The sequence below is a fragment of the Pelophylax lessonae genome (assembly GCF_965119305.1).
Source record: "Pelophylax lessonae genome assembly, chromosome: 4".
Taxonomy (NCBI): domain Eukaryota; kingdom Metazoa; phylum Chordata; class Amphibia; order Anura; family Ranidae; genus Pelophylax; species Pelophylax lessonae.
This window is the reverse complement of record NC_138771.1, coordinates 94,531,513-95,684,945: the sequence shown is the minus strand read 5'-3', so window position 1 is coordinate 95,684,945 and position 1,153,433 is coordinate 94,531,513. Positions and strand designations below refer to the sequence as shown.

General features: G+C 41.6%; 2 protein-coding genes across 3 annotated transcripts; both read right to left on the bottom strand.

The window, feature by feature from the left end:
- Positions 1–198,440: 198,440 nt before the first annotated feature.
- On the bottom strand, positions 198,441–819,788 carry LOC309553742 (protein unc-13 homolog C-like). 2 transcript variants are annotated; one of them, XM_082255119.1, is made up of 28 exons: positions 819,693–819,788; positions 816,030–816,249; positions 791,735–791,962; positions 782,467–782,608; positions 755,279–755,448; positions 727,970–728,085; positions 712,842–713,005; positions 710,091–710,241; positions 700,461–700,529; positions 697,258–697,347; positions 669,343–669,471; positions 579,902–580,035; positions 517,385–517,470; positions 450,595–450,721; positions 448,087–448,183; positions 446,639–446,782; positions 437,425–437,502; positions 420,307–420,384; positions 419,893–419,922; positions 386,862–386,950; positions 381,996–382,145; positions 379,679–379,802; positions 368,578–368,634; positions 333,971–334,051; positions 318,448–318,595; positions 215,229–215,321; positions 209,359–209,518; positions 198,441–199,428 (listed from the first exon to the last, which is right to left on the bottom strand). In XM_082255119.1, exons 1-28 carry the CDS (start codon positions 819,726–819,728, stop codon positions 199,146–199,148), a joined length of 3,474 nt encoding a protein of 1,157 aa, XP_082111245.1. In that variant the 5' UTR covers positions 819,729–819,788; the 3' UTR covers positions 198,441–199,145. The 2 variants fall into 2 exon arrangements, with proteins under 2 accessions (XP_082111245.1, XP_082111246.1); XM_082255120.1 differs by lacking the exon at positions 419,893–419,922.
- Positions 819,789–868,168: 48,380 nt separating this feature from the next.
- LOC309552528 (protein unc-13 homolog C-like) lies at positions 868,169–1,138,063 on the bottom strand (the record flags this gene model as incomplete). Its single annotated transcript, XM_082253485.1, has 6 exons — positions 1,137,481–1,138,063; positions 1,130,117–1,130,144; positions 1,119,747–1,122,925; positions 981,037–981,059; positions 980,426–980,490; positions 868,169–868,265 (listed from the first exon to the last, which is right to left on the bottom strand). The coding sequence occupies exons 3-6, from the start codon at positions 1,122,739–1,122,741 to the stop codon at positions 868,169–868,171; spliced, it is 3,180 nt and encodes a 1,059-aa protein (XP_082109611.1). The 5' UTR covers positions 1,122,742–1,122,925; positions 1,130,117–1,130,144; positions 1,137,481–1,138,063.
- Positions 1,138,064–1,153,433: the final 15,370 nt, after the last annotated feature.

The following is a 1,153,433-nucleotide window of genomic DNA, read 5'->3' as shown; positions in this document are numbered from 1 at the left end:
AGTCGAAGAAAACGTCCTTGGTGTGTATTGGGGGCATAGAACAACACCAGCGTTAGAGGCAGGCCTTTAAAGTCCTTTTTCACGACCAGGTAGCGACCATCCGGATCCTGTAAGAGGTCCTTAAGGGTGAAGGCCACCGTATGCTTGATGGCGAGCATGAGTCCTTTCTTCTTCTCGGGAGTGCTGGAGATGAAAATATGTGGAAAGTCCCTGTGAGAGCATTTTGGTTGGCAACTGGACATGAAGTGAGTTTCCTGTACAGAAACAATATCAGCATGGCTAGCTCGAATGGCTTTCCACAAAGAGAATCTCTTTGCTTAATGGTTCAATCCATTTACATTTAAGGATAGGAATTTAATGGTCATGGCGGAAAAAGAGTTTCAGTAGCAGCAGGTGATGCGTTGACAATGAAGATAAGAGCAGCACAAAGTAGAGTAGGCTTGAGCAAACTGAGTAAAACAAACGCAGACATGTTGGAAACAGGTTGTGGATATAAAAACAAAGGCGTCAACAGTATGCCATTGGTTGTGCAAAGCGCAAAACAAACTATAAAAAAGTCCAGGGGCAGGCAATGCCTGTAGGAAGGCACAGAGGGCCAGTGGGACAACTAGAATGTCCGAGGCCTGGGACTAAGTAGTTAGTGCCTGTGAAGTGAGCATACCACCAGCAGCGTGCTTCTTTTTGTTGGTACGCCTTCTGGAGACCACTTGCCATTCTTCACTCAGTGCCATGGTTGCCGCGGCACCGGGGGGAGATTCCAAGGGTGGAGGGACAATACCCCACTGCTGAAGGGCAGAGATCCCTTCCTCCAGGGTGGTGATAAGAACCGTGGTCCCATTGTGACAGATAAGGACGCTGGATACTTCCATTTATGGGCAATCTTGTGATTTCTCAGGGCTTTCGTCACTGTTGATAGATTTCTGCATCTCTGTAAAGTGTGATGAGATAGATCGGGGAGAATCTGCAAGTGGGGGAACTCCCTCAATAGAGTAGACGCTTGTCTGGCAGCCGTCACAAACTTATCTTTGAAGTGATAAAAATGCACTCTTAATTAGTGTTGAGCGAACACGGACTGTATTATTCGTGTTCGTACCGAATAATTGGATTTTTTGTACCCGAACACGGACACGGACACTTTACTGTATGTTCGGGTAAAAATCCGTGTTCGGTCGTTTTATTTCCGGGTTTTGCATGCTTTGGCGCTCTTTTCACGCTTTCAACAGCCAATCAACAATCGTTTAACTGGTGTGCCTTAAGCCATCCCAGCCATGCCTGCAAATGTCTCAGTAGCTGTGATTGGCCGTCTGAAGCATGTGACCAAGTCTTTATAAGTTCGAGGCAGCCGCAGCGGCGTCATTATGCTGCTTAGATTCAGGGACAGAGCACACATCAACGTGCTGGCTGCTGATTAGGGAAAGATAGGCAGGAAAAAACCATTTGTGTCCGGATAGAATTGAGGGACAGGTCGGAGTGTTTAGGCAGGGCGAGTTGTAGGCATTTTAGGGATAGAGTCTGCTGAATTATATAGGGTCAGTGTCTTCTACAAACTACAATCGATATTGCTGTGTGGGGGGTGGGGTGAATCTGCACTCAATCCTGATCTACGATCTCTTCTCAATCCTGTTAGGGACAGAGTCTGCTGAATTTTAGGGAAACTGTGTTCTACAAACTACAATCGATATTGCTGTGTGGGGGGTGGGGTGAATCTGCACTCAATCCTGATCTACGATCTCTTCTCAATCCTGTTAGGGACAGAGTCTGCTGAATTTTAGGGAAACTGTGTTCTACAAACTACAATCGATATTGCTGTGTGGGGGGTGGGGTGAATCTGCACTCAATCCTGATCTACGATCTCTTCTCAATCCTGTTAGGGACAGAGTCTGCTGAATTTTAGGGAAACTGTGTTCTACAAACTACAATCGATATTGCTGTGTGGTGTGGGATTGGAGATAGGCAGGTGTCAGTGATCCACATCCATTTTTCTGTGTGTGAGCTGCAGTGAACACAATCTTTTTGGGCTGCAGTGAACACAATCTTTTTGGGCTGCAGTGAACACAATCTTTTTGGGCTGCAGTGAACACAATCTTTTTGGGCTGCAGTGAACACAATCTTTTTGGGCTGCAGTGAACACAATCTTTTTGGGGTGCAGTGAACAAAATCTTTTTGGGGTGCAGTGAACACAATCCTTTTTGGTGTGCAGTGAACACAATCTTTGTGGGGTGCAGTGAACAAAATCCTTTGTGGGGTGCAGTGAACACAATCTTTTTGGGGTGCAGTGAACAAAATCCTTTTTGGGGTGCAGTGAACAACATCCTTTTTGGGGTGCAGTGAACACAATCTTTTTGGGGTGCAGTGAACAAAATCCTTTGTGGGGTGCAGTGAACACAATCTTTTTGGGGTGCAGTGAACACAATCTTTTTGGGGTGGAGTGAACAACATCCTTTTTGGGGTGCAGTGAACAAAATCCTTTTTGGGGTGCAGTGAACAAAATCATTTTTGGGGTGCAGTGAACACAATCTTTTTGGGGTGCAGTGAACACAATCTTTGTGGGGTGCAGTGAACACAATCTTTTTGGGGTGGAGTGAACAACATCCTTTTTGGGGTGCAGTGAACAACATCCTTTTTGGGGTGCAGTGAACACAATCTTTTTGGGGTGCAGTGAACACAATCTTTGTGGGGTACAGTGAACAGAATCTTTGTGGGGTGCAGTGAACACAATCTTTGGGGGGTACAGTGAACACAATCTTTGTGAGGTGCAGTGAACACAATCTTTGTGGGGTGCAGTGAACACAATCATTGTGGGGTGCAGTGAACTCAATCTTTGTGGGGTACAGTGAACACAATCTCATACTGAAGGTTTGAGGGTGCTGCCTGTTCCATACTCCCCCTACTCCTCATCTAGCCTTTTAGGGGTACAAACAATAGTAATTGGGGCCTAGTGTGGTTGTGTACGTGTGATATACATACACTTTTTTGGGATCATATTTTCTATTCCGCTATTTAATCAAAAACCTTTGGGGATCAGTTAAATTGGGGGATAGTCTGTGTTGGTACGTGTGAGAGAGATCCACCTTTCCAAGTTGTTGGGGTTCATCTCATACTTCTGAAGGTTTGAGGGTGCTGCCTGTTCCATACTCCCCCCTACTCCTAGCCTTTTAGGGGTACAAACAATAGTAATTGGGGCCTAGTGTGGTTGTGTACCTGTGATATACATACACTTTTTTGGGATCATATTTTCTATTCCGCTATTTAATCAAAAACCTCTGGGGATCAGTTAAATTGGGGGATAGTCTGTGTTGGTACGTGTGAGAGAGATCCACCTTTCCAAGTTGTTGGGGTTCATCTCATACTTCTGAAGGTTTGAGGGTGCTGCCTGTTCCATACTCCCCCTACTCCTAGCCTTTTAGGGGTACAAACAATAGTAATTGGGGCCTAGTGTGGTTGTGTACGTGTGATATACATACACTTTTTTGGGATCATATTTTCTATTCCGCTATTTAATCAAAAACCTCTGGGGATCAGTTAAATTGGGGGATAGTCTGTGTTGGTACGTGTGAGAGAGATCCACCTTTCCAAGTTGTTGGGGTTCATCTCATACTTCTGAAGGTTTGAGGGTGCTGCCTGTTCCATACTCCCCCTACTCCTAGCCTTTTAGGGGTACAAACAATAGTAATTGGGGCCTAGTGTGGTTGTGTACGTGTGATATACATACACTTTTTTGGGATCATATTTTCTATTCCGCTATTTAATCAAAAACCTCTGGGGATCAGTTAAATTGGGGGATAGTCTGTGTTGGTACGTGTGAGAGAGATCCACCTTTCCAAGTTGTTGGGGTTCATCTCATACTTCTGAAGGTTTGAGGGTGCTGCCTGTTCCATACTCCCCCTACTCCTAGCCTTTTAGGGGTACAAACAATAGTAATTGGGGCCTAGTGTGGTTGTGTACGTGTGATATACATACACTTTTTTGGGATCATATTTTCTATTCCGCTATTTAATCAAAAACCTTTGGGGATCAGTTAAATTGGGGGATAGTCTGTGTTGGTACGTGTGAGAGAGATCCACCTTTCCAAGTTGTTGGGGTTCATCTCATACTTCTGAAGGTTTGAGGGTGCTGCCTGTTCCATACTCCCCCTACTCCTAGCCTTTTAGGGGTACAAACAATAGTAATTGGGGCCTAGTGTGGTTGTGTACGTGTGATATACATACACTTTTTTGGGATCATATTTTCTATTCCGCTATTTAATCAAAAACCTCTGGGGATCAGTTAAATTGGGGGATAGTCTGTGTTGGTACGTGTGAGAGAGATCCACCTTTCCAAGTTGTTGGGGTTCATCTCATACTTCTGAAGGTTTGAGGGTGCTGCCTGTTCCATACTCCCCCCTACTCCTAGCCTTTTAGGGGTACAAACAATAGTAATTGGGGCCTAGTGTGGTTGTGTACGTGTGATATACATACACTTTTTTGGGATCATATTTTCTATTCCGCTATTTAATCAAAAACCTCTGGGGATCAGTTAAATTGGGGGATAGTCTGTGTTGGTACGTGTGAGAGAGATCCACCTTTCCAAGTTGTTGGGGTTCATCTCATACTTCTGAAGGTTTGAGGGTGCTGCCTGTTCCATACTCCCCCCTACTCCTAGCCTTTTAGGGGTACAAACAATAGTAATTGGGGCCTAGTGTGGTTGTGTACGTGTGATATACATACACTTTTTTGGGATCATATTTTCTATTCCGCTATTTAATCAAAAACCTCTGGGGATCAGTTAAATTGGGGGATAGTCTGTGTTGGTACGTGTGAGAGAGATCCACCTTTCCAAGTTGTTGGGGTTCATCTCATACTTCTGAAGGTTTGAGGGTGCTGCCTGTTCCATACTCCCCCTACTCCTAGCCTTTTAGGGGTACAAACAATAGTAATTGGGGCCTAGTGTGGTTGTGTACGTGTGATATACATACACTTTTTTGGGATCATATTTTCTATTCCGCTATTTAATCAAAAACCTCTGGGGATCAGTTAAATTGGGGGATAGTCTGTGTTGGTACGTGTGAGAGAGATCCACCTTTCCAAGTTGTTGGGGTTCATCTCATACTTCTGAAGGTTTGAGGGTGCTGCCTGTTCCATACTCCCCCTACTCCTAGCCTTTTAGGGGTACAAACAATAGTAATTGGGGCCTAGTGTGGTTGTGTACGTGTGATATACATACACTTTTTTGGGATCATATTTTCTATTCCGCTATTTAATCAAAAACCTTTGGGGATCAGTTAAATTGGGGGATAGTCTGTGTTGGTACGTGTGAGAGAGATCCACCTTTCCAAGTTGTTGGGGTTCATCTCATACTTCTGAAGGTTTGAGGGTGCTGCCTGTTCCATACTCCCCCTACTCCTCATCTAGCCTTTTAGGGGTACAAACAATAGTAATTGGGGCCTAGTGTGGTTGTGTACGTGCGAGATACATACACTTTTTTTGATCATATTTCCTATTCCGCTATTCAATAAAAACCTTTGGGGATCAATTAAATTGCGGGATAGTCTGTGTCGGTACGTGTGAGATCCACCTTTCCAAGTTTTTGGGGTTCATCTCATACTTCTGAAGCTTTGAGGGTGCTGCCTGTTCCATACTCCTCCTCCTCCTCATCCATCCTTTTAGGTGTACAAACAATAGTAATTGGGGCCTAGTGTGCTTCTGTACGTGTGAGATACATACACATTTTTTGATCATATTTCCTATTCCGCTATTCAATAAAAACCTTTGGGGATCAATTAAATTGCGGGATAGTCTGTGTCGGTACGTGTGAGATCCACCTTTCCAAGTTTTTGGGGTTCATCTCATACTTCTGAAGCTTTGAGGGTGCTGCCTGTTCCATACTCCTCCTCCTCCTCATCCATCCTTTTAGGTGTACAAACAATAGTAATTGGGGCCTAGTGTGCTTCTGTACGTGTGAGATACATACACATTTTTTGATCATATTTCCTATTCCGCTATTCAATAAAAACCTTTGGGGATCAATTAAATTGCGGAATAGTCTGTGTCGGTACGTGTGAGATCCACCTTTCCAAGTTTTTGGGGTTCATCTCATACTTCTGAAGCTTTGAGGGTGCTGCCTGTTCCATACTCCTCCTCCTCCTCATCCATCCTTTTAGGTGTACAAACAATAGTAATTGGGGCCTAGTGTGTTTCTGTACGTGTGAGATACATACACTTTTTTTGATCATATTTCCTATTCCGCTATTCAATAAAAACCTTTGGGGATCAATTGAATTGCGGGATAGTCTGTGTCGGTACGTGTGAGAGAGATCCACCTTTCCAAGTTGTTGGGGTTCATCTCATACTTCTGAAGGTTTGAGGGTGCTGCCTGTTCCATACCCCCCCTACTCCTCATCTAGCCTTTTAGGGGTACAAACAATAGTAATTGGGGCCTAGTGTGGTTGTGTACGTGCGAGATACATACACTTTTTTTGATCATATTTCCTATTCCGCTATTCAATAAAAACCTTTGAGGATCAATTGAATTGCGGGATAGTCTGTGTCGGTACGTGTGAGAGAGATCCACCTTTCCAAGTTGTTGGGGTTCATCTCATACTTCTGAAGGTTTGAGGGTGCTGCCTGTTCCATACTCCCCCTACTCCTCATCTAGCCTTTTAGGGGTACAAACAATAGTAATTGGGGCCTAGTGTGGTTGTGTACGTGCGAGATACATACACTTTTTTTGATCATATTTCCTATTCCGCTATTCAATAAAAACCTTTGAGGATCAATTGAATTGCGGGATAGTCTGTGTCGGTACGTGTGAGAGAGATCCACCTTTCCAAGTTGTTGGGGTTCATCTCATACTTCTGAAGGTTTGAGGGTGCTGCCTGTTCCATACCCCCCCTACTCCTCATCTAGCCTTTTAGGGGTACAAACAATAGTAATTGGGGCCTAGTGTGGTTGTGTACGTGCGAGATACATACACTTTTTTTGATCATATTTCCTATTCCGCTATTCAATAAAAACCTTTGGGGATCAATTAAATTGCGGGATAGTCTGTGTCGGTACGTGTGAGATCCACCTTTCCAAGTTTTTGGGGTTCATCTCATACTTCTGAAGCTTTGAGGGTGCTGCCTGTTCCATACTCCTCCTCCTCCTCATCCATCCTTTTAGGTGTACAAACAATAGTAATTGGGGCCTAGTGTGTTTCTGTACGTGTGAGATACATACACTTTTTTTGATCATATTTCCTATTCCGCTATTCAATAAAAACCTTTGGGGATCAATTGAATTGCGGGATAGTCTGTGTCGGTACGTGTGAGAGAGATCCACCTTTCCAAGTTGTTGGGGTTCATCTCATACTTCTGAAGGTTTGAGGGTGCTGCCTGTTCCATACCCCCCCTACTCCTCATCTAGCCTTTTAGGGGTACAAACAATAGTAATTGGGGCCTAGTGTGGTTGTGTACGTGCGAGATACATACACTTTTTTTGATCATATTTCCTATTCCGCTATTCAATAAAAACCTTTGAGGATCAATTGAATTGCGGGATAGTCTGTGTCGGTACGTGTGAGAGAGATCCACCTTTCCAAGTTGTTGGGGTTCATCTCATACTTCTGAAGGTTTGAGGGTGCTGCCTGTTCCATACTCCCCCTACTCCTCATCTAGCCTTTTAGGGGTACAAACAATAGTAATTGGGGCCTAGTGTGGTTGTGTACGTGCGAGATACATACACTTTTTTTGATCATATTTCCTATTCCGCTATTCAATAAAAACCTTTGAGGATCAATTGAATTGCGGGATAGTCTGTGTCGGTACGTGTGAGAGAGATCCACCTTTCCAAGTTGTTGGGGTTCATCTCATACTTCTGAAGGTTTGAGGGTGCTGCCTGTTCCATACCCCCCCTACTCCTCATCTAGCCTTTTAGGGGTACAAACAATAGTAATTGGGGCCTAGTGTGGTTGTGTACGTGCGAGATACATACACTTTTTTTGATCATATTTCCTATTCCGCTATTCAATAAAAACCTTTGGGGATCAATTAAATTGCGGGATAGTCTGTGTCGGTACGTGTGAGATCCACCTTTCCAAGTTTTTGGGGTTCATCTCATACTTCTGAAGCTTTGAGGGTGCTGCCTGTTCCATACTCCTCCTCCTCCTCATCCATCCTTTTAGGTGTACAAACAATAGTAATTGGGGCCTAGTGTGCTTCTGTACGTGTGAGATACATACACATTTTTTGATCATATTTCCTATTCCGCTATTCAATAAAAACCTTTGGGGATCAATTAAATTGCGGGATAGTCTGTGTCGGTACGTGTGAGATCCACCTTTCCAAGTTTTTGGGGTTCATCTCATACTTCTGAAGCTTTGAGGGTGCTGCCTGTTCCATACTCCTCCTCCTCCTCATCCATCCTTTTAGGTGTACAAACAATAGTAATTGGGGCCTAGTGTGCTTCTGTACGTGCGAGATACATACACATTTTTTGATCATATTTCCTATTCCGCTATTCAATAAAAACCTTTGGGGATCAATTAAATTGCGGGATAGTCTGTGTCGGTACGTGTGAGATCCACCTTTCCAAGTTTTTGGGGTTCATCTCATACTTCTGAAGCTTTGAGGGTGCTGCCTGTTCCATACTCCTCCTCCTCCTCATCCATCCTTTTAGGTGTACAAACAATAGTAATTGGGGCCTAGTGTGCTTCTGTACGTGTGAGATACATACACATTTTTTGATCATATTTCCTATTCCGCTATTCAATAAAAACCTTTGGGGATCAATTAAATTGCGGGATAGTCTGTGTCGGTACGTGTGAGATCCACCTTTCCAAGTTTTTGGGGTTCATCTCATACTTCTGAAGCTTTGAGGGTGCTGCCTGTTCCATACTCCTCCTCCTCCTCATCCATCCTTTTAGGTGTACAAACAATAGTAATTGGGGCCTAGTGTGCTTCTGTACGTGTGAGATACATACACATTTTTTGATCATATTTCCTATTCCGCTATTCAATAAAAACCTTTGGGGATCAATTAAATTGCGGGATAGTCTGTGTCGGTACGTGTGAGATCCACCTTTCCAAGTTTTTGGGGTTCATCTCATACTTCTGAAGCTTTGAGGGTGCTGCCTGTTCCATACTCCTCCTCCTCCTCATCCATCCTTTTAGGTGTACAAACAATAGTAATTGGGGCCTAGTGTGCTTCTGTACGTGTGAGATACATACACATTTTTTGATCATATTTCCTATTCCGCTATTCAATAAAAACCTTTGGGGATCAATTAAATTGCGGAATAGTCTGTGTCGGTACGTGTGAGATCCACCTTTCCAAGTTTTTGGGGTTCATCTCATACTTCTGAAGCTTTGAGGGTGCTGCCTGTTCCATACTCCTCCTCCTCCTCATCCATCCTTTTAGGTGTACAAACAATAGTAATTGGGGCCTAGTGTGTTTCTGTACGTGCGAGATACATACACTTTTTTTGATCATATTTCCTATTCCGCTATTCAATAAAAACCTTTGGGGATCAATTAAATTGCGGGATAGTCTGTGTCGGTACGTGTGAGATCCACCTTTCCAAGTTTTTGGGGTTCATCTCATACTTCTGAAGCTTTGAGGGTGCTGCCTGTTCCATACTCCTCCTCCTCCTCATCCATCCTTTTAGGTGTACAAACAATAGTAATTGGGGCCTAGTGTGCTTCTGTACGTGTGAGATACATACACATTTTTTGATCATATTTCCTATTCCGCTATTCAATAAAAACCTTTGGGGATCAATTAAATTGCGGGATAGTCTGTGTCGGTACGTGTGAGATCCACCTTTCCAAGTTTTTGGGGTTCATCTCATACTTCTGAAGCTTTGAGGGTGCTGCCTGTTCCATACTCCTCCTCCTCCTCATCCATCCTTTTAGGTGTACAAACAATAGTAATTGGGGCCTAGTGTGCTTCTGTACGTGTGAGATACATACACATTTTTTGATCATATTTCCTATTCCGCTATTCAATAAAAACCTTTGGGGATCAATTAAATTGCGGGATAGTCTGTGTCGGTACGTGTGAGATCCACCTTTCCAAGTTTTTGGGGTTCATCTCATACTTCTGAAGCTTTGAGGGTGCTGCCTGTTCCATACTCCTCCTCCTCCTCATCCATCCTTTTAGGTGTACAAACAATAGTAATTGGGGCCTAGTGTGCTTCTGTACGTGTGAGATACATACACATTTTTTGATCATATTTCCTATTCCGCTATTCAATAAAAACCTTTGGGGATCAATTAAATTGCGGAATAGTCTGTGTCGGTACGTGTGAGATCCACCTTTCCAAGTTTTTGGGGTTCATCTCATACTTCTGAAGCTTTGAGGGTGCTGCCTGTTCCATACTCCTCCTCCTCCTCATCCATCCTTTTAGGTGTACAAACAATAGTAATTGGGGCCTAGTGTGTTTCTGTACGTGTGAGATACATACACTTTTTTTGATCATATTTCCTATTCCGCTATTCAATAAAAACCTTTGGGGATCAATTGAATTGCGGGATAGTCTGTGTCGGTACGTGTGAGAGAGATCCACCTTTCCAAGTTGTTGGGGTTCATCTCATACTTCTGAAGGTTTGAGGGTGCTGCCTGTTCCATACCCCCCCTACTCCTCATCTAGCCTTTTAGGGGTACAAACAATAGTAATTGGGGCCTAGTGTGGTTGTGTACGTGCGAGATACATACACTTTTTTTGATCATATTTCCTATTCCGCTATTCAATAAAAACCTTTGAGGATCAATTGAATTGCGGGATAGTCTGTGTCGGTACGTGTGAGAGAGATCCACCTTTCCAAGTTGTTGGGGTTCATCTCATACTTCTGAAGGTTTGAGGGTGCTGCCTGTTCCATACTCCCCCTACTCCTCATCTAGCCTTTTAGGGGTACAAACAATAGTAATTGGGGCCTAGTGTGGTTGTGTACGTGTGATATACATACACTTTTTTTGGATCATATTTTCTATTCCGCTATTCAATAAAAACCTTTCTAGGGCAAGATCTTAAATTACAGAAATATGAGGAGACCGTCAAATAAGGGCCGTGGCCTGGGTCGTGGTGCTGCTGGTAGAGCTCCTGTTGCAAGGAGAGGACATGGTCGATCTGTGCCAGCTACACGCACAAGTGAAACACCTTCCTCAAGTGTGAGTAGGCGACAGAACCTGCATCAGTATTTGGTAGGGCATCAAACGCCCCTAGAAGTGATGAGGCCAGAACAAGTTGAGGCGATAGTAGATTGGTTTGCTGCTGACAGTGCCTCCAGTTCCTTCACATTGTCTCCCACCCAGTCTACTGCAGAAAGGTCAGAGTTGGCACCTGCAGCCAATGTCCAACCGTCTTTCACCTCACCCCCTTGCAAATCAGGCCAGCAGTCTGAGCCCCAAGCCATACAGCAGTCTCTTATTCTTTTTGAGGACTCTGTCAGCAGGGTTTCCCAGGGCCATCCACCTAGCCCTGCCCCAGAAGTGGAAGAGATTGAGTGCAGCGATGCCCAACCACTTATTCCTCAAGATGAGTACATGCAAGGATCATCGCAGCACGTCTCCGATGATGACGAAACGCAGGTGCCAACTGCTGCGGCGTTCAGCATTGTGGAGACCGACAAGGAGGGCAGGGGTGAAGACTGGGTGGAAGATGATGTGGAGGACGATGAGGTCCTCGACCCCACATGGAATGAACGTCATGCAGGTGAACTGAGTAGTTTGGAGGAAGAGGCGGTGGTCGCACAGAGCCACCAGCACAGCAGAAGAGGGAGCAGGGTGCAGAAGCGGAGCGGCCGTGCCCTAGACACTACGCCCGCTACTGCCCAACGCAGCAAGGGAACGAGCGCACCAAAGTCAGCTCAAAGGAGTTCTCTAGCGTGGAAGTTCTTTAGAAAATGTGCTGATGACAGGACACGAGTGGTTTGCACCCTGTGCAATCAGAGCTTGAAGCGAGGCATGAACCTTCTCAACCTGAGCACAACCTGCATGATCAGGCATCTAAGTGCAAAGCACGAGCTGCAGTGGAGTACACACCTTCAAAACCAAGAAACGTCTCTGGCTCATCCTGCTTCCTCTTCTGCTGCAGTCTCGGCCTCTCCAGCCACATCTGTAGTGATACCGGCACCTGCCACCCCGCAAACAGACGATCTGTCAGCAACACCACCACCTGGGTCACCAACAACCATCTCCACAATGTCCCGTGGAAGCGTTCAGCTTTCCATCTCCCAAACACTTGAGAGGAAGAGGAAGTACCCCCCTACCCACCCGCGATCCCTGGCCCTGAATGCCAGCATTTCAAAATTATTGGCCTTTGAAATGCTGTCATTCCGTCTGGTGGAGACGCACAGTTTTAAAAACCTTATGTCGGTGGCTGTCCCACAGTACGTCGTGCCCAGCCGCCACTACTTTTCCAGGCAAGCCATCCCTTCCCTGCACAACCAAGTGGGTGACAAAATCAGGTGTGCACTGCGCAACGCCATCTGTGCCAAGGTCCACCTAACTACGGATACGTGGACCAGTAAGCACGGTCAGGGGCGTTATATCTCCCTAACGGCACACTGGGTAAATGCAGTGGCGGATGGGCCTGAGGCGGATAGCAATTTGGCGCATGTCCTTCCACCACCGAGGATTGCAGGGCGCTTCAGTTTGCCTCCTGTTCCTAACTCCTCCTACTCCGCTTCCTCATCCTCTACCGCCTCCTCATCCGGACAGCGTAACACCTTCACCACCAACTTCAGCACGGCCAGGGGTAAACGACAGCAGGCAGTTTTACAACTTGCCTGTTTGGGGGACAAACCACACACCGCGCAGGAGTTGTGGAGGAGCATGGAACAGCAGACAAATGAGTGGTTGCTGCCAGCGAGCCTCAAGCCCGGCCTGGTGGTGTGCGATAACGGGCGAAATCTCATAGCAGCTCTGGGCCTAGCCGGTTTGACGCACATCCCTTGCCTGGCGCATGTGCTGAATTTGGTGGTGCAGAGGTTCCTTAAAAACTACCCCGATATGTCAGAGCTGCTGCAGAAAGTGCGGGCCGTTTGTGCGCACTTTCGGCGTTCTCACCCTGCTGCTGCTCGCCTGGCAGCGCTGCAGCGTAACTTCGGCCTTCCCGCTCACCGCCTCATATGTGACGTGCCCACAAGGTGGAACTCCACCTTGCACATGCTGGAAAGACTGTGCGAGCAGCAGCAGGCCATAGTGGAGTTTCAGCTGCAGCACGCACGCGTGAGTCGCTCTGCGGAACAGCACCACTTCACCACCAATAACTGGGCCTCCATGCGAGACCTGTGTGCCTTGTTGCGCTGTTTTGAGTACTCCACCAACATGGCCAGTGGCAATGACGCCGTTCTCAGCTTAACTATCCCACTTCTATGCCTCCTTGAAAAAACAATTCGGGCGATGATGGAAGAGGATGTGGCACAGGATGAGGAGGAGGAGGAGGATGAAGAGGTAACATTTCCAAGGCTTTCAGGGCAGTCATTCGCAAGGGGCTCCGAGGGTGGGTTCCTGCACACGCAAACGCCAGGGACGCAATTGTCCAGCAGGGGCACAGTTCTGGAGGATGAGGAGGATGAGGAGGAGGAGGAGCTGGAGGAGGAGATGGAACCATGTTCACAGCAGGGTGGCACCCAGGCCAGCTCATGGCCATCACTGGTGCGTGGCTGGGGGGATACAGAGGACACGGACCATACACCTCCCACAGAGGACAGCCTTTCGTTGCCTCTGGGCAGCCTGGCACACATGAGCGATTACATGCTGCAGTGTCTCCACAACGACCGCCGAGTTGCCCACATTCTAACTTGTGCTGATTACTGGGTGGCCACGCTGCTGGATCCCCGTTACAAGGACAACGTACCGTCCTTAATTCACTCACTGGAGCGCGATCGCAAGATGCGCGAGTACAAGCGCACGCTGGTAGACGCCATGCTGCTGGCATTCCCATCTGACAGCGGGGCCACAGTGGAAGCACAAGGCAGAGGAGGAGGAGGAGGAGGTCGCCAACGCAACCAGGGCACCGCCAGCACCTCAGAAGGCAGGGTTAGCATGGCCGAAATGTGGAAAAGCTTTGTCAGCACGCCACAACAAACAGCAGCACCAGCAGCTCAGATGGAACGTCTTAGCAGGAGGCAGCATTTTACCAACATGGTGGAGCAGTATGTGTGCACACGCCTACATGTAGTGAATGACGGGTCTGCCCCCTTCAACTTCTGGGTCTCCAAATTGGGCACATGGCCTGAGCTTGCCCTTTACGCCTTGGAGGTGCTGGCGTGCCCTGCAGCCAGTGTATTATCTGAACGGGTATTTAGCACGGCTGGGGGCGTTATAACAGACAAGCGCAGCCGCCTGTCCAGAGACAATGTGGACAAGCTCACGTTCATTAAAATGAACCAGGCATGGATCCCACGGGACTTTTCCGTACCTTATGCAGAATAGCAATGGATACCGACCTTACCCACCCATTGTTCCATTTTTGCTCTTTCTCACTCTTTTGGGGTGTACCCTCATTTAAAATTTGTGAAAAGAAGCAGTGTTGGCTACCTCGTCCTCCTCCTCAGGGCCAGATTAATGTAGGGTCTATTGGAGCTGCAGCTCCAGGCCCCTACCTTTTATATAGGCCCCGGGTTGGCCATATTCACTGTTACCGCTCTTCTGTCACTTGTAAACACAGAAGTCTGGCTTCTATGCTCGCTTCCCCAGGCAGCACCCTCAGAACCTCCCCACACAGCGTGAAGGCCGGACAAGGAGGGACAGTTGGCGATGCATGGATGTGTTTATGGGCTTCAGAGACAGCATCCCATGTTGAATTAGGCATGCATGGCTGCACCCTTCCTCCTCTGGGTGCATGGCAAGGCACGGCCTTAAGGCCCTTCAAAATCCTCAGCACCAAGCCCATGATGCTGTTAATCCGGCCCTGGTCCTCCTCCACCGCCGCTTCCACCTACACCGCCCATAGGTGTGCGCAGCCTATTGCATTAAGGTGTGCACCCCAAAGTTGAAATACACATGCATGTGTTTGCCAGCAGGGAGAGTAATGTATCGGGGCCATGTACCTGTAGGCAAGGAGAAATAGAGCAGAGCAGGTCCCAGGGAGATCTTTCCCATCTCCTCACTGGCAATGCTATGTGCCCTAGGTGATTAGGGTGTGCCCAGGCACACCCAGCACACCCTGTGCGCACGCCTATGTCACCGCCACATCCACCACCACCTCAACCTCCCTCCTACTCCATATGGGCCTCGTCCTTCAGAGATGAAGAAGAACATTGTTTTATTTTTCTGTTTTTTTTTGTTGTTTTAAGTTATTTCCCTATCCACATTTGTTTGCAGAGCACTTGCCATGCTCTTAATTACGTTTTGCTGCCATTTGCAGCACTCTAGCCCTTTCCTTTGGTGTTTTAGAGCCATTTTAGTGCCTTAAAGTTCGGGTCCCCATTGACTTCAATGGGGTTCGGTGTCCGGGAAAAGTTCGGTAAAAGTCCGGGACACGGACCCGGACTTTTTTTTAAAGTTCGGCCGAACCCGTCGAACACGGACATCTAGGTGTCCGCTCAACCCTACTCTTAATAGAACATCACGTGGCAGATCTGAGGCTATGAAGTTGGGTTTCAGGATTCGATGGATCCTGTCAATCAGGAGATCCGATTCTGAAAGTGAGGGAACCAAACCAGAAAACAAATTCTTGGCGAATTGTTGTAGCTGGTGATTCTGGACCGATTCAGGAACACCCCTGAGCTTCAGGTTGTTCCTCCTGGATCGGTCCTCTAAGTCCACTATTTTATCTTTGATCCAGGAGATATCGTCTGTATGAGAATTATGTGCTTCAACCATGGTGTTGTAAGATAGGGCACATTTGGACACTGATATAGGGGGAAAGTTTCCGCGCTATTGGAGGAAATTAAGTAAATAAATGACTGCAGCCTACCTCAAAAATATAGATAACTATATTTAGTGAATGTGGGGAAAAGGGAGGTAAAATGGCGCTGTCAGGCTAATAAATAGGAAATATAAATTGGTGATAAAGTGAATAAAAATCAAGGTATATAAAACTTCATATGGTGAATCCTTAAAAAGTGTAAATATGTTTGAAGAGTTTAATAAAAAATATGTATATATATATATTATCGTGATAAATGAATAAGAAAATTAAGATATAAGTAATAAATTATTGAAAATCAATTCAGTGTGTGATCTTAAAAGTGTATATATGACTACATAAACAATACATTAAATAAATAAAGTGATGTTTTAAATATCCTCCATAAATAATTAAGGTGCTAATTAATCAGATATATATTGTGCTAGTGGGCCAAACAATAAATAGCTTTGTATAAATCTGTACACAATCAATTCATAAATAGTGTCCCAGCAATTTAAATAACATAAATAAATAAATAAATGTAAAGAGAATATATAGAAAAATTGTCCATATAAATAGCCAAATATTAAATGGTGCTGTAAATATAATTGAGTCCCAAGAAGGGAGATGAAGCAGGGATTTTAACAGGATAAAATGGATTACAGGACTTCCAGACTGATGGGGGTGCTCAATACAGGAATCAGTGCTCCCCTCCTATTACTCCCGCACTCACCAGATGGTGGTACCCCCACAGGGGTAATCAGCGTTTGGGGTGACTCTCAAAAGTCCCTCCGAAGGCTGGCTAGTAATCCACTTAATCCCGACTTCATATGCCGTATTTTTCTCCAGGGGAAAATTGATGAGAAATCCCTCCTCTTAAAGTACTCCAATATATTTGAGAGATCAATTTAAAAGACAAAAACAGGCATGTAGTATGTGCCGGTCATGGATCTAACCGCGGCACTGGTGAAGTGCCGCGGTTAGATCCCCAGAAGATCTAACTTCTTCACGCCCAGAAGAAGTCTTTCTTATGACGAAACATTGGCGATCCCAGACATAAACGTCCACACGCCCCCCAACGAAGCCGGCTGTTTATCCATATGCTGATCTGGAGACTTGCGGGACGCCGCGGTTAGATCCATGACCGGCACATACTACATGCCTGTTTTTGTCTTTTAAATTGATCTCTCAAATATATTGGAGTACTTTAAGAAATCCCTCCTCTTAAAGTACTCCAATATATTTGAGAGATCAATTTAAAAGACAAAAACAGGCATGTAGTATGTGCCGGTCATGGATCTAACCGCGGCGTCCCGCAAGTCTCCAGATCAGCATATGGATAAACAGCCGGCTTCGTTGGGGGGCGTGTGGACGTTTATGTCTGGGATCGCCAATGTTTCGTCATAAGAAAGACTTCTTCTGGGCGTGAAGAAGTTAGATCTTCTGGGGATCTAACCGCGGCACTTCACCAGTGCCGCGGTTAGATCCATGACCGGCACATACTACATGCCTGTTTTTGTCTTTTAAATTGATCTCTCAAATATATTGGAGTACTTTAAGAGGAGGGATTTCTCATCAATTTTCCCCTGGAGAAAAATACGGCATATGAAGTCGGGATTAAGTGGATTACTAGCCAGCCTTCGGAGGGACTTTTGAGAGTCACCCCAAACGCTGATTACCCCTGTGGGGGTACCACCATCTGGTGAGTGCGGGAGTAATAGGAGGGGAGCACTGATTCCTGTATTGAGCACCCCCATCAGTCTGGAAGTCCTGTAATCCATTTTATCCTGTTAAAATCCCTGCTTCATCTCCCTTCTTGGGACTCAATTATATTTACAGCACCATTTAATATTTGGCTATTTATATGGACAATTTTTCTATATATTCTCTTTACATTTATTTATTTATTTATGTTATTTAAATTGCTGGGACACTATTTATGAATTGATTGTGTACAGATTTATACAAAGCTATTTATTGTTTGGCCCACTAGCACAATATATATCTGATTAATTAGCACCTTAATTATTTATGGAGGATATTTAAAACATCACTTTATTTATTTAATGTATTGTTTATGTAGTCATATATACACTTTTAAGATCACACACTGAATTGATTTTCAATAATTTATTACTTATATCTTAATTTTCTTATTCATTTATCACGATAATATATATATATACATATTTTTTATTAAACTCTTCAAACATATTTACACTTTTTAAGGATTCACCATATGAAGTTTTATATACCTTGATTTTTATTCACTTTATCACCAATTTATATTTCCTATTTATTAGCCTGACAGCGCCATTTTACCTCCCTTTTCCCCACATTTGGACACTGAGCTTTCAAGCACATCCAACCTGTCACCAAGGTGTTGTACGTCCTGTTTCACCTGTCTCAGGCAGCGTAGCATATCTTAATGCAGCGAGGATCTAAGTGTCATGAGCATGTTCTTCAAAACTGACACGGGAGGGCCTTCGTTGGGGAAGCCTTCCATAGGATCCTAAATGGTGGTGAGGGGACCTCCTGTATTGTGCAGCATGGAGGAGTGATCCATCCCTGAGCAAAGATCAGCGGCTGGAGGAGATTCCCTGCGAGTCCCCACTGTCGGGGTTGCTGACCTGTCTGGCAGCAGTTCTTTCCTCTGAGGCAGCTCCCGGGCTGCGTGCTGCATGCTGTGGCCGGCCGACGCCATTTTGTCGTGGACCAGTAGTTATGGGGAGGAAGAAATCCTCCAGCTTCGCAAGCTGCGAGGGCTCTTTCTTGCGCCTTGGCATTGGTGGTGTTGGTGGCGGATCGAGGGATGTCTCCAGGTCGTTCAGCAGTGGCTGGGTTAGCTGCTGTCGTGCGATGTTCGGGTGGCTGAGCGGAGCTATGGTCTCAGGTGGCCATCTTTCACTCGGACGCCACGCCCTCCTCCAGCTGTGAATACTTTTCACTTGACTGCTGCAACTGTGTAGACCCTTTTATCAAATTGCTGCAGCTATATGCCTGTGAGACATCTGGCATGTAGGAATGCACATGCGCAAAGCATTATACGCAGAATGGTGACCAGGCGCATGCATGCGTGCAGGAATGCACACGCATACATGGGTGCGCCTATAGTGAATGTTGGCACCGAACTGCCTATTTAAGGATGCTTCTGCCCTTGCTCAGGTGCTGACTGGTCTTTCTGCTGTTCCTAATCCTTGCATCCTGTGCATCCTCCCATGTGTTTCCTTTGACCTGGCTTTCTCCTGATCCGATTTGGATCCTGCTTCTGATTTGTTACTTCTGATTTGTTCCTGCCTTTGGCTCTGATTACGATTCAGTACCTCACTGCCTGCCTGTTGATGAGTCTGGCTACTCCTGTGACAATGCTTCTACCACCGATCCTGGCTGTTCTTACTGCTTGAGTGCTCACCTGGCTGTCCGCTGCACCTGATCTGCACTTCACTGAGAGTTCTGGCGAGCTATGTGTCCTGAACCTGCTACACAAGTGGAGTGCCCCTTTAATGTCAGCTGGTTTCCTGAGCACAGCTACTGTTCCTGTCCAGATGGTCCATTTGTTTCCCAGGATCTCCTACTCCAGCTGCATAAATCTGGGTGTTTGGTGGTGAAGCGCAAGCTTGAGCGAACAAAAATTGTAATAGAAATAGCAGATACTTATGTAAACACTTGGATATCTGACCTCTGTAGGTTCCCCCTCTAGCAGCTGGAAATGAGGGAAGCCACCAATGGAAACCACTGCTAAAGCTGAGAGTCAAGCCTCACAGAACCATTTCCCCGAAGGGTGGGAAGTGGGAGGAAAGAGGTTGGGGTCTCAAATGAGATTTCCACACCAGTGCTGCTAGGCACACATCTGGGAATTCTGGTCTCCTACTATTCACATTCTGATGAAACCCAGGATTCACCAACCACACCCTTTTGGACATACCAGAGTTCTGTGCAAAGATGATTGTGACATCAGGGCCATTTTGGGGATGGACAAAGAGAGGGAAGTTGGTTGGAGATTCACAGTGCTTCTTGCTCAGTAAAAAGGGATTATGTATGTAGTTGTGCATACAGTTACCCAATACATGTACAGTATGTCTAATGCAGAAAATATATTTGTTGATTTTTTAATTATTTTTACTTTACTTATAGCATCATTTATATGAGCAAGATGAGTAAAAGGAACATTAAAAAATTATAATAATAAAAAGAAAGAGAAAAAAACAAGGTAATTAAAATACCCTATTTCAACAACAGGAGCACTGGAATTGCACTTGTGTATTTAGATGACCTACAAACTTGGGTTTTTTTTTTTTTTTCTTCAGAGCCTTGCCTCCCAAAGAGCCATAAAATTCCACTAATACAAATGATGACATTTGTTAAATGATAATACTTATGCAGGACACCCTTCTATCAAGTCATCTTTCAAGCATTTATTTTAAGGTGGTCAATATTGCCACCCCTCTCCTGGTTTCTATGTAAAAATATTTTGAATGATAACAATATACTGTACATCTTACTAATAAGCTGCTCACCTGTAATTATTTTCCAGAGCCTTTTCCCACTCCTACAGAAATTTTGGTGAACATTCCCTTCACTTTAAATATCAACAATTATGGCCAACCTTCTACTCTGAATATATAGTTGTAGAAATGTACTCTCTATTAATATATTCAAGTATATTGGGCAGACTAGGTGGGCCAAATGGTTGTTATCTGCCGACACATTCTATATTTCTATGTAAGTATAATTCTCACTTTTCACAATCGTTTTACAAGCCTTTTTAAAGCCCCCCCCCCCCCCCCCTTGTCATTATCTTCCCTAAGCTTTAAGCTGGTCTTAAATAGATTTGACTGGTCCGGCAGAGACTGGCTGAACTTCGGTCCATCTATGGCCGATCCTGCTCGACAGACATTGATCTAATGATTGACTTCTCTTGAACAGGACTTTTTTTCAATCAGTATTCAGTCAATTGACCTCAGTGCTGATCCATGTATTCTGACAGCGGAGGGTTTCCCAGTGTCAGAATACAATAGCACAGCAGGGAGGATTCCTCCATCCTCCTCGCTTGTGTGGATGAGGAAAATCCATTTGCTTTTGTTTTTTCCCCATCAGCCTTTTGGCTGATTTAAAAAACAAGACCCTTCTATGGTCCATGTATAGCCAGCCTTAATTTATCAACTCAGGGAAGACAATCCTCCACTTTTCACTATACAATCCTTTACTTTTTGATGATTAAGGCTAACGATTTGTTCATAAACACCTCAAAGATAGCTTCTTCCCTAATCCATCTTTAACTGGGGGATTTTCCAGAACTAGACTCAGTTTATCCTTGGTATTCTTGAGTATTCAACCACTTGAAGCATATCCATAGGAACTATGTTGTACTGTTTGCTTATAAGAGAAAAATAACTCAATAACTATGCTAGGTTTCTCTCATCAGATATAAGGGTGTTGGCTTTTTCATCTAAAAATGTAAAAGTGGGATATTATTCCACTTAGCTTAAATATTTGATATATTATTCCTAGTGTAACCCTTGTGATCACTCTATTAGGCCAGTTATATAAATTCTCAAATCTTAGTTCTTTGTATTCACAGAATAAATTCCTAGCCCCCTCTAAAGAAGAGTCATTTTCCAGGTAGTTATTTTCTTATTTAGGTGTAAAAAAAATATTACCTGACCCATCAGCAAATCGTTGTTCTAAAATCCAGATCTTCAATGGTAGACTTTTTAAAAGTCAAGCTAAATTAAATCTTACCAAGGTGGTAGTGTTATGTTAGATTTTGAATTTAGAATTGAACTAGTCTACTCTTTTTTTCCTTCTCAGAGGAAACATCTAATCTCCTTATTTAATCTAAACATATTATCCGTAAGAATCATGAAGGGAAAGGATTGCATTAAATACATCAATCTTTGTAGGATGTTAGATTTTATTAAGCTTTCTCGCCCACATAGAGATAATGGAGGCCCTTCATATTCCTTCAACAGTTAAAGAATATCATCTACTGTATAGTAGGGGCGAGACTAAGAGTATACAGAATAAAATGTATATCTTATTCCACTTATAAACATATTAGTATAATTCCAGATATCAAAGTCTCTGTATGTTCCCTACCAAGAGGATTATATCCGTTGCTCTTATTTTATAGATAGTCTGACTTTTCTAAACTAATTTTGTAACTTGCAAAGGGTTCAAATCTTTCAATTAGTTATGTGATCTTAGGTAGAGACAACCTTAGATCAGAGATGTGCAAAAGCAAGCCATCCAAATAAAATAGAAATTGTTTTCTAAGTATATGTGCCAGGCTTCCACTGAAAAGGTAAAAATCAAAGGTGAAAGTAAACACCTCTGTCTTAACCCTTTGTTAAATCTCCACTATTTTAACCACATTTGCTGACCACCACAAGTACGTATACTGCGGCGGTCAGCCCCGGCCAGGCAAAGTGACGTACCGGTACGTCACTAGCCTGTCACTGGCTTGTGAGCCAATAGCGTGCGAGCGCGCGCCCGCTGAGGCGTGTGCCCGCCCGGCTCGTTCCCTAACAAGTCAGTGCGTGTGACCGGCGGACCCTATGTCCGCCGGTCACTCGCGATTGTTCGCCGGGAAGGGAGAAAGGCAGGTGGCTAATGTAAAAAAGCCGCCTGTCATTCTCCCCTGTGTAAAATTGGAGATCAGACGGTTCTACTATGTAGGACCGTTGATCTCTGTTTTTACACTAGTAGCCATGTCCAATCACAGTTAGAAACACGCCCCTAGGACACACTTAACCCCTCCCTCTCCAATACAGTTAACCCCTTCCCTGCCAGTGTCATTTTTGAAGTAACAGTGCATATGTATAGCACTGATTACTGCAGTAATGTCACTGGTAACCCCAAAAGTATCAAAAATGTCAGTCAAGGGTCCGATCTGTCCGCCGCAATGTTGCAGTCCCGCAAAAGAAATCGCAGATCGCCGCCATTACTCATTAAAAAAAACACCAAAAATGACAAAAATCTTTCCCTTTGTTAGTAAACGCGATAACTTTTGCACAAACCAATCAAAATACGCTTTTTGCAATTTTTTTTAACTGAAAATGTTAAAAAATTTTGATTTTTACATTTTTTTGGGGGAATTTCATATAAAAAAATGTGAAAAATATTGTTATTTTTGCAAAATTTACGCTCTTTTTTTGTTTATAGCGCATGATCAAAAAATCGCACAGGTGATCAAATACCACCAAAAGAAAGCTCTGTTTGTGGGAAAAAAAGGACGTCAAATTTGTTTAGGTACAGCATAGCACAACCGCACAATTGTCCATTAAAGTGACGCAGTAAAAAAACGCAAAAAAACCCTGGTCAGGAAGGGGGTAAAATCTTCCGGGGCTGAAGAGGTTAACGATTTGGCCATTTATTATCAATCTAGTATTGGAGGTCTGAAATAGGTTCCCATTTAATGCCATCAAACTACGAACAATCTCACTTCCCAGCATTCCTTAAAATTCAGAACTATATCCATCTGATCCAGGGGTCTTATCATCTGAAAAAATATCAATTATATCCCTCATTTCTTTTTGTGTTACACGAGCATTTAGTGTTTCTAGCTGACTGAAAAATAGTTAATTTAATTTACATTGGTCCCAAAACTGAACTTTATTGAAATAAATTAAACTTCATTGAAATCATTGGAGGCAATAGATTGAGAAAGGTTTTTAAATAATTTTCTAAATGTGTTTGCTATATCTTCCTGTGCACTTACAACTTGTCCCTCTTTATTCTTGAAGATATCCTGAAGATACTATTATTTGACATTTTTTTTCTTGACCAGTTTAGGTAGGAGATTTTCTGGTTTATTACCATACCTGGTCCATCTAATACAATTATCTATAGTTCTCTCACTTTCACCTATAATTAATGTGGTATTAAACCTCAAACCAAAAATGTAGTATAGAACATAGCTTACCAGTTTTTAGGTGTGGTGGCTACATTTGTTGTTTTTTTCCTTTTGTTTTCACCTGGTGATCTGACCAGTAACATACCTGTTGTATAAGAGTGCCCCCACTATGGATGAAGGACAGCAGCATTGTTAATCTAGCTCACGCTCAATGCAGCAAGCAGTTTTTTTCTTTAGGGATAAGGGTTTCACATAAATAAATAAAAGCTGATCATTGTAAGCACCCCTGTTAGTGGTAAATGGTTTGTCACATCTCTGTAACTTCTACATCTGCAGGAAAGCTTGTTCTTTTGCAAAACAGTGTACTTAGTGGCCAGATCACCAGGTGAAAATAAATTAAAGACTAAAAAGAAAACTAATGTAGTCATCACATCACAAGAATAGGTATGCAATTTAATAAATGTCTGCTTTTGGGATTAATACTACTTTAAATATTCCTCCAATTTTCTCTAGTACATAAATATTCCTCGTGGCCCATTTTTGAATGACCCACTGTGAATTTATGATAAGCTTCTTTAATCACTTTGTTTAATTCTTCTAAACGTGCACATTACTTTTTATTTTAATGAGCTAAATAAGCAATAATAAGTCCCCTAAGAACCATTTTTAATGTTTGCCTAAGTAACAGAGGATTACTTTTGTGTATTTTATTATCCGTAGCAAACTTGTGAATCTTTATGACCAAAAACTAAAATTGTAAGTTCTTTTCAGGAAAACTGTTAGGCTCCATTCACACTTGTGTGACCTTTTATGCGACTTTGGACACATAAAGTTGCATGACAAGTCCCAGCCCATGTATTTCAATAAAAGCCATTCAAATCTATGTGACTTAAAGTCACAGGGAGTTTAAAAAGGTTTTGCACTACTTTGATACAACTTTCATGTGCCTTGAGTGCCATAAACTGCACTGTAAGCTCTCAAAAGTTGCCTGAAAGGCGCAACTTAATTTTTTCAATGCGACAGTTGTGCAACAGTCAAAGCTAAAGTCAACAGCCAAAGTCGCATCCACGTCGCACCCATCCAAAATTGCATCACAATTGCAATGTAAAGTCACAATGGAAATTGCATGACTTTGGGGTCGCACAAGTGTGAATGAAGCTTTAATCTCCACCTAGACCCTTTCCTGTGTTTCCTTAGCCAAATGACTATTGGGACATGAGTTTAGTACATTATTTTGTGAATTTTAGTTTTAATTCTATTACGCAAAGAAATGCCCAAGACTAAAAAATCTTCTTTGAGTGGGTCCCTGCAATTTTCTCAAGTCTTTTTGATAGTTACATAGCTGATCTGAAAAATACACAAGTCCATCCAGTTCAACAAACAGAGAAAAAAATTGATTAGATTATATTAAAGACCCCATGTTAAAATTAAATCACCTTTTCCAAAATCCTTATAAACCGCTCTGAACCAGGTGGTGGAAGAAATTCAATTTCAATTCATTAAGTATACACAGTAAATAACACAACGTTACCTTGTCTTGGAAGACGTCACTTCTGATGAAGCGTATCGGGTGGAGTTACATGTTGACATCACCACGTTCTCTGAAGTCGAGAGAGTAAAAGTGAGGTTTAGCCGGTCAGGATTGTCAATTTTACTACACAGTAAATCTTCTTTTACTTGTAAGTGCATTTTATTGGTATAATAATGTGGAGCATATGGTCTATTTTGTTTTCTATTTTGTTTTCTAAACATGCATGGATGTGGTGGAAGCTGATTGAGGATATTTGTGGGTATTAATGCCCCCTGCTAGCTGCCAGTCCTCCTGAGGAAAGTCTGATGCCTTGCCTTTTTATTTGCTATGTATCTTTTTTTGTGAATGAGTAACTAGTTGTTCTGTGAATAAGGATTTGGTATAGGTTTCAAGGGGGTCCCTTGCAATAAACACAAAGAAAAGGCATGAGGTCCCCCAGAATCCATACCAGACCTTTATCCAAGCACACAGCCTGACTAGTTATGTGAGAACTGTCCTTGATTCAGTTTGCTTGATATGCTCAGATTACAGCCTAAAATCTAAAAACTCAGAATATAGCACCTGAACCCCATTGAAAACTATAGAAGTTAAATCTTCTGGACTTTTTCAATACTAATTTGCAAGCTTTTGTTAAAAAATGGCATGAGTATGCAGACTCTCACTTCCATCAGGCCAAGGATGTGCGGAAGATAACCTTGTCACTATCAACATGGGTACAAGGTATTTGGCCAGAGGTATCGCCTCTCTAGGTACCCTCGTAATGTTGAGGGCGTGTGACCTGGTCAGAGATGTAAAAAGTACTAGAGACCCAGACTTGAGTAAAAGTACAAGTGCTCTATCAAAAAAGTGACTTGAGGAGAAGTTGAAGTGCTCTTTTAGCACCACAGTACTAAAGTACTAAAGTATTCAACGTTTTTTGTACTTAAGTATTTCAAGTAGTTTATTTTAAATTACTACTCAAGTACTGAAAGTAAAAGTACAAGTATTGTGTTATGTAGTTATTAAAGAAAGTAGTCAAAAGGCCAGGGCCCCCCTCCCATTTTAGATCCCCCTTAGAGCAAGCCAGGGTCCCCCTCCCATTATAGATCTGCTTAGAGCAGGCCAGGGTCCCCCTCCCATTACAGATTCCCCTTAGAGCAGGCCAGGGCCCCCCTCTCATTATAGATCCCACTTAGAACAGGCCAGGGTCCCCCTCCCATTATAGATCCCCCTTAGAGAAGGCCAGGGTCCCCCTCCCATTATATATCCCCCTTAGAGCAGGCCAGGGTCCCCCTCCCATTATAGATTCCTCTTAGAGCAGGCCAGTGTCCCCCTCCCGTTATAGATTCCCCTTAGAGCAGGCCAGGGTCCCCCTCCCATTATAGAGCCCCCTTAGAGTTGGGCAGGCCAGGGCAGGTCCCTCCCCCCATTTAATAGATCCGATCCCCTTAGTAAGTGACTTGACTTCAAGACAGTTCTTACTTCTCCTACCTTAGGCTGTCTCGAGTCCTCCAGCCTCTCTCTCCACAGTCCCCAGTCCAGTCCCCTCTGCTGAAAGAAGAATATATTCCAACTTCCATCCAGTTCTCCCGCGCTGGGAGGCCGCGCTGCACAGTTCCCAGAGACAGTCTAGTAGTCTAGACTCTAGTAACTCATAGTCCCTCCCCCAGCCAGGGCCCATAGAGATCACTCCGCAGGCAGGTGTCTCTCCTCTCTCGCCACCACTACTTCACTTGAGAGCCGAGCGGGAGGCGGAACTCGGGCCGAGCGGAGGGAGGGCAGAGGCGGCAAGGCTCTGCCCCTGAGCCATTGCATTGGGTCGGGGATTGGCCGTGACTTGCGAGTCTCAGAGACAGTGAGACTTGAGTAAAAAAGTCAGCGGCGGTGCGGGTTTGGAATGGAATGATTCGTAACATTTTTATAATTGTAACGAGTAACGATGCAGCACATAAAAAAAAATATCGGAGTAAAAGTATTAAACTCATCTAAAATATGTACTGAAGTAAAAGTGGAAGTAGGAGAAAAAAATGATACTCTAGTAAAGTACAGATACTGCCTTTTAGTACTTAAGTACAGTAGTGAAGTAGTTCTACTTCGTTAATATACATCTCTGGACCTGGTATGGTTAAGGATGGGGGGGCACCTGCTAACTGCCCTTCCATTTTCTGTCTGGCCAGACTACATGCTCGAAAAAGGGTCTAGTATGGATTTTTAGGGGGATGTTTTGTATTTATGTGTTTATCTATACCAGGCCCTTATCTTGATAAGCAATGGCACTATCAGCTCATGCCATTTTTTTAAGGCTAGGTAAATCTGCTCCTTTCCATCCCCAGCAGTATATGCACACAATTTTTCCATATCCTATCCCATTCTAGAGGACGCAGCTCTATCTGCGATATACACTGCAAGTTGGTTGACAAAATCCCTGTGTAAACCTGTGAGATTTACTGAATGATATACCCAAGACACCTGCTAATGGAGAACACCCGACTCACTTTAGAAGCAGCCTTAAAGAAAACCGCATTCCCAGACTCCTCCATCCACAGAGACCTGATTTAGCTTGAGATCACTTCAAGTTTCAGATCTAAATGCTTAGGAGCCGAGATTTACTTTATTTCACATTATATGATTGTACTATAGCATACTTTCATTACCCACAATCCCAACACCTGATGACTAACTCATAATATTATCTTAAATCTTCCCATTAAAAGAGTAGGCATAACAGAGGAGTTGTACATAATCTGTTTATTCCAACTCGCAGTTATATAGTCGCCACTTCAAGAGGTGACACATACATAAAGACAACACTAACAAGAGACTTAACCACATGCAAATAACGAATATCCACAAGGGATTTATACCCCCTACCAAGCAAATGAGATTCTATACTTATAAAGACTAGGTATGATCGAACGGTTCGGGTCGACCATCGGTTCGGCCCGAACATTGGGTGTTCGAGGTTCGGCCGAATTTAGAACTTTTTGCCCAAAAAGTTCGGAATTCGGCAACCAGAACCGCCCAAAATGCAATGCTTCAGGAAATGGTCTTTAAAAGCCCGTGATTGGACCAGAACCATTAGCAAAAGCCAATTGAGGGGGCAGGAGAATGCTAGGAATGTGATTGGAGTGACTAGGGGGTCCCTAGACCAATCATTAGTGAATACGCCCCCCAGTATATAAGATCGCCCCCACCATATTCCTAGCATTGTTATACTGGACATGGAAGAGAGTGGAAGCAGTTCTGTTAATTTTACTTTAAAAGTGTCATTTAGCTATTTTTAGTGTGAGGAAAGGGATATCTAGTGTAGTTAGAGTGCTCCTTTACACTTAAGTTAGCTTCAAAAATTTAGTTTCTGTAGGGAAAGTGTTAAGTGTAAGGGGACCGTAGTGCAGTGTAGGGTTAACTGGCAGTGACTGCTATGGCAGGGTGACAAAACCCTTCCATAGCAGGGTGACCGCTATAGAGAAATGATCATTTCTCTGAATTGCTTCGGCACACCCATATGGCTTCTCACCAGCCAAGCATTTTTTATGCTGCAGGGGCTGCCACTGCCAGTGCTTTTTTGAGGACATGTTTGATGTCAGACATGACATCTGAACATGTGTATAGGGGGTATAAATACACATATATGTCTGAATATATACCCCTAGACATATATAGGTGTGATAGTAGCAGAAATATATGCTTGCGCTAATGAAATCATTTACAGTAATATATTTCTGCTACTATCACACCTATATATGTCTAGGTGTGTATATAAATATATGTATGTGTGTATATATACCACTATACACAAGTTCAGATGTTTTGCCTGCCTCAAAAGAACCCCAAAAAATGCCAAAAAAACGCTAGCGTCAAAAAAAAAAATGCCCAGGTGTGTTTTTGCTGGCATTTTTTGGGGGGTTTTGGAGGCAGGCAAAACATCTGAACTTGTGTATAGTGGTGTATATACACACATCCATATATTTATATACACACACCTAGACATATATAGGTGTGATAGTAGCAGAAATATATGCTTGCGCTAATGAAATCATTTACAGTAATATATTTCTGCTACTATCACACCTATATATGTCTAGGTGTGTATATAAATATATGTATGTGTGTATATATACCACTATACACAAGTTCAGATGTTTTGCCTGCCTCAAAAGAACCCAAAAAAATGCCAAAAAAACGCTAGCGTCAAAAAAAAAATGCCCAGGTGTGTTTTGCTGGCATTTTTGGGGGGTTTTGGAGGAAGGTAAAACATCTGAACTTGTGCACAGTACCACTATACACAAGTTCAGATGTTTTTCCTGACTGCAAAGAACCCAAAAAAATGCCTGCTTTGAAACCGGCAAGGTGTGAAAACCGAGGAGAGAAGCTAACCCCCTGAGCTGAAAGTTTTCTAATACATACAATCCTTTTTTTTTTTTTCTGGTTCTGGACATGCTACAGAGCTGAAACTTCACAGGTACACCTTTTAGACCCCCCAGACACAAAATCACACAAAAAAAGTTCTTAAAAATGGTCATTTTTGATAAAAAAGCCAATTATTGAAAAAAAAAAGAGATTTTTTGATTTTTACTTTGGATTTCAGATCTGGGGGGTCTAAAAGGTGTACATGTAAAGTTTCAGCTCTGTAGCATGTCCAGAACCATAAAAAAAAAAGATCGTTTGTATTAGAAAACTTTCAGCTCACCAATATGGCTTCTCGGTTTCCACACCTTGCCGGTTTAATAGAAGGCATTTTTTTGGGTTCTTTGCAGTCAGGAAAAACATCTGAACTTGTGTATAGTGGTACTGTGCACAAGTTCTGATGTTTTGCCTGCCTCCAAAAACCCCCAAAAAATGCCAGCAAAAACACACCTGGGCATTTTTTTTTTTGACGCTAGCGTTTTTTTGGCATTTTTTGGGGTTCTTTTGAGGCAGGCAAAACATCTGAACTTGTGTATAGTGGTATATATACACGCATAATTATATGTATATAGACACCTAGCCATATATAAGTGTGATAGTAGCAGAAATATATTACTGTAAATGATTTCATTAGCGCAAGCATATATTTCTGCTACTATCACACCTATATATGTCTAGGTGTGTATATAAATATATGTATGTGTGTATATACACCACTATACACAAGTTCAAAAGAACCCCAAAAAATGCCAAAAAAACGCTAGCGTCAAAAAAAAATGCCCAGGTGTGTTTTTGCTGGCATTTTTTGGGGGTTTTTGGAGGCAGGCAAAACATCAGAACTTGTGCACAGTACCACTATACACAAGTTCAGATGTTTTTCCTGACTGCAAAGAACCCAAAAAAATGCCTTCTATTAAACCGGCAAGGTGTTACAGCAGCGAAGCCAACCCCCTGAGCTGAAAGTTTTCTAATACAAGCGATCTTTTTTTTATGATTCTGGACATGCTACAGAGCTGAAACTTCACATGTACACTTTTTAGACCCCCCAGATACTATTTCCAAAGTAAAAATAAAAAAATCTCTTTTTTTTTTTAATTTTTCAATAATTGGCTTTTTTATCAAAAATGACGATTTTTTAAGAACTTTTTTTGTGTGATTAATAGTTAATGGGGCATGACCCAGAACCCTAGGCACTTTTTAGGGGCATTTATTGGGTTTTAGGGTTTAAAAATTGTGTTTTTTGATTACCGAAGTTCGGGTCCTATTGATTTCAATGGGGTTCTGAAATCCGAACCGAACTTTTGGGAAATTCGGGTGTTCTGGTCGAACCGAACTTTTCAAAAGTTCGATCATCCCTAATAAAGACAACTACCCACCCAGAAAACACCCCTCAAAATCACTCGGAGGAGCGACATTCCCAATACAGGGACCACAACACATAAACATTTTGTGACTGAGATGAACCTGAATGTGAATATTCATGAGTTTTTATTATTTTATTGTGATCCCCACACTATTGTCTACCTGAAAAAGACTAGACTTATTGCAGATTAGACTTCCCATAACCCTAACACATACTCTTCAATGTCACCCCTTCTGGGAAGCACCGAAACACCTGGAAGCCCTCCTTTACCAATTTATAGGACCTAAAGTACGAGTGCAAGCTCATTCTCACCCTGCCTCTATGACCTGAGTCTCAGGACTCCCTCTTGTCCACTAAAACACCAAACATAGGACACTTGAGCTAACTTCGATGCCCTATGTGAATTTAACATGGTTCGTCTTGCTATAAAGAATGTTGATAAATACCCTGTTTTTGTACTGAGTTCGCAGAGATGCTGTTTTGCCAACCTACATTTATGGTTATTACATACTAGAAACCCCTATACATTGCCTCCACCCAAATGCTAAATCGCAGCGATCCTCAATCCTCTGACCGGTGAGATCACTACTTGACTACCCACTTCTTTCAAACCTCCTCCCACACAATGGTAGCCTTTTCTTTTCATAGGACACTCGTTTAACTTCAAACCCCACCACTGAACTCCACAGTTCACCTAGACAAGTGATTAGGTTCTCACTGGTCGCTGGCTACTTACGAGAGATACTTCACACTATTTACCCCATACCACTTTCACCCTGCACCTTCACCCCCGCTCCTAACCCTTGTCTCTTCTCCCCAATTCTTCTCTATTCTCCTCTGCCAATTTAATAAAAAAACCTTGCATCGACGTACACCCTACGTCTAGCACACACTTGGGTTATAGACAAAAGCCACACAAAAATGGCATACTCCCAACAAAAGATAATTAGCTACTATTGAAAATAATTTATCTTAATATCTGTGGCCTTAACTATTTCCCTACCTGCGCATTGTAAAATGAAGCAGGGAGGAATACCTCCTCCCTCCGGAGGCGTGCAGCGTGGTGATCAGGGATGAGGCATGTCCCTTGGGACATAATACCCGATCAGTGTAAAGAGCCAATAAAAATTGCTCTTTACCATGTGACTGGCTGTGTCCAATTGCAGCCGGTCACATGCACTGTTCTTGTGTATGCTGCTCGTGTACACTACCCGGGGCAAGCTGAGTGGCGATCAGGGATGAGACATGTCACTCTTACACAGCCCATCCCCGATCAGTGGTAAAGAGCCAATAAAATTGTCTGTTTACCACGTGACTGGCTGTGTCCAATGACAGCTGGTCACAGGATGTAAACAAGCAACAGTAACTAGCTGTTACTGGATTCTTCTCCTTGCACACTGATCCTGTGCCTACAGTACACAGTAAAACACTCCAGCCCAGAGTATCCAAGTACTTATCTGCAACCCATCAGAGTACCCGAGTACCTATCTCCAGCCCAGAGTACCCGAGTACCTGTCTCCAGCCCAGAGTACTGGAGTACCTGTCTCCAGCCCATAAGAATACCCGAGTACCTCTCTTCAGAGTACCCAAGTACCTATCTACAGCCCATCAGAGTACCTAAGTACCTATCTGCATCCCACTAGTGTACCCAAGTACCTGCCTCCAGCCCATCGCAGTACTGGAGGCAGGTACTTGGGTACACTAGTGGGATGCAGATAGATCTGACAGAGTACCTATGTCAGAGTGCCCGAGTACCTATCTGCAGCCCATCAGATTCCACCGGCCTCTTCTCTTGGTTAAGCAGACCTGCAATCATCAAAATTACCATTCTCCCTAAAAAAGTATACCTGATGCAAGCTATACCAGTCAAACTTCCACCCACCTTCTTTTCCCCATATTAAAGAGCATGCACAGATTTCCTCTGGGGAAAACTACGGCCTAGATTAAGCTACGAAAGACTAACAGTACCCAAACTGAAAGGAGGTATAGGACTCAGTGGCATAGCGTGGGGGGTGCAGGGGGGGCCAGCTGCACCGGGAGCAACATCTGGGGGGGCGCATCCACAGTGTCACTCTGTCTGTCAGACATACACAGTTCACACACTGTCTGCGGCTGCCTCCATTTTTAGGCTGGGCGATGTCCAGCGCAGCCATCCTATGGATGAAAATGGCAGGTCGGGACGGGGCTGGACTGTGCCTCACCTGTCCATTGGTGCAGGGTGGGGTGGCGTTGCAAGCCAAGCCCCGCCTATGCCCCCTCTCCTCAATGCTCAGTCAGTTTAGCAGCGAGTTAATCAGCAGCCTGACGCTGTCACAGAGTGGGTTTTTTTTTTAATCGCCTGATTAGAGCCAGAGGCTCTGATAGGCTTCAAAAAAGGGTGGACCCGGGGCGCAGAGCAGTGCGCCCCGAGCCCACCCATTGTGTAAAAATAGCGAATGAAAATTCGCTATTGTCACACGGATCCTCCTCCTGGTCAATCAGGAAGCGGGTCCGAGACCCGATTCCTGATTGGCCAAAAGGCGAACTCATGCCATTGGCCGAGGAGGAGGTGGGAGGACTCAAGGAGATGCGGAGGACTCTTGAAGATGTGGGGAACTGAGGAGAAGCCACCGCTGCAGGTAAGTCTCTGCAATGAAAGGGGGCACACTGGTCTCTCTGCATTGAAGGGGGGCATGCTGGTCTGTCTGCATTGAAAGGGGGCACACTGATCAATCTGCACTGAAAGGGGGCACGCTGGTCATTCTGCATTGAAAGGGGGCACGCTGGTCTCTCTGCATTGAAAGGGGGCACGCTGGTCATTCTGCATTGAAAGGGGGCAGGCTGGTCTCTCTGCATTGAAAGGGGGCACGCTGGTCATTCAAACTTGTATTTAGATGCATTTTACTTTAATTACATCAGTATTTTCATAACAAACAATATATGTGCTTAGGGGGTAAGGGTTTCTTTAACTAATCTAATGGAAGAGACTCGAGTGCTAAAATCTCGCGGTTGAGGGGGCGCAAATTACTTGCCTTGCCCCGGGTGCTGACAACCCACGCTACGCCACTGATAGGACTCCCTGACATCTTTAAATATTATCAGGCCTGCAACCTGATGAGGGTAATAGATTGGAATATTCATTCGGAAACTAAAGATTGGCTTCAGCTGGAAAACAAATTCTCTTCTTTACCCCTACACCAACTTCCTTGGACGGACCTAGAACAAATCTCATCATCATGCAAAATGCACCCCTTAATAGACAACACACTACCCATCTTTTAGTAGCCTGCCTAAAACATAACATATCTTCATCACCAGGATCACTCACCCCAATACGCCACAAGCCAAACTTCCCCGTGGGTCTACTTCAAGTAGAAGAACCAATAATAAGAACCTTTGTGATTCCTTTCTTTACATTATTGGTTCTTCTACTTGAAGTCTGCTATATTGATGTATAAGCTGTATCTTTGATTTTATACTATGTTTTGTTGTGGCTCTGTGTTAACTTGTTTGTAATAAAATCGAATCATTTTACCTACTGTTGGTCCATATTAAATTTCATGTCCACCACATAATCCTTGCCCCAAAGTCTCATCTTCTTGGTAGGGCGGTGTCGGGACATTTTTTCTCTAGCCTCTGGCTTGACTAAATGCCGGACTACTCCCTCACCCAATTTTGTTTTCTGCTGAGGTGAGTAAACTCACACAAGTCCCAGGCGGGTGCTAGCCCCAGCTCGCCACTGTGTATACCAAGGAAAAGAGAAAGTGGCCACACAGCGCTGACTTGATCCAAATAAAAATCCTTTATTTTATAAAATGGGACAAACAGCACAAGGACTTAGCAAGCTGTTAACTTGTTTCACATAAATAGGTTTTAATGAATAAAATAGTTTAATTCAGTGGGCCTGTGTGCAAGATCATACTTTGGGGCCCATTGCTTGGTAAAAAAAAAAGTGGTGTGCTTAGTGCACTACAACAAAGTACATGGTTTTCATTGTGCCAGGGGTGTTCCTAGGACCATAAAAAACCTAGGGCACCTTTGGGCACCTGGAGTAGAGCAGTAATGTGGGGTGTGTAGCTCACTGCAGTTAAAAGTGTGTGTGGCTAAACTGAGTTAACAGTTGGAGTGACTTAAAAGGGTATGTTAAATAAAAGAAAATCCTTTTTATACATATAAAGATATATATATAGGCAATATAATAACCGCCTGCAGATCTCAAACAGCAGCAGGCAGTGAGGACACAGGCAGCTGGGACAAAGGCATCAGGCAGTGACAGGCAAGGCTGCAGTGCCTAGACAAGTAAGGGGCACACTTTATAGTTATCATTTTTGGGAACAATTCTCCTCCATGGGTGCATTGTGTGACAGAGCCCAGTTGGTCCCCCACCCTTGGGCCCGTGTGCCACCTATTCTCCACCACTTATGCTGCACTAAGTGTCCCAAAAGCACATACCAGCAAAAAGATGGAAGAAGCAAAAGAAAGGTGCACAGTGCTGGATCTTTTAAAGTTGTATGTGTTCTCAATCAGGTTCTAAGCAGTGTAGAGGGGATGATACTCCTTATGCAGCTCATCGCAGAGTGGTGGACAAAGGTCGGCTAAAATAGGGATTTGGATGTGTAAGGAGGAAAGCACCAAAAGCAGAATGTTTTAAGTCCAGAATTTACTATTATTCAGATTCTTACATCAAAATTTTTAAGTGCTTAGCCAGTATCTGAAGAGATTGTGCTAGTTACCCCTCCAATTTTATCAGCCTATTACATACTTTGTTTGACAATACCATGCCCTGGTGAAGGGGGACTCTTTAAACCTCTGAAATGTATTGGCTTTTCATGATGTACATGATGAAAAATTATTCAAAAAAAATATATATAGACTTTACAAGTTTTGCTGTTGGAACTTTCTTCCTTGCACATCCAGCAAATAGATGAGACCGAGCTGGGAAGTAACTGAGTAAAATGTTGGGCACAATTCCCTGGGCATGAATAAAGGCTTTGGCAGATATTGAAGGAAGAACATCTAGCACAATAATGGTTTTAAGCATTCATAAAAACGTATATGCAGGAGTCAAACATTTGCATCAAAAACTTCACCCAAAAACTGTAGATTCAAACAACAATAGAAATGGTAAACAGCAGATGAAAAGATAAGGCTTTTCTAACCAGAAATGGATGATACTGTATTTATTAGGTCTTAAATTTCTTCAATATACAGTGTATAACTATGTCCCTACTGATCTTTGCACATTGTTCGTTGCCTCATTAAGCATGCCTTACAGATTTTTTACAAGTGACTGTATAACCTATGTCAACAACCAAAGGCACAATATGTACTTCAAACAGGCATTTAATTTAATTATTAGAACGGTTCTGTATAAACATAGTTTGTTGAGTTAAGGCCCGTACACACGTACCGATCGTCGGCATACAAACGTCGGTGGACGAAGGATCTGCCGATTGTACGCGTGTTAGTATGGTGCCTCCGACAGATGTCTGCGCACAATCCGCAGACAAAAGTCTTTCTTGCAAACATGAAAATATTTGTATGCCGACACCAGAACGGACGATTGTTCGCCTGTCAGTACACAATTCGGCCGACAGACCGCAGATTTGCAAGACTGGGCATGCTCAGAAAATAGAAAACACAGGGAAAGTTAACCATTACATGACATCACTTCTGCAGTCGGCGGACAAAATTCTTGTGCTGTCCTTGTGCTGTCTTTGCACTTTTCAGCAGACACCGACATCCCGGGGAGAAAAGAGGAACATTTGTAAGCCGACCATCGGTACGTGTGTACGGGGCTTTAGTCCTTGAGTTACCTGCTAGGTGTATGATAAACGGATGATATAAACAGAATCCCCTAAAAAGATTATATTAATTTATTTCTATAAATGAGGTCCTGTTATGAAAGTTACATTACTCACATTTGTATTACTAATTGTGAATAGGATATGTTCATTAAAGCAAATAAACTTAATGCTACTAGTTTTATTTATTTATTTTTTTTTTTTAAGCTACTGAATTCGTTTTGTAATGATTTTATTTCACTTTTGTAGCCTGTAAACTAGATTTATTCATGACTTGCTAAATATTCTTTCAAGAGGTCAGGCGTGAAAAATGAACATTACTGCTGCTTTTATTCATGTGAGCTGTGGTATTCAGCAAAAAGAGAAAAAGGGATTTTCTGTAAACGTACAGCTACATCTTATGTGCAGCAGAAAAAAAGGTTTGGCTTTTGATTATGTGGGCATTGACACCCTAGGTTTTATACATGCCCATGGCTGCACACACCCATTTGTACATTTAAAAAATAATTTTGATGCTGGTTACACGTGTTCTTGCATTAGAAGAAATGTATATTGAAGTGTTTAAAAAAATCAACCAAGTCATTGTGGCTTCTACCCTGCATCCAGTTGTACAAAAGGTACAAAAAAAGAATATGGTTCGATTTCTTTTAAAGGGATCCATTCTAGTAAGAGGCCATTCATATTTGTGATGGTGGACACCAGGTGTCTAGCTACTTCATTCAAGATTCAAGATTGAGTCAATTCATCGGTGGATGGTGGATGTTCTAATTTAAAGGAACACTTACTGTTTTTTGATGAATTGCTGGATGAGAAAATCTTCACTGGAGCTGGAATATACACCATACTTGTATTATATTATTATTATATTAAATTATATTATATTATATTTTGTTTTTATTACACATTTGCACTTATATATACAAATAACACAGAACAACCACTTCAATAGGCTAATGTGATCCTCTGCGCTTGCAGGATGTTAGAATAAATAATATATAGTGCTGCTACTTCAAATGGAAATCACGTATAAGTAAAATTAATCACAGAAAAACATCAAAGAATTCTATAGAACTTTAGTAGCGCAAGGATGGTGTAACCCTCCTATCATAAAGTGCAAACAGTGCATAAATAGCATATAAATAGCATAAAATTGATAAATGATGATAAAATAAAAGTCTGTGATAGTAAAGAGGGTCTTGTCGGTGCCAATACAAGGATCACCAAAGGATGCCACCAACACCAGTGCTGGGGAGAATTAACCAAAATGCACACTCACCAGAGGACCGTGCCTAACCACTCTCATGGAATAGGCTAAAACCGCATGAATAAATCAGACAGCTTCCTCCCAGTATCTGTGGCTGCTGCACACTTCCTCCTCTCATAGATGGTATATGGGTGAAAGATTGATGTAAAAGAAAGGCTCATCGATTGGAATAAATCCAGCAGAAGCTGTTCACAAAGTAATCCAGTGAGGAGGATCCCGATCCGGCCAGCAGAGGAAAATCATCTTTGGAGATCGTGACAGGACAGCCACACTGCCAGGGCCAGCTGTCACAGATCAGCTGAGGAGCTCATCTGTGTCTTACTGTTTGCATACGTTTTTTTACCTTTTGCTGCTGTAGGTCTGCTGGCACCTCTGGTGAGTGTGCATTTTGGTTAATTCCCCCCAGCACTGGTGGTGGTGGCATCCTTAGGTGATCCTTGTATTGGAAACGACAAGACCCTTCACACTGTGATATATAACAAAAGGACTTGTGAAGGACTTTTAATTGCTGTACTGTCACAGACTTTTATTTTATCATCATTTATAAATGTTATGCTATTTATATGCTATTTATGCACTGTTTGCACTTTATGATAGGAGGGTTACACCATCCTTGCGCTACTAAAGTTCTATAGAATTCTTTGATGTTTTTCTGTGATGAATTTTACTTATACATTTGCACTGATATGATTTCATTAATGTTATGTATAGTTGGCACTTACTATTTATTGAGGATTATACTGTATGAATATATTGATTCACTGATGTAAGGTGGGGGTTTAATCACTTTTTTTAGTTGGAGCACTATTTATTGTTTTATTATTTAAGTTTTGGTGTTTGGAATACATTCTGTTCTAGCTGGCTCCTCTATTAGGGAGAAGGGTTTCTGTTAACTGCGCAGTCCTTTATAGCTTTAGATTTTTTTATTAAAGGGAGCTTCCGGATTCCAATAAGCCCCCTGCTTGAAGACTCCCACAATAACTGGCCAGGGTTGTAGGGAAGAGCATGAGGCCTAGTATGTTTCAGGAGGGGGGTGGTACATGCTTACCCCGCCCCCCCCCTTTCCTGGCCAGCCAGGCTGACTATTTATATAAAGGATCTGGCATAGATTTTTAGGGGACCTCACACTTTTTTTTTGTTGTTTGTTTGTGTTTTTTGTTGTATTGGGATTTCTCCTAAAATTAGATGGATTTCCTGGGGGACCGCATGTATTTTTTTCTTGATTTATTTTTTTTTTTTACTGGAGCAACCCTGTTAAAATCCATACCAGACTCAAAGAGTCAGTATGGAAGCCCCCCATATACCAACCTCCACACTGTACCCCTGGTTACCCCTTCACAAAACAAAACTATAAAGTTCAAACTTTTGACAAGTCCTTTATTAAAAAATGTAAAATCATTATCAATCATGTCATTAAGTGATGTAGATCCACATCAATCAGGATGAATGATGCCTGCTGCTCCCGTGAAGCAAAAAATGTGCTGATTCTTTGAGGCATCCTCTTATGATGAAGACTTGCTGTAAAAGGACATTTCTCCAGCTGACAACTGAATATAAACAAATGGGTGGGGTATTCCAGAGTAAAGTCATTACCCAACATTACCAATTTGTCAGTAATGTTATGAGGAATCACATCCTGACTGCTGATGTCAATTTGCATGCAGACTGTCCTAGGCAACCTCCATGATTGAAAGAAGTTCCACAATTGAAAGAACTTAAATCCAATGGATGAAAGTAGCAGATCAGGAACAATAAGGCTGGGAAGAAAATGGCTAGTTTATGCTGGGTGTCCTTCAGCAAGAAAATGTGGTGGGCTCTATCTGACTTGCTGAAAAGTCTAAATCACACTGTAACATAAAAATAGCGCAAAGAAGACAGAAGCTAGTCCTCATAGGTGGTGGATAGGGAATAGCAGAAAAAATGACAAGTCAATCAAAATGTAATAGTTCAAAGTTGATTGGAGATGTCTGCTGGCTCTTTAAGACGGCTGCTCAGTGTGCAAGCAAGAAGGGGCTTGTGGAAAACTGGGGAAGAAACACAAGCGCCATCTAAGTGCAGCATATCAAGTATTATTTGGGCAAAGGTATGCATGTACTCACACTTGAGTAAGAAACAAAGCTTCTGGCATTTTATAGCAATGTCCCCTGAAGGGAGGGATGTATCAGGATGGCCTTGGCTGACCGGGACACGGCTGATGGATGTCAGCCCTTCCGTAGTATGTAAAAGATTCCACGCGGCTTCTCCTGTCATCGACTTCCGGGTGCAGGGGGGTTACCAAGGTAACGTGTTTGTGGAGCATGCGCTCCTTCTTCAGGCCTAACAACGCCATATCTTTTGTGGGCTTAAATAGGACTGGAGATATTTCTCCTGGATCCAAACTATCAAAGCTGGTAATAATCATTTCAATGTAAAACTGAACTGGCACATAGTAGTTATACAATGAAATTAAAAACATAGATAGAGAAATAAAAGTTATAAAATTATCTGAAAAGTTTTTAGTAAGGAAATTTTAAAGGATGTTTAAAAATGTATACATGCAGTGAACTCAGAGTAAGAAACATCAGTGCAGGAGTAGCCTGTACAACTTTGCAAGACTGAAGGTAAGGCGTGAGTTAAGTCTTAACAAAGGTTTCATTTTCTATTCAGTCTGTTTTCACTTTAAAGCAGTCTTTCAATGGTTCTTTAAGGCTGGGTTCACACTTATGCTAATTGGATGTGGGTTTCCCTCAATAGAGCCGGTTCACACAGCTACGGGGCGGTCGCGGTCCACACTGGAAAAGGGTCCTGGGTGTCTTTGGCTTTGTTTCAAGTCCGAAATCAGGCAAAAATTCGGACCTGACTCACACCTGAAATGGTGAACAGGGATGCACCCCTTGCTGCGGCCGAAGCTAGTGTGAACCCGGCTTAAAAAAAATGAAATTCAGTGGCTACAAATACTGTAGCTGCAGAGCTGACATTTAATATTAGGCCACCTTCCTGTCCAGGGAGCCAGCACTGTCTTCCCCCAAGCAAGCTCTTCAGCTGTTTTCAGATCCAGGTGGCGGCATGTTTACTTTGGGCAGCTGGGGGTTTAGAAGCTGATCGGTTTCTATGCAGAAGTGAGTGTAATTTTGCACTCTCCATCTTAGTAAATAAACCCCACTGTGACTGCTTGCAGTGTCATAGCTGGCTTCCCACTTTGCTAGATTTTGTGATTGGTCCCACACCTTTCTGTGTAAATATTTCTTTTGTAAATGAGATCTGGTTTGTTTCTTTTCTTCTTTCTCCAAGCTGATTCTGCAGGTGCCCACTTAACGTTCTGTAAAATTAATAATAGTCCTCCTTGCATTGTATATAAACAAGAAAAATAACAAGGGCTAGTCTGAATAATACCATTGTTCTCTGTTAGTGTTTTATTATTGCATGCATCAAACCACAGAGAGGTAATTGTTTCTCTTTTCAGATGGATATTGCTGCTTTGACTTCACTTTGCAGAATCTTTATTGGCGAGTTCAGGCATAATGCAATACCCTTTGTTAACCTTTGTTATTAAAAGAAAAATATGTGGTTAAATATCATCCACAAAACAATAAGAAGAAGTGATGGCTTTAGTGAATATCGTAACTTCTGAACACAGAAAAGTAAAAGAGCTATGTAGGACATTTTTAGCATTATATCTTCCATAAAGAAACTCAGTAAATCATATAAAGCCACGTTTTTATTGTAATCCATTGTGTATGTTTTAACAATAATTTTCCAGGTGGCATATTTTTAAAGGGGAAAATATAAATGTTTGCTTTTCTGCATTAACCGGTTGCCGACCGCCGCATGACTATATACTGCGGCGGTCAGCCCCGGCCAGGCAGAGTGACGTATCGGTACGTCACTCGCCTGTCACTGACTTGCGAGCCTATCGCGGGCGGGCGCCCGCCCGCCGAGGCGCGCGCCCGCCGCGGCTCGTTCACAGGCAAGTCAGTGCGTGTGACCGGCGGACTCGATGTCCGCCAGTCACACTGCGATCGCTCCTGTGAAGGGAGAAAGACAGAGCAGCTTGTGTAAACAAGCTGCCTGTCAGTTCTCCCTGTGTAAAAGTAAAGATCTGACCGTTCTACTATGTAGAACGGTTGATCTTTGCTTTTACACCAATAGGAATGTCCCTACACAGTAGAAAGCACGCCCCTAGGACACACTTAACCCCTCCCTGTCCAATAAAGTTAACCCCTTCCCTGCCAGTGTCATTTTTGCAGTAACAGTGCATATGTATAGCACTGATTACTGCAGTAATGTCACTGGTAACCCCAAAAGTGTCAAAAATGTCAGTCAAGGGTCCGATCTGTCCGCCGCAATGTCGCAGTACCGAAAAAAAAATCGCAGATCGCCGCCATTACGCGTTAAAAAAAAAAACACCAAAAATGACAAAAATCTTTCTCTTTGTTAGTAAACGCGATAACTTTTGCGTAAACCAATCAAAATACGCTTTTTGCGATTTTTTTTACCAAACATAGGTAGCATAAAACAAATTGGCCGAAAAATGTTAAAAAATTTTGATTTTTACTTTTTTTTTTGGGGAATTTCATATAAAAAAATGTGAAAAATATTGTTATTTTTGCAAAATTTACGCTCTTTTTTTGTTTATAGCGCGTGATCAAAAAATCGCACAGGTGATCAAATACCACCAAAAGAAAGCTCTGTTTGTGGGAAAAAAAGGACGTCAAATTCGTTTAGGTACAGCGTCGCACGACCGCGCAATTGTCCGTTAAAGTCACGCAGTAAAAAATCGCAAAAAAAACCCTGGTCCTTTAGCAGCCAAATCCTCCGGGGCTTAAGTGGTTAATAAACCATATTCATTAGAAAAATGTACCCACATTTCCCAGACAAAGCCATATAACTAACATACTCCATAAAGTACAAATCACTGGTTTTTAAAGCCAAGTTAAAGTGTATGTGCGTACGTGTGTGTCTGTGTGTGTCTGTGTGTGTCTGTGTGTGTGTCCATAGGTGTGTCCATGTGCGTGTCTGTGTGTCTGTGTGTGTGTCCATGGGTGTGTCCATTTGCGTGTCTGTGTGTGTGTGTCTGTGTGTGTGTTTATAGATGTGTCCATGTGCGTGTCTGTGTGTGTGTCTGTGTGTGTGTGTGTCTCTGTGTGTGCGTCTGTGTGTGTGTGTCTGTGTGTATCCCTGTGTGTGTCTCTGTGTGTGCGTGTGTGTGTGTTCATGTGTGTCTCTGTGTGTCTGTGTGTGTGCATGTCTGTGTGTGTGTCTGTGTGTGTGTCCATGTGTGTGTGCCTTTCTGTGTGTGTGTGTGTATGTCTGTGTGTGCATCTGTGTGTGTGTGTGTGTGTGTATGTCTGTGTTCAAGTCTGTGTGCAAGTCTGTGTGTGTGTGTCTTTGTGTGTGTCTGTGTGTGTGTCCATGTGTGTGTGTGTCTGTGTGTATGTGTGTGTGTGTGTGTGTATGTGTGTGTGTGTGTGTGTGTGTGTGTGTATCTCTGTGTGTGTGTGTCCATGTGTGTGTATGTGTGTGTGTGTATGTCTGTGTGTGTTTGTGTCCATGTGTGTCTGTGGCAGTCGAAATTCGGCCGGGAATTTTTTTCCGACGACCGATCTGCCGATTTTCGGCTTGTTAGTATGGTGCTCTCAGTGTAATAGATGAGTGAATCTCTCCAATGGGGACACAGACAAAAAAACAAAAAAAAAAACAACAACAAAAAACATTTATGAAATAAAATTAATGAACATATTACAAAGTTGCAGTTTACTGATAATTACTGGGGGTCCCTTGACTCCATAGGGTATTTTCAGGAAAAGGTGAGCTGTTTTCATGGCCTAATATGTGGGCTCCTCAATGGTACGAATTACAACTTGTTTGCGGCTACTTTTTTTACTTTATCAGAAAAAAATAGCTATTTTTTAAACTTCCCTGATGATCATGGGGGGCTTACAACTGAACCAGATGACCCTTTTTAACTGGTTCCGGACCACCCACCGCCTATTTACTGCGGCAGGGTACCCTTTGCGTGAAACAATGTAGGCCTACGTTGGTCGCGCGCCCCCACTCAGCAGCGGGGACTCCTATGCACGGGGCAGGCGGTTCCGATTGCCACCTGGCACCCGCGATCGCTCCCCACTGAGATAGAGGAACCGTCAACTGTTATATGTCTATATAGAGCTGTGTTCTAGGATCACAGGTCTCTGTGATCATTTCACAAGCCCAACCCCCATACAGTTAGAAACACGCCCCTAGGTACACATTTAACCCCTTGATCACCCACAGTGTTAACCTCTTTCCTGCCAATGGCATTATTACAGTAACAGTGCATATTTTAGCACTGATTACTGTAGTAATGTCACTGGTCCCCCAAAAAGTGTCAAAAATGTCAGTTAGGGGTCCAATCTGTCCGCCGCAATGTCACAGTCCCGCTAAAAATTGCAGATCTCCGCCATTACTAGTAAAAAAAATAAAAGCAATAAAAATGACATCAATCCTTCCCATAGTTGTAGATGCGATAACTTTTGCACAAACCAATCAAAATAAGCTTATTGCGATTTTTTTTTTACCAAAAATATATAGCAGAAAACAAATTGGCCTGAAACGTTAAAAAATTTTTTTGTTTATAGCGCAAAAAATAAAAATCGCTGATGTGATCAAATACCACCAAAAGAAAGCTCTATTTGTGGGAAAAAAAGGACATCAAATTTATTTGGGTACAGCGTGGCATGACGGCGCAATTGTCCGTTAAAGTAATGCTGTGCCGAATCGCAAAATATGGCCTGGTCTTTAAGGGGGAAAATGTTCCGGTCCAGAAGTGGTTAAAGACACATACCCTAAAAGAGCTATGACATGACATAAGCATTACAATGTTACTTATCTTTCCACAGCCTTCATATTATGTTTGAGAAAGAAGATGGCACTTCAACACTTTTTTTTACTTAAAGAGGAAGTAAACCCTCCTCTGCAACTTGTACCTATAGGTAAGCCTATGATGTAGCTTACCTATAGGTACTGTAAACATCTCCTAAACATGTACTGTTTAGGAGATATTTACTTTGCATGCAGCCAGTGACATCACTGGCGCATGCGCTCTGAAGGAACGGCCGCTCGTGCCGTTCCTTCAGAGCCCCATGCCGTGACGTCATCGCAGCTCCAGCCAATCAGATGGCCGGATGCCGCAAAGCTGGAAGAAGGGCGACACAACATGTCACCCATGAGAGAGGTGAGCGGGCGGCACTTTGGGGCTTCGTTTTAAGGTAAGTATTTCATAATGAGCTAGTATGCGATGCATACTAGCTCATTATGTGTTTGTCTTACAGGTGTTCGGGTTTTTTTTTTTTTTTTTAATTCTGAGGTTTACAACCTCTTTAAGTAAATATTTTTCACTGGGCCGTAAATATACCAAAAACACATTACTTTTCATTCCTCTTGCCCTACTGCTGGAATTAGATGAGTTAATTTAACAAAGACATTTTATCCTAGGGCATTTCTAAGGATTATTTGTGGCATATTCTGTTGCACATTAACCAAAAAAAATCACCCTGCTGTAATTGAAACTTTCTTTGACATTTGCTAGATGAAGCGTTCAGTGCCATCACATTCTCTGTGTTATACATGAGATGAATATTGCCGGCAAAAGTCAGAGAATGTCAGCCAGAGTCCGAGCTTTCTAAACAAATTGTATCCACCGATGACAACCTTCTGGGCCTGAGCTTAGGGTATTGTAACTTCGTCCTTGTGAATGCTGTTTCATTAGAAACAATAATAGTGATAGGCACCCTTAAAGAACAACTCTGGTCTAATTTAATTAGTCTATAGTTTCTTATTGCAGAACTGTTTATATATGTATGTATACACACACACATATATATATATATATATATATATATATATATATATATGCAGTATCTCAGTATCTCACAAAAGTGAGTATACCCCTCACATTTTTGTAAATATTTTATTATATCTGTTCATATAACAACAGTGAAGAAATTACACTTTGCTACAATGTAAAGTAGTGAGTGTACAGCTTGTATAACAGTGTAAATTTGCTGTCCCCTCAAAATAACTCAACACACAATCATTAATGTCTAAATGCTGGCAACAAAAGTGAGTACACCCCTAAGTGGAAATGTCCAAATTGGGCCCAATTAACCATTTTCCCTCCCCGGTGTCATGTGACTCGTTAGTGTTACAAGGTCTCAGGTGCGAATGGGGAGCAGGTGTGTTAAATTTGGTGTTATCTGGTCACTGGAAGTTCAACATGGCACCTCGTGGCAAAGAACGTTCTGAGGATCTGAAAAAAAGAATTGTTGCTCTACATAAAGATGGCCTAGGCTATAAGAAGATTGCCAAGACCTTGAAACTGAGCTGCAGTCTGGTAGCCAAGACCACACAGCGGTTTACCAGGACAGGTTCCATTCAGAACAGGCCTTGCCATGGTCGACCAAAGAAGTTGAGTGCATGTGCTCAGCGTCATATCCAGAGGTTGTCTTTGGAAAATAGACGTATGAGTGCTGCCAGCATTGCTGCAGAGGTTGAAGAGGTGGGAGGGTCAGCCTGTCAGTGCTTATATGCCGCACACTGCATCAAATTGGTCTGCATGGCTGTTTCCTGAGAAGGAAGCATCTTCTAAAGATGATGCACAAGAAAGCCTGCAAAAAGTTTTCTGAAGACAAGCAGATTAAGGACATGGATTACAGGAACCATGTCCTGTGGTCTGATGAGACCAGGATAAACTATTTGGTTTAGATGGTGTTAAGCGGGTGTGGAGTACAAAGACAAGTTTGTCTTGCCTACAGTCAAGCATGGTGGTGGGAGTGTCATGGTCTGGGGCTACATGAGTGATGTCAGCACTGGGGAGCTACAGTTCATTGAAGCAACCATGAATGCCAACATGTACTGTGACATACTGAAGCAGAGCATGATCCCCTCCCTTCGGAGACTGGGCCGCAGGGCAATATTCCAACATGATAACGACCCCAAACACACCTCCAAGACAACCGCTGCCTTGCTAAAGAAGCTGAGGGTAAAGGTGATGGATTTTCCAAGCATGCATCCAGACCTAAACCCTATTAAGCATCTGTGGGGCATCCTCAAACGAAAGATGGAGGAGGGGACATTATAAAAGACAGCGCTACCAGGAAAGTGATATAAATAATAAGTACAGTCCTTGAATAAATAAGTAAACAATCTAATTCATAAATATATCAAGTGCATTTAGTGATAAAAAATATATATAATATATCAATTTATACATATAAGGTGCAATGTATCCAAGATGGTTAAGTGCTGCTAAAGTGAAATAGTGCTAAATAAAGTGCAGTCCGAACAAAATTGTAAGTTCACTGAAATGTCAGATAAAGTGCTGGACAGAGAGGGCTTGAAGTGCTCCACGCAGTGACAAGTGCTCCAAACGACCCTTTTGGGGATCCACTCACCAGATACTAGGGATAATCAAGCCTCAAAGAGCAGTGATTCTCCAAAATTGCCCAGGGATGGATGGATCAGTGCACCTCCAAACAAGCCTCTGACCTTAGGTAATAGCCCCCTCTCAGTTAATATTGGGAAATGTATGACATGTAGGACCTGTAGACATCAGAGGTTTCTCTGTGACTGTGCTAAGCTGAGATAAAACAATCAGATAGATTGCTAGTCTGTAGAGTTGTAAGTGAATATAGCCCCAAGGCATTCTTCCTTCTGGAGACTCTATCTGATTGTGTTATCTCAGTTTAGCGTAGCACAGCCACAGAGCAACCTCTGATCTCTACAGGTCCTACATGTCATACATTTCCCACGATTAACTGAGAGGGGGCTATTACCTAAGTTTAGAGGCTTGTTTGAAGGTGCGCTGATCCATCCATCCCTGGGCAATTTTGGAGAATCACTGCTCTGTGAGGCTTGATTATCCCTAGTATCCGGTGAGTGGATTCCCAAAAGGGTCGTTTGGAGCACTTGGCACTGTGTGGAGCACTTCAAGCACTTTTTGTCCAGCACTTTATCTGACATTTCAGTGAACTTACAATTTTGTTCGGACTGCACTTTATTTAGCACTATTTCACTTTAGCATTTAACCATCTTGGATACATTGCACCTTATATGTATAAATTTATATATTATATATATTTTTTATCACTAAGTGCACTTTATATATTTATGAATTAGATTGTTTACTTATTTATTCAAGGACTGTACTTATTATTTATATCACTTTCCTGGTAGCGCTGTCTTTTATAATGTCCCATTCTATCTTGGTTTTTACCTAAGTGAGCAGCAGCTTTAGGTAGCACTGGTTTACACATCATTATTTTAGCGCGCTGGTTTTAAACTTTTGAACCTTTGAAGCTCTGGTGAACTCCATGCCCAAGAGGGTCAAGGCAGTGCTGGAAAATAATGGTGGCCACAAAAAATTTTGACACTTTGGGCCCAATTTGGACATGTTCACTCAAGGGTGTACTCACTTTTGTTGCCAGCGATTTAGACAATAATGGCTGTGTGTTGAGTTTTTTTGAGGGGACAGCAAATGTATACTGTTATACAAGCTGTACACTCACTACTTTACATTGTAGCAAAGCTAACCAGCTAAATCTAACAAGCAAAATTATTAATTACCCACTCCCTTAAGAATAATGAAGAATCAATAAAAGTCATGCTACACCCATTGCTCATCCACACCATGACATGTTGAAAGTTAGTGGCCAGTCACATGAATCTTGTCTTAATTCTTCTACAGATTTATGAATGATATAGGCTATAGTACCCAGTAAATATTGTTTTTTTTTTTTTCAACAGAAAATTTATTTTTATAAAAAATATTTGGGTGTTATCATGTGAAATCAGTTTAGATGCAAAGTTCTCCTTTAAACTATAGACTAAGCCACAATAGGCCAAATGACACAGAAATAGACATTTTTTTTTTTGCTATATCTGTTATTCATCTTTTATACAGTTGTGAAGTGAAACCAAAGACTTTTCATCCTTGTTATTCTAGCATAAGACATAAGTGCAAGTAAGTGTCACTGTCCTCAAAGAGATAATACATTATTGATCTGCCAGCATGTTTCTTCACTTTATTGTTATAAACGTATATGTATTTTTGACATGCACTTTAAGCTGTTTTTTTCAAACCTGGTGTTATGCTGATATGTAAGATGGTGTTCAGAATACACTTGGGATATACTGTATACTCCTTTAGCTTTCTTACTTTGACATTTAGTTTTAGTTAAAAATAATTGTGTCTTATATGTGTTTTTTAATTAGATGTTGTATGCTAGGATGCTGGCCCAATATCCAAAATCTCTGAGTATCTTGTTATAGTGGGTAAAAGTTGGTTGTGTTTATTATTACAGATGTACTGTTACACAGACTACTTCTTTTGATCAGTTAGACTAAAGATGTCCCAAAGGATGTATTGTTATTAACCGCTTGTGGACCGCCCTACCAGGGGCATTGGTAGGTGGGAAAAAGACCAGGGGCTTCAGCCCCGAAGGTAAATTTGCGACCCCTCCCACATTTTTAAGTAGGTCCCGATCAAGCTCTACCCAATGCCCCCTGAAGTGTCCGATCTGTGCGCCGCAATGTCGCAGTCCCACTATAAGTCGCCGCCATTACTAGTAAAAAGAGTAAAGTAAATAAAAATGCCATAAATCTATCCCCTAGTTTGTAAGACGCTTTGATGTAAATACCTTGTGAAATCAAACCCCTTTTTTTTGCAGATCTGAATCCATAGATCCAAAAATCTAACAGAATAGAATGTACATTTTAAGTTTAAATGTACATTTTCAAATCAAATTTGCCTTTTTGGGCCAGATGCAGATATAGAACCAACTAGAACTAAAGTAACCTTATGCTTTGCTTAAAGGAGAAGTATGGCCAGATTCAGCCAACAGTTCAATGTGGGTCACAGATGAGGTTCCCAGCCGCAATTGATTTAGAAACAAAGAAAAATGATGGCAGAAAAAGACCAAATAGTCCATCGAGTCTGCCCATTTTGTTTTTGTTTTTTTTTATTGTTTCATTTTTTTCCATTAACTTTATTGTCTGAGTATACATCTATATTTGTTCCAAGCATGTTTGAAGCCATTTACTGTTGGCTGTCTCACTACCTCTGCTGCAAGTTTATTCAAAGCATCAACTACCCTTTCAATAAATAATACTTTCTAAGATTAGTTTTGAACTTTCCTCCAGTTAGTTTGAGGTCATTTTCCCATGTTCTTGATTTTGGCTTCATATTGAAAACACTGCCCATCTGAACCTTAGTCACCCCCTTGATGTATTTAAAGATTTCAGTCATGTCTCCCCTATCCCTTCTTTCCTCCAGACTGTACATATTTAGTTCCTGAAGTCGGTCTCACTATGCTTTATTCTCCAAACTTTTCACCATTTTTATTATCCATCTCTGGACTCGTTCTATTTTATCAATATCTTTCTGTAAGTAAGGTCTCCTGAACTATGTGTGCTAATTTTGCAATCATCTGAAATAAGTACCCCCAAAACTTTTTCTCCTGTAGTGCTGGCTAAAAATGTTTTATACAGTATATATATATATATATATATATATATATATATATATATATATATATATGTATATATAAAGCAGAAAGCTTTAATTTGAGGGTATTTACATCCAAATCAGGTGAAAGGTGTAGGAATTACAACAGTTTGTATATGTGCCTCTTACTTTTTAAGTGACCAAAAGTAATGGGACAATTGGCTGCTCAGCTGTTCCATGGCCAAGTGTGTGTTATTCTATCATTCTCCCATTTATAAGGAGCAGATAAAAGGTCCAGAGTTCATTTCAAGTGTGTCCAATTTGCATTTGGAATCTGTTGCTGTCAACTCTCACTATGAGATCCAAAGAGCTGTCACTATCAGTGAAGCAAGCCATCATTAGGCTGAAAAAACAAAACAAACCAATCAGAGAGATAGCAAAAACATTAGGTGTGGCCACATCAACTGTTTGGAACATCCTTATAAAGAAAGAATGCACCAGTGAGCTCAGCAACAACCAAAAGGTACGGAAGACCACAGAAAACAACTTTGGTGGATGACCGAAGAATTCTTTCCCTGGTGAGGAAAACACCCTTCACAACAGTTGGCCACATCAAGAACACTCTCCAGGAGGTATGTGTATGTGTGTCAAAGTCAACAATGAAGAGAAGACTTCACCAGAGTGAATACACAGGGTTCACCACAAGATGTAAACCATTGGTGAGCCTCAAAAACAGGAAGGCCAGATTAGAGTTTGCCAAACAACATAAAAAAAGCCTTCACAGTTCTGGAACAACATCCTATGGACAGATGAGACCAATATCAACTTGTACCAGAGTGATGGGAAGAGAAGAGTATGGAAAAGGAAAGGATCTGCTCATGATCCAAATCATGCCACCTCATCAGTGAAGCATGGTGGTGGTAGTGTCATGGCGTGGGCATGTATGGCTGCCAATGGAACTGGTTCACTTGTATTTATTGATGATATGACTGCTGACAAAAGCAGCAGGATGAATTCTGAAGTGTTTTGGGCAATAATATCTGCTCATATTTAGTCAAATGCTTCAGAACTCATTGGACAGCGCTTCACAGTGCAGATGGACAATGACCCGAAGCATACTGCAAAAGCAACCAAAGAGTTTTTTTAAGGGAAAGAAGTGGAATGCTATGCAATGGCCAAGTCAATCACCTGACCTGAATCCGATTGAGCATGCATTTCCCTTGCTGAAGACAAAACTGAAGGGAAAATGCCCCAAGAACAAGCAGGAACTGAAGACAGTTGCAGTAGAGGCCTGGCAGAGCATCACCAGGGATGAAACCCAGCGTCTGGTGATGTCTATGCATTCCAGACTTCAGGCTGTAATTGACTGCAAAGGATTTGCAAGTATTAAAAAGTGAAAGTTTGATTTATGATTGTTAATCTGTCAAATTACTTTTGATCCCTTAAAAAGTGGGAGGCACATTTACAAACTGTTGTAATTCCTACACCATTCACCTGATTTCACACATCTTGTTTGTTTCATTTCAAATTCATTGTGGTGGTGGTGTATAGGTGCTGTGTTCTGGCAGTACTACAAAAAGAGGCAGGCAGATAATGTCATGATTAGGGTTGAGCGAACATGGACTGTATTGTTAGGGATTGTACCGGACTTTTGGGTTTTCGGTACCCGGAAACGGACCCGTACATTTTACTGTATATTCGGGATACAGTCCGTTGTTCGGTTGTTTTGGCGTGGTTTTAATGGCGCGGTTTCAACAGATGCAGGGCAGCCAATCAACAAGCGTTTAACTAGTGTGCCCTTAGAAGCCATCACAGCCATGCCTATTAATGGCATGGCTGTGATTGGCCAGTGCAGCATGTGACCCAGACTCTATTATAAGCTGGAGTCACGTAGCGCCGCACGTCACTCTGCTCCAACTATTGTAGGGACAGGTTCCTGCTGCTGCTTATTTGAGGGAGAGATGGAAGATTATTATAGGGGCAGGCTGGAGATTGCTTTCAGGGAAAGAATAGAACACAGGACAGAAGAATGTTCTTTAATTAGACAGCGATGTACATCGATTTTATTGTGTGGGGGTGCAGTGCACAATCTTTTTGCCCTGACCTGAGCCCAGTGAGGAGGAGGGAGAAAAAAAAACTTTTATCAGTCTGTTAGATGGGCGGCGTGCGGCGTGCAGTGGACATTTAATGCAAGCTCAGTGCATATGTGTCTGCTTAATCTGGATTTTAACAAAAAAAACCAAACGTTTTTTCCTTCATATTTTACTGTGACATACAGCGTTTAGACACTGCTGTTCTAATCTGCTATTCAAAAATCCCCAATTTAAGGGAAAAATAATTATTTTTCAGTTTTTTATTCATACTTTACTGTGACATACAGCGTTTTGACGCTGCTGTGTTCTAATCTGCTATTCAAAAATCACCAATTTAAGGGAAAAATAATTATTTTTCAGTTTTTTATTCATGCTTTACTATGACATACAACATTTAGACACTGCTGTGTTCTAATCTGATATTCAAAAATCACCAATTTAAGGGAAAAATAATTATTTTTCAGTTTTTTATTCATACTTTACTGTGACATACAGCATTTAGACACTGCTGTGTTCTAATCTGCTATTCAAAAATCACCAATTTAAGGGACAAATACTTATTTTCAGTTTTTTATTCATACTTTACTGTGACATACAGCGTTTAGACACTGCTGTGTTCTAATCTGCTATTCAAAAATCACCAATTTAAGAGGAAAAAAAATATTTTTCACTTTTTTATTCATACTTTACTGTGACATACAGCGTTTAGACACTGCTGTGTTCTAATCTGCTATTCCAAAATCACCAATTTAAAGGGAAACATTTTTTTTTCATTTTTTCCTTTATATGTTACTGTGAGATAAAGCCTTTAGACACTACTATGTTCTAATCTGCTCTTCAAAAATCACCAGTTAAAGGGAAAAATAAAACATTTACATTCATACGTTACTGTGAGATACACCCTTTGGATACTGTTGTTCTATTCCGCTATTCAATAAACACCCATTTAGGGAAAAAAAAATAAATTGTGGCCAAGTCTGCATTTGTTACTGTGAGATATGCCCTTTGTATACCGCTATTCTATGCCGCTATTCAATAAACACCCATTTAGGGAAAAAATATTAAATTGTGGCCTAGTCTGAAGCTGTACGTGTGAGATACACCCTTTGGATACTGTTGTTCTATTCTGGGATTCAATAAACACTCATTTAGGGTACACCCTTTACATATTTGGTGGTGCAGAGGTTCCTTAAAAATTCCCCCGATATGTCAGAGCTGCTGCAGAAAGTGTGGGCCGTCTGTGTACACTTTTGGCGTTGTCGCCCTGCTGCTGCTTGTAAGATTCTGGTACCTTTGGTACCCTTATTTACCATTTTCCTTTCCAAACATTGCGTCCCACCTTTTTAGTTAGGTGGAACGCATACACCTTTAAGACAGATGACGTCATCGCTGAGCGCCGCTGAGCGGCTATTTCAATCACCAGCATTCTCTCTCACGTTGTTCGTTCAATGTGTGTCTACATGCTCACAAGCCTTGCCTTGCTGTCGGAACCTCCAGCTATTTGCCTTTACCTGGAACAGACCGGAACCTCGCAACTGATCCCGTATCTCGCTACTGGATCACTCCCTCACTACTGGACCCCTCTACTTACTAAACCTTACTAGTGATAAGTACCCCACAGGGGAATCCTCCATAACTAACTTACACTATCATCTTCTGCACATTAAGGACTGTTACTATCTATGCATACTAGTTCTACCATCTGCACTGTTACATAGATTGCTAGCTCTTGAGTCTACTACCATCTATCCTTGCACTGGGTTAGTCTATCCTGTCTATGTCATCTGCTGTCCTTACCACCTGTTACCATACATGATTACTAACCTATCTGCATTCTACCTATTACCATCTACTACTCTCCTGAACATTACTATCAAGTGCTTACCATTACTGTCACTGCTCACACCTGTCCCTTCAGCACATCACTACCATACTATCATATACATCCTATCACTCCAGGAACATCTTATTGAGTGTGTGTATATCTGTATGCTGAAGCAGAAAGGCCCACAGTGATGAGTCTGGAGAATTGGATCTGGTATTCCAACACATCTCTACATGACTACTGAGTGGAGATTCTGCAGCTGCAAATCCAGCTTACAATAAAAACGCAGGAGCGTTACACTGCTCGCCTGTCAGCGCTGCAGCATAACTTCGGCCTTCCCGCTCACCGTCTCATATGTGACCTGCCCACAAGGTGGAACTCCATTTTGCACATGCTGGCCAGACTGTGCGAGCAGCAGCAGGCGATAGTGGAGTTTCAGCTGCAGCACACACGCGTGAGTCGCTCTGCGGAACAGCACCACTTCACCACCAAAAACTGGGCCTCCATGCGAGACCTTTGTGCCTTTTTGCGCTGTTTCGAGTACTCCACCAACATGGACAGTGCCGATGACGCCGTTCTCAGCGTTACTCTCCCACTCCTATGCCTCCTTGAAAAAACACTTTGGGCAATGATGCAAGAGGATGTGGCACAGGAGGAGGAGGAGGAGATGGATGAGGAGGAACCATGTTCACAGCAGGGTGGCACTCAGGCCAGCTCGTGGCCATCACTGGTGTGTGGCTGGGATGATACAGAGGACAGCCTTTCGTTGCCTCTGGGCAGCCTGGCACACATGAGCGATTACATGCTGCAGTCTCTCCGCAACGACCGCGAGTTGCCCACATTCTAACTTGTGCTGATTACTGGGTGGCAATACTCCTGATGGGGACATAGGGTTTCCATGGTCTGCCTAGCCAGAAGACTTGGCAGACCCCGTTCTTAATGGTAGCTGAAGCCACCTCGAATACTAGGTCAGGGGGGCTCTCCCGTAGAGAGACCCCCCCCTCCAGGGCAGAGGAGGAAAGAACCTGAGGGCCACACATCAAACCTTCCAAGACCCCATCACTCCAGCAGGTTTGCATAGCCGCCACCCAACCTTGGTCAGGCCGGATGACAGCACAGCGCCCCCACTGGATAACTGATAACAACAGATACTACACTTGATCTTAGCCAAAAGGTCGAGAAGCGATGCTGGTGGCATTCCCACCTGACAGCGGGGGCACAGTGAAAGCACAAGGCAAAAGCAGAGGAGGAGGAGGTCGCCAACGCAGCGAGGGCACCGTCAGCACCTCAGAAGGTGGGTGCATAAAGAAGTGCACACCAAAAAAGTGAAACACAAAAAGTGCACAGGGTGTATACATGGTCCCTGACCCTGATTCCCCGGGGCGCAAGGCTCCTGACAGGGACTGGGGTACTTACACTGGCCGAAACCAGGCAGCCCTGTTCTTTAGGAGGTCTGCTGAAACAGACCACCCCAAGTACTAGGTGGTGCTCTCCCGAAGAGAGACCCCAAGAGAGAGGGTGAACCAAGCCAGAAGGCCATATCCACCCCCTCCCAAGCATTTTACGGACAGACCCAAGGACCTACACTCTACTAATCACGCTGTGCAAAATAAAGTGTATCGCCACAATAAAAAACACAAAACGTGAGACACGCAACTAGACATATGCCGGTTTTCGGTAATTCGATATATCGCGGTATTGCATAGCCACGGTATTGTTATTGTGGCATTTTTAAAATACCGAGTTTCTCTGCTCCTGGGTCTGACTTGTGAATTGATACATTTCAGTGAGCTGGATGACTCATTCACTCACACAGCTAATGCCTAACTATAAACAAAAATGATTACATTGTATTTTTTCCTTCCCTCTGCCAGGGAGAAAGGAAGTTTAACCTCTTAAAGACTGGATCTTTTTCTGACACTTGTTGCTTGCAAGTTAAAATCAGTTTTTTTTTTGCTAGAAAAGTACTTAGAACCCCCAAACATTTTATATATTTTTTTAGCAGAGACCCTACAGAAAAAAATGGCGATTGTTGTAATATTTTATGTCACACTGTATTTGCGCAGCAGTCTTTCAAACGCAATTAATAGACTTTAATGAATAAAAAAAAAAAAAACGTAACAGTAAGTTATCCCAATTTTTTTTTTTTGTTACACAGAGAATCGTGATCTTTATTCCAAGCTAAAAAATCGTGATTCTCATTTTGGCCAGAATCGTGCAGCTCTTATGTATGTATGTATGTATATATATATATATATATATATATATATATATACACACACACACATATATATACATATACACACACACGCATAGCAGCCCACATTACATTATTATATAGCCATCAAGCAGTGTCTGGCCTACCTGGTGATGACTGGTCCTGGCGCTCTGATCCGATGGCCTGGTCTTTAAAGGGGCAAATCCTTGCGATCCAGAAGTGGTTAAACCTGCAGGAGGACCGGTGTTTTTATCTATTAATGACTTTACTATTGCTTTAGGCCTGGTTCACATGTATGCGGGTTGGGGGCCCACATTTGCACAGGCATAGCAGCCCATTGCTGTGAATGGGCTTGAGCTGCTATGCCTGCGTTTTCAGCTGAAAAAAGGTGCATGCAGAATTTAAAAAAATGCAGTGGCCATGAAATCCATCCTTCTTTTGCACCATGCGATTTACCTGCCGTTGCTGCACACGCAAACTGTTTTTAAATGCCGTGCCCACATATACAAAAAATGCAGAAAGCTTGCCTGAGCAGGAACTGCAGGTTAGTCGCATGGTGCAAAAGCAGGATGGATTTCAAGGCCACTGAATTTTAAAAAAATGCTGCATGCACCTTTTTTCTGCGGAAAATGAGGGCATAGCAGCCCGTTCAAATCAATGGGCTGCTATGCCTGTGCAAATGTGGGCCGCCAACCCGCATACATGTGAACCGCCAACCCGCATACATGTGAACCACCAACCCGCATACATGTGAACCAGGCCTAAAGCAATAGTAAAGTAATTTATAAACAACACCTCCTTCATGTTTAACCACTTCTTGACCACAAGGATTTGCCCTCTTAATGACCAGGCCATCGGATCGGAGCCGAGCGCCAGGACCAGTTATCACCAGTTAGGCCAGACACTGCTTGATGACCTATTTTAGGCCTGGTTCACAGAGTCTGTACTGACTGACTATATAATAATGTGCATAAGTGAACCAAAGCCCCTAAATTCAGCAATGAAATTCAAGTGAGGTAGAAATTTAATAATTTAAATTTAATAATAGAATACCGTGATAATACCGTATACCGTGGCAAAACCTTAATCAATTAATCGCAGCATGAAAATCTGATACCGTCACAAGCCTACACGCAACACATAACAGTGGAGAAAGGGATAGTGGAGAAGTGCAAGGTTAGTGCCACGTTGCAATACTATGGTAGGCCCTTCGGCCAGGAATAAAAAATTCCTCTGGTCCTGACTCCTAACCAAAAGGCCCGGCCCTAGAGGCAGGTGTGAAAAACAAGTGTAGGAAGTGCAGTGTCCTTGGTGCCATACTCATAGTGTTGCCATCCACTGTGAATTATGGCACCCCTGGACTGCCACTCCAGGGGCACATACACCACAGGCTTTTCAGAATCCCGGTCCCTGGCAAGACCAGTGCAGCCCCGTCCCTACTAAAAGGCCTCAGAACTTAGACAGCTTTGGGAGAGCCCGGCCCACAACCAGGAACACATACCTTTTCCAAGGCCAGACTCAACCCAGAAGGGGGAAAAAAGCCCCCCCGCCGCCATCCCCATTCCTTACCATATACCATATGCCATATACAGTTCCTTACTGTTCCTTACCGTTCCTTACGTACTATACACGTACTGAATGATGGGTGTGCCCCCTTCAACTTCTGGGTCTCCAAATTGGGCACATGGCCTGAGCTTGCCCTTACGCCTTGGAGGTGCTGGCCAGCCCTGCAGCCAGTGTATTATCTGAACGTGTATTTAGCACGGCTGGGGGCGTTATCACAGACAAGCGCAACTGCCTGTCCAGAGCCAATGTGGACAAGCTCACGTTCATTAAAATGAACTAGGCATGGATCCCACAGAACTTGTCCGTACCTTGTGCAGAATAGACATGTATACCGGCCTTACCCAGCCATTGTTGTATTTTTGATCTTTCTCACTCTTTTGGGGTGTACCCTAATTTAAAAAGAAATACAATTAAAAAAAAACAGTGTTGGCTACCTCGTCCTCCTCCACTGCTGATTCCACCTACACTGCCACAACCACCGCCACCTCAACCTCCTACTCCATATGGGCCTTGTCCTCCTAGATCAAGATGATTCTTTTTATTTTTTGTTTTTTATGTTATTTTAAGTTATTTTCCTATCCACATTTGTTTGCAGAGCACTTGCCATGCTCTTAACAAGCTTTTGCTGCCATTTACAGCCCTCTAGCCCTTTCCATGTTTTTTTAGAGCCATTTTAGTGCTCAAATGTTCGGGTCACCATTGACTTCAATGAGGTTCGGGATCGGGGACAAGTTCGGATTAAGTCCGGGTCACGGACCCACCGAACCCAGACATCCAGGTGTTCGCTCAACTCTAGTCATGATCACTAATATAAGGCCTCTTGTGAATGGCTGAGAAGCATTCAGCTAGATTAAATTTGTTCTTGCAAGGGGACGGGAAGACCCTATGTTGCTGCCGGAACACAGTGCTCTATGCTGTATGTAACTGATGCTATAATATATAATAGTATAATAACCCCTTTGCACCGGTGCCTTTGCGGCCCTTTAAGAGGTGTTAGATGCTCGGAGGCATGGTGGGGTTTAAGATTATGTGACCGCCGTGATTGGCTGTCATGGCAATCACATGATCGGAAAGCTCCTGATAACAAGAAGTAATCAGGAGCTTTCTGTTAACCGCCAATAACTGCCACAAGCATGCAGGGTGTATGCTCTCGGCACAGATGTGTCTGCTAATTTGTTACCAAATATGCGGCTGCTCGGCGCCAAGGCTCATTAGCCGAGAGGCCGCATATTTGCGCATTGTCAGCACCTAGGGGTTAAATAAATGTATTGATTTTATCAGTAACATCTGCAGTGGGTGTTTGATAGTCAACTGTTTCATTTTATTAAAGTCGGCTACTCAGCCTGTGCTGAATGTCTTTTCTGACAGTTACAGCAGGAAAAGCTAGTACCTAGCTAGGCTAGTAAGCACATATTAGGGCACTGGGCCACCTCTATCAAGTAGTGCACCGTTGATACCCAGTATTCCATTAATTTGATCGATTGTAAGCATTTTAGTTAGCCTTGTTGGCCCTGCCTTTTAAACATTAAAACTTTAAAAATAAATCTGTAAATAATGTTTAAAATAAAAAAATCTATTTTGTGAAATAATGGAAAAATGTTAATGTGGGACAAGCCCAGTCCATGAACTAGAGCAGGGGTCTCCAAACTTTCTAAACAGACCAACAGCTGGTGTCATTGGGAGAAATGGTGCTCTTTTATTGGTGCCAGTGGGAGAAGTTGTGCCCCATTGTTGGTGTCAGTGGGAGGAATTGTGCCCCATCATTGGTGTCATTTTGCCCAATTGTTGGTGTCAGTCGGAGGAATTGTGCCCCATCCTTGGTGTCATTGGGAGGAATTGTGCCCCTTCACTGGTCTTAGTGGTGGGGGATAGTGCCCCATTGTTGATATCAGTGGATAAAATAGTGCCCCAAGGGCCAAATAACAGCAAGCAAAGGGCTGCAACTGGCCCCCAGGTGGCAGTTTGGAGACCACTGAACTAGAGGAAGGGGGATGTTTTCATCCCAAAAGTCTTGCTCTGTTACTTAAAAAAGGTGAGATAGATGTTGGGGAGTGCTACTTTGAGTTTCTCAGCTTAATTATAGGTAAAGGCTGGCAGCTTATGGCTGGTGCCTGCCCCTTACCTTTTGTCCTGAGACAAAGACCCACAAGGAAATGCTAATGAGGACAAACCACTCTGGCTTATGTGTGCTTGTACAGGGCAGAGATGAATTTACATGAAAAAAAAAAAAACTATTTAAAAAGAAAACCTGTAAATAATTATTAACAAAAATGAACATTCCTTTTGTAATGAAGATTGAATTATTGTCTAGAAATAGCTTAAAGTGGAGTTCCACCCATTTTTGGAACTTTAGATCTATGTAATCCCCTTTAAAATGGCTTTTACCAATGGAAACTTTTTTTTTTTTTTGCTAGTAAATACCTTAATTTCTGCTTTATTCCTCCTCTCCTCACTTCCAATCGGCGATGACGTCATTCGGCGATTCGCAGTGTGTGCTGGGATGTATTCTATTCCAGAAATCTCGCAGGAGCTGAGCTGTACTGAGCCGTGCCTGCCCCACCTCCGCCCCGCCTCCTTTCATTGAGTTGTATTGTATGCCATGTATTCAGGCCGTTCTCTGCCCCGCCTCCGCCCCGCCTCCTCTCATTGAGTTTTACTGTATGCAATTTATTAAGGCCGTTCTCTGCCCGCCTCCACCCCGCCTCCTCTGTGAGTTGTATTGTATGCCATGTATTCAGGCCGTTCTCTTGCCCGCCTCCACCCCGCCCCCTCTCAGTGAGCTCAGTAAGGATATAATGATTTCAGTCCTCGCTCACTGAGAGGAGGCGGGGAAGAGAACGGCCTTAATACATTGCATACAATACAACTCAATGAGAGGAGGCAGGGCAGAGAACGGCCTGAATACATGGCATACAATACAACTCAATGAGAGGAGGCGGGGCGGAGGCGGGGCAGGCATGGTGTTACAGCTCAGCTCCTGCGAGATTTCTGGAATAGAATACATCCCAGCACACACTGCGAATCGCCGAATGACGTCATCGCCGATCGGACCCGGAAGTGAGGAGAGGAGGAATAAAGCAGAAATTAAGGTATTTACTAGCAAAAAAATTTCCATTTGTAAAAGCCGTTTTAAAGGGGATTACATAGATCTATGTATTCCAACCTATTAAAAATGGGTGGAACTCCGGTTTAAAGTGAAACCACCCAGGGCGTGAACTAGAAAAAGGTGGCTAATTTGATTGGTTCTTTACCATGCGTCATTTATTAGGGTAATACTATTCTTCACATACATCCCAAGATACCTAGACCCTCTTGTTATGCCATAATCACATAAGACAAGGAAGTGGAGAAACAGGTGAAAAAGAAATGTTAAAAGGAGAAGAGGAAGTAGGAGGTATAGGATTGAAGGAAGGGGGCTGTTTTAAACAGTTATTCAGCATATGTAATTCAGTAGGGCAATATTCTCTACATATACAGTGTTCTTCTAGCTCCCAATCAGACATGCATAGCATACTTGATGTGGTGTGAGTCTCAGGACTTTCACTCAGAGGGATTCTCTGTGGGATGAATCCTGTCCTTCCTGCAGCTGGGTCTGAACCAGGGTTTGGCACCTAGCACTATTAAAGGTTAGGATTTTGCCATTTTTATATTGTTTAAGAGACTGCTAGCCTGATTCCTTGATTAAGACTAAAAGCACACTTCAGAAATCCTCTTTTGAACTCATTAGAAACATTTTCCCCTTTACTCTCACCTATAAGCCTTCACTCTGTGTCTGACCTGGAAGCCTAATATTGCAAGGGACTCTTTTTGGTTTAGCATAGGGTGAAGGTGGTGTTGAGAGCTGGTACTTTCTTCTTGCCCAAGGATGCTTCTGCAGAAGCCCTGTGGACTGGCCCTGTAGATAGCAGTGGCTTATAATTCCCCAGTTTCCTCAAAGCCAGTTTGTGGAGCTATGGCAGGAGTATCAGAAGAGGAAAAATAAGGCCACATTAACCATGCTTGAAGACAGCTGTTCTACGCCTGGTAGGAGTACGTAGAGAATGACTTTGTCAACCCTTCATTTGCTGCACCCTGCCCTTTTCCCTGCATTGTGGAAAAGCGGGCAGAAAGTTGGTTTTCCTGCATCTATGCTTTCAATGCCCTGGCTATAATAAAGTAAACGAATATAAATGGCCACATTTCCCACAGCTCCCTGGGTTCCTTATCTTCCCTCCCTTTAGCAACTAAGAGAGCCCAAACCTAATGAGGCAGAGGAAACTGAGCAAGGTATTAGCAGCTAGGTCAGCTGCTCTCTGCTATTAGATCCTCTTCCCAATTACTATCAGAATACTTTAGCTCCAGTAGGATGGGCCTTTTTTCTTGGGACTTGGATCCGTTCACCGGTGTTTCCAGAACTATCCTGGACTTCACTGAGAGGAATGCAGTTTATAAGGATCATAAGTAGCTATTTGTCTTCTGACGTATTTCCCAAAGTAGTTATTTTCAGCTAGACTCTCTGTTAATATAGAGTCTTATAGAGATAGCGCAGCCACATTTCATCTTGGCTGAGATACAGTAAAGAGTTAATGTTTGTTCTTCTTTTATGATTTTTTTTAATCATTATTATTATTCTGCAGTGCATGCATGATCTTTGCCATCCTGAATATGTTTTGCATTATTGCTTCTAGCTTTGCACCTGTTAAGTAAAGTATTCCCTGTCTGATCATTCAAGTGATTACCTATTCTGTTAAAGTTATAGTATAGCTTTTATTTTTTGCAGCTCCAGAAGGCAGCTGGTTCTTGCTGCCAATTGGAGTTGCACTGTGCAGCCACTGTACAATATTTGTGTTTTTAAAAATAATACACTCTAATTTCTGTTTCAAGATAAAATCTGTCTGGTCCCTCCCTCTCATATTGTGGCCTAACCAAGCTGCTTACATGTTGTCCAGCCACTAGCAATATTCTTTACTATTGTTCCAGATAATGCATTTAGATTTTTATTGCAAGCTAAAACCTGCCTTGTCTCTTTCTATTTGCAGCTTATTTAAATGCTTGCACACTATCCTGGTGTTAAGCTGGATACACACTATCCAACTTTTGTGGTTAGATTTCCTTCAGATTTACCTTTTCTATGTAGTGCAAGGGCCTGCCAGATTGCATACAAATTGAAAGTGTTTAGGTTTGACCTCATATTATATGGTTTTGGTAAGTCTAAAGGAAAAAGTCTTCAGAAAATCTTATAGTGTGTATGTCCCATTAGTCAACTTATAAAAAACACATGCCTGAGCTCCATATTTTTTTGTTTTTAAATTGGGGACACAGAGTTAGGGGAGGGTTTGGGGAATGGATGGATGGGGTTTTGATGTATTTCTGTGCACTCTGTTTAGCAGAATTTGACAACCACTCCCCCACACCACCACTCCCCGGATGAAACTTAAGCAAATTTGCTAATCCCTAGAGGAAACCAATTTAAAAAAAAGCCTGCTGTACATCAGCGGCATTAAAGTAGAACCATAGGCAAAAAATGTTTTCTTTTCATTTCGGATATAGAGTAAGGGAGGGTTATAACCCCTGTCATATTTCTTTTCATCATCTGCGTCCCATTGCAGAGTTTACGCTCACTTCCTGTCCCATAGCCAAACAGGAAGTGAGGGGAAAAAACTGCAAATTAAGGGAATTTCTTGGGGACCCCCCAGTCACCAGAACTAGTATCTCCATTGTTAGATTTCCCCTCTATTACTTTTCTGGGGACAACCCAAAATTTGGGATTTTCTTTCACTTTCACTTTCAGCAATAATGGTAAACAGGATAAATAGAGAGGGTGAATCTTACTAACAGGGACACAGACAGCAATAAAAACTGGCAGAGGTTCTAATCCTCTCCACTCTGTCCAAAATGTAAAATAAAAGTTCTGCCTTTTGTTATACTTTAGGATGTAACAAATGGTGAAAAATGGTAACCCCCCATTGTCTAAGATACACAGTATATTTTCTACCTACATGTCATTCAGTAAGAGAAGAGGTGCCCGTTCTTACATGTCCTTAATTAATCTCTCCCTATGCAGTTTTTCAGCAGGTTTCCATAAACTTCCCTTTCACAGGTAAAGCACATTGTCAATATGACGTCGTGGTCTCACCCTTTTATAGTGAGCGAGTTACACAATTACAACAGATGAACAAAATATAATACACATTTTTCCTCATCCAATATGTGCATGAACTCCACAGGTTAGTACAAAAAATAAAAAACAAACAAGAAAGAGAAAATGGCTGTCCACTATAAAAAAAAAAAACATACCTGTAAAAATGTTCTGGACATGACCCACATATTTTAGAGGGAAAATGACCAGCTAGAGAGAGGAGAAAGAAAGAAGATTGTCCTATAAATATGAAAAAAGGATTGAGTGTGAATACCCAATCACCCAGCGCTTACAAAATTATGCGGCAATATTTCATGTGCATATAAATACCATAAAAATTGGGAGCAGCTGCCTAAAATATAAAAGCATATAAAACAAAGTGTGTACCACAAATGATAAACACAGGCTGCGCTCAATAAAATGCTCTATATACATATAAAGCTCTCTTTAAATATAGTTCATGCGTGAGATAGTGGGGTATAGTCCACTATGAAGAAAGTCCATCACCCTGATACAGATCCAATGGGGTTGTGAAGTAAATGTGTGCTCCTTACAGCAAATGAGCCTCCACCACACCTCGTGTTCCACCCAAAGGGTAATGCTCTTACCAGATTCCAAAATGTCACAAGCCCATCAGAGTGATGATATCTCTCTTAACACCACCGGACTCAGCCTACACAACCTCATTCACGATTGCAATGTCCGCCGATCGTCATAGGTGCAAGGGAAAAAAGGCGCATATAGGGCAATATCGTTCAAACAAATGACAACCTTTATTCTCAAATCCTCTCCCCTTACACTCGTTGTACAACGAGACGCCGTCCAGCCACACTGATCGGCAACTTCCGGGACGCTGAACTCTTCGCGGGAGTCCGGTAAGCGGCCGGCGGACCTCTGATTGTCTACATATGATACGCTGTTTGTTTGCTGTTTTCATGTGAGTGTAAGGGGAGAGGATTTGAGAATAAAGGTTGTCATTTGTTTGAACGATATTGCCCTATATGCGCCTTTTTTCCCTTGCACCTATGACGATCGGCGGACATTGCAATCGTGAATGAGGTTGTGTAGGCTGAGTCCGGTGGTGTTAAGAGAGATATCATCACTCTGATGGGCTTGTGACATTTTGGAATCTGGTAAGAGCATTACCCTTTGGGTGGAACACGAGGTGTGGTGGAGGCTCATTTGCTGTAAGGAGCACACATTTTCTTCACAACCCCATTGGATCTGTATCAGGGTGATGGACTTTCTTCATAGTGGACTATACCCCACTATCTCACGCATGAACTATATTTAAAGAGAGCTTTATATGTATATAGAGCATTTTATTGAGCGCAGCCTGTGTTTATCATTTGTGGTACACACCTTGTTTTTTATGTCCTATAAATATAATAGTAGGTTTTTTAAAGCTCAGAGTATCCAAAAACTGAAGAAAAATAAAGGAGGTATATATCTTAGGCAAAGAACCACACAGCATACACACTAATTATTTATTTTGAAAGTCTAGTTTAAGGGCTAGGAAACATATCTAATCCACCATAGATTGACATGTATCACAAAAATAACTTGTATTGTGCCAAGATAGATATTGATAGTGCTTCCTTTCTTCAATTAAAAGACAACAAATAAATGTCTTTCAGTATTGAGATATAATATTGTTTAACAATTTTTAAAGATTATTTGTAATAAAGTAATGGTATTTTTATTTTTTTTACACATATAGGTGGAATGTACTGACTTTTGATGTGTCCGGGGTAATCAATAGAAATGCCTCTTTCTTTATTAAATTTAGTGACTTGATGTTACAGGTGGGAGGAGAACCCCAGAAAGGGGTTAGAGATTGAGTTGTGAAGAACCCCTATCATTTTTAAGTTAATATCTTATCCAAATGTCTTCTTACTGGCCCTTCTAAGCAATCCAACCTAAGGTCAAAGGTTAGGCAATGCAATATTGTTGCAAAGAATTCAGTCTGACTCATTCCTGCAAAGCCCCCGAATCTCCATTAAACTTCTGCTAGTGGCAAACCAGAACCTTGTCGCTACGTCATATTAAAGAGGATCTCCAGGCACCTATCAAAAAATTAAAAGTCAGCAGCTACAAAAAGTGAAGCTGCTCACTTTTAAAAAACAGCCACTCACCTGTCCCATTGTCCAGCGGTGAGCTCACCCCAGACGCTTTCATCCTCCGTCCTCCCTCGGTGGCACTGGCATCTTCACTATGGGCACCCGGCTGTGAAAGCTTGTGGATTTACAGCCGATGGGCCCACTGCGCATGCGCAAGCCTTGCTGTGCATTTCGACTGGGGGATGCAGTCTTCTGGGCCCTCTTAGTGTCCAAGAAGACAGCAGGGGGGAGGAAGGGAAGAAAACTTCCATTGCCAAGAGCTGCTACACTCGGAACGATAGTGGGAGCAGGAACCTGTCAAAATCGGGTACCTGCTCCCCCCCTGCTCCTCAAAAGTGCCAATTGTGCAAAAGGAGCGGGGCACGAGTCCTTAAAGTGGAACTTCCCCTTTTGGGTGCAGTTCTGCTTTAAGATCACAGATTTCTTTCAAAGGATTTAAAATGTATCCAAACCCAAAAAGAAATATATTGCAGCTTAACAGTCCTTAGATGTGGGTTATATTAGTTTTCTTTTTTCAGGCTATGTGCATCGTTTGCAAGCACAGACAATACCTCTTGATCCTACAAGAAATGCAGTGTTCTTTTAAAAGGCACACTTTGTAATGATATCTCAAACAATGTTTTCAGCTCTCACCAGTTCTTTTCTGTGAACTACAGAACACCCCACCATGTTATGGAGAGGAAGAAGGGAGTTTATAGTCCAAATCAGGAAAGCATCTAGGGTGACAATGCTGCTCCTCACCTAATACAGTGTGGACACTTTAGAAGATTAAGTATATTACTGGCAGAATCACCAAGTGAAAATAAAGCATTAAAAAAAAGGACAGAAGAAAAGACTAGAAAAAAAAAAATGATGCAGCTACCACATCAGACTGGTAAGCTGCTATACATAATGTATAGAAAATCCTTCTCCTGGGGCCAACTACCCAGGCTTATTCAAACACATGGAAGTGGAAATGAACAACTGGTCTCAGTTACAACTGTCTTGGCTAGGTAAAATGAATTCGGTCAAAATGACTCTGCTACCCCAAATTTTGTATTTCTTTAGATCTTTACCAATCCCAGTTCCCAGGGCCTTTTTGAAAAAACTACAGAATAAGATTACCAAGTTTATATGGGGGTCTAAAGGCTATAGATTGCCCAAACAGGTCTTACTTCGCTCCCGGACACAAGGGGGTCTGGGGGTTCCTAACTTACGTTGGAATCTCCAAGCAGCACACTTAGCTCAAACCTCGGACACCTACAAATGATCTGATGTGCCAGATTGGGTTTTGATGGAAAGACAAGCAGTCCCGCTTAATACCCTGGACTACCTACTTTGGTGCCCGACTAAAGATAGACCTCCAATACTTTCACCTACCCTCTCCCACTCATTTTGACGATGGGACTCCCTCAGAGATCATCCTGCCTTGATCTCACCTATCCGGCCTTTGGCACACATCTTTCTAAACCCTCTATTCCCACCAGGTAAAGACATACTAGCTTTTAAATCGTGGCTGGATAAGGGCCTTTACAGAATAGGACACTTCTTCAACCTCTCTGGCCCCCTTTACAGAAAAAATATTGCATTCACAAACTCAAAATGCCAAAATCAGAAAAATTTAGATTTCTTCAAATCTCAAATTTTTTGCATTCATTGAGGGCTTCCAAACCAACTCCCCCTAGCACTACCCTTTATGAGAGGTGGTGCGGTGACATGACAGAAAGGAAGGGTGGCATCTCGATCATCTATACTTTACTGGCCTCGGTAACTAAAAAAGCACCCTACACGGAGGCATGGGAGACTGACCTAACTCTTGAATGGCCTGCGGATATCTGGTTTTGCCGCTCTTCTACAATTTCTAAAGGTATCCTTAATGTATCCCTTATTGAGGCCAACCTAAAAGTGTTAATGCGCTGGTACTTAGTTCCCCTGAGGTTATATTTTCCTCTCCTCTTCTCCCCTCTGTTTCCTTGCTGTGATTCTATAGGCGACATGGTGCATGCTTGGTGGACGTGCCCCAGAATACGGGGATTCTGGAATAAGATTTTTTCACGTGATTCGCAAAATCACTGGGGTGGCTGTCACTAAAACTCCACAAATAGCTCTACTTAATGCAAGGGATTTTCCAGCTAGTAAGGCTAACCATCGCGGGTTCCTGGAAAGGTTCTACTGTCTCCTTCTCCAGAGCTAAACGAAAAATCTCATGGATCTTTGAAGCTACATAGGAACCTTGGGCTAATTATGTTGGGGTCTCACTCCTGTTACTGTAATCCTTATGGTCTCCTCATCCTTTTAAGGGATTCTAACACACGAGTTCTCCCTGGACTCTTCTCTCTCCTTCCTTGTCCCTCTTTTTTTCCTTCCTCTTTTTCCCCTGCCACTATCCCCCACCTATGTTTCATTTACCATGCTCTTGTAACGCTCCTGCGTTTTTATATGGTGTGGATTTTCAGCTGCAGAAATAGTTCCACGTCAGTAGCCATGTAAGAGATATGCTGAGATACCATTCCCAACCTCAATGACTCATCATGTGTGGAAGGTCTTATTTCAGCCAGTAAATACACACAATTAGCAAGCTGGTTCTTAGAGTGACTTCATGCATGTGGTAACACAATGATGAAGGTTGAGGGATAGGTTGAGTGGAGGTGGTAGGTGATAGACACTTGAAGGTGAGACAGTAGCAGATGGATGCAGGAAGGTTTAGCAATGTTGTATGATAGCAGATGATAGAATAGCAGGTGGACATACAAAAGAGATCAACCCAGTGCAGAAAAGTAGCAGTAGTCTCAAGAGCTAGCAATCTAGTTTATGCAGATGTGATAAACAGTCTCTACTATGCAGAGCTAGATAGTGTAAGCTTAGTATAAGTTTATAGAGAATTCCCCTGCGGGGTACTTAGCACTATTAGTGATACAGCCGAAGGGTGGTTCAGGAGAGGCGGATGATCCAGTAGCGGGATACAGGGATCAGCGCAGCGAGGTTCCGTCAGCGAAGTAAGCTTGCAAGCATGGAAGCTTCAAGCAAGGTTAGCATCCAGATAAGGGTGTTTGAACGAACACATGTGAGTGAGAACCGACGCCTTAAATAGCCATCTAGTCCGGCGCTGAGTGATGACAGCTCCAGTCTTAAAGGTGTATGCGCACCTTTCCAAAAGTAAATGGTAGGGCGCATACACTTGTGGAAAGTGTAATTTAGGGTACCAAAGGTACCGGAACATTACAATACCCCCCCCTTAAGGCCTGCTCCTGAAGGCCTCTGGAGCTGGTTTGTCTGGGTATCTCGCATGAAAATTGCGGATTAATCTAGGGGCATGTATGTCAGAGGTGTTTAGCCAGGTGTCGTCTTGGGGCCCATAGTTCTTCCATCTAACCAAGTACTGAAGTCTTCTTCTGTAGATACGAGAATCCAGAATCTCTTTTATCTCGTATTCTTCTCCACCTTCAACTTGTACAGGAGGGGGAGGTGGAATATTAGGCCTTATTCCTTGGTCCGGAACATGGGGTTTTAGTAGCGACACATGGAAAATGGGATGGATTTTTAGGTCCATTGGCAATGTAAGCTGCACTGCAGCTTTTCCAATAAGTTTCTTGATTGGGAAAGGTCCCAAGAACAGAGGTCCAAGCTTTTTGCTAGGGATCTTCAGTCTCAAGTTTTTTGTTGAGAGCCAAACGAGGTCCCCGATAGTATACTGTGGAGAAGGTCTTCTACGAAGATCATAGTACTTCTTTTGTTGACTGTGAGCGTGTGCAATGGTAGTATTTAGTAAACCCAGAGAATCCTTTATTTGGGAAAGATAGTCTGAGGCTACTGGGTTATTTGAAGGAAGGATGCGTGGAGGGAGAATAGAGGGATGGAACCCATAGTTCAAGTAGAACGGACTCTGCTTGGTTGTACTGTGAGTTGCGTTGTTGTAGGCAAATTCTGCCAGGGGGAGAAGATCCAACCAATCATCCTGTTGGTAAGAAGTGTAACAACGTAAATACTGCTCGATGCATTGGTTGACTCTTTCAGTCTGTCCGTTGGTCTGCGGATGGTAAGGAGAAGTGAGCTTCCGCTCAATCCGTAGTATGTGACATAGTTCTTGCCAGAATTTAGAAATAAATTGGGATCCACGGTCAGACAAAAGAGTTTTTGGGATACCATGTAATCTGAAGACATGTTTCATCAGGAGTTCTGCCGTTTGTGTGGACGAAGGTAGTCTGCGAATAGCAATGAAATGTGCCATCTTTGTCAGATGGTCCACTGACACCAAGATGGTATTAAATCCTTTGGAAGGAGGCAATTCTACGATGAAGTCCAATGACAGAACCTCCCATGGAGTTTGGGGTATTGGTAGACTGCATAGTAGACCGGATGGTCTCGTAGTGTCAATTTTGGACCTGGCACAGACATTGCATGAAGAGACGAATTTTTGTATAGATGTTTTCATGTCAGGCCACCAGAATTGCCGAGAAATCAAATTGAAAGTCTTTGTCATACCCATATGTCCTGCCATAGGCACATCATGCGATAATTCCAAGATCTTGGTGCGTAGGGTAGGTGGTATGTAAAGTTTGTCGTTGTAGTAGAGGAAGCCTTCTGCATCGGTAGTTAGTTGTGGTGGGGGTGAATCCAACCTTATACCATGCAGAACCTCTTCCTTCAAGGAACGGACAACTCCAATAATGCGTTTGTGAGGTATTATAGGAACGGAAGGAATTTCAAAGTAGTTTTCTTCAGTTAGTCGTGATAGTGCATCCGCCTTTTTGTTCTTATCTGCAGGTGTGTAGGTCACTAGGAAGTTAAACCTTAGAAAGAATAGTGACCATCGTACCTGTCGATGCGAGAGAGTTTTACTAGTCTGAAGATATTGGAGGTTTTTATGGTCCGTGTATATAATTATTGGTAATTGGGTGTCTTCGAGTAAATGTCGCCAATTCTCCAGAGCCAATTTTATAGCAAGCAGTTCCTTCTCACCCACGGGGTAATTTATCTCGGGACTGCTCAGGGATTTAGAAAAAAAGGCGACTGGATGAAGTGGTGAAGTGGGGGTAGGTCGTTGGGAGAGTATTGCTCCTACTGCCAGGTTTGACGCATCTACCTCCAGAATGTATTGGAGGGATGGGTCTGGATGGCGTAATATGGGAGCGGAAGTAAACCTTGTCTTTAACAAGTGGAAAGCCTTATTTGCTTCTTCTGACCATTTAAATGGTATTTTTATGCTAGTGAGCTGTGTGAGGGGTCTCACAATAGCAGAAAAGTTTTTTATGAACTTCCTGTAGAAATTTGAAAATCCCAGAAATCGCTGTAGCGCCTTGCGTGTAGTTGGTGTAGGCCAATCCTGAATGCAGGATATTTTACTCATGTCCATCTCGATTCCCGTTTTGGATATGATGTAGCCTAGAAAGAGTACCTCATCTTTATGGAACAAGCATTTCTTCAGCTTCACATAAAGATTATGTGCAAGCAATCTCGATAATACAAGTCTTACATGTCTTATGTGTTCAGACAGGGTCCGTGAATATATAAGTATATCGTCCAGATATACCACAACACAGACATCTAGTAAGTCTTTAAAAATATCGTTTATAAATCGTTGGAAAACTGCAGGGGCATTGCATAGGCCGAATGGCATCACAAGATATTCGAACAATCCGTATCTAGTTCTGAACGCAGTCTTCCACTCGTGTCCATCACGGATTCGAATGAGATTGTATGCTCCTTTCAGGTCTAATTTTGAAAAATAGGTAGCTCCACGCACCTGCTCAATGAGCTCAGGGATAAGCGGTAGAGGATAGCGATCTTTTATTGTGATAGCATTCAATTTCCTGTAGTCGATGATAGGTCTGAGACTTGAATCTTTATTGCGAACAAAAAAGAGTCCTGCTGCTGTGGAAGAAGTGGAAGGTCTAATAAAACCTTTTTCCAAGTTCTCATCCAAATAGGTTTTGAGATGGGCAAGTTCATCCTGTGAAAGAGGATAAACATGACCGAACGGCAATTTGCTATTTGGGAGTAGATCAATGCTACAATCATAGTCTCGATGAGGAGGTAATGCTTGAGCATTTTTCTCAAGAAAAACCTCAGAAAGATCCTGATAACATAGTGGTGCAATCTCATCTGTCACCACAGACAGAATCTTCCCGGAAAACGGGAGGTTACACGTTTCCTCGCAATAACAAGAAGGGAAGGTCAAGGACCGTTTCTTCCAATCTATGGTTGGTTGGTGTGTGTGCAACCAGGGAAGTCCCAACACAATGGGAAAGTGGGATGATGGTATTAAATCGAAGGTAGAAGTCTCCCTATGAGACTCGTTAATAGTGACTAGAAGTGCTTGTGTCAGATCGGTGATCGGACCAGAGGATAACGGAACACCGGTAATAAGACTTACTGAGACAGGTTTGAGTTTAGAAATAATAGGAATTTTATTTAAAGCAGCAAAACATATATCCATATAATTTCCACAAGATCCTGTGTCAATCATGGCCTTAGTAGTAATCCTGTTCTGGTCCCACTGTAATGTCAAAAAAACAGAAATGTAGGGGTTAGTGAATGAAGTTGTCAATCCTCCTAGAGAGACATGTGAACACTCACCCTTCTTTTTGTTGACTAGGGGACAGACGTTTATCTTGTGATCCGGGGATGCACAGTACAAGCAGAGATTTTCATTTCGTCTTTTGGCTTTTTCCATAGTTGATAGCGGTGGGCGTATGGTTCCTATCTCCATAGGAACGGGGTCAACGGCCAGACTCCGAGAGGAAACGGATAATGGCATTCCCATCTTTTCAGCCTTTCTTTCTCGTAGTCTTCTATCTATGGTAATACTGAGTTGTATTAATGCATCCAGGGTTTTTGGCAGATCCGCTCGGGCGAGCTCGTCCTTAACGGCTTCTGATAGGCCAAGCCTAAATTGGGTTTTCAGAGATGCATCATTCCATTCTGAATCAAGGGTCCATCTCTTGAACTCTGCGACAAAGTCTTCCACAGGCCTCCTTCCTTGTTTCAAGGATCTTAACTGAAGATCAGCAGTACTCTGCCTATTGGGGTCATCATATAGGCTAGTGAGCTCTGCCAGGAACAAGGCATAGGAGTTGAGAAGCTGGTCGTTTTTCTCAAAAAGAGAATCTGCCCAGGCTCGAGGATCGCTTGATAGGTAAGAAATAATAGTACAAACCTTAATGTGATCAGTAAGGTAGGTACGAGGTTTTAGCAAAAAAAGTAACTCACATGCGTTTTTAAATTCGCGAAATTTTTTGCGATCGCCTGTAAATACCAAAGGGGGATTTATCTTGGGTTCAGGGGACTGAGCAGAGGTAAGTTGTGTCAGTCTAATTACCTGCTGCGACAGAGCCTGATTGTCTTCTTTTAATTCAGCAAGTGCGTGTATTAACGCAGATACTTGCTGTTTTAATTGTGTCACCTGAGTGGTTATTTCTGGAACTATTTCTGCTGAATCCATTTTTAGGTTTGTTCAATCTGTAACGCTCCTGCGTTTTTATATGGTGTGGATTTTCAGCTGCAGAAATAGTTCCACGTCAGTAGCCATGTAAGAGATATGCTGAGATACCATTCCCAACCTCAATGACTCATCATGTGTGGAAGGTCTTATTTCAGCCAGTAAATACACACAATTAGCAAGCTGGTTCTTAGAGTGACTTCATGCATGTGGTAACACAATGATGAAGGTTGAGGGATAGGTTGAGTGGAGGTGGTAGGTGATAGACACTTGAAGGTGAGACAGTAGCAGATGGATGCAGGAAGGTTTAGCAATGTTGTATGATAGCAGATGATAGAATAGCAGGTGGACATACAAAAGAGATCAACCCAGTGCAGAAAAGTAGCAGTAGTCTCAAGAGCTAGCAATCTAGTTTATGCAGATGTGATAAACAGTCTCTACTATGCAGAGCTAGATAGTGTAAGCTTAGTATAAGTTTATAGAGAATTCCCCTGCGGGGTACTTAGCACTATTAGCGATACAGCCGAAGGGTGGTTCAGGAGAGGCGGATGATCCAGTAGCGGGATACAGGGATCAGCGCAGCGAGGTTCCGTCAGCGAAGTAAGCTTGCAAGCATGGAAGCTTCAAGCAAGGTTAGCATCCAGATAAGGGTGTTTGAACGAACACATGTGAGTGAGAACCGACGCCTTAAATAGCCATCTAGTCCGGCGCTGAGTGATGACAGCTCCAGTCTTAAAGGTGTATGCGCACCTTTCCAAAAGTAAATGGTAGGGCGCATACACTTGTGGAAAGTGTAATTTAGGGTACCAAAGGTACCGGAACATTACAGCTCTTTAGTCACACAGGAAGCCCATTGGTTCCCTTTTTTTTGTATTCTTTTATTTTGGCATTTTCAAGCTCATGCATGAAGTTTATGTGGTACCACTCAATCTGGGTATAGCTACAGGTTGAGCTAAGTACTTTCAGGGCCTTTATATTATACAGATGGTTTTTATGCTTTTGCCTTACTTAGTCTATTTTTAATAGTGAGGCTCTCCTACTACACAGCAGGTTCCCATCAGGGGTTGCTTTGGAATTTGCCTCTCTGGCTGAGGAGTCGACAGTGCTCTTTTACCTCACCTGGCTCCATATACACAATTCTCATGTTTCTACAGTGCCCTATCATGCTCTAGTACAATTGGTTTAAATTATTGATATTGTTGTTTATCATTGCTATGTCCTTGTTGATATTTCTGCAAATGCGTTCTTGTTTTCTGTATTAATTCTGCAAAGTTCAATAAAAATCTATTGAGAGATACAATTCTTCTTTTTGGGTTTATAATGACTTTTGAACTCAAGCTTGTCATGGCAAATTCAACAGCAAAGTCGCCCCTTTTCAGAAATGGTCCAAAAAAAAGATTTTCATTTTTTTCTGGTTTTGGCTGCCTTTCAGCTTAAAAGAGTTGAAACTTTAGCGGATTATGAACAGTCACTCCCAGTATCTCCTCTGTGACTGAAAGTCCTGAAAGCAAACTTTAATAAAAAAGCTAATTTCCCTTCCACATTGTAAGTCTGCTTCTCAACAGCATAGGATAGAATGCAGAATTCTGCTTCTAACTATTTTATTTGTGAAATGCAAAACACAAAAAGAACACTTGCCATCCGGTAAGCCTTGAGCTATAAGCAGATAATAGTTTTTCTATTGTATAACACATTCTTGTGTTTAAAATGTATTTATAGCTAAATCAAATACATTAACAAAAATACACACATACTGTAGAAGCTGATTTTTTTTAAAGTAGATAATGCACAAAACATTGCTTGTCTTGTTTGGTTACAACAATTCTGGTAGGAAGTTCTATATTTCATGGATAGAAAAGTAGTACGTTTTTAGCTATTTAGATATTTGAGGCCACACTTTACTTTCCTTTGACTGATTTCCCAAAACTATATATATGTATACTGTATATACATATATATATATATATATATATATATATACACTGCTCAAAAAATTAACCTTTTATTCAGAGTATAGCATCAAGCCAATTAAACTCCTTAAAATCCTTAAAATTAACAACAGGTGTAGCTACTTGACTGTTGTGATTCATACTCTTAATTGATTGTACTATGTGAAGGTTGTATGCAGTCTTGCAGACTGTGCATTATGCTTATTTGTACTCTGTGGATATAACGTTGAAGAAAAAATAAAAAAGTTTCAAGTTTAAAAAAAAAATTAACAACAGGTGCACCAGATAGACAACAATGAGACGACCTCCAAAACAGGCATGGTTTTACAGACGGAGGCAACTACTTCCTACTATTTAATTAAATAGAGTATCTACGCCTATCCCTGGTGCAGCAAAAGACAGGGGCGTAATAAAATAAAGGAACATGTGCCACGTCCTGAATGTCAGAAATACAAAAGGGGGAGGAATAAATGGACTTTGAAGGCACCGTAATAAAAAAAAACAAACACAACACTTTATTTTGGATAAGTATTAAAACCACAAAAGTATGTATCGACCGATCAACATGGGCAATTTCATTGATCAGAGGATACAAATGATAGGTGAATGGGGAGGACCTCACCACCTAGAGCATACAATGCAACAAACAATACAAGATTGCATTTGAATGATATACAAAGGAGAAGTAGGGCGCTATACGCTGCACACAGGCCGCACCACGGTGCAGGCAACGCAGAGCGTCCTGTACAATATAATAACAGCTTCCAAAAGGAAATAAACCAATATATCCAATTGCTCTACATGTTTCGCCTGGTGTTCAGACTTCATCCGGAGCGGTTTGGAATATAGATTCTGTGTGGTAGGATACAATGAGATTAGTATAATAACATATCATCAGAAAAATGAACATTGATGTCGCAAGTTGAGTATGTCCAACCAATTAACACATGTCGCAAATTAGAACACTAACTGGCAAATTGCTAGAATGTTCACATAATTAACATCTAGAATAGTACAGCTGGCACAGAGGAGGGGGAGAAGATGGTATGCTCCCCTCCAGTCATGGTCAAACTGGGTGGGCTATGGATCACTGATTCAAGGGTCTCAGGAGTAAAGGGGTCACTGTGGGGAACAAGGGAGAAAGTAGCAAGACAAAAAGGATCGTGTAAGTCAGGTAACAATACCTACCCATAGGAAGATGTTGCTGGAGCCAACCAATAGGCACCAGAAGAAACCAATCTTGTAATTAGTAATCACGAGGGGTGACCTGTTGAGGTAGCTGGAGGAGCACGCACTGCTTATGGCCAGATTAAAAGAGAATCAGGTAATCACAATATAGAGTATGCCTGTGGTAAGGAGTAAGATGTCATAGGGCCAGTTAAAGTAGCAGATAACGGCATCAAAAAGATGTAACAAGGGGTAATTATAGCGACAAGTAGCAATATACCCAAGCCAGGAAATATCCCACGAAAATAGATGATGCAGAAAGCATACATAGCAACATTGACAAGAACCAGCACCCACAGGGTTAATGAACCCTAATCAGCAAAGTAAATTAGATATATGGAACACCAACACCTAAAGAGTAAAACCAAAGGGGGAAGTGCCAAATGTCTAAGGACAGAGGCCGTGAAGGGTGGCCAATGTCGGTATTGAAGCCAGTGTATACTTACCTGTCCCATACATAGCCGGACGTAGGGCATAGAGTAAAATAGCAGGCAGTTCCTCCAAAATGAAAAAAGCTAGCAACAAGTAGACAATTAGAGACTAGACTGGAACTCTAGATAGGCAGAGAAACGAAGTAGGGAGATAAGAATTACCATACAGCGCGTCCTCCAGATGCTCCTCAAGGACACAGATCAGTGACCCCCGGATGGGGAATGACCACCATAACGGAGGCTGGGTAGCTGCCTCCTTTATAGCTCAATTGTTCCCGGGTCAGTGAGTCACCCGGAAGTGACGTCAGTCTGACCCCGGCCGTCCAACCCACGCATGCGCCAAAAAGCCGTGCGTAAAAGGGCAGGAAACGCCGGACTGGCAGAGCGTGGGAGGGGAGGAGCCCACCAGAAGCCCTAGGGTCTAATGGGCTCATATGCCACATCTAAAGCCTCCATCAGGAAGCGTCACAATGTGGCTCCCCGGCCGCACAGTGAAACCTATTGTACTCGAGCAGACCGTTGGCAATGAAGCAGTGCCACCCAGTGGAACCAGGACGTAACAACATCCCCCAATGACAGCCGCACCTATGGAAAGAAAAAGAAGAAAAAGCAGGAATATATTATATTGAATATCAGATCCATGAATGAATGATGTTAGATATAGAGAGATAAACAAATAAAATTCCAGCCATGGCAAAAGCCCAACCATATGGGCGTCTGCAATGAGAAGGAACAACCTTCAAACTGAAAAAATATATATCGAACAGTAGGGGCGCAGAAAATGCGCACCAGGTCCAATGAACCATATATGAATCACAGGAATAGTCCAAAGAAGGGAGAGGAGGGGGGGAGGTTTTAGGAAAGGGAAGGTAGGGGAGAGTGGTAGAATTACAAAAAGGATTTGAAAGACTGTGCCTCATTCAACCCTGGGCGGCAGGTGGCATTGAGGCGTAGGATCCAGAGTGCCTCACGTTGTAGGACACGCCTGTTCCAGTCGCCTCCACGAGGGTCTTGAGGAATCACCTCTAGAATAAAAAAATGTGCACACCGGTTATTAAATCTGTGGTGCAGATCTAAATGTCTGGTGACAGGGGTAAGCATCTTCCCTTTAGAAGAACAATATACATGGTCGTTAATACGACGTCTGAGTGGGCGTACCGTCTTCCCTACATAGAAGACCCCACAGTCGCAGTACATTAAGTAGATCACCCCTTGGGTGTTGCAATCCGCTCGAAATGTTGGAAATAGGGTCTCACCATTGGGTAACAAAAATTGGGTGCCCTCAGCAACCCAGGGGCAGAAAGCACACTGATGGCATCTAAAGGTGCCCCTGTTCCTGGGGGGGGGGTACTCTAGACGGTTGATAAAAACTGCTTGTCAAGCGATCGCGCAAGGAGCGCGTCCGCCTGAAAGTCACCTGTGGGGTGGGATTAATGTGTTTGCGGACAATGGGGTCTTCACCGAGCATGTGCCAGTGTCTATTCAGAATGCTTCTAAGTAAACCTTGGTGGCTCGAGAACTCAGTGATGAGTCTAACAGTAGGTTGATGTGGGGCCACATTAGGTTTGTAAAGAAGTTCGGCCCTGTTTTTAGAGCGGGCACGATTATAAGCTTTACGTAGTATGCTTTTACTATACCCTCTCTGAAGGAGGCGGGTACGTAGGAGGCCTGCTTGATGGTTGAAATCAGTAGTGAGCTTGCAATTACGCCTCAGCCTGATATACTGAGCATAGGGGATGCTACGTAGTAATGTGGGTGGATGCGCACTGGAGGCATGGAGAATAGTATTGCCTGAGGTCGGCTTACGGAATAGGTTGGTCACAACCTGGCCCTCCGAGTCCTTCATGATGGTCAGATCTAAAAAGTTGACCTCGGTAGGATGAAAAGAAAAAGTAAATTTCAAGTTAAACTCATTGATGTTGAGGAGTTCAATAAACTTGGTCAGGGTATTAGAAGAGCCTAACCACACAATTAGAACATCGTCAATGTATCTAAGCCATAATTGGATATGGCAGACATACTGAGTGTAAACTTCTTCAGAGAAGATGTAGCGTTCCCACCCCCCCAGGTACAGGTTGGCGTAGGCAGGTGCACAGCAGGTGCCCATAGCCACCCCCTGTACCTGGAGGAAGTGGGAACCATTGAAGGAGAACCAATTGTGGGTAAGGACAAATGTTAACAGTTTGAGAAGAAACCGATTGAAGGGCCAGGTATGACGATCCTGTTCGGAGAGGAAGGTACCTATCATCCCGACGCCCTGCTCGTGAGGGATGCTCGAGTACAGAGCCTCCACATCCAAAGTCACGAGCAGGGCGTCAGGAGGAAGGACCATACCCTCCAGGGTCCTCAGCAGGTCCACAGTATCCTTGATATAAGAGGGAAGACCCACTACATGTGGGAGTAAAAAGAAGTCGATAAAGCGACTGGCATGTTCGGTGAGGTTACCAATACCCGACACAATAGGACGCCCAGGAGGGCAATGTAAATTTTTGTGCGTCTTAGGGAGGGCGTAAAACGTCGCCTCCCTAGGAAGACGCACATTTAAATAATTATATGTGTCTTGGTCGATAATGCCATTCTGAAATGCTTCCCCAATAAGGGTTTTGTATTCCTCACCGAACCTGACAGTCGTGGAACAATTTATCCTCCTATACCACGAGGTGTTGTTGAGTATGTCGTAACACATTTGTTCATAGCTTGCCTTCGTCATAAGAACCACGTTGCCCCCCTTGTCCGAGGCTTTAATCACTAAGTCTGGATGTCGTTGTAGATTACGTAAAGCTCTATGTTGTTTAGATGTGAGATTACCACGGGAGGGTGGCAATTGACATCTATAGATATCACTGGCACAAGCTATCAGAAAGGCCCAAATCTTAGGGTTGGTGTTAAGGTCAGGGAAGGCGGTGGATTTAGGTTTAAACTTCCTGTGGGTAGATGGAGGGGTCACCTCCGAAGGAGGTGGAGTAGCTGAAAGTAGGCCCGATGGAGTAGAAGAGGGGGCGCGTTCATTTTCCTCCAAAAGGAGGATCAGATCACGTAGAGCCATAAATTCTTTAATAGTGAACTTTTTGATCTGTTCAGAGAGTTCGCGCTCTTTGTTCTGGCGGACGTGCTCCTGATCAAAGATGAACCTGTATGTCAGGTTGCGGCAAAACAGGTATAAATCCTTGATAGTGTTGTACCTATCTAATGGAGTAGTGGGGCAAAAAGTTAGGCCCAGTTCCAGCAACTCCACCTCCTCGGGAGTAAGCACATACCCAGTCAGGTTGATAACAGAGAGGTTAGACTTTAGGTGGGAGGGATGGGGGGTTGACTCAGCTGAAAAAGGGAGGGTTGTGACCCTGGAAGACTGAAATGAGATTCCTCAAGACCCTCGTGGAGGCGACTGGAACAGGCGTGTCCTACAACGTGAGGCACTCTGGATCCTACGCCTCAATGCCACCTGCCGCCCAGGGTTGAATGAGGCACAGTCTTTCAAATCATTTTTGTAATTCTACCACTCTCCCCTACCTTCCCTTTCCTAAAACCTCCCCCCCTCCTCTCCCTTCTTTGGACTATTCCTGTGATTCATATATGGTTCATTGGACCTGGTGCGCATTTTCTGCGCCCCTACTGTTCGATATATATTTTTTCAGTTTGAAGGTTGTTCCTTCTCATTGCAGACGCCCATATGGTTGGGCTTTTGCCATGGCTGGAATTTTATTTGTTTATCTCTCTATATCTAACATCATTCATTCATGGATCTGATATTCAATATAATATATTCCTGCTTTTTCTTCTTTTTCTTTCCATAGGTGCGGCTGTCATTGGGGGATGTTGTTACGTCCTGGTTCCACTGGGTGGCGCTGCTTCATTGCCAACGGTCTGCTCGAGTACAATAGGTTTCACTGTGCGGCCGGGGAGCCACATTGTGACGCTTCCTGATGGAGGCTTTAGATGTGGCATATGAGCCCATTAGACCCTAGGGCTTCTGGTGGGCTCCTCCCCTCCCACGCTCTGCCAGTCCGGCGTTTCCTGCCCTTTTACGCACGGCTTTTTGGCGCATGCGTGGGTTGGACGGCCGGGGTCAGACTGACGTCACTTCCGGGTGACTCACTGACCCGGGAACAATTGAGCTATAAAGGAGGCAGCTACCCAGCCTCCGTTATGGTGGTCATTCCCCATCCGGGGGTCACTGATCTGTGTCCTTGAGGAGCATCTGGAGGACGCGCTGCATGGTAATTCTTATCTCCCTACTTCGTTTCTCTGCCTATCTAGAGTTCCAGTCTAGTCTCTAATTGTCTACTTGTTGCTAGCTTTTTTCATTTTGGAGGAACTGCCTGCTATTTTACTCTATGCCCTACGTCCGGCTATGTATGGGACAGGTAAGTATACACTGGCTTCAATACCGACATTGGCCACCCTTCACGGCCTCTGTCCTTAGACATTTGGCACTTCCCCCTTTGGTTTTACTCTTTAGGTGTTGGTGTTCCATATATCTAATTTACTTTGCTGATTAGGGTTCATTAACCCTGTGGGTGCTGGTTCTTGTCAATGTTGCTATGTATGCTTTCTGCATCATCTATTTTCGTGGGATATTTCCTGGCTTGGGTATATTGCTACTTGTCGCTATAATTACCCCTTGTTACATCTTTTTGATGCCGTTATCTGCTACTTTAACTGGCCCTATGACATCTTACTCCTTACCACAGGCATACTCTATATTGTGATTACCTGATTCTCTTTTAATCTGGCCATAAGCAGTGCGTGCTCCTCCAGCTACCTCAACAGGTCACCCCTCGTGATTACTAATTACAAGATTGGTTTCTTCTGGTGCCTATTGGTTGGCTCCAGCAACATCTTCCTATGGGTAGGTATTGTTACCTGACTTACACGATCCTTTTTGTCTTGCTACTTTCTCCCTTGTTCCCCACAGTGACCCCTTTACTCCTGAGACCCTTGAATCAGTGATCCATAGCCCACCCAGTTTGACCATGACTGGAGGGGAGCATACCATCTTCTCCCCCTCCTCTGTGCCAGCTGTACTATTCTAGATGTTAATTATGTGAACATTCTAGCAATTTGCCAGTTAGTGTTCTAATTTGCGACATGTGTTAATTGGTTGGACATACTCAACTTGCGACATCAATGTTTATTTTTCTGATGATATGTTATTATACTAATCTCATTGTATCCTACCACACAGAATCTATATTCCAAACCGCTCCGGATGAAGTCTGAACACCAGGCGAAACATGTAGAGCAATTGGATATATTGGTTTATTTCCTTTTGGAAGCTGTTATTATATTGTACAGGACGCTCTGCGTTGCCTGCACCGTGGTGCGGCCTGTGTGCAGCGTATAGCGCCCTACTTCTCCTTTGTATATCATTCAAATGCAATCTTGTATTGTTTGTTGCATTGTATGCTCTAGGTGGTGAGGTCCTCCCCATTCACCTATCATTTGTATCCTCTGATCAATGAAATTGCCCATGTTGATCGGTCGATACATACTTTTGTGGTTTTAATACTTATCCAAAATAAAGTGTTGTGTTTGTTTTTTTTTATTACGGTGCCTTCAAAGTCCATTTATTCCTCCCCCTTTTGTATTACTTCCTACTATTCCTTTCTGACTGTTTTTCCGTAGTTTTGAATTTGCCTAGATTCGGTGTCACTACTGGTAGCTTGAGACGATACCTGGACCCTATAGAGGTCACTGATGTGATTGTCTCTGACCAAACAATCAGAACATTATGCTGCCTGAATACTTTTTTTGAGGGAAAAGGTTTTTATCGGTATAAAAATTGTTTTGCATGTCGGCATACTAATTTTAATAGGAGAAAAAAAGAAGAATTTTCCTCCACCTCTACAGGAAAAAAAATGTAACATTAGAGAATTTATATAATACAAGACAGAGGTAGCTGTCTATGCGCTAGAATGTCCTTGCCACCTTCAATATATAGGGAGAACAAAAAGACCACTATGGAAACGTTTAACCTCCCTGGCGGTATGATTATGTCAGGAATTATATACCAAAAGCGGTACAATTTTTTTCATGGAAATTTGGCGTTATGTATTATAGGCCTACCATTCTTAGTAATTACTGACTTAAACCTGACCAAAACAAGAGTCTAGTAGACATCCCAGATGTGATAAATTTAAAACACAAACGCATGAATTATAATAGAATCAATAATATAATTTTATTATATAATATATAATATATATAATAAAAAATAAAATTATATTATTGATTAGATTATAATTCATGCGTTATATATTTTATATATATATATATATGTGTGTGTGTGTGTGTGTATATATATATATATATATTGCTGCTGCAGGGAACGGAACTAGGAAGTCATCACACCAACGGAGGACGGATGAGCGGCGGGACTCTCGGCTGGCGGTCACGGCAATGAGAGATCATCGCTGGATCGCCAGGAGAAGGTAAGAGACACCGCTGCGCTCTCTGCACATTCACCCCGAGCGTGACTCGGGGATACCGATCCTGGACTAAAAAATCCACCCCGAGTCATGCTCGGGATTACTGCCAGGGGGGTTAAGAGAGCATATTCAAAATATACAAAGAGGCTATCCAAAGCATGGTATTTCAAAGCACTATGCTGAGTACAATCAAAAAGATCCGTCCTCCCTTTTTTTTCGGGGGCATAGAAAAATATAAACCCAGTTGGAGAGGAAGTAACAAAACTATTACTCTTAGTAAGGCTGAGTCTTGGTGGATTTATGAGATGCAGACTCTTGCATCATCAGGCCACAATATTGTATATTATATATATATAATTTCTATTTCTATTTTTTTATTTTTTTATTTTTATGTATTTTTTATTTTTATTATCATTTTATTTTTATTTTTGTGTATTTCATTTATTATATGTTTTTTTTCCACATTATATGTTGATTTGTATCTGTTATTTTTTTATTTTTTTATCTTGTATCTGTTTTGAGGCTCCCCTCTTTTTTTGAATTTCTGAAGTTATTTTTTATATTTATGGGAATCTACAGAAATAATTATTTTAATTTTTTGCATTTATATTTTGATTTTTGATAATTATATATATTGCAAGGTTTTTATCAATATCCATTTATATCCTTGGCCGTCAGTGTAAGTTTTATATGTTATTATGGTATTTTTATATATATATATTCCTTGCTATTCTATGTGATTGTGGGATTTGGCATGTATTAATAGGAGATCGGTATGTTTATGGATATTTCTTCATCTATCATTATACCGGTCATATTAGGTTATTTTTTTGCGATTCAGAACAGATCATTACACTCTAGTAGAAGTATTATAGGGTGTTCAGTGTGAGAATATGAGTGTTATTGTATGTTCGATCTATCCCGGCGACTAGCACCTAGCCTCCAGTCCTAGAGAAAGTCTTGTGATTGTGATGCAACGCGTCGGAAGGAGACGGGGGACGTCACTTCTGGTCTACGGCCAAGACCGAAAGTTTGGAATTTCCTCGTTACAATCCTGGGACCCCTCAGTCCGGTTGTTTGATATACCTGCTATTGTCTACATTACTCTAAGTTACTATTTTCTCCATTAAAGTCATTTTTATACATACTATACTATGGAGACTTTAAATTTATTTCATATGAGTGGAGAATAGCCTAGAAAGGAGTGAATCCCCTTAACCAACCATTGGTTCTTGTGAACACGCAATAATATTTTGTTATAAGGTGAGCGGCCACTACACCTAATGTTGGATACAGGTTGTTGGGATACTGCACTGTTGTCACTATCATTTTTGGATCACTGCAATCACAGAGTAACAGACTGTTTTCATCACTTTTGCACATTACATTTTGGACATTTGTTTCCAGTCTGGTTTCAGTACCATATTTCTATGGGACTGGGATTCAATATTTTCACTTGTTGAAGGGTGTGCATTTTTTCTCATGCACTGTTTTTTGCACATTCCCTTTATTATTGTTTAATTGTTATATCACGGTTATTTGCACATGCATGTATATTTGTAGAAGTACTAGTGCACTTTATATTTATCATATTTGTATATACTATCATATTTATCATATTTATCATATTGGTATATACTGTCATATATATGTTATTTTATTGCTTTCTACACTGTTCCATATTGCCTTGAATTTATGCTGCCTCTAACATCGTTCATGATGACTGGTTTGGTGGTGGGTCAATGATGGTCAGGGGAGGCATGTCCATGGAGGGTCGCACAGACCTCTACAGGCTAGACAATAGCACCCTGACTGCCATTAGGTATCAAGATAAAATCCTTGGACCCATTGTCAGACCCTATGCTTGTGCAGTGGGTCCAGGGTTCCTCCTGGTGCACGACAATGCCCGGCCTCATGTGGCGAGAGTACGCAGTCAGTTTCTGGAGGATGAAAGAATTGATACCATTGAATGGCCCCCACGCTCACTTGACCTACATCCAATAGATCACCTCCAGGACATTATTTTTCAGCCCATCCAACGCCACCAGGTGGCACCTCCGTGTGTTCAGGAGCTCAGTGATGTCCAATTCCAGATCTGGGAGGAAATACCCCAGGACACCATCCGTCGTCTCATTAGGAGCATTCCCTGATGTTGTTAGGCATGCAAACAAGCATGAGGGGGCCATACAAACTACTGAGGACCATACGTTTAAAGTAACTCTTTAAGGTAACACTTCCTGATTGTTTGTACAGGTGCAGGTCCATTATTAATTCTTGATAAAGGTGCTATTTACACCTGAACTATTCTTTTAGTTCACCATTGTAATGTCAAGGTTTTGTACTATTTATTCCCCTAATGTAAATGCTGATGTTTGTGGCTCTTTTAGCACCTTTCCAAGCTCAAATGTGCGGTGATGTGACAGGTATATATAGGTATGTAGCATGAAACAAATTCCATACATTCATAATAAGTAATCAATATGTGTTATAGAAGATATATAATGTTTTATTGTTTTTTCTAAGATGCAAATGTTCAAAATAAGAATAATACTAATTAAATGAAATTGAGCCATGATACAATTTAAAGTATTATAAGACACAAACTTATTATAATACATACTAATATATATTCTTTTTTCTGATCTAGATTCTTGTGTATTGTTCTCAAATATTCAGTATCGGAAACTTTATTTTGTGCTTTACTAATTCCATTTAGGCAATTTGTGTGTAGTGGTTTGTCTACATATACTGTACATATTCTTATATATTATATGTACAGTATGTCTAGCAGTATTATAAATTATTCAGTACCACGGATAACAGCAAGGGAAGCCTGATTTATGTTATTATATGTCCAAGCTGCTTCTAGGAACAAATAACATTTACATCTTTATAGCCCCAAGAGTGTATATACATTATTATGTGTATGTTGCTTTCTGCTTGGCATCTATAATACATTAGGTAGTTCATAGGTGCATGCCTGAAATCCCTTTTTAAACTCAGTGGTTCATTACATTATTGCATATACCTTATCTTATTCTGTTCTTGTTTTCATTATTATTTTACTGTATTTTATTTTTCCAAAATAATTAGCTTTAAAATATTCTTCAGTATGTTTGATAAATACTACATCTTTCAAATCTCCCTAACTAGGGATAAGTGGTTTGTTGCTACAATGGGTTCGTAGGAAATCCTGCATGTCCAAGGTTCATGGACCCAGCATATTTATGGGGGATTTTGTCAGACCAAATGTTCTACAAACATATAGCACTGCACAGCCTTCGAACATAAGTCAAATCGCTTCAAAGGGTCATTAATAGAGGTTTTGTTATGTGCTATCCCCCTCACTATATTAGACCTGGTTCACACTTATGCATTTTTTAGTGCATTTTTTAGTGCATTTTCAGTTTTTGCAAAAACACACTACAATCCATTTAACATGGTTTCTTGTTGGGTCACATTCACATCTATGCATTTTATGCAAAGGACCAGGGACTTTTTGCTGGCTTTTGATTCCATAGACTTAAATGGATCAAAAACGTGCATTGAAAAACGCAAAATGCACCTGGAATATGCAAACTGCAACCTGCATAGGTGTGAACCAGGTGTAAGGGTTGGCTCCCAGCAGCCCAGCTTGTATAGATATGTGTATACTGTATAATCACTGCACTCATATCAACCTATTATACAGCAGCCAGCTTGATCGGTATGTACAACCACTGTCCGATATAATATAATAAAAGAAGGAGTGTTCAATAATTAAATTCTCGTTTCCACAATAGGCAAAAATTCATAAAAAATCATAAAATCTGAAAACCCTAAAAAGGCATAAACAGCCACATTAACCAGCCCAAATGTTAATTGTCCCACAATAGTGTGAAGGTGCTCCCTCTCTTAGCTGTAGATTTGAGGAACTAAACTGTCTCCACCCACATTTAAGATCACACTGTGCTGCTTACCAGATTTCTTGACCCCACATATTATAGGAGGTCTAATCATGTCTAAGTAGCACCATCCTGGTAACTGCTACATGATCAAAATTGTATGTACATGGGATCTCCAATATGGTACTCTCTGCAGTCATACATTTTAGCTAGGGGAGAGTAAGAAAATAACACTCCATATTGTGCACATTATTCATAATAAAATCTCACTTGAAATGAGTTTTGCAGATCATTTAAAAATGATGGACTATTTAAAATTGGAATTGGACTAATGTTTCAAGATTTATTTTTCTGGGGGGTCTTCACATACGCATACTGCTGATACAGGTATAGCTTTGTTTGCAGCACTTTACAGGATACGTGAATGTGAAAGTAGTGTGCACCAAAGCACCACATGTGTATTTCCCCTATTGTCATGGCTGTCATTAAATGTTATGCAGGCCAAGGGGAAAGGCAGAGGTTCTGCATGTAAAGGTAATAGGGGATGAGCAAGTTCTGCAGGACAAAGTGTAGTCAGCTGCACAATCTAGAGCCAGGGCACTATCTAGAGGCAGGGCTCTTCTGCCTCCTTTGTTTTTAACAGAAGGAATGTTTATTGATATAAAACATCAGTGTACATTATATAAACGGGTTTAAGCTGGATAGAGATATTCAGCTGAGATAAAGATAGACATAGTATACTTCAGGTCACTCTTAAAATAGAAACATACATCAACTCAGCCGAGTCATAAACTTGATATAAGGGATATAATACAATGTCATACCAGATCAGAAACAGGAGAGGAGAAAAAAAAAAAAAGGGAGGGGAGTGGGGGGGAAAGGCGCATGAGAGGGGGGAGAGGCAGCAAATAATTTCTATACATTATTTGACTACACTGTAAGATGTCTACCCAGGCAGACCAGATTTTGTAAAACTTCTTAGGCCCATATATGTCAGTTTATACATTGGTAAAGTGGTATTTACCATTGCTTTCCATGCAGAAATCTTGGGAGGGTCAGGTGCCTTCCAGCCAGATAATATAGTTTTCTTCATGTAGTATGTTGCATAACATATAAACAGTTTAGTGTGCAAGGTGTCTGTCATCCCCAGTAAGAGAATCAGGGGATCAAGCTTAAGGGATTCCCCGCTGATCGTACTAATGTCAGCATCCACCGCCCGCCAAAAGTTTTGAAGAAACGGACATGACCATACCATGTGAATTAAGTTTCCCACCTCCCCACGGCATCACGGGCATAAGTCATCTGAGTTACGATAGATAACCGACAGTTTCTGCGGCATGTAATATATTGTTGGATGCTCTCAGTCCAGTCCTCATCTGTCAGGTTGGGCACATCTCATTACCAAGCCTGAAACGCCGCTTTTTTGCACCAGTATTACCCGAATAGGTGAACTTAAGATAGATGGAGGATAGTGGCTTGTCTATATTACGGGCTACAAGAAGCTGCTCAACAGAGTGTGGCGCAAGAACGATGGAGTCACGAAACTGCGCACAAACAGCATGCCAAATCTGCAAGAACCTGAAGTACATACAGGGAGGAAGCAGAAATTGTCTTTTCAACTCAGCAAAAGGGAGTAGATGGCCATCAGGCAAGATATATCGCAGAGTCCTAACTCCATGTCGAGCCCAGACCTGTGGGTCAGGCACAGTCCACAGGTGAGGTAATAGAAGATTGCCCCATAGAGAGGTGTAGAGACCCAGAGACCTGTCTCCATACCAAAGTCATGCTTTTCATTGAGGTGGTAGCCTGTGGGTTGGACCTAGGCCCCCTATAGACCAGGTTGCTAAGTTCTGAATAGGACCCAAGTATTGCCGCTTCTAGGTTTACTGCAAGATTGGTTTGATCCTGTACAAACCACCACCGCACCAACATCAAGTCCAATAATATTTCTTAAAATTTGGCAATGCCAGCCCCCCTCAGACAACGGAAGTTGTAATGTGGACCTCGCAACTTTAGGGACAGAACCTGCCCAAAAAAAGGAACTGATGGCTTTGTCCAGTTTGGCAAAAACTGAATTAGGGATACGAACAGGAGTGTGCCTAAATAAGAATAAAAATTTCGGAAGAAAGGACATTTTGATTAGATTCACTTTGCCAACTGGTGTAAGTGGTAGGTTTTTCCATATTGCGCACTTCTGGAGAAAGTGATGGAGAACTGGGTATAAATTGTCCTCCAGGTACTTCAGTAAATCCTTCTGGATATAGATACCAAGGTATTGGAACTGGTTGACCAACTGGAGAGGGGCAAGTGAATTAGGGAGGGCGGTGCTCGAGTCAGAGGGAACAGAATGCCTCCTTTGATTTAAATGACCGTGCTATACAGGCACAGCACGCATCAGAGCTTACACGGTATGCACTGGTTCTGTTGGCTTGCCCCACTGCCATTATGCTCTCTGAGAGGGCCTTCAGAGCAGCTGGATTTTTTGTTACGAAGAGGCCCCTAATAGTATGGACCAGCTCACTTTAATTGATAGGTACCAGTCTAGGATTACCAATAACCGCAAAACACCTGTGGATGCTACAGGCTAAACTTTTAAATGCCACCCCACCCACCCCCCAAAAAAAAAAAAAACGATACCTGCCAACATACCAGTTCCTGCTAATTCCTGTACTCAAGCACTGTAAAGGTGCCAAGCAATATTTTTGCAGCTGAAATTGTTTGCTGCAGGATTACTCCTGCTTTTTGTCTCCTAGTTTTCAGCCTATTCCAGTGCTAGCTGATTTTGAGAATTATTGAGGATGGGGATAGGGTGGGGATCAGTGAATGTGGGTTTGTGGTTTTGAAGTGATTCTGTGTACTCTGTTTGGCATTCTATTAACCTATAAGATGATGCAGTGTGTTTCTGTGAAAAAAAAGAAGTTCAGAAATGTATAAATAAAGTGTTTTATTCCTTAAAGAACCTTTCCTACAGCTTTTAGATCTGTTGTGGCTGCTACTTCTATTGGTCAGTTCAGGCCAGTTATCTCTTGATAGCGGCCTATTTGGCTTTGAAAATGACCTGAATTGTAAATTTTATCAGATTTTCTTACCTAAGACTGCAATGGCATTCGTTACTATGTTCAGGTTTTATGGATTTCAAGTAGAGTTGAATGAAATCTTCATGAATCTAGCCCAAGCAGATTTGCTCATCCCTTTATCTATCATGTACCGATTCCAGCTGCTATGTAATTAAATATGTTCAATTCTTAACTGACTTGAATAATGGTACCTGGATTTTGTGGGTTACTCCACTTAGTACATCATTATTCTTTGTTGCGGTGCCTTGTTGAATAAGCCAAGTAACCAGTTTGTGTTCAAGGGTTCAATGTGCCAAAGTATTTTTTCTTTGATCTAAGTTTATTTCAAAAGAGTCACTAATAAGACATAGGCGTTTAGGGCAAGAATGAATCTCATTGGTGGCTGAGGGAAAGGGCATCAGTATCGACTAAACCAACTTGTCTAAACCAATTAGTATCACTAAAAATGTACATTAGGTACTTAATTTTACCTTGCCCATCCCAAACCATGCACTGCTGAAAACCAATAAAATCCTATAGTAGTACTCACTGTTTAAATGGAAAATTAGGCACACCAACCCCTCAACTTCATACCCCATTCTATTTGGCAATGTTTAGGTATGGTGATTTTGTGACAATAATTTGGTCTGAGGAGCATCAAACTAAATAGTGAAGTCATGCTTACCCTCATTCCTAGACACCTTCATTCACACCCAATTCCAAGATTAAGACGTCAGCAGCAAAATTATCATATTTAACCACATGCCGACCGCTTACATTGAGCGTACTGTGGCAAAGTGGCTTGATTCCATCCAGCGACGTAGACCTACATTGCTGGACTCCTCGCCTTATGGACAGCCGGACAGCCGCCGGAGGCTCACTCCCGCTGTGTTCAGACACAACGGGAGTCAGGCCAGCGGAGGAGAGGCGGTGATCACCGCCGCTCTTCCCCGAACGTCGGGGATCGAGTGAGGAAATCCGCCTGCTTGTGTAAACAAAGCAGGCGGATCTCCTATGTGACAGGCAGGGACAGATTTAAGGATTCAGCATAGCTGAACCTTCGATCTGGGCCTGTGTCACACAATCCCCTCCCCCCACACACATCAGTAAGCACCAGGCATACATTTAACCCCTTGATCACCAATAAAGTTAACCCCTTCCCTGCCAGTGTCATTATTACAGTAACAGTGCATATTTCTAGCACTGTTTACTGTAGTAATGTCATTGGTCCCCCCAAAAGTGTCAAAAATGTCAGTCAAGGGTCCGATCTGTGCGATGTCGCAGTCCCGCAAAAAAATCGCAGATCGCCGCCATTACTCGTTAAAAAAAAACAATAAAAATGACATAAATGACATAAATCTTTCCCGTAGTTAGTAGCTGCGATAACTTTTGCGCAAACCAATCAAAATATGTTTATTGCGATTTTTTTTACCAAACATATGTAGCAGAAAACAAATTGGCCTAAAATTTTAAAAAATTTTGATTTTTTACATTTTTTTTGGGGGGGGGGGGGGGAATTTCATATGAAAAAATGTTAAAAATATTGTTATTTTTTCAAAATTGCCGCTCTTTGTAAAAATCGCACAGGTGATCAAATACCACCAAAAGAAAGCTCTATTTGTGGGAAAAAAAAGGACATGAATTCAATTTGGGTACAGCGTCGCACGACCGCGCAATTGTCCATTAAATTAATGCAGTGCTGAATCGCAAAATATGGCCTGGTCAGGAATGGGGTAAAATCTTCCGGTCTTAAAGCGTATAAAATACGCTCATTGAGAATTTTTTTGTCAAAGACATGTAGCTAAATACATTTTGGCCTAAATATATGACAAAAATTGAATATATTGGATATTTTTTAACTGTCAAATTAGAAAAATATTGTTATTTTTTCAAAATTGTTGTTTTTTTTTTTATTAATATCGCAAAAAATGAAAAGTGCAGAGGTGATCAAATAGCACCAAAAGAAAGCTCTGTTTGTGGGAAAAAAAGGACGTAAATTGTAAATTTCGTTTGGGTACGGCAATGCATGACCGCGCAATTGTCAGTTAAAGTCGCACAGTGTCGAGTTGCAAAAAGTGGCTTGGACGTAAAGCAGGAAAATCCTCCAGTGGTAAAGTGGTTAAATCGTCTGTGAGGTAGAGGAGATCATTTTGGAAGATCACAGACCAGATTGAAAAAAAACACAAAGGCCATCGTAAATCCTATTATATATTCCAGTTACAGAATCTTTTGCAGGACACAGGTCCAATGTCATTAAACTCATTTAAACAGGATGTATCTTAAACTAATAGCTGTCGTAAAAAAGAATATTAGAAATCATACTTAATAATTAATACATCCCTATTGTAAATTTCTGTGAAACAGTCTAGTAATGGTTTAACCACTTGTTTTACACCCTTCATGAGCAGGGCATTTGTTGCTATTTAGCACTGTGCTACTTTAACTGGCAATTGTGCAGACATGCAACATTGAACACAAATTTAATTTATATATTTTTTTTCACATAAATAGAGCTTTCTTTTGGTGGTATTTGATCACCACTGCGTTTTTCACTTTTCGCAATATATGCAAAAAAAAAAAAAAACATTTTGGAAAGTAGACAATCCAAGGTATTTATGAACCTATTTAATAGTGCAGCGCAACTCCTTAGTAAACGTGAAGTGCAAGTGCTGTGTTATCTTTTATTAGTAAATGAAACTCATATCATATATACTGTATATATATATTAACTAATGCAATTGATCAATGAAAACTCAAAAATAAAACTTTTAAGCATGTAGCAAGTGCAAGAAATTCACACACAAAAGATTAATCATGGTATAATCCAAAAACATGCAAAAAATGTCCATATAAATATCCTCTCCCACCTCTGTTAATAAACAGGATGTAATGCAAAACAAAATACATAAAGTGCCCATGCAATCCTCCGTCTGTGCTGACTGACCACTCACCTTACTTTATGACTGTTGTTTTACCAGTGAGTCATTCCAAGCTGTTCCCCTCAGGGGTATACTCAAGTCATGGTGCAAGCAAACCATCCATCTTCACGGCCGTGAAGAAGGAGCACGGCTGCCCTCCCCCAGGCAGCAAGCACACTCGGAAACGCGTCGCATGCAGATGACATCATCCAGGTTCGACTATCCACCAAGCCTTGCTGTCAAGCAAATACACCGAGCCTACTTCCTGGTTCTAACCTTGCCGTACAAGCCGGCCAAAAGGATTTCAGCTCCAGCAGGACAAATGTCCATGACCGGATGATGTACACCTCTCCACACTGGAACCTTGTTTTATGGGCATGAATATATGCTTACTAACGTGAGTGCATAATTTTATTCATTAAACCTGTTGCATAAAGTCTACACTTAGAGGCGCCTCTGTCTGTCTTTGTTTTAGCCCTGTGGAACCCCTGGCTTTTGGTTTCTGGATGGCTGCCCTACATGGTGGACTTTTTCTCCCCCTGTGCCATTAATGACTTTTAACTCCATGGACTTTTGGTTCGATATGTGATCAAGCGCCTGTTAACATTGTGTATTTCTGTTACTTGTCTAATCACAGCAGGTCTTGTTCTGATGTGCGGGATTTTCTGCTCTTATCTGTCATTGTCTGGAGTGTGGGCTGGCTCCTTCCCAGCCAGCACTTACAGCAGCAGGCACAGGACTACATTTCCTAACAGCCATTGGTTTGTAAATATAGCCTATACTCTAACATTAGCACGTACCTGGTGGAGATCGAGCTGTAGAGGGAGCTTCTCTTGCACCTTCTGTCCAACACCCCTGGTAGAGATGACAGGTAGTGTGGGACAAAGAGTGGCACAAGGGCCTGTATAGCAGGTAGCACCAGCTGAGGGGAGAAAGAGAGAGAGCGACAGAACATGGAGACTCTGCCCCCCCCACCCCAAAGCACTTGTCACTATGTTGATGGGGACAAGGGCCTCTTTCCCACGACCCTGTGCGGCGATTGTGGGGGTCTGTGAGCATAGGGCTTATCGGAATCTGGAGGCCCCCTTTAAAAAGAGGGACCCCAGATCCCAGGCCCCACTATGAAAATGAGTATGGGATACATTGTACCCCAACTCATTCACCAAAAAAAAGTAAAAAATAAAATAAAAACATGCACACAGTTATTGACAATTCCTTTATTAAACTTGCCTACAGGGCACTTTCACCCCCTTCCTGCCCAGGCCAATTTTCAGCTTTCAGCACTCTCACGCTTTGAATGACAATTGCGCGGTCATGCTACACTGCACCCATATGAAATTTTTATCATTTTTTTCATACAAATAGAGCTTTCTTTTGGTGGTATTTAATCACCTCTGGGTTTTTTATTTCTTACAAAAAAAAGACAGAAAATTTTGAAAAAAAAAGTTTTTCTTATTTTCTGTGAGTAAATTTTGAAAATAAATAAATGTTTCTCCTTCACTGATGTGCACTGATGAGGCGGCACTGATGGGCACTGATGAGGTGGCACTTATGGGCACTAATGAGGTGGCACTTATGGGCACTGATGAGGTGGCACTGATGAGGAGGTACTAATATGCCGCACTGATGAGCACTGATAGGTGGCACTGATAGGCGGCACTGATGAGCACTGATAGGCGGCACTGATGAGCACTGATAGGTGGCACTGCTGGGCACTGAGAGGTGGCACTGCTGGGCACTGAGAGGCAGCACTGACGGGCAGTACTGATGGGCACTGAGAGGCGGCACTGATGGACACTGATGGGTGGCACTGATGGACACTGACGGGTGGCACTGATGAGCACTGATGGGCGGCACTGATAAGCACTGATGGGCAGCACCTAGATGAGCAGGTACTGATGGGCACTGATGAAAAAACAAAAAACAAAAAATAGTGTTCTATAAGGGGCTCAGAGAAGTTCACTATGTTGTAATGAACACCTCACCAATATTGAGTAACAAATATTTACTGAATTACATTAGTTTGTTTGGTGACCGTTGGCACAAGCATAAATTGTCAAAACAGAAAACAAGAGGTTGGGAGACCAAGAGAATACAGATATACCCTGTTACTCTGTATCCCAACAACCAACTAAGGGCACCAAACACGAGTTTGAATAAAAATAGTAGATTTATTTGGCACGTATGCCATAAAAATTGATTTCAAGACAGAAAACAGACACTTGGGTGGTGAACCATGGTGACACTAACTCACAAAAAATGAAAATAAAATCAACAATTAGGCACCCATGCATATGAGAATATACCATATACTCAAGAACATTATATCCCTGCGCAAGCCAGCATACCTAGTAGGCTGGATAATGCGCAGGGTATAATGTGAAGACCTCAATAATACCCCTGTGGACACTAGGGTTAAACAAGACCTGGCTGAAATTCCCCAATTGGTGAACTGAAATATGATGTAAATAATCTTGAAAAGGTATTGATGATGTAAATGGTTGTCAGTCCGATGGCTTTCAGTAGATTTTTAACATGCTTATCCAAAATTAAGTCGTTGGTTGCAGTGAATGATTCTCCAAAATTAAGGAGGTGTTAAATATTGTGAACAAGTGGCGACTTATCAATTAGATCATCAGGGTAAAGCCGGGTGACAGGGGCAAAGCCAGCATCCTGTTCGGCATCAGGGAAAATCTGTGTCGGCCGTGTCCCTTGGACACAGCCAATCACAGATCGTGGTGAATGGCCAATCCCATCGGAACATCCAATGAGAGATGATCTCAAATGTAAACATATGAGATCATCTCTCATTGCCAGCTCTCCTTCCTCACACAGAGACTGCGTGTGAGGAAGAGGAGAGCCGATCAGCTCATAGGGAACACAGAGAAATGTAATCCCATAGTGCTGCCAGTCAGTGCCCATCAGTAATTATTTCATTAGCTCAAGCATAGGTTTCTGCTACTTTCACACCTATATATGTGTATGTGTATATATACATACATGTGTGTGTGTATATATACCCCTACACAGAAGTTCAGATGTCATGCCTGACTCCAAACATGTCCTCAAAAAAGCCCAATAAAACGCCTGCAGCAAAAAGCCGTGTGACAGGGGCGAAGCCACCATCATGTACTATATTAATTCTAATACAAACAAACTTTTTTTCTGGTTCTGGACATGCTACAGAGCTGAAACTTCACACGTACACTTTTTAGACCCCCCCCCAGACACTAAATCCAAATAAATCTCATTTTTTTTTCAAAAATGTTTTCAATAATTGGCTCTCTATCAAAAATGACAATTTTTAAGAACTTTTTTGTGTAATTAATAGTCCCTGGGGCATGACCCAGAACCCTAGGCACTTTTTAGGGGCATTTATTGGGTTTTAGGGCTTCAAAATTGTGTTTTTGATTACCGAAGTTCGGGTCCCATTGATTTCAATGGGGTTCTGAAATCCGTGCCGAACTTTCGGCAAGTTCGGGTGTTCTGGTCGAACCGAACTTTTGAAAAGTTCGATCATCCCTATCGAAGACCAGTGAAGAACCTGCCCAGGTGAGAACAGAGCTGGAGCCTCGGACAGATAAGTGTAATTTTATTAAATTTCAGCAGCTACAGTATTGCTGACTTTTAATTTTTGGTTCCTAGGGTGAAGAATTTCTTTCAAATTAGGTATTTATACCAGGGATGCTGTGAGCCCATAGCAGTGGCTACCGTTTTTGTGTAAGGGGTTAACTTCCCCCAGTGACAACCAGTTAGTCTGCATGTACATAGATTGTTGACCTATGAGCTGAAAAATCTCTGTGCAGGGAAAGGCTTGGCATACATTTGTCCCATTTTGGGGACAGTGGTGGTATCTGAAACTGCTGCTGTCACAAGTTGCTCAGGCAGAGAACACTGCTCTCTGGGAGGCTGAATTTGTGCCTTATTTTCCAAAGTTAGGGTTTAAAGAGTTTGTGATTGGTACTAGTGCTGACAAGGTACATAGAGGTAAGGACCTCTATGTTGGATTTAAATTTTACTTTATAGAAAGTACAGTAAAAAGACTCAACACTCCTGTTGTTGAAGTTAGACTGCAAGATGTATAGAAAGAGCACCAGAACTCCGGTGGCACTAAATGTCTACTAGAGTTCCCACAGTATATAGGAAGTCAGCAGGTAAACCAGCTCACTGGTCTCCACCAGTAAATGGAAAATCATATTAGGTTGGTCTAACTCTTGAAATAGGCATTTATTCTTATCTTTCTGACTGAAATAAAGTAGGCTAGGAATAGACTGAACCCCAAAGCTTAACTACTACTTTTTAATACTAAAGCAGGAGGCCAGGTGGATTTACAAACTGCATGCCACCTTCCCACCGGGTTTAAATTCTCTAATTTCCTACCAACTATTTTTGAAATAGTTTAACTGCTTGCAGATTTGGGGTGTACTTATTAATTGTCTTGTGTACCAAGTGCACCTCAAATAATCTATTACCTCATTGCTCCACTTTGCTATTTTTAAGTTGGTCATTTACCTTCCCTTTTTTTTTGCCTTGTTCTTCCCCAATATATAATTAAATGTATTTTACATTAAGGATTAGCCTATACTATATATATTTAAATATGTGTAAATTGTATTGGTGACTTGGTTTGAGGATTAAATTGTACATATAATTTTCCACTCTATGCATAGAGCTGATACATGGGATGAATTTGGGGCATTCATCTATTATGTGGTGCTTTGTTTTGGCCTATGGGGGCGTCCATGGCAATTTTGGGTGAATGTTCGGGCACAAAGCCGTGAGTTATCAAGACCTTCACTTCCGGTCTGGCTAGATGCCGGAGATTGGATGAGGCTGTGCCCCGAGTGCCTTCACTACATCAGGACGTTGTTTCGTCCTTTGCACCCACGCCGGAAGTGACGTGGCTGCCCCCGTCGTCACTTCCGGTGGAGTCCTGTACTACAGGGAGATGGCAGGCAGGGTTCATACGTGGCTGTCCCTCCCCCTCAGATGTATACCGGCTCCCTGTTATTCCGGACTGTGAGTAAAGATCCCCATGTGAGGTAGGTGTTCTGGGGGAATACATCTTGGATACCTTTTAAACCTGTCTACATCAGCTTAAGCCTTTTCTTTGTTGCCTCAATTTAGCTCTTTATCTGTAATGGCCCAGGGCTTAATATTTTTATTATGTGGTTCCGGATCATTTCTTTGGTAGTAGATGTACACCGGACCACTAAAATGGAAGCCCCCCTTGTGTATTTAGGACTCTGTGGGATATATGTTGACGTATTGGTACATATATATATATATATATATATATAGGGATATGGTTCATTATGAGGACCCTCCCATAATCAGTGTCAGTATTACTATGGGTGGGATGTACTGCCCTTAGTTACCCACCCCCTCCTCCTTTTTCTCATTTTTGAAGCTAGATGTATATTTATACTTCCTTTTAGGTGTCACTCAGGGGAGTGGTTTGCTCTCTATTTGTTAAACGATGCTGATAGAAGCATATAATTGCCTCTTTTTAAAGACGGGGTCCATATAACAGTCTGGGTGATTCTCCAGGGATTTCCAGCTAATCTAGAAGTAGTTTTTCTATTTCTCTCTGAGGGTACTGGACTCGACATCCTCCCTTTGCAGGTCTTGGGGGTCTACCCAGGTACCTTTTTGTTGGTCATGCCCACTGGCCATCTGGAGCACCTGGTGAGCGATTGATGCCCTGAATTCATAACCTCATGTTGATAGCACTTGCACTTTTGGTGAGCATCTAATATCTATACATCATTGTATATAGATGTAAAGAATGATTATTTGACCATTGTTTATAACTCTGTATAAAATCTAATCATTATATATTTCTCTTTTGTGATAGTCCACCTGGGATTTCAATGGGGTCTTTGAGAAAGCTACTACACAGCGAAACGCGTCATACACGTCCCAATTTATTTGTGACTATGAAGTTTGCTTGTATATTTCACTATGAGCTATGTGATGATCAGTTTATGAATCAGTCTCCATTTTAATGGTTCTCTGTTTTTATTTATGTATCAATAAAATGAGTGTAATATTTTTTGTCTAACATATGTGTTGACTGCTTTTGATGCTCAGACTCACTGGCTTAGATACCCTCTTCACCATCCCATCTTTTAGTGGTGTGGATGAGGTCCTTCCATCCTCGGGTGATTGTACCTCGCCATACTTGTATTTTTATTTATTGTATCTATTTCGGGATTGTAGGGCTATCTAACTACGTGGTTCAGGTCTATCCAACGACTATTCACATTTTCATATACTTTTTAATACTAATACATTTTCAGCTCATAGGTAGATAGGATATTATTGTTAAAATATTTTTAAAGGGTTGATAGTTAGAAACGGAGGATATAAAATCTATGATTCATTTTGGAAAGCCGCACTTTCACTTATGATTTGTTTCAACATATGCACGTACTGACAATTTTACGGAGTGTAACTATATCATTTGACCAGCTGACGATATTTCATCATATTTTTATTGTGCCTTATGCATTTATTTGCTATGTGCCTGCTACTAAGTCATCCTTTAGCGGACTAATACTTTTCACATTTCAGCCAGTGCAAGTTTGCAGGAAAAAAAGGAGAAATGAAAAGTCTGGGCTGACGCTTGAACTTTCTGTTTGAGTATGACTGTGAATTTGTTGCTCACCTGCAGTTATAAATTATCCAGGAAGGGTTATGCCTGGCAGTAGAAGATTGGCTTCCAGATAGAGTTTGTATTCTAAGGCTTACTGCAAAGCTCTAAAACACAAACTATAAAAAAGGTAAGCAATAGTCTATAAAAATTCAGTATAAAATGTAATCAGAATTGTAATCCAGGTACATTTTTTGGGGTAGCATTACTATCATGTATAATTCTTTTATTCCTATTTGATTTATTAACTGCAATTATTTAATAAGGAAAGGGTATTGTTGGACAAACTAGTAAAGTATTGGTGTGAACTAACTCCAATCCCAGGTAATGTATAGGAAAATGTGTAAAGGGGACAGTGGAACGCTACCCCAAAGGGGGAAGCGTCCCCGCTGTGCCTCTGGACAGAAAAAGGGATGGTAAGGAGACTGTCACAACCAACTAGTTTGGAGCACCAGAACTGCTGTAAACAGCAATTTAACAGACAAAATAATAAAATAAATATATAAACTTTATTGTAGTGATTAACACACATATATAAGTAAAAATGGAGCCAACTCCACACTTGAAAATGTTAAAAGACAAACAACAGTACAAATCACATTGTTTATAACCAAATAGGATCGGTCTGATGCGTTTTGCATATATGGCGCTTTCTCAAAGACCGTTTGGTGATCCTTGGTTAACTATCATAGAAAGAGAAAATGATAAGTTACAAAAAATCACAAAAGAATATATACACATATAAGCATTTGAACACATGTTCGCTACAGAATTTGATGCTCACCAAAGTACTTGTGCTGTAAAGTGCTTGACCAGAAGACCGGAAATGCTGGCTGCGCTACAGACCATACAGGGCCACATGCAAGAGGGATGCAACCGGGCGAGGATATCTGGGTGAAACAACCCTAAGACCTCTCACTCAAGGAGACAGGGAAAGGTGCCGAGTCCCGTACCAGCAGGGTACATTCAAAGAGGCAGCCTCCCACACCACCAAAGAGACCCAAGGCATACTAGAGGGATACCATCTGGGAAATGAATGACCAAACAGAAAAAATTAAGAAAAAAGAAAAAAAAGAAAAGATTATTATTATTGAGGGCATGAGGACAAAAAGTTTAAATGGCATCAGAACTGATGTAAAGGGGGGGGGGGGAAGGGGAGAGGGGGGGGAGAGGGGGGGAAAGGGGAGAAACAGGGAAGGAGGAGGAAAGGGGGGGAGGAGAAAGAGGGAAGAAAAAGAGAAGGGGAAAGAGAGGGGGGAAAGAAGGGAAAGAAAGAGAGGGGTGGAAGAGGAGAGGTAGAAGGAGGGGGGGGGGAAAGAAGGGGAGGGGGAGAAAGGAAAGGGGACCCCGCAACAACTAGGGGACTATATATAGGCATCTGCATCACAGCACCTACAGACCCCACCTTTCCATAAGTAAGTAAATGGAAAGGCTTGAAAATATAAATCTCCATAATGGAATAGACATAGATAGTCCAAATTGCCTCAGATAGTTCCACCGAAAAATACAAATACAGGCCCACTATAGGGGGAGTAGGGAGGGGAGAGGAGACAAATGCCACCCCACTTACCCGATGAATTAACCCTGGATCACCACTATTTCCGTCTGAGAAGTCCCGTTTGGGAGTATGAATCCCGTAGCCATGTGGGTCCCGATGGAGGAAACAAAAAGCTCCCCCTCGCAACCGAATGTACAGCCTGCGGGGGAGAGAGACAGCCGTGTCTGGACACCGGCCGCCCTCCCCCTAAAGTACGGGGCTCCACCGGAAGTGACGCGGCCGAAAGATCGCGCCAACTCCCGGCGGAAGTGCTGAAACCCCGCCGGGAGTGACGAGACCGGAAGTCGCGTCATCCACGGCGCGGGCGCACAGATGAGGAGGCATACATCCGGGACTGGAGAGCACCCGAGAGAGTCTCCTCATTGGTCAAAAGGGGATTTGACCAAAGCCGGGAGACAGATGACAAATACTCACCGGCTTTGCGCCCGAACACCTCCCTATACATCTCCGTGTTGATCCCTAGGCCCCTCAGGACTAAGCCACACAACCAGCATCCAGGCATCGGTCCAAAACGCACAAAAACTACAAGTACGTACATGAAAAAAGATATTTGAGACTCTAATCAGAAGAATTAAATTGCTGTTTACAGCAGTTCTGGTGCTCCAAACTAGTTGGTTGTGACAGTCTCCTTACCATCCCTTTTTCTGTCCAGAGGCACAGCGGGGACGCTTCCCCCTTGGGGTAGCGTTCCACTGTCCCCTTTACACATTTTCCAAACTGCAATTATTTAAGTTATATATTTTTTTTGTATGATGTGTGTTTTAGTTGTACCACAGACCAGGGTAAAGCAGGCCAAAGATTATGTGAGTTTCTGTCCTAAAGAAAATCCTTTGGTTCCCCCATCCACACCTGTGGGAAGCCATCCTTACCAGGAGAGCATAGTGATTACTACTAGCGGCTAAAGAGGTAGCCACTGGCAATAATCGCATGCTCAAAACCTAACATGCTGGTTGTACCCAAGTCAACTTGGGTACAATCAGCCTGCCCAAAGATGGACCAAATTTCGGCCAGTCCCTGCTGAACCAACTGAGATTCGATCAATCTATGGGCGGCTTAAGCCTCATTGATCAAACCAGAAGTTTATGGAAAACTGTGTCAGAGGCCATCTATGATGTAATGTGTAGTGTGGAGGTAGGGAACGTGGTAATGGGTGTATCTCGACACAGAGCTCTGAGGTCCTTGGGCAAGTGCCATGGAAAAGCCATGGGAGGCTGCCACCTCTTGCATCCAAACGTGGTCACTTGCAAGTAATCTCTCATGCAGCAATCATAAGTGAGTAATTGACCTTGGACTCTGACCTTGGACTCTGACTGCCTGCGTCTAGGACTGATCACTTGCATGTGATTGCTACATGAGAGATTACATGCAAGTGGCCGAGATTAGCTGTAAGAGCTGACAGCCTCCCATTACCTTCAATGGGGCTGCCTCTTGCACGGGAACTCCCACTGGGGATCTAACAACTAATCAAGGCAGAGTGAATTCATAGGTGTGAATGCACCCTTATTTGAGTGTTTCTGAGAAGAAAACCCAGATAAATTTTAACATTCTGGTATAGCTGTTCTCAGTTTGTAGTGAAAATTACATCTACACCTTTTGTGATGTGAATGTCTATCCAGCAAAGTGAGAGTGTGTCCACTGGGGAAGGTGGTGGTTGCACACTGTTTGAAGTCATGGGGAAATCAAGAGAAAGTTTGGATTGCAGCATAGATGTGAATGCTTCATTTATGGGACTTCTCTTTTCTTTCTTTGTGTATCAAATATGATGATAATATGTTTGCAGCACTACCCCACAATAGCCACTTGGTAGATTAGATTCTCTGATCTTCTACCTCAACTCTGAGAACAACCCCATCCCCACTGACACACTAAGTTAAGCAAATGGATACGGCACCAAATTCCTTGGTATTTGGCCAGTGAAAATACTTCTCCCTCACTCTCTACATCCGTCTCACATTGGAAATTGTAGCTCAGTGGTCCATAGACTACCATAGTAGAGTTTGTGTCCCAAAATTCATCACTTATAAATTAAAGCTGCCAACAATCAAGTCTCCAGAGCTCCTCCTGTTGTATTTTCTACATTACTTTAGTAATAACTTAAGTAACTCCACTTTTGTTGAGAAAAAAACATTCCCCTCTGGGTGATCTATGTAAATTGCAAGAGTTTTATCAAACTTTGTTGCAGATTCCTACCTTTTGTTATTCTGAAGAAATCACTGTTTGTTCCTAAGTGCCACATGAGTCTATCGGAAGTGGTTTCATAATTACCAATCAGCTGCAGGGCTCTAACGAGGAAAGCTGCTGGGCCTGCATCCCTTTAGACGTGTTCCTATTGGGAGTATCTCACCAAAAATGACATTTTTGTAGCAGGGGATGCCTGAAATCTGACTTGTACCTTAATGCAGACTTCTGGGAAAATGAGTGAGCCAATCACACAAGCAGGAAATTATGTTTCTGGGGAGCGTTCTGTACACATTCTGTGTACTGAACACCTCCAAGTAGCCATATTGCATTTCATTTTCAGAAAATTACAGCATCTGTAGATTGAAAAGTTCACTTTAAAAATATATATATATATATTAACCACTTAAGCCCCGGGTCCGCCGGTCACACGCACGGAGGTGCCCGCTATTGGCTCCCAGGCTAGTGACGTACCGGTACGTCACTTTGCCTGGCCGGGGCTGACCACATTACATTGGTCGGCAACCGGTTAAATGCACATTTTTTTGCAGGTAAACCAATGTGCATGTATTATTTTTTGTTGCAGGAGGTGGCAAAGCATTGCACCAGCGATTAGATCTCTGATGCCATGCAGGTCTCCTGCACACTGTCAGTGTATGGTCTTACCCATGCTTGCCATATGCATAAGCCGATACTCCCTGACAGGAACACTCAATGAACTCCACAGCACTGTAGTAGTTCATTGAGAACTACAAGCCGACAACCGCTTGTAGTTCATTCAGGCCCATGGAGTTGTGTGTCTTATTGACAAGACCTTATGGGCGGCTGCGCTTTTTTCAAATAGTGGCAGCTAGTACAGGGAACTTCTTGTTTTTTTTTTCAGAATTTGCAATATTCAATTGTATGTGAACAAAAACTTCACCTAAAGGGGGTAATGTTTAAATAATTGTTAATCTTCCTCTGCAGGTGGAAAGTAGATACACTATATTACCAAAAGTATTGGGGCGCCTGCCTTTACACGCACATGAAATTTAATGGCATCCCAGTCTTAGTCCATAGGGTTTAATATTGAGTTGGCCCACTCTTTGCAGCTATAACAGCTTCAACTCTTCTGGGAAGGCTGTCTGCAAGGTTTAGGAGTGTGTTTATGGGAATGTTTGACCCTTCTTCCAGAAGCACATTTATGAGGTTAGACACTGATGTTGGCTCGCAGTTTCCACTCTAATTCATCCCAAAGGTGTCCAGGCCAGTCAAGTTCCTCCACCCTAAACTCGCTCATCCATGTCTTTATGGACCCTGCTTTGTGCACTGGTAAGCAGTCATGTTGGAACAGGAAGGGGGCATTCCCAAACTGTTCCCACATAGTTGGTATGCTGATGCCTTAAGAGTTCCCTTTAATAAAACTAAGGGGCGAAGCCCAACCCCTGAAGAACAACCCTACACCATAATGCCCTCTCCATCAAATTATTTGGACCAGTGCGCAGAGCAAGGTCCATAAAGACATGGATGAGCAAGCTTACAGTGGAGGGACATGACTGGTCTGCATCAAGTCCTGACCGTAACCCATTAAAACACCTTTGGGATGAATTAGAGTGAAGACTGCGAGTAAGGCCTTCTCATCCAACCTCAGTGCCTGACCTCACTAATGCGCTCCTGGAAGAATGGTCAAACATTCCCAAAGACACACTCCTAAAACTCGTGGACAGCCTTTCCAGAAGAGTTGACGCTATTATAGCTGCAAAGGGTGGGCCAACTCAATATTTAACCCTATGGGCTAAGACTGGGATGCCAATGACGTTCATGCGCGTGTAAAGACAGGTGTCCCAATACTTTTGACAATATGGTGAAAGTGTAGTGATGTGATAATTTCTTTGGCCATCTTTAAAGTGTGTATTCCTGTTATGCAGTCTTTGTTTTGTAATCACCCTTAGTTCCACTTTAATCTACCTTTTTTCCCTGATGAAGATGGTGCTTTGAAATGCATTGGCCATTTCCCAATACAAAAATTGAACATTTTTGGTTTTTCTCAGTTAAGTCAGGAGTACATATAGGAGTGTGGGATGGTATTGTGAATAGGGTGACATAGTAAGCAATATATGTATATCAGCTATAATATATTATGTACACTGTTCTTTTAAAATTGTTTCATGTACAATAAAATTTACATTGAGTCTTTTAAATTATGGTTTTGTTACTTTGTACATGCCTGAAAAGTCTCATTTTGTGTATTTCTACAATTTGTAGGTTCTGAGTGATGTTGCTATGATACAACACATTACCTCTAATACCGTCTATGGAATACACTTTTAACTATCATTTTTAAGGTTAAGAAAGTGATCAATTTTAGACCCCCCCCTCCCCCCACTCACTATGATGTCCCATGGAGCCCACATTACTCAATCTGTGAATAATGAACAGGCTCATAGGAGTTTGGTAATAATAAGAGGCTTCATTGGTAACTGTGATAATGACAGGGTTCTGGTTGTACAAGCAAAAATAGTGATTTTTCATAAGTAAAGCAATATAAAATAATTACTTACCTAGGGAAGAGATGGGTGGCTCTTTTGTCTGCTAGGAGCCAGCCAGTCACTTCATCAAGTATAATTTTAAGAAAAAATAAGCCAAATTATGTTCCCGGAAAAAACGCAATGTTTTTGAAGTGTTTGAAAACATATATGCACTGCAAAGTATTTACTGATCTCATAATTGCCAGAAAAAAAAATCAGCCTTATCTCCTGTCCCTGTAACATAATATCAATAAAAAGAGAACATGGAAAGAAATAAAAAACATATTTTCTAACCCTAGAAGTTATATTCTAATAACAAAAATCTATAACTGCCCTGCAACATTGGACACAAATGGAAAATAGCTGAAAGGATTGCACCAGGCAGGAGGAGAAACACTGCCTTCCTCGGTACTTGCTGCCATGTGGCCTCAGGTGGGTGACCCGAGGACCTGAAATCCATGTGACTCATCCTGGTCATACAATTGATGACAGAAGGAGAGTCTACAGTGCATCTGGTCTGGTATCACAGAGAGAGAAGGCTGCCGGTGGTGTTTCAGGAGCCTTGTGAGTACATTTATTTCCCCTCTTGTGCTCTAAGTCAGCTGAGGGTCCACAAAAAGAGAACCCTGGCTACTGTTCTTAGAGCTTTGTCCAGGACTATCCACTACTTTACTAAGTGACTGCTCAGTTCAGCAATCAGTTTGCTGCTGCTGTGAAGAAGTCTTTATCTGCCTTCTGCAAGGACTTCAGCCACATTTCATTTGGAAAGGACAATAGAGTCTTCGGTGTGAATAATTCAGTGTCAAAGTATAACGCTAAATTCCTTACCCTGTCCAAGTTCTCCAATAAAATAACAAAAACAAAACCCCTAGACTGGTCATTAGAGTAGTGAGCAGAAGTGAGTGTGCACCTGGCTTTGTGACTCTACCTTGTGCCTGGCTGCAGAGCAAAAAGTGGGAAAGACCCCCAGACCCTTCACTCTTTTTGTTGACTATTGTCTGTGTTCGCTAGAGGTAGCAGTTTTAGATTACCTTTGGGATCTTGCTCTGATTATTAACTGTCTAAAGTACAGTGGTGTAACTAAAACTTTCAGGCTGAAATGCAAAAAGTTACAATTCATGCTGTGGTGCAAGGTCTTATAATTCAGTCTATTAAATGAAATGTCAAGCTTTTGGTTGTGAGCTGTACCTATACTAGGAATAAAATGTGGCTTAGCATAGACACATTATCATTCTCTGACAGGGATCCTGAAGGACCTTTGCCACGGGCATAAACGCTTTAAGCACATGTGAATCAAATCAAACTCGCAAACATCTAGAGTATGTATTAGTCAGCAAGATGGACTTTTAAAAATATAGCTAGTATGAAATATGAATGCATCAAAGGGTGACAAACAAGATAAGAAAGCCTTGGTTTGTTTTTAAAGGGGACCAATCAGTAACTTTGCAAGACTGCATTAGAAAATTCCTGACATGTCACAGTGTAATGTAACAGTGCAGTGTTTAAAAAATTCTGTACCATTTATAATTTAGAGGAAGTCTCAGAGACCCAGACAAATGACTTGTGTCTGAAAGTGAAATCTAGGATGCATAAAGAAACATTTATTCACACCACTCACCATTAGTCATTAGGGTTGAGCGGACACCTAGATGTCCGTGTTCGACGGGTTCGGCCGAACTTTAAAAAAAAGTCCGGGTCCGTGTCCCGGACTTTTACCGAACTTTTCCCGGACACCGAACCCCATTGAAGTCAATGGGGACCCGAACTTTAAGGCACTAAAATGGCTCTAAAACACCAAAGGAAAGGGCTAGAGTGCTGCAAATGGCAGCAAAACGTAATTAAGAGCATGGCAAGTGCTCTGCAAACAAATGTGGATAGGGAAATAACTTAAAACAACAAAAAAAAACAGAAAAATAAAACAATGTTCTTCTTCATCTCTGAAGGACGAGGCCCATATGGAGTAGGAGGGAGGTTGAGGTGGTGGTGGATGTGGCGGTGACATAGGCGTGCGCACAGGGTGTGCTGGGTGTGCCTGGGCACACCCTAATCACCTAGGGCACATAGCATTGCCAGTGAGGAGATGGGAAAGATCTCCCTGGGACCTGCTCTGCTCTATTTCTCCTTGCCTACAGGTACATGGCCCCGATACATTACTCTCCCTGCTGGCAAACACATGCATGTGTATTTCAACTTTGGGGTGCACACCTTAATGCAATAGGCTGCGCACACCTATGGGCGGTGTAGGTGGAAGCGGCGGTGGAGGAGGACCAGGGCCGGATTAACAGCATCATGGGCTTGGTGCTGAGGATTTTGAAGGGCCTTAAGGGCCGTGCCTTGCCATGCACCCAGAGGAGGAAGGGTGCAGCCATGCATGCCTAATTCAACATGGGATGCTGTCTCTGAAGCCCATAAACACATCCATGCATCGCCAACTGTCCCTCCTTGTCCGGCCTTCACGCTGTGTGGGGAGGTTCTGAGGGTGCTGCCTGGGGAAGCGAGCATAGAAGCCAGACTTCTGTGTTTACAAGTGACAGAAGAGCGGTAACAGTGAATATGGCCAACCCGGGGCCTATATAAAAGGTAGGGGCCTGGAGCTGCAGCTCCAATAGCCCCTACATTAATCTGGCCCTGAGGAGGAGGACGAGGTAGCCAACACTGCTTCTTTTCAAAAATTTTAAATGAGGGTACACCCCAAAAGAGTGAGAAAGAGCAAAAATGGAACAATGGGTGGGTAAGGTCGGTATCCATTGCTATTCTGCATAAGGTACGGAAAAGTCCCGTGGGATCCATGCCTGGTTCATTTTAATGAACGTGAGCTTGTCCACATTGTCTCTGGACAGGCGGCTGCGCTTGTCTGTTATAACGCCCCCAGCCGTGCTAAATACCCGTTCAGATAATACACTGGCTGCAGGGCACGCCAGCACCTCCAAGGCGTAAAGGGCAAGCTCAGGCCATGTGCCCAATTTGGAGACCCAGAAGTTGAAGGGGGCAGACCCGTCATTCACTACATGTAGGCGTGTGCACACATACTGCTCCACCATGTTGGTAAAATGCTGCCTCCTGCTAAGACGTTCCATCTGAGCTGCTGGTGCTGCTGTTTGTTGTGGCGTGCTGACAAAGCTTTTCCACATTTCGGCCATGCTAACCCTGCCTTCTGAGGTGCTGGCGGTGCCCTGGTTGCGTTGGCGACCTCCTCCTCCTCCTCCTCTGCCTTGTGCTTCCACTGTGGCCCCGCTGTCAGATGGGAATGCCAGCAGCATGGCGTCTACCAGCGTGCGCTTGTACTCGCGCATCTTGCGATCGCGCTCCAGTGAGTGAATTAAGGACGGTACGTTGTCCTTGTAACGGGGATCCAGCAGCGTGGCCACCCAGTAATCAGCACAAGTTAGAATGTGGGCAACTCGGCGGTCGTTGTGGAGACACTGCAGCATGTAATCGCTCATGTGTGCCAGGCTGCCCAGAGGCGACGAAAGGCTGTCCTCTGTGGGAGGTGTATCGTCCGTGTCCTCTGTATCCCCCCAGCCACGCACCAGTGATGGCCATGAGCTGGCCTGGGTGCCACCCTGCTGTGAACATGGTTCCATCTCCTCCTCCAGCTCCTCCTCCTCCTCATCCTCCTCATCCTCCAGAACTGTGCCCCTGCTGGACAATTGTGTCCCTGGCGTTTGTGTGTGCAGGAACCCACCCTCGGAGCCCCTTGCGAATGACTGCCCTGAAAGCCTTTGAAATGTTACCTCTTCATCCTCCTCCTCCTCCTCCTCATCCTGTGCCACATCCTCTTCCATCATCGCCCAAATTGTTTTTTCAAGGAGGCATAGAAGTGGGATAGTTAAGCTGAGAATGGCGTCATTGCCACTGGCCATGTTGGTGGAGTACCCAAAACAGCGCAACAAGGCACAATATATGCAAATGTCAAATATGCAAACTATGCCGCAATTTAATGTTTTTTACACCAAAAGGGTGTGTATTGAATAGCGGAATAGGATAAAAAACTGTGTATCTCACACGTACAAACACAGACTAGGCCCGATTAAATTTTTTCCTACCCTAAAGGGAGGATGAGGAAGAGGAGTATGGAACATGCAGCACCCTCAAATCTTCAGAAGTATGAGATGAACCCCAAAAACTTGGAAAGGTGGATCTCTCTCACACGTACCAACACAGACTATCCCCCAATTTAACTGATCCCCAAAGGTTTTTGATTAAATAGCGGAATAGAAAATATGATCCAAAAAAAGTGTATGTATATCACACGTACACAACCACACTAGGCCCCAATTACTATTGTTTGTACCCCTAAAAGGCTAGATGAGGAGTAGGGGGGGTATGGAACAGGCAGCACCCTCAAACCTTCAGAAGTATGAGATGAACCCCAACAACTTGGAAAGGTGGATCTCTCTCACACGTACCAACACAGACTATCCCCCAATTTAACTGATCCCCAAAGGTTTTTGATTAAATAGCGGAATAGAAAATATGATCCAAAAAAAGTGTATGTATATCACACGTACACAACCACACTAGGCCCCAATTACTATTGTTTGTACCCCTAAAAGGCTAGATGAGGAGTAGGGGGGGTATGGAACAGGCAGCACCCTCAAACCTTCAGAAGTATGAGATGAACCCCAACAACTTGGAAAGGTGGATCTCTCTCACACGTACCAACACAGACTATCCCCCAATTTAACTGATCCCCAAAGGTTTTTGATTAAATAGCGGAATAGAAAATATGATCCAAAAAAAGTGTATGTATATCACACGTACACAACCACACTGGGCCCCAATTACTATTGTTTGTACCCCTAAAAGGCTAGATGAGGAGTAGGGGGAGTATGGAACAGGCAGCACCCTCAAACCTTCAGAAGTATGAGATGAACCCCAACAACTTGGAAAGGTGGATCTCTCTCACACGTACCAACACAGACTATCCCCCAATTTAACTGATCCCCAAAGGTTTTTGATTAAATAGCGGAATAGAAAATATGATCCAAAAAAAGTGTATGTATATCACACGTACACAACCACACTAGGCCCCAATTACTATTGTTTGTACCCCTAAAAGGCTAGATGAGGAGTAGGGGGGGTATGGAACAGGCAGCACCCTCAAACCTTCAGAAGTATGAGATGAACCCCAACAACTTGGAAAGGTGGATCTCTCTCACACGTACCAACACAGACTATCCCCCAATTTAACTGATCCCCAAAGGTTTTTGATTAAATAGCGGAATAGAAAATATGATCCAAAAAAAGTGTATGTATATCACACGTACACAACCACACTAGGCCCCAATTACTATTGTTTGTACCCCTAAAAGGCTAGGAGTAGGGGGAGTATGGAACAGGCAGCACCCTCAAACCTTCAGAAGTATGAGATGAACCCCAACAACTTGGAAAGGTGGATCTCTCTCACACGTACCAACACAGACTATCCCCCAATTTAACTGATCCCCAAAGGTTTTTGATTAAATAGCGGAATAGAAAATATGATCCAAAAAAAGTGTATGTATATCACACGTACACAACCACACTAGGCCCCAATTACTATTGTTTGTACCCCTAAAAGGCTAGATGAGGAGTAGGGGGGGTATGGAACAGGCAGCACCCTCAAACCTTCAGAAGTATGAGATGAACCCCAACAACTTGGAAAGGTGGATCTCTCTCACACGTACCAACACAGACTATCCCCCAATTTAACTGATCCCCAAAGGTTTTTGATTAAATAGCGGAATAGAAAATATGATCCAAAAAAAGTGTATGTATATCACACGTACACAACCACACTAGGCCCCAATTACTATTGTTTGTACCCCTAAAAGGCTAGGAGTAGGGGGAGTATGGAACAGGCAGCACCCTCAAACCTTCAGAAGTATGAGATGAACCCCAACAACTTGGAAAGGTGGATCTCTCTCACACGTACCAACACAGACTATCCCCCAATTTAACTGATCCCCAAAGGTTTTTGATTAAATAGCGGAATAGAAAATATGATCCAAAAAAAGTGTATGTATATCACACGTACACAACCACACTAGGCCCCAATTACTATTGTTTGTACCCCTAAAAGGCTAGATGAGGAGTAGGGGGAGTATGGAACAGGCAGCACCCTCAAACCTTCAGAAGTATGAGATGAACCCCAACAACTTGGAAAGGTGGATCTCTCTCACACGTACCAACACAGACTATCCCCCAATTTAACTGATCCCCAAAGGTTTTTGATTAAATAGCGGAATAGAAAATATGATCCAAAAAAAGTGTATGTATATCACACGTACACAACCACACTAGGCCCCAATTACTATTGTTTGTACCCCTAAAAGGCTAGGAGTAGGGGGAGTATGGAACAGGCAGCACCCTCAAACCTTCAGAAGTATGAGATGAACCCCAACAACTTGGAAAGGTGGATCTCTCTCACACGTACCAACACAGACTATCCCCCAATTTAACTGATCCCCAAAGGTTTTTGATTAAATAGCGGAATAGAAAATATGATCCAAAAAAAGTGTATGTATATCACACGTACACAACCACACTAGGCCCCAATTACTATTGTTTGTACCCCTAAAAGGCTAGATGAGGAGTAGGGGGGGTATGGAACAGGCAGCACCCTCAAATCTTCAGAAGTATGAGATGAACCCCAAAAACTTGGAAAGGTGGATCTCTCTCACACGTACCAACACAGACTATCCCCCAATTTAACTGATCCCCAAAGGTTTTTGATTAAATAGCGAAATAGAAAATATGATCCAAAAAAAGTGTATGTATATCACACGTACACAACCACACTAGGCCCCAATTACTATTGTTTGTACCCCTAAAAGGCTAGATGAGGAGTAGGGGGGGTATGGAACAGGCAGCACCCTCAAACCTTCAGAAGTATGAGATGAACCCCAACAACTTGGAAAGGTGGATCTCTCTCACACGTACCAACACAGACTATCCCCCAATTTAACTGATCCCCAAAGGTTTTTGATTAAATAGCGGAATAGAAAATATGATCCAAAAAAAGTGTATGTATATCACACGTACACAACCACACTAGGCCCCAATTACTATTGTTTGTACCCCTAAAAGGCTAGATGAGGAGTAGGGGGGGTATGGAACAGGCAGCACCCTCAAACCTTCAGAAGTATGAGATGAACCCCAACAACTTGGAAAGGTGGATCTCTCTCACACGTACCAACACAGACTATCCCCCAATTTAACTGATCCCCAAAGGTTTTTGATTAAATAGCGGAATAGAAAATATGATCCAAAAAAAGTGTATGTATATCACACGTACACAACCACACTAGGCCCCAATTACTATTGTTTGTACCCCTAAAAGGCTAGATGAGGAGTAGGGGGGGTATGGAACAGGCAGCACCCTCAAACCTTCAGAAGTATGAGATGAACCCCAACAACTTGGAAAGGTGGATCTCTCTCACACGTACCAACACAGACTATCCCCCAATTTAACTGATCCCCAAAGGTTTTTGATTAAATAGCGGAATAGAAAATATGATCCAAAAAAAGTGTATGTATATCACACGTACACAACCACACTGGGCCCCAATTACTATTGTTTGTACCCCTAAAAGGCTAGATGAGGAGTAGGGGGGGTATGGAACAGGCAGCACCCTCAAACCTTCAGAAGTATGAGATGAACCCCAACAACTTGGAAAGGTGGATCTCTCTCACACGTACCAACACAGACTATCCCCCAATTTAACTGATCCCCAAAGGTTTTTGATTAAATAGCGGAATAGAAAATATGATCCAAAAAAAGTGTATGTATATCACACGTACACAACCACACTAGGCCCCAATTACTATTGTTTGTACCCCTAAAAGGCTAGATGAGGAGTAGGGGGGGTATGGAACAGGCAGCACCCTCAAACCTTCAGAAGTATGAGATGAACCCCAACAACTTGGAAAGGTGGATCTCTCTCACACGTACCAACACAGACTATCCCCCAATTTAACTGATCCCCAAAGGTTTTTGATTAAATAGCGGAATAGAAAATATGATCCAAAAAAAGTGTATGTATATCACACGTACACAACCACACTAGGCCCCAATTACTATTGTTTGTACCCCTAAAAGGCTAGATGAGGAGTAGGGGGAGTATGGAACAGGCAGCACCCTCAAACCTTCAGAAGTATGAGATGAACCCCAACAACTTGGAAAGGTGGATCTCTCTCACACGTACCAACACAGACTATCCCCCAATTTAACTGATCCCCAAAGGTTTTTGATTAAATAGCGGAATAGAAAATATGATCCAAAAAAAGTGTATGTATATCACACGTACACAACCACACTAGGCCCCAATTACTATTGTTTGTACCCCTAAAAGGCTAGGAGTAGGGGGAGTATGGAACAGGCAGCACCCTCAAACCTTCAGAAGTATGAGATGAACCCCAACAACTTGGAAAGGTGGATCTCTCTCACACGTACCAACACAGACTATCCCCCAATTTAACTGATCCCCAAAGGTTTTTGATTAAATAGCGGAATAGAAAATATGATCCAAAAAAAGTGTATGTATATCACACGTACACAACCACACTAGGCCCCAATTACTATTGTTTGTACCCCTAAAAGGCTAGATGAGGAGTAGGGGGGGTATGGAACAGGCAGCACCCTCAAATCTTCAGAAGTATGAGATGAACCCCAACAACTTGGAAAGGTGGATCTCTCTCACACGTACCAACACAGACTATCCCCCAATTTAACTGATCCCCAAAGGTTTTTGATTAAATAGCGGAATAGAAAATATGATCCAAAAAAAGTGTATGTATATCACACGTACACAACCACACTAGGCCCCAATTACTATTGTTTGTACCCCTAAAAGGCTAGGAGTAGGGGGAGTATGGAACAGGCAGCACCCTCAAACCTTCAGAAGTATGAGATGAACCCCAACAACTTGGAAAGGTGGATCTCTCTCACACGTACCAACACAGACTATCCCCCAATTTAACTGATCCCCAAAGGTTTTTGATTAAATAGCGGAATAGAAAATATGATCCAAAAAAAGTGTATGTATATCACACGTACACAACCACACTAGGCCCCAATTACTATTGTTTGTACCCCTAAAAGGCTAGATGAGGAGTAGGGGGGGTATGGAACAGGCAGCACCCTCAAACCTTCAGAAGTATGAGATGAACCCCAACAACTTGGAAAGGTGGATCTCTCTCACACGTACCAACACAGACTATCCCCCAATTTAACTGATCCCCAAAGGTTTTTGATTAAATAGCGGAATAGAAAATATGATCCAAAAAAAGTGTATGTATATCACACGTACACAACCACACTAGGCCCCAATTACTATTGTTTGTACCCCTAAAAGGCTAGGAGTAGGGGGAGTATGGAACAGGCAGCACCCTCAAACCTTCAGAAGTATGAGATGAACCCCAACAACTTGGAAAGGTGGATCTCTCTCACACGTACCAACACAGACTATCCCCCAATTTAACTGATCCCCAAAGGTTTTTGATTAAATAGCGGAATAGAAAATATGATCCAAAAAAAGTGTATGTATATCACACGTACACAACCACACTAGGCCCCAATTACTATTGTTTGTACCCCTAAAAGGCTAGATGAGGAGTAGGGGGAGTATGGAACAGGCAGCACCCTCAAATCTTCAGAAGTATGAGATTGTGTTCACTGTACCCCACAAAGATTGAGTTCACTGCACCCCACAATGATTGTGTTCACTGCACCCCACAAAGATTGTGTTCACTGCACCTCACAAAGATTGTGTTCACTGTACCCCCCAAAGATTGTGTTCACTGCACCCCACAAAGATTCTGTTCACTGTACCCCACAAAGATTGTGTTCACTGCACCCTAAAAGGATGTTGTTCACTGCACCCCACAAAGATTGTGTTCACTGCACCCTAAAAGGATGTTGTTCACTGCACCCCAAAAAGATTGTGTTCACTGTACCCCCCCAAAGATTGTGTTCACTGCACCCCACAAAGATTGTGTTCACTGCACCCCAAAAAGATTGTGTTCACTGTACCCCCCAAAGATTGTGTTCACTGCACCCCAAAAAGATTGTGTTCACTGTACCCCCCAAAGATTGTGTTCACTGCACCCCACAAAGATTCTGTTCACTGTACCCCACAAAGATTGTGTTCACTGCACCCCAAAAAGATTGTGTTCACTGTACCCCCCCAAAGATTGTGTTCACTGCACCCCACAAAGATTCTGTTCACTGCACCCCACAAAGGATTTTGTTCACTGCACCCCAAAAAGATTGTGTTCACTGCACCCCAAAAAGGATTTTGATCACTGCACCCCAAAAAGGATGTTGTTCACTGCACCCCAAAAATGATTTTGTTCACTCCACCCCAAAAAGATTGTGTTCACTGCACCCCACAAAGATTGTGTTCACTGCACCCCAAAAAGATTGTGTTCACTGTACCCCCCAAAGATTGTGTTCACTGCACCCCACAAAGATTCTGTTCACTGTACCCCACAAAGATTGTGTTCACTGCACCCCAAAAAGATTGTGTTCACTGCACCCCAAAAAGGATGTTGTTCACTGCACCCCAAAAAGGATGTTGTTCACTCCACCCCAAAAAGATTGTGTTCACTGCACCCCACAAAGATTGTGTTCACTGCACCCCAAAAAGATTGTGTTCACTGCACCCCAAAAATGATTTTGTTCACTGCACCCCAAAAAGGATTTTGTTCACTGCACCCCAAAAAGGATGTTGTTCACTCCACCCCAAAAAGATTGTGTTCACTGCACCCCAAAAAGATTGTGTTCACTGCACCCCACAAAGGATTTTGTTCACTGCACCCCAAAAAGATTGTGTTCACTGCACCCCAAAAAGGATGTTGTTCACTGCACCCCAAAAAGGATTTTGTTCACTGCACCCCAAAAAGATTGTGTTCACTGCACCCCACAAAGGATTTTGTTCACTGCACCCCACAAAGATTGTGTTCACTGCACACCAAAAAGGATTGTGTTCACTGCACCCCAAAAAGATTTTGTTCACTGCACCCCAAAAAGATTGTGTTCACTGCAGCCCAAAAAGATTGTGTTCACTGCAGCCCAAAAAGATTGTGTTCACTGCAGCCCAAAAAGATTGTGTTCACTGCAGCCCAAAAAGATTGTGTTCACTGCAGCTCACACACAGAAAAATGGATGTGGATCACTGACACCTGCCTATCTCCAATCCCACACCACACAGCAATATCGATTGTAGTTTGTAGAACACAGTTTCCCTAAAATTCAGCAGACTCTGTCCCTAACAGGATTGAGAAGAGATCGTAGATCAGGATTGAGTGCAGATTCACCCCACCCCCCACACAGCAATATCGATTGTAGTTTGTAGAAGACACTGACCCTATAATTCAGCAGACTCTATCCCTAAAATGCCTACAACTCGCCCTGCCTAAACACTCCGACCTGTCCCTCAATTCTATCCGGACACAAATGTTTTTTTCCTGCCTATCTTTCCCTAATCAGCAGCCAGCACATTGATGTGTGCTCTGTCCCTTAGCTAAGCAGCAGAATGACGCTGCTGCGGCGGCTGCCTCGAACTTATAAAGACTTGGTCACATGCTTCAGACGGCCAATCACAGCTACTAAGACATTTGCAGGCATGGCTGGGATGGCTTAAGGCACACCAGTTAAACGATTGTTGATTGGCTGTTGAAAGCCCGCCATGAAAAGAGCGCCAAAGCATGCAAAACCCGGAAATAAAACGACCGAACACGGATTTTTACCCGAACATACAGTAAAGTGTCCGTGTCCGTGTTCGGGTAAAAAAAATCCAATTATTCGGTACGAACACGAATAATACAGTCCGTGTTCGCTCAACACTATTAGTCATCACTTAGTAGTGTACCACACAGGCACCAGGATTTACATGAGTGTAAATTATTTTATGGAGCTGCTGATCCTAAACAATTTCTAAACAAAATGGTATTGGTATTCTCGGGAAGGAATTGTTACAAGAGTATACTGTGATCTCTGACAGTGTTACACAATACATAATTTGAAAGAATATAACATTTAAATATATATATACATATATATATATATATATATATATATATATATATATATATATATATATATATAATGGCTAGGTCTTCTAGGTCTTCTTTAACTGATTTTCTACCACAGTACATTTATCAGTGAAGCAGTAGATGGTTATTTACCCAGTGCCAGTTATAAGTAACCCTAGATAAAGCACCACTGGTTGACCGTTGTGCTGGTTAATGGCTGTGAACCAATCCATGGAGGCCCTATCTAACAACTTACAGGACTTAAAGGGTTGTAAAGGCTCAAATAAAGTAAAGTAAAGTAACAAACATGTGATTGTACAAAAAAATATATACAAATTGTATATATTAGCGCGCCAGGGAGATATTAACAGGACCTGGTATACTAATTGTATAAATATAAGTGGATTAAATAAAGTGGTTAGTGATTTAAATCAATAAATAAATTAATTTAAATTAATTTAATTAATATGTTGCAGCTGCTATGTAAAGTGCGGGTGCTGGTGATGAAAAAAAGTGATCACAGTAGTGATAACTATAGCGCTTGCAGTGTCCCCTAGTGGGAGAAATTTTAATTCACAATAGTGCTTAATATTGATAAATAGTGATAGTATCAAATATGTAATTAATTAAATACACTGATAAATAGACAATTTATAAATAAGTGGATAAATAAATAAACCACTGGTTATTATAGTCCTTCACAGTGTGCAGTGAAAAAAACTTTCAAATTGGTAAAAAAATATATAAATAAATCATGCAGTCCAAACACAATTAATATAATAATAAAGTGCTGGTGTTCCTTGCTGTATTCCTTAGTGCTTCCTTCACCGTGAGTAAATAAATGAAATGCCCACTCACCGAAAGCTGTGGGTTTTATATGTCATATGACACTAAAACCGTCTGTGCTTGTTTAAGAGATCCTGCCCGGATCGAATAGATCTCCCTGGGTCTTTACAGCCACTACGGGTATTTCTTCTACCTCGGGTAGTCTCCTTCAGCCACGATCCCAGCCTTGGAATGTGCCCTTCCTGCAAAGTCCCCTCCAATCACAGCCGTGATGAGGAAATAAAAAGCGGATAGTGTGGTATTGTTTCCAATATTTTTATTCACACACCCCATGCATAGCAAAGGTAAAATCCATAAAACTTCCAGCAGGTGAAAAAGGTGCTCATCCAAAGTTCAAAGAAAGTTCAAACAGCAAATGTGAGGTAACCGTGTTCAAAACCAAACAAACAGGCAAACAGATAGGACCGTCATGTGTTCGGCACAAAGAGTGGAGAGCGGTAGTTCCGGTATGCGTTCCACTCGAGTGCGTATGACGTACTCGAGTGGAACGCATACCGGAACTACCGCTCTCCACTCTTTGTGCCGAACACATGACGGTCCTATCTGTTTGCCTGTTTGTTTGGTTTTGAACACGGTTACCTCACATTTGCTGTTTGAACTTTCTTTGAACTTTGGATGAGCACCTTTTTCACCTGCTGGAAGTTTTATGGATTTTACCTTTGCTATGCATGGGGTGTGTGAATAAAAATATTGGAAACAATACCACACTATCCGCTTTTTATTTCCTCATCACGGCTGTGATTGGAGGGGACTTTGCAGGAAGGGCACATTCCAAGGCTGGGATCGTGGCTGAAGGAGACTACCCGAGGTAGAAGAAATACCCGTAGTGGCTGTAAAGACCCAGGGAGATCTATTCGATCCGGGCAGGATCTCTTAAACAAGCACAGACGGTTTTAGTGTCATATGACATATAAAACCCACAGCTTTCGGTGAGTGGGCATTTCATTTATTTACTCACGGTGAAGGAAGCACTAAGGAATACAGCAAGGAACACCAGCACTTTATTATTATATTAATTGTGTTTGGACTGCATGATTTATTTATATATTTTTTTACCAATTTGAAAGTTTTTTTCACTGCACACTGTGAAGGACTATAATAACCAGTGGTTTATTTATTTATCCACTTATTTATAAATTGTCTATTTATCAGTGTATTTAATTAATTACTTATTTGATACTATCACTATTTATCAATATTAAGCACTATTGTGAATTAAAATTTCTCCCACTAGGGGACACTGCAAGCGCTATAGTTATCACTACTGTGATCACTTTTTTTCAACAAACATGTGATACTCACCTGCTCTGTGTAATGGTTTTGCACAGAGCAGTCCAATTCCCCCTCTTTTGTGGTGCACTCCTGGCTCCTGCTCTTCATCGGGTGCCCCCAAAGAGAGCTCTTTCCATGGGGGCACCTGTGCAGGGAGGCTCCCAAGTCCCGTTGCTGCGTCCATTCGTCCCCTGCTCCCGTGTCACTGGATTTGATCGACCAATGGCTCCCGCTGCTACCAATCTTTCCAATGAGGACAGAGACAGCGGCTGAAGCCACTAGGCTTGTGCACATCGCTGGAACAGATGGGCTCAGGTAAGAAGAAGGGGAGAGGGGGGGGGGCTCTGGGGGCAGCTGCAGCAAAGAAGGTTGATCACCTTATTGCAAATAATGCATGGAGATGAAAACCATGAGACTTTACAATCCTTTTACAGTAAAGCTGTTTTAAAGGCATTTTTAAGTTTTTGATATCTACAAAAAAAAAGAAAAGAAAAAACAGGTAAGAAACTGCAATACAGAGATTTTACAATTCATTTAATTGACTTGAAGAGCTTTATCCCAAAACTGACCTATACTTCCCCTTTAACCCATTGACGACACTTGTTGCTTATAAGTTAAAGTCAGTATTACTTAGAACCCCCCCCCCCCCAATATTACAAATACTTTTTTAACAGAGAACTAGGAGAATAAAATATTTTATGTCATACTTTATTTGTCTTTCAAAACTCAATTTTTTTGGAAATTCATTTTCATGAATTAAAAAAAAAAACAGTAAAATTAGACACATTTTTTGCATATTGTGAAAGACGATGTTACACCAAGTAAATAGATACCTAACATGTCACGCTTTAAATATGCACACACTCGTGGAATGGAGACAAACTACGGTACTTAGAAATCTCCTTAGGCGACGCTTTAACAATTTTTAACGGTTACCAGTTTAGCGTTACAGAGGAGATCTTGTGCTAGCATTATTGCTCTCACTCTAACGATCGCAGCGATACCCCATATGTGGGATTTGAACACTGTTTTCAATTGCGGGCACGATTTACGATTGTGTTTGCTTCTGCGCGTGAGCACGGAGGGCTGCCCCATTTTATTTATTTTTTCTTATTTATTTAATTTTTTTATTTTTACACTGTCCCTTTAAAAAATGTTTTAATTTTTCTGTCACAAGGACTGTAAACATCCCTTGTGACAGTAATAGGGAGTAACAGGTATTCTTTATGGAGGGATCTGGGATCTATAAGACCCCAAACCCCTCCTCTGCACTTAAAAGCATTCAAAACGCCACGTTTTGAACACTTTCATTTTTTAAAAATCTGGCTCCTTTAAGGTTATGACATCGCTCTCGGGTTACTAGATCCAAGACCTGATCAAAGCCAATTCTGGCTTTGTTCGCATCTCCGGCCAGCTGGCGGATGTGTCGGCTGGTCGCTCGGGCCTCCTGGTGAGACGGAAGAGCCCGGAAAAGCCACGGAAGGCGACGGGAGGGGGGGGGACATAGAGATAGAGGGGGGGCATAGGGAGCCGATCGTCAGCTGCAGGCATCACCCCGTTAAAACCCCTTGAAGCAGAAGGTTGCATATTTACTTTATGTCAGCGTCAAGGGGTTAAGTTGAATAAGTGACAGTTAATATTGCATACAATTACAAGCATTATTTTTCTTCCATGGCCCTTCATGTACATTTTAGAAGCCTTGGCATTTTTTAATTTTTCAGCGAACGCAGGCTAGAGAATGCATTACACAGCTGCTCATTTGCTGAGTCCTGGGTCCAGAGGCAGCTGCAACCCTGTCAATCTCTATAATTACAGTACTTTAAAGAATTTTACTGTAAATTATATTTTTTAAGTAACTTTTTGCTTTTTGGTAAATATTTAATTTCGTTACAGTATTATTGGGTGATTTAAATCCATTTTTCACTCATTTGTAATAAGTAGGTAAATTCTGCATTCTGTTCCAAACAACAAACATCTTTCCCTCCACCTTCATCATTTTGCCATTTACTTTCAATCTGGAATGCTGAATCGGAAACACTTTTCCAGTTTCCATGGCAACTTGTGTGTATCAATGTATTCACATCACAAATTAAAACATGTCAAATGAACGAATAGGAGAGAAGAGCTTTAAAGAAAATGTAATTTCTTCATTAGATATGATGTCTTCAATAGAAAGCTAATAAACGTTTAAAATTTTGAACAGTTAAAAGACTAAAGCCTAAAGGTTAAATGTTAAAAAGCCAACCTAACTAATACATATGAGTATGAAGATTAAAATGGACCTATAGCTTTAAATGAAGTGTTCCCATAGACCTGTATAGTTCCTTTATGCCTATAGCAGACCACAAGTTACAAGCAAAGCAGCTGATTGGCAAGATCTGCCTGACTGTCATTTCCCCAATCACCATTGGCAGAAATCACATGACCAAAAATTACATTTACCATGTGATCAGAGATGAAAAGGAGAAGAGTTCAAGGATTTCCTGAGACTAGACATCTATGACCCAGCTGTACTTAGTTACTTACTTTTTAAGGGTTTTAGGGGAGCTTCAGTCAAACAGAGGGCTAAGAAGTAGTCCATACTTATGCATGTTGCTCCCTGCAGCTGATCTTATTTTCACAACCACAACCAATTTACAAAGTTTTACTTAGAAGTGCAGTAGTAGGGTACCCTTGGTTCTAGGAGTAGCCTACCCACACAACTAAACCTACAGTTCTTAACATCACCCAGACCTAAGAAGTCCCTCAGATTCCGGCCACTCCTAACCAAACCTTTCTCTCTGTAATGTGTCTGGTTGTGAAGGCAGTAATCTAGAGAAATAGAGCATTGCTTGATCATCTCCCTGATGACATATTAAAAGCACATATCCACTCACATAAGGCAGCACCAGTTGGGATAACCAAGTGTCAGAAGGAGATTTGTGAGGCCACAGGCAACAGCAGCAAATTAGGTGGGAAGCTTTAGGGGGTACCACAATAAGTGTACATATAGGTAGTGCAGGAGGGTTGAAGCATCAAGAGGTGGAAAGGAGAGGTGGAAAGGCCACTAACAGCAGCATTACAAAAGCAAAGAAGGATCAAGCGACAGCAGAAGAGGTGACGGAGTGCTAAGAGCCACTTCCAAACAGCACAACACTGACAAAGCCTCCTCAGGGTAGTTAAGGAGTGATGACATGTTTCCGTTAAACTTCCTTGAGTGGGTAAAATCTGAAAAGCACCCAGGTCTGACCTGCCCACACTCATTCATTGGCAGCTATGCCTATATGCCACAGAGAACTCACAGGGCACCTCCCACATTTACACCCACAGCATCACTACATTCCTAATGAGTAATGGGAATTGTAGTTCTATTTTATAAACATATGTTATGTGCTGAACAGTGCGTCTTTGGATTCTCCACCTGGTCAAACAGCATTTATTCTTTGAGCAATGACATCAAAAGGAATAAAAATAAGAGTAAAAAAGGGAAAGAGAAACATTTTAAATAGTTATGGCTTTTTTGATGTGCTTGAGAGCATAGCAGTAAGTGAAGAATTGGCTGGATCCTGGAGTTCAGCTTTAAAGAAATCAACTGTCCACTTTTTAAGCATCCTCTATAAAGTCTTTCAGCAGGCCAGGTATATTCTAGTTTGGTTGAAATGCAAAAGTTTTATACTTGACTAATGTTTTTAAAGAGTTACACTTACTGAATCACAAACACATGAATTGATGGTGGATTTTTTTAATGAAAAAGAATTGTCTCAGAAATGTACCCAACAGACAGGTGAGAGTTTGCTACATGGAGCATGTATATTCATTTATAAAAGCTAAGGTGTTTTGTATAGATTTTTACTGCATTCCATCAAACTTGTTCCCAAGATTATCATATTTATGGACCACATTTGTGAAGGAGCTTTTGCTTTCTTATTTGTATTGATTTTTGTGCTTCTCTGTGCAAACATCACCGAACCATTGCTGTATATTCTCCATTTCAAGTTGGACCTGTATAATAAAAAGAGAAAAATGAAAATAACATAAATACAATAAATGAAAATAAATAAATTAACATAAGAATTGCTGTAATGACAAATATATTCTACTCAAAGATTGGATAAAATTGCTTTAAAAATTGTTCCCCAGTAGGTGTTATGATTACAAAATGAAAATAATGAAATAGGTTTATAATGAAAAAAGAATAGTTTATATTTCAAAATTATTTGAAAACATTTGAAATGATTTGTATTGTATAGCAGTAAACAGAGGAAAGATAATCCTGCATCTACTCTAGTAAACTTTAGTATGAAAGTATGCAACAATTCAATAAATGCCTTTCTAAAGAAAGTACAAACCTAAATCTGAATTTGTACTGCTTTTCTGCTGTATGGCATCTCTTTTAAAGTGGACCTGAACTCAAAAAGTGAAGCTTTGCCATGTCATAGGGAACATCTAAAAATGTTAATTGTTCCTAAGCAATACCCTGAAAAAATACCCTGAAAAATGCATCTTGCCATTCAGCTGGAAAGTCTTAGTTGTATATATGCAGTGTAAGAGGCACTGTCTGTGATACTGTCGGTAGATCCATGAGATTTTGAGTAAGATTTGTGGATCTCAATACAGTTTTGCACCCTGGATATTTATTCTCCTACTTCGCCAATTGAGGTGGCACGGGAAGGTTGTTACTGGAGATGGTGGGAAGGTTTTATTCTGGAAGGGCAGGCAACCTATGGTTGTAAAATTGTATTCTTATTTTTTTCTGTTCCCTGGCTTCCTTTCTTTTCCCCAAAAAAAGATTTAAAAAAGGCCAATCAGGACTAAAGGGAAATTGAATGATGTTACCTACAAAATGTGGTGGACCCATAAAACCCATCTGGTTCCCAATTGCATCATCCTTCTGATTGTCAACATTTTTATCCAAGTCTGAATTGCTATATTTGCCCATGTTTGCTTGATGTGGGCAGGTATGGCCTTACAAGGAAAGCCTTACAAGGAAAAATTGTAAATATTGAAAATAATAAAAAAAAGTAATGGTGGGTGGGAATATGTTAATGTAGGACTGCCCAGACCAGGAACTTGTGTGAAACATCATAAAAGTTAAGGTAATATTTTTGGGAGTGATTCCATCAGTTAGGCAACACAGTAAGGTTGATTTACTAAAAGGAAATGTATTTCTGCTTTTGTTATGGCAAAAATATGGGACAGGACAAGGATGATTGCTTAATAAGTAACATTTAAATTCCACAATTCCTTGAAATAACATGCTTGGGGGATGCCTTAAATATGCACATGAAGCTGCACAACTGTACAAGAAACTTCAGAAAAGTGATATTGCTTATTTGCTTCTCTTCTGTTGCTCTTGGGTACCACTCAGCTGAAGTCCAGTTCTGATCTTCTGTTGATGATTTCAAGCTTAAATTCCGATTACTGCTAACATTTTCTTACCTGCTCTGGCTTTCTGGTTCTCCAATTTCCCTTTTCTCCCTTTCCAAACGCCTGGCCTGTGTTTGTTTAAGCATTTGTCCTACATTTCAGTCCGTCTCCTGATCCTCTCTGGCTGGCTAGCAAGGGAACCTGGGAGCTGCTAAAGGGTCAGATGAAGACCTAAATCTTGAAATCTTATGCAGCAGCAATTGCTATACACATAGAAGAACTACATATACCAAATGAGTTGTTGGAAATCACACTAAGCCATACTGTATGCAGGTAAAGAAAAATTGTAACTGGCATTTGCTTCTTATGTTATCTCTTTAAATCAGAAATTGGAAAACCTCTATTCTTGTCACTTTCCTGCTGCTACTTTAAAGATGTGTCAGAACCCTTATTGATCCACTGTTGTCCTAGCTCTGCCAAGTAGCTCCAAAGCTAACAGGGTTCATCAATACTGCTTGGATTTCCTGTCTTTGGATTTCCTTGTAAATATTTTGAAATATAGCCATAGTCTAAAATGTTTCACTTATTTGTTGAAAGAAGAAAACCTACTAACCTACTAACTGACTACTAACTAAGTGCAAGTAACAGAAAACACAGCTGTTTGCACAAAGCTTTAAATCTTCTGCAGAGTTCCTCGGGACACAAGAAATAAGGAAACCTCTGTTACTGAAACACTGAATACATTTTGTGATTGCAGGCTCTGTCACGCATAATCTCTGGCTACCACGACAACCATCAGCCAATCATAGAATGCATGTCATTGATCTGGCCACCAGCACATGAATGATCCATTTACAGGTACAACATGTAAACATCCTAGTGTGCATAAAAGACCAACTGTATCTCATATTAAATCAATACAGGAGGCAGCATTTCTCCTTGAGATCTGGGACAATCCCAAAAAATGGGTGGCAGGTTGCAACCCTATCCAAAGCTTAAGGGAAAAAAAATACATTCATAATGGATTTTAAAAAATCTGCTAGTACAGAATTGGTTATTTACTAATCAATGTATCTGGCTGCATACAGCAGTTGTCTTTTTAGCTTCATGCTATATGAAGAATGATGTGACTTTGCTGACCACAACCTACACATAATTATAGCCAATATAACATTTATCTTTAATCAGTGTCTCAATTTCATGATCTGGCATGGAGCCATAAAGCCATTGCTTTGAAACTAAGCAATGTGCTCTAACTACTAAATTGATCAAGCCCTATGCTTAAAATAACAATGCAACCATCAATCTTTTCTTTGCAATTGTTTAAGATTTATTGCAACTCCTGAATTCAAAATGGCTGTCACAAAATTCATTAGTATCAGCTCTAGATGATAAATGAGGTGATACAATATTAATGCATGGGAATCGACATCCAACGCCAGTTAATAGTGAACAAAAAACATTAAGATACCAACAGGCTCCAAAATTTATTTAGCGAAAACTCTAAAAATTGTTATACAAGTCTGATATACTGTATAATGCAATTCTTAACTTGTCTGTGATTTCCAACAAGAATAATGTATTTCTCTTACCTCATTTTCCAGACTTTTAGTCAAACCAATGTTTTAATTGGATTCAGTCACCCAGGAGTTACACAGCCTTGGCACAATTCACAGAAATCAATGTAAAGTCAGGAAGGTGCTACTGCTATTAATAGTCTGAGGATCTCCAAATTGCAATGCTAAATAACCACTTTCATCTTCCCCATTGTACTATAAATTATCACCAACTCATTGGGAAGGTTCTTCCAGAGCTACTGTAAACCCACCAAACCACCTTTTCTGCCTCCAATGCCTGACACATAAGAGGAGGATAATACTGTGCACAGCAATAGAATCTGAATAGCTTGCAGTACTGAAACATCCACTCTGAATTTCCAGCATGAAGATTATAATAAGGCGTTAAAGGGCAACTTCACTTTCCCCTTTATCCTCCAGACATTATAACCATCACCTAATAAAGAGACCTTGCCCTCTATAATGCTTCTTTATGTGATCCGAGGTAATTAGGACAGTTTGAAATTTTAGCTTTCTTCTTGCCCTTTTTGGAATTACTGACCTTGACGCAGATGATGAATTTTAACTTCATCCTGACTTAATTTTCTGTCTACTTTTTTTAGGTCAGTACTCAAATGCTTTTGCAACCAGAGGGCCAGCATGGTAGCCATACAATTAGTATTTTGAGAAGGAGATCAGCAACAGCAGACTCCACATTTGACCCATTCCCTTCAAATGCATCTAAACTCAAAAATAAAATTGTAATAAATTGCAGCTTACCAGTCCTTATATATGTCAGTTGCATTCGTTTCCTTTTCTCTGACCCTTTTTACATTATTTTCCTGTGACCCTGCAAGTAACATATTTCCTTTTCCAGTGGAACAACAATCAACTGTTATACCAGATTTACTAAGTAGATGCATAGTTACCCTAGGGCAGGAAGTGTGTTAAGATACATCCCCCCTCATCTCCATTACATATAGAGTAGTTGCTATGTAGTTCACAGAAGATTTCTGGGAAATCACATAAAGCTTAGTGTGCACTTGAAGTTACAAGGACACTGGAATTCTGATCAGAAGCCATTATGTTTAAGGGCTTAAGCTGCAATATAGCTCATATGTCTCTTTGTTTTAGATATCTTTTAACCACTCATGGTCGGTCAACTAACCATATGTCCCGGGGCAGGAGGGACATGCATCGAGGCTGCATAACAGTGCAATCTGTGATGGCTGTGTCCCTTGGCTGCTGTGATTGGCCCTGTAGCATGTGATCACTGTGTCCAATCACAAAAGACACAGAGAATGTGTGTGAGGAGAAGGAGTGTTGTTCTGTGCCTGCCAGTGCCAGCCTGTCAGTTACAAGTGATTTTACTGTGATTTAACTTTGTAAACACACACACATAGAGGACATTTACACAGCCTAATTGGAGCCACATGGGCGTAACACCCACCAGTGCAGCATCAACATATGTGAATGTCTCAATGCACCATCAATATCTGTCAGTGTCAGTGTCCCCCATGTACCATCAACAATTTCCATAGTGTCCCCAGTGCACCATAAACATCTGTCAGTGTCCCAGTGCACATCAACATCTGTCAGTGTCCCCAGTGCACCATCAACATCTCTGTGTCCCAGTGCACCATCAACATCTGTTAGAATCCCCAAAACTCTATCAATATCTGTCAGTGTCCCCAGTGCACCATCAACATCTGTCAGTGTCCCCAGTCCACCATCAACATCTGTCAGTGTCCCCAGTCCACCATCAACATCTGTCAGTGTCCTCAGTGCACCATCAACATATGTCTTAGTGTCCCGTGCACCATCAAAATCTGTTGGTGTCCCTAGCACACCATCAACATCTGTCACTGTCCTGAGTGCACCCTCAACATCTGTTGATGTCCACAGTGCACCATCAATATCGGTCATGTAGTATCGCCATACTGGTGAGGAGTAACAGAATGTGTTTTGAAGTGTAACACTAAGTATGCCTCTGATGTGTGTAAGAAATATCTTTAGAAAATATTAACTTTGTGTAAAAAATACATTTTAATTCTTTTCACATTTTTCAAAAACTTGTGGCAAAAATAACACTTTCAAAAGACTCATTAGAAAATACCTTGGGGTGTTTTCTTTCCAAAATGAGGCCATTTTGTGGGTGTTTACACTGCCCTGATGTTCCAGGGCCTCCAAAAATATAACAGGTGGTCAAGATGTGTAATTTATGCCCCTAGAATGCCTGAAGGTGTTCCTCAGATGTTGGGTCCCTCTATGTAGCTAGGCTGTGAAAAAGTCTCACACATGTGGTATTGCCATACTCAGGAGGAGTAGCAGAATGTGTTTTGGGGTGCAGTTATAAATATGCCTATGCTGTGTAGGAAAAATAACTTGATAAAATTACAATTTTGTGAATAAAAACACATTTTATTTACTTTCATCATATTCCAAAGAATTGTGAAAAAAAATACTATTTCAAAAAAATCCTCCATGCCTCTTATTAAATAACTTGGATTGTCTGCTTTACAAAGAGGGGTCATTGGGGGGTATTCCCACTGCCTTGGCCTCAAGAAATGAGATAGGTTAAGTAGATGGTGAAGCAGAATGCTGCTTTCTTGCAAATTTGATATTTTAACCCCTTCGCGTCTAAGGATAAAACAAATCTTAATGTCTTAGTACAATTTTCAACTGTGTTAGCAAAACTGTACATATCATTATAACTATGATGTGCATCCAGGTGGATTATACTGCATTTTTTTAGGACAAATTGGGCTTCCATTTAGTGGTAAATGGTAATGGATATCTCCTGATTTCTTTTTTTTTTATCATTATCAAAGTAAAACTAGCCCAAAATAGGAAAAAAAAACATTTTTTTTAAATTTAGTTGTATATTTCCTGGTACTTCTATAACCTTACACTATAGAACAATCCAACATAAATTCTCCTGCTCCTGACAATCACAGTGATATCACATATGTGTATGTTAGTTGTTTGTTTGTACCCGTAGCACAGCCCAAAAACAATAGTGCGCATTTTGCCTTTTTTTTTTTTATCCTACAAAAAAACACAAAGACACTGACTGTCACTGATACTAATTAAAAAAAAAATCCTGTCCAAAAAAAAATTCTGACCCTGACCTTTGGCCCTGACCTTTGGCCCTGACCTTGACCCAAACACTTACTCTGAAACTGACCTTGATCAAACCTTGAGCTAGGGTTTTTTTTTTGTATTAATATTATTATTCTTAATATTATTATTATTTTCACTTTGCATGGAGAGAATCTTTCTCCTTCATTCACAGGGAGAAAACACAGGGGCAGACTTCACAGTGACTCATCACTGTCATAGCCAATCAGAGGCTATCACAGTATTCAGATGACCCGCAATTGGGAGTTCTAGATCTTGATCGTAAGTACAGGGCCCGGGGCTCCCCGTGAGACCCCAGTCTCTGTGCTGAGAGTGCGCAATGTGGCACACTTCCAGCACAAAGAGCGACATGCAGCCCCACGGAAAAAAAGCCCAATGCAATGGGGTTGCATTTTTGTGTTAGGTCAGCGTGAAGGGGTTAAAGGCAGCAAAATCAACTTTGGTTTAGTAATTAGCAACACTGTTGCCTGGGTAAAAACCCACCAAGGTTTCATATAAAACAAGCTGGTTGGTTTATTGGCTTCTCACCAAACTGACCCCAGAATATTTGTGGCTGCACTAAGGACCTTAGAATATAAGGTTTCTCTGGAAAGGTAATAGTATAACTACTATATCATTTTCTTGTAATATCTTGGTACTCTGAAAATGCAAACAATATATTTATTCTCTCTCTGATACATTTTTGTTTGCAAAGGTATTAGTAATATCTATTCTGCATATGAGAAGATGTTTGGATTTATGTTTCTTCACCTGAGGTTACTGAATACCCAACAGAATATTGAATATTCAGTTTCCATCTATTGTAGATAAACTCTTTTGAAGTAAGCTACATTGAAATGTTTCATGTTTAGCACAATGTAACCCCTAAACTCCCTTAATAAAGGACTTGAAAAAGGCTTGACTTTGAGTACTTTTAGAGATCAGTTCAAATTCAATTTGGGAGGTACTGTATGTGAGATGCATTAACACTGATTTTTACAGATTAATTCAAAACTCAAACATTCCATATCCTTCAGATATTCTGTATAATTCAATGTAAGAAGCACAACTCCTGGACTGTGAGGTACATATCCCTTAACATGTCTTTGATAACGCCCATAATAGGTGGGCTAAACGCGTCGATGCACTTCCGGGCAGAGGAACATCACATGACGTCACTTCCTGAAACCACCGTGGAACGCAATCCGGCAGCGTACGCGGAAGTGGAATGATTCGCTGTGATCCTGCTTTATTCCAATGCTGTTAATTACTGCACTTTTGTGAGTAGTTAATATAATTACTTAATAAAACACCCTACGGGCTTCACTATGTCTGGCTCCCTTCCCCTTCTTTTTAACATATGATTGAGGAGAGAGCGTAGAGGAGCTGGAATAAAGGTACTTGGAGGCTGTGCTAGACCCATCCATCCAGGGAATATTGTCACAGTTCGAGGCTTGTTTATATCCCAGGTCTGGTGAGTGCATCCCCATAAGGGTTTCTTCCTTGAGAGCACGTTGGCACCTATGTGGATTATTTTGAGCACCTTTCCAGCACTTTAAGTTCCATTCAAGGGAACTTATTACTTTGGACTGCACTTTCATTCAGCAATTTTTGCACCATTTGCATTGTTTTCACTATGAACATTTTATGAATGCACTTTGTCCATGTATGCACTTTATTGTTATGAATTTTGTATTTATTGATTATATTATGCACTGATTAACTTTATTATTCTTCACACCCATTTTATGCCTGTTAGTGCTGCTTTCAGATTGATTTTTCGTTTTTCTTGGTTTTTACCTAAGTGAGTAGCAGCTTCAGGAGGTATTTATTTATTTATTTTATTTTACACTTAGCGTGGGTTTTAACACTTTTAGTTTTTCCATGTACATGTTTTTTTTGCTAAAACCAAATGGCTCTTTTTAATGCCAAATTTACACTGGTATGTGCTACACAGTAACACGTTGGATCCACCAGCACAAAGGTATTGATGAATCATTTTCTTGAAAGGCTGCTTGCCATTTGTCAGTATAATATGAAATGTTATATGTAAAAATCATTGATATAATTCATCATAACTGTTAGAATCAGCACAAAAAGAGGCAATGTGACCCTATCTTTACTATTTTAGGTGACCAAAGTAACGTGCAATATGTCAGTAGGCGCTTAGATCTGTTGACCATCTGACAGCTCCCTGCCAGAGCTTTTCAGAGTCCCAATGATATTTTTATATTAATATGAAACCAAAAAAAGTTTAATTAATTAAAGTAGTCTAATTGTGTTAGCAGGCATGAGTTGAAATGGTGTTCTTACATGTGTCAAGATGTCATGGACAATAAACTAGCAGAACATCTGTGCTGAACAAAAGCAGAATGTTGTTGTACTCCAGTGCATAGAGCTGACAGACAAAGGTCATTTGTATCTACAAAAAGGTTGGGATATGGAAGGTGGAAAAAGGAAAACTATTTTAGTTGCGCATGCCAAAATAATTTTTAACCTTCAGTACAAAAATTACTGGCTACTATAGGCAACAATTTTTGAACAACTGTTTCAATTTTAATAAATCTTCCCATGCTTCTCCATGTCTGCTTCTTGCTTGTAGGTGGCCTATTGTTGTATCTCAAAAGTGCAGACAGACTGTTAACAGGCCATCACTTTTGTATATATATATATATATATATACAGTGGGTACGGAAAGTATTCAGACCCCCTTAAATTTTTCACTCTTTGTTATATTGCAGCCATTTGCTAAAATCATTTAAGTTCATTCTTCTTCCTCATGAATGTACACATAGCACCACATACTGACAGAAAAACACAGAATTGTTGACATTGTTGCAGATTTATTAAAAAAGAAAAACTGAAATATCACATGAGTATTCAGACCCTTTGCTGTGACACTCATATATTTAACTCAGGTGCTTTCCATTTCTTCTGATCATCCTTGAGATGGTTCTACACCTTCATTTGAGTCCAGCTGTGTTTGATTATACTGATTGGACTTGATTAGGAAAGCCACACACCTGTCTATATAAGACCTTCCAGATCACAATGCATGTCAGAGCAAATGAGAATCATGAGGTCAAAGGAACTGCCTGAAGAGCTCAGAGACAGAATTGTGGCAAGGCACAGATCTGGCCAAGGTTACAAAAAGATTTCTGCTGCACTTAAGGTTCCTAAGAGCACAGTGGCCTCCATAATCCTCAAATGGAAGATGTTTGGGACGACCAGAACCCTTCCTAGAGCTGGCCGTCCGGCCAAACTGAGCTATCTGGGGAGAAGAGCCTTGGTGAGAGAGGTAAAGAAGAACCCAAAGATCACTGTGGCTGAGCTCCAGAGATGCAGTCAGGAGATGGGAGAAAGTTGTAGAAAGTCAACCATCACTGCAGCCCTCCACCAGTCGGGGCTTTATGGCAGAGTGGCCCGACGGAAGCCTCTCCTCAGTGTAAGACACATGAAAGCCCGCATGGAGTTTGCTAAAAAAACACCTGAAGGACTCCAAGATGGTGAGAAATAAGATTCTCTGGTCTGATGAGACCAAAATAGAACTTTTTGGCCTTAATTCTAAGCGGTATGTGTGGAGAAAACCAGGCACTGCTCATCACCTGTCCAATACAGTCCCAAAAGTGAAGCATGGTGGTGGCAGCATCATGCTGTGGGGGTGTTTTTCAGCTGCAGGGACAGGACGACTGGTTGCAATCGAGGGAAAGATGAATGCGGCCAAGTACAGGGATATCCTGGACAAAAACCTTCTCCAGAGTGCTCTGGACCTCAGACTGGGCCGAAGGTTTACCTTCCAACAAGACAATGACCCTAAGCACACAGCTAAAATAACGAAGGAGTGGCTTCACAACAACTCCGTGACTGTTCTTGAATGGCCCAGCCAGAGCCCTGACTTAAACCCAATTGAGCATCTCTGGAGAGACCTAAAAATGGCTGTCCACCAACGTTTACCATCCAACCTGACAGAACTGGAGAGGATCTGCAAGGAGGAATGGCAGAGGATCCCCAAATCCAGGTGTGAAAGACTTGTTGCATCTTTCCCAAAAAGACTCCTGGCTGTATTAGATCAAAAGGGGGCTTCTACTAAATACCGAGCAAAGGGTCTGAATACTTAGGACCATGTGATATTTCAGTTTTTCTTTTTTAATAAATATGCAACAATGTCAACAATTCTGTGTTTTTCTGTCAGTATGGGGTGCTATGTGTACATTCATGAGGAAGAAAAATGAACTTAAATGATTTTAGCAAATGGCTGCAATATAACAAAGAGTGAAAAATTTAAGGGGGTCTGAATACTTTCCGTACCCACTGTATATATATATATATATATATATATATATATATATATATATATATATATATATATATATATATACAGTATATATATATTGTATATAATTATTGAAGCGCTGCACTCTTTTTTCTTCATAATTTTTCTTATTAGTGAAAAGAACGGTTAGGAGGTATCATCTTTTGTTAGTGACACCTGTTCCCCTGTTTTCCTGTCATATTGTCACAGATTAAAAAGGGAGTAGGGTCACACATTTAGCAATAAAAGCAACTTTGCCCTATCTTACAATTTTATAAAAAGCTTTGCTTGAAGCTGGAATTAAATGAAAAATTGCTTTTAAATGGCATACTTTGTTTTCTTACAACACATGAACTATATTTATTGGCATATTGCAGGTGAGATGTTTTTCTGAACATCTGCAACTGTAATTTAATTCCAAATGAGCTTCCCTTCAGCACAATGTGTCAGAAATGCATTCATTTTGACCACATTCTAGTGCCATATTAAACGACATTTAATTAGGAGCAAAGCAACTCTTATTAGATTCTAGCGTGGGCCACTGAGATTAGGTTTTGATGTATTTAATAGCAGATCAATTCCTCTGTGGCTCTGGGACAAGATTTTTAATTACAACTATGAAAAAATAAATGCTGTAATCTCAGGTTTATATATATAAAATGAAGGCATCACTGGCTTCAAGTGGTTTGGGAACCCATTGTTAGTCACATTAAAAAAAATGAATGACAAAAGCATCATGCTGTATGTTGATATGCAGATGCAGAATTTGCCTAAGTATTCTAAATTGATTCCAACAGTGTGTTTGCATGCAAAATCTCCCTTGGCTATCAGTTTGTGTCCAGTTAATAAATTGGGTTTGAATATAATAGGGTGCGTACAAGCAGAACATAAAATTGCCAAAGGACTGCTAGTGGTTACTAATCCAGTTGATCCATATTTTGACCAGAGACTGTCACAGAGCAATCCCCCTCCCTTATATTCCTATTTTTGTCATTCTTTAGACCTCATTTCTCAAAATTACTTTCATGAGAACTCTAATTTTTGTGTTAAGGCAACCAATACATTTCAGTCTGCCCTGACTGGATCTGGTTGCTTTGCAGTAGGGTGGTTTGTACATTTTGTTAGTCCATTCCAGTGTTATGGACTCTCTCCAGCAGTTTGCAGCGCTCCATAGCAAGTATACATGGAAAAGAGTCATGGGGAATAATCAGAGTAATAGGATTAGGTCATCACCCTTCAGTTCAGTAATGTCACGTGCTTTGAGACCAGAAACCCAACAAATAATTCTTTCTGATTAGCAAAATCCATTTGACCATTTGGGTTTTGTAGAACAAATGGATTCATGCATAGTTCCCTTAATATCAAGATCTGTGTTGACCAGTCCTGACTCCGCTCCGAGATTGGTTTAGAGAGACCCCCTCTACACTATGGAGCGCCATGGAGGCTACTTATTGCACTAGGCAGAGCCTGTCCGACTGCTTACTAGCGACTACTTTAGGAACCAAATTGCCCTCTTACCTCCCACCGTTTATGACTGCTGCAGCAAGGGCGTGGAAAATTTTGATATCGCAAGCTACTTCTCCAACCACGTGTTCCCGACTTAATATCCCGTTAATGGCATTGCACTCGCTTATGTCCCAAATTGATGTCTCCGTCTGGCAGAATGAGGGCATTTCCTATGTAGGAGACTTATACGAAGGTTCCAAATTGATACCTTTTAGTTCCCTGCAGACTAAATTTGACCTTCCCAGGTCTTCATTATTTACTCATCTTCGAGTATCTCACTTTTTTAATTCCATCAAACTAGGGCCACTGGCTATTCATACCCATGCTTGGTTATTCTTGACTAGTAGAGAGCCCCCTAAACAGAAAGGTATAACTATCTTTTACAACCTCCTTCAACATAAAACATCCTTCTCTAAGACTGCCCCCCACCTTCAGTGGGAACGGGATATCGGTCAGCAGTTTACAGACAGACAATGGAGTAGGGCTTTCCAATCCATATATCTGGCAACTAGTTGTTCCAAATTATGGGAGTTATCCAAAAAATTTTCCCTTCGCTGGTACCTTACGCCTTCTAGAATAAACAAGTTTGATCCCCAAAACGACGGCAAGTGTTGGCTTCTCTGTGGACATGAAGGTACTTTATTTCATATCTTATGGCTATGTCCAAAACTTACCCATTACTGGAATCAGGTATTCAAGATAATTTCGGAAGTTTTACAATGCCCCACCGCGCTTAAACCTGGCCTGGCTTTACTAAATCTGGAAATTGAACAAGTTCCTGTCTCTTTTAGACACATTGTGTCCCACATCCTCCTAGCGGCCAGACTCAATGTGACTCATGCTTGGAAACAAGCAAACCCTCCGGATATCGTAGGAGTCATTGACCTTGTTAATACCCACTATACTCTATGCTCTGTACACACTGTAACCAACCAATGGAAACCTTGGTCTGAATGGATGGAGCATTTTAAGGTCCGTTCTGATCCCCTATGAATGTTTACCTTGTCTTGTTGTATAACGTATTCTTGGCTAATGGAGGTTATTACCTATGCATACTTCTTGAGCCTGGGCACAGTATGGATCCCTGTAGGGGTGCCCAGGGGTGAGAAGCACAGATATTTCCACTATATCGGCGGTCTCCCCAAGAGTTCAACTGCCATGATTCCCATGGTATCAACACTATGGTCTTGCCGTATGTTATGTATTGTTGTTTTGCAAAGGATGGCACTGAGTTTTAAGTATGATTTATGTCCTGGATGATTGCTGAAGTTACTGCATGTTCCTAAGAAACGTTCCTGCATTGCTAATGTATGCCGCTTCAAGTACGAACAGTCACTGCTGAAACCCTACAATTGATACAATTGGTATTGTTGTTGTTAATTTCTCATCTGCATTGCTATATGTTCACCCATTGTGGATGTGACTGTTGTAGCTTGCATGCTACCTGTTATGTACTGACTTGAAAAATTTAATAAAAAACAATTTGGAAAAAGATCTGTGTTAAATTAGATGCTATTCACACATTCCAGGGGTTTGATTTACTAAAGGAGTAAAGGCTGTTTATTTTGAAAAGTATATGTTGAGAAATAAAATTAAGTTGTATTAATTTTTAATCATGTGAAAGCAAAAACCTTTTTACATAATTTCCCTTACACATAATTGAGTATTCAAAGTGAAATTTACTAACATGCACTCTTCCATGTAAAAATTCACACTGCTAAGTAAACAACCAATATTCCTTTATTAAATCAACCCCACAGTGTTATGCGTGTTATAGTTCACATACAGTATATACACAGGTTTTCCTGAATTTTTAAGCATCAATGCTTTTTTTTAATGTACTGTATGTCTATATGTGTTTTACTGTTTTCCTATATGTGCTTTTAAAGTTCTTTCCTGGAAAAACATAGTATGTTATGCTGCAGTAAGGCACACTGTGAGGCTGATTTATTAAAGAATTTGAGATTGTTGACAAAATAAGTGTGTACTTATCCTATCATGTGGAAGGAAAATTCATGTTTACTTATTTCATCTTCACATGTTTGGATGATTGAAGTGCATATTCACACAATTTGTTGTATGATCACTGTCAAATCAGACTCTATACTGTATATTGTTACAACATTATTATTCATTTTAGTAGGCCCCTAAAAGCATGCATTCATGCAGCAAAATTTATGAACAGTATGTACAGGACTAACTGACTTGTATAACCATTCTAATTTTGCTGCAGTGCTGCATGGAAACAGATTCTATGCACAAAGGGCGTAATAATAAAAAAGCCAATATACCAAAAAAAAAAAAAACAACCACAAACCCGTTTTCTATCTTGGTTTGTTTCTGTCCAAACTCTTATCATCAATGCCTATTTTTTTATTCAAAAGACACCTCTGCCATGTATGTTGATTTTGATTGGGCTGCATAACTGACACTTATCCAGTAAATTATGAATTCACAATCTGCAGCCTACGGTGGGGTCAAAGAGCCATGACAATTGTATACCTTATTGGGCACCTCACTATGACTTAACTTTTAATCTACACTATATTACTAAAGTAGGTGGACGCCTGCCTTTACACTCACATGAACTTTAATGGCATCCCAGTCTTAGTCTGTAGGGTTGAATATTGAGTTTGCCCACCCAGCTTGAACTCTTCTGGGAAGGCTGTCCACAAGGTTTAGGAGTGTATCTTTTGGAGTGTTTGGCCATGGTTATTTCAGGTTGAGATCAGGAATTTGTGCAGGCCAGTCAAGTTCCTCCACCCCAAACTCGCTCATCCATGTCTTTATGGACCTTGCTTTGTGCACTGGTCCTAAGCATTTGGTGGAGGGGGGATTATGGTGTGGGGTTGTTTTTCAGGGGTCGGGATTGGCCCCTTAGTTCCAGTGAGGGGGAACTCTTAAGGTGTTAGCATACCAAGACATTTTGGACAATTTTATGCCCCCAACTTTGTGGGAACAATTTGGGGATGGCCCCTTCCTGTTCCAACATGACTGCGCACCAGTGCACAAAGCAAGGTCAATAAAGACATGGATGAGCGTTGTTTGGGGTGGAGGAACTTGACTGGCCTGCACAGAGCCCTGACCTCAACCCGATAGAATACCTTTGGGATGAGTTAGAGCAGAGACTGTGAGCCAGGCCTTCTCTCCAACATCAGTGCCTGACCTCACAAATGTGCTTCTGGAAGAATGGTCAAACATCCCCACAGACACACTCCTAAACCTTGTGGACAGCTTTCCCAGAAGAGTTGAAGCTGTTATAGCTGCAAACGGTGGGCCAACTCAATATTGAACCCTACGGACTAAGACTGGGATGCCATTAATGTTCATGTGCGTGTAAAGATATGTGCCCCAATACTTTTGGCAATATATTGTATTCTGATAAACATATGGTTATGTTTTAATAGCAGTACCATTCCTCTTTAGAAAACAGGATCAACACTATATCACTAACACCTTTAGCGTAAAGCAAGAGTGTAAATTTTATATAGCATCTATCTATTAATTTTATGTTATCTTGCTGTTATGCACAGCAAGATACGTTTTTTTTGTGAGCTGCATGCCACAGAGTTTGAAATTATTGTCGGACTTAGCATTTTTCATTTTTACTGTACATGGTTGCTGGATGAAATACTTCAGCTACAAAAACCAATAACAAAGAATGGCCTTCACAGTTAGCATGGGGAATCCATAAACTGAGAGAAACATTAATTTAAAACTGAATAAATATAAGTGCACTCTTTCAGGTGACTTGTGAAGACTTACATCCTCTTTATAAAATCATTCAGCAGCCTACTTACTCGTATTGTTTACATATGTGTAGTAAGATCATTCCCATCAGTGCATGTTTATGTGTAATGTTTTATCAAGCAAAGTGGTGTAACTTTACACCCTATCATTAATTATTTTCTTCTAATTTTTCTACGTACATGTAAATGAAAAACTTTAATAAAAATATAAGTGTGAACCACTTTGATATATACTAAATAATCATGTAGTAAACTACTGAGGTTCATGCAGTAATTCAACCCACTTGAATGGCTAGAAACAATAGGCATGGAGATGCTTATACATCCTCATATACAATAAAACTTGCCTTTATGGGTCTTGAGACTTGATTGAAAGAAAAGAAGTTTGATTATGTAATGTGGCATTTGTATTGCATACAGCATAAATGCAGTGAAATATCTCATAACTGACCTTTTCTAATAAATATGATTCAACTGCTCACATATAACAGTGTTTGCATTTATCTCACTTATGTATTGGCTGAATCAGAAAGAACATTTTCATGGGGTCTCAGTGGTACAACAATCATGGTGGGTAGTGATGAGCCAAACACCCCCCCCCCCCGGTTCAGTTCGCACCAGAACACCGTGAACAGAGGAAAAGATTGTCCGAACAAACGAACTCCATTGAAGTCTATGGGACTCGAACCTCAAAAATCAAACGGCCTCATTTTGAAGGCTTAAATGCAAGTTATAGCAGCAAAAAATTGTATGGGGGTCTGGGTACTGACCCGGGGAACATGTAGCAATGCAAAAAAAAGTTTTTAAAAGCGATAATTTTTAAAGGAGCAGTGATTTACTGATTTTAATGAGGTTTAACGTGAAACTATAAAAATGTAAAATTCCTTTAAATATCATGCCTGGGAGGTCCCCTGAATTTTCCTGTAAAGTAGTGCATCTGTACGATGTATGTAGCCTGCTGCAGCAATACTGACATTTCTAACGGAAAAAATGTCATATACAAATATACATTCAGATTTAAAATGGCATGTACTTGTCATTCAGGTGCACAAAAATTGGGCCTTGGTTGTTGGTGGTGGGTGAACACCGCAACCCCTCGCAGTTACTGTTGTTGGGTGCAGGAACGGGCCCTGCTGCTAAAAATTCCATACAAATTTTGAAATCGCATGTACTTGTCATACAGGTACAGAAATATTGGGCTTTTGGTGTTGGTGATGCCTGAACACCGTAACCCCTCACAGTTACTCTTGCTGGGTGCAGGAACGGGCCCTGCTGTTAAAAATTCCATACACATTTTGAAATCCCATGTACTTGTCATACAGGTGAAGAAATATTTGGCTTTTGGTGTTGGTGGTGCCTAAACACCGTAACCCCTCACAGTTACTCTTGCTGGGCGCAGGAACGGGACCTGCTGGTAAGAATTCCAGGGGCGTCACTGGGGGGGGGGGCCAGAGGGGGCCATGCCCCCCCCCCATATTGCACTGTGCCCCCCCATGTGCCCCCCAAATAAAATGCCATTTTTTGTTAGTATTTTACATGGCAGAGAAACACTGAATTATTAAATAGGGCTGAACTAGGCTCGTGTTCTGCTGCTGTGCGAGACACCCCCCTCCTCCAGGCTGTAATGTGAACGTCCAGATTGAAAAAAACAGCCTGATTCTTACAGAATAATCACACTGAGACTGGTGGCTTCAGATAGAGTGTCTGTCTGTATGACACTCCGACAGCCCAGCCAGCACACTCCCCTCACAGGCAGCAGAGGAGAACGGAATACAAGCTCCTTGTGTGTCTGCCTGGACCGCCCACTCTCCTCCCGGCATGCAGCTGTATCTGACAGGAGATGTGGGCGGGAAACATGAAAGATGCAGGTGGTGTGTGAGAGAGATAACAGCTTTAACCCTGAGTGAGTACACAGTGAGCTGCGCAGTGTAGTGTGATTGCTGAACTGTCCCTATCCAGGGCCGGTGCAAGGATTTTTGACACCCTAGGCAAAACCTAATTTTGCCGCCCCCCCAGCTTAGTGGCAGCGGGGGTGGGGGGAAGGGATGAGTGGCAGCGGTGGTGGTGATGGGATTAGTGGCAGCTGTGGTGATGAGAGGATGGGATCAGTGGCAGCGGTGGTGGTGGGATGGTAATAATGGCAGCAGTAGTGGGGGAGGGGGGAATGGGATCAGTGGTGGGGAAGGGGATGTGATGAGTGGCAGCAGTGGAGGGGGAGGCAGGGATGGTATCAGCGGTGATGGGATGGGTGGCAGCAGTGGTGTGGGGATGGTATGAATTGCAGCAGTGGTGGGATGGGATGAGTGGCAGCGGTGGTGGGATGGGATGAGCGGCAGCGGTGATGGGATGGGATGACCGGCAGTGACGGTGGGATGGGATGACCAGCAGTGATGGTGGGATGGGATGACCGGCAGTAATGGTGGGATGGGATGACCGGCAGTGATGGTGGGATGGGATGAGCGGCAGTGATGGTGGCATGGGATGAGCGGCAGTGGTGATGGGATGGAATGAGCGGCAGCAGTGGTGGGATGGGTGGCAGTGGTGATGGGATGGGATGAGTGGCAGCAGTGGTGGAATAGGAGGGAATGAGTGGCAGCTGTGGTGGGGTGGGATGAGTGGCGGTGGTGGGGTGGGTGGCAGCGGTGGGGGAAAATGGGATGAGTGTCAGCGGTGGTGGGATGGGATAAGTGGCAATGGTGGTGGGATAGGAGGAGTGGCAGTGGTGATGAGATGGGTGGCAGCAGGGATGGGATGGGATGATTGGCAGCAGGGATGGGATGAGTGGCAGCACGGATGGGATGCGATGAATGGCAGCAAGGATGGGATGGAATGAGTGGCAGCAGGGATGGAATGCGATGAGTGGCAGCAGAGATGGGATGCGATGAGTGGCAGCAGGGAAAGGTTGAGTGGCAGCAGGGATGGAATGGGATGAGTGGCAGCAGGGATGGGATGGGATGAGTGGCAGCAAGGATGGGATGTGATGAGTGGCAGCAGAGATGGGATGGGATGAGTGACAGAATAGATGGAATGGGATAATTGGCAGCAGGGATGGGATGGGATTAGTGGCAGCAAGGATGGGACGTGATGAGTGGCAGCAAGGATGGGACGGGATGAGTGGCAGCAGGGATGGGATGAGTGGCAGCAGGGGTGGGATGGGATGAGTGTAATCAGGGATGGGATGGGATGAGTGGCAGCAGGGATGGGATGGGATGAGTCAGCAGGGATGGGATGCGATGGGTTGCAGCAGGGATGGGATGGGATGAGTGGCAGCAGGGATGGGATGCGATGGATGGCAGCAGGGATGGGATGGGAGTAGTGGCAGCAGGGATGGGATGGGAGTAGTGGCAGCAGGGATGGGATGGGATGAGTGGCAGCAGGGATGGGATGGGATGAGTGGCAGCAGGGATGGGATGAGTGTCAGCAGGGATGGGGTGGGATGAGTGGCAGCAGGGATGGGATGAGTGGCAGCATGGATGAGATGGGATGAGTGGCACCAGGGATGGGATGAGTGGCAGCAGGGATGGGATGAGTGGCAGTAGGGAAGGGATGGGATGAGTGGCAGTAGGGATGGGATGGGATGAGTGGCAGCAAGGATGGGATGTGATGAGTGGCAGCAGGGATGGGATGGGATGAGTGACAGCAAGGATGGAATGGGATAATTGGCAGCAGGGATGGGATGGGATGAGTGGCAGCAAGGATGGGATGGGATGAGTGGCAGCAGGGATGGGATGAGTGGCAGCAGGGATGGGATGGGATGAGTGGCATCAGGGATGGGATGAGTCAGCAGGGATGGGATGTGATGGGTTGCAGCAGGGATGGGATGGGATGAGTGGCAGCAGGGATGGGATGCGATGGGTGGCAGCAGGGATGGGATGGGAATAGTGGCATCAGGGATGGGATGGGATGAGTGGCAGCAGGGATGGGATGGGATGAGTGGCAGCAGGGATGGGATGAGATTAATGGCAGCAGGGATGGGATGGGATGAGTCAGCAGGGATGGGATGGGATGAGTGTCAGTAGGAATGGGATGGGATGAGTGGCAGCAGGGATGGGATGAGTGGCAGTAGGGATGGGATGGGATGAGTGGCAGCAGGGATGGGATGGGATGAGTGGCAGCAGGGATGGGATGGGATGAATGGCAGCAGGGATGGGGTGGGATGGGATGAGTCTGCAGGGATGGGATGAGTGGCAGTAGGGATGGGATGAGTGGCAGTAGGGATGGGATGAATGGCAGCAGGGATGGGATTGGATGGTATGAGTCAGCAGGGATGGGATGAGTGGCAGTAGGGATGGGATGAGTGTCAGCAGGGATGGGATGCAATGCGATGGGTGGCAGCAGGGATGGGATGAGTGGCAGCAGGGATGGGAGGGGATGAGTGGCAGCAGGGATGGGATGGGATGAGTGGCAGCAAGGATGGGATTCGATGAGTGGCAGCAGGGATGGGATGGGATGAGTGGCAGCAAGGATGGAATGGGATAATTGGCAGCAGGGATGGGATGGGATGAGTGGCAGCAAGGATGGGATGGGATGAGTGGCAGCAGGGACGGGATGGGATGAGTGGCACCAGGGATGGGATGGGATGGGATGAGCGGCAACAGGGATGGGATGGGATGAGTGGCAGCAGGGATGGGATAGGATGAGTCAGCAGGGATGGGATGCGATGGGTGGCAGCAGGGATGGGATGGGATGAGTGGCAGCAGGGATGGGATGCGATGGGTGGCAGCAGGGATGGGATGGGAGTAGTGGCAGCAGGGATGGGATGGGATGAGTGGCAGCAGGGATGGGATGGGATGATTGGCAGCAGGGATGGGATGAGTGGCAGCAGGGATAGGGTGGGATGAGTGGCAGCAGGGATGGGATGGGATTAATGGCAGCAGGGATGAGATGGGATGAGTCAGCAGGGATGGGATGGGATGAGTGGCAAAAGGGATGGGATGAGTCAACAGGGATGGGATGAGTGGCCGTAGGAATGGGATGGGATGAGTGGCACCAGGGATGGGATGGGATGGGATGAGCGGCAACAGGGATGGGATGGGATGAGTGGCAGCAGGGATGGGATAGGATGAGTCAGCAGGGATGGGATGCGATGGGTGGCAGCAGGGATGGGATGGGATGAGTGGCAGCAGGGATGGGATGCGATGGGTGGCAGCAGGGATGGGATGGGAGTAGTGGCAGCAGGGATGGGATGGGATGAGTGGCAGCAGGGATGGGATGGGATGATTGGCAGCAGGGATGGGATGAGTGGCAGCAGGGATAGGGTGGGATGAGTGGCAGCAGGGATGGGATGGGATTAATGGCAGCAGGGATGAGATGGGATGAGTCAGCAGGGATGGGATGGGATGAGTGGCAAAAGGGATGGGATGAGTCAACAGGGATGGGATGAGTGGCCGTAGGAATGGGATGGGATGAGTGGCAACAGGGATGGGATGAGTGGCAGCAGGGATGGGATGAGTGGCAGTAGGGATGGGATGGGATGAGTGGCAGCAGGGATGGGATGGGATGAGTCAGCAGGGATGGGATGGGATGAGTGGCAGCAGGGATGGGATGGGATGAATGGCAGCAGGGATCGGATGGGATGAGTCAGCAGGGATGGGATGAGTGGCAGTAGGGATGGGATGAGTGGCAGTAGTGATGGGATGAATGGCAGCAGGGATGGGATTGGATGGTACGAGTCAGCAGGGATGGGATGAGTGGCAGCAGGGATGGGATGCGATGAGTGGCAGCAGGGATGGGATGCGATGAGTGGCAGCAGGGATGGGATGGGATGAGTCAGCAGGGATGGGATGCAATGCGATGGGTGGCAGCAGGGATGGGATGAGTGGCAGCAGGGATGGGATGGGATGAATGGCAGCAGGGATGGGATGGGATGGGATGAGTGGCAGCAGGGATGGGATGGCATGAGTGGCAGCAGGGATGGGATGAATGGCAGCAGGTGCTGCTCAATCTTCTGGTGAACTGGCAAGCACCAGCCTCCTAGTACATCCTGGTTCATAGTCAAACCAGCACTGCAGTAACACTTGCTGACTTGGCGAGTCTTATAAGTGCAGTTCAAGCTAGTGCGTTGGGTAGCACAAATAGTGTCCCGCAGACACCAAGAATCCAAAGACAGGCACATAGAGCCCATAGTGTCCTTTGCGATGAGCTTGCAAATCCCATTTGGGAGCCCGCCACTTCTGCAGCACCTGTACTTCCTCAATTGACTGGCCAACCCAGAATTCAGGTGGAAACGGTTGATTTTACCCCCCTTGAATTCTATGAGTTGTTTTTCATGGAAGATCTGTACAGATCTATTGTGGACCAAAGCAATTTACATGCCAATCAATTTATTGCCGCAAAATCCAAATTTGACCCTTGCCAAAGAATTTACATGGAAATTTAAAACCTTTCTGGGCCTACCCCACATCATGGACATTACTGAGAAGAGTGAGTTGCGGTCATTTTGTTCCACTGACCTAATTCATTATATGCCCGTGTTCTCTGCTGCAATGGCCAGGACTAGATACGAGCAAATCTTGCGGTTCATGCATTTCAATGACAATGAACTCTGTTGTCCTCGGGATGACCCTGGATATGACCGGCTCCACAAAATTTGGCTTCTTGTAAATCACTTGATTACATTCCAGATATCATTCCAATCACTTAGCATTCCAGATATGGGGTCAAGATGTATAAGCTATGTGACAGGGCAACAGGCTATACATGAAGTTTCCAGATTTATGAGGGAAAAGATAGCAATAGGGAGCCCCCCAACTGCCCAGACTAGGAAAAAGCAGCAAGATTGTTCGGGACTTGGTGTCACCCTTATTCAGGAAGGGGTACCATTTATATGTGGACAGTTATTGACACTTTTTAGTCACCTTTTTGATTCTAGAATTGGTGCATGTGGCACTGTGCGACCTATTCGTCTGGGGCTTCCCACAACGGCTTGTAAATTCCCAACTTAGACAGGGGGAGAGAGCCTGCTTGAAGTGTTATAAATTGCTTGCAGTGAAGTGGAGGGTTTTTGTTCTGTCCTCCATTCACGCAGATACGGCAGTTCAAATTACAACAGCAACTACTGTTGTTGAGAAGCCCCTCTGTGTCCATGAATACAACCTTAACATATGAGGGGTGGACTTCAATGACCAGATGATGGCGCCGTACTTAATTGTCCATAAGGCCAGACGCTGGTACAAGAAAGTGTCTGTGTACTTATTCCAATTGGCTCTGATGAAGGCTTATGTGCAATACAAAGCGTCAGGAAGAAGTGGATCCTTCCTAAAATTCTAGGAAGAGATCATCACATCCCTTCTGTATCCAGAAGGTGCTGTATCCCAAATTCACAATCCAGATGCAGTGAGCCGACTGTACGAGAGGCATTTACTCGAATTCCCGCCTGGTACCGCTACCCAAAGAGCAACCCAAAGAAGATAACTTGTCTGTAGAAAACGTGGATTTAGGCGTGACACCCGCTTTTTTTGTCCCTACTTTCCTGGCCAACCTGGTTTCTGCATCGGGGACTTTTCCGTTGCTACCACACACTAGTAGAGAATTAGTATGGGGTACAGCATGGCACAGTCTAGAGCACACTTTTAAACAGGGTCTCGAAAGAGGTTAGATGGCTATTGCATTTTGAGTGACCCTAGCCTGGAACGTTTAAAGTTTCTTTACAATTACAAAAAGAGTGCCAAGCATATTCGAGGGAAGCACTGCTGATTAGCGGGAAGCTGCGAGTGATCCACAGCACACACACAGCGAGGGAAGCTGTGTGTGTGTGAAGGAGGAGCGGAGGAGGAGCCGCGAGCCGCACATGCGGGGGGAGCGGGGGAAGCCGCACTAGGAAGCCGGGGGTCGGGTGCAGGAGCCTTGGAGGGTGACTGGAGAGTGACCGAGGGACCAGGGAGACAGAGCAGGGACAGAGCAGCAGCGGGGACAGAGCGGGGACAGAGCAGCAGCAGCGGCAGAGACAAGGACCTGACAGGACCTGGACCTGACAGAGACCGAGGGACGTAAGTAGGAAGCAACTGATCTGCTGGTAGGGGGGTGGGCTGGTGGGGGACTACAAGGGGGACTACAAGTACAAACTACATACAAGTACAAAAACTACAAGCAATACAGGTTACTAAGGGGCTACTATAGACTGAGAGGGGTAGCTGTGGAACGATCTGCACTGAGCTGATCTATCTGCTCTGCTGACTCTAAAACTACTGTGTGACTGCTCTGCGACTTACAGACTGCTCTGCGACTGACAGACTGTGCTCTGCGACTGACCGACGGTGCTCTGCGACTGACAGACGGTGCTCTGCGACTGACCGACAGTGATCTGTGACTGACCGACCAGTGAGTATCTTTGCGACTGGTGAGTATCCTTGCGACTGGTGAGTAGCCTTGCGACTGGTGAGTATCTTGCGACTGGTGAGTATCTTTGCGACTGGTGAGTATCTTGCGACTGGTGAGTATCTTTGCGACTGGTGGGTGAGTATCTTTGCGACTGGTGAGCATCTTTGCGACTGGTGAGTATCCGGGCGACTGGTGAGTATCTTAGCGTCTGGTGAGTATCTTTGCGACTGGTGAGTATCTTAGCGACTGGTGAGTATCTTAGCGACGGGTGAGGATCTTTGCGACTGGTGAGGATCTTTGCGACTGGTGAGGATCTTTGCGACTGGGGAGGATCTTTGCGACTGGTGAGGATCTTTGCGACTGTTAGTATCTTTGCGACTGGTAAGTATCTTAGTGACTGATGAGTATATTAGCGACTGGTGAGTACCCCAGGTTTAGTACCAGGTGAGTTAGAGGTAGTGTAGGTAAGGAATAGCAGGTCATTAACATTATCCCCATAGAGTAGTGGGTAATAATGTCAGACAGGATTGCGGATGCCACTCAGTGCACTTCTTGCGCCATGTATGAGTTCCTTGATGAACAAATCGAGGGCGAATACTGCTGTGCACGATGTGAGCGACTTGTTGCTCTGGAAGACCAGATCCTGGATCTAGAGAACACAGTGGCAAGACTGTGTTGCATCAACAACCTGGAAAGGAGCTTGGACATTACCCATCAGGCGCTGGCAGGGGCCAGCATAGAGGAGGAAGGAGAGGTACGCAGCTGTGTGACCGTTAGGAAGGTTAGTGGGAAGAGCGTCAGGGAGGCCAGCCCTGAGTTGGTACACCCTAACAAATTTGCCGAGTTGCAGGTTGAGGGGGATATCAGCTCAGGGGTGGCAGTGCTGGAGCAGGCGCCCTCCCCCAGCTACCAGGGGAGGGGCGGCTCCAGGAAGAAGGGGGGCCGTGACTCAGGAAAGGTTAGACAGGTTGTGGTAGTTGGGGACTCAATTATCAAGAGGACAGAGAGGGCAATCTGTCAAAAAGATCTCGGTAGCCGAACAGTATGTTGTTTACTGGTCGCCCGAGTTCGGCACATCGCAGATCTGGCAGACAGATTATTGTGCCGGGCTGGGGATGACCCAGCGGTCATGGTGCATGTGGGCACTAATGACAAAGTAAAAGGAAGGTGGAGGATCCTAAAGAACGATTTCAGGGACTTAGGTAATAGATTGAGGAATAGGACCTCCAAGGTGGTTTTCTCTGAAATACTGCCTGTACCTCGAGCCCCACAAGAGAGGCAGAAGGAGATTAGGGAACTTAACAAGTGGCTGAGGAATTGGTGTAGGAAGGAGGGGTTTGGGTTCCTGGAGAACTGGGCTGACTTCTCAGTTGGCTACTGGCTCTTTAGTAAGGATGGGCTGCACCTTAATGGGGACGGTACAGCTCTTTTGGGGAGAAATATGGCCACCAAGTTGGAGGGGCTTTTAAACTAGGAGACGGGGGGGAGGGCTCAGAAGTAGAGTCAGTCAGGAGGGAGCAAAGGACAGAAGGTAGTATTAGAGTCAGCAGCGACAGTAGGGCCATAACGTCAATTGGTAGGTCTGTGCGGGAAAACCTCAGACCAAACAGGAATAAACATAACCACCAATCACGTTTAACTTCCGTAAAACTAAAAGGGGTATATGCTAATGCCAGGAGCCTAGCTAATAAAATGATGAGTTGGAAATGTTAGTACATGAGGAGGACATGGACCTTGTGGGAATAACGGAGACTTGGTTCGACCCCTCACATGACTGGCTGGCCAATATCCAAGGGTATTCGGTGTACCAGAAGGACAGGGTAGGAAAAAGAGGGGGAGGGGTATGTCTCTACGTCAAGAACAATGTAAGGGTGATAGAGAGGAGTGACATTACGGAAGGGATGATTATGGAGTTAGAATCCGTGTGGGTAGAACTCCATAGGGAAGGAGAAAAGGGTAAAGTAATTGTGGGGGTTTGCTATAGGCCACCTAAACAAGGGGAGGAGGTAGAGCTGGAACTTTTAGCACTGTTGGGTAAAGTGGCAAAACTAGGATCAGTCATCATATTGGGGGATTTCAATTATCCCGACATTGACTGGGTAGAGGGGACTACACACTCACAAAAGGCCCGTCTATTCACGGAAACCTTACAGGATAATTACATGTCACAGTTGGTGGACTCTCCGACTAGGGAAAACGCAGTCCTGGATCTATTGATCACTAATGACCCAGACCTAATCTCGGAGGTTGGAGTCCAGGACTACCTGGGCTCTAGCGATCACAGGATGATCACATTTAGTGTAAATAACAATATAACACGGCAAGTGGGGAACATAAGAACCCTAAACTTCAGAAGGGCAAATTTTCCAAAATTGTATTCATTGATGGAAAGGGTAAACTGGGACCAAACCCTGGGATCACTGACCACAGAGGAAAAATGGGAATGCTTTAGGAACACATTAAGCAAATGCATCTTGCAGTGCATTCCTATGGGAAATAAATTTAGAAGAGACAAAGCCAAACCTGGCTTGCTAAACCATAGCGTTAAAAAACTTATTAGGGGAAAAAAAATTGGCCTTCAGGAAATATAAATCAGAGGGCACAGTATCGGCTTTCGACCAATACAAGGAGGCAAATAAGAAAAGTAAACACGAAATCAAGATGGCTAAAATAAACTTTGAGAGGCAAATAGCGGAGGATAGTAAAAAAACCCAAATAAATTCTTTAAATATATCAACAGCAAAAAAACTAGGGCAGAGCATATTCCACACATAATCAACGATGATGGGAGGATGGTTACAGAGGACACTGAAAAAGCAACCGTACTGAATGCTTTTTTCTCGTCAGTCTTTACACAGGAAACGGAGGGGTACACTGACCATGACTGTATGGTTAGTAGTAATACACAGGACTTGCCACTATGGCTTACAGAGGGTGAAATCAGGGAAAGGCTGGATAAACTTAACACAAACAAATCACCAGGCCCGGATGGCGTACATCCGAGAATACTCAAGGAACTAAGTAAGGTTATATCTAGACCACTGTTCCTGATCTTTGCTGACAGTATTAGGACAGGAGAGGTACCAGGGGAGTGGAGGAAAGCAAACGTGATTTCGATATTCAAAAAGGGTCAGAGGCATATACCGGGAAATTATAGGTCTGTCAGTTTGACATCAATAGTATGTAAACTTCTGGAGGGGATGGTAAGGGACTATATCATAGAGTTTGCTAAAGACAACAACATCATCAGCAGTAACCAGCACTGGTTTACAAATGGGCGTTCTTGTCAAACCAATCTCTTAACATTCTACGAGGAGGTGAGCTGTGAGCTAGATAGGGGCAGACCAGTGGATGTGGTGTACTTAGATTTCGCTAAGGCGTTTGATACAGTTCCCCATAAGCGCTTAATTTATAAATTAAGGTCTGCAGGTATCGACAGCAGGGTTTGCTCTTGGATACAGAACTGGCTAAAAGGGCGTGTCCAAAGGGTGGTAATAAACAGAGCATACTCAGACTGGTCTGAGGTGGCAAGCGGGGTGCCCCAAGGCTCAGTCCTGGGACCAACCTTGTTCAATTTATTCATAAACAGCATTGAGGATGGGATCAGTAGTTCGATATCAGTTTTTGCAGATGACACAAGATTGGGCAGGGCAATAACTGCACAGCATTAAGCAGATATCCTACAGGATGACCTGGACAAAATAACGGAGTGGGCAACGACTTGGCAAATGAGGTTTAACATGGAGAAGTGTAAGGTTTTGCACTTGGGGACTAGAAACATAAAAGCACAATACACATTAGGAGGGGAACCTTTGGGGGAATCAAAAATGGAGAAAGATCTGGGAGTCTTGGTTGATGATAGACTAGGCAATAGCATGCAATGTCAAGCGGCAGCTGCCAAAGCCAGCAGAATATTAGCAAGAAAGGTATGTATTCCAGAGATAAGTCTATAATCCTTCCACTTTATAAAACTCTGGTCCGACCGCATCTGGAGTACTCTGTCCAGTTCTGGTCGCCAGTCCTCAGGAGGGATGTGTTGGAGCTGGAGAGAGTGCAGAGAAGGGCAACTAAACTAATTAGGGGATATGAGGACCTTAATTATGAAGAGCGTCTGCAATCGCTTGATTTATTCTCCCTGGAGAAGAGACGTCTGAGGGGGGACATGCTAGCAATTTTTAAATATCTCAATGGGGATCTCAGCTTAGAAAAAAAGCTGTTCAGTCGAAGGGATTGCATGAGGACTCGAGGGCATACAATGCGATTAGAGGAGAAGCGTTTTCACCTCAGGCAACATGGGGGGTTCTTTACTGTTAGGGCTACAAGATTGTGGAATTCTCTACCACAAGAGGTGGTTTCTGCGGGAAGTATGGTGGCTTTCAAAAGACTCTTAGACGTACATCTCAAGGATCAGAACATTCAGGGCTATGTGAGATGATTACAGCCACACACACCTACACAGGTTGAACTGGATGGACTATTGTCTTTATTCAACCTCACCTACTATGTAACTATATGTAACTATGTAACTAAAAAGTGTAAAAAAAAAAGTTACACATTTTTTTTTTAAATGTAAAAGACAAAAATAGTTGTCATTTTATTGAGTTAATTTTCTGTTCTTACTGTTTTACTGTATTTTATAATATACTGCTATACTGTAATATTTTATTGTTACTGTATTTTATTGTTAACCATTGTTTGCTTTGCAGGTACGCCCATCAGCTGCAGCACTGATAGGTTTATCCTGACAGCAATAGAATTTGCTCTAAGCATATTCGTAAATCAATGATTGCAGCACTGTAGAAGGGGATTTCATATATTGCGAAGCATAGGGGATGGGGTGGACACAAAGGGCGGATCTCCCCTACCCCTTATATAATTTTAAACATTTTTCTTAGGAGACATTTCTTCATCCACATCGATCAATGCGAATGGAGGAATCTGCTATGTTCTTTTTTTTCGTTCAGCCCATAGGCTGCATGAAAAAAAAAGAACCTTACAATATATGCCCAACAAAGACCAGCAGCGTAATGGTATGTGGACTTTGAGTGGTCATACCAGGATGATGCCTGCAAATTTAGGCATCATCTTGGTATTGTTTTTACAGCCAGCGGTCGGCTTTCATGTAAAAGCAATCCTAGCAGCTAATTTTACAAAAATTACAAAATTACAAGCAGTGGGAGGGGCACCACCTCCCGTCGCCTTCCACGGTTTTCTAGGGCTCTCCTGTCCGACCGGGTAACCCGAGATTACAGCCGGTGGTTCCGTCAGCTGACCATAGAGCTGCTTGGAGACCAGAATGGCTCCAATCATCTCTATGGCCTAAGATACCGGAAGCTAGGAGCATTTCATGACTTTGGTTTTGTCAGATATAAGCACGACATGGGGAAATTGGGAAAATGGGAAAGCTTCTTATCACACCAATCTTGGTGTGGTCAGATGATTTAAGGTCAGAGGAGAGATCTAGAGTCTAATAGACCCCAATTTTTTCAAAAAAGAGTATCTGTCACTACTTATTGCTATCATAGAGGATATTTAAATTCCCTGTGATAACAATAAAAAAGGTAAAAAAAAATAAATAAAGGGAAGGGAAGGTGTCAAAATAAAATAAAAAAGCAAAATAAATAATAATAACAAAAAATAAGTTCAAGCACCACTGTCCCCTCGTGTTTGAGCACAAAGGAGAATGAGAGCATTGGTCTGGTGTCATATGTAAACAGCAATTGCACCATGCAAGTGAGGTATCGCCACAAACATTAGATTGAGGGCAGTAATGCTTGCAGTAGACCTTCTCTGTAAATCTAAAGTGGAAACCTGTAAAGGCTTTTAAAGGCTTTTAAAAATGTACGTAGCTTTTCGCCACTGCATTGATGTGTGCAATTTTAAAACATGTCATGTTTGGTATCTATGTAATCGGCATAAGATCATATTTTAAATCTTGCCAAACAATTGGGAAATATATAGTGTATTTGTGCATTAAATTTAAAAAAGTTTTTTTTTTCCCCAAAAAATTGCGTTTGGAAAATCTCCATGTGGCAAAAAAAATTGCAACACTATGATTTTATTCTGCAGGGCTTCTGCTTTAAAAAATATATATCATATTTGGGGGTTCAAAGTAATTTTCTAGTTAAAAAAAAAAAAATTAATGTAAACAAAAAGTGTCAGAAAAAGCTTGGTCTTCAAATAGTTAGAGGAGCTTCTAATATTGGGCATAAAATGCCTACTTTCCAAAGAGGGGTCATTTGGGGGGGGGGGGGGGGTTGTGCTATCTTGGCATTTCATGGCCTCCGAAACTGTGATAGGTAAGCCTGAAGGCAGTGATTGGTTTTTGGGGTCCTGTATGTGGCTAGACTGCCAAAAAGTCTCACACATGGGGTATCCCCATACTCAGGAGAAGCAGCAGAATGTATTTTGGGATGTAATTCCACATATACCCATGGCATGCGTGAGCAATATATAATTTCAATGAGAACTTTGTGTAAAACAAAATTTTCAAACACCTGTAACAAAAAAATTAAATATTCAATTGGCTCAACATGCCTCTCAGGAAATTCCTTGGGGTGTCTACTTTCCAAAAAGGGGTCATTTGGGGGAGTTTTGCACTGCCCTACCATTTTTGCACTTCAAGAAATTAGATAAGCAGTCAGAAAGTTGGTACAGTCAGGCAGGGCCTGTGGCTGGCTGGCTGGTACAGGATTGTGGGTGTGTGTGGGTGGCTGGCTGGCTGGCACCGGGCAGCTGTGGGTGGGTGGCCCCAGCGGCTGTGTTACACACTGTGCACTGTGACTTGTCACTACTGTATGATTGAGAAGAAATTGGATCACTCACTGTCCCAACTGTGCAGAGACTACTGTGGCCGTCTGGCTGTAAACCACACTGTGCGCACTGTGAGACTCCACTGTGAGACTCCAAAACGAGGCTGAGGGAGGCAGCCTAAGAAGGCCGCAGAAGCTGTCCCAGACTCCCAGTGCGCGGAGGCGCATGGCGCAACATACGCAATTATGTCACGGCAATATCGGCACTATCGGTAACCGCGGGGGCTGATTCCGATATATCAGGGAAAGTGCATATCGACCCCCGATATATCGGTGTTGCCGATAATTGGTCGATCCCTACTTAGAACCCCCAAACATTATATACAGTATATTTTTTTTATCAGAGACCCTAGAGAATAAAATGGCGATTGTTGCAATATTTTATCTCACATGGTATTTGCACAGCGATCTTTCAAATGCAATTTGAATTTAAATAAAAGTTCCCCAAACAATATGCACTTACAATTTAACAATCAAAAGATAGCAATACATGCAGACACTTCACAGGCGATATACTGGCTAGAAGCGAGATCTCACTGCTCTCCGTCCAGCAGTGATCAGTGAGGACATTAATAGATCAAAAAATAGTACAAACTTACAGTTAAAAAAGTTATCACTGGAAGTGTGTTTTGTCACCGAATCACTTATGAACTTTCATCTTCTTCATTAATTGCAATACCGCACTCTTTTGCACATTTTTGGGACTTTGCGTTTTAGGCAATTTTTATTGTTATATATTTTTGAATTTGTTCTTCATTATTTATTTATATCTAATGCTTTTGGGCACTTTATAGCAATATTTGATTGGATCATCATTTGGCACCAATATCTATTTACACTTTCACTTGCACTTGATTTTGTCATTTAGATGGTCATTTTGCAACTTGGAATTGCAGCTCATCAACATTTTTTATCACTCAGATGAATTCTTATGGGTTTTGATCTTTATATTTATTTAGTGTCACTCGAGCACTTTTATACTGTTCATAGCACCTTTATATTGTTCACATCGCGATAGGAGGATTATCGTGATCATCACCATTATACATTGCTACTCATTAGCACCTTTACTTATTTTTTGCTTATGCACAATTGAGCACAGATCACTTTATTGATCACCACCACTACAGCACTTTATTTATTATTTCTATTCAATATTGTGTATATATCATCATTGCTTTTTCATCACGCTTTATTTATACGTATATTGGATACATTGTTTTACCATTAATTTATTTATGGTCCACCAATTTTAGATATCTAGCGTTGATCCTCCCCTCTTTTTTATTCTGCCTAGTATGTGGTGACACTACTGAATTAGCTGCGGATATCTGGTGTTCCTTCACATCTATTCTTAATTTCTACATTTTTACACCTCATTGGTAGCGCATAGGTTTATTTCTTTCTAAAGTAAACAACATGATTGTTAAGGAGCGGGCGGCTGTCACTTAACAATTGATGAGTCATCAGCTGTCAGTGTGGGTTCCCCACTAAAAGCTGAATGTAAAAAAAAAGAATTGCCAGCACTAAAAAAAGTACCAGAAAAAAATAGCGTGGCCATTTTTTTAAACTTTTGACACGGGTGTACCCCTCATAATCCTTACCAGACCTAAAGGGCCTGGTATGGAATGGGGAGGCCCCACGCCTTTTTCTTAATTTTTTATTGCCAGCAATTCTTTTTTTTTTTTTTACATTCAGCTGTCAGCGGGGAACCTCACTGGCAGCTGATGACTCATCAGTTGTTAAGTTCACAGCGGCCAATCGCTCCTTAACAAACCATGTTGTTTACTGGTTGTTAGGAACGCCAGTGATAAATTAGCTTGGGCTTTCACTACTAAAATACCACATGACTTCTTAAAATAGGGCATGCAGTATTTTAGCAGCAATTTTTAGTGAACTGCATGTTTTTGAAAAATGCTGTACAGTATCTTATCGCATAGTTGGATAAGGTAAGATACCGCTTTGTGAATGGAGCTCACTTTCACCAGTCAGTGTACCTGATCACGGCTACAACAGTTGTACGATGATGCTGCACGGAACTGGCGATGTACAAGAAAAATATGTATGTAAAAAAAAAAAAAAAAAAAAATAATGTAAAGGATGTAATATGGGGAATGTTTGTACTGTCCTGGCATTTTTCGAGCATTAGGAAATGAGATAGGCCATCAGTATTAGAATTAGGATTAGGATTGATCGATTTTCATATATACAGTATATACCATAGTTTGTGAACTTTCCTACTTTCCTACAGGCTAAATAATTCAAACTGATTTGGGTTATTTTCACCAAAGAAATGTAGTAGTATACATGTCAGCCTATATTTATGAGGAAAGATTATTTATTTGAAAAAATATATAACAGAAACAAAGAAAAATGCATTTTATATTCAAAATTTTCAGTTTTAGTTTATTTAGCAATAAACACAAAAAACATAGTGGTGAAAAATACCACCAAAAAAAAAAATCCTATTTGTGTAAAAAATATGATACAAATATAATTTGGGTACAGTGTTGCATGACCACTCAGTTGTCATTCAATGTGTGACAGCGCTGAAAGCTGAAAATCGGCCTGGGCAAGAAGGTGGTAAAAGTGCCTTGTACTGAAATGGTTAAATTGTTCTCCATCTAAGTTTAAGAGGCTAGTACTCTTAATGAGCTGTATCCATGAGGCAATCCAATCATAGTGGGCACATGGGAACAGTTCATTAGAACACCTACTTGGAGACCTTTATTTCAACTAGTGGAACTCCAGCAAAAACCATGTTAAAAAGCATAAAACATCCATCAGATTTTTATGTCTGTCTTTGTGTCCATTGAGGAAAGCCCCCTTACTTCTGATCCTAGTGACCACACAAGTGAGGGGAATTTCAACAGCATGGTGTGATCTTGGGGACGTTACCAGTCAGGGCTTGACGATCCATTTTTATTAAAAATGAAAATAAAGTTCAACACAAACAGTTACCCTCACATGGTTTCCACCAAGAGTTCAAACATAAAGTAAAAATGATACCAAGACTCCTTGCTTCATGGCCTCAAGCTTAGGCCTCTGGTTTCTCAGATCGTTTACACAACACCAATGTGCTCTCAAAGAACTCTGTGCCTCTCACAGCAATCTTTCTTGTAGCTCTCTCAGCTCACTCACTCTTTTTAATCATTACATGGCCCAGGCCCAGGCCCTGACCTCTCAATAGGGGACCTTTTGACTCCCAGATGAAGCCTTCCTGTCCTCTGGACCCTCTGTCACCTGGGTGCCCACCTGCACACACAGCCTGCCAGTCCCAAGTAAGACATGAACACATAATCAGAGGCTTTGTCCTTCCTAACACTCTTTGAAGCATCCAAACTCTAGAACTCAATCTGGTAGTAACAAAACCTGGAGAAAGCTGGCAAACCCAACTTTCCCTGCTCAGCAAGGACACTCTGGGGCCCCTCACACTGCATTTGTGAGAAACCTGAGTCATTTTTACCTATTTTTACATAGAAGCAAGGCATTGAACTATCACAAAGAACATAGAAAGCAACAAAATACTGATATAAATTCTTACCATCCCACATGGAAATGTTTTACTTGATTCCTTTATTTCAAACAAAACAAAAGGACTAAGAAAAAAATATGGCAGAATGGGTCTCAGTGGATCTCTTGTTTATAAATCTTCATTATTGAAAACTAAGAAGCAGAATAGAATCTTCAGTTTTTGATGTAGATCTAAAATGCTATGAAAAATAATTGTTAGCTATCCAAGGTAGAAAAAAAAATGGCACAGGTATGTGGCTTTTCATTTAGCATTTTTATTATTGGATTGTGTGAATTTTTGAGTTCTTTTTAATAAATATTATGGCAACGCTAACAGACCTGATATTTATCAGATTCTTTGATGCCAGGAGAAAGATTTGTAATTAACGCTTCTGGGAGACTGTAAAAAAAAGCTATTAAACTACTGTATTCGAAAAACAAAAACAGTAATCCTGAGAAATCACCCCGGTAAAGAGTAGAGAATTTCTGGAAGCTGAGCTCCAGTCTGGTGGGAACGCTGGTGGAGCCTGCAGAAGGCAAAGTCAAATAATGTTGATTCAACATTCACGTTTGATCTCGGTATGACTTTTGTAAATCTTTGTTAATTAGGTTACAAACGTACAGTGGTGGGTTGGGAGGAGAGGTGTTTATTACAGCCACACTGATTGTATTTGGACTTAATTTTCTCATGTGTACATTGAAAACCCAAAGGGATGTAGGTATTAATTGAAACAGCAAGAAAAGCAGATCAAAAGAGGCTTCTATATCTGGGAATAGACTATTAATATGCACATTATCTATTTTAATCTATTTGCTGTGTATTATGCAGTGTTCATTACAATAATTGCTTAAAAAGTCAAATTATCTAAGAAATGTTTTCAAGAGCTTTCCTTTCACTTTTCAGAATTTTCATTTCAATTTTGCTCTCATTATTTTTCAGTTTTGAAATTATGCATATAGCTATGAAGCCAACCAACAACATTTTTCTGTTAAAATTGAGCATGCTCAGTTTTTGTATTATTTGTAAAGCAGAAAGACCTGTTACGCTTACAGCAATTATGTAGAATCATAGTTGTCAATCCTGTGATCACAAAATAGTTATCTGATTTCCTCATTTGGAACAGTTTCTAAAAAAAACAAAATTTTGAAAAATATTTGAATTTAGTGACTGACTGCCTATGAGGAGTGCTGATCCTGTGCTTTATGCACAATTTCAATACTTATAGAGTTACTTTTTTCACTTTCTTGTACTACAATTTAAAAAAGTAGAATTACTTACCCCATTTATTGCTTTAGCACTTTGAAACTTTTAATAACTTACTATGTAATATATAAACCAGATCTAGTTACATGACATGACATCAAAAATATAGACAGTAGCGCGTTATACAAATGATACAAATGTTAAAAATATACCCGTGACTGTGTGTTTAAAACATATTAGGTTTAAAAGTCCAATAAACAGAAGCTTCCAGAGTCTTGTTACACTTCCACCACATCAAGTGATTAATTGTGACAGCATCCCTTCAGCTTAAAACTCACCAACTGCAGATGCGTAATTTTTTCATATATAACCAAAAAAAGGCAGGTAAACCCGAACTGGGTTAAATAGATCCACGCTGGGCTCTTAGAGGCAATACCGTCACAAAGACCATAGGCATGTATATGCGGAAGAAAGAAGGGTATTCATAGCGTGGCTCAGTTTAAGGAATTTATTAATACATCAATCATCACACATTGCACTCACATTTAAATGCATAAAATGACAGCGTGTATGCCAAACAGACAAGAAGACCATCAGATCTTGGTCGCGGCCGATCTCCCCTCTCTCCCCTGCCCTCCCCTGCCCTCCCCTTTTCCCCATCTTTATCTCCTTAACCTTCCTTTTTGACAGCCATTACCTTACTCTATTTCATTGGATTGTAGCTTGATTTGTCAACAAAACTTTTCAATAAAGATACAGTATATTAAAACTAAAAAAGTATCATTAAACAATGCTTGCCCAAGGATTCAGGCTATGTCCCCAAGGCAAGGAGGCTGCAAGCTTCAAAACACAGTATCAGCATCATTTACATTTTTTTTATATATTACCAATGTTTTGGACCAGGGTGGTGCTGTGGGCATAGCATATCTTTGTTTCAGCCAGGCATTTAATACAGTTCCACATAATGATCTAATACAAAAGTTGTATAAGCTAGGACTTAACCCCTGGGTGGTTCAATGGATATGCAGTTAGCTAAAGGATAGATACCAGTGGTTGTAAATGGGGTTTACTCAAAACAAAAACCAATCGCTTGTTGTGTACCACAAGGCTCTTTACTGGGTTCTGTTCTATTTAATCTATATGTAAGTAATATAACTAAAGATTTGTTGGGTAAGGTATGTTTTTTTTGCTGATAATACAAAGATGTGTATTAGGGTTGCTATCCCTTGAGGTGTCTGTAACATGGAATATGATTTTGCATTGGAAGATTGCTCAAAGCAGTGGAAACTGCAGTTCAATGTTTCTATGTAAAATGTAAAATGATTCACCTAGGGAAAAATAATCCCCTGAGAGAGCACAACATTGGGGGTACAGTGTTGGCCAGCATTAAAGAAGAATAAGATTTTGGGGTACTTTTTTAGATGATTGAAAAATTAGCACACAGGGTGACTTGACTAGGCATTGGGGAAAGCAAATAGAATTCTAGGATATCACTAGAGGGATCACCAGCTCCAGCCTGGTGGAGTCTACAGAAGGCGAAGTAAAATAATGTTGACTAGGGTTGAGCGAACACGGACTGTATTATTCGTGTTCGTACCGAATAATTGGATTTTTGTTACCCGAACACGGACACGAACACTTTACTGTATATTCGGGTAAAAATCCGTGTTCGGTCGTTTTATTTCCGGGTTTTGCATGCTTTGGCGCGCTTTTCATGGCGGGCTTTCAACAGCCAATCAACAAGCGTTTAACTGGTGTGCCTAAGCCATCCCAGCCATGCCTACAAATGTATCAGTAGCTGTGATTGTGTAAGATTCTGGTACCTCTAGTACCCTTATTTACTACTTTCTTTTCAATGCGTCCCACCTTCCCCTTTAGGTGGTACGCATATACCTTTAAGAGCGATGAGGTCACTGCTGAGCGCCGCAGAGCGGCTATTTCAACCGCCGGCGGTCTCACTCACATCGTTCGTTCAACCTGCTTGGCTGCCCACATGCTTGCTAGTGTATCTCGCTGTCGGAACCTCCAGTTGCTTTCCTTTGCCTTGAACAGACCGGAACCTCGCTCCTGATCCCTGTATCTCGCTACCGGATCACTCCTCATTACCGGACCCCGCTACTAACCTACTCTCAAGTGATAAGTACCCCGCAGGGGAACCTCCATAAAACCTACTTACACTATATCTATTGCTCACTAAAGACTGTCACTCTCTATGCAATACTAAACCTATCATCTGCACTGTTATTTAGATTGCTAGCTCTTGAGCCTACTAACATCTATCCTTGCACTGGGTTAGTCTCTCCTGTATGTCATCTGCTATCCTACCACCTACTACCATACATGATTGCTAACCTATCTGCATCCTACCTGTTACCATCTATACTCTCCTGAACATTTCTCTCGAGTGCTTGCCATCTACTGTCACTGTTCATACCTGTCCGTTCAGCACATCACCACTATACTGCTATATACATCTATCACTCCAGGAACATCTTATTGAGTGTGTATATTTGTATGCTGAATCAGGCAGGCCACAGTGATGAGTCTTGGGAGTTGGAATTGGTATTTCAACACATCTCTACATGACTGCTGAGTGGAGATTTCTGCAGCTGCAAATCCATCTTGTTACAAAAACGCAGGAGCGTTACAGATTGAACGAACCTAAAAATGGATTCAGCAGAAATACCCACTCAAGTGACACAATTAAAACAACAAGTAAATGCATTAATACATGCTCTTACTGAATTAAAAGAAGACAATCAGGCTCTGAAGCAGCAGGTAACCCATCTATCACAACTTGCCACTGTTCAGCCCCCTGAACCCAAAATAAATCCTCCCTTAGTGTTTACAGGTGATCTCAAAAAATTTCGTGAATTCAAAAACTTTTTTTGCTAAAACCTCGTACTTACCGTACTGATCATATTAAAGTCTGTACTATTATTTCATATCTGACGGGTGATCCACGGGCCTGGGCAGACTCTCTCTTTGAGAAAGATGATCAGCTTCTCAACTCCTATGCTTTATTCCTAGCGGAACTCGCTAGTTTATATGATGACCCCAATAGGCAGAGTACTGCTGATATTCAATTGAGGTCCTTGAAACAAGGTAGGAGACCTGTAGAAGACTTTGTAGCAGAGTTCAAAAGATGGACCCTTGATTCAGGGTGGAATGACACATCTCTGCGAACTCAATTCAGACTCGGCCTATCAGAAGACGTTAAAGACGAGCTCGCCCGAGCGGATTTACCTGGCACTCTGGATGCCTTGATACAACTCAGTATCAACATAGACATGCGGCTGCGAGAAAGAAAGGCTGAAAAAATGGGAATGCCATTGTCCAGTCCTTCTCGGATTGCCGCTGTTGACCCTACTCCTATGGAGGTAGGAACCATACGCCCACCTTTATCAACTACTGAACGAGCCAGGAGACGATCCAGTAATCTCTGAATGTACTGCGCATCCCCGGATCATATGATAAGCGTCTGTCCCCTTGCCCGCAAAAAAGAGGGTGAGTGTTCACATGTCCTCCTGGGGGGATTAACAACTTCAATTACTAACCCTTATCTTTTTGTTCGTTTGACATTGCAGTGGGACCAGACTAGGATTACCACTAAAGCCATGATCGACACAGGATCTTGCGGAAATTATATCGATATACGTTTTGCTACTTTAAATAAAGTACCTATTATTTCAAAACCTAAGCCTGTCTCTATTAGTCTTATTAACGGTATCCCGTTAGCTTCTGGCCCAATCACTAATCAGACACAAGCACTTCTCGTCACTACTAACGAGTCTCATACGGAGACCACCACCTTCAATCTATTATCTTCACCCCACTTTCCCATTGTTTTGGGACTTCCCTGGTTACACACACATCAACCAACCATAGATTGGAAGAAACGGACCTTAACCTTCCTTTCTTATTATTGTGAGACTACGTGTAGCCTCCCGTCTTATGGAAAGATCCTGTCTGTGGTGTCAGATGAGATTGCACCACTATGCTATCAGGATCTGTCCGAAGTTTTTCTTGAGAAAAACGCTCAAATATTGCCTCCCCATAGGGATTACGATTGCACTATCGATCTACTCCCAAATAGCAAATTGCCTTTTGGTCATGTTTATCCTCTTTCCCAGGATGAACTTTCTCATCTCAAGGAATACTTGGATGAGAATTTGGCAAAAGGGTTTATTAGACCCTCTACTTCTTCCACAGCTGCAGGACTTTTCTTTGTCCGCAATAAGGACTCAAGTCTTAGGCCTATTATCGACTATAGGCAATTGAATGCCATCACAGTAAAGGATCGCTATCCTTTACCGCTCATCCCTGAACTCATTGAACAAGTGCGTGGAGCTACCTACTTCTCAAGATTGGACCTGAAAGGGGCATACAATCTAATCCGAATCCGTGATGGAGATGAGTGGAAGACAGCATTCAGAACCAGATACAGATTATTTGAATATCTTGTAATGCCATTCGGGCTATGTAACGCTCCCGCAGCCTTCCAACGATTCATAAACGACATCTTTAGAGACTTACTTGATGTCTGTGTGGTGGTATATCTGGACGATATACTTATCTATTCACGATCCTTGTCTGAACATATAAAACATGTAAGACTTGTGTTATCCAGACTACTCACACACAATCTATACGTGAAATTAAAAAAATGCCTATTCCATAAAGAAGAAGTATTATTCCTAGGATACATCATATCCAAAACCGGAATCAAGATGGACATGAGTAAGATATCCTGCATTCAGGATTGGCCTATACCAACCACCCGCAAGGCTCTACAGCGATTCCTTGGATTTTCAAACTTCTATAGGAAGTTCATCAAGAACTTCTCTGCCACTGTGAGACCTCTCACACAGCTCACAAGTATAAAAAAAACATTTAAATGGTCAGATGAAGCAAGTGGCGCTTTTCGCTTGTTAAAATCAAGCTTTACCTCTGCTCCCATACTACGCCATCCAGACCCATCCCTCCAATATATTCTGGAAGTAGATGCGTCAAATATGGCAAAAGGAGCAGTTCTCTCCCAACGACCAACAAATACTTCACCACTCCATCCAGTTGCCTTCTTCTCCAAATCATTAAGCAGCCCAGAGGTAAATTACCCAGTGGGTGAAAAGGAGTTGCTTGCCATAAAACTGGCTCTGGAAAACTGGCGACATCTACTTGAAGGTACCCGATTACCAATAATCATATATACAGATCATAAAAATCTTCAATATCTTCAGACTAACAAAACTCTCTCCCACCGGCAGGTACGATGGTCACTATTCTTCCTAAGATTCGATTTCCTAGTGACCTACACGCCTGCAGACAAGAATAAAAAAGCGGATGCGCTATCACGATTAACTGAAAATAATTACGCCGAAATCCCTTCTGTTCCTATAATACCCTACAAGCTTATTATTGGGGTTGTCCGTTCCTTGAAGGAAGAGATTTTGCACAGTATAGGATTGGATTCACCTCCACCACACCTAAGTACTGATGCAGAAGGCTTCCTCTACTACAACGACAAACTCTACATACCCCCTACTATGCGTACCAAGATCCTGGAATTGTCACATGATGTGCCTATGGCAGGACATATGGGTATGACGAAAACTCTTAATTTGCTTACCAGACAGTTTTGGTGGCCTGAGATGAAGACATCTGTACATAAATTTGTTTCTTCATGCAACATCTGTGCCAGGTCCAAAATTGACACTACAAAACCATCCGGTCTACTATGCAGTCTACCAATACCCCAGGCTCCATGGGAAGTTGTGTCCTTGGACTTTATAGTAGAACTACCACCTTCCAAAGAATTTAATACCATTCTAGTGTCAGTGGACCATCAAACAAAGATGGCACATTTCGTTGCTATTCGCAGATTACCTTCATCCAAACAAACAGCGGAACTACTAGTGAAACATGTCTTTAAGTTACATGGAATTCCAAAGACTCTCTTATCTGACCGTGGTTCACAGTTCATCTCCAAGTTTTGGCAAGAACTATGTCACATACTACGGATTGAGCGAAAGCTCACTTCTCCCTACCATCCTCAGACCAACGGACAGACTAAAAGAGTCAACCAGTGCATTGAGCAATATCTACGTTGCTACACATCATACCTACAGGATGATTGGGTGGATCTCCTTCCCCTAGCAGAATTTGCTTACAACAACGCAACCCACAGTACTACCAAACAAAGTCCGTTCTACTTGAACTATGGGTTTCATCCCTCTCTTCTTCCACCACGCATCCTTCCCTCAAATAACCCAGTAGCCTCAGACTATCTTACCCAAATAAAAGACTCTCTGGGTTTACTTAATACTACCATCTCACACGCTCATAGTCAACAAAAAAAGTACTACGACCTTCGTAGAAGACCTTCTCCTCAGTATGCTATTGGGGACCTCGTTTGGCTATCAACAAAAAATTTAAGATTAAAGATCCCTAGCAAAAAGCTTGGACCTTTATTCTTGGGACCCTTCCCAATCAGGAAACTTATTGGAAAAGCTGCAGTACAGCTCACCTTACCGGCAGATCTCAAGATCCATCCCATCTTCCATGTGTCGCTATTGAAGCCACACGTTCCTAACCAAGGAATAAGGCCTACCATCTTGCCTCCACCCCCTATACAAGTTGAAGGCGGAGAAGAATATGAGATCAAAGAGATTTTGGATTCTCGCATCCATAGAGGAAGACTCCAGTATCTCATAAGATGGAAGAACTATGGACCCCAAGACGACACCTGGTTAGATACCTCTGATGTACATGCACCTAGGCTTATACGAAGATTTCACTTGAAATACCCAGAGAAACCAGTACTATAGGCCTTCCGGAGCCGGCCTTAAGGGGGGGGTACTGTAAGATTCTGGTACCTCTAGTACCCTTATTTACTACTTTCTTTTCAATGCGTCCCACCTTCCCCTTTAGGTGGTACGCATATACCTTTAAGAGCGATGAGGTCACTGCTGAGCGCCGCAGAGCGGCTATTTCAACCGCCGGCGGTCTCACTCACATCGTTCGTTCAACCTGCTTGGCTGTCCACATGCTTGCTAGTGTGTCTCGCTGTCGGAACCTCCAGTTGCTTTCCTTTGCCTTGAACAGACCGGAACCTCGCTCCTGATCCCTGTATCTCGCTACCGGATCACTCCTCATTACCGGACCCCGCTACTAACCTACTCTCTAGTGATAAGTACCCTGCAGGGGAACCTCCATAAAACCTACTTACACTATATCTATTGCTCACTAAAGACTGTCACTCTCTATGCAATACTAAACCTATCATCTGCACTGTTATTTAGATTGCTAGCTCTTGAGCCTACTAACATCTATCCTTGCACTGGGTTAGTCGTTCCTGTATGTCATCTGCTATCCTACCACCTACTACCATACATGATTGCTAACCTATCTGCATCCTACCTGTTACCATCTATACTCTCCTGAACATTTCTCTCGAGTGCTTGCCATCTACTGTCACTGTTCATACCTGTCCCTTCAGCACATCACCACTATACTGCTATATACATCTATCACTCCAGGAACATCTTATTGAGTGTGTATATTTGTATGCTGAATCAGGCAGGCCACAGTGATGAGTCTTGGGAGTTGGAATTGGTATTTCAACACATCTCTACATGACTGCTGAGTGGAGATTTCTGCAGCTGCAAATCCATCTTGTTACAAAAACGCAGGAGCGTTACAGATTGGCCGTCTGAAGCATGTGACCAAGTCTTTATAAGTTTGAGGCAGCGCCGCTGCGGCGTCATTCTGCTGTTTAGATCAGGGAGAGAGCACACATCAACGTGCTGGCTGCTGATTAGGGACAGACAGGAAAAAAAAAACATTTGTGTCCGGATAGAATTGAGGGACAGGTCGGAGTGTGTTAGGCAGGGCGAGTTGTAGGCCTTTTAGGGAGAGAGTCTGCTGATTTTTTAGGGACAGTGCGTTCTACAAACTACAATCGACATTGCTGTGTGGGGTGGGGTTTGCAGTCACCCGATCTACGATCTCTTATCAATCCTGTTAGGGAGAGAGTCTGCTGATTTTTAGGGAAAGTGTGTTCTACAAACTACAATCGATATTGCTGTGTGGGGTGGGGTTTGCAGTCACCCGATCTACGATCTCTTATCAATCCTGTTAGGGAGAGAGTCTGCTGATTTTTAGGGAAAGTGTGTTCTACAAACTACAATCGATATTGCTGTGTGGGGTGGGTTTTGCAGTCCCGATCTACGATCTTATCAATCCTGTTAGGGACAGAGTCTGCTGATTTTTAGGGACAGTGTGTTCTACAAACTACAATCGATATTGCTGTGTGGTGTGGGATAGGAGATAGGCAGGTGTCAGTGGTCCACATCCATTTTGCTGTGTGTGGGCTGCAGTGAACAAAATCTTTTTGGGGTGCAGTGAACACAATCTTTTTGGGGTGCAGTGAACGCAATCTTTTTGGGGTACAGTGAACACAATCTTTTTGGGGTGCAGTGAACACAATCTTTTTGGGGTACAGTGAACACAATCTTTTTGGGGTGCAGTGAACACAATCTTTTTGGGGTGCAGTGAACACAATCTTTTTGGGGTGCAGTAAACACAATCTTTTTTGCCCACTGAGGAGGAGGGAGAAAAGTATTTTTCTATCAGGCACTGTGTGCAGCCTTTTTCCTTCAGCTGTGCTGTGCTGAGTGACTGATCATACACTGCTGTGTTCAGTTCACATGTGCTAATATTGAGTGGTTTCAAAAATCATACACTTTTTTTCTATTCCACTATTCAATATACAGCCTTGGGTTAAAAAAAATTAAATTGTGGCCTGCAGCAGAGCTGAATGATATTTGGGGTTTTTTGGGGTTCATCTCATACTTCTGAAGATTTGAGGGTGCTGCCTGTTCCATACTCCTCCTACTCCTCATCCAGCCTTTTAGGGGTACAAACAATAGTAATTGGGGCCTAGTGTGGTTGTGTACATGTGATATACATACACTTTTTTTGATCATATTTTCTATTCCGCTATTTAATCAAAAACCTTTGGGGATCAGTTAAATTGGGGGATAGTCTGTGTCGGTACGTGTGAGATCCACCTTTCCAAGTTTTTGGGGTTCATCTCATACTTCTGAAGATTTGAGGGTGCTGCCTGTTCCATACTCCTCCTACTCCTCATCCAGCCTTTTAGGGGTACAAACAATAGTAATTGGGGCCTAGTGTGGTTGTGTACGTGTGATATACATACACTTTTTTTGATCATATTTTCTATTCCGCTATTTAATCAAAAACATTTGGGGATCAGTTAAATTGGGGGATAGTCTGTGTTGGTACGTGTTAGATCCACCTTTCCAAGTTTTTGGGGTTCATCTCATACTTCTGAGGATTTGAGGGTGCTGCCTGTTCCATACTCCTCCTATTCCTCATCCAGCCTTTTAGGGGTACAAACAATAGTAATTGGGGCCTAGTGTGGTTGTGTACGTGTGATATACATACACTTTTTTTGATCATATTTTCTATTCCGCTATTTAATCAAAAACCTTTGGGGATCAGTTAAATTGGGGGATAGTCTGTGTTGGTACGTGTGAGATCCACCTTTCCAAGTTTTTGGGGTTCATCTCATACTTCTGAAGATTTGAGGGTGCTGCCTGTTCCAAACTACTCCTACTCCTCATCCAGCCTTTTAGGGGTACAAACAATAGTAATTGGTGCCTAGTGTGGTTGTGTACGTGTGATATACATACACTTTTTTTGATCATATTTTCTATTCCGCTATTTAATCAAAAACCTTTGGGGATCAGTTAAATTGGGGGATAGTCTGTGTCGGTACGTGTGAGATCCACCTTTCCAAGTTTTTGGGGTTCATCTCATACTTCTGAAGATTTGAGGGTGCTGCCTGTTCCATACTCCTCCTACTCCTCATCCAGCCTTTTAGGGGTACAAACAATAGTAATTGGGGCCTAGTGTGATTGTGTACGTGTGATATACATACACTTTTTTTTATCATATTTTCTATTCCGCTATTTAATCAAAAACCTTTGGGGATCAGTTAAATTGGGGGATAGTCTGTGTCGGTACGTGTGAGATCCACCTTTCCAAGTTTTTGGGGTTCATCTCATACTTCTGAAAATTTGAGGGTGCTGCCTGTTCCATACTCCTCCTACTCCTCATCCAGCCTTTTAGGGGTACAAACAATAGTAATTGGGGCCTAGTGTGGTTGTGTACGTGTGATATACATACACTTTTTTTATCATATTTTCTATTCCGCTATTTAATCAAAAACCTTTGGGGATCAGTTAAATTGGGGGATAGTCTGTGTCGGTACGTGTGAGATCCACCTTTCCAAGTTTTTGGGGTTCATCTCATACTTCTGAAAATTTGAGGGTGCTGCCTGTTCCATACTCCTCCTACTCCTCATCCTGCCTTTAGGGGAACAAACAATAGTAATTGGGGCCTAGTGTGCTTCTGTACGTGTGAGATACATACACTTTTTTTGATCATATTTCCTATTCCGCTATTCAATAAAAACCTTTGGGGATCAATTAAATTGCGGGATAGTCTGTGTCGGTACGTGTGAGATACACCTTTCCAATTTTTTGGGTGCATCTCATACTGCCGAGGATTTGAGGGTGCTTCAGTCTGCCTCCTGCCTGTTCCGAACTCCTCCTACTCCTCATGCTGCCTTTAGGGTAGAAAAAATTGTAATCAGGGCCTAGTTTGTGTTTGTACGTGTGAGATACACCGTTTTGTAAAATTTGTCCTATTCCGCTATTAAATATACACCCTGTTTGAGTGTAAAAAATTAAATTGCGGGATAGTCTGTATCGGTACATGTGAGATACACCTTTTTAAATTTGTTTGGCGCATCTCCTTCTACCGCCGAGGATTGCAGGGAGCTTCAGTTTGCCTCCTGTTCCCAACTCCTCCTACTCCTCTTCCTCATCCTCCCTTTAGGGTACAAAAAAATTTAATCAGGCATAGTCTGTGTTTGTACGTGTGAGATACACCGTTTTTTATCCTATTCCGCTATTCAATATACACCCTTTTGGGGTAAAAAACATTAAATTGCGGCATAGTTTGCATATTTGACTGTGAGATACACCCGTGCGATACTGTTGTTGTTTTGTTCCACTATTCAATAAACACCTTTCTAGGGCAAGATCTTAAATTACAGAAATATGAGGAGACCGTCAAATAGGGGCCGTGGCCTGGGTCGTGGTGCTGCTGGTAGAGCTCCTGTTGCAAGGAGAGGACGTGGTCAATCTGTGCCAGCTACACGCACAAGTGAAACACCTTCCTCAAGTGTGAGTAGGCGACAGAACCTGCATCAGTATTTGGTAGGGCATCATACGCCTCTAGAAGTGATGAGGCCAGAACAAGTGGAGGCGATAGTAGATTGGTTTGCTGCTGACAGTGCCTCCAGTTCCTTCACATTGTCTCCCACCCAGTCTACTGCAGAAAGGTCAGAGTTGGCACCTGCAGCCGATGTCCAACCGTCTTTCACCCCACCCCCTTGCAAATCAGGCAAGCAGTCTGATCCCCAAGCCATACAGCAGTCTCTTCTACTTTTTGATGACTCTGTCAGCAGGGTTTCCCAGGGCCATCCACCTAGCCCTGCCCCAGAAGTGGAAGAGATTGAGTGCAGCGATGCCCAACCACTTATTTCTCAAGATGAGTACATGCAAGGACCATCGCAGCACATCTCCGATGATGACGAAACGCAGGTGCCAACTGCTGCGGCGTTCAGCATTGTGGAGACCAACAAGGAGGGCAGGGGTGAAGACTGGGTGGAAGATGATGTGGAGGACGATGAGCTGCTCGACCCCACATGGAATGAACGTCATGCAGGTGACCTGAGTAGTTTGGAGGAAGAGGCGGTGGTCGCACAGAGCCACCAGCACAGCAGAAGAGGGAGCAGGGTGCAGAAGCGGAGCGGCCGTGCCCTAGACACTACGCCTGCTACTGCCCAACGCAGCAAGGGAACGAGCGCACCAAAGTCAGCTCAAAGGAGTTCTCTAGCGTGGAAGTTCTTTAGAAAATGTGCTGATGACAGGACACGAGTGGTTTGCACCCTGTGCAATCAGAGCCTGAAGCGAGGCATAAACCTTCTCAACCTGAGCACAACCTGCATGATCAGGCATCTAAGTGCAAAGCACGAGCTGCAGTGGAGTAGACACCTTCAAAACCAAGAAACGTCTCTGGCTCATCCTGCCTCCTCTTCTGCTGCAGTCTCGGCTGCTCCAGCCACATCTGTAGTGATACCGGCACCTGCCACCCCGCAAACAGAGGATCTGTCAGCAACACCACCACCTGGGTCACCAACAACCATCTCCACAATGTCCTGTGGAAGCGTTCAGCTTTCCATCTCCCAAACACTTGAGAGGAAGAGGAAGTACCCCCCTACCCACCCGCGATCCCTGGCCCTGAATGCCAGCATTTCAAAATTCTTGGCCTTTGAAATGCTGTCATTCCGTCTGGTGGAGACGCACAGTTTTAAAAACCTTATGTCGGTGGCTGTCCCACAGTACGTCGTGCCCAGCCGCCACTACTTTTCCAGGCAAGCCATCCCTTCCCTGCACAACCAAGTGGGGGAAAAAATCAGGTGTGCACTGCGCAACGCCATCTGTGCCAAGGTCCACCTAACTACCGATACGTGGACCAGTAAGCACGGTCAGGGGCGTTATATCTCCCTAACGGCACACTGGGTAAATGCAGTGGCGGATGGGCCTGAGGCGGATAGCAATTTGGCGCATGTCCTTCCACCACCGAGGATTGCAGGGCGCTTCAGTTTGCCTCCTGTTCCTAACTCCTCCTACTCCGCTTCCTCATCCTCTACCGCCTCTTCATCCGGACAGCGTAACACCTTCACCACCAACTTCAGCACGGCCAGGGGTAAACGACAGCAGGCAGTTTTACAACTTGCCTGTTTGGGGGATAAATCACACACTGCGCAGGAGTTGTGGAGGAGCATGGAACAGCAGACAAATGAGTGGTTGCTGCCAGCGAGCCTCAAGCCCGGCCTGGTGGTGTGCGATAATGGGCGAAATCTCATAGCAGCTCTGGGCCTAGCCGGTTTGACGCACATCCCTTGCCTGGCGCATGTGCTGAATTTGGTGGTGCAGAGGTTCCTTAAAAACTACCCCGATATGTCAGAGCTGCTGCAGAAAGTGCGGGCCGTCTGTGCGCACTTTCGGCGTTCTCACCCTGCTGCTCGCCTGTCAGCGCTGCAGCGTAACTTCGGCCTTCCCGCTCACCGCCTCATATGTGACGTGCCCACAAGGTGGAACTCCACCTTGCACATGCTGCAAAGACTGTGCGAGCAGCAGCAGGCCATAGTGGAGTTTCAGCTGCAGCACGCACGCGTGAGTCACTCTGCGGAACAGCACCACTTCACCACCAATAACTGGGCCTCCATGCGAGACCTGTGTGCCTTGTTGCGCTGTTTTGAGTACTCCACCAACATGGCCAGTGCCGATGACGCCGTTCTCAGCTTAACTATCCCACTTCTATGCCTCCTTGAAAAAACAATTCGGGCGATGATGGAAGAGGATGTGGCACAGGATGAGGAGGAGGAGGAGGATGAAGAGGTAACATTTCCAAGGCTTTCAGGGCAGTCATTCGCAAGGGGCTCCGAGGGTGGGTTCCTGCACACACAAACGCCAGGGACACAATTGTCCAGCAGGGGCACAGTTCTGGAGGATGAGGAGGATGAGGAGGAGGAGCTGGAGGAGGAGATGGAACCATGTTCACAGCAGGGTGGCACCCAGGCCAGCTCATGGCCATCACTGGTGCGTGGCTGGGGGGGATACAGAGGACACGGACGATACATCTCCCACAGAGGACAGCCTTTCGTTGCCTCTGGGCAGCCTGGCACACATGAGCGATTACATGCTGCAGTGTCTCCACAACGACCGCCGAGTTGCCCACATTCTAACTTGTGCTGATTACTGGGTGGCCACGCTGCTGGATCCCCGTTACAAGGACAATGTACCATCCTTAATTCACTCACTGGAGCGCGATTGCAAGATGCGCGAGTACAAGCGCACGCTGGTAGACGCGATGCTGCTGGCATTCCCACCTGACAGCGGGGCCACAGTGGAAGCACAAGGCAGAGGAGGAGGAAGAGGTCGCCAACGCAACCAGGGCACCGCCAGCACCTCAGAAGGCAGGGTTAGCATGGCCGAAATGTGGAAAAGCTTTGTCAGCACGCCACAACAAACAGCAGCACCAGCAGCTCATATGGAATGTCTTAGCAGGAGGCAGCATTTTACCAACATGGTGGAGCAGTATGTGTGCACACGCCTACATGTAGTGAATGACAGGTCTGCCCCCTTCAACTTCTGGGTCTCCAAATTGGGCACATGGCCTGAGCTTGCCCTTTACGCCTTGGAGGTGCTGGCGTGCCCTGCAGCCAGTGTATTATCTGAACGGGTATTTAGCACGGCTGGGGGCGTTATAACAGACAAGCACAGACGCCTGTCCAGAGACAATGTGGACAAGCTCACGTTCATTAAAATGAACCAGGCATGGATCCCACGGGACTTTTCCGTACCTTGTGCAGAATAGCGATGGATACCGACCTTACCCACCCATTGTTCCATTTTTGCTCTTTCTCACTCTTTTGGGGTGTACCCTCATTTAAAATTTGTGAAAAGAAGCAGTGTTGGCCACCTCGTCCTCCTCAGGGCCAGATTAACGTAGGGGCTATTGGAGCTGCAGCTCCAGGCCCCTACCTTTTATATAGGCCCCGGGTTGGCCATATTCACTGTTACCGCTCTTCTGTCACTTGTAAACACAGAAGTCTGGCTTCTATGCTCGCTTCCCCAGGCAGCTCCCTCAGAACCTCCCCACACAGCACGAAGGCCGGACAAGGAGGGACAGTTGCCGATGCATGGATGTGTTTATGGGCTTCAGAGACAGCATCCCATGTTGAATTAGTCATGCATGGCTGCACCCTTCCTCCTCTGGGTGCATGCCAAGGCACGGCCCTTAAGGCCCTTCAAAATCCTCAGCACCAAGCCCATGATGCTCTTAATCCGGCCCTGGTTCTCCTCCACCGCCGCTTCCACCTACACCGCCCATAGGTGTGCGCAGCCTATTGCATTAGGGTGTGCACCCCAAAGTTTAAATACACATGCATGTGTTTGCCTACATGTACATGGCCCCGATACATTACTCTCCCTGCTGGCAAAGTGAAATAGAGCAGAGCAGGTCCGAGGGAGATCTTTCCCATCTCCTCACTGGCAAACAGAGCGATAATGCTAATGTGCCCTAGGTGATTAGGGTGTGCCCAGGCACACCCGGCACACCCTGTGCGCACGCCTATGACACCGCCACATCCACCACCACCTCAACCTCCCTCCTACTTCATATGGGCCTCGTCCTTCAGAGATGAAGAACATTGTTTTATTTTTCAGTTTTTTTTTTGTTGTTTTAAGTTATTTCCCTATCCACATTTGTTTGCAGAGCACTTGTCATGCTCTTAAATACGTTTTGCTGCCATTTGCAGCACTCTAGCCCTTTCCTTTGGTGTTTTAGAGCCATTTTAGTGCCTGAAAGTTCGGGTCCCCATTGACTTCAATGGGGTTCGGTGTCCGGGAAAAGTTCGGCAAAAGTCCGGGACACGGACCCGGACTTTTTTTTAAAGTTCGGCCGAACCCGCCGAACACGGACATCCAGGTGTCCGCTCAACTCTAATGTTGACTCAACATTCACATTTGATTTTGGTTAGGGATGTGCATGGGCAAAATTTGGTTCAGTTCGGTTCGGAAATTCATGTAAGTAAAAACTTCGGCACTTCAGGACTTTGGCACTCCTGGACTTTGGCGCGTTATGAAAGCTTTATTTAAATCGAATCACAGAAAAATAAAAAACACAAAATTATTCACTGTAGCAAAGTCACCATGCAGCAGAGAGACACCCTGGCAATGAATCAGGCTACCTGGCAACAGCTAATAATTACAAAATGAATCACTGCAGTAAAGTCACAGTGAAGCAGAGAGACACCCTGGCAATCAGGCAGTGAAGCAGAGAGACACTCTGGCAATCAGGCTGGCTTGCACAGCTCCACACACACTCTCTCACCCCCCTCTTCAAAAAAACAAAAACAGAATGCAGATTGCAAAAGAAAAAATAAAGGCAAATCTCACTCTGTCTCACCCTTATCTCTCTCTATCTCTCTCTCTCTCTCCCTGGAACACACACTTAAAAGCAATGTGGCTTCCCAAGTTTTCAACAAGTAAAGTAAGTGGAATGTTGTTTACCTCCCTTAGTCTCTTTGTGCTATCATAACTAATCTGCCGTATGTTCACATCAATGCAAGCCAACACCCTGACAGCCTGATTTATTACTATCCCACCTCAATGACTCTGTGTGCCTTCATTGGCCAAGTGTCAGTGACAAAATCACCATTAATTGGCTGTCCTCTAAAATCAATCACAAAAACTTGCTCATTTCACTGTACAGGGACGCGAGACTGGATTGGGCAAGCAAGCATTACATTGCACAAAAGGAATTAGCTTATTCGTCAAGATTCCTGTCATCAGTAATGTCATTTTCCCTCCCTCTCTCTTGTTTTGCCACATTTTTGGAATTCCGAAGCACTTCGTAACTTCGGCACTGTGTAAATTCGGTACTTAGGAACTTCGGCAATTTGAATCGGTTCGGCACTTCAGAACTACCAAACTTCAGAATTTCGGCACTTCGGCAATTTGGTTCGGTCTGGCACTACCGAATTCCCGAACGTCGGCACTTCCGAACTTTGGCACTTCAGACATTCGTGAGCATTCGAATTCCCAAAATTTGTCCGAATTTACATTCAGAACGAAACTAATTGTACATGTCTAATTTCGGTATGACTTTTGTAAATCTTTGTTAATTAGGTTACAAGTGTACAGTGGTGGGTTGGGAGGAGAGGTGTTTATTACAGCCACACTGACTGTATTTGGACTTATTTTTCTCATGTGTGCATTGAGAACCCAAAGGAATGTAGTTATTAATTGAAACAGCAAGAAAAGCAGATCAAAAGAGGCTTCTATATCTGGGAATAGACAATTAATATACACATTATTTATTTTAATCTATTTGCTGTGCATTATGCACAGAAGACATTATGACAGGTTTTCAAGTGAATTTTCATTTCAATTTTGCTCCCACTAGTTTTCAGTTTTGAAAATACGCATAAAGCTATGAAGCCAACCAACAACAAAATATTTTCTGGTAAAATATAGAATGCTCGGTTTTTTAATTATTTTGTAAAGCAAAAGAACCTGTTACATTTCTAGCATCTATATACAATCATAGTTGTCAATCCTATGATCACAAAATAGTTATCTGATTTCCTCCTTCGGAAAAAGTTTCTAAAAAAAAAAAAGATCTTGGAATTTAGTGACTGACTGCCTATGAGGAGTGCTGATCCTGTGCTTTCTGCACAATGTCAATATTTATAGTGTTTCTTTTTCACTTTCTTTTAATACAATTTAAAAAAGTATCATTAAACAATGCATGCCCAAGGATTCAGGCTATATCCCCAAGGTAAGGAGGCAGCAAGCGTAAAAACACAGTATCAGCACCATGGAGAGCTCAGGCTGTCTAATTTGCTTGCTGGTTAAAAGTTGTTTTTACAGTTTACTGTAAGTGTGCCATTCTATAGCTTTTACATTCATCAGGTATAGATTAACTCTATTTATAAACAAGGTGAATGTTACTGGGGAATATTGGTGAAGAAGTGAAAATATCATATAACTATTACTAATGGATGTGCTGATGAGTGTTTCAAAATATGTTTCCAAATATGATTCCTTACATTTTCTACTTTTTTGGGGTTGATTTACTAAAGGCAAAAAGGCTGTTAACTTTACAAAGGAAATTGAACTTCCCTTCCCAATGGAATTTACTCCAGTGCTTAGTGAATGTGATGAAGTGTCACTTTACAAAGAATACCCAATGGAAAATTGGAACACAAGGAAAGTAAAAAAAAAAAAAAAAAAAGCATTTTTGTTAGCACATTGTGATGATGAAGTTAGTAGAGCCTTACCACATTCATTAAGGTCTGGGATGAATTCCCTTACAAATTGAACTACCTGTTTACCTTTAGCAAATCAATCCCTTTATTTCTTTTTGAAAATAACTAGAAAATCACCTAAAAGCTAAATTCCAGTCAACACTTTTTGTGTGTTTGTTGGGTATATATATAGGAGAGGAGATCAACAAGAACAATGTGCCAGTGGAGAGTATCATTCTTATAGTAAATATATTGCAACAAAAGGTAGGTAGTGGGATTTTAAATACCCCTCCAGTGATCACACAAGTACACTTATGTAAGAAAAACTATGTACAAAATCCATTCCACTTTCTTGCAGGCTTCCTTCCAGCTGTAGTATCAGTTGCACAAGGCCGCTCCTCTTAGCCAGAGGTCCTGCATTGTAGGTAAAAGCAACCAAGGCTCATCTTCAAAACTGGGTACCTCCAATGATAAGGAGAAAAAAAAAACAGACAGAGGCCCCAGGAGAGTTTCTTATGGTGTAGTAATTTTACAGATAATTGAAAGAATTATATGATGATAAGGTAAATTGTAATGGTGTACTCTGTACATCTGTGAGGTTGCTGAGCTCCCTAATGGGGGATCAGATTACCTGGAGTGAAAGCCTGCAGGGAACATGACTGTCACTGTGCAGAGTAAGATCCCTCTCGATGCTTAGTGGAGTGATTATAATGGTCCTACACTCTGCGGTCTCAGGATTCCAGTGAGTTCACAGTAAGAGGTTTAAGAGCCCCAAAAGATAAGAAACTGGTGTCAGCAGAGACACCAGACTATGAAGGAGAAATTCATTCTTTATTGATTTGATATTTATTGCTCACAGAATAGTATAAAAAACACCAACATTGTGTATCCCTCACAAATAGCACGAGAGACAGATAACAGCTATTTAGAGTGTTTTATGCACCATCATGAGGAAGTGGCCAGTGTAATGCCACAAAACACGTTGAGAGTGTTTTATACTATTCTGTAAGCAATAAATATCAAATCAATGAAGAATCCTTTTCTCAGCTTCTCCTGTACATTTGGGTGCCTCTGGGGACACCAGTTTCTCATCTTTTGAGGCTCCTAAACCTCTTACATTTTCATAATGGTAGCAAAGGGGAGCACTGACTGCCTGATAGGCAAGGAATGAGGTGAACATTCCAGCTTATTCCTTGCCTCCTAGACTATGTAGGAAAGTCAGATGGAGGAAGATACATACGCCTTCTCAAGAAAGTAATTTAATAGTTAATCATGTTTTGTGCTGAAGTATTTAGTAACTAATAGAAAGTTTAGACATAAATGATGAAATCTGTATAAAAAAAGCTTTGTTCTCCATATTGGACAAAGGAAGGCCAGCCTGGTGGTCCCTTTCCATGCTGTGTGTTTAAAAACCCTTCTGTGAATCAGAATTTCTGCTCTGACTGAAAACTATTCAAGATTTCTCTGTATCATGGTCTTGGGGTCTGTTAACCAAAAATCCTAAAAGCCAAATATGAATGATCAACAGTAAATAGTTGCAGATTTCATTAAGAATATTATACTGTATGCACAGGGACACACAAATGTCATTACTTTAAGCACCGTTAAACAATTCAGTGAGAATTGGGGTGAAGATAAAATCTATTTGGAGAAGGAAAACATTTTAAAATTTTGGTGATAGGAAAGATCGCACATGTGAAACACTTGGAACGTGTTCATGAAAAGTCTGCAAAGCTTATTCAAGCTGTTTTTAATCAGCACTTATCTGAAATAGTCATCTCAAGACTCCTTGTTATTTAACTGTTCTTGTGAATAATTTACATTGGCTGATAATAATTTAGCATAATAAAATAATCAAGTGTTTATTAGTCAACAAGACATGGCAGGAAGGAGGAAGGCAAGTATGGTATGTTCATATTACACACAGAGACACATTACATTTCATTCCGAGGGGACTGGTAGGCTCAACCAATTCCATAAGATGTAAATAAAAATGGGGTTCCCCTTGGGAGCGGGACTTTAAAGGCAATGACCCGTCAAAAAAAAATAAACTCAAGTAATTAACAAGTATAAATCTATTCATTTTAATAACAATAGCATAGTAGAAAAGAATAAAAACAAGAGCAATTAAAAATTAAATACATGTGGCTGTAACATTACATCACTCATGAGAGAAGATGAGAAGCGTGAGAGTTCCATATAGTGAACTGACACGTTTCAGACTTGGCCTTTCTTTTTGACCGTGGGCTTCTACTATCTGCCTCTTCAGCCTTCACATTAGGCACCACTAGTCACTATGCTTAATTTTTATGTTTATTTTTTCTATTTCCTTTATTCCAAGGAATCCCTGAGAGACATTATTTCTCTCACTAATTCAAGATACTTCCCTTTCATCAAGATTACTACAAGGATATTGATCACTTCTACTCTTATATAGTACGTATAATCAAAGAGAGGGGTGAACCTTTATACCATCTTGACTTTGTCTTTATGCCCCACTCATTATATATCCTCTTCTATTTTTATCCTCTCCTCCCCAGACGCCACCCAGGGACCACCCGGGATCCTCGTTGGAACTAGTGGGGGATACCCACACGTTTGACAGTGTGATATTACATATACCTACCTTGTATAATATAATCCGTTTACCATCTATCTGCGGATTCCTCTTCTCCTCCTCCCTTGGCTTTGCCATCACTTTTTATGCCAGTTGCAGCACTTCCTTGTTTGGATGAGCGACAACTTTTTAGGGAAGGGCTGCGGCATCACTAGTGCTATTTAAGCCTGGGAAAGATGTTTTGGCTCCACCCCGCTGACGAAGTTAATTACGTAACGCGTACGGGGGAGGAGCCTATGCGTCATCACGCCGATACCCGGAAGAACACTGGCAGAGACTGTTTTCTGATGTGTTGTTAGTCCGCACTGCTATGAGTGCCAACAAATGTAAGTGCACTTCCTATCTATTGCTTAAATAAACCCATTTCAAGCAGAGAGCACTAGATCCCTTGTTTTTTGTCCCCTATATCGATGCTGGTATATCTGGAGAGATGAACAGGAGATCGTGTTAGGAGGACCAGGCTGCTGGAATATATCATTTATATGCGTGTTTTGGCTCTGTAAGAGCCTATCCTTGAGGTGAGCTGCTAGTGTGTCACCAGTCACGTGGAGCACTTTTTGAGTGGAGCATGCAAGCACCCTTAATCACTTATATTTGGATGAAGAAATTTATTACGTTTGGGCACAAATTATGATTTTGGGACTATACTGATTTTGATATATTATTTGATTTGGACTTTTTTTGCACTGGATTTATATATGTTTATCTATATATATTCACATGTATATTATTACTGACAATGATTGATTTTGATTTATCCTCATTTATTTATGCTTATTTGGCACAGCAATATTTTTATATATTAACTTTTTAGATGTGGCTACATACGTCCCTATGAGCAACATGAGTGGTGCGTATCTTTTTCATACATAAACTACTTAAGACCTCCTACTCCTGTCTAGCTTGCATATAGCAGATGCCATGTACACTTAATTATTGTAATGAGTTATATATTTATGTATCTATGCTTTAATGATGTTTTTCTCGTACTCATACTTTGAGATGAATTCCTACTGACCTCTGAGAAAGGCCAAGTCTGAAACGCGTCAGTCACTATATGGAACTCTCACGCTTCTCATCTTCTCTCATGAGTGATGTAATATTACAGCCACATGTATTTAATTTGTAATTGCTCTTGTTTTTATTCTTTTCTACTATGTTATTGTTATTACATTGAATAAATTTATACTTTTTAATTACTTGAGTTTATTTTTTTTAATGGGTCATTGCCTTTAAAGTCCCGCTCCATTTTTATTTACATGCTCTTAGAGATGTCGGCAATACCCATCTAGACCTCTCGATCCGAACACCTAAACAAAATCCACAAGATGAGTATCTTAAATTCAAATATTGGTATAATACAAATAATAATTTCCTACTACAGACTTCACTCAATTGAAAGTGTGTCAACTTCTAAATGTCCTATATTTAAGGTTCACTATAGTGAAACATATTGTACTCCGGTATTTATGTGTGTTTCATACCTGAAATATATTCAGTATATAAATTCCATTTTTTTTAAAATTTTACATGCAGACCAAGCCGTCCAAATTGAAAGTTGATGATGGGTGCATACAGTTTTTAACATTTATTTACAGCATGTGGTTTCAACCTCTTTTCTAAATGCTGCTTGATTAAAATCTAACCTAAATGCCCATTTTACAGTAACTTGTCTACAGGGTGACATTGCTGCAGTGATTTAATTGCAGATCAAATTGTTGTCACCCTATTACAAGAAGCTGAAAATTAATGAAACTACTGGTAGGATTAACAAGAAATTACTTTGTTAATGCTAGGAACAAACTGCAACATTTATGTAAGTTTTGTTCATGCCCAGTTCAACTTTAAAAAAAAGCAGACATTGCATGAAAATGCACAGTCGGCCTATTTTGGTGCATCCACCTCCCCATCTAAAGTTAATTTAAAGCAAAAAAAGACTAAATCAGAAAAAAATATAAAAATATTTTAAATACAGTTGGACTGCATGCCTAAGTGAGGGTGACATCACTGGGCCTCAGCGAGATGCAAGCTGAGGATCCTAAGTTCCATGAAAATTAAATCATCCACATTGCTTAAGTATCTTCTTGTGAGATGCGTGATCCTCAGCTTTTCCATAATTCGACAGTGGGGTCCAGCAGAGTCATCACTGCTTACAGGAAATGTCCAGAGCGTGAGGTGTAAGGATATATATATATATATATATATATATATATATAAAAAAATGAAAGGCCTGATGAAAAATATAAAAAAAAATATATATATATATAGTATTGCTGTATATATATATATATGTATATATACATATATATTTATATATATATATATATATATATATATATATATATATATAGCAATACTATATATATTTTTTTATATGTTTCATCAGGCGTTTCATTTTTATTTATTTATTTATTTTCACTTATATGAAGATGTATAATAGAGAGCAGATATTGCTATCCATTAGGCTTGTGCATGACGGAAAATGTTGTTTAGTTTAATTTTCATTCGTAAAATACATAATTTAGTTCTGTTATATTTGTTATATTTCTTATGTTACGTTTATTTGTTTTCAGATAATTTGTTTGATAATTGGTTATTCTGTAGAGTATAGATATTCGTTATAACGAATCGATTCATTTTATTGTTTCATTTTTGGATAATTTGTTATTTATTCGTGATAACGATTTTTAATTCAGAAAATCTTTTGTTTATTGAATTCATTAACACACTCACACAATTACAATATCTCTCCTGCTGCTTTTTAAAACTCATCTCCTCTGCTTAAATACAATACAACACCCTTCTCACTCAGTTCTCAGGAAAGCACTTTGCCAGTAATCCAACCTCCAGCACAAAATTAATGAGTCAACCTGCTTTTTCATAAGACCTCTAACGACTTGACGAATTTTACCAAATTCATTCGTTATTTCCGTTATAATTTATTTCGTATTAGTTGAAATTCGTTATATTTTTTGGATGCATTCAAATGTCCTAAAGATAAAAAATTCATTCATTTTGACTGACATAGGCCTTGGCCTTCCAACTTTATTCAGCAAGAAAATGTGGACAATTACATTTTTTAGATGCAAATATTTTTCAAGTTCCAGTCATAACAGCTTCACTTCCAATGTCTTTACTTACACGGTGAATGTTTTCCTGTAAGTTGATGTATTTCACTGTTTACAGGTTGAAAACTAAATCAGAATTAGAACAAACATCTCCTTAAGAGTTAATCTACACTCTTGGATTTACTAAAATGGATGCATACGAAAGTGGTGCAGCTGTGCATAGTAACCAACCAGGTTCCAGGTTTTAGCTCTCGTTCACACTGAGGGTGTGTTTGAAATCATGCAAGTTTAGCTGAACCTGCACAATTTCAAACCGGCATTTCATGCCGACTTCAAGGGAGATTTGAGAGACATCTGTGAGGGGCTTATGTAGAGATATCTATTGAAATCGCCTCCCAAGTCACAAAAAGTAGTCCAGGAATTGCTTTTAAGAATTGGTGCGGAGCCACAAAGTCAACCACAATTTGGGACAGGCCATTGCCGCAAATAGGCTCTGATTTGGCATACTGTATGATACGACATGTCAAATTGGCCCAATGTGAACATAGCTTATTGTCCAAGCTTAACTGAACAAGCTGAGGTTAGGAGCTGATTGGTTACTATGCACAGCCGCACCAGATTCTGTGTGCTATTCCCCCCCCCCTTTGACTTGGGCACTGTTGGTGGCACTGATAGGCACTGATAGGCAGCACTGATGGGCACTATAGGCGGCACTGATGAGCACTGATAGGTGGCATTGATGGGCACTGATAGGTGGCACTGATGGGCACTGATATGCAGCACTGATGGGCCGCACTGATGGGCACTGATAGATGGTACTAATAGGCAGCACTGATGAGGCACTGATAGGCATTAGTAATGGGCAATGATTGGAATCCCTAATAGGAACTGATTGGAATCTGACTGGCATCCCTGGTGGCCATGGGTTGGTATCCCTAGTGGCATGGGTTGGCATCCCTGGTGGGCTCTAGTGGGCATCCCTGGTGGGCTCTAGTGGGCATCCCTGATGGGTCTGCACAGATAATCAATGTGCTGATTATCAGCGCAGACCCCCCCTGTCAGGAGAGCCCCCCGATTGGCTCTCCTCTACTCGCGCCTGGTCAGCGCGAATGGAGGAAGGCCGATAAATGGCACTTCCTGGTTACGATGTGACCAGCTGTGATTGGTCACAGCTGATCCCATGGTAAAGAGCCTACGTCATAGGCTCTTTACAGGGATCGGAGATACAGTGTGTCAGAGTGACACACCGCACCCCCGATTACCGCTGTGTGCGCCCTCGCGGGAGCACGTGGGCGGCTTATCCTGCTGGACATCATATGATGCCCAGTCAGGATAACTTAACCACCTTGTAGCCATCATTTTGCTATATGGTGGGCAGGAAGTGGTTAAAGAAGATGATCATATGCATCCAAGGAAAAATTAAAGCGGTATTAAAACCAAAACTAAAAATGTATTAAACCTTATGGAAAAAAAATGTATTATATTGAAGTTTACCAATCATAAGATGTGGGGACTGCATCAGTTTTCTTTTCTTTGGCTTTTTTCCATTTGTTTTTTCTTAGTGATCTAGCCAGTAACACACCTCCTGTATTAGTGAGGCACAGCTCTGGGGGAATGAGAACAGAAGGCACAGCAGACAGCAGCATTGTTATTCTGTGTGGGAGAGTAGTGCTTAATATAGTGCCCATATTAGGATACACTAACAAATTAAAGCCAAATTCCAGTTCACACTTTATAATCAGATACAGCCAACATTTTTTTTTCTTTTGGGATAAAGGTTCTGCATGAATAAATAAAATATTATTATTGTAAGCACCCCTGGCAGTGTTAAGTCATTTGTCTCATCTATATATACTGATACATTCTCCTTGAGGGCTGACAGATGAAAATAGAAGAAAGAAAGCATACAAAAGAAATTAATCCAGACATCACATCCAAGAATTGGTAATGCACAACAAAATAAATGTTTGCTTCTGAGTTAAATAACAGTTTAAGTTAAAAAAAAAATGGCATGCCTTTATAGTAGGGAGGGGTAGTGTATGAGCAAAGCAATCTTCAGGTTAAAAACTGACTTTAAAATCCATGGGAAAAAAATAACTTATGTCCTCTAAACAATCATGATGTTTCATCTAGTTGTTTTTAATCTAAAATGTGCCCATATATGTTGCGATAAGACCCAATTAAGGACAGATATACAATTAGAAGATGCTTTCATTTACTAAACTGTGTTATAGACATCCGTATTTTACCACTAGGAAAGTATCACATTGCAGATGTGTTCTCAGGTCTTAATGCGAGTCCCAAATCTGTCCATCATAGGAATGTACAACAAATCCCTTTATTGGCTTGAAGGATCTACTGAATGGTATTTCCATGAAGTAGAGTGTATACACTCACTACTTATGAGATATTTTTATGAGACTACAAGTGGGCTGAGCATAGCAACTAAACACTCAAGTAGTGATCTATTTGACCATTTCACAGCTGGCTGCATTTCTTATGTATGGCTCAAAGTACAAGATGAGACTCACTGATCAGTCATCTGGCTTTCAGGTGCCCCAGTCCAACCCTGTAATTTATTTGTAATTTATGACTTGCTGACTTTTATAACTGATTACCTTAAGTATGAAATAGAAAAAGTTAAACAAGGGTGCCTCTACAAGTATCAGTTTAATCAGTACAATAGGGAACGTTAAATGGTGTAGGCTCAAGTAAATTATCAGCCAGGAAAACAATACAGTGTACTCATGATGAGTTATGGTTTTTAATAAATGCAGAATCCTTTTGCAGCATTTTTTTCCTGGATATTGATATTGATATAAGTGTTCAGCAGCATCCAGCCATGTGGGGTGTGGGCTTCCAGTTTTTTGTCAAAGCTTAAATGAACAAGCTGATATTAGAAGCTGATTGACTACCATACACAGCTGCACCAGATTTTGCACTCTCCAGTTTTAGTAGATCAACCCCAAAGTGCTACTTGCCAAAAAGTAAGTGCATTCTAGCCAACATCTCGACAAGGTGGGTCTTTTCTTGGTATCTGTGTTAAATAAATACTGAACAGGTGTGATGTGCTTAGAGAAACCTGCATTTGACTTTAAAGTGTTTGTAACCCTAGGGAAAAAAAATGATCCTGTTCCTTTAAGGCATGATCTATAGCACAGTGTTTGTGCCATGTAATCTGTCCCTTTTTATGTTGTAAAATACCTGGTTACTCCTGCCTGTTCCTGTGTCCCCCTGTGTGTGCTAACTAAGGTAATCATGGCTAGAGATGATCGAACGGCTCGGGTCGACCATCGGTCCGACCCGAACATTGGCTGTTCGAGGTTCGGCCGAATTTAGAAATTTTTGCCCAAAAAGTTCGGAATTCAGCAACCAGAACCGACCAAAATGCAATGGGACAGGAAATGGGCTTAAAAAGCCCATGATTGGACCAGAACCATTAACAAAAGCCAATTGAGGGGGCAGGAGAATGCTAGGAATGTGACTGGAGTGACTAGGGGGTCCATAGACCAATCATTAGTGAATACGCCCCCCAGTAAATAAGATAGCCCCCGCCAAATTCCTAGCATTGTTATACAGGGACATGGAAGAGAGAGGAAGCAGTTCGTGGACTTCTGCTACAAAGTGTCATTTAGCATTTATTAGTGTGAGGAAAGGGATATCTAGTGTAGTTAGTGTGCTCTTTTACACTTTAGTTAGCTTTAATAATTTAGTTTCTGTAGGGAAAGTGTTAAGTGCCAGGGTGACCGTAGTGTAGTGTAGGGTGAACTGACAGTGACTGCTATGGCAGGGTGACCAAACCCTTCCATAACAGGGTGACCGCTATAGAGAAAAGCTAGTTTCTCTGAAGTCACTTTCGCTGCAGTAATATGGCTTCACCCCTGTCAGCTTGCTTTTTGGCTGCAGGCGTTTATAGGGATTTTTGAGCACATGTTTGGAGTCAGGCATGACATCTGAACATGTGTATAGGGGGTATATATACACACCCATGTATGTATATATACACCTAGACATATATAGGTGTGAAAGGAGCAGAAAACACTACTTGCGCTAATGAAATAATTAACACCAATATAGTTACGCTCCTATCACACCTATATATGTCTAAGTGTAAAATACATATACGTATGTGTGTATATATACCACTATACACAAGTTCAGATGTTTTGCCTGCCTCCAAAGAACCCCAAAACATGCCCAAAAAAACGCTAGCGCAAAAAAAAAAACGCCCAGGTGTGTTGTTGCAGGCATTTTTTGGGGGTTTTTGGAGGCAGGCAAGACATCTGAACTTGTGTATAGTGGTACATATACACACATACTTATATGTATTTTACACTTAGACATATATAGGTGTGATAGGAGCGTAACTATATTGGTGTTAATTATTTCATTAGCGCAAGCATATATTTCTGCTACTATCACACCTATATATGTCTAGGTGTATATATACATATAAGTATGTGTGTATATATACCCGTATACACAAGTTCAGATGTTTTGCCTGCCTCCAAAGAACCCAAAAAAATGCCCAAAAAAAACACTAGCGCCAAAAAAAAAACGCCCAGGTATGTTGTTGCTGGCATTTTTTGGGGGTTTTTGGAGGCAGGCAAAACATCTGAACTTGTGCATACGGGTATATATACACACATACTTATATGTATATATACACCTAGACATATATAGGTGTGATAGTAGCAGAAATATATGCTTGCGCTAATGAAATAATTAACACCAATATAGTTATGCTCCTGTCACACCTATATATGTCTAAGTGTAAAATACATATAAGTATGTGTGTATATATACCACTATACACAAGTTCAGATGTTTTGCCTGCCTCCAAAAACCCCCAAAAAATGCCTGCAAAAATACACCTGGGCATTTTTTTTTGGGTTCTTTGGAGGCAGGCAAAACATCTGAACTTGTGTATAGTGGTATATATACACACATACTTATATGTATTTTACACTTAGACATATATATATGTGTTATAGGACCGGAGCCATATTCGTGTAAATGATTTCATTAGCGCAAGCATATATTTCTGCTACTATCACACCTATATATGTCTAGGTGTATATATACATATAAGTATGTGTGTATATATACCCGTATACACAAGTTCAGATGTTTTGCCTGCCTGAAAAGACCCCAAAAAATGCCCAAAAAAAACGCTTGCTACTAAACCGGCAAGGTGTGAAAAGAGAGAAGCCACTAACCTGTTCTATAAGTGACAAAATACAAACAATCTTTTTTTTTATGGTTCTGGACATGCTACAGAGCTGAAACTTTACAGGTACACTTTTTAGACCCCCCAGATAGTAAATCCAAAGAAATGTTTTTTTTTTTAATTTTTATTTTTTCAATTAATGGCTCTCTATCAAAAATGACAATTTTTAAGAACTTTTTTTGTGTGATTAATAGTCCCTGGGGTATGATCCAGAACCAGTGGCGGCTGGTGCTCCAAATTTTTTTGGGGGGGCGCAAAAAGAAAAATGTAATAGGTATTGCTTCGCGGCAAAAAACGCGGTAAAAAATTGCATGACTTTGAGGTCATGGTACAGGCATGGCACAGGTGATGGCATAGGCATAGCACATGTGATGGTATAGGCATGGCACAGGTGATGGCACAGGTGATGGCATAGGCATGGCACAGGTGATGGCATAGGCATGGCACAGGTGATGGCACAGGTGATGGCATAGGCATGGCACAGGTAATGGCATAGGCATGGCACAGGTGATGGCATAGTCATGGCACAGGTGATGGCATAGGCATGGCACAGGTGATGGCACAGGTGATGGCATAGGCATGGCACAGGTGATGGCACAGGTGATGGCATATGCATAGCACAGGTGATGGCATAGGCATGGCACAGTTGATGGCACAGGTGATGGCATAGGCATGGCACAGGTGAAGGCACAGGTGATGGCATAGGCATGGCACAGGTGATGGCATAGGCATGGCACAGGTGAAGGCATAGGCATGGCACAGGTGATGGCATAGGTATGGCACAGGTGATGGCATAGGCATGGCACAGGTGATGGCATAGGTGATGGCATAGGCATGGCACAGGTGATGGCATAGGCATGGCACAGGTGATGGCACAGGTGATGGCATATGCATAGCACAGGTGATGGCATAGGCATGGCACAGTTGATGGCACAGGTGATGGCATAGGCATGGCACAGGTGATGGCATAGGCATGGCACAGGTGATGGCACAGGTGATGGCATAGGCATGGCACAGGTGATGGCATAGGCATGGCACAGGTGATGGCACAGGTGATGGCATAGGCATGGCACAGGTGATGGCATAGGCATGGCACAGATGATGGCATAGGCATGGCACAGGTGATGGCACAGGTGATGGCATAGGCATGGCACAGGTGATGGCATAAGCATGGCACAGGTGATGGCACAGGTGATGGCATAGTCATGGCACAGGTGATGGCACATGTGATGGAATAGGCATGGCACAGGTGATGGCATAGGCATGGCACAGGTGATGGCATAGGTGATGGCATAGGCATGGCACAGGTGATGGCATAGGCAATGGCACAGGTGATGGCACAGGCATGGCACAGGTGATGGCATAGGCATGGCACAGGTGATGGCACAGGCATGGCACAGGTGATTGCATAGGCATGGCACAGGTGATGGCATAGACATGGCACAGGTGATGGCATAGGCATGGCACAGGTGATGGCATAGGCATGGCACAGGTGATGGCATAGGGATGGCACAGGTGATGGTACAGGCATGGCACAGGTGAGGGCACAGGTCGGCTTCAATCACTTACCTTCTGACAGCGGCGGGATTCCGGGAACCGAGACGAGCAGCACCGTGGACATCCTCCTCTTCAGTCTTCTGTCTTCCGGTCCAGGCGGCGGGAAGGAGATCGGGCGGTGACGGTGCGTGACTGACGCACGCACCGGCACCGCCCCCATTACGAGTCAGCGATGTCCTGGATGATGATTGGTCCAGGCTGGAGACTGGACCAATCACATCCAGGATATCACAAAGGTGGGGGTGGCTCAGCGCTTTTTCATGCGCCCAGGTTACGCCCCCAGAAGGCAGCCAATCGGCGCCTCTTCTGGGTCGTAACCCCATACCCCCCCCCCCATATCCACCAGGCCGAGCGCATAGGCCTGCGAACAAAATTTTTTTTTTTCAAAACTTTATTATTTTTTTGTAATTTTTTTTTTCTATTTTTTTTCTTCTTTTTTAGGGGGGGCAGCGCTCCGGCGTCCCCTATGCACAGGCCGCCACTGCCCAGAACCCTAAGCACTTTTTAGGGGCATTTATTGGGTTTTAGGGCTTCAAAATGGTGTTTTTTGATTACCGAAGTTCGGGTCCCATTGATTTCAATGGGGTTCTGAAATCCGGGCCGAACTTTTGGGAGGTTCGGGTGTTCTGGTCGAACCGAACTTTTCAAAAGTTCGATCATCCCTAATCATGGCGGCTGATTCATGATACCGTGGTCAGTTTATGTGCCTCCATCATCCCACTGTGTGTTTTCAGTGTCTCCCCTCTCCCCCTCCAGCCTCCCTCTCTGCCTGTCAGTGTGAGAGGCAATCTACTTCCTGCCCCTCACGTCGCTATTCCGCTGCAATATGTAGCAAACATTCTTGTATACCCTCTGGTTTATACAGTTATAAACTACACTGTGTGTTTTTTATTTTTTTTAATGATAATGTTAAATACCTCCACCGCCACTGCTCTGCGGTCACGTGATCTCCCTCTGCAGGCTGACGTCAGGAGAAATCTCAGCACCTCTCGCTGCTCTCCTTAGATCGAGGAAGAGAGCAGAGGGGGATCACGTGACCGCACAGAGGTTGTGTGAAAAAAGGTATTTAGCATTGTCATTTTAAAAAAACACACACGCTGTAGATAATGACTGTATAAACCAGAGGGGATACCAGCATAATGTGACTTTACAGTCACTGTAAGAGCTGCATCCATCAACATATCTGTCATCACAACAATTTTGTTTGCCATGATATAATGTGACCATAAAACTGTTGTACTGAAAATACCTTTAGGACACCTTTGCAGGTGTCTAATCTTGTACCACTAATAATACACTGCTCAAAAAAATGTAAGGAATACATTTTATTCTGATCATAGCATCAAGTCAATTAAACTCTTGGGATATTGATCTGGTCAGCTAAGTAGCAGAGGGGGTTGTTAATCAGTTTCAGCTGATTTGGTGTTAATGAAATTACCAACAAGTGCATTTGATGGGCAACAATGAGACAACCTCCAAAACAGGAATGGTTTTACAATGTTTTTGCCCTACTCATCTTTTCTGACTGTTTTTACCTAGTTTTGCATTTGGTTGGGGTCAGTATCACTATACTATACTGGTAGCATGAGGCAATACTTGGACCATATAGAGGTTGTTCAGGCAGTCCAACTCCTCCAGGATGGCACATCAATACGTGCCATTTTCAGAAGGTTTGCTGTGTCTCCCAGCACAGTCTCAAGAGCATGGAGTAGATTCAGGAGACAGGCAGTTACTCTAGGAGAGCCGGACAGGGCAGTAGAAGGTCCTTAACCCATCAGTAGGATTGGTATCTTCTCCTTTGTGCAAGCAGGAACAGGATGAGCACTGCAAGAGCCCTTACAAAATGACCTCCAGCAGGCCACTGGTGTGAATGTCTTTGACCAAACAATCAGAAACAGACTTCATGAGGGTGGCCCAAGGGCATGACATCCTCTAGTGGGCTCTGTGCCCACTGCCCAGCACCATGGAGCTCGATTGGCAATTGCCACTGAACACCAGAATTGACAGGTCTGCCACTGGTGCCCTGTGCTTTTCACAGATGAGAGCAGGTTCACCCTGAGCACATGTGGCAGACGTAAAAGGGTCTTGAGAAGCCATGGAGAATGTTATGCTGCCTGTAACATCGTTCAGTGTGACCAGTTTGGTGGTGGGTCAGTGATGGTCTGGGGAGGCATTTCCATGGAGGGACACACAGACCACTACAGGCTAGACAATGGCACCCTAACTGCTTTTAGGTATCAGGATGAAATCCTTGGACCCATTTTCAGACCCTACACTGGTGCAGTGGTTCCTGGGTTCCTTCTGGTGCACGACAATGCCCAGCCTCATGTTGCAAGTATGCAGACAGTTCCTGGAGGATGAAGGAATTGATACCATTGAATGGCCCCCCATGCTCGCCTGTATTAAATCTAGTAGAACACCTTTGGGACATTATGTTTCGGTCCATCCGACGATGCCAGGTTGTACCTCAGTCACTGTTCAGAAGCTCAGTAATGCCCTGGTCCAGATCTGGGAGGAAATACCTCAGGACACCATCCATCATCTCATTTGTATAGATATCCAGCATGATATTTTTCCCCATTTAGATCTGATGTGTTTTCAAAGTGTTCCTTTATTTTTTTTTTCAGCAGTGTATATGCTAATATTTAACACCAAGTGTAAAAAGTAACAAATAATGTATACAAATAATCACCAAGTCCACAATAAAATGTGTAAAATAACACCATGTGCAAAGAGACTTTAACAGTCCATCCACGTGTATTGGTTGGTACATCTGTGACTCCCTTCACCTTGTCACACACAGCCTCTTACCGATAATGAAGACCCCAAACTATAGGTGGTCAGTACTTAGCTTAGAGATGTGTGGACTACATTTAATCTTTCCACTCCTGGATCACAGATCATGCTGTAATGGCTGCACAGTGTAGTTCCTCTCAACAGACATTACCTGGCAAAGGAAAACAATGGATAGCCTTCCATAGCATAACACCATCAAATTTATTGATTTAAAACCTGCATTTCTGCTTACATGAACTCCAATAAACAACGCGTGTAAATTTACAGACACCATCGCTAGTGCTGGCACCAAGCGCCACCCTAAATTACTTTTCATTTGAAAAGGAGTTCTCGAGGGGATTCTTTATAATATATAATGTTTTACCAACTGAGAGATGAACCCACACTATTCCTGATACTCTTGGAGGCACTCTTGTAACTCTTAACTTATACTGAATATAGTTAATGTGACGGTATTCACCGTAACTGGAAGTGAAAAAACAGATAATTAATGGTTTGAATTGCTTCAGATGGGACAGTCATATTTGTCAGTAATATCTCCATATAGAAATATGAAGATTTATTCCCATTGCCATGAAATCTGTAAGTCCTAAATAATGTGTGTATTACATATCCCTCAATGTCAGACAGGTTTTCCCTATTGTTTGTGGATTGGGATAATGTGTATTATGTATTATGTGTATTATTACAGCTTTAATGTGAGAGAGACACACAGACTGTCACTGGCAGCCTTGTCCTATTGTTTGTGTATTGAAATGGAATGTGGATTGTGCCGTCCCATTGTCTAATGTTAATGACCTCACATTGTTCTGTCCAGATGGCTAGATAATTAGTTTAGGTTAGGGGGGAGGGATTGTGTATGGGAATGACTGAGAGTAAAACCCTGTTTCTATTGGATTGTGAATGTCACATCCAGTCCTCAACAAGGTCCACCTGGGCGGTAACCTTGTGGGGGAAAACTATATATAAGTCTGTTTCTTGTTCAATAAAGTTGAGTTAGTTCACCCTCAATCTAGAGTCCTGTCTCTTATTGGGGGAATATGCTACAAGGGATTGCTATGGTCTTCCATATTCCCTTGGATAATCACTAAGCTCTTGTAAGAGCTTGTGTAGAGCTTTTTCCTGCTGCCCTCTCTGGGGAAAGAGAGGTTCACCCACGGGAACCTGGAGCCTTGTCGTAGGTCCAGGGTAGGTAGGAGACCCTAACCAAGCTGCGGCGGTTCGTGGGGTCTGAGGCGGTTATGGTGTCTGGTGGAGTGCTTGGAGCCCTCAGGAAGCACTAGGAGCATCCGTCAACTGAGGTACCCGGTCGGGGTGCTGGTTGATTCCTTACAGTTAAATATGGCAGCCTTGGAAGACCAGTGTTGGAGCACCTTTCTTAAGAGGATTATTTAGAATATTCTAATATGGAAGCAGATGTGTCTTCATTTTAGTTAACTGATTCTTTAATAAACATATTTATGTGAAACTCTGTTGTAGATAATTTGTTGACAGTTTGTCTGGCTTTTTATATTGATGCTTTGACTTCAATCCTTTCTGAGTCACTGACCCAGACCAATAGGAGAATCATTCCTTATATTATAAATGCAACCAGTGTAAGGACTTCGATTTGTTGTTGAAATAAGCTACTCATAATCCTCTGTGTGGCAGCACTTTAGGAAGGAGGATCTAAGTCAATAAGAGGAATGACCTCAACAGTGTGTTGCCTCCCTTTAAGGTCTATTCAGCAAGATAGGACTTTGTGCATGACCAAGCTATGCTATTTCTATTATGGGCTGAAGACATGGATCACAAATCGGCTGAACAGAATTGCCTATGGCAGGTAAAGTAGGCAATAGTCCCCATGTATGAGTTTCACACATGTTTAGCTGCTTTTCTGAAGTTCTGTGCCTGAAGGTGGCTTTTTAAACTCTATTTTGAAACGAAAATACACACCTAAAAATTTTAAAGTCTGATAAAATGAAGGTAAACACTTCAATGAGCAGAACAAAGAGATGCAAAAGGTCCTGTGCCAAGCTAAGAGACTTCTACCATGGTGCCTGGGACGTCATTTGTAAATTGACAGATGCTGAGCTTGGACATGATCCAGCAGCCTACCTTCTCCACCTCTCTATTCTTTTGGGGAACAAGTAGAAAAAATCTTTTTCTAAATACCTTTTAATGCAGCAATGATATCCTCCCCTCTGCAAGGAGTTTCCTCTATCAGTTTAGAGTTTATGAAAAAAATTAGATTATATACTGTACATGAGAGACATGACAGCATCCCCCAAACTTCAGGAGGAAAAATTTGGACAAATGTGGTTTTACTGGTTGGTGTTCATGTGCCCCCAAGAATACAAAGATAGTTTTTCCACAGGTTGATTTCTCTGTGCTGATAAACACCTAGAGAGGCCCCAACCAGTTCCCGTTCCTCCCCTAATCCAGCACACCTGACTTTTCCTATTTTGTTTCCTTTCCACATATTACTTTCCCCCTCTTTGCTTTTTCTTTCATTCCCCAGACATGTCTATTTCACTTAATTCCTTATTTCTCTCTCTTACTCTTTCAGTTTGTGCATTACAGTATATGTTGCCTTAGTTGTGCTCATACTGATCTGAAACATCTTATACTTGTGCAGGTTTTCCACAACTGCATGCTTACTATACTGGTTGACACTGTGCCTATGTCATTCCTATTATAGAGAACATTGAAGGATTTTTCATTCTGAAACATTATTAGCAATGTGTAATTTTCAGCAAAATACTATATAATAATATCCTTGGCTTGTATCCCATCCTTGACTTTGAAAATAAAGAATTAAAAATAATGCAGAGAAAAATAATAAAAGAAGAAATTTGTTTGTATATTAGGACTCATTTATACTTGCATTGGGAGGTAAAAACATGTGGTTGCGCCATGTTTTTACTGCCTCCAACATCTCCCCCTTAAGCAGCTAAAACAGCGGATGGGTGTGTACACATGCTACAGCAGTAATGACTTGCTTCACAGCCAGTGCCATAATTAGGCCCCCGAATGTGACCCGATCAAGTGAAGGGGCCAGGCACATTCATCCCATGGCAACATGCAATGCATACAGTTGTGGCATGCTAGTGAGGGCTTCTGGGGGTTAAAACAGTTAGTAAGAAGATGACATAATGCCTTTTCACCATTTGCTAAGTACCCTCTAAAGCAGGGGTCTTCAAACTATCCAGTTGTTCAGAACTATAATTCTCATCATGCCTAGTCATGTCTGTGAATGTCAGAGTTTTACAAGGCCTAATGGAATGTGTGGTTCCGCAACAGCTGGAGGGCCGTAGTTTAAGGATCCCTGCTCTAAAGAATGGTCCACCATGGGGCGCTCTTCAGAGGGCTCAAACTAGTGTAAATCTAACCAAACACATTATTAATCAGCAGCTAAAGATACCTTGCTGTTTGTACTGTTACTGTACTTTTCAAGTTTGTGTAATGCACACAATTTCATCTTGTGGAATGTGGCCTTTCTGTGTAATTTACTTTTTTCTTGAAGACAAAGCTGAAGTTTACAAACCAATAGAAGACTATAAACAGGAAAATGTAATTTATTAGTGTGACTTGTAATAGTCAATGCCCTTTTTCAATTGAAATGAAAACATACATCTAATATGATATGCATAACAGGGGCTCATTTACTAGAGTTATATATATATAGAGATTTTGTTTTTTAACAAAATATAACAAAAAAGTAAAGTTCTTACTTTGGAAGAAACCTGCCATGAAACAAAGATAAAGGCTGGCATTCATTGTTTCTTCCTCTAAGAGGTGGTCTGTCTACCATGCCAATCCATTGGCTTCAATACTTTGAGCCACAAGCCTGGAACAAGTGTGCAGATAAAGATAAACTTGACCTGCCTATTTGTTCCCGTCCATGGCACCAGGTAGTAAGGCCAGGCAAATAGCATTTTGCAAAGGATATTAGCAATTGTATTGTTCTCATGACAGGTTTTCTTTAAATCAGATAAATAAATAAAACAAACTCTTTCTTCATATTTTATTTTACAATATGTCACTAAATATATTTACATAACAAGACTTTTGCCTCAGTGCAATACATTTTTTTTTATGTTGCATAAGTACAAACTGTAGGATTTTTTTTTTTTTTCTTTAAAAAGAGACACTTGACTGAAATTTCAGCTAAGTGTACAATGCAACATTTTCCAGTTTGCCACAAGCCATTTCCCCTAATGATACAGACAACAACCAGCTGCACACTGTTCCGAGCAATATCCTTGGTATTCATTACAATGTTTTAAGCACATACACTCTGGTAGAATTAGAGATATTCTAAAGGAAATTTTCTGTTCTTTTCTACACAGTACAAAAATACTGCAAATTTTATGGAAAATAACCCTTTGTTGTGCGAGAAGCTGAACAAATGGCATGAGCAAAGCTTAAGGAATGGTTTAACACATTACCCCTCTAATGTATTTTTACAAATGTACACAAACTATTGACTTACAGAGCATACTGGGGCTGGCACACAAATCCCAATGGAAGGAAAAGGCAGAAGTGCTGTTCACGCCAACTGACTGATCAGATTCTTTACATGTATGGTCAACCAGTGCAAGAAAACGGCAGTTAAATCTGACTGGTTGCGATTAGCATCAGCTGCATTTTCTTCAGTGCTTCATTGTAAAAAAAAAAAACTTTAGCAAGAACGCTGAGCAAATCTGAATCTATTTTTTTTTTTTTTTTAGCTGTCCGTATCTTAAAATGACCCTGAGGCTGCTTTTTTTAACTCTACTTCTGAAAATGATAGTTGCCTGGTTGCCATGCTCAGCCTCCTACTTTGGTATTTGTAATCACCGACCTGGAGCAAATATGTAAGTAGGGACTTTTGACTTTTCTGATCTGCATATTTGTTTTTGGTCAATGACATTGAAGTTTTTTGAAACCAAAGGGTCGACATAACAGTCCGACTATTGGCATTTTCAGCAATGGCAGCACTCTGGTTTGCTTTGTAGAATGAATCTGATTGGTGACTGCTGGCAACACAGATGGTTCCTATTTGAAATGAGACCATTGTGTTTAGCACTAATTGTAGAAAGATACAATAAGAAAATGGAATACACAGCAAATATTACTGTATAAGAAAGGACAAGCGTCTTTTCAATTTATCTTCACAGTGATATACCAGAAAGGTTGTGTTAGATATACATAAAATAGCCCCATCCTTTCTTTTACGAAAAGGGAACAGTTCTAATCAGGAATGGACTTACAATGTACAAAACATGTTGCAACAAACAATAATTTGATTATGCAATAAAGGCAAAGGAAATAAACGATGATATGATTAAAGAGAACAGGTCAGAAGAATTCAAATATTACAGACTGCATGACAACACACATTTATTTAACAAATACAACTCAATGATCAATAGTTCATTACTCAATCAGGCTGAAAATTGGTAAGAAAACAATGTATACCAAAAATAACCATGAGCATGTTTCAATTCTAAGGTGTAGGTTTTGGCACTTTATGGGAACAAGTCCTTGCCCAATATCAGTCATATAAAAAGAAAAACAGTTCTTCTTGAACACGCCTTGCAAATATAGTACCAGTGTACTAGCAAACACTGAAACATATTGAATAAACATTCCCACTGATTTTCACATGCATACACTATTCAAAGAACAACACTGTATCAATGGTTTGTGTCTGTATTTAAAAAGAGTTCTTTGAGATCACTCCCCTCATGCAGCAGCAACCCTCTAGACCTCCTCTGGAGATCGCGTGTCTGATTTCAACTTGACAAACTCCTTGGAAACCTCGTCATTGGACCTCTGAGAAAGTATTCTTAGGATTGTCAGTCCAGTTTCATCCATGCAAATGTTCTTTGTCAATGAATACCAGGATGCACAGTTCCCTTTTTCCACAATGCCCTTCAGTTGGATGACTGTCATTCCAATGATGCGATCTTCCCTGGCAAAGCAGTAGTCTTTGACACACAGGTGAAGTTCATAGGCTGCTGGCTTTTCTTCATTGCCAAGAATACTGTGAATTAAAAAAAAATATTAATAACATTGGCAGCAAGGGCTATATAAGATGATCCTCTTTTGCATTCACTTAGCTTAAAAGCTAACTTGACCTCATAAAAATGTGAAATGCATTCTTACACATAGTTACATAGGGGTGTAAAATCTGGTACAGCTGTGCATAGAAACCAATCAGCTTCTGGGTTTTAATTGTACCATGCACAGCTGCACCAGAATTTGCACTCTCCAGTTTTATTAAATCAACCCCACAGCTGAAAAATCATTCGAAAATCTGTCATTTCATTCGTTCGTTTTTCGTCCAGTTAATGGGCATAAATAGAAAATTGGTTTTAACTTTTCAGAGCCGAAAAAATGAAGGAACAGTTTGGAAAATTCTTCCGAATGAATAATAAATTGAAATGTTAATGTGTTTCTCCCCCAAACTGTTTGCACTGGGCATACGTGACAAACTGAAAGAAAAACAAATTCATTTATGTCCATTGAATGATTTATTGTTTGAAATTCGGTCATTACATGATGGCACGATTGTCTGCTCTCACGGCCAATTTTTTGTTTTTTGAAAATTAGTTTGAACAATTTTTCGGCTGGTGTATGGCCAGCATTAGTCTGGTTTAAAAAAAGATACAAGCCCATCTAGTTCAACCAATAAAAAGGAAAAAAGAAATTCTTAAGGCAATGATTTAATTTTCCCCTATTATAATATGCTTAATGTCTTCTGACTTACACTTTTTGTTCATTGACTGTACTATCTTCTCATGATTTTGTTGCCTTTTCAAGAACATGTTTATACTTTTAATCCTACATATAAACAAACCCATGACGGTTTGCATAGTGTTTCATCATAACTGCTATATTATATCATATTTTAATTACTTGTATATACTGTATAATCTTATATTTCAATATGCAAAACATGGATTTTGAGACTCATTCCTTTTTAACACTCTATAACCTTCATACAGGCTGTTTAAAGAACCTTGTATTGTCAGAGCATACTGAGCTTTCTAATAGGAAAATGGGAAGGTTCTCCTTTTTATAACTAACCGTTTTTTAAAATATTGTACCTTACTGTAAGGCGACACTACTCATGGGACTATTGGACAGTATCTTTAATGCGCAGCATAAATTATGGGTATAACTAGGAACACAGCTCTCTGTGTGCCCTCTATACAACACCCAATGTAAATATTTATGTTTTTTTGCTATTCTTCGAACATGGGATTCACATGAGTTTCACTCTCCACTTATATTGGTACTAAGACTCCAATACCGGGGTACCCAGAATCTCCTCCTATTCTGAATTGCTTTAAACTGTTTAAATTGACTTCATCCAAACCTTTTCTTATCAAGATTATGTTAACGATGGACACTTGTAACATCTTAAGTCCTAAATGAATGATCAAACCATTCCCTGGTGAACTGGTTGCTCTACATTAAGCTTAGAGATTACCATCATACTTTACAACTTCCGGGATCCCTGCATAGGGATCTTTATCTCTTTGAATCTCTATGCTTACAAAATGTAGGCCTCACCAATTCTATCTCAACACTATCTATCGTTATATGTATCCCCATGCTCTCCTTATTACCTATCAGAATGGAAATGCTGTTTTCAAATCATACATTTTAATTCACCTATCCTTCATAGCAAGTGATATTCAGGAAAGGCTTGCTAAAAACCTCGCTATGTGGTATTGATGGTCCCATAAGTTGCACACAATTTTATCCCATGTCCCAGACACTAGGGATGAGATCTGAGTTTACCATGGGTTTGTGGCAAATTTCCAGGATTAGTAAAATTATTAAATTGCAATTTTTGGATGAGGCATTTTAACATCACTGTTAGAAATAAGGAACCAACTAAAATGTAGTGCATACTTTTTGTTCCAGATCTGATGAATCTCAAAAGCCATTCATTTGAAGGCATGAATAACCTAGTGTCCTTTCTATAAAGGGAGGATTGCCAACAATATGGCACTTGCTAGAAAGAGATGCTGTTTTAAAACATTTATTTCCTTTTTTTATTTTGGCATTGGTACATATCCCCAAGTATTTTGTTGGACATTTTTTTATTTATGATAGGGAGGGTTATACCCCTGTCAGGTTGTTTTTTTTTTTTTTTTTTACCCAGTCTTTGTGTCCTGTTGGGGACATTTCCCTACCTATCCTATAGCCAAAACATGTGAATGGAAATTCCTCCAAAGTGAGGGAACCCCTGGTTATCACCAGTGTCACCAGAACTAATGTCTTCATTGGAAGATTTCCCCTCTATTACTGTTCTGATGACACTTTTACTTTTGATGTTAATGATAAACATGACAAATAGATAGGGTGCATCTCTCTAACAGGGACACAGACAGCAATATAAACCTGACAGGTTTTTTAATTCCTCTCCACTCTATCCAAAACAAAACTAAACCTTTTTCCTTTAGGTATACTTTAACCACTTCTGCCCCGGAAGATTTTACCCCCTTCCTGACCACGCCCTATTTTGCTTTTCAGCACTGCATTAATTAAGCGGACAATTACATGGTCGTGCAATGTTGTACCCAAACATAATTTACGTCCTTTTTTTCCCACAAATAGAGCTATCTTTGGGTGGTATTTGATCACCTGTACGATTTTTAATTTTTGCGCTATAAAGAAAAAAACACGACAATTTTGAAAAAAAAAAAACAATATTTTTCACCTTCTGCTATAACATTCCCCAAAAAAATATAAAAATACATTTTTTTAAACATATTATGCCAATTTGTTTTCTGCTTCATATTTTTGGTAAAAAAAAATCGCAATAAGCGTATTTTGATTGGTTTGCGCAAAAGTTATCGCGTTTACTAACTACGGGAACGATTTATGTAATTTCTATTTATTTATTTTACTAGTAATGGCGGCGATCTGCGATTTTTTGCGGGACTGCGACATTGTGGGGGACAGATTGGACCCCTAACTGACATTTTTTACACTTTTGGTGGGACCAGTGACATTACTACAGTAATCAGTGCTAAAAATATGAACTGTTACTGTAATAATGACACTGGCAGGGAGGGGCTAACCCTATGGGTGATCAATGTGTTAAATGTATGCCTCATGCTTACTGAAGTGTGGGGGGGTTCTGTGACAGAGACAGAGATCGCAGGTTCAGCTATGCTGAATCCTGTGATCTCCTCCTTTGTTTACCTAAGCAGGTGGGTCTTCTCACAGTTTCCCCGACAATCGGGGAAGGGAGTCGGCAATTGCCGCCTCTCCTCCTCTGGCCCGACTCCCGCTGTGTCTAAACACAGCGGGAGCATGCCGCAGAAATCACTAGGAGTTCAGCGACGCAGGTCTACGTCGCTGGACCCAAGGGAGCCGCACTGCTGCTGTAGGATTACTGTGAACAGTCGGCAAGTGGTTAAATAAACATAATCTTAAAAAAAAAAAGATTAAAAATTCTACTGAACAAAGGTTTTGGCTACATTGCTCCAGAAAAGGGAGCTGCTGACTCCTTAAGGACCTGTTTACATGTACAGTTAGGCTGAGGACAAAACATGCGGACAAGGTGTGTTTCTATTGCTCCCCCCCCCCTGCAATTTAAGTTGCAAAGATAGAATGCTTTATCCCCCCTGTTGCATTCTCCTGAATGGGGCCACAATGCAACCGTGTGAACGCATGCAGTTGACATGCAGGTATGTGGATTTTTAGGGGTTAAGACAGACAGTCACAACCTGTCAAATGCCAAACAGCAGTGACCACTGTCTGAAAGGGGATTTCAACTACTTTTGAGAGTTTTTCCCTTATTTCACGTTGTGGCTACAATACAGGTAGTGAAGGGAAATCTCTACATTAGAGCATGAATGGTGAAAAACTATAAAACGACTCCATTCTCTGTCCAAGGTGGGGAAAAAAAATAATTGGCTTTAGATATACTTTAACTTTTCTGTCAGGTTTATTTTGATTGTTTGATCCCTATATGGATTATTTCACTTCCTTTCCTTCTGACAACTGTACATAAAATGTAAAAAAAAAGGGGGGTGCAGTTTTCATTGGAACAGGAAAGTACAAATAGTAGTAAGAACATTGGCAGAAGTGCTAAACCTATTTCACTTCACTAGAAATATGGTTTTGTCAGACATAAATAAAACCTACCAAAGCCTCCAACCTTGTCTTAAAACAAAATAAAAGGTTTTGGCTGGAGTTGGGCTTTAATGATATTCGATTTCTTCCTGAAGCACTGCCATGTTTGAGTTGTCTTTATTTGTTTTTTTCCCTCTAGTCAAGGAATATATATTATTTAGAATGATTAAAAAAATAATTATTGTTTTTATACACTTTGGTTTATGAGATCTTACCACAGTCAGTTTATTGGCAAAGTATTAAAGCCTCTCGATTTGAAATGAAAAGGCAGGGTGCAATAAATTACTGATAAAATAGTTTGGTGTGGTTAATTTCACATAGCTCCACAACAGACATATGACAGAGATCAGCAGTAACTCCCACAACACTGTGTGGAGGCAGCCTGGGGACACTTCCATAGGGATAAACACCTGCTTCTCATAAACTCAGCAGTAATAAGTGTCATATTTACTGTTTAAATAGAAACTCGCTAGAACAGGCCTGCTAGGTATCCTGGATTTAAGAGCTGTCACCATTGCCAAATCTAATAGCTAGTCCTCACTTACTGCAGCCTATTGCAATTTAGTAAAAAAAAATGTTGTTTGTAATGTTCCATAAGAATGTTAATCTCTTACAAGCAAAAGAATTTAAAAGTTGGAAGTGTCATTATTTTATTAACCTGTATTAATGTAATAATTGTATAAAACTGCTTATCAATTTTTACATTAATCATCATTTCCAAAACTGCTAAAGACACATATGCACATATCAATTTTGGCCATTCTTAATCTCATTAGGTCCATATTTGAATTTAGAATGTTTTATTTTATATATTAATAATAGTATTGCTATAGTATTTTTAGTATTATTAATATTATTTTTGCAGTTATTTATTTTATTTTTTTTACCAAGTTGATGAACTGAAATTACATGGTATAATATTTATGTTCTCACATTTGTCTTAGGTATTTTTGTATTGATTATCTATTCAATGTGTCATCACTGACTGTAATATCATTTTATTAAGAATATATAAGATGATGAATGAGAATCAAAAAATTTTAAAAACATGTCAGGTTTTATTGCTGTCTGTGCCCCATTAGGGGTCAATTCACTCGCTCTATTCATTCTGTTTACCATTATTGTTAAAAGGTGAAAGTAAGAGAAAATCCTATATGTTGGGTTGTCCCAAAACAGAGGGGAAATCTTCCAATGGGGACACTAATTCTGGTGACCCTGATGACATCTATGGATTCCCTCACTTTGGAGAGATTATCTCTTACTTTCTGTTTTAGCTATGAGGCAGAAAGTGAAGGGAAATCTACCCAATAGAACACATTTTGCAAAAAATGGAAAGGGATTACAAACCTCTCCAACTCTTTGACTTAAGTTCTACTTTAAATATTGTAATGTTAACACATGCTGTTCAGACAAAGCGTAAAATTCCTAATACTAAATTTCGTTATTTGCTCCCTTTTGCTCTCGGTCTGTTCAAAAAGTGAAATAACCTCAAACCTGAATATTTAGTAAAGTAAAAGTGAGGTTTTGGCTTTCTTAGAAGAATATCTACGTGTGCACAATTATTGGGCATCTATTGGTGTGCAGAATTAGTATGCAACTAATTGAAAAATGATTTTTTTTTCACCTCACTTGTTTATTTTCATCTGTTAAAGTGAGAATAATAAACATACAATTCAAAATTTACAAATAAACATTTCGGACATTAAAAAAAAAAAAAAAAAAAAAATCAGTGACAAATATAGCCACCCGTCTTTTCAATAGCAGTCCATTCATGGAGTCTATCAGTTTCTTGATCTGTTAACAATCAACTTTTTAGGCAGCAGTAACCACAACCTCCAAGACAATGTTCAGATAGGTGTACTGTTTTCCTTCACGTAAATCTCCCATTTAAGAAGGGCCCACAAGTTCTCAATAGGGTTTAGGTCATGTGAGGAAAGGGGCCATGTCATTATTCTTTTATCTTTAAGGCCTTTACTGGCTAGGCATGCAGTGGAGTACTTTGATGCATGCGATGAAGCATTGTCCTACATAAATATCATAGTCTTCTTGAAAGATGCATACTTTTCCCTGTACTACTACTTAAAGAAAGTGTCTTCTAAAAACTGGAAGAAGGTTTGAGAGTTGATTTTGAGTCCATCTTAAATGTGAAAAGGTGTAACTAGCTCATCTTTAATAATACCAGCCCATACCAGTACACCACCTCCATCTTGCTGGAATCTGAGTCAAAGTGGATCTCTGTGCCCGTTACTGATCCAGCCACAGGCCCATCCATCTGGTCTAGACTTATTTCATCAGTCCATAAAACCTTTTGAAAAAATCTGTCTTCAGATATTTCTTGGCCCAGTCTTCACCCTTTAACTTATGTGTCTTATGCCTTGGCCATGTCTCTGAGCACTGAACACCTTGTACTTCTGGGCACTCCAGGTAGGTTGCAGTTCTGGAATAACACCGCACTAGAGGATAATGGGTTCCGGGTAGCTTCACGTTTGATTCGTCTCAAATCTTTAGCACTTAATTTGCGTCCTTTTTAGTCAACATGTTTCTTGCCACCCTGTTGACTAATTTCAACAAAACAATTGGTGGTTCTGTGATCATGCCCCAATATCTTAGCAATTTCAAGAGTGCTGCATCCCTCTGAAAGACTTTTTACAATTTTTTTTCTTTTTAGAGTCAGCTAATTCTCTTTTTAGGTCCATTTTGCCTGGGGAAAAGAAGCTGCCTAATAATTATGCACACCTTGATATAGGGTGTTGATCACCCTAGGCCACACCCTTCCTCATTACACAAAAACACATCACCTGATTTGCTTAAAGCCAATAAGCATTCAAGTTTATACAGCTTGGAGTTGGACAATATGCATAAACATGATGATTTGATGAAAATACTCACTTGCCTAATAATTGTGCGCACAGTATAAAGCATTGAAAAGGTTTAACCTTATCTGTTTGATAAGGGCAAAATAAATACTATCCTGCCAGAACTCTAATTTATTGCTGTGAATATTTCCTCACTGAAGGTGACAACATTAGGGCAAATCTACTAAAACCGGAATGTGCAAAATCTGATGCAGCTCTGCTTACAAACTGATCAGCTTCCTGGTTTTATTGTCAAAGCCTTATTGGAAGCTGAATGGCTACCATGCACAGCTTCATCAGATTCTGCGGGTTCCAGTTTTAGTAAATATCCCCCACTGTCACCCTAGAACACTAAGTTTGTTGCTGGCCAGATCACCTGGTAAAAAAAATGAAAAATAGGTTTGAAAAAACAAAACAAATGCAACTATCACATCCAAGGGCTAATAAGCTGCTTTTTTTTTTTGTTTTGTTTTGGGTTTAGACACTTTAGGTTTAAATATTGTTTTTTACTCCTGCATTGGTCCTGTAAAGTAGCTGCAATATCTACCCTGTTCAACCCGCAGTTAGACTCTCATCCTTTACCCACTATCAGCTATTTAAAAGCAAAATGCAAAGCAAAAAAAAAAAATGATGCAACATTGGAGTTTTTCTCCTTAGTGAACAACCGGAAATGTTGGTTAACCCCTTCCTGCCAAAGCCCCCATGGTCCTTTAAAAGCAGGGCATGCTCTCTCAACGCAGTAATGTTTACATTTAGGCCGCATATATGTAGGCACTTATTGTTAAAGCCCACTCACCCACCCACCGAGAGGCCATATATATGCAAACAGCTGGCAGGAAGAAGTTAAACGTTACATAAAATTGAATGAATTGTCTCCTAATGACAACTACTCAAACCACAGCTGTAAAAAATAATGTTAGGAGTTAGGACCAAAAAGAAGAATTGTCACCTAGTGGGAAAACAAATTCACAGCTAAATAATTCATTAATGGTTCTCTAAATTCCAGATGCCTGAACATATTCCCTTGGTTGAAAGAAGAATCAGCACATTTGATAATAGCTCTTGAATTACATCTTTAGAATTTTCTAACTATAAAAGCATAACTAAAAGGAAAACTATTTTTTTGTTTTTGTAATTTTTTTTGGTTTTTTTTGATAGAATGGAGATAGAGACAACAGCTGTCATGTTTTTATTGCTGTTGGTGTCACCCTTTTCTATTTGTCCTGTATAATGAAAGTGAAACTAAAAGAAAATCCCTAATTTTGTGTAGACAAGAATAGTGAGGATAATTCCAATGAGGACACTCGTTTTGAAAGAGATGGCAGAAATAAACCTCACAGGTGGTAAAGCGCTCTTTTACCCCATCCAAAATGGGAAAAATTGCTTTTAGTTCTATTTTAAATCTTTTCCCAATACATGTATTTGGTTCTGTATTTGGTTCTGTAAAACTTCATATAAAAAAAGCTTCATGTATTTGGTTCTGTAAAAGCAATTCACTTTAAAGCATACTGATCATTTAAAGTGATTGTAAAGGTTCTGATTGTTTTTTTAACAGCAAACATGTTATACTTACCTGCTTCTTGCAAGGGTTTTGCACAGAGCAGCCCCGATCCTCTTCTTCCTAGGTCCCTGATGGCGCTTCAGGCCCCTCCTCCCTACCGAGTGCCCCTAGAGCAAGCTGCTTGCCCTGGGGACACTTGTGCTTGTTTGCTCCTGAGTTTCTATGAGTCACACAGATTGTGGCTCAGCTCTGCCTCCCCTTCCCCTCCTTACTGGCTGTGATTAACAGAAGTGGGAGCAAATGGCTCCCACTGCTGTGTCCCAGCCAATGAGGAGCAGGGACCCGGGAGAGCTTCTGCTTTTGTGCACTTCGCTGGATCAGAATCGGACTCGGGCTCAGGTTAGTATAAGGTTTTTTTTACTATGCATGAAGGTAAAAAGCCTTCAGGCTTTAGAACCACAAAAAACCCTAATGCATAAAATGCCTATGAACATAGGGCCAATGAGAGTTTGAGATTGTTTGGCAGCACTTATGTCACTTGCACTCACCAATACATGTGGAACATAACTATATCCAATGTGCTATCAATTTTGAAGAACAGCAGTGGTACAAATATAACCAACTAATTAAAAATATCAAGCACAGCTTTAATATACACAGAAATGGGCAATGAAAAAAAGAAAGCTGGACAAAGAAAGCATGTTCCACTTCCTGCAGTGCTCAGATTAGATCCTCCGAGCGTGTACAGGATCACGCATGACAGTTTAGACATCCAGATCTTTCATGCCAGTGCACTCTAATCTAATAATGGGCCACTGTGCTCAGCACTGCTGGCAGCACACTGAGCTCATTTAGGATGCACCTTGTGTGCATGAGCCCTAAATCCAAAATGTCAGCAGCAATTCTAATACGCAGAAGATGCTGAAAAGAGCACCAAAAAATAACAAAATAAAGAATATTTAGGTACAGGTCAAATAAAAACAGAGCAGAGGAGGATTCAGAATTGAAACACTTAAAGGATACAAAAAAATTGTTATTAAGCATTTCTGAAATAATTGTTGTGTGCAGCTACAGTGCTGCACTGAGTTACCTTATGCCATAAACTGTTTGTTAATTAAGAGGTATAAAAAAGAATTCTGTTAATACAAAACAAAATAATTGACAAGGACCTGTGTTTTACAAGTAACACAGAAAGCATATACACTGCGCATAAAAGCTTGAGAAAACTGGGAGAAGAGGAGGTAATGTGTGGACAATTGATGACAATCAGAATTGCATTTGGCTAAGCTTAGGGGACCTCTGCCAGAGTCCAGTAATTAGCGATACCAAGGCACTAGACTTTGCAGGTCTGTTCACTTAACTTAAAATGCACATGTCAGGATAATAAAATCACAAATAACTTATAAGTCCAGAGGTCAGTGTTAAAAAAAAGAAAAAAAAAAAGATCTGATGAACTTACAATTGGAAAGTCTCATTGTATTTTGGTGACCAGGTGTTGCTTTTTGTTTTAGTGCTTAATTTCCTTTTCTTGTCAGCCAGATTGGGACCTAATACATAGACTTCAACAAAAGGCCGGAACATAGCTGTAGTCTGCCAAATCAAGCCATTGAGTGCCACAACTGCAACAAAAGGGAATAGTGAACACATCACCAATCATGCTATACAAAACCACATTTTAAACTGTAGCCCTAGTTTGCTGGGTAAAAATGGAACTGTTTGTAGGTAAACAGCTTACATAGCAAGGATTTTAACAGTTTATTTTTTCCACTTTATTCTTAGCTTTGCCACAGTTCAACTTTAAACTGATTTCTGAATGGTCAGCCTTCATTATACCCACCCGAAGCAGTTCCAGTGTTTGAAATGAGAAAAGCTGTAGTGTCTGCATCCCTTTATGTTAGGATGAGTCTTACAAAGTATCCCAACAAAATTAAATTCCTGTTCTCCTTTTGCATTAAAATCCCGAAGTATGACACTATGGGAAATTGACCTCCATACACAACACTATACAGAACAACGGCAAGCAGCCTTTAGGTCTATCCATGCTTATTCGCATTGTGTTAATCATTGGGAAATTATGTTTAAAATAACCCATAGGTGGTATTATACCCCGGGGAGAATCAATAAATTTGCCTCTGGTACTTCCTCTGATTATTGGCGTAATTGTGGTGGAAAAGGACACTGCTGCATATACTATGGGACTGTCCTAATGTTATAAGCTATTGGAAGGGTATCTTCCGCCTATTGGGGGCCACTGCAGGAGCCTTAACGTCTCCTAATCCGGGTTTAGCAATCTTGCATTTGGGTATAGATTTGTATCCGAGGCATATGAGGCCGGTAGTAACTCATATCCTTCTGGCTGCTCGCAATATTATTCTTAGGAAATGGAAAGCTCTTGAATCCCCTAATGTCTCAGAAGTTATATATGTTGTACAGGAAAACCATCAATATGAACGATTATTGGCATTAAATAAATTTTGTTGTACTAAATTTGACAAGAACTGGGCAATATGGCTGAGTGGATTAAACTACATTTATATAAGAAAAACCTATAGCACAAGTTCCTAAAAGATTCTATTGAGACTTGATTATGGCTACCCTCAATTACATTTTTTTTTCTTCTTTTTTTTCTTCTTTTTTCCCAATAAATAAATGGTATATTGTTATAGTATGGGCATTTTACGAAATAGGGAAAATCCACCTGGACATATTGAGAGATCAGGTGGGGAATACCTTACGACTGTATGTTATTAGAGTCCAATGCGATTTGTTAATTGTATTGTGTATGATGGGATTCTAACATGGGCTGTTGTATACCATACTTATGTTTATTGTTATGGTGTTTGAAATGTAACACAGTTTTTTTTTTTTTGTATTTTCCCTCTTGTTTAGAAGAAAATTAATAAAAATTATTGAAACATATTAATTCATCAAATGATAGTGTATTACTGATTTCAGGACTATCCAAAGACTCAGACCAAGTTTACAAATAGAACCAGTCTGACCCTAATCGGTACCATGCAACATGTATCAAACCTATCTCCCGATTCATGCTTCAACAGTTATCTATAAAAGTATATGTATCAAAAAACTATAATATAATGTATACACCATTTAATATGGATCTATTTTTCATAGCTATTGGACCTGGAGATCGTATCTCTAGGATCCATATATCCATGGTAAGGATTGTGGTTCAAACAAATAAATAAAAAGAATCATTGGGTGCCACCTATTTTGCAACCTTTTTTTTTATAATTTAGATATTATTGAGTAGAGGCAATTAGGTAGGAGGGATGGGAAAATGGCTGAACAGTAAGTGACTACCTGGGGCTCAGAACGGGGTGTGATTGCTGTGGATGCTATTTATTTGCAGTGAGTCAGCACACGCCCGTGCCCAAGGACGATGTAATTTGTGATGAAACGCATTGGATTCAGCAACATTCTGACGTCACCGTGCTTAGAGTTCCAAGAAGGACGGGTGCAGTTACTACAGCCGGCCGGCTATGATATTTATGCGGATATATACCACGTTGTTGTAAGTGCATTATTTTATATACTAATAAAGCATGGAAAGATTTTACACTATGGCAAATTTTTATTGCATTTTATGGGGAGTGTCACCTTTTGAGAGGCTGTGAAGTTGGACCATTGGCCAGAGATATATATATATATAGGAGAGTCTACCAGTCTATTAACTCCTCTGGTGACACGAGGCCCTGGCTGTGTAAAGCCCAAAGTGCTGTTGACCTGTTAAAGTCTATATCTCTGGTAAGCAGGCCATCCTGTCTTTGTGGAGGGTATCACATGTGGTGGTGGAAGGACACACTATTACAGGGAAGATACAATTTGAATATTGTGTTGGACATTGTTCCGTTATGTATTTTCACTGGTGTTTAATTATTAGTGCCAATGGACTATATTTAGGTTTTTTTTAATATCACAATTTTGTTTGAAGTATTTTCTACAGTCAATGTCATTATTGCACATAATGCCTTTTTGAGAATTGATTTTTAGCACAGTGCAACTTCACTTGTTTATATTGTTTTGTTTGTATCTATCTCACATTTGAGTTGCTGCTCTGGATTGTTTAATATTTCACAGTTTTTTTTTCCTTTAACTCTAGCCTCTACCAATACACCTGTAAATGCTTATGTGTTCAAGGACACATACCATAGTCTAACATACAGGGTCCCTATAAAAGCAGGCGAGAAAGCCCCATTGCCAACAGTTTTTTGGATGGGGCTGGAAGGCAAATTATAATCAACAGGAAAAAACGAAGTATTTAATACAAAAAAATATATTTTATCACTGTCTGCAATATACAGTTTTAATGATGGCCACCTAAAGAGACAGTAGCAAAGCATGTCGCTTTTCACTAATGATCCATTGAATGCAATCAAAGGACCAATAAGCTCACTGGGGAAGATAGCAATCTAGCTAGAAACCAAACAAGGACAATAAAAGAAGTTTAAGACATATAGGCAATTAAAACATGTTACTGCACTAATATAAAACACGTTTTTGGCCCCTTCTTAAAGAGGAAGTGAAGTCTTATTTTGTAATTGTACCTACAGGTAAGCCTATAAGGCACAGTTTAGGAGATATTCCGAGTGCATGCAGCCGATGATGAGAGCTACTCACAGCCTCGGAGCAAGCAAACCCGGAAGAAACACCGGGGAAGATGTCAGCTGTCTCAGCAGTGTGTGGGCGCCACTGGAGAGCTTTGTTCTGAGGTAAGTATTTTTTTATAATGAGCATGTATACGATGCATATTAGCTCATTATGCCTTTGTCTTACAGGTTTTTTGTTTTTTTTGGGGCTTTTTTTCTGGAGGTTTACAACTTCTTTAATTGTGTATGCATTTAAACTGAAATCCCATCCCAATCCTTTGCATAGCTGTCTCATATCCACCTCAGTCCCTGTGTCAGAGGAGCAGAGGTTGCAAATACATGTAAATACTAAAGCAAATCAATCAAGGTACAAGGATTGGTACTAGAAATGCTCTTGAAAAAATAATAAAAATGTTCCTATTTACCCACTTAGTAACCCTTAGTTATTCAGCCTTGGCTGTCAGCCTTGAATAACTCCTCTCCTTTTCTACTTTTAGCTATTCTGCTGTTGATTTTTTTATTTCTAGTATTATTAAATTCCTTTTTTTAGTTACACATTTGAAAAAAAACACAATATTAAAAAAAGGAAAAAACCTTTATTTCATTTGTAAATAATTTGCTATTCTTTGTAATAGAAACACATTTTTAGTGTCATTATGCACACAAAGAAGTTAACCAGTTCTGGATTGGAAGGTTTTCCCCCTTAATGACCAGACCATTTTTTGCGATAGAGCACTGCATTATTTTAACTGACAACTGCATGGTCATGCGACATTATACCCAAATACAATTGATGTCCTTTTTTTCCCTACAAATAAAGCTTTCTTTCGGTGGAATTTGAACACCTCTGCGGTTTTTATTTTTTTGCGCTAGAAACAAAAAAAGACCAACAGTTTTGAAAAAACAAACAATATATTTTACTTTCTGCTATAAAATATATCCAATAAAAAAATGTAAAAAATCAAATTGCTTCATCAATTTAGGGCAATATGTATTCTGCTACATAAAAAAAAAAATGTAATAATAGGTGTATATTGATTGGCTTGCACAAATGTTATTGCGTCTACAAACTAGGGAATAGATTTATGGCATTTTTATTTATTTATATATTTTTTACTAGCATTGGCAAAGATCAGCGATTTTTAGCGGGACTGCGACATTGCAGATCGGACACCTAAATGACACTTTTGACACTTTTAAGGGAACCAGTGACATTACTACAGTAATCAGTGCTATGAATAGGCACCTTTACTATACTAATGACACTGGCAGGGAAGGGATTAACACCAGGGGCAATAAAAGGGTTAAGTGTGTCCCTAGGGGAATGGACTGACTAGATGAACACAGAGATCCATGTTCCTAAATAGCAGGAACACAAAATCCCTGTGTTCATCTCTGACAGAACAGCGGTTGGCCCCGCTGGCTATTGCACGAAACGATGTACAGGTAAGTTGTTTCGCATAATAGAGCCGACCTGTCACAATATATGTACTGCTGGCGGTCGGTAAGTGGTTATAAAATAAAATGTGCAATTTTTATTAAAAGATAACTTGTTGTTCCACTTTTATTTTGTCACATCTTTTGTTTAAAAATTGCATAGAAAATAAAATATTTTTTCAAGGCAATTTTGCAGAGAAAAAGCCTTGCTTTTTTTTATAGCTGTACTCCGGGGAAATGAAAAAACTACTCTTGTAGTGGGGCTCCTCCTGCACTGTATTAAATGGGTTAAATGCTAATTTTTTCCTAGGGTACCAAGAAGGAGGATTTATACTTACCCCATTCTTCACTCCCTCAGCAGCAAGCATTTACCTCTTCTCTCTGGAGAGGCTTTCAGCATCCTCACTTACTCTGCCAGACTCTTGGTCCTACATTGTATGTGATGACATCACAGCTGCAATTGTCAGACAAACTGCCAAAGAGAATCTTTGGGGACTGCTCAAATGAAAGGAAGAATAAAATGAAAAGATGCGCCTCACTACAAGGTAATTTTTTTCAATTCCTCAGAGTTTAGCTTTGCCTAATTGCAACATCACTGCTAATCAATAGGCCCATATCTGAAATGTAAAAATTGCTCTAGTAGATAAGAAGGATGTAGAGAAATAGGTAAGCTACCAAAAGCGTGCCATAATCCAAAAAGGGGCAGAAAAACAAAAAAGTCTGAGCCAAACAGACCTAAAAAGCGGACTTTACGGGCACATCATAAGATAGACAGTAAACTAAAGATAAAAATGTAATACTTTATTAAATTCATAAAAGGCAACAAGTATAATTAAAACCGAAGGGATATCCCTCAATATGAGCTGTTAGTACATTTTAGCAAAGTAGTGGTGCCGTATACATCATGTATCAATACATATGGAGATACAAAAATACTCGACTGAAGAGATGTCTGATTAAAGGTCCTTTAACTATACTTGTTGCCTTTTATGAATTTAATAAAGTTTTCAATTTTTATCTTTGGTTACTGTCTATCTTATGATGTGCCCATAAAGTCCGCTTTTTAGGTCTGTTTGGCTCAGACTTTTTTGCTTATAAGAAGGATGTACTTCAAATGAAGGATAACAGAACAAGACAAACATTTTTGAAATGTGGATGTTTACTGAAAATCTAGCATGTGGTGGATGCAAAGTGTCATGGAGAAACAAAGCTCCAACCCGCTGCTACCAGAAAAATAATTCTGAAGGTTGGGTTGCCATAGAGAATTTTGTTTCCAGCTTACCTTTTACTGTAATCTTATGTTCACCATTCCCAGGATGAGTGAAGATATCCACTTGAACTGAAATTTCTCCAACAGAGCTTTCTGAGGAAAGGCCTGAAAGGCATAAGTGAAAAGGTCAGGGCGATAAACCAGTAAAGATCATAGCCTGTAACTGGATATAATATAAGGACAAGGCTTTGTCAGTTACAAGTTTAGATTTCTTCTCTGTTTCTCACCCTCCTTGTAATATAGAAAGGTCATTTTTATCTTTTAATACAAGAGGCCGCTTTAGGAAATAGTTTTGTAGGCTGGGTGATTTTGCCAGTGTACAGTATTAGTCATGCCACCCTTCCCTCTAAATACTTTTAATCCTTGACAGTAAAATTCTTGCTTTATTTAAATATACATTGGAAGGATTCAGCATGTTATTTCTGATTCCTACCTACTTTGTCCATGACCCAGGACTCAATCCAAGACCCATATGAAATATTGCAAGACTGGCCCTGAGTTGGATGTAAAGGCTTTATCAAAGTATATCATCAAAGTTGTAGAAAACCTTTCTAATATTAATATCAGACCTATCTTAAGCATACATTTTTCATCATGGTGTTTTACTGCAGTCCAGTGCATAGTTCACTCGGAGATATATGCCAAGAATACCCTAAAACATAGCACATGTAATTTGGCTTTAGGTTCTGTGCTTGGTCCTGTGAGAGGGAGTAAGTCAAGCATAGATGTAGGGATGATAAGCATTTTTTTTAATTGCTTTTGAACAAGGTAAATCAAAATGTTATGGTTATTGGGTAAGGGAGAGAGGAGGGAAACAAAAAAAAAAAAAATAAAATGAAATATCAATCAAATAAAGAATAATCCTGCAAAATAAACATCCAAGGAATGATATACATAACAATTTTCTCAGTGTGGCAGAGGTAGTCTGAATGTCTAAATATGAATCATCTAAAACTAAATGGGTAATAATGGTTCTCAACCTGTTATGCCATACCTAGAAAGGACTAAGCTTGGCACAGTATCATTGTTTCCCTCTGCAGACACCTGCAGGGCTCTCTCCATGCAGTACCAAGCTAGAGGTCCTTCTGCCAAAGCAGTTCCACCCATCAGCAAGGATCTTTGTTTTGATCACTGCCACTTCTGAACTAAGACACCTTCTGAGAACTTGTATGTTAATGTATTTTAGCAAATTGTCTTTAATAAATTGACCACTAAACTACTACATTTTGGCTGTATTTTTCACCACTCTCCATGCTTTGCTTAACAGATTTTGATTTATTTTTTCATTTAAAAAGAACCTGTCTGTTTATTGCAAAAACAATCTTCCCATATGTTTATATGTGCATTTAACTTAGTTTAGGCATATTATGTAACTCCTAACTTGTGTAGACATCCAAAAGTCACGAGACTGGTGCTGGGAGATGCCATCTTGGATGTGATGTCAGCAGCCCCAGCAGACTCAGAGATGTCATCCAAGTTACATTCTATAGTATTCCTCTCCTCCCCTCCCCCAACAACTACATAAAGATTTTTGTAGGAAGGTGACGGAAAGAGTTATAATGCTTGGCTGGCAGACATTAATTAGCTACTCCTAGAGGAAGAGAGAGCTATGATGTGCAAGGAGGAAGGGGCATGTGCTAGGGAGTTGACCTTTGTGAAATAGTCAAGTTTTCTAGTTAGGCCTCATGTACACAGGACTTAAAAATGCTGCTTTTACAGGTGTTTGACTTTTTTCCAGCCTATAAAAGCACCTCTGTTAGCCTGTATGTCCATGCATACATAAGCGTTTACAGGCATATTAGAAGAGGAGCATTTACAGGCTGAAGAAAAACATCACCAGCATGTTCAGGATAGGAATTTTTAGGTTTGATGCTCCTAAACGCGTATATATGTTAGATATGCCCAATGCATTCCAATGGGCAGTATAATATAATATTCTGGCCCTGGAATCCATTAAAAACCTTGACACTTTTTCCTGCCAGGAATTAAAGGCGTTCAGGGTAGAAAATCCAATGCCCTGTGTGTATGAGGCCTTAGGAGGAATGTTGCAAGGTAATACAAATAAAAATGCTATTAATAATCATTTAAAGCAATTCATTTTTCTGTGCTTTTAATTTCAGTTTTTTTAAGCTGGTGACAGAGGGGGAGATTTACTAAAGCTGGAGAGTGCAAAATCTGGTTCAGTTCTACATAGAAACCAATCAGCTTCCAGGTTTTATTGTCAAAGCCTCATTGAACAAGCTGAAGTTAGAAGCTGATTGGTTAACATGCACAGCTGCACCAGATTCTGTGTGCATCAGTTTTATTAAATCTCCCCCAGAGTGTCTTTAGATTTATGGAGCTGTGGATAAGGAGAGAGTCTCAATATCTGACAGTTTTTATTAGTATTTGTGGAGAAGTTATATGATATGCCCAACTGGGAAAACAGTCCACATGAGGGGGTAGATCTTTCAATTATATCTTTAAGTGATTCTAAAGGATATATATTTTTTAAACTAAAAGACATGTCATTCTCATCTGCTTTGTGCAATGGCTTTGCATAGAGAAGCCCCAAACCTCCTCTTCTCTGGTCCCGGCCGGTGCTCCTGGCTCCTTCTCCTCAATGAATGCCCCCACAGGAAGCTGATTCTTATGGGGCGCTCATGAGGGCTTGCTCCAGAGCATCGATGCCTGCGTCTATAGACACAGACAGTGGGGCTTGGCCCTGTCCCCGCTCCCTTATCAAAATATTTGATTGACAGCAGAAGCTGCCCTGTGAGAAGGAAGAGAGAGGAGGGAAAGAGTGGAGGGAGCACAGTGCTGGATCGATATCGGGCTCAGGTAAGTATAAGCTGGGGCTGGGGGGTGGGGCGAGCTACAGCGAGAGGCTGTACTTCAAGCACAAGAGTACTAAAAGCAATATAATATAAAGTAGCTTTTAGCCTGTCTATTGTAAATTGAAAAAATGATTACCTATCATATATTTATGCAACAGTGAAAAAAGATTGTGTAGAATCTGGAAACATGAACAAAAGACATGACTATAAATAGAATGTTGTGTGAAGCTGCAAAACCCCTATACTGGATCATACAAAATATTTTCTTTATTAACTGTCTCTTTTTTCCCCAGTGAGCTAATAAACCATGTTGCATTCTTGTATTATGCAGCATGAAACTACTCTGCACTGTATTGCTGTATCAGCAAAGCCAGTGAGCAATGACTAAATTGTAACGTTTTCTAGCAGTCATGGGTTAGTTCCAAAAAACCACAGTGATACCACCTGTGAAATACAATGGCTGCACCAAAATCACCCAATGTTGAAAACGTCAGTGCAGGCACAAAGCAGATATGTTATCTGTGAATCTATATAACAATGTTTTAACAGCAAAAGAGGAAAATAAACATATTTTGGTAAATTCTATATAGATTTCCAGTGTCATAGTAAAATACTACATACAGAAAAGGGTCATAGATAAACTGAATATACTATTACATTATTCTGGACACTAGGTAAAATATTTTGCCTAATTTGAATAGTAAGTTGCTACATGTCAAAGTATTTTTTCCTTGGTGACAGAATTCGTTTTAAAATCCACTGTCACAAATCAGCAACCCATTCTATCACTATGCCACACGTGGGAAAGTGGATTTTGATTGGTAGTTGAGATATAATCATAACTTACAATCATAAATCTTTGATTCCATCTCTGTTTCCAGCACGCAATCTCATAATCTGATCACTCAAAACATGATTGTTTTTATGACCAAAGTATCATAATGCTGCCAATCTTTGCAAATGATCAAAAAGGTTCCATCCTGGCCAATCGACTCAGTTTCGAATTTAATCAAAATTGAGTCTAAGATGATCGTAAGGGAAGTTATGGATATTTGATTGTTTGCAGAGTCAATCATTTTGATCATCAATTAGATGAAAAAACTGGAGCATGTATGACCACCATAACACACCCCTTTTCTTGGGGTGGCCAAAGGTGAATTGGCACATTTTGTTTAAGAAATAAAAACAGCAAGGCAGAAAAAAGCTAGCTAAACAGCGACAGCAGCCAATCAGATTAAGTCACTTTTTGTGTATCTCCCACATTCAGCTTTAGTATTCTGACAGCTGGCTCCTGTGCCTGCTGGAATAGGCAATAGCTGGCAGAAGGAGATTCATACATCCATGCTGTTTGCATGCAACCATGGATGGAGGAACCTGTGGATTTCTTTATGTATATGGTCAACTTTACTCTGCGATTTGGTGTGAGACACATGTGTTAAGGGGTGCTAATGTTGCTAAGCTAAGGTAGCATAAAGTATTGAATTGTTAGCACAGGAAGCAGCATTTTACTGAGAGGAAAAGGTATTTTGTAAAAACTAAATTATTACAAGTTCTACTTGAAATGTAATAGACACAAATATAACTTTCCTTTTTTGGTGCCCTTGAGCTGTTTCCTAAAATCTCACTAATATAAATCCCGTGTCCGAGTTATTCCCTTACCTATTATTTTACATTGGGAGCTGTTGCAACATAACTGATACCAAAAAAAATGAAAAGAATTGTATATAATTGTATGTTCCAACATTCTTATATGCCAATTATACGTGCATAAATAAGTAATAAATCCCATGAAATAAAACATAAAAAAGTCTCATTGTGTATCCTCAGTTCTTGCCCAAAAGTGATCAAAGTTCATGCATTTTTATGTGTGGTTTCATATGATTTATTATTTATTTATGCATGTATAATTGGTGTATAAGATTTACAGAGTACTTTTATATATAACTGTTTCCTATAATAAAGTTGTTTCACTTGGGCAGAAAACATGTGGCACAGTTGTACAACTTGGAACGACATGCATTATTTTAATGCCTTGGCAATAACTGAGCCAGTAGAACACTTTCCAGTGCTATTATCAGAAAACAAAATATAAAACGGAATATATAAATACTTTGTGCTAATTACAGCTATTTTTTTGTAGATAATTTAAAATTTACATAATACAAATACGTTTAGAAATACCATAATTACTCAGTGAATTAACTAGCTAAAGAAACATTTGGAAATGTAGATTATAATTTAGCAATATGACAATAAATAAGCTGTCTTCTCTGATTTTGATTAAACAGATATTACAGAAATATTAAAGAGAAACTCCAGTCAAAAATTATTTTTTTTCCTATTAATAGTATGTTAAAATATCTTTATATTTGATATTATAAATTTTCTGGCTAGCTGCTTGTGTAGCTTAGAAACTCATATCTAAATTAGACAAACGGGGCGTAGCTGTACTCGGCATGTGAGCTGACCTGCTACATGGAGCTCGCCCTGAAAATCATGTCACCGATCCTTCCTCCGGCATTCAATCCGGGTGTATTTGACAGCAGAATACTCTGCTCACCCTAAAGGATTATGGCGATACCTCTCTTGCATCGCTGCACACAATGATAACTCGCAAAGGCAAGGAGGACGGGGTGGCCTTGGAGTCCCAACATGGCGCAGCCGCAGCACTGCAGAAGGGAACACCATGAGGCTCTGATAAAATGAAAGAGCAAGGCAGCAGAGCGGGTAAGAGCAATCACAAGGATGCCCCTAAAGACATGCTTTATTATGTCCAGAAGCTTTCTGGTGCCCAGGGGTCAGGAGCTCATGAGAAGATGGAAGAGGATAGTGACTTAGTGCAGGGCCTGGGGCTGGACTCAGGAGCTGAGGCTGACTTTGCATAACCTCCTGACGATACTCACAATGCAGACTCTGCAGACTTAACAGAGGGAGAAACTCAACCTATGCTGAGCCAAATCCTAAAGGCTGTTCATCAGTGTACAGCATCTGTGAATTCTGTCAAGGAGTGGCTGGGGGGGGGGGGGGGGCTTACAGAGGAGGTGTCACTGCTGCGACATAACTCCCAGAAAATGTGACTGTGGTGGAGGGTTGCATCAGTGACGTTGAGGACAAGCTGCCCCCTCTGATTAGTGAGTCTGGCCCCATGACCAGATTGGCTAATGCTATAAGTGATAGGACAGATGATATTGAAAAACCATCTTAGACAAAACAACATTCGGATTGTGGGCTTGCCGGAAAAGGTGGAGGGTCATGACCCCATGGAATTCATTGAAAAATGGCTGAAATGAGACTTTGAAATTGTGTGAATTCAGATAAAGTCGCACAATTTCAAAGCTGCGTTCAATGTGAACGAGGGCTTCTTGTCAAAGCTTAATCGAACAAGCTGAAGTTAAAAACTAATTGGTCACCATGCACAGCTGCACATGATTCTGAGTGCTCCAGTTTTAGTAACTCTCCCCCTTAGTGTCCCTTTAATGATCAAGGGTACGATATTCAAATGCCCAGCATTATATAAGAACTATCCCAGCTATTGCTATTTTTTATCTATTATCTATCTATTTATAGTAACAAAATAGAGTAGGTTTTGACCAGGCTTTCTGGACTTAACTCCTTACAAAACTGCAGTCATGTAACTTAGGCACTCCACTAACTAACCAAATCAAACTGGTAATCCATACTTATTCTCAATGTGTGTGATACCAAGTTTCGATCAGTTCACAAATTTTGGTGCCCAGGGGTTTTTTTTGGAGTCACATTTTTCTCCTCTAGAATATGTTTGTAAAATGATTCTTTTTACATTTGCCCAGATTTTCTTGTTGGTTTATTGTTTCTACACAGGAAAATATACTGTATGTCAGGATAAAATAGATAGTGGTAGGTAGACCCCAGATCTCCCCATAAAGATGACCTGTCACGCTGTATTATTATTGCAAGGGATGTTTACACGACATGTTAGGTATCTATTTACTTTGTGTAACATCATCTTTCATATTATACCAAACAATTGGGGTATACAGTTGTGTTCAAAATTATTCAACCCCCAATGCTGTAAAGGGTTTTAGGGAATTTAGTGTACATTTGTAATTGTATTCAGAATGAAATCCTACAAGGACTTCTTAAAGAACCATATGCAACTAAAATGACATCAATTGGTTTTGTAATACAGTAGTAAATGTTTCTTTTGTGAATTCTTCATTGACACAATTATTCAACCCCTTAAAGACTACCACTCTGAAGAACAGAGGTTCATTGAAGTCTTTTCAATCAGGTATTGAAAACACCTTTGGATGTGAGGGAGCAGCAATAAAGCCTAATAAGCACCAATTAGGCAGCTTTAAAATGACTGTGATACTCAGCTCCTTCTAGACATTTACTGGTGTGGTTACAAACATGGTGAAGTCAAGAGAATGGTCCAGGAAGACAAGAGAAGAGGCGATTACTCTTCACAGGAAGGGCAATGGCTATAAGAAGATTGCAAAGATGTTAAACATACCAAGAGACACCATAGGAAGCATCATTCACAAATTCAAGGCAAAGGGCACTGTTGAAACGCTACCTGGTCGTGGCAGAAAGAAGATGCTGACTTCGACTGCTGTGCGCTACCTGAAGCGTAGAGTGAAGAAAAGTCCCCATGTGACTGCTGAGGAACTGAGAAAAGATGTGTCAGATGTGGGTACTAAAGTTTCTGCTCAGACAATACGGCGCACACTGCGTAATGAAGGCCTCCATGCCAGAACTCCCAGGTGCACCCCCTTGCTGTCTCCAAAGAATAAGAAGAGTCGACTGCAGTATGCCAAAAGTCATGTGGACAAACCACAGAAGTTTTTAGATAGTGTTCTGTGGACTGATGAAACAAAATTAGAACTGTTTGGGCCCATGGATCAACGCTATGTTTGGAGGAGGAAGAACAAGGCCTATGAAGAAAAGAACACCTTGCCTACTGTGAAGCATGGCGGGGGGTCATTCATGCTTTGGGGCTATTTTGCTTCTGCAGGTACAGGGAAGCTTCAGCGTGTGCAAGGTACCATGAATTCTCTTCAGTACCAGGAGATATTGGATGACAATGTGATGCAGTCCGTCACAAACCTGAGGCTTGGGAAACGTTGGACCTTTCAACAGGACAATGATTCCAAGCATACCTCCAAGTCCACTAGAGCATGGTTGCAGATTAAAGGCTGGAACATTTTTGAGTGGCCATCACAGTCACCAGACTTAAATCCGATTGAGAACCTCTGGTGGGACTTAAAGAAAGCAGTTGCAGTGCACAAGCCTAAGAATGTGACTGAACTGGAGGCTTTTGCCCATGACGAATGGGCAAAGATACCCGTAGATCGCTGCAAGACACTTGTGTCAAGCTATGCTTCACGTTTAAAAGCTGTTATAACTGTAAAAGGATGTTGTACTAAGTACTAAGATTGAATGTCACTTGGGGGTTGAATAAAACTGATAATGATGTGAGCACAGAAAAGACATTTGTGGTTATTTCATTATAAATGTTATGTTATATTTGTCTGACCTACACGTGCCTCTTTGATTTAATTGTAAGCAGGATGACTGAATGATCAAAATCAGTGTCAAACTGGCCAAAACAATCAATTTCAGTGGGGGTTGAATAATTTTAAACACAACTGTATATTAGGCTTTTTTTAAAATTCATTAAAGTGTATTTTTTTTTTTTTTGCCGACCGCCCACCGTAATATTACTGCGGCAGGGCGGCTCGGCTGTGTCCAGTCACGTAGTACTGCGTGACTGGAGTGCATGTGGTTTCAGGGGAACAGCGAGAGGAGGCAGGCAGGCCGCGGGAGAAGCGGTGGTGATTGCCGCTGCCCTCCCGCGATCCTCCGGGAAACCGAGAGAAGACCCGCCTGCTTATGTAAACAAAGCAGGCAGATCTTCTCTCAGACAGGCAGGTACAGATCTGCAGTTTCAGCTAAGCTGAAAGCGCTATCTGTCTGTGCCTGTCACACAACCCCCTCCCCCCTACACAGTCAGTAAGCATACAGGCATACATTTAACCCCTTTGATCACCCCCCAGTATTTACCCCTTCCCTGCCAGTGTCATTTATATAGTAACAGTGCATATTATGCAGCACTGATTGCTGTAATAATGTTACTGGTCCCCAAAAAGTGTCAAAAATGTCAGTTAGGGGTCTGATCTGCCCACTGCAATGTCGCAGTCCCGCTAAAAATTGCATATCGCCGCCATTACTAATATTAAAAAAAATAAAATAAAAAGTCCAAAAATCTATCCCGTAGTTTGTAAACGCTATAACTTTTGTGAAAACCCATTAAAATATGCTTTTTGGGATTTGTTTTACCAAAAATATGTAGCAGAATACAAATTGGCCTAAACTGATAAACAAATTAAATTTTTAAAAAGATTTTATTATTTGGAATGTTTTATAGCAGAAAGTAAAAAAATATGGCGTTTTTCTCAAGATTTTTACTTGTAAACAACAAATATCAGAAAAAGGTCTGGTCAGCAGGTGGAAGCGCACAACTCTGATGTCATTCTTTGTAATAAAGATTATTATTTTTTCAATTACCCTTATTTCTTGTTATTTCCAGTCACATGTACCCACCTCACATAAAGTCCCACGGGCCAATTCTCTTTTTCTTTGATTGTTTCGGGATGGAGGTGGTCTACAGATGTCTCCAGACCAATTCCCCTTTTTTTGCTGCTGCAGATATTAGGTGCATCTTTCGCCTAATCTCACCAGGCAGTTTCAGAGCTTTCTCTGTCAGAACAGTCTGATTTTCAGCTATGCTACCACTGCACATTCATACTAGTACATCACTATGATGGGCAGTTTCACTGGCCAATAGGAATATTCAAAAGGTAGTATAGTGGAAGGTTCAGAAGTATCAGAATATATGGAAACTTTGCCTGTCGGAACAGCCTGAGGTTTGGTTGTGATTAGAAGATTTTGGAGGCTACTGCGGGTATGAGCAGGTTATTCTAGCTTACAGTTATTCCTTAGCACAGCATACTTTGGAAGAACTTTACAAATGACCAGAATCCTACAGAGGTTTTGGCAAGTTTAAAATAGAGATGATAAAAATATTGTTAAGGTTTAAATTTTGCTTGTATTTTTAAATGATTTCCATTTCCAAAAGATGACCGTGGGTCAGAAATTTACATATAATAGGAAGGAGCTATAGGGAAATGATTCTAGGAGTCTTTAGGAGAACTACACAATTACTTTTAGGTGAGAGCACCGGAACAAGAGATCTGTCCTTTGGCAACTAGTAATAGAATATAAAACAATTTAAGAAAGTAAGAAATTATGCATTTTTACTTTTTAGGTAAACCCATAGGCAAAGGATGAAAATATTTTAAAACATTTTTCAGACCTCATTATTCAAAGGGTTGTTCTGCTTCCAGATAACCTCTCTTTTATGTCCTGCTATAACACAAAGCCAAAAGAAAATAAAGAATCCCTCCCATAAAAGGCAGTCCATTACCTGAAGTTAGATCATCTATTGTAACCCTTATCTGAATGCAGCAGCTGAAGCTTCCAGCCCAATACTTGGCCCATCATGTCAAATAACACAACGGAGAAGAGTTCTTATAGTTAGATTACCAAGTGTAATAGAATTATATAGAGGTAAAGGGATTGTAAAGTCTCATAGTTTTTCACCTTCATGTGTTTTCTGTATTAGGATAAAAAACCTTCTTTGCTGCCGCTGCCCCCAGAGCCCCCCCCCCCCCTTGGGACTGTCTCTGTCCTCATTCGATAGATTGATAGCAGCGGGAGCCATTGCTGCTGTGATCCAAATCCAGTGATGACACGGGAGCAGGGCGGGCAAGAGTCCGGGTGTCTGTGTCCATGGACGCAGCAGCGGGACTCGGGAGCACGCCCGCACAGGTGCCCTTATAGAAAGCAACTCTCCATGGGAGCACCTAATGAAGACAAGGAGCCAGGAGTGCCAGCGGGGCCCCCAGAAGAGGAGGAGCGGGGCTGCTCTGTGTGCAAAACCCTTACACAGAGCAGGCAAGTGTAACATGTTTGTTATTTTTTATTATTTTTTTTAATTTGAACCTTTACAACCCCTTTAGCTTTTAGCTGTGAGCTAAAAGAACCAATTCTTGAATTTCAGTTTAGTTTGACACCCAGCTTTAGTTAAAGTAAAACTATGGGCACAACTGTTTTTTTATTTTTTTTATTTTGGATATAGTAAGGGAGGGTTATTTTTCACCATCTTTGTCCTATTGTGTCCTGTGTCCTTCACTTTCTGTCCCATAGCCAAAAATTAAGGGAATTCCTTAGGGACCCCCAAGTCACCAGAAGGAGTGTCCCTATTGAAAGGTATCCCGGCCATTACTTTTTTGGGGACAACCCAAAATGCGGGATTCTATTTTACTTTCACTTTCAATGATAATAGTAAACAGGACAAAAAGAGGATGAATCTTCCTAACAGGGTACAGACAGCAATAAAAAATAACAGGGCTCCTAATTTCTCTTCCCTTTATCCAAAACTAAAAAAAATGTTTTGCCTATAGTTATACTTTATTGGCAGAGATGGGAGAGATAAATGAGCACGAAAGATGGAATATGACCATCTAGAAAATGCCATTTGATGCACCTATAATATTTCTTTTGCTTAAAAATTAATCTCCATGTTAATTCTTTTACTTTTGTCTTCCATTTCTGTTCAAGTTCAGAGTGGTAACACAGGTAGTGGTATGGTGGAGGGATAAGTAACACTACATGCTTTGTAAATGTAATCAGAGACAGGGTGCTCTATCTGAAAGGTGCTTCTGTATGCAGTAGTCACCAACACTCCCTCGCTGTCCTGCCTTGGCTATCAATAGGGGAAACTGCAAATTATTTCAATACAATACAATACACAATACATATACTAATATGTTTATATAATTTCAATACAATACACATCACTGGAACTCATACCACACAATAGTTCTGCGTAAGAAATATACTTTTAGATATATTGGGTTGGCAACAGGTCAGCTTTCAAACATCATAAATTTAAAGTCTGATAAAAATCCAAATAGGAAAGTAAAATGGAGAATGTTTTGATATTATTTTTTTACTCTCTGCACTGAGAAGGTCTATAAAATTGCCTGGTCTAGATATAGAGCCATGCCATTAGTATATTAGGTATAGTTGGTAAACATTTTTTATCAGAAATGAACAAAGTAGGCAGCTATGTTGTTTATTTTGTTAATAGAATTAGGAAATAAGTTATACATATCAGGAATAGTGTTGAGCGAACACGGACTGTATTATTCGTGTTCGTACCGAATAATTGGATTTTTTGTACCCGAACACGGACACGGACACTTTACTGTATGTTCGGGTAAAAATCCGTGTTCGGTCGTTTTATTTCCGGGTTTTGCATGCTTTGGCGCTCTTTTCATGGCGGGCTTTCAACAGCCAATCAACAATCGTTTAACTGGTGTGCCTTAAGCCATCCCAGCCATGCCTGCAAATGTCTCAGTAGCTGTGATTGGCCGTCTGAAGCATGTGACCAAGTCTTTATAAGTTCGAGGCAGCCGCAGCGGCGTCATTATGCTGCTTAGATTCAGGGACAGAGCACACATCAACGTGCTGGCTGCTGATTAGGGAAAGATAGGCAGGAAAAAAACATTTGTGTCCGGATAGAATTGAGGGACAGGTCGGAGTGTTTAGGCAGGGCGAGTTGTAGGCATTTTAGGGATAGAGTCTGCTGAATTATAGGGTCAGTGTCTTCTACAAACTACAATCGATATTGCTGTGTGGGGGGTGGGGTGAATCTGCACTCAATCCTGATCTACGATCTCTTCTCAATCCTGTTAGGGACAGAGTCTGCTGAATTTTAGGGAAACTGTGTTCTACAAACTACAATCGATATTGCTGTGTGGTGTGGGATTGGAGATAGGCAGGTGTCAGTGATCCACATCCATTTTTCTGTGTGTGAGCTGCAGTGAACACAATCTTTTTGGGCTGCAGTGAACACAATCTTTTTGGGCTGCAGTGAACACAATCTTTTTGGGCTGCAGTGAACACAATCTTTTTGGGGTGCAGTGAACAAAATCTTTTTGGGGTGCAGTGAACACAATCCTTTTTGGTGTGCAGTGAACACAATCTTTGTGGGGTGCAGTGAACAAAATCCTTTGTGGGGTGCAGTGAACACAATCTTTTTGGGGTGCAGTGAACAAAATCCTTTTTGGGGTGCAGTGAACAACATCCTTTTTGGGGTGCAGTGAACACAATCTTTTTGGGGTGCAGTGAACAAAATCCTTTGTGGGGTGCAGTGAACACAATCTTTTTGGGGTGCAGTGAACACAATCTTTTTGGGGTGGAGTGAACAACATCCTTTTTGGGGTGCAGTGAACAAAATCCTTTTTGGGGTGCAGTGAACAAAATCATTTTTGGGGTGCAGTGAACACAATCTTTTTGGGGTGCAGTGAACACAATCTTTGTGGGGTGCAGTGAACACAATCTTTTTGGGGTGGAGTGAACAACATCCTTTTTGGGGTGCAGTGAACAACATCCTTTTTGGGGTGCAGTGAACACAATCTTTTTGGGGTGCAGTGAACACAATCTTTGTGGGGTACAGTGAACAGAATCTTTGTGGGGTGCAGTGAACACAATCTTTGGGGGGTACAGTGAACACAATCTTTGTGAGGTGCAGTGAACACAATCTTTGTGGGGTGCAGTGAACACAATCATTGTGGGGTGCAGTGAACTCAATCTTTGTGGGGTACAGTGAACACAATCTCATACTTCTGAAGGTTTGAGGGTGCTGCCTGTTCCATACTCCCCCTACTCCTCATCTAGCCTTTTAGGGGTACAAACAATAGTAATTGGGGCCTAGTGTGGTTGTGTACGTGTGATATACATACACTTTTTTGGGATCATATTTTCTATTCCGCTATTTAATCAAAAACCTTTGGGGATCAGTTAAATTGGGGGATAGTCTGTGTTGGTACGTGTGAGAGAGATCCACCTTTCCAAGTTGTTGGGGTTCATCTCATACTTCTGAAGGTTTGAGGGTGCTGCCTGTTCCATACTCCCCCTACTCCTAGCCTTTTAGGGGTACAAACAATAGTAATTGGGGCCTAGTGTGGTTGTGTACGTGTGATATACATACACTTTTTTGGGATCATATTTTCTATTCCGCTATTTAATCAAAAACCTTTGGGGATCAGTTAAATTGGGGGATAGTCTGTGTTGGTACGTGTGAGAGAGATCCACCTTTCCAAGTTGTTGGGGTTCATCTCATACTTCTGAAGGTTTGAGGGTGCTGCCTGTTCCATACTCCCCCTACTCCTAGCCTTTTAGGGGTACAAACAATAGTAATTGGGGCCTAGTGTGGTTGTGTACGTGTGATATACATACACTTTTTTGGGATCATATTTTCTATTCCGCTATTTAATCAAAAACCTTTGGGGATCAGTTAAATTGGGGGATAGTCTGTGTTGGTACGTGTGAGAGAGATCCACCTTTCCAAGTTGTTGGGGTTCATCTCATACTTCTGAAGGTTTGAGGGTGCTGCCTGTTCCATACTCCCCCCTACTCCTAGCCTTTTAGGGGTACAAACAATAGTAATTGGGGCCTAGTGTGGTTGTGTACGTGTGATATACATACACTTTTTTGGGATCATATTTTCTATTCCGCTATTTAATCAAAAACCTTTGGGGATCAGTTAAATTGGGGGATAGTCTGTGTTGGTACGTGTGAGAGAGATCCACCTTTCCAAGTTGTTGGGGTTCATCTCATACTTCTGAAGGTTTGAGGGTGCTGCCTGTTCCATACTCCCCCTACTCCTAGCCTTTTAGGGGTACAAACAATAGTAATTGGGGCCTAGTGTGGTTGTGTACGTGTGATATACATACACTTTTTTGGGATCATATTTTCTATTCCGCTATTTAATCAAAAACCTTTGGGGATCAGTTAAATTGGGGGATAGTCTGTGTTGGTACGTGTGAGAGAGATCCACCTTTCCAAGTTGTTGGGGTTCATCTCATACTTCTGAAGGTTTGAGGGTGCTGCCTGTTCCATACTCCCCCTACTCCTAGCCTTTTAGGGGTACAAACAATAGTAATTGGGGCCTAGTGTGGTTGTGTACGTGTGATATACATACACTTTTTTGGGATCATATTTTCTATTCCGCTATTTAATCAAAAACCTTTGGGGATCAGTTAAATTGGGGGATAGTCTGTGTTGGTACGTGTGAGAGAGATCCACCTTTCCAAGTTGTTGGGGTTCATCTCATACTTCTGAAGGTTTGAGGGTGCTGCCTGTTCCATACTCCCCCTACTCCTAGCCTTTTAGGGGTACAAACAATAGTAATTGGGGCCTAGTGTGGTTGTGTACGTGTGATATACATACACTTTTTTGGGATCATATTTTCTATTCCGCTATTTAATCAAAAACCTTTGGGGATCAGTTAAATTGGGGGATAGTCTGTGTTGGTACGTGTGAGAGAGATCCACCTTTCCAAGTTGTTGGGGTTCATCTCATACTTCTGAAGGTTTGAGGGTGCTGCCTGTTCCATACTCCCCCTACTCCTAGCCTTTTAGGGGTACAAACAATAGTAATTGGGGCCTAGTGTGGTTGTGTACGTGTGATATACATACACTTTTTTTGGATCATATTTTCTATTCCGCTATTTAATCAAAAACCTTTGGGGATCAGTTAAATTGGGGGATAGTCTGTGTTGGTACGTGTGAGAGAGATCCACCTTTCCAAGTTGTTGGGGTTCATCTCATACTTCTGAAGGTTTGAGGGTGCTGCCTGTTCCATACTCCCCCTACTCCTAGCCTTTTAGGGGTACAAACAATAGTAATTGGGGCCTAGTGTGGTTGTGTACGTGTGATATACATACACTTTTTTGGGATCATATTTTCTATTCCGCTATTTAATCAAAAACCTTTGGGGATCAGTTAAATTGGGGGATAGTCTGTGTTGGTACGTGTGAGAGAGATCCACCTTTCCAAGTTGTTGGGGTTCATCTCATACTTCTGAAGGTTTGAGGGTGCTGCCTGTTCCATACCCCCCCTACTCCTCATCTAGCCTTTTAGGGGTACAAACAATAGTAATTGGGGCCTAGTGTGGTTGTGTACGTGTGATATACATACACTTTTTTGGGATCATATTTTCTATTCCGCTATTTAATCAAAAACCTTTGGGGATCAGTTAAATTGGGGGATAGTCTGTGTTGGTACGTGTGAGAGAGATCCACCTTTCCAAGTTGTTGGGGTTCATCTCATACTTCTGAAGGTTTGAGGGTGCTGCCTGTTCCATACCCCCCCTACTCCTCATCTAGCCTTTTAGGGGTACAAACAATAGTAATTGGGGCCTAGTGTGGTTGTGTACGTGTGATATACATACACTTTTTTTTGATCATATTTCCTATTCCGCTATTCAATAAAAACCTTTGAGGATCAATTGAATTGCGGGATAGTCTGTGTCGGTACGTGTGAGAGAGATCCACCTTTCCAAGTTGTTGGGGTTCATCTCATACTTCTGAAGGTTTGAGGGTGCTGCCTGTTCCATACTCCCCCTACTCCTCATCTAGCCTTTTAGGGGTACAAACAATAGTAATTGGGGCCCAGTGTGGTTGTGTACGTGTGATATACATACACTTTTTTGGGATCATATTTTCTATTCCGCTATTTAATCAAAAACCTTTGGGGATCAGTTAAATTGGGGGATAGTCTGTGTCGGTACGTGTGAGAGAGATCCACCTTTCCAAGTTGTTGGGGTTCATCTCATACTTCTGAAGGTTTGAGGGTGCTGCCTGTTCCATACCCCCCTACTCCTCATCTAGCCTTTTAGGGGTACAAACAATAGTAATTGGGGCCTAGTGTGGTTGTGTACGTGCGAGATACATACACTTTTTTTGATCATATTTCCTATTCCGCTATTCAATAAAAACCTTTGAGGATCAATTGAATTGCGGGATAGTCTGTGTCGGTACGTGTGAGAGAGATCCACCTTTCCAAGTTGTTGGGGTTCATCTCATACTTCTGAAGGTTTGAGGGTGCTGCCTGTTCCATACTCCCCCTACTCCTCATCTAGCCTTTTAGGGGTACAAACAATAGTAATTGGGGCCCAGTGTGGTTGTGTACGTGTGATATACATACACTTTTTTTGGATCATATTTTCTATTCCGCTATTTAATTTAACTGGGCCTCCATGCGAGACCTGTGTGCCTTGTTGCGCTGTTTTGAGTACTCCACCAACATGGCCAGTGGCAATGACGCCGTTCTCAGCTTAACTATCCCACTTCTATGCCTCCTTGAAAAAACAATTCGGGCGATGATGGAAGAGGATGTGGCACAGGATGAGGAGGAGGAGGAGGATGAAGAGGTAACATTTCCAAGGCTTTCAGGGCAGTCATTCGCAAGGGGCTCCGAGGGTGGGTTCCTGCACACGCAAACGCCAGGGACGCAATTGTCCAGCAGGGGCACAGTTCTGGAGGATGAGGAGGATGAGGAGGAGGAGGAGGAGCTGGAGGAGGAGATGGAACCATGTTCACAGCAGGGTGGCACCCAGGCCAGCTCATGGCCATCACTGGTGCGTGGCTGGGGGGATACAGAGGACACGGACGATACACCTCCCACAGAGGACAGCCTTTCGTTGCCTCTGGGCAGCCTGGCACACATGAGCGATTACATGCTGCAGTGTCTCCACAACGACCGCCGAGTTGCCCACATTCTAACTTGTGCTGATTACTGGGTGGCCACGCTGCTGGATCCCCGTTACAAGGACAACGTACCGTCCTTAATTCACTCACTGGAGCGCGATCGCAAGATGCGCGAGTACAAGCGCACGCTGGTAGACGCCATGCTGCTGGCATTCCCATCTGACAGCGGGGCCACAGTGGAAGCACAAGGCAGAGGAGGAGGAGGAGGAGGTCGCCAACGCAACCAGGGCACCGCCAGCACCTCAGAAGGCAGGGTTAGCATGGCCGAAATGTGGAAAAGCTTTGTCAGCACGCCACAACAAACAGCAGCACCAGCAGCTCAGATGGAACGTCTTAGCAGGAGGCAGCATTTTACCAACATGGTGGAGCAGTATGTGTGCACACGCCTACATGTAGTGAATGACGGGTCTGCCCCCTTCAACTTCTGGGTCTCCAAATTGGGCACATGGCTTGAGCTTGCCCTTTACGCCTTGGAGGTGCTGGCGTGCCCTGCAGCCAGTGTATTATCTGAACGGGTATTTAGCACGGCTGGGGGCGTTATAACAGACAAGCGCAGCCGCCTGTCCAGAGACAATGTGGACAAGCTCACGTTCATTAAAATGAACCAGGCATGGATCCCACGGGACTTTTCCGTACCTTATGCAGAATAGCAATGGATACCGACCTTACCCACCCATTGTTCCATTTTTGCTCTTTCTCACTCTTTTGGGGTGTACCCTCATTTAAAATTTTTGAAAAGAAGCAGTGTTGGCTACCTCGTCCTCCTCCTCAGGGCCAGATTAATGTAGGGGCTATTGGAGCTGCAGCTCCAGGCCCCTACCTTTTATATAGGCCCCGGGTTGGCCATATTCACTGTTACCGCTCTTCTGTCACTTGTAAACACAGAAGTCTGGCTTCTATGCTCGCTTCCCCAGGCAGCACCCTCAGAACCTCCCCACACAGCGTGAAGGCCGGACAAGGAGGGACAGTTGGCGATGCATGGATGTGTTTATGGGCTTCAGAGACAGCATCCCATGTTGAATTAGGCATGCATGGCTGCACCCTTCCTCCTCTGGGTGCATGGCAAGGCACGGCCCTTAAGGCCCTTCAAAATCCTCAGCACCAAGCCCATGATGCTGTTAATCCGGCCCTGGTCCTCCTCCACCGCCGCTTCCACCTACACCGCCCATAGGTGTGCGCAGCCTATTGCATTAAGGTGTGCACCCCAAAGTTGAAATACACATGCATGTGTTTGCCAGCAGGGAGAGTAATGTATCGGGGCCATGTACCTGTAGGCAAGGAGAAATAGAGCAGAGCAGGTCCCAGGGAGATCTTTCCCATCTCCTCACTGGCAATGCTATGTGCCCTAGGTGATTAGGGTGTGCCCAGGCACACCCAGCACACCCTGTGCGCACGCCTATGTCACCGCCACATCCACCACCACCTCAACCTCCCTCCTACTCCATATGGGCCTCGTCCTTCAGAGATGAAGAAGAACATTGTTTTATTTTTCTGTTTTTTTTTTGTTGTTTTAAGTTATTTCCCTATCCACATTTGTTTGCAGAGCACTTGCCATGCTCTTAATTACGTTTTGCTGCCATTTGCAGCACTCTAGCCCTTTCCTTTGGTGTTTTAGAGCCATTTTAGTGCCTTAAAGTTCGGGTCCCCATTGACTTCAATGGGGTTCGGTGTCCGGGAAAAGTTCGGTAAAAGTCCGGGACACGGACCCGGACTTTTTTTTAAAGTTCGGCCGAACCCGTCGAACACGGACATCTAGGTGTTCGCTCAACCCTAATCAGGAATTAAAAATATGTACATTTCTGGAAAGCTTTATGATGTAAAATACAATATATATATATATAAATATATATATATATATATATATATATATATATATATATATATATATATATATATTTAAAAAACATCCTAGATTTCATCTGGAACACTGGAGCATACAGGCTTGGATAAAATGAAAGTGTACTTGTGGTACCTACAGTGTAATGTTAGTAATTCTACAGTACATTGAGAAAGCCTCCAGTTGCCAGAACATTGGTCCAGCCATCTTAGCTGAGAAACCCTGGCTGACTTATTATGGTAATTTGGTCCTGTGCTCAATGGTTCAAAATTTGAATAATAGAGTGCATTAACTTGTGGGTTTTCTCAGGGCGCATAAGGAAGCATAATGGACATTCAGATACCTGGAGATGCCTTTTAGGTCATTGTAACAATGGTGCTCTAACTATGGATTTTGTTTAACCGCTTAGCGACCGCCCACTGTAGATATACTGTGGCAGGGTGGCCACTCTGCACTAGATCATGCACCTAGTACGTGATCTAAAACTTTAAAGTCTGGGGCGCATGCGCCACCGGCGACCCACTTCACCTGTGATTGGACACAGTGGGAGCCAATCAACACATAGTTCATGAGAAAGGCAGAACGGCAGAACAGCAGTCTGCCTATGTAAACAAGGCAGACTGCCGTTCTGTGAGAGGGAAATGTGCTGATCCTGTGTTCCTGCTAAACAGGAACATGGATCTTTACATCCTCCCAGTCAAAGCACCTCCCCCACAGTTAGTAATCACTCCCAGGGAACACATTTGACCCTTTGATCACCCCTGATGTTAACCCCTTCCCTGCCAGTGTCATTAGTACAGTGACTGTACTTTTTTTTTAGCACTGATTATTGTAATGTCACTCTTCCCCAAAAAGTGTCAGTTAGGTGTCTGATTTGTCCGTCACAATATCCCACTATAAGTCGCTGATTGCCGCCATTACTAGTAAAAAAAAATATATTTTATATTTTTTGTCTGCACATATTTTGTGTAATTGATTTTTCCTCCTGTGCAGGAGAACTTGAAGCTTGTTATTTTTCCTGAAAATTAAATAAAAAATAATTGCACAAAAAATGATTGTATTTTACATCTTAACATGGTGTCTAGCCTTTTCCCTGCATGTACTAAATGCCCCAATGATAGTGGTCTTGATAAACAAAACCATATATACAGTATCTCACAAAAGTAAGTACACCACTCACATTTTTAAAAATATTTTATTATATCTTTTCATGTAAAGTATTGAGTGTACAGCTTGTATAACAGTGTAAGTTTGATGTCCCCTCAAAATAACTCAACACACAACCATTAATGTCTAAACCTCTGGCAACAAAAGTGAGTACACCCCTAAGTGAAAATGTCCAAATTGGTCCCAATTAGCCATTTTCCCTTCCTGGTGTCATGTGACTCGATAGTGTTACAAGGTTTCATGTGTGAATGGGGAGCAGGTGTATTAAATTTGGTGTTATCGCTCTCACTCTCTCATACTGGTCACTGGAAGTTCAACATGGCACCTCATGGCAAAGAACTCTCTGAGGATCTGAAAAAAAGAATTGTTGCTCTACATAAAGATGGTCTAGTCTTTTAGAAGATTGACAGGACCCCGAAACTGAGCTGCAGCATGGTGGCCAAGACCATAAAGCAGTTTTACAGGACAGTTTCCACTCAGAACAGGCCTCACCATGGTCAACCAAAGAAGTTGAGTGCACATTCTGAGCATCATATCCAGAGGTTGTCTTTTGGAAATAGATGTATGAGTGCTGCCAGCAATGCTGCAGAGGGTGAAGAGGTGGGGGTTCAGCCTGTCAGTGCTCAGACTATACGCCACACACTGCATCAAATTGGTCTGCATGGCTGTCGTCCCAGAAGGAAGCCTCTTGTAAAAATGATGCACAAGAAAGCCTGCAAACAGTTTGCTAAAGACAAGCAGACTAAGGACATGGATTACTGGAACCATGTCCTGTGGTCTGATAAGACCAAGATAAACTTATTTGGTTCAGATGCTGTCAAGTGTGTGTGGCAGGAACCAGGTGAGGAGTAAAGACAAGTGTGTCTTGCCTACAGTCAAGCATGGTGGTGGGAGTGCCATGGCTTGGGGCTGCATGAGTGTTGCCAGCACTAGGGAGCTACAGTTCATTGAGGGAACCAAGAATGCCAACATGTACTGTGACAAACTGAAGCAGAGCATGAGCCCCTCCCTTTGGAGACTGGGCCACAGGGAAGTATTCCAACATGATAACGACCCCAGACACACCTTCAAGACGATCACTGCCTTGCTAAAGAAGATGAGGGTAAAGATGATGGACTGGCCAAGCATGTCTCCAGACCTAAACCCTCTTGAGCATCTGTGGGACATCCTCAAAAGATGGAGGAGCGCAAGGTCTCTAACATCCACCAGCAACGTGATGTCGTCATGGAGGAGTGGAAGAAGACTCCAGTGGCAATCTGTGAAGCTCTGGTGCACTCCATGCCCAAGAGGGTTAAGGCAGTGCTGGAATGGTGGTCACACAAAATATTGACACTTTGGGCCCAATTTGGACATTTTCCCTTAGGGGTGTACTCACTTTTGTTGCCAGTGGTTTAGACATTAATCGCTGTGTGTTGAGTTATTTTGAGGTGACAGCAAATTTACACCGTTATACAAGCTGTACACTCACTACTTTACATTGTAGAAAAGTGTCATTTCTTCAGTGTTGTCACATTAAAAGATATAATAAAAGATTTACAAAAATGTGAGGGGTGTACTCACTTTTCTGAGATACTGTATATACAGTCAGGTCCATAAATATCAGGACATTGACACAATTCTAATATTTTGGCTCTATACACCACCACAATGGATTTGAAATGAAACAAACAAGATGTGCTTTAACTGCAGACTTGCAGCTCTAATTTGAGGGTATTTACATCCAAATCAGGTGAAAGGTGTAGGAATTGCAACAGTTTGTAAATGTGCCTCCCACTTTTTAAGGGACCAAATGTAATGGGACAATTGGCTGCTCAGCTGGCCAGGTGTGTGTTATTCCCTCATTATCCCATAAAAGGTCCAGAGTTCATTTCAAGTGTGCTATTTGCATTTGGAATCTGTTGCTGTCAACTATCAATATGAGATCCAAAGAGCTGTCACAATCAGTGAAGCAAGCCATCATTAGGCTGAAAAAACAAAACAAACCCATCAGAGAGATAGCAAAAACATTAGGTGTTGCCAAATCAACTGTTTGGAACAACCTTAAAAAGAAAGAACGCACCGGGGAGCTCAGCAACACCAAAAGACCCGGAAGACCACAGAAAACAACTGTGGTGGAAGACCGAAGAATTCTTTCCCTGGTGAAGAAAACACCCTTCACAACAGTTGGCCAGATCAAGAACACTCTCCAGGAGGTAGGTGTATGTGTGTCAAAGTTAACAATCAAGAGAAGACTTCACAGTGAATACAGAGGGTTTACCACAAGATGTAAACCATTGGTGAGCCTCAAAAACAGGAAGGCCAGATTAGAGTTTGCCAAACAACATCTAAAAAAGCCTTCACAGTTCTGGAACAACATCCTATGGACAGATGAGACCAAGATCAACTTGCACCAGAGTGATGGGAAGAGAAGAGTAGGGAGAAGGAAAGGAACTGCTCATGATCCAAAGCATACCACCTCATCAGTGAAGCATGGTGGTGGTAGTGTCATGGCGTGGGCATGTATGGCTGCCAATGGAACTGGTTCTCTTGTATTTATTGATGATGTGACTGCTGACAAAGCAGCAGGATGAATTCTGAAGTGTTTCGGGCAATATTTTCTGCTCATATTTAGCCAAATGCTTCAGAACTCATTGGATGGTGCTTCACAGTGCAGATGGACAATGACCCGAAGCATACTGCGAAAGCAACCAAAGAGTTTTATAAGGGAAAGAAGTGGAATGTTATGCAATGGTCAAGTCAATCACCTGACCTGAATCCGATTGAGCATGCATTTCACTTGCTGAAGACAAAACTGAAAGGAAAATGCCCCAAGAACAAGCAGGAACTGAAAACAGTAGCAGTAGAGGCCTGGCAGAGCATCACCAGGGATGAAACCCAGCGTTTGGTGATGTCTATGCATTCCAGACTTCAGGCTGTAATTGACTGCAAAGGATTTGCAACCAAGTATTAAAAAGTGAAAGTTTGATTTATGATTGTTAATCGGTCCCATTACTTTTGGTCCCTTAACCACTTGCCGACCGCCGCACGACTATCTACGTGGGCGGTCAGCCCCTCACAGGCAAAGTGACGTAGGTCTACGTCGCTCGCCTGTGAGGGTTTAGGGAGCGAGCGCGCGCCGCCGGAGGCGCGCTCCCGCTCCCGCGTGGTCACGGACCCCCCCGCGCGCGTGACCGGCGGACCCGATCGCCGCCGGCCACTCTGCGATCGGCGGGGGAGAGGGAGAAAGTCAGGCAGCTTGTGTAAACAAGCTGCCTGTCATTCTCCTCTCTGTATGAGAGCTGATCACATGGATCTACTATGTAGATCCATTGATCACTCTGCATACAGTTGAAGCCCCAGCCAATCACAGTTAGAATCACGCCCCTAGGGACACACACAGCCCCTCCCTCTGAAATAAAGTTAACCCCTTCACTACCAGTGTATTTTTACAGTAACAGTGCATATGTATAGCACTGATTACTGTAGAAATGTCACTGGTAACCCCAAAAGTGTCAAAAATGTCAGTCAAGGGTCCGATCTGTCCGCCGCATTGTCGCAGTACCGCAAAAAAAATCGCAGATCGCCGCCATTACGCGTTAAAAAAAAAAACAACAAAAATGACAAAAATCTTTCCCTTTGTTAGTAAACGCAATAACTTTTGCGCAAACCAATCAAAATACGCTTTTTGCGATTTTTTTTACCAAACATAGGTAGCATAAAACAAATTGGCCGAAAATATTAAAAAATTTTGATTTTTACATTTATTTTTGGGGGAATTTCATATAAAAAAAAGGGAAAAATATTGCTATTTTTGCAAAATTTACGCTCTTTTTTTGTTTATAGCGCGTGATCAAAAAATCGCACAGGTGATCAAATACCGCCAAAAGAAAGCTCTGTTTGTGGGAAAAAAAGGACGCCAAATTCGTTTAGGTACAGCGTCGCACGACCGCGCAATTGTCCGTTAAAGTCACGCAGTGCCGAATCGCAAAATACCCCCTGGTCAGGAAGGGGGTAAAATCTTCCGGGGCTTAAGTGGTTAAAAGTGGGAGGCACATATACAAACTGTTGTAATTACTACACCATTCACCTGATTTGGATGTAAATACCCTCAAATTAAAGCTGAAAGTCTGCAGTTAAAGCACATCTTGTTTGTTTCATTTCAAATCCATTGTGTTGGCATATAGAGCCAAAAAGATTAGATTTGTGTTGATGTCCCAATATTTATGGACCTGACTGTGTATATATATATGTCAAAAGCTGCGCCATAGATCTAACATATATTGTGTAAGAAATTGCAATATGAAACAGCAAATAAAGTGCAAGAAGTGCAATATAAAATAGGCAAACATTACTATACTGACTAGTCATTCCCACCTCCATCAGGCTGAAGAATCCCCCTGTTTGGACTCCTCTATGGATCTGGGAAGCCCCCCTTCACTTCTATTGATAATCAGGGACTGCCGACCACCATTGAGGACCCCCATGGCGACTGTGATTGAGACAGTCTATGGACTCTCTGAAGATGAATGATGACCATTGTTTCCATAGCTGACTGCCCAGCCTGCGTTAACACCTTATGCGCTTTTGGCCATTTTAACCTTTGGCCTATCTGTTCTGGTAAGAGGCGTGATGATAATTCCTAGCCGGTGGTGAGTCTCTTTACACCTGAGGCTCCTTTCACACTTATGCGACCTAAAAGTCCCGCAATTTTACCGCTATTTTGCCGTGATTTATTTGTTGTGATTCTGCCACGATTTTGCCGCGATTTTGACTAGACTTGAAGCAATGCCTATGACCTCAAAAAGCATTAAAATCGGCAAAAGTAGTCCAGGGACTATTTTGAAGTCGCACAGATATGAACGGTACTCATTGGAAATCATGAAGTACGACTTGTCATGCGACTTTGCAGTCCCAAGTCACAGGACAAGTCGCACAAATGTGACAGGGGCCGGAGTTGGAAGAACACATACTAGTGTTTTTTGTTCTCACTAGGGACTTTCGCAAACTTCCTTTATATGATATGACATTTATAGTAGGAAGAGAACTTGGGACACAAAACAGCAGCCCTTGCATGGGTAGCGCTACATAGGTATTACAGACTCAGGGTCACTTAATGCTAAATCTTATATTCCTTTAACCACTTGCTGACCACCCTACAGCACTTTTGCCACTACAGCTGTTGGAAGAATCATATATATATATGTGATTTTTCTTTTCTGCCTGCAGGGGGCGCAGGCACGCCACCGGCAGGCCGTTTTTGTTGTAATTATTAACAACAGAAGCTAATCTGCGGGTCCCGGGGATTCAATATCCTCCAGCACCCACCTGATTGTAGTAAAACACAGAGAACTGAGATATGTAAACAAGGCATATTTCAGTTCTGACAGGGAGGAAGGGACGATCCTGTGCCTCTGCTACACAGATTGATAAGGATTGATCTCTTTCCCTAGCGAAAGCAGCACACTGTGTACACAAAACACTGGCTAGGCACACATTTAACCCTTTGGTCACCCTAGATGTTTAACCCCTTCCCAGTCAGTGTCATTAGTACAGTAACAGTGCATATTATTAGCACTGATCACTGTATTAGTGTCACTGGTTCCTGCAAAGTGTCAAAAGTGTCAGTTAGTGTCTGATAGTCTGCCGCCATTACTAGTACAATATAAAAAAAAAAAATTCCAGTATGTATCCCATAGTTTGTAGACTGTATAACGTTCACATGAATACTTATTGGTATTGTTTTATCAAAAACATGTAACAGAATACATATTGACCTAAATTTTATGAAGAAATAAGATGTATTTATTTATTGGATATGTTTAATAGCAGAATGTAAAAAAAAATATATATTTTTTTTAAATTGTCGGTCTTTTTTTTATAGGTAAAAAATAAAATAAAATGCAGTGGTGATCAAATACCCCTAAAAGAAAGCTCTATTTGTGGGGAAACAAATGACAAACTTTATTTGGGTACAGTGTTGCACGACTGCGCAATTGTCATTTAAAATAACGCAGTGGCATATCGGAAAAAATGGCCAGGTCATGAAGGGGGTTTTATCTTCCGGAGGTGAAGTGATTAATTGGAGAAAAGCAACTTAGAACTGTTTTAATCATTTAGTGCGGCTTGCGAGATCACATGTAATTCGGAGCGCACTGCTCCTTCATTACATGCGATCTCATGTGCGGATGCGAGTTCAGCCATACACTTTGTATGGCTGAATTCACACTGTATCCTCAGCAAACTCGCACATGAGGCTTTTTTTGAGCCGCATCAGAATCGGATCGCACAGTGGTTCACACTTGTGCGATCCGATCCTGTGCGAACTGTCAGATCGCACTGCGATATGCGATCAAACTGGGGGTGTCATTAACATATCATTGACATCCCCTGCGTATCGCATATGGCAGTGTGAACTGACAGGTGTGCGGATGCGATGTGGGATCACGCTGCATATTCGCAGCGTTCCCACATCGCACAAATGTGAACCGAGCCTTATTCCTAAGTTTGCATTTTAAAGTATAAACACAGTGTTTAAATTGACCTGAACTAAAACACGGTATGCAGAAGACGTTCATAAGTCAAATTTAAACACATTTCATAGCTGCAGGTTTTCTTGCCAGTTGCTAAATAATGAAAGATAAGAAATAAACAATATTTGTTAAAACTTCATCATGGTATGCGTTTTGCGTTTTTGCCTATTTTTGTGCTCTTGCATTATTAGGGCTGTTTATAATACTAGCAGCACTCATCGCCACTGTTAACGGTAGTTCGATGCCACAGAAACAAGTGTTTGTAATTGTGAAATTATGCAGTGTTCTGAGGATAAAAATATATAATTATTCCTAAATGATGCATAAAAATATCATGAGTTTTACAAATGAGCATCTGCTAAAGTCTTCAATTTGTTCCTCTGGTAGACTAGTTAATCTTAGAAGACAGCATGTGTTACTGGGTCTTTCTATGTCCTATCTTCTAAATTTTTCATAGCTGATGTTGACAAATTTTACATCTTCTGTTTATAAACCAGAGGAAAGATTTCAAACCTCAAAACGTGTCTCAAGTTTTATAAAGCTTTAATTTCCGGCCATCTGGCAGAATCCTGTTTAAAGGTTTGACAGGCTTGTTTTTAGGGAACAGTTGTTAAACAATGGTAAATTTACAAGAACAGATGGATTAATCTGGCTAAGGGATATGTGCTGTAAGAAGAAGCTGCTTTCTCGGTTTTGAGTGTGGAGTTGTGGCATTCTACCAATGACTATAACCCCTTCTCATTTTATGTTCTGCTAGTTGAGGAATATATTTTCTTGTCGGATAACTGTCATATTTTAACCATAGATAAGACTCCCATTGTGTAGAAAACCTAAGAAAATATGATTCAGATCCACTGGAGCATTGTTTCACATGCCTTGATAATCATCTGACAACCTTACTAGTATGAGCTGCTTATATTATCTAGAACATTACATCTAAATCTGGCCATACAAGCAGCTTTTCCAAGGTCACCATTGAACAATACAAACATGATGTTTTCCAATGTATAGATAATCTGCATTTGACATTTCGAAGAACTGTACACACATGTCACATAAAGGGAAACTCGGCACATGTTCACAATACCAATCAAGCACGCCCTGACACCTGTAGTGCATTGAGCTAAATTCCACCGCAGTAGGAATTACCAGTGCAAGGCATTTTCTACATGCATGGACGCAGTTTTATTGTGCAGGCTTTAACCACTTCAGCTCCATGAGGTTTTACCCCCTTAATGACCAGGCCATTTTTTGCGAATCGGCACTGCGTTACTTTAACGAAAAATTGTGCGGTCGTGTGACGCTGTACCCAAAAACAACCGATGTCCTTTTTTCCCCCACAGATAGAGCTTTCTTTTGGTGGTATTTCATCACCTCCTGCATTTTTTAGATTTTGCGCTATAAACAAAAAAAAGAGCGACAATTTTGAAAAAAACGCCATATTTTTTACTTTCTGCTATAAAACATTCCCAATAAAAAAAAATTTCAAAAATCAATTTTTTTTATCAGTTTAGGCCAATTTGTATTCTGCTACATATTTTTGGTAAACAAAAACCCAAAAAGTGTATTTTAATTGGTTTGCACAAAAGCTATAGCGTTTACAAACTATGGGATAGATTTTTGGAATTTTTACTTATTTTTTTGTTTTTATTAGTAATGGTGGCGATCAGCATTTTTTAGCGGGACTACGACATTGCGGCGGACAGATCGGGCCCCTAACTGACATTTTTGACACTTTTTGGGGACCATTGACATTAATACAGTAATCAGTGCTAAATATTATGCACTGTTACTGTAAAAATGACACTAGCAGGGAAAGGGTTAATACTGGGGGTGATCAAAGGGATTAATGTGTACCTAAATGTGCTTACTAACTGTGTATGGGAATGGTTCTGTGACAGGCACAGAGAGATCGAAGTTTCCTCTTCCTGCCTGTCTCACAGAAGACTCCCCTGCTTTGTTTACATAAGCAGGCGGGTCTTCTGTCAGTTTATCTGATGATCGCAGGAGGAAGGTGGCAATCGCCTCTGCTCCTCCCGCTGCCAGCCTCCCGCTGTGTCTAAACACCTCGTGCATGCTATCATGTAGTGCTATGTGATTTTGTGCAGCCAAGTCATCCTGCCGCAGTAATACTATGGTGGGCAGTCGGCAAGAGGTTAATAAAACTTGTTGACGCTATTTTATTACAGCTGTGTATACACATTCAGGTTTTTTTTTTTTTTAATTCAACCAGTGGTTTGAACAAGAAAACAACTGACAGTTCCCTGCATCAACACAACAATGTGTGATGCAGGGATCTCTCCCGCTGAGCTATTGCATTCAGACAGGGGGGCTTCCCCCATTAGAATACACTGATCAGTGCTTGCAGACATTTGCTGCAAATCCTGATTGAATGCTGGTTTTCTAGTAAGACTGTTAAATAGAAGCTGCTCATTAGACCGGCTTCTGTTGAACAGACAGCAGTACACATGTACTGCAAGTTGGCCAGTCCCTGCTGAACCAGCAGACTTTCGGTACGTGTGTACAGTACTAGGCTTAAAAGATTTGAGGATATATTGTATACATATTCACTTCAATTATCCAATCATGTGCAGATGAAATTAGTAAACAGGGATTTTCTTTTCACATGATTGGATAATTAAAGTGACTCTTCACACATTTTATTCTCAAGTTCTTTAGTAAATCAGCCTCATTATATGAAGATCCTCTTCTTGTTTTATTCCTTGTTTGCACAAGACAGCACGATATTGAGCATGTATTCCTCTTAGAGATGGATAAAAGTGCATTGATTCAGCTGGACCATTCAGTGTGGGGAGCCAGCAAGAGGCACTGCAAGAGAGACAAGATATTGCTGTTCCAGTGTTTGAGAGGCTGCTCTACACCGACTTTGTGTTGGGTACAGACGGTGCCCGGGTTACAAACATCTGACTTACAAACGACTCCTACTTACAAATGGAGGAAGACAACAGGAAGTGAGGGGAAACCTCCCCCTAGGAAGAGAAATTCACTCCTGTAGGAGTTATCATGGGAAAAAGGTGTCTCCAGAGAAGCTTTATCACCAATCCCTGTTTCCACAACAACCTAATATTTTCAAAATCCAATTGTCACAGGGACAGAAAGTGAGGTTAAATCTTCTAAACAGGGGCACAGGCAGCAAAACAAATATTAACCCTTCTCTATGCTATCCACAAAATGTAAAAATTATTTTTTTGGCTGGAACTACACTTGAAAAATTTACCTGTTCCGACTTACAAACAAATTCAACTTAAGAAAAAATCTACAGACCCCATCTTGTTTGTAACCTGGGGACCACCTGTACTGTTTTTAGCCCACAGGAAATTGTACCTACCATAAAAAGGCCATTTGGTTTTGTTGGCCTCCCAGGTAAAAGTGCCCAGCCCTCCCATGTAGCTGTGTGGTGCCTAGGGGGCAAAGCAGCTGAGATCTCACTGTATCAGGGACAGGTGAGTATCGATATGTTATGGGCCTATGTTAATAGCATCAACTTTACACCAGTTTGAGAGCTTCTGAGATTATTCAGAGTTCAGATATATGCATTTACCTGCATTTAACCTCCTTCTGACCTGAACTGCATCTGCTTTAAGCAGGTTTTGCATTGCCATAGACATGTATCGGAATGCAAAACACATAAAATGCAAACAAAACCCAATCGATAAAGACCTTAACTAGTTCCGGACCGCCTGCCACCGATTTACAATTTACAGCGGCAGGCAGCCCCTCATGCGATAACCGATGTCTACCTACGTCAGTCACGCGTCTGCAGCTAGGGGGCGAGAGCGGGCTCCTGCCCCCCCCCCCCCTCGGCAGCGGGGACTCTGATGCACGGTGCAGGCGGCTCTGATTGCCGTCTGACACCCGCAATCGTTCTCCGCTGAGAGAGAACGGTCAACTGTTGTAGACACAGCTGACCTTTCTTCTCTCTGGAATCATCACAGAGTGCCTGTGTTCCTTCTATATAGGATCACAGGTCTCTATGGTCATTTCATAATCCCCATCCCCATACAATTATAAACACACCCCTAGGTACACATTTAACCCCTTGATCACCCACTGTGTTAGCCCCTTCCCTGCCAGTGTCATTATTACAGTAACAGTGCATATTTTAGCACTGATTACTGTAGTAATGTCACCAGTCCCCCCAAAAGTGTCAAAAATCTCAGTTAGGGGTCCGATCTGTCTGCCGCAATGTTGCAGTCCTGCTAAAAATTGCAGATCGCCGCCACTAGTAAAAAAAAAAAAAAAAAAATTATAAAAATGACATAAATCTTTCCCATAGTTAGTAGACGTGATAACTTTTGCACAAACCAATCAATAGCTTATTGCTATCTTTTCTACCAAAAATATGTAGCAGACAACAAATTGGCCTAAAATGTTAAAAAATTTAGATTTTTAATGTTTTTTTTTTGGGGAATATTAAATAGCAGAATGTGAAAAATCTTGTTTCTTTTTCAGAATTGTTGCTATTTTGTTTATAGTGCAAAAAATAAAAATTGTAGAGGTGATCAAATATCACCAAAATAAAGCTCTATTTGTGGGAAAAAAAGGACATTGATTTTATTTAGATACAGCGTTGCACGACCGCGCAATTGTCCGTTAAAATAATGCAGTGCCGAATCACAAAAAAATGGCCTGGTCATTAAGGGGGAAAATCTTCTGTTCCACAAGTGGTTAAAAGACAACGTTAGTTTGTTCTTGCACATCATAAATTAAAACATATGTGCATAGTAGAAATTCAAAAGGGAATCATCACATCACTCCAGAATGTAAATAAAATAGAAAAGGACAAGCACACCCACACATTTTATAAAGAATTTAATGAAGTAAATGCCTAACAAAGGGCACTGATATACCCTTTTATCAAATAACAGATATAATATGCAACAGTATGTGCAAGTTATCCAACATATACAACTAAGCTCAGGAATGTAAGTCTACAATGCCAATGTGAAGACAGGGTTTCATAAGAAACAAGCAATTGGACTTAATAGTCAAGTATAAAGAAATGAGGTCCAGAAATCCAATGTTTTGGTGTGTGCAAGAATCCCTTTTTCAAGGAGGACATGTGCAGACACTGTCTCTCTCCACTTTAATGATACCAAAGACTTCTGCAGGCTAGCCCATCTGACAAGTCGTGAGCTTGGAGGAGATGTCAAGGCACATCAGAGGGAATAAAATACGTGGAAATGCACTGAAAGTGCACATGCTTCCTTAGATTATCCTATGGAGATGAATAAAGTACAGTACTTTTAATTTTAGCTATAGGCTAGAGGCCCTAGTGATGCAACAAAATTTCTACAGGAAAGGTAGACATTGATGGGGTAGAGTTAAATAATCACATGAAGCAAAATGTGTGTTTGTCTTTAGGTGTAAGCAGTCATACTCCAAACTCTTCTTGAAAAGCAGCAATAGTTGCATTGGGAAACATTGACCTTTATGTCAAAGTTTACATTCTTGTTTTTACCCTTTGAGAGATTATTTACATTTCAAAAGGAAAAAATAGAACAGTATGAATAACTTTAGTATCTGTACTATTTCATTTTTTATTGGTAAGCACTACTAAATCCATTTTGAATATTTACATTTTAGCTTTATTTTACATATTTTCGATGGAGCAGTATGTTAGATGTAAAAGCCACATGAATTAAGCATGACATTTCAAAATGACTTTTTCTTTTTTACATACACTGCCGAATGATATTATTAGAAGAAAAACTGTTCTAAGAAAGCCAAAATAGGAATGATGCATCTCTCAGTTTCTTGTAATCAAATATTAAGATGCATAATTTAGCACTGGCTCATTTTTCTGTTGTGTCAACAAAACTCATCTGGCAAAAGTCCCGACACTGAAGCACAATATACGAAAATGATCATTTGGTTTTTTGTTTGTTTTTTTTTTTTTCATTTTTCTTTTCTTAAAATGTGTAAGGATTTTAACTGCAGTTCTATGTTTAGTTTAGCACTTTGCTCGTTGATCCGTCTTTCAATCATCAGTTGAAATGTCACAGATGGTGTCACAATGGTCACTGACAATGGTCACTGAGCCTTTTTATTGAACACTCTAGCAAAAATATGAGAGCATAAAAATCGAAATGTTGTGTTCCTGCTGGCTTTGGTTAGATGTATTAATTCCACTAAGGATCAATAGAAATCTATCTAAAGCAGTAAATGCAGCTCAATGCAAACACACAATTTATTGAGGGAGATGATGTGTGAGATGCAGCCTATCACCCAATATCACCCAATATGTATACATGTATGACAGCTTCTACTCAAGGCTTTACAGAGCACAGGCCTCATTCACTCAGCAGCATGGGTATGCATCAACTGGAACATGTTCCAATGCATTCTCTGACCACTAATATCCATTGGATTAAATGAAGAGAAGGGGAAGGTGTGGAGAGACAAGGTCCACTGTGGGTACCACCCAGAGGGGACCAAAATACATCTAGGGCCTAACGGTAAATTACCCGATGGCCCTATGGTATCAGAGAGCCACCGCAACCATGGACTGTTAAAGACAAAAGGGGTAAAAACAAGAGGAAACAAAGAGGTGTAACCTCAGAGGGTTGCAAAGATATCAAATCTGATATATCAAAATTAGAAAAAACTTTATTGAAGAAAATTGATACAAATATACATTTGATACAGAGTTCACCACGATGTGGTGGATGATGATACCAACGAGGAACCGGATAGACTAACAATGAATAAAGACATCATGAAAACAAAGACACACGCGACACATATCCCACCCACTGCACAGGAACCAAGCAGGCATGTGACTCAGTGTAGGAGAGTGCTTGGTCAAAACAGACTATAATCACTGCTACATAGACACTGAGCGCATGCTGGCATGCCGACATCAATCAGGAATGACCATGGTACCATAATAAGTGGTAGATAAATGATGATACTCAGTTGAATATAGCCATTTGTTGGATTTGCAAGAATACCAGAATGGTGATCCTGGCCATTACCATGTGTTTTACTCCTGTAAGTGATAGACACATTCAAATAAAGCGATTGTTGATGTGTGATGAGACTAATATGATCACCATTGAATATAGGTGAAAAAACTGCTCATCAATGGTGGAGTAGGTATGGTAGACTTTGGCAAGATGTTTCCTACTGGTGGAAGCTGGTGGCGGAGCTGAATGACCGAGACACAAACCCCCCTGCTAATCCTGAGGTCGGGAATGACAGGTCAAAGAATGTGTATATGGAAATGTATTCCTCAGATGGAAGCAGGAAGAGTGCTGAATGTCCATAGGATGTGGTGGGGGAGGGGAGACTCAGTAGTGGAGGGTACTGAGGTGAGCTGTATATGAGGATCCAGAATTGTAGTATTTTGGGGGGAGATGTAAAATGATTGCTGAAACTCACAGTGATAACCTTCTATGATAACATAGAATCCAATCACCTGCAGGGGATGGAGCATGAGCTATGGACCAGTGACTTTTGTTCCGCTGTACTCACAAGAACCCGGTAAGAGTGTTCCTCTGTTTACACCATAGGATTTACTTACCATTAGTGTTGAGCGAACACGGACTGTATTATTCGTGTTCGTACCGAATAATTGGATTTTTTTTACCCGAACACGGACACGGACACTTTACTGTATGTTCGGGTAAAAATCCGTGTTCGGTCGTTTTATTTCCGGGTTTTGCATGCTTTGGCGCTCTTTTCATGGCGGGCTTTCAACAGCCAATCAACAATCGTTTAACTGGTGTGCCTTAAGCCATCCCAGCCATGCCTGCAAATGTCTTAGTAGCTGTGATTGGCCGTCTGAAGCATGTGACCAAGTCTTTATAAGTTCGAGGCAGCCGCCGCAGCAGCGTCATTCTGCTGCTTAGCTAAGGGACAGAGCACACATCAATGTGCTGGCTGCTGATTAGGGAAAGATAGGCAGGAAAAAACCATTTGTGTCCGGATAGAATTGAGGGACAGGTCGGAGTGTTTAGGCAGGGCGAGTTGTAGGCATTTTAGGGATAGAGTCTGCTGAATTATAGGGTCAGTGTCTTCTACAAACTACAATCGATATTGCTGTGTGGGGGGTGGGGTGAATCTGCACTCAATCCTGATCTACGATCTCTTCTCAATCCTGTTAGGGACAGAGTCTGCTGAATTTTAGGGAAACTGTGTTCTACAAACTACAATCGATATTGCTGTGTGGTGTGGGATTGGAGATAGGCAGGTGTCAGTGATCCACATCCATTTTTCTGTGTGTGAGCTGCAGTGAACACAATCTTTTTGGGCTGCAGTGAACACAATCTTTTTGGGCTGCAGTGAACACAATCTTTTTGGGCTGCAGTGAACACAATCTTTTTGGGCTGCAGTGAACACAATCTTTTTGGGGTGCAGTGAACAAAATCTTTTTGGGGTGCAGTGAACACAATCCTTTTTGGTGTGCAGTGAACACAATCTTTGTGGGGTGCAGTGAACAAAATCCTTTGTGGGGTGCAGTGAACACAATCTTTTTGGGGTGCAGTGAACAAAATCCTTTTTGGGGTGCAGTGAACAACATCCTTTTTGGGGTGCAGTGAACACAATCTTTTTGGGGTGCAGTGAACAAAATCCTTTGTGGGGTGCAGTGAACACAATCTTTTTGGGGTGCAGTGAACACAATCTTTTTGGGGTGGAGTGAACAACATCCTTTTTGGGGTGCAGTGAACAAAATCCTTTTTGGGGTGCAGTGAACAAAATCATTTTTGGGGTGCAGTGAACACAATCTTTTTGGGGTGCAGTGAACACAATCTTTGTGGGGTGCAGTGAACACAATCTTTTTGGGGTGGAGTGAACAACATCCTTTTTGGGGTGCAGTGAACAACATCCTTTTTGGGGTGCAGTGAACACAATCTTTTTGGGGTGCAGTGAACACAATCTTTGTGGGGTACAGTGAACAGAATCTTTGTGGGGTGCAGTGAACACAATCTTTGGGGGGTACAGTGAACACAATCTTTTTGGGGTGCAGTGAACACAATCTTTGTGGGGTGCAGTGAACACAATCTTTTTGGGGTGGAGTGAACAAAATCATTTTTGGGGTGCAGTGAACAACATCCTTTTTGGGGTGCAGTGATCAAAATCCTTTTTGGGGTGCAGTGAACACAATCTTTTTGGGGTGCAGTGAACAAAATCCTTTGTGGGGTGCAGTGAACAGAATCTTTGTGGGGTGCAGTGAACACAATCTTTGGGGGGGTACAGTGAACACAATCTTTTTGGGGTGCAGTGAACACAATCTTTGTGGGGTACAGTGAACAGAATCTTTGTGGGGTGCAGTGAACACAATCTTTGGGGGGTACAGTGAACACAATCTTTTTGGGGTGCAGTGAACACAATCTTTGGGGGGTACAGTGAACACAATCTTTTTGGGGTGCAGTGAACACAATCTTTGTGGGGTGCAGTGAACACAATCTTTGGGGGGGGTACAGTGAACACAATCTTTTTGGGGTGCAGTGAACAACATCCTTTTAGGGTGCAGTGAACACAATCTTTGTGGGGTGCAGTGAACAACATCCTTTTAGGGTGCAGTGAACACAATCTTTGTGGGGTACAGTGAACAGAATCTTTGTGGGGTGCAGTGAACACAATCTTTGGGGGGTACAGTGAACACAATCTTTGTGAGGTGCAGTGAACACAATCTTTGTGGGGTGCAGTGAACACAATCATTGTGGGGTGCAGTGAACTCAATCTTTGTGGGGTACAGTGAACACAATCTCATACTTCTGAAGATTTGAGGGTGCTGCCTGTTCCATACTCCCCCTACTCCTCATCTAGCCTTTTAGGGGTACAAACAATAGTAATTGGGGCCTAGTGTGGTTGTGTACGTGTGATATACATACACTTTTTTTGGATCATATTTTCTATTCCGCTATTTAATCAAAAACCTTTGGGGATCAGTTAAATTGGGGGATAGTCTGTGTTGGTACGTGTGAGAGAGATCCACCTTTCCAAGTTGTTGGGGTTCATCTCATACTTCTGAAGGTTTGAGGGTGCTGCCTGTTCCATACTCCCCCTACTCCTAGCCTTTTAGGGGTACAAACAATAGTAATTGGGGCCTAGTGTGGTTGTGTACGTGTGATATACATACACTTTTTTTGGATCATATTTTCTATTCCGCTATTTAATCAAAAACCTTTGGGGATCAGTTAAATTGGGGGATAGTCTGTGTTGGTACGTGTGAGAGAGATCCACCTTTCCAAGTTGTTGGGGTTCATCTCATACTTCTGAAGGTTTGAGGGTGCTGCCTGTTCCATACCCCCCCTACTCCTCATCTAGCCTTTTAGGGGTACAAACAATAGTAATTGGGGCCTAGTGTGGTTGTGTACGTGTGATATACATACACTTTTTTTGGATCATATTTTCTATTCCGCTATTTAATCAAAAACCTTTGGGGATCAGTTAAATTGGGGGATAGTCTGTGTTGGTACGTGTGAGAGAGATCCACCTTTCCAAGTTGTTGGGGTTCATCTCATACTTCTGAAGGTTTGAGGGTGCTGCCTGTTCCATACTCCCCCTACTCCTCATCTAGCCTTTTAGGGGTACAAACAATAGTAATTGGGGCCCAGTGTGGTTGTGTACGTGTGATATACATACACTTTTTTTGGATCATATTTTCTATTCCGCTATTTAATCAAAAACCTTTGGGGATCAGTTAAATTGGGGGATAGTCTGTGTTGGTACGTGTGAGAGAGATCCACCTTTCCAAGTTGTTGGGGTTCATCACATACTTCTGAAGGTTTGAGGGTGCTGCCTGTTCCATACTCCCCCTACTCCTCATCTAGCCTTTTAGGGGTACAAACAATAGTAATTGGGGCCTAGTGTGGTTGTGTACGTGTGATATACATACACTTTTTTTGGATCATATTTTCTATTCCGCTATTTAATCAAAAACCTTTGGGGATCAGTTAAATTGGGGGATAGTCTGTGTTGGTACGTGTGAGAGAGATCCACCTTTCCAAGTTTTTGGGGTTCATCTCATACTTCTGAAGATTTGAGGGTGCTGCCTGTTCCATACCCCCCCTACTCCTCATCTAGCCTTTTAGGGGTACAAACAATAGTAATTGGGGCCTAGTGTGGTTGTGTACGTGTGATATACATACACTTTTTTTGGATCATATTTTCTATTCCGCTATTTAATCAAAAACCTTTGGGGATCAGTTAAATTGGGGGATAGTCTGTGTTGGTACGTGTGAGAGAGATCCACCTTTCCAAGTTGTTGGGGTTCATCTCATACTTCTGAAGGTTTGAGGGTGCTGCCTGTTCCATACTCCCCCTACTCCTCATCTAGCCTTTTAGGGGTACAAACAATAGTAATTGGGGCCCAGTGTGGTTGTGTACGTGTGATATACATACACTTTTTTTGGATCATATTTTCTATTCCGCTATTTAATCAAAAACCTTTGGGGATCAGTTAAATTGGGGGATAGTCTGTGTTGGTACGTGTGAGAGAGATCCACCTTTCCAAGTTGTTGGGGTTCATCTCATACTTCTGAAGGTTTGAGGGTGCTGCCTGTTCCATACCCCCCCTACTCCTCATCTAGCCTTTTAGGGGTACAAACAATAGTAATTGGGGCCTAGTGTGGTTGTGTACGTGTGATATACATACACTTTTTTTGGATCATATTTTCTATTCCGCTATTTAATCAAAAACCTTTGGGGATCAGTTAAATTGGGGGATAGTCTGTGTTGGTACGTGTGAGAGAGATCCACCTTTCCAAGTTGTTGGGGTTCATCTCATACTTCTGAAGATTTGAGGGTGCTGCCTGTTCCATACTCCCCCTACTCCTCATCTAGCCTTTTAGGGGTACAAACAATAGTAATTGGGGCCTAGTGTGGTTGTGTACGTGCGAGATACATACACTTTTTTTGATCATATTTCCTATTCCGCTATTCAATAAAAACCTTTGAGGATCAATTGAATTGCGGGATAGTCTGTGTCGGTACGTGTGAGATCCACCTTTCCAAGTTTTTGGGGTTCATCTCATACTTCTGAAGATTTGAGGGTGCTGCCTGTTCCATACTCCTCCTCCTACTCCTCATCCATCCTTTTAGGGGTACAAACAATAGTAATTGGGGCCTAGTGTGGTTGTGTACGTGCGAGATACATACACTTTTTTTGATCATATTTCCTATTCCGCTATTCAATAAAAACCTTTGAGGATCAATTGAATTGCGGGATAGTCTGTGTCGGTACGTGTGAGATCCACCTTTCCAAGTTTTTGGGGTTCATCTCATACTTCTGAAGATTTGAGGGTGCTGCCTGTTCCATACTCCTCCTCCTACTCCTCATCCATCCTTTTAGGGGTAGAAACAATAGTAATTGGGGCCTAGTGTGGTTTTGTACGTGCGAGATACATACACTTTTTTGGATCATATTTCCTATTCCGCTATTCAATAAAAACCTTTCTAGGGCAAGATCTTAAATTACAGAAATATGAGGAGACCGTCAAATAAGGGCCGTGGCCTGGGTCGTGGTGCTGCTGGTAGAGCTCCTGTTGCAAGGAGAGGACATGGTCGATCTGTGCCAGCTACACGCACAAGTGAAACACCTTCCTCAAGTGTGAGTAGGCGACAGAACCTGCATCAGTATTTGGTAGGGCATCAAACGCCCCTAGAAGTGATGAGGCCAGAACAAGTTGAGGCGATAGTAGATTGGTTTGCTGCTGACAGTGCCTCCAGTTCCTTCACATTGTCTCCCACCCAGTCTACTGCAGAAAGGTCAGAGTTGGCACCTGCAGCCAATGTCCAACCGTCTTTCACCTCACCCCCTTGCAAATCAGGCCAGCAGTCTGAGCCCCAAGCCATACAGCAGTCTCTTATTCTTTTTGAGGACTCTGTCAGCAGGGTTTCCCAGGGCCATCCACCTAGCCCTGCCCCAGAAGTGGAAGAGATTGAGTGCAGCGATGCCCAACCACTTATTTCTCAAGATGAGTACATGCAAGGATCATCGCAGCACGTCTCCGATGATGACGAAACGCAGGTGCCAACTGCTGCGGCGTTCAGCATTGTGGAGACCGACAAGGAGGGCAGGGGTGAAGACTGGGTGGAAGATGATGTGGAGGACGATGAGGTCCTCGACCCCACATGGAATGAACGTCATGCAGGTGACCTGAGTAGTTTGGAGGAAGAGGCGGTGGTCGCACAGAGCCACCAGCACAGCAGAAGAGGGAGCAGGGTGCAGAAGCGGAGCGGCCGTGCCCTAGACACTACGCCCGCTACTGCCCAACGCAGCAAGGGAACGAGCGCACCAAAGTCAGCTCAAAGGAGTTCTCTAGCGTGGAAGTTCTTTAGAAAATGTGCTGATGACAGGACACGAGTGGTTTGCACCCTGTGCAATCAGAGCTTGAAGCGAGGCATAAACCTTCTCAACCTGAGCACAACCTGCATGATCAGGCATCTAAGTGCAAAGCACGAGCTGCAGTGGAGTACACACCTTCAAAACCAAGAAACGTCTCTGGCTCATCCTGCTTCCTCTTCTGCTGCAGTCTCGGCCGCTCCAGCCACATCTGTAGTGATACCGGCACCTGCCACCCCGCAAACAGACGATCTGTCAGCAACACCACCACCTGGGTCACCAACAACCATCTCCACAATGTCCCGTGGAAGCGTTCAGCTTTCCATCTCCCAAACACTTGAGAGGAAGAGGAAGTACCCCCCTACCCACCCGCGATCCCTGGCCCTGAATGCCAGCATTTCAAAATTATTGGCCTTTGAAATGCTGTCATTCCGTCTGGTGGAGACGCACAGTTTTAAAAACCTTATGTCGGTGGCTGTCCCACAGTACGTCGTGCCCAGCCGCCACTACTTTTCCAGGCAAGCCATCCCTTCCCTGCACAACCAAGTGGGGGAAAATATCAGGTGTGCACTGCGCAACGCCATCTGTGCCAAGGTCCACCTAACTACGGATACGTGGACCAGTAAGCACGGTCAGGGGCGTTATATCTCCCTAACGGCACACTGGGTAAATGCAGTGGCGGATGGGCCTGAGGCGGATAGCAATTTGGCGCATGTCCTTCCACCACCGAGGATTGCAGGGCGCTTCAGTTTGCCTCCTGTTCCTAACTCCTCCTACTCCGCTTCCTCATCCTCTACCGCCTCCTCATCCGGACAGCGTAACACCTTCACCACCAACTTCAGCACGGCCAGGGGTAAACGACAGCAGGCAGTTTTACAACTTGCCTGTTTGGGGGACAAACCACACACCGCGCAGGAGTTGTGGAGGAGCATGGAACAGCAGACAAATGAGTGGTTGCTGCCAGCGAGCCTCAAGCCCGGCCTGGTGGTGTGCGATAACGGGCGAAATCTCATAGCAGCTCTGGGCCTAGCCGGTTTGACGCACATCCCTTGCCTGGCGCATGTGCTGAATTTGGTGGTGCAGAGGTTCCTTAAAAACTACCCCGATATGTCAGAGCTGCTGCAGAAAGTGCGGGCCGTTTGTGCGCACTTTCGGCGTTCTCACCCTGCTGCTGCTCGCCTGGCAGCGCTGCAGCGTAACTTCGGCCTTCCCGCTCACCGCCTCATATGTGACGTGCCCACAAGGTGGAACTCCACCTTGCACATGCTGGAAAGACTGTGCGAGCAGCAGCAGGCCATAGTGGAGTTTCAGCTGCAGCACGCACGCGTGAGTCGCTCTGCGGAACAGCACCACTTCACCACCAATAACTGGGCCTCCATGCGAGACCTGTGTGCCTTGTTGCGCTGTTTTGAGTACTCCACCAACATGGCCAGTGGCAATGACGCCGTTCTCAGCTTAACTATCCCACTTCTATGCCTCCTTGAAAAAACAATTCGGGCGATGATGGAAGAGGATGTGGCACAGGATGAGGAGGAGGAGGAGGATGAAGAGGTAACATTTCCAAGGCTTTCAGGGCAGTCATTCGCAAGGGGCTCCGAGGGTGGGTTCCTGCACACGCAAACGCCAGGGACGCAATTGTCCAGCAGGGGCACAGTTCTGGAGGATGAGGAGGATGAGGAGGAGGAGGAGCTGGAGGAGGAGATGGAACCATGTTCACAGCAGGGTGGCACCCAGGCCAGCTCATGGCCATCACTGGTGCGTGGCTGGGGGGGATACAGAGGACACGGACGATACACCTCCCACAGAGGACAGCCTTTCGTTGCCTCTGGGCAGCCTGGCACACATGAGCGATTACATGCTGCAGTGTCTCCACAACGACCGCCGAGTTGCCCACATTCTAACTTGTGCTGATTACTGGGTGGCCACGCTGCTGGATCCCCGTTACAAGGACAACGTACCGTCCTTAATTCACTCACTGGAGCGCGATCGCAAGATGCGCGAGTACAAGCGCACGCTGGTAGACGCCATGCTGCTGGCATTCCCATCTGACAGCGGGGCCACAGTGGAAGCACAAGGCAGAGGAGGAGGAGGAGGAGGTCGCCAACGCAACCAGGGCACCGCCAGCACCTCAGAAGGCAGGGTTAGCATGGCCGAAATGTGGAAAAGCTTTGTCAGCACGCCACAACAAACAGCAGCACCAGCAGCTCAGATGGAACGTCTTAGCAGGAGGCAGCATTTTACCAACATGGTGGAGCAGTATGTGTGCACACGCCTACATGTAGTGAATGACGGGTCTGCCCCCTTCAACTTCTGGGTCTCCAAATTGGGCACATGGCCTGAGCTTGCCCTTTACGCCTTGGAGGTGCTGGCGTGCCCTGCAGCCAGTGTATTATCTGAACGGGTATTTAGCACGGCTGGGGGCGTTATAACAGACAAGCGCAGCCGCCTGTCCAGAGACAATGTGGACAAGCTCACGTTCATTAAAATGAACCAGGCATGGATCCCACGGGACTTTTCCGTACCTTATGCAGAATAGCAATGGATACCGACCTTACCCACCCATTGCTCCATTTTTGCTCTTTCTCACTCTTTTGGGGTGTACCCTCATTTAAAATTTTTGAAAAGAAGCAGTGTTGGCTACCTCGTCCTCCTCCTCAGGGCCAGATTAATGTAGGGGCTATTGGAGCTGCAGCTCCAGGCCCCTACCTTTTATATAGGCCCCGGGTTGGCCATATTCACTGTTACCGCTCTTCTGTCACTTGTAAACACAGAAGTCTGGCTTCTATGCTCGCTTCCCCAGGCAGCACCCTCAGAACCTCCCCACACAGCGTGAAGGCCGGACAAGGAGGGACAGTTGGCGATGCATGGATGTGTTTATGGGCTTCAGAGACAGCATCCCATGTTGAATTAGGCATGCATGGCTGCACCCTTCCTCCTCTGGGTGCATGGCAAGGCACGGCCCTTAAGGCCCTTCAAAATCCTCAGCACCAAGCCCATGATGCTGTTAATCCGGCCCTGGTCCTCCTCCACCGCCGCTTCCACCTACACCGCCCATAGGTGTGCGCAGCCTATTGCATTAAGGTGTGCACCCCAAAGTTGAAATACACATGCATGTGTTTGCCAGCAGGGAGAGTAATGTATCGGGGCCATGTACCTGTAGGCAAGGAGAAATAGAGCAGAGCAGGTCCCAGGGAGATCTTTCCCATCTCCTCACTGGCAATGCTATGTGCCCTAGGTGATTAGGGTGTGCCCAGGCACACCCAGCACACCCTGTGCGCACGCCTATGTCACCGCCACATCCACCACCACCTCAACCTCCCTCCTACTCCATATGGGCCTCGTCCTTCAGAGATGAAGAAGAACATTGTTTTATTTTTCTGTTTTTTTTTGTTGTTTTAAGTTATTTCCCTATCCACATTTGTTTGCAGAGCACTTGCCATGCTCTTAATTACGTTTTGCTGCCATTTGCAGCACTCTAGCCCTTTCCTTTGGTGTTTTAGAGCCATTTTAGTGCCTTAAAGTTCGGGTCCCCATTGACTTCAATGGGGTTCGGTGTCCGGGAAAAGTTCGGTAAAAGTCCGGGACACGGACCCGGACTTTTTTTTAAAGTTCGGCCGAACCCGTCGAACACGGACATCTAGGTGTCCGCTCAACCCTACTTACCATCACTGTCTGGACTGTTAGAAGGTTATCACTGTGAGTTTCAGCAATCATTTTACATCTCCCCCCAAAATACTATGATTCTGGATCCTCATATACAGCTCACCTCAGTACCCTCCACTGCTGAGTCTCCCCTCCCCCACTGCGTCCTATGGACATTCAGCACTCTGCCTGCTTCCATCTGAGGAATACATTTCCATATACACATTCTTTGACCTGCCATTCTCGACCTCAGGATTAGCAGGGGGGTTTGTGTCTCGGTCATTCAGCTCCGCCACCAGCTTCCACCAGTAGGAAACATCTTGCCAAAGTCTACCATACCTACTCCACCATTGATGAGCAGTTTTTTCACCTATATTCAATGATGATCATATTAGTCTCATCACACATCAACAATTGCTCTAAATGAACTTGTCTAACACTTACAGGAGTAAGACACATGGTAATGGCCAGGATCACCATTCTGGTATTCTTGCAAATCCAACAAATGGCTATTTTCAACTGAGTATCATCATTTATCTACCACTTATTATGGTACCTTGGTCATTCCTGATTGATGTCGGCATGCCAGCATGCGCTCAGTGTCTATGTAGCAGTGATTATAGTCTGTTTTGACCAAGCACTCTCCTACACTGAGTCACATGCCTGCTTGGTTCCTGTGCAGTGGGTGGGCTATGTGTCGCGTGTGTCTTTGTTTTCATGCTGTCTTTGTTCATTGTTAGTCTGTCCGGTTCCTCATTGGTACCATTATCCACCACATTGTGGTGGACTCTGTATCAAATGTATATTTGTATCAATTTTCTTCAATAAAGTTTTTTTCTAATTTTGATATATCAGATTTGAGCATCCCCTCTTTGCAACCCTCTGAGGTTACACCTCTTTGTTTCCTCCTGTTTTTACCCTTTTTGTCCATTGGAACCTGTCACACACTGTAGGAACATGCATACAAGGTATCACTACTCAGTTAATAGATATATCTGCATAAGACGAAAGATAACATTCCTGAATGCACTTAACCTTTTACATGCATGCTTTAAGAAATACAAAAAAAGTGGCCACTGCCACCACCTATAACTGGTCTTTGCAGCAAGGAGCACTGGAAGGGTGACATATGTCAAACAAATACAAAGAAATTTCCAAGCTCAAACTTACTAACCAGTCAGCGACCAACCGATTTTACCTGTCTAACAATATGGGTTAAGAACAGGGGTTTAGTCTGCACACATTTGCAAATACAGGCAGTCCCTGGGTTACAAACATCTGACAGCAAAATAAACATTACAGGGGTGGTAACCCTTCTCTATGCTATCCAAAAAATGTAAAAATTATTTTTTTGGCTGGAACTAATGTACCTGTTCCAACTTACAAACAAATTCAACTTAAGAACAAACCTACAGACCCTATCTTGTTTGTAACCTGGGGACTACCTGTACATGCGTAAGCTACAGGCCCTGTCAAGGCACCCTGTTTTCTGTAGTCCCTAACTCTAACTTCAGTGAGTCTCCACAATGGGAGCACATGCATTTTAATGGATAGGCAGAGGACATGTATTTGCAAATGTGTGAAGACTAAACACCTGTTTTTAATACATATTGTTACACAGGTCAATTTGGTTGGTCGTTGGCTGGTTGGTAAGTTTGAGTTTGGAAATCTCTTTGTATTTGTTTGACATAAGTCGCCCTTCCAGTGCTCCTTGCTGCAAAGACCAGTTATAGGTGGGGGCAGTGGCCACTTGTTTGTACTTTGAATATGTTGGTCAGGCAACCCACTAACACCTTTGCTGCTATAGTGCTATGTGCTGGGTGTTCAGTGTTCCCCTGTACCTTTAAGAAGGGGTGGGCTCCCTCCAAGCTCACTTGCCCTCTGACTATCTATTAATATGAATGTGCTCCCATTGTAGGGACTCTCAAAATTTAGAGTTAGGACTACAGAAAACAGGGTGCCTTGATGGGGCCTGTAGCTTACACATGTGTTTGCAAATGTGTGCAGACTAAACCCCTGTTCTTAACACATATTGTTAAATGTGTAAATTTGGTTGATCGCTGGCTGGTTTATTAAGTTTGAGCATGGAAATCTCTTTGTATATGCTTTTATTAAATGCTGTAATATATTATACATATGTTGTATGATGGCTCATAGAAGTAGATATGGATCTCATAGCTAGGGATGAGCTGAAAACCTCACTGTTCGGTTCGCAGCAGAACTCCCAAACAGGGGAAGTCTATGGGAGCTGAACAGGAAAAATCAAAAGTTCCCATTTTGAAGGTCTTAAAAGTAAATGGCCATAAAAGTGGTATGGGAGTCTGGGTACTGCCCTGGGAAACATGGTTCATAATTTTTTTTTTTTTTTCAAATGATAGTTTTTCCAGGAGCAGTAATTTTAACGATGCCTAAAGTACAACAATAAAAATAAAAAATCCCTTTAAATATAGTGCCTGGGGGGTCCCCTAATGTGCCTGTAAAGTGGCGCATCTGTAGCATGTATAGATCTTGCTACAGCAAAAATTCCATTTATAAAAATAAAAATAAAAAATAGTGTTCCCTGATGTAAATTCATCATCAATCACGCTGCCCGCCGCACCCACCGGGCCGGAAAATAAAAAGCTCTGCTCTCATTGAATGCATACTGCGATCTGCCTGTTTGCAGTTTGACAGTCCTTATATAGGAAATGGGTAGGGCCACACCGGTGACATCACATGGTGGCCCCACCCCTTATGAGATCACTGACCCCTTTCCTGACCTGTCAGGCTGTGTGCCCAGATAAGGATCTGGTATGGATTTTGGGGGGGGACCTTAAAGTGGAGTTCCGGGCACAGAAAACATTTTTCAATAAACATACCCCCGGGACAGTCAGGGCTAGCACATTCCACAATGGCTAGCCTCTGATCTGTCCCGGTTTGCACTTACCTGCAAGAAGAAATACTTACTTATAAAATTTCTTCCACAGCGTTTGCATCCCTCTTGTGGGCAGCTGAAGCCGGCGCGATCCTCTTCCGCGTCTTCTTCCGCGTCCTCTTCTCCCAGAATGCGCCTGCACCGGCCCCGCTCGTCACTTCCGGCGCGGCGCCGCATTCCTCCACAGCTTCTGGGCATGCCCAGAAGCTGTTTAGCAGGGAATGCGGCGTCGCCCCGGAAGTGACGAGCGGGGCCGGTGCCGTCGCATTGATTCCTGGGAGCGATGACGTTCAGCTCCCAGGAATCATCACGAAGGAGGAAGTGACGGAGGAGCCGCGGCACAGAGGGAGGAAGTACATTGAGGTGAGTATTTTCGATCTTCAATTACAAGGTGAGTTTAAAAAAAAAAAAAACCTAACTATCCAATTCCTTTTCAGGTGAAGGTGAAGAAGCGGACGGGCACAAAAAAAATATCAATTTTGTGCCCGGAACTCCGCTTTACACCGGTTTTCTTTTTAATTTTGGCGTGGTATGGACTGGGGGGGACCCTTTGCTGTTTTTTTCTTTCATTTTTAATAGCGGGGAGCCAGTAATTGTAACCAGGAGTCATTTTAAATGGGATTTAACTTGTTTTTTTCTTTAGAAATTTTACTTTTGCTGTAGCATGCTTAATGCATGCTACAGATGTGCCACTTTACAGGCACATTAGGGGACCCCCAGGGCACTATATTTAAGGTATTTTTTTTTTTTAACCGTCACTTTTTTTTCTTTTTTTAGCTGTCAGTGGGGAAACCCATTGACAGCTGATGACTCGGTTGTTAAGGATGCCGCGGCTGGCTTCCCGGCCCCACTCCTTAACAACCAGCTTATACTGTGCCCTAATTGGGCAAAGCCCAAGTATACTAATTCATCAAGCCACCATGCTAACCAGAAAAAAATCTATCCTTTCCTAAATTCCAAAAACTTTGGAAATACAAGTTACTTTGCAATCCATCATGATCCAGTTGCTCACCTGTGTCCACTAAAATGTGGAAAGCGGTGGAAACACGTCATGCTTTATAGGACAGAATTTAAAGCTTAGATATTAGTAAAAAACTGTATACTGAAGCTAATATCTAGTATCCTAATACTATCTAGAGTCTGGCCTACAGACTTTTGTGTATGTCTAAATCATCAATGTATGATTGACAGCACAGCTTTAAGAAATCTGTAAGGGGATGGAACCTTTCATTTCCCAATTTATGATATGCTGACAAAAAGTCCTATTCTTCAGTTTATCATGGCTGAACAGGTTTGAACTCAGTAACGAAAAACTCATCCCCAGGATGTAATGGGCACTTCCCCTATTTGCGTGATGAGTGCATATTTTGGTAAGGTAAATTTTAGGTTAATACTTTTTTAAATTCAGCAGCATATACCTGAGTATTTACTAATTTCTATTCTGCAACTGACGTTATCCAAAATGACATGCAATACATGCAAATATTGCCCTGTGGATTTTATAATGCAGCCTTGAAAAGCAATAATAGAACAGTGCTACTAAAATGCTCAAGGTCATTTGTGATTAAATGAATAGCTGAGTTCTTTAAGTTGTGATACATGTTAGTTGTCTTGTCAAAGCCAACTATTGGAAACACATCTGTGAAGACAAATTGCTTTCCCATCAAGGAAAAAAACTTGTATTTTAGCTATAATTTTCCTGTTGGCAATATTTTACTGTGGGCTCATTGTAACACCTGTGGTTTTTGTCTTGCCACGGGTCGCACAGTGACTGTCAAAGATATGTCACATAACCTCCCTACAGAGCACAGAGCCTGTAAAATACACAGCAGGACAAAACTGCTCATTAATATGCACAAAAGCAGCTCTGATGAAGAGCTGCCAATGTACTAAGCCAAAGCAATTCTGATTAAGACCTTTGCTGTGAGCAGCCAGTGTTTTTTGTTTTGTCTTTTTTGTGTCGTTCATATTAAAATTTTCCATGCTACATGTTGACTTTATGCTAATATTTTACAAGAAATAATTAAGGGTTCTTCATGCAACACTTAACACTATGGTTTTCATCATGATAGGAGCTTATCCTTTGCTGAAGATGATGGTTTATTTTTATTTTTTTTTTTTTAATTATCTAAGCCTGAGAAAAAATTATTTGTTATGAGCCGCTCACATTTGAAATCTTGAAGATTTACTCAAGGAAGAGCATGTATTCTCTCAAATGACTTTTTGACATTATTACTAACTTTCTACCTTTGTCTTTAAGCTTAAAATAATAGAAAAAAATACAAAGCTGAACCTTTATATAGCTGTTTCTTTTTCAATTTTATTGTTTTGACTTTCTACATAGGATTCATCATACGATATTCTCTTTGGGATTGCTCTGACATTGCAGCTACAAGTTCCTGAATGTGTCAGGCAGAAAACTGATTGAAGGAATGTCTAGGTCAGGGAAAGCCAAGCATCACGCAGAGCTGTCTATTCACTGTTCACTGCTATTCCTAAACATGCTTTCTGTGTTGACATGCAGGAGAGAAATTAACTAGAAGAGCTGCTTGTATTACAATACTAACAGGTTGAGAAACATTATTGTAACAAGCACAGCCCCGGAAAACAAAATCAAGAATGTTGGCTGTGCCTATCTGTGTGCAATCCAATTCATGTCTTTAAACCAAAACCTTACTTTCAAACCACAAAACTGCTATTATTATTCAGTAACAAACTTTCTTGTGTACAACAAAATACAATAAAACAAATGGGACAGTCCCAAAGTACTTTAATTCAATGATTAGTGCTTTTCTTCTTTCAGATATTTTTCCCTTTAAAGGTGCTTCTCATATGCTGCGGTTTTTCCACCTTCACCATTGTGGATTTCAGTTAATACAATTGTGCAGTGACTCCCACCACCTTTCACCACTGCGCTCACCTCCAGATCACGAGACTTCCTCAGGGATTGTGGTCGTGACGATACGCGCGGGAGGAGTCAGGTGACAGAGCACTGTGTTTGTGGAACATACAAGAGCATATGGGAGCTGCTGCCCCATCGGATGATTTGAGTGCACTGTCTCAAGTTTTAATGTAAGTGGATATTATGCAATAAATGTGAAACCTTTATATACTACACAATGGGAGTGTATCTTTTATACTGAGAGGACGTGGAGGAAAGGAAGTCCAGACAAAGCCAGCTTAGCGAGGAGAGAGGAGAGTGGAAGGAGATTGAACAGCTGAGGAGCCTGGAATTAACCCCAGGAGGGGAAGGCAATTTTGGACCTGGAAACAGGTCTAAACTGGAGGTGAGCACAGTGGTGAAAGGTAGTGGGAGTCACCACACAATTGTATCAACTGACATCCACAAGGGTGAAGGTGAAAAAACTGTGACATATGAGAAGCACATTTAAAGGAAAACATATGTAAAGGAAGAAAAGCACTACTAATTGAATTATAGTCATTGGGGACTGTAACATTTGCTTTATTTTATTTTATTGTACACGGGAAAGTTTGTCACTGAATATTAATAGCAGTTGTGGGGTTTGAAAGTAATGCCCCGTATATACGCGTCGATAGTTGGCCGTGAATTTTCGGCCAACGTCCGATCGGCCGATTTTCGGCTTGTTAGTATGATGCTTTCGACAACCGACTCCGACTTTTCGGCCTAAAAAAATCTGGTGTGCAGGCTATAAAATTTTTGTTGGCCGTCACCACAACGGCTGATTTTCCGTCAGTTAGTACAGATTTCAGCAGACAAAAATCTGTTGAGCAAGACTGGGCATGCTCAGAGAAGAAAAAACACACGGAAAGTAAACCATCACATGACATCACTTCTGAAGTAGATTTTTGTTGGCCGAGAAAATTCGTGTGCAGTCTAGAGCACATTTCAACCAACACAACAACACTGGACAAAAGTCGGCCGATAATCGTTGCGTGTGTACGAGGCTTAAGGTTTTGGCTTAAAAACAGTAATTTGATTGTACATGGATAGGCGTGGCCAACATTCTTGATTTTATTTTTTCGTTTGCAGCTGTGGGAACACACTTATTTGGTTGCAGCCATCAGACACAAGTAAGAAGTGAGGGACACATTAGGTTAGGGAGTGTGGGGTAACACACAGCTGTTTTACAGCTCAGGAATATACAATGAAACTAAAATGTATAACATAATGGAAGGAACTAAATGAAAAAGTTATATTCTGAATCAGAAGTAATAAGAATACACCAATGATAAAGTGACAGTACCAACCTGCTTTCTATAGCTATACACCATAATTATCCTAAAGACAAACTATTTAACATTAACAGGTGTACTTACAATTATCAGCTTTCATTTATGTAAAACCTTTATCTCAAAAGATAACAACTGTTGCTGTCACTGCCTAAAAAGTGTGGGCTGGAGTTTGGCTTCAATTTTGTTTAGTGTATCTAAATCTGTGAGTACATCTAACACTACCTTTTCCCCCGAATGACAATGTGACAATGCTCGTGTCCAAAGATGTCTCCATTTCTTCTTCATACTGAGTGGAGGCATTCTCATACAGGAGGTTTGTTACTGGATAGATCACCAGGTGAAAACAGAGGTAAATAAAAGCCTAAAAAACAAAAGGAATGCAGCCACCACATCTAATGATTAGTAAGTTTAAATATATTACAATTTTGGTTTTGGGTTTAATATTTCTTTAAGATACAAATAGCAAGCCAAGCCTATCTACTAGTATTTCAGTTGTTGTTCAGGCATTGTTGTAGCTGACCGGTAAACTTCTGTTGATCTCTTCCTAATGAAGCATCATTTCAGAACACTGTAGACTGTTGTTTATACATAAAAAAGACTGAATTTAACCACTTGCCGACTGCCGCACGACTATTTACTTCGGCAGTCAGCCCCTCACAGGCAAAGCGACGTAGAGCTACGTCGCTAGCCTGTAAGGGTTTTGGTAGCTAGTGCGTGCCGCCGAATGCGCGCTCCCGCTCCCACGCGGTCACGGACCCCCCCCGCGTGTGTGCCCGGCGGACCCGATGTCCACCGGGCACTCGCGATCGTCCGTGACAGCGGGAGAAAGGCAGGCGGCTAGTGTAAACAAAGTCGTCTGTCATTCTCCCCTGTGTAAGAATGGTGATCAAACGGTTCTACTATGTAGGACCGTTGATCACTGTTCTTACACATCAAGCCACAGCCAATCACAGTTAGAATCACGCCCCTAGGACACACTTAACCCCTCCCTCTCCAATACAGTTAACTCCTTCACTGCCAGTGTCATTTTTACAGTAACAGTGCATATGTATAGCACTGATTACTGCAGTAATGTCACTGGTAACCCCAAAAGTGTCAAAAATGTCAGTCAAGGGTCCGATATGTCCGCCCCAATGTCGCAGTCCCACAAAAAAAACGCAGATCGCCGCCATTACGCGTTAAAAAAAAAACAACAAAAATGACAAAAATCTTTCCCTTTGTTAGTAAACGCAATAACTTTTGCGCAAACCAATCAAAATACGCTTTTTGCGATTTTTTTTACCAAACATATGGTAAAAAAAATTGGCCTAAAATGTTAAAAAATTTGATTTTTACATTTTTTTGGGGGGAATTTCATATAAAAAATGTGAAAAATATTATTTTTGCAAAATTGACGCTCTTTTTTTGTTTATAGCGCATGATCAAAAAATCGCACAGGTGATAAAATACCACCAAAAGAAAGCTCTGTTTGTGGGAAAAAAAAGGACACCAAATTCGTTTAGGTACAGCGTCGCACGACCGCGCAATTGTCCGTTAAAGTTACGCAGTGCCGAATCGCAAAATAGGCCCTGGTCAGGAAGGGGGTAAAATCTTTCGGGGCTTAAGTGGTTAAAACAAACATCCATCAACCAGAATCCGGTTTGGCTTTGTCAACTCAAATGTGATTGGTGGTAAAGGGTACAAAAAGAGTTACTCAGCACAGACTGCAGGGGGCAACACTCATAGATCATATGAGATGCTTCCTGAATATTGATAGCAGTGGATGACAGAAAACTCAAAATAAAGCACAACTAAATGCTCCTATTATTTACAGCTAGGAATGCTACCATCGTAGCCTCTGTTTGATCTAAAGTGCAGGGCCCTCTGATTCCTCTTGTACCAAGTCTATTGTAACTGTAATGTCTTTCTTCATTTTTTTAAACGCCCTGCGCAAACTGTGGGCGCTATATAAATCCTCTATAATAAATATAGTTGCCATGGTGCTGCACATGTGATCATTTATGACACCGGACATTTGGCTGTTTGACAGTTTGGTTGACAGCAAAAGCAATTGTGACAGTTATCATTCAAGGAAAGCCTTTGAATCCAAGGACCCTTTCACACAGGTTGTCCAATCAGATCCACCTGTCAGTTTTCAGGAGGACCTTATTAAACCCTCCAGTCTCCCCTATAGAGCGGCAGATGTCATGACATGTCCGCTGACATCTGCCACTATCCAATCCGGTCCGCAAAATACAGATGGATGGGGGTCCTAATTTCCATCCGTCTGTCGGATCGGTTTAGAAGAAAATGGACAGGTGGTCTATTTTCCCCATAGGGGAGATTGGGACTGTATCCGCCTCTGCTCTGCACAGTGAGTGGAGACGGATTTGTCATCCGCCTGCTCAGTGGGGATTAGCGGAGCAATCCCCCACTGAGCAAGCAGATTCTGTTCCACTGAGGCAACCATGGGAAAGGGGCCTAACTATTTTGAGAAACAGTTAGGCCTTTTTCACATCATGATGCACAGATGTCAGTTTTTCTGCACGCGCTCTGCCAAAGGCACAATAAAAAACAATTGTTCTCTATGTGCCCTGTTCACACCACAACACTGGTATCATATGCAGATTTTTTCTCTAAGGAACAAAACTGACATGGCATCAACATTGGTGTGAATAGGCACATAACTGACGTGCACGGAAACTGATGTGAAACTGGTGTTGGTTTTCCCCTCAGTTTTCATGCACGTATGGTGTGAATGAGCCCTTAAAGCAGAACTAAACCCATCGATTTAACGGTTTCAAAAAACAGTTATTATCCTGGTATGCTGAAAATGCTAACTGTCACTGCAAACCTCCATGTACAATCCATGCAAACTGTCCCATTTGCTTGACATATGCTCACATGTGTAATAACCAAATTGTCAAACCATCAAATTGCTGCTGTTATAACGGATCACATGTGCAGCTTCATGGTACTATGCAAATCAAACAGAGGCTAAGATAGCAGCTTTCTTGGCCAAAAAGGATAGGAGGATGTAGTTCTGCTTTAAATTGATGGATTTAGGTCTGTACTTTACTTGCAGTCTCTGTAATAATCTTCCTGTACAAATAAATACCACTGGTGTTGAGAGCACAGGCAAGTGTGACAGTTATCATTCAAGCATTTGAATGCAACTGTTTGGAGAAACTATTGCATTGAAAGGTTTAGTTCAGCTTTAAGGTAAACATAATTAACTTTTTGACTGCAGCACAGTTAGGCTAGGGCTACATGGGCAACTAAATGTCTTTGCTGCTGAGAGATTTAACTGCTTGTTTGGTGTCACCCTATTTTCAGCAACTGGAATCAATGTGATACTAATGAGATAATATCTCAGTAGAAAAGAGATTTAAACACCTGTATATCCCTAGGCTTACGGACCTTGCTGGATTGCATTAGTAGCTTACTAATTGGTTTCACTTGTTGCCTGAAATTGCTTTTTAACAGCCACACCTAAGTCAATAATGTGAAAATGTAGAGCCACAGGGAACTCTACTAATGAGGTGTACATATAAAGAGTCAGTGGTTCTTATTGCCCCTGGCTGACCCAAAGTTATGAGATTTAAGTTGACCTAAAGCATAACTCCACTTTTGTTGAGAAAAAAAATTCCCTCTGGGTGATCTATGTACATTGCAAGGATTATAACAACCTTTGTTGCAGATTCCTAACTTTTGTTATTCTAAAGAAATCACTGTTTGTTCTTCTGTGCCTCTGTACTGAGTGGGTCTAATGGGAGTGGTTTCATGATTATCAATCAGATGTGCAGCTGCAGAGCACTAATGAGAAAAGCTACTGGGCCTGCATCCTTTTAGATATGTATCTCACCAAAAATTACATTTTTGTTGCTGGGGATGCCAGAAATCTGACTTGTATCTTAGGCAAACTTATGGTAAAAAGGGTGAGCCAATCACACAAGCAGGAAATTATGTTTCTGGGGTGTGGTCAGTATACATTCTGTGTACAGAACACCTCCATGTAGCCATATTGCATTGCATTTTCAGAAAATTACAGCGGCTGCAGATTGAAAAGGAAGGGGCATTTTTTTATAACATTCAATTACAACATGACTTGTGTCGCAATTGTATATACTATATTATTTTTTTCTTTATTTGCTATTTTATTTCCCCACGAAAGTGGAATTACCCTTTAATCATTGTGTTTATAGAATCATAATAAATACAACCATTCCACAATATTGGAATCATTCCTAGTATAATGGGTAAGTCATCATAATAATAGATGTTACAACCACTGTATATAATTGAGTATTATTACAAACCTTAGAATAGACAATCATTGTATTAGACAGCTCAGCTAGGTGAATTTTTAGTTAAAAACAGGTTGAGGGAAAGTACAGAGAAGGTAACTTTTCTTTAATAGGGCAAATAATACAGAAAAAATAATATTCCTATTAAAAAACATATGTTCCAGAATGTCAGTAAACGTAATTTTCACTGAACATTACTTGGGCAAATGCAAACATCGTATCATTTGACTCAATACATGGGGTGAACGTTTATTAAAGAATTTTGGGGAATTTTTGGCAATGTGAGGGGTGTGCCCATGACATCCTTGATAAATAGACCCCATGGTGTCAGTATGACATAAGCTATCCAAGATAATAATAAATAAAAAAAAAAAAAAACTGCACTACAGGGCAAAATCCCTAAGCCAGCAGCTAGCACATAATTTGATACAAGATGGTAATATCAATTAAACCCAAACTCAAGTGCAGCGCTCATAAAACAAAACTCATATCAGTCCAGTATACGTGTTTACAGTAGAATGCCTATGCAAAATATCTCCACCATGAATTGTAAATTAAATAATCTTCATGTAATGTTAAAAAAAAAAACTCCTCCAGGTGAAAAAAACAACACCTTCCGTGCTCCCAAAGCAGTGTCCAGATCAGAGGCTTACCAGAACGGTATGAACTCAAAGTGAGAAGTCATATAACGCTTGAAGGTGTTTGGCTCAAATCCTGGAAATATGATGACGTCACCTAATTTCACCATAAATATCAGCAGATATTCAGGCGAAGGTGCATGAAAAAAATTAGATATACATAGTGTAAAATCAATGATGTCCAATACATATTAAAAACAATGCTACTCACATATATAAAAGTAAGACAGTGCTGTGCAAATCAAACTCCCCAGTGGAATATGCAGATTGCTTCCAGATTTTGTAATACGTGATGTTGTCATGAGTAGAGTTGAGCAGACACCTGGATGTCCGTGTTCGGCGGGTTCGGCCGAACTTGAAAAAAAAGTCCGGGTCCGTGTCCCGGACTTTTTTGGAACTTTACCCGGACACCGAACCCCATTGAAGTCAATGGGGACCCGAACTTTCAGGCACTAAAATGGCTCTAAAAAACCAATGGAAAGGGCTAGAGTGCTGCAAATGGCAGCAAAATGTAGTTAAGAGCATGGCAAGTGCTCTTAAAAAAATTCCCCTTTAAATTTGTAATTTTTAAATAGCAGATTAGAACAGCACTCTGTAGTAAAATATAGCTGAACGCTGCACACAACAGTCTGATAAAAATATTTTTTTTTTCTCCCTCCTCCTCAGTGGGCTCAAGTGAGGGCAAAAAGATTGTTCACTGCACCACCCCCCACACAGCAAAATCGATGTAGATCGCTAACGGACGATTGTTCTGTCCTGTGTCTCCTAATCTCTCCCTGCCTAATCTCTCCAGCCTGTCCCTAAAATGCTCAAATATCTTTCCCTGCCTACACTTTGACCTGTCCCTGCATTCTTTTCAGCACAATGTTGTTTTGCCCTGTCTGTCCCTAATCAGCAGCACCCAGCACCGTTCTGTGTGCTCTCTCCCTACACTACAGCAGACTGACGCACCGCGCTGTGTCTCTCGAGCTTATAAAGACCTGGGTCACATGCTTCAGCTGGCTAATCACAGCTACTAATACATTAGTTGGCATGGCTGTGATGGCGCACACCAGTTAAACGCTTGTTGATTAGCTGTTGAAAGCCCGCCATTAAAAGCGCGCCATTACATACAAAACAGGAAATAAAATTACCAAACACTGATTTTAAACCCGAATACGGACCCAAATAATACAGTCCGTGTTTGCTCAACACTAGTCATGAGTGTGAGCTCAGTCCTACACCCCAATACCCTGTAACCACCTATAGGGCTGCTCAACGTTCTGCTAGTAAAGAATGTGGTGTCTCACAGCAATGTAAGGGTGCAGCCTGTCTTATGCCTTATCCAGAATGCAGTAAAGCATGAAGAGGATGAAAGACACCTCACAGCATTAGTTAAACAGGTAAAGAGGAATATGAAAGGCCTGAACCTTTAACTCCTAACTTAAAGCCAAGTCCCTCTGATATTTTTTCCCTCCACCCACCAGGTCTTAGTCATAGAGGTATGACTAAGACCCTGGTGGGAGAGGTAAAATGCATCAGAGGGGCTGGACTTAGAAGGAGTTCAAGGCTGAGACCATTTATATTTCTCTCCACCTGCTGAACTAGTGTGTGTGTGCTGTCTTTCATCCCCTCAGCCCTAAATGTTTTGTCAAAAATTACATCTTCTGGGACTCAAAGAGCTGCTTGCACATCATGCAATAAACACATCTGAAAATAGGAAGCGGGAAGTTTTTTTTTTTTTCACCTGGAGGAGTTTTTTACATTATTCAACAGAATCTTTTTTAGCTTAAAGTGAATGCTGCATAAAAATACAAGACCTACAGCTTTTGTAGACCCCTCATCCCCCAATAAAAATGCTAGGTAGAAGGAAAGATGGATAAGAAAAAGAGAAAAAAAGCAGAATAAGTAAAAATATTCACCTTGCACCCTGCTTTCCAGCAAAATTGCTCAGATAAGGGTAATATCACTGGGCCCTCTCTTAGAAGCCTGGTAATGCTGAGGAGCCCAAATCTTACAAAAAGTTCTCAAGGGATTTTGGCTCTTTGGCATTCTGAGGATCCAGGAAGCAGCCCGGTGATATCAATCTTACCTAGGTTTACAGAAAAACTTGCTGGAGATCACAGTTTATTTTCAGCAAGCTTCTCTGTGATCTGGCTAGCCAGCAGCTAAGAACCATCAGAACTTGATCCTTGGGTATCTAAACTTTGATTTTTAATTTACGATGGTGCTTCTTCTGATATAGGTTAAAAAAATAGTCAACAAGCTTTAGCAGAGGTAGTAGTATACAGTAGTTAAATTAGGAGCTACACCTCCATATTCAGTAGCTGTGAGATATGATCATGGCACCTTTCACATGGATAAAAAGCTCTGTGATTATTTTAGATCCTAGTCCATAATCTATCCAACAACTTGGAAGCAGAATGATGAACACGCTCTCAAGGTAGTGACAGGCACACCTGTGCATATTATTTTACAGTATATGCAAAACAGGAGCCCCATAAAAAGTTAGCAATCAGTTTTATATTTTTAACCCCTTGTACAGTCGGCTGCAGTCAATAAAAATAGTTCCTTGAATCCTTTAGTTTTCTAATTGTGGTTGTTGGTGTTAAATATAGTCATAAGAGAAAATAAACAAGATATATAAGAGAAGATTGATTACAATGGATCAGAAAAAGGTAAATGTCAGTCCCTATTATTCAGTCTTTGAGAGGAAACGCTGTGAAAGGTACATGCTATTCTCTAATTGACTCCAGTGCTTTGAAATATTGTTTTTATCTAACAAAGGGAGGCAGACCTAAAGGAGTGCGCTTTTCTTTACAGATCTAAAGGAGGTGCTCCATATGGAGACAAAGCAGATGCTTGCGAAGGTCAGTAAATGTTGCAGAAAGATAGAGTAAGAGTTAAATATCACTGAGGAATTTTCTTGTAGAAATGCCAGATAGATAGCAAATTCGAGAGAAGCAATGGGAGCTTTTAAACATGCCAATATAAAAGAGAGTACTGTAATCAATGGCATGTCATAACATTTAATATTACTAAGAACCCTGAATTTATCTGGCCAGAATGTGAAAGCATAAAATTAGGATTTCTCTGCAAACAGTTCAGGAAGTGCAAGTCATAGAGTGATAAATGACAGACATATTGGTTCTTGAAAGATGAAAACTATACAAGAAACGTCCCAAAACATGTATCATTAATGTGGCCCCTCTGTGAGAGTTTTAAAGCAGAATATAACTCATTATACTTAAAGGGTAACTTTACTTTTGTGGGGAAAAAAATAGAAAATATAGAAAAAGTAACATAGCGTATAAAATTGCAACACAAGACATATTGTAATTGAATGTTATTAAAAATTACCTTTTTTTCAATCTACAGCTCTGTAATGTTCTGAAAATGAAATGCAATATGGCTACCTGGAGTTGTTCTGCTTACAGAATGCCCCCCAGAAACTTTTCCTGCTTATGTGATTGCCTCACTAATTTTCACAGAAGTCTGCCCTAAGATACAAATCAGATTTCAAGATTTCTTCAGAATAACAAAAGGTAGGAATCTGCAACAATGTATGTTAAAATCCTGTAATGCACATAGATCACCCAGGAGGGAATGTTTTTTTCCTAACAAAAGTCGAGTTATAGTTTAAATACTCTCTAATGTTCTGAAGTCCGCAAGGGGTCTCTCACCGGTGCTGGCATCTGCCCGGCTCCTTCTGGGTGACAAGACAAGCCATCTTTAGGTCTGGCTCTCTAGGAAAACATTTTCCATGGTTTCTATACCCGACTTTAGGGACAAAGATGGCACCCTTGTATCTGACCCAGTAGCAATCAATACTCAACTGCAGTTTTATCAGAAGCTTTATTCCTCCAGAGCCCAATACTCTGAGGCGACCTCTACATGTATTTTGATGGTATAGAATTCCCTGTTCTTACTTAAGAGCTGCAACATCAGTTAGAAGTGGATGGTCTCCTCTCTGAATTTTATAAGACCCACATTGTAGTGGGTCTTATAGAGGCATGGGTTAAGGCTAGAGATTTAACATTGTAGAACTTGCAGTCTGGACTTGACTGATGCTTTTCTAGGGATGTGTCCCTCTGAGATTTGTAACCATAGCTGTTTCCTGTTTCCCTTCCCTTTACCCAGCCCCTTCTTTTTTTGTTCTTCCCCCTATCTCCCCTTTTCATCCTTCCCCTCTCTCAATTACTTCCCCTCCCCCCTTTTTCTTTTCCCCTCCTTTCCCTGTCCCTTCCCTGTACTTGTCTTTCTCCCCTGAACTTTTCCTTTGTCACCCCTTTTTTTGATCCTACTGTTTTTGCTGTTACTTCTCCTCTTCCAACTGGTTGGCTGGAGGTTTTGCAGCCCAGCACTGGAGCTGTTTTAACTATTCCTGGGAACCAATGGGTTGCCATAGAATGTGGAATATGATAATATTACTAGTATACTTTTTACTGTACTTCTATGAACATACTTGTGGGCTGATATGCAATTGTGATCTGTGAACTTTGTTATGTTTTTTTCTTGTTTTTCTTTGTTATTGTATTTTTACGTTATGAAGAAAAAAAATGACCTATTAAAAAAAAGCCTTCAGTTCTGCATTAAGTACAGACCGTTCTATTGGGCAATATATTGAATCATATGTCACGTTGATGATAGCCAATATTTAGGCTGTTTAGACTGGGTTACGCAATGACTCAAATGTGGTAGCATGACCAGACAAAGCCTCGGTCTTTCGGCATCTTTGTACGTAGTGTAAAGACAGGAGGGTTAATGAGACATAAAGTTAGTGAGTATGAATGTGGACCATTTTGTGTCTACCTACTCTAACAAAACTCTAAAACACTTCCAAAAAGTACAACTGATAGTGTGCCACTCAAAGCCTATCACACCAGGTCCCTCAATCAGCACAACATGCTGCATCCATCCACAGCAATACAAAACCCTGGACATCACAAAAGTGAAAGTAAAAGCTTCAGCTGCAGTCACCACCTGTTGGTCACACCCTCCTAATGTGTCCCACCCAGATTGGGCTTAGTTGTATAGACCCCTTCCAAAAAGCAGTTTTTCTACAATGTCTTCTGTATAATGTCTTTATACAGTAAACCCCCTCCCTCGCGGGGGTTACGTTCCGGACCCACCCGCGAAAAGTGAAAATCCGCGAAATAGAAAAACCCTATTAAAATACACTGTAGGCATGTTTTCTTAACTGTGACTGTACTTTTAAAAGCATTTTAAGGTCTTTAAACACACTTTTAAAACAATAGAAACTCATTTAAACACATAAAAGATACTGAGAGACAGAGCAAGAGATATGGAAAATACAAAAATAATTAATTTTCAATGATTTAATTAGTAAAATAACATTACAGAAAAAAAAGCAATATACCGGGACCGCAAAAACTGAACCGCGATAGAGCGGGGGTTTACTGTATACTGCTGCACAATGAGGGTGATTAATCAAGCAGGTAGACAGATTGAGGATCATTTCTACTCCAGCAACTGATGTTGTCAATTATTAAAGGCTTTTCAGTAGGTTTTGTATATTTGTGCAGCCCCTGAAGCTTAACACCTTGGCAGACAGATTCTTCAAAATACAAGCACTATCAAGAAGTGGTCAGGGTCATGTTTTTTGTACGCACAGAGATGCTTTTGAGCAGCAGGGGAAAATGTATATCTCAAGCAGTGATCTCATCATAAACACAAAGATGAATAATTCCCCTTATATCTTCATGTTGTTGCCATATAATTCTTATACCTTCCCGAAATGGAAGAATCTACAGTATATATAGTTTTGTCTCATTTAAACTCATTCTACTTATTTACAATATTATGTTTTAAATTATTACCTTTCCATTACAATTGCTTTTGAGGTTTTTTTTAAGTTGTCAATATCATCCACTATCCTCACTACTGTTCCATAGATTTGAGGAAATGCAGCTAATCAAAATTATTATTATTTTTTTTTTTTTTTTACTGTAATTACTTATAAACGCCATGTATTAAACAGATATTGTGTCCTAATACAGAAGTTACCTACTTCCTGTGTAATCTATTTTACTTTTGTAATATGTTTTGTAGACCCTCCAATGACTATTTTAGAGTTAACTGAGGGTCCTATTGTTGAATGAATAATCAAGGCAAAGGTTGATCCATAAAATCTCACTAAACTAAAAGGTTGACTGAGGGGTGTGGCCACAAATTGGCATTCATTTAAGAGGGAAACTGTCCATGATGATTGATTGAAATCTTAAAGGAATCAAAGTTATTTTTTGTCACTATCCAGTAGTCTGGGTCATTTTCATGTATTTTCATAAATATTTTTAACATCATAGCTCATGTCTACCTTGATATAGTCAGGGTAGAGTTAATTCAGAATATGCATAGCATTTAAACAATGCAGAGTTGAAAGAAGGACTCATCTTCAGTTTGTATATCCTCACAGTGAGGGTCATTTAGATCCTATGTGTTTCTCTTTGGAGTAGCTTAAAGCTCCCTTTCAGTGCATTGTACAACCATACCATAAAACTTTTTGCAAAAATTTGCACAGAGAGAGGATTTTTGACGTCAAACATTCCGGCTTCATTAGAAATAAAAGGATAGTTGTCAAAATGTGGGTCTTTTGACATTGGTATTGGTTCTGCTAGGCATAAGGCATCTGGGTTTGGTGTCTTTGCGCAGCAGAACAGCTAAAACCATTACTCTTACTCATCACATTTAACTTGATATAGTAATGAGTGTTAGCAGATCTTACCTGTGCAAATTAGGTAAGATGTAACAGTCAGCCTATTCCATCATATTGGATAGTCTGAGTGGGTGGCATCTTACTTTGATCTCTAAAGTATAAAATGTAATCATATGTGAGTGGTTCCATTAATGCTGGGGACATGATCCTTATATGTTCAAGTCCAATCCCAGGATCAAGACAGGTGTCTGTCTTGTTTTTATGTCTTTTATTTTTTGGTAAGTTTCAGAACTGTTTATTAAATGGATAAACGGGCTTTCTAAGGAATTCACAATTGCTAAAGTGACTGTTGCATTGCCAAGTTCTGTACTTGTATGTTCATTGTAAGTTTTCTGATAAATCTGTTTGAGACTGCATTGGGTGGCTGCATCCTCATGTTTTCTGTAATTGCAGTGGCTGCAGAGAAAAAGATGGTCAATCTAACTGCCTGCTGATTAATTCTAGTGTGTGGAAATAATGGTATCTGTCATAGGCAGGGACAGATGTCAGTGCCAACAGCAGGAACCTGAATGTGTGTGGACAGTGTGAAAAGTGACCACGAAAGGATTCTAGCTCACAGGATAGCATAGAATTTTAGAAGTAGAATTGAATTAGCTACACAACCCTTGGCATGCAGTAGATTGTATGCAAGATTTGCATCTGTCTGTATGTCCAACTATCTAGATTTTGGTAGAGCCTCTCTCTAATGGTGGCTGGCAGTAAGGGACAATGATTAGTGGTTTACAATAACTCTATAAGTATATTGCCTGGGTTAGCCAACCTGTACCTGCCAGTGAGAGTGTGGTCTGCCAGAGCCAATGTGCCAGTCTGCTTAAGCGCAGATTAAAAGTGTCAAAGGCAAGGTTTCTGTCATTCAAGTTGTGAGTTGTGTGTTGTTTTGGGTTGATTGCTGTGTCTGGATTGGGGTACTCTAGGTTATTGTCATAATTAGCTGGCATGTTGGTCAATTTCTGAGAACAAGTAATGGATTGTTAACCTTGCATACCTTCCAGCTTTCCTCACCCCTGTACCCTCATGTGAAACAATTGTTCTACAATTTATGCTACTATCAATTGTAAATCCTACACTTGCATTACTGTTTGAACTTCCATGTACAATTTTTGGTGCATTGTCCATGGTCATATGAGGTGAGGATGAAATCCTAGAGAATTCCAGGGCTATCTACGCTTGTAGATAAAATAGCAGTACAGTAAACCCCCCTCCATTGCGGGGGTTACGTTCCGGACCCAGCCGCGAAAAGTGAAATTCCGCGAAATAGAAAAACTCTATTAAAATGCATTGTAGGCATGATTTTTTTACTGTCACTGTACGTGTAAAAGCACTTTAAGGTCTTTAAACACACTTTTAAAACAATAGAAACTCATTTAAACACATAAAAGATACTAAGAGACAGAGCAAGAGCTATGAAAAACACAAAAATATTTAATTTTTAATGATTTATATAGTAAAATAACATTACAAAAAAAAACGCAAATTACCGGGACAGCAAAAACTGAACCGCGATGGAGCGGGGGATTACTGTAGTATAAGCCAATTACTTTATTATGTGAGTATTCTGCCTTCAAATGAAAGATTATTCCACCCTTCTGAATGAACATTGTTAAAAAAAAAAATGATTTTAATATGGCTAAACATAATGAATATACTATGTCTACACAAATTAAAACATCATGCTCCAAGTTAAAAATGGCATCTGAAACATTCAGCCTCTATTTTAGCTGCTAATAAAACATGGATTGTGAAAAGTGACAAACATACTGTATGGAAACCTCTAAAATCTATTTAAATCATGGGTGCAAAATAGATACTCGACCTCTGCTTTGTGACACTGAAATCCAGGGGACAAGGTAAGTGTACAAGCACCACTGCAACACCTGTCCACATATCCCCAAAATAAATAATCTAACAACATGCATTGCTGTTGTTATTCAATATATCTTACATTTTTTTTGTCAAATTTATCTACTCTCCCCACTGCCACCACCAACCGTGGAAGGGAATTCCAAAGTCTTACCGCTCTAGCAGTAAAGAACCCCTAATACAAATTATGATTGAACAGCTTTTCATCCAACTTCATTGTGTGGCTGCATATCTTCTTTAGATACCTTAGGTTAAATAGTTTCCTCCCAATGCTAGAGTCCCCATTTAAAGATTTGTATATTGTGATCATATCCCTTCTTAAGTGTCTCTTCTCCAGGGAGTATAAGGTTAATGTTTCTAGTTGTTCCTTGTAGCTGAGGTCCTCCAGTTCCCTGAATAGCTTTGCTGCCCTTATCTGGATTCTCTCCAGTTCCAGAACATCCTTCCTGAGGAATAGTGACCAGAACTGGACAGCCTATGTGAAATGTAGAAGAACCAGAGTTTTGTAAAGTGGAAGAATTATAGATTTAGCTCTTGAGTAAATACCCTTTTTAATGCATGCTAATAGTCTGCTGGCCTTGCTTGCTGCAGTTTGGGATTGCATGCTATTGCTCAGTCTGTGATCTACTAGGATTCTGGGATTCTTTTCCATCTCCTAATCCCCTGGGTAGGGGTTCCCCCCTGTGGGTAACTTGCATTCATTTAGCTACACACCCCTCTGTTTTAACTAGGTTTTGTTCTAGGTTGCCATGGCCTATTGTGAAGTTATTGCCCTGGTTGGCTTTGTATCCTCAAACACTGAGATTAAACTATATTTTCCAAACTCCATATCATTTATAAACAAGTTAAACGGAATTGGTCCCAGGACAGAGCCTGGATTAAAATACCCAAATCTAAATACATTGTATGTGTGCTTACAAAATCTAGGAGATAACACACGTTGTGCTCTGGCGTTTAATTGAAAGCATGTTACCCATAATTGCAATCATTTATGTTTACACATCCAGTGGAATTATGAACACGACATTTTATTGAATGAGATTTTCTCAGCACTTTATTTAGTTTTCAATTCCATTCGCACATAAACTACCTATCAAATAAATCTGACCCCAGGAGCGGTTTCATTATGCCCCTGCTATCTTGTAACCATCTTACACTGTGCTTGCGACATCCATGACAATTCTTGCGATAATAAATTATAAGGATCGATTGGTTAAAAAAAGTTAAGGTGCCTGTGCATCTATCCTTTCTCCTATATCTCCTCTTCACCAAGATACTGTGAGACCATACAAAAGGACACGGTAAACACAGAAGCATCTGCACAGACTCTAATAAGAAATGATGGACTTGGTTGTTCTTGTACAGGAAAGAAGAACATTTTGGATAATGAGATTTTTAAGAGACTTAATTTTTAGAAAGGATGCTATGCTTCAGTATTCCAATATATTTTAGTAGATAAGTACCTGCAGCTATTTTTATGCTTGGATTATACAATGCATGCCTTTAAGTAGAAGAATTTGCAAATGTACTGGCTGAGAACTTGACCTTTTAAACTAATCTTTGGTTGAGATAGTTTTGTTATTATCTATAAAGAAGACAGATGTTGAAGGAGAAAGACTTATATTCTCTTAAAAAAACAAGCTTGTACTGTAACCATGAAGAGCTAAGCAAAGGGTTCACTTTACTGGCACCCTTTTCAGCTGCTCATATGTACTTTTACTTTACATGTCTGCCATTGTTTGTATATAAAAAAAAGACACATTGGGTGGAATTATAAGAAAGTTGTGCAAGCATAATGTTTGCACCACTCTTCTAAACATAAAAATGATGCAGATGCTGCTCCTAATTAACAAGGTGGAACAAGCTCCTATGTTAATTAGGAGCAATTAGTTCTCTGTTCTGCCATGTCTGTGACAGGCAGCTTAGCGAACATAAGATCTGGTGTTGCATGTTCTGATATCTCTGCTGTCACCACCCAACCTCAGCTCGGAGCAGGAGGAAGGAGGAATCAGAGGCAGAGAGAGGGATGTGAGCAATCTACTGACAGAGCCCATCATATATGACAAGGTCACACCTGGCAGGAATCTGCGGCAGTTTTCTTTACAGTAAACTGCTGTATCCCCTCTGTTAATTAAGGTCAGATATGTGCTAGTGTTTCTTTTACTCTGAAATAGAAACTGGCAAAGGTAGACTTAAAATAAATATGTCTGCTTAGGTAATGTGAGGAACACCACTTGTGATCATTTCCTTTTATAATTCCCCAATTTGTATCTCCATGTATGGAAGTTATGTCACTTATTCACATTCTCCTGTGTGATAGCACTGATTTCTGGCAAGGTGGGGTGTGCCGCCATTAAAGCACACCTGTTGCTTGTTTAACCACTTCAGCCCTGGAAGATTTTACCCCCTTCCTGTCCAGGCCCTATTTTGAAAATCAGCACTGCATTACTTTAACGGACAATTGTGCGGTCGTCCGACGCTGTACCCAAATGAAATTTACGTCCCTTTTTTCCCACAAATAGAGCTCTCTTTTGATGGTATTTGATCACCTATGCGATTTTTATTTTTTGCTTTATAAACAAAAAAAAGTGACAATTTTGAAAAAAAAAAAAACAATATTTCTCACATTCTGCTATATGACATTCCAAAAAAAAAATTTAAAAATCAAAATGTTTTAACATTTTAAGCCAAGTTGTTTTCTGCTACATATTGTTGGTGAAAAAAATTGCAATAAGCGTATTTTGATTGGTTTGCGCAAAAGTTATCGCGTCTACTATCTACGGGAAAGATTTATGTCATTTTTATTGTTTAGTTTTTTTACTAGTAATGGCGGCGATCTGCGACTTTTTGCGGGACTGCGACATTGCGGTGGACAGATCGGACCCCTAACTGACATTTTTGACACTTTTGAGGGTACCAGTGACATTACTACAGTAATCAATGCTAACAATATGCACTGTTACTGTAATAATGACACTGGCAGGGAAGGGGTTAACCCTGTTGGTGATCAAGGGGTTAAGTGTGGGCCTAGGGGAGTGATTCTAACTGTGGGGGGGGGGGGGTGGTTTCTGAGATGACCATAGAGACATGTGATCCTATATAGCAGGATCACATGAGCTCTGTGATCATCCCAGGGAGAAGGACGGTCGGCTGTGTTTACAACAGCTGACCGTCCTCTCTCAGCGTGGAATGATCATGGGTGTCAGGTGGCAATCGGAGCTGCCTGATACATGCATTAGCTTCCCTGCTGACGAGCGGGCGCGCTCACCCCCTAGACTCCTGAGAGCGAGCGCCGTACATGTATGGCGATTTGCCTGAGAGTGGCTGCCTGCTGCAGGACATCTGTGGCGGGAGGTCGTAAACAGGTTAATAAAAGGGTGGATTTACTAAAGGCAAATAGACTGTGCACTTTTCAATTGCAGTTGCACTCTTTTTTTCCCAGAGCTTAGTGAATGCAGTGAAACTGTGTTGCTTTTCATCATCCAATTTTCCTTGAACCTGATTGGGTATTCTTTACAAAGTGAAGCTTCGCCACATTCACTAAGCTCTGGGGAAAATTAGTGCAACCACAATTACAAAGTGCACAGTCTATTTGCCTTTCGTAAACCAACCTCAAAGACTCTATCACTTTGATCAGAGTAGGCAAGGTAACAGTGTCCCTTTATCTGCCTGATACCTTCTGAAATGTTAGATCCGTGAACTAAATACAGATCCCAATATTGATTCAATGTGTAGGTTTATAAGTGTGTTTTGTGTATCTCCAGAGTTCTTCTTTAATACAAGAAACCTAGTATACTCATGCAAATGAAAAATAAATATTGCTCAGAACCAGTGTATACAATAAGCACGTTGGTGTTATATAGTGAATTAATATTAGTCACACCATGTATACAATCAATTCAATGTATAAGTAACGCACACAGTGCTCAGACCAGCTTACAATGAGTCATGCTACTGGCTGCTACTATACAAGTAAAATAAAAACGCGCAAGCTACTGCTTCTAAAATATTATGGAAACTTTAACAGCTATAAACAGTAATGTTATTATGGTATGTGAAGTTATAAATTCGTAGACATAAGAACCCAAAAAGTACATTTCCACATATCAAGTACAAAAGTCTGCCAGGCTTTTATTGGCAAAATGAATATACAAAGCACGCAACAATTGATATTCTGAAACCTTCTCTGTAACTATGATCAAGCGCTAATCATTAGGACTGCAGGATAACAGTTTTATTTAAAAAAACAATCATTCAACTGATTTCCAAACAAACTTTTTTCATTGTCCCTATCAAAGAACAAATTTGCTTCCCTTTATGTCCTAACACATTCTTTGGGGTTGATTCAATAACACATTTGCAGCTCTTTTCAGGCATTATGGCCTGGATATTGGAAAGCCCTGTGAAAATGTGTGTGCCAATTCACTCAAAGTCCTGCACCGTGCAGCTGTTTTCTTGTTATTTCCTATGCAGGCAACAAATTTAGGTAGTTTTTTTTATGTTCAGTACTTTTATATTCTGGTGGCACTATGGCTGGTACAAATTAATTATAAAACCTCTTATATTAATGATAAGAATAGTGTAGGTAAATAAGACCACTTCCATGTTGGAGTAAATTGTGTTTCATGTGTAAGCATTGTGTTTTGCAATTCTGCAACAGATTCATATATATCTTACTGAAATGTATATTAATCTGTCAAACGTTGCGCCATTTGTTGCACTTATGGGAGGCAGAATTTTAGTTCAATATTTTTATTGAGTTTTACAAGGTTTTACATACGAGCAAGAGCACAATGGCAAAAGATAGGCTAATACAATAAGATGCACGTCACATAGATGATCAAGAGCACATAAAACAGAGCATACAAAGGGTATAATGTAACGCTTTTAACCGCTTCCATACAGAGCAGTTAGACCCCCTTCCTGCCCAGACCAATTTTCAGCTTTCAGCACTCTCACACTTTGAATGACAATTGCTCAGTCATGCTAAACTGTAACCAAACAAAATTTTTATCATTTTTTTCACACAAATAGAGCTTTCTTTTGGTGGTATTTGATCACAACTGGGGTTTTTTTTTTTCGTGATATAAGCAAAAAAAGAGCAAACATTTTGCAAAAAAAACACTTTTTTTTAGTTTCTATTATAAAATTTTGCAAAAAAATAATTTTTCTTCATACATTTGGGCCAAAATTTATACTGCTACATATCTCTGGTAAAATTAACCCAAATTAGTGTATATTATTTAGTCTGTGTGAAAGTTATTGAGTCTAGAAGCTATGGTACCAATTACTGAAAATTGATCACACCAGATGTACTGATGGCCTATCTCCTTTCTTGAGGCCCTGAAATGTCAGGACAGTACAAATACCCCCCAAATGACCCCTTTTTGTAAAGTAGACAGTCTAAGGTATTTAGTAAGAGGCATGGTGAGTTTTTTGAAGTTATAATTTTTTCCCACAATTCTTGGGAAAATGAAGAAAACATTTTTTTTTTCCCAAAACGTTGTCAATTTATAAGCTATTTCTAACACATAGCATGTACACAGCAAAAATGACACCCCAAAATTCATTCTGCTACTCCTTCTGAGTATGGTGATACCACATGTGTGAGACTTTTACACAGCCTGGCCACAAAAAGAGACTCCACGTCCAAGTAGCACCATAAGGCGTTTTAGGAGCATAAATACACATAAAACTTTCTTACTACCTATCACATTTTTCAAGGCCCTAGAGCACCAATACAATGGAAAAGTCCACAAAATGACCCCATTTTGGAAAGCAAACACTCCAACGTATATTCTATGAGGCATTATGGGTCCTTTGAACATGTCATTTTTTTCCACAAGTTTTTGGAAAATGTGGGAAAAAAATAAAAACTTTTTTTTTTTTACACAAAGTTGTAAATTTATAGAATATTCCTAACACATAGCATGTACATAGCAAAAATGACACCCCAAAATACATTCTGCCACTCCTCCTGAGTATGGAAATACCACATGTGTGAGACTTTTTCACAGCCTAGCCATATAGAGGGGCCTAAACATCCAAGGAGCATCATCATGCATCCTAGCCACTTGCCTAGGCCTATTTTTGACATTTGGTGTTTACAAGCTAAAATCAGTTGTTTTTGCTAGAAAACTACTTAGAACCCCAAAACATTATATATTTTTTTTTAGCAGAGACCCTAGAGAATAAAATGGAGATTATTGCAATATTTTTTATCACACCGTATTTGCGCAGCGGTCTTCCAAACGCAATTTTTTGGGAAAAAAATCACTTTTTTTAATTAAAAAATAAGAAACCAGTAAAGTTAGCCCAATTGTTTTCCATAATGTGAAAGATAATGTTACGCCGAGTAAATAGATACCCAACATGTCATGCTTCAAAATTGCGCACGCTCACAGAATGGTGACAAACTTTGGTACTTAAAAATCCCCATAGGCGACATTTTAAAAATTTCTACAGGTTGCTATCTTAGAGTTACAGAGGAGGTCTAGGGCTCAAATTATTGCTCTTGCTCTAACGATCGCGACGATACCTCACATGTGTAGTTTGAAGACTGTTTACATATGTGGGCGGGGTTTCCGTATGCGTTCGCTTCTGCGCGCGAGCTCGCAGGGACAGGGCGCTTTAATTTTTTTTTTTTTTTACTATTTATTTTATTTATTATTTTTTATTTTTACACTGTTTTTTTTAAAAAAAAAAATTGATCATTTTTATTTCTATTACAAGAAATGTAAACATTACTTGTAATAGAAAAAGGCACGACAGGACCTCTTTTTTGTGAGATCTGGGGTCAAAAAGTCCTCAGATCTCACAAGTACACTAAAAGATAGAAAAAATAAAAAAAAAAAAATTAAAAAAAAATTAAATAAAATGAAAAAAAAAGGGACCTTTAAACTGGTTGCTAGGCAACGACGTTTGCCGTAGCTCCGGTCCTCCAAGACCATAGAGTCGAGTGAGGGCAAGCTGGCGGGTCCGGTAAGCGGGGAAAAGGACCAGAATGCAGCGGGAGGGGGGGGGCACCTCTTCCGCCACCCCGGAAGGGTGATCCCGCGGCGAATCCGCCGCTGGGACCACCCTTATCGGAAAGCCAACCGTCCACCGTTTAAAAAAATACCAGGGTTATGGCAGCTATCTGCTACCATAACAGCAGTATTTAGGTTTAAACGGACAACGTATATAAACCTTTTTGGACTTGGACATGGTGGCTGTATGAAGGGTGACAGGTACTCGGGTACTTTGCTGGGCAGGTGACAGGTACTCTGGTACTGATGAGCAAGTGGCAGGTACTCGAGTACTCCGTTAGGCAGGTGACAGGTACTCGGGTACTCTTATGGGCAGGTGACAGGCAGGTGATAGGTACTGATGAGTAGTACTGATACTGATAGGTGATACTGATACTGTACTGATGATGGGTACGGATGATCAGTACTGATACTAATAGGTGATAGGTACTGATGGGTACTGATGAGTACTGATGAGTAGTGATAGGTAATGATGAGCAGGTGGCAAGTATTCGGGTACTTCAGGCGTCAGGTACTCTGATGAGCAGGTGGAAGGTACTCGGGTACTCTGTTGGGTAGGTGACAGGTACTTGGGTACTCTGATGGGTAGGTGACAGGTACTCGGGTACTCCGATGACGGGTACTCGGGTACTCCGGTGACGGGTACTCAAAGTACCAGAGTACCTGTCATCAGAGTACCCGAGTACCTGTCATCAGAGTACCCGAATACCCGTCATCAGCGTACCCGAGTACCTGTCATCAGAGTACCCGAGTACCCGTCATCAGCGTACCCGAGTACCTGTCATCAGAGTACCCGAGTACCTGTCATCAGAGTACCCGAGTACCTGTCATCAGAGTACCCGAGTACCCATCATCAGAGTACCCGAGTACCCATCATCAGAGTACCCGAGTACCTGTCATCAGAGTACCCGAGTACCCATCATCAGAGTACCCGAGTACCTGTCATCAGAGTACCCGAGTACTCATCATCAGAGTACCCGAGTACCTGTCACCAGCCCATCAGAGTACCTGTCATCAGAGTACCCGAGTACCTGTCATCAGAGTACCCGAGTACCTGTCATCAGAGTACCCGAGTACCTGTCATCAGCCCATCAGAGTACCCGAGTACCTGTCATCAGAGTACCTGATGGGCTGGTGACAGGTACTCGGGTACTTTGATGGGCTAGTGACAGGTGCTCTTTATTGGGGGGGGCAATCAGTGTGTTTGGGGTGCACTGTAATCAGTAACTAGCTGTTACCACAATCTCCTCCTCACACAGGATCAGTGTGTGAGAGGAGAACACGGTGACAGCTAGTTATCGTGTTCTCTGATGACATTTGTGACCGGCTGTGATTGGACACAGCCGGTCACGTGGTAAAGAGCCAATTTCATTGGCTCTTTACCTAGATCGGGGATGGGCTCTGTCCGAGGGACGAGCCTCGTCCCCGATCGCCGCGCTGCACGCCCCCGGGGGCGCGCATTAAGGAAGGAACGAGCGGCTCGCGCTGGAGCCGCTCATGTGATCGGCTGTGATTGATACAGCCGATCACGTGGTAAACAGCCAATTTCATTGGCTGTTTACCTTGATCGGGGTTGGGCTCAGTCCGAGGGACGAGCCTCACCCCCGATCGCCGCGCTGCGCGCCCCCGGGGGCGCGCAGTAGCGGGGAGATCCGGGCGCCGTCATATGACGTCCGCCCGGATCGAGAAAGGATTTCTGCCGACGTCATTTTACATGACGCGGTACGGAAGGGGTTAAAGACGTTGGTGTAGTATTTGCTGTTCATCCATGGTTTCCACAAGCTGTCAAAAAAAGTACGTGAGGAGTTTTTATGTGAATACATTTTTTTATAAGAGAATTGAATGTTGATAAGATCTATGGTTTCAAAAGGGTAAGATGCCAAATTTTTGTCCAATGCCTGGCTAGTGGCTACCACTGTTTTAGCAGCCACTAAGGAATGGAAGGTGACCGTTCTAAGATTACGGGGACATTTCTCTATACCTAGATAGAGTATGGCCAGGGCAGGGTCAGGCTTATACAGAACTCCCATGATCCCTGAAATGATTTAATAAGCCCCGGAAGATTTTACCCCCTTCCTGACCAGAGCCTATTTTGCGATTCGGCACTGCGTGAATTTAACGGACAATTGCGCGGTCGTGCGACGCTGTACCCAAATTAAATTGACGTCCTTTTTTTCCCACAAACAGAGCTTTCTTTTGGTGGTATTTGATCACCTGTGCGATTTTTTGATCATGCGCTATAAACAAAAAAATAGCGACAATTTTGCAAAAATAACAATATTTTTCACATTTTTTTTATAAGAAATTCCACCCCAAAAAATGTAAAAATCAAAATTTTTTAACATTTTAAGCCAATTTGTTTACTGCTACATATGTTTGGTAAAAAAAATTGGAAAAGTGTATTTTGATTGGTTTGCGCAAAATTGTTATTGTGTTTACTATCTAAGGGAAAGATTTTTGTCATTTTTATTTATTTATTTTTTAACGAGTAATGGCGGCAATCTGCGGTTTTTTTTTGCGGGACTGCGACATTGCGGCGGACAGATCGGACCCTTGACTGACATTTTTGACACTTTTGGGGGTACCAGTGACATTACTACAGTAATCAGTGCTATACATATGCACTGTTACTGTAAAAATTACACTGGCAGGGAAGGGGTTAACTTTATTGGAGAAGGAGGGGTTAAGTGTGTCCCTAGGGGCGTGCTTCTAACTGTGATTGGATGTGATAAAGGAAAAGGAATTGGCAGCACTCCAGGTTGAGTCAAAATCCAGATTTATTGACTGGACATCCAAATATGACAATCGTGACAAGGTAGACGTGTTTCACACACTGACTGTGTGCTTAATCATTACAAAAGGATTTGGCTTTGGATGTGGATTTCATGTAACAGCAGAGATCTACGGTCCTACATAGCAGGACCGTATGAACTTTGCTGTTACACAGGGGAGATTGACAGGCGGCTTTGTTTACATTAGCCGCCTGCCTTTCTCCCGATGTAACCGACGATCGCGAGTGAGCAGCGGACATCAAGTCCGCCGCTCACACGCCCGGGGGGGGGGGTCCGTGAGCGAGCGTGACCGCGCCTCTGGCTGCGCGCGCTCACTCCCTAGAGCCTCACAGGCTAGCGACGTAGTACTACGTCACTTTGCCTGTGAGGGGCTGACTGCCGACGTAGATAGACGTTAGGCAGTCGGCAAGTGGTTAAAAGATTTTTCTTCAGTAACTCCTGAAACTCTTAAAAATCCAAAATATATGGAGGAGGTTGCCTACTTGTCCACACCCCCTCCAACAGAGGAGGGATTGGAATTTAGAAAATTTTCAAAGTTGATAAGGTGTCAGGTACCATCAGACCATTTCTTCCCTTCCCCCTGTAAAGGGACCATGGTTTATCATGGCTGCTGAGCCCTGACACCGTGATCCATTTACATGCCTCCATCATCTGCTGCTCTCCTCTCTGATCTCCCCCGTCCTCTCCCCTCCCTGCCTGTCAGCTCGGGAGTCTGTGTCTCTGTCTTTGCCCCCCCCCCCCCGCTTTTAATAAAAAACGAAAATGTCAGTCAGCCCCTCTCTTTAAGTTCTCATCCTGCACTGTGTAATTTGTTAGAAATTAAGCCTCTAAATAACTTTTTGTGCTGTATCTTCAGGCTGTTCACGTGACTCCCGGCCCCTCTGCTACTACGATCCAGGGCTACAGCGGGAGGGGCCGAGCAGCCAACTGGCTGGTTACATGACTCCTGGCTGATGTCAAAGGGAGGGCTTGGCTTCTCCTGCTGTAGCCCTGGATCGTAGCAGCAGAACAGCCTGGAATCACATGGCCGGCCTGAAGATACAGCACAAAAAAGTATTTGGAGGCTTTGTTTCTAACAAACAATTGCATAGTGCAGGATGAGAGCTTAAAAGAGAGGGGCTGCCAGCAAAGCATAATTTAGGGTAACAAACCCTTTAAGAAACAAGTAATTCCTGTTACTGCATGCAAAGGGTTCCATCAAACATAAATAATCAAAGACGTGTTTGGATAACACGTTTTTTATCAGTCTCACAAAAAAGCATTTTACATCTCTATACCAGGGACAGGTCTGTATAAGCAACAAACTCTCTGAAGCTCTCTGAAGAGTGATCTGCAGTGGATAGTTTTTAAAAGACCATTTGTTGTCTCTTACCACTTGCTTTAACCGAAAGCGTGAACCACCTCCCCACAACAGCGTGCAGTGATTGCAGTTGTAGCATTACTCCATTCAATTGAATGGGTCATGTTCAGTGGACGGTACTGTAAACGTTTGATTCTTGGCATGACCATCAAGTAAAGCATTGTAGCCATGGCATGTGTACACACTCATCTGCTGTATTTGCAGCCTAAAACCTCATGCACACTGAGGCTCTTCTAAATGCTTTCCTTTTGGTAGGAGAAGAGCAGCTGCAAAAACACTCCTGGGCCATCAATAGATTATTATTCTGGCCAATTAAATGAAAAATAGGTGAAGCACTAAAAGCACCTAGTATTAATGTGTGCTCAGACAAGTTTACCTGCGTTTAGGGGGGGTGTCAGTTATTTTTTATGCTTAAAAGCTTCTCTCCTGAATGCACAAGTGATGATCTTTTTTCTGCCCCTAAACTCCTACAGTGCGCATGGACACATAAGTTTTACATGGAGGGAAGTTTAGAGGCAGAAAAACAAATGGTTCAAATGCCTGTAAAAGCAGCATTTGGAGCTCAAGTGTACATGAGCCCTAAATGTGAGCGGAAGCAGGCAGGAATAATGAGGTGCAACCACATGTTTTTACTGCCCATGATCCCTTCCCCCTTCCAACCACAACTGTAAATGAACCCTTACAGCGTAGAAGAGCCGTGCACACAGCGAAATAACGAAATATATTTCCTGACACACTAATCAGCTAGCCAGTGAAAAAGACCAGGTCTGTCTAAGTCTGTATTATATATCATTTACCATTTATGTTTTAGCTATCCTAACTGCTCTAGTGCTATATTTGCACATACCAGGTATTTGTGGACAACTTACCAACAGAGTAGCAGCTGTTTACTTTCAAAGTGAATGTTCACTGATCCTATCCAATAAAATTAAGTGATGTTCACTTTCAGCACCCAATCATGTGCAATTAAAAATCTTTTTTTTTTTTTTCTTGGAAGTGATTCAGTGATTGAAGTGAATGCAGCTTCACCTTAAGACCTAAGCTCAATGAACATTCACTTTCCTAAGGAAACATTCTCTACCCTTTTAGTAATTCAACCCCCATAGCATTTAGTAAGAAATCCCCATCTTGTTCTTCTTTGTATATGAGGAATAGCCCTCTGAGGAATTGTCCTTTGGAATATTTTTTCATGTTTTTGCCAGCAGACAATGAGTACAAGTCCAAAACATTCTGTGCTTTTCTATTGCAAACAAGGGACTTAAAGAGAGTTTGGATATAAACTTTCCTCTTGCGGCTATTTTTGTTTGTGGTCTCTCAAGCCATAAATAGCTGTCAGAGACATATTTCTTCACTTTTCCAATGTTCTACAATATAGTAAAAATATATAATGCCCAAAAACTATTTAAAGCAACACCCCAATGCATAACAAGATATTAAAAAAACAAACAAAAGCATATGTTATAGTTTAAAATACTTTACTAAGAACAATAGGTCCTGGATTACTCAGTTGTTCATAGGGTCAGACACACAATATCTATACCAAGCTATCTCTAGTTCTGCATGTCTCTACAGGTAGCGAAGACTAAAATGGTTGCCACAGAAACTGCAGTTGATTAGTATATTGACAACTATGGATAACTGTAGTGCTGAGAGAATGTTGGAGTTTGTTGCTGAATTATATATCATACTGCTAGACTTGGCTACCTGTTTTTTTTGACTGTTCATTGTGCTGTCTTGTCATACACCCCAGGTCCGAAAAAGTTCACACAACAGGAACAAGTGTCTTCCTCTTTAAGTATTGGTTTAAAGGCGAAGTAGGACCAAAGCTTTTTGGGTCACAGGAGTTTACTTAGTTCTGCACTAAAATCCATTGTCAACTGGCATCAGAGTGCGTCTGGGAGACTTAATCAGTTTCTCCCACCATCTGCACAGTCTGGCACTCCAGTGAGCGCTGGAGGGGAGAGCAGAGAGCATGTGAGTGACAGTCACTCAGTCTGTAGTTTTTGATCACTCAGTCTGTGGTTTTAGGGGCGTCGGGGGGGGGGCAGATAATCCCATAATTCTCTTTTAATGTAACTATTACTATTATCCAAGTTTCTGCATGTGACCTTTAACCATGGACCAACATCACAGGGCTGTAAAAACTGATTGCTGCAATTTTGTAAAAAAATAAAAAAAGAAGAAAAAAATGAAGCCTTGAGATGTACACAGAGAAAACTGAATTGCTGTTCATATTTTAATATTTTACTCAGGCACTTCTGTGCTACATTAGTTCACCCCGCTTCCTTTTTTTATAATCTGGTAATCTGATAACCGCTCTCTGTGAGGCAAGAGAGGGGGGACCCAAGTACACAAAATGCATGCCTCTCACATATTTATTAGATTTGTTAAAGTGGCTCTAATGGTAGAAGGTTCTTTACCTTGATGCATCCTCCACCACCCCCCCAGCCCCCCTAATTCATCTTGATCCAGTGATGTGCATGAGAGCAGTGGCTCTCCCAGCTCTCTCTCTTCTCATTGGGTCATACAGCAGCAGGAGCCATTGGCAATCACAGCCAGTGAGCCAATCAGGAGAGAGTGGGGGCAGGGTCGAGCCACACACACTGTGTGTGAATGGACAATGACCATTCACAGGAGTGCAGCTCGAGAGTGAGCCTGCTCAAGTTCCCCCAATAGCAAGAGGCTTGCATTTATGGGCACTCGACAGGGGGGAGAAGCCAGGTGCGCCAACGGGGGACTCAAAAAGAAGAGGATTGGGGCTGCTCTGTGCAAAACCATTGCACAGAGCAGTTAAGTATGACAAGCTTGTTATTTTGAAAAAATTAAAAAGTATAACTTTGGTACCACTTTACATATATTACAACCCATTTTGGAACTTGTTCTATTGATCTCCATGAAAATGTTCTACGAGTTCTAATTACTCATATCACACAGCACTGCTTTCTGTAAAGGATGTGCAAAGATCTCAGCATATGCATGTTAGCTACTGTTAGGAGGCAAAGTAGAAAAAAATATATCACAAACCATGATGGCACCAACAAAGATCCTCACGTAGCATTGTGGGAGGAAACTGCTCTAGCAGCAAGCTATAATACCAGATGTAAATTAAAGCTGCATATAATTCCCATTTCCTTTCTCTGATTCCATTCTAATATAGTTGCAAACTGCATTGTTCTGGCAATGCTGCAAATAATATTACATTTAGACTTTCCCCTCTCAGGATAATTCATAGAAGCTCTTTCTACATTATTACATATGACAGCTACTAATGTACAAAAATATGACTGCCTATTACTTTCATAAAAATTTGAAGGAAGTCCTTGTGCTTTATGTCAGGCTGATATATTGTTATGGCTTCACAGGTCAGTTGGAGAAATTTACAAGGAATTATTTTTGAATACAAAATTGTTTAATATATCCATGAACAAATATTAAAGTAGTTCATGTGCAGAAGATATAAATTTCTCAATTAATCTGTCTAATATAAACCTACTTATTTAGTAATTTTCAAGCTCAGCTTGAAGACAAAGAAAGAAGAACGTTTTACTCTTATAACTAGCACTTTATTTTAACTCGGGTATCTTAGCATAACTGTTTTCTTCATATATTGAAATCAGTTTTAAAATGTATGCAGTCTTTTTAGTGTTAAGTTAGATATACAGTACTGTGCAAAAGTCTTAGACAGGTGTGCAAAAATGCTGTAAATTAAGTACGCTTTCAGAAATAGAAGTGTTAGTAGTTTATTTTTATCAATTAATAAAATTGAAAGTCAACAGAAGATAAATCCGAATCAAATCAACATGGTGTGACCACCCTTTGCCTTCCAAACAGCATCAATTATTCTTGGTACACTCGCACACATTTTTTAAGGAACTTGGCAGGTAGGTCATTCCAAACATCTTGGAGAACTAACCACAGATCATCTGTGGATGTAGGCTTCCTCAAATTCTTCTTTCTCGTTGTGTAATCCCAGACAGACTCAATGATGTTGAGATCAGTGGGGGCCTAACCATCAGTTCCAGGACCCCTTATTCCTCTTTAAGCTGAAGATAGTTCTTAATGATATTGGCTGTATTTTTGGGGTTGTTGTCCTGCAGCAGAATAGATAAGGGGCCAAAAACACATCTTCTTGATGGTATGGCATGATTGACACCTTTATTTCTCAGCATTGAGGACACTTTAATCCTGACCAAATCTCCAACTCCATTTGCAGAAATGCAACCCCAAACTTGCAAGGGACCTCCACCATGCTTCACTGTTGCCTGCACACGCTCATTATTGTCCCGCTCTCCTTCACGAACAAACTGCCTCCTGCTACAGCCAAATATTCAAAATTTTGATTAAAAAGGAAGTAAACCCTCCTCTGACACTTCCACCTATAGGTAAGCCTATGATAAGGCTTACCTATAGGTACTGTAAATATCTCCTAAACATGTACCGTTTAGGAGATATTTACCTTTCATGCAGCCAGTGACGTCACTGGTGCATGCGCTCTGAAGGAACTGCCGATCGTGCCGTTCCTTCAGAGCCCCGTGCCGTGACCGCCGGCTCCCGCGCGCGTGCGCTCTAGCCAATCAGATGGCCGGATGCCGCGATCTTGGAAGACGGGCGACTGGACATGTCGCCCGTCATACAGGTAAGTGGGCGGCACGGCGGGGGCTCGTTCTAAGGTAAGTATTTCATAATGAGCTAGTATGCGGTGCATACTAGCTCATTGTGTCTTTCTCTTTCAGGATGTAAAGAAAAAAAAAATTTTCTCGGTTTACAACCTCTTTAATCAGACCAGAGCACTCGCAGACATTTTTCTACACCCCAATTCCTATGTTTTCATGAAAAGGACACGGAAACAAAGTTAAGCTACTCAACTATGGAAGTCCTGGAAGTGATGGTTCAATTTGGTTTGGTTACCACAAAGCCCTCATCTCAACATCATCAAGTCTGTCTGAGATTACATGAAGAGACAGAATGATTTGAGGCTGCCTACATCCACAGAAGATCTGTGGATAGTTCTCCATAATATTTAAAAAACCTACCTGCCGAGTTCCTTCAAAAACTGTGTGCAAATGTACCTAGAAGGATTTAATAATCAATGCGGTTTTTAAGGCAATGGGTGGTCACACCAAATATTGATTGAGTTAATTAGAATTTCTCATCTGTTCATTTACTTTCCATTTTATTTGATACAAATAAACTATTAACACATCTATTTCTGAAAGCATTTCTATTTGCAGCATTTTTTCACACTTGCCTAAGACTTTGAACTGATTCATGTTTTACAGTGCTACACAGCTGTTTTGGTTTAATGCTTATTACAATTTAAGTCTATGAGTCAGATGACCTGCTAAAAACAAAATGCCCGCATCAGCCTTTAACCTTTACCTTCTATTGACAATTAATCAGCACTGCAGCTTTGGTCTCTGCTATGCACGAGTGACATAATTAGTGGGTTTCAAGGTCAGAACTGCCTGTTGCAGTTCTGATCCAACACAGCAGGCATCAGTCCAGGTTTCCTCCTGCTGGGAGGGAATAGAGGGTGCTTGTGTGAAAAAAGCTTAAAGAAAAATGTTAGATTATGTCTGGTGCCATTATGGAGAAACAATGTAAAGCATTTACATTTTCCTTTTACTTTTAAAGTAGTAGTAAATGCATCGTAATTTAAAAAAAAAAGCTGTGATTATTTACATTATTGCTGCATTGTTTGAAAGAAAAATAATATTCCATTAACCTCAGGGTCAGTAAGGGGAAATGTAACCTAAGGTCATGTACTACATTTGTAGCCATGCATAGTAAACATCAATCTAGCCATTATATACAATGGAGGTTTGTGTGGTGATGAACCATCTTTATTTTGCATGACCCTGCCAAAATGAATGTGCTTTTAGCTGCTGGGAAGAAAACCATAGCAGTTTAAATAATGCTGTAGCTTACAAAAAAGCAGCACATTTACACAATATGATACTATGCAAGCATGGTGGCAATTTATATCATGATGTAGGGTCTGCTTTAAACAATAGGTAAATTTATTACCCACCAGTATATACAGAATCCTTTTGGACAATGAGACAATATAACAGGAGGGGAACATATCTTGAAAAGCTGAAATATGTCAAATACAGTAGTCTTTGGTCTCAAAAGGTTCTGGTATGCCTTGTGTACAAGCCCTGGTCTAGCAAGCTATTAAAGTTAATAAGAGTAAAGGGAAATTGTTTATAAGCTTAGAAATGTAAGGGAAGAATACACTTTAGCACATTGTGCTTCACAAGATGTTTGGGTTGATCATTTACACTAGCATAGTTTTCGATAAATTGCCTTAAAATATACATAAACTTTCAATTTAAATAAACTTTGGATCTTGAAAAAGGACACTTCAGGGTGGAGAGGATGTGCATGGTTAAATTGTGATGAATATTGGGTGGGATTTAAAGGAGTATTGGAAAACAAAGCCTGGGCCTACACATTGCATACACTGTACCCATTATGTGTTTGTTAGCATGATATCTGTGCTATGAGTGCGAGTTTCCCATAAACCTAAAGGATAGAAAAATGAGTATACACCATGACCTAACACTTTGTTTGAGGTTACTATAAAGAAAAACAATTAATAGTTGCAAACTACACAGCAATGAGTAACTGTTAAGTAAATAAACACTTTGGTAAGGACGTTGTAATGCACATGTCACAAGCTAGCCTGTAGTTTGTTTGTATCTCTTACCTCCTTGCTGCTATCTTCACATGTGGTGTTTGGCTTCTCTGTTCTCCTATGGGCGTCGCCTGCTCCACTGCGGGTTATATCCTTTTCCTGTCTATTACTTCCTGGGTCACCTCCCTGTGTGCTTCCCTATATATACACATGCTCAGTGCACTGCTCCTTGCTTGAGCAACTTTTCTGTTCTCTGAGCTCCCATCCGTGTATCCCTTGGCTACTCTATCTGATTTCCTGTGTACAGACCCGGCTTAGTTTCTCCGTCTATGTTCGTCTGCTGCCTGTCCTGACCTTGGCTTGTCTCTTGGATATCCTTATAGTCTCCTGTTTACTCTGCACACGCCAGTGGTCTCTATCCTCAGCTGGGCCTACCTGGGGGCTGCGACCTGGTTTCAAGCTGCTGCAAGTCCATCCCTACTATCAGGGGCCCTGGTGAAGAAGCAGGCTGGGGCTTAGACTCATGCCCTGGGGAATCCTGAGCTGGGGATCTATAAGGGCTCACTACCACAGACTCGCTGACAGCACAACACAGCTTACAGAGTGTTTTTGGTACTCCCTGGCAGATAATGTGGGCCTACACCAGGGCATTGAGTGTTAGTACCAGCTGGTCTTCACCAGAACTCCCAATCATGGAGATGGGCCAGGAACCATAGCTGTCCCAGGTTTATTTTGCACCCCTCAAGATTGCCCCACCATGAGGTTGCTGGGGCAGAAGGGCTTTGTTACGGAGACTGCCCATCTTGCCATAGGCAAGACAGTAGATTGGTCCAGGCAAACTTTAAATTATGCGGCAAAAAAGAGAATGGTCAAGTCCAGGCAATGGTTATGGAAGCTGACAGGCAAGAGAGTACTCAGGTCAAGCCGGTTGGCCACAAACAAGCAAATGACAGGTAAGTAATATAGCTCTTTAAATCTCCGGTAGTTGGCAACAAGATACAGCATCAGCTGCTTCAAAGGCTGGTGCTTAAATACCCTTCTATTCAGAGGACACACCCAGTGTCATTGCTGGGAAGTTCTGGAGGTAGTGATAGTCCTCGGAATCCTGGAAATCTCAGCAGGAATTCAGAGAGGAATATTGGAAAACCAAGCAGAGATCCAGCAAGGAAACCCAATAGAATCATGAATTTTATTAGGAATCTTGGAATTCTGAGCAGGGATCCTGCAAGGAATCCTAGAAGACATGGTAAAGATCCTGTGAGTACTGTAATAAGAGTGCAGGGGTCAAATGTAGGTAATGTGCTATACAACAGATATAGTGCAGCTGTCAGAATAATGCAATGTACAACATAGTGTACAAAGTGCATCAGTAAGGCGTATGTATCATAGGGACCTTTTTTACAGCTGTCCAGTGGAAAGAAAATTGGCCCTGCATCATTAGTGGGGAAAAAGGGCCTGTGGTCAGTGAGGTGGGAAAAATGCAGGAAATCTGTGTTCCAGGGTTATGCACAAGGTAGTAATAATGGTGATATTGTGGGTTGCATGGCAACATGTGTGTCTGATAACCAACATGCAACAATAAAAAGAAAATGTTGTGGTCTATGCAGAGACCACAAGCAGGTAAGCAGAGACCAGGGAAAAATAGGCATAGAGCCAGAGATGGGCAGGCCAGGGCCAGAGAAAAGCGAGCAGGGGCCTGAGACAGGTGGGCAGCCATGACAGGATCTGTATTCCTGTGTACTGGCTCTGTGTATTGCAGAGGAATCACAAAACAACATCCTCTGCATGTGGGAGGTCTCCTTTTACCCCAGAGCTTCTAGCATGTCTAGTAAAATGATCTGCTGCCTTGTTAAACAGACAAAGTGGGATAAAGCAGAGTGAGATGATTCAGAGGTACAGTGTACTGCCGGATTTAGGTTAAAATGCAGGACAGTTCCGTTCAATCCAAGACTGTTGGGAGGTATGGCTGCAATGCGAAATAAATAGGCTGCCATTACTGACTCTCTTCTGAAAATTCTGGTTGCCTGGCACTTATGCTGATATCTGTGCCTACTGAGTTGCCTACCCAAAAAGTATGCAGCCAGCGAGGTCAGATTGAAATAAAAATTTATTACCTACATACTTTTTCCAAGTCAATGAATCAGAGATTTTCAAAGCCAAAATGTCAGCAAGATAACCAGAGTATTAGCATTTTCAGAAGAATAGGCACTGTAAAAAAAAAAGGAGTCTGAATGTTCCTTTACTATTACTTTCGCTTGTCTTAGACTCAAGATTATATATGGGGTTCTTTGGCACTTTTATTTCCAGCATTAAAGTCCATCTACTGCCACTATTTTTTTCTCCTAGTGGTAAACTGACATTTTCATTACAAGCTGGCATGATAAATGTCTTAAAATAAAAGCTACCTATTATCTTTTTTAATATTAAATAAAGATCTGAAGCTTATTTCCTTGCAGTAGAAAGAGTATTGTCTATCAAAGGACGTGAATACCCAGATGCTTTACTGGCAGGATAAACAGGTATTTATTTACCAAATGATCCAGAAAGCCCATTCTTACAAGTTTGGGAAGCCTAAATTACATGTGTGATTTATAGTTGTATCATGGTTGTGTTTTACCTGGAAATAGATTTACTATGTATTTATTGACCTCCTAAACGCTCACTTCAGTATACCAAAAAATTTTACATTTCTGCTATGGGTCTATTGATTTGGCAATAACTTTGTTATTACTTAAGATAACAATGTAATACATATATTGTTTTTAAAGACAAACAAGACTTTCTGTTGATGTTTTATCCACTGCCAAAAATGTAACTAAATAATCAGTGTTACTGTAGATAAATAGAATACATTTTATTCTATCATTTGACCCATTAAAAATAACACTAAAATCATGATTCTGGCACAAAGCATTGCAAAACTAGTAGCAGTCAGTCACAATAAGTTGGACTTGTTCCATATTGTTGAAGATGTTTTATAGCTTCTCCAAGCCACTTCTTCAGTTCCAGTGAGTGTCAGAAAGCTACCCCAGCATTTACATCAAAGCGGGTAGCAAAGACTTATTTTAATCACAATGGAATGTGTAGATGTTGATTTTTCAAGAACAGGATCGGAGGAGTAAATATGTTGTAGAACCACCCTATTCCAGTTACATAACCCCAAACTTGGTGTCAGAAAGCCTGCATAAGTGTTAATTCCTCAATTTACATGGCTAAAGGTGTGAATTGTTTTCAAGTCACTGATTCATAAATTTTCTACTGATATGCAACATATGGGAGAAAGAGTGCAATACATGGAACATAAATAGGAGGAATGCACTGATACAGTGAATAATCTTGTCGATGCATATGTGCAGCAAAGAGATGACAACATGTGGATAAAGGCGAAAATAGCAAATTTGGAAGGATGCTTCTGCCGCAATAATATTAAAATACGTGGCATCCCTGAGTCAATCCTTCCTCCTGAGTTGCATAAGTACGCTAACAGCCTATTTTCAGGTTGCAGACTGAATTAACCCTGATAGAATTAACTATCGACCATATTCACATAATTCCTAAACAAGACTACTTAGAAGACACAGTCCCCAGAGATGTTCTTTTGAGGGTCCACTTCTACCAAGATAAAGAGCAAATCCTGACCAAAGCAAAAACATTATCTCCACTACCAGCACCATACTCAGATATCTAGATATTCGCAGATTTATCACAATATACGCTACAACTGAGGCGGCAGCTTAAAATGGTAAAGAAAGCCCTTTCCAACCCCAAGACAATCTACAAGTGGTGTCACCCAGCTACTATCATGGTTACACACAACGGGGCCTCTCATGCCATATCTACAATAGATAAAGGAATGAAATTACTCCAATCATGGGGCATTATATCTGAGCTACCACGCAACACTTATGACATCTCCAATCAATGCAAATCTCTGCAAAATGGGCACTACCATGGAAATCAAAAACCGAAATTCAAATGAATGCCCCTGCCCTATGCACACAAAGCGACAAACTTAAAGCTCGGTCAGGCACTAAGCTCCACCACAACCTGATCTTGATCTTTTCCCCCAGCTCGGTCAGCACCTCAAGTTACATACTGCTGATTTGTCTCCCTGTTTAATCTGCTCTTTTCTTTTTTTTTTTTAATGCTCATTTTTTGTTTGTTGTCTCTTCCTTTTTGCATAATCCTAATGGTACTTAATACCACCTGTTATTCTCATCCTGAACATAGACCTTAGCAAAATCCGGGTTCCATAATCTAATCCTCGCTGTGCAATGTTTTCTTTGATACACACAGAATCCTTGACATTGTTGTACTTTAATATCCCACCCGGAACTTCCAAGTAGAGAGCGTCTCCTATGCCATCCCAGAAACTTTCTGAAGCCTACTCCATCCATTGTTTTCAATTGTGAGTTATTGCCACTAATACTAACTTCTGACACATACACAACATGTCTGTCACTATACTATCCTTGAATGGTAAAGCTTCCATGTGGAACAGCATTATCACTTATGTGACATACTCTGCATACAGGAAACACATTGTGCCAAGGATGGAACACCCCCATGCAACCATAAGCAATTTCCTCATATCTTTAAATGATGCTACTCGCAGAAACAAAGAGGAGTACTAATAGCTTTTCGGGACACCATCCCCTTTCAACTCCACAACTGCTTCACAGACCCTGAAGGACGCTTCATTATCCTGATCTGTTCTATCAACACTACCAATTACACTCTAGCCTCAATATACACTCTGAACCAACATCAAATATCTTTCCTCAAAAATACCCTCAAAACAACAAAGAACCTACAGCAAGGCAATCTAATGATCCGTGAGGACTTTAACCTTGTTCATGATAACAAAATGGATTAAACCGCAGGACCCAAGCGACATGAATCTCCTCTAAACACATTTATTGTCGCCAGTGAATTGTTTTACATGTGGAGGTGTTGTCACGCTAGCGAAAGAGACTATACTTATCTTTCACCGTGCCACGACACCTATTTTTGTCTGACAAACGTTTACTTCAAAATGTGTCGAAGGCTACTATACACATCACCACCTGGTCTGATCATGCATCTATAAGTATTACTATAGCCACCAAATCCAACCAACCTAACTCGTACATATGGAGAGCTAGCAATTTCCTTCTACGAAACAATCACTATACTACAACCCTAAAAAAAAACATATAGAGGAGTTTTTCGCCATTAATACAAAATCTGTATTAGACCCGCTAGTAGTGTGGAATGCCCACAAAGCTGTAGGGGTGTTTTTATACAATTGGGGTCCAGGTCAAGGAATTAGATGAACTTACAGCTGAAATTGCATCCACTGAATCCCTAAACAAATCAAATCTCTCCTTCTCCCTCCAAACCAAATTTTTGAGCTATGCCACGAATTCCGTTCATTGCTCTTGGAGTCACATGAAAAGGCGTATAGCAAATTCAAGGCAAACACATATTCTACAGGCAACAAAGCAGGCAGAGCAATGGCATTATGTATTAAAGGTCAAATAATTAAATCCAAAATCCCTTATTTATTTCATCCCCACACAAACCAAAAAGTACTTAAACCCAAATCCATTGCCAATGCTTTAAGCGCCTATTACAAAGACATTTACAACATTCGTGAAGATAAAGACACCTATCAACCTTCCAATATGAAAATCTTGAACTTCCTTTCTCAGATCAGTCTTCCTTCCATATCATCACAACAACTAACATTACTTAACTTACCCTTCACTATCCCTGAAATTCAACAGACAATCAAAAAATCTCCCTAATGGAAAATCCCCAGGCCCACAAATATTAGCTCCCCTATTATGTAAGGTCTACAACTCTGCTGCCTCCTTTTCCTCCTTCCCCTCAGAAATGTTAAATGCTCTGATGGTAACACTCCCAAAACCAGGAAATGGTACCTACATTCCCTAAGAATTTGCTGCCCATCTCCCTACTTAATATACACCTAAAAATACATGCAGAATTGATAGCAAACAGATTACTAGACATTCTCCCTAATCTAAATCTTAAGGACCATGCAGGCTTTACAAAAGGCCTCCAATCCTCAGACACTAAAAGACGGGTAATAAATATAATACATCAAGCGGAAAAAAAACAGAACACTTTCTCTGCTCTTATCTATGGATGCAGAGAAGGCATTTGACAGAGTACATTGGAATTACCTCTCCTCAGTACTGACTAGATTTGGATTTCAAGGACAAATTTTCAATGCCATCATGACTCTATACTCAACTCCCTTAGCACAAGTTTACACCATGGACACCCTCTCATCCCCGTTTCGAATCACAAATGGTACGAGACAGGGGTGCCCCCTCTCAATATTCAACCCTGTAATGGAACCCCTTGCAGAACACATATGTTCTAACAATAAAATGAAAGGCTTCTCCATTGACTCCCAGGAACATAAAATCAGCCTATTTGCTGATGATGTAATACTCATAACTACCAATCCAGTCGCTTCCCTACCTGAAATTCAAAAGGTACTAAAATGGTTTAGTAAAATATCTTATTACAAAGTGAATGACACAAAATCATAAATATTGAACCTAGGAGTTGACACTGTATCTAGTAACTTACTCCAACAACAATTCCCATAGGCTTAGGCAGATCACGCTATATCTTATTTGGAATTCACTTAACTGGATCAACCAAAACCCTTCTGCAATATAACTATATACCCTTATGTACCAAACTACAAATAGACCTAAAAAAATTGGCACCTTTTGAACTTTCATGGATGGGACAACTAGCAGCATTCAAAATGCTTTACCTCCCTCAACTACTCTATTTATTTAGGACATTGCCCATTCCTATTCCAACTAACTACTTTAGATCATTACAATTCACACTTTCACGCTTTATTTGGCAAGATGTTCCCATAAAAACTTAATCAAACAACACTCAGCTGTGGGACTGGGTATGCCGATTTTTGTGACTATTACTTAGCCTCTGTACTCACACAGCTTAAAGAATGTTTTCTACCACACCCTACAGCACTATGGGGGAACATTGAAGCCTCCTGTATTCCAGGGGACTCGCTATCCACTTGGCTGCTGTCAGTGATATTAGGGGCCCAAATCTCATCACAAGTACCTCCTACTATATCAGCAACAATAACAGCTTGGAAGGCACTTGTTAAACAATCCCCTCCTTTCCTTAAAACCTCCATTCTCAATATCCCTATATCTCAATATCCCTATAACAGCCCTACATCCCATCAATCTCTTTCTCCACCTGGAAGTCAAAAGGTATCATATATATTAATGACCTATTCATTGACAGAAAACCTAAACCTTTCCCCACACTTCAGAAAGAATTCCAACTATCCAATCAGACATATTCCAATATATATGTACCAAACATTGCATATCCATATTACCACTATGACTTTATAAAATCCCCAAGCCTGCTTGGTTCTTCCTCGACACTCCTAAAATTCTACAAAAAGGGATCTCGCTCTCCTACAATATCCTCCAACAAAAATGGGTCTTTGTTAAAACAACCCCCCTATACAAATAGGAATCCGACCTTGGGTGCACATACACTGAGGATCAATGGGCTAAAGCCTGTAATGCACCATATATATTCACCTGTATCCTTCCATCATATTGACACAACGCTGGTACTTAACACCTGACAAAATGCCCAGATTCAATAAAAACCTAGACAACAAATGTTGGAGATTCTATGGTCAAAGAGGAGATATGCTTCACACCTTTTGGAGCTGTCCCAAACTGACAAACTATGGGACGTCAATCTCTGAATTATTATCAGAAGTCATCCAAACAACAGTTGTACACCTAGCTTAGCTCTCCTATCGTTAGAATTGGCACAATTCCCAGGCAAATTGCAAAACACCATAGCTTACATTTTATTGTCTGACAAACTCAATATTACCAAAAAATGAAAAAAATCCTAACCCCCCCCCCCCCATGTTGTGGAATGTGCTAGATGTAACACAACTCCACTGTACCTATGAACAAGTGTTAGTATCTACCACCTCTGGGATCCATGGTTAAAATGGAAAAAGATGGATCTATGATACGCACATCTTATATTCGACTGGTTTGGTCCTCCTAAATTTATTCAGGAAACATGCATCCAGTGTTAATTTTGGCAGCAAATTTCAATTTAGTTTTAGTCTTAGTCTTAGGACTAAAATGGCATTTTAGTTTTAGTCCCATTTTAGTCTTCTGCAAGTGTTTTAGTTTTAGTCGTATTTAATCGACTAAAACTCCAGTATATTTTAGTCGACTAAAATGCCATACATTTTAGTCGACTAAAACTAATTTTAGTCATCTATAATCAAATGGGTGTAGTTCAATTGTAATTTGTAATGCATTATTTAAGCATTTCTCTACAATTTCCAAACTCATTATATACTACTGCTGGTCCTGGAGTGAAAAATATAATATGTTATTATTTATGCTTTGAGCATGCACCAGTGTTAATTTTTGGCAGCAAATTTTGATTTAGTTTTAGTTATAGTCTTTTGACTAAAATGCCATTTTAGTTTTAGTTGTATTTTAGTCTTAAGACTAAAATGCCATTTTAGTTTTAGTCGTATTTTAGTCATCTGAATTGTGTTAGTCGACGAAAACGTTTTAGTCAGTTTTAGTCGACGAAATTAACACTGCATGCATCACATGTTAGTAATGCATGTCTCCTCCCAAAACAAGAATAACCATGGAATACATACATACAATTTTGAGAATGTATACTCTTGCACAACTGTCAAGGACACTGATTCTTATTCTTTCTCACTGATACTTCTCACAACTGGCACTCCTCCACAATTTGTGGAAAGAGTTATTGGAATCTAGTGTTTTCTATTCCCCTGACACAGATTGTTTCAAGATGGGTGTTCGCGATAATAAACTCCAATCTTCACATTATACCTTATATTTAGCACGACTTTTAGTGAATAAAATGTTCATCACACTCTAATTTTATGTCATATACATTAAACTAAATGTACCTTGTTTTACTGAATATTGATATACGACAAAGTCTATTTCTTACTTGTTATCTGTTGTTCCACACATATGGGGGGGTTCTAAAACTGATGCACACAGAATGTTGTACAGCTGTGCATAGTAACCAATCAGCTTCTAACTTCAGCTTGTTCAATTAAGCTTTGACAATAAAACCTGGAAGCTGATTGGTTACTTTATACAGCTGCACCAGATTCTATGTGCACCAGTTTTAATAAATCTCCCCCACAATGTTGTTTTAAACATTGTAACCACAGTGATTTGACAACATTGCACATCTTTAGCCATATAAATTGAGGAATTAAATTTTATGCAGACTTTTTAAAATGAAGGAAGGGGTTAGGTAATTGCAACATGGTGGTTTTACAACTTTCACACCTTCTATCCTGCTTTTGGACAATGGTGAAAGAATTAAGGTGGCTGTACTACCAGAATAGATTTAAATGCTGGTACACCTTTTTGACACTCATTGGACCTGAAGAAATGGCTTTGAGAAACTACTAAACACCCTCAACATTACAGAACAAGTCCAGTTAAATGTTATTAGCTATACTATGACCTGGATAAATATGAACTTCCACAGACTTGAAGCATTCCACAATTTTTTTATTTATTTATTTTTTTTAATTTCACATTTTTATATATGTGAAAATGAAAAACAAACAATGAAAAACAATGAAAAAAAAAATAAAGTTCATATATTATTTGTTAGAAAACTAGAGCTAGATAGATAGATAGAAAATTAGGGAGAAGCAGGGTAAACTAAGAGTTACCAATGGGTTAAATAGGAATAATATATTTTTTTTTGCTTGTCAGGTTGCTTTGACTGACAACATACCTAGAGCGAAGCCCATCCCTTTGATCTGCAGATGAATGAAAAAGAGTAGATACAAAAGTAAAAATGCTACTTTGTAACTCTCTATCTCGTTTTTGAACTGTGTTTATAAACACTGTGTCAGAAGTTAAATTTTTTGACAGCAGTAAATATTACAGCTGCTGTATTTGCATGGCAACTTCTGACTGCCATTTTGACAGTCAGGAATTGCTGGCAAGTGTGTGTGTGTGTTCCTTTAAACAGCAAAGAAGCAAAGGGACAGGATGTTCCATACATGTCCTATGTCCTATGCACTTTGTAAGTACATCAAGTGTCAGCAACTGAATAAAGATATTGTATTAATGAAACTCTAAGTCCATTGTCTTGTATTTAAAGTACTGTCAAGATAATGTTACTTTCATGTTAGTGTAACCCAGTCTATTACATTATGCAATATAGTAATATATGGATGACCTAATTTAAGGGTCTCTCATATATACACTGCTCAAAAGAATTAAGGGAACATTTTTAAAACAAAGTATAGCATCAAGTCAAATAAACTGCTGGGATATTGATCTGGTCAGTTAAGTAGCAGAAGGGGTTGTTGATAAGTTTCAGCTGCTTTGGTGTTAGTGAAATTAACAACAGGTGCACTAGATGGGCAACAATGAGACGGCCTCCAAAACAGAAATGGTGTTACTGGTGGAAGCAACTGAAATTTTTCCCTACTCATCATTTCTGTCTGTTTTTCACTAGTTTTGCATTTGGCCAAGGTCAGTGTCACTACTGGTAGCATGGGGCGATACCTGAACCCTATAGAGGTTGCACAGGCAGTCCAACTCCTCCAGGATGGCACATCAATACGTGCTATTGCCAAAAAGTTTGCAGTGTCTCCCAGCACAGTCTCAAGAGTATGGAGATTCCAGGAGACAGGCAGTTACTCTAGGAGATATGGACAGGGCCATATAAGGTCCTTAACCCATCAGCAGGACCGATATCTGCTCCTTTGTTCAAGGAGGAACAGGATGATTACTGGCAGAGCCCTACAAATACCTCCAGCAGGCCAATGGTGTGAAAGTCTCTGGCCAAACAATCAGAAACAGACTTCATGAGGGTGGCCTGAGGGCTCAAAGTCCTCTAGTGGGCCATGTGCTCACTGCCCAGCATGGAGGAGCTCGATTGGCATTTGCCATTGAACACCAGAATTGGCAGGTCTGCCACTGGCACCCTGTGCTTTGAGACGTGAAAGGGTCTGGCGAAGCCGTGGAGAACGTTATGCTGCCTGTAACATTGTTCAGCATGACACGTTGTGACCATCAGTGATGGTCTGGGGAGGCATATCCATGGAGGGACGCACAGTCCCCTACAGGCTAGAAAATGGCACCCTGACTGCCATTAGGTATTGGGATGAACTCCTTGGACCTCATGTCAGACCCTACACTGGTGCAGTAGGTTCTGGGTTCATCCTGGTGCACGACAATGCCCGGCCTCATGTGGTGAGAGTATGCAGCCAGTTCCTGGAGAATGAAAGAACTGATACCATTGAATGGCTCCCGTGCTAGCCCTATGTAAATCCAAAAGAATGTCACTAGGACATTATATTTCGGTCCATTTGACGCTGCCAGATTGCACCTCAGTCTGTTCAGAAGCTCAGTGATGCCCTGGTCCGGATTTGGGAGGAAATACCCCAGAACACCATCCATCCTCTCATTAGGAGCATGCCCTGACATCGTCAGGCATGCAATCAAGCATGCGAGGGCCATAAAAACTACTGAGACCATTTTGAGTTGCTACAGTAAAATTTTAGCAAAATGGACTAGCCTGCTGCATAATTTTTTCACTTTTATTTTCTAGGTGCCTTTGTTTTCAGCCGTCTGTAGGTTGATCATTTTAATTTCCATCGAACTATGTGGCATGCTTTCATTCCTAACACATTACCCAGTCCATATCAGTATAGATATCCAGCATGGCATTTTCCCTATTGAAATCTGATGTGTTTTCAAAGTGTTCCTTTAATTTTTTTAAGCAGTGTAATATTGAAAGCATAGGAAGTACAATTTAAATTAGGTTTATTAAACACAAATTATTTAAAGTTATTTAATATTTTCATTTCTTAAGTGATTAATTAAAAAAAAAAAAAAGATTCAGACAAACTTTTACTGCTTATACTTGATGCAGGTAAATAAACAGGTAAATAAACAGGGGCCAGAGTGCATTCCTGCTATATTAATTATCAAAAACTCAAAACCACCACCTTCCTGTCACTTTAACATATGGATTTCTAAGGCATAAGTGACACTAGGTTAACACAGCATGTATAACGATGCTGTATATTATTGTCTAACAAATCTCCTTTAGCGAAAAACAAAATATTCAGACAAGTCTGGGGATTTGGAGATAGTGATTCTCATGGAAACATATTGGAAAATTAAAGCTTGACTTTGGCATTTCAATCCACATAAGATGAGCTTCCTTTGAAAGGAGATTTGTCAAATGAATTTCCAACCTACTATGATTGATTTCATCGTTTCAAACTTTTTCTGCTACTGTACATCAAGAATATGTGCCAGTGACAGAATCAATAATGTGACCCTTTGAAGGGAGAACAGATTCTCTTTTAGTACATTGTAGGAGGTGATTTTATTTATTACTTTCCTTTCATCAGAAAGAAAACATGGGAATGGGTGTTAAAATAAATCTATGCTCAAAACTGAAAGTGGAACTAAACCCTTCTTTTAAAAACATTGCTGGCATCACAGGCAGGTTTTATTGTATAAGAGGCTCAATAAGTCTCTTCTGCAAAATGAGTGTGTAAATCCCACCATTTGAGAGCATACACAGAAGTATCATCATCTCTGGCTGGCCAAACAAGATGGCTGAAGACAATGAACCTGGAAGAAGACCATGCAAAAATGTAAGTGGCCTTGGTGGAGCAACAAAGGAGATTGCAGACATCACAGTGTTGAAAGGGTCCCTTTAGCAGGTAAGCCTTCAAAGATTTGCAAACATGCTGTACATGCTTGCACGCTATGCATAAAACCCTAGGAACCAGCAGATGAACCTAATTCCGCTTTAACTCAATGCTAGATTGCTGAGATACTGTAGCTAAAGAGCAATAGAAGAGCTTTAATACTTATCTTTCCAGGAGAAAATGCAGCTTTAGGCTTCCACCAGTGCTGATCATATGATCAAAAACCTAGGTATACTGACCTCCCTTTAAAGGGGAGGATCAGAGTTTAGATTAGCTGGTCTTACCCCTCAAGGGTATCACCTAAACAAATGCCTGGTTATTTGGTTAGTTGACCAAGAACTGGAGGTTACATCGAAGCAGCATTTTTTTCAAGAGCGTACCGTTTATGTATTCATTTCAATAAGACTAACATAATTTCAACTTAAAATTTGAACAGTTTGGGCTTAGGTCTGCTACCAAAAAAACATATGAAGAAAAATTTGAGCATTGTAAGTCAATGACCTTATACACGTATTAGAAACAATTTAGTTTGACTTTTTTTTTGCAGAATGCGTGTTCCACGTCCATGATTTAGAAGCTAGACAAAGACAGATGACTAGTACCTAGAAATATTATTTCTTACCTTGTTTACAAGGTTAACAAGTTCTGGCATGTGATCATGCATCTCTTGTTCCTGATAGTTGGTGGTGGGGTTAAAGGACACCGTGTAGACACACAGTGTGCCTGTATTTCATAGTCTGTTCAGCCTGAGTCAAGGACCAACACTGGCCACATTAACTACTTGCCGACTGCCTAACGTCTATCTACGTCGGCAGTAAGCTCCTCACAGGCAAAGCAACATAGCACTACGTCGCTAGCCTGTGAGGCTCTAGGGAGCGAGCGCACTCCACTGGAGGCGTGCTCCCACTCGCTCACAGACCCCCCGTGCGAGTGACCGGCGGACCCAATGTCCGCCGGTCACTCGCGATCGTCGGTTACACCGGGAGAAAGGCAGGCAGCTAATGTAAACAAAGCCGCCTGTCTTTCTCCCCTGTGTAACAGCACAGATCATACGGTCCTGCTATGTAGGACCGTTGATCTGTGCTGTTACACACACAGCCACATCCAATCACAGTAAGAATCCCGTCCCTAGGGACACAATTAAACCCCTCCTTCTCTGCAAGTGTCATTTTTACAGTAACAGTGCATATGTATAGCACTGATTACTGTAGTAATGTCACTGGTACCCCCAAAAGTGTCAAAAATGTCAGTCTGGGGTCCGATCTGTCCGCCGCAATGTCGAAGTCCCGCAAAAAAAACGCAGATCGCCGCTAATTCCTCGTTAAAAAAAAAACAATAAAAATGACAAAAATCTTTCCCTTAGTTAGTAAATGCAATAACTTTTGCGCAAACCAATCAAAATATGCTTTTTGCAATTTTTTTTACCAAACATATGTAGCAGAAAACAAATTGGCCTAAAATGTTAAAAAAAGTTTGATTTTTACATTTTTTTGGGGGGGGGGGGAATTTCATATAAAAAAATTTAAAAAATATTGTTATTTTTGCAAAATTGTCGCTCTTTTTTTGTTTATAGCACATGATCAAAAAATCGCACAGGTGATCAAATACCACCAAAAGAAAGCTCTGTTTGTGGGAAAAAAAGGACGTCAAATTTATTTGGGTACAGCGTCGCACGACCGAGCAATTGTACGTTAAAATCACGCAGTGCCAAATCGCAAAATAGGCCCTGTCAGAAAGGGGGTAAAATCTTCCGGGGCTTAAGTGGTTAAAACAGATCAGCTTGCAGGCGTTTCTCATATAATTCTGTATCAGCAATGTACTACAACAATGACATTGCTTTAATTAGGGGACATTTTAACTTGTATTTTCACAAGCTCAGACGTATGACCAGTTAACGACAAGTACAATCTTATGGATTTAGCTATTGGAACATTACGGTGAAAAAAGATGCTAGTTTACTTTGTTTTCTTTAGATTACCAAGAAGAAAATAAAAATCATTTAGGTACAATGTGCCTCCTTAAACAGTCTAAATTCAAATGTAGAGTTAAGAATCAATAGTTTTTAATGATTTCAGGTGGAATTTAAAAGGAGAAGCAGAAAAATAGTCTAGAAACCAGTAATTCATTGCAATTTTTTATTTTGAATTTCTATAAAGAGACAAGAGAGTAGTGTGCTTATAGGTCTGTAATTCACATATTGATAGCAAAAGGTAGTGCTGGATTTGCATCAAGCACTTGTAAAGAGTAATTAGCTAAATTTTATTGGATTGGAACCTAGCACTAGTGTGGTGTGAGAACAAAGACTTCAGAGCAGTTTATTGGAGACTTTACCATGGACAGAATCCACATGCTGCACTGTCTGTAGAAAAAAGGCATCAATTCTGCATCTTTTTTTATTCTGTATTGTTTTAATATCCTAAATTCTAGCTAGACAGAACTGAATTTCTGTAAATGCAATAGACATTCATTGGATGCCTAGTCTATGCTTTTGAATAGAAATATTGCATTCTTGAAGTTAAATGTTTTTAAAAATATATTTTTCACCTTTCTTAAATCTCAGACTTGCCAAAGTATTGGTGTCAAATGCTATCAGTCCCATGCCCAACACTATATTTGACAGAAATCTGGTGTGAAAAAGAAACAATTTAAGGTCTCACAGCTCATCTACTACAAAGGAAGACTGCTGAAATTGTACCCACCTTTTAATGATGACATCATTTGCTAGACCATTAGTGGAGGGTGGGACCGATGGCAGAGTAGAGGACAAGTTAATGGTGGAGCACAATTGTGGGCATGGCCAAATTGCACTGACAGTGTGAGAGTGTAAGGGGGTATGAGCCTACTCTACTCTGGGTCAAGAGTATGCAATGCACAAAGCAACATGCAGCATGAAGATGTCAATGGTAAATAAAGTGCAAATGCCTCTATAAATGCCTTCTTCCTCCCCATGAATGAAATACATGTATGAGAGTATAAATGAAAGTGTGAACGCTGGAAAGTACAGTACATGTATATATTCTGTGAATGGAGGAGGAGCAGCCAAAGGACAGGATCACCACTGCCCATTCACAGAACATGATACATTGTGGGATAGTAGTAATATGAGAAATATAAATAGCAACTAGGGCAGAAGGGGGAAGGCAAGTTGCCCAACATTCCCCAGTAGCAGTGGTTGCTGTTAACTCTTACAATGCCCGATAAAAGACGCTCAGTGCAGCGCCTGAAAACTATGAAAGAATCACCGCACAGAAGATTTTTACCAGAAGTTATAGCTTGCAGATAATGGGATACACACCGTTACAAAAACAAATATATTTAGTGCTGCCCCCCCCCCCAAAAACAAAACAAAACAAAAAAAAAAACGGAGCTTTTATGCATGTCTTATACCTCCAATCTGTCCCTTATCTCCTTATCTCATCACCTTTAAAACAAATTCGAAGATGCCCATAGAGTCCTATGTATAAGGTCTAACAAGAAATAGATGACATATACTGTAGGAGAAAAAAAAAATATATATATATATATATATATATATATATATATATATATATTTATTTTTATTTTTTTTCCTCCTCTGAGTGGAGAGAAAGATACATTGTATCTCACTCTCTGCCAGCGGAGAAAAATGTAAATAAAGTGTGTGTGTACAAAAAAAAAAAAAGAAACAAAAGAAACAAATAGTTCAAGGTATGCTCTAGGTCAGGGGTGGGGAACCTGCGGCCCGCAAGCTGCATGCGGCCCTCACGATCGTTACGTCCGGCCCGCACAATCGTTGTGTCCACCCTCCCCCTTGCCGCTGTGTCAGAAGGAGCCGATTGCTCCGTCCTGACACTGAGTCTTTGAAAAGCGCCCCAAGCCCGCCCATTTGTGTGACAATAGCGAATGAAAATTCGCTATTGTCTCACGGATCCTCCTCCTCCTTGGCCAATGCCATTGGCCGAGGAGGAGGCGGGACATGGGAGGACTCGAAGAGACGCGGGGACTGAAGAGAGGAAGCCGCCGCTACAACAGGTAAGTCAAGTGCACTGGTCTGGGGGGCTTGGCACGCTGTTCACTCTGCATTGAAGGGGGCATGATGATCTCTGCATTGTGGTCAGTCTGCATTGTAAGGGGGCATGATGATCTCTGCATTGTGGTCAGTCTGCATTGTAAGGGGGCACAATGATTTCTGCATTGTGGTCAGTCTGAATTGTAAGGGGGCACGATGATCTCTGCATTGTGGTCAGTCTGCATTGAAGGGGGCACGATGATCTCTGCATTGTGGTCAGTCTGCATTGTAAGGGGGCACGCTGTGGTCAGTCTGCATTGAAAGGGGGCACGCTGTGGTCAGTCTGCATTGAAAGGGGGCACGCTGTGGTCAGTCTGCATTGAAAGAGGGCATGCTGTGGTTAGTCTGCATTGAAAGGGGGCACGCTGTGGTCAGTCTGCATTTAAAGGGGGCACGCTGTGATCAGTCTGCATTGAAAGGGGCACGCTGTGGTCTCTCTGCATTGAAAGGGGGCACGCTGTGGTCTCTCTGCATTGAAAGGGGGCACACTGTGGTCTCTCTGCATTGAAAGGGGGCACGCTGTGGTCTCTCTGCATTGAAAGGGGGCACGCTGTTGTCACTCTGCATTGAAGGGGGGCACGCTGTGGTCAAATATAACAGGCTAATTTAAGTTGATCATTTTGTACAGCCCCCGAATGATGTTACAAAAATCCAAATGGCCCTTGGCAGAAAAAAGGTTCCCCACCTCTGCTCTAGGTCATTGTCAGTGGTAATGTTTCGGTCAAGGTAAGGGTCAAAGGTCAAGTCCAGGGTCAGTAAATTTTAGGTAGCATTTTTTAAATTAACATTATTGTCAGTTAGTGTCAGTGTGGTTTAGATAGGATATAAAAAATGAAAAATGCACACCATTAATTCTGGGCCCTACTATAGGTACAAAAAAAAAAAACATCCACATATGTGGTATAACTGCAAATGTCAGGAGCAGGAGAATTTATTTTGGGTTGTTCTTTGGTGGTAACTCATTATAATAGCAACAATTATACAGCTAAATTTAAAAATAAAAATGTTTTACTATTTTTTGTTTACAGTTTTCCTTTGATAATAAAAAAAAAAAAAAAAAATCAGGAGATATCTGTTACCATTTACCACTAAACGAAAGACCAATTTAACCTGAAAAAATGTATAATTCACCTGGATACACTAAGTAGTTTCAATCATATGTACAGTTTTACTAACATATGTTAAAGTTGCAAAATTGGGTCTGGGCGTTAAGGCTTGTTTTACCCTCGGACATGAAGGGTTAAGAAGCTTTTATGAGGACACTTCCTTGCTATCCATTGCATTAATACTGAAACATCTTTAAGAGAAGATGAACTGCAAAATAGCAAATAACTATAATAACTGCTATGCTGTTAACCATATAGTATATATTCTCTCTTGGTTCCCTTAAAATACATTGACAGAAAACCCTTACATAAGCTATTTAATTTGGAAAGTAATTTTTATAAAAAGGGAAGTTCCATACTTGCATACAAATCATATATAATATGCACCTACCACCAGATATTTCTATTGAAAGTTATTTTATTCACTAGCAAGGTACTATCTGCTGTATGCACAGGTTATTTCATACAATAGATACGTTCTCAGAAATCTGCTGCATGCCTATACAGCCAATATCTTAAAAACCTTTTACCATTCATTTAGAATACATAGATTACATAGAAATAAAAATATATGCAATGAGTTCTGTTCACAATGTGCATTTCAGTTATCGTTGTTAGCATAAAAGCCTCATGATATGGCTTTTATATAGGAAAAAAATGCCAAGAGTTATGTGAAATGTACCAATATTGAAAAGTACTCTAAAATTACTTCTAATCAGAGTCACTTAAATCTGTATGTAACTAAGGGTTTTGTACCTTGACATAAAAAAGAATTCCTGGAAATAAGAAAAAAGATTTTCATAGAAATAAGTAGCAGTGAGCTTTTAATAAAAGTGGACAAATTGCAACAGCAAAGTGCAAGATGGGCTGTAAGTTTCAATGTGCAATTTTGTAGGGATTTCAAAGTCTCTCTCTTTTTTATGGAAACCACAGGGCTGTGTATTAGAATGTATATTCACAAAAACTAGTAGGTTTTAAAGTTTCTTCTCAAACTGTTTGTGTATATTTCAACTAATCTCAGCTCATTTAGAAAGTTGATAAGTTTCAGTTTGCGAAACTAAGCTAGAAAATGCATGCCCACTAAAAAAATGTTTTTTGGGCTTTCAGTGATTCATATCATGTTATATATTACTGCCGAACGACACAGAGTTTTAGCTGGACATGAACGTTGTGGGAAAGTATGACATCTTATGAAATTGACCATGACAGGTGAAAGAATATAAGCTGATAGTGCAAGGATGGGATTTGAAGACAAAGTGATTTGATCATGGAACACGGGAAGAAAATGAAGAGAGATAGAGAGGAGCTGGGAAACCTTACCATTTACAGGAGATAGAGGGGATGTGCACAATCTGATCAAGGACCAATGGGTAAATAGGTAAGTTAGGGCTAAATAGGGTTGGGGAACAGAAAGGAAGATTAGTGTGGCAAGAAGAGAGGGGATAAAGTGTGAGCTGATTCAAGCTACAGGAGAGAAGAGGCAGAACAAGAATTGCTGCTAAGGGGTGGAGAGAGGAATGGTAGCTGATTACGTTTCATTGTAAAGGAATACATAAGAGTAACTGGTCATGGGCTAAAAGGTGAATAGAGGTTAATATAGGGAGCAGACTATAAACTGGAAGGAGGGTTCATCATGTATAAACCATTATGTCTTAGGGAACATACTCTTTCTCCTGATGTGGGTGAAATAATGGTGTAGCTTTTACACCTTCTATGACGCATTTCTGATATTTCTGGGCATTTTGGGAGGGGCAGGGCTTGGCACATTACAACTTTTAGGCTGAATTTATTGTATGCGTTGGAGTACTCTATGATAGCCCAGGGGAGGTATTCAGAGACAAAGAACTATAGAAATGATAGATTGATGGAGAATAGGGTATGCAGAATGCTAAAGACACTGCTCAAAAAACTGGTAATAAAGCAGCAGTCACAGGGCTTGGAGCTGAGAAACTGTACAAAAGCACAGGGGATCCAAAAGTGTGTGGTCCTGAATATAACAGATGACAGTGATCAAGATAGTGAGGAGTGGGATAGATAGGCAAGAGAATCTACCACAGAAAGTGAGGAGGGATCTTTTAAAGAATGTCGTACAGATATTGGAGGAGAGACCTGCCACACAATGTATTTTGGGGAGAACTGCAAGAAAATACAGTGTTGCCAGTTTTGCCACACAACCTAGTGTGAATCTGGGGAAGGGTAGGGAGGTTATTGTTAAAAAGGATATCTCTAACAAAACATGGGCACCATCAAGGCTGGGACCAGACAAATTAGAATCCATGTATGGGCGCTGTGGTTCTACCAATGAACTTCTATACAACTGCCCTGTCAGACTTTTTCCGTTCAATCAGCTTGAAACTTGAAAAGGGCTTTCCTCCTTTAGTCTAGTAAGTAGGAAACCTCTTCATTTTGCCTCTGAGCCCCACTAATAAGCTGTTTAAGCACACACACTGTGCAGCATTTAGGTTACATCTGCTACAGCTGTACGGAGTTTTCCCTCATCCTAACCTATCATTACTGTGGGTAGAATGAAGAGGCTTTCTACCTAGCTGCACAAAGGCCAAAGAAAAAAGGATCCTAGCAACGCAAGAGCTTTATCTGTCTTTTCTGGGTTTAGGAAAAAAAATGTACTATTTTTACGTTTCCATTGCTGTATAATCAAATAACCCCATACAATCAACAAACAATAACATGTCTCTAGTTTGAGTTAGGCAGAAAAGAGAGAAGCTGTGCTGATTCATTAAAGACAATTTGGATAATATACAGAATACTAATGAAGATGGCATCTCTGCCATTCCTTTAACTGCTGTTTATTTCTATATCTTTACTACTTGCCATGGATTGTAATTACTGGAAGAAAATAAATGAAGCACACTTACCTTGAGATGTCTGAGTATCTATAAATTTCTTTATCAAAGCATCAGTAGTTTGAGTGTATAAGCTAAGAGCATATTTCAGAGACTGGAGGTCTGGGCTCTTTTCCAAGAAATTCTTTTTCAGGCCACTTCCCCCGGCGTGAAAGTATTGCTATAGTAAAAACAGACATTAGGATAGGAGAAATTCATAAAGAATAGAAACTATGCTTCTATGCTGTAATCCTACATTATAAAAAAGCTGAATGTTTTATGAGTATGATTATGAGTGCAGCAACAACAATAGCAATCTATACCACTGATACTTGAAACATTGATGGCTCTTTGTAAAAAAAGACCCCTGACTAATTTTCTCTATATGTAAGCCTTGTTCTTTTGTATATAGCTGCTATAAGGAGCTTAAGTTGTATAGTTTTTGGGGTCAGATACATTAATATCAAGAGGTGGTGAATGACAGCAGAATCTATCGCACTTAGCTCTAACTTCTAACTTCTAACTTCTCGGTGAGGTGTTTTTCTTGTGACAAATATTCTGTATGTTTGACATTCCATATTTTCATGGCATGTATTTCATACATAGACTTACTTATTATCTCTGTAGTAATGGTTTATCAGTCATCTAATTGCATGGTTAAAGCAGTTTTAAATAAAAATGTATTATTCTGCAGCTTACTAATCCGCTCTGCCCCCTTTCCTGTCCAGCGCTCCAGTGACTGCTGGAGGGGCAGATCAAAGAGCGATGACTGATAGTCACTGCTCTGTGCTCTGAACAGACCCAAAAAATAAGCGATCAACTGTCACGTGATCACTCAGTTCTTAGTCTTAGAGCCAGTGGGGTACAGCTGCGTATTGTGTGTGTGTTTTTGTTTCCTGCATGTCTCTTTTAAAAAGTGTTAACTGGAGTTTAATTGTAATTTGTTTGTCAAGTCCATTTAAATCTGGAAGTCTAATACTACCCTGTCCCCAGACTGATAATTCTGCTGTCCAAGGGTGGCTACATTGCTCTTTAAGAGAGGATTTGTGTTACTAGCTAGATCCACAGGTAAAAATAAAGGGAAAAAAACCTTAAATACCCAAAATAATGCAGCCACTACATATAAAGATTGGTAAGCTGCTGTATATAAGTCAAACCATAAATTAATTTCAGTTGGTTTCAATCTAATAAATTGAAGAGAGAGAACAAAACCATCATGTACTGATAAAAAAACTGTAACCCTATGCTACAACTTAGAACCCATCCATCCACTGCATTGCAGTAACATATTGTAACCCACTAACACACTAAAATCATATCTATGCTACAACACACCACAACATACAATGTGCATTTTGACAATCTGCAATTAAAGAAAAATACAACTGGAGCTATATCTCCTTCTTTGGAGCCCACTCAAAATTAACAGACTGCAAATTTATCAAAACCACAATATACAATAAAGTGAAATGCTTTACTACATTTCAAAATGGTGTGATTGGGTTGGTAAATAGACAGCTAATATACATGTTTAAAGTGTATTTCCCCGTGCGCAGTTACATTTAAAAAAATAAAAATAAATAATAATACTTTAAAAAAAAGTATATCAGTATAGATGTTTTTTAGGCAACAGTGTCATAGCCAGCTTCCAGCAATTTCCAATTGAAAGACTTAGAATAGTATCTCTTCATTAACATACAATGAAGAAGCCCAGCTTCTAAAGCTGGGCACACATGGACTGAATCGGGAGACATTTGTCGGAAAGAAAAAAAAACACCTGATATTCAGCCGTGTGTATTTGTCCGACAGAAGCTGGCTGTTTGGCAAGTTTCTGATGGGGGTGCATGATGGAAAACCAGCAGCCGACCGACTCCAGATTAGCACTCTCAGCCAATGGGGGCCGTCAGAACACAACAGCTCAGCAGGGGAGATCGTTATACTAATTTCACATAGTTAGTATAGCGGCTCCACCAGAGCTGACAGTTTTTAAATTATGAATAGTGTGTAGCAGGCTTAAATCTTTAAACGCTTGTTAGGACTGACAGTGTTCAAATCCTGTTTATAACTGATAACATGGTCTGGCAGCACAATCCAGACAGAGTTAACCACTTCCTGCCCGTGCTATAGCAGAAAGATGGCTACATCACGACTTTAGTTTGCCGGGAGAGCTCCCATGGACATCCTCCTGTGATCGCACTGCTTGTGCACCCCCTGTGGCACGCTGGCAGCATGCTCCGTGATCACTGAGTCTTTCAGACTCAACTGATCACAGAATGGGCTTAAGGGCCAATCACAGTGGCCCTTTACCACATGATTAGCTGTGTCCAATGACAGCTGATCAAGGAAGTAAACACAAGCTGGCTATCAGCTTTTCTTTCCTCCTGATAACGTGAGGAGAGGAAAGCTGTACTGATAACCCAGTTGTGTTAAAGGGACACTGGCACTGATAATCAGGGCACTGATTTTCAGTGTCCTGATTATCAGTACAGTCCAAACAGTGCCCACCAGTGCTGCCAATCAGTGTCTTGCAGTGCTGTCAATTAGTGCTCATCAGTGCTGCCTATCAGTGCCCAACTGTGCGGCCAATCAGTGCTCATCAGTGCCTTCCCATCAGTGTCACCTATCAGTGCTGTCTACCAGTACCTATCAGTGCTCATTAGTGCCACCTATCAGTGTCTCATCAGCGCACATCAGTGAAGGAGAAAAACTACCTGTTTGCAAAGTTTTATAGCAAACTATGTTCAGCACAAAAATAAAATTCCCAGTAGTGATTAAATACCACCAAAAGAAAGCTCTATTTGTGTGAAAAAAAAATGGTAAAATGTTAACTTGGGTACAGTGTTTCATGACTGCGCAATTGTCATTCAAAATGCGACAGTGCTGAAAGCTGAAAATTAGCCCGGGCTGGAAGGGGGTAAAAATGCCCAGTAGGCAAGTGATTTATTATGACAAACACAGCTACTCAGTCCCTCAGAAACATAGAAAACTAAGTAGGATTTTTTAGCGCTGGAGTTATAAGAAAAACGCTTCTAAAATGAGAAGCAACATTTTAATTTCTTTTTAAGTTATGCTATGTGAATGAGAACATGTCACAAATTCAAAGTAGGTGTTATTTCAATTTAGCTGCAAAAGTGAAAATACACTTCAGTGATTTGTAATTTAGCATTTTGCACACTTCTGCCATTCTGCGAAGCCGGGAAGATTTAACGATTATTTCCTGACTCACTTGACAGTGCTAGAGGTTTCGGGATTGATTTTCGAAAACTGGAGAGTGCAAAATCTGGTGCAGCTCTGCATATAAACCAATCAGATTCACATTTTTTTTTGTAAAAGCCTAATTGAACAAGCTGAAGTTAGAAGCTGATTGGCTACCATGCACAGCTGCACTAGATGTTGCACTCTCCAATTTTAGTAAATCAACCCCCCTGATTTTTTTTCTAGGAAACAAGATGGAGGAACAGATAAAAGCATGAAAAAAGTGTGCTACCTGCCTGGCTGTAAAGTATGGAAAATGTGTGTAAATCACAAGATAAGTTGTACAGAATGACAAACCCTTTGGTAGATAAAACTGTAAAACTGTATATAGTTAAATTGATTCGTGAATTGCTTATTTTATTTTATTTTTATTTTTTTTCTTATTTATTATTATTTGCTTTAAGTTCTGCTTGAAACCTGAAATACTGTGATACATCAGGGCCTACATGACATTTAAGTGTTATCGCCAGGACTGTTTCATTTATTTACAATCATTTGCATTAAAAATATAATTTATCAAATGACATTTAAATAATAAAATGCAATGACATGTCAGAATGCTAATTATGGAGAGCAAAATGCTTTGGAGAATATATTATTATCCTTGATCTATAATTGGCTTGTATAAATATTTAACTGGAAAGGTAATTATGGCAGCCCAGGAGAGGTTTGACAATTCTTTGCTAAAGTTTGTTCTATATTTTTTTTTTTTTTAGGTCATTTTGTTTCAAAGTGCAAACTTGGTTTGACTTTCCAGCTATACTTTCATTTGTTCACATTCACAGTAAAGTGTGTTCAATTGGCAGCACTGCCTTCAAGAAGCCGATTAATTAAAACATAATTTGCATTCAGACTTTAATTTCTCAGTTGATTTCATTTTCACACAACATTGTTTATTGTTTGTGCTGCATGCTGCTCACTTAAAGGAGCCCTTACTGTAACATGTTAGTGAGATGAACAGTTACATACTAGAGAGCAAGCACATTAAATTGAACATTTTTCCACCCTGACTAAAATTAACCACTTCCATACCGAGTCATAGTAATATGACGTTGGCATGGTGGTTGTACGGATCCGGGCGGGCGTCATATGACGTCCGCCCGCTCTAGCTGCTACTGTGCGCCCCCGGGGGCGCGCAGCGCAGCGATCGGGGGTGAGGCTCGTCCCTCGGACATAGCCCATCCCTGATCAAGGTAAACAGCCAATAGAAATTGGCTGTTTACCACGTGATCGGCTGTGTCAATCACAGCCGATCACATGAGCGGCTCCAGCACGAGCCGCTCGTTCTCTCTGCAATGCGCGCCCCCGGGGGCGCGCAGAGCAGCGATCGGGGACGAGGCTCGTCCCTTGGACAGAGTCGATGCCCGATCTAGGTAAAGAGCCAATGAAATTGGCTCTTTACCACGTGACCGGCTGTGTCCAATCACAGCCGGTCACAAATGTCAACAGAGAACACGGTAACTAGCTGTCACCGTGTTCTCCTCCTCACACACTGATCCTGTGTGAGGAAGAAAGTGTGGTAACAGCTAGTTACCAAGTACAGTGCACCCCAAACACACTGATTGCCCCCCCCCCAATAAAGAGCACCTGTCACTAGCCCATCAAAGTACCCGAGTACCTGTCACCAGCCCATCAGGTACTCTGATGACAGGTACTCGGGTACTCTGATGGGCTGGTGACAGGTATTCAGGTACTCTGATGACAGGTACTCGGGTACTCTGATGACAGGTACTCGGGTACTCTGATGACAGGTACCCGGGTACTCTGATGACAGGTACTCGGGTACTCTGATGACAGGTACCCGGGTACTCTGATGACAGGTACTCGGGTACTCTGATGACAGGTACTCGGGTACTCTGATGACAGGTACTCGGGTACTCTGATGACGGGTACTCGGGTACTCTGATGACGGATACTCGAGTACTCTGATGACAGGTACTCGGGTACTCTGATGACAGGTATTCAGGTACTCTGATAACAGGTACTCGGGTACTCTGATGACAGGTACCCGGGTACTCTGATGACAGGTACTCGGGTACTCTGATGACAGGTACTCGGGTACTCTGATGACAGGTACTCGGGTACTCTGATGACAGGTACTCGGGTACTCTGATGAAAGGTACTCGGGTACTCTGATGACAGGTACTCGGGTACTCTGATGATGGATACTCGGGTACTTTGAGTACCTGTCAACGGAGTACCCGTCATCAGAGTACCTGAGTACCTGTCACCTACCCATCAGAGTACCCGAGTACCTTCCACCTGCTCATCAGAGTACCTGACGCCTGAAGTACCCGAGTACTTGCCGCCTGCTCATCAGTACTCATCAGTACCTATCACGTATCAGTATCACCTATCAGTATCAGTACTACTCATCAGTACCTATCACCTGCCTGTCACCTGCCCATCAGAGTACCGAGTACCTGTCACCTGCCTATCGGAGTACCCGAGTACCTGCCACCTGCTCATCAGTACCAGAGTACCTGTCACCTGCCCAACAAAGTACCCGAGTACCTGTCGCCCTTCATACAACCACCATGTCTAAGTCCAAAAAGGTTTATATACGTCCTCCGTTTAAACCTAAATACCGGTGTTATGGCAGCAGATAGCTGCCATAACCCTGGTATTTTTTTAAACGGTGGATGGTTGGCTTTCCGATAAGGGTGGTCCTAGCGGCGGATTCGCCGTGGGATCACCCTTCTGGGATGGCGGAAGAGGTGCCCCCCCCTCCCGCCGCGTCCGGTCCTTTTCCCCGCTTACCGGACCCGCCGACAGCGGGGAAAACTATCCGGTCCCGGCCTCACCGACAGGATGTCGAGTGAGGGCAAGCTTGCCCTCACTTGACTCTATGGTCTTGGAGGACCGGAGCTACGGAAAATGTTGTTGCCTAGCAACCGGTTTAAAGGTCCTTTTTTTTTTTTTCATTTTATATAATAATTTTTTTTTTTTCTATCTTTTAGTGTACTTGTGAGATCTGAGGACTTTTTGACCCCAGATCTCACAAAAAAGAGGTCCTGTCGTGCCTTTTTCTATTACAAGTAATGTTTACATTTCTTGTAATAGAAATAAAAATGATCCTTTTTTTTTTTTTGTTAAACGGTGTAAAAATAAAAAATAATAAATAAAATAAATAGTAAAAAAAAAAAAAAATTAAAGCACCCTGTCCCCGTTAGCTCGCGCGCAGAAGCGACGCATACGGAAACCCCGCCCACATATGTAAACGGTGTTCAAACCACACATGTGAGGTATCGCCGCGATCGTTAGAGCAAGGGGAATAATTAGACCTCCTCTGTAACTCAAAGATGGCAACCTGTAGAAATTTTTAAATTGTCGCCTATGGGGATTTTTAAGTACCAAAGTTTGTCGCCATTCCGTGAGCGTGCGCAATTTTGAAACATGACATGTTGGGTATCTATTTACTCGGCGTAACATTATCTTTCACATTATGGAAAAAAATTGGGCTAACTTTACTGGTTTCTTATTTTTTAATTAAAAAAAAGTGAATTTTTTCCAAAAAAATTGCGTTTGGAAGACCGCTGCGCAAATACGGTGTGATAAAAAAATATTGCAATAATCTCCATTTTAATCTCTAGGGTCTCTGCTAAAAAAAATATATAATGTTTGGGGTTTCTAAGCAGTTTTCTAGCAAAACAACTGATTTTAGCTTGTAAACACCAAATGTCAAAAATAGGCCTAGGCAAGTGGCTAGGATGCATGATGATGCTCCTTGGATGTTGGGCCCCTCTATATGGCTAGGCTGTGAAAAAGTCTCACACATGTGGTATTTCCATACTCAGGAGGAGTGGCAGAATGAATTTTGGGGTGTCATTTTTGCTGTGTACATGCTATGTGTTAGGAATATCCTATAAATTGACAACTTTGTGTAAAAAAAAAAGTTTTCATTTTTTTCCCACATTTTCCAAAAACCTGTGGAAAAAAATGACATGTTCAAAGGACCCATAATGCCTCATAGAATATACGTTGGAGTGTTTGCTTTCCAAAATGGGGTCATTTTGTGGACTTTTCCATTGTATTGGTGCTCTAGGGCCTTGAAAAGTGTGATAGGTAGTAAGAAAGTTTTATGTGTATTTATGCTCCTAGAACGCCTGAAGGTGCTTCTTGGACGTGGAGTATCTTTTTGTGGCCAGGCTGTGTAAAAGTCTCACACATGTGGTATCGCCATTAGGGATGATCGAACTTTTGAAAAGTTTGGTTCGACCAGAACACCCGAACTTCACGAAAGTTCGGCCCGGATTTCAGAACCCCATTGAAATCAATGGGACCCGAACTTCTGTAATCAAAAAACACCATTTTTAAGCCCTAAAACCCAATAAATGCCCCTAAAAAGTGCCTAGGGTTCTGGGTCATGCCCCATTAACTATTAATCACACAAAAAAAAGTTCTTAAAAATTGTCATTTTTGATAAAAAAGCCAATTATTGAAAAATTAAAAAAAAAAAAAAAAAAGAGATTTTTTTGATTTTTACTTTGGATTTAGTATCTGGGGGGTCTAAAAGGTGTGCATGTGAAGTTTCAGCTCTGTAGCATGTCCAGAACCATGAAAAAAAAAAAGATAATTTTTCAGTAGAACAGGGATGTGGTTCGGGAGCCTCCTTTAACTTTAACACCTATATGATCTTTTTTTCTGGTTCTGGACATGCTACAGAGCTGAAACTTCACAGGTACACCTTTTAGACCCCCCAGACACAAAATCACACAAAAAAAGTTCTTAAAAATTGTCATTTTTGATAAAAAAGCCAATTATTGAAAAATTAAAAAAAAAAAAAAAAAAAAAAAGAGATTTTTTGATTTTTACTTTGGATTTAGTATCTGGGGGGTCTAAAAGGTGTGCATGTGAAGTTTCAGGTCTGTAGCATGTCCAGAACCAGAAAAAAAAAGATCGTTTGTATTAGAAAACTTTAAGCACAGGAATATGGCTTCTCTGCTGTAACACCTTGCCGGTTTAATAGAAGGCATTTTTTTGGGTTCTTTGCAGTCAGGAAAAACATCTGAACTTGTGTATAGTAGTACTGTGCACAAGTTCTGATGTTTTGCCTGCCTCCAAAATTCCCCAAAAAATGCCAGCAAAAACACACCTGGGCATTTTTTTTTTTGACGCTAGCGTTTTTTTTTGGCATTTTTTGGGGTTCTTTTGAGGCAGGCAAAACATCTGAACATGTGTATAGGGGGGATATATAGACATATATGTCTGAATATATACCCCTAGACATATATAGGTGTGATAGTAGCAGAAATAAATGCTTGCGCTAATGAAATCATTTACAGTAATATATTTCTGCTACTATCACACCTATATATGTCTAGGGGTATATATTCAGACATATATGCCTATATATACACCCTATACACATGTTCAGATGTTTTGCCTGCCTCAAAAGAACCCCAAAAAATGCCAAAAAAAACGCTAGCGTCAAAAAAAAAAATGCCCAGGTGTGTTTTTGCTGGCATTTTTTGGGGATTTTGGAGGCAGGCAAAACATCAGAACTTGTGCACAGTACCACTATACACAAGTTCAGATGTTTTTCCTGACTGCAAAGAACCCAAAAAAATGCCTGCTATTAAACCGGCAAGGTGTTACAGCAGAGAAGCCATATTCCTGTGCTTAAAGTTTTCTAATACAAACGATCTTTTTTTTATGGTTCTGGACATGCTACAGAGCTGAAACTTCACATGTACACTTTTTAGACCCCCCAGATACTAATCCAAAGTAAAAATCAAAAAATCTCTTTTTTTTTTTTTTTTTTAAATTTTTCAATAATTGGCTTTTTTATCAAAAATGACAATTTTTAAGAACTTTTTTTGTGTGATTTTGTGTCTGGGGGGTCTAAAAGGTGTACCTGTGAAGTTTCAGCTCTGTAGCATGTCCAGAACCATAAAAAAAAAGATCGTTTGTATTAGAAAACTTTAAGCACAGGAATATGGCTTCTCTGCTGTAACACCTTGCCGGTTTAATAGCAGGCATTTTTTTGGGTTCTTTGCAGTCAGGAAAAACATCTGAACTTGTGTATAGTGGTACTGTGCACAAGTTCTGATGTTTTGCCTGCCTCCAAAACCCCCCAAAAAATGCCAGCAAAAACACACCTGGGCATTTTTTTTTTGACGCTAGCGTTTTTTTTGGCATTTTTTGGGGTTCTTTTGAGGCAGGCAAAACATCTGAACTTGTGTATAGTGGTACTGTGCACAAGTTCTGATGTTTTGCCTGCCTCCAAAACCCCCCAAAAAATGCCAGCAAAAACACACCTGGGCATTTTTTTTTTTGACACTAGCGTTTTTTTGGCATTTTTTGGGGTTCTTTTGAGGCAGGCAAAACATCTGAACATGTGTATAGGGGGTATATATAGGCATATATGTCTGAATATATACCCCTAGACATATATAGGTGTGATAGTAGCAGAAATATATTACTGTAAATGATTTCATTAGCGCAAGCATTTATTTCTGCTACTATCACACCTATATATGTCTAGGGGTATATATTCAGACATATATGTCTATATATACCCCCTATACACATATTCAGATGTCATGTCTGACATCAAACATGTCCTCAAAAAAGCACTGGCAGTGGCAGCCCCTGCAGCATTAAAAAATGCTTGCTGGTGAGAAGCCACATACCTGTCCCGAAGCAGAGAAATGATCATTTCTCTATAGCGGTCACCCTGCTATGGAAGGGTTTTGTCACCCTGCCATAGCAGTCACTGTCAGTTAACCCTACACTACACTACGGTCCCCTGACACTTAACACTTTCCCTACAGAAACTAAATTTTTGAAGCTAACTTAAGTGTAAAGGAGCACTCTAACTACACTAGATATCCCTTTCCTCACACTAAAAATAGCTAAATGACACTTTTAAAGTAAAATTAACAGAACTGCTTCCACTCTCTTCCATGTCCAGTATAACAATGCTGGGAATATGGCGGGGGCGATCTTATATACTGGGGGGCGTATTCACTAATGATTGGTCTAGGGACCCCCTAGTCACTCCAATCACATTCCTAGCATTCTCCTGCCCCCTCAATTGGCTTTTGCTAATGGTTCTGGTCCAATCACGGGCTTTTAAAGCCCATTTCCTGAAGCATTGCATTTTGGGCGGTTCTGGTTGCCGAATTCCGAACTTTTTGGGCAAAAAGTTCTAAATTCGGCCGAACCTCGAACACCCAATGTTCGGGCCGAACCGATGGTGGACCCGAACCGTTCGATCATCCCTAATCGCCATACTCGAAAGGAGTAGCAGAATGTATTTTTGGGTGTAATTTTTGCTGTGTACATGCTATGTGTTAGAAATAGCTTATAAATTGACAACTTTGTGGGAAAAAAAAGAAAAAAAAATGTTTTCTTCATTTTCCCAAGAATTGTGGGAAAAAATTACAACAAAAAACCCACCATGCCTCTTACTAAATACCTTGGACTGTCTACTTTACAAAAAGGAGTCATTTGGGCGGTATTTGTACTGTCCTGACATTTCAGGGCCTCAAGAAAGGAGAAAGGCAGTCAGTACATCTGGTGTGATCAATTTTCAGTAATTGGTTCCATAGCTTCTAGACTCAATAACTTTCACACAGACAAAATAATATACACTAATTTGGGTTAATTTTACCAGAGACATGTAGCAGTATACATTTTGGCCCAAATGTATGAAGAAAAATTAATTTTTGCAAAATTTTATAATTGAAACTAAAAAAAAGTGTTTTTTTTTTCAAAATTGTTGCTCTTTTTTTGCATATATCACGAAAAAAAAAACCCCAGTTGTGATCAAATACCACCAAAAGAAAGCTCTATTTGTGTGAAAAAAATGATAAAAATTTTGTTTGGTTACAGTGTAGCATGACTGAGCAATTGTCATTCAAAGTGTGAGAGTGCTGAAAGCTGAAAATTGGTCTGGGCAGGAAGGGTGTCAAACTGCTCTGTATGGAAGTGGTTAAAGTGTGTGTCTGGGCAATATAGAAAATACATTCAGTACATCTCTGCAATACATGCACATTTGCTCATTTTTTGTCTTTTTAAAAATGCACTGAATACACAAAAATAGCTATTCATCTTGCAGTGAACACTAGAAACCACCTTTGAAAGGAAGGACGGATCCGGACGAAGTACCACTTTGTCTCTGTGAACCAACATATAGGGAAAACGACAGGACAATGCCGCTAGTGCCGACACCCTGCGCGCAGAAGTGATAGCCACCAAGAAGGCCACCTTCTGGGATAAGGTAGGCAGGGGAATCCCCCCGAATACTATCAAAAGGAGGTTTTTAAAGAACCCACAGCACCAAATAAAGGTCCCAAGGTGGTGACAGAGATCGCACAGGAGGTACCAAGTGTCGCACCCCCTGGATGAAGTTATGCACCAGGGAACGGGCAGCCAACGGCCTTTGGAAGAATATTGCCAAAGCCGAAACCTGACCCTTGATAGTACTCAAGGCCAACTTTTGATCAACTCCCTGTTGAAGGAAAGCCAAGATCTGGGCCACCGAGCAAGAGTGAGGGGGAGCCCAAAAAGACTCACACCATGCAATATACGACTTTCACGTACGATGATAAATTTTCCTAGAAGTCGCTTACCTCACTTTAAGCAGAGTGGAAATCACTGAAGCAGACAATCCCCTGTCCTTCAGCACCTGGCTTTCAACAGCAAAGCCACCAAAGCCAGCGACCATAAAGCAGGATGAAAGATTGGCCCTTGAGACAGTAAATCCTCCCTGAGAGGAAGTCTCCAAGGAGCATCTGCAACTAGCCTGACCAGGTCAGTGTACCAAGCTCGGCGAGGCCAGTCTGGAGCCACAAGTATGACCGGAATCCCTTGATCCTGCAAAGAAGTCTTGGCAGCAACTTGAGAGGGGGAAAGGCAGACTGCAGCTGATACTGACCCCATGGTGCTACCAGTGCATCTGCCAGAGGGTCCCGAGAGCAGGCCATAAACCTCTGCTCTAACCTGTTGATGCAACGCCAACAGATCCACGTCTGGAGTGCCTCAATGAAGGCACAACTGCTGGCACACCTCCTGATGTAGGGACCATTCCCCTGCATCCACGGCCTGTCCAATGAGGTAATCCGCCTGCCAATTTTCCACACCTGGAATGTGAACAGTGGAGAGAGCTGGAACAAGGCGCTCTGCTCAACGAAGAATGCCTGTCACTTCCAAGGCCGCAAAGACACTCTTTTTGCCCCCTTGGTGTGCGCACTGGACAACCTGCAGGTGCCCGATCCAGTGGACTAGGCAAAGCCTGATCGCTCTCACCTCCAGGACATTGATTGGTAACCTGGATTCCTCTGAGGACCATAATCCCTGGGCAGAGAACCTGCTGAGGACTCCTCCTCACCCGGACAAGCTTGCATCAGTGGTGACAATTGTCCAGTATAAGGGGGGGAAGGATTTCCTGCTTGGGCATCAAGGACCGAAGCCCCCAGAGCAGAGACTCCCTGGTCACCTGGCTCAGCTGGATCTGAATGTCCAGAGAGTTTTGATTCTTGTTCCATTTGAGAAGGATTTCCTTCTGGAGGATCCCCGTGAGGGATTGAGCGAAAGGGACCACCTTGAAAGACGACACCATCAGTTCCAGAACTTGAATACAGGTTCGAAGGGATGACCATGTGCTGAACAGCAACAGCTGAACTGCAGTCTGAAGTTTCAAGAGTTTTTCCAGAGGAAGAAACGCCCTGGCTGAGGAGGAGTCCAAAGTCAGGCCCAGATAGTCCAGTCTCATGGAAGGGACCAGGGATGACTTCTGAAGGTTCAGAATCCACCCAAACTCCTCCAGAGCTCTCATGGTGATTTCCAAATTCATTGTCAGCACTGTAGAGGACTCCCCACAGAGAAGCAAATCGTCTAGGTAACCCAGGACCAATATCTCCCACTGTCGCAACAGCGCCAGGACAGGAGCCAACACCTTTGTGAAGACCCAAGGAGCAGAGGTGAAACCAAAGGGTAACGCCACAAACTGATAGTGATCCTCTCCCACAGCAAAACGGAGAACCTGTTGGTGTCCTGCACATAACGGAATGTGAAGGTAGGCATCTTTGATGTCTATGGAGGCCTGATGTAGGGAAGCCCCCATCGTGCGAACCGATACCATCTTGAATTTTTGATTTGCACAGAACCATCGAGGGCCATTAGGTCCAGCCTTGTTGAACCAGATCCTGTACTGCCCCATAGAGCGCCAGCAAGTGATCTAGGGACAGCCGTACATTGGAAGGGAAAACCTCACAGATCGAAACTCGATCTTATAACCAGACCGTATGACCCCCTGAACCCAGCTGTCTGGGATCCGGGCCAGTCGCAGGTCCGAGAACCAGCAAGATGTCCCCCCACCCCAGATACAGGTAAGGACGCACCTTCAGGCCGAGTAGACCTTGTCCACAGGTCTGGAAAAACTGGACTTTGTTTGCCAGACCAGGGTCACTTGGAGCCACCCGAGGACTTTGCCTCATTGACTGTCCCTTAGGGATGAAGAAACTGTTTGTGAGCCAAAAAGGAAGGACCCCCTCTGCGATGAGGGTCCTTACCCTTGTTAGCCTGTGGAAGAAAAGTACTCTTCCCCCTGTGAGACCCTTATATAATGTCACCCAGGACAGCGCCAAACAGGCGATCTCCTTGAAAACAGTCCCCTGCATGGCGGGGGGGGGTAGAAGAGGGGGAGCACAAAAGGACAGAGGGGACCCTGGGATTTTGAGGGTCCACCAGGGAGAAAAGGGGGGAACATTTACTCACCATACCAGGAACTCAGTCGGGCACCACCTCCTGACAGGACCCCTCTCCGCCAATGTGGGGGGCTGTCGGCCAAATAGGAACGCTGGAACTCAGGCCAAGGCCCTGTCATGTGTGACCTGGCAATACTTTTGGCCCTGTCATGTGTGACCTGGCGATACTTTTAACTCATGGGGCCAGTCCCCGTCCAGTGGGACTATGATGCAGCCAACCCAGTGCGGAGCTAAGGTATGTGTGCGCCCGCTGGCCGGGTGGGGTGACCACTGGATCTATACATCCAGCCTGTCACCCAGATTTGGCATAGTTGCTTGTAGATGTCACAGGAAAATAAATCCGGAGAAAGCTAACTAAAAGAAAATGTAACTAGAAAAAACTTTGCCAGGACCATAGATCCCAGCAGGGAACTAGGTACTTGCTCCTGACTAGACAGATAAAAACTGACATCCTATGTAGGAAGAGAGAGGGTGTACCCTCCAGCACTGCCCATGGGCGTAGCCAGAACTTTTTTTCTGTCCAGTGTCCTACTCCTGTAGGGGGCAGTATAACCCTACTGATATGTATCAGGAACTGCGACCGTCAATGAATGATAGAGAAATATATATATATATATATATATATATATATATATATATATATATATTACAGACAGACACACATATATATTAAATATGTGGATTTTCAAAACCATATTTACTGTATGTACAGTGTATATCATGTTTCCTATTACATGTATATAGATTTTGTGGTCACAAAATAATCATGCTACAAGTCTCACATTTTACTGCAAATGTCCATACACTTTATTCTTAGTGATTTCAGAGTTACCATTAAACAGACTTAAATTTGGGATTGAGGACTTGGTATTTATTTCTGATATTTCAGCAGTGGAATCTTTCATTTCTCAAAAATCCAACAAAAACCCAAAGAAAGGACCCATTGTTTGTTTTCCCACTTTATTCAAAATTGCAAAATGATTTGGCTGAAGTTCCATGTTAACTGGTAAGCCAAGTAATAATCGTTTGGCTTTATCATCATCATCATCATTATCTTTAGATGCCTTTATCCAGTTTGTTGCATATTCTAAAAATGATTGATTAACTGTAGTACAAGCTTTTAATACAGACATGCTGTTGTATTTAAATCTCTACTCTCAAAGGACTGCAGTATCACAATGTGCATTTTGACCATTTGTCCACTTAGTGATCATACATACATTTCATACTACCATATATTAGCCACAGTTGCTGACCATGCTGTCCAACATATTTCTCTTTGAGTGAATCCTATATTCTATGATAAAATTCTATTGGCAAAAAATACAAGGTCCATTTGTCTCAGGGGTTCTAAATAATCTTTCTGTGCTGAGCAAAAGAAGAGCCAATGTGCAGTTATTATATTTCCTACTCCCCAAGGCAAATTCTACCTCTGTAATGAAAATGATCACATAAGCCATTGAACGTCCATTAAGTAGCAGAGAAATGATTCAGAAGTACCAGTTAATATATTTACAGAGAGAGTCAGCAGCTGTAAAAAGACCAATTCACTTGTGCAAGATGTTCATAATGGATGTTCACGATACCTTAATAGTGGCGAGCACAACTTCCATAATGGAGCATTGGCGAGGAGTGAGGCTCCTGGCTTCCTCTCGAATAACATGTTCCTGAAAAATGAAGAATAAAATAAATGAGACCTTCCACACAGAAATATCTGAAATGTATCCAAAATGCTGATTAATATGAATTCTGCAGCATTTATATCTTGGCCCATGCAGAAATATTATTCACAGTAGATTAACTGGGATTATTAAATCAAAGAAATTCATATAATTAATGTGCATTCAACCATTTGCATTTACCCAGCTAATAACAGGTGTAACCCTGCATGCAGCTGCAAACTATACAAACTTCATTTTACCCTGAGCTAATAACTATTATTCTTATGTCTTGCCAGAAATTATTATTTTGTGTTGGTAATAGAAAAATGAGCCGTTGCTGGTAAAATAACTGTCACTGCAAATCACCTGCAATTAGGGTCAACAATATGTACAGGACTGAGTGTTACATCATCTGACCAAATGGTCGTTAAAATAGAAGACAGGCTGCTTTTGACCTAAGATGTATTAATCACAACTGAGCAAGCCAGTGTCAATTATATCTTTATAGCGACTGGGGCATTCAGATAGGTTTGAATGAGATTTTGTTAATATGGAGTAACAATAAAATAGCCATATATAGTAAATACTATAAGCAGCTACCAAGAATTTAAGCCCTTCCTTGGGTAACTTCATGTTAGCACTAATTTCTTAAAAAAGGACTAACCTCTCAATGTAATGAAAAAAAAAAACAGATTTTAAAAATCTATGGAAAGCATGTTTTTTTTTGTGTGGTGCCATAACAAGAAACATTTCAAAAAGCAATGACATCTGTAAAGTTTTATCTTGTAGGGAGGCATGATAAACAGTTGTAGACATGGTAAACATAAAACCAGGAACACTTTGCTGCTGTGCTGGGGTTTCTATGTACAAGTATACAACTGTCTTAAACAGAATCTATCATTTTGCCTATTCAGGTTTCCTTGATAGTAAAGAAAGTCCATTCCATGCTATCAACTCTTGAAGGCCAGTGGATGATGAGGGTGCACAGCAGCAGAGGCACTGCAGATCCAAGCAAAATATGGAAGAAGCTGGCACACTAAGCCTACTTGCAGTAAAAGACTTGGATTATGTAATCAAGCATCAAGAGATTCTACACCCAACAGCCACTAATATTTACTCATCCTGCATCTCCACAATGAGAACATCCAGGGAACGAGGTTTTAGCAAGGATTACATGCCAGCCTTAAAGCACGCACTTTCATAAACACGTCGGTAAAGGCATCTCCCATATGGCTATCTTCACAAATCATTATCTGGGGCCCACAGAGTACGATGTAAAATAAGGTGCCTGTCTTTATATGTATGTATGCATGTTAAACCAAGAATATTAGGGACTACTTCAGTCACAAAAATAGAAGCACACTCCATACAGCAATGAGACATAGGGAGGTCCTGTAGTTAAATGATAGAAGGGACTGCCAACTAATAAGTCCAATCCAAGAGATAACATGCCAGCTTTAGTTAAACAGAGAGGACACTTTCATGTCACCAAGAGAAAGAAGTCCGATTTCAAAGCCACCCAGTCAGTAGTGACAGTAACCAGACAGCAGAGTTTAAAATGGAGCTAGACTCTTCAATCATTTACACAAAGGAACCTGCCATTGTCTACCGCTGTTTGATCCATAGTTGCTACGGTGCTGCACATGTGATCAGCTATGATGTCAGTCTTTTGACTTTGGTTGGGTGCTAACATAAGCACATTCGTATCTGTAACAATTATTATTCAATCACCTGCAAATATGTAATATATGTGTTTTTCTTCTGGGATCCCTTACTGAAAGAAGAAGCCTAAGATGCACTACTGAAAGGCCAGGTGGATGCAGTGACCAATGAATGTTTACCATGATGAATACCTACTCTGGGCCTGTGTATTGTGGTTCATGGTGCATAGACTGCATACACCAGCAAGAAGGGGCATTATTGCCACTATAAGCAGGGTTGTTCAGGATATTTGGAGTTAGTACACTCTTTCATTTTATGTGAACTTACCTTTTAACTTAAAGTCCCTGGACATTGTGCAAAGTTTTAATGGCTATTTTAATATCTCTACAGTGTTTCTGAAAGTGGTCCTTGAACATACCAATTGTTTTGCCAGCGTAGGTGAGCGAAAAATGTCATTTTAAAAAGTACACAAAATACTCAGTAGCACATGACATATAGCTTTGAATCCTATAAGTACAGCCCTTATAAGGATGAGAAAATGTCTCACCAACAATGACCGATTTGCACACATTGCAGTTGTGACAGTGGTAGCACCCTGTCCTATCAGAAAACCTAAATGTTAGCGGCTCGTACTTATGCACAGGATCAATTTGCGCTAGGGCTGTACGGAGTATTTTATTGGATTTAACAGCAAACACTTGTTTTTTTACCCGATTGCAGAGATCAATTTGCTACAATATTTTTTCTGCCCCCCCCCCCCTCCTTTTTTTTAATGAGATTAGAAGCTTGACTAAATGTCTTTACAAAAAGGACATGATCTTGGTGGTCCTCATCATTTAATTGAGAGGGCCCCACTCTCTCTGCTGCTCTGGTCAATGCTTGATTGAGTACATGGTTATGGAAGCCCCTGATCTTGAATTTCAAAATCATATTTTCAATTTTCTGCTTGAAATTACATTGATCAGAGCAGATCCTCAAAACCCTGACATTTGGTATGATGTATATTTAAACTCTGTGTTTGCTGTTTCGTTACTATCAGTGCTGTCTGAGGAAGAGTCTCCTAGTAGCCTTGGAATGCCACTTCTTTCTGTTGGTGACAATAACTACTTACAGACCGCCCCATGCACATAAATGGCGACAGGGCATCTGCTCTGCGCCCGATCCTGTACATGTATATTGCACTTGTTAGACATACATTTAACCCTTTAATTTCCCCTAGATGTTAATCCCTTCCCAGCCAATGTCATTAGTACAGTGACAATGTAAAGTATTAGCACCGATTACTGTATTCGTGCCACTGGTGATGTCAGTGTCAGTTATTCAGTTTCCCACAGATTGCCTGTCGCACTTTCGCATTCCCTCTATAAGTTGCTCATCACTGCCATTAAAAATTCCATTAAAAATTCCTTGCACAGAGTAAGGTCCATAAAAACATGGATGAGAGAGTTTAGGGTGGAGGAACTTGACTGGCCTGCACAGAGTCCTGACCTCAACCCAACAGAACACCTTTGGGATAATGGAATGGGATTAGAGCAGAGACTGTGAGAAAGGCCTTCTGGTCCAACATCAATGCCCGACTATACAAATGCGCTTCTGGAAGAATGGTCAAAAATTCCCATAGACACACTCCTAAAACCTTGTGGACAGCCTTCCTAGAAGAGTTGAAGCTGTTATAGCTGCAAAGGGTGGGCCAACTCAATATTGAACCCTACGGACTAAGACTGGGATGCCATTAAAGTTCATGTGCATGTAAAGGCAGGCGTGCCAATACTTTTGGTAATATAGTGTGTAACGGATCAACCAGCACCCTGATCGGGTACCTCCGTTGACGGATGCTCCTAGTGCTTCCCGAGGGCTCCAACCACTCCACCAGAAACCATAACCGTCTCAGATCCCCCAAATCGCGGCAGCTTGGTTAGGGTCTAGCTGTCTCCTACCCACCCTGGACCTACGACAAAGCTTCAGGTTCCCATGGGTGAACCGCTCTTTCCCCAGAGAGGGCAGAAGGAACAAGCTCTACACAAGCTCTTACAAGAGCTTAGTGATTATCCAAGGGAGTATGGAAGACCATAGCAATCCCTTGTAGCATATTCCCCCAAAAAGAGACAGGACTCTAGATTGAGGGTGAACTAGCTCTCTTTATTGAACAAGAACCAGCCTTTTATACAGTTTTCCCCCACAGGGTTACCGCCCAGGTGGACCTTGTGGAGAACTGGACGTGACATTCACAATCCAATAGAAACAGGGTTTTACACTCAGTCATTCCCATACAGGGAACACAATCCCTCCCCCCTAACCTAAACTAATTATCTAGCCACCTGGACAGAACAATGTGAGGTCATTAAGATTCGACAATGTGACGACACAATCCACGTTCCCTACCAATACACAAACAATAGGACAAGGCTGCCAGTGACAGCCTGTGTGTCTCTCTCACATTGAAGCTGGAATACACATTATCCCAATCCACAAACAATAGGGAAAACCTGCCTGACATTGAGGGATATGTAATACACACTATATTTAGGAATTACAGATTTCATGGCAATGGGAATAAATCTTCATATTTCTATATGGAGATATTGCTGACAAATATGACTGTCCCATCTGAAGCAATTCAAACCATTAATTATCTTCTTTTTCACTTCCAGTGATGGTGAATACCATCACATAGTGTATATACCATCATTTGTAGATGTAAACTGATCACTATAGACTTATTGAAATCTAATTTACCACAATTTGGCCTAAATTTATGAAGAAATTAGACATTTTTTGTTTTATTTAATATGTTTTATAGCAGAAAGCAAAAAATATTGATTTTTTTCAAAATAGTTTCGTCTTTTTTCATTCATATAATAAAAAATAAAAAACTCAGCAGTGATCAAATACCACCAAAAATGAAACTCAACAAAAATGTCATTTTTTGTTGCATGACCACGCAATTGCAAGTTAAAGTAGCGCAGTTCCAAATGGCAAGAAATGCTCATGAAGTAGGTAAAAGTGATTAAAGGAGCCATTTATCTAAACATGGTGTGCTGGTGATACTCCAAGTACAAATCACAAGAGAAAGTCTTCAAGTAAGGACTTCATCACTTTTGCAAATTTGCCTATCCACTTTTAATATAAAACATAATACTGTAAAAGTAAAATATATAAAATAGAAACTAAAAACAACTGTGCATATTTCACACACATATATATATTCCTTCTGCTGTCACCTTGGTTATTTAGCTGATTAATTATATACTATAAAAGATTATTTTACAAAAAAAAAAAACAGGACTTTTTGGGGTATGCAAGATAACATTTCACTGTGGAGTACTTTGCTAACAAAGCCACGGAAATTAAGCAAACCCTCCTACATATGTTATACCTGTTTAATTGCAGCCCCCTCTTCTCTACAGCCATTCAATCTGCAGAATGTATACAGCTTTTCCCAGCTTTCAGAAAGCATGCGCGGGGGGGGGGGGGGTTGTGCTGAAGTTACGCTGTGCAAATTTCAGTGAGAGCTGATTGGAGGGAAGGTACACATCCTATTCACAGAGCACACAGGAATAGAGCTGAGGCTGTCAGTCACAGGCTGTGTGCTGAAGCCCCCTCTCCTGACACCTTTTCTCTTTCGATGTCAAGAAAACCTGTCAGAAATTACTCACTTAGTGCCCTGGATAGAGACAAGTACACACTATAGAGGGATATGCTTTATTTATTGTTTAATGTCCAAGGTTCACAACTACTTTAGATTTTAAATTGGTCAATTTAAAAAATATTTTAAAGAATTTACAAAAATGTACTGCTAGTGAATGTTTTTGCAGATTATCAGAAGTAAAATATGTAAAGTTTTGATGGCGTACACATTGACTGCTAGTAATGTCAATGATGCATGCTTTAGACTGCCTGTTTAGGCTTCTATTTTGGCTTGTACATACAAGCTCAATTATCTTCCTCCACTGAGGTTTATTGTACCTGTATTGACAAGAAGCTCTGCATCACAGGGCAGTGGTGTGTCCCCATGAGAGCTGCAGCAAAGAACGTATCCCAGTATTCAAAGGGACCTGCAGGGATTCATGTCAGATGTCTACATTTGGTGTACAGTAGAAGATAGTATGCACCAGACTGTATTCAACTGCACAAATTGTAATATCACTTCAGTCTCAAAAATGAATTTTCTATAAGTTAAGAATTGCTTAAAAAGTGAATATTTATAACTATTAATGCTCAAATAATTGAAAAATGTTACAAACAGTAATAAAGGCTTTTATGACACCACAAACTACAGTTAAAACAACAAAGGTTAATTTTTAACAAAAGTTTATTTGATCCCAATATAAACATTTGTTAAACTTTTAGTAAATTTTTTTCTATGTTGTTTGTAGTTTGTGATGCCATAAAAATCTGTGTTACTATTTGTAAGATTTATACATTTTTGAGCATTTTTTTTTTGCATGTGGCACTCACCACCTTATGTAACCCTTTACAGCTATATCTAACAATCCAAACCAAAATATATCCACGCTAGGTTCCCAAAAAATAAACAATGAAATACGTAGGACATGGCCTGTACATCACACACATAGTTCCAGTAGGAGACGGTGTTCGCTGTAAAGTTATTAGCCTGCTATTATCGTTTGGAGCGCGAATTGCAAACCACAAGGATTTAAGATGTATTTAAGATATACTGTTGTGAACTGCTGGTTTTAAATAAGGATATGGGCCGAACACCCCCCTGTTCAATTCGCACCAGAACATCTCAAACAGGGAAAAAGTTCTAGCGAACATGTGAACTCTAATAAAGTATATGTAATGCAAACATGAAAAATCAAAAGTCCTAATTTTAAAAGCTTATATCCAAGTCATCCCTATAAAAAGTGTATGGGGACCCGGGTACTGCCCTGGTGGACAATGAAAAATTTTTTTTTTTTTTTAAAAAACAATCGTTTTTAAAAGATCAATGATTTTAATGATGCTTAAAGTGAAACAATAAAAATGAAAAACATTCCTTTAAATATCGTGCCTGGGGGGTCATCTTAATGTGCCTGTAAAGTGGCGCATCTGTATGATGTATGGAGCTTGATGCAGCAATACTGACATCTCTAAAGGAAAAAATGTCATTCAAACTTGCTCATGGCTGTAATGTATTGTCAGGTCCTGGCAATACAGATAAAAAAAAAGGGGTCCCCCCCCAATCCATATCAGGTCCTTCAGGCAAAAATAAAATCGGCATCCCCCCCCAAAATCGTGGCATCAGAAGGGGGCGATGCCACACCCCTTGCCTATAAAAGAACTGTCAAAGCTGAAGATCTGCCATACAGAGCGTAGCTAGGGAATTGTCGAAAATGGTGTTCTGTGGTTTTTAGTTTTTTACACTTCTTTGGTGAAGGAGTGAATGGGTACGGGTACTATGTATCCAATACACATTCACATGGGGGGGGGGGCAGGATCTGGAGACCCCCTTGTTAAAGTGGGATTCCAGATTCAGATAAGCCCCCCATCTGCAGACCCCCACAACCACAGCCCAGGGTTGTCAGGAAAAGGCCCTTGTCCCCATCAACATGGGGGCAAGGTGCTTTGGGGGGCACCCTTCCCATGTTGAGGGTAAGCGGCCTGGTATGGTTTCGAAGGGGGGTGCTCGTTCATTTTTTTTTTTTACCCCACACCATTTTTTAAAAAAAATGGTGTAGAGTTCTCCTTAAAATCTGCACCAGACCCAAAGGGCCTGGTAAAGATTTTGGGGGGGACCCCACCCCGTATTTTTATTTTCTTTATTCTGTCATAGGGTTCCCCTTAACCACTTAAATACAGGACACTTTCATCCCCTTCCTGCCTAGACCAATTTTCAGGTTTCAGTGCTCGTTGGTATCTATGGGAAATATTAGTCAACTTGACATGACACAGCTCCCTGTCTTTAAAGAGGTTGTAAACCCATAAAAATTTTTTATTTTTTTTTCAACCTGAAAGAGAAACACATAATGAGCTAGTATGCATCGCATACTAGCTCATTATGAAATACTTACCTTAGAACGAGCCCCCGCCGTGCCGCCCGCTTAGCTGTATGACGGGCAACATGTTCAGTCGCCTATCTTGCGGGATCGCGGCCTCAGGCCATCTGATTGGCCAGAGCCGCGGTGACGTCACTCCGGTGCACGCACGCGGGAGCCAACGGTCACGGCACGGGGCTCTGAAGGAACAGCACCAGCGGCCGTTCCTTCAGAGCGCATGCACCAGTGATGTAGGAAATTTTGGTCAGCTTGTCATGGCACTGCTCCCTGTCTTTAACATTGGTGTCTATAGGAAACATTGGGCAGCTTGACATGGCACTTCTCCCAGAGTAATATTGGAGTTTATGGGAAATTATGGTCAGCTTGCCATAGCACTGCTCCCTGTCTTTAAAGGAGTTGTAATGCATTATATGCATTAAGATAAAAAAATAAAAAACCTGTTGTAGCAGCCTCCCAAGCACCCACAATACTTACCTGAGCCCAATCTCGATCCAGCGATGTCCACGAGTGCCTCAGCTTCCTCTTTATTGGCTGAGACACAGCCGTGTTGCCATTGGCTCCCACGGCTGTGATTTAAAGTTAGTTAGCCAATAAGGAGAGAGAGGGGCTGGGGCCGAACAGCAGCTCTGTGTCTGAATGGATACGCAGAGCTGCAGCTCGTCTTGGGTGCCCTCATAGCAAGCTGCTTGCTGTGGGGGCACTCGATAGGAGGGAGGGGCCAGGAGAAGCAACAAGGGACCCAAGAAGAGGAGGATCTGGGCTGCTCTGTGCAAAACCAACTTCACAGAGGAGGTAAGTATAACATGTTTGTTATTTATTTATTTTTTTAAAATGAGACTTTACATTCACTTTAACAATGGCGTCTATGGGAAATCTTGGTCAGCTTGACATGGCACTGCTCCCGAATTATAGGTGACAGGGACACCAAGCTTGGGGAGCACCGAGAGGGGACCCAGGACTACAACATATCCATACATTTTATAAGAGGGTTATTCCTGTACACTACACTGACTGCACTAAACCGACTGAACTCACTATCCACTATCTACCTGCCTCATCTCTATTGTCACAAACTATACACAGCTGCCACATAAGCAGCAGCCTTATAAAGTGTGGGGTGTGGACTTACCCACTGAGACATGATTGACAAAAGGCACCCTGCCTTTGGCAAATCATGGCTCTGACAGGACATTGTGCTGTGATTGGCTGAGGCATACAGGTCAGGTGCATGCTTTGGCTAATCAGCAGCAATCAATGCACTGCAGCAGCGCAGTGCAATATGGGGCACTCATCGGCGGGCAAACTTCCCACCAAGTGTCCCATTGTTTGTATGTTAAGCGAACACACAAACAGCTGATGTTCGAGTCGAGCTTACGTTCGGCTCAAACACAGAGCCCATCCCTAGTTTTAAACAAGAGTTGTACGTTTTAAATAAACTTCACTATGGAAGTATATTCTTCTCTCTGGTGCTAATACCTGAATGTGGAAATGTGGTGCTTGGTCCTATGTTGGAAACCATTGGAGGATTATACAACCAAAGCGCGCTTGACCATTTATAGTTTTATGGTCCATCTTATATGGTAAGAGGCCTCCTCTAGTGGTGTCACATGGTGGTGGAATCCTTTTCAAGTTTGATGTTTGCACATTTAGCAAACAGATGAACTGTATGCACTTTCCTAATCACAAAAGTGTGTATTTTCACATCCACGTGTGGCTAAGCTTTTGGAATAGAAGATTTGTTCGCATATGGACTGTTATGGATGTATGTTTATGATCTTATGTTTGTTTTTTGTTTTTTTTCATTAAGCTCTAATTTTCTGGTATTCTATATCTAATAATGCTATACCTGGATTTCTGTATTTTATGTTTAAAGATAATTTTTTTTTTTTGCAATTGTGCTACATCTTTCTTGCTGTCTATTAGTTAAATTATAGGTATAAGACAGCAGAGGACAATCCATTTGCTAAGCTCAAATCACCAATTACTTTCTAAAAGAAAAAAAAAATCATTATTAAATCTATATACAAACTGATCTTTCAATTAATGCATAACCAGGCACAATCATTGTATTGAAATGTCTTCTGACTTCAGAATGCATATGTTGAGCAATGACAAAATAGGTAAAATAACAAAGTGACTTTGTAACTTCAGAAACAAGTTCTACACTAGCTCAGCGGTTTGCACGATAACAGGCTACTCTATCATTACAGACAGCAGGAAAGCAACTTTGAATCTATTGAGAGCTACTAGAATCTCAGGGTAAAGCAACATTTAATACTTGTACTATAAAATACTCAACAAAGCTTTTATTATCCAACATAGAGTAACTGTTTGTATTTCCACATATATAAAATTCAAAGACATTCACTGAATTTAAAGAGTTCCAGTTTAACTTTCTCCTGGACAATGCCAGTCATTTACATGGAGCAAAGGTTTATATATGGTTGAGTGGGGATGCAAATTGCTGGAGCTCCTGTTCTATTGCATGCTTTCTTATCCCACAAAAAGCACATCTTACCTTTTTCTGCTATAAAAAAAGTTTCAGAGAACCAACAAGACCCACAGGATCACCTTCCAAGAAGAAAGAAATAGGTACTTTCATCAAGTGCAACAATTGCCCAGCTAACCCTGGTCCCAAGATGACATTGACTGAAGCTGAGAAATCTACCCAGCTTCACCACGTCTCTAGATTTCCAGTACTCTATTGATTCCTCCGGGTCACAAAATACATTTTAGCATTCCCACTATCACATTCTTTGAAATGTAAATGATACTTAATACTATCTAAAAAAAACGGATAAAATAAATATATTGGGGCATACTTTTAAAGCAATGAATGTGACATTTACAAAACATTCTCTGCAGGTGAATATTCCAGGTGCATGCCAGTGATTGATTCATCAATATAGAATACTTGGTGGAAGTCACATTCCCCTACATTACAAATAGAATCCATAGGGGTTATTTACTAAAGGCAAATAGACTGTTGCACTTTGCAAAGGAATTTTCACCAAAGCCTTTCTGCTGACTTCCATCATCCTAACATTTGCAAGCAAAAACACTGTTTTTTTAAATTATCTCTGCATGTGATTACCCAATCATCCATATACCCATTCTTTGCAAAGTCAAATTTAACCACATTCACAAAACTCTGGGAGAATTCCCTTCCAAAATGCAACCTAATTTGCAAACAGTCATTTTGTCTTTAGTAAATCAACCCAATAATGTCAATGTTCACTAGGAACTGATAACTCACAAAGGCCTACCATAGCTAAACTTGAAAAAGACCCTCCCTGACCTTGAATATAGGAAATGTCTAATCAATATAAGGCTCTAGTGTCCTGAAAGTCACAAGCCTGAACAGTCAGGGGACCATAGTACAAGTAATATTCAGTCTGGAGTGCATATTGTGATTGAGTTTGACTGAGGCCAAATACTTACCAGTTACAAGAGGAATCACCTTAATAGACTACACAGAGTTCTCTGTAAAGCCCATTTTTTAAAGTTATAGAGCACTCTAATAAAGTGATTATTTTCCCCTATTAAATCATTTTGATGTGAACAGCAGTCCATTTGATTACCAAACTTCTGCAAAAGGATGAAGTCCAAAAGCATTGAGGTTTCATGTTCCATCAATAGAAGAAAAAGTATGCAAAGTCATCAATCTTCAAAACATCTAATACTTGACTACAATATTTAAGGCACTGGTGCTTAACAGTGGGGTAAATTTTCTGTGAAATACACTGTTTACTTTGCAACGGAATTTCAATGCTAAGACCTCACCCTTGCTCATGCAGAATATTATATTTTATTTAGTTTCCCTCACACACTTTAAAATGCATGCTTGAAGTTTGCCTCAACAGAGACAACAAATTGCCATCTATCTCCTGTTTAAGTTTACTTAACACTAAAGTCCCACAATTATCTATTGAAAAAGTGTTATGTAACTAAAGATACCTATCTGTCCCAAATTTTGGATTTATCCTAAAAGGTAAACCTCAACACTCACACTTAATCTATCCTCTAAAGTACAACAGGGGTTGCAATTGCAACTGGGCCCCATGCTCCAGGGGGCCTGTGCAGCTCCCATGTACACCTGGATAGGAGGGGCAGCAGGGGCAGCATGTAGAGAAATCACTGTCCTCCTTTTTTCTCCTCTAGCTGCAGGAGGAAAATGGAGGAGATTGGTTCCTCTGTATGCTGCCCCTGCCACTCCTCCTATCCAGTTCACTTGTGTTCTGCTGTCTCTGGGCCCCTGTGTGCTCCCCTGGTGCCCCCCCCCCCACTGTGCTCCCTTCCCTCTCCTTTGGCTGCTGCAGGGGATGTGTCAAAATAGAGAACCAGGAAGGGGTTGGTAAATATGTAATTTGCCAGCTCCTTCCTTTTCTGAATGGACAGAGTCATAGTCAGTGACATTGTAAAAAGTAAAATAAAATGATAAAAAATAATACAATTAAAATACCAAAAAAAAAAACTACTGACACCAGTGGGTGAACTTCCAGGATCGCAAAGGTCACACTTGCGACCGGGCTCTGGCATTCCACCACTGTGGGGAGGACCCAAGATGGCAGGAAGGGGGCCTACTGCAGAACTTGTGAAAGGGTCCCATTGTGGGATCATAATAAAGGGCCCCACAATGAGGGTAAAGGGCCCCTGGATCAGTGGGAGGAGCCCCAGGCTTAAAGGGTAGGGCCCCAGCCAGGGGTCCGGGGGGCCCGTCATGTTTTTTTTGCACAGGGGCCCTGAAGGTTCTAGTTACGCCTGTGCGTATGTGGTTAACAGTCACATAACATCCTTGGAAATAGGTCAGCTATTGTCCTGCCAGTAGGCATATGGATGAGAGTAGAGTGTGTAAGTCAGTCCACATCCAGTCAATGAATCATTGCAGACAAGTATTTTCCTGCAGTCGGCTCTAAATGCCTATACATACTGAGTGGTAACATGATGTATTCTCTGTTGATTGATCTCAGTTTAATCTGTTAACACTTCAAGTATGCAATGCCTGGCCAATATATATAGGCTAACGAAACCGGTACATCTCACAACCACTTTCTCAATGCTGGCTTTACCAGCCTCAGAATCATATGCACACTGATTGCTTATGACACAGTTCACATATTGGCATCAGAGGCTAACTTCATGTTTTGGCTTAGATTGTGTATTAGCAGCATGGGTTGCAATTGCAAAGAGTTAAATAGAGATACAGAGCTGCCCGAGGGCTCTCACTGCGTTTACACATCTCATATAACTTTTCCTCCGTTTGCATACCGAAAGGGTGTAAATACAATAAACCTGGATGGCTGTATCCCCCGAGGGAGAGTTCAAACCAGGCTGTACTCCTTGTGGTTTATACCATGCAGTGTTTGCTCTCTCAATAATTTCAAAGTCTAGCCCGTGGTGTCTGTAGAGCCAGCTGATCTATGATTGCTGGATCGATGGAACGTATGTTGAAGCGCAGGACCCCACTGCGCTGCCTATCTCAATGCGTTCTGCATGCGCCCCCATAAACTTTGTCAGGATGTAGATCCTTGGCCCATTATCAGGTGGTCTCCATTTGAGGTTAGCCTGCAGTACGCATGAGTCCACTTTGTTTATAATTTTTACTGTTCGTTCTTGGAGATAACGGCCAGTTGGCCTGTTCATTTTACTAATTGTTATAGATTTTTTCAATAAAGCATTTTTTCCAGACATTCTACACCATGGTGGGTTTTCCTTATGCAACTCTTCTTTTGGGGTAACCTGCTTGGTTCCCCTTTGTGCTGGTTTTGTGGATAAAAGCCAGACTGTATTTCACAGTGCTTCCGAACAAAGCTATTTTACATTAGTCTTTGAAAATTCTGGATAGCTAATGGCAGATTTGCCAGGTTGCTTTCGTTTACAAGTGATTCCACAAGGTGGCATTATGAATTAGATAACAGGTAGCATATTTGTGCATCAAAGATTGTGCTGAAGGCATTAAGAGACAAGTTTATGGCATGTCTTGAAAAAATATCTATGTAACCTTGACACTTTTCATGTTAAGATTTAAAAAGGATAAATTGTATTTAGATGTTGAAATTTACTGTAATCCTCATGTTCATATATCAGTATTTTGAGCTCCAAAGCTGCTTACTGCCTGTTATCAAATACTGGATGAGGGTAGAGAGATAGCTTGTCAGAATACAGTCAGTATGTGGTATATTACTATATTTTAAAGGAAAAGAATAAAGCAAATTGTATTCTTCATAATATGCTACCCTCCATTGCCTGATGCTTAAGAATTTTCCCATGGGAAAGACATTTGTTTCAACTGGATTTTTTTTTTTTTGGAGGATATAATACATGTCCTGTTACACATAATAAATGCAAACATTTAACAGACTAAAAGGGATCAAACAAGAGTTATTGTTGGGGTTTACATATATACTTTATTTGTATAACTAGGACTGTCCTATGAATACCAAATACAGTATAAAGATATATAAAACAACCTCCTGCAAGCTAGTGTTCGGGTGGACCTAAACTCAAAAAGTCAAGATTTGCAATGTTTATGTGCCCAAGCAGTACCCCGAAAGATATACTTTTGAATCTGCAATATGAGGTTGTCTAATGAACTGATGCAGTACTAGTCTTTTGACATCTGGATCGAGATTTGATGATGTCACTGCTGAGCTCTTCACTGTTCCTCTTGCTGCAGAGAAAACCATTAACTGTGAGAACCTGCAGTGCAAGGATCTCCCTGAGGATTTTTTTGATCATTACCCCACCAGTCATCAGATCATCAGTCATCGGGGGGGAAAGGCCTGACATGAAGAAGCAAAGCCCTGAACCAAAACCAAGACGGTCATCCCTATGCAGAGCAAAATTGTGGAACAACACATGTAAGTCAGGACTGGAGAAAAGATTAGCTGTAGGGAAACCACAAACAATACTGGTGACTAGACCATCATCAACTTTTTTTTTTTTTTAATTAAATGAGCTCAGAATAGAGTAAACTAATCAATTATAGGTACCTGCGTACCAGAGTAAATATCTTATCTGTTTGTGTTCTCCTACTATTGGTCATCAGACGGTACCCTATAAAGTCCCCCCTAAGCCCCTCCTTCCTTCCTTCCCTAGCATGTCCATCATCATCTTTTATTGGGCAAAACTTTTACAGTTCATGTCCTCTCAAATCAATATTTATTATATTTAAGAAAATAATATAATTTTGGCAGACCTCTAGTAAAATTCCAAGGTGCCCATATATAGCAAAAAAAAACATTAAGAAACCAAACTGACAGATGATTCCTGTCACCACAAAGCATGGCAAAAAAAAAAAAAAAGTAAAAATAAAAACAACTAGGTGTCAGTTATGATAAGAAGAGAACATAGGTTTTCTCAAAACTCCCCAATGTTCCATACTAAGCAGTTTTTATTTAATTTGTATTGATATAGTTGTGGCATACAATAAAGATATTTAGGGAATACTAAAAATACATAAAACAGCCCCTGCCCTATATGGGAGTTTTCTAATTGTTTTTTTTTTTTTTTTTTCTATTTGTTGAACAAGGCAGGATGGTGTCTTTTTTTTAACCAAACTTATGTAACGCTGGGGTGGATTTACTAAAGTAAAATAGACTGTGCACCTTGCAATACAGTTACATTTATTTTCCTAGAGCCTAGTAAATGTGGTTAAACTCTGATTTACGTCATCCAATCAGGTACAAGAAATTTTGCATTTGTTTTATTTTCCTTGCATCTGATTGGGTTTTCTTTCCAAAATTAAGCTTTACCACATGTATGTTTACTAAGGAAAATTAGTGCAGGAACACTTACAAAGTGCACAGTCTATTTGCCTTTAGTAAACCCACCCCTATGTCTTGTAGGATGTTAATGTGAAAAGTTCTAGACACTGGTTGAGCACCCTTTAAACTCTTTTTAAAGAGTCTGACCTTTAAGTTAATGTTGTATCAGTTGTACAATGCCATATTCCTCCAGTATCAAGTTAATATCATAAATAGTTGAGAGATCAACGTTACATTAAGTACTTGAGCACTGCAGAGGTTATATATATAGCAAATTCTGACCAAAGAATGCATAGTACAAATGTTTGTAGTTAACCATCCACAAATAGACTGAGAAAAAAAAAAATATGAATATCAATCGTTACTAGTGTTGAGCGAACACGGACTGTATTATTCGTGTTCGTACCGAATAATTGGATTTTTTTTACCCGAACACGGACACGGACACTTTACTGTATGTTCGGGTAAAAATCCGTGTTCGGTCGTTTTATTTCCGGGTTTTGCATGCTTTGGCGCTCTTTTCATGGCGGGCTTTCAACAGCCAATCAACAATCGTTTAACTGGTGTGCCTTAAGCCATCCCAGCCATGCCTGCAAATGTCTTAGTAGCTGTGATTGGCCGTCTGAAGCATGTGACCAAGTCTTTATAAGTTCGAGGCAGCCGCCGCAGCAGCGTCATTCTGCTGCTTAGCTAAGGGACAGAGCACACATCAATGTGCTGACTGCTGATTAGGGAAAGATAGGCAGGAAAAAAACATTTGTGTCCGGATAGAATTGAGGGACAGGTCGGAGTGTTTAGGCAGGGCGAGTTGTAGGCATTTTAGGGATAGAGTCTGCTGAATTATAGGGTCAGTGTCTTCTACAAACTACAATCGATATTGCTGTGTGGGGGGTGGGGTGAATCTGCACTCAATCCTGATCTACGATCTCTTCTCAATCCTGTTAGGGACAGAGTCTGCTGAATTTTAGGGAAACTGTGTTCTACAAACTACAATCGATATTGCTGTGTGGTGTGGGATTGGAGATAGGCAGGTGTCAGTGATCCACATCCATTTTTCTGTGTGTGAGCTGCAGTGAACACAATCTTTTTGGGCTGCAGTGAACACAATCTTTTTGGGCTGCAGTGAACACAATCTTTTTGGGCTGCAGTGAACACAATCTTTTTGGGCTGCAGTGAACACAATCTTTTTGGGGTGCAGTGAACAAAATCTTTTTGGGGTGCAGTGAACACAATCCTTTTTGGTGTGCAGTGAACACAATCTTTGTGGGGTGCAGTGAACAAAATCCTTTGTGTGGTGCAGTGAACACAATCTTTTTGGGGTGCAGTGAACAAAATCCTTTTTGGGGTGCAGTGAACAACATCCTTTTTGGGGTGCAGTGAACACAATCTTTTTGGGGTGCAGTGAACAAAATCCTTTGTGGGGTGCAGTGAACACAATCTTTTTGGGGTGCAGTGAACACAATCTTTTTGGGGTGGAGTGAACAACATCCTTTTTGGGGTGCAGTGAACAAAATCCTTTTTGGGGTGCAGTGAACAAAATCATTTTTGGGGTGCAGTGAACACAATCTTTTTGGGGTGCAGTGAACACAATCTTTTTGGGGTGGAGTGAACAACATCCTTTTTGGGGTGCAGTGAACAACATCCTTTTTGGGGTGCAGTGAACACAATCTTTTTGGGGTGCAGTGAACACAATCTTTGTGGGGTACAGTGAACAGAATCTTTGTGGGGTGCAGTGAACACAATCTTTGGGGGGTACAGTGAACACAATCTTTTTGGGGTGCAGTGAACACAATCTTTGTGGGGTGCAGTGAACACAATCTTTTTGGGGTGGAGTGAACAAAATCATTTTTGGGGTGCAGTGAACAACATCCTTTTTGGGGTGCAGTGATCAAAATCCTTTTTGGGGTGCAGTGAACACAATCTTTTTGGGGTGCAGTGAACAAAATCCTTTGTGGGGTGCAGTGAACAGAATCTTTGTGGGGTGCAGTGAACACAATCTTTGGGGGGGTACAGTGAACACAATCTTTTTGGGGTGCAGTGAACACAATCTTTGTGGGGTACAGTGAACAGAATCTTTGTGGGGTGCAGTGAACACAATCTTTGGGGGGTACAGTGAACACAATCTTTTTGGGGTGCAGTGAACACAATCTTTGGGGGGTACAGTGAACACAATCTTTTTGGGGTGCAGTGAACACAATCTTTGTGGGGTGCAGTGAACACAATCTTTGGGGGGGTACAGTGAACACAATCTTTTTGGGGTGCAGTGAACAACATCCTTTTAGGGTGCAGTGAACACAATCTTTGTGGGGTGCAGTGAACAACATCCTTTTAGGGTGCAGTGAACACAATCTTTGTGGGGTACAGTGAACAGAATCTTTGTGGGGTGCAGTGAACACAATCTTTGGGGGGTACAGTGAACACAATCTTTGTGAGGTGCAGTGAACACAATCTTTGTGGGGTGCAGTGAACACAATCATTGTGGGGTGCAGTGAACTCAATCTTTGTGGGGTACAGTGAACACAATCTCATACTTCTGAAGATTTGAGGGTGCTGCCTGTTCCATACTCCCCCTACTCCTCATCTAGCCTTTTAGGGGTACAAACAATAGTAATTGGGGCCTAGTGTGGTTGTGTACGTGTGATATACATACACTTTTTTTGGATCATATTTTCTATTCCGCTATTTAATCAAAAACCTTTGGGGATCAGTTAAATTGGGGGATAGTCTGTGTTGGTACGTGTGAGAGAGATCCACCTTTCCAAGTTGTTGGGGTTCATCTCATACTTCTGAAGGTTTGAGGGTGCTGCCTGTTCCATACTCCCCCTACTCCTAGCCTTTTAGGGGTACAAACAATAGTAATTGGGGCCTAGTGTGGTTGTGTACGTGTGATATACATACACTTTTTTTGGATCATATTTTCTATTCCGCTATTTAATCAAAAACCTTTGGGGATCAGTTAAATTGGGGGATAGTCTGTGTTGGTACGTGTGAGAGAGATCCACCTTTCCAAGTTGTTGGGGTTCATCTCATACTTCTGAAGGTTTGAGGGTGCTGCCTGTTCCATACCCCCCCTACTCCTCATCTAGCCTTTTAGGGGTACAAACAATAGTAATTGGGGCCTAGTGTGGTTGTGTACATGTGATATACATACACTTTTTTTGGATCATATTTTCTATTCCGCTATTTAATCAAAAACCTTTGGGGATCAGTTAAATTGGGGGATAGTCTGTGTTGGTACGTGTGAGAGAGATCCACCTTTCCAAGTTGTTGGGGTTCATCTCATACTTCTGAAGGTTTGAGGGTGCTGCCTGTTCCATACTCCCCCTACTCCTCATCTAGCCTTTTAGGGGTACAAACAATAGTAATTGGGGCCCAGTGTGGTTGTGTACGTGTGATATACATACACTTTTTTTGGATCATATTTTCTATTCCGCTATTTAATCAAAAACCTTTGGGGATCAGTTAAATTGGGGGATAGTCTGTGTTGGTACGTGTGAGAGAGATCCACCTTTCCAAGTTGTTGGGGTTCATCTCATACTTCTGAAGGTTTGAGGGTGCTGCCTGTTCCATACTCCCCCTACTCCTCATCTAGCCTTTTAGGGGTACAAACAATAGTAATTGGGGCCCAGTGTGGTTGTGTACGTGTGATATACATACACTTTTTTTGGATCATATTTTCTATTCCGCTATTTAATCAAAAACCTTTGGGGATCAGTTAAATTGGGGGATAGTCTGTGTTGGTACGTGTGAGAGAGATCCACCTTTCCAAGTTGTTGGGGTTCATCTCATACTTCTGAAGGTTTGAGGGTGCTGCCTGTTCCATACCCCCCCTACTCCTCATCTAGCCTTTTAGGGGTACAAACAATAGTAATTGGGGCCTAGTGTGGTTGTGTACGTGTGATATACATACACTTTTTTTGGATCATATTTTCTATTCCGCTATTTAATCAAAAACCTTTGGGGATCAGTTAAATTGGGGGATAGTCTGTGTTGGTACGTGTGAGAGAGATCCACCTTTCCAAGTTGTTGGGGTTCATCTCATACTTCTGAAGGTTTGAGGGTGCTGCCTGTTCCATACCCCCCCTACTCCTCATCTAGCCTTTTAGGGGTACAAACAATAGTAATTGGGGCCTAGTGTGGTTGTGTACGTGTGATATACATACACTTTTTTTGGATCATATTTTCTATTCCGCTATTTAATCAAAAACCTTTGGGGATCAGTTAAATTGGGGGATAGTCTGTGTTGGTACATGTGAGAGAGATCCACCTTTCCAAGTTTTTGGGGTTCATCTCATACTTCTGAAGATTTGAGGGTGCTGCCTGTTCCATACCCCCCCTACTCCTCATCTAGCCTTTTAGGGGTACAAACAATAGTAATTGGGGCCTAGTGTGGTTGTGTACGTGTGATATACATACACTTTTTTTGGATCATATTTTCTATTCCGCTATTTAATCAAAAACCTTTGGGGATCAGTTAAATTGGGGGATAGTCTGTGTTGGTACGTGTGAGAGAGATCCACCTTTCCAAGTTGTTGGGGTTCATCTCATACTTCTGAAGGTTTGAGGGTGCTGCCTGTTCCATACCCCCCCTACTCCTCATCTAGCCTTTTAGGGGTACAAACAATAGTAATTGGGGCCTAGTGTGGTTGTGTACGTGTGATATACATACACTTTTTTTGGATCATATTTTCTATTCCGCTATTTAATCAAAAACCTTTGGGGATCAGTTAAATTGGGGGATAGTCTGTGTTGGTACGTGTGAGAGAGATCCACCTTTCCAAGTTGTTGGGGTTCATCTCATACTTCTGAAGGTTTGAGGGTGCTGCCTGTTCCATACTCCCCCTACTCCTCATCTAGCCTTTTAGGGGTACAAACAATAGTAATTGGGGCCTAGTGTGGTTGTGTACGTGTGATATACATACACTTTTTTTGGATCATATTTTCTATTCCGCTATTTAATCAAAAACCTTTGGGGATCAGTTAAATTGGGGGATAGTCTGTGTTGGTACGTGTGAGAGAGATCCACCTTTCCAAGTTGTTGGGGTTCATCTCATACTTCTGAAGGTTTGAGGGTGCTGCCTGTTCCATACTCCCCCTACTCCTAGCCTTTTAGGGGTACAAACAATAGTAATTGGGGCCTAGTGTGGTTGTGTACGTGTGATATACATACACTTTTTTTGGATCATATTTTCTATTCCGCTATTTAATCAAAAACCTTTGGGGATCAGTTAAATTGGGGGATAGTCTGTGTTGGTACGTGTGAGAGAGATCCACCTTTCCAAGTTTTTGGGGTTCATCTCATACTTCTGAAGATTTGAGGGTGCTGCCTGTTCCATACCCCCCCTACTCCTCATCTAGCCTTTTAGGGGTACAAACAATAGTAATTGGGGCCTAGTGTGGTTGTGTACGTGTGATATACATACACTTTTTTTGGATCATATTTTCTATTCCGCTATTTAATCAAAAACCTTTGGGGATCAGTTAAATTGGGGGATAGTCTGTGTTGGTACGTGTGAGAGAGATCCACCTTTCCAAGTTGTTGGGGTTCATCTCATACTTCTGAAGGTTTGAGGGTGCTGCCTGTTCCATACTCCCCCTACTCCTCATCTAGCCTTTTAGGGGTACAAACAATAGTAATTGGGGCCCAGTGTGGTTGTGTACGTGTGATATACATACACTTTTTTTGGATCATATTTTCTATTCCGCTATTTAATCAAAAACCTTTGGGGATCAGTTAAATTGGGGGATAGTCTGTGTTGGTACGTGTGAGAGAGATCCACCTTTCCAAGTTGTTGGGGTTCATCTCATACTTCTGAAGGTTTGAGGGTGCTGCCTGTTCCATACCCCCCCTACTCCTCATCTAGCATTTTAGGGGTACAAACAATAGTAATTGGGGCCTAGTGTGGTTGTGTACGTGTGATATACATACACTTTTTTTGGATCATATTTTCTATTCCGCTATTTAATCAAAAACCTTTGGGGATCAGTTAAATTGGGGGATAGTCTGTGTTGGTACGTGTGAGAGAGATCCACCTTTCCAAGTTGTTGGGGTTCATCTCATACTTCTGAAGGTTTGAGGGTGCTGCCTGTTCCATACTCCCCCTACTCCTCATCTAGCCTTTTAGGGGTACAAACAATAGTAATTGGGGCCTAGTGTGGTTGTGTACGTGTGATATACATACACTTTTTTTGGATCATATTTTCTATTCCGCTATTTAATCAAAAACCTTTGGGGATCAGTTAAATTGGGGGATAGTCTGTGTTGGTACGTGTGAGAGAGATCCACCTTTCCAAGTTGTTGGGGTTCATCTCATACTTCTGAAGGTTTGAGGGTGCTGCCTGTTCCATACTCCCCCTACTCCTCATCTAGCCTTTTAGGGGTACAAACAATAGTAATTGGGGCCTAGTGTGGTTGTGTACGTGTGATATACATACACTTTTTTTGGATCATATTTTCTATTCCGCTATTTAATCAAAAACCTTTGGGGATCAGTTAAATTGGGGGATAGTCTGTGTTGGTACGTGTGAGAGAGATCCACCTTTCCAAGTTGTTGGGGTTCATCTCATACTTCTGAAGGTTTGAGGGTGCTGCCTGTTCCATACTCCCCCTACTCCTCATCTAGCCTTTTAGGGGTACAAACAATAGTAATTGGGGCCCAGTGTGGTTGTGTACGTGTGATATACATACACTTTTTTTGGATCATATTTTCTATTCCGCTATTTAATCAAAAACCTTTGGGGATCAGTTAAATTGGGGGATAGTCTGTGTTGGTACGTGTGAGAGAGATCCACCTTTCCAAGTTGTTGGGGTTCATCTCATACTTCTGAAGGTTTGAGGGTGCTGCCTGTTCCATACTCCCCCTACTCCTCATCTAGCCTTTTAGGGGTACAAACAATAGTAATTGGGGCCCAGTGTGGTTGTGTACGTGTGATATACATACACTTTTTTTGGATCATATTTTCTATTCCGCTATTTAATCAAAAACCTTTGGGGATCAGTTAAATTGGGGGATAGTCTGTGTTGGTACGTGTGAGAGAGATCCACCTTTCCAAGTTGTTGGGGTTCATCTCATACTTCTGAAGGTTTGAGGGTGCTGCCTGTTCCATACCCCCCTACTCCTCATCTAGCCTTTTAGGGGTACAAACAATAGTAATTGGGGCCTAGTGTGGTTGTGTACGTGTGATATACATACACTTTTTTTGGATCATATTTTCTATTCCGCTATTTAATCAAAAACCTTTGGGGATCAGTTAAATTGGGGGATAGTCTGTGTTGGTACGTGTGAGAGAGATCCACCTTTCCAAGTTGTTGGGGTTCATCTCATACTTCTGAAGGTTTGAGGGTGCTGCCTGTTCCATACTCCCCCTACTCCTCATCTAGCCTTTTAGGGGTACAAACAATAGTAATTGGGGCCTAGTGTGGTTGTGTACGTGTGATATACATACACTTTTTTTGGATCATATTTTCTATTCCGCTATTTAATCAAAAACCTTTGGGGATCAGTTAAATTGGGGGATAGTCTGTGTTGGTACGTGTGAGAGAGATCCACCTTTCCAAGTTGTTGGGGTTCATCTCATACTTCTGAAGGTTTGAGGGTGCTGCCTGTTCCATACTCCCCCTACTCCTCATCTAGCCTTTTAGGGGTACAAACAATAGTAATTGGGGCCCAGTGTGGTTGTGTACGTGTGATATACATACACTTTTTTTGGATCATATTTTCTATTCCGCTATTTAATCAAAAACCTTTGGGGATCAGTTAAATTGGGGGATAGTCTGTGTTGGTACGTGTGAGAGAGATCCACCTTTCCAAGTTGTTGGGGTTCATCTCATACTTCTGAAGGTTTGAGGGTGCTGCCTGTTCCATACCCCCCCTACTCCTCATCTAGCCTTTTAGGGGTACAAACAATAGTAATTGGGGCCTAGTGTGGTTGTGTACGTGTGATATACATACACTTTTTTTGGATCATATTTTCTATTCCGCTATTTAATCAAAAACCTTTGGGGATCAGTTAAATTGGGGGATAGTCTGTGTTGGTACGTGTGAGAGAGATCCACCTTTCCAAGTTTTTGGGGTTCATCTCATACTTCTGAAGATTTGAGGGTGCTGCCTGTTCCATACTCCTCCTCCTACTGCTCAACCATCCTTTTAGGGGTACAAACAATAGTAGTTGGGGCCTAGTGTGGTGGTGTACGTGCGAGATACATACACTTTCTTTTTGATCATATTTTCTATTCCGCTATTCAATTAAAACCTTTGGGGATCAATTCAATTGCGAGATAGTCTGTGTCGGTACGTGTGAGATCCACCTTTCCAAGTTGTTGGGGTTCATCTCATACTTCTGAAGATTTGAGGGTGCTGCCTGTTCCATACTCCTGCTCCTACTGCTCAACCATCCTTTTAGGGGTACAAACAATAGTAATTGGGGCCTAGTGTGGTTGTGTACGTGCGAGATACATACACTTTTTTTGATCATATTTCCTATTCCGCTATTCAATAAAAACCTTTGAGGATCAATTGAATTGCGGGATAGTCTGTGTCGGTACGTGTGAGATCCACCTTTCCAAGTTTTTGGGGTTCATCTCATACTTCTGAAGATTTGAGGGTGCTGCCTGTTCCATACTCCTCCTCCTACTCCTCATCCATCCTTTTAGGGGTACAAACAATAGTAATTGGGGCCTAGTGTGGTTGTGTACGTGCGAGATACATACACTTTTTTTGATCATATTTCCTATTCCGCTATTCAATAAAAACCTTTGAGGATCAATTGAATTGCGGGATAGTCTGTGTCGGTACGTGTGAGATCCACCTTTCCAAGTTTTTGGGGTTCATCTCATACTTCTGAAGATTTGAGGGTGCTGTCTGTTCCATACTCCTCCTACTCCTCATCCATCCTTTTAGGGGTAGAAACAATAGTAATTGGGGCCTAGTGTGGTTTTGTACGTGCGAGATACATACACTTTTTTGGATCATATTTCCTATTCCGCTATTCAATAAAAACCTTTCTAGGGCAAGATCTTAAATTACAGAAATATGAGGAGACTGTCAAATAAGGGCCGTGGCCTGGGTCGTGGTGCTGCTGGTAGAGCTCCTGTTGCAAGGAGAGGACGTGGTCGATCTGTGCCAGCTACACGCACAAGTGAAACACCTTCCTCAAGTGTGAGTAGGCGACAGAACCTGCATCAGTATTTGGTAGGGCATCAAACGCCCCTAGAAGTGATGAGGCCAGAACAAGTTGAGGCGATAGTAGATTGGTTTGCTGCTGACAGTGCCTCCAGTTCCTTCACATTGTCTCCCACCCAGTCTACTGCAGAAAGGTCAGAGTTGGCACCTGCAGCCAATGTCCAACCGTCTTTCACCTCACCCCCTTGCAAATCAGGCCAGCAGTCTGAGCCCCAAGCCATACAGCAGTCTCTTATTCTTTTTGAGGACTCTGTCAGCAGGGTTTCCCAGGGCCATCCACCTAGCCCTGCCCCAGAAGTGGAAGAGATTGAGTGCAGCGATGCCCAACCACTTATTTCTCAAGATGAGTACATGCAAGGATCATCGCAGCACGTCTCCGATGATGACGAAACGCAGGTGCCAACTGCTGTGGCGTTCAGCATTGTGGAGACCGACAAGGAGGGCAGGGGTGAAGACTGGGTGGAAGATGATGTGGAGGACGATGAGGTCCTCGACCCCACATGGAATGAACGTCATGCAGGTGACCTGAGTAGTTTGGAGGAAGAGGCGGTGGTCGCACAGAGCCACCAGCACAGCAGAAGAGGGAGCAGGGTGCAGAAGCGGAGCGGCCGTGCCCTAGACACTACGCCCGCTACTGCCCAACGCAGCAAGGGAACGAGCGCACCAAAGTCAGCTCAAAGGAGTTCTCTAGCGTGGAAGTTCTTTAGAAAATGTGCTGATGACAGGACACGAGTGGTTTGCACCCTGTGCAATCAGAGCTTGAAGCGAGGCATAAACCTTCTCAACCTGAGCACAACCTGCATGATCAGGCATCTAAGTGCAAAGCACGAGCTGCAGTGGAGTACACACCTTCAAAACCAAGAAACGTCTCTGGCTCATCCTGCTTCCTCTTCTGCTGCAGTCTCGGCCGCTCCAGCCACATCTGTAGTGATACCGGCACCTGCCACCCCGCAAACAGACGATCTGTCAGCAACACCACCACCTGGGTCACCAACAACCATCTCCACAATGTCCCGTGGAAGCGTTCAGCTTTCCATCTCCCAAACACTTGAGAGGAAGAGGAAGTACCCCCCTACCCACCCGCGATCCCTGGCCCTGAATGCCAGCATTTCAAAATTATTGGCCTTTGAAATGCTGTCATTCCGTCTGGTGGAGACGCACAGTTTTAAAAACCTTATGTCGGTGGCTGTCCCACAGTACGTCGTGCCCAGCCGCCACTACTTTTCCAGGCAAGCCATCCCTTCCCTGCACAACCAAGTGGGGGAAAATATCAGGTGTGCACTGCGCAACGCCATCTGTGCCAAGGTCCACCTAACTACGGATACGTGGACCAGTAAGCACGGTCAGGGGCGTTATATCTCCCTAACGGCACACTGGGTAAATGCAGTGGCGGATGGGCCTGAGGCGGATAGCAATTTGGCGCATGTCCTTCCACCACCGAGGATTGCAGGGCGCTTCAGTTTGCCTCCTGTTCCTAACTCCTCCTACTCCGCTTCCTCATCCTCTACCGCCTCCTCATCCGGACAGCGTAACACCTTCACCACCAACTTCAGCACGGCCAGGGGTAAACGACAGCAGGCAGTTTTACAACTTGCCTGTTTGGGGGACAAACCACACACCGCGCAGGAGTTGTGGAGGAGCATGGAACAGCAGACAAATGAGTGGTTGCTGCCAGCGAGCCTCAAGCCCGGCCTGGTGGTGTGCGATAACGGGCGAAATCTCATAGCAGCTCTGGGCCTAGCCGGTTTGACGCACATCCCTTGCCTGGCGCATGTGCTGAATTTGGTGGTGCAGAGGTTCCTTAAAAACTACCCCGATATGTCAGAGCTGCTGCAGAAAGTGCGGGCCGTTTGTGCGCACTTTCGGCGTTCTCACCCTGCTGCTGCTCGCCTGGCAGCGCTGCAGCGTAACTTCGGCCTTCCCGCTCACCGCCTCATATGTGACGTGCCCACAAGGTGGAACTCCACCTTGCACATGCTGGAAAGACTGTGCGAGCAGCAGCAGGCCATAGTGGAGTTTCAGCTGCAGCACGCACGCGTGAGTCGCTCTGCGGAACAGCACCACTTCACCACCAATAACTGGGCCTCCATGCGAGACCTGTGTGCCTTGTTGCGCTGTTTTGAGTACTCCACCAACATGGCCAGTGGCAATGACGCCGTTCTCAGCTTAACTATCCCACTTCTATGCCTCCTTGAAAAAACAATTCGGGCGATGATGGAAGAGGATGTGGCACAGGATGAGGAGGAGGAGGAGGATGAAGAGGTAACATTTCCAAGGCTTTCAGGGCAGTCATTCGCAAGGGGCTCCGAGGGTGGGTTCCTGCACACGCAAACGCCAGGGACGCAATTGTCCAGCAGGGGCACAGTTCTAGAGGATGAGGAGGATGAGGAGGAGGAGGAGCTGGAGGAGGAGATGGAACCATGTTCACAGCAGGGTGGCACCCAGGCCAGCTCATGGCCATCACTGGTGCGTGGCTGGGGGGATACAGAGGACACGGACGATACACCTCCCACAGAGGACAGCCTTTCGTTGCCTCTGGGCAGCCTGGCACACATGAGCGATTACATGCTGCAGTGTCTCCACAACGACCGCCGAGTTGCCCACATTCTAACTTGTGCTGATTACTGGGTGGCCACGCTGCTGGATCCCCGTTACAAGGACAACGTACCGTCCTTAATTCACTCACTGGAGCGCGATCGCAAGATGCGCGAGTACAAGCGCACGCTGGTAGACGCCATGCTGCTGGCATTCCCATCTGACAGCGGGGCCACAGTGGAAGCACAAGGCAGAGGAGGAGGAGGAGGAGGTCGCCAACGCAACCAGGGCACCGCCAGCACCTCAGAAGGCAGGGTTAGCATGGCCGAAATGTGGAAAAGCTTTGTCAGCACGCCACAACAAACAGCAGCACCAGCAGCTCAGATGGAACGTCTTAGCAGGAGGCAGCATTTTACCAACATGGTGGAGCAGTATGTGTGCACACGCCTACATGTAGTGAATGACGGGTCTGCCCCCTTCAACTTCTGGGTCTCCAAATTGGGCACATGGCCTGAGCTTGCCCTTTACACCTTGGAGGTGCTGGCGTGCCCTGCAGCCAGTGTATTATCTGAACGGGTATTTAGCACGGCTGGGGGCGTTATAACAGACAAGCGCAGCCGCCTGTCCAGAGACAATGTGGACAAGCTCACGTTCATTAAAATGAACCAGGCATGGATCCCACGGGACTTTTCCGTACCTTATGCAGAATAGCAATGGATACCGACCTTACCCACCCATTGTTCCATTTTTGCTCTTTCTCACTCTTTTGGGGTGTACCCTCATTTAAAATTTGTGAAAAGAAGCAGTGTTGGCTACCTCGTCCTCCTCCTCAGGGCCAGATTAATGTAGGGGCTATTGGAGCTGCAGCTCCAGGCCCCTACCTTTTATATAGGCCCCGGGTTGGCCATATTCACTGTTACCGCTCTTCTGTCACTTGTAAACACAGAAGTCTGGCTTCTATGCTCGCTTCCCCAGGCAGCACCCTCAGAACCTCCCCACACAGCGTGAAGGCCGGACAAGGAGGGACAGTTGGCGATGCATGGATGTGTTTATGGGCTTCAGAGACAGCATCCCATGTTGAATTAGGCATGCATGGCTGCACCCTTCCTCCTCTGGGTGCATGGCAAGGCACGGCCCTTAAGGCCCTTCAAAATCCTCAGCACCAAGCCCATGATGCTGTTAATCCGGCCCTGGTCCTCCTCCACCGCCGCTTCCACCTACACCGCCCATAGGTGTGCGCAGCCTATTGCATTAAGGTGTGCACCCCAAAGTTGAAATACACATGCATGTGTTTGCCAGCAGGGAGAGTAATGTATCGGGGCCATGTACCTGTAGGCAAGGAGAAATAGAGCAGAGCAGGTCCCAGGGAGATCTTTCCCATCTCCTCACTGGCAATGCTATGTGCCCTAGGTGATTAGGGTGTGCCCAGGCACACCCAGCACACCCTGTGCGCACGCCTATGTCACCGCCACATCCACCACCACCTCAACCTCCCTCCTACTCCATATGGGCCTCGTCCTTCAGAGATGAAGAAGAACATTGTTTTATTTTTCTGTTTTTTTTTGTTGTTTTAAGTTATTTCCCTATCCACATTTGTTTGCAGAGCACTTGCCATGCTCTTAATTATGTTTTGCTGCCATTTGCAGCACTCTAGCCCTTTCCTTTGGTGTTTTAGAGCCATTTTAGTGCCTTAAAGTTCGGGTCCCCATTGACTTCAATGGGGTTCGGTGTCCGGGAAAAGTTCGGTAAAAGTCCGGGACACGGACCCGGACTTTTTTTTAAAGTTCGGCCGAACCCGTCGAACACGGACATCTAGGTGTCCGCTCAACCCTAATCGTTACACTATATTGTAGCATTTCTAAGGAAAACAAATGGAAAGACTAAACAGATTACTGGGCTTTCATCTACTTTCAACAGTTCGCGAGTCATCCTATTATATTACATTACAAACTGCACACTCACCAGAAGCCATCCCTTATAATAGGCAATTAAGGCCAACATTGCAAGATTCTCAACAGTTAGGTTCTTCTCTTTAACAGCTAAAAAAAAATACTTAATTGCCAAGCTAAAGGTAGGTTAACTTTATTAAGATCTGAAAAGCTCCAGAAGTATTTGCAGGGGAAGACTATTACAGAGACTGCTAGCACAGTACAGACCCAAATCCATCAATGTAACTGTTTCTCAAAACAGTTACATTCAAAGGCATGCAGCAAATGATAGCTGGTGCTCTCAACTGAACTGTCAAACCATCAAATGGCGGGTGTCATAACTGATCATGTTCAGAACCATGGCAACTGCAGATCAAAAAAAAAAAAAGACTACAATGGCAACTTTCCTTGCTGTAAATGATAGGATAGTCAGTTTCATTTTAAGGTATTAGACTCCAGCTTGCATCATAAACTGATATTGCCCACTGTGAACCCATGGTATACATGTGAGCCGCTCAGGAAGTGTAGTCCTATGCCTGCTGCTGTGATTGCTGGCTGGGAAGGACCCTGTCCATGCTCCAGACAATAGCTGATAAGAGCTGAAGTTTCCAGAAGCCGCATATCAGAACAAGACCTGCTGTGTGTAGACAAGTGGCAGTCTCAGCCTGCGTTTCAGGTATTAATGGTCAACCTGCAGACTTTAGAGATCTCTCATCTGCTGTATTCCTCAGATAAATGGGTACACTGAATGCATCAAGTAATGATCTTCTATAGGGACCTCCGGTATGTGGCAACTGCTGTAAGATTCTTAGGGTACTCATTTACCAGAGAAAAATAGGGAGGACTCTCATAGTGTAGTAGATTAATGAAGTATTTAATGAGTCAAATTAAAATTACTCTTACACTTTTGCAGAGTAAAATTAGCATTCGGAGAAGACAAAATCCCGGCAATGCGGTCCGTTACAATACTTCCGGTCTCGGCCATAGCTAACTAATCACAGTGTATATATCCCACACTTGTAGTTACATTCAATATTATCACTTATTAGTCACTGCTAATTGATTTATTTTTTCCGTAGTGCAACTGAAGAGTCACACTGGTTTACTCTTCATAAGGCATTTTATGAATTTTTGTCACCTTTTGCTATTTTATTTTCATCAACACCTGATTGAATTAATTATATTCATTCACCTGTACAACTGAAAAGTCACATTGGTTCACTCTTCACAGGATATTAACTCAGTTGCAAATAAATCATTTTTTATATAATTTATATGTATCACCTTTAGATCACTATGTATTAGCACTGTTATTTCATCTTATCTATTGATATTTATTTGGCACATGAGCACTTTGGCACTTTTATTTCATCGTATTTTAGAGGATTGATGAAGATTTTACATTTTATATATTTATACATGTACTTTATTTATGGTTCACCGATTTTAGAATATTTGCGCTGATTCTCCGATTCCTCTTTAAACATTCATTCTTCATTTGTTTACTGGGCTACTGTGACTCTTAAATAGCATGGACTTTTTAATGAAAATAGGATTCATTATGATTTCAGCTTAGTCACATACAAACATCATAAAGTTTATGCTTAACCATAAGAAAATATTAAGTGGCTTTGTTTATACAATAATCCCTTGAAGGGTATATTATTAAATGCATTGCATTTGCCAAATGGGCAGTTATGTTTTTACACAAAATTTTGATTAAATTAAATTAAAAAAAAAAACACAAATGTGACCATACCTTGACTGATCCTTGGGCAGGTTTGCATTTTATAAATGTCAGACACTAGCTCAGAAACTGACACATATAAATCAAGTACAACTGATGAGATGCAGGCAGATCATAGCTGGTGGGGGAGGCTGGCAGCACCCTGTCCCAGTACTCCTTTATCCCTCAGTCCTCATGCAAGGAGTGGCCTGGCACTTCGGTAGAGTTTTGCAAATACTAAAATTCCTTGATAAGTGGATGTTAGTCTGGAGGAGAGGGCATTCCCAAACAGACTGCATTAGCATGCAGACCACTCTAGATAATAACCACATATGATGCTGAACCTCCATTATTGAAAAAAATAAATCCAGTGAATGAAAAGGGTGCCCAGGAACAGTAAGACTGGGGAGGAAAGGGTTAGATGATGTTGGACTTTTTCTAGCCAGGAAATAAGGTGGGCTTTATATGATTTGCTGCAACTTCTAATGCACATTTTGAAAAGCTCAAAGTGTGCAGTGAAATCCGAGCAGGCAATTTCAGTACAGAAGAGGAGCCAGTGCAACTGCTCAAGATTGAAGGTAAGGTCAGGTCCAGCTTTGATTAATTATATCTCAGGGTAAGCACTAAACCAATAACGGCAGTGGCTTAGTGGTTAGCACTCACGCTTTGTGGCCCTGGGGTCCTCGGTTCAAATACTTGTCAGGACACTTTCTGTATGGAGTTTGCATGTTCTCCCTATGATTGTGTGGAATTTCCTCCTTTGCACTAAAGATATCCTGGTAGGTCAAGTGTCACCAGTCTAAATTTGGCCCTAGTATGATATGCATTTGAGTACCCCCAAGATGACTACCTGCCCGTGTGCCCCAAAAGAAGATTTTGAGTTCCTAAGGAGAAAAGGCACTAACAAAATAAAAAAAAATAATAATAGTGTATGCTAACTACTATACCTTTAGCATAACCACAACCAAATTTGAATATCAGACCTCACCGGGCAAACTTAACCAAAAATGAATAATCAATCCTGAGCTCCCAGCATAAAAGACACAACTTCTGCAAAAAATGTCTACTTTTTTGGGCTTCCACAGAAATTCTGATATATATTTATAAAAAAAAAACAATAAAAAAGAAAAATGTCTGACTGTATGAAAAATAAACTTTATTACATAGAAACGTTAAAGACACACAGACACAAGTTAAAAGCAGAGGTGTATCTACTAAAACCAAAGATACTCCTAAAATGAACTTCAGCACATACAGTATCTCACAAAAGTGAGTACACCACTCACATTTTTGTAAATATTTTATCATATCTTTTCATGTGACAACACTGAAGAAATTACAATTTGCTACAATGCAAGAAGTGAGTGTACGGCTTGTATAACAGTGAAAATTTGCTGTTCCCTCAAAATAACTCAACACACAGCCATTAATGTCTAAACCGCTGGCAACAAAAGTGAGTACACCCTTAAATAAAAATGTCTAAATTGGGCCCAATTAGCCATTTTCCCTCCCCGATGTCATGTGACTCATTAGTGTTGTAAGGTCTCAGGTGTGAATGGGGAGCAGGTGTGTTAAATTTTGTGTTATTACTCTCACTCGTTTGGGGACTGGGCCGCAGGGCAGTATTCCAACATGATAACAACCCAAAACAAACCTCCAAGACGACCACTGACTTGCTAAAGAAGCTGAGGGTAAAGGCGATGGACTGGCCAAGCATGTCCCCAGTCCTAAACCCTATTGAGCATCTGTGGTGCATCTTTAAAGTGAAGGTGGAGGAGTGCAAGGTCTATAACATCCACCAGCTCCATGGTGTCATCATGGAAGAGTGGAAGAGGACTCCGGTGGCAACCTGTGAGGCTCTGGTGAATTCCATGCCCAAGAGGGTTAAGGCATTTTTGGAAAATAATGGTGGCCACACAAACTATTGACACTTTGGGCCCAATTTGGGTATTTTAACTTAGGGGTGTACTCACTTTTGTTGCCAGTGGTTTAGACATTAATGGCTGTGGGTTGAGTTATTTTGAAGGAACAGCAAATTTACACTGTTAAACAAGCTGTCCACTCACTACTTTACATTGTAGCAAAGTGTCATGTCTTTAGTGTTGTCACATGAAAAAGTATAATAAAATATTTACAAAAAAGTGAGGGGTATACTCACTTTTGTGAGATACTATATATTGCTGTTTGATACATCCCTGAAGGAAACTGAAACGCGTTGGTTATTTCTTCAACACATTAAGAGAATTTGACCTTATGATATCATGTTATGCAGAAGGAACTACGCATGCTTATAATACATGAATATGAATATGTTATATGAATGCCATGCTTTGGAATGTGTTTCCAACAATCATGCTGCCCAGCTATTTTTATCATGTTTTGTGATTGTCATTAATAAAAATACCAAAAACGTTTAACTAGCTAAATACTTTAGTGGTTACCTTCAAAGTCCCAAGGGGACAATTTGCATTGGTTTTGGCTGCTGCTCCCCACTTCTGATTGGGCAACGTGATATAATATATCCTCTGCCACAGCAGTGAGGTTTATTTATATTTGGTGCAAGGAATTAATATCCATAGTGCAGTGTGAAAAGCACCTAAAAATAAGTTACACGACTTTCTCATTTTTCTTAGTTAGTGACATTTCATCTCATAGGAGGCTGAGGCCATGTCTTTAAAGACCTTGCTTTGTGCACTGGTGTGCAGTCATTTTGGAACAGGAAGGGGCCATCCCCAAACGGTTCCCAAAAAGTCGTGAGCACAACATTGACCAAAATGTCTTGGTATGCTGACTCCTGAAGAGTTCCCTTCATTGGAACTAAGGGGCCAAGCCCAATCACTGAAAAACAACCACACACCATAATCCCCCCTCCACCAAAGGATTTGGACCAGTGCATAAAGCAAGGTCCATAAAGACAAGGATGATCAAGTTTGGTGTGGAGGAACTTGACTGGCCTCCACAGAGTCCTGACCTTAACCCAATAGAACACCTTTGGGATGAATTAGCGTGGAGACTGCGAGCGCAGAGTCAATGCCTGACCTCACAAATGCGCTTCTGGAAGAATGGTCAAACATTCCCATAGACTCACTCCTAAACCTTGTGGACAGCTTTCCCAGAAGAGTTGAAGCTGGTATAGCTGCAACGGGTGGGCCAGCTCAATATTGGACTTTACGGACTAAGACTGGGATGCCATTAATGTTTGAATGCGTGTAAAGGCAGGCATCCCAATACTTTTGACAATATAGTGTATATGAGATCTGTGTTACACACAATGATTTTGGGTTGGTGCCCGCATCAGATCAAGCTAATCAAGTGCAAAGTAATAAAACTATTTACACTGAGAATTCAAAAGTTCTGTCAAAGTTATTGAACTTTTGCATACAATAATAAGAGTTATTAATAGTCTTGTTGTTTGCAAAAAATGCATAATTTATATCTGCATAGCATTGCTGGCAGATGCCGATGAAACTTACATAATTTACAAGCATTGTCTGATTTCAGTAACATCAAGATCTAAAACATATGAACTGCTAAAAAATGATGTTCATGTTAAATAAGTAAAAAATGTTCAGAATATACACGTTAAAGCGTTATCGTCATCCATTTTTCAGATAAAGTGACTTGTTCACCATGAATGGAAGAACTGTGACAGAAGTAAAATAACAGGGAGCTAAGGAAAAGCAGAGCATAAAGTTACTGTGGCAGGTGATTAACTATTGATTTAGCAGTATTACCTTTAATTTAGACAACTGTCCAAGGTCTTTAGCTGCACTGAAAATCATTTGTGGCCCCTGGAGAAAATAAAGACAACAATTTATCCAAACAAGTTCAATGATAATAGTCATGAATATTAATACTGTCACATCTAAATTGTATAATTGAAGCACAGGAACACCATGCAGAGTGTAGGCTTTGTTTAATTAATAGACAAAGTATTTGCAAAATCAAATTATCATTTACAGCGTTCACTTCCTTCACATATTGTAATTCCAGTAACCCTAGATGAAAAGCAACAATTGTTTTCTCTCTGTCAGGGAACAATGATTGAAGCTATTTCACCTTCATAGGTATAAAAAAACAAACACAATTGTACTAAATAAATACATTTTTCATAAACCATAAATTAAGCATTCTATTGACACTTTCACAGCCAGAGTTTTTCAAATTTAGACCAGTCTTTCCCAACCTATTAAATATGGAGGAACCCTTAAAATATTGTTCCAGGGTCAAGGAGCCCTTTCTAGTACTTACCATCATATTTACAGTTCACTGTACATTAGTGTGATGGTCACTGAAAAATACCCCCCCCCCCCCTACAGAAAGCAAAAAAAAATCATTGGTGTCAGCGGTTACTCACCTGAGAGGCAGAAGTTGCTCATTGTACAAGGAACCCCCGGAACCTTCTGGAGCAACCCTAGGGTTCCACAGAACTCTGGTTGGGAAAGGCTGGCTTAGACACTCAGACTGAGTTTAGCAGCTATTATGCATCAGTTATCTTGACAATAATTCTATGACTAATTGTTCTGACTGACATTGGAACTAGAAACACACAGTCTGCACATTCCTAGTGCTGCAAGTTTAATGAACACTCTCACGTAAAGGGGGGGGCATTTTACATTTATACTTATAAAGTCATGTTGTGGTTGCAAAGGGCATTCAACATAAATACAGTGCTCATATGCAGGAGAGTTGGTGCTAAGAATCCTCCATTAATGGAAAAATTAGTACAAACCCAAGTTGGCCTGCAGTACTGTATGTAGGTGTTTAACAATGATCACAGATATATGGAAAGTGAAAGCTGACTTCATATGAAAGGGTCTTATTAACCTGCAGGCAGACTCGTGTTAACCTTAAATGACTGCTTACATAAAATATGCTACAGTGCGACCCTGAAAATGCCATCATGTTAAGGCATTTAACTTAACACAGTGCAAAAAAGTACAATTAGTGTGAATATGTTGTACATTACCTCCCTCCCCATATATCTTGAATTCTCATGTAGATTCTTACCGCACCACATGAGGCAACGACTGTGATGATAGGCGGTTAATGCTTTGAGAAGAGGTCTTTACTTTTAGGTCCCCCATCTTAATGCCTACATGGAGCTGAGGAACACTCTGGCTGGTATATGCATGGTGGGAACCCAACAGATTTCCAGTTAGGATGATACATGCTTGTATTAATTTTTTTTTTTTATTACTCACTCACGTGCTCATTATTACCCCTGCTTGTAATAATCTTATTTAAGTGCTGGCCAGCTTTAGTTTTTTTGCATACTAGTCCACGTGCCTTGTGTTCCAAGCAGTAATCTTTGGAGTTGAAGGACCCTCTTGTTATTTTATTAAAAAAAAAAATACTGTTTAAATAATTGCAGCTGCATACCTACTGAATCACATCAAGAGAGATACCCCAAAGATGGTGGTCTGTTTACTTGGGGCTACATGCTTCCTATTCAAGGATCTCCTCAGCTCTGATCCCCTCAGAGTTTACAGTAGAGCCAAGTAAAAAAAAAATGAATATTACAATACCTTTTTAAGGTTTAGGGATATGAAAATTATAAAACAACTCCACCCTTATATAACAATATATTATTTTTAAGTTCATAGGAAAAAAAAAACTTGTAGAAACTTATGAAAATATTTCATTAGAGACCAAACACCACTATATATCTAATGAAAAAGCTCTTAAACGTAGATATCAAGTACAGAGAACTCCTTTCCCCAATATGGTGTAGGGGTACTTCAAAGGAAATTGGAGTTGAGAGAAATATTAAAACTGCCATTGCTAATCTACATGTAAAAATGCAATCTGTCTCTGTCTGTCTAAGCTAGTAGAGCTACAGTATCAGACCCTTGTTACTATCTGAGGACTTGGCTGCAATTTATTAAGCTGCTTGTAACAGATCAGTGACCAAAGAGTCCTAATGTATAATTGTGTAGCAATAAAAATAAAAATATTTTAAGCTTCTGTTGAAATAAAAGTCCCAGCAGCAATACGGTGGGATTTGACCTACTTCTGACCACCTTTGCACAATTATATTGATTTAATAGCTCTAAGCAGCAACAGCTTCCAGTTTTACTATGTTCTTTTCTGCTTAGAAATGTTTACAGTAAAGATTGGGAGCCAGGCTTAGAATGTGTACAAAGGAAACTTAAGTGACATTTGTTGATACACTTCATGGTGACTTTGGTTGCAGAGGCACAGGCTTCTATACCTCTGGACATTTTTTTTATTGGAAGAACATAATATAATAATTACAATTTACAGGTGCATCTCATAAAATTAGAATGTCATCAAAAAGTTAATTTACTTCAGTAATTCAATTCAAAAAGTGAAACTCATATATTTTATATATCTGCAGATGAGCTGAAGGCCACTACCAAAGCAACCTGGGGTTCCATAACACCTCAGCAGTGCCACAGGCTGGTCGCTTCCATGCTACCGAACAAGTGTTGAGTACATACTATACTGTACATGGACATACTTTTCAGTAAGCCTACATTTCTGTATTAAAAATAATTTTTTTATTGGTCTAATATAATATTATACTTTTCTGAGATACTGAATTTTCTGTTTTCACTAGCTGTAAGCTTTAACCACTCTGCAACCACTCACAGTAATACTACTGCGGCAGAGTGGCTCGTTCCCGTCCAGCCACGTAGTATTAACGTGACTGGACTCCTCCCCTTCTGGGCGGCGCTTGCGCGCCGCCGGAGGCTCGCTCCCGCTGTTTTCATTCACAGCGGGAGTCGGGCCAGGGGAGGAGCAGCGGCGATCGCCGCTGCTCTTACCCGATCGTCGGGGATCGAGTCTGGAGATCCGCCCGCTGTGTGTAAACACAGCGGGCGGATCTCCATAGTGACAGGGAGTGACAGATCGGACTGTTCAGCATAGCTGGACATCCGATCTGTCCATGAATCACATAGTCACCTCCCCCCCTACACGTCAGTAAGCACCAGGCATACATTAACCCCTCCCTCTCCAATAAAATTAACCCCTTCCCTGCCAGTGTCATTTTTACAGTAACAGTGCATATATATAGCACTGATTACTGCAGTAATGTCACTGGTACCCCCAAAAGTGTCAAAAATGTCAGTCAGGGGTCCGGTCTGTCCGCCGCAATGTCGCAGTCCCGCAAAAAAAATCGCAGATCGCCGCCATTACGCGTTAAAAAAAAAACACCAAAAATGACAGAAATCTTTCCCTTTGTTAGTAAACGCAATAACTTTTGCGCAAACCAATCAAAATACGCTTATTGCGATTTTTTTTACCAAACATATGTAGCATAAAACAAATTGGCCAAAAACTTTTAAAAAAATTGGTTTTTACATCTTTTTTGGGGGGAATTTCATATAAAAAAATGTGAAAAATATTGTTATTTTTTCAAAATAAACGCTCTTTTTTTGTTTATAGCGCAAAAAGTAAAAATCGCACAGGTGATCAAATACCACCAAAAGAAAGCTCTGTTTGTGGGAAAAAAAGGACGTAAATTTCGTTTGGGTACGGCGTCGCACGACCGCGCAATTGTCAGTTGAAGTTGCACAGCGCCGAATCGCAAAAAGTGGCCTGGACGGAAGACAGCAAAATCCTCCGGTTGTAAAGTGGTTAATCATCAAAATTAAAAGAAAGAAATGCTTGAAACATATCACTGTGTGTAACGCATCTATATAAAAGATATGCGTTTCACTTTTTAAATTGAATTACTGAAATAAATAACTTTTTGATGATGTTCTAAGATTATGAGATGCACCTGTATATATACAATGCTGATAGTGCCCATGGAAGGACAGAATAGTTTTAGCTATAGCTTAGCTATATACTGTAGCTTAGCTATAGCCTTTTTTGTTTACCTTTGACATGTATCCATTAAAAACGTCCAGGTTTGTCAAAATTTATGGGTCTATGTGGATCTTATATACCCACATCGTACCATCTTTTAAGACCCAATGCTTATGAAACAGATCTTTTTTATGAAAATTAAAAATGTGTGTAAGAAACATACATTTGAAAGATAAATAAGAAAAGTCAAGAAATCAAAATAGGATGGAGCCGTACCACAGTCTGAAAATCATAGGTTCAGTCAAAGACATTCTGTCATTCAGTGTTATAGGCCTAAAGAGGATAATAATAGAATCCCTAATACCCATCAATATCCCTGATGCTCTCTGTCATAAGCGCAATATTTATAAACATAATTTTGATTATAGTGCGGTTGATTCAGTCATGGGATCATGTATCAAATGACATGTCTCTCGTCTCCCCTTAACTACACTGTGCAAGTACAATACCAATGACTATTTTGAAACTATATTCAACTTTGGGTATAATAAATCTCGCACTATGTTCCATGATATTGATCCTATTTAATATAAATGAATTTGTATCCCATCTGAAAACTCACTGTAAAGCTTAATTCTGAATAATGTTGCTTTCTATTTAAACCTAGCTACTTATAAAATGTGGTTGCCTTGTCTACAGCAATTAACTATAAGTAGCTAGGATAAATAGGCAGCAACTGATGCCAGAATCTGTCAGGATAGTGCAAGCCTGTTCTACCCCTTTTTGTGTTTAACAACCATCTGCTTAGCTTCCCACTACAGTGAAATGCTAACATGTGTTAAATCACAATTACCCTAAGAACTATAATTACTGGATTTTTTGGCAGAGGAACAAGGAACAGTCGGCATGGCAGTGTATCACAACATATGATAATAATATCAGTTTGTTGTTTGTATTAGAAAGCCACCATGAGACTCACAATATACATGATCCTTTAAAACATTCAGTTATATCCAACTGTCATATGTAAATAATGAAAACTGGTATAAATAGGTGTAAACTAGAATGTATGCTATGCACACTATCTGGTGATCCTTCTCACGTGTTGTATATGAATTGTAAAAAAAAGCTCTCAAACTTAGGATCTAAATACAAAAATATTTCCAGCTGAGAGAGGGTAAGAACAAACATATGTTAATTAACTAATTATAAGAAATTCTGTATAGCAGCTCAACAGCAATGTTTTCTCTTTGTTTAATGTAAAAAGTGCACTGACTCAACCACAAATATTTTGTGGCCTACCACTGATTGTCAGTTGTATATTGAAGGATATTGCTGTATCCAGTCTACTCTTCTTGGCATGTCGGAAGTTTAAAGGTGGGAATAGGTGATTAAATGGAATGCACACAGCTGTCAGGTAATTTAGTATATTATAGAAACCCTAGAGACGTTAACTTTGCCTTCTGTTTCAAAGTCCAACAATATGCAGGCCCTTCTTCTAGCAAAAGAACTGCTATAGCTCAAAAGCCTGAAAGCCATATTTAAATGTCATTTGCTTACTGGACATTTAATGAGATCAAATTCTGCCCACAAAACAAAAAGGGCAATTGCTAAATATTACATGTTCAGATTTTCTAGCCCACTCTGTGACTAAATAATGAATAAATGACTGAGGCAGTTCAAGTTGGAGTTCTGCAGCAGTCTCAAAGTCTGTGCATAAAGTTATTCCTGTCACCACAAAGTAGCCTGTGCAAGTTACAGAGTTCAGGGTGCACTGATGAGACAAGGAAACCTTTGTGCCTACAACCAGTTGTGGTTAATAACTAAATGTTAACTATCATGATATGCTACAAGAAAGTATAAATTCTGTGAGGAAGGCACTCTCTCAGATCTGAAAGAGGACCTTCATCATGAGAGGAGCAAGGGTAAAGTGCTCCTCAGGGAGAAAGTACAGAAGGCAAGTGGCCTAGAAAATGATAGTAGGCACAGGTAAAATAATATTTTACAGTTGTCACAAAACAGAATTAGAGGGAAAATCTTCAATTGGGAATGTTTGTTCTGATGACAACTGTCAGAGGCGGGACGTACCCTAATTTTGGAGAGATTTTCACGTATTTTCTGGTATGTTTCTAGGGATAGGAATTGCAAGGAAATCTCCATGATTGGGCTTCCTTTAACCCTTTCTTTAGTTATTTAAGCTTAAAGGAGAAGTTTGGGATCCTAACAAATAAATAAACATATTCATCTCTCTGCTGAAGCATCCTCCTGATGCTGGCTTTAAGAGTCCTGGCTGATCATGTGGCAGCTGAACTGACAGCTCTCTGCCTTTAGTTCCAGCAGTGCCTGTGCTAGGATTTCCCCTTCCCTTCTCCAATCCTTCTGCTGCCAGAGAGAGTAGAGGGTGGGTGCTGCTGTCTCTCGCTTTCAGTCACATGGTGAGAAACTGAACCTTCTGTCAATCAGACAGCTGTGGTGAGTCCCAATAATATTATCAAGATCCTTCATGATATTGGCTTGGCTCTGCCCCATCAGCCGCTAGTGTACAATAGCATTAGGAAATGTACTCCTGTGACTAAAAAGAAGTATAGGCAAATACAAGTTGCCTTTACTTTCCTTTTAAACATCAAAACCAAGTCTAGAAGTTAATTTGGAATTCAATCTTTGACTATTTGTCCATTAGACTTAGAGTTTAAGAACTGGGGACACATACAGTTTTGCATTTGAAGGTCTTTGATGCAAGGTTAATTAATGTTCATGGCAAGGGGCATTTTACATTTTAAAAAAGGCATAATGATTTTATAGTAGATCAAATAATCTTCCTATTTCTGTAACATTTTTTTAGTGCTCTTCGGCAATAGCCTGATTCTTCTTCCCCCATAATATTATAAACATAATAATGGGGATAGTTTTGAGACAAAAGCAAACAGTGATGACTCAACTAGTTTATCATGTTAATTTACACGACAGCCCAAGACTGTAAGAAGAAAATTAAACATCATCTATTTACCATCAAATGTCAATTCCTGAAGAGGAAACATACTGATGTCTTTATTTAATTTCCAGTACTGATCTAAATGGTGCCAAATTGTGTTATGATCCTCAGTTCACAGTGTCACATGTAGTACACATCCATTGTGACTGCTATGAATGGATATAAGGCAGTGGAATAAAATGTTTCTCTAAACAAAGAACAAAGTGAAATCTCATAATGCCAAAGGCCTGTTGTGACTTAAATGTACTGACTGTCACTGTGTGAGCAACATTCTTTTACTTTACAGAATTTCATTTGTAAAATATTGAATGCAGACTTAAAAACATGCTGCTGTTTGCCTCCAAACGTCATAGAACCTGTCCCTGCTCTTTAACAGATGTAAAGACAGACTAACATTGTGTTAGGTAATGTTTTTCAATTAATTCTCTAAATTTGTTAAACTGATGTTCTTTTTTTCTTTCCTCTTCCCCTATATATCTCTTTCATTTTACAAACAGAATTTAAGACATGATAAAGGATTTACAGGCTCCTCGTCCTTTGGCTTGCTCTGTTTGATTGAAACCTGAAAAGGAGCCATCCCATAGGGACAAGTCAACTTATGCATCTGTGTGTAAATTTTATCTGGAGCTACTGAGCTCTGTAAATAACTGGCTTTGTACAAAGGCAAAGAGGAGACAGAGAACAAAAATTTAAGAGGAGCCTAAACTCCAAGCAATAGTTCAAATTTACAAAACCACTGCACATTAAGTTTACCCTTTATACATTTTAGAATCTGTCTTCTGGATGTACCTTTGAATGGACATTAGGCTGTAACATGTTTACTCCATTAGCACCTGCGACTGGTTATACAATTTAACAACTACCTGATTGTGAACTGGATACTAATGTACTATGCCAGGAATACATAAATGCCAACAGAAAGAACAAGGACAATGGGAAATACTAATGACAGGAATATTGCTGATGTAATTTTTTTTTTATTTACTGTTTTTAAATGATATTTAAAAAAATGCATACTTTTGTACCCAATATGTTGTAATGTGTGTGCCTTAATATTCTGATAGTTATAAAATAAATCCCCTTTTGACAGGCAAAAGCTAACACTTTGTGTGGCTGGTGACTTTCAATCCCTAAATCACTTGATCACTATTTTAATTATGGTATAAAAATCACATACCTATAATATAAAAAAAAACAAAAAAAAACAGTGCACTAAAAAAAAAAACGTATATGCCCTAAAAAAATATTAAAAACATATTAAGATATTCAAGTTAGTTATAATGTTATTACCAAGTTAACTGACCCATTCTAAAGCTGCTAAACTTTCAGAGGATTAAACCCAGTATAATAATTTAAAATGTTAACAATTAACACCTCCTATTTAATAAAAATGAGATTATTTTAGATGAAATAAAGGATGAACATACAGTTGTGCTCATAAGTTTACATACCCTGGCAGAATTTATGATTTCTTGGCCATTTTTCCAAGAATATGAATGATAACACAAACACTTTTCTTTCACTCATGGTTAGTGTTTGGCTGAAGACATTTATTATCAATCAACTGTGCTTACTCTTTTTAAATCATGACGACAACCGAAACTACCCAAATGACCCTGATCAAAAGTTTACATACCCTGGTGATTTTGGCCTGATAACATGCACACAAGTTGACACAAAGGGGTTTGAATGACTATTAAAGGTAACCATCCTCACATGTGATCTGTTTGCTTGAAATTAGTGTGTGTGTATAAAAGGTCAATGAGTTTCTGGACTCCTGACATACCCTTGCATCTTTCATCCAGAACTGCACTGACGTTTCTGGATTCTGAGTCATGGGATAAGCAAAAGAGTTGTCAAAGGATCTGCGGGAAAAGGTAGTTGCACTTTATAAAACAGTAAGGGATATTAAAAGATATTTAAGGAATTGAGAATGCCAATCGACAGTGTTCAAACTCTAATCAAGAAGTGGAAACTGAGGGGTTCTGTTAAAACCAAACCATGGTCAGGTAGACCAACTAAAATTTCAGCCACAACTTCCAGGAAAATTGTTCAGGATGCAAAGAAAAGCCCACAAATAACTTCAGGTAAAATACTGGACTCTCTGAAAACATGTGATGTGGCTGTTTCAAGATGCACAATAAGAAGGCACTTGAAGAAAGATGGGCTGCATGGTCAAGTCGCTAGAAGAAAGCCATTACTACACAAATGCCACATAGTATCCCACTTACAATACACCAAGCATCATAGAGACAGGCCTCAAACCTTCTGGCACAAAGTCATTTGGAGTCATGAGACCAAAATTGAGCTTTTTGACCAAAACCATAAACGCTACATTTGGAGAGGAGTCAACAAGGACTATGATAAAAGGTACTCCATTCCTACTGTGAAACACGGAGGTGGATCACTGATGTTTTGGGATGTATGAGCTACAAAGGCACAGGAAATTTGGTCAGAATTTATGGAAAGATGAATGCAGTATGTTATCAAAAAATATTGGAGGAAAATGTGCATTCATCAGCCCGGAAGCTGTGCATGGGACGTACTTGGACATTCCAACATGACAATGATCCTAAACACAAGGCCAAGTTGACCTGTCATTGGCCACAGCAGAATAAAATGAAGGTTCTGGAGTGGCCATCTCAGTTGACCTCAATATATTGAGCCATGGGGAGATCTCAAACGTGCAGTTCATGTAAGACAGCCCAAGAATTTACAGGAACTGGAGGCTTTTTGTCAGGACAAATGGGCAGCTTTGCCATCTGAGAAGATAAAGAGCCTCATCCACAAATATCACAAAAGGCTTCAAGCTGTCATTGATGTTAAAGGGGGCAATGCACAGTATTAAGAACTGTGGTATGTAAACTTTTGATCAGGGTCATTTGGGTAGTTTCTGTTGCCATTATGATTTAAAAGAGTAAACACAGTTGATTGATAATAAATGGCTTCAGCCAAACACTAACCATGAGTGAAAGAAAAGTTTTTGTGTTATCATTCATATTCTCTGAAAAATCATAAATTCTGCCAGGGTATGTAAACTTATGAGCACAACTGTATGTCTCATTAAGAATGATGACAGTGAGGCAACTGGCCACTTTATTATCTGTAGGCACCCTACTAATTATTTGCGCACTGTAATTATTAGCTAAATGTACCTGTGTTTGGTTCGGACAGGTTCAACGAACATGATTAAAGTGTGACTTCACTTTTGTTGACAAAAAAACTTTCCCCTCTGGGTGATCTATGTACATTACAAGGATTTTAACAATCTGTGTTGAAGATTCTTACCTTTTGTTATTCTGAAGAAATCACTGTTTGTTCCTCTATGTCCCTGTGCTCAGTGAGTCTAATGGGAGTGATTTCATAACTATCAACCAGCTTTTGCAGAATTAGGGCTCTAATGAGGAAAGTTGCAGGGTCTGTATCCTTTAAATGTGATTTCCTAGAGGGAATATCCTATCAAAAATGACATTTTGTTGCAGTGGAGGCCAAAAATCAGACTTGTATCTTAATGCAGACTTCTGAGAAAATTAATGAGTCAATAATGAGTCAATCACACAAGCAGGAAATGACTTATCTGGGGTGTGTTCAGTACACATTCTGTGTACAAAACACCTCCCGGTAGCCATATTGCATTGCACTTTACTGTAAATTACATTGCTGCAGATTAAGATGGAAAGGCAATCTTGTATATGCTATATTATTATTTTTTTTTTTTTTGCTATTTTGTTCCCAATGAAAGTGGAGTTACCTTTTAAATTTTGAACACTATCAATCCCTATTATTCATTCACCATCCCTGAGAAAGGTCCGACCCCATACTTTAGAAAGCTCGAAAAACTCTGTGTGCAATAAAAATGACTTCCTACACTCAGAGGCACTTAGACCTGCCCTTCTGGGAATTCCAACAAGGCCTAATTGTTGCCTAATGGTTGCCTAGTGGTCTAAGTTAAGGCTATGTATGACACACTTATATAAAAGCAAATATGATTGTTTTAGAAAACATTATTGCACATTACAAGACAATGGCACTTTTATAATAATATAAAATGTTATACTACTTACTATTTGATCCGTCAGAGGGGGAAGTACAATCTGCTTTTCAATTGTATTGAGGACTAATTTCCACAGCTCCTTCAAAACACGTTTCAACACGGTCTTCTCACATATTTTGGCAGACACTGATAAACTGAAACAAGTTTAAAAAAAATTGAAAATGATAAAAATGGTCGCAATGATCTAAAATATCACAAAGCAAAGATAATGCCTTCTTCCTTAGATTTATGAGCCCAGATACATTTATGATATGTTTTACAGTTTGTGTTTTTTTCAAGCAGCTACAGCCTGAGTAGAAACCTGTCCCCTTCCAGAATCCTTTCTCTCTGTGTGAAAGCAATCATCTTTCTGCAGAGGTCTGACACACCTCCTACTGGGTCAGAACTATACAGTAGTTCTACAATTAGCAAAGCTCAGGCTCTGTACTGATTGGAGCACTCACTCTGATTCAGCAGGAGGGCTGTTGGACCTCCGCGAAGGGATCACTGCTTCCCCACAGAGAGTACTAGTGGTAGTCTGAAGCATGCTGCCAGGCAACAGGAAGTAGGTCTTAAATCATAGATGAGGAAAATGTATTTATTGATTATCCAGTTTCTGACAAAGCACATGACTTTTTTTTTTTGGATTTTAAATTTTCCTTATACAGAAAATGTCATGCCACCTGGATAGAATACTCAGATGTACCGTAATTGCAGAAGCTGTGAGAGAGATATCGTTTTCTTTCTCAGATTTATCAAAGCAATTGTAGCTCTGGTGGCCTTTAACCTCTATCAGCCCAAGCCATTTCTGACACTTCGCTCCTACATGTACAGTGAAAACCAGCATTATTTTGCTAGAAAATTACTCAGAACCCCTTAACATTATCTATGTTTTTTTTTTTTTTTTTCACCAGAGGCCCTAGGGAATAAAATGGTAGTTATTGCAACTTTTTATGTCACAATGTTTTTGCACAACATTTTTTCAAACGTGTTTTTTTTGGAAACCATTTCATGAATTAAATAAAACCCAAAACACTAAAGTTAGCCCATTTTGTATAATGTGAAAGATGATGTTACGCCAAGTAAACAGATAACTAACATGTCACGCTTTAACATTGCGCACACTGTGGAATGACGCCAAATTTCAGTACTTAAAATCTCCATAGGCTACGTCTGCAACTTTTTATGTCACAATGTTTTTGCGCATTTTTTCAAACGAGTTTTTTTTTTGGAAACTGTTTCATGAATTAAATAAAACCCAAAACACTAAAGTTAGTCCGTTTTGTATAATGTGAAAGATGATGTTACGCTGAGTAAGTAGATAACTAACAAGTCACGCTTTAGCATTGCGCACACTGTGGAATGATGCCAAATTTTAGTACTTAAATCTCCATAGGCTACGCTTAAAACTTTGTTTACCTGTTTAGAGTTACAGAGGAGGTCTTGTGCTACAATTATTGCTCTCACTCTAACGTTCATGGCGATACCTCACATGTGTGGTTTTAACACTGCTTACATATGCAGGCGAGGCGTACGTAGACGTTCGCTTCTGCGATCGAGCACGGGGGTGTTATAATTTTTTTATTGTTTATTTATTTTTTTTTACATTTTTACTCTTTCCCTTTTTTTTATCACTTTTATTCCTATTACAAGGAATGTAAACATCCCTTGTAATAGGAATAGGTCATGACAGGTCCTCTTTACAGAGAGATCTGGGGTTTATAAGACCTCACTTCTCTCCTCTAGGCTGGAAAGCCTGAGATTAAAAAAAAAATGTTCTCAGACTTTCCAACTAAAAACATGGCAGTGTTTACATCTGCCTGTGCGGGAACGTTGTGCCCGGCCTCCGAAGGTCATAGAGATGGACAGGGACAATCTGCTCCTCGGTCAACTCTATAGTAAGCATCCGCCACTGGCTGATTCATTCTCTGGCTCGTCAATCACACAGGTGAGCTGGTAAAAGCACCGGAGGGTGGCAGGAGGGGGGATATCAATCTGAACAGCCGCTATGATTGTTTTGCAGGGAATCACCGGCAGAAAAGAAGGATATCTGCAGGCATCATTCAGATATCTTCACTCAAAATCTAGGATGTCATATGACGTCCTACGGGCAGGAAGTGGTCAAAAATAGCTCTCACTCTGGGATAAGGGATATAAACCATAGTAAATCAAAAGTAGAACTGCATACACCTTACATTGCACCCATTTTCATACATGCATGTAATCTGATGATCCCATTTTTTAATAAAGTATTATTCAAACATTTTTGCACATTTACAAGAAAAAACTATTTAAACAACAAACATTAAAAGGTCTTGACACATAAACGCTGGTCAGTCAGTACTAACGTTTTATCCAGAAAATCCATCAAAGGCCGCAGTACAATTTCGGCATCTATGGTTGCGCTGTTCCTGTTTGTGGATGCGTTTCCATTCCCTCTCATCTGATTTAATTCTACACTCATTTGTCTCACACAGTCTTCAATTATGCTCTGGAAACTGGAAAAAAGAAGAAACTTGAATTAGGTTTTTAGACTTCTTTTCTTTTGCCACCAAGTGAGATGCTTTGTCAAACACAAAAGAAGTAAAGGAGGCATCCTACAAAGGTTTTTATCATTGCCTATTCATTTCTTTTTTCTTTTTGGAATGCCGTTTCTTTACATTTCCCTGCACTGATGTCTCCCCGTCTGCTCATTTCTCTCTTCTATACTGTGATGCTGATTGGCAGCATCGCTTCTTTGCTTTATTAAGCTCGTGTGAGTTAAAGCCAATACAGATAAATTTTTTTCTTTCTAAGCTTCTAAATATTTTGCTTCTGATGCTTCTTTTTGATGAACAAATTATGGATATCACAGAACTTCTTTAAGCTGTAGAAAGCTGAAAACAGCAGACTATTACTAATTATCACTTACATGTATGGTGGCAAGGTGGCTCTGCTGCGCAGAATCATGTACCTAGTACGTAATCCTACACTTCCAGGTCTGGGGCGCGCATGCATGCCACTGGCGACCCGCTCCTGCTGTGATTATGCACAGCGGGAGCTGATCTGTAGGTACTGCAAACTCAATGTCCGCCAGCACCCAATGATCATTAGGCAGAGAGCCAGACTGGAAATCTGTCTTTGACAAGGCAGAGGCAGGTAGAGGCAAGGCAGATTGCCATTCTGTCAGTAGGGAAGGCATGGATCCAGTGTTCCTGCAAGGCAGGAACATGGATCCATGCCTTCCCATACAAAAAGCACCTCCAACACAGTACACAAACACGGGCTAGGCACACAGTTAACCCTTTGATTGCCCTTGATGTTAATCCTTTCCCAGCCAGTACCATTAGTAGAGTGGCAGTGCATATTTTTAGCACTGATCACTGTATTAGTGTCACTGGTCCCCAAAAAGTGTCAAAATTGTCAGTTAGTGTCCGATTTGTGCGCCACAATATCACAGTCCCACTATAACAGGTAAAACAATTACAGGTAAAAAATAAAAATAAATTAAAATTCCATAAATATTTTCCATAGTTTATAGACACTCTAACTGTTGCGCAATCAAATCAATATACGCTTATTGGGATTTTTTTTACCATAAATATGTAGCAGAATACATATTGGCTAAGTCCCCGTTCACACTGGGGCGACCTGTGAGGCGACCTGGTCGCCTCACAGGTCGCCTCACAGGTCGCCGTAGGTCGCCTTCCATAGGGAAGCTGCGGACCCGTTCTAATAGGAGTGACACAAGTCGCTCCGACTTAGAAAAAGGGTCTGGAGCTTCTTTGGGGCGACCCGGAGCGACCGTCATAGACTTCAATGTTATGAAGTCCGTGCCGGCCGCTCCGAGGTCGCCCCCCCAAGTCGGATCGCCCCTGTGTGAACGGGGCCTTAAACTGATGAAGAAATTCGATTCTTTTTTTTTTATTGGATATGTTTTTTGAGCAGAATGTAAAATATGTTGTTTTTTCTTTCCAAATTGTTGATGTTTTTTTGTTTATAGCTCAAAAAATTAAAAAGCAGAGGTGATCAAATACCACCAAAAGAGAGCTCTGTATGTGGGTACACCATTGCATGACTGTGCAATGCTGTCAGTTAAATTAACGCAGTGCCATATCGAAAAAAATGGCCTGATCATGAAGGGGGTAACTCTTCCGGAGGTCAAGTGGTTAAAGGCTTCAAAGTGCCTATAGAATCAAAATAATAATATCAAATGAATAATAATAATAATTACATTTTAAAATAGTATCACATTTACTTTATATTGTAAAAATAATTTATTGTATAAATAAGGGACACATTTTCCAGCAAGGGGATTTATTTTTACTGTGAAAGATTTCCTTTGTTTTCTTGTTCTCATGGACAAAAAGTGAAAGAATATTTCCCAAATGGAAAAAAGACAGGAAAAAGAAACTGACTAAGGTTTTACCACTCTGTAGCCTAAGACTCAAAAATGTGATGCCTATGGACATACTTTATAGTAAAAGCAGTTCACATGCATTAGTGCCCTTAAAAAAAATCCAATGTGTAGAAATACAGTTTTATCAGTGATAGAACCATTTTATCAAATATCCTTTGTGAAATGTTTCTGTTGTGGGAAACCCAGAAGTGAGTGCAACATGGAAATGGGGGCTGTCAGCTTTGAGCCCCCAAATCTAAAAAAAAAAAAATCCCACTGCATTATTGTGCATTTCCTATATCTCTTTCCAAAAAGCTTGTATAGAGTGACAGCTGTAAGTTCCACTTAAACATGCTGGACTACAGAACACTCCCTTATGGTATTGAGATTTGATTAAGATATTATAGGATTTGATTTGATTGATATATTAGATATAGGAAGGCCTTATGTAGTTCTGAAGGGGAGAGCTGGGCAAGTAAGATAACACTGTTAGTGAATTTGGTGCAGCAGAGGTAGTGATACCAGCTTGAATAGTAGGTTAGGAGCTTACTGGATTTCTGGTGGGATCGACTTATAGTGTTATGTACATGCAACATTTTTAATGGGATAAAACATAGTGAAATGCCATGTGTTACAGAAATATATTTTAAAAAGTTTTTTTTTTTTTGCTAGGGCATTACGTACAGCATATTCCAAAAAAGTGGCTGATTTATGTACAGGGAATAGCTATAATATGTATAGAGTGTAACAATATGGATTCAACTGATTTGCGTGTTTGGCACATGGATATACAGTAGTAAGGGTGCCAAAAGAAGATGCTGCAATACTCTGCGTTTAAAGGACCTCTCCTGATTTAAAAAAAAAAAAATGGATGTTAAATTACAATAATACATCTTTGAACCAAATACTTAACTTACTTAAATTGAACAATATAAGCTATTATGTGTCATTATAGCTTTTGCAAGTTGCATGTTATTGACAATCTACTCTGTATTTATTATTACAATTACTCTTTGTAGCCAAATTGGCAGGGTCTTTCATTAAAAAAAAGATTTTATGTACTGTTATCAGTTACTGGAATAATAACATCTGCAAAAGCACATAGTGGATAGCTTCTATTGATTGATGACTGCTAACTTTTTTGACAGGACTCAGATCACTCCACCTAGGACAGGTTGATGAGGAGCAATCCCTAGAGTTTAGAAATATTGTATACCTTAGTGACTATTAGAAACATGAGAGCAAGTGTGTATACCTATAGGGTAGATGTTTCCTTGATGTTGCTATGGGATTTTGGTATGGGGAAAAAAAAAAAAAAAATATATATATATATATATATATATATTTAGTGGGTTCTGACGTTCTCTTTATGTGTATCTAAACTGATATTTTTTATAATTTACACCAGATCTGGTTTTAGATGGTCCCTGGCCATATTCCAGATGTCCTATAGAGAATAATGGTACCTTACCCTTCCATTGTATCCAAGTACTTTGTGGTTGACTGTAAACCTGCACAAACAAGTTTACAGGATTCTTCAACAAGCATTGCCCTATTACCCTTGTAACATTAGATTGTATTGCTTGAGGACATAAAAAAGTGTGTTACAGATTTAAGTGTTAAGCATTAGCAATTTTTTAGTATAAATATATATTTGCAAATACACTTCTTACTAACCGGTGAGATGAAATACAATACATAAGTCATGCAAACAATGGTATATTGTTGCTGGAACTGATTTGTGGGTATTAAAAAAAATCAGAGCTGTTGCCCATAGTAACCTGTCTTCACAGTTTTACACCTGCAAGTTTTTTTTTCTTTTTCATTGAACAGTTTTCGTCAGCAAGTCACCTTCCTAGATTATTTTTGTGATTGTTTTTGCTTTTGAAGCATGCTCAAGTGTAACTACACACATAATGCGCGGAGCTCCCGAGTATGGCCGCGTAGTCTCGGAGCTCTGTCCCGGTCCGACCAGTCCAGCTCCACTGCCACAAACAGCCTGAGCTCATCCGAGCCCCCCCCCCCCTGGCTTACATTGATCACTGGGACACCCAAGTTCACCCCCATGTCACCAGGGTCGGTCCTGAGGGACCTCTCTCGCCAGCCCGGCTCCTCAGCTCCTGGGGATTCTAAGATAGCACCCGCTTCACATAATTCTCCAGAGGATAGGTGAAAGGATATGGAGGAAAGCATGGAGGGAGCTTCACAGACATCTTCCCAGACTGACATCAACATTAACCCTGTGAGTACTCTCCTTCCCACAATACTGTGCCTGGCATCCACTAAATCTCTCTTAGAGAGAACACTGGACGAGCTCCTGTTCACCCCTTTGAGGGACCCTGCAGCAAGCCCTGCTATGTTGACCATCTTGGGCCAAACCTCACCAGCTACCCCTATGGACTTCTCCACTACGATGAACACTTTCTCTAAGATGCTATTGAGGGGGTTAGTGCAAACAGCTTTCCACATTACAACTACTTTACAAGCAGACCTTTAAAATCTAGGCTCCAGAATTGAAGATATAGAGAATAAAGTGGAACAGATGGTTTCCTGAACCACTCAAAACACAGATAATTTACAGGAGCCACAGGATCACCTAGACATGGCTAAGGCCAAAATAGACAATTCGGTAAATCGTTCTCAACGATATCATATGATCTTTGATGGTCTGCATCAAAGGACTCCCTGAATCATACACATAACCTCTTTACAGGAGCTACATAAATATCTGGACAGGGAACACGGCTTTATCATTTATTCATTACATAAATCCAAACGATTACATTTTGTATATAGAGCATTAAACATTTCATAATAAAGATACATGGATGTTTACCTTGTGCCATATATACAGCTGAGTTCATCAAGCACTGAACTGAGCTTCACTTGAAGTTCTTTAAGCATTATACTGGCATCAGGATCCAGCTGTAGAGAGGAACAGTTACATGTACATGATTAGTGCATATTTTATAACACATATGAAACCCTATCTAAAATGTAGCTGACTTAAGTCTTCTTTAATGATGATTTTCCCACAACTTTGCAAGAAGATCTGGAAATGATTGCTCATTGTGGAAACCTATTAGCAGATGTCATTTATCTAAAGGAATTCAACAACACTATGATGAATTTTTGTTTACCAAACATGGGATAGCATATAGAGGGGTGTTTAATCAAAAACTGGCCTAAAGCAAAAAAGGCCAGTTGCATATGGACATACTGTAAGTATTTACTGATGTTTATACTCAGGATCTTGTTGACAAAATGTTCTGTAAAGAATTTGCATAAACATGCACAAAAGTGCGCAAAGGCACGTAGGCATATTCAAGAGTAAAATTCTTTAGAGCCAGTATTGCAATATATACGCATGTAAACATGCGTATAGGTGCATAAAAACATGTATGCACATATATTACTGCACTTATATATTACATTTTCTATTTTTGTTTTACAGCCCTGTACTTATCTCTGTTTTACTGATCTTTACACAGCGGTGTGTATAGTTCTATAGATAACAATGCATCTATATCCAGATCCGTAAAAAAAAAAAACATTGTTTGTTACTTACATGTGCGAAAAGCTTTACACTCATGCCTTTCAGTAACTGTTATTGCCTTCTGCAAACTTGCTCTTCTTGCAGTTTGCCTGTTTCATTGTGGAATTGTAATGCTGGCCATACAGTTACAGAATTTCGGCCAAAACCAGTAGCTTTCTGAAAGATCGTTGACATTCCCGCCGTTTGTGAACCCAACTTTACCGCCGATTTCGATCATGGGCTTGGCTAATGTCGTTGGATCTGAAGGGAAAAACTTTTACCATTTCAACTAAAGTGTATACGTGTGTGGTATAATCGAAACGAAAATAATATTCTGTCTTATATGATTTTATTGTTGTCGAGCGATCACTACGAACATGGAAACGATCATATAAACTAGTTTATTCTATCAGTTAGTGGACAATTCCCTTTTAAACGACGAATGATCGTTTGGCCAACATTCTGTGCGTGTATGGCCAGCCTTAGACTTGCTAGCCTGTGTTCTTTGACTATAGGGAGAACAATCTGCTATAATGTCTACTGGTATTTTTCATATCCTCTGTGTAATACCAGCATTCACTAATGTCTTACAGAGCATTCTGCATGCAATTCTTCACAGACCCCCGTATTCTTTCTCAGTTTTGAAAGATTTTCATTATATTCCTTAAGAATTATATTGTGCTATTTAGAATAAGTCTCATTGGAATAACACCATACAGATGCTATTCTAGTGGTGTAAGTACATGAACTCTGATGTTCTCAGGGAGAAAAAAAAATGTTGGAGTAATCAATAGTGCCTAACACTGCGCGTGATCCTTTTACCTTCATGTAACATGTTTGCACATTTAATGGCTTTTGTACAAAAGGAGTAGATGAAAACAATCAAACTGCAATGGTGTCATTTTGGCTACAAATATTACAGTGGACTTAGTTTTAAAGGTAAAGTACTACTTCCAATACAAAAATGCTATTAAAGGGATGTCTAGCATTAAAAATGTCTAATTCTTGGAATTACCTTTGTCCCATTGGCCTCATTAAAAACCTCTAATTATTGTGGAAAGAAGTGTAAATTGGGAAACAGTTAAGTGACAAAACATAGGGAAATCTTGCTGAAAGTCTGATAAGGCTAGTGCACTGTGATCCTATGTTAAATGCCATTGACTTGACGTGTAGTTAGTAGTAACCAAGGAATTGTATTGAAATAACATGCTGTACGGAATGTTAAAAGGGACAATCAATTGATTTTAAGCTCAACGTTAATGTAAAAGGTCAGTTTGTTAAGTAGGTTATAAAATGTGCTGTGTGTATAGTGTCTCTACAGTATCAAGCGCATTTATTTTGTCTAGACTTTTTAATGTTTTTTTTTTCATTTGGCTGTCAGTAATAGTTAATAGTTAAATAGTGTATGAGCTGTTTACAGTATTTCCAAATTTTCAACAATGGGATTTTAAAATAAATGTTCCAATATTAAATTCAGCCTACGCTAATATTATACAGCATGGGGCCATGCTTTTTTGGGAGCGAAAGTAATAGACAGTAAAGTTTATACAAAATGAATTTTGTTAATGATTGACCACTTCTAGATTAGACAGCATTCAACATGGCCATTTACTTGTTTTAAATCGTCAAATTAATGTCAGTATCATTTGTGGCAAGCAATCTACAGAGATTTCATTTTACTAACACTGTTTCATTATTTTCAGAGCACAGCCTATTTTATGGAATAATGAAATATTGGTTTATCTACCCCACATGCAGTACTTAACATAGTGAATAGCTTGGCTTTAGGCTTAAAGGAGAATTGCACTCTGGACAGTAATCTGTGGCTGGACTGCGCAATGGAAGCTATTAACATCCCTACATTATAAAGTCGCTTTAATTGTTTGTTTTTTTTAGAAGAATTAAAAATATGCATATTGCTTCTGAATCCCAATATTCTGAAATATTTAGGGGCTGACATATGACGACTGTATTAAAGGAGAAAAAAATGTTCATTCAGAATCCTTAATTTGTAAACTTGGACTGTCGGATTTTTAGTTGAAGACTTACTGGTTGTTAAAGGCAGTGAAAAAGCTTCCTCTTGGCATACTTTTTATCGTGCAGTGAAGGGCTAGGAAGCTGGGTTTTGTCAAATTTGGCATGCCCTGGTGCCCTGTTTTACACATCATAACTGCTAATATCTGATGTCTATATATAGGCAGCCAGTCACTGCATTTTGTATATACTGTATATTATTTAAATTCAAATGGCATGTGCCACCTGAAAGATTTATATGTAAGGGGGGTTGTAATGCGCTTTAAGGTGTACTAAAACCAGTATAAATAAGTCTGTATATGTTTAAAAAGTCAATCATATACACATCCTATTCCAAATTGTGACTGTAAAATGATAAAGTGCGCGTGTGCTTCAGGTGTAGGTGATATACGTAAACTTAATATCCAATATCACTGTGCATATCAAAAAAAATATATATATCATCAATTCTTATTCTTCAATGAGGTGCCTTAAAACAGATAAATATATAAGATGCTTATTAAATAAAAAGTGCAGGTGCATCCATATAAGATTCTAGTATGAAACGTGCTTATATGAATCTGTGAAACAATATGCTTCTTCAAGTGTTAGATGTTAAAATTAGGTGTCCCAAAAAATTTTTTTTATATAAAATAGTCCAATCAAGCATCAAAAGTTCAATCAATAAATTAGAGTATAAAGTGATCCGTAGTGCTTTCTATTTTCCTCCACCGGATTACCCGGACGTGACGTATCGGAACGGGACAGAGAACCCGGAACAGACCGCCACAAACGCTCAAGTGTGATTTTAAATGTGAGCTGATACTTTTTTGTGTAATCAATATTTGGAACGACTACACTATGTTGGCCCCTATCATTTACATGAGCTGTAAAGATAAAGAGGAGCAGTAAAGGATCGCAAGTGGGAAAGATTGGGGAAGCACCCATAAGAAAGAGAAAGTGGCATAGGAGGAAGTACTAGATACCACTCAGGGGGACAAGGGATCATCCTAGAGGGAGACGAATAAAGCGGAGAGGAATAGAAACTAGAGGCACCACTGGTTAAGCGATACAGGTGTATTACTTACCTGAGTAAGGTGAGCATTTTGAGCACCTAGAGGTGTAAGCACTGAAGACACACAAGGTGGAGGAAAATAGAAAGCACTACGGATCACTTTATACTCTAATTTATTGATTGAACTTTTGATGCTTGATTGGACTATTTTATATAAAAAAAAAATTTTGGAACACCTAATTTTAACATCTAACACTAGAAGAAGCATATTGTTTCACAGATTCATATAAGCATGTTTCATACTAGAATCTTATATGGATGCACCTGCACTTTTTATTTAATAAGCACCTTATATATTTATCTGTTTTAAGGCACCTCATTGAGTAATAAGAATTGATGATATATATATTTTTTTGATATGCTCAGCGAAATTGGATATTAAGTTTACGTATATCACCTACACCTGAAGCACACGAGCACTTTATAATTTTACAGTCACAATTTGGAATAGGATGTGTATATGATTGACTTTTTAAACATATACAGACTTATTTATACTGGTTTTAGTACACCTTAAAGCGCATTACAACCCCCCTTACATTTCCTTGAACAGCTGTTTTGTTTAGCACCAGCTTCAGTATATGCTGCATTGAGGTGTATCTCTACCATCCTTTGTGTTAGCGCAAGAACCATATTTTACAATACTGAAAGATTTATAGCTTTTATTGTATTGTATTACTGGATGACCAAATGATTTCCAGGATGCTGTCATTTAGAAAGCAAAACAAGAGTATTTTATTTTGCAGTGTATAAAGTGCCACAGTAGGTAGGGGTATAATATAGTTTATCAGTACAGTTGTATTCAAAATTATTCAACCCCCACTGAAATTGATTGTTTTGGCCAGTTTGACATTGATTTTGATCATTCAGTCATCCTGCTTACAATTAAATCAAAGAGGCACGTGTAGGTCAGACAAATATAACATAACATTTATAATGAGATAACCACAAATGTCTTTTCTGTGCTCACATCATTATCAGTTTTATTCAACCCCCAAGTGACATTCAATCTTAGTACTTAGTACAACATCCTTTTACAGTTATAACAGCTTTTAAACGTGAAGCATAGCGTGACACAAGTGTCTTGCAGGGATCTACGGGTATCTTCGCCCATTCGTCATGGGCAAAAGCCTCCAGTTCAGTCACATTCTTAGACTTGTGCACTGCAACTGCTTTCTTTAAGTCCCACCAGAGGTTCTCAATCGGATTTAAGTCTGGTGACTGTGATGGCCACTCCAAAATGTTCCAGCCTTTAATCTGCAACCATGCTCTAGTGGACTTGGAGGTATGCTTGGGATCATTGTCCTGTTGAAAGGTCCAACGTCTTCCAAGCCTCAGGTTTGTGACGGACTGCATCACATTGTCATCCAATATCTCCTGGTACTGAAGAGAATTCATGGTAACTTGCACACGCTGAAGCTTCCCTGTACCTGCAGAAGCAAAACAGCCCCAAAGCATGATTGACCCCCCGCCATGCTTCACAGTAGGCAAGGTGTTCTTTTCTTCATAGGCCTTGTTCTTCCTCCTCCAAACATAGCGTTGATCCATGGGCCCAAACAGTTCTAATTTTGTTTCATCAGTCCACAGAACACTATCGCAAAACTTCTGTGGTTTGTCCACATGACTTTTGGCATACTGCAGTCGACTCTTCTTATTCTTTGGAGACAGCAAGGGGGTGCGCCTGGGAGTTCTGGCATGGAGGCCTTCATTACGCAGTGTGCGCCGTATTGTCTGAGCAGAAACTTCAGTACCCACATCTGACAAATCTTTTCTCAGTTCCTCAGCAGTCACACGGGGACTTTTCTCCACTCTACGCTTCAGGTAGCGCACAGCAGTCAAAGTCAGCATCTTCTTTCTGCCACGACCAGGTAGCGTTTCAACAGTGCCCTTTGCCTTGAATTTGCGAATGATGCTTCCTATGGTGTCTCTTGGTATATTTAACATCTTTGCAATCTTGTTATAGCCATTGCCCTTCCTGTGAAGAGTGATCACCTCTTCTCTTGTCTTCCTGGACCATTCTCTTGACTTCACCATGTTTGTAACCACACCAGTAAATGTCTAGAAGGAGCTGAGTATCACAGTCATTTTAAAGCTGCCTAATTGGTGCTTATTAGGCTTTATTGCTGCTCCCTGACATCCACAGGTGTTTTCAATACCTGATTGAAAACACTTCAATGAGCCTCTGTTCTTTAGAGTGGTAGTCTTTAAGGGGTTGAATAATTGTGTCAATGAAGAATTCACAAAAGAAACATTTACTACTGTATTACAAAACCAATTGATGTAATTTTAGTTGCATATGGTTCTTTAAGAAGTCCTTGTAGGATTTCATTCTGAATACAATTACAAATGTACACTAAATTCCCTAAAACCCTTTACAGCATTGGGGGTTGAATAATTTTGAATACAACTGTACAGAGTGCAAGGAGAAAACTGCAGTCGCCCATTGAAAAAAACATCAAAATTCCCTAAAGCTAGTAATCCAGTACTGGATAGATATTGGTGGATTGGTTGCTATGGGAACTGCTCTTTGCATTTTCGTGCTCTGCCTTGTTTTACTGTCTGAGCCCATGGGCCATGCTACACTCGCAAATGTGTAAAAAAGTACTGTAGCAGATGCAAATCTATTTTATCGTTTTCTTTGTGGCTAGTCATAGGGGTTGATTTAATAAAAGCACACAGGCTGTACACTTTGCAAGAGAAGTTGCACTTTGCAAGGGAATTTTTCCCAGAGCTTAGTGAATGTGGTGACATTTCACTTTGCAAAAGAAGACCTTCACCTCATTTACTAAGGAAAATTCCCTTGCAAAAGAAAACGTCCCTTGCAAAGTGAACAGTCTATTTTTGGTTAGTAAATCAATCCCATAGAGTTGCTTCTATAGATGCCAAAAATGCTTGTCTATGCAGCTACAAATTGTTGGTGTGCCAAGATCATCAACGCCTGCATTGTATAACTAGCTCTTAACATAGCTCAGCTTCTGAAATACACATTCCTGGAATCCCAGCAACAAATTATTAACTATATGTGACATGATCCCAAAAAACTTTTAGACATATGCTTCTGTCAAGTGATGCTAACCCATAACATGTAAGTTTTCAAGTATAAAGCAGTTTCTGAAATGGCTACAATATTATGCAATTATGCCATTTTATATACAAATGATGCCTAATGTCGGCCATACATAGGTCGAATGCTGAACTAATTTGCATTTTGTGATCCAAAGCTGCCACCATTGATCTCAAAATTCAAACAACCAAGCCTTCAATTTCACACTATATTGCCACAGAAAATAATTTTCCTGGCTGAATCTTATTTCTTTCCAGGTCACACCTTATGTGCATTTCTTTTTCAATTATATTTATCGCACAATTCTCCCATCATTGATTAGAAATTAGTTTGTTTTTTCAAAAATTTCCAACATGCCCAATCACTCAAATTCAATGGTCGCATAAAAATTGCCCGTTGCTGCAGCCCTTTAATTTGATTTTTTTTATGACATTGCCAGTTTCCTTTCTCATACAGAAGGATATACAAAAGACCTGTTACTATTATGTTTTATTATAGCAATTCAAAATTCCTATTTGTTTGTATTTAAATAGATTAACCTGCTGGTGCCTGCACTATAGCCGAAATACGGCTACAGCATGGACCTACATTGCAGAGAGGGCGTACATTGACATCCTCCCGTGCATGAGCGGCCTGCGGAGCGCGCCCGGCTCGCTCTGTGATCAGCGAGTCCATGAGACTCGCCTGATCACAGATCGGAGAAAGGGGGCGATCCTGTCCCCTTACCAAGTGATCAGCTGTCAGCCAATGACAGCTGATCATGTGACTTAACCACTTAAGCCCCGGAGGATTTGGCTGCTAAACGACCAGGGGGTATTTTGCGATTCGGGACTGCTTGACTTTAACGGACAATTGCTCGGTCGTGCAACACTGTACCTAAACGAATTTGACGTCCTTTTTTTCCCACAAACAGAGCTTTCTTTTGGTGGTATTTGATCACCTGTGCGATTTTTTGATCACGCGCTATAAACAAAAAATGAGCGTCAATTTTGCAAAAATAACAATATTTTTAAAATTTTTTTATATGAAATTCCCCCAAAAAAAATGTAAAAATCAAATTTTTTTAACATTTTCGGCCAATTTGTTTTATGCTACCTATGTTTGGTAAAAAAATCGCAAAAAGCGTATTTTTATTGGTTTGCGCAAAAGTTATCGCGTTTACTAACAAAGGGAAAGATTTATGTCATTTTTGTTGTTTTTTTTAACGCGTAATGGCGGCGATCTGCGATTTTTTTGCGGTACTGCGACATTTCGGCGGACAGATCGGACCCTTGACTGAAATTTTTGACACTTTTGGGGTTACCAGTGACATTTCTACAGTAATCAGTGCTATACATATGCACTGTTACTGTAAAAATACACTGGCAGTGAAGGGGTTAACTTTTTTTGAAAGGGAGGGGCTATGTGTGTCCCTAGGGGCATGCTTTCTACTGTGATTGGCTGTGGCTTCAGATGTATGAACAGTGATCAACGGTTCTACATAGTAGAACCGTATGATCATCCTTCATACACAGGGGAGAATGACAGGTGGCTTGTTTACACAAGCCGCCTGACTTTCTCCCTCTCCCCTGACGATCGCCGAGTGACCGGCGGACATCGGGTCCGCCGGTCACACGTGTGGGGGGGTCCATGACCGCGCGGGAGCGGGCCTCAGCGGGCGCGCGCTCGCTCCCCAGAGCCTCACAGGCTAGCGACGTAGACCTACGTCGCTCTGCCTGTGAGGGGCTGACTGCCGCAGTAAATATACTGTGAGCAGTCGGCAAGCGGTTAAACAGCAGCCGGAAATCAGCTGTTTTTTTCACCTCACACAGTCAGTGTGAGGAAATAAAAAAAGGATCGCCGGCTGCTGTCAGAGGGACATCGGTCTCGATGAGGAGAGGGCAAATTGTGCCCACCAGTGCCACCTACCAGTGCCCACAAGTTTTTTTTTCAAAATGTTTGGTCTTTTTTTGTTTCTTCAGCAAAAAATAAAAACCCCAGTAGTGATTAAATACCACCAAAAGAAAGCTCTATTTTTTTGGAAAAAATGATAAAAATTTCATTTGGGTACAGTGTTGCAGTGGTGACCGCGCAATTCTCATTCAAAGTGTGACAGCGCTGAAAGCTGAAAATTGGCCTGGGCGGGGGGTTGCCCAGTAGGCAAGTGGTTAATAGTTAATAGGGTTGAAAATTTACTTGACATTTACTTTAGTTTTCTAAAGCAGTATGTATTATTACCAACTCACATTTTCAAATATAAAATGCTATTGACTTCAACAATGGCTGTATTGGCATTTCTTACGTGATGTAAGTCAAAATGGTCGCTTGCTGGATTCATCAGAAGTCAATGTCATAAAGTGTTAACAGAGAAGAACAATTGGGAGACATGAACAGGTAGTTGAGGGATTATAACAAAGTATTTGAACAAGCTCTATTTTGTAAATGTTTAACTCAGATCCTAAAGGGGGTGGTGACTGCCACTTTAAACAAGCTGCTAGAAGGCTTCAGCACTTCTTGAAGCTTGTTGAAAGCCTTCTGAAGCCTGCTAGCAGCTTGCCTAAAGTGGCAATTAGCACTCCCATTAGGAATGGGAACTTTATGTTACTTTGAAAGCTTCAACAAAGCTTGCTAAAAACTCTGCAAATGCTTTGTCAAAGCTATACGCTATTCTTATACAAGCTGACGTCTGTGTGAAACAGGCCAAAATAAATAGCACTGTGGTTGTTGTTTTATACTGTGTGATACAGTAGTGTGCTGTAAAGTGTGAAAGACTAATGTTAACAGGGAAATGTTCCAAATGCAATAAAGAAATAATAGGGTTGATTTACTAAAATTGGAGAGTGCAAAATCGGTTTGCATCACGCTCCCTCTGTTCTCAGCTGCACAAGAGCTGGGGGAGGAAAGGCAACAGCACACTGATCTTCCCAGTGAATGGCTGTGTCAGGGGGCATGTTAAGACACTTCTGATCATTGGAGGAGAGCACACTGATTTCCCAGCACAGCTAGAAAACTGACCATGCTGTGCTCTCCTGCTTATTGCGGTCAGTTTTTGATAGGAAAGCAGAGGGACTGGCAGGAAAAGCAGGGGTTTCACACAAAGGAAGCAATACAAACAGAACAGGATAATTTTTTTATATGAGTGCATGGTATAGCAGGCACTTATCAGGAATGTGAAATGTTGGGATTACATACTTCTTAAGCTTTGATAAAAAACTGGAAAGTGATTGGTTTCTATACACAGCCACATCAGATTTTGCACTCCCTAGTTTTATTAAATCAACCTCAAGGTCTCTTTGGTTTACCTAAGGCTGAGTTCCATGTATTCCTCTAAAGCCAGATTAGGAAACTGCATTACATAAGGGTGTGTGGGTCTGTTTAATAAGGTCTGTAAAGCTCTCCCCTCTTCCAAGGCAGGTCTGACTGTAAGACCTCATGCACACAGGGCAATAAAACCACGGATGTTGGAAGCGTTTGTTTTTTTCTTTTTCCCTGCCTCTAAACACACCTCTATGTTAACTTATGTGTCCTTGCACACATAGGCATTCACAAGCATTTAGAGCTGGGGCGCTTAGAGGGAGAAAACAAAACCACTTGTGTGTTCAGGAGAGGAGCATTTTAGAGAAAATAAATATGCTAGACACACCTAAAGGCCAGTAAACACACCTAAACACTATGCGCATTTAGAAATTGAGGCCAATAGGATGAATGAACGACCAAATGCTTGATGTGGCTAAACATGCATAAATTCTTTTGTAAAATGCTTCTTTTTCCTCCCCTGGATCAAAGGCATCCGGGGGGAAGAAAATAAATGTCCTGTGTGCATGAGGTCTAAATAGTTCCTCTTTTCTTAAAGATTCCCTATACAATAGTTATCGCTAAAATTTGACATATTTATCCAAGTGAGATATTGTGATGTACCTTTGTGGTGTTCCTTAAATTTATTTCTGCAGATGTTAGCACCCCAAACCATGACAGTTGAATATAACATATAAAGTGTAAATGCCAGTATAACACTGCCATTTGCTCTGTCCAACAATTTCTTTAATGAGCATTTTATTGTATTTTAGACAATTTGTTAAATACTTACACTGATACTTTTACAAGTAACCTTGGGTATTGTCTTTACATTTTAATACACTGTGTTTTCTCTATGGGAGAAACAGCAAGGTGATCACAGCTAGTGTGTTTGGGATGTTTGGGAATAAATATCTTACATAAAAAAGTAAGGAAAAGCATCCCCCAGATCATCAGACAGGGGTAGGTTGGTACACTACATATCTACCTGTTTTTACAACTGAAAGAGTTTGTAAAGGTTAATTTTTTTTTTCTAAAAAAAATAACAAACATGTAAACTTACATGCTCTGTTCGGCCTCTTCTGTGGTGTCCCACTGGCACTCCTGGCACCTTCCCTTCATTGGGTGCCCCAACAGAAAGCCGCTTTTTATGGGGGCACCCGTGCAGGCACGCTCCTGAGCCCCGCTGTTGCGTCCATTGACACAACAGCAGGACAGCAGTGGGAGCCAATGGCTTTTTCCGTTATCAATCTGTCCAATGAGGAGAGACATAGCGGCTGGAGCCACTGGGCTCGTGCTCATCGCTGGATTGGATCGAGCTCGGGTAAGAAAAAGGGGGGGTCTGGGGGGCAGGGACTGCAGCAAAGAAGGTTTTTCACATTAAAGCAAAGAATGCATTAAGGAAAAAAAACCTTAAGATTTTACAATCACTTAAAGTCCTAGAGCTTTATTGCTTTGATTAAATTGCAGGCTGTTTTTTCTACCCCCCCCCCCCCCCAAAAAAAAAAAAAAAACCCAAAAAACTCTATTTCTTGTTCCTATGAAAAAAGTTATAAGACATATAACAATAACAAAAGTAATAGCCAACTACCTTACTTGGATATTTACTCCACATTTGTCCATTACTATAAGCTTTATTGTGAGATTTATATATCCCTATTAACCTTTCCCTGTGTATTTTGCTGCTTAACTAGGTATCTTCTACACATCCAGAGCAATAGCTAATAATAATTAGATTTAGTAGAAGACTTGACTGGCCTCAGCTTGTTTATGAGAAACTAATAGATAGGTATGGGTCAGATGCCATGAAAGTTTTTAATAATGGATCGTGGATTCTATTTTTTGTGCACATTTACAGCATACTTTGCCCTTCCAGCAGGTGTGTATCCAAAATGCAAATGTTGCCTGAAGTGAACCTGCACTGTTATGTTAGCTACTTGTTTTGTTCTATAATTTCTGCTACATAACTGATTTGAATATGTTTTTTGTTTTTTTTTTTTTACTCTAAATGCTCATTACCGAAACACAGTGCACAGTTGTGCTTTCTACAGAACATTAAATGAATGTAGCTGATCCCAATAACTTTAGATGTGATTGTGTTGTCAAGTCATGAGCCGAATGTAACTGGGTTTGGTCCAGGGCATGTTCGGTGAATGTGACTAAAGTATGGGTACTGAATCTGAACCCCACTAAAGTGAACAAGAGTTGAATGTTAAAAAACAGAAAAAAAAAAAAGTCACAACCATTTGGACTTCTAGGCTAATTTACTAGATATTGTCAAACAAATGACATGGATTGCATGTATGGTTGTGTGTGGGTTTCCTCTGGGTACTCCACTTTCCTTCCACACACCAAAGACATTCTTGTAGGTTAATTGGCTCCTATTTAAATTAGCCTTAGTATGTGTATGTATGAATGTGAGTTAGGGACCTTACACTGTAAGCTCCTTGAGAGTAGGGACTGATGTGAATGTACAATATACAGTATATTATTATTAAGTATTGGGACACCTGCCCTTTACATGCACATGAACTTTAATGGCATCCCAGTCTTAGTCTGTAGGGTTCAATATTGAGTTGGCCCATTATTTGCAGCTATAACAGCTTCAACTCTTCTGGGAAGGCTGTCCACAAGGTTTAGGAGTGTGTCTATAGGAATGTTTGACCATTCTTCCAGAAGCATAAAACACATTACATTACCTTTGGGGGAATCAAGAATGGAGAAAGATCTGGGAGTCTTAGTAAAGGATAGACTTGGCAATAGCATGCAATGTCAAGCTGCAGCTGCCAAGGCCGACAGAATATTAGCATGCATAAGAAAGGGATGTATTCCCGAGATAAAACTATAATCCTTCCACTTTATAAAACTCTGGTCCGACCACATCTGGAGTATTCTGTCCAGTTCTGGTCGCCATTCCTCAGAAGGGATGTGTTGGAGCTGGAGAGAGTCCAGAGAAGGGCAACTAAAATGATTAGGGGATTGGAAGACCTTAATTATGAAGAGCATTTACAATCACTTGATTTATTCTCCCTGGAGAAGAGACGCCTGAGATAGGACATGATAGCAAATTACAAATACCTCAATGGTGATCTCAGCATAGAAAAAAAGCTATTCCGTCGCGAGGATTGCATGAGGACATGAGGACATACAATGCGATTAGAGGAGAAGCGTTTTAACCTCAGGCAACGTAGGGGGTTCTTCACTGTTAGGGCTATAAGACTATGGAATTCTCTACCACAAGAGGTAGTTACTGCAGGAAGTATGGCTACTTTCAAAAGACTCTTGGATGTACATCTCAAGGCTCAGAACATTAAGGGGTATGAGAGATAATTACAGCCACACACACCTACACAGGTTGAACTGGATGGACTGTTGTCTTTATTCAACCTCAACTACTATGTAACATGTGTCTTGAATAGGCCAGAGGAAGTCCAAGAGGACGAAACGTACGTCAGGTTTCAATGAGCTTTCACCTTGATACTGCGCCTATTCAAGACACATGTGTTTTATGCTTGTCATTCATATGGAAAATGTAAGTTTTATACATTTTAATAAATACTCGAATTTGGGCGTTATCACTCTGCTTGGAGTTTTCTTTATCATTTTGAGTATCTGAACCAGCGAGAGTGAGATCATATACCAAGGGTTGCTCCAACAAGAATATACTCTTAAAGCCATGCAACTCTCTTGCCATATGGTAATTAGAGTCCACTACTTCTGGTAAGCACTCTCATGTTTTCCCCTTTGGTGATTGGAGCACTGCTGGTGTCATTCCCCCTCTTTTCATCCTGGAATACAGAACTTCTCCCTTCATATGGATATTCATATCTGGATTTAGACACTGACTTTTTTAACTCATGTTTAAAGTTTACATTCTTCTGACCTCTACTGGAAGGTGTAAGTACTTTTTGGACTCTCCTGTAATCTTCTTTGCACACTTTATTTCACTATTTTTTGCACTTTGCACTATTGTCATTTGATATACTCATTTAAACTGCATTTATTATGAATTTAAGTGTGGGGTGGAGGAACTTGACTGGCCTGCACAGAGTACTGATCTAAATCCAATAGAACACCTTTGGGATGAAGAAGAGTGGAGACTTTGAGCCAGGCCTTCTAATCCAACATCAGTGCCTGACCTTACAAATGCGCTTCTGGAAGAATGGTCAAACATTCCCATAGACACACTCCTAAACCTTGTGGACAGCCTTCCTAAGATGAGTTAAAGCTGTTATAGCTGCAAAGGGTGGGCCAACTCAATATTGAACCCTACAGACTAAAACTGGAATGCCAAAAAAGTTCATGTGAGTGTAAAGGCAGGCGTCCCAATACTTTGGGTAATATAGTATATATGTAAATTGCTGCATAAATTGATGGCTCTAAATAAGTACCTGTAAAAAATAAAATAAATTGTGCTCAAAATGGCAGCTTTGGTCACTTCATTCTGATTGTAAACAAAGTGGCCTGGGGATTTCTGTTATCTATACCACACTTTTATCCCAGATGAGGATCTGATATAGATGTTAATAAGAGACATCCACAAAAAAAATGCATGGGGTTTCTCATAACTCATACCAAGTCCTTCAGGTCTGGTATGCTTTTTAAGAAAGACCCCTCGTCAAAAAAAAAGTTTTTTGCCCACAACCATATAGAGCATGGTCGATGGCATCCCCTGAGAGATGCCACCACTCTGTTATTAACACCTGTCATCCACCGGATCTGTCATTTGGTAGGAGTAAAGCAATGAAAACAGACATGTCTCAAGGATCGGTGTGTTTTGTCCTTCAGGCAGGCATCGGGCATCATTACTGATGTACTGTAGATCTACATCAATGGATGAAGTTATTGATGGTGGATTTACACCATGGACTTGTCAATAACTGCTTCCGTCGTTGTTTCCTTTTGTTCTGTGAATGTGTAGGGATACAATGTACTCCTCACTCAATTATGTGTGGGGACCTGTATCTGGGTTATCATTGTTAAAGGGAGCTTCCCGATTCTGATATGCCCCCTCCCTACAGATTCCCACAACCACTGGGTCAGGGCTGTGTGAAAGAGGCCCTTGTCTTTATCAGCATGGTCCCCTTGCAAGGTACCCTCCCATGTTGAGTGCATGTGGACTGGTTTGGTTCATGATTGATGGCCACATGCTTGCCCCCTCCCTCCCCCCTTTACTGCCAGGCTACAAGCTTGAATAAGGGTCTGGTGTGGATATTTTTAGGGGGAAATTACACTTTTCTATTTTTGCGTGGATGTTCCCTTAAAATACATACTAGACTTACAGTATCTGATGCAGAATTTACAGGTGTACCCCATGCCAATTTCTGTTTTTGCTTTTTTTGCATGGGGTCCCCCCTAAAATTCATACCAGACCTGAAGGTTTTTTTTTTTTTTTAACTATCTCTGCCCTTTGCTTACATGGTCAGAAGATTCCTGGCCATGTTTGTAAATAGGTCAGTGACATCGCTGGTTGTAAAGGTTTCGGCAGTGCCTGTTCCCACTGGCATCCTTAACAACCTCTGACAGCAGGAAGCTGTAGTAATACCGCTACTATACATGACGTACTAAATGGGTAAATATTCAATTGTTCTTTTGAATGTCAAGGTTTGGTCAGAACTTGTGTTCTGACCCAACCATGAGGTCATTCATAGTGCTGTCACACTATTACTAATAAAATAATCATCCCCAGCAGTAAGGCACCAGAAGTAGAACATGTGATCTGGGAGTATCTGAGAAGTAAAAAAATAAATAAATACATTGCAAATCTTTGGGACATAGCTGAGATTAGGTTGTTTTATGGGTGTGGGGACTTTCCTGAACATTTTTACCAAGTTTTTCTACAGGAAGATTCTTTGGCATATTGCAAACATCCCACAATAGAACAGGTGATGACCTAAAGTATATATAAACCCAATGTTAAAAATTTGTATTAAGATGTTTAACATGTTAATGCAATTTCTTTTCATTATTATTAAATCTGCAGGTTTCATTAAAATAATACCTGGTGATCCTGCCTCTTTGTTCATACACTTCTTATTATAGACTCAAAATGTTTTTTTCCTTTCTCCCAATTAAGTTTCTGCATTGTCACCCTGTTAAGCCAGCCATAGACAGAGAGATTTTCTTTCCTGCAACTATGGGTTGGGAAAGAAAATTGCTCAAATCCCCCATTAACACTGACTCCTGTGGAGCTATTGTGATCTCCTTCCAGGGGGAGGGGATGGGCAGGGGTAGCCGTCCCCGTCGGGAGAATACAGTCATTATAGCTAGTGGCTATAACAGCCACTAGTAGTAATTGCACGTAAAATCTTTCAGTCAACTTCGGTGCATTCAACCTGCCCATAAATGGTTCGTGCTGAGCCAGCCGAGATTTGAACAGTCTATGGCTGGCTTTACACTGGCTTCCAACTTTATTTACAGGCGGCGGTTTTAACAAATTAAACAAACATGGTCCACTCTCAGTAAACCCAATCAGAGAAACACCATGATAACATTATTAGGGTGCATGCATGTAGACAGGAAGAGACTTATAGAGGCTGCTGGTGTTCAGCAGCACTAAGATGTAATACTGGGGGTTAAAAAGGCAAAAAAACAATTACTTTACTATAAATAAAATGGCAATTGTCTATGATACACTATGCTCTATTAAACCCAATGTCATTTATTTAGAGTTAATATCTACTTTAAAGCATTAGCTACCATTCAGTAACACTGGAAAGAGGGTATTAAAAACTAGCTTATATAGGAGCTTAAAGCACCAATTACAGACTCAAATGAAAAACTTGGCAAGTTACCAAAAAAATGAATACATTTCAACATTTTAAAGTATTGAATGTTGGTAGAGGAAGCAAGACTGATTTACTCAAAAAGTAGAGACTCTTTACTGAAAAAATTGAGTAAATATTTACTTCAATTATCCAATCATGTGAAAAGCATCTGCTTTGGTATTAAAAGTGAAGAAATATCTGCTTTTCACATGATTGGATAATTTATATGAATATTCATACAATTTGTTGTGCTAAAGTAGTTGAGAATATTCTCAACTACTTTAGTAAATCAGCCCAAGTATCTCATTGAGACACTCTAGGTCACATTTATGACTGTGCTGCCGCAAAGCATTCGATCAGAAACTCCTTTTATAAAATGCATAAATGATAGCAAGAAGTTGATTGGCTACTATGGTGCAGATATGGTGGAAATTCTTCTGCAAGATGCTTTGGCAATTGGCCATTTGCAGCCAGCATTTGCTTCCCTATTCCATAGCTTTAATGAACTGATAATGTAATTCAACTAATTACAGCCCATATGTATTCATAGCTCTTTGTATGTTTAGGTGAGTATACTCACATACAGCTATAAAAAAATCATAAATAAAATGTAGCAGCTTCATGTATTTATATGACTGGCTATAAATAATTATTATTAATAAGCAACTTTTTATTCAGTAGCTGAGTTTTCTTGTAAAATAGGTTCTAGTTATGATGACAAATGATGACGTCATCTTTCATTTTATGCAGCTAAGATGTGCATTTATATTTCCATCTTATTATTTTTATGCAACTTTGAATGGAAGTGAAAGCAACTAAACCACCAAAACAGAAACAAATACCTTTAAAATAATTTAGACTTTAAAAATGCCTCTTTAACTTAGAATATTTGAAGCCAATATGTTCATATGCTCATTCTTCATTTGATAAATATGTCACAAATGTTACTTTTTAGTATTGTCATAAAATAAAAGAAGGGCTTTGTAAATGTATTACCTCATGTCAGGATTCATTATTTTTATTCAATATTATTACAAGGAACTTGTCGAGATGATCAAGGACAGCGAACTGCAGAAACAAGCTGGCATGGTTTAATCACTACACTATTACAGGCTAAAAAGGTTCATCACTGCATCCCTCTGGTGCAGGAATGACAAATCTTCCACTCTAGCTTTTACTCACTTGAAAGTAATGGGCTCTTTAATTGATACTTCTGGGCTCCTTTGCCCAAGGGCAAGATGGATTCACAAGAATCCATCTTGCCCTTGCTTACAGACATATGGGTATGCATATCTATACATTTCAGTCTAGGCCATGATATTGTTTGCTTAAATCAGAATAATCCCATTTACTCCTTTCAGTATAATGTAAAACATCTCCACTTGCATGACTTTGTAAGTGACTAGAGTTTATTAATTTGTTCCTGTAGCACTTCCTTGGCTACCAGACATAAATTAATATTTGTATGTATTGACATTTATGTATCAATACTAAAAAAAAAAAAAAAGAATGGCCTGTGGTAAAGAATAAAATGAAAAAGTGTTCTTGGAAATAATGTGTGGGATCTATACAAAAGTATGATGATTTATTATGTAATAAGTTATTAATTTCAGGCTGCCCCCTGCACTACTACAAGAAGAGATTAAACAATAAAACAGGAAATATATGTTTAATCCGTATGTCCTTAGAACAAAAAGCTGAATGTATGCAAAACTGAACAAGTAGTTTTCAGTGAGATTGGAATTAACAAGAATAAACTATACTTGTATTCCTTACTCATAATGTTGATAAATTAAATACTGTAGTCTTTCTATCCAATTTTTTTTTGCCAATTGTCCCCTGTTTTTTTTATGTCTTTGATACTTCAATGTAACAATTTACTGCTGTAATTTGAGAGTGTGTTCTTCACCTGGAAAGAATTGTGTGTTCCATCACTTCCTGTTTTGTTTTCCATATTAAAAAAAACAAATATACAGAGAAAGTGGGGCACCTTCATAAGGCCACTTTCACACACGGAGTCCGTCAGGAGGACTCAGTTTTTCTCAGCGGGGGATCGATCCGCTTATCCCCCGCTGAGCAGGCGGATGACAGCTGTGTCTCCACGCTGTGTGCGGAGACACAGCTGTCAGGTCCCCATTCTTCTCTATGGGGGAATCGGATGGGACCGTCTGTCCATTCTCATCCGATCAGATCCGACAGATGGAAAATAGGGTTTCCATCCATCAGATTTTGACGTATCAGATGTCAGCGGACATGTTTCCGCTGACATCTGATACCCCATAGAGATGCATGGAGCATCCGTTCAGATCTGCCAAAAAAAATGACAGGCGGATCTGAACGGACTCCCTGTGTGAAAGGTACCTAATGGTCAAAGCAGATGTGATGACCCAGGGACTCAGGAGAAGAAATGTCACCAACAGACAGAGTTCCCAAGGGATACAAAAAAAAAAAACCTGTCAGGTGATTTAACCTCCCTGGCGGTATGATTCTTTTGGATTTTAGGTGCTGAAAGCGGTACCATTATTTTGCATGTAATTCTTGTGAATGAGCAGCCCAAACCAACTGTATACATTATATATATATATATATATATATATATATGTATGTATACATATATTATGTATATATATATATATATATATATATATATATATATATATTGTGACAGGAAGTCAGGTAAATCTGGGAATGTAGTCACTGAGAGGAGACACATTCCCACCTGCTTTGAAAGTTCACTGATACTATAGGGTGTTGGCTGCAGAGAGAGCCAGCAGGAAGTTGAAAACCATTCAGCTGTTCAGAATGAGGAGATCAAGGACTCTATAATTTGTCCAGAGAAAATCTATTGAGTGCTGCCTCCTGTCGCCGTGTAGGCTGGGAGAGGAGGACAGACATACGTGTACCTCCCGACGCCGTGTGGGCATGGGAGAAGGACTGCTGCCGCCTGTCGCCGTGTGGGCTGGGAGAGGGGGACAGTCGGATGTGTGCCTCCCGACAAGCTGGTGAGCATGGGAGAAGACCCCCTAAAGCGATGTGAAGCTAAGGAGGGTAACCAAGAGTGAAGACGTCTCAAAGGTGAGAAGACAAAGTGTTCCATGTGAAGAATCTGAAGAGTAAAGGATCCTGTTATAAATGAACATGTGCTGTGTGAAAGAAAACAAAGGGACATGTTCAATGGACAATGTTTGTGCTGTGTGAAAAGCAAACAAATGGACATTTGAGTGTCTGCTGTAGGATCAGCAGTGTCGGTCCAACAGTAGGTTGGAAAGACTTCTTAGGTAGGTTCCAGCGTGAGAAGGTAGCCGCCCACAGAGGCAAGGATTTATTTTGTCTTTTATTTTATTTTGGCTGTTTTGACGCTTGCAATTGTGTGAAGTAAATTGCATGAATAAATCAGTCTTGTTTTCAACCTCTGCTCGGCTATCTCTCTGTGAAAACGCACCCCCAAAGGGGTCACCCATACGCCTACCACCGAGCTAATCCCTTACATATGGTGGAGGTATGCAGTGGGCAGAAGCAGCAAGATCCCTGCAAGGAAGTGCAAATGTTTGATGAACTTTGTCTGGTGCATGAGATTGCACAATCTATGTGTGCAGGAGAGAAGATCCTGACAGAAAAAAAAAAAAAAAAAAAAAAGTGTTTTAAAGAGACAGGGGTCTCAAAATTTTTTGATGAACTTTGTTGTGTCTGGTGCAAGTGACTGCACAAACTGTGTGCGCAGGAAAAGAGATCCTGCAAGAGAGAGAAAAACTACATGTGTTGAAGAGACAGTGGTCTGAAAATTGTTTGCTGGACTGTGAAAAATTTGTTTGTGGAGTTATTGAAGATGGGGCGGTCCAAACGCCTGAAAAATGCAAAGATAGATGAAATGAGAGACCGGATTCTTTGGATGGAGGGGATGTTGCCGTCTGAACCAGCCCCATCCATGCCTAAAGAGAGTCTACTAAAGAGGAAGGTTGTTGTCCCTAGCAACACTGATGAAACTGCTATGGAGACGCAGTGTGCTCAGATGAAAAGTAAACTCAAAATGGAGGAGATGTTGAAACATCTGATTATATCAAATGCAGCTCAATAGCAAGCAAATGCAGCTCAACAGCAGGCAAATGCGGATTTTCAGCGGAGCTTTGCAGCTCAGCAAAAGGCTCACCAAGAGAGCATGGCAGGCTGGAAACAGAGACGCCAGCAGCCAATGGAGGCCATCGGTTTGGAAGAAACCGAGTATGTGTGCAGGGCTGAATTGGATGCCTTGCAACGGAAAATGGAAGAAAAGGAACAAGCCTTGGAATTGCTTAAAATGGAGCATAGAAACTTGCAGGAAATGAATGAACTACTCAAGTCTCATGTGTTACAGTGGGAAGAATCCACTGCTCTTCTTTTGGTCGAGTTGCAAAAACGCAGAGAGACTATAATGGAGAAAGATACCATCCTCATGGAAAAGGAAAGTGAAATTCAGACTTTGCAGAAGCAAAGTATGGCTGATATGTTGGAGTTGCGTAATCAGCTGGAAAAAAGTCTTCAGTGTTTGGAAGTTACAAAAATAGACCTGCAGGAGTCGCAGGAACAGAATGTTGCTCTGAAAGCGACATTGTCTCTCAGCGACAAAGAGAAAAGTGAAAGAGAGGCTAAATTACTGAGTACTGTGTATGAGCTCACTACTTTAAGCAATGTGGTAAATGAATGGCGTGCGGACTGTGAAAGTTGGAAAGGGGAAGCCCAACGTGTCCAGCAGCAGTTAAAGGAGAAAGAAGCCTGTGTGGCAGAATTACATTCTTATTCCCAGATGCTAGCCAATGAGGTGAAGGCTCTTATGCAGGGAAAAGAAGATTGTGAACATAAGAGGGAAAAAGTAGAGGCACAGCTTCTGGAATCGCAAGTCAAAGTGTCAGAAGGTGACCGATTGTGTGCTAAGCTGTCAGAGAAGGCAAACCGACTGCAGGTTGAGTTGGACAATGTTACAAATCAGCTTTCTCAAGCAGACAGCAAATCTAGAGAAATTGCGGAAGATTTTTCTATCTTGGAATCGCAGCTGCAAGACACGCAGGAACTCTTACAGGAAGAGAGGTGTCAAAGGCTGAGTTTTAGCACAAAGCTCAAACAAATGGAAGATGAGAAAAATGGCTTCCTGGAACAATTAAAAGAGGAGGCGGACGCAAAGAAAAACCTATCAGAGCAAGTCGCAACATTGCAAGCTCAGATAGCGGATATGAAAAAACGCATGGAAGAAAGCGTTGGTTCATTACAGTGTGTTGAAGATGTGAAAAAGAAGTTTGATCAGATGCTTGGTGAAGAGAAGACTGTGTCTGCAAAATATGCAGAAGAACGCGCCCGTGCAGAAACGGAGGTGCGTGATAACGAGAGCAAAGCCCTGTTCTTGGCTCGCTCTTTGGAGGAAGCTCTAGAGTGTAAGGCTGAACTAGAAAGTGTTAACAAACAGCTGCGTACAGAAATGGAAGAATTGGTCAGCTCCAAGGATGATGTTGTGAAAAGAGTTCAGGAGCTAGAAAAGTCTAAGCGAGCCTTAGAACAGCAAGTAGAAGAGATGAAGATTCCGTTGCAGGAACTGGAAGAGGAATTCCAGGCAACAGAGGATCTGTCCCAAAGAGGGGATAGTGTGCCTGATGCAGTTTTTAAAAGGATCAGTGTTTTGGGGTCTGTCCTGAGTGAGCCTCAGAAATGTGATGACATGTGGCTTGAATCACCCCTTTGGAATAAACCGTTCCTTCAAAAACTTCAAGCATTGGAAAATGTATCATTAGAGCTTCAGCAAACAAAGGAGCTGAGTAAGAAATGTGATGATTTCTCAGTTCAGGCTGAAAACCTAGTGGGGAAAACTAAGGCTGTTGGTGAAAACGTGAAGCAAATGAATAAGTGCCTTTCAGGGAGTGTTTCCAAAATGGAACTGGTGAAAGACGGGTGGCAGAAGTTTGATCGTGATCTTGAGATGCATTCCATGTGGAATTCAGATAGAGAAAAAGAACTAGGTGACCTTGAGCGGTCAAATAGTTCAGCAGAAAGTGCATTGAAGAAACCTGTAAAAGAATGTGTTGCAGTTCCATGCTTCTTCACTGATGCAGAGAGGAGGTCTATAATGGATACCACCCAGATCGCTGGGTTCAACTGTGTTGTTGCCTTTAACCCCTATGTTGGTGTAAGGAAAGTTGATGATGTTCTGGTTGACTACTTCTGTGAAGAGTTTGGCAAGAAATATAAACTGAATATCAAATCAAATAGTAGGCCTTTACTGCGACTCGCTCAGGAGGGCGAAAAGTTTAAGAAGTTGATGAGTGCAAATGCTTCAGATCTGCCTATGAATATGAAATGTTTGGTGAATGATATTGATGTCTCTGGGAAAAGGAACAGGGGTCACTTTGAAGAAATGTGTGACAGCCTGTTGTCTCAATTGGAAAATCCTCTGCACAGCATCTTAGAGCAAGCAAAGCTCAAGAAGGAAGATCATTCCCTTTTACAACAAAAAGTCAATGATTGTGTACAGATGTATGGAGAGGCAACTCAAGTCACAGAGGGATGTCAAGAGTCCCTACTTGGAACAAAGCTTAGTGAAGCAAAGGTTCTCAAAGTTTTGTGGAAAACATTTATGGATTGCAGAGAGAGGCGTCTTAAGAATGTTGAAGACATTAAGACTAGCCCAATTGAGTTGCCTATGGATCACGGTCCTCCATGGTGGATTGGACAGACGGTTATGAGGGACAAGCTGTCTGACATTTATGAGAAAGCTGTCAATGAAGATGACAGAAACGAGAAGGAGCAAAATGATGCCGAAAATGCAGTTGAAGAATGTGTATATGAGATGAGAGACAAACTGTGTGGCAGTTATGAGAAATCTGTCAATGAAGATGACAAAACAGTTTCATCCGGAAGCTTGAGGATAATAGGAGGCTTATCAGTGAGTCAGCAGTGCCTGACACATGCGTGCCTGGAAATATGTGTCCCAACCCTAGGGTTGAAACAAGAGGGGGGGGTATGTGACAGGAAGTCAGGTAAATCTGGGAATGTAGTCACTGAGAGGAGACACATTCCCACCTGCTTTGAAAGTTCACTGATACTATAGGGTGTTGGCTGCAGAGAGAGCCAGCAGGAAGTTGAAAACCATTCAGCTGTTCAGAATGAGGAGATCAGATGTGTGCCTCCCGACAAGCTGGTGAGCATGGGAGAAGACCCCCTAAAGCGATGTGAAGCTAAGGAGGGTAACCAAGAGTGAAGACGTCTCAAAGGTGAGAAGACAAAGTGTTCCATGTGAAGAATCTGAAGAGTAAAGGATCCTGTTATAAATGAACATGTGCTGTGTGAAAGAAAACAAAGGGACATGTTCAATGGACAATGTTTGTGCTGTGTGAAAAGCAAACAAATGGACATTTGAGTGTCTGCTGTAGGATCAGCAGTGTCGGCCCAACAGTAGGTTGGAAAGACTTCTTAGGTAGGTTCCAGCGTGAGAAGGTAGCCGCCCACAGAGGCAAGGATTTATTTTGTCTTTTATTTTATTTTGGCTGTTTTGACGCTTGCAATTGTGTGAAGTAAATTGCATGAATAAATCAGTCTTGTTTTCAACCTCTGCTCGGCTATCTCTCTGTGAAAACGCACCCCCAAAGGGGTCACCCATACGCCTACCACCGAGCTAATCCCTTACAATATATATATATATATAATGTATACAGTTGGTTTCGGCTGCTCATTCACAAGAATTACGTATATAAATGTATATATATATATATATATATATATATATACATATACGTGTATATATATATATATATATATATATATATATATATATATAAAAATATATATATATACGTATATATATGTATATGTGTATATATATATATATATATATATATATATATATATATATATATATATATATATATATATATATATATAATGTATATATATATATATATATATATATATATATATATTTACATAAAAAGTACAGTAAAACTGCAGGAAAGGGCACTGGGGGCAATGTAATGTGAATTTTTTTATTTTGAATGGTATCAGTGTGTTTGGTGTGTTTTACATTTGAATTTGCCGCCGGTTCCACCCCTCGGTGGACGTCACGTCGCCGGAGACAGAAGCCGGGGCTCGCAGACGATCGGGAGGAAGCTCCGCCGCCGCATACCGCCCGCATTCTTCCAGAGAAAAGGTAAGTAAAACCTCTACCAGGATCCAGCGATCTTCCTAGCGCTACCCCGAGTATGGCTCGGGGTTACCGCTTTTGGCTCTAAAATCGAACCCCGAGTCACGCTCGGGAATACCGCTAGGAAAGTTAACTCTTGCATCTACCAAAAAAATAACTTTTTAGGTTTGGGTGGACTGACTGATTAAAGGCCACCTCTGCATTAAAATGTGAGGGGAGTAAATAGAGTATTAAGAACTCCTTTCTGTGTACATAGCCACTTCTGTGTCTCTACTTTCTCACTCTGCCTTGGTGAAATTTATTTCTAGGATTTGTGACTTACACTTAATCTATCTGTGTGTTTATGAATTTCCCATAGATTTATAGTATAGGACTAGCCTTGGTGGTTGGGGTTAACATATTTTGTAATATGTGGGATAAATACTATCTGAATCTCCTTTTACCTGTTGTGACCCTCACAGCTCAATTTTTGGAGTCGTTCAACCCCAGGGGATTTACTTCATCTTCACCCACTTCCCTGCCTTACTTTTCCCCTTTTTCTTCCTCTTCCCTGGTCATCTCCTGTAACGTTTCTCTTACCTTTTGTCATAATGCAGTAATGGTATGGTTCCCAAACGAGGACCATGTCTTTAACTACACCACTTTATCACAGCTGGTTCTTCTCTAGTGCAAAGATTGCAGGATTTTTTCACTTTACAGTTATTTCAATAATGTTTCCTGCCTCCAGCAAGTGCTGTGCCTGACCTCGACTTTTGAAACCTTTGATCTCTCTACCTGATGCCAGACCAGCACATGTCTATGTCTTCTTATGTACCATCCACTGTACCTGAATTGTTTCCATCACGTTTAAAGGTTAATAAACAAATTTGACAAGAAAAAATAAATAAAAAAAAAATACTATCTGAATATGGTATTATTTATAGGGACAATAAATTCTGGTTTAAGAAAAGAAAATTATATTTAGGTATGAATTCTTAACTCAAGAAAGTCCCTTTATTGTTCTTAGCCTCCTCTAAATCTCTAAATTCTTTTTTTTAGTGTTTTGCTGCTGTAATCTGAATTCTTGTCTAAAAGAGCTACTTTCATTCTAAAAACCCCACTGTACGTATAAATGTAGCCACCCTCTTTGCTCACTTCCTAGATAGACTAGGAACTATAGGGTTTGTAGTGCACATACAGCAGTACACAGGACTAAACTAGCATGAAATGAGGGGGAAAAGGAGAGATTACAAGGAGGCAGAAAAAAAAACCAGTAAGAAACGTTTTCATGAAAAACAGATTGAAGAACCATTAGGCAGTTGGTGCCCATGGATTAGTCCTGGAAAATAAGGATAGTGTCACTTTAAACAAAGGTTTGAATGCATAGAATTTTGTAAACAATTAATTGATAGTGTGTTGCATATGATCACGTCCCTGTAGTCCCGTGGCCTCTATATTTGCTAGTACTAAATTGAGCAAAAATGTTTTTCTTTTTATGTCTTGCAGAGAAGCGAGCAAGCTTTAAGACAGGTTTTCCCATTGGTTTCCAATGAAAGTACAAACTAATTATGATCCTTATGGCACTATGTCTTTAAATGTATGTAGCAATGTGCCTAGAGTTAAATGTGTTTGGAGTCATCAGGCAGTGCAAAGAAATAGGAGCAGGTTCCAGTCCATCAATATTTTTTTGCGTATGTCCAGCCAGAATTGTTTTTCTTTTTGGATAAAGTGAGGAAGGGTTAGAACCTATGCCAAGTTTTTATTGTTTTTGGGGACTCCATTAGGGATATTTCATCTTGCTTCCTGTCTGGTGAAACTGTTACCACCCTGACAATAAGTGAAGGGAAATCTTCACCTATTGTCAGGGTGATAACAGATAAGATAGCAGTAAAAACCTGACAGGTGTTCTAATTTCTCCCCACTCTATCCAAAACTAAAAATAAATTTTTGATTTGACATGCACTTTAATAGTTTAAAATAAAGTTTGTGCTTGATCAATACTAGGCCCCTATGGTTTTCCATTCTGAGCAATTTAAACATTAGGGATTAACTGTTCAGGGCATCCTGTATGATCACCTTGTACGCTATGAATTGTTGAGCATATCAGTCAGCATTCTTTGTATAGGCAATCTCAGCCCGAATAAGTGGTTAAGTATAATTAACACATTAGACATCATGGTACTAGGCTGACATTGGAGATTTAGTTTAGCAACAGGGTTTCTTCCAGATATTTAGGCTGTCAATCAAGTTCTATTTGACTACAGCCAGTATTTTCGAAAGAGGAAATAAATCTTGGGGATATCATTTGTTTACTGCAGCTTTCAGATATAGATAACAAGAGTCTGATTTTAGTTCTAAAAAAGACTGACTCGAGGCATTTCCCTCAATCGCTTTCCTTCCAAGACAAAATCATACATTGCATGACAGCGACTGACCTGTCTCCCAGCAATAAGAACAGACGCTATCTTCAAACCAAGTTTTCATAAAGACTCAAGTGAGCAATTTGACAGAAATAAGGCAAGCAAACTGTGCTATTTATTTTCAGTATAAGAAGCTCAGTAATATGATCTTTGCTGCTGCATCTTTATAAGGCTATCTTTTCTAGCCCTAAGAAAGCAAGCTAACATTTCAGTTGTCATAGGCTTGGTTTTCATGCTTATTGTGCATTTTCCTGAAATATACACATTGCAACAAAAAGCTACAATGTATGTGCTTTTTGTTAGTATATTAATAAATACCTGTTTTATTAATATAGTAAAGAAGAAAGCAGGCAGTTTTAGAAAGTAAATGTGTGTTATACAGGTAGAAGTTAAAAGAAATACTTTTATGATGTTAGGATACAAAGACATGCTGTCAAATTGGTATCTGCGTTCACCAGTGGAGGGCTGGATAATGTTGGCTAGTACAGAGCTAGCAAAGTCCTGATTTACACCAGTTTTGCCTTCCCAGAGCATAGTCTTAGTTTTGACAATTACTATTTTTTCTAACAGTGAGATTTTTGACTAAAGAGGGCAAAGACTCTGGTCAAAATAAGTCATTATGTGCTCAATTCGGATAGCATTTTGTACTTCAAATTAGGCCTTACAAATTAAATAGGGGGCCAACCTAATACCACATCCATCGGTTATTTATAAATTCAAACCAAACAGAGATATAAATGTGGACTTTAAAGGTATCATGAAAGACACTGATTGTATATTAAAATAGATGCTTATTTATTGAACAAACAAAATTAGGATTTAAATTAAAAATACAATTAAATTAATTTTAAATTAAATGGTCGATCCATACACTTTTTCATTTTAATTTTGTTTGCGTAATACATATCTATTTTAATATACAATTGGTGTCTCATGGTACCTTGGTACCTTATTTATTGAACAAACAAAATTAGGATTTAAATTAAAAACACAATTAAATTATTTTTAAATGTAATGGTCGATTCATACACTTTTTCATTTTAACTTTGTGTAATACGCATCCATTTTAATATACAATTGGTGTCTCTCATGGTACCTTTAAAGTATGCATTTTTTTCTCTGTTTGGAGTGAATTTTTAGGTGGCTGTTTTTTTTCCCTAGCTTTTATCCATTAATTAATCAGATTAGACCGATTCTTTTTCTGAAGTATCAGCAAAAGCTACTGAATACTTGTTCACATGGGCCTTCTAACAATTTTAGATAAATACTATGTGCAGAATGTATATCCTGTGGGCTGTATAACACTTTGCATAATTGTAGACATTTTGTAGAATAGTACAGCCCAGGGAAACATGGCCCCTTTTCCAGCCCTCCCCTGCTGGCCCCTACCTCTTAGCTTTGGCTCTTCAGTATTTGTTTGATAATAATATGATACAAATTGTATTATTATTTTTTTTTTTTTTAACATGAGGCATGCCCTAAAATTTGTTAGAAAACACTGGGCACTGGTTTAGAAAGTGCATTAAAGTGTACCAAATCCATTTTGTTTTCTAAAGCTGTCTGCAATTATCGGAAAAACAAAGAAGAATAGTAGAAATAATTAGCCACTTTACTGGCAGAACAGAGATAGGTTATACAGTGTTCTGTCAAGAAGAAAGTGGCTCAGGGCGCAGGGTTTTAGTGTAATCCAAGCAGAAAACATCTCCTCGGTTTCCTAACATCATGCAAACTGATAAAATAAACACAGACTACATACGGTATCTGATTTTGTCTGGTTATTGAGGAATCAGTAACTGAGCTGAAATTTAACTGCTGTGCAAATAAGCCCGCACCAGCAACTTTTCCTTAGGCTGTTTCATTTTGTATTAAAAACACCATTTAAATAAAATATAGTAACATTTTGGCTCTTCAGCCCACACTGATCTTCTGATATGCTTCTGGAAAAACGATCAAATGTACTTGCTGAAATAAGATAAAAAATAAATAAAAAAGTACCAGTTTGAAAGCATACAGTGGCACCAGCTGACTAAGCAGTAGTAAGCAGCAATGTGAGATTTACATGCCAATGCTTAGCACCAGTTAGCCAGCGCCTTAGAAAACCATTCCTCATCATGCATAGCCAGCATGTAGGAGCATATAGTGACATGGCTCTGCCTAAGATATTAGGAATTTTCCAATATTAGAGGAACACAGTCTTTAGGTTGTGTCTTTATCTTTGTCTTGTCCAGCTTATTTTTTCCATTTATTTGCATATATCAAATAATTAAAACACACAGGCCTTTCAATAATGCAGTGCAAACAGCAAATCAGATTGAATTGGACACATGGGTTGGGCAAATCTGTCTGCGTTCAATTTGTGGGGAGTTTATCAAATCCTGATTAAAATTAATGAAACCTAAATTTAACATTGGACTGAGGGCTATATTGATTTAGGGGGGGGGGGGCAGCAATCTTGAAACTAAATTCTGCCCATTTTTTAGGCTTTAGGAAAGCTATATGGGGAGCAGGGTACTGCCAGGGGGGACAAATAATAGAGCAAAAAAAAAAAAAAACATGCAAAAACAAAATGTGCATGTATTTTTTTTTTTTTGTGGAAAGCATTACATCGGTGATCAGTGGATCAGGCTTCTACAGACAAGCCCTGCAGATTTTACTCCACACCTCCACACTACAAGCCATCTGCCGCGAAGGAGGATGGTACTTGTAGTTCATGCATTCACAGGAAACTGTAAAAGAATGATGCTGCCGCATGGACGAGCCCCATGTGGCCACGCTGTTTATAGAATTGTGACAGTGGGTGCGGGGAGAAGAACCCCCAGCCTATGACATGCTGAGGGGGTTCCATCCTAGATATGGGTGAAACATGTAACATGTTCCAAAAGGTGAACTTATTCTTTAAAAAAATACCATACAATAAGGAGAGGGTTCTTTTAAAGTGACATGGAAGGGCGACGTGGAAAAAAAACACAAACCCTATAAATGACATGCTTGGGAGATGCTTTTAAACTGTGTGTGGTGGTAATGAACCTTACAGTGACGTCTGCAGTGATTTCCAGCTTTGACAGGGATCCCAAAGGTATGGTATATGCCAGGGGTTGACAAATTTGCCTTGAATCTAGGAGCCAGCTAAAAAAGTTAGGAGCCAGCTTATTTGTCGAACCCTGTCATAGGGGGCTATCCCCACGCTTACCACAGGGGACTCTGCTGATCCCTGCGCTCACCATGGGGGTTCTGCTGTTCCCTGTGCTCACCATGGGGGTTCTGCTGATCCCCGCGCTCACCATGGGGGTTCTGCTGATCCCCGCACTCACCATGGGGGTTCTGCTGATCCCCGCGCTCACCATGGGGGTTCTGCTGTTCCCCGCGCTCACCATGGGGGTTCTGCTGTTCCCCGCGCTCACCATGGGGGTTCTGCTGTTCCCCGCGCTCACCATGGGGGTTCTGCTGATCCCTGCGCTCACCATGGGGGTTCTGCTGATCCCTGCGCTCACCATGGGGGTTCTGCTGATCCCTGCGCTCACCATGGGGGTTCTGCTGATCCCTGCGCTCACCATGGGGGTTCTGCTGATCCCTGCGCTCACCATGGGGGTTCTGCTGATCCCTGCGCTCACCATGGGGGTTCTGCTGTTCCCTGCGCTCACCATGGGGGTTCTGCTGATCCCTGCGCTCACCATGGGGGTTCTGCTGTTCCCTGCGCTCACCATGGGGGTTCTGCTGATCCCTGCACTCACCATGGGGGTTCTGCTGATCCCCGCGCTCACCATGGGGGTTCTGCTGATCCCCGCGCTCACCATGGGGGCTCTGCTGATCCCCGCGCTCCCCATAGGGGCTCTGCTAATCCCCCTGTACACACCAGTTCCAGTGTTCCCACCTAGACCCACCTACAACATATGTCTGTACAGTTTTATAGGAGGGAATGACAGAGCAACTGGGGCCCCTGAGCACTGTACTGTACAATGTTTGCCCAGACCTCTGTATTTCCATGGTGTCAATGGGCCCTAGCAGAGGATGGGAGAGATGAGCAGAGGGCTCAGCTCTGAATACATGCAGTACAAGGCAGAGCCTGAAGGAAGGAGCTCCCCACATACACTGGGAGCTGGGCTATCCTCACCTCCCACAGGAGCCCCGTACTGAGTGGCTACCCACGTGTGTATGTGCTCCTCTACGTATACATGGGACAAGTCACTGTACCGGCAGATGCTGGCCGCTCTCTTCGTCCGCCGTCTTCCCGGTACCCCCCGTTCTGTCTCCGCTTGCCGGCTGGAGGTCTGGCTCCGGGAACCGAACAGCCTTGCTAGCTGCACCCGGAACTGAAACCTTCAGGGTGCGCAGCCTGGAATATACGGGAGTAAGAGAAGAAGAAATTCCGCGCTTTTCGGCCGGTGGGCGGAGAGATAATTGGCGTGACGTTCATAGTGCTGGCATTAGATAGGCTGAGGGATAGCGGCTTTAGGAATTACTCGTGCCTGGTGCTAAAAGGTGAATGGGCTCTTAGGCGCCAGGAGGCAATTTCTAGTCGCAAATGCGACCTGGCGCCTGGGATTTGTCGAGGCCTGGTATATGCATACTTAGTTGGAGCTGGACCAATCCAACTATGCAATGCTAACCTTACGTTGAATTCAGCTTTGTAGTAAAACTCCAGTTTAAATAAATATTTAAAGAAACATATAAGTGCTAAACAAGAATTGTTGTATTGCAATCTTATTTGAATTACCTTACTGGGTCAATCTATAGCCACCTATGATTTTCTGCATTTTCCAGAAAATTTTAAATCCTATTTTTTGCTGCTATGACTACAGTTTGTGGTTGGGATTCTCTAAAATCACAACTCCTCCTGTAATTAGGTCACTACATCTCCAAGCAGTCTACTTGGGCTCCAATTACAGATGGCCTTACATGGATGGAGATGATCAAATCATCATCAATATCCGTATGTTGACTGCTGTGGGGTTTTTAATTTTGAAGTGGCACTTAAATAGAGCATTTTAAAAGGTTTTAGAAAATATGATTGAACTGTCAAGTCATCAAATGGCTGCTGCCATATCTGATCCCAAGTGCAGCATCATGGCAGCTGCAGATCAAACAGAGGCTAAGATGGCATCTTCCTTGGATTTAAAAGATATAAGGGTTTAGTTCCAGTAATAGAATCTTGCATCACTGATAGTGGGAATATGACACTTGTTGCGTTCCATTATATATGGACTACATTTTTTTTTTTTTTTTTTTTAACAGCTGATAGAGGAGGGAAAGCTTTATAGGTGTTGTAATTTATAGTTTTGCACTGCATCAGTTTAATGCCTATGTATAAAATGGGCAAAAGACACAGACCATTACTTTTTAAAGCAACAAAGACACAAGCACCCAGAGGTCAAACTAGGATTCTCCTCTTGTTTTTATTACTAAGCAATTGTTATAGCAGATGTCACAATGTAAAATGTTTATTTCATCTCCCACTGAATTCTCAATAGAACATTTGTGTTCCTATCTTAGGCTGGCACAGTCACAATAGCCTGTCAGGCTGGCACCATGATACAGCCTGTAACATATGGTTTGAACTACCAATGCATGCTAGCTTTCACAAACCTTGTAAAAAGCTATTGCTCCTTCTATCTTCTGCTCGGTTGATTGCAGGTTAAAAAGCATTGGACAAAGACATGACACATTACAGACAGAGCACAAAACACAATACCATCAACACAGATACAGGAATGTCATATGCAGTAATAGCTGGAGATGATGGACTGGTGATTACAACACAAAACATAGAATATCTTTTTTTTTTGTTTGTTTTTTAATATTACAGATCATTAGCATTCAGTGCACCAGAAACTATGAATTTAGTGCTTTGTTATTTTGCTTAACTTATTGCAATAAGGTTTAATACTACTGTTTTCTAAGATCAAATACTGATGTAAATTAATTGTTTATTAGGCATATTGCTAATGATCTTTAAATATATCCTGATAAAACAGACACAATATATATCAAGGGTCTTACCTCCTTCCCACCCATATTTTCAAACATCTTTTCCAGTTGCACTCTTAGCTGTTGAATGTTGTTTATCAGTATACAGGGCTGAAAACGATATAAGGAAAATTATGAAAATTATCGTTGTTTCTATATAAACAATGTATCAGCATTTTGTGTTTTTGGTAGTGTGGATAGCTGCAGTTGCATAAGATACCAAGGCTAATTATGTGAAAGCATTGTTGTGCGTGTTTACTAAGAGCATTGGTACTTTAGACGCAGGCCTATGCCTAAGCTTAAAGTGTATGTTACCCAAACATTTCATATTTCCAATATGTGTTTGTGGTACTATGCACTTGTATTAAAACTATCCTGTTCCCTTTGAATTGCTTCCTTTGTGTGAAATACCTGGTGATCCTGTCAGTCCCTCTTCATTCCGATTTCAAACTGACCATGCTAGGAATGGAAGCACATCTGTCCCAGTGTAGTCAGTTTTATTCTTTGCATTCTATTTAGGGGCACAACCTGTTTGTAATCCAGCGGTCAGACTTCTGCTGATGCGCCCCCGTGCACAGCTCCTCACGATGAAGATCAGTGTACTGCTGTTTCTCTGCCTCCTGCTTACATGCCCCCCCCCCCCTGCAGTTTCCACCCAGAGCTCTCTAATCCCCTTTTGCACCTTATCTATATTCATGTGATCACTTAAAAAAAAAAATAACTAAACCAAAAAAGTCGTTTTACAACAAGCTCTTTTAAAGGACAGAGCTGCATATTATTAACATGTATTAGCATACATTTCTTGTACATGCAAAAAAAGGTTGAACATTTAAGAGTGTAAGTTTCCACGACATATGCTTTTTGTATATTTATTGCTACTTCCTTATAGTCTTGAATATCTACGCCACACACTGAGATGCAGTGAATTGTTATTGACAGAACATTTTATTTGGTTTTGAGGAGGGTTAGAGTCTCTGTCAGGTTTTTATTGCCATCTGTGTCTATTAGCAAGATTTGCAGTGGAAATACAGAAAAAAAAATCACATTTTTAGTAGGGTAAGGAAAGGTTAGTAGTTCTGACAATGTTTTTTATTGCTGTCTGTGCTTTGACATGGTGACGTATTGATATATGTGGTTTGTTATATACATACAAACGTACGTATATGCCCTCAAGCCCTGATATGGTGTAGCCAGTTGCTCATGTAAAACATATATAACTCAAATTTCACCATATAAGTTACAACATAATAATAATATTAATAATAATTAGTATTACTAATAATGATTATTCTATTATTATAATGTTTTTGGTGATGGGGATCATTCAAGAGAAGGATTTGTCAGGTGTTGCTATAATTCTGGGTAAATAGTTGTTCAGTCTTTTTTTAAAAACACCCAGTGGGGGTGCTTACCGGAAAATTTCAGTGAGTTCCATATTGTGGGTATGCATGATAGAATGCATAAGAACCAGAAGATTTTGAAGTACCTTTGGGGTTGTGTAATTTTCCTTTCTCTGAGGAGGGACCATGTGGGAGTATGGGTTTAGAACTTTATAAGTAAGTAGGACGATTTCAAATGATATGCTCTATTTGATTGAAAGTCATAGTAGGGAGTGAAGAATTGGGGTGATGTGGCAGTGCCAGGGTTGGTGGATGGGTAACCTGGCTGCTGCATTTTGTACAGATGCATTTTGTACCAGATAAGGTTCTTTCTTAGGGAGTCCAAAATAGAGGAAGTTGCAGTAATCCAGTCTTGATGATACAAAAGCATGGATTCATTTTGGCATATCCCCTGCTGCAATCAGATGTTTAAAGTCTTTGAATATTTCTGAGATGTTGGAAGGATAGGTGATACATTTTGCATAATCAGTAGGACAGCATCCAAGATCACACCCAGGCTGTGCACATGGTCAAAGAACATAAAATTTGTATTCCCAATGTTTAAACCAGCTTGAGGTGTTTGTAACCACTGTGATGCTTGCCTCTGCCCTCCAATCAAAAACACTTCTGTCTTGTCTGGGTTCAGCTTAAGCCAGCTACAGTTCATCCACTCTTGTATGTCATCTTGGTCAAAGGATCACCTGTCTGGTTTGAAGAACAGGTAGAGTTGTGTATCATCTGCATAGTAATGATAACTAAGGGCATGGTGTTGGATGTTTTATTTCCCAGTAAATCAAATGACAGAATAAAGCCATGTGGAATCATGTAATGTAATGGAAGTGAAGAGGATAAGTGGTTTCCTGCTGTAACACTTTGTGATCTCCTTGACAAGAAGGATTTGAACTGGCTGAGTACTGCACCCTCTAGACCACAGAGAAGCTCTAGGTGATTCAATAATACATCAAATATAGCAGAAAGAATAAGGAGGATAAGCATAGAGCATTCTCCTATGTCTCAAGCCATTAATAGGTAATTCAATAGTCAGACCAGTGCAGTTCCTGTACTGTGCTTTTTCCTCGAAACCAGATCCAAATTTTGGTTATTTGACTACCAGGCCTCAAGCATGCTAGCGATTGCCTTTTTAATCACTTTTTAAAGGGAATGTTTGACAGCTGTCTGTAGTTGGCCTGGACAGAAGCGACGGAGTCAAAAGCAGAAATGACCATTTTGTTGTTAAAGTATAACTAAAGTAAATGTATTTTTCTAGTTTTGGACATAGTGGAGATGAATTAAAATACCTGTCAGGTTTTTACTGCTACCTCTGCCCCTGTCAGGGAGATTCATCTTTCTGTATTTGTTGTCCTGTTTACCATTATCTTAGAAAGTGAAAGTAAAAGAAAATCATACATTTTGGGTTGTCCCTTAGAATAGTAATAGAAGGGAAATCTTCCAGTGGGGACACTAGTTCTGGTGACCCGGGGGGGGGGGGGGCTTGGCGGGGTGTGGTGGATAGGTCCAAGAGCTAATGCTATGTAAAGACAGAAGTCTTAACAGGCTAACTATCTAGATGGAAGAGCAGCACAGAGATGCACAAGATGCTAAAATAATTATACAACTGGGTTTTTAGGTTAATTGGTTATTTTGTGTCCCAAATGGAAAACAAGGTCAAGTGTATGACCTTTTGTGTGAGTGAAAAACTATAGTTCTTGAGGGAATCCCAGTGCTGCCATAGTAATAAAGATTTGAGATTGCTGTCTGCAAAGAAGAGCAATCTGGTGTGGTTTACGGACAGCAAAGTCATAATGCTATTTATTTTCTGAAGAAAGGCTTTTCCATTACCTGTTGGTCAGTATATTAGTAACGTTTTAATGCTAATTTCTCTAGTTGTGCACCTACATATTCAAATGAGTGATTGGGCCAATAGAGAGGAGGGTCGAAGGTTCAGTTCGGATTTAAAGCAGATTGCAATTAACCCACCTATGTGTTCTTGTCTTGGGCAGTGAAATTCTGAATAGCTGCTTGGAACTGTTACTTTTAGGATGGGTCCTTTTTTATATCATATGTGCTTGTACTTTTTAATGTCATTATTTGCAGTGGGAAGGGATTTTGATTTTGAGCTCTCTGTGTTTTGTGACCAGTCTAGGCAAGGTTGATTGATTACTCAGTTGGGGAGGGCAGCATGTAACTGATTTATTCATTGTGAGTATATTTGTGTGTGACTGTCTTCCTCTGCACACCCTATGGCTCTTTTTTTAAAACTCCAAGAGACTTTAGGATGGGAATAATGGATGGTTCAATGTGTTTGTCAGAATCAGTTGTTTGAAGGGACAACAAACAACCAGGATACTATGAATCCATCCTACTGTATAATGTTCAATAAAGTGTCATTTAAGCCACATCATAAAAAATAATCAATAAATGCTGTATTACATATTGTTTGTACTCACTCAATCACTATGGGATTTGTTTTCTGTATTCTGCAAAAAAAACTGGTTGATCCTGCTGCTCCTTCTGTTTATGTCCCCATTTCAGCTAGGGATGTCTGCAGCTGTGATGGCAACTCTGAACATGCTCAGTTTTCAGTGAGTTTCAATGCTGAGAAATTCCTCCCTATCACATCTGAGCAGCTCATGTGACTATAGAGTCTTGATTTATTATTCAAGCGATTAAGATCTATCATTGTGGTGAGTAGGGAACCAAGAGGGTTTGCCAGGCACCTTGAGCACCTTTTGAATAGACTATCTGCACTCGAGCACTTTTTTGGATTTCATTCACCTTTAATGGACTTATTTATCAAATTTATATTAATTATTTATAATTTTACTATTTATAAATTTGATTGTTCACAATAATTTATTGTTGTTATATCAGATTTGCTAGTGCTGTTTTAAATTTGACCTTCTATTTTGAATAGCATGTGAATAGCCAGGTCATAAAAGTTGGCATTATAGAACGGGAGACAGAGGAAAAGTGTAAAAATCCTTTTAAAAGAAAGATGTAAACATCCATTGAAACAAATGTTCCAAAATGCTATCTGAAAAATCCACATAGTTGAGTTTCCAAGGGTAAACCCTAGTACACATTCTGAGAAAATCAGAAAAATACCGCTTTTGAAGCGATTGTACAATAATCTGATAATTAGTACACAGCTTTCGAGAGCCGATTAGGACAGTTCTTGCAAAATTATCTTAAGGGATAAACGTGATACCCAAACTATTTATTCAGGGCAGTTTTCATCCAAAAACAATCAGAAGTCCAAAATTATGCATGCTCGGAAATGAAGGAATAAATTACACAATGCAACACCTTACATCACTTCCGAAGTTGAATTCTGTCATAGGAGAATTTTTGTAACTTAAGTAACCTATTGGTTTTTCATATGAGACAAGTATGCAAAAAACAAACAAACAGATGATCATTTGTCCGATATTCTCATCGTGTGGACAAGGCTTTAAATCTGGGAAGGAGATATTCTAAACTCATGATATTATTTAAGACATCTGAACATAGTTCTGTTGTTTATGGTTAGCAAATGTGAAAATCAGTACAGTAGACTAAAGAGTAAACTAAAGAAAAAGTGGTATATTTGTGAAAATGGTTGTCTGATTATAGTTCAAATAAATTGAGTTCCTTGCTTGATGAAATCTGTATTGCTCTGGGGATACATTCTTAAAATATTGGAGTCTTGGAGCACCAGAAACTGAGATTACCAGATCAGTAAGTATCTTTACGTAAGATAGCAATTCAAAAGTGTAGCTTGTGTGTAGCAGAATGTGGTTCCTTTTATATTTTGCTCCTTTGCCGCTGGATTTATTGAACATGTCCTTTTTAGGTAAAGATAAGGAGCAGATAAGAAGTGAGGCAGCCAGCTTGGGTATACTCCACTTATACAGGTTATAAACAATTCAAAAAAGCCTCTTTATACTTTATATTTTGACTTCTTGTCTATTGCAAACACACATTCCATTTTATGAAGGATTCCAAACACCTAGAATACATACATTGCATTAGTCTATGTACAGTACACCACATGGACACCTTCTATTTTAAACCAAAAGGAAAATGTACAAGTGATAGTATGCAATGAATTTGCAGATGAGTCAACCCAACAATTTCAGTCAGAAATCAGGCATGTTGTAGTTTAACATGTGACAATAAGCCAAATTGATATAGCACCCACACAGCACTTTACATACTGTGCAATCTCATCAGTATTTTATAAATATTAAAATATGAAAATATGTGGAATGAAAAGCCCCAAAAATGTATAAATAAGAAAATCCCCATCCCAATAGATAATGCAGGTCCCTTCACCCAATATTAATTTACAAATTATAATTTATTATTTTGTAAGGAAATACCATGTTGTGGTCCCTGGTTATCGCCTATTTCATCCTTCTATAATTTGTATGTTCACATCAGTCTCTGCCCTCAAAGAGCTTACAATTCAATACACACACATTTGTGATCCAGTTTAAATAGGAGCCAAATAATTTCCCTAGCATGCCTTTGGAGTTCAGAAAAAAAAACAAAATAAGCTATAGGTATAACTTTTGTAGGTAGCGTCTTGGTTGGGTTGCAAGGCAAAAGTATCATTATTAGCTCTATGTTTTTCATTCTGCCAGCTGGCTGGATAAAAAAAAAAACCTGAGCAGATTTCCCCATCTACACATTGGAGGTGGATGGGGAAATTCTCCCTGCTGTGTCTTTGTATTCTGACAGCAGGACCCCCCCCCCCCACCACCACCATCAGAATACACTGATCAGTGCTGCAGCCCATTGGCTGCATGTGGTTATGGGAATGCTGGTTTTCCGGCAGGACTGTTCTAAGAACCAATCTTGTTAAACAGAGAGGGCTACACATAGATTAAAATTCAGCCAGTCCCTGCTGAACCAGCTGGATTTTGATCCATGTATGGCCAGTTTAAGGTAAGTGCTATGAACAATTTATGGTAGCAATCTTAGAGCTAGAACTTCCTAGTGACAACACAGAGCAAGATAAATACAGAAAAATGTTTTAAAGTGGAACTACAGCTCATACAATTTTACTTGTTTTTGGTATAGGAGTGCAAGCTAGAACCCATGTATCTCCAACAGATCTGAATGAGTTTTCTAACCCTTCACCACTCTATAGCCTTCACACTGCCTAAAAACTAAAAAAAAAAAAAATACGGAGACCCACCCAACAAGAAATCAAGAATGCACATACAGTATTGTCTATGTGTAGGCAAATCTAAATTGTAGTAATTAGGTTAAAATGTGGTCTGAACATCTGTTTGTGAATAACAATAAAGGGTAGTTTTACGTAAAGACACTGAAGCCCTAAGTCAACCTTTGCTTGAAATGTCCAAGTATACCAGAAATGTCCTTTCAGTGAATTTCATTTGACATTGCTACACAATTACGGTAATACAATTTACATAAGCCAGCATGTGTGTTACATTTTAAGAGCTAACTTCAAACAGTAAATTAAACACCATGAAATCTGGTATGACATAGGGATACTATAAATTGCAGTTATATTGAATTTTTCTACTAGGTAGAAGGGTATGGTATATAATTGCTAGTGTAGGACCCTACAATGTGATCTTTTAGTCTTTGTAAAGCAAGGCATTGTACATAATGAAATGCAAATAATAAGTCTACTGCAACATAAGATCACTGCTGACTCTAGAATATGTAAACTAAACCAGAGACTTACAGTCATAATTGAGACCACTGATAATCTAAATTGTGCAAACATATCTTATTGTGAGAGCTGAGCGCTGGGCAGAGGAAAAAACACCAACAGAAGCAGTTATGTGTTTAACAAAAAAATGTATTAATTTATTTTATCTGCAACCACTCCGAATAATTGAATTTCACTTAAAGAGGAAGTACACCCTCCTCGGACACTTTTACCTATAGGTAAGCCTATGATAAGGCTTACCTATAGGTACTGTAAATATCTCCTAAACATGTACCGTTTAGGAGAGATTTACCTTACATGCATCCAGTGACATCACTGGCACATGCGCTCTGAAGGAACGGCCGCTGGTGCCGTTTCTTCAGAGTCCCGTGCCGTGACTGTTGGCTCCCGCGCGCGTGCGTGGGAGTGACGTCACCGCGGCTCCGGCCAATCAGATGGCCCGATGCCGCGAACCCGGAAGACGGGCGACTGGACATGTCGCCCGTCATACAGGTAAGCGGGCTGTACGGTGGGGGCTCGTTCTAAGGTAAGTATTGCATAATGAGCTAGTATGCGATGCATACTAGCTCATTATGTGTTTCTCTTACAGGTTACCAAAAAAAAAACTTTGTACGGGTTTACAACCTCTTTAACTTCACCCTCTTGAAATTGCCACCCTTCACCCTCTTGCAGAACTTGCCTCCAATTAGGCATCCCCCATACAAATATTACATGGTTAGTCAGGTTGAAAAATACACAAGTCTTTCTAGTTTAAATGTGATGAATGGGAACATGCTGACAGAAGGAAAGAGCAGAAATGACCTCTTCAGTCTGTTGTTGCTTCTTTACTGTCTAGTCACAGGCTTGAGGCTGGGAGTTGACCTAGCTATGTTGCTTATTTGAAGCAGAGAAAAGTCAGGTCACCAGGCTGACAGAGCCCTGTGGTAGGGCTGTGTATATTTCAGAAGTGGATTGACAGAAATGCAAATCATTTGACAGGCATAACAGTTACCATTTATGTGTTTCCTGCATTATAAAAGGAATGTTTGTTGGGTGCTTCTGCTGAGAAACCAGTCCTCCAGCTTGATCTTGATAGGGGAGGATGAAAAGGGAGGTGGGTGGACTTCCAGTATTGTGCAAGTGCACCATGCTAACACTGAGGGCAGCTCTTAGGAATGACAGAAGCAGTTCCAACTAGCAGGCAAAGAGAAGAAGAAAGGCGCCTCTGGTCCCGCAACTCGTCCTATCCTCTAGCTGTCCAGCAGCAGAGAGATGACACAGGTAGGGGAGCCCAATTAGGAATGATGGATCAATCTGATACTCCGGTGGAACACATGCCTCGCTCATGGACCGCACCGAGCGTAATAACGTCAAAGGGACGGTAACGCGTTTTCGGAGCATGCACAGTAGTGCTCCTTCGTCAGACCAATGTCATCTCTCTGCTGCTGGACAGCTAGAGGATAGGATGAGTCGCAGGACCAGGAAGAGACCCTGAGCCGTGACGATACATGTTATCCCATCTGTAAGTCTGCTTGTTGTGTGTACAATAAAGTGTTGCTAGCTGCATTTAGAGGCGCCTTTCTTTTTCTCTATTTATGTGTTTCCTGGTGTTCAGCCCTAAAGTAGTTCTAAAGTTAAAATAATACATGGTTTAGACACATTTTACTGCCTAACAACTGCTCCCCCCATAAGATATAAAGGCAGCGGACAGGGGAGTATGCATGCAGCGGCTGCAAGGCTTTACATCGCGGTGTGGCAAAAATTATCCCCATAGCACTTGCCTAAATGAGGATGTGCAACAACTGCTCCGCAATTGCAAGCAGTGCATGCAGCTGTGGAATAGTGATAGGGGATTTTAGGGGTTAAAACAGGCATTATGTAAGCAACATTATATTTCCTTATCACCTATCAAACACCCTGTGAAAAGCAGTCCATCCTGGATCACGCTTTAGAAGTGAAATGCTAGTGTAAACTAGCCCTTAAGCTGAATTTTGATCATGTGTGGGCACTGTGGTTAAATAGAAGTCTATCTACTGATTGACTAGCAGCCTGTTGAAAAATGTCTGCTCACCACCTGCAGCGCTGGTCAGTCTATTCTGACCCAGTGGAGAGGATCCACCTCAAATGTGTGGATGGGGGAATTAGGTAAGTTATTTCATTTAACCGGCTGGTTAAACAAAAAAAAAAAAAATGAGTGATCGTTGGCCAGCTTTAGTGAGCCACTGTTACACTATGCCCCTATGCTAGACCCTTAACTTTAGCTTAAATTACACTGGTAATATACAGTATATTTGTTGTGTTTAAACTTTGTATATTAATCACTTCAAATCCTGGATATAAACAGGCTGGGATGTGTTCAAAGATCAACAGACTTCTTAAATCCCATTAATTATTTACTTCTATATTCCAATTTGTGGTGGGAATATCTGACTGAAATCCACAAATAGTCTCAATATGGATTTTTTGTGTTATTACCTAAAAAAAAGCAGATAGTTGAGTTTTCACATAAACCTCACCTCTGTCTGACCTAAGCTCACATCTACAAAAGTGTCTAGTACAGATGTGCTGAAAAGTTTGGTTCTGGGCAGATTTGCAGAACACGACTACTTATTGTATACCTACTTATACATCACTATCAATTTACACATTGCTTTTACATATATATATATATATATATATATATACACACACACACACACACGCACACACACACTATATTACATAATAATTGGGACGCCTGCCTTTACGCCCAAATAAACTTTAATGGCATCCCAGTCTTAGTTTGTAGGATTCAATATTGAGTTTGCCCACCCTTTGCAGCTATAACAGCTTCAACTCTTCTGGGAAGGCTGTCCACAAGGTTTAGGTGTGTGTCTGACGATTCTTCAAGAAGTGCATTTGTGAGGTCAAGCACTGATTTTGGAGGAGAAGGCCTGCCTTGCAGTCTCCAATCTGTCGGATTGAGGTCCGGACTCTGTGCAGGCCAGTCAAGTTCCTCCACCCCAAACTTGCTCATCAATGTCTTTATGAACCTTGCTTGTGCACTGGTGCGCATTCATGTTGGAACAGGAAGGGCCAACCCAAAATTGTTCCCAAAGAGTTGGGAGAATGAGATTGTCCAATATGTCTTGGTATGCTGATGCCTTATATGTTCCCCTCACTGGAACTAAAGGGCCAAGCCCAACCCATGAAAAACAACCCCACACCATAATCAGCCCTCCATCAAATATTTGGACCAGTGCACAAAGCAAGGTCCATAAAGACATTGATGAGCGAGTTTGGGGTGGAGGAACTTGACTGGCCTGCACAGAGTCCTGACCTAAACCCAATAGAACACCTTTGGGATGAATTGGAGCGGAGACTGTGAGCCAGGCCATCTCTCCAACATCAGTGCCTGACCTCACAAATGCGCTTCTGGAAGAATGGTCAAACATTCACATAGACACACTCCTAAACCTTGTGGACAGCCTTCCTAGATGAGTTGAAGCTGTTATAGCTGCAAAGGGTGGGCCAACTCAATATTGAACCCTACAGACTAACACTGGGATGCCTTTAAAGTACATGTGCGCGTAAAGGCAGGCATCCCAACATTTTACATTTTTGATATATAGTGTATATAATATATATATATATATATATATATATATATATATATAGCCAAATGTTAACAAAAAAAACAAAAAACAAAATGGTCATCTAGGCTAATGGGAAAGGGATTGTCAAACAAATGGAATGAGAGATAGAGCACTCTGCATGTACCAAAGCAAAATAAAAATAAAAATTACAAATTCTGTCTCTCTGGGAACAGCAATTTTATTAAACTTTAAAGATGCAAAATCCCTTTACATAACATGCCCATTGAATACCCTGACCCTGCCTGTGAAGTGGCCCATATGCACAATGTTTACAACCTACTACAGCAAAAATTGCATTTGCCAAATAAAAATGCGCACATTAAATTGCTGGTAAATTACAGTTTCAGCTGTTTTACTGATATTTATAAACAAACGGTCAGGGATTATCTGCATCTATACCAGAGCCTTATCCTAGATGAGGATCTGATATAGATGGTAATAGGGGACCATATCACAAAAAGGTCTGAAGAGGAAAGACACAGAAAGGGCCACAATGTTTAAAGTAGTAAACAAGTGTCCTATACTCTGGGCCCCAATTCTCTTTCCCTGTTTTCATAAGGAAAAAAGGAGTAAACTGTTAAAAGCATTCCACTTCCACTCATTGGGTACTATTTCTGAAGCTTTACATGAGTCTAGGAGCAACTGATTTCTGATTTTAGTGTGATAATAAAAAATAATCTGACATCCCTTTTTCCATTCATAATAATCTGTATATTGTGCTTTTCTGTAGGAGCTAAATTAGCTTAAACCTACATGTTGGGTTTTGCTCACCAATGATGTGATCCAGATGCAAGGAGACATGTCCAATTCTGTGAAGTTAGAAAGGCTAATTGCTGAATACATTTACATGTAGTACATTTTAATGAGTCTCTACATGTGCATTAGGAAGGTAGGGATCCATAAAACATTAGTGTGGACTTAACTTCAAGTGGTTTGAATGGGTGAAGCCTGCATTAGGTATTAGCAATACAGGATGGCCTGCCATCCCAATGTTTTATTGTGCTCTGCCAATATGGCAAGTCTAAGTCCCTCTAGAGCATTAATAAAGATTAGCTATCTGGGGGACCTGCATGATCAATCATACTAATGAGCAAATAGGAATCCCGGGGGTAGGTTAAGTGACAAGTGTTGTAATGTGCACTTACTCATAGCTCTTTGCATTTTATGAGACAAACGTGCTGGCAATATTGCTGCCCTTAAGAGCACCCTTACTGCAAAATACTTTACGCTGATTCTGTCATAGCTAAGTAAAACCATGCTCTCATGATTGCAGGCTTTCCTATGGTAAACAGAATAAAGAACATAGTCCTAATAGAAGCTTTGGCTAAAGTGCTGTCATTACAGTTCCTGAAGAGGAGCAATTTACCTGCAGCTGTTTGAGAGAAAAAAGAAAGTTGATGCAGTATGGCCTTTTTAAACAGTCACAAACACAGAAATGTTTTTTTTTTTTTTTATATACTTCAGTTACACTATCTTATGTAGTCCATTAAATGGTATTAAAAAGTCATTCCTGCCAAAAGAGCAAATATAAACTTGATATTTTTGCATATTATGTGTCAAAATATTTATGGACTCCTTTGTTGATTGGCTTTGATGGACAAATGCAGTGTGCTTTTGCCATCCATTTGAGATGCTTCCATAATTACCCAGTTTTAGTTGGCAGGTGGAGTTGACCTGAATTTGATTGCAGCTGACATGAAGCTAAACTATAGCTGTGTGCACTTTATATAGGTTTGTTTCTATATGGTGTGCACATAAACAATGCTAACAGTGCTTAGATAGACCCAACAAAATTGAGAGAAAATTTAATTTGGATCCCATTTAAATTGTAGGCACATGATGGCCTAACTAGTGTATATTTAGATGCTAGAGAGTTCATCCTATAGAAAACCACCCAAGATACTAATATTATTGATTTCATTATTCATTTCATGAGCATAGCTTTCTTATCCATGAAGCATTGATGCATGATCCTATGCACATATAGTTTAGTAAATCAGGGCTTACAGCTAACCCAGTGCTTGATCTCAGAACATTTCATAACTCGACTCAATAATCTAGGCATGAGATTTTCAAACGGATTCCGTAATCATCTATTAACAGTTCTGATATTATTAATCGATACAAGAATGTCATTCATGGGCAAGGACACATTTTTGGAGATTAAAACACTGAAAATCCCAGCCACCAAGGAATTCTGACTTGAAAGAGTGCATAGATTACTGTGGCCTCTTAGCCTGCCATCCAAGAAGTTTTTGTTACACATGTTTCACCTTCATTTTTATAAAAAGAAAGAATTGATCCTCCAGAACATTAGAGGCATAGCTATTCTCTCTGCACATGCAAAGATAGCAGTTCCCCAGTACTATGCTACCCAGAGGAACGCAAGGGCTTTTGTCTGGTGCTAGGTATCCAAGCTCCATAAATCTAGGGTTGGACCGAGCATCTGGATCTACTGACTTTTTTCTCATACCATCTTGGCAGAAGGTAACTAGCAAAAGCCCTACATTGGGGAGAAGATCCTCCATAAAACTCACCAATATCCTGGATTCAATGACAATCTATAAATGGGCATATCTTTCTGAAATGTTGGGGACTATGTCTCTCCAACCTTGTTTAACCCTTACTGTCCTGTGTCTCACTTTCCCCCAGTTTACCCAGTTCTGTGTAACACTTGACATGGCTAAACAATCTCATAGATGTATGAAGAACTTGGCATCCCATAGTGAAAAAGTTTATATACTAATCCATAGTACACAACTCCTAATCCATAGGGGATCTGATATGTTACCACTGTCTTCTGCTTCGGGTAACTGCAACAGAAATTCACAATAATACACTATCTGATCATGCTCCAAACCGCATAGATTTGGGAAGTGGCAATTGTTTCTCTAAAATTCAAAAAAACATAGATTACTCCTTCTTGTCGGCCTGTATATATAAGTGAGTAGGACCCTATGGAATGACCAAAATTCGTCAGCCTATTCCATGTAGGTCCCCTCTTCACAAATGTGCTAATTGGTGTCCGTTGACAAAAAGAACGATATATACCAAAAAACGGAGGAGAGACAGAGTTCTCCTCGAAGAGGTCAACTAGGGACACTAAGAGTAATTGAGAAAAATATACTTTATTGAAAAATACAAAACTTGCCAACGTGATTCACAGTAAAGACCACACCTTCTCTAAACCCAACAACCTGAGACTAAAAACTCTTTTAACCACTTAAAGACTGGAAGGATTTGCCCCCTTCCTCACCAGGCTCTATTTTGTGATTCGGCACTGCGTTACTTTAACGGACAATTGCGCAGTTGTGCGACGCTGTACCCAAATAAAATTGATGTCCTTTTTTCCCCACAAAAAGAGCTTTCTTTTGGTGGTATTTGATCACCTGTGCGATTTTTATTTTTTTGCGATATAAACAAAAAAAGCGACAATTTTGAAAAAAAAAAACACAATATTTTCTGCTATATGACATTCTCAAAAAAAAAAATATTTTTAAAATAAAATGTAAAATGTAATGTAAAAATATATATATTTTTTTTAACATTTTAAGCCAATTTGTTTTCTGCTACATATTTTTGGTAAAAAAAAATCGCAATAAGCGTATTTTGATTGGTTTGTGCAAAAGTTATTGTGTCTATTAACTACGGGAAAAATTTATGTAATTTTTATTGTCTTTTTTTTTTACCAGTAATGGCGGCAATCTGCGATTTTTTTGCGGGACTGCGACATTGCGTCAGACAGATCAGATCAGACTGACATTTTTTACACTTTTGGGGGGACCAGTGACATTACTACAGTAGTCAGTGCTAAAAATATGCACTGTTATTGTAATGATGACACTGGCAGGGAAGGGGTTAACATTATGGGTGATCAAGGGGTTAAATGTCAGCCTAGGGGAGTGATTCTAACTGTGGGGGGGGGCGTGGCTTCTGAAATTACCATAGAGACATGTGATCCTATATAGAAGGATCACATTGGCTCTATGATCACTCCAGGGAGAAGGACGGTCGGCTGTGTTTACAACAGCTGACCGTTCTTCTCTCTCAGCAGGGAACAATCAGAGCCGCCCCCTAGCCTCATGAGAGCAAGCGACGTACAACTATGGCGATTTGCCCAGCAGCTGCTGCCTGCCTTAATGGCACCAGATTTTTTTTAAAAAATTGCAGTATTCAAAACAGCCAAACTTGGCGTATTGAATGCTTTTAAGTGCAAAGGAGGGATTTGAGGTCTTTTAGACCCCAGATCCCTCTATAAAGAGTACATGTCACTGACTATTACTGTCACAAGGAAGAATCTGTATGAGATGGCAGTTTACTTCTCTGTAAGTAAATGTCTGATTATGCATTGTAATATATAGACTGCTAATTATGACTAATTGTAGCATGTATATGCCAACAAATAGTATTTGAAATCGATTATGCTCTATAGTATATAATATAACTGTGCATTAGCATGTTTTTCTTTTTCTCATTGTAGTCACCCAATTGAACCCTCTCTATCCAATACCCCTGAGGAAGCCATACAGGCGAAACGCATCAGAAGTAGCTCTCTCCTTCTACGTGCACATTGGCACAGTGTACACAGAGTGATTTTGTGGGAGAAATTGAGCTTTTTCATTTTGCATGTGTAAGGGGGGTGATTCTCTTTTTTATGAATTGTTGTGCTTAATATATGTATACATGTATAATGGTTACATAGTAAAGATACCATGATTCCTCTTAAGAAGAAAAATTGTGATTCTTTGTAACACATGCACACACATCTGAACTGAGAAATGCCCAAAACCATTGTTGGTTTGATGGGCATAGATTTTTCTTGTCCTACCATATGACAAACTAACTAAATTAAAATTGAATATTTAAGTGGTGTATGGCATCCCATCTTTTATTTCATTAAATCTGGCAGTGAAGTGGAGTCCATTTAGTGCATGTATCTGTCTATCTATGGAGATTAAAAAATGAACAGATGCAGCTCCCCCTCAATCAAATATACAGTGATCAGCCATAACATTAGGACCACTGACATTGACAACATTCATTATGTTATTACAATGGCACCTGGGATAGTAGTTGGATGTTAAGGCAGCAAGTGAACATGTTGTCCATGATGATGTTTTGAAACTAGAAAAAATGGGCAAGCATAAGGATCTGAGTGACTTTGACAACTGCCAGATTGTAATGGCTAGATGACTAGGTCAAAGCAACTCCAAAACGTCAGCTTTTGTGGCATGTTCCCAGTGTGCAGTGGTCAGGAACTAGCAAAAAAGGCCCAAGGTAGGAAACCCAATGAGCTGGAAACAAAATCATGGGCAGCCAAGGCACGTCGATGCATGTAGAAAGCATAGGTTAACTCATGTAGTCTGATCCAATAGAAGTTCTACTGTAGCTCAAATTGTTGAAAACGTTAATGTTGGTCCTAATAGAAAGCTGTCAGAACACACAGAGCATCCCAGTCTATTGCGTATGGAGCTGTGTAGCCGCAGGCCAATCAAGGTGCCCACGCTGACCCATGTTTATAGCCAAAAGCTCCTGCAATGACACATGACCCAAAGAACTGGATAACAGAGCAATGGAAGAAGGTGGCCTTATTTGATGAATCATGGGGGGGGGGGGGGGTTTAAGGAAAACCACAATGAATTTTAGGTGTCAACTTGGCTTCCATATTCTTCAGAACTCAATCTAATCTGTGAGATGTACTGGAAAACAAGTCCAATCTGTTGACCACGCAACTTTTAAGACTTAAAAGATCTGCTACTGATTGCTTGTTACCAGATACTGCAGCATACTTCCAACAGTCTGGCGGAGTCTATGCCTGAAGGGGTTTATGGTGGATGCTCATATTGTTATGGCAGTTTGGTGTATATACAGTAAATGACTAAGTTTTTTTAGAAGAATGTCAGAAATCATAGCTTCCATATTTGCTCGGGACAGTTTTCCTTTGAAATTTGATTTTGCAAGCAGAATATTAGAAAAGCAGTGTATTCAATTTTTACTGTGTTTGGATATTTATAGTAACTTAGAAGGGAAGAAGATTTTATGTTTTTATAGTGATACAGATGCACTGAAAAAATCAGTCTAATCAGGAACATCTTTTTTCTTATGGCATAGCTGTATAGATTGCTAAGTATATACATTATAAGTATTTTGTTTTTGAAGCTACAAGAACTCCTAACATGCCAATATCTGACTAGGCAGAAGTTTCTTGTGTCCTCCCATTAGACCATATAGGAAATCTATAATGCTCAAACACAGCAAAATATGTGTACTTCCAATATTTGCATGTCGACACTGTATGTTACAAACATTATTTATAGTACTATTCTGTGATTTTTATACCTCCACCTTGCCTGAAGAAACACAAAATGTGCAGTAAGAACAGGCTCACCAGGGGTCTTGTTCATTTGAATCTAAGCTAAGATTAAAAGGCTTTTTAATGTTGTAAATAAAAACAGAGCTTATTACTTACCACATTTTCTTTTCCACAGTATGAGCTGAAATCATTGGATATAATTGCAGCATATTGAAGAAGCACTTTGTTGATAGTCTAAAATGAAAAGATACATAATTACTGTGGAACAACAAAATGAACAATCTGGACCGTATTTGAAAGCCACCTGCTAAAACCACAGTGTACTGTACTTTTAGTGGTAAAACAAGAAATAAGTTAGGATTATGTAAGCCATTATTGTTAAGTTATGCTATTTTAAAAAGGCAAAGTGAAAAATAACCTCTAGGGCCTAAGCACAAACCAAATTAAAATTCATTTTTGTGTGGTTGCTAGCAAGTGGAATCACATGCTAAGTCTTAGTATTATATATCTTGGGGGCTCCAGTGGAGAGATAGCCCCACTGGTGTTTCCAGTTCTACCCAGTTGCCACAGCCACTACAGAGCCAATTGATGACGTCATTCTCTCCCAGTGGATTGCCCATAATGTAGAAAAAAAGGAATTTTGACATACCTGTAAATTCCTAATCCTGGAGTATAGTACACTACTCAAAAAAATGAAAGGAACACTTTTTAATCAGAGTATAGCATCAAGTCAATTAAACTCCTGGGATATTGATCTGGTCAGTTAAGTAGCAGAGGGGATTGTTAATCAGTTTCAGCTGCTTTGGTGTTAATGAAATTAACAACAGGTGCACTCGATGGGCAACAATGAGACAACCTCCAAAACAGGAATGGTTTTACAGGTGGAGGCCACTGACATGTTTTCTCTGTTAATCTTTTCTGATTGTTTTTCACTAGTTTTGCATTTTGCTAGGGTCATTGTCACTACTGGTAGCGTGAGGTGATACTTGGACCCCATAGAGATTGCACAGGCTGTCCAACTCCTCCAGGATGGCACATCAGTCTCAAGAGCTTGGAGGAGATTCCAGGAGACAGGCAGTTACTCTAGGAGAGCTGGACAGGGCTGTAGAAGGTCCCCAACCCATCAGCAGGACCGGTATCTGCTCCTTTGTGCAAGGAGGAAAAGGATGAGCACTGCCAGAGCCCCACCAAATGACCTCTATCAGGCCACTGGTGTTAAGGCCTCTGACCAAACAGTCAGAAACAGACTTAATGAAGGTGGCCTGAGGGTCCCATGTCCTCTAGTGGGCCCTGGGCTCCCTGCCCAGCACCGTGGATCTTGATTGGCATTTGCCATTGAACACCAGAATTGGCAGGTCTGCCACTGGCGCCCTGTGATTTTACAGATGAGTGCAGGTTCATCTGAGCACATGTAACAGACGTGAAATGGCCATAGGGGAACGTTATGCTGCCTGTAACATCGTTCATGTCCGGTTTGGTGGCGGGTCAGTGGTCATCTGGGGAGGCATAACCATAGAGGGACGCACAGACCTCTACAGGCTAGACAATGGTACCCTGACTGCCATCAGGTATCAGGATAAAATCCTTGGACCCATTTTCAGACCCTACGCTGGTACAGTGGGTTCTGGGTTTTTCCTGATGCATGACAATGCCCGGCATCATGTGGTGAGAGTATGCACCTAGTTCCTGGAGGATGAAGGAATTGATACCATTGAATAGCCCCAACACTCGCCTGGCCTAAATCCAATAGAACACCTCTGGGACATTATGTTTCAGTCCACCTGACACCGCCAGGTTGCACCTCAGTCTGTTCGGGAGCTGAGAGATGCCCTGGTCCAGATCTTGGAGTAAATACCCCAGGACACCATCTGTCATCTCATTAGGAGCATGCCCCAACATTGTCAGGCATGCGTACAAGCACGTGGCAGCCATAAAAACTACTGAGTACCATTCTGAGTTTCTGCAATGAAAGTTCAGCAAAATGGACTAGCCTGCTGCATAATTTTTTCACTTTGATTTTCAGGATGTTATTGAATTCAGCCCTCTGTAGGTTGATAATTTTCATTTACATCAAATGATGTGGCATCCTTTCATTCCCAGCACGTTATCCAGTCCATATCAGTATATATATCTAGCATGATATGTTTCCCTATTGAGATCTGATGTGTTTTCAAAGTGTTCCTTTAATTTTTCTAAACAGTGTATATGACAGATAAAGAATTTACAGGTAAGTGGAAATTGATGTTGTCTTTACAAGGCACAGGGCTGCAGTCTTAGACAATGGGATGTACCCACCTTGCGGTCATTGATTACATGAACTGAGGCCTAAAAATCTACCTGGTAAAACTTTAAGAATGTGTGAACAAAAGACCAAGTGGCATCTGTGCAAATCTGAGATTCAGATGCTTGCTGCTGGAAAACCCAGGAGACACCAACAGATTTAGTAGAATTAGCTCTGATAGGAAAAAGAGGAACTCTGACCCTAAGTGCAATAAGCAGTCTGATCCTCCTAGCAATCCTTGTGTTGGCAGACAGGATACCCTCTTGAGAGCCTGTAGGGAGTATAAAATGGGACTGAGTCTTGCAAATAGAATTTATAGCTGCTAAGTAGACCCTAACAGCACTAACAACATCTAAGCAGTGCAGAGTAATATTCTTGGTGTGTTTTGCCTTTGGTAAAAAAAAAAAGAAGGACTCTGTCGCAAGACCACCTTGTCCCTGTGTAGAACAAGAAATGGCTTCTTACAAGAAAAGACCAAGACTAATAGATGGGATAAATACTCGGAAGGCAACCTTACATGTGAGGTCTCCCAAAGGGATACCTCCGTATAAAAGGGGCTCTCTGGAGCACAGAGAGCACCGGATTCAGATCCTAAAATGTGATTTAGAATGTTGAATAGGGGGATTTATATGAGTAACTCTCTGAAGAAAAGTCTTGATTAAGGACTGTAAAGCAAGATATTTCTGAAAGAGGGTGGATAAAATAGAAACCTGTCCCTTGAGGGTATTTAGGGCCAGATGTCTTAAATGCCAAAATAGGAAAAACAGAGTGTTCCTTGGGACTCAGATGTCTGTCCTTGTACCAGGCAAAGCAAGCCTTCCAAGTGTGATGAGAGATTTTGCAGGAAGCATATTTTTGTTCTGAGCAAGATGGAGATGACAAAATCAGATATACCCCTATTCTTCAGAACGTGAGTTTAAATAGCCATGTTGTTAAAGACAACTTACAAGCAGGTTGGAATAGTGAGTCTTGCAACAGTGTATATGACCTGTTTGGAAGAGTCCAATGCTTATCTGCCAGGAGTCTGTGTATGTCTTGGTACCACATCCTTCTGTGCCAATTCAGTGATATGGGAGCCACAGGCACCTTTTCCTGCACAGCAACTGAAATAGAATCATTAGTGGAGGAAAGGCATAGACCAGCTTGAATGGAGTCCAATAATCACTAGCATATTTACTGCAAAGGCTAGGGAATCCCTCGTCCTGGCTTAAAATCTGTGCAGTTTGCTGTTAAATCTGGAGGCCAGGATGTCCATCTCGTTACCTCCCAATGTTGACAGTGTATTTGGAAGATCTTAGGGTGCAGAAACCATTCCCCTTGGTCTATGCTTTGGTGGCTTAGGAAATCCACCTGACAATTGTCTATACCAGGGCTATGGAAGACAGCGAGAGCCAAAACATGAATTTACACCCAGGAGGGGATCAATTTCATTTCTCTTAAGGCAGCTTGAATTCTGGCACCTCCTTGATGGTTTATGTAGGCCACTAATGTCACATTGTCTGACTGTACCCTGACTGGGTGACCTTGAAGATATGGGAAAACCAGGTCCTCTGGGCAGATAAGGAGTTGTAAACTCCCCTCAAGCAATAAGGCTGGCTTTTTTTGTGACCACCTTCCAGGGCATGTGAAGGAATGACTTTTCTGACTAAAGTGCAGGGTTAGAAATCAATCTTGTCAAGGAGAAGATTTTCTGGCTGCATAGACACATAGTATTAGGGAAATGGCGGTGGAAGAACTGGCATTGCTGCCAATACTAGTGATGCGCACTCCCATGTGCATGCGCAGAAGAATGGTGAATTGGCACATGCAGGTGAGTGGCTGCGTGAATCAGCGAACAGGTGTGTGGCGCGTGCATAACATGACAGATGTGGTCACTTGCTGGCCTATATAAGACCGCTGCTGATTCCATCAAATTGCTGGATTGTTGTTAGCCTTCCTGTTTTCCTGAGCCTCTGTGTACTTTCCTTGGATTTCCTGTTGTGACCCGGCTTGTTCCTGACCTGTCTGATCTCTTCTCCTTTTGTTGATCCTCTGGCGATGCTCTACCAAACTTGCTCCTGTTTGATCACCTGTGTATAACCTTGGCTTGCTTCACGGACTTTGCAATTACTACCTGCCTACCTTCCTGTTGTGACCTCAGCCAAGTTCCTGTTTCTGCTACCTGCCTTTGGCCCTGTATTGATTACCTGTGTTTGATTCTCAGCCTGACTTCTACTACTGTTTCCTGTGTGTACAAGTTTGCCAAGTACATCTGGAGTTTTCCGAGAGACATCTGTCTTGCTGTGTATCCTGTCATCTCCAGCATCCACCAGGTGATCACTGGCCCAGCTCTTCAGTACCCTGTTGGGAACCTGTACTTATTTTGGCACTACATCTCCTGTACCACCTTTAGGGGTGTACCACACTTAGCTGCAAGAGGAGCCCTCTCAGGACCTTGGCCTCGGATCAGGTATGTGACAGACAGTCTAGGCCTGGTTTGCTTCACAAGGTGAGGATGTTGAGTTGTAGAGTCTGGGAATGAAATGGACAAAGGAGATTGCCTCATAGGAAACTATTATTTTACCCAGAACCCTCATGCAGAAGTAACATGAAGGGTACCTTTTGGATCTAAGCGTTTGAATGTGGAACCTTATGGAGGCAACATTTTCTGGAAGAAAGAAAATTCTGGCTTGGGCTGTACTAAGATTAGACCCAGATATTCCAGATGGAGTAAGGACCGGAAGTCATATTTTCAGGTAATTGATCATCCAGCTGAAAGTTTGAAGAAACTGAATAGTCCCTAAGACATTGACTGACGATGGCCAGTGCAAAAGTCCCCCGGCAGACAGTTATCTGAGTACATGGATTCCTAAACTGAGTGAATGGATTCAGGGGATGAGAGATGCAGTGTAGCATCTTTGGCCTCTGAAACACAAAGGTTCTAGTGTGCCAAAAGATTTCTGAAGAATTCAGACATATTTGCAGAAAAATCTGCTTTTGTCAGATAGGCCACATTATGTTTGACTGAGAGGGAACTTAAATCAGAAGGAACGTGTCATAAAAATACTTTCCTCTGGGACAAGGGAGTAGCTATCACCCTGAGTAGCCATCAGCAGAGTGCATGTCATTCAGAATTTTTGTACCAGCACCATTGTGTCAGTTATATGCCATTGCTGAGTGACAGGATCCCCGGAGGGGTACTCGTGGAATGGATGCAGAGGAATGGGGAACTTAAATCAGAAGGAACGTGTCATAAAAATACTTTCCTCTGGGACAAGGGAGTAGCTATCACCCTGAGTAGCCATCAGCAGAGTGCATGTCATTCAGAATTTTTGTACCAGCACCATTGTGTCAGTTATATGCCATTGCTGAGTGACAGGATCCCCGGAGGGGTACTCGTGGAATGGATGCAGAGGAATGGGGTTTTGTGTGTGCTCATACAGGAGCTGTGATAACCCAAGTCCTGACCCTGTTCCTTAGCTGTGTCTATCTCTACAATAGGAGCAGGAAATGCCACAAATGTGGTGTGCATGTGTTCAGCCAATATAGCAGGCAGAAGTACCTCAGCAATTATGGCACCATTCCAAGACAAATCCTGGATGGGAAAAGATCACCAAATTGAAATTAAGTGCATGAGCTTATAGCACCAAGGAGAAGAATAATTAAAAAAACACAATTAAGTGAATACTTCTCCATCCCTGGGCCTTTGTAGCTGCCTACTTGTTAAGCACTGCAGGTTATGTATAGCCAGGAAAAGCCTAATTACAGGGAAACCTTGTCTTACCATGTCCACGTCACTGGGCTTGTAAAGGGGCCAGATTTTGCCCGTCACAGTAGGCTTATCCCCGAAGGGGACTTCAGGGTCTGGGAACTGTAGAGATGTCTTGGACCTGTAAATCACCCCTTTGGCTAACCAGACTTATTGCAACAAGTACCAAGGTAAACCCAAACACAGGATAGCCCAGGGCAATAAGCAGGTAAATCATGATTTGAAGAAAAAACTGAATGGTTTAAAAGAAAAAAAAAAAACATTCCTAATGGAGAAGACATCCATCATCAAAGGACACTAGCAAAACTCTGGAGTCTTGTGAAGTGTGTGTGATTATATGAAAATGCACTTGGGGGGGCTCTACAGCCCTGTGTCCTGTACTGTACAATTAAAGGGGAATTAAAGATGGGAGAAGTGACTGTTGTGCATGCGCAGGAGTGACATCACACCATGCTAGTCAAAGAAAATGGCTGCAGACTGGGCCCCAAAAGAAGATGCCGGGAAGGGAGCATTGTAGGACAGGTAAATTTAGCTTTGCTTTAGGATAAAGCATATTACAACAAACCGTTGCGGGTAAATATTACTGATGGAAACGGCAATATAAGAAGGCAGTAAATTAATCTACGACTTAGATTAACTTTTAGGAATATGTCTCTCCCACTTCCTTGGGAGCAACAGCTGCATCCTTGCACACAGAATTGTTAACACTGCTCCAAGAACTAAAAAAAGCCTCCACTGGATATATAATACCATTATAGATCATTATATTGCCTAAAAATACAAGCTGCATTATATCCTGGTGATAATGGTATAGGAAAAAAACTGGAATCACATGTCTCACCCTTGAAGTAAAGCTAGTTTACACTATGGGGAGAAGTGAGTATGGGTCAGATTAGATACTACTCTAGGTGAAGTCAGCTTAAAGCGGAACTTCAGACAGAGATAAAAGACATCAATTAATGCAGCTCTGTAATAATTACAATGAACCTTCACCGGATTATAAAAAAATGAAATAAAGCCAACTTTAAAAATGTTTTAAATCTGAAAAACACATTTTCCTCTTAAATGCAGGTATTTGTTGTGGCAAATACCTTTGCTGTTTTTAGACTCCTCTCCCTGTTGACAATTTAGGTAAAGGCAGAGAATTTTAGCTCCCTTCACTTCTTGTATTTCATTGCCACCCTCCTACAAAGACATGCAGGCAAAACCTGTAAATTCGCATTTAGTGCTCTATTTTTCCTTTACAAATAAATCCTTTTCCACCAAAAAAAAAAAAAAAAAAAAAAATCTAATTTGATCTCATAGATCAAAACCATGAAAAGCATAGGTGACATGCATGTACCATGTATTTTTATTGTTTGGGCAGACAATTCACTTTATTACATGAATATAGTCCAACCAAACTTTTAGTTTAAATCAGTGAAATAATTTTCTGATGCATTTCAACAAAAGGTTTTTAAAGTATTACAGTTTTATTCTGTAGAAAGCCACCAGAGTGGAAAACTATATCCCCCTGCAAAAATGATACAGAGTGGGACCCTTGACTTTGGGTGGAAGCTAAAGCTCTCTAAAGAGCAGGGAGCTTAAGCTTTGATGACTGGGACCTCTGCAGAGATATCACTGCTACCACATAGAAAGCAAGACAGACTTTTCTAATTTGGGCTGTATCTGCTTTCTAAAGGGAGTTAACTGTTGGATTGAATGTCTTTGGCATGTAAATAGCTGATTTAAACTGAAAGAATATATTTTGTATTCAAGTAACCAAATTCAATTACATTTTGCAGTTTACTGAAGGAATTAGCACAAACAGTCAAGTAAGTGTACTGTAGTGCAAGAACAACGTTGACAGGTGGGTGGGGAGAGCACAGTGACAGAGAGATGAGCACATCTGTGTGTTGCTTCTCCTTTTTGCCAGGGCTGGGGGCTTGGGGGAGGGGGGGCCTTTAGGTGAATGTTAAACTGCAGTAAAAAAAAGATCAGGTACTCTCCCTTGCTATACAGGAAAGGTCTATAGAACAGAACTCTGAAAACCAAAGAACTAGATGGACAAAAATACAGGACTTTTTGCAGGTAACATAGCTCCCATATATGCATTTAAAGCATTATTAAAGGCAATTTTTTGCAATTAAAATAATCAACATGTTATACTCACCTGCTCTGTACAGTAGTATTGCACAAAGTGGCCCCAAACCTCCTCTTCTGCCGGCCCTATTGGCTCCTCCCCTTCAGTGTCTGCCCTATAACAAGTTCTTGCTATGGGGGCAGATGTGCGGGCTCCTTTCCAAGAGGTGTTATGTGTGTCCATAGACACACATAGTGTGGCTTGGCCCTGCCCTCCGCTCCCTCCTCACATGATTTGTTTGACAGCACCAGCAGCCAAAGGCTCCTGCTGCTGCCTCTGTGTCTGTGAGGAGAGCATAGCGGCTCTTGGGAACAGTGCTGGACCAAAATAGGAGCCAGGTAAGTATTTGCGTGGGGGACTGGGGGGGAGTTGATACTTGAAGGCTGTTTACCTTAGCACATAGTATGTATTAAAGTGGTTGTAAACCCTCACATATACCCAGTGAAGTGAACAGCCTCAGATGATACAAAGAGATTAAAAAAATCCTCCTACATAAGTTTTACTTGTATATCTGCAGTCTTCCCCTCTCTACGCCCTTTGAAAAGTGCAGATCATGTTAAAAATCTTTCTTCATTATTCAGCAGTATCTAGGGGTGGGTGGAGAGACTATATTTACACTGTGTGAGAGCTGATTGGAGGAAAGGGACAACCCCCCCTTCCACATAGGCAGAGGAATGAAGGAAAGAACTTGTCAGAAATGACTCATGCTGATAACAGAGGAACAGAGCACCAGAGAGAAACGACACTTAGAGCATGGAGACAGAAGTAAACACTACAGATATATGTGCTTAGATCAAATTTCATGAATGGGATTTACAACCACTTTAAGGTAAAAAATCTTAAGCTTTTAGAACCACTTTTACCTGTGCAATTAACTGTATGCTGGTGCCTGATCGGCTTTATCACCAGCAATTTTTGCAGGATGATGAAAATGTATTGCCTCTCATGTATTGGGGCAATAACAGAAAATCTATTAAAATGCTACCTTCTAAATTATTTGAACCTACTAAATGACCCTGCAATACCAACACCAACACCAACAGTTATGTTGATGCTGCAATTCTGAATCATATGGTGGCCATGTTAGCAGTCAGATGATATATGGGTGATGTAAACATTTTCCTACATTCTTCCCAGACTGGCACAATATAACAACAAACACTCAGCTCTAATGAATGCACAAACACACACACATATGAACCAGCTCACTGAAATTTACCTTTGCAAATCTCCTCATTAAATGAGAGAGCGCTTCTGGATTAGGGCACTCCAATTTCTTTATAATTTCAAAGCTCTGATTTAATTGTGTGAAGACATCAACCACTGAGCAGGAAAACAAGGCATGTTCTGATGTTGCCTGGAACTAAGGGAGAAAAGACATGACTCAGAAGCACTGAACTATACTCTGGTACCCTGCTGCTCACAATATCAGTTACCGATTTATGAAACAGGACTGGTCTGTTTATAACAAGTCTTTCATTAGTATATATCCAACAAAATATAACTATTCATACAGAAAGGAATTAGGATTAAAGTGGAAATGAACTAAAAAAATGAAGGTTTTATGTCATAGGGAACAAAATGGCACTTGCATCTAAGCAGTATGATGAAAAATGTACCTGGAAATTCTCTTAAAAAACAGAATAGCACTTAGTTTTGCACCTAGTATTTGAGGGTTCCTATAGGCACTTCTGTGACAACAGCTTCATAACTTTATCTGCAATGTCAATCTAATCCCTCATTCACATTGGAGTGATTTGTCCTGCTATTTGACAGGTCAAATTGCATGACAAGTCACACCCTTTTGCTGGCAATCACGTGCTTCAAATTTCAAAAAGTAGTTTCTGCCCCTGAAGTCGCACTGGCATGCGGCTTTGAAATTGTGCGACTTCGGATGAACAAGGGCAAAGAATTGCTATCTATGCCTGCTGGTCTCAGGAGATTTGCTAATTGCTGTGATGCTCTGATATGAGGAAGCAACAGCCATCTCTATACAGAGACACAGAACAAGGCTTGGAAACTCTTGCAAGGCATGACTCTGCCATGTAGAAACAAAACCCTGCCTCTACGAAAGCAACCACCTGTACACAGAGACACAATGCAGAGCAAGGAATTCTACGTTCTTAATGAAGAAAGATCAGCTGCAGAAGACCACAGGCAATACTGGTAACTAGTTATTCACCTTTTGCCTGCCTTTTCTTAGCCACAGTTTCCAAAGTTCAGTTCCAATTTAAGGTGTTAAAAGTGTATGTAAACCATAAATCTCTTTATGTATGCTTGGTATTATGTCGAACCATACATGGTTTTCTTAAGCAAATAATTTTTTGTGAATCTGTTACAATGTTTTTTACCTGCAAATCCACCCAGTAACAACACCTTTCATTGCAGGATGACTATGCTAAACCACTGGCTAGCAATTAGTAGTAGAGTTGGCAGCTTGCTATGCAAGCTTCTTCAGTTCCTCTCCTGACAGACCTAATAGGCAACCCAACATGAAGGAGCAAACACGGCAGACTGACAACCTTGCTGCCAAGTGCAGTAAAAATGAAAAATAGAATTTGGGTTTTTATATGCTTTAAACTGAGCTTTTATGGACTTAACCAAGAACACAGCTTTATATGTCACTTCTATTAAATGTAATGTGACAAGCAATTACATTGAACTTACTCCATCTTTTTTATCCCTTCCGAGAGCGCCATGAAGAAATTCCATCGACACATCTTCATTTTCATCCAGCCATTGAATAACAAAAGGCTCAAACCATCTAAAACATTGAGAATGTTCTGAATGAGATATAACCTCTAATAAAGGTACTACCACTCTCCTATTAACTAGTTTTCCAAGTAATATATACATAAATAAACTCTATTACAGGGTGGGAAGGAGATCATTTTAGGAGGTAGAGAAAGAGTTATGTCTATACAAATAAACCAGCACTGCAGTAATCTTATCTGTATTCAACAATCTAATCTGTAACAGAAAATTATGGTATTGGTTGCTTTTGACACCAAAAATTTGTGAACTACTAAGCATGACAAACATTTCTAGTTTAAGCCTAAATAATTGGACATTCAAAAAACATTGACCACATGATTTGCGCACATATCTGCAACATATGTGCTTGGTGACACAGAGACAGATTAGGTTGGAAAAGTAAAAAGCCAGTCTTTAATTTCCAATATAAGAACATAACCAGTGCCAGTCACAATCTTCTGCGAGCACACTTGAACAGTAACCTGACAGTCTAAAAAGCTTGTCTTTATCATGATTGCCATACAGGCATTAAATTTACCCAAAAACCCATTTGAGATTATTGAAGGAACTTTAACGGCTGGCAAGATCAAACTGTTATTAAAGCTGTAGAACCCATGCCTAAAAAATTTAGTTGGAGGGTGTATTTGGCATCATGATTGATGGGGCTCTGTATTTCTGGACCACATGATTGATGGTAAATTTACATCATAAGTCATTTCTTTATATTTATTAAAGGACTTGTCAAAAAGGGTGTGTGTATGTTTGTTTGCCACTGATTTTTTTCATGAATGAGTGGGGGTACTACATGCCTCTTACCTATTTACACAGTGGGGGCTAGTATATGGGGGTGTCCTTATTTTTAAAGGAGGCTTCAAGATTCCAATAAGCCCCCTGTCCACAAACACCCACAACCATTGGGCCAGGGTTGTGGTGAAGAGGTCCTTCTCCTCATTAATATGGAGACAAGGTGCTATGCCAGGGTGTCCTCCATGCTAAGGTACCTCCCTATGTTGAGAGCACAAGGCCTGGTATGGGTAGGCTTTCCTGGTCACTTAGCCTGCATAAAAGTCTGGTATGGATTTTAAAGAAAGAGAGAGGACTCATCCTTTTTCTTTGCATGTGGTTCTCCTCTAACTCCATACCAGACTCAAAGGGTCTAGTATGGAATTTAGGGGGCACCTCACTTTTTTTTTTCATGGAGTTCCTCTTAAAGTTCAAACCAGACCTAAAGGGCCGATATGACAGTTGAATATGCTCGGTGGGGTTAAGTCAAAGGTTGTTAGGATGCTGGCAGTTTCTAGCTCCCTAAGAACTAGGAGAAAGCTGTCACATTTAGTAGTGACAATAATACCACTGCTAAATGTTTTGCTTCACACTGCGGCTGGAGGTTAATTCAGCCAAACATCCATTTGTTCTGCCGTTCACACAAAATTTTCTATAGACTTCACACAGTGCAGAAGTCTCCCTCACATTTTTTTCCCCTGCTTGTAAATGTTCTTAGTCTATAGCATTAGGCTATTTTCTCTATTGGTGAATGTTAACTCCCATGGTTGAATGTTCTTAAAGATAATTTTCTCCTAGGGATCCAATGTTAGAGAATGTTCCATATGCCTGGTGAAAGGCAACAATAAAACTATTACACATTTACAGGTATTATTTGCTACACTTGCACGAATGTTGTGATATTTATATTGGAAATGTTTCATAAATAGACCACTAAGTGTAGATTCCAACAAATGGCCAATTCCTGACTGGTCTTCAATAATTTAGGAGTTTAACTCTCATAAGGGGGAAACATTTCTAAGACATTGAAGCTCCCTAAAACTGACTACAAAATATTGGAGCAATGTACAAAAACCTGAGAAAATTGAAAGTTGCTGATTATTTACACTTCATAATTGGTTGTTGTAGAAAACACTTTCACATCCCTCCTACATTGTTTACAAAAGAAATATCTCTGACATTATTCTAAAGAAGTAAAGGCCTTCATTTCATAAGACAAACAGAAATTGGTAGCAACCCCTAGCACCTAATGAAAAATCATGTTCAATTAGTCTGTCTTTTCTAAATTGAAGGAAACTAATTGGTTTATCGGGGATACCGGCATAAAAATACAAGTAAATATTCAAATTAAACAAGGGTCACAGCTTATGCAAGCTAACTCGAAAGAAAACAAGTGTAAAACAAAGCACAGTGAACTATCCTGGCCTGAACAAACACTATTAGCTCATTTAATGGCATTGAAACATTATAAACTCCTTGATACTAAGACGGCTGAATCAGACAGTATTGGACCAGTTTTTGTAGTCCTAACCCACAAATCCCAATTAGAAATGAACAGCTATAATTTATATCCTCTTATCCCTTTATCTGTCTCCAGCTGAATTAATTTCATTTAGAAAATAGAGAAATCAGACTCACAGAGAATATTCCGGGACGGTATCCTTGAATGCTGAAAGTTCTCGCACATATTCATTATAAAACCATTTTACTTTGAAGTGCAAATTCATATAATCTGTACTCTTGCATAGACGGTGCTTTTCATGTTCTGTAATAGAATGATTTAAACACTTCATTGTAGTTCCAGGGTAACCATACATCATAACAATTTCATTGTTGGGATTATAGTGTAAATGAATACAAGGGCCTGCCACTGAAAGCCATCATCAGCACAGTGTATGAAAACACATCTAGAGACTTGATTAACTAAAATACCGTTACTGGCTCAGTGTTAAAAGACCCGCAATTTTAACAGGTGAAACGTTATGCTAGCTTTCATTGATGTTATGGGGCATCACCAAAGGAATATCATCCAAAGGCACATTTATTGAACAGGTTACAGTGCAGCATTCTGTTCATCAAAGTTTTTTGTCACAACCTAAGCAAAAGGGATTTATTTGTGTTTCTTATAAAAGAAGATTTTGTTTTTTTTTTAAACAATTAGTAGAACACAGAATAGATGGTCTATTGTACAGGCCCTCCTCATCTTTATTTCAGATTCTTACCTTCTTTTATCTGTAGATACTTTGTTATAGTGTACAGGTGCATATTAGGAATCGACGATTATCGGCAAAGCCTATTATCGGAGGGCCGATATACACTTTTGCCGATATATATGTGTGTCGGCCCCGGAACTGGCCGATATTCCAAATATTGCTCATGTAAGGGTAAAATGATGTCACATAGCATAATTCTGTTTACAAATGTTATTGAATAAACATGCACACTTGACATGCCACTCACATATGTACAAAATATATAAGCAATTCCACATTAGCAGATTTGCTGGCAGATCAGTATTTCTCACCCAGTTGCCGTAAGTGATACTTGGGTGATACTGTTCTGTTCGGCATCCACTCATACCGCTCCGTCTCTGAGATCGTATGCTGGATGGAGCGGTATCACCCGGGTGCCACTTAAGGCAAGTGGGTGAGAGACGGAGTGGTATCGAGTGGGTGGGAGACGGAGCGAGTTAGAGACGGAGTGGGTGAGAGATGGAGCACTATCAAGTGGGTGCCGGACGGAGTGGTATCACCTGGTTATCACTTACGGCAAGTGGGTGAGAGATACCTATCTGCCAGCAGTTCTGCTAATGTGGAATTACTTATATCTTTCTACATACAGTATGTGAGTGGCAATTCAAGTGTGTATGTTTATTCAATAACATTTGTAAATGGAATTATGATATGTGACATCATCTTACCCTTACATGAGCATCATCACCTAATGGTTGGAGGAGGAGAAGACTAGTCCCGAGCCCTGACATAGGATGTACACGCCCATATCGTCATGACCAATATGTACACGCCCATATTGTCGTGACCAATATATCGGCATCGGCCCTGAAAGAAACCATATCGGTCTATCCCTAGTGCATATGGTGAAAACTGGTGTTAAGTGGGAGGGTCTGCATATAAAAATGTGCCAAGGTGTTGTAATAAGAAACACTGCACCCCATGCCATCCCTTTACACCAGGGATCCTCAAACTACGGCCCTCCAGCTGTTGCAGAACTACACATCCCATGAGACATTGTAAAACTCTGACATTCACAGACATGACTAGGCATGATGGGAATTGTAGTTCCTGAACAATTGGAGGGCCATAATTTGAAGACTCCTGCTTTAAACATACAAAATTCTTTGCACAACCAGGAGTGAAAATAAAAAGGGTTATACCACAGCCATAATTCTGCTTAAAATTAATACATAGTTTGACATATTTACAAAGCATAATATATGCTTTGCATATGTGCGTGGTGCAGGATTGGCTCTACAAAACTAGGATAAAAATGAATGGGAGATGTAAAAAATAGGGGTGTTCCTGGTCTTGCTCAAGGTCACATTACTATTTCTCCTCTAGAAATGCTGCATTAAGTACCGTAGGCTCAATACTGTGCATAAATGGGCCATAAAATGCTTGGCACGGTATTGAATATTACTGTAGAGTTTTAAGTAGAGTGAAAAGCGACATTGATGTCTAAAAATGTATTATTTTACTTGTTTAAAGGCAACCCCCTTTTACCAGCAGCAGCTTATTACATATTTATATAATTATTTATTAGTCATAGCAGGCATAATCCTAAGCGCTAGCCCACGCACCTTAAAAATCATGGCTAAAATTATGGGTATACTGTGTTGTCAAGAATACTACAGGTGCATTTTCCTATGCACCTGCATGTAAAGAATAGGCTGTCTTCAGACAACTTGCCCTAATTCGCAACAACTCATGGGTGTACTCAATACACATGTTTATAGTTCCTTAACCACTTCTGGACCGGAAGGATTTGCTCCCTTAATGACCAGACCATTTTTTTGCGATTTGGCACTGTGTTACTTTAAAGGACAATTGCGTGGTTGTGCGACACTGTACCTAAAAACCGATGTCCTTTTTTCCCACAAATAGTGCTTTCTTTTGGTGGTATTTGATCACCTGTGCGATTTTTATTTTTTGCGCTATAAACAAAAAATGAGCAACAATTCTGAAAAAAAAAAAACAAAAAAATATATATATTTTTCACATTCGGCTATATAACATTCCCAAAAAATTTTAAAAAAACATTTTTATTAACATTTTAGGCCAAATTCTGCTACATATTTTTGGTAAAAAAAATAGCAATAAGCGTATTCTGATTGGTTTGCGCAAAAGTTATCGCATCTACTAACTATGGGAAAGATTTATGTCATTTTTATTGTTTTTTTTTTTTTTACTAGTATTGGCGGCGATCTGCGATTTTTAGCGGGACTGCGACATTGCGGCGGACAGATCGGACCCCTAACTGACATTTTTGACACTTTTGGGGGGACCAGTGACATTACTACAGCAATTAGTGCTAAAAATATGCACTGTTACTGTAATAATGACACTGGCAGGGAAGGGGTTAACACAGTGGGTGATCAAGAGGTTAAATGTAAGCCTAGGGGAGTGTTTCTAACTGTGGGGGGATGGGCTTTTGAAATGATCATAGAGACCTGTGATCCTTTATAGAAGGATCACAGGCCCTCTGTGATCATTTCAGAGAGAAGAGCGGTCAGCTGCGTTTACAATAGCTGACCGTCCTTTTTCTCAGCGGGGAGTGGTCATGAGTGGCTGGCGGCAATCGGAACCGACGGCCCCATGCATCGGAGTCCCCACTGCTGAGTGGGGGGAGCGCACCGGCGGCGGTGGTGTGCGCTCGCCCCCTGCAGCAGGCACGTGACCGACGTAGGGCTACGTCGGTTCCCACAGGAGGAGCTGCCTGCCGCATTATATCTGTGGCGGGCGGTGCGGAAGAAGTAAAATTAGATTTCCAGGATAAATGAAAGTTCTTTGTCTAGGACTTCTCCATACACTAATCTTGAAAAAATATAAGAAAATAATGATTTCACACACAACATCCCCAGTATAAAAATCTGCCATGGCAGAGTAGAATCATAATCCTAACATATCTTATTCTGTATAGGAAAATAAATTATTCATTGGTCTTCAGACCTCCAAGAACTGAAACAGCTAATATTGGGTCTCGCTGTTTTCTAGAGGGCTTTGGGAGTTGGGAACACCCCATCATTTACAATCAAGTATAGGAGTTTACTGTTTCTCTAAAATGTGAGCTCTAAGTTACAATATGCAACCCTTTGGAGTGTAAGAGGAAACCCATGGAAGCACAGGGAGGGAATGCAAACTTCATGTAGATAGTATCTTGACCGGGATTTGAAACTCAATGCCACACGGCATAAGTGGTACACACTAAATCACTGTGCTCTTCAGCTATCCAAAATATACAGTACACTGGGTGGAATAAACCCCTGTTGTTGTTTAGGGACAAACCCTTAATTTCCCTTGCTCTATGTTATTTGCATGCTCTTTGTTAATTTCTTCCCGTATCTGTCCCCCACATACACTGGGAGGTAATTGTTACAGGCTATGATTTCCATACAGACAAAAACAGGTGACAAACTAAGTGAATAGGGCTTTAAAACACTGGGGTTGATTTACTAAAACTGAAGAGGGCAAAGCCTGGGACAGCTATGCATGGTAGCCAATCATCTTCTAACTTCCGCTTGTTCAATTAATCTTTGACAAAAAAAAAAACTTGAAGTTGATTGGTTTCTTTGCAGAGCTGCAGCAGATTTTGTACTCTCCAGTTGTAGTAAATAAACCCCACTGTGTATTAAATGCATGTTCTCTCACTGTATGTTTGCAATATACTGTACATAGAGAGCAGGCAGCTTGACTATGTATACTAAGCAACTATGCTGGCTGTGCTGCCTGATCTCACCTATCCAGTTAGCAGTTGTGCATTTACATTATAATGAAAATTGACAGTCCAATCACAGAACTGTAACGCTGAGCGCTCTGGTCCCTGCTTCTGGACCGGAGCGCTCGCAGCGTTCGTTCCAGATCCACTCACCTGTGCCCGCTCCGGCTCCCTCCTCCGCTCCCCGCTCACATGGTTCCCGGAGCGTGCGCCCCTGCACCATAGGGCGCGCACGCGCAGGTCGTTTGAAATTTAAGGGGCCTGTGCACCAGTAATTGGTGCCTGGTCCAAACCTCCCTTCCTGTTTCCTGTGACCTGTTTCCTGTTTCCTGTTTCCTGTGACCTGTTTCCTGTGACCTGTTTCCTGTTTCCTGTGACCCGTTTCCTGTGACCTGTTTCCTGTGACATGTTTCCTGTTTCCTGTTTCCTATATAAGTGACCTGCCCCTTCCAGCCATTGCCGGATCTTTGTTGCCTTGTTGCCTTAGTGAAAGCGTTATTTGTGTAATCCTTTGCCTGTTGCCGAACCCTTTGCTAACGACTATCGCCTCTGAACCTGTGCTGCCTGCCCTGACCTTTGCTACGTCTGACTACGCCTCTGCCTGTCCCTTTTGTACTACGCCTATATCAGCAGTCGGTGAGGTTGAGCCGCTACCAGAGGATACGACCTGGTAGTTACCGCCGCAGCAAGCCCATCCCGCCTTGCGGCGGGCTCTGGTGAAAACCAGTAACTACTTAGAACCGATCCTCCGGTACGGTCCACGCCAATCCCTCACTGACACAGCGGATCCACTCCCTGCATCGCTCCTGCTACCAGTCCGGACTCTGACAGTAAGATCCGGCCATGGATCCCGCTGATGTGCCTCTGCCTAGTATCGCGGACCTTACTACAGTTGTGGCCCAGCAGTCGCAGCAGATCGCTCAGCAAGGTCAACAGCTGGCACAGTTGACCGCCATGCTGCAGCAGCTTCTTCCAGCACAGCAGCAGCCGCCTCCACCGCCTGCATCTGCTTCACCACCGCAGCCTGTGGCCGCCGCCACTTCTAGAGTCCGTCTGTCCATGCCGGCCAAGTACAACGGTGATCCCAAGTTGTGCCGCGGATTCCTATCCCAATGCTCCCTTCACCTGGAGATGTCGGCTGACCAGTTCCCCTCGGAACGAGCCAAGGTGGCATTTGTCGTTAGCCTGCTTTCAGGGAAGGCCCTGGCCTGGGCTACACCACTTTGGGACCGCAACGATCCTGCCACTGCCAGTGTCCAGAGTTTCTTTGTGGAATTCCGGAGTGTTTTTGAGGAGCCAGCCCGGGCTGCCTCAGCAGAGACTGCGTTATTGAACTTGTCCCAGGGGAGTTCCTCTGTCGGAGACTATGCTATCCGTTTCCGCACCCTGGCTTCGGAACTCTCCTGGAATAACGAGGCGCTCTGTGCTACCTTTAAGAAAGGCTTGTCCAGCGCCATAAAGGACGTCCTGGCCGCACGAGAAGTCCCTACCAACCTGAGTGACCTCATCCATTTGGCCACCAGGATTGACCTGCGTTTTGCTGAGCGACGAGAGGAACTGCTACAGGAAAAGGGAAGTGCTCGTCCCAGACGCTTTCCTCGTCTGGCGCCTATCTTCCAGCCTCCACCGCAACCCTCTTCTGGGCCTCCCGCCGAGGAAGCCATGCAGGTGGATCGGTCTCGCCTGACCACGCAAGAAAGGAACCACCGTAGAGACGAGAACCTCTGTTTGTACTGTGCCAGTACTGAGCACTTTCTAAAGGACTGTCCTCTCCGTCCACCGCGTCAGGGAAACGCTCGCACCTAGTCAACGTGGGAGAGGCGTTGCTAGGTGTGAATACCTCCTCTCCGCGCATTACGGTACCCGTGCGGATTTCCGTGTCCGCCAAGATCTCCTTTGCTGCCTCTGCCTTTCTGGATTCCGGTTCAGCCGGTAACTTCATCGACGCCTCGCTGGTGAACAAGTTCCACATCCCTGTGGTTCGTTTACTGAAGCCCATCTTCATCTCCACAGTTAATGGAGAGAGACTCGACGGTATGGTTCAGTTCCGTACAGAACCCCTCCAGATGGACATCGGAGTCCTGCATTCTGAGCAATTGGAGTTTTTTGTGTTACCCCATTGCACCTCAGAACTCCTCTTGGGTCTGCCCTGGCTCCAGTGCCATTGTCCCGTTCTGGATTGGACCTCCGGAGAGGTTCGAAGCTGGGGTTCGGCTTGTTTCGGCAGATGTCTCAAGTCGGTACGAGTCAAGTCTGCACCTGTTATTTCTCCTCCTCCTGGTCTGCCTGAACCATATGCGGATTTTCCAGACGTTTTTTGCAAGAAACAGGCAGAGGTGTTGCCTCCACATAGGCCATATGACTGCCCCATTGACTTGCAACCTGGCACTACGCCGCCTAGGGGAAGAATCTATCCTCTCTCCCCTCCAGAGACTCTAGCCATGTCAGAGTATATCCAGGAGAACCTGCAGAGAGGGTTTATCAGGAAATCCTCTTCTCCTGCCGGAGCAGGATTCTTCTTTGTTGCGAAGAAGGACGGTACCCTTAGGCCTTGCATAGACTTTCAGGGTCTCAACAGCATTACTGTAAAGAACCGTTACCCTCTTCCCCTGATTACGGAACTCTTTGACCGGTTACAAGGCGCCAAGTACTTCACCAAGTTGGATCTCAGAGGGGCCTATAACCTTATTCGCATCCGAGAGGGTGACGAGTGGAAGACGGCTTTTAACACCCGAGACGGGCATTTTGAGTACTTAGTCATGCCTTTCGGGCTCTGTAACGCTCCAGCGGTCTTCCAGGAGTTCGTTAACGACATTTTCCGAGACCTGCTCTATACCTGTGTCGTGGTCTATTTGGATGACATCCTCATCTTCTCTACTAACTTGGATCAACACCGTGCTCATGTCCGCTTAGTACTCTCCCATCTCAGAAAGAACCGTCTCTACGCTAAATTTGAAAAGTGTTTGTTCGACCGTACCAGCCTTCCCTTCCTGGGCTACATCATTTCTGCCAAGGGATTACAAATGAATCCTGCCAAACTGTCTGCCATCCTGGATTGGCCTCGGCCCTCTGGCCTTAAGGCCATCCAGCGATTCCTCGGATTCGCAAACTATTATAGACAGTTCATCCCGCATTACTCCACCCTTGTGGCACCAATTGTAGCCCTAACCAAGAAGGGGGCTAACCCGAAATCTTGGCCGCCCCAGGCCGAGAAGGCCTTCAGCGCTCTTAAGTCTGCCTTTGCCACCGCCCCAGTTCTGTCCAGACCGGATCCTACTAAGCCGTTCTACCTGGAAGTAGACGCTTCCTCTGTTGGTGCTGGTGCTTTGCTCATGCAAAAGACTACGAGAGGCAAGTCGGTTACTTGCGGGTTTTTCTCTAAGACTTTCTCTCCCGCTGAAAGAAATTATTCTATTGGGGATAAAGAATTACTCGCCATCAAGCTGGCCTTGGAAGAGTGGCGGCATTTACTGGAAGGATCGGTACATCCCGTGAACATCTACACGGATCATAAAAATTTATCTTACCTCCAGTCTGCTCAGAGACTAAATCTCCGCCAAGCTCGCTGGTCTCTATTTTTTGCCAGATTTAACTTCCGGATCCACTTTCGTCCAGCGAGCAAGAACCTCAGGGCCGATGCCCTCTCTCGTTCGTCTGATGTCACAGGAGAGGAAGTCAAGCCACAGCACATTGTGCCCCCAGAATGTCTGGTCACCGTGGCACCTATAGACTTGCGTAACCTCCCTCCCGGAAAGACCTATGTTTCTCCCCGTCTTCGCCTAAAGGTTCTTAAGTGGGGACATTCTTCTCTTCTCGCAGGACATCCTGGCGTCCGAAAGACTCTACAACTTATCTCCAGGAGATATTGGTGGCCATCCTTGGAGAAGGACATCTCTGAATTTGTACAGTCCTGCTCTGTATGTGCCAGAGACAAAACCCCTCGCCAAAGACCCGCCGGCTTTCTCCAGCCACTTCCCATACCAGAGACCCCTTGGTCCAATATCGCGATGGACTTTGTTACGGACCTACCACCATCTCACGGGAAAACGATAATTTGGGTCGTCGTAGATCGCTTCTCGAAGATGGCGCACTTCATCCCGTTGCCAGCCTTACCATCCGCACCTCAGTTGGCCAAGCATTTCCTCCGACACATCTTCCGGTTACACGGCCTGCCTTCACATATTGTCTCCGATAGAGGAGTCCAGTTTGTGTCCAAGTTCTGGAGGGCTCTCTGTGGACGGCTTAAAATCAAGCTGGATTTCTCTTCTTCATACCACCCCCAAACCAACGGACAAGTAGAGCGGGTCAATCAAATCTTGGGCGACTACCTTCGCCACTTCGTTTCCTCCCGTCAAGACGATTGGGTCGACCTCCTCCCGTGGGCGGAGTTCTCCTATAACCACAAAGACTCTTCCGCCACCAACAAGTCTCCCTTCTTCGTGGTTTACGGTCGCCATCCTCTGCCTCCTCTGCCGTTATCCTCCTCCTCCAGTGTACCTGCAGTGGATGACCTGGTGCAAGACTTTTCTGCCATCTGGCGTGAGACGCGCCTGTCCCTCTTACAGGCCTCATCCCGCATGAAAATCCAAGCGGACAAGAAACGTCGGTCTCCTCCTGTCCTGGTTCCTGGGGACAGAGTTTGGCTCTCCTCCAAGTACGTCCGCTTCAGGGTTCCTAGTTACAAGCTTGGTCCTCGTTATTTGGGACCCTACAAGGTCAAGAAGAGGATCAATCCTGTGTGTTACCAACTCCATCTCCCTCCCTCCCTTAAAATTCCCAACTGTTTTCATGTCTCCCTCCTCAAGCCTGCGGTCTTTAATCGCTTTTCCCCCAAGAATCTTCCTCCCACGCATGTATCCGGTACCTCGGATGTCTTCTCCGTTCAGGAGATATTGGCCTCTAAATTGGTCAGGGGGAGAAGATATTTTTTGGTGGACTGGGAGGGCTGCGGTCCTGAAGAGAGATCCTGGGAGCCAGAGGAGAATATCTTGGACTGTAACCTCATCCTCAGGTTTCTGGGTACCAAAAAGAGGGGAGACCAAAGGGGGGGTACTGTAACGCTGAGCGCTCCGGTCCCTGCTTCTGGACCGGAGCGCTCGCAGCGTTCGTTCCAGATCCACTCACCTGTGCCCGCTCCGGCTCCCTCCTCCGCTCCCCGCTCACATGGTTCCCGGAGCGTGCGCCCCTGCACCATAGGGCGCGCACGCGCAGGTCGTTTGAAATTTAAGGGGCCTGTGCACCATTAATTGGTGCCTGGTCCAAACCTCCCTTCCTGTTTCCTGTGACCTGTTTCCTGTTTCCTGTGACCCGTTTCCTGTGACCTGTTTCCTGTGACATGTTTCCTGTTTCCTGTTTCCTATATAAGTGACCTGCCCCTTCCAGCCATTGCCGGATCTTTGTTGCCTTGTTGCCTTAGTGAAAGCGTTATTTGTGTAATCCTTTGCCTGTTGCCAAAACCTTTGCTAACGACTATCGCCTCTGAACCTGTGCTGCCTGCCCTGACCTTTGCTACGTCTGACTATGCCTCTGCCTGTCCCTTTTGTACTACGCCTATATCAGCAGTCGGTGAGGTTGAGCCGCTACCAGAGGATACGACCTGGTAGTTACCGCCGCAGCAAGCCCATCCCGCCTTGCGGCGGGCTCTGGTGAAAACCAGTAACTACTTAGAACCGATCCTCCGGTACGGTCCACGCCAATCCCTCACTGACACAGCGGATCCACTCCCTGCATCGCTCCTGCTACCAGTCCGGACCCTGACAAGAACTTATTAGCTGCCTATGCCTGTGAGCAAGGGAAAACAGTGAGGCAAGTGGACACCTCCATTATCTCCCTGTTGGAGGGGCTATGCCCACAGGTCAGATCGGCATGTAGAGGAGCCGTGGCTCCTGAACAGGAAGAAGGAAATTGATGTATGGTGGACACCTCTGATATTCCCCTGATACAGGGATAACCCTGCTACCATTATCACTCTTTTTACACTGAAAGTGAGAAGACATTTGTTGCTTATTGGTTACCATCTAAACACCAATAGGATCCCCTGAGGAAGCTGCATAGCAAAATGTGTAGCAATCTATTGGTATCCACACACTAGAATCCAGTTTGCCTCAGATACAGGAGGTCGTCCGTTTCCGTGCTTTCATAGATACCAGACCCTGGCACACGATGGGCAACTTATGGGTTCTTTTGCTATAGGAATATGTTGTATAGCACCTTCATGCTCACCATTCATGTGATGGTTTTAAATATTTTTATTATGTTCAAATAAATACATTTTGTATTTTTATATATATTTGAGTACTGATTTCTTCCTTATGGGATTAATGGTGGCTACCTTCAAAGTCCTATTACCTATATGTTTTTAACTCTATACATTGGTAGGCCAGTGCCCAAGGCAGCAGGGTTTGCAAAGTTGGCAGTACCAAACCTCAAAATGTACATATTGTGATAATGGATTTTTTATTTAGTTTCCATCTTGTGGATATTTGTGACTAAATTCACCAACAGATTTATAAAAGAAGAAAGGTACAGAGAATCTTGAGCATCCCGATGCTCAAGCCAACAGCCCTTTATATAAAGCAAACTAAAGATACCTACAATAACGCATTTAGAAGTAATTTTGATTCTAATAATCACAACACAAAAGGCAGAGCTTGTACAAAAGGCATCATTATTCAGGTGTGCTTTGGGCAGCATGATGTCTAAATAAGAAGGAGGGGGTATTGGCCGCTTCAGCGCCCACTGACCCCACAGCAACTGCAAAGGGTAATACATTGATTCTTGTTATCTTGGAAATGACAGGTACTCTAAGCCTTGAATGCATGATTCTGATAAGACCAGCTTTGCAATTCTTTGCTGGTGCTTTAAATGCAGTTATTCTAGTTGCATAATTCTTAAAATAAAGCAAACAGTCACTATACAGAATATTTTTTTAGTAAATGATAATTCTGTACATTTATCATGCAGAAGCAGGAAATCAATAAACATGTAGGGAGGCACTTGTTTGTGCTTTAAATGCACTTAGTGTCTTGTCTCTATCAACTTTTTGTTCCTAATATAGACATTAGGATAAAAGGTTTTGATTTTTTTCCCCTTGATTTTACTTCAAAGACTTTGTCATTGTGCTTTTAATGTGTCTAAAAGAAGTTAAAGAAAACGAAGAGTTCTGTGAACTATTTAAATGTGTTCCCCTAACGTGATAATTTTTTGCAGGTCAGACATGGCAATGTAATTTAAGGATAGCCATCCATCCCACAAGTATTACTTTAATATAGCCTAATGCTCTGCTCCCTACTTTGCATTTTGTGAACAAATGAATGTAAGAATGTATTGCACTTACACTCAGAGGTGTTTTCATACTAAATATAGGCAGCCTGATAGAACGTGTGATAAATCAATGAAGTATGACTACTACCTGTGAAGACTAAAATATAATTGCTGCTATAAAACAGAGGTAACGTCACAGAAAATATTTTCCTGTCTATTGTTTGAACTGGAAATAGGAGGAAATGTGATGAGTTTACAAGAAAAGTGAGAATAATGATCTAGCTTACTTTAACTTTACTTACCAGGCCCATTTTTTCATACCTGTTCTGAACTGCTTTATTTACAATATGGTTTGATTATAGAGGCCTTTGTTAGGCTTTGGGCTTGCTACGGTAAGCAAAATCAACTTGCTTTCAGGTACATTCCACATTTGAGCTCAATCTGAGGCACTTTCCTGCTTATTTTCAACAGTTTTTCAACAGGTGCATTTGACCTACAATTGATCTCCTAAGTTGCACAAACTGCTACAGACTTCTTTTGCATTCCCATTGGCTTATAAAAAGAGAGATAAGCTTATGATGTGAATGAAAGCTCCAAAAAGTAAAGGAGATATATCATTTACATATATAGTTTGATATATAGTTTGCACTTAAGATATATAGTTTGCATAGCTGCATATGAAAGTTGATATATGGGAGGATCGAATAATCGAAATTGGAAAACAAACCTACTGTTCTTCATCAAAAAATCAAATTGTAGGGAAATGTATAATCCTTTAGGCTGGGTTCACACTGGATTACAGAGTTACATATGTAGCAGGTTTTCCAGGCCTGTGGCCTGATGTGGGTCTGCCATCGGTACCGGTTACCCCTCCAGCCCTTGTGAGCTGCGGCCCTAGGTGTAAGCACTGAGACATTGACAACTCCGGCATCTTTGTTTTGTGGTTTTATTGTATTTAAGGGGATGGGAGAAAGGAATGAGTGGGATACTCCTTTAGGCTCAACTAGATACAAATGTGGGACTTTTCTGGCAAAAATGCCTATTAGTGCTGTCTTGACGCCAGCCGACGCTAGCCAACGCTTCCCGACGCTTAAACACTGTGTAATTACTGAAACTGTGCTGGATCCTCGACTTTAGTCCAGAAGATCCAGGACTGTAGAACTGCTTGACTTGTAACACTACAATAGCTCAAAGTCACTGAATGGCTCCCTCCAGCACTGCACTGGCTGAGAAACACTTAGTAAGTTCCTGTACTGCTGCAACTCTCAACTGGCACACTTCACACTGTGCACTATCACTTCAGGGCCCAAACCACAGGCACCCCCTTTATACTTTAAGCTCTTCAGAGTTCACTGACTATGTACCCCCTCTATTACTTCAGGGTATCCTAGGTACCCCCTTTCAGCTAGCTGGCACTGGATCCCAGAACCTCCTCTGGAGTGGTCTCCTCTAACTCTTCAGGCAGACCCCCAGGGGCAATCTTCAGTACACACGACCTGTGTAGGCTTTCCTGGGACTGGACCCCTCTCGCTCTCCGCTGGTCCTCGGCACACCGGATCCCCTCAGCTCAACTCAGCTCTCTCTGGATTCTCAGGCGACACCCCGAGACATCCACTTCCTCAGACAGGAGGAGAGACAGCCTTTCTCTCCCTCCTTGGACTCTGTTCCCGCCAAAGACATCGTGTCATGTGCCACCCACAAACTTATACCCACTCCCAGAATCCTTTGCAGCACAATCTGCCTTCTGGGGTAGTTACAAGCCTGGATGTATCCCCTGATTGGGTTTCCTCCACCGCCCTATGAGAAGTCTCTCACCGGAGCCAGTGGGGAGACACCCCCTTCAGCAGGCACACCTGGAAACCATGACACCCTGACTAATAAATCACAGCCCTGCTGTTAGGCAGACAAGGCCCACTATACCTTTACCTAGCACCTACCTGTAGGGTGCTACACATAGTAAATAGTAGTTGAGGTTGAATAAAGACAATAGTCTATCCAGTTCAACCTGTGTAGGTGTGTGTGGACGCAATCATCTCACATACCCCTTAATGTTATGATCCTTGAGATGTACGTCCAGATGTACTTTCTGCTTTCAGAAAGAGGTCCGCTTCATCCCGTTCACCATTTCAGGTCCCAATTCGGTTCAAATTGTTGGCTGAATTCGGACCTGAAATGGACCAGAAGATGCACACGAATTTCCTGTAAACCGTTCTGCAGCCGTCCCTGAGCTGTGTAAACCAGCTCCATTGAGAGTCAGTCATAGTCTCCTGATATGCGAATTGGATGCGGGTATCCCGCATCCAATTCACACCAGTGTGAACCCAGCCTTAAAATAAACTTTTGGGGGGAGGGCAAATATGATTGGGTCCAGCGTATTAAAATATCTCTGAATGAGAAGGTTTGGGAGTGGGATTCCATGATTTTAACTCCTTTATAATTATTAATGTTACAGTGAGTTATCCACAAAGCAGGACATTTGTTTGTCGATCAAATAATGTTATGTATTTTCTAGAATTTGGAGAAAATTAAATGTTCCATATGGCTGCTGAAATAATATGTGAAATAGTACAGAGGCTTTAAAGGGGCTACTGTCTATTGGGTAAATAATTAGAATAGTGAGAAAGCTAAGCATATGAGCGCTTTACATCAAGTAGGGCTGCCCTGAGCACATAGGAGAAATGACACATAAATGGTGGGCTGGAGGTGAGGGGAAGGGTTAAGGATCAGTGGGGTATGGTTTAATAAAATCACATAGGGAAAAGGGAGGAGGTGGTTATAACTTGAAGGAGGAACAAACAGCGAGGTGAGCAATTTGGACCACCCGCCCACTCTCTTTGTAAAATATGTGGATACGCCTATGTTTAGAAATACATACATTTGGGGAATTGAGGTGTGGGAAGAGGATAGAGTAATTGTGGAGTATGTTGTACTTTGTCACAGCATCAGCGGGTCCCTGATGGTCTCAAAAATTATGATTGTTGGCAATGTTTGGATGGGTGGTTTAACCTCAATGGTCACAGATACGAATGATTAAGTGGTGTTCACGAAGGAACTAATTACTAATGTTTATTCCAGATAAATATTGGTGTAAAATGACTGATGTGTACCCACTGATATGGTTGTAAATGGCTGGTGGCCGATGTGGGTTTACCTCAAAACATGACATTGGGTGGCGCTGTCAAGGACCTGGCTTTAATGGTTGTATTCTTGCATGTTTTTTTAAAAATTGGTGTAGAAATGATTTTATTGTTATTATATTAGTATTTAATAAAAGCTGTGGCCATAATACTGCAATTAAAATAATTTATGTCATATTGAATTATTTATTAACCTCCTCCCACCCGCGCTATAGCCGAAAGACGGCTACAGCGCGGGCTGTAATTTCCGGGAGGCCGTATTTATACGGCCTCCCAGTAACAGGCTCCCCGCGCGCTCCCGCGAGCGCGCATCGGGGAAAATCTGTGTCGGCCGTGTCCCTTGGACACAGCCAATCACAGATCGTGGTGAATGGCCAATCACAGTGGCCATTTACCACGTGATCGGAACGTGCAATGAGAGATGATCTCATATGTGAACATATGAGATCATCTCTCATCGCCAGCTCTCCTTCCTCACACAGAGACTGCGTGTGAGGAAGAGGAGAGCCAATCAGGGGTAAGGGGACACAGAGAAATGTAATCAGGGCACTGATCACCAGTGCCCTGATTACACAAGAGGAAAAAAAAATGCCATAACTGCCCACAGTGCCCGCCATCAGTGCGCCCCATCAGTGCCCACAATCAGTGCCCATAGTGCTGCCAGTCAATGCCCATCAGTGCCTGCTCATCTAGGCACTGATGGGCACTGACTAGCAGCACTATGGGCACTGAGTGTGGGCACTGATGGTGCTGCCCATCAGTGCTCATCAGTGCCACCCATCAGTGCCACCCGTCAGTGTCCATCAGTGCCACCCATCAGTGCCCATCAGTGCCGCCTCTCAGTGCCCACCAGTGCTGCCTATCAGTGCCCATCAGTGCCACCCGTCAGTGCCACCTCTCAGTGCCCAGCAGTGCCACCTATCAGTGCTCATCAGTGCCCCCTATCAATGCTCATCAGTGCCACCTATCAGTGCTCATCAGTGCGGCATATTAGTACCTCCTCATCAGTGCCACCTCATCAGTGCCCATAAGTGCCACCTCATCAGTGCCCATAAGTGCCACCTCATCAGTGCACATCAGTGCAGCCTATCAGTGCCCATCAGTGCCGCCTCATCAGCGCACATCAGTGAAGGAGAAACATTTATTTATTTTCAAAATTTACTCACAGAAAATAAGAAAAACTTTTTTTTTTCAAAATTTTCTGTCTTTTTTCTTTTTTTTTGTAAGAAATAAAAAACCAAGAGGTGATTAAATACCACCAAAAGAAAGCTCTATTTGTGTGAAAAAAATGATAAAAATTTCATATGGGTACAGTGTAGCATGACCGCGCAATTGTCATTCAAAGCGTGAGAGCACTGAAAGCTGAAAATTGGCCTGGGCAGGAAGGAGGTGAAAGTTCCCTGTAGGCAAGTGGTTAAGGTTAACCACTTGCCGACTGCTGCAAGTACATATACTGTGGCAGTCAGCCCCTTACAGGCAAAGTGATGTACCGGTACGTCACTAGCCTGTGAGGCTCTGGGGAGCGAGCGCGCGCCGCTGGAGGAGCGCTCCCGCGCGGTCACGGACCCCCCTGCGTGTGTGAGCGGCGGACCCGATGTCCGCCGCTCACATTTACGATCGTCCGTGACAGCGGGAGAAAGGCTGGCGGCTAGTGTAAACAAGCCGCCTGTCATTCTCCCCTGTGTAGAAACAGTGATCATACAGTTCTACTATGTAGGACCGTTGATCATTGTTCCTACACCTCAAGCCACAGCCAATCACAGTTAGAATCATGCCCCTAGGGACACACACAGCCCCTCCCTCTCAAATAAAGTTAACCCCTTCACTACCATGTCATTTTACAGTAACAGTGCATATGTATAGCACTGATTACTGCAGTAATGTCACTGGTAACCCCAAAAGTGTCAAAAATGTCAGTCAAGGGTCTTATCTGTCCGCCCCAATGTCGCAGTACCGAAAAAAAATTGCAGATTGCCGCCATTATGCGTTAAATAAAAAAAAAATGACAAAAATCTTTCCCTTTGTTAGTAAACGCGATAACTTTTGCGCAAACCAATCAAAATACGCTTTTTGTGATTTTTTTTTACCAAACATATGTAGCATAAAACAAATTGGCCGAAAATGTTAAAAAATTTTGATTTTTACATTTTTTTGGGGGAATTTCATATAAATAAATGTGAAAAATATTGTTATTTTTTCAAAATTGACGCTCTTTTTTTGTTTATAGCGCATGATCAAAAAATCACACAGGTGATCAAATACCACCAAAAGAAAGCTCTGTTTGTGGGAAAAAAGGACGTTTTTTTTTACCACAAACAGAGCTTTCTTTTGGTGGTATTTTATCACCTATGCGATTTTTCATTTTTGCGCTATAAACAAAAAAAGCAACAATTTTGAAAAAAAAAAAAATATTTTTCACATTCTGCTATATTTTTCCCCCCAAAAAAATAAAATCAAAATCTTTTAACATTTTAGGCCAATTTGTTTTCAGCTACATATTTTTGGTAAAAAAAATTGCAATAAGTGTATTTTGATTGGTTTGCGCAAAAGTTATCGCATTTACTAACTAGGGAAAGATTTATGTCATTTGTATCGTCTTTTTTTTTTTTTTTTTTACTAGCAATGGCGGTGATCTGAGAATTTTTGCGGGACTGCGACATTGTGGCATTGCGGCAGACAGATCAGACCCCTAACTGCCATTTTTTACACTTTTGAGTGGACCAGTGACATCACTACAATAATCAGTGCTAAAAATATGCACTGTTACTGTAATAATGACACTGGCAGGGAAGGGGTTAACCCTATAGGTGATTAAGGAGTTAAATGTATGCCTCATGCTTACTGACGTGTAAGGGGGAGGGTGGGGGGTTCTGTGACAGACACAGAGATCGCAGGTTCAGCTATGCTGAATCTAGTGATCTCTTCCTGTCTGTCACTGAGAAGACCCACCTGCTTTGTTTACATAAGCAGGCGGGTCTTTTCACAGTTTCCCCGACCATCGGGGAAGGGAGGCGTCAATCGATGCCTCTCCTCCTCCGGCCCGCCTCCGGCCTGACTCCCTAAACACAGGGAGCGCGCCTGACTCCCTAAACACAGGGAGTGCGCCGCCGGAAACATGAGTCCAGTGATGTAGGTCTACGTCGCTGGACCCAGAGTAGCCGCACTGCCGCAGTAATATTACTGTTGGCAGTGGGCAAGTGGATAAAAAGGTGTCCCATTATCAAGGTGTCACACAAGAAACATCTCATGATGGGTAAAAACAAAGAGCTATCTAAAGACCTTTGCAACCTTATTGTTGCAAACTACACTGATGGCATTGGTTACAGAAGGATTTCTAAACTTCTGAATGTTCCAGTGAGCACTGTTGGAACCATAATCCAGAAGTGGAAAGAGCATCATTTTATAACAAACCAGCAATGACCAGGTGCTCCTCGCAAGATTTCTGACAAAGAAGTGAAAATAATTATCAAAAGAGTTGTCCAAGAGCCTGGAATTGGAAGGTACAATTGTTTCAAAGAAAACAATAAGTAATCCACTCAACCGCCATGGCCTGTATGCACGCTCACCATGCAAGACGCCATTGCTGAAGAAAAAGCATGTTGAAGCTGGTTTAACGTTTGCTGCACAACATTTAGACAAGCCTATGAAATACTGGGAGAATATAGTCTGGTCAGATGAGACCAAAATTTAACTCTTTGGATGCAATAATACACACCATGTTTGGAGGTCATCCCAAAAACACCATACCAACAGTGAAGTTTGGAGGTGGGAACATCATGGCGTGGGGCTGTTTTTCAGCATACGGCACTGGCAAACTTCATATCATTGAAGGATGAAAAATTTACCAAGACATTCTTGAGAAGAAAATCTGCTGCCATCTACCAGGATGATGAAGATGAAACGAGGGTGGACATTTCAGCAAGACAATGATCCAAAACACAAAGACAGAGAAACTCTCAATTGGTTTCAAAGAAAAGAAAATAAAGCTGCTAGAATGATCCTGCCAATTACATGACTTGAATCCAATAGAAAATCTATGGAAAGAACTAAAGATCAGAATTCATAGAAGAGTCCCACGGAACCTTCAAGATTTGAAGACTGTTTGTGTGGAAGAATGAGGCAAAATCACACCTGAGCAATGCCTTGGATTCATTTCTCCATACAGGAGGCATCATGAAGCTGTCAATATCAACAAAGGATTTTGTACGAAGTAATAAATACATTTCAGTTAGCGTGTTCAATATTTAAAAGCACTGTGTTATTACAGTTTATTACACATAACCTAAATTCTGAACTTATTTTTTTTTTGGTTTCTTTATATGTAAGGATTGCATGGGTTGTTACTGACATGTGGGCAAAATTTTATGTCAATAGCACCTTTAGAAATACGTATATTTTCCTAGAAAAATTGTGGCGTATTCAATACTTATTTTACCCGCTGTTTAATACACACACACACACATAAAAATGTTTATGCTTTACGACACAAACAGTCCTGAGTTAATTAAATATGACTAGCTATATCATGTAAGCTGATAGGAACATTTGGCAATAAGGATAACTATAGAGCTATAACACACGGCCAGTGTTGCTCAGTCACCTATCTACTTTGGCGTGTTGCTGTATAGAGTTTCGATAAGCTTTAACCATACATTTTTAAAATTGTTGTTAAAACACCCCCTGCTGGGTCATGATTTTTACATAATACAGAAAAAAACTATACTATAAAAATTCACTGTGATCTATTTACAATTATTGTAAATCTATTCCTTAATTGATTTATTGCTGCAATACAGCATTGACTTTATGAAAGCATTGACATTTCAGCAGAAATGAATACAAAAGATTTGCATGTTATTGATTTCCAATCTTTGACACACAGCCATAAATAAAATAGGAGAAAGAAAGCATGTGTTGAAGCACATGTATATAACAATTCAGACCTGTTTGGCTACCACCAAATATTGGATTATGACATGCACAATGAGTGCGGAAATCTCTCCAGGACTAAGCACAGAAAAAACGACTTTACAATGAAAGCATATATTGTCATCTTAGCTTGTGCATTTTCCTACCGATTCTGCCAGATTTAATCCCAGCTCTCTATTGATTTCTGCAAAAGAATTACTTCTCAGATGGTCATATCGCTTTTCATCCATGGAGATCTCCATTTATTTCACTCCTCATCTGTGACTCCAATCATTTTGATATGACTAGTAAAATCCTTTCCCCTGCTGTACCAAAGCTTAGGTCTTTTATTTTCTGTTGTGCTGTGTATCTACTCATGCAGAACGTAAACTGGAATGCTGTAATTCATAGATTTGTGATAGGTTTTACCTTGCTGGTTTTGTACGTCATTTTATATTTAGGCTATTTTATGGCTTGGATTTTCAAGGCATTTGAAATGATATTGTTATTTTGGGGGTGACTGTAACAAACTAGATTTTTTCACATTTATTTTTAGTTATTTTCCTTCTTGAACAGCACCAGCTATTTACCAAACACCCCATAGAATTTTCAGACAAATATAACTCTTAATGGTCCAAAATAAAAAAATATACTATTTGATTAATCGCCTTTAGGAGTCCATTTATACAATATTTAAAATGCAAATTCTCTAGCCAACCTCTCCTTTGTGTGACAGGGTTGTGTCAGAAGATCCTGGTGTCACCCAGAGGATTTGCACAGATTTGGAAGGCGCAAAGTCTCAAACTCCGAGTTCAGGCTTCAACCAGCACACTGTGCAACTGTTTTCAAAGCTTATTTTAGGAAGCAAACTAGCTGCACTTGGGATATAGAAGGGTGCCACCTAGGAGATGACAAGCCACTGAAACTAAGACTTTTTTGCACACAGTTTAAGAGGATGGTCTGTGGAGAAACAGACAGGTGCCTAAGACTGAGGCCAGAGCAGCAGTAGAGTAAGAGAAAGCCAGGAGGCTGAAGTAAAGTACTTGCTTCTGCTTAGGGAAGTGGAATGCTGATCAGCCCTTTTGTGTGCCTTAAACTAATTTTTAATAAATGATTGCCAGGAAGCCCTAAAAAAAGAAGACTTTGTGAAGTGGATGCGTCCTTAAAGTTCTGAACATTTAAAAATAGTTCTCACACTATCTACAGCATTTGGCCGAACATTTGTGGACATCTCTTTTCAAAACCATTAACATGGAGTTGGCTCATTCTTTGCAGCTTCAACAGCCTCCACTCTGAGTAAGAGTAATATGGGTAGGCAAAAAAAGTGTGATTTATGTTCATTAAGTCAACAGAACATTTAAGCATCAGGCACTGATGTTGGACAAGTAATAATAGCACGCAATCAGCATTCTCATTCATCCCAAAGCTGTTTGATAGGGTTGGCTATATAGGCCACTGTATTTCCAACAGCAAACTCGCCAAACCATTACTTTATGAAACTGGTTATGTGCATATGGGCTCAGTCATGCTAGAAAAGAAAAGGACCTTCCCTAAACTGTTGTCACAAGTTTGAAAGTGCACAAGTATCTATGTCTTTGCTTGCTGTAGAATTAATAGCATACCTTAATGAAAAAACTTGAACTCAATAATTTTGAAAGATGTCTGCATACTTCTGGCCATATAGATGAAGTAGTTGTGAAAAAATCAGGTGCGCTAAATTCACATGTGTCACAAATCAGGAGGTGAATATGATACTACAGTAAGTATCTACCACACCCCTGTGATGTGTGCCTGGGTTGATGTGCAGTCAAGTGTGTATACGATAACATCATATACTCATATTCATAAATATAGACGTGGTAAATGAAATCGTGGTTGGATAAATGTCACTCAAAATCAAAAAGGAACACAAAAGGTACACACTGGGGTGAATCTCAACATAAAGTCCCAGCTATTCCCACACAAGTCGGTGATGAGATCCACACAGCAGATTCTCCTGAACTTGTCGGGTGCAAATAGGTTCCACCACCTTATTGGGGACTAGCCCCTTACCAGAAGGAAGAAGGTCAAGGGCGAAATGTCAGCTCAGCAGTATAGTAGATATTTGCACCCGACAAGTTCAGGAGAATCTGCTGTGTGGATCTCATCACCGACTTGTGTGGGAATAGCTGGGACTATATGCACTTTCCCCTCCTTTTTTTCTCTACGTTTTGCACAACTATACAGTGGTGGCTACGATTGATTTAAGTGACACTTTATGTTGAGATTCACCCCAGTGTGTACCTTTGTGTTCCTTTTTGATTTTCACCTGAGTGACATTTATCCAACCACGATTTCATTTACCACGTCTATATTTATGTTTATGAATATGAGTATATGATGTTATCGTATATACACTTGACTGCACATCAACCCAGGCACACATCACAGGGGTGTGGTAGATACCTACTGTAGTATCATATTCATCTCCTGATTTGTGACACATGTGAATTTAGCGCACCTGATTTTTTCACAACTATTACTATCCCCATTTGGTTCTAAGGTTGCAGCTTTATTTATTTCACAGATCCTGCGCACAATTTTTTCACATACACATATAGATGAAGTAATAGCAAAGGAGCCAAGTTTCAAGGAATTCTATACTGAAATAAATTTGAATGCTGTCATTGCTCACCTTCTGAAAATTTTAGTAGTCACTGACTTTAATACTTTCAGGAAATGACATTAAATAACTATGCATCAAGAAAATTGCAGGGAATTCAGAACTTGTAATAAGAATGCATTTTCTAGGTCAGTGACAAAAACGATAGAAGTTATTGCCTCAGAATGACAGAAAGGAAACTGTCATATGTAGAAGGTGAGGTCAGTAGTGGCAACGTACATATTTTCACAGTAAAACCTTCTACATTATAGGAATCTCATAGGCACTAGTCTGAAGTGACTGCTTCAGAACCTACCACTAGTGCCAACTGTATAAAACTTGCTAAAGAAAGAACCACATACTGCAAGACCAACATGACAAGGCATGGGTTTTAATTGTGTTGAGCCCTGATAATCTTGCAACAGAGGTAAGCACTAGTTTATTATGCATTATTATGATGTGTAATGCTGACAATGAAAGTGATGCTTTTTAAAACCATTAAACGAACTTGTTTGCATTGATGTTGTTTCTACAAGCTACGCTTTTCAAAGATCTCTTTATCATAAATTCATCACCAATCTAAACACTGGCATGCTTCAAAGAGCTTCAAAGTCCTCTAGAAGGGCAAAATGTCACCTACTGAAATACAATGAAGTTAGTATTCTCTGAGTCTCTTGATACTTTTTTGCATTTCTATGCGAACGTCAATGCTTAGTTCATCATTAGATTTCTTATTACATCTGATAAAAGTGCATATATAAATGTACAATGGAATTAGAGAATTACAGTTCTGCGATTGACAATCCCCAAGTCACTGCTTCAGTTGCAGTGCACAGGAGATTTAATCAAAAGCCTTCAAAACAGAAAGTCTAACTAATATTACAAGGTGATATCTGTAAAAAAATGTGTTGAGTTCATCAGAGGTTGTATAACCTTGTCAGAGGATGAAGAACACAAAACTAACAAGTTGGTAAAGATGCAGTCATGCATAATGCCATTTGCTGGAGAATTACTTTGTTAATAGCAGAGGGGGCTCCACATAAAGCTGTGTGCAAGTTTCGTTTGATTTGTACAGTATCCACACTTCTGGATTCTGATGTTGCCATTGAAAGTGAGAATATTTTCACACATGTCAAATGCCTATTGCACATTTACTAGCATTTCTAAATGGTCCCTAATAAATATTAGTGGCTGTTTTTTTAAGAGTTATGTATAGTGTTCATATCTAGCAATTTTCATTCTTACCTTAATGATTGTAGATTGTGATTTACTAACTTCAAGTGCTATAGGCATCTGTGTGAATCTATTGTTTTTTTGCTTTTGTGCCAAGATTAGCCTTCTAATTATAGTAGGAAAGAAGCATTTGTCCACTTTACAAATTATCATATGCTTATTGCTTGCTGTGGTTTGTTAGTTCACTGCAATGGAGTAATAGATAGATCACCTTCATATTTAAAGGTATAGTAATCGACCTAAAGAAATTTCAGTTACGCTAAACTATCTTTTTTGAAATTGTCTTTGTTATTATGCTTGGCTAAAGCTATTCATTGATATAAGTTAACCACTTTACCACCGGAGGATTTTGCGGTCTTACGTCTTGGCCACTTTTTGCGATTCGGCACTGTGCGAATTTAACTGACAATTGCGCGGTCATGCAACGTCATACCCAAACGAAATTTACGTCCTTTTTTCCCCACAAACAGAACTTTCTTTTGGTGGTATTTGATCACCTGTGCGATTTTTACTTTTTGCGCTATAAACAAAAAAAGAGCAACAATTTTGAAAAAATAACAATATATTTTTCACATTTTTTATATGAAATTCCCCCCAAAAAAATGTAAAAATCAAAATTTTTTATCATTTTAGGCCAATTTGTTTTCTGCTACATATTTTTGGTAAAAAAAAATCGCAATAAGCGTATTTTTATTGGTTTGCGCAAAAGTTATTGCGTTTACTAACTAAGGGAAAGATTTCTGTCGTTTTTGGTGTTTTTTTTTTAAACGAGTAATGGCGGCGATCTGCGATTTTTTTTGCGGGACTGCGACATTGCGGCGGACAGATCGGACCCTTGACTGACATGTTTGACACTTTTGGGGGTACCATGACATTACTACAGTAATCAATGCTATACATATGCACTGTTACTGTAAAAATGACACTGGCAGGGAAGGGGTTAATTTTATTGGAGAGGGAGGGGTTAATGTATGCCTGGTGCTTACTAACGTGTGTGGGGGAGGCGACTGAGTGACACAGGGACAGATCGCAGGTTCAGCTATGCTGAACCCTGCAATCTGTCACTGTCTGTCACTTAGGAGATCCTCCCGCTTTGTTTACACAAGCGGGCGGATCTCCACACTCGATTCCACCACCGCTCCTCCCCTGGCCCGACTCCCGCTGTGACTGAATACAGCGGGAGTGAGCCTCAGGTGGCGAGCGCGCGCCGCCGAGAGAGGGGAATGTCTGGCGACGTAGGTCTACGTCGCCAGACGTTATCGAGCCACTTTGCCGCAGTAGAGCTCTAGTGAGCAGCGGTAAAGTGGTTAATTGTCACTCTCATTGGGAGTCTCCTCCTGGTAAGATTGCTATCATTATGTCCACGGCTGCCAGTAGAAACCCCTAGGTCAACTGTTAGTAGTCTGATGACACATTAAATTCTACTGTAATGGAAATCGTTGACAGGGCTCCCCACCATTAGAGATTTTATTTAATTATTTTAATTTTTTTTAGAAAAAAACTATCTTTGCTAACCTTTGCAGCTCTTGTAATGACAGTTTAAAGGTTTAATCCTGTAATAAGAGAAGTATGGGGCAGCCATTACATCCTTTTGAAGATGTAATTTGGTAACCCTCTGGCTGTACTACTTTCCCAGCCACTGACCCAGAAGAAGTATGCAGATAAGAAGAAAAAATAATAGCAGCTTCTGTTTCTCTGATGAAAGCTATCAGTTGTTGCATCACTCACATGTCTGCTCACCAAGAGAAGTGGGAATTTGAAACCTCTTACTTTAGTATACATTTTTGTATTATATCTAGTTGTTGATATTCTCATACATGCTTCAACCTCTGTTATTTGTCTTTTTCTCTTTTCTGTCCTTTTCTTATACTATACTCACCTCTTTCCCTCCCCCCTTTTCCTTTTTCTCTCAACTCTCCCTATCAGATCCTTTCTCTTCTCATTTATTCCCTTCTCTCCCCATCCCCCTTTCTTCCCTTTCCCCCCCCATTTTTCACCCCCGCCTTGCTACCCCCCGCCCTTTTCCCTCTCTTCCCTCTTTTTGGTCTGTCCTTCTCTTTCCCCTTTTTCTGCCCTCCCTGCTTCTTTCCCTTCCCTCTTCTGTCTTCCATCTTTTTTTCCAATAAAGAAGAGAGAACAGAGCAGTGCCATCTGAGTGTAGTATTAAAACTATCCTTTATTGTCATAAAAGGTAATGCACTCACATGAGTGATAGGAAAGCAGGCTTTACAGCAAGTCATCTGATCCGCTGCAGGGGAGGCAGGAGAGGTGTAGACAGCCCTGGGTCCTGGCTGTGTCAGTGGTTTCTGGCACCTCCTGGGGTCCTGTCGGCGTCACAGCTTCTCCCTCATCATATCCGGCGGAAGTGGGGTGGTGCTAGCGTTCGGGGCATGCATGCCCCTTCGTCAGGCATAGCCTAGAAACCAAAGAAAGCTCCCTCTTTTATGGCTGTGACATCAGTTGTCAGGGAGATGGGGGAGTAGCTTGGAGCAGAGAGGAGCTAGTGTACAGCTATGAGAGATAAGGGCTGAACATCCTAGGCTGATTAACCCTATGTGCACTTGTTTGGAGTATTATGGGCAGTTATGCAACATGCTATTTAAGATATAAGAATATACTATACTTGAATATTGGTCTGCCATCTTAGGTGAGGTGTTCTGATGGAAGTTCCCTCATGGGGATTAGGGGGCTGCTATAGAGTAGAGGGGAAAGAGAGGGGGTAATTTGTACAGTGTCTATGCACACAAGTGAGACTTATGTGTGCGAATAGCACGTGGTCACATAACAATAAAGGAGCCAAGGTTTTTCCCCCTATGTGCACTTGTGTTAAGTTTTATTAGGAGTATTTATAGAGATGGTATTTGAATAATGAGGTGCTCAGGACCGATAGGATCAGACAAAAAAAAGGAAAAAACTGTGATCGTAATGCAGTTAGGAATTAAACAGATATACGGAACTGTAAATTAATTATGGGCAAGTGTCTTTGCTGGGGGGTCCTGTTGGGAGCAGAGGGGAAGGGGGAGGGTTTTGTTGATGGTGTGTGTGCAGTGGCTATGCACACAAAAGTGGCGAATCGCACGTGCATGTTTTTTTCCATATGTTTGCATATATTTTTGCACATCAATGTCCACATGTACCTGACATACAGGATGGCCTGTGTTCGATTAGGAGAATAGTTATCAGATTCATAATAGTGGGTTGACCTCTAGCTCTGTATGTAACCCTCTGTAGGGTTAATCAGCCTCGGATTTTCAGCCCTTATCTCTCACAGCTGTACACTAGCTCCTCTCTGTTCCAAGCCACTCCCCCATCTCCCTACAATCTGTGCTTCCTGTGCCTTCTATTCCTCTCAATACATAATTTGGAAAGACGAGTCTGTTATGTCAGCATTTGTTCCATAATTGTCAATGCCCAGTGCAATAGCGCATATATCCTGAAATATTTAGGATGAAGAAGGTCCTAAATAGTGTGTGCAGCCAGGTGCTTGGCTAAGAATGAGAGTGTGAGATACACTGTGCTGCAGCTGTTCTCTATGCTCTCATTAAACTGTTCATGCTGGATTTAGCAACATTTCCTACCTCTTTAGGCAGACAAGCCTAAAGAATTCAAGCCACCTCTATGCTGGCCACAATGGAATGTGGTAATTAAATTTAAGCCATACTATGAATTCTTATGAACCATTGGACTACAGTTTCCAGAGGAAGACAGTAAAAGGGGAAAAAAGAGCTATATTTTTTAGGCTGCAGATTGAATAGCTTCCTTTGCATGAGGGAGACCAGAGAGTGCACATCACTGCCCAGTGTACACCAACACTGCTGCATGTCAGCTGCCTGAGCAGGATATTGAGTGCTGAGTTAGGGAGTGCAACAGTTAGAGTCACCTGGGTGCAGAGTAGAGACCAGATGGTGAGCTGCAAAATTGCTGGGACTGGTCAGCTGCTGCAGTGAGAATATAGTATCTGCTTCTAGAGTTACTAACCCTTTTAGAAATTGACCATACAGCCATCTAGTAGCCTTATTGCTGCCTGCAGGCTTGAGAATATTGGGAATATTCTCTTGTGAACCTACGGTACAATTGTGCCCCAACACTAGCAGGCTGAAGAGTTAGGAATAACTACTGCCCCTTTACAGCTGCTACACAGAGACCTTTACTTCTTGCCTATATTAAGAGGAACCTCTCAGGGGACATTGCAACATATCCTAGCCATTTACCTAGAGTGCACTCTAGACTAGTTAAAGTATTATTATTCACATTACAGTTAATGCTTAAATCAGTGGTTCTCAACTCCTGTCATCAGGACCCACTAACAGGCCAGGTTTGCAAGATAACTAAAATACATTACAGGTGATATAATTTGCTGCTCAGTGATTCTAGTCTGCATCTCCCCAAGGCAATACTTAAAATAAGGCCTGTTAGTGGGTCCTGAGGACAGGAGTTGTGAACCACTGGCTTAAATGCACTGTTTATTGATGACTTTGCTGATTCAGTTAATTCCAATTTAGTGGTACAGAACTCTATTCTAAGTTTCCTTGGCAAAGTGAGTATACTGTCTAGCAGACTGTGTTCAAACCTACCTTCTGTATGCTCATTTATGTTCAAACCACCATTTACTTTAACCTGTACCAATACATTGGATTCATTTACCACTAAACCGTTTTCTGTATATTTCCTGATAGTAATTCACATGTATCCACACTTGTGTTTCTATAATTTTTTGCTGTAACTATCATTCAACAAGGTGTACCAGAGGGGCTGAGGTTGTTCTTGGAGTTAAGGTGGAGAACAGAGATTCCAAATTACAAAGCGACTCCTTTGGGGGTAGCGCTACATATGTGTAAATAATGCTTTAATATCATTAGGTTATTGTTGTCTAACCACTTGCCGACCGCCGCACGACTATTTACTGCGGCAGTCAGCCCCTCACAGGCAGAGCGAGGTAGGTCTACGTCGCTAGCCTGTGAGGTTCTAGGGAGCGAGCGCTCGCAGCCGGAGGCGCGGTCACGGACCCCCCCACGCGTGTGCCCGGCGGACCCTATGTCCGCCAGGCACTCGCGATTGTCCGTGACACCGGAAGAAAGGCAGGCGGCTGATGTAAACAAAGTCGCCTGTCATTCTTCCCTGTGTAAGAATGGAGATCAGACGGTTCTACTATGTAGGACCATTGATCTCTGTTCTTACACCAGTAGCCATGTCCAATCACAGTTAGAAGCACGCCCCTAGGACACACTTAACCCCTCCCTCTCCAATACAGTTAACCCCTTCACTGCCAGTGTCATTTTTACAGTAACAGAGCATATGTATAGCACTGATTACTGCAGTAATGCCACTAGTAACCCCAAAAGTGTCAAAAATGTCAGTCAAGGGTCCGATCTGTCCGCCGCAATGTCGCAGTACTGCAAAAAAAAATCACAGATCGCCGCCATTACTCGTTAAAAAAAAACAACAAAAATGACAAAAATATTTCCCTTTGTTAGTAAACGCGATAACTTTTGCGCAAACCAATCAAAATACGCTTTTTGAGATTTTTTTTTACCAAACATATGTAGCATAAAACAAATTGGCCGAAAATGTTAAAACATTTTGATTTTTACATTTTTTTGGGGAATTTCATATAAAAAAATGTGAAAAATATTGTTATTTTTGCAAAATTTACGCTCTTTTTTTGTTTACAGTGCATGATCAAAAAATCGCACAGGTGATCAAATACCACCAAAAGAAAGCTCTGTTTGTTGGAAAAAAGGACATCAATTTCGTTTAGGTACAGCGTCGCACGACCGCGCAATTTTCCGTTAAAATCACGCAGTGCCGAATCGCAAAATAGGCCCTGGTCAGGAAGGGGGTAAAATCTTCCGGGGCTTAAGTAGTTAAATTTCATTGACAGTGCTCTAGAAACTTATTTTTGTTTTAGAAGAATTTGTATGGCTTCCAAACATGCTAGCGGATCACAATCACTACATAATATGTGCAAGGGCTAAATATGCCAGTAGAAGGTCTACAAGGTTGTTTACGCAGAGAGAATAACAAACAAACAGACACAATCGTTGCTGATTATCTACTAAAAAAAGGAAAACCTTTGCCATAGATTCCTTTAAAATTACAAGCAGCTCTTCCATCTCTCCTCTCTCAAGAGACAACAAGAAGAAAGCTTAAAAAAAGGCCAGAGCAAATTATATGGTACTTATGTGCGTTGCCTGTTTTCTGTATATTACCATTAAGTGCTGATTGTGAAAAAAACATTCTTCATATTCTGGACTGTAAGTGGGAAATCACAGCATGAGATAATGGTGGACTCTGCGGATTCCTCAGATCTCATCAATTTACAATTAATTGGCAAACTGACATAACGCATAATTTTGCATTACAATGCAGAATTTCTTGTCATTTGTTATACACATGATCATCAGGAATGTGCACTTTCATCAAGCAAACGTAATATTCTCAAGTGAATAACTGTGTTTGCCAGGGTACTTATTATTTAACAAAGTGTAGAGAATGCAAAAAAATTCTCAGCCTAACTTATGTTCTATGCAGACATAACAATATGTTCTAAATACTATTATTTTGCACACTTCATCCCTTCCATCCAAGTTCTCTGATACACATAAATGCTTCATTTCTTTGAAGAAGGTAAAAATATTGTTTTTAGCATCTAAGTAATTAGATATTAACAGTGGAAACATTCGCAGTTTATGCAATTTTATAGGTATTACCTAGCCCAGTGATGGCGAACCTTGGCACCCCAGATGTTTTGGAACTACATTTTCCATGATGCTCAACTACACTGCAAAGTGCACGAGCATCCTGGGAAATGTAGTTGCAAAACATCTGAGGTGCCAAGGTTTTGCCATCACTGACCTAGCCTATATATACTAAATGTGTATATGTTAATTGTACAGTAACTGTTGGCACTATATAAATCCTGTATAATAATAATAATAATACCGTATCTCACAAAAGTAAGTACACCCCTCGCAATTTTTGTAAATATTTTTATTATATATTTTCATGTTACAATACTGAAGAAATTACACTTTGCTACAATGTAAAGTAGTGAGTGTACAGCTTGTATAACAGTGTAAATTTGCCGTCCCCTCAAAATAACTCAACACACAGCCAATAATGTCTAAACCGCTGGCAACAAAAGTGAGTACACGCCTCAAATAAAATGTCCTAATTGGGCCCAATTAGCCATTTTCCCTCCCTGGTGTCATGTGACTCGTTAGTGTTACAAGGTCTCAGGTTTGAATGGGGAGCAGGTGTGTTAAATATGGTGTTATCGCTCTTACTCTCTCATACTGGTCACTGGAAGTTCAACATGGCACCTCATGGCAAAGAACTCTCTGAGTGTCTGAAAAAAGAATTGTTGCTCTACATAAATATGGTCTAGGCTATAAAAAGATTGCCAAGACCCTGAAACTGAGCTGCAGCACAGTGGCCAAGACCATACAGCGGTTTAACAGGACAGGTTCCACTCTGAACAGGCTTTGTCATGGTCAACCAAAGCAGTTGAGTGCACGTGCTCAGGGTCATATCCAGAGGTTGTCTTTGAGAAATAGACATATGAGTGCTGCCAGCATTTCTGCAAAGATTGAAGGGGTGGGGGGTGAGCCTGTCAGTGCTCAGGCTATATGAAGTACACTGCATGGCTGTCATCCCAGAAGGAAGCTTTGTCTAAAGATGATGCACAAGAAAGCCCGCAAACAGTTTTCTGAAGACAAGCAGACTAAGGAGATAGATTACTGGAACCATGTCCTGTAGTCTGATGATACCAAGATAAACGTATTTGACTCAGATGGTGTCAAGCGTGTGTGGCAGGAACCAGGTGAGGAGTACAAAGACAAGTGTGTCTTGCCTACAGTCAAGCATGGTGGTGGGGGTGTCATGGTCTGGGGCTGCATGAGTGTTGTCACATGAAAAGATATAATAAAATATTTACAAAAATGTGAGGAGTGTACTCACTTTTATGAGATACTGTATGTGTGATAATTCTATATGCAATATAAAATAAACAAAAAAAATATATATATATATATATATATATATATATATATATATTTAAATGCCAAAAGTGAAATGTGTGAAAATGCTCTAGGTAATAATGGGTTAATGCAGTCTATCAATGAAAATGTAAAATTTTTCGTGTTGAATGAAGATCCATGTGCTCAGAGTGGTAAGGGTGGGTACTGTAACCTGCTATGGCTAAAAAGGTGTTGCCACAGTTTAAACCAAAGTGATATGGACAATGTGTCTGCTGCTGAACTACTCTGTCCTGTGTCTCCTTGGGCAGATGGAGCAGTCCGGTGGAGTGCTACTGATTGAAGCACAAACAGGGCAGACTGAGATGGTATGGCAAGAAGGATATTAGCATGGTGGAAAGGAATTTCTGAAGGTAATAGTGAGGTGGACACTGTTGCTGCTGTGACAAATGTAGAGGCTGCAGAGCCAGTGTTCACAGGTGCATTGGCTGTTGCAGAGATTAACCTTCTCTGAAGATCTGAGTGATTGTGATCACACAGCAGAAATTTTGTCCACAATGGATACAGAGAAAAATGATGTATATTTTGTGACAGACATGCTGAAAGAAATGCTAGCATCATGGAGTGTACAGCCGGTGTATATCGCACAGTCCTTTCCTGCGTTGGGAGAACTTGTACCACAGGGTATGGCTGATTGGAGCTGAATATTACAGGCTTCACTGTGCAGAGATAGCCAATGGTGGAATCATTTAAAGCAATGTTTCGTGGTAATGTGGAAAATTGTCTCTCAGTGGTCTGGATTGCTTCATAAAGAGGTTATGTATAACAGGCACCCTAGAGCACTGTTTTGCAGGTCAGAGGTATTGAAAATACCAGCAGTAAAATAATTGGTTAGAGACTGGTGTGGAAAAATGTTTCTTGGTAGAACAGTCGCTGATGGAATGTTGGACAACAGGGAGTGATATGAAACTGTGGGAAGGTCCCATAGAGAGTAACTGCTTGCCTGTATGTAATCCCCCCACAGACACTATCCTAGCAAGCAGTGGGGCAATTGTTCTGAATGTTTTTGACAATGTTGATGTGTAAATATCTGAGAGATTAGTGGCCAAGGGTAACCCCACAGGTAGTAGTGAGCCTAAAACACAGATAGTGCTGGTTGAGTCAGGTAATGAGACAGGTGTAATAGAAGTGTCCCCCCCACCCCCCACAGTCCTGGGAGAATAGGTCTGGGGAAGGTGAAAAGACATGTAGGAAACCAGGGCCAAAAGGTAGATGGGATGATAAAGAGATCAGTGGGACCCCAAAGGTCAGGAAGAAGTGCTCGTGGAAGTACACACGGAAAAAGATGTGGGTGGAGCTGGGGTCCAGTGCGAATAAAGGGGGGGGGGGAGAGTTGGAAACAGGTTCCACTGGTCAGACAGAAGGTCTGGTCCAGGAGTCAGGAGGACCCCACCCAACAAACAGGAGGTCTGTGCACGAGAGTCAGGAGGGCTCCCCTCCTCTCTTGGAGTCAGAGACTGCAGGTGGCAGCCAGAGCGTACAGGTCTGCAGGAGGCAGATGTAGTCTGCAACAGTGCAGCGCAAAGCTGATCCCAAGTAAGCTACAAGAGAGCTTGACTGAAGGGTACTTGTGTTGGTCTGAGGAGTAGACCTAAGTCCTAGGCATGAAGCCTGAAGTGCTCCCGGCACTGGGGAGCTACAGTTCATTGAGGGAACCATGAATGCCAACATGTACTGTGATAAACTGAAGCAGAGCATGATCCCCTCCCTTTGGAGACTGGGCCACAGGGCAGTATTCCAACATGATAATGACCCCAAATACACCTCCAAGATGACCACTGCCTTGCTAAAGAGGCTGAGGTAATGGTGATGGACTGGTCAAGCATGTCTCCAGATCTAAACCCTGTTGAGCATCTGTGGGGCATCCTCAAATGGAAGGTGGAGGAGCGTAAGGTCTCTAACATCCACCAGCTCCATAATGTCATCATGGAGGAGTGGAAGAGGACTTCATGGGCAACCTGTGAAGCTCTGGTGAACTCCATGCTAAGGCAGTGCTGGAAAAATAATGGTGGCCACACACAATATTGACACTTTTGGCCCAAATTGGATATTTTAACTTAGGGGTGTACTCACTTTTGTTGCCAGCGGTTTAGACAATAATGGCTGTGTGTTGAGTTATTTTGAGGGGGACAGCAAATTTACACTGTTATACAAGCTGTACACTCACGAATTTACATTGTAGCAAAGTGTCATTTCTTCAGTATTGTCACATGAAAAGATGTAATAAAATATTTACAAAATGTGAGGGGTATACTCACTTTTGTGAGATACTGTATATATATATATATATAAATATAATATATATATATATAAATATATGTATATATATATATATATATATATATATATACAGTACAGACCAAAAGTTTGGACACACCTTCTCATTCAAAGAGTTTTCTTTATTTTCATGACTATGAAAATTGTAGAGTCACACTTCAAGAGGTAGTCACCTGAAATGGTTTTCACTTCACAGGTGTGCCCTGTCAGGTTTAATACGTGTAATTTCTTGCCTTATAAATGGGGTTGGGACCATCAGTTGTGTTGTGCAGAAGTCAGGTAGATACACAGCTGATAGTCCTACTGAATAGACTGTTAGAATTTGTATTATGGCAAGAAAAAGCAGCTAAGTACAGGAAAACGAGTGGGCATCATTACTTTAAAAAAATGAAGGTCAGTCAGTTCGAAAAATTAGGAAAACTTGGAAAGTGTCCCCAAGTGCAGTCACAAAAAACATCAAGAGCTACAAAGAAACTGGCTCACATGCGGACCGCCCCAGGAAAGGAAGACCAAGAGTCACCTCTGCTGCGGAGGATAAGTTCATCCGAGTCACCAGCCTCAGAAATCGCAGGTTAACAGCAGCTCAGATTAGAGACCGGGTCAATGGCACACGGATTTCTAGCAGCAGACACATCTCTAGAACAACTGTTAAGAGGAGACTGTGTGAATCAGGCCTTCATGGTAGAATATCTGCTAGGAAACCACTGCTAAAGAGAGGCAACAAGCAGAAGAGACTTGTTTGGGCTAAAGAACACAAGGAATGGACATTAGACCAGTGGAAATCTGTGCTTTGGTCTGATGAGTCAAAATTTGAGATCTTTGGTTCCAACCACCGTGTCTTTGTGCGACGCAGAAAAGGTGAACGGATGGACTCTACATGCCTGGTTCCCACCGTGAAGCATGGAGGAGGAGGAGGTGTGATGGTGTGGGGGTGCTTTGCTGATGACACTGTTGGGGATTTATTCAAAATTGAAGGCAAACTGAACCAGCATGGCTACCACAGCATCTTGCAGCGGCATGCTATTCCATCCGGTTTGCGTTTAGTTGGACCATCATTTATTTTTCAACAGGACAATGACCCCAAACACACCTCCAGGCTGTGTAAGGGCTATTTGACCAAGAAGGAGAGTGATGGGGTGCTGCGCCAGATGACCTGGCCTCCAGTCACCGGACTTGAACCCAATTGAGATGGTTTGGGGTGAGCTGGACCGCAGAGTGAAGGCAAAAGGGCCAACAAGTGCTAAGTATCTCTGGGAACTCCTTCAAGACTGTTGGAAGACCATTTCAGGTGACTACCTCTTGAAGTGTGACTCTACAATTTTCATAGTCATGAAAATAAAGAAAACTCTTTGAATGATAAGGTGTGTCCAAACTTTTGGTCTGTACTGTATGTATATATATTGTGAATAACAACAGAATGCAATGGTGTGGAAGTTTCAAATTTCAGTATTTTATTCAGAATACAACATATATGACATATCAAATGTTTAAACTGAAACATGTATCATTTTAAGGGAAAAATAAGTTGATTTTAAATTTCATGGCATCAACACATCTCAAAAACGTTGGGACAAGGCCATGTTTACCACTGTGTGGCATCCCCTCTTCTTTTTATATCAGTCTGCAAAAGTCTGGGGACTGAGGAGACAAGTTGCTCAAGTTTAGGAACAGGAATGTTGTCCCATTCTTGTCTAATACTGGCGTCTAGTTGCCCAACTGTCTTAGGTCTTTTTTGTCGCATCTTCCTCTTTATGATGCACAAAATGTTTTCTATGGGTGAAAGATCTGGACTGCAGGCTGGCCATTTCAGTACCCGGATCCTTCTTATACGCAGCCATGATGTTGTAATTGATGCAGTATGTGGTCTGGCATTGTCATGTTGGAAAATGCAAGGTCTTCCCGGAAAGAGACGATGTCCGGATGGGAGCATGTGTTGTCCTAGAACTTGGATATACCTTTCAGCATTGATGGGGCTTTTCCAGATGTGTAAGCTGCCCATGCCACACGCACTCATGCAACCCCATACCATCAGAGATGTAGGTTTCTGAACTGAGCACTCATAACCACTTGGGTTGTCCTTGTGCTCTTTAGTCCGGATGACATGGCGTCCCAGTTTTCCAAAATTTCAAATTTTGATTTGTCTGACCACAGAACAGTTTTCCACTTTGCCACAGTCCATTTTATATGAGCCTTGGCCCAGAGGAAATGCCTGCACTTCTGGATCATGTTTAGATATGGCTTCTTTTTTGACCTATAGAGTTTTATCCGGCAACGGTGAATGGCACGGTGGATTGTGTTCACCGACAATGTTTTCTGGAAGTTTTCCTGAGCCCATGTTAAGATTTCCATTACAGTAGCATTCCTGTATGTGATGTAGTGCCACCTAAGGGCACGAAGATCATGGGCATCCAGTATGGTTTCCCGGCCTTAACCCTTCCGCGCAGAGATTTTTCCAGATTCTCTGTATCTCTGTATGATATTATGCACTGTAGATGATGATAACTTCAAATTCTTTGCAATTTTTCTCTGAGAAATTCCTTTCTGATATTGCTCCACTAATTTTTGTCACAGCATTGGGGGAATTGGTGATACTCTGCCCATCTTGACTTCTGAGAGACACTGCCACTCTGAGAGGCTCTTTTTATACCCAATCATGTTGCCAATTGACCTAATAAGTTGCAAATTGGTCCTCCAGCTGTTCCTTATATGTACATTTAACTTTTCCGGCCTCTTATTGCTACCTGTCCCAACTTTTTGGGAATGTGTAGCTCTCATGAAATCCAAAATGAGCCAATATTTGGCATGACATTTCAAAATGCCTCACTTTCAACATTTAATATGTTGTCTATATTATATTGTGAATAAAATATAAGTTTATGAGATTTGTAAATTAGTCCATTTCTTTTTACTCACAATTTGTACAGTGTCCCAAAATTTTTGGAATTGGATTAGTATATATATATATATATATATATATATATATATATATTTTTTATAAGCAAATTCAACCATATTGACACAAAGCACAGAGACTGAAAATGTACTTACTAATATTGATTAATTGACTTTTAGGACAAATTTAAAAAGCAGTAGGATGGCCTTACCACTGCCATTCTGCTGCTTAATAAAAAAAAAAAAACTAAAATGCACAAAAAAAAAAACACATTGCTTTTTAGCAGATCTAATTTTTTCTACAAACCAGAAAATTTGCACAACATTTGTTGGTGGATTTTTCTGATTTGCAGGGAAAGAAACACATGATTAATGAATATGAAAAATCATGGCTAATCTCCTATCTGGGGAAATATTCCGCTACCTACAACTCAAACATTTCTTTACACAAGCTACTCCGGTTAGAGAGAACACCGCCACCTTCTCGACTTTTGAACGCAAATGCAATACTGACCCCCACAGACGAGGGCTCCTCTCTGACCTCTATGCCCACCTCCTGTCTGCTCAGGAGACCACCCCGCCCACATACACAGCCAAATGGGAACGAGACCTGCATATCACGCTTGATGATGAGGACTGGATACAAATTTGGCAGGCTACCAAATCGGCATCCCCGAATATTGTAGCACTCGAAACCAATTACAAGGTCCTTACTAGATGGTATTTGCTTCCCACTAGGATCTCTAAATATGTACCTCAGTACTCCCCCCGTTGCTTCCGGGGATGCGACTCCCCAGGTACCCACGCACATATCTGGTGGGAATGCCCTGTGGTGCGAGCCTTCTGGTCCAAAGTACACAATACCCTGTCTACCACGTTTGGCACCTCTCTTGCCCCTGACCAGGCATCAGCTCTCCTGAATCCCAAGCCACCTAACCTCACCCACCGTCAATTCAAACTCTACCTCTATGTCACGACTGCTGCTAAGCAAACCATCGCGAAAGCATGGAAAACCCCCACGCTCTGTCATCTGGGTATGCTACACAGAGTTACCCAAGCCATGCTACATGGTAAAACGGAAGCAATTTTGTTGGATAAACTGACCCCCTATGAACGGCTCTGGCGGCCCTGGATTGACCATTGCCTACCACCATGCCTTGACGACAGCCTTGTACTCACCTGATTGGGAAGTCCTCCTTACCGGCCCTCTTTCCCCACCTGGGCCCCTGGGGGGTTCGAGGCTTCCTCCGGTTACCTGCTGTTACCTCCCCCCCATGACCCTCTCCTACCTACCCTGATTTCATCCCAACCCCGCCTACCCAGCCCCCCCTCCCCACTCGGCCCCCGGCATTCCTCATTAAGTGTTATACCTTTGTTTTGGTTGAGACCCCTTCTATGTGGGGGCCCATCCACGCATTGTGACCTCGGCCACACCTACAGTTTGTACGTGCCCTGACTGCTTCTCAGTCGGGACGCCGGGTCGATCTCTTATGCACATCACATTGTTACCTGTTACTTGAATGCTATATGCTATAGTTCTATATTTTACTGTGACTTGTTATATCACGGCATGTACCTAATCTTCCCACTGCATGTAACTGTACCATGTTTCTTTTGCCTTCAATAAAAACAGTTTAAAAAGAAAAGAAAAATCATGGCTAATAGAGGTCAAGTTAGAACACGAGTACATACATGATTTTTAGTAGCTTAAAATGCATCTTAACTCAAAAACAAGTGTTGAATATATTTCAGCTTACCAGCCCTTCAATGAGGAGACTGTAATCATTTTAATTTTACCTTTACCTTTTACCTCATTCAGATTTTTTCCTTTATTTTCACCTAGTGATCCTGTGAATAACACACATCGTGCCCTGTCCTAGGGGTGACTCACTCCCTTCATTGTATCTGTGATGGGAAGGTGATGGTGGGTTTTTTTCAGCTCACAGGAAGTGACAAAGTCATAGTCATTTTCAGGTCGGATTTACTAAAGGCAAATATACTGTTCACTTTGCAAGGCACTTTGATGGGAATTTCCCAGAGCTTAGTGAATATGCTGAAGTTTACTTTGCAAAGCATGCCTAAACATTTATAAGGAAAAAAAAAAAAAAAAGCAAGAGGATGGGAAACCAATCCTGGATCCTCCAAGAAAGGGTGATCGTCATCTCGTGCAGATACCGCCGTCAGAGCGGATCCCCTCTCTTCACCATAGGGCCATCAGTACGGTGGATGGAACTCAAATGAGGCTTGGAGAGCAAACAATCAGAAGCGAGGCTTGGGAAGCGTAAAGCTCCAGGGTCGTGACTTGATGACGTCACAAAACTGCAACGCGTTTCTGAGCGTGTCTGCTCCCGATGGATAGGCAGCCGTTCTCCTTCTTCATGGCATAATAAACGACTAATGCAAGAACCAATTTTTACACCAAAGGAAGGTGGAGTGAGAGGGGAGGTCCTAAAAACGGGAGTCATAATAAATATGATACAATCTCCTCTGGATTGTGTAAAAATTTAAAAATACAATCAAACACAACATATGGCAAGAATTAAAATTATGAAAAATAATAAATGTAAACAAATATGAAATATATATACGGTATATATATAAATATAGGGATGGTGGATCTATATTATGCTAGAAACCATAATTTGAGAGTGAATTGGAGTCAAAATTAGAAATGAAAAGAGAATGAAATAAAAAAAAATAATAATAGAAATAAAAAAGAAAATATAAATGCTAGGATAAGCAACTGCATCAAAACTGGAAGAAAAAAATAAATAAATCAGGTGAGCCTAGATAATTACAGTATGGTGGTGATTTTGATGCCTTCATTGAGGCCGCCCAGCGAGAGAGTATTGAGAGAATAGATCCAATATGTTTCTCTCGCACACAATCTCTTAAACCGTTCAGCCCCAGTGAGTGTTTTAGCCATCTGTTCTATTACCCATACTGTTAAGTCTGCGGTGGATCCTTGATGAAACTCAACTAAGTACCGTGGGACACTGCGTTTATCTTTCCCTTGTTCAATGGAATCTCTGTGTTTACCAAAATGTTGTCTTAAGGTATGGATAGTACGGCCTGGGTAGATTAAACCACATGGGCAAGATAAACCCTAAACTACAAACTCAGATGAGCAATTGTAGAAACTGTCTGCCTGAAAAGTCGTGCCTTTCGTTTGGAATGTAGTTTGGCCATGCTTAACAAAAGCATAATGCTTTGAGGCACTGGAACATCCCTATTAAAGGTATGAGATTAGGTAGTGTGGTGGCTGAAGTGACAGGTTTTAATTTGCTGGGAGCAATTTTGTTTTTCAGATTGGGAGCCTTTTCGGTAGGTAACTCTGAGCTGATCATGTACTGTATAATGGTTTTTAAATGGGAATCTTCCAAGAGTATATTCCAATGTTTAGCCAGGATTTTTTCCATCTGTTTATGTTGGAAATGATAGGTGGTGGTGAATCTAGTGGTGTGGTCTGATGGGGGAAGACTTTTTTGAGAGGCTTTTTTCCTTTATACAGTTCAAATGCTTGATTGATCAAAGGGTCAGGGTATGCCTTATCTAGACATTTCCTTTTCATGATGTTACCTTGTTCTATATAATCGGACTCTAGAGTACAATTGTGTTTCAACCTGCAGAATTGACCTTTGGGAATGTTGGTAATCCATTTAGAATTGGGTATTGACTCTTTGGCCTTTATTGATCTAGAACTGAGCAATCTTGAATGATCTTGAAGCAATCTTGAAGGAAAGATTTGTGCCAAAAATTATACTAAACCTACTGCTGGGAATTCATTTTTACATTTTGACAGTTGCCATTTTTCTAAATGGATTACCAAGATTCTAAAAAGGTCAATTCTGCAGGTTGAAACACAATTGTACTCTAGAGTCCGATTATATAGAACAAGGTTAACATCATGGCTGTACTTTAGGGGTATGATTGTTTAGAGTAAAATATGCCTGTTCTTGTGGCAGCTGGGAGCTACAGTTTCAGTGTAATTTTGCTCATTGAAATGTATTACAGTGGCTATGTGCGTGAAACCACTGGCACTCGCATTTACACATGCACATATATTTTTCAAAGCATACAATTTTATCCATAATTGTTCAGACATAAGCACATAAGGTAAAATTATACAGAGATAAGTAATACAAAAAAAGACTTAGACAAGTTGAAAATGATATGCTTTTGATACAACTGCTGCCCTAGGTTCTGGCCTAAGGGTACTTTCTGGTAAATTGAATCCTGCTGAAAATATAGGGGTTCATTTACTAAAGGCAAATAGATTGTTCACTTTGCAATTGGAGTTTTCCTTTGCAAAGGTATTTTTCCCAGAACAAGGCTCTATTATACTATCATGTGCAAGTAAAAATGCTGTTTTATTTTTTCCTTACACATGTTCGGGTATTCTTTGAAAAGTGAAATTTCCCCACAATCATGTTGATTGATTATTGGTGTTAAAGAACAGGCACATAGTACCTGGCCTCTCACAGCAGTGATCATAGAGATCACATGATTACAATGTAAACAAAACAGTCATAATTAGCTTGCATTCATGGCTGTTTTACTTACTTTTGTGATGCTGTGATTGGGCCATAGCTATCACATGGTACCCAAGCAAATCACAACACCCTGTACCATGTGATCACAGATCACAATAGTAAGCAAGCTATCATGAATGAAATCTATTAATGACAGCTAAAACTTGCTTAAAACAGTGATCATTACTATTATAAGCAATACTAGAGTTAAAAAAAAAAAATCCTGATCAACCCCCCAGAGTAGTACAGTGTTACTATGGTGACATTGAACTACTTTAATGACAAGAAAAAAAAAATTATGTTACATACTGTCACCAGTCAATGTCCCTGACCACCACCACACCAGTCACATGATGAAACTGTACTGCACTGGTGTGAAAAAAAAAAAAAAAAAAAAAATATATATATATATATATATATATTGTGACAGGAAGTCAGGTAAATCTGGGAATGTAGTCACTAAGAGGAGACACATTCCCACCTGCTTTGAAAGTTCACTGATACTATAGGGTGTTGGCTGCAGAGAGAGCCAGCAGGAAGTTGAAAACCATTCAGCTGTTCAGAATGAGGAGATCAAGGCCTCTATAATTTGTCCAGAGAAAATCTATTGAGTGCTGCCTCCTGTCGCTGTGTGAGCTGGGAAGAGGAGGACAGACATACGTGTACCTCCCGACGCCGTGTGGGCATGGGAGAAGGACTGCTGCCTCCAGAAGCTGCATCCTGAAGCCATGTGGGCTGGGAGCAGGAGGACAGTCAGCGTGTGCCTCCCGACAGGATGTGTGGGCCTGGGAGAAGACCCCCCGGAGTGATGTGTGCCCGGGACGGTAACCAAGGGTGAATACGTCTCAAAGGTGAGAAGACGAACTGTTGATGTGAAAGAAACAAAAGGACTGTGTTGCCCTGTGAAGCTATTATAAAAGGACTATTGAGTGTCCGCTATGTGACAAGGAAGTCTGCCCGACGGTAGGTTGGAGACAGACACTTAGGCAGGTTCCAGTTGTGAGAAGGTAGCCGCCCACAGAGGCAAGGATTTATTTTCTGTTTTATTTTATTTTGGATGTTTTGCTGCATACAGCCTGGTGAAGAAAACACCATTTAATAAACCACACTGTTTGTTTGCAAGCACTTGTCGGCTACCTCTCTGGGAAAACGCACCCCCCAAGGGGTCATCCACACCCGCCACCGAGCTAATCCCTTACATATGGTGGAGGTATGCAGTGGGCATAAGCAGAGATCCCTGCAAGGAAGTGCAAATGTTTGATGAACTTTATCTGGTGCATGAGATTGCACAATCTATGTGTGCAGGAGAGAAGATCCTGACAGAAAAAAAAAAGTGTTTTAAAGAGACAGCGGTCTCAAAATTATTTGATGAACTTTGTTGTGTCTGGTGCAAGTGACTGCACAAACTGTGTGTGCAGGAAAAGAGATCTTGCAAGAGAGAGAGGAAAACTACATGTGTTAAAGAGACAGTGGTCTGAAAAATTTTTGCTGGACTGTGAAAAATTTGTTTGTAGAGTTATTGAAGATGGGGCGTTCAAAACGCCTGAAGAATGCAAAGATAGATGAAATGAGAGACCGGATTCTATGGATGGAGGGGATGTTGCCGTCTGAACCAGCCCCATCCATGCCTAAAGAGAGTCTACTAAAGAGGAAGGTTGTTGTCCCTAGCAACACTGATGAAACCGCTATGGAGACGCAGTGTGCTCAGATGAAAAGTAAACTCAAAATGGAGGAGATGTTGAGACATCTGATTATATCAAATGCAGCTCAACAGCAAGCAAATGCAGCTCAACAGCAGGCAAATGCGGATTTTCAGCAGAGCTTTGCAGCTCAACAAAAGGCTCATCAAGAGAGCATGGCAGGCTGGAAACAGAGACGCCAGCAGCCAATGGAGGCCATCGGTTTGGAGGAAACCGAGTATGTGTGCAGGGCTGAGTTGGATGCCTTGCAACGGAAAATGGAAGAAAAGGAACAAGCCTTGGAATTGCTTAAAATGGAGCATAGAAACTTGCAGGAAATGAATGAACTACTCAAGTCTCATGTGTTACAGTGGGAAGAATCCACTGCTCTTCTTTTGGTCGAGTTGCAAAAACGCAGAGAGACTATAATGGAGAAAGATACCATCCTCATGGAAAAGGAAAGTGAAATTCAGACTTTGCAGAAGCAAAGTATGGCTGATATGTTGGAGTTGCGTAATCAGCTGGAAAAAAGTCTTCAGTCTTTGGGAGCTACAAAAATAGACCTGCAGGAGTCGCAGGAACAGAATGTCGCTCTGAAAACGACATTGTCTCTCAGCGACAACGAGAAAAGTGAAAGAGAGGCTAAATTACTGAGTACTGTGTATGAGCTCACTACTTTGAGCAATGTGGTAAATGAATGGCGTGCGGACTGTGAAAGTTGGAAAGGGGAAGCCCAACGTGTCCAGCAGCAGTTAAAGGAGAAAGAAGCCTGTGTGGCAGAATTACATTCTTATTCCCAGATGCTAGCCAATGAGGTGAAGGCTCTTATGCAGGGAAAAGGAGATTGTGAACATAAGAGGGAAAAAGTAGAGGCACAGCTTCTGGAATCGCAAGTCAAGGTGTCAGAAGGTGACCGATTGTGTGCTAAGCTGTCAGAGAAGGCAAACCGACTGCAGGTTGAGTTGGACAATGTTACAAATCAGCTTTCTCAAGCAGACAGCAAATCTAGAGAAATTGCGGAAGATTTTTCTATCTTGGAATCGCAGCTGCAAGACACGCAGGAACTCTTACAGGAAGAGAGGTGTCAAAGGCTGAGTTTTAGCACAAAGCTCAAACAAATGGAAGATGAGAAAAATGGCTTCCTGGAACAATTAAAAGAGGAGGCGGAAGCAAAGAAAAACCTATCAGAGCAAGTCGCAACATTGCAAGCTCAGATAGCGGATATGAAAAAACGCATGGAAGAAAGCGTTGGTTCATTACAGTGTGTTGAAGATGTGAAAAAGAAGTTTGATCAGATGCTGGGTGAGGAGAAAACTGTGTCTGCAAAATATGCAGAAGAACGCGACCGTGCAAAAACGGAGGCGCGTGATAACGAGAGCAAAGCCCTGTTCTTGGCTCGCTCTTTGGAGGAAGCTCTAGAGTGTAATGTTAAACTAGAAAGAGTTAACAAACAGCTGTGTACAGAGATGGAAGATTTGGTCAGCTCCAAGGATGATGTTGTGAAAAGAGTTCAGGAGCTAGAAAAGTCTAAGCGAGCCTTAGAACAGCAAGTAGAAGAGATGAAGATTCCGTTGCAGGAACTGGAAGAGGAATTCCAGGCAACAGAGGATCTGTCCCAAAGAGGGGATAGTGTGCCTGATGCAGTTTTTAAAAGGATCAGTGTTTTGGGGTCTGTCCTGAGTGAGCCTCAGAAATGTGATGACATGTGGCTTGAATCACCCCTTTGGAATAAACCGTTCCTTCAAAAACTTCAAGCATTGGAAAATGTATCATTAGAGCTTCAGCAAACAAAGGAGCTGAGTAAGAAATGTGATGATTTCTCAGTTCAGGCTGAAAACCTAGTGGAGAAAACTAAGGCTGTTGGTGAAAACGTGAAGCAAATGAATAAGTGCCTTTCAGGGAGTGTTTCCAAAATGGAACTGGTGAAAGACGGGTGGCAGAAGTTTGATCGTGATCTTGAGATGCATTCCATGTGGAATTCAGATAGAGAAAAAGAACTAGGTGACCTTGAGCGGTCAAATAGTTCAGCAGAAAGTGCATTGAAGAAACCTGTAAAAGAATGTGTTGCAGTTCCATGCTTCTTCACTGATGCAGAGAGGAGGTCTATAATGGATACCACCCAGATCGCTGGGTTCAACTGTGTTGTTGCCTTTAACCCCTATGTTGGTATAAGGAAAGTTGATGATGTTCTGGTTGACTACTTCTGTGAAGAGTTTGGCAAGAAATATAAACTGAATATCAAATCAAATAGTAGGCCTTTACTGCGACTCGCTCAGGAGGGCGAAAAGTTTAAGAAGTTGATGAGTGCAAATGCTTCCGATCTGCCTATGAATAGGAAATGTTTGGTGAATGATATTGATATCTCTGGGAAAAGGAACAGGGGTCACTTTGAAGAAATGTGTGACAGCCTGTTGTCTCAATTGGAAAATCCTCTGCACAGCATCTTAGAGCAAGCAAAGCTCAAGAAGGAAGATCATTCCCTTTTACAACAAAAAGTCAATGATTGTGTACAGATGTATGGAGAGGCAACTCAAGTCACAGAGGGATGTCAAGAGTCCCTACTTGGAACAAAGCTTAGTGAAGCAAAGGTTCTCAAAGTTTTGTGGAAAACATTTATGGATTGCAGAGAGAGGCGTCTTAAGAATGTTGAAGACATTAAGATTAGCCCAATTGAGTTGCCTATGGATCACGGTCCTCCATGGTGGATTGGACAGACGGTTATGAGGGACAAGCTGTCTGACATTTATGAGAAAGCTGTCAATGAAGATGACAGAAACGAGAAGGAGCAAAATGATGCCAAAAATGCAGTTGAAGAATGTGTATATGAGATGAGAGACAAACTGTGTGGCATTTATGAGAAATCTGTCAATGAAGATGACAAAACAGTTTCATCCGGAAGCTTGAGGATAATAGGAGGCTTATCAGTGAGTCAGCAGTGCCTGACACATGCGTGCCTGGAAATATGTGTCCCAACCCTAGGGTTGAAACAAGAGGGGGGGGGTATGTGACAGGAAGTCAGGTAAATCTGGGAATGTAGTCACTAAGAGGAGACACATTCCCACCTGCTTTGAAAGTTCACTGATACTATAGGGTGTTGGCTGCAGAGAGAGCCAGCAGGAAGTTGAAAACCATTCAGCTGTTCAGAATGAGGAGATCAAGGCCTCTATAATTTGTCCAGAGAAAATCTATTGAGTGCTGCCTCCTGTCGCTGTGTGAGCTGGGAAGAGGAGGACAGACATACGTGTACCTCCCGACGCCGTGTGGGCATGGGAGAAGGACTGCTGCCTCCAGAAGCTGCATCCTGAAGCCATGTGGGCTGGGAGCAGGAGGACAGTCAGCGTGTGCCTCCCGACAGGATGTGTGGGCCTGGGAGAAGACCCCCCGGAGTGATGTGTGCCCGGGACGGTAACCAAGGGTGAATACGTCTCAAAGGTGAGAAGACGAACTGTTGATGTGAAAGAAACAAAAGGACTGTGTTGCCCTGTGAAGCTATTATAAAAGGACTATTGAGTGTCCGCTATGTGACAAGGAAGTCTGCCCGACGGTAGGTTGGAGACAGACACTTAGGCAGGTTCCAGTTGTGAGAAGGTAGCCGCCCACAGAGGCAAGGATTTATTTTCTGTTTTATTTTATTTTGGATGTTTTGCTGCATACAGCCTGGTGAAGAAAACACCATTTAATAAACCACACTGTTTGTTTGCAAGCACTTGTCGGCTACCTCTCTGGGAAAACGCACCCCCCAAGGGGTCATCCACACCCGCCACCGAGCTAATCCCTCACAATATATATATATATATATATATATATATATATATATATATATATAAAAGTATTTAATTTCTTTATTTTCAAAACAATTGTGACAAAAAAATACAACTTTAAAAAACTTATCAATGCCTTTTACCAAATACCTTGGGCTGTCTACTTTCCAAAAAAGGTTCATTTTTGGGGGTATTTATACTGTCCTGGCATTTTAGGGCCTCAAGAAATGAGATAGGGAGTCAGTACATCAGGACTAACCAATTTTCAAATATACTGTACTCTATACCATAGTTTGTATCCCTATATCTTTTGCACAAACTACATATTATACACCAATTTGGAATATTTTTACCAAAGAAATGTAGCAGATAACATTTTGGCCTTAGACCCCGTTCACACTGGGGCGACCTGTCAGGCGACCTGATCGCCTGACAGGTCGCCGTAGGTCGCCTGCCATAGAGAAGCTGTGGACCCGTTCTAATAGGAGCGACAAAAGTCGGAGCTTCTTTGGGGCGACCCGGAGCGACCTGCTTTGACTTCAATGATATGAAGTCCTTGCCGGCCGCTCCGAGGTCGCGGTGCAAGTAGCGTCGCCCCAGTGTGAACGGGGTCTGAATTCATGAAGAAAGATTATTTGTTTACAAAATTTTAGAACTAAGAAAAACATGCTTTTTTTCTCAAAATTTTCAGTATTTTTTTGTTTATAGCAAAAAATAAAAAAATCCAGTGGTGATTTATTGCCACCAAAAGAAAGCTACGGTATATTTGTGTGGAAAAATGAAAAACATTTTATTTGCATACAGTGTTACATGACCGCGCAATTGCAGTTAAAGTAGCACAGTCCTGAATAGCAGAAAATGCCCTGCTCATAAAGGGGGTAAAACCTACCGGTGGTCAAGTAAGTAAATAAGATGTTTTTTCCCAAATAAAATTTAAATTTTAATCTCAAGTTCTTGTTCCCTTTATTTGATGACAATTACAGCATGGCAACGATGACACAACTAAGTTACAATAATAAGACATATGGTTAAGCTTTGAATCTGGCAGACCTTGCATTTCTATTCTAGGAACTTTCTAAAGGCTAATAGTTGAAAATACATTTGCAAACAAATAATGTAAATAAAAATGGAGCAAAACTCCATTGCTGACAACAACAGCGTCTAGACAATGAAATACGTTTCTTTTTCATTTTTGTATTTTCTGGTAATTGTCTCTCCTATAGGTTGTAAAACAAGTGTCCCAGACTTTATAAGAGAAATAAATTAGACTTGTTAAAATCATCATTGGGTAAAAAAAAGGAAAAAAAAAAAAATCTTGTATAAACATCTCTGCTTCCTCCCTGCAAATATTGACACACTAGTATCAAATTTTGTCAACAGACATGTACAATCAATAATCCTATTAAAAAAATATCTGTTTGTCAGGCTCCTGTTTTATGGGAATAAAAATAAATGTAGAAAATTCTAAACTGATATATTGTGGTATTTGCGGGATTATATTAAGTGTAGCAGATTGTCTAGCTTAGCAATTACTGACATTATAACATTTTCTAACAAAAAAAGACAAAGCCAACTGCGGTACAGAAACGTATGATGTGTCTAAATGAGACATGGATTCAGAAACGTGATGCTAAAAGTAGCTGTGTGTCACTGATCTCTTAAATGTACAGGGAGTGTAATCACTTTTCCTGTAGCAGAGTGCATTTTCTGCTTTCATACTGCTTCCTAAGGGGCTTATGCCAAATCTCAGACAGGGAGATCAAATAATTCACATGGTTTTCACGTGGATCGTAGTCACTTAGTAAAAGACACTCTACAATTTGAAGGAACTTCAAAATGACCTTCACTTGTACCCTTGAAAGCAGAGTTCTAGTACAAAGAGAGAATAAAGAAAGGTAGAGTAAGTTATCAGAAAAACCCTTCTTTCAGTGAATATGCTCTCACTCAGTGCATTGCCTTGGTGTTTAGTATTAGGAGTCATCCAACAAGTACCAAAATGGAAAATTATGTGTATTTCTCATGACTGCTGAGCAATTCCTGGCATTTGCTATGTACTAAGTCAAAGGTTCAACACCTAATAAAGTGAATCAACTTTAAAATAAGCTCTCATTGACCTCTGTAGCAGCAGACAGTGTGAAACAAGTCAGCCTCAATTCAAACTCACTTCTCAACTTGATTCTTTGGGCTCCTCTATGAACTCAGGGCATTGAGGCTCCACTCTTTGCTCTGGACACTAGAAGGAATGCTGCCTCCACCAGTATGTGGAACCACTTTCTGCAGCATTTAGGAATTACCAAGAAGGACAGGGCAAAGAGAATTTGTGATGTCAAAGGGCTCAACAAGTATGATATATAAAGTATATACTATATATATATATATATATATATATATATATATATATATATATATATATATACATACATACATACATACAGTATATATATATATATATATACACATATATATATATATATATATATATATATATATATATATATATATATATATATATATATACAGTGGGTACGGAAAGTATTCAGACCCCCTTAAATTTTTCACTCTTTGTTATATTGCAGCCATTTGCTAAAATCATTTAAGTTCATTCTTCTTTCTCATGAATGTACACACAGCTCCCCATATTGACGGAAAAACACAGAATTGTTGACATTGTTGCAGATTTATTAAAAAAGAAAAACTGAAATATCACATGGTCCTAAGTATTCAGACCCTTTGCTGTGACACTCATATATTTAACTCAGGTGCTTTCCATTTCTTCTGATCATCCTTGAGATGGTTCTACACCTTCATTTGAGTCCAGCTGTGTTTGATTATACTGATTGGACTTGATTAGGAAAGCCACACACCTGTCTATATAAGACCTTCCAGATCACAATGCATGTCAGAGCAAATGAGAATCATGAGGTCAAAGGAACTGCCTGAAGAGCTCAGAGACAGAATTGTGGCAAGGCACAGATCTGGCCAAGGTTACAAAAAGATTTCTGCTGCACTTAAGGTTCCTAAGAGCACAGTGGCCTCCATAATCCTCAAATGGAAGACGTTTGGGACGACCAGAACCCTTCCTAGGGCTGTCCGTCCGGCCAAACTGAGCTATCGGGGGAGAAGAGCCTTGGTGAGAGAGGTAAAGAAGAACCCAAAGATCACTGTGGCTGAGCTCCAGAGATGCAGTCAGGAGATGGGAGAAAGTTGTAGAAAGTCAACCATCACTGCAGCCCTCCAACAGTCGGAGCTTTATGGCAGAGTGGCCCGACGGAAGCCTCTCCTCAGTGTAAGACACATGAAAGCCCGCATGGAGTTTGCTAAAAAACACCTGAAGGACTCCAAAATGGTGAGAAATAAGATTCTCTGGTGTGATGAAACCAAAATATAACTTTTTGGCCTTAATTCTAAGCGGTATGTGTGGAGAAAACCAGGCACTGCTCATCACCTGTCCAATACAGTCCCAACAGTGAAGCATGGTGGTGGCAGCATCATGCTGTGGGGGTGTTTTTCAGCTGCAGGGACAGGACGACTGGTTGCAATCGAGGGAAAGATGAATGTGGCCAAGTACAGGGATATCCTGGACACAAACCTTCTCCAGAGTGCTCTAAACTTCAGACTGGGCCGAAGGTTTACCTTCCAACAAGACAATGACCCTAAGCACACAGCTAAAATAATGAAGGAGTGGCTTCACAACAACTCCGTGACTGTTCTTGAATGGCCCAGCCAGAGCCCTGACTTAAACCCAATTGAGCATCTCTGGAGAGACCTAAAAATGGCTGTCCACCAACGTTTACCATCCAACCTGACAGAACTGGAGAGGATCTGCAAGGAGGAATGGCAGAGGATCCCCAAATCCAGGTGTGAAAGACTTGTTGCATCTTTCCCAAAAAGACTCCTGGCTGTATTAGATCAAAAGGGGGCTTCTACTAAATACTGAGCAAAGGGTCTGAATACTTAGGACCATGTGATATTTCAGTTTTTCTATTTTAATAAATCTGCAGCAATGTCAACAATTCTGTGTTTTTCTGTCAGTATGGGGTGCTATGTGTACATTCATGAGGAGGAAGAATGAACTTAAATGATTTTAGCAAATGGCTGCAATATAACAAAGAGTGAAAAATTTAAGGGGGTCTGAATACTTTCCGTACCCACTGTATATATACTGTATATATATATATATATATATATATATATATATATATATATATACACACAGTGGGTATAGAAAAGAATCACCCCCTTTTAAATATTCACATTTTGATGCTTTGCAGCCTGAAATGAAGACTCAGTGCAACTTATAATATCCTAGTGAAAGACGTAACTTCAACATGGCAGAACAAAAATAAATAATCAAAAACAGAATCACTGAATTTAAAAAAAAATGATCACCCCCCCCCCTCCTAAAAATGACTTGCAAATTCAATGAGGTGTACCTAATCACATTCTCAATGGCACACAAAGCCGGTGGCTTTAAAATGTGATCACCTGTGGTTATTTTGATTAGCTCAATGTTTAATGTTGACAAATGTAAAGTAATGAACTTGGGGGCCAGAAACCAGAAAGCAAGCTACTCACTAGGGGGGGAACCTCTGGGTGAGTCTAGGATGGAAAAGGACTTGGGGGTACTGGTAGACAACAGGCTTGGCAGTGGCATGCAATGCCAAGCCGCTGCAAGCAAAGCCAACAGAATACTGGGATGTATAAAAAGGGGGATTCACTCCAGAAATAAAGAGATTATTCTCCCACTCTACAAGACTCTGGTCCGGCCACATCTGGAGTATGCTGTCCAGTTCTGGGCACCGGTCCTCAGGAAGGATGTGCTGGAACTGGAAAGAGTCCAGAGAAGGGCAACGAAAATAATTAGGGGAATGGAGGACATCAGCTATGAGGAAAGACTACAAGCACTGAACCTATTCTCTCTGGAGAAGAGACGATTGAGGGGGGATATGATATCAATGTACAAATACTGTACTGGCGACCCTAGCATAAGGAACAAACTATTCAGAGAAAGGAGATACAAAAAGACACGTGGCCACTCACTAAAGCTAGAGGAACGGCGGTTTAACCTTAAAGTGCGTAAGGGGTTCTTCACTGTAAGAGCGGTAAGGATGTGGAATTCTCTTCCACAAGCAGTTGTATCAGCAGGAAGCATTGATAGTTTCAAAAAACTATTAGATGGGCACCTTAGAGACCACAACATACAGGGGTATACAATGTACGGTTAAAAGCAAACACACACACACATCATAGGTTGAACTGGATGGACTGATATCTTTTTTCAACCTCAATAACTATGTAACTATTTAGCTCAGCATGAAAACAGATCTCCTGGAGCATTTTAGTCCCTGACAGTGCAACTGAAGAAAACAATTAACTATGGGTGGCAAGGCACTGTGAAAACATCTGCAGGATAAAGTTGTGGACAGACACATGTCAGAAGATGGATACAGACATATTCAAAGGCTTTATCAATGCCTAGAAGCACAGTGAAGTCTATTATTAAGAAGTAAGGTATTTAGTACAACACAGACCCTTCCTGGATCAGGATGTCGCTCCAAACTGGATGCGCGAGCCAGGAGGAAACATGTCAGAGAGGCTACCAAGGGGTCTACAGCAACTCTGAAGCAGGAATTTATGACAAAGAGTGGTTACTGTGTGAATGTGAAAACAATATCAAAAATTCTCTACAAATGTGGCTTGTATGGGAGGGCTGCAAAAAAAAAAATCCACTCCTCAAGAAAGGACACGTGCAGTCACGACATAGTGTTTCGTATCCTCAGCACGGCACAAGTTGATTCCAGTTGTCTGTAACGCTCCTGCGTTTTTATATGGTGTGGATTTTCAGCTGCAGAAATAGTTCCACGTCAGCAGTCATGTAAGAGATATGCCGAGATACCATTCCCAACCTCAATGACTCATCATGTGTGGAAGGTCTTATTTCAGCCAGTAAATACACACAATTAGCAAGCTGGTTCTTAGAGTGACTTTATGCATGTGGTAACACAATGATGAAGGTTGAGGGATAGGTTGAGTGGAGGTGGTAGGTGATAGACACTTGAAGGTGAGACAGTAGCAGATGGATGCAGGAAGGTTTAGCAATGTTGTATGATAGCAGATGATAGAATAGCAGGTGGACATACAAAAGAGATCAACCCAGTGCAGAAAAGTAGCAGTAGTCTCAAGAGCTAGCAATCTAGTTTATGCAGATGTGATAAACAGTCTCTACTATGCAGAGCTAGATAGTGTAAGCTTAGTATAAGTTTATAGAGAATTCCCCTGGGGGGTACTTAGCACTATTAGCGATACAGCCGAAGGGTGGTTCAGGAGAGGCGGATGATCCAGTAGCGGGATACAGGGATCAGCGCAGCGAGGTTCCGTCAGCGAAGTAAGCTTGCAAGCATGGAAGCTTCAAGCAAGGTTAGCATCCAGATAAGGGTGTTTGAACGAACACATGTGAGTGAGAACCGACGCCTTAAATAGCCATCTAGTCTGGCGCTGAGTGATGACAGCTCCAGTCTTAAAGGTGTATGCGCACCTTTCCAAAAGTAAATGGTAGGGCGCATACACTTGTGGAAAGTGTAATTTAGGGTACCAAAGGTACCGGAACATTACAATACCCCCCCCCCTTAAGGCCTGCTCCTGAAGGCCTCTGGAGCTGGTTTGTCTGGGTATCTCGCATGAAAATTGCGGATTAATCTAGGGGCATGTATGTCAGAGGTGTTTAGCCAGGTGTCGTCTTGGGGCCCATAGTTCTTCCATCTAACCAAGTACTGAAGTCTTCTTCTGTAGATACGAGAATCCAGAATCTCTTTTATCTCGTATTCTTCTCCACCTTCAACTTGTACAGGAGGGGGAGGTGGAATATTAGGCCTTATTCCTTGGTCCGGAACATGGGGTTTTAGTAGCGACACATGGAAAATGGGATGGATTTTTAGGTCCATTGGCAATGTAAGCTGCACTGCAGCTTTTCCAATAAGTTTCTTGATTGGGAAAGGTCCCAAGAACAGAGGTCCAAGCTTTTTGCTAGGGATCTTCAGTCTCAAGTTTTTTGTTGAGAGCCAAACGAGGTCCCCGATAGTATACTGTGGAGAAGGTCTTCTACGAAGATCATAGTACTTCTTTTGTTGACTGTGAGCGTGTGCAATGGTAGTATTTAGTAAACCCAGAGAATCCTTTATTTGGGAAAGATAGTCTGAGGCTACTGGGTTATTTGAAGGAAGGATGCGTGGAGGGAGAATAGAGGGATGGAACCCATAGTTCAAGTAGAACGGACTCTGCTTGGTTGTACTGTGAGTTGCGTTGTTGTAGGCAAATTCTGCCAGGGGGAGAAGATCCAACCAATCATCCTGTTGGTAAGAAGTGTAACAACGTAAATACTGCTCGATGCATTGGTTGACTCTTTCAGTCTGTCCGTTGGTCTGCAGATGGTAAGGAGAAGTGAGCTTCCGCTCAATCCGTAGTATGTGACATAGTTCTTGCCAGAATTTAGAAATAAATTGGGATCCACGGTCAGACAAAAGAGTTTTTGGGATACCATGTAATCTGAAGACATGTTTCATCAGGAGTTCTGCCGTTTGTTTGGACGAAGGTAGTCTGCGAATAGCAATGAAATGTGCCATCTTTGTCAGATGGTCCACTGACACCAAGATGGTATTAAATCCTTTGGAAGGAGGCAATTCTACGATGAAGTCCAATGACAGAACCTCCCATGGAGTTTGGGGTATTGGTAGACTGCATAGTAGACCGGATGGTCTCGTAGTGTCAATTTTGGTCCTGGCACAGACATTGCATGAAGAGACGAATTTTTGTATAGATGTTTTCATGTCAGGCCACCAGAATTGCCGAGAAATCAAATTGAAAGTCTTTGTCATACCCATATGTCCTGCCATAGGCACATCATGCGATAATTCCAAGATCTTGGTGCGTAGGGTAGGTGGTATGTAAAGTTTGTCGTTGTAGTAGAGGAAGCCTTCTGCATCGGTAGTTAGTTGTGGTGGGGGTGAATCCAACCTTATACCATGCAGAACCTCTTCCTTCAAGGAACGGACAACTCCAATAATGCGTTTGTGAGGTATTATAGGAACGGAAGGAATTTCAAAGTAGTTTTCTTCAGTTAGTCATGATAGTGCATCCGCCTTTTTGTTCTTATCTGCAGGTGTGTAGGTCACTAGGAAGTTAAACCTTAGAAAGAATAGTGACCATCGTACCTGTCGATGCAAGAGAGTTTTGCTAGTCTGAAGATATTGGAGGTTTTTATGGTCCGTGTATATAATTATTGGTAATTGGGTGCCTTCGAGTAAATGTCGCCAATTCTCCAGAGCCAATTTTATAGCAAGTAGTTCCTTCTCACCCACGGGGTAATTTATCTCGGGACTGCTCAGGGATTTAGAAAAAAAGGCGACTGGATGAAGTGGTGAAGTGGGGGTAGGTCGTTGGGAGAGTATTGCTCCTACTGCCAGGTTTGACGCATCTACCTCCAGAATGTATCGGAGGGATGGGTCTGGATGGCGTAATATGGGAGCGGAAGTAAACCTTGTCTTTAACAAGTGGAAAGCCTTATTTGCTTCTTCTGACCATTTAAATGGTATTTTTATGCTAGTGAGCTGTGTGAGGGGTCTCACAATAGCAGAAAAGTTTTTTATGAACTTCCTGTAGAAATTTGAAAATCCCAGGAATCGCTGTAGCGCCTTGCGTGTAGTTGGTGTAGGCCAATCCTGAATGCAGGATATTTTACTCATGTCCATCTCGATTCCTGTTTTGGATATGATGTAGCCTAGAAAGAGTACCTCATCTTTATGGAACAAGCATTTCTTCAGCTTCACATAAAGATTATGTGCAAGCAATCTCGATAATACAAGTCTTACATGTCTTATGTGTTCAGACAGGGTCCGTGAATATATAAGTATATCGTCCAGATATACCACAACACAGACATCTAGTAAGTCTTTAAAAATATCGTTTATAAATCGTTGGAAAACTGCAGGGGCATTGCATAGGCCGAATGGCATCACAAGATATTCGAACAATCCGTATCTAGTTCTGAACGCAGTCTTCCACTCGTGTCCATCACGGATTCGAATGAGATTGTATGCTCCTTTCAGGTCTAATTTTGAAAAATAGGTAGCTCCACGCACCTGCTCAATGAGCTCAGGGATAAGCGGTAGAGGATAGCGATCTTTTATTGTGATAGCATTCAATTTCCTGTAGTCGATGATAGGCCTGAGACTTGAATCTTTATTGCGAACAAAAAAGAGTCCTGATGCTGTGGAAGAAGTGGAAGGTCTAATAAAACCTTTTTCCAAATTCTCATCCAAATAGGTTTTGAGATGGGCAAGTTCATCCTGTGAAAGAGGATAAACATGACCGAACGGCAATTTGCTATTTGGGAGTAGATCAATGCTACAATCATAGTCTCGATGAGGAGGTAATGCTTGAGCATTTTTCTCAAGAAAAACCTCAGAAAGATCCTGATAACATAGTGGTGCAATCTCATCTGTCACCACAGACAGAATCTTCCCGGAAAACGGGAGGTTACACGTTTCCTCGCAATAACAAGAAGGGAAGGTCAAGGACCGTTTCTTCCAATCTATGGTTGGTTGGTGTGTGTGCAACCAGGGAAGTCCCAACACAATGGGAAAGTGGGGTGATGATATTAAATCGAAGGTAGAAGTCTCCGTATGAGACTCGTTAATAGTGACTAGAAGTGCTTGTGTCTGATCGGTGATCGGACCAGAGGATAACGGAACACCGGTAATAAGACTTACTGAGACAGGTTTGAGTTTAGAAATAATAGGAATTTTATTTAACCACTTAAGCCCCGGAGGATTTGGCTGCTAAACGACCAGAGGGGATTTTGCGATTCGGCACTGCGTGACTTTAACGGACAATTGCGCGGTCGTGCGACGCTGTACCTAAACGAATTTGGCGTCCTTTTTTTCCCACAAACAGAGCTTTCTTTTGGCGGTATTTGATCACCTGTGCGATTTTTTGATCACGCGCTATAAACAAAAAAAGAGCGTAAATTTTGCAAAAATAGCAATATTTTTCCCTTTTTTTTATATGAAATTCCCCCAAAAAAAAATGTAAAAATCAAAATTTTTTTATATTTTCGGCCAATTTGTTTTATGCTACCTATGTTTGGTAAAAAAAATCGCAAAAAGCGTATTTTGATTGGTTTGCGCAAAAGTTATTGCGTTTACTAACAAAGGGAAAGATTTTTGTCATTTTTGTTGTTTTTTTTTTTAACGCGTAATGGCGGCGATCTGCGATTTTTTTTGCGGTACTGCGACATTGCGGTGGAAAGATCGGACCCTTGACTGACATTTTTGACACTTTTGGGGTTACCAGTGACATTTCTACAGTAATCAGTGCTATATATATGCACTGTTACTGTAAAAATACACTGGTAGTGAAGGGGTTAACTTTATTTGAGAGGGAGGGGCTGTGTGTGTCCCTAGGGGCGTGATTCTAACTGTGATTGGCTGTGGCTTCAACTGTATGCAGAGTGATCAATGGATCTACATAGTAGATCCATGTGATCAGCTCTCATACAGAGAGGAGAATGACAGGCAGCTTGTTTACACAAGCTGCCTGACTTTCTCCCTCTCCCCCGCCGATTGCAGAGTGGCCGGCGGCGATCGGGTCCGCCGGTCACACGCGCGGGGGCTCCGTGACCACGCGGGAGCGGGAGCGTGCCTCCGGCGGCGTGCGCTCGCTCCCTAAACCCTCACAGGCGAGCGACGTAGACCTACGTCACTTTGCCTGTGAGGGGCTGACCGCCGCCGTAGATAGTCGTGCGGCGGTCGGCAAGTGGTTAAAGCAGCAAAACATATATCCATATAATTTCCACAAGATCCTGTGTCAATCATGGCCTTAGTAGTAATCCTGTTCTGGTCCCACTGTAATGTCAAAAAAACAGAAATGTAGGGGTTAGTGAATGAAGTTGTCAATCCTCCTAGAGAGACATGTGAACACTCACCCTTCTTTTTGTTGACTAGGGGACAGACGTTTATCTTGTGATCCGGGGATGCACAGTACAAGCATAGATTTTCATTTCGTCTTTTGGCTTTTTCCATAGTTGATAGCGGTGGGCGTATGGTTCCTACCTCCATAGGAACGGCCAGACTCCGAGAGGAAACGGATAATGGCATTCCCATCTTTTCAGCCTTTCTTTCTCGTAGTCTTCTATCTATGGTAATACTGAGTTGTATTAATGCATCCAGGGTTTTTGGCAGATCCGCTCGGGCGAGCTCGTCCTTAACGGCTTCTGATAGGCCAAGCCTAAATTGGGTTTTCAGAGATGCATCATTCCATTCTGAATCAAGGGTCCATCTCTTGAACTCTGCGACAAAGTCTTCCACAGGCCTCCTTCCTTGTTTCAAGGATCTTAACTGAAGATCAGCAGTACTCTGCCTATTGGGGTCATCATATAGGCTAGTGAGTTCTGCCAGGAACAAGGCATAGGAGTTGAGAAGCTGGTCGTTTTTCTCAAAAAGAGAATCTGCCCAGGCTCGAGGATCGCTTGATAGGTAAGAAATAATAGTACAAACCTTAATGTGATCAGTAAGGTAGGTACGAGGTTTTAGCAAAAAAAGTAACTCACATGCGTTTTTAAATTCGCAAAATTTTTTGCGATCGCCTGTAAATACCAAAGGGGGATTTATCTTGGGTTCAGGGGACTGAGCAGAGGTAAGTTGTGTCAGTCTAATTACCTGCTGCGACAGAGCCTGATTGTCTTCTTTTAATTCAGCAAGTGCGTGTATTAACGCAGATACTTGCTGTTTTAATTGTGTCACCTGAGTGGTTATTTCTGGAACTATTTCTGCTGAATCCATTTTTAGGTTCGTTCAATCTGTAACGCTCCTGCGTTTTTATATGGTGTGGATTTTCAGCTGCAGAAATAGTTCCACGTCAGCAGTCATGTAAGAGATATGCCGAGATACCATTCCCAACCTCAATGACTCATCATGTGTGGAAGGTCTTATTTCAGCCAGTAAATACACACAATTAGCAAGCTGGTTCTTAGAGTGACTTTATGCATGTGGTAACACAATGATGAAGGTTGAGGGATAGGTTGAGTGGAGGTGGTAGGTGATAGACACTTGAAGGTGAGACAGTAGCAGATGGATGCAGGAAGGTTTAGCAATGTTGTATGATAGCAGATGATAGAATAGCAGGTGGACATACAAAAGAGATCAACCCAGTGCAGAAAAGTAGCAGTAGTCTCAAGAGCTAGCAATCTAGTTTATGCAGATGTGATAAACAGTCTCTACTATGCAGAGCTAGATAGTGTAAGCTTAGTATAAGTTTATAGAGAATTCCCCTGCGGGGTACTTAGCACTATTAGCGATACAGCCGAAGGGTGGTTCAGGAGAGGCGGATGATCCAGTAGCGGGATACAGGGATCAGCGCAGCGAGGTTCCGTCAGCGAAGTAAGCTTGCAAGCATGGAAGCTTCAAGCAAGGTTAGCATCCAGATAAGGGTGTTTGAACGAACACATGTGAGTGAGAACCGACGCCTTAAATAGCCATCTAGTCCGGCGCTGAGTGATGACAGCTCCAGTCTTAAAGGTGTATGCGCACCTTTCCAAAAGTAAATGGTAGGGCGCATACACTTGTGGAAAGTGTAATTTAGGGTACCAAAGGTACCGGAACATTACATTGTCATACACACATCACAGCTTCCTGCAGCTCGGTCTCTCTTGTCAGGCTCCTCCCACAAGCAAACAGTCGTTACTCAGACCATTCATATGGTAGCACTTACTCAAACACACACGATACTCTACCTTCATACCTCCGACCCGAGTTGGCACGATTTGTCAGGCTTCTAGGCTTTATAATGCCTAGAAGCATAGTGAAGTCTATTATAAAGAAGTAGAAGGTATTTAGTACAACACAGACCCTCCCTTGATCAGCATGTCTCTCCAAACTGGATGAAAGAGAGAGGAAACTCGTCAGAGAGGCTACCAAGGGGCCTACAGCAACTCTGAAGCAGGAATTTATGACAAAGAGTGGTCACTGTGTGCATGTGAAAACAATATCACAAATTATCTACAAATGTGGCTTGTAGGGGAGGGCTGCAAAAGAAAAAATCCACTCCTCAAGAAAGGCCACAAGTTGATTCCAGTTGTCATACACACATCACAGCTTCCTGCAGCTCGGTCTCTCTCGTGAGGCTCCTGCCACAAGCAATCAGTCGGTACTCAGACCATTCATATGGTCGCACCAACTCAAACACATACGATACTCTAGCTTCATACCTCCGACCCGAGTTGGCACGATTTGTCCCTATTTTCACCTTCCTGTTGAGGTTACTTTCTTGCAATCAATGCAAGCACATCACCAGCGGCACACAATCTGACCACTCATTGTCTCCATTGGCACAGAATTCAGCCCCTCACGTTTTCTTGTCTGTCGATTCTCTCTTAGGTCAGTTGTGTTCAGGTTGTTATATATATATATATATAGTAATAAAAATTATAATATATGGATTTTTCCTACAGCTTACCTGTAAAATCTATTTCTTGGAGTACATCATGGGACACAGAGCAGCTATATTCATTACTATATGGGTTATACACCACCTATCGGTGAATGGACACTGGCAACCAATCAGACAGGAAGTCCCCACATATAACCCCTGACATACAGGACGTACCTCAGTTTTGTAGCAAGCAATAAACATCCCAGACAAGAGGGGAAAGACCTCTGTGTCCGGTGACGTACTCCAAGAAATGGATTTTACAGGTAAGCTGTAGTAAAAATCCATATTTCTTTATCGTACATCACGGGACACAGAGCGTCCATATTCATTCATTATATGGAACGTCCCAAAGCAATGCACTTAAGAGGAGGGGGACACCATAAAATACCGCCATCAGACCGCAGAAGATCTACATAGCTGCCTGCATAACACTGCGGCCAAATGCAGACTAGTCCTGGGTCCTAACACCCACTTGATAGAATCTAGTGAACGTATGCACTGACAACCAAGTCGCAGCTTTGCAAATCTGAGCCAAAGAAGCTTCATAGCGAACTGCCCAAGAGGCACCTACTCTTGGGATAAAGTGTGCCTTTACTGGAAAAGGTGGAACCTTCCCTTTTAAACCATATGCCTGGATAATAACCTGGAAAATCCATTGAGAAATGGTAGATTTCGATGCTGCCTGCCCTTTCTTGGGCCCTTCCGGCAGCAAGAACAAAAGGTTGGTCTTACGAATCTGAGCTGACCTTTTCAAATAAATCTTGAATGCACTTACTACATCAAGATTATGAAATAACTTTTCCTCTGCTGTTTGAGGATTTGGAAAGAAGGAAGGCAGTATAATGTCCTGATTAAAATGAAAAGCGGACACAACCTTGGGCAAAAAACCTGGGTGTGGACGTAGAATCACATTATCTTGATGCAATATCAAGAATGGCTCTTTACAAGAAAGAGCTGCTAATTCTGATACTCTTCTGGCTAAAGTTACTGCAACCAAAAATACCAATTTTCTGGTCAACAGAACCAGAAGGATATGCCAGATGGGCCCAAAAGGCTGTTTTTGTAAAACTGCCAGCACTAAATTTAGATCCTAAGTACACAATGGTGGCTTCACTGGTGGAAGCATCCTTGAACAAAGGTTTTAGATCAGGGACAATTCCTCTCACTGAGTCACCAAGGCATCTACTCCAACTGCGAGTGGATCCCTGGTGCTGGACACAAATCTTTTCAACTTGTTGTTGAACCTGGATGCCAACAGATATACATCTGGGATCCCCCAGTGTTGGCAGATCAATGCAAAGATCTTGGGGTGTAAAGACCATTCCCCTGGGAACATCTGTTGACGACTCAGAAAGTCTGTCAGTTTTCTATTCCTGGAATGAAAACCGCTCATAGGCATGGAACAAATTTTTCTGCCCAGGATAGGATGAGATCCACCTCCTTCTGGGCTGACTGACTTTTGGTGCCTCCCTGATGGTTGATATAAGCCACAGCCGTGGCATTTTCGGATTGTACCCTGACAGGGTAACCCCCTGAAGTCTGGGCGTCCATTACTTGTAAGCCCAACAAACTGCTTGGATTTCCAAGCTATTGATAGGAAGACTCTTTTCTACACAGGATGACTTTCCCTGGACAGTAGCTTCCTCCAGAACTGCTCCCCAGGCAGAGAGACTGAAGTCTGTAGTCACTACTTTCCAGACTAATGGAAGAAAGATTCCCCTTTTTCCAAATGTCTGGTTAACAACCACCAATTTAGACTCTGACATACTCTTGGTACCAGAGACATGCACCCATCTAGGGACTGGACCTTTCTGGTCCATGCTGACAGAATGTTGTTCTGTAAAGGTCTGGCATGGAATTGAGCATAGGGGACCGCTGTGAACAAGGACACCATCTTTCCTAATAACCTCATGCAAAAACGTACAGAAGGATACTTTTTCCTTATTATGGACTAAACCAGATCCTTCAGTTCTGTGTCCTTTCTTGGTGACAAGAATAGCTTTGTTTGTATTGTGTCCAAAAGGAAACCCAGATATTCCAGACTCTGGACTGGCTGTAATGCTGACTTTGCCAAGTTCAGAATCCAACCTAGACGTTCTAAGACCTGAACTGTTCGAAACACATTTCGGCTTAGTGCCAAAGCCGATCGGTCTATTAATAATAGAGTGTCTAGATATCCTATCACTGATATCCATTGAGACCTTAGAGCAGCCAATACTGGAGCTAGGATCTTTGTGAACACTCTTGGAGCGGTGGCCAACCCGAAGGGCAGAGCCACAAACTGAAAAGGAACGTGTTCTACTGCAAACCGTAAAAACCTTTGGTGGGCCTGAAAGATAGGCACGTGAAGGTATGCATCTCTGATGTCTATGGATGCTAGAAATTTCTCTCCCTGCAGGGAGACCATGACTGAGTGAATTGACTCCATTCGGAAAGAAGGTATGTTTAGAAACTGGTTCAGAGCTTTGAGATCCAGAATAGGTCTCACGTCTCCGTTTGGCTTGGCGACTAAGAAAAGGTTTGAGTAAAAACCCCTGAATCTTTCTTCATCCGCAACCTCTGTAATTACTCTTTGGGACCTTAAATGGTCCAGAGCCAGAAAGAGAGATCTTTTTAGAGGATCTGCAGGAAGCGGGAGCACCCGAAATTCCAGGTTGTACACCTGCAAGATGGTGGAAATAACCTAGTTGTCTTGAGGTACTTCTACCCACACCTCTGAGAACCGTCGCAGCTCCCCCCCCCCCCCGCCTGACTGAGTGGGGGCACCCCTTCACAAGGTAGGTTTAGAGCTAGACTTGGTAGGTCTCTGGGCTCGGTTTCTTCTGCTCTTGCCCTGGAGGCTTGGTTCTAGATCCAGATGGCTGGGGCCATTGCAACTGCCTGGGATTAGAAGCACTGGGAGTTTGAGTGCTAGGAATCTTAAAAGAAGGACATTTGCTTTTCCTTTTTAACAGGTAGCAATGCACTCTTCCCCCCTATAGCTTTTGGATATATTTATCCAGATCATCTTCAAATAGGCAATCCCCATGAAAGGGAAAACTTTTTACACTGCAATTGCCCAGACCAGCTTTTTGGCCAATGGATTCTGCGCACATGAACTGACAAAAGAACAACCATGACATCTGTTGTATGGAGTCTTTAAGAACATCTACTGGGAAACATAAAGTTCTATGTAGGTCTATATAGGTCTATGTAGGTCTATGTAGGTCTATGCAGACCGCTGAGAGCCTCAGTAAACTGATCTCAGCCCCCTTCACAGCCCAGCACTCCAGTGAGTGCCTGATGGGCAGAGCAGAGAGCCGGTGGCTGACAGCCACCAGCTCTCTGCTCACAAAACAATGAGAAATGAGCAACCAACGGTCTTTGATTGCTCAGTTCTTAGTCTTAGAGAACCCATACTTTTTAAACTTTTTAAAAAATATGTGTTTTTTTTTATACCCATGAATTTTTTTCTGTGTTAATAAGAGCAGCAAATTGCACGTCAACTTGCCTGGTGTAAATGAGCCCTGAAAACAAAAGAGCTTTACAAGTGATTATAATCAGGAAAAGCATAAATAATTAATATGAATATGATGTTACTGAAGTTTTCCTTCAGTGGGCCCACTGCTTTTGCAATGACAGAATAGCTGGCTTAGACAAGAGTACTACATGTCTGTCATATTTAATGCCTTTCTTAAAGCCCAAGGCTTTGTGGCATGCAACTTCAGCCAGCATCCTATATTTAGCAGATTAGATTGATTTTTGTTATTCTCTTAGAATTCAGTGTGAGATGTATGTTCTACTGCAATCTCCCTTGAGGTGTTGTTTGATCTTGTGTGAAAATAACAACTTGTCATCATTAGGATCACAGGAAAAAGTGATATTTAAGCTACATGTATTGCACCAAAAAGTCCTTCTACACCATCCAATAAATATAATAAATCTTGTAATATGAACACATAATAAAATATAAGGCTGTGCAGCAAAGTGTTAACAGCTTCTGGCAATTTCAGCTTGAGCAATGTTTATGATCTCGGCAGCTATAGGTTACTGTGCAATGACCTTGTGTAGTTATAGATCCTGTCCAATCATGTGAAAGCATAAAACAGGCTACCACCACAGAGACAAGCATGAAGGATATAACATAATTGCTATACCCAATGGATCTTACTATACCAAGAAGACAATCAATCTTGCTTGTTAACGGGTAGGCAATTAGAATGTTTGTAATTCTGACTGGCTTCTTAAAGGAAGTCAAACGGATGATGGACATTTTTTCTCCAATTTCACAGATGTTAGTCAATTGCTATGAAGCAGGTCAGTGCACAGGATAAATACATGTATATCTGCAAAATTATAGCTCTTAATATAATGCATTGTGTCCTGAACTTGTACAAGCTTATTTCTTCCAACCTCCCTAGCAGTTCACTCAGACAAAGACATAGATGGTAATAAGTTATTGATTTACAGAATCTATATAGTTGTTAAGCTGACAGTTGGATGCCATGAAGCTAGAATGAAATTTCACAAATGTATATATGTCAAAAACAAGAAGGAAATTAAAACATTACTGTGTTCCATTTGGTGAAGCATTTTGAATGTATTGTGCATCTCTCCCTAAAGTGATGCCACCAGCCTTTTTAAAAGTCCTGTGTAAGAACAGATACAATAAAGTACAATGTACATGTATAAGGAGCTTAGGGAGAGAGAATATCAAATAATGATCAAAGAAGTCAGCAGCTGCCAAAGACAGAAGAGCAATTCACACTTTCAGGGTTCATTGAACTCTATGTGGAAAACGTATGTAAGATACGCAAGTGATGCCCTTCAGATCCATAGGCAAATAACTATGGGGCCATAAATATAAGAGATGATAGAAATGTGACACAGACACCTATCAGGTCACCCATGTCCACAAAGCCTAAAGCAGCCTAGCTCACGTTGAATATTTGACTGAACATTCACAGCTAGCTATTTTGAATCTAAGACAATGTTTTGTTATTTAGAAGGAAAGACATGGCTTTTCTTTACTATCTTTACATCACATCTTTCTTTACATTATTGTTACTTTTACAAAGGTAAAAACTATAATCAACATTTATAGACGAATGAAAAGGGTTTAGATACCAGCGCTATGGAGTTTCAGTACTTTTTTGGACTAAGAAATGGTGGTGTAAGCTGCCCCCAACCTACCACTGAGGTAGTAGAATGGTAAAAAGTGCAAGTGATGTTGGGACCGGCGCTACCACATAAATATTATGTCTGTGCAATTCCATAAACTGTATAATTCATATAAAAGTGCATATAGTGCTTAAACCAAAGTGCTGCGTGCTATAAAACTTCCAATATATTCGCATGGGCTGTGCTCAGTGTACCATATAAAAACACATGTGTACATATAAAGTGCTGAGTGCTATTGATAACCACGTGTGTGATTGCGTGCTATAACAAAGTTTGGCGCCAGTGGGTGTACCACCGATTGCACCGTTGCTTACCGCACTCTTAAGAAGGTGGCTCAGCACTCCCTGGTCACTAGAACAGAAAATAAGCCTCCATTGCGTAGTATATCCTTGTTAGGGTGAAACAACGTAGCATCCACTCACATTTAGGGAGTTCACTATCACCTCAAGCTGATAGTGAACTCCCTAAATGTGAGTGGATGCTACGTTGTTTCACCCTAACAAGGATATACTACGCAATGGAGGCTTATTTTCTGTTCTAGTGACCAGGGAGTGCTGAGCCACCTTCTTAAGAGTGCGGTAAGCAACGGTGCAATCGGTGGTACACCCACTGGCGCCAAACTTTGTTATAGCATGCAATCACACACGTGGTTATCAATAGCACTCAGCACTTTATATGTACACATGTGTTTTTATATGGTACACTGAGCACAGCCCATGCGAATATATTGGAAGTTTTATAGCACGCAGCACTTTGGTTTAAGCACTATATGCACTTTTATATGAATTATACAGTTTATGGAATTGCACAGACATAATATTTATGTGGTAGCGCCGGTCCCAACATCACTTGCACTTTTTACCATTTATAGACGAATGATGCAAGATTTAATTCTGTCTAAGTTGTGTTCTCATGAAGATGCTAACAGGGGTAAAGTGGATAGGCTCTCATCATAGCTGTTAGACATACTGTAACTTCCTCCTATGGAAGCTTGAAGAAGGGATGGAAGACTTTTTTATAAAATGTTTCCCAGAGCTTGTAGAATTGTAGTTTGTGAGTCTTGCTAAAGAACTTGCTTAGGTAGCAAAAACCCTGAAAACATTTATGTTTACTGCATTAGTAGCACCGTTTTAATATATAGAATCTCTAGACAATTCAAAGATTTACAACATTTACTGCCTTTCAGTTAGGAAGGAAAAATACTGCTATTTCTATAATGACAATACGAGTTATCTACCCTGTTTATTTTACTATGTTCTGGAATTAAGGAAAAGGTTTTCAGGAAAGGCTATTGCCAAGGTCTAGTTGTACAGTATTTCTTGTCTACAATATGATGTACAGAATCAATGTTGACACAATGTTATACATTATTTACTTTAAACAGGACTACTGGAAATAATGTTGACAGTGTGTTCCACACTGCGTGTCTTAGTAGAATTATTACTGTATGATGACAAGCAGAGTACGAGGATTACCTTCTAATGCATACTTCATATCCTGAGCAAACAGGTTCCACATCACATCTGCACTTAGCTTGCCCATGTTCAGTTCCTGGGGGAACCTGCAAGAGACACATTCTCATTAGTCTTCTCAGATACGGATAAGATACAAACACTGGATAAGCATCAATATGATTTATTAACAACTAGCATGCAACAGTTCCCAAAATGGTAACTGCTGGACATCTCTGGAGTTCATGATCTGTCTGTGTGACTACATGTAGAACTATCTATCTATCTATCTATCTATCTATCTATCTATCTATCTATCTATCTATCTATCTATCTATCTATCTATCTATCTATCTATCTATCTATCTATCTATCTATCTATCTATCTATCTATCTATCTATCTATCTATCTATCTATCTATCTATCTATCTATCTATCTATCTATCTATCTATCTATCTATCTATCTATCTATCTATCTATCTATCTATCTATCTATCTATCTATCTATCTATCTATCTATCTATCTATCTATCTATCTATCTATCTATCTATCTATCTATCTATCTATCTATCTATCTATCTATCTATCTATCTATCTATCTATCTATCTATCTATCTATCTATCTATCTATCTATCTATCTATCTATCTATCTATCTATCTGACATTTGTGAATTGTTAAGAAAAGGGGTGCGCTATTGAGGAAATGGAGGAACTAATCAGCATTTCTAATGACCTAATCCACAACTTCTCAGCCCAATGGATAGATTGGATCCGGTTCAAACACACTTCTACATACAAAACCATTATGGGGACCGGGAGCCCACCACCGTGAACTCGAGTAATACACCTCCGTGTCCTACTCTGGTCTCTACACCCATTGTAATGCTGATCGTTGATTGCTGCTGATCATGTATCGTCCTGCTCTCCTTTCTTCCTATCCTTCCCGACCCCGTTACCTCTACTCCCTTCACTCCCCTTCCTCCTTCCCCCCTATTTCCACTTCCTTATCTCCTTCGCGTTCTCTCTTTTCTTTCTTCTAGCCCCCTCCCCTTCTTTCCCTTCCTATCTTCCCTGCCCAATCTGTTGTGTGTCCCCTTTATCCAGTTGCAACGACCTTCCGTTTCATACCCAGTGGGTCCTTGCCTAGTCTTTGGCCGAATATAACTCTTACTTTACATACAACCTGGCTACCGATACCCAGTATTTGTTGCCGCTGTGGCACATGATCCCTTTTCCTTGCATGCCCTCGGTTAGACGGGTTCCCCACGTTAATGAGACCCCCGTCTCACAGGTTATGATAATCACATGGCCATATCTTGTATGTTTATTATTCTTCTGCATTCACCCGCTATGAACATACTGTTGTATATCCTAGTCGTTATTGCTACGTTTTGCTACTATGTGATTACTATATCACCTTTCTGTACACACTTCATGTAGCTGTTCTCATGTACTGTGTATATTTTGTATGTTTTCTACTTAAAATCTTAATAAAAATTTATTATGGAAAAAAAAAAAAGAATAGGGGTGCGCTGATAGGTGAAAAGCTGCTACCAGAAATGTAAATGGATGAATAAATAAATAAAGGTGGTGCGCTAATTCAAAATAGGTGTACATACAAAATTATGCAATCTACTGGTGCTGTGGTGTGAATAAACCAACAGTGATATAAATATATTCATGAAAATAAATTAAATAAATGAATATGTGTTGTGACTAATGCACAAACAATAGATAGTCCAACAGTCCAAAGTGATGAAAAACTCTTCAATCTGTGATCAAATGATTTAAATGGTGGTATGAAAGAAATCCAACAAAATCAATAGATGACAGTGATGTCCCTCCACCTGGTGAATTTCCTCCGTACCCGGCGGAAAATAGATAAGTGCAATAGATAAATCCACTGTATTTCAGAAGTGCACTCTTCACGTAATATTCACCTCCAACCTTATAATAAACACCTGGTGCAAAGACAACAATGGCCTCTTACCAAAATGATGCAAAGAATGGACTTGGAAACCACTGGTATAAGTATGACGCTGCTCCCTTCTCCTACAGATAGGGTTAGGCGGCTTTCCCAATGAGATCAGCATAAATGTTCCATCCACGATATAAACATGTAAATTAATGGAGGCATAATTCCTGAATTTTACTCTCCGGGTTCTTCAGAAAGGAAAGAGTATCAACCTTCCTTCTATCTCCTGAAGAGGACTCTTCTTTATCTCCCAGACAATCTTTACTGGAAATAGTACAACCCACAAACCTGATGAGGACTTCTCATTGGTGGCTATGAGCAGTCTTTGAACTCAAACTCCCTTTAAAGAACCCGGAGAGTAAAATTCAGGAATTACGCCTCCATTCATTTACATGTTTATATTGTGGATGGAACATTTATGCTGATCTCATTGGGAAAGCCGCCTAACCCTATATGAAGGAGAAGGGAGCAGCATCATAATTATACCAGTGGTTTCCAAGTCCATTCTTTGCATCATTTTGGTAAGAGGCCATTGTTGTCTTTGCACCAGGTGTTTATTATAAGGTTGGAGGTGAATATTACGTAAAGAGTGCACTTCTGAAATAAAGTGGATTTATCTATTACACGTATCTATTTTCCGCCGGGTAAGGAGGAAATTCACCAGATGGAGGGACATCACTGTCATCTATTGATTTCGTTGGATTTCTTTCACACCACCATTTAAATCATTTGACATTTGTGAATGTCAGTCACAAGATGATAGAGCTTTTGGATCTTTCAGACAATGCAAACACAGGTTTCAGCTGATATGACATATGTATAAGGGCAGTGTGTACAGCACTCATCGAGCCTCTTAACCACTTGCCGACTGCCTAACGTAGATCTACGTCGGCAGTCAGCCCCTCACAGGCAAAGCGACGTAGGTCTACGCCGCTAGCCTGTGAGGCTCTGGGGAGCGAGCGTGCGCCGCTGGAGGCACGCTCCCGCTCGCTCACTGACACCCCCCCCCCCCGCGCGCGCGTGCCCGGCAGACCCGATGTCCGTCGGACACTCAAGATCGTCCGTTAGAGCGGGAGAAAGGCAGGCGGCTAATGTAAACACAGTCACATCCAATCACAGTTAGAAACACGCCCCCAGGGACACACTTAACCCCTCCCTCTCCAATAAAGTTAACCCCTTCCCTCCCAGTGTCATTTTTACAGTAACAGTGCATATGTATAGCACTGATTACTGTAGTAATGTCACTGGTAACCCCAAAAGTGTCAAAAATGCCAGTCAAGGGTCCGATCTGTCCGCTGCAATGTCGCAGTCCCGAAAAATCAATCGCAGATCACCGCCATTACTCGTTAAAAATAAAACAATAAAAATGACAAAAATCTTTCCCTTAGTTAGTAAACGCAATAACTTTTGCGCAAACCAATCAAAATACACTTTTTGTGATTTTTTTTACCAAACATATGTAGCATAAAACAAATTGGCCTAAAATGTTAAAAAATTTTGATTTTTACTTTTTTTTTTGGGGAATTTCATATAAAAAAAATTTGAAAAATATTGTTATTTTTGCAAAATTGACGCTCTTTTTTTGTTTATAGCGCATGGTCAAAAAATCACACAGGTGATCAAATACCACCAAAAGAATTTGTTTAGGTACAGCGTCGCACGACTGCGCAATTGTCCTTTAAAGCAACGCAGTGCCAATTCGCAAAATAGGCCCTGGTCAGGAAGGGGGTAAAATCTTCCGGGGCTTAAGTGGTTAAAGCAACCATGAGCTCCAGTTTGAAGGTAGTAAACATAGGTTAATAAAAAAAATATCAGTTGTTTTTTTTTTCAGCCTCTAAATGCACCTCTATGTTAGTCTATGTGTCCATGCACACATAGGTGTTTACAGGCATAAAATAAGAGCAGCATTTAGAGTCTCAAAAGAAAAAAACATCACTTTGCATTCAGGAGAGGTGTGTTTGAGCAGTGAAAAGGCTTGACACGCCCAAATGCCTGTATACACATGTAAACTTGGCTAAATGTGCCTAAATGCTTAGGTGCGTTTAGCCTTTGAGCATTCATTCATTTTAATGGCTAGAATAAATTAATATTCTGGACAATGAGATAAATTAATGCCTAAACGCATGATGCACCCAAAGGTGTGTGCAAAATGCAGCTTTAGATGTTTTTTTCTTACCAGGAGCAAAGGCATTCAGAGGAGCTGGGCAAATACCCAGTCTGCATAAGGCCTTAGAAGGTGTTCATCAAGTTTCAAGTAATAAAACTTGCTGAAAATGTGTGCCAATAGCTTGTATAATTTGACTCCTTTTATACTGTAACTTAAATCAGTATTAATCCCCCAAAAAATGAATATATTTCAGCTAACCAATTCTTAGATGTAATGGCTTAATTAGTCGGCATGTGTCTGTTATTTTTCAACTTCCATTATCAGAGGATTGAGACAAACCATTTTACACTGACAGAGGTGCTTTCATTCATTTATGTATAATCTTTATCCCAAAAGGGAAAACAATGTTGCTATAAAAAGTGTTAGTCAAGTCCATCTAAATATGCTAGTTCATCTAATGCTACTCCCTCCCCAGACTGACAATAATGTTGTCTGAGGGTGTCTCCATTGCTCCTTCAGCAGAGTGGAGACACCCTAAGACAAGAAGTGTGTTACTGGCTGGATGGTTACCAGGCAAAAAAAAAAAAGTCTAAAAAACCCAAAAAGGAATGCAAGGTCCACATTTAAAGATTTGGTTAGCTGTCACAAATGAATTGTTTGTTTTGGGGCTGAATTAATTCATGCTGGGCAGACTGTTGTTATAATGTGCAAGCATGAAAAGTTTAAAATGCATCAAAGGCAGCGCTAGCAGGTAAAATCAACAATCAGTGTATACAATAATACATAAAGTGCACAATGTGTTAAAAAATACATGAAAGATTCATCCAAAATAAAGTGCATAAGTGAAGTGCAATTAAATGTCCATCAGACGATCAAAAATATATTAGTGCAAACACAAATTATGAATAAAGTGCAGTCCAAAAGATGGTTCCCTCAGAGGAACTAAGGTGCCGAAAAGTGCTTAAATATTCCACAAAAAGTGCCCAGGTGCTCTCAGGAAGAAGACCCCCTATGGGGATGCACTCACCAAATAGAGAAAAAAGGAACGCCTTAAGCTCATACAGTATCCCCTGGACAGATGGATGGATCCAGCACAGCCTCTTTAGGATGCCTTTAACTCAACTCCTTTCCACTTATTTACGACCGTATGTTATGAAGGAGAAAAGGAGCCATAATAGTGAAGCCCGTAGGTAATTTATTAAAAGAATCAAACAGAATACTACTCACAAGCGTTGAATTGTTAGGAGCATTGGTTACATCTACATCTGTGTCATTCACTTCCGCGTACGCTGCCGGCGTGCGTTCCACGGTGGTTAACAGGAAATGATGTTGTGCGATGCTCCGCTGCCCGTAAGTGCATTGACGCGTTTCGCCCGCCTTAATGGCCGTTATCAAATACTCTTTTCTCTATTTGGTGAGTGCATCCCCATAGGGGGTCTTCTTCCTGAGAGCACCTGGGCACTTTTTGTGGAATATTTAAGCACTATATATATTTTTGATCGTCTGATGGACATTTAATTGCACTTCACTTATGCACTTTATTTTGGATGAATCTTTTATGTATTTTTTAACACATTGTGCACTTTATGTATTATTGTATACACTGATTGTTGATTTTACCTGCTAGCGCTGCCTTTCATGTATTTTAAACTTTTCTGGTATTTTACCTAGTGAGTAGCAGCTTCAGGACATAATATTAATTTATTTATATATATTTATTCACATTGTATACACCATCTTAGCGCGGGTTTTAATTTTCTAGTTTTACACAAATGTGCAAGTATGGCAATGGTAGAAACACTGGCATCAATTTGTCTTATGTGACATGGAATCTTTATACACCTCTGGAAACATTTTATCTGTGTGCCTCTAATTTTAGTTAGGATAGAATGCCTCTGACTTACTGAAGTAACACAAATGTCAGAAACCACTTATTTTCCAACACTTAACGGGCATCTTTTTTCTTACTTGCATAACCCATAACCCTTTATTATCAACACATGGAAAATACTAACATGACAAACACCAGAATAAAACATAGAATATTTTATCCATCTACACTATAAATGTAAGTACTTTTTTAAGTGTGCTAAATATATAAAATTCTTTATTCTTATGAGAATTCACTATCATTTTTCTAAATGTTGTTTGATAGCCATGGATGACACAGACAGCTAATATTTAGGACCTTCTTATGTGAGTGTGCAGAGTGAGCAGTTACTATTATTATACATTAATCACTTGTGGCACAGTGATTTATGTCTTCCGGGCAAAACAATTTGACATACCGATACAATTGCTATAGCATGTTGCCTAAAAGCATAAGAATTTTATAACTGTAGCCTCTAAAAACCCATCATTTTTCATAGCATCCTTAGATGTATATTCAAATATTATATTTGTTTGACTTTGCATTAGCTTCTTATAGATCCCTGCACAGTATGATTCAGACTGGGAGAAGAAGCTAAAATACTATACATAAGATGCTGGTAACAGGAGGGGAGAGTACAGAGTTGACCTCATCATTTTTCTGTCCCTCCTTCACTATCCCATCACAGGCTAAGTGGTCCATGAATGAACTGTCTTGCTTAAACTGCAGCAGAGAAAAAGGGAGTCAGATCCTGGCAGTGCCATCTGAAAGGGATAGTCAGAAGAGAACACTAGCTAAATAAAATGACCAGCTTGTAAGACAGATCAGATTTTATACTTAAATTATACTGTGAATTTGGGCATTCACCTTCACTTCCACTTAAAGTAACTCTGAATGCAGGTGTACATTAAATTACGCCATCCATAAAGGTATCAAATAGAAGAATTGATGGGTGATCACCTAGCACTATATCCCCAACTTACAAATTGGAAAAAATCGGTACAAACAAGTAAGTCTTTTAAGCCGGTTTTGCTCTGCTGTGCTGTGGTTTAGCTGCAGCGTGAGTGTACCTACCCATGTTTTTCACGCATTTGAGCCACAGTGCCATAGCTGACTGTTGGCTGGCCGGGACCCCCAGCTTTTTTGTCTTAAGCTGCTCTGCCTTTATTGCTCTGCTCCTATTGTACCAGTCATTGGATACACATATGCTTGCACTACATTAGCAACATGAAGCAACACAGTTACAGCTCAGAAGCAGACGGCATTATAGAGTGAGTGTCTGTTTGCATTGTTACAAATGCTATTTCTCTTATCTTATCTGCTGATTTTCTAATAAGGCTTTCTGCAACATTTTGGCGCAAAAGCAGGTCAGGCACTGATGTTGGAACAGAAGACTCATAATCAGCATTCCAATAATCCTAAAAAGTGTTTGGTAGCCTTGAGGTCAGGGCTTTCTGCAGGCAACTCCAGTTCTACCATAATAAACTCATCAAACCATATTTTTGTACCAAGCTTTGTGAACAAAGACACAGTCATGCTGGAACACAACATGGCCTTTCTTAAGCTATTTCCATTAGGTTAGAGACTCACAATTGTCCAAAATGTCCCAGTATGCTGTAATATTATTCTTCACTATATACATTTGAACTCATTAATTTGGAGTGGTATGTCCACATACTTTTGGCCATGTACTGTACTTATGCTATAGGAAAACAAATGTCTTCCTAGGTCTATTGGAAATAACATTTACAGATGGGGTTTGATGGTTTTTGTATCTAGATACCTTCTAAACAACTGAGTCAAAGCATTTTTTCCTGTTAACATTATACATGTTATATTATTAAATAGTAACTCCACTTTTATTGAGAAAAGAATAATTCCATCTGGGTGACCATTGTACATTGTAAGGATTGTATCATTTTTTATTTACATCAAAGACCAGGGTGAATCTGAAGAGGAATGTTTTTCCATTATTAAACAGCTGATGCACTTGCAGCATTCTAGGAAGGAAAGTTGTGAGGTCTGCATCTCTTTAGAAATAATAAACCCTTTGGGAGTAGCTCACTAAAAATAAAAATTTGGTTGCAGAGGATGCCTAAAATCTGACTTGTATCTTAGTGCAGATGTCTGGGAAAATCAGAGAGCCAATCACACAAGCAGGGAATTACATTTATGGGGAAGTTCTGTACACCATCTGTGTACAGAAAGCCTACAGGTAGACATTCCATTGCATTTTACACAACACTACAGAGCTGCAGATTGGAATGTAAAGGTCATTTTTATTGACCTTTAATTACAATATGTCTTGTGTAGTAGTTGTACTGTATATGTATTTTCTTTTGTATTTGCTGTTTTTTCCCACGAAAGTGGAGTTACCCTTTAATCAGCATCCATACATTGATGGGGCTAAGGAGATAATGAAGTCAATTAAATGGAAATGGAACAACATAAATCAAACATAATAAATAAATGTGGGGAAGCAGTGCAGTGTATAGTTAGTTAATTAATGTAGTGAGAGCCTACAGGCTTAGCAGTAGACTTGCTCACAGCTGGAAATGTTTGCTATCAATACAAAATTCTTTTCTCAGCATGGACAAACTAGCGTTCAAGAACAAAACTTCTAAAACCATAATAAAGACATCTGCAAACTTTCATCATATTGCTAGATAGTTTAAAAGATAACTGCCAGTCTGGCATTTTGGGTCAATAACCACTCTCCGATAAAAGTAACAAGTTCATTTCAATATCTGTTTATTAGGCAGATCGCTAAAACTCCAGTATATTGAAAAGCTAATAAAAATAACATCTTAATTCCTTCTGCAACGTGATGTGAAAGAAACATTTTTTATTTGTCAGTCGGTGGTATATCAGGGGATCAAGTAAAGTCTCTTTGTTACAACAGTACCATAAGAATAATTACTGGGATAGGGGAGAATGAGAAAAGCTTGGTTTTGCCTTGAGCAGGCTTATAGTTTCATTCCCCCAGCCTACACCTCTCAGGTGCAAAAGATACTGTTGGTGTATGGTGAGACTTGCCAGAAATGGGTTCATACAGACTTGTAAAGTTACTGAACCAAAGATCTGTGAGGACTGTTATTATTTATGCATTAGGAGATAGCACAGACAATTACAATAGTAAAAATGAACAGCTATCTATAACACCTTTATTTTCTCCCTTGGATACCCAAAAATAATCTCTAAAATAATATGATGATTGAGAAAGGAGATAGAAATTGGTCCAGACTACTAAACTCAAGAACCTTTATTATATTTAGAACTTCACAGTTCAAGCACTTAGTAGTTAAAGCATGTGCCCCTTGACTAACAGCAGTATAAGTTGACTGCCTACTTAATAAAGTGGGTGGAGAAAAGTGATAGAGATGGGAATGCCACAAGTAACAAATTCAGTATAAGCATATTAACCTCTTCACGCCATGCGCATGCAAATATGCAGTCTCCCGGTGGCCAGGCCATGGCACCGAGTGGCGTGCAATAGTGCCAATAGAGTTGTGCTGAGAGTGCATGCCCTGCGCGCTCCCATCACAGCTACTGGCGGCTAATGGAAAGCTCCCATTCGCTCCTTGTGATCGGGAGCTTTCCGATCAAGTGACCGCCGTGACAGCCAATCATGGCGGTCACATGACCATAAACCCCTGACAAAAAGTCAGAGGTCAAAGCCAACAAGTGGTCTAGAATTCCCCCTTCATCAGGCCTGAGAAGCAAAATAATATAAAATCATATAAATCAGAAGATCAAAAAACTGTTAGCACATACAATTATTCTGTACTGTACAATCATATTTGTATCCCTCTAAAAATTATATATATGTATTATTACAAAGCACCAAAAAATACAACAAATACAAAAAAAAACACATGTATTCCAAGTGCTTCAGCCAGAGTCTGACTGTGTATGTGATTGAATCAATAAAAAATAACCCAAGCTGCTGTCACAAAAAAAAAAAAACACTGGGAGTAGTGATGAAGCAGATAGAGAGTCTGGGCAGTGCTCAAGGCTTGCAATATAAAAGGTCAGATTGACCGCCACTGATTTTCGTGATTGCAAGACAACAAATTGTCTAGCGAATGACCAGATATAAGGTTTTTTAAACTTTTAACTACAGGTAAGCCTATAATAAGGCTTACCTGTAGGTACAATTAATATCTCCTAAACCTTCACGGTTTAGGAGATATTACCACTGCATGCAGCCGCTGACGAGTGCGGCGCATGCGCTCTGAAGGTCCTGCGGACCTTCAGAGTTCCTTGCCGAAAGTTGCCGGAAAATTACTCCCGCCCGCATGTGCGGGAGTGACGTCACCGCCGAACCCGGAAGAGAAGCCGAGGGATCATGTCAGCTCCCACAGCGGCGTCCTGGGGTCCGTGCCGGGGCTTCGTTCTAAGGTAAGTTTTTCATAATGAGCTAGTATGCGATGCATACTAGCTCATTATGCCTTTGTCTTGCAGGGTTTTTTTTTTTTTTTTGTTCATTAGAGTATACTACCACTTTAAAAGTACATAACATTACCAAATATTTACTGTATATTTAAAACAGACACACACACGGAGTATAAGGATATTGGATTATCAAACACAATATTTTCATAAGTGTATGGCATGATGTAATACTCACATAACATTATAATATATAATTGTATCCAGTAGTCAAGTATCATCATTTCCAAAAAGCCCATAGTTTAATATGCACAGAGTAATAGACTAGTAATAATATGAATTCAATACATTGTAATAATAAAAAAAATGAAAAAATAATTTCCCCCGAAGATGGAGTAAGGACAATTATAGCTCTAGAATGAATTTATCATAGTAATAGCATCCCGATAAATCTCGATTTTACCTACGGTATTCAGCCAACCATAGGAATAAAATAGCCAAAACAAGTGACAACATTTTTTGCAATAGTTTCATAAGTTATAAATAGTACATTTGTTTGTATCTTTTGTGCAAGCTGCAAAAGAAACCAATACTGGACAAACAAATGTAAGGCAGAGAAAGTTCTGGAAAAAGTAAATATACATACGGAGGGCCAAAGTTTCCAATTAATGAAGTATCAATCTAGATGGAAAGAACAATGATGGTGATGAAATGTCTAAAATAACAGAAGCAAATATATTGTAGTAGTGTGCACTGGGAATAAACAAAACTCTTCATAATGGCCAACAAAGAAGCTATGAGTGTTGTAAAGTAGAAGGAATACTTCAAGAAGAACAATGAATTAGAATAGGACATTGTAACAGTAGACACAAAATGGCTTAGAGCCATTTCTCTATATTGGCAGTGTGGTCACCGTGTGTGGTGGTTGTGTGTAAATATGCTAGGAGAGCCAAAATGGTAACAGCTGGGGCGAGGGTGGGGGGGGGGGGGGGCAATTAATTTCCATAAACCTGAATGAAAAAACAACCATCCATGGAAACCATACCAACATCATTGTCCTGCACCATTTAATCCACATTGACACATCGCTGGTGCTGTCAAGTTTCAATCTCTGAGCATAGACAAAGATGGATGTCTGTGTGAAGGCTAGAAGATAGCCATAAATATGTCACTAATGCTGGCACATGATCAATGTTGTCTGGTCTACAGAATTCCCTGTGAAATCTGCTATCTTCATGTGCCTGACTACCTGTTCCTGATCCGGCCTGCCTTGACTACTCCTGAACTGAGTTTGTCCCAGAAATTTGCTTCTGTCCACTCCTTTTGCCTGATCTGCATATCTGTTATTGATTCCATCTTGAACCCTGACTAGAAAAAAATTAATTATCTGATCAAGCGCCTAGTCAATCAATGGTTAAATTGTCAACCCAAGGAAAGACAAAAAACTGCTGCTAATTCTCTGCAGGTGTACTACATAAAATATTTTGTCATAAATAATCAGCGCACGTTTGTGTTCCTCTCAAGCTGACCGAACAATCTACAAAAATCACGATTTCTACTGATACAAAATCTAAATTCATATATGCATAAGCAATCCGGTGAATAAAAAAAATATAAATATATATAAAACACAAATATACTGTATACTGTGCAAAAAAAGTGCAAGTGCAAATAAATATGACTTACAGGCCCCAAAAATATATAATTATTCCACGTAAATCTTTAACCACTTGCCGACCGCCGCACGACTATCTACGTCGGCGGTCAGCCCCTCACAGGCAAACTAACGTAGGGCTACGTTGCTTGCTTGTGAGGGTCTAGGGAGCGAGCGCGCGCCCCCGGAGGCGTGCTCCCGCTCCCGCGTGGTCACGGACCCCCCCGCGCGTGTGACCAGCGGACCCGATGTCCGCCGGCCACTCGGCGATCGGCGGGGGAGAGGGAGAATGTCAGGCAGCTTGTGTAAACAAACTGCCTGTCATTCTCCTCGCTGCAAAGACACTGATCAAACGATTCTAGTATGTAGATCCGTTGATCAGTGTCCTTACAGCTAGAGCCACAGCCAATCACAGTAGAAACCACGCCCCTAGGGACACACACAGCCCCTCCCTTCCAAATAAAGTTAACCCCTTCACTACCAGTGTATTTTTACAGTAACAGTGCATATGTATAGCACTGATTACTGTAGAAATGTCACTGGTAACCCCAAAAGTGTCAAAAATGTCAGTCAAGGGTCCGATCTGTCCGCCGCAATGTCGCAGTACCGCAAAAAAAATCGCAGATCGCCGCCATTACACGTTAAAAAAAAAAACAACAAAAATGACAAAAATCTTTCCCTCTGTTAGTAAACGCGATAACTTTTGCGCAAACCAATCAAAATACGCTTTTTGCGATTTTTTTTACCAAACATAGCTAGCATAAAACAAATTGGCCAAAAATTTTTAAAAATTTTGATTTTTACATTTTTTTTTGGGGGAATTTCATATAAAAAAATGTGAAAAATATTGCTATTTTTGCAAAATTGACGCTCTTTTTTTGTTTATAGCGCGTGATCAAAAAATCGCACAGGTGATCAAATACCACCAAAAGAAAGCTCTGTTTGTGGGAAAAAAAGGACGTCAAATTCGTTTAGGTACAGCGTCGCACGACCGCGCAATTGTCCGTTAAAGTCACGCAGTGCCGAATCACAAAATACCCCCTGGTCGGAATGGGGGTAAAATCTTCCGGGGCTTAAGTGGTTAAATATGATAAATATCTAACAATATATATATTTTTAAATATGTGTTAAAAAGCAATAAATATATAAAGTTCATATGAGAAAATTGTACAGTAAAACCTTGGATTGCGAGCATAATTCGTTCCGGAAGCATGCTTGTAATCCAAAGCACTCTTATATCAAAGCAAATTTTCCCATAAGAAATAATGGAAACTCAGATGATTCGTTCCACAACCATTTATTCATAAGTCCTTCAGTTTATAGTCCATATAAAAAGATTATAGCATTGCGATAGGTTATATAACCATAAAATGTCCATCCACAAATAGCCGCTTCCACAAGGGGATTAGATGCAAAATCCAGCAGGAGCTCCAGAGTATCAAAGAGAAGAGAGGCGCCTCTAAGTGTAGCAATATGGTTCCATTTAATGAAGGTACAACATTTAGCAACTCACAGGGTTGATGAATAAAACAGGCATATCTAAGTATGCAGGCATCTGGGGTAAAGCTGTCCACATAGACTATCTTCTGCACCGCCGGCTGCCACTCTGTAATCCTGACCGGGAAGACCACCCTGCAGTAAAGCGATCTGAAAGCGAGGGGCAGTATGGAAGGGATGACGTAGATGGCGGTGCGGAGGATGGTCTATGTGGACAGCTTTAGCCTGGATGCCTGCATACTTAGAAATGCCTGTTCCAATCATCAACCATGTGAGTTGCTAAATGTTGTACCTTCATTAAATTTAACCATATTGCTACACTTAGAGGCGCCTCTCTTCTCTTTTATACTCAGCTGTGACTTAAAGCTACTTGTATATCAAGACATCGCTTGTATATCAAGTCAAAATTTATTTGAAAATTTTGCTTGTCTTGCAAAGCGCTCTTAAACCAAGTTACTCTTAAACCAAGGTTTTACTGTATTTATGAAAAATTGAAAAACTAAAAAGCCAAGCAGTGATATAAAGATCAATAGCAATTCATTCGATGCTCTATTCACTGTATTCACTTGTGAGAAAACAAGTGATTGTGCTCCTTCCACCATATTCTCCCTAAAGTAACTCACCAGATATGGAGTTGGTAAAATTATAAACCAGCAATCACGCTTCATTTAATGTAATTATTTTCCAGTAGGTCGGTTCAAAACCCTAGTTGGATCTTCCTACTTTATCCATACACAGTGGGTACGAAAAGTATTCAGACCCCCTTAAATTTTTCACTCTTTGTTATATTGCAGCCATTTGCTAAAATCATTTAGGTTCATTCTTCTTCCTCATGAATGTACACACAGCACCCCATACTGACAGAAAAACACAAAATTGTTGACATTGTTGCAGATTTATTAAAAAGAAAAACTGAAATATCACATGGTCCTAAGTATTCAGACCCTTTGCTCAGTATTTAGTAGAAGCCCCCTTTTGATCTAATACAGCCAGGAGTCTTTTTGGGAAAGATGCAACAAGTCTTTCACACCTGGATTTGGGGATCCTCTGCCATTCCTCCTTGCAGATCCTCTCCAGTTCTGTCAGGTTGGATGGTAAACGTTGGTGGACAGCCATTTTTAGGTCTCTCCAGAGATGCTCAATTGGGTTTAAGTCAGGGCTCTGGCTGGGCCATTCAAGAACAGTCACCGAGTTGTTGTGAAGCCACTCCTTCGTTATTTTAGCTGTGTGCTTAGGGTCATTGTCTTGTTGGAAGGTAAACCTTCGGCCCAGTCTGAGGTCCAGAGCACTCTGGAGAAGGTTTTTGTCCAGGATATCCCTGTACTTGGCCGCATTCATCTTTCCCTCGATTGCAACCAGTCGTCCTGTCCCTGCAGCTGAAAAACACCCCCACAGCATGATGCTGCCACCACCATGCTTCACTGTTGGGACTGTATTGGACAGGTGATGAGCAGTGCCTGGTTTTCTCCACACATACCGCTTAGAATTAAGGCCAAAAAGTTCTATTTTGGTCTCATCAGACCAGAGAATCTTATTTCTCACCATCTTGGAGTCCTTCAGGTGTTTTTTAGCAAACTCCATGCGGGCTTTCATGTGTCTTACACTGAGGAGAGGTTTCCGTCGGGCCACTCTGCCCTAAAGCCCTGACTGGTGGAGGGCTGCAGTGATGGTTGACTTTCTACAACTTTCTCCCATCTCCTGACTGCATCTCTGGAGCTCAGCCACAGTGATCTTTGGGTTCTTCTTTACCTCTCTCACCAAGGCTCTTCTCCCCCGATAGCTCAGTTTGGCCGGATGGCCAGCTCTAGGAAGGGTTCTGGTCGTCCCAAACGTCTTCCATTTGAGGATTATGGAGGCCACTGTGCTCTTAGGAACCTTAAGTGCAGCAGAAATCTTTTTGTAACCTTGGCCAGATCTGTGCCTTGCCACAATTCTGTCTCTGAGCTCTTCAGGCAGTTCCTTTGACCTCATGATTCTCATTTGCTCTGACATGCATTGTGATCTGGAAGGTCTTATATAGACAGGTGTGTGGCTTTCCTAATCAAGTCCAATCAGTATAATCAAACACAGCTGGACTCAAATGAAGGTGTAGAACCATCTCAAGGATGATCAGAAGAAATGGAAAGCACCTGAGTTAAATATATGAGTGTCACAGCAAAGGGTCTGAATACTTAGGACCATGTGATATTTCAGTTTTTCTTTTTTAATAAATCTGCAACAATGTCAACAATTCTGTGTTTTTCCGTCAATATGGGGAGCTGTGTGTACATTCATGAGGAAGAAGAATGAGCTTAAATGATTTTAGCAAATGGCTGCAATATAACAAAGAGTGAAAAATTTAAGGGGGTCTGAATACTTTTCGTACCCACTGTATATTAGGACTTAGATAAGTGAGGTAAGGTATGAAAAGAGAAAAAAAAATGAATGTGCCCATAGTGTAATTCCATATTACAATAGTTTAATTAAAACATATTAGTAATGCACTCACAATTCTTAGTGTCTGCCCGACACTGGGATGATTTGCGTGTAAGTTACTGCCTCCGACTCTAGCTGCGAGCCCGGAGTGTAGACCAGGTTGTGTTGCGGTGTGAACCCTGACTATGCCTTGCTTATATTTTCATACCTGATCTGACCACCAGTTACTAACCCAGCTTGACTAACTTTGCTAGTTATCTGCGTACTGCTCAGACAGCTCCCGCTGAACCTCTGCCTGCTGAAAATATTTCTGCTATCCAGTCCTGCTAAACTGCTGCCAGCAAGCTCCTGTTGAACATCTGCCTGTTTCTCAGAAAGTTACTGCTGATCCCCTACTTGCTGCCAGCCAGTCTTCTCTAATCATAGTTACACAGTTACATGGTAGTTGAGGTTGAATAAAGACAATAGTCCATCCAGTTCAACCTGTGTAGGTGTGTGTGGCCGTAATCATTTCTCATACCCCTTAATGTTCTGATCCTTGAGATGTATGTCCAAGAGTTTTTTGAAAGTAGCCATACTTCCTGCAGAAACTACCTCTTGTGGTAGAGAATTCCACAATCTTGTAGCCCTAACAGTAAAGAACCCCCAGCGTTGTCTGAGGTTAAAACGCTTCTCCTCTAATCGCATTGTATGCCCTTGTGTCCTCTTGCAATCCTTGCTACTGAATCGTTTTTTTTCCATGCTGAGATCACCGTTGAGGTATTTGTAAATTGCTATCATGTCCCCTGTCAGGCATCTCTTCTCCAGGGAGAATAAATCAAGGGATTGTAAATGCTCTTCATAATTAAGGTCCTCCAATCCCCCAATTAGTTTAGTTGCCCTTCTCTGGACTCTCTCCAGCTCCAACACATCCCTCCTGAGGACTGGCGACCAGAACTGGACAGAATACTCCAGATGCGGTCGGACCAGAGTTTTATAAAGTGGTAGGATTATAGTTTTATCTCTGGAAAACATTCCTATCTTTATGCATGCTAATATTCTCCTGGCTTTGGCAGCTGTGACTTGACATTACATACTATTGCCTAGTCTATCCTCTACAAAGACTCCCAGATATTTCTCCATTTTTGATTCCCCCAAAGGTCCCCCCCCCTAAAGTGTATTGTGCTTTTATGTTTTTAGTAACCAGGTGCAAAACCTTGCACTTCTCCACATTAAACCTCATTTGCCATTTAGTTGCCCACTCTGTTATTTTGTTCAGGTCATTCTGTAAGATATCTGCCTCATGTTGTGAAGTTATTGCCCTGCCCAATTTTGTATCATCTGCAAAAACTGAGATCGAGCTACTGATCCTGTCCTCAATGCTGTTTATGAATAAATTGAACCCTCTATCTACTGCCAAGTCTAACTCAGTGGACACACAGACTACCTATCTATTCCAGCTGCTAGAAAATATAGAAGGTACTCATGCCACTCTACACCCTTGTGCCTTCTGTTTGCTCATATACCAGGGGCCTTGTGCCCTTTACGTGACAACCTCTCTAGATTGCAAAACCATTGACCCAAGTACACACAACCACATGCCATTTCAAGCCTAGATGAATCTATCTCTATAGAAAAGCTAACTGTTCACATATAAAACAGGGCATTTTCACATAGAATACATTATATCTTCACTTCATATGTATCCATATATCATTTTAGTAAAACTACACCCCCTTCCCCCAATTATCAAGCCTACAATCACAAAAATATACTTTATATGTTCACTCCCATACATCTAAATAAACTCCTAAAAATAATTGGAGGAAAGAATAAGGGGCAAATGGAAAAGGAGAACTCCTACTACAGCAAAAGAACCAGAAGAAACAAAGGACACAAATTCACCATAGAGGTAGAAACACTTTTTTAAAAGGGTTGAACTTTTGTCCAACAGCCAAACTAAACCTATTCAAGCTTTTTGTAGATGTTCAATCACTCACAAGAAGGAAACATACATTGCAAATATATTAGAAACAAAAAAAAAAAAACAAAAGAAACTGTCAGGCTCTTTTGTGTGTACATCAATAATACTTAATGCCCAGCTCCAGGAAATGTAAAAACCCTCCCTTTCATTGGTGCTGCTTCCACATTGCAATGGCTAACTACTTATTTATATCTAAGGGATGGAAAAGCACTTTTACTTACCCGAACCTCAGCTCCCCCGGCAGACAGTCTTTCCCCATTCTACGGTGGTGGACTGTTCCTCTGTCTTCACATCCAATGCAGGGATAGGGACCCTGCATTGGTGTTGATGACGTCAGAGAACCTTAGACCACCCAGACGTAGCGGAGAAGAGCTGCGGAAGCTGATTTATCAGTGCAGAGAAGCCTGCAGAAAAGGAGGATCGGGTTAGTAAAAGTGCCTTAGCAATTTCCCTTGACATAAACAAACTATCAACCTTTTTAGCACATGTGCAATAGAAAAAAAGCATTTTTGCTTGCATTTAACTGGATGGTGGACATCAGCAGAGCTTTACCCTATTCAAAAGCTCTGGGAAAAATCCTCTTGCACAGTGCAACTCCTCTTGCAAAGTGAACAGTCTAATTGCCTCCAGTAAATTAATCTGTCACGGTCTTGAGTCAGGCTCAGAAGCTAGTAGTTATAGCAGTGAAGCAGCAGCCACCAACAAGTGGGACAGGTATACAAGCAGGTCACTCTGGCTAATGGTATAGGTTTACCTGAGGTGCGGGGTCAAAGTGTGTTAGAGTGTTAGTACCAGTTTGCGGTCCTCAGGATCACCCCACCAGGAGGAGAGCAAGCCAGGGTCCAGTAGCAGATATAGCAGGTAGGGATAAAGCATAGGTGTAGTTAAGAAACAAGCCTAAAGACCAATAACAAATGGTTGCAGTTTGGGATTAAGCAGAAGAGTAGTCGAGGAACAAGCTAAAGGTCGGTAACGAATGGTAGGGATGATACGGATGGCAGAGGGGGGAGATACTGGCTATTGGCTGTAGGGAGCACAATAATCTGGCACACAGGAATCGCAGAGGCATGGCTTAAATCAGAAAGTTCATGGGAGGAGCCAAATGTTCAAGGTTCAAGACAGATAAGATTTAAGGCAGCATAATTTAAGGAATTGTCTGGGGAACTGTCCAGCGTTCCAGGTGGCTCAGCAAGTAGAGTCCTTTTAGAAAATACATTTTCTTTTGGAAAAGAAATTGGCTGCACACCTCCGCCGGTCCAATAGATTTATTGAAACATGTATAAACTGCCACCAGGACAAGTACACAGACCATGGAAAGGCTGATGCTTTTCAAACTGGCAACGTGCTTCTTCAAAACCTGAGTAGCTAGCTGCTTGCTTTGGGGGCACCCCAGTTGAGCCACAGCCACAGTGTGCATTCAGACACAGAGCTGCAACCCGGTCCTGCCCTGCCCCTTTTCTCCTCTCATTGACTGATAGCAGCTAGAGTCAATGCCACTATGCTGCTGTCTCAGCCAATGATGAGGGGAGTCCTGGGTAGCCAAGACACTCCTGCAACATCGCTGCATTTAGATGGACCTCAGGTAAGTATTAAAGGGGCTGAGGGGGACTGCTGCACACAGAAGGCTTTTTATCTTAATGCATAGAATACATTAAGATAAAAAAAAACTTCTGCCTTTTCAAACACTTTAACCACGTGGAAACCTTGGCTAGAGTGGTGTTGTGAATATCTTTATTTAACTGATTATTAATGTTAGTCAATTGCAATCCCAACATACACATATGTACTTCCTACATTGTTTCTGTATCTATATTTACACATATGATCAATCTATAGCAACTTTCTGATTGTGCTTTCTTATGTTTAACTGTATTTACAGTTAAATATAAGAGGTTTCAACTATCTGTACTGATTTTGTATGGGCATTACTCCTACAATGTTGGTTTTATGACTACTTAACCTTCCTAGCGGTATTCCCGAGTGTGACTCGGGGTTAGATTTTAGAGCCAAAAGCGGTAACCCCGAGCCACACCCGGGGTACCGCTAGGAAGATCGCTGGATCCTGGTAGAGGTTTTACTTACCTTTTCTCCAGGATCCAGCGAAGAATGCGGGCGGTATGCGGCGGCGGAGCTTCCTCCTGATCGTCTGCGAGCCCCGGCTTCCGTCTCTGGCAACGTGACGTCCTCCGGGGGGTGGAACCGGCGGCAAATTCAAATGTAAAACACACCAAACACACTGATACCATTCAAAATAAAAAAAAAAATCACATTACATTGCCCCCCAGTGCCTTTTCCTGCAGTTTTACTGTACTTTTTATGTAAATATATTTATATATATATACAGTATATATATATATATATATATATATATATATATATATATAATATATATACGTAATTCTTGTGAATGAGCAGCCCAAACCAACTGTATACATTATATATATATATATATATATATATATATATATATATATATATATATATACACATATATATATACACATATATGTATACATACATATATATATATATATATAATAAATGTATACAGTTGGTTTGGGCTGCTCATTCACAAGAATTACATGCAAAATAATGGTACCGCTTTCAGCACCTAAAATCCAAAAGAATCATACCGCCAGGGAGGTTAAACACTGTTGCTTTTCTATGCTCATATGTCTGTCCTTTCCTAAAAAAAAAAAAACAATAAGAACTATTGAAAGAGAAAGTAAAAAAAAAAAATATATATATATATATATATATATATATTATTTTTTTTTCAAAATTGACAGTCTTTTTTTGTTTATAAAACCGCACTGGTAATCAAATGCCACCTAAAGAATGTTCTATTTGTGGGAAAAAATACATTTTATTTGGGTACAGTGTTGCATGTCCCCGCAGTTGTCAGTTAAAGTAATGCAGTGCTGTATCACAGAAAGTGGCCTGGTCATGAAGGGGGGTAAATCTTTCGAAGGTCAAGTGGTTAAGTTATACTATATGTTATACTGACAAACTAATCTTTATTTGAGGGGGGTACAAAGCACTAATTAACGCTTAAGTCCAATATCACAAATAATTCATAAGGATGATCTCCCTCATGTTCATGCTTATAAGATTGACTGCTTAGATGTTACCATTTTATTTAAACAAGTTGATAGCTTTCTTGATTTTAGGAGATTCTCTCTTAAATCCTGTGTAAGGAATATTCCGTTTTGCCACTTTAAAGGGTTAGTTCACCCTTGCAAAAAACTTCCTATGCAGAAAAGAGGTGTTTGCTGTTAAAAACAATCTGTGCAGCTCTGGCTTAAGTTGAATAATGCCTTTTCTATAGGTGTAAGCCATTTACATAACTCCCTAAGTCTGACTGGAATACTCCCAGGACATTGCTAGGACATTGCTAATAAGTGAGGCCTAATTGTTACTGCTCACCTCCACAGGAATGAGCTTTTTCTCTGATGCAAACCTCCCCATGTGCCCTTTCTCTCCATTAAAGCAGTAATTCTGAGCTCAGTATTTGAGATCTCACTCCTGTGATGGTGGACGTGAGCAATAATGATTGGGCCTCGCTTAACAACGGGTTTCAGGCTGTACATAAATGGCCTGCATATACAGCAAGGGCATTACTCAACTTTATTCAAAGCTTCGCAGTTTGTTTTTATCTGCAGACTCCCCATTATCTGCATAGGTAGTTTTTTTGGTAAAGGAGAAAAAACTTTGAACATCGTTTGCGCACAAAAAAATATATCTTATTGAAAATCCTTATTTAGGAATTTTTCCCAAGCTAATTGCCTAAAACACTCCTTGAACTAACAATCTGACATCAGAACAACATACTATCTTGTAGTTCTAGATGGTTGTCACAATGACATTTGTTGAATACTTGGCAGATATTGGCATATCTTCATGATGGGCCCTTTTTTTAAAGTAAATCTTCATACCAGACTGTGTTACCCTCTATACAGAGTAAGGATTTTTGAATGGTATAATCCCCTCTCACCAAAACCTGTATGGTTACACTAGACCCACAGTAATATTCCACAGAGGAAGAATCATAGAAACCTGCCATGTCCATGCAAGTTACTCCGAACTCACAAGTACATAAAAAGCAGGATGCTTTAAAGCCTACACTTAGGTACTATTTTTTTTTTATTAGCACAAAGAACAGTCCTTACATTCAATGAGAAATGGCCCATGTGCTAGTGGCTGATGTGATAGTTAAAATATTCAGGCCTCTGACACCCCCCCCCCCCCTTCCCATACCCCCAACAGCGGTAATCCTCCTGTGCTGTGGGGGCATGTACAACTGCTGGACCTGTTATAAGGACTTGCCAGAAATGTTGACTATGCCAGTCCTTTCCATTCCCGCTTCCGTTCACAGAAGTTGTAGCTTCCATCAATGAAAAGTACTTGATGAATGGAGGAAGCAGACCTTCTCATTTATCTTGCTGTCCTCCATTCCTAAAGAACTTTTTATTGCAGGAAGATATATCACAGCGCTTTGACGAGTGCCTATGACAGGTTCAGGGGCTGTAATACCTCCCGCAGCAACAGAAAATTACTTCTGCGGGAGTATGGAGTAAAGGACTGAAGATTTCAACTAGGAGAGCAGCCACCAGCACAAGGCAACACTTCTGATTGAATGTAAGTGGCTTCCCTTGTGCTTTAAAAAAAAAAAGGAATTACTTAATGAAAACTAGAAACTAAACTTAGACTTTAAATACTACAAGAAAAAGTGCCTCTGCTGTATGACCATGAACAAATATGATCTATTCAAACTCTTCAGTCTTGGCCTAGCATAGCTTTCAATATTGTGCATATTATTTATATATTGAGTTGTAGACTGCAATATGTAGACAGAAAGATCCAAACTTTCAGAAATAGACTCAACAAGTATCACTTAAACTTTAAAACAGGCTACAAGGACCATAGCATTTCCTGTCACTTTGCAATGACCTATTACAAAGATGATTTTGTGGGTGCCTAATTAATCGTATATGTTTCAAAAAGAGACATTCTGTATATGTACCAACTCAACAGTCTTACTCCAGATTGTCTGAATGAGACTATCAAGATCTTATGATACCTTTTTTGTTACATTGAAAGAGTTTTATTATGGGCATACAACTTTATTTGCTTCTATAATCTCCTTTTTTATATCAGTTGAGATACCTTTATCATTCATCTATTTTTATAAAAATATCTTATTTTTTTCCTGTTTCTTTTCTCTATTATTATTATAATTATTATATGTACTATTATTATTACTATTATTTTCACTATTATAATTATTATTGTTGCCATTTTCATAATTTTATTTCATTATATCATTCAAGTTACTGTATGTTCTCTTAGTTAATACAAGTTGTATCCTTGGTCATCACCCCATATGTAACGCTACAACAATATCTTCTATATAATTATGGTCATATTCCATATAATCTGCTCTTTCCCATTATTATCCCAATTTACTATTTTTGATTATGTATTTCACACTCAGTCAACTTTGATTAAAGTTACTTCAGGTTTGTCTCCTAACAATTTTCCTGACGCCATAGCTATCTTTACATTTGCAGGCATCGCTGCTAAAAGCCTTTCTCATGATCCTAACACTGTCACTGTTCATCATCTTGTCCTCTTCTCTTTTCCTGATAGCAATTGGTTTCTTTGCCTGGTTCCGGCATCTCTAGTACAGACACCTACTTACTCTGCCCCCTTCCCAACCTGTTACTGTTCCTGCTACCCCAGCATATTTAAACACAACCACCACACATATTGAGTGTTGTCAGCTGGCTGTGGTGTACAATTCCAAAATTCTGGTCTATATACTCACCTGACAATATGCCATTTTGTGTCTACTGTTACAATGCCTTTTTCTTTATGAAGTATTTACTCTTTTTTACAACACTTCCTACCACTTTGTCTGATTTATGTTTATTTTCAGTGCATATAACTCTGAACTAATTCACGCCTATCCTTTGAGACACATACAATATTTTTTTTTTTTACCAGAACTTTTGTTGTCTTACAATTGCCCAGTATGGGTTGGACTATATATATATATATATATATATATATATATATATATTACAGAGGTTACTTTTAAGTACACTGAAAGTTACTATTAAAAAATATATATTTTTTATAGTTGAACAGATGAGATCATTTTATTTATTGATTTTTTTTTCCATCACATAGTTTTTTATTTATTTTTTTATATGTAGTATAAATATACATGTACAATACTACAGTATACTATCCGTTCATGTGTTTGCATTTTAAGATCCCCTGATTTATATACATTTATATTATTCAATTTCTCAGCTCTGAGAAATGAGATAATACATTTATTAAAATTGATAAAATACTGGATTTTTTATCTTGATTAACACTTTGTTCAGAAAAATATGGGGGGCCCTTAGAGATACCCTGTTTAAACTGGAGATTAAACATGGTTTTCAATTTTGGATGCAGTGCTTCAAACACATTTTTTGTAAATAAAGTAGGTGAGCACATGCTGTGAGGTCATTCATCAGCTAAATGTGGGGGTCTGCACAGAAGACATTTGGCTATAGTGGGTACATGATGATAGAAACATGCAGTACCTAATGTTTCTGTTGGCGCAAGTTACTGGAATTTAGATCTTCTTGCCATTAAGTACAAAAATAACAGTAGAGCAGTGGTATCTTAGGAATACAGTAAGTGACTAGTTTCTTTCTCTTAAAATGATTGCCTACTATACTATATGTAAACTATATATGTACTACATGTACATAGACAATCCTGTTTACTATATGTAAAACAGGGTTGTCTAACTCAGCCTTTAAATGTATTAACATACAGTATGTTAAAGTATGTTAATTGTATGGGAAGTGTGGCTATACAAGTAAGTCAATAAGAGAATAAAACCAATGACATAATCTGTTTATAGTTACTAGCTCAGTGTCAAAGGCTACCTTTCAGTTTAAACTGATGGTGGCATCTAGTGTGTACCTCCCTCCAACACATGGACTTATACCATTAAAGCGGAGCTCCACCCAAAAGGGAGAGCTCCCCTTGTTTGCCTCCCTACCTGGTTTTGACATGTACCTGCTCCCAATTCCTGGCTGACTTTGTCGCGGCACACTCAGTATTAAGTTCATCCCCTTACCCCTTCCCCTGATTACAAAGCGCAGCAAGCTTCGTGCACGCGCGGTAGGGAACTAGCTGTCTTCACTGCAAGTTTCCCTCAGCCAAGGTGGCGGCGGCAGATTCTGAGAGCCAATTGAAAAATCGGCTCGAGTGAAGACACAGCTGGATGCCTGAACAGGTAAGTTTCCTAATATTAAAAGTCAGCAGTTACAGTATTTGTAGCTGCTAATTTTATTTTTATTTTTTTTTCTGAAGGAGCCTGGAGCTCTGCTTTTGCGTTCTTAACCATGATGACTGATAGTTTACTTACCGTACAAAATTGTATAGAAATTGAGTTAAAACATTCAATTAATTTTATTGATCAAAAAATATAAAACAAACATAACAATCAGTTTTATAACCACATATAGTTAAAATATCTCTCTATAACAATGGGCCTAGAGAACCAAAAAGCTGTACAGAGGCCTTGCCCGACATGTTTCGTGGTTCGCACACTGCTTCCTCAGGAGCATATATTGAAGAGAAGTTCAAGTCTTCCTTCTTCTACACAGCCATGATGTTGTAAATGATGCAGTATGTGGTCTGCATTGTCATGTTGGAAAATGCAAGGTCTTCCCTGAAAGAGACAATGTCTGGATGGGAGCATATGTTGTTCTAGAACTTGGATATACCTTTCAGCATTGACGACGCCTTTCCAGATGTGTAAGCTACCCATGCCAAGTGCGTGTGGCATGGGTAGCTTACACATCTGGAAAGGCACCGTCACATGCAACCCCATACCATCAGATATGCAGGCTTCTGAACTGAGCGCTGATAACAACTTGGGTTGTCCTTGTCTGGATGACATGGCATCCCAGTTTTCTAAAAAACTTCAAATTTTGATTCGTCTGACCACAGAACAGTTTTCCACTTTGACGAAGTCCATTTTAAATGAGCCTTGGCCCAGAGAAAATGCCTGCACTTCTGAATCATGTTTAGATATGGCTTCTTTTTTGGCCTATAGAGTTTTAGCCGGCATCGGCGAATGGTACGGTGGTTTGTGTTCACCGACAATGTTTTCTGGAAGTATTCCTGAGCCAATGTTGTGATTTCCATTACAGTAGCATTCCTGTATGTGATGCAGTGCCATCCAAGGCCCCGAAGATCACGGGCATTCAGTATGGTTTTCCGGCCTTGACCCTTACGCACAGAGATTGTTCCAGATTCTCTGAATCTTGGGTGATATTATGCACTGTAAATGATGATAACTTCAAATTCTTTGCAATTTTTCTCTGAGAAACTCCCTTCTGATATTGCTCCACTAATTTTTGTCACAGCATTGGGAGAATTGGGGATCCTCTGCCCATCTTGACTTCTCAGAGACACTGCCACTCTAAGAGGCTCTTTTTATACCCAATCATGTTGCCAATTGACCTAATAAGTTGCAAATTTGGCCTCCAGCTGTTCCTTATATGTACATGTAACTTTTCCGGCCTCTTATTGCTACCTGTCCCAACTTTTTTGGAATGTGTAGCTCTCATGAAATCCAAAATGAGCCAATATTTGGCATGACATTTCAAAATGTCTCACTTTCATTATTTGATATGCTATCTATATTATATTGTGAATACAATACAAGTTTATGAGATTTGTAAATTAGTCCATTCCTTTTTTACTCACAATTTGTACAGTATCCCAACTTTTATGGAATTAGGTCGTATTTAAAAGAAAGGCTACAAATATACAAACAGTATATATACACTGCCTGGCCCAAAAAAAAAGTCGCCACCTGGAATTACCTAAGCAACTAACTAAACTAAGCATGCAGTAACTATCCTGTTGAATAGTTACTGCATGTGCCCAAAGAATGAGGTCAGCTGACTACCTGAATTTACTGAATGAACAGATTATTCCATCAATGGATTTTTTCTTTCCTGATGGCACGAGCATATTCCAAGGTGACAATGCTAGGATTCATTGAGCTCAAATTGTGAAAGAGTGGTTCAGGGAGTATGAGACATCATTTTCACATATGGATTGGCCACCACCACACACCATCTTTGGGATGTGCTGGAGAAGGCTCTGCGCAGTGGTCTGACTCTCCCATCATTTGGTGAAAAATTAATGCAACACTGGACAGAAATAAATCTTGTGACATTGCAGAAGCTTATAGAAACAATGCCACAGCGAATAAGTGCCATAATTAAAGCTAAAGGAGGTCCAACAAAATATTAGATCATGTGACCTTTTTATTTTGGTAGCGACTTTTTTTTGGCCAGGCAATGTGTATATATATATATATATATATATATATATATTACTATAACATTCTACTTCTACACAGAAAGTCAGACTATCACTGTCCACTAAACTAATTGGCCAAGCACGTTTTGCCAGGCAATTAATTGGTTACCCAGAGACTTTCTCTTTCATGTCAGGTAGGCAATATCAGAAACAAAAGCTCTTGGAGTTTTGGAAGTTGCAAGTCATGTGAGCTTTCAGCAGAACATTCTGCTGATAAACTGAGAATTTTCAATGTTCAAAAAGAATTTTACAAGCAAGCAATTTTTATTCCATTTACACTTCGGCAAAACCATTGCAGCAAATAAGGAAAAAAAAAACATTACAGTTCATGTATATGTATTAGATGCATTATGATCATTATTAGTATCATTATAATGATTATTTATAGTAGAATTAGTAGTAGCAGGAATAATAATAGGACCAAGGCAACCCTAACTACACTAAATGCTATGGGCTACTGCTCTTTTTATACATTCATTACACACTGTCCGGTCCTACTTAATAAGCATAGTGGTGTTTATATAGTGCATTTAACTATTTTCATTAACAAAAAAGTAGGGAGTATTTACAAAGGTTCCTTTACCAAGAAAAGAGTCTTAGGACAAAAGCATTTGATTGTCTTTTTTACTAGATGAACTCAGCAAAAACTTTATTCTCTTTTCTTTACACTTCTTTTCTGTAATGAGACTTATCGCCTCAAGGCCCAAATGAACTTTCAAATAAAAAACATTTCAGGTTCACCAAAACAAAATATAGACACATTTTCATGGTTCATTTCATTACGAAAGCAGCTACAGCATGAGTAGAAATGCCTGTCCTGTGCCAGCATGCTGCAGAAAAAAGCCATTGTTCTTTGTAGAGAAGCAGCACAGTCTCTGCAGAGGTCTGACATGCCTCCTGTGTGTCAGAGGTAAAGCTAAAGCTAAATAGCAGTGAGCATGAGCTTTGCAGATTGCACAACTATAGGTCCGAGTCACCAGTGGGTCTGTCGGAGCTCAGAAGAGAGCCCAAGCTTCCATACAGGGAGTAATTCTTTGCAGCAGACAGGCTTTTCTACTCAGGTGGTGGCAGTTTTTTAAGACTTTGTATACCACATACCTTTTGTTTTGATGCACCTGGAATGTATTTAAGTTACTGAATATTCAGTTGTGGTTTATTGGTTACATTTTTGCCCACTTCTTCTGTTTATTGCATTGTATCTGCAGGAGAAGTTTCATACACATATCTGGGAACATGTACATGAATAACGAGGTTGTATTGTTGAAGGGCAGAAACTATCTGTGAGAATAATTTTCGTATTCTTGTTTGCATTGATAGCTATGATAGACATCCCCTAACAACCAAACAAAACTAAGCCCTGTGAAAAACACATAATAAAAACAGCAAGAAATAAGCATAGTAGAACATTGAAACTAATAATAAGATTATTACATAAAATCATACTAAGCAATTTTTAATTAACAAAAAAGATCAAACAGGACTACAAACTAATGAAATTATTTTAAGCTGAAAATAACAAATGCAGTAGAAATATCCTTAGGCAAGTTTCAGACATCAGATTTTAATGAACATTTAACATATTAAAAGATTTGGTTTGTCTAGAAAAATTATAGTAAATTAATTTTATTTACTCTGTAGAAAAAGCATATATTTTAGCCCAGCTTTCAACCCCAGTCCCTGGTGACTATTTGCTAGGTAGATTTAGAAGGATAGCTCTCTCTGAATTCATGTAGCCCACTGGCTGTTGGATCACTGATCTGCTATATTCAAAAATAAAAACCTTTTTGGTGTGGAGATACCCCTAAAAATTACAAGTTTTAATTCTTGACACCAAAATCCTCGAAAATATTAGTTTGTGTTTAGTGGAAAACCAAGCCCCATTTCAACGTTCCTAAAGCTAACATCTTTGTAATGACAATATCGTCATAATAAATCTTCCGCCACTGGTCCAAGGTTAACTCTCAATGCAGTCTGTCTCTGTTATTTACCTAAAAGCACCTTGTATCCATGTGGGGGTGCGTTTCATATATATCTACCCTTTTCTCTAGCATGAGACAGCTTAAAGTGGAGTTCCACCTAAAACAAAAAAAATACATAAAAATACCCCCGGGAGAGTCAGGGCTAGGGCATTCCACAATGGATAGCCTCTGAACTGTCCCAGGTTGCACTTACCTTTTAGAAGAAATACTTACCTTGAAAATGTCTTGTCCAGCGCTGTCATCTCAGGTGTGGGCAGCTGAAGCCAGCGCAATCCTCTTCTGCGTCCTCTTCCGTCCTCTTCGGTCCCACGATGCACTGCACCGGCCCCACCGTCATTTCCGGGGCTGCAGCGTCACCCTGCAAAGCTTCTGGGCATGCCCAGAAGCTGTTTAGCAAGGTATGATGCGCCTGCACCGAAATTGACGTCGGGGCCGGTGCAGGCGCATTGATTCCTGCGAGCGATGGCGTTCAGCTCCCAGGAATCATTGCAAGCCAGGAAGTGACGATGGGCCGTGGCCGCAGAGGGAGGAAGTAAGGTAAGTATATTTTCTTCTAAAACAAGGTAAGTAAAAAAAAAAAAAAATTGCGATTATCCATTTGTTTTTCAGGTGACCCGGAGCAAGAAGATGGACCGATGTTAAATTTTAGGGTGGAACTCCACTTTAAGAAAGGGGCAGTCCACTCCAAAATGTGTTGCTGGCCTGTCCCCCTTCCATCAATGTATGTTCCCTGCTTGTGTTGTGCTCCTATAGCTCTCCAGTGAGTCAGAACAGGTTCCAGCATTGGTTTATTTCTTACAGTTTGTTTACTGGCCTAGATTACAACAATGCTTCATGTATGATCTGGATGATCTGAGGCATCTTTCCTTATGCTATCATCTACATTTTATGAGGGTGGATATTATTTTTAATTTTTAATTAAACACTTTGATACCATTAACACTTTCCTGCACCCTGTGTCTACTCTAATCTTTACATCAACTGGATTTTCCCAAGATCCTGATTATGGAGCTGAAGTCAGTGTCTAGTGTGACTTTGAAATAATTTTGATCCCCTTTATGTGTTTTGAATCCCCCCTTTAATTTAAACTCATTACATTAACATTTTCTACACATTTATGATTTTTTATGATTTCTGACAAGTTTTTAGTCAGATTGTATTTTTTTACCTGTTGCGCTACAGTTTATTCCTATTTGATGGCAAATATACGTGTGAAAGACCAATTAAGGTCGCTTCTAGTTAATTTGGCCCTATAGGGGCAATAATTCTTCACTTTCTGTGTGACACTGGGACAAGAAGAGAAGAGAATGGGTGTCACCAGGACAGGAAAAAACAGTCAATAATAAAATGAATCACATTTTACTCCACCTTGCTCTATAAAAGTTTACATTAAAAAAGTGTTTTTGGTTCTATTCATGCCCCATTAGGAGAAATTTCCAATCATTTACAGTCCCGGTGGCAGGGTATAACAGGGACAGTGTATTTAAATAAACCGCGCCACTGAACTAAGTAATAATATGTGTGTGCCTTTGGTTAATGACACCAGTAATATAGTACAAAATCATGCATACATGATACAAACAATGTGACAAAATCCCCACTATCACAGGGACAGCAAATTGAAAGACTAAATCTTCCCAATGGAGATACATACAGTGGGTACGGAAAGTATTCAGACCCCCTTACATTTTTCACTCTTTGTTATATTGCAGCCATTTGCTAAAATAATTTAGGTTCATTCTTCTTCCTCATGAATGTACACATAGCACCCCATACTGACAGAAAAACACAGAATTGTTGACATTGTTGAGGATTAATTAAAAAAGAAAAGCTGAAATATCACATGGTCCTAAGTATTCAGACCCTTTGCTCAGTATTTAATAGAAGCCCCCTTTTGATCTAATACAGCCAGGAGTCTTTTTGGGAAAGATGCAACTAGTCTTTCACACCTGGATTTGGGGATCCTCTGCCATTCCTCCTTGCAGATCCTCTCCAGTTCTGTCAGGTTGGATGGTAAACGTTGGTGGACAGCCATTTTTAGGTCTCTCCAGAGATGCTCAATTGGGTTTAAGTCAGGGCTCTGGCTGGGCCATTCAAGAACAGTCACGGAGTTGTTGTGAAGCCACTCCTTCGTTATTTTAGCTGTGTGCTTAGGGTCATTGTCTTGTTGGAAGGTAAACCTTCGGCCCAGTCTGAGGTCCAGAGCACTCTGGAGAAGGTTTTTGTCCAGGATATCCCTGTACTTGGCCGCATTCATCTTTCCCTCAATTGCAACCAGTCGTCCTGTCCCTGCAGCTGAAAAACACCCCCACAGCATGATGCTGCCACCACCATGCTTCACTGTTGGGACTGTATTGGACAGGTGATGAGCAGTGCCTGGTTTTCTCCACACATACCGCTTAGAATTAAGGCCAAAAAGTTCTCTCATCAGACTATAGAATCTTATTTCTCACCATCTTGGAGTCCTTCAGGTGTTTTTTTAGCAAACTCCATGCGGGCTTTCATGTGTCTTACACTGAGGCGAGGCTTCCGTCGGGCCACTCTGCCATAAAGCCCCGACTGGTGGAGGGCTGCAGTGATGGTTGACTTTCTACAACTTTCTCCCATCTCCTGACTGCATCTCTGGAGCTCAGCCACAGTGATCTTTGGGTTCTTCTTTACCTCTCTCACCAAGGCTCTTCTCCCCCGATAGCTCAGTTTGGCTGGACGGCCAGCTCTAGGAAGGGTTCTGGTCGTCCCAAACGTCTTCCAGGATTGAGGATTATGGAGGCCACTGTGCTCTTAGGAACCTTAAGTGCAGCAGAAATCTTTTTGTAACCTTGGCCAGATCTGTGCCTTGCCCCAATTCTGTCTCTGAGCTCTTCAGGCAGTTCCTTTGACCTCATGATTCTCATTTGCTCTGACATGCATTGTGATCTGGAAGGTCTTATATAGACAGGTGTGTGGCTTTCCTAATCAAGTCCAATCAGTATAATCAAACACAGCTGGACTCAAATGAAGGTGTAGAACCATCTCAAGGATGATCAGAAGAAATGGAAAGCACCTGAGTTAAATATATGAGTGTCACAGCAAAGGGTCTGAATACTTAGGATCATGTGATATTTCAGTTTTTCTTTTTTAATAAATCTGCAACAATGTCAACAATTCTGTGTTTTTCTGTCAGTATGGGGTGCTATGTGTACATTCATGAGGAAGAAGAATGAACCTAAATGATTTTAGCAAATGGCTGCAATATAACAAAGAGTGAAAAATTTAAGGGGGTCTGAATACTTTCCGTACCCACTGTATAGTAGAAAAAACTGACAAAAGTGCTAATCTTTCCCCACTCTAACCAAAACAATAAAGGTTTTGACTGAAGTTGGACTTCTAGAACAACATCTTTACTATTGTTTAAAGTTTATCATGCACTCCTCTCTATTATCCATAAGCAGTACCATACTACACTGCCTGGCCAGAAAAAAAAGTTGCCACCTGGAATTAACTAAGCAACTAACTAAACTAAGCCTACAGTAACTATCCTATTGGATATTGGATAGTTACTGCATGTGCCCAAAGAACGAGGTCAGCTGATTACCTGAATATACTGAATGATCAGGTTATTCCATCAATAGATTTTTTCGTTCCTGATGGCATGGACATATTCCAAGGTGACAATGTCAGGATTCATTTGGCTCAAATTGTAAAAGAGTGTTTCAGGGAGCATGAGACATCACTTTCACACATGGATTGGCCACCACAGAGTCCAGAACCTAACCCCACTGAGAATCTTTGGGATGTGCTGGAGAAGGCTTTGCGCAGTGGTCCGACTCTCTCATCATCAATACAAGATCTTGGTGAAAAATTAATACAACACTGGAAGGAAATAAATCTTGTGACACTGTAGAATCTTATCAAACCAATGCCACAGCGAATGCGTGCCGTGATCAAAGCTAAAGGCGGTCCAACGTGTGGGACCTTTTTTTTTGGTGGTGACTTTTTTTTTGGCCAGGCAGTGTATATATATCACACCATTGCTCCAATTCAGTATCACACTATAAATGCCCACCTTTGTTACTAATAAACTCATAAGGCCTCATCTTAGAGTACAAATTTTTTAAGGAGACATTTAAAGGGAACCTATAGTAATTTAATAAGAAAATAAAAGTTGAGTTTTATTTTTTAAGGGACATTAAAATACGCGAGTCCTTGTTTGTGACTTTAGAATCAATGGATACCCATTTTGTTTCATGCTTTTTCTTGTGGCTATGTATTGATTGTTCTTAACAGCTGTGCTCAAGATGTTAGTGTAATGGAAATGTAGGTGACAAGGAGATGTAAGAAAAACAGACATAACAAAAACAAATGAAATACCAACAACACATGTCTGACATTTTTTTTTGCACTTTGTGCATTTGTACAAGGCCTGCATGGAGTTAAAAATTTTCTCCAGGCCAAAAATATATCTAATATGAGGTATTTTGCACTAAAATTCAATGTAATGTTTATTACATGCTTTTAAAGCTCATCCACTGAATTAAAAAAAAAAAAAAAAACGCTCCCAGTCACAACAGCTAATGTATTCCCTACATGTTAAGTCAGCATTGCATGGATGGCTCATATAAACAGCATGGGTTTAACATAGTGAATGTTTTATCCACAACACGAGGAAACAGGCTGTTTTTTGTTACAGGCACAAAGCTTTGCAGAACATGCCATTTTCTAACACCCACTGCATCAAAATCTAAGAGCAGACATGCATAAATATCTATTCACATAGGAACATATTTATTGATTCTAGGAACATTCCCATGCCTGAATTCAGTTGCAATCACCGCCCCTTCCCTAGAGTTCCTCCTCCAGATTATTGTTAGTTATAATGTGAATCTGCCACAGCTGAAAAGGCCAGAATCAATTTACACAAAGGAGAATTTCAGGCTTAGATCCTCATTTGCAGAGGACGTAAATGAGCGAATGGAATAAAGTGTGACAGGTCTCCGTAGGGGTTCAGTGGAGAATCACTGCTAAAGTCAATGCTTCAAGCCGTATTAAACCAAACAGCAAACATTTCTTATATTGAAGCCTACCAATTCTTTCATGTGATAACTGCATTTGTTTTGTTTTTTAGGCTTTCTTTCACTTGGTGATCTGGCCAGTAAATCTGTCATTTTTCAACAGAACTACCTGTCCTGCAGATGTAACAATTTACGGGGATGAGGCAAACCACTCAATACTGATAGGGATGCTTATGATGACCAGTTGTAACATTTTTATCCCCAAAAGAAAAAAACAACTGTTTGCTGTAACTCATTATAAAGTGTTAGCTGGAGTTTGGCTTCCATTTGTTAGTGTATCTAAATCTGTACTAAAAAAAAAATGCACTGTCCCTTTACCACTTGACGACTGCCCACCGCAGATTTACTGCGGCAGGGGGCCGCTCCTGGGCAAACCGACGTAGTACTACGTCGCTTGCTCAGGAGACTCTAGGGGGCGAGCGTGCGCCCCCGCTCGTCCGCTGGGCAGCCAGTGCGTGTGACAGGTGGCTCTGATTGCGGCCGGCCACTCGCAAACTCCCCCCGCTGCCAGAGAAGGACTGACGGTGACGGCTGATGTAAACACAGCCGTCTGTCCTTCTCCCTAAAGGGATCACAGAGGCTATGTGATCCTGCCATATAGGATCACATGTCTCTGTGATGATGTCACAAGCTACGCCCCTCCACAGTTAGAATCACACCTCTAGGCTTACATTTAACCCCTTGATCACTAATAGTATTAACCCCTTCCCTGCCAATGGCATTATTACAGTAACAGTGCATATTTTTAGCACCGATTACTGTAGTAATTTCACTGGTCCCCCCAAAAGTGTCAAAAATGTCAGTTAGGGGTCCAATCTGTCCGCCATAATGTCACAGTCCTGCAAAAAATCGCAGATCGCCGCCATTGCTAGTAAAAAAAACAATAAAAATGACATAAATTTTGCGCAAACCAATCAAAATACACTTATTGTGATTTTTTTTACCAAAAATATGTAGCCGAAAACAAATTGGCCAAAAATTAAAAAAAAATTAGATTTTTACATATTTTTTTGGGAATGTCATATAGCAGAATGTGAAAAATATTGTTTTTTTTTTCCAAAATTGTTGCACTGTTTTTGTTTATAGCGCAAAAAATAAAAATCACACAGGTGATCAAATACCACCAAAAGAAAGCTCTATTTGTGGGAAAAAAAGGATGTCAATTTTATTTGGGTACAGCGTTGCTCGACCGCGCAATTGTCCATTAAAATAACGCAGTGCCGGATCGCAAAATAGGGCCTGGTCATTAAGCAGCAAAATCCTCCTGGGCTAAAGTTGTTAAATGATGAAATACATGATTCAGTGCAAAAAAAAAAAAAAGAATATTGGAAATGTGTAAATCAATAACATATACAAAAGCTAATGAAAATATAAAAAAGCAATAGGTGAACAATTTGGTGAAATCACATTCATAAATCAATTATAAATGTGAAAATAGCAAGTAAGATGAACCAAAAGTCCAAAAAAATAAATTGGTGCAGTGATTATACAAAAAGAAAAGTCCATCAAAAACAACTTTGATACAATTATAGTCCTAAATGTAGTAAAGGTGAGTAAAGTGCTCAGAGTTAAAATCAGCATGTTTTGCTAAAAAATTACTTAGAACCCCCAAAGATTATATATATATATATATATATATATATATATATATTTTTAGCAAAGACTCTGAAAAATAAAATGGTGGTCGTTGCAATATTTTTTGTCACGCAGCATTTGCGCAGCGGTCTTTCAAATGACATTTTTTTGGGAAAAATTAAATTTCACTGCATTTCAAAAAACTAAACAGTAAAGTTAGCCCATTTTTAAGTAAAGTTAGACAATGCCTGACGAAGGGGCACGCATGCCTCGAACGCTAGCACCACCCCGCTTCCATCGGATGTGATGAGGGAGAAGCTGTGACGCCGTCAGGACACCAGGAAGTGCCAGAAGCCACTGACACAGCCAGGACCCAGGGCTGTCTACACCTCTCCTGCCTCCCCTGCAGCGGATCGGATGACTTGCAGTAAAGCCTGCTTTCCTATCACTCATGTGAGTGCATTACCTTTTATGCCAGTAAAGGATTGTTTTAATACTACACTCAGGTGGCGCTGCTCTGTTCTCTCTCTTTTATTTATACTGTAGCTGGAACCACCCTGCAGCTGTTAAGGCTGCCCTCTTTCTTGCTGATCATTTGCAAGCAATTAAAGCAATTGATGGATGGAGTCTATGGCATTTAGTGATACTATTTATTTCAAAAAGTTCTGTGTTTTTAATTATGACTAGGGCCTTGTAGGTTGAAACAAGTCAACTGGTTTTATCTGTGTTTGTATACTGTGATTTTTCAATAAACATGAAGATTTTTAGGAGCAGCAACTGGTTGTGCCGATCATCTTAATGGATTACTTTGTCATAAAGTGCATTAAGTGCCGGGTCACACTTGTGCGATGCGGGAAGGCTGCAAATTCGCAGCCTGTTCCCGCATCGCAAACGCACATCTGGCAGTTCACACTGAGATATGCGATACGCAGGGGGTGTCAATTAAATGTTAATGACACCCCCAGTTTGATCGCATATCGCAGTGCGATCTGACAGTTCGCACAGGATCGGATCGCACAAGTGTGAACCACTGTGCGATCCGATCCTGATGCGGCTGAAAAAAAGGGTCATGTGCGACTTTTGTGCGGGTGCAGTACGAATTTAGCCATACAAAGTGTATGGCTGAATTGGCATTGCACATCCGATCACATGTAATGAAGGAGCAGTGCGCTCCGATATTACATGCGATCGCCGCACACGTTATAGTGTGAACCGGCACTTATTCTCTAAAAAAGCTAACTAATTCTAAAGTCTCTCAATGATTGCTGGACATCCTCTGGATGTACACATGCTGTAGCAATCAAGAGTGGCGTCATATCCCCTTGTTGGATTTATAGCTTAATGTTTATGCATTGCTAAAACTTGTTATATGTTTTGGATAGAGAGAACAGTAAGCATTTGAAAGGTTTTTTTGGGGTTTTTTTTGCTGTCTGTGTCCCTGTTGCATAGCTGCACCCTCACTATTTGTGCTAGTGACCATTATCACTGGGTCAGAAAGTGACAGGACAACCAAAATGCTACAATTGTCCAATGGGTGCAAATGTTCCCATGACAACTGTCTAAAAGGGGAATTACCATAATTAGTTTGAGGTTTTCTCTGACTTCCTGGTGCTTCTCTAGTCTGTAAGCTAAGGGGAGTCTTCTCAACTGGACAAAGACAGCAAAAAAAACAAATGTACAGGAGTTGTAACCTTTTCCTTCCAAAACAAAGTTTTGGCTAAATATAACTAGACATGGCAACAGGTGGAATAGGATACCTTGGCAAGCAGAAAGAAAACAGGATACTGTGGCTGGGAGATCACTTTGGTAAGCTCGTGAAAAATACAAAAAGAGGGTGGTTAAATCTTTCAGACTTCACCCAAAGGTAAAATATCTATTTTGGGGGGACTGGCCTTTAATCTCTACTAGGTTTGAAGTGGTGACATTTTATTGAATGGTATAAAAGATAGCAACCCAGTCCTTAACATAATCGTTATTCTACCTGACATAATATGAGGAGATGTGAGGGGGTAATGGGTTACATTTGCCAATTAAGCTCTGTGTTTCTTTTACCCAAACAGAGGTTTTATTTTAAGAAGGTGTGACGGGGGTCACTTTGGTTAGGGGGCTTGTGGAACCCAGATTACTTTAGAGAGGTTGGGGAACTCCTTGTCCAGCTTCACCAACCCCTCTTATGTGTAAGTCACTCTGTGTCTATTAGGGGCACAGGGTGACCAAGAGCCCCAGTCTGGTCTGCACTAATCAGACTCGCTGTACAACCACACTTGACTCAGCATTTCATGTTACCCCGGTAATCCTGGGTTCTATATATGTGGTTTGTGTTGAAAGAGTGAGGGGCTCTTTCACTTGGGACAATAATATTTCTAAACAGTGTCCCTCAGGAAATATATGAAGATAAACAGTTTGACTTTTCAGATTGCTAGAATATTGCAGGAGACCCTTGCTAGTGGGGTGGGGTTTATTATTGTTAAGTACCTGCATCCCATTGTCCTTCTATTGTTGTTCTGTCTGCCTTAAGATAAACGTATTATGGGATGTATATGTGTATGTGGATTGGTTGCTAAGGGGGGGGGGGTTGTCCCACAGTGTATATCTGTTTGTGCCTGTGTTTCAATAAAGAGTTAGTTGTTTTTCAGACACATACAAACTAAGTTCAGGCTAGTTTTTGTATGTAGGGCGGGTGGAATCTCTATATATGTTCCAGACTGGAGGAAGCCGTATACTGACGGAAGCCAACAAACCCAGTGTGGGTCAGCGGTTTTATTACAGAAGGCTTCATTGTTGGTTTAATTCTGCATAAGGCTTTCTTGTGGCAAATGAGTATACCCAAAGACGAATATCATACACAATTACCACCTCCTTTCCTCCATAGCTTGAAAATAAAGGAATAAACACCCCCCATTATGATGACCCAAAGAAATACATGAAATGTTCTGGAAATCTACATTCCTAAAATTATATATAGAAAAAAACTTTGGCATATGCCTATAATAAAATGTGGCAAGGTCATATAATGAAAAAAAAAATAGTGAGCAAAGTGCTTACCAGTGCAGATAAAAAATAGAGGACATGCCCCAGGGTCAGACCAGCTGCATGCAGACCCCTTATAAAGAAGATACATTAGAGGGAAAGGACTGGGGCAAGCTGTAGACTGGGGCACATCGGCCTGACATCAGTGCCCCAGGGCGAACACAAGGCTTGCGTGCAGAGAGAAGGGGAGGAAGGAGAAACTGCTGGCTCAAGTTGATCTTCTGCTGTGGCACAGGAGAGCCACCACCTGCAAACAAGATGGTCACCTTGTTCATCCGGACAAGGTGAATATTCTGCTGCACAGCCTTATGAAGGACACATCATTTTGGCCGTGCTGTCTTAAGTCAGCCCATACTTAAATGATTACTCAATGTGAGGTCTGCCATTCCATAATGGTCCCATAGGTGCAGGACCCTCTTTGCCAGGTCTCAGTGCTCCCTGGTGTCCCCAGGTTGATTGTAGCACTTTTTGGATGCTCCTCTTTACGATTGGCTCTTCTATCCAATACAACATACATTACCTCTAAAGTGGGTGGAAAGGCAGAAAATTCTGAGACTCTGTTTTTAAACCAATGTTCTTTGATACACCAATGAATGACTACAAGATTACCTCTTATACCCCTGATGAAGGAGCCATATAATCTCTGAAATGCATTGGGTGAAGGATACCAGACTGTATCATTATCGTTTCAATTGGTGTATTTTCAGTGGTCTATTTCGGATATATTTCATGTTTCTTGTCTTTTACTGATGATTCACAATAAATATCTGTTTTATCAATCTACCTGTTATGTGTTTGAAGTGCCTATAAAGTCCCACAACTGGGGAACTTCTTTGTTTACTGTAGCAAAAGGTGAGGCATGCCAGTAGTAGGAAGGGTTAACCAGGGCTAGCATACAGTCCTTTTTGTTTGAGGATGAAAAAAATGAAAAGGGGAATGTATCATTCTAACACAGGAAAATTACTTTGTTGAAAAAAAGTAAATAAGCAGTGCACATGTGTCCAAAAGAAAGGGCTCCTTGTACATGGTCACACCAGAGGGAGAACAACTACCAACTCCAAGCTGGACAGTGGCTGGAGCCCAACTATTGCATGTAATTGCCACTTCCTCTTGAAGTGTACAGATGGTAACTACAGCAATGCATTTTGGGGGTAGGTTTCCTTTGCTCAAGCCTGTTAGTCTATGTGCATTGAATTGGTTCATATATGTAGAGAGCTCTTTAGGTACAGTATTCTTTCAGTATTGTAGTTTTTTTCAGGGCACACTGTACTCATATATTACGGAAAACATTGCCAAGCTCTCCAGACTGAAAGCAAGCCAGAGTTGGATGAACTGCTTAATTGCTTTTATTTCAATAAAGGGATTTTATCTCTCTCTTTGTCTTTAAGCTTTGTCATATCCTTGTGTTGACATGGGGAAGCCGCAAGTAATCTTGGCAGCTGGAACCTTTCCAAGGACAATACATTTCCAAGGATACTAACCTGAATGTATATATTGAACCATTTCAGTGCAGATTTGTTACGTTTCTAATGTTTTTATGCTGTAGGTGGCAGTATAAGATTTTTGTGTCCCTCAATGCACTAAAATAAAATACACTTTTATGCCCCTCTGAGATTTTGCTTCACTTTGGTCTGATCTTCCCTAAATTGATGGCTAAATTCCACCAACTGCTGTCCAATAAGACTACCTTTAATGACCACCAAGGAAGTTCACTGGTCAATGATAGGCCAAATGCAGTGCTCCCAAAGCAAAAGGAGATGGGCTGAGCTGTGGTTGATGGGCTGCAGCCTAAATTTGCATGTCAGTGTACCCCAACATTCTGGGTTAATAGGGCACTCTGTTTAAAAGATGATTGCCACCTGGGGAAGACTTTACTGTACAGTACAGTAAGTGTGGGTTTTGTACTTTTAGTTATCACCACAAGTGCATATTAATATGCCTCTGACTAAGGAATGTATAGAAACTCTGTAAACATCAACAATGCTGCACAAGAACCCAAAGTTGCATGGTCTGCCCTAAATGTATATCACAGGCTTATACTTATAGTGTATGAGTTACATTTCAACCGAGTTTATAATGTAAATAATTAAATTGAATGTAAGCAGATGAATTTCAATAACAAATAGTTGCAGTGTAAGCAGTTAGATTTTTCTATTAAATTGAAAAAAGTGCTATATTTGCTGTCACAAGCTTTTTTTAAATTTGCTGTTTGTATATTTGGAGTTTCATTAAGAATAAAATAAAATCCTTTCATGGCTATCTGAATACAAATAAAATAGTTTTGTAGCAAAATAATGTTTAAGCGAAAAAAAAAAGGAAGATGACAAAATATACAACTGATATATATATATATATATATATATATATATATATATATATATATATATATATATACAGTATATATATATATACAGTTTCTCACAAAAGTGAGTACATCCCTCACATTTTTGTAAATATTTTATTATATCTTCCCATGTGACAACACTGAAGAAATTTCACTTTGCTACAATGTAAAGTAGTGAGTGTACAGCTTGTATAACAGTGTCAATTTGCTGTCCCCTCAAGATAATGCAACACACAGCCATTAATGTCTAAACTGCTGGAAACAAGAGTACAACCTTAAGTGGAAATGTCCAAATTGGGCTCAAAGTGTCAATATTTTTTGTGGCCACCATTATTTTCCAGCACTGCCTTAACCCTCTTGGGCATGGTGTTCACCAGAGCTTCACCTGTTGCCACTGGAGTCATCTTCCTCTCCTCCATGATGACATCACGTAGCTGCTGGATGTGAGAGACCAAATTTAGGTGCCCTCCTCCACCCCCACAGATGCTCAATAGGGTTTAGGTCTGGAGACATGCTTGGCCAGTCCATCACCTTTACCCTCAGCTTCTTTAGCAAGGTATTAGTCATTTTGGGGGTGTAATTGGGGTCGTTATGTTGGAATACTGCCCTGTGGCCCAGTCTCCGAAGGGAGGGGGATCATGCTCTGGTTCAGTATGTCACAGTACATGTTGGCATTCATGGTTCCCTCAATGAACTGTAGCTCCCCATGTTAGCAGCACTCATGCAGCCCCAGACAATACCACACTCCCACCAACATGCTTGACTGTAGGCAAGACACACTTGTCTTTGTGTTCCTCACCTGGTTGCCACCACACACGCTTGACACTATCTGAACCAAATAAGTTTATCTTGGTTTCATCAAACCACAGGATATGGTTCCAATAATCCATGCCCTTAGTCTGCTTGTTTTCAGCAAACGGTTTCCCTCCCCTGTGTCACTGTTTCCCTCCCCTGTGAGCTTTATTGTGCATCATCTTTAGAAGAGGCTTCCTTCTGGGACAACAGCCATGCATACCAATTTGATGCAGTGTGTGGTGTGTGGTCTGAACATTGACAGGCTGACCCCCCACCCCTTCAACCTCTGCATAAATGCTGGCAACACTCATGTCTATTTCCCAAAGACAACCTCTAGATGTGCATGTGCACTCAACTCCTTTGGTCGACCATAGCTAAGCCTGTTCTGAGTGGAACCTGTCCTGTTAAACCACTGTATGGTCTTGGCCACCGTGCTGCAGCTCAGTCTCAGGGTCTTGGCAATCTTCTTATAGCCTAGGCTATCTTTATGTAAAGCAACAATTCTTTTTTTTTTCAGATCCTCTGAGGTGCCATGTCGAACTTTCAGTCACCAGTGTGAGAGAAACACAAATTTAACACACCTGCTCCCAATTCACACCTGAGACCTTGTAACACTAAAGAGTCACATGACAGAGGGGAGGGAAATGGCTAATTGGGCCCAATTTGGACATATTATAACATAGGGGTGTACTTTTGTTGCCAGTGGTTTAGACATGAATGGCTGTCTGTTGAGGGGACAGCAAATTTACACTGCTATACAAGCTGTACACTGACTACTTTACATTGTAGCAAAGTGTAATTTTTTTAGTGTTGTAACATGAAAAGATATAATAAAATATTTAGAAAAATGTGAGGGGTGTACTCACTTTTGTGAGATACTGTATACAGTATATATATATATATATATATATATATATATATATATATATATATATACACACACACAAACAGTATATAGCGAAAGTGTGGGGCCCTGCTGCTGTGAAAATGTAAAAAGGAAACATGGTTTGCATGCTATGACTGGAGAGAGTTGTTTTTACAGCTTTCTCTGGATTTTGATATTCCAGGATTGAGCTTTACAATTTGGAAATTTAAAAGTGCTTTGGGAGGGAAGAAATCTCCAACGCAGTGTCCAGACATTGTTGAAGACCAGTAGGATGTGTGTCCAAGTCCCCTTTTGCTGTTATAATGCTAGGATGGGGCATAGTTCAGGGCTCCTGTTAGAAAACAGCTTTGTTCCACCCAGAAGAAAGGTCTGCTCTGTCGAGAGGACAGGTGCCCTCCACCCAAAAGCCAGGACTCAGGTCTCAGACTAGAGACAAAAGGCCTTTAGACAGGTGCCAGGATATCCCATATTGAGAGGTCAGAGCATATGCCCATGAAGCAGTGTGCTGAGAGCCAGGAGAACCCAGGGATCGAGCAGAGCTGTGTGAGACTGGTCTGAGGGATCAGTAAAAAGCCAAAGGTCAAAGTTTGTGCCCTGATTAGTAGCGTTGTTCAAGAGACATCCAGGTCGCTAGGTACTATTTTAAACAAGTAGTTTTTATGATAAAGACTTCTGCATGGGAAGCCCTGACCTAAGGACTTTGCTTTATTTAAATAAAAGTGGGAAGGCAAGCCTTAAAACCACAGTTGGAACTGGCATGACTCACTGCTACTACCACAGAGCTAAATAACCCCCAATATCCCTATATATCTATTTCTCTATAATAAAGTAATTCTGTTTGGCCAGTCTTGTGATTGACACATTACTCTGATCTTCGGCCCTACTCTGCTTTTGCTCCTGGTTCAGCTTCACAGTTTTCCTGGGTCACCTTCCTGTTTTTCAGAAATATATGATCATGGTGCATCACGGTCCTGTCCATTTAAAATAAAGGTGACAGCTATAAATGAAGCTGCACTAGTAAGTGGAGATGCACATTTCAACTACCTGTTTAGCGGTTTGCCTGGAGTGCCACTTTACAGTTAATTTGTAAAATGAATGACTGTTAAGGATTTTTTGCTTGCTCTAAAGAATTTAAAAGGGTCATTGTTCCTCTTTTCCTGGCAGGAGACCTTTAACAAACTTTGGTGTGTGTTGTCGTATCTATTAGGCCAGCTTCCTATGGACTTCACAGTAAGAGGGATGATAGTTACAGAGAAAAATGCCTGGGGCTCAGTATACAGTACTTCTGTTTTAGTATGAAGTGTGTTTAGTGGTATTTTCCAAGCCCCAGAAGTTTTCTCTTGTTGTGAAATATGTAGGAAGCCAGAGGCAGCATAGTACATGGCATTCATGTTATATTAAAAGCTCTCTCTACGAAGCCAATGGCTACACTCCAGATAAACATGAAAATGTTGACATTGAAATAAACTAAGAGACAACAGCCTGCCTGCCTGCCAAGTTATTTAACACTGCCATTCAGTTTGTGCAGCTGGCTGCCCTATTGGTTGAATTTCAAAGGCTGCAGATATTCTTAAAGTGGGAGTAAACTTCCAGGTATGATTTTTACCTATAGGTAAGCCTATAATAGGGCTTACCTATAGGTACAGCTATCTCCTAAACCTGGAAAGAAGACTGGGTGAAGATGGAAGTTCTTTCAGCAGTGACAGCACGCCGCTAGAGGGCTTTCTTTTCAGTTAAGTCTGTCATAATGTGCTAGTATGCAATGCATACTAGCATATTAGGATTTAATCTGACCGGGGCCCGATATATATATATATATATATTTTATGATGAGGTATACTATCGCTTTAAATGCCTTTTGGGAAAATGAAACTTACCAAAAAATGTCTCCCTGAAAAAGAAGAGAGTACCGTATTTTTCGCCGTATAAGACGAACCGGCATATAAGACGCACCCAATTTTAAAGGAGGAAAATCTAGAAAAAAAAGATTCTGAACCAAATACTGCAGTAAAATATTTTATATCAACAGGTGAGGGTATAGGCATGGCACAGGTGATGGTATAGGCATGGCACAGGTGATGGTATAGGCATGGTACAGGCATGGCACAGGTGAGCGTATAGGCATGGCACAGGTGATGGTACAGGCATGGCACAGGTGAGGGTATAGGCATGGCACAGGTGATAGTATAGGCATGGCACAGGCGAGAGTATAGGCATGGCACAGGTGATGGTACAGGCATGGCACAGGTGAGGGTATAGGCATGGCACAGGTGATGGTATAGGCATGGCACAGGTGATGGTTTAGGCATGGCACAGGTGATGTTTTAGGCATGGCACAGGTGATATTTTAGGCATGGCACAGGTGATGGTACAGGTCGGCTTTAATCACTTACCTGCTCTCCTGGGATGCCTGCGAGACGTCCACGGCGCTGCTCCTCTCCTCTCGTCCTCTTCTTCTGACGGCGGCGGGATTCCGGGAACCGTCCACGGCGCTGCTCCTCTCGTCCTCTTCTGTCTTCTTTGACAGCGGCTCTCTTCCGGGTCTTCCGATCGGTCCGGCGGGAAGGAGATCGGGCGGTGACGGTGCATGACTGACGCACGCACCGGCACCTCCCCCATTGCGACGTCAGCAGGCAAAATGTGTATTTGTCGTATAAGACGCACCAACTTTTCCCCCCCAGTTTTGGGGAAGAAAAAGTGCGTCTTATATGGCGAAAAATACGGTAATATATAGGCATCTGCAAGGGGTGTGCCTGGGCACACCCCCATCACTCTGCGTGGTACCGATTCCCCTTACTGCCCGGGCTTCCTTCCATGTTGCACCCCCCACTGCAGTGCTTCTGGCTTCCCTCCTCTTTTCTCCCCCCAGCTGCTGCAGGATTTTTTAGGATGGAGAGTGGGGGAAGGGGCTGATCAATATGTAATTTAACAACCACTTCCTTTTCTAAATGAATATAGTGAACACACTTCCTGTGTTAAATCATAACTGAAGCTTAGTTACCGGCGTTTACTATGCTTCAGTTTGAGAATGAACAGGAAGCAGCTCAGCACAGAGCACTTCCCATTCATTCACTGCCCCATGCAGCTAAGCTTGCAGAGAAAGGCATGTGTGTTTGAGCTTTGGGGTGCACACCCTAATGTAATGAGCTGCGCACACCTATGAAGTAACAACTGTAACAGAATGGGTAATCAGTCAAATGATCAGATAAGGAATAACTGTAACCTGCAGTTCACTAAACAAAGTGCAAAAACTGACAATGCCATCTTTCTCTCTGGATGCCGAGTGGGGTCTACTGACATACAGTATCTCCTTGCTATTATGCGGTAACCCTAGAGGCGTTGACATCACTATCTCTTTGTCCTTGACTGACAACACCACTAGGGTTGGGAATATAGGCATGAAGATGTAATTGATCTATGGAACTAGGAGACACAGACAGGGGAGCAGAGAACCATGGCGGCATATTTAGCAGCATAGCGTTATGGTTAATGGCCCTCTACAGTAAATGAGGATTTCATGCCTACACTGGCAGGATAAACATGTTACTAATCACAAAGAAAGATAAACTTACACATGATGCTGTCACAGTTTAGAGAGTGAAAGGAGAACTCACATATGCAATGCTTTTTCCTTTTCAGTGGAGTTTCACTTTAAAGACCTTGACTGAACTCACTTCCTATACATATTTTTCCTGCATTTTTTAAATGTTTGTAAATGCTCTATTTTGACTCTCACGGGAGAAGAAATAAGTAGCACACTATTCAGTCTAAGGCCTTTCTACTAATTAAGAAGTGCAATACCTTGTTCTCTTAAATTGCCCATTCATCTCTATCTTTAGGTTTGTCTAGTTTGTACCTGCAGAGAAGTGTAAACAGTATATTAAGGTATTGGATAGAAGACAATGATTCATCCTTGGTTGGTTTATATGGATATTCAATTTTCTTTATCTATGTGAGCTCAGCAGAATGTAACATACACAATACTGACCTGGGGGAATCTTGGCAATTTAATTTAGTGCACCATTCTCAATAATACAGCATCTGTTATACTTCCATGTCGGAGCTAATTTTAACCATGGCGTGTTTCTTATCACTATTATAGCCCTTATATTCTAAATGACCAGGTAATGCTTATTTAGTAGTATAAATAGCAAGTGATACATAATGACTATATCAAAACTGCTTGAAGCATAAGCGATAATGAGATCTATTTGCTAAGCTGTTTTCTCCCATGTACATTTTGCAGTGCAATATGAATCTCCTTAAAGAGAAAGGATTGGTTGTACTGTATTTATTTGTATAGACTAGGTTTAATATATCTTCCTAGTGCCTTTAGGTCAATTATGCCCTAATATGACACCAAATTGGAACCCATTTAGAGAAACTTGCTCTAAACACATTTAAAAAGATTTCTATATTTTAATACATCTTTTCATAATTACATAAGTGGAAGTAACATTAACTACTTCCGGCTCGCGCTATAGCCGAAGTACGGCTACAGCGCGGGCTCTAATTTTCGGGAGGCCGTCTTTATATGGCCTCCCAGTAACAGGCCCTTGGACACAGCCAATCATAGATTGTGGTGAATGGCCAATCACAGCGGCCATTCACCACGTGATCGGACTGTGCAATGAGAGATGATCTCATATGTGAACATATGAGATCATCTCTCATCGCCAGCTCTCTTCCTCACACGGAGACTGCAGTGTGCGGAAGAGGAGAGCCCAATCACCGGTAAGGGGACACAAAGGAATGTAATCAGGGCACTGATCACCAGTACCCTGATTACAGAAGAGGGGGAAAAAATGCCACAACTGCCCACAGTGCCCGCCATCAGTGCCCCCCATCAGTGCCCACAGTCAGTGCCCACAGTCAGTGCCCATAGTGCTGCCAGTCAGTGCCCATCAGTGCCTGCTCATCTAGGCACTGATGGGCACTGACTAGCAGCACTATGGGCACTGAGTGTGGGCACTGATGGTGCTGCCCATCAGTGCTGATCAGTGCCACCCGCCAGTATCCATCAGTGCCACCCATCAGTGTCACCCATCAGTGCCCATCAGTGCCGCCTCTCAGTTCCCAGCAGTGCTGCCTCTCAGTGCCCAGCAGTGCCACCTCTCAGTGCCCAGCAGTGCCACCTATCAGTGCTCATCAGTGCCACCTATCAGTGCTCATCAGTGCTGCCTATCAGTGCTCATCAGTGTGGCATATTAGTACCTCATCATCAGTGCCACCTCATCAGTGCTCATAAATGCCACCTCATCAGTGCCCATAAGTGTCACCTCATCAGTGCCTATCAGTGCAGCCTATCAGTGCCCATCAGTGCCGCCTCATCAGCGCACATCAGTGAAGGAGAAACATTTATTTATTTTCAAAATTTACTCACAGAAAATAAGAAAAACTTTTTTTTTTTCCAAAATTTTCTGTAATTTTTCTTTTTTTTTTGTAAGAAATAAAAAAGCCAGAGGTGATTAAATACCACCAAAAGAAAGCTCTATTTGTGTGAAAAAAATGATAAAAATTTCATATGGGTACAGTGTAGCATGACCGCGCAATTGTCATTCAAACCGGGACAGCGCTAAAAGCTGAAAATTGGCCTGGGCAGGAAGGGGGTATAAGTGCCCAGTAGGCAAGTGGTTAAACAAAGTAATATGACATGGAAGAAATGGTCTCAGCTTTATTTCAGACTTGTGCCATATGTATGTTATGATACGGTTTCTTTTACTAAAATAATGAGCAAAATATTTGACGTACAATAGCAAAGAAGAAGAACTGGTCAGATTCAAAAAGTCTCAAAATGCAAGATCCCTTAAAACAGTGAATTATATTTATTTTATGTATTAGGACAATTACTGACAATTTCCCTTTGTGAAAACAATATATAGAACAGGCCCATTGTGGCCTGCATTGTCAGTCCCCTCTAATCTGTATCCAAATTTATAAATAAATAATATGGTATCATCTTACAATTAGTTTGATATCTAAACCTAAATAGGCTATTATACAAAATATCTTCATAAGTAACCGCTTGATGAAGAAGGTATAACAAATCCTTCAACTTTGACATGTATTAGTCAAACTGTACATATCATTAGAACTATTTAGTGTAATCAGGTGACCTATATCTAATTTTTTATAGGATAAATTGGGCTTTCATTTGGTGGTAAATGGTAATGTATATCTTCTGATTTTTCATTATCAAAGGAAAATTAGCACAAAATAGTAAATTGTTTTTTTTTTTTTTAATATATATATTAAATATATTTTTAATATAAAAAAAGAGCAATTCGGGAAGAAACTCTCCTTAACCACTTAAGGACCGGAAGGTTTTACCCCCTTAATGACCAGGCCATTTTTTGCAATTTGGTACTGTGCGAATTTAACTGATAATTGCGCAGTCATGCAATGCTGTACCCAAACAAAATGTATGTTATTTTTTTCCCACAAATAGAGCTTTCTTTTGGTGGTATTTGATTACCACTGGATTTTTATTTTTTTGCGATATAAATGAAAAAATACTGAAACTTCTAAGAAAAAAATCCAATAAACTCAATGTTTGCCATACTTTTAAGCTAAAATGTATTTAGCTACAAGTGCTAAAATGCCAGGGCAATACAACCCCCACCCCCACAAATAACCCCTTTTTAGAAAGTAGACTTCCCAAGGAATTTTCTGAGAAGCATGTTGAGCCCATTGAATATTTATTTTTTTGTCACAAGTGTTTAAAAATGAAAAAAAATATATATAATTTTTTTTACACAAAGTTGTCATTGAAATTATATTCTGCTCAAACATGCCATGGGTGTATGTGGAATTACACCCCAAAATACATTCTGTTGTATGGGGATACCCCATGTGTGTGACTTTTTGGCAATCTAGCCTCGTACAGGACCCCGAAAACCAATCACCACCTTCAGGCTTACTAAGAGCGTAAATTGCTAATTTCACTTCCTCACTACCTATCACAGTTTCGGAGGCCCTGAAATGCCAAGACAGCACAACCCCCCCCCCCCCCATGACTCCTTTATGGAAAGTAGATTCCCCAAGCTTTTGGTGAAAGTCATGTTGAGTCCATGAAATATTTTATGTTTTGCCACAAGTTTCTAGAAAATTATTATAATTTTTATTTTTTTTTACACAAAGTTATCACTAAATTATATATTACTCATACTCACACATACTATAGATATATGTGGAATTACACCCTAAAATACCTTCTGCTGCTTCTCCTGAGTACAGAGATACCAAATGTGTGAGACTTTTTGGCTGTCTAGCTGCATTCAGGTCCTCGAAAACCAATCACTGCCTTCTGGCTTTCTGAGGGCGTAAATTGCTCATTTCACTTTCTCACTACCTATCACAGTTTCAGAGGCCCTGAAATGCCAAGATAGCACAACCCCCCCCCCCCCTTAAAAAAAGACCCCTTTTTTGAAAGTAGACACCCCAAGCTATTTTCTGAGAGGCATGTTGAGTGCATGCAATAATTTACGCCCTTAGAAATTCTGAAGGCAGTGATTCGTTTTCGGGGGCCCCGTACGCAGCTAGGCTCCCAAAAACTCTCACACATGTGGTATCCCTGTACTCAGGAGAAGCAGCAGAATTTATTTTGGGATGTAATTCCACAAATACCTATGGCATGTGTGAGCAATACATCAGTTAAAGGGTAACTCCACTTTTGTGGGGAAAAAAATAGCAAATAAAGAAAAAACAATATAGCATATACAATTGCGACACAAATCATATTGTAATTGAATGTTATTAAAAATTACCTTTTCTTTTCAATCTGCAGCTGTTGTAATTTTCTGAAAATGCAATGCAATATGGCTACTTGGAGCTGTTCTGTATATAGAATGTGTACAGAATGCCCCCCAGAAACATTTCCTGCTTGTGTGATTGGCTCACCAATTTTTCCAGAAGTCTGCCTAAGATACAAGTCAGATTTCTGGCATCCCCTGGCATTTTGTGGAGCCAGTCATTTCCAGGGTCACCCTCTGGATGACAGAGTTCATTGCCATTGAAATGTATGAGCCGTGCAATTTGCTTGTATCTAGTCCTGGCCATGACAGCAGAGAACACGGGCAATTGAAGAATTGGGTCAGTGGACCAATATGACTGCTACTTACTCTTTTTAGTAATGCCTATGATGAGGTAAAGATCCAGAAAGGTTCTAAATTCAGAAACAGTAATACGTGTCCATGCATTGTCAAATTTGGGTTTGCGGCGATATGATTGGCATATAAATTGCTTTGGTCCACAATAGATCTGTACAGATCTTCCGTGAAAAAGAGCTTATAAAAACCAAGGGGAATAAAATCGTCTGTTTCAACCTAAATTCCGGGTTGGCCAGTAAATGGGGGGAAGTAGGGACGCTGCAGAAGGCTTCCAATCAGAATTTGCAAGCACTTCAGGAAGGACACTATGGGCTCTATGGGCCTATCTTTGAATTCTTGGTGGCTGCCAGACACTACTTGTGCTAGCCACCGCACCAGCTTGAACTGCACTTATGGTACTCGCCACATGACCAGTGCTAGTTTGTCTACAATCAGGATGTATTAGGCCACACATTGAGCGGCAATAGTACTGACACTCTGCTGCATACGAGAACCATGCAATTGTTGCATCTCAGCAACCTGGGAACGGGGTTGGGTACACCTGACCTTAGCAGGGACCACTACTCTGTCGTCAGAGCTATCTGTCAGGGTGTCGCCGCTCTCTACAGGTTCGAATACTGCACCTGATTTTGACAGTGAGGCTTCCCCATCGCTCTCATCTGTCATGCTCAGCATCATGTAGGCCTCTTCACTAGTATACTTCTGTTTGGGCATTTTGGTCAACAAATTTATAGGTACTTAGTGAGACTCACAGGTAACAAAGCACCTGCTTGTCAAGAACTGTTTGAACCGCTACCAAAAAGTCTAACTGCTAGCGCTAGCAGAAATCAGGACTGACTCTGCTAATGCTGCGGTTTTGTGTGCTGTGTATCGGAAGTGACAGTGATCTACTGATCCTGCACTTCTTGGGGGCTGGGCGGAGGGGCTAAACACAGGTACTGGCAGATGTCAGGGCTGATCCTGCTAACGCTGCATTTTGGGAACACTATACTTTACTATTGGAGACTCTAGTATAGTTCTGATCTGATCAAATATATTATTTGTTCAGACACTATTCTAGTAATGGAGGTGTTTAGGGTGGGTGTGTGTGTCACTGGCAATTAAAGGGTTAAAATGTATTACTGACTATGTGGCCGTCAATCTGACGCTTTCCTGGATTGATGGTAACTAACGCTGATGCTAACTGACATCACCCGTGACACTAATACAGTGATCAGAAAAAAGATCTGTAAACTGTGCTATTGACACTGTGACAGGGCAGTAAAGGGGTTAAGTGGGGGTGGTCAGGGGGTTAAAACTTCATTAGGGAATATATGGTGGGTACCCTAATTTCCTGTGCCTGTGTTCACATTACACAGACACAGGACGTTCTGTGATTCACCAGACCCGATCAGCAAGTCTAGGCTATAAATCATTTGCCTGGACCTGACTAGGGATTGGTTCTGGAACAAATTTGTTCACCACCGGTCAGAGGCACGTCAATTCACGCAGCCATGCTACCTTGCCACAGTAAATCTGCAGTGGGTGGTTACGTGGTTAAAAACATGCATGTGTTGTCTTTCCCAAATATGCCTTAAATACCGCATGGAACCACATGGTAAGTTATTGCAAGCATCTGACATGAACCCTATGAGTTTGTTATAGAGCTTCATGATAAATGGTTTAGATAACCTGAACTTCTGCAGGGTATCAGCATCGGAGAATTCATCCAGCAGTGTACGCTCCTTGAAGGTTCTTTCCTTTAAGGACCACTTGAGATCTCCACCTCCTCTTCTGTATTACTTTAAATTCAAGAATAATTGATTTAAAGGGCTCCATCCTATTTGATATGCCATCTGCCTGTCTCCAGAAACAACTCCTCACTAAAATCTAGCTCACACTTGCTCCAGCTTGCACTTTCCCACCTATTTTTTTAACCAATCACTGGGAGGTCTGACCATTGCAATAGTTACAGCATAGTTATCGCAAGCTTTGACCAGTAATTAAAGCGGAGCTCCACCCAAAAGGGGAAGCTCTGCTTTTTTACACCCTTCCCCCCCTTCACTGCCACATTTGGCATTTTTTGGGGGGGAGCAGGTACCTGGTTTTGACAGGTACCCGCTCCATCTTTCGGGTAAGATTGCCGATAAGATCTCCCTACAACATTTCCGGTCCCTTCCCCTCACTGCCTTCTGAGATATACACAGGTCCTAGAAGATGGCGGGACCATTCAAAAAGCACAGTGCGACTTGCACATGCGCATGCACATTAGGAAATGGGCTGTGAAGCATGAAGGCTACACTGCCAATGTTCCCTTACTTACAATGCTGGCGCCTGCACCGAAGATGATTGACGAATCGGCTTGGGGTGCCGACATTGCAGGATTCCTGGACAGGTAAGCGTTCTTATATTAAAAGTCAGCAGCTCCACTTTAATTACCGCATGCATTTATTTCCTTTTGTGAATTGATATTTTTGGTGTTTGCGCTAAATACCGCATATGAGAGATAGTGAATTTACATTTTCATTATCGCATGCTTGGTCACGTGACGTCATAACGCATGCGATAACCTCTGGTGAATTGTGCCCACTAACACTAATTAAACCTAAACTTGGCCCTATCCCTGACCTAGATCAAACCCTGATCTAGCTTTATTTTTATTATTATTATTATTATTATTATTATTATTATTTTTCTTTACACACACGCTTTGTTTACAATTGTCCCCTCTAGCAAGGATATTATAAAACAATATATCTTTTTTGCTTCCACTCAAAAGGAGAAAACAGCACTGGGGAGGGATGTACAGTGACTGATCACTGTGAAAATTGATTAGAGGCTATCACAGTGATCAGATGATTGGAACCGGGACTCCCAGTTCTTGATAGTTAGTACAGGACATGGGGCTTTCAGTGAGAGTTTAGTCTCTGTGCTGTGCATATATGCAGCCCCACAGATAAAGACCCACTTTTGTGAGGCCACATATATGTGTACAGTAACAGGGCAGGAGTTAAAGCTGGATTACAGATATAGATATTTTTGCATACTTACATTTAGCAGGGCAGTCACTCTGCATGGGACACGGAAGTCAAAGGCCATCATTGTAGTAGAAGAGCTTACTACAGGGATTTCCAGCTTCCACTGGAATTGGCCAGGTATAGCACTACATAGTTACATTGGTCCAAGCTGGACTAATGTAACTATGCAAAAATATCCATATCAGGAATTCAGATTTAAACACCATGGTTGTTGTACCCACAGTTAGATACAGTCAAGACTAATTTTACTACTACTGTATGCACAACAGATTTGGGTCTATAGGCAGCAGAGAAAAAGAGGTAGCTTTTCCTTCTATACATATTCTCAGCACATTTTCATGATTTATCATTTTTATATTGATAATTAGTTCCACAGAGATCTTATAAAATATTATTTACACACTGTTACAATATTCCAAGCCAGATAAGAATCAGGAAAACAAGAAAAAGTTCTGTGCAATAGAAGTCATCCTAACAGGGAGCAACTACTTTGGACACCAGGAATTATGTGGCTGTAGCAGAGTGAGCCATGACCGTAGGTAAGTGCAGACTCCTTTGAGACAGGGCTAGCTGGGCAAGTGGATCTGCAGTCATGTAAGAGACCCTTTACTGTCAGAACAGACATGCAGGAAGCCAGGCCAAAGCTAATAGCACACAGTTTCTCCAAAGGTTTCAGTTACTCCAGGGAACTCCTCCCTGATGGCTACCAAATTACTCCAGTTCCAGTTATGCAGTTACTTTGGAATATACGTGTAGCATCCTCTTAGGTAGGTGCTAGGAAAAAGCATGTGGGTGGCCCTGTCTGCATATCAGAGGGGGGGGGGGTGATCATTTATTTAGGCTGTCACATGCTTCCAGGTGTGACCTGTTGTGCCTGGGGAGTCTCCCCACTGTGTCCAATGGGGGCTCTTATTGGACAGTGGAGGAAACCTAGCCAATAGCACACCAGGGATGGGCTATAAGTCTGAGGGGAGCATGTGACAGGGCATCTTTGGCGGGAAGCAGAGTCCCAGGAGGAGGGTGACGGCTGTCTCTCCTCCTGTCAGCGCGAGTGAGGGTGTCCTGGGCAGTCGGCCTAGAGGACGAAGGTTGAGCTGAGCTGCAGAGAGAGGGATCCAGAGTGCTGTGGACCGAGTGGAGCTGCCGGGCAGAAGTTTCGGGGAAAAACAGTGGCGTGAGTACGCAAAACTGCCCAGGGGTCTGCCTAGGAGAGGGGACCACTCCAGAAGGTCAGAGAGATCCATGAGCCAGCTAACCTGTGGAGAAGGCTTAGAGAAAGGAGGTGTCAGTGTCTAAGCCCTGAAGATAAGTGAGAGAAAGAGGGTGCCGGTGTGGGCCCTGAAGTGTTTAGCAGCGCAGCAGTAGTACAAGTAGCTACATCAGCAAGGAGTGCTTAAGGGAGCTCAAAGAGGACTTCTTTATGTAAGAAAGCAGTCAAAGGTCAGTTTGGAGTTAACAGGCAGCTAGCAAGCGTTAACCAGCCTTTGTGTTCAGGAACGGGATAACCTAAACGACTTTAACCCCTTTCATACACGGGATGTTGTTACACCAGCGTCAACCGGCGTTGACCGGCATCTAGCCAGCATCAAGTCAGCGTCAATCTGCATTTTTCAGTTGTCCCTAGCAAATTGTGCATAGTTGAGCCAAAGGAGTATCCCACTCATTCCCTTCTCCCATCCAAGTTCTCTAAGAAATACAAAAAAAAAACAAAGATACTGGACTGGTCATTGTTTTAGTGCTCACACTTGGAGAAACACGCACGGTACATTTATTGCACCCGGTGACCCATATCCAGAAAAACGGCTGGGAATCCTGCTACATATGTATAACATTTTCCTCGTTGTCTTTACAATCCTTTTAGCATTTTCCAAAAATGTAATACCAAAAAGAAAGGGGGCCATACCATTCAACACGGTCCATTAGCATTCCTACCACAAATTGACCCATGTATTATTACAGGATGCTAATTTTATCCATAATAAAGCTTGTAAGTGCTCCATTTTTCTTTCTTTGTTACTTTTAAAATAAAATAAGGAAATATCTGGGATAGTTATGTACCACGTATGAACTTGTCTTGTCCAAGCTGCTATAGTGCCCACCGCTCTTTCAAAGTCTTGAAAAAATGCATCAGTGGGGCGAACTGAAAACAGTTCACTCTACTGATAGGAAATATTGCCATAATGCAATATATACTCCCACAAAAAAAAAACTATCACCATGACTATGAATAACACATTAGCCAGTCAATGATATATCAGCTCAAATGAACAATACTGAGCCTTACGATTAGAGGATGAACACTGAGGGGTTGATTTGTTAAGCCAAACAGGCTGGTCACTCTTCAAGATGATTTTTCCTAGAGCTCAGTGAATGTGGTAACAGATCACTTTGCAAAGAATACCCAATCATATGTAGGGGAAAAAAAAAACATGATTTTTTCTTGCACATAATTGGATGATGAATGTCGCCACAGCTTCACCTCATTCACTAAGATCTTAGGAAAGCTCTCTTGCAATGTAAGCAGTCGATTTGTCTTTAGTAAGTTAACTCCCCAAGTCTCATAATTAGAGGATGAACTGTTCTGCCCAAAGCAGACATCCATCCTAAATATTGCTATACTACACTAAAGATGTAAAAGAGATTTGGGTCTCTACAGGCAACGCAATTGCTTGATTGAGATAGTTTCTATCAGGAAAGGCTTGATTTCTAGGACATAGTTATTTACCAGGAGCTCAACTTCATGATCCTTTCCACATCACACACCCTTTATGCAATGTATTTGAAGTGCAATTAATTTGCAATCACTATTTCAGAAAACGAGCCAAGAAGCCAGCAGGTTAGCATCTATAATAGATGGAAGAATGACTTCAAAACAGTATAACAGTGGAACACAAATAGTGGCAGCATCACAATCACACAGTAATGATTACCTGAGTTTGCAAACAGACATGATTACTGAATGCAGCTTCAGGAAACACAAGAGCATCCAGCAGGGAGAAAGAGCTAGTCGCATATTTCTCACTTTCAGCGCTCATTAGGATGAAGAATGACAGTGTCAGGAAATCTGACATCCTTCTTTTATCTCTCCTCTTTCACCATCTTACTCTGAAGTAGTAAAAGGTTTTGGATTATTTAGAATATTTGACTAACAATCAGCGTACTGGTTTAGTGCTGCTTCTGATTACTCAACCATACTACCTGTGATTTTCCACTTAATTAATAAAGGCCTAGGCAGAAACGCTGATATCACAACTGTAACTAATCCACAGCCTGCGTTCTGGACGTGCTAGTGTATCTGAATTCCTAGCTTCCCTTTAAACTATTCTAGAAAATGTTACATCACTGCTTATAAGGAACAGTTATACAAAAACTCAGTTTTCAAGGCAGCCTGAAGAGTTTCTGCAGGCAGTTTTGAGTTATTTATATAGGTCATGCTGAATGAATATCCTTCAAAGCAAGCGAATTGTAATAATCACTAATCAGTAAAGTACATGATAAATACGGAAAGTAGTTTTGCCATACTCTGAAATATCTCAATATGGAACTGGGATGCCCCTTCACTTTTAGTCTTCATCATGTAAAGAGAAAATAGGAGACAAACTGGTGATGATTTACTAAAGGCAAATAAACTTTGCACTGGTAAATTGTGTGGTGATCCCAAAGAGCCTATTATAGTAGGTGTAGCCAACATCCCAAAATAAATTCTTGAAACAATGTTTGGTGCCTCAAGCCAAAAAGGGGTGGGACTTTACAGGCTTAATTTACTTTTTTACTTTTTGATATTTCCCTATTATCACAATAAATTTCCAACATATCTCACCTTATATACCACAGAGACAGCTTTTCATCTCAAATCCTGTGTGATATACTTGGGAGAACAGATGCAAGGGTCCGGGAGCCGACATACACGTCACTAGTATGTGTATACTTACCTTTCCATGCAACAATGGTAAATACCCACTTTTTGCATATTATATCATCTAACATTTACCCATTATATATCTTTCAGATATGGTGGACAATTTTTTCCTTGAAAAAGGCAGCGTATTATAAATGCCGAAACACGTTGGAAATGTTAGATATATTCTTTCTCAAAACAGTTCCAATACCTCACATGAGCAAGAACAGACAGAGAGAAAAATATATCATTGTCACCATTCACTTTGTCACTTCTTTCTGCCTAATCTCACTATCACATTTGGGTCTATAACCCATCCACACAATTAATGTACTGTATGTATCATTTATGAAATTTTCGTTTTCAATAAATTTTTAACAATACTTATCATATTATTTTGATTAAGCCCGTAAAGTCCCACCCCTTTTTGGCTTGAGGCACCAAACATTGTTTCAATAAACCTTGCACTTTGCAAGTGCAGTTGCTCCAGAGCTTAGTAAATGAGGGGAAGCTCTGAAGACTTCCATTATACGATTATGTGCAATCACAAATGTTGTTTTTTTTTAATCTTCCTTGCACATGAATGTATGTTCTTTGCATAGTGAAGCTTCACCAAATTTACTAAGCTATGGCGCAGCTGCACCAGTCTCTTTGCTTTTAGTAAATCATCCCCATTTTGTATGTCCCAGTGCCCGCAATAATCCAGGGAGTTATGGAGCTTGTCACTGTTCAATACCAATTTGAAATTACAGACCAGAACATGATGAGTGCCTTTCATTTCTTAGGAGGAGTCCCAGCACCCACCTGACCCACATCCACTATAAATGGGCCTCTAAGTCTCACAGTGTCCTTGTGCAGTTGTACAGCCTGTACAAATAATACACCTACCCTCTATGAAAAACTTCAAGCTGAAAACCAGCCTTACCATTGACAATGCACAGTTGTACAGGCTCCTTAACTCTACTGACATGGCTTACTGTGATTTCATTGCACATTGTGAGCTTTGACACAGTGTGCATTAGAAACTACAGTAAGTCAGACAGTGTCCACCTCATTTCCTGGCTGAAGGGCGTGCACTAAAAATCGTTTTATTCCTCCCCAGCCGGACTATCCCTGAGTCAAGCCTTTTATTAATTTAATTTCAGTTCTTTCAAGCATGAAGGTTTAGCATCACCTGTGGGAATTTACTGTCTAGGAATTCCCACCAGACTGATACCCTTACAACAAGGAATTTTGATAATTGCATAACTCCTGTCAAGACCAAGCCCACTGCTTGCATCTGGGCTGTGGACTCATGGGAAGAATACTATCAGGGTGTTGTGATGTTTTCAGGACGCTAATGGCAGGGTTTTGCAATGTTTTCAGTACGCTAATGGCAGGGAGTTGCAATGTTTTCAGGAAGCTATGTACAGCAGACGGCCAGTCCCCTCCCCCCAACCAGCCATGATCTGCCTCCAATGCATAGAGATGCTACCACTGGGTCTTAAATAAGTTAATTAAAAAAAACAGGATTTTTTTATTTGCAATATACCTTTGCACGTTGATAAGTGGGGGAAAGAAAAAAACAGGGAAGGCAAAATATAAGCAGATTAAACATCAGTTTTAAATAATTTTCTGATTTTGTCACTAATCGACAAACACATATTATTTTCTATGCAAAATAATTACACTATGAAATCATATATGGTTACGGTACTTAGTAGATGTTTCTTGGCCAGTCAGCATTTTTTTTCCAGCTAGCACACTAAAGACACTTGATTGGCATTAAATGATCGCATGCCATGTGGTGTTATGGTTTGCTTTCAACACATGTCCATATTTTCGTTGCAAGACCAGCAGGGAGAAGACATAGGTCTTGAAAGTTTGGTGTCATTTTTTTAATGACTATATGCTGCAAAGCTGTTTTTTACTCAGAATATAGCATCATGATTAGCAGAATGTTTACTATTACATGGCCAGTCTATTTGAATAATAGGAATCTAACTCTGCGAACAACACAACCAGTCTTGTTAAGTAGCTAAACATTTCCATTCACTTCCCAGGGACAACATCATCACCAGGACAGGAAGTGAAGAACAATACATCACCAGTGGGGATGAGCTCAGACATGTTTGGATACTAGTCTGAACCTGCCTGAGCTATCCTGCCAGGAAGATGTCACTGTGGACCGCCAATCATAAGTGACTGAGGCATACATCACCCCCCAGCCACATATATAAAAGGGGTATGTATACACGTGGCTGTTGGGCAGGGAATGAGTCTGTTGCTTATAATTGGTGGTCTGCAGTGAGAGCTTTCTGGTGGGATAGCTCAGGCTGGTTCAGACTAGTACCTGATCATGCTTGAGCTCATCCCTTATCGGGGCCAAAAATGGTTCTATCTAAAATAAAAATAAATAAGGTTTGTCTGTAGTTACATTTGTTAATGATAAAATGAACCACAGTAACATGTTAGCTTTTCAGGAGAGTTGTATTTTCACAAAGGCAACAATAAGTTGTAGTTCTCTTAAAATATTGCATCCAAGGTTATTTATTTAGTCCAAGCACAAAAGTATGGTTTACCCAATGAAAATATGTAATTTCTTGGTACTTATAATCAAAGTGAGTAGTCTGAAGCATAGATGAAAAGAACATCCATCATGTTTTGCTAGACTGAACACTGAACACCTATGTCTGCTCTTCTGAGGCCAGTGTGTACTAGGAGCCATAATAGAAGTTAGCTGGCCATCATAAATCAATAGTCACAATTACAGCATCCCACCTTTTTCTATTACAATATATGATACCAGGGGGGATATTCTTCTAGCAAACAGCATCAGTGACATTGACGGGTACAAGGAAAAAAAGAAAAAATCAAATAAAAGATGTAACCCACAATTCTTATACTTTATAATAATTAGAGTGGAACAAGGATTTTATTTATGATTTCAGTTTAGATTCTGGAGATACACCATAATCTATAGAAGGGTGATGGGTTTTTTTTCAGACTAGATGTTGTTTAGGGTAAGGGGAAGTGGGTGTGCTGAAAAGAGATCTGGCAAGTATGGTCACATCTAAAAACAGCCTTGTATTTTTCAATAATTTCTCTTTGGGATTGCTAAAGCGTTCTGAATCTGAATGCATATGAGCCATCCAATCATGGGAGAAAAATTAGCAGGGTTTGACTTTCTTAGCTTAATGCTATCATTCCTTTGAGATCAAATGAGAAGTATGGCCAAAGTAGTATTGATCTGTCCAGATGGCTAACTGACAGCTGGGTCAGGCTCTCAGCATGCTGCTGAGAGCCTGAGCCAGCCGCTCCGTCTCCCCTACTACACCCCGGTGCTCCATTGAGCACTGGAGGGGCAAAGCAGGCCAGTGTGTACTAGGAGCCATAATAGAAGTTAGCTGGCCATCATAAATCAATAGACACAATTACAGCATCCCACCTTTTTCTATTACAATATATGATACCAGGGGGGATATTCTTCTAGCTAACAGCATCAGTGACATTGACGGGTACAAGGAAAAAAAGCAAAAATCAAATAAAAGATGTAACCCACAATTCCTATACTTTATAATAATTAGAGTGGAACAAGGATTTTATTATGATTTCAGTTTAGATTCTGGAGATACACAATAATCTTTAGAAGAGCGATGGGTTTTTTTTTCAGACTAGAGGTTTTCCAGACTAGAGGTTGTTTAGGGTAAGGTGAAGTGGGTGTGCTGAAAAGAGATCTGGCAAATATGGTCACATCTAAAAACAGCCCTATATTTTTCAATAATTTCTCTTTGGGATTGCTAAGGTATTCTGAATCTGAATGCCTATGAGCCATCCAATCATGGGAGAAAAATTAGCAGGGTTTGACTTTCTTTGCTTAACGCTATCATTCCTTTGAGATCAAATGAGAAGTATGGCCAAAGTAGTATTGATCTGTCCACATGGCTGACTAACAGCTGGGTCAGGCTCTCAGCATGCTGCTGAGAGCCTGAGCCAGCCGCTCTGCCTCCCCTACACCCTGGTGCTCCATTGAGCACAGGAGGGGCAAAGCAGAGATCCGGAGACTTACAGTCACCGCTCTCTGCTCAGTGAAGATCGAGACCTTTTTGATCATGTGTTAGAATCAGTGGGGGACAGCTGCAGCATTAAATTGATGCTGCAGCCACATAGGTGAATATGTAGGTATGTTTTTTTCTTCATTACCACACTTCTCGTTTAAGTCGTGTCTCTTTAACTCTGAATTATTATTTATATGCCCTTACACTGCAATCTCAGGGGAGCAGAAACCAGGAACAGGAAGTGAGGGGAAATCTCACGGCAATAACACTAATGTAACTCATTCCAATTTTATGCAATACTAAAACTGGATGAAATTGCTGTTTACTTGAAAATAAGCTGGCTCTCAAAGTGCTTGACATTTGTGACTCTTAGAAGCAAGTAGATATGTCTAACATGGCCCTAAAGTGACAGCATAAGAATATACAACAGTCTTTTTACATCAGTTCTTACAATTCTTAGGTGTAAACACAGGTTAGTACCTTGTAGATTTGTAGCAGTTTATGATTGATGCATGTATTTCATTTTTAGTACTCACTGATTTAAAATGGGTGTGTAGGAAGTCTTATCCTCATCAATGATAGTGACCATAAGAGTAATGAGGTTTGGCCAGAAATCCAAGTTTTTAATTGTTGGACCTTGTTCTTCTCTTGGAATGTCTTGCTTCTTACCCTATAAAATAATTTAAATTACCATATTAATGTTGAATCACATAATACTTTTTGAAAGTGATTGCATACGGTTAAAACACAATATTGTATCCCTGCATAGAAGTGCCTGGATAGCATAACAATTCCTGTAAACTTGTTATACACTTTGCTTTGGTCTAAAGTTTGCATTCATTCTGCCATGATCAACAAAGAGTGAAGCTTTCAGTTACTATGCTGAAGAAATAGATTACCACTTTTAAAATTTAGCAATTAAATATTTTTCTTGTTGATTAAATGGACAATAATTTGGTAATATCATGATAAATGTCAATGTGAGCTTGCCCTTTTACAATTTTGAAATACAGTGTTGGCAGAAAGCATAGGTTGGATCCCATTTTATGTTTCCTAACCTGAAGTAGGTAGCGAGTGTGTTTTAAAACAATATTAAACTAGCCAATTCTCTATTTTGCACATTTTAGATACACTACAACATAAAAAAGTAGAAAAACTTCACTACTCCCTCCCCCCCCCCCAACTCACAAATGCACACCGACAAAAAAGACAAGATACACCTCCAGAAAATGTAATGGAAAAGCAGAAAACAAGCAGCCATTCTACGCAGATTGCAAAAATACATATTATAAACTGACATTTTAGGGCTTACTTTCTCTTTCTGATCATGTTTTACCCATATTTAGGGTGTATTATTTATTTAATACAGCTACGTATATAGCACTGTCAATTTACACAGCGCTTTACGTATATATTGTACATTCACATCCATCCCTGCCCTCAAGGAGCTTACAATCTAAGGTACCTAACTTCTATTTATTTATACAGATACTAGGTTCAATTTAGACAGGAGCTAATTAACCTACCAGCATGTCCTTGGAATGTGGGAAGAAACCCACACAGGTATAGGGAAAACATGCAAAACCAGGCAGGTAATGTCATGTTTGGGATTTTAACTGGCAATCCTAGCTGATGCTAGGCAGAAGTGCTCACCACTTAGCCACTGTGACGTCTTAAGATGCATGGTCAAAGGCTACAGTCCGCTACCCTCAATTCCCCCCTCCCTGCAAGAGCCAGGGGGTTGTTCTACCTGTCAGCAATTGTCAAATTTAAAATTGGAGTGTCTGTGAGTGACTCCAATTGCACAGTCACATCATTTATTCACAAGAAGAAAGTATAGTAACATCAGTTTAGTGACAGTTCCTGCTGCCATGTAACTGAAGGACCCCAGTATGGACCAGAAAGAACAAGGTGAAAAGGTGCAATGTTTCTCAGGCTCCTAAATAAAAATAAATGCAATTTTTTAATAAATATGAGTGTGTTTATCATTTTTATTACAAATGGTGAACTAAACCTTTTAAAGTTATTCTTTTTATGTCCACCTTTAGCATAGATCTTCTGTACATGTTGGCTGCCTCAAATCCTTCTGTCTCTTCATGTAATCCCAGACTCAATACAGGCAGATACTTATCCATCATGCCATACCATCAGGGAGGCGTGTGATTGGCCCCAAATTTATTCTGCAGTAGGACAAGGACCCCAAACATACAGGAAATGTCATTAAAAACTATCTACAGCATTAGGAAGAACAAGGATTCCTAGGTTTGGCCCCTACAAAGCCACAGAGCCCTGATAACAATATCATTGAGTCTGCCTGGGATTACATGAAGAGACAGAAGGATTTAGGGTAGCCTACATCCACAGAAGTTCTGCGGTTAGTTCTTCAAGATGTTTTTAACAATCTACCTGCCGAGTTCCTTCAAAAACGGTGTGTAAGTGCACCTAGAAGAATTGCATTCAATGCATTAAGATAAAAAGCCTTCTGTGTGCAGCAGCCTCCTCAGCACCCCAATACCTACCTGTGCTCCATCTCTAGCCAGCGATGTCCACGAGTCACTTGATCGCCTGTGATTCTTCCTGATTGGCTGAGAAACAGCCACGGCGCCATTGGCTCCCATAGCTGTCAATCAAAGTCACTTAACCAATCAGGAGAGAGGGGGTGGGGGCAAATGGCAGCTCTGTGTCTGAATGGACACACAGAGCTGCAGCTCAGCTCAGGTGCCTCCATAGCAAGCTGTTTGCTGTGGGTGCACTCGATAGGAGGGAGGGGCCAGAAACAGCTATGAGGGAATCGAAAAGAGGAGGATCCGGGCTGCTCTGTACAAAGCCAAGTATTATCTCAAGACACAACTGCAGTAAACAGATGCATGTATTTAAATCAAAACCAGATTCAAATTCTTTAGGAAGTCTATTCTTCACACTATGGCCAGATTACCACATATGTTTCAAGCCCTGCTGTTGCACATGGACAGGTATTGCATTTTTTATTTTTGTCCAAGTGTAAGGTTCAGTTTTAGAAATAATACTTATATTAAAGTACAGTCAATTAACTAGGTTTTCTGGGATGTCAAGTGATAAAAAGAGAACAATAGTCAGATACATTAACCTGGTTGTTGCTGCCTTTGTTGATAGGACTGTCACAGACCATATATAAAGAAATGTGTTTATAACAAAAGGTGTTTAAAATCTTATAGTCCATTTTCTTTAGATACTAGATTGAGCCTGTTACCTGCCAGCATGCTACAAAGAAGGATCCTTGCTCTCTATGTGCAAGCAGTGGTTTCTTTGTAAAAGAACATTCCCCTAGCTAAGTAAGTCAGACCTGTAGTCTTGGCTCAAACTACAGCAGACAGCTGCTGGAACCCTTTACCGCTATGGCAGCTGTGAAATGACAGCTATGATAGGGGGCAGTTTGATGCGTGATTCAGTGCAGTGCTTTTTTATTGTTTTTTTTTTGTGTTGTACAAACTTTATGCGAAGTATACAAAATGCACAATTCATTCATGGCAATGTACTGCACAGCAGCGCAATGTGCTATGCTGCTGATCAGTGGCATGCGATTCAGCATTGTGCACTGCCATAAAATGCAGCATGTCCCTAGGCTGTGTTGCAGTGTGAATGGGACACATAGGAAACAACAGTTTTCTGTGTGTCCTTGCAGTGAAATAAGTTTTACAATGCAGAAAAATGTCTTTCAAAGCACATAGTATGAATTAGCTCATATCTCTGCAATCAGATTCAGTTCACATTCCCTACCAATGGGAGAACTCTAAGTCTGACTCAAAATGGAGAATGTTTTGCCTCTGTAGACAGACCAATGCTTCCATAAAGAGAGCAAGTGTTTTTCTGTGAAGCATGATGCCAAAGTTGTGGCTGCCTAAAAAAAAAAAAAAAAATGAAGTGATAAAAGCAGCATTGGTGAAGGATCAGTTAATTATAAAGAATTTATTGGCAACCAAAGTATCACTCACTTGTATAATTACCTGTGTCTGGCTTAGGTGCAGGAGGAGGAGCAAGAACAACGAGGGACTCCATGTAGAAAACAATGTGTGCAGTGGAAACAGTAAACCTTGGTTATAGTGGTGCCTAGACCCACTATGAAGCGATGTGGAGCGGTGGCATCTACAGGCATAAACACTGCACCTCTCAGACATATTTGAATCATCACAGGAGGGAGGAGTAGGTGGTGCCACATTTCTAGGGCAACACTCTCTTTCTTAAGCATGAGCCCTTTGAGGAATGGACAAAACTAGATCTCTAAACATATTCTGTAGTATCTGACATCAAACCAGCAATAGCAGAACTTTTAACTCCTGTACGTTGAGAGAATTTGAAGGCCAAGTCAACATCTCAAACTCTTTGTTGTATTTCTTAAATCATTCTTGAACCATTTTTAAGGTGTGGCAGGGTGCATTATTCTGCTTAAAGAGGCCACTGCCATCAGAAAATACTGTTTCTATTAAGGGTGTACTTGGTCGGCAACAATGTTTAATTTAGTGGTACGTGTCAAAGTAAAATCCACATGAATGGGTGGACCCAAGGTTTCCCAGCAGAACATTGCACAAAGCATCACACTGCCTCTGCCTGCTTGCCATTTTCTCATACTGCATCCTGGTGCCATCTCTTCCCCACGTAAACAACGCACACGCACCTGGTTATTCACATTATGTAAAAGAAAATGTGTTTTATCAGACCGACTTCTTTGCTTCCATGTCCAGTTCTAATGTACATGTGGCCGTTATACAGTAGGTGCTTTTGGATGTGGATGTGGGTCAGCATTGCAATGGCAATGCAACTCCACACCACAAACTATGATGCCCAATTTTTCTGCTTTGAACACATTAACGTCAGGAACAACACGTTTACTGGCTGCCTAATATATCCCACAGATTTTCAGATGCCATTGAAACGAGATAATTATTCACTTAGGCCCCATTCACATGGGTGATCCGATCCGTCTGTCAGTTTTTCAGGCGGACCTGATCGAATAATCCATGCATCCCTATGGGGCAGTGGATGTCAGCGGAGACATCTTCGCTGACACCCGCTACTATCCGATTCCGGTCCTGTTCGTGAAATCCGGACGGATGGAAACCCTATTTTCCATCTGTCTGGCAGATCAGATGGGATCGGAGGAGAATGGACAGGTGGTCCGTTCTCATCCGATCTCCCCATAGAGGACAGCGGGAATCTGACTGGTCCGTCTCTGCACACAGAGCGGAGACAGAGCTGTCATCCTCCTGCTCAGAGGGGATCAGCGAATCGATCCCCCCGCTGAGCAGAACGGACTCCGTTCCATGTTAAAGGACCCTAAACCTGTCAGTGGTCATTAAGTTATGGCTAATTGGTGCATACTGCTAGACTCAACAATTACACTTACAATTACTAGAAACTGCAAAGCAATACTCAAATACATGCTGTTATGTAATACCATAACACTTTCCAAATGCCCTAAATTCCTTGATTTAACAAGCTCTATTGTTTGGATGATTGCACATTTTATATACATTTTGGAAATGATTATTTTCTACCTTCCTATTTAGAATAAAACCTTTCCTTACATTGTGGATGTAAATTCATTTTCTCCAATATTATAGGAATTCATGAATGTATCTATTAAGCAAAATTGATAGAAGATGCTTGTGGACAAAAACAGCCCAGTCAATAAAACAGACTGAGCCCATGAAACAATGTGACTGACAGCTTGCCTCTGCATCCACAATCCAGGACCTGACAGGGAGACAAGATTATTCCAGCACCAGGGTGATCTTTGAGATCAGCATTGTGAGACTGATAGAGCTTTCATTACTATGCATGTTAAATAGCAGACACGATTTATTTTTAGTACCCTTCCTGCAAGGTTGTTTCCACTATTTCTATCAAGATGAATTTTATTGTATCATGCCTGCCATTCACTTCACTGCAGAGATTTTGGGAGGTCAGGCTAGAGCACTTTGCTTGCTATCTCTCAGATGATAATCAATCTTCTTTCACTGCTGTCTTATTAACAAAATAGCAGGATGTCTTAGACAGGTGCAAACAGTCAAGTGTTGCCGCTAATTTCCTATACTATTATGGAAACTGTTACATTAACATTAGAACTAATAGCCAGATAGATAGCTTTACTGACATACTGATAGATAACAAACTGGCTCCCGTCCAACCTAGATTGGACTGAAACACAATCATGCAATCTGTTGCAGTCTGAGTAAAAGCTTGACTCTACCAATCTCTTTTTACTCTCCTCCACAAGGAAGATATATGGGTAGATAAAATCATAGCTCAGATTTCGAAGATGGGAATGCCAGGATGACCTAAAATTTAACCTAGATGAGCATGCCTAAAAAAGTCACAAATCAGTAGATGGGATTTCTCAAGATTTTTTTCAACTCCAATAGATAAGAATCTCATGGCTTGGCACATAATGGAAAAGTGTTAAAGGGTAACTCCACCTTTGTTGGGAAAAAATAGCAAATGAAGAAAAAATAATATAGCGTATACAATTGCAACACAAATCATATTGTAACTGAATGTTATTAAAAATGACCTTTCCTTTTTGATCTGCAGCCCCTGTAATTTTCTTAAAATGCAATTTAATATGGCTGCCTAGAGCTGTTATGTACACAGAATGTGTACTGACCATACCCCAGAAACATCATTTCCTGCTTGTGTGATTGGCTCACCAATTTTCCCAGAAGTCTGCCTAAGATACAAGTCAGATTTCAGGTATCCCCTGCAACAAAAATGTGATTTTTGGTGAGATAATGTCAAGGTCTTACCTTGTCTTCCTGTAGGCAGCCATCATGGACATGTGCAGACTTCTGTCTCTTAAAAAACTCTGTTTGCATCATCACTTGCCTGCTGCCTGGGCATCGCTCAGTGATGATGTTGCACACCTGACTATATATATCACCTAATGGCTTGCAGTCCTTGCCCTTGTGTTTGTGCTCCAAGGTGCATAACTGCTAGCAGTCTTCTGTTCTCCGTGTTCCTCTGTGCATGACCTGGCTTCAGTGCTGTATTTTGGCCTAGGCCAACAAGGCCCAGGCCTAGGGCAGCACTTTGCAGGGGGGCAGCAAAAAAGCCACCCCACCACCTGAGACTCTATTGGCCACTGGTTGCTAGAACCACCTCTCTCCCCCCCTCTCTCACCCCCTTTCTCACTCTCTCACCCCTCCTCTCTCTCCCTCTCACCTCCCTCTCTTTTTCTCACCCCCCTCTCTCTCTATCATCCCTCTCTCACTCTCATCTCCATCTCTCATCCCCCTCTCACCTCCCTCTCACTTTCTCTCCCACCCCCACTCTCTCTCGCTCTCTCTCTCTCATCCCCCCTCTCTCTCTCTCTCTCTCATCCCCCCTCTCTCTCTCTTCGATTCCCCCCTCTCTCACCCCCCTCCCTCACCCAATCCCTCTCTCTCTCTCCCTCCCTACCTCACCCAACCCCTCTCTCTCTCTCTCTCTCTTTCATCCCCCCTCTCTCTCTCCCTCACCCTCTCTCTGCCACCCCCTCTCACCCCCCCCCCTCGTGAGATCTCAGGGGTTCATGCTGGGACTTGTAGTCCTTCAATTTTGGAGGAAGACACATCCGTTAAAAAAGGAGTAGGGAAAATTTACATGGGGAGGGCGCCCAATTTTAGTCTTGCCTAGGGCAGCACAAAACCAAAATACACCACTGCCTGGCTTGGCTTCTAGACTTGATCCCGGGTTGCATGACTACCCATTTCTGGACTGTACCGTGGCTGTTCCTGATTTCACTCCTCACTCTTGCTGTGCGTTTATTGTTGTTGCCCTAATAAATTGCTTTATTTTACTTGCATCTTCATGTGGTCTGGTTTCCTGGCACCCTGACAGATACTCCCAATAGGAAGTTGTCTAAAGGGATGCAGGCCCAGCAGATTTTCTCATTAGTGCTTTGCAGCTGCACTCAGCACAGAGGAACAAACAGGGATTTCTTCAGAATAACAAAAGGTAGGAATCTGCAACAAAGGTTGTTATTATCCTGGAAATGTACAGAGATCACTCAGAGGGGAATGTTTGTTTCTCAACAAAAGTGGAGTTATGCTTTAACAAGGAGTTACTTTCAGGAAAATGGAAAGGAATTTCAAATCTTGACTTTTCCTCTAAAAGTCATGCATGTCCCTGCCTTCTCTCATGAGCTTTTATTTTGGTCCTTAAAGAAGAACTTTACCCGTAACAACTTCATTAAAATAATGTTCTTTAGCAAGAAACATACATTCCACATGAATAATTATGCTACAATAAATAGCGTGTGCCGTAAATTGCTTCCAGCATTGCCCTTATTTCTTCTTGCTGGAGGCCACCATTTTGCTGAAGCCCAGGGCCCCTGAACAGCAGTGCATCTTTAGGCTGTCAGCCGATTGGTCTCTACACATTTGGCACAGTGCTCAAAAATTAAGAGCAACTAAGCATGTGCGGAGCAGGGTAAAACAGTGTATTACTGGATTTTAAACAGTATAAGCACTTATTTTTTAATGTTTTACATAGCTATACCTGCAAAAGGGGCCAGCCTGAAGTCTGACTAAAATTACACTTTAGGGGATTTACCACTGTATAAAACCAATAACAAGCCATGGGATGTTTTGGTGGGGGGGGGGGGGGGGCAAGACCAACCTTAACAGGAAAAGTTTAAAATTTCATAATAAAAACACATTCTCTATCTCTGGACCTACTTATCACTAGAGCTGATCGAACTTTTCAAAAGTTCGGTTCGACCAGGAACCTATGCTTGCGCTAATGAAATCATTAACAGGCATATTTAACAGGCATAGGTCTCGGCTCCTATCACACCTATATATGTGTATGTGTATAAATACATATAATTGTGTGTGTATATATACCCCTATACAGAAGTTCAGATGTTATGCCTGCCTCCAAAGACGCCCAAAAAATGCCCAAAAAAACGCCTGCTACAAAAACGCCCAGGTGTGTTTTTGCAGCAGGCGTTTTTTTTGGGCATTTTTTGGGGGTCTTTGGAGGCAGGCAAAACATCTGAAATTCTGTATAGGGGTATATATACACACACACTTATATGTATTTATACACATACACATATATAGGTGTCATAGGAGAGAAGCCATATGCCTGTTAAATATTTAATTAGCGCAAGCATAGGTTTCTGCTACTTTCACACCTATATATGTGTATGTGTATAAATACATACATGTGTGTGTGTATATATACCCCTACACAGAAGTTCTGATGTTATGCCTGCCTCCAAAGACGCCCAAAAAATGCCCAAAAAAACGCCTGCTACAAAAACGCCCAGGTGTGTTTTTGCAGCAGGCGTTTTTTTTGGGAATTTTTTGGGGGTCTTTGGAGGCAGGCAAAACATCTGAAATTCTGTATAGGGGTATATATACACACACACTTATATGTATTTATACACATACACATATATATGTGTCATAGGAGAGAAGCCATATGCCTGTTAAATATTTAATTAGCGCAAGCATAGGTTTCTGCTACTTTCACACCTATATATGTGTATGTGTATATATACATACATGTGTGTGTGTATATATACCCCTACACAGAAGTTCTGATGTTATGCCTGCCTCCAAAGACGCCCAAAAAATGCCCAAAAAAAACGCCTTGCAAGTTCCACAAAAGTATTCATAGGCAATACATGCAAAAACTCACACACAAGCTCTCTCTTCTTTTGTGTCACTAAATGTTCACAAACTACTAAAATCCCATGTATGGATAAGTCCTTATAGAAAATCTACCTTAAGAGATTATGGAAACTGCCAATCCTGATCTGTCTTTCTCAAAATGCCATGCTAATCCAATGGCCTCAGTACTCTAAGTCATTAAATAAAAAAGTATGCAGACTTCTGACTTTCTAATATGCATGATTGTTCTGGGTTAGTGTTTCTAGAATCATTCTTGCAGAAACATCAAAGCAGTTAGCATTTTAAGAAAAAAGTTTACAATAAAAGCCACATATTTCCATTAGTATATGCTTTCTTTATTACCTTACACAATTAAACACTGCTAATCCAAAGAATAACACTAAAGAAGCTGGAGGAAGCAGTTGAAATATACAGAGAATACAAACATATAGTAGTGTCCCAGGTGTAAAAATAATACATGAATATGACCCTTTTATTTAGGGTTTTTGGAAATAGTGAAAAGATTACAGACTTTTGATATGCCAAGCTTGAAGATAACAGTCTATGATATGCCTTGCTTGAAATAGTGGTAAGCTCAGGCAATGGCTACAGCCATTATTTAATATTTTCATTGGCAGTGAAATTCTCAGCATACAAAAAATGACATATGGCAAAGATCTGATACATTTGCCATGAGCAAAATTAAATCTGTTGTTTCAATGCTCAATTAAGACACATTCCAACTAGATTTATCCATGTTTAGACTAGGAATTAAAAATATGGTATTTATTTGAAAAGAATACCTAAAACCAATTATGTTTGGATGAGATAATCAATGGAATAGAGTGTACATGTAGCTAAAGTTGACCATGGATGGAGAAATAATAATAAATTATGAAGAATTTTGATTCAATGGCCTGTAATTCTAAAGCATACAGAGAAAAACCCAACTGAGACATGCAAGAGACCAGTGCAGTATATGCAGGTGACCTGGCAGTAAGAAGAATGTTGTCCAGTATAAATTTTCCTCGACTACAGAGAGGTAACTTGAAGTGGTGTCATTTGCCACCCTTTCTAAGACAAATATCAGTTTTTTATTTAATATTCAATTCCTGCTAACAGAATTTGCAACAAGTCCTAGTTTTTTCCAGTCGGGCCAGTACAATACCCACCAAATTATAACTCCACAAAAGTATAACAGGGAGTACGCTAGTTTATACTGGATACTAGTTACACATTTGGGTCAATGGATTTTAAGATAGAAAATGAGAATCTTCCCTAGAATACCTTTATATAGTAATAGAGGTGTCCTTTATTCACATACAGTAACAGGAAAATGTTAGGAATGTTGGCTTTTGATGTCTGTTGTTTTATAAGAATAAAGTATAGGATTATCACTAAACCCAGGTGTTCTGGTGAAGATTCTAATATTCCTATATTTGCTTGGTGGCGCCATCCACCAATTCACTACAAGTTCATACAGTGACCTGCATGAACTGTGGGTAGTCCTGTAAGGTGTGCAATAGATGCAATTCAACTTCTTTGGGGATCTCCCGATGGTCTAATTTGTATCAATATTTATAATGAGTTAATTTAAGAAGCACCCAAGAATTCATAAGGTGGAACTGTCCTATCTTCCCATATCCATTATTTTAGGGGTACCATCCCTAATGACGTATCAATAGAACATCTCCTGCCATCAGAGGGGGGGGGGGCATTTACCTGTGCCAATGGGACTTTACCTGTGCCACCAAGAGATTACATACATCAGTGCATATAATCAATACAGCCTTTTCTTTTATTTAATTATTTTCAATGCTCTGGTTCAAACAGGATCTTGTTTCCTGGTTTAGTGGAATATTCATGGTTCGGCCCTAATGTTAATGTGTTTTTATTTGATGACATGTTCCATGTGCTAAGGTAGGCAAGGATGCGGTATGATGTTTTAGAGGATGGCTACAGTGTTATTTTTTTCATCCCCTGGGCAGCTTTTCAATAAACTATAGTGATCTGGGAATCTGTTGCAGTGTATTAATATTTATTCGTAAATTTAAGATTGGGTGCATATCATTGAAAAAGATAATAACAGACAAATTAAAAAATACTGCAGTTACAGTACTTGAATACAATAAATAAAATCGAGTCAAAATCATTATCCCTTTAAAGTAAATAGTGAGTACTATAGACTTCTAAAGTGTTCTAGAAAAAAAATCATATTCCTTAAACCATAGGGACCATATCTACTGACAACATTTGAACATTTTTTTCTTCAGTTATGCATCTTTTTATGACTTTAAAAGTTTTTAATGAAGTGTTTACACAAGTTACCCAATGACCTGATAATTGGAAATGTGCTTATACAATTACATTTTTCCCTAGCTAAGCATATATATATATATATATATATATATATATATATATATATATATATATATATATATATATTGCCTAAGTAAAAACACCAACCATAACAGCCTAATTAAAGCAGCACAACAGATAGATTTGCAACATCTTAACCTTAAATGTCAGTGGTGCCATTTGACTTTTAAGTGCCAATTTGTGATCATAATACTATACACCCGGCTCTAAATTTTCCACTTTTCCAGGTTTTTGTTTTCCTATTAAGACAAATTAAGATAAACTGATTTTTAATTTAATTTTCATGTTTTCACATTTACTGCTCCTTTTTTGTTGATTTTATTTCATATACAGATTTGTAGATTCTTCTTTTAGTGCCTGTCATTATCTCAGGAAGGATCAGTAACCTTGCTTCCCACCGACTGAGATATAAACAATTATCAACAGTCTGTTATTTTCAACAGGTTTCAGAAAAGAAAAGCACAATTACCAAAGCTTAAATATTTGACAAATCTAGCTGTCCCATGTACAGTATATATCCAAATGTATAAAAGCATAGGCCATACATAGAAAAAAGGTTTACAAAACCTAAGATAATTCGTATTAAAGAACAATAATGTACATGGCCCATGAATTTTCCCTACAGTCAATGTGTGGAATCAGGTAGGATCTAACAGTGAATATCTCTGGAACAGAGATAAAGGTAAGTACAGTGCATCCGGAAAGTATTCAAAGCACTTCGGTTTTTCCCCTCCTTTGTTATCTTGGCTGTGTGCTTAGGGTTGTTGTCTTTTTGGAAGGTGTTTCTTCGCCCCAGTCTAAGGTCCGGAGCGCTCTGGAGCAGGTTTTCATCAAGTATGTCTCTGTACCATTGCTGCATTCATCTTTCCCTCAATCCTGATTAGTCTCCCAGTTCCTGATGCTGAAAAACATCCCAAAAGCATGATGCTACCAGGACTATACTTTACTGTACGGATGGTATTGGCAAGGTAATAAGCAGTGCCAGGTTTCCTCCAGACATGACGCTTGTCATTCAGGTCAAAGAGTTCAATCTTTGTTTCATCATACCAGAGAATTTTGTTTCTCAAAGTCTGTGTGTCCTTCAGGTGCCTTTTGGCAAACTCCAGGGGGGCTTTCATGTGCCTTTTACTGAGAAGTGGCTTCCGTCTGGCCACTCTACCATATAGGCTTGATTAGTGGAGTGCTGCAGAGATGGTTGTTCTTCTGGAAGCTTCTCTCTCCACAAAGAAATGCTGGAGCTCTGTCAGAGTGACCATCGGGTGCTTGGTCACCTACCTGACTAAAGACCTTCTGATCGCTCAGTTTGGCTGGGCTGCCTGCTCAAGGAAGAGTCCTGGTTGTTTGAAACTTCTTCCATTTACAGTTGATGGAGGCCACTTTGCTGATTGGGACCTTCAATGCTGCAGAAATGTTTCTGTACACTTCCCCAGATCTGTGCCTCAATATAATCCTGTCTCGGATGTCTACAGAAAAATTCCTTGGACTTCATGGCTTGGTTTGTGCTCTGACATGCACTGTTAACTGTAGGACCTTATCATGTCCAAATCATGTCCAATCAATTGAATTTACCACAGGTGGTGCAATCAAGTGGTAGAAACACCTCAAGAATGTTCAGGGGAAACAGGATACACCTGAGCTTAATATTGAGTGTCATTGCAAAGGCTGTGAATACTTATGTACGTATGATATTTTTCATTTTTTATTTTTTTAAATTTGCAAATATTTCAAACAAACTTCTTTCATGTTGTCATTCTGGGGTATTGTTTTGTAAAATCTTTAGGAGAATAATTAATTTAATATTTTTTGGAAAAAGGCTATAACATAACAAAATGTGGAAAACCTGCTGTGAATACTTTTCCAATGCACTCTATATTACCACCAGGCAGGCTGCACTCAGTAGGGTGAGGGGTTTACCTGAAGGAAACTGTACTTTTAGTGAAGTTATTGTTTAAGATAATCGTATGTACATGTACAGTATATCTAATACAATTATTGATTTATCTCATGCTTTTCTGCAACCACACCTAATTCCTAATTTTGGGCATTTGTTCTTGTTTCAAAAACTGTAGGACATGTTTAGAACACCGATCAGATTTTTAATGCTGTCAGTGTTTCCTTTCGATTGACAATGCTCATGGAGACAGAAAGCAAGACAACGTCCTTTTGGTTGGGTTGGCAACAATGTGAAGTGATATGCCCCTTTCACACAGCCGTTCTGATCAAATCCGCCTGTCAGTATATCAGGCGGACCTGATCAGAAAGTCCGTTCATCCATAAGGACAGACAGGTGTAAATGGATTTGCGCTCGTTTACACCCACCTGCCTCCGGGTCAGATCATGTCTGCTAAAAAAAAACGTAAGGGGATCCATCCTCTGCCATTTAGGTGGAGCAGATTGCAGGGTAGTTAGGTGTAAATGGACAGCAGAGTCTGTTTACTCCTGGTCGCCCATAAAGCAGAATAGGTTCTGTTCATATCTGCTCTGCAGAAACTGAGTGGACATGGACATTTCACCTACCCTCTCTGCTCCGATTAGAAGGGGATCTTTGAGGTGATCCACTGCTGATCTGAACAAAATCTGTCCCATATGAAAGGGGACTTAATTAACAAAAAGGTCATTGAACTTATAGGTTATCATTCTGCAGTCATTTTTCAGCATGACCATGGAAAGATACAATGGGAGTTATTTACTAAAGGCAAATCCACTGTGCACTACAAGTGCACTTGGAAGTGCATTGTAAGTGCACTTAGAAGTGCAGTCACTGTAGATCTGAAGGGGACATGCAAGGAAAATTAAAAACAGCATGTTTGCTTGCACATGATTGGATGATAGAAATCAGCAGAGCTTCCCCTCATTTTAGATCTTCCCCTCAGACCTACGGCCACTGCACTTCCAAGTTCCAAATTAACCCCAGTATGTCTTGTCTTTCTATTATGTTTAGCAGGGCAATACAAGAACAATATGCACAGTGCTTTATGTGGTGGCACTATACAAACTCTTGGCTGGGACAAAGGATTATTACAAGCTGCACATAGTTTGACGTCATCCATATAAATAAGACAAAATAAAAATTCAGGTGCCAATAACTGCCAGGTGCTGTTGGCTTGCAAGTCTATTTATAAAGCAAGGGTCTATACAAGCAAATCCAGCAAAAACAGTGAAAAATCTCTTATCTTTTGTCCAAAATGTGGTAAAAACACGGTGAACAAGAAAACAACCTCTGTCCTTTCAAGGCACATACATGTGGGTGCATAACTTGCAGTATTTCCATTAGATTCCGACATAAAATGAAAATATTTGCAATCTACTGTACATACACTTGGATGATTTACCAAAGGCAAATAGCCTGCTCACTTTGCAAGGGAGCTGCACTTTGCAGGAGAATTTACCCCAGAGCTTGGTAAATGAGGTAAAGTCCTGCTGACTTTAATCATCCAGTCATGTGTAAACAAAAATGCTGTTTTTCTTGCACGTCACTGGGTATTCTTTGTAAAGTGAAATTTATTTTAAAGCATCATTATCCTAGAGGAAAGCAGGTTGAGATGCCCCCTAAATGATATAGCCATCAGTGATTAACTTGTCATCTCTCCTGATGAGGTTGCCCGCTCATACTGCATATATTGACAGTTTAAGGTTCACTAATGACCCGCAAAGTCATTTCTGAGTCATGATGATAGCAAACACAAGCCTGATCAGACAGGTGTGAAAGATTTAATTGAATCCCTGGAAATATTTTGACCACAAGTGTATAAGAACCACTGTCAGCAGTTGCCATAGGCCCCTCATTTTGAATAATTTGCCCTGTCTTTAATCAAATTGTGGATGCAATTACACTCTCATTTTGTAGGAAAGCAGAGATCAAGCTTCTACCTGGTGAAATGTTTGAGAATGGTGGTCATCTGTGATCTGACATTATTAATGTGCAATTTAATAACTTCCTATTGAGTACATAAAGTGTGGTTGGGTTGTCTTTGGTCAGCACGCAGAGTTTTTGAATTGAGGGATTTCCACATAGGCAATTCCTGGAATGATTTTAACTAAGAGGAAGGCTGTACACAAGGTTTAGGAGTGTGTCTATAGGAATGTTTGACCATTCTTCAAGAAGCGCATTTGTGAGATCAGGCATTGATGTTGGACAAGAAGGCCTGGCTCACAGTCTCTGCTCTAATTCATCCCAAAGGTGTTCTATCAAGTTGAGGTCAGGACTTTGTGCAGGCCAGTCAAGTTCCTCAATCACAAACTCGCTCATCCATGTCTTTATGGACCTTTCTTTTGCACATGTCCAAATCATTTGGTGGAGGGAGGATTATGGTGTGGGGTTGTTTTTTTAGGAGTTGAGCTTGGCCCCTTAGCTCCAGTAAAGGGATCTCTAAAGGCATCAGCATACCAAGACATTTTGGATAATTTCATGCTCCGAACTTTGTGGGATGGCCCCTTCCCATTCCAACATGACTGCGCACCAGTGCACAAAGCAATGTCCATAAAGACATGGAGGAGTGAGTTTGGGGTGGAGGAACTTGAATGGCCTGCATAGAGTCCTGACCTCAACCTGACAGAACACCTTTGGGATGAATTAGAGCAGAGACTGTGAGCCAAGCCTTCTTGTCCAACATTAGTGCCTGCCCTAACATACTGTATGTGCTTCTTGAAGAATGGTCAAACATTCCTATAGACACACTCCTAAATCTTGCAGACAGCCTTCCCAAAAGAGTTGAAGCTGCAAAGGGTGGGCCAACTCAATATTAAACTCTACCGACTAAAACTAGGATGCTGTTAAAGTTCATGTGCGTGTAAAGGCAGGTGTCCCAATACTTTTGACATTATAGTGTATATATAAATCTTATATAAGATTTAACATGCTTCAGTTATTTCAAAAATCTGTGATCCTGCCATAAAGGTAATATTTTCAGGTACCTCCTATTATCCAGTGACAATACTCTGCTACTGTTTTCAAACTGTTCTCATGTGCGTCTCTCTGTCGCACAGGTTTCTTCAGAGGACTACAAGAGGTTGTTTCAGCATGCAGTATGCAGGCATGGTCCACTATTAGGAAAGAAATGCTATGCAGCCGTATAGACAGGGAGTGGCATACAAGAGGCTGGAGGAAATCAGCAGCACTGAGATGGAACAAAGGATGAAAATATACAATTGGCTTTTTTTTTTTAGGCCTCTTACACACGATACTCCTGTTTGAGCATCTCCTTTTTCAGCCATAAATTTGTCTTATTGAAATGCGCGCAATTTCGCACATATGCGTTTGCGCAAATTTGTGTCTTTTCCAGAGATGTATAGTAACTAAGTAGAACTACTTCACTACTGTACTTAAGTACCGAAAGGCGGTATCTGTACTTTCCTAGAGTAGAATTTTTTTCTCCTACTTCCACTTTTACTTTACTACATTTTTTCGATGATTTCAATACTTCTACTCCGATATTTTTTTTTGTGCTGCATAGTTACTCGTTACTATTATAAAAATTACCACTGCCAGAACAGTAGATGGCAGGTTTCATGAAGCTCAAAATATGTGTATTATCAGCGCATACGAAAATAAATGCTACTGTATGTATAAATAAAAGCTGCATTTGAAATAATAAAAAACAATATTATGTTCAAACTTTTGACTTCTTTCTTTAATAACTACATAACGCAGTACTTTTACTTTTACTTTCAGTACTTGAGTAGCAATTTTTTTTTCAAAACTACTGGTACTTTTACTTTCAGTACTTGAGTAGCAAAATTAAAAAAAAACTACTTGCAATACATAAGTACAAAAAATGTTGAATACTTTAGTACTTCTACTCAAGTCGCTTTTTGATCGAGCACTTCCACTTCTACTCAAGTAATTTTTTGATCGAGCACTTGTACTTTTACTCAAGTATGGGTTTCGAGTACTTAATACAACTTTGGTCTTTTCGCACAAATGTATTCTCACGTTTTTGTAAAATATGCAAATTAGCGTTTTTCAGATCAACAGTATGTTTGTGTGCGTTCATTTGTGCGTAAATTAATTTCCAAAAATGCAGATTTTTCTATTTTGATTCGACTGAAGAATACACGGTGCTCATTTACGCGCCTGTGTGCATAGGCACATTACAATAAATGGGCTGTATTTTAGCTAAGAAAAAAACAAAAAACTGTACTGAGCTTTTTTAAGCTGCAGTGTGCAAGAGGCCTTAAAAGGTAGCTCCACTTTCAGGGGGGACAAAATAGCAAAAAAAAATATAAATAAATAATATAAAATATACAATTGCTACGTAAGTATTTTGTAATTGCATGCAATTATAAATTACCCTTCCTTTTCAATTTGCAGCTCTGTCAATGCAATATGGCAACATGGAGGCATTCTAGGTAGTGTACAGAACACCTCCCAGATATGTCATTTCCTGATTGGCTTACTGATTTTCCCAGAAGTCTGCACTAAGATTTAAGTCAGATTATGGGCATTCTCTGCAAAAAAAATGTATTTTTTGCTGAGGTACTCCCAAAGGGAAAACACATTTTAAAGAGGTTGTAAACCCACCTCACTAACTTATCTATAGGTAAGCCTATATTAAGGCTTACCTATAGGTGCTATAAATATCTCCCAAACCTGTACCGTTTAGGAGATATTTAGAGTGCATATTGCCGATGAGGTCATCGGCGTATGCGCTCTGAAGGAGCGGCCACCCGTGCCGTTCCTTCAGAGCTCAGTGCCGTGAACGGCGGCTCCCGCGCGCGGGAGTGATTCAATCGCGCCTCCGGCCAATCAGATGGCAGGAGGACGTGAACTGGGAAGCAGGACGGCCGGACATGTCGGCTGTCCTGTCGCTGAGCGAGCGGCACGGCAGGGTCTTCGTTTTAAGGTAAGTACTTCATAATGAGCTAGTATGCGATGCATACTAGCTCATTATGCCTTTCTCGTTACAGGGCTTTTTTTTCTCGTTTTTTTTTGGGACTTTACTTCCTCTTTAAGGGATGCAAACTCTGCCATTTTCAGCATTAAAACCTTGCAAGTGCAGCAGCTGAATGATAATTAGAAAATCACTCCCATTCACATGTATTTTGAACATGGACACAGATAAACAAACAGCTATTTCTTCAGAATAACAAAAGGTAGGAATCTGCAACAAAGTTTGTTACAATTCCTGCAATGTTCATAGATCACCCAGATGGGAAATTTTTTGTTCTCAATACAAATAAATATATTCTTTAAAGAGGAAGTAAAGTCTTATTTTGTAATTGTACCTACAGGCAAGCCTATAATTAGGCTTACCTGTAGGTATTGTGACTATCTCCTAAACTTGCACAGTGCATGCAGTCGATGACATCATCAGAGAATACACTCTGAGGGTCCGGCTTACTGTGCCAAACCTTCAGAGCCTGTGCCTTAAACTGTGGCTTCTGCGGAGTGACATAATCGCGGCTCCGGCCACTCACAACCCCGGTAACAGTACAACAGTACTCACAAACCCGGAAGAAACACCGGGGAAGATTTCAGCTGTCTCAGAGGTGTGCAGGCACCGCTGGAGGGCTTTGTTCTAAGGTAAGTATTTCATTATGTCTTTGTCTTACAGGTTTTTTTTTTTTCTTTTGGAGGGGTTTCCTCTAAGTTTAAAACCACTTTAAGCAGTTAGTATTGGGGCAGTAAGAGCTGTGAGTAAAGTGGACATTCCAGTTTTTTTGAAAGGTCTGCTTTGGGACTACACCTAAAGCCCCATTAATGTTGAAAAATGTTTTTTTTATTATGGGTACTTTCAAAATTGCATTATATGTTCACTATACTAAGGATACATTTTGTTTTAGAATTTTAATGAGGGAACTGGTAGAGTTAATTGTTTCGGGCAGCTAAACAAGCAGAAAAACATCACAGCAGAGAAGTGATGCAGGAGGATAAAAGGTTGATGCTTTCTACTTTTAAGTCCAGTGATTGTGTTCAGGTGAACTATCAGCAGTTGGAGAGAAGTGAACCATGAACAGAAGGCTTTTAAAGCATATGCACACTGTGAAGTAGGACAACTGAGCTAACAACCTCAGGGCTATGTCTGGGTGCAGAGCCCTGAGAAATGAGGTGTGACAAGATGGTGCTGTCACAAAGCTGACAGATGTAAACAAATAACATTGAATGTAATCCATTCAGTGCTTCAACTCTGCTCTTTATATACATCAATATAAATATTACAGATGATGCCAGCAGCATACTAGTAATAAGCAGTTTTTTATTGCACCCCCTCCTCTGAAGACCTTAAAGTGGAGTTCCACCCTATTTTTATACTTACCTCCATCTTCTCGCTCCGGGTCACCTGAAAAAGAAATGGATAATCGCATATTTTTTTTTTTTTACTTACCTCGTAGCGAAGAAAATATACTTACCTTACTTCCTTCTTCCTCCTTCCTCGGCCGCGGCCCGTCGTCACTTCCTGGCTCTGCAATGATTCCTGGGAGCTGGACGTCATAGCTCCCAGGAATCATTGCGCCTGCACCGGCCCCGACGTCAGTTCCGGGTCGCGCGCGTCATCCCCTTCTAAACAGCTTCTGGGCATGCCCAGAAGCTGTGGAGGGGTGACGCGCGCGACCCGGAAGTGACGTCGGGGCTGGCGCAGAGCATCGTGGGACCACAGAAGGCGGAAGAAGACGCCGAAGAGGACGCGCTGGCTTCAAGCTGCCCACATCTGAGATGGCAGCGCTGGACAAGACGTTTGCAAGGTAAGTATTTCGTCTTGCAGGTAAGTGCAACCCGGGACAGATCAGAGGCTAGCCATTGTGGAATGCACTAGCCCTGACTGTCCCGGGGGTATTAAAAAAAAAAAAACAAATCCAGGGTGGAACTCCGCTTTAAAGCTGAATTCCAGGAATTCAGCCTCTTTGTAAATTGTGCAGGCATGCTATGAGTTAGGTCCAGCAAGGTTCATGATGCCACCTCATGAACTTATTTCTTCAGTTTACATATGCTGTCACTATTCTTCCAGCACTCTGATGCTGAACCTTCTAGACTCTGCTTCTAAAGATGAAAACTTGTATGTAGTTGCTGTGCCCACCCTTCCCTCCTACTACCCAATCACAGAGCACTTTGTATTATGTGAATGCATTAGCGAAATACAAATGCTTCTGTGAATAGGCAGCAGAGGAAAGGGGCAGGCAGAGATGCTGTGTGTGAGAAGACAGCATGACAGCTGCACATAAAACTGTTGGATGTAAATAAAAGTGGTAAGTCCACAAGGTGGCATGCACCTCGTTGGACATAATCTATGGTATGCCTGCACATTTTACAAGGTGGCTGAATTCTTTAGCTTTAACATAGTGCTAACCTTTATAATCCACGCCATCAACTGTTTTAAATGCATTTTTTTCAAGGAAATGTCCAGTGCACACAGAATAATCAGGGCTTTTACTAAGAAGCAAATTCTGACTCAAAAAACGAAGCCCTCAATTCCATTTCTACATGTCCTCCCTACCTGCTAGAAAGCAGAGACACAATACTGTCACAGGAAAGGCTGAGGTGTGTTAAATGTGTGGATTCTGATTGACAGATTGTTTAAAGCTCAACTCTAAGAAAAGTAAAAACCCTCCCTTGCAGTGGGAATGTTTCTGTCTAGGGAAAGATAAGGATTTTTACTTAAATGATCCTGTTCCCCAAGAAGACTATGCTCGCCCATGCTCTGGAGGTGGACTGTTCCTCAGGGCTATGAGACCAGCATTGGTCTTGATTAAGTCAGAGGACATTAAAAATGAAGGGTAGAAGAAGCAGTCACCTCTGGTCTAGGCCTTTGCCTCCCTGGAGAGGATGTGAGTCCAGAGTAGAGATGGACGAACATCGGCCGGGGCGGTTTGCGAACGTCAGCCACACATTTTCTCAAAAGTCCGCAAACCGCAAGTTTGCGGCGGGCCCCATTGACTTTAATGGGAGGCGAACTTTAAAAAGGTCATATTTGCAGCCACAAAAGACGTACTAGCTGTGCACAACAGCACATGGACAATGTCATGACAGAAGTATTGCAATTGAAAAAGTTACCCTAATACATATAGGGTCCATTCACACATCTGTAAAATGGGTCTCCATCCATTCCACAATTTGGCGGAACCTTTACAGACTCATTGTTTTTAATTTCCAGTCTGAAAAATTAGGCATTCACAGGATAAAGAAGTGTCGGCCATTCCAGGCCCCAAAAATTAGCCCACATGCGTTTACCTGACAGCTAAGAACGTAGTATTCTGTGGCTGAAGGTACATTAGGCATTCACATGATACAGAAGTAAGTGTCGGCCAGTATTGGCCCCAAAAACAAGCCCACATGGGTTTACCTGACAGCTAAGAACGTAGTATTCTGTGGCTGAAGGTACATTAGGCATTCACAGGATACAGAAGTAAGTGTCGGCCAGTATTGGCCCCAAAAATTAGCCCACATGGGTTTACCTGACAGCTAAGAACGGTGTATTCTGTGGCTGAAGGTACATTAGGCATTCACAGGATACAGAAGTAAGTGTAGGCCAGTATAGGCCCCAAAATTAGCCCAAATGGGTTTAACTGACAGCTAAGAACGGTGTATTCTGTGGCGTAAGGTACATTAGGCATTCACAGGATACAGAAGTAAGTGTCGGCCAGTATTGGCCACAGAAATTAGCCCACATGGGTTTACCTGACAGCTAAGAACGGTGTATTCTGTGGCTGAAGGTACATTAGGCATTCACAGGATACAGAAGTAAGTGTCGGCCTGTATAGGCCCCAAAAATTAGCTCACATGGGTTTAACTGACAGCAAAGAATGTAGTATTTGATGGCTGGAGGTACATTAGGCATTAACAGTATACAAAAGTAAGTGTCAGCCTGTATAGGCCCCAAAAATTAGCTCACATGGGTTTAACTGACAGCAAAGAATGTAGTATTCTGTGGCTGAAGGTACATTAGGCATTCACAGGATACAGAAGTAAGTGTCGGCCAGTATTGGCCCCAAAAATTAGCCCACATGGGTTTACCTGACAGCTAAGAATGTGGTATTCTGTGGCTGAAGGTACATTAGGCATTCACATGATACAGAAGTAAGTGTCCGCGATAAAAGACCCAAAAAATTAGCACACATGTGTTTACCCGACAGCTAAGCACGTAGTATTCTGTGGCTGAAGTTACATTAGGCTTTCACAGTATACAGAAGTAAGTGTTGGCCTGTATAGGCCCCAAAAATTAGACATTCTATGGACATGAAATGCCTTTTATGCCGCTGTATGTAGCAAAGCCAAGGACCAGGAATTGCTGTGGGTGGATGGTGGCGGATATTTGTGGCCTGGCATGAGGAATTTCAATGAAACATGGTCTACTGGTCACATGTGTTGAATTAATAATCAATAAATTATCAGCGCATCCAACTAGTGAAAAAACCAAAGATGGTATGAACAATTGAAACAGCAAATTAATACTGGTGCAAATAAGTATACAAATATCAGTGCAATAATCCGGCTGCAAACACAAATTGTGTAACACCTCACAACAAACAATATGCAAATACCTATAAAAGTGCTGCGCCAGAAATACTTAATCAATATATAAACAGGTGATATTGATGGTGTAATAAATATCAAAAGAGTCTAAAATAAAGTCCATAAGTGTCCAAATAAAGGTGAAAAGAAGAAACTTCCAACAAGGTAGTAAAAAAACCAAGGTGATAAGAAAATCATAAAAATTTCTTCACAAACACTGCTGTGCATATATCCCACCACCGGCTAGATCGGTCTCTCACCTTAGCCACAGACCCATAAAGGGTCAAAGATCGCATATATCAGCTGTAGCAGCCTGGGGATTATCCTCTCCTAGCTCTCTCGGACAGCCCAACATAGATCACTCAGGTGGGGATGGATGAACTCCAATCAAACTCAGAAATCGGTGTATATATAAAACAAAGGGGACATATATAGTGCTCTCCGTCTGAATACCAATGTCTTTATTAGATATAGTAAAAGGTACTCGCATTTAGCGGCACTCAGCGGTGCAGTGTAACGCTCCTGCGTTTTTATATGGTGTGGATTTTCAGCTGCAGAAATAGTTCCACGTCAGTAGTCATGTAAGAGATATGCTGAGATACCATTCCCAACCTCAATGACTCATCATGTGTGGAAGGTCTTATTTCAGCCAGTAAATACACACAATTAGCAAGCTGGTTCCTAGAGTGACTTTATATATGTGGTAACACAATGATGAAGGTTGAGGGATAGGTTGAGTGGAGGTGGTAGGTGATAGACACTTGAAGGTGAGACAGTAGCAGATGGATGCAGGAAGGTTTAGCAATGTTGTATGATAGCAGATGATAGAATAGCAGGTGGACATACAAAAGAGATCAACCCAGTGCAGAAAAGTAGCAGTAGTCTCAAGAGCTAGCAATCTAGTTTATGCAGATGTGATAAACAGTCTCTACTATGCAGAGCTAGATAGTGTAAGCTTAGTATAAGTTTATAGAGAATTCCCCTGCGGGGTACTTAGCACTATTAGCGATACAGCCGAAGGGTGGTTCAGGAGAGGCGAATGATCCAGTAGCGGGATACAGGGATCAGCGCAGCGAGGTTCCGTCAGCGAAGTAAGCTTGCAAGCATGGAAGCTTCAAGCAAGGTTAGCATCCAGATAAGGGTGTTTGAATGAACACATGTGAGTGAGAACCGACGCCTTAAATAGCCATCTAGTCCGGCGCTGAGTGATGACAGCTCCAGTCTTAAAGGTGTATGCGCACCTTTCCAAAAGTAAATGGTAGGGCGCATACACTTGTGGAAAGTGTAATTTAGGGTACCAAAGGTACCGGAACATTACAATACCCCCCCCCTTAAGGCCTGCTCCTGAAGGCCTCTGGAGCTGGTTTATCTGGGTATCTCGCATGAAAATTGCGGATTAATCTAGGGGCATGTATGTCAGAGGTGTTTAGCCAGGTGTCGTCTTGGGGCCCATAGTTCTTCCATCTAACCAAGTACTGAAGTCTTCTTCTGTAGATACGAGAATCCAGAATCTCTTTTATCTCGTATTCTTCTCCACCTTCAACTTGTACAGGAGGGGGAGGTGGAATATTAGGCCTTATTCCTTGGTCCGGAACATGGGGTTTTAGTAGCGACACATGGAAAATGGGATGGATTTTTAGGTCCATTGGCAATGTAAGCTGCACTGCAGCTTTTCCAATAAGTTTCTTGATTGGGAAAGGTCCCAAGAACAGAGGTCCAAGCTTTTTGCTAGGGATCTTCAGTCTCAAGTTTTTTGTTGAGAGCCAAACGAGGTCCCCGATAGTATACTGTGGAGAAGGTCTTCTACGAAGATCATAGTACTTCTTTTGTTGACTGTGAGCGTGTGCAATGGTAGTATTTAGTAAACTCAGAGAATCCTTTATTTGGGAAAGATAGTCTGAGGCTACTGGGTTATTTGAAGGAAGGATGCGTGGAAGGAGAATAGAGGGATGGAACCCATAGTTCAAGTAGAACGGACTCTGCTTGGTTGTACTGTGAGTTGCGTTGTTGTAGGCAAATTCTGCCAGGGGGGAGAAGATCCAACCAATCATCCTGTTGGTAAGAAGTGTAACAACATAAATACTGCTCGATGCATTGGTTGACTCTTTCAGTCTGTCCGTTGGTCTGCGGATGGTAAGGAGAAGTGAGCTTCCGCTCAATCCGTAGTATGTGACATAGTTCTTGCCAGAATTTAGAAATAAATTGGGATCCATGGTCAGACAAAAGAGTTTTTGGGATACCATGTAATCTGAAGACATGTTTCATCAGGAGTTCTGCCGTTTGTTTGGACGAAGGTAGTCTGCGAATAGCAATGAAATGTGCCATCTTTGTCAGATGGTCCACTGACACCAAGATGGTATTAAATCCTTTGGAAGGAGGCAATTCTACGATGAAGTCCAATGACAGAACCTCCCATGGAGTTTGGGGTATTGGTAGACTGCATAGTAGACCGGATGGTCTCGTAGTGTCAATTTTGGACCTGGCACAGACATTGCATGAAGAGACGAATTTTTGTATAGATGTTTTCATGTCAGGCCACCAGAATTGCCGAGAAATCAAATTGAAAGTCTTTGTCATACCCATATGTCCTGCCATAGGCACATCATGCGATAATTCCAAGATCTTGGTGCGTAGGGTAGGTGGTATGTAAAGTTTGTCGTTGTAGTAGAGGAAGCCTTCTGCATCGGTATTTAGTTGTGGTGGGGGTGAATCCAACCTTATACCATGCAGAACCTCTTCCTTCAAGGAACGGACAACTCCAATAATGCGTTTGTGAGGTATTATAGGAACGGAAGGAATTTCAAAGTAGTTTTCTTCAGTTAGTCGTGATAGTGCATCCGCCTTTTTGTTCTTATCTGCAGGTGTGTAGGTCACTAGGAAGTTAAACCTTAGAAAGAATAGTGACCATCGTACCTGTCGATGCGAGAGAGTTTTGCTAGTCTGAAGATATTGGAGGTTTTTATGGTCCGTGTATATAATTATTGGTAATTGGGTGCCTTCGAGTAAATGTCGCCAATTCTCCAGAGCCAATTTTATAGCAAGCAGTTCCTTCTCACCCACGGGGTAATTTATCTCGGGACTGCTCAGGGATTTAGAAAAAAAGGCGACTGGATGAAGTTGTGAAGTGGGGGTAGGTCGTTGGGAGAGTATTGCTCCTACTGCCAGGTTTGACGCATCTACCTCCAGAATGTATTGGAGGGATGGGTCTGGATGGCGTAATATGGGAGCGGAAGTAAACCTTGTCTTTAACAAGTGGAAAGCCTTATTTGCTTCTTCTGACCATTTAAATGGTATTTTTATGCTAGTGAGCTGTGTGAGGGGTCTCACAATAGCAGAAAAGTTTTTTATGAACTTCCTGTAGAAATTTGAAAATCCCAGGAATCGCTGTAGCGCCTTGCGTGTAGTTGGTGTAGGCCAATCCTGAATGCAGGATATTTTACTCATGTCCATCTCGATTCCTGTTTTGGATATGATGTAGCCTAGAAAGAGTACCTCATCTTTATGGAACAAGCATTTCTTCAGCTTCACATAAAGATTATGTGCAAGCAATCTCGATAATACAAGTCTTACATGTCTTATGTGTTCAGACAGGGTCCGTGAATATATAAGTATATCGTCCAGATATACCACAACACAGACATCTAGTAAGTCTTTAAAAATATTGTGTATAAATCGTTGGAAAACTGCAGGGGCATTGCATAGGCCGAATGGCATCACAAGATATTCGAACAATCCGTATCTAGTTCTGAACGCAGTCTTCCACTCGTGTCCATCACGGATTCGAATGAGATTGTATGCTCCTTTCAGGTCTAATTTTGAAAAATAGGTAGCTCCACGCACCTGCTCAATGAGCTCAGGGATAAGCGGTAGAGGATAGCGATCTTTTATTGTGATAGCATTCAATTTCCTGTAGTCGATGATAGGTCTGAGACTTGAATCTTTATTGCGAACAAAAAAGAGTCCTGCTGCTGTGGAAGAAGTGGAAGGTCTAATAAAACCTTTTTCCAAGTTCTCATCCAAATAGGTTTTGAGATGGGCAAGTTCATCCTGTGAAAGAGGATAAACATGACCGAACGGCAATTTGCTATTTGGGAGTAGATCAATGCTACAATCATAGTCTCGATGAGGAGGTAATGCTTGAGCATTTTTCTCAAGAAAAACCTCAGAAAGATCCTGATAACATAGTGGTGCAATCTCATCTGTCACCACAGACAGAATCTTCCCGGAAAACGGGAGGTTACACGTTTCCTCGCAATAACAAGAAGGGAAGGTCAAGGACCGTTTCTTCCAATCTATGGTTGGTTGGTGTGTGTGTAACCAGGGAAGTCCCAACACAATGGGAAAGTGGGGTGATGGTATTAAATCGAAGGTAGAAGTCTCCCTATGAGACTCGTTAATAGTGACTAGAAGTGCTTGTGTCTGATCGGTGATCGGACCAGAGGATAACGGAACACCGGTAATAAGACTTACTGAGACAGGTTTGAGTTTAGAAATAATAGGAATTTTATTTAAAGCAGCAAAACATATATCCATATAATTTCCACAAGATCCTGTGTCAATCATGGCCTTAGTAGTAATCCTGTTCTGGTCCCACTGTAATGTCAACAAAACAGAAATGTAGGGGTTAGTGAATGAAGTTGTCAATCCTCCTTGGGAGACATGTGAACACTCACCCTTCTTTTTGTTGACTAGGGGGCAGACGTTTATCTTGTGATCCGGGGATGCACAGTACAAGCAGAGATCTTCATTTCGTCTCCTGGCCCTTTCCACAGTTGATAGCGGTGGGCGTATGGTTCCTACCTCCATAGGAACGGCCAGACTCCGAGAGGAAACGGATAATGGCATTCCCATCTTTTCAGCCTTTCTTTCTCGTAGTCTTCTATCTATGGTAATACTGAGTTGTATTAATGCATCCAGGGTTTTTGGCAGATCCGCTCGGGCGAGCTCGTCCTTAACGGCTTCTGATAGGCCAAGCCTAAATTGGGTTTTCAGAGATGCATCATTCCATTCGGAATCAAGGGTCCATCTCTTGAACTCTGCGACAAAGTCTTCTACAGGCCTGCTTCCTTGTTTCAAGGATCTTAACTGAAGATCAGCAGTACTCTGCCTATTGGGGTCATCATATAGGCTAGTGAGCTCTGCCAGGAACAAGGCATAGGAGTTGAGAAGCTGGTCGTTTTTCTCAAAAAGAGAATCTGCCCAGGCTCGAGGATCGCTTGATAGGTAAGAAATAATAGTACAAACCTTAATGTGATCAGTAAGGTAGGTACGAGGTTTTAGCAAAAAAAGTAACTCACATGCGTTTTTAAATTTGCAAATTTTTTTGCGATCGCCTGTAAATACCAAAGGGGGATTTATCTTGGGTTCAGGGGACTGAGCAGAGGTAAGTTGTGTCAGTCTAATTACCTGCTGCGACAGAGCCTGATTGTCTTCTTTTAATTCAGCAAGTGCGTGTATTAACGCAGATACTTGCTGTTTTAATTGTGTCACCTGAGTGGTTATTTCTGCTGAATCCATTTTTAGGTTCGTTCAATCTGTAACGCTCCTGCGTTTTTATATGGTGTGGATTTTCAGCTGCAGAAATAGTTCCACGTCAGTAGTCATGTAAGAGATATGCTGAGATACCATTCCCAACCTCAATGACTCATCATGTGTGGAAGGTCTTATTTCAGCCAGTAAATACACACAATTAGCAAGCTGGTTCCTAGAGTGACTTTATATATGTGGTAACACAATGATGAAGGTTGAGGGATAGGTTGAGTGGAGGTGGTAGGTGATAGACACTTGAAGGTGAGACAGTAGCAGATGGATGCAGGAAGGTTTAGCAATGTTGTATGATAGCAGATGATAGAATAGCAGGTGGACATACAAAAGAGATCAACCCAGTGCAGAAAAGTAGCAGTAGTCTCAAGAGCTAGCAATCTAGTTTATGCAGATGTGATAAACAGTCTCTACTATGCAGAGCTAGATAGTGTAAGCTTAGTATAAGTTTATAGAGAATTCCCCTGCGGGGTACTTAGCACTATTAGCGATACAGCCGAAGGGTGGTTCAGGAGAGGCGGATGATCCAGTAGCGGGATACAGGGATCAGCGCAGCGAGGTTCCGTCAGCGAAGTAAGCTTGCAAGCATGGAAGCTTCAAGCAAGGTTAGCATCCAGATAAGGGTGTTTGAACGAACACATGTGAGTGAGAACCGACGCCTTAAATAGCCATCTAGTCCGGCGCTGAGTGATGACAGCTCCAGTCTTAAAGGTGTATGCGCACCTTTCCAAAAGTAAATGGTAGGGCGCATACACTTGTGGAAAGTGTAATTTAGGGTACCAAAGGTACCGGAACATTACATGCAGGCAATGCAGACAGATGCAGCTGGGACAAAGGGATAGTACAACGTCAGGTACGCAGGCTCTGCCCCCTATACGCGTTACGTTAGAGCTAACCAATAGCCTTTGACTTCTTCAGTAGGGGCGGAGACTGCTTGACCTGTCCTTATAAAGGTGCCTCCCCTTTACTCTATGATATGAGTTTTGAGTATGTATTAAATATAGGCTGTAATTTCAAATTATGTTTATTTATGTTTTTAATGATCGGTATTTACATATCTGTGAAGGACTCAGGGAAATGGCGGGCGTAGCTACGCAGTCTCCTAGTTGGTTTACCTATATAGACAGGATTGGCTGCATTAGATTACTTTTTTCACCCATTTATGCATATGCATAGCATGACACTGTAGATCGAGTTCCCCCATCTCTGGTTCCGGTGTCCTGAGACTGTGTAATTATGCAGAGTGGATCATACGAGCCATATCCAATCGGAATGAACCCTGACAAGGGGAGGCACCTTTATAATGAAGGGCAGGTCAAGCAGTCTCCACCCCTACTGAAGAAGTCGAAGGCTACTGGTTAGCTCTGAAGTAACTAGTATAGGGGGCGGAGCCTGCGTACCTGACGTTGTACTTTCCCTTTGTCCCAGCTGCATGTGTATCTGTCTGCATTGCGTGCACCGCTGAGTGCCACTAAATGTGAGTACCTTTTACTATATCTAATAAAGACATTTGTATTCAGACGGAGAGCACTATATATGTCCCCTTTGTTTTATATATACACCGATTTCTGAGTTTGATTGAAGTTCATCCATCCCCACCTGAGTGATCTATGTTGGGCTGTCCGAGAGAGCTAGGAGAGGATAATCCCCAAGGCTGCTATAGCTGATATATGCGATCTTTGACCCTTTATGGGTCTGTGGCTGAGGTGAGAGACCAATCTAGCCGGTGGTGGGATATATGCACAGCAGTGTTTGTGAAGAAATTTTTATGATTTTCTTATCACCTTGGTTTTTTTACTACCTTGTTGGAAGTTTCTTCTTTTCACCTTTATTTGGACACTTATGGACTTTATTTTAGACTCTTTTGATATTTATTACACCATCAATATCACCTGTTTATATATTGATTATGTATTTCTGGGGCAGCACTTTTATAGGTATTTACATGTGTTGAATTCCTCAGAGATCCATGCCTCATGCCTTCATTTTTATAAATGTGAGGTAGTCTACACTGTCATGAGCTAGGCGAGTGCGCTTATCGGTCACAATCCCCCCTGCTGCGCTGAACGTCCTTTCGGACAGGACACTAGACGGGGGGCAAGCCAACACTACCATTGCAAATTGTGCAAGCTCTGGCCAGAGGTCAAGCCTGCCCACCCAGTAGTCCAGGGGTTTATCACTCCTCAGAGCGTCCACATTGGCCATTAATCCCAATGTCGTCGGATACCTGGCGGTCTAGGCGTTCCTTGTTGCTGGATCCGGAGTACAGCTGTCGATGGTTCGGCTGAAAGAAGGATCTCATATCTGAAGTGACCAAGACATCTTCAAACTGCCCTCTTCTTGCAGGCGCTGTTGGATTGCTACCCGCAACTGTCTCTCTGTGACTGGAAATTCCTCTGCCAGCGCACGCAAAAGCAGAATGCAGCATTTCCCGCAGCAAGGCCTGGAAGCACTACATTCTGAACGCCCTCTGTGATTGTGGTAACTTTTCCGCCATTTTATGTTTGTACCGGGGGTCTAAGTATGTTGCCACCCAGTACTGGTCCTTGGCCTTTATGTATTTTATACGGGGTCCCCCTTAAAACACTGGAGCATGAAGGCCCCCATTCGCACTAAACTGAAAGCGGTGTAGTGGCCTGCTTCCAGCTCATTATCCAGGATAATGTCGTCCTTGTTCTCCTCCCCCCATCCACGGATAACACCAGGAATCCCAGAAAGGTTTAAAGCATGTTCTTCTTGCTCCTCCTCATCCCCCCAGCACCATCCTCCTCTGACTCCTTTTCAGACTCCTGCTGTTGATTTGTCTCAGATGGAGTAGCACCCACTGGGAATTCATCAAACATTGCAGCTTCCTCATCTTCCTGCTCCTGCTCCTTGGCTTGATCAATGACACGACGCAATGCACACTCCAGAAAGAAGGCGTAAGGTATGATGTCACTTATGGCGCCCTGGCTGTGACTGACCAGTTTGGTGATCTCATCCAATGGCCGCAGAAGTCTGCATGCGTCCCGCATGAGCAGTCACTGGTGAGGTGAAAAAAACCCAAGCTCCCCAGAACCTGTCCTGCCGCAGAGTTCGTACTGCACGTTTCTGCTGGAGCAGCCTATCAAGCATATGCAACGTTGAGTTCCATTGCGTCGGGCAGTCACAAATAAGATGCCTGATGGGCAGGTTGTGTCGCCGCTGAATGTCAGCAAGGAGAGCCATGGCTGTGTAAGCTCTTCGGAAATGGCCCAAGATTTTCCTGGCCTGCCGCAAGAAGTCCTGGACCCCAGGGTATTTGTGAAAAATAAAGGTGCGCTGATATATGTGATAAAGCCGCTACCAAGAAATGTGAGTAATAAATTGTTGGTGCGCTAAACTGAAATGTGTCCTCAATCAATATTCTAAAGAAACAAGATTCTGAAACACAATATAACAAAACATAAATATAACATATGTGAAAAAAAATCCAAAATAAAGTCCATCAAATTATAGTGATGTTCCGTGAAATTTCCGTGATATATTCTGTGCAAAAACTCAATTCAACATAAAGTGACATCCACGTGAAACGATCCCACCACCAGCAGATTTATATGTGTAAATGGTGTAACCAATCCACATAAACCAAGGTTAGCTATTTTCCCATACACCTTCACCCAGCATGTGAGCACATTCAAAAGCCTCTTACCAGATGAAAGATAAGTTGGGCGTTGAGAATAAACTCTCCACTTTTGAAGATGTGACTCTAGGCTGGCTAATGGTCATACAGTCCGCAGATGGTGTGGTGCTCTGTCAGGGTATTTGCCAATGAATCGATGCACCACCAAGTTCAGGACGTGTGCCATGCATGGCACGTGTGTTATTTAGCCCTGTTTAAGCGCGCTCAGCAGATTGGCACCATTGTCGCACACCACTTTACCAACTGTCAAATTCAGCGGTGTCAGCCACTGATCTGCCTGTGAATGCAAAGCTGAAAGTAGTGCAGGACCAGTGTGGCTCTTGGCCTCCAGGCACAACAGACGCAGCACAGCATGGCAACATCTCCCCTGGCATGTGGAATAGGTTCTGGGGATCTTGGGCGGCGCAGTGGAAGAGACTGTAGCAGCGTAAGAGGAGGAGTCAGCCGAGGAGGAGAGGGAGGATGGAGGAGGAGGAGAAGAAGAGGCAGGCCTGCTTGCAATCGGTACAACAAAATCTACACGGGTGCCACGGGTTACATGCTTGACGGCCGTCAGAAGGTTCACCCAGTGGGCAGTAAAAGTGATATACCTTCCCTGCCCGTGTTTGCTAGACCATGTGTCTGTGGTCAGATGTATCTTGGCACCAACACTGTGTGCCAGAGATATATTCACTTGCCGCTGAACATGGCCATACAGCTCTGGAATGCCCTTCTGCGAGAAATATTTCCTGCCTGGGACCTTCCATTGTGGTGTTCCAATGGCCACAAATTTACGAAAGGCCTCCGAGTCCACCAGTTGATATGACAGTAGTTGGCGGGCTATCAGTTCTGAGAAGCCAGCAGTCAAACGTTGGGCAACAGGGTTATCCGGCGTCATCATTTTTTTACGCTCCAACATTTGGACCACAGAAGCCTGCCTTTTTCCAGAACAACGTGACAACGGCATCATGGAAGGTGGAGTGGAGGACAAATGTGAGGAGAGAGGAGAAGGAGAAGGAGAAGGAGAAGGGGCTGGACGGTGAGAGTCTGGAGTGTGGCTTTGTGGGTTCTGACGGTGTTGATCCCACTGGGCTCGGTGATGGGAGTTCAGGTGCCTTCTTAAGGCGGTTGTCCCTAGGTGAGTGTTGGGCTTACCGCGACTTATGCATTGAGTGCAAAGGCTGCAGATGGCAACACTGTTGTCAGCAACGGACACATTAAAAAAAGCCCACACTGTGGAGACATGTGCCGGCTTCCTGGGAGCGCCAGATGTGACTGTACATGGTTGATGGCTCGCTCCTGATAAATTTGCAGTCTGCTTTGTACCTCTTGTGCAATGCAAGTTCTGCCTGCCTCTCCTCCCTATCTGCCGGTCCGTCTCTCCCTCTGAACGCCCCTCCTCTTCCTCTCTTGTGGCCACCCACATGACGTCTATAGACACGTCATCATCAACGTCACCTTCCCCACCACTAACATTCAAGATCTCAGAGGAGGCAGCAACAGCGGGGACCAACGTCCTTGGGCTGATCTGGGTACTGTCGTCAGACTGCTAAGTGGCGGCTGTTGCTACCTCCTCTTTCTGATCCGATGCCAACAATGGCTGCGTATCGCAAACGTCTTGTGATGGATCGGAAAATAATTCCAGTGACTCAATCGGAGGGTATGTGGTGATGGTGTCTTTGGGGGTGCACACAGCAGAGAGTGAAGAGGGTGTACATAGAGTGGATGAGGAGGGTGCAGAAGAGGAAGGCTGAGTGAGCCACTCAACCAAGTCTACTGTGTCCTTTGACGTAATCGAACGCGCCTTCTGAAGCTTCACACTTTGGCTCCGGCCTACTGCTCCTGCCCTACCCCTACCACCCCTGCATAAGTGTCTGCCTCTTCCTCTGCCTGTCATGTTTTTAAATTACCCTGTGACGAAGTCTCTAGAGAATCGCAGTATATCTGGAAAAAGGTATATAACACCCCGCTTCAATCTGTGGTATTGGGGGGCCACAGGTTTATCACACCAGTTCTACAAATAATTGGCCAGTAACTGTTGTTACTGTGTGTAGCACAGTTAACACAGCAAAAGAGGCCAAATTTTTGCAGGACTAAAATACAATCTTAGAAAAGTATACTGCTAAATAACACCTCACTTCAATCTGTGGTATTGGGGGGCCACAGTTTTATCACACCAGTTCTACAAATAATTGGCCAGTAACTGTTGTTACTGTGTGTAGCACAGTTAACACAGCAAAAGAGGCCACATTTTTTGCAGGTCTAAAATACACTCTTATAAAAGTAGACTGTTAAATAACACCCCACTTCAATATGTGGTATTGGGGGGCCACTGAACTATCACACCAGTTGTTCAAAAAATTGGCCAGTGAGTTTGGCACTGTGTGTATCAGGGTTAACACAGCAAAAGAGGCACTATTGTTGCAGGAAACAAATACACTTAAGAAAGTATACTCAGATAACACCCCACGTCAATATGTGGTATTGGGGGGCCACTGCTTTATCACACCAGTTGTTCAAAAAAATGGCCAGGGAGTTTGGCACTGTGTGTATGAGACTTAACTCAGCAAAAGAGGCAATATTGTAGAAGGACACAAATACACTTGTAAAAGTATACTCAGATAACACCCCACTTCAATATGTAGTATTGGGGGGCCACTGGTCTATCACACCAGTTGTTCAAAAAATTGGCCAGGGAGTTTGGCACTGTGTGTATCAGACTTAACTCAGTAAAAGAGGCAATATTGTTGCAGGACACAAATACACTTATGAAAGTATACTCAGATAACACCCCACTTCAATATGTGGTATTGGGGGGCCACAGGTTTATTACACCAGTTCTACAAATAATTGGCCAATAACTGTTGTCACTGTGTGTAGCACAGTTAACACAGCAAGAGAGGCCACATTTTTGCAGGACTAAAATACACTCTTAGAAAAGTATACTGTTAAATAACACCCCACTTCAATATTTGGTATTGAGGGGCCACTGGTCTATCACACCAGTTGTTAAAAAAATTGGCCAGTGAGTTTGGCACTGTGTGTATCAGACTTAACTCAGCAAAAGAGGCAATATTGTTGCAGGACACAAATACTATAGTAAAAGTATACTCAGATAACACCCCACTTCAATATGTGGTATTGGGGGGCCAGGGAGTTTGGCACTGTTTGTAGTATTGCTGCAGCAACGCTCAGTCACCACACCTGGCACAATGCTGCACAGTGCACAAAAATACTACTAATCTACTATAATATGCTTTCTACAAAGTATATTATACTGTGGATTACCCCCCTCCCCCCTATATTTTGCACTGCACAGCAATACCAAAAAAATTGCAGCCCTTTAAATGACTTTTGTGGACATTAACAGAGCGATTTGAATGACTGCTGCCGATCTCTAACTGCCCCTAAAGCACAGACTGGATACCTGTCCCTAACCTGAAAAGAGACTGGACCTATACTGAAATACCAGCCCTTTAAATGACTTTTGTGGACATTAACAGAGCGATTTGTGTGACTGCTGCCGATCTCTTAACTGCCCCTAAAGCACTGACTGGATACCTGTACCTTACCTGAAAAGAGACTGGACATATACCAAAGTACCAGCCCTGAAAAGGACTTTTGTGGATCTTAACAGAGCTATTTGTGTCTGGCAATCTCTCCCTGATGCATACAGTTGACCTCTCTCTATGCTGACAAAAAGCAGAATGTGAAATGGCCGACAGCTCAGGTCTATTTATAGGGTAGGGGACATGTCCATGTGCTGAAATGTTTTAATTGGCTGTCCCGTTCCACCTGACGGCTGTGTCATGGGTCAAAGTTCTTCTGAATGAAAAAGAAAATGGTGGCGTGGACATCTTCGCGAACATCGTCAAAAGTCTGACTTTTCGCGAATTTGCGAACAAGCTAAATTTGCCGCGAACCGACCGCCGGGCGAACCGCAAGGCCATCTCTAGTCCACAGATCCAGTCCTTGTTCCCCAAGCCTACTGTCTGAGGAGGGTATAGCTCCAAAAAGGTCCAGTTTTTGTTTCTCAGGCATACTGTCTAGGAAAGGGCACTGACGTTGGAAAAGAGTTCTGCTTAGTCAATTTAGGCCTACGCCTAAAGATCCACAACTACAAATTGTCATTCACAGCTCAAAGGTGCCTGTAAAGGTAGCTGTCCTTTTTGCCCACTCAGTCTGCATTAGCCTCTGGCAAAGGTTAAAAACACAAGATACTAATAAGTGAAGGGATTTGTGCTGCTATTTTTGGTATCCTGCACCCCTGATCCTGTCTTCCCTAAACAACTAAGCTAATAAAATATCAAAAACTGCTGTCAGTGGGTGTTTCAGTGCAGCTACAAAGCAAACCACCAGTAAGGAGGCACATACAATCCTTCAGCAATTAATTAGCTCCTTTATGGGTCTTTGCTCCATACTGTATCTGCGTTGCCTTCTTTGTGTGTTAACTACACAGTAGGTAGAATGTTTGACTAATAAAATAACAGCAATCATGCTTGATTCAGCTCAAAGCAAACATTTATGTTTCTTCTCTCATGCGCTGAAACTGTGTGGGAGCTCAGCTACTGAACAAGGGCTCTCTAGGAGTGGAAACATTATTTTTTTTAACGGTATAAGAAGTGAATAAGAAGTAAGTAAGGCAAGCACTCATCTTGACATGTAGATGCATTTTCTTACATATAACTATATTTTAGCTACTTTACAGACCCAGTGGGTGGCATCCCTGCTTTGAGTAAAAGGTGCTTGAAATCTGTATAAGCAACAATCTTGAAAATTATGTTTCCAAAATTGCTGCAAAGAAATCTACAGTGCTTTAATAACAATGACTGGAGTATGTAAAAAGTTTCAGCCTGACAGCTTCAAATAAAAATGTATTTCAGTTATTTTATATGCAGTTTGTTCGTATTCTCCCTCACAAGGAAATAATTACTGTATATAACACAATAGAAATGTGAGTGTATATATACACACTGCTCCAAAAAAATTAACCCCTTCAGCTCCGGAAGGTTTTACCCCCTTAATGAGCAGGCCATTTTTTGCGATTCGACACTGCGTTACTTTAACAAAAAATTGCGCAGTTGTGGTTTTTAGATTTTGCGCTATAAACAAAAAAGAGCGACAATTTTGAAAAAAAAAAAAACATATTTTTTACTTTCTGCTATAAAACATTAATTAAAAAATTTAAAAAAATTTCTTTTTTTATCAGTTTAGGCCAATTTGTATTCTGCTACATATTTTTGGCAAAAAAGTGTATTTTAATTGGTTTGCGCAAAAGTTCTAGCATTTACAAACTACGGGATAGATTTTTGGACTTTTTATTTTTTTTTTTATTTTTATTAGTAATGGTGGCGATCAGCGTTTTTCAGCGGAACTGCAACATTGCGGCAGACAGATCAGACCCCTAACTGACATTTTGACACTTTTTGGGAACCAGTGACATTACTACAGTAATCAGTGTTAAATATTATGCACTGCTACTGTATAAATGACACTGGCAGGGAAGGGGTTAACACTGGGGGTGATCAAAGGGGTTAATGTATGCTAAATATGCTTGCTCACTGTAGAGGGAAGGGCTCTGTGACAGGCACAGAGAGATCGCGGTTTCAGCTTAGCTGAAACGTATGATCTCTCCCTACCTGTCTGACAGAATACTCGCCTGCTTTGTTTACATAAGCAGGCAAGTCTTCTGTCAGTTTATCTGACGATCACGGGAGGCCGGCGGCAACCGCCGTCGCTCCTCCCACGGTCCGCCTCCCACTGTCTCTAAGCACCTCGTACACAAGATCACGTAGTACTACATGATTTTGCGCAGCCAAGCCACCCTGCTGCAGTAATACTACGGTAAGCGGTCGGCAAGAGGTTAAAGGAACACTTTGAAAACACATCAGATCTCAATAGGGAAAAATATCATGCTGGATATCTATACTGATATGGACTGGGTAATGTGTTAAGAGCGAAAGGATGCCATATCGTTCGATGGAAATGAAAATTATCACCCTACATTCAAAGCCAACCAAAAATCAAAGTGACAAAAAGATGCAGCAGGGTAGTCCATTTTGCTGAAATTTCATTGTAGCAACTCAAAATGGTACTTAGAGCATGCTTCTAATGAGACGACGGATGGTGTCCTGGGGTATTTCCTCCCAGATCTGGACCAGGGCATCACTGAGCTCCTAAACAGATTGAAGTGCAACCTGGCGGCGTCGGATGGACCAAAACATAATATCCCAAGGGTGTTCTATTGGATTTAGGTCAGGAAAGTATGGGGGCCATTCAGTGGTATAAATTCCTTCATCCTCCAGGAACTGGCTGCATACTCTTGCCACATGGGGCCGGGGCATTGTCGTGCACCAGGAGGAACCACTGCACTCCATCCCAACACCTAATGTCAGTCAGGGTGCCATTGTCTAGCCTGTAAAGGTCTGAGCGTCCCTCTATGAATATACCTCCACAGGCCATCACTGACCCACCACCAAACCAGTCACGCTGAACGATGTTACAGGCAGCATGACGTTCTCCGTGGTTTCTCCAGACTCTTTCACATCTGTCACATGTGCTCAGGGTGAACCTGCTCTCATCTGTAAAAAGCACAGTGCGTCAGTGGAGGACCTGCCAATTCTGGTGTTCAATGGCAAATGCCAATCGAGCTCCACGGTGCCGGGCAGTGAGCACAGGGCCCACTAGAGGACGTTGGGCCCTCAGGCCACCCTCATGAAGTCCATTTCTGATTGTTTAGTCAGAGACATTCACACCAGTGGCCTGCTGGAGGTCATTTTGTAGGGCTCTGGCAGTGCTCATCCTGTTCCTTCTTGCACAAAGGAGCAGATACTGATCCTGCTGATGGGTTAAGGAACTTATATTGCCCTGTCCAGCTCTACTGGAGTAACTGCCTGTCTCCTGGAATCTCCTCCATGCTCTTGAGACTGTGCTGGGAGACACAGCAAATCTTCTGGCAATGGCATGTATTGATGTGCCATCCTGGAGGAGTTGGACTGCCTGTGCAACCTCTTTAGGGTCCAGGTATCGCCTTATGCTGCCATAGTGACAATAACCCTAGCCAAATGCAAAACTAGGGAAACATAGTCAGAAAAGATGAGTAGAGAAAAAAAACATCAGTGGCCTCCACCTGTAAAACCAGGGTTTAGGCAAGTCAAGTTTCTCCACCACAAACTTTCTCAGGGGCGGCACTGACACTAGCTGACAGGGGAGAGAGGAGAGACAGTGGGATGGCAGAAGCATGTAAACTGACCACGTTATCAGGGCTCAGCAGCCATGATAAACGTGGTCAGTTTACAGAGGGGAGGGCAGAACCAGGCAGGATTAGCCAGGTATTTTAGAAAGGGCCAGATTACGCAGCACAAGCACTGTGCTGTTATTCATGCTTTAAAGGAATAGGATAATTTTTTTAGGGTTACAACCACTTTAAGCCCTACCAATGGTTCTATACACTAAACTTTAGGTAATGCTAGTCTGGCATGACATTATTAGAGATGTACATAAAAATACTTAATGCAGGCAAAAAACTTTAGCAAATTCTTCTACAGATGCAATTGCATATTTAATGGACTGAATGATCTTAAGATGAATGTATGACTATGAAAACTTTTTAGCCACTTCCATACTGCCGGCTGTCATATGACGTCTTTAGGTTTGAATGGAGATATCTGAATGATGCCTGCAGCTACAGGCATCATTTGGATATCTTTTTTTTTTCCTGTCTGCGATTTCCTGCACAGTAAAAACAATTATGTCAGCAGTTCAGCCGCTTGATTGTTTTTACAGGTGGCAGGGGGGGGGGGACATCCCCCCCTTCCCGCTACTCTCCAGTGCTTCTACTGGCTCACCCATGCGGTCGGCAAACCAGAGAAGGAACCACCGGCGGCAGAAGTTTACCATGGAGCTGACCGAGGACCAGATTGCCCCAGTCATCTCTATGACTCTCAGAGGCCGGGCATGACATTACGGCGTCACTTCTGCCACTGTCAAATGTATACACTGCTGGGTTTTTAGCTGGAAAGGCTGAGGTTGTTTTTTTTTTTGTATCTCAGGCTTTCCAACCTAGAGGAGAGATGTGGGGTCTTATGGACCCCAGATCTCGCCATAAAGAGGGATGTTTACATTCCTTGTAATATATATAAAAGCGATTTAAAAAAAAGTAAAGGGAAAGTGTAAAAAAAATAAAAATAAAATTAAGTGCCCTCTCCCCTTTTAGTTTGCGTCCGCATATGTAAACGATGTTCAAACCACACATGTGAGGTATCTCCGCAAACAGTAGTTTGAGTGCAATAATTCTGACACAAGACCTCCTCTGTAACTCTAAACTTGTAACCTGTAAAAAATTCTAAAGCGTAGCCTCTGGAGATTTTTTAGTACAGAGGTTTGGTGCCATTCCACGAGTGTGTGCATTTTTAAAGGGTGACATATTAGGTATCTATTTACTCTGCTTAACATCATCTTTCACATTATACAAAGAAATTGGGCTAACTTTGCTGTTTTTTTTTTCTTTTTCATAAAAGTTTTTTTTTTCCACAAAATTGCATTAAAAAAAATTGCAATAGCCACCATTTTATTCCCTAGGATCTCTGCTAAAATATAGCCGTGTGGAAGCAGTTAAAGCACACAAGCATATACAAAGAGGTTTATTTAAGAAAGAAATACTGATCTGCCCATGAGAACCTCTAAAGCTGGATACACACTATCCAACTTTTGTGGTTAGATTTCCTTCAGATTTACCTTTTCTATGTAGTGCAAGGGCCTGCCAGATTGCATACAAATTGAAAGTGTTTAGGTTTGACCTCATATTATATGGTTTTGGTAAGTCTAAAGGAAAAAGTCTTCAGAAAATCTTATAGTGTGTATGGCCCATAAGCCTTTGTCTCTATAAAATATGAAGTCCAACAAGACTCTTTTTAAAAAGGTCACCAAGTCTCAGAAAGCACAAAGATCAAATGACCTTGCATACAATGTACTGTACATAGTGAAATTAACTGATAATAGTGAATTGGTAATACCAACAATTTACATTTTCAAAAAGAGTGTGGTTTAATAAACGACAATACAAAAAAACTTCTGTTTTTAACCTTATTGTTTAAGGAGTTTCACTAGGTACTGTATGTTTATGCTGACTGTGCTGCAAAATGTTTATGTTGTTCAGAGTACTGCCTGCATATTTCCTGCACTATTTAGAATTTTATCTAAGTGGTTGCCATTCTTTATTTTGTTACATTTTCAAAAAGTGACTTTAAATTGCTCGAAAAAATATTTTGTGTAAACCACTCAACTTTCAGTTTGATCATAATGAAATTAAGTGATTCAATAAATTTGTCTCTTATTTAGTCTGTATATTTGTGGATAACTGAATTTTAAACAACAACCCTCTCATCAGATGCCAAACAGGATCAATACAGATACAGGAAAATTAGATTTGCTGCAACTTTCTATAGCGTCCCCCGCTGCCACACCGAATGCAATATTTAATTCCCTTACTGTAATTGCTTCTCCATGAGAGATTGGATATATTCCTGATTCACTTCACAGCCCATCTCACCAAATAATTATTTAAACATTGAAAATTACACAACATTGAATGTCCTACATTCCATAAAATGTGAATTTCAGCATGTTTTATAAAGGTCACTGTCCTTTTATTGTACCTATACATCAAGATAAAAATAAAAAAAAAGGTTCAAAGTGAACCCTTCAATAAATAATAAATACAGACATTTGCTTTTTCCGAGTTGTGTTCAAGTGAGTTTTTTGATGACCTGAATATAATAAAATGCATGGGAATATTTTTGTAACATACTGAAGCCACAAAAGATTTTTTTAAAATGTTCAAAAAATTCAGTGCAATTAGTGACTTGGAGTCATTCTATATACCGCTGGTGCATGGAACTGCTTGAGTAATTGACTTGCTGATTTTCACAGACATCTGCGATAAGATATAAGTCAAATTTTAGGCATCCTCTGCAAGAGAAACCCTAACTTTTGGTAAGGTACTACCCTAGGGTTAACAACAACCAAAGGGTTAAACATACTGCAGCTTTTATCATTAAAATACTTAAAATTGGTTAAAATGAACATAGATTCATCTATCTAGGAATCAGTCTGGAAAGGACTTAGAGAAATATACAGCTTTTCCCTTCAAAACAGAACAAGGTAGACTAAGTTAACATTCTTGCAATATACATTAATAATTCCAAGGAGATTATTTCTTAAACAATTGCCTTTCAGAAGGTTTTAGGCCCTTCATGACAAGGCTATTTTTTTTTTGCTATTCAGCACTTTATTTTAACTGGCAATTGTGCGGTCATGCAACGCTGTACACAAATTAAATTTATATGATTTGTTTTCCACATCAATAGAGCTTTCTTTTAGTGGTATTTGATCATCACTGGCCCTTGAGAAAGGCACATGATTGTTACACAATGCGTTGGTAGGAGCCAGGTGACGTAATTTCTGGTCTACGGCTGAGACCGGAAATTCAAAATTTCCTCGTTGTTATGATTCTGGGACTCCTCGGTACAGTTGTCCGTTATACCTGCCATTGTCTACATTACTATAAATTACTTTTTTCTCCATTAAACTGATTTTTATACATACTATACTATGTAGACTTTAATTTTATTTCATATAAGCGGAGAATTGCCTACAATGGAGTGAATCCCCTCAACCAACCATTGGTTCTTGGGAACACGCAATGATATTTTGCTTTAAGGTGAGCGGCCACTACACTTAATGTTGGAAACCGGTTGTTGGGAGACTGCACCGTTGTCATTATAATTTTTGGATCACTGCATTCACGGAGTAACAAGCTTTTTTCATCACACATTACAATTTGGACATTTGTTTTCAGTACCTACATTTTTTTGGAACTGTGATTCAATAATTCACTCGTTGAATGGTGTGCATTGTTTCCTATGCACTGTTTTGCACATTCACTTTACTATTGTCTAATAGTTATATGATTATTTACACATGTGCGTATATATGTTGAAGCACTAGTGCACTTTATATTTAATATACCTTAATATACTGTCATATATACAGTATCTCACAAAAGTGAGTACACCCCTCACATTTTTGTAAATATTTTATTCTATCTTTTCATTTGACAACACTGAAGAAATTACACTTTGCTACAATGTAAAGTAGTGAGTGTACAGATTGTATAACAGTGTAAATTTGCTGTCCTCTCAAAATAATGCAACACACAGCCATTAATGTCTAAACTGCTGGCAACAAAAGTGAGTGCACCCCTAAGTGACTATGTCTAAAATGGGCCCAATTAGCCATTTTCCCTGCCCGGTGTCATGTGACTCGTTAGTGTTACAAGGTCTCAGGTGTGAATAGGGAGCAGGTGTGTTAAATTTGGTGTTATCGCTCTCACTCTGTCATACTGGTAACTGGAAGTTCACCATGGCACCTCATGGCAAAGAACTCTCTGAGGATCTGAAAAAAAGAATTGTTGCTCTACATAAAGGTGGCCTAGGCTATAAGATGATTGCCAATACCTTGAAACTGAGCTGCAGGATGATGGCCAAGACCATACAGTGGTTTAACAGGACAGGTTCCACTCAGAACAGGCCACGCCATGGGTGACCAAAGAAGTTGAGTGCACGTGGTCAGCGTCATATCCAGAGGTTGTCTTTGGGAAATAGATGTATGAGTGCTGCCAGCATTGCTGCAGAGGTTGAAGGGGTGGGGGGTCAGCCTGTCAGTTCTTAGACCCTATGCCGCACACTGCATCAAATTGGTTTGCATGACTGTCGTCCCAGAAGGAAGCCTCTTCTAAAGATGATGCACAAGAAAGCTTGCAAACAGTTTGCTGAAGACAAGCAGACTAAGGACATGGATTACTGAAACCATGTCCTGTGGTCTGATGAGCCCAAGATAAACGTATTTGGTTCAGATGGTGTCAAGCGTGTGCAGCGGCAACCAAGTGAGGAGTACAAAGACAAGTGTGTCTTGCCTACAGTCAAGCATGGTGGTGGGAATGCCATGGTCTGAGGCTACATGAGTGCTACCAGCACTGGGGAGCTACAGTTCATTGAGGGAACCGTGAATGCCAACAAGTGCTGTGACATATTGAAGCAGAGCATGATCCTCTCCCTTCAGAGACTGGGCTGCAGGGCAGTATTCCAACATGTTAATGACCCCAAACACACCTCCAAGATGACCACTGCCTTGCTAAAGAAGCTGAGGGTAAAGGTGATGGACTGGCCAAGCATGTCTCCAGACCTAAACCCTATTGAGCATCTGTGGGGCATCCTCAAATGAAAGGTGGAGGAGCGCAAGGACTCTAACATCCACCAGCTCTGTGATGTTGCCATGAAGAAGTGGAAGAGAACTTCACTGGCAACCTGTGAAGCTCTGGCAAAATCTATGCCCAAGAGGGTTAAGGCAGTGCTGGAAAATAATGGTGGCCACACAAAATATTGACACTTTGGGTCCAATTTGGACATTTGCACTTAGGGGTGTACTCACTTTTGTTGCCAGTGGTTTAGATATTAGTTGCTGTGTGTTGAGTTATTTTGAGGGGACAGCACATTTACACTGTTATACAAGCTGTACACTCACTACTTTACATTATTGTAGCAAAGTGTCATGTCTTCAGTGTTGTCACATGAAAAGATATATTAAATTATTTACAAAAATGTGAGGGGTGTACTCACTTTTGTGATACTGTATGTATTTTTATTGCTTTTCACACTGTTGTAACTCTGTTTCATATTGCTTTTACTTTATTCATGTGATTGCATAGCGATCACACGATCCCCCACCTGCTCAATGCTCTCCCCTCGGCTGGATGACGTACATGTACGTCATCCAGCCTGCCTGTGCCACCCTGCGCAGTAAATGTAATGTGGCCGGGTGGCAAGCCGGTTACAACAAATGGATTTAGACTTTAGGAAAAGGCAATAACCTTAGCTTTATTTGCCCAGCAACAAAAGAATTGGTTGAGGGACTTTAGCAATTCCTAGTCTTGTAAGCCATGTGTACAATGATAAACTGATGCTTCACTAGCCTTTGTTTCCGGTCAGCTTTAGAGTGTGTTATCTCCACTAAAACGTCATAAAAATGTTTAAAGCTAAAGGACTATATCATCCTTACAGCAGTGCCAGCTGATACTTGACTATGTAGTCAAATTGTTCAGAACCAACTACCTGCTAAATGTACTGTATGCTGTTAGATTTATGTGGGTTTCAAAGATGTGCCCTGTCCTTTCCTTCTTATTGAATTCTCAACAAGGGTGACTACATCAGTTGAATTTATGGCCAGTACCTGATCAACAGCTATTCACCGTAATGTATGTATGTATGTGTTGTAAGGCACTGGCTGGCATGCACCCTTCCTCCTGAACCACACCAGGCAACATGTCCACCCCTCAACAAGGGGGGTGCCTTATCAAGGGCATGGTAACGAGGACAATGGCTTCTTCCCAAAAACCCTGGATGGTGGTTGTGAGGGTCTGCGGGTGGGGAGGCTTATAAGAAGCTGGAAGCTCTCTGTCAGCTACATAAGGGAAGGGGTGGGAATATTGGTGATATTGTTGCCCATGTATGGCCATGGCTGTGTGGCCAGATTTAGTCAATGATTGTGACCCCCTCTGATCCTCGATGATTTACTTACTTGATCAAGGATTCCTCACTATGTAAGTGAATGGGCCTGTTGACGTCAGTTGTTGGTAAGGACACAGCAGGTGCAAGTGTCTGCTGCTTCCTTAGCAACCACTGAGAGCACTTCAGAAACGTACGTTTAAACCAATAACTGAGCTCATCCCTGCTTACAATATATAGTGGGTATAGAAAAGAATCAGCCTCCTTTAAAATAATCATATTTTGTTGCTTTGCAGCCTGAATACAGTTTTCATTTTATCCAGCCGTATATAAAATCCAATTAAAGATATATCACCATGTCAGAAAAAAAATCAAAAACAGAATCACTGAGTTGGAAAAAGGATCACCCCCTTTTGTCAGTATTTTGTTGAACCACCTTTTGCTTTATTTACAGTCTTTAGTCTGTTGGGATATGTCTCTACTAACCTTGCACATCTGGACTTTGCAATATTTGTCCACTCTTCTTTGCAGAACTGCTTAAGTTCAATTAAATTTGACGGTGACCATTTGTGAACTGCAGTCTTCAAGTCATTCCACAGATTTTCAATGAGGTTTAACCGCTTCCATACAGAGCAGTTAGACCCCCTTCCTGCCCAGACCAATTTTCAGCTTTCAGCACTCTCACACTTTGAATGACAATTGCTCAGTCATGCTACACTGTAACCAAACAAAATTTTTATAATTTTTTTCACACAAATAGAGCTTTCTTTTGGTGGTATTTGATCACAACTGGGGTTTTTTTTTTCGTGATATAAGCAAAAAAAGAGCAAAAATTTTGCAAAAAAAAAACACTTTTTTTTTAGTTTCTATTATAAAATATTGCAAAAAATTAATTTTTCTTCATACATTTGGGCCAAAATTTATACTGATACATATCTCTGGTAAAATTAACCCAAATTAGTGTATATTATTTAGTCTGTGTGAAAGTTATTGAGTCTAGAAGCTATGGTACCAATTACTGAAAATTGATCACACCAGATGTACTGACTGCCTATCTCCTTTCTTGAGGCCCTGAAATGTCAGGACAGTACAAATACCCCCCAAATGACCCCTTTTTGTAAAGTAGAAAGCCCAAGGTATTTAGTAAGAGGCATGGTGAGTTTTTTGAAGTTATAATTTTTTCCCACAATTCTTGGGAAAATGAAGAAAAATTTTTTTTTCTTTTTTTTCCCAAAACGTTGTCAATTTATAAGCTATTTCTAACACATAGCATGTACACAGCAAAAATGACACCCCAAAATTCATTCTGCTACTCCTTCTGAGTATGGTGATACCACATGTGTGAGACTTTTACACAGCCAAGCACAGTTAGGGAAGAAAAGTTGAACAGCTTCCAAAATGGTGTCCCAGTTTGGAGGGGGGTATTTAAATGTACAAAGTAAGCTTCCGAATAATCGTAAAGAGTATTAGAACATCCACTATGCCACATCCAGAGCTACATAATAAACAAAGGTTTCAGTAATATATCCTACCCCAATATGGACTTTATATGGACTTTATTTGCAAATAAAGTCCATATGGTGGTAGGATTTATTCCTGCAATTCCTTTGTTTCCTTCTGAATGATCATTTACTGACTGATTACTAAGTTCTGTTTTCCTTTTCTCAGCAAGGTTGTGCATTTTAATGATCGAGGTGGGTTTGATTCTGCTTTAATTCCACACCTAATTCTGCATCTACAGTACGTTAATAGTATAGATCACAAAACACACAAAACATCTTACGACTATGAGAGGAATGGTAGATAACCAATATCCACAAATAAAAAAAAAAAAAAACACCCTAATATTTCCAAACACTATAAACTGATGAATACTGGAGTATAAAGATGTATGAAAGACTGAGCATACCTGCTCTCTTTAAATTATGTTTTAGTAAGTTCCATTGCATCACTTTCAAGGAGAAGCCAGGGCAATTTGATTAAAAGTTCCTCTGTGTTATAAAACAATTTTATATACTTTACAGGTACAGGTAATAAACAATAAATATTTAAGCAGTCCCTCATCCAACCAACCATCCAAAATGATTAAAACCAAATTCTAGCCAATTTTTGTCCCCTGAATGTAATAAAAAACTATTTTATTTACTGCTATTATTATGAAGCATTTGTGGCTTATGTTGTGTACATTGTACAAAGTATTTCCCAGGTTGTGATGCAGTGCATTTCTGCAGTGGCTTAACAAAACCACCAGTTTATTTTCACAGTTCCTACAGTATGTACTTGTGTAAAGTACAGGTAATAAAGAATACGTAATTCAGTACTAACTCATCTAACTAACCAGCCAAAATGTTTAAAACCTAACTCCAGACAATTTTTGGCCCCTGATTGGGGCAGTAGGAACGAAAGTAATGGGGAAACTGTCTATTGGTTACAAAGAAAAGGCAAACTGGGCCAATGCCAGAACCTCTGAGGTTTTAACTATTGTCCACATCCCTGTCCACTTGGGTGACTGAAGAGGTGTATCCAGTATTCAGAAAAACGTCTCACTTGATGATTTATTATAATTATTTATTGAAGAGAAAAGATCTATCTTATCCTCATTTTTTAAGAACATTTTATTATTTATGTTTTATGCTTATATAATTTGGTGAAATGAAATAAGGTTAGGCATTTCTTCTAATCTGTTACATTCATGTATCCCTAATGATTTAACCTCTATTTATCAGCTATGTGGTATGTGTATACATTTTTGGATTATCCAATTGGTTTAGATATTCCTTACTATCCAATATATTCTTATATCACTTTTATTATTTATATTGACTAATTATCACTCCTTTCTATATATATATATATATATATATATATATACATATACACACACACACATATATATATATATATATATATATATATATATATATACATACATATATATATATACACATCCCAAAAAGTCATAGCATGGCTTTATTTTACATGCCTCCTACATTATGTTTATAGAGACTATATGAGGATTTTACTTTATCCAATATCTTCAACCACCTAAGTGTTCCCTGCTGTAACAGCCTCAATGTTATCAGAAAGGTATCAGCCCTAGACCCCAACGGAATCTATCACCTAACACCTACAATTGGGGTACAACCCACTGGAAGCGATGCCCTCCATACCCTTCAGATTGAGATCTGCTGCCAAGCAGCCTCCAGCCGCACTAGTCCTCTCTTCCACCCGAACTTGATCTATCTGTCCAGGAAACCTCACTGGACTCTCAGTCTACCCAGTGGAGTCACAAGCATCTATAAATGCTTGTCAGAGCTTCTCCGTTCATTTCAAAACAAGAAAAATAATACAAGTTTTGGCTAGAAGTTGGATTTAAACAAATTACATTTCCTAGTATTCCCTTCTGAAATGCAAGCGTGTATTGTTTGAGTATTGCGATCAATTGATTTCTGAAAAAACTATTAAAAAGATTTTTTTTTTGTCATTTAGAATTGCTCACAAAACACAGTTCTTTTGTTGTGATTAAAACTGTTGTAATTTGCTTAACTAATTTATTAATTTGTCATTTAAGCTAGAAAGAACTCACTGCCCTGGGAGATTTCGCTAAACAAAATTTAAAGCTGAAATTTGGGAATTCCCAAAACTCCTAAATTAAACAAGAATTTAACCCCTGCAGTGCAGGGGAGCTGAAATGGTGGATTTTGTCTAATTTACAGAGGTCAGCTTTAAAAATATGATACACACCGGATTATAAGATGATTCTACTAAGAAATATTAGCTTCTACACTGGCCACATGGAAACATGATCACTGAAAAAAGTATAACCCTCCCTTTACATGAAAGCAAAGTTAACTTTATACTATATGTATTTTTCATTTTTTTAATTTATACTATAGTTAAGCCTCCAAGTGAAATCCTAAAACAAAGGAATTGAAAGTCTTAGGTTGTAGGTGTAGCCCATCAGCCACTAGACTGCAGATTGCTTGCGTCCAGGGCCGATCACTCGCATGTATGAGAGATTACATGCAATAGGCTGGGATTAGCCGGCAGCTTCCCATTGCTTTCAATGGGACTACCTCTCATTTAATCACAGGATCCCCCTGCTGAAGTTCTCACATCTAATCGGAGACAGGGTGCATTGGCAGGTCTAATTCACTTGTGAGAGAATTTTGGCCAGAGCTTAGAAAATATGGTGCAAAGCATAGAATACCCAATCATATGGAAGGAAAACGTTAAAAAAAAAGTATTTTTGCTTGCTCATGGTTGGATGATGGAAGTCCCTAGAGCTGCACCCCATTCATAAATCTTTGAAAATAAATTTTTTGCAAAGTGAGCAATCTATTTACCTTTAGTAATTCAATACCTAAAAGTCTGTTCCTCAACACAGAAAGAAGTCTCCATATTTTACCTCATCAAAAATATAAAAATGGCTCCTGCGTGCCTTAGTGTTTGCCATATAAAAATAAAAAAAAGTATCTCACTAATTATTACAGATGTAATTAGTATTCCATTGAATGATTCTACATAAGGCCCCTATGGGGATAACTCTACATAAGGCCCCTATGGTGTAGCATTGAATGGAGATTTACTGAATGACACTGGGGCACATGTATGTCAGAAATTCTGTTTTATTGTAAATTGCAGCTTCATGGCAATTTTTCTGTTTGCATAATTTAACCACTTCTGGACCGAGCCCATTTCTGACACATTGTTTACAAGTTAAAATATGTATTTTTAGCTAGAAAATTACATAGAACCCCCAGACATTATATATATATATATATATATATATATATATATATATATATATATACAGTATATATATATATATATATATATATATATATATATACTGTATATATATATATATACTGTATATATATATATATATATTATTTTTTTTGCAAAGACTCTGGAAAATAAAATGGCGGTCTATGCAATATTTCTTGTCACGCCGTATTTGTGCAGCGGTCTTTCAAACGCCATTTCTTTGGAAAAAATATATTTCACTGCATTTAAAAAAATATAAACAGTAAAGTTAGCCTGTTTTTTTTTTTTTTTTTATCTTGTGAAAGATGATGTCACGCCGAGTAAATAGATACCTAACATGTTATGGTTTAAAATTGCGAACACCTGTGGAATGGCGACAAAATACGGTACATAAAAATCCCTATAGGCGAGGATTTAAAATTTTTTAACAGTTACCAGTTTAGAGTTACAGAGTAGTTTTTAAAATTATTGCTCTCGCTCTGGCGATCGTAGCAATACCTCACATGTGTGGTTTGAACTGCGCTTTCATTTTCAGGCGCGACTTACAAATGCATTTTCTTTCCTGAGTGAGCTCACAATGACAAGGGCGCTTTAAATTATTATTTTTTTTCTATTTATTTTATGTCATTTTTGAATTAAAAAAAAAAAAAGTCTGATCACTTTTATTGCTGTCACAAGCAATGTAAACATCCCTTGTGACAGGTACTCTTTATGGAGGGATCGGGGGTCTAAAAGACCCCAGACCCCTCCACTGCACTTCAAAGTATTCAAAATGCCGAAATCAGCATTTTTGAATACTGACAGTTTTTTAAATTTGGTGCCTTTAGCTGCTGAGTAACCTGAAAGTGACGTCTTAATGCCGCTTCCGGGTTACTACATCGGAGAGCTACAGAAGACGTGACAGCTGGTTGCTCGGGTCTCCCGGTGGGACAGGAGACCCGGGCAGAGCCGCGGAAGGTGGCAAGAGGGGGGGGTGTCCCGTCCCGCTCGCTGGGATAACGACCGAGCAGCTTCCGAGCCTCATCGGCTGTTATCACCTGAAAGCCGACGCAGACTTGGTAATGGTACCAGGATGATGCCTCTAGCTGCAGGCATCACCCCGGTACAACCACTTCTATGGGCGGACGTAGGGCTACGTCGATTTGCAGGAAGTGGTTAATAAAGTAGTGTTAAACCCAAAAATGAAAAACATTGCAGCTTACTAATCCTTAGATGTGGTGGCTGTGTTAGTTTTCTTTACTTAGGCATTTTACTTTTGTTTTCACCTGGTGATCTTACCAGTAACACACTTCCTGTGTTAGGGTTTCCTCACTTTGCATGAAAGAGCACAGAGGGCACCTTTGAGAAGCAACATTGCCAGTATGGGGAAAGGGGAGTGTTAAATCTGCTAGCAGATTTAAATACACTAACAAATTGAAGGAAAACATCAGCTAACACTTTATAAGCAGTTACAGCAAACATTGTTTTTTTTCCTTTTGGGATAAAAGCTTTACACAAATAAATACATTCTGATTATTTTAATCACCCCTGCCAGTGTTAAGTGGTTTGTCCCATGTTCATATAATCTGATGCATTCTGCTGGAGAGTTTGCGCTGTGAAAAACAATAGACCTATTGGTCAGATCCCCAAATGACAATAAAAGAAAGAAAGCCTAAAAAAGAAAATGAATGCAGCCATCACATCCCAATGTTATGTTTTCAGCCTTGAATTTGAAGTACTTCCATTTTTAGTGAACTTATCATTCAGCAACAACCACATACTGTACTGTACATCTAGATGTATGTTTGTATCTGGTCCTATTTACCACTCTCCACCCGACCTTCCTTCCTAATGTTTGTTAAAGCATTATCTTCTTCATAGCTCCATGGTACTGATGGGGAAATAATGTCAAATAGCATAAAGGTTTATTAAACATTTATTAAAGCTTTACAAATATTCCAGTGTTGCCCGTAGCTTTACCTCTCAATGTATTTAATCTAAGTTACTTCAATAAGGTACCTTTATTTATTGATTTTTTGTTTTTTATATAGAAATATATAAGTGGATAGAATTGTTTTTTTCTTTTTTTTTTACTTGTTGGAAAATCCTTTTCTTGGAGTACATTACAAGGACATATAGGCGCTTTTCCACTGCATGGTACGGCTCGGTTTGTCGCTTTTCCACTGCATGGTACCACATGGTATGTGTTAGAACGGTGCGGTACGGTTTGGTACAGCAACGCTTTTCCACTACATGGTATGGCTCAGTACAGCTCGCTTAACCGCTTGCCGCCCGCCCGCCGTCATATGACGGCGGAGCGGTGCGACCATTATCCTGGGCCGCCGTCATATGACGGCGGCACTTTAAGCAGGGCAGGCGCGCGATCGCGTGCGCGCCGCCCTGCACTGCCGGTGTCGGGGTGTCCCCGGGACACCCCCCGTCACCGGCAGGGGGGAAACAGCCAATGGGCGTGGCTGTTTCCCACGTGATCGGCTGTGTTCCAATGACACAGCCGATCACAATGAAGGCGCCCACAAGATGACCGCGCATGCGCGATCGGGAGCGCGCAGCGCGGTCATGTCGGTGGCGCTGTGTTCCGTAGGAACACAGCTGTCACCGGCGGTAGTAAACAGTCACTGACAGTGACTGTTTACTATGTGATCGGCTGTGAATCCATTTACAGCCGATCACAAAATGTAAACAAAGAGCAGTAACTCAGTGTTACTAGCTCTTCTCCCCTCATACAGTTTCCAGTATGAGGAGAGCAGAGCTAGAAACACTGAGTTACTGCTCTGTGTACCTGTAAAATGTAAAAGCACAGTAAAATCACACAAATAAAAGGTCCCCACACAGTCCTCAGTCCCCCCCCAATGTCATCTGTCACCCAACAGTCACCTCATCAGTGCCCAGAAATTGACACCCATAACGTTCACATGTGAGCGCAGCGATCGCAGGCAGAATCACAGCGATTCTGCCCGCGATCCGGAAATCATTGCAAATCGCGGGACGCCTGTGCGTTGCCCCTGATTTGCAATAGCACCCCAAACGCTGTGCAATGTTGCCGCCATTTCCGCCTGCCGAATCGCGGTAACATCGCGCAAACATCGCATGACGCCCAAAAAAGGTACAAGAGTTTCTTTGGAGCGTCATGCGTTGTTTGCGCGATGTTACCGCGATTCGGCAGGCGGAAATCGCAGCAACATCGCACAGCATTTGGGGTGCTATTGCAAATCACGGGCAACGCACAGGCATCCAGCGATTTGCAATGATTTCTGGATCACGGGCAGAATCACAGTGATTCTGCCCGTGATCGCTACGCTCACATGTGAACGTAGCCTAAAGTTCACCGGTCACCAAAGACTGCCATCAGTACCGCCGTGCACCATCGCCCGTCACCTGTCACCCATCAGTGACCATCGCCTGTCACCTGTCACCCCATCAATCACCGTCACCTGTCACCCCATCAGTCATCGTCACCTTTCACCCCATCAGTCATCGTCACTTGACACCCCATCAGTGATCGTCACTTGTCACCCCATCAATCATCGTCACATGTCACCCCGTCAGTGATTGTCATCTGTCACCCCATCAATCATCGTCACCTGTCACCCCATCAATCATCGTCACCTGTCACCTCATCAGTCATCGTCACCTGTCACCTCATCAATCATCGTCACCTGTCACCCCATCAGTCATCGTCACCTGTCACCCCATCAGTCATTGTCACCTGTCACCCCATCAGTCATCGTCACCTGTCACCCCATCAGTCATCGTCACCTGTTTGCTATATACATGCAATCACTTACTGACCGCCTAACGACTATATGCGTCGGCCATTAAAAGCTAAATACTGGGGTTATGGCAGCAGATAGCCCCCATAACCCCGGTATTTTTTGAAACGGCGGGCGGTCGGCTTTCAGATAAGGGTGGTCCCAGTGGCGGATTTGCCGCGGAATTACCCTTACGGTGCAGGGGAAGAGGTGCCCCCCCCCCCTCCTGCCACGTCCCAGACGTTTTCCCAGCTTACCGGACCCGCCGGCAGCGGGGAAAACTATCCGATCCCGGATCCTCAGAGACAGGAAGTCGAGTGAGGGCAAAATGGCCCTCATTCAACTCTATGGTCTTGGAGGACCGGAGCTACGTCAAAAGACGTTGCCTAGCAACCGGTTTAAAGGGCCGCTTTTTTTTTTTTGCTTTTTTTTTTCCTCTTTCAACAATTTTTTTTTTTTTTTTTCTTTTTTAGTGTAGTTGTGAGGTGTGAGGTCTTTTTGACCCCAGATCTCACAATAAAGAGGACCTGTCATGCCTATTTCTATTACAAGGGATGTTTATATTCCTTGTAATAGGAATAAAAATGATCAAAACATTTTTTTTTTTTTAAACTGTGTAAAAATAAAAAAATAATAAATAAAATAAATAGGAAAAAAAAAAAAAAAAAAAATTAAAGCACCCTGTCCCCGTTAGCTCGCGCGCAGAAGCAAACGCATACGCAAGTCCCGCCCACATATGTAAACGGTGTTAAAACCATACATGTGAGGTATCGCCGCGATCGTTAGAGCGAGTGCAATAATTTGAGCCCTAGACCTCCTCTGTAACTCTAAGCTAGTAACCTGCAGAAATTTTTAAAATGTTGCCTATGGGGATTTTTAAGTACCAATGTTTGGCACCATTCTGTGAGCATGCGCAATTTTGAAGCATGACATGTTCGGTATCTAATTACTCGGCGTAACATTATCTTTCACATTATGGAAAAAAATTGGGCTAAATTTACTGTTTTCTTATTTTTTAGTTCAAAAAAGTGAATTTTTTTCAAAAAAAATCGCATTTGGAAGACTGCTGCGCAAATATGGTGTGATAAAAAATATTGCAACGATCTCCATTTTATTCTCTAGGGTCTCTGCTAAAAAAAATATATATAATAATTGGGGGTTCAAAGTAGTTTTCTAGCAAAAAAAATGATTTTAGCTTGTAAACACCAAGTGTCAAAAATAGGCCCAGTCTTAAAGTGGATAAATGGACAACTTTGTGTAAAGCGCTACTTGGATGTGAGGCCTATGTATGTGGCCAGGCTGTGAAAAAGTGTTACACATGTGGTATCGCCATACTCAGGAGGAATAGCAGAATGTATTTTGGGGTGCAAGTTTTGCTATGTACATGCGATGTGTTAGAAATATTGCATAAATGGACAGCTTTGTGTAAAAAAAATGTGTTTTCATTTTCTTTCCACATTTTCCAAAAACTTGTGGAAAAAAATGACATATTCAAAAGACTCATTATGCCTCAAAAATTATACGTTGGGCTGTTTGCTTTCCAAAATTGGGTCATTTTATGGGGGTTTCCATTGTCCTGGTGCTCCAGGGCCTTCAAAAGTGCGATAGGTTGTCAGGAAATGATATGTGTAATTTGTGCTCCTAGAATGCCGGACGCTGCTACTTGGATGTTAGGCCTCTGTATGTGGCCAGGCTGTGAAAAAGTCTCACACATGTGGTATCGCCATACTCAGGAGGAGTAGTAGAATGTGTTTTGGGGTGTAGTTGCAAGTATACATGTGCTGTGTGAGAGAAATAACCTGTTAATACGGCAATTTGTAAAAAAAAATAAATAAAAAAAAATAAATCTTCATTTTGCAAAGCATTGTGGGAAAAAATTACAACTTCAAAAAACTCATCATGCCCCTTATTAAATACCTTGGAATGTCTACTTTCCAAAAAGGGGTCATTCGGGGGGTATTTGTACTTTCCTGACCTTTTATTGTCTCAAGAAATGAGATAGGCCTTCAGTACATCAGGTGTGATCAAGTGTGATCAATTTTCAATGATTCGCACCATAGCTTGTGGACTCTATAACTTTCACAAAGACCAAATAATATACACTTATTTGGGTTTTTTTTACCAAAGATAAGTAGCAGTATAAATTTTGGCCAAAATTTGTGAAGAAAAATTACTAATTTGCAAAATTTTATGACAGAAACAAAGAAAAATGCGTTTTTTCACGATATTTTCAGTCTTTTTTTATTTATAGCACAAAAAATAAAAAACCCAGTATTGATCAAATACCATCAAAAGAAAGCTCTATTTGTGTGAAAAAAAGGACACAATTTTTGTATTGGTACAGTGTTGCATTACTGAGTAATTCTCAGTCAAAGTGTGAGAGCGCTGAAAGCTGAAAATCGGTCTGGGCAGGAAGGGGGTGAAAGTGCACTGTAGGCAAGTGGTTAAACAGTACCACCTCATTTGGGATTTCAAGCGGGCCGTACCTATACCATATCCCACAATCCTTTGCATGCAGCCTTGATTGTTTGTCACTACTAGCCACTGATTGGTCAGAGAATCATTGTAATCCCACCAACTTACTACTTTAGTGGAAAAGCAAACCGAGCCGAGTAGAGCCTATACAGTGCTTAAACATGCCGACTCATACCACGCAGTGGAAAAGCAAACTGAGCCGAGCTGGGACAAGCAGTGCCGAGTGGAGCCGAGCCGGTACTTGCAGTGGAAAAGTGCCATATGATGAGCATTCAGGTACATAGGGTTATGCTGTTGCTTTTAGAAGCTTGGATACTGGCAAATCAAAGCTGTGGATCAAATGAACTGAGGGAAGGGACATTTGTCCAAAATATACTCCAAGAAAACAATTTCTACGGTACATAGAAAAAAAAAACAATTTTCTTAGGCGCACATTACACGGGATGAGTATGTCGGTGCATAAGGATGTCCAACAGCAGTCCAACGGAGGGATGGGAACAAAGCAAACAAAATGCTACATGTTTGCATTGTACACAGCAAGTAGGTTTGGGCTCTTTTTAACCAGGCCCCTTAAAACCATACCCTTTTTCCAAACCTGAATATGACTATGTCCACTATTGCCACAGTGAACTATTTGCATCTCTGCTTCTCTCTTCAGTGTGTGCAATAATGCCCCAGTTCTTCTCCCCAGAATCCTTGCAATCCTCCTAGTAAATTTACTAACATAGCTGTAAAATCCATATATCTACATGACAGGAACACAAGCCAGCAGACACTAGACTAATTGATTATATGAGTAACTAACATAATATAGAATTAGGCAGAATGTTTTTTTAAAGGGCATATACCTTGCCATTGTCGGTCTGTAAAGGAAACAAACAGCAACTCCTCTTTTCATTTATCTGCACAAATAATCTGCATGGTTAGTAATGTTAGCTGCTTAAACTACAAATGCTGTTGACCTACATAACCCTACCTAAAACATAACCACGGAGATAAACTAGAGCGGATTATTTCAATAACTACACATTACAGAGTATATGAACATGTAATTTAAAAAAAAAAAAAAAAGGCCAATACTAAATCATGTATTTATAGGACATAAGACTACAGAATGGCATGTATTTATAAAAAAAAAAAAAAAAAAGCTGTTTGGATGTATGATTGAAAAGACTGGAAATTATTGCACATTTAATAATATGGAACTAAAGATATACCATCTTTTTCTTAATTGCTTATTACCTCAAGTTTTTTTTTTGCTGTTTGTGTCCCGTTGGGAAGATTCACTTTCCATGCGAAGGGTAAGTGAAGAGAATTCTAGAGCTGTTACACATCTAAGATAAAGTTAATCTCCCAATATGAACATTTGTTCTGGTGACAACTGTCAGTGAAAAAATACCTCTCTCTTCCTATTGTTGCTCCAGGACAAGAAGCAAGTTGAACTCTTCCCTATTTGGTTCATATACATTAATAAAAAAATATACCTTCTACATACCACTCTATCCAAAACTAGAATTAAATGCTTTGCCTTGGGTTTTACTTTACACAGCATAATGTAAAATACAAAAAATGTTAGAAATTCGCAACCCAAAATAACTTTTAAGGATAATAATGTATCTTATTACCTATTTCAGGGGTCTTCAAACTATGGCCCTCCAGTTGTTCAGGAACTACAATTCCCATCATGCCTTGTCATGTCTGTGAATGTCAGAGTTTTGCAATGCCTCATGGGATGTGTAGTTCTGCAACAGCTGGAGGGCCGTAGTTTGAGGATCCCTGACCTATTTATTGGTTTCTGTGCATTGCATTCTCCAGCCTCTAAAGACTACAATTTAAGAGCTGCATGTTTGGACATCACATCTATTAGAAGTTGTCAGTGGACAATGGGATCTTTGACTTACCGTAAAATCCATTTCTCTGATGTTCATTTACGGACACAGCTCTTGGTATTCATAACCATTGGGTTATGCAGCCCCCTAGAGGAGTAAGACACTAGGCATAAAAAAAATTCTCGCTACACCCATGAGCCATCCCAGGGGGGTATACTCCCTCTCTCTGCTATAGTCACTCAGTTTTGTAACAAGCGGTGTCAGGAGAATAATAACTTCACAGAGGGGTGGGTGCTGTGTCCATCAATAAACTTCAGAGAAATCGATTTTACGGTAATTCAAAAATCCCATTTTCTCTTTCGTTCTTTGACAAACACAGCTTCTGGTATTCATAACCATTAGAACATCCCGGCACACAAATGCTCCATTAGCACAAAAATGCAAGAATCATCTTATAAGCTACTCACACACTGGTACACCACACCAGACAAGCTTCAGAAATGGTTCCCGCAGACAAGTGATAGATGCTGGAGATGTGGTCAAGAAAAGGGAACATTACTACACATATGGTGGACTTGCCCCTTAATAACCACATTTTGGTCGCAAGTCTGCAACCTCATACAAGAGATCTCAGGTGCTCAGACACATAATGACCCAGCCCGTTGCCTTATTAATGTACACTCTCACTCTATCACGCAATACAGGAACACTCTGACAAGACACCTGTTAAATGCCGCGAAAATACTCATACCGAGGAAGTGGAGATCACAGGATGTACCCACTATAAAAGACTGGCTAGTTGAAATTGGGAGAGTTTACGAAATGGAAAAAACACTGACAATGTCAGATGACAGACTTGCTAAATTTAGGAACATCTGGGCCAATTGGCAATTGTTCACCCTCTCTGATCATTATACGGAACTGATGCCTGCTTGATCCTTGAACCGTATTATCTGATCCGTATCAATGGATTTATGATACGTAATTCATAATTCCTTGCTTATATTTTTTTTGAAATGCTCATTGTATGCATTGAACTCCTAATGTTGTCTTGCGGAAAAATGCCACTAATATCCTGAACTGCACCCACAGAAGTTATCGATTGTACTAAACAAATTTTGCTATATTGCGTCATATACTCTTGGTTTTGCTACCTTTTTCATTTCCCCCTCCCCTCTACCCTCACCCCCCCTTTTTTTTCCCTTCTATCTACCCCCCCCCCCCTACAAACTCTAACCCTAATTACTTCTTTTTATTTTGTTTTCTTCAATGCTTAAATTACTAAATTAAACTTTATGGAAAAGTTTTTGGTGACGTTATGACCTCACCGGTCAAAGTATCGGGTGATGTTTACATTTAACTAATTTACACTATTGCGAGTTATCATATGACTAACTGTTCTTAATTTACCAATGCTGTAAAATCATTTTCCATTGTAATGTTTTACAATACGCTTGTTCACCATTTCATATGTCTTTCTATGACAGAAAGACCGCAAAGTTTTTGTTATTATATTCTTTGTTCATTCTCAATAAAACCAAACTGTTTAAAAAAAAAAAAGAACATCCCAAAGCAGTGTTAAACATGAGGGGTGGGAACAACCAAAAAATTCTCCAAGGCTAAACATTAGCCAACACACATCCACTTTATAAAACTTTGTAAAAGTGTGCACCGACAACCAGGTGGCCGCCTTGCAAACCTGCATCACTGACTCCTAATGACGGAAGGCCCAGCAGGCACTAAGCGCCCTAGTAGAGTGTGCCTTGACAGGGAAAGGAGGAACCAGACTCCTGATGGAATAGGCCTGAACCATAGTCTGTCTGATTTATCTGGAAATGGTCAAAGAGGAAGCAGACAACCCTTTTTCGAGGTCCATCCATCAGCAAAAATATAGAGTCTGACTTCCTGAAAGACTTTGTATCTGCCAGGTACACCCTAATTGCCCAGACCACATCCAAGGCATGCAAGGCAATGTCCTTTGGATGTTTTGGCCCGGGACACAGGAAAGGCAACACAATGTACTCATTCAAATGAAAGTCAGTGACAACCTTTGGAAGGAACAATGGACAGGGGCGAAGAACCACCTTATCCCTGTGAATCACAAAAGGTGAACGACAGGATAACACCCCAAGTTCCGACACCCTGTGCACAGAAGTGATAGCCACTAAAAAAGGCCACCTTCTGGGACAGTGTAAGCAGGGGAATATCCTGAATATTTTCAAAAGGAGACTTCTGCAGAGCTGAAAGCACCAAATTAAGATCCCATGCGGGCAACGGAGCCCGCACTGGAGGACCCAAATGTTGAAAACCCTGAAGAAAGGTACGCACCAGGGAGTGTGTGGCAAAGGGTCGTTGGAAGACCACCAAACCTGACACCTGTCCCTTGATAGTACTCAAGGCCAATTTCTGTTCAACCCCTCGTTGAAGGAAGGTTAAGATCTGAGCCACCGAGAAGAAGAAAGGAGGAACCCCAAGAGACTCACACCATGAAATGTACATCTCCCACGTACGATGGTAGATCTTCATAGAAGTATATTTCCTAGCCTTCAACAAGGTAGGAATCACTGACTCAGATAAACCCAGCACCTGGCGTTCAACAGCCAAGCCGACAAAGCCAGCGACTGTAAAGCAGGATGGAAGATCAGTACTTGGGACAGCAGATCCTCCCTGAGAGAAAGCTTCCAAGGAATGTCGGCGACCAGCCTCATCAGATCGGCATACTAAGCCAGTACAGCAGAGCCACTAAGATGACCGGAATCCCTTCTGCCTCGATCCTGCGTAGAAGTCTTGGCAGAAGCTTGAGAGGAGGGAAGGCATAAATTAGCCAATACTGACCCCACAGAGCCACCAGCCTCGTGGTCCAATGCCTGCCGACTGAGATAGTCAGCCTGACAATTTTCCACCCTGGGAATGTGTACAGCGGAGGGGGCTGGAATGAACCCTTCTGCTCAACTTAGAATGCCGGCTACCTCCAGAGCCACCACTTCTTGTGCCCCCTTGATGATTGACATAAGCCACGGCCGTGGCACTGTCCGATTGAATGGGTCCTGGACAGCCCTGAAAACCATCCAAGACATTGATCGGTAGTCTGAAAGCTTCCAGCATCCAGATCCCCTGAGCAGAATGCTTGTCGAGGACGCATCCTCAGCCAGACAGGCTGGCATCCGTGGTGACCACTGTCCAATACAAGGGGGAAAGGATTTTCTCAGCCGAAGTGCCGGAGCACAAAGCCACCATCGCCGGATCTGATTTTCCAGAGACTGGGAAGTCTTGTCCCGTTTGATCAGAATCCCCCTTTGCAGGGACCTTGTATGGAACTGTGCAAATGGAACCACCTCAAAGGTAGACACTAACAGCCCCAGCACCCGCATGCAAGTCCAGAGGGACGCCCATCTGTTGGACAGCAGGAGGTGAATTGCAGCCTGCAATTTTTGGAGTTTGTTCAGAGGAATAAGCATTCTGGCTTAGGCTGAGTGCAGAGTCAAGCCCAAATAGTCCAGTTTAGTGGACGGAACCAGAGCAGACTTCTGAAGGTTCAGAATTCAGCCGAACTCCTGCAGAGTTCGTATTGTGATCTCCAAGTTGTCCACCACCAAGTTGTCCACCAACGCCAAAAGGTAACGCCAGAAACTGATAATGCTCTTCTCCCACAGCAAAGCGGAGAAAATGCTGATGACTGGCATATATTGGAATGTGAAGGTAAGCATACTTGATATTGACAGAGGCGAGGAAATACCCCCAACATAGGGATGCCACCACCTTTTGAATGGACTCCATCCTGAACTTCTGTACCCGCACAAAGCAGTTTAGCGCCTTGAGGTCCAGGATTAAATGCTCTTTGCCTTTCTTCCTGGAGACTGTGAACAGGTTTAAGTAAAAACTCTGAAAACTTTCCAAAGTCAGAACTGGGACAATCACCCCTTGAAGGAGCAGATCTTGTACCGCCCCAAACAGGCCCTATAAGCAGTCTGGGGACAGGTGCAAGTTAAAAAGGAAAAACCTTGCCGGGGGACAAGACCGAAACTAAATCTTTTAGTCAGACCGAATGACTTTGTGGACCCACCTGCACTAGGGGAATTCACAGATCCGGAAACTAGCGAAGACGTCCTCCCACCCCCTATACGGGTCAGGGTGAAGGAGCCTTGTCCACGGGTCTGGAGAAGCCTGATCTTGGCTTGCCAGACCAGGTTCCTTTGGATCCTCCTTAAGAGACCCTGAAAGGCTCGAGCCCTGTCAGTTGACCCAGAGGGACGAAAAAACTTCTTATGAGGTTCCTTGCCCTTAGTAGCCAGTGGAAGAAAAGTACTCTTTACCCCGTGAGACCTTTAATGATGTTATCCAGGGTAGCTCCAAACAGGCGATTTCCTTGGAAAGGAAGATCAGTCAAAGCCTTTTCTAAAGTCCGATCTGCAGACCAGCACTTGAGCCAAAAGACATTCCAAAGGACCACCACCAAAACAGAGTGGCGAGCCATCAGGGGAGCCACATCCAAAGAGACATCACAGATAAACTACAGCCCCTGGACCAGCTGGTCCAACAGCTCGGCAAAGGCAGGGGGAAGCTTTTCCCCCTCCAGGTCACGGCGTAAGAGCTTAGCCCACTCAGTCAGAGTTTGCGACACTAGGGCAATGGTAAATACCGGCCTCATTGCTGAACCAGCCAGAGTGTACATATGGCAGGCCACAGCCTCCGCCTTCTGGTCAGCCGAATCCTTAAAGGCCGGGGACTCTTCAACCGGAATCATGGTTGCCTTGTTTATTCTGGAAACAGGAGGGTCCACCACTGGCAGCACAGTCTACTTCTTAAGAAGGAACTCCTCAAAGGGTTAAAGCCTAGTAAAGTGCTTAGGGACCACACGGGGACACTTTAGTCATCCCCACTGTTTAGCGACACTTCTGTCAAAATAGATGGGAAACACCTTTGCCACTCTGGATGGCTTGTGAGTGCCAAAGGGTACCTGCGCCTCTGTCGCAGCTTCGGGTCCCTTGTACAGATACAATCAGTGCATCCATCAGCGCCTTTTATGCTCGGTCGCAGACAGGGAGGAATCATCCTCACTGTCAGAGGATTCCAGGCACGTGGTTGCAGACCCAGAAGGGTGACCCATGTCCACAGTGGCCTGAATCAGATTCAGGATCTGATGAGACAGATGAGACAGGGGAAGACAGGGGCGCTCATTGCTAACCCGTCGCCCACAAACCACCTTCACCAGAGACACAAGGGACTCCAAGGCCGCCGTCAGTGCATGGATGCATGGTTGGGATCCGGAAGGCCCAAAAGCCTCAGAGAGGGGATCAGGCGGGGAAACGTGCTCCAAAGACTCCACAGAAAAGTGTAAAACACTGCTAAGGGACAACCCCCACCACGCTAGCAGCACCACCCAGTCGCCATGCACAAAGCACCAAGCGATCCTCAGCAGAGAGGGAGAGGACCCCACCAGACTCATTACCCGCAGAGACAAGCACCTGCAGCCACCAGGAAAATCTGCACTACATTTGCGGCAATTAGGAAGTAAAATGATCCAGGAGTCAGCACCAGGGGATGAGGAAGCGCTCCCACCACCAAAATCGCTGTCGTCAGGGCTCCATCGTCATGGCCATCGCTATTTTCAATGGCAAACCAAAACAAAATGGCCCCTGAACTACATAAACATGGCCGCCATGTACAGAACACACAGGCTACAACAAAATGGCAGCCCTGAGTGGCTCCACGAGGCATACAGGGACCTAGGATTGGGAGACCAGGCCTCAAGGACAGATCCAGACAGGTCAGGGGGCCCTGGCAGGAGTCCCCACCAGGCACAACCCCCCCACACACAGTCGATCATTCAGTCGACACACCCTATGGCCCCCATCGCCAGTCAGCGATCTCCCCCCAACCCTGGAAAGTGGCCAGACCACCCAAAAAGCCCCAGCGTATATGTGGAAGGGGGGGCAGGATAAGGGACTCGGCAATGGGGGGTGCCTGCGGGAAGGAGGGGAACCCGGGGTTCTGACCGTCCCAAGGAGGGGCCCAAGTCCACCCCAAAACCCTCCAGGGGGAGAGGGGGAACAGCTACTCACCATACCAGGAACCAGGTGGGCACAGATCCAGACAGAAACCCTCTCCGTAAAAATGGGGGGGCTGCCGGCTAGGAAGAACACTGCGATTCGGGCTGGGACCCGGTCATATGCAAGTTCGCAAAGTGTTTTTACTCGGGCTATGTCGCGGCCAACCGAGTGCAGAGTTTAGGTCTGCGCACGCTCGCTGGCCAGACTGGGGTGACCGCAGGATCTAGTTATCCAGCCCATCGTCCGGTTTGGCAGTTGATTGTAGAGCTCACAGGAAAGAAATGTCCTATCTAAAAAAGGTTGCTGGACCAAAGATCCCAGCAAGGAACTAGGTCTTATCTCCTGACTAGGCAGAAAAAAAAACTGAGTGGCTATAGCAGAGAGAGGGAGTATACCCCCCTTTTTTTCTGCCTAGTGTCCTACTCCTGTAGGGGGCAGTATAACCCAATGGTTATGTATACCAGGAGCTGTGTCCATCAATGAATGAAAGAGAAACCAGATTTAGCATGGTGAGTTTAAACTTTATGAGTAAAAAGCATTCAAGCAAACTGCTACTGCTGTCTTTTTTATAGTACAATGATATGTGGAACAAAAGCAAGTCGAGTCAACTAACCTTGCTATCCAGGTGGAGTAATCCCCTACTCACACCAAACAGCGTATACCAACAAACCCAGTTATAATTCTTTGGTGTGTTAGATAAACATGAAGTAAACATTTTAGTTCATGTTGTAAGTTTCAAAATCTATAATCCAGGGGGATCATAATTTTCATATTCCATCAAACAGTAACTATTCAATGAATGTATACAGGGAGAGATCTTGACTAATGGATCAGATATATTTGGATTTAGTAAGAGGCTCTGGTCATCACCATTTAAATAATGTTTCCCTCCTTGCCAAATATACTGTATGCAACTTAGATTATTTTGGAGAGGTAGGTCATTGATAGAGAGAATTGTACAAATGTACTAACCATGTAACCTGTTCCTATAAAATTCTGGACAAGCCGGCATTGCTTTTAAGTCTCTGTACTTGTTTGATACTTCTGGCATTGAGATATAATTGCTGGATTGAGTCTGTGGAGTCTAGCTCCAGTTTTATACAGTTAGATCTTCTACAGTTAGAGTTAAGCTGGCCATAGATGATTTAAATCTTGGATGGTTCAGCAGGGACGGGCCAAGAATCAAACCATCTATGGGCAGGCTGTTTTAAAAAAGTCGATCCATCAGTCAACTTGGGTACAATCAGCATGTCAGATTTTTACATGCATTGCATGCAATGATTGCAAGCAGCTATACCCGCTAGTAGTAATCACTGTGTTCTCCCAACAGGGACAGCTCCCTGTCCCTCCCCCCTTCCCCCGGAAGAATACAATAGCTCTGCGAAAGGGATTTCCCCACCAACACTAGCTGTGTTGATGGGGGAATCGAGCGATGTTCTAACCTGCAACCAGTGGTTGCAGGAAATAAATATGCATCATCTATGGCTTGCCTTAGACCTCCCTACCCTGAAATATTTCACCCTGTAAAAGGCCTAATCATAGAGATCAATCTCTATGATTGGGCCCACTCCAGGGTGAAATGGTTCCAAGAAGGGAGGTTACAAATTTGTGCATGTTTTCCAGGACAATAAAGTTGTATTGAAGTGCTGCGCTTGATGGTATGTGGCTGGTCTTTTGTTGTGAAGTATTGTTTTCCCTGTTACCTGCAAATGCTCTTCAAAGAATAACTGCAGCCTGTAAGTATGGCTATAACATGGCTAAAAGCAAAAAAAAAAATCTATCCGTAAAGTCATACAATACAAAATTGTTGCCTTAACACATGTAGAGTATTGCAATTAAGATGAAAAAGGAGGTTTGAATTGCCCGCAGTTTATTTACTCTCCATTATTTAGAGCAGAGCAGAATCTCCTATTTCAATCTGTTTATATTGGCTTTCCCTGCCCGGAGAAACAGCAAAAGAAGCCGTAATTCACTGAACCCTAATTAAAATGTTCCCGCATTGATGAAGAGTAGTAATTTATACCCTGCAACTAGTTCAGAATAAACAATCTTTCTTGAATCTATTATTACCGGAGAAATACTTTTACAGTTTCGTTTTTTGTTTTGGTGCACCGGCAAAAGGAGTTAGAATTTGCAAAAAGTCATGGGATCAACTGAGTTTTTGTAGCTGTGAGGCTCAATTGGGTTTGCAACCATGAAAGGCAAGTCCAGTGCCAATGTGGTATATAGTACCTAAGGGTTTTACAGAAAAAAAAAAAAGTTTAAAGAGCAACCACAGGAACAACTGAGATTTCAAATACAGTAAACACTGCAATTGTGCTAATGACAGCAAGTTGTCTGTAGCCTAGTATAGCTAAATTCCAAGAATGCAGCTTGGTGTAATACGATAATGTGCTTTGCGACTCCCCTCTTTCAGTTAGAGACACTATGGGGTTCATTTACTAAAGGCAAATAGACTGTATTTTGCAGTTGTACTCTGCAAGAGCAGTTAATACAGAGCTTAGTAAATGAGCAGAAGCTCTGCTGATTTCCATCATCCAATCATGTGCAAGAAAAAAATGCTGTTTTTTAATTCCTTGAACGTGTAGCACCCTCCTAGGTGGGTGCTAGGTAAAAGCATATAGGGGGCCCTGTCTGCATATCAGGGGGGCCTGATCTTTTAGTTAGGCTGTCACATGTTTCCAGGTGTGATCTGTTGAGCCTGGGGAGTCTCTCCGCTGTTTCCAATGAGGGCTTTTATTGGACAGTGGAGGAAACCTAGCCAATAGCACACCAGGTTTTATGGCTATCTCAGTGGGAGGAGTTTGCCGCAATGCACCCTGGGATGAGTTATAAGTCTGAGGGGAGCATGTGACAGGGTGTCTTTGGTGGGAAGCAGAGTCCCAGGAGGAGGGTGATGGCTGTCTCTCCTCCTGTCAGCGCTAGTGAAGGTGTCCTGGGCAGTCAGCCTAGAGCACAGAGGTTGAGCTGGGCTGCAGAGAGTGATCCAGAGTGCTGTGGACCGAGTGGAGCTGCTGGGCAGAAGTTTCGGGGAAAAACAGTGTCGTAAGTACTTGAAACCGCCCAGGGGTCTGCCTAGGAGAGGGGACCACTCCAGAAGGTCAAAGGGATCCGGAAGCCAGCTAACCAGTAGAGGAGGCTTAGGAAAGGGGGCGCCAGTGTGGGCCCTGAAGTGTTCATCAGTGCAGCAGAGTATACATGTAGCTACCTTAGTAAGGAGTGCTAAAGGGAGCTTAAAGAGGACTTCTTCATTAAGGAAAGCAGTCAAAAGTCAGTTCAGCGTTAACAGGCAGCAGGCCAGCGTTAACCAGCGTTAATCGGCGTTGACTGACATCCATCCAGAATCAAGTCAGCATCAAATGGCATTTTTCGATTGTCCCTAGCAATTTGTACATAGTTGAGCCAAAGGAGTATCCCACTCATTCCCTTCTCCCATCCAAGATCTCAATAAATATAAAAACATTGTCTCAGTGCCCACACTTGGAGAGCTTGCTTAAATGTGCTGTTGTTGCTAGCGGTAACCAAGGCGGACTCATATCCAGCAAAACAGCTGGGAACTGTGCTACACACGTGAATGGGTATTCTTTGAAAAGTGAAGCGTTACCTCATTTACTAAGCTCTGGAGCAACTTCTCTTGCAGAGTGTAACTGCATTTTAAAAAGTGCACAGTCTATTTGCCTTTAGTAAATTAACCCCTTATGAACCTACAATCAGAACACCCCGGCCTGCACACCAGCATGTCTCAACCAGTTGGTTTCTCATAAAACAAGATTACCAGAAACAAGGTGGTTTTAGGCAGTGAGGTGGTTTGGTACACTAAGCAAGCCAGGTTGAATAGGGATACCGTGTAGTAATGTGTTACTACTGATTGGAGCCTACCTATAAGGCTAGAAGAATACATAGCACACACATTTATACTGTGGTATTTACAACCCAAAACTAGTTAAAAGGATAAGTATATCCAGCAGCATTGTAAAGTATGCATTTTCAACTGTTTATTAAGTTTTCTTCCTGAACCGTCTTATTCACACATCAACATAGCATTTAAGGGTATTCATGCATTACATTATGCTCAGGAATATATGAATGTGCTTCAACCTGGTATAAATATCTAAAATCTGATTTTCAATGTCTTATTCAAAACTAATTATCAGTAACCCCAGGGATGCTATATGCAGAACCAATTTCATTTTCTAATTTATATTTCAGGTATTAGAGAGAGGGTCCACTGTTATACACTGGCTTTGATTAACCCACTATTACACATGCCATTACATGCCTCATCATAATTCATTGTGCTCTGGGTCCAGTTTTATAGGCAGCTCTTAGGAATAGGTTCAGAGGATTTTTTAATTAACATGTTCCTGGATTAATGAATCGTAACCAGATGAAAGCAATGACATTTGAGGGGTTATTTCAAGGAATAACAAAATATCCAAAATATTACATGCTTACGGAGGTGCTTCTCCAGTACAGCTAGTTTGAATGTTTTTTTTTTTTTTTTTCAGAGAACTATTTAATATTGGATGAAACAGATATTTACATATTTCTTAGAGATTTTGCTTTGTAGCTTTTTGAAAAAATGATGCCCTGGTCAAAATAATACATATAAACAGAACATCAAACCATACACACCTAACAAGCAGTTCCAAGAGTCAAAGAGGGACACAACATTTTAAAAGTATGTGTTTTTTTGCAATAAAAGCAAACACAATCATACAGCAAGCTATAATAAACTCCACATGAAAGGAGAAAGCAGTGCCTACTAAGTGCCTACTAAGTGTAGAGTGCATGGTTTAATGAGGGTTAAAAGAAATAGTACACTCACAAGATTAAGCCTGATGAAGGAGCACGCATGCACCGAAGGCACGCTTCTCCTGCCTTCTCAGCTGTCGGATGTGACGTCACCCACGCCTCTGCACAGACCCAGACGCGGTGGAAACACCAACGCTGGCTGGAAGACGCTGACAGCCATCAGCACATCGTCACAGCAGCCTCCATCCATTACCAGCCTAGATAAACACTACAGATGACCTGTTCCACTAACTTTGCTGGCAATTCCTCTATCCTTGTGAATGTACTATTTCTTTTAACCCTCATTAAACTATACATGCTACACTTAGTAGGCACTGCTTTTTGTTTTCTCCTTTCATGTAGAGCCTCTCCTCTCCTCGCTCCTGCCGGTGTTCCGTGAGAATTACCTACCCCGTGAGAAATGCCTACCCTCATCACTTCCTGACAGGAACAGCTGAGCAGCGCAGCAGTGCGCATACTCACGGCCCCGGATACGTAATGGAACAGCTGAGGAGCTGACTAGTGCGCATGCACGAAGGGTATGAAATGACCACGGCAGTGTGTGTAACGCGCCGGTTACATTAAAACAGCTCGGCTGAAATATGAGTCATCTCCGCTCCTGTCCCTGTCACTTCCCTGATCTGGGCTAGTAAATATAATAGCGGCTCTCGGCTCCGTGATTTATATTTTCATGCACCCGCCGCCGCTTTTATATTTACTAGCCAAGATCAGGGAACTGCCAGGGACAGGAGCGGAGATGACTCATATTTCAGCCGAGCTGTTTTAATGTAACCGCCGCGTTACACACACTGCCGTGATCATTTCATACCCTCCGTGCATGACGTAGGTGCACCGGAAGTGACGAGGGTAGGCATTTCTCATGGGTAGGTTTTTCTCACGGAACACCGGCAGCAGCCTAGCTTATTTGGACTCTTACTACCATTGTTACCTGATAACTATCTAGGACTTTTGTACCACCAGTCCCATTCCCAACAGTTGTCCATATCATAAACCTGCAGCCCTGTCTACACTAGTAGAGCGCCATAATATTGTTGTCTATAATAAACAATCTGATGACTGTACGTGTATCTTACTTGATCCCAATGCAGGAACATTGTCATAGCCTAATAGTATGTTGAAAGAACTAGGAGTGACACATGGGGGTTGTCTTATTAAAACTGCTTGCACAAACAGGTGGAGATGTTCGTTGTAGACAATCAGCTTCTAACTCCAGCGCGTTCAATTACGATTTGACCAAAAAAAAAAACTGTAAGCTGATTGATTTCTTTGCAGAGCTGCACCAGATTTTGCACTCTTCAGTGTTAGTAAATCGAACCCACAATGTTCCCACCACACTTGGGACAAAAATGCTGCTGTATATTCATTGGACACATTTGCCCATTGTGACTTTGTATCCCGTTTCCTTCATTTCTCCACTACTGCAGCATTATTGATAGGAATTTTTCAAATGAATCTATAATGAATTGTTATTTTTCCAGGAGAAAATTATGGATGCATGCCCATATTTGATCCATCCCAAAGTTTGTAATATCTTGCATTTTTACCTCTAATTAAGTTTATCTGTTAGAATTTTTATCACCTTCAACCAAAATGTAACATGGCTGTACTGAAACACACATTGAACCGAAAATAAAGCACTTTTTGGTAAGATGATTTCTTCATTTTCTAAAACTTATAAACTATTTTATAACTTTTTTTGTTTATCAAAAATGCTTCTATTACAAATAGACAATAAAAACACAGCAATCCAATGCAATGTGTATGCGGTACATGTAAGACTATCTAATAAGAAACACGAACATTAGCTCTACACTTGACTGTTTTCAAAGAATTAAAATCTAAAGGGTGCCTTCTGTTTTTGAAGATGAGGAGGTGTCCCTCCTCTAAGTTAATTTATCCTAGGTTCACATCTCTGCGTTTTTTGGCCCGCGTTTGCGTGGGCACAGCAGCCCATTTATTTGAAGGCCTACCATGCCTGCTTTTCCGGCAGAGAAAAGTGCATGCAGCCTTTTCCAAATGTAGCCTGCAGGAAAATCGCATAGTTATTTTGACCATGCCATTTCCCTGCGGTTCCTGCACCCGCAAATGCACTGTGTTTTTCCATGCGTGGAGGTGCCATTTAGAATGAATGTTAGCCCCATGTGTTTTCACACAGCAGCCTATTTTTCACAGCATGTGGTTGCGGATGTGGGAATTTCTGTGATTCCCGCATCCACACGCATAGTGGGGAACCAAGCCCTAGGTAATTGTGTGTGTAATCTCAACTAAACTCTGGGGTATCAGACCTGCACTCACTGCATGCATAATACAAAGGGTAAATATAAAATAACCATATGCAAAATGTCCCATTTGCCCGATTCATTAGAAATAAATACATGTTAATAAATATCTTATAGTTTAATCCTGAACATAATATATGGGAATAAAAACATAGAAAAATACTGTAAATTTCATTTAAACTAGCCTCAGATGGTAATAGCAGGCATTCAGTGCCTATAGAGAATGGTTCCAATCTATAAAGAGCCTTTGATGCACCCCAGGAGTGCCGGCAGTCCTATCCACAATGCAAGATGGCAAAACTCAATTGATTGCCGAGAGTATTTCAATGTGGGATAGAGCTTATTTTTTGGAAACCCAAAAGACACTTGGAAACATTCAAGGGGTCTGCAGAGGGGAGGTAAGGACCTTTGAGGATTGTACCCATGCTCTGCAGAGGGTGCCTTCTACCTATATACAATACAAGGTCAATTTATGATGTGTGCTTCGTAATCAAAAATTTCCCTTAGTTAGGGGACACTGACTAACTTTTTAACCAGCATCTTTTTTTAGAGGAAGATCAATATTCACAATGTCTGTACCTGTGCATAGCAGACCATGTTTTTTCCCCCACTGTTTTAATCCATTAAGTACAATGTATTCTGCATGCCACCAACTTTTAAAAGACCGAGAAGGCAAATCTGTTTTTTTTTGGAGTATGGGCTCTGCCTGGTGCTAACGTTATGTGAAAGGAGCAGAAAACAGAGGGTTTACTCAGTTACAAAAGTTAACATTTAAAGGGTTTAAAACCATTTGATCAAACATACCATAACATTAAGCAGAAATTCTATTGAAACTTGTTTTGAAACCTGCCTATATCATTTACATTTTTTTTTTTTTTACTAAGATCCTATTAGAAAAAGAAATGAGAGGATGAAAATGTAAGATGGTGTGAATTCTAGTTCTGCAAAGAGAAATGCTTAATAAACGGCTTTGACACCTACCAACTAAATATGTGCTGTAAAAATCAAGCCTTCAATTTTCTACCACTGTATAACATTAAGAGGGTTACTTCACAAAAATATAAAGGGGAGCATTCAGAATACACTGAATCTGGTACCTACACAAGAAACATTAAAAAGCAAGATCTGTTAGTGAGGATGCAGTCAATAAGATTTGCTCAATACAAAGACTGATGAGAGTGCACAATATTAATGTAGCTCATCATGCATAATATATGCATAGCCCTCACTATGCACCAATGATCACTGAGTCACCAGCTACAGCAAGCATGGGGAAGTACTTGAAAACATGTCAATGAATCGACCTGGGAAGGAGCACAATGTCGCTGGCCATTAATTCAAAGCTAAGGCATTACCCATAATCTTCATGACCTCATTTCATTGTCTATAGTCATGCATTCTACACGTAAGTCATTTCAACAGGCAACATATACCCCCTTTATTCTCTGACACTGACAATTTGTTCAATTAGCATATTTTAATGAACTTCACAATCTGTGGTTTTTATATCAATATTATGTCTGGAGAACTAAGCAGTGTTGACATGCTCCAATTCATTTATTAGTTCCCTAGCAACAAGCAATGCTTTCTTATAGGTACCATTTATTTTACCATTGTTCCTTTTAGAGTTGTGGAAATAAGGAAGAGAATGATTTCTGGAATTCAATCTTTCATATTGTATAGCTTTCCTCACACACTAGTCATTATAAATGGAAGATGCTCTGATTTAATTTAGCTAGGAAGCCATTCCATTTATGTGTATGATTTGATATATTGGCACAGTGGACTTAGAACTCTGCATATATTGCTAATGCAAATTTGCTGGTGGCTTTCTGTCCCAGCAACGTGTCTAAAAAACTTGTGATAGACTATTAAGGAGCCGGTCATACTATGTGGTTTCAAAAAAAGTGCTGTAGGGGTCTTATATGGTAAATGTATACAAGCAACAGTGTATATTGCTGAAAGTATTTAAAGAAACAACAGTTATTTGGTAAGGATTAGGGATGATCGAACGGTTCGGGTCGACCATCGGTTCGACCCGAACATTGGATGTTCGATATTCGGCCGAATACCGAACTTTTTGCGGCAAAAGTTCGGTATTCGGCCACCAGAACCGCCCAAAATGCACTGGGACAGGAACTGGGCTTTAAAAGCCCGTGATTGGCCCAGAAACGTCTGCAAAAGCCAATGAGGGGGCAGGAGTCTCCTAGGAACGTGATTGGAGTGACTACGGGGACCAGAGGCCAATCAGGAGTGAATACGCCCCACACTATATAAGATGGCCCCGCCTAACCCCTAGCACAGTTATCCAGAGCCTGTTGAAGAGAGTTGAAGCAGTTCTGTCTGACTCCTGCTTGCTACACTACATTTCCTACATATCGAGTGGTTCTAAAGCTCCATATAGCAGAATTGTATTTAGCTTACAGCCAGTGTAGTTAGATACAGCGATTGTGCTGGTTCTTAGAGTTAAAAAAAAAAAAAAAAAAAAAAAAAAAAAAAAACTTAAGGGACAGTGCCAGTCTTCTGCTGTATGGAGCTTTCTATTTAGTGGAAAGGGATATCTAGTGTAGTTAGGGAACTTTGTACTACATTAGTTAGATTTGAAAATTTAGTTTCTGTAGGGAAAGTGTGAGGGTTCTGTTTAGTGAGCACGTGGCACAGTGCTGCTGTATCACAGCAGGTATACGTGCTTGCTAGGCAGCAAAATACAGTGACAACTTAACGCCTGTTGTTCAAAGCGTTAGGTGCACTGTACAAAAGCCTTTGCAACTGTGCGTGACACGCAACTGCTGTGCTGTATCCAGCGACAACTGTGGGTCGCATAGCAGTGTGCGTTTTTCACCGCACACAGTTGCCAACGCATCAGTGACAACCTAACGCCTGTTGTTCAAAGCGTTAGGTCCACTGTGCAAAAGGCTTTGCTACTGTGCGTGAACCGCAACTGCTGTGCTGTATCCAGCGACAACTGTGGGTTGCATAGCAGTGTGCGTTTTTCACCGCACACAGTTGCCAACGCATCAGTGACAACTTAACGCCTGTTGTTCAAAGCGTTAGGTGCACTGTACAAAAGCCTTTGCAACTGTGCGTGACACGCAACTGCTGTGCTGTATCCAGCGACAACTGTGGGTCGCATAGCAGTGTGCGTTTTTCACCGCACACAGTTGCCAACGCATCAGTGACAACCTAACGCCTGTTGTTCAAAGCGTTAGGTCCACTGTGCAAAAGGCTTTGCTACTGTGCGTGAACCGCAACTGCTGTGCTGTATCCAGCGACAACTGTGGGTCGCATAGCAGTGTGCGTTTTTCACCGCACACAGTTGCCAACGCATCAGTGACAACCTAACGCCTGTTGTTCAAAGCGTTAGGTCCACTGTGCAAAAGGCTTTGCTACTGTGCGTGAACCGCAACTGCTGTGCTGTATCCAGCGACAACTGTGGGTCGCATAGCAGTGTGCGTTTTTCACCGCACACAGTTGCCAACGCATCAGTGACAACTTAACGCCTGTTGTTCAAAGCGTTAGGTGCACTGTACAAAAGCCTTTGCAACTGTGCGTGACACGCAACTGCTGTGCTGTATCCAGCGACAACTGTGGGTCGCATAGCAGTGTGCGTTTTTCACCGCACACAGTTGCCAACGCATCAGTGACAACCTAACGCCTGTTGTTCAAAGCGTTAGGTCCACTGTGCAAAAGGCTTTGCTACTGTGCGTGAACCGCAACTGCTGTGCTGTATCCAGCGACAACTGTGGGTCGCATAGCAGTGTGCGTTTTTCACCGCACACAGTTGCCAACGCATCAGTGACAAATATGCCTGGTAGACCAAGAAAAGGCATACGTGGCCCTGCTGCGGAAAGGGGCACAGCTTCTAGGGTGTCTAGAGGCAGGGGTGGACGTGGTGGTCAGTCCTCAGCCAGGCCACCATTTGGATTGTTCTCCGGCAGTGGCCAAGCTATACGTCCACAGTATGTACAGGAGGTGGTGGACTATATGAACAAACCCTCATCATCGGCATCATCTGCAACTACAGTGACCCAGGCAGAGAAAAGTGGTCAGTCTTCTGCAGTTGTCAGAACAAATACAGATGAGTCCATGTCCACCTCATGTCCTCCCTTAGACCCAATTTCAGACATGGCAGAGGAGTCAGCTGAGCTGTTTGACCACAGTGTCGGCCATCTACTCCAGCCTGATGCTCAGTCCTTTATGGAGTCTGATGTTGGGTCTGAGTTTGAGGAGGAGGCAGAGCAAACAAGAGGGGAGAGCAGACGGCCCGCTCCATCTAAGGCCGCACCTGTTGTCTCCCAGGCCAGGCCTGATGCTCAGTCTTTGATAGAATCAGATGTTGGGTCTGAGGTTGAGGAGGAGGCAGAGCAAACAAGAGGGGAGAGCAGACGGCCCGCTCCATCTAAGGCCGCACCTGTTGTCTCCCAGGCCAGGCCTGATGCTCAGTCTTTGATGGAGTCAGATGTTGGGTCTGAGGTTGAGGAGGAGGCAGAGCAAGCAAGAGGGGAGAGCAGACGGCCTACTCCATCTAAGGCCGCACCTGTTGTCTCCCGGGCCACTATACACACCTCATCTTGCTGGGCCTTTTTTGAGACATCCCATGCAGATAAAACAGTTGCGATCTGCAAGATTTGTAAGAAGGGTATAAAACGTGGCAAAAATGTCAACCACCTGGGTACAAGCTGCCTAAACAGGCATTTGACAACCCACCACTCGGCCCGTTGGCAGGAGCATTTAAAGAACCCACAAAAGGGCCAAAGATTGGTCAGTCGGCCTCCTAGTTCTCCTCGCGCTCCTCCTCATGCTCCATCTGCTCCACCTGCTCCACCTGCACATCAGTCTGTTCCTGGCCCTGCTATAGTCACTCGTCACCTGTTGGCAGCCTCCACTGGCAGGGATGATGATATAGCAGGCAGTGTCGCATCTACCTCCAGCACACCACCAGCTGTATCATCTAGACGCCAAATTTCGATTCCACACATGCTGGAACGAAAAAAAATGTATACTCCCCGCCACCCACATGCCCAGCGTCTAAACAGTAGTTTGGCTAAACTACTGGCTCTGCAACTATTACCATTTAACCTGGTAGAGTCTGCTCCCTTCCGTGACTTCGCAAAATGTGCAGTTCCACAGTGGCAGGTGCCAAGTCGGCATTACTTTTCCCGTAAGGCCCTGCCATCCCTATACCAACATGTGGAAGGCAATGTAGTGTCATCCCTGGCCAAGTCAGTCAGCCGTAAGATACACTTGACGGCTGACACTTGGTCAAGCAAACATGGGCAGGGACGGTACATTTCTGTCACTGCTCACTGGGTGACACTGCTTGCCAGTGGAAGGGATTGTAGCCAGGGCTCGGTGCTGCAGCCAGTGTTGCCCCCACGTCTGCAAACAGCTGGTGGTGTCGCTGATCCGGGTAGATCGATCACTTCTACCCCCTCCTGCTCCTCCTCCTCTACCTCCTCCATGCCCTCCTCTGCAGAATGGTCCTTTGAATATGATGAGATACCACGTAAACGTTCAAAGGGCTATTCTATGTCTCAGGCCAAAAGGTGTCACGCAGTGCTGCAGCTTGTGTGTCTAGGGGACAGGCAGCACACTGCCCCTCAGATTCTTGGGGCTCTGCAGGCACAGGCCCAGAGGTGGTTGACACCACGCCAGCTGCAGCCAGGGATGGTGGTTACTGATAATGGGTCAAACCTCCTGGCCGCCCTTCGTCAGGGAAAGTTAACCCATGTGCCATGCCTGGCGCATGTCCTGAATCTCGTGGTACAGCGGTTTTTGAACTCGTACCCGGGAATGCAGGATGTGCTAAGGATGGCAAGAAGGGTGTGCAGTCACTTCAGGCGGTCGTACAGTGCCACTGCACGTTTGGCCGAAGTGCAGCGCGAGTTTCACCTGCCGGTACACCGCCTCATCTGTGACATGCCCACCCGCTGGAACTCCACCTTGGCTATGCTGCAGCGCCTGTACACGCAGCAGAGGGCCCTCAATGAATACCTATGCGAGTACGGCACCAGCACTGGCTCTGCGCGCCTGGGCTTCTTTTCACCACGGCAGTGGCTTTTGATTAAGGATGCATGCGCTGTCCTCTCGCCATTTGAGGAGGCCACAAGGATGGTCAGCCGGGACAGCGCATGCATCAGTGACACCCTACCGGTACTGTTTTTGTTGGAGCACACTCTGCGTGGCATTATGGACAGGGCACTGGAGGCAGAGCAGCAGGAGGAAGAGGAGGACTTCCTTGCCTCTCAAGGCCCCCTTTATCCTGAGAATCCTGACCCCATTATGCCTAGCTCCCAGAGGCCCGAGCAGGATCCAGGGGTGGAAGAGGAGGAGGAGGACGATTCTGCGGGAACTTTTGCAGGGTTTGAGGAGGAGGAGGAGGAAGACATGCGGCAATCTGCAAGGCCTAGTTTGACTCCCTCGGGACACTTTGGAGTAGTACGTGGCTGGGAGGAGGAGGAGCCCGTTGAAGATAATGTCGTTATGAGTGACCCCGAGGAGTCAGCTTCTCAGGCCTTCGCTAATTTGCGACGCATGGGAAACATCATGCTCCAGAGCCTGCGAAAGGACCCCAGAATCAAGGCCATTAAAGAGACTAACCACTATTGGTTGGCCACCCTACTTGACCCCCGGTACAAGTGTAAAGTCTCGGAGCTTTTCCCATCCACCCATAGAGTCCACAGGATCAAATCCCTTGAGGACAGTCTCAAGAGGAATCTGGTGAACATGTTCCCCGACTCCCGTAGGGTGCAGGGGCGGGGACAACCTACCATGGATTCTACTGGTGGTCACGAGAGGAGCGTTGGAGAAGGCGTGCGGTTGACGGATGCCTTTCGGTCTTTTTTTAGTCCTCACCGCCCAGGCCTCTCAGCTGCCACATCGCATCGACAGCGTCTGCATCACATGGTGGACGATTACGTGAGGGCACAAAGTGACACAGAGGGCTTTTCATGTGACGAATCCGATCCACTGGCATACTGGGTCTTAAGATTAGACCACTGGCCAGAACTGGCCCAGTATGCCATGGAGTTGTTGGCCTGCCCTGCTTCCAGTGTCCTATCGGAACGGGCATTCAGCGCAGCAGGAGGATTCGTCACAGACCATCGAACTAGACTCTCCACCGACTCAGTCGACCGTTTGACATTCATTAAGATGAATCAGTCGTGGATATCAAGCTTTGATGCACCTGATGCAGACCTTGTAGACTAGGCTATCGTTGTGATGTGGCAGTTGAGCCTCAGTTTAAGCCTGGACCATGGTGCCACCCTCAAACCCTCCTCTCATTCTCTTTACGTTCACAGAACCTCATTTTGGTTATGACAAAAACGACAATGTTTGCGCACCTGTTCCACAGGTGCACACCTTTACAATTTTTGGGCCTCCTTCAACACCAGCTCTTTGGGGTTAAGGTGGGGAGGCTATGCTAAAACAAAAACGACAATGTTTGCGCACCTGTTCCACAGGTGCACACCTTTACAATTTTTGGGCCTCCTTCAACACCAGCTCTTTGGGGTTAAGGTGGGGAGGCTATGCTAAAACAAAAACGACAATGTTTGCGCACCTGTTCCACAGGTGCACACCTTTACAATTTTTGGGCCTCCTTCAACACCAGCTCTTTGGGGTTAAGGTGGGGAGGCTATGCTAAAACAAAAACGACAATGTTTGCGCACCTGTTCCACAGGTGCACACCTTTACAATTTTTGGGCCTCCTTCAACGCCAGCTCTTTGGGGTTAAGGTGGGGAGGCTATGCTAAAACAAAAACGACAATGTTTGCGCACCTGTTCCACAGGTGCACACCTTTACAATTTTTGGGCCTCCTTCAACACCAGCTCTTTGGGGTTAAGGTGGGGAGGCTATGCTAAACAAAAACGACAATGTTTGCGCACCTGTTCCACAGGTGCACACCTTTACAATTTTTGGGCCTCCTTCAACACCAGCTCTTTGGGGTTAAGGTGGGGAGGCTATGCTAAACAAAAACTACCATGTTTGCGAACCTGTTCCACAGGTGCACACCTTTACAATTTTTGGGCCTCCTTCAACACCAGCTCTTTGGGGTTAAGGTGGGGAGGCTATGCTAAAACAAAAACTACCATGTTTGCGAACCTGTTCCACAGGTGCACACCTTTACAATTTTTGGGCCTCCTTCAACACCAGCTCTTTGGGGTTAAGGTGGGGAGGCTATGCTAAAACAAAAACGACAATGTTTGCGCACCTGTTCCACAGGTGCACACCTTTACAATTTTTGGGCCTCCTTCAACACCAGCTCTTTGGGGTTAAGGTGGGGAGGCTATGCTAAACAAAAACTACCATGTTTGCGAACCTGTTCCACAGGTGCACACCTTTACAATTTTTGGGCCTCCTTCAACACCAGCTCTTTGGGGTTAAGGTGGGGAGGCTATGCTAAACAAAAACTACCATGTTTGCGAACCTGTTCCACAGGTGCACACCTTTACAATTTTTGGGCCTCCTTCAACACCAGCTCTTTGGGGTTAAGGTGGGGAGGCTATGCTAAACAAAAACTACCATGTTTGCGAACCTGTTCCACAGGTGCACACCTTTACAATTTTTGGGCCTCCTTCAACACCAGCTCTTTGGGGTTAAGGTGGGGAGGCTATGCTAAACAAAAACTACCATGTTTGCGAACCTGTTCCACAGGTGCACACCTTTACAATTTTTGGGCCTCCTTCAACACCAGCTCTTTGGGGTTAAGGTGGGGAGGCTATGCTAAACAAAAACTACCATGTTTGCGAACCTGTTCCACAGGTGCACACCTTTACAATTTTTGGGCCTCCTTCAAAGCCAGCTCTTTGGGGTTATGGTGGGGAGGCTCCGCCAACACCAAAACTACCATGTTTGCGCACCTGTTCCACAGGTGCACACCTTCATAATTTTTACGCCTTCTTCAACACCAGCTCTTTGGGCTTACAGTGGTATGGCTCCGCCAACACCCAAACAACAATTTTTGCGCACCTGTCACACAGATGCATATCATTGTAATTTTTTTCCTTACAAAGGCAATTATTGCTTTCATTACCAGCACTTTCATAGGGATATGGTGTCAAGGCATCGTCCGCACCACCAAATGCCCAATTTTTAAGCATCCTTTACTTCTATTCAAAGTCAAGAGACAACAGTATTCATCCAAAACATCTCTAATCTTGTTCACTCTGCACTACATTGTGGCCCCTACTCCTAACCCTCAATGTATCCGTGCATATATGTCTGTTTCTTGTGAGATTTCAAGTTAAAGTGCACCAAACACCATTTTACATGAAATAAAGTGCAATTACATACATCTTTGGACTTCTTGAAACATTTGGTAATAAAAGCCCCATTGTGGAAATACACCCGTTAATTATATGCACATTTAAAGAGACAGCACCTTTTTCCAAAAAAACCTCTAATCTTGTTCCCAGTGCACTGCATTATGTCCCCATCATACACATTGGCTGAGCCGTTGATTAGGAGCAAAAGAAAGGTGCGGTTAAGCAAAAAAGTCATTTTTGAAGGTTTGGTATGCTGTAATTCTGGTTCTGGACATGCTACAGAGCTGAAACTTCACAGGTACAACTTTTAGACCCCCCTGACACTAAATCCAAAGAAATCTCTTTTTTTTTTTTTTTTTTTTTCAATAATTGGCTATCTATCAAAAACGACAATTTTTAAGAACTTTTTTTTGTGTGATTAATAGTCCCTGGGGCATGACCCAGAACCCTAGGCACTTTTTAGGGGCATTTATTGGGTTTTAGGGCTTAAAAATGGTGTTTTTTGATTACAGAAGTTCGGGTCCCATTGATTTCAATGGGGTTCTGAAATCCGAACCGAACTTTCGTGAAGTTCGGGTGTTCTGGTCGAACCGAACTTTTCAAAAGTTCGATCATCCCTAGTAAGGATAAGAATAATGCACAAAGGGGGGCAACCATTCACAAATCATATTTTCTCAGGTAACTAAAGTAAGCAAACCAGAATAGTTTAATGGGTTGCTGTACTTATTATCATAACTTTCTGTTTTGCTAGCATAAAACATTTCTGTTTAATAGCGGTCCTCTGCCAAAGTACGCTGGGAAACCAACATTGTGTTGATCTCCTTCTTCCCCTGCAACTGTCACTGGTTCCTCTTGTGATCTCTACTGGAGGACACAATGTGTTCAGGTGCATTTGAAATGTACATTGGGGTACCATTCAAAATGAATGGAAATGCAATGTACTACAACACAAGTTCTGCACCCTATGCATTGCAGCAAGGTGCCATAAAACTGCAACAAATACAGTCAGGTCCATAAATATTGAGACATTGACACAATTCTAATCTTTTTGGCTCTATACACCACCAAAATGGATTTGAAATGAAACAATCAAGATGTACTTTAACTGCAGACTTTCAGTTTTAATTTGAGCGTATTTACATCCAAATCAAATGAATGGTGTAGGAATTACGATAGTTTGTATATGTGCCTCCCACTTTTTAAGGGACCAAAAGTAATGGGCCAGATTAACAATCATAAATCAAACTTTCACTTTTTAATACTTGGTTGCAAATCCTTTGCAGTCAATTACAGCCTGAAATCTGGAACGCATAGACATCACCAGATGCTGGGTTTCATCCCTGGTGATGCTCTACCAGGCCTCTACTGCAACTAACTTCCAGCTTGTTCTTGGGGTATTTTCCCTTCAGTTTTGTCTTCAGCAAGTGAAATGCATGCTCAATCGGATTCAGGTCAGGTGATTGACTTGGCCATTGCATAACATTCCACTTCTCTCCCTTAAAAAAACTCTTTGGTCGCCTAAGTAGTATGCTTCGGGTCATTGTCCATCTGCACTGTGAAGCACCGTCCAATGAGTTCTGAAGCATTTGGCTGAATATGAGCAGATAATATTGCCCGAAACACTTCAGAATTCATCCTGCTGCTTTTGTCAGCAGTCACATCATCAATAAATACAAGAGAACCAGTTCCATTGGCAGCCATACATGCCCATGCCATGACACTACCACCACCATGCTTCACTGATGAGGTGGTATGCTTTGGATCATGAGCAGTTCCTTTCCTTCTCCATACTCTTCTCTTCCCATCACTCTGGTACAAGTTGATCTTGGTCTCATCTGTCCATAGGATGTTGTTCCAGAACTGTGAAGGCTTTTTTAGATGTTGTTTGGCAAACTCTAATCTGGCCTTCCTGTTTTTGAGGCTCACCAATGGTTTACATCTTGTGGTGAAACCTCTGTATTAATTCTGGTGAAGTCTTCTCTTGATTGTTGACTTTGACACACATACACCTACCTCCTGGAGAGTGTTATTGATCTGGCCAACTGTTGTGAAGGGTGTTTTCTTCACCAGGGAAAAAATTAATCGGTCATCCACCACAGTTGTTTTCAGTGGTCTTCCGGGTCTTTTGGTGTTGCTGAGCTCACCGGTGCGTTCTTTCTTTTTAAGAATGTTCCAAACAGTTGATTTGGCCATACCTAATGATTTTGCTATCTCTCTGATGGATTTGTTTTGTTTTTTCAGCCTAATGATGGCTTGCTTCACTGATATTGACAGCTCTTTGGATCTCATATTGAGAGTTGACAGCAACAGATTCCAAATGCAAATAGCACACTTGAAATGAACTCTGGACCTTTTATCTGCTCCTTGTAAATGGGATAATGAGGGAATAACACACACCTGGCCATGAAACAGCTGAGCAGCCAATTGTCCCATTACTTTTGGTTCTTTAAAAAGTGGGAGGCACATATACAATCTGTTGTAATTCCTACACCGTTCACCTGATTTGGATGTAAATACCCTCAAATTAAAGCTTAAAGTATGCAGATAAAGCACATCTTGTTTGTTTCATTTCAAATCCATTGCGGTGGTGTATAGAGCCAAAAATATTAGAATTGTGTCGATGTCCCAATATTTATGGACCTGACTGTAGGTCTGAAGCTAGCCTTTTGTTTGTTTGCACCCTTGTCATGTTCTGTTTATACATTGTAAATCTTTTTGGTTTTTGCCTCAGCCCAGCATATAGTTCAACATTGTTTTGTGCAGTTTCCAGATGTGGTAAAATAAAAACGTATTAGCATGTATCTTTAAATATCTACTCCTAAGGGCAATATCTTATCCCAGAGGTATGTTCTTTTGTTTCCGCCTCCTTACACTATTTTAAACTCTATGGGAATACCCAATAACCTAAATGGGCACTTGACCAACAGGCTGCAGTGATGCGCTGCTCTGTTAGCAGGGAGCTAAGTAATACTTATTGAAAACATTAGTTGCAGCTGCAACTGCAGCTCCATGACGTATATGGGGCTTAGTGATTGGCCCAGCTCTATCACATGGGGGTGAAGAGTCATTCAGCAATGAATAAGTCCTAACTAGAAATACAATTTGAGCTAACACAGAACTATCTTTATTGCTTCCTGGGGCTGAACAGAAATGTGGGGGAGTTGAAAGGAAGTTAATTATATTGTGCTAGGAAAGGGAGCCTTAAAGTGATAGTGAAGCTTGTTTTGTTAATTTTTGTTTTTTTAATTAAATTAATACATGTTTTCTTGCTATGTGCAATTGTTTTGCATAGAGTAGGTCCAGATCATCATCTTTTCCTCCCCCCACAGAGTGCCCCTATAACAAACTGCCTGTTATGGGGGCATTCCTGCATTCTCGTCCCTGAGCCCTGCTTGGACCCACCCCCGCTTCTTTGTCATTTGTTCTGATTGACAGCAGCAGCATCTGGCTTTTGTGTACATCGATAACTCAGATATGTATTGGGGGGGGGGGGGGGCTGCAGGGAAAGCTGCAGGTGGGAGGTTCTTTACCTTACTGCAAAGAATGCAGTAAGGTAAACAAAAAAAGAAAATTCTGTCTTCACATCCACTTTAAATCAAACCTGTTGACTTGCTTGCTTGTGCATAGCACAGGTTTACTTCACTCCAAAAGTATGTTTTCTTTATTTATGTAGGGAAAATATGAACATTTGCATAATAATATATGATCTTCTATAGAGCCAGTAGGTGGCGCTATTATCTCCTTTTCACATCAATAGCATGATTGTTTTCATCTGTACTGAAAGAAGCTTGCCGTTTACAAAACTCAAACAAATCATAACAGCAGTAATCAAAAGGTGAAATCCCAGATTTCAAGCAGAAAAAAGGGAGCTGTAAAGCAATCTGCTCTGCTTTGCTGATAAATAACTGTGCTCTTAAACATATATAAAGCATTAGTTTAAAGTGCGACTTCTCAACTTGGGTTTCTTTGAAGCCTAGGTTTCTGGAGGAAGTCTTCAGGGGTTCTGTCATGATTTCAGCAGATATAAAATATATCCACTGAAAAGTATCTTTAAATTGATGTGAGATAATAAGTACTTCCGGGCGCCTTGATATCATCCAGATGGGACTCCTAGTTCTGATTCATCAAGCAAGTTGTCCAGGTTGAGAGGAGCAGATGAGCCAGCAGCGAGGGACAACAAGACATTTTTAGGTAAGTACAGGGCCGCTGATAGAAATCATGGGGCCCCGTACAGCCTACCTGACGGGGCCCCCTTTAGCCCCCCCCTCAACTCCGCCCCGGGTCCCGCCCCAGACCCTGCCTTATATGTAATATGTGCTGCTTTTACTAACAGAACAGTCTGTTTTTTTCTCCTTGCTTTGCAGTGAGACGAAATAGCCAGATCGCTGATCTGTGTACAAAGCATACAGCAAAGTCAGTATAACTAGCAGAAGATGGAGGATATATAGGCTCACAACATCCATTGCTCTTTTACGTTTGGAAAATTGTTACTGCCATCAGAACCTTATCACACGGGTATTTTGTTACATGACAGGGTCTCTTAAAGAAATACAGTGATTATAAAAATTTGTAATCAGCCATTGCTGACCATTGCTTTTGAAAATGCTAGCTGCTTTACTGGCACATGATGCAGTGGCTTCAATACATTCTGCAATTTTAGCTAAAATTAGCAAAACTAATTTAGGTGGGTCTTATATTACAATGCAAAGTATACTTATTTACTTAGGGCCCATTCTGCATGCCGCAGTACAATTAAAAATAAAAAACCTGTGGGGGAAAAAAAGTTAATAATTTACTTAGGAAACGTACTAAACCTGCAGCTTACATGTGCTCTATCCACGATATAGTGTGGCTCCCTCTGCTCACTGTAAGCTGTCTCTCCTTGCCACTGCTGCTGCCACCCGCCTCACATAAGCCTCTTGATCTCGGCTGCTGAGTGGGGACCTGAGTGGAGGAAGATCACTCCGCCAGGGTAGGCAATGGGCAGCCACAGTGGCAGGCATCCAGGACTTTAGCACAGCAGCCAGCAACGTGCGGAGCAGGTGCGGGAATGCGCATGCGCCCAATATTGAAAAAAAAAAGTCCCTCAACTGCTCCGCCTCCACCATCCCATAATCAGAAAGGGGAACTGGAATTGCATGTAGTATATAACACCCCTTAAGCTAGTAGGAGTGGAATGAGCGGGGGTGCATTTTGTCTGTGAGGCTGCCCGGGCCCTCTCTGCTAAGCTCATGTACTGGCTTATCAGTGGCCCTGCACTGAGAACCCTCAAGTGTTTTTCTAATGGGGTAATGTCTGTTGAGGACCATAGCATCAGGAAGTCCTGAACCTCTTGCAAGTCAGAACCCGGGATCCATAGGACCTTGAAGTGCCTAGCCCCGAACTGATCCACAATGGGGTCGGGCCCCAAAATCATGCCAATCAATAGCCCTGTCTATGAATGACTTGTAATGTCTCTATGGGTGGCCAGATGTAAATGCACTCATATCCATTTTTACATCATGCTAGCTGTGATCTATAACATTTAGGTCTGCAGACCCGGAGGAAGGAGGGTGTATGGACACAAGTCCATTTACATCCAAACCCCCATAGACCTACATGGAACATTCAATCAGATCCGCATGTAAAGCTGACAGGCGGACCTAATTGAAAAGCTTGGTTGAAAGGCTATTTAAGGGGAGCGGTGGTAGTGGGAGGTAAAAACATGGCTCAGCTGCATGTTCTTACTCCCCCCTTTCCCCTTCCAAACACAAGAGTGAACTAGCAACTCATGCTTATAATCATATTCAGTATGATGATCACAGCACAGCATGGACTTTATGGCTCTGTGTCACATGGCTGCTGGGTGCTGACTTTGTTAAGGCTGTACTGAGTTACAATCAGTATGGCCATAAGTTAGCAAAGTCAGCACCAAAAGCCATATAACACAGAGCCATAAAGTCCATGCTGTGCTGTGATCATCATAATGAATATGATTATAAGCACACAGTCAGGGAGTCTGGGAGCTGTACCTTCCTTCCATAGAAGTCTGCCGGTGTCACTGTGTGCTGCTGGTCTGTGCACTGCTGAGCCCTCTCATCCATCTCTCATCAGTCACTTCCTCAATCCACAGCATGCACAAATGAATCACTCCGCCAGGGCGGCCGGAACTACATATTCATTCAGTGCAGCATAGACACAGTGCACAAGGTTAGTGTGCCTACGCCCCGAAAATGGAAATAAAGTCCCTCCCCTGCTATCACCTCCTGGGCCCCTCTGTTGAACTCATGGGGCCCAGGAAAATATATTTATACACCCTGTAAGCAAATTGAAGTGGGGGATGCGATTAAAAGGCTTTCTATTTATTTAGGCAGACGTTAACTTTAAAGCTGCCCGGGCCCCTAGTGGAGCTCATGGAGCCCGGGCCCGGTACAGCAGGGCTGGTTGTACTGCCCTATCAGCGGCCCTGGGTAAGTACAATGGGGAAAGGTTTTAAAGAATAACTAAGCACCTCTTTGACCAACTAATAAGCAAGGTCTGACATGCTAGTTTCTACTTTTTACATTTTATGTGGATAATTTCACCAGTCTATTTAGATGCAGCAGCAAACATGCTTAATTGTGATTTTCATTTCTGACACTTACCTGGCTCTTACAATGATGCTGCAATGCTTTACATGAAAATACTTTAGCATGGTGTGCTAGTGGTACATGAACAGATTTTGCAAGCTGGTTACCAGTTTGTATTGAAATTTAATATTTGACTTGTTCATAGTCCTGGTTCACACATATGCGATGACAGACATTGCATGTGATTCACAGCGCACTGCTCTGCAAATCACATGTGATGTTTGTGCGTTGCAAATTCAGCCATACAGATTGTATGGCTGAATTCACATCGCATTCGGACCAAAGTCGCACAGGACACTTTTTTTGGTCCGCACCAGAATCAGATCGCATGGATGTTCACACCTATGCGATCCGATTCATGTCCGAACTGAAAGTTCGCACTGTGATATGCAAACTGATCTGGGGGTGCTGATAACTTTGTATTGGCACCCCCAGCAATTTGCATATGGCAGTGTGATTTGCCTGCGAGTTGAGTGCGATGCAGGAACCCGCAGTGGATTGCAGGGTTCCGGCATCGTATGTTTATGAACCGGCCCTAAGCGTTTGTGCTGTAAATGTAAATACATTAGGGCCCTACCAGGTAGACACTAAAAACAGTGTTATGTAATTCTTATATAAGAAAATGAATTAAGTAATCACGTATTACATCATGTATGCAATTATTATTACTCTCTATACTTTCTTATGTGAGCTGCAGCTTGTATATTCAGGTATTTGTAACAGAAGTATATTATCCTTAGCAAATAATTGAACTGTCTTAAACTGTTGAATACGCATGAAAAAATGACCAACATTTAGCATGTCATTTATGGGTCATACAGCACAACATGATAGGCATGATAGTATAGATTTCATTGTAATTTCTACAAATAGTTGCTGTTATCGTAGATACAGCTCACTGATCACATTTATGTACTGTGAGCTGTACATTAGAAACGTATATTCCAGGTGTCCCCTGAGATTTCAGACTTTATTCAAATGCTCCTCCAGGGTAAAAAAAAGGTTGAAAGAGGCTTGTTCATGGACTTATAAACCTAAATAAATAAATACAATTGTTCCAAAACCATTATAGTTTCCCTTTAAGCAATTTTGTTCTCCTTTTATGGCTAAGATCGGATTGGCAGAGTTCATTTTAAGGTACATATACTCTTGGTCAGGGCTTTTTTTCTCAGAAAATAGGTGCAGGAACTCCCTTTTTCTGACTTTCCCCTTGTCTCCGCCCCTACCTACCTCCGTGAACCGTTCCTTGGTTCCACCCACTACCCACCTCCCAGGATTATCCTTTTTAGAAAATACAGAACCAAGTAACATTTGTGGTACTAAGCAATTTGTATGGATTTTTTTATTGATAACAAAAAAGCAGTAAAATAGATCCCCTGCAGCCAACAATAATAGAACCCCCAGCAGCAATAGATACAGCCATGGACCAGATCTCCCAGCAGAAGGCATCAATAGACCCTCCATCAGCCAGCTACAATAGACTGCTCCATAAAGAGTAGATCCCTCCCATCAACAACTGACCCCTCAGCAACATAAGAACCACCCCATTAACAATAGACCCCCCCCTGCAAATGAGATCTCTTCCAGAGACAATATATCCCCCAGCAGCCACACTAGACCTCCCCAGCAGCAACAAACCCTCCTGCAGGAATAGATCCTCAACAGCATCAATAGATCCCTCACCAGCCAGCATCAATAGACAATTTGACATTCCTTGCAATTACATACATTCAGTGCTGGAAGTGCCGGAACTGCGTTCCCCCACGTTACCGCTGGAAAAAAGTCCTGCTCTTGGTCAATTTGCTGATAAAATGCTATGTATGGCTAGCTATATAATCCACAACAAAATAAACATTACAACCAATGTGGTTTTTCCAGCAGCCACATTTTGTGTTGGCACAATCCAGACTAAACAGATTAGTTCTCAAATCTTACCTGGTCCAATAGCTGTGAGTAAAGCTCATGACAGTTAACAAAAATGTACTTGTAGGTGGAATCTAAACAAGCTCGCACACAGTCCTTCACCACAGTGCTAGCTCTTGGAGGACTCTGAAGTTCAAGAACCTGGAAAAAAAAAATCAGCATAAAGGCTTTGCATTGAAATACTTCCATTGTGGCAAAGCAAAACCATTGCATATAGATGAATTGTTACACCCACACAACAAAAGTATGAGCAGCAACATGCTGATTCATTTTCTTATTTTGATTTATAACATTCATCCTACAAAATGTTTCTATTCAATTCGAAGGTAAGGCTAATACACTCACTCGGCCTACATGAAAGTTACCGGTAAAATGCATTTAACTAAAAAAAACAATTGTGGATCTCTCACAAAACTAATATATCAGTAGTGGTTGGGTTTTGTAAGTAAAATTACATCTCTGCTTCCTTTATCTTTCAAGAACAATAGCGACAAGATTTTGTGTCACTAAATGTGTCCCTTTCTACTAGACTATCATATTCTTACAAAACAAAAAGATGTGTCAATCTCCTCAAATGTCTATCAGGACGAAAAGGTCCAACACATAAGCAGCACTAGGACAGTGTGAGCCCACAAAGAATCAACACCGGTGAGTCTGTAAAAAAGTCCACAAGGTAGAGAAGATCAACATCCACGATATGCAGGTAAGAACTACCTAACCTACCCTACCCTACCCTACCCCCTACCCTTATTTATCTTTACCCTAAGGCTTTTATTTTATGAGGCAGCAGCTCCTTCATATGTTATATGAGTTTTATATACATGTTTGTAATATTGTCAATTGTGGAGGGGGAGATCATGACCCAAAGTAATCAAAAAGGGTATAGTGGCACCTTCCCCCATATAGTATAAATATGGAAGGCGGGGGGGGGGGGGGTAGGTCAACCAAATGGTTGGGCCACACCAAGGGGGATTTAAATGTGCCTCTTGAGATACCTGTGTATGCAAATATATCACCAGTCACAAAAAAATCATTACTTAAAAAATATCACAAAATTTTATTTAAATATAATGACATACAAATTACATATAATTATAATAAAATCTACATTGTTTGATCACATCTGATCGTTTCATTGGAAAAATCCTATAAAGGGTACACAGTGATGTATAACCGTTGCTGGAACTACGCGTTTCGCAATGGGTGCTTCCTCAGGGTCCAGCAAGAGTATTTATACATTCATATTTAGCATGTTAAAGTGATCTAAGGATATATAATACAATAATTAGAGTTGCAAACAAAAATACATCAATACAACCATACAATGTTCATTCATTTAGTCTGCATTATTTTATTTACTTTGAGAGTTAATATCAGAAAGTCTTAGCAATTGTTTTGTATTCTGATAAAGAAAGAAATGTAGTTTTTATTTCTCAAAAATCATAAGTAATTTCAATATAAATTCATGAATTTATATTGAAATTACTTATGATTTTTTATGTATTTTTGTTTGCAACTCTAATTATTGTATTATATATCCTTAGATCACTTTAACATGCTAAATATGAATGTATAAATACTCTTGCTTGACCCTGAGGAAGCACCCATTGCAAAACGCGTAGTTCCAGCAATGGTTATACATCACTGTGTAAACTTTATAGGATTTTTCCAATGAAATGATCAGATGTGATCAAACAATGTAGATTTTATTATAATTATATGTAATTTGTATGTCATTATATGTAAATAAAATTTTGTGATATTTTTTAAGTAATGATTTTTTTGTGACTGGTGATATATACGCATACACAGGTATCTCAAGAGGCACATTTAAATCCCCCTTTTTTGGTTGAAAATGTAATCTTTATTTGCATAAAAGATATACAAAAAACAATACTTTGTCGGGGTACATTCTCCCCTGTACTGCGACGCAGCGCATAAATACACTACATTACAATACATTTCCGGTCATACTAATAAATACATTCAATCACATACATTCATTCTGCGGTATGATGCCTGATGTGTTGTGCGGAGTAAGGATACCCCGTGCCATCACATCATGCATGACGCTGCAATACCCCTAAAGCATGAAACTGAAAAATAAATCCCCCTTGGTGTAGCCCAACCATTTGGTTGATCTACCCCCCCTGTCTTCCATGTTTGTAATATTGATTGTTCATTTGCTCTAAAGCGCAGGGTGATTGAGATCATTTTGGGCAACACTCTTTTATCCCAGTCCTTTTAAATTTATCATATTCTTACAGCTGAAAAATTATTGTGAATTCTACAATATGGAGAATTCAGGAAAGACCAACATATCATTATAGCAGCTAGATAGAATTAGAAATTCTGGTAGGCATATCTCACCACTGGGCTCCCCAAGAATTTAGAGACCGCAGTATGTGATTGACTTTGGGTGGAGCTGCCCTCTAAGCGCCGGTTCACATTACCGCAACGCTACTTGCAGGGGCGACCTCCGAGATCGCGGTGCGAGCAGCGCGCCGCGACCTCGGAGCGGCCGCCACGGACTTCATAACATTGAAGTCTATGGCGGTCGCCTCCTGGTCGCCCCAAAGAAGCTCCGGACCCTTTTTCTAGGTCGGAGCGACTTGTGTCGCTCCTATTAGAACGGGTCCGCAGCTTCCCTATGGGAGGCGACCTGCGGCGACCTGTGAGGCGACCAGGTCGCCTCACAGGTCGCCCCAGTGTGAACCGGCACTAAATGTTGAGTGTAAGTCCCTCATTTGCTAAATACATCCTCTATTGAAGTTTTTGCTCCAGTTTTCATGTGTATGACCTTGACTTTAGTATAAAAATATTATAAACAAATTAAAAAGCAAGAAAGCACATTTTATGTAATTACTCAACAATAGCAACTCTAACTACAATTTAAATTCAGAGTTAGACTAGTATATAAACCACTTCTGGACCGGAAGGATTTTTCCCCTTAATGACCATTTTTTGCTATTCGGCACTGCGTTACTTTAACGGACAATTGCGCAGTCCTGCGACGCTGTACCCAAATAAAATTGATGTCCTTTTTTTCCCACATATAGAGATTTCTTTTGGTGGTATTTGATCGCCTTTGCAATTTTTATTTTTTACGCTATAAACAAAAAAAGAGCGACAATTATGAAAAAAAAAAAAACAATATTTTTCACTTTCTGCTATATAACATTCCATCATAAAAAAATTAAAAAATCAAAATTGTTTAACATTTTAGGCCAATTTGTTTTCTGCTACATATTTTTGGTAAAAAAAATTGCAATAAGCATATTTTGATTGGTTTGCGCAAAAGTTATTACGTCTACTAACTTCGGGAAAGATTTATGTCTTTTTTATTGTTTTTTTTTTTTTTTTTACTAGTGATGGCGGCGATCTGCAATTTTTAGTGGGACCCCTAACTGACATTTTTTACACTTTTAGGGGTACCAGTGACATTACTACAGTAATCAGTGCTAAAAATATGCACTGTTACATTAATAATTACACTGGAAGGGAAGGGGTTCATACTGTGGGTGATCAATGGGTTAAATGTGAGCCTAGGAGAGTGATTCTAACTGTGGGGGGCGTGGCTTGTAAAATGATCATAGAGACCTGTGTTCCTACATAGAAGGATGACTGGAACTCTCTGATCTTTCCAGAGAGAAGAACGGTCAGATGTGTTTACAACAGCTGACCGTTCTTCTCTCTCAGAGGGGAACAATCAGAGCCGCCTGCCCCGGAAGCGTGCCGCCGCCCCCTAGCTGCAGGCACGCGACCAACGTATACCTACGTCAGTTTGCGCATCAAGGAGTTAAATGTGAGCCTAGGGGAGTGATTCTAACTGTGGGGGGCGTGGCTTGTAAAATGATCATAGAGACCTGTGTTCCTACATAGAAGGATGACTGGAACTCTCTGATCTTTCCAGAGAGAAGAACGGTCAGATGTGTTTACAACAGCTGACCGTTCTTCTCTCTCAGAGGGGAACAATCAGAGCCGCCTGCCCCGGAAGCGTGCCGCCGCCCCCTAGCTGCAGGCACGCGACCAACGTATACCTACGTCAGTTTGCGCAGGAGGGGCTGCCTGCCGCAGTATAACTGCGGCGGGCGGTCCTTAAGTGATTAAAGATGATTAAAGTGATTAAAGACGAACTGCAGGCAAACTCTTTTTTAACAAAATCCAATGTGTAAAAAAGGTAAAGTGGTTGTAAACCCCCACATGTACCTAGTGAAGTGAATAGCATTAGATGACACACAGAGATTAAGCAAATCATCAGGTTTTACTTGTTTATTTTCAGTCTTCTCTTGTCTACAGCCCTTCAAGAGTGCAAATTTGTGATAAAATCATTATGCATCTGTGAGGAGTAGAGGAGGGAGTGGAGAACTGCAGTTACACTCATACACTGTATGACAGCTGATTGGAGTAAAGGGACACACCCCCCTTCACATAGGCAGAGGAACGAAGGAACGTGAAGAGCTGTATTCTGAATAGACAAGCTCTATGCGTATCTCTCTCCACAACAAAAATTAATCTCATGTGTCAGGAAAACTTCTCAGAAGTGACTCATGGTTGGTGATAACAGAGGAATGAAACACCAGAAATAAACAACACTTAGAGCTTTGGAGAGAGATAAGTAAACACTGCAGATATACATTATGTGCTTAGTTCAAATTTCATGACTGGGGTTTACAACCACTTTAACCACTTGCCGACCGCCGCACGACTATCTACGTCGGCGGTCAGCCCCTCACAGGCAAAGTGACGTAGGGCTACGTCACTAGCTTGTGAGGGTCTAGGGAGCGAGCGCGCGCCCCCGGAGGTGCGCTCCCGCTCCCGAGTGGTCACGGACCCCCCCGCGCGTGTGACCGGCGGACCCGATGTCCGCCGGCCACTCTGCGATCGGCGGGGGAGAGGGAGAAAGTCAGGCAGCTTGTGTAAACAAGCTGCCTGTCATTCTCCTCGCTGTATGAGAGCTGATCATCTGGATCTACTATGTAGATCCGTTGATCACTCTGCATACAGCTGAAGCCCCAGCCAATCACAGTTAGAATCACGCCCCTAGGGACACACACAGCCCCTCCCTCTCAAATAAAGTTAACCCCTTCACTACCAGTGTATTTTTACAGTAACAGTGCATATGTATAGCACTGATTACTGTAGAAATGTCACTGGTAACCCCAAAAGTGTCAAAAATGTCAGTCAAGGGTCCGATCTGTCCGCCGCAATGTCGCAGTACCGCAAAAAAAATCGCAGATCGCCGCCATTACGCGTTAAAAAAAAAACAACAAAAATGACAAAAATCTTTCCCTTAGTTAGTAAACGCAATAACTTTTGCGCAAACCAATCAAAATACGCTTTTTGCGATTTTTTTTACCAAACATAGGTAGCATAAAACAAATTGGCCGAAAATTTTAAAAAATTTTGATTTTTACATTTTTTTTGGGGGGAATTTCATATAAAAAAAAGGGAAAAATATTGCTATTTTTGCAAAATGGACGCTCTTTTTTTGTTTATAGCGCGTGATCAAAAAATCGCACAGGTGATCAAATGCCGCCAAAAGAAAGCTCTGTTTGTGGGAAAAAAAGGACGCCAAATTCGTTTAGGTACAGCGTCGCACGACCGCGCAATTATCCATTAAAGTCACGCAGTGCCGAATCGCAAAATACCCCCTGGTCGGAATGGGGGTAAAATCTTCCGGGGCTTAAGTGGTTAAATCTTTAACTTGGAGTGCCTCTGAAAGCTAGAGAATAACAGGTATCCCTATCAGTTTTAAGAAAGTGGGAGCAGGCGTCACACACTAATTCAGAAGTGTGGGCATATGTGGGAGAAGACAATTAAAATGTAAATATGAAAGAAATGGCAATGATTCTAAAAGTGGCATACAGCTCATGAGATATGTGAAATAAGACGCCGCTCAAACTAACCCAGTGTTTCTGGTGTGGATATAGCTGTGTTTGGCCTCAGCCAGTGCTGCTCTGGCTACACCCCCTGATATATTTTACCCCCGCCCACCGAGACTTGGTCACAGAGGTCACAGGCAGGGCAAAACATGTCAGGGGGTGTGGCCAGAGCAGCACTGGCTGAGGCCAAACACAGCCATACCCACATCTGAAACACTGGGTTGGTTTGAGCTGCGTCTTATCTCACATATCTCATGAGCTGCATGCCACTTTTAGAATCATTGTCATTTCTTTCATATTTACACTTTAATTCAGCCTGAATAGTATAGCTCTCACTATACTTCTGACATGCTGTAGCTATGATGGCTGAGGGTCTCATACACAGAATTTGCAATGTTGTGTTTCTGGATCCTATTTAATTTCTTATTGGCAGCAACCAACATTTTTGTAGCTGTTCATTAAACCTTGGCAGCAATGTTTCAGTTTACGTATTTTTGTTTTGGATGTCCTGCACATGCAGCTTGTTTCATATTACACCACATCATTTCAATAGGGCAGAGCTCAGGGCTCCAATATGGACTTTATACAATATGGTCTACTTCTGTTTGAATCCCTTTTGTTGATTTGTTATGGGTTTCTGGGCATGTTATGTTCATGTTTCAGGTGACACAGGAATACTCTGACATTCTGCTGTAGAATTTCATAACACCGCTCAGAATTTATAGGTCCTTCAAAGGTTTGAAGCCATCCAGGCCTAAGGCTGCAAAGCAATCAAACAAAATGATGCTCCCTTTATCATGCCTTACAGATGGAATGATGTTTTTCTGCTGATGCCCAGTGTTTTATTGTCTCCAACTACTTCAGCATTTGTCTCAGCTGTCCATAGAACGCTGTTTCAGTAATGCGGTTGTCTATAGGGGGAACATTTTTTTTTTTTTCTTTCGGAAAACAATGGTATCCTTTATGGTAACTTACAATAACCTTTTTAAGTAATTTCCCAATGTTGACTTGCCAAATCTTGTTATGAAGTGCAAATGAGGCTTGCTTATTCTTAGCTGTGACTCTTTGTTACTTTATAAAGAACTGTGTTCACTGTGTCCTTGCAAAGATCTTTGTAGGATGCTCAACCAGGGGCAATGGTGCTGAAATTTCTTCCACTACTTTGTCAATTATCTGCTCAGTTCTTGACAATGGAGAACCAAGCCTTTAGAAGTCACTTTGAAAACATCTTAATGAGCTTAAACAACTTTTGCTGAGGTCATCTTACATCTAAACAATTGGACCATAAGACTCATGATAATTTTTGTTATGAAGAGCAGAATCATTTGTATAATAAAGCTTTGGCAATATCAGACGGTGTGTGTTGTCTGTTATAATTGTAGATACTTTGGATGCCACAATTACAATTTAGTTATACTTTGTAACCCTCCCACAACTAATACCAAATCATCAATCTTATATCATGAAATAATAGATATCTAAACATTTTCTTTTTTCAAAACGACCTGTCTGTTTTCTTATGCTAAATACTAAAAAATATACTTGCTTCTTATGCAATAACTAATAATCAGAAACTAAAACAGTCAAGGGGAGGATGGGGGGGGGGGGTCTTTAGGCCCCTTTCATACTTGTGCGACTTTTCCTGCAAATTGGGGCTGCAAGGTCGCATGCAAAGTCGTACTCCATGATTTCCAATGAGTACAGTTCATATCTGTGCAACTTCAAGTCGCAGCGACTTCAAAGTAGTCCCTGCACTACTTTTATCCGATTTTGATGTGTTTTGATGTCTATAGACCTCAAGATTACACAGGCATTGCTTCAAGTCCAGTGGAGGTCGCTGCAAAAAAAATCGCTTGACTTTTAGGTCGCACACATGTGAAAGGGGCCTTACTAAAACTGGTGTAGCTCTGCATAGAAACCAACCAGTTTCCAGGTTTTATTGTCAAAGCTTAATTGAACAAACTGAGGTTAGAAGCTGATTGGCTACCATGCAAAGCTGCCCCGGTTTCCGAGTTATCCAGTTTTGGCAAATCTCCCGCAAAAACTTCTACCTAGAAGATATTATTTAATATAAGACAAGCTGAACCCAGATTATTTGGCTTAATTATATTTTATTAGAACTAAAGAACAAAGACTTTAGACAATTTCATATCACTACAAATATTTAGGGGTATATTTATAAAGCAGGGAATGTGACATTTACCATATATACATACATAGTTAGCCTGGTTGTAAAAAGTCCATCCAGTTCAACCAAAAGCAAAATAAAATGAAAAATACACACACAAATAAAAAACCTCTTGTAAACAATCCTATTACCAAAGTTGATACAGAGAAAGGCAAAACAAAAATACAATGAACTCTAGCGGGGAAATAAAAACCCTTCCTGATCCCCTAGGAGGCAATCAGATATCCCCTGAATCAAATAACCCTGGTGGTATTAAATATAAATATTTATATCCAGTTATATTTTGTGCACTGACGAAAGAATCAGGGCATTTTTAAAACAATCTATTAGGCTGGTCAGAACCAACGTTTGAGGGAATCTATTCCACATTTGGAGATAACATTTTTTTTTTTTTTATATAAGAGTGCCCTTGTCCTTTGTGATGACCCTAACCAGTTGCCGACCACCCGCTGCAGTTTTACTATGGCAAGGTGGCTTGGAAAAAAATTATCCGCCCAGTTCAGAATCTCGGCCACCTCCCGGGCTGCCAAGACACTCTTGGTGCCCCCTTGATGATTGATGTAAACCACGGCCATGGCGCTGTCTGATTGAATCCAGACTGGACAAACCTTTAAACGATTTGTCCAGTGACTCAGGCAAAGCTTTATCGCTCTGAGTTCCAGAATATTGATCGGAAGTCTGGGCTCTTCTACTGTCCAAGACCCCTGGACACACAGCTTTCCCAGCACTCTTCCCCAGTCGGACAGGCTGGCATCTGTGGTTTCCACAGTCCAATACAGTGGGAGGAAGGACTTGCCCTGGCATAGTGCTAACGAGTGAAGCCACCAGAATAGAGCAGTCCTTGTGTTGTGATTTAACCGAATCATAGTGTCCAAAGACTTTGGATCTTTGTTCCATTTGATAAGAATCTCCCTTTGTAGGGGGCTTATGTGGAACTGGGCAAACGGAACTGCCTCAAAGGTTGATACCATCAGACCCAAGGCCCACATGCAAGTCCACAGAGAGGACAGATTGCTGGCTTACAGCATACAAATCGCCCCCCTGCAGCTTTTGCAGCTTGTCCGGGGGAAGAAAAACCTTTGCTGAAGTGGAGTCCAGAATCGGGCCCAGATAATCCAGTTTCAAGGATTGTACCAGGTGCTCTGACTCTGGCACGGAGATGACAGCCCCTTGAGACACCAGAGCCTATGTAAGAAAATAGTAACTGGCGCTTCTCTCCTGAGGGTGGCAGGGAGGTAGGGAGGAATCTTGGTCTTGGCGCTTCGCTGAAGGCCCACTTGTGCCCGCATGAGACTGTTCTGACAGTCCAGGGGTCCCCGATCGAGGCCACCCAGACATGCCGGGAGTGTAGCAACTGAGCCCCCACATGACATGCCTGAGCGGGCCCAATCTCAAAAGGACTTAGCAGTATCACGGTCGCCAGAAGGGACACTCTTCGAGGGTTTCCGAGAGGAGGATTGTCTTGACCTCCAATTGCGACTGAACTCTCTGCCAGGTCTATAGGTGCGTGCTTCTCTGGCACAATCTGGAAAATACCTCCTGGGCTGCCCCTTCTTCGGATTGAGAGGGCGTCGATCCTGAGGGAGAAACCCAGACTTGCCGCCTGTAGCCCGGGTTATAGCCTCGTTCAGCTTATTCCCAAAGAGGGCGGAGCCCTCAAAAGGAATACTGCACCAGACCTGTTTGAATGCTGGGTCAGCCACCCAGGGGCGGAGCCAAAGAGCCCTCTTGGCTTTCACTAAGGGCAACATAACCCTGGCCAAAAGAGGAATAAAGGTCAATAGATACTTCCCCCAGAAAAGACGAAGCCATCCTAAGTTCCTGAATCGGGGAACTTCTGGCAGCCTTCTCAGACACACTCCGAAAGTATCACGTACCTGATCAGATGCCGAGGTGCTGAGAGGGCTTCCCTTGTGGCTAAGTGCAAGGCACCCCTGGAGGTGGAGACAGGGAATGCTGTGTCCAAAGGAACAGGGGTCGCCGGCTGCGGCAAGCTCCGGTGAAGAGGTGACTGCTGTGGTAGTAGACACGTAGTGTGTGCTGAAATGCAGGTTGCCTTGAAGGTGACCAGAGGAGGTAGCCAGGCGTGCGACAAGAGCGAGGTCAAGGTCAAGCCAAGAGGTCAACACAGTTCATCAAACAGTAGAGGAGTCCGAAGGAGCAAGCCAGGGGTCATACACGGCAACAGCAGACTGGAGCAGAGTAGGTAAACAAGCCGGTGGTCGGAGCCAGGAGGAGAGACAAGACAGGTGAGACAAGCCGGGTCAGTAATAGGTAATCCAAGTAAACAGGAACAGGAACACAGGAAGCAGGAAACCGGAAGCTGAAGATAACTAATAGCTGGAGCAGGCTGGTTTAAATAGGCCACTGGGCGTCGCTGCATTAGTGTGGGCAGCAGATCCAGCTCTCTTGTGGGAAGTTCCCTGATAGAAAGGACTCATCCACTAAGTCGGACCATAATTCCATTGCCTTGGACATTGCAGCCAAGGCCAGGGCCGGTTTGCAAGCTATTCCTGCAGTCAGGTAGATCCTCTTAAGGTCAGAATCCATCCTTCTATGCAGAGGATCCTTAAAGGAGACTGTGTCTTCTAATGGAAGTGTCACATGTTTGACCAGCCTTATCACCGCAGTGTCCACCAAGGGAGGAGATTCTAGGTGTTTTATTTCCTCTTCCTTGAAAGGATACATCCGGGACATTTTGGAAAGCATGGAGTTCTTCCTTTCCACTTTACTCCATTCCTCCGTAATGATATCCCCCAATTCGCCCAGAAAGGGGAAGTTAAAACGCTCTTTGCAGAGCTGCTTGAAGAATTTTTTCTATTTCGGCGGAGAAACAGCCGGATCTTCCCAATTCACAGTCTCTCTTACTGCTTTCACAAGAGAAGGGATGAGGGCAAACTCGAATCCCAAGCAGGGGTCCTCCACCTCTGAGTCACTATCTGACAGGAATGCTGATGGGTGACTAGGTTGAGAGGTTTCAAGTTTCTCCCTAGACTTCCAGGGGGAGGACTTGGAGGGATCACCTCGAGGCTCTGAGCCCGACCTACTCCCAATTCTGCCAGATAATCTTTAACGACCCTCTTCACTAGGGCCTCTAGACGTTGGTCGGAGTTGTCCCTCTCTCCCAAAGTCTGGGAGAAACACTTGAAGAGGGGGGTGAAAAAGGCTTCGAGAATCCTGGGGTCAATGTACTCACCAGGAAACCTGGGTGGGCTCAGTGCAGAGTGGCAGCAATAGGCAGCAGGCAGAACCACTTTAATCAGACACTGGAGCAGCAAAAAATGTTTTTCTTTAGCAGAGTGTGTATTCTACACACTCTGCTGACATTCTAAGCCTTTTTAAATATGGTGCCTGCTGACGTCATCCAGCGGCGCCGAAAAAACCTACTGCACATGCGCATGCGCCGCACCGGCACTGCGCATGCACAAGAACCAAGCCTCGTTCCAGAGGCACTCGTGCATGCGCCGTAGCCAGAAACCGGCAGCCGGCTTAGGAAGTGAGCGCTGACCGGCCCCGGAGCACTAGCCACCAGGGAAAACCGGGAAAAGAGGTAGGAAGACACACAAACAGCTGCATAAAACAATATAAGGTGCCATGGAGTAAAAATAAAGAAAGGGGTACTCACTGACCACCAACAAACCGCTAGCCACCAGGGATGGAGGGGACACATACACAGAACTTTATATTGGGGGACAGGCCACCCGCAGAAGATTTAACCCCACTCTATACCCCGCAACAGCTGGGGCTTATTAGAGAAAGTACTCAATACCAGATAGGCAGAGTCATCCATCTCCTGGGATCCATCAGGTAGGATACAGGTAATCCGTAGGAGGACAAAAAAGGAACATGTGTGCTGAACAGGTGCAAAGATTTATGGGAGTGGATGTCCTATAGGGTAGGTTTGGAGGCGGGACTAAACCTGATACGTATGCTGCCATGGAGTCTGTCAGGAAAAATAATTTTTTCATGTAAACAAAAAGTGTCAGAAAAGGCTTGGTCTTCAAGTGGTTAGAAGAGTGGGTGATTTGTGGCATAAGCTTCTAATAGTGGGCATAAAATGCCAGGACAGTTCAAAAAAACCCTAAATGACACCTTTTTGGAAAGTAGACACCCCAAGCTATTTGTTGAGAGGCATTTTGACTCCATGGAAAATTTTATATTATGCCACAAGTTTCGGGAAAACTAAAAATTTTTTTTAAGCAAAGTTGTCACTAAATGATAGATTGCTCACACATGCCATGGGTATATGTGAAATGACACCCCAAAATACATTATGCTGCTTCTCCTGAGTACAGGGATACCACATGTGTGAGAATTTTTGGGAGCCTAGCTGTGAACGTTACCCCAAAAACCAATCACTGGCTTCAAGCTTTTTTAAGGGCATAAATTGCTTATTTTACTTCCTCACTACCTATCACAGTTTCAGAGACCATGAAATGCCAAGATAGCAGAAAATCCCCCCCAAATTACCCCATTTTGGAAAGTAGACACTCCAACCTGTTTGCTGAGAGGCATGTTGAGTTCATGGAATATTTTATATTTTGCTACAAGAAAAATGGCAAAAATGTTTTGTTTCTATTTTACACAAAGTTGTCCCTTAAATGATATATTACTCAAACATGCCATGGGTTTATGTGAAATGACACCCCAAATACATTCTGCTGCTTCTCCTGAGTACAGGAATACCACATGTGCGGGACTTTTTGACAGCCTAGCCGCGTACAGGACCCCGAAAACCAATCACTGCCTATAGGCTTTCTAAGTTCGTTGTTGATTTCTCTCCTCACTACCTATCACAGTTTCGGAGGCCATGAAATGCCAAGATAGCACAAATCCCCCCTAAATTACCCCTTTTTGGAAAGTGGACTGCCCAAGACAGCCGAATCCTGCAGGAACGCATGGGAACGGCGTTCCTGTACTTTTTCCACAGCAGGAACACCGTCCGCATTAGCAGCCACGTCCTGCAGGAATGACTGTCACTGGCCTTTGTATGTGTTTGTGGCACCTGTATGTATAAAGAACAGAGCCGTTCAGCCGCCACTAGAGGAAGTGGAGCCGATGGTTACTGTATAGCACCGGGTCCTGTCACAGGCGGAGTGATACCAAATGTACTCCGCCTGTGACAGGGCACAGGAACGACACAGGAAGCAGCGGATCTATTCTCTACTGCAGCCGAATGCTTCCTTCAGCACCGCTGTCGTCACAGATTTACACTGATGCTCGGGGATGGACGGTGGGTCGGGAACCATCCAGCAGTACCAGCCAGTAAAAGCAGTCAGCAGTACCCACCAGCAGGACCCACCAGCAGTACCTACCAGCAATACCAGCCAGAAGTACCTACCAGCAGTACCCACCAGCAGTACCCACCAGTAGTACCAGCCAGCAGTACCCACCAACCGTACCCGCCAGCAGTACCAGCCAGCAGTACCCACTAACAGCACCTGCCAGCAGTAACAGCCAGCAGTACCCACCAGCAGTACCAGCCAGCATTACCCACCAACAGTACCAGCCAGGAGTGTTTTAAATCACAGTAAATTCCACATTCACTGCTTTATACAAATGCCCCTTAAAGAAGGACTATAGGCAAAACTTTTTTTTTTCTTCATTTTAGATAGGGAGGGTTATAACCCCTTTCAGTTTTTGTTATATGCCTTGTGTCCCATAACCAAAATAGGAAGTAAAAGGAAATCCCTGCAAATTGAGGGTATCTCTTGGGCCCCTTTTCCCCCAGGTCACCAGAACTACTGTCTCCATTGGAAGATTTCCCCTCTATTACTTTTCTGTGAACAACCAACAATTTAGGATTTCTTTTACTTTCATAATAATATTAATAAAGGTAAACAGAATAAATAGAGAGGGTAAATCTCCCTAACAGGGGCATAAACAGCAAAAAACCTAATAGATGTTCTAATCCCCCTTTAGTGATACTTTAAAGTAGGTAATAACGTGCAATTAAATTTCCAGGTGAATCTACTCACTTAAATGGTGTATTTCACATTATATATCTATAAGAGGTCAATGCTCATACTGTTTATTAGGAAGCATTCCATATATATAAATGTAGTACCAAAAAAGAGGTGTAAAATGATTGCCGAAAAAATTTTCATAGATGCAATTAAAACATTATTAAGTACAGGAAGCTAGAATTTATATATTTTAAATGACATTCTTATTATCTAAAAATATGAAACTCAATGAAAATATTACAATAACACATCATCTAGCACAGACGTGCACCACTCTTGGTGGCACATATCTTTTAAAAGCAATAAAACTTAGAATTGGCAGACACTGGAGGGATATTATGCTTTTACAAAGTCATTTTCTGAAATGAATAGGATTAGCTTACTGGAAAAAAGTTAGCAGAATAGGAAACTGACAAATATGTTTTTAGAAAGATCTTGAAATAAATGCTTCAGCTTTACCAACTGAAAACATTTGATGTTATTTTCTGTATATCACTTGGTGACCACTGTCATTGAGATAGGAACGAAAGATAATCTCACCCAATGAGAGGCATTTTTTAATGTTTTGTTCAGTCACATTTATGTTATTTTTTCCTTGTATTTTTATTTGAATTTAAAATTGAAATAGGTAGTTTATGAAAAAGGAACCTATATTTTTCTTGGCTTGAAACCAATCGTACTTGAACACTGGGATTGATTTACTAAACACAGACAGTTCACCTAGCAAAGTCAATATTTAATTTATAAAGTTAATGTTCACTGAGCTGACAGCACATTACTTTACAGTATAAAAAGCTAGAGAGGCCAGGAAGTGCTTGTTTTGAAACTATTTTAAAATGGAGTTCCACCCATCCAAGCGATTTTACCAATGGCTATTTTAATTTTTTTTTGTTGTAATAAAATGCCTTTTTTCTTCACTTGTCTGCAGCACTCCCTGCTGCGGCTGCCTAGGCGATTACATCACTAGGCGATTTGAAAGGGCTCCTGGGATAGCGGCATAGTGTATCCCAGGAGTCCTTGCGAATGGCCTAGTGACAAAATCTTGCTACAGCAACAAGTCAGCAGGAAGGAGCGCAGCACAGTGACATTACTGCGCAGGCACGAGATCAGGAGGTGCATGCTGGGTAGCCACTTTCTAATCCTGGAAATAGATACCAGAGGGCTTCAGACGCCCACAGTGGACATGGACCCTGCCAACTTCTGAGATCAAGGTCGTTTTTCTTTATTTGAACTGAAATTAAAAGCAATACACTATAGACACTAGCTAAATGTTGCAGATAAAGTGAAACAAATTACAGCGGAGTTTAAAAAAAATCTGACTTGGGGGACTCACTGGAACTTTAAGGAAATACTTTAAGGCAGACACTTTGGTAATTTTTCTTCTTGTTTACAGCTTCAAGTACATAAATTACCAGTAATGAAGTGTACACCACATCTTGCTGATTGCTCTTTAACCACATTAAGACCGCCCACTGCAGATTTACTGCGGCAGGCTGTCTCTCCTGCGCGAACTTACGTAGCCCTACGTCGGTCGCGCGCATGGTGCTGGGGGGCAAACGCGTGCTGCCGCTGCGCTACCGCCCCCATTAGGCAGTGGGGATGCTGATGCATGGGACCAGCGGCACTGATTGCCGCCGGCCATCCGCAATTACTCCCTGCTGAGAGAGAAGGACGGTCAGCTGCTGTAAACACAGATGATCGTTCTCCTCTCTGAAATGATTACAGAGCGCCTGTGATCATTCCATTTAGGATCACAGATCTCTGTGATCATTTCACAAGTCCACCCCCCCACAGTTAGTAAACACTCCCCTAGGCTTACACTTAACCCTTTGATCGCCCCTAGGTTAAATCCTTCCCTGCCAGTGTCATTATTACAGTAACATTGCACATTTTTTATCACTGATTACTGTAGTAATGTCACTGGTCCCCCAAAAAGTGTAAAAAATGTCAGTTAGGAGTCCGATCTGTCTGCAGCAATGTCACAGTCCCACTAAAAATCGCAGATCGCCACCATTACTAGTAAAAAATAAAAATAAAAAAATGACAAATCTTTCCCCTAATTTGTAGACGCAATAACTTTTGCGCAAACCAATCAAAACATGCTTATTGGGATTTTGTTTTTTTACTAAAAACATGTAGCAGAATACAAATTGGCCTATAAGGATGAACATTTTTGATTTTTATTTTTTTTTGGGAATGTTATATAGCAGAATGTGAAAAATATTGTTTTTTTTTTTCAGAAATGTCGTTCTTTTTTTGTTTATAGTGCAAAAATAAAATAAATCGCACAGGTGATCAAATACCACCAAAAGAAAGTTCTAATTGTGGGGGAAAAAAAAGACATACATTTTATTTTGTTACAGCGTCACATGACCATGCAATTTTCTGTTAAAATAATGCAGTGCCGAATCACAAAAATTGGCCTGGTCACTAAGGGGGAAAATCCTTCAGGTCCAGAACTGGTTAAGCCCCGTACACACAGGTTGAATGCCAGCCATCACTGTCGGTTCAATAAAAACTGGCCGACAATCGGCCTGTGTGTATGCCAGCCGGTCCCAACAGAAGCTGGCCATTTGGTTGGCTTTTATTGGAGGTGCATGTTGGAAAACCAGCAGCTAATTGGCTCCTGATCAGCGCTCTCAGCCAATGACTGAGAGCTCTGACCGGAGTGCTCTGGTGGGGGGGGCCATCCCCCTGTCAGAACACAACAGCTCAGGGAGGGAGATCACTGTACTAACGTTGGTAATCGTTAGTATAGCGGCTCCCACCATTTTATTTTGTTCAACCCGCTGGGTTGAAGGGAAAAAAAATAATAGTGTGTACCAGGCTTTAGTCTAGCAATCTGCTCTCTGATAATGCCTGGTCCTGTGTACAGTGCTGATGTTCTGATGTTGTATAACTTGGGTCTAGTTTCGCAGTACATTGAAGAAGTCCCGAAAGACGCCCACCACTTTCTTTCTACTCCTTGATTCACAAAAATCCTTGCATTGTATTCATAGAATACAAAAGGATCCTTTGTCCCCATTCACAGAACATACTGCATTCAGTGAGAAAAATACAAAGACTTTTCTGAATGGAGACAAGGAAAGAATAGGGTGGGAGGCCATCAGTACCACAACGTTAGAAATGAGGCAATTACCCACAGAGCTGTGAAGAGCACCTGTCATCACTGGAGAGAATATTTCTACACAAAGGAACAATCAGCAGAATATGGGATACCCTTCATTACAAGTAAGATACAGTCAGGTCCATAAATATTGGGATATCAACACAATTCTAATCTTTTTGGCTCCATACACCACCACAATGGATTTGAAATGAAACAAACAAGATGTGCTTTAACTGCAGACTTTCAGCTTTAATTTGAGGGTATTTACATCCACATCAGGTGAACAGTGTAGGAATTACGATAGTTTGTATATGTGCCTCCCACTTTTTAAGGGAACAAAAGTAATGGGCCAGGTTAACAATCATAAATCAAACTTTCACTTTTTAACCTCCCTGGTGGTATGATTATGTCAGGAATTACATACCAAAAGCGGTACAATTGTTTTCATGGAAATTTGGCGTTATGTATTATAGGCCTACAATTCTTAGTAATTACTGACTTAAACCTGACCAAAACAAGAGTCTAGTAGACATCCCAGATGTGATAAATTTGAAACACAAACGCGTGAATTATAATCGAATCAATAATATTATTTTATTATTTAATATATAATATATATAATAAAATTATATTATTGATTAGATTATAATTCATGCATTATATATTATATATAGATATATGTGTGTGTGTGTATATATATATATATATATATACACATATATATACACATATATATATATATATATATATATATATATATATATATATAATATATAACGCATGAATTATAATTGAATCAATAATATAATTTTATGTATATATGTGTGTGTGTGTGCATATATATATATATATATAATATAAAATGTGTTTTGTGTTTTGTGCAACGTTTTTTTTTTTTTTTTTTAATTTCCCTCCCTAGTTCCGCTCCCATGCAGCATTGCTGCTGCAGGGAACGGAACTAGGAAGTGATCACACTGACGGTGGACGGAGGAGCGGCGGGACTCTCGGCTGGTGATCTCAGCAATGAGAGATCATCGCTGGATCGCCAGGATAAGGTAAGAGAACACCGCTGCGCTCTCTGCAATCCACCCCGAGCGTGACTCGGGGTTACCGCTCCTGCAATGAAAAATCCACCCACAAGGGATCCCGCAAGGGATTACCGCCTAGGTGGTTAATACTTGGTTGCAAATCCTTTGCAGTCAATTACAGCCTGAAGTCTGGAACGCATAGACATCACCAGATGCTGGGTTTCATCCCTGGTGATGCTCTGCCAGGCCTCTACTGTAACTGTCTTCAGTTCCTGCTTGTTCTTGAGGCATTTTCCCTTCAGTTTTGTCTTCAGCAAGTGAAAGGCATGCTGAATCGGATTCAGGTCAGGTGATTGTCTTGGCCATTGCATAATATTACACTTCTTTCCCTTAAAAAACTTTCGCAGTATGCTTCGGGTCATTGTCCATCTGCACTGTGAAGCACTGTCCAATGAATTCTGAAGCATTTGGCTGAATATGAGCAGATAATATTGCCCGAAACACTTCAGAATTCATCCTGCTGCTTTTGTCAGCAGTCACATCATCACTAAATACAAGAGAAATAGTTCCATTGGCAGCCATGCATGCCCACGCCATGACACTATCACCACCATGCTTCACTGATGAGGTGGTATGCTTTGGATCATGAGTAGTGTTGAGCGAACACGGACTGTATTATTCGTGTTCGTACCGAATAATTGGATTTTTTGTACACGGACACTTTACTGTATGTTCGGGTAAAAATCCGTGTTCGGTCGTTTTATTTCCGGGTTTTGCATGCTTTGGCGCTCTTTTCATGGCGGGCTTTCAACAGCCAATCAACAATCGTTTAACTGGTGTGCCTTAAGCCATCCCAGCCATGCCTGCAAATGTCTCAGTAGCTGTGATTGGCCGTCTGAAGCATGTGACCAAGTCTTTATAAGTTCCAGGCAGCCGCAGCGTCTTCATTCTGCTGCTTAGATCAGGGACAGAGCACACATCAACATGCTGGCTGCTGATTAGGGAAAGACAGGCAGGAAAAAAACATTTGTGTCCGGATAGAATTGAGGGACAGGTCGGAGTGTTTAGGCAGGGCGAGTTGTAGGCATTTTAGGGATAGAGTCTGCTGAATTATAGGGTCAGTGTCTTCTACAAACTACAATCGATATTGCTGTGTGGGGGGTGGGGTCTGCACTCAATCCTGATCTACGATCTCTTCTCAATCCTGTTAGGGAGAGGCTGCTGCTGAATTTTAGGGTCAGAGTGTTCTACAAACTACAATCGATATTGCTGTGTGGGGTCTGCACTTAGTCCCGATCTACGATCACTTCTCAATCCTGTTAGGGAGAGGCTGCTGCTGAATTTTAGGGAAACTGTGTTCTACAAACTACAATCGATATTGCTGTGTCGTGTGGGATAGGAGATAGGCAGGTGTCAGTGATCCACATCCATTTTTCTGTGTGAGCTGCAGTGAACACAATCTTTTTGAGCTTCAGTGAACACAATCTTTTTTGGGGTGCAGTGAACAACGTCCTTTTTGGGGTGCAGTGAACAAAATCTTTTTGGGGTACAGTGAACAGAATCTTTGTGGGGTGCAGTGAACACAATCTTTGGGGGGTACAGTGAACACAATCTTTTTGGGGTGCAGTGAACAAAATCCTTTGTGGGGTGCAGTGAACACAATCTTTGGGGGGTACAGTGAACACAATCTTTTTGGGGTGCAGTGAACACAATATTTTTGGGGTGCAGTGAACACAATCTTTGTGGGGTGCAGTGAACACAATCTTTTTGGGGTGCAGTGAACAACATCCTTTTTGGGGTGCAGTGAACACAATCTTTGTGGGGTGCAGTGAACACAATCTTTTTGGGGTGCAGTGAACAAAATCCTTTTTGGGGTGCAGTGAACACAATCTTTGTGGGGTGCAGTGAACACAATCTTTTTGGGGTGGAGTGAACAAAATCCTTTTTGGGGTGCAGTGAACAACATCCTTTTTGGGATGCAGTGAACAAAATCCTTTTTGGGGTGCAGTGAACACAATCTTTTTGGGGTGCAGTGAACAAAATCCTTTGTGGGGTGCAGTGAACACAATCTTTGTGGGGTGCAGTGAACACAATCTTTTTGGGGTGCAGTGAACAAAATCCTTTTTGGGGTGCAATGAACAACATCCTTTTTGGGGTGCAGTGAACAAAATCCTTTTTGGGGTGCAGTGAACACAATCTTTTTCGGGTGCAGTGAACAAAATCCTTTGTGGGGTGCAGTGAACACAATCTTTGTGGGGTACAGTGAACAGAATCTTTGTGGGGTGCAGTGAACACAATCTTTGGGGGGTACAGTGAACACAATCTTTTTGGGGTGCAGTGAACAAAATCCTTTGTGGGGTGCAGTGAACACAATCTTTGTGGGGTACAGTGAACAGAATCTTTGTGGGGTGCAGTGAACACAATCTTTGGGGGGTACAGTGAACACAATCTTTTTGGGGTGCAGTGAACAAAATCCTTTGTGGGGTGCAGTGAACACAATCTTTGGGGGGTACAGTGAACACAATCTTTTTGGGGTGCAGTGAACAAAATCCTTTGTGGGGTGCAGTGAACACAATCTTTGTGGGGTGCAGTGAACACAATCTTTTTGGGGTGCAGTGAACAAAATCCTTTTTGGGGTGCAGTGAACAACATCCTTTTTGGAGTGCAGTGAACACAATCTTTTTGGGGTGCAGTGAACAAAATCCTTTGTGGGGTGCAGTGAACACAATCTTTGTGGGGTACAGGGAACAGAATCTTTGTGGGGTGCAGTGAACACAATCTTTGGGGGGTACAGTGAACACAATCTTTTTGGGGTGCAGTGAACAAAATCCTTTTAGGGTGCAGTGAACACAATCTTTGTGGGGTGCAGTGAACAAAATCCTTTTTGAGGTGCAGTGAACACAATCTTTGTGGGGTGCAGTGAACACAATCTTTGTGCGGTACAGTGAACACAATCTCATACTTCTGAAGATTTGAGGGTGCTGCCTGTTCCATACTCCTCCTCCTACTGCTCAACCATCCTTTTAGGGGTACAAACAATAGTAATTGGGGCCTAGTGTGGTGGTGTACGTGTGAGATACATACACTTTCTTTTTGATCATATTTTCTATTCCGCTATTCAGATAAAACCTTTGGGGATCAATTAAATTGCGTGATAGTCTGTGTCGGTACGTGTGAGATCCACATTTCCAAGTTTTTGGGGTTCATCTTATACTTCTGAAGATTTGAGGGTGCTGCCTGTTCCATACTCCTCCTCCTACTGCTCAACCATCCTTTTAGGGGTACAAACAATAGTAATTGGGGCCTAGTGTGGTGGTGTACGTGTGAGATACATACACTTTCTTTTTGATCATATTTTCTATTCCGCTATTCAATTAAATCCTTTGGGGATCAATTAAATTGCGTGATAGTCTGTGTCGGTACATGTGAGATCCACCTTTCCAAGTTTTTGGGGTTCATCTCATACTTCTGAAGATTTGAGGGTGCTGCCTGTTCCATACTCCTCCTCCTACTGCTCAACCATCCTTTTAGGGGTACAAACAATAGTAATTGGGGCCTAGTGTGGTGGTGTACGTGTGAGATACATACACTTTCTTTTTGATCATATTTTCTATTCCGCTATTCAATTAAAACCTTTGGGGATCAATTAAATTGCGTGATAGTCTGTGTCGGTACGTGTGAGATCCACCTTTCCAAGTTTTTGGGGTTCATCTCATACTTCTGAAGATTTGAGGGTGCTGCCTGTTCCATACTCCTCCTCCTACTCCTCAACCATCCTTTTAGGGGTACAAACAATAGTAATTGGGGCCTAGTGTGGTGGTGTACGTGTGAGATACATACACTTTCTTTTTGATCATATTTTCTATTCCGCTATTCAATTAAAACCTTTGGGGAACAATTAAATTGCGTGATAGTCTGTGTCGGTACGTGTGAGATCCACCTTTCCAAGTTTTTGGGGTTCATCTCATACTTCTGAAGATTTGAGGGTGCTGCCTGTTCCATACTCCTCCTCCTACTGCTCAACCATCCTTTAAGGGGTACAAACAATAGTAATTGGGGCCTAGTGTGGTGGTGTACGTGCGAGATACATACACTTTTTTTGATCATATTTCCTATTCCGCTATTCAATAAAAACCTTTGAGGATCAATTGAATTGCGGGATAGTCTGTGTCGGTACGTGTGAGATCCACCTTTCCAAGTTTTTGAGGTTCATCTCATACTTCTGAAGATTTGAGGGTGCTGTCTGTTCCATACTCCTCCTACTCCTCATCCATCCTTTTAGGGGTAGAAACAATAGTAATTGGGGCCTAGTGTGGTTTTGTACGTGCGAGATACATACACTTTTTTGGATCATATTTCCTATTCCGCTATTCAATAAAAACCTTTCTAGGGCAAGATCTTAAATTACAGAAATATGAGGAGACCGTCAAATAAGGGCCGTGGCCTGGGTCGTGGTGCTGCTGGTAGAGCTCCTGTTGCAAGGAGAGGACGTGGTCGATCTGTGCCAGCTACACGCACAAGTGAAACACCTTCCTCAAGTGTGAGTAGGCGACAGAACCTGCATCAGTATTTGGTAGGGCATCATACGCCCCTAGAAGTGATGAGGCCAGAACAAGTGGAGGCGATAGTAGATTGGTTTGCTGCTGACAGTGCCTCCAGTTCCTTCACATTGTCTCCCACCCAGTCTACTGCAGAAAGGTCACAGTTGGCACCTGCAGCCGATGTCCAACCGTCTTTCACCTCACCCCCTTGCAAATCAGGCAAGCAGTCTGAGCCCCAAGCCATACAGCAGTCTCTTCTTCTTTTTGATGACTCTGTCAGCAGGGTTTCCCAGGGCCATCCACCTAGCCCTGCCCCAGAAGTGGAAGAGATTGAGTGCAGCGATGCCCAACCACTTATTTCTCAAGATGAGTACATGCAAGGATCATCGCAGCACGTCTCCGATGATGACGAAACGCAGGTGCCAACTGCTGCGGCGTTCAGCATTGTGGAGACCGACAAGGAGGGCAGGGGTGAAGACTGGGTGGAAGATGATGTGGAGGACAATGAGGTCCTCGACCCCACATGGAATGAACGTCATGCAGGTGACCTGAGTAGTTTGGAGGAAGAGGCGGTGGTCGCACAGAGCCACCAGCACAGCAGAAGAGGGAGCAGGGTGCAGAAGCGGAGCGGCCGTGCCCTAGACACTACGCCCGCTACTGCCCAACGCAGCAAGGGAACGAGCGCACCAAAGTCAGCTCAAAGGAGTTCTCTAGCGTGGAAGTTCTTTAGAAAATGTGCTGATGACAGGACACGAGTGGTTTGCACCCTGTGCAATCAGAGCTTGAAGCGAGGCATAAACCTTCTCAACCTGAGCACAACCTGCATGATCAGGCATCTAAGTGCAAAGCACGAGCTGCAGTGGAGTACACACCTTCAAAACCAAGAAACGTCTCTGGCTCATCCTGCTTCCTCTTCTGCTGCAGTCTCGGCCGCTCCAGCCACATCTGTAGTGATACCGGCACCTGCCACCCCGCAAACAGACGATCTGTCAGCAACACCACCACCTGGGTCACCAACAACCATCTCCACAATGTCCCGTGGAAGCGTTCAGCTTTCCATCTCCCAAACACTTGAGAGGAAGAGGAAGTACCCCCCTACCCACCCGCGATCCCTGGCCCTGAATGCCAGCATTTCAAAATTATTGGCCTTTGAAATGCTGTCATTCCGTCTGGTGGAGACGCACAGTTTTAAAAACCTTATGTTGGTGGCTGTCCCACAGTACGTCGTGCCCAGCCGCCACTACTTTTCCAGGCAAGCCATCCCTTCCCTGCACAACCAAGTGGGGGAAAAAATCAGGTGTGCACTGCGCAACGCCATCTGTGCCAAGGTCCACCTAACTACCGATACGTGGACCAGTAAGCATGGTCAGGGGCGTTATATCTCCCTAACGGCACACTGGGTAAATGCAGTGGCGGATGGGCCTGAGGCGGATAGCAATTTGGCGCATGTCCTTCCACCACCGAGGATTGCAGGGCGCTTCAGTTTGCCTCCTGTTCCTAACTCCTCCTACTCCGCTTCCTCATCCTCTACCGCCTCCTCATCCGGACAGCGTAACACCTTCACCACCAACTTCAGCACGGCCAGGGGTAAACGACAGCAGGCAGTTTTACAACTTGCCTGTTTGGGGGACAAACCACACACCGCGCAGGAGTTGTGGAGGAGCATGGAACAGCAGACAAATGAGTGGTTGCTGCCAGCGAGCCTCAAGCCCGGCCTGGTGGTGTGCGATAACGGGAGAAATCTCATAGCAGCTCTGGGCCTAGCCGGTTTGACGCACATCCCTTGCCTGGCGCATGTGCTGAATTTGGTGGTGCAGAGGTTCCTTAAAAACTACCCCGATATGTCAGAGCTGCTGCAGAAAGTGCGGGCCGTTTGTGCGCACTTTCGGCGTTCTCACCCTGCTGCTGCTCGCCTGGCAGCGCTGCAGCGTAACTTCGGCCTTCCCGCTCACTGCCTCATATGTGACGTGCCCACAAGGTGGAACTCCACCTTGCACATGCTGGAAAGACTGTGCGAGCAGCAGCAGGCCATAGTGGAGTTTCAGCTGCAGCACGCACGCGTGAGTCGCTCTGCGGAACAGCACCACTTCACCACCAATAACTGGGCCTCCATGCGAGACCTGTGTGCCTTGTTGCGCTGTTTTGAGTACTCCACCAACATGGCCAGTGGCAATGACGCCGTTCTCAGCTTAACTATCCCACTTCTATGCCTCCTTGAAAAAACAATTCGGGCGATGATGGAAGAGGATGTGGCACAGGATGAGGAGGAGGAGGAGGATGAAGAGGTAACATTTCCAAGGCTTTCAGGGCAGTCATTCGCAAGGGGCTCCGAGGGTGGGTTCCTGCACACACAAACGCCAGGGACACAATTGTCCAGCAGGGGCACAGTTCTGGAGGATGAGGAGGATGAGGAGGAGGAGGAGCTGGAGGAGGAGATGGAACCATGTTCACAGCAGGGTGGCACCCAGGCCAGCTCATGGCCATCACTGGTGCGTGGCTGGGGGGATACAGAGGACACGGACGATACACCTCCCACAGAGGACAGCCTTTCGTCGCCTCTGGGCAGCCTGGCACACATGAGTGATTACATGATGCAGTGTCTCCACAATGACCGCCGAGTTGCCCACATTCTAACTTGTGCTGATTACTGGGTGGCCACGCTGCTGGATCCCCGTTACAAGGACAACGTACTGTCCTTAATTCACTCACTGGAGCGCGATCGCAAGATGCGCGAGTACAAGCGCACGCTGGTAGACGCCATGCTGCTGGCATTCCCATCTGACAGCGGGGCCGCAGTGGAAGCACAAGGCAGAGGAGGAGGAGGAGGAGGTCGCCAACGCAACCAGGGCACCGCCAGCACCTCAGAAGGCAGGGTTAGCATGGCCGAAATGTGGAAAAGCTTTGTCAGCACGCCACAACAAACAGCAGCACCAGCAGCTCAGATGGAACGTCTTAGCAGGAGGCAGCATTTTACCAACATGGTGGAGCAGTATGTGTGCACACGCCTACATGTAGTGAATGAGGGGTCTGCCCCCTTCAACTTCTGGGTCTCCAAATTGGGCACATGGCCTCAGCTTGCCCTTTACGCCTTGGAGGTGCTGGCGTGCCCTGCAGCCAGTGTATTATCTGAACGGGTATTTAGCACGGCTGGGGCGCAGCCGCCTGTCCAGAGACAATGTGGACAAGCTCACGTTCATTAAAATGAACCAGGCATGGATCCCACGGGACTTTTCCGTACCTTGTGCAGAATAGCAATGGATACCGACCTTACCCACCCATTGTTCCATTTTTGCTCTTTCTCACTCTTTTGGGGTGTACCCTCATTTAAAATTTGTGAAAAGAAGCAGTGTTGGCTACCTCGTCCTCCTCCTCAGGGCCAGATTAACGTAGGGGCTATTGGAGCTGCAGCTCCAGGCCCCTACCTTTTATATAGGCCCCGGGTTGGCCATATTCACTGTTACCGCTCTTCTGTCACTTGTAAACACAGAAGTCTGGCTTCTATGCTCGCTTCCCCAGGCAGCACCCTCAGAACCTCCCCACACAGCGCGAAGGCCGGACAAGGAGGGACAGTTGCCGATGCATGGATGTGTTTATGGGCTTCAGAGACAGCATCCCATGTTGAATTAGGCATGCATGGCTGCACCCTTCCTCCTCTGGGTGCATGGCAAGGCACGGCCCTTAAGGCCCTTCAAAATCCTCAGCACCAAGCCCATGATGCTCTTAATCCGGCCCTGGTCCTCCTCCACCGCCGCTTCCACCTACACCACCCATAGGTGTGCGCAGCCTATTGCATTAAGGTGTGCACCCCAAAGTTGAAATACACATGCATGTGTTTGCCAGCAGGGAGAGTAATGTATCGGGGCCATGTACCTATAGGCAAAGAGAAATAGAGCAGAGCAGGTCCGAGGGAGATCTTTCCCATTTCCTCACTGTTCGGTAAAAGTCCGGGACACGGACCCGGACTTTTTTTTAAAGTTCGGCCGAACCCGTCGAACACGGACATCTAGGTGTCCGCTCAACCCTAATCATGAGCAGTTCCTTTCCTTCTCCATACTCTTCTCTTCCCATCACTCTGGTACAAGTTGATCTTGGTCTCATCTGTGCATAGGATGTTGTTCTGAAACTGTGAAGGCTTTTTTAGATGTTGTTTGGCAAACTCTAATCTGGCCTTCCTGTTTTTGAGGCTCACCAATGGTTTACATCTTGTGGCGAACCCTCTGTATTCACTCTGGTGAAGTCTTCTCTTGATTGTTGACTTTGACACACATACACCTACCTCCTGGAGAGTGTTCTTGATCTGGCCAACTGTTGTGAAGGGTGTTTTCTTCACCAGGGAAAGAATTCTTCGGTCATCCACCACAGTTGTTTTCCGTGGTCTTCTGGGTCTTTTGGTGTTGCTGAGCTCACCGGTACGTTCTTTCTTTTTAAGGATGTTCCAAACAGTTGATTTGGCCACACCTAATGTTTTTGCTATGTCTCTGATGGGTTTGTTTTGTTTTTTCAGCCTAATGATGGCTTGCTTCACTGATAGTGACAGCTCTTTGGATCTCATATTGAGAGTTGACAGCAACAGATTCCAAATGCAAATAGTGCACTTGAAATTAACTCTGGACCTTTTATCTGCTCCTTGTAAATGGGATAATGAGAGAATAACACACACCTGGCCATGGAACAGCTGAGCAGCCAATTGTCCTATTACTTTTGGTCCCTTAAAAAGTGGGAGGCACATATACAAACTGTTGTAATTCCTACACCTTTCACCTGATTTGGATGTAAATACCCTCAAATTAAATCTGAAAGCCTGTAGTTAAAGCACATCTTGTTTGTTTCATTTCAAATCCATTGTGGTGGTGTATAGAGCCAAAAAGATTAGAATTATGTCGATGTCCCAATATTTATGGCCCTGACTGTATATGACCAACTTGTAGCCAAAATATTAACTAAGCTTCGGCTATAATATCTATAATCTGGGCACAAGTGAACTTTAGGGTAAAAAGTCTAATATTTGGGACATAAATAAACAGCAGCAGCAAAATAAGCAATACACCAACAAAACAAAATAGTATGGCTTGTCAGAATACAATGCATCTGGCAGTACCAGATACAGCAGATTTCAGTCACCAGGGGATCATAAAACATGCATATCAAGAAATCTAGTGAGACGCACAACAGAAAATATGCTTTATAAAGACATTGGCTACTGACTGTACCTTCATTCGGAAAAAGGTGATGCTTGTTAACAGGTCCACTGTAGATTTTAGGTCTTGGAGCCTTTCAGGGTTGCTAGCTGGAAAGTTATCCTGTTGGTAAAATAATACAAGCTTACTTTTTTTTTATATCATTAAGCTACAATTATTACAAGGCAGGCCTAGGCTAATACATTTTAAAAGCATAATTATCAGGGGAAACCAGCAATACAAATTTTTGCTTATAATTCTGCTTTAATCATTAAAGATACAAAAGTATCCACATCATGAAGTATGAATAAAGTTTATTGCCAAAATAATTTTTGGAAGGCATATTCTCTTAAAATAAAGTCACATGATTTTCAAGGGGAATATACAAATGAAAACATCCAGATAAACACAGTAAACATGCACTGTTCATAGCTGTGCTAGATATCTTGGAAATTAGCAGATTTCAAAAATAGTGATTAGCTGAATCGTTTGGAGGCAGGTTCAGCAGTCATTACAGGAGTTAGGCCCCTTTCACACTATCCGTCCGTCGGACAGATTCCGTTTTTCTCAGCGGGGGATCGAGCCGCCGATACCCCGCTGAGCAGGAGAATGACAGCTGTTCTCCGCACTGTGTGCGGAGACACAGCTGTCACAGCCCCATAGATCTCTATGGGGGAATCGGATGAGAACGGACCGTCGGTCCGTTCTCACCCGATCCCATCCGATCCACTGGACGGATGGAAAATAGGGTTTCCATCCGTCAAGATTTGACGGATTGGATCGGGTGTCAGCGGACATGTCTCCGCTGACATCCGATGCCCCATAGAGATGCATGGGGGGACCGTTCAGATCCGCCAAAAAAATGGACAGGCGGATCTGAACGGTCCGCCTGTGTGAAAGGGGCCTTAAGGTGTCAGATCTGAACCCCACTGAAGTTGTAATTGGAGCCAGTTGTTAAAAATCAGTTCTGAACATTTTTTAGGCTATTAGACAACTGATGGGGGAGGGGAGGGCTGGGAACTGCCATGGGGGACAGGTACCAAATCAAAAATAAATAAATAGATTTTGGCTGGGAGCAGTGATTTTAATAATGCTTAAAGTGAAGTATTAAAAAATACAAAAACCCTTAATTAATCATTTAACAATTGCAGTCATAGAAAATGCTGTTTACAATGCTGGCAATTGATAGCTTCAGCTTTATCCAGCTAAGGGTCTGGTATAGATAAAAAATGGTGGCCCCCCCAAAAAAATTTCAGGCCCCTCCCCCCTCCATATTATTGTCTGGCCCTTCAGGTCTTTAAGAAATGTAAGGGGGGCCAAACAGAAAAAAAACACCAAAGAAATAAAACAGCATGGGATCTCTCCCAAATTTGATTCCAGACATTTTAGGTATCGGATGAATTTTAAGGGGAGGGGGGGACTCCATGCAAAAATGAAGAAGATTTTAATGGGGTCCCCCCAAATTCAACACCAGATACCCTATCAGGAGAATGCACCCAGGAAAAAGGGATGAGCATGCACTCTCCTCCTGAACCATACCAGGTCACATGCCCTCAACGGGGGGAGTTCCCCCCTAGCAAAGCAGAATGCACATGTTAATGAGAACAAGGTCCTCTTCCCTACAACAATGATGCCCATCAACCCAGCTAAAGAAAATAACCTAAAACCTATAATAACTCACTATTGAGCAGAATTTTCAGGATTTAAAATGTCATGAAAACAAATATATATAACCATGAAAAAACACACATTTTCTTGGCCGATCTCTCAGTTGAGCTTAGCTTTTTAAAAAGTGCAGTTGGGTGCAGTAATACACTACAACCAATCAGAAATCAGATTTTCTGGAGTTTGAAGTAGACCTGACATGAAAAAGCAACACTGTAACAGCATAATCCAAACTGCTTACTCATCTGTGTAAAGTAAATGAAATGTGTTTTGTACTGGTGCCAAGTTCCTGTCCCTTTATATTGCACCTTGGTGATTTTGATTCAACAACAAAAATGCTAACAAACTAGACATTTCTTTTTGTTTACCTGCAAAGTAAATGCACAATGTGCTAGTATGAAATGCATCCTAGCACATTATGTGACACTTACCTGCAAACGAAGCCCGCGTCGTCCTTGCTGGAGGCCGCATCCATCTTCGCCCGTCTTCCTTCCGGGTCTGTGGACTCCAGCTGTGCTTGATGCAATGCACTTCTCAACACATGAAAGTGCACAGCTATTGTGTGTGGCCCTCTGGAAGTGATGGGGTCACATTTAAAGCCCTCTATGATTCTCAAGTTTACCACCAGTGCTCTGTGTAGCCTGAGGATAATTTAATATGGCAGCTCCAGAGTACAATATATATATAAGAACAGAGGTAAGACTAGGCTGCGGCAGTAAGCAATAATAAAGGTAAAATTAGATATTATTGACTATTAGACTGCAAGGTCCAGTTTAAAGTATCTAGAACAATTAAAACTGAATTTTGTTTAATTTTAGTTATGGTAGATGTAACAAAACTCTGAATCTGCATTGTAGCTATTATGGTAAGCTTCAAATACTAGGCCATGCCTTAACTTTTTTATCTTAGTGGATCTGTGGCACACATAAAGGAAAGTTGTTGTTACTCAGTAACACTGGAACAATCTTTCTCTGTATCAATCTAATATTTTTTGTACAAACATAAAAACTATAATGAAAGAAAAAAAAAAACACACTGGGATTGATTTACTAAAACTAGAGAGTGCAAACTCTGGTGCAGCTGTGAATGGCAGTCAATTAGCTTCTAACGTTAGCTTAATTAATTAGGCTTTGACAAAAACCTGGAAGCTGATTGGTTTCCATCCAGAGCTGAACCAGATGTTGCACTCTCCAGTTTTAGTAAATCAACCCCACTGTTTCTATACTGGTGTCTCCCCTGTTATTTTTAAACTTTTTACAGTTGGACTGATCTTCATACAAAAATCTTTCTGTGTTCTAATGGTCACTACAAAGCTAAAATATCAATCTAACCAACATTTTAAATGTGTAATAACTAGGAAACAAACTGATGAAATGTCCATGTCATCATTTGACAGTTATTATTTTACAAAGAAAGGATCATGATGAGATGTTCATCCATCCAAAAATAATACAATGTTATAAAAGCAAAATGCACTTTGACATGTTGAATAGTCAGATCATAGCACATTATTAGAATAAATGACATCTGTAATTAATGCTTTGAGTGCATCAGCTACTTGTTACACTTACCCTGTATTTAGAAAGATCTATTCGGAGGGAGTTGTGCAACTGATCCAATAGTTTAATAAACTTTTCCCTCTGTGTAAGCAAATGAACAGACATGTAAATAACAAACCATAGGAAAAAACTACTAGAACAATATTTCAATAAATGTTATGACCAGTCAACTACGCATTCACATAAAAGCAACAATAACAAGTAAAACTAGAGATTAAATATGTGAGATTACATTAAGTGGTTGGACCTCTATGCAGCAAACAGGCACATTTGTCAACACAGTAAGCATAAAAACAGGTGTGTAGTTTATTTGGAAGGTCTTGGATTAATTCCCTTATGTCCATGTATTGCATTAGCTAGCTGGTCCCTATGCACCAAGGGGAAAGGACAATTTCCTTATCTGGGTCATATAGCACCCAATGCTTTCCTCGCCATCTCCTCTGTTGGATTATTGATGTGGAAGTGCTAATGTGAAACATCGCATGAGTGAGAGCTCTGTGAATGCTCTGTCTGCTTGTGTCTGTGTCAGATCTAAATACTATGTAGTTCTCACCCTCACCAGCACTAGACTGAGGGTTGGTTCACACAAAATGTGATGCAGGAAAGGAGTGTTCCATGTGTGTCTCCTGCATTATAGGTAAACACGCTGCTCTTGCAATCTGCATACAGAAGTCAACAAACTGTTAATGGCACCCCAAATACATCTTGCAAATGCAATGAGTGTGTGGCCACCAAATTGCATGGTACCGCAGTACCATGCGGATTGGTGCAGTGCTTTTGGTGCAGTGCTTGTGCTACTTTTTCCACATTTCAGTGCATTTTGCAGCCCATTCAAAGGAAAGGGCTAGCAAAACTAGACTGCATTGGAATGCATAGGGGAATTTGGAATATAAACAGGCAAAAATTTGGAATTTGGAATATACAGTTTAATTGACATGTGGCATGCCTCATTTTTTGTTTTTTTTTGTTTTGTTTTTACACAAATTAAAAATGCTGACACACGAATGTGAAGATTTACCCCACTATAGGCTGTGCATCTAGGGAAACAAATGACACCATAAAACTTCATGACCAATGCAAATCTTATGTGGGTGAGAAACACAAACTACGGGTAGAAATATTTACCATGCCTTTAATTGTGCCGTGTGGGTGGCCATTTTACAGCTGTATTTAGCCTGCTTTTGTCTTCTGTGGATGCCACAGGTCCTACTGGGGTCCTTTTGACGTGCAAGCAGAATAAATGCAGTCCCTTCTGAGTTTTATTTGGAGTGTAGTCATTTAGGTAGAATGCAAAATGAAGCGCTAATAAACAGACTGACTACACAGACCTTAGTATTAATTATTGCATCTGTTTGGCTGTATACACTTTATGATAATGTACCAGTACCATACCCCCTGGCATAGGTGTGCGCAGCCTATTAAATTAGGGTGTGCACCCCAAAGCTCAAACACACGTGTTTGTGTGTGTCTACATATATATGACCCCAGCACATTTATCTTCCTGCCGGCACATTGAAAGGCAAGTGCCTAAAGACTTCTCTTATGGCAGAGCCAGTAAGTGAGAGATTGTTCCCATCTTCCTACCAGCACAAAAAGTGATAATGTTAATGTACATGGGGTGATTAGGGTGTGCCCAGGCACACCTGGCACACCCTGTGCGCACACCTATGCCCCCTGGAGAATTTTTGGAACCCCCCCGGAGGTTGAGAAGGTCTACATTTAGTCGGGCTGTGTCCTTGGCATGTAACAGGGGTGCAAAACAACTGGTGGCAGTCATTTCTAGGGTGATTACAGATTTTACTTTACCATTAATTTGAAAAGAAAGGACAAAGGCTCTACATATTAGTGGATCCATACAGACTCCACTTCCTGCCATACAGAACAAGGGTCTTTAGGCTGCATTCAGTAATTTGCAGCGCCCTAACCATAAAGTGGGTGGACCTATTCTGACTCCCAGATGAATTATCAGAGTCCTTGTGAGGCTCCAGCTTTGCATGACTTTCCAGGACAACTCCTGCAGCAGAGTTTCTCTCCTAGTATATTGTCTTGGGCCCAGCTTCCCTCTATTCAGGCAGGGTTAGCTTCAGACCTAAACCATAGGCTCTAATCTCTCTCAAGTAGGTCCTTGTAAAAGTAGAACTGACAGATCACCTCCATAGAGAAGGGCCTTGATGTGAAAGATCTCTTCACAAAGTTGATCCAAATGTGTATACCCTTTCCTTTTGTGCCACTGGCAATAAACCTCCCAGAGGTTGGCCAGGGAAGGATATACAAGTTCATAATTCAGACTTATTGTCTCTTCCTACTGTATTACCAGGGCACTCTCGAGCAGCAGGCAGAGGTAGACATTCAGGCTGGGTTTAGAGAAGAGCAAGAAAACTGATTCTATTATTTAAGATCTTAGCTGAATACAGCCAGGCAGCAATAAAGTTTAGGATGACATTCCTTTTTTTCATGCCGTGTTATTAAATACAATTTAATGAAATAATGATACACTTGGACTCAGAGGCGTAACTAGATTTCTCAGGGCCCCGGTGCAAGAAATCATGAAGGCCCCCCCCCCCCCCCCGAAAAAGCATGTTTTTGACCCTATTTTATTTATTTTTTTTGCAATATAACAAAGTAAAACATTTATGTTTTTGGTTTCTGGTGAGGGGTGTGGGATCAGGGGAGGTAATGGTGGTGGGGAGGGGTGTGGGATCAGGGGCAGTAATGGTGGTGAGGGGTGTGGGATCAGGGGCGGTAATAGTGGTGGGGAGGGGTGTGGGATCGGGGACGGTAATGGTGGTGAGGGGTGTGGGATCAGGGGCGGTAATGGTGGTGGTGAGGGGTGTGGGATCAGGGGCGGTAATGGTGGTGGGGAGGGGTGTGGGATCGGGGGCGGTAATGGTGGTGGGGAGGGGTGTGGGATCAGGGACGGTAATAGTGGGGAGGGGTGTGGGATCAGGGGCGGTAATGGTGGTGGGGAGGGGTGTGGGATCGGGGGCGGTAATGGTGGTGGGGAGGGGTGTGGGATCAGGGACTGTAATGGTGGTGGTGAGGGGTGTGGGATCAGGGGCGGTAATGGTGGTGGGGAGGGGTGTGGGATCGGGGGCGGTAATGGTGGTGGTGAGGGGTGTGGGATCAGGGGCGGTAATGGTGGTGGTGAGGGGTGTGGGATCAGGGGCAGTAATGGTGGTGGGGAGGGGTGTGGGATCGGGGGCGGTAATGGTGGTGGGGAGGGGTGTGGGATCGGGGACGGTAATGGTGGTGGGGAGGGGCGTGGGATCGGGGGCGGTAATGGTGGTGGGGAGGGGTGTGGGATCAGAGGCGGTGGTGGGGAGGGGTGTGGGATCAGAGGCGGTGGTGGTGCGGGGTGTGGGATCAGGGGCGGCGGTGGTGTTGAGGGGTGTGGGATCAGGGGCGGCGGTGGTGGGGAGGGGTGTGGGATCAGAGGTGGTGATGGTGGTGAAGGGGGGGTGAGATTAGTGGCGGCGATGGTGAGGGGGGTGGGTGGATATTGGGGTGGGATCAATGGCGGTGATGAGAGGGGGTGATGGATTGGAGGGGGTGGGATCAATGGCAGTGGTGATGGGTTGATGGTAGAGAGGGATCAGTGGGGGCAATGGTGGGGGGGTGGAGGAGGGGTGGGATGTGGTGCCACCACTACCTCTGTCTTACTGATCCCATCCCCCCACTACCGCAGATCTCATCCCTACACCCCCAAAAGCTCTGTTGTAGAGGATGAGATCTGTTCTGTGCCAGGCATGGGATGGGATCATTAAGAGGCAGCAAGCCAGTAAGCCAGCAAAGGTGGAGTTTGTGAAGGCAAGTTGAAGTTCACTTACTATTAGCAGTCAGTCACTCAGGCTCAGGCAGACACAGCATTGATTCCTTCACACTCGTCTGGCAGAGGGGAGAACTCCTCCTCCCCCTGCACTCTATTGGTGTCAGCTGGTCAGCTGACTTTCAGTGACTGTCCACCCCTGCTGCCTCACTGCATCAGCCATCTCTTGGATTGGAGGATCGGCAGGGCTGAGGGCGGTGCAGGCAGCACAGCAGCAGGATTCACAGAATGCAGGTACTCGTAGATTGCTTTACACTGACTGCACACGACATGCCTGTACCTCTCCTCTCCGGCCCCCCCCCTCCCCCCGCACAACGATCGGGGAAGGCGGCATCCAGCCAAGTCTCTCACTCACTGAGCCACCACTAGCAAACAGTCATCAGGCGGACGGACGGCCCCCTCACGCCGCGGCCGCTGTAAGAAAACAGGGGCTGGCGGGCCCCCCCCTCAGGTAGCGGAACTCCAGGGCCCGGTCGCAACCGCGACCGCTGCGACTCTGATAGTTCCGCTACTGCTTGGACTTAAATAGCTATGACAAAGAACAAATAAATCTCTGAATACAGTAAATTACCAAATTTGGTTAACCACATGGTACATACATTACTTTTTTCACATAATCTGTATATTATGTTTACTAGCACAAAGTCCCAATGCTAAAGATATGCTTATAGATACCCTATGGGAGAAAAAGCAGCAAGTGCAAATGCTCACTGCCAGTTATGTGCCTGTGCTGTTACTGACAGCTGCCCAGGCAGACTAGAAATTGGGAATCAGTTATCATGGTTTTTGACAATTCGTTTACTATGACAGCTAATCATTCACAACTGGCTGTTAAACACAAAGGGATGTTAAAAAGAAAGTAAGAACAACAAATACATTAATTATTTATAACAAAAAAAATGTAACCAAATGTAAGTAATGTTAAGTTACATAATTAGATAGTTAGTCTGGTTGTAAAAAGACACATGAACCAGACTAACTATGTAAGTTAAAGTGTTTGTTACACCAATATTTCATATTCCTGATATGTGGCTGCTATACTATTTACTTTTATGAGAAAGGATCCTGTTCTCTTTGTATTGCTTCCTTTATGTGAAATCCCTGGCAATCCTGCTAGACCCCTTGGTCTCCTAATAAAAACCACACTAAGCAGGAGAGCACATCATGGTCACTTCTCTAGCCTGCTCTACTCCAATGATCAGGCTTGTCCATGACACGCCCCCCCCTACACAACCATTCACTGGGAAGCTCAGTGTACTGCTGCTTCTCCTCCCTGCAGCTCTTCTGCAACTAAGATCAGATGGAATGTTATCACTTATAAAAAGGTATTTAAAATGTTTTTTTTTTACATCCATACACAAATGTTTTGCTTTTCATTTAAATTTTAAACTAAAGGAGATAGTTTACAACCACTTTAAAAAGGTGAACAAAAAAAAACCCTGTTCGCATCGCATACTAGCTCATTATGAAATACTTACCTTAGAATGAAGCCCTTCCAGTGGTGCCCGCTCACTGCTCAGATGACTGACATCTTCCCTGATGTTTCTTCCGTGTTCGCAGGCTCTGGCACTGTGAGTGGCTGGAGCCATAATGACGTAACTCCCACGCATGTGTACAGATTCAGCGTTTTACGGCACAGGCTCTGAAGGTCCGGCACGGTAAGCCCAACCAATGGCGTCATTATTTGTGGGAAAAAAAGGACTTCAATTTTGTTTGGGTACAGCGTCGCATGACCGCGCAGTTGTCTTTAAAATTCACGCAGTGCTGAATGGCAAAATAGGGCCTGGTCATTGAGCAGCCAAATCCTCCGGTCTGAAAGTGGTTAAATGGTGACAGTACAGTGTATGCATCCTTTATCAGCAGCCATTGGCATGGAGAAAAAAAAGCCAAGCTGGCCTGAGGCTGTTGTTGTGACACAGGTACTCGTACATGCATACAGCATTGCCACAGTCGAGTTCCACCTGGTGGACATTTCACAAATTAGGAAGTTTACGGGCAGGTGGAACTTCAGACAACTGAGCACTGGCTGTGTATGACCACCTGAAATAGCTATAGACTCTTCTGGCCTGCTTTAGCAGATCTTCCAACCCCCGGTACCTATTTAGGAAACGCTACACCACCAAATTGAAGACATGTGCTAGGCATGGCACTTTCCCTGTCTAAGGGTGGACAGGGGGTTTATACCATTATCACACACCACTATTCCTGGCTCCAGCTGGCGTGGCTTGAACCACCTCTGGGCCTGCCCCTGCAGAGCTGCAAGAATCTCTGCTCTGGTGTGGTTCCTGTCCCCTAGAGACACCAACTCAAGCACTGCATGGCACCTTTTAGCCTGACTCATTAAGCAGCCCCTTGAATAAGACAATTCAGCAGAGGAGGGCATGGAGGGGGAGGAAGAGGGGGTAGAGCTGACAAATCTAACATCATCACCACCATCTGTATAAAGACATGGCGGCACAACAAGCTGCAGCACAGAACCCTGTCCTGCATCCTTCTGAATTGCAAGCAGAGTTACCTAGTGTACTGTGAATTAAATATCGTGTCCCTGCCATGCTTGCTGGACCATGCGTCAGCAGTAACGTGGACTGCCTAGCCCAATGATGCCACAACATTACCTTCCACATGATGGTACAAAGCTGGAATGGCCTTACATGAAAAGAAATACCGACTGGGAACCTGCCATTGTGGAACAGCACTTTCTGCAAATTCACAGAAGGGGCAGAATCCACCAGATGGAAAGGCAGAAGTTGTAAAGCCAGCAGCTTTGACAAGCTTGCATTTAAACGCTGGGCATGTGTATGGCAGTGACTGTATTTTTTTTTTTGTTCTGCAGCAGACGGGGAAGAGAAATATGCCAGTTATAGTCTAAACCTGGCGGTGTACTACTGGCCGGTGTGCTGCAAGGACCTGGGACTCCCTGTGCTATGCCATCATCCCTGTCAGTGGAGGCTGCTGAGAGTTCATGAAGTAAAGTGGGGGTAGACTGAGGTGAGTAAGGAGGAGGAACAGAATTATGTCCCTTTTTTGTGTCCAAGGGTGGGAGGTTAAATGCCTTGTCAAGCATGTGGTACCCAAATGGCTGGTGTTTTTCCACGCTAGATATGCTTGAGACAAAGTTTGCAAATTGAAAGTGCGATGGGCTGCACATTTGCTAAAAAAGGCCCACACAGCTGAGCTGTGGGAAAGGTCCCGGGAGATAACAGCTCCATAATGTGATGGAATAGGGTGGCTGCTCTCCACTCTTTCATGATGGCTGCCTCGTCTGGATTGTACCTCACCCTCACTTTCCTCCTCTGCTCCATCGGGCACCCAAGTCGCATCAGTGACCTCATTATCATCATCATCTCCTCCATCCTCATTACCACTGGGGACAACTTGGCAATACACTGCGGCTGGGGGAACACGACTGCCAGTTTGTATACCAGTGTTCTCCCCTCTCTGTAGGCTCATGTTCCTACCTTCCTCAACTTCAGAACCAAAATCTGAATCAAATAATGGCTGTGCATGGTCAAGGAGCAAGTGGCTGGTGCTGTGTTCAAATAACTCAGCTGACTCCTCCATGTCTGATGCTTGGGATATGGCAGGAATAGCTGTAGACAAGGAGGCAGATTTAGCCACTCTGGCAGCTGCAGTAGACTGCACACTAATCTCTGTTGGGGTGATGGAGGATGAGGATGGTTTAGTAAGCCAGTCCACCACCTCCTCTGAATGCTGTGGCATAGCACAGACAACATCACTAAACAGAGAAAATATTGCCCTGCCTGAGGACTCACCATGTCCACCTTTACCTGTAGACACATACGCTGCTGGCCCCCTCACAGTGCCATGAGAATGTTTGCCCCTCCTTGTTGGCCTCCCAGACAAGATGGGAAGGTGCTTATTAACAAAATGTAATAAAGATGTGGAAATGTGTATGTGGATGCACTTTTATCAAAGGAAAGTGGTGTTTGGTGTAATTTAACATAAGTACTCACTACACAGACACACTCCACCGACACACTACAATATACTGTAGTTAAATTGCACTAATGCATAATAAATATACTGCGTTAAACATGCACTAAAGCACAAAAATATACTGCATCGAACGTGCAGTAATGCACTTAAATATGCTGCGTTAAATGTGCACTAATGCACTGAAATATACTGCGGCAAACGTGCACTAACGCACTGAAATATACTGCGTTAAATGGCATGTAACGCACTGAAATATACTGCGTTACACATGCCGTAACTGTCAAGGTGCCAGAAAACCAAACCACACGGAGATGCAGATAAAATAAAGAAGTTTATTGGAGCAAACAACAATAAACGCACAGCAAGAGAGAGGAAGTGAGAGTAGGAACAAGCCAGGGTCAATTTCAGAAGTGGGTAGTCATCCAAGCTGGGTCGAGTCCAGAAGCCAGTAGTCTACTGATGCCTGGTCATCTGCCAAAGCGGGGTCATCTGCTGATGTGGGGTCGAGAGCCAGGAGAGTTGTCAGCCAAGCCAGGGCATACACCGAGAACCCCAGAGAACAGAATACTGCTAGCAGAGATGCACCTTGGAGCACAAACACAGAGCAAGGACTGCTACCCATCAGGTGATAGATATAGTCAGGTGTGCAGCATCATCACTGTGCGACACCCAGGCATCAGGCAAGTGATGATGCAATCAGAGTTTATAAGAGGCAGCAGTCTGCACATGTCCAAGATGGCTGCCAACAGGAGGGCAAGGTAAGACCTTGACAGTAACGTATAGAAATATACTTCACTAAATGTGCAGTAACGCACTAAAATATACTGCTATAAACATGTACTAATGCACTGAAATGTACTGCATTAAATGGCAAGTAATGCACTGAAATATACTGCGTTAAATGCGCAGTAACGCACAGAAATGTACTGCATTAAACGTGCACTAATGCACTGAAATATACTGTGGTAAACGGCACCTAATGCACAGAAATATACTGCATTAAACGTGCAGTAACGTACTGAATTATACTGCAATAAATGTGCACTAACGCACAGAAATATACTGCAATAAATACGCAGTAATGCACTGAAATATATTGCGTTAAATGTGCACTAACGCACTGAAATATACTGCATTAAATGTGCAGTAACGCACAGAAACATACTGCATTAAATGTGCATTAAGGCACTGAACTATACTGTGTTAAATGTGCACTAACACACAGAAATATACTGCATTAAATGTGCACTAAATTATTTTGGAATTCGGATCCACATTTAAGCCCAATTCGGGGCACAACTAAAACAATGCCCTTACAATTGGGTCCTGAAAGATTAAAATGCTGTTTTATGTTTAGGGATGTCAGAATAAGGAGAAATACTTACCTTATTCTGTGCCCCAGCAGGCTCCCTCCAGCAATGTGACTGCAGAGCTACAGTCTCCTCTCTAAGCCACTCATAGCAGCAATTGCACACTCATCTTCCTGATATATAATGCAGGGTTCATAGTACTGCATTGCACATTATGATGCAGAGGGGCAGAATGGCTCTTTGAGGAAAAAAGGAGAGCAATGAGGAGACTAGAGGTTAGGGCTACATAATACTGCCTCTCATTTTACCCCTTAACCTAATGAGCATTTAACCCTTGTAGTGTGGGGGGGCAGTGTTAGACTCGAAATACTAATAGGATGTCCTCCTAGTTTCTGATATTTAGATGTTGGGAGTTTGTGACATCACCCAAAAAACAATCTTTGTGGAATCTAGTGAAGTAAATAGGTAGCAGTACCATTGTTGTAAGAAATAGGACTGGTATAATATAAAACTCACACATAGCTAGTATATATTTGTCTCATCACTCACCCCAAAATTTGTTGCAGCAAATCTGTCTGATGCAGAAACATTAGTTGATACAGTTGTATGGGCATAGAATGCATTTATATTTGCCAATAAGGTACTCATGACGGCAGGGACACCCGGGCACATGTATTTGGAAGACAGGCAAGAAAAGTGCCTAGAAAAGATACAGAGCAAAAACAGTTCCTTAAAATATAAATAAAATAAAATTCATCCACAAGCCTACTTAAGTATGATATATTAGAATATCAGGCAAGGTATCCAGGTTTTGGCGTCCGTGTATGTGATTTCCCAAATAGAGTTGACACAGCTGTAAGCCATTTTTATAACAGTTAAATAACAAAGTGACTTCTTTGAGGATGGAGATGAGAGTTGCATTATATTTGTGTTCTTTACACTCATCTGCCTTTTAGAGATGCCAATAAGCACTCTTATTCTTTATGCCTTCCATCTCGTCTTTTCTCTTGTTTTCAATGTGAAAGAAACAAATGTGAAAATGTGCTGAAAAGTCAACCAGAAAGGTGATGTGGCACTTTCCTTCCAGGACACCGTGAGTACAAGAATGCTCAAACATATAATTGTAGGAAATGGGTTTACAGCAAACCCATAGGTATATGTGTTTATTTGAATATAGCTTACTGCCTCCCAGTTTTTTAGAGCCCTCGTTCTGTTTCTCTATCAAAGAAAGGCTCCTGAGTATGAGGAACAATGTGGACCAGACCTGTCACATGTGTGTTGGAGGGGGGAAGGGGAGGGGTAGTAACGTCATGCACCCACATTTCCTTTAATAACTTACCCAAGGTGGACTTCTGCAATGGGGAGGTGGTGAAGAAGTATGGAAGAAGCATGGAAAGGTGGGTTTATCTTGTTGATGTGTGTGCTATCAGCAGAAACTGCTGTTTCATACTGAATGGCAAAGTCAAAATAAAGGGGTGGGCAGATGAGATTCATAATGAAAAAATTAGAAAAAATGCACTTGGGAGCTAAAAACATGAATGCAAGTTGATTGTTAGAGGGGAGAACCTCTGGGGGAATCGAGGATGGAAAAGGATCTGGGGGTCCTTGTAGATGACAGTAGATGGCTTGCAATGCCCAGCTGCAGCAAGCAAAGCTAGCAGACTATTAGCATGCATTAAAAAATGGTATTTACTCCAGAGATAAAAGTATAATTCTACCACTTTATAAAACTTTGGTTCGGCCACAACTTGAGCATGTCATCCAGTTCTGGTCACCAATTCTCAGGAAGGATTTCCTTGAACTGGAGAGAGTCCAGGGAGGGGCAACAAAGCTAATAAGGGCCTGGAGGACCTCAGTTATGAGGCTCAACTAAAAATATTAAACTTATTCTCCCTGGAGAAGAAGCACTTGAGAGGGGATATGATTGCAATATACAAATCCTTAAATGGTGACTATTTATTCTAAGGTCGATAAAGAAGACACATGGCCACACAATGAAAATAGATCAGAATCAGAATCTTTAACTGCCTAAGGGGTACTTTACTGTTAGAACAGTAAGGATGTGGAACTCCCCTCCACAGTTGGTGGTATCAGGGGGGAGTGTGAACTTTTTCAAAAAACTTTTACAAGTGTTTCTTAGTGATAACAGTGTACAGGGATATGGAAAGCAGCAGTTACATGAACACACACAGGTCGAACTGGATGGACCAGTGTCTGGAAATTTAAACTTCATGCAAATATGAAACTATGTATGCAATTGGAAAAGTGTCTCTCTAGATGAAAAAATTTAGGATGTCTTCTCAACAAGAACAAGTAGAAATAAACGCTGATAGAGCATTCAGCATTCCTTTTCATACTAAAGACAAGTTTTTTGTTCTACTGCATCCCTGTTAGAGAGAATTCTTCTCACTTCTTGACCTGCAGACAATGTTGTCACCAGGAAAGAAAGTGAGGGAAACTCTTTTCAGTGGGAAGAAGAAAAGCAATAGCAAAATTCTGATTCTCCCCAGACAATTCTTTAGTTAGGTATGCTAAGTGGGTAGGCCTGCCATAATCTCACCATCAGTTCCAGCCTAAAGCTGGATACACTCTATACAATTTTTGCTGTTCGATTTCCTTTAGATTTATCTTCAACAATGTAGTGCAAGGGCCTGACTGCATACAAATTGAAAGTGTTTAGGTTTGACCTCATATTATATGGTTTTGGTAAATCTAAAGGAAAAAATCTAAAGAAAATTGTACAGTGTGTATCCAGCTTTAGATTAGGCCTAAAAATTATATAAGAAAACGGTGATCCAGCCACCAAATTTAGCCTAAGATCACATTTCTGAGCACATTTGAACAATGTACAGAATATTCTTTTTTGCCAGGGACATTAGAAAGCAACATTTAAAGTTTTGGAAGTTAGAGAAATATGGGTTGTTTGCAGATTGAAATGGAAAAAAATATATCAATAAAAAAACATTTCAAATTAGTTTGTGTAGCAGCTATACATGGTATATGTATATATATATATTTTTTAAGTGTAGATACCCTTTAGGTAGATTGCTACATAGTTGGTAATGGTGAGTACAGAATAAGAAGACCTTGACTGTCTAGTATTCTGCCTGCAACAACTAAATAGCCCTTTGATTGTCTAGTATTCTGTCTACAGCGACTGAATAGATCTCAGTGTAAAGGCAAAGAGTCTGCATTCGCTGCACAAAAGTTATGAGCTTCTTCTGTATATACTGGTCTTTTTTTGAAGTTTGTACTTTATGCCAGCTCTCTGCTTGTTATTAATGGAGCTCATATACTTACGTCATAGCTTGATAAATAGACTCTATTCCATAGCGCATTGCAAATTCATCTACTATTTCTTGTGCAGAGTCGTCAAAGTAAACCTTCCAGGCTTCATCTCCTTTTACTTCAGGGATCTTGACAATACCATTATTCTGAACTTCTGTCAAGTAGTGGAATAAGTTCTGTGGATAGAGTATGTTGTATATTGTTAGGGACACCTAGACTCAAGATAATGCCAACTTGGTACATGATATGTCTGAAACATTTAATTTCACTGCACAGAGCCAAAGTAAATAGAGAGGGATATGCTACCTGAGCAAAAACATAATTTACTGCATCAATAGAAAAGCTACATGCACCTAGATAAATGTCATACGTTCTAGGGAAATGTGATACTTTAGAAGAAACTGCTGGCTCACAGTTTCAAAGATAAAACTCTACTAGTCAACCTTCTGGGGAAAAGGCAGTCTTTCTATAGTTATCTCAATAAAATCTTGCATTTCTCTGAACCAGAAATGAAATACAGGGTTTATAAAGGCTGGATTTATTTTTTATCAAAATAACATACTGGTTTATACTCACCTGCTTTGTTCAAGGGTTTTGCACAGAGCAGCCCCATACCTTCTCTTCTGGGGTCCCCAGCCGGTGCTCCAAGTGCCTCATCTTCTTTATGTAGCCCCACAGCAAGCATCTTGTGAGCTTGATCCCAAGCGGGGCTACATGTGTCCATTGACACACACAGTGTGGCTCAGCCCCACCCCTAGCTCCCTACTCACAGGATTTGATTGGCAGCAGCAGGAGCCAATGGCTCCTACTGCTGCCTCTGAATCCCTGTGAGGAGAGGAAGAGAGGGGAGTGAAGACTGTAGCCAGGCACAGCGCTGGATCGCTGACAGGTTTAGGTAAGTGTTTAAAGAGGGAGGAGACAGAAATAGTTAGTAGGGTGTTTTTTTACCTTAATCCAGGGTAAAAATAAATAAATTAATAAAAAACACCAAGGTTTTAGAACCACTTTAAAAGAAGAAAAACAGAGGATTTTTTTTTATAACTCTACACTTAAAAGAGCTAAGATGTTCAGGAGCTTACTGCATCCCCAATAAAATCTTCTTCAACAGGTTAGCCAAAATAATAATAATTTTCCATTGACTGATACATTTTCTACACATTAACCACTTAAGGACTGCCCCACAAACATTTACTGCGGCAGGATGGCCCTTAAGAACTTCTGAAGAAGATTTTCCCCCTTAATGACCAGGCCATTTTTGTGATTCAGCTCTGCGTTACTTTAAGGAACAATTGCGCAGTTGTGTGACACTGTACCCAAAAACCTCTGCGATTTTTATTTTTTGCGCTATAAACAAAACTAGAGCATCAATTCTGAAAAAAAAAACAATATTTTTCACATTCTGCTGTATAACATTCACAAAAAAAAATTAAAGTTTTTTAACATTTTAGGCCAATTTGTTGTCTGCTACATATTTTTGGTAAAAAAAAATCGCAATAAGCGCATCTTGATTGGCTTGCGCAAAAGTTATTGCGTCTACAAACTATGGGAAAGATGTATGCCATTTTTATTGTTTTTTTTTTATTACTAGCAATGGCGGCGATCTGTGATTTTTAGAGGGACTGCGACATTGCGGCGGACATTTTTGACACTTTTGGGGGGGACCAGTGACATTATTACCGTAATCAGTGCTAAAAAATATGCACTGTTACTGTAATAATGACACTGGCAGGGAAGGGGTTAACACAGTGAGTGATCAAGGGGTTAAATGTGTACCTAGGGGCGTGTTTCTAACTGTATAGGGGCAGGGCTTATGGAATGACAATAGAGACCTGTGATCCTATATAGGGTCACAGGCACTCTGATCATTCCAGAGAGAAGAACGGTCAGCTGTGTTTACAACAGCTGACCGTTCTTCTCTTTCAATGGGGAATGATCGCGGGTGTCAGGCAGCAATCAGAGCCGCCTGCCCCGTGCATCAGAGTCCCCGCTGCTGAGTGGGTACGGGACCGCGCCGCCGTCGGCGCATGCTCGCCCCCCTAGCTGAAGGCACGTGACCATCATAGGTGTAGGTTGGTTCACGCAGGAGGGCCAGCCTGCTGCAGAGAAAAGGCGGCGGGCGGTACAGAAGCGGTTAAGCGCAAAATCACGTACCTGTACTTAGTTTTGTAAATGGGCTCTACGGGTAGCACGCCCGCCGCCGGAGCCATGGTCCTGCTTTGATTGGACACAGCGGGAGTCAATGAGTGGGTCCAGCGGCTGCAATGGCCGACGGCCACCCGTGATCGTTCAGGAGAATGACAAAGGCGGTCTGCCTATGTAAACAAGGTAGACCGCCGTTCTGTCAGACAGAAAGAGAGAGATCTTGTGTTCCTACTAATCATGAACACCGATTTCAGTCTTCCTGCAGTCACTCCACTCCCCCTAGTTAGAAAGCATTCCCTAGGAGCACACTTAACTAGGGTTGAGCGAACACGGACTGTATTATTCGTGTTCGTACCGAATAATTGGATTTTTGTTACCCGAACACGGACCCAAAAACTTTACTGTATATTCGGGTAAAAATCCGTGTTCGGTCATTTTATTTCCGGGTTTTGCATGCTTTGGCGCGCTTTTCATGGCGGGCTTTCAACAGCCAATCAACAAGCGTTTAACTGGTGTGCCTAAGCCATCCCAGCCATGCCTACAAATGTATCAGTAGCTGTGATTGGCCGTCTGAAGCATGTGACCAAGTCTTTATAAGTTCGAGGCAGCGCCGCTGCTGTGTCATTCTGCTGTTTAGTTCAGGGAGAGAGCACACATCAACGTGCTGGTTGCTGATTAGGGACAGACAGGAAAAAAAAAACATTTGTGTCCGGATAGAATTGAGGGACAGGTCGGAGTGTGTTAGGCAGGGCGAGTTGTAGGCATTTTAGGGACAGAGTCTGCTGATTTTTAGGGTCAGACAGTGCGTTCTACAAACTACAATCGATATTGCTGTGTGGGGTGGGGCTTGCAGTGACCGATCTACGATCTTAGCAATCCTGTTAGGGAGAGAGTCTGCTGATTTTTAGGGTCAGTGTGTTCTACAAACTACAATTGATATTGCTGTGTGGTGTGGGATAGGAGATAGGCAGGTGTCAGTGGTCCACATCCATTTTGCTGTGTGTGGGCTGCAGTGAACACAATCTTTTTGGGCTGCAGTAAACACAATCTTTTTGGGGTGCAGTGAACACAATCTTTTTGGGGTACAGTGAACACAATCTTTTTGGGCTGCAGTAAACACAATCTTTTTGGGGTGCAGTGAACACAATCTTTTTGGGGTACAGTGAACACAATCTCTTTGGGGTGCTGGATGCTGATTAGGGACAGACAGGGAAAAAAAAACATTTGTGTCCGGATAGAATTGAGGGACAGGTCGGAGTGTGTTAGGCAGGGCGAGTTGTAGGCATTTTAGGGAGAGAGTCTGCTGATTTTTAGGGTCAGTGTGTTTACAAACTACAATCGATATTGCTGTGTGGGGTGGGGTTTGCAGTGACCGATCTACGATCTTATCAATCCTTTTAGGGAGAGAGTCTGCTGATTTTTAGGGTCAGTGTGTTCTACAAACTACAATCGATAGTGCTGTGTGGTGTGGGATAGGAGATAGGCAGGTGTCAGTGGTCCACATCCATTTTGCTGTGTGTGGGCTGCAGTGAACACAATCTTTTTGGGGTGCAGTAAACACAATCTTTTTGGGGTGCAGTGAACACAATCTTTTTGGGGTGCAGTGAACACAATCTTTTTGGGGTGCAGTGAACACAATCTTTTTGGGGTGCAGTGAACACAATCTTTTTTGCCCTCTGAGGAGGAGGGAGAAAAGTATTATTCTATCAGGCACTGTGTGCAGCATTTTTCCTTCAGCTGTGCTGTGCTGAGTGACTGATCATACACTGCTGTGTTCAGTTCTCATGTGCTAATATTGAGTGGTTTCAGAAATCATACACTTTTTTTCTATTCCACTATTCAATATACAGCCTTGGGTTAAAAAAAATTAAATTGTGGCCTGCAGCAGAGCTGAATGATATTTGGGGTTTTTGGGGTTCATCTCATACTTCTGAAGATTTGAGGGTGCTGCCTGTTCCATACTCCTCCTACTCCTCATTCAGCCTTTTAGGGGTACAAACAATAGTAATTGGGGCCTAGTGTGCTTCTGTACGTGTGAGATACATACACTTTTTTTGATCATATTTCCTATTCCGCTATTCAATAAAAACCTTTGGGGATCAATTAAATTGCGGGATAGTTTGTGTTGGTACGTTTGAGATCCACCTTTCCAAGTTTTTGGGGTTCATCTCATACTTCTGAAGATTTGAGGGTGCTGCCTGTTCCATACTCCTCCTACTCCTCATTCAGCCTTTTAGGGGTACAAACAATAGTAATTGGGGCCTAGTGTGCTTCTGTACGTGTGAAATACATACACTTTTTTTGATCATATTTCCTATTCCGCTATTCAATAAAAACCTTTGGGGATCAATTAAATTGCGGGATAGTTTGTGTTGGTACGTGTGAGATCCACCTTTCCAAGTTTTTGGGGTTCATCTCATACTTCTGAAGATTTGACGGTGCTGCCTGTTACATACTACTCCTACTCCTCATTCAGCCTTTTAGGGGTACAAACAATAGTAATTGGGGCCTAGTGTGGTTTTGTACGTGTGAGATACATACACTTTTTTTGATCATATTTCCTATTCTGCTATTCAATAAAAACTTTTGGGGATCAATTAAGTTGCGGGATAGTTTGTGTTGGTACGTGTGAGATCCACCTTTCCAAGTTTTTGGGGTTCATCTCATACTTCTGAAGATTTGAGGGTGCTGCCTGTTCCATACTCCTCCTACTCCTCATTCAGCCTTTTAGGGGTACATACAATAGTAATTGGGGCCTAGTGTGCTTCTGTACGTGTGAGATACATACACTTTTTTTGATCATATTTCCTATTCCGCTATTCAATAAAAACCTTTGGGGATCAATTAAATTGCGGGATAGTTTGTGTTGGTACGTGTGAGATCCACCTTTCCAAGTTTTTGGGGTTCATCTCATACTTCTGAAGATTTGAGGGTGCTGCCTGTTCCATACTCCTCCTACTCCTCATTCAGCCTTTTAGGGGTACAAACAATAGTAATTGGGGCCTAGTGTGGTTTTGTACGTGTGAGATACATACACTTTTTTTGATCATATTTTCTATTCCGCTATTTAATCAAAACCTTTGGGTATAAACAATTAAATTGCGGGATAGTCTGTGTCGGTACGTGTGAGATACACCTTTCCAATTTTTGGGGCGCATCTCATACTGCCGAGGATTTGAGGGTGCTTCAGTCTGCCTCCTGCCTGTTCCGAACTCCTCCTACTCCTCATCCTGCCTTTAGGGTACAAAAAATTGTAATCGGGGCCTAGATTGTGTTTGTACGTGTGAGATACACCGTTTTGTAAAATTTGTCCTATTCCGCTATTCAATATACATCCTGTTTGAGTGTAAAAAATTAAATTGCGGGATAGTCTGTATCGGTACATGTGAGATACACCTTTTTAAATTTGTTTGGCGCATCTCCTTCTACCGCCGAGGATTGCAGGGCGCTTCAGTTTGCCTCCTGTTCCCAACTCCTCCTACTCCTCTTCCTCATCCTGCCTTTAGGGTACAAAAAATTGTAATCGGGGCCTAGTTTGTGTTTGTACGTGTGAGATACACCGTATTATAACATTTTTCCTATTCCGCTATTCAATATACACCCTTTTGGAGTGTAAGAAAATTAAATTACAGCATAGTCTGTATCGGTGCGTGTGAGATACACCTTTTTAAATTTGTTTGGCGCATCTCCTTCTACCGCCGAGGATTGCAGGGCGCTTCAGTTTGCCTCCTGTTCCCAACTCCTCCTACTCCTCTTCCTCATCCTCCCTTTAGGGTACAAAAAATTTTAATCGGGGCCTAGTCTGTGTTTGTACGTGTGAGATACACCGTTTTTTTATGCTTTTTCCTATTCCGCAATTCAATATACACCCTTTTGGGGTAAAAAACATTAAATTGCGGCATAGTTTGCATATTTGACTGTCAGATACACCCGTGCGATACTGTTTTTGTTTTGTTCCGCTATTCAATAAACACCTTTCTAGGGCAAGATCATAGTTCTCTAGCGTGGAAGTTCTTTAGAAAATGTGCTGATGACAGGACACGAGTGGTTTGCACCCTGTGCAATCAGAGCCTGAAGCGAGGCATAAGCCTTCTCAACCTGAGCACAACCTGCATGATCAGGCATCTAAGTGCAAAGCACGAGCTGCAGTGGAGTAGACACCTTCAAAACCAAGAAACATCTCTGGCTCATCCTGCTTCCTCTTCTGCTGCAGTCTCGGCCGCTCCAGCCACATCTGTAGTGATACCGGCACCGGCCACCCCGCAAACAGAGGATCTGTCAGCAACACCACCACCTGGGTCACCAACCATCTCCACAATGTCCCGTGGAAGCGTTCAGCTTTCCATCTCCCAAACACTTGAGAGGAAGAGGAAGTACCCCCCTACCCACCCACGATCCCTGGCCCTGAATGCCAGCATTTCAAAATTCTTGGCCTTTGAAATGCTGTCATTCCGTCTGGTGGAGACGCACAGTTTTAAAAACCTTATGTCGGTGGCTGTCCCACAGTACGTTGTGCCCAGCCGCCACTACTTTTCCAGGCAAGCAATCCCTTCCCTGCACAACCAAGTGGGGGAAAAAATCAGGTGTGCACTGCGCAACGCCATCTCTGGCAAGGTCCACCTAACTACCGATACGTGGACCAGTAAGCACGGTCAGGGGCGTTATATCTCCCTAACGGCACACTGGGTAAATGCAGTGGCGGATGGGCCTGAGGCGGATAGCAATTTGGCGCATGTCCTTCCACCACCGAGGATTGCAGGGCGCTTCAGTTTGCCTCCTGTTCCTAACTCCTCCTACTCCGCTTCCTCATCATCTACCGCCTCCTCATCCGGACAGCGTAACACCTTCACCACCAACTTCAGCACGGCCAGGGGTAAACGACAGCAGGCAGTTTTAAAACTTGCCTGTTTGGGGGACAAACCACACACCGTGCAGGAGTTGTGGAGGAGCATGGAACAGCAGACAAATGAGTGGTTGCTGCCAGCGAGCCTCAAGCCCGGCCTGGTGGTGTGTGATAACGGGCGAAATCTCATAGCAGCTCTGGGCCTAGCCGGTTTGACGCACATCCCTTGCCTGGCGCATGTGCTGAATTTGGTGGTGCAGAGGTTCCTTAAAAACTACCCCGATATGTCAGAGCTGCTGCAGAAAGTGCGGGCCGTCTGTGCGCACTTTTAGCGTTCTCACCCTGCTGCTGCTCGCCTGTCAGCGCTGCAGCGTAACTTCGGCCTTCCCGCTCACCGCCTCATATGTGACGTGCCCACAAGGTGGAACTCCACCTTGCACATGCTGGAAAGACTGTGCGAGCAGCAGCAGGCCATAGTGGAGTTTCAGCTGCAGCACGCACGCGTGAGTCGCTCTGCGGAACAGCACCACTTCACCACCAATAACTGGGCCTCCATGCGAGACCTGTGTGCCTTGTTGCGCTGTTTTGAGTACTCCACCAACATGGCCAGTGCCGATGACGCCGTTCTCAGCTTAACTATCCCACTTCTATGCCTCCTTGAAAAAACAATTCGGGCGATGATGGAAGAGGATGTGGCACAGGATGAGGAGGAGGAGGAGGAGGAGGAGGAGGAGGATGAAGAGGTAACATTTCCAAGGCTTTCAGGGCAGTCATTCGCAAGGGGCTCCGAGGGTGGGTTCCTGCACACACAAACGCCAGGGACACAATTGTCCAGCAGGGGCACAGTTCTGGAGGATGAGGAGGATGAGGAGGAGGAGCTGGAGGAGGAGATGGAAGCATGTTCACAGCAGGGTGGCACCCAGGCCAGCTCATGGCCATCACTGGTGCGTGGCTGGGGGGATACAGAGGACACGGACAATACACCTCCCACAGAGGACAGCCTTTTGTTGCCTCTGGGCAGCCTGGCACAAATGAGCGATTACATGCTGCAGTGTCTCCACAACGACCGCCGAGTTGCCCACATTCTAACTTGTGCTGATTACTGGGTGGCCACGCTGCTGGATCCCCGTTACAAGGACAATGTACCGTCCTTAATTCACTCACAGGAGCGCGATCGCAAGATGCGCGAGTACAAGCACACGCTGGTAGACGCCATGCTGCTGGCATTCCCACCTGACAGCGGGGCCACAGTGGAAGCATAAGGCAGGGGAGGAGGAGGAGGAGGAAGAGGTCGCCAACGCAACCAGGGCACCGCCAGCACCTCAGAAGGCAGGGTTAGCATGGCCGAAATGTGGAAAAGCTTTGTCAGCACGCCACAACAAACAGCAGCACCAGCAGCTCATATGGAACGTCTTAGCAGGAGGCAGCATTTCACCAACATGGTGGAGCAGTATGTGTGCACACGCCTAGACGTACTGAATGAAGGGTCTGCCCCCTTCAACTTCTGGGTCTCCAAGTTGGGCACATGGCCTGAGCTTGCCCTTTACGCCTTGGAGGTGCTGGCGTGCCCTGCAGCCAGTGTATTATCTGAACGGGTATTTAGCACGCCTGGGGGCGTTATCACAGACAAGCGCAGCCACCTGTCCAGAGACAATGTGGACAAGCTCACGTTCATTAAAATGAACCAGGCATGGATCCCACGGGACTTTTCCATACCTTGTGCAGAATAGCGATGGATACCGACCTTACCCAGCCATTGTTCCATTTTTGCTCTTTCTCACTCTTTTGGGGTGTACCCTCATTTAAAATTTGTGAAAAGAAGCAGTGTTGGCTACCTCGTCCTCCTCAGGGCCAGATTAACGTAGGGGCTATTGGAGCTGCAGCTCCAGGCCCCTACCTTTTATATAGGCCCCGGGTTGGCCATATTCACTGTTACCGCTCTTCTGTCACTTGTAAACACAGAAGTCTGGCTTCTATGCTCGCTTCCCCAGGCAGCTCCCTCAGAACCTCCCCACACAGCACGAAGGCCGGACAAGGAGGGACAGTTGCCGATGCATGGATGTGTTTATGGGCTTCAGAGACAGCATCCCATGTGGAATTAGGCATGCATGGCTGCACCCTTCCTCCTCTGGGTGCATGCCAAGGCACGGCCCTTAAGGCCCTTCAAAATCCTCAGCACCAAGCCCATGATGCTCTTAATCCGGCCCTGGTCCTCCTCCACCGCCGCTTCCACCTACACCGCCCATAGGTGTGCGCAGCCTATTGCATTAGGGTGTGCACCCCAAAGTTTAAATACACATGCATGTGTTTGCCTACATGTACATGGCCCCGATACATTACTCTCCCTGCTGGCAAAGTGAAATAGAGCAGAGCAGGTCCGAGGGAGATCTTTCCCATCTCCTCACTGGCAAACAGAGCGATAATGCTATGTGCCCTAGGTGATTAGGGTGTGCCCAGGCACATCCGGCACACCCTGTGCGCACGCCTATGACACCGCCACATCCACCACCACCTCAACCTTCCTCCTACTCCATATGGGCCTCGTCCTTCAGAGATGAAGAACATTGTTTTATTTTTCTGTTTTTTTTTTTTTTTTTTTTTTTTAAGTTATTTCCCTATCCACATTTGTTTGCAGAGCACTTGCCATGCTCTTCACTATGTTTTGCTGCCATTTGCAGCACTCTAGCCCTTTCCATTGGTGTTTTAGAGCCATTTTAGTGCCTGAAAGTTCGGGTCACCATTGACTTCAATTGGGTTCGGTGTCCGGGAAAAGTTCGGCAAAAGTCCGGGACACGGACCCGGACTTTTTTTTAAAGTTCGGCCGAACCCGCCGAACACGGACATCCAGGTGTCCGCTCAACTCTACACTTAACCCATTGATCATCCCTGATGTTAATCCCTTCCTTGCCAGTGTCATTTGTACAGTAACAGTGCATATTTTTAGCACTGATCACTGTATTGGTGTCACTGGTCCATATATATTGCTGGGATTTTAACTGACTTTGTAGAAAATTCCTATCTCTTGTTGTTCTGACATTTGCTCTGTGTTTGTTTCACTATGTCCTTTGGATACTGATTCTGAATGGGAAGGACTAGTTCATTATAATTAACTCTCGGGGGGGCATTTTACTAAAACTTGAGCACTAAGAATCAGATGCAGCTGTGCATGGCAGCCAATCAGCTTCTAATTTTAGCTTGTTCAATTAAGCTTTGGCAATAAAACCTGGAAGCTGATTGGTTTCTTAACTGAGCTCACTAGATTTTGTTCCAGTTTTAGTAGATCCCCCTGCAGTGTTCTAATGAGAAAAGTGTTTCTAATGAGAAAAGCTGCAAGGTCTGCACCCCTTTCAAAGTATTTCACACAAATTATACTCACCGAAACTGAAATTTCTATGGCGATTTGTGGGTGTCTAAAATGGCAGGTTTCTGAAATCTGACTTGTACCTTAGTGCAGAATTCTGAGCAAATCACACAATCAGGAAATTACATTTCTGGGGGTGTTCTGTACACCAACAGAATGACTCTAGGTTGCCATTTTGAACTGACTTTATAGAAATTTACAGTGGCTTCAAATTGAAAGGTAATTTTTTTAAACATTCAGTTTCAACATGTATAGCAATTGTATATACAATGTTATTTATTTTCCTTTAAATTATTAACAAGAATGGGTATAACAAAATGTAAAGTACTCTGGGGCTCATGGAAAAGAACAAATAGAAAAACTAAAATCAACTGCTACCAGTGATGTTGTAATATTTGAATGTACCGTAAGAATGTAAAATTTGGGACAGAAACTAGTATCTTGCATATCCTTCACAGCATTTGAAATTCTATAACCATTGTACTCCTAGGTTTGTCTCTTGTCTTTTGCATTACCAATCACACAGAGACTTTGACTTGCATCACTAAATAGGAGAAGGACCAGTCTGTCATGTTGGATGAAAAGGGACAAAATATACCAAATTTCTATCAAAATGGTTTCTGATTCCAGCACCATTTTTCTGTTATGTCCCAAAATTACTAATATTCTTGCATCTCTGAATGAAGCGAGAATGGTCCATACATACCAAACATTTATGGGGGTCCTATCAGACTTAATTAAAGAATTAGATGATCTACATGTTATTAGGACATACACATTTATTTAGTTATGTCCGGCATGCAGTTCTCACTATACAGAGTACATAAATCCAGTCATATTGTTTTGATACATTACTAAATATAAATCATAAGAGCTTCCCAAACACAAATGTAAGTAGTTATTATATTAGTAGTTTATTATAACTGTAGCTGAACAGACTACCAGAAAAAGTATGACAAACCTGTGCACTCAATATTTTGCAACAGAAACCACAGTTAGACTCAACAATGCTTAAAGTGATGGTAAAATCTTGTTTAAAAAAATAAATAAAAATAACAAGCATGTTATACTTACCTATTCTGTGCAGTTGGTTCCTTTTTGTTGCTCCTGGCCCCTCCCTCCTGTTGAGTGCCCCCACAGCAAGCAGCTTGCTATGGGGGCACCCGAGCCGAACTGTAGCTCCATGGTTCTGCCCCGCCCCTCTCTTTCCAGATTGGATAACTGACTTTGATTGACAGCCATGGGAGCTAATGGTGCCAATGGCGCCACTGCTGTGTCTCAGGCAATCAGGAGGGAGAGTCCTGGACAGCAAAGGGACTCGTGGACATTGCTGGAGAGAGAAGGGGCTCAGGTAAGTATTAGGGGATGCTCAGGAGGCTGCTACACACAGAAGGCTTTTTATCTTAATGCATAGAATGCATTAAGATAAAAAACCTTCTGCCTTTACAATTCCTTTAAAGAAAATCCATTAGTAGCACTAATAGATGTGGTTTAACAATAGATGCTTAGGATACCTTTAATGGAATGCTATTGGTGCCAATTAACTTATCTGCCACCACATATACTTCCTAAAGCGCTTGTAACCCTAAAAGAAAAAAAAAAAACAACTTCGGTTCCTTTAAGGCATGATCTATAGCATAGTGCTTGTGCCATTTAATTTGTCCCTTTCTAGTTGCAAAATACCTGGTTGATCCTGCCTGTTCCTGTGTCCCCCTGTCTGTGCTGACCATGATAATCATGACTGCTGATCCATGATACCATGGTCAGTTTACGTGTCTCCGTCATCCTGCTCTCTGCTATGAGTATCTTCCTCTCCCCCTCCCTCCCTGCCTGTCAGTTTTGAAGCTTGTGTGTAAGAGCTGATCTCATCCCTGCTTCTTCCCTCCTGCTGCTCTTCTCTGTGCCTTGAAAATAACATATAAATAACTGCCACCCCACTGTTTTTATCAAGATATAAAGTGCTGTGTGTCCATTTTTTTTTATAATTCTAAACCTAAATACCTTTTCTCACAGCACCAATGTGTGGTCACGTGACCTTCCTCTGCTGGCTGACTGATGTTAGAGGAGTATCTCAGCCCCTCCCCCCACATTCCCTATTTCAGGAAAGGAAAGAGGACGAGGGCACGTGACAACACAGTGGTGCTGTGAGAAAAGGTATTTAGGATTAGAATTTTTTTTACAAATCGGACAAACAGTACTTTATATCTGGATAAAACAGAAGGGATGGTAGTTATTGAATATGCTGATTTTACAACCACTTAAAAGGGAACTAATGGCAACCCTATGGCACAATGCAGCCAACAATGCATCAGACTGTGCAAAAATGTCTTATCTTATGAAGGTAATAGAAAAAAAGACAATCACAGAAAATTGTTTACAATCTTTCCAGCAACCCTCTGTACTCCTTCCCTTGGGAAGTTGAGGACATCCAACTCCCTTTGTCGAAGCTGTCTAGCCCTCCTTCCCACCTTCACAAAACACAATCAGCAATTAAAATCTTCATCCTCCTTTCCATTTTTTAAGACATTTGCCTTACTAAAATACAGTGCGTGCCTAATCCAGCACAGAGGAATTACTATGTTGTCATGAATGATATAAAAGTTGGATAAAATGTGTTTTCTTTAGTATTATGACTTTATTATAACAATGTGTCTCTGTACAGTTGCCTTTTCTGGTCTCTGTACTGAAATGCTGCTCAATGTAGTTATTCCCCATCTGTATGAAAATGGGACAAATGCCAGATGAGGTGACTGGTATTATAATACAATTACAATATCGAAGAAAATAACTTTGTGCTACTTTACTCATAATTTCTGACAGCCTTCTCTCTCATTTCATTTCAAAGGCTAAAAAAGATGAAATGGTGTGCAGAGTTTTATGAAAGGGTGGTTTTCTGTGAAGCTGAGAAAGGTGGTAGGGGGAAGTAGCCAGGTGACATTGATTCCCCATGTATCTGGAAAGCAATGACCTGCCGTGGATTTCTGTGACCAGGAAGTACGGCGCATTTCATGTTTTATACATTTCTGCACAAGATTTTTATGCTTGATCTGACACATTTTAACTATGGCAATGGGTTGACTCATGTGACTTTACAGACTTCAGTCCACTTAAAGCATTTTATTACTACTTATAAATGGGTAATTTACACGGTTTTGTACCCCTCCCCTTAAAACACCAAACTGACATGGATAGGCATACAGACAGACAAACGCTGGCCCTCTTGTTAATATCTTATATGACTGGTGTGTTGAGTTGTGGAGAGGGTGGCAGCACCAGTAATTTAACAAAATCTACCATTGTAGTGCCCCCTTAGCCAGGTGGAAACTGCAAGGATAAATGCTTATTTAGACCACCCATATATGAAGCAAATTCCCCTTAGTTGCAGAAAAGAAATTTGCATGATTCCCCCAGACACACATTCCCGCATCAACACAGACAGTGTTGATGCGGGAATCCCTCCTGCCAGGCCATTGTATTCTCCCGGCAGGAGGGGGAGCAGACAGTGATTTTTGCTAGCGGCTATAGCAGCCGTTAGGGATAATTGGCATGCTGGTTGTACCCATGTTGTTTGATCAATCAACTTAGTACATTCAGCCTGCCCATACACAGTTTGAATCTCAGCTGGTTTCTGCTGAATGGGTCAAGATTTGAACCGTGACTTAGTCTAGAGTTGTAGGGATAGGTTGTCTTATTTACTCTATTTAGACGTGTACCCTTCTACCCAAATCCTTGGACTACTTGGCATCATCACATAGGGGTTGATTTACTAAAACTGGAGAGTGCAAAATCTGGTGCAGCTGTGAACAGTAGCCAATCAGCTTCTAACTTCAGCTTGTTCAATTATACTAACTAGTTAGTACAACTAAAGGCATATTTTTTTTTATAGTTTTGGATTGTGGATTTGGATTGAGTGGAGTGGGATTAGAACCCCTGACAGGATTAGAACCCCTATCAGTTTTTATTGCTGTTTGTGCCCCTGGTAGGGAGATTCACACCTTTCTATGAGTACTTTTTACTATTATCATTAAAAGTGAAACCAAAATAAAATCTCAAATTTTGGGTTGTCACCAGAAAAGTCCAAAGGGGACACTTGGTCTGGTGACCTGGGGGTCCCCAATGGATTCCTTTAATTTGCAGAGATTTCCTCTCACTTCCTGTTTTTTCTAGGGGACAGGAAGTGAAGAGAGATCTCTCCAATAGGACACAGATGACACCCCCCCTTACTCTATTCATAATGACAAAAAGAAAAACGTTTTGCCTATAGTTCTACTTTAAGGTTTCACAAAAAAAAATGAAAGCTGATTGGTTTCTTAGCAGAGTTGCACCAGATTTTGCAGTCTCCGGTTTTAGTTATTCAACCCCATATTGTACGTGGAAGAGGCAAGCATGTGACCAAGGCTTAGAGTACCTTAGAGAGAAAAACTGCTGGAGCCAGGAAGAATGTACTACATATTATCTCTGCACTTCTAGACTGAATGGGCATTTAACCCTGGCAGTGAATTGTGTCTAATTACTGGAGTTCAATTTTAGAAATAACTATTCATGAACTGGATATAACAAATCAGCCATCACATTGTATTATATTTGCAACACTCGCTGTGTGAATTGGTCAGATTCAGGACAGATCTATGTGAGATAGATTGCTCATCTGTCCCTGTACTACTCTGCCCATCGCCTTCAAAAAGAGGATAGGTTGCAGTAATTTCTTATGTTTCTCACATCAATTCACCTCTTCTTTTTTACATCAGCATGTCTGGTACCTACCAGAGATGCCAAGAAGTGTCCAAAACTTACCTCGTGCAAACATGTGTACTGTATATGGTATGGAGGCACATTCTCTTCTCCCTTGATTTCAACATGGATCTTTAATCTGATCGCACCGGACACTGCAGATTTATCTGTCCTTTTCTCTGAAAACAGATTAAAAAATTGGTAAGAAATAATTATTTTTTAACCTATTAGTCCATAAAAACATGAATGAGCGAGTTTGGAGTGAAGGAACTTGACTGGCCTGCACAGCGCTGAATTCTGACCTCAACCTGATAGAACATCTTTGAGATGAATTAGAGTGGAGACTGTTAGCTAGGCCTTCTCGTCCAACATTATTGTCTGACCTTACAAATGCGCTTCAGGAGAATGGTCAAACATTTCCATAGACACACTCACAAACCTTGCTGACAGCCTTCCCAGAAGAGTTGAAGCTGTTATAGCTGCAAAGGGTGGGCCAACTCAATATTAAACCCTACAGACTAAGACTGGGATGCCATGCGCGTGTAAAGGCAGGTGTCTTATTACTTTTGACAATGTTGTGTATCTTTAGATTGTAAGCTTTATGAGCATGGCCCTCCTATTCCTTCTGTAATGATCTGTATTGTAATATCGCACTGTCCCCCTTTACACTGTAAAGTGCCCTGCGTAAACTGTTGGTGCCATACAAATCCTGTATAATAATAATAATTTGAATATATACTGCATATACAGTATATATATATATATATATATATATATATATATATATATATATATATATATATATATATATAAACACACTGTATGTTTATACACACTCACATACTATTTACTATATGTACATGTGTACAAAAGCAAAGAAAAAAAACAACAATTTCTTATTGAAGAATAGAATTGCAAAAGTGCAGGGACAGGGACCAAAAACATTTTATACAGCAAACAATCTGATTGCCATTTCACATCTCATATATCGCAATGACAGCCAAACTGATCACTACTAAATAAATATTAAGGCCTAATCCCATCAACTGTGAAAGTACTAAATTATTTCTTTAACACTATCGACGATTTACATATTAAACATTTGTGTTAACAGTGAACGAATACCAGAAAACCCTTGAATGTAATTTATAAATGCATGTTTACTCTCTATGAGTCCTGGTAAAAATAAAAGCAACATAAAACACATAGAAAAAAGGCAATTACTGTAAAACACTTTTTTTTACTGGGCTCTTTTAAATACCAAATACAATGTATTGAGTTGATTAACTTTTTCGGTGACCTTTTCATACCATTTTTCTACAGCTACAATGACCAATGGTCTTCTATTTTATTTAATACTACAAGAAATGTTGTGCTTTTGCACAATACTACAAGTAAAAGAAAACAAGTGATAAATACTTTAAAAAGTTTTAAAAATTAAAAAAAAAAAAAAAAAGTAACATGCTGTACTACTGTTTAAGAAATGGCAGAATTTGGTTATTTTAGTTGAACAGTGCACCATGCAGGGAACACTCTATATGCAAACTGTAGTAACCTATATCCAATTAGAATATTATTCTATTACAGTAAACCTTTAATTAACAATTAAACAATTAAATAATGATGAAGACATAGAAATGCTAATTTATCCTATAAATGCTATATATTGAGAGGCCTTTAGTGTCTCCACATTCCCATCCATACAAATCTAATTTTCCCAGAAGCCTGTGCTACCCATACTTACACCTGCCCCTTTTATATTTCACACACATTTCCCATACATCAGCTCTCTTTTAAATTACAGTTTTTAAAATGTTTCCTTCCTATAAATAATAACAGTGAAATCACCTGGAATGGTATAAAGTTCACCCAACTATATCTGAAATTAGGGTGGTAGGGATCCCATCATAAGAACATTAAAATGTATTAACTCATTACTTGAAGCCCAACTCTACCTTTGTGTTTTTCTATATATTGTAATGTTTTTCCAGCCCTGAGTAGAGATGTACTGGTTCAAATGCACTGCTTTCATTCCCCAACATTTAGTGCTGCTCTTTCCATCCTCTTCTGTCAGTGGCCACAACCCCACTTCTGGGTTGAATGATGCCCAGTGTCATCTGACCCCTTCCTGTGAGCTCAGTCTGTTATTGATACACTCTCAGGGCTCAGCATAATCATACAGTCTGAGCTTACAGAATGCCCCTTACATGGCATAATATTGCAACTGTGCAAGTGAGGAAGCCACACAACTCTTAGACATGCCCCAGAGCTCAAAACTAGAGAGGAAGAGTTAAGTGACTGATTGAAAGATACTCAAAAGTAAGGTACATATGTATTCATTTGTGAAATGTGAGGTTCAGAAAAGAGGACTGGAAGGATTTTAAGGAAGCTGGAGTTGGCATCTAAAGCCATGAAGAAAGAAATCTGGATGTTCACTAGGCACTCTCTCTGGGCACAGTTTGTACCCATTTGGGGTGCCAGAGATCGAGAGCCTACACTATTCTGCAACTGTTTGTTCAGAATACCAATATGTACTTATTTCACGACTCTTATACCCGTTCAAGATTTACCATGTTATATTGTTAGCCCCCCTGAATCTCCCCCCCCCCCCACACACTGTAAGTTTTTTTTTTTATGCTTTGTTCTTTCTTATTGTACAACCTTCTTCTTGAAAACAATAAAAATGATTGAAATATAAAGCCAAGAAGAAAGAAATTGTGTCTGCACTGCAAGGGTTTATAGCTTGTTTTGTCCAGGGGAGAGGAGAAACACTTTTATGTAACTGATCCTTCACTACTCCAGCAAGCAGCACTCCCCCAGGATCTGACGGTGGATTGTCCCTCAACATTCTCGTGCCCAGTGGTGAACTATGGATGCTGCTCTGGTCTTGATGACATCAGGACCCTAGACTGCTAGAGGGGTACAGAAGCTGCATGAACTAATCTAGCTGCAGTTAAATATATTTCCTTTTGTTGTTCCCCTAGAGATAAATCCTTGAAGTACGGGCACAGCCCTACTGCAAGGGGACATTTTTAATTTGCCTTGGGCTTTAACACTAGCTCTCATATTAAAGAATCCTGTTTATGAAAAAAAAAAAACCTTTACTGAGTAAATTAAGGAGGCTGCCATTACTACCCTCCTCTTGCAAATGCAAAATGCCTGGCTTTGATACTTTGAGGCAATGACTTTGGACAAACCTGCAGATCAGAAAAGTCCATGTAAAGTCCCAACTCATAATCTACATATTTTCTTTTTTTTTAAGCCATAAAATAACCATCCAAAAAATTATATTTTCAGGGGAGGTGAGCAGAGGCAGTCTGCATTCTCATTAAAAGTTTCCTATATGCTACTCATTAAAACTTTCAACTCTGCTCCAAATATTTAATTAAATATTTTAATTTCTGTGTCAACTAATTTTAATTAAAACAAAATGCAAATACAAGTAAACACAATGTTTCAAAATTAAAACAGCACCAATCCTGTCCATGTAGTTTATTGTCAACTATACAAGATTAGTGAAAACCTGTAAATAATGAAACTTGTGGACAAGCAGTGTCAACTTTAAATCAGTCACAGACTTGAAATAGACTTGTCTCCTGAAGCATAAGCTTATGTAAATGAAGAAGCTTTGTCTCAAATCACACAATGTTCAAAGTCTGAGAAGGCAGGTAACGTAATGCAAACATGAGATGTCAGATTTGGTGTATGATGGTTAGCAAGCAATTAACTCTGAATAAGTGACAGGTCAGATACAGAGAAGGTGAAAATTAAAATATGCAGATGAGAAATGAGACATCTATAAAGTTTAGCATAATATTTTATTACAATATTTTCAGAGGTGACTATGTGAGAGCAATAAATTAAGCACTACGCCTACAATAAAAGTATGTGTAGCGTAAACTTTGTCTAAGTATTGCTGCCGAATCTTAACAAAAATGGTTCTCGTTATCAACTGTAATTTGGCAAATTATCCTAAACATTAAAAACCAGCTAAAAGTAATAGAAAACTTTAGATTAAGTTATAAATCTGCTTTACCACCAACATATGCAAAGCTTTAATTGTAAGTGAAGTTTGACTCATCGCAGCCCACTGTTCACTGTGGGTGTACCTCACAAGTTATATAGCATTTGACTACTATAATTGTACACCTCTGTATCTTTACAAATTGCCCACTCTTCTCCAATTTACTATAATCATGATTTCTCAATAAAAATGATGGGATAAAAAGCACAGGATAAAAGCAACAAAAGTTTTCAAATGCTGAGAGTACAACAGATCTAATCTTTAATATGCAATTTGAAGATGCAGATTTAAAAAAAAAAAATAGAGGCTAAAGCTTGCCATGGATGGGTTGAATTTGGATCCATCTATGGCCATTTATTCCAGAGGGAAATTCATTCAACGATCGGCTTCTCTTGAACGGGCAAGTTGGAATATTCTTGTTCAATCAGCTCTGCAGCATTGATCAGTGTATTCTGACAGCAGTGGAGTCCCGCTGTCAGTATACATAAGTGCATCCTCATCCACCTCGATTCAATTGTGTGGATTGGGGAATCTATTAGGTTTTTTTTTTGATCAACCGGCTGGCTGATCAAAAGAAAAAAAATAATCCATCTATGACCAGTTTATGTACACCTTTTGCAAAAAAATAATAAATGCACCCATTTTGAATAATCACTTGCCGACCACCCCACATACATTTACTGCAGGGTGGCGGCTCTTCTGTGCAAAATCACGTACAGTTGCAAGATTCTGCACTTCTGGGTCTGCGGCACGCACACATGCACCGCTGGTGACTCCCTTCATTGTGATTGGACACAGCGGGAGCCAATCAGCAGTTCCGGGACCCACTGATCTTTCCAAACAAAGGCAGAACTGCAGTCTGCCTATGTAAACAAGACAATTCATCGTTGTGTTAGTAGGAAAGACCGAGAACTTGTGTTTCTGCTAAGCAGGAACAAGGATCTTTGTCTTCCCACAGTTAAAGCATCCCCCACAAAGTTAGTAAGAACTCCCAGGGAACACATATAACCCTTTGAGCGCCCCTGATGTTAACCCCTTCCCTGGCAGAGTCATGTGACAGTGCATATTTTTTAGCACTAATCACTGTATTGGTGTCACTTGTCCCCAAAATAGGAACAAAAGTGTCACTAAAGCCCCGTACACACGTGCAGATTATCTGAAGACTTTTGTCTGCAGACTTACCTTTTCTATGTAGTGCAAGGGCCTGCCGGATTGCATACAAATTGAAAGTGTTTAGGTTTGACCTCATATTATATGGTTTTGGTAAGTCTGCAGACAAAAGTCTTCAGATAATCTGCACGTGTGTATGGGGCATTAGCATCTGATTTGTCTGCCACAATTTTGCAGTCCCGCTATAAGTCGTTGATCGCCGCCATCACTAGTAAAAAAAAAAAGTATCAATAAAAATTCCATAAAAATATCCCATAGTTTGTAGATGTTCTAACTTTTGTGAAAACCAATCAATATATGGTTACTGGGATTTTTTTTTTTTTACCAAAAAGTAGCAGAATACATATTGGCCTAAATTATTGAAGAAAGTTGATTTTAAGTAAAAAATATTGTTTTTTAATCAAAATTGTTGGTCTTTTTTATTAATAGCCCAAAAAATAAAAACCGCAGAGGTGATCAAATGAAAGCTCTATTAGTGTGAAAAAAGGAAATCATTTTTTTTTGGGGTACAGCATTGCACGACCGTACAATTGTCAGTTAAAGTAATGCAGTGCCATATCACAGATATAGCCTGTAACCTACATTCCTTCCCATCGACATCCTATTTCTGCATCCCCATTCTTTTATCTTTCTGATCTATTTCTTTCACTAACTCCCCATGCCTGTGGTCCCCTTCCTACCCCCCCACACCTTTGTTCTCTCCACTCCCTCTGCCATGTTATCATGACTTCCTTCCCCACCTGTGTTCACCTTACTCTCAAACTCAACACTATATTCTTCTTACTCCTAACCCAATGCCTGTTACATAGTTACATAGTTAGTGAGGTTGAAAAAAGACATCAGTCCATCCAGTTCAACCTATGATGTGTGTGTGTGTTTGCTGTTAACCGTACATTGTATACCCCTGTATGTTGTGGTCTTTAGGGTACCCATCTAATAGTTTTTTGAAACTATCGATGCTCCCTGCTGATACAACTGTTTGCGGAAGAGAATTCCACATCCTTACCGCTCTTACAGTGAAGAACCCCCTACGTATTTTAAGGTTAAACCACTTTTCCTCTAGTTTTAGTGAGTGGCCACGTGTCTTATTGTATTCCCTTTCTCTGAATAGTTTGTTCCTTATGCTAGGGTCACCAGTACAGTATTTGTACATTGATTTCATATCCCCCCTCAATCGTCTCTTTTCCAGAGAGAATAAGTTCAGTGCTTGTAGTCTTTCCTCATAGCTGATGCCCTCCATTCCTCTAATTATTTTTGTTGCCCTTCTCTGGACTCTTTCCAGTTCCAGCACATCCTTTCTGAGTACCGGTGCCCAGAACTGGACAGCATACTCCAGATGTGGCCAGACCAGAGTCTTGTAGAGCGGGAGAATAATCTCTTTATTTCTGGAGTGAATCCCCTTTTTTATACATCCCAGTATTCTGTTGGCTTTGCTTGCAGCGGCTTGGCATTGCATGCCACTGCCAAGCCTGTTGTCTACCAGTACCCCCAGGTCCTTTTCCATCCTAGACTCACCCAGAGGCCCCCCCCCCCCCAGTGAGTAGCTTGCTTTCCGGTTTCTGGCACCCAAGCGCATTACTTTACATTTTTCAACATTAAACCTCATCTGCCATGTAGCTGCCCACCCCATTATTTTGTTCAGGTCTGCTTGCAAGGTTTCCACATCCTGTATAGATGTCTGTGTTGCTTTGCTATCATCCCACGTTTGTCCCCTCTTGGCCCCCTCCCTATACCTATGTTTTCTTTACTCCCATTGGCCTTCATCCATGCCCTCCTGTTCCTGATCTTTGCTGACAGTATTAGGACAGGAGATGTACCAGGGGATTGGAAGAAAGCTAACGTGATTCCAATATTCAAAAAGGGCCAGAGGCATATCCCGGGAAATTATAGGCCTGTCAGTTTGACATCAGTAGTATGTAAACTTCTGGAGGGGATGATAAGGGACTATATTGTAGAGTTTGCTAAGGACAACAACATCATCAGCAGTAATCAGCACGGGTTTACAAATGGGCGTTCTTGTCAAACCAATCTCCTTACATTCTACGAGGAGGTGAGCTGTGAGCTAGATAGGGGGAGACCAGTGGATGTGGTGTACTTGGATTTCGCTAAGGCGTTTGATACAGTTCCCCACAAGCGCTTAATTTATAAAATAAGGTCTGCAGGTATCGATAGCAGGGTTTGCTCTTGGATACGGAACTGGCTAAAAAGGCGGGTCCAAAGGGTAGTAATAAACAGCGCATACTCAGACTGGTCTGAGGTGGTAAGCGGGGTCCCCCAAGGCTCAGTCCTGGGACCAACCTTGTTCAATTTATTCATAAACAACATTGAGGTCGGGATCAGTAGTTCGATATCAGTTTTTGCAGATGACACAAAATTGGGCAGGGCAATAACTTCACAACATGAAGCAGATATCCTGCAAAATGACCTGGACAAAATAACAGAGTGGGCAACGACATGGCAAATGAGGTTTAACGTGGAGAAGTGTAAGGTTTTGCACTTGGGGACTAAAAACATAAAAACACAATACACGTTAGGAGGGGAGCCCTTGGGGGAATCAAAAATGGAGAAGGATCTGGGAGTCTTGGTTGATGATAGATTAGGAAACAGCATGCAATGTCAAGCGGCAGCTTCCAAAGCCAACAGAATATTAGCATGCATAAAGAAAGGGATGCATTCCAGAGATAAGACTATAATCCTTCCACTTTATAAAACTCTGGTCCGACCGCATCTGGAGTATTCCGTCCAGTTCTGGTCGCCAGTCCTCAGGAGGGATGTGTTGGAGCTGGAGAGAGTCCAGAGAAGGGCAACTAAACTAATTAGGGGATTGGAGGACCTTGACTATGAAGAGCGTCTTCAATCGCTCGATTTATTCTCCCTGGAGAAGAGACGTCTGAGGGGGGACATGATAGCAATTTATAAATATCTTAATGGGGATCCCAGCTTAGAAAAAAAGCTGTTCATTCGAAGGGATTGCATGAGGACTCGAGGGCATACAATGCGATTAGAGGAGAAGCGTTTTAACCTCAGGCAACGCGGGGGGTTCTTTACTGTTAGGGCAACAAGATTGTGGAATTCTCTACCACAAGAGGTGGTTTCTGCGGGTAGTATGGTGGCTTTCAAAAGACTCTTAGACTTACATCTCAAGGATCAGAACATTCAGGGGTATGGGAGATGATTACAGCCACACATACCTACACAGGTTGAACTAGATGGACTATTGTCTTTATTCAACCTCACCTACTATGTAACTATGTATGTGTTCTTTTTTTTTTTTAATCATAATGTTTTATTGAACAAAAAAGTGTAATATACAGGATCCACAGTTAGTGCAATATTGGTATAGTTAAAAATAAGGTTAGGCATAAATTAATCCAAAACATATAACAACTTGGATAAGGTGCTGATAACCTGGGTCAAATAAGAAAATCTTATCCATGTGTATCCGGTGTATCAACTTATTGATTAAGGGTGTTATAGGTAATAGCAAGAGAAGGAGCTCTGAGGTGTGTGACTATGCAGACTTATATGTGGCCTTGAGCCCCGGTTCACACTTGTGCGAGTGCGGGGTTCGCATGTAATGTCGGAGCGCACTGCTCCTTCATTACATGAGATCGGCTGTGCGGTGCGAGTTTAGCCATACACTTTGTTTGGCTAAATTCGCACCGCACCCGCAGCAAACACGCACAGGGACCCTTTTTGGCAGCCGCATCAGGATCGGATCGCACAGCGGTTCACACTTGTGCGATCCGATCCTGTGCGAACTGCAAGATCGCACTGCGATATGCGATCAAACTGGGGGTGTCGTTAAGATTACATTGACACCCCCAGCGTATCGCATATGGCAGTGTGAACTGCCGGGGGTGCGTGTGCGATGCGGGAACAGGCTGCGGATTCGCAGCCTTCCCGCACTCGCATAAGTGTGAACCGGGGCTCACATATAAGTCTCGGAAAGGGTGGTATCTGTGGATTGTTAAGACATGTGAAGGTGTGAGGTTATAAGGATTAAGAGGGGAGGATTTGTTAGGATAATTTTGTGATAGGAGTAGGAGGGCGTTGGTATAAGCGCTGATAGGAGGGATGGAGAGTAGGGGAATTGGTGATATGGGGATTGAAAAGAGAGAAGAGGATAAGGGGGGGGGGAGTAAAGGGGGGGGATGGGGAGAGGAGAGAGAGAGAAGGAAAGGAAAAAAAATGTAAATAAAAAAGGGGAAGGGGACGCTCTAGTCATTTTTTGGGTTGTGTATTTTCCGTTTTCCTTTTATACTGTTGAGTGTTTTTGGAAGTTAGGGAGGTTTATCTAGATCACTTCGGTAATCTGATGAGGATTGGTAGTGAAGCCAACCTTCCCAACTGGATGCAAATTTGTCTGGTTCGTCTTTGGCGGTAGTGATTCCTTTTTCAATTTCGGCAAACCTATTCACCCATCTGTACCAGTCTGACAGGGAAGGTGTTACGGTGGTGCCCCATAGAACCAGGACACACATTCCAGCTGCATTTACCAACATCATTGTGAGAGACCTGAAATATGAAGGAGTTGAAGATGGGGAGTAATATAGAAGGTATTGCGCTGGCATGAAATTGAGGTTGTGTGAGGTTATGAGAAATATTTTCTCTTGTACCATTTCCCAGAATGTTTGAATAAGTGGACATTCCCACCAAATATGTAGGAGGGAGCTGTTTGATCGATGACATTGCCAACACTGGTTTGGGATGGTTGAACTGAATTTGTGGAGGAGTGAGGGTGTTCTGTACCAGTGGGATAGTATTTTATAGCTATGTTCCTGAATGGATACAATGATAGAGCCTTTATGGGTATAGTGGTGTATCAGTTCCCTTTGTTCTTCGCTTAGATCAATATTGAGGTCCCTCGACCAGGTTGTGCAGGCTTTCCCCATATTAGCCGGTTCATTGTCCTAAAGCATGTTATGAACAGCAGAGATTATGTGTTGTTGAGGCTTGACTGTAGAGCATAGTTTTTCGAAGGGTGTTAATAGTCTGGTGACTGTATCAGATCTTTTTAGAGTATGGTAAAAGTGGCTTAGTTGAAGGTAAGACCAATCGTTTAGGTGTATGTTATGCCATTGGTTATTTATTTGGTCCGGTTTGAGGAGTTTGCCCGATTAGGTGATATGGTGGAGTGGAGTCTCAAGTCTAAGTTGGGGTCACCTCCAGGGAGGAACTTCCCCTCGAGTTCTGGTGGGAAATCAGGGTTCATCTGTACGGTGTCATGTGGTCGGGCACGTCAGATATTTAGAGTTTTGAACAAGTATCTTTGAAGCATTGGAGGGTTGGCCCGATGAGAGGGTGTTCACTCAGGGATTTGGGAATGTGTGCATGTTGTAGCCATGGGATTGAGCTTGTGCAGAGGGGGGAGAAGGACTCTTCTAATCTGACCCAGACTTTGGTTTGATGGTGTATGTTCCAATATACTACACAGGACAGATGGCATGCCCAGTAGTAGTGTAGTGCAAGTCAGGGAGTGCGATGCCTCCTTTGTGTTTGGGATTTATAAGTTGAGAGTAGCTGATCCTTGGGCGTTTGGTGCTTCCAAGGGAAGGAAAGACATGAATGTCTAATCGAATGGAAGAAAGCTTTAGGGAGTTTAATGGGTATTGTTTGGAGAAGATATAGTAAGTGCGGGAGGACATTCATTTTAACCACATAACGACCACCCACTGCAGATATACTGCAGCAGGCAGCAGCTGCTGGGCAAAGTGATGTTGGGGGTACATCACTCCCGCCCCTGCTCGTTCACAGGCATCCCCGCACGAGTGACCAGCGGCTCTGATGTCCACCGGTCACTCGCGATCTCCCGCAGGAGAGGGAGAAAGGCAGACGGCTGATGTAAACAAAGCCGTCTGTCATTCTCCCTGATGTAAGTGCAGAGACTATACGATCCTGCTATGTAGAATTGTATGTCTCTGTGGTTACATCACAAGCCACGCCCCCCCCCCCCACAGTTAGAATCATGCCCCTAGGGACACACTTAACCCCTTGATCACCAATAAAGTTAACCCCTTCCCTGCCAGTGTCATTTTGACAGTAACAGTGCATATTTATAGCACTGATTACTGCAGTAATGTCGCTGGTACTCCCAAAAGTGTCAAAAATGTCAGTCAGGGGTCCGATCTGTCCGCCACAATGTTGCAGTCCCGAAAAAAAATTGCAGATCGCCGCCATTACTAGTAAAAAAAAAAAACAATAAAAGTGACATAAATCTTTTCCGTAGTAATTAGTAAACGCAATAACTTTTGCGCAAACCAATCAAAATATGTTTTTTTTTACCAAACATATGTAGCAGAAAACAAATTGGCCTAAAATGTTAAAAAAATTTGGATTTTTACATTTTTTGGAAAATTTCATATAAAAAAATGTGAATAATATTGTTATTTTTTCAAAATTGTCGCTCTTTTTTTTGTTTATAGCGCAAAAAATAAAAATCGCACAGGTGATCAAATACAACCAAAAGAAAGCTCTATTTGTGGGGAAAAAAGGACGTCAATTTTGTTTGGGTACTGTGTCGCACGACCGCGCAATGGCCGTTAAAGTCACGCAGTGTTAATCGCAAAATAGGGCCTGGTCTTTGAGCAGCCAAATCTTCCGGGGCTTAAGTGGTTAAGGATCGCAGCTCTGCATATGTGTTCTAACCTGCCAATGATGAAAAATCACGTATCATGTTTATAGTGACGGCTATATCATAAATCATCATGCTAAATAAACGCTACACTTTAATATAATATAATACTCATATTTATAATCACCTGTAAAGGGATACACTGGTTGTTGGCTCAAGTCTAAAATGTCCAGCGCTTATTGTCTTAAAGGAATTTGACAGTAATTAAATAAAACAAGATATTTTAGAAATTAAGTATCTTAATTTTTTAACACAATTAAAATTCTACACAAGTGTTTGGAGAGTACAGCGAGCAATGTTCTTTGAATGTAATGCTAGTAAATATTTCCATTATTTGCTGAATACATTGCAGAATTTTGATGGTGTATTACTTTTAATAAATATAATTTATACCAGTCATCTAGGTAATTAGGAAAGTTATATTATGCTAATTTTATTTTTGTTTTCTAATCCTTATTCACAATAATGGAATCTATAAAAATAAACTTTTTTCACCTAGATATATTACACCAGTTTTATTGTTGTTTTAAAAGCCTTATTCATAATAATGAAATCTATAAAGAAGTAAACATTTTATGTAATGGGATAATTAAACACATAACTGTGAGGCTCCATTGGATGGTACAATTATTTTTTTGGCATAGAGGGGTGTAAATTACATTAGAGAATTAGCAGCATTAAACTCAGACAAAAATGTAATATATTCATTGTCTGCATTGGTTCTCTTTTTTAAGAAATTTTACCTTTATTTATTGTTTTATTCTGGCCAATAGAGTTGGGCGAACAGTTCGAGCCGAGCAAAAGTTAGGCCCAAACATCACCTGTTTGCCTGTTGGGCAAACACCCATATTTTTTGGGAGGCTCAGCGGGATGTTCGCCTGGCGATCACCCCACAATGCACTATTTGTTGCACAGTGCATTCTAAGACCTAATTGGGCAAAGCTTTGCCCAATCAGGCTACAGTGAATAGCTGATTGTTAAGAAGTGGGCCGGTAAACTGGCCGTTGCATCCCTACCAATGGATCAGTCATCAGTTGTCAGTGGTCTCCCCCGCTGACAGCAGAATGAAAAAAAAAACATTGATGGCAAAAGAAAAAGTGGAAAAAAAGGAGTGGGGGTCCCTCCTCATTCCATGGCAGGCCCTTCGGATCTGGTATGTATTTTAAGGCAAACCACATGCCAAAGTTTTTCAAAAAACAGCGTGGGGTCCCCCCATAAAAAATGTAAGCCCCTTATCTGAGCATGCAGCCAGGCAGGACAGGAAAGTGGAAGGGATGAGCGAGCGCCCCCCCCCTTCCCCCCCTGAATCATACCAGGCTACTCACCCTCAACATGTTGATGGGGACAAGGGCCTCTTCTCGACAACCCTGGGAGGTGGTAGTGGGGGTCTGCGGGCATCAAGAACCCACCTTTAACAAGATCCCAGCCCCCTCCCTATGTAAATAAATATGGGGTACATTGTACCTCTACCCATTCACCAAAAAATGTGCCAAAAATAATAAAGACAGGAGGTAGTTTTTGAAAATTTCTTTCTTAAAAAAATAAAAATAATAAAACAATGTCCCCTGATGTAGGTCCATCATCAATCACGACGCCCACTGCACCGCCGGACCCGAAAAAAGAAAAACAAATGCTTTGCTCACAAAGAAGGATAACACAAGTGTTTGGAGATTACAGCAAGCAATGTCTGCTCTGCCGTTCAACAGTTCTTAAATAGGTAAGGGGTGGGGCCACCTGGTGATGTCCTCCTGTATTTTTGACACTTTTTTGGATGAATGGGTAGCATTACAATGTACCCCCTACTCATTTACATAGGGAGGGGGCTGGGATCTGGCAGCCCCATTGTTAAAGAGGATTCCGATAAGCCCCCTACCCGCAGACCCCTACAACCATGGCCCATGGTTGTCTGGAAGAGGCCTTTGTCCCCATAAACATGGGGATAAGGTGCTTTGGAGTGGGGGAGCATAGCTCAAAGGGCCTCATATGGATTGAGGTGGGGATCCCCACGCTGTTTTTTTTTTTAGATTTTTGTATTGGCAGCAATGGCTTGCAGCCAGGAAAATCTATTTTGTTTATTTCTTTATAGATGTCAGTTTTACTGCAGCAGGTTCTATACACATACAGATGCACCACTTTACAGGCAGACCCACCCCCCGCCACTATATTTAAAGGAATTTTTCATTTTTATTGTTTCACTTTAACCACTTAAGCCCCGGAGGATTTGGCTGCTCAAAGACCAGGGCCTATTTTGCGATTCGGCACTGCGTGACTTTAATGGACAATTGCACGGATGTGCGACGCTGTACCTAAACGAAATTGACGTCCCTTTTTTTCCCACAAACAGAGTTTTCTTTTGGTGGTATTTGATCACCTGTGCAATTTTTATTTTTTGCGCTATAAACAAAAAAATTGTGACAATTTTGAAAAAATAACAATATTTTTCACATTTTTATATGAAATTCCCCAAAAAAAAATTTCTGCTACATATTTTTGGTAAAAATTATTATATATATAGGAAATATTTATGTCATTTTTATTGTTTTTTTTAAACTTGTAATGGCGGCGATCTGCGATTTTTTTTGCTGGACTGCGACATTGTGGTGGACAGATCTGACCCTTGACTGACATTTTTGACACTTTTGGGGGTACCAGTGACATTACTACAGTAATCAGTGCTATAAATACTCACTGTTACTGTCAAAATGACACTGGCAGGGAAGGGGTTAACTTTATTGGTGATCAGTGGGTTAAATGTATCCCTAGGGGCGTGTTTCTAACTGTGGGGGGGCGTGGCTAATGATGTAACCACAGAGACATACGATCCTACATAGCAGGATCGTATAGTCTCTGCCTTTACATCAGGGAGAATGGCAGCCGGCTGTGTTTACATCAGCCGTCTGCCTTTCTCCCTCTCCTGAGCGGGATCGCGAGTGGCCGGCGGACATCGGAGCCGCCGGTCACACGTGCGGGGATGCCCGTGAACGAGCGGGGGCGGGAGCGAGCCTCCGGCTGCGGGCGCTCGCCCCCTACAGGCTCCTGGGCGAGCGACGTAGTACTACGTCGGTTTGCCCAGGAGTGCCAGACTGCTGCAGTAAATATACTGACGGCGGTCGGCAAGTGGTTAAGCATCAATAAAATCTCTGCTCCTGTAAAAACAATCTTTTTAAAAAAAAAAACATTTGCATTGATACATGTCCCCCAGAGCATTACCCAGGTCCCCATATCCTTTTTTGGCCAATAAGTTGCATATCAAAATGGGGACTTGATTTTTTCGTTCGGAAGTTCGGATTAGGGTTCAAACGTTTTACATGCAGGGAGTTCTGGTGTCAACCGAACAGGGGGGTGTTCGGCCCAACTCTATTAAAGATTAAGATGAGGACACATATGTAAAGAGTGAACATCAAGAGGTACAAGCTAGCTTCATCAAAAAAAGCATAAGGCCCCAATTCACACAGGCGGACCGTTCAGATCCGCCTGTCAGTTTTTTTGGCGGATCTGAACGGTCCCACCATGCATCTCTATGGGGCATTGGATGTCAGCGGAGACATGTCCGCTGACATCCAATACGATCCGTCAAATCTGGATGGATGGAAACCCTATTTTCCATCCGTCCAGCGGATTGGTTGGGATCGGATGAGAACGGACCGACGGTCCGTTCCCATCCGATTCTCCCATAGAGATGTATGGGGCTCTGACAGCTGTGTCTCCACACACAGTACAGAGAACAGCTGTCATTCTCCTTCTCAGCGGGGGATCGGCGGATCGATCCCCCGCTGAGATAAACAGAGTCCGTCCGACGGACGGATAGTGTGAAAGGGGCCTAAGGCATGCACATTTACACACATGCTTATTCAATTAATCAAAGTTAAGGGTACAAGTGCAGTAACTAATGATATCCATTACTGTTTTGCAGATCTGAATGTACGATTCAAGTATATGCTACTGTACTGCACAATTTCTATTAAAGTCCAATTAATCCCAAAATCAAAAACGTAATAAATCGCAGCCTACCAATCATCAGATGTGGTGGCTGCATCAGTTTCTTTTTTAGGCTTTTACCCTCTATTTTCACATGGTGATCTGACCAGTAACACACCTCCTGTATTAGGGTGCCCCCACTCTGGATGAAGACACAATAGAGAATACTTTTTACAGCAACGGTGTCAGGAGGTGGGGAGTGCTTGATGCACCAGCAGAATTAGATACACACACAAATTGAAGCTGAACTTCAGCTAATACTTCATAAGCAAATACAGCAAACATTTTTTTTTTTTAATCCTTTTGGGATACAGGAGGAAAAAAGATTTCATCTCCAAATATGGAAGGTTTTTTTACAGTAAGAGCTGTGAAAATGTGGAATAGACTTCCTCAAGAGCTGGTTCTGGTCAGCTCAGTAGATTGCTTTAAAAAAAAAAGGCCTGGATTCTTTCCTAAGGCTTGGTATACCCCCATGAGAGTAGCTGCAGGTGCAGGAATCGTATCTGTTCCCACACCCACAACAGCCCGCAGCTAAATCGCTTGTTAAAAAGACCATGCAATTTCACTGCGGCCTCTTTTTCTAAAAGGTGAACGTACCGTTTTTTTGGGATTTTTTGGCGAAAATGCAGGCACAGCAGCCATTGACTTCAATGGGCTGCCATGCCTTCACAAAAGGTGTGAACCCCGGGTAAATAAACATAATATAACTGGATACTAACATTTATAGGTAGAGTTGATTCAGGAAATAGCTGATTGCCTCTCAGGGCATCAGGAAGGAATTTTTTTCCCCTGCTGGAGCAAATTGGTTCATGCTTTGCAGGGGGTTTTTGCCTTCCTTTGGATCAACTGTGGGTATAGGATTGTATATTTTTTTTTCCTCTTTTATTGATTGAACTAGATGGACTTGTGTATTTTTTTTTTAACCAGACTAACTATATAACTATGTATATAAATAAATAAAAGCTCATCATTGTAAGCACTCCTTTCAGTGGTAAGTGATTTGTCTCAACCCTCAAACTACTACATCTGCAGGACAGCTTGTTTTGTTGAAAAACAACGGACTCACTGGCAGGATCACCAGATGACAATAAAGGGGAAAAAAAAGCCTGAAAAAGAAATACAGCCATCACATCTAATAATTTGTAAGCTGCAAAATATTAAATGTTTGCTTCTGGATTTATTCCACTTCAAACTTTTCCCCCACAGGGCTTGTTTTCCTTATAAATACACATAAAGTTCGGATGTACTGTATTTATGAGGGAGCCATCTTTAACAGCGGTGAGACGGTTGACGGTTTTCAAAGTGGTGTTCACGTGTTATATCTTTAAAGGAGTTGCAAAGTCAGAAGGTTTTTTTCATCCTAATGCATTCTAAGCATTAAGGAAAAAAACCTTCTGTGTGCAGCAGCCCCCCCTAACACTTTCCGGAGGTCCCTGTCTGTCCAGCGATGTCCATGAGTGTCTCAGCCATCCAAGATTCTCCCTACTGACTGGCTGAGACACTCCAGTGGTGCCATTGGCTGCTGTCAATCAAAGTCAGTTAGCCAATCAGGGAAGAGGGGGTGGGGTTTGGGCTCCGTTTCTGAATGGACACACAGATCTGCGACTCGGCTAGGGTGCCCCCATAGCAAGCTGGTTGCTTTGGGGGCACTGAACAAGAGGGAGGGGCCAGGAACACAGAAGAGGGACCCGAGAAGAGGAGGATCCGGACTGCTCTGTGCATATTCACTGCACAGAGTAAGTATAACATGTTTGTTATTTTTATACTTTACAATCACTTTAAACATCACATTCACTCAGGTAGTGTGATAAATTGCACAGCAAAAACGTATCCTTACCAAACCCTTCTGATACATAATTTATCTGTATATCTTCTGTCGCTTCCATGACCTACATTTTTTTTTTTCCCTCTCAAACTTAATTCCATTAAATGAATATTTCATGGCCATACCTGGGATTGTAGCTAGACTATTTCTTCAAGATGCAGACTCTATGTTAAAAATGTAAGTTATATCAATGTGTCAAATGCTAAATCTTCTGGAAGACCTGTGTAAAGTGAAGGTGAGCGGATGTATGTCTCCCACGTTTGCAGACAGCAAAATGTTATAAAAGAGTAAATGTCTAGCATATTATTAATCATTCAAGAATTGAATCTGCACCACTTCCATACCAAAATATTCATACAATTGTCAGTTTCTTGCAAACTCTATTTCTCCTGCATGGCTATTATTTTTATAACAGATAGGTCTTACATTAGGTAGTAGATCTGAATATACATGTATTCCATAATCTTATCAGGGCTCTTTCACGCAGGCATTGCATTTTAAAGCAGCCTTTAATGTGCATGAACACACCGAGGAGCATTTCAGGCACTTTGCATGGGCATTCAAGTCATGTCAGGAGATGCTCTTCAAATGTCTGGTGAGATTTTTTTTTTTATTTTGTACAAGGCTAAAATGCGAATCAATCACTATTGATGCTTTACAACCACACCTTAAATGCACTGTAAACTCCATAGGGGTGTTTACAGCGCATTCAATAAAAGTGAATAGAAGCGGTTGCAAAGAAACAAGGACTGTTGAACTCCACAGGCAATGTCATTTTTGCCCCACCACAAGGCGAGGCAATGCTAACTCTTCACTGCTTACACCTCCAGCAGCTCCCTATTTCAACAATTTTGGTTTCAATGGTTTTTTATTGGTTTTCAACAAGAACAAGTAGATAACAACAGCGTTAACAGTAGCTGAAAGTACTCAGAAAAGGGTACATATCCAATAACAAGTGCGATAACATGCAGGAACAGTTCATGGGTACAAACGTGCTCAAAGGTCGTAAGTCCATGCGTTAGCAAGAGAGGCAGCTCCTCCTCCCCAGGCACCCCACTGGGAGCAAACTGTGCCCGAGGAGGGGCTGTTCCCACAGGCACTTAAGATAAACCTACCCAAGCAGTGCTTGGACTGTTCCAGGGGGACATTAGTCCCTAATACAAGGAGGGGGGGGGGTGAGAACGAGAAAACATATAAGCGTACAACATTGGTGTCGTGCAAGACTACCAGAACAAGAAAATGTATAAACTGGGATACACTTATAAAGCAGAAAACATTAAGAGGTTACAGAAGCCAGCAAATGTATCATTAGAACATCAAAGATAACTAGGTCTAATCAAGTCTGGGTCACTCGCTCCTATTTCAACAATTTTGAATGGCACTGAGAGGTGGTTGGGAAGCACTAAAAATGGGACCCAATCCCCTTTTTTATGCCCGTGTGCAATAGTCCTTAGTTAATATAAGACAGGCATTAAAACAGAAAGAAATGCACAATTACTCATGGTTTTTCCAGGACCATTGTTAGCCTAGTCCCAGAAACAATTAATTTTAATGTTACATCATAGTTCAGATCCATTTTTGGCATTCATTAGTGAATGGTAAAAATGGAATGAATTGATGGGTGCAGAAATTGAGACACATATTTGCGATAGCAAAAATGGTAAATCAGACTGGTGCATTATTGCAGAATATTTGGCTTTACTATTAACAATTCTAATAAGGATGGGCCAACGATTCAGATTGAGCATGAGTTTGGGCCGAACATTTGCCTGTTTGGCCGTTCACCAAACATTCAAATTTGCAGGGAGTTTGCCTCAATGTACACCCTGCAATGCACTAAGCGCTGCACAGTGCATTTTGTCTCGTGATGTCAGAAGGGGGCAGGGCCACTGGGTGACGTAGCCAGGTGGCCCCACCCCTTGCCTATATAAGAAATTTCAAAGAGGAGAGCGGGCATAAGGCGGGAGGCCTCCCAGGAGGCAAGAGCGTTTTCATTTTTCGGGTGATTGACAAAGGATTTACATTGAGGGATGCTATTTTTTAATTTTTAATAAAGGATTTGTCAAAAATTGTCTCTTGTCTTTATTACTTTTTTTTACACTTTTTTGATGAATAGGTGGGGGGGGGGGCAGAGCTGAGGGCATGTGACCTTTCCTGACCTGCCAGGTTGCATGCCCAGATAAGGGTCTGGTATGGATTTTGGGGGGGCCCCACATAGTTTTTTATTTCTAATTTTGAGGGGTTCTGTTACAAGTCCATACCAGACCCGAAGGGCCTGGTATGGACTGGGGCAAGGGGGGGACCCAACTTCATTTGTTTTTTTCAATAGCTGGGTGCTGACAATTAGAACCACAAACTATTTTAAATGGGATTTGACTAGTTTTCTTTTTTCTTTAGAAATGTAATTGTTGCTGTAGCATGTTTTATGCATGCTACAGATACGCCACATCACAGGCACTTTAAAGGGACTCCCCAGGCACTATATTTTAATTCATTTTTTTGGTGCACTTTAAGCATAATTTAAAATCACTGCTCCTGCAAAATCTATTGTTTTGTATTTATTTATTTTTATTGATACATGTCCCTCAGGGCAGTACCCAGACCCCCAATTGTATGGCCAATTACTTGCAAATAAGCCTTCAAAAAGGGCACTTTTGATTTTTTCTGTTCAGCTCCCATAGACTTCAATGAGGTTCTCCATTCTGCTGTGAACTGAACAGGGGGGGTTCGGCCTATCCATAAATGCTAATATCACTTATGTGTCTGTTCAATCATGTTAGCCAGAATTTACCAGCTTCTAAACACCCCAGGAAATGTTGTTATCAGTAACCCGACAATTTTTTTCTGTTTTGCCTAGACATACAGAATAAGGAAGCAATAAACTTGGCAGCAGCAGCACTGAGCAAGATAATGATTTGGTTGTCCCTTTGCTATTCTTCTGCAGCACCAGGGCAGCTAGTGACTGGGGATATACAGATGCATCTCATAAAATTAGAATATCATCAAAAAGTTAATTTATTTCAGTAATTCAATTCAAAAACTGAAACTCGTAAATTTTATATTTATGCGTTACACAGTGACAATATTTTTTATAAAGCTGGTCAGCGGAGGGAAAAAATAAGTGCTCTAGAATTTCCTGCTAGAGGGCTGCACTGACTTTGGACTTGATAAAACAATGTGGACCAACACCAGATGACATGGCTCCCCAAATCATCACAGACTGTGGAAACTTCACACTGGACCTCATGCAGAGGATTCCATGTCTCTCCACTCTTCCTCCAGCCTCTGGGACCTTGATTTCCAAATGAAATGCAAAACTTTCCACAGTCCATGATGGTTTGGGGAGCCATGTCATTGAGTATTGAGTGCATACTATACTGTACATGGACATACTTTTCAGTAAACGTTTATGTACATACATTACATACATTTCTGTATTAAAAAAATGGATTTTTGTAAAATCTTACCGTAAAATCCTTTTCTCTTAAGCTCATTGACAGACGTAGTCCTTGTTGATTAATAACAACTCGGGTTATACTGCCCTCTACAGGAGTAGGACTAGACAGGAAAGAAAACGTTCTGGCCACACCTTAGGGGCAGTCCCAGAGGGTATATCCACTCTCTCTCTGCTACAGCAAATCAGTAATGTCAGCAGTGTTTAGAGAATTTAACCCAACCCAACTCCAAAACTACGTCTGTCAATGAGCTTAAGAGAAAAGGATTTTACGGTAAGATTTTACAAAAATCCATTTTTCTCTGTCGCTCATTGACAGACGTAGTCCTCGTTGATTAATAACAACTCGGGACGTCCCAAAGCAGTACCACAAATGAGGGGTGGGAAAATGGAAATCAAAATCCAATCTAGAAGGCCCAACCGGTGCCAACTAGAAGTTTTAAAGGCTCATCAATCACACGATGAGACTCAACTGAAATTCCAACGGAAAAAAACCCTCGAGGTAGACCACCGGTCTCCTCAAATTGCGGCCTGCAAAACCTTGCGGCCAAATGAGGCATCCGCTGATGCCATCACATCAACTTTATAAAATTTCGTAAAGGTATGTACCGACGACCAGGTGGCCGCCTTGCACACCTGGACCACTGACGCCTGATGGCGGTAGGCCCAGGAAGTACTGAGCACTCGAGTGGAGTGCGCCTTAACAGGGAACGGAGGATTCCGACCCTTAATAGAATAAGCCTGTACCACCGTCTGTCTGATCCATTTGGAGATAGTTGCGGCAGATGCAGGCAACCCCTTTCTGGGGCCATCCGTGATCACAAAAAGTGAATCCGTCTTACGGAACGTTTCCGTAGCCTTCAGGTATACCCTGATTGCCCGAACCACATCCAAGGAATGCAACGCATATTCCTGAGGATGATTGGGCTTAGGACACAAGGAAGGTAGCACAATATCTTCATTCAGATGAAATTCTGAAACCACCTTAGGAAGAAAGGATGGCTTCGGATGAAGAACTAACTTATCCCTATGAACCACTAGATATGGGGAATGGCATGATAATGCAGCCAGTTCTGACACCCTGCGTGCAGAAGTGATAGCCACCAAGAAGGCCACCTTCTGGGATAATGTAAGCAAGGGAATCTCCCTGATATTTTCAAAGGGAGGTTTCTGCAGAACCGACAAAACCAAATTAAGATCCCAGGGTGGTAAGGGCGCGCGGACTGGCGGAGCCAAGTGCCGCACCCCCTGGATGAAATTCCGCACCAAGGAATGAGTAGCCAAAGGCTTCTGAAAGAAGATTGCTAATGCTAAAACCTGACCCTTGATGGTGCTCAAGGATAGTTTCTGCTCAACCCCCTTTTGCAGAAAAGCCAAGATTCGGGTCACCTAATAGGTATGTGGAGGAAATCCCAAAGATTCACACCATGCAATATAAGTCTTCCATGTGCGATGATAGACTTTGCTGGAGTCGCTTTCCTTGCTTTAATTAGAGTAGGAATAACTGAAGCTGACAGCCCTCTGTCCTTCAGTACCTGGGTCTCAATGGCCAGGCCATTAAAACCAGCGACTGTAAAGCACGATGGAAGATCGGTCCTTGAGACCGCAGATCCTCCCTGAGAGGAGGTCTCCAAGGAGCGTTCGCGACTAGTATGTCCAAGTCGGCCTGACCGGCTTGACGAGGCTAGCCTAGAATTTCCAGGATAACTGGAGTTCCCTCCATCTCTATCCTGCGGAGAAATCTCAGCAGCAATCTGAGAGGAGGGAAGACATATAGTAGCTGACACTGCCTTTACAGGCCGTTCAGCGCGCCTGCTGCGTCCGCTAGAGGATCGCGGGCGCGCGTTGCCCACCTCCGTGCCTTCCTGTTGAGCCGATCTGCCAACAGATCCCCCTCCGGGATGCTCTGATGAAGACACAGATGGTGAAATCCTTGGTGATCGACCTAAGTCATCACCCAGATATTGTCTGACTGGATCCGAACCAGGCTGCCCTAGAGCTGCTTGGTCCAGGTAATCCGACAAAGTCTGATCGCTCTCTGTTCCCACACATTTATCAGAAACTTGATTCCTATCAGGAGTGGTGATTTCTCCTGGTTGAGCATAAGAGACCGAAGTCACCCGACTAGAGGCTCCTTGGTCCGCTTGTTCAACCGGATCCGATTTCTGGAGGGAACTGAGAATGATCCTAGGAAAAGGTAAGGAAAATGATCTGTTCAGGGAACGGGAACTATCGCTCCCTGTAGCACCTAAATGTTGGAAGGGAAGAATCGCATCGGTAGCAGTGATCGACACTCGATCTTGTATCCTGATCGTATGATCTCCTGAACCCCTTAGTCCGGGATTCAGGAAAGTCCTAGATCTGAACACCGGTGAAGACGTCCCCCCACCCCTAAGCCGGGTGGGGGCACACCTTCAAGCTGTGTTAGCCTTGACTTCAGGTTTGGCTGAGTCGGCCTTTTGTTTGCCCCGACCAGCGCCTCTTGAACCCTCCTAGAGGGGCTTTGCCTTTCCCGCTCGCCCCAGCGGAGCAAACAAACCCTTTATGAGCGGCAAAGAAAGATCCATGCTTGTTACGAGGTCCTTTAGCTTTAGCAGCCTGCGGCAAAAAAGTGCTCTTGCCCCCAGTGACATCCTTAATGATCTCATCTAGGGTGGCCCCAAATAGGCGATTCCCCTGAAAAGGGAGATTCGCCAAGGTTTTTTTGGAACCTAGATCCGCCGACCAGCACTTTAACCACAGCACACGCCTGAGGACTACCGCTGACATCGATGCATGCCCTAACAAGGGGGTGGCATCCAGGGCTGCGTCACAGACGAACTGCAGTCCTTGTATGATTTGCTCCATCAAATCAGATGCTGCCTGGGGGATACCTTCCCCCTTTAGGTCATGGCGTAACAATCTTGCCCATTCCGTTAATGTTTGTGAAACTAAACCAATGACAATCACTGGTCTAAAGGCTGACCCTATCAGGGAAAAAATGGTGCGGGACTCCGCTTCCATTTTCCGATCCACTGTATCCTTAAAGGACGGAGCGTCCTCCAACGGGATAACCGTGGCTTTATTCAGTCTGGAAATAGGTGGATCCACCACTGGTGGTACCGTCCATTTCTTAATGAGGGATTCCTCAAACGGATAGCGTCTAGCAATGCGCTTGGAAACAGTAAGGGTACGTTTAGGATGATCCCATTCCTCTTTGATTTTATTACCAAAACATTTGCCGTCTTGGTAGGCTTACTATTACCAAAGGGAATTTCTATCTCGGTTATCTCTGCCGGTAAAACCTCAAGTCTTAAGGTTTCCCGGACCGCCACAACTAGTGCGTCCACCAATGCTGCTTCTTGTGCTATGGCGGAGGCAGGAACGTCCTCCTCACTGTCTGAGGGAACTTTACCTGAGACAACAGCCCCTGCAGAGGGACCTGCAGCTGCAATGACCATCTCAGAATCTGAATCTGAAGTATCAGATGAAATAGGGGTAGGCGGGGGTCGCTTTCTCCCCCGTCCCTGACAGGCCATCTCCACCCGGGATACCAAAGACTCCAAAACTGCTGTAAATGCATCAATATTCTGTGAACTGGAGGGTCCTGCGGCCACCTCGAGGGGATCAGGTGGGGGCACCTGTGTGGCAGGGTCCATGATTATTTCAGCACTTGCCGGGAAAAAAAAAATTATTTGCAAAAATAAAAAACTTTTTTTTTTTTTTTTTTTTCTTTAGACCCCCAGCGCCACAGTGCCCCTTAGTGTTACCTGCTTTAGGACCCCTACAGAGAGAGAGAGAGAGAGAGAGACCCCAAGGCTCACCACTTGATGCTCAGAAGTTTCAATACAACCTGTTCCAGCACTGTCTATTACAGACAGGAAGTCTTTGGCTTGCTTTCCCGGGTAAAAGGAGGCGGCTCTGCCCCTTTACACGCCTTCCGCAACCTCCCCATAGCTCCTCGAGGTGTTTGGTCACCTCAAACATGGCCGCCCCCATGCTGGAGACACGAGGCTACACCAATATGGTGGCCTCGTGTGATCTACCAAACAATGGCGGCGGCCTGTGTGGGATAGCGGCGGCGAGCAGCGGCTAGCAGCGGCCTGTGAGAAGTATGTATTCGGCCTGGTGGCCTGCGGGAGCTTGGCCCCACAAACTTCACCCTGAATGATGAAAAAGCCTGGCTGGCAGTATAGGACCCTGGTGGGCCGCATGCGGTCCCTGGGCTGCTGGAGGAATGGCGATCTGGACTGCAGTAACTCAGGCAGTGTACACACTCTGACAGGTGGGATACCTTTTACTTCAATAGTAATGCCCTTTTGTACTGCCACTGACTTCAGTCACCTTTACAGTCTTACAATGACTCTAGATTGTCAGCTCCCAAACCAAGCCTCCTGGTTTCTATTCACAAACAATCACACTCAAATAGGGGGATCTATGACATGTAATAGGATAGAGGGGAGACCCACCTACCATCCCAGAGAGGGCCCGCGTCCACCAACAAACCCGACGGGGAGAGGGGGAACATTCTACTCACCATACCGGAACCAGGCGGGCGCCAACTCCTGACAGAACCCCTCTCCACCGGGGTGGGGGGGCTGTCGACCAATACGGACGCCGTGACTCTGTTGGTCATTGGCGTCCAGGCGAGACGTTTAACTCGCAGGGTCAGTCCCCGTCCAGTGGGACTATGTCGCGGCCGACCCAGCGCGGAGCTATGGCCTGCACGCGCTCGTAGGCTGAACTGGGGTGACCACTGGATCTCAACATCCAGCCCGTCGCCCAGTTCCAGCTTTCTTGCTTGAAGATCTCACAGGAACACTGGAGAAAAAAGCTGTCTAAAAAAAATCTTTCTAAGAAAAAAATCCTGCCAGGACCGAAGATCCTAGCAAGGCATCTAGGTCCTTACTCCTAACTAGACAGAAAAAAAACGATTTGCTGTAGCAGAGAGAGAGAGGATATACCCTCTGGGACTGCCCCTAAGGTGTGGCCAGAACGTTTTCTTTCCTGTCTAGTCCTACTCCTGTAGAGGGCAGTATAACCCGAGTTGTTATTAATCAACGAGGACTACGTCTGTCAATGAGCGACAGAGAAATCCTTTTTTTTATTGGTCTTATGTAATATTCTAGTTTTCAGAGATATAGAATTTTTGGTTTTCACTAACTGTAAGCCATAATCATCAAAATTAAAAAAAAAAAAATGCCTGAAATATATCATATCTATATAACATATATGAGTTTCGCTTTTTGAACTGAATTACTGAAATATATTAACATTTTGAAGATATTCTAATTTTATGAAATGCACCTGTAGCCTAAATACTTAAAATTGCACTTAAAACTGTAATTTTGTACATTTTGGAAATGCCAGCAAAAACTTAACTGTGCCAGCAAATTTTGGGTTTCGTGTCAGTAAATTTTAATCTTGCAGGTTGGCAACACTGCATATAAGGCATGATCTAACACCCAAATGATGAATCCAGAATATATTCCTGATTTACTAGACAGCATTCTTTCACAACCAGTGCTTAATGTAACCTTCAGAAGCTGGAAACTTTTTTCAATATACAGTATATTATCAAAAGGATTGGGACACCTGCCTTTACACACACACAAACATTAATGGCATCCCAGTCTTAGTCCATAGGGTTCAATATTGAGTTGGCCCACCCTTTGCAGCTATAACAGCTTCAGCTCTTCTAGGAAGGCTGTCCACAAGGTTTAGGAGTGTGTCTATAGGAATGTTTGACCATTCTTCAAGAAGCGCATTTGTGAGGTCAGGCACTGATGTGGACGAGAAGGCCTGGCTTGCAGTCTCCACTCTAATTCTTCCCAAAGGGGTTCTATTGGGTTGAGATCAGGACTCTGTTCAGGCCAGTCAAGTTCCTCCACCCCAAACTCACTCATCCATGACTTTATGGACCTTGCTTTGTGCACTTGTGCGCAGTCATGTTGGAGCAGGAAGGGGCCATCCCCAAACTGTTCCCACAAAGTTGGGAGCATGGAATTGTCCAAAATGTCTTGGTATGCTAACACCTTAAGAGTTCCTTTTACTAGAACTAAGGGGGCAAGCCCAACCCCTGAAAGACAACCCCATATCATAATCCCCCCTCGACCAACTGATTTGGACCAGTGCGCAAAGCAAGGTCCATAAAGAAATGGATATGTCCTGCAAGGAAGTTTCCACAACCACTTTTCTTTAGGTGGCCAAAACAGCTGCAATATTCAGTATTGTACTACAAGTGACATGAGATATTTTTCCAATATGGCACCATGCCAAGACATTTTTTTCCATATGCAAAGAGTTACCTAGGTTGTACCAAACGTCCATTTCACCGCTGAGGGTTCTCACATCAACAATTGTCTGCCCAAGGAAGTCATCTGATTCTTTCTTAAAGTGTTGCTTCACTCTGGACTTTATATCATCATCTTCATCCCAAACTCTCACCTTTATTCTGTCTGTAGAGTTGTGGCATTCACTAGCAATAAAAAATAAATAAATAAATAAATAAATAAAATAAACAAATGAAAGGTATATCATTTGAATTTTTTTTTTAACACAAAACTATGAATGATAATTGAGATTTAATTTGTTTTTTATAAACATTCTATTAATATCTGAATATCTATTAGGCTTCATGTATACAGAATGTTTAAAAACCTCTCCTGAACGCTGGAACTTGACAGCTAGTAACAGACAGTTTAAAATGTCTGTTGTGCTGCGTTTACATGCCAGGTTTATGCGCGTTTATTGGTGTTTGCATTCAGAAGCATTTTTACATTGTAAAATGGTCAGACATGTATCCCTACTGAAAACACCTATAAACTAAACGCTAACTGGCTCTAAGGCCCCTTTCACACATCGGAGTCCGTCGGCAGACTCAGTTTTTCTCAGCGGGGGATCGATCTGCTGTTCCCCCGCTGATCAGGCGAATGGCAGCTCAGTCTCCATGCTGTGTGCAGGGACAGAGCTGTCAGGTCCCTGCTGTTCCCTATGGGGGAATCAGATGAGAATGGACCGCCTGTCCATTCTCATTCGATTCCATCCGATCCGCTGGACGGATGGAAAATAGGGTTTCCATCCGTCCAGATTTGACGGACCGGATCAGATGTCAACGGACATGTCTCCGCTGACATCTGATGTCTCATAAAGATGCATGGGGCATCCTTTCAGATCCACCTGAAAAACTGACAGGCGGATCTGAATGGTCCACAAGTCTGAAAGGGGCCTAAGCGACTATAAATGTCTCAGTGTACATGGACAGATAAGATAACATAGAGGAGAGTTCAGGGGCTGCTGAAAAAAAGGCCCAACTGCTCTTAAACATCCGTTTATCAGCAGCAGTGTACATAAGGCCTTAAAGTGTTACTAAAACCACAACAGTAAAATCAGTCTGTATATGCAGTAAAGCATGCTTGATATACTCACTGTGGAACCTAAGGGGTTAATCCTTCACTGTTCCTCCCCTTCTTTCACAGTCCCCACTCTATCTCCTGATAAAACAGAGGCTAGGGGACAAGCTGCACATGCTCAGTTTGGTGTGTATTGCTAGAGAGTTTTTTTTTTCTTGGGGATGGTGCATGTGATCAGCACAGGGCCAATCAGCACTGTCCAAATCGAGAGTCAGGGGTCCTGCAGCCTCATAGAACAATTAGGGGAGAATTAAAACCCCTCCTACAAGCTTTAACCGGACACTGATAGAAGTCACAGTCAGCTGACGAGAAAAGGTATTTAGCAGTTTATATTTACTAAAACGAATGCATGTCCATGTTCTGTGTACTGTGGGAGATCAGATATAGTAAATGCAGGGTCCTGGGTTTAGTAACACTTTAAGAACTAGATCAGGTGTATTTTACTCTTCAGTACTCCATATTTAAAAACTACAGTATTTGAGATAGGTATGGATAAAATAAATGATATCCTTCATCTTTTTCAAATCTGATTTAACATTAGCTGCTTTAACAATATTACAGGGATAGTAAAAGTACCATGTGTTTATATAGCATGAGTAAGAAAATGCAGATGGGTTTGAACCATATCACATTTATATGTGCTTATAATGGCTAAAGGTTAACTCCTACATCATCTATACAAGGATCTAGTTAGTCTTCATCTGAATCTCCCACTAGGTGCCTTGATATTAGGAATTCTGGAGTCGACTCTCTCATCAGAGTCTCCGTCTCCACCCACCAGCCATGAGGATTACAAATTACTCACTTTACCATTATATTCTCCACATTTTTACATAATATAGTGGTTCTGGCAGAAGGCATTAATCTCTATAGCTTTCATTGATATTGTGATACTCTAGCTTGAATGACAGCAGCAGAGCCAGAGCTGCTGTTAGAAATCATGGGGCCTTGTACAGCCTACCTGGCAGCACCCCCCCCCCCCAATTTATTAAGACAATATTTTCACTAAAAATACACTAAAAGTGTATTTTTATCATTATTATCAGCCACAAACATAACAGAGAACCTGTGTGAATTAGCTCTTTTATATTATTTTTTTTACATTTTAAAAAACAAAATGTATACATTTTTTTAATGTTAAACATTTTTACATTTTTTTTTGTTTTTACACTTTTTTAAAATAAATTATTACAATGTTTAACTATTTAACTATTATTTTTTTTTTTTTTGACAATATGTTATTTTTTTACAGGACAGGGAAGCCTGCAGTGCTGCAGTGGTGGCACAGTGAAAAGGTGGCACACGTTGAGGGCAGGGGGGGGTCAGAAGCAGTCAGAACAGAGGGGGATCGGTGTCAGAGAGGCAATTACAGGAGCGATGCCCTGTGTCTGTACCACTCCCTGCAGCAGCTGAAAGCTGGCAGGTGGGGGAGAAACTGGCTTTCAGCTGTTGCAGAGAGCCGCACAGGGCTTCCTTCTCTAACTGCCCCTCCGCCCAACTGCACCGATTCTCCGTACTGTTGGGGCCCCCCTACAGGAGGACTGGTGTTCCCCCGTGTCAGAGGCCCTGAGTAGAGCTGAGAACTCTGCCACTGAGAGCTCACTGGTGTCAAGACATAAAAATCAGTGCATGGTTTAGCATACTATTGAATAAAGTGTAAATGTCAGCTCTGCTAGTATGAAACCTTATACAATGTCTCAGTGCTGAATCAATACTAAATGGAACCTTCTAGAAAGTGCCAGTGCTAAATTGATATATACTAAATACAAATGTACAATCAATAAACAATAAAGCACATTTTGTCCTACCACTGGGCGTCTTCTTGCCAGTGGGAGGGGCGAAACGCGTCAGCCAGGGGATCAATTAGTGACATCATATCCGGTGGTTATAATGCACGCCACTGCGGTGTCCACCATGAGAAACTATAGTTTGCAACAGCAATTTTATATGTAAGTGAATTTGTTTTTTTTATATTTTGAATAAACCATATAATTTTACACTATGAGAACCCTTCTCTCATTCCTCTCATGTATCTCACTATGAGCCTAATTTTGGAGGAAAGACTAATTACACACTGAATGGAACAATACTTTTCCCTTCGACACCAATTGCATTTAGAAACGGAAAAGAAAAGGAGGAATATTGCAAATCTTCATAAAGCTTTTAGGAGCAATATAAGCTGAAAATCATCATAATATTGGTGAGTAGGGACTCAGGAGGGGAGCACAGAGTGAATCACCGACATATGTTTCAAGCAGCACTGGCACTTTGTAGAAGGTTCCATTTAGTATTGATTCAGCACTGACACTTTGTATAGGGTTTCATACAAGCAGCGCTGACACTTGCACTTTATTCAGCACTTTATGAGGTTCATACCTCTTTTTTGATCAGCAGCAGCTAATTTAGCAATCTCTATTTCCACCTTTAATATTTGTTTAAGAATTATTCCTGTGCGCGGGTATACACTTCATCACATTAGCATACTATTGTCTGTGCCATATTGATTTCTGTCCTTTAAGGAAAGGGTTAAATTGGGTGTTGTGAAGACAGAGAAATCGGTATTTCAAGCCAAATTGAAAAATGCCAGCTTTTGCCCCTTCAAACCGATTTAGTTTGTGCTTTTTTGTTTCTAACATGTTCTAAAATCTCTAAACTCAACCACAAGGAAATTATTTTAGAATGAAGATATTAACCTGCATGGCTGGTGTTTTAGGCTATTATCTTTTCGGAAAAGGAGGGGGAAGCAATTTCATTGCTTTTTGTATAATAGCAGATAAAAGAAATAATGAATAGCATGTGTGCTGTAAAATTGTAGGAATAGAGCTGAACACTTCAGGACCTTGGACACTGCTTAGCTAAAACATCGGGTGTTGACTTGCTAAAGGTAAAAAGATGTTTCAGTTTGAGAAATAATTTTCCGTAGAGCTTAGTGAATGAGGCATCCAATCATCCATCATCCAATCACGTTTTTAGGAGAATGGCCAAAGAAGAACTGGCAATTCTGCCTGTACTCAGCATGGAAGCATCAGGGGCAATCCCATGCGCATTAGGGCATGAATGGCGAATTAGTGTGCACAGGTGCGCACCACCGCATATTGGCAAATGCGCACCTGCGCAATGGTGTGCACATAATTTGACAGAAGCTAACACCCACTGGCCTATTAAAGACTGCTCCTGTGCTCATCAGATAACTAGATGATTGTCTCAACCCCTCGTGTTTCTGTGCCTTTGTGTATTCTGATCTGGTTTTCCTATTACCAAACTGGTTTGCCTTTGACCTGTCTCATCTTGATTCCTGGCTCTGACCCCTGGCTTGAACAACTGACTTTGCTTCTTTTTGATTCACTGTGTATGACCTCTACCGACTCTGGTCCACCGACTCTGCTATTACCTGTCTACCCATGTTTGACCCTGGCTTGTTCCAGTTCCCGCTACCTGCCTCTGCTACTGATGGATCCACCATGTATCAGCCCTGGCCTGGCTTCTGCTTTCTGTTTGCCCTGCTGCCAAAATACGCTTGGAACTGCTTAATGACACCTGCCCTGCCGCAAATCCTGCTTGTTCCTGCTATCATCCTGTGATTGGCTCTACAGACTTCTACAACTGGCAAACTGTGCTTCTTTAGGTAACACATTCCCTGTACCACCTTCAGGGGTGCTCTGCACTCAGCCGCAAGGGGAACCCTCTCAGCACTTTGGCCTCCGACCTGGGACGTGACAAATGTGCAAGCAACAATACGGTTTCTTGTCTTTCTTGCATGTAATCAAGTATTCCTTGTAAAGTATTCCTTGTAAAGATTCACTAAGCTCCGGGGCAAATTCTCTTGCAAAGTTCAACTTCCCTTACAAAGTGAACAGACTATTTTTCTTTTAATTTACAAAGATTTTTATTGAGTTTTCCAAAGTGTAACTACAAAAAATATATATTTAATATCCACTTTATGCATAGTGTAAGTAAGCATGCGTGGTACAGAGAAAAACACATTTAATATAAAGTGATGTACAAGCCGATTCCAAAAAAGTTGGGTCACTGCACAAATTGTGAATAAAAACAGAATGCAATGATATGGAAGTTTCAAATTTCAATATTTTATTCACAATACAACATAGATGACATATCAAATGTTTAAACTGAGAAAATGTATAATTTTAAGGGAAAAAATAAGTTGATTTTAAATTTCATGGCATCATTACATCTCAAAAAAGTTGGGACAAGGCCATGTTTATCACTGTGTGACATCCTCTCTTCTTTTTATAACAGTCTGCAAATGTTTAAGTTTAGGAATAGGAATGTTGTCCCATTCTTGTCTAATACAGGCTTCTAGATGCTCAGCTGTCTTAGGTCTTCTTTGTCGCATCTTCCTCTTTATGATGCACCAAATGTTTTCTATGGGTGAACGATCTGGACTGCAGGCTGGCCATTTCAGTACCCAGATCCTTCTTCTACGCAGCCATGATGTTGAAATTGATGCAGTATGTGGTCTGGCACTGTCATGTTGGAAAATGCAAGGTCTTCCCTGAAAGAGACGACGTCTGGATGGGAGCATATGTTGTTCTAGAACTTGGATATACCTTTCAGCATTGATGATGTGTAAGCTGCCAATGCCACACGCATTCATGCAACCCCATACCATTTAGAGATGCAGGCTTCTGAACTGAGCGCTGATAACAACTGTGGGTTGTCCTTGTCCTCTTTAGTCCAGATGACATGGCATCCCAGTTTTCCAAAAAGAACTTTACATTTTGATTGGTCTGATCACAGAACAGTTTTCCACTTTGCCACAGTCCATTTTAAATGAGCCTTGGCCCAGAGAAAATGCCTGCGCTTTTGGATCTTACTTAGATATGGGTTATTTTTTGGCCTATAGAGTTTTAGTCGGCAACGGCGAATAGCACGGTGGATTGTGTTCACCGTCAATATTTTCTGGAAGTATTCCTGAGCCCATGTTGTGATTTCCATTACAGTAGAATTCCTGTATGTGATGCAGTGCCCTCTAAGGGCTCGAAGATCACGGGCATCCAGTATGGTTTTCCAGCCTTGACCCATACGCACAGAGATTGTTCCAGATTCTCTGAATCTTTGGATGATATTATGCACTGTAGATGATGATAACTTAAAACTCTTTGCAATTTTTCTCTGAGAAACTCCTTTCTGATATTGCTCCACTATTTTTTGCCACAGCATTAGGGGAATTGGTGATTCTCTGCCCATCTTGACTTCTGAGAGACACTGCCATTCTGAGAGGCTCTTTTTATACCCAATAATGTTGCCAATTGACCTCATAAGTTGCAAATTGGTCCTCCAGCTGTTCCTTATATGTACATTTTACTTTTCCGGCCTCTTATTGCTACCTGTCCCAACGTTTTTGGAATGTGTAGCTCTCATGAAATCCAAAATGAGCCAATATTTGGCATGACATTTCAAAATGTCTCACTTTCAACATTTGATATTTTATCTATATTGTATTGTGAACAAAATATACGTTTATGAGATTTGTAAATTAGTCCATTCTTTTTTTACTCACAATTTGTACAGTGTCCCAACTTTTTTGGAATTGGGTTGTACATATACAGGAGAAAAAAAATATTGCAGCTTTTTAACTGGTTTCAGGTTAGTAATCCTGGGAGTGGGTTGGAAAAAAGGGTTAGGGTGTGGGATCAGACCCAGGGTAGGCTGCTGTGAGAGGTCTACCTACAACGCCAGTTCAAAATGGCTGTTGAAAGTGGAAGATGGTATTGTTTGTCATGGTGATGATCCGAGTAGTATTATATGGAGAGAAAGGAGCAGGAGAAGAACTACGAGGAATGATGAAGTGGACAGGAAATGTTCCGGTTTAGGTTTATGGAATCATAAAGCTAAGAGTTAGTAATGAGGAGGAGGAGGATAAGGAAAAAGAGGGCTAGGAGGAAATAATAAGACAAAGAGAAAAGGAGGGGAAGGAAGTATGAAGAACAGGGAAGTGTAGGGAAGCTCAGTCAGGTGCAGTTATGTCGCAGGTTATCTTACACATTAAAGGGAGAGTAGAGATCTGTCAAGTTTGAAATTGTAAATATATCCCGAATAAGCAGACTATGATTTCAAAAATTTTGAGTGAGTATCATTTAATTTGGGTGTGAGTTTTTACATGAATCATGGTGAACAGAATATCTTCCTTTTGTAAATCAGTCCCATTATTTATATAACTGTACAATAACATACATGACAACCCAGCACACTGTAGTAACATCACCTCTTCAATAACCACCAACTAATACAACTAATGGCAAAGCAAAGTTTAGTAAGTAGGGAACAAAGGCTAAGTGTAATGTACTGAAGTATTTGACAATGTGTAACAGAGATATTTGTCAAACTTTAGGACCCATGCAAATTGGGCTTAAAAAATGCCAATGCTTTTGGCAGAAAAATCGCTCATATAGAGTGTTTTTGTACAGGCATTTATGAACTTTAAGCATTTTCTGTTCTAGAAAACACCCCTTTCAAAAATGCAAACCAGAAGGGTTTTCTTTTCTTTTATGCCTTTAAACACTGAGCTTAAAATATGCCTCTAAATGTCCTAATGTGCATGGACACATAGGATAATATTGAGCTCCTTCTACAGGCAAAATGCAAAACTCCTGTAGAAGCAGCAATTTTTTAAGCTCAATGTACATGGACCCATAGTAAGATAACACCCATAATCTTTCATCACATAGAGTCTTTAGAGCAGTTATGGATTACACGAAGGGGGTGGATTTACTAAAGGCAAATAGACTGTGCACTCTGCATTTATTTTCCCCAGAGCCTAAAGCTGTCTGCCTCCTCCCCCCCTACAGTGCCAGGTTTGGCTCCTTGTGGGGGGGGGGGGGAGGGAGCGAGTACCTAGTTTTGATAGGCACTAGCTCCCACTTCCTGCTGAGTTCGCTGTGGCAAACTGAGCCGGTAGTTCGGCCCTCGCCGCAGCTGGCCCATTGAGAAAGCACAGTGTGATTCACTCATGCACAGTAGGAAACTGGCTGTGATGGCGCGAGGCTTCATTGCCATTTTCCCCTACCCAAAATGGTGGCACCAGCACCCGAGAGCTGATTAAATAATTGGCTTGGGTAAGGGCAAAACAGGATACCTCAACAGGTAAGTGCCCTAATAGTAAAAGTCAGCAGCTACAGTATTTGTAACTAGGAACAAGAAAAAATAGAGGGCACACCAGCCTAGCGCATTACCTCAAAATAACTTTATTAAAAGTGCAAATTCATACTCACAAACAAAGATAACATAAAGGCATATCAACAATATTGTTGCAGCATCTGGGTTGTTGCATCACTGTAATGAAGTCCTTGCAGCGACTGGCTAATGTGTTTCGAGGACCTGCCTCTTCCTTAAGCATAGTTGATATGCCTTTGTTATCTTTGTTTGTGAGTATGAATTTGCACTTACTTTTAATAAAGCCGTTTTATTTTGAGATAATGAGTAGGGATGATCGAACTTTTGAAAAGTTCGGTTCGACCAGAACACCCGAACTTCCCGATTAGGATTCCAGAACCCCATTGAAATCAATGGGACCCAAACTTCGGTAATCAAAAAACACAATTTTGAAGCCCTAAAACCCAATAAATGCCCCTAAAAAGTGCCTAGGGTTCTAGGTCATGCCCCAGGGACTATTAATCACACAAAAAAGTTCTTAAAAATTGTCCTTTTTTAATAGAGAGACAATTATTGAAAAAATTATTGAAAAAAAAAAAGAGATTTCTTTGGATTTAGTATCTGGTGGGTCTAAAAATTGTACCTGTGAAGTTTCAGCTCTGTAGCATGTCCAAAACCAGAAAAAAAAAGATTGTTTGTCTTAGAATTGCAGTAGAGCAGGGATAGGGCTCCGCTACTTTCACACCTGGGCGTTTTTGTTGCAGACGTTTATTGGGCTTTTTTGTGGACGTCTTTGGAGGCAGGCATGACATCTGAACTTCGAGGTAGGGGTATATATACACACACACACACACACACATATATGTATATATACACATACACACATATAGGTGTGATAGGAGCGGAGCCACATGCCTGCAAATAATTTCATTAGCGCAGGCATAGGGTTCCGCTACTTTCACACCTATATGTGTGTATGTGTATATATACATATATGTGTGTGTGTGTATATATACCCCTACACAGAAGTTCAGATGTCATGCCTGCCTCCAAAGACGTCCACAAAAAAGCCCAGCAGCAGTCAGAGTCAGTTTACCCTACACTACACTATGGTCACCCTCACACTTAACACTTTCCCTACAGAAACTAGATTATTGAATCTAACTAAAGTGGAAAATAGTACCCTAACTACACTAGATATCCCTTTCCTCACACTAATAATTGCTAAATGACACTTTTGAAGCAGTAGTAACAGAACTGCTTCCACTCTCTTCCACAGCCCCTGTATTACAGTATTAGAGATTTGGCGGGGCTATGTTATATACCGGGGGGCGTATTCACTACTGATTGGCCTCTGGACCCCCTAGTCACTCCAATCACATTCCTAGCATCCTCCTGCCCCCTCAGTTGGCTTTTACTAATGTTTCTGGTCCAATCACAGGCTTGTCCCATTGCATTTTGGTCGGTTCTGGTTGCTGAATTCCGAACTTTTTCCTCAAAAAGTTCGGAATTCGACAGCATTTTGAACAGTCAATGTTTGGGTCGAACCGATGGTCGACCCGAACCATTCGATCATCCCTAGTAATGAGCTAGGTCATGCACCCTCTGTTTTTTCTTGTTCCTAGCTTATCCAGACATCCCCAGCCTTGGAAGGGCAGCAAGGCAAGTGCTATCCTTTTTTTTTTTAGGTGTCTCCTCTTTGGATGGGATTTTCAAGGTAATTATACAACAATATATGTATAAAAAAAGTATTTTTATTGTTCACATTAGAAAAAAAATATAATAATGATAATTTGTTAAAAAACATTCAAACATCTTGTTATATATGCCAAGAGAAAAAAAACCTGTAATAACAAGTCATGGACCATGAAATATTTTGAAGTTTCAAATGGAGTGGTATTCCACAACTACTGCTCGCTTCATTCTGTGGTGGTTGTAACAACCAAGGATGGTTCCCAGTAGGTGGGGGTATCCAACACGTTTCAAATTAAATATCAATAGCTTCTTCTTCAGGGATATTATACACACTTCTGGAACATAGAACAGGCTAAATGACTGTCATCTAAAACCTTGAGAGCCTCTTTGCGTGAGGCCCACCTTCAAGCGCAGGAGAGTGGAGTGTTGGTTTGGAGACAGTATTTGTAGCTGCTGAATTTTAATTTGGTGCGGGGGGGGGGGGGGGGCTGTAATTCCGGTTTAATAAATGTGGTAAAGCTCTGTGAATTTCCATCATCCAATCATGTGCAAGCAAGATGCTGTTTTATTTATTTTTTTTTTCCTTTTTTTTTTTCCCTTGCACCGGATTAAGTATTCTTTACAAAATGAAGCTTTACCTGATTTACTAAGGAAAATGAGTGCAACTGCACTTGTAAACTGCATAGTCTCTTTGCCTTTAGTAAACCAATACCAAGACGTCCCCAGAATTCAACTGTTTTCCAACCACTGCTTTACATTATTCAAGCTTCAATAATATCAGTAAGAAACACCTTGTAGTCTTTCAAATGTATGTATACATATAGGCATACTGTTCACATGGTTCCGATAATACTTAACCTTTAATAAATTAAGTGCCCTGAGTTAACTTTGAGTTGTCTTTTTTCTGGTATTGCCTTATGACCTTTCATTGTAATACCTTTATTGAACAGTAAAACGTGACATAAAGAAAAAGTGCATCAAACTGTATCCATTAAATGCACAATACAGATTACAAGGACACAGTGCCACTTCAACATAAATCTATCTGCATTTGCATTTAATAATATATATCGTAATACATTAAAATGGTGTGTTCAGAACTGACAGGAATACAAGACAGCAGATGGATAGCTTAAACCAAAGCTGATTTATAAGCTCCTGAGATGCATCTGAAAGCTTTTTTACCCATTCACTGCTGATGTAGCCAGCAAAGTAGAATAGAATACACAAGCTTTTACTGCACTGGGGAATTTATTTGTTCTGTTGATTTCTGTGCGCACTACAGAGACATGAAACATCTGAACTGCTCATTCAGTTTGTGGCTTACATTTGTAAGATTTGTTTAATAAGGCAGTACAAAGCAAGTTGACTTTGTGCAAAGGCTATAACCCACAGCAACCAAACAATTTTTTCATTTACTGTAAGACGATCAGTAATAGATTCATTCTGATTGGCTTTCATTGTTTACTGCATTTTAATTACAGATAATAAATATGCAATATATAATATGCCTACTTATGTACCAAGCTGTTGTAATATCTCTACAGCCTTTGTTACTTTAAACTGTTGGAAATTAATCCTATGTTTTCAAAACTTTAGCTCACCTCATCAGTCTCTTCACGCATTACTAATTTACTAAGAGACATATAAATAGACATCACACCACTTCCTGAAACTCAATCTATCCAAAACTGCGCTCATTAAATTTCCTCCCCTACGTGCCCCTTCCCCTGACTTTTCTGTCGACATGGATGGCATAACTATCAGTCCATCCCTACAGGCCAGGGTGTTAGAGATAATCCTGGAATCCGAACTTGCTTTTCGGCCCCACATGTAATTGCTGTCCAAATCTTGCCACCTCAACCACTGCAACATCTCCAAAATAAGCCCGTACCACAAAGCGTCTCATTTTCTCCCTGGATATTTCACGCCTTAACTACTGTAATTCCCTCCTCAATGGATTATCTTTACATAAGCCATAACCCTTCTGTCTATCAATAATGATGCTGCAAGGCTCATCCACCTTACTATACATCACACCTAGTAGAAGTTGTAGCTATGGAATTTTGTTAGGGCATATAGAAAATTACACCACAAGAATAATTATATAAAACCACAACATTTATTATACAGAAAATGTTAAATTGCAGTTAGCACCATGACCACACATTATTTTATCCAACAATACACATGTTGACTCATTTCAAATGATCTTTCTCAGAGGGGGGCGTGGTGACTGCTCACCAACATGGCCCCATAAGCTGAGAGCTCTGCTCTGCCTGGGGGAATCATCAGCGCTACGCTGCATAAGGCTGTGACCTACATCCACCGATCGACTCCCTAGCTTTCTCGAGACTCGCTACACACCCCGATATGAGGAAGAGACACTAGGAATGATCGCTCACTCTGAAACTGCCCTATTTCTTCCCGGCAATGTCCCGTGGGCTTTGACAAAATGGCTGCGGGAGACATCCCATGCCAACAAGCGCCGTCCCTCTAGTGATGGCGTTACCAGAACTTTTACACACACCAGAGGAAGATCCACAAGCCGCTGCTACTTCAGGTGGCTGAAATAATACCAACTCTCCTTCTGCATCTCCTCCTGCCTCCCCATCATTCAGGAGCCCTGTTAAATCAAAGCCTAGGCTGGACTAGCAACTCTACACTGACTATGAAGGTGAGTGACATTCAGTATAGCAATTCACTCTCTGCACCCTTATCTGGCCACATAGCCCATTTTTCTACCATTGGCCAACCAATCTCAAATCTGATGTTACATTGAAAAAATGCTGATGTCCCTTAGATCCTCGCTGGAGTCTGATATAGTCTCATGCATCCAACAATGCGGAGCAGAAGTCCAAGACCAGTGGGCCAGGTCCATCAAGTGGAAACCAGGATGTGTGAAGTTACATAATCCTTTAACACTCTAGTGTACTCTCATTACTCACATCAAGAAGCCATTTTCAAAATACAATTGAAACTGGCTGATCTTGAGGATCGTTCTCGCTGGAACAATAAAAAAATCAGAGAGATCCCAGAATCCATTTCGCTGCATCAACTCCCACACTTCGCTCAAAGTCTCTTTAAAGCAGTCATCCCCTCTCTGAGCTTGGTCGACCTTACTATCGACAGAATACACAGAATACCAAAACTGTCCTTCCTTCCCTTTGAGGTTCCCCGAGACTTGTCACTGGGAGCTCATTTTTTTCAGGTCAAAGAAAAAATCCTCGAAGCATTTCAAAAAGCTGACAATCTTCCTGAATAAGCTACTAACCTTCAAGTACTTTCTGACCTCTCTCATCACACTTCACAACAACGTCGTAACCTAACAACAATAACCAAGGTGCTGAGGAGACATAAAATTATGTACCGTTGGAAATATCCAGCAAAACTTAACATTACCTACAAGGGCTCCAATCATTTGATCAACTCCCTTTATGAAGGTCTCTGCTGCCTGCTGCAAAACTGGCACATTATCCCATCCACTTCAGGTCATGACTCTACAGAGCAGCACTCCCCTCCTGAAAAAATTCATCAAGATTGCAAATCTTGCCCCAATGAAAATTAACCACAAAGAAAACCTGATGCTCCATAAGAAAGCTTTTGCATCTCAGTGCTTCTCTCTTTCTCAGTAGGATTCCCCCAGAGCCAGAGGTACCCATTACCGTACCTCAGACCCTCATTGGTATTGGCAGTTTTTGCTGCCTTGTTCTCTTTGAACCCTTTCTTAATCTTGTTTACTTGTTGTTTGTTACTTGAGTCCGTTAGTTCCCCAGTTGGGACTATCTCAATTCATGTTCTTTACTTGGATCTTACTCCTCCGTATTGTGCATTGGTACAATATGTGCACACTCGACAAATCTCTAGTCCTTCCACTGATCTTTCTATGGATCTATTCAGATATCCTCCTGGATCTTCTTACAGCATTACTGCCCTACTAGATACACTTCTCCTCTTTTGACTGGACACTCACACTCAGCCACCCAGGCTATACATATTGTTTGGCACTCTTAACATGGAACTTAAATTTCTCTCTGTTAATGTAAGGGCCCTCAATCACCCAACCAAATTAAGGTCTGTATGGCAATAAGCTTTTCACAACAAAGCAGAAGTTCTGGCAGTACAATAAACTCACTTCCACAAAAATTCTCCCATAAGAACTTCCCTCACATTTTTATGGCTTCTACCCTGGCGAAGAACAGGGGAGGGATAATAACTCAAAAATTCTATCCTCGATTCTGACGGACGTTATATAATTTTGGTTTGTATTATTAACAAATTGCCTATTACTTTGACAAGGATGTATGCTCCCAACACACACCAAAATAAATTCCTCAGACAAATTATCAAAAAAATATCTCAGGTACGTGTTGGAAGCATATTAACTTGCGGTGATTTCAACACCATTGTCAATGGTAATCTGGATACTACCTCTTTGCTTAGGGGTCACTCCTCCCTGGTCCAGGACCTCCTTACCAGAGAGGAACTATACGATGTTTGGCATTGTCAGAATGCTAGTGAGAAATCCTTCACATACTATTCCCCACAGCATAAGTCCTACTCCTGTTTAGATTTGTTTTTATCAGACAAGCGGTTGTTGTAGAGAATTTCCAATTCTTCTATCTTGGATAATATGTGGTCTGACCATGCACCCATTACGATTCAAAGAGAGCAGGGGAATGCCTTTGCAACAATGCATACTTGCAGATGTAATGAATATGTGTTTCAAGACCCAATGTCTCAAAACAAAAAAACCCAGCACCTAGAAGAGTTTTTTTCAGTTCACTAAACCCCAAGCCATGGGGCTCTTTACTAATTGGAACGCCGATAACGCCTTTGTATGTGGCGTCCTTATCAAATTAGGCTCCAGGTTAAATTGGGCGCATTCCTCTAAACTAGATGCTCTGCTTACCGAAAACCGCACAGTAGAATCACAAAACCAGTCGAATCCCTCAACTACCTAAAAATTGAAGCTATCTAAACTCTGCTATAACCTTAGGTAGCTACTTTGTACTCAACATGACCAATATTTACGAAAGCTTAAATTAAATTACTATGCAAACAATAACAAGGCAGGCAAGTTCTTAGCCAACAGACTTAAAACCAAAAACTAGAATCCCACACATTATTCATCCCATAACCTCCACTAAAGTAGAAAGCTGATGCTTTTGCAGATTACTACTCCTCATTTTACAATCTAAAGGCTAATCCAAATACCCCACAACCTATTGAAGCTGACATAGATAAATTGTTAGTCAACATTACCTTACCCTCTCTATCTGAATTTCACATAAAAACACTAAATGCCACAATTTCCAACGAAGAATTAGACCATACTATATGTTCTCTTCCTAATGGCAAAGCCCCGGACCCTGATGGACTTATAAATGCCTACTATAACATTTTTAGATATATATTAATTCCCCATTTGCTCCTAGTATTCAATAAAGCCATGGCTTCAGGTACTTTCTCAGCGGAAATGCTCAAGGCTTACGTCATCACACTTCCCAAACCAGGCAAATCTCCTGATGTGCCGGTCAACTTCTGTCCTATCTTGCTGTTAAATGTCGACATTAACATTTATGCCAAAGTACTAGCCAATAGACTATTTGACATCATTCCATCGCTAGTGAAACAGGACTAAATGTGATTCACCAAAGGATGTCAAGCCTCAGACGTCACCAGACGCTTGTTAAACATTATCCATTATGCTGAATCGTCCGGAACACGTTCTCTGCTTCTTTCTATTGATGCAGAGAAGGCAATTGAGTCCACTGGGGATATATGAAGGCTGTTCTACATACAGTATCTCACAACAGTGAGTACACCCCTCACATTTTTGTAAATATTTTATTATACCTTTTCATGTGACAATACTGAAGAAATGACACTTCAATTCCTGACAAGTAGTGAGTGTACAGCTTGTATAACAGTGTAAATTTGCTGTCACCTCAAAATAGCTCAACACACAGCCATTATTGTCTAAACTGCTGGCAACAAAAGTGAGTACACCCCTAAGTGAAAATGTCTGAATTGGGCCCAAAGTTTCAATATTTTATGTGGCCACCATTATTTTCCAGCACTGCCTTAACCCTCTTGGGCATGGAGTTCACCAGAGCTTCACAAGTTGGCACTGGAGTCCCCTTCTACTCCTGCCTTCGCCCTCTGCCCAAGTCTTTACCTCTGGCCTTTTTTGAAACTCTTCACAAATCACAGCAGGCTTGTTGAGAAAAGCAAACATGACTGGCAATTGATCCGGGGAGTGTAGATAGAAGGTAGTGCCTTACTTCTTGACAATAAGGTGGAAGGGGTGTCCCCACCGGTAGATGGCCTCAGCAGAGTGCACGACCTCCAGTAAGGGCCGCAGCAGCCCCCGCATCACCCTAGTGTGGCGAGAAACATCAGGGTACTCATGAATTTGAGCCCGTCAAAATCCAAGGGAAACTTGGACCATGCTTGGCGCAGGATTTCTTCCTTCACGGTGAAAAAGTGCACTCTGCAGAGAACATCACTTGGCGGGGGGGATTGACCCGAGTCTCCCTGAGCCTCAGCGGGAGTGCGGGCACCCTGGACCCTATGAACACGATCCAACTCCAGGATCTCCGTAGGTGGTCTGTTCAATAGTTGATTGAGGATGGCAACTACTGTAGAGCGGAGATCAGAGCCCGCTGTAGCCTCAGGGATCCCCCTAAGCCGCAGATTATTGCGCCTGCTACTGTTTTCAGAGTCATCAAGCCACAATTTATGATCAATAAAATGTTGCCTCATGGCCTGTTAATCAGACTCCAGGGCTGACAGTCTGGCCTCTGTGGAATTAGATGTTTCCTCCCATTCAGCTACCCTCTCCTCAACAGACTCCACCTGAGCGCGGATGTCCTGTAGGTTTTTAGACAGGGCATTAACTATGGACGCCGCCAGTTCCTGCATGTTCTGCTTAGTGGGCAAGTCAGCCAACAACCCCCTGATGATGTGTTCCGGCAGTGCAGACGCAGTGTCAGAGGGGCCCGGGGGAGAGTCTGGCTCAGGGAAATCAAGGGACACAATTGGAGAGTCCGTTCCGCGACTTGCAGAATGATCAATGCCCAAGGGGTTCAGGTGTGTGGTAGATACCTTTTTGGCTGGCTGGCCTGCAGTGCTGGTGTGGGGAGGCACCATCTTGGTCTGTTGGGTCGCAGGAAGAGAGGGCTGCTGGGGGAGGAAGTAATGGGCGATACCGCGGCTCTTGTCCTCCCCCTGTGAAGGTGGGGTGCTCCGGTCAACTGGAATGTGAAGATAAGGTGTCAGGTCAGCTGTGAAAGGCGATCCCGGTCTCGACATGAGCAGAGCTTCATGGAGTGCATCCTCACTCCTCCATCACTAGGCCAAGGCCCCTTATCATGTGTGCGACAGCAGAAGTCTCTGTGTAGCCACTATGGCTAGACCGGTGGCTGAGTGGACGGAAATCCAAGATGATGCCACTATCACACCAGGGCATAGGACTAGGGGTCACAGGCCGGGAAGGGTATATAGAGAAGTCTGTGAGACCCCCTGCAGTAGGGGGTACAGGCCACAGCAGTATCTATGTCGGGTAACAGTGGGGTAAAAGTCAATTATTGTCCCCGTATATGTCCGGATGTGGCAGGCACTGTGAGGCCTAGGCAAAATGGCGGCCGGTCTTTGTGGGCCTCAGGTGTGCCACTGGAGGCAGGTACAGCAGGGTCCCTCAACACCAGAGTGGGTGAGAGGGCAGCTGGGAAGGGGTACAGATGAGTATGAGGATGTCTTACCTGCCTATCTGTGGAGAGGCAGGCAGGCTGCGTGTGCCGGGAGGCCAATCAGGCCTTGGGTAGGCCACAAGTATGGCGGGTATTCAGGCCGGAAGATGAACATGCTGTGGCGGTGCCCCTATAGCGATGTCGGTAGATGGGTCAGAGAGCAGGTCCCACTGTGGCGCAAATGCCATGTCACCTGTACAGCTCTGGACCGTGGAAGCTATCCCATGTCTCACGTAGGCCGCAATCAACGCGGCGGGCAATCCGGATCCCAGAGCCGAGATATGGACACCGATCAGTGCGGGGTGAGGAGTCCTGCAGGTAGGTGGTGTTTGTTGGCTGGCTGAGATGAAAACGGCGCAGATGGAGGTAGATTAGGTGTCTCCTCCAGCGGAGCTCAGAAGAAGCACGTCTGGCGCGGCTCACTTTCGGGCATGCCCCCCTGTAGGGTTCAATTTTGAGTTGGCCCACCCTTTGCAGCTTCAACTCTTCTGGAAAGGCTGTCCACAAGGTTTAGGAGTGTGTCTATGGGAATGCTTGACCATTCTTCCTTGAGCACATTTTTGAGGTCAGGCACTATATTTGACAATACAGGCATACCCCGCTTTAAGTACACTCACTTTAAGTACACTCGCGAGTAAGGACACAGCTTGTTCAGCTTGGCATGACACTACTACCGGTTTTTAACATTGGCGTCTATAGGAAATCTTGGTCAGCTTGACATGGCACTGCTCCCAAACCATAAGTGACAGGAATACCAAACTTAGGGAGCACCGAGAGGGGACCCATGACTACAACATATCATGTTTGTGGCTGGCCAGCTTGCCTAGGTAATCTACTATGTTATAGTCCTCGATCCCCTTAACATGCTCCCCAAGCTTGGTGTCCTTGTCACATGGTTTGGGAGCAATGCCATGTCAAGCTGACCAAGATTTCCTATGGAGCTAGTGTATTTACATGCATTGAGAAATGAAAAAAAGGTATTGCTTCACTTTAAGTACATTTTCGTTTTACATACATGCTCTGGTCCCATTGTGTACTTAAAAGTGGGGTATGCCTGTATAGTGTATCTCTTAGGCAAACTCTGAAAACCTATGTCATTGGAAAAGCTTCTGGTTTATATACTGAACTTTTACTTTTTCCATCAGTTCTTCCCCCAGTGGTGTTACCTTTTGTATCACTTGACCCTTCCTCTTGGAATGTAAGCTTTTTTCTTGTATTAAATTGTATTGTAAATGTACTGTCTGCCCTCATTTTGTAAATTGCTGTGCATACTGTTGCCGCTATATAAAACCTGTGTAATGATAATAATAATAATAACAATAACAATAATAATAATAATAATAATAATACTTATTATAATATTTTATCAGTGTTGCTTTGTTAAGATTCTTTTTGTTATTTAGCCATTGAAATGAAATATTGTGGTATAGGAGAGGTTACATAAAGCACATAAAACCCACTGTGTACACTTCATATTCTATTACCTGTAACTTCTTGTATTTCACCTAGTCTGACTAGTATAAAGCCCCTTGGGTCTAGCACAAAATTTGATCAGATGTAAGCACAGGACTAAACACAGCAGAGAGACAATGCTTTCTGATACAGCATAATCACAGGAGAACAGAGCAGTGATGTAACCTCACAAAGCTCCTAGATTAGAAAGGAATTGTGGCATTCAGGTCATGTTGGTGTGATAATAATAACAAAGAAAGGGAAAGATCCAATCTGTGTGCTAAACTGTGTAACATAACAGGATCACAGCATGCCCCTGGAGTTTCTGGGTCAGGGTATAACTGCAGTGCAATTATTTTGCAATCCAACTAATTTTTATGCAGCATTTACCTTAGGTAACATATTTCAAGGATTCAGAGAACTGCCAGCTGTGCCATTTGAGAATCTTTTCTCAGTGATTATTTTTTTATTTATATAAACATTATATAATTTGTATTTTGTTTTTACTCTTACTGGGGGTCCATTCACACATGTGGAAATCCTCTGAAGGGCGATCTGTGTTTGGATTGCTCTTCAGCGGACATTTGACAGATGGTGAAGAGGCGTTAGGGCGACTTATCACCTGATTTAACCCTGTAAATGCCACTATATCACACTGCAATCACATGGATTGCACGGAGTTGTGAGACAGTTGTGGTGTGGTCCTATAGGCTTGCATGGATTGTGTTTGGCGGTGGTAACGCCTGTGAATTGTGATATGCTAGTAAATTTAATTTTTGCAGCTGCAGTGATGTAAAACATTGTGGCCACAGCATGTGTACCGCCCTAAACAGCTGTATCTCAATGTTCAGGTAGGCATTTAGGGGTGCTAAAACCACAGCTTGGCTGCTTGTGTGAAGTCCTTAGAGCTTGTTTACACTTGGCGGTTGAGGAGCAGTTAGGCCCCATTCACACTAGTGCGACTTGTCCCGCGATTTTGGACCGCAAAATCGCATGACAAGTCGTTTCCCATTATTTTCAATAGCCCCATTCACATCAGTGCGTTTTGAAGTCGCACCGACTTCAAAGTAGTTCCTGCACTACTTTGCCACGATTTTAATGCGTTTTCATGTCCATAGACCTCAATGTAAACCCTCCAAAAACGCATGCAAATCGCACATGAATAATACAGACGCGATTTCAGCGCAACTTCTGTCCGTCTTTGTATCTCAAAGCTAAACACAAGCACCTTTTTGACCCTTGCCCCACCCAATCCTAAAGTTGCACAAAAGTCGTAATGACCACAAATCGCATCGAAATCGCGTCAAAATCGCAGTACAATCACGGTAAAATCGCGTCTACAAATCGCGGCAAAATCGCGCGACTTTTCAGTCGCACTGGTGTGAAAGGGGCCTAAAACTATGCAATTCAGCCGCATTTTTTACTGTCCCACAACCACTTCTTAGGTGCATGGGCAGCAGCCAGTTTACACAGGAATTATACCCCATGTTGCTTTTGGATGGTACCACTGCTGCACAAAAACATGATCTATTCAAGTGAATTGGCCTGCCATGCAATGTCCCACAAATGCGTGCAATGAATGCAATTGTGCGCCAGTTAGGCGGTGAGAAGGCAACATATTGCCTCCTTACCGCTTGCCAAACAGTCCATACAGTAAATGACTATTCTAGTAATAACCCTAATACATCTAGGAGATGTTTGCATGGCTGAATAAGAACTTTGGGCAAGTGCTAGATTACATAGTTGAAGTATATATCTGCCTGCAATTAACATAGGGAGTTTATTGATAAAAAAATAAAAAAGCAAAGTCCCGTATGAAAGTCACAAACATTCTCACAGTCCTCAAAGATAATCTTCAGTGCATTATGGCTACTAGATGGAGAAGGCCATCATAGGAAATAAACATATTACAGAAAATACGGGGACTATATGTGACAACTGTGTTTTAATGCTTATGACTCTCCCACAGAATAATCTGGGGGAGGGATTATTATATATCCTTATATAACTTGAATAGCAAGCTTGCATTCCTACTCTATTTTCCCCACAAAACCAGGCCATTCTGTTTTGTATTATTATGCCAGCTTCGAAGACTCACCCTCTTCCACTTATGTTGACTACTGATGGTGAAAAGAAGCAAAGAAACAAATCACCGCTCAAAGGGCCGACAGCTGGGCCAGTAGGATTCCCAAGTAAACTGTAGTAGTCCTGCAAGACTGGGTGCTCACCAAGGTCCGCAACCTAAGAAGTCCATATGCATGTAGAAAGAAAGTGGCACTTCCAGTCTCAGGAAAGTAGAAACTTGAGTTTTATTTCTTCAAATCAAAAAGTCCAACATCGACATGTGCAATACAAACAGGATAGCAGCAAACACGTTTCACACCATGTGCTTATTCATTGCTAGCGTTTCCTGCTATCCTGTTTGTCTTGCACATGTCGATGTTGGACTTTTTGATTTGAAGAAATAAAACTCAAGTTTCTACTTTCCTGAGACTGGAAGTGCCACTTTCTTTCTACATGCATATGTACTACTGATGGTGAGGCAGCATATCCCAATGATGGGTAGGGAAGAGTGGGGCAGGGCCAGAATAGCAACCATGGATGCAGGGCATTACGTAGCAGCCAGGGCTTGGACTTCCTCTTTATTCTACATGCTGGCGTGTAAGAATTTGGAGGTGTCAACCAATCTGGGTAAATAAGGCTTATAACTTTTTTTTAACATGTTTATTTTAGGCTTTTCATTGTTAACTAGTAACCATGCAATTGTGCCATTTTACATGAAAGGAGGCTAGTGATTCGCTTTGTTTCGGCACCAAACCATCAGGGTCCCCACCCTACTTCTCCTTGGATAGGACAGCTACCCACCTGATATACAGTATCTCAAAAAAGTGAGTACACCCTTCACATTTGTAAATATTTTATTATATCCTTTCATGTGACAACACTGAAGAAATTACGCTTTGCTACAATGTAAAGTAGTGAGTGTACAGCTTGTATAACAGTGTACATTTGCTGTCCCCTCAAAATAACTCAACACACAACCATCAATGTCTAAACTGCAGGTAACAAAAGTGAGTACACCCCTAAGTGTAAATGTCCAAATTGGACCCAATTAGCCACCCCCCCCCCCCCCGGCTCCCATGCCCCATCTCACAATGCCCCCCATCCCATCCTAGCATTTATAAGGGCACTAACTTCCCCCACTACATCACTAGAGGAAGATTTTCTCTAAAAGGGGCTACACCCAATTTTGCATTCCAATTTTCCAATTTACCATTTTTCTTATGCCAGACTATATTAGGAACAAGGCCATTAAGTAGCAAGCAAGCTAACTGAACCTGCTAATACACATGATACATTTTGCAATTGGCAAATTCAAACCATACAAATGCCTAATAGTTACTTCTGGAGAGATCCAAGAATAACCTCATATTTAGTATAGGATTATCTTTTTTGCTCATTTTTTACAGAAACAAATTATTCAAATATAATAAAATATTATTTTTAAGTGCAGGAAGCATAGATAGCCATGCATGACCAATTAGAACGTAAAAGCAACCATGACAGCATTATCATGGTTCACTCTGTTAAAACCTCTGTCAACCAGGTCTGACCACCTTTAAACATCTACTTGCATACATAATTAGTCACCTAATAGCAAACCGCAGGATAATTGCTAGATTTTTATCCCAGCTCTTGGAGAAAATTGCCAAACTGATGTATTTACTCAATTATAAACCGCTTTTTAATCATGAGCTGCTATATTTACATTGGGGTTAATCAAATGTTTTTGAATATTTGTTTATTAGAACTCTAACTTACATTGTGTTGTTCTCTAGCTTGCTTAGCTTTCAGCAAATTAACTTTCACCATGACAGTTACTATTCAACATATGTTTTTTAGACATGTGTCCTTATAGTGCTCTCATCACAAAGCCCCTTTAGTCTGACCTTACACTATCATGCATGTTTTTCTATCAGGATTTATTACTGGATATGTTACCAACTTTGTGACTTTTTAAATGTTCATCTATCATTTTACAGTCTTTTTGAGTCAGGTCATATAATCAAATGCACTTTGTAAAATAAATGGCATTTTAAGGACCAAATAAAAGGTCACTTTCCTAAAAGGGTTTTTTTTTTTTAATCCCAAAAACTAAAGGATACCTTTTGTTGTCTTGGATCTTTAAATATAGTGTAGTCACAAAGTCTTAAAAAGCTTTATTTTATTCTAATTAACCACTAGAAGATATTACCTCAAATGGTTGTAAACCATATGCTCAGTGAAGTGACTGGCTTCAGGTGATATAAGGAGAATAAACAAATCACCATACATAAGTTGTACCTGTTTATCCTCTGTCTTCTATTCTCTATATTCGTTCAAAGTGCTGAATTTATACTGTAAAGCTTGTCTGAGAGTTCAGAAAAAAATGGGACGAGAGCTGAGATTACACACTGCAAAGCTCAGTGAGGAGAGCTCTGAGAGCTGACTGGAGGGAAGAGACAACCCCCCCTCTTCCACACAGTACACAGGAACAGAGCTGAGACTGTCAATCAGCTGGAGGTCCCTCCCCTGTCACCATTTTTCTCTTAGTGTCAGGAATTCTTGACAGAAGTGATTCATGCAGATAGCAGAGGAACAAAGCAGCAGAGAAAAGTTAAACTTAGTGCTCTGGGTTGAGACAAGAACACACTATAAAGGGATATACTTTGTTCATCTTTCACTTCTGAGGTTTACAACAACTTTAATTCTAAATATTGCTTGGATATAGAAGTATGAGACATTTTACCAAGTGCACACTAACTACCAAAAGCAGCACACCATAAAGTGTAACATTAGTACCCACACTGAAAGATTGCCAGTGACCTGATATCTGCATCTTTAACATTGAGATATTAATCCTGGAGTTTTAGCTACCTAAAAAAAGCTATCCCAGCAGGAGTGGGAAATAAAGTACCATATATACTCGAGTATAAGCTGACCCGAATATAAGCCAAAGCACCTAAGTTTACCTCAAAAAACTGTGAAAAGGTATTGACTCGAGTATAAGCCTAGGGTGGGAAATGCAGCAGCTACTCGACCCAACTGGACCACCATGAGACCCAAAACAGGGGCTGCAGGCATGGTGCAGGGGCTGCAGACATGGTACAGAAGATGCAGAGCTGTGGGCATGGTACAGGAGATGGTACAGGCATGGCACAGGAGATGGTTCAGGCATGGCACAGGAGATGGTTCAGGCATGGCACAGGAGATGGTACACAGACATGGCATAGGATATGGTACACAGGCATGGCGCAGGAGATGGTTCAGGCATGGCACAGGAGACAGTTCAGGCATGGCACAGGAGATGGTACACAGGCATGGCACAGGAGATGGTACACAGGCGTGGCACAGGAGATGGTACACAGGCATTGTACAGATGGTACAGGCATGGCACAGATGGTACAGGCATGGCACAGGAGATGTAGTGCTCTGGGTATGGTACAGGAGATGGTACAGGCATGGCAAAGGAGATGGTTCAGGCATGGCACAGGAGATGGTACACAGGCATGGCATAGGAGATGGTACACAGGCATGGCACAGGAGATGGTTCAGGCATGGCACAGGAGACAGTTCAGGCATGGCACAGGAGATGGTACACAGGCATGGCACAGGAGATGGTACACAGGCATGACACAGGAGATGGTACACAGGCGTGGTACAGATGGTACAGGCATGTCACAGATGGTACAGGCATGGCACAGGAGATGTAGTGCTGCGGGCATGGTAAAGGAGAATCTCCTGTACCATGCCCGCAGCACTGCATCTCCTGGGGAGATGCAGGGGCTGCGGAGGAGTCTCACTTACCTTTCCGCCTTACATTTAAAAATGGCGACGCCCAGCGCCAACATGTCACTGTATGTGTATGGGCTTTCCCGAGCGGCGCATGTGCATTGACCGGGGAAAAGGTAAGTGAGGCCGTGACTTGAGTTTAAGCCAATGGGGGGGCTTTTTCAGCATAAAAAAACATGCTGACAAAGTCGGCCTATACTCGAGTATATACGGTACATATTCCTGTTAATCCTTTACTCCCTAGACAAAATAAACCATCACTATGTCCTCACTTTTTTTGCTGACTGGAGTTCAGCTTTGATACTCACCTCTCCTACTGTGTGTGTCTCGGATGGTTGCTAGATTGTGGACAAAATGTCCCTTGAAGAATCTTCCAAATCTAACATACACTATATTACCAAGATGCCTGCCTTTACATGAACAAACAAGGCCCATAAAGACATGGATGAGTAAGTTTGATGTGGAGGAACTTGACTGGCCTGCATAGAATTCTGACCTCAACCCAATAGAACACCTTTGGGATGATTTAGAGTGGAGACTGCGAGTCAGGCCTTCTTATCCAACATCAGTGCCTGACCTCACAAATGCACTTCTGGAAGAATGGTCAAACATTCCCATAGACACACTCCTAAACCTTGTGGACAGCCTTCCCAGAAGAGTTGAAGCTGTTATAGCTGCAAAGGGTGGGCCCACTCAATACTGAACCCAACGGACTAAGACTGAGATGCCATTAAAGTTTATGTGCTTGTGAAGGCAGGCGTCCTAATACTTTTGGTAATATAGTGTATCTGATTGCTGGTCCCCCACCATGTGTGTGTTGTTCCTCCCACCATTTCCCAAGTCACAACATGACACAGTATTGATGTAGGAGCTAGAGAAAAGAACCACAACATATTGAGAACAGAGATCTGGCACTGTCTGAAGAGATTTGGATTATTCGGGAGATAGTTTCTCACTAATACAGCAGCAATTGAACAGACAAGGACTCACTGCTCAAGGTGGTGTAATTGCCTGATGACTCACACAGGTGCATGCCCCGGCTCGCCTCTGTGAAAACTTGATAAAAGAAAAGGAATTGGCAGCACTCCAGGTTGAGTCAAAATCCAGATTTATTGACTGGACATCCAAATATGACAATCGTGACAAGGTAGACGCGTTTCACACACTGACTGTGTGCTTAATCATTACGATTAATACAGCAGCAGTTGGTGGTGCAGGCAGTAGGATGAGTATATAATATCTTTTTTGCAGGGGTACATTTTTCAGAATTACTAGTTTTGGAACAGAGGCACTTTAAGTAAAAAAAAAGAAAAAAAAACTGTTTGCTTTGCATACAGGTAAAACAAATGTACATTGCTTGTGTCTTTTCCATAGGGAACTTCTGCTAAAAGCCCGCAATCCTCCCATCCCTGTGGTTTCATGTGCTGGTCAATGGATTTCAATAATGCTTCCCATATGGATTGAGCAAACCATTTGACACCACCCCAATTATATCAGCCTTTACAAAGCTTTATTATTCCATGATTGTATCACAGATTTCCATGATTAAGCCTTTTTTTTGGGTGAAACATGTTGGAGTGAGACTCCGTCTGGGTGGACTGTTCTGTTATCTAGTCCTGGAATATTAAAGCTTTGTTGTAGATGATGTGGTTGGAGTCAGTTGTCTTCTTTGTAAGCAGATGTGCAAATGACCATGCATTCTGGTGACTAGGTTGAGCCTCTAACTCTATTACAGTTTTTACAATATTGCAAAGTATAAGCCTTGCGGCTAAATGATACAATATGAAACCAGAGTCTGAGTCAAAAGCAATTTGGCAAATACATAGGCACTGCAGTGACCTACATTAGAACGTAGGGTAAACCAGTGTGACTTGCACCTAATTAACTAGCTACTGCTCTATATTTACCAATCTATAATGAAACATGCACCCTTTTCTTGGTTGATGTAACCTTCCTGCATAAGAAAAGATAAGTGTAACCTTTCATCTACTAAATCAGCGCACAGGACAAGTATTTCTCTATCAGCTATTCACCACTACTGTTGTACAGTAAAACAGCATTGATCAACCCAAAGATCTACAACACTAATAAATTACGGCTCAATATAATTCACTACCCAATAACACTGTATTGGTCTAACAGTGTAATTGATTCTTAAAGCCTGTCATGCTTTCTTATTAGTAATCAGATAGAGAACCTCTAAGTACTGCCTTCATTATGAGCTTAGATACTTACAAATGAAAGATTTCATTCCATACTGGGTTTAGGTTTCCAAATATAGTTTTCGTTCTTCTCTTGGTTTTCCCAATTTGGACAGTCACATAAGGGTCACTCGAGCCTGTTTTGTCTTTTGCTTGTAACCCCTGAGCACAAGCCACTGCAAAATTAATCAAATTATTTAAATTGTAGTATAAAAATTGTGTCTTATGTGATCAAATCTAAATGTGGAAACACATTAGGGATAAGAAAGCATGAATGAGAAAAATGTGCAACATTAAATCTGAAAACAGTTTAGCAGATACAAGTATATGCAGTTATATTTTCTAAGAGCTAACTGACAGCTTATAATGACTGTGACATCCCCTTAAACATTTTGTAAGATAGGAACAGTGCTGAAGTTCAATCAACTTAGGGCGCCTGTAAGTACCCATGTTAGTTTTTAATTACTATGTGTTTACTGGGACCTTGGACCAGCTTTTGGGCCCCTTTCACACTTGTGAACTGTTCAGTTCCGCCTGTCAGTTTTTCAGGCAGATCTGAACGGATGCCTCATGCATCTCTATGGGGCATTGGATGTCAGCGGAGACATGTCTGCTGACATCTAATCCGGCCTGTCAAATCTGGACGGATGGAAACCCTATTTTCCATCCATCTAGTGGATCGGATCAGATGGGATCGGATGAGAACGGACAGGCGGTCCGTTCTCATCCGATTCCTCCATAGAGAACAGCGAGGACCTGACAACTCTGTCTCCACACACAGTGCGAAGACAGAGCTGCCATCTGCCTGCTAAGCGAGGGATCGGTAAATCGATCCCCCGCTGAGAAAAACTGAGTCCGCCGACGGACTCCTAGTGTGAAAGGGGCCTTATTTTGTCCTTAGCTACTGCACAAGTTGTTAGTACATTTTAAGTCCTACCACTCTTGGCACCAGCCCCTCTCTTTCAATTATCAAATGCTTAAGCCTCCACTGTCCATTGAAGTTCTGCAACTTGACTTTGCCACTGCCACTTCTGCCATTCCATTGGCTTGACAGTTTGGTTAGGAGCACAAACAACTGTGACAGCTATCATGTGCAGTGTGCTTTAAATATATCTGTTTTGGGAAACAGTTACATTGATAGGCTTAGTTCTGCTTTAATAAGTGGTGTCAGCAGCTTCCCACTGAAGTGAACAGGTCATGGCAGCAAAGTTTGTAATATGTTTGCTTTTTTTTAAAGACTATGTGTCAGACTTCCGTTTCCGGCGCCGCATGGAGTAGGTGAGCGCTCTGCAGCTCCCGCGGCGAGTCCCCTGAAAACTGCTTAAAAAGCCTGCCCACGGTTCGGTATCGGCCTGCACCACCCACCAGAGGTCCATCTATCCCCTGGGACGCGGCGACACCAATTATTACCCCGCTAGATGGAGCGGTACCTCGAGAAGGCCGCGCCGAAGCCTCCGCCGGCCCCGCCGCAAATCGAGGCCCCGGTCTCGGCCTGCTCCGCTACGGTGGCAGAGCTAGCTGACATGGACACTTCTCAGCAGCAGCCGAGCATGCCATTGCAGCCCTCTGCACTGCACCTATCCCCCGCATCACAAGGTTCCTCCACAGAGCAAATTGCACAAGCAGTGGTGGCCTTGTTAACCCCCACAATCTCGGCCTCTGTGGAGAAGGCTGTGGCTGCTGGCATGGCCAGCATAAAAAAGGAGCTGGATGCACACTCCAAGAGGCTTAATGAGGCTGAATCCCCATTATCTAATGTTGAGGATGAGCTATACCAGATGCAGGGAACTGAACAGTCTCAGGAGAAGCTTAATCGCATAATTATGGACAAGTTGGAGGATCTGGAAAACAGATCGCGTCGAAGCAACCTGCGATTTATAGGGGTCCCGGAGAACGTTGCCCCCTCTGCCACCCCTGAACTCTGTGCAAAAAAAATCCCCGCTGCTCTGGGGCTACATGGCACATGTGTGGTCGAACGGGCTCATAGGATGGGGCTTTACTCCGAAGATCGTAAGACTCCGCGCCCGATCATTGCTAAATATCTGAATTACGCGGACAAGTCTGCTATCCTACAAAAATTTCGGCAAACTTCCAATTTTCAGATTGAAGGCATGAAGATACTGATATTTGCGGACTACTCTGTTGATGTCGCAAAAAGACGCAAAGCCTTTCAGACCGTGTGTTCAAAACTGCATCAGGAACACCTGAAATTCACCTTGGCCTATCCGGCGACCCTACGCCTTCGTGCACCTAACGGCGACCAAATGGCTTTTCAAGATCCAGAGGAAGCGGAAGCTTTTGTCCGCTCACTCCGTCTAGGAGACCAGGGTCCAACTTCATCAGCCAAAGCCCTTCCCTTTTCCAGATCGCTAGACCAAAGGAGCCCTAGGAAGGAGTCCCCCAAACGTCAAAGATATGCCGACGTGGTCAGCTCTGGGCGCTCGAATGTCCCTCGCTGAGAGGGTCCTCTCACGGTTGTCTGTGCTTATGTTTCTCTAGGTTCTCTCCTGGGACTGTCCCTATTGGGCCGTGTGCCTAGAGGACTCGTGGTGCCTCCCCGCCATTATCTCAGGTTTGATGTTTATGCTGTTTTTGTAATGTTACTACTTCGTGCATCTTTGCCTAGGTATATTGTTATATGGGACATTTTCTTTTATTTTTGTTGCTGTATGCTCCTGCTCCTTTTCCGCTCTGCACACCTCGGCTGCCCATTGCTCCAGGATCGGGCTGGGAACCCGGGCTGCCCTTGACTGTTCGGACCATGTAGTGGGTCAGGACATCCCTGTTCGATTTGGGGGGCACGCTTGGTGGGCTGTGCTCCGTGTTGTGCTCATGCGGAAAAAAGAGAGGTACTTACTGTATTTATTGTTGATCTGCTATATTTCACTTTGTGTTTACCCACGGTTCCATCCCATTTTCCCACTCACCCTTTCCTCACCCCATTCCCCTATGGAGGTGAGCTTTTCCCCTCAATCTGTGAGCTCAGGGACAAGAGACTTTTCGCGGGTCAGCAATTCCACTTTAGTCTACCCCATTCCGATTTCCCCGGGTATAGCTGGGTCATATGTGCTAGCTCTTGGTCCTAAATCCCACTGTCCCATCCCATGCCTGTAGTAACTTGGAACGTCAAGGGCCTTCGATCCCCGGCTAAGAGGATGAAAGTCTTGCGCCACCTCAAACGGCTTAAGGTGGACATTGCTCTCATCCAGGAATCGCACTTGCTTGCGGAAGATCTGACGCGCATGGAGAAACTTTTGGTGGGTAAGGTCATAGGATCACCATCCTCCGGCCGCAAAGCCGGAGTGTTGATCTTATTTCACAAACGCCTCAATGTGGAAATTCTTTCCACGGAAGCGGATACTGAGGGGCGGTGTGTTTCTGCTCATGTACGGCTGCACAACACCGAACTAGTATACGTATACGCCCCTAACGTGTTGGATCGTTCCTTTCATGCCGCAATCGCGGCCCGGCTTCTCACTCTTCCCAATGTTCCCCGTATTGTTGGCGGCGATTTCAACGCGGTGATGGACCCTGTTTTAGACAAATCTTCTCCTCGCCAGGGACCATGTCCCGCCCCCCGAGACGGCCCCACTCCCCTTGCGTCGGTAATGGAATCACTATCCATGACAGATGTCTGGCGATTCTCGCACCCCACGGATGGGGAATATTCCTTCTATTCCCATCCCCATAAAGCATTCTCTAGAATCTATTACCTCTTTTGCACCGACTCCCTCCTCCCCCTCCTGCGTGACGCTACCATACATGACATAGCAATCTCAGATCACTCCCCAGTTTCCGTATCCCTAACGCTATCGGAGTCCCCCCCGACCCCTCTTATCTGGAGATTCCCATCATACCTTAAAAACAATTCAGATTTTACCTTATACCTACATCGCGCATGGGAAGAGTATTCGGCGGCGAATTTGCAACACAGCAGCTCCCCTCTCCTCTTCTGGGAGGCGGGGAAGGCCTTTTTGAGAGGCCGTATCATTTCTTATGCGGCGGCTTTTAAGCGTCACACAAATAGCGGATACAAAATGGCCAGCGAGCGGTTGACGAATGCCCAGCGGGCATTGGTCCAGGCGGACACCCCCACGGCGCGCACAACGTGGCAGGCGGCCAAGCAAGACTTCGACACCTGGGCCGACAAGGTGGAAATGATTCACAAGGCGCACCTCGCAGCGACGCTACACTGTTTCGGTAACAAGGCCGGAAAACTGTTGGCCAGGCTGTGCAAGGGCCCTATGTCCACCACGCATATTAGCTCGCTTCGGGATAAATCGGGAGTGATGGACTCAACCCCGCAAGGGGTGCAAGGGATCATGCGCGATTTTTACGCTTCTTTATACGCCTCCGAGGATATGGACAGCTCCGTGGCTGATCTCTTTCTGTCTGCCGCTGAGCTTCCCAGAATCTCCGGAGACCACCTAGATGCACTTAATGCCCCGATCACGGCGGAGGAGATTACGACGACGATAAAACACCTTGCGGCCAACAAATCCCCGGGCCCCGATGGTTTATCCGGGGAATTTTACAAGGCAGCCTCCCCCAGTATAGTTTTGACTCTCGTCGATGTGTACTCATCCATTTGGAACGGCGGACCCTATCTTCCGGCGGGCAACTAAGCCATCATCAAGCTCCTGGCAAAAAAGGGGAAAGATCCTCTGGAGCCAGGCTCGTACCGACCCATATCCTTGTTAAACCTTGACGTCAAGATTCTCTCTAAAATCGCAGCCTCCCGCCTTGCCAACATTATGTCACATCTGATACATCCTGCACAATCTGGGTTCACGAAGGGCTGCTCGGCCACTGTCTATTTTAGGAAAGTCCTGGTGGCACTGGACCAAGCCCGTATACATCCGGACCGAGACATGGCCATTGTAACTCTGGATGCCGAAAAGGCATTTGACAATGTCAATTTTCAATGGCTATGTCGTGTATTAGACAGCATGAGCTTTCATGGACCCTTCGTCAACCTGATTACCGCGATGTATCTTTTCCCCTCAGCTAGATTGTGTGTAGGGGGTGCTCTCACGGATGACTTTAGACTGTACAAAGGCACCAGACAGGGTTGCCCCCTGTCGCCGCTTTTGTTCAATCTCGCGCTCAAACCTCTCTCCCGATATTTACTAACTAGAGCCCCTCTGCATGGACTCCACATAGGCTCCCAGGAGCTGCGCCTATCCCTCTTCGCGGATGATGTACTTTTATTCACCTCAAACCCCTCGGCCGATATCCCTGTAATAGTCTCCGCTTTTGACAAATTCAAACAGTGTTCGGGTCTCAAGATCAGCTACTCTAAAAGTGAAATACTCCCGTTGGGAGCAGGCCCCCCCCCGGCCTTGGGAAAGGGACTCCCCGTTCATGATAGCGCCCAATCACATCACCTACCTGGGTATTAAAATAGGATGCACCCCGGCATCTATTTATTCTTTAAACTACCCCCCCTATTCTCCAAGATAACCAGGGAACTGGACAATTGCATGGAACTGCCACTGTCGCTTTTGGGGAGATGCCACCTCATTAAGATGGTCAGCTTTGCCCACCTCCTTTATCTCCTTCAAACTCTTCCCCTACTGATCAGACATAAGGATGCACAAGTCTTGCAAAAAGCTTTTCCCCGTTTCCTGTGGCGGGGAAAGAGGCCGAGGATCTCTTATAAGAAACTGCATCTCTCCAGGAGCGACGCAGGCATTATTCTTCCCAATCTGAGAATGTACAATTTATCTTGTTTGCTCAGGGCAGCTCTGGACTGGGTATCCCAGACATCGCAGTACTCTAACTACGAGCTCGAGTATCAGATGGCCAGTCCAATATCTCTAACTGCTCTTTTGCACACTAAATGGGCGACACTTTGCCCGGAACTCCGTCATAATCTACTTCTAAGAGACACTGCTATAGCTTGGAGGGAGATACGCAAACTTTTGAAACTACCACTGCACTTCTCCAAATTCCTTCCGATCCGGGGCAATCCGAGCTTAACTCCTGGCTTAACCCAGTCAGTGTTCCACCAGTGGGAGGGGAAGGGCTTGTTGACCTTTGGTCACCTGTGTGATACGAACTCTGGTATACCCCATCCCTTCGGTGACATCAAGGATAAATTTGATCTGCAAGACAAGGACACTTTCTACTGGACGCAATGCCTCCATTACCTCTCTTCGGCTACTGGGAAGCCGGAGCACCGCTTCAAAAGGTCCTTAATAGACTCCCTTCTGGAATCCAACACCTTTACAATTTCTGCGATCTACGAACCCCTTTTGAAACAATGCCCGCCGGCTCTGTTCACTTCAACTGCCTCCAATTGGCTCAAGGACTTTCCAGGCGAGGAAACCCTACCCAACATGATTAAAGGTCTCAAAACCACCCTTGCTCTCACACCCAACTCAATATGGAAAGAGACCCAACTAAAGATCTTTCACCGTGCACATATCCCCTTCCTCTCGGATAAAAATATCCCGGACGCTCACAAATGTCCTTTATGTGCGGCAGAAAGGCCCTCGCTCCACCACAAGTTTTGGTCCTGTCCCGGCGTATCTAACTTCTGGGACCAAATCCTGACATTCATAAGGGAAGTGACCAAGATCAGCCTATCTAAGGACCCTTTGCTACTCCTATTCGGATATTGGGACAAACGCCTTCAAAAATGGTCTAGCGCATCTGTGAAACCACCTCGATTGTGGATCCTGTCCTGCTTACTCATCGCCAGGAGAACTATTCTCAACAACTGGATTTCCATATCTCCTCCATCACTCACTCGGGTTAGATCTGAGCTATCCTCGCTTCTCACAATAGACTGTGCTAACACTGATTTCTCAGCCCCCCCTGCAAGGGAAATCTTCTCTGAGAAATGGGACAACTACATTGCATATACTTCCCCTCGGACTGACCCCACCATGGCTCACTATGGCTTCAATTTTCGAGTCTCGCCCAATACTTTATCCCTGATCCCATGTCCATCTTCCAACCACATGAGTCATTAATGGTCCAAAGAATGTCAGGCAAAATGGTCGGCCCTCACGTATGCTCACTTCATCAAATCTGGCCCTCATTAAAAAAGTTTGGACACCCCTGGTTTAAGTGAAGCATTTTTAAGTTTCAGTTTTAACTATTTCAATATTGATGTTTCGTTAACTAATTCTTCTTGTTTTAAACCAATAATAAAATGACTGCGGCCAAAAAAAAAAGAAAAAAAAGACTATGTGTCCCGAAACATCCTGCATGTCCAATGTCCCTCAAATATTTGCATCAAGCTTGAACCCAATGCAAGGCTGGATATTTCAAAACAGTAATCAGTTAGCATCAGTAATATTAAAATGTATGACGATAGAACATCGCGCTTGTGGTAAGAAAGAGTAAATAAATTAATAAAGTGCTGAATATATGCTACACCAAATGAGGAATAAATAATGGTGTCTGTGTATGCAAAAGCTGCTTGCTGCAAATAAAGTGCTAGTGCTCTTTAAAACATGTGGGTCAGTGGTTGCAGCGCTGCTTTAACTGAAAAAACTACGTATAGTGTGCAAATTCCCATATAAATAAATAATGAGCAGTGATGCATCAAAATTCATAAAATACATAAAAATTCATAAAAATTAGTGGAAAAAATTGATGAAGAAAAATTACATATCGTCCATAATCTAGTCCATCAAAGAAATGCAAATAAAGTGCTTCTGTGCTTAATCCGTGCTTGGAAGGGGGTACCCCCCGCGTGGTTATCTACTTACCACAATGTGCTTTTAAACAGGCATATATTGCTGATCACACTCTTTGCATGAAAATCTCTGATGCTGCTGGTAAGATCCTTGATGGTGCTTGTTACTCCAGAGTTTCCCCATGTAAGAAAGAACCATCCATAGTGAAGATCGTTTTAGCAAGGTTTATTCAAGCAAACAAGAGTTATACTCACAAACATAATGAAAAATCAAGCATATAGGACATGACACGGTGGTTCGCTGCTCCCGCAGCGTGCGCTCCACCGGCCGGATGTGAAGTGGCAGTCCGCTCGGCCAATTTATAGATGCGTTTCGCTGTCAATCACAGCGTCATCTGTAGCTATGGATGGTTCTTTCTTACATGGGGAAACTCTGGAGTAACAAGCACCATCAAGGATCTTACCAGCAGCATCAGAGATTTTCATGCAAAGAGTGTGATCAGCAATATATGCCTGTTTAAAAGCACATTGTGGTAAGTAGATAACCACGGGGGGGGGGGGAACCCCCTTCCAAGCACGGATTAAGCACAGAAGCACTTTATTTGCATTTCTTTGATGGACTAGATTATGGACGATATGTAATTTTTCTTCATCAATTTTTTCCACTAATTTTTATGAATTTTTATGTATTTTATGAATTTTGATGCATCACTGCTCATTATTTATTTATATGGGAATTTGCACACTATACGTAGTTTTTTCAGTTAAAGCAGCGCTGCAACCACTGACCCACAATATTAAAAACAAAGCAAGGAGCTAGTGGCATTTGAACTTTGACTGAAAACAATATAATGGGTGTCTGTAACCTAATTTACCAATTGAAAATGGTAACTAATCTTTTGTTCTTCTGCATTTACAATACTTTCATGTTATGAAGCAATTATTAAAACTGAACTAAACTCATTGATTTAACGGTTTCAAAAAATAGTTAAATTTTCGGCATGCCAGGAATGCTAACTGTCAAATTGGCTTGTGCTCTCATCCAATTTGTAAAACCATAAATGGTTGGTGTCATAACGAATCACATGTGCAGCACCATGACAATTGCAGATCAAACAGAAGCTAAAATGGAAGCTTCCATGGCTGAAAAGGATAGCAGGGTTTAGTTCCGCTTGAACAGAAAGAAAAGCACACATCTGGCTCAGACTCACATTTTTAATCATTTTCAATATGCTTTGGGTAACAGCCCTTGAGATTTGGATTGCCTTATCCTGACACCAAATACAATGATTTTCTAAACAGATGAATCATTTTAAATCAGCTTTCCAAAATGATTGCATGTTAATGCAAGCACTCATCATCCCATACTGTATAACTATTTACAGTAAAGGGATGTTAGGATACCTCATTAGTTTGAAAGTTTTCTGAAAGCTGTTGAAATGCTAAAAAATGGCCAGGATTTGTCTAATGTTTAAATGTTTTATAAAATGCTTACTTTAAAAAGCAATAATCTTAAAATGCTGGTTATGAAGAAATTGCTGGTGGATATTTGACCATCTGATCTACAGTAAATGCTGACTCTTCATATGTTTTTCACATTTATTTATTATTTAACAAAAAAAAGTTAACTTAAAAAGAATTGCTGTCTGACCTGTGATGTTAATTTTAGCTGACCACTTGGATGTTCCATCCAAAACACTTTGCTTTGCTGACTTGGTATGATGTACAAAGTCCTCTTTGGATATTTGGAAAAGTTCTCGAATAACCTCAAAAACTTCTGGATGGTTTCTTTCTCGGATTTTCATTCTTTCTTTCATTGCCATAATTATATGTTGTGTTTTGTCTTCTGCACCATGTTTGGAACTTTTTTCTGCAGCTCCTTAAGAGAAAAACATTTCTTTTTACATTTGTAATAATTAACAATAAATTGAATCTAAGTCTGATACATTTACAAACGCACCAAAATCTTTTTCTGTAATTTCTAATTTTATCATAATGTTCATATAATAGTCATAATGTTGTTGCGAGATAGTTGCTCACTAATACAGTAAAACCTTGGATTGCGAGCATAATTTGTTCCGGGAAACATGCGTGTAATCTAAAGCACTCTTATATCAAAGTGAATTTCCCCATAAGAAATAATGGAAACTCAGAGGATTTGTTCCACAACCATTTATTCATAAGTCCTTCAGTTTATAGTCCATATAAAAAGATTATAGCAATGTGACAACCATAAAATGTGTAACCATAACATGTCAAACCACAAATGGCAGCCCCCACAAGGGGATTAGAAGAAAAATCAAACAGGAGCTACACATTATAAAAGAGAAGAGAGGTGCCTCTAAGTGTAGCAATATGTTTAAGTTTAATGAAGGTACGACATTTAGCAAATCACATGGCTGATAATTAAAACAGGCACATCTAAGTATGCAGGCATCCGGGGTAAAACTGTCCCCATAGACCATCCTCTGCACCACCGTCAGTCTTCAATCATGACCGGGAAGACTACCCTGCTCGTGCTCGTGGAGCGCAGCATGGAAGGGATGACGTCGATGGCGGTGCAGAGGATGGTCTATGTGGACAGCTTTACCTCGGATGCCTGCATACTTAGATGTGCCTACTTTAATCATCAATCATGTGAGTTACTAAATGCACTTTCATTAAATGTAACCATATTGCCACACTTAGAGGCACCTCTCTTCTCTTTTATACTCAGTTGTGATGTGACGCTACTTGTATATCAAGACATCGCTTGTTTATCAAGTCAAAGTTTATTAAAAAAATGTTGCTTTTTTTGCAAAACACTCTCTGTTACTCTCAATCCAAGGTATTACTGTATTTCAATTTTGTGAGGTTTCAGTTAAATGACACAAATTACAGCTTCTGAAACTCAGTAATGTCTCCAGTGCTGCTATTTCTTCATTCTTAGTTTCACACAACTATAAAGCCAAACAAAGTTGTTAAAGCCCAACTCCAGCCCAATTATTTTTATTTTGCTTTGGATACCACAGGGAAGAATTTAGAGCTTCTGCCAGGTTTTTATTGTGATCTGCGGAGAGATATCCTCTCTTTTCTTCTCAGAACTAATAGTAATGGGAAATATTGGCAATGAAGATGTAGGCATAAACCAAAGTATTTTAGTGGAATGCAGAAGGGTTACAAACTTTGTTTTATTGTTGTCTGTACCTTCCTATTCTGGTGACTTTCTTACCCTAGAGTTACAGGGACTGAAAGTAAGAGAAAATCTCCCCAACGGGGTCACAAACAGAGATAACAACCTAAGAAAAAAATGTACCCACTCTATTCAAAATTCATGATTTTTTGGGTTAGGATTTTTTTTCATAATCTAAAATGTTTCTACAATATACAAAGTAGATATAGGATTTGGAAGTAGCAGGGAGTTGCCTTTTACATAAGTCCTTTTTACAAGGAGAAAGAACTGAACCATTTTCTCATCATCAAAAAGAATAAAAAAATAGTTTTTTTTTTACTGCATATGTTAACACCCATTGTAATCGAGCCATAAAAACTGAGGCCTGCTGAATCATCCATACTAATTTGGAAATATTTGCTGTTGAAAACTAGGCATCTTCACACGCTTGGCCAGTTTCCTAATGCTCCATATGAAGCTGCATCTAAAACATGACACTGAACATTCAGGGTGAGAACCATTAAATACTCACGCCTGTTAAACAGCTGTCCTTCAGAATTAATCCAATATCCACAGTTATCAATATGTGTCAGAAGGCTGTTGGTGTGGATTGATTATATTTTCAATGCATCAGTATACAGCTAAAACCTCCACATATAGCAGAAACATAGAACCAGCTATAACCATCTCAAGATAACAGAATTTTGAGGTGAAATGGATTTGTTACTATATTTTTGACTACTTTGATCATAATAGCTGTTGTAAATGTATTTGTTAAACTTATTTTCATGTAAATGTAAAAAAAAAAACTCCAAGCAAACTTATAGGAGGACATGTTTACTGTGTTTTCTTTTTCTTGTTTTTTTTTGCTTTTTGTTTTTTTATGAACTCTGTATGTACAAGTATTGAATTAAAAAAAAAGTTCAGTCGGTGGTTAAATATTCTTCATAAACAGGATATATGGATTTGGCAGGGTCTTCTGTTGAGGTGAATTATGACTAGCATGTGTGAAATGACTAGCTGCACCCACCTACATTAAATTGGTTGTCATCATGAGGTTTTGGTCAGGGCCATCTTACCGAATGGGCATGCTGGGAAGTTGCCTGGGGGCCCCACTTGCCCAGGGGGCCCCACCTGCCCAGCAACCCAGCCAAGCATTAGTCCCGATTCCCACGTGCATCCCGCCGCCAAACTTAGCAGGTGGCAAGCGCCTGTCGGCCCTGCGCTGCTGTCAGGCCACCTGGCCCGTGGAGGGGGGAGCCCACAACTGCAGGAATGCCTGTCCGCCTCCATGGGAACAGGCACTCACAGGACAGTAGAGTCTGACTCCCATCTGTGTGTGTGGTCACCGGACCCAGCTGCCAAACTTGAAAGCTGTCATTAGCTTGGCACTGCTGTACCAATAAATATCGCCTTATCGATAGTTTGCATCTTTATTCTCGTGGGTGATTGTGTAGGCAGGGTCCCAGTGCACTGCATTGCCCGGGGCCCTTTAATGCTCTTAAGATGGCACTGGTTTTGGTAAGTGAAATGGAACATTAGTTTTATTATCCAACCATTTATTTTATTCTATTGGGTACCAGACAGATCAAAATATTCCCCCATAATAGCATTTTTTCTTTGAATTTTATTGCAGATTGATAGAAAAGTTTAACCTACAAACACATACGCCTTGGAGGACATTACCTATGTTGGCAGAAGAAAGTATATTATTTACAGTTCTATAGTTTGTGTTTTCTGTTAGCTACAGCAACATCTACTGTATGTCATTTATATATAATAATGCATTTATCTGTGTGCTTTAACCACTTATGCTCCCTACAAACAGAAGATAGCACTACTGTAAGGTTGGCTAGTTCACATCTTGTTCTGCAAAGATACTGTAGCAAGCCTTTTGCACAGTTTCCCCTTTAGCAGTTGATTTTTCATTGAGGCTAATATTCCTACTGCTTCATGGATGCCTCCAAGAATGAATGTGCAATGCTATATTTACTGAACTGGGATGTTTCCCAGCAACCCCAGAGGTAGAGAGTTCATGTACTGTGTCTAGCTGGATACCAAGCATGCAGTGGTCATGGCTGGCTAGCAGCAGGCAGTGGCAGAGTCCATTAACCAAGCAAAGGTCAGGGAAGGCTGCAATCAGTGGAATAAACAGTGTCCCGGCAAGGGTCAAGTAAAGAGTCAAGCAAGAATAGCAATACAAGACAAGGCAGAGGTACAGGAATCTGAATGCTATTACAAGTTCAAAGCCTTGGGCTTGTGATAATTAAATCATCACAGTGCCACCAGCCACCAGGTTGGAGAAATTGAATCCACAAAAGAAGTGAAGGAGGCATTACCCAACAACCGACTTTTAAGGAGGGAAAGAAAGGAAACAAAAGAGCAGCTGCGGAAACAGGAGAAGTGGATTCAGGGAAATGGAAAGTACACTAGATGCTCTTAACAACTACAAGTAATTTTAAAACCAACTTTGTATTAGTTTAATAGTGTGCATTTAACAATTCATTTGACTCGACAAACTACGCATGAACGATGAGGTATTTCAGTGTTCATCCCTGTGGCTGTTAATTTACCAATGCCCACTGTTCCATATAATAGATCTTGTTGATATAGCAACAGCATGGGTAATATAACTCTGTGAAGTTACAGCAAACAATTACGAACTCTTTTTAGTAAGGTTAGACCAGGACAAGATGGGTTCATATTGGTTGCTAAGAGTAATGCACTTTACAGTATTTAATAGAATAAGCCTGTAGGCTTTGCCATTATGGATGCTCAATCAGTAACCTAAAGTTTTTTTCTACTGTGGTTTCTACAGTTTATCTAGTGGCTTAAAAACATGAATATTTGATAGCAAATAAATTGAAGAGGAGAAAAATCAAATGACAACTAAAATTATCTCTGTGCAATTCTTTACTAAGGGGATGGGGGTGTGTGTCTCCCAGCTGATCACATTTAGTTTGCACCCCATGGTTTTTTTTTTTACAGCCATGCGTTTTTCATTGCCAGTCATGGATTGGAGCAGGCGGGGGAGGATTGGGCGGTCTCCAATCCCATCTGTTTCCCATCCATCTATTAGCAAGCATGTACTTCCCTTTGTGAAGACACTTGGACACTCAGGTTGAGTAGTGTTATTTAGTGTTAGGTTCTGCAAGAAACGCAGGATGCCTTGTCGTTGGCCTTGCAGCTTCCGCATGCATTTGCAAATATGTGTTAACTAAACTCCTGCTTTTAACTTATATTGTTAGACAGGTTTATTTTGGTTTGTTAGCAGACTGGTGGGTAAGTATTTCAAACTAGGGACCGGCTGTTTTTCACACACCTTCGTTTATCCCATCTTGCTTTTCAATTGACTATTCACAGGGATGGAGACACTGAGCAGTGCTCGTCAGTTCTCACATAAAGTCCCAAATTGTCCATTTCTTGAATTTTAATTCACTAGCTTGGATATTATTGTATATCAGAGTTTGCTTTTAGAACTAAAAATAAGGTATAAAAAGCTTAAAGCTGAACTTCAGGAATTCAGCCACTTTATAAAATATGCTGGCTTACTATAGGTTAAGTCCAACAAGGTGCATGCCGCCTGAATGACTTTTCTCGGACTCTAAACCTCATTTGCCACAAAGTTGCCCAATTAAACAGTCTATTGAGGTTGGCTTGTAAGTTGGAGACATCCTGTAAGGACATTATTCCACTGCAGAGCTTGGTGTCATCTGCAAAGATTGAAATGGTACTTTTAATCCCAGACCCTATATACATTCACTATATTGTCAAAAGTATTGGGATACCTGTCTTTACATGCACATGAACTTTATTGGCATCCTAGTCTTCGTGCGTAGGGTTCAATATTGTGTTGGCCCACTCTTTGCAGCTATAACAGCTTCAACTCTTCTGGTAAGGCTGTCTACAAGGTTTAGGAGTGTGTCTTTGGGAATGTTTGACCATTGTTCCACAAGCGCATTTGTGAGGTCAGCCTCTGATGTTGAATGAGAAGGCCTGGCTCGCAGACTCCACTCTAATTCCTCCCAAAGGCGTTCTATTGGGTTGAGGTCAGGACTCTGTGCAGGCCCGTCAAGTTCCTCCAGCCATACTTGCTCTTCTTTATGGACCTTGTTTGTGCACTGGTCCAAATCATTAGGTGGAGGGGGGATTTTGGGATTGGGTTGTTTTTCATGCTCCTAACTTTGAGGGAACAGTTTGGGAATGGCACCTATCTGTTTCAACATGACTGCGCACCAGTGCAAAAAGCAAGATTCATTAAGACATGGATGAGCAAGTTTGAGGTGGAGGCAAAGAGTCCTCATCTCAATCAGACAGGACACCTTTTGCATGAATTAGTGCGGAGACTGCGAGCTAGACCTTCTCCTCCAACATCAGTGCCTGACCTCACAAATGCACTTATGGAACAATAGTCAAACATTCCCATAGTCACACTCCTAAACCATGTGGACAGCCTTACAAGAAGAGTTGAAGTTGTTATAGCTGCAAAGGGTGGGCCGACTCAATATTGAACCCCAGGGAATAAGACTAAAGTTCATGTGCGTGTAAAGACAGGTGTCCTAATACTTTTGACAATATAGTGAATGTATCAATGATAAAGGTTCTGGGAATAAAAGTACCATTTCAATCTTTGCAGGTGACACCAAGCTATGCAGTGGAATAATGTTCTTATGGAATGTCTCCACCTTACAAGCCAACCTCAATGCACTGTTTAATTGGGCAACTATGAACTGTTTTATTGGGAAACTATGTGGCAAATTAAGTTTAATGTTGATAAATGTAAAGTTATGCCCTTGGGAGCTAATAATATGCCTACATCATACATATTAGGGGGAGTAAAACTGGGGAATCAATGGTGGAGAAGGATCTGGGTGTTCCAGTAGATCATAAGCTTAAAAATAGCATGCAATGCCAAGTTCCGGTTTCCATAGTGAGCAAAATCCTTTCTTATTTTCGGTATCAAAAGAGGTATAGACTCCAAAGAGAGAGATATTATTCTACCCCTGTACAAATTATTAGTAGGACCTACCTCATCTGGAATATGCAGTCCTATTTCGGGCACCAGTTCCCAAAAAGGATAATGGGGAACTGGAGAAAGTGCAGAGAAGAGCAATCAAACTGATAAGAGGCATGAAGGAGCTCAGCTATGAGAAATATTGGAGGAACTGAATTTTATTCTCTCTCGAGAAGAGGAGATTAGGGGGGATTCGATCAACATGTATAAATACATAAGTGGTCCATATATTGAACTTGGTGTTGAGTTATTCACTTTAGCCACTTTTTTCCTGCTTTACGTCCAGGCCACTTTTTGCAACTTGGCACTGTGCAACTTTAACTGACAATTGCGCAGTCATGCAATGCAGTACCCAAACTAAATTTGCACACTTTTTTTCCCACAAACAGAGCTTTCTTTTGGTGGTATTTGATCACCTCTGCGCTTTTCATTTTTTGCGATATTAATAAAAAAATAGCAAAAATTTTGCGAAAAAATTGACATTTTCTATTTTGACAGTTAAAATATATCCAATATATTCAAATATTTAGGCCAAAATGTATTTAGCTACATGTCTTTGACAAAAAAATTCTCAATGAGCGTATTTTTAACCGCTTTAAGACCGGAAGATTTTACGATTCGGCACTGGCTATATTTTGCGATTCGGCACTGCATTATTTTAATGGACAATTGCGCGGTCATGCAACACTGTACCCAAATTACATTTATGTCCTTTTTTCCCCCACAAATAGAGCTTTCTTTTGGTGGTATTTGATCACCTGTGCGATTTTTACTTTTTGCGCTATAAACAAAAAAAGAGCGACAATTTTGAAAAAATAACAATATTTTTCACATTTTTTTTTTATATGATATTCCCCCCCCCCCCCCTCCAAAAAAAAAAATTTAAAAATCAAAATTTTTTAACATTTTAGGCCAATTTGTTTTCTGCTACATATGTTTGGTAAAAAAAATCGCAATAAGCGTATTTTGATTGGTTTGCCCAAAAGTTATCGCAGCTACTAACTACGGGAAAGATTTATGTAATTTTTATTGTTTATTTTTTTACTAGTAATGGCGGCGATCTGCGTTTTTGTTGCGGGACTGCGACATTGCAGCGGACAGATCAGACCCCTAACTGACATTTTTGACACTTTTGGGGGTACCAGTGACATTACTACAGTAATCAGTGCTATAAATATGCACTGTTACTGTAATAATGACACTGGCAGGGAAGGGTTAACTTTATTAGTGATCAAGGGGTTAAATGTATGCCTCATGCTTACTGACGTGTGTGGGGGGAGGGGATTGTGTGACACAGGCACAGATCGCAGGTTCAGCTATGCTGAATCCTGTAATCTGTCCCTGCCTGTCACATAGGAGATCCGCCCGCTTTGTTTACACAAGCAACAGATTTCCTCACTCGATCCCCGACGATCGGGGAAGAGCGGCGGTGATCACCGCCTCTCCTCCCCTGGGCCATCTCCCGCTGTGTCTGAATACAGCGGGAGCGAGCCTCCAGCGGCGTGCGCCGCCGAGAAGGGGAGGAGTCCAGCGACATAGGTCTACGTCGCTGGACGATAACTAGACACTTTGCCGCAGTACCAGCTCAGTGAGCGGTCGGCAAGTGGTTAAGGGGGCACTCTTTACGTCTGAAGGAAAATAGATTAAATCTCCAAAAATGGAAAGGTTTCTCATAGAAAGAGCTGTGAAAGTGTGAAATAGACTCCCCCAAGAGACAGTTCTAGCCAGCTCAGTAGATTGCTTTTAAAAAGGCCTGGAGTCTTCCTAAATGTACATAAAACTGGATATTAACATTTTATAGGTAAAGTTGAGCCAGGGAATATCCTATTGCCTCTTGGCAGGTCAGAAAGAATTTTTCCCACCGTTGCAATATGCTTTTCTGGGGTTTTTTGCTGTCCTCTGGATCACATGTGGGTATAGAAATGTGTATATAAGATTGTAGGATTTTACATTTTCCCTTTTATTGGTTGAACTAGATGTGTCTTTTTTCAATGTTACTATATATTCCGAAGAAAGATTATTTCAAAAACATTAACCATGACTCAGGCAAAGTGTGATTGTTTAGGCCCTGAGCCAACATGTCTGCCATTATCTTGAAGGAGAACTAGTGATCAACTGGTTAGTGATCAGTTGGCCAGGGAATCTCTGCAGAGGGGACATATTGCCTTTGGGCATACAATCGCTTCCTGCTCCAAATGTGGGTGGCCAGATCAAGCAAAATCATTTCACATCTATGGGCACTTTTAGATGGACAGATTGCCCTCCTCCAACTCACATTTGTCTTATTTTTCTGCATGCTGTGCTTCTATCTGCCTACATAGTGCATTAGCCAAGAAATTAAAGCCAAGATTCTTTTTTTATGAGATGTAACATCATTATGGCCAACAATAATCTCTCTGGAGCCCATTACTTTAATATTATTGTCAGCCTTTGCCAAAGCACAGTATAAATCCAGCAGTCTAGTCCTTTCCAAGATTTTCCCAATACTTTTAGATCCTCTTAGTGTATGAGTTATTGGAATGAAACATGGATTATTCCAATCACCATTTCATTATGTGGGTTTCCTTGGCCAGCAGATAAGACATAAATATACATAGATCACCTAGAAGGCAGGGAATAGCAATCATTCTGAGCAATGTAATGTGACTTAAAGGGAAATTATTATTAAATATGCTGTCAACATTGTGCAAGCTCGTTTTCATTACAGTAATCAAGTGCTTGATTCTAATTTCTCTTTAAGTGATTTCCTATATTTCATAGTCTGTCAAGCATCAACTGGAAGAAAACAGAAGCAAGAGAAATAGGAAAGCTGCTTTACTGACTGATCCTTATGAAAATGATAGCAGCCTGACAGTCATATTGATTGAATGGCTTCAATACCAACCTGAGCCAAGCATGTAGAACAAAAGCTCTGACTCTGATATAACTTGTGATGCTTGTTCTAGTTGAGTGACTTAGGAAAGAGTTGGAGCTGGAGATGGCCCAGCAAAAAACACATTTTCTGAAAGAACTAAGCAGTATCTAAATATTTTTCTCAGTGCAGGTTTTTTTTAATAGAAATTGTTGCCCAATGTGCTCATGAGAAGTTGTAGCTTCATTGTGTATAGTCTGGACTTTTCATGTGTATGTACTACAGGTAGGAGTGGCATTGAAAGATAAACCTGCTTTTTGAGTCTATGTCCCATTGTCCCATTGTTGGTGTGCTTATTTTAGAAGGTCTGCACAGTATGCAGGCATCCTGATTTGGTGTACAGCTTCAACATATATTTGTGAAAGTATTGCAAAGTGCTTGGGACTGTTCTGCATTCATAGTAAGTTGCACAGTAAGTTGCCCCTTCCAGTGTGTATCCATCATGTTGTTTTTTTTGTACATCAATCAAGTTTTCAGATTGGTTTTAAAGGCTAAGTCATTCAAAATAAAACCACAAAAAAATCAGCACAAGGGACATAACTCACAGTCAATAGAATGTGTCCCTTGTGCTGATACTTTTACTGTTATGTAAAACCCTCACCCTTAATGCCCCTACTGGCATAATCTTGCAGTGCAGCAGGGAATAAAAGACAGATGGGAGCTGTCATTGGCTTTCCTCAAGAGTGCCCATCTATGTCCGCTCAGTTCCTCCATTCCTATAAATCTATGAATGGAGGATAACACATGATTGAAAGGTCCACTCCCTCTATTCATAGATCATTTAAATCAAGTTGTAGTACAGCTTTTATGTATCGAGCAGCTGGGTTGAAAGGGCGGGCATAGTTGGGCATTTTTAGTGAGAGCCTGTGAAAACTCCTACAGTTCTATTAACCCGCATTGTGCCAGAAGAGTATGGTGGTGGGGGAGGTGGGGCATTGGACAGAGGAGGATTTCACCTAACAGAGGCATAAGCACAAGGGACACATACTGCTGACTGTAAGTTATGTCCCTTCTGCTGATTCTTTTTTTTTTTATTTAATTATTTAGTAAATTAATCAAAAAATAAAAGCAGATGTGGACATATGTAAAACAGACAGTTTATAAAAGTAAAAAGTATAACAAAAATATTATCATCATCTCTTTTTGAATATGCAGTAATTAGGAGATTTGCCTTTAAACCTTCTATCATAGCCACTCATTCCCTTGTAGCTGAAATGTTCATTTATCAGTTTGGCTGCATTTGTATTTGTGTTCATCATTTTTAGGAAGCACAAACCATTTGGTACCATGTTAATCTGTGCTTTGAAACCTGTATTTTACATTTAAATGGCCACAATTTGTACAAGACACATTTAACTTCAGTTTGTGAAGCTTCTTGAAAATATACCAACAGCAGTTATGTCCATTGTAAAAGCTGGGTTTTATTCCAGCGCTGCTCCAACACTGAATACATGGTGATTTACCAGGCACTCTTAAAAAGGAATCACAGGTAGCACCAGATAGCAGAGGCTGCATTATATTACTGGCATCTATATCAGATTCGCTGCAGGAGGGACAGTTTGTATTCCTGGCAAGCAGAATAGCTTTAAATGAAAATAAAGGTTAGAGAGGACAATACTGTATGGTCTAAATATAGTGATTTTTACACATAGCAAACTGTTGAATAAAAAACAACTTCAAATAATGTTTTCTTATAAAATAGAAACTCTCCAGTTCTATCTAAAATTTTGGAACCTTTTTAACCTATTGAAAATTATTGGGTAGCTTTACCTCATCCTGGTGAAAATTAACATTTTTTTTAAAGTTTTAGTTGACCCTTAGGGGCAGAATGTAACAGTTATAACCTACAACATGGTGGACTGTGCTAAATCTATGCACCAGTAGGCAAGAAAGAAAGCTTAAAGGGTAGAGACTTTAAACAGTCAATCTTAAAGAGATTCTGCTGGGGGAGGGACAGACAGATATGAAGTGCAGCCACGTACGGGTTCCTGAACAAACCTGCAGCAGCCTCAAAATCCTTGCTGTCCTAACCAAATTCTGGGCCATGAAAAGCCGAGCTAAGTTTTTGCAGAGTTCTATTGGCCAGTGCTAAGAATTGGCTAATAGAAATACATGGAGGAGGGGGTTGTGGCAAGATCTAACACCCAGAAATGTTAGATCTTTATGAATAAGTGCTTCTAGATGCCTACAAAAAATATCTTCAGCAGATTTAAATACTCTCCACACTATGCCCCATCCCAAGTGTGTCACTCAAGCATGTTGAGAAATGGTCAGCCACTTCTGGTACTCTCCTATCTGTCATAAGCTGTTCCTACTAGGACTTGCTAACCAGGAGTTAGTTGCAGAAACTAAGACTAGGCAGTGGCATTGGCCATGGAGGAGACACAGATGGCTACAAGGAGTCTGAGATAGGCTGTATACCCATAGGCACCAGTTGGAGAATCCACCATGTCCTGCAGAAAAGCAGAGGTGTAAGCCCTTAGAAGGGCCAAGGCACAGAGTCTACCTGTCTTCTTTAGACCTCTTGAAGGTGGAGATGGATTTGGCTGCAGACAACACCCAGGTTGAGGCCCTCTGACTCCCCTGAGGAGGCAGCTACTGTGAACTGAGAATAGGTGTACAGAAGAGAGTCCCTTGTAGTGCTGGGGACTCACCGTTCAGTGATTAATACAGGTAGACAGAGTCTACCTGTCTTCTTTAGACCTCTTGAAGGTGGAGATGGATTTGGCTGCAGACAACACCCAGGTTGAGGCCCTCTGACTGCCCTGAGGAGGCAGCTACTGTGAACTGAGAATAGGTGTACAGAAGAGAGTCCCTTGTAGTGCTGGGGACTCACCGTTCAGTGATTAATACAGTCTAAGCAGTCAGGAGTGCACAGAATACATTGGAAGCATGATGCAGGCCAGGATTTGTAGGAAAGCAAAGCAGGAAGTGGAAAAGGGGGTGTTAGCATCAAGTGGCTAGTTCAAGCACTCAGTGAATTACACAAGGGTTGAAGAGCAGGTTACTGGCAGCACATAGATGATAGCTAGAAGCACACAGGAACTGAAGGAGTCCCTTGCAGTGCCAAGGTGCAGGAATCCATTTGTAACATAGTCTAAAGAGATAGGGGTGCATGGAAACACATAGAGGCACAGGTGAGGAAGCAGACTGATGGTGTACAGATGCTGGTAACAAGAGGATGGCTGGAACACACAGGGAATCACACTTGTGATGAGGAGTAGGTGGCTGATTGGAGTAAATAAAGAGACATGGAGCTGTTTTTACTTTCTACACTTTTGCAGATATCTTTCTTTCTAGGTCAGTTTTTGACATTTTTTAAAAGCTAGTCATCTCCAAATTCATCTCCACACCTTCCACAGTGATTTGGCATTTTTAGGGGTACAGGGAAAAATTTGGCAAAACATTAGTCGAGCTTTTAGCTGACCTGTTTTTAAGTCGCGCCCTGACATTGTAGCATCTTCATGAATCTAACACTAGACGTTATTGGCCGCCCGCCGTACTTTGAATACCGATTTCAGACGTAAAGATTCGCCGGTTCGCAAAAATCCCGGCGTTAGCCAAATAGCGGGACTATGAATTAGGCCCATAGTGGCGATGGAGTATACAAGGATCGCAGACTTGATTGCAGGGCTGGAGAACACAAGTATCATTGAGCTGGAGCCAGGCTGCAGTACATAAGGATCTCAGGCCGGAATGCAGCCTAAAGTATACAAGGATCACAGGACAGAAGACCCAATGATGGAGCATAGACCAGGTGAGTGGGACACCAGTACTGTAATGTTATGGGCCAACAGAAGGTGTAGAAGGGAAGGAAAGATGAAAAAGCTCTTAACACTAATAAGAAGTTTCCAAATTTACATTTGAGAGCACACTAGGACTAAGGGCACCTGCAGAAGCTGCATCAGATGTGTAAAGAAGGAGCAAAGGTTGCACACCATACCAGGTGAACTTTAGAAGAGAATCCCAGGTAAAACATAAAATCAAGCAATTGAAAGTATTAATAAAAGACTAGCTACCTACCTGTGTCTGTTTTATAGAAGGTCTAAAGACCCACATCAAATTTTAGCTTAAAATAATTGCTATGGAGGTGACCGAGGGGCGTGGCTGCCAGCGCGGAAGATGGCCGCATGTTAGGCTAGCTCCGTACGGCCACCCGGGACAATCACCGATATAAGGGCTTCCACATACCCCAGGAACGCCGGACCAGCTCCGTGACCCTCCCGAGCACAGCGACGATGGCCCGGAGAAAGAAGGACACCGGTCAATCAAACAAACTGACGGGATTCCTCGTCTCGCAGGCGCCCGGACTCCGCCAAAATGGCGGCGGAGACCCGAGAGGCGGGCAGCGCGGGAAGCAAGGGCCGGCTCCGATGAACAAACTGCCGCATCTCCCGTCCACCCCGCCGCAGCGCCGCATAATTGGCAATCCGGACAGCGGGCAATCCTCGGGCTCACCATCCCCACCCTCTCCGTCCTCCAGGAGCCCAGCAAAGAACAGGCAGCGCAGGGACTCTCCTCCTCTCCCAGCAATGGAACCAGGTATGGACGTTACTTATCCCTCACTTGCTGCTGCAGCCTCTAATTCTCTGCCTGTGGATCCATTCTCTACATGCTCCTCTGGAGGGAACCCGATCTCAGAGGCTTCCATGAAAAACATGCTCCATTCCCTTAGAGCTTCTATGCAAGCTGATATGCAGCTACAGACCAAACAAATAACATCTGAGATCTCCTCCCTGGGTTCCAGGATAGATCAAGTGGAACACTCTATCTCCACACACGCTGACTCCATCAACATGATTATCGATCGAACAAACACCCAGACCGATGAAATCGCTTGGCTAAAAAACAAAGTTGCTGACCTAGAGGACCGATCCCGTCGCAACAACATTAAGGTGCGGGGTGTTCCGGAATCGGTCTCTCCCACACAATTGCTGCAATATGTTACCACCTTGTTTAAACTATTGGTCCCTTCTCTGCCAGAATCAGAGCTCCTGATCGACAGAATTCATCGATTACCCAAGCCCTCTTTTTTGGCAGGGGAAGTGCCTAGGGACATACTGATGAGGGTTCACTTTTTCCACGCAAAGGACCGCATAATGCTAGCAGCTAGACAAATTAACCAGCTACCGGAACCTTATGGAGGGGTGCAATTGCTACCGGACTTGTCCAAGCACACACTACAAGCCAGGCGCAATCTGGCCACGGTTACCAAAGCCTTGCGAAACCACCAGATCCAACACAAATACAAAAACAATACCTATCAGATCACTGGAGGAAGGCCTCTCTGTACTTCGTAGATGGCACATACTGCCAGTGGATCAGATTCCATCTCCTCTGTCTATGCCTCTACGCCCTATGGACAGTGAATGGCAGGTGGCGTCCCGCAAGAGACTCTCCAGGTCGAATTCTGCTCATTCTAGCCCTATTCGCGACTGAAATCACACAATCTTGTCCTAGGCCACCGATAGTCAATCTATCTGGCCCCCCACTGCTTTTTTTGCGGACAGTTCCGCTCTCGGACTGCCGAGACAGTCCTTTTTTTAGGCTTTTTGTCCCCTTCACCCTTCTCCCCTCTTCCCTCCCCCACGACATGTTTGGACAATAAGGATGGCACACCAATCATAAAAGTTATGATCACTGCTCGGGATTCTCAGCGAACGGACTTTTGTGGACTCTCATGACCATTAAGTTGATCTCCATTAACGCTAATGGGCTGAACCACCCCGCGAAGAGGCGTTCCCTGTGGAAAGAAGCGATATCCCGTAAGGCGGACATATTGGCGGTGCAGGAGACGCATTTTCAGGAAGGAAACAGGCCTCAATGCACCCACAGGAACTTTCCCCAAATCCTACTTGCCTCTTGCACGGAGAAGAAGAGGGGTGTCATGTTGGCATTCAAGGACTCTTTGGCGGTCACCCTCCACAAAACTGTTCTAGACCCGGAGGGCAGGTTCATAGTCGTAACATGCGATATCAACGGACTGCCGATGACCCTCTGTGTACTGTATGCACCGAATACACACCAACTCCGCTTCTTGAAGAGAACTCTTAAGCAAGTATACAACATTAAGCATGGTCATGTGTTACTTTGTGGGGACTTCAACGCTGTTGTCGACCCCGGGTTGGACTCATCAGCGTCCCCCCGGGACCGACAACAGTCACTGGGGGCCTTTCTTCACTGTGAAAAATTATTTGATGTATGGCGGTGTCAACATGCCTCGGAGAGGGATTATTCGTTCTTCTCTCCGAGGCATCAGTCATATTCCCGGATAGACATGTTTATTGTGGATATGTACCTTCTGAACAAGGCGACTTCCTCTACGGTTGCAGACATCACCTGGTCTGACCACGCAGTGGTGGAGCTAACCATAGAGGAATCTGCTAGATCCTGCCAGACATATGTATGGCGTTGTGACTCACGCATGTTGCAGAATGATGAGTGCCGCACTAGACTGACTAGGGAAATACAGGAGTTTCTTGAAATTAACAAACCGTCTGTCTCCGACCCGTGGGTGCTGTGGGGTGCACTTAAGGCCTTCACCAGAGGGGTGTGCATCCAGCAGCAGTCGCGGCTTCGGAGACAGCGGAGAGACAAGGTTGCATCACTGACAAACGATATACATAGACTGGAAGTTACGAACAAATCCCACCCCAATGACACTGACTCACTTGCCCTGATCAAGCTAAGGCAGGAACTACGGCTCCTGCTTATAGAACAATCCGACAAGCACCTCCAATATCTCAAACAACAGCACTACTTTCAGGCCAACAAAGCAGGGAAGTTTTTAGCCAACCAAGTCAAAAAAAAGCAGGCCAAATCCAGGATTCCCCACTTACTTCATCCTTTGACTAAATCCAAAATCACGCACCCACAGGATATTGCAAACGAATTCGCTAACTTCTATAGTGCTCTGTATAACCTCCAAAATGACCCGACCGAACACCAACCTACCACGGCAGACATTGATAGGTTTCTCAACGCTATCTCCCTACCTTCACTCACTGAAGCCCAGCTACATTCACTGAACTCCCCGATATCGGTGGACGAAGTTCTATCTAATATCTCCACCCTACCTAAAGGTAAATCGCCCGGCCCGGATGGATTCTCTAACGAATTCTACCAAATCACGTCACCCTTCACGAGTCCCACCCTAATGGCGGTGTTCAATAAGGCCATGGAAGTATCTGCACTTCCGCCGGACATATTGGGGGCCCATATTGTCACCTTACCCAAACCAGGCAAGGACCCCACCACCCCTGCAAATTTTCGCCCCATATCGTTATTGAACTCCGATGCCAAAATCTATGCGCGCATCCTGGCCAAACGTCTACAAGGAATACTACCCTCCCTTATACATAGGGACCAAATGGGGTTTACAGCAGGCAGGCAAACTTCAGACGCCACTAGGAGGATATTAGGGATCATGCATCTCGCCCACAAGTCTAAGACCCCATCAGTGCTGCTCACTTTGGACGCCGAAAAGGCATTTGATAGGGTCCACTGGGGGTACATGCGAGCCACGCTACTAAAATTCGGTTTTAAGGGCCCTATACTATCTGCAATTACGGCGTTATACTCGTCCCCATCGGCGCAGGTGTACACATCGGGTACACTGTCCAAAAGATTCCTCATAACAAACGGCACCAGACAGGGATGCCCCCTCTCGCCATCAATTTTTAATCTGGTCATAGAACCCCTGGCAGAAACCATTCGTTCCAATGCTAAAATCACAGGCTTTCATCTCCCATCATACCATCACAAAGTAAATTTATTCGCAGATGACATCATTTTAATGCTTACACAACCGCAGATTTCCCTTCCCGAAGCATACGCGACACTCCTACAGTATAGTAAGGTTTCCTACTACAAATTAAATGTATCCAAGTCCACGGTCCTCAACATAGGAGTCCCCATAGCAACTCAGGAGAGCCTCTTGGAGGCTATTCCTATTCCCTGGTCCACGGACAGCATACACTATCTAGGCATAGATCTTCCTGCTAATCTAACTCGACTATTGACCGTTAATATGTCCAGGATCCTCACGAAGATAAATGCAGATATCTCCCGGATGCGCCCCCTGTGGCTTTCTTGGAGCGGCAGGGTGGCAGCATATAAAATGTTTATTTTACCCCAAATACTATATTTATTTAGGGCACTTCCTATACACTTCCCCATGACACACCTTCACAAATTGTCTAGATTACTGATGTCATACATTTGGGAAGACAAACGTCCACGTTGTGCATTCTCCACCCTAGTGCGGAAGAAACAATTCGGGGGTGCCTCCATCCCGGACATACCATCATACTATTGGGCCACCATCCTGGCGCAAATGCGTCATTGGTTCCATACGGCAGACCCTCCAATTTGGGTAGATCTGGAGAGGGATGTTGCGCCCGCACCGGACCTTAAAAATCTACTCCTAAGCGACAAATGGAAGGTCTGGAACCTGCCGGACCTCTCCCCAACTATGCAAGCTTCCCTGCGGGTGTGGCGTCGCTCTCCTGCTCCGCTCAATGAAAGGGATGTACTCCCTGAGATAACTCTGCCGATATCTACCCTCCAACCACACATACCTGATGTCCCCATCCATTCATTGCACCGTTGGGGGATAATCTCCGTTAATTCCTTCTACAGCGGTGACACTCTTATTCCAGTCTCTGACCTGATTCGCAAATACGGCCTCCCGTCTCATTCTTTCTATCATTTGCTTAGAATAACACACTTCCTTATGTCTAATCCTCTGAACAAAATACTGGTTGATGGTAAATTATGGGACCTGCTTACTACGCCAACGCCAAAACCCCCTAAACTTTCACACTACTACAACATCTTACTGGATAACATGTCATTCCACAAGACTATGCACATGTTCAAATGGGATAGAGATCTGTCTACCGCCTTCCCCATTTCCAAGTGGAGGAGAGCGTTGAGCTCGATTCACACATACTCCCACTGCGCCAACCACTGGGAAATGACCCTTAAGATAACATGTAGGTGGTACTACACTCCCTTCCGCCTGGCAGGTTTCTCTCCAAGGTACTCCCAACTGTGCTGGAGGAATTGCGCACAAGTGGGCACTTTGTTACACACGTTGTGGTCCTGTCCTTCACTGCGTAGTTTCTGGAACCAGGTGTTCTCCTATATGTCCTCTCACACGGGGTGTCTGATGACGCCATCCCCAGCTTTGGCGTTACTAAACCTGGGAATAGATGACTTGCCAGTCACGTTCAGACCATGGATTACTCATGTTCTACTTGCGGCTAGAACGGTAGTCCTATGCAGATGGAAAAATCCAGCTGCCCCAAATCTATCAGACGTTGTCAACCTACTAAAGATAAACTACCAATTTGAAAAGGCTATTGCAATTAACCAACTAACACTACAGGCATTCAATACACACTGGAACTTTTGGGCTATCTCCTAACCAGGATTTAATGCTGCTTAATGCTATTGTAATTTAATGCTATAGTATTGTGTTTACATTCTACCCGTACTCTGATCTGAGATGTCTTCATGTCATTGATGTATATGTGCCATATCCATACCCGTCCATATCTTCCCTTGTCCTACCCTGTCCTACCCCCTTACTCTCCCTACTCCCCATTCTAGGTTGCGTTTAACCTGCAATTCTGTATTAATGTTGATCCTGCACTTGTTCATGTACCACAGTTTTGTACGTTTGTGCAATTACATTGTATGCATTTATCTTCAATAAAAATTATTTACACAAAAAAAAAAATAATTGCTATGGCCTGCTTATGGTTTATGCTCAAGGAGGACAGTACTGTTGTCCTGCATTTACACAGACTAAGCTGAACAGATCCACCCATATTCAAGAATTGTAATAGGGTAGTACCTGGAAAATGTATTGTTAAACTTCAGTATAGGGGTTTTGAAGCTCACATTTAAAACAAAGAAATACAAAGTTAAAGATAAACCTTTTTAAGCTTTGGATATACATGGATAGAGTAAACATTTCTATCAAGTGTCTATTGCTGTCTGTGACACCCTTGGAAAGATTTTACCCTATTTCCTGTTGACAACAGGATAGAAAATGAGACAAGAGGTTGTCACTGGGACAGAAAGACATGGACAGTAATAATTCCCTAACAAAAATTCTATCCTTTCCCTATTTTACTGTTTTGTATTTTGTGTTAACAATGGTGGGATTTTGCCCATGATGAAGAGCTTGGTGTCCCTTGGCATTGGTGCTTTGCCACACTTGCTGTCCTCTGGCTATGGGGATACAGGCTTGTATTGTCTTATGGGTCAGGCTGATTAGCTTTGGTAAGGGGGAAGGGGCCATACTGATAATTGTTTAATTTAAAAATAATGAAAATGTCAATTCTAGAAGTGTAGAACAACTCAGTTAGGCAAACTGCATGTATAAAACATTTTTGATGAGATGTCAGGTAAATATGCATTGAAGGTAACATTAAACCTAAGGTGAATATTACAGAAAGACCCTTCTATTGAAGAGTGTTGCCAAATGACAGGGAACATAATTTCCATTAAGCAAATGTTCCGTGAATGTCCACAAATTTGGATTTTTACATAGGGTAAATGTTGCTCAATTATTTCAGATGGATTTTGGTAAATTTGCCATTTAGTCTACTTTAAAACATTTCATGGAGCTGGAGGGAATGAGACTTTAAATGGATTGATTCCATGGCTACAGATAGCAATACATAAAAGGTCCCTGGTGGGTAATAACCTTATATCTCATTATAGCTTCATTATAGCTTAATTTAGTTAATGACATGTTAAATTATGGTAGCTCTGACACATATGATTTTGCCTGAAAACTACATGTTATAAGCTGGAATTCAAAAACGAACCATTTACTGTAGCTCATTTCAGCCGTGTAATTCCGTAATATATTATGGAAGCTTCAAAAGAAAGCAATATTCCACAAAAACAATGCAAATGATCCCAAACAATGTGCATGTGGCTTCACTTAGAATTTAACAACTTCGTTTGGCACTATTAAGTTATATGAGTTATAAGTCAGACCATAGAGAAAGATAATAACTCAAAGTTACAGCACTTCTCATTGCTTTATTGATGCTCTAAAAGTACATTTGTAAATAACACAGACTGATACAAGAGAAATTCATCTCTGGTCTGCTTAATGGAAAATCAGGCATGTAGAACACTACTTTCAAGCAATTACTATCATTCACTGGATAGATTATGGCACGTAACATATGTTTGTGCAATTAATGAGGAAGTAATGATTGCTATACCCCCATTACAGCACATGCAACAAACTTATCAGTCCCTTGCAACTCAATCTTCACTCATAAGCAAGCAAACATGTTTAGGTTATATTGCCAGCTTTATAACAGTCACAAGGTATTCTGGGAAAATATGTGCCAACCTAAGCAATAATTATTTTAATGCTCCAGAGGCAATATTATTTTTTGCAGACTGCTTTGTCTTTCAGGTACTATACAGTAGTGATCAACTGATATCGTTTTTTTAGTGCCGTTACTGATATTTTGCTCATCGGATATCGGTATCGGCCGATATTGGCCAATATTTTTGGACATTTAAAAAAAATTATTATTTTTTTTTTCACAGGTACAGTTGTGTAGGGATTTGGCGGTCTAAAAGACTCTGCACTTAAAAGCATTCAAACAGTCAAGTTTGGCTGTTTTGAATGTTGTCATTTTTTTTTGATCTGGCGCTGAATACCTGGAAGTGATGTCATGACATCACTTCCAGGTTTTTACAGGGAGACACGATCAGAGCCGAATGCGGCTTTGATCGGGTCTTCCCTTCGGCGGCCATGCAGGTAGGATGCCCGGGTCTCCTGGTGGGACGGGAGACCTGGGCCAGCAGCGGAAGGGGGGGGGGCGTCCCCTCCCGATCCTTGTAATGACAGCCAAGCGGCTTCTCAGCCGTATCGGTCGTCATTACAAGACAGCTGACCGTCCGATATGGACGCCGGTACTGGGATGATGCCTCTAGCTGCAGGGATCACTCCGGTACAGCACTTTCCTGTAATATCGGCAATATTGGTAACCTCAGGGGCCGATTCCGATATATCGGGGAAAGTGCATATCGGCCCCCGATATATCGGCATTGTCAATAATCAGTTGATCCCTACTGTACAGTCTATATTTTGAATAAAATTCTTGCATTTATGGAATTTAGGAAAGTTCAGTTAGTTTAAAATATCCAACCATGTGCAGGCGAATTACAAAGGGGGGATCCTTCCACAGGATTGGATGACTAAATGGAACACAGTTTCAGTAGGTCAAGTGATTCAATTATTCTTCACCTTTAGTAAATCAATCCCTTACACTTTGCACTTTATCTATACACAATTTCAAGACCGTTTATCCAGATTTCTAGGGACTAGAAACATGCGGAAGCTCTAGCAAATAATCAAAATCCCTATTCTATTGCTCTATTTTCAGTAAAATTAATTCTGATTGGTTGAGGTACCACACTTAGGGTTGCACACAAAGTTTACACGCCCTGTGAACAGAATAACCGTAGTCCGCAATATATTGAATGCATTCAAATGGCTCTTGTATTCTTCATACTGCTTCTAGTATCCTTATATTCATTAAAGGAAACCTCTAATTGCAGATGCTTTACACAATTACTAGTGGAGAAAAATGATGAATTACTTTTGAATTTTTGCATTGCAGGGTGCTGGCATTTAGGATAATGGTCCTAATCCCACATATACTGTACCTATCAAACTATTTTTAGAATCGCCTTATTGATTTCACTTATAGTAAAATATAATTTGGATTCCATTTTGATTTGAGCCTTCACATATTTGATAAATATTTTTTTCAAATCTAAGCATGATTAATGCATGAGTCATAACAGTTTATGTCAAAATTCTGTAAAATGTACACATTCTCTGAGAACAATAAACAATAAAAAAAAAAAAGTTAAAATGGATAATTATAGTTAGTTCTTTATACCAGAAAATGGAATAAAAAGATACAGATATAAAAGATAAAACCAGGCGAAAATCCAGCTCTGTGAAAAAAAAAAAAAAAACACTACAAAGATCACTTATTGTGAAAAATATCAAAATGCAAAAAAAAAAAAAAAAACTCCTCTGTATAAATGAGATGTAATACATATTGTATCTGGTGCTTCACCAACTGAAAAGCCCTATTCCTGCCACTACAGTTCTACTCTGGCTAAATTGTTTTGAAGACATTTTTGTCTTTTGTCTTTTGGTGATTACTTGTGTGTATGGTACATATTCTTAGCAGTGGCACTTGTTTATTATAGTTTATCTTTTAAACTAAAACCTAAAATATGTTCTTTCTCTTGCTAGGCTGGATTAACATTTTTTTTTTGTTTAGCAGTGCTACATTTTTTCTGAAATACAATTATTCTTGAATTCTCTTTTGTACTTTATTCTGCATATTAACATCATCTGCCTTAGCTTTGAATGACCTGCTTAGATGCACAAAGTACTGTTGCATTAGGTAAAATTCATTAAAAGATTTGCAAATGGAAAATCCTGGAAAGTTGTATAGCAGGGGGAACTGAATTCATTTCAGGGGAAGTGTCTTTATCTTTTGCAGGTCGAAGCAGAACTGTTACAAAATTACAGCAATGCGTCCACTGTATGCTGCTGACATCTAACAGTTAGTAAGTAAGTATTGCTTCACCTTGGAGAAAACATAGCCACAGATGGCTTTTCCAAAGCAAAGAGAACATGAAGAGGCAGGTGTGGATGCACCACAGCGATTGTGAGTCTTATGGCTCATGCATGCTGTAGCTTAAAAAAAAAAAACAACTGCTTTTACAGGCATTTGAGCTTTTTTTTATTTCTAGAAGCTTGTGCTCTTTTGCACATTTTTATTGAGCTTCTTTGAGCTTTTTTGAGCATAAACATTTTTTTCACACACCCTTCAGTTAATTTTTCCTTTTTTTGTGCATTAATCAAGTTCATTTGAGCTTTTTATGTTTTTTTAAACTTTTTTTGGCGCTTTTTCACGCTTTTTTTGGGCACTTAGGCGTCTTTTCTGCTCATAAGCTCCTCTCAAAAACACAAGTTTGGTAATGGTGTGGGGGGGGGGATGGTGGTTTCTGCCTGTAAGAGCATATGCCTGTAAACTCCTAAAATAGCTACAGTATAGTGTGCATGGACACATTGGCTAACATAGAGGGGAGTTTCCAGGCAGAAACAATGAGAGCTCAAAAAAGCTCGTAGGAGCAGCTTCTTTGAGCTTCTTTGAGATGCAGTGCACATGAGCTCTTATTCTTTTCTTTTGTCTGGCAGTAGAAATCTGGTAACATGGACTCTCGATTATGCTAATATTGCATCACCCTGGTAAAAAAAATATTCTTTCTTTTAACAGAGGTGGACATGGTAGAGGTAAGAGTAGATCCATCTGCAAAGACTTTACTGGCAATAAGAAGAGCAAAAACATTTATACAATGTTTGTGTAAAGACGGGAATCCTATACCTCAAAACCAATCAGATTTTTTTATTGTTGCTATGTCACTAATAATACATTTAATAATACTATCTTAAGGAAAGCTTACAATTCATATTTATAACTTGTTATTCTGGCATACTTGGTAGCAAAAGACAAAAAATGCATCCAGTACTAATGGCCTGCCATTACATGGCCAGGTGGTTGACTGAGTCAGCGAAGCCTACTAGCAAGTCAGTCTTTCTGGTAAATATATTATTTACCAGAAAATAAGTCTAATCTTTATTACAACAAATCCAAGCTAATGTAACATTTTTAGAAGAGTCAATATAACACTACATTTTAGCACATGGAACAGACTAGACCTATCCAGCAACTGATATACTACAACACATTAAAATACATTATAATGCTAGAAAATGTGCTAAAAAAGATACCTACTTTGCAAGCAGTCAGCATTAAGAAGGTCTTGGCATTTTTCATGACACTTGACCCCACATTCTGTACATCTCATGCCTTGTCTTGCGATCCCCCATAGCAGACCTTCACATTCATAGCAGTATGTTGGTGTTGTCGCTGTCCATATTTCAAAGTTGTGAGGGGTAGTGGATGATATTGGGTAAATAAGGGCTTGCAAGGTCTTTTTGAAAACATGGGTTTTCTATTGAGTAGAACATCAAGCAGACTGTTATTAGTATCAAGCAGCCTCTATGTTTTCACAGACAGTTATTCTGCAGTGGTTACAGTACTATACAATCAGTTGTTGGCTGATGCATACAGAGAAGCAAAACACTTATATAAATTGCATGTTACAACTGAAAACTGTTTTCTCTTTTAATCAATATACAGTACTAAAACATGCCATTCTGGCAAACCTATAATATATGACAATTATTTACAGAAAGTAAAAGTAAAATCTAACAACAAATGTCTTTCCATTTTTCCACCCATTGTTGCTGAGGATAAAAAAAAAAAATACTTTTGAAATGTTTTACAAACATAGAACAAACCATGTATTCACTCACAAAAAAAAAAAAAATAATTACTGTTCTTTTATTTGAATATGTCAGAAATTATCTCTTAGTCTATTTAAAAGGAAAAATGATTTCTAGGTTAATAATCTCTCATGACAGGTCTTTGTGGGAAAGCCTCACCCACTGAGTTTTTATGTTTCCTTTTGTTTCTACTAGAGCCACTGGGGGACATTTATAAACAGCTTTACAACTTTTTTTTCCAGTTGGAATAAAAAATGTATGCTAAATATTCTCAATATTTTTATAAAAGTAGAAATATAGCCAAAGCTTTTCCTTCTGCACTCTTGTGACTCGTTTTGACCTCCTCCGAACTGTTTTCAGACAATAGATGACATCAATCAATCGGTTCAGGCTCTGAAAAGATTCCAACCATTTGGTCGGGATCCACCCACAAGCCTAAACTGGCAGCTGGTTCTGCCTCTTAGCAAACTGCTGAGAGCCTGAGCTAGCCCCAACCACCCCCTTCACAGTCCGGCACTCTAGTGAGCGCCGGAGGGGCCATCGCAGCTCTCTGCTCAGAGCAGGGGGGGGGGCTGAGCATTTAGCGGTGTGTGATTGCTCAGTTCTCGGGGTAGAGCAGACGGGGAACAACTGCAGCTGGCATCAGTGCTGCAGCCATCTAGGTGACCGAGTTCATTTACAAATAGCGACAGATTACCGCACACAAGTCACGAAAGGCCTTTCAGGCAGATTTATTTGTCACACTGCCAAGACATACTCCTAAGGACTTCCTAATTTCTTGACAACTGTATAATGAATATACAGTATGTGGTAGCAAGAGATGTGGGTTTTCACCCACCCATCACACATGTGCATACACCATGGCATGAGGTTGTATGCTGAGAGTGTGCTCATTGTATGCTCCAAGCACACTACTTGATCTGTCACTGATAACTTTCGGTCAAGACTTCTGATTAGAAGCCAGTGGGGTTAGCTCCTGATCATGTGATTACTGTGCAAAATAATCACAGTGGTCACATGATACAGAAGCTGCATTAAACCCACTTAAAGGGCTGTAGGGAGGCAGCGTTAGGGAGTTAATACAGTGCATATATAGTGTTCTGTCTTGCATCTCTCTGGAAGTCTATCTGCCCTCATCACATTGCTGCTTTCTTATACCTATAAAAATGGTCTATCACCTGTCCTCCCCACACCTCCACCCTGCAGTAAGGGTGCTTTGTTCCTGGCTATGTCCCACAGTATTCAGAATGCAGCCTTTCCTATGACTTTCTCAACTTCCAAACATAACACAACTCTCTTTGTCAACTCACCATCCACCCCCCTACCCCACAAAAAGCATACTACTATCTCTGATCTTTCCACCTCACTTATAACCTTTCTTTACTGAGTGTTTTCCAAGCTTCTTTCAAGGCATTAGTCCCTGATTCTCTTCTGTCTCCCGTAGGTTTAAATCCTGCTTTAAAAAAAAAACACTCCAACCTTCCTTAGTTCCACATACAAATCCACGTATTTATGCATTTGGTGAGACAATATGCACTAAAATAGAAACACAGTTGAAATATGTGCTTAAATTTAAGAATGGAACCATTTACTGGAAACAATGTGTGTAAAAGGGTTGATAAATGTCCCTCATTGTTTAATAGTTACTGGCAAGCTGATGCATTGCCCACGCAGACCATTTTATCTGCTAGAAACCCCACTTTATTATTATTTATACACAGGATTTATATTGCGTCTACAGTTTACGCAGCGCTTTACAACATAAGGGCAGACAGTACAATTGCAGTACAGTTTAATACAGTAGGAATCAGAGGGCCCCGCTCATTAGAGCTTACAATCTAAGAGGGAGGGTCAAGAGATACAAAAGGTAATACCTGTAGGGGATGGGCTGATGGAGAAAATAAATGTACAGTTGTTAGGTGGGGGCTGGATAGGCCTCTCTGAAGAGATGAGTTTTCAGTGATCATCTGAAAGTTGACAGAGTAGGAGATAGTCGGACAGATTGGGGTAGGGAATTCCAGAGGAGGAGATAGGCTCTGGAGAAGTCCTGACAGTGAGCATGGGAGGAGGTGACGAGGGAGCTACAGAGCAGCAGGTCTTGGGAGGAATGAAGAGAACAATTTGGTTGGTATTTTGAGATTAGGTTAGTGATGTAGATGGGGGGCTAAGTTGTGGATGGCTTTGTATGTTGTTGTTAGTATCTTGAATTTAATTTGTTGCATGAGTGTGATATTCCCAGTTTAACCCAATGCAGCAATTATTAAAAAGTCAAATGGTGGTATCCCCGATGAAATCTCCATTATAAAATAAACAATTGATTATAGCTACAAGAAAGTCACCCCTTTTTTGTAGCCACGTGGGAGTAGTGAAAACAATTACTACAACAGGAAAAATGTGTGAAGTGTTTGGGAGATATAAAAGCAGGGGTTTAGTCAAACCCCCACCCTATTGGAGTACCCCCATGGATTATAAAAAAAATGTAGGTGTCTTTGTTTTGGGTCTGAGGGTGTCACAGTTCTAGAACATTCTTCTGAGTCAAGGGTGGATATGGTGTATGAATTCTTGACACAGTGGGCACAGAGCTCATAGGTTGACTGATACTAACCATCATTCAACTCCGAATAGGAACAAAGCTGCATGGGTGAGTGGTGAGTGTGCAGTGGACAATTTCGGAAAGGAGTTGAGTCAAGCAATTGAGTTTTTCAAGATGTTAGGGAATTTATAATGTTTTGCCCAAGCTGGAATTGGGCTTTAGGTAAGCCTAAGTAAACATGTTTTATGTAGAAAAAAGGATTAGAACATTAGCAAGGTGACCATGAAAAACTTGTGGTAATGGCCTTATGGTCACATCAGAACTGCTTCTATTCCCATTCAAGTCATTAGGAATGCAAATGCAGCTTTAAGCAGGTTGATGGAGCTTAGAAAAAGATTGGAGAAGGAGGTCAACTGCAGTTCATATGCACCTATCATTTTACTCTCATTGATCTCAGAAGCATCTCCAAATGATCCTAAATGCAAATTAAATGCACTTGAAAGTCTATATACTGCTTGTGCTGACAAGCCTACTTGCATTTTTGTTTTACATATTGCTTTATAAAACAGTACCTACCAGTTCCTCATTGTTCACAGATGTCCGGATAACCATTGCAAGAGAGATTCCAGCTTTCCTTGCAGCCAGTGTCTAGTAAGCAGAAAGACTGCACGTCACTCTCAGCATAGTGTAAACATGACATCAACATTCAATATATGAGGACAATGTAATAAAGCAGAATGCTCATTCATTATGACAGAGTGCATTATAAGAGATGAGTTGCATAACAAGTATTTTAAATTAAAAAATATGAACTGCCAGGATTACAAATATTATGTAAAACAGTATTTAAACCTTTTTTGATAAACCAGTGAAGCCAAGGAAAAATATATTTGCACACAATTGGAAGACATCAGTACTATAACACAGTTTTCTGCTGCCACACTGTGATTCTTTTCATATTATTATGCATTTATTACAGGTATGTATATAGCACCATCAATTTATGAGGTGCTTTGCATACTATTCATTCATATCAGTCTCTGCTTTCAAAGAGCTTAAAATCGAAGGTCCTTATCTAACATACATACAGGTACGTTTACATACTACATTTAGACAGGAGCCAATAAACAGCATGTCTTTGAAGTGTAAGAGTAAACCAACACAAGCATAGGGAGAACATGCAAGGGCTATGCACATAGTGTCCTAGTTAGGATTCAACCTGTGGCCCCAAATTCTGCAAGGCAGAAATGCTGGGCAGGGCAATGTGTATGTAAAGTGGTCCCCACATAAAAATATCACTGATAAAAATGTCTACTTTCAGAAATAGTTATTAAGTACCCATTTTGCCAAGACACAGTTAAATAACGAGTTCCTTCATTTGAGACGAGACGAAGCTGTCATCCGCTTGCTCAGTGGGGAATCAGTGGATTGATCCCCCACTGAGCAGCATGACTCCATCGATGGAATGGAGCCGTGTGAAAGGTGCCTAAAGGTAAAAGGTAATGTGCAAAGGTGTAAAAACTAGTAACCTCTAAAAAATAATTTTCTTTGGTACTCTTTTGGTACTCTTTTAAAAAATAAATCTAAAAGGTAAAGGAAAAAAAAAAAAAAAAACACCCACACAATTGAAAAGGTCCTTTATTAAAATAAAATAAATAATAGCACCCCCTGTTGCAAATCCAGTTTCAATCACATCATTCAACAATGTAGATCCATGTCAGTCAAGATGATTTCCTGCATGTAAATTACCCACTACACCCAACAATGATAACCTGACCAATCATGATGAGCCGCCAACATGATATTCTGCCATTCTTGACAATGTTAAACTGGCGCTACATGTGACACGCTGTTAGTAAACGAGCCATCGGGGATCCTGGGTGACATAACTGACCAAATAAGTTAAAAAAAAAACAGAAGCAAGTGAGGAACTGTCATTTAGCACATATGGTGTACTTGTATTTGTGCTGAAATTGGGGAGATCAAGCTGTCATCAACCTCTCCTGGTTTCCAACAAATGATCGAGAGACAGGAGCCAGAAGCCAGGAAATAGGTAATCTCGATAAATCAAACTGTCCAAAAGGCATGGACTTAAATTGAGGCTTTAGGCAGTACAGAGGCACCTCTGTAAATATAATCCATAATATTGCACTTATTGCAGATTTTGCAGTTCACCACAAGTTTAAGATATTGGTAAGTACATGTAAACAGCATCTAAATTAAAGTGCAAATCTTGATTATATAAAAAAAAAGTCCAACTGAAGCATATGCATGGAACAGACTATTTGAGTGCCCATCCTGTAAACGTAGATTTACTACATTCAATCATGCTGTGCAGAAATCACTGAGACATACAATCATGAATGCAAAACGCTTTAAAGGCTCTATCAAAGTTCAGAGCGATCACACCATTGGTATGAATATATTCAATATATATTAGCAAAGATATTTTTTGTCTAACCTAGTAAACACATTTGTTACAAATCCAGATAGTTGGTCTGTGGGTGATATACCAATTGCGTGAAGTTTAGAGACACATAACTATCTCCTCTGAATCACAGCAGTTCTTGCATATAGAATATACTGAATATTGGTGTCAGAAACAATGTAGCAATCTGTAAGTCAGTTCCAATCTGCTAGGCTGTGGTACAATATAAACAGGAATACAAAATAAATGTGATTGAGCAAGGTATGCAGCCCTATAAGTGCTTGTACAGTATGTTTATCATATATTAGCCTCCCCCAGGTGGACAGCAGAGTCACTCCAGTGTCTCTGTTGTTAAAAAATGTCATTCATATAGATGCATGCAGACAGGATATGGGCCATAGGTGTATCTCATATAGCAAAAGTCAAATGTAAATTAAAAACATAAGTCACTGAAAATTTCACATATTTACAGTCTATCACAGTGATATAGGCCCTCACTGGCTGTAGCATAACACAAACTTATATTAATAAATTCATACATGTCTCCATGGACAATAAAGTCATGGTAGTTTGCTATATGTGTAACCCCCTTGTCTTAAACAGGGGCTACCAGCGAATTTAGCTGTGCTCGGTTATAGTTAACCTGGATGATTTGTTGTCTTTGTGAACATTTGGGTTTTCTCCTAAGTCTGGTGTGGCTGTAGTTCCTCCCCTCTGTCAGTAGGTGGCAGTGTTACCTTTGTTATTAGTATGATCAGCTACAGTAAACATAGGTCATGAACATGCATACTTCTCTCAGCCAATCAGTAGGAGTTTCATGGGCACTGTTGCATGCTGGAAGAGGGTATATATATTTTCGGGGAGGTCAAGTGATCAGGGTCCTCCCACCCAGACTAAAAGTGACTGATGCCCATTGTTCTGCAACCGTCCACGCCCACCATGCCTGGAAACTAGCACCCTGAGGTGATATGTCAGCTCTCTCTGATAACGGGGGATCAGGGGTGTGCTATATATGGAATCATCTATTACAATAATATAAGTAGAGATGTATATTACCCAGGTCTGGATGCTTTGGCTTTAGAGACTGCAGAATCTGATAGTTTAACCACTTGCCGACTGCCTAACGCCGATCTACGTCGGCAGTCAGCCCCTCACAGGCACAGTGACGTAGGGCTACGTCACTAGCTTGTGAGGGTCTAGGGAGCGAGCGCGCGCCCCCGGAGGCACGCTCCCGCTCCCGCTTGGTCACGGACCCCCCCGCGCGTGTGACCGGCGGACACGATGTCCGCCGGTCACTCTACGATCAGCGGGGGAGAGGGAGAAAGTCAGGCGGCTTGTGTAAACAAGCTGCCTGTCATTCTCCCCTGTGTATGAAGGATGATCATACGGTTCTACTATGTAGAACCGTTGATCACTCTTCATACATCTGAAGCCACAGCCAATCACAGTAGAAAGCACGCCCCTAGGGACACACATAGCCCCTCCCTTTCAAAAAAAGTTAACCCCTTCACTGCCAGTGTATTTTTACAGTAACAGTGCATATGTATAGCACTGATTACTGTAGAAATGTCACTGGTAACCCCAAAAGTGTCAAAAATGTCAGTCAAGGGTCCGATCTGTTCGCCGCAATGACGCAGTACCGCAAAAAAATCGCAGATCGCTGCCATTACACGTTAAAAAAAAAACAACAAAAATGACAAAAATCTTTCCCTTTGTTAGTAAACGCGATAACTTTTGCACAAACCAATCAAAATACGCTTTTTGCGATTTTTTTTTACCAAACATAGGTAGCCGAAAATGTTAAAAAATTTTGATTTTTAAATTTTTTTGGGGGGGAATTTCATATAAAAAAATGTGAAAAATATTGCTATTTTTGCAAAATTTACACTCTTTTTTTGTTTATAGCGCGTGATCAAAAAATCGCACAGGTGATCAAATACCACCAAAAGAAAGCTCTGTTTGTGGGAAAAAAAGGACGCCATATTCGTTTAGATACAGCATCGCACGACCGCGCAATTGTCCGTTAAAGTCACGCAGTGCCGAATCGCAAAATACCCCCTGGTCAGGAAGGGGGTAAAATCTTCCGGGGCTTAAGTGGTTAAATACACAGAATTCAATAGTTCCTCTTAAACTTCTGCTTACACAATCATTAAAAGAATGTTCACAAAAAAATTGTAGAATTCCCCATCAAACCAGGAATAAATAAAAGGAACTTACAAGGCACTTAATTCTTTTAGGGACAGGTAGATACAGGGAACAGACAAATTTAGTCTAGCAACGTGAAACAAGACTTTTCCCTAAATTCACAGAGTTCCACAGCACAAAAACCTGCAATGCTATATTTACCTTGACAGGATATGCTGCACCCAATCTCTATCGTTTTTTCTTTCTCTAGTACACAGGGCACTTGGAAAAAAAATCCCTACAACTGTATTAAACACAAATTTGCCAATACGATGTGCTGATTTAGATCCAAATAGCCCCCCACACAATCTAGCTTTAGAAGTTATTTTGAAAAAAGTTAATCTTGTTAATTTTTTTAGTCATAAAGAATTCAAAAAAGGAAAAAAAGCAAAACAAACAAGGTATTAATTCCCTTCAAGATACCTATCAGAAGGGGAACTGTTTGTCATTAAAAAGGCTTGACCTTTTGTCCCCCTAATAACATAGACATTGAAACAATAAAAGACCTACAATTATTTGCTAGAAAAGCAATTCTAGAATACTTTAATGCTCTGAAAGATGACCACCCCTTGGCAGTTTAGTTGGGAACTGGAACCAATTAAGTCAAGCAGAATATAAAGCTTTAAAAAAATACATTGCAGTAAAAAAGCTTTGGGAAGAATTCCACACAGAGGCCAACGACAATATTGTAAACAATTAGGTCCAGCTTGACTCGATTACTGACTTCTATTTTTTCTATCTTTTTCTTTCTTTGACTCTCAAAGATGCCACTTTTGTCAGCCAAGTTACCAAGAAAATTGACACATTGTTTGTGGATACTGTCAAACAAGGTAACCTTGACAAAAAGAAATTGGAAGACCTCAGAACCTTTTCCAACTGTGACTCCTGACCAAAAACTGGTTGACAAGGGTGGCAACATGGTGGTAAAAGACAGAGGTAAATATGAAGCGATGTGTGAAAAGATGTCTGAAAACAAGGCCTGGAATGTTAGGTCTACCCAAAAACTAATATTAGAAAATGAAAGGAATTTTTTTTTTTTTTTTATTGATTTTGATGTACAAGATTATAAAGATACTTCTTTATTTAATAAAGTGGATACTACCTATCATTCTATGTTCTATGCCTTGCCCAAGGTACATGCCACTGACTAATTTTCATGGAAGACCTGATCTCTGGTTGTGGATCCCTCAAAGAAAAAAAAGGACCAATATATGGATTTCATTTTATGACAGCAAAAACATGACCCTCCTATGCTTGGGACAAACAAAGTTTACTTGGAATATTGGCAAACCATAATGTTCCTATGGAAACATTAATTGTGTCCTTTGTGAGCCAATGAGCAATTTACATCTCTAAAATGTGCATCATTTACAGAAGGTCTAAATATATTAGAGGTTATTTGGTAAATTTTCATAGATGTAAATCATACTGCTTCCACCTTAAAGGCACATTCAAGTACAGTTTGTGCAAATACATTAAAACAACTTCCTAATGGCAAATTTATTTTTTCCGAAGATTTTGTCAACTGCAATATTGAGGGTGTTACTTTTACTATTTACTTTTATGTAAAGGCTTCTACAAACTGGTTGTGAATTTTAGAAAGAGGAAGCCACCAATGACCCCAAAGGAGTGGATGTGGAGGTAGTAGAGAGTTACAAGTATCTGGGGGTGAACATAGATAATAAGCTGGAATGGAGCAAGAACACAGAGGTGGGAAGAGGCAGAGCTGTCTCTGCTTTTTGAGAAAACTGAGGTCATTTAACACCTTGCAGACGATGCAGAAGATGTTTTATGAGTCTGTGGTGGCCAGCGCTCCCCTGTATGCTGGGAAAGCAGGCTTAGGTTGTCCGACACCAAAAGATTTAACAAACTGATTCGCAAGGCCAGTGATGTTGGATTGAAATTGGAGTCTTTTACAGGAAAAAAGAATGATGTTCAAGTTATATTCAATCTTGGATGACTCCTCCCACCCACTCCACAATATGGTGGTCAGTCTGTGGAGTACCATTTTGTGTTGTTTTTATAGTATGTTGGTATTGTGTTGGTTATTATTTGGGGTGGTGTTAGAGGAAGTGGTGTATTATTTGCATTTGGTAATTTGATTGTCTGTTATTTTAATTCATGTTATTTATTCTTTTTTGTATTTTAGTTGTATGGATGTTTTATTTGTAGTGTGGTTTTAACTTGTTTTATTTGGTTCTAATGGTTGTTATTGGTCATTTTTTTTTTATGTTTTTGTATCTTGTTCAGTTTATTGTTGTGAGCTTGTTTTGCCTTTGTAAAGTGTGTCTGTGTTTCAACAATTTCCCTTCGAGATTATTAAAGTATTCTGTATTAAAAACAAAACACCCATTTAAGTTTAGAATTTCAGATTATGTTTAAGACATCACCGATGGCAGCTTCCGCTCACAATTAGCTTGTCATGCATTATAAGGTCATGCAGGACAGATTAAAAATCTTTAGTCTGGCCATACATTATACAATTCTCTTGTACAATTTTCCTTTATATTTGCCCAAACCATAATATGAGGTCAAACCTAAACATTTTCAATTTGTATGCAAACAGACAGGCCCTTGCACTACATAAATGCAGGTAAATCTAATGAAAATAGAACAAGAAAATCTTGTAATGTATAATCAGCTTTACTTATTGGTTGAGGATAAAGTATACAAAAATGAAGGGGTGTAGACTTTAACAACAGCCTTCTTTAATTTTAAAGTCACTGGGTCTACAGGATAAAATATACTGAGCCTAAAAGTCTGTATATACTTTTACCTGCTTGTTTGTTTTTTTTTATTAATATTTTTTTATAAAACAAGTATAAAAATGCATATATTTTATATCTTTCAAATTGCCCCGAGTCCTGCTCTGCTAAACTTTGAACTCCAAGTCTATTTGTTTTGCAATCTCCAATGTATTATGTTTTCACACCCTATTGTTGGTTGACCCATTGCTGCCATGGGAAGGGGTGCTGTATTGTATTATCATTTTCACAATCATTATTATTTTTGTATACCTTTCATTTTATTTGGCACTTTTTTTTTGTTTGTTTTTTTAGCACTTTATATCTTTTAAATTATTTTTATGATATTTCTTTGAATATTGATAGTTTTTTTTTTTATTGTTTGCCTGTCTGTGAACTTGCTAATGTTAAATACGTTCATTCTGTTTTTGTTTATCTGAACATACACCCACTATAGTTTTTTGAACAATATCATTTTTGTTTGAGCTCCATTGTTTGGAACATAATCTTATGGTATTTTCCATGTGGCACAATGATGTATATACAATCGGTAAAGAAAAAAATCCCCCCTCCCCTTTAAAATAATCCTATTTAAAATAATCCCATTTTGTTGCTTTGCAGCCTGAAATGAAGACAGACACAGTTTTTTGTTTTATCCAGCTGTATTTACTCAGTGCAACTTCTAACATTCAAGTGAAAGATATAACCAACATGTCAGAAAAAAAAAAATCAAAAACAGAATCACTGAGTTGGAAAAAGGATCCCCATTATGTCAGTATTTTGTAGGACCACATTTTGCTTTTATTCCAGCCTTTAGTCTGTTGGGTTATGTCTCTACTAACTTTGCACATCTAGACTCTGCAATATGTGCCCACTCTTCTTTGCAGAACTGCTCAAGTTCAGGTAAATTTGATGGTGACCATTTCTGGACTGCAGTCTTCAAGTCATTCCACAGATTTTTAATGGGGTTTTAGTCTGGGCTCTGACTAGGCCATGCAAGGACATTTACCTTTTTCTCCTTTGACCATTGTGTGGTAATTTTTTCAGTGTGCCTTGGGTCATTTTGGAAGGTAAACCTTCTTCCCATTGACAAATTTCTGGCAGAGGGCAGTAGAATTTCTCTAAGAATATGGTGGTATTTTGTCCCATCCATTTTTCCTTCTATCTGGTGTTTGGTGTTTAGGCCAAATAATTACATTTTAGTCTCATCCGACCACCTTAAACCCACCTTGAAGATTCTGAGGCCACATGGAAAAAGGTCTTATGGTCAGATGAGATTCAAATTTAATTATTTGGTCTCAACCACAAACAGTATGTCTGGCAATAGGATGGAGGTGGTAATATCATGTTATGGGGGTATTTATCTGCAGCAGTGACTTGAACATTTGTCAGGATAGAAGAAACATGGATGGGACAAAATTCCATCAAATTCTTGAAGAAAATCTGCTGCCCTTTGCCAGAAAGTTGTAAATGAGATGAAGGTTTAGTTTCCAAATGACAATGACCCAAAGCACACTGAAAAAATGGCCACTCAGTGGTTAAAGGAGAAAAAGGTGAATGTCCTTGCATGGCCTAGTCCGAGCCCAGACTTTAACCCCATTGAAAATCTATGAAATGATATGAGAACTGCAGTTCTAAATGGTCACAATCAAATTTAACTGAACTTGAGCAGTTCTGAAAAGAAGAGTGGGCAAATATTGCAGTCTGGATGTGCAAAGTTAGTATAGACATATCCCAACAGACTAAAGGCTGGAATTTAAAGCAACAGGTGGTTCAACAAAATACTGACACAAGGTGGTGATCCTTTTCCAACTCAGTGGTTCTTTTTTTTTTTATTTTTTTATTTCTTTTTTTGACATGTTGGTGTAATATCTTACACTTGGATGTTATTAGTTGCATTAGTAAATACAGCTGGGCAAATGAAAACATGTGTCTGTCTTCATTTCAGGCGGTAAAGCAACAAAATTGGATTATTTTAAAGGGGGGTGATTTTTTTCTATACTCATTGTACATGTGACTATAAACAGCAATGTCAGGCCTCCACTGTTTTTGGATATTCAAAAGTCCACCAGAGATTGCCACTATTTACAAGCCACTCTGCTTGACAAAGGTGTTGTTTAATTAAATAAAACACACTGTATATGCAACATTGTAGTGGCTACACACAGATATTCCTATTACTGGCAAGTTGTCCTTCAGTCCCGGTTTATATATATACGAAGCGGGAACCAGCATGATTCCAGTGCGGGTTCAAGCATCCCATGTCACCTCCCGGCGGCCCACACTCACATCTGTGAACTGCTGTGGGTGTTAATGCAAAGTTAATGACACCCCGAGATTGGTTCGCTCTCGCAGTGCGAACTACCAAATCAGATCACATGGGTTTGAACACCCAAGTGATCTGATTCCAGTGCAGACCATAAAAAGGGTCCTGCACCATGCAATCTGTATGGCTGAATTCACATCGCACAAACATCGCATGTGATCTGCACAGCAGTGCGGTGCGAATCACATGCAATGTCTAATATTGCACTAGTGTGAATCCAACCTCTTACTACAACATAAAGCCATTGAGTATTATCTCCATACATTGTGTCTCTGTTGTGGACACACATTGCACCTGTGTTTTGGGTGAAAGATGACTATTTAAACATAAGGCCCTAATAAGTCGCAATAAGTTCTGTCTCTCTTAATTGGCTCCAGACCTTGGTAATATACATCTTTACATTGGCTTTATTGTCCATGGAGATATGTATGGATGCACTAATATCTATTTGGAGTTATGTTACAGCCAGTAAATACCTATATTACTGTAATCGACAGTGGGCATGTTGAATTCTTGGTGACCTATGTTTGCAATTGATACTTGCCATTTAAATTTGGATATATGAAACACAAAAAAAAAAACCCATAACCCATCTGTTGAATATGTGAATTGCATTTTTCAACACTGAAGACAATGGAATATTCTCCACGATGCCACTACAATAACCACAGACTCTCACTCTTATACAAGTAAGTGGTCCTCCATCCTACAATGTTCTATCTGCCTCCCAAATTGGGATAAAATTTGGTCATCTACATCCAAGATCTCTAGATGTGTGGCACAGAGAGAGACAGCCTATAAAATATTGCTATTTTGGTGTTCTGTGTTAGCCGGAACATGTTACTTAAAAAAATATGGAACGATTCACAAGAAATTATTGCTATTTTGGTATAGGACTCCAGAGGTTCTCCACTGCCAAAACCGGTTTCTTTCCCCCTTATGTTGGTGCTGTGGTAAAGCAAGAGGTACCCATTTTCATATTTTTTGGCAATGTGAGCTTATTAAACCCTTTTGGTCCTCGGTAATGTCCCTGCTCCAACAGGTACTGGAATGCCTTTTGCGTTGGATCCGCTACGTTATCTTTTGGGCCTTCCCTTTCACTCCATAGGGACATTTCCAAATAAACTTGCTTCCTTTATTTTGCTGGCAGCCAAGTGGTTAATACCGCTACATTGGTTGTCTATCTCCCCACCCAATCTAACTCAATTATTTAAGATGATTGCTGATACACGTAGAATGAAATATATGACGGCATTGGTGGGGGATACCATCCCTCACTTTAATAAGACATGGTATGCTTGGGACTCCTTCTCTTTTGGTTCCCCTTTGGGCCCAACCTTGATAGAGGCCGCAGGGGACCCTACTCCCTCTTCACATTAATCGCTCCCTGCATCCAATGACTTAGGTCCCCTTGTGTAACTTGTGACTTTCCGTTATCTAACCCAAATAACCCTCAGGTCATATGGTTACAGGTTTTGTCCTTGCTACTCTTTTGCTCTTTCTCTTTCTCTACCTTTTCACTCCTTGTCTTTCCTTCCCATTCTTTTTCCTATTATATGCAATGCTTAGGCTCTTTGGAATTTCATTTGTTCTTGTTAGTGTATATTTCTATTGTTGTTTGAAATGTCCCTTTGGGATTTATTTTTGTACTTGTTTCCAAATTTTCTCAATAAAAATACAATTAAATGACTTTGCTGTCCACCTGGAGAAGGCTAATATATGACTAATATACAAGCACTTGCATGCTTGCTTACCTTGTGTAATTACAGGTTTTATGCAACTACATACAGTATATACTACATTTTGTAGTATATTTATAATATACTAGAGCCCCTAGCAGACTGAAACTGACTAATGATTTACTACATTGTTTCTGACATTTATTTTCAGTCTTTTTTTTATATGTAAGAAGTGCTGTGATTCAGAGGAGATAATTGTATTTCTCTGAAACTTCACACAACTGGAATATCACCCACTGACTAGCTATCTGGATTTATATCTAGCGTTCTTACTGGGCTAAACAAAAATCAAGCTTTGTCAATTGATATTGATAATATTTGTACCGATTGTGTGATTCCTCTGGCATTTGATACAGCCTTTGAAGCTTTTTGCATTTATGATTGCATTTCTCAGTGATTTCTGCACAACATGATTGTATGAAGTAAATCTACTTTTGCAGAATGTATACTTAAATTAGTCTGTTCCATGCATATGCTTCAACTGGGCTTGTTTTATGGAATCAAGATTTGCACATTTACATGTACTTAACACCATCTTCAAGCTGTGATGAACAGCAATACCTGAAATAAATTTTTTTGCATAATATATATTACATTTAAGGAGGTGCCTCTTTACTGCATGAAGTCTCATTTAACATTAGTTACATTTGAACAGTTTGATTTGTTAGGATTACTGACCAAGTTATAGGCCTCGTGAACTCTTACTTACTCCTGTGCTGAGGCATAAAATCCCTGGTGCTTTCCGATTCCAGGCTGTTGCATATGCCGGGTACAGCCGCAAATACAAGTGAATGGCTGTACATGAGCAATTGACCAAGCCCATGTAAATTTGAATGACAGCTTCTGCAATATCGTTGACCGCCACTTGTGCATATGGCACTTCTCCCTGGATGCGCAACTTTCGTACTTAGGAGGTTTCCAGGGACAGTCCCCGGACCAAGTTTGTCCCGTTTTGTCCCCGGATTGGATTTGAATAGGGGCCCAGGTAATTTTAAAATATCAGTGCAGAATAAAAAAAAAAATTCTGAATTACAAGGTGCTCCGCTGCACCTACTAGCTTAGGGAAGTGTATTTTTTTCCATTATCTGTGCCCTTTTCTGATGATCATGTGCTGGTCAGAGCGGAGGGGCTATTTCTTCAATTTTGGTTGCATCCTGCTTGCATGTTCTTCTGCCTAGCCTCAAGTCCCGGACAGCCGCCCTCCTGCTTATCTCTTTACCTTTCCCGGCGGAGTGATCTTCCTCCACTCAGCTCCGCTCCCCACCCAGTGGTAGCGGGGACCCAGAGAGTGAGACTTGAGAGGCTGTGAGGTGGGCGGCAGCGGCAACAGGCAGAGAGAGGCAGCTGAGCTCAGCTGACAGTGTCCAACAGCAGGAACAGAGGGGAAGAGGATCCCATCATGCCAGTGCCTTCAAGGCTTCAACACAAGTGTGGTTTGGGGGTTTCTGTGAATAGACTACATTGCACTGTACCTGTCTCTTGGGCATCAGGGATGGTATCATAACTCACAGGCAGGGGGCGCTCTAACATGGCTCTGGCTGGCAGTGCTGATTTTGTTAACTTAATGGTCATAATATCATGTGACACACTGTGACATAGCCAGCCAAAGCCATGATAGAGCGCCCCCTGCCTGTGAGTTATCATAACGCTGATGATCTTAACCAGTCGCCAACCGCCCCATAGCAGACTTACTGCCACAGGATGGTCATGCTGCGCAGAATAGTGTGTGTGTGTGTGTATATATATATATATATATATATATACATACATCTGGGTATCAGAGTTGATCAGCAGGTCTGGTGGACTCTATGTCCGCCTGTACCCACTGATCGCTCTGTACACAGGCAGAACAGTGGTCTGCCCATGTAAACAAGGCAGATCGCCGTTTTGTCAGTATGAAAGACATTGATCCTGTGTTCCTGCAAAGCAGTGACAAGGATATTTGCCTTCCCTTGGTAAAAGCTCCTCCCCCACAGTGAGAAAACAGTTGTAAGACACACATTTAACTCCTTGATTACCCCTGATGTTATCCCCTTCCCAGTCAGTGTCATCAGTACAGTGACAGTGCATATTTTTAGCACTGATCCTACACGTACCACCCACCGCCATACACTACACACCCCTCTCCTACACGTATCACCCACCGCCTTACACGCAAAATACTCCTCTTTACATTTACATTTTTATACAGGCTATACACTTACTACTTTACATTGTAGCAAAGTGTAATTTCTTCAGTGTTGTCACATGAAAAGATATAATAAAATATTTACAAAAATGTAAGGGGTGTTCACACTTGATTTTCATACATACAGTATCTCACAAAGGTGATTAAACCCTTCACATTTTTGTAAATATTTTATTGTATTATATTTTATTATATCTTTTCATGTGACAACACTGAGACATGGCACGCTACAATGTAAAGAAAGAAGAAATTACACTTTGCTACAATGTAAAGTAGTGAGTGTACAGCTTGTATAACAGTGTAAATTTGCTGTCCCCTCAAAATAACTCAACACACAGCCATTAATGTCTAAATTGCTGGCAACAAAAGTAAGTACACCCCTAAGTGAAAATGTCCAAATTGGGCCCAATTAGCCATTTTCCCTCCCCAGTGTCATGTGACTCGTTACTGTAACAAGGTCTCAGGTGTGAATGGGGAGCACGTGTGTAAATTTGGTGTTATCGCTATCACTCTCTCATACTGGTCACTGGAAGTTCAACATGGCACCCCATGACAAAGAACTCTCTAAGGATCTGAAAAAAATAATTGTTGGTCTACACAAAGATGGCCTAGGCTATAAGAAGATTGCCAAGACCATGAAAATGAGCTGCAGCAAGATCATACAGCGGTTTAACAGGACAGGTTCCACTCAGAACAGGCCTCGCCATGGTCGACAAACGAAGTTGAGTACACGTGATCAGCGTCATATCCAGGGGTTGTCTTTGGGAAATAGATGTATGAGTGCTGCCAACATTGCTGCAGAGGTTGAAGGGGTAGGGGGGTCAACCTGTCAGTGCTCAGACCATATGCCGCACACTGCATCAAATTGGTCTGCATGGCTGTCGTCCCAGAAGGAAGTTTCTTCTAAAGATGTTGCACAAGAAAGCCTGCAAACAGTTTGCTGAAGACAATCAGACTGTCGCAGCCTGGTCAGCGAGCCTGACATGTTGAGTAGAATCTCTCGTACAGGACCGGCTCGGGGGACACTGATAGTTACTAGAAGCGCCTGCAATCGTCCAGTAATCCATGTGGCAGCAATCAGCAGGAGGATGAGCAGCAGATAGGCTGGTGGTAGGTAAGCTGGCACAGAGCTTGGCAGACTGAAGAAGCAGCTGAAGCAGACTGGAAGTGCAGGTGCAGAGTCAGACAAGCCGGGTCGGTAACGTTCAGATAGAATGAGCAGAAACAGCAGGCAGAAGAAGAATCAAAAGACAAGTTGAGGTGGGGGTATTAGACAAACGTAAGTCAGGAGTAAGACGGATCAGCAGAGGAAACAGGAATAGCACAAGAAGCTGCAGAGCAAACATCAAACAAGTTTATACTGCAGCCAGTTTAAATAGCCCACTTGGCGTGAGCATTAGTGACGTGTGTGCACGCGCGCGTTGCATATTCCTTGAACCACAACCATGTTATTATGCGCCACAAACCTCCACCTGTATGGGTATGTCTTCCCCAGGACATGGATTACTGAAACCATGTTCTGTGGTCTGATGAGACCAAGATAAACTTTTTTGGTTCAATGGTGTCAAGCGTGTGTGGCGGCAACCAGGTGAGGAGTACAAAGACAAGTGTGTCTTGCCTACAGTCAAGCATTGTGGTGGGAGTGTCATGTTCTGGGGCTGCATGAGTGCTGCCGACACTGGGGAGCTACAGTTCATTGAGGGAAGCATGAATGCCAATATGTACTGTGACATACTGAAGCAGAGCATAATCCCCTCCCTTCAGAGACTGGGCCGCAGGGCAATATTGCAACATGATAACGACCCCAAACACACCTCCAAGATGACCACTGCCTTGCTATAGAAGCTGACGGTAAAGGTGATGGACTGACCAAGCATGCCTCCAAACCTAAACCCTATTGAGCATCCGTGGGGCATCCTTAAATGGAAGGTGGAGGAGTGCAAGGTCTCTAACATCCACCAGCCCAGTGATGCCGTTATAGAGGATTGGAAGGGGACTTCAGTGGCAACTGGTGAAGCTCTGGTGAACTCCATGCCCAAGCGGGTTAAGGCAGTGCTGAAAAATAATGGTGGCCACACGAAATATTGACACTTTGGGCCCAATTTTAACATTTTTACTTAGGGTTGTACTCACTTTTGTTACCAGCGGTTTAGACATTAATGGCTGTGTTGAGTTATTTTGAGGGGGACAGAAAATTTACACTGTTATACAAGCTGTACAATCACTACTTTATATTGTAGCAAAGTGTAATTTCTTCAATGTTGTCACATGAAAAGATATAATAAAATATTTACAAAATTGTGAGGGGTGTACTCACTTTTGTGAGATACTGTACATGTGAGCACAATATAGTAAATTTTTATGTTAATTTTATAATTACAGCATTATACAAGTACTTTTTAGAGGGTGTGCATGTAATGAGATGAAGATGTTTATGGAAGATATGGAAACACTGAAATGAAAGAACCATTGGAGGGAACAGAGGACATAGAGACAGGGTTGTTGCAAAGCTTTATTAGACCTATTTTAATACACGTGGGTCAGAAAATTTGGTAAGAGTCCGGGGAAGTGAGTGGCAGGGGAGCCCTCACCTTTGACAGTTTACGTATTCCTGAGGTGCTGGACAGTCTGACTTTTATTGAACTTTGATATGCAAGGAGGCGTTGGGAGTTTTTTCAGCTGCTGGGGGTTGACATTTGGAGCACTGGTGGATATCTGAATTAGATTTTCACTTTGCAAGTGAATTTTCAAAGTGTAAGAAAATCTTTTCCTAGCTTAGTGAATTAAAGGTCTGCTTACCCATCCATCATCTAATCATGTGCAAGGAAAATGAATGCTTTTTTTTTTTCCTAATGCGTGATGGGTATTCTTTGCAAAAAGAAAAAAAAGAAATACCACATTCACTGGGCAAAGTGAAAATTCAATTTTAAAGTAAACAGCTTATTTGCCTTTTGTAAATTCCCCTAAAGTATTAAGCAAGTGGTCAGCTAGGTAACTAGTATTATAAGGTGATTTGAAATGGCTTCCCTTTGTTGTAAACAGGATTAGGAAAGGTTTCTTTTGTTGACAATGTGGAAAAAAATGGGACTTTAATTCTAATCATTTGTGTCCAAATGTCTTGTAGATTTTTTTCTGTTATCTGAAGCTGAGAAATATGCCCAAATACAGTATTAAAAAAAAAAATAGCTCAGTTACTGTGGCCTGGGCTTGGGTATTGTCCACCTGACTATCGCAGGCTGGAAAATGGCTATTGATCCTCCCGGAACTGTCCAATTGGAACCAAATCTCTTTATATGTTAATATCTGCCTGTTCATGTGAAAAGGTTTCTATCTCTAAAACATATTCAATGGCCACAAACAACCGTTAAGAACATAGACTGTCAATAATAACCAATAGTGTCTATAATGAGAATAGCCATGCATGAATTGATTTGTGTGCCAGAATATTAAAGTGCAAATCTAGAAGAATAAGGAGAAAGTGGAATTTGATGCAGATGTTTGATCCACAGTAGAGGAGAACTGAACACTGACACAGCTGATACACTGTATACTTATAATGATATGACATTCAGTACATTTAGTACTTTCAAATGAAACAGCTCTATTGTCGGCCTGTCATTTTGTATATAGAAAAGGAAACCATTTGGGACATGTGAGACACTACCACTCAATAAAATATCATTTCCAGTGAGACAATTTATGGAGTGAAAATGATTTTGTATCTTTAAAAGTATCAGCTGAAGTTATGCTGTGTTTTTAAAAAAGAATAACAATGGAATGGCGGGATGGAAAAAGTGCAGTAAGTTGAACATACAGTAGAAACACAGATGACTGACAACATAAAAAATCAAGTGGTCCTAAAGCTGTTTTTTTTTTTTTTTTTTTTTAATTTATGTATATGTCATGTTTCTTTATATGTACTTACTGTTGATTAGCTCAATACCTCTGCTGGAAGTCTGGTCAAAGCATCCACTAATGTTAGGTACAATAAAACATAACCTTTGGACAGTTCTAATGCTAGCTTAAGGTCATGCTATGTTCTTGATCACATTAAAAATACTGCCCTGTTGAACCTTATTTACACCTTAAGGGCTCATTCACATGGGCACGTGGGGAGAGATAAAAGCAGGATGTTGGGCCATAGTTTTGACCTCTACCCCACCCGATGCCCACCTAAACAAAGCAATGCAGCTTTTTAGGGGCGAACCCATTATGTAACTGCAACAAAATGTAAACATCATGCCACATTTGGCAGGTGGCACTGCCACTGAATGTAACCTATTTAAATAATGCACCCTGCATTGCACATGGTTGCTGAACATTAATACAGCATTTTGAGGGTCAAAAAAGGTGGTGAGAAGATGACAAATCCCCTCCCCACCACCTGTCACATTCTCTCTGAGAAACAATCCTCCATGGATTGCTTTCAGAGGAGTGACTATGTTTGCCACACATTTGAACAAGATTTTATTGTATTTATAAGCTTAAATTATGTTCTCTCTTGCCCTTATTTTTTTGAGGTTGTACTTGTAGGGATCTGCTGCCCTCTTTTGTCTGTATTTGTGATGGATGTTCTATGAGTTATTCATGTACATAATTTCCTTGCTCTGTGGGGCTGGGTTAAAAAAAAACAGAAGTATATAGAGAGAAAGCAGAACCGAGTCACACAACCTTACACATACAGGAGCTGTTGCTGTTGTGTATTTCACCCAGACCAGAATTTGAGACTATTGTGCAAGTATTTCTATGTTCCAATAGGTTAGCTGCAGTTTTCCATTGCTATCCATAGCTGTCCATAGCTTTTTGAGTGTGTATCTGAATCCTTGTGACAGACAGAGTATCTTTGTCCTATTGTTATTATCTCACATGCACAGTGCCAGAAAACTAGATCTGTACTACTGTATAAGTGTAGTGGTCTACTTCCAGTATATTAGTAGGTGAAACTGTTTATTGCAATAGAGTTTATATTCAGCTTCTGTTATTTTGGATAACCCTGTCCCTTCTGGTCAGTTTTAGCTCAGGGATCAATAACCAACATAGGCCACAGTCAGGTAAGGAATTTGAAAGCCACTTCCAGTAGTTTGAGTTCTGGTTGCATGACAAATTAGCAGCTACTATGGACTAAGCGCAGAGTAGATAGGCTGACTCTGAGTTCTAGTGCTATACCATGCTTTCTGTTGGTGAAAAGCTGTATTCCAGACTGGTTGGACAACTGCACTATGTTCTTTTCATCACCACAGATCTTGTCTTCAGGTCTCCAATACCAAGACAAATGCCACATAATGATCATCCTCATGGGCCCCTGCATCTGGACTTTGCTACAATATTAATCTCATGTATCATGTATCTCAACTATATGTACCCAGGTATATGTGCACAATTCCACCAGGACTCAAGTGGGCCCTTTTCTGATGATACCTGTTTGAACATTGGATGTATGCTATATTAATTATCTTTTCTTATATAAAACTTGTATTAACCATCCTGGTTTGCATCTATATACGTATAGTTAATGTTAAATGTTGATTGTGATAGTTCTTCTTCTTCTAATTACTTTGATAAGAATACTGTTCATTTCCTAGGAAGGGAATCACCATTGCTCTGGGTGGAGACACTGCCAACTTTTTCATCAAACCCACTCTTTCATTTAGCAATGGTTCTGCTTCTCTTATTTGCCTATAGGTTTAGCACAATATCAGGTTGGGGGGGGGGGGGGATTTTTCCATCCCCCCCTTTCGAATGAGGGATACATATTCATTACATTTTTCAATTTCAAGGCCATTTACAGTATGCACACAATGAGTGGATTTTGAAAAACATAATAAATAAATGTTATTGTTCAAGGAGATAAGAAACCCTTTTTTTTTGATGGGAACAATTCTTCTAAAAATGTTGTATGGTTAATATACTGCATAACTGAAGCCAGAACTGTCTGAAGATAAGTTTGAAGAAGAAGAAATGACAGACCCCACACAAAGATCTCTGTTAAGGTAAGAAAGAAGGCCAGAGCAGTAAGTAATCTGAGTTAAGTGTCTTTTTATTCTGGATGATTGATTAGGTTACATGCCCTACTGACAAAGTCAGCAAGTAAGATGACTGGATCAATGGAACTGACGGAATGGTCAAATTTTTGCAAAGGAAAGCACCTCAGACAAAAGAACATTATTGGTGTTTTAAAGTAAAGCTGGCAATTTGCTCTCCATGACAAAAAGATGGTCACAAAAACCATTGATGTATTTCTGGTCGGTGTTTTTCTTTAACTTGCATTGTCTATTAAAACTATTGATGTAGAACTAAGGCCCCAGTCACATCTAGCAACAGTAGAGCATCGTGATTTTAGGCACATTTTTAAATGTGTGTTTTTTGCAGTTTTTTTTTTTTTTAGCAGCACCATTCACTGCTCTCCACTCCAAAAACACGCCAAAGTAGCACCTTTTTTTTGGGGGCCGATTTTGGCATGTTTTTGGTAAGCGCAGTTTTGGATGTTTTGCGTGCAATTTGTCACACAACAAAAGGCCAGTTTCTTTTGTGTGTTTGGGGTGCCATTAACAATAATGAGACCCTAACCTGTGTTGCATGTTTTGCAGTGACATTACCGCGTTCCAGAAGCGCAGGCAGAATTGCATGCTTCTGCCAGCAATTCTAGAACATCCAGATGTGAACAGGGCCTACATCAGGTTTAGGAATACACAGATTGATGGCAGACAGAGGCAATGGCAGTATAATCCAGGCTGGCAGAGGAAGCAGTCATAATACTGTAAGTTGTTTGTATGCATGATATTTGCTATTATGCTGTGAGGTCTAAAGCTGGCTTTACACTAGTAGATTATCCAATGAATGTGAAAATTTGTATGAAATTTCATGGCTTGACAAATGTAGTTTGAAAGTAGTTCTAAAATTTGTTTGATTTTTACATTTGATTTTGGCATCAATGGACTTTTTTTAACTAAATCATATATGCTGTTCGAAATTAATTAGTTCTAGAAATATTTTTCCTCTTGATCTTTCAACTTTTCTGTGGTCAAAAATAAATGTTGGCTTTACCCCACAAACATACATTCTTAACCACTTGCCGACTGCCTAACGCCGATCTATGTCGGCAGTCAGCCCCTCACAGGCAAAGTGACGTAGGGCTACGTCACTAGCTTGTGAGGGTCTAGGGAGCGAGCGCGCGCCCCGGAGGCGCGCTCCCGCGTGGTCACGGACCCCCCCGCGTGTGTGACCAGCGGACCCGATGTCCGCCGGTCACTCGGCGATCGGCGGGGGAGAGGGAGAATGTCAGGCAGCTTGTGTAAACAAGCTGCCTGTCATTCTCCTCGCTGTAAAGACACTGATAAAACGGATCTAGTATGTAGATCCGTTGATCAGTGTCCTTACAGCTCAAGCCACAGCCAATCACAGTAGAAAGCACGCCCCTAGGGATACACACAGCCCCTCCCTTCCAAATAAAGTTAACCCCTTCACAACCAGTGTATTTTTACAGTAACAGTGCATATGTATAGCACTGATTACTGTAGAAATGTCACTGGTAACCCCAAAAGTGTCACAAATGTCAGTCAAGGGTCCGATCTGTCCGCCCCAATGTCGCAGTACCGCAAAAAAAATCGCAGATCGCCGCCATTACGCGTTAAAAAAAAAACAACAAAAATGACAAAAATCTTTCCCTTTGTTAGTAAACGCGATAACTTTTGCGCAAACCAATCAAAATACGCTTTTTGCAATTTTTTTTACCAAACATATGTAGCATAAAACAAATTGGCCGAAAATTTTAAAAAATTTTGATTTTTACTTTTTTTTTGGGGGGAATTTCATATAAAAAAATGTGAAAAATATTGTTATTTTTGCAAAATTGACGCTCTTTTTTTGTTTATAGCGCGTGATCAAAAAATCGCACAGGTGATCAAATACCACCAAAAGAAAGCTCTGTTTGTGGGAAAAAAAGGACGTCAAATTCGTTTAGGTACAGCGTCGCACGACCGCGCAATTGTCCGTTAAAGTCACGCAGTGCCGAATCGCAAAATACCCCCTGGTCAGGAAGGGGGTAAAATCTTCCGGGGCTTAAGTGGTTAAAACAAAAAATTTCTAAAGAAATTCTAGTAAAGTATGGCCAGCTTTAGTGCCCCCAAAAAGCACAGATACATCTACAAACAATATAAAGTCAGTTTATACAAATGCAGCTAGGGGACCGGAATAAACTCCACTACTGCTACAACAATTTGGCCACCAGTTCTTGCACTTATAAGAAAAATTTCAAGATAATTGTGATTGTGCATGTTTACATATTGTGAGATTCGCATCAAGTGTAGAGCGTTTAAAGAACACCGCCACTCGCTTTTTCTTTCTTTTAAGGGCTTTCCTCACCCATGTTTATTAAAGGAAAGTTCATCAAGAAAAAAAATAACAGGTGTACCAATGCAGGGGTTTCAGCATTTCAATCCTCAGCAATAAGCAATCATTCAGCCTTCCTGGCTTGAACTTGCAGTGCTGCTGCTCTGGCCTCAAACTCCAGGCCCTTGTCTGTCTCCCACAGACTTCACTCACCCAACAGGGTGCACACGGATAGCAGCCTCGTGCTGCACTGACTCCCACATGGAGCCCTCCTGCAGACCTGTAAGCTCTGGAATCCAACTGCAGCCTCTATCTCTCTCTCAGGGATGGTGGGAGCCCTCCTGACTCCCACACAGACCTCGTGTCTGTCGGTTGGAGTCCTCCTGACTCTCTTGGGCCAGACCTCGTGTCTGCCCAGGTGCAGCTGTCTCCAACCGGGAGCTCTGAGTGCTAAACCTTGGAATAATATGAACCCAGCAGGCCTGTCTTAACCAAAGCCAGGCGTAGATTGCTAACACACACAGTGACCCGGGGTCGCCTTCCTACAATATTTATATCACTAAAATGTTATATTATTGTATGCCGTGCTACCCTATATGAACTCAAAACATTTTAAAGTAGAACTAAAGGCAAAACATGTTTTTCTTTTTTTTTTGGATAGCGTTAGGGAGTGTTATAACCCATGCCAGTTTTTTTTTGCTATCTCTGTCCTATTGGGTAGATTTCCCTTCATTTTGTGTCCCATAGCAAGTTAAAGGAAATCCCTCCGAAGTGACTGAATCCCTAGTTGTCACCAAGGTCACCAAAACTAGTGCGCACATTGGAAGATTTACCCTCTATTACTGTGCAGGGAACAACCCATAATTAGGGATTTTCTTTCACTTTTATGTGGGAAAAAGTGAGGTAAGGTGGTGCTGCCTAATTATGGATGGTGAAACAATGTTTGGTCTAATGCTCACAAAATAAAGTGCTATAGTGTTGGCTTAAATAATAATAGCCAATCCAAAATGTGGAGTGTGAGTGCGTGAAAAAGTACAAAAACAATTTTATGGAGTAATCTCCCCAACTAAGTGCTCCAAAGTGTTAAGTGCAATAAATAAGTAAATAAATAGATGTACTAATATACCAGTGAAAAAAGGCAGTGAAAAAATGTGTGGGTGATATATTCCCTGAATAAAAATATGATCTAATGCAATGAATCCAATAAATAAATAATTCAATCTGTAAAACAACCAGTGTGCCCTCACCAGAGGTATATACCCCTACAGGGGTGGTAAGCCTTGATACAGTATCCTCTTATCCAGTGATGTGTGGGGCTCCTGGGGGGAAAATATCCCTTTCACCTGGGTAGTGGGGTCTCCCCTTTCCTCAATCGATGGTAATATGCAAGGAAGAAGCGCTAATATAGTGATGTACCATTTAAAATACTTTATTAGGCAAATAAAAGTCAGGTACTCACATAAAATCAATGGTAAACAGGCATCCAGAGCAGTAGGGGCCGCGAGTCCCTCGTTGGCGGCTACTTCCAGGACGCTATGCGTGTCAGCGGCCGGATCTGCGTTGCAGTGGGGTGGAAATGATGTAATCGCGCACGACGCGTTTCGTCAGAGCTGACGTCACCTGGATCACCTTATAAGCACCTTTAAGACTGTTTGTCACTTTTCAGAGAATATCACTTTTTTATTCATCACTTTTTTTCAGCATCTAAGGGACTGTTTATTTGTATATTGGACTATTATATAGTTTTAACTGTGTGATCACCATTACTATTTTTATCTGTTTTTACCGGCACACTGGTTGTTTTACAGATTGAATGATTTATTTATTGGATTCATTGCATTAGATCATATTTTTATTCAGGGAATATATCACCCACACATTTTTTCACTGCCTTTTTTCACTGGTATATTAGTACATCTATTTATTTACTTATTGCACTTAACACTTTGGAGCACTTAGTTGGGGAGATTACTCCCTAAAATAGTTTTTGTACTTTTTCACGCACGCACACTCCACATTTTGGATTGGCTATTATTATTTAAGCCAACACTATAGCACTTTATTTTGTGACCATTAGACCAAACATTGTTACACCATCCATAATTAGGCAGCGCCACCTTACCTCACTTTTTCCCACATATATAGATATAGTCTTTTGACTATATTTTGAGGTCGGCTACAGCCCCCTTCCCTGTCCATAAGCGCGGAATTCTTTCTATCCTTGTTCTTTCACTTTTACTTTGGGTCATAATGGCAATCATGAAAAATAGAGAAGGTGAATTTCCCTAACAGGGACACAGACAGCAATTCTAGACAGACACTCTATCCAAAAGATCTAAAAAAAATGCTTAAATGATACTTTAATATAAATTTCTTAAAAAAATTGGAGGTGTTGTCTGCAGTTATCTAATTTGTAATGTAAAATAGTAAATTCATTCTCATGTCGGATCGGCTGCAATTGGGAACCCCACATTTTTTCTAAGGACTGTAATCTCTAGCCTGTTACATTTTATGAACATCTAGCTTTATAGGTACTGTAGATAATGAAAAGTGGAGGTGTTGTATGCATTTAGCCAAATTCTATTGCAGATTAGTAAATAATTCTGATGTCTGATTAGCTACAAATGCTTATTTTTTCCAATGGCTTTAATCTCTAATCTGTTAAATACAATTCCCCTACTTTTATTCTGTACAATTTCCTGCCTTTAATATTTTAAATACAGAAGACAGTTTGCCTGGGTCTACTTAGCTTACAAACTGATGTGTACTAGTTTATCTGTAGTTTTCCCAGCTGTATACAGCTGTGAAGCATCATAAAAGTCTTTATAGATAATTTCAGGTAGGTAGATTTACATATCCCAGTGGTACCCGAGTCAAATGCATCTCATATTTACGGCACAAATTAAAGGCCAAAAAAGCAACAAAGTAATCCCAACTGATGTTCTTCAAGCGTGAACATCAGAATAGTGAATAAAGTATATAGCTAGCATTGTGCAATTCTTCCTTAACCCCTCAATGCCTGAAGATAAAAAAAAAAGCTTCACATCTAAGCACAGTTTTACAATTTTGCATGTGTTAGTTGAACTGTGAAATCTAGGTGGTTATGCACTATATTACCAAAAGTATTGGGACACCTCCTTTTTACGCACATGAACTTTAATGACATTCCAGTCTTAGTCTGTAGGGTTCAATATTGAATTGGCCAATCATTTGCAGCTATAACAGCTTCTGCTCTTTTGGGAAGGCTGTCCACAAGGTTTAGAAGTATGTCTATGGGAGTGTTTGACCATTCTTCCAGAAGCGCATTTGTGAGGGCAGGATTTGGACAAGGAGAATTGGCTCACAATCTCTTTGTGCACTGGTCCAAAACATTTGGTGAAGGGGGATTATGGCGTGGGTTTGTTTTTAGTGGTTGGGCTTGGCCCCTTAGTTCCAGTGAAGGGAACTCTTTAGGCATCATCATACCAAGACATTATGGACAATTTCATGCTCTCAACTTTGTAGGAACAGTTTGGGGTTGGCCCTTCCTGTTTCAACATGACTGCACACCAGTGCACAAAGCAAGCTCCATAAAGACATGGATGAGCAAGTTCAGGGTGAAGAAACTTGACTGGCCTGCACCTCAACCCAATAGAACACCTTTGGGATAAATTAGAGCAGAGACTGTGAACCGGGCATTCTCTTCAACATCAGTACCTGACCTCACAAATGCACTTCTGGAAGAATGATCAAACATTCCCATAGACACTCTCCTAAACCTGGTGGACAACCTTCCCAGTGTAGTTGAAGATATATAGCTGCAAAGTGTGGGCAAACTCAATATTAAACCCTACAGATGGAGACTGGGATGCCATTAAAATTCAATGTGTGTGTGTGAATGCAGGCACCCCAATACTTTTGTTAATATAGTGTATTATGAATATTTTTCAGGACAAATTAGGCCTTTGTTTGGTGATACATTTTAATGCATATCTGGCATGCATGGTGATACCACATATGTGTGTTTTATTTGTTGTTTGTAATTGTAGTAGGGCCTAGGGACAATATTGCACTTTTTTTTCCTACCCAAAGCCAGTGGCCCTGGGACAAACATTGGCCTAAATGAGTATCCTGTGCTCCAGTATATCCATATATATTTGGGCACAGGCACAGTTTTTTTTTCAGGTATTTACCAAAACATATTCAAGCTATAATTATATAATGGATATGGTCTGAAAGTGCACACTCTCAGGTTTAATTTGAGGGCATGTACATCCAAATCGGAGGAAGGATTTAGGAATTACAGCTCTTAGGAATAGCCATTCCCCCTTTTTCAAGGGACCAAAAGTAATTGGACAATTGAATCAAAAGGTGTGTTATGGCCAGGTGTGGACTACTTCTTTGTTATTTCTTCATCAATTAAGCAGGTTAGAGGGCTGGAGTTGATTCTAAGTGTGGTATTTGCATTTGGAATCTATTGCTGTGAACCTACATCATGCATTCAAAGGAGCTGTCCATGCAAGTGAAACAGGCCATTGCAAAGCTTCAAAAACTAAACAAATTCATCAGAGAGATAGCAGCAACATTAGGAGTGGCCAAATCAACAGTTTGGTACATTCTGAGGAAAGAAGAACGCACTGGTGAGCTCAGCAACAAAGGCCTGGACGTCCCCAGAAGACAACAGTGGTGGATGATCGCAGGATCCTCTGTATGTAAAGAAAAACCCATTCTCCAGACAAGTGAAGGATGCTCTCAAGGAGGTGGGAATGTGATTGTCAAAGTCTACAATCAAGAGAAGACTACACGAGAGCAAATACAGAGGGTTCACCACAAGGTGCAAACTGTTCATAATATTAAATGCCCATGTAGGCACTGTAATGCAATTTGACTTTATAAGCGTATATTTAGACTAATAGTTGGGACTCTTTTCCTCCCTTATATATTTTTATGATTTCCCTTTTCTAGGTTGGTCTTGGGGATATTGTTACCATCTACTTTAGTGTGATCTTTGTTCTAGTTACAGCTGTGTATTTCTATCTTAAAGATATCTTGATTTTTGTTGGTGATCTCATGCATATAACTTAGTGACCCTATCCTACCCTGCAGATCTCTGCATTCCCTTCCTGTCCCTGGCGGTGTTCCAATGCATGGTGGCTGGCTCTGGTGCCCCAGTTCCCACCCCCAGGCTTTTCTGATGAGCACTCCTTGATCCACCAATAGGAATGTGAGCATTCTACATACTTGGTTATATTAATGTTATATATATATATATTATGTTTTGTTATTGATTTTTATATATTTTCTTATACATAGTGCTGCCCTACTATTATATGAGGTCCTGGGGAAGTCTGAACCAGCAAAACATTGACCTGATTACCGGAAATATACAGATTTTTACATGCATAACCACTATCTTGCTTTATACAAAATCTATTCTATTATTTCCCATATTTATAGTTGGGCATATGATCTTGAGTTTGTCAACACCTGGATCTTGTGGAGGCAGTTCACGCCTATGTTTTACCTTTACTGAGCCTATAAAGTCTGGTCTGTATAGGCAGTGCGTACATTATTTCAGCCCACAACCATTTTTTTTCATGTGTATATGCGGATGTGACTTAGTGAAGTCAAAATATGTTTCTTCTGACACTAAGTATTAAACCTTTTCTTTACCTTGCGTAAAACACACTGACATTAACATAGTAATTTCCATTGCCACTGCCAATGACCATAATGCTGACACTAGCACTAACCTAGATTATACCCTATCTTTTTTTTTTTGTACAAAGACGTACTGTAGGGAGTAGATGTAGAGGAGGAATCTAAAAAAAGTGATCGTTGTGACTGAATATAGCAGTCATCATGTGATGTGGAGTCACTCCTCCCAGCTCTTGATCATTAGTCCAAGACCAGGGGCTGTCAGTGACAGCTTGGTCTCTGTGCTTAGAAATCACTACAAAGCATGCCTCCGGAACAAAAACATAACACATATATGAAATGCCACAAAAGAAAGGCCACCACTGTGAGGCCACATACAGTATGTGATAAATCATTGTCAAGAGGTTAAAGTATAACTTAAAGAGTAACTCCACTTTTTTAGTAGAGTGTACCTTGACAGGGGAAAGGAGGAACCTGACCCCTAATGGAATAGGCCTGAACCACCATCTGTCTGATCCCTCTGGAAATGGTTGCAGAGGAAGTGGACAACCCTTTGCGAGCTCCGTTCATGAGCACAAATAGACAGTCTGACTTCCTAAAAGACTTCGTAGCTGTGAGGTATACCCTAATTGCCCAAACGACATCCAAGGCATGCAACGTAATTTCCTCCAGATGAAGGGACCACTCCCCTTGGTCCAATGCTTGCCGACTGAGGTAATCCGCCTGCCAATTTTCCACCCCGGGAATGTGCAGCGTGGAGAGGGCTGGAACGCACCATTCTGCCCACCTTAGAATGCCAGCTACCTCCAGAGCCACCAGGGCACTTCTTGCACCCTCTTGGTGATTGACATAAGCCATGGCATTGTCCGATTGAATACGCACTAGGCATCCCTGAAGATGATCCGTCCAATTATCCAGACACAGTCTGATCGCATGGAGTTCAAGGACATTGATCAGTAGTCTGGACTCTTCCAGCATCCAGATCTCCTGAGCAGAATGCTTGCCGAGGACGCCTCCCCAGCTGGACAGGCTGACATCCGTAATGACCACTGTGCAATACAAGGGGAGGAAGGATTTTCCCAGCCGAAGCACCAGAGAGCGAAGCCCCTATATCAGGGACTCCTTTGTTCCCGACTCAGCCGGATCTGATTGTCCAGAGACTGTGGAGTCTTGTCCCTCTTAGTCAGAATCTCCCTTTGCAGGGACCTCATGTAGAACTGTGCAAATGGAACTGTCTCTAAGGTAGATACTATCAGACCTAGCACTCACATGCAAGTGAGGAAAGATGGCCATTTGTTGGACAGCAGGAGGTGAATTGCAGCCTGCAATTTCTGGAGTTTGTCCAGAGGAAGGAGCACTCTGGCTATGGCTGAGTCCAGAGTCAGGCCCAAATAGTCCAGCTTTGTGGATGGAACCAGCGCAGACTTCTGAAGATTCAGAATACAGCCAAACTCTGGCAGAGTTTGTATTGTGATCTCCAGGTTCTCCCCAAGAGCAGAGGGAGACTCCGCTCCCAGAAGGAGAACATCCAAGTAGCCCAGTACTGTGATTCCCCATTGGCGTAGCAAGGCTAGCACCGGAGCCAACAATTTTGTGAAGACCCAAGGAGCGGAGGCGAGACCAAAGGGTATTGCCACAAACTGATAATGCTCCTCTCCCACAAAAAAGTTGAGAAAACGCTGGTGACTGGCACATATTTGAATGTGAAGATAGGCATCTTTGATATCTATAGAGGCGAGGAAATCCCCCTGACGCAGGGATGCCACCATCATTCATATGGACTATATTTTGAACTTCTTTACCTGCACAAAGCAGTTCAGCACCTTGAGGTCCAGGGCTGGATGCACTTTGCCTTCCTTCCTGAGGACTGTGAACAGGTTTGAGTAAAAACCCTGAAAACGTTCCAAAATCAGAACCGGAACGATCACTCATTGAAGGAACAGGTCTTGTATCGATCCAAACAGACCCTGCAACCAATCTGCGGACAGGTGCAGGTTGGAAGAACAAAACCTTGCCGGGGGACAAGAGCGAAACTCAATTTTGTAACTAGACCAAATTACTTTGTGGACCCACCTGTCTTGCACCATAGAGGTCCACGGGTCCGGAAACCAGCAAAAAACGCCACCCCACCCACGATACGGGTGAGGGCGCACCCTCATGAAGAAGGAGCCTTGTCCCTGGGCCTGGAGAAACCCACTCTTGGCTTGCCAGACCAGGGTCGGTTGGATCCGTCAGAGGAGGCCCTGAAAGGCTTCAAGCCCTTGTCAGTCGATCCTGAGGGATGAAAAACCTTCTTATGAGCCGAGAAGGAAGGTCCACATCTACGACGAGGTTCCATGCCCTTAGTAGCCTAAGGAATAAAGGTACTCTTCCCCACATCAGACCTTTAACCTCTTCCAGTCTGTGCTATACCCAAAAGATGGCTACAGCGCGGACCTTAATTGCTGGGAGGGCGTCCATGTACTTCCTCCCGTGCATGACATGCCTGCACACTCCCGGCAGAGTGCTGCGGCTTGCTCTGTGATCAGCGGTCCCGGATCCTTACCACTTACCAGCCAGTGACAGCTGATCATGTGATGTAAACAGCAGCCGGCGATCAGCTTTTTCTTTATCCTTACGCTATCAACGTAAGGAGGAAAAAAGCCGATCACCATCTGCTGTCAGAGGGACATTGGTCCTGAAGAGGATAGGAGCATCTGTGCCAACCAGTGCCACCTACCAGTGTCCACCAGTGCCCACCAGCACCACCTACCAGTGCCCACCAGCATCACCTGCCAGTGCCTATCAGTACCACCTATCAGTTCCCACCAGTGTCACCTATCGGTGCCAATCAGTGCCCCATCATCAATGCTGCCCATCAGTGTCACCTACCAGTGCCTATCATTGCACATCAGTGCCACCTATTAGTGCCCTTTAGTGCCCATGAGTGTCACCTATAAGTGCCATCTATTAGTGCCATTCAGTGTCACCTACCAGTGCTCCTTAGTGCCGCCCATCAATGCCACTTATCGGTGCCACCCATCAGTGCCCACCAGTGCCGCTTTATCAGTTCCGCCTTATCAGTGTCCATCAGTGCTGCTTTATCAGTGTCTATCAGTGTCGCCTAGCAGTGCCCATCAGTGCAGCCTATCAATGCTCATCAGCACACATCAATGCACTACACGTGCGGCAATCAGGAAGCTCCAGGACTAAAGGATAAGGAGGGGCTCCCACTGCTGAAACCGCCGCTCATGGGGCTCCACTGTTATTGCCACCGCTATTTGCAATGCAAACCACAAGAAAATGGCCACTGGAATACACAAACATGGCCATCATGTATAGGAATACACAAGACAATAACAAAATGGCGGTGCCACAAGGCCTACAGGGGTCCAGCAATCGAGAGACCAGGCCTCAGAAAAGATCCAGACAGGACAGAGGGCTCTGGCAGGAGCCCCCACCAGGTACAACCCCCCCCCCCGCCAGTCGATTGTCCGGTCACTGGCAGCCTTGCTTTCTGTGCCCTCATTAGGGAGATTCTCTTTATTAGTCCTGTTTACTGTTATCATTGAAAGTAAAAGAAAATCCTATAATGTGGCCCCCAGAAAAGCAATAGAGGGGAAATCTTCTGATGAGGACACTAGTTCTGGTGACTTGAGAGGCTCCAAGTGATTCCTCTAACTTCCTGTGTTGGCTATGGGTCAGGACGTGAAGGTAAATCTCCCCAATGGGGGCACAGATGGCAAAAAAAGAGCTGAAAGAGGTCATTACCCTCCCTTACTCTATCCAAAATAAAAAATAAAAAAAAGTTTTGCCTATAGTTCACCTTTGCATACTGCATACTATGTAAAGCATATATGCTATAGTATCCAGTCTTCCAAGCACTTTATTTTAAGGAATATTTTTAAAAATTTGGAAGCCATACCTGTGCTTTAAGTGCGTTTTACATGCATCACCATTGAACTCTATATAATAAACATTTTGGTGAAAATACATCAAAGATGCAGAAAGCAATATTCTTTTAAATGTACCACAGCTTAAACTCATCTTAATAAAACACACAGGTTTGAACAGGGCCTTAAGCCTGGTACACATGTGTCGAATGTCAGGCCACATCGGCCGGTTTGATAAAAACGGGCCGACATTTGGCCCATGTGTATGGCAATCGGTCCAACAGAAGCCAGGTCATTTGATTTCCAAGGCAAATAGCCAAAACTTATTCCAACACCAATGCCTTAAAGGGATCTGAGTTCCCATGTACTCTGCAATATAATTTAAAAAAAAAATAATTTTCCTTTTAAATTATTTTCTGTAGCTTTATAGCTGCACCATCTAGAATGACCTAAATTGTATTGCATATTAGAAAGCTCTCCTTTCAATCTTGAATATTTGCAATATAATGCATGTATAAAAATATCAGTGGTCTGATGGAAATGTCCTTTTTTTTTACAATTAAACCTAAAACAGCAAATCTCTACGATTTATCCCCGGTTGGTGGGACAAAACACGTCAAAGGTGTGGCCTCAGGAGGAGTAACAGGCTGAGGCCATTTACATCTCTTTCTATCTGATGAGCTGGTGGTGTGCTGTGTCTCTTTGTTCCCATTTACTCTATTGCTTTCTGGATGAAGTATTTAAATGCTAGCACCTATTCAATACTGCGGGACACTGGACCTGTTCATCATTATAACACCTTATTACACTATAAGCTTTTATACGGTAACGTGATCAAAACAGCAAAGTCACGCTATGTAAATAATCACAATCAAAAATCCATATGTGAAAGTTCCAAATCTATAAAGGAGACAAAATGTTTGACATTTATACATTTTGCTGTGTTTCCTAGTATTCTAGACATTTCTGGAGATAGAAAAAGTTGATTTGTTTTTAGCCGATCTGCTCTTTCTTTATATATCATTACAGAAATAAACAATGGATTAACACAAAGGAGATATTGTGCATTTGTCAGCTAGATACATGCAAGCTTTATCTAATTCTTTTAAGTTGACGGATATTGCACTAGCAAGAAATCCCAGTTTGAGATTTCTGGCATGATGAAGTCAAATTTTAATCTTTGATCTGAATACCTCTCATTATTTCTTTGCTGGTTTGTATCTCAAAAAGGGGGAACAAAAACCTGCAAGGTTCTCATGGGCATAAAACAATAAAACAGGACATGGCAGGAAAGACAGCTTATCAGTAGGCTCGTTTGATGTGTATATTTTTTAAACTTAAGACAAATACCCATGGAGCTGAGGATGTTTTGAAAGATGAACATTTACCTGCTTTTACACCAGAGCCAGATAAAGGTGCATTAATACAGCAAATACTTTTTTTTTGTACATAGGTTCTTAATTACATTGTTACATAGTTAGGTTGAAAAAAGAACATCTAGTTCATCTATCTCAACCAATTCAGAAAAAAAAGCTCCATATCTACACTTCTTTACCCAGAGTTGATCCAGAGGAAGGAAAAAAATCCCAATTTGCACCAGTGTAGGAAAAAAACAATTCCTTCCTGATCCCTTCTACTTATGTTGTCCTGTGATCATAATCTACTATAGATCATATAACTCCAACCCACACTTTTTTTTTATACTGCTCAAAAAAATGAAAGGCACAAAGGCCAATCAGAGAATTCTCAAAAGCAATCGCAAAGGAATGTTTGGCGTCCCGAGCTAGGAGCTTATATCGCATGTTTGATATACAACACTGTAAGTGCAATTTTATTTGATCTTTAATAAAGTCGATAATACTGCACGATGAGGTCTCTTTCTATTTCAACTTTTATAAGGTGGATCTGTTCCTGGATGATATTAATTGGAGACTGCTGCGATCTGAGTAAGAGGAGATAGTGATCTGGGGTGCTGTATACCTGGTGCTTTCCTGTGATCCTGACTGTTGAGAATAATATAAAGGCTTGATCCCATTAACAGTCTGGTGAGTAGGGGACTGAGAGGGGAGCACCCGGACGCACAAGCACTGAGCACTTTTTATTATCTCCATATTGGTTTAAGACAGCAGACAAGCACTAAGCACTTTTTGTATGAAGAGAGTTTATTTACTGTCACCAAGCACTGGACACTTTGAATAATATTTATTTGGATTTATTTATATATTTATGCAAATTTATTTTATAATTAGCACTAATTAGCAGTTTATAATTATTTCTGGATATTTTAAATATTTTTTATCTGGTTTTATTTATGTACTTACGGTATTAAGATAATATCACTTATAATATACTTCATTTATATGGTATATTTCACATGGTATGGTATGGTAATGGTATTTTATTTAATTTAAAATACATTTTTGCACATATTTAAGCACAATAATTGCACATACTAATAGCACAATATTAATTACTGAGCAGCGCTGATACTTACCTATTTAACTCATGTAAAAAAAAGGTCTTTCCCCCTTTTTTATCAGCAGCAGCTTATTCCAATTTTTAATATATATTATTTTAATATATATTATTTCTTAAATTATATTTATTACCTAAGTGCAGGCACTTTCCAATAACATAGAACTATAACCAATGCATTTAAATGCATCCAAGCATCTCTGGTTATAGTGTCATTATGTGGGCAATATACTAAATTTGAAAAGGTTTTCTATGCTATTCATTAACAAGAACTTTATGCACAATATGTTTTAACTTGGCTGTTGACCCTTTGGAACCTGAAATATCTATTTAAATAAACTACTTCAAACTTCCTAGTTAAGCCTAGTAAAGGGTTTTGGTTTTTCTTCTTTCATAACAGTTCTCAATACAATTAAAGGTTGTGTGGGCAAGAATGCCTAAGTCATTTATTTACAGTATATATATATATTTTTTTTTTACATTGTTCCCTCTCAGAACTTATAGACAGTAAATTAGTTACACACAAATAAGGAGAGATCTACTTACCATTGCCTGTACTCGCAGAAGGCATATTGAGAGAAAAATGAAAAAAAAAAAAAAAAAAAAGAATTATTAGTAAAAACATAAAAATAACAGTAAATGCAAATTAGCAATTTCCAGAATTGTCAGTGATTGATAATGCTTCCTGTGAAGAAGAATAAAAAGAAGTTGCATTACACTTATTACAGCGAGGTATTAAAATTAATGTTACTGAAAAAAAAAATGTCTAAGCTTTGGCTAGAATGTTCTGTTATAAAATATAATTAAGATGGAGGCATATACAGTATCTTGATCTTAAATTAGACCTACAGGGCTGTTTGTAATATTTCTTGGCACTTCTAAATGTTTATGTCACCTCCCCTAAATACTGGTTTCTTAAATAAAATGACATTCCAAGCTTCAGAGATAGCCAATGGACCCCTTCTGATGTTGGGGGACTGTATGCTGTCCCTGATTATCATTTGGATTGGGTAGTTGGAGAAGACCAGCTGGTGGTTTAGTTGATTAGTGGAATATATTTAATTTCATAGTGTGAAAATTGAGGTATCCAGATGTTCAAATATTTTCCCGTAATTCAGATTCCTACAATACCTTTTTCAGCATCTCTCTTACTTTCACCACAAATATGCAGCTTCCCCTGAATATATCTGTTGCTCTCATGCCTAGCAATAATATGCAAGCCTGGACAGCCCCCACAGAATAAGCAATGGCATAGGGTGAAATCCTGTATACCTTATCTCCCTGATGAGATAATTATAGAAGTTGGTTTGTGTAAAATAGACAATACAAATTGTTTTTACTTAAGCAGAGTAAAAAAAAAAATATGCTCTGTCCTAATCAATAAATGTCTGAGTTTGGCACAAAAGCAGGAAAGCTATTGGCCTTTTTTGGACATAACCGAATATAGTCTGAAAATCATAGACCATTTAGGAACAAACCTAGACAGAGCAAATTCTGAGCATGTCTCTATGTGCAAGGTCCTCTTAGTCCTTATACTGAAGCCTCAAAAGTACCCTATATAATATGAATCCTACCACCCTATCGCTCTTATTATTACAGATGCAAGCATTTTACCCTATACCCTTTTGATGAAAATTCGTCTCAGTCTATACACTGCCCCTCATAACTTCATATTGTTGACCAATTTAGATGTCTAACCACCTGCCCCTTAGATCCTGCTCCCTCGCATATGCTACGCTCACCATCTGACTGTATTCTGCACTCACTAACTCACATCTTCAACCTCTCCTCTCTTCTGGCATCTTCCCTAATTCTCTAAAACATGCGCTAGTCACTCCTATTCTTTAAAAGCCCTCACTGGACGCTACCAATCTTCACAATCTATGCCCCATCTTCTTACTCCCCTTCTCCTTCAAACTCCTTGAATGACTGGTCTATAACCAACTGAGAGACCATCTGACTAAGAACAAACTTCTTGAACCCCTCCAGTCTTTATTTCTCCCTCAACAATCCACAGAATGCTCTCCTTAAACTCACAAATGACCTACTAACGGCTAACACCAATGGACACTATTCTGTACTACTTCACCTGGACCTCTCTGCTGCCCTTTACACAGTGAACCACCCCCTCCTCCTCAAAAAACTCCACTCCCTTGGTCTATATGACTGTACTCTTAACTGATTCTCATCCTACCTATCCCAATGCACCTTTAGTGCTACTTACTGTGCAACTGTACTAGTGCACTCACTAGTGCAACTCTACTACCTCCTCTCCTCTTCCTTTCTTCATTGGGGTCCCCCAAGGTTGTGTTCTTGGACCCCTCTTTTTCTCAATCTACACCTCCTCCCTGGGTCAGCTGATTGCCTCCCATGGCTTTCAATATCATCTCTACACTGATGACACCCAAATCTATCTCTCCACCCCTCAGCTCACTCCATCAGTCTCCTCACTCATCACCAACTTACTAACAGAAATATATGCCTGGATGTCACATCACTTCCTCAAACTCAACCTATCCAAAACCAAGCTCAATATATTTCCTCCCCCACATTCCTCTTTCCCTGATTTCTCTGTCAAAATCAACAGCTCAACTATAAACCTGTCCCCCCATGCCAATGTCCTAGGTATAATCCTGGACTCTGAACTATCCTTTCCACCCACATCCAGTCACCATCCAAGGCTTGCCGCCTCAACCTCCGCAACATGTCCAAGATACGCACCTTCCTAACCAACAACACCACAAAGCTTCTAATCCACTCCTTCGTAATCTCTCATCCTCCCTCCTCATTGGCTTACCTTTAAATAGGTTTTCCCCCCTCAGTCTATCATGAGCACTGATGCCAGGCTCATCCACCTCACAAACCGCTGGGTGTCTGCTACCCCTCTTTGCCATTCCCTCCATTGGCTGCCACTCAACCTAGGAATTAAATTCAAGATACTGACCATAACTTACAAAGCCATCCATAGCTTGGCCCACAGCTACATCACTAACCTGGTCTCAAAATACCAACCAAATTGTTATCTTCGTTCCTCCCAGGGCCTCCCTTATTACCTCTTCCCATGCTTGCCTCCAGGATTTGTCCGGAGTCTCTCCCATCCAATGGAATGCTCTACCCCAATCTGTCTGACTATCTTTTACTTTGTCCACTTTCAGACAATCCCTGAAAACTCATTTCTTCAGAGAAGCCAATCTGGCCCCCACCTGACAACTGTACATTTATTTTCTCTATCAGTGCATCCCAGAAGAGTTTAAGCTTTTATAGCTGCAAAGGGTGGGCAACTCAATATTGAATCCTACGAACTAAGCCTGGGATGCCATTAACCGCCTTAGCGGTATCCCCGAGCGTGACTCGGGGTAGGAATTTTCTGCTATTAGCGGTATCCCCGAGTCACGCTCGGGGTCAATGGGCAGAGCGTGCAGACAGCGCAGCGGAGCTTCTCTTACCTTATCCTGGCGATCCAGCGATGAGCTCTCATTGCTGTGACCGCCAGTGAGATCTCCGCCGCTCGTCTGTCGGTAGGAGGACTTCCTAGTTCCGTTCCCTGCAGCAGCAATGCTGCATGGGAGCGGAACTAGGGAGGGAAAGTCAAAAAAAAAAAAAAAAAAAAAACGTTGCACAAAACACATAACACATTTTATATTATATATATGCATATATATATATATGCATATATATATATATGCATATATATATGCATATATATATATGCATATATATATGCATATATATATATATATATATATATATATATATATATATATATATATATATATATATATATATATATATATATATGCATATATATATATATGCATATATATATATATATATATATATATATATATGCATATGTATATATGTATATATATGTATATATATATATATATATATATATATATATATATATATACCTATATACACACACACATATATATATATATATATATATATATATAAAATTATATTATTGATTCGATTATAATTCATGCGTTATATATATATATATATACACACACACACACATATATATATATATATATCTATATACACACATATATATATATAATATATAACACATGAATTATAATCTAATCAATAATATAATTTTATTATATATATTATATATTAAATAATAAAATAATATTATTGATTCGATTATAATTCACTTGTTTGTGTTTCAAATTTACCACATCTGGGATGTCTACTAGAGTCTTGTTTTGGTCAGGTTTAAGTCAGTAATTACTAAGAATTGTAGGCCTATAATACATAACGCCAAATTTCCATGAAAAGAATTGTACCGCTTTTGGAACAGAATTCCTGACAGAATCATACCACCAGGGAGGTTAAAATTCATGTGTAGGTAAAGGTAGGTGTCCCAACACTTTTGACAATATAGGGTGTATGTATATATATATATATATATATATATATATATATATATATATATATATATATTATCAGGTTGGTTGTTGTGTCCAAAAGGTCATTTCATATTTAGTTATACTGTATATATATATATATATATATATATATATAGAAAGAGAGATAGGCTATTTTTAAGGTCAGTTGGAAGTCACCATTAAGGCTTTAATAATTACTCATTGTTATGCCAGCTCAATCTATAATAACAATGTGAGTGGTAAGTGTTAGAACTAGCATTTAGCTAGTCAGTCTAACCTGAAATATGCTACGCATCTCAATATCACACTGATGCAGCCTTAACAATAATTTGCAGAATATAAAAACTAACTATACTTAAAGACTTGTGTTTACATTGCATTTTGAAGCATTTTGTTTACTCTGAATGTACGAGGGACATTCAAGTCAAACTGGGACTTTTCATTTTTACAGGTATAAGAACGGATGTTAGCATGGTGGTACTACACCCAGTAGCAAGTGGCAAGTGTGTCCTATTACTGGTAGGTGCTGCACATGCAAAAATATCAGGAGTTAGAAAACCAGGTACATGATGGTATGATGGTATTTGAGTATATTAAAGTGCAGAGAGTGGGAAAGGATTAGAATTGTCTGTTTTTTACAGTAATCTGGGGCTCAATTAGGGAGAATAAAGCTGGCCAAAAATGGATTTTTGTAAAATCTTACCGTAAAATCCTTTTCTCTTAGCTCATCGACAGACGTAGTCCTCGGTGATACACCACCTTCGGGTTATGTTACCTCCGCAGGAGCAGGACTAGACAGGAAATTAAAAAGCTCTGGCCACACCCTAGGGGCAGTCCCAGAGGGTATATCCTCTCTCTCTCTGCCTCATCAAATCAGTTATGTGAAAAAGCAGTGCTTAGAGAATTTAACCCAACCCAACTCCAAAACAGAGGGGCGGGGACTACGTCTGTCGATGAGCTAAGAGAAAAGGATTTTACGGTAAGATTTTACAAAAATCCATTTTTCTCTAGCGCTCATCGACAGACGTAGTCCTCGGTGATACACCACCTTCGGGACGTCCCAGAGCAGTATCACAACTGAGGGGTGGGAAAATGGAAATCAAATCCCAATCTAGAAGGCCCAACCGGTGCCAACTAGAAGTTTACAATGCTCATCCTTAATGATGAGACTCAACCAAAAAAAGAGAAAACAAATTTTTTTTTTTTTTTTTTTCAAACAGAAAAAAACCCTCGAGGTAGACCACCGGTCTCCTCAAATTGCGGCCTGCAAAACCTTGCGGCCAAATGAGGCATCCGCCGATGCCGTCACATCAATTTTATAGAATTTTGTAAAGGTATGTACCGACGACCAGGTGGCCGCCTTACATACCTGGACCACTGACGCCTGATGGCGAAAGGCCCAGGAAGTACTGAGCGCTCGAGTGGAGTGCGCCCTAACAGGGAACGGAGGACTCTGACCCTTAATAGAATAAGCCTGTACCACCGTTTGTCTAATCCATTTGGCAATGGTCGCGGCAGATGCAGGCAAACCCTTTCTGGGGCCATCCGTGATCACAAAAAGTGAATCCGTCTTACGGAATGATTCCGTAGCTTTCAGGTATACCCCGATTGCCCGAACCACATCTAAGGAATGCAACGCATGTTCCCGATGATGCTTGGGCTGAGGACACAAGAAAGGTAGTACAATATCTTCATTCAGATGAAAATCTGAAACCACCTTGGGAAGAAAAGATGGCTTAGGATGAAGTACTACCTTATCCCTATGAATCACTAGGTATGGTGACTGGCATGATAATGCAGCCAGTTCTGACACCCTGCGAGCAGAAGTAATAGCCACCAAGAAGGCCACCTTCTGGGATAAAGTAAGCAAGGGAATCTCCCTGATGTTTTCAAAGGGAGGTTTCTGTAGAACCGACAAAACCAAATTAAGATCCCAGGGCGGTAAGGGCGCGCGGACTGGAGGAGCCAGGTGCCGCACCCCCTGGATGAAATTCCGCACCAAGGATTTGGTAGCTAAAGGCTTCTGAAAGAAGATTGCTAATGCTGAAACTTGACCCTTGATGGTGCTCAAGGCTAGCTTCTGCTCAACCCCTTGTTGCAAAAAGGCCAATATTCGAGTCACCGAATAAGTACGTGGAGGAAATCCTAAAGATTCGCACCACGCAATATAAGTCTTCCATGTGTGATAATAGACTTTGCTGGAAGTCGCTTTCCTTGCTTTAATAAGGGTAGGAATGACTGAAGTAGACAAACCTCTGTCCTTCAGTACTTGGGTCTCAATGGCCAGGCCATTAAAACCAGCGACTGTAAAGCACGAAGGTAAATTGGTCCTTGAGACCACAGACACTCCCTGAGACGAAGTTCCCACGGAACGTCTGCGACTAACATGTCCAAGTCGGCCAGGCCGGCTTGAGGAGGCCAGCCTAGAATTTCTAGGACCACTGGCGCTGATTGGATCTGAACCAGGCGTCCCTAGAGCTATCTGGCCCCGACCATCCGAGAAAGTCTGGTCGTTTTCTGTTCCCACACATTTATCAGATACCTGATAGTTATCAGGAAGGGTGATCTTTTCTGGTTGAACCTCAGGGACCGAAGTCACCCGACTAGAGGCTACTTGGCCTATCTGGTCAACCAGATCCGATTCCTGTGAGGTATCGGGACTAATCTTAGGAAAAGGTAAAGGAAAAGATCTTTTCAGGGAACGGTAACTACCGCTTCCTGTGGTACTTAAATGTTGGAAGGGAAGAATCGCACCGGTAGTAGTGGTTGATGCTCGATCTAATGTCCTGAATACCGGTGAAAACGTCCCCCCACCCTGAAACCGGGTGGGGGCGCACCTTCAGGCTGTGTACTCCTTTGCTTCGGGTTTGGCTGGGTTGGTCCCCTTCTTGAACCCTCCTGGAGGAGTCTTGCCTTTCCCGCTAGTACCAGCCGGGCGCCCTTTATGGGCGGTAAAGAAAGGTCCTCGCTTGTTGCGAGGTCCCTTAGCTTTTGCAGCCTGTGGCAAAAAAGTGCTCTTGCCCCCAGTGGCATCCTTAATGATTTCATCTAGGTTGGCTCCAAATAGACGATTCCCCTGAAAGGGGAGATTGGTCAAGGTCTTTTTGGAACCTAGGTCAGCTGACCAGCATTTTAACCACAGCACACGTCTGAGGATCACTGCTAACTTAGATGCATGCCCTAATAGGGGAGTAGTGTCCAAGGCTGCGTCACAGATAAACCGTAGCCCTTGTATGATCTGTTCCATCAAATCAGATGTCTCCTGGGGAATATCTTTTCCCCTAAGATCTTGGCGTACCATTTTCGCCCATTCCGTAAGTGTCTGGGAAACTAGACCAATAACGATTACTGGTCTAAATGCTGACCCTATCAGAGAAAAGATAGTGCGGGACTCTGATTCTATCTTTCGATCCACCGGATCCTTAAAGGACGAAGTGTCCTCCACTGGAATAACCGTGGCTTTATTCAGCCTGGAAATAGGCGGATCCACGACTGGTGGTACCGTCCATTTCTTAATGATGGATTCCTCAAACGGATAGCGTCTAGCAATACGCTTGGAAATAGTAAAGGTACGTTTAGAATGCTCCCATTCTCCTTTAATCTGATTACCAAAACATTTAGGTACAGGAAAAGCCTTCGCCGTCTTAATGGGCTTATTAGTCCCAAAAGGCCTCTCTGTTTCAGTTGCCTCTGCCGGTAAAGCCTCAAGTTTTAAGGTTTCTTGCACTGCCACAACTAGTGCGTCCACCAATGCTTCTTCCTGAATTATAGCAAGAGAAGAAGCGTCCTCCTCACTGTCTGAGGGGGCTTTACCTGGGATAACAGCCCTTGCAGAGGAACCTGCAACTGCCGTGACCATCTCTGAATCTGAGTCAGAGGTGTCAGATGGTATAGGGGTAGGCGGGGGTCGCTTCCTTGACCCCCGTCCCTGACAGGCCGCCTCCACCCGAGCCACCATAGACTCCAAAATTGCTGTAAATGACTCTATACTCTGTGCACCGGCGGGTCCCGAGGCCCCCTCGAGGGAAACAGGTGGGGGAATATGTGTGGCAGGGTCCATAATAACTCCAGTTACTTCCTGGATAATATAATTCAAAAGTAAAGAAAAAAACTTTTTTTTTTTTTTTTTTCTGACCCCCAGCGCCACAAAAAGCCCCTTAGTGTTACCTGCTTAGGGATCCCTATCGATCGAGAGAGAGAGAGATAGACCCCCAGGCTCACCACTTGATGCTCAGAGTTAAACTGCAACAGCTTACAGCGCTGTCTTGACAAACAGGAAGTCTTTTGGCTGGCTGCCCAGGAAGAAAGGAGGCGGCTCCGCCCCTCTGCACACCTTCCGGCGCCTCCCCCAAGCTCCACGAGGTGTAGGATCACCTCAAACATGGCCGCCCCCATGCTGGAGACACGAGGCTACGCCAAAATGGCGGCTCGTGCGATCCAGCAAAAAAAATGGCGGCGGTCTAAACTGAATAGCGGTGTGCTGCAGGGCACACAACACTCTCTCTGCATGGGGATATGGCGTGGTTGGCGGTACCGGCCCTGGCGGACCGCGTGGCCGTTCGGGAGGCCTGCTAATAGCTGGAGATCTGATTTGGAAGGCAGTCTACATGTCCGTGGCTTCTGACTGGTAGGTAGCTTATACTTAACCCATAAGATTCCCAGAATGCCACAGATTACATCTTTAAAACATGTATACAATAGATTGTTAGCTCCCAAGCCAAGCCTCCTGGCTTTTGCACACATAAATCACACTCAAAGTAGGAGGATTTGTGACATGTTATAGGATAGAAAGGACTCTTTCTTACCATACAGAGAGGGGCCCGCGTTCACCACAAAACCCGTCAGGGAAAAAGGGGGAACATACTACTCACCATACCGGAACCAGGCGGGCACCAACTCCTGACAGTACCCCTCTCCACCGGGGCGGGAGGGCTGTCGACCGATACGGACGCCGTGACTCATGGTCTTTGGCGTTTCGGCGAGACGTTTAACTCGCGTGGACAGTCCTTTAATGGGACTTTGTCGCGGCCGACCCAGCGCGGAGCTATGGCCTGCACGCGCTCGTAGGCTGAACTGGGGTGACCACCGGATCTCAACATCCAGCCCGTCGCCCAGTTCAGCTTTCTTGCTTGAAGATCTCACAGGAACACTGGAGAAAAAAGCTGTCTAAAAAAATCCTTTAAGAAAAAATTCTTGCCAGGACCTAAGATCCCAGCAAGGTGTCTAGGTCCTTACTCCTAACTAGACAGAAAATAACTGATTTGATGAGGCAGAGAGAGAGAGGATATACCCTCTGGGACTGCCCCTAGGGTGTGGCCAGAGCTTTTTAATTTCCTGTCTAGTCCTGCTCCTGCGGAGGTAACATAACCCGAAGGTGGTGTATCACCGAGGACTACGTCTGTCGATGAGCGCTAGAGAAACATTGTTTTTTTTTTTTTTTTGCGCTTAGCCAGTGAAAAAAAAAAAAACTGATTTCTCCATCACTTGGGACAACAAAAATTTTCCAACATGTACCTTCGACAGAAGTTGATCAAATTTAATAAGCTTATGTTGATCGGGAACGGCTGCACACTGATCAAAATTTGGCCTGTACTTGCTGAACTGGTGGAATTTTGATTAATGTAGTGTATGGCGAGCTTTACCCTCACTTCCAGTCCTGTTGAAAACAGTTTCACCATATATGAAGTTAGGGAAGATCTACAAAAGCATCACACACAAAAATAAATATCCGAAATGGGCTCTAGCCCTCACCTACTCTACTAAAAAAACATGTTTTTCTGTATGTGTAGCCTCCAGATCCCAATAAAAGCGTAAAAACGTGATGAAGTTCTAACTGTTCTCCACTGTATCCAAAACAAGGAAGAAAGCTTTAGCTGGACAGACACTTTTAAAATTTGTTGTACATTATCAAATAGGCATATGATTTTGGCTTGAAGCCAACCTATACTTACCTCCTCTTGTTTCCTCTCTAGTGCTAATATCTTTAATAAGTCCTCTTCAGGATTTTGGATCTTTGGTCATCTTGACAGGCTGCACCAAAGTGATGCAACTCTTGCACATGCGAAAAGGAGCACCCGGCACAACTGTCATCTTGGCACAACTGCCTTGAATGGATAATGAGCTGCACATATTCTTAAGGAGTTTTCAAACAGGCAGCTAGGCTTCCTTTATTGCAGAAGAGGCAAGAAGCTCCACTATACTTGATTTTCAGATGAACAGACTCCCAACAATGGTCTCAATGTGTCTTAATATGTGCCTTCCAATATCTTAATCTATCTCCTAGAAAATCTGCAAGAGTTGTTTTTACTTTCTAGTGTCAGCTTTTATTGTTTACGTTGATCATAGGTTAGCTTTAAAGTGTAATCTATCACATTTTAAAAAAGCAAGAGTTTAGGTACTAAAGAGGACAGATCTTAGTAGCATCAAAACCTTAGGGTAAAAACACAAAATAGTGTTCTAGGATAAACTGAAATATGATGGCATGTATCTGACTAGTTTTCAGAGAGAGTAAACTCGCTTCGCTTACAAGAAACAGGAGGAGGCGGAGGTGGTAGCAAGCTACCAAAAAAAAAAAAAAAAACAGCTGGTTGACATTTGCACACTAGAGCCTTCCAAATTTTAAGGGCTCGTTAGGAAAGCTGAACCATTATATTGACACCTACACCTGAGAATATGAGACTCGGGCAGCATTAATTGTCCAAACACTCCAGCCATACTAATATAGCCAGGTCCTAGACCTCTAGGCAGACTATAAAGGGAAGAAATTTGCGCTTAGGATAACATTAGCTTGGCTGCGGCCTACCTTATATATATATACCCCCAACAAGAGGTTTATAGAGTATAGTAAAGGGGAGAGTAGAGGTAGATGTCGCTGCCGGAAATAGGTGTATGTAAATAAATATCACATAAAATTAGTAAACAATAGATATAATTAAAGTGACAAATGTGAAATAGGTGCAATAGTGCAATGTGTAGCGTCACTAAAGGTCAAAGGTGACACAATGTGCATAAATAAATATACCAGGTAAATATGTCACTAAATTGACTAAAAAAAATTAATAATCAAGAATTAAATAATCACTCCAGTAAATAAATAAATAAAAAAACAGATTAACAGTGATATCGTGACTGGGTAAGTAAATGGTTAATAAATAATTAAAGTGATTAGTGCAAAGGTGACCAAGTGTACAATTCGTAAAAGTCCATAAAGTGCGGTCTTTACTGACTGGGGAGCACTTGTTTCCTCACCTGCACAAGTCCCCTTTGGATTACCTCAAGATCTACAACTTTGGGACTCCATTAATCAATATATATGTACTCACTTTATGGACTAATTTTATGTGATTTATTATTGCATACACCTATTTCAGGCAGCGCCAGATACCTTTACTCTCCCCTTTACTCTAGGCCAGGGATCCTCAAACTATGGCCCTCCAGATGTTGCGGAACAACACGTCCCATGAGGCATTGTAAAACTCTGAAATTCACAGACATGACTAGGCATGATGGGAATTGTAGTTCCTAAACACCTGGAGGGCCATAGTTTGAAGATCCCCGCTCTAGGCAGACTACATTGCAGCCAAGTGATGCAGCTTCATCTAGGAAATGCTAGTCTGAGACTTTACAATGAAGAAGAAACAGCACATTAGAGCAGAATTAAACCCTCATATCCTCTAAAGCCATAAAAGCTTGCCCTAAATGTAACTGCTTTGGTAGACAGTAAAAAGTAGGACTAAAATCTGCAAAACATTCCTCTCCTTCAATGGTCCTATGGCTCTTGCCGACACTTTGATCTACCCAGCTTCTTCTGGGTGTCGCTCCGTGGCCGTCTTGATTGGCTGGAGCAGGATGACATCAATCCTACGTATACACAGGAGTTTAGTAATCCCATTACACAGGATCTGTGGTGGAAAGTAAATTGAGCTGCACATGCACAGCTCAGTGTACATTCTAAAGAAGACTGTGAGTAGGCAGGTAGGTTTATTTTATTGCGGAAAAGACATTGCACATCTCTTCTGCAATAAAAAGCCTGGCTGCTAACAATTTTCTATTTTGACACTTCTGCTTTAAATCTATAGATTTAGTTTGGCATTAATGTAGTTTTCCCTTTGCTTTCCCTTCCTATAATCATGTTCACAAGCAATACTGCTTCAGTAAATCATCCTGAATGTTTGTGAAACAACCAGAAAAGGACTATAAAGTAAATGATGTTTAAAGGAAACATTCTGATGATTTTTTTTTTTTAACAAACGCCAACATTTTGTACTGTCTTCCATTTTTATATATCTCTTCAATAGCCTTAAATGACCTTGTAGTTATTTATATGACAATGTGAAAGGCTGAATTTCACACAGAGATAACTGTTCTCCATGGAGCAATGCAATCACTGTTGCCTTTTTTCCAGAAAGTAAGAGAAAGGGGACATAGGAAATATAGCATGGTGAGCCCTTCTTTGCCTATTGCTCCAATATGCCTTATAACCAGATAGTTTACATAGCACCCCTGTTTCTGCAGAGATAAACATTTTTTTTTTTCAGTTGAAGAAATTGCAGAACAGAGGTGGGGAGGAAACCTGTGCTCACTTGATCAGAAATTTCAAGTGAAAAAAAAAAAAAAAAAATCACCTTGTCCATTACCATTTCACTTATTTTCTGTAGCCAGTGAAGATTTCATCAACCTGACCAACAATGACATAATGCAGCAAAGGTCTGTATCAGCTGCAGGCACTTCTGCGCTCAAGTCTCTTGGTGGCTTACATTATCTTCCTAACACAGCAGTTGTCCATTACTTACAGTTTCTATGTGTCTAGATTCATACAAAATAAAAAAAGGTTTTATCCATAATGCTAATTTAATTTAAAAAATTGTATTTTTTGGCTGCTAGCTATTTAACCCAATCTAGAATTAGGGATGTATTGAGAGTTATATATGTATTTATAGCCAAGTGATCTCCTCACTATAAATAAAAAATCTAGCAGAGTTACATATCAAAATAAAACAAATTGAATTACCATATTAAAATCACAGCAAGCTTTCATACCCCATTTCATTAGTTTTGCAACTGATTTTGCAATTTACTAGCCTGGAAGGTGTTTTGCCACCATACTATTTCTTTTATTGTTAAAAATTAAAACAGAAGTTCAGGGTTAAAAAATAAATAAATAAATAAATAACATTTGTACTCAACCAGATAAAAGCGAGTGATCAAAGACTGCTGATCACTTAGTTCTCAGTCAATAAGCAGGGAGTGACTGTCAGACATCAGCTCTCAACCCTGTCCCTCCAGCGCTCACTGGAGCACCAGGATTTAAAGGGGCAGAAGCGGCTGTCTCAAGCTCTCAGCAGCTTCCAGAGAGGTTGATATAGCTGCTGGTCCAGGAATCTGGGTGAATCCCGACAATAAAGTCAGGATCTATCCAGAATCTGGAACGGGTGAGTGATGTTAGCCTGCTAATGCCCTCTGTCGGCTCAATATGGGTCACAGGAGTGTAGAATGAAGTACACTCCTGTGATCCCCAGGAGAAGTATGGCAAAAAGCTCTACATCTCCTTTAAAGGTACTGCGATTGAACAATGCACTACACTGGAAATCTGCAAACCTGGTCCTGTGCCACCATATTATTCCCTCAACTTTTCACAATTAAAAGTACTTTGATCCAAGGATCAATTCATTACACTGACCTTTGCTCATCCCATAACCTGATCTCCTTTACTTTCACTTTAACTAGTTTGTTTGGGCAAAGCTGGCCAAAAAAAAAATATTTTCTACACAAAAAAGGTGCACCCACTGGGCTCTCTGTATAAAGAGTATGTAGCCTCAGCTAAATACAGTATACAGATCTGTTTTCTGGTAGTGGGATGGGAGTTTCACTTCCCACACTCCAAACAAAATTGAGTAGAACTGAGCACCGCTCAGTCATTCATAGGCAGCTTTGTATTCCTTGATTGTCAAAAACAGTTGGAGATCCTGATATCTTCCACCTGCTTCTTAGTCTCAGCCAGTACAAATTATTCATAGGATACGGCTGTATGTGGCAGTATGCAGGTGTATGCAGCTCTGAGCGTAAGCATGAATATACACACAGACATATGTCTCTGGACTGCATCCATTGGTGTATTTCTGTACATGTATGCATGTTTCTGCTCAAAGCTATGTGTACCAATGGACAACCTTGTACAGTCATATTCTATAATTAATTTGTGCATGTGGCTGTACACAACACCTAGGGCTCCCAGGTGCCGAAATAGGGCCATGTGCACAAGCATTACGATTTTCGGTAAAGTGCTACTCTATAAATCCACTCATAATGCTATCACACAGGTTTATGGAGGCAACATATTTTATCTAGTGGCCCAAGCATTATAGTTGTACAGAGAACATTGGTACACAGTACTATGGCAGCTTATTACAAATTAGTGTTTAATGGTACACCCCCTACTCATATTGCCGCACAAAGGCTTATGAGTCAAAATCTTTTATCTAGTGGCTTATTTTAAAAAAAGAGTACTAACACTGACATGCACTACAATGACAGCTTATCCAAAATGTATTGTTTAATGGTGTCCTACTAGTTATCACACATCACTGCTTTTTTGACTGTTATATGGAAAAAGCCCAACAAGGCTTCAAATTATGCATCATAAAATAAATTCATCCTTACTTTATCCTAAGCATTACTTTTTTTCATTACACCTCCACTACAAGTATGTATTAGTCAAATAACATAATTTCAAGGATTACGACTTACCACATCTCTAACTATAGGCAGAGTCTTCTTTCTCCGTAGATCTGGCATACTGTCAATCCCATATAGCCCACTTCCAGGTCTGCCAGAAAAAAAAAAAAGACACCTTGGTTAAAAAGTAAAAAGGTTTTATTTTGATCCATTTTAATGCTTGCACTGTAACATTTTCGGTTAACCTAAAATTAACCAACCAATGAAGCGCAATAAGTGTGCTGCCACTGCTGACCTTCTGAAATAGCTAATTGCCAAGCCGATTCTATGTCATTAACATTATATTCATAGTACATTTATTAAAACATGCCAGTTAAAGTGGAATTAAACCCAAGAGCAAACATTCATTATACTGTATTGCAGTTTACCAGTTCTTAGATGTTATGGCTGTTTTAGGCTTTCTTTCTTTCTTTTACTTTTACCTGGTGATCCTGGCAGTAGCTCTGTTTTCTAACAGAACAAACTTTCCAAAAGATGTAGTAGTTAGAGTGTTTAGATAAACCATTTAACACTGACAGGGGTGCTTAAATTGATCTTTTATTTATTAAAAAATGTATTCCAAAAGAAACAAAACTATTGCTGTATTTGCTTAAAAAGTGTTAGTTGGAATGTAGGCACCTAATACAGGAGGTGTGTTACTGACCAGACCACCTGGCCAAAGCAGAGAGAAAAAAGTCTAAAAAAAGAAAATGAATGCAGCCACCAAACTTGGTAAGCTGCAATAAATTACATTTTTAGTTTTGGGTTATATCTTGCTTTGAACTGAGTCTGTTATTTTCAACTTCCTTTAACAGACCAAGTTGCCCAGCAACAGTGGAAGGGTTGAGACAAATAATTTACCACTCATAGGTGTGCTTACAGTAGTCAGTTTTTGATTATTTATATAAAAGCTTTACCCCAAAAAGAAACAGAGGTTTAGAAAGTGTTAGCTGGAGTTTGGCTTTAGTTTGTTAGTTAAGTTCATTTAAATCTGCAATTACATCTAACACTACCGATGTTCCTTCATCCACTGAGGAGACACCCTAGACAAGAAGAGTGTCTGGACAGATTGTCTATTAACCACTTGCCGACCGCCACAAGTACATATACTGCGGCGGTCAGCCCCTCAAAGGCAAAGTGACATATGGGTACGTCACTAGCCTGTGAGGCTCTGGGGAGCGAGCGCACGCCACCGGAGGCACGTTCCCGCTCAGTCACGGACGCCCCCGCGCGTGTGCCTGGCGGACCCGATGTCCGCCGGGCACTCGCGATCGTCCGTGACAGCGGGAGAAAGGCAGGCGGCTGATGTAAACAAGCCGCCTGTCATTCTCCCCTGTGTATGAACAGTGATCATACGGTTCTACTATGTAGGACCGTATGATCACTGTTCCTACACCTCAAGCCACAGCCAATCACAGTAAGAATCACGCCCCTAGGGACACACACCACCCCTCCCTCTCAAATAAAGTTAACCCCTTCACTACCAGTGTCATTTTACAGTAACAGTGCATATGTATAGCACTGATTACTGTAGTAATGTCACTGGTACCCCCAAAAGTGTCAAAAATGTCAGTCAAGGGTCCGATCTGTCTGCCGCAATGTCGCAGTCCTGTAAAAAAATCGCAGATTGCCGCCATTACGCGTTAAATAAAAACAACAAAAATAACAAAAATCTTTCCCTTAGTTAGTAAACGCAATTACTTTTGCGCAAACCAATCAAAATACGCTTTTTGCGATTTTTTTTTTACCAAAAATATGTAGCATAAAACAAATTGGCCTTTTACATTTTTTTGGGGAATTTCATATAAAAAAATGTGAAAAATATTGTTATTTTTGCAAAATTGACGCTCTTTTTTTGTTTATAGCGCATGATCAAAAAATCTCACAGGTGATCAAATACCACCAAAGGAAAGCTCTGTTTGTGGGAAAAAAAGGACATCAAATTCGTTTAGGTACAGTGTCGCACGACCGCACAATTGTCCGTTAAAGTCACACAGTGCCGAATCGCAAAATACCCCCTGGTCAGGAATGGAGTAAAATCTTCCGGGGCTTAAGTGGTTAATAAGCTGCAATATATTACATCTTTGTTTTTGGGTTCACTAGTGCCTTAAAAATTTTTTTTTTTTTTTTTTTTGTTTTTTTTTTTTTTTTTGCTTTGAAATATTTGAAAACCTGTTATGGATCATGGTTGAGAGAGGGAAGCTACAGAGAAAGGTCATTGTATCAATTACATTGGAAATCCATTGATAACCCAGACATGGAGTTTACTTTGATTTTAAGAGATGTAAAAAGACATGTATAGTATATTTGGGTCTTTTTTAAGTCTTATGCCCCTTTCACATATACGGACCATTAATTTCATCAGTTCAGTCACGTGTTTTCAAAGATAATGGTTCACATCTGTTTTCATTAGTTTGTTATCCATTTTTCATCCATTTTTACATCAGTTTTTTACATCCTCCAGCTAGAGTCCTTAACTACTTGAGTCCGGGAGCCATTTTTTCACGTAAAAATGGATTGTTTGTCCGTTTATATCAGTTTTTCATCCAATCCGTTTTTTTTTTTAATGGATGAAAAATAGGGCTATGATTCATTCCAAAAAACAGATGTTGATGGAAGTGGATGTAAACAGATGTAAATGGATGATCATCCATTTAGATCCTTTTCTCCATAGAGATGTATTAATGGTCCGTTTTTCACCAGTCAACGGATGGATGAAAAATGCACAAAAAAACGGTCTGCATGTGTGAAAGGGCCCTTACTTGTATAGACTTTTTTTTTTTTACTTCTTGCATTTCCAGTTAGGTACTAGGAAATGAAAGAATAAAGTGGTTACATTAGAGAAAAAAACATCTTTATGTGCAGATCCCCACTGCCCCACCCTAAATACTTAACTGAGCCTGATTTTGATCCAGTGCTGTGCCTGAGAGCAGTGGTGAGAGACCAATGGGAGCCACTGGCTCCTACTGCTGCCAATCAAATTCAGTGACAGAGAAACAGGGGTGGGGCCAAGCCACAGTGTGTGTGTCAATAGACACGAGTGCTCCCATAGCAAGCGGCTACATGGAACATGGAAGGCAGGACCAACCATGAGCACCAGTGGGGCACCCCAGTAGATGAGGATCGGGGCTGCTCTGTGGAAAACCCCTGCACTGAGCAGATGAGTATAATAAGTTTGTTGTTTAAAAAAAAAATACAATCACTTTAATTGTGGTTCACAAAATCTACTTTTTTTTCAAAGTTTGATATTAACCAATGTGAATATGTCTTTCCTGCACACCAAACGAGATTCTGTGAACTTATGCCTGCCTTTTGAGAAGAGTGTCCATAGTCCGCGTCTATTCATTACAATGTATTCTCTCCTCTCTTGATAGTTTGCTAGTTCAATCATTTATTAGTTTTTAACAAATACAAAAAGAAGAAAAATAATGCTTTAACCGCTTGTCGACCGCCCGCTGCAGATTTACTGTGGCAGGCTGGCTCAGTGCCCGAACCGATGTAGGGGTACGTAGGGGTACGTTGGCTCGTGGGAGCAGTCCTGGGGGCGAGCACGCCCCCACTAGGCAGCGGGGATGCTGATGCCCATGACCGGCGGCACCAATTGCACTAGGCACCCGCGACCACACAAGCCCGCCCCCCCCCCAACATTTAGCAAAAACTCCCCTAGGCTCACATTTAATCTGTTGATCACCCACTAAGTTAAGCCCTTCCCTGCCAGTGTCATTATTACAGTAACAGCACATATTTCTAGCACTGAGTACTGTAGTAATGTCACTGGTCCCCCCAAAAGTGTCAGTTAGGGGTCCAATCTGTCCGCCGCAATGTCACAGTCCCGCTAAAAATCGCAGATTGCCGCCATTACTAGTAAAAAAAATAAAAAAATAAAAATGACATAAATCTTTCCCCTAGTTTGTAGACGCAATAACTTTTGCACAAACAAACCAAAATACGCTTATTGCAATTTTTTTTTACCAAAAATATGTAGCAGAATACAAATTGGCCAAAAAGGATAAAAAAATTGATTTTTAATTTATTTTTTTTGGGGGGGGGTGTTATATAGCAGAATGTGAAAAACTTTTTTTTTTTTTCAGAATTGTCACTCTTTTTTTTTTTATAGCGCAAAAAAAAAAAAAAAATCGCACAGGTGATCAAATTCCACCAAAAGAAAGCTCTATTTGTGGGTGAAAAAAAAGGACATCAATTTTATTTCAGTACATTGTCCATTAAATTAAATAACGCAGTGGCGAATCACAAAAAATGGCCTGGCCATTAAGGGGGCAAATCCTTCCGGTCCAGAACTAGTTAATAAGGTTGTACAAACATACAGTTGGTCCGCCTTAAAGGGACAATACTTAGTACATAGGGGTTCTAGAAACTTGTGCAATGTTTATAGATACATAACACAAAACTAGCCAAAATGATTCCAGGCGGAGGAGGGGTAAGAGGTGGGAAAGGACGAGGGCAAGCAAGAGTGGGGTAAATTAAGGAAGAGCTAAAGATCATCAGCTTAAAGATCATATAAGTAATGCATAAGATTTGTCAAATGTTGTCAAAATACATGTTTGTACCATACATTTTGGGCGATTGAGGCAGATATTTTTCTTTAGTTTATTGTTTTAATTAACTTATGCCTTAAATATTTAGGCGGTATGTTTCCTAATTCATCTTTTTGACTGTATAAAGATGAGTGCATAGGAAACACAAATTGCTGATGCTCAATTTTTTTATAGCTGTCTATCCAATAATATTTTCTTTATTTTAGAAATACAGTTTGGGGATAGAAATCCAGAAAATGAATCAATATAAAACAAAACTGCTGCGGGCTGTACATTTTAATATTGCTGATCTTCTCAGTTTGCTGTCCCCCACTGTGCTTTTTCTTTCTTAAAACAACCTAAGAAAAGATATCTAACAACAAAAGTGAAACTGTTGATTGTAAAAACCGTGCAGCGGTCATATCATATACCAGGATTCACTGTTCCACCAGGGTAGCTTCTAAAACAAAAATATACAGAAGCAGATGATGCAAAACTGCCGATAGCCCAGCCTGAGATTAAAAAGGAATTAGAGATTCTGTTCACCACAAACCAACATTTCAATATGTGTAATGTCAGCAGGCTGAAACCCTTGACCTAGGCTAATCAGCTAGGCTCCAGCATCACCATATATTTTTATTTTACTTAGCTACACGGTTAGGGTGAAAAAAGACAAATATACTTACAGTTCAACCATAAAAAATAAAAAATAATCTTTCAACTTATAAAGGCAAAAAAAAAAAAATTGTGAAGCAAACGCCAATTTGCTACAACATGAAAGTAAAATCCTGTCTGACCCCTAAAAACAACTGGATACTCTCCATACTCTGGATCAACATACTCTATAATGTTATTTTTCTATAAAAGTCAATAGCCAATTGTATTTTGTGTCTTAGAAACACATTCAGCTCTTTTTTAGGTGATCTATAGAGTTGACTAGAACAAAGTTTCTCAACCTTTTTTCAGTCAAGGCGCCCTTTAAAAATTTTGGACAATCTTGAGGCACACTTTAAAAATGATGGACAGTCTCGAGGAACTCTTTAAAAATTTTTGACAGTCTCAAGGCACCACATTGTAAAATGTACAAGCTATTCTTAGGCTCCTTTCACATGGTCCGCTTTCCGGTGTAGACCGTTCTCTGCTCAGCGGGGGATCGATCCACCGGTCCACGCTGAGCAGGCGGATGATAGCTCCGTCTCCACACTGTGTGCAGAGAGGGAGGGGTCAGAGCCCCACTGCTCTCTATGAGGGAATCGGATGAGAGAAGACCGCCTGATCCGATCCGATCCCCTGGACGGATGGAAAATAGGGTTTCCATCCGTCCGGAATTCACAGACAGGATCAGATGCGGATGGCAGCGGGTGTCAGCGGACATGTTTCCGCTGACATCAGCTGCCCAATAGGGATGCATGGAGGATCCGATCAGATCTGCCTAAAAAACAGACAGGCGGATCTGATCGGATCGTTCGTGTGAAAGGGGCCTAATAGTTTTACATAATGCAGCAACATCCCCAAATTCAAGAAGGACACCCAATGTTAGAAGTGATTTATTCTTCCAAAGCAAATACACTTTTGCAAACTGGTTCTGACCAGTATTCCAATGTTTCTCTTCTCCCTCAGTTTTTCTCTATCACTCAGCTAATGTGACCCCAATGCTGGTGAAGAAGGACAGGGGAGTCTCAAACAAGGATGCTATGTAGGTGACTGACATCCTCCTTATCATTTGGTGATGCCATTGGTCATTGGGATGATTGCAGCAAGAAGGCTTTAATAGTGAAAAACTGTGCCTTAGTGTATCTAAAAAGGCAGCCTTCATCTACATGCAAGCTTGTGTACAATTTTTGGGCAATTTTTAGGCATTTTTGCCATGGAACCCCTGAGGAAACCTCAAGGCACCCCAGGGTGCCTGGGCATCCTGGCTGAAAAATGCTGGGATAGAATCAACTTTTGGGGAAGTCTATTAAACCTTTAAAGTGAATGACCTTTCATGGAGTGTATCTTATGAACCATTTATGGTTTTATACAAGGTGATCATATCTCCCTTAATTACCTTTGTTTAGAGAGAAATACATTTAGTTTAGGTAATCCTTCTCCATAGTCAAAGTCCCCAGTGTTTCTTATGCATTTATTTGCCCTTTTCAGCATTCTTTTCAGTTTCAGCATCCATTTTGAAAATGGGTACCCAAAACTGAAAGGGGTATTCAAAAATAAATATTAATACCACATTGTGTGGATTTACTAAAGATAAACTGCACTTGCAAAGATTGTGCACTTTGCAAGTGCATTTGCTCTCATTTTCTCCAGAACATAATAAATGTGATAAGCTCTGCTGAATTCCATCATCCAATCATTTACAAGAAAAATGTTTTTCATTTTTTTTTTCCTTCCACCTGATTGGGTATACAAAGCACAACTTTACAACAATACATTTACTGAGGAAAATGAGTGCAAGTGCACTTACAAAGTGCATAGTCTATTTCCATTTAGTGACTCAACCCCAATGTATAGTGATTTTATTTCTCTATTTGAGTCAATGCTACTTTGATACAATAAAGTATGTATCTCGCTAGAAGCATTTAAAAACTTTATTTTGGAAAAAGAAAAGAAAATGGAACTTTACAGTGCTCAAACAACTCAAAATAAAATACAATCACATGTGTGTAAAAATAATCTTTTATTACAAAAAATAGTTTTCCTTAAAAGCACATACCACATATCAGCAGCTCAGCATCCACTTTCCACATACAAATACCATGAACATAGCGTTAATGGCACCTAAGTTGAAAATATTAACATCTCCAGTGGGACAGATATGCTGATGGACCTCTACACGTAATGCTATTATAACTTCATCAGGAGATCTTTAAAAGTAAAATATGGAAAATATGTGGGGGGCACCAATCACAAATGGGGAAGATAAGACTAGCTCAAAATCTCCAAAACATGGTCATCCAAGCAGTGGCGGATCCAGAATCTAGTCTTGGGTGGGGCACCGTCAAAAAATAAGGTGTTGCTTACAGAACTGATTTTTACGTATCATACAGTGTACAATGTTCAGAGTTCAGTAGTAGGTAGAGCAGCATACAGATGTCAGTAGTATGTAGGGCAGTGTAAAGGGGTCAGTAGTATGTAGGGAAGTGTACAGAGGTCAGTAGGATGTAGGGCAGTGTACAGAGGTCAGTAGTATGTAGGGCAGTGTACAGAGGTCAGTAGTATGTAGGGCAGTGTACAGAAGTCAGTAGTATGTAGGGCAGTGTACAGAGGTCAGTAGTATGTAGGGCAGTGTACAGAAGTCAGTAGTATGTAGAGCAGTGTACAGGGGTGAGTAGTTTGTAGGGAGTATGCAGTAGTCAGTAGTATCTAGAGCAGTGTACAGAGGCCAGTAGTGTGTAGTGCAGTGTACAGAGGTCAGTAGTATGTAGGGCAGTGTACAGAAGTCAGTAGTATGTAGAGCAGTGTACAGTGTAGGGTGCTTTAGAGAGGTCAGCAGGATGTAAGGTGGTGTACAGGGAACAGTAGGGCAGAGAACAGGGGGACAGCAGGGCAGAGGAGAGGAGTTGACAGGACAGAGGATAGGGGGTAAGTAGGGCAGAGGACAGGAAGCAACAGGACAATATACAGAGGTCAGTGAGATGAAGAGCAGTGTACAGAGGTCATTAGAATGTAGGACAGTGTACAGGGATCAGTAGAGCAAAGGACTAGGTGTCACCAGGGGGGGTCAGAAGGGCACACACTGGGGGGTTTAGAATGGCACACACTGGGAGGGTTAGGAAGGGCACACACTAGGGGACTGGGAGAGAACACACCAGGGGAGGGTCAGGAGGGAACAACCCGGGGGGATCAGGAGGGCACACACCAGGGGAGTCAGGAGGGCACACACCAGGGGAGTCAGGAGGGCACACACCAGGGAGGTCAGGAGGGCACAGTACGGGATCAGGAGGGCCCATACCAGGAAAATCAGGAGGGCACACACCAGGAAGGTCAGGAGGGCACAGTACGGGGTCAGGAGGGCACACACCGGGGGTTGGTAGGGCACAGTACGGGGTCAGGAGGGCATACCGGGGGGTCAGGAGGGCACACCAGGGGGTCAGAAGGGCACACACCGGGGGGGGCTTCCCCCGGGGGAGCTGGGAGGGAACACACTGGGGGTGAGGAGAGCACACTCACTGAGTGTCGAGAAGGCACACATTGGGGGTTGGAAGGGCACATACTGGGGGAGTTGGAAGGGCATACCATGGGGGGAGGGTCAGGAGGGCATATACTGGAGGGATCCGAAGGGCACACCAGGGGGCAGTCACAATGCTTTAATGAGCCCAATTTCTCACTGTGCTACATGAAAAGGAGATGCAATCCCATTTGTCAGCTAACAGCACCTCTATGCTAAGTTGCAGTAACTCAGCAGACTTAGCATAGGGGTGTATTTAAACTAACCCACAATGTCTGCTAGCTGAGCTTACCTCCAGGAACATTCACTCGGCTCCCTCTTCTCAGCTGCTCACACCTCCCTCTTCAAGGCGGGTGCGATCTCGGGGGTCAGGCACATCCTCATCCCACCCACTCAGGCTGCAGAAGCCAAGAGGCTCCTGCCCACTCAAGCTGGAAAACTACTGAGGGAGGTACAGGGGGTGGAGAGTCAAGTGCCAATGTGTAATGGCTGTGAGCTGTCCTGACCATGGCTCTAATTTCCCAGGGCGGGCTCGGCCTCGGAGTCGGTAATATTTTCTCTGGCAGAGAAAATGCCCCATTGCCCCCCTCCTGAATCTGCCTCTGTATCCAAGAGCGGTAGACCCCCATATAATTATAGAGGGACAAGATACACAGCTTGGGCAAAAATAGGGGGCTCTGCAGTTCACCCCAAAGCAAGCAAGGGGCAAGGGTGCACTGTCAAACAGATGCCAAGGCAGCATGCACAGCTCCTTTCAACCTTTTGTGCACTGTATACATTAATGAGTCGCCTTTAAATAATGCAGTATGAGAGTTTATCTTGCTGTTGTTGTTGGTGCCTTGTGAATATGAGTGCTGATATTGCCCCCAGAGCAGAGAAGAGGTACAGCTTTCATATATCAGTTAATGAGAGAGAAAGCCTGTAGAGAACTCAGAAACAAGCATTTATTGCAGGTCTACTTATTGCAGGGTCTTAGACAGCCTATCATTGCGGTGAGTTTTGAATCACTCTTTATGGTGGAAGGATTTTCATGGCTGGTGTCTTGATTGGTGAAGGATTGAACATGAACAATATTGAACTGTGTATGCTCACGTGCAGTTTGCAACATTCTTTTGCAATCTTATTGGTTGGATTTATTTTTAACGAACCTTTACAGTGGATTACTTTAGTATTAATATGTTTGGTGGATTTAAATAATTCCCAAAATATGGTTTTGAGTGCGGCAGATATTTTTCATATTGCTATATAGGTGTATTGTGCATCTATACCTACTGCATGCAGTTGCAATAAAACCTTGGATTGCGAGCATAATTCGTTCCGGAAACATGTTTGTAATCCACAGCACTCTCATATGAAAACAAATTTCCCCATAAGAAATAATGGAAACTCAGATGATTTGTTCCACAACCATTTATTCATAATCCCTTCAGTTTATAGTCCATATAAAAAGATTATAGCAATGTGATTGTGGTTGTGTAACCATAAAATGTCCATCCACAAATGGCTGCCTCCAGAAGGGGATTAGAAGCAAAATCCAGCAGGAGCTACCGAGTATGAAAGAGAAGAGAGGTGCCCTAAGTGTAGCGATATGGTTACATTTAATGAAGGTGCAACGTTTAGCAACTCATATGGTGGATGATTAAAACAGGCACATCTAAGTATGCAGGCATCCGGGGTAAAGCTGTCCACATAGACCATCCCCTGCACCGCCGGCTCTCACTGCTGTCAGTCTGTAGCGGTGACCGGGGAGACTATGCTACAGTAGAGCGATCTAAAAGCGAGGCTTGAAGCGCCCGTGGAGCACAGCATGGAAAGGATGACGTTGATGGCAGTACAGAGAACAGTCTATGTGGACAGCTTTATCCCGGATGCCTGCATACTTGGATGGGCCTGTTTTAATCATCAACCATGTGAGTTGCTAAATGTTGTAGCTTCATTAAATGTAACCATATTGCTACCCATTTTCAGCAGACAGCAGGATGAAGCTTGCTGTCTGCTGACATCACAGAGCCAGTCCAGGCTCAGGCAAGATCATGACAATGAAGACGGGATCCCCCCACATGTCTAGATCGGCACCTGGCTCAGCCTCCCAGTGAGCCACTTAGAGCCTGAGCCAGCCACCCCTGTCCCCTCCACAGCCCTGGTCTCCAGTGAGCGTGGGGGGGGGCAGAGCAGAGAGCTGCTGACAGGAGAGTTAGCAGCTCTCTGCTCAGGGAGCCCTGGGAATCGAGCAATCGGTGGTGTTTAATCACTCGGTTCTTTGTGTTAGAGCCAGCGGGGGACAGATGCTGCATCCAGCCAGATAAGTATGATTCAAAAATAAAAACCAAATCCATACAGTAAAACCTTAGATTGTAAATAATATGGTATACAAGCATTTTGCAAGACGAGCAACATTTTTAAAAAACAATTAAACTCAATATACGAGCAATGTCTTGCAATACGAGTAGCATAGAGAAATATGATCACAGTTTTAATGTATAAAAAGGGGAATGACACTCACAATGTTAAAAACAATATCCTGCTTTAATGAGTCTGGTGCTCATTTGTGTAAAGCAGCTGGCGTTTACAGTATGTGGCCAGGGGTTCCGGGGGCACTGGTGGCTCCCAGCGCTTCCTGGAGAACTCGGAGACACTCCCAGACGTGGGTGGAGCGGGCGTAGCACACAATCAGAGCACCCGGAAGTAACATCAACAGTTCCCCCGTGTTTCCAAGTTCTCTAGGAAGCGCTTAAAGCCACCGGCGCCGGGGGGCGTGGCGACCGCCGAACAGTATGGCCGCTTAGCGAGGGAGCTCCGCTGCATGCCCGATAACAGCCACATCTACGGCCCATCCACGTGAGTGTTGCACCACCTCACATACAGGGATCTTCGGGGGAACACCCTCGGCAGCTGTACATCATGTCGCGGAGGAAATCGGACCCGCCGGCGGTCCGTAAATTGTCGGAATTCTTTCACCCGGCGGCCTCGGGACCAACGAAAAATGGCGCCGGAGCCTCGCAGAACCACAGCGATGTCCGCCCTCTAGTGTCTCAGGGTCATGTCGCGGCCATGACATCACCAGCGTGCCCAGACACGGCGGACACGAACAGGCAGACGAGGCCAGCGCGCTCTGCCGACTCCTCACCATCTACGCCATCCACCCACAGCCCTGCCAAATCAAAGCCTCGGTGGGAGGAGAGCCATTTTACACCTCGCCCTACATCCATGGAGGTGAGTGACCAGGACCCCGCCACAGCTCCTTCATGGACATATGTGCCTACACCAGACCCCTTTGCTTCCATCCCTACAACAGGACAGCCTATCTCTGACACTGCCTTAAGGGATATGCTGTCCATGATGCACAAATCAATGCAAGCCACTGTTTCATCCTCCATAGCTTATTGCCAAAAAGAGCTACATAGACTGGGCGAAAGGGTTAATAATGTGGAATGCAAGATGGATGAGTTTGCCGTCTCGTACAATGCCTTAGTGGACTCTCATACAGCCCAACAAACCGATATCAGCCGTATCCAAGCCAAACTCGCGGACCCCGAGGATAGGTCCCGGCGAAACAACTTAAAACTCCGAGGCATTCCAGAGACTGTCCTCCCTAACCAGCTTCCGAACTTTGTGCGTGACCTTTTCCAACTGGCTGTCCCCGCTCTGACCAACGCAGACTTGACCATAGATAGGATTCATAGAATCCTGAAACCTTCATTCCTTCCGCAAGATATTCCTAGAGACGTCCTGCTTCGCATTCACTTCTTCCAAGCGAAGGAAAAAATCTTGGACGCCTTCAGACGTAGGGATCACCTACCGGAACGAGCAGCGACGATCCAAGTGTTACCTGACTACTCCCAGTATACCCTGCAGCAGCGCCGCAACCTCAACACTGTAACCAGGGCACTTCGAAACCACAAAATAATCTACAAATGGAAATATCCTGCAAAGTTGTGCATAACCCACCAAGGCTCGACCACCCAAGTCACCACCATCGACCAGGGAATGCGTGTGCTTCGCCAATGGGGTATTGTACCCGATGCCCCGGAAACCTCAACTGCCCGTGTTATGCCTCCACTACCACCCCGCGTGCAACCTGAATGGCAAGTTGCGTCCAGAACCTCAAGATCCCGCAGCCGTCACAAATGACACTCACTGTCAATTCGTACCGGGCATGCCCGGCCCCCCTTGCCTTGAAGTAGCACACTTCATCGTGCTCTTTTCACCCCTCCGCAGTTTTTGTAGCTCCAGCTACCCATTTGGCCCTGGTTGGCCATGTCTTTTTTATCTGTTGAATGTCTTTCTGTTTGTTCTTTTTTTTTGTTCTATTGTTTTGATGAGTCCCTCATCGCCAACCATGCCGTGCAAGTGACTGTGCCTTATCTTTATATATATGCAGTTTACAACTTCTCCCACAGCTATCGAACAACTGAACCTACTGAGACTTCCACCTACAACTACCCCCCCCCCCGCGCAATTCCCACGCAAGACATCCGGGACTACCCATCCCATGGACTTGATCAGGTCTTGCCTTCCGCCACCCATGGCGACCACCTCAGGTACTGCTTTTCTACCCCCTTTTATCCTCCTTAGCCTCTACACTGGTGGGCTCGGTCTCCCCCACTCCAATTCATGCTCCCTATGCCCCTTTGCCGTTGGATCACCCATCGTTATCTTGGATCCTCTTATAACCGCCCATGCCTACTAACTTCCTATCCATGAACGTTAAGGGGCTGAACCACCCCGCGAAATGCCACTCGATGTGGAAAGCGAGTTTGGCTAAAGCCGATGTCCTGGCAATAAAGGAGACCCATTTTATCCTTGGAAATGCTCCCCGATGTACCCACCCTGATTATCCACATGTGTTTTATGCTTCTTATACTGCTAAAAAATGGGGGGCAATGTTGGCTTTTAGTAATTCCGTGTCCTTCTCCTTCTCCAGGGTGGTGGAGGACAAGGAAGGCCGATTTCTGATTATTAACTGCACTATAGATAAATGTATGTATACAATAGTTAAAGCGGAGTTCCACCCAAAAGTGGAACTTCCGCTTTAGGGAGTCCTGACCCCCTGACATGCCACATTTGGCATGTCATTTTTTTGGGGGGGGAGCGGGTACCTTGTTTTGACAGGTACCCGTTCCCACTTCCGCTCGGAGCGCCGCGGCGCCCTGAACGGAAGTTCTCCTCTCCCCCTCCCTCCCTGCAATCTTCTGGGACACGTCAGCGGTCCCCGAAGATTGCCGGCCAATCACGGCGCGCAGCGCGACTCGCGCATGCGCAGTGGGTACCCGGCTGTAAAGCCGCAAACTGTAACAGCCGGGTGCCCACAGCAGTGATGCCGGCGCCGAGGGAGAGGATCGAGGCTTTGGGCGGCCGCATCGCTGGACCGTTGGACAGGTGAGTGAATGGCTGGAACTCCGCTTTAATGTTTATGCCCCTAATGTACGTCAACCTTCTTTCCTACGTAAGCTGTGTTCAAAGGTTTTGAAACTAAAAATGGGTAAATTGGTATTTTATGGGGATTTCAATTTAGTAGCCAATCACGCCTTAGATTCTTCGGCCAGACCCAATTCTAGGCTCCCCTCTTTAGCTGCTTTATTACATTCAGAAGGGCTACATGACGTCTGGAGATATCAGCATGCGGAAGAGAGAGACTACTCTTTCTTCTCGGCAAGCCATAACACATACTCCAGGATCGACACGTTTTTAGTAGACTCTGCCACCCTGCCACTCCTTGTCGACCTCCATCTCCATGTCCACCATCACGTGGTCGGACCACGCTGCTGTCCATATGACCTTGTCCACTAGCCCGCCTACCACCACCTCCTTTATTTGGAGGTGCAACAACTCCCTACTAGGGATGATCGAACTTTTGAAAAGTTCGGTTCGGCCAGAACATCCGAACTTCCCGAAAGTTCGGCCCGGATTTCAGAACCCCATTGAAATCAATGGGACCCGAACTTCGGTAATCAAAAAACACCATTGTTAAGCCCTAAAACCCAATAAATGCCCCTAAAAAGTGCCTAGGGTTCTGGGTCATGCCGCATTAACTATTAATCACACAAAAAAGTTCTTAAAAATTGTCATTTTTGATAAAAAAGCCAATTATTGAAAGAAAAAAAAAAAAGAGAGAGATTTTTTTGATTTTGACTTTGGATTTAGTATCTGGGGGGTCTAAAAAGTGTACATGTGAAGTTTCAGCTCTGTAGCATGTCCAGAACCATGAAAAAAAAAAGATAATTTTTCAGTAGAACAGGGATGTGGGACCCTCCTTTTACACCTATATGATCTTTTTTTCTGGTTCTGGACATGCTACAGAGCTGAAACTTCACAGGTACACCTTTTAGACCCCCCAGACACAAAATCACACAAAAAAAAAAGTTGTTAAAAATTTTCATTTTTGATAAAAAAGACAATTATTGAAAAATGTAAAAAAAAAAAAAAAAAAATAAAAGAGATTTTTTGATTTTTACTTTGGATTTCGTATCTGGGGGGTCTAAAAAGTGTACATGTGAAGTTTCAGCTCTGTAGCATGTCCAGAACCAGAAAAAAAAGATTGTTTGTATTAGAAAACTTTCAGCACAGGAGGTTGGCTTCGCTGCTGTAACACCTTGCCGGTTTAATAGCAGGCATTTTTTTGGGTTCTTTGCAGTCAGGAAAAACATCTGAACTTGTGTATAGTGGTACTGTGCACAAGTTCTGATGTTTTGCCTGCCTCCAAAAACCCCCAAAAAATGCCAGAAAAACACACCTGGGCATTTTTTTTTTTGACACTAGCGGTTTTTTTTGGGCATTTTTTTGGGTTCTTTCGAGGCAGGCAAAACATCTGAACTTGTGTATAGTGGTATATATACACACATACTTTTTATGTATATAGACACCTAGCCATATATAGGTGTGATAGTAGCAGAAATATATTACTGTAAATGATTTCATTAGCGCAAGCATATATTACTGCTACTAATCACACCTATATATGTCTAGGTGTGTATATAAATATATGTATGTGTGTATATATACCACTATACACAAGTTCAGATGTTTTGCCAGCCTCAAAAGAACCCCAAAAAATGGAAAAAAAAACGCTAGCGTCAAAAAAAAAATGCCCAGGTGTGTTTTTGCTGGCATTTTTTGGGGGTTTTTGGAGGCAGGCAAAACATCAGAACTTGTGCACAGTACCACTATACACAAGTTCAGATGTTTTTCCTGACTGCAAAGAACCCAAAAAAATGCCTTCTATTAAACCGGCAAGGTGTTACAGCAGCGAAGCCATACTCCTGTGCTGAAAGTTTTCTAATACAAACGATCTTTTTTTTTATGGTTCTGGACATGCTAAGGAGCTGAAACTTCACATGTACACTTTTTAGACCCCCCAGATCTGAAATCCAAAGTAAAAATCAAAAAATCTCTTTTTTTTTTTTTTCAATAATTGGCTTTTTTATCAAAAATGACAATTTTTAAGAACTTTTTTTGTGTGATTTTGTGTCTGGGGGGGTCTAAAAGATGTACCTGTGAAGTTTCAGCTCTGTAGCATGTCCAGAACCAGAAAAAAAAGGATTGTTTGTATTAGAAAACTTTCAGCTCAGGGGGTTAGCTTCTCTCCTCGGTTTTCACACCTTGCCGGTTTCAAAGCAGGCATTTTTTTGGGTTCTTTGCAGTCAGGAAAAACATCTAAACTTGTGTATAGTGGTACTGTGCACAAGTTCTGATGTTTTGCCTGCCTCCAAAAACTCCCAAAAAATGCCAGCAAAAACACACCTGGGCATTTTTTTTTAGCATTTTTTGGGGTTCTTTTGAGGCAGGCAAAACATCTGAACTTGTGTATAGTGGTATATATACACACATAATTATATGTATATAGACTTCTAGCCATATATAGGTGTGATAGCAGCAGAAATATATTACTGTAAATGATTTCATTAGCACAAGCATACATTTCTGCTACTATCACACCTATATATGTCTAGGTGTGTATATAAATATATGTATGTGTGTGTATATACACCACTATACACAAGTTCTGATGTTTTGCCTGCCTCCAAAAACCCCCAAAAAATGCCAGCAAAAACACACCTGGGCATTTTTTTTTGACGCTAGCGTTTTTTTTTGGCATTTTTTGGGGTTCTTTTGAGGCAGGCAAAACATCTTAACTTGTGTATAGTGGTATATATACACACATAATTATATGTATATAGACACCTAGCCATATATAGGTGTGATAGTAGCAGAAATATATTACTGTAAATGATTTCATTAGCGCAAGCATATATTTCTGCTACTATCACACCTATATATGTCTAGGGGTATATATACAGACATATATGTGTATATATACCCCCTATACACATGTTCAGATGTCATGTCTGACATCAAACATGTCCTCAAAAAAGCACTGGCAGTGGCAGCCCCTGCAGCATGAAAAATGCTTGGCTGGTGAGAAGCCATATTTCTGTCCCGAAGCAATTCAGAGAAATTATCATTTCTCTATAGCGGTCACCCTGCTATGGAAGGGTTTTATCACCCTGCCATAGCAGTCACTGTCAGTTAACCCTACACTACACTACGGTCCCCTTACACTTAACACTTTCCCTACAGAAACTAAATTTTTGAAGCTAACTTAAGTGTAAAGGAGCACTCTAACTACACTAGATATCCCTTTCCTCACACTAATAAATGCTAAATGACACTTTTAAAGTAAAATTAACAGAACTGCTTCCACTCTCTTCCATGTCCAGTATAACAATGCTAGGAATATGGCGGGGCGATCTTATATACTGGGGGGCGTATTCACTAATGATTGGTCTAGGGACCCCCTAGTCACTCCAATCACATTCCTAGCATTCTCCTGCCCCCTCAATTGGCTTTTGCTAATGGTTCTGGTCCAATCACGGGCTTTTAAAGCCCATTTCCTGAAGCATTGCATTTTGGTCGGTTCTGGTTGCCGAATTCCGAACTTTTTGGGCAAAAAGTTCTAAATTCGGCCGAACCTCGAACACCCAATGTTCGGGCCGAACCGATGGTGGACCCGAACCGTTCGATCATCCCTACTCCCTACTCTCAGACCCTGAATCCCTACAATACTTGAGAAAGAACTTGCAAGAGTTTTTCCACCTTAATTACACCCCAGATGTTTCCCCTTCCACTTTGTGGAACACGCACAAGGCGTTCATTAGAGGTCTACTAATCCAATTAGGCTCTCAGTTAAAAAAAGGCGCAACTCTGCTCTCCTGCGCCTGACTGAATAAATCCATTCCCTTGATGAGCTGAACAAAACTTCCCCGACCCCAATGTATGCTTCTCGGCTGACGTCTCTCCGCGCGGACCTCCGCAGACTGTTAACTGAGCAGCATGATAAAATGCTGGCGCGTATTCGTGCTAATTACTACTCTTCCCATAATAAAGCCGGCAAATTTCTGGCTTCTCGCCTCAGAACTAGACGGCTTCAGTCTAAAATAGACTCCATTCAGCACCCGCACACAAACGAGAGACACACTCACCCCCAAAAAATAGCTGACGCTTTCGCGGATTATTATAGCGCCCTCTACAATCTGAATGCTGATAACTCCACACCGCAACCCACAGATGCTGACATAGAGGCTTTCCTTCAGCGCCTACACCTCCCATCACTCTCATCGGACGCACTATCACTTCTCAATAGCCCCATCACCCCTACAGAACTATCTATAACTCTCAAATCGATGCCATCCAACAAATCCCCAGGGCCAGATGGCCTGACTAATGAATACTACACAGCCATGCATGATATAATTTCCCCGTATATGTTGACCCTTTTCGCACAAGCTATAGACACGGGACACATGCCCCCCGAAATGCTGCAGGCTCAGAGCACCACCCTGCCTAAACCTGGAAAACCCCCCACTACCCCGGCAAACTTTAGGCCAATCTCTCTACTAAACACGGACTTAAAAATTTATGCAAAAGTCATAGCGAATCGCCTAGCCAAGGTCCTACCATCCCTGGTGGGGGCTGATCAGATGGGATTTGTCCAGGGTCGCCAGGCTCCGGATGCCACTAGGTGTGTGGTAAACCTGATGCACTATGCGGAGCGCACTCGGACGCCTTCTCTGCTCTTGTCTTTAGACGCGGAGACCGCGTTCATTGGGGATACATGCGAGCAGTCCTGCAGAAATTCGGTTTCTATGGCCCCATCGTCTCTGCCATCTTTACTCTTTACTCAAACCCCTCCGCTAGAGTGATGTCGGCCGGCACACTCTCTAAACCATTTTCCATCTCTAATGGGACGCGCCAGGGATGTCCACTTTCCCCCCTTATGTTCAATCTCCTGATTGAGCCGTTAGCAGCGCAAATACGGCAGAGCCCACTAGTATCAGGATTTAAATTCCCCAGATCCCACCATGTCATCACGCTTTTTGCAGATGACGTTATTCTGAGCCTCACAAACCGCACAGTCTCCTTACCAGCCACCCACAACATTCTTCAGTATTTCAGTAAAATCTCATATTATAAGGTTAATTTCAGCAAGTCGTGATACTGAATATGGGAGTCCACCCAACTGCCAGCTCCCACTTGCAAAATGTCCTACCATACACGTGGTTCAACCAACCCCTACACTATTTGGGTATAGATTTAACATTTCCTACGTCAAACATGATCACCGCTAACCTGTCCCCTCTTATTAAATCAATCGCCTCGGACGTAGCCAAGCTCAAGACCATCAAATTATCAGGGATGGGTCGCATAGCAGCGTTTAAAATGGTTTGTCTACCTAAAATCCTGTACGTTTTCCGCACCCTGCCCATCCCTTTTCCCAAGAAAAGCATCCATCCCTTAACCAAAATGTCACATACATTTGTATGGCAAAAGAAAAGGGCTAGATGTGCACATTCTCACATGATTAAACACAGATCGGTAGGAGGCCTAGGGCTACCAGATATACTCGACTACTACAATGCGTCACGCCTGGCGGCATTGCGACACTGGTTTGCAGAAAGTCCTACTACACCGTGGGTCTCTGTTGAATCGACCGTATCCAAGGCTACCACCCTCTACCAAGGCTACCACCTACTGTTAGCAGACATGTGGAAACCATTGGATACAAAGTCTCTGCCTTTGCCCACACAAGCCACACTGGCATCTTGGCGATCCCTCCTCGCACAGCTGCCTACTACCGCTATATGCAAGCGTGTTCCGCTTCCAATTACCACATTGGATATATTACTTCCATACACCAATATTTCCGCTTTTCAGGCAGCCGGCATCAACACTATAGACCAGCTCTTTCAATCCAACTCCCTCAAACCATTTGAGAATCTACAGCTAGAGTTCAACCTACCCCCGAAGGCACGTTACACATACAACAGCCTGGCAAGCTTCATGCGCAAACCCCCCCCCCCCCCCCCCCCACAATTGATATCCCTATGCAAATATGGCAATTCCTTATGTCCCCCTCGTTCCCAACAAAAGGTATATCTTTATTTTACAATTTCCTCAGTCACAAACTGAAATTTTCAAAATCTCCTCATGTGCTAGCATGGGAAAGGGAACTTCAAGCATCTTTCTCTGAGGCTCAATGGAAAATTGCCATACGCAGTTCTTATAAATCCACCCAATGTGTGAATCATTGGGAACAAACCCAGAAAATTCTTACCCGGTGGTATCTGACACTGTATCGACTTTCAAAAATTTATGACTCCCAACCGGCTAAAACGGTCATAGCACGTCACTGGAAACAGCCCATCGCACCCTCCCACACGGAAGCAATCCGTCTAGTAAACTTGCAGTGCTCTATGGAAAAGGCGTATGCTTATTCCAAATCCCGGGGTCCAAAATTCTACAAGGGGTGGCAAGCTTGGTTGCAAAGCCCGTATTTCTCCCCTGCACCTGGTTAATGTCTGCGCTGCAGATTACCTTTCTTTCTTTAACTACGGTTATGGTTCTCGTTCTGTTATTTGTACTTCTATGTGACTTCTTACATTGGTGCATATGTAATACTTTGCGTACATATATTGTCTGCATATGTGCAAGTTTTCATTTTCATGTTCATGTGCATTTTCTTAATTATGCTCTTGTTACGGTCAATTCATGTTGAATACGAATATGGTTTAATTCCTTGTATTCTGTAAATTTCAATAAAAATCTATTGAAAGTAAAGCCACCGGCGCCCCTGGACCTCTGGCCACATACTGCATACACCAGCGGCTTTACACGGATGAGCACCAGACTCCTTAAAGCAGGATATTTTTTTTTTTTAACATTGTGAGTGTCATTCCACTTGTTTTTACATTAAAATTGTAATCATACTATAGTACACTTAGATGTTGCTGCTCTTATTGTTCTTTGTGTCACCTGATTAGGACTTTTAAACAGAAACAACCTCTGTTAAATCATTTTTATATGAACAAATAGTTGTGAAATAACAGTTGAATAAATAGTTGTGAAACAACAGTTTCCATTATTTCTTATGGGGAAATTTGCTTTGATATATGAGTGCTTTGGATTACAAGCATGTTTCCAGAATGAATAATGCTCGCAATCCAAAGTTTTACTGTACTTCTCTTTTAAATGTTTATCTTTAGTGAGTTATTGGCACTATAAATGTTTAATGTGACAAAATACTGCATATGATATGCCTTTTTTGACCAACTTAGTGGCTTGACAGTTAGATCAGCCACAAACCACAATGTCATTGATATCTATCTATCTATCTATCTATCTATCTATCTATCTATCTATCTATCTATCTATCTATCTATCTATCTATCTATCTATCTATCTATCTATCTATCTATCTATCTATCTATCTATCTATCTATCTATCTATCTATCTATCTATCTATCTATCTATCTATCTATCTATCTATCTATCTATCTATCTATCTATCTATCTATCTATCTATCTATCTATCTATCTATCTATCTATCTATCTATCTATCTATCTATCTATCTATCTATCTATCTATCTATCTATCTATCTATCTATCTATCTATCTATCTATCTATCTATCTATCTATCTATCTATCTATCTATCTATCTATCTATCTATCTATCTATCTATCTATCTATCTATAAATTACATGGTGAAAAATGTCCTAATCATTTATAAACTCAGCATTCATCTGTAATGACAGACAGAGCATATGGTACATTGTCCTTGGAGTGGGCTGATATTTATTTTTTGGGTCTCAATGTGTCTTATATTAATAAATCTATCAGTATCTTTTAAAATGTAAAATTATCAGCCACAGTGTTTTAAATGCAATTCCAAATACGCACAGCCTTTTTTACTGGCTTGCCACTTAACATGGAGACTGAATTTTTGGCATTAATATTTTGCACAAATATGGTTAATGATTTGTTTTAAACTACCTGGAGTTAATTTTTTCTCCTGATGTTTGTTTCCTTCCACACTTTTGAAAATAGCAACTAAGTTGATTTGGCTTCTGCCTGTCTTGTCCATCCGAATGTGTGAATGCATTTGCTTGTATACTGTGACCGCAGTGGTCTGTAGACCTTGACAGACTGACGTGAATGGAGTAAATGGACACATCTTTTTATATAGTTGGACTGAGTATGAGCCATCATTTTGCATGTGTAATTTCTGCCAACATAAGGTTGTTATACATTGTAACATTAAAGGATAACATTCAAATGACCCGAAGGCACAATTACTATAATTGCCTGTAATCATTTGGTTGTAGTAGTTCCATAATACAAACATGAATGAAAGCATCTTTAGAGTTCTTTAATAAGCCAAAGAACACAGCAATCAGCAATCATCTTTTATTGTTCTGACCGTTCTGATGACAGCTGAATTCTTATTGGTCTTTAGATATCATCACCATTCTATGATCTGCCTTATTTTAAAAGCAACAAAAGGCTTCATGTTTATCATGCGTGTCCTCCTGATGTTGAAGTTATTCACGTAACTGACATTCTAAAGCTTTTTCCTCTTAATAAGATAAGAAATTTTAGTGGATGCAGTAAGTCTGAAGAAACCCCAAGAAATCTGCAGAAATCCCAAGGAACACACCAGCTACAGAACTTCATTTTCCTACTTAGCATGTCATACCAAAAATGTCAATTAACATCCAGCCCCTTGCGGTAACAGAACCATCTGGCCTACTGAAGATTGGCAGAAATGATTTTCTTTTTATGACATAGTCAAGCCAAAAAAAAAAGATTATTGGCTGATAAGACATTTTAACAAAAAGCAGTGAAGGTTTCTGGATCAGTCTACTGATATGATCAGTAAAAACTAAACTGCTTACAATGTTAGGTTGCTGGATATTTGGAAAGAGATTGTAACAATTTTTGTTCATTATTAAACAATAAAATAAAAATTCCACCTTGTATACTAAAACAAAGCCTGCAATGAGTGGTCCCTTATTTGAATGAAAAATTACTGCTTATTATTATTTATTGTGGAAATTATACCTGGTAGGCACTGCTATGACAAAACCTACAATATTGTATTTGGAACACCACCATCTCTGAATCAGAGAGAAAGTGATGGGGGCCGAGGAATAAGTCAGTCACTGGGATCAATGTTGTAATTAGAAAGAATAATACTGTGTTATTTCCTGAATGGAGGACAAAACTAGGATGTCAACATTTTTACAGAACAATCCCCCTTATCCAGGCGTAAACGATGGGATTATTCCACTGAAACTTTGCCATTGCTGTTTTCTCCTCTGCATCTTAAATTAAACATGGGATTTCCCCTCTTAATTACAGTACAACAATGCCTCCTGGACTTCTCCTCTGTTACAAATATCAGACAGTTGTTAACAAACAATTTGCTAAAAATAATACATTATTTTTTAGAAATGTTACTGGCTGGAGAGGAAAAAATATTGACCTGCTTTGCCCAGTCAGCAGTGCATGCCTTTCTTGCTAGTCATTTAACTAGTTAAAGCAGCCTTTTTCAACCAGCGAACCCTGGGGTGCCTTAAGGGGTGCCTTGGCAAAATGCCTAAAAATTGATCAAAAATTATATACAAGCCAGCAGGTGGATGAAACTTTTGCTTTGAAAGAAATCACCGCTAACATTAGGTGTCCTACGTGTTGTTGCCCGATGAGGGGTTTATGTATAAAACTCCATCAGTAATTGTAAATATATATTAATGAAAGTAAATGTACACATTTTTGATTGCAAACTCATACTTGGGAATTTATTGTAGATATATAATTTGCGTGAGCCAGACGGACCGGTTTTAGCAATCAATGAATCCAGTGTAACACGTTCCTTTGAAAGGCCAGCTGGCTATTTACATGTAAACACATAAAGTGAATACCTTTCAACTAGTCTGTTTGAGTTTGAACTGTCGGGTAGCCGGGAGGGAGCCAGTTGATGTGCCTCATGGTGTCACCCTGCGATTACATCTCTGGGAGCTAGACATTCTGGGGCCAATGAGCTAGGATGAATAGACTGACATGCCCGCCCTGATTTGTATCCCTCCATATCAAAGAACTCTCATTTTTAACCCAAATATTGTCTGAGATAAATTCAATCTCATATGGTTTGGGTAACAGTGTGAATGTTGCTGCATTATGTAAAACTATTAGAATAGTTTTTTACATTTGAGAATGGGGTGCCTCGAGACTGTCCACAATTTTAAAGGGTGCCTTGAGATTCTTTATGATTTTAAAGGGTGCCTTGACTGAAAAAAGGTTGAGAAACACTGAGTTAAAGTATTGCAAAAGCCAAAACTTTTTTTTTTTTTCAAGTTTTGGATACATCAGGGAAAAGTTAAAACATCTGCTAATTTGTATCCTTTATTCTGTATCCCATTGGAGAGATGTTTACCACTCCCTGCCTCAAGACACCGCAGGACAGGAGAAAAGATCTCTCCAAAGTAGGGAAAATCCTCTCTGTTCACATGTAGGCGTTTTGGGGCATTTTTGGGGAGTTTTTCTGCTCTAGGATCAGCTCTCAAAACGCCCAACAAGACAAATCCTATTCTTTTCAATGGCCCCTGTTCACATCTGAGCGTTTTGACGCTGTGAGCAAAACACCCAATGCTCTAAAAAAGTACATGAGCTTCTTTTTGGGCAGATTACAGGCGTTTTCCATTGGTCTCTATTCAATCTAAAAAAGCCTGCACAAAAACGCCTGTAAATCGTGGTAAAAATTGCGGTAAAAATCGCGGTAAAAAACGTGCGAAAACGCTACGCTCAGGTGTGAATGTAGCCTTAGGGCTGGTTTACACTAAAACATGGTTCAGGAAAGGAGCTGTGCGTATGAATTCACACCACATGCGGAATGTGCTGCCCTTAATAGACAAGTGCTTGTGCCATTAATCATTAATGGCACCCCAAACACATGCAGCAAATGTGGCGCACTTGCAGACACCAAACCATATGGTAGGGTACCATGCATTTTGGTGTGGCGCAATCTTAAAAAAGTAGTGCCTGCCTTACAATGCCTTTCACGCATTTGGCAGGCCATTGCAATTGACTGAACACATATGTTCCAGTGTGAACCAGCTCTTCAGCACCGTTCACACATGTTTTCTTGCCTGGGGTCTGGTGTATCCCTGTTCACCCGTTCAGGTGTGAATCAGGTCTGAATTGTAGCCTGAATGTGCACTTGAATTGGATCAGAAGACGAATAGGACCCTTTTTAAATCTGGACCGTGGCCGTCCCAGACATGTGTGAACCAGCTCCATTGAGAGCCAGTCACACTTGCCTACCATGCAAATTGGATGTGGGGAAACCCGCATCCAATTCACATATGTATGTGTGAACCCTGCCTTAGACATCACCATAAAAAAAAAAAAAAAAGGTTCACATCGGAATATTACTCTTCTATTCCTGACCCAGTGATAACTCAAAATTTTCCCTCTGTCCATTTAAATATGATTACCAGGATCAATAAAGAGGATACATCCCCTCAGCAATAAAGGCCAGACAGAGGTTTCAATCCTTTTATGCTCTATTTAAAACAAAAGAAAAAAATATATGCCCTAGATGCACCTTAAACTGTATGTAAAGGAAAAACCTTTTCTTTTTTTTTTAAGAGAGGGGAAAAGTTTCATCCCTGTCTGTTTGGGAAGACTCACCCACCCCTCTATTTGTGCTGTGACCACTGTCAGTAAGATAGAAATATAGAATATAGGATAGAGAGTTGTTACCAGAGCAAGAGGTAAAAGTAAATCTTTCACTGGGGAGACCTGTCCCTGTTACATTTATCTATGAGATGAACTTGCCACACTTTTTAAAATCTCTCTAACTTCCTTTTGCAACTTTAGAACAGTAAGTGAAAGGTATTCTACCCAATGGTATGGGGTATGCAAAGTGCAACAAAATGACATGATGTGTTTTAACCGTTATCTATTATATTTAAAAAAATAATAATAATAAATATATATATATATATATATATATATATATATATATATATATATATATATATATATATATATATATATATATAGCTTTTATACACTTTTTTATAACTACACTTAAAAAGGATAGGATATGTTCAGCTTTTAGGGTGGAACATGTAACATGTTCCCGACCCTGCAGTGGCTCAGTGATCCAAGCCCTGTGTGTGACAGCAGTATAGGGAGAAGTTCCCCATACTAGCTGTCACTTTTTGAAAGAGTGCTATCGCATGGGGCTCCGCCTACACAACCACATCTGTGAATCTGTGAATGAAGAACCTTCAAGAACCAACATCCTTTGTGGCTGTTGGCTTACAGTTCTTAAATGAACTACCATGGCACCATTGAGCGCTGTGGAAGTTCATTGATTATTTTGGTCAGTGTGAAAGTGCCTGCCTGTATGATGTACAGGGCAAACAGCTCACACTGACGGCCTGCAGGAGACCTGCATGACACCCATGGTAAAAAAATGTGCATTTATTTATTTTTAAAGGTGAACTTATCCTTTAAGCTGCCATGTCTTCAAGGTGTTAATAAACATTTATTACACCTTTTTTGCACTTATCCCTATTTAAACCCCACACCTAGAACAATAATTAGGATGTCAGCACTGTAACAAGAAAGGCAACAACTGGGATTCAAAGGAATTACTGCTGATTACCAATTGTACTGATGCACTTTGTATAAAAACTACATGTGAGTAGCTTTCTTTGAGTTGTGTTTAATAAAAGTGAGATTTTACACCATGTGCAACAGAGGGTGAGTGATGTCCAAAGGGGAGTAACATCACACTGGGAGTGCTATTCATGCTGTTCACATACATAATATGGCAACCAATCAAGAGTGGCCACTGTGTGTTTATTGGTATATAAATCAAAATACTGAAAGATCATGTGTGGATATTATTGGATGCTGTATGAACACTTTTTATTTAAAGGACACTTTTGTTATTTATATATATATATATATATATATATATATATATATATATATATATATATATATATATATATACATACACACACAGACACACACACACACACATATATATATATATATTTACACACACGTATACACACTATATTGCCAAAAGTATTGGGATGCCTGCCTTTACATGCACATGAACTTTAATGGCATCCCAGTCTTAGTCCGTAGGGTTCAATATTGAGTTGGCCCACCCTTTGCAGCTATAACAGCTTCAACTCTTCTAGGAAAGCTTTCCACAAGGATTAGGCATGTGTCTATGGGAATGTTTGACCATTCTTTCAGAAGCGCATTTGTGAGGTAAGGGAAAGAAGGTTGGATGATAGGGTCTGGCTCACAGTCTGCGCTCTAATTTATCTCAAAGGAGTTCTATAGGGTTGAGGTCAGGACTTTGTGCAGGCCAGTCAAGTTCCCCCACCCCAAACTCACTCATCCACACTATATTGCCAAAAGTATTGATCCACCCCTCCAAATCATTTGGTGGAGGGGGGTTATGGTGTGGGGTCGTCTATCAGAGGTTGGGCTTGGCCCCTTAGTTCCAGTGAAGGGAAATCTTAAGGCTTCAGCATATCAAGACATTTTGTACAATTTCATGCTCCCAACTTTGTGGGAACCGTTTAGGGATGGCCCCTTCCTGTTCCAACATGACTGCACACCAGTGCACAAAGCAAGGTCCATGACCAAGACATGGATGAGTGAGTTTGGGATGGTGGAACTGGACTGGCCTGCACAGAGCCCTGACCTCAACCCAATAGAACACCTTTGGGATGAATTAGAGCAGAGACTGTGAGCAAGATCTCATCCACATCAGTGCCTGACCTCACAAATGCGCTTCTTGGAGAATGGTCAAACATTCCCATAGATACACTCCTAAACCTTGTGGACAGCATTCCCAGAAGAGTTGAAGCTGTTATAGCTGCAAAGAGTGGGCCAACTCAGTATTGAACCCTACAGACTAAGACTGGGATGCCATTAAAGTTCATGAGCGTGGAAAGGCAGGTGTCCCAATACATTTGGTAATATAGTATATATATATATATACATACACACACACACACTCACTGGCCACTTTATTAGGTACACCTGTTCAATTGCTTGGTAACACAAATTGCTAGTCAATCAATCAACTCAATGCAATGCATTTAGACATCTAGACGTGGTTAAGATTACTTGCTGAAGTTCAAACCGAGCATTAGAATGGGGAAGAAAAGAAATTTAAGTGATCTTGAACGTGGCATAGTTATTGGTGCCAGACGGGCTGGTCTGAGTATTTAAAAACTGCTGATCTACTGGGATTTTTACGCACAACCATCTCAGGGGGTTTACAGAGAATGGTCCGAAAAAAAAAAAAAATATTCAGTGAGCAGCAGCTGTGTGGAGGGAAAGGCCTTGTTGATGTGAGAAGTCAGAGGAGAATGTGCAGACTGGTTTGAGATGATAAAACGACAACAGTAATTCAATCAACACTTACAACCAAGGTTTGCAGAATACCATTTCTGAATGCACAACCCATTAAACCTTGAAGCAGAGGGGCTACAGTAGCAGAAGACCACACCGGTTGCCACTCCTGTCAGCTAAGAACAGGAAACTGAGGCTACAATTCATACAGGCTCACCAAAATTGGACAATAGAAAATTGGAAAAATGTTGCCTTGTCTGGAAAATCCTAAATTCAGTCACACATTCAGATGGTAGGATCAGAATTTGGCGTAAACAACATGAAAGCATGGATCCATGCTTATATCAATGGTTCAGGCAGCTATTGGTATAATTTTCTTGGCACACTTTGGGCCCCTTGGTAAGAATTGAGCACCGTTTAAATGTCATGGCCTACCTGAGTATTGTTGCTTACCATGTCCATTCCTTTATGACTACAGTGTACCCATCTTCTGATGGCTCCTTCCAGCAGGATAATGCACCATGTCACAAAGCTCAAATCCTCTCAAAATCATCTCAAAATGGTTTCCTGAACATGACAATAAGGTCACTGTACTCCAATGGCTTCTACAGTCACCAGATCTCAATCCAATAGAGCACCTTTGGGATGTGGTGGAATGGGAAATTTGTTTAATGGATGTGCATCTGCGTAAAGCTATCATGTCAATATGGACCAAAATCTCTGAAGAAAGTTTCCAATACCTTGTTGAATCTATGCCATGAGGCATGAGGCAGTTCTGAAGGCAAAAGTGGGTCCAACCCGAGGAGCAAGGTGTACCTAATAAAGTAGTTGGTGAGTACCATTTAGTAACGCCTTGACAGAAATGTTTCTACTGTCAGTTGTGTTACCACTTTAATCCATTTATATTACAGTTCCCTTTCCTCATGATAAATGCAACTGGAACCAATAAATCTGTTAATGAACTATAATCCCAATTACAGCTGTTTTTTAGTAATGCTTTGGGAGTTGTAGTTCAGCAACATCTGGAGAAGTGTAGGTAAGTGACCCTTGGGTATTAGCTCTGCACATTGCTTGTCATGCTGGGCTTTGTTTGCAGCTCAGCAAAACACGCTTGCTGCTTCATTATTAAACACATAAAAATGTGGCACAAACATTGTCAAGCAGATGTTAACTGATATTTTACCTGCGCTACAAGCTGCGAGTTCTGTTCCAAAATGGAGGATGAGGCAACTACAGTATATTGCCATTTTGCACTTCCAGTATATCATAACATTTACACTAGCACAAAACAAGTATTAATTCCAGGTTCATAAGTGCAAATAATAATTTTGTACGAATTCACTGTTATACAATATATGTATGGCTAATGCTATACAAAACTTTATGATGTTATGAAATGCCTAGTGAAATTTACAGTATTTTAAAAAACATATAAGAGTTCCATGTCCCTTTAACCACTTGGAAACTGCCTGCCGCAGTTTTACTGGCTGGCTCGGCTGCGCGAACCGAGGTATTACTACGTCCGTCATGCAGGTGGTGCTAGGGGGCGAGCACGCGCCGGCGGCAGCGCGCTCCTGCCCCTCTAGGCAGCGAGGATGCTGATGCACCGGGCCAGCGGCCGCGTATGCCGCCGACCACCTGCAATCGCTCCCTGTTGAGAGAGAAGGACGATCAGCTGTTGTAAACAGCCATATATAGGATCACAGGTCTTCTATATAGGATCACAGGTTTCTATGGTCATTTCACAAGCCCCTCCCCCCACAGTTAGTAAACACTCCCCTTGGCTCACATTTAACTCTTTGATCAACAACTAGGTTAACCCCTTCCCTGCCAGTGTCATTATTACAGTAACAGTGCATATTTTTAGCATTGATTACTGTAGTAATGTCACTGGTCCCCCCAAAAGTGTAAAAAATGTCAGTTAGGGGTCCGATCTGTCCGCCGCAATGTCGCAGTCCCGCTAAAAATCACAGATCGCCATCCTTACTATTAAAAAATAAATAAATAAATAAAAACAACATAAATACTTCCCCTAGTTTGTAGATGCAATAACTTTTGCGCAAACCAATCAAAATATGTTTATTGCAATTTTTTTTTACCCAAAAAAGTAGCAGAATACAAATTGGCCTAAAAGGATGAAAAATTTTGATTTTTAATTTTTTTTTTGGGGAATGATATATATATATATATATATATATATATATATATATATATATATATATATATATATATATATATATATATTTATTTTTTTTTTTTTTTTCAGGACTGTCTCCTTTTTTTGTTTATAGAGCAAAAAATAAAAATTGCACAGGTGATCAAACACCACCAAAATAAAGCTCTATTTGTGGTAAAAAAAAGAAGACATCAATTTAATCCCGGTACCGTGCAATTTTTCTTTAAAGTAACGCAGTGCCGAATCACAAAAAATGGCCTGGTCATTAAGAGGGAAAATCCTTCCAGTCCAGAAGTGGTTAAAAATACAATAAATGTAATTTCTATTCATGTAAATGATTCTAAAGTAATGTCATGCATTAAGAATATCCACACAAGCTTAGGATTGACCATTACCAATTGTCTTCCATATAAAGTCACCCCCCTGAGGTAATACAAGGTGAGCTGGAGGTGTGTGTACAACAGTTTATTGTTTAAAAAAACAAGGCCAAAAAAGTGTTTTTTAATAATATCAAAGCAAAATCCAGTGCCCGTTTAGGTAGAAGACATTCCCAGCACAGCCTAGATATAATAGTTGCTCCCCTATATGAGGATACTAACTTACATAACACTCTAGGGTAGCGGTAATGCTGAACAAGAAAACCCCTATGGGCAGCAGTAATGGTATGGTGATGGAATAGTCATGGCTGGTATTTTCGGTAGCTGGAAGCGGTGGACCACAATCACCAAAGTGTTTTAGGTCCGTATGTGTTGGAAATGATGACAGCCACCAAGGGAACCAGGAAGGAGCCACTACAGTGCAGGAGTAATGGAGATGTGGCTACCGGGCATGCATGGAGGCATGTTGCTATGACAACGCATTTCACACCAATTCGCTTTATCAAGTCGTGCACCTTCCGTGCTAAACGATGACGCTGGTTACGGTTGGGTGGGGATTCTCACGTGACGTCATTCCACACACTGGGTGGAGGCTTGGAAGGTGCTTGTGTACAGAGTTCCATGTGTAACCTTATTATTTCAATAAATGGTTTGCCTAAAATACTACATTATGTTGGGCTCCTTAATCCTCTGTATTGAGTGAACCGACTTAGGAATGAACAGAGTGTTATCTCCTGGATCAGGATTTATGTAGTCGCTGAGCAGCAAGGCGTTCTTTGATCTCTGGGTGAGATCTAACAGTCTAGTAAGGAGCTTATTAACTCTTTGTGGTGGAACAATCTTTCCTTTGGTGGTGTTATCTGCTCAAGAATTTCACACAGAAGTAGAAGAGTGTGGAGGATTGTATATTTTCACTTTATTTGGATTATTTTCTTATTTATAATGTACTTGTATCTTATATGACATTTATGTGTTTAGTACACATACAGTATGATTTTATCACATCCAATACCCACATAGGTGGTGGGTTTCGGCAGTCTTCTAACTTTATTTATTTAATTTATTTATTTATTTTGAATGAACGGATTGGTTGGAATTATTTAATCTATGTTACTCATTAGCACACAATTATTCTTTAGGTTTATAACTGTATAGTACTGCAATCCTACTTATGTAGATTCGTTTACTAAGACAGAGCAAAAAGGAATGATTAACTGCATAAGACAGCAGCATATAGCAAGCGATGATTTTTTTTAAATTTTAGACTAGCCATAGATGCTTGGAAGTCTATACCAGGAGGTAACAAAGCTGGCTGCCTAATAATGGGGAATATTTTTATCAGGCAAAAATATTCCTGACATCCCTAAAGGCAATCACTGTTGTACTATAGCATTATGGGATTATGGGATGAACTAATGCTACAGAAAAAGTTAAGGTATGCAATTCGGTGTCGATATTGTGTAAATCTGGCTTAAACTGTTACTAAACCCATGCAGTAAAATCAGTCTGTATATGCAGTAAAGCATGTTTGCTATATGCACTGTGGAACCTAAGGGGTTAATCCTCTGCATTGTGTAAAAAGGCTGTTTGATCTTGTCTTCTCTGATCCTCTCCTTCTTTCACAGTCCCCAAACCATCTCCTGATAGAACAGAGCCTTGCGGGCAAGCTGCATATGCTTAGCTTGGTGTGTTTTTTTTTTTTTTTTTGGGAGGGTGCAGGTAATCAGCACAGTGCCAATCAGAACTGTCCAGAGAGAGGGTCAGGGGTCCTGCAGCCTCATAAGACAATCAGAGGAGAATAAAAACGCCTCCAACAAGCTCTAACCAGACACTGATAAAAGTCACAAGACTGCTCTAACTGCTGATAAGAAAAAGGTATTTATATTTTTTAAAACTATTGCATTTCTATGTTCTGTGTACTGAGGGAGACCAGATATAGTAAGGGTCCTGGGTTTAGTAACACTTTAGGATCACCAGGCTAACACCTCTAAAGGCCAAGCAAAACTTCCATTTATAACCAAAGTCACAAAATATATAAATCAAACACTATATGGGTCTGATTTATCAAGTTGCAGTGGCCTGCTAAACTGTGGCATGATAATACCTGGGGCTGCCAATTGTGGGGTACAGAGAGCCCCAATGTACTGGGCCTAGGGGGGGGCAAGTTTAGCTTGAAAGCAGGGCTAGTCCTGCACAGTGTAGAGCATAGGGCACAGATCCTTGCAACTGTCACAGGATCAAAAAAGGAATGCTGCAATCTACCCAACTCACTGTCACTGGACAGTCAGTAAATTAAGGGGGGTGTGCAGCATTCTTTGTGACCCCTTGACTTTTTTTAAAAATACTGCAGGACTTATACACAATACATGTGTTGGTACGATGTGGTGGCATACATTCGGAATAACACGCCAATGCACTTTGCCACAGGTACAGTCAGGTCCATAAATATTGGGACATCGACACAATTTTATTTTTTTTGGCTCTATACACCACCACAGTGAATTTGAAATGAAACAAACAAGATGTGCTTTAACTGCAGACTTTCAGCTTTGGGTATTTACATCCAAGCCATTGTGGTGGTGGTGTATAGAGCCAAAAAGATTAGAATTGTGTCGATGTCCAAATATTTATGGACCTGACTGTGTCGTCCTCCCAAAGGGTGGTGTGTGCAGTATTCGTTGGCAGCTCAGTGCACGTCCGTTGTAAGGTGTGTATGGGTGCCATTTAGAGTGATGAACAAACACATGTAAGGTGCATTGCCAAAATGTCATACTGCACCAGATAAATAAACACATGTAACATGGAGGGGGCGGGGGGGGGTGTCAGCTAGGCTTTTATGGGCCCTGTGATTGCTAATGGCGGCCCGATAATAACAACTTAAAGGCTAGATTACCATGCACTTAAGTTTGCCTAAAGGTACTTTGGATTCACTTCAAAATTGTTCCTCTATTGCAATAGAACAATCTATTTCTCAATAGGTCTATGGTAGGTAACTTTCTGATGTTTGGGAATATACACTACATGTAATAAAATGCTTTCTAAAAGGAAAATTCATAGCATTCATTTTTTTTTTTTTATAATATTTTTATCTTCTAAGGAAAACATCCGACACATTCAGTAGCAAATACAACAGACAAGTATTATTTTTTTTTAGCATTTTGAAATCAAGCTACACTCAAGAAATCAAAGAATGTTGAAAGAAGAAAAACAATTTAATTCTCAAATTTCATCTTTTTTTTTTTTTTTTTCAATGCAAATATGTACACCTGGACTTGTGCTCAAAACTGCCTTTGATGTTGAATGGAAAAAAAGCTACTAAGAAAAAAAAATATACATTGACTTTTTCTTCGTTGTCTTGTGCTTCGTTTTGCACAGTTCCATCCTGTAATACATGGATACAGGGACAAAAAATTGTGTGTTTTTCTTTCATAATATTGTGCGCATTTGTTTTGCTTTGGATGTAAATTGGTGAAGCATGTATTGAGGAATAGAATGCAGTGTTTGAATTGTAAATAGCATCTTACAAAGCAGTTTATTTTTGTTTTTGCTTCATATCATATGAATACACATATTGTAATATTTGCTGCCCATTTAAATTGAGACTATTACACAAAAATCGAAAACTGAGACTATTACAAGCTAACAGTTGTTCCCTTGCCCAGGAAAACCACATAACATCAGTGGAGAAAATTATTTATATTAAAAATGCTAAGATGTTTTGTGCCCTATGTATATGTCTCTCTATGCATTATTATGCATTTTGTAAGTATTTTTTTCTATATTATATTATATTATATAATAATACAACAGTGTGTTCTGCAGCAGACCTATATGGACGGGGTAACTATTATATTCCTAATACTGTGCTGCATTATTTTTTGCCATTGGCAACATTGACCTTCAAGTAGTCTAACCTTACAGCCCCTATTAAAGTTAATCTTCCAAGTGCTGACTGGCATCAAGCTAGAAGACACCTGAAGAAAGCTACAAACATTTTAATTACCAATTTTGACAGAAGATACATTTAATTCTTTCAACACAGTCTTTCCTGCCTCTGCATCTTTATGTAATAGCCTGTTTGGAACTTGGCAGCAAACACATTATAGCACAGCTTTCCAACTTTGTATACTTTCTTAACCTTCTAAGTCTATCATTGCTTTCTTAGTATTCTGATGAGACACTCGCCATGCATATCATCAGCTGAACAGTTAGCCATTGCAGGGGCCAAGTAGGGTACGAGAAAAGTTTTTCTTAACCACTTAAGCCCCGGAGGATTTGGCTGCTAAAAGACCAGGGGGTATTTTGCGATTCGGCACTGCGTGACTTTAACGGACAATTGCGCGGTCGTGCGACACTGTACCTAAACGAATTTGACGTCCTTTTTTTCCCACAAACAGAGCTTTCTTTTGGTGGTATTTGATCACCTGTGCGATTTTTTGATCACGCGTTATAAACAAATAAAGAGCGTCAATTTTGCAAAAATAACAATATTTTTCACATTTTTTTATATGAAATTCCCCAAAAAAAAAAGTAAAAATCAAAATTTTTTAACATTTTCGGCCAATTTGTTTTATGCTACATATGTTTGGTAAAAAAAATCGCAAAAAGCGTATTTTGATTGGTTTGCGCAAAAGTTATCGCGTTTACTAACAAAGGGAAAGATTTTTGTCATTTTTGTTGTTTTTTTTTTAAACGCATAATTAGCGGCGATCTGCAATTTTTTTTGCGGTACTGCGACATTGGGGCGGACAGATCTGACCCTTGACTGACATTTTTGACACTTTTGGGGTTACCAGTGACATTTCTACAGTAATCAGTGCTATATATATGCACTGTTACTGTAAAATTATACTGGCAGTGAAGGGGTTAACTTTATTTGAGAGGGAGGGGCTGTGTGTGTCCCTAGGGGCGTGATTCTAACTGTGATTGGCTGTGGCTTGAGCTGTAGGAACACTGATCAATGGTCCTACATAGTAGAACCGTATGATCAGTGTTTCTACACAGGGGAGAATGACAGGCGGCTTGTTTACACAAGCTGCCTGCCTTTCTCCCTCTCCCCCGACGATCGCAGAGTGAGCGGCGGACATCGGGTCCACCGGTCACACACACTCGCTCCCCAGAGCCTCACAGGCTAGTGACGTATATATACGTCACTTTGCCTGTGAGGGACTGACCGCCGCAGTATATCTACTTGCGGTGGTCGGCAAGCGGTTAAAGAAAAGCTTTTAACCACGCTAGCGGTATCCCAGAGCGTGACTCGGGGTAGGAATTTCCTGCTATTATCGGTATCCCCGAGTCACGCTCGGGGTGAATGTGCAGAGCTGTTCAGACAGCGCAGCGGAGTGTCTTACCTTATCCTGGCGATCCAGCGATGAGCTCTCATTGCTGTGACCGCCAGCCGAGATCTCCGCCGCTCGTCTGTCGGTAGGAGGACTTCCTAGTTCCGTTCCCTGCAGCAGCAATGCTGCATGGGAGCGGAACTAGGGAGGGAAATTAAAAAAAAAAAAAAAAACGTTGCACAAAACACATTTTATATTATATATATGCATTTATATATATATATATATATATATATATATATATAAATAAAATTATATTATTGATTAGATTATAATTCATGCGTATATATATATATATATATATATATATATATATATATATATATATATATAAACGTATGAATTATAATCGAATCAATAATATAATTATATATATATATATATATATATATATATATATATATATATATATATATATATATATATATATATATAATATATAACGCATGAATTATAATCTAATCAATAATAATTTTATTATATATATTATATATTATATATTATATAATAAAATTATATTATTGATTCGATTATAATTCATGCGTTTGTGTTTCAAATTTATCACATCTGGGATGTCTACTAGACTCTTGTTTTGGTCAGGTTTAAGTCAGTAATCACTAAGAATTGTAGGCCTATAATACATAACGCCAAATTTCCATGAAAAGAATTGTACCGCTTTTGGTACAGAATTCCTGACAGAATTATACCGCCAGGGAGGTTAAAGAAGACCTTGCAGTAAAGTGCTAGGTCTGATTGCACTATTCAGTCCCCACCCCCATAAAAATCACCTGAATATACTAGATCCAAAACATAGCTGTAAAGAAGAAAGTTACATTTATACTTTCCTTACCCCCATCCCCTATGCATGGTGTCTAAGTGATGGTGATTTCACACTCCTTTAAGATTGATCCCAGAGAATAAAAAACAGGTGAAATTCTGGGAGAAGGTGCTCTTGCAGTGGGCTGCAGTGTTTTCTCATGGGATTTTGCCTGCACTGCATTTGCCCTAAATCTTACCTGATAGATGGTGACGTCATGCCCAGGGATTCTGAAGATAGGGACATTGTGTAGCAGAGGAGCATTTTCACTCTTTCATCCATCACTCATTATGGCCCTGCCATGTGGACCACCCACTGCCATATTCCAAACTGCTACTGGTATTGCTCTCAAACAGACCCTACTAGGCCCCAGTACAAAGGGTAGTTTCCAGCCAATGGCTCCATATAAGTTAGTAGAAAGAGCAGTATATGGAGGTGCCTTTTGAACAATTTACTAAGTTATAACATTTATTGCAGATCAGCCTCCCAGGGGACATCACATAGCTTCAAGTTTGCTAAAAGTCCGTAGTAGAGTTCAGAGGGATTATAGAAGTGTGGACAAGAATAGCTACAGGAGGGTTGTTCCAAAGTCTAACAGCCCCATACAGGGAGATGTAAGTAGTCCCATAATACAAAGTCCTTCATCACCTCATGGAGGAAGCACCATGGTAAAAGCCTTGCAAACACATCCTGAGTCTTGATGGCCCAACCACAGGTAATGCAGGTGGTCACTTCTCTCAGTAATGGCTTGCATTCCTGGCTTTCAACCTAGCAATTAATGTATTACCTCCTTCCCAGGGTGCCCCTCTGCCAGGGCAGGGCTGCCACTTAACCCCAGTGACTCCTAAAATCATAACTCACACTCCACCTATGCGGACATCTAGTGGAAAACTAGGACAACTACCACAGGCCATATTCATGCCCTACCCTACAGATGTTAGGTAGGTTTAGGTCTTTCCCGTACAGATGTTTTGGACCTACTATATTCAAGTGTTTTTTTTTTTTTTTTACCAGGGAGGGGTCCCCACAGTTTAGGTGGATCTAGCATTTTACTATAATGCCTTCTTTCAAATCTTGTCTTTAAAAAAACTTTTCACATACCATCCATGATCCCTATAATGACTAACCACACAGTCTCTTCAGAATACAAAGAAAACAATGATGGAAATTGAAGGTTAACCGATATTTGAAAAATAAATTATTTTTCTTATTTCATCCTTGTTTGATGTTTTGAGTGTAACATAATTTCAGGATGCTAAAAAATAATGGTTGCCTGCAGTATTTGCTACTGAATATTATTTAAAAGATAAAACATTTTGAAAAAAAAAGAAAACAAGTGCCATGAATTTTCTTTCTTGAACAATTTTTATTTTTGTGTGGTAGATATGCACAAACAGCAGAAATGTGCTTACCTTAGACCTTTTGAGCAAGAGATGCATAATATTTTTATTGTAATAAAAGAACAAGTTTATGCACTGGGTAGAATCTGTTCGTACTGATTCATTAGGCTTTGAGGAGTAAGGTTGGTATAAATATTTTTCTATATTTTGCACATACTAACATACTAACATCAGATGACCTTTAAAGGTGTAAGGATCCTCCCCTGTACACGTTACGTCGAATCCACGACTTCCTCAGCATGGGTATTGCTGACAGTCGTGGATTCGAGGTAACGCGTACGGGGGAGGAGCCTGCACACGCTGTAGAACCCATTAATGCTGTCTATGCTTGCACTGGCCGAGTGCCATCCCATGTGAGTGTTTTTGCTGTTTTTACCCCAATAAATCAGATATTGCAGAGAGCACTAGATTGATTTGTTTATTTTATACATGTACCCATGCATGACGGTGGAGAGACGGTTATGAGGAAGGGACCACTTCATCCCTTTTACTGTGTCATTGACACGGCGAGTTGGGCCACCATATCCCACCTGAGGCACTTTCATCCAGAGGGAGGACAGGAGGAAGCAGCCTATCCATTATCTACCAGCACCTGTGTGTGCAAAAAGCGGGTTTGGCTCATTATAATTAAACCAGCCAAACCAGGAGGTAAGCGGCCAGCATTTTCATCAATGCACTAAGTCACCTTATGAATTTAAGCACTAGCACTTGGTCACCTGATATCTGCACAGCACAGAAATGATCACCTACTTTTATTAACTTTGCACCATTTGTTGATGATATTTCACTTATTTATACTAATGTTCTAATATCCGTTATTATTTATTTGCACGGGCACTTTATTGTGATATTTTTATATTAAGTTATTCTTTATTTATTTAATCACAGATATAGTTTCTTATCACTTGGATTCATATTCATCATCACATGAGTCAAGAGCACATGCCCCTTTATTGTGGTACTCGCTTATTGATTTATTTATTTGATATTCACTTTGCTACATTATTATATCCTTTGGCACTACATACCTTATTACTGTATTTTCTGGCGTATAAGACTACTTTTGAACCTCAAAAAAATCCCCCAAAAATGGGGGGTCGTCTTATACGCCGAGTATAATATCTCCAAGGTAACTAAGTATAAGTATTACCGGTAGATGAAAATTAGGGGGGTCGTCTTATACGCCCAGTCGGAAAATACGGTAGCTTTTTTGATGATTTTTAGTATTGGGTGAATGCACTTTATGTAAGCAGCCATAGGTCTCCCTATTTGGCAATATTGGGGTCTTATTGATTTCTTCTTAGTGGTCAGCGCTGATTCACCAGCTGATTCACCATTCAGATACACCATCAGTTGTAGAAATATTCACTGCTGGACTGCTCTATCCTCCTCCTGTGGCTAAAATTCCACAAGAAAGGGGTTAATATGTTCTGGCTTTGGTCTGCGCTGCTATGAAAAAAGTTTCAGATGAGGACCTGCCCCCTCCTCCCTCCATTGAAAACATTTTTTTCATTGCTTTTACTGCATGTAACATGATCTGTGAATGGGCGAGTGAATTCTGTGACTCATCAGACTCTCCCCTATTCACAGATCATGTTACAGGAAGTGAAAGCAGTGAAAGACCTTTTCCCAATGGATCAGAAGGGAGGTGGTGGAGGCCCTCATGGAAAACTTTTTCACAGTACAGCTACAGGAAAGGGGTGGGGCAGTCCAACAGTGAAGATTTCTCCAGGATCCAGCTGCCTGCATGTCTTGCTTGAGTAAAAAAATTTGCTTTATTAAAAAAATATTGCACATTACTTAAGCAACCAATAGAATTACCTTCACCCAAACAAGAAGTAAAAAAAAAGACAATGTTGTCTATTAACAGGTCCTAGCAGCTGCACACACAGCCATGCATGTAGACAATACCTCTGTAAGGATTATTGAAAATCTAACCAACAAAGAGTCCAGGGGAGGAGCAATAGTTCCCATATCACATGGAATAGATACTTGTAGCTGCAAGCCAGCTTGTAGAAACGCACCCTATACACCACTGGGTCTATGTTTGTGGCAACACAAACAAAGCATAGTGTGGCTGTATGACTGAAAATCTAGCAGATGATCTTTGAGAAATGCCAAGGTGCACATTGTATGGGGTAATGAGATAGATTGTTTGAGCAATGTTCATTTTAATAGCACAGGCAGTTTCCTCAAAGTGCAAGTTTCAATGACTGCTGCCAAGGAGCGGTGGGGGTATGCTGATATAGTGGAAGGATTGTAGCCTAGGTGCATGGATGGAGGGGATGTATCCAGAAAAAATCCCGCTTCGCTGCCCCACGATACTTCGGGTCCAGGATCACCCGCACTGCACCAAAATCAGGCTCTCTCTCTAAATTGGGGTACAACAGATTATCTGTACATGTCCACAGCTGCTGTCCTGGGAGAGACCACTCAGATGCGTTTCATTTGCCAATTGCTGCTAACTTCCTCAGAGCGAGGAGGAGTTTACCTGCATCATCTTTAACTAATATTTTCTCAGTGTATAAATACCTATTAACTAGTAGATGCCATGCATTCACACTTCTCCTCCATATTCATCACGCTACTGTAGCTAAAATACTTGAATCAAAAAATTATTATGGCAATTCTAGCCACAAACAATTCAAAATATTCAAAGAAGGGGGGAAGATAGATACTAGATAACATAGTTAGTCAAGGCAGTGAGGAATAAATGGACCAAAGAGAGACAAAAACCCAGCTTTAAAGAGGTACTCTACTTGGGACATCTAGTTGGTGATTTATCACCCATAAAATACAGATAGGGGGTCAAGCCTCTAAGAAAGCTTGTAAACTGCATTCAGTATTAAGGCCATTGGGAATTAAGGATCCAAGTCTGTAAATCCACATTTTTTCCTTCTGTTGAAGGATGGTATTGAAATCATCTCTTCTAGTGGGTACATTTAGGACGTAAACACCATTCACTTTTAAACCCCTAGGTTTGGCCTGATGAAACTGGGCAAAATGTACTGCCAAAGAACGTTCATCGTCTTTCTTTTTAATACTTTTAACGTGTTCACCAATTGTAACACGGAGAGGGCAATATAGTATACAAACGACTCTAGTAGTGGAGCAGTAAATAAATCGGTAGATCTTAAAACTCTTTGTCCCGTAAAAATTGATGAACCGATCAGTTTTATAGACATATTTACAAATGTGGCAATGTCCACAAGGCATGCATCCCAGGTCAGTCAACCAATTTTTGGTTAGGGTTCTTTGATATTCAGAATGCACCATAGTATCATTAAGATAAATGAGCTCTGTGTGCAGTCATTAGAGGACGTGGTCCCACTATATCTGCAATAAGTGGAGATCTGGTTAGAATATGCCAATGCCTTTCAACTGGGCAACTTTTGACTTAACTTTATGCCATTGGGAGCCATAGCTAGTGATACTTCTTGGGTGCTCTAGCTTTTTGGCATAATTTTCATTTGTTTGTGATTTCCCAAGGAGATTCTCCCTGTTACACTCACCCGCCCTCTTCCTGGTTCTTCTTATGGTATTATGAGATTATCCTCTTTCCCTAAAGCGTTTCAAGCCCAGCACCCCAATCCAGTCTTAGTCTTCAATAACTAATATACTTCTCTAATACAAATCTCTATGGGAGTTCGATGAAATTTGCTGTAAATTTGAGATCTGTGAATTTTAAACAGGACTGCTGACTTCCCAACAGGTTGGCTCATCACTAGAGGGACTAACATGTGGACATGTGTCTTGCCATCCTAGGCTATGGGCCTGTGTGTTTCTGTTGGTGTAGGTAGGAAGACACAACTCTATTTCTTGAATGCAAGGGTGACTCCAAAGAATGCTGCAGGAGAAAGGAGCCACCCTGAAACTGGAAACCTCTGGCAGTGGTCATTGCACCACCTTAAACAGGAACATAGGCAGAGATTAAACAATAAAGAGGCTGTATATCTCCTGAAAAGTGCTTAACAAATGTAAGGTTTAATATACATTTTTAAGTTTGAAGATGAAACCTGTGTTGTGTTGGCAGAACTAACATACTGTACAGACTGTATAACAATGACAGGAACACAAGATCCATTATTGCCTTGGAATCCAGTTTTAGTAAATTGCATCAAGCCTGCAAAGTATTCGGAAGTGGCCACTGTAAAAATTGTTTTTACTTCCAAATGTTCATAATAGAAACTCATACCTACCTTTGTGACTGTTTATTTGCCTTCCATAATACAATTATAAAGAATGTGTAAATGTCAGGAGCATGTGAGCTCCTGCTCCATTATACCTGCTGGTTCCAGCATCCTGGTTTTGGTTGTGGCCTTCTCCTGGTCTGTCTGTCCACCTGTAAGGTTATTGATTGTGGCCAGTCTCTGGGTGGAGACCAAACCTAATTTAAGCCAGCCAAGCCTGCAGTCCCATGCTTGTAATAGTGTGTGTAATACATAATCAAGCTATTTGTTTGTCTGCCCTGCTGTAACATTCATGCGTTTTTGTTAGTGGATGGATTTACAGCTGCAGAATTATTACACTCAGTAGCCTTGTAGAGAATCTGTTAAACACACATATCCAACTCTCAGGACTTCATCACCGTGTACAGCCTGTTATATACTATATATATATTAATAGATGTTTAATGGAGGGATAGAGTATATGAGGATATATAGATGAGAGACAGGCTATTGTATGGTGAGCACTAGAAGTAGTATTAGGAGAGTTGCAGGTGATGGTAAAGCAGATTCTGATGTCAAGTATAGTGCAGATGGTAAGAGGACACAGATGGAGTATACTTAGACAGAGTAACCTAGTGCAAGGATAGTTGAAGGTAGTCCCAAGAGCTAACAGTCTATGCAAATGATAGTGAATAGATAGATACAGATAGTCTTGGTAATTGCAGTAGATGACAGTAGGAGATTTGGTTAGCAAGAATCCCCTGCGGGGTACTTATCACTTAGATAGGTTTAGAAGTAACAGTGTCCATTGGAGAGGGGTGATCCCGTAGCGAGATACGGATCACCAGCGAGGTTTCCGGCTTCAGTTCAGCAAGGGAGAAATGTCAGCAGCTCCGACTTCACAGGCGTAGGTGCGATGAATATGTGGGTTTGAACGAGCGATGAGTGAGAGCAAACCGGCGATTGAAATAGCCGCTCATAGCGGCGCTCGGCAATGATGTCATCCGGTCTTAAAGGTATATGCGTCCTTTGTTACACAAGATGGGACGCAATTAGGAGAGGAGAAATATGGAGACAAGGGTACCAGAGGTACCGGAACATTACACCTGCTCTGCTAGATTAGATTACCTTATTGACAGTCTAAGATCAGATATCAGGTATTCTGTGAACTCTGCCTACCTTTTGACTCTGGATTTTGACCCTGACTATTCTGAATCTTGCTTGTCTGCCAACTGCTGGTACCTGTTTGCTTTGCTCCATTTGCGCATGCCCTTGCGTGGTAGCCAGGCACTATAGCATTCTGTAAAAGTCCTGGGAGCAACCGAGTACCAGTATGCCTGCTTGCCTTTTGGGAAAGGGGGTTGCTATAGGTGAAAAACACAAAAGCCAGCTATAGTGCCTGGCCACCTGCGTTAGGGGTAAGCGTGAGAGTAAAATGTATTATTTATGTACTGTATTACTGTCACGAACCGGCAGGACTGGTAGTGGATCCTCTGGACCAGAGAGACGATGGCGCGGGTTGTACTAGAGGACCGGTTCTAAGCAGTTACTGGTCTTCACCAGAGCCCGCCGCAAGGCGGGATGGATTTGCTGCGGCGGTAACTACCAGGTCGTGTCCCCTAGTAACAACTCGATCTCTCTGGCGGCTGATATGGCGTGGTACACAGGGAGTAGGCAAGAGCGTAGTCGGACGTAGCAGAGGTCAGGGCAGGCGGCAGAGATTCAAAGGCAAGATGTCGGTAGCAAGGATTCGGCAACAGGCAAAGCAAACAAACACAGAAGGGAACGCTTTCACAGAGGCACAAGGCACAAAGATCCGGCAGGAAGCTGTGTGAGGAGAAGGTATTAATGAGCAGTGCACAGGTGAAGCCTAATTAAGTCAGCACTGCCTTTCACAAACCTTAACCCTTAATAACCAGTCTGGGCCAGGTACCAATCACCTGTGCACTGGTCCTTTAGATCTAAGAGTCCCGGTGCGCTGTGAGCGCTTCGAGGCCAGCAGGGGGCCCGGAGCGCTGAGCGTAACAATTACTACCATTCTCCTTTATTTTCCAGTTGTGTGTTGGAATTATTTCCTCTAAAAAAAGACAAGTGTTTACATTTCCCCCATTTTTATTTATGGACTCTCTTCAGATTTGGTAGTAATTTCTTTTGCATTTGCGCGCTATTCTTTTTTAATATACATGTCTTTTGGTTCATAGCTGCAGCAGCTTTGGAAATACATGGGTATGCTCCCCCAAATTTTTTGCCTGTTTATTATGTATTCGGTCTGACCAGACCACCGAGGTTGAGCAACCCTCCCCACCCCCCACACACACCTGTACTCAATGAGTGTCCACCATCAAGTGGATATAGGAGGAGTCCCCTGTAGTGCATTTGCACATCTTTCCCAGCAAGGAGTATTATCTCCAAGGGTTAGAAAGGCTGGATTCATCTCTTTTTCATGGATAGTGTAGGACCCACTGATAATGGGGTACTTTGACGCAGTAGTGGGCTTGAGCACGATATGGCCATATGGTGGGACCAAACCCCCATTTTTATTTATGGACTCTCTTCAGATTTGGTAGTAATTTCTTTTGCATTTGCGCGCTATTCTTTTTTAATATACATGTCTTTTGGTTCATAGCTGCAGCAGCTTTGGAAATACATGGGTATGCTCCCCCAAATTTTTTGCCTGTTTATTATGTATTCGGTCTGACCAGACCACCGAGGTTGAGCAACCCTCCCCACCCCCCACACACACCTGTACTCAATCAGTGTCCACCATCAAGTGGATATAGGAGGAGTCCCCTGTAGTGCATTTGCACATCTTTCCCAGCAAGGAGTATTATCTCCAAGGGTTAGAAAGGCTGGATTCATCTCTTTTTCATGGATAGTGTAGGACCCACTGATAATGGGGTACTTTGACGCAGTAGTGGGCTTGAGCACGATATGGCCATATGGTGGGACCAAACTCCCATTTTTATTTATGGACTCTCTTCAGATTTGGTAGTAATTTCTTTTGCATTTGCGCGCTATTCTTTTTTAATAAGTATGCCTGCTTGCCTTTTGGGAAAGGGGGTTGCTATAGGTGAAAAACACAAAAGCCAGCTATAGTGCCTGGCCACCTGCGTTAGGGGTAAGCGTGAGAGTAAAATGTATTATTTATGTACTGTATTACTACCATTCTCCTTTATTTTCCACTTGTGTGTTGGAATTATTTCCTCTAAAAAAAGACAAGTGTTTACATTTCTTTTTTCATCCACACATTTGCCATCTGAATCTCTGATTTTGCTGACTGAAAATAAGATACATAATTTTATTAAACATTAGCAGCCATAGGGTTGAATAAGACTGTCAAAGCTTGTTTTATGAGACATAGGCAGCTGTTTATATATTACACTAGGACCCTATGGCTTTTAGCTACATTTTTTTAATGAAGTTTACAAAGTAATGAAATATTAGTACTAACTATGCTAATACCGTATTACGCAAATTGAGGAAAAATTAAAGCAAAATGAAGAAGTTAGGTGGCTCACTTACACCAGAATTTGACAAAGCAACACAAGAAAAATCCTGCACAAATTTGAATAACATGCACAGTTCAAAAGCAGAACCAAATACTACATAAATTGATTTAACAGATAATGCTATTCAGAAAATATTCAAATTTGTATAGGGAGTGCAATTAGTTTTCTTGTCTGATGAATTCATTAATTCTGTCTTGGTAAAATTCCAATAAACATACAGACTACTTGACATGTGTTTAAAAAGTCAAAGCAGCCCAGTCAGAAAGGTGGAACAAGATGTCCGATTTGTGACACAATTTCATGAACAATTCCGTCAGATAGAGAAAATCTTCTCCAAACATTGGTCCATACTCCTTCATGACCCAGATCTAGGAACCAAAGTCTCCCAGAAACCTAAATTCTCATAACGGTAAGCCACAAGCATTAAAGGGAAAATTGCTTGAAACAAGGTCCCTCCCATTCCCAGACCTACTGTGAAACCTGGAAATGTATTTGAATACACTTGGAGTATCAATACAGGAAGCTAAAATGCCTCACTTGCAAACATGTCAAGCACAGTCAGAAAAGCTTTACAACAAAGGGCAAAACTTTTTCTATCAGTACATTCCCGAGTTGCTCCTTCCAGTTTGTTGGGTATTGCCTCACATGCTCGTGTGGTCTCCTCTATGTGGGCAGAACCATCCACACGTTACTTGCCAGAATCAGGGAACACAGGAGATTTGTGGAAAAGGGTACCCCGTCATTTCGCAGAACACCACAACAAATGCTTTGCATGCTTACGGGTTTGGGTTATTTAATCCATTTCACATAAACTCCCAGCCGCAGAACTTTTCTAGGAGAATCTGTGAAATAGACTGTCTGTCCCTGGCCTCAATGAGGAGATAGAGATAAAGACCGTCATCTAACACCCTCTACTCCTCCCTAGCCCTATATGCTTACAAACGCATATTGTGAAACAAAAGGAGACAGCGCTCAAAAATTGTGCACAATTCTAAATATAGATCACAAATCTTCCAAATAAATATGATATAAGTGATATACCATAAAGTATAAAAAAGAATATAACTGCGCTAACTAATAGGTAACAGCAGCAACTTAAATTGTGACAAACAAATTAAAACGTATATAGGGCTAAGTTGCGCTAAATTTCCCTATATCTGGTAAGGAGACTACATGAGTGTTGGCTTATTCTCTTCTGACCTTGGGATTCCGGATTTCGGACTGTGTCTGTCATTTGGACATTATTTTTGATATTATTGAGGACATTCCTTTTGGGTGTTTTTACATCAGTTATTGTGCTTTTTTTGATAATCATATACCATAAAGTGACAGTGCAAAAGTATATATGATATATATGATACAAATGATATACCATAAAGTGACAATGAAAAAAGGTGACTATGCAATTATAAATAAATAATTCAAATGCAAAAATAAATATAGTCCTTATAGCTTGAAAGTTCAGGTGTGACTTGTGCAGCAAACAAATCCAATATATTAAAGTGCTTGGTGCTCAAAGCAATTGCATCCTTCATGCAAAGGAGGAAGAAGGAGAAGGAATCCGTCACCAGATACTCCACACATTTACCAGATGACCCCTTGGGGTCTAGCACAGGTAAGTGGTAACTTGCAAAAGGATCCCGGTATAGATAGGTCACTCGTCCCCCGCTCGCTTGATAGCTCGGGAATCTCTCCACTATGGAAAGGACTGGTGTAGGTTCCCCTCGATACTTCCAATCAAGCTGTGCACGATCTCAAGTTCATTAAGTCTTTGGTATACGTGGAGTGAAGTGCAGTTTGTCCACATCACAAGCAAATGGAGGTTGCCAATCCGGCGGCGGTCGCACTTTGCAAAGTGTGTAAGTGTGGAGTATCTGGTGATGGATTCCTTCTCCTTCTTCCTCCTTTGCATGAAGGATGCAATTCCTTTGAGCACCAAGCACTTTAATATATTGGATTTGTTTGCTGCACAAGTGGCACCTGCACTTTCAAGCTATAAGGACTATATTTATTTTTGCATTTGAATTATTTATTTATAATTGCATAGTCACCTTTTTGCACTGTCACTTTATGGTATATCATTTGTATCATATATATCATATATACTTTTGCACTGTCACTTTATGGTATATCATTTGTATCATATATATCATATATACTTTTGCACTGTTACGTTATGGTATATCACTTATATCATATTTATTTGGAAGATTTGTGATCTATATTTAGACTTGTGCACAATTTTTGAGCGCTGTCTCCTTTTGTTTCACAATTTACCAACACACTGTTGTTTTTTGACTAGCAGCTCAATTGTTTGATTTATTTGAGTTTATTATTTAAATTTACACCTATTAATCCTAGGCGCAGTCACGTGATTAACAATTAGTTACTCACCTTTTTCCCTTTACAAACGCATATGTCTGGACTATAAATGCATGGCATACAAAAGATTCCTCTTGTTTATGACCACAGTCATGTAATGCCATCTACTTTTCCATATCCCTGTACATTTACAAACACACATATTCAGATTACAAAACGCATGGCACACAAAAGTGCGTAAAAAACTGCATATAAAATCCCTCTCATAACACTCCATAACTAAACACTCTGATCTTGTGTATGATTTAATGTTCTGTATGGTGCCTCTAATAAACACTCCTGCGAGAAACAATACATTTCTTTGTTATATCGCCTTAGTACACAAATTCCTGTGCATCATATTAGGTTACATTGCACCTACATTTTAAAATTTGTATTTTGAATGAGATTTTAATTTAGTTCCATGTATCCTACTAACAGTTTTTACTCCGCTTTCTAATTGTAATTGCCACATGCACAAATGAATCTAGGCAGTGTTCATAGAAATCCTCCTGGCCCCGCTTATATACTGTATAATGCACAATTTAAATATTGATATAGCTCACTATAGTTCTCTTATATGCATAGGGGGTGTTAGCTTGAGAAAGAGGCTTGGGCGCCCTTGAAATGCATAGCCCCGTTCCCCCCAGGCATCCTGATAACATCACTTCTGGTCTGTTCTGCATCCCACAAAAAGCTCTCTGCCATCTTGTTGGTTTCCACTTCCTTCCTAATCTAAACTGCCATGCAGCCTGATGTCCAGACTGCACGTTGTAGGAAGAGGCTCCCCATCCCAGATGCATGAGCTGACAGCTCAAGGATTACATACAAAAAGTGCTATTTCTTCTTCCTATGTGAGTTGCTAATTTACAAGTATTTCTCAGTACAATTAATACTGCATTTAGTTTGGTGCCCCCTGGTGTGTTCTCTTGGTCCTGCAGGTGTATCCATCCACCCAGTATTCCTATCCTGGTCTGAGGTTCCCTGTTGTTGTGAGACTGTCCATCGGAAGCCCTTACTATGTGATGAGCCTGATTTTAACCACCACAATAAATCTGGTAATATACTACACTCAGATTGTACACTGCTGTTCTTATGTTTGCCTAGCGATACTTCAGTCTCTTCAGAGGGGCTACATCTAGTGCATTGAGTGCAGCGGAAAGTTACCTTGAACACTCCAATTGGACTCTATGAACTTTTTGCTGTTCTCCATAGATATTTATATACACACAACACTTATTGTGCCATATACCCCATTACTCTTTTATTTAACACACAAAATAATTAAAGTGTCATTAAACCCAACATCTTCAAAAATGTATTTATTTTGCATTGATCCTGCCTTTGGCTGGTGCTGCCAGGCCTGTGTCCCCACTGCAACCTGAGATCCTATGGATCGCCCGTTGCAACCATACTGTGCATTCTCTGATGGCTAGCTGGTCACTTTGTCCTGTGTTCCATTATAGGCAGGCTACGTGACTATACAGTCATTTTGGTGGACGTACACATAGTGCTGAGTGACCCTTCCTTATTTCCTTCTCCCTCCCTCCTTCCTTCATGCCGTTGTATTCCAAGCCTCTAGGGTGGAACTAACAGGCATTGATAGAGGCTCCTCCCATACCCTGCAGACTGGAGTCAACAGGGAAAGATCATGTGACCTATTCACAGCACAGCTAAAATAAAGTATTTACTGTAGCTGTTTTTTTTTTTTTTTAATGAGAACCAGAAGCATCATGTATACACATTTTTATAAAGATCAGTTTCCCCTAAAACATATTTGTTAAATATCAGTTTAACAGTTACAATTTAAAATAAACAAAACTAAACATACCCAATTAGGAAGATGAGGCATGTTTAAAAGAATTATGCCTCGTACACACGCATCGATTATTGGCTGGGAATTTTCGGCCAACGTCCGATCGGACGATTTTCGGCTTGTAAGTATGATGTTTTCGACAACCGACTCCGACTTTTCGGCCAAATAAAATCTGGTGTGCAGGCTATAAAATTTTTGTTGGCCGTCAACACAACGGCTGATTTTCCATCAGTCAGTACAGATTTCGGCAGACAAAAATCTGATGAGCAAGACTGGGCATGCTCAGAGAAGAAAAAACACACGGAAAGTAAACCAGCACATGACATCACTTCTGAAGTTGATTTTTGTTGGCCGAGAAAATTCGTGTGCAGTCTAGGCACATTCCAACCAACAAAACACAACTCTGGACAAAAGTCGGCCGATCGGTCGGCCGATAATTGTTGCGTGTGTCTGCTAGCCAAGAAAACCTAACTAAAACTCCACCCTTGTCTCCAACCACACCCCACTTGATTAAGGACAGCTCCAGAATGTACTATTTCCAATTTGGCAAGGTACCAAGTCTCATTGAAAAACTACCACCATTAAGGACACTACATACCACCAGGTGAGCAACCTGCTTTGTAACCATTTCAACTTTTATACAGACCCCCAGATCCCCTAATCCACCAAGCTGCTGACACAATCACCTATAACACAAATCTGAAAGCACACATTTATTAAGGTAGGCTGGGTGACACAACCTTCTTTTCTTGTTGATCCTCCAGAATGAACCCCCAGTAGCCCAGTAAGTCCAACCTCTGCAGCTCCTTCCTGTCACCTGATCATTGACTTCCAATCAGACCATTGAATTCCAATCAGGTAAGGCCTATATTTCATTCTAACATTTTAACTCTCTCCTGGAGACTAGTCCTCCCCACAGTCATGCAGCCCCTCCATGTATTCCCTCTGGGCCCCCCACTGTGGATGCTTCGGGTCACAAAGTTTTTGCCTCTTTTTAATTGATCTGTGTTTCATAGACTCTTTTTAAGTTAAAATTATGCAGGCTTTTGTGGGAGGAGTTGCAACCTTTTATCACATTATTCTTTGCTGTGTTTCCCCCTTATCTGTGCACTGTAATAGGTGGTGCTCAGAGCTTAGGGAAAATGGCCTGCATTTTTAAATGCTGATATTCTGTTCCAAGTGGAATATAAATACCTGCAACTATGCAAATTAAAAAATAAATACAGCCACCTGCTACACAAGATAAATGTCAGGATGGATACACTGGACAACATTTTATTTTCCAAGGTTTGAAAAACTTTTAGTGATTATGATAGACTCCTTCAAACTGAACACAAACATAATTTCGGAATTACTGTATCATGTCATAATCTTGAGAAATATGAAACTAAAGCTTTACTAAACCCCGGACTCTGCATTCACTATATCTGGTCTCCCACAGTACACCGAGCATGAAATGCAATAGTTTGAATAAATATAAACTGCTAAATACCTTTTTTCATCATCAGTTAGAGCGGTCTTGTGACCAATATCAGGGTCTGGTTAAAGCTTGTAGGAGGAGTTTTCATTCTACTGTGACTACCTATAAGCCTGCAGGACCCCTGACCCTCTGTCTGGGCAATGCTGATCACATGCACTCTCCCAAGGAAAAAAAAAAAAAAAAACTCTCTAGCACTACACACTAAATAAAGCATGTGCAACTTGTCCCCTATACTCTGTTCTATCATAGTTACATAGTAGATCAGGTTGAATAAAGACAACAGTCCATCCAGTTCAAACTGTGTAGGTGTGCGTGGACGTAATCATCTCACATACCCTTGAATGTTATGATCCTTGAGATGTACGTCCAAGAGTCTTTTAAAAATAGCCATACTTCCCGCAGTAACTACCATTTGTGGCAGAGAAGTCCACAGTCTTGTAGCCCTTACTGTAAAGAACCCCCTGCACAGCCTAAGGTTAAATCTCTTCTCCTCTAATCGCATTGTATGGCCACGTGTCCCCATGCATTCGTTGCGACTGAACAGTTTTTTTCTATCTATCAGGAGATGGTTTAGGGATTGTGGAAGAAGGGGAGGATCAGAGAAGACAGGATCAAACAACCTTTAAACACAATGCAGAGGATTAACCCCTTAGGTTCCACAGTGATTATAACAAACATGCTTTACTGCACATACAGACTGATTTTACTGTTGTGGGTTTAGTAACACTTTAACTTTTAATGACTACAATGTATTTAATTACATAATGTTTCTGACATGCTGCATGGGTTAAACAGGGATAACAGTGTTTTGTTGTGGATTTTTAAACGTTTTGTCATTATTGACGTATCTTAACTATGGACCAACAAAAATGGCTTTATTAATTTTGGCATCAGCTATTCTTGGAAACATCTGTCTCAAATAAAAAAATCCTTCAACCTTCCTTATTCATGTTTTCACAAAATTTTTCATAAGTTTGTGTTTTATGTGAAACAGAGGGAAAAATATCTTTGTTGGGCCAACAGGTGGTTTATATGCCATGTTTTTCTGGCCTGAAACCAAATTATTTCTTAGGAGCGATTTCTTTTTAATGTCATGCAACTCTGTTGCAGAGCTGTCCTAGTCACATATGTAACAGCAGTACTTGGTACATAGGAGTTGCATTCTAAGCAGCAGAGCCACTTCTTTTAGATCTCCACAGATAGTACTTGGTATACTGAATGTGCTTCTACAAGAGTTCCATGCATTCTTATTTTCTTTCATGTGTGCAACATAGCCAATGGGTATTGCATATTGCAAAATAGAAGATTTCTAAAAAATAGTATTTGATCGGTTAAATTACAGGTTATTTTTGTGATTAGCAGCAGAAAAAAACTATAAGATACACCAAAAGGTGTTTAGGAAGCAAGATATTTGCTGTCCAGTAAAGGAGTAGCCACATCCTGCCAGACTGCGCCTCCTCGGTTTAAATGCAATTTTTTTATGCTGGACTATACAACCAGCCAAAGAGCTACACATGTGGCTGCAGTTCAACATATAAAACATGCAGACATGTTCATATTCACACTATTGCACTGCGGTAGTGAATGTGAAAGTGAACTTGTTACTGCAATGCATGTTACTGGGACCTAAAACTGAGAAAGGTGCATCATCTAAGCAGCTTTGAAGACAGAATGATTATTAGTGGCAGACAGTAGTTGAAGCACTGCAACTGCTGTGCTCTTGGGATTCTTACATAATCTAGTCTCTAGAGTTTATAGAGAAAGTTTCGGTTTCATGTCTTCATCTGTCTTCTTGTCATTAAGAATGTTCCTGTCTGTTGTAAATGTATATCTCTGTAACAGCTGAGCAATAAAATCGATAACCAGATTTCATCTTTATCTCTACGGAATGATAAAATGTTGTAGCTTTCCTCATCTTACACTTCTCCTTCTCTCCCAAGACCATAACCCCTCTTCCCTTCTTTCAATTCCATACTCTCTCCCCTCCCCCACTTTCTTTTTCTTTTTAATTCCCTCACCCTTTGAGTGAGGAGGTGGTCCTGTACGTTGTTGGAGGTGTGGTGCTATATACCCTGTTTTTTACACACACCAATACAGGTTGAACTAGACTGGTGTCTTAATTCAACCTTATCAACTATAATTATCAGTTTACCCACTTATGGACTTCCCCATGCAGATATACTGCGGCAGAGCGGCCCTCCCGACTGAACCGAAAGACCTGTACATCAGGTCGTGCTCTGGGTCTTGGGCTCTCCCTGTGTCCAATCACAGCAGGAGCCAATGAGCAGGTCAGGCGAACGCAATGTCCTCCAGGACCCACCGATTGTTCGGAGGAGAGGCAGAACAGCGGTCTACCAATGTAAACAAGGCAGACTGCCGTTCTGTCAGAGAGGAAGATGGAGATCTTGTGTTTCTGCTAAGCAGAACCATGGATCCCTGTCTTCCTCCAGTTAGGCCACCACCAACACAGTCAGAAAGCACTCCCTAGGAGCACATTTAACCCATTGATTGCTCCTGATGTTAACTCCTTCCCTGCCAGTGTCTTTAGTACAGTGACAGTGCATTCTTTTTAGCACTGATCACTGTATTAGTGTCACTGGTCCCCAAAAAGTGTAATTTAGTGTTAGATTTGTCCAACGCAATGGCGTAGTCCCGTTAAAAATCGCTGATCGCCACCTGTACTAGTAAAAAAAAATAAAAAAAGAATTCTATAAATCTATCTCATAGTTTGAAGACACTATAACTTTTGTGCAAACCAATCAATATAAACCTATTGGGATTTTTTCTTACCAAAAGTATGTAACAGAATAGATATTGGCCTGAAAATTCAATTTTTTTAATTTTTTTATTGGGTATGTTTTATAGCAAAGTAAAAAAATATTGTTTTTTTTTTTTTTTCAAAACTTTTATAGCACAAAAAATAAAAACCACAGATGTGATCAAATATCACCAAAGAAAGCTCAATTTGTGGGGGAAAAAAAGACATACATTTTATTTGGGTACAGCAGAGCGGCGATCGGTGATGCGAGATGTCACACTGACTCCCTGCATCTTTGATCACTGACGTAGGCTTTTTACCATGTGATCAGCCGTGTCCAATCACGGCTGGTCACATAGTAAACAGGAAGAGCCGTTGATCGGCTTTCCTCAGTACGTGCCTGACAGGCACGAGTAAAGGAGCGCCTATCAGCGGCTCCTCTGACAGGGGGGGGGGGGGGGTCGGCACTGGTAATCAGATCATTGATTACCAGTGCAGACCCTCGGGGGGGGCACTAGAACCACCAGGGATGCCCACCCATGACCCCGGGGATGCCCACTATGGCCACCAGGGATGGCAATCAGGGCTCAGGGAGCCCCCCATTGCCCTCACCATCAGTGCTGCCCACCAGTGCCCTCCCCATCAGTGCTGCCCACAAGTGCCCATCATTGCCATCAGTGCTGCCCACCAGTGCCCATTATTGCCCACCAGTGCCGCCTACCAGTGCCCATTAGTGCCCGTCAGTGCCGCCTATCAGTGCCCATCAGTGCCCACCAGTGCCATCTATCAGTGCCCATCAATGCTACCTAGCAGTGCCGCCTATCAGTGCCCACCAATGCTACCTATCAGTGCCGCCTATCAGTGCCGCCTATCAGTGCCGCCTATCAGTGCCACCCATCAGTGCCACCCTATCAGTGCCTCCTCATCAGTGCCTGTCAGTGCAGTCTCATCAGTGCTCATCAGTGCAGGAAAAAACGTATTTATTTACAAAATTGTATAAGATAAACAAAAAACTTTTTTTTTTCAAACTTTTCGGTCTTTTTTTTATTTGTTTAGCAAAAAAGAAAAAAACCTTGTGGTAATCAAATACCACCAAAAGAAAGCTCTATTTGTGGGGGGAAAATGACATAAATTTGGTTTAGGTACAGTGTTGCATGACCGCGCAATTGCCATTCAAAATGCAATAGCGCTAAAAGCCGAAAATTGGCCTGGGCAGGAAGGGGCTGAAAGTGCCCTGTATTGAAGTGGTTAAAATAATGCAGTGCCGTATTGCAAAAAAATGACCTGGTCATTAAGGGGGTAAAACCTTCCAGGGCTGAAGTGGTTAACAGTTCCAATTTAAAATAGCCAAAACTAAACATGATAAACCTCTAATAACAGTGATAATAAACAAGTTAACAATTTATCTAATATACGTTAAAACCTTCCAGCTGCCTCCTTTATAAATAAATACATTGTTAATGTGCCAACTCTCTTTGTACCACCATTTTCTGTTTCCTTCCAGTAAAAGTTTGTATACAAAAAAAAAAATATATATATATATATATATATATATAAATAAATACATATGTCACTTCAAAGGAGTTAAAATTATATTAGTAGATTTCAGAAGGCGCTAGAGTAGTAGTAAATATTAGTAGTAAAATTTAAACCATAAAGTGTAAAAGCTCATAAAAAAAGTCCATACAAAAGTCCCACAAGTGGTATAATCAGATGAATAACTGTGTTCCAAATGTGATTACCCATTCCACAGATAATCATCTCAAGTGCTCTCCCTATGTTTCACTCACCGAATAATTATGCCTTACATATACAGTACATGCTCGGCATAAATCACTCAGAATGCACCATTTCCTCTAAAGAGTATTTTCCAGACGCAGGCATGAGTAATATTCTGGTTGTCCCTCAGATATTGGGCAAAAAAAAGGCAACTTGCATAGTTTTTTGCCATAAAAATGTTAAAATGTATTAAACATTCAATACACTACTCACAAACACAAAGAAGTCCTAGGCATATCAAATATCTCAGCTGATCGCTAGCAGCACAGTTGGCTTTTCCACACATCCCCTGTCAGTGTGCCAGTAATCCATCTATCACCGGGCTCCTAAACGTCTGTGAGTCATGGTGACACCTCCAAGATAGTGTGTTGAGTCAATACGGATTGCCATGTGGATGCACCCTGACGCAGCATTCTGTCTACTTACTTTTTCAAAGGGCCAAGCCTAGCCTGGAGGTAACACTGTGACATTTTTTATGGTAATACACTATGCGAGTTCTCTTTTTTTACCCAAAATCTGAGGGATCACCAGAATATTACTCATGCCAGTGTCTGGAAAGACTCTTCAGAGGAAGTGGTGCATTCTGAGTGATTTATGCTGAGCATGCATATGTAAGGCATAATTATTTGGTAAGACACACATAGGGAGAGCACTTGAGGTGATTGTGGAATAGTTTAACCACTTTACCACTGGAGGATTTTGCTGTCTTACGTCTGGGCCACTTTTTGCGATTCGGCGCTGTGCAAATTTAACTGACAATTGCGCGGTCGTGCAACGCTGTACCCAAACAAAATTTACGTACTTTTTTTCCCACAAACAGAGCTTTCTTTTGGTGGTATTTGATCACCTTTGCGATTTTTACTTTTTGCGCTATAAACAAAAAAAGAGCGTTTATTTTGAAAAAATAAAAATATTTTTAACATTTTTTATATGAAATTCCCCCCCAAAAAAATGTAAAAATCAAATTTTTTTTAAATTTTTGGCCAATTTGTTTTCTGCTACTTATGTTTGGTAAAAAAATGAACACAATAAGCGTATTTTGATTGGTTTGCGCAAAAGTTATTGCGTTTACTAACCAAGGGAAAGATTTCTGTCATTTTTGGTGTTTTTTTTTTAATGAGTAATGGTGTTGATCTGTGATTTTTTTGGGGGGACTGCGACGTTGCAGTGGACAGATCGGACCCTTGACTGACATTTTTGACACTTTTGGGGGTACCAGTGACATTACTGCAGTAATCAGTGCTATATATATGCACTGTTACTGTAAAAATGACACTGGCAGGGAAGGGGTTAATTTTATTGGAGAGGGAGGGGTTAATGTATGCCTGGTGCTTACTGACGTGTGTGGGGGGAGGTGACTGAGTGAGTCAGGGACAGATCGCTATGCTGAACCCTGCAATCTGTCACTCCCTGTCACTTAGGAGATCCGCCCGCTCTGTTTACACAGGCGGGCGGATCTCCAAACCAGATTCCCCGATGATCGGGGAAGAGCAGCGGCGATCGCCGCTGCTCCTCCCCTGGCCCGACTCCCGCTGTGACTGAAAACAAGCGCCGCCTACAGTGGGAGGAGTCCAGCAACATAGTACTACGTCGCTAGACGATAACGAGCCACATTGCTGCAGTAGCAGCAATGTGAGCAGACGGCAAGTGGTTAATTACATCATCTTTCCTGCACATTTGGAACACAGTTATTCATATGATTATACTACTTGTGGGACTTTTGTATAGACTTTTTTTATGAACTTTTATACTTTATGGTTTTATTTTTACTATTACTCTAGTGCCTTCTGAAATGTACTAATATTATTTTGATTTCTTTGAAGTGACAAAACTAAATATATCCAAAAAATTAGATAGGGCCTGTTAGTCACAAGAAAGAGTCTTTGGTGTCCACTAGCAATAAAAACTAGCAAAAGAAGCATAACTAAAACCTGACCCTTGTCCCCAGCCACACACCACCCACTAAAGGGCAAATCCAGAATGTACTGTTTTCAATTTTGCAAGTGTAGCACCCTCCAGGGTAGGTGCTAGTGAGAAAGTATAGTTTGTGCTCTCTCTGCTTACGAGGAGCACTGCAGGTAAATCTATATTGTTCTCTGCCTACCAGAGAGCAGGATTTGTTAGTGAGGTCTGCTCATTGTGCTCAGAGTGCAATTCATTCTGTCTACAGAGTGTTTCACACTGGTCCAATAGGGAGGCATGTTGGACAGTGGGAGGAAACCTGGCGAATGGGTGCATGGGCTTTTGATACAGTCCTGACAATTGGCAGAGGGAAAGTTGCCTCGGTGCATGTAGGGATACTGTATAAAAGCCAGGAGCACATGTGCTCGAGGTCTTTCATTGGGGAGCGGAGCACCGGAGGGAGGGGGTGGCTCTGTAGAGGTGCCATGCGGCCTCAGGGGGTTGTCCTGAGGGCCGGAAGAGTAGCAGTGAGGAGCTAAACCCATAGGTCCAGGGAAGCTGACTGAGAGGGGAGACACTGGAGGATCTGTCTCTGCAATACAGTGAGTACAGAAACTTGTGTCAAAGGGGCCTGACCTGAGGGGGGCCACACCTGCACCTAAGATAGTCAGTGGACGGGTGTCAGCGGGAAGAGGATGCCAGTGAGAGTGTCCTGAAGATAGATTATCATCCATCAAGTTGTCTTGTTAGAGAGCAAAGAGAACAAGAGACTTAAACCCATACACACTAGTGGCCGGGTGGATTAACAGCCTGGCTGTTTCATATCTTTCCAAGCGGAGTTTTGAAGATAGAAGTCTTTGAACATTGTGAATAGTTCAATTGGAGTATCCCACTATTCCCTTCTCCTATCCCAAATAATCAATAAACAACAACATAAACACCCCTAGACCGTTCATTTATGCGACGAGCCATTGGGAACAAGGAGAGATTCAGAGACCTGTTCAAGTAAAGATGTGCTGGTAACCAGGGGAGCCCACAAAGTCAATAACCAGCAGTCCCTGCGGGTGCAGTGCTACACAGGTTACCAAGTTCAATTGAACAACTGACAACATTGAGGACACCCCATACCACCAGATGAACAACCTGCTTTGTAATCATGTCACCTTTTTCACAGACCCCCATAGACTCCTAATCTTTGAGGGATGAACTGATGGGAGAAGTAGAAGATTCAGTTGTTAGCTGAAGGCAGGATAGGCTGACCTGAAGAGATGAGTTTTCAGGGATTGCCTAAAAGTAGACAGAGTATGCGATAGTTGGACAGATTGGGGTAGTAGGTTCCAGGGGATAAGAGCTGCTCTGGAGAAGTACTTGAGATGAGCATAGAAGGAGGAGACTAGGGAGCTAGAGAACAAGACACTCCTCTGGGCCTCTCTTTAATTGATCTGTGTTTCACAGAATCTTTTAAATTAAGATTATGCAGTATTTTTACAGTGGAAGGGGTTGCATTCTCTCATCACATTATTCTCTACTCTATTTCCACTCCATCTTATCTGTGCACTGTGATAGGTGAAACAAACAACCCACACTTTTAAAGGCTCACATTCTATTCCAATGGTTAATAATCTGCCAAGACCTTAAAGATAGCAATAGTTTTTACAACATTTACTGCTGTTAGATTTCCCAAAGAAATAGGCCTAAAGAGGAGCAAATATACACACATCAAAGGCATGTCTTTGATCAAGGTGAATCATGTGCTTAACACAACATACAGAAAATAATCATGAAATAGTAAACTGTTCTTAAACAATAAGCCTTCTACAGTACAGTTATTATCATAATATATGACTATATTTTTACTTGTAATTATTTTTTTTTTTACTCATGCTATCAATTTAAATGTTTTAATGTCTTGTGTGTACACAGTACATTGCAATGTGACTGCATTACTTAACTGGGGATCCATTTTTAACTAGTAACTAAACAGAAATAATTGATTATTTTTGTGGCTTCTCCTGACTGGTTGACTGCTGGAATTTAAATTCTGTTTGGCTGGATATACCTCAAAATGTTTATTTTCATAGTGACCTCTCCTTTTAGCAAATACATTCTGTTGCATCATTCACAATCTGTCTGTTTTTTTTCAGTTATTTTTACATTCTTGCTTGCGACACCCCTTAGTAGTGGGTTGTTTAGCAATTTTCCGCACTAGGACCCATAGAAGTTTTAATGTATTTTCCAAGATGGGGGCCAGTGACCCAAATGGCCATCCATACGGTCCTTTGCTCAGCTTAGGTTCCTATTTACCTATTTATTCCTATTTGGCCCAAAGCTATACCAGGAGTCACACAAAATATAAATAAATAAGGTCTTATTCATACGTCATACGTGGGTGGACCTTCCCCTAATAAACCACTACTCATTTCAGACATAAATCAGATATTTTCTTTCACATTTTTCAGCTATTGTTATCTTACAAAGATTAGTAGTCTTAGTTAGAACCTCTAGCATTGCTGTCATTGCTGCCATACTGATATTCCGATCTACACACATCAAGAAGGTTTTCCCTCCTTCTTCCCATTTAAAACGTTCACTGTTTTTACAGGCATAACATAGAACATAAATCTTAGCAGACCTCTATATACCATACTTTTTCACAGTGCAGCAGTCATCTTTTTCTGTTCATAAAGTATTCAGTTTTAAAAAATAAAAAATACTGTACATGCAAAAAAGGGGTTTTACAATAACTAAAGACCACAATAACTAAGCCCTGTAAGACAACACTCCCTATTAACCATGCCTTGCAATCACTGTGGTGCTCCTTGTGTGGTGAACCCCTACCATGAAAATGCAAACCAATTTTGTTAGTCTAGCAGACTTTTTAAAGGTCTCCAGTCCTTCCCTTGTGTTGCTACACATGCATGCTTATTTGACCTCATGGTAAAGGATGACATTACTATGTACAAAGTGTAGTAACCCAGAGCAAACAGATTTCATATGAGGCCCATGTCAGTCTGGCCACGATGTTAGCAGCAACACGTCACCAGTAACAGACTGATTCAAACTCAACCTACATTACACTTTGTAGTTCCTTCCTCATTCCCCAGTCAGCACTCGCTGTCACTGACAGTTGAGTTTCAGCAGTATTTCAGACAATAACATTTCTTCTTCGACTAATAATGATAATAAAAACTGAATTGCACTGATATTGCCTGTCAGTGTCACTGAAGACAGGGCCATCTGTCCAACATGGCCCCTAATATAGTCAAATAATATATACTTCCGTGATTGAAAGATGTATTCTCTGTTCCTGTCCCGGTGACCATGAAACAGCTGTATGTAAGTCTGCAATACTGCCTCTATCAAAATATGTCTATATCTGTGCTGTACACTAGTGGTTCTGGATGTACTGATGGCTAAAAAGGTGAAAAATTAGTGCTTTGCATGACTCTGCCCATTTCCCCCTATGCATATCCATAAGGTCCTTGGCTTTGGGTCTTGTGCTGGAAGGGAGGATACGTAAATACATTCTGGTATACATACTTTATATGTAGTACTTTATATGTAGTTGTTTTGGTTCATTTTGCGTTGCTTCTCCATGACCCTAATGGATGTACTGTTCCCATGGATTGACAAGTTCTACACCATGGAGGCATATCTTGCACAGATGAAGGATAAAAGCCTGAAACAGCTGTTACACTGCCCACTTGCCCATATGCAGAAACTGAGATCCTTATTTCGGGATTTGATCTGGGAGGAGGACTTGTGAATACCTTCTGTTATGACAAGGCAATGCTGTATCTCACAGTACTTTAGAGGTAGATGTTTTGTTTCCTTTTGAAATACCTCATTCCACGAGCTAGGTTCACCTTTTCCACAATGCCAATGTTTAGCTTTGTGAAATGTTCATTCATTTTGCTGTCTTACCTGTAGGTCATTTGGCCACTCACAAGCCTAGCTGAAATACTCCCAGCCAGCACTCCTTACATTCTGCCTTGTTGCTAGGATGTGGAAACCATTGGACTATCTCTCCCAGCATTACAGGAGTGAAAGCCACATCACATCCCAGCAACACAGCAGGATAAGGGGACTGCTGAAATGCAATTTTCAGCCAGGCTTCTAGGGGGGCCCAAATGGCCTACAGCTATAATAATACACATTTTACAAAGCTACACAGATGTGTAATACTTACTGAAACCCCTTGACTGCTAGCTTTTACCTGGGAAATGTAAACCTAGCCTTTAATGGTTGTAATTTTCCCTTTCATATTCATCTGAAATGATGAACTTTGCAGTTCAATGGGAGCTCTTTTTATAAACAGACACAATAATGCTTGAATTTAAATTTTTTTCATGTTAATTATGTAACAATGTTGTTGACCAAATGGATGGAATCTGAACAGAAAGGTGCCATTACTGGTCTCTGCCTAGGGCATTGTCATATACAGTAATGCTTGTATATAGAGCAAATTCTGTGTGCATCATGTAATTACTGTGTCAATTTCTGGATTGCTTTGCTTTTCAAACTGATATCTTCTATTCATATCTCTTATTCCTATACACATTTGCTAATGCTTGTTTTGCAATGTTCTAACTCATCTCATATGACAGCCCTCCCAGACATTTTCTTTCCTTCTCTCTTTTCTTTATCGGCCTGCATATTCCACTAACATTATACTTTCAGTAAATTTTTCATGACACATTATTAGTCAGTGCTATTATAAGTCGAAGTGATTATTATAACTTTCATCCCAGAATTTCTACCATTACATCTAATCAAAACTAATGTTTGATGCAATAATAATAATAGTCTAATTTGATCGTGAATTGATAGAAAATTTGCCAAGACCTTTAGTTAAATACTATATCACATAAAATATTATCTTGTAACTTTTAAGGCATCATCAATCAAAATAAAATATAATAAAAATATGCATTATTAAAATATTTAAAGTCTCTGCAGAATCGTTTACTAATCCTATAAGTCTTCCTATAGACTGTGTTTCAAATATTATCTTTGGCACTAACCCATTGTCAGTCCACTAAATAAAAACTGCAACCTTATGTACCTACTATATAATGATTGGTTTTATATAAACAAAATAGAAAGTGAGTAAGAGTAATGGTAAATAGTTTTTCTTTTGCTTTATCCTAAAGCCTTGCCGGAAAAATAAATAAAAGAATATGCACAAGGGCCGTTAGTTCTGATGAATCCGCCCCCACCATCGCCATCATAATCTTCCAGTGCAGTGAGGGGTTAGTAGAACTGAGGGAGCTGCGACAGTCACTCATCAAGAGTGCCTGACTATGCCCACATTTTTCACCCAGGTTCTCCTTTCATAGAGGCTGTACTATTACTTACTATTACTATGAATGAAGCACCATCTATGAATGGAGGGATGGGCAGACCTTTCAATCATCCACCCCTCCTCCATTTATAGATATAAGCTTTAGTACAGCCTCTACAAACTTAAGCTTTAAGGTATACAGTGGGTACGGAAAGTATTCAGACCCCCTTAAATTTTTCACTCTTTGTTATATTGCAGCCATTTGCTAAAATCATTTAAGTTCATTCTTCTTCCTCATGAATGTACACATAGCACCCCATACTGACAGAGAAACACAGAATTGTTGACATTTTTGCAGATTTATTAAAAAAGAAAAACTGAAATATCACATGGTCCTAAGTATTCAGACCCTTTGCTCAGTATTTAGTAGAAGCCCCCTTTTGATCTAATACAGCCAGGAGTCTTTTTGGGAAAGATGCAACAAGTCTTTCACACCTGGATTTGGGGATCCTCTGCCATTCCTCCTTGCAGATCCTCTCCAGTTCTGTCAGGTTGGATGGTAAACGTTGGTGGACAGCCATTTTTAGGTCTCTCCAGAGATGTTCAATTGGGTTTAAGTCAGGGCTCTGGCTGGGCCATTCAAGAACAGTCATGGAGTTGTTGTGAAGCCACTCCTTCCTTATTTTAGCTGTGTGCTTAGGGTCATTGTCTTGTTGGAAGGTAAACCTTCGGCCCAGTCTGAGGTCCAGAGCACTCTGGAGAAGGTTTTTGTCCAGGATATCCCTGTACTTGGCCGCATTCATCTTTCCCTCGATTGCAACCAGTCGTCCTGTCCCTGCAGCTGAAAAACACCCCCACAGCATGATGCTGCCACCACCATGCTTCACTGTTGGGACTGTATTGGACAGGTGATGAGCAGTGCCTGGTTTTCTCCACACATACCGCTTAGAATTAAGGCCAAAAAGTTCTATTTTGGTCTCATCAGACCAGAGAATCTCATTTCTCACCATCTTGGAGTCCTTCAGGTGTTTTTTAGCAAACTCCACGCAGGCTTTCATGTGTCTTACACTGAGGAGAGGCTTCCGTCGGGCCACTCTGCCATAAAGCCCCGACTGGTGGAGGGCTGCAGTGATGGTTGACTTTCTACAACTTTCTCCCATCTCCTGACTGCATCTCTGGAGCTCAGCCACAGTGATCTTTGGGTTCTTCTTTACCTCTCTCACCAAGGCTCTTCTCCCCCGATAGCTCAGTTTGGCCGGATTGCCAGCTCTAGGAAGGGTTCTGGTCGTCCCAAACGTCTTCCATTTGAGGATTATGGAGGCCACTGTGCTCTTAGGAACCTTAAGTGCAGCAGAAATCTTTTTGTAACCTTGGCCAGATCTGTGCCTTGCCACAATTCTGTCTCTGAGCTCTTCAGGCAGTTCCTTTGACCTCATGATTCTCATTTGCTCTGACATGCATTGTGATCTGGAAGGTCTTATATAGACAGGTGTGTGGCTTTCCTAATCAAGTCCAATCAGTATAATCAAACACAGCTGGACTCAAATGAAGGTGTAGAACCATCTCAAGGATGATCAGAAGAAATGGAAAGCACCTGAGTTAAATATATGAGTGTCACAGCAAAGGGTCTGAATACTTAGGACCATGTGATATTTCAGTTTTTCTTTTTTAATAAATCTGCAACAATGTCAACAATTCTGTGTTTTCCTGTCAGTATGGGGTGCTATGTGTACATTCATGAGGAAGAAGAATGAACTTAAACGATTTTAGCAAATGGCTGCAATATAACAAAGAGTGAAAAATGTAAGGGGGTCTGAATACTTTCCGTACCCACTGTACATTCTTAACTTATAAAGCTGCTTCCTGACGTCCCTTTAGGTGGGCTTAAAAGCCAGGGAATCGGTGCAGCATCTTTATCATGTGATTACTGTGATTGGCTCTTACATTAGTCACATTATTTGAAGCCCATACTGCTAGCTCCTTATCAAAAGCTTTGACTGAGAACTCAAAGCCCACCTTTCTTGCCACTACATATATGCATTATGCAGTCAGCAAGAGATTAAAAAGGCAGTTTTGAACAGGCATTGTCTTCACAGGAAAAAAAAGCTAATAAAAAAACAATTAAAGTCCTAACCTGACCTAACATAGCTATATAGCCAAGTCCCTTTACCTGACAGGAGAATCTTCTGCTCAAATTTATGAAATGTGAGATTTTTACTTACGAGACTGCCACCATAAAGTGTCTCTCTGCAGGCCAACATGCCTTCAACATGCCTTCTTCTTTTAGCAAGGCCTTTTTAGACCTGATTAGGTCAGCTTTTTAGGAAATGCAGTTGTGCAAATAATATCCTTTCACAGCTGAGCTGAATTTTCCATTAGTGTAGTATAAAAGTGTAGTGTGACTTGGCTTCTTCTGCATTCTGCTTCAACTGATCATTTCACCATACATTCCATGTTGAGTGCAGTAGAAGCTGGTTGGCAATTGCACAGAGTGGGTAGTGAGCATCCTACTGACAATCTGGAGTAGGAGACCTTTCTGTGCCTACTATTCCCACTATGTCTGATCACTGAAGTGCTGCATGCAACACAACTCTTGACCTTACCAGCACAGTGGTAAAATACTGTAACACAAGCAGAGTACAGGACACTTAGGTGGCATTGGGGGCCATATGATCCCCCACGGGCAGGGGTGAGGTAACATTACAACCTCTGAGACCCCTATTCTTGCACCACTGTATACTGGCATCTACAAGACAGTTTTCTAATGAGACGCCAAGCAAGTTAAAAAGTACAGTGACTATAAGTCAGCTAATTTATCCCTAAGAAACGGCAAGTTTTTCTGTAGGGTGAAACTAACTAGTGTGCTGCATAGAGGTTTACAAAACTATGAAATGTAATACTATTTTTGTTAACGTATGAATCCAATTTATATTCAGCTTGTTTTAAACTTGTGACTTTGAAGAAAAATATAAATTGTGGACAACCAAGCTTTCCCTCACCCACTGCTTCTGTCAGAGGTGTGCATTGCCAATGGTGTACCACAGCCTTTGGAGTGATTGGCAGAGAGAGGTGGCAGACAATAAACTGTTTGTAAGGTGGAGGAGTCTAGCAGCAGCATTCATAATGTACTGAAACGGGGATAGCCTATGTAAAGGTAAGCCAATGAGGAGGGAGTTGCAGTGGTCAAGGCGAGAGAAAACCAGGGAGTGAATTTGGAGCTTTGTGGTGTCATTGGTTATGAAGGGGTATATTTAGAAAATGTTGTGAAGGATGAGGCGACACATTTTGGACAGTGATTGCATATGGGGCCGAAAGTAGAGTTTAGAGTCCAGGAGAACACGTGACCTGGCACCCTGGCTTGCAGGGACGGATTGAAGGTTGTGGCATTAATCTTGACAGGGAAGTCAGGGGAAGGGGCACGTGGGGGGGGGGGGGGGTTGGATAGGATAAGCTTAGCTTTGGTTAGATAGAGTTTGAAGAAGTGGTGTGACATCTAGATTGATATGTTGGTCAGTAAAATAGGGATGCGTGAGGAGACTGATGTTATGAGCTGAGGGGTAGAGAGATCGATTTGAGTGTCATCAGCGTAAAAATGATAAAAGTCGTGGGAGGATATCAGCTGACCCAGGTAAAGGGTGTAGTTTGGGAATAGGGAGAGGTCCAAGAACAGAACCTTGGGGTACCCCAATGGAAAAAGGAAGAGGAGGAAGTAGAATTGTAAGTAACACTGAAGGTGGTGTGGGATAGGTAGGATGAGAACCAACAGAGAGTACAGTCACAGAGTCCAAAGGAGTGACTTTTTTGAGGAGGAGGGGATGGTCAACCATATAAAAGGCAACCGAAAGGTCCAGAAGTAGGAGTACAGAATAGTGTCTATTGGTTTTAGCTGTTAGTAAATTGTTTGTGGGTTTTAGGAGAGCAGTTTCTGTGGAGTGTTAAGGGCGAAATCTAGACTGAAAGGGATAAAGAAGGTTATTCTTAATGGGATAGTCACTCAGTTGGTTGTAGACCAGGCATTCAAGGAGTTTGGAGGAAAATGGGGGCAAGGAGATGGGACGTAGGTTATTAGGATTAGTGGGGTGAAAGGAAGGCTTTTTAGGAACGGGAGTGACTAATGCATGTTTTAGAGAGTTGGTAAAGATGCCAGAAGAGAGGAAGAGATTGATGATGTAATTTAGAGAGTGTAGGAAAGAGTCAGGGGTGTGACCACAGTATTTGAGAGGAAATAGGAAATAGGGTCCAGGGGACAGGTGGTTAGGTGAGGGTTAGAAAAAATGTGGCAACCTTGTCTATAATAGCAGGGATATAATAAGGGAAGTGTTGAGTGTACCTGCAGACATTGGGTCAGAATATACATTCTGCCCAACAGCAGAGATACGAAGATCTAAAAATTGAAAAATTACATGTATAGGAATTCCATTTAAACTTCATGAGGTTACCAGAAATCAGAGACACAGAAATATAATGTAGACAAAACATGTTATTTTTGCTTAGTAGTATTTTCTCTTTCTAATGTTTAATACTATATTTCTCAACAAGCTATAATTGCATTGTGTTAAACGGTCTAAGTGTTCTTTGGAGTGGAAATACATAAACATCAGTAAAGCGTAACACAAGCTATTCTGAGCCAAGCAAGATATGTATATCCAATTGTATTGATAAGTACACATTATATTTTTGGAACCAGACAGCATTTTTGCTCATATCTCCAGCAAGTCTCTCTGCCAGCAACAGTGAAATAATAGACAAAGTGCATAAACCATATTCAGCATTTCAGTACTAGACCCAGTCCAACAGAAGGAGCACCATTTCACATTAGTGCCATAATGGTTTATGAGCCATTACCAAAACATATTGCACAATATTGTTTTATATCCTCTTAAAAATATGGAAATCTGAGTTTTTCATCTCTAAACAGAACACAAGGTAACCATAGCTTCTTTCATGCAAACGGTATAAATGTATGAATTGTAACTATAGGTAAGTTAAGCCCATCCATACATGGATCAAAATTTGGCCAGTTTAGCAGGGACTGAATTTTGATCCATGTGTGGGCAGGGTGGAAATCAGAATACAATGCAGATAGGGAAATTAGGTCATTTTTAGTTTAAAATGATGGATGAGAAAAAAAAATAAAAAAGAATCATTCATGGGCTATCTAATACCTAGTGACACTAGGCTAGTGTTAGATTGAATGAAGGATCTATAGCTCCCACCATTGGTGGGGGAAAACAAGGATAGGCAGCACTAAACTGCTTTCATCAAAATCCATATATCTAAGCACAGTTTAAACTAATTTCAGCCCAAAATGTTGTTTTTGAACAATGTGTGGGGTAATGTTTTGCTCCTTCATCAGGTTTTATTGCTGTCAATAGTCCTGGTGGGGAGATTCTCCTAGTATAAATGTTATCATTCTAGTATGAAGTGAGGGAAAATCTCTAACAGAAGCTCAGCAAAATAAAAAAAATAATAAATTAAAACAGGTTCTAGCCTTCCTCATGCTACAAAAAAATTGCTTTATTCCTGTTGTTGCATGCTCACAAGCATGCTTTTTATGAATAATTAATAATCACTTTAGATAAGCCACCCCCACTTTGGTGAATCAAGTTCACTTTCAAAATACTTACTGAGACTTAAAAAGGAGGTATATAGAAGGCGAACTGGTATTATCAAAGACAACATTTTTGTAGACTCCTAATTACCTAATTTTAATGAAATTCACCAAGTCTTATTCTTTCTAACCTGAAGATGCATGTTACAGGGGGCATGGTCAATAAAAAAAAAAAGTGAGTTTTAAAGTGGTTTTTACTTTAATGCATTCTCTGCATTAAGTTAGAAAAAGTCCCACTACCTGTTTCTTCGCTGACCCCCCCCCACCCCCGGCATCCTACTTAACTTATCCCTCCCACAATCCAGTGCTGTGCCCATTTGGAGCAGTGCTGTGGTCTCTGTTTCTTTTCTGACAGGACAGATTGAGAGCAGAAGAAGCCATCAACTCCTGCTTGTTAGGAGGGAGTGAGAGGCATTGCTGAGCAGGCAGCACTGTGTGTCTATGGACGCACGCAGCCTGGCTCGGTAGCGCACCTGCATATGTGCCCTCATAGGAAGTGGCCTGCTATGGTGGCACACTCAGGAGAGGAGAAGAGGAGGTAAGGGGCCACTCTGTGATGTGGTATATATAAACCTCTGTTTTATTTTAGTAAAAAAAGTATACCCTTTACAACTACTTTAATACTGGACACCAGGTCAAAATTTCATGTCAAGTGGGCTCCATGGGTACAACATTCTAGTTTTAGTCATTAACTCCTGCATTTGAGATAGGGTGTACTTGATCTCTGGATAATCCCCTCTTTGTCTGTGCTTCCACTCCCTCCCCCATTTCTTTTCCCTTCATTGTTCTCTTTTCACTTTCTTCCCTATTTCTGTATACTTTTCATTTCTAATGTCCTACTCTTTGCTAACCTATGGCATTCTACTTGCTATTGTTCTCCCGCTATAGGCTGAACTGTACCCAGTAATGTGCTGAGGTTTGGTGATGCCCAAGGCCAACTCCTTGACTGAATGCCCCTAAGGACCGGTTCACACTGGAATGCATGTGTTTAAACATGCACATTCCTGTTCTATTCCAATGTGTTGCGTTTTGACAGCCCATTCATGTGAATAGGCTACAAAATGCACTAGGCAGCAGAGGGGATAGCCTTTGTAAAGTTAAGCCAATGAGCAGGAATTTTCAGTAGTCAAGGCGAGAGATAATCAGGGGGTGACTTAGAAGCCTTGTGGCGGTGTTGCTTACGAAAAGGACTATTTTGAAAATGTTGAGGTGGCTAGATTTGGAGAGCGATTAGATGTGGAGCCGAAGGATAGCCGAAGCTACACCTAGCACCCTGGCATGTGGAACTGACTGACAGTTGTGCAATCAACCTCTACAGAAAAGTCATGGGAAGAGGCACATGGGGTAGGAAATGTTATGAGCTCAACTTTGGATAGACTGAGTTTGAGGAGGTAATGTGACATCCATATTGTTATGTCTGTTAGTAAATTAGTGATGCATGTGGAGACAGATGTGGTGAACTGAGGGGTAGAAAGATAGATGTGGGTGTCATCATCATGGAAATACTATTTGGCTGTGGGAGTTCATGCAGTTTCATTTCTAATCACTGTGGTTCCAAGCGTCTATGATTTCCAAAGACTTTACCAGGTTTATAAGTTTTGTCTTTACTCATTATGTGATAATGACAATTTTGTTCATCATATGTTGATGTCAGTCAGACCATCAGACTGTCAGACCTGAAATAGTTAATGGCTGCAGTTTTATGTCTAACCCACATCGCCAAGTGTCTATGCTGGACTTTATCAGGTTTAGAAGTTTTTCTCTTACTCATTGTAGAAATGAATGACGGTTATGTTCTCTATATTTTGTTGTCTGCCAGACTCAGACCTCATACAGCTCATGGCTGCAGTTTTTATTTCCAACCCACACCCACAGTGCCAAGTTTCTTTGATTTTCATACAGAGACTTTACCAGTTTCATATGCTTTGCCGTTATTCATTGTGAAAATGCTGGTTCTGTTCTGTTCAGATACTTTATATGTTGGAATCAGTGTGTCAGACCTCACCACAAATCGCCAGTAATCAGCTGCAGCAGAATGGCTAAGAAGTTGCCTGGCAGCACTCTGTGTCTGTCCTGTCTCTGGTTGCCCTTCCCCGATGGAGGCCCAGGGCTGCTGCACCCTTGGCCCCACTCTCTGCAAACCACTGACTCTACCTAAACATTAAATGGGCCTAGAAAACTCTTTGGGGGTGCTTTGTTCTGTCTGTATACTAGGTTTGCTTATTGCTATATAAAAGCTCTGTTTTGTTCTATTTGTGATGTTCTGGTGATTTGTATTATTACATACTGTACAATTTTTTGAACTGTGTAGGTGGATCCCCCTTATGTGCCTGCTTCTCTGTCTGTTACGTGAAAACAAAAATAAATATAAATAATAAATAAATTAAAAAAATACAAACAACTTTTATTACTCAAGGCTTAATTTTGAGCCAACTCCATGGAAATGTAAACACCTACTGCCATTTGGACAATAAGGTGTGTGGTGTGCTTTTTTCCAACAGCTAGGAAATCATTAATTAGAGAAGAGAAATGATGTGCAAAACTCTGTAACTTACTAAAAGAAAAAACAAACAATGAAAGATGTTGTGCTATGGGTTACTGAACTTTGCACATTTTTTTTTCCCGATAAAGCCCAAGTTGCCACAACATGCACCACTAGTGGGCAGGGCCGCTGATAGGGGGGAACCACCAGCCCTCTTGTAGGGGGCCCGAGCACACAGGGGGGCCCACACAAAGAGGGGGATTAGTGATGGACAACAAATACAGAAATCTTCCTCCAGCACCTGAACCTGATCTGTCCCTCTCCCTGCTATCAGCTTTTATCTGTTGAGAAAGAGACAGTTGTCCCTCACTAATCCCCCTCCCTTCTGTGGACCCCCCTCCCAGCACTTATCTCTGCTCAGGAGTTTATTTGTAACTTTGTTTCTCTCTCTCTGTCTCTCTGATCACTGAGCTCCAACTGCCCAGCCTGTATATTTTTCTCATCTCATCTTCTTTTTTATTAACAATAGTTTGTTTTTTAGATTTAGCAGGAATTATGCGAGTTATGTTATATTTGTGTCTGCTAATAGTGATTTTGTTGGAATTTTAGCTAAATATATCTTTAATATTTTCTTGGGGGGGCCCTGCCAGGTAGTCTGTATGGGGCCCTGCGATTTCTAACAGCAGCCCTGCTAGTGGGGAAGGCAATATTTTAGAATGAGGGTGAAATGTTCCCAAGAACAAGCCAATCAGGGATTGCCAAGTTAATATGTCAGGTGATGTCACAAATCAAATCACTGGGGCTGAAGAGAGTGAGATTAAAATAAAGTGGCCTTTCTTTCAACAGGTAAAAAGCTTCAGCTAAAAGTTATTGCTGCATAATATTTTTTCCTCTTAAGTAGTTCCTAAGTGCCTCTCATATTGCTAGAACATTTCATTGTTGACCACATGCAAAGCTAACTTCAGGATTATTCTGCTTGAGAAACAGCATAGGGCAAATTATATTTTTGTAATTGTATGTGTGCTTGGTACAAAAGTAACACAATTAAAGTTGAACCTTGGCCTCCCTCACTTTTGACAAATTACCTTCCTATGCTTGATAAGGTTGCCAAGATAGGTCAACTGAACCAGTAGGTGTTCCTACTAAGATACTAAATTGTAGAATAATAAAATATTCTACAATAATTTGAACTATACAGGCACGTATAGTTCAGTGACCTTTCAAGAGGTAATAAATCATTCTAAAACTTAAACAAACTGAGAAAGTATACGCAATTATGCTAATTAGGTCCACATTTTGAAAAAAAAAAATGCTACTTGATTTAAAACACAGGCACATGCTGTATATTGAAAGAGGAGAGCTTACTTTTTCAAAATCAATAGGAGACTGGTATAATTCTCCTTTTTTTTTTTTTTAAGATGGTCCTGCTTCTAAGCGGAGGTAAGATCTTATATGCTTAATGAATATGAAAAAGGATTTACCTAAGCTAAAGTTTTATAACACTTTTCTAAACACTTCTTAATTGACATTGGCTTTCACTATGAGATCAACCTAATTAGGAAACCATCCTTTTAAACAATAGCATATTTGTCTTGTCAATCTTTTTTTAAATACCCATAGATTAATGGCTTGTCGTGTATTTAATTATAGTTAAAATGCTGTAATATAATTTACATGAGTTAAAGGAGAACCAGTTTAATTATTTTAAATAAATTTTAATAAATGGCACTTATGCACGGCACAGAACTGGTGGTGTTCTAGAGTTCTACACACATGAATTATAAAATGGAACAAAGACACTACAGAAAATGGGTGTAAATGTCAGCCCATCCAAAACTGCTATGTCTGTTTTTGGTAAAACTAGAGTTAGTTAAATCACCTGACAGTTCCCTCAATCCCTCAGGGATTCTATTAATGAGATCTTTGCCCCCCCCCCGAGTTACTGGGTCTGCAGACCTGCTTTAGTCATTACAAGGTTCTACCAATCTCTCTTTCAATTTTGTTTATGCCTAGAAAATAGTTTAAAGCCACTCTCCAACAAAAAATAAATTGAATAACTGATTGCCCTGAAAGGAAGGCAGTAATTGTATACCCTTCCAACTGCCTGCACCCCCAAATGCTACTTTGGTGAAGAGAAATAACTGACAGAAATCTCTTCAGAAACCAACACTTCCATGAGTGTTAAACTCCTGTGTCCCACCCGATCAGTAAAGCCAAAGTAATGCCGCACTAGGTGAGTGACCGACTCTCATATGTTGAGAACTGGAACCAAGGGTGATGATGCACAGTTTGTCTGTGATATTTAATAACATGCACAAATTAGGAATATTGCTGCACTCCTTGGTATTTTCATTAAAGCATTAAAATGACATCCCAGGTATGACAGGAACATTAAGAGGTGCCACGTTTCATGCTAAATTCAGCGCTTACTCAGAGTAAGTTTTATGTGTTTTACTTTCCTAAAATGAGTCAAATGTAATAGATTGCAGAGTCATTTGACAAGAGTTTTGATCATATTAACAAACTGTGACTGTGACTGCCATGGATAGAAACATTTCCACCTGCTCAAATTGGTGATGGGAGAATCTGTTGGGTTTTCTAAGAGTTCAAAAAATCTTGTTTAAAATTTAGCAAACTTTTACTTAGAAGTCAAGACTAGTCAGGAAACACAAAAAGTACAGACTGGTGCTTTGCTACAACAATTAAGTTACATGAAGAGGTTCCAGCAGTGTCAATTTTTACAGCAGTAGGACAGTTTTAATCAGGGATAATAATATAATCAGGGATAAAAATGTACTAGAGACAAAAAGTAACGAATTAAGAGTTAGGAGTAGAGGTGTTGAAAAAAATCGTTGCATCCATGCATAGTGATGCGGCCTTAAACGATTCGAATACGATGCTGAGGAACGGCCGCATTGATGCATGGATGACGTCATCCCGACTCTCAGGACAGACCTGCCGGCTGCCAGTGCACTCAAAAGTTAAAACAAATTAGTGTCAGTGACTCCGTTTCAGGGACCCTTCCTAGTAAGGGTTAATGTAAACTGATGCTTGATTGATTACCTAATTATCTTCCGATCTTTTCATCGCCGTCAGTCTCAGCCGTCAGTCACGTGCTGTCTGGCCGGCCGATCTCCTCCTCCCCTCCTCCCCGCCGGCCGGAGTTGCGGAGTTCACGTGAATGACGGCCGAGACTGACGGTGATGAAAGGATCGGGAGATAATAAGGTAGTCAAGCATCCGTTTACATTAACCCTTATTAGGAAGGGTCGCTGAAACAAAGCCACTGACACTAAATTGTTTTAACTTTTGAGTGCACTGGCAGCCGGCAGGGCTTTTGTGTGGAGTGTGGGGGGGGGGGGGGCTGCTATATAATGTAAATTGGGTGTGTTATGTCAATGGGGGGGGCTGTGTTATGTCAATGGGGAGGCTGTGTTATGTCAATGGGGTGCTGTGTTATGTCAATGGGGGACTGTGTTATGTCAATTGGGGGGCTGTGTTATGTCAATTGGGGGGCTGTGTTATGTCAATGAGGGGCTATCTAATGTCAATGGGAAGCTGGCTAATGTTAATGGGGGGCTGTGTTATGTAAATGGGGGCTGTGGGCAGTAATCGCGATGCATCGATAATTCACATGATAATCGTAATCGAATCGAATCGTGAGACCAGTGAAGATGCGCAGCCCTAGTTAGGAGACTGCAAATAATACAGTGATGAAAACAAAACAACCCAGGACAGTTACATTTGGGATAGTGGACCTAACTGGTGTATGCCTAACTTTGGTGGGAAGGATTACAGTGAATGTGAGTGATTTAAAGGAGAACTATATTCACCAGGTCTATGGCTTCCTGGTGTTCCCTGCCCTGCTAACATCTTCAGTTGGTCTGCTTCCAGGTACTGACCTTTGTCCATTTTTATTGACCTGGCCTAGATGTAATTTATCTTGACATTGTCGAAAGTGTACACTGAGCTTCAAGTAAAGGGTGGACAGGCAGGTAAGACAATTTAATGCAAAAAAGAGTTAGGGGTTGATTTACTAGAACTTAAGAGTGCAAAATCTGGTGCAGCTCTGCATAGAAACCAATCAGCTTCCAGGTTATTTTTTGTCAAAGCTTACATGAACAAGCTGAAGTTTGAAGTTAATTGGCTTCCATGCACAACTGCACCAGAGTTAGCACTTCCAGTTTTAGTATATCAACCACATAGTATATCTCTTCTGTATTGAAAATCTTGCCGTGGTAACCATTTATTTTTATTTTTTTGTAAAGTTCCACTTTGATGTGAGATGGTTTAGGTGTACACCGTGTTTGCACTTAACACTTTAATTTCAAAGTATGCAGCAGATGAAGATAAAAGACAATTTAACCAGTTCTGGACTTAAAGGATTTGCCCCCTTAATGACCAGGCCATATTTTGTGATTCTGCACTGCGTTATTTTAACGGACAATTGCATGGTTGTGCAATGCTGTACCTAAATAAAATCGATGTTCTTTTTTTCCCCTCAAATAGAGCTTTCCTGTGGTGGTATTTGATCACCTGTGCAATCTTTATTTTTTGCTCTATAAATGAAAAAAGAGCGACAATTCTGAAAAAATAAAAAAAAAAACTATATTTTTCCCATTCTGCTATATAACATTCCCAAATAAAAACAAATGAAAAATCAATATTTAACATTTTACGCCAATTTGTTTTCTGCTACATATTTTTGGTAAAAAAAAAAAAATCGCAATAAGCGTATTTTGATTGGTTTGTGCAAAAGTTATCGCGTCTACTAACTATGGGAAAGATTTATGTCATTTTTATTTTATTTTTTTTTTTTTTACTAGTAATGGCGGCGATCTGCGATTTTTTGTGGGACTGCGACATTACGGCAGACAGATCGGACCCCTGACTGACATTTTTGACACTTTTGGGGGGACCAGTGACATTACTACAGTAATCAGTGCTAAAAATATGCACTGTTACTGTAATAATGGCACTGGCAGGGAAGGGGTTAACACAGTGGGTGATCAAGAGGTTAAATATGTACCTAGGGAAGTGGTTTCTAACTGTCGGGGGGGGGTGTGGCTTGTGAAATTACCACAGAGACCTGTGTTCCTATATAGAAGGATCACAGGTGCTCAGTGATCATTCCAGGGAGAAGAACAGTCAGCTGTGTTTACAACAGCTGACCGTTGTTCTCTCTCAGCGTGGAACAATCAAGGGTGTCAGGCAGCAATCAGAGCCATCTGCCCCATGCATCGGCTTCGCCCCCTAGCTGCCTGCACACGACCGACGTATATCTATGGCGGTTTGCACAGGAGCGCCTGCCTGCCGCAGTCGTAAAATGGTAAAGAACAAAATATTTAAAAACAAGTGAATGCTCACTTTGAGCACCTAAAACTTTAAAAAGGCCCTATCAATATGAAATAAAAATAAAAAAAAACCCACAAAGGAAATGAAAACCCCAAAATACCTGCACTGAAACAAATGTCTACTATTTTAACTGTTTTAAAGAGAAGCCTTGCATTAAAAAAAAGCAGTTCCCCCTCAGCCTACCTTATATTCACCTGAGTCCAATCCCAATCCAGCATGCACAAGAGCGGAAGCTTTCCTGGGTCTCTCTCTCCTCATTGTCTGAGGCACAGCGGCGGGAGCCATAGACTCCTGCTGCTGTCAATCACAGCCAGTGGGGAGGGAGCAGTGGGTTGGGCTGAGCTGCACCTTGTGTGTCTCATAAACATACAGAGATAACAAGGGAACGAGTGCCCCAGAGCAAGTAGCTTGCTATGGGGGCCTCAGCAGTGGGGAGGGGCCAGTAGTGCAGGCAGGGGACCCGAAAAGAGGAGGATCAGGGCTGTTCTGTGCAAAAAACATTGCACAAAGCAGGTAAGTATAACATGTTTGTTATTTCAAAAAATAAATCTGAAGCTTTACAAATTCTTTAACAGCTTTCCGACTGCCCCATAGCATATTTACTTCTACAGGGCGCCCACTCTGTGCAGAATCATGTAAATATATGTGCACTGCCAGCTGGCTCCTGCTGCGATACTACAGCGGGAGCTGATCAGCAGGTTCCACTGACCCAATGCTCGCCAGGACCCACCGATCATTCGGTCCTCTGACAGAATGACAGTCTGCCTATGTAAACAAGGCAGACTGTCATTCCGTGCGTACGGAAGACATGGATCCAGTGTTCCTGTGAAGCAGGAACACTGATCTATGTCTTCAAGTGGTAAAAGCTACTCCCTCGCAGTTAGTAAGCACTCCCTAGGCACACATTTAACCCTTTGTTCACCCCCTGATGTTAACTCATTGCCTGCCAGTGTCATTAGTATAGTGACAGTGCTTATTTTTAGCACTGATCACTGTAATAATGTCACTGGTCCCCAAATACGTTTTAAAAGTGTCAGTTAGGTATCCGGACTTGTCTGCTGCAAAATATCGCAGTCCCAGTATAAGTCGCCTTTTTCTGCCATTAAAACAAAAAAAATAAAAAATATATCCTATAGTTTGTAGACACTGTAACTTTTGCGCAAACCAATCAATATATGCCTATTGGGATTTTTTTTTTTTACCAAAAATATGTAGCAAAATACATATTGGCCTAAATTGATGAAGACAATTGATTTTTGACATTTTTTTGCTGCATTTGTCCCTTCAGTGTCTGCAGTGAGAACTTAGTGATCAAAGACTGCTGATAATTAAGTTCTCCCCTCCACTCTGAGCAGAGAGCCAGTGACTGTCAGTCACTGCTCTCTGCTCTGTCTCTCTAGTGCTCACAGGAGCGCCGAGCTGGGAAGGGAGCTGCTGGCCCCAATCTCCCAGCGGCACAGCTGAGAGGCTGAGCCAGCTGCCGGTCAAGTCATCTGGGTGGATCCCGACTGTAAAGTCAGGATTTTACCCCAGCCTGGACCAGGTAAGTGACGTCAGCCAACAGCACGCTTTAGCCCTCTGACGGCTGAAAACGGTGTACGTCTCCTTTAGGGCTCTTTCACATGGGCGGTCCGATCAGATCCGCCTGTCAGTTTTTTAGGCGGATCTGATCGGATGCCCCATTCAGCCCAATGGAGCAGCGGATGTCAGCGGTGACATGTCCGCTGACACCCGCAGCCATCTGATCCTGTCCGTGAAATCCGGACGGATGGAAACCCTATTTTCCATCCGTCCTGGGGATCGGATCGGATGGGATGGGATGAGAGCAGACAGGCGGTCCGCTCTCATCCGATTCCCCATAGAGAGCAGCGGGGGCAAGCGGAGACGGAGGCGCACTGCAAGCGGAGACGGAGCTGTCATCCGCCGGCTCAGCGGGGATCGCGGATCGATCCCCGCTGAGAAGCACGGATCCGCCTACGGAGGCGGGCCGTGTGAAAGAGCCCTTAATTACAAAATAGAATAAATTACAAAAAAGGCCCAATAATAAGAAAAACAATGCAGAAAAGTGGGTTATTGCCCAAAGAGCTAGCAATCACAATAATAGCACAGTTTCCTAACGATTTATAGTCTTTCCCAGTGCTATGAAGTTGATTTACTAAAACTGGAGAGTGCAAAATCTGGTGCAGCTGTGCATGGTAACCAATCAGCTTCTAACTTCAGCTTCTTCAATTAAGCTTTGACAAAAAACCTGGAAGCTGATTGGTTTATATGCCCAGTTTTAGTAAATAGACCCCAGTGTGTCAGCTGTCTCAATATTTTCCCTCCAACAGCTTCCAATTCACTGATAATATGGCTGCTCTGTGCCCTCATTCCACATTTTATAGTCAGATGGCTGGCCTGACCAAAAACCCCAAATTGTCCTTTCTAAGCCTACTGGTCATAGATGAAAGGCTATGCAGTGCATAGTGAAAGGTTTGAAAAGTTCTCCCTGGTGAATCTGCACATAAATTTGCCTGGACTGCAAATCTCAAATTTACAGCATTCCCTTAAACCCATGGTAACAGCGAGCCCAAGTCTCATCCCTAGCTCTAATCCATACATGATAACAATGTATATTAACAGTTGGAATATATTTGGGTTGATATCAAAATTAATCTTCACTGCGCTTAGAAAATATGATGAAGCCATGCACCATTCAACCAGCCAATCATTTATTTTCCGTGCACATAATTGAGTATATAAAGTAAACATAGGTTCACCTTATTTACCAATATTCACCCTGCAACCGCTCCTGGGCAAAGCGACGTAGCTCTACGTCACTCGCTCTCAGGAGGCTAGGGGGAAAGCGCGCTTCAGCCGGGGAGCCAGTGCGTGTGTCAGGCATCTCCGATTGCTGCCTGACACCGGCGATCCCCCCCCCCCCCCCCCCGCTGACAGAGAAGGACGGATGGCTGTGCGATCCTGCTGTATAGGATTGCATGTCTCTGTGATCATCTCACAAGCCCAACCCCCCCACAGTTAGAATCACTCCCCTAGGCTTACATTTAACCCCTTGATCACCAATAGTATTTACCTCTTCCCTGCCAGTGTCTTTATTACAGTAACAGTGCATATTTTTAGCGCTGATTACTGCAGTAATGTCACGTATACCCCCAAAAGTGTTGAAAATGTCAGTTAGGGGTCCGATCTGTCCGCCGCAATGTCGCAGTCCCGCAAAACTCGCAGATCGCCGCCGTTACTAGTAAAAAAAAAAAACAATAAAAATTACATAAATCTTTCCCGTAGTTAGTAGATGCAATAACTTTTGCACAAACCAATCAAAAAACACTTATTGCGAATATGTAGCAGAAAACAAATTGGCCTAAAATGTTAAAAAATTTAGATTTTTACATTTTTTTTTTGGGGGGGGGGATGTTATCTAGCAGAATGTGAAAAATATCGTTTTTTTTCAAAATTGTCGCAGTTTTTTTGTTTATAGCGCAAAAAATAAAAATCGCACAGGTAATCAAATAACACCAAAAGAAATCTCTATTTGCGGTAAAAAAAGGACGTCAATTTTATTTGGGTACAGCGTTGCAATTGTCCGTTAAAGTAGCACAGTGCCAAGTCGCAAAATAGGGTCTGGACGTTAAGCAGGAAAATCTACCGATATTAAAGTGGTTAAAGGGTAACTCCACTTTTGAGGGGAAAAAATAGCAAATAAAGAAAAAACAATATAGCGTATACAATTGCAACACAAGTCATATTGTAATTGAATGCTATTAAAAATTACCTTTCCTTTTCAATCTGCAGCTGTTGTAATTTTCTGAAATTGCAATGCAATATGGCAACCTGGAGCTGTTCTGTAAACAGAATGTGAACACGTCTAAAGGGATGCAGGCCCAGCAGATTTTCTCATTACAGCCCTGCAGCTGCCACAGCTGATATAGATTTATGAAAACGCTTCCATTTGACCCACTCAGCACAGAGGAACAAACAATGATTTCTTCAGAATAACAAATAGTAGGAATCTGCAATGTACAGAGATCACCCAGAGGGGAAAGTTTTTTCTCAACAAAAGTGGAGTTACGCTTTAAAGGGTAACTCCACTTTTGTGGGGAAAAAATAGCAAATAAAGAAAAAATAATATAGTGTATACAATTGCAACACAAATCATGTTGTAATTAAATGTTATTAAAAATTACCTTTCCTTGTTAATCTGCAGCCGCTGTCATTTTCTGAAAATGCAATGCAATATGGCTACCTGGAGCGGTTCTGTACACAGAATGTGTACTAACCACACCCCAGAAACATCATTTCCTGCTTGTGTGATTGGCTCACTGATTTTACCAGAAGTCTGCCTAAGATACAAGTCAGATTTCTGGCATCCCCTGCAACAAAAATGTCATTTTTGGTGAGATATAGTATAGAAAAATAAGCCGCGCTGCGTGAAGTGGGTAAACAAAAATTAATGTCCAAACAAAAATCAATGTCCCATATAACAACTTGATTGACGCTGAAGACATAGATCACACTCCACAGTCTCTGTAGGAAATGTGCTTACCGGATAGCCACTAAAAGTCTGCAAAATTCATATGCCGAGATATGGTCACAGATCCGGGAGATGGAGGTTGTCAGAGTCCTCAGCGAATATTGTGAATGATATGCAAAAGAAAAAAACTTACATAGTGTGATACCGTAATGTAAAGTATCCACCACCAATAGGGAATCCCTATCAATCGTGCAGCAGCTCACCAAATGAATAATGAGTATAGCGTGAATAGCCCAGTGTAAAGAGAGAAACGTGGAACAAACCACCACCAATTGTGAAGCCTCTTACCAAAAATAGAGTCAAATGAGCAAATAAGTAAATCCAGATCGCCAAGAAACCAGAAACGTCACTCAAAAGCCCTGTTGGCCTCTTACCAGATGACAAATATTCCAAGCAGTAGATCTAATAACGCTTTCCCATCATACGTGAAGCTCCGGGACCAACAGCATCAATGGTGTTAACTATGAACTCAGTACCAAGATACAGCCTTTGGCTCCGTGGTGTCTGACACTAGCAGCAGTGACACCTCTGCCGAGATCAGCTCCAGCCCTCCACATTCAGCCCTCACGAGTCAGCTGCCCTTTAGTCTCCGCCCCCCGGCCAGGCTCCAAAAGCAGAAATATTTGGAATATTTGTCATCTGGTAAGAGGCCAACAGGGCTTTTGAGTGACGTTTCTGGTTTCTTGGCGATCTGGATTTACTTATTTGCTCATTTGACTCTATTTTTGGTAAGAGGCTTCACAATTGGTGGTGGTTTGTTCCACGTTTCTCTCTTTACACTGGGCTATTCACGCTATACTCATTATTCATTTGGTGAGCTGCTGCACGATTGATAGGGATTCCCTATTGGTGGTGGATACTTTACATTACGGTATCACACTATGTAAGTTTTTTTCTTTTGCATATCATTCACAATATTCGCTGAGGACTCTGACAACCTCCATCTCCCGGATCTGTGACCATATCTCGGCATATGAATTTTGCAGACTTTTAGTGGCTATCCGGTAAGCACATTTCCTACAGAGACTGTGGAGTGTGATCTATGTCTTCAGCGTCAATCAAGTTGTTATATGGGACATTGATTTTTGTTTGGACATTAATTTTTGTTTACCCACTTCACGCAGCGCGGCTTATTTTTCTATACATTATTTGAGGGTGTGGTCGCACTTGAAGTCGCTGCTCTTTACATTATTCACTTTAGCGCGGTTATTTTTTCCTTTTTTATTCTTTTTTTTTTTTTTTTCCTTTTTTATTTTTGGTGAGATACCCCCAATAGGAACACGTCTAAAGGGATGCAGGCTCAGCAGCTTTTCTCATTAGTGCTCTGCAGCTGCCACAGCTGATAGATAATTATGAAACCTCTCCCATTAGACTCAATGAACACAGGGGCAGAGATGAACAAACAGGGATTTCTTCAGAATAACAAAAGGTAGAAATCTGCAACAAAGTTTGTTAAAATCTCTGCAATGTACAGAGATCACCCAGAGGGGAATGTTTTTTTTTTTCTCAACAAAAGTGGAGTTATGCTTTAAGGCACAGGTGTCAAACACAAGGCCCGCGGGCCGAATTCGGCCCCCAAGGTCATTTCATGTGTCCCTCGCACCCTTCCTGCAGCTGCGGCACCCCCCTTGTGTCAGCCCCCACCTTCTCTCAGTAGACAGCAGCAGAGAGGACAAAACTTCTTTGTGAACCTGTGCTTCTCTGTGCCACTGCAGAAAGGCTTGTCTGCCCCCCCCCCCATTTCTCAGCAGTCTGCAGCAGAGAGGAGGGCAGAACTCCTTCTACAGATCCTGCACCTCTCTGTGCAGCCATAACACCCCCTTGTCCCTGCCTCCCCTGGTCTCAGCATTCAGCAGACTCTGTAAGCTGACTCCAGCCCTCCTCTGGACCTCCTCCAGACCTTGCACTTTCTTCTTCCAAGATCCACCTGCATTTTCTTCCTGGCAGTAGCACAAGGTAAGGGGTGCATTGTGATGTAAGGAAGGGTGGGTGACTCTTGACTTATGATGGTGGGGGGCTCTTGACATCTCATGTAAGGGGGCGTGGGGTGCTCTGGCCATCTAATCTTATAGATATAACCGACCCTTTGAGGGCAACCATAATGCTGATGCGGCCCACGATGAAATTGAGTTTGACACCATTGTTTAAGGTAACATAGCTTCATGTATCTACTGCTTTAAAAAAAAAATCATCTCAACAGAGTTTTCCAAGCAATTTAAGCTAAATGCAGTAGACTGAATAAACAGAATGTAATACACGTGCATAGTGATTTCGCCGCATAGAAAACAGAATGGAACACTCACATGATTTATGCTCTGCCTGTGCTGTTATCACAACCGTTTATCCATCTGTTTTTATTTTGATTGTGGTTGTTCCAGCTATGGAATTACACTAAAGAATTATAAGGCTAATTTGGAATTCCAACATTACTGCAATCTTCAATGGACAGACCCTCCGTTCTGTATTTAGCCATTCATTTCGGCAGAGTTGGCTTTCCACAGGATAAGGGGATTTTATTTGGACTCAAATCAGTGCCACAAATCTGTAGCACTGACTGGAGATAACCTCCAGCATGCTGGAAATGATATGCTTATGTAAAGCAGAGGGGTTTGTCATGGTACCTACAGACAAGAGGTTAATCTCAGCCCGTATTATTAGCAGCTGGCAAAGCCATCATGTTTGTTATTTGGCACACAGGATCAGCTTACATCCAATGGTTTGCAGTTTTTCTAGCCTGGTGCAAATGCTGCTCTGTTTCTTCTATTCCTCATCCATCTTATGCCAAGTCATCCTTTGGCTTTCTGCAGCAGCGGTCAATGTATTATTCATTCACAGTGCTACTATGGTCCTAATTATGTCTCAGTTCACAAATGTTAGCTTAGGTTACCAAAGCTAGCTATGCCAACAGTTACGACCCAATTTGTTTTCTCATGACACAGGTGTACATTAGGGGCATATAAAGAGGTGAATCGGACATTCAATAAACATTCAATAGACATTCAATAAACATTCACTCCAGGTGTATGTGTTTTCAATGGCAGTGATTGATTACCACTAGAGAATGGAAAGAGGGCACAAGACCAGGTGCCCTCAAACATGGGACTGGGGATGAAAAAAATAATTAAATTATTTATTTCATTTTAAAATTGGTAATAGGGGTCTTCATAGTTTATAGGTAGCGGCCCCTTTTAAGAGCTGGGATCTCTCCTAAAGGTGTTTGGGCGGGAATGCAGGGCAGCACGCACCCCTCTAGAACATGGGTGTCCAACCTTTTGGCTTTTCTGGGCCACATTGAGTGTAGAGAAATTTTCTCGGGCCGCATATATAATATATACTTTAGTTAAGGTATATAAGTAAAAAAACGCCCCCGCGCTGCTGCGCCCCCCCAGCACTAATTTAACAGAATTAGTGTATGATCTCCTCCGAGGCAGCCTCCTCCTACAGGTAGTTGGAAGCCGCTGGGGCCGTGCCCCCGACTCGACTTCCTTCCTCCCCAGCAAAAAAAAAATAATTGTCAGGAGGCAGTGGGCCACATTGCCTGCCGGGCTGCAGGTTGGACATGCCTGCTCTAGAACATTCTGTGCCCCCTTATATAAGGGGGTCTGTGAGGTGATCCCCTCAGTGACTCGCGGTCTGCCGGGCGAGCTCCCCTCCCTCCAGTCGCAAGGCACTTTATGTGGTAACGTCACCCTTGAATCAAGGGGGGACTTTGTGTTTGGATACATTTAATTTGGATCTCCCTTGAGTTCTGGGACTAAGCGGGATAGATGGATGTTTATATAAATTATATTTGTGTAGTTTGAGAAGTTTTATAAAAGTATTCTGAATGAATAATTTAATGTATTATTTAAAACCAATAAAGTGCCGCGGCCATTTCCTATGCCATTAAATGAGTTTGTGTGTTTTGTTTTTATTACATAGATAGATTTAGTGATTAAGACAAATACATCCTCCTGTCCCATGTCTGGTTATAGTCACATTCACTGCTTTATAAATAAAACCACAGGCAAGGATAGGTGCAAGGCCTGAGCAAATGTAGAGGTCAATACTGTTCTTCAATTGTACTTACAAGGATAGAAATATGAGAGTAGCCATGGCTAACTTGGTAATATAGGTAAGTTGTGCAGAAGAGGTATGGGAGCTGCCAGTACTTACATTTTCCTTCTGAAAATGCTAATTTCCTGGCTGTTAAACCAAATCAATGCTTTTAGTACATTTTACACACAAAGACAGACACTGTTCTTCATCTACTTGTTTACAAATTTCCAAAGACATGACTATGGTGAATCATGCTGCGCAAGTTTTGAATGGAAGGGAGCTGAGATGAAGAGCATGTTTACACAGGTCTATTGTTATTGATAATCTCCGTGTTTAACAGTGATCATTTTCTGTATGTCAAATAGTGGTTCTCTGCTGGAGAGATAATGCCTTTTGATTTTGTACTTTAAGAGGGACTTTTAGTACATGCTTCTAGGTGTATTTTATATTGTGATGTAATGCTTTTTTTTTTTTTTTTTTAGCTCTACATTTTTATTGGAGTTATAAAAAAGAAATATTCTGCACAAGCGTAAAAATATATACAGCGAGACACAAATTGTAATAAAGTAATTTGCACCTATGAGTATAAAACTGGGTAAACAGATATTGTGTGAGCGTCTTGAAGACCCCGTTCACACTGGGGCGACGCTACTTGCCGGGGCGACTTCACAGGTCACGGTGCGCAGCTCGCACCGTGACCTCGGAGCGGCCGGCACGGACTTCATATCATTGAAGTGAATGCAGGTCACTCCAGGTCGCCCCAAAGAAGCTTCGGACCCTTTTTCTAAGTCGGAGCGACTTGTGTCGCTCCTATTAGAACGGGTCCACAGCTACTCTATGGCAGGCGACCTATGGCGACCTGTCAGGCGACCAGGTCGCCTGACAGGTCGCCCCAGTGTGAACAGAGTCGAAGGGTACACAAATGAAAATATTAGAGTAAGTTATCGATTAGGTAACACCAATACAGTACCACTAAATCTCTTCTTGATACCTGTAAGAACTAGATCTGATATTATAAATATTTTGAGGAGATTAAATATGTGCCATGCAGTCCAGATGATTCAACCATACATGCCACTGTTTCCAAAAGGGATTCACGGTTGCCATTTTTGATGGCAAACAATAATTCAAATTGTGTTTGCATATTGAGATTTTGTATGAAGAGTGACTGGTCAGGAGGGCTTGTTTTCTTCCAGGCTGTGGCAATTGTTCTTTTGGCTGCAATGAGGCCATGAACAATAAATGGAGTATATGTTAGAGCCCATGTGTGTGTTGTGATGCCTTTTTATTTTTTAAATGCATTTTTTGTATGTATTTTCCAAGGGTATTGAGTTGCCTGTTTAAAGGGCCTTGGTATGGTGGCTAATTTTTGGTCTGTGAATGAGTGGTAGAAATGTATTTTTAATTGCTGTGAAGTGGTAAAGAAGGACCGTGGAGCAGTGACTGCATTGTCTGGTGCAGGTTAGAAACAGTGATAGGTGACACAGTTACGTGAAGCGCTCAGTGTAGGAAGGTTGGGTGGCATTAAGCTTTCCCTTTTGTTCATAGAAGGACACAGCTGAGATCTTTGGGTTACAGCATCAACTAGGAGTGGGACACTAGGTACAAAAGAGAAAATTACACCCTTGGAGCGCCCTTACCGGTGCCCAAACTCCCATTTGTTAATGGCAGCTCAGTGTTTTGCCTAGCATTGAGGAGTAAGGACCTAGGTTTTCTGCAGGGAGTAATAGTTCCTTTCTTCTTTGCAATGCATGTTTTTCAGCTATTCTTTGTTTTCAGTTTTCAAAAACAAAGAACTGACCTAATGAGAAGCAGGGCATTCTAGATCTTTGCAGTTCCCCAGCTCCAATAATGAACGCATGCAGATACTTGCTACATGCAAGTTCGTCTGTGACAGCCATATTTCAGATTTGGACAGCCTGTGAGATATCCCATGGGGGGGGGGGGGGATACATGACTGAGTGACCTGTTTCTCTGTCACAGTGTCACCTTCAGTAAACAGAGGTAGGAGGAGGTGGTCTGTCTCGGGAACTTGGGAATAGGTAACCCTCCATCATCCTACGGGATGCGGTAAGTATGCTCATTCTCCTGCCTTCCTTAATCCCTGTGGTGGTTAGAGGTGATTGGCAGGTACCTCCTATTGCTGCTTACCCTTTCCATGCTTTATCTGCCCAGAGGAGTGTTTACTTTGGTAAGCATGTGTCTTGTGGATCATATTCTTGTGCCTGCCATGTACAAGCCTCCTGGGGTTCAGAACAACTATTGGGGCTCTCAAAATATGCTACTAGCAGTATCTTTACTCACTGGGACACAGTGGCCTAGTTTTTTTTCTAAGTGGCAGCAGCCGTGGTTTTTAAATGGACAGGTTCTGGCATTGAAGCCACACCTGGTGCTTACACTATGTATGCTGTAAAAAACAATGCATTATCTCTCTTCCTTGGTGAGCAGATTCAGTACTCTACCTTTGCTTCTCCCTGTTGTAGCTGTCATGCATAAGTTGTCTCTCATAGATGGCAGTGAGTTTACTGGGCTTTTTACCCAAATCTTCAGCAGCACCTTTATTTTGGGTAGTGCTAGCGTGTCCCATGGTGATGTTTGAGTCATTTCGGAGGACTAGCAATTTCACTACTATAGATGCATAGGGATGGAAAACCTATGTACTCTTTGTAAGGTCGCCTCAGCTAGTTTCTTCTTAGACCCTCTCTGTGTCAGAGTAAGTCACTTAGGGCTTTGCCAGCATCCCTTTCACCATTGTGAATCTCCAGTTTTTTTTAAATCAGCCACTGGTGGTCAATTTACACATTTATCAAGTTAGATTGTGCTCTTGTGTTACCCTGATGCTGGGATTGGTTGCAAACACTTATAGGCAGCATTACCCTTACCTAAGGGGAGTGTTTTGTTCCTCCCAACCCTCAGTAGATATTGCTCCCAACATTTAAGATCCAAAGATCTCTGCAGTGTCCTTCAAAAAAATGTAGAGAAAAAAAAATATATATATATTTTTTTACTCACTGTAAAATCCCTTTCTCTTCATTTAGTGAAGGACACAGAAAACTCCCTGCTGGTTTTCAGGTCTGTGACCCATTGTTGCCTATGTACAGCTTTGTGATTAACTAAGCTGCCTCTTGCACATGGCAGTTTGGCCTCTCCGCAGTGAGTTTGTTTTTTGTTTCTAGTACCCTACTCCTAAAGGTGGAGCTTTAATCCTATGGTCAAAATCTAAATATTCACTGTGTCCTTTATTGAACACAACTAAAAGGATTTTATGATTAGCGCAAAAAAAGTTGTGAAGAGATGTAGGGTCAACAGCAGAAGAGGTTGCCAAGTAGGAATGTATGTCAGTGGTGGATGAGGCAGCTATTGAAGGATTTGTGCCAGCAGCAGTTGAGGTGGTGGAAGAAGTATGTATATCAACAGTGGGTGAGTTGGCTGTGGAGGGCTCTATGTTAGCAGCAGGTGACGTGGGCAGGGACAGTCTACTCTTAAAGTCTTAAACTCGTAAAACATGCTTTACTCAACCAACAAAATAGAAACAAAAAGTTGCTTCACTTCTAGGGGTATGCCCAGCAAAATGTCAAACTAAAAATACAGGTGTCTCGCCAACTTTGGGCTTGGCTTGGTAACTGCAGAAACAGGTCTTTCCACATGCATCCCAAAAAGGAAACATCTTGCCCATTTTAACCATCCATTAGTGGCTTAAAACCAGCTAGAATTCTGACCTCATCTCATCCTGTGGCCATGGAGCCCAACCTCCCTTTTGGTACACAAAATACAGGAAACAGGATACTTGTTAAACTCCTCATATCCTGGAGCTGGTATAAGATACATCAACTTGAGGGCACAATGACATGCTTTGTGCCTTTAGTTGTCAATAGCTGTAATAAAACTAATTCAGTTGTATTCAATAAAAAAAATAAAAAAAAAAAGAATTGCTCATTACGAAGGAGACATTTTTAGTGAGAATTTTCTTGAAAAAAATGCATGTGTGCCCTTGTAGCTATTTCTTTTTTTTTCTAAGAAAATCATGCTGAGCAGGTTCAAAGAGGCTGATTAGGTTCCAAGGAGTTTCTAGAAGAAACAATTTAACATCAAACATACTCTTTGTTTTCTGATTGGAAGTGTTTTATTCTTAGTTTTCTGCATACTAACCACGTCACTATTAACCCAATAGAAAACAATCTTATTTTTTAAAAACCCAATAGCATTTATCATAATATAAAGCCAGCACAGTATGCCAACTGAGCTTTACTGAAAACAATTTATCCCAGAATGTTGATGGATAGGAAAAAAATGAAAAACATCTACACTATTATTTAAAATTTAGCTTTATATAGATTTATATAAAATTAAAAACTGTACTATAAGACAGTAAACAGACTGTTGGTTGTCAGCTCATGACACCTGTAGACATCAGTAACACATCAATTTATTTAGAAAATCACATTGTTATGGTCTTTTCAAGTCTCTCTATTATGAAGGAAGGTGAGCATAGTTTATATTTAGATCTGTAATATTTACATTGAAGACTCTGTGCCTTATGCAATGCTGCTTCATTAAATGGTCCTCTTTTTTGCAAATACATAAATAAAATACAAATACAAAAAAAATAAAAATAGGACTAGTGAAGATATGTTGTTTCCAGAACGAACAAAGTTGGGCTGGAGTAGTGGCAGGTACAGTGTAGTGATCGACCAATATAGTTTTTTTAGTGCCGATACCAATATTTTGGTCATCGGATATTGGCCGATATTTTCGGACATTTAAAAAAAATAACATATTTATTTTTTATTTTTCACAGGTACAGTTGTGGAGGGATCTAGCTAGGGGTCTAAAGGACCCCAAACCCCTCCTCTGCACTTAAAAGAATTCAAAACAGCCAAATTTGGCTGTTTTGAATGCTGTCATTTTTTTTAAATCTGGCGACGAGTACCCATGACATCACTTCCGGGTTTTTACGCGGAGACCCGATCAGAGCCGAATGCGGCTTTGATCGGGTCTTCTCTTTGGCGGCCGTGCAGGTAGGATGCCCGGTACTCCCGTTGGGATGGGAGACCCGGGCGAGCCGCGGAAGGTGGCGGGAGGGGGGGGGGGGACGTCCCCTCCCACTCCTTGTAATGACTATGGACGCCGGTACCGGGGTGATGCCTCTAACTGCAGGCATCACTCCGGTACAAGCACTTTCCTGGAATATCAGCAGTATCGGTAACCTCAGGGGCCGATTCATATATATCAGGGAAAGTGCCTATGGGCCCCCGATATATCAGCATTGCCGATAATCGATCGATCCCTAGTACAGTGGTGAGCATCATCAGTGTCCCAAAAAAATACATTAATATTTTTTTTTTTTATAGATTCTAAATGCATGCTCAATCGCTCAGAAATTGTGGCCCATTTAAACAGGCTTTTTATCTGTGGTACAAACCTGTATGCTGTCTCCTTTGTTGGTGTCCAAAAAGCACTAAAATTGTATTTTTTTTTTTAGTGAATGCTAAATGCCTGTTTAATTGTTCATAAACTGTGGCCTGCCCATGCAGGCCTAAAGTGGTTCTAAAGCCTTAAGGTCTTTTTACATAATGCATTCCTTGCATTAAAGTAAAAAAGCTTCTGTTCCCAGGAACAACCCCTGCCCTCCCAGCCCATTCTTATAATTACCTGGGCTCGATCCCGATCCAGCAATGTGCCCAAAAGCTCGCTCTGCCTCTCCTCACAAGGCCATTGGCTCCTTGGCTCCTGCTACTGTCAATCAAATATTGCAAAGAGGGAGATGGGGGCAGGCCTGAGCAGCTTCCTATGGGGACATTTGCTAAAGAGAAAGGGCTAGTTGCACTGGCGGGGGACCCCAGAAGAGGAGGACCGGGGCTGCTCTGCGCAAAACCATTGCACATAGCACCTACATTTATTATGTATATTATTAACAAAAATAAATAAATCAGGTTTAGAAAAACTTTAATAACTGAGCTGCAAAACTCTAAGTCCAGTTCACACTTCTGCGATGCGGGAACACTGCGAATATGCAGCGTGTTCCCGCATCGCATCCACACCCCTGGCAGTTCACACCGCCATATGCGATACGCAGGGGTGTCAATTAAAAGTTAATGACAACCCCAGTAGAGATCGCATATCGCAGTGCGATCTGCAAGTTCGCACAGAATTGGATCGCACTAGTGTGAACCACCATGCGATCCAATTCTGCTACGGATCAAAAAAGGGTCATGTGCGTGTTTAGTGTGATTGCGGTGCGAATTCAGCCCTGATGACGTCATGTGCTGGATGACGAAACGCGTTGGATCCCGTGCTACTCCCCACGTCACTTCCAGTTCCTTGGAACGCAGCTGGAACGCAAACCGGCTGCGGCGCTATTGAATGCTGTTCCGTGATAACCTGAATGTAAGTGGCTACATTTTGAATTAAAATATGGTACATACATACTACACCATGAAGCTCCTCTATTTCTTTATGGCTTAATTGTACAATGCTTGAGTGAAGTACCGAGCGGAACCCACATCAGCCCTTCTTACCTAGTGGAAAAATTCCAGAGTGTATCAAAAAGCGGGGTGACGAGAGTCTGGCTGAATACCGATACCTTCTTTGAAAGCTACCACTTACCTATGCTAGACCCCAAGGGGTCATCTGGTAAGTGAGTGGGGCACTTGGTGGTGGATTCCTTCTCCTTCCCTTACTTGCATGGAGGACGCAATTTGTTCTGAACACTAAGCACTACAATCACCTTAATTTGTTTGCTGCACACCTGCACTTGCACTTTCAAGTTTAAGGACTATAATTTGCATTTGTATTTCTTTATTTATAATTGCACTTTATGCTTCTCACTTGGGGCAACCCATAGTTGATCAGTACTGTGTAAGGTTTTTTATATATTGAATTGCACTGTTTACATTGAGCGCTGTCCCCCTTTTGTTTTCACATATAAACTTTATGGCTGAAATTTGCACCGCACAGAGATCGCATGTAATTTAGGAGCGGTGCATTCCGAATTACATGCGATCTCTGTGATCGCGCTAATGTGAACCCGAACTAATATTTTTATACATCTTTAGTCTTCGAAAGAAGACACAAATTTTAGATTTCAAGGTACAATCTGATTTTTCTCTCTCCTTTCAAAAACTGACATTAAAAGCTGTCCTTCAAAACTTTTATTTTTTTCAGTCCTCAAACCTAAAAAAACAAAACAAAATTAATTGTAATGCAATGTGCCTGCTCTCTCCCTCTTGAATAGAGGAATAGGAAAAAGGCTTTACATTTTTACAATTGTTTGGGTCTATGGTCTGCGAAAAAAGGAAATGTGATTTGTTTATATCAGATGAGGTCTACCATCTTCCCTCTGACATAGAATCTTAGCAAATAAGGAGTACATAGTGTCCAGCTAATCAGTTCTGTTTTCTGGCTTGTGGCTCTGAAATGTTTTAATTTTTATTTTAGGAGGATCAAACCTGCATACTCCCTCTGTCTTTCATTGCGACCTAACAAAAACACTTACATGATGCCTGTCTGTACAAAATATTTCTGGCTCCTGACTGTGACATATTAAATAGATATTTTTTTTTTAATCTAAATAAAAGATTCCTCATTTCTTCTTCAATTGGCAGCAAGTCTCCACAATATTTAAAGCTACCAAGTTTGTTGAAATATCATACTGTACTTGTTTTATTTTTTCTTGGAAAAAAGTGACTCATCTCTCTCTCTTACATTGCTGCCCTGGGCCCCCATCAAACTGCTTGTATGCTTTCCAGCTACTGTGTGAATACTTTTACTTATGTTCCTCAGATGGTTAGTTAAAGAAGACTTAATTGAGTACTGTCCGTGATACTTTTTTTATTTGCACTAGCATACAATTTTTCAGGACATCCCTTGTGAAAAATTGAATGTTAGTGCAAATAAAAAAGTATCACGGGTTCACGGACAGTACTTAATTGTCTCAGTCGCAAGTGCACTGATAAGGCTACAGTGACCTCAAGCATAAATATGAAATGAAAGGCTAATAATAACCTTTTCTGAGGCAAGTTTTCAGTGTTGCCAAACAGTGCCCATTAGGGATGCCAGTCAGTGACCATTAGTGATGTCAATCAGTGACCTTCAGTGATACTAATCAGTGCTGCCTTACAGTGCCCATTAGTGCCTGCTCATCAGTGCCACCAATCCTTGCCCATCAGTGCTGTCTATCAGTGCCCATCAGTGCCACCTATCAGTGCCCATTAGTGCCACCTATCAGTGCTGCATATAAGCACTGCCTATCAGTGCCACCTATCAGTGCCCATTAGTGCCATCTATCAGTGCTCATCAGTGCTCATATCAGCACTGCCTATCAGTGCCAATCAGTGCTACCTATTGGGGCTTCCTAATCATTGCCATCTCATCAGTGCCCTTCAGTGCATTTCATTCATTCTATCAGTGCAGACACATCAGCGCACATCAGCGAAGGAGAAAAATTACTTATTCACAACATTTCACCATTTTTCATTCAATTCAAGCAGAAACTAAGGAAAACATTTTTTATCTTTTTCAAAATATTCAGTCTTTTTTTGTTTTTTTTTATCAAAAAATAAAAAACCCAGAGGCGATTGAAAACCACCAAAAGAAAGCTCTATCTGTCTCAAACAATGATAAAAATGTTGTTTGGGTAAAGCGTTGTGTGACAGCGCTGAAAACTAAAAAATTGGTCTGGGCAGGAAGGGGGTAAAAGTGGTTAAACTCTATTTATTAGATCATGCTAGGCTAGATAATAATACAAAGCTCTGTAATTCCTGGCTGCATCTAAAGATCCAATCTACACAGTTCAGAAGAGCAGACAGTACAGTAGTTGTGTCCCTCCTCTCAATCATCACTTTTATATGCAATGTGATTTTCCACTATTTATGCAGTCTATTCTCGATTAGGTAACTATGTTGCCTGGAGGCCGAGAGTGGTTAAAGAAGATTTACACTCGAAAACAAAAGTTGCTCTTGTTGTCTTCCTCCCCTCAACTGCTATCCAAATTGCAGCTTTTTTTCTTTTTTGCGGGTCTCCTGAGATAACATGACACATCCCAGGAGGCTGCAGAAGCAGCGTCCCTACGTCACACAATCTCACGCATGCACAGGGGGGAGTCAGCGGTGAATAATCAGGAAATCACAGCTGACTCCCAAATGCAAAATGGCTGTGCCAGAGATCCACATCCTACAGAAGAAATGACAGTGGGGATGATAGCTCTGGATATAATGGACTGATAAGTATTTGATTCTTAAAAGTCAGCAGCTACTATATTTCTAGCTGCTGACTTTTTAATTTTCAAACATTTGGTTGAAGTTTTTTTTTTTTTTTTTTTAATGGATCGGAACACAGGTGCATTGCTGTATGAGGGGCAATGCACACAGCTGTGTAGAAATCCATAGAGATGCATTCATGGCCATTAAAAAATAGATTTTACATTTGAGTGCAGTCAATTATGTTTATACTGTACGTGAAAATTGAAACAATGGCAGCTAGAAGAGGATGAAGAATTTTAAGCGTGTATACACGTACGCACATTCATGCGCCCGTATGTGTGTATATGTAAGGTATGTACTGAACATAACTATCTACAAGCAAGATCCAATGTAAAAACTTCAATAAATTCTCCCATCCACGTTTAACCACTTCTGGACCGGAAGTATTTGCCCCCTTAATAACCAGGCCATATCTTGCGATTCGGCACTGTGTTAATTTAGGGGACAATTGCGTGGTTGTGCAACCCTGTACCTAAATAAAATTGATGTCCTTTTTTTCTCACAAATAGAGCTTTCTTTTGGTGGTATTTGATCACCTGTGTGATTTTTATTTTTTGCGCAATAAACAAAAAAAGACCGACAATTCTGAAAAAAAAAAAAAAAAAACAATATTTTACACATTTTGCTATATAACATTCCCCCAAAAAAATGTAAAAATCAATTTTTTTTAACATTTTAGGCCAATTTGTTCTCTGCTACATATTTTTGGTAAAAAAAAATTGCAATATTTTGATTGGTTTGCGCAAAAGTTATCGCATCGACTAACTACGGGAAAGATTTATGTAATTTTTATTTATTTATTTTTTTACCAGTAATGGCAGTGATCTGCGATTTTTTTGTGGGACTGCGACATTGTGGCGGACAGATCGGACCCCTGACTGACATTTTTGACACTTTTGGAGGTACCAGTGACATTACTACAGTAATCAGTGCTAAAAATATGCACTGTTACTGTAATAATGACACTGGCAGGGAAGGGGTTAACATTATGGGTGATCAAGGGGTTTAATGTGAGCCTAGGGGAGTGATTCTAACTGTGGGGAGGGGCGTGGCTTGTGAAATTACCATAGACACCTGCGATCCTTTATAGAAGGATCACAGGGGCTCTATGATCATTCCAGGGAGAAGAACGGTCAGCTGTGTTTACAACAGCCGACCGTTCTTCTCTCTCAGTGGGGAACGATTGCTGGTGTCAGGCGGCGATCGGAGCTGCCTGCCCCATGCATCGGCTTCCCCCCTAGCTCCCTGCACGCGACTGATGTATACCTACGGGGGTTTGAGCAGGAGCGGCTGCCTGCCGCAGTATAACTGCAGCGGGCGGTCGTAAAGTGGTTAAGAGGTCTAAATATTAAAAAGACATAGAGGAGTTAAATTACTAGGGACAGATAGACTGTGTACTTTGCAAGTAAAAAGGGCATTTTCTCAAAAGCTTAGTAAATGAGGTGAAGCTTCAGTTTGCAAAGAACACAACGGGAGTTGTTTAGACACAACGGGAGTCGGGCCAGGGGAGGAGATGCAGTGATCACCACCTCTCTTCCCCGATCGTTGGGGAAAGACTGAGGAAATCTGCCTGCTTGTGTAAACAAAGCAGGCGGATCTCCTCTGTGACAGGCAGGGACAGATCACAGGATTCAGCATAGCTGAACCTGCGATCTGTGTCTGTGTCACACAATCCCCTCCCCCCACACACGTCAGTAAGCATTAGCCACACATTTAACCCCTTGATCGCCAACAGTGTTAACCACTTCCCTGCCAGTGTCATTATTACAGTAACAGTGCATATTTTTAGCACCGATTACTGTAGTAATGTCACTGGTCCCCCCAAAAGTGTCAAAAATGTCAGTTAGGGGTCCAATCTGTCCGCCGCAATGTCGCAGTCCCGCAAAAAAATTGCAGATTGCCGCCATTACTAGTAAAGAAAAAATAAACAATAAAAATTACAAATCTTTCCCATAGTTATTAAACACGATAACTTTTGCACAAACCAAACAAAATACGCTTATTATGCTTTTTTTTTTACCAAAAATATGTAGCAGAAAACAAATTGGCCTAAAATGTAAAAAAAATTTTGATTTGGGGATTTTTTTGGGGGAATTTTATATATCAGAATGTGAAAAATATTGCTTTTTTTTCAAAATTGTCACTTTTTAAAAAAATTGAAAATCGCACAGGTGATCAAATACCATCAAAAGAAAACTCTATTTGTGGGGAAAAAAAGGACATAAATTTAATTTGGGTACAGTGTCGCACGACCGCGCGATTTTTCCGTTAAAGTAACGCAGTGCCAAATCGCAAAATCTGGCCTTGTTTAGAAATGGGGTAAAATCTTCCGGTCTTAAAGTGGTTAAAAATACGCTCCTTGAGAATTTTTTTGTCAAAGACATGTAGCTAAAAACATTTTGGCCTAAATATATGACAAAAATTGAATATCTTGGATATTTTTTAACTGTCAAAGTAGAAAATGTCAATTTTTTGCAAAATTTTCGATCTTTTTTTATTAATATGGCAAAAAATGAAAAGCACAGAGGTGATCAAATACCACCAAAAGAAAGCTCTGTTTGTGGGAAAAAAAGGACGTAAATTTAGTTTGGGTACAGCGTTTCATGACCGCGCAATTGTCAGTTAAAATCGCGCAGTGCCAAGTTGAAAAAAGTGGCCTGGATGTTAAGCAGGAAAATCCTCTGTTCTTAAAGTGGTTAATTAGCACTATTGAAGTCGCTCCGACTTTAGAAAAGGTTCTTCTGACTTCTATCTTACTTGTGCCCATAGACTTTCATGGAAGTCGCTTCCAATTTGGATCCTCATCTTAATTTATGTGATTTGGATCCAACATTACAGAAAGTTGCTTCAAAGTCACTTCAAGTCGCATCAAGTCATACTGAAGTCCCCTTGGCAAAGTTGCACTGTAAGTAACGCGACTTTCAGATTGTGGCAGTGTGAACAAAGCCTAAGACTCCAGTTCTAAAATATGCATATTTTTTAAATGCTCCTCTCACATTCTCACAATGAACTAAAGGAACACACCTCCTATGTGTCTGGGTTACACAGCACCACACAACACATGGTAACACATTGTGGTGCATTGTGTTAGAAATAATGGTGCAGCTTGTGGTCTACTGTGGTGCGCTGACAATCCATACAAAGAAACCCAGGTTAACACATGACTTAATCCACACATAGTGACACACCTCATCTGTCCGCACAGGTGTGAAGGTGGCTTGAAGCGTAAAGTGTAAATCCACTTTTGTTGAGAAAAAAACATTCCCCCTTGGGTGATCTATGTGCATTGCAGGGATTTTAATAAATGTTGCAGATTCCTACCTTTTGTTATTCTGAAGAAATATCTGTGTGTTTGTCCGTGTTCATGTGGGAAAGTGGATCTAATGGGAGTGGTTTTATATTTTATCAATCATCTGCTGCACCTGCAGGGCTCTAATGATGGGCCTGCATCCCTTTAGATGTGATTTCCTATTAGGAGAATCTCACCAAAAATTACATTTTTGTTAGAGGGGATGCCTGAAATGTGACTTGTATCTAAGTGCAGAATTCGGGGGGATATCCATGAGCCAATCACACAAGCAGGAAATGATGTGTACAGAACAACTCTAGGTAGCTGTATTGCATTGCATTTTCAGAAAATTACAGAGCTGCAGATTTAAAAGGAAAGGTAATTTTTTTAATAACATTCAATTACAATATGACTTGTTTAGCAATTGTATACTCTATTTTATTTTTTCTTCATTTGATATTTTTTTTGCTCACGAAAGTGGACTTATCCTTCAAAAATACGAGGCTCACTCTCTGAAAAAACATGGTTGCTAATATTGGGTTATTATAAATGATCTAGCTACACACTGAGGAATGGCAAGTTTGAAAAATTTACTTTGTTTCTGACAAAAGCAAATTGCTTTTTCAAGCCTCACCAGAGATTTATGAGATCACATGACTGACTACAGATGGCAGCTGATGGAGGATCACATAAACCATTTTATTTCCTGTACATTCCCCAAGTGTTGACAACTAGAAGTTAATAGTGAAGGTACATGTGGTTAAGCAAAAAAAAACATGTTGGTACTTTAAAAAGACTTTCAATCTTAAGTATTTATTTTTTTTTTTGTTTTTTTACATACTAGTAAAAATAGATTTCTATTTCCTATCGTTAGGTGACTTGTTTGCCATAGCAACAAAATACCCTGGTGCAGGTAAATGCTTTGCACAAATGAAAAGGCTGTAATTTTAGGGTATAGCTCCCATATGTCTTTGTTTTCCCAAGCAAGAGTGATTTTCTGCTGGTGGAAATCTTTAACTTAGAATACTTATTTCCTTGAAATTTAGATTCCCGGTAGATCTGCATTAAGCTTGTTTACTGGACACGATCCAAGTAATCATTCTGGACTAAAAAAGAAAAAGGATTTCTAAGACATTTTAGGCACTAAGAAAAGAGCATATAAAAAGAGTGTGTTACAGTTTTTCAATTTATCATGTTTTTATGTTTATAGTGCCAAAATTTCCATACGATTTTGGTATAAATATGAACAATCATTAGTTAATAACTTTGAGAAACATTTTAGAGAACATCATGTAGCTGATCTAATTTTAAGTTTCAATACACATGAATAATTAAACCTCTGCACACTACTATGTACTTGGGCACACTTCTAATCATGACCAGCTATAAGAAATCAATTCCTTTCTTTTTTTTTTTTTTTTTTGATTTTCAAAGGTATTATTTAAAGCAGGGATCCTCAAACTACGGCCCTCCAGCTGTTGCAGAACTATACGTCCCATGAGGCATTGGAAAACTCTGACATTCACAGACATGACAAGGCATGATGGGAATTGTAGTTCCTAAACAACTGGAGGGCCAAAGTTTGAAGCCCCTTGATTTAAAGTGACATATTAAAACACAGAACCGAGTGGGCGTGGCTTGCCGGTTAAGCCCGGAGCTCTGAGGGAAAGAGAAGACACACAGCGACGGAGGACATCACAGAGCCCCAAAAATTCAGCCCAAAGCCGCACCGGAGCTTCCCACTGCCACTCTGCGCAGGATGTCATGCAAGAGAAAGGAAGATCACCGCCCGAAGAAGCTTACAACCTTTTTCTCTCAGCCGCCACTGCGTGGAGCGGAACGGCAAGCTGGCGCCAGTATCTCTGTGGCCTGCGACACAGCGCGGCACACGGATCGTGATGAGGGTCCCACGGAGGTAATATCACCCACAACCTCTCCCTCTTCCCCATCCAGACCGGGAGAGTATTGCCCTGACACTTCCAGCCCAGCTAAGGCACGTATGAGACTTGAACTGCAGCCACCACGGAACGTCGTTTCTGGTCAGGAACTTCCTGTATGTGGAACGCACGCCGAGAGCGGCGCCACGCGAGTGTACAAATTATATGCCTAATACTTTTTTACAGTTTGTAAGTATTCCATTGACTTTTTGGCAAAATAAACCAGTTAAACCAGTTAGTACTTACTTCACCATGTACGGCCCTCTTTTTGTTTAATGGTGGAAGCGGAGGCGGACCCATACAACATTGGGGGCCACATTGGAGAGGTTCCATACAGATCCTGGGCTACTGTGCAATAACGTTAAAGGTCTTTTTACATTGGCAATTTGGTGAGTGGGGAACCGAGAGGGGCACCTTATCACCTTGCAAGCACTTTGATTTCCTGGCACTTTGGCACCTTATTTGGATCACTATTTAAGGACTTTATATGCACTCGTTATTTATTGCTCACTTGGATATAATAATTCTTAGCACTTTAATATATTTTTATCGTTGCACAAGGACTTTTGATTCACCTGATATTTATTGTTTATTGTATATTGTTCACTTGGATAAATCCTGATTTTAGCACTCTAGCACTTTATGCACACAATATCTGAGTTATAAGTGTATGTCACACATATAATTTTTCACCCAAATATTATTATTGATGCTAGCTCTGCATAAATTTGCTTTTAATTGATTTTCATATACCCTAATGCATAGTAAATCTACAGATTCTCAAGGTGCCTTTATATTATACATCAGAAACAACATAATGCATATCAAATATGGAATGTATTGCATTCACCTGCTATGTCTACTCGGCTCTGTGATTTTTCAAAAAGGTGGCAGAAAAAAATCTCAACTAAATGGGCTTGCTGGACCCATTTTATGTCAACCACAGAATACCAAGTTCTGATGAAACAACCTTATTCTAAACATTCATCTCAGATAAGCCTAGTTTCAGCAACCGCTTCGCTAACTCCCAAACATTATATTCAATTTCTTCTCCCAACTCCGACTCTAATCCCCCCTCCCACACCACTCTCACCAGGCCCGGGGAGAGAAAGATGGAACACCTTTTTTTTTTCCTCTCTCATCTCTCCCCCTTCCTTGCTCAGTCCTCCTCTCTCTTTTGCCTTTTTCTCTATCTTCTCAAGTTATTTATTCTAAACACAGAAACCCCCATACCAACATCATTGATGATTTATGACAAGCTTAACCCCAAGACATTTAGCCCAAACAACTGGGACAATACCTTTCCCCAACTTACATTTCCTTCACCCTACCCTTCTTACTCAGCCTCCCTCCTTGACCCTCATAAACATACCTGATTGCCCCTAACTACTCCAACATGTCTGACAATTTGTTATAAAAGATTCCTAGACTACTTTCCCTCCCCACCCCTAAGCTCCAAGATTTTAGGCCTTTTAGGCTCCTACAATTCATCATCAATATCTCCTAGAGATCCCTATAACCAATCCACCTGAATACATAAGGAACCCATGTTGTACAACATATTACCAATCCTATAAACCTTCTACTGACATTACTCAGGTCAAGTTAACGACTCTGGTAATAATGATTATTTGATTATCTTGTATCTTTTACATTAGAAGACAGTGATATACTGTAAACGTTTTACTTTGTATTTGAGGTTTCTGTATTTCATTATACTATGCTTGTTCTCTTTTATTCTCAATAAAAACCTTATGGAAAAAAATGGCAATCTAATCAGAGATATTCTATATAATACCGATAACAAATGTATGTCACTTGTGGGGATATATTGCAGAGACCCAACAGTTTTTTTTTTTTTTTTTTTTACATACTTTTAGGAAGAACCTAAAAAACTATTTTTAGACTGCATTCACACTTGAGCGTAGCGTTTTCGCGCATTTTACCACAATTTTTACCGTGATTTTCAGGCGTTTTTTTCCGGCGTTTTTGGAGGCAGGCATTGAGGCTACGTTCACATCTTGGCGTTGCTATTACAGGCGTTTTTATGGGCGTTTTTGCAGGCGTTTTTTGTGCAGGCGTTTTTAGATTGACTAGAAACCAATGGAAAACGCCTGTAATCTGCCCAAAAAGAAGCTCATGTACTTTTTTGAGCGTTGGGCATTTTGCTCACGGCGTCAAAACGCTCAGATGTGAACAGGGGCCATTGAAATGAATAGGATTTGTCTTGTTGGGCATTTTGAGAGCTGATCCTAGAGCAGAAAAACGCCCCCAAACGCCTACATGTGAACGTAGCCTGACATCTATCAAAAACGCTGGTTTGGCCCATAAAGAAGCTCGTGTACTTTTTTCACCTACAGGCGTTTTGCTTCAGGCGTTAAAACGCTCAGATGTCAACAGGGGGCATTTAAATGAATGGGGTTTTACTTGTTGGGCGTTTTGGAACGTTTTTTTTTTGCATTTTTGGAGCTGAAAAACGCTCAAAAACGCCCAGGTGTGAATGGAGCCTTAGAGATTAGCATGTAGCTGATCTAATTTCAAATATCAATACACGCAAACAATTAAACCTCTGCACACTATTATGTACGTGCGCACACTTCTGATCATGACTATCTATAAGAAATCAATAGCCAGCCTGCACAGTGTTCTTGGTTTGTTGGACACAGGCACCCGCTAGATTTCTATAAACCATTAACACTGTGTCACTGCTTGCATCCTAGCAGCCAAAGATGCTTGCAGCTCACACAGCAGTAAGTTATTTGAAGGCAGTATAAGGGCTCTTTCACACACTCCGTCCGCTGGACGGAGTCAGTTTTTCTCAGCGGGGGATCGAGCCGCCGATCCCCCGCTGAGCAGCAGGAGGACAGCTGTGTCTCCTCTCTGTGTGCGGAGACACAGCTGACAGTTCCCCATGCATCTCTATGGGGAAAATCGGATGTCAACGGACCGTCAGTCCGTTCTCACCCGATCCCATCCGATCCGATCCGCTGGACGGATGGAAAATAGGGTTTCCATCCGTCCAGATTTGACGGATCGGATCGGGTCGGATGTCAGCGGACATGTCTCCGCTGACATCCGATGCCCCATAGGAATGCATGGGGGGACCGTTCAGATCCGCCAAAAAAACGGACAGGCGGATCTGAACGGTCTGCCTGTGTGAAAGGGGCCTAATACTGCAACTAAATAATTAACACCGTTTTTTTTTAGCAGATAGAGGCTAATGCAGGTAAACAGGCCAAATTTGGCTATTTACTTAGCACATTTGATGAACCATGAATTTGCTTCAAACTCTGCATAGCAGGAAACTCAAACCTCACGTGTAGTACATTTTGCTATACAGTAATACCTTGGTTTACGAATAACCTGGTTTACGAGCGTTTTGAAAGACGAGCAACGTCTTTTTTTAAATGTTGCCTTGGTTTGTGAGCGTTGTCTTGATATACGAGCAATATCCAAGCAGTAGTTTTAATGTTGTAAAAAAAATAATGACATTCACAGAATGACATTCACAATGGTAAAGTGTGTGTTAACCCACACTGCTAAATTGCTATAATCCTCTTTGTTTCCCCAATGCTAGCTTCTCCTGTCACTGTGTTTTATAATAAAAATGCTGGCTTTACCTAATTTCAGAGCCCCGATTGGCCATCACGTGACCCGCTGCCTCTCTCCTCTCCCTGCCTGACAGCTGCAGTGGACGGAGCCAAAATTCCCCCGCTGACATCAGTCAGGAGGGGAGGAGAGAGCCGGCTGGTCAAGTGACAGCCGATCGGCGCTCTGAAATCGGGTAAAGCCAACCTTTTTGTTTTTATAAAACACAGTGACAGGAGCAGCTAGCATTGGGAAATAAAGAGGATTATATGAGATGATAAAAGGTTTTTCAGCATTAGAAAGGGAGGGGGTGGGCACATGACACAGCCCAAATTACACAGTACACTTTATACTGCATTTTGTACTGCCGTAATCATTTTTATATGAATAAATGGTTGTGGAACGAAACATCTGAGTTTCCATTATTTCCTATGGGGAAATTCGCTTTGATATAAGAGCGCTTTGGATTACAAGCATGCTTCCCGGAACCAATTATGCTCGTAAACCAAGGTATTACTGTATATGGACCTCCGATATTTGAACAGACTAAACAGATTTAGCATGACATGGGAAGGGTGGGGGGGGCGGGGGTGGTTCATATTGTCTTAGAAAATAAGCCCTGCCTATTTGTGATGTTTTACATACCTATACCTGCAAAAAGGGCCAGCCTGAAGTAATCTATCAGAACTTAAAGTGATTGTAAAGTCTTCTTGTTTTTTGTTTTTTTTAAATAACAAACATGTTATACTTATCTCCTCTGTGCAGTGGTTTGGCACAGGGTAGTCCCGATCCTTCTCTTCTCTGGTCCCCAACAGGCTCTCCTGGTCGCTCCCTCCTGCCGAGTGCCTCCATAGCAAGCAGCTTGCTATGGGGGCACCTGAGCTGAGCCGCAGCTCCGTGTGTTCATTCAGACATGGATCCACAGTTCGGCCCCACCCTTTCTCTCCTCATTGGCTAACTGACTTTCATTGACAGCAGCAGGAGCTGCGTCTCAGCCAATGAGGAGAGAAAGTGCCGGACGGCCAAGTCTCTCCTGCAAAATCACTGGATACAGATGGGGCTTAGGTAAGTATTAGGGGGGCTGCTGCACACATAAGGTTTTTCTTTATCCTAATGCATAGAATGCTTTAGGATAAAAAAAAAAAAATGTTTGCCTTTACAACCACTTTTTCTTCTGAATAAAGTTCCACTTTAAGATAAAGAGATGCTGAGTGCTCTGGTGTCAACTGAAATAGATGCAGAAAAATGCTGGTTACCCAACCTAATAATGAAAAACATCTATTCGGGTCATAATACCACCAGAGACATGTGGTGCAAAAGCCTACAGAGCAAAGGAGACAAGTCAGTAACCAGCTATAGTATACTGAAGCTATAACCAGGCAAAGAATTAGATTAATCCAATTCTAATGGTATAGCAAAACAAAAAAACTTACTCATACTAGTGAGTGAGTATTGCTTGTTTGATTTCTGTTTCTACTGTAACAGTGGATATATCCCTTCGCTATGCCTGAACGCACAACACACATTAAGTTCCGGGTTATTCACTTGATAGACTAGATAATTTAACTTCGCAAATCTTCCAGAGAATTATTAATTCATAAGGCAAAACAGTACAAGTTCAGCATAACACGGTGGGCTGTTTTATAACCTCTCAGAGCTTTTTCAGAACCCAAAGCTAAATTTATTCAAGGGACTACAGGCCTCTTTTTACCCATTACCACCAGTGTACTCCATTGCTTCTTATTGCTGCAACTGATATATGCTAAAGTCTTGGAAGAACAAACCCGTATTAAACATGTATGAAGCATTACATTATTTTTATCTTAGTAATAAGACTTTACTGCTCAGATGTGCCATGAGCTACTGTAAAATATTTACTGTCACAAGGCCAAAGACAACAGACATAAAACTGGCAAAGAATGTGATACTGCTTTAAAGACACGGGAAGATGTGATAAGCTAACTGTAATGTTTTCAAAGTGGAAAGAAAATACAAGCAGTATTAAACCCCAAATACCAAAAATGTATCATATTGCAGCTTACCAATTATTAGATTGGTGGTGGCTGCTTTCATTTTCTTTTCTTTTGCTTTTTTCTCTTTGTTTTCCCCTTGTGATCTGGACAGTAAAACACATTCTGTATTAGAGTGCCCCTAGTCTGGGGGAATGACCACTGGGGGCTCCCTTGGATAGCAGCATAGTTAGTCTAGGGCAGTGATGGCGAACCTTGGCACCCCAGATGTTGAGCATCACGGGAAATTCAGCTCCAAAACATCTGAGGTGCCAAGATTCGCCATCACTGGCCTAGGGGGAGGGGAGCGTTAAATGTATTAGTAGGTTTAAACCCACTAACATATTGAAGCCAAACTCCGGTGCACACTTTATAATCATTTACAGCATATAGGTTTTTTCTTTTATGATAAAGGTTTTACACAGATAAATAAAAGCTGATCATTTTAACCACCCCTGCCACTGCTGGAGAGCTTGTGCTTTTGAAAAACAACAGACTTAGTGGCCGGATCTCCAGATGAAAATAGAAAAAGAAAGTAAGCCTGAAAACCAAAATGAATGCAGCCACCATGTCTAAGAATTGGTAATCTGTAATTTAACAAATGTTTGCTTTTGGGTGTAAAATTGCTTGAATTCCACATCCATTGTGATTGTCATACTTACCTGCTCTATGCAGTGGTTTTGCACAGAGCAGCCCAGATCCTCCTTTTCTTGGGTCCCTCGCCAGCACTTCTGGCTCCTCCCTCCATAGAAGGTAGCTTGCTATGGAGGCACCTGAGTCAAGCTGCGGCTCTCAGACACAAAGCTGCGGTTTGACCCCGCCTCCTCTCTCTTCTCATTGTCTTACTGACTTTGATTGACAGCAGTGGGAGTCAATGGTGCCCGCTGCTGTTTCTTAGCCAATCAGGAGTGAGAGTCCCAGACAGCCGAGGCTCTCGTACAACATTGCTGGATCGAGACGGGGCTCAGGTAAGTATTGGGGGAGCTAAGGGGGTTTACTGCACACAGAATGCATTAAGATAAAAAAAAACTTTTGCCTTTAGAGCCGCTTTAAAGAAAAGTTATTTAAAAACATTTTTTTGAGGGCCCATTGGTTAGTCCTTTACAAATACAGCCATGCTGTATGATTACTTTTTGTTCAGTATACTATCTTCAAAGAAATGGTACTCTGGGTCAAGAATAAACTACCATTGTACTAGGAATTATTCTAATTAAATAAAGTAGACCTAGTATTCAAATTCTCACTGCACAAGCAAATTTTAGCTTTATCAAATCAAATTGTTAGATTATCTATGCACGAGCCACCACTTTCAAATAAGCATGCTCTTTATTACTGCACTGCAGCTGGGTACCAGAGCCTAGGAGCCAACGGCCCCTCCATGCTGCACATGGATCCAAAGAACTGGGATGCACGCCGATGACGTGTTAAGAGTTTAGTCAATTTTTTAATTAGTATGCAGATGGAATGTACGCATACACTGACAAACCTCCAACCTGAGGCCAGCAGTGTTTGTTCCATCTGCATGCTCATTAAAATTGAATGAACTCTCTACACGTCATTGGTGTGTGGCCCAATTATTTAATATCAATTTAAATTATTATTATTATTTTAAATAATAACAAAACCCCTTTCCTGCTAAAGAATGCTTTTCCCCAGCTGTCTGCCTAGAACATATGATACCCATGCATTGGAAGTAGTGCCTGCAAGAATATGGCTTTCCCTATGTACATCTGCAACTACAATACTATACACATACCATGCCGTGTATACTTGGTTTAACATACACTGATAAGAAGATTTTACATAAGCAGATGTAACCTAAACTGTATTAAAAAGACTATAGTTGCCCTCTAAATCTGTATTTCCTTGTTTTAAGCTGCAGTACAATTACTAAATCCTACAGAATAAGAAAAAAAAAAAAAAAAAAACGATTCTCCTGAATATTGGTTTAGCCCAGAAAACGTTTGCATTTCCTATGTAGGAGAAATACACAATTTAAATATTTATTCAGTACCTATTTTTCTCTATTTTTAGCATCGCTACCTGTGCTAAAAATACTTATAGCTTGGGCAAATAATGTAGTTCCTGCATTTACTGGAAAAATGTAATTTCTGTGTGAAAGATTGATGGAAAATAGGATTTTGGCTTGGTTGACACTACACAATGTTAGTGCTCCTTGGTGTCCCATGTACTAGAGTACTGACCTAGCCCTAAGCAGTACACTAATGGCATGAGATTTTACAATAAACTGAAGGAAAGCTATAGCAACAGCTCTGTTCATTTTTAAAACTTTCCCATTTTGGAGTAATATTTAGGCTGTAGGCTGAAGTCACACGAATATCTGTTGAGTCTGCCAATGAAGTCAAGTAATGCAGCTTCCAGTGATTATGTGGCAATGATGCTGCACTGCTTCTGAATTCAGAGCAGCATTTTCACCCTCATGTTGGCTGTGCCTGATTGGACTACAGTGGAATAAAAAGTGTTACAGGGGAAGTGGTTATTACCTCTTTGCGCCGGCTACCACCGGTTCTTTAAGGGGTTTGCTATGCTAAGAGGCGGAGTGGAGCTTATCAAGACCAATCAAGGCAATCATAAGAGCAGAAGCATTCCAATCGCAAGCAGCGATAAGGAACTTTCCGTGAGCCGTCGGTCACTGTGTCGGTAGTGTGCAATGCGCGCACTCTCGGCATAGCACTGTTTGCACTATTGCACGCAAATATGCGGCCGCTCGTTGCCAAGGCCCAGCCACTGAATGGTCACATATTTGCATGCACTGGGCACCAACTCGTTAAGATTGTCACTGTTCTAGTCTGTGCTGGTGCATCACATAATAACTGAATTTGGTGTTTGATAAGACTGTCATACAGCAGCTTGTATTTGTATATTAATTCCTCATGTGAACCATAGAGGACAGGAGATGCAGCAGATGTAGAAGGAGTCAGAAGGCTCACTATAGTTCAAGAAACATAAATCTATTTTTTATTTCCTCCATATATTGCTCTGTACAGATAAACTAGCCGTATTATAAAGCAGGCAGCATATGGCCTTTAACACCGCACGAAAGCATCAGGTTTTACTAAAATAATCAACAACAAATAACAATAGCAAAAGGCAGAACTAGTACAAAAGGTCACCATCATTTGGGCAACATGATGTCTAAATACAGCATTGCATATTAAAAAAGCCTGAATATTTTTATGGAACAGGTGCTGCATTGGAAAACATTTAGTGACAGATCTATAAAAAATTATTTTGACTACAGCAGGAGTTTCCTTTACAAGACAGCTTGATTGGCATGTTTTTGTGAAGTCTAAAATTATTTTGGGAGTTAGATTTAGAGCCAGAGTTGGTTAAGTGTGAATTTTAATTGGAATGATAAATCTTTTCTATCATTTTGATCACATTGTTTCCTATAGTCACCAAACAGTATTTTTCATATATCTGTAATCTGGTAATTACCAGAATTTAGACTACTATAAAGTTAGATTGTGTAAGGTATATATACATGATAATGTCAATATTCTCATTGCACACTAGTGTTGGTCATGTAAGTTAAAAAAAAAGTAATTAGTTATAGTTACTAGTTACTTCTCACAAAAAGTAACTGAGTTAGCAACTGAGTTACATCAGTAAAAAAGTAACTAATTACCAAGGAAAGTAACTATTGCCTTACTTTAAAAAAAATAATTAAATATGTCAAATAACTTGGATGCCCCCAATATTAAATATGTTAAATGATGGAAATGAACACAAATAGAAGCAATTATTATTATAAAACATTGTACAGTGATCTACACTATTTTAATGTTGCTGTGGGACAATGAGACACCTATGTGGTCAGGTGAATCCTGATTCCTGAGTGGTACCTGCGTGGTATTTGCTGAGTGATACCAACTGTGTGGTACACTGGTACGGTACCTGAGTGGTATTTGCTAAGTGGCACTGGTGGTACCTGAGTGGTATTTGCTGAGTGGTACTGGCTGGCTGCATGGTACACTGGCAGTGGGTACCTGAGTGGTATTTGCTGAGTGGTACTGAGTGGTATTTTCTGAGTGGTACCGGCTGGCTGTATGGTGGATGGTACCATGGTACTGACTCCTGAGTCCACTCCAGTCCTGACTGTGGTATTTTATGTTTTTTTTTTTTGGTACCTGCTGGCTGGCTGGTGGTGGTGTGGCACACTGGTGGGGTCTGAGTCCTGAGTCCTGACTGTGGTAACCGTTTTATTTTGCTTTTTGGTACCTGCTGGCTGGCTGGTGGTGGTGGTTGCTGGTGGTGGTTAGGCACACTGGTGGTGAGGGTCTGAGTCCTAAGTCCTCCTGTCCTGATTGTGACTGAGTCTGTGAGTAACCGTATTTTGATTTTTTTTTTGTTTTTTGGTACCTGTGCTGCAGTGCTGCCTGGCTGCTGGTGGTGGTGGCTGGCTGGTGGTGGTGTGGCCTGCCCAGGCACACTGAGGTCCGTCTGGCTCCGTCCTCCAGGCCTGTCTGTCTGCCTGTGCTGCCTCTCAACTCTTCTGGCTGGCTGTGCCTGACGACTGTGGCGGTGGTGGACTGGTGGTGGACTATGTATTTAATTTAATATATTAAATTAAATTATATGGCCTCCTCATGGCCTGGGCCTGGCACGTTGTACTCCGCTGGCTGTACACTCTGCAACTCTCTCTACTCTCCTCAAGTGAGGCCAGTAGCGCGGACAGCGCCGGCACCCTCCCCACCACCCTCTAAAGTAACTGCATTAAGTAACGCCGTTTACTTTAATGCAGTTACTAACATCACTGTTGCACACACTCCTGTATTAGGCTCAGACATGAAAGGTGCTGCAGCATTAACCAGCTGGAGAATAGAGACATCCCAGGTCAATGTACATCTTTGGCAGCACACCATGAATCAACAAGTACTATCTGAAAGTTTTACTGTAGAACGACCACATCACAATGGACCGAGTGCAATATTTTGAATCCATGCAGGACCATATGCCTGACGAAGGGATCCTGCAAATGTTGCACTTTGTCCATTGTGATGTGATCATTCTACAATAAAACATTCAGACAGTACTTGTTGATCCGTTGTGTGCTGCCAAAGATGTACATTGACCAGTTATATATACCAAATTACTTGCTTCATATTCATCTTCTTGTTGTCTAGTTGGCAAAATGTATCTCCATAAGTGCCTCTCATTGGATTATTTAAGCATGTTGCTAATTTAAAATGTGTTTTGTAAAGGTCTCTGGTATTAAAACAAAATACATACAAAAGGTTTGTATAAGTGGGCTTTTGATCGATTCAAAACTGCTTCTCCCCCCCATAGAAATGTCAATGGAAATGCAAAATAAGCTTTAAGCAGGTTGATGCTGCTTAGATGGCGGTCAATTGTAGATCAGAAAGAGGTTTCCTGTAAACCAATGCACTTGTTTGTAAATTCTGAATGAGAAAGCCTCTTAAACTGTTGTTGAATGCAACTGGAATGCAACAATAAGCAACCTGCATTTGGCCATTGACCCAAGCCCAAATCCAGTCTATACAGGCCCTAATAATAACACATACTCAAGGCACTAGTTACACAATAAGGGGTGTAACCCCCATCCGTGTTGTAGATTCGTCAGACCCCATGCTTCAATGAAGACTTTTATACACCCTCAGTTATTTGAAAAAATGATATCAAGAGATACACAATAAAACATAAAATGACAATGTAATTGCAGATGTGGTTGAACAAAAGGAGTCTATCCTTTGGTCTAAGAAAAGGTGCTAACACCTCTGAAACGGAAAATTCCAGTATCATCTGCCATGCGTCCTGTCTTAATTGCAGTCTTACCAACTGGTAGACAGCCAAATGGCACGCACAAATGAGCTAATACTTCAAATATTGTGACCCCAAATAATGACCATAACTGCATATTCAACAAACAACTTGAACTCTAAATTATTGGGGTTGATTTAATAAAGGAAAATAGATTGTTCACTTGCAAGAATATGTATGCATTGCTTAGCAAATGGGATGAAGCTCTGCCAACTTCCATCATTATCATGCAAGCAAAAATATTGTAGTTTTTTTATTTGTTTTAATTTTCCTTCCACGTGATTGGGTATTCCTTGAAAAGTGATATTTCACCACATTCACTATGCTTATCTGCCTTTAGTAAATCAAACCCATCATTTCTCTTTAAAAGACCTGTTGTTTTCTATGTCCACAAAAGGTGTGTAACTACTATTAGACTTTCCTGCATAAATACCAAACAATTTGAATTCTAAGCTAGGAGTTGATTTACTAAAGGAAAGCGGCTATTCACTTTGCAAGAGAATTTATCGTTAACTTAGTGAATGAGGTGGCGCTCTGATGACTTCTATCATCTAACAGTGTGCAAAGGAAAAATAGCTTAGGAAAAGTCCCTTGCAAAGTGTACAGCCTATTTGTCTTTATTGAATCCACCCCATTGTTTCTTTTTAAAAGACCTGTTACTTACTATTCACCTGAAAAGAAATAGAAAGTGTTGTTTTCAGCGTTGATTGTTAGTTTTCACATAACAGGTAGAAACAATCCTTTAGGAATAGTAGACAAGTAATTACTTACCCGCCAGATGTTTGTATTTGATAAAGTCTGGATGCATCCAGTGAACCGCCACCAACTATTCGAGCCTTTTGTAGAGAAAAGAAAAATAAAGATAATATTTTCTTATAAATCAAGTGCTTGTTCAATGACTTAAGACTAACCATACGCAGAACACCTAACATGAAAATATGTTAAGCAGGCTCAGCTCCAGGCCATAACATGTATTTGTATGTTACTCATCGTTTTAATATACTCTAAAAATTGGTGAACTATCAGTGGAGTATATAGCTATTATCAATGCAACAAACAGCACAAACAAATAAAGGACACGTGGATACAAAAAAGTGTCACAAGTCTAAATAAGTAATCCTCCAAGCCATTTAACCGAGATAAATTCATGAGTAAAATAGAGGGCTGACTCAGCAACAGGCTTGTATGTTGCAGCACTTTAAGAGCATTAGGAGAATCCTGTTTAACAATGCACATTTGGTGTTCTTAGGAGGCAACAAAAGAATGGATAACCAGAAGGAGCACATGCAATATTCCACAAGTAAAATGAAGGAACCAAACAGGTCAAGTCACAAACAAACATTAACAAGACATGATCCCTTAGGAAAGAGGTGATTTTAAACCTTTTCATCCATAGCTTTGCTATCTGAAAGAGAACCAGGAAGAAGGAGGATAGACGTTAGATACAAAATTGTCCAAGCAGCTCACTGGAAGCTTCATACATTGATGAGAATTAATGTACCTTTTATATAGTGCACAATAGAACATTGCAAACAGAGTTAAAAACTACAAAGATGTATACCCTTTAACGTGGTGGAGGTATATGGCAGCAAATCTGAAGACTGGCTATTAAACAGTTAAATAATGAAAAACATGCTATATTGTGGGGGCTCTATAACTTCTAAAAGACGTTCATTTCAGTTTCTTTACAGATTATGCTATTTTTATTATATGTATTTGTTAAGCATTTTCAGAGATACTGCTTTCCATAGAAACAGCTGGCCTGTGCTTGGCACACAGTGTCTTATGTGAGTGTTTCATGACGTCACCCTTCCCTAGAAAAAACACCTACTCAACTTCAGCTGTTTTTAGCAGGTAGGGGGTGAAAGAGGCTAGAACAAAGAACACTATAAAACAGATTCAGGTGGACATAGGTTACACTAAGAGTCAAGCAAACTATTTCTATAAAAATAATTTGATTTGGAAGTAGACATTTTGGTAAAAATTGGTAAAAAAAAAAAAAAAAAATCCTAGCTATAATTACACTAACTGATAAACAAAACATTTTATCTTTGTCATTATCTTGGAACTGCAAAAAATATGTTGTTTCCTTTTCAAATTCAAGAGAAAGACTGGCATATCTAAGAATTAGTGGATCCAAAAGAATACTGCAGATTTTATATTTCAGTGATTTAATTTCCCTAATACATTTCATGGTCAACAGAAGGAACTGTGGGCATTTCAGAAGGCTTGAACTGCACCTAAAGATGAGTATTACTAGAATGTGGCTTGGTCATTTTAGAGCGTTTTACTTCTGCAAAAAGATGCCCACACAGTTGAGTGCTAAGACAATTATTCTCATGCCCAAATGAACCCCGATTACAAATGCATATAGTATTTCATGAAGTTCTCCCTTTTATTTTTCTTATCCAGAACAGATACCAGGATGGGGTGATTTGACTGATTGCTTGATGCAAGAAAAACACTTCAGGCATTTTATACAAGAGCCCCTGTACTGTATGTACTGTAGACCTCTGAGAATTGCATTTATCAATTACCCTATTTTTCTGCAAGAGCAATGCACAAAATTATAATCTATTTAAGAATCATGTTCTGGTGCTCCAGGGTGCATTTACATTCATGTGGAATAATTCATGTACCTCTAGCCAGTAAAAATGTAAGGGTAAAGATCAGCAAGTGCTTAAAATTCTAATCTATTGTTTATGTATAATCAACAGAATCAAGGAAGTCTAAAGAGACTCGTATTTGTATGAAACCATTTGCTTATTTCTATTTATCAATCAATTAAATATTATTTACTAAAATGCTTAAATACAAGTACTGACAACTAATGCCATTTCTGTTACACAGATGTCACCTTGACAGATTCTTTTATTACTTTACTTCCATAAAATGTATACCATCAGTGATGATTATTGCCATTGATGATTACTTTAAAATTACTGTAATTGTCACATACTAGAATCACATCAGCAATAAAAGCTGATGCGGTTACAGGTGTCCTACTAGATGTATTCTAATTACAATCAACAAATAGAGAATGCTAGGTGTATGTAAAAGTGTGGGGGGCACAGCGCATATGCAAGGAATACATAAAGACAGCAAAAAAAAAAAAAACAATTTGAATGTTCAGATTTACTTTTTGTTATTGCCAGGGGCGTACCTAGAGCATTTGGCACCCGGAGCGGATCCTATATCTGGCACCCCCCCAGGCGACAAACTGCCCATTGACGTGTCACGTGTAAAATGTATGGAGACCCCCTTTTACATTACACAGCCCCCATTCCCCTGGACCCCTTTACATTACACAGCCCCCGTACCCCTGGACCCCTTTACATTACACAGCCCCCATTCCCCTGGACCCCTTTACATTACACAGCCCCCGTACCCCTGGACCCCTTTACATTACACAGCCCCCGTACCCCCTGGACCCCTTTACATTACACAGCCCCCGTACCCCTGGACCCCTTTACATTACACAGCCCCCGTACCCCTGGACCCCTTCACATTACACAGCCCCCCATTGGAACCCTTTACATTACACAGTCCCCATCCCCCCATGGAACCCTTTACATTACACAGCTCCCACCCCCCCATGGAACCCTTTACATTACACAGCTCCCACCCCCCATGGAACCCTTTACATTACACAGCTCCCACCCCCCCCCATGGAACCCTTTACATTACACAGACCCCCAATAGAACCCATTACATTACACAGCCCCATCCCCCATACAACCCTTTACATTACACAGCCCCCCAATATAACCCCTTTACAATACAAAGCCCCCCCTCCAAAGAACCCCTTTACAATACAAAGCCCCCCCTCAAAATAACCCCTTTACAATACAAAGCCCCCCTCCAAAGAACCCCTTTACAATACAAAGCCACCCCCCCCCAAAGAACCCCTTTACAATACAAAGCCCCCCTCCAAAGAACCCCTTTACAATACAAAGCCACCCCCCCTCAAAATAACCCCTTTACAATACAAAGCCCCCCCCCTCCAAAGAACCCCTTTACAATACAACCCCCGCCCCCCCCTACCTTTTTAGGAGGAGAGCGGAGGAGGAGGAACTGTTTAAAGCAGAGGATGTGAGAGAGACTCACTGTCACTCCCGAGCCCTGAATACACATCGATCGGCGCCTCGGCGGGAACTGCAGAAGTTACTGTGCTAGTTAATGAGCAGGTGATTGGTTGATAGGCGGTCCTAGCAACCAATCGCCTTCTCATTAACCAGCACAGTTAACTCCGGCAGCGCCTGCCGATCGTTGTGTATTCAGGGCTCGGGAGTGATAGTGAGTCTCTCTCACATCCTCTGCTTTAAACAGTTCCTCCTCCTCCGAGGCGGAAGCAGTCTGGCGGCCGGCCCCGGGTGTCACCCTGGTCTTCCCTGACACCCCCCTAATGTGTGGCACCCTGGGCGGACCGCCACCCCTATTGGTACGCCACTGGTTATTGCTAATGTGGTGTTCATTTTACAGTTTCTACATTTTTAAAGTCTGCATAATGATCTCTACTTTGGAAATAAAACCAAATTCCTAGTCTCGGAATTGCAGCAAAATAAAATCTAATGTTATGCAGTAGTAGGGAACATTCACAAATGGTCAGCTATCCTGTAGTAAGCAGTCAGAAACCAACTTTTAGTAAGTAACCTGCTCTAGAATAACCAATGCAAGATAGTTTCTCGTTGTTTACTATGCATTACTACACATTATTCTTTGTACACATTCTAATTTAATGTTATTAAAATGACCCTTCCCTTTAAGTCTGCAGCCCTGTAGTTTTCTGTAAAAATCAATGCATCACAACCTGCAGGCCTTCTCTACACGTGTTCTCTATTCTCTTACTTGTGTGATTGGCTCACTGGTTTTCCTAAATGTCTGCACTAAGATGTAAGTCAGATTTTAGGCAATAGGAATGATATTTTTGGTGAGATACTCCATAGGAGTAAATTGCTTCTAAAGGGATGAAGACACTTCCACATTTTCTTATTAGAATTCAGAAAGCGCACCAGCTGATTATATAGAACACAGACAATGCCATTCAGGAATTAATATTCCAAGGGACATACAGCTTTTTCTTAAAGCAGAGTTCCACCCAAAAGTGGAATTTCCACTTTAAGCACTCCAGTCCTGACCCCCTGATATGCCACATATAGCATGTGATTTTTTTGGGGGGAGCAGGTACCTAGTTTTGACAGGTAACTGCTCTCACTTCCGCTCAGGCTGCACTTCCGCTTCACCTCTCCCCCTCCCTCCCTGCTATCTTCTGGGACACATCACAGGTCCCAGAAAATTGCCCAGCCATTCAGGACGCACATCGCGACTCGCACATGTGCACCTGGCTGTGAAGCAGCAAGCAGTTATAGCCAGGTGCCCACACTAGTGATGCCGGCGCTGCCAAGAGGAGAGGGAATGGATCGAAGCTTCAGGCAGCCGCATCCCTTGATCGTGGGACAGGTGAATGTGTGTTTATTAAAAGTCAGAAGCTACACTTTTTGTAGCTGATGACTTTTAATAAACACAGAAATGGCTGCTTTAAGAACAGAAATGGGTAGAACTCTGCTACAAAGTTTGTTAAAATCCTTGCAATGTGCTGTACATTAAGGGGATTTATTGGCCTCAGCAAAAGTAGAGTTTCTCTTTAAGATACAAACCAAATGATGATACTAAGTATACTCTTGTACCTCTAGCATGATGGGCAAACCTTGTATGTGTTCCATGATAGGTGATTCTAGGTGCTAGTACATCTGTGAGGTTGCACGTGTACACATAAAAGCAGTAAGGAAATTTATGTTTTTAAAGTGGTTCTAGAGCCTTAAAGTTGTTCACCTTTATTCTTTCAATGCATTAAGGTGAAATACCTTTTTGTGGCAGATCCCCCCCAGACCCCTCCTTTTTCCTACCTGAGCCTGATCTGATCCAGCGATGTGCATGCACACAGTGGCTCTCACCGCTGTCTCCCTCATTGGACAGATTGATAGTCATTTGCTTCTGCTGCTGTCAATCAAAAGCTGTGATGCTGGGACGTGGCTGAGTCCCACTGTCTGTGTCAATGGATGCAGCAGAGGGATTCAGGAGCGAGCAAGCCAAAGAAGAGGGGCCTGGTTTGCCCAAGGGGGACCACAGAAGAAGAGGATCGGGGCATTTCTGGCAAAACCATTGCACTGAGCAGGTAAGTATAGGCATCTTTGTTATTTTAATTTAAAAAAAACTGAGGCTTTAGTAACAATTTAAACTGTCTTTTGAATGTTTTTATGTGTTTAATTGTTAATTATAATACTTTTTTGTTTACTTAATTTCTTTACTATCACATGCAGGGACAGTCATAGATACTTTTTATGGAGAAATCATCAGTCTCTTGCACCCCTAATGCCTTTTTTGCATTACTCCAGTGCAGCTCAGGGACATGGAGCACCAAGCTAATGCTTGTCGGGCCATTGCTACCAAGATTATCAAATCTCTGGCAGAAGCTGCTTCTGTTCATCAACCTTACCCCACTCTCCATCCTAAATCCCACTTAAGCAGTTTCAGTCTCAGTCTTAAGCATTCTTTCTTTCAGTAATGTGTATGTGCATGAATTAGCCAGTTGTCCCAGTCTAATCTGGCATATTTGCTATACAGAATCATAGCACAATGTTTCTTCTTCAAGTAGCACCCTCTTAGCTAGTTGGGTTGCTAATAGGATTAAGGCAAATTTAGTGTCAGCTCCTCTGTAGCCAGTGGAGTAGAGGTTGATTGCTTTAGGCTGCTCTGGGTTTTGCTGGTTGCAGACTCGACCACTTTCCCATTCTTTCTAGTCAGTTCAAGTATGTAGTGGGTTGAAAGAGGCAGAAAAAAAAAGAAAGAGGCAGACCCTAGACTTGCATGTTCATACAACCTCAGCCAATTACTGGAAAAAAGAATGACCAGTAGGGAGCTGAGCCCCCAAGGTTGGAGCCTTGAACTGTAGGGTCCTTATCATGAAGGTCAAGACTCAGCCTGGAGGGCTGTCCTCCTCTGGGTCATTTAGCTGAATTCTGCAGGAGGCCAATGAGGTCCCAGCTCAGGAAGAGCTGAGGGGCCTGCTCAAAGGATTCAACAAGGTCCCTGCTTAGGGAGTTAGGACTACTTCTATAACTGGAGACTCCTGAGCTGTATTTCCACCTACGTCTAGAAGGATTCACCCTAAAGAGTTTAGTAATAACCAGAGCGTGTCCTCTGCTGTACTTCACATTTAATTTTAAGTATTTTAAAGCTCACCCTACACCCTAACCAAGTTTAACCAGCATTAAAGCTCAAAAAGAGAAACACTGCTTGCTTATTAAGTTGTGACTGAGACTGTGGAGCAGCTATTTGCCTGGCTGCCGTGCAGCTAATAGGAAATAGAACTTTGAACAAAACTGCAAAACTGGCCTGGGTTCTGTGCTACATTCATAGGATGCAAAATTTTTTATTGCATGCCAAAATGTACTTTCGGCAGTAGTAGCTAATGACAGAAAAACCCACCTTGCACTGACTTATGGACATTTACAAACATCAGCATCTGCTTATGACAGCTGCTTATTAATGTTTTCTGAAGTTTACTAAATCCCTCTGGTTTAGGCAATTTAGTCTGATAAATACTACAGTAAGCATCTACCCCATACAAAATACCATTTTATTGAACCAAGCACAAAACAGCTAAAACAAGTATTAATTTAAAGGCAATGTTAAAATCAGAAACTATACTTGAAATGCTAGGTAGCAGATTTCTGATACTTGACAATGGATCATACTGTATGTACATGATGTACAAACCATTGCAACTGATTCAGAGACAGTTCAGTGGTAGGGTAGTATTAGAGATAAACTCAAGGAAGGATTAGGAAGCCTGTCAAATATCACATTCTATACAATAAAAGATGTTCCTTTGTTTATCATACAGTAATGTGCAGTGACATGAAACCCTTAAAACAAAAGTTAGTAACAGTCTAAAGATTTTTTTGCTAGTTTCCTATTCTGCATGTTGGAAATTAAAAAATGCTATCATCAATTCCAGATTGGGCTGTTACTAAAGTTGTTAATTACAGTGCACTATATTTTACCACTTGCTGACACCTTTTTCTGACATTTGTTGCTTACAAGTTAAAATCAGTTACTTAGAGCCCCCAAACATTATGTATGTATATATATATATATATATACCCTATATATATAACCCTAGAGCGGATGTTGTAATATTTTATGTCACACTGCATTTGCACAGCGGTCTTGAATAAAAAAAATGTGAAAGATGATGTTATGCCGAGTAAACAGATACCTGACATGTCATGCTTTAAAATTGTGCATGTTTGTGGAATGGCGACAAACTACACTACCTAAAAATCTCCATAGGTGTTGCTTTACATTTTTTTTAGGTTACCTGTTTAGAATTACAGAGGAGGTCTTGTACTAGAATAATTGCTCTCGCTCTACCAATCGTAGTGATACCTCACATGTGTGGTTTAAACACCATTTACATATGCGGGCATGACTTATGTATGTATTCACTTCCGCGCATGAGCACGAAGGGATGGGGTGCTTTACATTTTCTTTTTATTATTTATTTTACTTTTTATTTTTACGCTGTCCCTTTATTTTCTATACATTTTTTATCTCTTTTATTTCTATTACAAGAAATGTAAACATCCCTTGTAATAGAAATAGGAATGACAGGTCCTCTATATTAAGAGTCCTGAGGTCAAAATATTTTTGAAAATTTTTGTGTTTATGCCTGAGAACTGGAAGTGATGTCAGAGGTCATTCCGGTCCTCCAAAGGCATAGAGCTGAGTGGGGGCCATCTTGCCCTCACTCGACTACCTGCCCAGCAAACTGCCACATCGGATTGTGTCCAGACTTAACGGATAGCTCCAGTAAGCTTAAAAGTGACCAGGAAGTGGTGAGAGGGGAGGCACCTCTCCCGCCACCTATGAAAGTGATCTTGTGGCGAATCCGCCGCTGGGATCATTTTTATCGGAAAGCCGTCTGCCCAAGGGAAAAAACTATACTAGGGTTATGGCTTCTAGCTGCAGCAATAACCCCGATATTTAACATCAAAATCATGACGTACATTCCTATTTAGGAGGTCGGCAAGTTAAAGCACACTTTGGATATGAGTTTCTTTGCAGAATTATCGGTCCAACAGGTATGGCCATGAATATTATGAGAAGAAATCCATCTTATGCCTGTCTTGTGATGCCACAACCAAAGTGGTTATATCTAATAAACAGTTTTCTTATGAGTGTGGTTGGATGACCATACAACAACAGTTCACCTATATTGTGTAGCAATATATTTTATAGCAATGTTAAGAAAATTCTGTTTACATAGTTACATAGATAGTTAATCAGGTTGAAAAAGACACAATTCTATCTAGTTCAACCAGCAGAAAAAAATAAATAAATAACAAACCTTCACATACACTATCCTATACCCACAATTGATCAAGAGGAAGGAAAATAAGGCAAAAGGGAATCAGTCCCATACATTGTTTGAAACAATAATTTTCACAGCCATCAATCATTATGCCACTATGTCCACTTGCAACTGAAATTCACTATGTATTAAAGGCAATTATACTGGTTGTTTTATGAATGCTTAGGAAAAATGGTCCACAAGATAAACAATCACTTTTATATTCATACTGGTATGGAATGAAGTTTGGCTTGTGCTTGTCTTGTGATATCATGAAAAATCACCCCACAGCCATAATCGGTATATCAATTATGCAGTGTTCTTGCAAGCATTTTTAGATTACCCCACAACAACAAATCTGCTAAATATGTTGCAACAAACCCCAATGGTTAGCAAAAACCAGTCCCATATGAGGTTTGAAAAGATCAATAGCCACTGGCAGCAAATCAATATATAACTACACACTCAGACAACCATGAATGTGAAAAACTTTGGACAGGATTTACGAGCCACCTCAGGTGTCTTCCCAATTCTCACTGAATATCCAAAATTCATTCTGCGGGTGGCCCTGCTAGCATCACCTGTAGTGTTGAGCGAACCCGGACTGTATTGTTCGGGTTCGTACCGGACTTTTGGGTATTCGGTACCCGAACCCGAACCAGAACATTTCACTGTATGTTCGGGTACTGTCCATTTGTTCGGTAACAAATAGAACAAGAGCAGTATCCAACCTGTTAAGCGTGCGGTGCTGCACATTTCATGCAACCTCAGTGCATATGTGTCTGCTTTATCTGCATTTAAAAAAAAAAAAAACATTTTTTCCTTCATATTTAACTTTGACATACAGTCTTTAGACAGATATTGTTTTTCTAACCTGCTCTTCAAAAAGCACCAATGTGAGGGGAAAATAATTCTTTTTCAGTATTTAGGGTAAAAAATGTATTTTTCAGTTTTTCTTTCAAATTTTTTTTTTTTTTTTATTCAATAGCAGAATAGAACAACAACAGTATCCAACCTGTTAGGCGTGCGGTGTGTAGCGGGCATTTCCTGCAACCTCAGTGCATATGTGTCTGCTTAATCATCATTTTAAAAAGAAAAAAACTTTTTTCCTTCATATTTCTCTGTGACTTACAGCGTTTAGACAGACACTGCATTTCAAATCTGCTATTCAACAAGCACCAATTAAGGGGACAATTATTTTTCAGTTTTTCATTCATACATTACAGTGCGATACACGCATTGCAATAAAAAAAAAAAAAACATTTAGGGGCAAAAAAAGTTGATTGCGGCCCTGTCTGCATATGTTAAAGTGAGATACACCCATTGCGTACTGTTGTATAGCACATTGCAACAAAAAAAACATTTAGGGGCAAAAAAAGTTGATTGCGGCCCTGTTTGCATATGTTACAGTGAGATACACCCATTGCATACTGTTGTATTGCGCATTGCAATAAAAAAAAAACATTTAGGGGCAAAAAAAGTTGATTGTGGCCCTGTCCGCATATGTTACAGTGAGATACACCCATTGCATACCGTTGTATTGCGCCTTTCAATTAAAAAAAAAAACATTTAGGGGCAAAAAAAGTTGATTGCGGCCCTGTCCGCATATGTTACAGTGAGATACACCCATTGCATACCGTTGTATTGCGCCTTGCAATAGAAAAAACTATTTAGGGGACAAAAGAGTTTATTGAGGCCCTGTCTGCATATGTTACAGTGTGATACACCCATTGCATACTGTTGTATTGCACATTGCAATAAAAAAAAAACATTTAGGGGCAAAAAAAGTTGATTGCGGCCCTGTCTGCATATGTTACAGTAAGATACACCCATTGCATACTGTTGTATTGCGCCTTGCAATAAAAAAAAAACTATTTAGGGGACAAAAAAAGTTGATTGCGGCCCTGTTTGCATATGTTACAGTGAGATACACCCATGGCATACTGTTGTATTGCGAATTGCAATAAAAAAAACCTATTTAGGGGCAAAAAAAGTTGATTGTGGCCCTGTCCGCATATGTTACAGTGAGATACACCCATTGCATACTGTTGTATTGCGCCTTGCAATAAAAAAAACTATTTAGGGGACAAAAAAAGTTGATTGCGGCCCTGTCTGCATATGTTACAGTGAGATACACCCATTGCATACTGTTGTATTGCGCGTTGCAATAAAAACCCATTTCCGGGAAGATCCAAAATTCGATGAATATGAGGAGGTGGTCAAATAAGGGACGTGGCCTGGGTCGTGGTGTTGCTGGTGGAGCTCCTGTTGCAAGGAAAGGACGTGGTTGATCTCTGCCAGCTACATGCACAGGTGAAACACCTTCCGCAGCTGCGAGTAGGCGACAGAACCTTCATCAGTATTTGGCAGGGCCTAATGTGCCTCTACAAATGTTGAGGCCAGAACAAGTACAGGCGATAGTAGATTGGGATGTTGACAGTGCCTCCAGTTCCTTCACATTGTCTCCCACCCAGTCTTCTGCTGAAAGGTCAGAGTTGGCACCTGCAGCCGATGTCCATCAATCTGTCACCGCACCCCCTTGCAAATCAGCCAAGCAGTCTGAGCCCCAATTCATGCAGCAATCTCTTCTTCTTTTTGATGACTCTGTTAGCATGGTTTCCCAGGGCCATCCACCTAGCCCTGCCCCAGAAGTGGAAGAGATTGATTGCACCGATGCCCAACCACTTATGTCTCCAGATGAGTACATGGGAGGACCGTCGCAGCAAGTCTCAGATGATGACAAAACACATGTGCCAACTGCTGCGGAATTCAGAATTGTGGAGACCGACAAGGGTTGCAGGGGTGAAGACTGGGTGGAAGACAACGTGGAGGACGATAAGGTCCTTGACCCCACATGGAATGAACATCATGCAGGTGACCTGAGTAGTTTGGAGGAAGAGACGGTGGTCGCACAGAGCCACCAGCACAGCAGAAGAGGGAGCAGGGTGCAAAAGCGGAGCGGCCGTGCCCTAGACATTACGCCTGCTACTGCCCAACGCAGCAAGGGACCGAGCACACCAAAACACCAAAGCCAGCTCACAGGAGTTCCCTAGCGTGGCAGTTTTTCAGACAATGTGATGATGACAGGACACAAGTGGTTTGCACGCTGTGCTATCAGAGCCTGAAGCGAGGCATAAACGTTCTCAACCTAAACACAACCTGCATGACCAGGCATCTAAGTGCAAAGCACGAGCTGCAGTGGAGTGCACACCTGAAAAACCAAGAAAGGTCTCTGGCTCCTCCTGCCTCCTCTTCTGCCGCTGCAGTCTCGACCTCTTCATCCACCTCTGTAGTGCCAGTGGCATCTGCCACCCCGCAAACAGAGGATCCACCAGCAACACCACCACCTGGGTCACCAATAACCATCTCCACAATGTCCCATGGAAGCGTTCAGCTTTCTATCTCCCAAACACTGGAGCGGAAGAGGAAGTTCCCCCCTACCCACCCACGATCCCTGGCCCTGAAAGCCAGCATTTCAAAATTCCTGGCCTTTGAAATGCTGTCATTCCGGCTGGTTGAGACGCAGAGTTTTAAGAGCCTTATGGCGGTGGCTGTCCCACAGTACGTCATGCCCAGCCGCCACTACTTTTCCAGGCAAGCATCCCTTCCTTGCACAACCAAGTGGGTGACAAAATCAGGTGTGCACTGCGCAACACCATCTGTAGCAAGGTCCACCTAACTACGGATACGTGGACCAGTAAGCACGGTCAGGGACGTTATATCTCCCTAACAACACACTGGGTAAATGCAGTGGCGGCTGGGCCTGAGGCGGATAGCAGTCTGGCGCATGTTCTTCCACCACCGAGGATTGCAGGGCACTTCAGTTTGCCTCCTGTTCCTAACTCCTCCTAATCTGCTTCCTCATCCTCTACCGCCTCCTCTTCCGGTCAGCGTAACACCTTCACCACCAACTTCAGCACAGCCAGGGTTAAACGACAGCAGGCAGTTTTAAAACGTGCCTGTTTGGGTGAAAAACCACACACCGCGTAGGAGTTGTGGAGGGGCATTGAACAGCGGACCACTGAGTGGTTGCTGCCAGTGAGCCTCATATGTCTCACCGCCTCATATGTGACGTGCCCACAAGGTGGAACTCCACCTTGCACATGAAGGCCAGGCTGTGCGAGCAGCAGCAGGTCATAGTGGAGTTTCAGCTGCAGCACGAACGTGTAAGTCGCTCTGCGGAACAGCACCACTTCACCACCAATTACTGGGCCACCATGCGAGACCTGTGTGCCTTGTTGCGCTGTTTCAAGTACTCCACCAACATGGCCAGTACCGATGACGCCGTTCTCAGCTTAACTATCCCACTTCTATGCTTTCTTGAAAAAACACTTCAGGCGATGATGGAAGAGGATGTGGCACAGGATGAGGAGGAGGAGGAGGAGGAGAATGAAGAGGTAACATTTCCAAGGCTTTCAGGGCAGTCATTCGCAAGTGGCTCCGAGGGTGGGTTCCTGCACACAAAAACGCCAGGGACACAATTGTCCAGCAGGGGCACAGTTCTGGAGGATGACGAGGATGAGGAGATGGAGGAGGATATGGAACCATGTTCACAGCAAGGGGGCACCCAGGCCAGCTCATGGCCATCACTGGTGCATGGCTGGGGGGATACGGAGGACCTAGAGGATAAACCTCCCACAGAGGACAGCTTTTCGTTGCCTCTGGGCAGCCTGGCACACATGAGCGATTACATGCTGCAGTGTCTCCGCAATGACCGCCAAGTTTCCCACATAGTTACATGTGCTGATTACTGGGTGGCCACCCTGCTGGATCCCCATTACAAGGACAACGTACCGTCCTTAATTCCCTCACTGGAGCGTGATCAGAAGATGCGCGAGTACAAGCACACGCTGGTAGACGCGCTGCTGGTGGCATTTCCACCTGACAGCGGGGGCACAGTGGAAGCACAAGGCCAAGGCAGGGGAGGAGGAGGAAGAGGTCGTCAACGCTGCCAGGGCACCGCCAGCATCTCAGAAGGCAGGGTTAGCATGGCCGAAATGTAAAAAAGCTTTGTTAGCACACCACAACAAGCAGCTGTACCAGCAGCTGATATGGAACGTCTTAGCAGGAGGCAGCATTTACCTAACATGGTGGAGCAGTATATGTGCACACGCCTAGACGTACTGAATGATGGGTCTGCCCCCTTCAACTTCTGGGTCTCCAAGTTTGGCACATGGCCTGAGCTTTCCCTTTACGCCTTGGAGGTGCTGGCCTGCCCTGCAGCCAGTGTATTATCTGAACGTGTATTTAGCACGGCTGGGGGCATTATCACAGACAAGCGCAGCCGCCTGTCCAGAGCCAATGTGGACAAGCTCACGTTCATTAAAATTAACCAGGCATGGATCCCACAGGACTTGTCCATACCTTGTGCAGAATAGACATGTATACCGGCCTTACCCAGCCATTGCTGGATTTGATCTTTCTTACTCTTTTGGGGTGTACCTGAATTTAAATTTTTTTTTATTAAAAACCAAAACCAGCGTTGGCTACCTCGTCCTCCTCCTCCACTACAGCCGCCGCTTCCACCTACACCACCATATCCTCTGCCACCTCAACCTCCTATTCCATATGGGCCTCGTCCTCCTCCTACATCATTCAAGATGATTATTTTTTATTTTTCTTTTTTATGTTCTTTTAAGTTATTTCCCTATCCACGTTTGTTTGCAGAGCACTTGCCATGCTCTTAAGATGATTTTGATGCCATTTGCAGCCCTCTAGCCTTTCCATGTTTGTTTTAGAGGCATTTTAGTGCTTTAGTTTGGGTTTCCATTGACTTCAATGGGGTTCGGGATCGGGACAAAGTTTGGGTTAAGTCCGGGTCAACAACCCAGACTTTTTTTTAAAAAAAACCCGAACATCCAGGTGTTCACTCAACTCTAATTACCTGTCTTGACAAAAGTCAATTTTTCAATCAATATTTGTCAAAGCAGCAAGGTGGAAAATTATTTGCCTTTTATGGTGGTCATATACGCTTCAATAAATGATTGATTTCTTTTTTGATTGATCTCTTTGGATAGGAATAATCAATCTATAGTTAACAACCTATTCAAATGATATGCCAAACAGGGGAAAATGGATTTTTAATGATAGCTAGGATATAATCATAACTTATGATCATAAGTTATTAATCACATCTCTGCCTCCACCATGTCATTTCATAATCTGATTGATCAAAACATGATCATATTCATGAACAAAGTATCTCAGTGCAGCCGAACTATGCAAAACAACCATTATTATTCCACCCTGTTCAAGGCTGCTGATAAGGGGACAAAGGGGTACCACTGGGACACCTGTAGGGGGCCCAGACCCCATCACTTAACTTAATAGTACATGTTCCATGCATACTGTGAGCACATAATGTTGTTCCCTGTGGCTCTCAGGTGGTAGTTCATATTCCCTGGGCTGGGGGGGGGGGGCTTTAGAGGGGCCCGAGAGACTGTATACAGTGCCTTGTGAAAGTATTCGGCCCCCTTGAACTTTGCGACCTTTTGCCACATTTCAGGCTTCAAACATAAAGATATAAAACTGTAATTTTTTGTGAAGAATAGACAACAAGTGGGACACAATCATGAAGTGGAACGAAATTTATTGGATATTTCAAACTTTTTTAACAAATAAGAAACTGAAAAATTGGGCGTGCAAAATTATTCAGCCCCCTTAAGTTAATACTTTGTAGCGCCACCTTTTGCTGCGATTACAGCTGTAAGTCGCTTGGGGTATGTCTCTATCAGTTTTGCACATCAAGAGAGTGACATTTTTGCCCATTCCTCCTTGCAAAACAGCTCAAGCTCAGTGAGGTTGGATGGAGAGCGTTTGTGAACAGCAGTTTTCAGTTCTTTCCACAGATTCTCGATTGGATTCAGGTCTGGACTTTGACTTGGCCATTCTAACACCTGGATATGTTTATTTGTGAACCATTCCATTGTAGATTTTGCTTTATGTTTTGGATCATTGTCTTGTTGGAAGACAAATCTCCGTCCCAGTCTCAGGTCTTTTGCAGACTCCATCAGGTTTTCTTCCAGAATGGTCCTGTATTTGGCTCCATCAATCTTCCCATCAATTTTAACCATCTTCCCTGTCCCTGCTGAAGAAAAGCAGGCCCAAACCATGATGCTGCCACCACCATGTTTGACAGTGGGGATGGTGTGTTCAGGGTGATGAGCTGTGTTGCTTTTATGCCAAACATAAAGTTTTGCATTGTTGCCAAAAAGTTTGATTTTGGTTTCATCCGACCAGAGCACCTTCTTCCACATGTTTGGTGTGTCTCCCAGATGGCTTGTGGCAAACTTTAAACAACACTTTTTATGGATATCTTTAAGAAATGGCTTTCTTCTTGCCACTCTTCCATAAAGGCCAGATTTGTGCAGTATACGACTGATTGGTGTCCTATGGACAGAGTCTCCCACCTCAGCTGTAGATCTCTGCAGTTCATCCAGAGTGATCATGGGCCTCTTGGCTGCATCTCTGATCAGTCTTCTCCTTGTATGAGCTGAACGTTTAGAGGGACGGGCCAGGTCTTCATAGATTTGCAGTGGTCTGATACTCCTTCCATTTCAATATTATCATTTGTACAGTGCTCCTTGGGATGGTTAAAGCTTGGGAAATCTTTTTGTATCCAAATCTGGCTTTAAACTTCTCCACAACAGTATCTTGGACCTGCCTGGTGTGTTCCTTGTTCTTCATGATACTCTCTGCGCTTTAAACGGACCTCTGAGACTATCACAATGCAGGTGCATTTATACGGAGACTTGATTACACACAGGTGGATTCTATTTATCATCATTAGTCATTTAGGTCAACATTGGATCATTCAGAGATCCTCACTTAACTTCTGGAGAGAGTTTGCTGCACTGAAAGTAAAGGGGCTGAATAATTTTTCACACCAGATTTTTCAGTTTTTTATTTGTTAACAAAGTTTGAAATATCCAATAAATTTTGTTCCACTTCATGATTGTGTCCCACTTGTTGTTGATTCTTCACAAAAAATTACAGTTTTATATCTTTATGTTTGAAGCCTGAAATGTGGCAAAAGGTTGCAAAGTTCAAGGGGGCCGAATACTTTTGCAAGGCACTGTATATAGGGACATTTTTCATTTTTCCACACACGAGGATCTACACAATAACAAGTGCTGTAAGTAAGTAAGTGCTAAGGCAGAGTGGGCTCCAGCTGAGGGATTCAGCAGCAGAACTGTGGCAGGCTTAGGGAGGGCTGGCATCAATCAGTGCAGCAGGCAAAGGTAGGGAAGAAGAGAAGAGTGCACACTTAGGGATCATCTGCAGAGAAGTCTCAGAAAAAGTACAGTACATGCACACACACACACACACACACACACCACCTTGTGTGGCACTGAAAGCTGTGGATGCTGGTTTTCTGGATACAATGTTATAAAAACCGCCAAAGTGTGATATTCTATGCAGGCAACAGCGATTGCTCTAAAGGTGCATAAGAAGCCTTGAACCCACCCAAATTCATCAAAACCAATATAAATGTAACATATAAAAAACTAGTGTATATAAATAATAATGCAACAAAGAAACAAAAGTGCCTATGCCCAGTGCACATAAATGTCCATTGACAATAGTCCAAGATAAGAAGAAGGTCTTCCGTATCCTTCAAAGGAAACAACTCACTATTCCTGCCGTGATGGATTTGTGCATCCCAAACCTCAATAGCTCTAATGAAAAAAGGTGACACCTGCATGAACAGTGAGTGAAAAAAATTCCCACTCACCAGATGATGTTGATCCTCCTTACCATATGGCAGTAGGATCAAAGGAAACTTAGATGGTCTCCTTGACCAGAATGTGGACTCCAACCGGTCTTTCAGTTCCCCTTCCTCACGGTAGGTCAGAGCTCCAAAAATAGATGCAGGAGATACGTAGAAAACAAAACTGAGAGCAGACTTTTGTAAAATTTTGTAAAACATTTGTAAAAAATTGTAAATAGCCTTTATTAGAAGCCCATTGTAGAGGCTAAAAATATAATTTATAAAAAAATCTCTCCCTTGCGGGTTCCCGCACTGTACAGTGCGAGCAATCTAAGCCAGACCCGCCGAGAAACAGCGTGCATTCCACATACAGGGTAGTATGTCGCAACGTGCGTTACAGCTTGACGCCTTTCGTCATCAATGTGACATCTTCAGAAGCTTGCATACAATAGCTGGCACTACAGATTTCTCCATTTGATTAGCATCGATGGGGGAATCCAATGACTTTTCCCATTTAGCCCGCAAAGCCGATGGAAAGCAATTAGAAAATGTATGGACAGCTTTACAGTTGTCATTTCAACAACTAGTAAGGCTTGTTAGGAAAACATGTATTTGTTAAAAAAAATAAAACAAAAAATCCAGTAATATTAGGTTTTCTATGAGTATTTGTATGCATGTTGAAGACAAAGACCATTCAAAGCTTTAAAAAGCAAGACAATGCATGGGTTTGTTACAAGTAGCACTGGGAATATGATTTCTGTTTATTTCTTATGAAACTAATCTATCACAGTATTCCTTGACATACAACCTTATTCGACTACAACGCCTGAGCAAGCGATAGAGGTTATTACATTTTGCTGTATATGAAAGTCTTAGTTACTAGATATTCACACTGGGATATTTAATGTTACTTGATGTGGGCTTTACTCAGAAGAGAAGCGTTTGAAACCCAGGCTTACGGCAAGTGGGGTCATCATGATTGGTAATTTGATATTGTCATGATGCTTCCTTCCTAATGCTGGTCTTCACATGTACTTTGTGTGACATGATATATGCCATGCCTAAGTATAATATGTTCCAGAGCAACTGTCATTTGCTCCACTGGTCAATTCCCAGAGCACATTTGTATTTGCCTAGCTTGTTGTAAGGCAATGCAAAAAGCTCCTAAGAAAGCAACCTATTAAAGGTCCAATGCATAAGGTATCCTAATTTACAACTAGGGGCATCAGGGCATAGGCTATGCTCAAAAACGTGAAAATGGCTACACCCTCTGTGCCCATCAGACTGTGTGGTTCTGTCATAGCTCTTGCCCACAAGTCTCAGAGTTTGTGATATGTTAACGTCCTCCTTTTACAGATCCAGGGTGTACTGTGTAGCCACCTACAATGAGACTAATATAGATTGAGCACGCATGTGTCAGTGCTAAAGGGCTTAAACATTTTTTTAAACTGAAATGAATCAGATTGGATTTCTGCTATTTATGCTAAGCTAATCTTAAGTAAGAAAAATCAATTCCACAACCAAATTTGAATTGATAGTAAGCGCTGCCGCTGAGGCTAAAAATCCTACTGTTCTGTAACAACAAAAACAGCTTACATGCCTTAGGCCTGTAATGTAAATAATCTGTGTTTTCCATGTTTCCGAAAGACCTTCTTTCCACTGTACAGCAATTTATAAAAATGGGATTTTAACTTCCCGTAAAATCTATTTCTCTGATGTTCACTGATAGACACAGTTCTTGATCTTCTTAACCATTAGGTTATACTGCCCCCTACAAGAGTAGGACACTAGGCAGAAAAAAAGTCTGGCTATGCCTATGGCGGGTCGCAGGGGGTATACTCCCTCTTTCTAGTATAGGTACTCAGTTTTGTTACAAGCAGTGTCAGAAGAATTACAACTCCACAGAGGGGTGGGTGCTGTGTCCATCAATGAACATCAGAGAAATGTATTTTACGGTAAGTCAAAAATCCTATTTTCACTTTAGTCCATTGACGGACACAGCTCCTGATCTTCTTAACAATTGGGACATCCCAAAGCAGTGTTAAACATGAGGGGTGGGAACAGGGAAATTTTTTTTATTCCAAGGCTAAACTATAGCCAACTAGGTAAAAAGGAGCTCAACCAAAATAACTGGAGCCCACCTGACAAAAACAATACACCCTCAAAGAGTACCAGGTCCTCTAAACAGCAGCCTGCAAAACCTTGCGGCCATAAGAAGCATCCACAGATGCCAACACATTCACTTTATAGAGCTTTGTGAAAGTGTGCATCGATGACCAGGTGGCCGCCTTGCAAACCTGCGTCACTGATGCCTGATGACGGAAGGCCCAGGAGTCACTGAGCACCCTAGTAGTGTGTGCCTTGACAGGGAAAGGAGGAACCTGACCCTTGATGGAAATAGGCCTGAATGACCATCTGTCTGATTAATCTAAAAATGGTTGCAGAGGAAGCGGACAACCCTTTCCGAGGCCCATTGACAAGCACAAATAGTGAGTCTGACTTTCTAAAAGACTCTGTAGCTGCCAGGTACACCCTAATTGCCCAGACCACATCCAAGGCATGCAAAGCAATTTTCTTCAGATGTTTTAGCCTGGGGCACCGGGAAGGCAACACAATGTTTTCATTAAAATGAAAATCAGAGACAACCTTTGGAAGGAACAATGGACAGGGACGAAGAACCACCTTAACTCTGTGAATCACCAAGTAATGTGAATGACAGGACAATGCCGCCAATACCTACACCCTGCATGATAGCCACCAAAAGGCCAACAGCGTAAGCAGAGGAATCTCCTGAAGATTCTCAAAAGGAGGCTTCAGGAGTACTGAGAGCTCCAAATGGAGGTCCCAAGGCAGCAATGGAGACCACACTGGTCTCCCTGAAGAAAAGCACACACCAGGGAGTGTGTGGTCAAGGGCAATTGAAAGAAAACCTCCAAGGCCGATACCTGGCCCTTGATAGTACTCAAGGCCAGTTTCTGCTCAACCCCCTGTTGAAGGAAGGTCAAGATCTGAGCCACCAAAAAAGAGTGAGGATGAATCCCAAGAGACCCACACCACGCAATGAACGTCTTCCACGTACGATGGTAGATCTTCCTAGAAGTAGATTTCCTAGCTTTTAACAGCATTGGAATCACTGACTCAGACAAACCTCTATCCTTCAGCACCTGGCGTTCAACAGCCAAGCTGTCAAAGCCAGTGACTGTAAAGCAGGTTGGAAGATTGGCCCTTGGAACAGCAGATCAAGGAATGACGACGACCAGCTGCACCAGATCGGCGTACCAAGCCCGGCGAGGCCAGTCTGGGGCCACCAAGATGACCAGAATCCCTTCTGCCTCAATCCTGTGTAGAAGTCTTGGCAGAAGCTTGATAGGAGGGAAAGCGTAAATTGGACAATACAGACCCTATGGTGCCACCAGCGCGTCTGTGGCATCTGTCAAAGGATCCCGTGACCATGCCACAAACCTCTGCACATTTCTGTTGAGCCAAGACGCCAACAGATCCACCTCGGGATGCCCCACCAGAGGCACAACTGATGAAATATCTCCGGATGAAGGGACCACTTACCTTGGTCTAACGCCTGCCGACTGAGGTTATCCACCTGCCAGTTTTCTACCCCCGGAATGTGTACGGCAGAGAGGACTGGAACGAAATGTTCTGCCCACCTTAGAATGCTGGCTACCTCCAGAGCCGCCATGACACTTCTTGTGCCCCCCCTGGTGATTGACATAAGCCACGGCCGTGGCACTGTCCGAATGAATGCGCACTGGACATCCCTAAATACAATCTGTCCAATGTTCCAGGCACAGTCTGATCACTCAGAGTTCCAGGACATTGATCGGTAGCTTGGACTCATCAAGTGTCCAGACCCCCTGAGCAGAATTTTTGCAAAGGACACCTCCCCTCCCAGACAGGCTGGCATTCGTGGTGACCACTGTCCAATACAAAGGGGAGGAAAGATTTGCCCAGCCGAAGCGCCAGAGAACGAAGCTACCAAATCAGGGACCCTTTCATTCCCTGGCTCAGCCAGATCGGATTGTCCAGTGACTGTGGATTCTTGTCCCATTTGCCCAGGATCTCTCTTTGCAGGCATCTCATATGGAACTGTGCAAACTCAACCACCTCAAAGGTAGACACTATCAGGCCCAGCAGCCGCATGCAAGTCCAGAAGGATGGCTGTCTGCTGGACAGCAGGAGACGAATTGCACCCTGCAGTTTCTGGAGTTTGTCCATAGGAAGGACCACTCTGGCTAAGGCCAACTCCAGAGTCAGACCCAGATAGTCAAGCTTTGTGGACAAACCAGAGCAGACTTCTGAAAATTCAGAATCCAGCGAACTCCCTCAGAGTTCATATGGTGATCTCCAGGTTTTCCACCAGAGCAATAAGAGACTCCCCTTGCAGAAGGAGGTCATCCAAGTAGTCCAGTACCGCGATCCCCCACTGACGTAACAATGCTAGCCAAAGGGTATCACCACAAACGATCCCAGCAAGGAGCGAGGTCCTTACTCCTGACTAGGCAGAAAAAAACTGAGTACCTATAGCAGAGAGAGTTAGAAAACCCCCTGGGACTGCCCATAGGCGTAGCCAGACTTTTTTTTATGCCTAGTGTCCTACTCCTGTAAGGGGCAGTATAACCCAATGGTTAAGAAGATCAGAAGCTGTGTCCATCAATGAACGAAAGAGAAATATTGTTTGCATTGGTACTTATCTCTTATTTTAGAACCCAGCTTCCCATGCCTTTTTTTGCCATATTTACTCCCTGTACAGGTGTCTTAACTATTAAATCTGACTGAACACTTTAAAAATGCTTAAGCCTAATAATATTGTTGCTGTATGTCTTAAAGGTACAAAAACCAAACCTGAAAATAATTAAAATGTGTTTTTTTTGTGTGGATTGAACCTTTAAATACTAATTTCATCAACATGTTCATGATATCATCGTAGAGCAGCAGATTGCATTTTAATTTTTTTTTTTTTATCCTTTTATTTTCTTGTTTTTGCAAAATGTTGGAGCACTTCATAGATCCGGCTGCTTCCAAGCCAGCTGAAACATATCATTAATAAAATACAATGTTTACGCAAAAGAACAATGTCATTAAAAGACGATGGTTTTGTTTCATCTGACAACATTTGTGATTCCAAGCTGTGCTGTGTTATATAGATAACTGCAAAAAACTCTACTGTAATGTATTTGAGATGATATACGGGATATTATATTCATGCTTTCATACAAAAAGTAATATACTGCTCATCTCTATAGTGTGTACTGCATTGCAAACATTCAGAAATCTCATATGATATATTTTAGATATTTTTTGTGAAGTCCTACAAATTCTCATTACATTTTTTTTAATATACAATGCATTTAGAAAACAAATAAACCTGATCATCAAAATTTTTAGCCTTTTAAATCATATGCTAAGGATAAAATATGCTTATATTCTATGGGGGAGATTTACTAAAACTGGAGCACTCAGAATCTGGTGCAGCTGTGTGTGGTAACCGATCAGCTTCTATCTTCAGCTTGTTCAATTAAGCTTTGACAATAAAACCTGGAAGCTGATTGGTTACTATGCAGAGCTGCACCAGATTCTGTGTGCACCAGTTCTATTATAAGGAGTATGTTTTAACAGGATTTTTTTTTCTAGAATTATCTATTTCGCGCATGTACATTGATAATTAGAAATTCCTTGTGGTACAAACTCAGCAGTAATTCTTGGAATATTGTAGGATATCGATTTGTCATGTAAAAATTCATACATTAAACTCTAAAGCAGGACTTTACCCAAAAGGGGTAGTTCCACTCTTCTTCCACCTCCCCCTCTCCTCCAATGCATTTGAAAAATTTTTTGGGTCAGGGGGAGCAGTACTTAGTTTTGCCAGGTACCATTCCCACTTCTGCTGGGATTGCCCCTTCCTTGCCTGCAGCCATCTGGGACAGGTCACAGGTCTCAGAAGGCTGGGGGACCATTCACAAAGTGCAGTGCACAGTCAGCTGTGAAGCTGCAAGAAATCACAGCCGGCTGCCCACAGTTAACATACCAGCGTCAGGACACCACGACCGGTGAAGAATCCTATTGGGGTGAGGATGGCACTGGATATCTGGAGTTGTAAGTGTCTGTTTATTAAAAGTCAGCAGCTCCAGTCTTTTGATTTTTAAAGAAATGACTGTAGAACCTCTTTAAAGTAAACCCGTGGCTCTGCTATGAACATTCAATGTTTTACACATTCTTTACAATCATTAAATTAGCTTTAAAACAGACCTCACTGACCTCTGCAGCTACAGAGGTAGGCTCCTTTCACACGAACGATCTGATCAGATCCGCCTATCAGTTTTTTAGGTAGATCTGTATGGATCCTCCATGCATCCATAAGGGGCAGCGGATGTCAGCGGAGACATGTCCGCTGACACCTGCTGCTATCCGCATTCCGAAACCCTATTTTCCATCCATCCAGGGGATCAGATCGGATGGGATCGCATGAGAACGGAAAGGTGGTCTGCTCTCATCCGATTCCCCCTAGACAGCAGCGGGGCTCTGACACCTCCCTCTCCACACACAGTGCGGAGATGGAGCTGTCATCCGCCTGCTCAGCGGGGATCGGCGGATCGATCCCTGCTGAGCAGAGAATGGACCGCAGCACGCATCGCAGCGTGTGAAAAGAGCCGTAGAATTAAAAATGTTCCAGTCCTTCTCCTAGCAGTTCAGCTCACCATGCTTCCTCCTCCAAGAGCACATGCTCTGTGTTTTGAGATTAGTGGGGTGGCAAGTCACTTCTGGGTGAGGGTTAACTGAGTCAGATTCAGCTTCTTAGTCAAGTTCCCTTTGTGTGATTGAGTGTTTTGAATTGGGGTAGGTCATCTGAGAAAACTTCTGCAGATTTTTCTATTTCAGCCAGTACTATACAGTACCACTGCTTCTCTTAGGTGGGGGACAAATGTGAGCACTTTCCTTAAAGTGCTTGTAAACCGATGAAATGAAAAATGAACAAAGCATATGCCTCTATAGTGTGTACTAGCCCCAATCCAAAGCCCCTAGTAAGGTTCCTACCTGCTGTCTCATCCCTCTGCTATCTGAGTCATTGCTGACAAGTTATACCAACCACAGAAGACCTGACACCCCCCCCCCCTCCAGCACACAGCAGGTGACCGAAAGCCTCAGCTATGCATGTTTCCCTATGATACTACCCCCCCCCCCAACTTAGGTCTCAGATTACATTTAGCCAGGGCTTTTTTTCTCAGGAAATAGGTACAGGAACTCAACCACGACCCCCCAAAATACCCTCCCCCCTACACACCCACACCAAATTCTAGGTGTGATCAAATTTCACAAACAGATGAAGGGGCATTAAATACCAGTAGTGCATTACATACAGAGTTAAGGAGGGGGGGGGGGGTACACACAGAGTTCAGAGGTGCATTATGTACATAGTGCAGAGTTTAAGGTGCCCTGTACACAAAGTGGAAAGTTCAGCCTTCTTCCACAACTGCATACCTCTGCATCCACATCTCACACTTATTGATGTGCCTGTTTTCTACCAATCTATTGTAAGTAGCCTACTTGTGGGGTTTAATAAAATACACCATTGTAGTGCACTTAGAGGCGCTTGTTTTTGCCATCTTCCACATGTCTTACTTTTTTGTTGCTGTGTTAAGCACCCATTCAGCACAGTAAACTGTAGCTCCGCCTCTCTCACTTGCGGGGAGATCATCCAGTGGAGGTGTTGGCATCTGCATTGCTCCCCAGCCACCTGCATCCCCTTGTCTCCATTCTGCACTCAGTGGGAGCCGCTCAAGAGATTAGATCTGTGGATGAGTTTGGGAGACAACAAGCTATCACTTGTAAACACAGAAGCCAGACCTCTGTGTTTACAAGTGATAGTGGTGAGCGGGAAGCAGAGGGCCTGAGTCAGAGGTGATGGAACTGAGTTCTACCAAGTTACAGCTGAAAAAAAGCCCTGAATTTAGCCCTCTGCTTTATGCTGTGCAGTGTGTGGCAACAGATCTCCACCCCTTGCCTGTAATAAATTTTGAAGAGATATTGCTAGAGATGAAGTAAGAGGCACCACATCCCATAAATTGAGTAACTACAATAGAGGGGGGCAAGTGGGACTTTAACGGTGCTAAATGATGGAGAAAAATCTGAATTCTCAAAAATTGTACATTTTATTATACATAGAAAGTGAGGACAAGACAATACATCAATATAAAATGATAAAATCAAGAAAATGCACTCGAAAATATCAACTCTACATGTTTCGCCATCTTCATAATAGCTTCTTCAGGAGTTTTCATAGATATTTCTCGAGAGTGAACATTTCTTAAGATGACCTGAGCCCTTTCTTATGCCGAAGGTGGAGGTAATAGAGGTGATGCCACCAAAGCAAGCACAGAGGGGGAGGGGAACCGAGACCCTCAGACTCCTAGAGTTGACCCATAGAGAGGGTGACAGCCAGGCTGATTATGAATAAATGTGCAGTTGATTCCCTAGGTACCTCAATGTAACAAAGACAGGAAGGGAAAATGAAGTCCCCTTAATATCCCCCAAATGGGAGGTATCCCCAAAATTGACAAGATTCAGCACCTAAATTGTCATGCAGTATTCAAAAGTTCACCGCCATTTCAATTCAACAAGTTTTCCAATAGTACACAAAAATGAAGGAGACGCAAATGGTCTCAAAGATCATGTATCGTTCCCCGGTGGTCTAGTGTAATACTGACCATGTGGCGCCGGCATTTATACACCCCCTCCACCAGGGGGTGTATAAATGCCGGCGAGACATGGTCAGTATTACACTAGACCACCGGGGAACGATACATGATCTTTGAGACCATTTGCGTCTCCTTCATTTTTGTGTACTATTGGAAAACTTGTTGAATTGAAATGGCGGTGAACTTTTGAATACTGCATGACAAATTTAGGTGCTGAATCTTGTCAATTTTGGGGATACCTCCCATTTGGGGGATATTAAGGGGACTTCATTTTCCCTTCCTGTCTTTGTTACATTGAGGTACCTAGGGAATCAACTGCACATTTATTCATAATCAGCCTGGCTGTCACCCTCTCTATGGGTCAACTCTAGGAGTCTGAGGGTCTCGGCTCCCCTCCCCCTCTGTGCTTGCTTTGGTGGCGTCACCTCTATTACCTCCACCTTCGGCATAAGAAAGGGCTCAGGTCATCTTAAGAAATGTTCACTCTCGAGAAATGTCTATGAAAACTCCTGAAGAAGCTATTATGAAGATGTCGAAACATGTAGAGTTGATATTTTCGAGTGCATTTTCTTGATTTTATCATTTTATATTGATGTATTGTCTTGTCCTCACTTTCTATGTGTAATAAAATGTACAATTTTTGAGAATTCAGATTTTTTCTCCATCATTTAGCACCGTTAAAGTCCCACTTGCCCCCCTCTATTGTAGTTACCCTTGCCTGTAATAGTTCAGAAATGCTGTATATAATATGTGCTTTAGGAGTCTGTACCCCTAGCCCCCTAAATACCCACCTGATCCTTGATCCATCAGTGTGCAGATCTGCAGAAGCTATCCACCCCTCTCTCCTGTTTCACAGGCTTGGCTGAGAGCAATGGAAGCCATTGACTCCTACTGCTATTAGTCAAAACCTGTGATCAGAGAGTGGGGGGCAGGCCAAGCTGCCAGGCAAACAGCCGGGCTCTGGATTGAGCACAAATGAGTGTCCCCATGGGAAGCGGCTTCCTATGGGGGCACGAGCCAGGAGCACCAGTGGAGAGAAGGATTGGTAGTGCTCTGTGCAAAACCGAGGGAAAGCCCTGTGCACCTTTACTTTAAAGTGCATTTATAGCCAAAACATTTGTTTTAAAGTGGTTGTAAACCCTCACATGTACCCAGTGAAGTGACTGGCCTCAGCAGCCTTTCTTCTTTATACCTGTTCAAAGTGCTGAATTTTAAAACCTGTCTGAGAGTTCAGAAAAATCGGGGCAGGCATCTGAAGTTACACTCTGCATAGCCCAGGGAGGGGAGCTCTGAGAGCTGATTGGAGAGAAGGGACATCTCCCCCCTCTTCCACACAGCACTCAGGAGCAGAGCTGAGGCTGTCAATCAGCTGGAGGTCCCTCCCCTGTCACCATTTTTCTCTTGGTGTCAGGAAAACTTGTCAGAAGTGATTCATGCTGATAGAAGAGGAAGGAAGCAGCAGACAAAAGTGACTCCTGATTGAGACAAGTAAACACTATAGAGGAATATGCTTTGTTTATATTTCATGGCTGAGGTTTACAACCACTTTAAGGTGGAAAGTAGAACGTGGTGTTCTCCTTGTACCCACTGCGACGATTCACCCTCTTAGTTTAGGTGGTAAAAGGGAAAGTTTCCAAAAGAGACCCCTGCTCTCATGACAGCTGTCTAAGAGGAGATTCCTCCCCACTTTTATTTTCTCGCTCTTAATTGAGACAAGTAAACACCGTAGATGGATATGCTTTGTTCATATTTCATTTCTGAAGTGTACAACCACTTTAAGGTGGAAAGTAGAACGTGGTGTTCTCCTTGTACCCACTGCGATGATTCACCCTCTTAGTTTAGGGGGTGAAAGGGAAAGTTTCCAAAAGAGACCCCTGCTCTCATGACAGCTGTCTAAGAGGAGATTCATCCCCACTTTTATTTTCTCGTTCTTAATTGAGACAAGTAAACACTACAGTATAGAGGGATATGCTTTGTTCATATTTTATTTCTGAGGTTTACAACCACTTTAAGGTAGAAAATAGAATGTGATGTTCTCCTTGTACCCACTGCGATGATTCACCCTCTTAGTTTAGGAGGTGAAAGGGAAGGTTTCTAAAAGAGACCCCTGCTCTCATGACAGCTGTAAAAGAGGAGATTCCTCCCTACTTTTATTTTCTCTCTCTTATTTGAGACAAGTAAACACTATAGAGAAATTATTAGATTGCAAGCTCTAACGAGCAGGGCCCTCTGATTCCTCTTGTTCCAAATTGTATTGTAACTGTAATGTCTGCCTTCATTTTGTTAAGCGCTGCACAAACTGTTGGCGCTATATAAATCCTGTATAATAATAATAAAAATAATTATTTGTTCATATTTCATGTCTGAGGTTTACAATCACTATAAGGTGGAAAGTAGAACGTGGTGTTCTACTTGTACCCACTGGGACGATTCACCCTCTTAGTTTAGGAGGTGAAAGGGAAAGTTTCCAAAAGAGACCCCTGCTCTCATCACAGCTGTCTAAGAGGAGATTCCTCCCCACATTTATTTCCTCTCTGGGAGGAAATATCCTCAAAAGGACACAGGCAGTAAAATATGAAAAAATTGGATAAACTTTTAGGATATATATTTGTCCCTGTCTTCTTGATTTTTAATGATAGCAATCAGAAATGGGCATAGAACAAAATAACTTGCTCTATTGTGAGAAGACATCTAGCTGCTGTTCAGCATGGGTGAGCAGGTCAAACACCTGCTGCAGCAGTAAGTAGGTGATGGTTAATTACGTGAGTTTTATTGAGGGGCAATTCCACTTTCAATAAAAAAGTCCAACAGTTTTTGTAGGCAAAATCTCTCCAATTCTTACAGTTTAGATATGCAAACCATTGTTTACTCATGGACCATGGCTAATAGATTCTCAATACCCATACTTCGTGGATAATCTATTTTAACACCCAAAATGCACTTTCAATTCAATGCACCACAACGACCGTTCTGAAAACCTGCTCATGTATCAGTCCAAATGATCATCTTCTGAAAGCCTATGGCTAAGATGGCATATGGCTAATTTCCTAGTATACACATGCTTTAAGAGCAATCTACATTTCTTACACCCACAATGCACTGCTGACTCAACACAGAAATTCCACACTCCTGACAAACCATGATCTGGATTACACTGTCTGTGTTTGGTTGAATGCAGATTTTAGCAACACTGTCAGTGTGGGAAAACTAGGTCACATACATTCCTCCTTGAAAGCCTGCTTTTGAAAAATGCTTAGAAACATAGTTTATATGCATTTGTATTGTTTTCAGAATGTCTGCAGCCTTCTAGAACAGGAAGTTAATGCCTGTCATCGCCCAAATTGCTGCAGGGATGCTGCTCTTAAAATTGTAATTAACATGCTTTTTTTTTTTTTTTTTCAAAATAAAGTCAGCACTATTTCTGCACATACAGTATGTCCTCAGGAGAAGACACATGACCTAGATCTTTACCCATTTATAACATGATTCAGTTAATTTAGAAATATTACAATAGGCAATTAAATGTCATTGTCAAGATTTTCAGGAAAAAAAAAACATTGATCCTCTTGTAGATGAGAGAAGAAAAATATTATATGATGTTTTTATTCAGATTTTTAGAAATGCAGTCAACTGTCGGGTTAAAATATGTAGGGCTTAATGCTATGTCAAACTAATAAGTCAATGACAAAAAGAGCTTTTAATTTTATGATGTAAAAAAAAAAAAACCATACAAATAAAAAGGAGGTTCCTCTTGGTTCCTGTTCAACTGTGTGGAACAAAGGCAAAGAAATCAGTTGAATAGAGGCAATTTATCGCCAGACAGAGAGTTGAAAGAGTTTAAATTATATGTGGACCAATGGTATTAATGTAGGGGTGTAAATTATGATCCCCAGGTACCTTGAGTGTAAAAACATTAAACATCCATGTACCTAGCCCATATATTTCAGACTCCATGTTAGAGTGTAGTGTAGTGTAGTGATCGACCGATTATCGGCAAAGCCGATATATTGAGGACCGATATGCACTTTCCCCGATATATCGGAATTGGCCCCAGAGGTTACCAATATTGCCGATATTTCGGGAAAGTGCTTGTACCGGAGTGATGTCTGCGGCTAGAGGCATCACCCCAGTACCGGCGTCCATAGCCAACGGTGGACTGTCTTGTTATGACAACCGTTGCGGCTGAGAAGCTGCTTGGCTGTCATTACAAGGAGCTGAAGGGGACGTCCCCCCGCCTCCAGCCACCTTCCACGGCTCGCCCGGGTCTCCCGTCCCACTGGGAGACCCGGGTAACCAGCCTGCATGGCCACCCAAGACCTGATCAAAGCCGCATTCGGCTCTGTTTGGGTCTCCATGAAAAAACTCGGTGCAAGATTCCAAAAAATGACAGCATTTAAAACAGCCAAACTTGGCGTTTTGAATGCTTTTAAGTGCAGAGGAGGGGTTTGGGGTCTTTTAAACCTCCAGATCCCTCCACAAGAGTAACTTTCAAGTGCTAAAAAATATATATATATATTTTTTAAATGTACAAAAATATCGGCCGATACCGATATGCATTGACCAAAATATCGGTATCGGCAACGAAAAACCAATATCGGTCGATCACTAGTAGTGTGCACAACTAACATTCGCAAAGAATGGCTTTTCTCTTCATAACATTTTACAATAATTCTTCAGTGTTTATTGCTGTGTCCGCACTGAAAGAACCACTAGACTGAATTTCAAGACAACACAAACTGAGGGAAAAAAAAATATTCTGAGTGGTTACTCATGGTATGTTAATTAAAATTTAAAAATGAATAGGAAAATACTGAAAATCTTTAAAATATTATTATTATTTTTTTATTCTAGATCTACATTAAATGAAAAAAAGGAATCTAACACAATGAGTTGATAGTGGAGCTTATTACAGCAATTTGAAACCATTTATGAGTCACTTGTTAACAACTGCAGGTTTTTATTGGATTGAATTGGAATGTAGCTATGATAAAATGTACCCTTTTGTTAAGTAATTGTGGCACTTTAAATTATATCTGAATAGCCAGCTCTTTCACATATCAGAATGCATTCTTTATGCAGTATGAATCCTGTAATTTAGATCCTGGGTCAAATTAGGACCTGACCACCAAAATAAGAAGGCCTACCCACTGACATTAAAAGTCACATACCCAAATATAATTCTAAGTTTATACAAGATTTCTTCTGGTGTGGGCTGCACTGTATATACTGAACAGTTAAACAAAGACTATTAAAACTTTTCTGCTCAAGCATGATGCATGTGGTGGATAGGGATAGTATTAGATGGTCTCCATTACTGGTGCTCTTATTGGATTTGATATTCCACAGGTCACCGGGTACTCATTGTGCCGTGCAGCATTCTTCAGACAGTAGGGATCGAAAACACTTTATAACACAAAGCTAGAAGGGTGCACCACCCTAGTGCATTACTAATGCCAACGTTTATTAATCACTTAGCGACTACCCTATAGCAGTTGTTTTACTGCTACAGGGTAGCAGCTGTGCACCAGATCACGTATATATAGTACACCCCTCTCATTTTTCTTTTATGTAAATATTTTATTATAACTTTTCATGTGATAATACTGAAGAAATTACACTTTGCTACAATGTAAAGTAGTGAGTGTACAGCTTGTATAACAGTGTAAATTTGCTGTCCTCTCAAAATAACTCAACACACAGCCATTAATGTCTAAACTGCTGGCAACAAAAGTGAGTACACCCCTAAGTAAAAATGCCCAAATTAGGCACAATTCGCCATTTTCCTCCCCGGTGTCATGTAACTCCTTAGTGTTACAAGGTCTCAGGTGTGAATAGGTTGCAGGTGTGTTAAATTTGGTGTTATCGCTCTCACTCTCTCATACTGGTCACTGGAAGTTCAACATGGCACCTCATGGCAAAGAACTCTCTGAGGATCTGAAAAAAATAATTGTTGCTTTACATAAAGATGGCCTAGACTAAAGGAAGATTGCCAAGACCCTGAAACTGAGCTGCAGCATGGTGGCCAAGACCATACAATTTAACATGACAGGTTCCACTCAGAACAGGCCTCGCCATGGTCGACCAAAGAAGTTGAATGCACAAGCTCAGCGTCACATCCAGAGGTTGTCTTTGGGAAAGAGACATATGAGTGCTGTCAGCATTGCTACAGAGGTTAAAGGGGTGGGGGTTCAGCCTGTCAGTGCTCAGACCATACGCTGCACGCTGCATCAAATTGGTCTGCATAGCTTTTGCCCCAGAAGGAACCCTTTTCTAAAAATGATGCACAAGAAAGCCCACAGTTTGCTGAAGACAAGCAGACTAAGGACATGGATGACTGTAACCATGCCCTGTGGTCTGATGAAACCAAGATACATGTATTTGGTTCAGATGGTGTCAAGCGTGTGTGGTGTCAACCAGGTGAGGAGTACAAAGGCAAGTGTGTCCTGCCTACAGTCAAGCATGGTGGTGGGAGTGTCATGGTCTGGGGCTGCATGAATGTTGCCGACACTGGGGAGCTACAGTTCATTGAGGGAACCATGAATGCCAACATGTATTGTGACATACTGAAGCAGAGCATGATCCCCTCCCATCGGAGACTGAGCCGCAGGGCAGTATTTCAACATAGTAATGACCCCAAGCACACCTCCAGATGACCACTGCCTTGCTAAAGAAGCTGAGGGTAAAGGTGATGGATTGGCCAAGCATGTCTCCAGATCTAAACCCTGTTGAGCATCTGTGGGGCATCCTCAAACGAAAGGTGGAGGAGCGCAAGGTCTCTAACATCCACCAGCTCCGTGATGTCGTCATGGAGGAGTGGAAGAGAACTCCAGTGGCAAGAGGGTAAGGCAGTGCTGGAAAATAATGGTGGCCACACAAAATATTGACACTTTGGGCCCAATCTGAACATTTGCACTTAGGGGTGTACTCACTTTTGTTGCCCGCGGTTTAGATAATAATGGTTGTGTTGAGTTATTTTGAGAGGATAGCAAATTTTCACTGATATACAAGCTGTACATTCCCTACTTTACATTTTAGCAAAATTTAATTTCTTCAGTGATGTCACATGAAAAGATATAATAAAATATTTACAAAAATGTGAGGGGTGTACTCACTTTTGTGAGATACTGTATATATATATATATATATATATATATATATATAAAAAAAATGTGATTCCAGACTTCTGCCTGCGGGGGGGGGGGGGGGCGTGTGTGTGCCACTGGCAGGCTGCTTCTGCTGTGATTCACAGCAGAAGCTGATCTGCGGGTGTCGGGCACTCAATGTTCCCCAGCACCCACCAAACACTGGTAAACTACAGAGAATAGGGATCTGCCTATGTAAACAAGGCAGTGCCCGGTTCTGACAGGGGGTATTCATGGATTCTGTATTTCAAAGTAGGAACTAGAATCCATGTCTTATTCTAGTAAAAGCAGCACACAGAGTAAACCCAAACACTGGCTAGGCACACATTTATCCCTTTGATCACCATTTGATCATGAAGGTAGGGAAAATCTTCTGGAGGTCAAGTGGTAAAAAGAAATAAGCAAATATGCTCACAAACCTTAATGTTTTTAAGGCTCATAAAATACAACAGAAGAAACTCCAATCAAAGCCACTGTCTTTTACCCCAGGCATGACATCCAAAATGGGTGTAGCAAGAGCTCTGAGGAAGAGGGGATACCTACACATTTTTTTTGTATGTTAATTTTTTTTTATCTGGTGCCACAGACATCGAGTTTGGTTGAAGAGTCTTGAATGTTATGAGCCTTACATACATCTATGTTTGTGAGTATATTTGCCTATTTCTTTTAACCACTTGCCGACCACCTGCCCCAGATATACTGCGGTTGGCTTGCTTGGCTGCGTGAACCGCCGTACCAGTGCGACGGTTTGCGGGAGTGCTCCTGTGGGCAAGCACGCACCTCTGGAGGTGCCCGCTCGCCCCCACTAGGCAGCGGGGGATGCTGATCAACGGGGCCGGCAGCCGCGATTGCCGTTGTAAACCCAGCCAACCGTTGTTCTCTCTGAAATGATCACAGAGCGCATGTGATCCTCCTATTTAGGAGCACAGGTCTCTATGTTCATTTCACAAGTCCCTCCCCCAAACAGTTAGAAAACACTCTCCTAAGCTCACACTTAACCTTTTGACTGTCCCTGGGTTAACCCCTTCCATGCCAGTTTCATTATTACAGTAACAGTGCATATTTTTAGCACTGATTACTGTAGTAATGTCATTGGTCCCCCAAAAAGTGTCAAAAATGTCAGTTAGGGGTCAGATCTGTCTGCCGCAATGTCCTAGTCCCACTAAAATTGCAGATCACCACCATTATTAGTAAAAAATAAATAAATAAAAATGACATAAATCTTTCCCATAATACTACCATAAGAAAGCTCTATTTGTGAGAAAAAAAGGACATCAGTTTTATTTAGGTACAGCGTCGAACGACCACGCAATTTTCGGTTAAAAAAACGCAGTGCCAAATTGCAAAAAATGGCCTGGTCATTAAGGGGGCAAATCCTTCCGGTCCCAGAAGTGGTTAATAAATGGTGACACTGGTAATGCACTAGGCCGGTGCACCCTTCTTGCTTCTTGCTTTGTGTTTTACTGAACAGTTAAGCACTGCACTGAATCATAATGACTGACAATGAAGATAACACCTTTTGATCGCAGAGTACAGAACAAAAAGAAAAGATTTTGGACATAACTACTACAAATGGATTCTGGATATAATAGCTCGAGACATCAACTATGCTTCCTGACACTTTTAGTTTAATCTTACAATATTTTATAAAAAGTGGCACCACCCTCAGCGGTCTGTAAATCAGTTGATCAGGTAAATTTTATTCTGGAAATTCCTCTATATCGGTCCACCTAGTACATTTGTATTTCATAACACTTATTTATTATTGAAATAGCTGGGTTCTGCTGCATCCTTCTCAGTATTACTTAAAATCCTGCAAACATGTAGGGCAAATGATTAAGATTCAGCAATAAATCTGAGAAATATTACTGAATCCCATAGCAATGTAGTAAATACAACATGTAACGGCAGGCTAACTTGCATATAAAAAATAAAGGAACAGAGCGCACACCGCCCTAGTGTAACACCATTTATTTGAAGTTAATAGAAGCCATAAACACAGGTACTTACAAACAGATAGGAAGTCATGCATGGAAATAAATATCCCCCGATGATGTTTGCAGGGCTCTCTCCTCCTAGCCTCGGCGGCTCAGCTGTTCGTCCTGCACTGATCAGTGAGTATCGTATGGCTAAGCCAACCGCCTCGGATTACTCAAGGAGACTCGATGTGGTGCGCCTGCGCACGTTCCAGCCGCTGCCGCACACTCTCCAAGAGACGGATGCTGTAGCCGCTCAGAGAAACTGACAATGCGGTTAAGCAAGAGGGAGAGCATGACTTGCATGGGGTTGGTAGGGACAACGTTTCGGAGGCGTGGCCTCCTTCTTCAGGTCTCAACACCCCAGAGATCCTTTGCCCTCATTTATATAACAATATAGCGGCTCCTCCCCTCACTATTTCTTAAAGGGACATGACAATAGAGAGCCTGTAATCAGGGGCAATAATATCCAAACATTCATATATATCCATGAATTGTACATATCTAATAAAAATTAATAAAAATGAATAATGAAAAATGAATACAATAAAAACTTTGAAAAACTTAAAAAAAAATATATATATATATATATATATATATATATATATATATATACTGTATATATATATATATATATATAAAAACCTACATGACACTGTGGAGACTAGACTAACAAAATTAACACCACATATGTGCGCATATGTATCTCAAAATATTCCCGTATACTGATACTGGGTGCGTATAAAAGGAACACACATGCCAACATATATGTACACTGACATAGAAGACCATAAGAGATAAGGAAGATGTAAATATATGCTGACAACATGTAAAATATATAAACTGGTACATACATAAAAACAAAGTTTTAAATCAAACTGCCAACCTCCAATTCCTCATTCAAACCATCGGGGGACATAGAGTTAAGTGTAAATATCCAATACGTTTTGCGCATACATAGACGCTAAAATCTTTCACCTTCTGATAATGTCATAGGGATGGCTTCAATACCAAATAACTCTAACCCCTCAGTGCTGCCCCCATGTACTTGGCAAAAATGCGGGGAACACTATGTTTGTCTTTCTTTTGTTCGATGAACCGGCGATGTTCACCAAATCTGGTTCTCATAGCCCTCACCGTTCTGCCCACGTAGAATAATGCACATGGGCACCGCAGACCATATACAACAAATTGTGTGCCACAGCAGACAAACTGTTGAATATTAAATGTCCGCCCATCTTTTGGTTAACTTCACCACAGGCCATATTACAAGATTCCCCAGCTTGAGAATCAATCTCCAGGATCTGCGCAGGGACTGGTAATGTGTGTTTTCTCTGTAACTTGCATATAAAACTGTTATTAGCTGAAGATGTTGGCAGAGTTGGCAGAGATAAGAAAAACTACCCACATGGTTCAGAGTTTGACCAGGATCCAATTGATTCCTAGATAGCCTGAACTTCAGGTATAAGTGGACATGTTTTGTTACAAAATGATACCAGGCACAGCCAGCATATGGCTTTGCAACCCCAAAGCAAGAAGAAAATCAGTTGCAATACTGATATCCATCCTGGCTAGTTATTAAAAGAAAGGAGCCAAAAAAAGCAACCCCCCTTTTCTTAAAGATCTGCCAAATTCAAAAGGGCAACAAAAATGTACAACTCAGAAAGGTTTACTGCTGTTTGTAGGCAATGCTTACATTTGTGGTTAGGGGGTAGTAAAAATATTCAGCTGAGATGCCCCCCACCCACCCCCAGTTGAAAATGCAGTCATACTGGGGTATACACACAGGGGTACTGCTGCCAAATGAGACCCATTCAAGTGTCCCCAACTGCCCCATGCAATGTATGTATTTTTTTTTTGTACGCAATTGAGTATTCTTTGTTTAGTGAATTTTCACCAAATTTACTAAGCTACATGAACATTCCCTTGTAAAGTGAACATACAATACTCCTTTAACATCAGAGAGATGGTACCCTGTTGGGTTTCTTGTGGTCGTCAAGAATATGCCAAAAAAATGGTCCAGCAGCAGCGGGTCCAGTATGTCTGCCTTTCTCCCTCCTGGAGGAGAGAGAGAGGCAGACATACTGGACCCGCTGCTGCTGGACCATTTTTTTGGATCCTTTACTACATAATCCAAAAATCATTAATACCAGGGAAAACCGGAAATCGACCGGGGCTGACCCTACTCTTTATTTACAATCAATTATGCTGCCACAGCACCCACTCAATTCCTAGTGTGAAAAATAAAGATCAGAAGCAAGGTATCCAGAATCAGGCATATTTTTCCAAATATGGTGAATAATCTTTCTTGATAAAGGTGCTCTATTTGTAAGCCGAAACGCGTAGGAAAACCAGGATATTCCCTCTCTGCATACTCCAGGCTGAATCTCAAAGCATGGAACAGCAGAGAGATATATTCATATGTCACCATATCACGTGTCACTCATTTCTCAACTTACTCAGCATCAGTAATGGGTCTATAACCCAAACACATGACAGTGTGTTATAACTTTCTGTTTCTTTTATTATAATAAATTGTTAAACGTTTACACAAATCGTCTTATTAAGCCCATAAAGTCCCACCTACTCTTGGCCTGAGGCACCAAACCCTTTTCAAGGCTCACACAGAGTGTTACAGGAAAGGGGGTGCCAAGCAGTTAACCCTGAAGATAAGGGACAAAGGAGGTGCCAGGAAGTTCCCTGAAGTTGTTCAGTAGTACAGTTTACCTCAGAGTACAGCTTCCCTCAGAATACAGCTTCCCTCAGGATACAGCTTCCCTCAGAGTACAGCTTCCCTCAGAGTACAGCTTCCCTCAGAGTACAGCTTCCCTCAGGATACACAGCTTCCCTCAGAGTACAGCTTCCCTCAGAGTACAGCTTCCCTCAGAGTACAGCTTCCCTCAGAGTACAGCTTCCCTCAGAGTACAGCTTCCCTCAGGATACAGCTTCCCTCAGGATACAGCTTCCCTCAGGATACAGCTTCCCTCAGGATACAGTTTACCTCAGGATACAGCTTCCCTCAGGATACAGTTTACCTCAGGAAGCTCTATTACTGTTTGTTTGTTTTTCTGTTGGTTGAACCAGATGGACTTGTGTCTTTTTCCAGCCTGACTGACTAACTATGTAACTTAATTCATAGCTGAGGGCAAAGTGAAGCAGCAGCCTAGCCGTGACTAGCCGTGACTAGCTCTATTCAGCGTTATACAGCGTTAACCAGCGCTATTCAGCTCTATTCCATTTGTCCCTGCCTATTGTGCATAGTTCTTGAAGTTGGAGTATCCCACTCATTCCCTTCTCCTATACAAGTTCCAAATAAAACCTAAAAACCAAAAGATCCTGGACTGTTTCTTGTCTGAGGTAAAATACTTGGAATAATGCCAGACTGTTCTGTTGTTGCTAATGGTAACCCAGGGGAACCCGTAACCAGCAGCTCCCAAGGGAGTAGTGCTACATAAGGAGGGGACTCTGGCACAGGTTCTGTTTAATCATCCCTATCTAATGACTGCCTAATACATATTATCATTCCCTGTTCAGTCCTGCACCACCTCTGCACTACCTGACATTACTTCTGAGTCATGGTACAAAAGAATGCTGAGCAAACAGGGATAACTGTTTCTTTGCATCTATGTCACATTGTATGACAGACTGCTAGTGACTCACACACAAAGTGGACAATATGTCCCCTAACTTATTTAATTGCACCCCCTAGATCAGATAGGCTAAATTCGGCCCTGCCTGGCAAGCCATTTAGCATGCGAGTTAATATATTGGATGTCTACTTCAGCAGAATAGCATATTTTAGGCCTCGCTAGCATGGGTGGCCGAGAGAGGGGGGTGTTGAGGTGGGCTTTAAAAACAGGTGGTTGAGCTGAAGTTCACTGCTCTCCTGACTGCCAACCCTAAAGAGAACATTCAGCCTGTTAGGGTATTACACATGCTGCTGCAAAAATTATATCCTATGTCAAATGAGGCCACACTGCAACTGAGAGCCAAACAGTAAGTTATTTACATAGAAAATCAATGTTTATCTGTCAAAAAAAAGAGGACATCTAGGAGGCAGCAGCATTGTCTCCTAAATGCCTGGCAGCCACTGTTCTACCACTCTCCGAAAAGTGACCTACCTTGGGGTGCCACCCTTGTGAAAGAGACCTTAGGGCAGAAATTTGACTTACAGAAAAATGTCCTTTTCTTTTCATGGCGAATGATTTTGTTTTGCTCTGGTTTACACGGGGTGACAAAAAAAAATCCTTAAAACTTGCTTAATTACTATTTGATAAAAGTGATAATGAATGGTAGAGCTCTAGAAAAGGACCAATTAACAATGCTTGAAAATGCTTTCAATTAATGCTTTGTCCAAATGCAGCTTTTAAATATTAATGTAAGTTAAGTGCTTCGAACTACATAGATCGAAACTTCTTTCTAATGAAAGTACTTAATACTAGGAAAATTAAAGCTAGACTGTTGTCTGCGGTAAGCTTAGTAGATTATCTAATAAAAGTATAAAGCTAGTTTTAGTAATATGGATCATTTTTATACACTACATTGTTCAAGCTTTTGCTGTTAATGTTTATGCTGCTATTTCGCATTCAGCATTTCTGTGAATTAATAAGTGACAAAAGCTCTCTCTAAGGGAACTTTCTTTGGTGTGCATATGTAAGGTTTGGATAGTCACTGATTAGATAAATCACTTCCCAACCTCTTATATGTCTTAAGGTAGCCACTTAAGAGCTATCATAATCACGCTGAAAAAGACTTGTGTGCTTTGTGATGAACCAATAAAAAAGGACCATGTATCCACAAATCACTTAGCTTTCAATGAGCCTTTTGTGGTGACCTTAAAAAGATTGTAAAGGTTATTATTTTTTCCAAAATAATTAACATGTTATACTTACCTGTTCTGTGTATTGCAATTGCAATTGCGCCCCAAAACCTCATCATTTTGAGTCCTATGCCAGTGCTCCTGGCTCCTCTTGTCAGTGGGCTGGGGGCCCACCTGCAGGCTTGCTCCTGTGCCAGGCTCTATTGGGTTGATTTACTAAAACTGGAGAGTGCAAAACCAGGTGCAGTTCTGCATAAAAACCAATCAGCTTCCAGTTTTTTTGTCAAACCTTAATCTTAAAAGCCGAAAGACAGCTACAGCGCGGGCCGAAATTACCAAGAGGGCGTCTATGTATGTCCTCCTATGCATGTGTTGCCTGCATGCCGCTTACAGGCGTGGGTGGCGCACTCTATAATCAGCAAGTCTATAACACTCAGCTGATCACAGATCGGAGTAAGGGGCCGATCCCGGCCCTTTACCATGTTATCAACTGTAAGCCAATGACAGCTGATCATGTGATGTAAACAGAAGCTGGTAATCGGCTTTTTTTTTCTCACGCTAACGGCGTGAGGAGAAAAATAAAAGCTGATTACTGGCTTGTGCAAATGGGACATCGGTTCCCGCACACAGACACCCACTGCTGCTAAGCAGTGCCCACCAGTGCCACCTGTAGAAAAAGAGAGGGCACATTGGCCTAGTGCATTATCCAATGTGTTTATTATAGAAATAATGATAACAACATATAGGTGTCTACTCACAAACAGCAGAATAATAAAAACTCATCAGGCCACTTGAGTGGCTGTATGCCTGTGAATGACCTCTGGCCGAGGGGAAGGGGCCGGGCCCAGGACCCAACCGGCTAACGTGTTTCAAAGGACAGACCTTCTTCTTCAGAGCCTAGTTTGGAAATGGTCCATTTGCCACTATTTAAACCATTCAAACACACCCACTACCTAGGATGAGAGCTATGTCCCCACCTCCTGGGATGGAATAAGGGAGGAGAGATGAGGCCAATTGTGAGCCTACACTTCAAAGGTCATCAGGCCACAGGAACATTAGGAAACCACATTCCTTGGTCTGAAAATATTAATTGTTAGAAAGTATCTGTTAAATAACAAAGAAAACTACACTATGTATATGAGTATTTATGTATATGTGTGTGTACAGACTAAGAGGAGTGAAGATGTAAAGATTACAGTGCAAATCTCTGCTGTGATACACCACTAGATGTACACAAAGTGCATGGGGCAGATGATCAACAGTAATGTGCAAGGAGTGAAACTATACACATACCGTAGCTCAGCTGAGTCACATGGAGTCATATACTGGATCCCTGCCAGATTGGTCCAAACAGTATGAAGTGGCAGAGCATGTAAAAATAAATGGCTCTACTTGGTGGATTGCACAACAGACTCTTGAGGGGCGGAGATGCGTTCCACACGTAATTTCCGGCTGGTGTGGACATCACTTCCCATCAAATAATGGCCTTCCGCCATGCTTGCGGAGTCTATCACTAGAGACCAATGGTCTCTTGCTATGGAAAGATGATCTATGAGGAGGATTGTCCAAAATGTAGGAAACGCTTAAGCCGCCGATGACCCAGTTGGTTAAAAGAGAAGAGACGGGGGCACTGGGGCTACAAGGCTCGCACCCCACGTGTACAAAGCTCCAGCATGAGACCACTCAATGGTGGAAAGAAGAACACACAAATGTGAATGGAAGTGTCACTGCATAAGCAGGTACCACACAAATGCATGAAAAGACATTACAGTATAACAATAAATACAAGCAGTAGCAATGGGTTATTTGGGGCTCTCATCTGAAATATGTGTCTGTAGCTAATGGTATAAATTGGAAAAATAATATCATGTGTCCAAGATATGACAACAGTAGATGAAATGTATATGAACGAGATATATATATATATATATATATATATATATATATATATATATATATATATATATATATATATAAAAAAAATACATATATATAAAAATACACACAAAATACACACATATATATATATATATATATATATATATATATATATATATATATATATATATATATATATATATATATACACACATACATACTGTGGGGATCGAAAGTTTGGGCACCCCAGGTAAAAATTTGTATTAATGTTCATAAAGAAGCCAAGGAAAGATGGAAAAATCTCCAAAAGGCATCAAATTACAGATTAGACATTCTTATAATATGTCAACAAAAGTTAGATATTATTTCCATCATTGCCACTTTCAAAATTACAGAAAACAAAAAATGGCATCTGCAAAAGTTTGGGCACCCTGCAGAATTTATAGCATGCACTGCCCCCTTTGCAAGGCTAAGACCTGCCAGTGTCATGGATTGTCTCAATCATCGTCTGGGAAGACCAGGTGATGTCAATCTCAAAGGTTTTAAATGCCCAGACTCATCTGACCTTGCCCCAACAATCAGCACCATGGGATCTTCTAAGCAGATGTCTAGAAAACTGAAACTGAAAATAGTTGACGCTCACAAAGCTGGAGAAGGCTATAAGAAGATAGCAAAGCGTTTTCAGATGTCAATATCCTCTGTTTGAAATGTAATTAAGAAATGGCAGTCATCAGGAACAGTGGAAGCTAAAGCAAGATCTGGAAGACCAAGAAAAATATGAGACAGAACAGCTCGCAGGATTGTGAGAAAAACAATTCAAAACCCATGTTTGACTGCACGATCCCTCCAGAAAGATCTGGCAGACACTGGAGTTGTGGTACACTATTCCACTATAAAGAGATACTTTTACAAATATGGTCTTCATGGAAGAGTCATCAGAAGAAAACCTCTTCTACATCCTCACCACAAAAATCAGCGTTTGAACTTTGCAAATGAACATATAGACAAGCCTGATGCATTTTGGAAACAAGTTCTGTGGACCGATGAGGTTAAAATTTAACTTTTTGGCCGGTATGAGCAAAGGTACGTTTGGAGAAGAAGGGGCCCAGAATTTAATGAAAAGAACCTCTGTCCAACTGTTTAGCATGGGGGTGGATTAATCATGCTTTGGGGTTGTATTGCAGCCATTGGCACAGGGAACATCTCACGAGTAGAAGGAAAAATGGATTTAATAAAATTTCAGCAAATTTTGAATGGTAACTTGATGCCATCTGTGAAAAAGCTGAAGTTAAAGAGAGGATGGCTTCTACAAATGGATCATGATCCTAAACACACCTCGAAATCCACGGGGGATTACATCAAGAGGCGTAAACTGAAGGTTTTGCCATGGCCTTCACAATCTCCTGACCGCAACATAATTGAAAATCTATGGATAGACCTTAAAAGAGCAGTGAGTGACAGACAGCCCAGAAATCTCAAAGAACTGGAAGACTTTTGTAAGGAAGAATGGGCAAAGATACCTCAAACAAGAATTGAAAGACTCTTGGCTGGCTACAAAAAGCGTTTACAAGCTGTGATACTTGCCAAAGGGTGCGGCAGTACAAGATATTAACTCTGCAGGGTGCCCAAACTTTTGCAGACACCATTTTTTTGTTTTCTGTTATTTTGAAAGTGTAAATGATGGAAATAAAATCTAACTTTTGTCGAAATATTATAAGAATGTCTAATCTGTAATTTGATGCCTTTTGGAGATTTTCCCATCTTTCCTTGGCTTCTTTATGCAAATTTTTACCTGGGGTGACCAAACTTTCAAACCCCACTGTATACATGGGGGGGGGGGAGTTTTCCATATGTACATATGTGTAATGAATAAATAAATATTTCTTAAAAAGAAAAAGAAGATGCACTAGGTGGTGATACTTGAAAACTGCTGGAGGAGGGAGGGAGGAGTTATGAGGAAATGGGAGCCTTGAAGGAGGTAAGGACCAAGGTGCTATAGAGCTGGTGCTATACAGCTGGTCTTAGGGAAATAAAGGTGGAGAATAGCAGTACACCTGAAAGGGATAATATGCATTAGTTGACCAGGTTATGGATCTCTGGGTCTTCACTGAGACCCAAAGGAACTATACTGCCAAGGACAAAAATCCAATAGGCTTCACCTTTACAGAGTAGCTGATGTCTATGTACTATGTTCAAATCTCCCCCTATTGCCTCAATACCAAAGGCTTTAAGACTGGATGGATCTTGATGGTTGTAGTTTTTGAAGTGACGTGGGATGGAGTATTTGTCTTTGTTTGTAGTAATGCCACTTTTATGTTTGCCTATTGTAACCCTAAATGGGCGGGAGGTATGCCCCACATACAGATGGCTGCAGGGACAGACAATACCATAGACTACGAAAGTGGTATCACAATTAATAAATTGCTTGATGTTGTAAGTTTTGCAATCTGTAGCTGTCACCGTCTGTTTTCTGTGACACACGTGGGAGCATGTGCCACAGTTTTTGACAACACACCTATAGCTCCCTTTCTGGTCAAATCAAGAAGACCACCCTTTGCCAGTGGAGCCTGCAGGAGTCACCTCCTTCCTAACGTGACTGGAAGTTATAATGCTTCGGCGGTCCCTAGGTTTTCTATATATAACGCAGGATTTGTTAGTCAGGATTTTACTTAGAACTGTATCTTGTCTGAGAATGCCCCAGCTTTTCTGTAGATATGTTGAACTTCGAATTATCTACTAGTATACCGTTTAGTAAATCTCACTTGGTTCATTACCCCATTGGACTTCTTTGTGTGCAAGTTCGAAGCATCAGATGTTGTGTCATTTTGGGCCAGATGTTTCCCAAAGGCATCTTCTATGTGTGTGTCTAAGTACCCTTTCTCTTTGAATTTCCTTACTGTATTACTTTGTATCAAAAATCCTCTCTTCTACTGCATGTGCATTGCAATCAACAAAACTGGCCATATGGTATATTATGGATCCTTCTTGGATGATGATGATGGCTCTGTGCATGCAGATATGAGTTGCCCACGCTTGGTTTAAAGTGCGTTTTTGAAACTACCAGTGCCCACCAGTGCCACCTACCAATGCCCACCACTGCCACCTATCAGTTCTGCCCATCGGTACCTCATCATTACAGCCACCTATCAGTGCTGCCTATCAGTGTCTTCTACCAGTGCCTATCAGTGCCCTTCAGTGCCGACCCATCAGTTCCCTTTAGTGACGCCTATCAGTGCCCATTAGTGCCACCTATCAGTGCCCATCAGTGCCCACCGGTGCCCCCTTATCAGTGCCCATCAATGCAGCCTATCAGTGCCCATAAGTGCAGTCTCATCAGCGCACATCAGTGAAGGAGAAAAATTACCTGTTTGCGAAATTTTATAACAAACTATGAAAACCGTTCGTTTTTTTTTTTTTTTTTAATTTTCGGTCTTTTTTTGTTTATTTATCAAAAAATAAAAAGTCCAGTAGTGAAAAAATACCACCAAAAGAAAGCTCTATTTGTGTGAAAAAAATGATAAAAATATATGGGTAGAGTGTAGCATGGCCACGCAATTTTCATTCAAAGAGTGACAGCACTGAAAGCTAAAAATTGTCCTGGGCAGGAAGGGGGTTGAAGTGCCCAATAAGCAAGTGGTTAATTGAACAGGCTGAAGTTTTAAGCTAATTGACTACTATGGACACCTGCACCAGATTTTGTACTCTCCAGCTTTAGTAAATCAACTGCGATGTGTCTATTGAAACAAACATGACATGCAATGGGTTTTGCTTACTGTGGATGAGCATAGTTAAAGCGGAACTTCATTCTCTTAATCAACATTTCCTATTTTTAATCCTTATGCTACAAGCATTAGTAAATAGATAGGAAAGTATAGCATATGTACTTGTTTTAAATTATTTTTTTAATTTTATTTTTTTACACTTCTTCAGTTATTTCCCTTCCAGTCCTTGGTAAATGATGTCATATAACAGGAGTCTTCAGGGGGAGGGGAGGAGAGGCCCCCCAAAAAACTATACCAGACCCCTACCTGAACACGCAGCCTGGCAGGCCAGGATGGGGGGTGGGGGAGCGAGCAAGTGTGCTAGGGGAGATGCTGATCAAAGCGATTTCTCAGCAAAATAAACCATGGAGACATGAATGGATGAAAGAGTTTACAGCAAATATTAAAAACAAATGATTTTTTTTTTTTTTTTTTTTTTTTGTTTGTGGTGTTCAAATGCAGTGTAGTGCCACTTTAAATAGGCATGGTTAACAGCAATGATATTCTTAGAATAGAAAAGAAGGATCCCTACTAAGGAAAATATTTTCTGATCAGAAAAAAGTATTCTTCTTTTCAGTAGTAAGGTAGCAAACCTTACCTGTCATCCACTGTTACTATTCCCAGGTCATAGGAGATTAACAGAGACTGCTCGTATGTATCCAAAGTCTGTCAACAACTGCCTTCACATTAAAAAATATGGTCATAAACCACAAAAAATGTAAAACCAGACTATCACAGACCGTTCTCATGTTACAACAGACTGTTAGAAACTGCTGGCATGTTAATGCATGTCATTCTTCGCCCATTGACATACAAGCCACGCTAATTTAGCCAATTCAGTAAAAAAAAAAAAACATGGCTGGGTTGATTTTAACATCCTGCCACCCACAAAGCACATATATGTGGCGGCAAAGAGGGTGAGCTTTAATGCCCACATGCCACACATATGTGTCCATAGGTGGCAGAGGTTTCTCTGTGCACACTCCCAGCAAACTGACTGAGATGTCAAAGACATTTCCTGCTCACTAGTAATGATTAGGCAATTGTGACAGCTAATCTCAATGGTCACCTGATTAGCCAGACCTTTCTGCCCCCCCCCCCTGGTGTAAGAGCCCTGTTGGGGTGTTGGGTCTGGATGTGATAGGTTAATAAGGACAACTTCTTTGGGGTTTTTTTGCAGCCTCCAATACCAGGGCACTGTTTGAAGGGATCCTAATATTAGTTTTCCATTACTTTTTAATTTGATCTAAATGCTTTTTCAGGAGAATAAATTAAAGAATTTTGTTTTTACCAATCTGGGACTCCCCCCCCCCCCCCCCACACACACACACACACACACATTTACATTGGCCTCTATCTGAGGTCCTAGCAGAAAGCTTGCTCACCCAGAGCCTAACAGTGGCTAACAAAAATAAAAACTAGTACTATAAAGACTGAAGATAAATAATTAGTTATTAGTAAATAACTTGTTTTATTGTGAAATTTCTATGCCATTTGTTTGTACTATTGTTAAGCCAGTGATCAAATACACCATTTCGAATTTAATTTGGGATCAAACTTTACCATCCAATATTACAATGTATTTTATACCAGTGAAACCCCAGCACAGATTTTATGAGGGATATACTTTGTCAAACAATCAAATAAATTGTGTTCTAAAAGCCCCCAAGCAAACAGCTACATACAGAGATGCTGATCTGCTTTCAACAAATGCAAGGCCCAGGTAGTGGGAATTGTGCTGACAGCAGCAATGTCACCCATCACATTTTCTGGTCACTTCCTCAGAGATATTATTTGTTATCAGCTACAATGGAAAGTGTTGGTTTTCACACTGTGTATAGCATGTGGTTTAATCGTGGTATTCCGTTTTACAAATGCTAGGACAAGCTGGATAACATCATGTACTCTCTAATGAAATCGTTTTTATTACAATAGATTAAATTGAGGCTACTTTTATTGAATTACTTTAACTTAATGTGACTTCTAAACCCAAACCACAATGCATTGTCCAAATAATTGTAGTATGTTAGACCATAAAAACCAACAGCCATGCTACAGTTTGTACCAATTCAAATTTAAAATGATTAAACAGTATATTGAAATAACAAGCAAAATTATCAAAATTAGTTAGTTAAAGTCATACAGTTCATTTAGTTTACCTGGCTTTTAGTTTTTGTAATAAACTTTATCTGGCCATCCGATGGGCAGGATCTCACAAAGTCATTAAAAGTCTAATTCTTGCAGTGTGTGTTCCAGGATTACAACATTGCCAATAAACAGGAGAGGACTAAAATGGTGCAGTACAGCAATGCCTGGATGAAAAACTCAAGTACTAACCAGGTAGGCCATGCTCCCTGTATGCATATCAATCTATTTTCAATTTCAACTCATGTGACACTTTTAAAAGGAAATTTCCAGACCAAACACAAAGCTCATAATTGCGCAGGGACACATTGGATGCTTTCAGCTGCCATTGTGTGGTTTTGGGCTTCTGATGTGTCCCTGTGCATTTAAAGATGAATGGGCTACCTTCAGGCACCCCATACCTACGCACCTACTCATAATTTATCTATTGCTATATACTGTATCCTCCAATATGGAGACTCTCATAGACTAGCGTTAGGACTACACATATAGAATTAGGGTTTCAAAATATATTTGCATATGTTGTGCAACTAAAACTGTTTCCTTGATTGAAAACATATACTTTATTAAAGCATAGGCACAGGGTAATGCACTATGCATCAAGTAATAGAGAAACATAAGAACAAGGCAAACTGTGACATTACAATAGATGAATGATACATCAACATATACAGAGGTCCTTTCCTGAACTAACCTTTCTTTCAAAAGATGTTACATATGATATCAAGCAAAGGAAAGTAGTAAGACAGTGAGGCCTATCAAGAAAATAGGTACAAAGAAGCAGAGCAAATCATGAAAACAGTTTAAGAAGAACCTGACCCTAAAGAGCAGATATAGCCAGATGTGGTGTATGCTGAGTAGGTTGCACTAACTGGTCTATGTCTACACAATGTGTTTAAAGTGTTACCTACTAGAGTCACCTACATGTATAGGGAATTTGTCACCAACAATCCCGTATTGTGTTGTATTTATATGGGAAGACCATACGTATTTAGATAAGCTTCTTATAGGGTAAAGTGGAGTTTATTTCCTGGATCCAGGAGTTAATCGCAGGTAGGGCCTGCATCCAGCCTCATGCAATTAGCTTCCTCCCAAGGAACAGAGTTTAATGCAAGAACATTTTAGTAAACTTATCTAGGTTGGGGTTGGACCAAAACTGTATTTACAGTAACTCAAACTGTTAGAGTATTTTTTTTTTTTTTTTGATGGTCAGTTAGTAATTGTTCAAAAGTCTGAAGATGTTCTCCTCCCTGGCACCACGGCTGCTCTAGCTGCATCTCTAGCTGCAATTGAATCAACAAAGGTCAGTATTATATATAGCAGTGCTTGTTTACAATTTTTGTAAGGTGACATTGTCTCCTTTAGCCTTGTTCACACCAATGCCACTTCCCAATGCCACAGGTCCAAAAAGCATTACAAGTCGCACCCTGTTATCGGCAATGGAATTGTTCATATTGGTGCAACGCCAACTTTGAGGTGCCGCACCAACAAGAAAAAAGTAGTTCCTGCACTATTTTTGGTGATTTCAGGTGCAACTTATGTAGACATCTGTGCATGAAGTTGCACAGATGTCAGCCAAGTCACACCTGAAGTCACACTGACAAACAGTTTTGAGATCGTGCGAAGTCCCGCAATTTCAAAGCCGCATTCAGTGTGAACAGGGGCTTAAGGCCCATTTAGAATGATGTATTTCAAGGATATATGTTTTACTGCACAGCATTGTATAGATCACAGTGTGGTGGGATTCATTGCAAGTTGCATGCCAACACACTGTACAGTAGCGGCCATTACACCACAGTCTACCACAACAAACATGTCATATGTGGCAGTGTTTTGCATTAAAAAGCGCATGTATACATTTTTAGTGCAATAAGGCTGTCTACCAGCATATTTAAAATGAGCACACTATACATTAAATTAATGCAACACATAATTTCAAGTTATTTTCTTATTTTAGAATATGTAATCTTGCTACTTTATCACAAACCATCTTGCAGCCTACCACAATGTGTTTTAAAGATGACAAAGAAGAGTCAGTGCAGGCAAAGATAAACAAGTGTAGCTTTGAAGTCAGACTTCCGTGTTTTTTCCTGGTCTGTTTAATGTTTAAACCAATGGAAGCCCATTCAGAAGCATTTTATAGTGTGTTAAAAATGCACATCAATGCACATCCAAAATACACAAAACTGTATGCCATTGCCTACTGCCCAGGTGTAGGGCACACGCATACACGCCCCCCCCCCCCTAGTTCCCACTGTGACTGTACACAGGGGGGGGGGGGCCTGTCAGCAAGTCCCAGCTAATGATTCATGGCCAGGACTTGCTGATCGGCTGTGTGCCATCAAAGCTCAGAGCTCTTTTGTTGGTAAACAATATAAAAGCTCGGTATGAAGGGAGGATCTTTCAGTTTCTCCTCGATGTAGAGCAAGGATGAGAAACTGAAAGATCAGTTAGTAAAAGCAGCATACTGTACACACATTACACATAGTTTGGCACATATTTAACCCCTTGATCACCCTAGATGTTAACCCCTTGCTAGCCAGTGTCATTAGAACAGTGACAGTGTATATATTAGCACTGATCACTGTAATAATGTCACATGATGTCAGTGGCAGTTAGTCAGTTCCCCTCCAGCGTCAGTTAGTGTCGAGTTGTCCACCACAGTATTCATTATAAGTCATTGATTGCTGCCATTAGTAATATAAAAAAAATAAAAACTCCAGTATACTGTATATACCCTAGTTTGTAGGCACTATAACTTTCACACAAACCCATCAACATACACTTATTGTGAATTGTTTTACCAAAAACATGTAGCAGAATACATTTTACCCAACATTTATGAATAAATTAGATTTTTTTTTAAAAATTTCTATTGGATGTGTTTTATAGCAGAACGTAAAACAAAAAAAAAAAAAAAAATATATATATATATATATATATATATATATATATATATATATATATATATATATATATATTATTTTTATTTTTTTTTCAAAATGTTCATTTATATCACAAAAAATAAAAAACCCAGTGGTGATCAAATACCACCAAAAGAAAGCTCTATTGGTGTGAAAAAATGATATAAATGTAGTTTGGGTACAGCGTTTCATGACTGCGCAATCGCCAGTTAAAGTAGTACGGTGCCGAATAGCAAAAAATGGCCTGGTCACAAAGGTGGTAAAGTCTTCCACAGCTAAAGTGGTTAACGTCTATTAACTTAAAATTACACAATTTTGAAGGTTACCCCATTATATGATGTTCCCTATGATGCAAACTATCCACAATATCTCTCAGGCACTTCAGGTAGAAGACTTTCCTGATCTTAATTTTGAGACACATGTCGATAGTTAAAATAAGGATCCTACCAAAGCTGCTGTACCTTTTTGAGACCCTGCCTGCCTCCTGGTTTACTTTTGGTGTCCTTAATAACTGGACAGAGCTAGCGAAGGTTTGACCGGCCCTGTGCATCCAAATTTGATGCTGTAGAGCTGCTCCGTCAAAATACCAGTGTGAAGCTACCAAAATCATTGGCCTTTATAAAAGGGATCTGGAGGCAGGACAAGGATAACATTTCACTAACTACATATAAGTTTGGTATCAGCCCCTTTTTTGTACATGACAGCCTTACCGGAAACCTCTTCCCTCGCATGGCTTAACCTTGGAGTGTGCACAACCTATTTCAGCTATGTCAGGTGGTGGATGGAAGGAATAGCTGCTTGCTTTCCTTTGCTGAGCTACATGAGAAAGACTCCCTATAGTCTTTTATAATGCATTCTCTTTCCATCTCCTATTTTTATGATGGCCATCTAATCTGAATTCATATGTAAAGATGGCACCTCTACAAAGGGGCTCATATCTGGCATCTAGAAACTTCTGATTGCCTTACCAGATAATCCTTTCTCTGAACACCATGATATGAAAAAGTGGGAAAAAGATCTGGGGCGCAAACTCTCTCTTACTTTTTGGCAAACCATCTGTGATCAAGAGAGTAAAATTTCACACTATATAAAGAATATATATGCACATATATATATATATATATATATATATATATATATGCACACACACACTAATAAAATATCGTTCCACTAATATTACACCCTGAAACACCTCCATGCTATTTATCCTTCTACTCCTAACACATGTTGGAGGTGTTACTTGGAAGTCAGCTCCCTATTTTATGTTTTTTGGACATACTTTGTTATATGAGCATTATGGTCTATTTTTAAATATCTACTTTTTTAGACTTACTGGTTCTCAAATAATCCTTGAACCGTTCCATTATGTATTAGTATTGCCTTTGCTTCAAATGCCAACTGTAAAGACTAAGCTTATCTTCCACATACTAACAGATGTCAGATGTTTAATTGCTATTAAATGAAAGCAAACAGCCTCCACTCATCAGAACTGGATCTCTAGTCAGATCAAGGAGGTGCAAAATATTGGGCTTCTATCAGTTAGACTAAATACAACTCTTGCAAAATATAACCAGATATGGTACTCTTGGATTCAAAATCTACCCAACCTTATAGAGCGACAGACAGGGGATGAAGGTAATATACTCTTCATTCCCATGGGCTAAGCACACTCCCTCCTCCCCTTCTATTTTCACTACTCATATGCTTCTTCTGCCTCACAACTGACTCCTTTCTACCTTCTGTCCATCATACTTAACTCCACATTTGGTATCTACTTCTGACAGTGAATGTTTTTGTCATCATTTTTTCCTTACAATTTGGTATGTCTCCAGGGGTACTTGCTTACCATGTACTACAGACCGAGATTTAGGTATACATGCATTAAGTCTGAATGCAGCTCCGGAATATATTCTCTAATTTGCTCACTGTTTTGCAGACCTGGTGTTCTATAACATTGCATCGGTATTCATTCTATTTTTGTTTTTACTAATTCTGACTGTAATGGTGTTCTTTGCCTTTCTGGTGCTTTGTCATTGTGCTTTCATCTCCCTACTGATTGTTATCCTGCTACTTTGTAGGAAAATCAAATAAAAATACAATTATAGAAACAAAACAAAAATACATTATTTTTGTATATATTTACGACCACGAGCACTGGAGACATGGTTGTTGATTTACTAAAGACAAATACACTGCCCCCACTGCAAGTAAAGTTGCACTTTGCAAAATGAATATTTCTCAAACCAAGTGCAAGGAAAATAATTAAAAAAGAGCATTTTTTTCTACACATGGTTGGATGATGGAAGTCTACAGAGCCTCACCTCATTCGCTAAGCTCTGGGGATAATTCCCCCGCAGAGTGCAACTGCACTTGCAAAGTGAACAGTCTATTTGCTTTTAGTAAATCGACCCCATGTTTTCCCCATTTAGATGCAAACACAAGTGCAGCTGCATACAAAAAGTAATCTTTAAAAAATGTGAAACATAAGCACACCCATCACATTTGGTTCCCTGATTTATTAGGAGAACTGCAATATAATAAAGAAAACAAGTGTCCCTATCAATTTTCCTAAACAAAAGCTTTGATAAGAAAAATCTGGAGGCTTTGATTATTGACTTCTCTTTCTGAGAATGCTAGCTGCCCATCCGCAGTGTACTTTCTGGCTACTTTGGGTCACTTACCTGGAATAGGTATGCAGACGAGTACTTCTGACTTTTCTCCGATCTACATGCTTGGTTCAAGTCAATGGCATAGAAAGTATTGAAACAAGAACCAACCAGGCAACTAGTATTTTAAGACAACCAGCATGGCAGGGCACATTTTTCTTTTTAGCAGATTTCACTATATAGTGTTTAGTGTTGATGTGCTAGCTTTTTACTAAATAAGTGTCTAAACCAATCATACCCATAAACAGCCAGCCTAAAATTGTAAACAGGTTTATTGACACATATTAAAATTATTGTTTGGCAATCAATGCACAATAGAAACTGGAGTTTTTTTTCACAATCCAATTATTTTTGTTTAAACACAGAGACACCCACATGGGTGGTCTAAACACATCAGTGGATTCATTTGATACAGTAAGTATTTGGGAATTAAGTATGGATTTATTTAATCTGTTAGAGAAGATCAATGTGGAGGAGCTATTTCAACAAAAAGGAGACCACAGTGTGGACCTTTATCTGGCCTTCAAACAACTTATATATAACATGGAGAAACAAATAAGAACTTGGTGGGACATAACCTCTTTAGAACAATATATTAAGAAAAATATAACACCCAGAAGATTGAGGTGGAACTTGGGCCCAAATGATGGTATAGAAGATCCACAATTAATTAATGAATGGTATTGTTTCTTTTTTCAGAGTGAAAAGAAACTATTGGAAGTTTTGGTAAATAGAAGAAAAACAATCTTGTTGTTTTTCCCCTTATATTTTTATCCTTTCACTCTTTACTCCGATCTGATTATATGGTTAATTACAGCACACTTATAGAACTTCTTGTGAAACCCGGACACCTTTCTTGCGAAACCCGGACACCTACTCAAAAATAACTATCCCCTGTTACCCTTGTCATATACCACTTTATTTTGATCCTTTCAAGATTTAAGGTAATTTCACTTGAGCAGACTTATTCTTTACAACTGTTAATGTGATCTAATAAGATTCAGTTTTTTTTATTTTTCTCTTAACACATGTTACATCACATATTGTTACTGCTTTATGATTCCTTAAGTTCTATTGATCTCAGAATATGCTCGTAGATTTATCACACCTGTTAACACAGATGTTACTGTGAATTGCTGTATGTTAGCTTCTTTTTATGTTATTCCTCAATAAAGATATTTTGGAAAGAAGAAAAAAAAAATTACATTTGATTGAAACCAAAATAAAGACTCTGAAAGAAACAAATGATGCCATTCCAGGACTCACAGGAATATAAAGAAAAAGTTAAACATATGGGGGAACATATTACCAAATATGATAATGACATTAAAAATAAAAAAAATTAAAAATACCAAAGGGATATCAAGGACTATAAAGAGGGTAAGGTATACAAATGGCAGGAAAACCAGGAAGCCCTAGCATCCAATGAATCATCAGTGGATAGAGATGAAATGCCCACAGATATATGGGAACATAGTGCTAGGAGTTTTCATCTTAACCACCAGAGCCGGAGGTCTCAAGCGGTGGTTAGTTCCAGGTCCTTCTCTGACGTCCCGTGTGGCTCAGGTGGAACGCACACTAGCTCCGAGAGACGAGCGGCGGCGAGGAAATATTTGAACAGGCTCTATACAGTGGGTGCCACTTTAGAGTACAAATGAGTGTATCGGCTTTTATTTAAATAACCCTTTTAATAAAGGTATTGCACGATTACCCCACCATTGTTTTAATGTTCTTGATTTATTCTGAGGCTATTGGATACAATTTTATTTTTATTTATTTTATTTTTATTTTCTTTTTTATTTTTCTTTATTTTTTATTTTAATTTTATTTCGTATTTTTATTTTTTCATTTTTTCTTTATTATTAATTTCCTTTATAGTATGGTCATGTATCAAACGCTATGGAATATGTAATGATTTAATAGATTTTAAACATTTGTGGGCAACAAATATTGCTAATTTTTATAATGATTTTTAAATATGTTTTAATAAAATTAATTTTTAACATGGAATATTTATAGTCATCAGGAAATGAGGTGGTGGTTATATTTATTCAGATAGTTGCATTACATTCTGGCTAATTATAAATTATTGCTTCCTCCGTTTGATTTATATCACGGAAGTCTGTTATAAGTACCATTTCCTGCATCGCTATGGGGACACCTAGGGCTTTGCAATGTAATAGGAAGTCGTAATGGGAAGGTTTGGTGTGTATTCCACCTCCCGTGATTGGCTACATAGTGAGTCAGTTTAATATAAATAAAATCCGCCTAACCGGAAGTGATGTCTTTGATAACGCCCAAAGTAGGCGGGTGAAACGCGTCAATGCACTTCCGGGCAGCGGAGCATCACGACGCCATTTCCTGAAACCACCGTGGAACGCACGCCGGCAGCGTACGCGGAAGTGGAGTGATTCACAGTGATTGCAAACCAATGCTGAATATTACGCTTTGTTTGTGAGTACTATTCTTTTTACTTGATTACAATAAAATACCTACGGGCTTCACTATGTTTGGCTTCTTCCCCTTCTTTTAAACACACTGTTGGGGAGAGAGTGGAGAGGAGTCAGTAAGAAAGCCATTCTTAAGAGGCTATATTGGATCCATCCATCCGTCCAGGGGACATTATATCTGCTTAAGGCTTGTGTTTATCCTTAATCTGGTGAGTGCATCCCCATAGGGGTTTTTTTCTTCCTCAAGAGCACTTGGGCACCTATAGACGCTTTTCCACTGCATGGAACCGTACCAGTTCGGCACGCTTTGTGCTTTTCCACTGCGGTACCGCATGGTATAGGGTCGGAACGGTTCGGTACGGTACGGTACGGTATAGGTTTGCTTTTCCACTGCATGGAACCGAACGGTACGGTACGGCACGGCTCTGAAAAAACAGTACCTACTCGATTGTGGTTCCAACAGGTACCAAACTGGTACCATATCCCACAATCCTTTGCATGCAGTCACTACTAGCCACTGATTGGTCAGAGAATCACACCCACCCCGTTGTTATCCCACCCACTTAACTTTAGTACTACTTTAGTGGAAAAGCAAACCTATACCGTACCGTACCGAACCGTTCCGACACTATACCATGCGGTACCGCAGTGGAAAAGCAAACCGGGCCAAGCAGGGCCGAGTAGAGCCGAGCCGGTACTAGCCAGTACTTGCAGTGGAAAAGTGCCATATGTGGATTATCTGAGCACCTTTCCAGCACTTTAGTTTCTCTGAAGGAAACCTTTTTTTGGACTGCACTTTGATATTTATTTTTTGCACCTTGCATATGGTTGCACAATGGACACATGATTGCAATATATTTTTGCACTTTAATATGTATTGATTTTGTATTTATTGATCACAATATGCACTTTATTATATATGTATTTTAATATTTTGATCACAGTATACACGGATATATATTTTTATGTACACCTGTTAGCGCTGCCTTCTGATTGATTTTAGCACATTCAGGACACACATTTTATTCACATTTTATATTAATTCACACACTCTTTTAGCGCGGGTTTTAACTTTTTAGTTTTTACATATTGGATACAAGTATTAAGGAATTGAATGCACACTACAAGTCCAGTGCAGGAATAAGCATATAAGCGGTGAAGGTCCTGATGGCCTAAGGCCTCCTGGTGAGTGGCCCCTGTTACAATTGGTGGTGAAGCACAGTATATAAGTGGAGTACGGTTAAGAAAAGCATGCATCACAGATTCCCAACGGTGGAAAAAAAAGTGGATTAGAAGATCATTTACAAAAATATATATATATATTTTTTTTAATTTCAATTTTTCACTTTAATTTTTTATGTGGACTTTTAATACACATTTAAGTTGGGTCACTTTTTTGAATGTATAGTTGACAGCACCTAATATTTCTGCTTAATAATCTTGTTCATTGGTTTTGCATATTGAATGGGTATTGGTTTAGACACTTATTTAGTAAAAAGCTAGCGCATCAACACTAAACACTATATAAAGTTTGGGTTAACCAAAATGGATGGCAGCAGCTAAGCACATATTTATAAATAGGTATCCTATTAATGGGGTGGCGTTATATTGATTTAAGGTTTTACTATAGAAGCGCAGTTCCTAAATGAATAGCTTGTAAAATCCATTAACATGTCTTAGCCCCTTTCCTATAGCCTTTATTTCATGACCCCCCCCCCCTTGCTTGTCAATCAAATGTCTCTAACATAGTTATGTACAGTATATATTGTGTAAAATATAAGAGAAGCATAAGAAGGGATGAGAACCATTGATTATTGCTGTCTATGCAGACGACAAACAAAGACACCAGTAATGTGTAAGTAAGAGGGGTGATCTCTCTGTACATTTGTACTTGGATCTACTACAGTGTATAAATACCATATAGTTGGAGATGCAAAATTTAAAAAGTATCAGAGCTCCTGTGAACACCCTATCTTGCTGTCTATGTCCCAACTTGGGATTTAAAATATATTCTTTTCCTCCTGCTAATGACCATGGTCATTGCTATGACAGAAAGTGAGGGACATTCCAAAACCTGACAGTATCTCTCACCGTGAGTTTAGTAAGAGAAAATGTCCTCAATGGGCATATGGACATTAATAAAAACCTGAAAGAGGTTTTTAGAGTCTAAGGAGTTGATTTACTAAAGACAAATAGACAGTTCACTTTGCAGGGGAGTTTCACATTGCAAGTGAATTGTCCCCACAGCTTAGTAAATGGGAAGAAGTTAATTCTGAAGACTGCTGATTTCCATCCTACAATCACGTGCAAGCACAAATAGTGTTTTTTTTTTCCCCTTGTTACTGTTAACACATTTATCAAGATCTGGGAATACTTCTCCTGCAAATATAACTTTCCTTTCAAAGTGAACAGCCTATTTGCCTTTTGTGAACCAACCACTACCTTTTCCCTACTATGTCAAAAATTTGAGAACATTGCTTTAATTATACTTATTATACAAAGTTCAAGAACAGTATGGCCTTGTTCACAGGTGGCATCCCTTGCCCCTTCTCTCAAAAGTGATCCATGGGCAGTTGATAGGTGCCTGGGAGGTGATATGTTACCCCTCACCACCTATTTTTACACTGAAAAGTCCAAAACACCATAACCCAACCACATGCATTGCATAATGGCTTCATTCCCTTTATAGGTCACATTAGGTGGAGGAACTGCCTGCCAAAAACATAATGGGGTTCCATTTTTGCCACAACATGTGTACAGACCTGAGCAGTTGCAGGTACTTCAGGTAGGCAGTCAGAAGCTGGTACAACTGCAGCTCAACCTTCTGTTTTTACTGCACCCAGCCACCCAGGTGAACAAGGCGAGACCTAAGGCTTGTTTTCAAGTAGGGATTTTCAATAGGAATCCTCTCCACAGTGTTAGGGGCTTTGATATGCTTTGCTGCCAAACTATGTAATCACAATACTACCTTGGATGACCTAAATCATACCATTTTCACTGACTAGGAATTATTAATCTTGTTTTCAGGTCTGTGTTGATTACACATTATCTAGTTAAAAAGACACTTGGAAAAATATGAAAGAATCTGTGAACTGCACTCGTCTTTGATGTTTCTTTTTTGGATTCCTAAAAGATGTGAAAAAGCAGGTAAAATGTAATATTTTCAAAAGGTCCCTACAATCATGCACTGGGTTTCTGCAGTATTTCTATTTTTATATTAATTACATATTATTGTATTAGGTGAAATAGGTTAGATGGGAATGTGCATAATCTTGAACACTGTGCCACTTTTTCTTCTTTTTAGACAGGGTCCATACGGCCCACACTCAACCTTGGCTAGGAGGCCCAGTTAAGAACTAATGCTGACCTTCCCTGCTGTTAGATTGACCCACATCTGCAGCCCCCAAAAATGAGTATGTAAGCTTCAACTTTCAGAAACATGCTCAGGGTTTTGTAGTCCCCTGCCCATAAAACAACACTTGGGTGTAGTGCTTAGTCTCTTAAGCAAGGACCACTATATTATGGAAATCAATCTCTTGTGGCAGATGATGGTGTCAGGGAAGCACAAGGCATATATTATTGTCCAGTGGTACCAGCTATCAAGGTAACTTGCTATTTTGCCAGGCTTTAAATGAAGCCAAATATCTTCACTCCCACTCCTATTCTTCTATTTACCGCCTGTCATAGTAAAGCTTCTTAAAATGTAGGAGGCAGACCATCACATGTCAGTGAATATCTGTCGCATCACTCACTTTTTCTTGCATTCATGTATGGGAGGCAATGAGGATGAAAATAGAAATACTAAGAAAGGAAGCCTTTTGGTTGCTGCTACTTTCACCTTCAGCACTGTGATCACCACATAATGTTTGAAGAGGGGAGCTCTGATTAATCGCTCTGCTATCACTGTAAGCCACCTGCATGTTAAGGAGCCTGACCGTGAAAGGTGATGGAAGAAAATACTGGAAAAGGAGAAAGGAAGGTGTTCATTGGAACAGGATTAAAACATAAAACTAGATTATATATATATATATATATATATATATATATATATATATATATATATGCACACACGGTATCTAACAAAAGTGAGTACACCCCTCACATTTTTATAAATATTTTATTATATCTTTTCATGTGACAACTCTGAAAAAAATACACTTTGCTACAATGTAAAGTAGTGAGTTGTACAGCTTGTATAACAGTGTAAATTTGCTGTCCCCTCAAAATAACTCAACACACAGCCATTAATGTCTAAACCGCTGGCAACAAAAGCGAGTAGACCTTTAACTACCTCAGCCCCGGAAAGATTTGCCCCCTTTCTGACCAGGCTCTATTTTGCGATTCGGCACTGAGTTATTTTAACGGACAATTGCACGGTCGTGCGACGCTGTACCCAAACAAAATTGACATCCTTTTTTCCCCACAAATAGAGCTTCCTTTTGGTGGTATATGATCACCTGTGCAATTTTTAATTTTTGCGCTATAAACAAAAAAACAGCGACAATTTTGATAAAAAAAAACAATAATTTTCACATTCTGCTATATGACATTCCCAAAAAAAATTTAAAAATCAAATTTTTTTTTTTTTTACATTTTAGGCCAATTTGTTTTCTGCTACATATTTTTGGTAAAGATTTATGTAATTTTTATTGTTTTTATTTCTTTACTAGTAATGGCGGCGATCTGCAATTTTTTGCGGAACTGCGACATTGCAGCGGACAGATAGGACCCTTGACTGACATTTTTTACACTTTTGGGGGGACCAGTGACATTACTACAGTAATCTGCACTAAAAATATGCACTGTTATTGTAATAATGACACTGGCAGGGAAGGGGTTAATACTGTGGGTGATCAAGGAATTAAATGTATGCCTCATTCTTACTGACGTGTGTGTGTGTGTGTGTGTGTGTGGGGGGGGGGGGGGTGGTTCTGTGAAATACACAGAGATCGCAGTTTCAGTTAAGCTGAATCTGCTGATCTCTTCCTGTCTGTCACTGAGAAGATCCACCTGCTTTGTTTACAAAAGCAGGCAGGTCTTCTCTGTTTCCCTGACGATGGGGGGAGGGCAGCAGCAATCGGAGCCGCTCCTCCCCTGGCCCGACTGTGTGCCGTCGGAATCACTAGCAGTCCAGTGACATAGATCTACGTGGCTGGACCCAGGGTGGCCGCACTGCCGCAGTAATATTACTGTGAGCAGTCAGCATGTGGTCAATTGAACATATCCAAATTGGGCCAAACTAGCCACCCCCCTTGGTGTCAAGTGATTCTTTAGTGTTACAAGGTCTCAGGTGTGAATGGGGAGCAGATGTGTTACATTTGGTGTTATCGCTCTCACTCATACTGGTCACTGGTAGCTCAACATGGCACCTCATGGCAAATAACTCTCTTTAGTGCACATGCTCAGCGCCATATCCAGAGGTTGTCTTCGGAAAATAGACGAATGAGTGCTGCCAGCATTGCTGCAGAGGTTGAAGGGGTGGGAGGTCTGCCTGTCAGTGCTCAGACCATACGCCACACACTGCATCAAATTGGTCTGCATAACTGTCATCCCAGAAGAAAGCCTCTTGCAAAGATGATCCACAAGCAGGCCTGCAAACAGTTTGCTGAAGACAAGCAGACTAAGGACATGGATTACTGGAACCATGTCCTGTGGTCTGATGAGACCAAAATAAACATATTAGGTTCAGATGGTGTCAAGTGTGTGTGGCGCTAACCAGGTGAGGAGTACAAAGACAAGTGTGGCTTGCCTACAGTCAAGCATGGTGGTGGAAGTGTCATGGTCTGGGGCTGCATGAGTGCTGCCAGCACTGGGGAGGTACAGTTCATTGAGGGAACCATGAATGCCAACATGTACTGTGACATGTACTGTGACATACTAAAGCAGAGCATGATCCCCTCCCTTCAGAGACTGGGCTGCAGGTCAGTATTCCAACATGATAATGACCCCAACCACACCTCCAAGATGACCACTGCCTTGCTAAAGTAGCTGGGGGTAAAGGTGATGGACTGGCCAAGCATGTCTCCAGACCTAAACCCTATTGAGCATCTGTAGGGCATCCTCAAATGGAAGGTGGAGGAGCGCAAGGTCTCTAACATCCACCAGCTTCGTGATGTCGTCATGGAGGTGTGGAAGAGGACTCCAGTGACAACCTGTGCAAACTCTGGTGAACTCCATGCAAAAGAGGGTTAGGACAGCGCTGGAAAATAATGTTGGCCACACAAAATATTGACACTTTGGGTCCAATTTGGATATTTCCACTTAGGGATGTACTCACTTTTGTTGCCAGCGGTTTAGACATTAATGGCTGTGTGTTGAGTTATTTTGAGGGGACAGCAAATTTACGCTGTAAGACCCCGTTCACACTGGGGCGACCTGTCAGGCGACCTGGTCGCCTGACAGGTCGCCTGCCATAGAGAAGCTGTGGACCCGTTCTAATAGGAGCGACCCAAGTCGCTCCGACTTAGAAAAAGGGTCTGGAGCTTCTTTGGGGCGACCCGGAGCGACCTGCATTGACTTCAATGTTATGAAATCCGTGCCGGCCGCTCCCATGAGGTCGCCCCGGCAAGTAGCGTCGCCCCAGTGTGAACGGGGTCTTATACAAGCTTTATATTTACTACTTTACATTGTAGCAAAGTATAATTTCTTCAATGTTGTCACATGAAAAAATATAATAAAATATTTACAAAACTGTGAGGGGTGTACTCACTTTTGTGAAATACTGTATATACATATATATTATATATGAATTTTATCACAAAAATCTTAATTTGTTGCAAAATCTTAAACTATTTAGATATAAATACGTCATCAGCTTTTAAAAAGTGTAGTATTGGAACCCAGATCACTAGCCAGTCATATGGGTAGAAGCAAAGTAATTTTTTTTTTCTCAAAAAAAAAAAAAAAACAACAGGCAAATAGCAAACACCTTGTACTCTGCATGGAAAATCATACATAAATAGTCCATCTGTTTCTTGTACATTAAAAAATAAAAAACTCGGCTTACCTGTAAACTTGTCCCTTAACAGGGTTTTTTTAAAGTCCCTGCCCGCTTTATGGGGCCCAAAAAAGGAGGTTTCCATATTTCAGCAACTGTATCTCAGTCACAAGCCAGTCCACACTGGTCACTTAGCTGTGTGTTTCTCTACTACACTTCACAGACACATGCTGACTATTTCCCCTTCCTTTTCCAGACTCTCCTGTAAACAGTTTAGCTCTTTTGGGACCAAAATCCCTATATTCAGGGTTTGGAGGCCCTTTCCCACCCTAAGTCTCTTCAATTCTCAGAATTCCAGGGCCCAAACTAGGATTTACTGAACCACAAAGTACTGTAAATCAGTCCTCTCCTTTCCTACTGGACTAACCCGAAACCCCTTACTCTGTATGGGGGAATACCCCTGGGTACTAAAAATATCTCCCTTAAAGGGACCACCACCCAAATGAAGAGAAACCTTTCTCCAGTCCAGGACTTATCCCTGGCTTCCTGTACATAAAATTATCATGTATGCTTAAAAAAACAGAAGCAAACTCCCTGTATCCTGTCAAGCACAGGAGTCTTCTTGCACCCCAACCATGCTCATACAGTACCCTCAATTAACATGCTGCTTCTTCCTGACTGCTCTCCTTTGAGTTCCGCTTCCTACTACCAGCTCTTTTTAACAGAAGGTACCATCTCTTTCTAGTACTGAATGGATCACCTTTATATCACATGGCTCATGCATCACCTCTCTGCTCTTTTCTATATTGTTGTTGTCATCCTGTGCCATCACAGAGTACACAGGCTCTAAAGCGCTGGTGCCAAACCTGTGGCCTAAGGGCCACATAGACCCCTTTGGAACTGGTTTTGCAGAATCTAGCAGTCAGTAGTGGAAATAGTCTAGCAGTCTCATGGCGCACATCCTCATTCTCTCTCTATCTCCTGAAGTGTTCCTTCAGTCTCCAACCACTTGCTACATGTCTGCAGACCCTGATCATCTATTCTAGTATATCTGTGGAACATTGAAAAATATATGTGGCCCTTTGGATCTGTCAGGGGAGGGGGGGGGGGCAGAGGAGGCCTTAAAGCTTGTAAATTTACCACCACTGCTCTAGCATCCCAAGAAATAAAGCATGTGGACTACCCTATATTACAGCACCCAACAAAAGGATTGCACATACCCAAAGCCTTAAGCAACATACACAGAGTGAAGCTGGTCATGATCTAATATATTTCTTTTGTTTAGCCTGTGGGCTGAACAAATGAAATAAAACATATTTCTATATTCACACAAATGTCGTGGAAAGATGAATTTCCCCCTGCTGGGCTACTGTATTCTGATAGCTGTGATTTCTGTGATTTCAAGATGTCAGTATACTCGAACAGTGCCTGCAGTTGACTGGCGGCAGATGTTATTTGGCCATCACTTTTCAATCTGGGTCTTTCAAAAAAGTTAATTACTCAACCAACATTTGTTGAGCCGGCAGGGCCAAACACTGTTAGAATTTTAGCCAATTCCTTTGAGCTTAAAATGGATCTTCACCCCCAAACAAAGTTCTTTAATCTCCACCCACTGTTTTGAATTTTAGCCAATTCTTTAGAGCTTAAAGTGACTGTAAACGATCACCTTGTAAAAGAACACATTCAACTTAAAATATAAATGAACGGCAAAACATTTTTGAATAGATATAAAAAAAAGATAAATAACGGCTTTTCCCCTTTTTTTTATAAAGTAATCACATTCCCTCTATTCTCAGCTGCAGAAGAGCTGGGGGGAGGAGGAGCAACATCACACCAAGCTTCACAGTGAATGGCTGTGCAGCAGGGGCGTGTCAGAACAGGTAAGATCATTGGAGGAGAGTGAGCTTCCCAGTTCCCAGCACAGCTAGAATACTGATCATGCTGTGCTCTCCTGCTTAGTGTGGTCAGTTTTTAATAGGAAAGCAGATGGACTGACAGGAACACCAGGGATTTCACACAAAGGAAGCAATACAAAGAGAACAGGAGACTTTCTCATACAAGTACATGGTACAGCAGGCACATATCAGGAATATGAAGTGTTGGGGTAACAAATGCTTTAAAGCAGGTCTTCACTCTCTAAACAAAGTTCCCTCCTCTCCATTCCCCTTCCCCTACACAACAGCAATGTATTTTACTTTTTTTCTTTTATGTAAAGTGTAAGGCCTCTCCCCCATACACATGGCCACATGCCTGATGAAGAGGTCCTGTGAAGCTCCAGTGCTTGGCTATTTGCTGTAACAATGTGATCGCTGAATAAAGCTTTGGACCCATTCTGGAGATCCATGGTGTGACGGTGACATTTTTCCCCTTTGACTATTTACTGTTCCAGCCGGTGTTCACTTCAGCACCCACTTATATACACAGCCATTTCTACAGGAACAAGTGTGTTGGGAATAGTGCATTGGCCCCCCATACACATCACTCTCCTAGACTAAGTACATGCACTGTAACACTCCCTGTGCCTCCTGGGATATGCATGTCACATATTCCAGAAGGCATAGTCCTCCATTCACAGAGGGGGAGGAAGTGGACCTAGCGGCACTTTATCGGGAGGCCCAATGGCTGAACCCTGAAAAATAAAAAACCTTTGGCTGATATCACAATGAATACAATGGCACAGAACCCAATTAGTGGCAAAATAGAGGAGAATCTCAGCAGGGCAATGCTGGATCGACTGGGTGTCTGTAGTGTATCAGAACTTTTCAGAACACACTGTCTGGTAAGCAGGGGTTTCAAAAAAATGTGGGGGGAAGGGTGGGGATCTGATTTAAAGTTTCAGCTTTTTACGAGGAGCGATTACAAGCGCTTAATTTATTCTCCTTAGAGAGGAGATGCCTGAGAGGGGACATGATAGCGATTTACAAATACCTCAATGACGATCCCAGAACTATTTAGTGCAAGAGGACATGTGGCCACACAATGAGATTAGACGAGAGGCCTTTAACCTTAACCTCCTGCCGTCCGCGCTACAGCCTATATACGGCTGCAGCGCGGACTCAAATTTTCGGGAGGCCGTTTTTAAACGGCCTCCCAGTGACACGCCCCCCGCGCGCTCCCGCGAGCGCGCATCGGGGGGAATCTGTGTCGGCCGTGTCCCTTGGACACAGCCGATCACAGATCGTGGTGAATGGCCAATCACAGCGGCCATTCACCACGTGATCAAGCCGTCCAATGAGAGATGATCTCATATGTAAACATATGAGATCATCTCTCATCGCCGGCGCTCCTTCCTCACACAGAGCCTGCGTGTGAGGAAGGAGGGAGAGCTGCACAGCGCCGGGGACACAGAAAAAAGTAATCAGGGCACCGATCACCAGTGCCCTGATTACCAGAGGTACACCAAACACACCTTCAATGCCCACAGTGCCCACCATCAGTGCACACAATCAGTGCCCATAGTGCTGCCAGTCAGTGCCCATCAGTGCCTGCTCATCTAGGCACTGATGAGCACTGACTGGCAGCACTATGGGCACTGAGTGTGGGCACTGATGGTGCTGCTCATCAGTGCCGCCCATCAGTGCTCATCAGTGCCACCCGCCAGTGCCCATCAGTGCTGCCCGCCAGTGCCCATCAGTGCCGCCCGCCAGTGCCCATCAGTGCCGCCCGCCAGTGCCCATCAGTGCTGCCCGTCAGTGCCACCTCTAAGTGCCCGTCAGTGCCACCTCTCAGTGCCCAGCAGTGCCACCTCTCAGTGCCCAGCAGTGCCACCTCTCAGTGCCCAGCAGTGCCGCCTATCAGTGCTCATCAGTGCCGCCTATCAGTGCTCATCAGTGCCGCATATTAGTACCTCCTCATCAGTGCCACCTCATCAGTGCCCATAAGTGCCACCTCAGCAGTGCCCATAAGTACCACCTCATCAGTGCCCATCAGTGCAGCCTATCAGTGCCCATCAGTGCCGCCTCATCAGCGCACATCAGTGAAGGAGAAAAATTTATTTATTTTCAAAATTTACTCGCAAAAAATAAGAAAAACTTTTTTTTTTTCAAAATTTTCTGTCTTTTTTCTTTTTTTTTATAAAAAATAAAAAACCCAGAGATGATTAAATGCCACCAAAAGAAAGCTCTATTTGTGTGAAAAAAATGATAAAAATTTTATATGGGTACAGTGTAGCATGACCGCGCAATTGTCATTCAAAGCATGCGAGCACTGAAAGCTAAAAATTGGTCTGGATGGGAAGGGTGTTTAAGTGCACAGAAGGCAAGTAGTTAAGCTGTGTAAGGGGTTCTTCACTGTAAGGGCGGTAAGAATGTGGAACTCTCTTCCACAATTGGTGGTAGCTGCAGGGAGTATGGCTACTTTTAAAAGACTCTTGGACATGCATCTCACAGATCACAACATTCAGGGTTATGGGAAATGATCAGGCCACTGACACACACACACACACACCTGTACAGGTTGAAGTGGATGGACTGATGTCTTCATTCAACCTCAACTACTATGTAGCTTAAAGAGGAACTTAAAACGGAGCTCCACACAAGAAGAAAGAGAGGAGGGAGCAAATACCTGTCAATACCAGGTACCCACACCCACTTCCGGGTAAGACCGCAGCAATCGTTGTGCAGCAATCAAAGTAATTTCTGGCCCCTCCTCCTTACCCCCTCCGCTGCCTTCTGAGCGACACACAGATCCCAGAAGACAGCGGGACCATTCAGAAAGTGCAACGCGACATGTGCATGCACTGTAGGAAACAGGCTGTGAAGCCGCAAGGCTTCACTTCCTGTTTCCCTTAGTGAAAATGCCTGTACCTGCACCCATAGCCGATGGATGAATCAGCTTCCTTATATTAAAAGTCAGAAGCTACAGTATTTGTAGCTGCTAGCTTTCAATTTTTTTTTTCCCCAGACTGGAACTCCTCTTTTACTCTCTAGATCAGCATCAACTAGGTTTATTCCTTATGTTGCTAGCATTAGTAAATACTGTGGAGAAGTAGGTATATTATATTTACTTGTTTTATACTTTTTTTTTATTTCTTTAGCTGCTTCCTGGTCTCTGACCTAGGCCAAAATGATGTCTTATATCATAGGAGTCTTCAGGGGCATTTTTGTGTTTTGTCCTGGAAGAGGCGAGCCCAAGAAATGATCCAACGATTCATGCGGCTTGCCATAGAGGTGAACAGAGACCAGATCATCTGTGATCACCTCTATGATCTTGGAGGACAGAAGCGACGTCATGGCGTCACATCCAGTCTAGTGCCGAAGTAAACGTTCTTTTTTTTTTTAAAGCTGAAAAAATATGACATTTTTTTTTTGGGGAGGGGGGGAACTTTTGCTTTTAACCTTCCTAGCGGTATTCCCGAGTGTGACTCGGGGTAAGATTTTAGTGCCAAAAGCGGTAACCCCGAGTCACACTCGGGGTAGCGCTAAGAAGATCGCTGGATGCTGGAGGAGGTTTTACTTACCTTTTCTCCGGGATCCAGCGAAGACTGCGAGCGGTGTGCGGCGGCGGAGCTTCCTCCCGATCGTCTGCGAGCCCCGGCTTCCGTCTCCGACGACGTGACGTCTGCCGGGGGGTGGAACTGGCGGCAAATTCAAATGTAAAATGCACCAAACACACTGATACCGTTCAAAATAAAATCAAATCACATTACATTGCCCCCCAGTGCCCTTTCCTGCAGTTTTACTGTACTTTTTATGTAAATATATGTATATATATATATATATATATACACACACACACACACACATATATATATATATATATATATATATATATATATATATATATATATATATATATATATATATATATACACGTAATTCTTGTGAATGAGCAGCCCAAACCAACTGCATACATTATATATATATATATATATATATATATATATATATATATATATACGTATATATATACGTATATATATATATATACGTATATATATATAATATATATATATATATAATATATGTATACATAATATATGTATACATACATATATATATATATATAATAAATGTATACAGTTGGTTTGGACTGCTCATTCACAAGAATTACATGCAAAATAATGGTACCGCTTTCAGCACCTAAAATCCAGAAGAATCATACCGCCAGGGAGGTTAAAGGTAGAGGTGAAATTTGGGGTCTTAAAGACCCCAGATTTCTCCATAAAGAGGACTTGTCATCCCTTATTTCTATTACAAGGGATGTTTACACTCCTTGTAATATGAAAAGTGATGAAAAAAAAAAGGAAAGTGTAAAAATAAAAAATAATAATAAATAATAAAAAACAATAAAAGTAAGAAAAAAAATCTAAGCTCCTCCATCCGTCCATGCTTGTGTGCAGGAGTGAATAAAGTAGTGATGTAAAGTAGTGAGTGTACAGCTTGCATAATAGTGTAAATTAGCTTTCTCCTCAGAATAACTCAACACAGAGCCATTAATGTCTAAACTGCTGACAACAAAAGTGAGTACACCCCTAAGATAAAATGTCCAAATCGGGCCCAAAGTGTCAATATTTTGTGTATCCACCATTAAGTTCCAGCACTACCTTAATCCTCTTGGGCATGGAGTTCACCAGAGCTTCACAGGTTGCCACTGGAGTCCTCCATGATGATATCACGGAGCTGGTGAATGTTAGAAACCTTGTGCTCCTCCACCTCCACAAAACATTTTTGAGGTTTCTAAGTAAATTTCTAGCAAAAAAAAAATACAGATTTTTATTTGTAGGGCTTGGTCTTCAAGTGGGTATTTAACACCATAGATGCAATTAGTTATCTCAGATATGGAAACTAATAGCATAGGTTAAAATGTACAATAAGATAGTGTCATCTCATAGACAGGTAGAGAGACAAGCTAATTCTGGACCTGCCGTATAACCACCTTTGGTGTGCTACATCATATTATTGGAGTTTATGAGTTGCAGTACAGATTGCTGCATGAACTATCATTTGTGCATGAGCAAATATTTTGGTTGTTTCTGTCCATTAAGTGCCCATTCACACTACCGCAACTTGTCAGGCGACTGGTCAGCCTGACAAGTCGCGGTCCATGCAGTGCTACGGGAACCGTTCTAATAGGAGCGACTCAAGTTGGTCCGACTTAGAAAATAGTTCCTGTACTACATCGGAGCGACTTGCATTGACTTTATATGAAGTCCGTGCAAGTCACGCCGAAGTCGCGGTGCACGAGACTTCACAGGTCGCCCCCGAAGTCGTGCTGCGGTAGTGTGAACCGGCACTAAGTGCCATAGAATACATCTGATGTGAGTTTGGAGGAGCCATAACATTATACTGTCACCCTAATGTTTCCATAGCCTTACTAAAACACCGAGTATGTTGGTATTAAGACCTGAAGGTTCCAATTACAGAGATCTGTTAGAAATTGCAGCAGGAATTGTAATGCGAGAGTTAGTAGCACGCATTAGCAAGTTAAAAACATGCTTCCAGCCGCTTCTAAAGGCAGCACAAACACATTATTTATTTTCTGACACTAGACAGATTACACAGAATATGATTTCAGACAGGCTTTGGCTTTCTTGAGTTGTTTTTACACATTTTTTGTCACCTTCTATAATAAGTGATATACTTTGGAGGATATATATATATATATATATATATATATATATATATATATATACTACACACTGCTCAATAAAAATTAAAGGAAAACTTTGAAAAACACATCAGATATCAATAGGGAAAAATGTCATGCTGGATATCTATACTGATATGGACTGGGTAATGTGTTAGGAATTAAAGGATGTCACATTGTTTGATGGAAATTAAAACTCTCAACCTACAGAGGGCTGAATTCAAAGACACCCCCAAAATCAAAGTGAAAAAATGATGCAGAAGGCTAGTGCATTTTGCTAAAATGTCATTGCAGCAACTCAAAATGGTACTCAGTAGTTTGTTTGGCCCCCGCATGCTTGAGAACGTTGGGTCATGCTCCTAATGAAACGACGTTGGTGTCCAGGGATATTTTCTCCCAGATCAGGACCAGGTCATCACTGAGCCCCTGAACAGGTATAACTTGGCGGCGTCGGATAAACCGAAACATAATGTCCCAGAGGTGTTCTATTGGATTTAGGTCAGGTGAGTGTGGGGGCCATTCAATGGTATCAATTTCTTCATTCTCCAGGAACTGGCTGCGTACTCTCACCACATGAGGCGGGGCATTGTCGTGCACTAGGAGGAACCCAGGACCCACTGCACCAGTGTAGGGTTTGACAATGGGTCCAAGGATTTCATCCAGATTCCTAATGGCAGTCAGGGTGCCATTGTCTAGCCTGTGGGGGTCTGTCCATGGATAGGCCTCCCCAGACCATCACTCAACCACTACCAAACCGGTCCTGCTGAGTGATGTTACTAGCAGGATAACCTTCTCCATGGCTGCTCAAGACCCTTTCACGCCTGTCACATGTGCTCAGGGTGAAACTGCTCTCATCTGTGAAAAGCACAGGGCACCAGTGGCAGACCTGCCAATTCTAGTGTTCAATGGCAAATACTAATTGAGCTCCACAGTGCCAGGCAGTAAGCACAGGGCCCACTAGAGGACGTTGGGCCCTCAGGCCACCCTCATGAAGTCTGTTTCTGATTGTTTGGTCAGAGACATTCACACCAGTGGCATGCTGGAGGTAATTTTGTAGGGCTCTGGTAGTGCTTATTCTGTCTTGCACAAAGGATCAGATACCGGTCCTGCTGATCGGTTAAGGACCTTCTATGGCCCTGTCCAACTCTTCTAGAGTAACTGCCTGTCTCCTGGAATCTCCTCCATGCTCTTGAGACTGTGTTGGGAGACACAGCAAAGCTTATGGCAATGGCATGTATTGATGTGTCATCCGGGAGGAGCTGCCTGTGTAACCTCTAAAGGGTCCAGTAATCGCCTCAGGCTACCAGTGATGACACTGACCCTAGCAAAATGCAAAACTAGTGAAAAACAGTCAGAAAAGTTGAGTAGGAATAAAAATGTCAGTGGCCTCCACCTGTAAAACCATTTCTGTTTTGGGGGTTATATAACTGTTTCCCATCTTATGTACCTGTTAATTTCATTAACACCAAAGCAGCTGAAACTGATCAACAACCCCCTCGGCTACTTAACTGACCAGATCAATATCCCAGGAGTTTAATTGACTTCATGCTGTACTCTGATTAAAAAGTGTTTGTTTATATATATATATATATATATATATATATATATATATATATATATTGTTACAAGAGAAGTCACATCATAGGTGTGTATTTATTGACAGGTACAATAAATAATTTAGTGATATTAGTATAAGAAATTACCATCACCCCACTGAAAGTTCAGATTGTATTCACAGTAGCATTGCCTTCACTGGAAAATACCATCATAAAATAAAAATAAAAACTGGGACTGGCTGGCATGCAATCATATGTTATGAAGTAAAAATTAATGGGGAGGGAAGAGGTTTTTGAAGAACTCATCCTAGAGAAACTGTTAAATATTCATGAATTTTCAGTTAATTAGTTAAATAAACAAACCTCTGAAATTAAAAATGAACAAAGCATGTCCCTTTGTAGGGTGCTTGCCAGAGCACCTATTGTGATTTCTGTCTCCTCTCTCAGTCCTGTGCTATTTACATGAGCCACTTCAGACAGTCTTTGTCGACATCAAGTAATCCCGGGAGGCAACTCCCACCCCCCCCCCCCCAACACTTATGTCTCAGATCACACTCAGCTCCCCGCTCTATGTTGTGCAGTGTGTGACATCAGATCACGCACCGGTCTTCTAAAAAAATCCACTTTTTATGGATATCTTTAACCACTTACCGCATACTAACATACCCGTACGTACCCATACCTCCCGTCGCCTTCCGTGGCTTTGCTCGGGGCTCCCGTCCCACCGGGAGCCCCGAGCACCCAGCCGGCACGTCCGCCGGCTGGATGGAGTCCCGATGAATGCCGGAAATGGCATTGATCGGGTCTCCGATGACGTAACCCGGAGGCGGCGTCCATGACGTCACTTCCGGGTTACTGTGCTGCAAAATGCGGCAAATTTGAAAAATGGCTTTATGCAAAAACGCCATTTTCGGCGTTTTGCATACATGGAAGTGTAGTGGAGGGGTCTAGGGTCTTTTAGACCCTCGATCCCTGCATAAAGTGTACCTGTCACTATATATTGGTGTCACAAGGGATGTTTACATTGCTTGTGACAGCAATAAAAGTGATCAGATTTTTTTTTTTTAAAAAAACCTGTAATAAAGTTAAAAAAAAAAGAAAAAATAAATAGGAACAGAACAAAAAAAAAAATGTAGCCGCCCCCGTCACCGTTAGCTCACTCACAAAAAAAAAACGTATACGCAAGTCGAGCCGCGAATGAAATCGCTGTTCAAACCACACATGTGAGGTATCACCGCGATCGCCAGAGCGTGGGCAATAATTTAAAAAAAGAGCTACACTCTAACTCTAAACTGGTAACCGTTAAATAAATTTAAAGCGTCGCCGATTGAGATCTCTATTGACCGTAGTTTGTCGCCATCCCACGGGGGGGGGGGGGGCGCAATTTTAAACCGTAACATGTTGGGTATCTATTTACTCGGCATGACATCATATTTCACAATATACAAAAAAAAATTGGCTAACTTTACTGTTTAGTATTTTTTAAATGCAGTGAAATGTGATTTTTCACATTTTTTCCAAAAAAATGGTGTTTTAAAGACCACTGCGCAAATACCACGTGACAAAAAAATTTGCAATGACCGACATTTTATTCTCCAGAGCCTTTGTTAAAAAAATATATATAATGTTTGGGGGTTCTAAGTAGTTTTCTAGGAAAAAATACTGGTTTTAACTCGTAAACAAAAAGTGTCCGAAATAGGGCTGGGGCTTAAGTGGTTAAGAAATGGCTTTCTTCTTGCCACTCTTCCATAAAGGCCAGATTTGTGTAGTATACGACTGATTGTTGTCCTATGGACAGAGTCTCCCACCTCAGCTTTAGATCTCTGCAGTTCATCCAGAGTGATCATGGGCCTCTTGGCTGCATCTCTGATCAGTCTTCTCCTTGTATGAGCTGAAAGTTTAGAGGGACGGCCAGGTCTTCATAGATTTGCAGTGGTCTGATACTCCTTCCATTTCAATATTATCGCTTGCACAGTGCTCCTTGGGATGTTTAAAGCTTGGGAAATCTTTTTGTATCCAAATCCGGCTTTAACCACTTAAGCCCCAGAAGATTTTACCCCCTTCCTGACCAGGGGGTTTTTTGCGATTTTTTACTGCGTGACTGTAACGGACAATTGCGCGGTCGTGCGACGCTGTACCTAAACAAATTTCATGTCCTTTTTTTCCCACAAACAGAGCTTTGTTTTGGTGGTATTTGATCACCTGTGCGATTTTTTGATCATGTGCTATAAACAAAAAAAGAGCGTAATTTTTGCAAAAATAACAATATTTTTCACTTTTTTTATATGAAATTCCCCCCAAAAAAATGTAAAAATCAAAATTTTTTAACATTTTCGGCCAAATTGTTTTATGCTACATATGTTTGGTAAAAAAAATGCAAAAAGCGTATTTTGATTGCTTTGCGCAAAAGTTATCGCGTTTACTAACAAAGGGAAAGATTTTTGTCATTTTTGGTGTTTTTTTAACGAGTAATGGCGGCGATCTGCGATTTTTTTTGCGTTACTGCGACATTGCGGCAGACAGATCGGACCCTTGACTGACATTTTTGACACTTTTGGGGGTACCAGTGACATTACTGCAGTAATCAGTGCTATATATATGCACTGTTACTGCAAAAATGACACTGGCAGGGAAGGGGTTAACTGTATTGGACAGGGAGGGGTTAAGTGTGTCCTAGGGGCGTGATTCTAACTGTAGTGGGACATGGCTATTGGTGTAAAAACAAAGATCAACGGTTCTACATAGTAGAACCGTCTGATCTCCATTTTTACACAGGGGAGAATGACAGGCGGCTTGTTTACATAAGCCGCTGTACCGACGATCGGCGAGTGACCGGCGGACATCGGGTCCGCCGGTCACACGCCCGCACTCCTCCCTGAACGAGCCGAGGCGGGCGCGCGCCTCAGCGGGCGCGCGCTCGCCCGCTATTGGCTCCAATCCCAGTGACAGGCGAGCGACGTAGATCTACGTCACTCTGCCTGGCCGGGGCTGACTGCCGCAGTAAATATACTGTGCGCAGTTGGCAACCGGTTAAACTTCCCCACAACAGTATCTCGGACCTGCCTGGTGTGTTCCTTGTTCTTCATGATGCTCTCTGTGCTTTAAACGGACCTCTGAGACTATCACAGTGCAGGTGCATTTATACGGAGACTTGATTACACACAGGTGGATTCTATTTATCATCATTAGTCATTTAGGTCAACATTGGATCATTCAGAGATCCTCACTGAACTTCTGGAGAGAGTTTGCTGCACTGAAAGTAAAGGGGCTGAATAATTTTGCACGCCCAATTTTTCAGTTTTTTATTTGTTAACAAAGTTTGAAATATCCAATAAATTCCGTTCCACTTCATGATTGTGTCCCGCTTGTTGTTGATTCTTCACAAAAAATTACAGTTTCATATCTTTATGTTTGAAGCCTGAAATGTGGCAAAAGGTCGCAAAGTTCAAGGGGGCCGAATACTTTTGCAAGGCACTGTATATATATATATATATATATATATATATATATATATATATATATATATATATATATGTGTGTGTGTGTGTGTGTGTGTGTGTAATGTAAATGATATTAAAATCAATATTTGACGTACAATTTCATAACTAACAAATTCATATTGAAAGGTGAAAAAAAAAATAGTGAATAATAAGATAAAAATAAACAAAATGAAAAGTGAAGAGTAATTCATGGATAATATCTGCTTGCTGACTACCCTAAAGGCACTTTTACTGCTACAGATCAGCAGCTGTATGCATGATCACGTGATCCTGCACTTCCGCCTGTAGGGGGCGCGTGCACAGCACCGGCAGGCCACTTCTGCTGTGATAATTCACAGCAATAACTGATCTGCAAGTGCCAGGCACTCAATGTCCCCCGGCACCCGCCGATCTTCGACAATGCACAGATATGTAAACAAGTCATATCTGGGTTCTGTCAGGGAGAGGGGATGGATCCTGTGTTCCTGAAAAGCCGGGACTAGAATCGATCACTTCCCCTGGTGAAAGCAGCACACTGTGTACACAAGAACGCTGGCTAGTCACACAGTTATCCCTTTGATCACCCTAGAAATGTAATCCCTTCCCAGCCAGTGTCATTAGTACAGTGACAGTACATATTTTTAGCAATGATCATTGTATTAGTGACAATGGTTCCCACAAAGTGTAAAAGTGTCAGTTAGTGTCCGATTGTCCCCTGTAATATTGCAGTCCCTCTTTAAGTTGCTGATCTCTGCCATTACTAGTATAAAATAAACAAATAAATAAAATATCCATAAATACATCCCATAGTTGTAGACGCTATAATATTAACCACTTCTGGACCGGAAGATTTTCCCCCTTAATGACCAGGCCATATTTTGTGATTTAGCACTGCGTTACTTTAACGGACAATTGCGCGGTCATGCAACGCTGTGCTCAAATAAAATTGATGTCCTTTTTTTCCCCACAAATAGAGCTTTCTTTTGGTGGTATTTGACCACCGTTGCAATTCCCCCCCCCCTCCCCCCCCAAAAAAAATGTAAAAATCTAATTTTTTTAACATTTGAGGCCAAATTGTTTTCTGCTACATATTTTTGGTAAAAAAAAAATCGCAATAAGCGTATTTTGATTGGTTTGCGCGAAAGTTATCACATCTACTAACTACGGGAAAGATTTATGTAATTTTTATTGTTTTCTTTTTTTACTAGTAATGGCGGCAATCTGTGATTTTATGCGGGACTGCGACATTGCGACAGACAGATTGGACCCCTGACTGACATTTTTGACACTTTTGGGGGGACCAGTGACATTACTACAGTAATCAGTGCTAAAAATATGCACTGTTACTGTAACAATGTCACTGGCAGGGAAGGGGTTAACAGTACATGATCAAGGGGTTAAATGTGTACCTAGGGGCACGTTTCTAACTGTGGGGGGGGGGGCTTGTGAAATGATCGCAGAGACCTGTGTTCCTATATAGAAGGATCACAGGCGCTCTGTGATCATTGCAGAGAGAAGAACGGGCATCTGTGTTTACAACAGCTGCCCGTCCTTCTCTCTCAACGGGTACTGATCACGGGTGTCAGGCGGCAATCAGAGCCGCCTGCTCCATGCATCGGAATCCCCGCTGCCGAGCGGGGGTGGGCGTGCACTTGCCCCTCAGCTGAAGGCGCGTGACCGACGTATACCTACGTCGGTTCGAGCAGGAGGGCCGCCCTGCCGCAGTATAACTGCATCGGGCGGTCGGGAAGTGGTTAATACACACTTATTGAGATTTTTTGGACCAAAAACATGTAGCAGAATACATATTGGCCTACATTTATGAAGAAATTCGATTTTTTTGTTTTTTTATTGAATATGTTTTATAGCAGAAAGTAAAAAATATTGTTGTTTTTTTTTAAATTGTCGGTATTGTTTTGTTTATAGCGCATGAAATAAAAAACGGAGCAGTGATCAAATACCACCAAAAGAAAGCTCTATTTTTAGGAAAAAAAATAACATAAATTTTATTTGGGCACAGTGTCGCAGAATTGCGCAATTGCCAGTTAAAATAAGGCAGTATTGCAAAAAATGGCCTGGTCATGAAGGGCAGGTCAAGTGGTTAAAGTACTAAAAAATACTAAAAAAAACAGGCTCAGTTCCTTTCTCCATAAAACTTTCAGCAAAAAAACAAATTAGTGGATGGTAAAATACACAATTTAGGTTAGAGAATCCTTTTTTACATTTTTGCAACATGCTACACGTTCTAAACATGAAGGTTTTGTGAGTTGTTTATATCTCGTAGTTGGATTTGAATGGAGCCCCCCCACCCTCAAATCTTGCTTCCAGTTTGCCACCAAGCCCTCTCACCTTTTCTCCTATTCATACTCATTCATCCTAAGAATGAAAGCCTCATACAAAACATCCAACACTACCAAGCTCCTTTTAATAAAACCGCACAGTATATTTGAGAAATGTTATAATTCATGTATATGCATCTCAGTGCTGTTGTTATCTTCTTATCTTCTAAGATTTCTTTAGTTTAGTCCTTATTATTTTACTCTTTGTACTTTTTCAAAAATTATACAATTTAATAAAACTTACCTGTAAAAAAAAAAAAAAAAAAAAAGAAGAGGGAATATTTTACTTTGTTGGTCTATGAAAATGTAATGAGTGACTGTGAATTTTACTCATTCATAGCAGAGTTCAGTATCTCTGCTCTGCTTTTAGCTTGTGAGACAGAAGAAACCTCAAAGGGCAAGAGGGCAATCTTACTCCTTGTTCATACATAAAAGATGAACACATCTGTGCGATGACACTACAAGGTACTAAGGAAGAAAACAGAAAATTAAATTATGTCTTTACTTCCAGCAAATGCGAGTGCGGTTATTTTTCAGTTCTGGAATAGAGATGTGTATATTTTGAGCACTAAATTATTTTTAAAAATATATATAATGGCTCACAATTTAAACTATATGTTTAATTAAAATATTAAGCTGCTGGATCAGTATAGACTGCCAAACCTGAAACTGGCCATTGATATTACATGGAAAGGGCATGTGAGCAAGTTCTTCCTCCAGCAAGGTGAACACCTATTACCAGATGTCTGCTCAATCACCTATGATTGTTTAGTGTGAGACTACGGAAGACATCACTTACTGTTTTGAAGGTGAAAAAACTGCAAGCTATTTAAGGTTAGATTCTTTTTGTACAAATAAAAGAGAGCAAGCTATAACAGATGGTTGCTATCTTACATTAAAATAATTTGCATGGAGTAAGATCCTGGGGTAAGCTGACCTTTATAAAACCATTAAAATTCTGGAACAAGAAGATAAAATGTTGTTCTACTAAATATGGAAGCTCATGGAGGTGATGGAGGGTTAAGGATCATATTCATTTGGACTGAGATACTGAGTTACAGTTGAACCTTATTTTCCTAATTCTTTTATAGTTAAACCAGGTAAGGTTATTTTGGTTCTGGCCACTATAAAGGCACACAGTGCTAGAAAAGGCCGAAATAGGACGCTGCCAAAAATTAAACAACCTTCTTTAACCACTTCAGCTCAGGAAGGTTTTACCCCTTTAATGACCAGGCCATTTTTTGTGATTCGGCACTGCGTTACTTTAACGAAAAATTGCACAGTCATGCGACGCTGTACCCAAATACAAATACTCATTTTTTTTCCCACAAATAGAGCTTTCTTTTGGTGGTATTTGATCACCTCTGCAGTTTTTAGATTTTGCGCTATAAACAAAAAAAGAGCGTCAGTTTTAAAAAAAACTTTAATATTTTTTACTTTCTGCTATAAAACACTCCCAATGATGAAAAATACAAAAAACTATTTTTTTTTATCAGTTTAGGCCAATTTGTATTCTGCTACATATTTTAGGTTAAAAAAATCCCAAAAAGCTTATTTTTATTGGTTTGCACAAAAGTCATAGCGTTTAGAAACTACGGGATAGATTTTTGGACTTTTTTTGTTTTGTTTTTATTAGTTATGGCGGTAATCAGCGGGACTACGACATTGCGGTGGACATATCGGACCCCTAACTGACATTTTTTACCCTTTTTTGGGGACCAGTGACATTACTACAGTAATCAGTGCTAAAAATGACACTGGCATGGAAGGGGTTAACACTCAGGGTGATCAAAGGGGTTAATATATGCCTAATAATGCTTACAGACTGTGGGGGCGTTCTGTCGCAGGCACAGAGAGATCGAGGTTTCAGAACTCCGGATCTCTCTCTGCCTGTGTGACAGAAGACTTGCTTGCTTTGTTTACATAAGCAGGCAGATCTTCTGTCAGTTTCTGTGACGATCGAGGGAGGCCGGCGGCGACCTCCACCACTCCTCCCGCTGCCTGACTCTGGCTGTGTCTAATTATAGCGGGAGCATGGTCTCGGGGGCACTCACGTGCTGCTGAGACCGTGTGAACATAATCACGTAGATCTACATGATTATGCGCAGCCGAGCAGCCCTGCTGCAGTAAATCTGTGTGCGGTGGTCGGCGAGTGGTTAATGGAAGAAACAAACTCTGTCTACCTCCCCTCCCTTTACAACACTGGTTTTATTATTAAAATATATGGACACTATAAGGCAGAGATAGGCAAACTGTGGCCCTCCGGATGTTGCAGAACTACAAGTTTCATGAGGCATAGCAAGACTCTGACAGCCACAAGCATGACACCCAGAGGCAGAGGCATGATGGGACTTGTAGTTTTGCAACAGCTGGAGGGCCACAGTTTGCATATCCCTGCCCTAAGGTATTCATTTGAAAGGATTTTCCATTCCATCCGAAGCTTGATAAAATTCAGAAATAGCTAGTATTAAAACTGAGTGTCTACTAATCATATAATTTGACAGAGTAGCTTTCTTTACCTTTCCATTACCCTTAACGTTTTTGAGTATTAGGTTATTTGCTTGATGTTATTACATTTTCTAGGGCTACCAAAATGTACAAAGATAATATTAAATTTAAAGAATTCTCAAGTGCATGTGTAATTCTACCTCTGCTATATTTAGCAAACTGTGGTTTAATTATTAACGGACATAATCCTAGAGCAAGGCAGGATGTGTCTCTGAATATGCTTTTTTACCGAAACAAACATTGATCCTTGCCATATTATGTTGCACAGATAACGAATACACAAACATATGAAAGATGATAGAAAAAAAGCATGGACGCAGCCCTCTAAAATAAAAATCATTTGGTTTACAATTAAAAATATATATTAATGTTTACAAATTATAAGTAGTGCATGTACAAACTGCTGGATGAAAAGATATCCCTAGAGGGCTCTATGAGAGGTCAGAATGAAAGGAAGACATACAGAGCACTGGGTTGCTACAAACAGAGCAGGATAATTTATTGTATGCATTTGCATAGCCCAGCAAGCCTTGCAGAGCTTTAGGCTAATGTTGTCCCAACTCAGATCTGGGGATACACCAAACTTGGATATAAGCCACAATTTGTAGTATCAAACACTGGTCTCCAGTGTAAGGTGAGAACCAGGGCCCCTGACCCCAAGTCCACATCTCCTTTGTTGCACATCACTAAAGTGAGTATGGGCTGTACAGACTGTTAGCATAAATACTGAATCAATCCTGAAATCCTTGTACTCCCCAATGCCTCAACTAAATGTCTTCCTGTTTAGAAGATCACTAAGGCCAGGAGGTAAACCTAGAGCCATTACCTTTTTAAAGTAACATTTGATCTTTTGCATTATACCAGCCTGAAAAGAAAGAGTCTGTGTTGCCTACAACAACCATGTTTTGGCAAAATTTTTAGGTGGAATATATTAACTATTCTTAAAAATGTTCCCATCCCCTCATTCTACCTATCCTGCATGCCCTGTATATACATCTTTGTGTATTTGCCTATTTTAATCCAGTCCAATCACATGATCTAGCTGTTCCTGCTCCCCTGTGTCAGTAAGTGGCTGCTGCAGGGGAGAGGAAAGAGAGCACTGAGAATTGATAAGTTATGGGATCCTATAAGTGACATTACAGCTCTGGGAATTCACAGTTGACTGCTCCCATACATAAGGGAGCCAGAGCTGCTTAATCATGTGACTTGACCAGATTAAAAAATGTTAGTACGCAGACCTTTTTATATAGGGTATGCAGAATAAATAGGAAGTGGGGGGGGGGGGTTAAGAATCGTTAGAGTTAGCCTTTACTAACACTTTAATTCAAACAAGAACCCAAAAGGAAAACCCTGATTTCTATGGACAACAGGGGCCTAAAATGTTGCTTTCAGAAATAGTAGCTCTTTTGAGTAAACTGTCAAATGCAAGAAGAAAGGATTTGGAGCTTCACTCAAAAAAAGTGTCTAAAATAAGAACTGTCTGTATTGTCAGTAAAGATTTAAATGAGATTGTTACTGTAGGGTAACACAAACAGTTCATATTTAAGATACTTTTCAGAATGAAGCCTTTGATGCTACTACTTCATCACCATGGCTTTTCAAATCAACAGGAAAACATTAAGAATGTTGATTGGATTGACTCACCCAAATGGGATTACCAGATCAGGCTACTGCAGTCGGAAGTGGAAGTTTTATATGCTTCACAGATCTGATGGTTGAATAAATCTGACAGATTTATTCCACAGTGAACTAGTAAATTAATTTGAACTTTAGACTACTTTCCAGTCTACTTGTAAACCTCAGAGATGAAATATGAACAAATCATATCCCTTTGTAGTGTGTGTGTGTGTCTCAATTAAGAGCAATGAGTGTCAAGTTTTCCTGACACCAGGAGAAAAACGGTGACAGGGAAGGGAGATCCAGCTGACTGACAGCTGTTTCTGTGTAATGTAATTCAGCTCTCATACTTCTCCTTACTGAGCTCTGCAAAGTGTGACTTAGCTCTCTGACCCCTTTTTTTTCTGACAGCTCAGACAAACTTTATAAATTCTGCTCTTAAAACCAATGTAGAGAAGAGAGGGATGCAGATAAACAGGTGCAACCTATGTAGGAGGATTTGTTTCATTTCTGTGCATCACCTGAGGCCAGTCAATTTACTGGGTATATGTAAGGTTTACAACCACTTTAAGGGTCCTTGAGCTCTGTTCTCTACTCTCCTCTTTCACATACCAAATAATAAGCGTAGTAAAACCATATGTGGGCAATGAAATTATGGTGAATGATAATCCAGCCATAGTCCTCTGTACCTTCTGACATTCAGTAAAGCCCCGTTCACACGGGCCTAATAACAGGTGACATCAGTTGGTAAAAAGAAAAAATGCGGTCAACATTCGGTCTGTGTGTATGCTGGCCGGTCTGACAAAAGGCGGCTAGAGAATGGTGGAAAACCAGCAGCCGACCGACTCCTGATCAGCGCTCTCACCCAATGGCTAAGAGCACTGACCGGAATGTATTGGGAGGAGGGCCGCCCCCCTGTCAGAACACAACAGCTTAGCAGGGGACATCGCTGTACTAGCGTTGGATCAGTACTACAGCGGCTCCAACAGTTTTTTTTTTTTCCATTTAACCCGCTGGGATGAACTGAGAAAAATGTGCACCAGGCCAAAGAATGGGTTCCCACTGGATCCCTCTCACTCACAGACATCAAAGGACATGAGGGTGAGAGGCAGAAAGAACAAAGGATACTTTTACTAATTCATTACATGTGAATATCAGAACCATGAAGCCAGTCTGACCACCCACTTCACTGAATTACCAGTGGAGAGGATTAGCCAAGATTCTCACTCACTAATTAGGAATGAAGGCAATCCTGACACTCTTCATGTGTACTGGGAGATAAAATGTACCCATCTCTGCATTCTGTGCAGAAACTCATTAAAATCATTAGTACATTCATCTGTTGCAAACTAATATTTTGCCCAATTTAAGCATGTCTAGAGACATCTGCAAATTTATGTTAATTCCTAATTACTTTAGACAACCTGATAATTATTCCAGAGGTTTTGAAACTCTATCATCTGTTGTTTATACCCCTTATTTGATACAAAATTAGCCACAGGCATTGATTGTAAGGATTACTTTGGATTATGGAGGGTTCAACCAAACTTAGAGACAATTTGATCAGTAAATGTACAACGTTACGCAATAAGGCATTGCCCAGAGCAAAGCTAAAATGAAAAAGTACAATAATTCATAGCAACTTTAAATCTCTTTCCTGTAGTTAGATTATGAAAGTTTGATTGGTATGAGAAATTATCCTTGAAGATTTGTTTTTTCTTATTGAACACGTTTGTTCGTATTTAACCTTGCAATTTTTCTAAATAGTCTAAATAGTTCTATGGTTTGTGGCAACATAAGGAGAAATGATTGAAAAGGGCAAATAAAGGAGAAATTCATAAATGTACATAAGACAGAGAGACCAGACCAAAGGTCTAAGGCTCCATGTACACGGGACGCTGGAAATGGCCGTTTAGGAGCAGTTGGGCGTTTTTTTCAGAAGCCCCTGAACCCATCTACATTTTATCTTATCTGTCCATGTACACCAGGTCGTTTACAGTCATTTTCAGGCAGTTGCGTTCAGGGACTGTTTTTAGAACGCAATTATTTGCGTTCAAACGTGTGTTTCCCGGCGTTTCAAACGCACAAACGCGTCCGAACGCGTCTAAACGCGTCCGAACGCGTCTGAACGCGATGACCCGCGTTTAGCGTTCGCGTTTTTCCATTTTAAAGGGGAATAATTTTTTTGACCTCTAGGAACGCTTCTAAACGCAAACGCTGCTAAACGCCCACTAAACGCGGGTACAAACGCGACCGAACGGACGTTTCAAACGTCCTAAAAATTCCAGCATTCAAAGGGACTTTTAACAACGTCCCGTGTACATGGAGCCAAGACAAAAATTATGTTTTCAGTAAACTGGTTAAATAAATGTGGGCATCTAAATGTCTGCCATGCATTTGGTAGTGGCTCTCAGATGTGGGCTGGATCTATGTTCATATTTATAAAAGGAAGGAGCAGATATAATGGTAATAATTAGGCTTTACCCTGTTGAAAACAAAGTATTTAAAGCTGTTCTCATGGGGAAAAAAAGATGTAGCCTTGCATTTCAGTTCTCCTCCTCACTGCAGTGTTAATTGTTTGTTTTGCCTAAGGGGAGGTGAATATGGTGACATACTTACCTAAGTCCTTGCTCCCTTAGCATCTAGCACTTGCCTCCACTGTTTGGAGCTCTGGAATGTGGACAGGCTGCTGGTCCTGCATTGTATGGGATGACTTTAGATAGCCGCAACTGACCAGGCAGGGAGACCTATACAAATAGGAGGAAGCACGCGGGGACCAGAATTATGGTAGGTATATTGCTCTATTCATTATTCCTTAGGCAAAACTAGCAATTAATGAGGGGATAGTTGGTGTTAAGCACCAACAGTCCTGCGCAATGAAAAATTGTGAAGCTAAATTTTTTTTTCAAATGGTCCTCAATAAGAGGGTCAAAAGGAATGGGAGCCGCAGCGTGACCGTGAAACACGTATAGAATAAGATAAATTATATAGTGAAATGTAATGGCTGCGCTCACCAATAAATTGTGAGACAGATAAATAAATAAAAAATAAATAAATACCACCCTAAATGTAATGCACATATAACAACAAAGCAAATGCTTAAATATAATAATAGTGCTCAAATTGATATGTCTCTATATACCACCTTAATGCATAAAGTGAGTATAAAATAAATACCACAAAATAAATGTGACTGGATATTATAAACTTAGACAATGACAAATACAAAAGTGACTAGTGCAATATAGTGCAGCAAAAAAAGTCCCAACAGCAATGTTAATGGGCCAAAAAATCAGTCCAATAAACACTATCCAATGATTGGGAATGACAGAAGGATCCTCTTATGCTTCTTGCAAATCAAACACCTCCACCATACACCTTGACCACCCAGTGAGTCAAACTTCTTATCAGAAATAATGGACCCTCAGGTTATAGGGGGTCAATAGGAGCTTTTGTGCACAGATGCAAGACAGGGTATGGCAAATATCCTTTGTGTGTATCCAGCCAAGGATGAGCCGTCCTCCTAGAGATCTTGCTAACAGGGTACTGGGCTCGTATGCATCATATGGATAAAAAGAGACTCTCTATGGCAAATTTATTAAAAGGAATAACACTTACAATATAGTAGATCAAACAGACGAGTAGTAGCAAACAATTGGAGTCCCGGGGAACGCCGCTTCCACATTCCGATACTTGCGTTCCACCCAGAAATGACGTGGCACGTATAACGTAATGCGATCAGACGTACTGACGCGTTTCGGGCAGGGGGACCTATCATACAAATAGGAGGAAGCACGCGGGGACCAGGAATATGGTAGGTATATTGCTCTATTCATTATTCCTTAGGCAAAACTAGCAATTAACTGTTACAGTGAGGTAAGGCACTCACTGCAAAAGTAAATTTTTTTTCAGATTTAAATGTAACAAATGGCAGTGGACAGCAATGGCCAAATTTATCAAGACAATTTTTTTAGTCAGTTGTTTTTGGGATCTATAGAATATTATTATTAACATTATTATACAGGATTTATATAGCACCAACTGTTTACGTAGCACTTTACAATAAAAAAGGTGAAAGTACAGTTACAATACAGTGCAATACAGAAGGAATAGCAGGGCCCTGCTCATGGAGCTTACAATCTAAAGGGGAGAGAATATGAATCTGCCTCTACTTAAAATATATACTATATGTTAGTACAATTCAGATGTCCTAGTGTCAAAATAACCTTTATTTTCCTCAAATACTGCACTATAAAGTTCCATTTTGTCACTTAAATATTAATGACCAAATGGTTTTTAACAATTTAGAGTGCATATTTTTCCCCAGACCTCTTAGCATGCACTGGAATTAACCAGACTCACGTACTGAAAGAAGCAATAAGCTTCACAAAAATGCATTAACAAAATATACATTCTACAGTAAAATATTTTTTGTTCACAGTTTTAATGTTCAGAAACAGCTGGGTTCAGCTCTCTCATCATCACTACTTCAAACTTGCTGTCAAGCAATGTGCACACTGAATACAAGCTCACAAAAGGTCAGTGCATTCATACAATGTAGCTTCAGCTCTAGATCTAGCTAGGAATGCATGTGCTCTATAGGATTATATATACAAAGGAAAGGAGCCACCCTTACTTTGGAAACCAGTGCCACTGCTTAACATGACCATATGACTCTGGAGAAAAACCAGACTTTATGATTATGACATCTAAAAGCAACACAGCCTGTATGCATTGCCATCAGCAATCGATCTAGGTGTACTGGTAGCCAAACCTTATGACATCTAAAAGCAACAACAGCCTGTAAGCATTGCCATCAGCATTCGATCTAGGTATACTGGTAGCCAATCTTATGACATCTAAAAGCAACACAGCCTGTAAGCATTGCCATCAGCATTAAATCTAGGTGTACTGGTATCAGAGCACTTTTTCCCCAAAGTCCACAAACTTTTTTTTTTAAGATATATTTATTGGGGTTTTCACAATAATAATACACAATATAACAAAAAGAAAAGACAGAAATAAAGACAACAACCCTTACAGGGTCTCTCAAGAAATAAGACAGTGGTACACACAAATTCAAAATAATGACTTCAGTAATAGGACAGTTCACTCCAGTGCAAGCAAAAGAAAAAAAAAACATCTAAATTATACATACAGAATAAAGAATCACTTTTTTATGAAGATCCTGGATCTAGAGAGGCTAAGGTGTGAGGCTTAGAGATACATCTACCCCATAATTTATCAAATAGTTTTTGCTTTTTTTGCATTTCAAAAGTAAGTCCACAGTATATAAGGTATTTACTTACTGTAAAATCCATTTCTGGACTGGTGGTCACTGCGTAGCAGAAGTGGGTCTGGAGTGTGCGGGAACGATGTCCTGTTTACTCCTGACAGCGTGAGGAATAAAAAAGTTGATTACTGGCTCTGTTTACATCACGTGATTAGCTGTCATTGGCTGACAGCTGATCACGTAGTAAGAGCCCGGAATCAGGGGCGCGCAGGCATCACATGTCTAGGGGGATGGTCTGAATTTAGTGACACCTACAAGACTTCTGTTATTTCTTCAAAAGATAGGATTATTCAAATTTTTCACCAACCCCACCGTACTCTTGCTAAATTGCATAGAATGGGTTTATGCTCAGATGCCACTTGTTTCAGGGGCTGCGGACAGGTCGCTGACTTCCTACATTGCTTCTGGCCCTGTCCTGTAGTCCAGGAGTTTTGGACGGAGTTGGGCTCCTTTCTTTCCTGCATTGGGCCTTCCTAATGTCCTCCATCCCAAAAACTGCCTCTCTGGCATTTTTGGGGACCTGTTCCTTTTCTAAATCTGCTAAATGACTTTGTGTATTTTGTTTTTCTATGCTAAAAAGTTAATTTTACTTTCTATTTCATTCATTGACAGACACAGCTCTCCAGTATTCTGAACCATTGGGTTAAATTGCCCCCTACAGGAATATGCCCTTGGCCCTTAATGGTACTCAAGGCCAATTTCTGCTCGACACCTGAATGAAGGAAGGTCAAAATCCGAGCCACCAAAAAAGAACAAGGGTGAACACCAATCGACTCACATTACGAAATGTACGCTTTCTACGTATGATGGTAGATCTTCCTAGAGGTAGACTTTCTAGCCTTCAGCAGTGTGGAAATCACTGACCCAGGCAAACATCTATTCCTCAGAACCTGGCTTTCAATAGCCAGGCTGTCAAAGCCAGCAACTGTAAAGCAGAATGGAAGATTGGCCCTTGGGACAGTAGATCCTCCCTGAGAGGCAGTCTCCAAGGGACGTCGGTGACCAGCTGCACTAGGTCTGCGTACCAAGACCGGCGAGGCCAGTCCAGGGTCACTAGAATGATCGGAATCCCCCGGCCTTGCGCAAAAGCCAAGGCAGAGGCTTTAGATGAGGAAAGGCGTAGATCAGACGATACTGGCCACACGGGGCCACCAGAACATCTGTGGCATTTGCCAGAGGATCCCGTGACCTTGCCACAAACCTCTGTACCATTCTGTTGAGGCGGGGCGTGAGCCATGTCTGGATGAAGGAACCACTCCCCTTGGTTCAACGCCTGCTGACTGAGACAGGTTTCCACTCCTGGAATGTGTATGGTGGAGAGGGCCAGAACAATGCATTCTGCCAACTGGAGAATTCCGACTACTTCAAGGGCTGCCAACACACTCTTTTTTCTGCCCTGGTAATTTAAATAAGCCACCGTCGTGGCATTGTCTGACTGAATCTGCACGAAAAGCCCCCAGAGTTGATAAATCCAGTGATCCAGGCACAGCCTGATCGCACGGAGTTCCAAGACATTGATCAGCAGTCTGGACTCTTCCAGTGTCCAAAAACCCTGAGCGAGCTCAATCCCAGGACACCTCCCCACCCGGACAAACTGGAATCCAAGGATTTGTCCTGCCAAAGAGCCGGAGGGCAAAGCCACCAGACCAGAGACCCCTTGGTTTCCTGGATCAGCTGGATCTGATTGTCCAGAGACTTTGGACACTTGTCCCATTTTACCAGGATCTCGCTTTAAAGGGACCTTATATGGAACTGTGCAAACGGAACCGCCTCGAAGGTAGATACCATCAGGCCCAGCTCACGCATGCAAGTCTGGAAGGATGACCATATGCTAGACAGTGGGAGATGAATTGCAGCATGCAAATTCTGGAGTTTGTTCAGACGAAGGAACACTCTGGCTAGAGCTGAATCCAGAGTCAGACCCAGATAATCCAATTTTCTGGATGGAATCAGAGCAGACTTCTGGTAATTTAGAAGCCAACCAAACTCTTTTAGGGTCTGTATAGTGATCTCCACGTTGTCCATTAAGGCAACAGAGGAATCGCAAGAGGAGGTTGTCCAGATAGCCCAGTACTGCAATCCCCCGCTGAAATAGCAACACCAGAACTGGAGCTAACACTTTTCTGAAGACCAGAGGAGCTCTTCTCCTACAGCCAAATGGAGGAAGCGTTGGTGTCGGGCACATATTGGAATGTGCAGGTAAGCATCCTTGATGTCGATAAAGGCAAGAAAGTCCCGCGAATGGACTCCATTCTGAACCTCTGTACCCGCACAAGGCAGTTCAGGGCCTTGAGGTCCAGAATCGGACGTACCTTGTTCTCTTTCTTTGGGACAGTGAACAGGTTTGAATAAAAACCCTGAAACTGTTCAGAGACCGGAACGGGACAATCACACCCTGAAGCAGCAGCTCTTGTACCGCCCCAAAGAGAGCTTGCAATTGGTCTGGAGACAGGCGAACATTGGAAGGGAAGAACTTTTCAAGAGGGCAAGAATGAAACTCCATCTTTTAACCGGACAGTATCACTTCGTGGACCAATTTGTCATTTACCAAAGAGGTCCATGGGCCCAAAAACCAGCGAAGACATCCCCCCACCCCAAGCATGAGTGAGGGGCCATGTCTGCAACAAGCTTCTTTACCCTTCTCAGAATGTGGAAGAAAAGTACTCTTCTAATAATGTCATCCAGGGTAGCCCCAAAAAGGTGATCACCCTGAAAAGGTAAATCAGCCAGAGCTTTTTTAGAAGTCAGGTCTGCAGGCCAACACTTAAGCCACAATACAAATCTAAGCACTGAAACAGACAGTCTAGAAATCAAGGGAGCCGCATCCAAAGAGGCATCACAGATAAACTGCAGCCCCTGGACCAACTGGTCCACCAATTCAGCAAAGGCAGGGGGAAGCTGCTCACCCTTTAAAAAAAATGAAACGTTTAGCCCACTCGGCCAGAGTTTGCGACACCAGGACAATGGTGATGAGCAGCCTAAGCACCAAACCAGCAACAGTGAACATATTGCGGGCCACAGACTCTGCTTTCCTGTTAGCCAGATCTTTAAAAGCTGGAAATTCCTCAACCAGAATCATGGTTGCCTTGTTTAACTTGGAAACCGGGTGGTCCACAACCGGTGGAATAGTCCACTTCTTGAGGAGGGACTCCTTTAAAGGGATACCTCACCGCAAAGCATTTAGAAACCACAAAGGGACATTTTGGATGCTCCCACTCTTTTGCCACAAATCTGTCAAAATAGGAGGGATAAGGAAACACTTTTGCCATGCGAGATGGCATGTAAGTGCCAAAGGGGACTGCCACCTCCGCCGCAGCTTTATTCTCCATTTTTTTTATTTTTTACGTACAGATACAACCATTGCATCCACCAGCACCTTCTCGTGCGCAGCCACAGGCTTGGCGGAATCATCCTCACTACCTGTTAATTCAGGGAGCATGGCCCCAGACTCCGCAGGGTGGACCAGGGCCGTGGTGGCTGAGTCAGATTCAGGATCTGATGAGACAGATGAGGCAGGGGAAGGTGGGGGATGCTTTTTGCTAGCCCATCGTCCAAAAGCCACCTCCACCCAGGACACAAAGGACTCCAGGACTGCAGTCAGTGGATGGCTGGGACCCCGAGGGACCTGCAGCCTCTGAGAGGGGGTCAGGTGGGAAATCATGCTCCAGAGACTCCATCAGTAAAGAGGGGGACACCTACAAAAAATGTCTAGCATGGCTAAGGGACACCCCCCACAGCGCTGGTAGCACCACCAGTTTGCAAGCAAGCAGCGCACCCCACAACATGCAGAAGAGAGAGGGTGAGACCCCACCAGACTCATCACCCTACCAGAGTAGCACCGTCTGCACTAGGCATCCAAAGGGAAAGAGAAAAATCCAAAAGTATGCACCAGGGGGAAAGGAGAAGCTCCCACAGCTGAAATCGGCACTCAGAGGCTCCTCTGTCTAGGTCACTGCTCTATAAGCATGCCAGAGTAATGAAAAATGGCCACTAAACTACACAAACATGGCCACTGGCCATTGAACCACATAGTCTACAAGGCTACAACAGAGTGGCCGATGTGTGTGGCTCTACGAGTCTTCCAGGGATCCAGGAGGGATCCCTGGAGCCCTGACTGTAACCACAAAGAAAGGGGGTACCAGGCACAGGGCTCCCATAGCAGGCAGTGTGCCCAGTCACCTGTCCCCCCACTACCAGTACTGTACAGTACAGCACACCAGCCCCAGACACTATTCCAAACCACCACGCTACCCAAGGTGGGGAGGGGGTTGATGGGGGGTCAGATGACCCAGAGGGACCACCAACATTCACGGGGGTCTGATGAGAAGGAGGGGAACCCACAGGTCTGACCGTCCTGGGGAAGGGCCTGTGTCCACACCAAAACCCTCCAGGGGGAGGAGGGGGAACAGCTACTCACCACACCAGGAACCAGGCAGGCATTGTTCCAGACAGAATCTCCTTGCCATCAAAATGGGAGGGCTGTTGACCAGGAGGAACACTGCGACTTGGCCAAGACCCCGTTGTATGTGACCTCGCAGGCGTTTAACACGCAGGCCAGCCTTATCCAGTGGGGCTGTGTTGCAGCTGACCTAGAGCGGAGGTGTGGTCTGCGCGTGCTCGCTGTCCACATTGGGGTGACCACTGGATCTAGATCATCCAGTCGGTCACCAAGTTCTGCAGTTGATTGTAGATCTCGCAGAAAAAAAAAATATTTTGTTTTTTATGTATTTAATCCCATGGGACGTCCATCTTTGCGGGTCTGGTGTAGAACTAAGTTCACCAAATGGGATTGTTAAGTGACTTTGACCATGGATCCTTAGTAATATGGGTCACTACTGTGCGAAATAGGTAGAGAGTAGAATTTAGCATTGCAGTCCCTAGGCGAGAGAGAACCTGGCCTCGATAAATAATATTATATTATGGGTTTCCATTGAGGCATAAACCACTTCTGTAGTGGTACAAGGATTATCAGAAATAGAGTGTAACCAGTCATGAATGGATACTATTTGGGATGCCAGGTAATATAAATAAAAGTTGGGAATGGCAAGCCCTGCATGGTGAGCGGATAGCCGCAAAACCATTAACCACTTAAGCCCAGGAGGATTTGGCTGCTCAAAGACCAGGCCCTATTTTGCGATTCGGCACTGCATGATTTTAACGGACAATTGCCCAGCCCTGCTAAGCTGTACCCAAATGAAATTGACGTCCTTTTCTTTCCACAAACAGAGATTTCTTTTGGTGGTATTTGATCACCTGTGCGATCTTTATTTTTTGCGCTATAAACAAAAAAAGAGCAACAATTTTGAAAAAATAACAATATTTTTCACATTTTTTTATATGAAATTCTCAACAAAAAAAAAAGTAAAAATCAAAATTTTTTAACATTTTAGGCCAATTTGTTTTTTGCTACTTATTTTTGGTAAAGAAAATCGCAATAAGCGTTTTTGGATTGGTTTGCGCAAAAGTTATTGCGTTTACTAACTACGGCAAAGATTTATGTCATTTTTATTGTTTTTACTTTTAACTAGTAATGGCGGCGATCTGTGATTTTTTTGCGGGACTGCGACATTGCAGCGGACATATCGGACCCCTGACTGACATTTTTGACACTTTTGGGAGTACCAGTGGCATTACTACAGTAATCAGTGCTATAAATATGCACTGTTACTGTAAAAATGACACTGGCAGGGAAGGGGTTAACTTTATTGGTGATCAGTGGGTTAAATGTATCCCTAGGGGTGTAATTCTAACTGTGGGGGTGTGGCTTGTGATGTAACCACAGAGACATACGATCCTACATAGCAGGATCGTATAGTCTCTGCACTGACATCAGGGAGAATGACAGACGGCTGTGTTTACATCAGCCGTCTGCCTTTCTCCTTCTCCTGCGGGAGATCGGGAGTGACCAGCGGACATTGAAGCCGCCGGTCAAACGGGCGGGGATCACTGCGAACGAGCGGGGGTGGGAGCGCGCCTCCGGCAGCGCGCGCTCGCCCCCTACAGGCTCCTGGGCGAGCGACGAAGCCCTACGTCGGTTTGCCCAGGAGCGGCTGACCGCCGCAATAAATAGTTCTGCGGCGGTCGGCAAGTGCTTAAAGCTATCCTGGGCGCAATTTTTTCTAATGGGCGAATCCCACCAGTGATGCTGCCTGTGCTCATTTACAGACACTCTTAACTCAACAACCTACCTGTTTGATAAGCATTCAGACTTATGACCAGGTTGTGGAAACTTCATTACACAGTACAATACTGTATAAACCAGGGGTGTCCAAACTATGGCCCTCCAGCTGTTCAGGATCTACAATTCCCACGAGGCATTGTAAATCTGACATTCACAGACATAACTAGGCATGATGGGAATTATAATTCCTGAACAGCTGGAGGGCCATAGTTTGGACATAGCTGGTATAAACATTTATAAATATACAAAAAAAAAAGAAAAAAATTGTGCAAAGATGACATTACAACAATATCTAAAGATGGTTGACATGGACCCTCTACCAGTCCACAATGCTTGAACTGTTTGTAAGGGGCTGCTCCTCACCTAATGACCAATTCATAGAAACGCAACTCAGTTAAGTGAGGAGTGTCTGTAATTCATAGAAGCATCTTTGAAAGACATCTGTTCCACCCCCCTACATGAAAACACATAGTTTGGGGGATATTATCTTTTTTTTTTTTTACTGTGATCCCCAAAAACTGATAGACCTGACAACAAAAACATAAGCATCGTATAAGGTCACTGCTCCTCTGCAGCCCTTAGAAATGGACACAATAAAATATATCTAACACCACATTTTTTGTTTGTCTTGGAGACAGTATGCAGGTATTAAAACCAGTAACAGGTTTTTGTGGTTTTTATTTATTTTTGGTCTGTTGTATTTGTCTGCATTATCACTGGTATAGACAGTGATGGGGACTACTACACATGACGTCTACAAATTCTAATATAATCAGCTCTACCTTATACAACATTACACTGAAACAAAGAAATCCCCCAAATAACTACTTTGTAGGTTATATACTGTTGCCCACGTGAATATGCCCTATACCCAGTGGAATCAGCTTGTTATTGTTAGCTTCAGCCTTGCCTTGTTTCATCTCATTAACAGCAGCAATCCTAAGGTAAGTCCTGATTTATGGCTGCTGTGAGACAGATAACGTCATGATCACTGAAGTGTTTATGCGGCTAGGCTCATGGGAACATGTAGCTACATGCAAGAAAAATGTAAACCCTGGAGCTAAACTCTGTTACAAAGAGTGATAGTATACAAAGCTGTGAAAGGTTTTATCATATAAAGCGTATCTAAAGCCAACACAAATTTTTATTCAGATTCGGATGAAGACGGGCTGATTTCCTAAGGGGTAGAGGGTGTTCACTAAATAAAGTGAATTAAGGCCTGTTAGTGTAAGATTCTGGTACCTCCGGTACCCTTAATCACCACTTTCCTCTGTAATGCGTCCCACCTTTCTCTTCAGGTGGTACGCATATACCTTTAAGAACGATGATGTCACTGCTGAGCGCCGCAGAGCGGCTATTTCAACCGCCGGCGGTCTCACTCACATTGTTCGTTCAACCTGCCTTGTTACCCACATGCTTTCAAGCCTGTCTCTCGATCGGAACCTCCAGCCATTCCCTTTACCTGGAGCAGACCGGAACCTCGCTACTGATCCCTGTATCTCACTACCGGATCATCCCTCATCTACTGGACTTCTCTAACTACTAACATTTCAAGTGATAAGTACCCCGCAGGGGAACCCTCCATAACCTTATTGCACTATCTACCTATGCACATTAAGGACTGTTACTACCTATCTATACTATCCTATCATCTGCAATGTTACATAGATTGCTAGCTCTTCAGCCTACTACCATCCATAATCTGCACTGCTGCATAGATTGCTAGCTTTCCTGTCTACTACTATCTATCCTTGCACTGGGTTAGTCTATCCTGTATTTGTCATCTGCTGTCCTCACCACCTGCTAGCATACTCGATACTAACCTATCTGCATTCCTAATACCATCTTGAACTCTCCTATACAAACCTATCAAGTGATTACCATCCTTGTCACTGTTCACACCTGTCCCTTCAGCACATCACCTTCATACTATCATATACATACTATCACTCCAGGAACATCTCATTGAGTGTGTATATATCTGTATGTTGAAGCTGACAGGCCCACGGTGATGAGTCCTGGAGAGTTGGATCTGGTATTCAACACATCTCTACATGACTACTGAGTGGAGATTTTGCAGCTGCAAATCCAGCCTATACTAAAAACGCAGGAGCGTTACAGATTGAACGAACCATAAAAATGGATTCAGCAGAATTACCCACTCAAGTGACACAATTAACACAACAAGTAAAAGCGTTAATACTTGCTCTGACTGACGTACAAGAAAAGAATCAGACTCTGACACAGCAGGTAACCCAGCTCTCACGGCTTACTGCTGTTCAGCCTCCTGAACCTAAAATAAACCCCCCTCTAGTGTTTACAGGTGATCGGAAAAAATTTTGTGAATTCAAAAACGCATGTCAATTGCTTTTTTTGTTAAAACCTCGTACATACCCCACTGATCAAATAAAAGTCTGTACCGTTATTTCATACCTGACGGGTGATCCACGGGCCTGGGCAGACTCTCTCTTTGAGAGTAATGATCAGATTCTCAACACCTACTCCTTATTCCTAGCGGAACTCGCTAGTTTATACGATGACCCCAATAGGCAGAGTACTGCTGATATTCAGTTGAGGGCCTTAAAACAAGGAAGGAGACCTGTAGAAGACTTTGTATCTGAGTTCAAAAGATGGACCCTTGATTCAGGGTGGAATGACACATCTTTGCAAACTCAATTCAGACTCGGGTTATCGGAAGCTGTTAAAGACGAGCTCGCCCGAGCGGATTTACCTGGCACCTTGGAGGCCTTGATACAACTTAGTATCAACATCGACAGACGACTGCGAGAAAGAAGGGCTGAAAAGATGGGAATGCCATTGTCTAGTCCTTCTCAGATTTCGGCCGTTGACCCTACTCCCATGGATGTAGGAACCATACGCCCACCTTTAACGACTACTGAACGAGCTAGAAGAACATCCAGAAATCTCTGCATGTACTGCGCATCCTCGGATCATTTGATAAACACCTGTCCCCTTGTCCGCAAAAAAGAGGGTGAGTGTTCACGTCTTGCTGGGAGGATTAACGACTTCCTTCTCTAACCCCTATCTTTTTGTTCATTTAATATTACAGTGGGACCAAACTAGCATCACCACCAAGGCTATGGTCGACACTGGATCTTGTGGAAACTATATTGATACACGCTTTGTTACCTTAAATAAAATACCTATTTCAAAATCTAAGCCTGTTTCTGTTAGTTTCATTAATGGTATTCCACTGTCTTCTGGTCCAATCACCAACCAGACTCAGGCACTCCTTGCCACTACCAACGAATCACATGTGGAGACCATCACCTTTGACATACTATCCTCACCCCATTTTCCTATTATTTTGGGACTTCCCTGGTTACACACACACCAACCAATCATAGATTGGAAAAAACGGACTTTGGTTTTCCCTATTGTGAGAATACGTGTAACCTCCCATCTTATGGGAAGATTCTGTCTGTGGTGTCTGATGAAATTGCACCACTATGCTATCAGGATCTGTCCGAAGTGTTCCTTGAGAAAAATGCTCAAGTGTTGCCTCCCCATAGGGATTACGATTGCACTATCGATCTACTCCCTAACAGCAAATTGCCTTTCGGTCATGTTTATCCCCTTTCACAGGATGAACTTTCTCATCTCAAGGAATACTTGGATGAGAATTTGACAAAAGGGTTCATTAGACCCTCTACTTCTTCCTCTGCTGCAGGACTTTTCTTTGTCCGCAATAAGGATTCCAGTCTCAGGCCTATTATCGATTATAGGCAATTAAACACGATTACGATAAAGGATCGCTATCCTTTGCCGCTCATCCCTGAACTTATTGAACAGGTGCGTGGGGCTACTTATTTCACCAAATTAGACCTGAAAGGGGCATACAACCTAATCCGAATCCGTGACGGGGATGAGTGGAAAACAGCATTCAGAACCAGATACGGACTATTCGAATACCTTGTGATGCCATTCGGGCTATGTAATGCTCCCGCAGCTTTCCAAAGATTCATAAACGACATCTTTAGAGACTTACTTGATGTCTGTGTTGTAGTATACCTAGACAATATACTTATTTATTCTCGATCTATGCCTGAACACATAAAACATGTAAGACTTGTGTTGTCCAGACTGCTCTCACACAGACTATATGTGAAATTAAAAAAATGTCTATTTCATAAAGAAGAAATATTATTTCTAGGATACTTCATATCCAAAACTGGAATTAAGATGGATATGAGTAAGATATCCTGTATTCAAGACTGGCCTATACCAACAACTCGTAAGGCCCTACAGCGATTCCTTGGATTCTCGAACTTCTATAGGAAGTTCATTAAGAACTTTTCCGCTATTGTTAGACCTCTCACACAACTGACAAGTATAAAAAAAAACATTCAAATGGTCAGAAGAAGCAAATCAAGCTTTCTGCTTGTTAAAATCAAGCTTTACTTCTGCTCCCATACTACGCCATCCAGACCCATCCCTCCAATATATTCTAGAGGTAGATGCGTCGAATATGGCAGTAGGAGCAGTTCTCTCCCAACGACCAACAAACACTTCATCACTTCACCCAGTTGCTTTCTTTTCAAAATCATTAAGCAGCCCAGAGGTGAATTACCCAGTGGGTGAAAAGGAGTTGCTTGCCATAAAACTGGCACTGGAGAATTGGCGACATCTGCTCGAAGGTACCCAGTTACCAATACTCATATATACAGATCATAAAAACCTTCAATACCTCCAGACTAACAAGACTCTCTCCCACCGGCAGGTACAATGGTCATTATTCTTTTTAAGATTTAATTTCCTAGTGACCTACACGCCTGCAGACAAAAATAAAAAAGCGGATGCGCTATCACGATTAACCGAAGATAACTGCGCCGAAATCCCTTCCATTCCCATAATACCCTATGAACGCATTATTGGTGTTGTCCGTTCCTTGAAGGAAGAGATTTTGCACAGTATAAGAATGGATTCACCTCCACCACAACTAAGTACTGATGCAGAAGGCTTCCTCTATTACAATGACAAACTCTACATACCCCCTACTATGCGCACCAAGATTTTGGAGTTATCGCATGATGTGCCCATGGCAGGACATATGGGTATAACGAAAACCTTTAATTTGCTCACCAGGCAGTTTTGGTGGCCTGATATGAAGACGTCTGTACAAAAATTTGTTTCTTCATGTGACATCTGTGCAAGGTCCAAAATTGACACTACAAAACCATCTGGACTACTTTGTAGTCTACCAATACCCCAGGTTCCATGGGAAGTTGTATCCTTGGATTTCATAGTAGAACTACCACCCTCTAAAGGATTTAATACCATCCTAGTGTCAGTGGACCACTTGACAAAGATGGCACATTTCATTGCTATCCGTAGACTACCTTCATCTAAACAAACATCAGAACTACTGATGAAACATGTGTTTAAGTTGCATGGAATTCCAAAAACTCTTTTGTCCGACCATGGTTCACAATTCATCTCTAAATTTTGGCAAGCACTTTGTCAAATTTTACACATTGAGCGAAAGCTCACTTCTCCCTACCATCCTCAGACCAACGGACAGACTGAAAGAGTCAACCAGTGCATTGAGCAATATCTACGTTGCTACACATCATACTTGCAGGATGATTGGGTGGATCTCCTTCCTCTAGCAGAATTTGCTTACAACAACGCAACCCACAGTACCACGAAGCAAAGTCCGTTCTACTTGAACTATGGGTTTCATCCCACTCTTCTTCCACCACGCATCCTGCCATCGAGTAACCCAGTAGCCTCGGATTACCTTACCCAAATAAAAGACTCTTTGGGCTTACTCAATACCACTATATCACACGCTCACAGTCAACAAAAAAAATACTACGACCTTCGTAGAAGACCTTCTCCTCAGTATGCTATTGGGGACCTTGTTTGGCTATCGACAAAGAACTTAAGATTAAAAATCCCTAGCAAGAAGCTTGGACCTTTATTTTTGGGACCCTTCCCAATTAAAAAACTTATCGGAAAAGCTGCAGTACAGCTCACCCTACCAGCAGATCTCAAGATCCATCCCATCTTCCATGTGTCGCTACTGAAGCCCCATGTTCCTAACCAAGGAATAAGGCCTACCATCTTGCCTCCACCTCCAATACAAGTTGAAGGCGGAGAAGAGTATGAGATCAAGGAAATTTTGGATTCTCGCATCCATAGAGGAAGACTCCAGTATCTCATAAGATGGAAGAACTATGGACCCCAAGACGACACCTGGCTAGATACCTCTGATATCCATGCACCTAGACTTATACGGAACTTCCACTCGAAACACCCAGAGAAACCTGTCCTATAGGCCTTCCGGAGCCGGCCTTAAGGGGGGGGTACTGTAAGATTCTGGTACCTCCGGTACCCTTAATCACCACTTTCCTCTGTAATGCGTCCCACCTTTCTCTTCAGGTGGTACGCATATACCTTTAAGAACGATGATGTCACTGCTGAGCGCCGCAGAGCGGCTATTTCTACCGCCGGCGGTCTCACTCACATTGTTCGTTCAACCTGCCTTGTTACCCACATGCTTTCAAGCCTGTCTCTCGATCGGAACCTCCAGCCATTCCCTTTACCTGGAGCAGACCAGAACCTCGCTACTGATCCCTGTATCTCACTACCGGATCATCCCTCATCTACTGGACTTCTCTAACTACTAACATTTCAAGTGATAAGTACCCCGCAGGGGAACCCTCCATAACCTTATTGCACTATCTACCTATGCACATTAAGGACTGTTACTACCTATCTATACTATCCTATCATCTGCACTGTTACATAGATTGCTAGCTCTTCAGCCTACTACCATCTATCATCTGCACTGCTGCTTAGATTGCTAGCTTTCCTGTCTACTACTATCTATCCTTGCACTGGGTTAGTCTATCCTGTATTTGTCATCTGCTGTCCTCACCACCTGCTAGCATACTCGATACTAACCTATCTGCATTCCTAATACCATCTTGAACTCTCCTATACAAACCTATCAAGTGATTACCATCCTTGTCACTGTTCACACCTGTCCCTTCAGCACATCACCTTCATACTATCATATACATACTATCACTCCAGGAACATCTCATTGAGTGTGTATATATCTGTATGTTGAAGCTGACAGGCCCACGGTGATGAGTCCTGGAGAGTTGGATCTGGTATTCAACACATCTCTACATGACTACTGAGTGGAGATTTTGCAGCTGCAAATCCAGCCTATACTAAAAACGCAGGAGCGTCACAGTTAGATCACTTCAGGCAGGCCCCTTTTGCAGGTATAGCTATGTAAAACATTCAAAATAAGTGTCTATACTGTTTAAAATCCAGTAATGAATTGTCTGTATTACTGGGCATCTTCAGAAGCTGACCAGAGGATGCCCAGTGGGAGGGGCGAAACATGTGAAGCGCGATCAGTCAGTGATGAGCAGCTGGTTTATGGGGACACTCTGAGGCGTTATTTTTTAATACTTTTCGCTTTGAATTGATCTCTTTTATGTAAGTGCAATTGCATTTTTTAATTATTAATAAAGTTAACAGTATCACACTATGGATGTTCTCCCATTCATTGCATGGTGAAAACAATGCTGGTAATTACTCAGAGAGAAAAGTGGAGGAGATAAAGAGGAGATAAAGAGTAACCATTGGGTCACAGGCCTGCTTTGGATACGATTTAACAGTCTATCACACTACGTGTAAAGGAGTGGAGAAAGACATATTAGCTGGGCTTGTCTTATGTGTACAGCTGGTGAGTAGAGGCGCATAAGAGGGGAGCACGTTAAGTTGGAGTCACTTTTTATCAAGATTCACAAAAGTTTGATGGACTTATAGATGTTTATGGACTATTCTTGATTTGTTTATGGACTATTCTTGATTTGTTTATGGACTACAGTAAACCCCCGCTCCATCGCGGTTCAGTTTTTGCGGTTCCGGTATATTGCGTTTTTTTTTGTAATGTTATTTTCCTATATAAATCATTAAGAATGAAATATTTTTGTGTTTTCCATAGCTCTTGCTATGTCTCTCAGTATCTTTTATGTGTTTAAATGAGTTTCTATTGTTTTAAAAGTGTGTTTAAAGATCTTAAAATGCTTTTACACGTACAGCGACATTAAAAAAAACATGCCTACTATGCATTTTAATAGGGATTTTCTATTTCACGGATTTTCACTTTTCGCGGCTGGGTCCGGAACGTAACACCCGCAATGGAGGGGGGTTTACTGTATTCTTGATTTGTTTATTGCAAGGGGAGCACTTTATTCACAGTACTGGATTATATCTTGCTATAACTTTTTCATTTCAGCACTAGTCTTTATTTTATGTTTTTAATTGATTGGACACTTATTAGAAAAATGAAATGTGTAATTTGTATCATGCACTTTTACTAGGGCAGTGTTGTAGTTATTCACTTAACTAGATTAGGTTTCCAACCATAAACACAGCAGCAGCCTAATTACCTACACAATTTTAAAGAGTTCACAGAGCACATTGCACGGGACTACACCCATTAGTTTCTATTTTCCATTCGTCTTGAGGATTGGATCAGATAAGATTGGGTGAAAATGGACAGGCGGTCTGTTTTCACCCGATTTCCCCATAGGGGAGAGTTGGACTCTGCCCGTCTCCACTCTGCACAGTGAGCGGAGACGGACCTGTCATCCGCCTGCTCAGTGGGGATCAGCAGAGCGATCCCCAACAGGGCAAAGTGGAGTCCGTCGAGCAGACCACCACCTGTGTGAAAGGACTCTAATTTTGGTATCATAATTATTAATGGGGAATGTATGTTTTTTGCTAAATAACATTATTTTGTATCAAGTTGTAATGGGTAAAGTTCTGCTTTGAAAAGCAAATGAATGTATAATGTGCAAAGTGAATTATAGCAAGTATAAGTAAATAAGGTGAACCTGTGTTCATTTTGAATAACCGATTATGTGCAAAGGACTTTTTTTTAAATGTTATTTTGCTAGCACATGATTGGTTGATTGAAATGAACACAATGATTTTTTCAAAGACTGCATTTTAAGATTTCTTCTTCTTCTGATATTACCTTAAAACCATTAAAAATAAAGACAAAGGTTTTATAGACAAACAATAAAGAAATGTTATCTATCTTAGCAGCCTGCTACCAAAGTGATAACAGATCTATTCACTACAAGCTAGGGTATTTGTTTGATGGAATATAAATTACAAACTGTAATATGAATTTTTATTACATTATTAAAAGATCACAGCTATGTTTCAGTGCTACCTACTGAACTTTATGTGGCCTTTAGTGGAATAACCATATTGTGAAGTAGCATAAAAAAGGAGACTCCACAAAAATAAATATATGTATCTTTTAAAAATGCATTTGCACTGTATGTCCTACTGTTTGACTTAGCACTGTATCTTGTAATACAATGTTATAGGGAAGAGCAACAAAACATTACCCTAGCTCTACTGCTAGAATGAAAGTCCATAGACTGAAATCTGGTGCTCTAACAAGGGCGTTCAACTCCCATAGATTAATACTCTTAAACAGTAAGACTGGTGACTCGGCATGCTCTTGAATAAAATTACTTTATTGCTGCAAGGTACAGAGTATATGCTGATGGGTTCCGGCTATAAAGTCTTCATCAAAGCATACAAAATAGTTTAAAAACTGATATATAGAATTTTTAGGGCATTCTAGCCTTCGGTAATACTGAAGCTTTTGAATCCATTCATCCAGCAGCAGAACAAGACATAACACGCAGAAGCCTCCACGCTACCTGACATCTCCCTCTCCAACCTGCCACAGCTGCCATCCACCCAGCAGCCCTCTATTGCTTCTGCAGCTTCCAATCTTGCCTCACAGGAACATACATCCACACCAACCATTCTCTGCACAGCTTGAAGGATATCCACCACCTCACAGATGACATGTACAGCCTTCATTCCACTCAGTGAGTGCTTTTTCATTTTTTTTTCTTATGACAAATCTCCTATTGTCTATCCTTAGATGGGGGGAACTCTCTCCCTGCTTTTTACTTGAAGAAAGCAATTTTTATGTATTTGTGAGCAGTTGCACTGAAAAGCTCTCTTTGTGCACTGGTCCAAATCATTTGGTGGAGGGGGGATCATGGTGTGCGGTTGTTTTTCAGGAGTTTGGCCCCTTAGTTCCTGTGGAGGGAACTCTTAAGGTGTCAGCATACCAAGACATTTTGGGCAATTTCATGCTCCCAACTCTGTGGGAATAGTTTGGGGATGGCCCCTTCCTGTTCCAACATGACTGCTCACCAGTGCACAAAGCAAGATCCATAAAGACATGGATGAGCGAGTTTGGAGTGAAGGCACTTGACTGGCCTGCACAGAATCCTGACTTCAACCTCATAGAACACCTTAAGGATGAATTAGCACAGAGACTGTGAGCCAAGCCTTCTTGTCCAACATCCTGACCTCACAAATGTGTTTTTGGAAGAATGGTCAAACATTCCCATAGACATACTCCTAAACCTTATGGACACCATTCCCAGAAGAGTTGAAGCTGGTATAGCTGCAAAGGGTGGGCCAACTCAATAATTAACCCTATTTTATGAGGAACATCTATAAATTTGAATCCTTCCCAAGAAGTACCCTGAAAGATTATTCCTTCTGAAGAAAGCAGTACACTTCCTGAGCCTAAGAGCATTCCTGTGCTTTGAGTCTTTTAGATGTACAGTATATCTGCAGTGTTAAATCTAAGGCTCTGTACCTCTGCTAGCTTTTAGAAGATTTGGAGTGTGATTTGTGTATGTCACTCCTGTGTTATTTATTGGAGAAAAATATCAACCTAAAGACCTGCAGTACAAGGATCTTCATGCTTTTGCTTTATTTGCATTTTGGATTTATGCTTCCTCACTTCTTTTGCTGGCTCTTAAATATTCCTCCACCAGTCATCAGATCACTTGTCATCAGTAGGAAAGCTTTGATATGAAGAAGCAAAGGAAGCCTTTACCAATATGACAACTTCCACACAGTCACAGAGCAGAACAAGGTATAATAAATCAGTAATGGGGATAAGATCAGCTGCAGGGAAACCAAAGGCTATACTGATGGTAAATAGTTATTTTCTCATCTACTTGTGTTTTTTGGACACCTCCGCAGTTCAGGTTGTCTTTAATAGAATTTTGCTGTGCCCAATTATACTTTCAAAGGGAATGAATACTGTATGTGCTATACTGTGCACCAATCAGCCATACCTTTATGACCAACCACCTAATATTTAATAGGTCCCCCTTTTGCCAACAAAACAGCCCTGACACCACTAGATCTCTGGATGTATGCTGTGATATCTGGCACCAACCCGCCAGCAGCAGATCCCTAAAGTCCTGTAAGTTGCGAGGGGGAGCCTTATGGACAAAACATATTTTTCCAGCACTTGGCCAGCAATAATCTTTAGGTAGGCTGTACATGTAACATCCACATGAAGAACAAGCAGAAGGGTTTCCCACCTGAACATTGCCTAAAGCATCACACTGTCTCCTCCGGTTTGCCTACTGCATCCTGGTGCCATCTCTTACCCAGATAAGCAACACACATGCATCAGGCCATCCACATTCTGTAAAGAAAATGTGATTCATCAGATCAAGCCACCTTCTTCCATTGCTCCGTTGGCCAGTTATGATGCTCAAGTCCCCATTGTAGGCACTTTTGACTATAACCGGTTGACGACCGCCGCACGACTATATACTGCGGCGGTCAGCCCCGGCCAGGCAAAGTGACGTATGGATACGTCACTCGCCTGTCACTGACTTGAGAGCCAATTGCTTAACTCCTAGTAATTCAGAACATTTTAGAAAGTAGATTAATTTTTGGAGTTCAGCTTTAAAGGTGGAAGTGAGAAAGTTAAATAAGCTTTCTCATACCATATTTTTTCACAACAACTGAATTTCAACTGCTAAGTAGACTTACACTTTTATTTAGTGTGCAGTAACCATAGCAAAGAATAGGGATTCTACCTTTCATGAAAGTCACAATCATGAAAAATGATTTCAGGTTAGCTGCTATGCTTTACTGAACTTTATAGGTCTACATTTACCTTATTAAATAAAGGCCTTAGATTTTAATGACTCTGAAAAACAGCATTATATTATTGTTTTTTTTACTGTCCATAAAGTACTCTTGGCAGGAAAGTAGAAGAAATGCATCAAAAGGGAACCCAAGAGAAGAGTAAGCAGTTGTATAAGGGTTAAGAATTTTAGAAGTGTTGCAAGAGCACAAACGTCTGTGAACAGGAAATATGCAAGTTTATTTCAAGTTGCAGCTAGAAACAGACGAAAAGGTGTTTGATCTACTTTGGAGCTAAAAATAGAACCAATCTTTTTCATCTAATGACAATATTTCAGACAGACCTGTGCTTCCATGTCGCAGAAGCCTAAGTAATTTACAATGTCCTTGAAATCGACTTTCACGCTCAGGTGTTTCCTTAGTTCTAGTAAATTCACTTTGCAATATAAACTGCTGAACTCTGAAGTATAATTGCTGTCTTGTCTCCTGGCTGAACAGGATGCCTTGCTTTGGTTTGCAGAGGAGGTCTTGAGACTACTTATTATGCAGGAGTGCTTGCATGCACAATGAGACAAATTTAGTTAGTGCATAGTACCTTTCAACCGCCCACTTCTAGAAGTCTGTGTTCTACATCAAGTTAAGTGGCCTCTTGAAATCCCATGACATCCCAAAGCAGTATGTCTCTTAAAACTGAGCTCCAGGCAAACAGCTAATTATGCACTGGAAATGCATAGAAGGGACCCATAGGAAACTATGTTAAATGGACTGTAGTGTGTTCCTGCAAAACTGAAAATTCACTAAAAATGCATAGGTGTAAACTAGGCCTCAATATACTTGATTGACTTTTAGTACTTCCCCTCTATTTTGCAGCCTGAGCGCTGCTGTACAGGGAATTACATGAGGCTTATACAAAGTCAAATTCAGGCAATAATACTAGTTTCCTTTGAAAATACATTTCTTGATCTTTAAAGAATATAAAACTACCCTATTCCAGATAGCAAGGATAACTTGCCACACATTTATGGCAGATTTGAATTGTAAGTCCGGTAACTTGCTGCACATTTTTACTGGCAAGTTGTACATTTGCAGAGCACTTGAAGCACAAGTTCTAGTTGACACTTTTCGAATTTGTAGCAAATTTGCATGGCAAGTCTCTAGCAAGAGCAAAGTTGCAGTGGGGAGTCTACAGCAAGAGCTCTGCAAGTCTACAGCATGAAAATTCAGCCACAGTGACCCCTGTGGTGGGATGACTATTGCACAGCACAACTGAACCAGAACTTGCAACAGACTTGCAGAATGTTTGCAATGATCTGGAGTCCTGCAATGCGGACTTACTGCAATTGTGCAACAAAGTTGTGAAGCCTGGCAAGTCCAGCAATAGCTTAGCAAGTCATTTTCTAATTTACAGACTAATTGCTTTCTATCTGGGATTTGGTGTTATTGTTTTATCTGCTTGAAATTTGCTTTTAACAGAATTTCCAAGAAAAAATTGATGCAGCTTTTGCCTGGGATCCTTTTGTGTAGAAGGTTCTAATTTTGTACAAGTAATTTATATAATACTTTGTCTTCTGCCATAGTTTCTTTTTGTGTCCCAATAATGTAAGGTATAAAGAAAAAACAGGTTCTATATATACAGGGTTTAGGGTCACCCATAGTTCTTATACAAACATTGAGATTGACATGACTTCCCTTTGCATAGTGTCAGTCCCCTTCTCTCCCCAAACTTCTCTCAGTCTTATGGTTTCTCAAAATGGGAGACTACAGTTAAGAAAAGACACTTCTTTCAGGCTACCTTATACACCTGTATATGTTTTATATTGTCTGTATCCATAGATGACCACCAACATTTTGCACAAACTCAAGTTGTCCAAATAGGACCTAAGACTTCCAAAGATGTTGTTGGACTTCCTCAGTCGAGAACAACCTATTCCAATGCTAGATTCCTTCTTGAAGCAATATCAAAGCAGTGGTCGTCTGATCACTTTATTTATTTTTCAAAACAGAATGGGGAAAACAGATCACAGGCTAAATACTCCATCCTCCACATGACAGTAGAGGAAAACATAAAGAGGACCTGATCTTTCGTAAAAAATAACAGGATCTCAATGCCAATGGTTATGGTGCTTATTCAAATTAAATCTATTGAAATCCAACAAGAAGTCACTGCATTCTAAGACACAATACCAGATGAGGGATTTAAGGGTTTGAACAGAACTTTCCATGGCACAGCTCATAGTTAACAAGTAGCATTTCTCTTATTATATATTCAAAATACATTTCTGAGTACATCTGTTCTTACAGCACATATCTTTTTATAATTTATTGCAGGCAGAGTTAATTATGAATACAGTTTTACCAGAATCATGTAATGTAGGCAATGTCGTTGACAGATATTGTATGCTAGCCATGACTTGCCATATGTTCTTTAGGAATTTTTATAACAAAACATGCAAATAGCACATAGAATCTGATTTATTATACTTTTAGAGGGAAAATATGTTTTATTCCCTAAGCATGCACACCTGTCAAGCCATTGTATATTTATTTACTCTGTGAACATCCCCAGTATTATTTGTAAAAAGTACTAATTACTGCAGCTTGTTCACAAGATGCTGTATGTAAATGTAGTTGGCTCCATTTTCAATACTGTAACTTTGATACTCCACCAGGTTAAGCAAAGTATAGTCAAATGCTGAAATATGACTAGATCATAAGCGTGTACAGGGAGTATGCCTGGGCACATTCTAACCACTATGAGTGGGGCTGATTCCCTCTACTGCCTGGGCGTTTCCCCCCTGTGATGGCCTCCTGCCCCACAGTCCTGCTGGCTTACTGTAAAGTAAAAACTTCTGTACTACATGCATTTCTACTGACCGTAGAACGCTGTGCGATGTTGCCGCGATTTCCGCCTGCCGAATCGCGGGAACATCGCGCAAACAACGCATGACGCCCCAAATAAACTCTTGAACCTTTTTTGGGCGTCATGCGTTGTTTGCATGATGTTACCGCGATTCGGCAGGCGGAAATCGCGGCAACATCTCACAGCATTTGGGGTGCTATTGCAAATCACGGGCAACGCACAGGCGTCCCGCAATTTGCAATGATTTCCGGATCGCGGGCAGAATCGCGGTGATCGCTACGCTCACATGTGAACGGAGCCTTATGGGTGGCAATTTCTGGGCACTGATGAGGTGACTGTTGGGTGACAGGTGCAATTGGGGGGGGGGGGGGCTGAGGACTGTGTGGGGACCTTTATTGGTGTGCTTTTACCTTGACAGGTGTACAGAGCAGTAACTCACTGTTTCTGGCTCTGCTCTCCTCACACTGGAAACAGTGTGTGAGGGGAGAAGAGCTAGTAACAGTGAGTTACTGCTCTGTATTTACACTTTGTGATTAGCTGTGAATGGATTCACAGCCGATCACATAGTAAACAGCCACTGTCAGTGACTGTTTACTACTGCCGGTGACTAGCTGTGTTCCTAGGGAACACAGAGCCACCGACATGACCGCGCAGCGCGCTCCCGATCGCGCATGCGCGGTCTTCTTCCGGGCTTTAACATTGTGATCGGCTGTGTGATTAGATCACAGCCGATCACGTGGGAAACAGCCATTCCCATTGGCTGTTTCCCCCCTGCCGGTGACGCGCTGTGCCTCGGGGACACGCCGCCACCGACAGTGCAGGGCGGCACGCACACGATCACGCACCTGCCCTGCCTGAATTGACCGCCTGAATTGACCGCCATCATATGACGGTGGCCCAGAACAATGGTCACACTGCTCCTCCATCATTTGACGGCGGGCGGGCGGGCGGGCGGCAAGTGGTTAAAATAAAACGCACTACTTCTCCCATGAAGGTGCTTTTTGTACACTTCCTGTTATAGGGTAACAAGTGTCTCCCAAATGTGCTTTTGCATTGTCACCGAGCCATGTGTACCTGCCAACCAACATGGCATGGCAAACCGTCATCACTATCAGGAAGCGTATCCAGAGTAATGATGTGCAACCAACAATGCAGCAAGCACATGTAGACAGGAAGTTGCTACAAAAGGCTGTATCAGCAGGAATGGCAGTGCTAAGATACAAATGATGATGGAAAAAAAAAAGTAAAAATAGTTGGTGATTGCATATGATACACATTGCTATATGCAAACCAAGTGTAACCTAAATAGGGTTTAGATCCACATTTTCGCACATTTGGGCCTATTTAGTAACACAGTCAACAATGCAAAGCAATCCAAACAAGCGTCCATCTTTAATTTTTCATTGATGCATCTTCAGTAAACTCAAATATGACTGGTGGCTAGTAGTGACTGTACTTTGCACGGTATCATTGTTCTGGTCTTTCATTTACTGAAAAAACCTCATTATGGATAATGCATTTACAGCTACAATGAGCTATGGCAGAGGAAAATAGTGAGTGCTCCTCTGATTATCAAAGGCATGACCCATGTTAATCTATCAGATGCTTCCTAACATTAGGCAAGTAATGCACAAACCCCGTCTTCAGGGGCCAGCAGTTGGTTAGTTTTCAAATGGATCAATCAGCTTGCCTAATCCATCTGTGCTTGCAGAGACAAACCATTAAATCCTGAACTGTTGAAAGCCCCTGAGGAATGGCAGCTATCTGCTAAGTCCAAAGCCAGCCTGTTCAAAACAACCCTTTGCAAGGCTAAAAATTCTAAATACTTGAAATCAATCAAATGAAATGTGCTCTGTGTGCGTTTTTTCATATGAACTTACAGGAAATACCCAGTAAGGTACATATGGAGGACAAAGGGATCATTGATTTCTCTAAAAATCAAATGCAAAAGCCCATGCTGGAAGTCTTTTGGTATATAGTAAAAGCTTTTGTCTGGCTCACCTGTACAGTTCTAGTCCAGGCAGCTAGGAACATATGCTACAACATATGTTGTGGAAGAAATATGACCTTTTAAGGTAACTTTGGCAGTTAACTAGCTCACCTATTCTGATAGCCAACAAAGCATTTGCATGTCAAATAGCTTTTGCGGATTACACACAGCCATTAAAAAATTTCAGCGGGAGACTTTCCTTACACAAACTGCAGTTTAGCTTGTGGTTTTAAATGTTATTTTAATCAAGCAAGAAACAAAAACCAATCAGCACATTTTACATGTTACGTTTTTTTAGAAAAAGTTGTAATATTTAAGATACCATTTACAGTATATGAAAGATTTTTAAAAATATATAAATAATAAATTCCATGGGTTATCTACAAGTTTCCACAATTCTGAGATTTGCCTATTAGCCTACACTTTAAGAACTTGAGATGTGCAATTTTTTATTAAAGAAGAGTTAAAATCGTATAGCTAGAATGTGTAATCTACCCCTGCAGCAATCATTTTATAACATAGGAAATTGCCTACTAAAATGTACTAACTAGTCACTCTATGAAGTGAAATTTTGAATGAAGCCTGATTCATCTGTATACACAGCTATGTTATAGTAAACCAATTTTCAATTTTAAAGCTGGTATGGATAGTACGCCAGGTATGGCAATTTATTTTTTTATGTGCCATACCTGTGGGATCCCCATAAAAGTCACAAATCAATGTGGTATGCACCACTACTACAGTGATTGCTGATAGCTTCCAAGTCCCATACCGAGTGACTGCTCTACTGCTTACCGAACCCAGGAGGTTGCTCAAAATAGGTGCCATTTAGAGAACACTTTTCCTTTTTGTGTTCTCTGATTGGATCAGGTGGATACTGTGACATCACTGCCCAGCCTCTTCACCTCATCCATACACTTTGCATTCGTAAACAAAATGCAAAGTAACCCCTAAATGGTGCTATTCAGCACGTGACCTCGATCACCACAGTAATGCTGCCTACTACAGTGGTTTAAAGCTTCCATGGGGATCCTACAGGTATGGCACATACATGCTTACATTGGTCCAACTAACTAAAAATTGCCATACCTGGAATGTATCTTTTAAATAAAATGTCTAGTGTAACAGGAATTTTTTGACAGGAAAAGCCAACTCTCTGTCTTTCCCTGATTCAATTTCACTTTCGTACTTGGGCTTGTATTTCCCTGATAAACCCTACCCTTCCAACATTGGTTGGAATTTGAACCAAATTCCCTAGTGCTCTAAGACTGAAGTTCTAAATATGAAGCCAATGCACATTCCTGTTCCTTAGCTTACCTCCTTTTTTTTTTTTTGGTATATAGATAATTCTCTAAAGTGATTCTTAGTGCTAAAAAGTACAGGCACATAGAGGTGCCTCATATACCTGCAGAAGCTCTTTACTACATCCGAATGTCCTTGGTTTAGAATGGGCAAACATCAGGCACTTTCTAGTAGCACTTTAGCTTGTCTGCCTTCTCCTGACTCACACACGAAGAAGAAAACCCATCATGACAGGCCACATTTTTTTTTTTTTTAATGTGTTAATCAATTTAAAGGGTTTCCTACACTACACAATATTAATACTGCTTCAGAAAACAACCCTTTCACAACCCATGCCCATTCACATCAATAGACATGCATTGTACCGCTTGCATAGATGTGGAATTAGGGCCTATAGTCTCCTTTTAAAAAAGCATTAACCTACAGTGCATGGATGTGTTTCAATAACGTAGGAATAAATGGGATTTCTACTTAAAATGCAATTCAGAATATAAGCAGTATAGCAATGTACTTGTTAGGAAGTTTGCTACAAAGGTGTATACTGATTATTTGTTGATCAGACGACACACAGAACATGAATGTGTGTCAGTATGTCAAAGGCCCTGTCCTTGTCCCTGTTGCTGTGGCTCTCTGTGCTTCTAACAAAATCTTAAATGGCACTTTTGTACTGAGTCACTGGACTATTTCTATGAATATTTTTGTAACCGCTGCAAGAGAAGCCCAAAGCTGGCCTTGCAGCAGTAGAATTTAGTTTAAAAAATGTGTTTTTTTGGAGCATCTGTTAGATTTTCAAATAGTGCAAAGGTCAAATCAATAATAGTTTTCAACTGTAGTGATGGGAAAAAATTGGGTAGAACAATTACGTTTTTTTTTTTTTTTTTTTTTCTTTAACAAACAAAATTCTAACTGTAAATGTGGCTTTTGTATAGGAAGAATTGTATGCATTGTAATGTAAAACTAAGGAGAATTTAAAATATTGTCATGGCAATCAAATAAAAATTTTCAAGGTTTTCATACAAAATCTGTCAAGTCCCCAATGGTACTATTGAATGCTACAATGAAAAATGTTCCTGAATTTCTATTTGAACATTGGAATGGAATTTTATTGGTTTATGGCCAACTTTAAAGTTACATTTTGCTGTAATAGCATAAATGTGGATATGAAAACACTTAACCTGCCCAAAAAAGTGTTACATTTGGTATTTTGGACATGCTATTCATTTGATGCTGGTCTCTTACTATGCATTGTAAGAAACCCCAACAGATTTTATTTTAAAATAACTTAAAGTCCATCTCTAGCAAAACCAATTATCCCCTAGAAAAATATAAAAACCCCCAAATACTACAAAAACATTTAAAACATAAGCAAATTAGTCCCCGTTCACACTAAACGTAGGTCGCCTCCCATAGGGAAGCTGCGGACCCGTTCTAATAGGAGCGACACAAGTCGCTCCGACTTAGAAAAAGGGTCCGGAGCTTCTTTGGGGCGACCTGGAGGCGACCGCCATAGACTTCAATGTTATGAAGTCCATGGCGGCCGCTCTGAGGTCGCGGCGCGCTGCTCGCACCGCGACCTCGGAGGTCGCGGTGCGAAGTAGCGTCGCTTGTATGTGAACGGGGCCTTAACATTAGTAATATATTAATATGACCATTACACTTAAATATGTTGAGTTACAGGGTGTCAGCTCCAAACTGGTATAAGTACTACAGGTGGATAAAAGTGTTCAATATATTTCCGTGTTCCTATTTGGAGATTTCCCTTTACTAACTTTTTCCAGGGAGCCAGACAGGCAGGATTTTTTTATGTGAAGACAGACAGCAATAAGATGCAGTAGAATCGAGAAAGATTAGAGCATCTGTATTTTTTATTTATTTTTTTTTTTGATACCTGTATCTTCCTGTCCCAGTGATACCTGTTCCCTGCCATTTCTTTTACTGATGTTACAAGGATAAAAAGTGAGAGCAGAAAAAAGCCTAACCCTTTTCCCAATCTATTCCATGTGACTGAAGTTGCCCTTTGAAGGGCAGTACAGTGGTTTAGTGGTTAGCACCTCTGCCCTGCAGTGCTAGAATCTCTGGTTTGAATCCAGGTCAGACCACTATTTGCACAGCATTTGCATGGCAGTACTCCGATTTTCTTCAATCACACTCCAAAAACATGCTGGTCAATTATCCCTAGTATGTGCATGTGGGATAAGTCGCTTAGACTGTAAGCTTCCTGAGGGCAGCGATTTGATGTGAACATGCAACATGCTATAAAATGTTGTCAATCCTATATAAATACCTGTAATAAAAAGACCATCACTTGGCACATTTAAATGTCAACTGCCTTTCCTGTGCCCTCAACCATTCTGTTGCTCTGCAACCCTAACCTTGTGTAAGCTCTTTGTCAGTGCTTACATTGGGTTGATGATATCACCCAGTCATTCACATGGCAGTGTTCAGTCCTGGTGATTGGCCGCACAGGTTAAGCACTGAATGTTCGGATTGAAGTCACATAGTTATCTTGCAGTGGATCTTGCAAAAACAGCAGAGGTATACAATGAAGGTGAACATAGTTGGTGGCCAAAGTGACTTTTTAACATGTGTTATCTTGTAAGATTTGCTAAGCTCTGGTTAGATATAAAAAAGTATATAAAAAGATATACAAGTACAGACAATGCTGCATTCAAATGGGCTAAGTGCTGGACACAAAGAAGCAAAAGGTTTGCTCCTGTTCCAGGTCTTCAGTTAGTGATTGTAAACCATTTCTAAAAGCAATTCCAGTGGCAAAGCAAAGAGACAGATTTCATGCTTGGCATTCCAGTTTTACAAATCCCCTAATCCGATGCAAATTAAAAACCCAGTAAGTGCTATTGGGACTTCTAATATGAACTCCCATCTTGACGCCACCAATAAATAGAGACTAGTCAAAGTAATTAATGTAAAACAGCTTTCTTAACACAGAATGTTATAACCTGCAGGTAGTTAGAGGATAATGCATCTATACAGTTCCCTTCAAATGAATATTAATTACTCTTATAACACAAAAGACTATGTCAGCTTAGTTGTACAGTAATAAGGATGTGAGCAAATATCTGTGAGATTAGGCTTATTTGCATAATACAAGGCAAAATACAGAAATGTGATGTGGTATATCTACAAAAAGTAATATTGTGCCTGGGATTAAAGTAGGTTCATCCTAAGGATACAGAGACTTACATATTAGTTACTGGAAAGATTGTCATTTTTTATTTACTGTCACCAAATGTTTGTACTATACATCATCTGAGGTTGGCAATGTACTGAGTAATAAATGTCAAATGTAGGGCTAATTTGACATTAGGTCCAGCACTTTGTCCCCACTGGCATGCAAAATGTTTCTAGCTTGTCAGATCAGCTTCTTGTGCATCACATAGTGTGGCACAGACAAAGAGAGACCTTTGCCGAAAAAAACACTGCCTGACCAATGACAGTAGACTCATTTTAGATACTTGTCCTTTTGCATAGGGCACTATTGATCTTGTTAAAAGACAATACTAATCATAATGGCTTCCACACCCTCACATGCCATCTTTAATACCAACTACAGTCATCAGATTAGCCTTTGAAATGGGTTGCAAGCAATGTCATACTCTGGGCTAAGTGGTGATCCTAGATAAAGAAAGGAAACCCGCGCTATGGAAATGTAGGGGAATGAAAGGGCTGCAGACTCCCTAAAATATAGCAATGCTATATCTAATTAATGGGTGTATAAAGGGATAGGGAATTGGCGCTGCCCAAGGGGGTATTAATAAGTAAATAAAAATCAATTTTATAGACTCTTAGATATATAGGTATATATCTCTTAAAACCTCAAATTATTCATAGCCATATTATATATAAATATAAAGTGACAGGTGTTAAAAAAGTGATATAGTGCTGTGTAATAAATAAATTCAATAAAATATATCAATAAAATTGAATTTATTGAATTTATTTATTACACAGCACTATATCACTTTTTTAACAACTGTCACTTTATATTTATATATAATATGGCTATGAATAATTTGAGGTTTTAAGAGATATATATACCTATATATCTAAGAGTCTATAAAATTAATTTTTATTTATTTATTAATACCCCCTTGGGCAGCGCCAATTCCCTATCCCTTTATACACCCATTAAGTGGTGATCCTGTCCTCCTCTTCCTAGGTCAGTCAAAAGGTACTGCCTTTTTTCTATTGCTCCAGATGTGTTGTCGAAGATGTTAACTTGCAAGCCTTCAAAGAGACAACTTCACCATTGAGGTTTATGGGAAAAAGACTACACTTGAGTAGTACTTCAGGGCCCACTTGCTCTGATAAGAATGGGGATACTACTCAGAGAGTAGGCCACAGTTCCCAGTTGACATCACCAAATGATCTGAGGTTTGTAACTGAGGGTATAGATAGCTTGAGAATGGGAAAGGGGGCTGTTTGGATTACCATTGGTAAACATATTGTTACCATTGGGCAAAGAGGTTCTAAATCTAAAAAGAAATGTAAATATTTTCCTCATCCATGTGCGGTAATGTTTTATAAACCTTGCATATGCACATACAGCCATATTTGCTTATTACATGTAAGTATCCATATCTCATACCAACAATGCAAGTATCCATATCTCATACCAGAATGATCACTGAACAGCTTCCCTTCTGCATTGTAACAACATGGGGGTCTATTGCTTGGCACTTCTACTAAAACATCTTGTATTTCAATGTTGTTAAATGTATTTTAATTTAATTAAAAAATATCAGACATTCTCTGACTGCACGGGGTGGAGAGCCTACATTTCCACTTTATTTAATCAGAGAATGCCTTATATTAATTGAAACAAATACAAGGTATTCTGTGAATAGCAGCATTCCTCTTTACTACAGCTAAATGTCTGCTGTTCTGAATGAGCAAAGATGCAACACTTCGTAGTAGTGCTCAAGCTTGTCTGCCCTTGCCTGTCAAATCCTTAATAGCATTTATTTAGAGAATGCCTTATATTCATTCATTCAAAAAAAAAAAAAACAAGGCATTCTGTGAATAGCAGCAGTGCTGAGCATGTGACTCACTGTGGTTACTATAAAGAAGGGAGGCCGCTCAGCTCAGGACCCTGAAGATGGCAGCTATCACTGCAGTAGAGCTGACTGCAACAGCAATTTTAAAACCTCCACAGTGATCACTGAGATGAGATATGCATACTTACTATGGTTTAAGCTGGGCAAAGTATCTATGCAATACAAATCTGACCTAGAGTTCAGCTTTATGTGGCTGATCTCGTATCTCTAGAGCTGTTAATAATATCCTATGCATCTCTATATTTAAAGCTGTAAAATATAGAAAAATAAGCAATAAAAATGTGAAAGTTACTTTAAGGTTCTATCTTACAAAACAAAAAAACTCAAAATTGTTTCTCATTGAAAATGCACTATACTCTCCCAATAAAGAAGACCTGGCATCTAAAATGTGTGACATCATTTTCATGTAGGGAAGCCCAAATCTTGATGAAAAGACACACCAAGCACTGTGCTCCAGCAACTTCTCATGGGACTTGGAGTACTCACCATTCCCCGGGATTTAGTCGGAGGGATGAGGATGTTAGCCCTTGCTCTACAAGAGCCAGAGAAAAGGTGAGTATAGTGTCTAAGGCTCCATGTACACAGGACGTTGTAAATGGCCGTTTAGGAGCAGTTGGGCGTTTTTTTCAGAAGCCCCTGAACCCACCTCTATGTTATCTTATCTGTCCATGTACACAGGGTCGTTTACAGGTCATTTTCAGGCAGTTGAGTTCAGGGACGTTTTTTGGAACGCAATTATTTGCGTTCGCACATGTGTTTCCCGGCGTTATAAACGCAAACACGGGACCGAACCCGATGAAGTACGTTCAGCCACGTTATACGTTTTTTTTTTTATATATATTTTTTCCTATGGGAGCCTATTGATTTGAATGGAAGGCGCACCGCAAGTCGGATCAGGATGATCCGACTTGCGGTGCGACTTGCGCTGTGAGAATCTTGAGGGGGAACTCCATGCCAAAAATGGGAATAAAAACTGCGTGGGAGTCCCCCCCCCCCCCCCCCCCAGGTTCCAAACCAGGCCCTTCAGGTCTAGTATGGAATTTGAGGGTAGCCCCACGCTGAAAAAACGGCCTGGAGTCCTCCCCAAAATCCATACCAGACCCTTATCCGAGCATGCAGCCCGGTAGGGCAGGAAGGGGGAGGGGACAAGTGACCCCCCTGGACCATACCAGGCCACATGCCCTCAACATGGGGGGGGGTGTTGGTGCTTTGGGGCAGGGGGAGCTCTGCACCCCCCACCAAGAAAAGTGGAATTTATGAATCTGGTAAAATATTTTATTTAATGTCACATATGGTTAAGCTCTTAGCTGCTGAGAGGTTTGGTAAGGAGTTCACAAGGTCACAGCTTAAAGGCTTTGGTCTGGGATGGCATTAACCTTTAACCACCCAAAGCACATCTGTGTTTGACTTATAGCAGAAAAGCTTCCAAAGATTAAATAGCATTTTTTAATGCCACTTCTGTCATTTAGCATTTCTTTTTTTAACAAAGAGCTGTAACCATAGTAATAGTGACCCTTAAAATATCGCATTAATTAAAACATGTATAACAACATCGTTGTTCCGCTCAGAATAATCTGTTCTATAAAAAGGTATGTTTTGATCATTTAAAGAAAAATTAAAAAATGTTAATAGATAGATCAAATTATAACACACTTGTTTGATTATGGTATCTTGACTAACTAGCTCATAGGTAAGCAGCAAAAGGAAATGTTGTTAGCCTGTATAAGGACAATCATTCTTCTAAAGCTGACTTTAAGCTTCTTGCGCAGGCTTCTTGCACAGTTTTATTGGCCAATAGGAAGGTCTCAAAGATTGGAGGGGGTGCTACAGCTGCTGATACTGCAAGGAAGGGTAGGTTTTTGCTAATTAGTGCCCTGAAATATGGTGTTTCAAGCCTCTTAAAGCCTCATGCAGACTGGGCACTTAGCCCTGGTACATGAGGCTCTGGCATTTTGCCGTGGGTAGAGGGAACAGGTGAAGAAACTGTTTGCATTGCAAGCATTTGCCTCTGGACACACACTGCCCTACATGTTTTACCCCTAAGTGCAACGACCAGACAGAGCAGCTAACAGTCTCTCAGTTTAACCACTTGCCGACCGCCGTAAGTACATATACTGCGACGGTCAGCCCCGGCCAGGCAAAGTGACGTACCGGTACGTCACTAGCCTGTCACTGGCTTGTGAGCCAATAGCGGGTGAGCGTGCGCCCGCCCGGCTCGTTCCCTAACAAGTCAGTGCGTGTGACCAGCGGACCCGATGTCCGCCGGTCACTCGCGATCGTTTGCCGGGAAGGGAGAAAGGCAGGCGGCTAATGTAAACAAGCCGCCTGTCATTCTCCCCTGTGTAAAAATGGAGATCAGACAGTTCTACTATGTAGGACTGTTGATCTCTGTTTTTACACTAGTAGCCATGTCCAATCACAGTTAGAAACACGCCCCTAGGACACACTTAACCCCTCCCTCTCCAATACAGTTAACCCCTTCCCTGCCAGTGTCATTTTTGCAGTAACAGTGTATATGTATAGCACTGATTCCTGCAGTAATGTCACTGGTAACCCCAAAAGTGTCAAAAATGTCATACAAGAGTCCGATCTGTCCGCCGCAATGTCGCAGTCCTGCAAAAAAAAAATTGCAGATCGCCGCCATTACTCGTTAAAAAAAAAACACCAAAAATGACAAAAATCTTTCCCTTTGTTAGTAAACACAACTTTTGCGCAAACCAATCAAAATACGCTTTTTGGGATTTTTTTAAGCAAACATATGTAGCATAAAACAAATTGGCTGAAAATGTTAAAAAAATTTTGATTTTTACATTTTTTGGGGAATTTCATATAAAAAAAATGTGAAAAATATTGTTATTTTTGCAAAATTTACGCTCTTTTTTTGTTTATAGCGCATGATCAAAAAATCGCACAGGTGATTAAATACCACAAAAAGAAAGCTCTGTTTGTGGGAAAAAAAGGACGTCAAATTCGTTTAGGTACAGCGTCGCACGACCATGTAATTGTCCGTTAAAATCACACAGTAAAAATCGCAAAAAAAACCCTGGTCAGGAAGGGGGTAAAATCTTCCGGGGCTTAGGTGGTTAACAGGTTGGGGCTGAATGGTGCACCGCTGCCCTCTGCATATAGCTAAACACCAGAGCCTCACGCACTGGGGCTAAAAGCCAAGTGTTCATGTAGCCTAAGAAAAAAATTGAAATGTCAGTAGGGTATGATTCAAGGGTAAATCTTTCTAATAGAGTCCCGCAGAGCAGTAAAAAACAGATAGGAGTTACATAGTTACATAGATAGTCAGGTTAAAAAAAGAACATCTAGTTTAACCAATAAAAGGAAAAAAAATCATGCAATTTTATATATACAATCCTATACCCACAGTTGATCCAGAGGAAGGCAAAAAAAAATCCAGCAGAGCATGATCCAATTTGCCTTAGCAGGGAAAAAAAGTCCTTCCTGAGCTCCCAAGAGGCAACCGGATATTCCCTGGATGACCTTTACCTATTAATATTGGTATCCAGTTATATTATGTACATTTATTAAAGAATCCAGGTCTTTTCTAATGCAATCTACTGAGCTGACCAGAACCAGCTCTTCAGGGAGTCTATTCCACATTTTCATAGCTCTTACTGTGCAGAAACCTTTCTGTATTTAGAGAATAAATCTATTTTCCTCCAAACCTAAAGACTGTCCCTTGTCCTCTGTGATTACCTGTGACGAGCAGCCATTGATGGGCACTGATAAGCAGCACTGACTGGCATCACTGATGGGCACAGATTAGCATCACAGATGATCACTGACTGGCATCACTGCTGGACACTCTTAGGGCTGCACTGATAATCAGGGAACTGATGATTAGTGCCCAGATTACCTGTTTAGGTCTCCCCTGTGAGGAGATGCCGCTGATTGGCTCTCCTCTCCTCACACTCACAGTGCGAGACGAGGAGAACCGATTACCGGTACTTCCGTGTTTACATGTGATTGGCTGTGACTAGACAGCAGAACACATGGGTAAAGAGCCACGTCATCAGCTCTTTACTTACAGTAGATCGGGGCATGGACACAACGCGCCCATTATGGCAGGGCTTCATGCCTCGTGACTCGTGAGGGCAATGAGACTGGGGAGATGTCATATGAGGTCATCCCAGAATGAGAGGGGTTCCCGCATGCCGACATTTGACTATACGACGTGCAGGAGGTGGTTAAAGTGGATGTAAACCTGTGAATTGAAAATTAAGCAAAGCATATCCTTTTATAGTGTGTACTTGCTATCTGCATGAGTCACTTCTGACAGTCTATGCAGACACCAAGCGATTCTGGGAGACAGCTCCTTCTCCCCCTCCAGCAAACACTAGGTTACCGACAGCCTCAGCTGAGCATTTTTCTGTATGAGACAGTGGTGAGGGGGTGTCCTTTCCCTCCATTTATAGCTCAGATTACACTCAGCTTCCTGCTCTATGCTGTGCAGTGTGTGAAGTTAGATCTTTTCCCCCCTGTGCTCTGGAGCTGAGAAATGTGTGAATTCCGTACTTTGAAAGGGTAGCAGATAAACAGGTATAACTTATGTAGGAGGCTTTTTTTCAGCTATGTGTATTATCTGTGGGTAGTCACTAGGGATAGATCGATTATCGACGGGGCCGATATGAACTTTACCCGATATATCGGTATGGGCCCTGGAACTGGCCAATATTGCCGATATTTTTGTGACGTCATTCTGCCTTCTTAGGCCACCTCCCTCGCCTTGGACAGCCTCTTCTGGAGTCAGGACTAGTCTCGTGGGAGTGTATTACAGCCATACACCCACCCACAGCAGCCCGGTGCCAGCCAGCTACCCACAGCCCCTGTGCTAGCCACCCACCCACCACAGGGTGTCAGCCAGCCAGCCACCCAACACAGGGTGCTAGACAGCCAGCCACCCACAGACAGGGTGCCAGACAGCCAGCCACCCACAGCTCCTGTACCAGTCAGCCACAGGCACTGTACCAGCCAGCTGCCCACAGGCCCTGTACCAGCCAGCCACCCACAGCTCCTATGCCAGCCACCCACCCACCACAGGGTGCCAGCCACCCACCCATCACAGGGTTCCAGCCAGCCACCCACCCACCACAGGGTGCCAGCCAGCCAGCCACCCACCCACCACAGGGTTCCAGCCAGCCAGCCACCAACCACAGGGTGTCAGCCCGCCAGCCACCCACCACAGGGTGCCAGCAAGCCAGCCATTAAGCATTAAACAAAAATGAACATGTTCAGTACCAGATTTGTGTCAAAAATTGTATTTATTTTTCAAAACTTAAAATGTACAAAATATCGGTACCGATATGCAATGGCCAAAATATCAGTATCGGCACTGAAAAAAACATATTGGTCTATCCCTAGTAGTCACTTCAGTGGGTATATGTAAAGGTTTACAATCACTTAAAAAAAACTGCAACCTGCTGTATGGACAAACAAATCCCATCATTCAATTAGGTTTGAACAGAGTGCAGTAAAACTAAGCATCTTATAGATAACTCTTATGTCTACTTCTAGAACTTATGTTCATTAGAACATGTTCACTGCATTGCGGGTTGAATCTCTCATGAGATACTTGAACAAAGTGCTTATTTCTAAAGGGATCCTGGGGGTGCAATGCTTTGTTTAATACTAAGATCATGCACGTGTTCAAAGCAAATGTAGAATTGGCCACTTGACACTCATTTAAAAAAACGTAGTAGAACATCTACAATTAAGATTGCTAAAACCTTTCCATTATATGTCTTGAATATCAGTCATAAATAATGAACCACTACATGACAGACAGTGTCAGCTGGGAAAATTGTGAAGCAGCGGTGACAAACATAAGAAAACACAATAAGCTGCATTAGAATGTTTGCTTTTGATGTAAACAATGCTCCTTGCATATAAACCTACACAGAAAAGCAAAATATAATTATAGTCACGTGGATTTATTGTGGTCTTCACCAAACATGCCCACACCATTACTGCCGATCCATTCTATAACCCTCAAAGCAGACATACTAGCATGATTATTAAAGTGTATAGAAATACATAACCAAAAATGTAAGTGTATATTGCAACTCACAAGTTCTTAGATGTGGTGCCTGCATTAACATTTTCAGGCTAATAATACAGTTTTTTTTAACAATTAAAAAAAAAAAAAAAACATGGTGATCTTGCCAGAAATGCTGTTGACTTGTCACTTCTTGAGATCCAAAAAGAAACCACAAACATCCTAATCTGTCTTATGCAAACTACAAGTCTTATCATTCCACCATGTAAGGGAGATGACCAAAGGCAGACAAGTTTAAAGTCCAGCCTATGTGACACCCATGACTGCTTTCATAGATACAGTGGAGAAATGAGTGTAGCCACAAAGAGGTTGATATACTAAAATTGGTGAATGAAAAATCTGGTGCAGCTCTGCTTTAAGTTTTCTTGTTTGTCAAAACTTAATTGAACAAGCTGAAGTTAGAAGGTAATTGGCTATTATGCACAGCAGCACCAGATTGTGCACTCTCCAGTTTTAGTAAATCAACCGCTAAGGGGACAGGAAGATGTTTCATTTTCAGCATAACCAGGTAAAAATAAAAGGGGGAAAAAAGCCTGAACAACGAAAACGAATGCAACCAAGGACTGCTAAGCAAGGATGAGTCTATGTTCTGGGCGAACATGGAAAATACAGTAGCTGGGCCAGTGAGCTGTGGGTCAGTGATGTCATGAGCATTCCTGCCCCTTTGTTATATACAGCTGTGTAGTGGGAAATTTCTCACCCACAGCTCATTGGGCCAGTGAGGGTGTGATCATGTGACAGTTTCCCATGGGTTCAGGTGAACGGAGTTCATACCTAGGTCAGATCCAACACCAGCTTATCCCTACCGCTATGCTACAATATATTTAATTTTGGTTTATGGGTTTAGATACACTTTAACACAGAACCTTTGTGGCTGACTTTGTTTGTTGAGTTTGTTGCACAGCACACAGAAGCAATTTCAGAGAGAATGGCATGGCGACAATAGAAGGTGAGTGTCGATGATGATGTCATACTGACATCATCAAGCACACCTCTATAACAAGGGTACTTATGTATCAAAATTGCAATGCCCACACCCACATAGATCACTGTCTCTGAATCAGTACACAATGCAAGCCTTCTACTCCGCTCCAAATATTTTGCAGTCATTTACAGTAAAACATTTCCTACACTGAAATACAGTGCAAGTCCATTATCAGTTATCTGAATTTATTTATGTAGCTTACACTACTTATTGCGGTTTGAAATCAGCGCACTCTTGCAAACTTCTCCAGTTCTAATCACTAGGCTATTTTTCAAAACATGTCTTCTATGTTTGTCAGGGCTAGTGATGAGCTGAACTCCCAGGGTTCCAATTTTGGGCAAGTTTGTGAATGTTCAGGTGCCCAGTTTAAACCCTGTTGAAGTCAACAGGAGCTGAATATTAAAAACAGTAATGGCCATTTTCTAGGCTAATAGGCAAGGAATTTATAACAACTGTATTTATTTATTACAGGTACTTATATAGTGCCATCAATTTATGCAATGCTAAATATGCTGTACATTTAAATCAATCCTTGCCCTCAAGTAGCTTCCAATCTAAGGTCCCTAACTCATGTTCATACATAGACATACTATGGACAATTTAGACAGGAGCCAATTAACCTCACAGCATGTCTTTGTAGTGTGAGAGGAAACCCACAGGGAGAACATGCAAACTCCAGGTGGGTAGTGCCTTGGTTGGGATTCAGTGCTGGCAGGCGGAAGTGCTAACCACTTAGCCACTGGGCTGCCCAAAGGGCATGGGGGCAAGGGCACTTCCCTGGAGAAACATATATCGGAGCAAAACTTTTTTTTTGTTTAATTCCATGTGGCAGGGAGCAGCAATTTTAATAATGCTTAAATAATATGCTTGGGCAATGCCACTTCCTATGAAGTGGCAATGTTTTTAAATCCCTTCAACAAAACTGACATTTACTACTACAAAAAAAAAACACAATCCAGTTTATTCACTTGATCTGCGGAAGGTTTTGCCCCCTTCATGACCAAGCTAATTTTCTCTGTTCAGCACTGTGCTTTTTTAACTGCCAATTACATGGTCATGCAACACCGTACGCAAATACTTTTTATTTATTTTTTGCACAAATAGAGCTTTCTTTTGGTGAATTTTGATCACCACTGGGTCTTTTTTTAATATATAAAAGAAAAAGACCAAACATTTTGATAGAATAAACACAATATTTTCTACATTTTGTTATAAAATATATTCAATAAAATTAAATTTCTTCATAAATGTATTCTTCTACATGTCTTTGGTAAAAAAAAAAGAAATCCCAATAAGTGAATATTAATTGGTTTGTGTGAAAGTTATAGCGTCTACAAACTATAGTATATTTACTTGAAAACTGATCACTCATGTTGTACTGACAACTTAGGGATTTTTTTTTTTTTTTACATTTTGATTGCTGTGATGATCACTGTAACAGCAATGTTTTCAATGGTCATGAATGGGTTACATTCATAACAGCTGGGATTTACTATTGTATGCTGCGATTAGCTCACAGTTATCACATGGTATAGGGTGCTGTGATTGGCTCAGGTATCATGTGATAGATGTGGGCCAATCACAGCATCACTAAAGAAATCACACCTATTATGAATGAAATTCCTTCATAACAGTTTTGTTGACATTGTGATCATGTAATTGCATAACGGAGGATCACATGATCCTCCGGCCACTCAAAGCAGGCCAGGTACCAGGAGCCCCAATCAAATGTGCCTGGTGGACACAGCAGTCGCGAGAGCAGCATGCTGCCTTCCCTAGGAGGCGCATGCACGCCCCTTTGTCTGGATAATGTACATGTAGGTGGTCCAGTCTGCCTGGGCTACCCAGAAGCAGTAAATGTACTGTTTGCCGGGCATCAACTGCCAGTAAATGACTGACTCCTGTTGAAAACAAACAACCAGAAATTCTCTTCATCCCTACAGGACCGCTATCCTAGATAGGGCATGGCATGAGGGACACAACACACACAAAAAAATGGCATACTGTTTTCCTAAATATATTTGACCCTTATCAGTGCATGCAGCCTGGCAGGCTAGGAAAGTGGGATGGATGAGCAAGCACCCCCTCTCCTGAATCATACCAGGCTACAAGAGAGGCAATGCTCAAAGAGAGGGAACCGGAAGGCAAGTGCCAGCAATCAGCCATGCGCAGAGCGGGGAGAGAGTGTGAGGACACCGGGGAGGACGGCGGGGGAGCGCAGGGAAGGTGAGTAACATTCTGGGGCAATCCCGAGTGTGACTCGGGGTTACCACTTTTGATACTGAAAGTTGACCCCGAGCCACATTCGGGAATACCGCTAAGGAGGTTAAATATGTTTGTATCAATGTTTATAGTCACAAAAAAGGGCTGCATTGAAATTATAGAACATAAATAAATATCTGAAAACAGTGTAAAAATCATCTATGTATAATATACTGAACAAAATTATAAACGCAACACTTGTTTTTGCCCCCATTTTTCATGAGCTGAACTCAAAGATCTAAGAAAACCGGGATTCGTCTGTGAAGAGAACACCTCTCCAAAGTGTCAGACGCCATCGATTGTGAGCATTTGCCCACTCAAGTCAGTCACGACGACAAACTGCAGTCAGGTCGAGACCCCGATGAGTACGAAGAGCATGCAGATGAGCTTCCCTGAGACAGTTTCTGACAGTTTGTGCAGAAACTCTTTGGGTATGCAAAGCGATTGTCGCAGCAGGTGTCCGGGTGGCTGGTTTCAGATGATCTGAGGGGTGAAGATGCTGGATGTGGAGGTCCTGGGCTGGTGTGGTTACATGTGGTCTGGGGTTATGAGGCCGGTTGGAGGTACTGCCAAAATCTCTGAAACGCCTTTGGAGACGACTTATGGTAGAGAAATTAACATGCAATTCACTAGCAACAGCTCTGGTTGACATTCCTGCAGTCATCATGCCAATTCCATGCTCCCTCACAACTTGTGACATCTGTGGCATTGTGCTGTGTGATAAAACTGCGCATTTTAGAGTGGCCTTTTATTGTGGCCAGCCTAAGGCACACCTGTGCAATAATCATGCTGTCTAATCAGCATCTTGATATGCCACAACTGTGAGGTGGATGGATTATCTCGACAAAAGAGAAGTGCTCACTAAAACAGATTTATCCAGATTTGTGAACAGTATTTGAGAGAAATAGGTCTTTTATGTACATAGGAAAAGTCTTAGATCTTTGAGTTTAGCTCATGAAAATTGGGGGCCAAAACAAAAGTGTTGTGTTTATAATTTTTTAAATATAAATTCATTAATTAACAGGATTCCATCTTGTCTTTTAAATTTATATACAATCCATCAATAAACGATGCAATGTCCATGAAAAACAAAGGGTTGCAGTCCCAAACTCTTCAGTAATTGCCTCCGATCACCACAGTGCCCTTCACCCCATGTATGGGTGTCTTCTCACCTGCTTGAATGGACCTCACTAATCAAAGAAGGTCTATATGTGCTTTGCAGTGTTATAAGTGGCACCGCTCCCACTGGCTGTACACTCCAAATCCGTGGCTCTTAGCAGCTCTCAGCTTGTTGTCAATCATATAGGAGGCAAGAGGAAAGAACCATAGTACAAATCGCTAATAAAAAACATTTATTTTCATATAAAAATCCACTCACATTTCAGAAAGTAAAAAACTAGCATTTTACAATACAATCCTCAGCATACACAGCTCCACCTAATACCAATGTGATTACATCACCGCCAACCTCACGCGTAGCGCCCAGTGGTCTTTCTCAAAGGTTCAGGCTCATTCTGGTGTATGGGACTGCAACCTTTTTTTTTTTTTTGATGGACATTAAATCAATTATTGATGGATTGTATATATATATATTTGAAAGATGGACTCACGTTAAATAATTAATTTATTATACATAGATGATTTTTACACAGTTTTCAGATATTTATTTATGCACTATAATTTTAATGCACTTTATTGAAGGAGAGCGCTGCACTTTTTTGTGACTATATATATGTATTGCATTTTGTACAGGTAGTTGGATGCATAGTGGTGTGAGCAGCTTCCTATAGTATATAGAGTTGAGTAATAGGTGGTTAATACACAGGGATAGTGTGGACATTTTTTTCACATTTATATTGTATAAATGTTGCCTTTATCACGTAACCCAGTGATATTTTCATTGCCAGCTACCCAACAATAAAGATTGTGTTGTATTTTTGGACTAAAGAAAACAGAATACAGAAATGTATTGTGGTGTAAGCAGATTCACTAACTAATCCCTTTTAATAGAAAAAACTTTGGCTTGATTCCAGCTAACTCATTAATATATTCTGCAGTGCAATTAAGCACCAGTAAAAGTGTATTTGATTAATATTAGGTCTGTCTTTTCTTTTAAGTAGAAAAAGTCTTCATGGGGAAACTGGGAGTCACTGGGCAGGATTTAGGCTAAGCTTGGAAATGAGCAGAGTTGTATAAAGTACTTGAAACCCATACTTGAGTAAAAGTACAAGTACTTGATCAAAAAGTGACTTGAGTAGAAGTGGAAGTGTTCGATCAAAAAGTGACTTGAGTAGAAGTACTAAAGTATTCAGCATTTTTTGTACTTAAGTATTGCAAGTAGTTTTTTTAAAAGATTTTGCTACTCAAGTACTGAAAGTAAAAGTACAAGTACTGTGTTATGTAGTTATTAAAGAAAGAAGTCAAAAGTTTGAACATCATATTGTTTTTTATTATTTTAAATGCAGCTTTTATTTATACATACAGTTGCATTTATTTTTGTATGCGCTGATAATACACATGTTTTGAGCTTCATGAAACCTGCCATCTACTGTTCAGGCAGTGGTAATTTTTATAATTGTAACTATGCAGCACAAAAAAAAAAAAATATCGGAGTAGAAGTATTGAAATCATCGAAAAAATGTAGTGAAGTAAAAGTGGAAGTAGGAGAAAAAAATTATACTCTAGGAAAGTACAAATACCGCCTTTCGGTACTTAAGTACCGTAGTGAAGTAGTTCTACTTAGTTACTATACATCTCTGGAAATGAGGGAATATTGTTGCACCTCTAAAAAACAATCTGCATTTAGATCTTTTTTCAGACATGTGTGACAGGTGGTGAAGTGGTGGTATGACAACTCCCCACCGCCTGTTTCAACCCTGCAAATGCCACACTACTGTCCCACAAAGGGGCGTTAGCAGAACTTTAAATGCTGTGGTGTGTCACCATTTGCTTGAATGTTCAGCATTGGTACTGCCCACAGATGTGACAGGGGGGGATTTTCTGCTTCAGCAGGTAAACACCCACATCCACTGCCTTTGCAGCTTGAGGGGGGCTGTTGGGGGCAGTAAAAATGTGGCTCAACCCTTTTTTTTTCCACTCCCCTTCTCACCAACCTCAATCCTAAATAAGTTATTCAAAGTCATGTTGACACATGTACATCAAACCAATAGGTAGTCTTTTTTTTTTCTACATGCGATGGTCGTGGAGCTGAACACAACCTTAAAACCTCAATTAAACTTTCAGTTGAAGTCAGCTAAATACATTCCCGGTGAATCAAAACAAAGTATGTTTAAAGTCTTAGAATTCATTTAATTTGGAAAGTAGCTACTCGGCAGCAGGGACTTCCATGCATGGGGCAGGCGGCTCCAATTGCCGCCTGACACCGCGATCGCTCCCCGCTGAGAGAGAAGAATGGTAGGCTGTTGTAAACACAGCTGACAGTTCTTCTCCCTGGAATGATCATAGAGCCCATGTGATCCTTCTATATAGGAACACAGGTCTCTATGGTCATTTCACACTCCCCCCCCCCCACAGTTAGAATCACTCCCCTAGGCTCACATTTAACCCCTTGATCCCCTACAGTGTTAACCCCTTCCCTGCCAGTGTCATTATTACAGTAACAGTGCATATTTTTAGCACTGATTACTGTAGAAATATCACTGGTCCCCCCAAAATTGTCAAAAATGTCAGTCTGGGGTCCAATCTGTCTGCCGCAATGTCGCAGTCCCACTAAAAATTGCAGATTGCCGCTATTACTACTAAAAAAAACAATAGTAAAAAAAACGATAAAAAGGACATAACTTTTGCGCAAACCAATCAAAATACGCTTATTGCTATTTTTTACCAAAATTAGGTAGCAGAAAACAAATTGGCCTAAAATGTTAAAAAAATTTTGATTTTTAAATATTTTTTTTGGGAATGTTATATAGCAGAAAGTGAAAAATATTATTTTTTTTCAGAATTGTCGCAATTTTTTTCTTTATAGTGCAAAAAATAAAAATCACACAGGTGATCAAATTCCACCAAAAGAAAGCTCTATTTCTGGGAAAAAAAAGGACATCAATTTTATTTGGGTACAGCATCGTATGACCACGCAATAGTCGGTCCTCTTCTCGGGTCCCTTGACAGCGCTTCTGGCCCCACCCTCCTGCCAAGTGGCACCACAGTGAACGGCTTTCTGTAGGGGTACCCGAGCAGGGTCACTTCCGAGCCACTGCTCTGTATGTCAGTTCAGACATGGAGCCATGGCTCAGCCCCACCCCATCTCTCTTTTCATTGGCCTACTGGCTGTAACTGACAGCCAATGGCTCCCGCTGCTGTCTCAGCCAATGAGGGGGGGGAGAGTCACTGGAGAGCCATGACTTTAATGCACATCACAGGTTCGAGGTGGGGCTCAGGTAAATATTTTGGGGGCTGCTACACACAGAAGATTTTTTGTTTACCTTCATGCATGTAGGTTAAAAACCTTGAGCCTTTAGAACCACGTTAGTTGCTTGCTTAGGCCTAGAGGACTTGTTAAAGAAGATTTATTTACCTGACCCTCCACTCCTCTGTGCTGCTATACTGGTTAATGCAGCATGCTCTTCCCTGTGCTCCAGTGCTCTAAAGTCCTGTTGTCATCAAGAAAAATGATGATGCCAAGGGACAGTCCACTGCTGGAGTATGGGGGAGCACCATCTGCCAGGGGAGCAGAGGATCCTCTCCCCAAAACTAAACAAGCAGGTAAATTAAGTATGGCTAAAGTTTTTTTTGGCCATACATCTCTTGTGGGTCACAAGAGTGCCCATATGTTCGCTCTTCTGTGACCCCAAGTCATCTGATTGCTGGCTACTAGGTGGATGCCGACAATATTGTTGGTATCCTTCCAAATATGCTCCAAGCTCTGGAAAGATACAACAATATTGTCAGCATCCACCTAGGAGCCTGAGTGACAGCAGTCTTTGCCTTACTGAGAACCCAGAGACAGCTTCGTCCACTCCCCCCTGCCAGGTGCTCCACTGAGTTGCGGATATAGCCCCAGTGCAAGGGATCATTTTCAAATTTCCCAGAGTTAGGCTTTGACTGAGCACCAGTGGATAATTCATTAACAATTATGGGTTTGCTAAGCAGCACATGCTTTGACATCCAAATGTATACCAGCTTTGCATTCACTTTTTACATAAATACAATACATGTGTGTACTGAAATCACTAAAGGTGGCTGTAAAAAAACACTGAAATTAAAGTCGTCATATTCCTTGCTTTGTAGGGGTTTTGTAGAGCACTGTGCACAATTATGAATGCTTTAGCAAATAATTTCATACACGGTTGCTTGCAAAAGATATTGTAATGAAAAATATCCATGTTCTCGCTCCTTATTTGCACCAATAGCATGCTCAACAGGTTGTTTTGCAGCAGATTTTTGGTTTGACAAATTTAATTTTAGACCATGAGAAATTGTGTTCATTTTGCATTATAGTTTTCTTACATAACACGCATATTCCTTAACGTGTAATTACACCTTTCCCTGACCCCCTCCCGAGTCTTTATACTCACCTGCACCAGATCCAGTAAGATATGGATGACAAGACTGCAAGCCACTTGTCAGACTGTGAGGTGACTACTTGGGATGATCAAACCGTTCGGGTTGACCATCGGTTTGACCCGAACATTGACTGTTCGAAATTCAGCCGAATTCTGAACTTTTTGCGGTAAAAGTTTGGAATTCGGCACCAGAACCGCCCAAAATGCAATGGGACAGGAACTGGGCTTTAAAAACCCATGATTGGACCAGAAACGTGAGTAAAAGCCACTTGAGGGGGCAGGAGTCTGCTAGGAATGTGATTGGAGTGACTAGGGGATCCAGAGGCCAATCAGTAGTGAATACGCCCCCCAGTATATAACATAGCCCCGCCAAATCTCTAGCACTGTAATAGAGAGGCTATGGAAGAGAGTGGAAGCAGTTCTGTTACTCCTGCTGCTCCAGTGTCATTTAGCAATTATTAGTGTGAGGAAAGGGATATTCAGTGTAGTTAGGGTACTATATACCGCTATAGTTAGATTCAATAATCTAGTTTCTGTAAGGAAAGTGTTAAGTGTCAGGGTGACCGTAGTGTAGGGTGAACTGACTCTGCTATGCCAGGGTGACAGAACACTTCCATGTCAGGGTGACCGCCAGAAGAAAAAGATAATTTTTCTTAGAATTATTAGTAGAGCAGGGATGGGGTTCCGCTCCTTTCACATCTGGGCGTTTTTGTTTCAGGTGTTTATTGGGCTTTTTTGTGGACGTCTTTGGAGGCAGGCATGACATCTGAACTTCTGTGTAGGGGTATATATACACACACATATATGTATATATACACATACACACATATAGGTGTGAAAGTAGCGGTACCCCATCCCTGTTCTACTGAAATTATTTCAGTAGCGCAGGGATAGGGTTCCGCTCCTTTCACACCTTGGCGTTTTTGTTTCAGGCGTTTATTGGGCATTTTTTGGGCGTCTTTGGAGGCAGGCATGACATCTGAACTTCTGTATAGGGGTATATATACACACACACACACATATATATATATATATATATATATATATATATATATACACATACACACATATAGGTGTGAAAGGAGGGTAACACCATCCTTGCAAATAATTTCAGTAGCGCAGGGATAGGGTTCAGCTTCTTTCACACCTATATGTGTGTATGTGTATATATATATATATATATATATATATATATATATATATATATATATATATATATATATATATATATACACACATATATATATATATATATATATATATATGTGTGTGTGTGTGTGTGTGTATACCCCTTTACAGAAGTTCAGATGTCATGCCTGCCTCCAAAGATGCCCAAAGAATGCCCACTAAACACCTAAAACAAAAATGCCCAGGTGTGTTGTTTCAGACGTATATTGGGCATTTTTTGGGCGTCTTTGGAGGCAGGCATGACATCTGAACATCTGTATAGGGGTATATATACACACACATATAGGTGTGAAAGGAGGGTAACACCATCCCTGCAAATAATTTCAGTAGCGCATGGATAGGGTTCCGCTCCTTTCACACCTATATGTGTGTATGTGTGTATATATATATATATATATATATATATATATATATATATATATATATATGTGTGTGTATATATATACCCCTATACAGAAGTTCAGATGTCATGCCTGCCTCCAAAGACGCCCACAAAATGCCCAATAAACACCTGAAACAAAAACGCCAAGGTGTGAAAGGAGCGGAACCCCATCCCTGCGTTAATAAAAATTCTAAGAAAAATTATCTTTTTTTCTGGTTCTGGACATGCTACAGAGCTGAAACTTCACAGGTACACTTTTTAGACCCCCCCCCCCCCCAGACACTAAATCCAAAGAAATCTCTTTTTTCTTTCTTCACTAATTTTTTTCAATAATTGGCTCTCTATCAAAAATGACAATTTTTAAGAACTTTTTTTTTGTGTGATTAATAGTCCCTGGGGCATGACCCAGAACCCTAGGCACTTTTTAGGGTAATTTATTGGGTTTTAGGGCTTCAAAATTGTGTTTTTTGATTACCGAAGTTCTGGTCCTATTGATTTCAATGGGGTTCTGGAATCCGGACCCGAACTTTCGGGAAGTTCGGGTGTTCTAGCCGAACCAAACTTTTCAAAAGTTTGATCATCCCTAGTGACTACATCTAAAGTTTAACTGCACCAAAGATTTCACCCTGCCTAGTATATTTCCTTTTAGTACACGATGGGACATTTTTTGGTGGCACATGATACTCCCATGGCAGGGTGACTAGACATTTCCAGGGCAGTCTCTAATTTTAGAGGGCTGTCCCCAGGAAAAAATGTCCCCAGTTTTGCTCCCCGTTAAAGGAATATATTTATGATTTCTTTCCAGACTGAATAATGGCTTTTCCAGTCCAGACTGCTTTTTTTTTTTTCTTTTTACCCCTTCTTAGCAACATTTCTGTGATTGGCCTGGAGCAGGAGAAGGGAGGAGAGGGGTGTGTCTGCTCCTAACAGTGTCTGGGGTAACTGGTAATGTCATATGCCAACATTATATGGTCTCCCCAGTCCCCCCACTTTTGGCTTGTGTAGATTTTATTGCAGAAAGTAAAGATATGGATTATTGACACTTGGCTTGTGACACTTGGGCATGCACTCTTGACCCAGAGCTAAGTTGTCATAGGTGTTATTAAACCATACCCCTTTAAGCCCCTCCTACTGTCAACACAATTTGGCCACATCCGACAGTTTGGTGTGGCAGTTTCACATACCACTATTATACCCACCTCCTGCTTCACTCCTAATAAAAAATGGGTGTGGTCAATAAGGTGCCTCTGGATTTCATTTTGAAAAGTGACCTTATTCTATGCTATTCCGAAAGCTCTCATTGTTTGTCTAATGCTAATTTAAAGATGAACAAGTGAACAATACAGCAAAATATGCTTGAAAATCATTTTTAGGTGATAAAAGGAATCTTCTAAGGCCGCATAGCAAACACTGCCACTGTGCTAAAATCAAGTTCAAATAATTCTCCTGGATCTGAATTCCACGCAACCCATTGCAGCTAGATTCTTTCAAAATGAAATATGAAGAAATAGTTATGGGGCAATCAAGACTGAACCCTGTTAAAAGCTATCTAAAGCTACCACAAATCATCTGGTTACCAATCCTTTCTGCATAAGCTCATTAAAATGGATAAATGTTTACTGCACTCAGTTACTGAAAACATTAGTGGAGTATTTGTACCGAGCTTCATTTCAGTATCTCAAACAGCTCAGCTAGCCTTCAGATTTATAAGATTAATTTCCTAAGTCAGAAAATAAGCTCTAGAAAATGTATTTTATGGCCACCTATAGAGGGATTAGCAATGGTAAAATAAAAATATTTGCACAAAAAAAAAAAAAATTAGATTTATTTTCTCTCCAGACCTTGTCATATCACTTAAAGATGGTTTAGAGCATTAGTGACTATAAAAGGAACCAGTGGACAATAAGTAATACAGTCTTCAGAATGAATGACAACATTTGCCCACAGGCTATGTACTGTAAGTAGGTTATTTGCAATTAGAAATTCAAAAATACAGACAGGCATAATCACTCACACACAACCATAATGCTTATGTTTTAATGGCATGATTACACTTGGAGGTTAAGCATTAGTCAAGTGTATGTAAACCTCAACAATGAACTTTTCTTATTTGCTCTTATTTGATCTGTTAAATGTACCATTTAAAACCAGAAATCTAGAGAGCTTGCAAGTTCATGTGCTGTCTGCAGTGCTATTTCAGGAAGTGTTATCAGCCCCATATAGTTCACCTCTGTGAACTACAGAATGCCTTTTCCCTATGTTATGGAGAGGGGAAAGTGTGCTGCAGTCCTAGCACTTTAATGTTCTAGGGTAAAAATGCTGCTCCTTCACAGATACAGTACTACAAGTAAGCATTATCACCCTAGGGCAGAAAGTGTTCCCCCAGCTGAATCACTATGCAAATAAAAAAAAAAAAGAACTCTAAAATGTAGCCACCACCTCTAAGGACGAGTATATTGCAAAATATTACATTTCTGTCCATAGGTTCAGATGGACTTTAAGCCCACATTATAACATTTTACATGTTTGCACTGTGCTAGAAATTATGTGCAAAGGCACACTTTTTTCTTTTATTTTGGATAGAGTGAGTAAGGCTTCTTTCACACGGAGCAGACCGTATTGCAATCCGCTCCGGCACTTTTTTTTTTTTTTTCACGGACAAGGATGACACTTGTGTCATCCGGTCCGTATGTCCGCATATCATCCCATCCGTTTGCAGGTGATATATGGACATAATGTATGTCTATGGGATTGCGGATGACACCGCTGACATCCGATTTTGCATCCTTTCCGTTTTTTAAACGGAAGAAAAATAGGGTTCTGTTCCATTCCAAAAAAACGGAACAGAAGTGAAAGGACGCAAATCGAATGTCAGCAGATGCTCATCCGCTGACATCCCCAATCCCATTGACATACATTATGTCCGTATATCACCCGCAAACGGATGGGGTAATATACGGACATACGGAACGCCCGTGTGAAAGGGGCCTATGTGTTTAACCTTGTCAGGTTTTTATTTCTGTTTATGTTACAACTGTGGACATTCACCCTCTCTCTGTCCTGATGACCATTGCCCCCGGTACAGAAAGTGATGAGAAAACTGACATTTTGGTCCCTTTCTCACGAACCATGTCTGGTCCAATCTGCAGGGGATCAATGAACACAACAAATTCCTTTGAATAGTGAGACTTTCAAAGACCATCCACCCAGCAGACCTAGTGTTCTTCTGTGCAGACACCATGTCTCAAGCATTGGGAACATACGTGCACTAAAGTGTGGAAAGTACTGGGAACATACGTGCACTAAAGTGTGGAAAGAGCACATCGCCTTGGACCTCCACCAGATACCTTAATTAATTTTAATGACTGAGTGCAGATCATATGAGCTAACAGAGTGCAATGAAACTTGCTAGCCACTGAGCATAAATTGATGATATTTGCAGATTACTCCTCAAAACCATTAATCTATCTGCCAGTGACTTGTTTAAAAATAGATCTGTTTTGCTCTGGTGTACCCAGCAGTACACATGCCAGATGGCTCTATCAGAGCTTTTATTTCCTCAAAAGCAGTGCAGGTCTTAGATGCCTTTCTAGAGGACCCTCCAAAAAGCCAGAACAGCAATCCCCTGTCTCCTACTAGTGGGGCCCAGAATCAAGCGACAAACACAGAGACCTGAGCCCAGTCTGCATCCCAGTCTTCTTTACCAAAGGTGCTAAAGATTTATCTCTGGTTAATTACCCCGGGTGTACCCAACCACCCAAGTTCATACACTTTATAATTGTTTGTAACTCTGTAATTTTTATTTTCATGTGGCAGGATATAACATTCTGGGGCCTAAGCATGGTAACTCCATCACACTTGAAGCAGCGTGGTGACCACTACATGTGGTGGTATCTGATCATGATGCATACTGCTATCTATTCTCCCTGTTCTCCTGTTTTTCAGTTTATTTTGTGTTTCTTTTATTTTTGCTAAATCCTGTTTTTTGTTTACAGCACTAGCTGTTTGCATCTCCACCCATGTTATACCAGGTTGATCATGGGGCATCCTAGGCTTTTGGGTGGCAAGTTGGCAACTCCTTCCTGGATTTTTTATCACCTTGACCCACTTGTGGGGACACCTTAGCATTAATTAGTGTGGTGTTTTACTGGGAAAACCAACAACCCCCAATACCTCAGGGATCCCAAATCCAAAGTATACAAATATCCATCACTATTAGTCATTCATATTTGTGAGATCGTCACGTGGAACGTAAAAGGTCTGTGCACCCACTAAAAATGCATGCAGATACTGCAACATCTAAAAAAAATAAATAAAAAGCAGATGTAGTATTATTTCACAAATCCCATCTGAACGGTGGGGAAATGCAGTGGATGCATAAATCCTGGGTTATGACGGTGTTTGCTCCCCTGCATAGGGCCATAAAGCTAATATTCTCATAAAGGTCTTCCCTGCCAGATAGTACATCAAAGGCGCTGATTTTGAAGAAGGCAGATGGGCCTTCCTGACCCTAGCTGTGAGAAACATGGAAATCACTATTCCAAATGTATATGGCCCCAACGCTAACAATAGACCTTTCTCCAGTTAATCCACCAAAGTAGAGATATAATTATGGATTTTTATGATGTCCTCTCTCCAAAAGAAGACAGATCTCCAACCCCTAAAGCCTCATCAGACACATCGGAAGCTCTACAGCTTGACTGAAGCAGCTGACCTCACTAATGTTTAGAGACATTTACATCCTCTGGAAGGAGATTTCACCCACTTCTCCTACCTTTACTGATCGTTGGCCAGACTGGATACTCTCTTAATGTCACCAAAACTACTGCCCCGAATGTCTACTGCCTAAATATAAAGCAAAATCACATCAAGGAGCAAAAATACAAAATACTCAGGCAAAATCCAATTAACTTTATGTCCATAATGAGCACATTCTTAGGAGATCTTTTTTAGTGGATCATAATGTCTCTGTGATACAGCTCGGAAAAGTTGTGGTGTTTAGGCTTATATTATTCATATGGAAGAAAACACTGTTCTCAACATGCTGAGCATAATTTGGAGAAAAATATTATGCCACATTTTTATTGTTTATTTGTGTACTTATTGTAAAATACGCATAAACCTATTGGCCCCATTGGGCAACAATCATCTTCAGTCCATGGATAGTTTAAAAATGGCATAAAACTGAAATTACAATGTAAGGTTACCAATCTGAATCAGTAAATTGCTTAAGGGCTCCTTCGCAACTCTGCTTACGTTGAAGTGTGTGTGTGTGTGGTAAGGTATGCATGTAAATATTAACGGGCCAATATTGGTACTCCATTTAAATTCCAAACTACAGCACATAGATGTGAACCAGTCACAAAGGAAAGACAGAGATTTCAAATATTTTCATGCAGGAAAACTCATGTGTGTTACTGCACAAAAAGGAAAAGTGTTAATAGTCCTAAAAGCTAGTTTTAGGGAATTGTTTGAGAAATGAACGTAGATACTCTTTTAAACCAGGCCCTTTCTTGTGCTACAAATTTTCCAATATGCTAAAACTATAAAATATTACTTGCTACATCCTTTCTCAGAAATGACTTAATATTGCGGAGCAAAGATTCTGTCAAGGTGACAAATGTTATCAGACAGGCAGACAGATTATAATCACAATTCATTTTTAGAAACTAGATACAAAAATAATATAATTGGTTTGTAGTGTACCTACTTACCTTTTAAAGTAATAGCTACTTGTATATAAAAAAGAGCAGTGACCCACATAAAGTAAGTTAGTTTGTAGATGTTTGTTGCAGTTAGTCTAAGGAAAGGTGATTTCTAATTGGTTACTGTGGGACTTAGACATCAGTGGTCTCTATTATATAAAGCCTTCAACAGAAAACTTTTACAAATAGCTTTTGATTAGCAATGATATTCTGGCCACTAAACATCATATACTCCAACCTATTACAAATATAATGGCCTCACAGATCATGGATTTTCCCAATTACTGTTGTATGCTGTTCACCCTGCACAGTGCTATTATTAGCTGTTAAGATGCAATGAGATGTTGACTTTAATGGAATTTAACTAGTATGTTTTAAAATAAATAAACACCCTAGAAGGATTTTGGACATGTTAGTTTGTTAGAAAATCACTAGTACATAGTACATGCCAAAAAAAAATGTCATGAGATGTTATATTTATAGGCTAAAAAAACATTTTCTAAAAAGCTGGCAGCTAAATTTATTCATAATTTTTTTTAAATTTAAACCTAGCAGCAAACTTACTGAGATTGGAATGCTTACTATAATATTTAACAGTATAAAATCTTTAAGTATACTATACAGCTGCTAGACTCAAAATATATAACCAACACACATTTCAAAATAATTTTAGAGTACCTCCTGCAAGGATCCGTTCTTCAAGGTCAGCCATTTCTTTCTTGTATGCTTTCATTGCAGCCTCCTTAAAGCTGGGGCGAATACGTTTCTTCTTTGGGACTTCAACAACTTTTTCTGGTACATTTTTGTTTTCGTAGTCATTTTCTGTCATGTCATATACTATTTCACATTCGGGCTCTAAAACATCCTCAGGGACCATGTCATCATATGGGGTATCATATCCATCCATTTGTAGACTTGCAAACTCTGCATCATATGAACTGTTTTCATATTCTTGATAATCTTGCATCTGCTCGAAATTCTCATTTGTATTAGTTCGGTTTTCAAGTTTGGCAAGAACCTGTTCCATCACCTCTACATAATCAGCTCCATTTTCCTCATCAACAGCTGCTGACTCACTGTAATCAATATCCTCATCAGCTTTGTAATAATAAGGTTCTGTATAGACATCAGAATCCAGAGTTGTGCTGGATTCATTAGCTGTAGACTGTGATAAAGTTCTAAATCTGCCCATAAATGAAGAACCACTTTCATCATTACCACTTAAACTCTGAGTGCTTTTATTCCAAACAACCTCCAAAGCTGATTTGGCCCGCTGGAGAGTAGAGCCAAACTTAGGAAAGCTGAAGGTCTTATCTGAGAGATCGATGCTTAGTCGACTGTGCCAGGATTTTGGTGGAGCATCCTCTGAATCATCGCTTGGCAACTCACTCTGGCTACGATACATCATTGGCATTCTTGTTTGGTTATGGTAAATTTCATTGGCATTTGTTTCAATATAGGAATCATATTCACTAGTCCATTGACTTTGTACTGCTGTACATATCTCTGGGCAAGATGGAGAATTGCTTTCAAGTGTGTAGTTGTAGCTTTCTGTGTTATATGGAAGATCTGTACTTTGGCACTTTTCATAATTGTTTGCATAAATTTCCATCTGTTGATCCGAAGGGCAGTTAACATTATAGGCAAAGGCATGTTGTGTAGATGTGTCAAGACCAGAATCGGTCCCTTGTTCTAAATGGTGCCATTCCTTCCAAGGAGACAAATCACCATGGAGTGAAAGTTGAGAATCACTATAGTGACTACGGTCTCCAGAAGCACAAAGTATCCCATTGCTAACGCCACTGTCAACCGTTTCAGTATTCTCTATTTCATTTTCTTCATGGTAAGGCTCTGCATCATTACCAAAAGCTTGTTCTTGTGAGCTTGCATACCAGGTTGATGAACTGTCTTCAGGTCTTCTTTGCCATAGTTCCCTATCAGAAGAGGACAACAAAGAACTGCCATTGGTTCTTCCAAAATACTGGTTTTCTGAAAAGTCTTCAGAGTAGGACTGACATAACTTTGAAAAATCTGATTCAGAACGACTTAGTTTAGGCGTAGAAAAATCAGTTTGTGAATGCCACAAAGGAGTTGAATCACTGTAATATACTTTGCTTTTTTCTAAACTATCAGATACCGGTGACTGAAAATTAAGATCCCCATAGTCATCTTTGCTTTTATAAGTAACATCAGCTGTTCTGTGAGGTTTTTTATTGTGAGATGATTGGCCACTCTTTTTGCTCCCAGATGACTTCATTTGACTTTCTGATTTGGAGATCATTGCATAACTATTCCTGTTGATATCAGATTCAATTTCCTTGTCACTGTCTTCCTGACATTCCCATTCATCATGGTTAATCTTTGGCTCCATGGCAGAAAATTTCATATCCATACTCTCATAAGTCTGAGAAGAAGGTAGTACTTTTTCTTTTTTACCTTTCAAATCATGTGAAAGAATATCTGTAGAAATCCCTATTCCGGTTCCCTTTAGTTTATAACATTTTTTTAAAACTAAATCTCTGTCTTGTTGTGTACCAAAATAGACAAGAATTGGTCGAGGCTTTGCGTTGGGACAGTCTCTTTGATGTCCTATTCTGTGTGCAAGTTCAATTTTCATGCTGTTTTGTGCATCCGCAAATCCCATTTTCTCAACTAAAATTCTATAAACAACATTTTCACTAATTTCCCCTTTCTCTTCAGGCACATTTAAAAATCTAAGACTGACTTTACTACTGTGGTGACCTAACTGTTTAATATAGTCGTGGATATCTCGAGTTTCCCTTCTTGACTGTACAAATCCTGTTCTCAGCTGTTCGATTTCACTTTGTACAACCTCAACACTACTAGAAATTTCATCAATTGATTGCTTTAGAGAGTTCACATGTCCTCTTAATTCTGAAAGCTCAGTTTCAATTTGACTTATACCTTGCAATTCTTTGAAGATCATTTCCATGACATCATGGGTTTGACTTATGCACCCTGTTGAACTAAAGCTGGGCTCGAGCGTACTGCTTTTCTGCTGACGAACTGTCCTGTCTAAAGACTTGCTCCGTAACCCCCATGTTTTTTTCCATGTGCTTACTTCTGAATCTGAGGAAACACACTCTTGACTTTTTTTCCATTTTCTAAATTTGCGTAAAGCACCCATTTTTAAACTATGTAAGGTACGTTCTCCATCAGAACTTCCATCAGATGGAGCTAAACTGCTCATACTTTTCCTGTTTCGCCTCACTGGCATGGTGTGAGATTCGTATTCCTTGGTTGTACTGCCAGCCCTTGTTTCACTTAGAGATTCTGAGTATGAGCTATCAAGAGAAGAAACTTCTTGAAATGCGTCCTCATTATTATTGCCAGCTAGAATATTTTTTTGCAGCCCATTGGCAATTGCTACCCGGTAACTGAAGGTTGGAGAAAGTGAAAAATCCTTCTTAACAGTATCTTCTTCAGTTGACAAATTGCATGAAGAAGAGCACTTGGCTATTTTTTTGACTGTGCTTTTTATGGTGGTTGAGATGTTGGGATTTTTGTATAGACCAAATTGGGAAATATCCTGTTCCTTTTTGCTTGGACTCTCTTTCTTTTTTGTAGGATTCCCCAATTTCTTTGTAAACATTCCTTTGCAAAGCTTATATATATAAGAGAAAATCAGGCTCTTCAAAAGGGCAGAAACCATCAGGGGAACTTTATATTAACCTATATTTGCAAAAAAATGTAACATTGGCTCCTGAGAAAGGTTTGTACATCCACAGCACGCACAGCTGTAGCACAAAAAATTGCGCGTGTTACAAAGGGTGTCCTGTGGAAAGACCACAAAGTCTGCAGGCTGGCACTCCACTTCTCATGACTCCTGGATGTTTCTACAATGAAGGGAATTATAGTATCATTGCTAAGTAATTATAGCATAGAAATACTAAATAATGAAGGCAGAATGCAAACACAGCATGCAACATGTTTTGAGTGAGGTCAAAAACACATATGTTAAATGGTTTTCGGCATGCTTAATATCAATAATAATGTACTAAATTCTATTAAGGTATTAGTCACAAAACATGAAATTTTAGAACCCCACTTCAGCCATATTTTTTTTTTTTTAGTTTTGGATGGAGTGGAGAAGGGTTTAAACTGAACTTAACTACTTCCAATCCTTGTTACAGGTGTCAGGCGGCACAGGAAGGGAAAATACATTTCTTCTGTGGGGACACATGCAGAATTTTTAGCTGGATCTGGGCAGTAATGTTGGTTGCATTAAGAGTGATCTTTTTCATAGAGCAATGATGTTTGATTAAAACATTCTTTACCTGGCCTATTAAATAAGGTTAGGCAACATGCAATTATTCCTCAGTTACAAAGAGTGGTCCATATATTGGCATTTAAAAAGAGTTCAAACAAAAAATAATTATGTTGTAAAAAGAAGTCACTGCATGTGTGACTTACCTTTGTCCTCAATCACTTTAGTGTAGGACATTAGGCACAATTTAATTTACCTTGACTCCACTGACTTAATGTGCCTTAGACTGGAATGAACTGCCCAAGTAATAAAACTGTGACAATTTAACAAGATCAGACATTGAAATACCTATTACAACATAGCAGAAGATCTTTAAGGGACTATTCTTTTCACTATAAAACAAGGTAAATGTAATACTTTGCCCCATGCTGCTAGCTGCTTCCTAACACTAGTTGTGAGGTCTGACTGCACCCTCAGTCATGACTACTTTCCCCAGACAAGCAATAGCAAGAGGAATGCAGGGGTGGGGGTGTCAGCCTCTGTATTTCTCTTGCTGTTGCTTAATCATGGAAAGTGCAGAGGAAAGAGGCCATTATGCTGTGTCCATCTCCTTCCTAGCTATTGTCAGATTAGTGTCAGCAAGAGAGGAGAGGGTGCAGGTTGGCCCTCATAGCTAGGTTTAGGAAGCACTTAGCAACATGGGAAAAAGTACCACATGTACATTGTCCCATAGGCAACAAAACAGTAAAAAACATATAATGGTAGATCCTCTTTAAATTTGGGTTGAACGTCTGTATGTTGTTGTTGTATTTAACGTGCTTAAACAAATTGGTTGGTGAAGGTTTACATGACCTCATAACATCATTCTCTTTAACAATAAGAGCACTAATTCTTAGTGGGACCTCGCCCATGCTGAGCATTTTTAAAAAGTATATACTTACCTTCCATATTAATCTTTGGAAATATCAGTGCAGCCTGCCATAGAACCGCAATACTTTACTTTCATTTTTTTTTTCATGCACAGTATGTGTTCCTCAAACTCAATCCACTTGATTGGAAAACCTATTCACACCTTGTCATCTTGTTGATGGGTTTTCCATTAAAGTGAATGGTTTTCATGCTCTGTGAGTTCAAGGTGGCGTGATAGTGGTAGTGGGTGGTGGTGGTGGGGAGTGTTCTGGCTAGCCTTGATGATTTACAGGGGGTTGGGCAGTCAGCACACAGAAGAACACCAGATGGCAGCACTGCAGGTATATATAACTTATTTAAAATATGTTTAACATGGAGAGGGGGGCCATTAAAGCTAACTGCACTATAAGTGTGGTTACAATTTAAGCATATCTATGTATAGAGGACAAAGAAAAACAAAAAAAAAACTGATTTTGGAAAACAGAAGCAATGAAATGGTGTGAATGAAAACATGAAAAATAATTCAAGAGCTGTCAAGAAGGTACTATTTAGAAAGCTCATGCTCCCATCAAAGTTTTTTTTTTTTTTTTTTCGTTTAATATAATTTTGAACACATTCATTATTTTAGCTCAGAAATACCTTGCTTAATCTGATCATAGCAGGGAATACTCTGAGTATTTTTGACAGGAGTGATTTTTTGGCAAAAGTGGTTATTTATTTAATCAAGTTTTGCAACCCGAAGCAAACTGTGCTGTGTACTGTGCAGCAGTTTGCCTATTTCTGTTCCTTGCAGGCAGTGTCATAGGGTGCTCAGGTCACCATTGTTCAAACTTTAATGCAAGCTGCCTAGTATCCTACTGGAATGCTAGAGTGGAGTGAGAAATTGCAATCTTAAATTTAAGAGTTAGGTATTAGCATTCTAAATATTTATTTTCAAATATATGAATGCTGTACTTAAAGCATTATAAGTCATCCTCCCTGGACACACGCCCCCCCCCCCCCTCCCCTCATTACACACAGAATCATGCCCAGACCGCTACAACCTTGGCAGAAGCTATGCTCTTGAGTGCCTGTAGCATAAGGATAAGTCTCAGAAAGATTTTGAACAATATAAATCTGCCCTCCAAATAATTCATGCCTCTTCAATGACAAGCAGATCTATTTTATCACTCTCATTAACAACTTATCATCACATCAACTCTTCTTTACCTTCAACTCTCTACTGTGGCTTCCACTGCCTCCACCCACTAACTCACTTTCTGCCCAAGAGATTGCCAATCACTTCAAACATAAGATTGATACAATTCGTGAGGAGATCTCCACTTAACACTCCATGCCCACAGGCACAATCATTACTTCCCTCATCCAACCCCACCCCTATAGATGAGGTTGCTTAACTTCTTTCTAACATCCAGCTAACCACATGCCCTCTGGACCCTGTTCCTTAACAAATGCTACTCTCACCCTCTGGCTCTAATCTACACTCTCTAACTCACATCTTAAATCTCTCCCTCTCTTCTCGCATTATTCCCAACTTTCTAAAACTTGCACAAGTCACCCCCTTACTTAAAAAGCCCTCACTGGACCCCACCAATCTTAACAACCTACTCCCCATTTCCTTGCTCCCCTTTTTATCTCCTTGAACGCCTGGTCTACAACCGACTGAGCGACCATCTCACCGAGAATAACCTTCTTGATCCCCTTCACTCTGGATTTCGCCCTCAGCACTCCACAGAAACTGCCCTCCGAAAACTAACAAATGATCAACAGCCAGAATCAATGGACACTATTCTTTACTCATACTCCTGGACCTTTCTGCTGCCTTTGATATGGTTGATTACCCCACCTCCTCAAAAAAATCCACGCCTTTGGACTGTACTATTTGCTGGTTCTCTTCCTACTTATCCAACTGCAATTTTATGGCACTTTTCCACTGCAAGTACCGGCTCATACCGGCTTGGCTCTACTCGGCCCTGCTTGGCCCGGTTTGCTTTTCCACTGCTGGTACCGCATGGTATAGTGTCGGAACGGTTCGGTACAGTACGGTATAGGTTTGCTTTTCCACTAAAGTAGTACTAAGTTAAGTGGGTGGGATAACAACGGGGTGGGTGGGATTCTCTGACCAATCAGTGGCTAGTAGTGACTGCATGCAAAGGATTGTGGGATATGGTACCAGTTTGGTACCTGTTGGAACCACAATCGAGTAGGTACTGTTTTTTCAGAGCCGTACCGTACCGTACCGTTCGGTTCCATGCAGTGGAAAAGCAAACCTATACCATACCGTACCGAACCATTCCGACCCTATACCATGCGGTACCAGCAGTGGAAAAGCACAAAAGCGTGCCGAACCGGTACGGTTCCATGCAGTGGAAAAGTGCCTTTAGTGTTACTTACAATTCTACTTCCTCCTCTCCTCTTTCGTTCTCTGTCGGGGTCCCCTGAGGTTCTGTTCTTGGACATCTCTTATTTTTGATCTATACTTCCTCCGTGGGTCAGCTGACTGCTGACTGATTTCAATGCCATCTCTACACCCACCACACCCAAATTTATATTTCTACTTCTCAGCTCACTCCTTTAGTCTCCTCACTTATCACTAATTTACTAACAGACATATCAGCCTGGATGTCACATCACTTCCTCAAACTCAATCTTTTCAAAATCAAGCTCATAATTTTTCCTCAATACGTGTGCCTTCCCTTAATCCCTCTGTCAAGATCAATGGTGCAACTATCAGCCCATCCCCGCATGCCGGGGTTCTTGGTGTAATCCTGGACTTTGAATTAGCCTTTCGGCAGCACGTCCAATCACTGTCCACATCTTGCCTCCTCAACCTCTGCAACATCTCCAAAATGCACCCCTTTCTAACCAATGACACCATAAAGCTCTTAGTTCACTCCTTGGTTATCTCTCGCCTTAACTACTGCAACTCCCTTCTGATTGCCTTACCTTCACATAAGTCAATACCCCTTCAGTCCATTAGGACTGCTGCTGCCAAACCCATCAACATACCAACTGCTCAGTATCTGCTACACCTTTCTGTCAATCCCTCCATTAGTTTCCGCTCAACCAACGAATAAAGTTAAAACAACTAACACCTTACAAAGCCATCCACAACTCAGCCCCCAGCTACATTACTAGCGTAGTCTCAAAATACCCACCTAATCATTCTTTTTATCCCTCCCAAGACGCCCTGCTCTCTAGCTCCCTCATCACCTCCTCCCATGCTCGCCTCCAGGACTTTTCCTGAGCCTCTCCCATCCTATGGAACTCCCTACCACAATCTGTCTGACTATCTTCTACTCTGATTTTAGATGATCCCTGAAAACCCTCCTCTTCAGAGAAGCCTATCCTGCCCACACCTAACAACTATATATTTTCTTTCTCCAACAGCTTATCCCTCATAGCTATTACCTTTTGTATTACTTGACCCTCCCTTCTAGATCGTAAGCTCTAATGAGCAGGGCCCTCTGATTCCTCCTGTATTGATTGTATTGTAACTGTACTGTCTGCCCTCATATTGTAAAGAGATGCGTGAACAATTGCCACTATATACAGTGGGTACGAAAAGTATTTAGACCCCCTTAAATTTTTCACTCTTTGTTATATTGCAGCCATTTGCTAAAATCATTTAGGTTCATTCTTCTTCCTCATGAATGTACACATAGCACCCCATACTGACAGAAAAACACAGAATTGTTGACATTGTTGCAGATTTATAAAAAAAGAAAAACTGAAATATCACATGGTCCTAAGTATTCAGACCCTTTGCTCAGTATTTAGTAGAAGCCCCCTTTTGATCTAATACAGCCAGGAGTCTTTTTGGGAAAGATGCAACAAGTCTTTCACACCTGGATTTGGGGATCCTCTGCCATTCCTCCTTGCAGATCCTCTCCAGTTCTGTCAGGTTGGATGGTAAACGTTGGTGGACAGACATTTTTAGGTCTCTCCAGAGATGCTCAATTGGGTTTAAGTCAGGGCTCTGGCTGGGCCATTCAAGAACAGTCACGGAGTTGTTGTGAAGCCACTCCTTTGTTATTTTAGCTGTGTGCTTAGTCTTGTTGGAAGGTAAACCTTCGGCCCAGTCTGAGGTCCAGAGCACTCTGGAGAAGGTTTTTTTCCAGGATATCCCTGTACTTGGCCGCATTCATCTTTCCCTCGATTGCAACCAGTCGTCCTGTCCCTGCAGCTGAAAAACACCCCCACAGCATGATGCTGCCACCACCATGTTTCACTGTTGGGACTGTATTGGACAGGTGATGAGCAGTGCCTGGTTTTTTCCACACATACCGCTTAGAATTAAGGCCAAAAAGTTCTATTTTGGTCTCATCAGACCAGAGAATCTTATTTCTCACCATCTTGGAGTCCTTCAGGTGTTTTTTAGCAAAATCCATGCGGGCTTTCAGGTGTCTTACACTGAGGAGAGGCTTCCGTCGGGCCACTCTGCCATAAAGCCCCGACTGGTGGAGGGCTGCAGTGATGGTTGACTTTCTACAACTTTCTCCCATCTCCTGACTGCATCTCTGGAGCTCAGCCACAGTGATCTTTGGGTTCTTCTTTACCTCTCTCACCAAGGCTCTTCTCCCCCGATAGCTCAGTTTGGCCGGACGGCCAGCTCTAGGAAGGGTTCTGGTCATCCCAAACGTCTTCCATTTGAGGATTATGGAGGCCACTGTGCTCTTAGGAACCTTAAGTGCAGCAGAAATCTTTTTGTAACCTTGGCCAGATCTGTGCCTTGCCACAATTCTGTCTCTGAGCTCTTCAGGTAGTTCCTTTGACCTCATGATTCTCATTTGCTCTGACATGCATTGTGATCTGGAAGGTCTTATATAGACAGGTGTGTGGCTTTCCTAATCAAGTCCAATCAGTATAATCAAACACAGCTGGACTCAAATGAAGGTGTAGAACCATCTCAAGGATGATCAGAAGAAATGGAAAGCACATGAGTTAAATATATGAGTGTCACAGCAAAGGGTCTGAATACTTAGGACCATGTGATATTTCAGTTTTTCTTTTTTAATAAATCTGCAACAATGTCAACAATTCTGTGTTTTTCCATCAATATGGGGAGCTGTGTGTACATTCATGAGGAAGAAGAATGAACTTAAATGATTTTAGCAAATGGCTGCAATATAACAAAGAGTGAAACATTTAAGGGGGTCGGAATACTTTTCGTACCCACTGTAAATCCTGTATAATAATAATTATAATAATGCAATAAAGTATCATTAATTCTTAATTGCAGATCTCATTCGAATTTACTTTTTTGAAGCCAGAAAAGGACAAGATAAATACTGGTTGGCTGCTAAGGGATACTGCACATACAATATTGTTTACAGTGTGTGCTAACTTGACTCAAGACCACTTTACTGTGGGATCTGTAAATGGAAGACTACAAGTCCAATCCACCACCTTTCAGAGGGATCTGTAAATCGTAATAGAGCACAAGTGCAGAGCTAAAAAGTTTCTAATTCCAGTATAGTTTTCAACCTATAAACTCCTGCACAGTGGGGATAATTTACTAAAACTGGTGTACACAGAATTGGGTGCTTAATTGAACAAGCTGAAGTTAAAATATGATTGGTTACCATGTACAGCTGCACTAGATTCTGTGTGCACCAGTTCTAGTAAGGCCCCTTTCACACAGGCTGTCGGTGCACAATGAGCAGAGACGGACCTGTCATATGCCTGCTCAATGAGCAGTGGGGTAATGAGAAACATTAACAGAATTCAAGGAGTTTGAGCTTTCCAATAGCCCTTCAGTCCCACACCACATGTTCAAAATAAAACCTGGAGAAACAAAAATCCACGTGTACATACAAACATAAGTGTGCTCTGTGTAATATAAATACACAATCAATATATTTTATTTCAACAGAGCAAAACTAAGGCAAGATGAGAGATATATACATACATGTGTAATTCTATCCAAAACTGTCCACCTGAAAATCAAATGATAGCAGCGTTAAGTAAAAATCTCTATTCCAATTGAGCTTTAAACACAATTGATTAAGGGGACATACAGAAAAACAATGGAATAATGATCAGCCTTTGTCCAATGAGGTAATAGATGGAGGATGTGTAATGCACGGCTACCATGACAGTGATCTATTTTGCTTGTCCATAGGGATCTTTAATCCAGACATCCGGATCTGGATGTGTCTGCTGCTTCTTAGTAATCATTCCATGAAATACACAAGTATTACTTCACTGAGTGCCACTCTCTTGAGTCATTGTAAGCACTAAAATTAATATAAAAACCCAGACCAGAATTCATGTCTGTAATTTATAAGAATGTTTTATATCTAAGGCAAAGTAAAACAGTTATCTAGAAATATTTCTCATTAATAACATTATGTTGAAAAGAGTATGTCTAAATTATTCTGGATAAAAGATTCCAAACTACTTGGGTTCCTAGCATGTGGCTTTTGAGCTTTATGCAGCTCTTTGCTTCCTTTGATGTTGTTCACAGCATCTTCTGCATTTTACATTTCCCTTAAAGCCCAACTCTGGGCACTAGAAATAAATGCCCTTGTTGCAAGGCCTCCTTATACTGCAAGGCTTAAAGTAGAATTTCAGGCTAAAGCTAACTACTCTAAAAAAATGTCCCTTCCCCTCTCCAAAGTTAGTGGAATGAGGGTGGAATTGATCAGAAGGTAAGGCCTACATCCCGATATTGTAGAAAAAATGGAAAGAAACCCCCTAAATGGGACTTCACTGGCCTAACTATATTGTATTGTCAAAGTGGAAAGATGTAATGTGTGTACATTACATCTTTCTACTTTGACGATACGATATAGTTAGGCCAGTAAAGTCCCATTTAGGGGGCTTCTTTCCATTTCTTCCCCTCTCCAAACACCTACGCTGACTTAACTGTGTAAGATGTATATACTTATCTCTTCCCAGCCAGCTCCAGTCCAGTCATGTGATCCAGCTCCCCTGTGTCAGCCAGCGGCCGATGCAGGAGAGAAGAAATTGCACCAACAACAGATGGTAGACTATGGGTGATGTTACCACTTCGCAGCCATTGTCAAGCTCTTCCCCTGCCCGCTTGCAGCGGCCGCAGGCTGACACAGGGGATCTTATGACCGGACCCCTGTGGGCTGAAAATATGTAGGTTAAAACATCTTTCTCACACAAATTAAAAAGCATAGGTGTTGCTTTTTGCATGTTTAAAGGATAAGTATACCATAGGGTGTAACATCTTACCAAAGAGCACCTGCCTGTGCCCTTCGATCCCCCACTGTGACAGCGGGCAAGGGATCTTCTCCCCGCACCCGCTGTCACGATTTTAAAAAGAATGTGACCATGCAGGGCTCTGCCCACACAGCCACCCAAACAGTAATCTGTGAATGAATGAACTCCAACTACCGTCTTCCACCCCGGCAGACATCTTGTGGTATTTAATGAGTTGTGAGAGCGCCCTCATAGTTCATTGATATTCCTGCTCTCCGGTAACTGTCTGCCTGTACGGGAGGTACAATCAGACAACTATACCAAGAGTCTGCAGGTCAGAAGAGGAGCCTTAAAGCAGAAAAAATGTTGAACGTACCTAAAGGAGTGCAGACGTGTCTAAAGTTGAGGTGGGGGGCAGCCTTTGTAAGGCCTCATGCACACATGACGTTTCTTTTCCTCCCCTAGATGTCTTTGATCAAGGGGAGGAAAAAGCAGCTTAGAAAAAATACCTAAAGTCATGCTTCGCAAAAGTGTTTAGGTGTGTTTAGCACTTGAGCGTTCATTCATTCCAATAGCCGGAATAAATTATTATTATTCTGAACAATGAAATTAATTAATGCCCAAACGCTCAATGCATATAAACACTTTTGCAAAGCATGACTTTAAGCGTGTTTTTTAAGCTTCTTCTTCCTCCTCCTGATCAAAGGCATCTAGGGGAGGACACGTCATGGATACTCATGGATACCTATCTTGCCAGGATACTCATCTTGCTCTGTCCCAGTTGGTATTTTTATCATTTAAGCTAGCATCAGCAACCATGGGGGAGTGCTATCAAAGTGAGAAGCAATGGGTTGGGATCGCTGATTTTGCATAGACACTGTTAATGTGTCCCAAATGGGCAAGGTGACAGTGTTTTTTTGTTTTTTTTTTAATAAAGATTTGGGACTTCTTTTATCATGGTTCATTGCAAGATGTAGTAACAGCGAGGGCTGTATTCCCTTTAACTTATGGCTGGCAATCTGACTTCTATTTCTAGTACACGTATATCAATTGTTTGCTGGGCTGCCATCTAGATGAATCCATCGTCATATCACATTTGAAGAAGAAATGCCTGAACTCAGCTACTGAACAAGCCAAAGTAACTTTCCCCACAGACAATGAGGCAATCAATATTGTGTACAACTCAACTACTGTAAAACAAGACAAACAGCATGTGTCACTAGACTCAGAAGTACAATACTGTTTGATTTAATAAAGACAAGTACATCTACAGAAAAAGATATGCCAAAGTTTTTTTTGTGAATAGATAAAGCATAGACAGTAATACTCAATTTCACCTGCATGTTAAATGGGAGGCCTGCCCTAAGCTGGTCACACATGACGATTTTCAGTCAATATCAGCCACTTTTTGACCCACAAATACAATTGCAAATAATCACCAGAAACCAATCAATCTACCACCCAAGAATGTGATTGACCACCAGGAATCAGCCAACTGTGAAGTCATAACTGGCCAATACATGGACAGTTTCAATAGAGTGTATTGAAGGATCATTTCAAATGGAACTGATTTTGCAGTTTTGTCAAAAACAACTTAGTACTTTAGTTCCCATCTAAAGTTTGTTGAAAGCGCTATTTTATTTCTTTATTTGATTTAGAAGTTTGACCATAAAAATTAAATCAAAAGTTTGAATCTATCATATTGTCACCTGACTGACCAGCTTAGAGGCTACCAAAATGAAGATGTACTGCAGACCAACTCACACTGCAAACCTAAATCTTTAGTAAACCCAAAAAGAAAAATATATTAAATTACAGTTTACAAATTCTTATGTGTTAGTTTTCCCTTTTAGGCTGTTTCCTTTATATTCACCTGGTGATCCAGCCAGTAAGTCTGGCAATGTTCAACTTCCTTTAACATATCAAGCTGTCCAGAAAAAGTAGCAGATAGAGGGATGAGACAAACCATTTACCACTAACAGGGGTGCTTATAATGGTCAGCTTTTATTCATTTATGTAAGATTTTATCCTAAAAGGAAAAAATCAGTTTCCTGTATAAAGTGTTAGCTGGAGTTCAGCTTCGATTTATTAATCAAGTCCATCTGAATCTGCTAGGCTAACACTACCCTCTCACCAGACTGACAATGCCGCTGTCCAAAGGTGTCTGCTTTAATACTTCATCCAGAATGTAGACACCTTAAGCTAGGAAGTTTGGTATTGACCGGATCAACAGGTGAAATAAAGGGTAAAAAGCCTAGCACAGAAAACAAATGCAGCCATTATCCTCTAAGGCAGCTTTTCTCAACATATTCAACACAGAGTAACCCTTGAAATAACTTTCTGGTCTCTGGGAACTCCAGCTAAAAATGACTGTGTCTACAACTAATGATACAATAGTGTGATGGTCAATAGTAAGAATGTGCCTTACACCTGTGGATATTGGGAAGAATTACCCACTTACAGATAGCTAAACATATCAATGGTGTCAGTTTGTTCAAGGAAGCCCTAGCAACCTCTGGAGGAACCCTAGGGCAGTTTTTCTCAACCTTTTTTTCAGTAAAGGCACTCTATAAAAGTCTCAAGGCACCCCATTCTATAATGTAAAAAAAAATATTCTAATAGCTTTACATAATGCAGCCTCATCCACATGTAGGACATCCAACATTAGAGGTGATTGATTCTTCCAAAGCTAATATACTTTTGCACAATAGTACTGACTAGTATTCCAAAGTTTCTCTTCTCCCTCAATTTCTCCTCATCAGTCAGCTAATATCACCTCAGTGATGAGGGAGAGGGGCACAGGAGGGCCAAACAAGGATGCTGTGGAGGCAACAACCATCCTCCTTATTAACTGATGGAGCCATTGGTTGTTAGGATGCCAGTGTCTAGAATGTCGTAATGGTTCATAATGAAAACATGTGGCTTTATGTAACTAAAAGGCAGGCTTGATCCACTTGCTAGCTTGTATACAACTGTTGATCAGTTTTCAGGCATTTTGCCAAGGCATCCCGAAGAAACCTCAGGGAACCTTGGGTTCAACCCTAGTTGAATAAAGACTGCCCTAGGGTTCCATGGAACCCTGATCCAATGACGGGTAAGCTGCAATAGATTACATTTTTGTTTTTGGGAGAGCGTACGTGTGTCAGGAGTGAATGCAAAGTATTCAAGTGTAGGAAAAGCAGGGTGGAATTTATCATTAGGCACCGTAAGCTTGTATTTTTAGGCATTTAGAGGAAAAGAGGCATTTTTTTGCTACATAAGTATTGGCCATTTTATAGCAGGAATAGTCACATCATATAAGGTTATCTACATGTTAATATAATATTCTAAGTCAAGCTAGGACCAGGACCACAAAGAAACATGTTGTGTACAAGAGCTGACTCAAGCAGAGGAGTTTTATATATGGCACCAAAATCTGTGTGCCTATAGGCTGCAGTGATTAAAATCTAGGGCTGATGAAGTATAATGTATAACCAAGTACTGGCAATTATTTATCTGTCTGTACAATGGTGAATTACAATAACTCTGTTATTCTACAAGTACATTTGCTCTGTTTAACTCAAGATTATTTACTATTGGAAATACTACTAATATTTTACAGTATTTATTGATTGCTTTTTCACATTTACTCTTACAGCAATATCTGATTCTATGTCTTTATGGTTTAAGAATAATGTATGCTTGTAGTCTAGACTCTAAGATTTCGAAAGTCTCTAAACAGAATGTGACTCAGTCTTGCTCAGTCGTATTGACAACACTGAGTGGTTTGTTGATATTATGCATTCAATATTCCTGTCAATGAGATGTTGTTAGTCAATTGAGATTATAGAATTAGTTGGTCAGTAAGATGGGGAATAAAGTTTGAAGAAATTCTTTTTTTATTCATGTTGTCAGAAGCATATATCCACTTATGAGACTGTCAAGTCTACTAAAAGCAGAGTGATCCATGACTACCTGTTCAAAAATGATTTACTTTACTCACTGTATGAAAAGTAGACAATGCTATGGGATCATTGTTGCTTTGTAGCATTTGCAACCCAAATTTAAAATGAAATAATTATTGGATGGAATAACAGCGAACTACGGTACGAAAAACCTGAAACTTGGTTTACGCCATGCCTTCTGGATGGTATGTAACTTCTACCCATACCTAAGAAATATACCGGGGCTGCCATGGCTTTTAAAAGTGCTAGGTTCCTGGCTATTATACAGGTCCTCTGTCTTTAGTATTTTGGCAGATCAGGTAAGTATGGATAAAGTCAGAACCAGTCTGCATACTTACTCCAAGTTAATAATTAAAACCAGTGGGTCAATATAAAAGCCAAGTAACAAAGCAGGGGTCAGCAGTAGAAGCCCCCAATTTCTTTCATGGCAGGTTATATTTTAAATGAATCAGCTTAACTCTTAAGGGCACCTGTCCTTCTTCTAATGGGGAAGCATTGTTTGCCAATTAAGGTGAAGTTGGGTTTGGCTGCATGGGGACTGTTTTGCCTACTACCAAACCAATTAAAATAAGCAAAATATTGAGGTTGAAGTGGCAGTGGAATACTATCCCTCCAGCATCTAGATGACTGCTACATTGTTTATGTAAGCTAAGCTAAGCTGCATGTAACCGAATGGAGCAGCAATCACTTCTCATTTTCTGGAAGATTGCTGGAATTCCCTTTTTTTCTGATGGGTTAACTCAGAGAGTAGGAATGGCACAGACACATTAACGCCTGCGAGTCATATTACATCAGGCAAATCCAATCTGTATTCTTGGCTAACTGAATACAGATGAGCATGGGAAGATTGGATTTTCAGATCAAAAGAAGTCAAAGAAGCACATTAATTTTTAAGCAGACCAATGGCATGACAGCACTGCATTCAGCCAGCCAGGAATCCCACTTTAAATAATGGTCACATCCAGCAGTGGACTCAGGTGTTTAGATTCTTGTGCAACCAAACATATGATTAGCATTAGCATCTTGCTGCCGGCCAAAATTAAATTAACCCACTGCGTGCTGTGGCTAAAAACCAAATCCAAAGATGCTGCTTTTCTGTGTTAAGTTTTGCTAGATAAATCGAAGGTTAGGGGTCACAAAACGATTTAAGCATTTTGCACCTCCATTCACACTCCTAATCTATTCCTGTCCTTGCCGGTGATTGTAAGGATGTGACTTTGGTCCCTTTAATTAGACTGTGCAATGCTGTAGCCACAGCTTGCTTCCACTTCAAAGTGCTAATTGTTTCCAGTTTTCTTATCATGCTCGGCCCGAATCACAGTTTAATCTGAATGACAATTGTTCAGGATAATAATCTACAGTATGCCACAGCTGATATTTTCAGATAAACTGCGGGGTGTTCATCTTGAAAGATTAATCAAGAAGCAGAAATGCATAAGCATCTGTAAATCTCAATTTAATACTAATCCTTTGGTGAACTAGAAAAAAAAAAAAAAAAAAAACTATTTCACATCAACAGCAGCAGCACCACCAAACGTTGCCTGCTTGACATGATGCACAGCCATAGGCAACAGCCTTGCGTGTGTGTACTAGAGATAGTGTGCAGAATATTATCACTGAACACAGCTCCTTCCTGCACTCTCCTAAATCACAGTGTTCTTTAGAGCCTGGGAGTGCAAGGGTTAAATAGGTTCCCGAAAGGGTCATGCAGCACAGTATGTGGTCACTGAAACCCTGCAGTAAGTGTTTTGTAGAAAAAAAAAAAAAAAAGTCAAATTTTAACTCTATGCTTTCCAAAATGAAGTAAGAATGGAGATGTGTGTTGGAGCTGTACCCATTTCCCATATGCAGATACATTTGCCATCAATCATTGTTGCATCCCTTAGGTTTTGAACTTTGAATGATAACATGGGAGTACAATATCATGCACGCATGCCGTATGGGTTAGCACTTTGGAGTGACGGTCCGAGCAGCTGTACAACAAGCATGCAGTGGCTGCAGACCCCTTATAGGAATGGCCGGGTGCATGCAAGGAAAAAAGGATTGTGCCGTACATTTGGAAAATACAAGTTCACACAATGAGGATCTTGGGGATAGAGAAAGAATGCATACATACCTGTCACCGAGGTTTCTCCTCAAAACAAAGAAAATTACATACCAATGCTTCTAGAGTAGGTTTTTCCCCCTTATTTCCATTGCTACATTCCTATATTCTCCATTCATCCATAGCATGTTACAATACGAGGCTGCTTCACAGTGATTTGAGTCAAGTGCAATCAGGCATGTTGCTAGTCTGCAACGGTATCTGTTCCTCTAAATTCCACCGTGCTCTCCTGGCAGCGTCAAATGCATTTTATTTAGAACTCCTCCTGCTATTCTATCTATCACTTCCTACTGAGGCACTATTTATACGGCGTGTCTGTGATATATAAAAAAAAAAGGGAGTCGTATTCCCACTTCTGAAAAAAAAAAAAGGAAAAACGTTAAGCACTGAGCGTAGTAGACGTCCTGGTGTTTTCAGAGCGGAGAACTTCACATATCGCTGTTCCTTATGCCTGGGTTTCTGAATGCAGCACACACTGCAATAGCCACAGCCCACCTCTGTTGAAAGCAGCCCCTCCACTTGCCAGATTGAGTACAAAAAAAAGAAAAGAGAAAAAAGCATCAGAGGCTGAGTGAGAGTCCTCGCTCACACATCCAGCACATGAGATGCACTCTGAAAGCCAGCAGGTGCATCACTGGCCACGGCACAGATAGCAGTGTGAGGTACCGCCTCTAGCTTGTAGAGGAAATCTGGTTGCTAGGGCCATGTCTCGGCTAACCTTTCATTTATCACAATAACGTGACCAGGAGTGACAACTGCACTGCCATTTCTTTCAGCAGAGTCTTTTCACTGCCACTGGACACTTCAATAATAAAACTGACGGATGCCTCCCTAATAGGTGATGCATGCTTCCTAAAGACAAGAATGCAAATGTCCCAGCGCACACATTTATTTTATTTTCTTGGATGCTTCATTTGCTTGTTATACACAGTTGTGAAACAAACTGATTTTTCAAACTTGCAGCAATGCAACAACCTAATATAAGAAGCAGAAGATGTCAACCCTGATTTGCTGTCATTTGCTATAGCGTTTAATATATAATAAAAAATATATATATTTTTTACTATTTTTATTTTGTACCTCAGCGCTGCTGATTTTCTCCAGCCCCAGTTCTTGTCTACACTTCTTGCCCCACTTCTTGTCTCTCTTGTCTGCATTTACTTCAGCATTGGCGTCACTAACTGAGCAGGAATGACAATGACGTCATTGACCCAATTTGCCCTCATAGCAGGCTGGTGCTCCATGGGCCAGCAGACGGACCACACCATACCCCCCCCCCCCCCGGACCACACCAGCTTGCCAGCTCACACAACACCCCAACCCCCCACCCCGTCGCCGGCTCACTTACATTAAAGCGCTAAAGATGCCCTGGAACACTCCTGCCTGGCCCCATTAAAAGCCTCCCATCCGGTGGCGGCGGCTTCCCTGGCGCCTCCTCCCTCCTCCTCCTCATTGGCCAAAAGCATGGTCTCTTCTTTTGGCCAATCAGGAAACGGGTCTCATGACCCACTTACTGATTGGCCAGGAGGATGATCCGTGTGACAATAGCGAATTTTCATTCGCTATTGTCACACAACTGGGTGGGCTCGGGGCACAGTGCTCTGCGCCCGAGCCCACCCTTTTTCTTAGCCTGTGAAAGCCTCTGGCTCTAATCACATGGTTAAAAAAAAATCCCCATTGAACTCCCCATTGCCCCGCATGTAGATTAGGGGGCATGACGCATGGATGGGGGGGCGGTGCCCCTGCGCCCCATATACACCAGCCCCCACTGCCTCAGACATAATTACCACTTGCCGCCAGATCATGCACCAGGTACATCATTTAGGGTGGTTGTACCAGGATGATATGCAGCTGCAGGCATCACCCCATACCATTTTTTAGAGCTGATGGTCAGCTCTCTTGTAATAGCAATTGGAGTGGCTAACTAGCCAATCAGTTGCTATTACAAGCAGTGGGAGGGGACGAGGGGACGAGGGGACTCCCCTCCCCCCCCACCTTCCACGGCTCTCTTAGGCTCTCCTGTCCCACCCGGAGACCCGAGCTACCAGTCGGCAAGTCCCGCCGGCTGGCCGAAAACCCATTCAAAGCTTTGACCGGTTCCCCCCTATGGTGACCCGGAAGTGATGACATATTACTTATGGTTGCCTGGCTGTCATTGGCGGCATTTTTTGAAAATCTAATGTATTCGAAAATGCAATCTTGGCATTTTGAATGCTTTCAAGTGCAAAGGAGGGATTTGGGGTCTTACTGACCCCAGATCTCTCCATAAAAGTACCTGTCATGTGCCTTTTGCTGTCGCAAGGATGTTTACATTCCTCGGGAGAGCAATAAAAGCGATAAAAAAAATCTAAAGCAACAGTGTAAAAATAAAAAAATAAATGAATTAATTAATAATTATTGTGCTATCGAACAAAGGCAAAGAGCGATCATCCCACACATGATGTGAGGTATCGTCGCGAACGTCAGATCATGTGCAGTAATTTTAACATTAGGCCTCCTCTGTAGATCTAAAGTGGTAACCTGTAAAGGCTTTTAAAGCGTCGCCTATGAATAGTAAAACTTAATTTGTTTGTTGCCGCTGCGCGGGCATGCACAGTTCTAATGCGGGACATAGTTGGTATCTATTTAGTGGGCGTGACATCGTCTTTTATATTTAACAAAACCATGGGGTTTTGTATTGTGTTTTTTTGCATTAAAATTTAAAAGTGTATTTCTTCCCCAAAAATTGCTGCACAAATACTGTGTGACATACAAAAATTGCAAAACCCATTCATTTATTTTCTAGGGTCTCTGCTTTAAAAAAAATATATATAATATTGGGGGTTTAAAGTAATTTTCTAGGAAAAAATAAACACATTTTTACATGTATACAAAAAGTGCTAGAAAATGCCTCAAGTGGTTAAATAATAAATATGATCTTATTCCACTGCACCCAAAAAAATTATCTTTTTTATGCAATAAAGCTGCTACTATTAAATGATCAAGCAAACAGAAAATGTATAAATCATAAAGAAGCACTTATATAAATATAATCCTATGTACACCCCTGCCTCTGCAGCAAAAAGGGGTAGTAGTTGGGGGAAGTAAAAGCACAGCTTAAACACATGATTTTTACTGCCCCCCAACCTCACAAGTGAATGAGCCCATAAAAATATATTGTGATGTGAAGTCAAACTCAAAAGTCACAAACACTTGTACAGTGTATAGTACATTCAAAGGAAAGAATTATTTATCTTCATGCACCACTGCAAGTGCATCCAAACAAAACACCACTGGTACAAGAAATGCAGCTCACCCTTTTGATGCTCACATCAAAGAAGGTCAAACAGCATGTGGGCAGGTCCTACCGTGCCCGAGTGCCTGGGGGTACCTCTTCTCTTGTGTACATGCTCATCAATACCTAGGACCAGGTGGGGCCACGTTGTGAGAGTCAACGTTGAACCCCAGCATAGTGATGAGCTGTTTACCGTGTGCAGTAGTGCAATATACAAAGTCTGTCTGTAAAACGTACCTCCCCATGTTACTACACACCTTTGCTAGATGAATGTTCAATTTAGAAGGAACAACGCTGAGCCCCTGCCCTCTCCAGGAGTCCTGTGTAACTCTGCCACCCAACTCCCAGTGACAGAATGGGGTCCCGTTGTGCATTAGCTTGGACCTCTGTGAGCACTTACTTAACTCCTTCAGCTCTCCTGTTCCACTGTGCTGGGTATGTGGGGGTCTCTATACCACGGGTTTGGTCACAGAAATTGAAAGAACCAGCCACTAGAGAGTTAGCCAGAACACTGACCCCCCCTTATTACTGGAGGACCTGTCACCTACACCAGGTGCCACGCTTTGTTGACTGGCTGCTGTACATTTCCTCCACTGTATGTTTACCCGTGGCAAATAGTCTCTTCCTCTGACTTCCTCACTGAGTTAACCCATCTGTGATGGCTTTTCTCTTGTATCCCATGAGTGCTTTACTGGCCTTGTCCTTCTGATATGCCACGTACCACCCCTTTGAATAACTTCAGACAGGCTTAGAACAAAATGTGTTACTGAAGCTCTCGTAGTGCAAACATCTCAGTCTCATAAATAACATTCACAGATTCCTCCTAACTAACTATCTTGGACTGCCCAGGCATACCTTTGCAGGTAGAGATTCATACATGGATTGCAGGCAGTAGAAATCCATACATAGAGTCCTTGCAGTTTAATCCCCTTATGGTGGTAGTCGAGCGTTGCTCTGGACCTTCCCATTTCTCTTGCAGTCCCACTGGTGGGCCCTGAGTCAGACCTTCTCCCTATTTAAATACAGACCAGGGTGGAGGGTAGAACAAAAAAAGCCTGGGAAATCACAAATCCCGTATTAACCCTCTTCCTACTTGGGCAGTCTAAAACTAATCCTAGCTGCATAGCAAGCCCCTCTAGGTATCTGCATACACCCTGTATATTTTTAGGATAACAATTGAGCCCCAAAGCTGAGAATGCTAAATTACACCAAAGCCAAGGAAAGCTAGCATGGTCAGGCTCTGGCCTACTCCTTGCATCTCACTACTGGCCACTAAATGTGGTAGGTAAGCATGCCCTTTATTTAGACATTATTCTGCCCTAGGTACACCTAAATGATAACATTTTATGTATGTGCTCTGTCCTTTTTAGTAAAACCTACTGCTAGAATGCACAATTGGCAACAGCATGCCATCTGCTTTATTTGTATGTTTCAACTGTGCTGACTAAAAACAAGAGAATGGAGAAATGTTTTTCTTTTTTCTGATCAAAAAAGAGCCTTCTAACTCAACTCAACGCCTTCCACGTCAACTCAGCAGCTTCTCCTCAACAGCCCCCCTCCCTTCCTTAATTTAGCTACATGATAAAGATATATATTAAGAAAGTATTACCAAATGTTGTACACTTTGAGGAGGCATTGTGCTGACCCTCTAACCCTGCTACCCTGGGAAAAGGCCATCAGGCCATTAACATTAGCAAATAGCAAGGCCACACTGTGTTACAAATTCATCCAAAGGTACATGACAGCACCTTACAAATTTCCTGGGCTCCAGTAGTTGGTGTTCCTAGGTAATCGTCAGGGTGGATTTACTAAAGGCAAATGTGTGCACTTTGCAAGTGCAGTTTGCTCCAGAGCTTAGTAAATGAGGGGGAGCTGTACTGACTTCCATTAGCCAATCATGTGCAAGCAAAAATTATGTGTTTTTATTTTCCTTGCATGTGATTGGGTATGATTTTTAAAGTGAAGCTTTACGTAATTTACTAAGCACTAGAGCAACTGCACTTGCAAAGTGCACAGTCTATTAGCCTTTAGTAAATCCTCCCCCGATCAAATTCAGCTTGGGGGTCAAAAATTGTAGTCAAATTTCTGAATTTAAGGAGTACATCCTAACTACAACCATTAGCCAAAAGTCAAGTAAGACAACAGAGTCTAGGATAAGGTGGACCATAGACAAAGCTAATTTCTGTGGTTGCAGGAAAGACATTTTCTTGATTCCCCCATCAACACAGACAGTGTTGATGTGGGAATCCCTCCTGCCAGGCCATTGTTTTCTCACGGAGGGGGGGGGCGGGGGAAGCTGTTCCCCGCTGGTAGAAGACAGCGATTATTGCTTGCGGCTATAGCAGATGTTTGTTGCATAGATAGCGATAATTGCAAGAGAATCCAGCAGCCGGATGTACATTCAGCCTGCCCATTAATGGCTTGAATCTCGGGTGGTTCCTGCTGAGATTCGAACAGTGTATGACCGGCCTAAGTGGCATTGAGGAAACATCTTTCTAACTGAGTGACATATGTAAGAAAGCAGTTTGATGAGTGTTACAATGGCAGCTTGTAGCCTGCAATTAATATGCATTTCTAGGTAAGGCTTAGCTTGAAATATATATAATAAACAAGCAATATGGCATTCCCATTTAAAACTATCTAATTTTGTATGTAAAGTAAATTATTAAATGGTGAAAAAGAAAATGAATCCAAAATTTAAATTTTATGCTGCTGTATGGAGGAGTCATGCCCATCTTAAAGAGAATCTATCACACACAAAAACGTACTTTGAATATAATGAATTGTACTGAATATTTTTTCATTGGGTCAGAGTCTGGATCAATGATACATTGTAATAATAAATTCACTTTATGAATAACTGTATGAATTATAGCTGAATGAGACATCAAGGGTTATTTGCTTAAAGCAAATCAGTTGTTCACTTTGCATGGAATTGTTGCTTAAATTAGTGAATGTGGTGAAATCTCACTTTGCGAAGAATACCCAATCACATGCAAGGAAAATAAAAAACAGTATATAAGTATATATAAGTATATAATGGAAATCAGCAGAGCTTCCCCTCATTTACTAAGCTAGGGGAAAATGCCCTTGCAAAGTAAACAGCCCATGTATTTGCCTTTACTAAATTAAAGCCAGTGTCTCTAGCCCCTTCTGGACCGCTCCACGCAGATATACTGTAGCAGGGTGGCCCTCCTGCGCGAAATCACGTACCTGTACGTGATTTCGTGCATTGGGTCTGGGGCACACGTGCCGCCGGCGACTTGCTTCTGTTGTGATTGGACACAACGGGAGCCAATCAGCAGATCCGGCAGACCCGATGTACGGCGGCACCCCGTGATCGTTCCCAGGAGCGGTGGAACAGTGGTCTGCCTATGTAAAAAAGACAGACTGCCGCTCTGTGAGAGGGGAAGATAGAGACCTTGTGTTTCTACTAAGCAGGAACACATATCTCTGTCTATCCCCAGTCAAAGCACATCCCTCACACAGTTAAGCAAGCACTCCCAGGAAATACATTCAACCCTTTGATCGCCCCTGATGTTAACCCCTTCCTTGCCAGTGTCATTAGTACAGTGACAGTGCTTTTTTTTTTTTAGCACGGATCACTGTATTGGGGTCACTGGCCCCAAAAAAGTGTCACTTAGTGTCATTTTTGTCCACCGCAATGTTGCAGTCCCGCTAAAAATCATGGATTGCTGCCATTACTAGTAAAAACAATAATAAAAAATTCCATCAATACATCCCATAGTTTGTAGATTATATAACTTTTGCACAAACAAATCAATATACGCTTATTAGGATTATTTTTATGAAAAACATGTAGCAGAATACATATTGGCCTAAATTGATGAACAATTCAATTTTTTTACTTGATATGAATTATAGCATAAAGTAAAAAATATAGTTTTTTTTTTTCAAAATTGTCTCTATTTTTTTTTTTGTTATAGCGCAAACAATAAAAACTGCAGAGGTGATCAAATACCACCAAAGGAAGCTCTGTTTGTGGGAAAAAAAGGACATTGATTTTATTTGGGTACAGCGTCGCACGGCCGTGCAATTGTCAGTTAAAGTAACACAGTGCCGTATTGCAAAAATTGGCCTGGTCATTAAGGGGGGGGTAAAACCTTCCGGGGCTGAAGTAGCTAGAAGAAAAATATAAATAGCTGCTGCATATACAAAGTTGAGGCACCATATTTGCAGCAGCCTCAAAATCATAAGCTGTTCTGACAGGCAAAGCTCTTACACTTCCTGATAATCAAATACAAACACACATAAGCAGCGCTCTTAATGAAATTTTACTAAAATATTCATAAATTGGATAAAAAATCCCTCTACATATATGTAGCGTGATGAAAGAAAGATCAAACGTATCAATGCATAAAGAGTCTTTCCAATAGATAGTGAGCAGAAGTCCACTACATGTGACAACTCCAGAAGATTACTGGGTGAAAAGGGTATTCCTAGACTCAAACCAGCCATGATCCACTCCGGAAGAACACAAGCACACGGCAGATGTGTGTCCCACTCCCTCTGAATTTAACACCCATCGTCACTCATAAAAAACAGCGCATCCTCATATGGTGTCTCCCCTCGCTCACTCATTGGATCGATCCTTCGTTAAGGAAATGACAGCCCTTACGGTACTCCAGTCAAAATAAAGCACAATACCATAGTGTACCACTGTATAGCATTTATTCATCCAATTAAACCCCCCCCCCCCCACATCTAAAATCACACTCACATTTATCCAATAAAAACAAGCATATAGGTGTCACATAACTGTCAGATTGCCCCCATATGGATCACTGGCTCACCCGTACTGTCCCGTTTCAAATGTTCCTGGCTAGGTTTCACTCTCTCTGCTAGCTCTGAGAGGCGTACTGATGTCACTGATCACCGTGTGGTCCCGCTCTGACGAGTTTCATCATGACGACTTCGTCTGAGGGCAGGGCCACCCGGTGCGGCGTACCTGTATTTATAGAACACCCTCTATCCGCCTTAACCCCTCATCTTCTGAGACAGTCCTGATAATGCCAAAGTTTGACCACTCCTTTTTGAACATTCTTATTGGCGAGTAAGACAGACCATCATAGTCATGGGCACACAGCAAAGTGAAGGGACCAGGCTTAATGGCAAGCTCTCGCACTACCTGTACGAGTTAGGACTCATGCACGCTGGGAATAAAAAAATGCTGCTTATACAGGCGTTTGATGTTTTTTTCTTTCAGCTTGTAGAAACAACTCTAAGTTAGCCTATGTGTCCATGCACATTTTGACATTTGCAAACATATTTAAAGAGGTGCAGTTACAGGCTGAAAAAAACCCCCTCAAAAGTGCGTTTTTGAGAGGAGCTTTCAGGCTTTTCTGTTTCAAGTATTTTATTAAATAATGCAAGTGAGTAACAACGTTTGACATACAGAAAAATGCAAGGTAAGGTAAACAAAGCATGACCAATAACTGCAACTACAGCAAATCGTGAGGGTTAGTAGACAAGGGGTGGTAAATGGGTTGTCACGAGAGAGTAGTGATTGGCATTACCAACCCACCGGCACCCCATATAGGGATCACACTGTGCCTAGGTGGGGAGGCAAAACCAACCAATTGTTAAACTAAAAGGGAACAGTACCCAAGTCTACCGTATCGTGTGGGAAGAGGCAGGGGGATGAGAGGAACCTCACGGGTATCTACCAAACAGGGAAAACATAGGCTACAGTAAGCCAGAATGAGGGAACAAGTCGAACGGGTAACCCGTAAACTGTAGTTAAAATGACAAGGTAGAACAAACTCAGACGTTGTAGGAGCTGCAACATATGCATGCAGAAGGAAGGAAGCAGGGCGGGGGGGGGGGGCAGGGAGAAGGGGGTAACAAGAGGGGACAAGGATAAAAGGGGGAGGGGTAGAAAGAGGGGGAAGAGGAAGGATCGCCGGGGGGGCCAGTACATAAGGAGTGGGGGTTTTGGGTCCCCAGGTTTGGTTCAGGGCAGCAGTAGGGAGCTATCAAAATTGGGGGGAAGAAAATTGTCAACCCAAGGTTGCCAGATTCTATCATATTTCTCGACTGTATCCGTCAAAACAGCATCGATTTTGGCGTGAATCATAGCGTTGGTGATTGGGTGTTTCACTTCAGTCAACGGCAGGTATGGGGATTTCCACGCTTTGGCAATGGTTTGTTTAGCCGCTGTTGTGACCTGTAGGAACAGTTTGTGGCGGAATTTGGACACATTATCCGGTTTTACATTCAAGAGAGCCAGTAGAGGGTCAGACGAGATCGGAATGTCCATCAGGGTGGAGAGAATATGGAAGACGGCCTGCCAAAACTTTTGCACCAATGGGCATGTCCACCAAATGTGCAAGTGTGTGCCTGGCTCCAGGCAACCTCGAAAGCATGTAGCAGAGTAGGAGGGTGAAAATTTTGCAATGCGTGCGGGTACTAAATACCATCGCATCAGCACTTTGTAGTTTGTTTCCGAGGCAACTATATTTTGTGAGGCCGTCTTCATTGATTGCCAGATTTTGGACCAATCTTCAACATCTATGGCGGACCCAAGATCCTGTTCCCACTTAGTAGTATACGCGGGAGGAGTACGGTCGGGGGAGTCAGTGAGTCTGGTGTATAACGAGGATATGAGGCCCCCGGGCATGTGGGTCATGGAGGCAAGTGTGTTCAAAAGAAGTCATGTTGGGTAAGGAAGAGTCAGTGTGGATAATGTTCAGCGTTTTTAAATGTAAATTGATTATAGTGAAAAATTAGCAGAAGGGAATGTTTTGAAAAAAAGGACTTATAAACACAAACATATAATATAAAATGTTTTTTGTGTTTTGTGCAATGTTTTTTTTTTTTTTTTTTAATTTCCCTCCCTAGTTCCGCTCCCATGCAGCATTGCTGCTGCAGGGAACGGAACTAGGAAGTGATCTCACACCGACGGAGGACGGAGGAGCGGCGGGACTCTCGACTGGCGACCTCAGCAATGAGAGATCATCGCTGGATCGCCAGGAGAAGGTAGGAGAACACCGCTGCGCTCTCTGCACATCTACCCCGAGCGTGACTCGGGGTTACCGATCCTGCAATGAAAAATCCACCCGAGTCACGCTCGGGATTACCGCCAAGGTGGTTAACCAGGCTCAAATTGTATTGGTTAGACGCAACTCCAGAACTGCAGCTCTTGTGGGATGTTCCCGGTCAGCAGTAGCCAAGACCTACCAAAAGTAGTCCAAAGACAAAAAACAGCGATAGGATCACAGACAGCCAAGGTTTATTGCATGGGGAGCAAAGGCTCGCCCATGTATTCCAATCCAGAAGAGCTACTTTAGCTCAAATTGCTGGAAAGATTAATGATGGCTCCAATAGAAAGGTGTCAAAACATACAGTGCATCACACTTATTTGTGTATGGGATGGCGTAGCTGCAGACCGGTAAGGGTGCCCATACTGACCATTGTCCACAGTCAAAAACACCTACATTGGGAACATGATCATCTGAACTGGACCATGGAGCAATGAAAGCTGGCATGGTGGCGAATCACGTTATCTTTTACATCATGTGGATGGCCGCGTATGTGTGCCTACCTGGGTAAGAGAGGGCACCAGGATGCACTATGGTAAGAAAGAAGGTCAGCAGAAGCAATGTGACACTTTGGACAATGTTCTCATGGGAAACCTTAGGTCCTGCCATTCACGTAGATGCTATTTCACACATACAACCTTCCTAAACATTGTTGCTGATAAAATAAACCCCTTCATGCTATTCCCTGATGTCAGTGGCCTCTTTAAGCAGGATAATGCACTCTAACACACTGCAAAAATGGTTCAAGAATGGTTTGAGGAACACAACAACGAGTTCTAGTTGTTGACTTGATTCTTCAGATAACAATTTAATTGAGCATCTGTGGGATATGCTGGAAAACAAGTCCGAACCATGGATACCACAACTTGCAACTTACAGGGCTTTAAGGATCTGCTATGGATAAGCTTGGTGCCAGATGCCACAGCATACTCTCAGAGGTCTAGTGGTGTCCATGCTTCTCTGGGTCAGGGCGGTTTTGGCAGCAAAGAGGGTGCCTACTCAATATTAGGTAGGTGACCATAATGTTATGGTTATTGTACAGTATGTATGCTTAAAACTACTGCTTCCCCCCTCCTTCTACAGTACCTATGCTGGATTGTACTAGTAAAAAAGATGTGTGTAAATAACTTACGTAACTCTGCTCCAGTCTTTTCACGTGATGCAAAACCTCTGGTTCCCTTACGTCATGGAGCACCTGACAATTCAAGAATGTGGGATGTCGCCCACGGGTTTCCATTGTCCATCTGTTCTCAGCGCTCCCTCTCTCCCTATATCAAGGAAAAACTGCTATATGAAAGAGGAGGGAGCGCTGACAATAGAGGGGCAATGGAAGCTGGTGGGTGACATCACGGCTTCCCAAATTCAACCCTGTTGTCCAGCACTCCATGACACAGCGGAGCCGGAGCTTCTGCATCAAAAGACTGGATAATAGTGGGATTAAAATAAAGTATTTACACAGTTGTTTTTTTTACCAGCAGTATACAGCATAGATAGGAGGAGGGGGAATCAGTGGTTTTCTGTATATTTATATGTAGTCTTTATTTCCACTTTAAAGCTTCCTAACTGCTAATTCTACATTTCTGATTACTTAGCAAAGGCAACGTTTTAGCAGGTTTCAGCCTAATCTTTAATGCTGTGATATTGGAATATATATGATTGGTTTGCTTTAAATGTATATTTTTAGAGAATTTAACTAGTGTTCTATTTTCACCCCAAATCAATATCTAACATTAGCTTACATTAGATTACACCCATCTGCCACATATGCATTAACCAATATTACATTTATTTGATGATGTCAAATCTGATTACTACTTCCATCACTGAAAATTATGATGAGAATGTTTCCCTGTCCTTAGCTTAATGTTAAAGCTTGATGACTATAAGAGTATTTGTGTATTGGGATTTTCCTATAGTCATGCAAATCAGGAATAAAGACTGAAAGAATCTGGAAACTTGCCGTTTTTATCGTTATCTTATCTATATTTACTATTTAATCTGCAACCCTTCTTTTTAACTGAAATATTAATATAATTTATTCCTTGATTTTTTTTCACTCATTCACTTTTTAGGTGCTGATCTAGATACAAATCTAAGAAAAAAACAGATGAAAATGGAATTAAAAAAGATTTGGTGTTTTATCTGTTTCCTATTGACTACAATGTAAAAAGACAGAAACTAGAAGGAAAAGAACCAAGCTGAATTCTGAATGCAGGGAGGAAATGTGATGGTAATGTTAATGCAAACAAAAAAAGTCAGTAACATCTGTATTATGCTGAATTTTCTGTGTTCCTTGATAAAGAACGAAGAATAAAAACAAGCCTTTACTGAGGAAACATTACCATTATCAATTTTCCCTACTAAACACAAAAGAAGCCGGTGACCAAAGTAATAAAGAAATTTCATAATCAGAAAAGGGCAACAAAGAAACTAAAAAATGATGCCACCTTCAGGAAAGATTTATCTTCCTTTAGTTTATGGGTGTGAGATTGCATACAATTTGCACACAGTCCCGCACCCACATACATCTGAACCTAGGCTAAAGGAATGCTCCTGGTTAAGGTAATTAAAGTGGTTCTAAAGGCAGAAGGTTTTTTACCTATAGGCTGGGCTCACACATGTCTGGCTGTGGTTTGCAGTTCGGAGTCCGGTACACTTTTGTCCACTGGTTCAGGTGCAAATTCTTACTTGAATTTGCATCTAAACTGGACCCAAAATTGCCCAGGACCCTTTTAAGAAAGGAACCACGGCTGCCCCAGAGACGTGTGAGTTGGCTGCATTGAAAGCCGGTCTGATTCTCATGTTATGTGAATCAGATGCGGTTAAAAATGCATCCAATTCACATATATGTCAACCGAGCCTAAAGTGTCACTACACCCACATCATGAAAAAGTATCATTAAATGTTGTGTTACATGCTGTTCATACTCAGTCACTATAAGATTATTTTTCTGTATTCTGCAAACATCCTGGCTGATCCTGCTGCTCTCTTTCTCCACCTTATGTTCTTTTCAATTCAGTTAGGGATTTTGCAGCTGTGGTGGCAATTCTGCACACGCTCAGTTTTCAGTGAGCTTCTATGCTGAGCATTTCCTCCCTATCACATCTGAGCAGCCCATGTGACTAAAGAGTCACACATGTGGGCATATATACAGTGGTAAGTGACAGCCCACTACTTCCCTCCTCAATGCCTACTAACCAGCAAAACACAATGGAGGCAGAATAGTACAAGTAGAATAATGGTGACTTCACCTCTTCATATTCTAAGACACAGGCTGGAGGGGCATGGCAGAGCCTGTTACTGGCAGAAATACACCCACATCATGTTATTTCAACAAAATAATAAAGATTTGATTTCAAATATATATTTGTATGGCAATTTAAAATAGATTATTTTTATTATTTTTTTTTTTATTACTCTGTATTCCAAAGGTTTTTTTTTTTTTTTTTTAACATGTTACCAGCAGCAGAAGACTTAAAGCTCCTCCTGCTCTTGTTTCCCTGCAGACAGGCTGAGAAATATCTGGGTCATGTGACAGCTGCATAACATTTAGGAAAAAGGTACTTACTGTATATGCTGTTTTTTAAATTAAAATAATTATAATGTCATCATCCACATGCAAAAGAGAAGGGACAATGTAAATTAAACAGTGTGTGTTTAGTATCATTTTAATGCAATCATTAAGGTAAAAAAACCTTCTGTGCTGTAGGATTAGCCCCCCACCCCCTTATTCTTTCCTGAGCTCCATCCCAATCCAGCGATGTGCATCAGACCAGCAGCTCTCCCGGGTCTCTCTCTCCTCATTGGCTCACACAGCAGTGGAAGGCATTGGATCCTGCTGTTATCAATCACAGCCAGTGAGCCAGTGGAGAGAGTAAAGGGGGCGGGGCTAAACCATGTTCTGTGTGAATGGAAAATGTCCATTCACAGGAACATGGCTTGGGATCGAGCCTACTCATGGGCCCCATAGCAAGAGGCTTACTATTGAGTGCACTCAACAGGGGGAGGAGCCAGGACTGCCAGCAGGGGGATCAAACTGAAGAGGATCAGAGCTGCTCTGTGCAAAATAATTGCAAAGATCAGGTAAGTATAACATGTTTGTTATTATTATTATTTTTTTTTAATTTATGGTTTAGAATCACTTTAAGTATTTTCAATGCTTGTGAAAAAACATCAGAAAGCTTTAGTAAATTACAACAGTTAGGGTCCTTTCACACCAACTGTGTCTGTTCTGATCAGCAGAGGATCCATGAACAGATCCCTTGTTAAATTAGAGCCAAACAGTAGGGATATTACTTTTGTGACAGCTGTGTCCATTCAGTTTTGCCTTCCTGGAGCTTAAAAATCTAATGTTACGTCTATGAGCAGGTGGATGTAAATGGACGTGTTTCTGTTTACATTTCACTACCTCAGATCCATCATGTGTATGTTTACAAATTTGAAAAAGGATGCAAAACTTTTGGGGTTTTTTGGACCTCATAAGTATTCGGATGTAAATAAACACACATCCATTTAGCCTCGGTTCACATTTATGCGATGCGGGAAGGCTGCGAATCCGCAGCCTGTTCCCGCATCACACATGCACCCCCGGCAGTTCACACTGCCATATGCGATACGCTGGGGGTGTCAATGTAATGTTAACGACACCCCCAGTTTGATCGCATATCGCAGTGCGATCGTGCAGTTCGCACAGGATCGGATCGCACAAGTGTGAACCGCTGTGCGATCCGATCCTGATGCGGCTGCCAAAAAGGGTCCCTGTGCGTGTTTGCTGCGGCTGCGGTGCGAATTTAGCCATACAAACTGTATGGCTAAACTCGCACCGCACAGCCGATCGCATGTAATGTTGGAGCAGTGCGCTCCGACATTACATGCGAACCCCGCACACGCACAAGTGTGAACCGGGGCTTACATCCGCTTTCTCATACAGTCAAACATGGAGCTTCCGCTTAGACAATCCTGAAAAACTGAAAGCAGATCTGATCAGACAACCAATGCGAACGAAGCCGAACTGCAAAATAGATCTTGTGTTTACATTTATTTAACTTAACTGCTGATATATTATTTGAAAAGCTTAGATTTTTAGACAAAAATGTAAAACCGTCTCACCCATTCCCACACCCCTCTATTGATTCTTTAATGTGACAGGAGGGGACAGTTTTAAAATTTACAGGAAAGTTGAGGTTTTAATACAACTTTAATAGTCTGTTGTCTTTGATCTGCTAATTATAGCTATAAGGAAAAAAAATCCATCATGTTCAGCTCTTCAGCTCTTAGTCCTAAGAAAATCATTCAGCCATTTCTAAAATGTCATTATTAATTTTGCCAATACTACCTCCCATGGTCACTGCAGAGTTGTAAGTACATGTAAACCCTAATTAAAGGACATTCAGTTTACAAAAGCAATTTACTGTATATCATACACAATCCCCATTCATAAAAAAGTACAATACTTATGCTCACTTTTTAGCAAAGATCAGATACAATATCAATAGTATTTACTACATGCAGACTGGAACCTACCTCCCCCTGAAACGAGTTATATATAACCTACAGTATATTATATGTTTTCTATTTTTCTATTATTAGACAATCCTTTAGAATGCTTTCAAACTATTTTCACACCAGAAAATACAGATTTATTGGTGTTTAGTTTCTCTGTTCCTTTTACC

Excerpts from the sequence above, each read along its gene's own strand:
- LOC309553742 (XM_082255119.1), bottom strand. The coding sequence starts at position 819,728 with ATGGTTATCCGGACATCTGTGAACAATGAGGAACTG. Across the intron at positions 517,471-579,901 it reads TACACACCCATTTTAAATCA|GTTCCCCCAGGAACTGAACA; the intron begins GTGAGTACTAAA and ends TGTCTCTTGCAG. Across the intron at positions 386,951-419,892 it reads GAGCAATAGCTTTTTACAAG|CTGGATCCTGATGCCAGTAT; the intron begins GTTTGTGAAAGC and ends TCCTCTCTACAG.